Below are 1,153,433 nucleotides of genomic sequence, written 5' to 3'. Positions count from 1 at the left end.
TATACACAGTAAATCAGGTGAGGGTTAATTCAAAATAATCTAAACAGAGATGTTTTATGAATAAAAGAAGCAATATATATTTCTTTAATGGTACAAGTAATCCAAGGATATTTATGGCAAAATATATGATAATTTAATTGTGAGGAGAAATTCAGATGAAATTTGGAAACATATATATATATATATATATATATATATAATATATATATATACACATACATTTATATGTAAAAAGTTCATATATACATATTGTAAAAACTTCACATTTTACTTGAATAATTTATATTTAAGAAGATGTATTTCTTTCTGGTAATACTTCATACCTATGGAAATCAGCATATTATCACTGAATTATCCTCAGTACAAAATGTGTCATTTTAATAAAATGATACAATAAAATAGCTATTTAATTTCAGGAACCTATGCATCTGATTTGATATTACATTCTAAATTAAATAGATAGCAAGTGTATTTTTTCCATGCTTCCAATATAGAGAGAGGCCAAAACATTTGCATATGAAATATATTATCTGTCATGAAATACTTATCTTCACAGCGAGTTTCAGCAGATAATATTTATTCAATCATGCAGTCAGAATTCAAAAGGAAATTTAATGACAATTTTATTTAAGAACGTTGTCATCTTGGTTCTGGAGAAAACAATTGGGACACTATTTCTGCCAAAGACGTTTAGGAAACTTAAGGCTGGCAGTTATGCAAATTCATTTCCAATAACAACTCTGACATCATTCAAGGACACGGTGTTCATAAAGATTTGCTTCTACTGTGACCATCTTTGTAATTGTGCATCTAAAAAAGAAAAGTTATATTTTCAACCCATTTAACATCAGGAAGAAAATAATGAAGCTCAGGGGTGGTTGTTTAGATGATAGCATTGAAATTGCTTTAGATTTTTTAGAGAAATGTCATTTTCCCCAAGATGCACTTTATTTTTCTGGTTGCTGCATTTCTCTTTCAGTTGCCTTGGTTAGCAGTAATGATGTGCAATGTTGGTAATGCATTATTATTGTATGACAAGTGAAAATATTGTAGATTTCAGGGTTTGTAAACATCCAACAAAGAAAGTGTATTTCTTTTCCCCAAACTAATTCAGAACCAAATGGGAGAAAGAATCAGGATTTAGATTGATTAATACCCAAATTTTACCTTTCTTATTAATAAAGTTGAGTGAAGAGCATGATTTTATATGTGTGAAGAGAACTTGCTACTACTTATCCCCGATTTGGGTTTATTAACCAACCTAGTTAGGGCCACAACTAGAAAAATTACAGGATTTCCATAAAAGAATCATCCCATGCAGCTTGTGGTCAGGCAGCTCCCAGATAATAAAATATTACAATATTTTATCACTAACTTATTCCAAACTTACTATATTAACTTTTTATCACTGCACAAACATCACCACAGACTTATCAGCTTAAACCAACACTCATGTATTACCTCACAGGAAGGTCAGAAGTCCAGGCATGTCTCTTGTGGGCCCTGGGTGCAAGGAGCCACACCTCACAGTGTCATGTTGGCCTACGCTGAGGCTCAAGGTCCTCTCCCCAGTTCATGTGACTGTGGACAGAGTTCATTTTCTTGCTGCTGTTGAACACATGGGAGCTTGCTTATTCAAGACCAGGTAGATCATCTTGCTGATCTCAACAAGAGCCTAAACAGTCTTTTAAGGATTCACCTGGTAAGGTCAGGCCTACCCCGAATAACTTTCCTTTTGGCTAATTCAATGTCAAACTGATGAAAGATTTTACTTGTATCTGCAAAATGCCTTCAACTTTGCCATTGAATGCAACATCATCATGAGAGTGCATTCTACCATATCTATAGGTTCTTCCTACAAAAATGGGATATTGTGGAGAGTATTAACACTGGGGGATGGGAATCTTTGGGGCCGCCTTAGAATCCTTCCTACCCCATTTACCAGCCACAAAATTCACTCTTTCCTTTAAGAAGTTAACATGGAATAAAGACATAGGTCAAGAATTTACCCTAACTAAATTTTTTTACTAGAAAATATCAGGCTAAGGGAAAGATTGTCTCCAATGAAGAGACTGCTCTGGATTTTGGTGTGAATTTTGTGAATTCTTTGTCCCTCATCTCAGTGAGCTAGCAGGATGAGGAACGAGCTTTTAGATCTAAGCATGTTCAGTCCTGCTCTTCAGTCTCCAGATTCAGGAACTGTCTTAATGGGAAAAAGGCAAAGGTAGAGAGTCACTCCAAGTGGGGACCCAGGCTGCCAAATGTTGGTCGCAAGCGCATGTTCTCTGAACTTGGGCTTGGATCCAGACAGAGAAGAGCTCACAATGGAAACAGTGATGGCTGTTTGCTCAAGCAGCCAAGAGAATGAAAAGCGCATTGAAACCCAGCAATGGGGAGAGGCACGGTGGGCCCCTGGGTAGTGAAACCAACCTGACAACAGAGGAGGATGAGAAAGCCCATTCCCAGCATCTTTCTTCATTTCAACAACAGACCTTTATGTAAAATTTCTCAGGAAATTGCTGAGAAATTAAACTGTGGGCAACCCAAGCTTTGCCCAGCAATAGATATATGATCAATCTAGTTTGCTCCTGGTTCCATTGAATTACCTTCCATTAATTGAGAGAAAGCAAAGAGCTCTTCTCAGTGTATGTTCCCTGTCCCTCCCCATCCAAGATTTCATCAACTTTCTTTTTTATTGCTACCACTAGTGGATTGTTTTGACTTCCAGTGAGTGCCTTTTCAGTTGGTATTTTCATGCTGTACTTTTCCTCATTTCCCCAGTGGTCTGTGAATGCCCTCCTATCCCAGCATATCAATAACTGCTGGGCTGAGAAAATGGCTGGCAGTGGGAGAAACCAGGCTTCGGGGTGAGAAAGCAGGAGTACAGTCTCAACGGGTCCAGATGACAGTGTTTGCTCACCTGTGCCTATTATGTAGATTATATATTTAGATTATGTAGTAATTTACTTCTATTGACTGAATTTTCTCTTGTGCTTTGGTCATTTGGTTCTATCTTTTGATAACCCTAGTAATTTTATTAAATATCTGATGTGGTTTGAATAGTAGATGTTCTAAATTATGCCATTTTCCATTAAATGTTTACACCTTCCTCTGCTAGGAATATAGAGCAGGTAACTGATGAACTGAATCTAATTATGAACTTGTTGAGTTTGAGATGGGCTAGAGTTGCACTAATAATATGTCTATTTGTTCTTTATCCCCACTTCTCAGCATGTCCCTGCAGTGATTCCAGCTGAGAGCCTGAGTTTTTCATTGAGGTTGGTGCCCAGTGGGTTCTGAACTTTATAATCTTTGTCTATAAAGTGAGACAAGGGAAAACTCTGTTTTACTTCTCAGAAAGTTTTGGCTCACTTTCTTCACCTCTTACCTACATCGTTTATAATTTTCAAAACATCCTGATTGAAAAATTGACTGCATTTATGCTCAGTTCTCTGACCCTCCTTTCTATCAGAACCTTGCTCACTCCTGTCTCCAAAGTTCATGTCTTCAGTTACACAACAATTCAAAACACTTGCTGGTTTCTCTGACTCTCAACTGCAGTCCTCTTCTCAAGCCCTATGCCAACCACCCAAGCCTCTTTCCATACACACAGAAGCAGAAATATCCTAAAAGGAGTAGCTGTCCTGCATCTGCTCACCTCTCCTCACTCCTCCTCTATGGAATGTAGGGCTTTCTTTATTACTTCAGCAACATTCTGCTGCCTTTAAATTAAAAAAAAAATTAAACCCTCAAATTAGTAAATAAATAAATTTGCAATTTTTCTAGATTTCTAGATCATTTCATGGAAGGATTATTTGCCTACACTCTACTCTGCCTTAGCTAGAAGCAGAAGTTTTCTGCTGACCTAGTTTTAAAAGGACTTGGATACTTGCCTCAACTTAATAAACAAGATAAGGCGAATCCTGAATTCAAAGGTGTAAATTCAAGCATAAAAATAAAATAAAGGGAGTGAATTGGATAAATTTATTGCTACTGCCTAAATGACCTGCCTTCTATTACCAAAGTCAAAGATTATGTAATAAATCTTTTGTGTAACAAAATCTCTAAGTCATGTTTTTAAAATCACGTTTAGTTGTCTGATTGGTACCCTGCCAAGAAATTCTTAAGGAAAATTCTTCAGTGTAGGGTGAAAGATTCTGAATTTAGAAGAGCTGTACAAAATTGTCAGATCATCTCCAACATAAAGAAGCATTTTTTTCTATAGTCCTAAAAGATATTTTTTATTTGTTATACATTTTACTGGGTAAGGAAAAATTATGTTAAGATCAGCAGGTTTTCTATACCATCTGAGAATCATAAGTATAATTTAAATATGAATTTTGGGGAAAGCTCAACCATGGCGTTTTACTTTTTAGAAAAATAGCATACAGAGGAGAGTTTCACTTAGAAGGAATCTTATTCAGAGGTCACCAAGAGTTACATGCAATCATGTTCCTTAGAAGGATAATTAGCATCAGGGACTTCCCTGGTGGTCCAGTGGTTAAGACACCGTGCTTCCACTGCAGTGGGTGCATGTTTGATCCCTGGTCAGGGAACTAAGATCTCTCATGCCTCACGGGGCAGGCAAAAAACAAACAAACAGAAGGCTAATTAACATCTCTCTGGGTTGACTGTAATATTTACTCTTCTCAGAGTTACTCTGGCCCTGTTATTTTATGTTAGATAAGAGTAACCATATTTTAAACAGAATATCTATTTGTCCATATATACAAAGATAGATATTTACCTTATTATAAGGTGATAAAAATTACATCTCATTGTAAACCATCTCACATAAAATTTCATATGTATGTATGTATTTGTCTGACTATACATATATTACCTTCTGTACATATATGCTGACATTCTGATTTGATTTTCTTGAGGCATACAAAATTAAGTCTATGGCTGGGGGTAAAAGTCTCCTACTGCCACTATAGGATTAAGAGCATTATGATATAGATTATATAAATTGTAGCAAAAACAGTGAATAAAACCTAAATATATCAGAGCAGATTATTATACAAAGTAAACTTAATGCAAAGGTATTTCCATTATACATTTAGACAAGGAATTTGAGAACAAAATACACTCTCAATGGCAGAGTGTTTGATCTACCATCAAAAAAGCACACGTGGCAAACAATACATTGAATGCAACAAAAATAAAGAAAAAATATTGTTGTTCTAAGAAGCCAACAGTCTTAGATTTGGATGGAAAATTTGTGGGAACTAGACAGAATGCTTATACATGTAAAAAACATAGCTTTAATGCAAAAAGGAAAGTTTCCGCTGCTCATGAGAGTATGGAATGAAGCATATTATCGCTGTGTTTGAGGATGTTCTTAGGGAAAACTTTTCAGTATACTTAGTATTTTAAGTAAGCCTGGAAAAATAGGTAAGCTTTCTTTTCGTAGGGAACTAAGGGTATTTCAAACATAGAAAATGCAATGAAAGAAACAGAGATGTTAGAGTGAATCTTAAGTGCATGATAGAAAATATCTGTAAATGAAGATGGAAAAATTAGTTGTGGTCAGGATATGAAGACCTTGAATACAGACAAAAGATTGTGACATCCTGCAAGCCCAGAAAATTCACTGACAAGTATGTTATTTAGAGTTATGTTTCAAGATAACATTCCTTAATAGCAGTCTTTGGGAGTTTAATTACAGATGGCAGAAACATGATATTGGAAGGCCATTGTGAACACTGGAATTTGAAGTCTATTATAATAGCCCAGGCAGAAAAGAATGGTGTCTAAACAAGAGTAATAGCAGTAGGAATGAAAAGGTAGAAGACTATAATGTGTTAGTTAATAACTTACTTTTGCACAGTACCTATATTTTCTCAGCTTTTCATAGAAATTTAAATTTACTCATGCTGGAAAATGAAAAAAAAATTAAGTATCTACCTTGTGACAGCTTACATCAACCATGTTTATAGTCTTAAAAATATTAAATCACACACATTTTGCAGCTAAGGAAAACAAAACCCAGAGATGGTAAATAACTTTCCCAAGAGCGGGGATAGAGCTATTAGGCAATACTTACAGTTCTAACTATCTTAAACTTTTTATATAACATGATTAGATAATTTCTTCAACAGTTTTTTATATATATGTGTGTGTATATATAGGTATATGTACACACACATTTATTTATATTTTTTACAATTTTATTAGTTTAAGGAAAATATATATCTAATATATTAATATATAATATATTTATAATATAAACATATATTATATATTATAACATAGAATATATTATGTTGTATTATAATAATATAATATATTAATTATAATATAATGTAATATATTAATATAAGAATATATATTGTGTTATGCAATATGTCATATATAATTATATGTACAATAACATATTATAATATAATATAATAATATAATTAATGATATATTAATATTATAATGTAATATTATATTATAATATCTTATATACTATATATTATTTAACATAATATATATTGTATATATTATATTATATTGTATTATTATATTATACATATAATAAATTATGTATATTAATATATAATAGGTGGCACTTCTGAGGGAGACCTGGCTGAGAAAGTCATGACATAGATACCAGCACTTCCAAAATAAAGAAATCCCAATTCCAAACACACAACATAGGTATATAAAAATGGGCAATGGACAATAAAGAGTTAAAAATATGAAACAAAAATCTGACTGAATAGGAAAACAATCAGGGCAAGAGCAGTGTCATAAAGTTAAGAAGGAAAAGTGTGGTGGACAGGAGGGGTACCCCATCTGGAGAGCTGTGTCCTTGCCCTAAAGGCAGCCTCCAAAGTTTTCCTCTCCAAAGCATGAAAACATATCAGTGTGCTTTACTTAAAAAAAATTTTTTTTAAAGAAAAGAATGCTTAAAAAAAAAAAATCTTAGAGCTTACCTGGTGGCGCAGTGGTTGAGAGTCTGTCTGCCGATGCGGGGGACATGGGTTCGTTTCCTGGTCCGGGAAGATCCCACATGCCGCGGAGTGGCTGGGCCCGTGAGCCATGGCCGCTGAGCCTGCACATCCGGAGCCCGTGCTCTGCAACGGGAGAGGCCACAACAGTGAGAGGCCCGCGTACTGCAAAAAAAAAAAAAAAAAAAAAAAAAAAAGATGTTTAAAAAAATTCAACTGTAATATGGTTATTTGCTTATTCCTCAAATCCTTAAATTGATATCAAATTATATTTTGTACAGGTTTGAGGAGCCTAAATTTAGCTTTAAGGGTCTTATGACCCTTATATCAAGTAAATTTTATATCAAGTAAATTGTTATGATAGAGGGGAAAAAACAAAATAAATATTAAACTGCTTATAAATGCTACAATTAATAAAAATCTATTTCTGTTTTGGGTTTTGCAGCTATTTTTTGTTTTTAATTTGGTGGTATTGATAAGGACTGACTCATCCAAAGTAGCTATTAATTATATAGCAGACCACTCATAAGAAACTTAGCCTATCATGCACCGTAGTTTGGTTCAATGCTGTGTGTGACATGATTTTAATCTGTATTATCATTTGTGAGTGATGATGGTAACAACTGTATTATGTACTTATACAACTATCTTATTTCTCAGTGTCTCCATATTTAGCCTTCACCAGTTTATGCTCAAATATTTAAAAATTCATTTTCCTTCCTCAAGGAATTAACAAAACAGAACAATATTCTGAGATGGCCTTTAGGATTTGAAAAACATATTCTTGTTGCTTTTGTTTTTCAGGATGAATTTTCTGTCAGCACAAATAATCACCAGTATTGTTTGTAATTTTACAATTCAATAATTTGTCTAAAGCTATTTAGCAGTGAACAGCTACAATCTATTTCATCTGTTAGGTTCTAGTTTTTTCATCTTTGGTCCTCTTCTCTTTCATATTCACTGAGCAATGTGGGATTATTTTATGTCTATTAAAAGTTGTTGTACAAAAAATATTAATAGACTATAAAAAACATTTTAGTTTGAAAAGTCATTGTATATCATCTTAGGTTTATAACATTTTAATAGACAAAAATGTGTTGTCAAATTCTCTTTACACTTAAAATTCTGGGTCTGTTGCATTTTGCTATAAAATTCTCAGAATATATTTATTGAACTGGCTCTAGCATGGTGGCTACAGTTTGCAGTCTCCTAACTTGCAGTTTATGTCACTATGATATACAATTTGGTTTATTATTTTTATTATGTGAAGTAAACTTAGATTAAACTAACAATTATGTCACTTTCAAGCACTTGCATTCTATACACATTCTTTAGGAGAAAGTAAAAGATGGATTTATAATTCATACCATGAAAATTATGTAAAACTATGGTGGATTCATTGGTGTGTATTTAAATGTTAAAGTAAAAATGATGAAAACGATTGAGAAGTATTTTTGTAGACCATACAAAGATTTCTACGTATAACAATTGGGAGCGATGTGATAGCTTTTGTATTTTGCCATTGTTTTCTCCAATACAAAAACAAGATCAGGAAATGTATGATTACAAGATGTTTCTGGTGAGTAAGACAGACAGACATTGGCATGCATGTGTTGTCAAAATGCCATCCTGTTGCATACATCATAAGCCATACATCAATATTGATCCCAATATTTCTTTTCCTGTCTATCCCACTGATCTCAAAATAATCAGTAATCAAAACAAAACGTTCTACTTTTTTGTCATGAGCATTCAGTGATAAACCATGCAAACAGTTTCCCAGGATTTCTTTGTTATATGTGAGTTGCTTATATGCTGAGACACATACTAAGGAAAAACTCAGTTCTGACCTCTCTTTCTTCTTTTTCTCTCACGTGAAAAACGTAAGCAACACAAAACTCTTCTTTTGATCCAACATGCACTTTTGGATGTTATCTTTATGAATGTGCTGGAAGATTTCGTTCAGTTTTCTTTGCTGCTTCCAATTAATCTCACCAATTAATTTTTTCATGTCTTGATGATCTTATCCAATTAAATACCATCTATATGCATGAGAGCATCTTCAACCAGGACTCTTTCTTGATTTAAGACAAGTATATACAAATTTCAGGTGCTGGAAATGCGAGGATGGAGAAAGAGATGATCTTATCCTTGAAACACTTCATTTAGTAAAAGAAACAAATACTTCATCAGCTGACAAATATAAAAAAGTCTGAATTATATAAAAATTTTAAAATAACACAATATGATGCATGATAATATAAAAAAGTAAGGTAGGGACGGAAAGAGAGAGACAGGACTTCAGCACGTGGGAAAATGCTGTCAAATACTTCTTTTAAAATATTTTATTGAATTTCTTCTATAGACTGAAAATTAAATGTCTAGATTAATGGTATAATTGATTTAAAATGTATATGTTACAATTTTGCATTTTAGGGAAATATACTTTCTGAATGTTATAGAAGGCAAATAAAGTGTCCATATAATGGATATATATAGTGGATTATATTCCCTATTCTATCATTTTTCCCTATGGCCTCTTTCTATCTTTCTATCTTTTTATTGTCATATCAGAAATATATATATACCTTTATGCACAAATTTATACATACTATATAAGAATGTTTCTACAAACACAAGTACATATGCAAGCTATACACACAGAGTTATTACCAAACAAATGTATAAACAATGAGAGTTAACCATTTTGTATTTTCCCTTATTTCAATAAAGATATTAGGTGCATATTAAAAACAATCTCTGGTCACAGGGATTGCTTTATGAAACAAACATCTCAATTTTATGGACAAACAGGGAAACAGCTGTCATGTAATCTTACTCCAGGATTTTCAGGCCAGCGTAGCAATTATAAAGCAGGACACACTGTCTAATGTAGCCGACATGTAATCAGCTTCCACTGTTGCTTTGGCCAAAATGACGTGCATTAAATTTTGCAAGAAAAACATCTTTATTGAGCAGGAAATTATTTAGAAATGGCTTTGCATTAGGTGAAACAATATTCTTTTATAATCATAATGATGTTTTTGAAAGGATACCACAAATAAATTTTGCTTGATGAAAACTACCTATCTATCTACCTATCATCTATCTATCTATCTATCTATCTATCTATCTATCTATCTAATCTATCATCTATCTATCACAATTATTTCAGAAGTTGCAGATTAATCCTTTGTCAGTTGCTTTGTTTGCAAATATTTTCTCCCATTCTGAGGGTTGTCTTTTCATCTTGTTTATGGTTTCCTTTGCTGTGCAAAAGTTTTTAAGTTTCATTAGGTCCCATTTTTCTATTTTTGCTTTTATTTCCATTTCTCTAGGAGGTGGGTCAAAAAGGATCTTTCTGTGAATTATGTCATAGAGTGTTTTGCCTATGTTTTCCTCTAAGAGTTTTACAGTGTCTGGCCTTACATTTATGTCATTAATCCATTCTGAGTTTATTTTTTGCGTATGGTGTTAGGGTGTGTTCTAATATCATTCTTTTACATGTAGCTGTCCAGTTTTCCCAGAATCACTTATTGAAGAGGCTGTCTTTTCTCCCATTGTATATTCTTGCCACCTTTGTCAAAGATAAGGTGACCATATGTACTTGGGTTTATCTCCAGCTTTCTATCCTGTTCCATTGATCTATATTTCTGTTTCTATGCCAGTACCATAATGTTTTGATTACTGTAGCTTTGTAGCATAGTCTGAAGTCAGTGAGCCTGATTCCTCCAGCTCCATTTTTCTTTCTCAAGATTGCTTTGGCTATTTGGGGTCTTTTGTGTTTCCATACAAATTGTAAAATTTCTTGTTCTAGTTATGTGAAAAATGCCATTGGTAATTTGATAGGGATTGCATTGAACCTGTAGATTGCTTTGAGTAGTATACTCATTTTCACAATATTGATTCTTCCAATCTAGGAGCATAGTATATCTCTCCATCTGTTTATGTCATCTTTGATTTCTTTCATCAGTGTTTTATAGTTTTCTTAATACAGGTCTTTTGCCTCCTTAGGTAGGTTTAATCCTAAGTATTTTTTTTTTGTTGATATGGTAAATGGGATTGTTTCCTTAATTTTTCTTTCTGATCTTTCATTGTTAGTGTATAGTAATGCAAGAGATTTCTGTGCATTAATATTATATCCTGCAAACCTACCAAATTCATTGATTAGTTCTAGTAGTTTTCTGGTGGCATCTTTAGGATTTTCTATGTATAGTATCATGTCATCTGCAGTCAGTGACAGTTTTACTTCTTTTTCAATTTGTATCCCTTTTATTTCTTTTTCTTCTCTGATTGCTGTGTCTAGGACTTCCAATACTATATTGAATAATAGAAGTGGGAGTTGACATCCTTGTCTTGCTCCTGATCTTAGAGGAAATGCTTTCAGTTTTTCACCATTGAGAATGATGTTTGCTGTGGGTCTGTCATATATGACTTTTATTATGTTGAGGTAAGTTACCTCTATGCCCACTTTCTGGAGAGTTTTTTTTTTATCATAAATGGGTGTTGCATTTTTTCAAAAGTTTTTCTGCATCTATTGAGATGATCATATGGTTTTTGTTCTTTAATTTGTTGCAAATCAAAACCACAATGAGGTATCACCTCACACCAGTCAGAATGGCCATCATAAAAACTCTACAAACAATAAATGCTGGAGAGGGTGTGGAGAAAAGGGAACCCTCTGGCACTGTCCATGGGAATATAAATTGATACAGCTACTATGAAGAAGAGTATGGAGGTCCCTTAAAAAGAATATGGAAGTTCCCATGTACAAACAGCCTACATAAGCATTTTTCCTTTGGTGTGCTTCTCTTGTTTTCATCCACTAGTAGAAATATATTTTTATTGCCTCTTGTTACTGCCATGAGATCAATTTTTAAAGTGAAATTTATACACATTATTTTTATAGACTACAGTGAAAGTAAATGACCTAAGGATATATTTTTGCCTCTTGTTTGCAGGGGAAAATTGACATTTTTTAAAGATTTTTATCTTTGAGCACTTTTTAATTTCATGTAATCTGTTCAAGTTTTTGTCACTGTACAAATTCTATCCTAGAATTTTGTGATTCTATTTGTGTGTTTACTTTGCCTTGAAAACTTAGGAATTTTCTGCCTATATTTATCAATAAAACATTCAAGTACAGGTTTCACTGTTAAAAGATATTCCTACTGACTTCATCTGCTCTTTCCTTATTTTCAAATATTTTTTATTTTATGTTATATTTTTCTAGAAGCCACTTCATTTATTTGTTGAATAAATGGATATATAACTGCATAATAACAAAATGAAAGATAACTTAAGAAATAGTATTAGAGTACACTTAGAAGTTTAAAAAAACTTTATTTTCTAGTTTATTCTTCTCTTTACCTCCTTCCTGATAATAGTGAAGATCCATCAAAACTCTTAATGGTGTTCTACAATAAAAACTTTGAACTTTTTTTTTTTTCTGAATAGTATCTTCACAGGCTGGTCCAAATACTTCCATTCTTAACTTTAAAGTGTTTTTTGTTTTGCTTTGTTTTGTTTTGTTTGGTCGTGTGGCTTGTGGGATCTTAGATCCCCGAACAGGGATCAAACCCACACCCCTGGCAGTGGAAGTGCAGACTCTTAACCACTGGACCACGAGCGAAGTCCCTGGATTTGTATTGGGGTTTTTTTTTTTTTTTTTTGGAATGTATGGGAAATAACTACTACATTTTATACATAATTTGGCTATTCATAGATTTATATTCCCTTACCATGGGGAAAGTTTCCCCTTGTTAATTCTTTTATTATTTTGTCACCTCTGTTCTCTGTGTTTCCTTTTCTGGAGCTACTGATAGAAAAAATTTTTATTTATTCTCTATTTCTCTAACTTTGTTTACCTAAGAATTTTAATCTTCTTGTCCTTTTCAGACCATTAAATTGTCCTATGTTCTACTTATCTAGAAAAAAATTCTAATTCATAATTCCTCTTTGATTACATTTGCAACAATAAGAGGAGATAATATATATACAAATGTAACATGTATATATACATATACATATGTACCCTGACTGATACACATACCTGCATGAATGATTTAATATATTAAATTTACATTTTTCTAACACAATGAACATGGAAGAATGTAACCACTGAAATTTTTTTAAATGTGCAAGTTCTTCAATGATAAATATATCCACTTCTAAAATTCTGGAAAAATATGCTTAGGTGGCTCAGGTAAGTTTTTCTTAATATTTCAGTAATGGTATAATTTGCCTGACAGTTTATTGAAAGGTGCCAAAACACACTTTTCAAATTATGTAGGAAACAGTTTCTTAATTATCTAGATTTTTTTATTTGGCCCAAAGAAAGATCTATTTCTTGTGTCTCTTTTGAGTGTTACCAAATGTAGAACATATAGAGTATAAGGAGATTCAATAGTTGAACATGTCCTCCTATGAAAAGAAGAAACCAATTAACTTATGAAAAGGTTTATACATAAAAGGACAACTTTCAGAATGGGAGAAAATCTTTGCAAACGAAGCAACTGACAAAGGACTAACCTCCAAAATTTACAGGCATCTCATGCAGCTCAGTATCAAGAAAACAAACAACCTAATCCAAAAATGGGCAGAAGACCTAAATAGACATTTCTCAAAAGAAGATATACAGACTGCCAACAAACACATGAAAGAATGCTCAACATCACTAATCATTAGAGAAATGCACATCAAAACTACAATGAAATATCACCTCACTCTCGTCAGAATGGCCATCATCAAAAAATTTACAAACAATAAATGCTGAGTAGGGTGTGGAGAAAAGGGAACCCTCTTGTAGTGTTGTTGGTAATATACATTGATACAGCCACTATGGAGAACAGTATGGAGGTTCCTTAAAAAACTAAAAATAAAACTACCATAGAACTCAGCAATCCTACTACTGGGCATATACCCAGAGAAAACCATTATTCAAAAAGTGTCATGTACCACACTGTTCATTGCAGTGCTATTTAAAATAGCCAGGACATGGAAGCAACCTAAGTGTCCATTGACAGATGAAAGGATAAAGAAGATGTGGCACATATGTACAATGGAATATTACTCAACCATAAAAAGAAATGAAATTGAGTTATTTGTAGTGAGGTGGTGGAGTCTGTCAGACAGAGTGAAGTAAGTCAGAATGAGAAAAACAAATACCGTATGCTAACACATATATATGGAATCTAAAAAAAAAATGGTTCTGAAGAACCTAGGGGCAGGACAGGAATAAAGAAACAGGTGTAGAGAATGAATTGAGGACAAGGGAGGGGGAAGTGTATGCTGAGACGAAGTGAGAGAGTGGCATGGACTTATATATACTACCAAATGTAAAATAAGTAGCTAGTGGGATGCAGCGCATAGCACAGGGAGATCAGCTCGGTGCTTTGTGACCACCTAGAGGGGTGGGATAGGGAGGATGGAAGGGAGGCACCAGAGGGAGGAGATATGGGGATATATGTATATGTATAGCTGATTCACTTTTTTATAAAGCAGAAAGTAACTCACTGTTCTAAAGCAATTATACTCCAATAAAGATGTTTAAAAATTTATGTTAAAACATGAGAAAATTAAATATTTCCATTGTGGAAATTAAAAAAAATGTTTTACAGAGAAAGAACATTCAATCTGTGTCTTGAAATCTTGAATTAATCAGTAGGTAATTGGCACAGGGGAAATTTTTCTTTAGAATCATTATCTTCCTTCAGAGGTAGGTATTTTATTTGTTAAAGTTCAAATTCATTATAAATTAATCTTCTCTATGGACCGGTTCTGTAGTAAATTAATAAGTGTCCTAAAGCAACTCTTAAGTGATGTATCCATGCTACGTTTAAAGTTCAAAATTCAGTGCAACTATGAATATAGTATTAACAACGGTGGTTCTTGTCAAGAACCATATGTGGGAATCTGCAGTTGATCCCATTACTGGAATAATGTCTCAGTGAGCAGTTATAGTCATTTCACACACAGAAAAATCACTTTGAAGCTCTCAATTTCCCGAGTCCTTTTTGGTTTTTAAAAGCTATGTTCATTTTTTCCCCAAATGGCTCAAATCCATTATGCTTTTTCTTCTCAATGTCTCTAAATGGCTGCTCTTCTTCCCTTTAGATTTTCTCTTTATTGATCGGGGACCTCTCATTTTTTCTCTCTAAAGTAAACATTAAAAATCATTTTTAAAATCTTGTGCTTTATAGTTTCATATATGAATCATTCTGTACCAAGATCACCCCATCTGAACCTTTTTTTCTAACTCAGAAACTTGCCTAAATAATTGTTTTTCTTTTGTTACTTACTGATTCAACATAGGTTTAATTGTATTTTACACAAAAAATAAGTCATAACTTTTGATTCATTTAGAATGGAGTTGTAAACCCAGGACTCTATAATTCTACAATCTTTTAATGCACTTGGAAAGCTTATCAGAATGAGATATGACATCTTTTTAAGTTACATAATGCATTCAGTGACTAAGATTTTTTTTGATAAATTATAGATTAAAAAGTTCATCATAGCTATTATTTACCTTATTTTTTATGTTTATAACTCTTTAGATAAATGTAGGTAGAGTAAAATTTTTTCTTACCAATGAGATTACTAAAATTCATAAAGTTTAAACAGCTCAAGGTCATGTAACTAGTAAATGGCAGTAAAAGATTTGAACTCATGTCTAGTTTATTACACAGCTTTTTCCACAATAACTTCCTATTTGTGTAATATTGTGTGCAATTCCATCATTGGAGAAATTTAAACCCATAAATTCAGGCCCCAAATTCATAAAATGAAGTAAAACTTGCTTCATTTTGGTTGATTCATTCAAAATTTGTCACATGAATCACTCTGCAAAAACAAAGAACACTAAGGTTTTTGTTACAAAAATATTTTATACTCTGTCACCTAGCACTTCCCAAAGTGTTGTGATCACAAAGTATTTTGTTGCTATGTGTATTACATACTACTATTCCGGATAGCTAGGGATCCTTGGAAAACACTGTGTGAGATTAGTCACCTATCTGCTTCACTGAGTTTCCCTTATCTTTAGTTTCTGTCCATTAATGCTACGTCTGAGATGTTCACTCACACATTCCTATTTTAGGAGATTTAGTTGAAAACAACACCTTGATGATTTCTGTGGAAATATTATTTTATTATTATTATTAAAGTTTCAGGTGTACAACATTATAATTTGACAACTGTGTGCACTATAAACTGATCACCCCACAAGTCTAGTTACCATCCATTGTCATACAGTTGACTCTCTTCACCCATTTTGCTCGCCCCCCCCAGCCCTCTCCTCCTCTGATAAACACTAATCTGATATCTGTATCTATGCTTTGTTTTCTTTTAGATTTGACATATGAGTGAAATCGGACAGTATTTGTCTTTTTCCATGTGACTTATTTCATATAGCATAATACCTTCAAGATACATCTATGTCCTAAATGAAAGGATTTCAGTCATTTTTATGGCTGAGTAGTATTTCATTTTGTATATATACCTCATCTTCTTTATTCATTCATCCATCAATGTACAGGTAGGTTTCTTCCATATCTTGGCAGTTATAAACAATGTTGCAATGAATATAGGGGTGCCTATGTCTTCAAATTAATGTTTTCATGTTCTTCAGATAAATATCTAGAAATAGAATAACTAAGTCATATGATAGTTCTATTCTTAATTTTCTGAGCAATCTCCATACTGTTTTCCATAGTGGCTGAACCAGTATAGTAGCAACTTTATGGGGGTACCCTTTTCTCCACATCCTCTCCAATATTTGTTATTTATTGTCTTTTTAATAATAGTTATTCTATCACATATGAAATGATATTTCATCATGCTTTTGATTTGCATTTTCCTAATAATTAATGATGTTGAACATCTTTTCATGTGCCTGTTGGCTGTCCATATGTCTTTTATTAACATCTTTATTGGAGTATAATTGCTTTACAATGGTGTGTTAGTTTCTGCTTTATAACAAGGTGAATCAGGTATACATATACGTATGTTCTCATATCTCTTCCCTGTTGCATCTCCCTCCCTCCCACCCTCCCTATCCCACCCCTCTAGCTGGTCACAAAGCACGGAGCTGATCTCCCTGTGCTGTGTGGCTGCTTCCCACTAGCTATCTATTTTACATTTGGTAGTGCATATATGTCCATGCCACTCTCTCACTTCATTCCAGCTTCCCCTTCCCCACTGTGTCCTCAGGTCCATTCTCTACATCTGCGTCTTTATTCCTGCCTTGACACTAGGTTCATCAGTACCATTTATTTAGATTCCATATATGTGCATCTTTTAATTTGGTGTTTTTGTGCTAGTTTTGAGTCAAGATACTCGGCATGTAGGCCCTTTGTGAGCAGGTTTTTCATTCCCTTCAGTTCTATAGCTTTCCTAGATGTATTCCCAGTTGGTTTCCCAAGCCAGGTGTTTTTGGAGGTTTGTCTCTCCTGTGCAGGATCTAGGGGTTGGGGTGCTTCATGTGGAGGCTACATCCTTTGCTCCTTAGGAAAAAGATCCAAATCTTCGTGATCCTTCTCAAGTGTGGATCACTGAATGGAGTGTGGCTTTTTCCTTGGCAAGACTGTCTCTCTGCCTCTCTTACAAGTATTAATGCTGTACTAGTCCCCTTTGTTGCGGAGGCTTTATTCATTCAGTTTTCAGGTCCCTTTCTGAGGGAATTATTCCATGTGTCATCGTAGATTTGTTGCATCCATGAGAGGGGATGAGATTAGGATCTTATTACACTGCCATCATGAATCCTCAAATTTGGGATATTTTTAACTTGGACTGTGTTTTGCTTTCAGAAATATGTATACTGTCAGGTGCTCTTAAGCTTCTAATATAATTTTTCCACTTAATTTGTTTTTAAGCATTAGGACTTCTTTTATAAGTCAACTAATCACATTGTCACATTTTTTTTTCTTTTTTTGGATTTGGTAGTTAGTGAAGAGAGAGAAAATACTACTTGGAGAAAGTGCTGAAATGCTACAGGAAGACATTTAATGATAAACATTGCTTCTGAAGATAAAACTAGAGATTAATTTTAAGCTACTTTTAACTGCCAACCTAAATTTCAAATAGCTTTACAATGTGAAATAATTAGATTGCCTAAGGAGAGCAAACACACTAACTTCAGAATTAATAAGAACACATCAGTATATATCTCTATTCTACCGTTGCAGCAGAATGCTTTTTTAAAAATTAGCTGCTTGTGACGATCTGTGCTATTTTCAATAGAATGAGAAACCTTACAGGATTACTAAGACAATTACCTTATGAAATTGTTATACTTTAAATTCTCCAAATCATTTACATTATGAATCAGGAACTAATGTCTTTTTTGGAACTATCTGGTTTCTTAGAGGTTTAATTGAGGATCATCAGCTTGAGACCAAATGAGTTACTCAGCAACATATAACCGTCAAACAGTTAATGCATGCCACCCCTGAGTCAAACCTCAGGGAGGAAGATAAAAGGCATCCTAACTCCTGAGGAGGCTGAAGGATGCATTTGGAATTAAATATGATCCTTTTAATACCATGAAATCTATCAAAGTATTCATCAACCAGAACACAAACACATTTAATGCAATACATATCATCTGAAACAGCATTTAGAATATAACCTTTAAAAAGCCTTAGGATTTATAGAATCATTTCTATAAGATTTCATATCATAGGACCTATGCATGATTTGTGTGGGACCTTCAACTTCCGGAGGTCTGTTTTCCACACACAAATTTTCTCTACCACATTCCTAAGCTGTCATCCAGTTTGTGCCTAAAAACCAACAATAAATAGTGATGAAAGTAGCCGGTTTCACATATGGGCAAATTGGCCTGAAAGTTCTTTCTCTCCCTTTCTTTCATATAATTTTCCAAAATTATACATAAACTTTTTTGGGTAAAATTGCCTTATTAAAATATTTACCCTTAAGTCGACAGAAAATTTCAGGAAGGGAGAGCCATGTTAATATCAGCTCAAACTCTACCCCTGATTATCTAGCACAGTGTCTGGTACATGGTAGAAATCCAGTAAGCAATCTATGATATGATATCTGTTTATTTGTATATTCACCAGATAGTCCTAATTTTATTTTTGGAAGCTTTGCAAACAAGTCTCTCTGGCTTCCCTGGTGGCGCAGTGGTTGAGAGTCTGCCTGCCGAGGCAGGGGACACGGGTTCGTGCCCTGGTCCGGGAAGATCCCACATGCCGCGGAGAGCCTAGGCCCGTGAGCCATGGCCACTGAGCCTGCGCGTCCGGAGCCTGTGCTCCTCAACAGGAGAGGCCACAACAGTGAGAGGGCCACGTACCGCAAAGAAAAAAAAAAAAAAGTCTCTCTACTGTGGTAGTAATTTGAATGATGGTATTGTGAAAGAAACCTCTGACTTTTCTCTCTATTACTTAAGACTAGGTTTGTCTTTGACAGAAAGCATAAAATAAAATAGCATACAAGAGACAGAAGGTAATTTCTGTCTTGAGAAGTGCTCTGGAAGTGCTCAATCATGGACTGACACCTTGTGTCTTATAGTTCCATCCTTGTGTCTCATAGAAACCATTGTGGGAGCTTCTCTTCCTAAATTCCCTTTATGGACAAATTTATTGATACAAGCTTCAGCTATCCTGTTTATGTTGTAGCTACCAGAAAAAGAGAAAAAAATCATTCTTTCCTCTTTAGTAGTGATAAACTTGCCAAATTTTAAGCAGACATATGGATGACAAGAGTACAAATAATATTCCCAGGTGACTTCGGAGCTGGATGTTTCCATGTGACTAGGTTGTGGCCCCTGAGATGCCCATGAAAGTGATATGTGCAAATTCTGGGAATTTTCCTAAATAGGAAAATTCTTCTTATTTTCTTTCCTTCTTCTTGCTAGCTACAATGATCGTGTGAAGTCTGGAATTGAAGCAGCTTTGGGGGCATCTGTGGTCACTTAACCAAAGAGACCTGATCAATAAGAAAAAAGAGGCCTGATTCTGAGAGCACACCAACCCTGGGACCACCATCTCCAGAATTTGACATGAAAGAAAAATCAATTTGTGTGTGGCTTACAGAACTATTTAAGGATTTTTCTCTCTTGAAACCAAAATCTAATTCAAACTAATAAAGTACCATGTTCCTAGATCTCTCAGCCCTCCTGGTTAAGCATTTGCCATTTTTGTAAATGTCTCATTTTCTTTGAAAACTTATGTTTATACCAAAACCTGAAGACAAATATTAATTCTAGCTTTATTAGTAGTCATTAAAAAGTACTCATAACTTTGGAAAATGGTGTTTTGACTGGAACCTGTCAGGCTAAAGCCTAAAGGAACTATACATAAACACTGACCTCAAATTGGAAAATTTGTTTCTCATGGTGGTATGGGTTAACAATTCAGTAACTGCTTTACATCTAAATGGGAGTTGAACAAGTAAATAAATTGAGAGTTGTTGGTAGGAGTCAGAGAGGAAAGCTACAGATGAGCGAGATGACTAAGATTAGAATAAACCCTGTTTTTCCATTTACATGGTACGTGATCCATCTCTAATGTGGTTGATATAATGATGTGTTTGCATCTGATATTGTTCTACTTGAGATTTTAACCCCTTTTCCACCGTTTTTACAAGTCATGGGTATTTATCAGAAGCACTTGTTTAAACATCTTGCTGTTACTTTCTAATTCTTTTTTCTGCCTTAAAAACAAAATTTCTCCAAAGAAAAACTCTCATTAAAAAATCTCTTATCACATCCCTTCTCTGTTCAAAATGTCGCACTGCATCCAAAATCCTTACCCTGTTATTCAGAACTGTCCCTGTATCATATCAAACTTGTATTTATGGCTTATTTTTCATATTTCTGCATGACCCCTACACCTTTCAGATTTCCCAAATATGTTGATATCTTCAACCTTCCCGGTTTTCCCGTTATCACAATTTGTATTTTAGCTGCACTTTTCACAGACTATTCACTTATTGTCCTAGCATCACTAAAGCCACACATCTAATGAGGATGCATCTATTCTGATCTTTCCAGCAGGAATTAATCATCCCATTCTCTGCACTCATAAGGACAATTACATGCTTCTTAAGACATATATTTCATCCTGTGTGGCAGCATAAATGTGTGCATGCACATATGTCTGCACACGGATTTGTGTTCTGTTTGAAGATTTAGTTGTTCTGCTCAACTCTAGCAGAGGGCCTTGCACAGAGATACTCTCAGTAAATATTTTGGTCAAAATAACGTTACTTAATGTTATATCCCTCTGAGTACTACCCTATCATGTGTTACATTTCCTTAAAATGTATGAATTAATTCTGTACTTTATTGCTGTATTCAGTTTGTATTTATCCTGGTTTCAAGTTTCATCGCTGTTGTTATGTAAGCAAGGACTGTGCCCTCCCCAATCAACTCACAAAGGGTACTTGTGAAAAGAAGAAAGATTATGCTTGTATGATGATATAGCTGTACTAGAAATGTCAGTTGTATGCTCTACCCACAAACCTCCTAAGAAAAACTTCATTGAGCTTGATGAAGTGACAAAATATTTTTTATTACATTACCAAAAACACTTTCCCAAATTTGTAGACAAATGTGTGTATATATTAGAATTTGTTATTCTATAAACATATCTGTCTGTTTCCCTTTTCTACACGTTTATATATATATATATTATATTATATTTATTGAGCCAGATACAGGTGTTCTAATTGGTCCTTGGCCTTTTAGGGTTTGTTGTCTTTGAGGGTGAAAAGAGTGTATGTACTAAATAAGCAATTACAATTTCCTAAATTTGGGGTTAAGGAAGTCCTGAATGTTGGTTCTGTGAGAGTGGTTAGGGAAGGCAAATAATCCACGTTACCGAGGTCAAGGAAAGCTTCCTGAAGAATGTGTTTAACACATGATCCCTGAGCATTCCCATATACTGAAGAAAGTGAGAATGGTCCATTAGGGGAACAGAAAGAAGTTCAGTGTAAATAGAATTTAATTTGTAATGAGGGGCTATAGAAATAAATGAAGTAAGAAAATTAACCAGGGGTCAGTGAAGAGTTTCAAGAAGATTAACGCAAAGTTCAAGTGAATTAATACACTATTGTGTGTTTTGTTGTTGTTTGCTTTTATAAAAGCATTGTGTTTGTTAATATATTTTTTTAAAGTTTGCTTAGGTAAACTGTTTACATAATTCCTAAGACTTTTAGAGGATAACAGTTTCCTCCTTTGAAAATGTTACGGATACTTCAAGGGAGTAATATTTATCCCAATGAAATGATTATTTATACCATCTCTACTTTAATAAGTATAGATTGATTCATAATAACAATTATAAAAATAATTCATCATAATTCATACTAATCCATAAAAACAATTGATTCATGATCACGTGTTCAATGATTTCCAAAACTGACTTTGTGAATTTAATTTTGTGGCTAAGAGCAGTGTCCCCATATGCTTTAATCGCCTCAAAAGGCAGCTACTATCACATAGAATTCTTGAGTTCTTGAGTTGGAAAATGTAAGGGTTTTATTTATTTATTTTATTTATTTTTTATTTTTTGCGGTATGCGGGCCTCTCACTGTTGTGGCCTCCCCCGTTGCGGAGCACAGGCTCCGGACGCGCAGGCTCCGGACGCGCAGGCCCAGCGGCCATGGCTCACGGGCCCAGCCGCTCCGCGGCATATGGGATCCTCCCAGACCGGGGCACGAACCCGTATCCCCTGCATCGGCAGGCGGACTCTCAACCACTTGCGCCACCAGGGAGGCCCAATGTAAGGGTTTTAATGTACTTTATCATACAGATAATTCAGTGGCTTCCTGACCCCATTCTCCTGCTCATGGCTTTCATCTGTGTATGTGAATTTGCCTTCCTCTTATTTTGCTATGTTTTTCTTTTTTGCTTCTTTCATTTACTATCACTCTTGTTTTTGAGTTTCCTCTTCTTTTCTCCTCATCTTCACAACACTTAATAACCTTACTGGTTAGATTAATATGCTATTAATAGGCAACACTCACTGGACATCAACTATGTTCCAGGCACTTTACATACATCATTTCATATAATTATTGCAAAAGTCCTATTAAATAGTGTGACTAGAATTTACCAGATGAAGAAAACCATTTTAGGTACACTAAGTGGTTTTCTTAAAATTCTCTCATCTAGTAAGTAGAGGAATCAGGAATAACATTCATGTTTGCATTATTCAAAATTTTCTTTTCTTCATCCTTTGATACACAGATCCCTAAAGCACTTTAAGATCAATGTCAACTGTTATTTCTGATACCATAGCTATCAAAGGAAAAACAAACAAAAAAAATGCTCACACAAGCTTGTATGGAAGGCTAGAGAGAAGGTAATAGAGTGTCAAAATACAGCACAGATCCATAAAACTTTCTTCCCTGATCCCTGTCCACAGACACCTAACATTCCAGGGAAATGTCCTGTTTGATACTTGGAAAACACAGGAGATGTAACATTTAAGTGGAAAGCCTGCAGTAGGTTGTTAAGATCTGCAGACGAGGGAGTTTACCAGCAGAAGCTGACAGTGAGACATAGTTTTGAAAGTACAGTTGATATAAATTTAGAAAAGAAAAAAAGGCATTATACTCTTTTTATGGCAGCCTAAAACCTCAATTAACTTAGGTAAGCTCCAGCATGTCTTATAGGACAAAACTTTGAACCTGAGTTCTTCATTATACTGGACTTGAATTCCAAAACTGAGTAGAGAGGTGAACGAAGGAAACACTGAAATGGCAGAAAACGATCTAAACAGAAATATTTATTTGGAAAGATCTTAGTCACCTAACACCATGGCTATTAAGGCTGAAAAAGTGGCTGGCTTATCTCAGAAATGCAGCATGTTTTGTGTAGGCTGACATTGAAGCAACACATTTATTTATCCAACAGGCATTTCAGGAGCAGCCACTACATGCCAGGCATTCTTCTAGGTGTTGTGGATATGCAGTGAAGAAAACGAATGTAACCCTCATGCAGCTTATATTCTAGAGGCAAAAACAGTCGGAAGTAAGTTAATACATAATATGTGGCATTGATAAGAATAGCAAAGTCAAACCAGAAGATCCAAAGTGAGAGACAATGCTACTTGACATATGGTTGTAGGTGAAACGTTTACTAATATGGTGATATTTAAGGATAGACTAGAATTACACGGGGGAGTAAATTATGAGGATAAATGGCTGAATACCATTCTCGCTGGAGAACAAAGATGAAAACACCATAAAGTGAAAGTGTGATGTCCAAGAGCATCAGGAAAGCCAGGGTGGCTGGAGGGAGAGAAGGTGGGAGAGGAAGTTACAGGGATAGATGGGACCAAAGTAAGTAGGGGCATATCCACCACAGACAAGCAATAGTGCTGATATGGCAGAAATTCCCCCAAAGAGTTTAGAAATCCACATTTCTCTTGCTGCCCAGTCTCAATTTTCCACCCCCCAAACTCCCAAACTAACCCTTCAAACAGGATGAGTTTCCATCCTTTCCTCTTATCGGTAGATTTAAAGTGTAAAAATTGTTATAAGTATCATACATTTGTGAGTATGTTACTATTTTTAATTTCAAACATGGGATTAAAAAAACAGGTTTGGGGCATTTTATCACGAAACATCTGCTAGAATTCCTACAGATAAAGATTTTCAAGTACACAAGGTCAGCAAATTTAATCTCTTTCCATTATAGAGAAAGTAACTTAAGTCTAGATCCTCTAGAATTAATAATATATCAAACCATACTTCAATAGTAGTTGATGCCCCCTGGAATAATGGGAAAATGCAGCCTATAGTAGCTTCCTTTTATGTTTATTTTACTAAATTTCAATATAGGACAGCGTTATTTCACTATATGATGTTTATTGTAATCAAAGCTTAACTTGAAAGAAATCCTTCCAGTGAGCGTCTTACTTCTATGCTCTTTTTGCTCACAGAATTGGCTAAGCTGTATCGCATCTCAGCAATATACCCTCATTATCAGCAATATACACTCATTATGTTTACTGCCTTCCTGATTAGAATCAGCAACCAGCACCCTGATAGCAATGATACCCTTGCTCTGACAGACACTGGGAAACCTGATCTAGCTCTTCCTCATACTCTCCCATTCATGCCCATGTATTTGAGCCAAATCCTTTATGTTAGTATGTGTATACTTAGCAAATGAAGAGAGTACAATTTACGCATTTAATATTTATGTATTTTAAAATTTGTTATGACATTGACTTCACTCCCAGTCACCGTAACTTGAACAAAAATCAGAAAAACATATTTAATCTCAAAACATGTATTTTATGTCTCATGGGAAGACACTTTCTGCTTAGCAATACAAATGGGTTGTTGGTTTTTAAATTTGGAAATTATCTGCCATAAATACAGCCAATTTTCTTCCAAAGAGGCAATACTAAGAACTAAACCATTTCTATTAAGCTCAATTCAAAAACTATTTCTTGGATGTCTAATCTATGCTACACAGTGTCCTTGGAATGGAGCAGTGTGCAAAGAGATAGAAATACTTGCTCTTTGGAGTTCATTTTCCAGCAGGAAAACTGCCACTTCATAAGGGATGGCATGAATGTTCTAGAATGGTATACGGAAATGCAGAGTCCATAGTGTTCAGAGTATTTGCTTTATAAAATGTTTCCAGTTAGATTTTCTCAGTTTTTCTTCAATCTGCCAATACTGTCTCATTAACTTTTCACTCTCACCAACAAAGATGTTGCACCAGGTCAATCTGACCATGCACTAGAAATAGATGTAACAAGTACAATCTAATCTCCAGCTGTAGTTTAGAAAATCACTGAGAGAAGACAGCAGGTGTCATTAGGAAGTGTTACAACAGCTCCCTAACTTGGTGAATAAAACAGATATCTGACATACAGCCGTCACACTGTGTTTTGTGGGGGAGAAGGGTAGCCATAATTATCTAATTTAAAGTTGGGCTAATTTACTCTAGGCTAATTTGACTACAGCATTTCTCTTAATGCAGAACTTTACAATAATCATCCACAGCACAAGGTTTCAAACAGCCCAGAAACAGACATGTAGTATTAGAAGTAGAAGAGTCTTCAGAGGGATTCATGTTCAGTCTTGTAATTTGACAGATCAGGAGACTGAGACCTAGAGATTTTATATAATCATCTTGCAGTCCCAGACTGCTCACTAGCAAATTTTGGGTAAAATGTCCAAATCCTAATCTTCAGGTCTTGCTCTTTTCAGCAAATTATGCAGCTTTACCACAATCCGTTAAAAAAATTGATCATAAAATAAAACTCATACTATTGTGAGATATATTTTATATGTAAATTTGTATAAATTATAATTCTAGAGTGCAACTCTCAGGCAGAAGATCATTTGGAATTCAAGAAGAATAACTTTGTGAGGAGTTTTTAGGTTTTCATTAGTCAGGATGTGTGTCTGACTGCCTGTAATAGACAACACAAATAACAGTGACTTAATCAGGTGAGAGACTCAGTTTTTTTAATACAGTAGGTTCTTAGTTACCTATTTTATACATATTAGTGTATATATGTCAATCCCAATCTCCAAATTCTCTACATCTGTGTCTCTATTTCTACCTTGCAAACCAGTTCATCTGTACAATTTTTCTAGATTCCACATATATGCGTAAATATACGATATTTGTTTTTCTCTTTCTGACTTACTTCACTCTGTATGACAGTCTCTAGGTCCATCCACATCTCTACAAATGACCCAATTTCGTTCCTTTGTTTTTGTTTTTGTTCTTGTTTTTGTGTGGTACGCGGGCTTCTCACTGTTGTGGCCTCTCCTATTGTGGAGCACAGGCTCCAGACGCACAGGGTCAGCAGCCATGGCTCACGGACCCAGCCGCTCCACGGCATGTGGGATCTTCCCGGATCGGGGCACGAACCTGTGCCCCCTGCATTGGCAGGCAGAGTCTCAACCACTGAGCCACCAGGGAAGCCCTCGTTCCTTTTTATGGCTAAGTAATATTCCATTGTATATGTATACCACATCTTTATCCATTCATCTGTCGATGGGCATTTAGGTGGCTTCCATGACCTGGCTATTGTACATACTGCTTCAATGAACATTGGGGTGCATGTGTCTTTTTTAATTATGGTTTTCTCTGGGTATATGCCCAGTAATGGGATTGCTGGGTCATATGGTAATTCTATTTTTAGTTTTTTAAGGAACCTCCATACTGTTCTCCATAGTGGCTGTATCAATTTACATTCCCACCAACAGTGCAAGAGTGTTCCATTTTCTCCAGACTATCTCCAGCATTTGTTGTTTGTAGATTTTCTGATGATGCCCATTCTAACCTTTGTGAGGTGATACCTCATTGTAGTTTTGATTCACATTTCTCTAATAATTAGTGATGTTTAGCAGCTTTTCATGTGCCTCTTGGCCATATGTATGTCTTCTTTGAAGAAATGTCTATTTAGGTCTTCTTCCCATTTTTTGATTGGATTGTTCATTTTTTAATATTGAGCTGCATGAGCTGTTTATATATTTTGGAAATTAATCCTTTGTCTGTTAATTTGTATGCAAAAATGTTCTCCCATTCTGGGAGTTTTTTTTTTTTGTCTTATTTATAGGTTCCTTTGCTGTGCAAAAGCTTTTGTTTCATTAGATCCCATTTGTTTATTTTTGTTTCTATTTTCATTACTCTAGGAGGTGGGTCAAAAAAGATCTTGCTGTGACTTATGTCGAAGAGTGTACTTCCTATGTTTTCCTCTAAGAGTTTTATAGTGCCCCATCTTACACTTAGTTCTTTAATCCATTTTGAGTTTATTTTTGTGTATGGTGTTAGGGAGTGTTCTAATTTCATTCTTTTACATGTAGCTGTCTAGTTTTCCCAGCACCACTTATTGAAGAGACTGTCTTTTCTCCATTGTATATCCTTGCATCCTTTTTCATAGATTAGTTGATCATAGTTGTGTGGGTTTATCTCTGGGCTTTCTATCCTGTTCCATTGATCTATATTTCTGTTTTTGTGTGAGTACCATATTGTCTTGATTACTGTAGCTTTGTAGCATAGTTTGAAGTCAGAGAGCCTGATTCCTCCAGCTCTGTATTTTTCCCTCACGATTGCCTTGGTTATTTGCCTTGGTTATGGTTTGTTTTTCTTCTTGTTTCTGCTGTCTCAAGGGACACTTATCCTCACATAACAAGGGAGTCTGGATAAAGGAAGAGTAGTGCCAATGTCATCAGTGATTTAGGTCCAATCTTTCTGCCCAGCCATTCTTAGCATGTGGCTTTGTCCTCATACTTATCACCTAATGGGTAAAAGTTAGTTGTTCCATTTCCAACATTAAATACTCACTCTAGGCAAGATGAAATGGAAAATAAAGGGCAAAATTGATCCCATCCTGTTTTAAAGAGATTTAAGGAGAGTTCCATCTGCCCCTTACATTCCACTGGTCAGTACTTGATCACATGATCATCTCCATCTACAAGGGTAGTTAGAAATAATTTCCTCACAGGCTGTTTTGTTGAGGGGTAAGTAAATATCTCCAGTGATATTCTGCTCTTAAGGGAAAGGATTTATATTTTTATACCCTACTGGATATATTTCAATGGGCTACATTTTTAATGACAGATTAATAAATAAATAAAACATATATTGCTGTCAGGTATGACAAAACCGGGGAAAAAAAGAAGAGGAGAATTGAGAAATAAAGCTGAGATTTAAAATAAACTCATAGTAATAGTTGGAGAATACCTCATTGAAAAGTGCTGTTTGTGCAGAGGTCTAAAGTATGTTAAGGAATGACCTCAGCAAACATTTGGAGAGGACAATTCTGGGTTAAGACAGCAAGAGCTGCAGTGGACCATGCTTGAGGATTTTAGAGGACCAAGGGAAGAACAGAAAATTAAGTAGTTTCCTTAAACAAAACATAATTTTCTCTATCATAATTTGATATCTTTATTTCTTATAAATAATATATCATTTTACATTATATATATTATAAAATACATGTTATAAAACATATTTTTCAGTTGGAGAAAAGGAATGATAGACAAAATTTTAAACATGTAACATTTTGTTTCCTTTAGTGGAAATTTTAATAATAAATTTATGGCATAAACAATTTTAAGAGTGTAACAATTACAAAACACTGCTAAGAAATGTATAATTGGTACAAACTAAAATAATTAATATTAAGATCATTCTTGTCTTTTTTTTTTTTTTTTTTTGTGGTATGCGGGCCTCTCACTGTTGTGGCCTCCCCCGTTGCGGAGCACAGGCTCCGGATGCGCAGGCTCCGGATGCGCAGGCCCAGCGGCCATGGCTCACGGGCCCAGCCACTCCGCGGCATATGGGATCCTCCCAGACCGGGGCACGAACCCGTATCCCCTGCATCGGCAGGCGGACTCTCAACCACTGCGCCACCAGGGAGGCCCATCATTCTTGTCTTTTGTCTAACATGGAAAATAATATTTATGAGGTCATGGAGAGAAAAATTTTAATTCAGATAAATGTAATCATGTAAACCTTATCAGTTCTGGTAGTCTGAAGACTACAAGAAAGTAAACATTTGTGATAATGGCAAGCATTTGCTTGAAGTTCAAGCCAAGTGTCCTAGGATAAGATAATTGTAATTGATGAGCAGGTGATAGAGATAACTGAAATGCTCTAGTTATTCCTAGAGCTGATCATGAGGGGCTTAGAATGTGGGTCACAATTCACTTGTGAATGAAGGAAAAGCTTTTGGGTTTGGGAAACACACAGACTCGCACAGGTCGTATAGATAAAAGCATTCTATCAGGATCCCAGTCAAGATCCGTCAACAATTTGACTGTACAAAGGGCAAAAATCATAAGGCTAGAATTAAAGTAAAAAGAAGCCAGATATTAGTCAGAAGATAGTCACCTTACAGATTAAGGCAAACAGAGACCAACATTTGAAGCATATTTACACAAAGTGTATTTAAAACCAAGTCAGACCTTTCCGACCAGTGATTGGCAGCAGCAGTAGAACTAGAGCCATGCTTGCCACAAGCTTGCATCAGTCTGATCTAGATTCACTTGTAGAAGCAGGAAGGGACCAGCTTGAATGCAGAATCTCAGTTCCAGCTGCATGAGTAGCCACAGTATCCTGGGCTAATTAACCAAAACATCGGTAGAGGCTTCTGTTAGAACTAAACAGGGAACAACCCTCCAATCATATCAGGCATGAAGGCATGCTACAACCTGATAAGAGTTTTCCTTTTGTTGATGAAAAATTAATCAGTTGATCTAAAAAAGAAATAGAAAATTTTATTCAAGGCAAATTTGAGGATTATGACCCAGGAACAGCATCTCAGAAAGCTCTGAGAACTGTTCTACTGGTTAGAATTCGAGGCACAGTTATATACGTTTTTTGAGACAGAGGGCTGTACATTAAATGATGTATAATTGACAGTTTGCACAATCTAGATCTAAGTGCCATGTGGCCCCTTATCAAGAAGAGATGTTACCTTTAAAGAACTGTCTTGTAGGTGCTAGAATTTTGCTCTTTATGGTTGAACAGGTATTTCTGTCGATGGGGAAGGTTTGGTCAATGCATAATGCAGATACACAATGCATAATGAGGGGAGAGAGGAGGCCACAGGGCAGATAAAATTTTATGCTTAAATTTTTTTTGTCTTGCTATAAAATATGAATTTTATTTCACACTTTGCTGACAAGTAATCTCATTTCAGGAGTTCTGGAGGCATTTTTGTGGTTTACCAAGGGATCCATACTTGCTGCAGAATTCTCATCCAAGGAGGTACATTTCTGGGATGCCAATGGATCCTGATACTTGATGGATAGCTTCCCTCCTCCTCCCCCGGGGGATGAAGGAGATTTAGTTATGACTTTCAGTACAGGCATTTGGGAACAGAATGCCAAAAACAAACAAACAAGAAAAAACCCAACAAGGTTTCAGATTACTTGGATAATGGGACAGACCAAGTATAAAAGTGATTGAACAAATTAAAATAGACCCGAACACAGAAGAATTCTGAGTTCTTAGAATCTAAAAGATGTCTTTTTTTGGCACTGCCTCTGGCTTCTGACTTTTTCCAGCCCTCTGGTGTACATGGGTAGCTATCCTGCTGGGTGTACCAGAGAGGTATCTGGAGACAAAGTCCTTTCAACTTCCACCAGTGACTCTCAATGCACCCACAGAGGTACACATGTCACAGGCCTGAAGCTAGGTGATTTTGTGAATACCTTGGAAGATGTCACATTTATCTGAACCATAACTACCTAACTACTGGAATTTCAGCTTTAATGAAAGAAATAAAATATTTTTTTCCAGTTTAAAATTCTTCAAAAAGTTGAGATAATCGAAAGACTTTCCAGATGACAATTTAGAGATTAAGGGCTACAATCTCTACCGTGCCTATTAAAGTGGAAATTACTATCTTTTTTTGGAAGCAGTTCTATCTCAAAGAAGTCATTTGTAGTTATGAGTAGGACTTGTGCCTGGGTAAAAAATTTTTGTGCTGAAAAAGGAGTTAGCAGGCCCAAAACAAACACAAATTCTTCTGGCAATTAAAAGCCTTAAACATGATTAACTCATTGAGGATGTACAAAAACTTTGAAATTGTGAATAAGGATAAGAGAGATAAAGTTTATATACCTTACTAAAAATGTGCATGTTCATGTATTTCAAACCTGCCTCTTTTTAAAGAAGGTCCATGAATTCTAATAGTTGTATACATCACTCTCCCAAACTTCAGCAGAGCTGAATAATACCATTAGTATTTATATATACACACACATACATGTAAATGTATGGTCATGGACAGTTAGAGGTAATCTATGACTTTTAGATTGTCGTAATTGTCATAAAGCTGTATCATGTATTGCAAATAAATACCAGCAGGAACTAGAGTGTAAATGTTATTTTTCAGACTATCATTTCCCAACATTATAGGATTATAATGTAATCCTATATTGATTATAAAGTAGTAAAGGGCAAAAAGTAGTTTATTTTTATTCTTGCCCAAGAGCTATAGCCATGCAACTTGCACCAAAGCTTTTAGTTCAAAGACCTGGAGCTTTGAGTATGGTCCATTTTCCACTACATCCCCACATGGCCTCCTGGGCTTCAAGTGAAGGGGGTGATGGTACTCTTCTCCTTACAAATCCCAGTGTTGCGGCAACCAAGCCCTCCCAAAGGGTCCGCATGCGGGGGCTGCTGTCAGGTCTGTCCACCACAGGGGGAGCTGCGGCCCTTTCCCCTCCAGGCTGTCCCTGGTTGAGATCTATGATGGAAACTGACTTGCTTCTGCATTTACTTTGTCAGCTATGCTTCACATAGAAATCCCAGTTTTGATTTCATTTTTGCTTTTGTTTTGTTTTATTTGTTGCTAATTTCTCTCAATAAGATTTCAGCACCTTCCTGAAGGGAGCAAATTCAGAAGATTATCCAGGTTTTTTCTCAATAGCCCTCAATATTCCCATTTCCATCCCATGTACCCTCACCTGGTACATCCTTTCCCCCACACAGCTGTATACCCTGTCCTATCCTTTAGGGCAAGCGTCTATGCCCATTGCTTTACTACATTTACAGCATCGTAAAATGCAGAGATTACTTCGAATTGTCCATGACCACACCTTTATATGTATATATCTATACATATATCTACAGACTAATAATATTATTCAAGGTCTTCTCAAGGAGACTAAAAAGCCCCCCTTTTGTGGAAAGGTACGAACTTCCAGTTGGAAGATAGTAAGTACTGGGAATGTAAACTATTCCATGCTGACCCTAGTAATATCGCTCTACGGCACATCTGAAAGTGGCTAAGAGAGTAAACCCTAAGAGCTCTCACCACAAGGAAAGGAACACATTTTTCCTTTTTTTAAATCTATGTGAGATGACGGATGCTAACAAAACTTACTGTGGTGATCATTTTGCAATTTACATAAGTCATTATGTTGTACACCTTAAATTTATATGGTGTTGTATGTCAATTGTATCTCAACAAAACTGAAATAAAATAAAGTCCCCGTTTTTCCCAGTAGCTGAGGGTTTTATTCTAGGTGTTGGCCTCTACAAAACCCCAAATTGCCTAAAATGACCAGAAGGGGCCAAGTGAGGGCCCCTGAAATCCAGTCTTGGCCCTACCAGCCCTGCTCTGGGCCCAATGGCTTACTTTTATGGGACACTTTTACTATTTTTCTCAAAGTCACTATGTGGATTGGTTGGGTTATGGTAGGCCCTGGTTGATATCCAGAGGCCATTGATTATAAAGTCTCAGAAACCACTTCCCCCGTGTTGTATTTAAAAATGACTCTGGGTAGATCAGATAAACCCACAGACAGATTTATACTTTGGGGCTGTCAAACACAGGTTCGAGTCCAGGGATTATGAATGTCAAGAGAGGTTTGAAATTTGCCTCCCTGTCTTTTTGAAATAAGTCTATGATGGAACCTCTGTTCCGTGGCATTTGGCACTTATTTAAGAATAAGGACTGTATGCTCAGATATTACAGATACTTTCTTAGCTGGTCTCTATATTTTACCAGAGGCTCTTAATTTTAGAGCAGATGGTAACCATTTGGAAAAACTATAGAGTGGTGATTATTTTACCGGCGCCATAAATGACCATCTAAACTGAAATTTAACCTTTTTTCTAATAGTTTCTTTTACTGTTCAATTTGAATATTGGGCAAGTGTTACTCATCCAGATTGCATACACTTGAGTTGAAGTCATATTAGACAAACTGAGTGGCAGTTGGATTATCATCATCAAATGGTCTATTTCTTGTAATAACATGGATATCTAACTGAAAACTTTATTAATGCTCTTATTTAAATTTTGTAGTTACAATAGCCTAACCTAGAAACCAAAAACCAAAACAAGAAAAACTTTTATTAAGTATGCAGTACATGGCAAGATAACCACCAGCAGTGTCAAAGCACTGACAAAAATAGAATACTTGTAATTATACTTCTAGTACAAATTTGCACAATGTGTCAAATTTTGGTTGTGCTATTCTCAGAAAATTGCAGGACTTCTTGCATTTGAATAAGATAATAAATGTACCACTAAAACACTTAGGTTCTAAGAAATTATATTTAACACAAAGGAATATGTAGCATGGATCAGTTGGATTTTTTTAAACCAAATTAAATACATGATGGAGGCAACACATTTTATAGAATATGATAAATAATTTTGCTTTTGGTGCTAAAGCACCAATCAACTTCCATGAAAAATCAGTGTTCTATGAATTCTCTTGAGGGTTTCCTTGAAAATGTGTAATATTGTAAAAAACAGTTTTAAAGAATAATAGTACATTTAGATCTCACTGTAATATAAAAAATGTGTCACATACTATAGAAAACAATAAAAATGATTCTACTGATACAAACTTATAATGTAATTGCCTAATGGGCCCTTGAACATAGTACTATGATAGCAGCATAAGCTACTTTATGTGAAATACACATATTTAAAATTTTTAATGTTTTATTTATACAGTATTACTATGAAAGTTTGTGTTGTTTTTAAATTTTGTGAAACCTTGAAAGAAATGACAGTGTTTTTGATAGCTGCTCTCAACTGTGCCTAAATGGTGGGATTGATTAAAGCAAGTGAAGTGAACACCATTGAAATGAAGTGAAATGAAATGAATCAACTTTCCTCAACTAGTCAGAGTAGTTGTTCCATTCAAGGCCATTTTTACTAAGCTCTGAAAATAGTTGCATCTGACGACAGGGTTTAAGTTTCTTTAGTTGCTATCAGGAAGCGTGGGCCAATATGTATGAAATAAGGAGGTAGACATTTCAGAATTTCTTTTTCCTTCACTCTTGATTAGCCATCTAGTATAGGCTTGAGAGAGTCTGAAGAACTTAGCTGGACCCAGCAGAAGATAATCTATCCCTTCATTCCTTCATTTGATTAACACTCATACTATTCTTTGGAATGATCTGTTGTCACATTTCTCATATTTACTTTTTTATACACCTAGTCTCTGATTAAAGATGCTTGTAATGTACACAAGGATTTAAAATAAAACATTATTTTAAATATTAGTCCACAAGGTGCAGTCATCCATATTTTTAGTGAAATATTATAACTGTCAAGAGAAATTCAAGGATGTCGCTTGCCACTTCTCTCCTCCAAAAAACAGAACGCTGACATATTATACAAAGACATACTAGACAGACTCATCGATGATAGGGTGGTGTCAGCAGTAGCCGTTGTAGTTCTGAAAGAAAGCATTAAAATTAAATGTGCTTAGGAAAATTATCTCTCATTTGTGCTCTTCCCATTTTATTGTGATGAGATTCAGCCTAAGAATTTGCCTCTGGCTTGTAAGGACAAATAAGAACAAGAAAGGAGACCAAAAGTGTCTGGCTCAAACATAATCTCTTTATTTGAAACAGTCAAAATGAGCTTATGCCTGAGTCCAGCCCAATAGGATGAGAGAACCTATGTGAATTTGGAGCCAAAATATAAAATATACACACAGATAAAGAATTTTTAAAAGAGTGAATACACGTATATGTATAACTGATTCACCTTGTTGTATACGTGAAACTAACACAACATTGTAAATCAACTATACTCCAATAAAAATTTTAAAAAAGATGCTTCAAAATTGATTCATTTGTTGTAACAAATACACAATAGCAGAAAATGAGTGAGGGGTACACAGGAACTCTGTACTACCTTCACAACTTCTGTAAATCTAAAAGTCTTCTATATTTTAAAAGTTGCTTAGAAAAGAAATTTGGATCAACCATGCTAAAAGAAATACTGAATTATCTATTCTCTCTATAGAAAATGTTATAACTTACATTTTATAAACATATTCTTACATAGCTCAAAAATGAAATGGAAAAAATATAATGTGAAGTGTGTCAGGCAAATAAACTATTATGTAATGTTTCTAGATTTTGTGATATTTATGGCATTTATCAGTTTTTAAAAATATTTAATTTCTTGTGATTTCTTTCTCTCATTCTAAATATTTACTTTTGTGTCTAAAAAATTATATATATATATATATATGAATTTGTGAAAATATCTTCTGTGTAAATGCATAACTCCATAGTGCCTGTTTTTGTGGACATAGGGAATTAGGACACTGCTGTGTCAGCAGTAACTGGCTATTTGAGTTACTTAGAATTCTCATTTCAAAACTGTTGTGAGGGCTTCCCTGGTGGCGCAGTGGTTGAGAGTCCACCTGCTGATGCAGGGGATGCGGGTTCGTGCCCCGGTCCGGGAGGATCCCACATGCTGCGGAGCGGCTGGGCCCCGTGAGCCATGACCGCTGGGCCTGTGCGTCCGGAGCCTGTGCTCCGCAACGGGAGAGGCCACAACAGTGAGAGGCCCACATACAGAAAAAAAAACAAAAAAACAAAAAACAAACTTGTGAATTTGGTCACAGCTTTTATTTTTAATATACTAAAATTTTATGTCCTAGAGGCATACCATCATTGCATACGTTCTAGTGAGTAGAAAAATGATAGACATCCTTTGATTGTTACCTAAGAATCATGATGAATAAATACATTTGAAAGTAAATAAATCATTGCCAAGGTTGAACACAAAACTAAAATGTATTTTATTATAATTTGGATAAAACCTTTCCATTGTCGTATGAAGCATTTCTTTAAATTAGATTTATGTAGACATTGACGAGTCCATTTCCTTTATGGAGTCAATCTGGAATTTTTTTCAGAATGTACTATTTAAATTATGACTGTCAGGAAATGTTGTCATAGTTACTTGCATTGCGTTAGCATAAAATGAAAGAAGTTTTGAAATTTTCCCTTCCTATTGCTATTATCACTGCATGATGTGGAAGGCAAGTATATGCTTTGGGGTTAATATGCATTTTACCACATCTATATTGAGCTCGTTTATAACCCACTTGTAATGGAACTCAGTATTCATTTTATCTCTATGGGGAACAGGATAGGAAAAGAGTGCTATGGAAATCAAGAGGATGATTTGAATTTGGCCTTTTCTTACAAGACAGGTATACACTGCTTATTATTTCCCTTCTCTGTTGTCTTTAATTATTTTTGTTCTACTTAGTATTTTCTGTTTCTCTATCTCTAATAAATAATGACAGGCATCCCAGAGAATTAAATTTAAATGCTTCTGAACCAATCCAAAGAATGTTGTCCCTTGAATTATCCCTAAGTCTTTAATCAGTGTCTTGCTAAGTTTCAACCTCAAGGATAGATAAAACTTGTAAGATTCCTTTACTGCATAAAGCAAATAGCCATGACTATTTTATGGCTAATACCTAAAAATAAAGATGATGACTGGTAGATTCTGTTTTGATGAGCTTCAGGATAAATTCTCATCATTTGTGTATTTTGAATACTTTGTCTGGAATCATTGAATTTTCACACTTGTTTACCACTTATTTATTCATATTCTAAAATGGAGAGTTGTAATGAAAACATTGCACTTTATGCAAACTAAAAATATGATACTTCCCACAAGAGATCAATATTATAGATTTTACCTGTCCTCTCTTTTGCAAACACTTTTATCTCGCTCTTCTTCTGTGTTGGCCTAACCAGATGGAGTAGTTCTCAGAGGTGGGGACTCATGCGCAAGCTCCTTTTTCCTCATTCATAGCGCCTGGGAGAAATAGTCCCTTACAATCAGAATTGCCATCAGACAATTCTGATGAAATGTCCTCTGGTGAAGCATGCCACATTCTCTCCTCTTCCTCTTCCACAAGAATAGTGTTCATACATCTTTGTGGCATCAGTTTTTGTGGAGACGTGGAGGACCTCACCCACTGGCAGAACAATGATAACATGATGTGCAGTCACATGGCAGTCTGGAAAGAATTCCCACATACGTCAACACACTGTACCCATTTTACCCCACAAGCATAGAGAACAAGTGTTTGCATTATCTCCACTTTCCATGCAGGGGAAACAAAGAATTAGAGGCAGGTAGTGATCTACCTGGGAACATACAGTTCGTAGGTATCTGACACCAAGGTGATAAAAGACAAAGCCCAAGGTGATAAAAGACAAAGCGCAAGCTTTTTCTGTAATACATTATGATTCTTCCTCTTTAGTCTCCACACCCAAGTCTAGAAAACAAACAAACAAACAAACTTGTTCTCAGGATCCAGACTAGAATGAAAAAAGTCAGGTCGGATTTTTTTGTGTGTTTGTTTTTCCTGATTTTAGATTTTTTCCCATTTAAAAAGTATTATACTTTTATTAATTGTTTTTCTGGGTGAATATTAAGATGCAAAATGTGTATTCATTCTAGTTTTCTAATTTTCTATGTTTCAAGCTTTAATATGACCCTTATTTATTCTAGGAAAAAAACTTTGATATTTTAGTTAAAATATTTTTTCTCTTTAAGGCAAAAATCTCTTTGCTGACTTCACTAATATAGGAAAAAGTCAGATTGCCCCCGGAACAGTAGATGTTCAGAAGTCTGACAGGCAATTTCCTGGAACAGCCCAGCTCTGAGAGGGTGAGCACACATGATATGCCAGAGGAAAACAACTGAATGGTGACAGAGAACAACTAAACATAGCATTGGAGTAAGTGGCTGAATTAGTTTCAGTCGACGGAAATTTCCAGAAAATAGGTCTAGGCTTTTAGTGAGTGTCTGTGGTCTAATTCTACTCAACGCAAATAATTCATTTTCCAGAAACTAATTTGAAGTTTCTCTACCCAAAACTCATCCACAAAAATATTTACTCTAAGCATTTTTGTGAATTTTTCAATCAGTCTAACAATGATGTGAATTGCCTTAATATAGCATAATACTTAAAGTGCATAGTTCCTGAGTATGCATTATGCTACCACTAAAACACACCATTGAAACAGTGGTTTTTATCTACCTGTCTATCTTTTTTTTTTCTGGTAACATATACCAGAATTACACTTTCATTAGTATTGATATTAACACTATTACAGAATTTGCTTCATGGTGCTCCTGTATCTTATGTGCTTTTTTCACTTAATGGTATATCCAACCAGAATTGGGGCTTATATATATTTTCATCAGCAATATGTAAGAACACATGTTTTCCCATATCCTCACTAAAATGGGACATTGTGATATTTTAATTTTTTTGAAATGTGGAACATTATCTTCATTATTTAATTTGCTTTTCTGGACTCTCGAGGCAGGGAGATTGGTATTATGATAGTTCAGAAGGTCAGGGAAGGTTTTTCCAAGGAAAGGCTAACTGAGCTGACCTCTGAAGGAAGCAAGGGAGCTGATTCTTAGATTGAGAATCCTAAGAGCAGAGCACAGCTCGAATCCAGAGCAAAGCCAGGAAGGGGCACTTGGTGAAGATGAGGCTGGCAAGGTAGGTGAAGACTGGTCAATACAGAAATATTGAGAATTGTGCTCTTTATCTAAGAACAATGAGAGACAAGGACTAGTTGTAAGCTGAGAATGTGGTCGTGTTCTGGTTTGTTTGCTGAACACCTCATTCTCCTTGCAGCGATCAGTTAGAGTTAATTTTAGAGGAAAAGAGTAACAGCTATAAGGCCTATCTTGAAGTCATTTCTGTGATGATCCAGCACTGCCCCTCTGCCGTCTCCATTCCCTACGACCACAAGAGAGAAGCTGCTACAGCTGTGCACTTACACGTTCATATCCTAGACCCTGACGTGACCTTATACCTTGATCCCAACTACCACAATTCATCATCACTTGCTGTTCTACTTACACTTGTGATCCCACTCCAAAAGTCTTTGACCTCATTAAGACACCCAATTCAGTGAACATACCATTTTTTCACTATTTTAGTCATCTTTTATCTCCTATATGACTTCATATCTTTCACCCAAACAAGATTCCATGGCCCAGCACTATAACAGTTCCATCACAAATATTCTTACTTCCCTTGTTCCTCTCCTCCTCTGTCACTCACATCTGGCAAAACTAAGCTTTGCCAAACCCAACTATCTGCATTATAATTCAGTTAAAGCAGCTGAGCATTGACAGAAGCATACCACAACACTCACTATACTCACTTAAAACTTATGAGCAAAAATTAAAAGTGGATGTTCAACAAAGAGAGACTAATCTGCCTTACTTTCCTTGTAAATTCATTTTCCTATCCCCTAAAATGACTATTTCACACCATATCTCAGTTCTTTGCAGCTACTATAACAAAACATCACATACCCGGTGGCTTATAAATGACATGAATGTATTTCTCATAGTGCTGGTGCCTGGAAGTTCAAGATCAGGATGACAGCATGGTAGGGTGATGGCCCTCTTCCTGTTGTAGACTCCTTGCTGTAACTCACATGTTGGAAGGGTCTGGATTCTCTCTGCCTCCTCACTCTAACTGAAGCCAGACTACTCACTGAGGACACCAGTGTGCTATCCTCTCAATTGTTTATTCTCTCTCTTGCCAGGAACATTAGAAAATATGTAAGTATAACACTTGTCACTTCAAAACTAGCAAAACCATGGTCACTTAGGGAACCTGAGGTGGAAGGTAAGTTGAAAAAGCTGAGGATATAAGGGGTTTACTGATTACAAAGATAGAGGTCTAAAGGACCAAGGGAAGAGGAAGTGAAGAGGGATGCATATAGTCTCAAGAAAATTCAGATGCTCCTGGGATGATGGTGTGATGGAGCATCAGCAGGAAGGAGCACTTAGGGGAGAAGAGACCTGTAAAAATATTTTAGAAGTTTCTTTAAGAAATGTGGGTACTTTGCTTAATATCCAGAGAGACTATTGGATGAAGGCATGGTTGACTCAGAAACTGCAGAATCTACAGCCTACAGGAGGCTCTTATTCTCGCTATGTGTAAATGTCAAGATCTATAATCTTACACTATTTTTAGCCACACCAACGTTAAAGTAAAATTAAGTGAAAAATATGAAAAAGGCCATATTTTATTTGGTGCTATAGTATACTTTTAAAAATCTGTATTTTAAGTAAAGCAATCTATAAACACACATCTCAAAATATTTTTCTAATAGTTATGTCTGTGATATTGGCTACTTGTTCCACCATAGTTGATCTTATTTTTTTCTTTGAAATGCAGTGATTTTGATGGTATGTGATTTGATGGGTAGGGGAGGGAAAGTAAGTGACTGATTCCCAGCCAAAAAAAAAAAAAAAAAAAGACACAAGAAGTTCTTCAAAATCTGACAAATATTCTAAACTATACTTGAAATGAGTAAGTAAGCCAGTTATTATGATCTCTATTATATAGTTGAAGCAATTGGGGCTTACAACAGTTAAGGATGAATCAAACTCATAATTACTAAGTGATAAAGACTAATTTTGAGCTCATCTTTATGAGTTTTTTCCCAATGTACTTTTCTTCTAGAGTACGCTCCTTCCTCATCGAGGCTTATATTATGAACCTGATTATAACCTTTGCTGAGGACCAAATTGCAGCCATCTGAACATCTGCTGCTTCTTTTCTCTGGCACTAAGGTCTCCTTAAAGAGTCGGTAGCTGGAATACTAATTTCAACTCTGACAATAATTAACCATCAGCAGTGATTTTCACAGTGATATTGTATAAGAAGTTGCTACTGAATGAAGGATATTATTTATTTAATTTTAATCAGAATAGCTGTTTCACTGTTTTCCAAAAAAGTAAAATATTTTTTTGGTGAGAATAAAAATGTTATTTTCAATTTATCTTTTCTTCATCTGCCTAAAATCACATTGACATGTATTTGATGTTTTCTTTGTGGTAGTTTAGATCAGGATAAGAAATAAGATATATACTGCATAATTATTATAGAAATGTTAGGTAATATATATAAAAATGTAAAACATTTTCCCAAAAATCATCTATCACCTATTATTCCACTACCCAAAGTCAACATTAATGTGTATAGTATTTTAGTATATTTCCTTGAGTCTAAATATATTAATCTTTGCATGCATACATTCTTTTCACAAATAGATACTGGTGTCTGCTTTGTGCCAGACACTAACCTAGGCCCAGGCATTGAGCCTGCACAATACACCAGATAAGGCTCCTGTTTTCATTAAGACACTCTTCTGCTATGTCTCTTTGTCTCTGTCTCTCTCTCTTCAGTACTAACTGACATGAATGTGAACATAGTAATATACCAGAGATGATCTTTTTATTTCCTAGAATTATACTTTGACTATTTCCCTATTTTTAAATAATTCTTATGACATATCACCAAACATGAACTGTTCAAACCATAAGGCACCATTCCCCTATCATTAGAGATTCAGATTGCAATTCATAATATTGTATTATCAATATAATGACTAAATTTTGAATCTTTTATTAATTACTTTCTGATCATTAAAAGTGCTAATTTTATAAAATCTGAAAAATTCAAAAAATGGAACAAAATAGTCACTCATCCTACCATCTTTAAATAATCCTTGTTTATAATCGGATGAGATTCCACCTCAGCTGTTAACAAACTTGTCATAATGCCTTGTGCTATGTTTGTATTCTATTACTTTAATTAAAATTGTACATAACACTTTTCATATTTATTTCTAAATTAAATTATTAAAAAAGTTCAGTGGTTTTGAATGCACATCTTAATAATGCCTGAACTTGTGAGTTAAATTTTGTTTGTTGATTCACTTTTCACATTTTCTTTACTTGCATTTCTTTGACTATTGTGAGGGCGGATATTTTTTCATAATTTTACTAACCAAGGTCAGTTTCTTTTCTCTGCATGTGTGTATACAAATATATATGTATATATTCCTTTAGAGCTAAGTTTGTCATAAACTTGTATAGATTTCTTACATATTGAACTATGACCTAATTAATAGTGAATATCTTTATTGATGGCTTATTTCTAAGTGTTAAGTAACACATTGTGGTTTTAAACTCACACATGCAAGCAGAGGTGTTGTTGTATAATTCAATTGTCAGCATAAAATATAATTTAGATTTCCTTTTATGTGTCTGTGGGAAATGACATTACGACTATGTGTGCAAGATCCTTTGTTTAATGTATTCACGTAGACCATAACCAACATCAGCTTACTGCACGGCCCCTCTGTCTGCTCTGACTTCACTGCTGTTATGTGAATTTGTGTTGGTGCTACCCTTGTTGCCAGTCACCTATAATCATGCACTTGATCCAACCACGTCTTAATTTTCAAAGATGTTCCTCTGTAAATGTCTCCTCTTTCTCTTGCATGATTAAATTACTAGGTTATTTCCATCAACATATACAAACTAAATTATCTTCCTTCTTTAGAAATAATCAATCTACCCCACCTGTCTACTTCCCTTTATAGCAAAACTTTCTTGAAGAGTTGTTAATGCAAACTGTACTCATTTTGTATATTTTTGTTTTTTCTTGGGCCCTCTTCAAACAGGCAATTTATTTCCCTATTGCTCCAGTGAAATAGCTCTTAGGACAACTGATGACATCCATGTTGCCAATTCAGTGGTCATTTCTCAGAGCCTGTATGAATGAGTTATCGGCTGCACTAGATGTAGTTGGTTGCCCTTTTTATTGAAATAATGTCTTCACTTATATCTAAAGTTCATACTCTCTTTTGGTTCTGCATTTACATATTTGGAAACTCATTTTCACCTCCCAGCTGAATTCTTGTCATCTTCCAGACCTTTGAATTTTGACATGTTTCAGGCCTCAGTCCATGAACATATTCTTTTTTTAACTACCTTTATTACCTAAGTTTTTTCATTCAATCCCATAGTCTAAGAATATATACACATGATAATTAATACCAAATGTGTGTCCCCAAGCCAGATTTCTTCCATGAACTCCAGATTTGTGTATTCAGCTGGCTACCTGGCATCTCCACTTGATGAGTGATGGGTAATTCAATATTGAATTTCCCAAATCAAACTCCCTAAGCCTCCCCTCTGGCTCTCTATTACATTATGCTAATCACTGAGTGCATTTACCCAGATCCAAAGCTGTGACACTTCTTTCTCTTATAACAACAAACCCAGTGGCAAATCATGTAATCTCTACCTTCAACATCTATATTGTGAACTAATAAGTGAGTATATCAAAGTTACAAGATATAAGATTAATATGCAGAAGTTAATTACTTTCCTATTTACTAGTAATAAATAATGGAATTTGAAGTCTTACAATATATGCAACTAATAACAGCACAAAAATATGAAACACTTAGTCATAAATCTAAAAAAATACATACAGGAAATGTAAGTGGAAAACAATAAAAAGGTAATAAAATAAGTAAAGAATATCTAAAAAAGAAGAGTGATATTCCATGGTCATAAATTGGAAAATTCAATATTAAGATGTCAGTTTGTCTCAATTTATCTATAAATTAAACACAATCCCAATAAAAATCTAAGGAACCTACTTTGTAGATATTGACAAACTGTTTCTAAAGTTTACATGGAAAGACAAAAGACTTAGAAGAACCAACACAATTGTGCAGAACAAAGTTGGAGGACTTATAATACCTGATATCAAGACTTACTGTAAAGCTACAGTAATCAAGACAATGTGGTGTTGGTGAAAGAACATAAGACAGATCAATGGAACAGATAGACAGGCCATAAAAAAAAACCCTACAGTCATATAGTCAAATGATCTTTGATGAAGGAGTAAAGAAATCAGTGGAGGAAGAATGGAATTTTCAACAAATAATTCTGGAGCAATCAGACACATATGCAAAACAAACAAGAAAATCTTACACCTTTCACAAAATTTAACTCAAAATGGATTATCAAATTAAATGTAAATGCAAAATGATAAAACTGCTGGAAAAAAACATAGAAGAAAATCTATATAACCTTAGGTTTGGCAATGAATTTTTTAGATCCACACCAAAAACAAGATCCATTAAAGAAAAAAATTGATAAATTGGAACTACTAAAAAAACCCCAAACAACAACAACAACAACAAAAAACCCCCTGCTCTGTGAAATAAACTATTAAGATAATGAAGACAAACCACAGATTGGGAAAACATATTTACAAAACACATATCTGATAAAGCTCTTGCTTCTAAAATATATAAGGAACTCAAAACTTAACAATAAGAAAGCAAACAATGCAATGTAAAGAAAAATGCGCAGGAAGTCTTAATAGACTTCACCAAAGAATATATACAGATGACAAACAAGCACATATAAATATGTTCAACATTGTTTATCAGGGAGTTGAAAATTAAAACAGTAATGAGATAGCACTACATACCTATTGGAATGACTAAATACAAAACTAACAATACCCAAATCATAAAACTCGCCTGTTTGCAATGTTGGGAAAAACTCAAAATAACAGAAGCTCATTAATTTGCTGGTGGAAATGCAGAGTCAGCCACTGTGGAAAACAATTTGGCAATTTTTATAATGTTAAAGAGAGTCGTACCCTATGATCCAACATATGTGCTTCTAGGTATTTTCCCAACTAATTTGAAAACTTACCCACTCCCAACTGCACATGGATATTTATAGCAGCTTTATTCTTAATCATCAAAAACTGGATGTGACCAAGATGATGTATTAGATTTATGCACTATTTTAATTTTAATTCAGAGGACATCAGCCTAAGGAGGTGTGTTAAGTTTAGTAAGAATCTTAACTTACAAGTCAGTGTTTTGGTTGGCACTTACTGGTTTGGCATTGTGCTTTTGGGTTAGATTTGGGTTTTTTTTTTTTTTTTTCCTTGTAGCTAAGACCTCAGAACTAGCTAATTATTAATTAGCCTACCTAATTCATAGCCAGCCCTGCCCAAGTGCTGAGATATCTGCTATATTCTCATTTAGACTTTTGACTATTATATTGCTTACTTCCTGAAACAACGACTTTAGCTTATGTTCGGATTCTAAATCATACCACTGATGTTAAGTGTGTCTATATAAATTTAATTTCATGCTCCTAGAAATGTTTATAACACTGTTCATCAAACTTCAGTACTGTAAGCAATGGCATTTTTTCAAACCGTTCTGCTGGCAATGTACTGTATAAACTTTACTTTGTTAGTTTGATACTTCAAAAGATTTCATGGACTATCCAGTGAAACTGATGATTATTTATGGTATTGTTCTTATGAAAAAATATTATAATTCCCCAAGAATTGATATGCACATAATTCTTGTGCTATAATAATTATATAACTGAGCAATGTGTATTTGGATTACAGTCTGTTCAATAGTTTGTAGGTGGATCATCAAAGGTAACAGTGAGAAAAGGCATTTCTAATCCTAATCCTGTTTTTATCTATTCAATAGTTGTATAAACAGTTTCTTCTGGACCATGTCCATATGAACATATATCATTATTTCTATCATTTTCTTTATCTCTTATCTTTTTGGTACCTATTTTTTTGTACAAAAATTAATTTTCCAACATGGGGTATATATTATTGCATGCAATGTGTTTATATATCCCCCAAATTTAAAAAAAGCATAGTTTAATCACCTGCGATGTAGTTCTTATCTCCTTAGGAGGTAATTAAATAATATTCTATTTATAAAATATGATTTAGTAATTAATGTTATTTTACATAACACACAAGTAGTTTTGTGAACTAAACTACTTGATTATTGCCAGAACTTTCAAGAATGGCTCTTAAAGCATTACTTTTCATAAACAAATGAAGAGTGAGTTAAAACATAAGTAAAGAGTATACTTTAAAACATTCACTGAGAAACAAAAAGTCGGGAAAAAAAGTAACAAAATAATTTTGTTCCATTAATTTATTTTAATATTTGTCCCAGTTATTGGCCCATAATGTTTTTTTTTTTTTTTTTTTTTTACTTAATGAGTAAATTAATAAATTTGGGTAAGGCACTAACTTTTCTTTGATGGGTGTTGCATTAAACTGAAAGTGGTGACTTTATCATGAGTTGTCATCATCATCACCATCATCTTTATCTTATATTCCTACACCTTGTTGAAAACCTAGATCTTAGAGACTCTTTTTTATGTTGATTTTGCAAGCACATCACATGGTTTTCAAAAGCCCAACCAGGTAAATTTAGGTTACTACCTAAAGTAAGGTTGTAAAGAACAAGTAAGTGCAGTGAAAGTGGTCTTGGCAATTTAGTGAAGGCACTTTTGTGAGAGCAACACTTAACCCAGTGAAAAATCCCTGGAGATTTCAGCTGACTCTGGCCCAGCTAATCCTATGTCCAAAGATGCAGTCTGTACAACTGAGTGTTATGGAATGAGACTGAGTTTATTCTAGATGCATCTCTATGATTCCATCATAATTAGTGAAATATAGTATGTTTTAAATTTTTTTCATGACACATTGAAAATAGTTTTAATATTTTGCTATTGAAAAACACACATACATGGAAAACCTCCCATCATCCAGAAAACGGAAAATAATCCAGTGTTGATTTGATTACCCTGTCACTTCTAATTATATGCTGTTGATCTTGCCTAATTACTTAATATCTCTGAGGCTGAAATAGGTCACAATGTAACAGTAGGGTGCTAGTTCATAGAAGACATTTACAGTAGATTTTGAAATACAGTTTAGAAATATAGTAAAATATTACTTATTTTTCCCTTCTTCGCTTCTATTTTTTCACCTTTATATGTCTTAAATTGAACCTTAAACATTTCTGCAGTTCCAATTTCCTTGTGCCTTAACATTTAAAAAAATTGAATACATGCATTGCAATAAAATTAAATAATTAAATGCATGCATTACAGAATTAGTTAATAATTGTTTTTATTCTGAAGGATATGTAGAATTAGTAATAATTAAGTTTTAGGTAGTTTCCCAGACTGAGAAGAAATGTTTCCTTTCCAGACGTCTAAGACAGGTTTTCTCAGGATATATAGAGCAGTCTGGGATCATAACATAGAGTTAAACAGGTTTCAGTAATCATTAAACAATTTCTGACAATGCATGTTTATGATTATCCTACATCAGGGTCTTGAAAATTGTGATCAACATTTATCGTGTACACACCTGGAGGGGAGATAAATTTCTGTTCATTTCTTTGTACAGTGCCCAGCTTCAAACATAGTAAAGTGTTCTAGCTGACCAGGTTGTATATCCGTTGGCATGTAACATTCATTAATAAGCCAGCCTCAGTGGTCTGGAAATCAAGGATTAGGATTAGAAATGCCTTTTCTCACTATTACCCTTGATGATCCACCTACAAAATAATTGCTCATTAATCCTACTACTGTGGACATTGCTTGTTTAGAGTGCAAAGAAAAACATACATACAAGAGAGTACAATAGCAGTGTCTCAAAGTGGGCATCGAGATGGGCATCGAGACTACTGCCCGCAGGCTCAGAAGGGATTACAATATTGGCTGAGATAACCGGTCTTGATTATCAGGAGAAATTAGTACTGCTATTACATATTAAAATAAATGGAATAAAATATGTCTGAAGCCCAGGGAATCATCTAGATTGCCTCCTAGTACTTCCATTGCTAGTGGTAAATTTAATGAAAGTTATAATATGTAGGCAAAGTCACTAATACATTCAAGATTTAAAGTTTAGTTCCCCCCACCCCAGTTATAGAACCACAGCCAGCAGGAGATCAGACTGAAGAAAAAGAGAGCATATAATGGATTATGAAAAATAAAATTATAATTACTGACTAGGACTTCATGGCTGTTTGCATTTATACCTACATATAAATTAACTATTATCCTTTATTTTTCCTCTCACATTTCCATATTATCTTTTTATTTTTATTTTCTTTATCTATTCCTCTATCAATGGACATTTAGGTTGCTTTCATATCTTGGCTATTGCAAATAATGCTGCAATGAACATAGAGGTGCATAAATCCTTTCAAATTAGTGCTTTTGTGTTCTTTGGATAAATATCCAGGAGTGGAATTGCTGAATCATATGGTATTTCTATTTTAATTTTTTTTTATTGGGGTAGAGATGTTTTACAATGTCGTCTTAGTTTCTACTGTACAGTGAAGTGAGGTAGAGGTCCCTGTGCTATAGAGCAGGTTCTTAATAGTTATCTATTTTATACATATTAGTGTATATATGTCAACCCAAATCACGCAATTCATCCCACCCTTTATTTTTAATTTTTTGAGGAATCTTCATATGGTTTCCTTAGTGGCTGCACAAATTTACATTTACACTGACAATGCAGAAGTGTTCTGTTTTCTCCACATCCTCACCAATACTCGTTACTTCTTATCTTTTTGACAATCGTTATTCCACAAGGTTTGAGGGAATATCTCACTATGGTTTTGACTTGTATTTCCTGGAAGATTAGTGATATTGAGCATCTTTCCATAAGTCTATTGGCCACCTGTATGTCTTGCTTGGTAAAATGTCTATTCAATTCCTCTGCTACGTTTTTAAAATTTATGTATTTAGTTTTTAAAACATCTTTATTGGAGTATAATTGCTTTACAATGGTGTGTCTGATTCTGCTGTATCATAAAGTGAATCAGCTGTACATATACATATATCCCCATATATTCTCCCTTTTGCGTCTCCCTCCCACCCTCCCTATCCCACTCCTCTAGGTGGACACAAAGCATCGAACTGATCTCCCTGTGCTATGCTGTTTCCTCCCACTAGTTATCTATTTTACATTTGGTAGTGTATATATGTCCATTCTGCTCTCTCACTTCGTCCCAGCTTACCCTTCCCCCTCCGCATGTCCTCAAGTCCATTCTATACGTCTGCATCTTTATCCCTGTCCTGCCCCTAGGTTCTTCAGAACCTTTTTTTGTCAGATTCCATATATATGTGTTAGCATACAGTATTTGTTCTTCTCTTTCTAACTTATTTCACTACAAATAAGTCAATTTCTTTACTTTTTATGACTGAGTAGTATTCCACTCTATATATGTGCCACATCTTCTTTATCTATTCATCTGTCGATGGACATTTAGGCTGCTTCCATGTCCTGTCTATTGTAAATAGTGCTGCAATGAACATTGTGGTGCATGACCCTTTTTGAGTTATGGATGTCTCAGGGTATATGTCCAGTAGTGGGATTGCTGGGTCATATGGTAGTTCTATTTTTAGGTTTTTAAGGATCCTCTATAGTGTTCTCCATAGTGGCTGTATCAATTCACATTCCCACCAACAGTGCAAGAGGGTTCCCTTTTCTCCTCACCCTCTCTCCAGCATTTATTGCTTGTAGATTTTTTGTGATGGCTATTCTGACCAGTGTGAGGTGAGACCTCATTATGGTTTTGATTTGTATTTCTCTAATGATTAGTGATGTTGAGCATCTTTTCATGTGTTTGTTGGCAATCTGTATATGTTCTTTGGAGAAATGTGTTTAGGTCTTCTGCCTATATTTGGATTGGGTTGTTTGTTTTTCGGATATTGAGCTGCATGAGCTGCTTGTATATTTCAGAGATTAATCCAGTTGCTTCATTTGCAAATATTTTCTCCCATTCTGAGTGTTGTCTTTTCGTCTTAAATCAGAATTTTTTTTTGATATTGAGTTTTGTGAGTTATTTATATATTCTGGATATTAACTCCTTACCAGTAATATGATTTACAAATATTTCTCCCATTTAGTAGGTTGTCTTTTTGTTTTGTCAGTGGTTTTCTTCACTGTTCAAGAGCTTTTTAGTTTGACGTGGTCCCATTTGTTTATTTTTGCTTTCATTTCTCTTGCTTGAGGAGAGAGATCAAAAAAAAAAAAGGTAAGATCAATATTAAAGAGTGTACTGCCTATGTTTTCTTCTAGGAATTTTATGGTTTCAGGTCTTATATGTAAGCCTTTAATCTCTTTGAATTTATTTTGTATACAGTGTAAGAAAGTGGTCCATTACACCCTTTTGCATTTAGCCTTTCAGTTTCCCCAGCACTAGTCATTGATGTGACTGTCTTTTCCACACTGTAAATTCTTGGCTCCTCTATCATAAATTAGCTGAACATGTAAATATGGGTTTATTTCTGGGCTCTCTATCCTGTTCCATTGATCTATGGGTCTGTTTTTGTGCTGGTACCAAACAGCTTTGATTACTCTAGCTTTGTAGAAAGTAGAGAAAAGGGAAGGTTCAGATGTGCCCTGATTGGAGGCTGTTGGCACAGGGAAGCCAGAGGAAGGCTAACCAGAAGCAGAGCATCCTGTGTGATTGGTTAGAGGTGCATGATTGATTTTCTTTCTTAGTCCAAGACTGGGAATGGGGAAATATGAGAAAAGCTTTCAGTTATTAAGCAGGTCATGGTCATTTAGCCTGATTGTCACAAAAGTTATCATTTAGCTTCCTGATTGTCAGTAGAGATAGCAGTCTGACTTCCTGAAAATCTGACTTATAGATGAAAGACTTTCTGAGCTGTTTACTGTAAATAAAGAGTTCGGTTCCTGGGCAGATTTCTGAAAGTTGTGCTTTAGACTTCTATCTGTATATATGGTTTACACTTTGTCTGTTTGTATATTCATTCTTTTACTACCAATTAAATATATTGTACATGCATTTAAAGGCAGAAAATAGAGACCATTTTTCCCAGTAGTTGAAGGGTGGACTTTTTCAGATTTGAATTTTTCAGTGGTCAGACATCAGCGCTATTATCCTACCACAAACTTTATAGTGTAGGGCAACTGTAATTTCAACAGTTGTCAGGGGCCAGAAGTTCCTGAATTCTGAGTGGAAGCCCCAGAGTTTGGCATCTAATGAATACACCATATGGAAAGAAATAAAATGCATTTTAAAAGTTATATTTAAAGGCATCACAAATAAGAAGAGGAAATTTATATAATATATATATATAAATATATTATATATGTACACATGTATAGAGATATCTCTCTATGTATATCGAGAGTCTTTATGTTTATGACTACAATAATAAGAAGTGGAGAAAATACATCTGTATGTAGAGAAGAGTTGAAAATAATGGAATGGATGGCTAAGAATCTGGGAACCACTTTTATAGTACAGGTCCAAATGTATGGATAAAGTGAGTTGTAGGGCCAACATGGAAACCACAGATAGCTATGCTATTGACCCATTAGAATTAAAGATACCAAGAAATTTTACAGGAACCAAGACATGGAAGCAACCCACGTGCCCATCAACAGATGATTGGCTTAAGAAGATGTGATATGTATGTGTGCAATGGAATATTACTCTGCCATTAAAAATGAATGAAATATTGACCTTTGCAGCAACACAGGTGGACCTACAGAATATTAAATTTAGTGAAGTAAGTCAGACAAAGGCAAATACTCTGTGATATCTCTTATATGTGGAATCTAAAAAATAATGCAAATGAATGTATATACAAGACAGACACAGACTCACAGGCATAGAAAACAAACTTAGGATTACAAAAGAGAAGGGGGGCCTCCCTGGTGGCGCAGTGGTTGAGAGTCCGCCTGCCGATGCAGGGGATACGGGTTCGTGCCCCGGTCTGGGAGGATCCCATATGCCGCGGAGCGGCTGGGCCCGTGAGCCATGGCTGCTGGGCCTGCGCATCCGGAGCCTGTGCTCCGCAACGGGAGAGGCCACAACAGTGAGAGGCCCACATAACGCAAAAAAAGGGAAAAAAAAAAAAAAAAAAAAAGAGAAGGGAAGGGGAGGGACAAATTAGGAGTATGGAATGAACAGATGCAAACTACTATACATAAAATAGATACAAGGATTTACAGTATAGAACGGGGAATTATATTCAATAACTTATAATAACCTATAATGGAATACAATCAGAAAATAATAATAATAATAAAATAACAGAATCACTATGCTGTACACCTGCAACTAATATATATTGTGGGGCTTCCCTGGTGGCGCAGTGATTGAGAGTTAACCTGCCGATGCAGGGGACACGGGTTCATGCCCTGGTCCGGGAGGATTCCACATGCCGTGGAGTGGCTGGGCCCATGAGCCATGGCCACTGAGCCTGCGCGTCCGGAGCCTGTGCTCGGCAACGGGAGAGGCCACAACAGTGAGAGGCCCGTGCACTGCAAAAAAAGAAAAAAAAAGAATGACCATAAGCTAATATATACTGTGAGTCAACTATGCTTCATTAAAAAAAAAAAAAACTTTGAATTTCAATAGTTAATATTTTGTAAAACCATATAATATAAATTGCTTTTATACCATAAGACTGCTCTTAATTGTGAAGTTGTTATTTATATTTGTTATATAACTTGTTGTTATGTAACTTGTTATTTATAGTGCTTAGAGGTTTCAATTTTTCCTTTATATTCTTCAGTGGCTCTATGCATTTACTCTTATCCTTTACTGCCACTGTGTGGTTGTAGAAAGAAATAATAGAAACAGGTTCATGTCCCTTTTTTTTTTTTTTTTTTTTTTTTTTAGGTTAATCTAGGGGAATTCAGCAAAGCAGAACTTTTTTTTTTTTTTTTTTTTTTTTTTTTTGCGGTACGTGGGCCTCTCACCGCTGTTGCCTCTCCCGCCGCGGAGCACAGGCTCCGGACGCACGGGCCCAGCCGCTCCATGGCATGTGGGATCCTCCCAGACCGGGGTATGAACCCGCGTCCCCTGCATCGGCAGGCAGACCCTCAACCACTGTGCCACCAGGGAAGCCCGAAAAGCAGAACTTTAAAAAAATTAAATATTATGTCCCAATCCTAAGAAATACTTTTTAGAACAAATAAAATAATGAGACAGATAATTTTTTGTGCTAAAATATACACATGAACACAAATATGTAAACACATATATTATATATAATGCACATATACACAAATAACATGAGCTGAGCATGAGCTGCCTGTTCTCCTTGCTTGGACTTGCCATGAATGCTGTACTTCCCTTCACCACAAGCTGGTGTCACTAGATTGGCTTTGCTGTGTATCTGGGAAATGCACTCAAGTTTGGTTGGGTAACAAGTTGAAACCTGAATAAAGCAAACAGAATAGAAGAAGAGGACAAAGATGAACAAGTTGAGAAATTGAAACTGGAAGTAGCAAATATCATTCAGGAATTTAGACTATTAACTTTCATGAGGAGAGGGACCATGCCAAATTGTATTAACATATCCTGAGGTCCTAGAAGAGTATCTGGATAATCGTGGTCACTAAATAAATATCTGCTTAATGAATAAAGACAGTAGAAGAGGAAATTAAGTTATGCATTTTTATCAGAAAGATTTGAATGATAACTCAGCCCAAAATGATCAAGAAAATAGCAGCTAGAGAGCAAGAAAGAAATTGAGACAATTTTTAAAAACGTAGATGATGAGAATTTCAGTGGAAAGGATGTGTATGACGTTACAGGGGGGTCTACAAAACATAAACAAAAGAACAATAAAGAGAACCTATCAAAAAATGGAAGGCTAGGGTTTCCCTGGTGGCACAGTGGTTGAGAGTCCGCCTGCCGATGCAGGGGACACGGGTTCGTGCCCCGGTCCGGGAAGATCCCACATGCCGCGGAGCGGTTGGGCCCGTGAGCCATGGCCACTGAGCCTGTGCGTCCGGAGCCTGTGCTCCGCAATGGGAGAGGCCACAAAAGTGAGATGCCCACGTACCGCAAAAAAAAAAAAAAAAAAAGAAGACTAATCAGGAAAGTTAATGATTTTCTACCAAAAGTCCCTAAAAAGAGCAACAGAGAGAATTGAGTGGGAAAAATAATCAAAGTTACAATTCTGTCAAATTCTCAGAGCCAAGGAAAATACAAATTGTCAATGGAAGTCTCAACTAGTGACAAACTAGAATAATAATCACAACTACAGATATGCTGGTGAAGTTTTAATTCACCAATATAAGCCTTAGAAACCTCTTTGACCTCAGTCAATGAATAACTGGCATGGAGGTAGTAAGCCAGCTCCCTTGCCTCAAGATGAGACTAAATCAGTGGTGCATTTTGTCCTCTAAAATCTTGAAGTGGAAAGAAAGGCTGCAACTGAGATCCCAGTTTTGCCTAGCTTTTCTCCCCGGCTTTACTCTATTTGCCTCACTGCTCTTCTGAGAGCACTCACAAAATAAATGTACTGCTTCTAAGAAATCCAACGTTGTTTTATTACCAAGTGTGGATCAGGAATGCAGACTCTAAGGTGAGAGTATTAAGTTAACACTCGCTGACTGGGTGGCACTGAGGAGTGCACCATTGGTGTTAGATGTAGTACACAAAGTCCCTTGCATACTGTAGCACTGATATTGCTGAGAGGTTGCTAAGAATTCCACCAGTCATAGAATATTTTACCCAGGAAAAATGTCTTGAAATAATAAAAGAGAAATAACTTTTTCATAAAACAATAACTGTGTGACAATAAAACCATAACAATCTAGCTAGAGATATAACTGTCATAACTTTCTTTAGGATTTCTGCCACTAAATTATCTTAGATTTTATTATCTGAGAATATATTTTGCCTTCAACTTTGAAGGATATTTTTGTTCATTTTAGAAGTCTCACTTGACTTTTTATTTGTTTTCAATATTTAAAGGAGTTGCTCCACTGCCTTTTATAACTCCTGACAGGACAGTCAGTGATCATTTGAATAGTTCTTGACTGAATGCAAAGTATGCCTTCTCTGTGGTTTGTTATAAGAATTTATATGTTGATTTCAACTGTTTGACACTAATGTGTCTAGGCATTGTTTTCTTCACATTAATCTTTCTTGGTGTTCACACAGCTTTTCAAATCAGTATATTTATACCTGTCAACAAATTTGGAAAATTATCAGCCATTATTTTTTCAAATATTTTTTCTGAACAATGTTTATGTCTTTTCCTCTTGGATTCTAAGCACACATATATTAGACCTTCTAAAATAATCCCACAGGTCCCTAAGTTTTGTTCATTTCTTTTAAAGCATTTTTCACTGTTCTTCATATTATAGTATCTATTGATATATCTCTCCAAGCTTATTGATTTATCTCTGTTATCACATTTAGGCTGTTAAGTAATCTCATTATTCTTAAAATATATTTTTCTTCAATATTATAATTTCCATTTGGTTTCTGTTATAGTTTATGTTTCTCTGCTGATTTCCTATATTTTCATTTATTTTAGCAATTTTTCCTTTATCTCATTAAGAAGTGCTATAATAGCTGCTTAATCTGCATCATCTCAGATGTGTTCTCCCTTGATTATCTTTTCTTTTCAGAATATGTTGTGTTTTTCTATATCTTTATTTGTCAAGAAATGCTGGTTTGTATTCTGAACATTGTGAATATAGCTGACATTTTGGGGATGGCACAAAGACAGCAGTGTTTTGTTTTGTTTTTCAGAGGGAAATTTTGACATAATTTATAAGCAGAATTTGGGACATTCATTTTAGCTCACTCCCTTGTAGAAGTACCCTCCTATTGTTCAATTGCTGTGGTTACCTTTAAATATGACCTCTGTCCTTAACATAAGAAATAATCTGGCTATCTGTAACCCATTCTCAAGACTAAAAGCCAAAACATTAAGAAAATCAAACTTCTCATTTCTGTCTACCATTTGTCATTTTTTCCTCCATATTATGCCTTCATTTATTCACTTTTTATTTCTTTCAGGTATTTTTCTTCATTTTGTGAACTTTTATAGTTTTTACTTGTGGGAGAGTCAGTCCAGTAAGAACTTACTTGCTTTGCTCTTACCAGATACAGAACTCCAGTTACATATTTTAAGTAAAAAAGTAAAAGTTGAGACATATATATATACATATATATATATATTCACATATATATATACATATATATATATATTCACATATATATATACATATATATAATAAGAAAAAAAGATGTGCAGAGAAAATGCTTATCACTAATACTGTTGAGTTGTAATGTTAATATTTTTATTCTCAGTTTGTGGCATATGTAATACACAATAAAGCAAATCAGTAATTGTGTGATATTATATGCCTCTCATCCTTGGTTTTTCTTTGAATCATGTTAAGGAATGGGAGAAGGGAGATTCAGATTATAACAGAAAATGATGTTACACCCCTGAGTCCTAAGTTTAATTGTAAGTGTGAACACATGGCATATTTTGTCTTAAAGTGTTCTACTAGGTGTATCATCTGAAAAGGCCAATTAAGTTTCAATGAATATCCCTTTTGCTAAGGCTGCGGTCTCCAAATATAATTTAGGGAATGGCTGACTCCAAGTATGGTCTAGAAAATGTATAAGAAGAATCTGCAACATCTTGTCACACCAGACAGAAAAGAAGCTATTAAAACTATGTGACCTAGTCAGTAATCAAAGGCCTCCAAGCAAAGAGAAGCCCAGGAACAAATGCCTTCATAAATGAATTCTACCAAACATTCAAAGAACAATTAGTACAGATCCACTATATACACTAGACGTCCACTATATACAAAGACGTCTAAATTTACTGATCACCAGGGAAATACAAGTCAAAACTACAATGAAATATCACCTCATATCTGTTAGAATGATTATTATTGAAAATACAAGAAGTAAATGTTGACTAGGATGTGGAGAAAATGGATCCATTTTACACTGTTGGTAAGTATGTAAACTGGAACAGCCATTATTGAAAACACTATGGATATTCCTCAAAAAAAAAAAAAATAGAACTGCTATATGATCCAGCAATTCCACTTTTGGATACATATTCAGATGAAATAAAATGAGTATTTTGAAGGGATATCTGTACTCTCATTTTAATTGCAGCACTATTGACAATAGTCAGGATATGAAAACAACATAAATGTCCATTAACAAAAAAATGGATAAAGAAAATATTATATATATATGTATACACACACACACACACACACACACACACACACACACATATATATATATATATATATATATATACACACACACACACACCAGAACATTATTCAGGACCTGGGGAGAATGGAAAATGGGGAGATGTTGGTCAAGAGGTACAAAATTTTAGTTATGAACAAATTCTGGAGATTCAATTTATAACAATGTGACTATAGTTAACAATACTGTATTGTATATTTGAAATTTACTAAGTAATGGATCTTAAGTATTCCCATCACACATAAAAAAAGATAATAGTAATAGTAATTATATGAGTCATGGATATATTTATTATTTTGATTGTGGTGATTAAATCAAGAGAAGAAGTATAATTTATAAGATACAATTTTTATTTATCAATTATACCTCAATAAAAAGGCCATTGGTGTTTCAAAGGACTCAGGAATCAACTTGAAACCTTCCACTAAAAGTAGTTGGGACAATTTTTATATCAATAATGATAACAGTTGCAGTGAACTTAAACATAGCAAATATTTTAATGAGTTTATAACTATACTTAAACCAAGCACTGATTTGTCACTACTGGATTATGCTATGAAAATAAGTCGTTTTTGAAAATTGAGGAAATCAGTCTTTAGCCTGTCTTTTCTAAACAAGCTTTAAGCTTGGATAATCAAGCAGCTAATGAGGGTAAGTTTCTATTCATTGAAGTATTGAGACTAATAAAATGAAGAAAATATTATGTAGAATAGTATCATTCTGCATTTTCTCAATCCACCATTACCCTCCATCTGTGTGGTATAATACCACCACTACAGTGGGTCTAATTGTGGAATTAAGAAAAAACTTACTAAAAGAAATAGATCTTAGGAAATATTTATTTACTTATTTCTAAGGCATAGGTATCATACAGGCAAAACATAACAAAATAGTAGATGTATGGGGTAATTTTGTATCATGACACACTCAGTGTCCAGGCCCCTATATCTCATAAGATGCCCTAAGTTACAAAACTCAAACCTTCTAAGAAACTTGTGGCCCATCCAGCAGTGGCGAGAATGGTGGACAGCCCTGAATGTGGTTCCCTCAAGGACCCAGTAAGCAATCAGGACACACACAGTTCGTGAGGTGGCCGTGGTGTGAAGTGGGCTGCCCAGCTGATGTCACACTTTAGAACATGTTGTTTTCCACTTAAACTTCCTTTGATGAGTACTTGAAAAAAAAAACAGTAATCACCCAGCCATTATCACACCTCAAAAAGTTAAGGTTTTGCTACCTCTGAGGATTTTACCTAATGCTAAAGAGAAAGAGAAGAAATCCTCATCATACACTGTATGACAGCATTAAAAGTAGCCAGCAGGGAAACTGACCTATAAATACTCTGAGTACAAACTTATGGTTACAAAGAAGAAAGGTGGGGGGAGGGATAAATTAGGACGTTGGGCTTTACATATACACACTGTTGTGTATAAAATAGATAATCTACAAGGACCTACTATATAACACAGGAACTCTACACAATATTCTGAAATAACCTACATGGGAAAATAATCTGAAAATGAATAGATATATATTTGTATAACTGAATCACTTTGCTGTACACCTGAAACTTACACAACATTGTAAATCAGCTGTGCTACAATATAAAATAAAAAATTTTTAAATAAATAAAATAAAAAAATAAATTCACCTCAAAGAAAGAGAAGATTTAACTCTACTTGTCTTTGGTTTTCCTCGCTCTTTTCTACTCTCTCCTATGGAAAACACTTTTTTTTTTTTTTTGCGGTACACGGGCCTCTCACTGTTGTGGCCTCTCCCATTGCGGAGCACAGGCTCCGGACGTGCAGGCTCAGCGGCCATGGCTCACGGGCCCAGCCGCTCCGCGGCACGTGGGATCTTCCCGGACCGGGGCACGAACCCGTGTCCCCTGCATCGGCAGGCGGACTCTCAACCACTGCGTCACCAGGGAAGCCCTGGCATTTATACTTTTGAAGTTTGCCTTAGCAGTTACTTCAAATGATTTATATCATGTTTGTCTTTGTAATGATTAATTGAGCTCAACGGCACTGCTGATATTTTCCTTATTTAATGAGTAAGAGAGTAGACACTTCCTTAGCTTGTGCACTGCCAGCCTGAGAAGACACACTTTCTGTCCCAGGAGTCAGTGTATAAAACCCAGACGGTTAAGGGATCATGTAACAACCAATATTTGAATGATATTTTTATACCGAGAGGAACTTCTCTATTCTCATTATCTCCATCTGTTATTCAAAAATTCAGTTCTGATTTTTAAAATTACATTATGTGTTCTTATAGTTGGAATTTCAAAAAAATTGCAAAGAATTAAGAAAAAAAAAGTTAGCATGCTGGTTAATCTGCTCCTGTGGAAGGCAGAAAATCTCTGGGCAAATACTCTTCTTTGGGAAACTCCTGTTATATCATCAGCTGCTTAAGACTAATACACACACACGTACCATATATACATACATATAAGAAGAGCATACATGTATGTATGCATATATGCTTGTATACATATATACTCCAATTCTAATTATATATATTTTAATTTTTAAAAACCCTAAAATTACAAAGATTAATTCTGATTCTGATTAATTTTTGTTTTATCACTGTCTGGCGTATAGTAGGTTAGATGTTCAGCAAATGTTCTTTGAAGAAATCAAATTAAAGACCATCCTAATTTGGTCCTAATCCAAGTAATAGGATTCTATCATCCTATTACTTGGAAATTCCAAGTTTTGGTAAAAAGTTGACTTCAGAGGACAGGAGTCAGCAAAACGGAAGTGGTAGTTGAAGAGATATGAATTCTGCCCAGGTTTTCAGAGTCTTCCGAGGGCATTTCAAGTACTCAGCTACTGGTTCCTGAACTACCTATTTCCCTTTCTGTTTCCTGGACATGATAGAAAAATTTTAAGTGTATGTACTTACAAGTTCTTCTTTTCGTATATTATATGAAGACAGCATACTCTTTTTTTGCAACATCTTTTCACTAAATAAATCTTATTCAAAACAACTCTATTCTGACTTCAATTAATATTTTATAGTTTCTTCATCTGTTCTAATTAAAGCCTTTGTTAAACTACTCAATAACACATTTACAGGCATTCTTAGAGTAACTTACCAAAATACCTAATTAAATCTGTTATGTGCTGCTTATTTGTTTCTTTTGCAAGGATTACCTTTATTTCCAAAATCTGTAGATACATTTATTAATGCTAGGGAATTTGAATAGCAAAACCTCATGTTATGTCATACTTAAACATGAACGCCAGAAAACACACAAGATGTGCAGAATATGACTATTATTTACTGATTAATGCTAATCTTATAAAGTCTTGTCATTAATCATCATGAATTAAAAGTATGCTAGAGGGCTTCCCTGGCGGCGCAGTGGTTGAGAGTCCGCCTGCCGATGCAGGGGACACGGGTTCGTGCCCCGGTCCGGGAAGATCCCACATGCCGCGGAGCGGCTGGACCCGTGAGCCATGGCCACTGAGCCTGTGCGTCCGGAGCCTGTGATCCTCAACGGGAGAGGCCACAGCGGTGAGAGGCCCACGTACCGCAAAAAAAAAAAAAAAAAAAAAAAAAAGTATGCTAGAATATGTCCGTTAATTTAGTTTATAGAGTTTTCTAAAACCTGTCACTCAAATCTTATTATTGTGATCTGAGCTACTAGGAAGAATTCACTAGGCTTTATGGTTTAAAACAATACTGAATTTTAAAATTCTTTTATCCTTTTTTGTAGATTTAGGAAGACTATTACAAACAATGAGGGATTTGCAATTTACTGGAGGAGGTCTCAACCAAGTAACACAAGGCAGGTTATTCTCTTGTGGTTTGAAGAAACAAAGCATATTTTATTCACGAGTCCTTTCTCCCTATGTGTTGACATTACAAGATAAGACTGAATGGTAGTATTGTAAAGTATTCTGGTAAGCCCTTTCTCTTGAGTGTCTCCCTGAGAAACAGTGTATATAGTACCATGTTTTCTCAGCATGTTCTTTAAAATATAAGGCAAATATGTCTGAATTCAAAAGACATGTTAGCTAGAATATCAATCAGTAGTTGTCCTGCCAGATATCTTGCTTGAACTCTCAGTGCTAAGATTTGTGCTTTAATGGGAATCAGAAGAAATAGGCCTATAGAGTATTACATTATTTATCCTATTATTATTCCTCAAGAGTTGTTTTAATGGCAACTGTTATTTTCCTCTTTAATTCTCAACCAGCTCTTTAATGATCTCAGTTCCTCATTTTTGTTAATGAAGGACAACAGGCAAGGGAAATGAATTTCCCCATAATCCCTCACTCTAGCCTCTGGTGAATTGACTTTTCCTGTGTTCATGGAAATGTGTTATCTCATTTATCTAGAAATGTCAATGACTTGTAGAAAGGACTGCATCTGACTGTGACTTGGATAAACATGAGCTAATAAGTCAAAGTAAATGTCTTTCCCTTTGCCCTATGGATATAATTTATTAATATCAAATGACCTTTTTGAGAATGTTAAAGTGGAGGAAAACAGACAGATGCTACATGGAATGTTTAAAAGCATAGATAGAGTAAAGCTAATGACAGCAGAGACATTATTTTGATTTTAAAAGTAAAGTCAGGTATAAAAATAAATTAAATTAAATTAAAAAAAAGATAAATAAATAAATAAAAGTAAAGTCAGGGACCAGAGAGACTGTGTGTGTGTGCGTGTGTGTGTGTGTGTGTGTAGTAGTAGTAGTAATAGTATGTGTAGAACTAAACATTTGTTTGGAAGGTACTATATGCCAGGCACTATTCCTGTATAGAATATACTTACATTTTATCATTGCACTTTCAAAACCACCTTTTTAGGAATTGTGGTTATAAGAAGCAGATTCTTAATGATAACGTAGACTTAGTTGTGGAGGCAGTATGTGGGATGAGGAACTGTTAGTTCTTCGTAGGCATGGAGCACCTCAAATCTTTCCTATTGTCTCTCACAGCCTCAAACACATTAACCCAGAAGAGGAGGGTGCTTTCTGGAAACTTGAGGACAACTGAGTGTAACTATGTTAGAGTGTGTTGCTTACTTCTTCTTGCCTTGATGATAATACAGCAGAAGGCAGAGAAATTCTGGTTCCAGGTCAACAACCTCAGTGCTATTAGGAAAAATTACACAATTTTGTATCCCTGTTACTTGAATCATTTCTGCATTTAGCCTTAGGTTGCTGAAGGCCAAATAAACAAATTGCTCATGCAATTTGCAGAAATGAGGAGACAGTTCTCTATTGTCAGCTTTTCCACTAAATACTCCCCAAGGATGGGGTTCAACTACTACATTGACAAACACCAATGGTACCCATGATTTGAACTGAAATTCAGACATAAACAAGAGTGGTTTTTTTTAAAGAAATGTTTATATGAGGGCTGTAGAAGGAAATCAGCACCATTAAGATAACCAATAGGGAGATTAGCTATATTCTAAAAGGAACAGTTTTGGGTGATAATGTTTAAATAAAGGAAGTATATTTGTCCTTCTGCAGTCCTCAGGTCTAGCCATAAACATACAGCACTGCCTAGATGCAAGATAGAGATCACCTTACTGGATCAGGTATACCTTATAATTCTTGGAGTTGCACATGGAGAAATAAGGTTATTGGTGCACAGTACATTTAGCACTAACAATTATCTTAAGTAACATCCACAACTTATACAGGCTAATAGAGCTTGGTCCAAATACATGTCAGAGACAAAAATCAAACAGGTAAAGGCATTGATGTCATTCAGGCTATTGCAAAGGGAGGGTGCCCCAGATCTGAGATCATGGTGTCTCAGCAGGTGACTTCAGCTTAGGCTTTATGGGGAGAGCAGAGACGTTACAGGTGTTGTGGTTTAGAGTTGGAATTGCTTTTCAAAAAGAGGAAGTCCTGGTCAGTTAGCTTTACAGGAAATGTTCATCTCTGTGTCCAATTAGTTTCAAGGGAAAAAGTTCTAATCTCAGTTAATCATTCATCAAAGTACAGGGAGTTTGACAACCTGTGTCTGACCTTGACAGCAGGTTCAGGCAGAAGGGAAAAATGTCTGTGTTTGGACTTATCATAGACAAACAAGGGTATCAAAGTTGGTCTTATGAAAGTCCTGAGAGAGAGTGAAGAGTGAGTCTTACCTACATCATATGGGGAAAGACGGTTGGTTCTTTGCAGTAAGCCATTTCCCAGAACACAAAATGGTTGTGGTGGAGGCAGGCAGAAAGCAAAATGTTGGATATATTTCTTAACTATCACTGTTTTGTAGTCAAGTTCAATATTATCAGTATTACTAAATTTAGGACTAGGAAATAGAGGCAAGAGTCATTTTACCCAGATGATTCTGGAAGTTATATCTTTAGACTTGCAGTAGTATGTATCATGTCATTAGGTCAAGGGAATTAGAAACATAGGAGAGTGATCCTGTAACTGGGGAATCTATACCCCCAGGTAATTCCAAAATTTTACACTAGATTTCTCTCCCCACTTCCTCAAGGTGAAGATTCTTCCACTTTGAGGGTGGGGTTGCTATGTAACGTGGACCATCACGTCAGCTTTATGAGATCATTGAAGACCGCCATTCTTCTGATCCTCTATTGGGTATCATTGTTCATCTGTTCTGAGATCAAGGCCATTTCCAGGAGAAAAATGAGGATGAACAACAGTAACACAGAGACATTCATTAAGGGAAAATGTCAGACTTATTTATCCTGGGAGCAGTCTGCCTGAAGGATACCTAATACTAGAAGATGTCCCCAAACTAAATTGACAAGCAGACTACTAAGGTGTTGTGCTATCAGGTATCTCAAAGTAAAAAGGAATATTGTAACTAATTTAACGAACTGAGTTTGGAGGCCAATCTTCAAGTATCAGTCAGGAGTGGATTGTTGTAATGATACTGCATCTAAGCCCACTCCCATGGGGGGGAATTCTCCCTCATTACCTTTGTAAGGTAAACAATGAATCACACCTGACAAGTGAAACTCTTCCAGCATATAGCAATACCGGACTAAACTTCAAACTCAAGAGGGGGCAGATATCTGTTTTGTTCATTGTGGAATACTCAGTACCTAGAACTGTGTCTAGAATATGGAAAGTGCTAAATTCATACTCATTGACTGAATGAATGAAGAATTGAATGAACAAGTGAGTGTCAAGAAATCAGTCCACCTCCGAAGAACTCAGTCCATAAACTGGTTCCACGGGCATTCTCTAGTCCTTTCAGTCACCTAACAAGTCTTTACCCCATAGGATTCACAAAGTAAGATATATATCAATATATTTTGGAAACATCTCTCTTCCATTTCCACTTTCTAAATGTGATGACTTTGTAGTTGTCCTCTTTTTTCCTCCATCTCATTTAGCTTTTTTTTTTTTGCTTTTGCTCTCATTTTATGATCACAGGAAGTCTTCCATGCTACCAAAGATTCTCTTAACTCCATCTTTGTAGTTTAGTCTATTTCCATAGACTAAGCTAAGACCAGCTTCCATTTTCTGGAGAAATATATTAAGCAATTATTGGTCGATGTGTTCAATCTACTAAGGCATTCACTGTGTAGACGTTTGTCTCTGGCACAGTCTGACCTATTAGTAATTAATACAGATTAAATTGGAGCTGTTGTTTCCATAATCAACATCAATTTCTACTATTTTTCTTCTAAATACACATTAGTTGACAGTACACAGTAACAATTAACAATTAGAATAAACTAAAAGACTAGATGTAAACATTTACCAATATGTACTACTGGTACCAAAGTAGTTGGCTAATTTGAGTCACTAAATATGATGACTGATACAATATATAGACATAATTTCTATTGATTTCTCTTTATAAAATTTTGCATTCCTTTGTATAATTTGTAATAAAATATCTATTATAGTTAATTACCTTCACATTTCATTTTAACATAAGAAATTTTAGAAAACCAGTATCATGTCAAAAATGACTACATTTGTGCCATTTGGCACCTGAGAAGTGCAAAATAAACCGTTGTTAAAATATTTCTTCCTGGTTTTCAAACACAAGTTTATAAGGTCAGTATAGTTGCAAGAAAATATTTGTTAACAAAGTCAAAATTAATTATAAACAGGAGAATGGACTGTCCTTTGTGGATAATTTCCTATAGTATCCAACATTTATAAATGAGCCATCAAAGAAAATTGCTCATTAATTGTACATTATGAATTTTCCTCTAGTCTTTGTTAATTTCTTTCTGACAGATTCAGCCACAATTCCCATTAGTTGGAAAAAAAGTAAGTCAAAAATGAGATAATGTCGATTGGATTCTCATAAATTTCTTCACAATCAACACTTTCTTACATACTTCAGTAGCTCTACCTCATCTTCTGCACTAAAAGGGAACAGTTGGAAAATAAATGTGCTGCATTGCACTGTATGTGCAGCTCATACAGATATAAATTCTCTCTTATGAAAGAGATTTTTTCTGTCATCTACACAGAAGGGGGTAAGTGATCAAAATATTGAACAGGATGATATACATAGATAATGAATACCAGGTGTTTTATGAGATTCATTTTTTTTCTTAAATTATCCAAGTGTCAATATATGGCCTATAAAAAATGCTCTCAGTAACATAGCTATTCCACTCAGCGTGGAAATAACACACTAACCAATTATCTCTAACGACTAGCCCACTGGGACAGAAAGATTTATAGGTGGGAGAAGCCAGCCTAACAAAAGAATAAATTTGAGCTGCCTGAGTTGGACTTAGTATAGCTTTTAGAGTCTTTATCCTAATCTTTGCAAGTGGAATATCTATCTATCTATCTATCTATCATCTATCTATCTATCTCTCTATTATCTATCTATCTATCCATCCATCCATCATCTTGCTGTTATACAATTATATCTTGCTTTGTTCTTTCTGAGATACTCATTATCATCATTATTAAACACTTAGCAACTACTCAAAATGTGATAAGCAATGTAAAGAATAAAAGAAATATAGAAGATAATGTATGGGAAAAAACCCCAGCAACTGAGAGTAATTTGATACTATGAAATCTAAACATTTATTAGGTGTCACCAGAGCAGTTGTTCTCTGAAGAGAAGAGTTCTGCATGAGATGTTGAGCGAAGGTTGACCATTGCTTTCTATTACTTAAGACAGTTGAGGCAGGGAATGTAATGGGAGTCCTGATGCTTCTCCATTCCTTATCTTCAGAAAGTTTTGTGAAAGAGCTGTCTAATATTTTTCCAGTTGTTAATGTGAACTCTACATTTTCATGTTTAAGGGTTCTTATTAGTAATTTATAAATACCACAAGCCATAAATTATATTTTAATTTACCCAATAGAAAAAAAAGCTGTTAATTAACAGTTGTTTAGAATAATGCAATTTAGTTAATGAACAATCTCTTCATTACTCATAGTCATTGTCAACTTATCAAACTTTAATAAGATTTAGGGGAAAATGCAATGCACTTTACACTAAAGTTATGTTGAAAATAAGTTTGTTTTTATTAATGATTTGTAAAAGGGTTATCATAAAATTAAATAAAAATCAAATTAAATACTTTATCTAAGGAGACTTTTAACTTAAAATATAAATATGCATAGCGAAAATACTTTTTAAGAAGTTTTGACATTATAATGAATGTATATTTTCCTTAAGATAAGTTTTTATCTAACTAGATAATATGAATAATAAAATATTTTGCTGGATAAAACAGCTCATATTCAAGAGCTTGAATATATTTGTGTATATTTCAAATATAGCTCACCCTAAAAAAATAAACATCACTAAATAAGCATGGAAGTTATTAAAATCACCAAGAGATGGCAGTAGGTATTTATATTTTAAGTTACTTTAAGGCATTTGACCATCTGTTGCAATGCTGAGCTGAAATCAATGTTGATTTTAAATAGTTGTATTTAACTTTAATCAGCAACATTTATCAAAGTTAAAGGTAAATATATATGCATATATATATTTGTATATATACACACATGCATATACATAAACATACATCTATTTTCATATTTATATGTTGTATTAGATATCTGTTGTGTAACAAAACACCTGAAAACTTAGGGACAAATGTTTGTTATTTCACACACTCTCTGAGGGTCAGGACTCCCAATATGCCTTAGTGGGTGCTTCCGACTCAGTGTCTCTCAGGAGTTGCACTCAAGTTGTCTGTGTGGCCACAGTCTCATGAAGGTTCCAGACAATCTACTTCACACTCATTCAGAAGCTGAGTGCAAGGGGCTTCGATTCCTTGCTGTGTGGGTCTCTCCATAGCGCTGCTCACATCATGGGGTTGCTGGCCTCCTCAGAGTGAGTGAGGAAAGGAAGAGAGAGAAATGAGAGCACAAGCAAACAGGGAGCCCACAAGAGAATTCCCTATAGTCCTTATAACCTGACCTCAAAGTGACCTATTAATTCAATTAGTCTCCTGGTCACATGGACCTATCCTGGTGCAATTTGGGAAAGGGCTACACCATGGTGGTAAGAATACCAGTAGGAACAGAGAGATGCATCTTGGGGGTGGGTTATGTATTTATATATATTCTGTTCATACTTATTATTTTATTCTTATGCCAAGTGCAGTATTTCTACTTCTGTAATTGCAAATACACTTTTTCTATATTTCTACTCCATATGTTTCCCTTCCTTCCTTTCTTCCTTCCTTCTTTCCTTCCTATCTACACCTGGCACAACCAAACAAAAGTGAAATGCCTGTATACATATAAATATGTTAATTTTTAAAAATTTCTTGATTGGGATATTATTAAAACTTTGGGAAATAAAATGTCAGAGAAAACTGTGTTTATGATTCACTGACAAAATAGTCTTCTTATCACAGAGGACAATATCTATAGTAAGAGTCCTTCTGGATTTCTGATTTACCTTTAGTCAATCCATGACAACTTTTATTTGCCAGAGAAACATCTCTTTAGAATCAAAATATACTTGTTTATTAGAGAAAAACAATTGTTCCAGATAAAGCAAGCACATTAGGGTAAGGAGTGTAGGAGCAGAGATACAAAATTTTTAAAGTGTCCATTCTGTAGAGAACCACTTTAACAATGTTTTGAAACAAAACTTTAATGGATAGTGGTCAGATAGTGGTACTAAATAGACCAAGTGTGGAAAGGAGAAGAAGAAAGTCCTTAATTTTTAAGAATAAAATAATTGAATTTAAAAGTGCTTTCTTGGTTTCAGGTCATCTCCCTTGGGGTTCAATAGAGAAAACCAAACCCCTCTAGATAACTTTAAACAGAAAACATATTTAACTCCTGAAATTTGGTGCTCACAAATTCATTGCAACTTTTTAGGGAGAGTTTTAAAATTTTTATTTGTTTTTTTTTAAGCTTTGGAAAAGGTAGACTGTTAATAACTGCTTTTTTCACCAGGTTAAGTCATGCAGTTACAAAATAGTTAGAAATTTCTGAAAGGATACTATTGTTAAAAAAAAAAAGCTCATTCTTACATAAATAATATCTAGTACTTCATTGGGACAGTACTGTTCAAAAGGCCCTGGCCCGACAACTGCCAAACAGAACACAACTCCAGGTTGTTTCCAGACCACAGGGAAGGAAGCCATGTGCAGAAGACGAGGCCTCTAAATGAGGATACAAAGTCGGAGTGAGTCGGGGCCGTTGCCAATGCTCAGAGCCACCAGCCAGACTCCAAAGAGGGAACCCAAGTGTTTTTTATTTTTCTGGGACACTCTACTTGAATTATTGTTCAATTAGTCAACACAATAGATCTTCAAAAGAGAACAATTAATTAACATGATAAAGAGTTTACTACACTCTTTGGACTATATGTCATAATTTTGGTTAGTAAATTCTGACAGTCTTAACAAAACTAGCATCCATCATTAGCAGGTACGAAGATAACTTAATTCTCTACCGGGCTTTCTATTTTTGCTTGTTGACAATATGAGATTGACAAGCTATAAATGATACTGTTTTATGTTATAAAAATACTAGCTTTTTTCATTTATTATGTTTCCAGGTATTCACTGCTTTAGTCAAGTTTAGGCTTGTTAAGTGATTAAAGACAATTTTATTACAGCGGTATGTACCTATTTTATTTTAAAATAATAAAATGCATAAAGAGAAACAGATTTTTTTTGTTTGTAACCTGTAAAATCGAGTTATTTTGCTGATGTAAAATACCAGTAACTCACTTGAGAACCACGCCATCTTCTGAAAATGCCATGTATGCCAGGGAGAGTTTTAGTCTCCCTTCCAGGTCCTCCTTGGAAGGACTCCCAGAACTTTTAAAACTGACCAGTGGAGGAGCTTCTACCTGAGACACAACTAAGAAGGTATCAGAAAGCATCACAGAAAGTTCTGAGTTTAAAAATTCACTGAATTTGTGATTTACCAATATGAAAGATGGAATTACTGCAGCTGTCAACACAATAGCCTCTAAACACCTGTGGAGCCAGAGATTGGACTTTAGTGATACTGTAGAAAATTCCCATATCTATACAGTATTGCAAACAAAAAGTATCCGAAAATAAATGAAGGAGGACTTCTGTTTTATTTCCACATTTTACATCTCAAGTAAGGGCATACAAACAGCAGTTCCTAATACACATCAAGAACCCTACCTATAAAGAGCTTATGAGAAATGTAGTGTTCATTTTCCAGACCTTGCAGACTCTAGAAGCTGTCAAGCATGGATGCAAAATGGCATGATGATGATTGCATCATAGGAAACATGAAGCTTACTTCTGTTTCAAGCAAGTGATCCTCTCTCTACAGCCTCTATCTTTCTCCTTGATGATCTCCCTTCTGTGCATTGCTCTAGAGTTAGGTAAAATATACCCCATGTTTTGCTTACTTCCTTTTCATAGTAGCACACTCAATAAAGATAGATTTTAATATTCTTTGTAGAAAAAAATAATAATCTCCCTCCCTGAAGAATTATCAGCTTGTTAAAGGGATTAATTATGCAAAAATCAAATTAATAGGGACGTCCCTGGTGGTGCAGTGGTTAGGAGTCTGCCTGCCAATGCAGGAGATATGGGTTCAATCCCTGGCCTGGGAAGATCCCACATGCCGTGGGGCAACTAAATCCATGCACCACAACTACTGAGCCTGTGCTCTAGAGCCCGCGAGCCACAACTACTGAGCCCACGTGCCACAAATACCAAAACCCGTGTGCTTAGAGCCTGTGCTCTGCAACAAGAGAAGCCACCACAATGAGAAGCCCGTGCCCCGCAATGAAGAGTAGTCCCTGCTGACCTCAACTAGAGAAAGTCCGCGCACAGCAACGAAAACCCAGCGCAGCCAAAAATAAATAAATAAAAATTTAAAAAATCACTTAAAAAAAATCAAATTAATCCTCCATGCCCAGGACAAAGCTGGGCTCTCTAGCAAATATTGTGTCTTTAACAATACTCATGCCTGAAAACATACAAAAAAATTAACATACACTACTTATTGAGCATTCATTGTGAAATTATGATCACTAATCATTATAATAACTCTATAAAATAAGTATTTTTATTACCATTTTATAGATGAGGGTGCAGAAGGTTAAAAAGTTTAAACAACTTGCCTAAGAATATACAGTAACCAAACAGAATATCCACTATCACAATCCAGTTTTCATTCTATGGCATAATGACCATCAACTATGTTTTCTACCAAAAGACTTTGTATAACATATCTTTAAATTCTTTAATATGTATTTTTTAACTTTTTATTTTATATTGGAGTCTAGTTGAATAACAATGTTGTGATAGTTTCAGGTGTATGGTAAAGTGATTCAGGTATACATATATACGTATCCATTCTTTTTCAATTTCTTTTCCCATTTAGATTGTTACATAATATTGAGCAGAGTTCCCTGTGCTATACAGTAGGTCCTTGTTGGTTATCCACTTTAAATATAGCAGTGTGTATGTATTAAATATAGTTTGTGTTTGTTATGGAATCTAGAACTTTGTTCTACACTGTAGCTATCTACTTCAGTGTAGAACAAACTGTAGATTAAACTTTCATTGCCGCAAGCAGTGAAAAATGAAAAGAGGAGTGGGGAGATGGAGGGGTGAAGAGTACAGGATATTGTTTATTTTTAATCCCAGGAATTTTAAGATATATTATTAATTTGATCAATTTAAACCTATGATTATCATCTCCCAAGATATGCAGAGAATAGTTAGCAAGTTGTTCATTGCGTTTGGCTGCACTGTAACAGATATACAACAACTTGATTCATTTACTTACATGAGGAGATATTTTCATAGAGAAATAGTAACTACAAGGGAAAATAGTTTAGAAATGGTGTATCCACCTTTCTCTGCCATTTTTAGCATATGATTGTTTCCCCTCACAGTTGTAATCTGGCTGCTCCCCTTCTGGTCACTCCATCTGTCCTCCAGGCAGGTAGCCAGGAGGAAGGCAAATGAGGAAGAACAGAGTACATGGAGAAGTCAGCAAAGTGCCCTCTCTTAAATAGCTCATCCGAAGCCAAGCACCAGACTGCATGTCATGGCCACATGCTACACAGAAAAACCATGTGAGGAAACACTTAAGGAACTTATAAATGAGTGTTATTTAGTTTAGAATAGAAGGTTTTCAGTAAATTAATAACAAATTATTTTCCTAAAATGTTAAGTAGCTAGTTTTCTAAGACCTTGAAAAACCAAATATTTTAACTGGACATGTTTCTGCTCTGTAAATATCAAGCTTCTTATAATAAAGAAAAAGGAAGAATGGATTTTTAGAAGGCTAGTAACACTGTCAGTAAAGCTCTTTTTGTATTGTGTAGACCCCAAAGCATAGTAGTTAGTTCAGAATTAGTAACACTTTAGTCTTAGGGACCCCCAAAATAAACACTATTAAAAAGCCCAAATTCCATTTCCAAATTCCCATTCTGATAAATTTTTTTTAATGTATATAGGCCATATTCTACTATGCTAAATCTTTGTCCTTTCTTTTCAGATAGAGGGGAACATTTTTTAACAAAAAGGAAACAAATATTTTCAAAGAAAACCCGTTAAGAATTGTGGGCTACATCTCAGTACAAGTTTCAACATTCACTGTCACTAGAGTATGGGACACATTGACAAGTGCACTGGCTGTTAAAACTTTTACTCGGAAATCAGACCATTCACTGCTGCACACCTTTTATTGTCCAAGCCAAGTCACATAGTTATGCTAAATATCAAAGAGGATACAAAAAAGGTATGGTCCTACCATAATAACTAACACAGGTGCCTGCCTTTTTTTAAGCCAATCTACTGGAAACCCCAAGAGTGTATATAAACTAACTTTATTACAAAGTTGGAAAATGAAGAGTGCTATAAAACGGTTACAAAAAAGAGGTTATTGAGCATTTAGACATTGCCTCATTAATAGTCAGGCAATAAAAATGATGTATGAAATGAACATTATGAATTTACTAATGCAGTCTAAGCACTTGGGTGCAAATAGAAGTAAAGTTCTTGGTACAAGGATGGAATAAGAGGCCTCACAAAGAATATTTCATTCATTTGTTTACCAATATTATTGAAAATATTTAGTTTTTGTTTTGTTTTGTTTTGTTTTTTGCGGTATGCGGGCCTCTCACTGTTGTGGCCTCTCCCTCTGCGGAGCACAGGCTCCGGACGCGCAGGCCCAGCAGCCATGGCTCACGGGCCCAGCCGCTCCGAGGCACGTGGGATCCTCCCGGACCGAGGCACGAACCCATGTCCCCTGCATCGGCAGGCGGACTCGCAACCACTGCGCCACCAGGGAAGCCCGAAGATATTTAGTTTTTAAGAATTGTATATTTGACATTGGATTGGCATTGGGGATCCAGTCAAATGTAGAGAGAAGCAAGGCCTCTAGTTTACTGGAAATTGCAGTCAAATGGGGGTAGAATGTGGTAATGTAATGGTAGAGAGGATGAAAATGAATCTCTCATAGCTTTACAGTGAAAACAAAAGAAAAATCCAGATCACATCTGAACAGGGACAGCAATTCCTCAGTGAAAAGAGCCTAAAAGTTTGTATCCAGACTCTATGCATCATTTATATTTTTGTATATATGTATAGAAAGATCTGCACTAATATCTACATGGTTCTCATTTCTTAGAGCTTCAAAGAAAAGTCTCAATTTGTTGTTACATAAAGGTTGGAATTAAAGGACCCTGATAGGTTTTATTTATAATGTCCTAGTGAATTATTCATGGTTATTATGACCAGAGTGGGTAGAATTACATATGAAAAACAGTCACCAAATGTTGATTTTAAATTTTACATATGAATCTGTATTACATATTACATGTACATACATCTACATGTGTGTGATGACATTAAAGCTAGTGAAGAAACATTGAACTAATTTATAAAGGAGTTTTAATTTGTTCAGAATAGGAAAAGATTTTGAATAAATTATTAGCAGAAACAATAACCTTAACGTTTTAAGGAACTACCTGTCCTTCATTTATATTTAAGAAGGCAGGTATGAAATGGCCTTAACATGCAATAGAGAGTTAAGTATATCCTAACACAAAAATACTGGCAGAGTATGGCGTAGTGCAGGATGTACCACCGAAGAACAAATTATAATTAGAAATGCCTAAACATGGCAGATAAACTAAGTACTGGCATGATATGTTATGTCCAGAGTATATATACATGAACTTAAGGAAAGAAGACTGCTGGAAAACATTTGGATTAAGATTGAAATAAGAAAAGAAGAAAATGAGAGAGGACACCAAAAAATGTTGGTGTTTAAGTATAACAGACACTGACAAGAAACACAAAGTAGTCTAATGATTTTACTATTGTCCATTAAACTGTTTCAGAGCTAGGATATAAATACTAGTAGATGACTTGTAAATAGTCTAAAATTTAAGTATGTAAGAAGTATATGAGTCAAACACTGATTGATTTGTATAAACTTTTATCAGAAAGATCAAAAGTGGAGAAAACTAGGCAAGGACAGGAGAAGTGACCTAATGCCTAGAAATTGAGAATATCATTCTAGGTTGTCATATTAACAACAGCAACAAAAAATACCAAATATTTTAAACCATATGCCAAAGATCTGAGATTTAAGAAGGTTCATTAGTGTAAAGTGAGCATTACTCATCTTAATCATTAAGTAACTTTAAGTAAAAATTAAGAGGCAGATTTCATTTTATTAGAAGTCATAATTTTCAGCCTCTATGATTTTCCAGATTTAAATAGGTCCCTAAAAAGTAATGAGCTAGATGTGTTTTTTTTTTAAGTTGTGGGAATTGGACTAGATGATCTCGAAGATTGTTTTTATAACTGTACATTTTTAAGCAATAATGTATGTTATGTCATATGTTATTTAATAAATTAAAATAGATTTATGAATGTCAGAAAAATGTAATAATTGCTGAAAAAGGTTTTTTTTTCAAATCTGTTATGAGCTACTACTGATTTTAAATAATGAAATAATGTTTTAAAAATTAAAGACAATGTTTTCAAATTTTCCATTGTTCTCCCATAAAACACATCTTGATTCTTCTAATTTCTCCTTTACTATTCCTACCTGGTTCCCACAGTCTTTCATTTATCAATTGGAATTGACATAATCCAATCATCTTCCATATTTTAGCTAAAGTATATGACTCCATACTGTAGTCAAAATCATGTCACTACCTTGATGAAAAACTGTTGACAGCCTCCCATTGTATTTGGCATACAAGTGTATTTTACAAGCATTTGTACAAAATCCTAAGTGGTACGTCCCTGCCTAGTTTCTGCTATTTCTCTTTTGCATCCCATAACTAAGTCGCTCTGGCCTAATTTCAGTTTCCTATGTGAAATAAGCTCTTTTCTCTTGCACAGACGCTCTCCTCTATCTTTGAAAACCTCTCTCCACCTCCTATTATCTGACAAATCTTTATCCTACAGATGTCCCAAGAGGTATTTATGAAATCCAATCCAAATTATTTGCTTCTTGTATTTTCTCTCACAAATCTGTTTTTCTTTTGGAAACATTTTACATTTTAAAGTTACATGTTTATATATATCATTATTTATTTAATCAAGTAATCCATGTGATAAGGACTTTGGTATAACAAGTGTGAACACAGTACTTCAATAAAATTTCAAGTTATTTTAGAACGGGAGCTTGGCTCTGATAGAGCAGAATAGTTTTTGGGTTTTTTTTGGTTTGTTTTTTGGGCTTATAAATAGCAGAAATTTATTGCTCAGAGTTCTGGAGGCTAGGAAGTCAAGATCAAGACACCAACAAGGTTGCATTCTGGTGAGGGTTCTCTTCCTGGTTTATAGCTGATGACTTGTCACTGTGTCTTCAACTGGTGGATGGAGTGAGCAATCTCTCTGGGGCCACTTTTCTAAGTCATTAATTCCACTCATGAGGAACCCACCCTCATGGTCTAAGCAGCACTCAAAGGCCCACCACATCCCCATACCATCATCCTGGGCATTAGGTTTTCAACATATTAATTTGGGGTGGGGGGAAAGAAACATTAAGACCATAGCACATGTATGTCTATAGAGGAATAGATACTGTTAGGGATTTAGGATAAATCCCTATAGTTTTTATAAAAATAGTTACAAACTACTGCCAAAATTTTAACAAGAACTATTTGAAGACACTGGCGGGTGAACAAAAGCATTCAGAAACGGGTGAATTTACCCTCTGTGGAAAGGATCCACATTGTGGGAATTATGCAGGTGTCCACAGTGAATAGAACTCAAGCAGAAAGCCTCGGCCTCACTGGAGATGCTGTCAGAGGAGACCTTTGGGGCTGACATTGTACATGGAAATTGAGGGAGATCTAAAAAGGAGGGAGAAACGGGACAGTAACCCAACAGCTTGTATAACCTCTTTTCAAATCAGAGTTGAGCAGTGGGCTATGTATGTAAGCAAGACATCAAGGAGTCCGGGGGGAACCACAGATGGAGTGCTTAATGGGAAGAGTCCATCTTTCGGCTGCTGCACAATGAAAGGAGACTCTTACAATTTGAATCCTACTCACTTTGAGGGCATTGGTACAGAAGTTGGGCTCTGTCTTCAAATGTTACTGACCAGGATTCTTGGACTTCTGTAATCAATAGAAATTGATCAGAGGCCTGACAAGAAATTCAGGCAAGGCTTTATTGGGGCTCCTGCTGCAAAAGAGGGGAGCAAAAACAAGTAACAGTTTCCCTAGTTCACTCCCCAAGGTGGTGCGAGCTGGTTCCTTATATAGAGTGAGGGTGCGGGCAGGTCCCAAGGTTGGGCCAGAGGGGCAGCTTAGATGGTTTGCCCACCCCTTTGGTGGTGTTGTATACAAGGTGCATGCACAATGCCCTGTTTTTGCTCCCGACACCCTGTTTTTTCTCTCGGCTCTTCGGAAGTGGCAGTTGGATTTTTGGTCTCCTTGTATCTTGTCCATAATTTACCCCAAATCTGCATGCATGCAGTTATTTTTAGTCCATTATAGTTTCTTTGTATTTTATTCCTTGAGGAGACCTTTGTCCAGGTTCAAGCACTGCAGCAAAGCATCCCAGGTCCCAGGTCCCAGCCTGTCTCAAAACACCCAAAAGGGTCATGCCTGGAGAGTCAAAAAGTAAGGAGTTCATCCTGGGATTAATGACACAAATGAACTAAGCTCATCAAAACAAAGTCCACAAGTTCAAGGTTATCGATTACAATTCAGTTATTTGCTAGGATAAAACTCGGTACTTCCTTGGAGAAGATAACAGAAACCATCTAATGATGCATCTACCACAGTGTCCAGATTTATATTTATATTAAGTTCAATAAAAGGTTACACTGAGTTACAGTAGAAATTAGAACTCCGGTTTCCTGGGTGAGGAGGATCATTAACTAGAAACGGATATAAGAGACCTTGTGGTGATAACGATTATGTCTTTTTATTAATTTGGATGTGAGTTACATGGGTACATTCATTTGTTAAAATTCATCAAGCATTACAGTTAAAATCTATGAATTATATTTATGTAAATTATGAATAAATTAATGAATAAAAGTATCAATTTCCTTGGTTTGTAAATAATATGTAGACATATTTTTGCCTATCTATTGTTTAATAAATTAGAAAAATAGCTGAAAACATAATAATTCATGCAATAGTATCTAAGATTTCTTTGGAGTTTTTTCTTTTTTCTAATGTTAGACTATGTACACACAGTTCTCCAATACTTTGAAAACCCAATTTAACATTTCTTTCTTTTAATATGTTTTCTAATTTAGAGCAATATCACCATCTTCACCTTTTGATTTGAGTGTAAGTGGCATGAAGGTATGACAGTAATACATTATAGATCAATAACTCAGTGATTCTCACTCATGATGTCTTCCATGTCACTGAACTGCTCAGCACCAGTTTCACAATAAATTGTCTTCTACTCTCTGTCTCATTTCTCACCCTTCAGAGCCCACCTCATAGACAACAATAACAGAAACTAAACCGATTCCAGCATGACACATGCATGGAATATACAGAATACACGAGTATGTCATTTCCAAAGGAGAACACTCTAAAGTTAAAGTTCTCCCATTTAAAAAGGAGAGAAAAAACCCCTCAATTCTCTCTTCATAAAAAAAGCAGCAGGACGGTTGTTCAAATCCAAGCAAAGACACTTCAAAATAAACCAGGCACTTTTGATTTACTATATTACTTTTGATTGAGGAACTTCAGGGCTTGCTTCCTGTAAACAGAAATGCTGCGCTTGATGTCTAAAGAAGTATCTGTCACATAATGGAATTTGTCTCTTCAATTGTACTTTGCAGTTTCATATCAAATGTCTAATCTATATGCAGACTATTTTTGATAATTTTGGTTTTAATACAAAAAAGCTATAAAGAATAACAAATTGTTTCATTATCCTTTCTCTGTCTCACAACTGAAATAACATTATAGTACTTTTGGTACAAGTACAATGGTGTACATGTATTTATAAATCTTTTATTCTGACATAAATCTATTGGGGGATAAATCTCCAGGGTAAGCATGAATGGTTTTAATTTCATGACACACTTCTTTTCTAGAATCGAAATGCATTTAGAAGCTCTTGGCTTTCACAGTTTTGTGTTCTTAGTTTTATAGATTAAAGAGCTTTGTAGGTTAAAGATGATTTATATCAAAGCCTTAATTTCATAAGGAAGTGGAAACAGTATCCCAGAGTGGTGAAGTAAAGCATCAGCTCACAGCTAGTTAAATAGAATAAAATAGCACTCAAATAGCACATTCCAATAACATACATCGTAGACTCTGAACATTTGAACATTTTCTTGTGTAATTCTCCATGCTTCAAGTTTTGCTTTTTATATGATATGCTTTGGGCAAATCCAAGCCTCAGCATAAATCTAGAACTAATTCACTTATGTGAGTTAACATCCTGACCTGGAACACATCTTCTCAGATGAAAGAGGGGAATGATTGGACATGGTTTATGCTGCATGAAATTTAAATAGAGATTCATCTAGAAATATTTCCTTATAGTTAGTAAAGCTACTGTTGTATTATTTATTCAGAGACTCTTTTCTAATAAGAAAACATTTTTATTTTAATCCCTGCCTGTAGACCTAACTATATTCCCAGAGACACAAAACTTTCAAATTACAGACTTTAATATTTTTAGATACACTTAGCATGGGCTTTAAAAATTGTTACTCAAATCACCTTCACCTCACCCCCATAATACAATTCTCTGAATTTTAATTTTTTTCATTATGATCAAGTAATTCCCCTACACAAAGAGTATATATATATATATATATATATATATATATATATATATATATATACACACACACACACACACACACATATATTTATATCTCAAAAATTGATATTTGAAGCAAAGTTTAACTCACTCTTTTCTGTATCTTTAGCAGTAAAGTAGAGATGTTTGGGAACAGTATTGCTGTGGCCTTTATAAGATTTAAATTTCTTGAGATGCTCTGCATTCATTTATCCTTTGAGAGCTAAGAATCAGGTCTCAGCCTATAAACCAGTGGATCCTCATAATGTAGTCATAATCCTTGGGGTTTTCCCTAGACAATCTAGCATGACAAATATTTCTTGCCATTAGATTTGATAGTATTTTATTCAGTATTCATCAACTGGAGATTCAATTTACATTGTATTCTATTTTCAACTATACATACAATTGAATATTATTTATTGTTATTTTTATGAGTCTGTGCCCTATGAAATGTGATGTCATTTGTTCCTGTTCTGCTGTACTTAGATGTTTGTTTAATTGGTTTTTCTTAATTTTTACATAGGGTGAACCAACTTATTTCAAAAATAAAGAATCTAAGTGCCATGACAAAGGATCTGAAAAAAGATTTTCCTTCAGAGAAAAATTAAGGAAAGAGATTTAAAAATCTGTGACTTTTTTTTAATATAAACGTTTTTTGAATTGAGAAGTTAATGGTTTTTTTCTACATACAGTTCTCTATTATGATAGATTATACAGAAATATAGCTACTGCTGCAGTATATGTACATTGTCATTCATACTTGTGACTTATTTTGAATATTTACTTCATTAAAAAATGTGTGCCAGTAACCACAAACTCTTCAAAGGAAGCACGATGGTTAATTTTATTTGTTAATTTGCTTGGGCAATGGTGCCCAGACAGTTGGTCAAACATTACGCTGGATGTTTCTGTGAAGGCATTTTTTGGATGGCATTAACATTTAAGTTGATGGACTTTGAGTAAAGCTGTCCTTATATTAGGTTAGTCCTCACCCTATATGTTGAAAACTTTAACAAAACAAACACTGACCTCTCCACAGAAAGAAGGAATGCTGCCAGCAGACTGTCTTTGAACTCTGCAATGTTTCCCTTGGTCTCTAGCCTGCTGGCCTATGGTAAAAATTTTGGATTTGCCAAGCCTGTATTATTATATGACTCAATTCCTTAAAATCTCTCTTTCTCTCTCTCTCTCTTAGTAGCAAGAAATAGAAGAAAATAAAACATAAAAAGTAATATTTTTTACATGACATAGATAAATGCATATACTATAATATATAACATACAACAAAATAGGTGTTAAATATATAATAAAATATATATAAATACACAAAATTATATACATATTTATCTATATCTATGTCTATCTATATATATCTCCTGTTGGCTGTTTCAATTTCCTTAAAGCCAACTTTTCTAATCTTCATATTTTAGTAAGATGATTAATATCTCACACACATGTAAATGTTAAATTATTTTTATTTGAGTTACAAATGTTACCTGCAACTTTATTTAAACTAAAAGGTTAAATTTGCAACTAAAAGTTGAGGTGTTTGTCTAAAGTCCTCCTTAGTTCTTAAATGGCTTTGCTCCCTTCCTTTTCATTTTTCTCCACCTCTGATGATAAAGGAGCTTTGCCTCTCACCCAGGGACTGAAGAGAAAGTGTTACCAGCAGGAGTTTTCTATGAGAAAATTGCATTGAGCCATATGGGCTTTCCAGATTTCACTGTATTACGTACAAATGGGGATTTTACAAGAGTCGAGGGAAATAAACGCCTCACACCCACTGTGGAGAATGTTTGAGGCACCTAAAGAGGAGGATCAGACAATACTAATGTCAATGTTTTCCGAGATGTCTTTAGATTAGACCCTGCTCTGAAGATATGTGATGAAAATATGTGAAAACTAACTTTTACTGAGGGTTGAAGAAAAGTTATTATATATTAATGAGACTTTTGAAGGATTTAATGTAGCTATAGGATGAAAAATAATCCAATTTTGATAAGATAAAAAGATACAATATCTACTACAATTAACAGTTTCAAGAGGATTATGTACACAGTTAATAGATTATTTCACCTCAGGCATCTGCAAAAGTAATTGCTTGCTTTACCTAGTCCATAATGTCCTGCATTGCCATTACTAGTAGCATCATTAATTGCTTATTTGGCTGTTTCAATTTGTACAGATATCACAGAAATAATTAGAATCTGCCCATTTTCCTCCACAACTGTCCTATTTTGTTTCTTTAATTTCAATGAAAGAATTTAAGACTATCCCATTTTGCTCAAGTCATATTCTTCTATTTATGTCATCATAATTGACTGGATAAACACAGGTTGATTTACTTTTTTTTCATATTTCTTGCTACTAATCCTCATATCCACATAAGATTTCATTCAAGATTATTTTTCAAAGATTGTTTCTCATTCTGAATTCCCAAAGTAAGCCCACTGAATCAAAGGAATTCAGTGTCAGAAGGGTGTTTAAGGGTATGTTATTCATATTATTGGTCTGATACCTAGCAGTGTCTATATAACTTGTAGAATTCAGTGTTACGTGCAAATGTGGGGTTTCTGGTCCAAAAAGTTAAGAATTTCAAGACACTGACTGCAGAATATTAAACTAATCCCAGGGCCCTTCTGAGCATGGGATCCTCTGCAAATGGCCAGATCATGAGCACGGAGCCAGACTGAATTCCTCCGATATCATCCTGACCACGTGGTTATTGGGCCTCTATTTACACACTTTCAGGAACAGAAAACTCACTATTTTCAAAGCCGCTCATCCTTAGTTCAACAGTTGTGTCTTTTAGAGAGTTCTTCCTTATCTTTTTAAAATAAGGGTGGAGGGGTACGATGGCATATGGCGGATTACTGATGCTTTTAAAATTATTGCTGTTTATCACTTTCTTTCTCACATTTCCCCCTTGCATCTGGTGTTTCAAAAACAAGCATGGGAAAGGAACTAAAATGATGTGACCATTCCTCCAACTTTGTTACTTTCACTCCCTTCATTTCTTTACCAAGCAGATCTCTCTTCTCTCCTAAAAGTAGAATGAACACCCTTAATGATACCTCCAATACTGGTTTTTAAAAGGAAATGAGGAGGGTAGAAATGAGGGGTAAAAACTGACATGATGCCGTCCAACCTAATGGTTCCTGGACACAAATTATTCAGAGACCACATAATGTCAGAAACCTAGGCATTCATAGAAATTCCAAATGTAAGAACTTCACTGTCAAACCAAACCACTACAGACAGACCTCTTATTCACTGTTCTACGAACAATGAAAAAAAACTAGAGATCTGTTCTTTTTGATGTGTCTTTTATTAGGTAACTAGATGCACTATTTTCACGTATCCAACCTTACTGGAAACATTAGTCTTACTAATATTTTCATATTCATTTCTTTGGCCACTACCTAAGTCAACCACGTTAGTTTAGGCACTTAAAAAAGGCATTTGTATCCCATGCTCTTTTAAATTCTGTTATGCACATTTAGCATAATCTCTTTCTCCTTGTCTGTTGTAAGAAATCTTATTTATCTCCGTAGGATTTTCCTCCCCTCCTAATTCTGAACCTCTCTCTCTCTCTCCAATTGTGTATAATCTCCTCCTCATTTGAATTCCTGTTAAAATTTGATTAGATCTTTCCTCATTGCATTTCTTATATTATGCACCTGCTATACTGGAAGCAAATATAAGGTCAACCTTATAGCATATAACATAGCCTTCAACAAATATTTATTTCATTTATTGAGCAAAATATTATTAACCATAATTTTACTCTTTGGTTTTTGATACTTAATGAATTTGTCTACAATGCATGCTAAAAAAAACTTACATAAACCTCAAATCATAAAGAAAACAGTACTGATAGTTTTAGACTTATTCATATATATATATATATATATATATGTAGGCTTTAAAGTCAAATAAATATTAATATTTGACATGAAACTAATTCATAAATCATATCAGAATATTTTCAGAATGGTTAGAATTTGTTGGTTTTTCTTCTCCTTCTGGGGCCCCTATAATGTGAGTGTTAATAAGCTTGACATTGTCTCAGAGGTCCCTTAAACTATCCTCATATTTAAAAATTCTTTTTTTATATCTGCTGTTCTGATTGGGTGATTTCCACTATTCTGTCTCCCAGATTGCTGATTTGTTCTTCTGTATCATCAAATTTGCTGATTCCCTCTACTGTATTTTTTAAAATTTCAGTTATTGTTTTTTCAATACTTATATGGTAAATTAATCTATGATATATAAGGTGAGAATATACAATGTGGAAAATAGTCTCTTCAATAAATGGTGTCAACAACTGGACAGCTACAAGCAAAATAATGCAACTAGACCACCTTCTTATACCATGTACAAAAATAAACTTAAAATGGATTAAAGACTTAAATGTAAGGTCTGAAAACATAAAACTCATAGAAGAAAACATAGGCAGTACAATCTTTGACATTAGTCTTAGCAATATATTTTTGAATCTGTCTCCTCAGGAAAGGCAAACAAAAAATAAAATAAAGAAATGAGACTACATCAAACTAAACAGCTTTTGCACAGCAGAAGAAGCTATCAAGAATATGAAAAGCTGTCTACTGAGTGAGAGAGGATATGTGTGGATGATATGTCCAACAGGGGTTAATATCCAAAATATATAAAGAATTCACACAACTCAACCATAATAAAACAAACACTCTGATAAAAAAATGGACAGAGAACCTAAATAGACATTTTTTAAAAAGAAGGCATACAGATGGCGAGAGGCATATAAAAATGATTCTCATAATCACTTATCATCAGGGCAATGCAAATCAAAAGCACAGTGAGATACCTCAAACTTGTCAAAATGAATATTATCAAAAAGACAAGAAATAAGAAGTGTTGGCAAGGATGTAGAGAAAAGGGCACTCTTGTGCACTGTTGGTGGTATATGTTTACTATGGAAAACAGTATGGAGATTCCTCAAAAAATTAAAAATGGAACTTTACTCAAAGAAAAGAAAAACACTGATTCAAAAAGATACATGCATCCCAATGTTTATTGCAACATTTTTCTCAATAGTCAAGATATGGAAGCAACCTGTGTCCATGGATGAAGAAAATATGATAATGTGAGATAAATGTGTGTGTGTGTGTGTGTGTATAATGGAATATTAGCCACCAAAAATAATGGAATCTTGCCATTTGTGACAACATAGCTAAACTGAGTGTATTATGCTAAGTGAAATAGGTCAGAGAAAGACAAATGCCATATTTTTTCACTTATATGTGGAATCTAAAAATCAAAACAAATGAACAAACATAACAAAACAAAAACATAGTCATAGATACAGAGAAAAGAACTGGTATTTGTCAGAGGGGAGGGGATAAGGAGTTGGGCAAAATAGGCAAAGGTGATTAAGAGCTACAAACTTCCAGTTATAAAATAAATGTCACAGAGATGTACTATACATAATATGGAATATAATCAATAATACTGTGATAACTTTGCATGGTGACAGGTGGTAACTAGACTTATCCTGGCAATGTATAAAAATATGGAATCAATATGTTGTACAGATGAAACTAATATAATATTGCAAGTCAATTATACTTCAATAAAAATTGATTTTTAAAAATAATGAAATTTTGTGATTACAGGTAGAATAAGCAAAGTGATTATTGATGCTGACATAGAAACAAAGGTTTAGTGAAATTTTTTGTTCCATTTTGGTGAAACCTGTTAGTTAAAAAAAGATATATATATATATATATATATATATATATATATATATATATTTCTGATTGAAGGGTAGTTTGAGCCGATGTTTTAAAGGCACTTGTCACCTCTTGAGACATCTTACAATTTTTTTAAAATGGTCATAGGTAGTGAGATTGAGAATTTGTTGTTAAACCCTTTATTAAACCACAAGATACCATCAAAATCCCTGAATTCAAATAATTTTTATATACCTCCATTTTCATAAATTTTCATGCTAGATGTGGCTACAACTTTAATTTTTTTTTTTTTTTTTTTTTTGTGGTACACGGGCCTGTCACTGTTGTGGCCTCTCCCGTTGTGGAGCACAGGCTCCGGACACACAGGCTCAGTGGCCATGGCTCACCGGCCCAGCTGCTCCACTGCATGTGGGATCTTCCCGGACCGGAGCACGAACCCGCGTCCCCTGCATCGGCAGGTGGACTCTCAACCACTGCGCTGTAGGGAAGCCCTACAACTTTAATTTTAAATCTTGTTTACCAAAAACAGATATATATTTTACTTTATAATAAGTATTATTAATTAAAATACTTCAGTGTCATGATTCTGTATAATTTAAACTTACTATAAAATATAATGTGATTTTCACCAATATATTTTAAATATCTTCAAATATCCTAAACTTTTAATTCAAGAAATCTTTGTTACTACAGTTATCAGAATAATCATTTTTCTACCATTTCAATGACTATTTTCATGAGTCCTTTACAGACATTTACATGGATTTATTTTTTCTCATATCACACTCACCCTATTTTGTCCTTTATAGTAGATTAATCCTTATAGAATCATATGCTTAAATTAAATATTTTAATGCCTGCTTTTGAAATAATCATTCATTATGATTTCTCATAGATAATGAGAAACTGCTCTGTCAGTTATAATTTAATACAGATATATTTTTTATTTCTTAGAGTATTTGTATGTATTTCATTGATCTAACATTTACTGAGTTTTTACTATGACCCTGGGAGATACTAAGTACTGAATATATATATATATATATATATATATATATATATATATATATATATAAAATTTGTAATAAGATACCATAATTTTCATAGAAATTTCTAATTTAAGCATAAACAGATAACTGAGAATATATATTAATACTATTGATGATAACACTGCAATTCTGTGGAAAAATAGAAAATGGAACAACTTCTTGAGTGAGTAAATTGGGGGAGAATGCAGAAGTGATATTTAAACTGAACTTAAAATATGACTTTGACTGGAAAAATATATGAAAAATTGTATAAACCAAGTGAAAGCAACAGCATGTAAATTCATTCATTCACTCACTTAGTCAAGAAATAGTTACTGAGTATTTACCATAAGCCAGACACCCATGAGGCAATGGTTTGTAACAAAGGCTCTAATGTGCAGAAAATTCAAGAAAGATCACTGCAGTAGGAGTCTGAAAGGAGTTGGTATAAGACGAGAACAGGAAAATTGGTTGAGGATAGATTGTGCCAAGGTATGAGATTTGGATTTTACATTGTATATAATAAAGTTCTTCAGCAGCTGGGTGGCATGAACTATTTTGCTTTTAGAAAGATAAATGACAGCTATAGAGAGAGTAAACTAGAGTGAAGGAGAAATGGGGTGTCAGTTGAGAGAATTAGAGCTATTATTATAATCGTCCAAGGGAGAAATGATGAGGACCTAGATCTAAGTAGTGACAGGTGGATGGAAAGAATAGGCTGAATTTGAAAGACAAGTATGAGAGAGATTGACAGCTTTGGTGACAGAGCACTTTACTGCAAATCATCGTAAAAGTGTTTTATTATAAGAAATACATAATATAAAAACATGTGCATTATAAGCATTTATTGTAATTCTCAGTTTAGCAATTATTTTGACGTGTTTGATCATTTTTATATAGCTCAAGGTTAAAGAGAATGTTAGCTTGACAATATTGATAACAGAAATAGGAAGCATTAATTTATGCAAAACATAGGAATTTCAGAATCTATTCAGAAGTCAACCCTTTCAATTTCAAGTGGAGACTGAGGTCCAGAAACATACATCCAGGGGCAGAACCTAGGTCTCCTGATTCTGTTGATTTGAGGACTCAAATTTGGCTTAAGTCATTTCATTGTATCGTTGAAGCACGTTCATATATTTTTGGAGTAATCTGTATTCTTAACTTGTTAGTACCTAGAACTCACCACGTTCAACTGTGCTATATATTATTTGATGAGTGAAGACATGCTTCAAAGAGGGTCAACGTAAATTTTGAGTGCATCACTTCACTTTATTTCCATTCACTCTATTGTTTTTGAGGGGCAGTAGAGATGTAATTAGTCCCTATTGTAGTACATTATGAAAGAAACAGAATTATGCCATTCTTAGATTTTACCCCCATGTTGAACAAAAATTGAAAACCAGAAAGATAAGGCAACAAAGTAAGTCAACATCTAAAATAAAATGCATAGCAAACAAAAGAGATTTTGAAGTTTTAATGGGGAAAAGTAACAAGAAATTTAAAACATATACACACACACAGAAAGAGATCAAAATAATCTGATGTTTGCAATGACATCAAAAGAAATAAGATTGCAATGTGTCCAACGTGATTTTGTTTTTAACTGCTTTAAATAGAACTAAAATGATTACAACTCTATAAAAATAAGTAGTTTTAATTTTTAAAGGAGAATGAATTAAAAAGATAAATAATAGAGTACTTTTGAATTGAGAAAACCTCAGATGAAGAAAATATTTTTCTCAGTTTCAAGATAAACATTTTTAGATGTTTGACATAGGCAAAACAGAATGAAATATTTATGAAGATCAGGAAAATTATACCCAAGCAATGTATCAACACTGACTACAGGAAGTTCTGTGTTGGCTGTGGAAGCCCATGGGCCAGAGGATATTTTGTTGGCTACAGTGTATGCAGTACTGCGGTCAAAGTAAGTTCATTCAGAAGCAGAGCATCCTCTGGCTCTGAGGGCACTCCAGTGGGTGATGCAGATCTGGTCTGCCCTCCTTTGAACTCAGGATAGAATGAGGAATGATTCAGTGTCACCAGACTTCCGAAATGGCCCTCCCAGAATCTGTTTCAATATACAGATATTCCTGCCTTGTGGTGGCTGGGCTGTTTTGATAACAGAATTAATTTGGCCTCTAAAGAAGGTCTGTTTTGTTGGGAAAAGTATTTCACAGAGGTAATGTTCCCTCCAGTTCTTCATTTATCAACAAAATACCAATAGAGATGGAAAGTAAATTCATGAAATTAATTATAATTTTCTGAGAGAGGTAATTGAGACACCTGGAGGATTCTTAAAAATGAGATTTTAATTAATGGGCTCCATAGAAGAATCCCACATTAAAAAAGGATTATAAAATTATCCCATATTTGGAAGTTTGACAATTGAGAGTCTAGGTAAATTCCTAGGTGTTTAATGTATGTTTTATTATGTTTCTGTCATTTTTTTTTTATTTTTAAAAGTGCAGTTACACTTATTTATTCAGGCACCCTCTTTGGTTTTCAAAAAAAATGAAAAAAAGATTGTAAATGCATGTGTCTGGGAGAAAAAGAAACTATAATACTGCAGGTTATATTATTTGTTACACAAATTCCCAGAAGATGCAGAGAGAATTTTAAAGTTAAGAATATATGGTATCTATGTTTAAAGAAAGAACAAAATTCACTGAAGGAAAAGTGAATCCTGAGTGACTTTACATTGTCTGCTCAGTTATCTCCTTGTTAATATAGGCAGCCTTTGGAAGTCTATTTTTAATAACATAGTTGGCAGCATTTTTAGGCTTTAGACACTTTTGACAGATGGAATCATGAATTTATTGATTTAATATTCTCAAACTTAGAATACTCCAGATGCAGATGTAACATAATAAGGGTTTATGGCATAGTTAGCATTAGCTATGATGTATTTCAATATTTTTATACTTAGTACTGGATTTATTTTGGATCTCAAAATACTATCAGGGTCTTTTTTAAAAGGACCTAAATTAATTTGATGAAAGCATCATCTGCCTATATGCAAATTTGGGAAGGGTGTTTCTAATTGACATGCCAAATTCCACACAGTGTAACTAAATTGCCACATGAGATATAAAGCAATTATCTGAGCAATCTGGTCAAGACAAAGTTATAATCATCAACAAATATTTATGGAGTGTCCACTAAGTGCCTAGCTTTATATTAGTTGCTGTAAATCTGTTTACATTTCTGGAAATAGATTTGATGGTGAGGATTGTGATGGGAGAGAGGTAAGTGCAGGGGACAAAATTCCCATTAAAAAAGGATTTAGATTCTAAATTTACAGAAAAGATAAATCAGAAATTTAAAAAAAGAAATTCTTATTTATATTTTGATTTATTATATTCTCTGATAATTCTATAATGAGGCATGTGCTTAAAATCAATTTTTTAAAAGTCATTTAAGATATTTTAATTTTTTAAGGAAGATTGTAGTATTTATATAGTCATATTTAGTCATTTTAGAATTAAATTAATTTTTGAGTGAGATATTCTATAAAAGAAGGAAAAATAAAAAAGACAAAAGTGATGTGTGTCTTGAAGTAGAAGGCCTATTGTCATTTTTATTTAGGGTAGGAGAAAAAAACCTCAGACAGCAATGATCACTCTCTTCTTAAGGTATTTGTCTTATGCACATAGATTTCTAAAATAGAATCTTACATTTACTGCTTTTATTCTTTACAAACTTTTAAAAATATATAGTAAGAAATACATTTCATATCATGAGCCATTTTTGCAAAGTACACAGTTGTTTCTAAGAGACCATGTGATGTGTTGTAATTGTTTCTATTATACTCTACCCTATTGATTTCATTACCCCACATTTATTTCATTACACAATGATGTATACCAACACACACTTTGGAAATGACTTTTCTAGAATTTTGAGGAGAATAAGCACCTAGAATAAGAAAAAAAAATAGACAATGAGAATTAAACAGTAGATACATGGGTCTAAATTCTAAATACATGCTAGATGTTTTGTTCTTATATTCTTAAGAATTGCATTTTATTGTTAATTATTTTTAAAAAATCTTCATGGTAACTAAGCACTTGTTACACTGACTTCAATACGGCATTTCAGAATAGTTTGTAAGCGCAGCATCTCTACTGTGTTACCCTGCATTTTAGTTTTCTTCCTGAAGCCCACTTAGCTGACGCTAATGAGTTGTAGGGCACGTTTCTACTTCTCTGTACGTTAACATTGGCTGCACTGTGAGAGAGTATGCATGTGAAACTGCCCATATTGTCCGGCAGAAGAGCAGCAAACAGTGTTTCCAGTTTGTGGATCAGGTTGACATTTCAGACTGACTGTCCTACTTGTGCAGCTCCTTAGTAGCCACAGTTAATTCTTTTATTTTTAAACATCATTATTGGAGTATAATTGCTTTACATTGTTGTGTTAATTGATGCTGTATAACAAAGTGAATCAGCTATACGTATACATATATCCCCATATCCTCTCCCTCTTGCGTCTCCTTCCCACCCTCTCTAACCCACCCCTCTAGGTGGTCACAAAGCACAGAGCTGATCTCCCTGTGCTATGTAGCTGCTTTCCACTAGCTATCTATTTTATGTTAGGTAGTGTGCATATGTCCATGCCACTCTCTCACTTTGTCCCAACTTACCCTTCACCCGCCCCATATCCTCAAGTCCATTCTCTAGTAGGTCTGCGTCTTTATTCCCGTCTTGCCCTTAGGTTTTTCATGACCTTTTTTTTTTTTTTTTTTTTTTTTTTAGATTCCATATATATGTGTAAGCATACAGTATTTGTTTTTTTCTTTCTGACTTACTTCACTTTGTATGACAGACTATAAGTCCATACACCTCACTACAAATAACTCAATTTCATTTCTTTTTATGGCTGAGTAATATTCCATTGTATATATTTGCCACATCTTCTGTATCCATTTGTCTGTCGATGGACACTTAGGTTGCTTCCATGTCCTGGCTATTGTAAATAGAACTGCAATGAACATTTTGGTGCATGACTTTTTTTGAATTATGTTTTTTTCAGGGTATATACCCAGTAGTGGGAATGCTGGGTCATATGGTAGTTCTATTTCTAGTTTTTTAAGGAACCTCCATGGTGGCTCTATCACTTTACATTCCCACCAACAGTGCAAGAGGATTCCCTTTTCTCCACACCCTCTCCATCATTTATTGTTTGTAGATTTTTTTATGATGCCCATTCTGACCGGTGTAAGGTGATCTCATTGTAGTTTCAATTTGCATTTCTCTAATGATTAGTGATGTTGAACATGCTTTCATGTGTTTGTTGGCAATCTGTGTATCTTCTTTGGAGAAATGTCTATTTAGGTCTTCTGCCCTTTTTTAGATTGGGTTGTTTGTTTTTTTGGTATTGAGCTTCATGATCTGCTTGTGTATTTTGGAGATTAATCCTTTGTCTCTTGATTCGTTTGCAAATATTTTCTCCCATTCTGAGGGTTATCTTTTCATCTTGATATGGTTTCCTTTTCTGTGCAAAAGCTCTTACGTTTCATTAGGGCTCATTTGATTATTTTTGTTTTTATTTCCATTTTTCTAGGAGGTGGGTCAAAAAGGATCTTGCTGTTGTTTATGTCAAAGAGTGTTCTGCCTATGTTTTCCTCTAAGATATTTGCAGTGTCTGTCCTTACATTTAGGTCTTTAATCCATTTTGAGTTTCTTTTTGCGGTAAGCGGGCCTCTCACTGTTGTGGCCTCTCCCGTTGCAGAGCACAGGCTCCGGACATGTAGGCTCAGCGGCCATGGCTCATGGGCCTAGCCGCTCCATGGCATGTGGGATTCTCCCAGACCGGGGCACAAACCCACGTCCCCTTCATCGGCAGGTGGACTCTCAACCACTGTGCCACCAGGGAAGCCCCTTGAGTTTCTTTTTGTGTACGGTGTTAGGGAGTGTTACAATTTCATCCTTTTATGTGTAGCTGTCCAGTTTTCCCAGCACCACTTATTGCAGAGGCTGTCTTTTCTCCATTGTATATTCTTGCCTCCTTTATCAAAGATAAGGTGACCATATGTGTGTGGGTTTATCTCTGGGCTTTCTATCCTGTTCCATTGATCTATATTTCTGTTTTTGTGCCAGTACTGTACTCTCTTGATTACTGTAGCTTTGTAGTATAGTCTGAAATCAGGGAGCCTGATTCCTCCAGCTTAGTTTTGCTTTCTCAATATTGCTTTGGCTATTAGAGGTCTTTTGTGTTTCCATACAAATTGTGAAAATTTTTGTTCTAGTTCTGTTAAAAATGTCATTGGTAGTTTGATAGGGACTGCATTAAATCTGTAGATAGCTTTGGGTAGTATAGTCACTTTCACAATGTTGATTCTTCCAGTCCAAGAACATATTATCTCTCTCCATCTGTTTGTATCATCTTTAATTACTTCCATCAGTGTCTTATAGTTTTCTGCATACAGGGCTTTTGTTTCCTTAGGTAGGTTTATTCTTAGGTATTTTATTCTTTTTCTTGAAATGGTAAATGGGAATGTTTCCTTAATTTCTCTTTCAGATTTTTCATAATTACTATATAAGAATGTAAGAGATTTCTGTGCATTAATTTTGTATCCTACTACTTTACCAAATTCATTGATTATCTCTAGTAGTTTTCTGGTAGCAGCTTTAGGGTTCTCTATGTATAGTATCATGTCATCTGAAAACAGTAACAGTTTTATTTCTTCTTTTCCAATTTGGATTACTTTTATTTCTTTTTCATCTCTGCTGTGGCTGAAACTTCCAAAACTATGTTGAATAATAGTGGTGAGAGTGGGCAGTCTTGTCCTGTTCCTGATCTTAGTGGAAATGATTTCAGTTTTTCACCATTGAGAATGAAGTTGGCTCTGGGTTTGTCATATATGGCCTTTATTATGTTGAGGTAAGTTCCCTCTATGCTTACTTACTGGAGGGTTTTTATCATAAATGTTGTTGAATTTTGTGAAAAGATTTTTCTGCATCTATTGAGATTATCATATGGTTTTTATCCTTCAGTTTGTTAATATGGTGTATCACATTGATTTGTATACATCAAAGAATCCTTGCATTCCTGGAATTAACCCCACTTGATCATGGTGTATGATCCTTTAAATGTGCTGTTGGATTCTGTTTGCTAGTATTTTGTTGAGGATTTTTGCATCTATGTTCATCAGTGATATTGACCTGTAGTTTTGTTTTTTTGTAAAATCTTTGTCTGCTTTCAGGGTGATGGTGGCCTCATAGAATGTGTTTGGGAGTGTTCTTCCCTTTGTTATATTTTGCAAGAGCTTGAGAATGATAGGGGTTAGCTCTTCTCTAAATGTTTGATAGAATTCACCTGTGAAGCCATATGGTCCTGGGCTTTTGTTGTTGGAAGATTTTTAATCACAGTTTCAATTTCAGTGCTTGTGACTGGTCCTTTTATATTTCCTATTTCTTCCTGGTTCTGTCTTGAAAGGTTGTGCTTTTCTAAGAATTTTTCCATTTCTTCCAGGTTGTCCATTTTATTGGCATTAGTTGCTTGTAGCTATCTCTCATGGCCCTTTGCACTTCTGTAATGTCAGTTGTTACTTCTTTTTCATTTCTATTTCTAATTTCTAATTTGAGTCTTCTCCCTTTTTTTCCTGTTGAATCCAGCTAATGGTTTATCAATTTTGTGTATCTTCTCAAAGTACCAGCTTTTAGTTTTATTGATATTTCCTACAATTTCCTTCATTCTTTCTCATTTATTTCTGATCTGATCTTTATGATTTCTTTCCTTCTGGTAACTGGGTTTTTTTTTCTTCTTTCTCTAATTGCTTTAAGTGTAAGTTTAGGTTGTTTATTTGAGATTTCTCTTGTTCCTTGAGGAGGATTATATTGTTATAAACTTCCCTCTTAGAACTGCTTTTGCTGTTTCCTGTAGGTTTTGGGCCATTGTGTTTTCACTGTAATTTGTTTCTAGGTAATTTTTGATTTCCTCAGTGATCTCTTGGTTATTTAGTAGAGTATTTTTAGCCTCCATGTGTTTGTATTTTTTCTAGTTCTTTTCCTGTAATTGATATCTAGTCTCATAGCGTTGTGGTCAGAAAAGAAACCTGATACAATTTCAATTTTATTAAATTTACCAAGGCTTGATTTGTGACCCAAGATGTCATCTATCCTGGAAAATGTTCCATGAGCACTTGAGAAGAAAGTATATTCTGTTTTTTTTGGATGGAATGCCCTGTAAATATCAATTAAGCCCATCTTGTTCAATGTATCATTTAAAGCTTGTGTTTCCTTATTTATTTTCATTGTGGTTGCTCTGTCCAGTGAAATTTCAGTGTTAAAGTCCTGTACCACTCTTGTGTTACTGTTGATTTCCCCTTTTAAGGATGTTATCATTTGACTTATGTATTGAGGTGCTCCTATGTTGGGTGCATAAATATTTTCAATTGTTATATCTTCTTCTTGGATTGATCCCTTGATCATTATTTAGTGTCCTTCTTTGTCTCTTTTAATAGTCTTTATTTTAAAATTTATTTTGTCTGATATGAGAATTGCTACTCCAGCTTTATTTTGATTTCTATTTGTATGGAATATCTTTTTCCAACCCCTCACTTTCAGTCTGTATGTGTCTCTAGATCTGAAGTGGGTCTCTTGTAGACAGCATATATATGGGTCTTGTTATTGTATCCATTCAGCCAGTCTATGTCTTTTGGTTGGAGCATTTAATCCATTTACATTTAAGATAATTATCAATATGTATGTTCCTATTCCCATTTTCTTAATTGTTTTGGGTTTCTTATTGCAGGTTTTTTCCTCCTCTTGTATTTCCTACCTAGAGAAGTTCCTTTAGCATTTGTTGTAAAGCTGGTTTGGTGGTGTTGACTTATCTTTACTCTTGCTTGTTTTTAAATGCCTTAATTTGTCCATCAAATATGAATTAGGTCCTTGCTGGGTAGAGTAATCTTAGTTGTAGGTCTTTCCCTTTCATCATTTTAAATATGTTCTGTCCCTCCCTTCTCGCCTGCAGAGTTTCTGCTGAAAGATCAGCTGTTAACCTTATGGGGATTCCCTTGTATATTATTTGTTGCTTTTCCTTTGCTGCTTTTAATATTTTGTCTTTGCATTTAATTTTTGATAGTTTGATTAATATGTGTCTTGGAGTGTTTCTCCTTGGATTTATGCTGTATGGGACTCTCTGCACTTCCTGGACTTGATTGATTATTTCCTTTCCCATAATAAGGAAGTTTACAACTATAATCTCTTCAAATATTTTCTCAGTCCCTTTCTTTATCTCTTCTTCTTCTGGGTCCCCTATAATTCGAATGTTTGTGCATTTAATGTTGTCCCAGAGGTCTTTAAATCCGTCCTCAATTCTTTACATTTTTTTTCTTTATTCTGCTCTGTGGTAGTTATTTCCACTATTTGCAATTCCAAGTCACTTATCCTTTCTTCTGCCTCAGTTATTCTACTATTGTTTCCTTGTAGAGAATTTTTAATTTCATTTACTGTGTTTTTCATCTTTGTTTGTTTGCTCTTTGGTTCTTCTAGGTCCTTGTTAAATGTTACTTGTATTTCCTCCATTCTATTTCCAAGATTTTTGGATCATCTTTACTATCATTACTGAATTCTTTTTCAGATATACTGCCTATTTCCTCTTCCTTTGTTTGGTCTGATAGGTTTTTTCCTTGGTCCTTCATCTGTTGTGTATTTCTCTGTCTTCTCATTTTGCTTAACTTACTGTGTTTGGGGTCTGCTTTTCACAGACTGCAGGCCCATAGTTCCCATTTTTTTTGGTGTCTGCCCCCAGTGGGTGAGTTTTGTTCAGTGGCTTGTGTAGGCTTCGTGGTGGATGGACTGGTGCCTATGTTCTGGTTGATGAGGTTGCATTTTTTCTTTCTGGTTGGTGGACCACTTCCAATGGTGTGTTTTGGGGTGTCTGTGAATTTATTATGATTTTAGGCAGCCTCTCTGCTAATGGGTGGTGTTGTGTTCCTGATAGTTTTTGGCATAGGGTGTCCAGCACTGGAGCTTGCTGGTTGTCAAATGGAGCTGGGTCTTAGCATTGTGGTGGAGATCTCTGAGGGAGCTCTCACCATTGATATTATTTGGGCCCAGGAGGTCTCTGGTGGTCCAATGTCTTGAACTTGGGTCTCCCAGGTCAGATGCTCAGGCCTGACACCTGACCAGAGAGCCAAGACCCTGTCAGCCACATGGATGCATATATTCAAAGATATCCATTGTAAAATTTTTGTAATAGCAGGCCACTGTAAACACCTTAAAGGTCCATCCATAGAAGACTAGAGAAATAAGTGCTGGTACATTCAAACAATATAGCTTAAGTTCAGTAGATATGTTACTGAGTCCAAGCTCGCTATTCTCACTGCATGACAGGCCAATAAATCAGAGATGAGGTGTTGAGGCAAGGACTAGGACTTTATTCAGAAAGCCAGCAGACTGAGAAGATAGAAGACCAGTGTCTCTAAATAACGGTCTTCCATCATTAATCCTTAATCCAAAATGATATAAAAGGGCCAGATTTTTTCCAATAACACATTTGAATATATTCAGCACTGCCAAATTAATATTGTTTATTTTTCTTTTAATATATGTGAGGCTAATATACATGCACACACATGTATATCTTTCCTAGTGTAATGATTAAAATCACTATAGGAACCAGCTATATAATGTAATTAAGTGCAATTGTTTGAAAGTTGAGTTGAAAAACAGATGTGGGAACTATGGCAACCGGGTCTATACTATCTGTATTTAACTCCAATTTTTTGTGAATAATATTGAAGCGGAAAGGAGGTCCAGAATTTTGAGAGCTTCTTATTTTCCAAGAGAATCTACAAGTCTGGATGTGAAATTTTCCCTCTTGAAAACAAAAAGAAAACTGTGCAGTCCAAACCCACACTACTGTAGAATATATAAAATATATTGGGTTGGCCAAAAACTGCCTTCAATTTTTAAGTAAAAATAAAAGAAACATTTCACTTTTGTTAAGAACTTAATTGAACAATGTATTCACCCTTTTGTTCCACTACCTTCTGCCATTTTCCAGGCAACTTCATAATTCCATCTCCCCAAAACTTTTTATCTTTTTGAGCAAAGAACTGTTCCAGGTGCCTTTTTCAGTCTTCTAGGGAACTGAACTTTTTTACATTAAGAGAATTTTGTAACGACCTAAATAAATGGAAATCCAAAGTTGCAAAGTCTAGTGAATACAGAGAATGAATCAGACCTTCCCAGCCAAGCTGTAACAGTTTTTTGCCTGTTCATCAAATAAACATGCAGTCTTGTGTTATCCTGTTAGAAGATTATGCGTTTTCTGTTGACTAATTCTAGATGCTTTTCGTGTCATGCTGCTTTCAGTTGGTGTAATTAGGAGCAGTACTTGTTGGGATTAATTGTTTGGTTTTCCAGAAGTAGCTCACAATATAGGCCTCCCTTCTAATCCCACCATATACACAACATCACCTTCTTTGGATGAAGACCAGCCTTTGGTGTGGTTGGTGATGGTTCATCACTTGCCCCACGATCTCTTCCATTCCACATTATTGTACAGTATCCACTTTTCATTGCTGCCAAAAATTGTTTTAAAAACAGAACGTTTTCACTATGTTTAATTAGATAATCATATGTAGAATTACGGTTAAGAAGATTTTTTTTTTTTTTTTTTTTGCTTACATCTTGTGGAACCTGAACATCAAAGCGGTTAACATAACGAAGCTGGTGCAAATGATTTTCAATGCTTGATTTGGATATTTTGAGTATGTCAGCTATTTCCTATGTGGTATAATGTTGATTGTTCTCAACTAATGTCTCAATTTGATCGCTTTCAACTTCAACTTGTCTATCCGCCCATGGAGTATCGTCCAGAAAGAAATTTCCAGCACGAAACTTCACAAACCACTTTTGACACATTAGATCAGTGACAGCACCTTCTCCATACACTTCACAAACCTGTTTTTGTGTTTCAGTTGCATCTTCACCTTTCTTGAAATAATAAAGCATAATATGCTGAAAATGTTGCTTTTTATCTTCGACCTTCAATATTAAAATGGCTACACAAAAATTCACCAATTTTGATGTCTTTTTTAAAATGCACTCTTGATATGACAGCAGTCACATATTATTTAACAAAATTGTTTTGAATGAAGGTAAAGACAACTAAGTGCTACTAGAACCATCTTCTGGGGAAAAAAAAGAAAAGAACGAATCTTTTGGCCAACCCAATAGCAATGTTGACTCTGTACTTAGTTATTAGCTTTTAGCAAGTTTGTGATGCATTGAACAGAGGGAGCAGTAGTGAGACAGATGTCTTTTCTGCTGTTCAACCTCATAGGAGGTTGGGCATCCATAAGAATAAGAATTGTGGTTATGGAAAAAAGCACTTTCCCCATAAGAGTAATAGATTTCCTCAAGCTGAGAGAAAGAGAAGCACAGGTGGATGGAAAGAAAAAAATATAGGCTACTTGTCACAGACACACCAGCACCACTCCCAAGAGGCAGCATGACCCTAGTGTCATACCCAGGTCTACAGAGCCATATGCAAAATTACAGCGTTGAAGATTCTGTGTCTGAAGTATAGGTTGGCAGCACTACAGAACAATTGGACCAGAAAGGTAAACCCATAAAAATTAAAATGTAGGTCAGTAACCTACTCCCATCACTACTGCTTAAGAGCTGAAATTAGAAAAGACACCATAATGGTGGCAAAATCCCAGAGGCAGCTAAGTTGACTTTTCATTTTTCTTGCAGCCTTGAAGAACGTAGACTCATAATCAGAAATCAAGTTCAGTTATAAAAAAGTAATATGGTATATCTTTGTCTGGGTTTCCTGTGATTCACGTTCCACACACCTGCCTAAATCTACATAGAAAGTAAAGCATGGTGGATGCAGAAAGGGTGAGAGACATAGCGGCTTGTTGTCCTAGGAATTAGTCTTATTCTGCCTGACTTCTGGGCTTTTGCTGTTGTTATTAAAATAAAATTGTTCTTTAACAACTCCCTTTTCAACTTGACTGTTTTGGAGCTTAGATAACCCCTAAAAGTATGTTTATGGACTTCTTTCTCATATGAGAAACTGTGATTTAAGGGCCCTGACAATGATGTCATGTGTGGGTGATTTCTAGATCTTGAAAACATGACACTTTTGAGTTTCTTGTATTTAAATATTTACATTACTGCTGAATTTTGTGAAGTGTCAGGGAGACATATTATAGCAATCAGCTAAGCTAAGTAAGCTTATATTGTATTATATTAACTATGATTCATTTACATGTCAGTAAATTACTGGGTTTTATTTCATGGCGTCCACTCATAACCTTTAAAAAACTTGTAGAATGTGTTACCTTTATAAAATTAATTCATATTTCAAATATATTTATAGTTTTATATATTCAGGTATATTTATATTTCAAATATTCTGACACTTAATAAGCAGTATAACACAAGCATAGGAAGCTAATACTGGTTTTCCCTGTTAAATACTTTCTTTTTTTGAAAGTATCTAAGATTGTGTTAAAGATGAAGAATAAGTATACTCTTATGCATAAATGAAACACAGAATAACTAAAGGGAGAAGTATGCATACTTGCAGTATAGACCCAAGTGGAATAGAGAAAAACACTGAGGCAATAGAATTGCTCACACATTTTCTGAGACCTAAGGTAAGTAGACTGCTGTATTGGATTATTTATTTGTTGTTTTCAGACAATAGGAAACACATAATAAAATATGAAGACTTAAAGTTAGAAACAATATATTTTATAGATTCTTATACTAAAGGCTCAAAGTTTCATGTAGTATAAGAAAGATATTTATTAAATATAAAAATGTACTATAAAAATGCCTTTACCTTACTATACAAAAATATATTATTTCTACCCAATTTAGAAAATATAGGAAACACATTAAAATAAGTGTTTATGTTTATTTAAATCTAAGAGAATGAAGTGATTACTTCCAGAGACAGTGTACAGGGGTTACCTATTAACCCTAAAAATTCTAGATAGGTTTTTCCAAATGAAAGTGAGAATTGACCAAGTGTATTAGGAAAAGCATAGGACTTTAGTGTGCTTATTTGTTTTTCCCACAAAAGCCACAATAAAAGAAAGCTACAATTAAGAAGATGGGAGGGATTTTAAGTATTTGATGTGATAAAATGAAGATCATAAATGATTGTGAAAAGTATAATGTCACTTTTCCAGTGATTGGGACTGAATCCAGATTGAAAGGATTTGGAGAATTTTTTCTTTTTAATAATATGGAGAATTCAATATTAAAAACTAATAGCTACAAAAACTTAGAAAAGCCCCAAAAATAACATTTAAAAGGAATTCCCTGGCGGTCCAGTGGTTAAGACTCTACGCTTCCACTGCAGGGGGCACAGGTTAGATCCCTGGTCCAGGAACTAAGATCCCACATGCCACGGGCACACACAGCCAAAAAAAAAATAATTAACGTTTGAAAAATGAACATCCATGGTGATCATTTCAAAATTTACACATGCACTGAATCATTATGTTGTATACCTGAAACTAATATAATTTTACATGTCAATTATTCCTCAATAAAAATAATTTTAAAATGGAATATCCAACTTTGCAGAAAAGTAGAGACATCATTCATCATTAGCGGTCAAAAATAAAGACGACATTGAAACTCAGAGTGATTTGCTGTTGTGAACATTTTAGTTGTCCTAGAGGCTAGCCTGTATATCTAGGCAATTTTGATTTTAATGAACAGTAGAGACAGGGTTCATTGCCTTGAGTTATTGAAAGAGAGAGGTTAGAACTAAAATCCCTGAAAAAACTAGGACACTGAGTGTAAAGAAAGTATAGAAACAATCCACCATTTAAAACACAAAGCAAAACCTCAGAAACTTGTCAGCCTTGGCTCTTTCTCCAGGTGGAAAAAAGAAGTTTTTTTTTTTTTTTCAAAGATTTATAAGAACTTGCCTGTCCTCACGCAGGATTGTGTTCAAATTTATACTACTGCATTACCGTTGGAAACATAGTGGGCAATTAGTTCTGAATCACCTTTCTTTTCCTGGAAACGATGCAATACAATGAAGAAAATATTAATTATTTCTTAGGAAAACTAGGAGTCTGAGGAAATCTCAAATTGTAGTTTATATGTAAGTATTCCCCAAAGCAATTCAGATAATCAGGGTATGTAGTGGGACCCACAACAAGTTGCAAAATAATAGCAAAAAAGGATGGCCAGTACAGAAGGGTCTAACGAAGCCAGATTTTTGAATCAGTTTTCTCAAAGAAGAAACCATCTGAATGGAAATTGCTATGATTAGGGCTAAGACCAAACAGTATATGAAAACTGTAGAAGCTGAGCAGCAAAGTAAAAAGTGTTTAGGGAAGCCCATAGGAGAAGAGAAACAACAACAACAACAACAACAACAAAAATACCATCAAATAAATACACCTTCTAAAAGGAAATGTATTACTTTGGAAGGCAGGGGATTAGCCTCTTGGTACTGTCTTTTTCAGGAACTGAAGGAGCTCAGAGCTGGCAAAAGAACACTTCTTAAACCTGGTAAATTCTTAGAAGCATAAGACGTATAGCCTTTCAAATATGTCAGTGTAACAACAGAGGGACAACTCTTGTCATGAAAAGCTTCGCATGAAGGCTCATCGGGCCCAATCTCACCTCAACAGGAAACTCTTGTGAATAGCTGGTCTAGAAAAATCAAATTCATTCAAACATGCCTAGGAGAGAGAATGGGCATAACATTCATACAAAGACACTGGGAGAGTAGAAAGAGAAAGAGTTTGTGTAAGATAGAATGAGAAGGCTAGAAAGACAGCTACATTCCTTCCTGGCTACTGTTTAGAGACAGCTAAAATTTTCCCATGAAGAAAATCCGTCTTACATTGAAAAGGCACAGTATCTATATGGGAAAGTTGGTTCTAAAGAGTAAAAAAGAAGACACTTTCTAGTAATATTACTGGCCATCAGAGGATACTTCTCTTTCTTATTTTTCAAGGAGTACAAAATTTTCAGACAGTTTATGCTAAAATAAGTTGTCTTTAAGAAGGTAAGATATTTGATCAAAGATCAAGAAAGGATAATGAAGGTGTAAACTCTTGATAAACTGAGAGAATTCAGTTCACACATGAAGGGACTGATTCTGAAAAATAAGACATGCCTCTTGCACTTCTTAGTAAAGAGGAAAGTATAAAAACAGAAGCAGACATTGGTAAGGTCATAGGCTTAGTCTTGAGAAGATTGAAATGTTTCTGACAGTTTCCATTTTCATGATGAAATATGACATAATTATCAGGTCAAATTGTGTGCTTGATCATGATAAGGGATGAAGTATATTCCAACAGTGAGAAGGAAGGTGACAATGTCATTGTACACAAGAGGTATAAACCTAATGATGCATCATTTGTAAAAAATTATGCATAACAACAGGAGAAGAGGATATTACATGGTATGAGAGAAAACTCAAAAGATCATGTTTCTTACTGAAGTTATAATAGTGATAATCCTTTATAATACTCATAATATAATACTTTATAATACTTGTAAAAATCATAAGTAGTACATAAATTAAAATTGATGACATCCCACACTCCCAAGCCCACATCCCATGTATTCAAATGACTGTCCATTGTATTTAGATGGCAAATGTTAATAGTGTGAAGGTGTCACCTTTGAAAAAATTTTCTATCCATGCAATGATATATATGTATGTATATATGTGTACATTACTTATGTAGATACTTACATCTATGTCTCTATCTATTCTCTTTTACAAAACAGTGCTTTCTTTTTCAGTATGTAACACCTCTTTCATCCTTATAGTGGCTCTATTGTACCTATAATACAAATATGTTATGCTTTATGTACTTTTCTATTTCCAAAGATTCAAATTATTGCCAGATTTACTACTACAAAGAGTGATTTTATGAGCAGTTTTCATGTATATTTATAAGCACTGGTGAAAGTAGGATTGAACTAATGTCATTTTCTGAAATCTGTTACTTTTAAGTATTTTATGTGGTGTTTAGCAGTGTGCGCTTATGTGTGTTCTTTTATTACACTTTTGTACAATAGTATTTCCTGTGAAAATAGAAGATATTTTGCCTGTGTTAATTGGTGCAGGATACCATATTTTCTTGTCTTAGCATATTTATTATTTACTGATTACTAATTCTGGTTAAAATTAAACTTACTTCTCAAAAATGTGCATATGAAAGTGTTAATAGACTCTAAGACTATATTCTGAGCCCTGATCCACCTTCTAATGGTACGTTAGCAAGGAATGTCTATAGGATTATTTGGAAATATTGCACCTATATTCGGAAGAAGAGTTGGTAAACATATTAACATATATAACACACACATATAATATGTATATATATATATACGTGTGCATGTATCATAAAAGATATAATATGTATTATTACATATATAATTCATTACATGAGACAGAGAATTGGATATAAATATTTGTGTACACATGGAATATCTATGGTGTGATACAAAATAAACTGCTAAGAGTTACTGTTCTCATGAAGGGAACCGGGATGGAAATTAAGGCTTATTTTTACTTTTCATCAACCACTCTTTTGAACATTTGGCTTTTTAAGTATCACATGTATGAGTTATTTCAATAATAACTAAACTATTAAAAAATGAATTAAAGAAGTAAAATTATGTGGATAATTTTATACCCATTCTGCCTTTCAAGAATGTTAAGATCTCTAATCTCTTGTCTAAGTCTTTATTTAAAAATAAAATGAGTTAAAATATTACCAACAAACAGAACTAGTATTTTTAAAGTTCTGAACAATGTTAGATAGTGTGCTAAGCCCTTAACACATGTTAAAATATTTAATCCTCACATCCTGTCACCCACTTATGCAAGTGATGTGATTATCACACTTTTTAAAAGAGCACGACTAAGAGGTCAAATAATTTATTAAAGGCTGAGCAGTTTTAGTTTATAGGGGAAAGATTAGAATCCTTCTGCCACTTTCTATGAAATAATAATGCAGGTAATATATTTAGATAACACTGAAAATATGGAAATAATATATTAAGATAGATGTGTAAAAAAAAAGAATATATTTCAGAATAATTGTAGGTGAACGATAAAAGAAACCTAATCAGCAGGAGAGAAATCAGGGGGAGGAGAAAAATAACAAGAAACAAGACAAAAGTTCATTGCTAGAAATACTGAGTTTTAAAAAGGCAAAAGAAGCAAGCAGAAAATCATCTGGAAGCTGTTTTATTTCTGTTCTGAAATTCGGGAGAAGAAGCAAGTGGCAATAAAGAGAAGTAATACAACAACAGTGAGACTTCAAGATAGGGAATGTGTGAAATGAGAGCTGAAAATACATCAAGCAGGAATGAAAGAGAGAGTAACCAGAGATGCATTACTGAAGTCAAAAACTTGCAGAGAACAATAACAATATCAGAGTCATAAGCAAAAATCAGAATTGACATATAACAAATACATCAAAGTGAATTATTGCCTGAATGTCATACAAATTCAAAAAGGTAGGTGACAGTTAATAAACAATATAAAAATAATGATTAAGCTGTGGGTATAAAATACAACAATCTGAACATGAGAGACAATAATAATAAAAAAAGAGAACAATTCCCATTGTACATTACGTGTGTATGTGTGTGTGTGTGTATAACAACTGACATTTAGTACATAATGAAGGATTTCTATTAAGGCATGAAAGTAAACACCACAAACTTCACGAATCAACAGTCAGTGACAAGTAAAACAAAAAGCAAGTATACATATTAGTAAACCTATAAAAATAGCCTAACATTGTTAGGATGATATATTTCAGGGTATGAAAATTTAATATTTTGAAATACAGGAGAAAGAAAGTGATAACCAGTAGATTCATAAGTTCTAATAACTCAGGATGGAATATTAGGGATATTTCCTTTAAGTGATGTGAAAATGACCATATTACCAGCATGGCTTGCAGTTTGTGTGTGTGTGTGTGTGTGTGTGTGTGTGACAAGAGAATTTCATAAGCAGTTGGAGTTTTAAGAAAAGACCTTCCTTTCTATGTAGCAGACCTTACCAAGCATAAGGAAATTAGAATTGTTAGAAGTAAATTATGCATAATGGAAGATTAATTACCAGATAAATTAAAACCCAATAAAGGAAAAATGAATTTTGAGAATGACAAAGGAGGATAAGAGAAGTAGAGGAACTAAATTAGATGTGTTAATGTCAGTATTAAAATAAGAATGATGATTTAGGAAGATATAGAATCTTTGTACAGTATTTGAAAGAGAAAAAGAATAGTATAGTAATTACAAAGAAAGATAATCTGCAAAGAGGGGAAAGTCGAAAGCAGAGAGAGAAATATGTTTGAGACTGAGAAAATGATATGCATAGGGAAAGGAAAAAACAAATGTATGAAATACACATGAGTTTTTAAAAAGAAACATAAAGAGGAGATGGAAAACAGCAAAGATCTAAAAACTTAAATGATCCCTTTCTTGTGAATAATCTATCAGACTATATCATCTTCTAAGAACTCTTCATTTAGATGATATCCAGTCCCACTTCCACAAAGGAAAAAAAAATCCAACTATCAAAAGCCTGTGTATTTTTCCAAGTTTCAAATCTTTTATGTATTGAGGAAAACAAGGGTGTAAGAGGTGCAGACATGGGGTCAGGGAGAGTGGTGAGCAGAGCCAGGTGTGACTGGAGCCCGAAACACTCTTCTCCAGGAGACCTGCACAGGTGTCCATAACAGACAGATTTTTAAATACATATTTTTTCTTAAAACAAATATTTATATTAGTGTAGACCAAAAATAAAGATTTACACATTCTAAGTGGAGGTAGCAATGGATTATGACAAAATTAACCCATTTTTTAACAACTACCAAACCACCATAATAAAATATCATTCATAGCAGAAACATCCATGTCTCCTCAAGATGACTATACCTTCGATCCTCCCAGCAGGTAACGTTATTTTGACTTTGAAAACCAAAGATCACTTTTTTTTTTTTGCTTATTTTAACTTAACGTTATATAACTGTGCAAATATTTATCCTTTTATAGTTAATCTTTCACTCAATAGTGTATTTGAGAGATTCAACTATTCTCTTAGATGGAGCCATACTTTATTTGTTTTTATTGTTGTATAATACTCTATTTTAAGAATATATCACAAGTTAAATATACATTTTATCATTGATATAAATTAAGCTGTGCACCTTTGTAAGTATTTAAGCTAATATGACAAAAATTTCTAAGATATAACTTTGGGGGAAAATACTACATGCTTGATTTAGGTATATCCTCAGGAAACTATCTACTAGCTTACAGCGTATGGATATTTTTAACTCACTAGATGCCATCAATTGTTTTTTCCCTACAGTGACTTAATGATTTCCTGACCCACCAACTGTGTAAGAGAGGACAGAAAGATATAAAGCTTGTTCATTCACATAGTGGAAAACTCAGTATTGCTAAGATTCCAGTCTTCCTTAAATTGATCTACAGATTTGATACAATCCTAACTAAAATTTCTAACATGCTGAATCTAAAATGTCTAGGGGTATAAAAATACTTCAAGAAAATAACCTTGAATTAGTAAAATAATGTTAGGATATTCATTACTATATTTCAAGAATTATTATAAAGTTACAGTAATCAAGATAGAGTTGCATTGGCCCACGGTTAAAAAATATTTCAACAGGACAAAAGAGAGTATCCAGAAATAGACTCACACATATACACTGTGAAAATAAAGAAAGGAAAACCTCATGTAAAATGGAGACAGGAAGCTCTGAACGGAGAGTTCTCAGGCACCTGCATAGCCGGCAAGAAGACTTAAGATAAGAATTATTTTAAGATGGTATATTTGTGTAGATTTCTTTGTATAAATTTCTCTCGGTTTCAACTTCCTATCCCCGATGATAAAAATGTTACTTTTCTTCTAAAGGGAAGACATTTTTCACACAGCGATTTCATCTCCTGATTTTAAGAAAAAGAAGGAAAATTTCTCCCTGCCCAAGCAAAGCACTAAGCACTAAGAACTAAGCACTGCTTGCAGCCAATAAGAGTTTTTCCCCAATAAAAATTTATTCCAAACAACCCTCTCCAATTTCCTCCTAAAATCTAATAAGAGCTGACCTTCCTTTTGTCTCTTTGAACTTGCCTATGATTCACTATAGTTTGCCTGTCCTGAATTGCAATTCTCTGCTATTTCTGAATAAACCCATTTTGCTGGTAAAATAACTGGCTATTTTATTTTTGAGGTTGACTTACTGCTCTCTTTGTGTATTCAAGTTCTGCTGTCTTTGTGCTTCAGTCTGCTTTTACGAAGATTCCTGCATCCATTCTGTTCAAAAGACGGAATAATATGATTCCTAGTGTTTTAGAAAACAGAGCCCCTAATAATTAAGATGTTTTAGGGAATTCAAAGACAAGATAGATTCCACCTAGTTCTTGGAAAGTGAAGTTGTGCCTTTCTGGCAAAATGAGTGAACTTTTAGATAATTTAGAATTATAATGGCCAGTCTGGAGAAACTTTGTTTAGATAAGTCCACATTAAGGGGTGCCCTTAAAAAGAGGATCTCAAAATTCTCAGAGAGAATGGAATGCATTCTTTGATTGATATGCATAAGCTTCTAAAAACTGAAATGATTTTCAGCATGCAAATAAAACATCTTCAGTAAAAAAAGCTTTTGCCATCCGAGCAAGTAACATTAACTTACTCCATCTGCCAAAAACACAAGTTGGATCCAACTATATTGAGTTTTCTACATGAGACATGGCTAAAATTTTAAAAAACAAAACCCACAAACATCTCTGTGTCTGCCTGTATATTATGTATGTCTATAAGTGTATGTTATAATTATATAAAATTTTTCTACCTCTGGATGGTATTTCCAAAATTAATTTGTAAAGAGCTCTATTTAATTGGCTTAAAAGTTATGTAAATCAAGTATACTGTCTGAAATACAGAAAGTAACCCAAATGTGTTTCAAGTTCACATTATCTGTGATAATCTTTGATAAATGAAACCTAGTTTAAGTTTGTTGGTTTAATAAAAGTTGGCATGTCTTCAAATTTTTTCAAAAAGAAAAATAACTTAAGATGATGGTTATTTACTGTATAATCAAAACATAATTGTTAAAAACAAGGGTTTTAAATAAATATAAATAGAAGTTCATAAGTTAATCTAAATAATGAATATTCATTGAATATCTAAGTCATTTCCAGATACAATGGTAAACTGATACATTTATTTCTAAACATAGTTTGCTTAGTTTGGGCTTTTTAATTTTTTCAGAGATAAGGATATTTTGGTCTATTAATAAACATGTTTTAAGGCACAATGAAAAATATTATGAAGAAGAATATACTTCTAAAAATTTGAAATGTGTTTGTAAGTTTGCTAATCTACTGCAGGATGCTAATATATTATATATAGGTCACAATTGCCTGTTTCCTTGTTTTGACTGGAAAGCAAAGATTACAAATAGTTGAAAAGGTTGGAAAAAGATCTGAGAATATAAGATGAATCAAAAAGAAAAAACACTTGTGTAATAAGTGTAAATTAACCCCACACAAACTTTATGCATTGATGCTGAGAGAATGCAACCAAACTAGCAAGCACCCCTTTGGAAGATAAGAAGCAGTGAGATTCCCATGAAAGATTTTTCCTACTGTGGGAGGATTTACTGTAACTTCTTGTTTTTCAAACTGCAGTCAGAGACTTTTGGTGAATTATGATAAACATTTATTTAAATAGTGAATGTGCATATAATCTATATATGTCTATATAGATAAATGGATATTATGTATTTTCAATTTTATTTGTCAATTATAGATAGATTTACTTATTATCCATATATAAATAAAAGTGTAATTTCATAAAGTACAAAATAGAATATATTTACAGCATATACAAAAAATAGGAAAACATGCCAATTTAATAAACTTTAATTTCAGTTATTTATATGGTTTTATATTTATAATTATGTAGGGATATATATATACACTATATTTCTTACTGAGGAATGATACAACATGTTTGAAAGCCACTGCTCTTGTACCACAGTGAATTGAGCAACAAAGGGGTTTGTTCAGCCAGCTGAAAGTCTGATAAAGAACAACCACCCTGGGACTTCCCTGGTGGTGCAGGAGTTAAGAATCTGCCTGCCAATGAAGGGAACACGGGTTTGAGCCCTGGCCCGGGAAGATCCCACATGCCGCAGAGCAACTAAGCCCGTGCGCTACAACTACTGAGCCTGCGCCTTAGAGCCTGTGAGCCGCAACTACTGAGCCTGCATGCTACAACTACTGAAGCCCATGCATCTAGAGCCTGTGCTCTGCAACAAGAGAAGCCACCCCAATGAGAAGCCCATGCACCACAACGAAGAATGGCTCCCACTCACCACTACTAGAGAAAGCCCATGTGCAGCAACAAAGACCCAATGCAGCCAAAAGAAAGAAAGAACAACCACCCTTTTTGTCTGGTATGCATAGTGATAACTCCCCAAGGCCAGACTGTACTCACTCTCTAACAGGCTTATATTTTGTTGCCTTGTCTTCTCAGATTTGCAGCCAAGCAGCAATCTTTATTTAAAAGAAAGTTTCCCATTTCTTACAACTACTTGCAAGGCTGGAAATTCTGGTGGTGGCTTCCAGATATTTATAGCTATGCTATCAGTTTAGAAATTGTTGTCCCGTCTTTCAAATCTTTAGACTGCTTACTCAAATTATAACAAACTTCTTAGCAGTAATGTGGGTATCCTACTAACTCTTCTTGTTCTATCATTCCCAGTCTAGCAGAGCCATGTCAGGACAAGCCTACAGACATGATTGAATCTCATACTGTAATTTCCAAGAAGTGTATGACATTTTAACTACATTTTGTAGGAGTTTATATGCATTTAATGTAATGCATAGGCAATTATGCTACTCTCTAAGAGTAAATCTGTAATTATTCTGGAACAACTGCCTTGAATCATTGCTTTTCTAGATAAGTTTGTAAGCTTTTGAAATTGAGAAACTAAAATTTAAACTAATAACTTTGAAATTGACAGAGAAAAAAAGACAAATTTTAAAAATACAAACCTGATTTATAAATAGCTGTGCTTCCCCCCCATAACTACTAGAAATAGTAAGAATGAAAAAAAAAAAGGGTGTATATGCAAAGTACATCATGTATTTTCAGGTATGAAGAATGGACATGCATTTTTGGTAAGGGAGGAAAAAAAAAGAAAATAATTTTGTCTTAAAATAAAATTCTTGTTCCAGAATAAGAAAAGAAAAAGATAGAGGACAAAACCTAAATGGATATAGAAAGTTGTAGAAGGTTTGTGGAAAAGGAATCTTTGGAAAGACTTATGTGTGATCAAGCTGGGTAAGATTGAATAAATTTTTTATAAGCTTTTAAAATTAAGCTTTAATATCAATAGTGTACTTATGTAAAACTGGAACTTAATTTTCTATCATCAGCTAAAAAGACAAAGTTTGTTTAAACTATTGGTCTGCTCTCAATATGAGAATATGAAAAGTTTTTCCTTACATTTTTAAAGTAATCTGCTTGAAAGCAAAGATTTTATGTTTTATCAACTGTGCTTTTAATTGTCTACACAGTCTTTGATTACTTAAAAAAAAACTAGTCCTTTAGACATTAAATGAGGTAAGTTTTGCTCAGAACTATGTAACCTTCTATATTTTATATTTGCCTGTGAAATCTTTGTTACTTAGGCTATCTAGATAACTAAGTATTGCTTTACAGTGATCTATCATCTATTATGTGCAGCAATTTGATAAATTGCACTTCTGTAAACAAATATTTTTCTCCCTACCTGATCTGCCCAGAATTCAGAAACTCTTAAGTATTCTTTTTATGATAAAACAGTTATTTGCATGAGTTCAATGAAAATCTGTTCTCCTTATAACAGAATACAATTGGAAGTACTGGCTACATTACCAAAGCTTTAACTGGAACATCATATTTAACAGAGATATACATAGACTCATATGATGAGAAAATTTTATGAACTGCTTCGAAAAATCAACCTAGTACCTTGTTTACAATGTTCCAGAAAAGTAATGTAAAAAAGTGCTTAAATGGTCAATCACTATCCTTGTTGCATTTATACAAACAATCAGGTCAAATTTAATTTAAACAAATTAGTTTTAATATGATTATCTTTGATAAAAAGGGGGATAATTATGGAGAGAGAAATTATGTTTTCATCTTTATAGATATAGATTCTTGAACTGTTAATTGTCTTTAAGGTTTTGTTTTACACCTATAAGCTGGATTTGATCCTAAACTCTTCTAGTTTTATCAAATATCTGAGTACAAATATCCAAAAACAAATGTCTCCAATTTTCTCCCACACTTCTGATTTGTAATGAGCAAGAACAAAGACTGCCCTTAAATATCTTTGGAAGAGACCCAGATGTCCGCCCAATTTCAGTCTCCAGTCATAGGTACACCTCTCACAGCTAAAGAAGTTTCCACTTCACATCAGTCCTACACAAGTGCTGAAGACCTCTAAATAACATTGACCAGGAACTGAAGTAGAGAACAGCTGAAGGAGACAGCTTTCCCAGGATAAATGGGCCAGGCCTGTTTGAGTGTGTGTGTGTGTATGCACATATGTGTGTGTGTGTGTGTGTGTGTGTGTGTATATATGAAAACCTTGTTTAAAATGGAGTCAGGAAGTCCAGAAGGGAGAGCGCTCATGCATGTACCACTCATTGCACCTGTATAACCAGAAGGAGGAAGGGACATAAGAATTATCTTTGTATATATTTTATATCATTTTTTTGTTAAAGCTTTCTGTCAGTTGTTATATAAATATCTACTGAATGCCCATGATGTGTTCAGAACTATGACTAGAGATGAAGGTATAATGGTGAACAAAAAATAAACAGTCATAGATTTTAAGATCTTAGGAATATTTATATTTAATATGGGGACAGGAGACAGACATTAATCAAATGAATACAAATGAATGTATAGTTAGAAACTGAGATACATACATACTCAACAGAGGGACATAAATCAATAAGAGCATGTGACAACAGCAACAACAAGGGGGAAAGGATTAACCTGGAAGAATAACAAAAGCATCCGTGAGATTATGTTTCTAGTGAGATCTGAAAATGGAGAATTTTAAAGTATGTATAAATATATACTGTTACATGACCAAGTATAACAGTAACAGTATACCAAACAAAGGGCAACAATTACACAAAAAATCCTGGGATGGGAGGGAACATGAGATTTTACATATCTGAAGAAGTCATGTCTAGCTGGTGCATAGATAGGTTGTGTTTGGTATGAGAATAGGGAAATAGAAGCAGGTAGGCAGCAGAGCCTGATAGACCACGTTGAGGATTTATTTTTGTCTCTTTCCCAAAGAGAAATTGGAAACCAATGCAAGGTTTTAGGAAGAATTGGTGTGACTGTATTTGCATTTTGAAAAGATGACTGCAGTATAGATTGCAGGAGGAGAAAGATGAATGGCTGGAGACTAATTAGAAGGCTGTTATGTTATCCCTGCCAAAGACAATAGTAACTTGGACCCTTGAGTTGGCAAAAGTGTTGTAGCTAATTGGACAATTTGATTTATATCAATAAGAACTGTCATTTTGAATTCCATTAAAACTCTTCCAAATAGTTTCAATAGCACACTGGTATTTTAAATTATTAATGATTTGCACTTTTACATAAGTATATTTTTCCTCTCTTGTTTAGATAATATCTCTACCAAACACAATACTAAGGTTTAATTGTAGTTGTCTTTTCATTGAATCAAATTAAAAGTGTATTATTTTACTTATGATAATTTCAATTACATTTGTTTCACAAATGTTCCTTGACTATATACTTCTCTTGTCATTTCTTTTTACACTTACAATTTTTCCCACTATTCATTCATATGGTACCCTTTTGGATATGATTGACATAATAGCTTCTTAATATTAGAAACTAAATATTTCATTTAGATGAAACATATTCAACTTAGTTGATAAAATATTCCTACACCCCTGAAACTGTTCTTCTGAAAATAATGTTTTGCTGAGAAATTTTGACACTTTTTTTTGTCATAACTTTCTTTTTCATTTTACTGCAACATTTACCACTTCATAGCCCATGCAAGTTTGCTCTTGTAGGATGGAGACAGAGTGTGCATTGCTCTGTCTATATTGGAATGGCTGCTGCCCTATTTAGCTACTGCAGACAATTGGCTCATTTAGAAAACATTTTGCCATCCAGGCAGAAATGGGGAACAAGGAAACTAAAAGGCCTTTGGAGATATATTTTTTAACTCCTGAGACATTTCTAGGAAATCTTGTAAAATAAGATCCAGATAATTTTCTTACAGTAAAAGATAGTAACTAAAACAGTATTTTCATGCATGGAAGATAACCTGATATTCATGAAAGAGCAAACACTGTATAGTCACAGGAATTGATTTCACATCTTAACTCCACCATTTTTCAGTGTGTGAGATTCAGCAAACCATTTAACATCCTGCTTCCATTTCCTCATTGGTAAATGGGTACAATACCATGCTCCTTCCTCACAGGGCTGTTGAGAAGAAGGAAGGTGTTGTAGGATTTCACGTCTAGTATGAAGATGACAGTCATTGGAAAATTTAGCAGATATGCTTCTTTATCTACTACTTGTTAACATTAGTAGGACCATGTCTGTGTAGATTTGGAGCAAAACTTAAAACCTGTGTTCCAGGTTTTCTACCATGTGTAGAGGGTAATAATGTTTGTATTGTTAAGTACTCAGAGTTACAGCTCACAGGAAGATGAGCCCCATCTATCACATGGCTAGCACTTAGCCATCATTTAATGTATGCCAGGCCTGTGCTTAACCCATCACTTCATCGTATTTTGTTTTTGCCACCACACTGTAAGGTATTTTTATCCCCAATTTATAGTTAAAGAAACACAAGTTTTTGAAAGCTTCTTAAGGAACATGGTATAAGCCCACAAAACTACTAAGGGGTAGAATCTAGATTCAAAGCCAGGTCTTTTGAATTTTAAACTTGTCCTATTACCTACCATGCAGTATAATAAAACCATTGAATTTTAAACTTGTCCTATCACCTACCATGCAGTATACTAAAACCATTGAATTTTAAACTTGTCCTATTACCTACCATGCAGTATACTAAAACCAAAGTTATCTTATTCTCAGCCCATCACAATTTATATGTACTTGATTCATACTGTAAGTAAACAATATTTCATTATGTACTTCATTCTACTTCGTAGGCATGGTTAGTAGCTGCAAGCCAAGTCAGTGACTGATGACAGTAGCCATGGGTAGTTGGAGGGCTCTTAGAGTGTTTCCTTTTGCTATACCCTGGTATTTAAGAGCATGTGGCAAAGGTGATGGCTATATTTTCCTTCAAATAGATCAAAGGGCCAAATGGGAAATAGCTTGAGTTCAATAGCTTTTATATGTATCACTGTTTAGCCTAATATGCAAAGTCTTCCCCTTTATTCACAAGGATTCTCTCACAAGAATAAAATAATTTAATTTTCGTTTTTTGTTAAACACTTAACAATCTATTTAGCTTTGTTCAAATCCTGTTGGATATGTTTTTATTAATTAATCTTTGTATGTTTTATTCTTTCAGTATCAAACATGTCTCTTTCACTCATTAAAATTTATCCCCTAAATATTCTTTTTTTTATTTAACAAATTATATTGTGAAACTGATTTGTACTGAATATATTAAATAATGATTTGTAAGCTCTTTGTAGAGGAAGTTATCTTTATACTCTAACATTTAATAGGAATGACTGCATGTTCTTAAAAGGAATGATGATGAACAGTGACAGTTTTACTACTTCTTTTCCAGTTTGGATTCCTTTTATTTCTTTTTCTTCTCTGATAGCCATGGCTAGGACTTCCAAAACTATGTTGAAGAAAAGTGGCAAGAGTGGGCATCCTTGTCTTGTTCCTGATCTCAGAGGAAATGCTTTCAGTTTTTCACCATTAAGTATGATGTTAGCTATGGGTTTGTCATATATGACATCTATTATGTTGAGATAGATTCCCTCTATCTCACTTTCTGGAGAGGTTTTTATCATAAATGGATGTTGAATGTTATCAAAATCTTTTTTCTGCATCCATAAAGATGATCATTTCGTTTTTATTCTTCAATTTGTTAATGTGGTGTATCATACTGATTGATTTGCAGATTTTGAAAAACCTTTGCATCCCTGGGATAAATCCCACTTGATCATCGTGTATGATCCTCTTAAAGTATTTTTGGATTTGGTTTGCTAGTATTTTGTCACTGTTTGCAAATGACATGATACTATACAAAGAAAATCCTAAAGATGTTAACAGAAAACTACTAGAGCTCATCAATGAATTTGGAAAAGTTGCAGGATACAAAATTAATACACAGAAATCTCTTGCATTTCTATACACTAATAACAAAATATCAGCAAGAGAAATTAAGGAAACAACTCCATTTACCATCACATCCAAAATAATAAAATACCTAGGAATAAATCTACTTAAGGAGGCCAAAGACTTGTAGTCCAAAAAATATAAGACACTGATGAAAGAAATTGAACACAAACAGATGAAAAGACGTACTGTGTTCTTGGATTGGAAGAATCAATATTGTTAAAAAGACCAGACTACCCAAGGAAACCTACAGATTCAATGCAATCCCTATCAAATTGGCCATGTCATTCTTTATAGAACTAGATCAAAAAAATTTTTTTTAATTTGCATGGAAACAAAAGATCTCGAATAGTCAAAGCAATCTTGAGAAAGAAAAATGGAGCTGGAGGAATCAGGTTCCCTGACTTCAGACTATATTACAAAGCTACAGTAAGCAAAACATTATGGTACTAGCACAAAAACAGACATATAGATGAATGGATCAGAATAGAAAGCCCAGAAATAAGCCCACACACTAATAGTTAATTAATCTATGTCAAAGGAGGGAAGAATATACAATAGAGAAAAGAGAGTCTCTTCAATAAGTGGTGTTAGCAAAATTGGACAGCTACATGTTAAAGAATGAAATTAGAACATTCTCTAATACCATATACAAAAATAAACTCAAAACAGATGAAAGACCTAAGTGTAAGACTGGGTAATATAAAACTCCTAGAGGAAAACATAGACGTAACAGTCTTTGACATAAATCATGGCAATACTTTTTTGGATCCATCTCTTAGAATAATGGAAATAAAAACAAAAATAAACAAAGGGGACCTAATTAAATTTAAAGGCTTTTGAACAACAAAGGAAACAATAAACAAAACAAAAAGACAACCAACAGAATGGGAGAAAATATTCACAAATGATGCAACAAATAAGCAATTAATCTCCAAAATATATAAACAGCTCATACAGATCAATATCAAAAAAAACCAACCCAAACAAAAAATAGGCAGAAGATCTAAACAGACATTCCTCCAAAGAAGACACACAGATGGCCAAAAGCCACATGAAAAGATGCTCAACATTGTTAATTATTAGAGAAATGAAAATCAAAACTACAATGAGGTATCACCACATGCCAGTAAGAATGGCCATCATCAAAAAATCTACAGGGCTTCCCTGGTGGCGCAGTAGTTGAGAGTCTGCCTGCCAATGCAGGGGACACAGGTTTGTGCCCCGGTCCAGGAGGATCCCACATGCCGCGGAGCAGCTGGGCCTGTGAACCATGGCCATTGGGCCTGCGCGTCCAGAGCCTGTGCTTCGTAACAGGAGAGGCCACAGCAGTGAGAGGCCCGAGTACAGCAAAAAAAAAAAAAAAAAAAAGATGTGGACAAATAATGAGATTTTCCCTTCTAGGTAATTACAACGTAAAACAGCACAACGTGAGGCTAAGGCAGAGTTTTGAGCACATGGTATATTAAATGAAAGGAAAAATGAATGGATACTATTAGCTTTATGCCTTAGAGCATCAACAGCAAATAATTTTCTATCCTTCAAGTCCAAGACATTTCATTCTTTATTTCTAGTACAAGGTAATTGTGCTCAGCCAAGGGCCATCTTATTTAAAAACACATAAGACAATTTAGACAAACTTCACACCCCTGGAGTGTGTGAGGGTTAAAAGGATTAGGATTTGTGAACAAGTCAGTTGTATGTAGAATGAAAATCTTATCAGTTATCCTGACACACACCTCCTGCTCAGGTAGCCTTCCAGGTGAGAATGCTGACCTGAACTGTCTAGCTTGAAACAGCATTATATTTTTCAGAATAGTTTAGAAAATTGAAAAAACACACACAACAAACAACAACTTTTAATTGACTCTGGTGTGTGTCATTGTGCTTTCACAACACTGGATTTATTGTAATACCTAGAACACTGTATTTGTATGTTTTTAATTATACATTTGCCTCTTAAACTAGACTGCAAATGTCTAGCACAGACACAAAAAGTAGAATATTTAATAAACAGTCTTAATGAAACACGTCAAGAAATTTTTTATTTGAAAACATTTACTTCTGAGAGGTGAAAATTTGACAAACATCATTTATAACGTGATGTGAAAATGCTTATCACTTATGGGTTAAGAGGTGAGGGGAAAAATTTAGATGGGAGTAGTAAAGATAATTCATTAGTACATTTATGATTTTTTTCTTTTTTTTTCTTTTTTTTTTTTTGTGGTATGTGGGCCTCTCACTGCTGTGGCCTCTCCCATGGTGGAGCACAGGCTCCGGACGCACAGGCTCAGTGGCCATGGCTCACGGGCCTAGCTGCTCTGCGGCATGTGGGATCTTCCCGTACCGGGGCACGAACCCGTGTCCCCTGCATCGGCAGGCGGACTCTCAACCACTGCACCACCAGGGAAGCCCTACACTTATGATTTTTGATATGCTTTTCAGTTATTATGCTAAATGATTTTTATTTTTAAATTTTTTATTGAAATATAGTTGATTTACGATGTTATGTTAATCTCTGCTGTCCAGGAAATTGATTCAGTTATACATACATACACATTGTTCTTTTTATATATTTTTTCCATTATGTTTTATCACAGGATACTGAATATAGTTCCCTGTGCTATACAGTAAGACCTTAATGTTTAACCATTCTCTATACAATAGTTTGTATCTGCTAACCCCCAACTCCAAGTCCATCCCTCTCCCACCCACCACCCACCTTGGCAACCACAAGTCTATTCTCTATGTCTGTGAGTCTGTTTCATAAAAGTTCAATTGTGTCATATTTTAGTGATATCATATGATATTTGTCTTTCTCTTTCTGACTTACTTCACTTAGTATGATAATCTCTGCTTGCATCCATGTTGCTGCAAGTGGTATAATTTCATTCTTTTTTATGCCTGAGTAGTATTCCCTAAATGATTCTTAAAACGTAGTTGAAAAAAATTATTTTGGGAGGGTATTACTCCATTTTATTTTTATTTTGTCCCAACTTTATTAAGGTATAATTGACAAAATTTTGTATATCTAAGCTGTACAATGTGATTTTTAAGATATACAATGTGATTATTTAATATACATATATCTTGTAAAATGATTACCATAATCAAGTTAATTAACACATCCATCACCTCACATAGTGATTTATGTCTGATGTGTGTCTGATGAGAACAGTTAAGATCTACTCCCTTAGCAAATTTCACGTTTAGAGTACAGTATTAACTCTGATTACAACCTTAGACATTACATCCCCAGATCTTAGTCATCTTAAAACTGAAAGCTTGTACATTTGACCAACATCTCCCCATTTCTCCCACCCCCTCCAACCCCTGGTGACCACTATTCTACTTACTCTCTGATTTAATGAGTTCAACTTTTTCAGATTTTACATATAAGTGAGATCACACAGTATATAAAAGACATTACTATTGCACATTAATCAAAATGTTATACATAATTTTGTTTGTTAATATTTGATAATTGTTGATATCTTACTTTCTATATCTTTCCTAGTCAAGTCATATAATGTGCACATAGAACTGACTTTAAAATAACTTGTTCCTCTATGTGAAGAAATAGTTAGTATATCAATTTCAGAGTTTATTTCAAATACCATTTCACAAAGACATAATTGATCACTTTCCAACCTCACAGAATCAGGCTAGACTTGAACTGAGGCAAGTGATTCTACTTTAATTGCAAAAGACTAGATGAAACATCTTATATGTTAGCCAAATGCTTACCCTCCAAGATATTGAGGGGAAAATTTGTGTATTTGTACTCCTACCTATTACTTCTTAGCTTTGGGAAACAAATAAAAATAGGAGAAAGAAAGTTGCTCATGTTATAGCAATAAAATAATTTTGTTTCAGGCATTTATTAAATTTTCTTATGTAAAACTACAGCCTACCAAATTGCAGTCTAGACCAAATTAACTTATAATGCTGCTCATTCATAGCATTATGCCATTTATTTGACAAGAAAAATTATGAAGCAATTTGATAGAATGGTTACATCTACAGATTTTACCATACTATTTTGCATATAGCTGATAAAATAAAATATATGTTTAGTAAATATATACACACCCATATATATCACAATCCAATTTCTTTCACAAACACACAGAATTCTAGGTTTACTATATCCATAACAATTGTTTTCTTTACCATACAAAACAGTTATTAACATCAGTATTTCAAAACCCATAAAATTACTGAAGGAAGTACTTGAGGCTGTCTTATAAAACAGTTATTTAAACACCAGCATTTTATGGATATTAAAAGGTGTATAAGGATATTAGGAAAGTTGGCCAAATGAGCAAATAAACTGTAATTTAATAGCCTCTAATCATATTTATTGAAACTTGAACAGCATGTGATTAGATGGAACACAGAAAAACACCAGAGGGGAATTGTTATGATTATTGAAAAGTTTCCATTTGCTCTTTCTGTTAATTGGGCATTCTTGTTTATCTGCGATAATATGTTATGTTGTATATTTCTCACAGGCTTTCCTATGGCTGTATAAACATGTTTTTCTTTCTCTCTCTTGTCCTTGAATATACAATGATGCCCTTTGCTGGCAGTGTCTGTGACCTTTGATTTGAATGTCGTCAGAGTATGCAAAGCACATTCCATTCCATCCCTCCTAGAGGTCATGTTTCATTGTCCCCCTGAATTTTTGCTGCTGACTCTGTGAAACCTGGCAGTAATTGCCCTGCCCCTCACTGTCTGTGATTCTTCCAATAATTAGCATATTTCAAATATAAGTGGTGTCTTCTCATTAGGTTCTGTCTGTTTTTAAAGTAAAAATAAATAAAGGCTTTGGAGTGAGTATGAATTGTGAACATGTTTGTTTATATGGTATGCAATATTTAGCAAATGACAATTTTTCTTATCAACAGTTTTCTTTTCTACCTGTCTCATGTAGCATCTTTGTGAGAGCCAGAGAAAATGACCAGTACTCAGTAAGGGATACAGGAATAGCAGATCTCTATCTCCACCTCCTTCCTTCCCGCAATTGCTACTTATTCCTTTTCTCTTCCATCTTATGCTTTTTGAGTGCAGTAAATTGTGTAGTAGTTAGCAACAGAATATTAGAGAACAACATTATGAAGGGTGGCTTGACGGTGGTAGCAAATGTATGCAGTGGTATTTGGTGAGGCCATTAGAGATGTGTTGCAATGCTGGCCTGGCTAAAGCAAGGGCGGTGGAAATGGACAGTTGAAGGGAAAACTGTGACACAGAATGTAGAAATAAAACTAACAACACCTGTGCAAGAATTGCAGTTTAAAAAATAGATTTAATAATAGGTAGGAGAATAGTAGATTAGATTGTTAAATTAATAATGTAGAGAAATTAGACAGAAAATAATATTCTTTGTACCTATTTTTTTCTTTGAATCAGTATTCTTGAGAGCACACAAGTATAATGTCCTCTGTCGATTGTACTCTGTTGTCCTCTGTCTACTGTATGGGGAATACAGTGATGAATAAGGCAGAGAAATCCTTGCCCTTATGTACCTTGTATTCTACATCAGGGGTGACCAAATATCTTCTGTAAAAGACTAGATAGCACATATGTAGGCTTTGCTGGATATAAAGTCTTTATCTTAGTAGCACTAGATCAGCCAAAGGCAATAATTAAACACATCAGACTATATATTTTCCAATAAGCCTTTTATGTACAGACACTAACATATGAATTGTATATAATTTTCTCGAAAGCACCATGAAACACTATTTTTTTTCTTTTAATCCTTTTCTCAACCATGTGAAAATGAAAAAAACAGGTTTAGCTCATGCAAAAATAGGCAGTGAAATGGATTTGGCAGACACCTCTTGTTTTACATTCCACACAAGAAGTCTGATTTAGTTTATGATGAGTTTGGATGCTGTGGGGCGCCCTTGTGCAGATATTTAGAAAATATTTGGAAAAGTAGAAGGTGGAAGGAGCAGGGTCAGGTGTCAACATGAATAGTTAGGAATCCAACACAGGAGGATTCAGACCAAGGAAGATAGATAAAGGAAGACTGAGAAGGAGGGGGTTGAGACCCAGGACTTAAATTTGCATTAAAACTTAGAAAACCAACTGATTTGCATTCAAATTAAATTCAAAATAGATTCCAGGAAAGAGAAAATCAGACTAATATTTTACAGGGAAGACAAAAAGATTTTTGAAAATAAGACATATAATTTGATATAAAGCAATTCACTCAGAGATCAATAAAGTTTAAAACAATTTAAATTCATATTATTTTTTGCCTACAGCTTCTCATAGTACCACATAAACAAACATCAGGACATCAAAAGCAAGGAAAAAACAGCATCACCATGGGCTGCTAAACACTCTGATCTATATTTCAGACCTTAGAATAAAATTGAGAAAATCTAGCTTATCATAAAATATTCTTGAAAAAGAATCAATTAACTCTTTATTATGGTTTTGAGAGTAAAATTTATATTCTAATCTTTCTTATTATTTCATCATAGATCCGTGGATGATTTTTAATGATTCTTTAGCTTATTAAAACAAACTTAATCATGTTCTTCATCACCATACACTTTTTTTTTTTTTTTTTTTTGCGGTACGCGGGCCTCTCGCTGTTGTGGCCTCTTCCGTTGCGAAGCACAGGCTCCGGACGCGCAGGCTCAGTGGCCATGGCTCACGGGCCCAGCCGCTCCATGGCACGTGGGATCTTCTCGGACTGGGGCACGAACCCGTGTCCCCTGCATTGGCAGGCGTACACTCAACCACTGCGCCACCAGGGAAGCCCTTTTGCCAGAATTTTAAATGCTTTCCTCACTTGCCTATTGCTGCTTCTGAGAATTATACTATCATTCAGATTCTCTCTCTTGTTTATTTTTGGGGGTTTCTTTCTTCCTCTTTGGAAGCTTGTTGTATCTTCTATCTCGCCTGTGTGCTGGGGAAATACTCAGCCACTTTCAGTTTGGAAAAGGATGCTCCTCTGCTCCGGAGAGTTTTGTGCTTGGTTCTTTGTAGTCAAAGCAATATCATCATAAGCACCTCCTGTATCCTCTGCATGGGAAAAGAGAATTATCAAAATCCCCTTCCCAAACAATTGTGAGAATTTGTCAACAAGAGGTACTCCAAGGACTGCTGTATGCACACATTGGGCAAATGACAAACGTTTGATGCAGGATTGCAAGCACTAAAATCAATAGCAGTGATCCACCTTCCCCAAGATTCTTGATTTACAGTAGCTGCCAGGAAAAGCTTCTGAGAATCATTGACTTTGCAGTTGAGTTTGTGAGCACTGTCTTCCTTTGAGCCTCTCAGATGCCAGATATTTTCTGAAAATCTCCAGCCTCAGTATTTGAGGCAGTGGATAGCAGAAGTGGTTGGTGCCCATGATGATTCTGAGACTTGAATCGGGTGCCTGGAGAGCTCCCAGGTATCACCTCCTAGTCACAGTTTCCTGTACCTTTGTATTTTCAGCCATTACAAGGGTGTATGCGTCTCTCACTTTTTGTATTCAAAAACTTCCTACTTGGAATATCAAGAATGGCTTCTCCTTTCCTGAGTAAACTTGGCTGAAGCCCCTTCTTTTGTATTTCCCTGATAAAGTTCTCCTTTTATTCTCTCTGCCAACACTTTCTAGAACCTCTGCTATTCCATCAGCGGTATTCTTAGACTGATGTTCTTTTTTATAAAAAATTATTATTATCATTATTTTTGAGGTACACGGGCCTATCACTGTTGTGGCCTCTCCCGTTGTGGAGCATGGGCTCCAGATGCGCAGGCTTAGCAGCCATCGCTCACAGGCCCAGCTGCTCCGCGGCATGTGGGATCTTCCCGGACCAGGGCACGAACCTGTGTCCCCTGCATCGGCAGGTTGGCTCTCAACCACTGCGCCACCAGGGAAGCCCTGATGCTCTTTTTTAAATTTGATTTTCTAGGCTGTTTTTCATTTCTTTTTATTTTGATTGTACACTTAGGAACTTTTCTTAATCTTCTCCTCTGATCATTTTATTGCTTTCTTCATTTTAGGTATGATATTGTTCATTTCTAATAGTTGTTTTCTGATCTCAGATTGCTCTTCTTTAAAGCTTCCCATTATTTTATAGGTGACATATTTTTTCCAGGAAATTTAATTGTTACAATTTTTACTTGTGTTTAGCTCCTGTTAACTGAATTGTACCTTTTTTACCATTTACATTTTTTATTTAAATTAGTGTCTATACTATGAGAGGCATTCCACAAATGTCTGGTGATACTTAAATTCCAATTTAAGAATAAAAAAAGCTCAGTGGAAACTGCATTGCTGGGGATGATGAATGGATGGATTTTGATGTAAAAAATTGCTCAGTTACACAGCTACTTTTTAAAGCTATTTTTAACTGCAAATATCCAGAGGGCTTTTAAGGCACTTTTCAAGAATAATTTTCCATTTTCTCCCAGGAGCCTATACTTGGCTAGAAACATTCTCTGAGTTGGAAGGGAGAAACCTGGGGTTCCCAGTGTTGGGTGTGAAAAATTTAATTAATCTCCTATTTTCCACTCCATAACTCCTTCCATCTGCCATTTCTGATGTGCCTGAAAGGGGAGAATATACTGTTCAATTTCTGTAGAGAATAAACTACTAGTCTCATGCCTGCAGGTGGAGCACTTTAGCCCAAACTCCTACAATGCCTGTCTTTTTGTAACTCATAACTCTCATTTAGTATTTTCTTTAAAACTCCAGTTTACCTCTTTTTTCTGCTGTGCTTATCATTTTACCAGCCTGTCTCCTTTCCATCCTCAAAAAATAGTTAATATCTCCTACCCACTTAAATCGCCTCTTCTATTTTATTTGAACTTGTAGTTTCATATCTTAAATTCTATATTGTCATTTTGTGGATAGGAAAAGAGAAATACACATGGTTAATCTTCTGTGTTCAGCTGGAAACTCCAGAGCCTATTACTTATTCACTGTGATATGCTGCTCTGCAGTGTTACTTATTCTGGGGAGCAGAGAGGGGTTAGAGTCAGGACTGAAGAGAACAGAGGTTAAGCTTCGCAGGTAAATTCTCTTCCACTCTGTAACTTGTCTAAATGCTCAGACTTGAAGAATCTCTCTTTTAATTCTTATTACACGAGACCACTTGATGCTTGGCCACATAGGGACAAAGAAATCTCCTGTGATTAGTGTCCATTCTGTTTTGCTGTCTTTCTAGTTAACTATGTGCGGTTATCACATGTCCCACCTGAGCATCCAGTGGCTGCTGAAGTCAAAGCAGGTACTACCATGTCTTTTTTCTGGTCACTTCTGCCTCAACACCACTGGCAGCATGGATGCTCTACCTAACCCACATCAACCTGCCATTTCTCCATGGCTGCTGATGCCCCATGTTGGGGTGTGTGGACCTTGGGCAGCTGTTGCCACCCAGGGTCACAAAGAAGAAATTAGGAGAGTTCTTCCTTTCTCAGCTTCCCCCCATGCCTGTTAGGATTTTGAAACTGCCAGTGAAATCAGGAACCCAGCATCTCAACTCATAACAGTAGTCCTTGATCTATTCATCAATAGTGGAAGAATAATGATTTAAAAAACATTTTGATAAGCATGTCTCATAACATTTCTTATATTTCATTTAACTACTACTGAGAATTACTACTGACAGCAAGGCCCTCTATTCTGTGCTGCCCAGGCATACATTAAGTATGTAAGAGAAGTTGAGAAATGTGAAAGAATACAATAAAAATAATATAAAATAACATTAAAAATTATTATACGCTTCTTATCATGGTATCAGCTGTTCTCTTGCATGCTCCTGAGTCCCACATGAGAAGCAGGGTGATCTGTGAGCATAATATGACCTCTCTGTAACAAACTAATAAGGCATGGATGCTTGCTTCCAGATTTTCCTTCACATTAGTGTGGAAGGGAAATATAAGAAGGTCAGAAGTTACTATACCTTAACTTCCTCAACTTAAGTGATGTAAAGAAATAAGTAAAAATAATTTCCCACATTGAAAAAATTTTATAAACCACTGTGTTATGCATCCAAAATATATATAATAGAATACACAGTGGTTACTGTTAGTATTTAAAATATACGAACACCATGGCACATTTTTATTCATTCTTTATTTTTTTTTTCATTTTCTACTTCTGTGCAATTCTGATCAGAGTAAATTCCATTTCTTTCTGAATTTTCACTTGACTTTCTAGAGGGGCAGAATGCCAATATTACAATTTAAATAAATGAAAAAACTCCCTTCAAATTGGGAAAATCTGAAATACATGCTGCCTCTGGTAGGAGAATTAGAGTCTTTTAAGTGTAGAAGTTGAATTGCTTCTTTCTTAAATACAATATTAAAGTCTGTGCAATTATTAAGTCACAATTGAATAGATATGAATATTTTACTAACATCAAACACTGCCTGCAGTGTGCTTGAATAGTTATTCTTGAAATATCATGCAAAAAAAGGAACCTAAATTATTTATTGCATTCTTGAATTGTTTAGTGTCTCTGATTTTAAGAAGGTTCCCTCATTTATTCACAGCTGTCAACTTTTGATTAACCCAAGGGTTAATTATCCATTTTATGATTTGCCCATACTTCCCCCCACCCCTTCTCCCTCTTTCCATCTACCTGCTGGCTATTTTCCTATTAGATGGCACCTGAGTCATGGCCTGGAAAAGGAGCTAATGTTGGATGAAATGAAAAATGCCTCTATGAAAAGTTGAAAAGTACTAGAATTAATATTTCTCTTTGAATCTAAATTAGCCTGTAATCATTTCTATGTCATATCCATACACATCAGTCAAAAACGCTCCATGAGAAGAATTTTCATCCAAATAAGGACAATAAGTCAATGAGTAAAGCAAGCTAGTCAGTTGCTTAAAATTATACATCACAATTGAAACTATGAGAAAATGATTAGAGGACACGTATTCCCTTATACCTGTGTGGAAAAACTTTTAAGTAACTTCAGAAATCATTTTATGTATAAGGGAAAATATAAATATTATTTTTATTACACAAAGGAAAAATACCTGTTCTTTCTGAAACGCAGAGGAGAGAAGTGAACACAGGGATCATCTCCAATAACCATCTAACCATTTGGAGGCAGCTCTCTGCCTTTATGAAGATGGATTCAAACCTGGAGATTAAAAAATGATATCATTTGAATGCATGAAAATATTTTATTTCTCCGTGTATTTGCCTAACACTAAAAAACAAAAAGAAGAAAACAGAACTCAGGTTGTCATGCCACAGTTTGTGGCTGCTCTGTTAGTTGGTGTTTCAAGCATCACTTAACCTCCCACTCCTCTGGGGCATTTGAGTTTGTTTCCTCAGTGCCAACCACTGTGAAGTTGGAATGCCTGAAGGAAATGGACAAACACACCTGGTTTTAGGTCTTATATTTGGAAAAAAAGGTGATTTCAAGTCTCAGCTACTATATTTTTCATGATTTAAATCTGCTGTAATACTAGGAAATGGTTTTCACCTTAATATTTTTCTGTTCATTAAATTATACTCAGTCAAGAATTGTTGTATATCAGCAATGCATGGGTATTACGCTACTAACAGTTAGCTTGTATGAGTTCAAGACATGTCTCTGGATTTTATTTTATTAGTGAAAGTGAGGAAAACCATTCTCCAAAATTAAATTTTGATTAGAAAAGGGTCAGTGACAGTGAGGGGACCTTGCCTCTGTCTCCTCCTCTACCTCTGAATTGATATTTGTGATAAGTCAAACTTTCATACTTATCTTTTCTATATTTTATACTCTTCAACAGTAAAATAAATAAAGTCATAATTACTCCTTCTTAACTTAAAGAGTTCTGTAGAAGTTCTGGAGATGAAAGCCTTAAACTATTTTGATCTCTGTAGATCAAAGGTGCTTCATAAATATGAAGTCATTTTATTTCTTTAATTAAGTTGAAGATGTGCATCATATCTAAAGCAACTACAGCTCATCCCCTGCCACTCCTTATAAATACAAAATAATCTAATTAGCACAGTGGTGGCTTCTGCTTGAAATTGCTTTGTGAGATATGAAAAGAAAAGGGCACCCTTCGGCATGCATAGAATTAAGCTCCTGGAAATTTTGAGGGGAAATAGCCCTCAGCTCTCTGCTGCTCCTGGTATATTGTGAAATTAGCATTCCTTTGCAGTTAAATATTTGGTCCCATAGCATAAAGAATTGAACTGAGAGAAAGTATTCTACTAATTAAAACAAAGGAAGTTGTATTTTCTTCATCTAGTGAAAAAGTTATCTTCCTACACATATATGAAAATAACAAGGAATTAGCTTACAAATTACTTTTAGAACAGTTTAGTTACAGCTATCCACAGTAAAGTGATTAAACAAAAAAATGTAGCAGCATCAGGAAGACCAATGTCGTTGAAAATGTAGGAAATGTGGACGTGGTGGTGATCTGTCACCTTTTGGTGAGAAAGCATCTGAACATTCTTTGACATTTTGAGTCTTCCCTGCCATGTGAGTTGTGCAGAAGGCAGAGTGTGTCAGCTGCTAGAGAAGTGGAAAATGAGGGATTCACTTTCCCTCCGTCCCTCACAGCAAAGATGCAGGCACATGAGCCAAGCTGTGCCAAGGAAACGCCAGAATTAATTAAATTTAATTAATTATGTTAATTGAATTCCCCAGCATTAAAGTGGGAATCTAGTGTCACACACATGACCTGAGGCACTCTCTCGGAAAGTAGCTTCCTGGGCATTGGTGGCAGCATCGGTGTCCAGAAATATAGAATTGGCCATACCTGTTACAGTATTTGTCATCTTACCACCTTGGCAATTATGTTCTCAGGTGACTACTCACAGTGCAAATTTGGATGTGATCTTCCTGTCTGTGTAGCCTCAAACTTAATTTTCTTGTTACTCTGGCAGTTATGGGAACTAAAATCCATTTTCAGAAACATTTCTTCTGTGATCAGAGAGAGATGGTTTTATGTAGTTTGCAATTTAGATTCCTAACTGATTCAAAATGGAACTAATATCTATATGGTATTATTTACCACATTAAAATCTATTTAACACAACATGGTGACAATATATTGTTATTTTAATACTCTGAAGAAAGATCAACACGTTATTTTAATAAAAAATATCAGGAAATGAGTTGGATAATCTTTTTTTTTTTTTTTTTTGCAGTATGCGGGCCTCTCACTGTTGTGGCCTCCCCCGTCGCGGAGCACAGGCTCCGGACGCGCAGGCTCAGCGGCCATGGCTCACGGGCCCAGCCGCTCCGCAGCATATGGGATCCTCCCAGACCGGGGCACGAACCCGTATCCCCTGCATCGGCAGGCGGACTCTCAACCACTTGCGCCACCAGGGAGGCCCGAGTTGGATAATCTTAATGAGGTCTTAATAAATAAAAAAAAGGTTTTATTCAAAGAAAAGTACTTTGGTATTCTTAGAGTGGAAAAGTATTTTATGGTGGAAAAAAAGAGAGAGAGACTATTTCTGTTATGTGATTGGTGGATTAGAGGTAATATATTTCAAATGCTTACCATAGTGTCTAGAGCATGATAGGTGTCCACAAAATTGTATTATGAGATATTTACTGGATACTAATGAGTTACCTTCTCAAACTGTCCTTTCTGAACATGAGTTTTAGCTTGGTGTGTTCCTAAACATCTACAAGGTGGATTCTGAGCCAGTCTGCCCATGTGACACCCTTGGTATTACACTTGGTACTGATGGTCTGGTGTTTCTGCTATTTTTATCACTCTTGGTCCTACAAGAAGAAGATATGGATATGGATTGGAAATCGGCTAGGTTGTTTAAATTGTATTATAAAACAAGAAAACTCTTTTATAACATGTGACTCTTCATTCATGTTTGCATTTTGTATCTTTGCTGACCAACTGTGACCGTTACTATAGGTTGGCTGTCCTACGTTGATTCTTCCATTTTACTTCTTGATTACTTAAACTCAAGCTGAAGATCTGCGAAATAAAGTGATATGCTATCTGTTCCCAAACTTTCAACATGCCTCTTGACTTTAGGTATCTTTGATACAACGTTAGACTTTGATGGTTTCCCTGCCTTGAGCTCTGAAACGATATTCTAGACTTTTATGTTCTGCTCCAGATACATCTGTATCTCTCTATTCACAACGAAGAGTCTAGCTTCCAAGGATAGAGAAGATGATAGAATTTCACATAATTATTCACTGGTTTAATTCTACATTTCATGTGCAGTATTCTCATTTAACAATACCAATACTACTACAACCACTATGATTAAAAAAATTATGTATTTTTTGTCGTTTCACTCCATTTTTAAATGTTTTATATCTACATTATCAGAGCATATGGGCTATACACATAGTGACTCTGTTTTAAAACCCTTGCTTAGTTTTTGTACTAAATGCAAATCTTTATCTACTGCTCACAATGAGTCTTTATGTCAGTGTCTGACTAGTCACTTTGTTTCTCTGAGATCTAAACTCTACTAGATTCCTCTTCCAAACTGTCCATAGCTTATATGCTTGAAAAGCAGTTTAGTTTCATAAAATCCTTGGTTCACATTTTCATTTCTTGCAATCCCAAATATATTTATTTTGGCAAAACACACTGCTATCTAAAATTCTGATAACAATTCCAATCTGGTTATTTTTCTTTTGTTTTGTTTTTCATCTCATAAGAGTGATTTGATCTTTTTACTTGGGTATTTAAAAGACATCTCTTGGGCCTCCCTGGTGGCGCAGTGGTTGAGAGTCCGCCTGGCGATGCAGGGGATACGGGTTCGTGCCCCGGTCCGGGAGGATCCCATATGCTGCAGAGCGGCTGGGCCCGTGAGCCATGGCCGCTGAGCCTGCGCATCCGGAGCCTGTACTCCGCAACGGGAGAGGCCACAACAGTGAGAGGCCCGCATACTGCAAAAAAAAAAAAAAAAAAAAAAAAGACATCTCTCTATCTCCTCATCTTCCTCTCTGTGCCCCCTTCCCTTCCTCCCTGTTTCCTCCTCTTCCTCCTTCTTCCTTGCTTCCTCTTATTTTTCTCTCTCTCCCTCTTTTTTTTTTTTTTTTTTTCAGTACGTGGGTCTCTCACTGTTGTGGCCCCTCCCGTTGCTGAGCACAGGCTCCGGATGTGCAGGTTCAGTGGCCATGGCTCACGGGCCCAGCTGCTCTGCGGCATGTGGGAACTTCCCAGACCGGGGCATGAACCCGCGTCCCCTGTGTTGGACTCTCAACCACTGCACCACCAGAGAAGCCCACCTCTTTCTCTTTTTTAAAATCTGATAATTATACTATAATTCATCTTGTTGGTTTTTCTGGGTCAAAAATATCAGGTAAAAGCTTTTCCAAACGTACTTTTAAATCTTTTATTTATTTATTTTTTTGAGGGTGGGGACTTCTTTGAGTTATAGACCTTAGCATTTGTCTCCATTGATTTGATCTTCTTTTCTTCTTCTTTAAGGAATCTTCTTATTATAACTTTTTAAGTTTTTTCTTCTGAGCTACATACTTATCTGTATGTTTATTCATGCCTGTTTATTTCTACTTTAGTCTTCATTTCCAAAATGATGTTTTCCTTTTATTTAAATGACCCCATTTCAGAGTTTTCCAATTCTAATTTTTATTTTGTTCTATCAAATCACATCATATAAAAATATGTATTGCTTATTTTGCCATAATATTCATTTGTTCTGTGACCCCCGTCTTTCTAGAACGCTTTTCGTGGCGTATAGCAATATTGTTCTGCACTTCAATGTATTAGAATTCCTAGTCAATCCCCTTGCTCCAAAATCACATATTCAGTAGCTTGAAACCGTTGTTTCAAGTGCTCCCTAGCTCCTGGCAGGGGCGCTTCCATAATCTAGTATAGAGTTAGGTTCCTGTATCTTGGCTCAAATTACCCTGACTTGTTTTCTGTATGCACTCACCTTCCTCTTCCTCCACACACTCTTACAACAACAAAATGTGGTGGGGTAAGAAATTAAATCCGCATAAGCATATTTCACTTAAAATTTTGTGAGGAGAATGGACATAATATTTTCATTTTACATCCTTGAAGAAGTTGATTTGAAATGTATCATGGATATGTCTGATATCCTGGGTATATTTAAGTCACATAACCATTGATGGTACACAGGCAGTGGTGAAAGTAATGAGAATTATCTCAGTGGAGTTCCCTCTCTCCATATCTTCTATCTCTAAAAGGTGGTATGCTCATCATCCCCTTCAGGGAAGAAGGGAAACACTGTGCTCTAGCATAAGGCATTTCTGGTTGATATACTGTTTTAGTAGTAGTAATACTAGTAGTAGCTTTCTATTATTATTTCTGGTCTAATCACTATTTTGAATTTAAAAGAAATTTTGTTTTTGAACTCCATTCCTTTGCCAACATTTTATAGATACACAGAAAATGTAAAACAGCAGGATACTCCTTACTTCAAATAAATGAAGAGGATAAGAATGATTAAATAAAAATTAGAATTGTATACCCTAAAGTAATATTTTCTAACTTTCTGTGAATAGCAATCTATCTTGCAACTCTTAATTATAATGTGAAAAGGGACTTTCATTTAGTTTCAATATTCTTTCATCAAAATAATTTTTTTTCTCTTTTTGCTGCCTAAATTGTATTACTTTGTTGACACAGTCCACTGATAGTTGTATCTTGAATATATTTGCATATATATAGGTATGTGATTGAATAAATATAGTCCATATTTGCTTACAGAACAACAAACACTGGCATAAATATTCTTCTAGCTCCACGAGGGAAGGGATGTTTGTTTCAGGAATGATATCAACTACCAAGAACTGTATCTGGAACATATTTTGTTCTCCATAAACAGTTCTTGAATGATTGCTCCTAATATATCACTTCCTCCCCACCAACCTCCTCTTCAGAAAAAAAAAATTGGATATGGTGTTTGATTTTGCTATAATATTGTGCTTAACTCAGGATTTGGAAATTTGTATGAATAACTAGTATAGAAGAACATATATTGAAAAACTATGTTGAAAGATAGTGTATGTTACATAAGATTCACATAAAGACATTTTGATATAACATTTAAATTTGTTTCAATCTAAAGCTATCTATTTCCTTGAGGATTTAAGGTAAATACTAAAATTGGGGTGGGGGTAGATTTCTTTTTCATGCCATTGGAAGAATGACCTTTGTAACTAACACTGCCATGTCCCTGATGAAGTCCTTGACTGTGACCATCCCTCTTTAGACTGAGGGATGAAGGTAAGGACAAAAGGGTAGTTCACATTTTCATATAATAACTATTTCCCAAAGAACACATTTCTGTTTTAGAAAACTTATTTATTATCCAGAGCACAACTTACATATTTCTGTGGTTGAAAATCCAACTCTTAATTTGTGAGAGAGCTGGACTCTACATTGTGCAAGGACTCTCTGGGTGCAATAAGGTGCAGAAACACTAAGCCTATAAAGAACCCCCAATTTTCCTACCCTTGTGACTATAAGAGGGTCACATGACAATGTGACAATGACTCTCAAAGTGTCATTGAAGACTAAATTGGTTAAAGGTTACAGAGTCTTCACTTGATTTAGATCTTTCAACAGAAACCCAAACAAGTCATACGCTGGAGGCTTGATGAACAAAAACATTCATATTCGCAGGGGAATTGTTTTCATCTGAGCTGTGTGGTAGAACCCTGTTTCTCTGTTTACTTCAAAATAATCAGTCTACTTGGCAGTCACATCAAACTCACTATAATTGTCATTTAATCAGTTATTCCCAAGTTGGAAGTTTGTATGATAAACTGCCAACCTCAGATGTCCAAGAATTTGTAATTTTCTGTCTTCAGTACTAATCACAGGTGGTTTGGAGTCAGCTCCACAGAGGAAGTGTCATATCATATCTCAACCACCCTTTTTCCCATTCTTGGCCTAAGGTAGAAGGACATGGCATCCCTGGGGGCCTGCTTCACAATAGCTCAAACTTCTTGATGTTTCTTTAAGAAGAAACAACTTCCCTTCCCAAGTTATTGATGGATATGATGTCAGATCTAGTTAGCACTTGCTTAGATGGTCAGCAATTCTTGGTTGTCCTAAGAACCATGCTCTAATATGGGAAGGTATAAAACAAATAACTAATTAGATGACCCTCTGACATTTTTTTCAGATCAGACTTTCAAGTCCATTAGTGTTGGCAGTAGGGATTATCTGTTTATAAACTATCGTTTTCATAATCCCTTTTATGTTTATCTTCAATAATATTTTATTTTAAATAGATTATCTAGTATCACTTTTTTTGTTTCTGCATTTACTTTTTCATTCCTTCACTTTTGCTCCAGTAACATATATTTAAAAAATAATATTTTATTGAAATATGGTTGATTTATAATGTGTTAATTTTTACTGTACACAAAGTGATTCAGTTGTACAAATATATATATATATATATATTCTTTTTCATTTTATTTTCCATTATGGTTTATCACAAGGTATTGAACATAGTTCCCTGTGCTATACAGTAGGACCTTGTTGTTTATCATAGTTTGCATCTGCTAATCCCAAACTCCCAATCCATCCCTCCCCTACCCCCTCCACCACAACTTTGGCAACCAAAACTTTGTTCTCTATTTCTGTGAGTCTATTTCTCTTTTGTAAATAAGTTCACTTATGTAGATAAGTTCATATTTTAGACTCCACATATGAGATATCATATGGTATTTGTCTTTCTCTGTCTGACTTACTTCATATATGTATGATAATCACTAGGTCCATCCATGTTGCTGCAAACGGCATTATTTTGTTCTTTTTTACGGCTGAGTAGAATTCCATTGTATATATATATATACCACATCTTCTTTATCCATTCATGTGTTGGTGGATATTTAGGTTGTTGCCATGTCTTGGCTATTGTAAATAGTGTGTAGCATATGTGTTTTTATCTAAAGTTACAGATGAGAAATAGCATCTTGGTTTATGATGGGGCTCATCCTGGGGACCACTGTTGCTTAACCTGTTGGTTATTTTAGAATAAAATCAGATCCAAATTTATAATGTTTATCAATTCTCCTCAGGATGCAAAAAATCCTGAGCTGAGAGACATTCGATACTGTTAATTTATTGATATCCGCAACTTTCTACCTTTGACTTGTAAGAAAAATATTTCTAAACGTGATTTTTCCAACTGATACTTGCAGTAATTGGCCACAGCAACTGACACAAACTTCATATCTAAGGGAGCCTATGACCCTCACTCTAGCGGCAATAATGAAATATGTTCCAATGTCCACTGTGGTAAATTTTATTACTGTTTATAAATACCTACTTCCCTACTCTGGAGGTGGTGCTTATTTTCCCTTCCCTTACTAAAACCAGACTTTGATATTTTATTGCCTTTAGCCAACAAAATGTGAATATCAAATCCAGGAAGATGTTTTAACATCTGTGGTTTGCAAGGCACATTTTCTCTTTCTCCATGCTCTACTGAGTGAAGTGCTCCAGATAGAGAGCTGGGTCCAGTGAAAGGATAACTTGAGAATGTGAATCCCTTCCATGCTCACAATGCCTTTTACCTGGGAATAGGCATGAAATGTAAGTGAGCAATAAACTTTTGTTGTTATAGGCCACTGGGATATTTGTTTGTCTGTTGGTTTTTCTTTGACCATATTTATCACAAACTCCTATTAGAGAAAATATCTTCTGCTTCATAGTCTCCAATTTACCAACTAGGGTATTTTCATCTCAAAAACTCTACCATCACTGTGGCTGCATCTTAGTATGTACAAAATTATTACTTTCCATTGAGCCAACTCCTTTTTTCTGCTTGTTTTTCTCTACTTCCAGTATAATGGCATATATCTAATAATTTCTTCTGCTGAGGTGATATTTGTGACAGCTGGTGAAGTATCCTTACTTTCCAGTGATTCTCAGTCTTAATCATATAATGAGTGGACTACACTGTGAATCATACATCTTCCTAGGGTTTAAAACATTTGCCACTGGGACCCATTTTCAAACCTATGTGATGTGCAATTCAAATATAACAATTGGGATCTCTTTATTAGGCAGCAGACTATCTATTCAGGGTTCTTATTTCCTTCTGTAGAGCACCTTGAAGCTGTCACAGATACATTATTTCAATTTAATTATGGAATAATTAATTATATACTTCCCACTGATGTGACATAGAGACCACGAAATACTTAATTCATAATTAAGTGTACTGGTAGAAAAACAATGACATCCTAACGTTTAATTTCTGAACTCGTAGGAACACAATACAAATTGCAATCCTCTTTTAAAATGTAAAACGTTCAATACCCTTTAAGACATCATTTGGCATCTTTTCCAATTTCCAAACAATATAATGAAAAAGTCTTAGAAAATTCCAATATCATATTCCTTTCAGCATATACCTAGACCACATTTTGCCCAGAAACTGCAGTTGAGGACCACCCCTCCACTGAAATCTGTAGGTTTTGAGTGATTGGCTATGAAAAATATCAAGAGTATTATTCTCAGGTGAGATTATATTCCATGGCCAGAGGACAATGATATTGGCCACTTGACTTTCTTCTGAAGATTTGTGTGTGTTGGGGAAGGAGGCATGGGAAGGAAAATAGGGTAGAATGCTATCCTGGAAAAGCAGAGAATAAGTGGTGGCATTAAATCATCAGATGTAAGATGGGTTTACTTACCTGCAGGGATCTGAGATCGTGCGTAATAGACCATGATGTTCCTAGGACAGAGTACACTGGCAACCCATGAAGATATTACTTAATTTATAGCACAAAAAAAATCAAAAGTAGGTGAGCAAAATACTGATACCAGCTGCTATAATGGAAACTCTTAGTCTCTCAGTTTCCAGATCTAACTGGTTTTCAGACTTAAAACTCGTTGATTAATAAGGAGCCAGGTTCCCTTGAGGAAGAGACCTTCAATGTCATAACAAACATTTAAAATAAGTATCAGCCCAACTCTTCCCTAAAAACAATTAATTTTTTGTTAAATTTACTATACTTATGGATAAAAGAAACCAAGATCTTTTGAAAGATGTGGGGCTCAGCTGACACAAAACACCATCAGGGCCCCTCCACACTTGGTGTAGAGATAAAAGCAAGCTAGGTGATCCATGACATGCTGTCACAAGTCCACCCCCTGGGTGTCTTACAGCCCTGCAGACCAAACTTGTGGTTATTTCTATAGTCCCTAAATGTATAATTGGTGTGATGGCAGAACTATTGCAATGGTTTCTTAGCCCAGGGAATGAGAGCCATTATGGTAGGAAAAGCCAGACAGAAGTCTCTGAAACATCCCCCTCTACATAGAGAAGATTATCAGCATCAGTGCCATGTCCCACGTGGAATGGCAAAGACTAGTGTCTTAATGCGTGCAGTGTTACAAATTCTCATCGCATTTTATTTAATTCACCAATATGGCCACTGTAAAAATACAGAAGACAGTGGACCACTTAAACATAATAAAGTGGTAGTAGCAAACGTAGCTGCTGTGAGAGGTAGGATATCTTTATTAGAAAAGATTTAATCAGTTCTGGAAATGGTATATAGCTAAGGATCTGGTGACGTGCTATTTTCAGTCTCCATAAGGAAAGATGACCCGAACCAGGACACATTCAGTGCCTTGCCCCAGAGCTATGATAACCTTCTTACACAGTTTTAAATAGAGTCAGGGACTTCCCTGGTGGTCCAGTGATAAAGAATCCGCCTTTCAACGCAGGGGTTGTGAGTTTGATCCCTAGTCAGGGAACTGTGATCCTACATGCTGCAGGGCAACTAAGCCCACGTGCCACAACTACTGAGTTTGCATGCCTCAACTAGAGAGAGAAAACCTGAACGCCACAACTAGAGAGAAGCCCATGGACTACAACGAAGAGCCTGCACGCTGCAACGAAATATCCCGCATGCCGTAAAGAAGATCCTGCATGCCGCAACGAAGACCTGACTCAGCCAAAAAATAATTTTTTTTTTTTTGCTGTATGCGGACCTCTCACTGTTGTGGCCTCTCCCGTTGCGGAGCACAGGCTCCGGATGTGCAGGCTCAGCGTCCATGTCTTACGGGCCCAGCCACTCCACGGCATGTGGGATCTTCCCAGACCGGGGCACAAACCCGTGTCCCCTGCATCGCCAGGCGGACTCCCAACCACTGCGCCACCAGGGAAGCCCCAAAAAATAATTTTTAAAAAATGAATAAAGTCAAAGAAAATTTGGTCATCTTGATGTTCCCTAGAGCAGATTCTCTATTGATGAATGATATTAAGGGGAACCAGTGACTAGAAATAAACAAGTACTTTCACTTCCCTGCTAAGATTCACGTGCGACAGAGTGGAAAATAAATCCTGTGATGATCCAGGGACCTGTAACATGGGTGAGTTTGTAAGGGCTCTATTGTCTGGAGATGCAAGGACATTCCTTCAATGGAAGGACAAATTATTACATTTTACCTCTCCTAACGCTAGTAAAGGGAACAGCACTCTGTAGGCATTTTTTGATTTTGAAGCAGAGCATAGCTCTTTTGGGAATACTTATTCAATCTATTTTTAGATAATTCAAAGGCTGCCAACTTTTAGTGGAGCCAGAGCAAGCTAGAGCTCTGCAGTAGGTCTAGACTCTGGTAAAAGCTGTTTTTCAGCTCAGTCTTTTTATCTGATAGACCCAAAGGTGCGGAAGGTAAATGAGCACGTTATGTGGAGTTTCTGGAAACAATAATAGGGGAATAACAGTGAAGACTCCTATGTTTTGGAGAAAGGTTGTAATTTACATAGCAGAAACTAGCAGCATTTTTTTTTTTTTTTTTTTTTTTTGCAGAACGTGGGCCTCTCACTGTTGTGGCCTCTCCTGTTGTGGAGCACAGGCTCCGGACACGCAGGCTCAGTGGCCATGGCTCATGGGCCCAGCCACTCCGTGGCATGTGGGAGCTTCCCAGACCAGGGCACGAACCCGTGTCCCCTGCATCGGCAAGTGGACTCTCAACCACTGCGCCACCAGGGAAGCCCCTAGCAGCTTTTGACATGCCTCTAGGTCCCAGTACATGATGTACACCTGATAATGGAACAGTGCATGACTATGGGATCAGAGTTGACCCTTGTGAACTTGAGATATCAGACATTCCAACTCCTAAATCAGGTACTGATGGAGTCTAACCAAATGTAGAGGGTATAAATAAGTAATACAAATAATTGTGTGTCTGTGTCATATCTCTTTGCTGCACTGACACGTCTCCTCAACCTCATCCCTATGGTGTCACGGGGGATGAGGGACAGATCCCCTATGAATTGCTGGTGTAGAAGAATCATCTTGGGCCTGGATCAAGAATGGATCAGCTAGATAAAGTGGTTCGACCAAAAACACTGAACTTCTACTATATTACAATTCAAATTCGAGGTGGCCCTCAAGGCAATAGTGAATTGAAATCCTTCCATTCCCTAGAATCTTGAGCCACACACTTGGGCATCCAGTGGAAGGAAAAGTTGTTAAAGCAAATGTATGTATAGAATTCTGGACAGTGACAAACGACATGGAAGGATGACTGCCATCTTGGAAGGTGAAAGAGAAGAAGATCATATACAAGAAATTCTGGGGTGATAGACTTGTGGCTGGATCTGGTAGTGGAGACCAGGGGAGCAGATCTTTGTGACCAGTTTTAACCCAGCTACTGAATGTCTGACACGTCATTAGCAGGGACCAATGCTAAGCACACAGCATGGATCTGTTTGCCCTATTTTATACCATATTACCCAGAAATTACAGGTCAGAGAGAATACTGCAGTGACCTTTTAAACATATATAAAGAAGGCGCCAACTCTGGATTCACATCCTGCAAGGGGCTGGGGTGTATTTCCAGATGTGGTGTATACATTGAAATACAGCCATCGTAAGATGCTATATCTCAACAATCTGGAATATGGGTCCAGAAACCAGAGTGAAAGTAGGATGGACTCTCCTCACCACTATTCCCAAGCACCACTTAAAGAAATGTATGCTTTCAGCCACAACTTTGTTGGATTATATGTCCTGATCCCAAGAATGAAATGACTCCACCAGTTTATATAGTAGAATTTGCACAGATCCTAAAGTTATGACTATCAGCTTGTCATTTTGGCCTCCTCCAGAGAAGACATTGAATTTCAAGTGGAACAGGAATGGATCTGACTTATGTAATACATAGGCTGTATTGATGCTATTGGAGCCTGGCTTGTATCACCACATTCTATTCTGGATTCAACTGAAGCTTCAGTGGGTTCCTGCATATACTGACTCCCAACTCAGAGTTCTCTATCTCCCTCCTTGAGGACTCACTTTGACCCTTGGGGCATGCTTAAAAGCTTAACAATCATAGACAGAAATATCATTCTTGAAAGTAAAATTTAAAAAATAATAGTGAATTTTAAATTTTCTTGCACAACACTGTATTAAAAGCTATATAAATTCTCTTATTCTTGATTAAAATTAAGAGCAACATGAACTATAACATAATTAAATTGCATTATAAATTGCATTATAATGCAATTAGAATGTATTATGGTAATCTATAACATTTGTTATATTTTTGTGTAAATTTTTAACAAACATGGTGCACATTTTAACATGCACAGATTGTTTTGAGTAAGTAAGTAAACATATTGAGTAAGATTAGTATTATTTATCTGAGTTAATTAACCATCTCTATATTTAATTGCAAACGTTTCCAGTGATAATTAAATTTATTTTTTAAACTAAAAGAAGCACCAAAAACATCACAGGCAAATTGAGGTCACTATTTAAAAAATTCAGAAGCATAATAGAGTTAAGTAACACTTAAAGATTGTCCACCAGGGTACAGAATCTGAGTGCTGCATGCCTCCAAGTTAATTATGTCTGAGTCACAGCTGGGGACACTAAGCATGCTTGATAACAGACTAGTTTAGCAGTTTTTTTCTACGTTCTTGACCCCAATCACCCTGTGATGTAGGGGATCTCGAGATATTTCAGCTGTGCCCTTTCATTGTCCCAGATTTTGACTGTGTTATTCTGCACGCTGTGATTTGTGACTAATTGGTTGTCACTCTGGTTTCACACTTTCAGAATATTTCTGTTTTACTCTTTGGCAAGTGGTGTCATTTTGATGAAGTCCATGCCATATGTGAGCCAAAATATTTCAAGAGAGCTCTCTCTGTTCTCTCCTATATATGCATTGGTGTTCCTGTGCAATTGTGAAATTCTGGTCTGGAGGGTTTACATCTAATAGCGATTTTTCACAACTTTACTTCCTATTACCTGCATTGGATCCATCCCAAGACTAAATCATAAATCTCCTAAAACCTCCAGAATTCACTCACATCTCTTCATCTTGCTCATTTCATCCTAACCCAAGCTACCATCATCTCTTGCAGTGGACACTTAAATAACCATTGTTCCTGTCCCAAGTGTTATCTGCATCCACTCATTAGTAGCCAGATGCTATTTTTGAAATATAAATGCAATCCTGTCTATCTTTCTTCCCTCCTACCTCATTGATTCACGTTCAAATCATTCTAGGGCTTTGCACAGTGCTTAGTCCTTAGTGCTTCCAGTTCCCGGGGTTCTGCACAGACTTTGTTCTGGCAGTCCCTCTACTTGTAAAGCTTTCCTCCACGCTCCACCTGTAATTATTTCCTAGTCATCCTACAGACTCTGCTGTCAGACATACATGCATGCCTTCTATGAGGTCTCCAAGTGTTCCCATAGCATCATGCACCTGCCCTAATTAGATCCTCATTTATTTTATTTTTGGATGATTATGTGTTTATCTCCCTCATTCGACTGTCAATTCCATGTGGTCAAGGCTGGATTTACCACTGTATTCAGAGTGCCAAGTGGGCCTTGGTTGGGAGGGCATGAAAAGTTTTAATAATGATATTAAAGCTGGTGAATGAAGAAATATGATGGAGTCCAAGTAATCAATATGGTGGCCCGTGGAGTTAACAAGGAAAGGGAATACGATGGTCCTTATTCTCATTTTCCCCCTTTAATCGTTCCATTGTTCTGTTACAACCAAATAATAGTTGACTCCTCTCAGGAATTGTAAAATTGGGCAGAGGTATTGTTCTGCACCGAAATCATGTGTCTTCTTCATAACATTAATTCTACAGGAGCAGGCACATCTAAGCTCAAACAAGTGAAGAGAATTGAATGAACAAGAACTCTTGGTGCACAGCTCATTTACAACATGAGGACTCTGTTTATCAAAGACAAGCTCTTGGCAATATTTTTCAGAATCGTGTCTCAAAAGCATTCGTGTCTCATGAAAAAGAAAGGAAAAGTGTCTTCTCCCTGAAGGAGAACGTATTTTCTTAAGAGTGTTTTATGCACATCATAGAAAATTGTTGGATTTAGACCAGATAAATTATTCATCACTTTCCCTGGGCAAAGCTGAAATTTTAAAGTAATGGCGATGTTTTTGCTTCATCTCCATAATATAACTTAAAATATTCCCAGTTATGCTTTAAAATGTATTTCAGAATTTGTGTCAGCAATAACAGCTCCTCAGAAAATTATTGAACTCCTTAAATATATTTTGTGTAATAAACCATCCATTCTTTTGCAATTACAAGTTTACTATCTAGTAGCAAAAATACAGTTTAAAAAGTGTTACCTACACAAGAGCTTAATTTTCCCAGGTATCAACTGCCTGTGGTTTTCATTAACAGTATTCACTTGAGATCCATGGACAATTACATGCACCTTGTCATGGAGGTCCTTAGGATCCTTCGTATTTCCCCACAAATATTTCTTTATCATTGATGCCCAAGGAGTTTTTGGGGGCCCCAAGAGGTGTCTTATTTGCCTTTTCCATGCACATCTATCCTGCTGGGTGCAGTTCTTCCTGGCAATTCAACCGTTCTTCAGCAGGCATTGCAGTGTTCTTACTGACAGAGCTGGAGCCATCCTGAGCACTTTTATCCTGATCAACATCTTCACTGTGCTGTTAGGCAGTACTGATGCTGCCTTAGGAGGAGCAGATTTTGACTGATGCTGCTGCTACCATGCTGAGTATCGTGGTGTCTCTGTTGCCGCTACAGCTGTTGTCCCTTCTGTGCACCCCCAGAAATGGCCCGAGGCAGCAGCGGGTCTAAAGCTGTTTTGCTCTACTGCTGGCAAAGTGCAGGAGAAGGCACCTTTCCTTCGAGAATACATTCTCTTAGATTTAGAGACATTCAGAAGAAGAACTTATGACAAGTAACGTGCTTACATAGTTTTAGGCAGACATTCCTTCCTGTATTTGTTTTGTTTCATTTGACTTTATCTTGTACTTTTTTTTCTATCGCTCTCGAGCATGAATCCATTAGGGATTATGCTGTGATAACAAACTTCAGCATTCCAGCTCCGATCATGACCTTAATACAAAAAGCTCTTAGGTGTAGCAGGTCATAATACATCTTCAAATTCTGCTTTGAATCAACTGGTGAGTGCTGGCAACATCCTACACAATTACAATTAATTTGCATAAAGAATAACCTTTTACAGAGTCCTATTCCAAATTATTGTGATGAGTACTGAATTGAAATATGTTATTCTCCCCAAAAGACAATATTGATTAAGAAAAAAAAAGAAATAAGGTAAGGCAGTGTGGAACATACCACACAAAACTAAATAGATTAATTAATTAGTTAAAGATCAAAAGCTTGTGTATCTTATAATCCAGTTTATTTCATGAAAACAGATCTTCAAAATCAAATTAAGATAGCTATTGTGTTCTTTTACCACCATTGAAAACTTTACCTTAATTGAAAAAAACAAAAATAGCATGTACTATAAATTATGAAATACATCGTAAGGATTGTTACAGATACAATTTATTCATTGATTGTTGCACTCACTATCAACATTTTAAGGCCAATTTCCTTAAAAATAGAAAATAAAAAGTACATGTTATAATGCAAAATAAACTAAAAAAATATTCATTCCTATGAGATGTTTCTTGATCTGCAGAGAGGAATATGGAAAAATCTGACCTCACCATTTATCCTAATAGCATTGACAAAAATATCATCAACAACTAAGTCACGATGACTTAGGTCTCTACCTGGACTTAGCCTGAACGTCACAAGTTAAGAACACAAGCTTCCTCCACAAGACTGCCTTCACTTCAGACAACAGCTGCAAGGTTGGGGATTCCCAGACACCCACAGTCCTGGCCAGCTGGCTACAAATTTGGGAGTTCCTGCTACCTCTTGGGTTCAATAATTCACTAGGATGACTCTCAGAATTTGCTGACAGCACTATACTTACAAGTGCAGTTTCACTGTAACAACAAGGACACAAATCAGAATCAACCAAAAGAGGAGATGCACCAGGTGTCTCTTCTAGAGATTTTATTGGGGTTGCATTATGTAGACATGACTGATCAAATCTTTGGCTATGTCACTGAACTCCATCTATATTCCCTTTTATTCCCTGGATGTTGTGCTGATATCAAGTGGCTCAAAGTCCCAACCTTATAATCATGTGATCTTGCTGGCTTGGTCAGTCCCCATCCTGAGTCATTTTATTAGAATAAACTATCTAAGTGTCCATCCAGAGTCACCTCATTAACATAAATTAATAGAACAGACCATGAATAACAAAGACACTTCTATCACTAGGGAAATCTCCCAAGTTTAGAGGCTCCCTCCCAGGAAACAAAGACCAACCAAATTCTTTATTATACAATAGAAAATCTGTCCATGCCATTTCTTTCTTTTGTTTAGCCTTTCTTTTTCAAATTTCTCCTTTAGCCAGTAATTTAAAAATACCTCTTGATCTATAGCAATTTACTCTATCTCATGTGGAATTTATTAAAATTTTATATTAAATTGCCTCAGACATCCTTTTTGACCTCTCCATTACCATTTTCATTACCTTATTCCTATCAAACCAATTTTGCTCCTACATTATATAAATCTGTAGTCCCCTAGCTGTTACATCTTCTTCATTTATTCAACAAACAAGATAAACTCAAAGAAAACCATACAAGAACATGTCATAATTACACTTTTGAAAACTAATGACAAAAATAAAATCTTGAAAGCAGTCAGAGATAAATAATATATTATTTGTAGGGGAAAGCCATTTCAACTGAAATCTGATTTCTCATCTGAATCCAAGGAGGCCAGAAGAAAGTGATGATATTTTTTATGTGCTGAAATAAAATAATTGTCAACCATGAGTTCTATATTTGGTGAAATTATCTTTCAGGAGTGAAAGAAAAAACATTTTCTTACAAAGAAAAATTAAGAGAATTTGTGAATAGCAGCCCTACCTTTAAAAACTAGTTAAAGGAGTTCTTTGAGTTGTATTGCATACAGTAGACTCCTTCTTGAGCTTTTATATGAGTACTTATATAAAATACTCCTTATAAGTTTATATATGAGCATGTAGATATATGATTTATAAGTTATATTTGATTACTGAAATTAAAATAAAAGGCCATGTGATCCTCAAGACAGCATTTAAAACTGTAGCAAGTAAAAGGACTTAAATGGAAGTGAGATTTCCACCCTTGATTGGAAGTGATGAAATGTTGGTACCAGGAAACTATTATAAGCCACACGTATATATTATAATACACAGAGATGGAAAGTAATTGGTGAGTTTTATCAGAGAATTGATATATTGTGGCTTACATTAAAACAAAACAAAACTTATGCTGCCAGGTGGATAATTAATTCCCTGGAGATAAGGGACACACACACACACACACACACACACACACACACAGACACACAGACACACACGAGGTTATTACAGTGATTTATGTGAAAGGCAGCTTGGCACAGGGTAGTAATGTTTAAGATGATGGGAAATGGTAGATGCTGGATACATCTTGAAGGTAGTACTATGAGTATTTACTGGTATATTGAATGGGGGTGTGAGTTCTGAAAAAGGAAAAGGATGACCTTAAGAGTCTTGATCTAAGCCAAAATATGTAGTTGCCCTTTATCCAAACTGAAAGTTTATAACAAAACTTAGGCTTTGGAAATCTTACTAGCGATTCTTAGATGACACTTAGATGTAGAGTTGTGTAGAACTTTTAAAAATATGTAAATGAAGAGTACAGGGTATAATATAAAACTAGAATATATGTATAAAATTTCATTCTGCTTTATGGGTTGCATAGTAATATTAGACCCACGAGGCAAGATAAGATCACATTAAGAGTTGAGTTACAGAGAGAAGAGAAATGCTATGAAGACAAACCCTGGTGACATCCAGAATTAAGACATAATGAAAATGAGGTGACAGAGAAAAATAGACTGAAAAGGAATAATAAATGAGGTGTGAAAATTGAGAAAGAGGTATTCCAGAATCTAACTTTAAAAAAAGGGGGGTTTCAAGAATAAGTTTTCAATCTCCTGTTACAAATGCTGCTGAAATTTCAAATGACATGACTGGGACTGACAATTATATTAGCCTGTGTTCTATTGTCAGGATCTAAGAGTAATTTCAATGACCATAAATCTCTATGAGATGATTTAATGCTATAATGATGGAATGATAGATTCCATTTTGATGAAATGTATGAAACCCTGTACAACTGAAAGAACATAAAGCTATTTCTTGTCCACTCCACTACCTGCATGCTATTCACCCTGTCTCTAGACTTAGGTGTTGCAACCAGAAAATGTACAAAATGTCTTAATTCATAGGTTTTGATTCTGAGGTAAATACAATAATTACCTCTGTTCTTTATTAAGATTTTTTTTAAGACCAAAACAGTCATGCCACAAAGAGGGGTAAGGGCACTGCCAAGGGCACACTCTATGTATTTAATCTACCACATCCCCTCCACCTGAGCAAAGTGCTGTGAGCAAGCTATAAAAAGAAAATGCAGCAGGAATCATACAATTCTGGGGTTATTTGTTCCACCAAAAATCTATCATTCTCCCTGACAGACATGCAGATACTGTGAAGATGCAAAGATCTCATCTCAGGGAAACTAGATCATGCTTGATAAGTGATGACTCGCTAATGAGAATTGTATGCATCAAACTGTAGATCTAAGAAGTGAATTAAAACATCACTCAAACAGATAGGTTAGGAGACCAAAAATGTGTGATTTCCCACATCTCCTTTCGGTTGAAACGCTGATTCTGGGTAGATTATTTCCAAGCATGTGATTTACAGAAAAAATACAGCAGAAGTAGGATCAGCATGTCATCCTGAAAACACAGTGGTACTGTGTCAGTTGAAAGCCATAACTCTGGAAATCATTTACAATAAAAAACAAAAAAAAATTAATTTTATTTAAAGAAACAGAAAGTCATAAGAAAAATGAAAGCTGAAGATGATGTACTGAGGCAAAAAGATAACAGGATTACAAAAGGAAGAATTGCATAGACAATAAAAGTGTAAAAGGAAAATGTATACTGATAGTGCTAAAAAATTGAGATGTATAAAAAAGTGTCACCACATTACAACAAAAATAAATAGAAAATTAAACAATCAAGAACTGTCTTATAAAGAAAAGCTTTAAAATTACAATAATAATGAACAAATTCTGCAATCACTGAGCCTCAAAAAACCCCAAACACTAAACAAACACATAATAACAAAATTAGAGGTCTTTCTATAATTGATCAAATATTATTATAAACTTTTAAGGTAGAGAAATTCGAGCCAGAGAATTTCGGGTTAAAAATTCAGTTTCTAATGAATGTAAATACTTATTCAGATAATTAATGATTCAGAAATTTTATCATACATGCTTTTATATTTTTAAAGCAGGAAAATAAATTATATATAAGCATACATACATACATACATACATACATATATAAGCTGGCTGAGAGATGGATTAAAATTTACACTTTAAGAATAGGGCAGGGGGGCTTCCCTGGTGGCGCAGTGGTTGAGAGTCTGCCTGCCGATGCAGGGGACACGGGTTCGTGCCCCGGTCTGGGAGGATCCCACATGCCGCGCAGCGGCTAGGCCCGTGAGCCATGGCCGCTGAGCCTGCGCGTCCGGAGCCTGTGCTCCGCAGCGGGAGAGACCACAACAGTGAGAGGCCCGCCTACCGCAAAAAAAAAAAAAAAAAAAAAAAAAAAAAATTGCAACAAGAATAGGGCAGGGGTGACAGTACAAAAATCGATTGCTTATAGCCAATATAATCCAATTAATACTTTTACAATTAAATATAAATTTTACAACTAAATATAAATATCAAAATAATCTTGAAGCCAAAAAATGGGATATAAATTGTGAGAGTGTCATAACAATGATCTCAGTTCTAAACTTTAGCTTGTATTAACACAGAGGTAGTTTTGGTATAATCATTAATAATAGAGGCTTTTCAGTAAGGCAAACTTATTTCAAATTCCAACTATACTGCTTACTAGATTTGTGTTGAGATGTCATGTGAACTTGGTCATTTAATTCTAAAATGTGGTAAACTATGACAACATACCAAAATGATTGCTGCCAATATCACAACCAAATATGTGAATTTGGGGGATGCATTTCTTACCTGTTGAATCACATCCATGTCACTTGGTCATGGGACTTACCTGTCTCTTCAGGTCATACTTGATGCTGTTCTCATACAGTCAGTCTTCATTAAATAAGGGTATCTGCTGTGTATACCCAAATTTATGGTTTGTTGGGTAAGGTACTACTTTTTCATGATGGGCAACTCCGGTTGCCTTGTAGCTTGTTCTCACCTGACCAAGTATTTAGTCTCGACTAAGATCTAGTATTAAGCCTTCTCAAAAGGAGAAAAGTTAACTGAAGAAGATGGGTCACTTTGTTCCAAAACCTTAAGGGTCTGTGCTGTGCTGTGATTCACCTGCAGTGTCTTTCCAAAGGCTCCATGACATTTCTGTCTGTCATAGAAATTTCAGGCAGCACTGAATCTACTGAGTCATATAGTCCAAGGGGCCAAGCAGCTTTCATGACAATCTAGAACTAAAGCAGAGACTCTCTTGTTTTTGGAACCCCTCAAAAACATCTGCTTCTCAGGTTACTCAAAAATGGACTATGGGAGTGTGCCTAAATAAATTATATGTTGCCTCAAAGATGCAAAAAGGCCACAAGGCATTATTAGTTGTTTTACCATAACAACAACAAGATAAAAAATGGTACAACCAAATCAGAGCCCAGTGACAGTTTAATTCTCAGTCTTGAATCACAGATAGTTAGAAGTTCAAGAATCAAATGTGTGCTCAGACTCGAAGCCATAGCATGGAATAGGACAGATACTACACATGGTAAAGAACAGGTAGTCAATCTACGTGGGTTCACATACATTCTTGGATAACTGATTTTAGAGGCTGGGCAAAAGGAAACTAAAATGCTTTTTTATTGTTAGAAAAAGATTTTGATTTTTTAAAAAAAGTTATCACCCAAGTATTAAGGAAATTAAAGCATTATAAATTTTAGAGTAAATGTTTTAAAATCATGGCAGAAACTTTTATAGATTTATATAATAAAACATTTTTCTAAATAATGTCACGTCATAGTTCCTTAGGTTCTTGACCTTAACTTTGTGCTTTAGATTAACTGCTTCCTCTACTTTTGACATTTTAAATAGATGGGAATTAGTAAAGCAGTAACAAATTGACATACGCAATATTTCTTTCCCATTCCATACAGATGTGGTTAATATGAGTTTCAATATAAAAGTCAAATGGCATTATACTTAGTTTAAGTCTTATGCTCTTCATTTGAAGGCAAGACTTTCAATCTACTAAAATGCAAAGCTAAAAATGTCAATAGTTCTGAAATTAAGACTAATAGTTTCAATGGTGGTGAAGTAAGAGGTCTAAAGGAACACAAGTTAGTAATGAAAACTGGATATCATTTTCTTTAGCAATTTTACTTTTAATACCACTATGAAATGAACAAAATTCTGTGTTCCCATATTTAACATTACAGGGGGAAAAGGATATACATCAAAAGGAAACTATACCAGCAGTTTCCACAGTTGCTAATATTACTTCATAGAAGTGATCTTTCTCATCAAAATTTAAATGTTTTACTAAATTTTTATTTTGCAATGACTGTGAAATAAATGACTAACAACAAAAAAGAGCTATTCGAATATTTTTATTCATTCTGCAATATTTAATGTGTTCCTTTGTGTTTCTTTTTGTTTTATTTTTAAAAATTTTTTATTGAAGTATAGCTGATTTATAATGTGTTAGTTTCAGGTGTACAGCAAAGTGATTCAGTTATATATATATATATATATAAAATATATGTATATTTATAAATATATATATTTTAGATTCTTTTCCCTTATATATTATTACAAAATATTGAGTATAGTTCCCTGTGCTATACAGTAGATCCTTGTTGGTTATCTATATTACACATAGTAGTGTGTATATGTTAATCCTAAACTCCTGATTTATCACTCCCCCTTTCCCCTTTGGTAACCATAAGTTTCTTTTCTATGTCTGTGAGTCTGTTTTGTAAATAAGTTCATTTGTATCATTTTTTATTAGATTCCACATATAAGTGATATCATGTGATATTTGTTTTTTATTTACTTCACTTAATATGATAATCTCTAGGTCCATCCATGTTGCTGCAAGAGGCAGTATTTCATTATTTTTATGGCTGAGTAATATTCCATTGTGTGTGTATATATATATATATGTCCCACATCTTCTTTACCCACTTATCTATGAATGGACATTTAGGTTGCTTCCATGTCTTGGCTATTGTAAATGTGTTCCCTTATTAAAAGAGAAATTAAAAGAAAACAATTTAAGAAGAAGACAGTGTTAAATATCTGTAGAACTCCATTAGCTGTTTATAAGCAACTTCAGTGAATTTTTTGAATCTAGATGCTACAGGTTAAGGGACAGGAGCAAAGTAGGAATAGTGAGAAGATCAGGGGGACATGATGAGATGAAAACACCAGGGGAATCACATGTGAAAAATCTGATACCAGTATCTGCTCTGCCTCTTCCTAGCTACGTAATTTTGAATATTGACCATCTTCTTTCTGTAAGCTTATTTTATTTAATCGACAAATGCTATAAAAAATTTTTGTCCTATTTCACAGGGTTTTTCAGATGGTTGCTATAAATATTCAATGAGAATTTATATGCAAATAGCAGCATATTTTGAAAGCCACTCAGTATTTTGTACAGATGAAAATTGATATTATTATTTGAATCTTACATATTTCTGGTGACATAGTGAATACCTAAAAGTAAATCATATGCCCAGAAACAAAGCTATTGGGGTTATTCGGTTAATTGTGAAATCTAATTAGATAAGGGAGGAACTTGTTTTAAACCATGTCAAAAGATTTCATTAAGAGGCAAACAGCAAACACATCATTAGGGTGATTTCTTATGTTGTTACCAGGATGCTGAAGATCTGAGAAACAAGAATGTTTCAGGATGCTATTATTTGGATTTGCATGCATAGCAGCTGGCAGATTTGGTTTAGAAGATACTACTAAATAGAGCAAGAAACAATTCTGCTTTCAAATTTTTACTCAGCCACTTACCATCTGTTATGACCTTGGGGGAAATTACTTGGCTCTAGAGTTCAATGTTATCAAATATCTAAAATAGAGATGATAATATTAATAACAATAATACTAGTAACTTGAGAAGCTACCACTGAATGCTAATTGCAGCAGGTACTGTATTCAGTGCTTTCTGTAGGGAATAATCATGTACAAGATTGCTGTAAAGAATGAAGAATAGGGATTCCCTGGTGGCGCAGTGGTTGAGAGTCCGCCTGCCGATGCAGGGGACATGGGTTTGTGCCCCGGTCCAGGAAGATCCCACATGCCGCGGAGCGGCTGGGCCCATGAGCCATGGCTGCAGAGCCTGCGCGTCCGGAGCCTGTGCTCCGCAACGGGAGAGGCCACAACAGTGAGAGGCCCGCGTACAGCAAAAAAAAAAAAAAAAAAAAAGAATGAAGAATATGTTATGTGTAAAAGATTTACTATTCTCTGAAACTTACATGTGTTAAATAAAAGACAGTCACATTTATTTTTATCAATTTGAGAAAAGGGAAATACAGGACAGTAGCTATGTTATTTGGTTTTGTGGTAAATAGATAAGAATTTGAATTCTGACTCTGAGATAAAGTACGTTATTTTAAAATAATTAACCTCTGTAAGCCTCAGTTTTCCCACTTCCAAATGATAAATAATAGCAACTAATTTAAAATGCTTTTAATGATTTTTATAATATTGCTTTTTCATGATACTGACATAAAGAGGCAAAATAAATATTCGCATTTTATGTAAATTAGTGTATTTTTTTTGATTCAAGATTGTGAAACACCTTGGAAAAAGTCAAATATTAATCAATGTTGTACTGAACTCTGAGTTTGTATCTGGTCTTATTTTGGAAAGTTCTGAAATATGATGTTTTTTCTTTAATGTAATACATTGCTTCAGATGGGCAGTTTCATTTGAAATCAGTAGTACTTTGTTTTCAATTCATTTTCCCACATTTAACATTAAAAATAGATTTTTTTTATTTTACAAATTTAATCAGTTATACATATACATATGTTCCCATATCCCCTCCCTTTTGCGTCTCCCTCCCACCCTCCCTATTCCACCCCTCCAGGCGGTCACAAAGAACCGAGCTGATCTCCCTGTGCTATGCGGCTGCTTCCCACTAGCTATCTACCTTACGTTTGGTAGTGTATATATGTCCATGCCGCTCTTTCACTTTGTCACAGCTTACCCTTCCCCCTCCCCATATCCTCAAGTCCATGCTCTAGTAGGTCTGTGTCTTTATTCCTGTCTTACTCCTAGGTTCTTGATGACATTTTTTTTTCTTAAATTCCATATATATGTGTCAGCATACAGTATTTGTCTTTCTCTTTCTGACTTACTTCACTCTGTATGACAGACTCTAGGTCCATCCACCTCATTACAAATAGCTCAATTTCATTTCTTTTTATGGCTGAGTAATATTCCATTGTATATATGTGCCACATCTTCTTTACTCATTCATCCGATGATGGACACTTGGTTGTTTCCATTTCCGGGCTATTGTAAATAGGGCTGCTATGAACATTTTGGTACATGTCTCTTTTTGAATTATGGTTTTCTCAGGGTATATGCCCAGTAGTGGGATTGCTGGGTCATATGGTAGTTCTATTTGTAGTTTTTTAAGGAACCTCCATACCGTTCTCCATAGTGGCTGTACCAATTCACATTCCCACCAGCAGTGCAAGAGTGTCCTCTTTTTTCCACACCCTCTCCAGCATTTATTGTTTCTAGATTTTTTGAGGATGGCCATTCTGACTGGTGTGAGACGATATCTCATTGTAGTTTTGATTTGCATTTCTCTAATGAGTAAAGATGTTGAGCATCCTTTCATGTGTTTGTTGGCAGTCTGTATATCTTCTGTGGAGAAATGTCTATTTAGGTCTTCTGCCCATTTTTGGATTGGGATGTTTGTTTTTCTGTTATTGAGCTGCATGAGCTGCTTATAAATTTTGGAGATTAATCCTTTGTCAGTTGCTTCATTTGCAAATACTTTCTCCCATTCTGAGGGTTGTCTTTTGGTCTTGTTTATGGTTTCCTTTGCTGTGCAAAAGCTTTGAAGTTTCATTAGGTCCCATGTGTTTATTTTTGTCTTTATTTCCATTTCTCTAGGAGGTGGGTCAAAAAGGATCTTGCTGTGATTTATGTCATAGAGTATTCTGCCTATGTTTTCCTCTAAGAGTTTGATAGTGTCTGGCCTTACATTTAGGTCTTTAATCCATTTTGAACTTATTTTTGTGTATGGTGTTAGGGAGTGATCTAATCTCATACTTTTACATGTCCCTGTCCAGTTTTCCCAGCACCACTTATTGAAGAGACTGTCCTTTCTCCACTGTACATTCCTGCCTCCTTTATCAAAGATAAGGTCACCATATGTCCGTGGGTTTATCTCTGGGCTTTCTATCCTGTTCCATTGATCTATCTTTCTGTTTTTGTGCCAGTACCATACTGTCTTGATTACTGTAGCTTTGTAGTATAGTCTGAAGTCAGGGAGCCTGATTCCTCCAGCTCCATTTTTCGTTCTCAAGATTGCTTTGGCTATTCGGGGTCTTTTGTGTTTCCATACAAATTGTGAAATTTTTTGCTCTAGTTCTGTGAAAAATGCCAGTGGTAGTTTGATAGGGATTGCATTGAATCTGTAGATTGCTTTGGGTAGTAGAGTCATTTTCACAATGTTGATTCTTCCAATCCAAGAACATGGTACATCTCTCCATCTATTTGTATCATCTTTAATTTCTTTCATCAGTGTCTTATAATTTTCTGCATACAGGTCTTTTGTCTCCTTAGGTAGGTTTATTCCTAGATATTTTATTCTTTTTGTTGCAATGGTAAATGGGAGTGTTTCCTTGATTTCACTTTCAGATTTCTCATCATTAGTATATAGGAATGCCAGAGATTTCTGTGCATTAATTTTGTATCCTGCAACTTTACCAAATTCATTGATTAGCTCTAGTAGTTTTCTGGTAGCATCTTTGGGATTCTCTATGTATAGTATCATGTCATCTGCAAACAGTGACAGCTTTACTTCTTCTTTTCCGATTTGGATTCCTTTTATTTCCTTTTCTTCTCTGATTGCTGTGGCTAAAACTTCCAAAACTATGTTGAATAAGAGTGGTGAGAGTGGGCAACCTTGTCTTGTTCCTGATCTTAGTGGAAATGGTTTCAGTTTTTCACCTTTGAGGATGATGCTGGCTGTGGGTTTGTCATATATGGCCTTTATTATGTTGAGGAAAGTTCGCTCTATGCCTACTTTCTGCAGGGTTTTTATCATAAATGGGTGTTGAATTTTGTCGAAAGCTTTCTCTGCATCTATTGAGATGATCATATGGTTTTTCTCCTTCAGTTTGTTAATATGGTGTATCACGTTGATTGATTTGCGTATATTGAAGAATCCTTGCATTCCTGGAATAAACCCCACTTGATCATGGTGTATGATCCTTTTAATGTGCTGTTGGATTCTGTTTGCTAGTATTTTGTTGAGGATTTTTGCATCTATGTTCATCAGTGATATTGGCCTGTAGTTTTCTTTCTTTGTGACATCCTTGTCTGGTTTTGGTATCAAGGTGATCGTGGCCTCGTAGAATGAGTTTGGGAGTGTTCCTCCCTCTGCTATATTTTGGAAGAGTTTGAGAAGGATAGGTGTTATCTCTTCTCTAAATGCTTGATAGAATTCGCCTGTGAAGCCATCTGGTCCTGGGCTTTTGTTTGTCGGAAGATTTTTTATCACAGTTTCAATTTCAGTGCTTGTGATTGGTCTGTTCATATTTTCTATTTCTTCCTGATTCAGTCTTGGCAGGTTGTGCATTTCTAAGAATTTGTCCATTTCTTCCAGGTTGTCCATTTTATTGGCATAGAGTTGCTTATAGTAATCTCTCATGATCTTTTGTATTTCTGCAGTGTCAGTTGTTACTTCTCCTTTTTCATTTCTAATTCTACTGATTTGAGTCTTCTCCCTTTTTTTCTTGATGAGTCTGGCTAATGGTTTATCAATTTTGTTTATCTTCTCAAAGAACCAGCTTTTAGTTTTATTGATCTTTGCTATCGTTTCCTTCATTTCTTTTTCATTTATTTCTGATCTGATTTTTATGATTTCTTTCCTTCTGCTAACTTTGGGATGTTTTTGTTCTTCTTTCTCTAATTGCTTTAGGTGCAAGGTTAGGTTGTTTATTCGAGATGTTTCCTGTTTCTTAAGGTGGGATTGTATTGCCATAAACTTCTCTCTTAGAACTGCTTTTGCTGCATCCCATAGGTTTTGGTTCGCCGTGTCTCCATTGTCATTTGTTTCTAGGTATTTTTTAATTTCCCCTTTGATTTCTTCAGTGATCACTTCGTTATTAAGTAGTGTATTGTTTAGCCTCCATGTGTTTGTATGTTTTACAGGTCTTTTCCTGTAATTGATATCTAGTCTCATAGCATTGTGGTCGGAAAAGATACTTGATACAATTTCAATTTTCTTAAATTTACCAAGGCTTGATTTGTGACCCAAGATATGATCTATCCTGGAGAATGTTCCATGAGCACTTGAGAAAAATGTGTATTCTGTTGTTTTTGGATGGAATGTCCTATAAATATCAATTAAGTCCATCTTGTTTAATGTATCATTTAAAGCTTGTGTTTCCTTATTTATTTTCATTTTGGATGACCTGTCCATTGGTAAAAGTGGGGTGTTAAAAGTCCCCTACTATGATTGTGTTACTGTCGATTTCTCCTTTTATGGCTGTTAATATTTCCCTTATGTATTGAGGTGCTCCTATGTTTGGTGCATAAATATTTACAATTGTTATATCTTCTTCTTGGATCGATCCCTTGATCATTATGTAGTGTCCTTCTTTGTCTCTTCTAGTAGTCTTTATTTTAAAGTGTATTTTGTCTGATATGAGAATTGCTACTCCAGCTTTCTTTTGATTTCCATTTGCATGGAATATCTTTTTCCATCCCCTTACTTTCAGTCTGTATGTGTCTCTAGGTCTGAAGTGGGTCTCTTGTAGACAGCATATATATGGGTCTTGTTTTTGTATCCATTCAGCCACTCTGTGTCTTTTGGTGGGAGCATTTAGTCCATTTACATTTAAGGTAATTATTGATATGTATGTTCCTATTCCCATTTTCTTAATTGTTTTGGGTTCGTTATTGTAGGTATATTCCTTCTGTTGTGTTTCTTGCCTAGAGAAGTTCCTTTAGCATTTGTTGTAAAGCTGGTTTGGTGGTGCTGAACTCTCTCAGCTTTTGCTTGTCTGTAAACGTTTTAATTTCTCCATCAAATCTGAATGAGATCCTTGCTGGGTAGAGTAATCTTGGTTTTAGGTTTTTCTCCTTCATCACTTTAATTATGTCCTGCCACTCCCTTCTGGCTTGTAGAGTTTCTGCTGAGAGATCAGCTGTTATCCTGATGGGGATTCCCTTGTGTGTTATTTGTTGTTTTTGCCTTGCTGCTTTTAATATGATTTCTTTGTGTTTAATTTTTGACAGTTTGATTAATATGTGTCTTGGTGTATTTCTTCTTGGATTTATTCTGTATGGGACTCTCTGTGCCTCCTGGACTTGATTAACTATTTCCTTTCCCATATTAGGGAAGTTTTCAACTATAATCTCTTCAAATATTTTCTCAGTCCCTTTCTTTTTCTCTTCTTCTTCTGGAACCCCTATAATTCGAATGTTGGTGCGTTTAATGTTGTCCCAGAGGTCTCTGAGACTGTCCTCTGTTCTTTTCATTCTTTTTTCTTTATTTTGCTGTGCAGCAGTTATTTCCACTATTTTATCTTCCACCTCACTTATCCGTTCTTCTGCCTCAGTTATTCTGCTATTGATCCCATCTAGAGTATTTTTTATTTCATTTATTGTGTTTTTAATCGATGCTTGATTCATCTTTAGTTCTTCTAGGTCCTTGTTAACTGTTTCTTGCATTTTGTCTATTCTATTTCCAAGATTTTGGATCATCTTTACCATCATTATTCTGAATTCTTTTTCAGGTAGACTGCCTATTACCTCTTCATTTGTTAGGTCTGGTGGTTTTTTATCTTGCTCCTTCTCCTGCTGTGTGTTTTTCTGTCTTCTCATTTTGCTTATGTTACTGTGTTTGGGGTCTCCTTTTTGCAGGCTGCAGGTTCGTAGTTCCCGTTGTTTTTGGTGTCTGTCCCCAGTGGCTAAGGTTGGTTTAGTGGGTTGTGTAGGCTTCTTGGTGGAGGGGACTAGTGCCTGTGTTCTGGTGGGTGAGGCTGGATCTTGTCTTTCTGGTGGGCAGGTCCATGTCTGGTGGTGTGTTTTGGGGTGTCTGTGGAATTTTTATGATTTGAGGCCACCTCTCTGCTAATGGGTGGTGTTGTGTTCCTGTCTTGCTAGTTGTTTGGCATAGGGTGTCCAGCACTGTAGCTTGCTGGTCGTTGAGTGAAGCTGGGTGCTGGTGTTGAGATGGAGATCTCTGGAAGATTTTCGCCGTTTGATATTATGTGGAGCTGGGAGGTCTCTTGTGGACCAGTGTCCTGAAGTTGGCTCTCCCACCTCAGAGGCACAGCACTGACTCCTGGCTCCTCAATTTGGGATGATTTGTTGTCTATTCATGTATTCCACAGATGCAGGGTACATCAAGTTGATTGTGGAGCTTTAATCCACTGCTTCTGAGGCTGCTGGGAGAGGTTTCCCTTTCTCTTCTTTGTTCTCACAGCTCCTGGGTCTCAGCTTTGGATTTGGCCCCGCCTCTGCATGTAGGTCGCCGGAGGGCATCTGTTCTTCGCTCAGACAGGACAGGGTTAAAGGAGCAGCCTCTTCGGGGACTCTGGCTCACTCAGGCCGGGCGGGAGGGAGTGGCACGGAGTGCGGGGCGAGGCTTTTGGGAGGTCTGGGGTCTACTGCCAGCGTTCAGTAGGTGTTCTGTAGGAGTTGTTCCATGTGTAGCTGTATTTCTGGTGTGTCCGTGGGGAGGAAGGTGATCTCCGCGTCTTACTCTTCCGCCATCTTACCCGGAAGTCTCAAAAATAGATTTTTAAATTTGTCCATTCTTCAGTGATTTATCCAACTCATGTAAACAGCTATTTTAAAAAATCTTTATGAATGATCTGAGAAAAATTACTTGGAGGAAGAAATTAAGATAATTTTCAACTTAATATTGATTCTTCCCTATGCCAAATAGGATATTATTTTCAACAAATGGCATGAAATTATTAAAAATAGAGTACATGATACATATCCAGGTGTACTTGGGTGGCATTCAGTCATTTGAATATCTCAGCAGCCCAGAATCAAGTGTAAGCAAGAGATAAGCTAGATCAGAAGCCTGGTTTCAGGACTGGAAAGCCATCTGGAGTGTATTGAGTATTGAACAATGATTTTTGGTTTGTGTGCCCAGGACAGGCACAGAAAGAGGCAGCTTGACTCCCTTGGCTAGTAAGGAAGAATCCAGTGAGGAGTGAAATCATGTTTATATTTTAGAAAATGAAGTTAAAAATAAAAGATTTAGATCATTTGAATGCATACAAGGTGCAGAGTATTCTGCTACGTGATAAAAAAAAAAAAAGTACTGAGAAGTAAATCAAATATAGACCTGGTGTTCACCTTTGAGAATTTTCATTTAGAGATAGATAACATCTGTGCTGACACCAAAAATAAAATATTTAAAAGATGAGGACATGTTGGCAGTCAGGCAATCCTGAAAATAATTTCAAAGATGCTTCCTCTCATCCAAAGTGTGCACCAGAGTTTAGTGATATGTCACTGTTGATGTATCAGGCTATTAGTCAAAGTGAATTGACTGAAGCCTGCATCAACAGAAAGACAATTTCCAAGGGGGAAATGCACATCACAGCATTATCCTTTCTGACTTCTTTTCCATGTTGGGTAGTTATAAAATGTTTCCAAAGGCTTATTTCTATGTTTCTCTCAAACTCTGTGTACCCTGAAATTTAGTTCCTGTTTTGTACGCTGATTGGCTCTCTAGATTTATGAAGTCAAGGGCTTTCCTGCCAATGGGCTATTCATTTATAAAACAACTATTTGTTACTTCTTCCTATTTGTGAGATTCTGAGCCAGAAATTTAGAGTTAAACAAGGTACAAGTCCTTGTTCTATCAAACTCAGAGTCTTACTATTTTTACCAAAGAGAAGAAATGCAGTAAAGTTGAAGAGAAAGGAGTCAGAGAAGTCTTTACAAAGAAGAATGTTTATTCTGTTTGCTAATTAAGTAGGACTTCTTGGGAAGAGAATTCTAGAGAAAAGTTTGCCTAAAAAGTGTCCAAGCTTAAAATTCATTATCTATGAAGTGACTGTGAAACTGAAAGTAAGTTAATATAGTTGGAGGACAGGAGTTTTGAGGAGAAGCAGGAAATAAAGGCTGAAATAAGTTCAGATTATATATTAGCTTGTTATGGCTGCTGTAAAATATTATTACAAACAGATTAATTATCTTCTAATTCTACAGTTCAGAAGTCTGACACTGAGGCTAACTCCAAGAGTTGGCAGTGCTCCTTCCCTTTGGGGATTGCTCTGGGGGGTTCATGCCCCTACTCATTTAGATTGTTGGCAGGTTTCCATGTCTTGCTGTGGTAGGACTGTTGTCTCTGTTTCCTGGATCATTGTCAGATCCAGAGGTTGCCTGCAGTCATTGGCTCGTGACCTCCTTTCTTCAGTTTCAGAGCAGCAATGGTGGACCAAGTTCCTGTACACTCAGAATCTCTCTGCCTCTTCTTCCATTGTCACGTCTTTGATCGACTCTTCTGCCTCCCCTTCTGCTTTCCTGGGCTCATTTGATTTCATTTGTTCCACCTGGATAATCAAGGGTTCTCTCCTTTGAAGGTCAACTGATGAGCAACTTAATTCCTTTCTGATGGCTAAAGTAACATATACACAGGTTCCAGGGACTAGGTCTTGGACATCTTTGGGAAGCATTTATTCTGCCTACCATGGGTCACGTTTGCCATATTTGTTTAAAGAAAGTAAAGAGAAGTATCTTTTATTTCATTTCAGATTCTTCATTATACATCTGTATAGTCAAATTTCTTAATTCTTCTTTGCCCAATTCTAGTGTATTAAATAAAAATTCCTCCATTTGTTTATGTTATGAAATTAATTAGCACATAGATATACATACTATTCTGTAATTATTATTTTAAACTTTTACTGTGTTAGTACATATTTAACACTTTAATTCACATATTTTCCCCTTCTTTCTTCTTGGTTGGCACCACTAGAAGTCTTACCTACTTGTATATCTTTTCCAAAAACCTGCTGTTGGTTCTCTAAGTTTTACTTATATATTCCTTGTTTTCTATCATATTTTTATTCTTATTTTTGATCCTTTTTCAGTTTTCTCTATTCTTTTCAAACTTCTTGAAATGGTTGTTAGCTCAGTAGTTTTATTTCTCTCATTTTTCTTTCTCAAATATCTAAGCTATAAATTTCTGTCTTTCCTTACCTTGAAAATTTTGGCCTCTAATGTTTTCATTGGCATTCAACTCTGCATTTTTAAAATTTCTTTTATAATTTCCAGTTTTAATCAAATATTCAGTAAGTTATATTTTATTTAAAATGAAAAAAATGGTGTTTATTTTGTCATATTTTTAAAAATTATTAATTTCTATTTTATTGCATTGTGAATGGAGAGCACATTTTGTATGCTCTTCATTCTTTGAGAAAAATACATTTTTGTACATTATTTCATTGTAAACATTTAAAATTTTCCATCAGGGTTTAATATAAATGTGCATTTTCTGTTTAGATGCATGTAGTTTTATATATAGTTATTAGAGTTTTATACTTGGATTATTCAAATTTTATGTATTTTGGTTTACTTAATGTCTACATCATATCAACTTCTAAGAGAATTAATAAGCGTAGTTTAATATTTTATCATTTCTTTAATATTTAGGGGCTATATTATTCATTATACATGACATTAGAGGTAAAATTTTTAATATTTGTAATGAACAGATAATCATTATCTTGTAAAAGGAGCTGAACTAATTATAGGAAAAATGAGAAATAGAAAAACTGCTCCACTGATTTTATTAGCCAGTTAAGTATAAAGAAAAAAAAGATCATGTAATTTATGAATATTAGGAGTATATGGTATCTCATCCACTTTTGTAAAAGGTATGTCACTGACAGAAACAGCAAATAATGCACTTAATGGATTTTAGGCTATTCTTATTAATAAATGAAACTCAGTACATTATCAGTGATACTTTCTATCACTTCTAACATTTAACATTACTGGAAGGGATGGGTAACACCATAAAGAAAATGCATAAGAAGCATGGGGATTGCAAGAGAAGATATTTTTAAAATGTGATATAATAATATAAACAGACAGCTCAAGAGAATCAACAGATGAGAAAGTTCATCAAGGTGGCTGGATAAGATCAGCTTATGGACATCAATAGCACTTCTCTGTAGCAGCAGCAACAAACCCATAAATATTATATTAAACAAATATTACTCATAATAACCAAAATGTAAAATACCTAGGAACCAACATAAAGAACTAACATTTTATAGAGTAAATTGTAACTATAACATAGTAATAAAATATGTAAATAAAATTTAGTAAAAAGTAGATTTAAATACAAGAATGAATAGCTACATTTATATGTCTTAAATGTCAATTTCCTCCAAAGTAAGACATATTATAAATACAATCAATGTGAAATTTCCAGATGAGCATTCTGAGACATTTAACAATCTTGTTCTAAAATGGAAATGAAAGTGTTCAGTTGTAGAGATGTCTAAGTCAACTTTAATAAAGACTCTAAGAGTACCATCACTGACAAATATTGCTATGTATTAAGAAACCATGGTACTAAACTGGCACAAGAACAAGGAGTTTGACTCAGAGAACTAAATAGAAGGCACAGAAATATATGTGTGTATATATATATATATATATATATATATATATATATATATATGAGAACTGGGGAATGTATGGTTTATTTAGTTGTCAGTGTTGAGAAAACTAACAACTCTATAAAGAAGAGCACAGCTATATCACTACTTTATTCCAAATAATGATGCAATCAAAATGTATTAATACACTAGCGGTACAAGAAAAGAAAAAGTATAAAGATAATAGAACACAACTAAGAAGAACATTTTTGTTGCCAAGGGGTGAGAAAAACTTCTTGAATGAGATATAAACAGCACAAAAAATAGAAAAACAGACTTGACAACACACACACACACACACACACACACAAATTACCTTCACTGACAGTCTCTGCAGCCAAAGTCAGATAAACAATAAGTGAAAGGTATTTCTAAATATCTTCTGAATTCTAAAACTAAAAAAAGATTAATAATATAAATTATTAATAGCTAATAATTGTTCTAATTACAGAACAATAAAAAGAAAATATTTCAACAGCAAAATTGACCAAGAAGTGAATAGCAAATTTGTAAGTGTTGTAGCCCAATGGCTGTGCAAATTTCTTAAGTAACCAGAAAAAAGGAGAATTAAAATATCAGACTAAAAAAATTTAGAAAAATGGATATAATCTACTGGTGACGAGGTTATGAAGAAAGGAAATCCCTGACAGCACATAGGCAAACTAAACTTTGATCCTACTCCAGAGCAATGCATTCCTAAAGGGGGAAAAATTTCTCAAAGGGCCTGAGAAGACAATGACAAGGTACTTATAGGAACTTTCTTTGTCATGGCAGGGAGTCTATCTCTGAGTATGTATAGATAGGAAATGGGAAACTACTATGGACAGCTAGATGCAGTAAGAAGAAAGAGACTAAAATACGTATAGCACCATAGGTAGATCCCCAAAATCTGTAGATGAATGAGAAAAACAGTAAATAGGTCTTAAAGCTTAATGCCATTGTATAAATTAAAATAACACATTCATGAAATAATAAGTAATATCTTGTAATAGCATTTGCATGTTAAGGACATATGCTGGACACACTAGATTCATCCCTATGAAAGAGAGGTGTAGAAATAGGCATTTGGAAGAAGGAGGAAAAGAAAATAAGATATAAATTGCTTATATCAGAAAACTCCATAATAGTAATTTAAACTTTTAAATATTCCTTTTTTTCCTTAATGTAAAGTGAGTCCAGAATTAGGCAGAGGTAAATTAGAATAGCAGTTCATGATATTATCAATCCATTAAACTCTTTCTATCTGTCTGGAGGTGTAACTGCATTCATGGCTGCTATACACCTCTTTCACTTCAAGGTTTGGCACATACATTCCAGATGACCTGGAAACAAACACAGAAAACAAATGACAATGGAGTCTGTCTTTATAAATGTAGTGATACTTTGGTAATTGTGGTCTTGAGGAACATGAAATTATGTATTATCTATAATTTAGTTTTTCTTGTTTCGATTTACTTGCACAATTAGGCCAAAACTTTGTCATTTTACAAAGGTAAATTAATAATTAACAAAAACTGTACTTATTATTGTAAAACTACGATGTATTCAAATTTTAACAAAGTATCAACAATTTCAAGTATCATGAATAATTCAGTGTATTTTTTTTTTTTTTTTTTTTTCTCGGTACGCAGGCCTCTCACTGCTGTGGCCTCTCCCGCTGCGGAGCACAGGCTCCGGACGCGCAGGCTCAGCGGCCATGGCTCACGGGCCCAGCCGCTCCGCGGCACGTGGGATCTTCCCGGACCGGGGCACGAACCCGCGTCCCCTGCATCGGCAGGCGGACTCTCAACCACTGCGCCACCAGGGAAGCCCAATTCAGTGTATTTTTAACCATGAATGCTTATAAACAGTAAAAAGAACTTTAAATGTTACCTTTTTCAGAAAATCTTATTAAGGAAGTGGCAATTTATTATATCAATATCAGGATTCTTAGGTAGCATGCTGAAAAATTTACTGTTTTTTACTATTGATATTTCTTTAAAATATAGGTTTTTTTCCTTTGTATCTCATTCTACAAAATGTAATGGAAAACGAGATTTCTAATACGTATTGACCTCTGCCTCAAGTTGTGACTATACATCATCTCATTCAATCCTTAAAACAACCACTTGATGTGGGACTATTATTCTCCTAGTTTACAGAAGAGAAGATTAAGATGGAAAGGATAAATGCCTTCCCTGAGCTATGAAGCTAGTTGGCAGTGAGCACAGATGGGCAGCAGGAAGGAATTCTATCTCCAAAGCTTGCTCACTGAAAAATCATGCCGTACCTCCTTCTCTCAGGGATTTCCATTATTCTTTGTTTAAACTGAAGTTATGCTTTGACCAAATGTAGAACTTGAATATGAGGCTTTTGGAATTGAAACCTGTGTTTAGTCCTACCTTCATCATTAGTGTGAGAGCAGAGTTATGTGAAAGGAATAAAACAAATATTCACTTAGGGCACTAATAGATTCCTTCCGGGCTCTAAGAAAACCCATGAAAGGATTTTCCTTCATGAATTTAAAAGTATCAGTCCTCTTACATGTGATTTACGAAAAATAAATAGGCTGAATAATAAAAATAAAAAAATAAAATAGGCTGAATAAGTTCTGAAAAGCAAGTGATTTGAAAGCTTTTTATGTGCCTCTATGGGAACATAACAAAGAAGCCGGAAGCAAGCAGAATCAGTTTATCCTGTTGCTTGTGTGTCAGAGATGCCCCTGAGGTGCATTACAATAATGTTCTGTGAATAATTCTGTCTTAACAACCCAAGTTTAATAAGGACAAATAATTCTCTTTTTCACATTGAGAATTGAAAGAGTGTTTTTTGGTATAAAATTCTAAAAATTGTTGCCAGTATTGAACAAGAGTGAATGGTATTAAAGCTGAGTAATGAATTGGTGTATTTCTTTTCCTATATTGGATCACCTTCTTAAAAACAATTGTTCTCTCATATTCTTTTAAACCTACAGTATTATAATCAGGTAAAGTTATGCCTTTGTCAACTCTCATTATCTGGCTTTATTTATTTTATACTTGTACTTCACACTGCAATAACATCAAATATTAAAAATATTTAAGATTTAAATAATATTTAATATGTTTCTGTTTCTTTTATAACATAGGTGAAGAACAATTTTAAAATGGCATTCTTTTCACATATATGCTAAATAAAATTGCTAAAATTAAACACAGTTTGATTTTTTCAGTAAATACCAAAGGCTAAAACCTGCTGTAATAATAAAAAGTGTAACCAAATCTACATTTTCAGTATAGCATTGCTTATAATCCAATTTATAGTATCAACTCAATACATAAATTGACCATATTTAATATTATTTCCATCTATACTTCTTGAAGATAAGATGACAAAATCAATATATTTAGGAAAGTCTCCAATAGGAGTGGAGCTTAGTGTCTAAAAATTCCTTAGGTTCTCACCTTCCCAAACAAATTAGACAATGAAATGCAACTAAATTCCCTATAATAATGTATCTTCTCCACTCCCCTTCAAGCCACCACTGAACAGGTCTGGGACTCTTCCTTTCTGGCTGCTGACAATATATTATGCAGATCCACTTGTTTTAAAATTAGTAATAATAATAATTATTATTAATAATTAATAACTGTCATCAGTTTTATTCATCCTCAGTCAACACAGGTAAGTAATTTCTCGACAAGACCCTAGAAGGGAATCGAGGGAATTATAGCTGTGAGGTGGGAATAGGCACCCTGGGAATGCATGGAACTAATGTGATCCTTTGGACCCTGTGTGAAGATCATCCTTCTCCCCACACCTCTACCTTATGATCAAGGATGTTACTGTGTGTCCCAGCAATGCTGAGGTATATACTTTATGAGTGAGACAGTGGGAAGTCCTGTAGATGGATGAGAATCACTAACTACTTCAACTGAATTGTGGGACACATATAGAGAATTGGCATATCCTTGAGGCAGGATAGAGAATGTACATTGCTATTCTTTCCAGGACAAAGTAGGCTTTTCTTTTGTTTGTTGCTGAGTGATTTCCGATAGATGACTGTATATCAGGTGTTAAGGCATATGCTCTCTACTCCAATAAAGAGAGAATAATTGACAAAATTTTCAATTGAAACCTTATTAATTTTATAACCATTCCCTTTTACTTTTAAGACCCATCTGTCTTTTTCAGAGTCCAAATAGGTAGGCTAAATGGTGATATTATCAGGATAATGGAACCAATGAATGGATTCTATATTGTCTTCAAATACCTATTCCAACTGCATGTTGAAAGTTAAACATTCTTTGGATGGGGTCCCACAGTTCTGACCAAGAGGCAGACTCAGACTCTAAATACACTTATTAGTATACCATCATGTGTATATGAGATCTGAGAGCAGGGTCCTTCCTGGCCAGTATGCAGACTCCACTTCCCTCCAAGGGCACTCAGTGTTTGTAGTTCACATCTGAAAAACAAAGAAAGGCTCTAACTATCTGTTGTAGTGGCTCTAGTCAGGCTTCAAATCCCCAGACTTATAGTTTTCTCGATTTATACATCTAGAAGTATTTTTTCCAGAGATGCCACCAACACTCTCTTAAAAGTTCCTATGATTAGACGATTTTTATCACCTTTTTTGTCTTTTGCATTGCCTCTTGTGTATAATTGTAATTATTTGGTCTCTGCCACCTGAGAATCTTATCATTTTCATTGAAATCAGGAAACCCTATTCAGTGGCATAATCACCCCTCCATATCCTCAGACTACATATAACAACTACTAAAAGTAAGTTTTCTCATATTGCTACTCTCCTCACCAATACAGTTTTCAGAGAGGTATCCTATGAGGACTATCAGTAGAGAGATCGTAGATGATGGAAGAGGAGTCGGATGACAGCTTCTCTAATGTTTCTAGCTCCTTTGATTATTCCCATTACATAATGAAAATTAAATATTAACATCCAAATTAGATTTTACCATAGGCCAACATCAAGTCCAAGTGCTAGTCAACCAAATAAGTGAATACCAGACCGTTTGAGAATCCAGGTTTCTTTTATTAGCTACTTTCCCCACAAATACAGCCTGATCTAATACTTTCAGACTACAATATAACATATACATTCTCCATATAGAGTGGAAAATGCCTGTGATCCTTTTGCTGTCTGGGACATTTGGAAGGTGCCAAATAAATAAGTCACCAACTGTGGGTTCCCATCATTATCAGACCTCCAACGAGATTCTCCCAAACCTTGACTTGAGAAGCAAAATGTGAAAGTAGTACCACTCCAGAAAGAAAATTTATGAGAAGCTGATCTGAACAATACTCATTGTGTCCTAATTTACTAATCAGGAAATTCTCTTCATTATTCTTGGGCCAGAATTTTTAAATTCAGCATATTGTAGGACTGGCCTATTTGAAATTTGGCTATATGGATTATATTGGCTTATTCTCTTCAGGTTACTATAACAAATACCATAGACTAGATGGATTAAACAACAAATATTTATTTCTCACAGTTCTGGAGGTTGAGAAGTCCAAGATCAAGGTGCCAGCCAACTTGGTGTCTATTGAGGGCCCTCTACCTGGTCTGCACGTGGCCGTCTTCTTCTTACCTTCTCACATGGCCTTCCTTGGTGAATGTACTGGGGAGAGAGAGAGAGGAGAGTTTTCCTGTTTCTTCTGCTTCTTCCAGGGATATTAACCTTATTTTGAGAGCCCCACCTCCCAAAAGCCCCACCTCCAACTACCATTGTATTGAGGAATAGGGCTTCCACATATGAATTTGGGGGGGACACAAACTTTCAGCCCATGCATCGGCCCTGAGCTTGTATGAGAAAAAAAAATTAATTAGAAATTTTACAGGCATTCTTTCTTTCTGACCATTGCACTCTGAAGTTCTAATTTTCCTTCTTTACACTCTCAAATGCAGTTAGAACAACAAGGCCAGCACATAGTCCCTACATAAAGCCCAGCAAGGATTTATTAATAGCTATTAGGTAACTCACAGAAACAACTGGAGGCTTGGGAAGTATCCAAATACATGGGAAAACTTGTAGGATTGTATAACTTAGATAAAAAACTAGAAGTCTCTTTCTTTATCTTACAACCCAGAATAAGTCCTTTCTTTTAAAGGAGTTTTTCTAAACTACTGCATAGACAAGAAACTTGTTTAATAAAGATAATTGCTTGTTTTTTTAGGACATTTTACTATTATTGAATAGATGGTAGCAAAGACCACCCATTTGTTTACTTTTCTGTAGTCTATAATGGTCAAGATTTGTGTAGTTGTGGAATTTAATGGGAGAAGAATTTCCCTAAATTGAGTGCTCAAAGTGAGTGTGTGTATATGTACATTCATTAAGATAATATGCACTCCTTGTTTAATAAAGGGAGGTTTCCTTGGGTAACCTTGTAAAGAAATTCATAATTTCTGGGCTCTAATGAATAGATGTTGATTTCTGGACAAAGTACCAGCATTTCATTAAATGTTTTATATATATTAAGGAATGATTGTATATATTTAACTGAAATTTTTAGAAACAATTGTAGATTAACACACAATTGTAAGTTATACAAAGAGATCCTGCGTATACAGTTTTCACCAATGAAATTTGCAAAACTATAATATAGTATCACAAACAAGATATTGACATTGATACATTCTACTGACTTATTCAAGCTTCCCCCTTTTACCTGTACTCTCTTGTGTTTGTGTATGTGTGTGTATATGTTTGTGTAAGTCCTGTGCAATTCTATCATATATTTAGGTCCATATATCCACCATCAAGACACTGAACAGTTCCATCACCAAAAGGCTCTCTCAAGTAGCTCTTTTATAATCACACCTACCCTAACACCCTCTCTGTCCCTACCTGCTGAAATCCACTACTCTGTTCAACATTTCTCAGACTGTGTCATTGCAACAATATTATATAAGTAGAATTTTACATTATGTAATCTTTTGTGTTGCTCTCCCACACCCTGTCTCAAGATTCATCCAAGGTGTTGTGTGTGTCGATTCGTTTTTTTTTTATTTTAGAGTAGTATTCTTTACTATATATCCATAACAGTTTACTTAAACACCAGCTTATTCACCTATTGAAAAACATCTGAACTCTTTCCAGTTTTGCAATTATAAATAAAGCTGCCATGAGCTTTGGTGTACAAGCTTTGTGTGAACATATGTTTCATGTCTCTGGGATGAATGCTCAAGAGTAAAATTTCTGGGTTGTATGGGAATTGCAGCTTTAATTTTATAAGAAACTTCCAGACCGTTTCCCACAGTGGCCATACAACTTTACCTTCCCAATAGTAATGTATGTGTCATCTATTTTCTCCATAATCTTTCTGGTATTTGGGGGTTTGCATTACATTTTTAACCTTTCTGATTGGTGTATAATATCTCACTGTGGTTTTTGTTTGCACTTACCTGATGGATACTGGTGTTGAAAATCTTTTCATGTGCTCATTTGTCATTTGTATATCATTTTCAGTGAAATATTGTTCATGTTTTATTGCTCAGTTTTTAACTGGATTTTTTCATAACTGTTGAGTTTTGATAGTTTTTAATATAGTCTAGGTAATAGTGCTTTGTTGAGTACGTGGTTTGCACACATTTTCTCCCAGTTAAAGCTACTCTTTTTATCCTTTTCACATCAATTTTCACAAACCATGTTATTCTGCAGGCAGTGAGGTACGTGAATCACATATTCTGCAGCTAATCTGTGGAATCCCCAATGTGGCTCTTGAAGACACTAGCCTCAGCTTTTTAGAAAAGCAATGTTTACAGAAAACACTCTACTGCTAACAGACAACTGCTCTTTGCCCTCAGGGACCTGACAGGGTTTGGGTTAAGATGAGTGATGATGAGTTTGCTCTGGCCTTGACAGGGTCCACTTGCCAATGAAGCTGGCAGGTGTGGTGACTCGGGGGCAGCTGAAGGGTCTCCTGTGTGACTGTGACAGCAGCAAAGGCCACATTCTCCAGCAATCTGGTTTGCAGCTTTTTGTTTTGTTTTGTCTGTTTTTTATCTCTTAAGGCGACCACAGTAAGTTTTACATGATTACATTTAGACAAATGACCATTTTAATTCAATTCAGTTCATTTTTTTTCTTTTATGGATCACACTTTTGGTATCAAGTGTAAGAATGTTTTGCATAGGCCTATACCTCAAAGATTTTTCTCTTGTGGTTTTTTTTTGTGTTTTTTTTTTTGTTTTTTTTCTAAAAGTTTTATACTTTAGCATTTTCCATTTAAGTCCCAGACCTCTTTTGGGTTAATTTTTGTATAAGGTGTAAGATTTAGACTGAGTTGTTTTCTGTTTTTTTTACACTTTGGGTGTCCAATTGCTCTAGAGCCTTTTTTTTTTTAAACACTATTCTTCTATTGAATTGCTTTTGTAGTTTTCTTTTTTGTCAAAAGTCATTTGAGCATATTTGTTTGGGTGTATTTCCAAATAATATATTATGTTCCATTGATATATGTTTCTATCCCTCTAACAGTACCACACAGGCTTTTTTACTGTATGCCTTAATATTATGTACAGTGAGTTCTCCCACTCTTTTTGTCAAGATGAAGACTATTATAGCTATTCTAGGGTAAGCTTGTCTATGTGTATAACAGTCTTTGTTAGGCTATTGGTAGGTATTACATTAAACCTATAGACCAATTTGACATCTCTACTATGTTCAGTCTTCTAATCCATGAATACTGTGTGCCTCCCCATTAACCTAGATCTTTGATTTCTTTCCTCAGCCTTTTGTAATCATCAGTATACAGATTTTGTATATGTGCTGTTAAATGTATGACTAAGCGTTTCATTTTTGTGGTGCAATTGTTTATTATGTCCTTAATTTTAGTTTTTGTGTGTTCATTGTTAGTCTAAAGAAACGTGATTGTGTGTTGATCATGTATCCTGCAACCAATTGAACTAACAATTTTTCTAGGCCTCCTATTTATTTATTTATGTATGTATGTATGTATGTATGTATGTATGTATGTATGTATGTCTGGTAAGATCATTGTTATGCTCTACACAGATCTTTATATCTACATATATAGTTGCATTTCTTCTCTTCCAATCTGTATTGTTAAAATTTATTTTTCTTGCCTCATTTCAATTTCTAGACCTTCCAAAACTATGTTGAATAAGAGTGGAGAGAGTGGCCAACTTTGTCCTGTTTCCAATAGTAGAGGGAATATATTCAGTTTTTAATCATTAAAAATGATACTAGCCAGACAAGAATGCCACAAGAAAAGAAAATTACAGGCAAATATCCCTGATGAACATAGAAGCAAAAATCCTCAGCAAAATCTTAACAAATCAAATCCAACTATACATTAAGAAGATCATACACCATGATCAAGTGGGATTTACTCCAGGGAAGCAAAGTCTGCAAATCAATCAGTGTGATACATCACATTAACAAAAGGAAAGAAAATAATCATATGATCATCTAAATAAAGGCAGAAAAAATTTTTTAAAAATTCAATATTTTGAGATAAATATTCTCAATAAAGTGGGTAGAGAGGGAAAGTGCTCAACATAAAAAGGCCATGTAAGACAAGCCAACAGCTAACAGAAAACTTGAAAGCTTTCCCTTTAGAATTAGGAACAAGACAAGAAAACTCACTCTCACCACTATTATTCAATGAAGTATTGAAAGTCCTATCCAGAGCAATCAGGTGCAAAAAATAAAAGGCATTCAAAGTGGAAAGGAAGAAGTAAAACTGTCACTATTTGCAGATGACATGATACCATATATAGAAAACACTAAAGACTCCATCACAACTGTTAAAACTAATAATCAAACTCAGTAAAATTGAAGGAAACAAAAGTAATATGCAAAAGTGAGTTGCATTTTTATACACTAATAATGAACTATCAGAAAGAAAACAATCTCATTTACAATTGCATCAAAAATAAAACAATCTCATTTACAATTGCACCTAGAAATTCAGGAGCTGAAAGACCAGCATATTTAAAACTACAAGATATTAAAGAAATAAATTGAAGAAGACCCAAATAAATGGAAAGATATTGCTCATGGATTAGAAGAATCAATATTATTAAATGCCCATAGTACATTTAATGTACATTTAACATTCAATGCAATCCCTATCAAATTCCAATGGCATTTTTCACAGAAGTAAACAAACAATCCTAAAATTTGTATGGAACAAAAAATGACCCTGAGTAGCCAAAGCAATCTTGAGAAAGAACAAAGGTAGAGGCATTACATTCTCTGATTTCAGACTATCTTTCAAAGCTATAGTAATTAAAACAACACTTTATTGACATAAAAACAGACACATAAATCAATGGAATAGAATAGAAAGCCCAGAAATAAACCCATATATATATATATATATATATATATATATATATATATATGTCAATTAATTTATGATAAAGGAGCCAAGAATATACAATGGGGAAATGAAATCTCTTTAATAAATGGTGGTGGGAAAATTGGACAGCTACATACAAAAGAATGAAACTGGACCACTATCTTACACCATAAAGAAAAATTAACTCAAAATGGATCAATAAATTGGATGTAAGACCTGAAACTATGTAAATTCTAGAAGAAAACATAGGTGGTAGACTTGTTGACATTGGTCTTGGATATGCTTTCTTGATTCTGAGACCAAAAGAAAAATCAACAAAAGCAAACACAAATAAGTAGGACCACATTAAACTAAAAAGCTTATGCACAGTTAAGGAAACCATCATCAAAATGAAAAGACAGCCAACTAACTGGGAGAAAATGATATATGTAATAAGGGGCTAATATCCAAAATATATAAAGAACTCATACAATTCAAAAGCAAAAAAACCCCCAAGACCAAGCCATTTTATTTAAAAATTGGCAGATCTGAATAGATGTTTTTCCAAAGAGGACATGCAGATGGCCAAGAGGAACATGAAAAGTTACACAACATCACTGATCATCAGGGAAATGCAAATCAAAACCACCATGAGATACCACCTCACACGTGTCAGAATGGGTATTAACAAAGGTACGAAATAACAAATGTTGGCAAGGATATGGAGAAAAGGAAACTCTTGTGCACTGTCAGTGAGAATGTAAATTGGTGCAGCCACTATGGAAAATAGTATGGAGTTTCCTCAAAAAATTAAAAATAGAACTAACATGAACCAGCAATTCCACTTCTGGGTATTTATCCAAAGGTAACAAAAGCACTAACTCAAAAAAATGTAGGTGCCCCCACATTCAATGTAGCATTATTTACAGTAGCCAAGATGTGGCTATAATTAACTGTCTATCCATGAGTGAATGAATAAGGAAACTGCCATGTATATGTAATGGAATGTTATTCAGCCATAAAAAAGAATGAAATCTTGCCTTTTATGACAACATGGATGGACCTAGAAGGCATTATGCTAAGTAAAATAAGTCATACAGAGAAAGATAAATACTGTATGATCTGTCTTATATGTGAAATCTAAATAAATAAATAAATAAATAAATAACCAAGCTCACTGATACAGAAAACAAATCGGTGATTGCCGGAGGAAGGGGGTGGGAGGGATGGGAGAAATAGGTGAACTTTTTTGTTTTAGTTTAAGTAAATTGAATGAATGAATGAATAAATAAATAAATAGAAAAGCTGTTTTACACGAATAAGTTAATACTGACCCTCAAGCTTCATTTTTACATTATTACCGTATTGCCTTTATCCACATGATATGCATCGGTTCATCTTTTTATCCTTTATGACTTATGCAAACAGATCAAATTCTTACTTTTTTCAAGGTCCAGATAATGTATTAATTTTTATGTTACTTCATTCTTTCGTTTTAATTCTTTTTTCCTTGTTCTTTATGTCCGATGGGTATATAACATGATATAACAGACATTTATGTGTGTCTGAAGTATCTACATATTTTGCTATGGAAATTTAAATATAGATGAATAATATAAACTAGTGTAAGGTACCTAAGTGTTCTATCTTCAGCAATTAACTTCTCATGACCTACTGTGTCTCCTTTAAACCCTTCAACTCTCCCCCTCTCCTGTATTGTTTTAAACTAAATCCTAAGCATCATATTATTTCATTCATAAATATTTGAGTATATATTATATTTATGAACTAAAAGATAAATTACTTTCAGTAAAATCATTTGGTGGTGAATAAATACATGCTTCAGGGTTGATTGAAAATTTAAGTTTTGGTTGAAATCACTGAAAGGGATCTGTGTATGTTAGTGTTAAATGTATGCAGTTTACCATATGCAATTCATATCTCAATGAAGTTCATATAAGTGAAAATTGCATAATAAATATACTATCATATTATTTACATGTAAATCTAATTTAGGAAGATGTTTTTAATGTAACAATGCAATATACAGAACTCTTTTTGTAGTTAATGCTGTTTTAGTATTTGAAAGAACTTTTTGTGGAATAACAGCTCAACAACTTATAGTGAGGTGAAATCCATCATGCTAAAATTCTGAGACTGGCCTCGTGTATTGATTTCATTGGTAACAAAGAATGTACATTTTTGTAACGATCTGAGTCCATTCAGTAACAGAACTCACAGAGTAGTTTGAAAAAGGAACATTTAATATAAAGATTAGACTACCGTTAACTAGTAACATGATTTCCTATTAGGATAAAGAGAATTCTGGGAAATATAGGAATAGCAGTTGTAGGAATAAGGAGTAACAGGATCTGTTGATAAGAATATCCTTACTTCATTACCTTAAACAACAGATAAAACAACAGAGTAATATGCCAAATATGAATAAACAAAGCACAGTCTGATTTGATCGTACGTGGAATTTTACCTTAATGGATTAACAGCTGGTCTTAATTCTTTACCTATTGCTTTGCCAGGAGCAGAACAGATAGACATTTGACAATAGTGTCTGACTTACACATTTATGCACAAACGCCTTGCTTTCTAGTTTTCCTACTTAAGGCTGATTCCATTCTCCTACGCAGTCTTTCCAGATTTTTTTATGACTTTTCTCAAAGAAAAAAGACATTTTTGGTTGGACACTATTTTATATACCACAGTAGAATAGTTGTTTGCTTTCCTGTGCTTACAGACTCACAGCTGTCCCCAAGAGATCATCTAATATGATCTCACGTCTTTACATCATATATCTGATTCTACTAAATTTTTAAAGCACAACAGTAGTTCTTATTCTGTAACAGTAAAGTCTCCTAAATGGGTTCCCTTTTTCCAGTACTCTGTTTTATCTTAAACCTTGCCTCTCATAATCTAATTTATGTATGTTATTAGACATTATTGCTTCATGTTCATTGGGATCAATATTTGGCTGGTTAAGGTAAAGCGCCGACTCTAGCAGATCATTAACAAAATTATACTATATATCATTAACATTGTTTTTAAATTTAAAACATAAAAAGTACATTCATTCAGTAATCTATTATGTAGAGCCAATTTTCCCATAGGTATAATCTTATTAATGACTAACATTTGTCATCATTCATTTAAATAGTACACCCACAGGACATCATATACAATATTCAGTTGGGTTCTCTGAGCTAAGAATAATTCTAAAGACAGTGGCAAATTAATTTGAATTCATTATCATTTATAAAACTTACAGAATTTCCAATAAATAATATTCTTTCACTTTTCACTCCTTCCACTGGCTTATATAATACATGCTACATACCTCTTTATTGTGCTTCACAGACACTTGTATTTTGGTTTTTGGTCTTTGTTTTTACAAATTGAAAGTTTTTGGCATTGACCATTTTTCCAACAGCATTGGCTCATTGTCTCTGTGTCAGATTTTGGTAATTCTCACAATATTTCAACCTTTTCTGTTATCATATTTGTTATGGTCATCTGTGATCAGCCCTCTCACAAGGTGTCCCACAAGTGGTGGAGCCCTACAACTTACCCTCTCATTCCACCAGCTCTTAGAAAACGCAGATGAGACCTATTGCATTGATAACAAGGCTCATCTTCTATGGAACGCTCAAGCTGACCACACCACCCGTGCTCCTCGGGCCAGCTCAATGCTGATCTTTGTGAGCTGGATGTGAACAGGGTGCTCTTCCCTTGCCTGCCTTTCTTCATGCCCATCTTCACCCCACTGTCCAGCAGGGGAGCCAGCAGTACCGGGTCTTCAAGGTGCCAGAGCTTACCCAGCAGACGTTCCACTCCAAGAACATCATGGCCTCCTACGACCCCTGCTATGGTCCTACCTGACTGTGGCTGCCAAGTTCGAAGGCTGCTTGTCCAGGCAGGAGGTGGATGAGCACATGCCTAACTCCAAAACAAGAACAGGAGCTATTATTTACAAAACAGAAATAGGCCCACAGACATAGAAAACAAACTTATGTTTACAAAGGGGAAAGAAAGGTGAGGGATAAATTAGGAATTTGGGATTAGAATATTCTCAGTACTATATATAAAGCAGATAAACAACAAGGACCTACTGTATAGCACAGGGGACTATATCTAATATCTTGTAATAACCTATAGTGGAAAAGAATCTGAAAAAGAATATATACATAAATATGTATATATATGTTTATATATATATATGTGTGTGATTCACTTTTCTATACACCTGAAACATTGTAAACCAACTATATGTCAATAAAAAAATAAAATAAAAAGAAAGAACAGCAGCTATTTTGTCAAGTAGATCCCCAGCTATGTGAAAGCAGCTGTCTATGACATGCCACCCCAGGGGCTAAGAAAGTCCACCACCTTCATTGGTAACAGCTCGGCCACCCAGGAGCTGTTCAAGCATATCTCTGAGCAGTTCACAATCATGTCCAGAACAAGGCCTTCCTGCACTGGTGCTCAGGCGAGGACTGGATGAGATAAAGGTCACCCAGGCTGAGAGCAGCCTGAACGACCTGCTGTCCAAGTACTAGTAGTACCAGGATGCCATAACCAAGGAGAGGGGCAAGCTGTCTTATTTTAAGAAATACCACAACCATCCCAACCTTCAGCAACCACCACCCTGATCAGCCAGCAGCCATCAACATCAAGGCAACAGCCTCCACCAGCAAAAGATTATGACTCACTGAGAGCTCAGATGATGGTTAGCATTGTTAGCAAAGTATTTTTAAGTTAAGATATCTACATTGCTTTTTTAGACACAACACTACTGCAGTTAGACTGTAGACTACACTTGTCCTATAGTAGTGTAAACATAACTTTTATATGTACTGGGAACCCAAGAAATTTGTGTGACTCACTTTATTGTTGGCTTTATTTTATTGCAGTGATCTGGAACCAAACTTGCAACATTTCCAGTGTATGCCTGTACTTCTTTAAATTATTTGGTGCTATTATAAGTAAAACTAACATAAATAAATCAAATCAAATAAAATCATAGCAAGCATATGTTTCATCCGATAAAGTTGGTCCTTAGCATACTAGTGAATAACATAGTAATGTCAGCATTAAGTATCAGTCAATATGGTAAACAGATTAATGGTGGTAAAATGACAAAGTCTTTTGAGTTAAAATTGTTTTTCAGAGTTTCTACTTACTTACTCTTTCTGTTCTAATATACACTAACAAAATTGATCACTTACATATCTAATGAATCTCTGCAAGTATGTGCAATACAAAGACATGCACCATGTTTTATTGAAAAAAAGTACCAACTTCAGAAATACTTACTCAACCACATATCTATTTAATCATTTACTCAACCATGGATTTAATCTCTTCTTTCACACTGGGCACTGTGCTAACTCTTGTATACAGAAGGACAGAAGAGTTCAAAGCCTGAGTGGATTCAAGTCCAGCTTTTCTTACTACATGAGTGATTTGGAAAAAAAAAGTCACTTTCTTATTCTAATGTTTTCTTCTGTAAGATAGAAAGTATACATTGATCTGATGAAAACTAAATGAGTTAGTACAGGGATGAAACTCACATAAACATTAATATAAATAATTGTTGACAGTACTTGTTTTTATCAACACACAATTTTTAAAAATGATGCTTATTGTAGGTAAGAAAAAAAAGAGATAAATGAAAAGTGAGACATAAGTAACCATAACTTCAAACCATATTCAAGCTTCGGAGACACTGACCAAATAAGAGTAAGTAGACCAATCTCGAGGTTTCTGAAGGAGAAAGAGGGAGTCAGTATAAACTGCCCTGATAAGCATTTTGTTAGTTTGTTTGGCTCTGTTTCCTTTCTCAGATACAGAATAATTATGAAAGAGGTAAAGTCATCAGCACTGAAGAGAGAAATAAAATCTCCTTCAACACATAAAATGAGAATCCCATTAAGTTGAGCTAGGAAAATATTACTTAAGCCAAACCAGTGTTTATCCATGAAAACTTCCAAGGCACTGCAAGTGTGCATGGTCTTGACTATAAAGGTTAATTATCACAGACCTCCTTTTTATATTCATCTCTGAAAAACATCCCTTCCTTTTATAAAACACATGATCATCCATGTCATCGGGATACAGAAAGAATGGATATCTAAATCCCCAGATAAGTTGCAATTTAATTTTTAGGTAAAAGAACTTCACATTGATTTTAGTTCCTGTAATACTAAAGTGAACTATTTTTGTTTCCAAATTAACCTCTCAATGTAAACTCTCTGATAAAATGCTAATTTATAAGACGATACAGTCATACCTCTTACTAAAAGTATACCCTGAATCTTCACCAAGAATTCCTCTTCTGTGATTTATTTTATTTTCTTCAATTTTAAGTTTTACGGTCAAAGTTTTGGAACTTTAGTGTCTTTCATTATTTTTAAGCTAGTATTTTACACTTAGAAAATAATTTTATCCTACTATGTCCATAACAAATGATGTTGGGCTACTATGAACCAAGCCAAGTATAGCTGAGGAAAGAATTGGACATTATGGGGTAAATTTTGCACATATCATGTTTGGCAGGAATGTATTTATGTGGAGGCAGTAACTAAATCTAGAAAATGGATTAATACATTTATTAAACAAATATTTATAGACAAGTATCCATGTGCCAGGCACTTTTCTACACACTGGGGATAAAGCAGAGAATAAAGTGTACAAAAATCTCTGCCCTTAAAGTGCTGCAAAGATATTTTATTTTTATTATCTTATGAATCTGGGTTTATAAGTAATAAAAAATCAGGAGATTGGGTATAGAAAGTTTGAGTGAGTTTTAGGGGATTTCAACCAATCTTATGCAAAGAGAGCTTATGCAGGAAGGAGCAGACAGGAGTCTAACTCAAATAAGCATCACAGTCAGCACCTAAAGATTATCCATGATGGAGCCCAATAAAAGCGGAATGAGTTCTGTACCAACAGGAATAATGAACTTGGGGGAAGTAAGGAACACTAGGTGGCCTGTGCCATCAGTGGATGAAAATGCAGAGCAAAACATGGCTTACTGTGAAGCTTCCTAGATGATTGAAGCAGCTGTCTGGCAAGGGGACGATTAGGTTGGCATGCTTAAAAGTGGAATAAAAAACTTGTACACGAACAAATGAAGTGCACGCTGCGACACCTCCCAGCCCTCCAGGCTCAGCCGCCATTTCCTTGCCTGGCCTAACAGTCCGGCCAATCCCAGCGCGCATTGAGAAGGGCTAAGGCTCCGCCAATCGCAGGCCGCATATTTCGACCCCTTACCTCGGCCCGGCCCAATCCAGGCTCCGGCCCCGTCGTCCCCGCCCCGTCCCCGCGGCGCCCTCTCTCCTCCCTCTTTGTGCGTCTCGCGCCGCCGCCGTGAGAGGACGGACTCTGCGCACTCAGTGGCAGTACAGTTAGGTCCCCTCCCCCAGAAGATTCGTGAAGGAGAAACCGCCGCCGACGCTGAAGAGGAGCTGTTGGTGCCGGTCCCTGGGGGGGGGGGGGCGCCATGGCGACCAGAGCTAACGTCACGCCGCTGGACTTTCCCAGTAAGAAGCGGAAGAGGAGCCGCTGGAACCAAGACACAGTGGAACAGAAGACGGTGATTCCAGGAATGCCTACAGTTATCCCCCCTGGACTTACTCGGGAACAAGAAAGAGCTTATATAGTGCAACTGCAGATAGAAGACCTGACTCGTAAACTGCGCACAGGAGACTTGGGCATCCCCCCTAACCCTGAGGACAGGTCCCCTTCCCCTGAGCCCATCTACAATAGCGAGGGGAAGCGGATTAACACTCGCGAGTTCCGCACCCGCAAAAAGCTTGAAGAGGAGCGGCATAACCTCATCACGGAAATGGTTGCCCTCAACCCTGATTTCAAGCCACCTGCAGATTACAAACCTCCAGCAACACGTGTGAGCGATAAAGTAATGATTCCACAAGATGAGTATCCAGAAATCAACTTTGTGGGGCTGCCGATTGGGCCCAGAGGGAACACCTTGAAGAACATAGAGAAGGAGTGTAATGCCAAGATCATGATCCAGGGGAAAGGCTCTGTGAAAGAAGGGAAAGTCGGGCGCAAAGATGGCCAGATGCTGCCAGGAGAAGATGAGCCGCTTCATGCCCTGGTTACTGCCAATACCATGGAGAATGTGAAGAAAGCAGTAGAACAGATAAGAAACATTCTGAAGCAGGGTATCGAGACTCCTGAGGACCAGAACGATCTACGGAAGATGCAGCTTCGAGAGTTGGCTCGTTTGAATGGGACCCTTCAGGAAGACGATAATAGGATCTTAAGACCCTGGCAGAGCTCGGAGACCCGCAGCATTACCAATACCACAGTGTGTACCAAGTGTGGAGGGGCTGGCCACATTGCTTCCGATTGCAAATGCCAAAGGCCTGGTGACCCCCAGTCAGCTCAGGATAAAGCGCGGATGGATAAAGAATACTTGTCCCTCATGGCCGAACTGGGGGAGGCACCTGTGCCCGCATCTGTGGGCTCCACCTCTGGGCCTGCCACCACACCCCTGGCCAGTGCGCCTCCGCCCACTGCTCCCACCAGCAATCCACCTCCACCGTCTCTCATGTCCACTACCCAGAGCCACCCACCCTGGATGAATTCTGGCCTGTCAGAGAGTCAGCCCTACCATGGCATGCACGGAGGTGGCCCTGGTGGGCCCGGAGGTGGCCTGCACAGCTTCCCACACCCATTACCCAGCCTGACGGGCGGGCACGGTGGACATCCCATGCAGCACAACCCGAATGGATCCCCTCCACCTTGGATGCAGCCGCCGCCACCACCGATGAACCAGGGCCCCCACCCACCTGGGCGCCATGGCCCTCCTCCAGTGGTACCTGGGAAATACACCTGTGGGCTCTGGGGTCTATCGCCTGCATCAAGGAAAAGGTATGATGCCGCCGTCACCTATGGGCATGATGCTGCTGCCGCCTCCCAGTGGGCAGCCTCCACCCCCTCCCTCTGGTCCTCTTCCCCCATGGCAGCAGCAGCAACAGCAGCCTCTGCCACCCCCTCCGCCCAGCAGCAGTATGGCTTCCAGTTCCCCTTTGCCATGGCAGCAAAATACGATGACTACCACCACGAGCACTGGCACAGGGTCCATCCCGCCATGGCAACAGCAGCAGGTGGCTGCCACAGCTTCTCCAGGAGACCCTCAGATGCAAGGCAACCCACTATGGTGCCCCTGCCCCCAGGGGTCCAGCCGCCTCTGCCGCCCGGGGCCCCTCCCCCTCCGCCTCCTCCGCTGCCTGGTTCCGCCGGCATGATGTATGCCCAGCCCCCTCCTCCTCTGCCTCCCATGGACCCTTCTAACTTTGTCACCATGATGGGCATGGGGGTGGCGGGCATGCCACCCTTCAGGATGCCTACAGCTCCCCCACCGCCTCCACCACAGAACTAGACTCGGTTTTTAAGAAAATATATATTATATATAGAGAGAATTGGTCTCGTTTAAACACATGCCGAACCTCACCATATGGAACCAGACATTGGGACACACGCATGTGATTGGGTGCACACGTGTGTGTGTGCACGCACTGGGCTGGGCCAAGCGACCGAGGCCTCACTTAGGAATGGGCAGGTGGTAGTAGGAGCGCCTGCTTGGGCTCTCCTGGCGCCCCGTAGCATCGAGTGTCTTCTTTGTCTTCTTTCTCTCCTCACCCAAATCCCTTTGCCTCTCCCCAAACCGGGCCGCCAGGATCCCTCCCCGTGGCGGCAATGGCCCGAGACATGAGAGTGAGGACTTTCAGCACCCATTGGTGACCCTTCCAGGCAGACAGCCTCAGCAGAGCCCCTGGTGGACAGGATGGTTCGGCAAAGCAGCCTGAGTTATTTTTATGGACGGAATCGGAACACACTGGCTCCATATTGTGAAATTTTTTTATTATTATTTTTTCCTTTGTTATTTCCTTATCTTTTCCTTTCTTCAGACTCTGTCCAAGGAGATGCTCTCCCCGGTCTTCTGCTGCAATTAGATTCCTTTCCCTTTTTCATTCCTCGTTCTTCTCTTTCTAAGGAGAGAGGAACAAATGGTTCTTAGGCAAAGGCTTTTGGCCATCAGTGTCAGGCTAGTGGGGGGTTCCTTTGGTTCTAAGATTTTCAAGGTGCCATAGTCGCCCTGAGATTTTTTTTTTCCTAATTTTAAACGTGGGGTTTGTCTCTGCCACCTTTGTAGACTAGCAGGTTGACCCCCAGGTCCAGGGTCCATATCCGTCCTGGCGTCCCTGCCAGCATTCGGGGCCACCTACGCTGCCTGGGCTTGTTTGCCAGCCAGCAGCGCCCTTTCCACGCCCCTGAGCACCTGAGCTGCCTCAGATTCCATTTGTTCCTCTCTTTCCTGGAAGGCTTCCTTTTCAAATTTATTTTAGTCCCAAATGTCAGTGTTTTGCAGTGTCTAGGGGTTTGAGCCCTTTGTTTTCCGTTCTGTTTCCTTTTTTTCCTCCTTCCTCTTCATGGAGTGATTGTGTTGACAATAATGTATAGTGTGCGTTCTCTTCACTGGTTTATCTGCAGAAATTTCTCTGGGCTTTTTAAAATTTTTGGTGTATGATTCAACACTGTATTAAAGGGGAATGTTCCATTGAATAAAAGAGCAGTGTGGTTTTCAAAACAAAACAAAACATAACAACAAAACAACAAAAAAATCTTGTACACATTCTTCCTTCAAGCCAACTTTTAGAAATCAGTTATTCTAGATAGTTTACTTCTTTGCTGAGGAGAAGGAGCTCTTGATTTAGTTTTAATTGCCATTATAGAAAATAGTAAAATCTGCCAACTCTATGTTTTCTACTGAGTTATCAATGACATGGTACAAGTATTTATTTCTTCCTTGTGTCAGAGAAGGTTAAAATTACTAAGAAAGCGGATTCATCCCTGAAAAACTACAGTTAAATTACAGGAAGCATGGCCTTGGGGCTTCTAGGGTAAGGCAAGATTCACTTTGTCCTTCAGATTGTTGCTTTTGTATTGTACAGACATGACATTTTGGTTGGAATTTGTATTTGACAGGTCTGTAATGTAATTTTCCAGAATGTGTTGAAGTGGAACCCAAAACCGTAGGCTTCATTCAGTAGATTTTCTGCCTGGTGGAACATATCATTACTGTTCTATTTATTTTTACAACCAATGAATAAATGGATTATTTCAATTTGTGAAGTTCTTTTACACATAATCTTCCAAAAGGTAAAGATCATATAGCAATCCCTATATTTGTTCATGATTGAGCATTGATTGACTCTGATCTGTAAGAAATTCCCTATGTTGAGTTACATTTTAGCATTACTTGTCCTAGCAGTTAACAAGTAGTATATTGGCTTAAAGAATATATATGAATAGAGGGAGAATTCTGTGGAATGATTTAAAGGAGGTTCATGTAAAAGTCATCCATAAGTACAGAGAATGAAAAAGGGATTTTACAATATAAAACCAGTTCACAATATGAGAGGAGAAATGATGCTGAGTCAAATACGTGTGCCAAGTGAAAAAGCACTGGGGTCTTGGGACACAGGCCTTTTGGTAATAAGAAGCAGAGATAAGGCTGAGGGTATTGGAGGTCGGCGATCAGGTATAGGTCATGCTGTCATCAGAGGGACACCTAGGTTTTTCTGGCCAGGGATGTAACACAGAAAAGAAAAGATTTATAGGTTTTAGGTATTGGAGTAAAAAAGTTAAGCCAGACATGATGTTTTAAACACTAGTTAACATGAAATTAGAATTTTAAAGTCAAGTATTATTTAACTTTTTCCATCAGATTAATCAAGGTTACCCTTGTGACTGTAGGGAAGCTATGACAACTTGAAAAAGAGGCTACTACTGGACATTATTGCAATTTTTAAATGTTTTTCTAGGTGTTTTTTTTTTTTTTTTTTTTTTGCTGCATGTCTCTGTTCCATTAATAAAAGGTGGGAAATCTATCTCTTGACATTCAAATTGTAACTTTAATCAATCTATTTAGCGTGGTGAACTTGAGAATAAAATAAATAAAATACTTTATTAATATAAGAGAAACCTAAACAACAGTGAATTTTGATATTAAATGTATAAAAAGTTCTTATTTGCTTTTGTTCTCTACTTTTCAACATGAAGATATTGTATGCAGATAGAAATCATGATGCTGAAATCGTAGGTAGGTTATGCAAGAAAATGGAAATCTTAGAACTTCAGCATAAAAGGTCATCATATAACATAAAATTGATTATTTTTTATAGTAGGAGCACATGCATAAAGTGTTCAAACAAAGGGTATTATGAATCAGGTACCTGACTATATCCTGTGGCACCAGACTGTACAGTCAATCTAGCTTTTTAAAAATTTTCCATTAATTTTTCTGCCGGTCTCCAGGAAGCTTAGACAAATATGATAAGAACCTCCTGGTACTTCTCAAGCCTATCATAATCAGCAGGAAATCATTAATGTGAGGTTATTCAAAAATGAAGCAAGCATAAACTTCTGGGCTCTGGGTCTTTTTAAAGAGAATATGAAACATTCACTTAGCTTGAGTCAGAGCTGACTTTGCTTCCTCCTTCTCACTGATGCTTTATATATAAATCTCTACCTCAACTTGCTCAGACCTGTGAAAGCTGCCTAACCTTTTTGCCTTAGTTTCCCTCCCTGTGGTTCAGCCTCTTCTTTTGCTGGACTATGATGAGAGAACTTGGCTGATGCCTCTTATCAATCAACAGTCTATTGCATGTGGTTTCCATAGGAATTAAATGAGATAATACACATAGGGGCTTAACATATTGCCAGTATGATATATTTTATAGTTAAATGCTCTTTCCATACCTTAAAATTTTAATGTAAAATTTAAATTTCTCATGCTACACAACAATTCCACACCTAGATATCTACATAAGGGAAATGAAAACTATGTTTACATAACCACATGCATGCAAATATTCATAGCAGTGTTACTCATAATAAACAAAAGCTGGAAATATCTACATTTCCATCAACTGATGAATGATAAAGTATGTATACTGGCTGTATATTGTGTCCCATATATCCATGTCCATTTGGAACCTTGGAATATGACCTTATTTGGAAGTATTTGCAGATGTAATTAGTTAAACAAGTTCATGTTGAATTAAGTTGGATCCTAATCCAATGATTAGTATTTTTATACTAAAAGAAAATAGAGGAAAAACATAGACAAAAAGAAGAACCTCATGTGATGATGGGGACAGAGATTGGAGTGATGTCTTTACAAACCCTGGAACACCAGGGATTTCTGGCAATCACCAGAAGTTAGGATGAGGCAAAATTCTCCCCTAGAATCTTCAGAGAGAGAGTGGCTCTACCAACACCTTGATTTAGGTTTCTTGCCTCCAGAACTGTGAGAGAATGTCTCTGACAGCCATAGAAAACCAACACAATGTAGTACAATGAAACACCATTCAGGCACAAAAATAAATGTGCTACAGACATATATAATAAAGCATGGATAAATTTCAAAATACTATGCTAATAGGGAGAAACCAGATTTAAAATATCATATAATTCATGGTTCCATTTATATGAAAGATATGCCTACAGAGGTAGAAAGTAGATGAGTGGTTTCCTGGTGAAGGAGGTGAGAAGGATTGTCTGCAAATGAGCAGAAAATAATCCCTTTGAAATGAAGAAAATGTCAAACTGAACTGTTTTGATGATAGCACAACTCTGAAAATTTTCTAGAATTATGTAGACACGTAACTAAATTTTATAGTATGTTTGTTATACCTCAATACAATTCTGTTTAATATAAAGAAGAAAAGATGCTGTGAAGAAGAGTAACAAAAATAATTAAAGTGAAAGAGTGCTGTGGCACTTGAGAATATAAACAAGAGTGATGGATTGGGGAAAATATAAATACAGACTCTCTGTTTTCCTGGACATACCTTTTTTGTTTGAATTTTTTCTCTTTTAAATCCTAATATACATATATATATATATATATTTAAATCAATGGATATATCGTCTAGACAGAAAATCAATATGGAAACAGGAGACTTCAATGGGACAATTTTACAAACCTGATTTTATGATACCTACTGAAACATTGAAATTTCCATTGTGTGGAAGGGTTATATACATATATATTTATTACTTATTTGTGTTTTTTTTAAATATTAGTCTTCTATTTAAAAAAAAATTTCCTTCTTCTCATGTACCCCTCCCACGTGTGTTCTCTACTTTCAAGTTTCTTTCCATCCCCTTGGTAAGTTCCTCTCTTTTGATGGCGAGCTACGTCCTGAAAGCACATTTTTATAAATCTCATATAATGCCAAATCTGTGAGAAACAAATAATGTTAGTTTGGAAATAAATTTGAAGGCCTTGGCTTTTTCATTATTTTTAGCTTTTGTCTTTTGTAAAAATTCTTAGGAAAAGAACACACTGCAGGGCTTTTAGAATACTTAGATTCACGAGAAAACATATGTTCTTACTAAATTGGCATGCCATTATCTTGAGTTAGTCACAGAGACCAGGAGTAATTAGTCAGCCTCTGAGTTATGATGGAAGATGATGTGTCCCAGAATGATATATGTATCAAAATATAGCCTAAACTGAGCCCAAATTCAACAAAATATCTTGGATTTCAAACAGCCTATACTTTTAACTGTGTTCTTCCATCCTGCTTTCCCCTATAAAGTTTATCATAAAATATGAGAAAAATGTACGGAACATAAGGTGATCATAAAAAGAGGAGTAGGGATTTAAAACGGGGAATCAATTAGGACCACAAAAATGTATAAGTCCAGTATAAACAAACAATGGGCCATAGATCTGGCTGTAAGCTTTGGAAATGAAAATGAAATGAGGAATTAAGTAGATTGATATTGCACAATAACAAAAAAATAGAAGCAAACCAATTGCTCATCTTATGGTGAAAAATTAATTTTATCCCAAAGTTCCCTGTAAAAATTACACCAGTGTAATTAGCAATGCCTTTAAAAGCAGGAGTTTAGTAAACATCAAAATTTTTCTTCTAACTTCCCTCAAAAAAATGTTAATGAGACTCGTTCCATAAAATCATTTCCAAAGGGCAATCTTAAATGGCAAAATCTAAGCTCTCTGTTGGCCTGGTTAAATTACAATGTAGATGTTTACTGAATCTTTTTCAAACATTTCTTTATAAATACCATTATTTCTCAAAACTATACATCCTATATAAATGCGTTAACAATAAATTGCTAATATCCTAAACTGATTTTGGTTAAAGAGTTTCCAGAATTGCCCTTGGGAAACCACCTGTTTGATCTGCGTGCTTTTTCCCATCCTGCTGTTACCCTGGAGGGCAGTAATGGGTCCTAACAACTCAGTGTAGAGAGATCCAAACAGGCATGCTTTCTAAGCAAAGACCATGAGAAATTGAGATGTTTGCTGAGACTTTTGAGACAGAGTTATATTCTTTAAAAGACAAATTTAGTTGTGTATCTTTTTGACATTCTGCCACAAATTGTTGTTACCACTGTATAGCACCTGAACATGTCTCCATCTCAATGTAGGACAGCATCTCATGGGTTCTGATGTTACGTGTGAGTGGTAGTCCAGTAGAAACAGGGAGAAGACTACTGGTAACTTACTGTTATTTAACTATGCCATTTTGTCTAAGTCAGATTTGTTGTAATTTCTATTAATTTATGTTTAAATGTTCCATACTTATAAAGTAGTATATACCCAGGGGTAAAAATTTAAAGGGTAAAAAATGGTATCAGGGTACAAAGTAAATATTTTTCTATTCCTGACTCTGAAGATGAACAGAGTCAATTTACCACTGCAAAGGTGAAAATTGTTAAGAGTGCCTGTGTGCTTCCAGAAATATTCTATGCATACACAAGGCAATATGTTTAAAATTCCTTTATTTACTACACAAGTAGTAGCATATTCCTCACCCTTTTCTACTTAATTATTTCACCAAAAAATGTATCTTGGAAATTCCTCCATATTAAAAGGACTGCCTCATTTGTTTAATGACTTTATGATTTATATAACTAATCCTCCAGAAAAATCTGGTTGACTTGATCTAATCTTTTGCCACTATATATAATGATGCAATAAATAACCATGTATATGTTTTGTTTAGTTTTTTGTACGGTTGCAAACATAAGTATATATGTGTATGTACACACACACTCACAAATACAAAATTGTCCCCACAGTGATCATACTAATTTACTTTTCTACCAACAGTGTATGAAAATATTGAACCCTCCCCCACCCCCAGATCTTCTGACATAGTGTGTTATCCACCTTTGGAAACTTTGATCACTTGAGGGATTAAAAACTAATCTATGTGGCTTATTATTAGAGAAATGCAAATCAAACTACAATGAGATGTCACCTCATAGCAGTGAGAATGGCCATCATCAAAGAGTCTACAAACAATAAATTCTGGAGAGGATGTGGAGAAAAGGGAACCCTCTTACACTCTTGGTGGGAATGTAAATTGATACAGCCACTATGGAGAACAGTATGGAGGGTCCTTAAGAAACTAAAAATAGAGCTATCATATGATTCAGCAATCCCACTCCTGGGCATATCTCTGGAGAAAAACATGGTTCGAAAGGATACATGCACCCCAATATTCATTACAGCACTGTTTACAATAGCCAAGACATGGAGGCAACCTAAACATCCATCAACAGGTGAATGGAGAAAGAGGATGTGGTACGGATATACAGTGGGACATTACTCAGCCATTAAAACCAATGAAATAATGCCATTTGCAACAACATGGATGAACCAGGTGATTATCAAACTAAGTGATTATCAAACTAAGTGAAGTCAGACAGAGAAAGGCAAGTATCATATATCACTTACATATGGAATCTAAAAATAATGATACAAATGAACTTATTTACAAAACAGAAACAGACTCACAGACTTAGAGAACGAACTTAAGGTTACCAAGGGGGATGAGAGGGGGGAGGGATAGATTAGGGGTTTGGGGTTGGCATGTACACACTGCTATATTTAAAATAGATAACCAACAAGGACCTACTGTATAGCACAGAGAACTCTGCTCAATATTCTGTAATAACCTAAATGGGAAAAGAATTTTTAAAAGAATAGATACATGTATCTGTATGACTGAATCATTCTGCTATATGCCTGAAGTCAACACAATATTGTAAATCAACTATACGCCAATATAAAATTTTAAAAAAATTTAAATACATTATAAACTAAAGGACAAAAAATACTAATCTACGTTTTTTCTTATTCTAAATAACATTGAATTTTCATTTTAATTTCTTGGTTTGTGAACTAACTTCACATCCTTTGTCAAATTTCTTTGGATTGTTAATCTTTATTATTATTTTTTCTTATTTTTTAACTAGTTGTGGAAATCAGTCCTTTGTTATAAGTTGCAAGTTTTCACAAGTTTTGTATTTGTTTCTTCATTTTGTACATGCATTTTTTCTTCATGAAAATTTTAAAATTTTGATGACTTTTACTTATACTTGCCAGAGAGTCCACACATTATCCTATCCTTTATTCCTTTTATGTTCTGGCATCGGCTGGGTCCTATGAACTAAATTGCAGTCATTTGAACATCAGTCTGAATGTCCTACAGAACACTCTCTTGCTTAGGCCCATTTAAAATTTGAAACTTTATGATTCACCTGATAAGTGGGTTGTAGTAGTATGACTAAATGGTTTATATATTACCTTCAAAAGGCAAAGGGGCTTAGAGAGCTTCATGCTCTTTTCAGTGGTAGGATGTGCAAGATGAAATAATTTTTCATTACATTAGAAGGGATGTTCTAGCATACACTAGACAAGGGCAAAAGCTTTCTTTGAAAAGGTCCAAATAGTGTACTTTGGGCAGTAAAGGCTATGTTGCAACTACCCAACTTGATAATGTGGCAGAGCAGAAAAGTGACCTTAACCTGGGCAAATAGTGTGAATATACATTGCTGTGCCTCTCAGGCAAATGTTCTTTCTGATTATCCTTTCTCATGGAAATCAAAAATAACCCTGTTATTAGATTAGCAGAAAATTCCAGAGTCTGAGTTAATCATTTTTATTAATAAAAAAAAAAGTATACTAACTTTGGACAGCAGCTAAGACTGGAATTATCACTTGGTTAAATTTAGGTTCATGTTACCTGCCTATGATTCTTCTTGTTTCTGTATATATCAAAGCTATAAATTAAATAGTGATGTGATGGTGGCTAGCACTTTTACATCCTTTAATTCTTTGAACATGGCTCTGATCTTTGCCATTTCAAATGGAATATGATATTGTTTCTGGTTTATTATTTTGTCCCAGTCTGGGGTGGAGGAAGAGGTACAGTTTCAGAAATGTTCACTTGGTCTTTTTTTAAATTATAATGTGAATGACTTCACAGGTCAGAGAACCCATGTGAGGATTCCATTGCTGTCTATTTATTCTTATGATAAAATCAAGTGTGGAGAAATAGTTTTAGAATTATTCAGTAGACCATTGGACCTATGATGAGATGAGTTTCAGCATTGACTCTGTCACCTGGGCTTTATAGGGAAAGAGCATTGTGTTATTTTGATCCCCATGACATTAATGTCAACTAATATACTGCATCAAGCAGTCCATGAAATTCTGTATATTTTCCTTTCCCAATAGATATCTACTCTCATAAATGGGCTCAAGTCCCTTTGAGAGAAAAATAATGATTGTACATACTTGCTGTGACATTTTGAACTTCCTCAAGAGTACCTGGCCTCCAGTTTAATCAATGTACTCTAGGCTGAGAAATATCTCAAGTCTGGAAAACTTTCAATGTACTGTGACTGTTCACTGTGACATTTAACATCAGCCTTCTTTTGTTTAACAATCATTCACTCTTGATATTTTCTGGTTACTTATGTCAAGCAACAAATTAATTGACTGCCCAACTATTTTGCTTCTAGGCAGAAACCACCTGGTCTCTTGCCACCATCAGTGATGCCTATGGTTAAAGTGCGTACGGATTGTCAGTCATCGTGCACCTAATGGTTATATGAAGACACCCTATGTCTGCTATTCAAGAATCCTGACCTCTCCATTGACATTAGGTAGACAAATCAAAGCTGAATATCTTACCATCATTCCTTGCTCACAAAGGACAGCCACCACTAACTTTCTCAGATATGCCAATGCCTCCCTCACTAGTACATTTCTTATCTCTCTGTGTGTGAAGGAGTGCTTTCTGGATCATCCTGGGGATCATTTTCAGTCACCAGGTTCTCAGGTCTTAGATAACATTCATTCCAATATGCCCACATTTCAGAGCCATTTGAACTGAAAATCTGTACTTTGTTGAGAGAGTTATGACAGGTCTAACTCATTTACTATAAACCATAGCTGTTCTACATACATATAATTTCAGGCATCCTTGCCAATATGTTAAATTTTGAGTCCTGAGAGAATTCCCCCATATTGACAAACTTTCCCTTCCATTCATTTATCCTTCCTTCACTGTTCCAGCCCCATCAAGATGCACACTCAGGCATTATCTTGCAATTGCTGCAAGTGTATGCTAACATTTCTCAGCTCCTTGGTGAATACTTTTTCTTTTCACAGCAGGGACAGTCCTTTAGGCTCTATGATGCTGAGGTATGACTCTTGCTGTTGATATAGAAACAATGAAGGGAGACCGTGGAAGATCTGGAAGAGGTTAAGCATAACCATGCAAAACATCTTTCTCAGCTGAAAGCTTTTTATGGTCAGGTAATGAGAGACTGCATTCCTCTAGCAAAAAGGAAAGGAGCCATTTCTGCCAACCCAGAACATTTAGAAGATTTGGGTTCAGATTTCTCTAGCACTTACCCCAAAATACCAATCCCAGGTCTCTGAGTTCCCCTCTTTTCATAATATTTTAGCATGGGAGCCAGTGATTGAACTTTAGCTTGCTTTATAATTCCACTGCTTTTGCTACCAAACCCTGGGCCTGATTTCCATCACAGTTTGAATTTGCCGGTAGGAGATGAGTGTCCCTTTAAACAGTGCAATGACAGCCTTTTAACTTTCACACTATGCCTTGGATCAAGTGTTTGCTGACCTCAGACAGTTATTTTTTCAAAGTTTTTATGGCCATTAACAACTGTCAGACAACCTCTCAATCCTTATCATTACCATTCCTCCCTTCACCTTCTAGTTCTCAATCTACTGCACGAAACAGTCCATCCTTTCTGCCTTTTACTCCCATTCTCAAGTAAAAATATTAATAATTTGTGATGCTTATGTATATTAGGGATAATTATCACCCTGGTTTCAACAGGCAATGGATTTCTAGCTAATCATAGGACCAGTGAGTACTCTAGTTGTAGAATTCCGTTGTAAGAGTCTATTCCAAGGACACTTATGCTACTAATTGTCTTAGGCAAGCTCTTCATCTCAATAACAGGAAAAAGAAGATTTTAAACACTGACTTGACAACACTGAGCATATGAATAAGATCAAGTGGGGCTCAGTCCCACTTGTAACCTATGAAAACAGTGAAGATCAGATCTTAGAGGTGTACCGTCACAGGGGTGAAGAAGCTGGGATATTCTTCTAGGCAGAATAGTTGCCCCCCACACCGCCAAAGACACCTATATCCTAATCCCCACATATGTGAATATTTTAGGTTACATGGCAAAGGGGAATTAACATTGCCTAAGGAATTAAACTTCTGAATCATTTGGTTTTAAAATGAGATTGGGTGTGGAGTCAAGATGGCCATATGGGAAGACACAGTGTTCTTGTCTCCCCACAGCTAGGGTGCCTGCTGGATGCTAGTGGGGGAACTTGATGCCCAAGGAGATGGGAGGAACCCCTAAATGAACTGGTAGGACGTGGGGGGACTGAGGGGGAAGGAGAAGTGGAAGCTGGAAAGGACAGGCAGCCCTGAAGGGTGGCTGAGAGGGGACAGGTGTTCCCACCTGGAAGGACCTTCTGGGGCTCGGATGGGAAGAGCGTGATGAACATTTCCCCTGCCCAATTGTCAGAAGTCTTCCTGGATCTGGGACCGGATCCTACACCCCCAGAGGCCCCATCCAGACTTGGTTGGTCCTCGGGGCATAGGAAAGAGGTCAGGGGAGAACAGGAAAGGCAGGCAGGAGGGGACCCCCAGCATGGGCGGAGTGGGAGAGGAGCAAAGGGCATTTGCCCCACACACTTGGGCTCAGGAAGCCTGCTGGGCTCCCCAGTGGGGTCCCCCACCCTCTGAGACCAGAGGCAAGCCTGGGCTCCGTCTGTTCCATTGAGCCTAACCCCCACTCCCCACACACCCCCAGGGCCTTTTCCAGCCCCGTGGGTCCTAAAAATAGGCCACACCTTCCACAGCCAAGGCCTTTTCCAGGTTTTTTTTTCTTCTCTTTTTTACACTTGTGGTTCTGTTTTACCTTCCAGTTATTGTTTCATCTACTTTTTTATTTTTACTTTATTTCTAACATATCTGTTAGTTTCCTAGTCTAATTTTATTTTTTACTCTTTGTTATTGTTCTGTTTTTTCTTTTTTTTGCCACCTCGCACAACTTGTGGGATATTAGCTCATGAACCATGGGTCAGGCTGAAGCTCCTGTGGTAGGACCTCTGAGTCTGAAACACTGTACTGACAGAAAACCTCAAACCCCAGGGAATATTTATCAAAGTGAGGTCTCCCGGAGATTCTCATCTTGGCAAAAAGATCCAGCTTTACCCAACAGCCTACAAATTCCAGTGTTGAAAGCCTCAGGCCAAACAACCAGTAAGACAGGAACAATCTCACTCATCAAAAAAAAAAATAATAATAATAATGGAATGGCAAAATAATATTTCACAGATGAAGGAGCAAAGTAAAAAGCTACAAGAACAAACAAATTAAGAGGAAATAGGCAATCTACCTGAAAAAGGATTCAGAGTAATGATAGTACAGATGATCCAGAATCATGGAAATAGACTGGAGGCACAGATTGAGAAAATACAAGAAATGTTTAACAAAGACATAGAAGAACTAAAGAAAAACCAAACAAAGAAGAACAACACAATAACTGAAATGAAAAATAAACTAGAAGGAATGAAAAACAGAATAACTGAGGCAGAAGAACGAATAAGTGAGCTGGAATACAAAATGGTAAAATAACTGCCAAGGAGCCAAATAAAGAAAAAAGAATTGAAGACAATCTCAGAGACCTCTGGGACAACACTAAATGCACCAACATTTGAATTAAAGGGGCCCCAGAAGAAGAAGAGAAGAAGAAAGGGTCTGAGAAAATAGTGGAAAACTTCCCTAACATGGAAAAGGAAATAGTCACCCAAGTCCAGGAATCACAGAGAGTCCCATACAGGATAAACCCTAGCAGACACATACCAAGACACATATTAATGAAACTAACAAAAATTAAATTCAAAGAAAAAATATTAAAAGCAGCAAGGGAAAAACAAAATATAACATACAAAGGAATGGCCAGAAGGGAGTGGCAGGATATACTTAAAGTGATGAAAGAGAAAAACCTACAACCAAGATTACTCTACCTAGCAAGGATCTCATTCAGATTCGATGGAGAAATCAAAAGCTTTCAGACGCAAGAGCTAAGAGAATTCAGCACCACCAAGAGAGCTTTACAACGAATGCTAAAGAATCTTCTCTAAGAGGGAAAAATAGAAGAGGGAACACCCCAAAAACAAACCTGAAACAATTAAGAAAATGGTAATAGGAGCATACATATCGATAATGACCTTGAATATAAATGGTTGAATGCCGCAACCAAAAGATGCAGACTTGCTGAATGGATACAAACACAAGACCCATATATATGCTGTCTACAAGAGACCCACTTCAGACCTAGGGACAATACAGACTGAAAGTGAAGGCATGGAAAAAGATATTCCATGCAAATGGAAAGCAAAAGAAAGCTGGAGTAACAATACTCATTTCAGACAAAATAGACATTAAAATAAAGACTGGTACAAGAGATAAGGAAGGACACTACATAATGATAAAGGGATCAATCCAAGAAGAAGATATAACAATTATAAATATTTATGCACCCAACATAGGAACACCTCAGTACATAAGGCAGGTACTAACAACCATGAAAGGGGAAATTGACAGTAAAGCAATAATAGTAGGGGACTTTAACACCCCACTTAAACCAATGGACAGAGCATCCAAACACAAAATTAAAAGGAAACACATGCTTTAAATGATGCAATAGACAAGGAGATTTAATTGATATTTATAGAACTTTCCACCCGAAAGTTGCAAAATACACTTTCTTCTCAAGTGCACATGGAACATTCTCCAGGATAGATTATATCTTGGTTCACAAATCAGACCTTGGAAATTTTAAGAAAACTGAAATCATATCAAGCATCTTTTCTGACCACAATGCTATGAAATTGAAAATCAAGTAAAAAAAAAAAAAACCACAAATACATGGATGTTAAACATTGCACTGCTAAATAACCAAGAGATCACTGAAGAAATCAAAGAAAAAATTTAAAAATACATAGAAACAATTGAAAATGAAAAAAATGACTACCCAAAACCTATGGGACACAGCAAAAGCAGTTGTAAGAGGGAAGTTTATAGCAGTTCAATCTCACCTCAAGAAATAAGAAAAATCTCAAACCGTCTAACTCTACACCTAAAGCAACTACAGAAAGAAGAACAAAGAAAGCCCAAAGTCAGTAGAAGGAAAGAAATCATAAATATCAGAGCAGAAATAAATGAAATAGAAACGAAGAAGACAGTAGCAAAGATCAATAAAACTAAGAGCTGGTTCTTTGAGAAGATAAACAATATTGATAAACCCTTAGCCAGACTCATCAAGAAAATAAGGGAGAGGACAAAAATCAATAAAATTAGAAATGAAAAAGGAGAAATCACAACTGACACTGCAGAAATACAAAGGATTATAAGAGACTACTACAAACAACTATATGCCAATAAAACGGACAACCATGAAGAAATGAACAAATGCTTGGAAAGGTTACAATTGCCCAATACTGAAGCAGGAAGAATTAGAAAATATAAATAGACCTATCACAAGTAATGAAATTGAAACTGTAATTAAAAATCTTCCAAGAAACAAAAGTTCAAGACCAGATGGCTTCACAGGTGAATTCTATCAAACATTTAGAGAAGAGCTAACATCAATCCTTCTCAAACTCTTCCAGATAATTGCAGAGGGAAGAACACTCCCAAATTCATTCTAAGAAGCCACCATCACCCTGATACCAAAACCACAAAAAGATATCACAAAAAAAGAAAATTACAGACCAATATCACTGATGAACTTAGATGCATAATCCTGAACAAAATACTAGCAAACAGAATCCAACAATGTATTAAAAGGATGATACACCATGGTCTAGTGGGATTTATCCCAGGGACGCAAGGATTCTTCAATATACGCAAATCAATCAATATTAACAAATCAAGGAATAAAATCCATATGATCTTCTCAATAGATGCAGAAAAAGCTTTTGACAAAATTCAACACAATTTTTGATAAAAACTCTCCAGAAAATGGGCTAGAGGGAACCTACCTCAACATAATAAAGATCATATATGACAAACACACAGCCAACATCATACTCAATGGTGAAAAAGTGAAAGCATTTCCAGTAAGGTCAGGAACAAGACAAGGGTGTCCACTCTCACCTCTCTTATTCAGCATAGTTTTGGAAGTCCTAGCCACAGCAATCAGAGAAAATAAAGAAATAAAAGGAATACTAATTGGAAAAGAAGAGGTAAAACTGTCACTGTCTGCAGATGACATGATACTATATAGAGAATATCCTAAAGATGCCACCAGAAAACTACTAGAAGTAATCAATGAATTTGGTATGGTTACAGGATACAAAATTAATGCACAGAAATCTGGCATTCTTATACACTAATAACAAAAGATTAGAAAGAGAAATTAAAGAAACAATCGCATTTACCATCACAACAAAAAGAATAAAATACCTATGAATAAACCTACCTAAGGAGGTGAAAGACTTGTGCTCAGAAAACTATAAAAGACTGATAAAAGAAATCAAAGATGGCATAAACAGATGAAGAAATATACCATGTTCTTGGACTGAAAGAATCAACATTGTGAAAATGACTATACTACCAAAAGCAATCTACAGTTTCAATGCAATCCCTATCAAACTACCAATGACATTCTTCACAGAATTAGACCAAAAATTTTACAATTTGTATAGAAACACAAAAGACCCCAAATAGCCAAAAGGGGTCAGAAAAAAAGAAAATTTTCTTTGTTTATAAAAGTCATTGTTAGACTAAGGGAAATGTTTTTCATAACTGGAAAATAAAGATTAACAAAAAACATAAAAATTATAACCATATTCATCAGTTTATTCAGTTCTGTGTAACTAATTCCTGTTGATCTTGCTCTTTTGTTAGCAGTTTATGAAGCCATCAGATTTTCCATTAGAGTACTGTAATTTCTTACCCAACTTAGTGATATGATCTAAAAGTTATCAGAAATATTTATTTGTCAAAAAGCCCCTTTTATGAATATTCTTGAAGATTTTCATTTTTGTAAAAGAGTTAGAGTAAAACAATAACTGTCTATAAATGACAGAAGACTTAAAATGCCATGGTTAAAAATCTGACTACAATGCAACTGACAAATAAATTTGGTTATATCTGCAACACACAATATTTTAAGACAGTAGCTAAAATTATAACACTATACCCAGACATATACAACTTTTGAGACCTCATATAATTTCAAGAACATTTATATTAATAACATTTACCCATAATGTATAACCTCAGAAGGTTTTTCATCACTCACTTGATAATGCTTTCCATGTAACATACTAAGTAAGCCTAATTAGTTTAATATCTCTCTTTGAAAATTTTGAGGGACCCTCTGAAGCATCCCAAAGTTAGCGAGAGGTGAAAAAAACTTTATTTAAAATCTGATTTGGGGAAAGATATCAAAAGGTCTTAAAACATTTGGTCAAATAGGATTATAGGTCACTATGAAGGAATATTTGTTCACTTAACCAAAGAGACAATAAAAGGTTTCAAATGCAAATACAGAAAGTTGCAACAGATTAATTAAAAGTTAAAGAAGTTTTATAACCTGTTATGAAAAGCAGATAAATCATCCAAGAAAACTTTGTTTTCTAATAGAGAAAATCAAATTCTAGTTTTACATCAGCTCACTTTTAATATCAAAATTCATTTACTTAATTAAACTTATGGTAATCTTAGCCAGTCCTGACCATTAATAAAACTATTTTTTCAGGGTTTCTTTTCCATAAACATTCTATAACTTCCTTTTTGACATTCAGATTTTGTCATGTTTCTCTCTCTCTCTCTCTCTCTCCTTTTATCAGTTTAGGGCAAAATTATTTTTTTTCTTTAACAAAATACATTTCCATTCCTTTCACCTCTTTTGTTGGCATAAAAAGATGTTTTCCTGATTATTTTAGTACTTTTAATTACTAAACTTCCCCTTATCTTTCCTCTCCCGTGCTCTATCCCAGAAGTTTCATGGACTTTGAGAAGCCAAATGAGGGAGGAAGGGGGAAAGTGATTCAGTAAGGAAACTAGATGGACCAAAGAAGTCTTCTAAAATTTTCTTGCCTGAGACAAGCTCCAGTTACACGAGCAGGAGTAGCTACAGTCATATAAGATTGTAACCTTGAATAGTAAGTGTGACTGAACTCTAAAGACGGAATCAGATCCATATCTATGTCTTAGAGTGATCATAAACCACTTTGTACTAATCAGGAGTGACCAGAGAAGGGCAGAGTCTTCAACTAAGGGAAGAAGAAGAACTTGCTCCACATTATGCATTTGGAAGTTAGGTTAGGAGAGGAAAAAAGAAAACAAAAATCTTTCTGATTACATACTACGAATTCTTTTCTCAACAAAAGATACAAATTTAAATGAGAATATTTTAAAAATCAGAGTCTATTTTGCCATGTTATATAATTTACATCTGTTCAAAATAACTGATACCAATAAAGAACCAAAGAGGCATTGAACAACAAATTTATCCAAAGTAAAAAAAGAAAAAAACAAAAACACTGCATTTATGAACACTTACCCACAAAGCTTGCTAATTTATGAGAGACTGTGTAAAACAGTTCTAGTGTTTAAAGCTTTTAAATATTCACTTCTCTTGACTTAATTATACACCACTTCTAAATGTTTACCTATTTCTCTATTTATTTGCTCTTCAGTTCATAAAAACAAAATTTGCTATTTTAAGTGGGACAGTCACATGCTTCTGCACATTTAAATGACTGGAAACAAATAATTTGACTGTAAGAATGTTACAAAAGTAATTTATATTGGAAATACCTTGGTAAATTAAATATAACCTTTTACTGATATGATTATTTTATGTACTTAACATAATGCACATTTTGTAACATGAATTATAATGCTCTATAGACAAAGAAACAAAAAGTAAAAAGAAAAAATAGTATAGAATTTTGGCAGAAAATACTACTGTAAACATGGATATATGTAGAGTCCCTATACACCACATTGCTTACCTTGGAAGAACATTATGGCATATAATCTTCATTACCGCATATTACAGAGTTAACTTCTGTGAAATACTCCATACCCAGATGTCATTGGGCACAAATGATTGTTTATATATTTCCAAAGAAGGAACATCAACTATTTGGAGAAAACTTTTACAAGTTTAAGAGGGTCCTTGAGTTTAGAAAGTGTCAGTCTTCCTGAACTTTGTCCTTAAAGTCATCTTCTAGAATCTGATATGTCCTATCAGGATGTGATTATGCGATCATGCTCGTAAGATAAATGATTCCTATCAGCTTCAGTGGGTTCTTACCTACCATTCATCTTCTTGATTCCACCCTCAGTGAGTGATATATGCAACAAGCTTAAAATTGGTCAAGGTTACTAACTATATAGGCTTCGGAGATGAATGCTGGAGTGGGCAATCAGATTTTGACAAGGAGAAAATAAAATACTTCAGATTTCTGACAACTGAGTGCTGTCCAAATAAAACTCTCTAGGTGTTAAACTGCTGGAAGTGTATCATCAACTGAAAACACAATTTTGATCTTAAGGTTGTTGTTATTACCTTCAGCTGACACAACTCTTGAAATATTAGTATGCATCCACAGCACAAGGAACACAACAATTCTGAATTGGAATGGAAATATCAGCATTGTTACCATTCCATTTCTGCTACAGCATTCACTGCAATATGCCTTCTTGTACAATTAGAAATCTGTCTGTTTTTCTCAACACATTTACAGGACTTAGTATATCTGTCTGTTTAGCTAACAGAAAGTGAGTGCTAGGTAATTGAGCTTAAGGAAAAGAGATCTTATGTGTCTCTTGCCATATCATTCCTCTATCCACAAAAAAGAGGGGTTATTATGAATGGATCATAATTTTGAAGGACATTCTATTGTCTGAGTATGAAAAGTTTTAACAAGGCTAGACTGTCATTGTTCATGAGACTGGTTCCATTAACTCTCCTGCTTTTTTATGATGAAAATTATAAAGGATCACTGCTACTCATTTAGGGTGATTTCTCTGTGAATAAATGTTTTATACTTACTCTTTAGCATCAAGACAAAGGACTTATGCTAATGATCTGAGCACTGGTCTAGAGCACACAGTATCAGCCCATTCTGTGGTAGGCACCAAGGACAGATCTTATTTTTGTTGCTTGATTTTTTTCTTTTATTTTCTTGCTGACTATTGGTGAATATACTTTTTCATGCCACTGAAATGTTAAATTATATTGCTTGAATTGATTTATTCTTCATTGTGGCAATTATGAGTTCAAGAAAGAGAACCTACTGAACCATACTCATGACTCAGATATTTTTATATTTTGGTAATTAAGGTTTGGCTCTGGAGCCTCAGCTTATAAACCACTGCTTCGTTTGCTTTTCCACTATTTATTCCCACTCATTTGAAGACTACATTGGGTAGAAAGGTGGTTGGACAAACATACATTTATTCATTCTTGTATCTTCTGCTTTATTAATAATTCATAATATGTTTTAATATGACACTTTACTAGCACCCGATTATTGGTTGTCTAATATATATTTTTATATTGGGACCTCTTCCTCCGTAGGTAGAAGAAGCTATTAATTTCCTTAGCTTTACTTTAAGGTATATCTTTTTAATGATTTTTATATAAATTAGAAAACAACCTCATACTATTGTTCTAAGTTACAAACTTTAAAGGATTTAGCACCTTTCATCACCATAGCAACTAGTAGCCTAAATAGGGGGAAGGCTAATCATCTGTAAAACTTTGCCTATAATTTGAGATATTTGCTCCAGAAAGTCTTCTCTCTCATCTTTCCAAATATCAAAAATCACAAGACATCCTCTGTTAAACATAAAAATGGCAAAATACAAAAAATATAATAATACAGAATATATTCAACTTCTGAGAAATTACAGGTATCTTGCTGCATGTATTTTAAAATAGATTTAGAAAAGTAGGTGGAAAACTACACTTCAAGTCATTTCAATCAAATTTAATTTTTTAAAAGCATGAAGATTTCTTAAAGCAAATATATAAGTTGGAATTTTGTGCCCAGGAAATCTATTCTCAATTACTTAAATTATATAGAATTATCTGCACATCAACCAGGTATTTTATTTTAAACTTGAAGATGGGACAGCACGCAATATATGTATAATTCAAAAACAGGGTGTGTTTTAGGCACTACTATTCAGTGAATCATTTTATGACAAAAATTATAATAAGCTAAGTATGGTACAAAATCTGTATCTTTTAACAAGGCTAGGAAATAGTATTAAATTATAGCATCCTCATTACAACCCTAATTCAGTCACTTCACATTACTTTTGTCCAGGTTGATGTGTGCATTCACAGTCATGGCCAGATTTCCATTACTACCTTCTCCTGTCATTTATCATTAGTGTAGGATAGAAAGCCAAAGAAGGAACCTAACGTGATAAGGACTATGTAAGAGGAATACAGCAAGTAAAACGAAGTGTCCAAATAATATTCCTTGCATATTCTGGCACATTATAAGTTGGGGGAAGAATATTATTTCTTCTTTTATTTCCTTTGTAATATTATTATAAAACTGCTCATGTGGGAAATATGCTAATGCAATATTACTAAACAATGTATGATTGTGAGCAATTTATAAATTAGGAAAGTCAATTGAAAGCTAGCCCCTTATCCCAGTCCCCTTCTCAGAATTTATGGAGATGGATAAAGTATAGAACTGTGATGAAAGGCTCAGGTGAAGTTATACCATGGGAAATTTTAGCCTGACCCTATGCCACTTTTCCTTAGTGGGGCCCAATAATCCCAAAAGCTATAACCTTTAGTTCATAAAGCTTCCTACCTAGATCAAAATGAATCCTTGAAAGGCTGAGATGGAGAAAGATTTTCTAACTATCTGGAAAAGTCATAGAGCCCAGTTAACAGTGGACGTTCTTAGAAGTGTTTCACATCATTATCAAGCACAATGGCTCAACCTGTCCTCTAAATGATGTACTCTGTCTTTCTATGTCCTTAGCTATCAAATCCATGAAGTCATACAACTAATTGCCTGAAAACCAGCAAGATGGGTTATGGGTTATAAGGAAACGAGTAAAGTAAGACAGTAAATCACATAAACCCTTTCTTTATTGTTCATAAAAACACTCATTGGATTTTCAGAAAAAAATAATTATATATTGCAACCAGGATATAATAAAAATGTACCAGGCATTTAGACCAAATTCCAGTGCGTATCCAAGGCAAGATTTTGGTCAGTGACCTTACTGGTGATTAACAAAATAGAGAAATCCTCACCCTCAAGTAAGCTGTTATCCTCCAAAATGGAGAAAAAGAAAAAAAAAAAACCTAACAACACTTTAAAAAGGAAAGTAGTCATTAAAAGTGAGACGTTTTGATCATGTTAGATATGTTTGCTTAATTCTCAATATCCATTTGCTCCTCCTGTGTGCCTTGGTCTATATCTGAAAACTACATTTCCCAGAATCTCTTCTGCAAGTCCTAGATAAAAATTAGGCTTTACTAATTTTATGAACTTAAAAGATTTATAAGGCAAAAAGGAAGCCAAGGCCAACTTAGTGGTGTTTTGCTCTTTTATCTAGCAAGAAAAGTCTATGAGGACACGCGTGTCTCCTTACTTCAGTCAATATCTTCCTGGATACTTAAGGCAATTGCAGATTCAAGACAGCCTCCTCATCCTGGCTTTTTTATCCCTAGACCAGCAGGTTCAGCAATGGCCTGATGCTCACTCATTTGGCCTTTCCAATTATTTTGAAAAATTTGTGGATTAAAGGTTTTCCTGTTTAAAATACCTAGAATGGTTTTGATTCTTGGAACAAAGTCTAACTGATATAAGCAACAAGAAGTAGGAAATGGGGTTAGTTTATTTCTTATGTTCAAAACAATCAAAAAATTTTGCAGAACAAATTGCCTTTACCTGTGAAACAGACAAAAGTCTCAGGCATATAAACACAAAGGAAATAGTCTTTCTTTAGTGTCTTGGTCTCATCATTTTCCAGTTATAGCCCAGGATTGATGCATCCAGTATGTAACTATTAAATCTAGAGTTTCTTCACTCGATCATTAAGTGAGCAATATGAACAAGTCTTCAACATCATCCTCCCTGTGATCCATTCACTTGGGATCTGCAAAAGAAAAGAAAGAGATCATTGAAAATGTCAGAGAAAAGAGTATTAAACAGGTACCACTGAAACATTTAACATATTTTTTGAAAAAGAAAGAAAGCATAAAATAATGCAGAGAAGAGTGTATTAAGTATGAACCACTGAAACATTCTACATTAAAAAAAGAGAAAACATGAAGTCACTGATAATTGCAAAAAGAAACATGAACCCAGCGATTATACTCCTTACATAAAACTTTTTATTATCTTATGAAAATATTAAGTTTAGGGGAAAGGAATATGATTGCCAAAGCTATTAAACAATGGCATCATGGAGGCTCTACGCAGCAATATCATTCAGAGGCAAGCTGATTGATAAGCCACCATCTCGTCAATCTGTTTCCAATAGTTTGCAAAAGAATAAAGCATAAAATTAAGACATGTAGCACCTTATTACCCATTAAACAAATGCCAGACATAGGTACAGCAAAAACATTTGGAAAACATGCAACTTTCAATGAATCAGGCACTCTGAAAGGTACTGATTCTTTTATATGTAGTACTCTCTCTAGAATTTACTTTGGTGTGGACTTATCATTTACAATTTTTTTTTCAGTTTTCTGAAGGATCTTTGCACTGGAACTAGAGTTCTGGGATAAGAGCTTATTTTCTTTCAGCATTTTAAAAGTGCTATACTTTGTTTTCTTCTGTTGAGTAGTCAAGATTCAAGCTTACTGTTTCCGTTGAATTTTGTTTTCTAAAGTTTATTTTCTCAACCAATTTCAAAGGATACAATGTATACAGAGTGTGTCTTTGCAGTAGAAGTAAACTAGAAACCAGAAACAAACAAACAAAAAACCTAGAAAATATTCAGTGCTTGGAAATTAAGCAATACACTCCTATATAATTTATGGGTCAAAGAACAAGTCGCAATGGGTATTAAATAACACTTTGAAACAGTGTTAAAAAATATTTCATGTCAAACCTCTACTGATGCAGCTAGATAATCTTAATGCAACGATAATCTCTTTAAAGCGTATAATAGAAAACAAGACAGAAAATCAATGAACCAAGTATTCTCCTTAGAATTTAGAAAAATAAATAGCAAATTAAAGTAAAAGTGTGGAAAGAATAAAATAATACAATCAATAGAAGAAATTAATAGAAGAAACACACTACAGAGAATTGCTAAATCAAAAGGTGGTTTTTGAAACTAAAGTTGATATATCTATAGAAACAAGTCAAGAAATGGATAGAGAATATATACTTAAACTAGTACATAAATGATACTAGTATTTAGAAAGATAACACTACTATAGAACCTACAGTTACTGTAATGTTAATAAAATATTTCTATAAACACCACTGTGAGATAAATATGAGCAATATATATGCAATGAATACAACGTTAGAAAAAACTATACTTAAAACTGACACAAATGAAATACGTGTCATATTCACAAATGCACACACATGCACACACACACAGACACAAACAATCCATAATTTCTTACAAAGAAAACTCAAGATTCATGGCACTGTGGTGAATGCGACATGGCATCATAATATTACGTGAGATAAAGGGAGCTGAGGAAGAGTGCTGCATGTCCCAATCCCCTTCACCTTATTTAAGGAGAAAGTTGAAATTCACATAAGGGTACAGTTGGGCTAAAGGGAGAAGGACAGCCTGCTACTCTAGGTTCTAATATAAACTGGCTATTATACTTCCATGCTCATTATTGAGGAGGTATAAGTGAATCACTTACTGCACATGAAGGGTCTCACTTAAAATTTCCAATATTTCCTCTAAAGGACTGTACAGCTTTGGAACTATGAGATTTGGGGTAGACAAAACTTTAGATTTAATAAAGATATAAAACAAATATACATTTTAATATCTCATTTAAGAGCCACCTAAAGGTGAATATATAGACAGACTAAAAGTAAAGATATCATTTAGTCAAATTTATAGAAAAGGAAAATAAAAAGGTAAACAATTCTATTTATCATATGTTCCTTCTTTTTTAATTTTTAGTTTTCATTCCATTTCCATGTTTTGGGGTTGACCCATTTATTTACTTAGTGCTTCCTCTTTAAACAAAAATAACAAAGTGCCTCTGGGAATTTCTTACTTGATATATGTGTTTTATAAGCTGTTATGTAGTGTTTATATTGACATTATTTTCTAAAATTTCTCTTATTTTCTTTTAATTTTAAAAAGTTTAAAACAAATGTATTCCTGTAATTTAAAGCTTAAAATTCATATTCATTTAGTTATTCAGCATACATTAATGAGAATTTATGTTTAGAATAAGAAATTAATATTGGGCTTCCCTGGTGGCGCAGTGGTTGACAGTCCACCTGCCGATGCGGGGGACACAAGTTCGTGCCCCAGTCTGGGAAGATCCCACATGCCGCAGAGCGTCTGGGCCCGTGAGCCATGGCCGCTGAGCCTGTGCGTCTGGAGCCTGTGCTCCGCAGCGGGAGAGGCCACAACAATGAGAGGCCTGCGTACAGCAAAAAAAAAAAAAAAAAAAAAAAAAAAAAAGAAATTAATATCGTCCCTAACATCAAAAAGCTTGCAGAATATAAGGGATACCAATAAACTTATAAATAATCACAGAATAAAATATTTAAAGCTATTTAAAATTCAAATTTTATGGAAAGGAAATTATTCTTTAACCAAATTTCATAGGTAAAATTGAATAAACTGAAAATTGAAATGAATAGGGTAAATTCAATATACACAATATATAACAAAAGTTAAAGTAGAACACATTTACAATTTCATGATTTATCTCTAAAAATAAATTGTAAAAAAAAAAGTGTTGAGAAATCAAAATTTTAAATTTTGAACCTTTGTGTCAAAAAATAGAATTAGTAAAAAATTAAAACAAAATATTATTTTATATAACATGTAAATCAAAGAAGAAATTAAAAGCACAAAAATGGGAAACTTAGAAAATAATATAAATGATAATGTGATATGGCCACATATGAGACTTAGACAAGTGAGAATTCATAAGAAATTTCAGTTACAAATGATCTTCAAAAAGAAACTTTAAATAAACAGTGGACAACTATAATATTGCAAATGGAATAGAAAAACAACCCAATGGAAAATACGATGTGACAAAGATAAAATCAGAAATAAGCACGTAAAATAAGGAAAATTATAATGAACACAACTAAATTCAGGTTTTTATAAAAATGCATCAAAAAACAGGAAGACTTTGTGAGCTTTGTCTAGAGAACAGGATAGAAAGCACAAACAGCAATATATTAATAAAATACAGTTTAGGAAAATATAATGATGAAGATTGGGTAGTCTCCACCTGATATAGTTAATACTATCAAAGTACTATATTATTTTATATATAATATGTAAACTTTTATAATTAAAATAGATAGTAACCTGGATTTCCAATAATAGCACTCCATAATAATTATGGAGCCATTAAAAATCAAAACAATTGAAAATGTGCAACATATATAATTCTTAATATTTTACAATAAGTTTTGGTTAATGTTATACTACTTTTGTAAATTAATAAAATATTAAAAAATAAATGAGTTCTGAATAAGTGACCTACCTCTTCAGAATCAGTGCATAGCTAAACATTGGGTCCCATCATACCTGCATCTTGAAATACATACAGAGAAATATCCCTTTCTTATCCTTGGTTCAGAAGTGTTGCTTATCTTCCCTTGTCATTAATAAATACAAATACCTCCTCTAAATTAAAATCATTATTACTAAGATAATAATAACAGTCACAACATTAATTATCATCAGTTGTACTAACACAACTGTGAAACTTTCTTCTTCCAGACCTGGTGGCTTTACTACTAGTCTCAATGTTTCTTGTCTGTACTTTCGATATTCTTCTTTCTTAAATTAATAAGTTTTTTTTTTTCCTTTTTAATCTACTGGATTATGTAATGATCTTTGAATTTAACAAAGTGTAACACATACATTTTAAACAGCTTCTGAACGTTGGAAGGCTCCGTCATCTACAGGATGGTGCTGTACAGCCTTAGGGTTTAGGTGAAGCCATAAAGGGCTCTAATATTTTTTGAGTGATAGCAATAAGCCAGGCAGGTTACTGTCCTTTACAAATGTCACTTCACCTAAGCTAATGCAGGTATGAGGCAGGAGTTTAGCATCTTTGTTTTATCAATGAAGACATTGAGTTCCATAAAGTTAGGTGGATCCACAGCCAGTTAATCATGGAATTAGTGTTCAAATCTTCTGCTACTATCCTAAATCGTACATAGAGGAAATGTGCACATATGAGTCAAAACCATTTAAAATTTTAACAACAAGCTTTCCTCAATTTCTCTAATATTATTAACAACACTGAGAAAACAAAACTTCCCAGGAATGTGCAGGATGTGGTGGAATTCATGAACTCTGGCTCCCTCTCTGGATCACCACACCTTTTCCAACAGTCCTAATTGCTTTCAATTATAGGTTTTGTTAGAGCGATCAATAGGACCCTACTGTCTTTAATGCACCAAGAGAATCACCTCAGGGCATACTTTCTCTAATACTTTTCTCTATGGTGTACACGAGTGAAAGGAACAGCTGTTCAGGAGAGTGCCGATTATTTTTTTTATTGGTCTCTCCCTCACACATCTAACTTTTAGGCTAGAGGGAAAACAACTGGGTCTGTAAACAATAAAGTCACATTAGAGTTCCGCATTTTCTTCCAGTTACTGTTTATTTTCCTGGAATCCTGGTGATTCTTATCCCCATTATACACTGTTTACCAGTGTCTCTCTCATCATTCTAATTTCCTCTCTAAGCCTCACCCACAGTTATCATTTTATTTACCTGCTCCAGGTGCTGGGAATGTTTCCCTGCTTTGCTACACTGTATAGCAAAGAATGAAATAAAAACTCAAAGATATTTTCAAATTCACACGAGACATGGGCTTGTACATGTCTGAACTGTGGAGAGATCTAATTTGTATTCCCCTTGTGCAGAGCAATTCCCTGCAGAGTCCTGAAAATCAATTGCACAATGCAGCAGCGAGACTTGCCATGGTCCTCCCATAGCTGACATTTGGTTGATTATCTCAAGAATGTCCTTGTATCACTTTCTATTCTTGTTGATGAAACATTTGACAAATTGTGTTCCTGTTCTATTTGTTTCATTCTTTTTCTCATCGTTAGTTAGATTAGGAACAGGAGATAGCTTAAATTTTTCATATAATTTACTCATCTCGTTTTCTTTTTTTCCCCCTTAATATCAACAGTACACCATATTTACCTTTTGTGTGTGATTTTCCTAAGCATATTTAGAGTATGTCTAAACTTGTGACGATCCTTTAATATGGTATGGAATAAAGCATATATCTAAATAATTTAAATTAGGCATTTGCACTATTAATGCTATGAGTCATTCTCTCATGGGATCATTTATTTCCTCCTTTAATTAGAGCAGGAAAGACGGTTAAATTAGTAACAAAGTGCAATTATCTTTCTGTGGCTTTTCTTAACATCTGTTTATAGTTAGGTGTTAATGTATTTTATTTAGATTAGAAAGCTTTTTGCCTCCCTAGACAATTCCAATAAGAAGTTCAATATTATTTATGCAAACATATGCCATTTCAAGTTAAAACTGAGAAAAATATTCAAGACTTTAAAAAATTCATTAATGTTAATGAGATGGATATAGTTAATGATCTAAAGATTAAATTTAATGTTAAAATTTAAATAATACTTAAAAAATGTTAAATTATAGGATATTATACTATTTATACAATTACCTTTAATCTTCTAGAATATGTTCTTAAATTATACATGAGTATTTATTTCGAAGTGCTAAGTACCTATATATATGATCAGCCTACACAATGCATATGAAATACATGGAGAATGCCACTCATTAATTGATTTAATAAACTTTATTGGATAGTATTTTGTGCCAGATACTTAGCTAAGTGCTAGTGACTGGGACAGAGTAAAGGGACAAATTAGGTAATTAAGTAGTTAATCTCACCAGGGGATTGTAAGTAAAGGAAAAATATGGGAGACCCCTGTAAGTTAATGATCACACAAGAAAGTGGTTTCCTTAACCACAAAGCCAAGCAGCCTTGCTTAGCAACAAAACCATACAACAGTAGCATGAGACACGCCCCAAAACAATAAAACAAGGCAGCATGAAACCCACATCCTGCTCAGTGAGCTCAGTAAATTAATGACCTCTAGGACATTTGCTCTGTACACATAGAAAACAATAATTATGGGAAGATGACACTTCTAACTGAAAGAGCCTCATTGTACTGAGACCTGAAATAATTTTTCCATAGCACCATGACAGTCCTGGTTTGACCATGTAGGGACAAGAAAACTCCCCTGCCTGACATGGAGGAGGAGGTGATGATGGAAGCTTGACGTCTTCTCAAGGATGAGGGAGAAGAAGGTCTTATCCCCCTCCCCACTTTTCCTTTGATTATAAAACTGTCGCCCACTAAGTTCTTGGTGTGGCAACTTCTCACCTGCCCACTTGTAAGCCTCACAGAGTCCTGTGCTAGTAAGTCACTTCTTGTCTATCATTGTGTCTCTCACTGAATTCTTTCTGCACTGAGACATAGAGAACTGGCGCACCTCAGAGCCCCCCCAAAAGCCACCCAGTGGCTTCACTAGGAATGAAATATTTCCTAGAGAAAATTACAGTTCAACAGTGAAATACATGAACATGTAAATATTTTTAATTGTTTTAGTAAATGATTAAAATATTTTCAAAGAAACACAGACACAAGCAAATCATTCCACCTAAAAGAGTGAAGAACATTTGTCCAGGATTAATAACTGAGTTATGCTGTGGAGAATGGGAAGGCTGGCATTTCTATCAGGGAACCTGTATCCAAAACATGTAAAGTGGGCTTCCCTGGTGGTGCAGTGGTTGAGAGTCCACCTGCCGATGCAGGGGACACGGGTTTGTGCCCCGGTCCGGGAAGATCCCACATGCCGCAGAGCGGCTGGGCCCGTGAGCCATGGCCGCTGAGCCTGCGCGTCCGGAGCCTGTGCTCCGCAACGGGAGAGGCCACAGCAGTGAGAGGCCCACGTACCGCAAAAAGAAAAAAAAAAAAGAGAAGATTCTAAACAAATAAATAGCATTTAAAACAGACTGGATATAGTGTTCAAATGGTTCAAATGTACATTGGTAAGAGCATTCCAGTATATTAAAACTTCAATCTCTGAAAGAGTAATAGAAAAAATTGTCTACATATACAGTATCAGAGATTTTGCAAGGAATTTATGGTAGATTATATGTTACTCTAGTGAAGCAAATTACATTTTTGAGTGGGTTCTAATGTTTGGTACAGTTTATAAATAATACATATGAAATATACCTATTTATAATTTTGTATGAATATTTGAGGGAGAATATCCATCATGAGATGAATAATGGTAAGTAAATCTTACAAAATTAAAATATTACTGTACAGTTTACTAATCATAAACATAAAATATAATAGAAATAATAAACAAAATACATTTACCTTTTATCTACAAAGATATAGAACTGTAAGATCATTGTGAATTAATGCTCCACCAATAAGGACATATTGAGACAAAAATTAAAAAGAGAAAAATAAGATACTATAAGCAGTTTTATTCTGCTGTATCAATTATCTAAGGAAACAGGGAAAGATGAAAAAAGGCCAAATTTAACTTGATAAATTGAAATATAGGAAACAGATTCTTACTAACTTGATTTTAACCTGTGGAGAATGATGTCTGAATATAAACCAGATTCACAGCATAGTGATAATATAACTGAAATTAGATCAAACATATTTCATTGGAGACTTCAATAAATCTATTAATGAAATAATGAATTGATTATAGAATAAGTAACAGAATATCCTTCTGACACATGCCAGAGATATTCCTTTAGTGGTGTATTTTTTTTTTTTTTTTTTTTTTTGCGGTATGCGGGCCTCTCACTGTTGTGGCCTCCCCCGTTGCGGAGCACAGGCTCCGGACGCGCAGGCTCCGGACGCGCAGGCTCAGCGGCCATGGCTCACGGGCCCAGCCGCTCCGCGGCATATGGGATCCTCCCAGACCGGGGCACGAACCCGTATCCCCTGCATCGGCAGGCGGACTCTCAACCACTTGCGCCACCAGGGAGGCCCTAGTGGTGTATTTTTTTTCTTGCTAATCAAAATATAAATTAACATGTTTGTAATTGTTTGATGAAGGAGGCATCAAATGCCATACTTAATTACAAGATAATTCAAGAGCCAAATTGTAAATTCTTAAAAAAAACGTGAAGATATAACTTAATTTTAATAAAAATTTACATTTTAATCTTATAAACACTAGGCTGTTGAAAATAGTATTATGTGTGTGCCTATCCCAAAGTTATAAGGACAACAGTATATACCTCAACAAATTATATATACACCTATCCAAAATAATCATTTTCTTGATTCCAGTTTAAATTATGCATAGTTAAAGTATAAGAGTAAATGATAGGGATTACATTGCCTCTGTAGATCTTTGGGGTAATATGGATATTTTTAACAAAATTAAGTCTTCTAATTCATAAGCATAGGATTTTTTTTCTTTCTTTGTATCTATCTTAATTTCTTTCATCAGTGTTTTGTAGTTTTCAGTGGACAACTCTTTTGCCTCTCTGGTTAAGTTCATTCCAAAGTATTTTATTGTTTTTGGTGTTATTGTAAATGAGATTGATTTTATAATTTATTTTCAGATTATTCATTGTTTATAGAAACAAACTTATTTTTGTATGTTGACTTTGTATCCTGCAAATTTGTTGAATTTGTTCTAATAGGATTTTACTTTTTTTGAAATTTAGGTCTTTCTACATATAAAATCACATCATCTGTGAAGAGAGATAAGTTTGCTTCTTCCTTTCCAATTTAGGTGTTTTATTTTATTTTTTTTCTTGACTAATTTCTCTGGCTAGGACTTCCAGTAATACCTTCAATATAAGTGTCAAGAATGGACATCCTTGCCTTATTCTTGATCTTAGAGAAAAACTTTCAGTCTTTAACCATTAAGTATGATGTTACCTATGACTTTTGTGTATGGTCTTTATTATATTGATGCAGTTTCCTACTATTTCTAGTTTTTTGTGAGTTTTTATCATGGAAGCATATTTAATATTGTCAAATGCTTTTTCTACATAAATTGGGATAACCCTATGGTTTTTGTCCTTTATTCTGTTACTGTGGTGTGTATTTTCTCTTCTGTCACTACCACATCCTCCTTGCCTATTATATCACCTGACCCAAAGAGATGCTCAAAATATATTTCTGTAATTATTAAAATTATAAACATATCAAATAATAAAACTTCACCTTCACATTTCATACAAAACTCTTCCTCTAAAATCTAAAATTTGCTTATTTTAGCTTCATTTATATGACAATACAGGTCAATCTAATTCATGTGTGTGTTTCAGGCAAATACAACTGTAACTCAGAAGCAAGTCAAGTAAGATTTTCTCTTTCATATTTGCAAATGGACTTGAAGCTTGGTTAAAGTTGAATTAATATCCAGTCATCCATTTTTGTCATATCTCATGAAAATATTAAGGTTGGGACAAATGTAATGACATTTGTAGGAAAAAAATAGGAACTTCTGTAATAGATGAGGTGGAGAGTGTTGAGACTCCTCAGCTCCGGTTTAATTAGGATTGATTAGATGTTAAAATGATAATGAAACAAAGGGACTGGAACTATTAATTGTACACAAAGATAGGTAATAAGGCAGGTTGTCTATGACCTGAAACTGAGGAAGCAACTCTGTGAAGTCAACCAATATTATTTTGAGACATATATTGTACAACTGAGTGAAATTGTCACTTGCCTGGAGTAAGTATATAAAATGCTGTGCCAGTAATAGGTCCAGATTTGGAGTAAAAATAAATAAATAACCAAATAAAACATTGCATTATGTGTGCACTGAGTTGTTGCTTAAGTCAAATGTATCTGATTACTTTAATGTTTTTTCATAAATTTTCTTTACTAGTTTTTCTTCATATTTTATGCTCAATAGTAAACATAGTGAATAGAACATGTTAATCTTTAAGACTCATTTTAAAATGTGTTATTTCTTTGTTTATAACTTTTCATTTCTTTCTTATATTTCACTGGTTAACAGAATACTTTTATTTATTCAGTGTAAAATGTCCTCATAGAACTATTTTCAGTAATTTAAGCAGTATTCTGTAAAATAAATAATATTATTAAGCTTTTCGGCTACAGTTTTATACAAAATTTAGTAATATTGTATTGTTATTCATAATTGATATGCACCATTGAAGATAACTTAAGTATAATTGTTTTCACGTATAACTATAGTGTATGTGTTCTAAATTTCTGTGTCTATGATAATTACATTAGCTTATTTTGTACATAATATTTAAATCCCATAGTACAGAAATATTTATTCTATTTGCCACCAGTTTTCTCCTGTTAATAGATGAAAGATTCCTTAACTATATCAATTAGCATCTGTTGATTGTTTTTCTTCATAAAGCAAGATATTATAATTTTTTAACTGACAGGAGGGAAGATCGCATTGATAAAAACTACTTTGGCAGTTTCTTTGTTGCTCCTCAGTAAAACCGATCAACAAATATAGTAAACTCACTAATAGTTGCTAGTGATTACGTATTTGATAGATTACTCAACACAGACACTGCTGTTTCGTTGTTTAAAATGGGCATATAAACAGCTTCTATGTAATAGCCATATTTTGTATATCAGCCTGGAAACTTGGGTCTATATTTTCTTAATTTTTTGAAATCTTATAAGTTGTGTTTGTGTCATGAATAAAACAGTGGCAAAGGGGAGCTGAATATGTATCCATGTAAGAATAACAAGTATTATTTTGTCAGTGTAAATTTGGTTTAAAATTTCTAAACTCTAATCAAAGTTTGAAGTATGTATTCTTAAGTTATCTTGGTTTGCATCCCTCTCTCTTACACTTACCGAGGATAAGTATAGACTGAGAATCAGTAAAATACTTTACGGAGTAAGGTAAGACATCTAAGTTCATGTCAGGAAGTTGAAACTTATGGATCAAGGGGTATACTGCTTACTCTCAGATAACACATTTTCTATCCACACTATTCCTAGAAGATGATATATCATTTTTATTCCTTAACCATTCATAAAATTTTAAATTAACCATTTGTTGGATAAATAATTAGGCATAGTTAAAATTCTACTAATCTTAAAACACTGCTTGATCATGTAAGCAATTTAAATGATTATAACAGAATATAGCAGGCTTGTAATACATTTACCAGATGATGGTGATGCTAATACTTTGACTGTCAAGGTAAAAGAATATTTTAGGATATGTCAAATTTAGTGAGAAAATGTTCAGACTTTTTCATTCTTTCAGCAGCTATTCATTGGGCTTCTCTTACTTGCCAGTTCCTGTCAAGGAGATGAGGATATAGCAGTGAGCAAAAAAAGGTCGAACTCTCCTTTAGGGATAGACAACAAATACATAAATAAGTAAATATATATGTTTCTAGATTGTGTTTACTGTGAATCAGAAATTCACATTACATTCTGGATATCGAAATTGTATAGCCTAGTCGTTTTCTTTGAGGTGATAATTATCTAGTGATCAGACAGAGGAATTTAAAAAAAATAAAAATAAAAAACTTTGAATAGAGTCAGAATGAGCCTCATGATAGATTTCTACACTGGTTCAAAGAAAAGATGTGTCACAAGTTTGCAAATCAGATAAAGTTTATGAAAGAAGTAACATTCAATCTGCTCTTAACGGATGGGTAGATTTTGAAAATGTTAAAAGGTACAGTAAATGAATGCATTGCTAAATACATGAATGCATTTGTTCAGTAAATGTATTGAACACTTACACTAAAGGCAGTTATCTGAGTCCACAGAATACAAGTATGAACAAGTTGGGTCTTATAGTCAATGAGCTACCATTCGAGTTTGAGAAGACATAATGTTGATGAATGAATGAATAAATAATATATCTTCAAATATTAATATATTCCATGAAAAAAGTAGCTGTATAAAGGTTAAGAGTTGGTAGTGTAGAGGGTTGCTAAGCAGAAAAAGGTAATTCCATAGGAATGAATGTTAAAGACTCACCCATAAGGAAATCTGGGGAACAGAATTTGGGAAGAAGAGGCATCAAGTGTAAAGGCATTAAAATGGATATGAGCTTCATATGTTGAAAGAGAACAAGAATGCTACAATGATTGAAACTTGGTGAAGATAAGGGAAGGAGTAGTTTCTGACCTGGAAGATGTGTGTGCCCAGTGATAGGAGGGCTTGTGGACAACAGTAAGGGATTTAGGTATTTTTAAATACAAAATGGAATACAAAGTTTTAAGCAAAGAAGGGACATAATGTGACATATATATTTTTAAAAATAGCTATAGCTGATGTTGGGAAATGCACTTTGAGTTAAGAGAGTAAGTAAAGAGATCAGTTAGACAACCAGATAATCGTAGATGATAGGTGATACCTAATATAGATGTTCATAGGCCATAGATGATGGTAGGCTGGAATAAGGTGTGTAGCAGTGATAAATAAACCAAAAAGTTCAGTGAGACCTGTGCTGTCCAATTTTAATTGTGTGGGAGGTTAGAGAGGAATTAAGGCAAAACCAGGAGTTTTCATTTAATTTACTAGACAAAAGTAACTCCTTAAAGGTTTTTTTGTTATTGGTGATGGTGGTGGTGTTTTATTTCTTCTTCTACTTCATCTTCAATACAAGTCTTGATTTTTTGAAGAAAGTTGTCACATGGGATATTATTCATACCTTGCTGAAGTTAAATTCCATGGAGTTTGTATAATTCTTTTGAAATTCCAGTGGCCAATTGTGAAATTCCTTGGAAATTTTTTAAGTAGTTACTTTCATCATAACAGTTTAGGCCTAGCATGTGTTAGGGAAGGAAGCAGAGGGCTTGACAAAACCAGACTACTACTTTAGAAAAGCAAGGAGGCCAATTCTGAAATTCAGCAGTTTGGGCAAAGCACAATACACAAAGAAGCAAGTAATTTGTCATCAGTTTTAGGTAGATAGTATAGGATAATACGCATTTAACTAGCTGTTGCTCACCTAAGTGAGTGGAGTAAGCAAATAGAGAATACAGGCTGACAATACTTGGAAATGTGGAGATCAGATTTTTTTTTTTTTTCTTTTTGCGGTATGCGGGCCTCTCACTGTTGTGGCCTCTCCCGTTGCGGAGCACAGGCTCCGGATGCGCAGGCCCAGCGGCCATGGCTCACGGGCCCAGCCGCTCTGCGGCATATGGGATCCTCCCAGACCGGGGCACGAACCCGTATCCCCTGCATCGGCAGGCGGACTCTCAACCACTGCGCCACCAGGGAGGCCCCGAGATCAGATATTTTATGTCAAGGATCAGTGTCCTTGGAAAGTACCAGTCAGTGATTCTGAATGAGTCCTGAAGGCAGAAATTTCGTTCCTAGTAGAAACAGACATAAGGTTCATACTGCACTGGGATGATTCTAGGCACATTACCCTATTCTAGTACTTATTACATTGTATTGTAATGGTTTAGTTGGGTTTTGTTTACAGCGTTATATATTATTTATCTTTGTATCTCATAACCTCCAGCATATCTGTTTCAGAATAGGAACCTGATTTTCATGTGTTGAAGGAACACTTGGAAAAGAAGTGGCTTGGTTCTTACTCTGGGTACATGTGGGTAAGAGGAAATGAAATCCTTAACTGAAAGATAGTGAGCCATTACAAAAAGTCTAGAATAGAAGCCCAACACATAGCTCTAAAGTAATGTATGCAGGTCCGAATGATAGACAAGTTATCTTGGCTCAGGTCACTACAGAAGAATCTTATTTTGCCAGCCTAACCTAAGCTTATTTTAGGATGGATATTAAGAGGATGAGATTCATTCTGTTTAATTCCAGATAAATGCAAAACCAAGAGAAAAAACAAGCCTATATCTGAGGGGATCGATGACATCTTTCGTGTAGGAAGCCAGAGACGTCAGTTGTGTGTAACAGGTGTTGTGAGAGGTTGATGCAGATACAATTATTTCAAAATCAACTCAGTTGCTGATATTTATCAACTGGTTTAAGTTATTTATGCTGTGATAACAGATGAATAATCTTCAAATCTCAGTGACCTAAAACAACCAAGGTTTATTTCTTGCTAGTACTCCATATGTCCACCATGATTTAACAGGTTTTCCCAAGAAACAACACCAATAGGATTTAGGCACATACGAGAGAGAGAGAGAGAGAGAGAGAGAGAGAGAGAGAGAGAAATAGACAGGGAGATATTTGTTATAGGAATTGGCTTACACAATGACAGACACCAAGAAATTCCAAGATCTACCATCTGCCAGCTGGTTAAGCAGAAAAGCTGCTGGCGTAATTCAGTCCAAGTCCAGAGACCTGAGAAATGGGGGGTCGGAGGTGGGGGAGGAAATGGTGTAAGTCCTGTTTTGAGTTCAAAAGCCCAAGAAGCTGGAGTGTGGGTGTCTGAGGCCAAGAGAAAATAGATGACCCAGCTCAGGGTTGAATTTGCCCTTCCTCTGCCTATTTGTTCTATTCAGGCCTTCTGTGGTTTGGATGATGCCCATTCATGCTGGTGAGGGCCATCTTCTTTACTCAGTCTACCAGTTCAATTCAACTGTTAATCTCCCCCGAAACACCCTCACAGACACACCCAGATATAATGTTTGACCAGCTATCTGAGCATTCCTTAGCCCGGTCAGGGTGACACATAAACTTGACCATCATAGTCAGCAAAGACCACTCAGATCCTCATGTCCCCCAGGAGTCTAGGGTAACTGGAGCAGCCACTGTCTCAAATGTTGCCCATTTCTTTGATAGAAAAGGGTGCTGCAGGATATTGCTAAGTTCTCAGCCCAGAAGTGACATGTGTCACTTCTATTCATAGTTCTTTGTACAGAAGTGGCTCCACTCAACCATCGGAGACCATGAAGTGAGACTGAAACACAGTCACAGGAGGAAGGGTGTGCTGAGTAGCAGTAGTAAATACAAAACAAGTATAGTGCGAAATCCTAATTTGTTACACAGAATTGTTTTCAAGTTTCTTTATTGGCAGCTTTTGCTTTTTGAAGTTCAAAAAGCAATACACATTAACAGAAGGAGTCTGTAAGAAAAGGAACATATATGTCTCTTTTGGTCCCTAGCGCAGCTCCTCTGAGACAACGCTAACACCATTCTTGGGAACAAACTGGGACAGATGCTCTGGTCCATATGCTCTGGAGCGATCTTATACACGGTGAAGGCTAAAAAGAGCAAGAAAAATCAGTAGTAATTGCTCATTTCACCAAATGCTTCTTTACTTCTCGTTCAACTTATTACTTTGTACCTGTGACATTTTACTAATTTTTACTTGTGATATTTTATATATCCTTGTAATATTTTTCTATCTTAATTATATCATAATTTTAGTTATAGAGTTATTAATTTACTTATTATTTACTACATAATATATTTGTATTATATATTATATACACACAGATGCTAGACTTTCCCATCCATTCTCATTGCTGGGCCTAATGTCTAGCAACTAGCTGTGATGTTTGACAAAATGAACTTTCTATCTGTCCAGATACATAGACTATTTCCACTTCTAGCAGTATATTTCCTTACACTTTACAATCTTTCTGAACTTGAGACTTACAGTCATATTTTCAACATCCTTTTACATTCGGCTCTCAAAGACTATAATGTAAAAAATGTTACTGTGTGTGCCTCTTTTGAAATTTGAAAAGACAGTTATTTTGATACTCGTAAAAAAATCACAAGTTTAAATAAAATACTGATGGCAGCTAATTCAAACAGTGACATAGATTCTAAGAGACAACATAAATTTGGAAAATGTTGAAATGTAAATATAGTATTATAAAAGTTTTATAAGATCAACTCCCATACCATATTTGTTTTCATCTATTTGTTTAATACTTTAAATCCAGCAATAAACATTAAACATTTCTGTCATAAATCTCTTTATCAACATGCATTCAAATAATTGTTTTGATACAAAGAACTCTAGGGTTCAGACTGCTGTACTCAAATTGTCATATGCAATACTAACATTGGCCAGTAGATGCCCTAAGAGATCTCCTAAACACACGAACTCTAAAAATTAAAATCATCTGTTTGAGCATCAGTAAGCTCTTATACTTTATTTTCATAGTTCAATTACACTCGTGAAATGGCACAATATTTTTAGATTTCAAAGGCTCTTCGGATTCCCAAATTTCAAATCACCTCCTTAAACTTTGATTATTAAAATGATAGAAGAAAAGGAAATGTTTCCAGGATTGATTTTTAAAACTACAGTGAAGATAGCGATACATCTGATCCATTTAAATTGATTGCTTCTAATTTAAATCAATGTGGCCAACACTATAGTGAGTAAATATAACTCTAAGCTTAACTTAATCATAGAAGAAGATTAGGGTGCGTTCTAAAGCATTTGCTTGTATTATCTCACATATTTGGATTTTTCTGATTTTATTACAATTTCTATTATTTTCTGTAATAGTTATTAGAGTAGTGTTCTTCAAGGTCTACTAGTGGAAGTTATTTTAATTATAGATCTCTCCTTCTAGGTTTTTTAACATTAAAGTTTACTTATAGAAAAAAAATGTTACACAGATACATTTGTTATATAAAACTGGGAAAATAGAACTATGTTGTTTTCTCTCTACCTTTAGTTTATAAAAAATTACTCAATTACTCCTAATTTTTTTATGCTAAGCCAAGGACTAAATGATTTTCTTCTAGGCTTATATCCTTATGTGTCATCCTCCTAAGGAATTTATCTGAAATTGTATAGATATGTGGCCATATAAAAACAATCTTTAACTTATTCAATTACCATTATTATAAAAATATTTTCTTAATCCATCATTTCATTTTACACTCTCCTTTAGAAAGCAACACGTTTTGACACCATTCCTGTGAGCCTTAGAATTCTGTGCATGGACATATGGGTGGATGATAGTTCTTATTGAAATTTTATTCCCATTGTTTTATTCCCATTGTTTTCCCAGACTAAGATATACAAAGTTCTGTTTTACCACACCAAAACAGAAAAGAAAAATACAGCTATGGGAGAAATTCATGGTTATACCCCTTGGAAGTCAGAGGAAGAACGTCTATAAAGGAGCCATTAAATTAGGAAGATAAAAGTACAGGAAAGCTTGAACACTAGAGTAAATAACACAAACCAGAGTCTGGCAGATCTGTTTGTCAATGTTCATTCCCCTTGATATGCTTATATAAAGAGGTAGTTGCATTTTCCCCTTCAGTTTAAGATATAAAACTTATAAAGTCAAGTAACCATGTCTATCAAGAGGGAAATATTAGGTTTACAGGTTTTTCCACACTCAGCACCTCTGGCACATACCTTTCCTTGTAGGCCACAGTGATCCTTTTAATGTCCATCAGTATTTAATTCTGGATTCAAATTCAGAATCTGAATTTGACCCCATATTATTGATGTTAATTATTGGCAATAGTGAACCTTAGGTTATTGACCACAGTGAACAAATGTATTCCTTTAAGCCCCAAATAGATCACTCTGTTAAATGCTCTAGGTTTTAGCTTTTTAGCTTCACAGTCTTTCTTGAAACGTTCTATCGTTTTTCTACTTAATATTACCTCAATACAGATTGAGGTCAACCAATTTCTTAAACGTGTAACTTTTACTCATGTTATACAATGGCCCAGGTTCTTGTTGAATTTGTAAAGCCCATTTACACAGTGGGAATTAAAGATTTCACAAGGGCATCGATCTGAGAGTTTGAGGGATAAAGAGCTATATACAAGCTTTAGCATAATATTTCTGAAAAAGGTCTATAATCATTTATGAGATATACCATTTTGTTGGTGAGTTCATGATTAAAATTTGTAAAAATAGTCTTTCTTAGTGTATCTCCTTGTGTGTTACAGTTAATACTAGTAAGAAAAGAACTATCTTCCATATTACTCATGATAAATGTAAAAATCTCTTATCCAAAATCAACACAATGCCTGCACTATGGTAGAGAATGGAGACCAAAAAGTTAACATAATCTCAATTTTCAATACATAATGAGAGTTTTAAAAAGTAAACTAATAAAACCTCATGAAAACTATGTAGTTGATCAGAAATAACGCTTAGGTAGAAAATATGTATGTGTAACTCAAGTGGTCTTCAGTCTGTAGCTTTATGTATTGGTATTGAGGTTTTGATTCTTATATGTATCCCAAGTCTTATGTCTACATTTTAAAGAAACACATTTGAAAATCCTCTTCAGTGCACACCTCGTCCCACACCCCATACACAAATTGCATTTAAGGCCCTAAGGGAGCAAGAGTTAGGAAGGGGGAGGAAAGGAAATAACAAAAATAAGAAAAACAAAAGAGGAGGTAAGGAAAGGAAAATATATTTTTAGGTGTCAAATAGTCAAACAATATTACAAAACTCTGTATATTTAGCATGTGGACTTGAATTTCAAGGCCAAAAAGTAAGGGTACATTTCAGAAATTCTTTTCCTGAGAACTAATTGTTGAAGGCAGCATCGACTCTTTAGAACGTGTATCAGGAGAAAGCACAATCATATAGAATTCCACATTGCAGAAAATTGGAGGTTTCTATGTGCTTATGTTGTAAGCTTGCTGATCTCTTTAGTTAAAGAAGGTTTGGTCACTATGCCTGGTTTTTTTATCATTCCCCGAAATTAAGAGGGATAATTATCTACCGCAAAGTAGTGAATCTTTGCTTTTCAAAAAAGCATGTTCTTAATTCTCAGCAAACCTTCACATAATTGATTCAAAAAGAAAAATTAACAACACACACACTGTTATTATCGTTAGAGTACTTATAATTCTAATGTACTACAAATACATTAGAATAATTATAATTTGAAAAGGAGCTTGTAAAATTTGATGACACTACAGGAGTCCAAAAATAGAGAACTGAAAAGCAGTATGATTAAAAGGTAAATCTCTCATACAAGTATAAATACACACTCACAAGACAACAACACAATGAGCTTCATGATTTCTGTGTATCACATTTTAATATGCTCATGTAAATTACTTAAATTAAAATCCTTTAGTAGATGTTGGCCATTGAGCCCTTAAGACATTTTCCTTGAGCGTATTTACTTGATATTTTAGTCATCTTTCCAGTGACAATTTACAACTGAAAATCCATGTAATCACCTTCTGCATGCCTTGCATCTTATTGTTGTTCTACAACTGCCTTGAATATCCTAAACAGTAATTATATGTGACTATATGAGTATATTGTAATATTGCTTATATAAAAATAAGTGACTACTTTAACAAACACATTCAGTCCTCTCTTAGTTTCATCTTGGATAGGGAAAATTTATTTTCTGACCTCTTAGCCTCATCCTTGGTCTAGTCACTCATCCCCTTTCCACACCCCCCAAACTAATTACCCTAAGGTATCATTTTCATAGTCTTAGCAACAGTTGTCAATTTTTCCCACCTATGGGGAAAGTTCTTAAGATATTGAATTCCAATATAAAAATTTCTGAAGTTTTTGAATTCTAATATAGAATCCCATAATGGTGGCTATGTAGAGGACTTTAAAGATAACTTAGTACAATACCCAGATTTTACCAGTGATGAGTATGATGAAAGAATAACTTGCTCTTGGTCACACAGCCAATTAGAACAGAACAAAAGCTAGAATCCTCTAGAAGAGTACAGTCCTCCCATTACTTTTCTGCATGCATACATCTCTGTGCATGCATACCAAAATAGTTCTGTTTTTTTTTCTGTTTCTTTTCTTGTTTCTTTCTCTCTCTTTTAGAGACAATGAGAAAAATGGTCTGTTTTTTGCTTCCACATTTGAAACATAGGTTTGTTTTCCAGTTTCATCCCCTCAGGTTTTTAATTGAATTCATAGCCAAAAGCAATATCATCACTGAAATGAACTGAAAAATAGTGTCTATTAAACAACACATGACACAGGCTTTGGTGGAATTATATAAGAGTTTTTTATAATGTACTCTATATATCTCCACAGTGAACTTTTAAGTCTTCTCTGACATTTTGGCTGGTTGGCATGAAGCAGACCAAAATATGTCATGTGACATTTCCAAAGAAGTAAAACACATGTGCTTTGATCAGCCTTAAAACAAGCTATTCGGGCTTCCCTGGTGGCGCAGTGGTTGAGAGTCCGCCTGCTGATGCAGGGGGCACGGATTTGAGCCCCAGTCCGGGAAGATCCCACATGGGAGCGGCTGGGCCCGTGAGCCATGGCCGCTGAGCCTGCGCGTCTGGAGCCTGTGCTCCGCAACAGGAGAGGCCGCAACAGTGAGAGGCCCACATACCACAAAAAGCAAAAAACAAAAAACAAAAAAAACAAGCTATTCAAATGGTTCCATTGTAATTACAACTGTAGAATGACCCTCTGCTCCCAAATGTCATCTTTCATGCCCTACTATAGTGTCAGAAGCCATTATTAAAATCACTTTGAGAATTGAGGGGCTTTCAGAATATGTGTGTGTATACGTGAGTGTGTGTGTAGGGAGCAGTGCAAGAAGGCATGACGCTTGGTGTTTATATATTTACATAAAATCAATAGTCGTCACAGGAAAATAAAACATTGCAGATTACCTGGAATACAAACATTATGGTCTAGATGTGTTGGAAGGATATTCCCAGGAACTTGAATATTTGGGAAAGAAACTGACAAATTTGGGAATAAATTGGATACAGAGTAGAAAAAAGAAAGGTCCCTCAGAAGCAAAAATAATATATTCTTTTCGCTCAATTTTGCTGATGTTTAAATAGCTATTAAGAGGGTATTTGAGTATATATGCCCACATAGTAAATAAGCTTCTTGAAATAATTTCTTAAACATTGCAGAAAATCAAATTTATTATTTATTTTTCCTGCTAGGAAAATAAACAAGTGAATTCATTCCACCAGAGTCCCTGAAAACACTCAGGAGTGAGTCCAACACAAAATTATTTTAGGCTTCAGGAATATGATGACACATAGATGTATGCATTTGGATGAAAAATGATGTGTTGAATGTTATGAAATTTCTTGAATAAACATCTTTTTATGAAAAATGTTTTATCCAACTTAAGAAAACTTAGGCTTAATTTTATTTGCTCATTTCTTTGTAAAAGTAAGTCCTGATGGCTGTAGGTGGGACATGGGATAGTATGTGAATAATGACCCTTTGGGATGATTGATCATTTCAGTTCACAAAAAGTGTTTGTTTACAAGGTTAAGCAGTCAGAAATCTGGCGTGGTCCCCTCCACCCCCCCCCACCCCGGGTTCTCTTTCTGTCAAGGGCCTTAGAACCTCACTGGGACAAGAAGCATCACATACACTGAGAATTGCTAAAGGCTATGAAATGCTTCCAGCCTACCCCATCTTCCATAGAACAATTGATATATTAGACATAATAAACATTGCATAACCTTCAGGATTTTGGCAGTGGAAATTGAATTTGAGAACTCTCACTTTTTTCATTATTAAATGATGTTTTTAACCCTGGAATCTCCAAATCCATTTAACTTGACAATGTATTTAAATCATGTCAATGAGAGAGAGGGTTCCACAGATTTTATAGGAACACATATGAAGTCTGATATATGCTACACAGAACTCATATAAGAAAAATTAAGACAGCATTGTTTACGAATGATAAGTATTGCAAGCTTTCACATTTTCTCCAAGTGCTCAAAGCATTTTTCCCCCCTCCAGAACAAGTTTCTGCTGCAGTGACTCCCTCTAGCAGTTTCCTGAACCGAAGAAAGAAAACGGAACACCGAACACATCCTTTCCAGTAAACAAATGGCAGGGAGAAAGAGGGAAGTTTGGCCAGGAAGATCAAAAGGACTTTTTTTTTTTCTGACCGGTTGCACGGATTCCTTCGGTCCCCTGATCCCCCGTCCTTCTCCACCGGCCCCTAGCCTGTCCTCTGCTCCACTGTCCCCTCCGCCCCGTCTCCTTCCGGAGCTGCTAGCTGAGGTCTCCGGAGTGCACAGGAGCGGCGGTCCCAGCGAAGGCAAAGCTCAAGCAGCGCCGAAAGCATTCGGTTTCTTCAGGGCTGGTTGTGATGGATCGTGAAGTCCAGTGATGCCCACGCCGATCTTCAGCCTGGATTCCGTCGCCTCCACTGCCTCAGCTGACCGCAGCAGAAGCCCAGTCCAGGGGGCGGCCCCGCACCTCCCGGGGAGCTGAGATGCAAAATCGTTACGTCACACGGTGGGGCGGGGCGCTCCCGGGTTGAGTGGCAGCAGCCCTCGCTCGGGGAGGAGGCGCGAGAATCAGCCTGGTTCAGTGACTGAGACAAACTGGAGGCGAGAAGAGCGGGTGCTGTCCACGGCGCTGGCGGTGCTGAACCCGGGCCGCTGTCCCGCTCCTCCGGGCGACGCCCTCTCGCACCCTCTGTGCCCTGCGGGACCCTCTTCACCAGCTGGACCCTATCAACTTGACAAAGGAGTGTGGTATCGGACGTGGGAGAGAGTCCTGCGTTCGCCACCTGGACGCCCCTTCAGGCGTGACTTCGGGGATTTCTATAGTTTCAGACCAAACTATTTCCATCGTTTCCAGGCTAAGACCATCTTTTTAGCCTTTTTTTAAAAAAATTATTATTATTATTGTGATTTACATATACACGCCGTTTAAGAATCTTTCTGGGAGACTTTGTAACTGTTGAAATAAGGTAAGAAAAAGAACATTATTATAACATTTTTACAAATGGGGGAGCAATGCAGACTGTCATACAAAAATTTAAGACCAAGTTATGATTATTTTTATAATTTGAAACTGGACAGTTGGCAATGATTGCAACAATTATTTTACTAATTACTGTTGTCATTACTATTACAAGAATAATGATTGCTGATTAGGCACTGAATTCTAGAGGGGAAGTTGAGGGCTCTGCTTTTTTTTAATGTGTGTGAAGTTAATGTCATCATGTTACATTTTGCTTTATAAATATAAATTTTGTAGAGCAACACTTCTTGCATGGCTCAAGGAACAGGAACCATTCACTGCAAGTCCTCAAATATGTTAGTAAATTGCATTAAATAATCAACCAACAAGTTGTTTAAAATAAATGTAACCTTAAAAATATGTGAATGGACTAATCTCTGATTAATCAATATTGCCTATGGTATCTAAAGCTTAGACTGCAAAGTGCAGAGCTCTCTTCACATTATTCTGGAGGGGAGGTGGTAGGGATAGGAGCATTTATACCATGCTGGGTTCATTTAGATGTGTTATACAGTAGATCCAAATAAAACTTGTGAAACTCGGTCTCTCAGAATTCTGCACCCCAAGGTCATGTGTATTACCAAGTTGGGAGCTGTTTGTTCTGCTTGACTAGTGAATGTCGTCCCCTCCCTGCCCCCCTCAGGTCAGAGGTGGATGTAAATAGGAAGCTCTGATTTAATAATACAGTATTAGCTTGTATTATAGTTGCTACTGCTGTTGGTAATTGCATGGAACTGGGAAGCATGGGTTTGGAAAATGTCTCCTTATTTCAGCAAAATTTAACCTCTTGTATGCTTAACAGAGAGCTTTTCTCTACTTGGGAGATTTTCTTTTGAAGCTACGTTCCTTTTGTCAATTGGCAGTGTGTTTTGAGTGTGTATGTATGAAGAATTCAGTGCAGAAAACCACTGAACAGTACTTCTCATAATGAAGAATTATTAAATGATAGAAGTTAGCTGGTGCTTTATGTATTTCTATTACTATTCATGACTTTTTTCGATAGGCATGATAGTTTGTCTGATAAAGGATATTATGTTCTTTCATTTATGTCATTTAGTGACATCAGATTAAGTATAAACGATGGCCGGGGAAACATGGGGAGGAGGTTCTTTACATTCCAGGAAGAGAGTTCAGGTTGCAACTAGATGTCCTTTATTAATAGGAATGGGTAAAATATGAGCTATTTCAGACAATAAATACCATTCAACTGACTAGGGCTATGTTTTTCAGCAACTAAAAAGTACACTAAGTTTAAATATTTGTATATTTTTAATTATCATAAAAATTTCTACTATAGTTGCATTATACATACAAAGATGAACTTTAGGTTTATAATTTATTGTTTAAAATAATTCCTCTGGGTAAAGATTTTGCATTTTATTAACAGCACAATCCTACATGAGAGTGATTGTTAAAAGAAATGGATATTATTGCAAACACTAGAGATTGAATGTAAGCCTCTTTATCTGTTCTCATGTTTTACCCTAAGCAGGTGTTCTTTGCAGGATTCCTGTAAGTCATGCTATCTTACCTTAAACAGTGATACAAATTTTTAAGAACTAAGCAGGTAGAAAAGCAAACTACAGTCTATGGAACACTGGGCCATGAGGCTTATACCAGCCTCTTTTAATTGTATAGAGGAGAATCATTCCTTTCTTCTGTATATTTTGAAACGTTCTCTTTAATCATATTGGTATAAATATTCAGACTGTGGAATTTTAAACAGATTTATGGCTTTAAAATTTTAATTTTATTTATTATATGGAAACATAAACATATATTTTAATTTTATAACTTACTCTAAAAGTAGTAACATATATAAACACCATATTCACCCAAATGAGTATCCCATTCACTTTTTTTTTTCCATAAAGTTTTCCAAGATGTATGTCTTTGTTTGGGTAGAAACAGTAAAGCTTGAACTACCAGTATCCAGAATTCTTTTAGTGAAGTTTAGAGTTGTCACAATGAAATGGTGAAACACTAAAATTAAAATGTGTTATTGGTAGTAATGAAACCAGTAAGGAAAGTTCAATGAGATTGCAAACTTAAAATACTAAAAGCATTTTCCCCTGATTTTTTTTTACATATTAAGCTTTTATATATTAGTTCTGAAGTAAGGTAAAATTAAGTGACCATAATAAGCCCAAAATTAGCACATAGGAGATACTATTTGATCAGAATTGAATTCTAACTGTAAACAAATAAAACTGCCAACTTTGAAGACTTCTAGTAAAGATATTCACAAGTGGTGGTATTTCATTAATTCTAGGTCCACAAAGAAATGACCATATTTTGAAGTTATAACTTGTCCATGTGAAATTCAAGGGACTAATCAATACCATAGCAGCAGATAGCCTGCTCAGCCATTAATTCATTTCATTTCATAGGCACTGAAATTGTATAAAGTACTTTTTATTTCAAGATAATGAACTTTTAGAAAGTATATAGACAAATTATTGAAATAATTTAATGTCACATATGTTCAAATTGTTTTCTTTCTTGTTTCTCAAATTCTTAAAGCACATTGATCTAGATAATAATTTAAAAGATGATATTTCTTGATATATGTCTTTTTTCCCTTAAAAATAATATTAATGACTATGTATGACTGGAGGAACTTAAGATAAAGATGAACAATTTGGATTTTATGTTATCAAGACTATATATTGCTATCTTTTAAAAAATTAATTAACATGTACAGTAGAGAAATCAAGAAAGTAATGATAAAATGTGAAATATGTTGAAAAGTTTACTCTAACTGACTTTTTTTAAATTAAATTTTAAATTATATCTAATAGTTTGTTGAGAATTTTCTTTGAATGATGGCCGGTTCCCGTGTTTAATACTCATTTATCCATGAAACCAAAGGACTTTGAATAATATGTTCCTATGAATCCTTTATATTTGTCCTAAATTGACATACAATCTCTAGTATTTTTTATTACTTACTATATAATATATTTTATATGATATACTTTATAAAGTATACTTAATAGAATATATAATATACTTTATAAGAAGTTCAGAAGATGTTTGTGAACTAATAAGCTAGAAAAATACTTCTTGTTATTAACATCATTGTAACAGCCATGTGACCAATTATTTTCTTCAGAACAAACTTAATCACCTTCTGCTCCAACACCTCTAATGTCCTTTGGGCTTAGTCTACTTAAGGTGAGCTGTAGATTCCCTTGTGGAAAATCCCAATTTCCTCATTAAATTGGTCACCACACAAGAAAACAAGTGGTCTCTTTGTTCCTTAATCACCTTGGTATTGAAGAAGTTAATATTTTATGTTATGAGATATATTAAGAGATGAGATAGGCTTTTGATACATTCAGAATTCTAATGAGTCTTAATATGGATTTTCTAAAAGAATAAGAATTAAACAATAGTATAATGCTGATTCTGAGTGTGTGAATGTATATATATGAATGTACTATACATAAATATGTATATATATATATGCTATCTACCTATCTAATTAAATAACTAAATATATATATATATATATATATATATATATATATATATATTGTAAATTCTACTCTACCATAAACATGCAATGGGATGGGAATCATCTGAAACATGCACGTTCAAGAAATGTTACTTAATATAAAAATAATTTACATATTAATGTATAATACAGTATATAATTTGTAGTGGCAAAAGTATCTTCTAATTATTGTTAGTTTTTATTTGGGCTAGTATGCTTCTGCACACACAAGTTTTTGTTTTTGCTTTTGTTTTTTCTTGACATGAAAATGTCATTCAGAAGCTCTCATGTTGATTGGCAAAGGAAGGAAAAATTGGAAACAAAAAATTGGCAGGAATAAGAAACAGAATGCATGTGTGAATAATGAAAAGACTACAGCGCTACACTGATTCAGCAAAAAGTGTGGGTAATGATAAATAATTTGAAAGTTATCTCTAAAAGAGGCACATGAGGTTTACTTCTTATACATCTTCAGGTAATAAACATGAACTTCTAAGGAACAGAGCCTGGATAACCCTACACCTAAAATGTTTTTGCTGTTTGTATATCAATGTTTTCATACATAGATGTGGTGAAATGTGGGAAGAAGAGCAGCTCAACTCTGAACGTTCTTGCTTTAAAACCAAATTATTAATATTAATTTAATGTGGTTTTGGTATCAAATTATATAAATCTCTAAAGCAAAGTAGTTGCTTAGTGAATTCAGTTGCCTGTCAATGCAGAGACTATTATTCCAACTCATAACTGGTTCATAGCACGGCTAACAACCCTAAAGCACAATGCAGAAGATTTGAAAATCCTTTTTTCATTGAGTTTTATTTAAATATATTCATTATAATTGACAGTTAAGAGAAACTTACTTTAGTGATATATCTTCCCCGCACAAGAAGCACCAATGTACCAATTAAAACATACATACAGTAGCAAATAAAACATACAAGTCTGAACTATGTTCCCCAAAGATGATGATGAAATGAAAATAATCTTCCCTTCCACTTCCACCAAACATATTAGATAGTGTTTTAATGATCACCAAGGTCTTATTTTTTCTAGTTTCTAAAGCCTTCAAAGTTAGGTTCTTACACATATGAAATGAAAAATACCCCCATGCCCTCTGTGGTTTTGTGCACCTTTTTCTTTGTGGTTATGTGCATCTTTTCTCCCATGCCCTTTGTGGTTATGTGCACCTTTTTCTCAAAGACACAAGTGTTGTTGTGGCCCTGATGTCAACCAGACTCTGGACTACCTCATTTAGGAGTAAGGAAGTGGTCTCATTCATCTTTCCAAAGAAAGAGGGCCAGTGAGCTACTAGTAGTAAACACTTTTTCTGTCTCATGATAGATTACCTATTGACATCTGAGCATATGGTCTGTGAACCTAGATTTGCCTACACAGGAGGAGAGAGAATATAGGAAAAAATGCTATTTTAAAGTATTAATTTGTGTACATATACATTTTATTCATAGTATCACTTTATCCATATTAAGACATTTTTCATTTACATAACCAAGTAGAAGTTTCTGTTATCTTCATTTTAGATATGAGAAAGCAAACAGGTGAAAGCTTTCTACCTCTCCAGCCCATGGTCCCACATCTAGGAATAGGTGGATTAGGCAATCGAGCTTAGCTCATCCATCTTGCATCTACTCTCCAGTTTTAGCACATCTGTTTAGGTCAAATATCCTAGTGGGTGTGTCTTATTTAAAGCTAGGATTTTTTTTGGTGATACTTCCTTTATTTAATGTGAATGTCATTTTCCCTTCTTGCCCCAAGTCTTTCCCTTAATTATTAAGTTATGTTGAAATGATTTTATGTCATATATTCTCTAGTATACAAACTTTAGAATGTACAGTACCAAAGGTCTTAGGGAGTTTTTCCTCTGTATTTAATGTTAGAGGTGTTACATTATTCAATCTCATAGACTATAATACTAGCAACACAATATTTCCCTTTATATCTCAAATAGAATAAGAAACAATATAATAGAGCTCTTCCCTAAGAGCTCAAGTTTTTTGTTTGTTTGTTTGCTTGTTTGTTTGTTTCATTCTCTAAAATATCCTCCTGGATACAAAATTCAAATCCAAATACATCTTGAACTGAAGTTCAATCACCTACTTCAAGCAATCACCACTTGCGTTATAAACTGCTACTCACATTTAAACTTTCAGACTAGTTAGCTGCTAATATTTCAAATAGTTTATGAGATGAAATAAAATAATCAAAATAAAATTAGTAGTTTTGAAGCACAATACAAAGAGAGGTAGTCTAAAGTGGGCTTTTGAACACTCAGGAAACATTCAGTACTTCATTCTATTGTTTCTTCTATTTGAGGTATATAAAGGGAAGTGCTGGCCAGTAACTGATGCTCTTTGCTTTCACATGGCTTTTAGGATGACTGAGTAGAAGTGGGAAGTGCTGGTGGGCCTCCCAGGAGGACCACACAGTTGCATCAGATCCCCTAGTGAATCCTCGTTATCTGAGTTTGGGTTGTCCTTATTAAGTGGATCCCAAAGGAGATAGAAAAGTTTGATTTGTGGAAAAAGTTTAACTTAAAAGTGGAAAGATTTATAGGGATTTTATTAAATATTTTACATGCTGATTAGCAGTACCCAGTGTTTTACTTCTGAAATGAAGCCTGGCATAAAAGTTTTTAATCTTGAAATTTCTACACCATTCTGTACACTATTCACTGTTCCTCATTCTCTCGGGAGCCCTAAAGGAAGGCTATTCACCCCAAAAGCTACAATTATTCTCTCTTCACAAATATCTTCCAAATACATAGCTCTGGCCCACATTTGAACTCCATATATGTAAATATTTACAAAAGTCTGCCAGAGTTTTTAACTCTGATTTCATGGTGACAGGACAAACTCCATGAATTCATCATCTCATCCCTAACATGGTCCCCCATCCTAATTTTTCTGCCTGTCAGTTAATGACATATTTTTTTTCCATTTACCTAGGCCTGAAAATTCATACACATTTTAAACTTACATCATTCATATTCAATTAAATTCAATTCTATTCTATCCTATCCTATTATATGCAGTGAGTCTCCAAGTTTTGACATTCTTCCTTTTGTATTGTAACTTTACCTAATTCTCTATTTTCTATTCTCTCCTCTTATCACTTTTACCTTGATAAGGTAACCCAGACTCTCCCATGTCAACCAGAATTATTTTGACATTTTCTACATTGATCTTTCTAATTCTTGGTTCTTCCTGCAGTTATAATAATTAATGATTATAATGGTAAGTAAATTTTTTGATGATTCATAACATGCCATGAAAGGTGTTAAGTATTTATAAACATTATTTCATTTCATGTGCACAGCACCCTATGAGGTAGACACTGAGAGACCAAAGCTTCAAGAGTTATGTTGCCCACAGAGCTGGGACTCAGACCAAGCTCTGTCTGAAACAGCTGCATGATCATAATCATTATGCTCTGTGGATACAGAATTCTTACCTCTCCTAGATTCCTCTTGATTAAAGTAAGCTTTCAAATGTCACTGTGTTCTGAAATCATCAGTAGATCTCTAATTTTTCCTGTATTAAGTTGAAATTCTCTGCTTGTTTTTAAGATCCTTCTAATTGGCTCTACACTCTGCAAGCAATCAATCTGATTTTCAGTTTTCTCATATGTGTAATGCACATTTGTAAAACAGAGAAAAGTCCAAATATAAAGTATGATTCCTTCCCAGTATATAAGCACGATGTCTTTTCTGGACTGCTGTATTTTCAATAATCCCAGCCTATAACCCACTCCTGTTTCCAGCCAAGTTTTCTCACAGTATAAGAGCATATTGTGGGCCTCGCTGGTGGCGCAAGTGGTTGAGAGTCCGCCTGCCGATGCAGGGGATACGGGTTCGTGCCCCGGTCTGGGAGGATCCCATATGCCGCGGAGCGGCTGGGCCCGTGAGCCATGGCCGCTGAGCCTGCGCGTCCGGAGCCTGTGCTCCGCAACGGGGGAGGCCACAACAGTGAGAGGCCCGCATACCGCAAAAAAAAAAAAAAAAAAAAAAAAAAAAAGAGCATATTGTGCTCATGTGTACTTTTCAGTCTCTGTAGTTTTTGTTGCAACAAATGACATGTCACTGTCACCCTGGATATCACCAAGATGTCAATTTTTTTGTATGTATTTGTTTTAGATTTTTGCATAAAAATTACCATAATCTTATTGGCTTAAACTGTTATTATCTCACAGTTTTCATGGGTCACAAGTCTGGGTACAGGCTAGTTGGATCCTTTGCTCAGGATCTCACATCTAGGTTTCATCCAGGGCTGGGCTCTCATTTGAGGCTCAGATTCCTCCTCAAGGCTGTTGGTAGGATTTATTCCTTTGCAGCTCAGAACTCATGGGAGGTTGCTTCTTCGAGGCTAGAAAGCATCTCACTGACTTCTTTGGTCTGACCTCTAGAATTGCTTTTCTTTAAAAGAAACCTCATTGGATCAGGTCAAGAGAGAAAAATCTCCTTTTTGACATACATAAAATGAACTGATTTGAAACCTTAATTGCTTCTTAAGATCTATCCTCTTTGCCATAGAACATAACCAAAAGAGCAATATCACATCACCTTTGCCATATTCTGTTGGTCAAAAGCATGTTAAAGGTTCTGCTTACACATAAGATGAGGTGGTTATTCAAGAATGTGGGTCATTGGGATTCATGCTAGAATTCTGTCTACTGTGCTTAGTTCAAGTTCTATTGAACTTTAGTCTTTCCTCATTATTGTGACGCCTCTGAGTCTTTCTTTCTCCTCCCTGGTAGGTATGACCCGTATTATATGCAGTGGACAGTTTGGCATTGTTTGGGGATTTTAAATCTGTCTTAGGCTGTTCTATCCAATTAATCTTAATCTATTTTTAAAGGAAGAAGCTTAGGAGTTCCTACCATGTGTATAAAACTTAGTGGTTTACAATTATTTCAAACACACATTATTAGTTAATCTTCATTTAAGTTAATTCTTTTTACATTTGCTTCTATTATGTAGTGTTTTTATACATGTAAGATTATAATAAATTTGTACTGTGTTTTGCACACCTGAGACTGTAACAGATTTATGCTCATGAATTGGTTAATATTTCTAGATTTTAGATTTAGGTATTCTGCTCTGTTTTCATGTTTTTGTCTTTGATCTCTGGCTAATTGAAAAACCACACAAAGCGTTTTTTATTATTATCTTATTTCATGCAACATGGGATGTTTCCATGAAAACTCAGGAATTTATACTTAATATTATGCTTTACAGATGATATAGACCTTACATAAAAGGTGAAAATGTTTCCATTTGCTATTTAGGAAAAATGCAAGAAATTTATTTTATATTTACTTTGAAAGAAAAATTTCACAATTTAAAAGAATGTCACACATATGGTACCAATAATTTTGTTCTTGCTTATTTGGTCTGAAGATGGGTAAATAATCAATAAATAATCAATAAATAATCAATAAACAATTACTTTTACAAACATTAATTAAACAGAAAAATTTCATTGGACTTATACATTTTATCGTTTGTATATAATTAAGGTAATTTTATTTTGACAAAAGCTAAAGGAAATTAGTATATAAATTCAATTTTTAATTTTAAAAAACAATAATTTTCTTAAAACATTAAGATCATATTTATTATAAAATAAACTATTAATTCAATAATATTGATTATGTACCTACTATGTTTCAGAGGCCCTTTCAGTTTCTGGGGGTTGAGCAGGAATGAGAGACAAAGTTCTTGCTCTACCCTTTCTGTGGTAAGATAGATGACAAGCAAACCAGTAAAGACAAAGGTAATATCTGGCATTGACCAGTGTTATGATAAAAAGGACAACAGGGAAAAGATTACTAAGGGCTAAGAGTGCTGCCTAAGATAGGGGTCAGCATAGGAGCCAACTCTGCTGTTCTAAGATAGTAGTTTCTGATAAGTTAACATCACTCAAGGCTATTGTGAATAAGACTGCAATGAGCTTGGGTGTGCACATATCTTTTTCAATTCTTTTGGATAAATACCCCGAAGTAGGAGTGATGGATTACATGGCAGTTTTATTTTAAATTTTTTAAGGAGTCTCCATACTGTTTTATAAAGTGGTTGCACCAGTTTCCATTTCTTTCAACAGTACACAAGGATTAACCTTTTCTCCACATCCTCCCCAGAACTCGTTATTTGTTGTCTTTTTGATACTAACCATCCTAGAAGGTGTGAGGTGATCTCTTTGTACCTTTGATTTGCATCTTCCTGATGATTAATGATGTTAAGCATCTCACTTATTTGTGTACATTTTGATCCTTTAAATGTCTTCTTTGGAATATCTCTCTCTTTTCTTTTTTTTTAAATTGAAGTATAGTTGATTTACAATGTTGTGTTAACTTCAGGTATACAGCAAAGTGGTTCATATATATATATATATATATATATATATATATATATGAATATATATATATATGCTTTCTCAGATTCTTTTCTTTATAATTTCAATACAAAGTATTGAATAAAGTTCCCTGTACTATACAGCAGGACCTGTTGTTTATCTAATTTATATATAGTAATATGCATATGTTAATCCCTAACTCCTAGGTTATCCCTCCTCCTCCTTTCACCTTTGTGTTTTCTATGTCTGTGGGTCTATTTCTGTTTTGTAAATAAGTTCTTTTGTATCTTTTTTTTTTTAGATTCCATATATAAGCAATATCATATGATATTTGTCTTTCTCGTCTGGCTTACTTCACTTAGTATGACAATCTCTAGGTCCATCCATGTTGCTGCAAATGGAATGATTTCATTCTTTTTTATGGCTGAGTAATATTCCATTGTGTATATGTACCACATCTTCTTTCCATTCATCTATCAATGGACATTTACGTTGCTACCATGTCCTGGCTATTTGTAAATAGTGCTGCAATGAGTATTGGGATGCATGTATCTTCAAATTATAATCTTTTTCTGTATATAGGCCCAAGTGTGGGATTGTGGGATCATATGGTAACTCTATTCGTTTTTTAAAGAAACACCATATGGTTCTCGATAGTGGCTGCACCATTTACATTCCCACCAACAGTGTAGGAGGGTTTCTCTCTCACATTCTTAATATCACATCATAGGCAAAAACTCAAAGGTTGTCACTGTAAAAAAAAAAATTCTTCTTTTTATTTGTGATTTTCTCATTAATGAAAATTAGCTTCCTTCTTTGTTTGGTTCTACAATATATTTAAACTGTTATTTAGATCAATTTTTCTTTCCACTTTTAAACACACTATACAGAGTGTTTTGCATCTAAATCCTGGGACTTAAAGTGAATCTAAAAATTAGTTTGTACTCTTTGTGCACTGTACAGTTTATTTGTTCAGAACTTCATATTTTTTCATAGAAAACTTAAGTGCTCTAAAATTGTGTTCCTTTGAATCAATGATCCAGTGGGCTAGTACTTCTATCAAATGATACATTATCCCAGACACTATGGCATTATTAGGGAAAGAGAAATGCTTAGAATGTCTTTTGGGTTTTTGCACAGGCTTGAGAAACCATTGTGTTTATTATGTAATTATGTTCTTTTTACCAAAAAGTGTGACAGCATGGAGCCATGTAAGGAAAAAACAAAATAAAATAAATGTAATAAAAATGCAGACACAATTTAACAAAATAAACGTAACAATTAGGTGTACAATATCTCAAATCTTTGGCAGAGGCTCAGAAAATAATATGTTTACAAAAAAGTAAGGCTTGAAAGAACTTGCACAAATTGTGCCAGTGCTTTGCCTGACTTATTTCCTTTGGTGAGCTTTCTCATGAAGCCATAATTAATTGAGCTAGAAAAAAAAAGTAAAGAGAAACATTTCTAGAAAATTCTTTGCATTTTAAGTCTACGTGTTTACAATTCATGATAACAAAGAATTCAAATAATTATCTTCTACAACTGTTTATTTTCTTTTGGCAAGTGTCTTATTTCCCAAGTTTCCTGAGGCCTGAGGAAGGGAAAGAGCATTCAGAGTTTGTTTCCCTGTCTGTGCACAAAATGTACAGCTTCACTGGTAATGTCTGGAGTAGAAGTGTGTGTCCACCTATGAAAATGGTTCTGGATGCTAGCACTCAGCTGGACGTCTTGTTAATTATGTATGTTTTGTTGAACATTTCAGTTAGGTTAACAACTGTCTGAAAATCAGGAGAAGGAGCTCAAGAAGGCAGTGAGGATATTTTGATACTAGCTTACTAATGTCATTATGCTTTTCCTCAAAAACCATCTTCTTCATGTATGGGAAATAAAGATTTCTTAAGTGCAAAGTAATTTTTTGAAGTTGGGAAATTCACAATTATTTAAATAATTAACAAAGCTGCACAATTTCTCTTTAAATTTCTTTGTGCTATTTATTACAGAAGGTAAATGGGTTTGATTTGCAAAGTATTGGAAAACAATGAGGACCCTGATCTGATCTCCAGGCTTTTACTGCATCAGGTTTTAGATCTTCGTACAGGGTTCTTGACCCAGGAAAGAGAACATGAACACTAGAGGACTAATTTTCAAGGGACTTTATGAAACATCAGTAGTCTTAAATTAAATCTGTGATAGTCCTAAGAATATGGCAGGCCATATCCTAAAATTGTACCAGTCTGCCTAAATACACTGGAATTTTGTTCTAACCCAGCACTTGTAACATCATCCTCCCAAATGTTTAAAAACTGGCACAAAGCTAAGGGACATCAGTCCCCAGAAAACCTTAAACAGACTGTTTTTAATTAGCAACTTCATACCAAGAGCCATGTCTCATATTTATAAAGTTTATAATTTTGGAAGTAGCACCTATTTGGGGTTATTTTTGAGTGGGACTTCCTTACATGATTTTTCAAAGTTCTGCTGCAAATATAAAATTTTTTAATTAAATTTTTTCAAAATTAAAATTTTATATTTTTCTATAGATCAGAGAGTATTAAATATATCTGAATATTTCAATTGAAAACCTAACCAAGATGTAAGAATGAGCTATGACATAACAGCATTCTTGTAAAGGAAATAAATATTATTACTAATAATTTCTTAACATGGTTTCACAGTGATAGTATTATTAGTCCTGATTTAATACTAAATTAATAGATTCTTTCCTTGCCTGATGACGTTTTAATAATTAATTGCTTTTTTCTATAGGACATTTAAATTTAGTAGTAGCATATATGAAATAATAAACTTTCATTTTAGTAAAATTTATATTTATTTACTATTTACTATTTGTCAATTTACTATTTACTATTCTTTGTCATGCTTTACTTATTTTTTATTCTTCTTTAAAATTTTTATTGGATTACAGTTGATTTACTATGTTGTGTTAGTTTCAGGTGTATAGCAAAGTGAATCAGTTATACATATACATATATCCACTTTTATTTTTTTTAAGATTCTTTTCCCATATAAGCCATTACAGAGTATCGAGTAGAGTTCCTTGTGCTATATAGCAGGTTCTTATTAGTTATCTATTTTACATATAGTAGTGTGCATATGTCACTCTCAATCTCCCAATTTATCGCTCCCCCCACCCCTTAATCCCTGGTAACCATAAGTTTGTTTTCTATATCTGTGACTACTTCTGTTTTGTAAATAATTTCATTTGTACCCCCCCTTTTTTTTTAAGATTTCATATACAAGCAATATCATATGATATGTGTCTTCCTGTGTCTGTCTTACTTCACTCAGTATGAAAATATCTAGGTCCATCAATGTTGCCATAAATTAAATTATTTTGTTCTTTTTTATGGTTGAGTCATATTCCATTGTATATGTGTACCAGATCTTCTTTATCCATTCTTCTGTTGATGGACACTTAGGTTGCTTCCATGTCCTGGCTATTGTAAATAGTGCCGCAATGAACGTTGTGGTACATGACTTTTTTTGAATTATGTTTTTTCTCGGGGTATCTGCCCAGGAGTGGGATTGCTGGGTCATATGATAGTTTTATTTTTAATTTTATAAGGAAACTCCATACTGTTCTCCATAGTGGCTGTAGCAATTTACATTCCCACCAACAGTGTAGAAGGGATCTCTTCTCTCCACACCCTCTCCAGCATTTATTGTTTGTAGATTTTTTGATGATGGCAATTCTGACCGGTGTGAGGTGATGTCTCAGTGTTGTTTTGATTTGCATTTCTCTAATAATTAGTGATGTTGAACATCTTTTCATGTGCTTTTTGGACATCTGTATGTATTCTTTGGAGAAATGTCTATTTAGATCTTCCACCCATTTTTTGATTGGGTTTGTTTTTTTTGATATTTAATTGCATGCACTGTTTGTATACTTTGGAGATTACTCTCTTGTCTGTTACTTCATTTGCAAATATTTTCTTTCATTTTGAGTGTTATCTTTTTGTTTTGTTTATGGTTTCCTTTGCTGTTCAAAAGATTTTAAGTTTAATTAGATCCCATTTGTTTATTTTTGTTTTTATTTTCATTACCCTAGGAGATGGATCAAAAAAGATCTTGCTGTGATTTATGCCAAAGTGTGTTCTGCCTATGTTTTCCTCTAAGAGTTTTATAGTATCCAGCCTTACATTTAGGTCTTTAATCCATATCAAATTACCAATGGCATTTTTCACAGAATTAGGACAAAAAATTTTACAATTTGTATGGAAGCACAAAAGACCCCAAATAGCCAAGCAATCTTCAGAAAGAAAAATGGAGTTGGAGGAATCAGGCTCCCTGACTTCAGACTATACTACAAAGTTACAGTAATCCAAACAGTAGGGTATGGCACAAAAACAGAAATATAGTTCAATGGAACAGGATAGAAAGCCCAGAGATAAACCCATGCACCTATGGTCACCTACTCTATGACAAAGTAGGCAAGAATATACAGTGGAGAAAAGACAGCCTCTTCAGTAAGTGGTGCTGGGAAAACTGGACAACTACATGTAAAAGAATGAAATTAGAACACTTCCTAACAACATACACAAAAATAAACTCAAAATGGATTAAAGACCTAAACGTCATGCAGTTTTCATATGAACATTAAGCAATCTACATACTCTTGAAATGTATATTTGAAATCCATCCAAAGCTTTTATTGTTATAAAATTTCCCAGAGGTTAAATTACTTAGTAAAATCACTTGTCATTTTTAAGATTAGAGATACCTATGTCATATTATTTTCTAAAATGATTACATCAATGCATTTATGCTAGTAATGTTTGAGATATTTGACCATAGTGTTGTGTGTTGTGATTTTCTTAAACTAATAATGAAAATTGAATTTTCTAGATCTTTTAAAATTCAAGATATATTTATTGTTGTCTTACTTCTGTTCATTTCTTTCATCTACCTCCTTAAGTGTGAGCTTTTATTTACAATTGCTTATTAGTGAATGTGGTGTTTTAATATACCTCTTAGAAATAATTATTTTGCTGTAAATCTTCCTATATGTTCTTTGACTGTTAATCTAAGAGAAACTTGATTTTACAGTGAAAATTGGATTGTATGACATAATAATAATAATTTATTGAGCAAGTATTGGGTTTCAAGCACAATTTTAGACACCATATAAATTATTTTACTAAAGCTGTAAAGAGCTTTTAAGGTAGAACTGAGGCTGAGCCCAAGGCTTCTTGGGAAGTTAAAGGCCCAATATCTGTATATGAAGAACACTGAAGTTTTAGTTCATATTTTCCAGGCAAGTGGATTTTTTTCAATGTCTAAAGTTTTCAATAAAACTGCACCAGGTTCAGCATTTTTTCTAGAGAGCACTTGGATTTCTCAAGTAAGTAAGTATTTCTACAGAACAACTCATCTCTTGCATGTCTAAAATTCTTAACAAAGATATTTTATTCCAATGCAATCCTGATTATCCATTATTTTTTAATTGAAAACTTCTAAATTTCTCAATTTTACAAAAGGGAAAAGCACTATGAATTAAAACTTTCCCTAAATTACAGGGAAAATAAAACTAATTTTGTTAATACAATTTTATCTCTGTTTTTCATTCAAGTCGTATCAGTAAATGGTGGAATATCCAATTTTCTATTTCTGGCACACTTTAAATATTGTATCTTAAAAACAGATAAAAGGACTTCCCTAGTGTTCCAGTGGATAAGACTCCATGCCAGGGAGCACAGGTTCGATCCTTGGTCAAGGAAGTTCCACATGCATGTTGCAAGGTGTGGCCAAAAAACAAACAAAAAAACAAATGACAAACTGAACATAATATTGAAACTGACTTACAAATTAAGTAAAATCACAAGGTATCATTTTCACCAGGAACAAAAATACTTTTAAAATTATCTTATTTTTCCAATAAAATTAAATATATGCATATATATATATTTATGTAGATATAAATATATAGACTTTTTGACTGAATCCACATTGAGTTTTCAGTGATGGAATCTTTATTTTCATCAGATTCAATAATAAGAAAAATAAGATTAAGCCATTTTATTTTAATTGTAATTGGACTCAACTATGTATGGGCCTCATTTTGTCACTCTGCACTTCCATATTTTTGTGTATAGCCCTTATATCCATTCAGAAATATTCAGCTACTTAATTTGGGGGGATTGTTATTGTAATAAGTTTTGAATACTAGAACTCCATTTATGAGCCTCATAGCTATGATCATATAAATGGTGAAGGATACAAACAAAAGGATTTGATTTGGACTTTGCAATATTTTTCCTTACAAACTTGGAAAAAGTAATGTCTAACATTGCTTTGTTTGATTGTTTTCCATTTTTATGTGTATTTTCAGGCTGAGTACTAAATATGTTACTTCTCATGAGTTTACCCCTTTGTAAGCATTATAGCACTTAAAATTCATTTCAAATTATATAAGGTGTATTCATTTATAAAATAGTTTGTGGGACCATTCTTTTTGTAATGCAATTTAATAATGCCTGATTCAGAAAATAAAAGTATGGTAATAAATCACATGGACTTCAAGAAGTTTATATCATTTTTTGAGCTACATTGTATAATACTTTTTATATGTTTAAGATGAACACAATTATCTTTTTGGGAGTGAACTACACATATGATAATTTATTATTGACAGTGAATACTCTAATCATGTTTAACTTGAAATACGTAATATTTTATTTTTATACCATCTGATATATATATAGCCTCTAAAACTCTCATATCAGTTGGAGTTTTTATGATTATTAATATGTAGATAACTACATTTTCGATAGAGTATTATGTTGACATATTAAAAGTTGAAGTCCTGTTAGAATCATGTATATACTAGATATAACGGTTGAAAATGCAGTAAAATACCAAATTCAAGGCAGAACAGAATTTAGGGTGACACAATAATTAACACACTAAAAAATATCAGTAGTGTCTTTGATCTCACATTAATTTGAATTACGCTTGAAGATATTTTTAATGATAAACTAGTTGTGGGTATCAGAGGGAAGAACTGATCACCCAGTAGGGAATAGTATAATTTGTTCACAAACTCATCTAATATGTGAAGATTCGGACAGCTTCACTGTTTAAGTATTTATTTATTGGTTTTAGATATCAAACTTCACTAAATGTTAACCAACAACCTGCCAGATTCTAGGTAACTCAGACTGTGATTTAGGTAATGAAGGTGGATCAGTCATTTATGCCTGTCATTTACCTAAGCAAATAGGCAAACTAAAGAAATGACACACAAACAATTTTAAAAAATGCTTCTAGAAAGCTTCTTCAGAGAAAGAATAGTGAATTGACCTCCAGTAGAATTTTAACTTAAATGGTGTACAGAAATGTGAATCCAATTTGGATTTATCACTCTATTTTGTATTGGGTTGGCCAGGAATTTCGTTAAGGTTTTCCCATAAGATCTTACAGGAAAACCTGAATGAAAATATTGACACATCCAATATTTTCTCATGATAATAAAGCGAATGTATAATTCTGTACAACAAAGACATCTTACAGCTTTTTTATAAGACACACTTGGAAATGCCAAGCATCAAAGAATTGTTGTAGATTTAAAATCCAGTTTTTGCCTGTTGTGAAAACAGTTTCTTGTGAAATGCTTCTTGAATTTGGACTTGATTGGCGTTATTTGAAAAGCAACATTTCTGTGTTAAGCTAGGGAGAGTGACCTAAAAAGAAATAGATAAGTTTAGAAACTGATTCCCAGATAAAAATTTTCACAAAATTTTGGGAAAAAAAAGATTAGAAGACTAACAAGATCATAGTTAAGAGGAGCATACGGAAACAACATCACCAAATGTAATGTTATGTCTTTAAAGAGATCTTGGGAAAGAAAAGGGACATTCGGTAAAACTAAAACTATCAAAATATAGTACAGATTTTAGTTAATAATAATATATTGGTGTTGGTAACGTATCATAGTAATAAGATGTTTACAGTGGGGATACTAGGTGTTAGGTATATAGTTATGATCTAGCACAGTATATATACTATCTTTGAAACTTTTCTGTGAATCTAAACTTAAAAAAAGCTATAAAAATGTTTAAAAATGAGCTGGAAACAAAGCAAATGTGATAAGAAACTTAGTTAATCTATAGATAACTTATTTATTAATAAGTGATTTACTTTTGGATAATCAGTATTTTTTTTGCTATACAGAAAATCATAGATTTGAACATATTTTAATACTCCCTTGTATAAGGAGTGCAGAAATTATGACACAAAGTCATTATTAAGGAATTTATTCTAGAAAGGAAATTCTATATTTGACCCTTCATTAAAATAGATTCACCCCAAAGCTTCACAGGTATTTCAATTAAAGAAGAAGTATTCTTTTTCTAGAGAGATAGATGATAGATTAATACATAAATCGATTGATACATAGATACATACAGGTAAAGATATATGGGTGTTATTAAGTATGTAGACATCCTCATCCAAGAGTTAGGAAGAAAATAATATTGGGTGCTTAATGGGTTAAGATCTGGTTTCCAGAAATTCATTATTATTTCCTTCCCTATCAAGCTATATGAGTAAGAAATTATTATGATTAGATATATTTTAGTAATAAAAGAACTTCAAGATTTTAATTGCTAAAGTGCAATTGTGAAAACCTTTTTGTCTATTTATCTGTCACAGAGTTGAAATACAGCATAAACTATTATTTAAAGGTAAGTTGATAGAAATTTATTGCAAAAATATCCCACTTAAAAAAATAAGTCGCTTGTTCAAAAAGTTTAAGGAACTTCAATACAGCTTTGGAGAATCATAATACACATTCAGGATAGTGTAAGCTTTACAATATGAAAGGTCCTGTAGTGTGGTAGAAATTATTATTTCTCACCAATTCTTTATTCTCTTCACCTTCTGAGCACACAGAGATTACACGGTCTTATCCCCTTAAAGTGAGCTCTGGTCATGTGATTTGAGAGTAGATACACCAGGGTCACTCCTCTCTGGAAGCATTGAAGAGCAGGTGCCCCATTCTTTCTGTTTCGTTCCCCTCTATGGCACATCCTGATGCCCATGAGATAACAATGTCATAACACTGGGGACTCTCCATCAGTTCCTTTTTTTTAGTGACTCCAGGAAAATACTTTTTTCCTGCCAACCGTGAGTGAGTGCATAGCACAGGCAAAAACATGCAATAAAAAAATAGGTTCCTGGGCTTTCCTGGTGGCGCAGTGGTTGAGTGTCCGCCTGCCGATGCAGGGGACGCGGGTTCATGCCCCGGTCTGGGAAGATCCCACATGCCGCAGAGCGGCTGGGCCCGTGAGCCATGGCCGCTGAGCCTGTGCATCTGGAGCCTGTGCTCCGCAACGGGAGAGGCCACAATAGTTTGAGGCCCACGAACTGCAAAAAAAATAAAATAAAATAAAATAATAGGTTCCTGAGATTTTCGAATTGTTTGTTATGTAACCGAGACAATCTTGACTCTAAACTGCATAAAACCTTTATAAACTTTATTTTTATAGATATTTTGAAAAGAAAGTTTTATTTTTATCATACCTACTTGTAATATTGCATAGGCATTTTGCCCTATATGTTTCTAAATATTTGTTTTTATTTTTACATCTTAAATTCCATTAAAGAAGTTGAGATTATTATAAGATTTCTCTTCTGTTATTTATAAAAAAATAAATTTTATATTTTATAAGTTTATAATTCTCTCTACACGTAAATGTGCATGCTTGTAGGAATTTGCATTTGTTTGTGTGTCTGTGTGTGTGTGCATAATGGTATTGGATACGTGTTTATTTAAAATGCTATTGTATTATATAGAAACTTATGTTTGTTTCATTTTTGAGGGTTTTCACTTCTTAATTTACAACCTATAACAATAATTTTATGTGAATATCTACTGTTTAGAACAAGCCTCACATTCTAAAATGGACACCTTTATAAGCATTGTATAAGGACATTCCAAAACAAAAAATAGGTTTTTAAAAATGTCCATTTAACATAACAGATCACAATAATATGTGTATATTGGATATTTCTTAATTCTTTTTGCTTTTCTGTACTGCCTCCTTGATGTAATATAAATTCACTCTTTTCTCACTGATCATTATATTTGTATAATGATAATATAAATTTTCAAAATGACTATGATGTCCTTTATATTTACAAACTCATCACGAAGAAACACAACTTTGGATTTGGTGTCATTCTCCAGAGCTGACAAAGTTACTTAAAAATTTAAGTTGAGCTTGATTCCATACTAATCACATACTCTGAGTGATTGTATGCAACATAGCATACTCTGACATGTTTGATTATAATGAATGGAATACAGATCAAATAGCAACCTAGAAATAAATTTCCATTTGGAATAGCCTTGTGGGAGAAAAGTTCAAATTAAATCCTCTTAGTGCATTAAAATGCAAATATAAGAAGGCAATCCAATTGAGTTACATCGATAATAGAATATATAACACAAATGGTAATTCTTCCCAAATAATTAAGTTATAGCTCTATAAATCACTGATGTGTGCATTTGAATTTTGTTCTTTCTGTGCATGCTTGAAAATTCATTAACTTTGGATCACATTAGAATACGTTTTGTTTATCTCCCACACACCAGTCACTAGACAAGTTTTTCCCCACTGAGGCCGATGAAGGCTCTTCACTGCTCTTCATTGCATTCAAATACTATCACTAAAGCTTTCAACTCTGCTGGCAGGTTTTGTTTCAGACATAATTATGGAAGCTCTGTAATTGGGGCACTACCATGGGAATATCAATGTCTTGAATTTTCTCAGTAACTCATTTTGACTCTAAAATATGCAATATCTTGAGAACAGTAATGTTCACACTCCAGTTGTGTAATCTTGAAATAAAACAAAAAGCTTTTGAAAATTCTGCTTAGAAACTGTAAAAACATGTGTCTCCTTGTGTGTGTGTGTGTGTGTGTGTGTGTGTGTGTGAGTGTGTGTGTGGTAAAATTCAGATATAATGTCACTTTAGCTGTTGGAATTTTAAAATGTGTGTGATGATCCAGATACTCAATAATGTGCAACTTATAATAATTGTGGAGGCCAAGGAGCACTTGCACTAAAAAGAGAAAAATGGGAAGAAAATAATATGCTTTAGACACTTAAATTAATAATGATGCCACTTATATATCCAATTAGTTAGGAGCATTAACTATTATGCTGACCACTAAACACAGGCAAGAATGTCTTTGGTACAAATTCTGATCTTGAGAGATGATCATCCGCTCTCAGATTTAAATTCTAAGGACACTTGTAAGTGATAATGTGAATTTATAATTACAATTTTAAAGTAAAAAAATAAATTAAATTTGATTTAACCTAAATTTAGCAAGTATATACAAATGTCTTAATACAGATCAAGCTATAATTAACAACCTTTTAAAGTAATTTTTCAGACATTAGAGTTTAATACCTACACTAGAAACAAAATGACCCAACTAAGTATAAATTGCAGATTGTTGTGTATTAAAAGAAGTGTAGCTGTTGTTTGAGATAACATTTCTAATGTTATCTATCATTGGATACCAGTGGTGATCTTTCTTAGCAGAATATATTCTATTTTAAGATACAACTAAACAACTATAGACATTACATTTGAGACTTTAAATGATGATAACAATCAGAAATATTTCAAGGATGAAGGAATTGATGTTATCATTTAAAAATCAGAAAACTAATACTTGTCATTATTTGAGAGCCTAACTGTTTTATTTGAAAATAAATTATTAGGTGTTATACATATATTATCATGCTTAATTCATTCAACAGCCTCACAAGAAGGAATGCACAGGTGAAAGCTGAATTCAAGTGTAAATAAATTGTCTAAAATCATTTTGCTTATAATTGACAAAAATCACAATAAAGTTCCTGCAGGTATACATGCATATGACAGAGCATGCTTGTTCTGTCATTTTCTACTTAAAAGTAAACAAAGAAACAAACAAAAACTTTGGAATATATCAACTACTCTATCATATCTTCTCTTAGCTACTCAAGGACATTGGTCCAAGGGTTTTCTCCCCTCTTCCATCAATTGGTTCTGCTTTGCTGGTTTATTTTTATCAGCAGAAAAAAATGCTGTTGTTTTCCCATCTTAAAACCCAAGAAACAAGCACAGTTCTTTTGACTGCAATTATCCTTCAGCTATCACTCTATTTCTCTCCTTTGTATGGTTCAAAATTCCTCAAAAAGTAATCTCTATGCACTCTCCCAAATTCCTCTCTTCAAATACATCCTCACCTGCACGGGTCTCACCAGTCCCTGAGATCTATGGTGATGTCAGTGATGTTCTGCTTTTACTGCATAACATTACTCAACTTTTAGTCTCAGTTTGCTTGAACTGTTAGATGATTTGCTAGATTCTATCACAGCAAACATTTTCTTCATTCGCCAGTTTCCCCACCTAGTTCTTTCTCTGGGATCTCTCATACATCTTGGTTCTTTTTTTTTCCATCTGCAATTTAAAATCAACTTATCAGTTTCTATATAAAAAACCCCATTGGGATTTGGATTGGAATTGCACTGATTTGATTGCTTAGTTTGGGGAACACTGATATATTTATGATAGAGAATTCTCTCCTAAGTACAGTCAAGGTCACCATTTATTTTAAATTGTTTAATGTTTTCAGCAACATAATTTATCCTAAAAAGGGCTTTAATATATTTTTATTGACATTTTAAATGTTAATTAAAAAAATACATTTTCTAACCAAACGTTTTGGCCTAAAGAATTATGGTTGTGTGTCATATGTCAACTTCTTCTTTTGGTTGAGTCACCCTTATTTATTCTGATAACAAAACTGTACGTGGAACTTTCTATATAGACAATCATGTCATTAAAAACAAAGAGTTTTGCTCACCGTTCCAATCATAGATTTTAGTTTTTAATTTTTTCAACTACACTGACTAGGACTCCAGTACAATCCTAATAGAATTGAAAATAGCAAACTTTTTTTAAAATTTCTGGTCTTATTAAGGATTATTTTAATAAGTATGTTGGTCTTAATATTTTTTCTTTTAATTTTTTAAAATAAATGTCCTTTTTTTTAGGTTTAGTAGGTCCCTATTTTTTGTTTGCTAAGAGTTTATAATCGTACATTATCTTAAATGTAATTAAGGGAATTATATCTGCATATACTAAGATGAATTCTGTATTAGTATCCCTGTCCTTTAATCTGTAAATTGGATAAGTTACAATAAATACTAATCAAATTACTTCAGTTAATTACTTAACGGAAATTTCTGTAATTCTGAAGTGTTCTTTCCATCTCACTGCTTTCTGAAAAAAACTGTTTCATATTTGGATTAGAGCTGGTTTTTTAACTACAATCTCTTAGCACGCTTAAGAGAGAGGTTTATACTTTATTTATTTATTTGTATATCTACTCTGTGTGTGTGTATATATATATATATATATATATATATATATATATATATATATATATATAGGCTTCAGACTTTACTTTAATGGACTTTGGTAGACTGTGACCCAGAGGAGGCTTGATAGAGATTCGGTATTTGTGAACAATTAAATACACATGTCGAAATTTAGAGCACATATTATAATTTTTCATTATGTAGAAAATAACCATCAGCTTTTATTTATTTTTGCTGGGAGAACTATGATGATAACTATTGATTTATTGCCAACATAGAAAAATAGCTGAGAAAAAGTTAGAATATACTTTACACACTTTTTTTTCATTGTTTAGTATACTGCATTTTTAAAAAAAATAAATTTATTTATTTATTTTTGGCTGTGTTGGGTCTTCGCTTCTGTGTGAGGGCTTTCTCTAGTTATGGCGAGCAGGGGCCACTCTTCATCGCAGTGCGCGGGCCTCTCACTGTCGCGGCCTCTCTTGTTGTGGAGCACAGGCTCCAGACGCGCAGGCTCAGTAGCTGTGGCGCACGGGCTTAGTTGCTCCGTGGCACGTGGGATCTTCCCAGACCAGGGCTCGAACCCATGTCCCCTGCATTGGCAGGCAGATTCTCAACCACTGCACCACCAGGGAAGCCCAGTACACTGCATTTTAAAAAATCTTGTTTTACTTAGTACCGTGGATATGCAACTGGGTTCCTGCAACTATTTTTAGTAGTATGTTTCAAAGCTTATTCACAGGTCTCTTTATTCCTTGGTATATTCTTCTTTTAAACAATAGGAACTGCTCTTAAATATATATATTTTTTAATTTTTATTTTTTATTGGAGTATAGTTGATTTACAATGTGTTAGTTTCAGGTGTACAACAGAGTGATTCAGTTATACATATGCATGTATCTATTGTTTTTAAAATTCTTTTCCCATTTAGGTGATTACAGAATATTGAGCAGAGTTCCCTGTGCTATACAGTAGATCCTTGTTGGTTATCCATTTAAAATATAGCAGTATATACGTGTCAATCCCAAACTCCCTAACTATCCCTCCCACACCCTTCCCCCCCGGTAACCATAAGTTCATTCTCTAAGTCTGTGAATCTGTTTAGTGCTATTTACAATAACCAAGACATGGAAGCAACCTAAATGTCCATCAACAGGTGAATGGATAAAGAAGATGTGGTACATATATACAATGGAAAATTACTCAGCCATAAAAAAGAAAAAAAAATAATGCCATTTGTAGCAACATGGATGGACCTGGAGATTATCATACTGAGTGAAGTAAGTCAGACAAATACAAATATCATATGATATTGTTTATATGAGGATTCTAAAAATAAATGATACAAACAAATTTATTTGCAATACAGAAATAGACTCAGAGAATGAACCATGGCTGTTAAATATATTTAGGAAACCCTGCACACTACAGCTTCCTCTTGGAGTTTCCAATACATATTATCATACTGAAGTCTCTGACAATTCTTTCATAAAATTATTTTTTATCCCAGCTTTCCTAAATTAATTTGACTATCTAAGTCCGTTCCCTTTCTGTATAAATCCAGCTAGTAAATCACTAGTGTTCTGCAGGATGCATTTTGGAAAATATAGTTTTAGTTAAGAAAAACAATTTTGCAATAAGACTTTCTTATGGTGTACAAGTGGCTATATTCACAGGTTGGACTTTCCGGAACAGAGTTATAGCTTTTTTCTAACTAGTTTGGCTTATTAATCCAGTCTACAGCTATGGAGTTCTGTCTAGGTTTCTTGGTTAATACCCTAACCAAGTCTCTGAATCCCAATCCATTTCACAGGAACCTTTGTGTCCACACTGCCGCAAATCTTGAAATGTAAAACCTAAATTGACACACTCTTAATAAACAGTTTAGTTTGCTGATGCATTTATCTCAAAAGTAACCATCATGGGCACTTAGTCCTCCAGATTGTCTTCAATTCCTGTCTTTTTTCACCTACAACTGGGGTCTCATCATTCCCCACAGTCAAGCCCATTTTTGTCAGATCATTCCTAAAGACCTCACAGAGAGATGAAGTTATTTTGGGGGAGGTGAGGGGTTTTGTTTCTTTTTCTTTTTGGCTTAAGATGTTTCTGAGATGTGTGTGTCAAAGTGGAAAACGACAGTAGACAGTCACATTTATGAATCTGGAAAGAGAAGATCTATAATGGATTTTGGTTTAGGAAAGATAACCATCCAGATGACAATTGAAATAACAAAAGAGTGTGTGGAGAGTCAGGTAGATTGTGAAAGATGAAGATGTAGAGAAGAAAGTCACTAGCATTGAATGTAGCAAGGAACAAGAGAAAAATAAAAGGGATTCTGAGCACTCTTTCACACAAATAGTGGAAAGTAGACAAAGTTTATTGCCATACTATAAAATGAAGAGATTGTTTGAAGGTGAAGGACATCATCATTTATTTATTCAACAAAATATCAAAGGAGCCATACCATGTGCCAGTTACTGTGCTAGTACTGCAAAGATAAATAAGAAAGGTACCACTCCTGATCTCAGAGAGACTGAAATATATAATGATACTCAATTATTTAGGGAAAGCCAAGGCAGATAAAAATGTATTTAGAGGTTTTTACTAAATTTAACAACAACGAAGATACAAAAGGCTCAGTGAGATAACTTTTCTGGAGTAGTGGAGGGAAAAGCCATATTGAAATGGGTTGAACTATACTGTAACATTTATTTTAGATTATATTCATAAGGAAAATACTGAAATGCACCAATGTATTAACCATCATTGACTCTGGAGTTACAAGTAATTTTTATTGTATTTTTCTCATATGTATTTTATAAATGCCTACAATAAGATACATCCTTTTTTATAACAAAAATATATTATTAAAAAAGAAAAAAATGAGCTACTCTGTTCTAATTAATTATTATTAATTACATTTTAAATATAAATGAAATGGAGGCATAACGTTTATCTGAATAATATGAAAAACACAAAGAGTTTAATAAAATGATTCAAACAAATCCTAACAATAGCAAAACCTGAGTACCTCTATTTTGAAGACTGCATTATTTTGATTGGCTCCAAAATGATATAATTATGCAGATAATTGCCCAAACTCAACTTTTTCTATGCTGACAACACACATCCACCAAAATCTAGAGCTGCTTGAGCTGCTAGAAGTTTTTAAAAAGTGGAAAGCAGAGCATTAATTTATGTAGCTACTAAGTCGGCACGTGCTAATGCTTTCAAAATGTAGAATGGCTTCAATTCCCACCAGTTTAGCAGCTGACATGATTATGCACATGAATCCTCTAGGAAATTGAGGAAACAGTAATAACAAGCCCAGTTAACAAGAGAAGAAAAGGACTGCCTGGCTGGCTGTCTAAATTCCCTATGTTAACACTGATTATAAGTATCAGTGGTGGTAAACACAGCCATTCCACCAGATTGAGCTGTGAACATGTATGGGAAAATGCGATCAACAGCCATGATTCCATTCTATTAAAACAACACCCCCGAGGCCTTTGTAAGCTAATACCTTTGTTGTTCTGCCTTCCCTGCAGCATGTGAGATCACAGTCACTAGCAGCAAAATCAGAAGGGGTTAAATTGTTAGTTTCTTCCAACATTATTGCATTGTTAAAAAATACACCTTGGAAACCAATGAGCTTCTAAATCCTTTTTTTTTTTCCTCTCAGATACCTTTCCAAACAAATTAAAACATTTCTGAAATATTCTCAGGTTGTCTCCCATGACATTTAACAGAAAAGAGTGTGTAATTGCTAGCCTGAAGCCCATCAACCAATTACAGATTAAAATATACCTTGCAAGATGGGAAACTTCAGGGGCAGTGTAATCACATACTTTAAAATGGATTATTTTGCATTACTGAACACACTTCTAGGTCACCTGACTAAAATTATTCTCCCTCAGCACACTTCCATGAAGCCTCCATGGCCTGAGATACCACTGTGCTTAAAATTATTCTTATTTATCAACATTTTACAATGCAATGGCCTAGAGGTAAATGTCAGATAAAATAAACTGTATGCAGAAAGAGGGAGAAAAATGGAAACTATGGATTCGAAATCAGAATTCTGAGGTTTAAGAAACCATGAAGATCATTCATTCAAGCCCCCATGATTGACAAAAAAATACATATATATATTTAGTGATTTACCCAACATGAGACAAAGTTGGGTCCAGATCATAAGTTCTCTGGCTTTTAGTATTAGGTGTGCTTCCAATGCAAGCACCAGGAGTCCAGTTCATTTAGAGAGAGGCAAAAGTCAGAGAGCCTCAGATAACCTGGGAAGGCAGTGGTGGCGCTAGGTAAAAATGAGTCCTGACTGACAAGAAGCGGGTACATGCACATCACGATCCCTGTCCTTTGTATTTTAGAGCTGCTTACTTAATGTTCCTTAAAGGCTGAAACACAAGAAATGAAGCATCTCATTATTGCACTAATTACCACAAATTTAGGAAGATTCATCATTTCAAGAGAACTACTTCTGATAGATCTTGACGTCTTCACTTTTCAAATATTTGTTAAGTCCACCATATACCCGGCACCAGCTGAAACACTGATCTGACCTGAGAGAAGGGCTTCATTTTAAAGTATCTGAATGTGGTCAGTATTTATATTAAAATAAGATGTTACATGGATGGCCAAAAAAGGAAAAGATGAGGGTGAGAAGAAGGAAGAATAAGAAGGAAAAAAAAGGCACAGGGACTTGAAGACAAAACGTTTCATCAGTGAACAGCAGTGTAGTCTCCCTCTTGTGCTTTGTGTGCTGAAGAAACCAGAGTTGGAACCATAGAGCTAGATTCAGGGCGATCTTCTAACTTACTCTCTGTGTGACCTTTGGAAAGGTACTTACCTGCTCTGCCTCAGTTGCTTAATTGTGTACTGCAGACCAGACTTTCATTCCTTCCTTTCTTGCAGGGTTTTTGAGAACCACAAATATTGTTAAAAGCTCAAATGCATATGAAAATACTTAGATTAACCTCAACTCTCTATGCTTCTGAACGACTGTTAGAATTATATTACTACAACTTCTTCGCTACATACTAAAACAGTTTTGATCTATTTCTAGTAATTATGCAAACGTCAGATTTTAAAATAATTAGTTGCTATAACTTAATAGCAAACAAGAGTTCACAGGTTGACAATCTCTGGGGACCAAACAAGTTCCTACCCTAGAAGATAAGATGGAATGAGTTCCTCCTAGAGAGAGCAGATAGCAAAATCCTCAAGAGAAATATAAATGCCTGCAATTTTCTTGATTGCAATTTTTTCACACTTCTGAACTTGATTTCATATCTCACACAAAGATGCCCTATTGTCAGGCTCTGAGGAACAACTTGCAGGGTAGGTATTTTTAATGCCACTAACAAGTTCATTTCAGAGTGGAAAGATTAAATTTTAAAAATTCTAAAGTGTGCAATATATTGCCTCTGATGGAGCACCATATATTTTCTGGCCCCAATCTTGTAAATGGGGGTACTTACATAGATGCAGTTCTGCCTCTATTAGAAAGAACGAAACCAGCATTCGGCAACTGAAATCCCACACTCAGTTTCCTCAAAAAAGCAAATAATTGCCTGCAAATATTTTGCTAGACCTTGGCATGCAAGTTGAATTCATGTGCTTTGAGGTGAATCTGTTTCTTAGGTGAGTATAGTATGTAGTGTAGAGCAGTGTTTCCCAAGTATGGGGCTTACCGTCCCCATACTGGAGGTGATCTCGGGTGGCCTCGGCCTGCAGCGGCTTGAAGCAGGATTTCTGTTCCTGGCCAGAGATTGAAGTCAGGCAAGGGCAGTGAGAGCGCCGAATCCTAACCACTGTACCCCAGGGCCAGTGACCAGTGATAAGGCCCCAGCGCCAGCTTTGTAGAAATGAATTTCCACAGAGAGACGGAAAGTAGTGAAACAAGTAAAGTGTTTCTTAGGAGGAAAAAGAGAATGTGTGAATAGACTCCCACGGGCAGTCTCAGAGAGAGAGTCGTGCCCTCACTGTAGTTCAATTCACTTATATGGGGCAGTTCTTCTGGGTTTCCTCTGGCCAATCATCCTGCTTTGCCTGGTTCTGAGTCCGTATTTGATTTAACTCAGCGTCCTCTCCTGTGTACGGGCACATCTCTTAGTCAAGATGGATTCTTGGGAAGAGGCCCGTGAGTAGGTTGACATCACCTACTATGGGGTGGCGCCCCTCCCTTTTTACCTCCGAGGAGCCTTTCTGCGCATGTGTAGTCAGGAAGATCTCCTCGACCATGAGAATGAGAAACGTGTGGACTTTTTGCCTTTTATCTGGGCAGGACTCAGCTCCTCCTATTATCTTCCTGCTATTGTCTTCATCTTGGAGTATCTGTCCACAAGGGGACAGACTCCAGCTGCTCAGCCTGGGGCCCATCCATCTCCTGTCTCAGAGTCACCTAGGATGCCTGCTTAATGTGCAGATTCTTGGATCTCATCCAAAAACTCTGAAATCGGAATCTCTTTGGTTGGGCCTAGGAAGTTTTAACCAACGCTCTCTATTCAACGTTCTCTTGCCCACTAAAATCTGATAGCCATGGGAAGAGTGTCAGGTCTGCTGGTCTCAGTGCAGAGAAAGCAAAGGCAGAGAAGAAGGAAAAGTCAGTGGGGCAATAAGGGCACAGAGCAGGGTTACCACTAGGCCCTCTCCTTGTGTGGAAGTTTTGACTTTCATTCTGATGCAGCTCGTGTCCATCCAGCCCAGGGAATCTTCTCTCAGTGAGAAGCCACTGCCATAGAAGAAACTCTCTAGTTCCACGGAATAATTTTATATCATTGTGACATTTGATTACTATAATCTCTGTAAAGAGAGTTGAATGGCTTAGCCATGTCTTCCAGAGATCAGAATGCATCATTTGGAACATGACTTCCATTTGAAATGAGACCAACAGGTGGCCACTTTGAGAGATCAATGAACTTGTCCCTAAGTGGCCAAAGGGTCCCCACATTGTAAAATTTAGTTGTTTTTGATATTAAACAGTTGTGACCTTGTTATAACCACAATCCATATTTTTTTTCACTGTGTGAATGCTAACAGATAGTGTAGTGGATTTGTTTGTTTAGTATAAAATGTTAATAGAGCTTTATTAACCCACAAATAATGAATAATATAAAATCTTTCCAATGAGAAATCATGGCCTATGATCACTCAAATCACCCAAATGATATCTGAGATTCTAATTCTATTTAATTTAAGGGGTGACTGTGGAGTAATGTGGTCCTGCTAGTTTAAGTATATTCTTAAATCTTCTAATGGGATTGCATTTTGATTAACTCAGTAGACAAAGATATGTAAACCCACTGGATCACCACATTTGCAATGAGTATAATGCAAGTTGTATTCTAAATCAAATGATATGTTTACATGGCCTATAAGTCTTTGGGCTAGACTATGTGGGTCTCTAAAATAATAGAGGTTTCAAAGTAATTTTCTTTTCCATTTAATATTATTCATATATCTAATGAGCAATGTGGCTTAAAGGTACCGCCATTAGGATTGACATTTACATATTCACAAGGAATAATATATATGCCTAAGCGGATACATCATGTAAATAAGCATAGAAATATGTTCAAGTCATAATCATTGACCATATTTAATACTTCATACCACATCTACATTATGGAAATGTTGATAAGGTGAACTAATATTTTGTTATTTTTTGCTGTTGTTATTATATTGTTTTGACTCTGTAGGCCTTGACATATCTAGAAGAGCTTTATCTATAGTTCTCTTTGCACTAATGCAGCTTGTATAAGTACAAAAACCTAGGAAGAAAAAAAATCACATTCACTTGGAACTTTTTCTTATTTAACGTAGTTATCAGTCATTTGAAAAGGTATGATTGTAAGGATAATAAGCTTCTTTTTACATAGGTCTTAGATATTTTATTCATACCCTTTCTTAATCAGTTGCATAGGAAGTGCTTACAGTGTTCAGGCTTGATTGAGCTCATTTTAAAAGACTATAATTTTCAAATCCATGAACCTATTTATTGTGCACTTGATGAGGGGGGAATTTATAGTTGACATGGAACATTTTATACAGGTAGCTCTGAACTCATGAATCTAGGAATACTCCTCCTTCCTAAGAGTGAACACATATAGGCAGTGAAAACAGAAAACAAAGTGAGAGTTTTTCAAAGACCAGACACAGACGATTTTCCCTAAACTCTTTGTCAAGTGTTCAGGGATAGCAGAATAAAGTCATTTTTACAAGACCTTCAGTTTGTTGCTTAAAATGGCAGGGTGATTTCAGAAAATGAAAAATGTTCGATACCTTTGTGGATTTTATGCCTCTAGGTCCTTAGAATTCTATTGCTTCATATTGGTAATCTCAATGTGTTGTCTTTGTAAAATATATTTATAGTGCTACCATGTTGCCTCTTAAAAAATGACACATTTTAAATCCTGTGATGAGTAAATCTAAAAGAATTTGGTGGTTTTGTTAGAATAGGTTCTTCCTCTCTTCCCTTCATAGCAGATGTATTTCTGAGTACTATCTCTATAGGTATAATATTTGGAAAAATGTGTTTTATTATTTATTTAAATTTAGCATTTGCCTAAGCTTTTCATATAAAAATGGATTATTTACTTTGCATTAAATTGATATTTGAGTCAAATATAACAGTGTTTTTGTTCTGTTTTCATTTTATTTTGTTTTCAACATGGAGCTGAGATACACCTTCTTTATTAATATAATACTTCCATGATACAGCTCAGTGTCAATTTTGAAAGTTTTCACAATTATAGAGCATTTTGTTCTTCTCAGGGGAAGAATGTAAATAATGTTATCTTGATATTTTTGATGATTAAGTGACTTTTGGTTATTAGGTTTTAATTAAGAATTCACTATATAACATCAACTTTACCATCAAAGTGGTTATTCTTTCACTTGTTATTTTTGTAAAGAATATGAAAACTTTCAGATTTTATTTGGAAATATTAAATTCCAGCTGTGTTCCCTGAAAGAAATTTTCTTAAAACTTAAAATACAAAAGATAATAATTTACACTACAATATTCAAAGCATTCTACTTCATATAAGATGTGGATTTTCATAAAACAAATCAGTTAATTAAACATAAAAATAAAGTGTCAAGCAATGCGGTATCAAAGTTAAATTTAATCTGGGGATAACACATTGCCACAATGTGACAGATCTCTTGTACATAAAGTCATTTTCACAATGAGAAAAGTTGTCATTTACAAACACTGTTACAGAAGTATGCATGCTAAATAACCAAACACATTGTTAGAACAGTACCAAGAACATACAGGTAGTTTTATCCTGTTACCTTACTCTAGACATCTTTTTCCTACATATTTTATAACATTAGGATAATCATATGGATGAATTCAATTAAAAACTCCAATAAATCTTAGAAAGAACTCTAGGTATTAGGAAATTTTGTGTTTAGACATATTCCTACATATATGTCTAGAAATATTCTAGATGTATTGCTAGAAGCTATTAGCTAAGTACCATCAGATTTCAGCTCATTATACTGATTTTTGTTCCTCATCTATGGAGAAATGACTTTGGACTACATAAATTCTAAGAGGTCTTTCAAATATAAAATTTTTGTTTTACCAAATTTTATAAAATTCATGTTTCATTGAATTTATGTTGGCATTAAATTAAATTTAACATATTAATTACTTGCTCTGTAGTTTCTGAAAATCACTATGAAAAGATGGATGTATATTTTTTTAATGTAAAAAGATATTCTCAGTACATCATTTGAAACATTTCCATGGTTGTAGATCCAATAAATTAATGACTTTCAAATATCAATTTTCTCCACCTAAGAGAAAATTAGTTTATGAACTGAATAATAATATGTCTACTTTTGAGTAATATTAATAAAAGACCCCATGTTCAGGTTGACATTTTCTACTTTTCTCCAGATTTTTACAATGAAGGCCAAGTTATATCTTAATAGTATATATTTTAGCATTTTGTATCCACATTTGTACTTTAAGGAGCTTATAAATGCAAAAACGTTGTCCACTTAACTTTTATCATAAAAAAGTTCATGAAAATTCTATTCATTTATCTAATTAAACTCAAAAAGCAATTATATACTCACTAAATGACCAGCAAATGGCATTTCCATGAGGTCCACTTTTTTTTGAATTCTTAACACAAGTTTATTTTTTTTTAATCTATCTGATAAATAGTTAATATTTGGTCCAATAACTTGGATGGGCTATAGTGTGAGCACAGCCCTGACAGTACAATCCCAAAGCAAAGCAAAACAAAACTTATTTCCCTATTTATCCTTTGAGGATATTCCTAAGCATAAAACATATAATAATAATAGATAAAACATAAAAGGGGAAATGTAAGAAGCATGACCTTGCAGGAAAGCAGGAGGAGTTGGTGGCAAGAGCCAAGGATACACAGAGAAGCAGGTAAGGCTGTCTGGAGAATTAGTTCCTTGGGGTTAATGGGAAACAGAACTTTCTGTAAAATTCATGGGAGGTGCCAGAACCAAACTGAATCCAGGGACTGGAATAGTATTGATCTGAGATGGAGAAAAAAGGCTGGTCATTGCTGCAACTTAAATAAAGTATTATGTAGAGGAGATGGTTACTTAAAAAAAAAATTCTTGTGATCAGGAAAATTAGCCTCAAGCTTGACTCTGCAATGCTTTCAGCAGAGTAACATGGCAGAAGTCCAAAGCTGCCAATATAAGACCAGGGAGGTAAGGTGAAACACAGACAAACACCCATCCTGCCTTAAACACCCCCCCCCCACAGAGCCACTGATGCTACAAATAAATAAGCAAATACATAATTGAAGATATGTTCCAGAAGAAATTGAAAAAAAATTAATTAATATATTTAGGATCATCAAATAAGTAAAAGAAGGTATAATGTCCAAAAATAAGAAGACTTTATGAAATGAAGTCAGAAAAAATTAAATTAAAATAATTGGATATTTTTTAAAGACTAAACAATTTGAAATCTTGACAAAATACCTATAGACATTTAAACAAAAGTTAAATGGATAAACTACAAGGTCCTATTGTATAGCACATGGAACGATATTCAATATCCTGTAATAAACCATAATGGAAAAGAATATGAAAAAGAATATATATATATGCATATATTTATGTATAACTGAATCACTTTGTTGTACACCAGAAACTAACACAAAATTGGAAATCAACTATACTTCAACTAAAAAAATTAAGTGGACAGATTACACATTAGATTATACACAAAAAGAAATAAATGATGAATTGTAAAATATTACTGAAAAATTCACCAAGAAGAAAGTGCAGAGATAATGTATTGAAAATACATCAATCCAATAGAATGTAAGAAAGGAAACAAAAGAATCAAAGGTAGTAAATGGTTAAAAAAACAACAGTACACACGAGAAAAAATAAAACTAATGCAGAAATATGTTAAAATATGTCTGCAATCTTAATAAATGTAAAAGGTTATATTAACCTATAAAAGAGATTTTCATAATGGCTTAAATATTTCATATGCTGCTTATATATTAAACACCCAAAGTAAATTGCACTGAAGGATTAAAAAGAAATGCAATTTAAATATGCACCACAGCAAGCTCTGATAAAGAACTTTATGTGCTCATTCTAAAATGGATATGGAAGAGAAAAAGATCAAGGGTTTTCCCTACTGAATATCAAGAATTATTATCAAACTCTAGTAATTACAATCTGTGATAACTGCCTAGGTATAGATAAATTAATGGAAGCAAATAGCGAATTAAAAAACATAACCACATGTACAGGGAATCCCAACATTTAACCAAGATAGAATTATAAATCCAATAGGGACTTCCCTGGTGGTCCAGTGCTTAGAAGTCTGCCCTTCCACTGTAGGGGGCACACTGGTACCTGTGCCTTGCCTTTATTTTCTCCTAGAAGCATTTTCTTCTAGATTGTATAATCTAGTAAATTGTTATGGATATATTGACTGGACTCACATATCTGGTCTACCTAAATTAGTGGATTTTGGTTTATAGATTGTTATCAAAAATGTGAAAGCACATGGTATACTTGTGCCTGGATGAAATATCTAAAAAGTACTTTTTATTATTATATTATAAAACATTAAATTACTGATTTTGTTTTTCATCTTTTTTCAGGCTTCTTTCTTTCCCAAACTGATAAAGTGTGTTTAAAAAAAAAATTCAAGCTACTCACAGACATAGAGAACAGACTCGTGGTTGCCAAAGGGGAGGGCGGTAGGAGAGAGATGGATTGGGAGTTTGGGGTCAGCAGATGCAAACTATTACATATAGGATGGATAAACAACAAGGTCCTACTGTATAGCACAGGGAACCATAGTCAATATGGTTAACAACGTAATAAAAATGTGATAAAACATAGTGAAAAGAATATTAAAAAATAATGTGTACATATGTAAAAAAATCCAAGCTTTTACAGATGTTTATTTCTGAATTTTGAAAAATACTGGTATAAAATAAAATGCAAACTCTCTTATGTCACTTGCTGAAACCCAACTTGACTTACGCTGTGTTTTTGCTAATTACTTTTGTTTTGATCACTGGTCACCACTGACCACATAACTAGCTACTACAGTTCTTGTTAATTCCTGTTAAGAGTTTCTTGGAAAGTTTCCACTCCCCTTGTCTGCTTGGGTTCAGATCGCCAGGAATGTGCTCATCTTCAGTTGATTCAGCTGAAGTTGGTCTATATGCCCAGTTTGCTCTCTGCTTTTCATATCTCTCATGAAAACATGGATGTTTTGATTCTGAGAAAATGCTCAGATCTCTCCTTCTGGGGAGGCATGAGGTCATCCTGGCAAATATCCTGGGTCCCAGTGAATTCTACAACTGATTTCGGGGCTCTATCCTTGGACTCTCCCCATACCTCCCTGAATATGAACTAGGATACCTCTGAGACTCAGCTGGACCTGAATGAATGGGCAAGTTTTCCCCATGGCATTTTAGCTTTAAATACAGAGGAATTTAAGTTGTTCCCTGTGCAGCACTTCATTGCTAAACTGACAGATTTTTTCCTTGTGTACTAAGTGTAGTCCCAGATTTAAGGAACATAGGCTGCTAGAAAGCTTGGTATGGAATAGGTTGAATTTAAAATGTCTGACATTGACAAAATTGCAATGATTTCTTTTAATAGCAAATAAAATCTGTAACATAGTACCTTTGGGGTTTTAGGCATAGTCAATCCTATGAGCTGTATTCTTCCTTAATTTACATTTTAAGTGCCTATCAAGGTAGAAGGCAATGAATTCAGAAGACAGAGCCTATAATGATGTTCTCTTCTCTTGAACCAGGGCAATATCTTCAAGGTCATATAACATATTATTATTTTTAAACTTTTGAAGCATCATTTTTTCATATCATATCAGTCAAACTTATTATGCTTAGATACAAAGTAGGAGGATAGGTCTTTCACACAAAACATATAGGCAATTGCTAATCTTTAGGTAATATTTTGCAATGTGCAATAAGTTACATCCATTGTGTTTCAGAGAAAAAAAGAGAAAAACCAAGATCATTGTGGTTGGCTAGTTTTAATTTGCATGATCCCTTCCAGCTGGTACTTGCTTTGAAAAGAATGAAAGTATTTTTTATAACTTTCAGTTTTTATGTCCATGACATACAGATGTTGTTCCTTAATATTTTGGATATATTATTGAAAATAAAAATAAAAAGGCAAAGGGAAAGTGAACTTTATTATTCTGATTAAATTTGTCTTTTATGAATCAGGTGAGTAGATCAGGTGAATAAAGAAAAGTGGGGAAAGAGACTGCAGAAGGATGGCTAGAAATATGAAATGAAATCATGACAATATTGTGTGATGGAAGTGAAAGTGTCAATAAAGACCTCACTTCTGGAGGCAGTTTCAGTGGACTAGTGGGGAGACACCCTGGGTTGAGGACTCTAAAGCAGTGTTAAAAAATGTTTATAAACACAGCCACAAATAGAATCCATCTCTTTCGACTTTTAGCCTCCTGTTATTTCCACTATAGCGTGCTGCTGCTCAGTATTGAAAGGACTTTTGTAAGGTTTGTAGAAATAAATACCTTCAGTTTATCATCCACCAGAAGAAAAAGTGCCTGTTTGATGTCAGACTTCTGGGAAAATGAACTAAAATTCAGAAATTTAACGTGTAATAAATTATATGAAAAATAGAGGAATGATATTATAGTGGCTTCTTATTTTTGAACTAGTCACACATAAGACGGGTGGGCATAGAGTAAAGCTAAGAGCAGATGAGCTGGGTTGCATCACCTTGGCCATGTTAGAACAGGATTGTGACCTGTTATGTTTCACCATGTCATGGACCACAGCTCTCAGCAAGGTGATACTGGTGGTCCATTATGTGCACATACTAAGATATTTAATGCAGAATATTATGATCAAATTTTCTCTAAGTAACTGAGATTATTCATTGTGAAGAAGAAACTGACGGTCCATGATTTAATAAGCTGAACACAAAGAAGTGAATACATTTATTTTTTTAAGTATTGTCTACCGAGGTCATCATAAAAATGGACATAGGGAATTAATTTAACTTCAGGCTACGCATAATACACTTTTTGACTACTGAATCATATATGTATTATAAAGTCCAGGGACTTCTTTTGGGAGACTGAAAATGAGTCACTGAAGGTTGTATTTTTTTTTTCTGCCTAAATTTGAGGTGCTGGTATATACAGTTGGAAGTCCAGCCTACTGTAATATTATACAATTTACAACATTTCCTGGGTTAAGTCAGCTAGATGCAAAGTTCATTCTTTACAAATCTATGTATCATGTATTATATATAGCCACCTATGTATACCTATGGACATCCACATAGTTATATAACTACATAAACCACACCATATGTATATATATGTGTGTGTGTGTGTGTGTGTGTGTGTGTGTGTGTATATGGTATATGTTGTGTATATGAAACTACTGTGTAATTGCTGTTATATGAGGACAGCTGTAACCATCTATGTATAACTTTAACCACAACTACATTATTGTGCAGTGAAGATTATTGTGCAGAACAAAGGAACAAAAGAAAGGTTTTCCAAACATTCTATTCAAACAACACGATTCTCTAGAGATGGTGACTCTGGTGGCCTACCAGCTGGATTCTGGAAACTCTAGCAAGTAGCACATAAAAGGATGCTGGGGTTCACAGAGATGCCGTTTCTAAACAAAACCTCATTGATACCTGTGTGTCCTTTTCTTCCATAGTGAAAGGATTCTACCGGGTGTGTTTTAGTATTAGAAAAAATAATATCTGTGTACCTGGAATCAGGACAGCTGTATTCCCGCCCACTTCTACTTTCCTCATAGGCAAACCTTATTCTAACTGGTTCACATATTCATCACAAATAAAAAGAAATGGTTACACTAGGTCCCTACTATATTTTTCAGTTCTGTTATCTGTTGTATGTTGTACTTGAATATCTTACTCAAGTACACAATTTGAATGGAAAAAACAAAAGACCCAGAATAGCCAAAGCAATCTTGAGAAAGAAAAACGAAACTGGAGGAAGCAGGCTCCCTGACTTCAGACTATACTGCAAAGCTACAGTAATCAAGGCAGTATGTTACTGGCCCAAAAACAGAAATATAGATCAATGGAACAGAATAGAAAACCCAGGGATAAACCCACGCACATGGCTGTGGGTTTGTCATATATGACCTTTATTATGTTGAGGAAAGTTCCCTCTATGTCTACTTTCTGGAGGGTTTTTATCATAAATGGGGGTTGAATTGTGTTGAAAGCTTTCTCTGCATCTATTGAGATGATCATATGGTTTTTCTCCTTTAACTTGTTAATATGGTGTATCATGTTGTTTGATTTGTGTATATTGAAGAATCCTTGCATTCCTGGAATAAACCCCACTTGATCATAATGTATGATCCCTTTAATGTGCTGTTGGATTCTGTTTGCTAGTATTTTGTTGAGGATTTTTGCATCATGTTCATCAGTAATATTGGCCTGTAGTTTTCTTTCTTTGTGACATCTTTGTCTGGTTTTGGTATCAGAGTGATGGTGGCCTCGTAGAATGAGTTTGGGAGTGTTCCTCCCTCTGCTCTATTTTGGAAGAGTTTGAGAAGGATAGGTGTTAGCTCTTCTCTTAATCTTTGATAGAATTCGCCTGTGAAGCCATCTGGTCCTAGGCTTTTGTTTGTTGGAAGATTTTAAATCACAGTTTCAATTTCAGAGCTTGTGATTGGTCTGTTCATATTTTCTATTTCTTCCTGGTTCAGTCTCAGAAGGTTGTGCTTTTCTAAGAATTTGCCCATTTCTTCCAGGTTTTCCTTTTTATTGGCATATAGTTGCTTGTAGTAATCTCTCATGACCCTTTGTATTTCGGCAGTGTCAGTTGTTACTTGTTTTTCGTTTCTAATTCTATTGATTTGAGTCTTCTCCCTTTTTTTCTTGATAAGTCTGACTAATGGTTTATAAATTTTGTTTATCTTCTCAAAGAACCAGCTTTTAGTTTTACTGATCTTTGCTATCGTTTTCTTCATTTCTTTTTCATTTATTTCTGATCTGATCTTTATGATTTCTTTCCTTCTTCTAACTTTGGTTTTTTTTTTTTTTTGTTCTTGTTTCTCTAACTGCTTTAGGTGTAAAGTTAGGTTGTTTATTTGAGATGTTTCTTGTTTCCTAAGGTAGGCTTGTACAGCTATAAACTTCCCTCTTAGGACTGCTTTTGCTGTATCCCATAGGTCATTGTGTTTTCATTGTCATTTGTTTCTAGGTATTCTTTGATTTCCTCTTTGATTACTTCAGTGATCTTTTGGTTATAAAGTAGTGTGTTGTTTAGCCTCCATGTGTTTGTATTTCTACAGATTTTTTCCTGCAATTGATATCTAGTCTCACAGCATTGTGGTTGGAAGAGATACTTGATACGATTTCAATTTTCTTAAATTTACCAAGGCTTGATATGTGACCCAAGATATGATCTATCCTGGAGACTGTTTCACGAGCACATGAGAAGAATGTGTATTCTGTTGTTTTTGGATGGAATGTCCTATAAATATCAATTAAGTCCATCTTGTTTAATGTATCATTTAAAGCTTGTGTTTCCTTATTTATTTTCATTTTGGATGATCTGTCCATTGGTGAAAGTGGGGTGTTAATATCCCCTACTATGATTGTGTTACTGTCGATTTCCCCTTTTATGGCTGTTAGTATTTGCCTTATTTATTGAGGTGCTCCTATGTTGGATGCATAAATATTTACAATTGTTATATCTTCTTCTTGGATTTATCCCTTAATCATTATGTAGTGTCCTTCTTTGTCTCTTGTAGTAGTCTTTGTTTTAAAGTCTATTTTGTCTGATATGAGAATTGCTACTCCAGCTTTCTTTTGATTTCCATTTGCATGGAATATCTTTTTCCATCCCCTCACTTTCAGTCTGTATGTGTCCCTAGGTCTGAAGTGGGTTTCTTGTAGACAGCATATATGTGGGTCTTGTTTTTGTATCCATTCAGCCAGTCTATGTCTTTTGGTTGGAGCATTTAATCCATTTACATTTAAGGTAATTATCAGTATGTATGTTCCTATTACCATTTTCTTAATTGTTTTGGGTTTATTATGTAGGTCTTTTCCTTTTTTTGTGTTTCCTGCCTAGAGAAGTTCCTTTAGCATTTGTTGTAAAGCTGGTTTGGTGGTGCTGAATTCTCTTAGCTTTTGCTTGTCTGTAAAGCTTTTAATTTCTCCATCAAATCTGAATGAGATCCTTCCTGGGTAGAGTAATGTTGGTTGTAGGTTTTTCTCTTTCATCACTTTAAATATGTCCTGCCACTCCCCTCTGGTTTGCACAGTTTCTGCTGAAAGATCAGCTGTTAACCTTATGGGGATTCCCTTATGTGTTACTTGTTGTTTTTCCCTTGCGGCTTTTAATATTTCTTCTTTGTATTTAATTTTTGATAGTTTTATTAATATATGTCTTGGTGTGTCTCTCCTTGGATTTATCCTGTATGGGACTTTTTGTGCTTCCTGGACTTGATAAATTATTTCCTTTCCCATATTAGGGAAATTTTCAACTATAATCTCTTCAAATATTTTCTCAGTCCCTTGCTTTTCTCTTCTTCTTCTGGGACCCCTACAATTCGAATGTTGGTGTGTTTGATGTTGTCCCAGAGGTCTCTGAGACTGTCCTCAATTCTTTTCATTCTCTTTTCTTTATTCTGCTCTGCAGTAGTTATTTCCACCATTTCATCTTCCAGGTCACTTATCTGTTCTTCTGCCTCAGTTATTCTGCTATTGATCCCTTTTAGTGAATTTTTAATTTCATTTATTGTGTTGTTCATCTCTGTTTGTTTGCTCTGTAGTTCTTCCAGGTCCTTGTTAAACGTTTCTTCTATTTTCTCCATTCTATTTCCAAGATTTTGGATCATTTTACTGTTATTATTCTGAATTCTTTTTCAGGTAGACTGCCTATTTCCTCTTCACTCATTAGGTCTGGTGGGTTTTTGCCTTGCTCATTCATCTGCTGTATGTTTCTCTGTCTTCTCATTTTGCTTAACTGTGTTTGGGGTCTCCTTTTCACAGGCTGCAGGTTCATAGTTTCCGTTGTTTTTGGTGTCTGTCCCCAGAGACTAAGGTTGGTGGGTTATGTAGGCTTCCTGGTGGAGGGAACTAGTGCCTGTGTTCTGGTGGATGAGGCTGGATCTTGTCTTTCTGGTGGGCGTGTCCACTTCTGGTGCTGTGTTTTGGGGTGTCGGTGGCCTTATTATGATTTTAGGCAGCCTCTGTGCTAATGGATGGGGTTGTGTGCCTGTCTTGCTCGTTGTTTGGCATAGGGTGTGCAGCACTGTAGCTTGCTGGTCGTTGAGTGGAGCTGGGTCTTGGCATTGAGGTGGAGATCTCTGGGAGATTTTCACCATTTGATATTACGTGGAGCTGGGAGGTCTCTTGTGGACCAGTGTCCTGAACTTGGCTCTCCCAACTCAGTGGCACAGCACTGACTCCTGGCTGCAGCACCAAGAGCCTTTCATCCACATGGCTCAGAATAAAAGGGAGAAAAAAAGAAAGAAAGAAAGAAAGAAAGAAAGAAGATAAAATAAAATAAAATAAAGTAAAATAAAATAGTTATTAAGATAAAAAAATAATTATTAAAAACATTTTTTAAAGTAATTAAAAAAAAACGGACAGATAGAACCTTAGGACAAATGGTGAAAGCAAAGCTATACAGACAAAATTACACACAGAAGCATATACATACACACTCACAAAAAGAGAACAAGTGGACAAAAAATATGTGTCTTTGCTCCCAAAGTCCACCTCCTCAATTTGGGATGATTCGTTGTTTATTCAGGTATTCCACAGATGCAGGGTACATCACGTTGATTGTGGAGATTTAATTCGCTGCTCCTGAGGCTTCTGGGAGAGATTTCCGTTTCTCTTCTTTGTTTGCAAGGCTCCCGGGGTTCAGCTTTGGATTTGGTCCCGCCTCTGTGGGTAGGTCGACGGAGGGTGTCTGTTTTTCGTTCAGACAGGACGGGGTTAAAGGAGCAGCTGCTTCGCGGGCTCCGGCTCACTCAGGCAGGGGGGAGGGAGGGGCATGGAGGCGGGGCGAACCTGCGGCGCCAGAGGCGGCGTGACATTGCAGCAGCGCAGCGTGAGGTACGCCGTGCATTCTCCCGGGAAATTTGTCCTTGGGTCACTGGGCCGTGGCAGTGGCAGGCTGCACAGGCTCCCGGGAGGGGAGGTGTGGTTAGTGACCTGTGGTTAGTGACCTGTGTTCGCACACAGGCTTCTTGGTGGCGGCAGCAGCAGCCTTAACGTCCCACGCCCGTCTCTGGGGTCCGCGCTTTTAGCAGCGGCTCGCGCCCGTCTCTGGAGCTCCTTTAAGCGGCGCTCTGAATACCCTCTCCTCACGCACCAGGAAACAAAGAGGCAAGAAAATGTCTCTTGCCTGTTCAGCAGCTCCAGACATTTTCCCGGACTCCCTCCCAGCCAGCCGTGGCGCACTAGCCCCCTTCAGGCCGTGTTCACGCCGCCAACCCCAGTCCTCTCCCTGCGCTCCAACCGAAGCCCGAGCCTCAGGTTCCAGCCCCGCCCGCCCCAGCGCGTGAGCAGACAAGCTTCTCGGGCTGGTGAGTGCTGGTCGGCACCGATCCTCTGTGCGGAAATCTCTCCGCTTTGCCCTCCGCACTCCTGTTGCTGTGCTCTCCTCCCCGGCTTCGAAGCTTCCCCCCACCACCCCCCGTCTCCACCAGTGAAGGGGCTTCTAGTGTGTGGAAACCTTTCCTCCTTCACAGCTCCTTCCCACTGGTGTGGGTCTCATCCCTATTCTTTTGTCTCTGTGTTTTCTTTTTCCTTTTGCCCTACCCAGGTACGTGGGGAGTTTCTTGCCTTTTGGGAGGTCTGAGGTCTTCTGCCAGCGTTCAGTATGTGTTCTGTAGGAGTTGTTCCACGTGTAGATGAATTTCTGATGTATCTGTCGGGAGGAAGGTGATCTCCACGTCTTACTCTTCCGCCATCTTGAAGCTCCTCCCGAAACAAACTTTCCCCCTTACCATTTTTAAGTCCAACTTTGTTACCTATGATATTAGGCAGATACCTTTTAGGTAACATGCATTTTGTTTTCTCTAAGTTAATACGTTGTTTTCTGATGCTTCCATATAAATGTTGAGGTTAGAAGGAAATGTCATAGGATCATTATCACACCGTCTGCTCCACCTGGTTTGTTTTTGTCACATGCTTTTCAGTGTTCTTACTGAGCTGTCAACAAACTGCCAATTAATTATGAAAACCTAACAGGTTGTCAGAGGTTACTATACCGAGAAAGTGAGCTCATGAGTCAGTATATCAGGGGAGCAATTATTGCTGATTTAAATTTTCCAGAACAGCTTCTGTGGACAAGTGAACTTTTAAAAATGCAATAATAATGCCTTTGGATTCTATAGACGAAGAGAAATAAGAAGCTAATAATTATTTTCTGAGTATCCTTTGAGAAGAGCCATCTTTATGTTTAGGTTGCCATTTGATAACTATATAATTGAATTCAAGTATTTTCCTTAGTGATATTTCAATGGAGAAAATCTTATGAGGTACCATTCATAGAAGATAAACACAGAAACTAGTCTTTGTCCTTTGTCTAACTCTCCACTGCTGAGCTCAAATGTCTATCTGCAATAGAAATCAGAGATCTCCTAAAAAAATGTTATCTGACTTTTAATATTAAATCTTTTTTACTTTATCTGTAATACCAAGTAAATCACTCCAGATGTATGACAGCTTTTGATTAGATAAAACATTCTTATTTTTGTATAACTTGGTATTTTAAAGAAATTTTAGACTTGAAAATCATGACTACCACTGAAGAAAAAATGAATCACAGTTAAGAGCATCAGAAAAATAGATTAAAATATTATAAATAGGTTGCATATATCAATACTACACCAAAGATTTACACACTGACTTATTTTTCTCAACTAATGAAATTTCTTAAAGTAGATATTCCTATCCTGTTGCCTTTTGGCAGAAAATATATTTCAGCAGATTGTTGATCTAATTATCAATGTGTAGAAGTTCACTCACCCAAAATTTATGAGATATTTATTCACCTAATTAACTGTTCATTTGTTCTATATTTTATATTAGATGAACTCTTTTCCATGTGGGATATATATATATATATATATATATATATGTGTATGTATCTTTTTTTGTGTGTGTGTATACACACACACACACACACACACACAAAAGAGAATTAGAGGGAGGTTAGGAGGGGAAATGAAGGAGGGTAGAGAAAGACAAACACTTAAGTGAGCACTTTTAGGAAATTTATGACCTCACCTTCACCCAGAATCATAATGCTACAGGATTGTTGCCATGCCTCTTTCCTCCTTCTCCTGCTTCACAACAGAAGGAACATAGTATTCAGAGCTCTGAAAAAATACCCCTTCACCTGAACTGTTCGCTTTATTCTTGGTCTCTATCTTGAATTTGAAATATTCCATCCAGTTGTCTTATAAACAAATATTTACCTCGGGGAGAAGGATTAGACTATACGTCAGAATGACAGCAGAAGGAAGGATTGCAAATGAAAATATTTAGTTTTCTCAGGTTAGTTTTCAGATGTTTTGTAACAGTAGTGGAAATGGGAATTGCATTCAGAATTGTCAGAATGCAGGAAAACTCGCCCTTTCTTGTTTCCCTTGCATGAAAGATGGCATTCATTTATGCATTCATTCACTGTATGTCCAGTAGGTGACAGGAAATTTGGTAGGTCCAGATGATATAATGATGGGGAAACAAAACAAAACAAAACAGATTCCAGCAACCACGAAGTTTGAAGGAGACAGGTATATAGTCTTGTGAGTACATTTTTAAGTAATCATATTAATGTTGTATAATTACAAAGAGATGCTCTGAAATGAAAGAATACTGATCTATGAGCAGAGTAACTAAGAAATGTAACTCAGGCTTTGTATTATGGGGAAGGATTCTAGGGGACATTTTTGATGTGTTATGGTCTTTGGGTGATAAATGGGAAAATAATTGTATTTCAATTGGAGAAAATAGTACACAAAAGCCTTATAGTAGGAATGGACAGAACAAGTTCAAATAACTGCATGAAATTAGTCAGGCTGGAGAACAGTTATTTAAAGAAGAGTAAGACAGGCAGAGCCTCGATGCTGTAGGAACTTGTAAGAACCAGTGGTTTTGTTTTTTATCTTAAGGATAAATGTATATATCCCAAAGTTACTAGCAAAGGCAATAACATCATGATGTTTAGATTCAACATGATTGATCAGGCTGTTGTGTGGAGAAGGGATTGAAGGTGCATAAGTGTGGAAGGCGAGGAAGGATGGGATTGGAGCATTTGAAGGGAGAAGTGGTACCTACAGCTTGAACTAGGGTTGTGGCTGTAGATTTGGAAAGGAACTGATGTTTGAGATATATATATATATATATATATATATATATATATGAAGATAGAACTAATAGAACTTAGAGATGGGTTTAATATGGAGAGTAAGGGAGACTAAGATGTCAAAAAATGTCTCCTTTGTTTCTGGCTTGAGTAAAGGGATGAATGAAAGTCTGCAAAAGCATGGCTTTATGTAGGGATGTGTATACTATGAGGAGTTACTTTTGAAACATGAAAGCAGAGCTGTTAAGCAGGCTAATCATACCAATCTGGAGACTGAATGAGAAGCACTACATATAATTAAAACCATAGACTATGTTGAATGTCTGGTTGAGTGAATGGAGTAGGATACATGGCTAATGGGATAACGTAATATTTAGTGACAAAATAAAGGAGTAGGATGACTTGCAAAAGGACTGAGAAGACGTTTTTACAAACTCTATAGACACAGAAGAGATAGATGTCATAGACATCAAGTAAAGTGACCATTTTTTGAAACAAAGAAATGTTATTTTGATAGAATGATGAGGATAGAATCATGATTGGTCAGAAAATGGATAGAATGAGATATACAGTTCCTTCCAAAAATTCAGGAGTGAAGAGAAATTATCTTAAACCATGGATGATTTGAACACATTTAAAGATGGAAGAAAATCATTTAGAGACAGAGTTTAAATACACTAAATAGCAGGGTTAATCAGTTGGCTAAGTTTCTCAAGCCAGATAACCAGATTGGATTAGACAGGAGGAGAAAAATCTCCTCCTATGGTCACAATAGTGACAAAGATGTGAAAGTGGTAAAGTGGAATATAGTTGAGGTCAAAGCATAGATTAGTTTGTTTGGAAGAGGGCTTAGAGAGTTTATATGATGATAAATTTATGCAATTTTACAATTACTCTGCTATAGCCAAGAATATAGAGCTGTGGAAAGAGCCATAGGACTTTTAGTTTAAAGCACTTAAAAAGCAATTTTCTAGGAAACATCCTCTTAGGTGCTACTGGTAAAATGCTTTCATAACTCGATATAGCCTATCTGTATAATTTCTGTTGTATCTCAGTTTATTAAGTACTTACCATAGAAGACTATCTTATCAACCTCACACCAATATTTACCAGTAAATTATAATAGCTATAGTTTTATTAAGCATTATTCATCAAATATACTCAAAGAGGAGTTTGAGATTTAAAAATATGTTGATAATTGTATTCTGTATGGATACTTAGAAAATTTATCATTGTTTAATGTTTTCTCTCTTTTAAAAAATTTTTCTTTCAACATGTGTTTATTAATTGTTCCTCAATACATTTTTATTGGCCCCTAAATTTCTACTTATTCAATGTTGTGCAAAGCTGTATGAGTAAAACAAACAATATTTGTTATGATCAAGAAGATAATAATCTTTATTCATAGATGCTTATCTATTATGGATTCAGTTGGCGACTGCTGCCAGGTTTTGATTAGATCTATTAAGATTTCTATTTGCTATTGAATATTTCTTGATACATTTATTCAATATAGAATGTATTTTCTGATTATTTGTAATGTTAATTTTCACAGGTGAAAAGCAATAAGGATGTTTAAGTGCTGGTCAGCTGTTTTGATTCTTGGATTCATTTTTCTGGAGTCAGAAGGAAGGCCAACCAAAGAAGCAGGATATGGCCTTAAATCTTATCAGCCTCTAATAAGATTGCGACACAAGGTACAGTACCCATCTGGACTTGCTGCTAGTGTCTAGACGTTATGAACTAAACTATTGGTTGTCTGGTTTACTACTCACTTAGGAGCACTTATTTCAGAATATGCTTTCAGAATATAATTTACATAAATATCACATTTTAAAACATGAAGTGGTAGTACTTTTGGAAGCTTACAACTTTGGGAATTAAATACTTTTTAACAAATTATAGAGATGGGCTATTTTAAAAATATGTCATTAAAAGTTCACGTGAAGTAATAGTAAAGGATTTATAAAGATCAGTAAATATGTTAAGACCTAATCACCCAGATGCTTTCTATTATTTTGATATTAATTTTAAGTTTAGAACTTTTCAAAATAAAGCAATACTGTTATGTTCTTGATTTTCTCATAAAGATAAACAGAAAAGGATGTCTGTACCATCTAGAGATATATAGTTTGGCAAAGTTTTTGTTTTTATAAAAATCATTAGACATTAAGTTCATCAAAAATCATAATTTTGTGTTGTCTAATGTTGAGAAAATACTTTATTTATATTAAATATTTTCAAGAAAAAAATAAGTTGACATTTAGGAATTCTATAAATTCTATAGATTATATACTTACAGTAAATTAAGCTAGTGCTTTTATTTTAATAACAGATCATGATACTGCAAATAAGATACTAAAGCAACATTTTATTCAATCAAATAAGTTTAAAATACATTTTTGTTTTCCTAGAGAACTGAGAAAAGACAAAAATGCTGATTTTGAAAAGAATATATGTATTTTAAAATTTCTTATGCTACTTGTCTTTTAAAAAACACTTGAAATAAACATAACTATATTGATTTCCTCCGTTACATTCAATACATGCTAGTAGCATTTATTTTTGTTGAAATTCTTTCATCACATTATTGTATTTTGATAAAATTGCTAAACTTTACTGGGATTTTTATGTGCCAGACACTAGGCTAAGCTGTTAAATTTATTATTTTATTTAATCTTCAGAACAAACTGATGAAGATGTATCTATTTTCATTCTATAGATGAGAAATAAAAATTCTTAGAATGTTAAAGGATTTTTCTGAATGCATATATTTATTAAATATATCAATAGGCTAGGATATAACATGCAGGATAGATTTGATAGGAATAAAAGAGAAAATAAGTAAAATATAAAATATACTTCAATGTCAAAAATCATTGTAGAAATTTAGTCTCACGTAAAAGTAAATAAATTATTAAAGTGTTCACTCTGGATAAATACAATTGGAGAATTGGCCTCGTTCCACTATCTTTCAAATATCATTTGTTTCCCCTACTTCATGGACTAACAATAAGTTTTATCACTGCCCCAAACTTAGAAATAATAACTCCTTTATGAATGCTCTCAAAACACATTATTAATTCAACGTTTGACTCATACTGTTACAGACCCAGTGAATATTTTATTCCATGCTTTGTGTCTGCCCTATTTTATGTGTCTTTAGGTCAGAAACTGTGCCTTTCTAATCTTTTCATTCCTGGTGCCATGAATATAGTAGATACTGTTTAATTGAATCGATGGCAGAAAAATGACAGGTAGAATGCATAACTAGGAGTTTTGACTGTTCCCCTGCTAAATATAAACCACAGATTTTTATGTATTATTTATAAATAATTTTGAATTAAATTTGGACGTTGAAGATAAATTTCTTATCCTGCACTGCTGTGTGATTTAAGAAACCTTTAAGGAAATGAAACAACACAATAAGTTAAACCTGTTTTAGAAAGACTAATACCCACCCAAAATGATCAAAGTCACCTCCCAATCTTTTCCATCTCTGTGTCTTTAGCCCGAAATAATTAGAAATAATGCATGATTGCTAGTATGTAGAAGCAGAGAGCAGAGAATGCTATGTAATACCTAACTTTCAAATGATGTGAGACAGAGGTGACATGAAGCTATAAGAGGCATTCTGTGACTTTGTGAGTGTGTGTGTAAACATGCGTATTTGACAGGAATAAAGAAGCACCCTGAGCTGTGCAAGTTCCTGCAAAGTCCCACCAGATACTTTCCACACACTATCAACCCCTGACCCAGCCACTGGGATCTACTTTTCCTTCCCCAAGACCTTGAAGACTAATCTCATTGTACTATTTATTTTTGTTTAAATATCAGTCACTGTTTGAATCCCACGGATACCTGGTCATCCTTTTTCCACTGCTTTCATTCCAGTTAGGTTCACATGCTACTTTGTTAGGCTTTCTCAAACCATAATTGAAAATGGGACAAACATAGACATTCCCTAGATCCCCTGTTTGATTTCTTTTCTTTCTTTTTTTTCTTTTCTTTTTTTTTTTTGCTGGGAAATAAGCTTTTATTAATGAGTCCCAGAGGTTCTAAACTTTTTATGTCCATTTTTTTTGGGGGGTCTTAAATAGGAAGGACATTTTTTAGTCTTCTTACTGATATTCTAAATAGTTTTGTAAAACATTTTCTTCTGTACTCTTCTCTCATATTTATTTATTTGTTTATTTTTAAATTTTTATTGGAGTATAGTTACTTTATAATGTTGTGTTAGTTTCTACACTACAACAAAGTGAATCAGCTATACATACACACATATCTCCTCTTTTTTGGATTTACTTCCCATTAGGTCATCACAGTACATTGAGTAGAGTTCCCTGTGCTATACAGTAGGTTCTCATCAGTTATCTATTTTATACATAGTATCAATAGTGTATATATGTCAATCCCTAACTCCTAGTTCATCCCACCTCCCCTTCCCCCGTTGGTATCCATACGTTTGTTCTCTACGCCTGTGTCTCTATTTCTTATTTCCACTCATAGAATACATCACTATTTGCAAGATATCTATTTTAATTACTTATTAGTTTGTTGGATGTTTCTTTCCATTATGATATAAGCTACTATTCATCTTGCTATAACACAGCACCTAGAACAGTATGTGGCACATGGTAAACAAGAAACAAATATATGTAGAATGAATGATTCCATCTGTTGGCTAGAATAAGGCTTAAATCAAGATGACATACATATATAATTATATCATATTATTATAATTAGTAAGTCAGAAATAATTTCTTTTTCTACCATTTTACCAGAGTAAAATCAATAGAGCTATACTTAATAAATTTTTAAATACATTATTTTGATAGCATTACATAAATTGATTTCCTCTTATTTGTTATTTTTTAACCTACATAGTTTTATTTAAATTACAAAGAATAGTAACATTTGTAAACCTTTGGATAGGTGTCACTAGTATTAAATATTATTAACTACAAAACTATAAGATAATAGATATGATAGATACTGAATTCTGATTAGCCAATCTCCACATTTTCCCCAGAGAGGTGTCTGTACTTTGAATCTGGACAAATGTATATACAGAATTCATTTTTATCAAATATTTGTGTGTTAACTGTATAATGAATCCCCTTTTGGGAGCAAAAACTGAAATGTGAGAATTATTTGTCATGTTAGATAGAAATAGTGTAGATATAATTATAAACATATATGTACATAGTTATATCATTTACAACTCTATATACACACAAATGCGATTACAAATATATTTGTCTCAAGATAAAAATGAGTAACATTAATCCATCATGCTAATTATAGAATCTTAATTATAGTCCATAGTATGTATCTAAGGGAGCTGATCCTGTGTTTCATCCAATGTATTTACCCAACAAGTATGTATTGAACTTAAGAGTAGGAATTCATTAGCACTGTAAAATTGTAAAATACACTTACAAAATGCAAATCCAAATAGTGGCTCTTCCTTCATTATTATTTTAAAATAACCATTGCATACTTATATTGCACTGTATACTTTCATATACGTTAATGGTTGTAATTTAATTCTACAATAATCCTGGGATGCAGGGAATATTATTCCTGTTTATCCAAATGATATTATTAAAATCAGAGAGGAAAAGTTAGTTTCCCAAGGAGAAGAGAGGGGAATGGATAGAATCAATGAGATTAGTAAGAGGTAGATAAAAGCATAGGTAGACCACAGATGGGGAAGAAGGACCAGAAAAGCATAAAGATGATGATGGTAGTAAAGCAACGTGACACTAACTTCAACGAGAAACATCTCATGTTCGTTCAGATTGTTCCTCCTGCCCTTCCATAAGCACAACCATAGTGTTCCCACCTCCATTTTCTTGGCCAGATTGAATGCCTTCTTCTGAAGGTTGCTGTAACTCTGGTTTAGACCAATCTCCCAATGAAGTCTCACTAGGAAGCAATAGTCACCACCCTAACTGCTGGTCTGTTGCTAGGAATCTGGGTGTTGAGCATAGTAGTAACTATTGGCTGCCATGTGCATTTGTGAGAAAATTCCCTATAGTCTCCCAAATTTTAAGCCATCTCCAGAATTTGAATGCTCAGAGCAGCCCATACAGAACTTAGTCTCACAGGGCATTGACTGTATACCAGGTACTCTGTTAGCTTTATTCTATACATTGGTTTAATTATATGAAGATTTTCATGTCATAAGTGGTTTTATTACCATTTGATAAATGAGAAAATTGGGCTTCAAAAATGTTTAGTAATTGTTTAATACAACACCCTTATAATGTTAGGAAGCAGGATTTAGGATTTAATGCAGAGTCTATATATATTAATGCCCATTCCACAGTGAGTAATTTTTGTAGTAATTTGATCTGTGTGCTGTGTATTTCCTGTTCTCTCTGCATTCCGATGACATAGTAGTAAGGCACGATTTTATATCTTGGTCCCTTTGTGGTTGATGTGACTATGTGTCTACTTCTGGCTAATGAATTGTAAGAAGTGACATGAAATGCATCTGGGCTGAACATTTGATCCCAATTGTAAAATCTTCCTGAATTCTCTTTTTCTTCTAGCATGACAAACAGCATCTGATTAAGGTGGTGTCTGCTTAAATCATCCTAATTGTCTAAATCAACTAGGATGAGTGAAACACACTGGCAATTAGTGAACATTGCATACTTATATTGCACTACGTACTTTCATATACATTGTTGTAATTTAATTTACAATAATCCAGCAATGCAGGGAGTATTATTCCTGTTTATCCAAATGGTATTATTAAAATTGCAATATGAAATGAGGGGAAAATCTTCTGTTTTAAACCACTGAGACTTGGGAGTTGTTTGCTATCTCAGCATAACCATAGCCTGTTCTCACCAATAAAGAGAGAACTAGAATGTAAACTCCTATCACCTAACCACAAATTCTGGGCTCCTTTTCCTCTACTGTCTTGGTATTTTTTTTTTCATTTCCATTCCTATACCTTTCTTCCTCTTTTTCAACCAGTATTTCTTTCTTCTCTCTGTTTCCTGCTGAGTCATAATTTCCTATCACAATTAAAACTCCTGTTGTAGTCACAAACCTGTAATATGTATGTACTAATATTACAGCATATTACCCTAGTCAGTTCACTGTAAATCCTGTCAGGGTCGGTGCCTTATCTTACATCCTTTTTCTTACCTACAGCACTGATCACACTGCTACATTGTTTGCTGATTCTGGTAATCAAAGCCAAGCCAGAGGGAAGATCTTATGAGGACAGTAAGGAGTTCTCTTTGAGTATACCTAGTGGGACCACTGAAATATGTTAAATAGCTTACATGTTTGTGTGGCCAGAGAATGTGATACCCAGCTTTATAGTGTAGAGCAAACCAAAATTGCATTACTATCCCTTTACTTCCTAAATCAAAATGTTAGTCTATGAAAGTAGTTACTGTGCCAATGGAGCAAAGAGTTTGCATAATTTTATAAGTCCAGAGAGTGTTGCTATGCATGGCAGTGCACTATAATTCTAAGAAGTCGTTTGTGGGAGGTGATGTTTTACTTTTGGTATTAAAAGATTGATAGATGTGGATTGGTGAAGAGTGGCAGGAGAGAACTCTAGGGAAGGAGAAAAGCATTAAACAACACATCAAAACCATGACTGCTCAGAGGATAGAAACCTTCAGGCAAACCCAGGAGCATTATTTCCTGACTGACTAAAAATTGTGCTATTCCATCTGAAATATCTTACTGCTTCCAGCATGTTCAAGGGAAGGCCCTTTAAAATGTTAATGTATTTTGCAGAGGTCAAGAATCAATTTGGACCATTATGTAAGAGCAAAAATGGTCATGATGAGGGAAGTAAAGACATCATGGTGGAATGATTAATTAAGTAAATGTTAAGGAATTAATTAATTAATATATATATATATATATATTTATTCCATATATATCTTAGTGATTGATTATTATTAACCTCTGACTTTTGATGTTTTATTTTTTTATTGAAGTATAGTTGATTTACCATTTTGTGTTAGTTTCAGGTGCACAGCAAAGTGATTCAGTTATACATATACATATATATCTTATTTTCCCTTATAGGTTATTACAAAATATTGAATATATTTCCCTGCACTATACAGTAGGTCCTTATTTATCTGTTTTATATATAATAGTGTATATCTGTTACGCCCAAACTCCACATTTATCTTTCCCCACCTTTCCCCATTAGTGCCATAAGTGTTTTCTATGTCTGTGAGTCTATTTCTGTTTTGTATATAAGTTTGTTTGTATCATTTTTTTTAGATTCCACATATAAAAGATATCATATGATATTCATCCTTCTCTGTTTGGCTTACTTCACTTAGTATGATAATCTATAGGCCCATCCATGTTGCTGCATATGGCATTATTTCATTCTTTTTATGGCTGAGTAATATTTCATTATATAAATATACCACATCTTTTCTATTCATTCATCTGGCGATGTACATTTAAGTTGTTCCATGTCTTGGCTGTTATAAATAGTGCTGCTATGAACATTGGAGTGCATGTATATTTTTGAATTATGTTTTTCTCAAGATATATGGCCAGGAGTGGAATTGCAGGATCATATGGTAGCTCTATTTTTAGTTTTTTAAGGAACTTCCATACCGTTCTCCATACTGGCTGTACAAATTTACATTCCCACCAACAGTGTAGGAGGGTTCCTTTTTCTCCACACCCTCTGTAGCACTTATTAGTTATTATTAGTTGTAGACTTTTTGATGATGGCCATTCTGACTGGTGTGAGGTGACACCTCATTGTAGTTTTGATTTGCATTTCTTGGAATTTTTCACATAACTAGAACAAAAAAAAAATTAAATTTGTATGGAAACACAAAAGACCCCTAATAGCCAAAGCAATCTTGAGAAAGAAGAATGGAGCTGGAGGAATCACTATCCCTGACTTCAGAGTATACTTCAAAGCTGCAGCAATCAAAACAGTATGGTACCAGCACAAAAACAGAAATATAGATCAATGGAACAGGATAGAAAGCCTAGAAATAAACCCATGCACCTATGATCAGTTAATCTACAAATAAATGGCAAGAATATACAGTGGAGAAAAGACACTCTTCAATAAGTGGTTCTGGGAAAACTGGATAGCTGTACCTAAAAGAATGAAATTAGAACATTCTGTAACACCATACACAATGATAAACTGAAAATGGATTAAAGACCTAAATGTAAGACCAGATGCTATAAAACTCCTCTAGAAAAATGTAGGCAGAACACTCTTTGACATCCATTGCAGCAATATCTTTTTGGATTCGTCTCCTAGAGTAATGGAAATAAAAACAAAGAATGAACAAATGGGACCTAATTAAACTTAAAAGCTTTTGCACAGCAAAAGAAACCAGAAACAAAATGAAAAGACAACCTATAAAATGGGAGAAAATATTTTCAAATGATGCAACTGACAAGTGATTAATCTCCAAAGTATAGAAACTGCTCATACAGCTCCCTCTCTCTCTCCCTCTCTCTCTCTCCCTCCCTCCCTCCCTCTCTCTCTCTCTCTCTCTCTCTCTCTCTCTATATATATATATATATATATATATATATATATATATATATATATATATATAAACAATCCAATCCAAATGAGCAGAAAATCTAAATAGACTTTTCTCCAAAGAAGACAATGATGGCCAAAAGGCTCATGAAAAGATGCTCAGCATTGCTAGTTATTAGAGAATGCAACTCAGATTTTTTTTAAAACAAAAATTATGTTTGAAAAAGGAGGACTTTTTTTTCTGATAAATGAAGTTCTGATATTAATTGAGCTAGTGCCTGGAGCTTAGTTTCCACAGGACTATGCAAAGAGGGCTAGGTTACAGCAGCATACACCATAGGATTAGAAGATCTGTGCGTTGAAGGATACCATATGGACTGTTCTTTGCACCAGAAGAAGACATTATCTTTAGGATACTGGACAGTAGGTAGTCTTGTCCTTTGCAATTAGAGATACAATCTCTGTCTTCTAAGGCTGTATATACACTTGTGTTTGCTCCGGAAGTGGACATTATCTCTATGTTTCAAAGCTGCTTGCTGTACAAACATCCTTGAATAGATTCCAGAGCAAATGACAGTCAATGTCTCTGCTCAGGAGATGTGCAAAAACATGAGGAGGATTGTCTCCCAAGACACAAGGGGAGTACCACCTGTATCAGGAGGTCAGAGTCACCATCAGGTGTATCTAAGGCCTAAGCTAATGATGTGTATTTCAAAGTTGATTTGCAAACCAAGTGCATAGGTATAACTTCATCCTACCTTTTACTGCTTAATTTTGTCCTTTTTAGAACTTTAGGGAAAAAAATGTTTTGTCAACCTTCGAATGTGTTGCTTTCATATTTATTCATTTACACCAGGACATATTTGCTAATCTGGGGAAAATCAGCATGTGGTTGACTAAATCACTTGCCTTACCAAAAATAAGTCAATAAAGGGATATATCTAACTTTTTAAATCTTCAAGATAAGAACCTACTAGTCATTTGATCCTTTTGAGAATGAATTCTCAAAGCAGTACTATTATTACAGATGTGTAGGGTGATATACATAGTCTGTCCCTTTATACCTCTATGACCCTACATTAAAATATTTTTTGTAAAAATTTGAAAGTAGTAGTTATAACTGCTTTCGTTTGAAGATTTGAGGTTTTGAAATGTTAAAAATGGGATGCATTAGCATTCTACTTACATCTATTCAATAAAATATAACAAAGTAATCAAATAAATCAAATTCATATAGTATGTTAGAACCAAGCTTGTCAGGATTCCAGAAAGCTCTGTTTATGCACTAGTCTTGGGCACTTATGATGTTTTTTACCACTGTGGGATGAATTTCAAGTGACCCGAGCCACAATGCTTTCTCTTACCCAACTCAGTAATTTAAAAAATTTATATAGACAGATAGATAGATAGCTGAAAAACAGTGGCTTTATCCCTGTTTCCCTGAACAGTTATTGATTGTTTTACTGATCAAGAAGCACCAGAATATTAGGACCTAGATGTGGTTAAACAGGTTTGTCATTACTGTTCATTTTGATTGACTTTTGATTGACTTCCAAAGCCTTCTTCTCTTTAGATATAGTTGTATTTTTCTCCTCATTTCTGTGGAAAGAATGTGCTAGTACACATTAGTTTGCTAAAGAAAACAAACAACTCATATACTCAGATCTACCACTAATTAAGCACATTATACTACCTCCTGTTCAAAAAAATATATATGTGTCATAGTTTATAACAGGGTTCAGTGTGGTTACTCTAAACATGTACATGTAGAAAAAGGGCTTATGAGTTAAGAACAGGCAAGTGACGTAAATTAATATACCACAACCTAATATTTATATTCACTACTTCAATGTGTAAACTAAATATAAGTTGTTTTGTACATCTTCCATTATTAAAATTCTATTGTGAATTCAGTTAGCAGAGCTCTGTATTATAAATGAAAAGAAATATCCTGATTTATGAGCTTGACATTCAACATGTTTAAGGCATAAAAACCCTATGGTGTACAGATCACAGTTGAAAAGAATAGGATTAGTTTTAACTAATATTGCTTACTGCTTATTTCTGGCATCGGGTTCCCTGTATATGAGCTGAGAGATAGTGGTTTTAGAGCTATAAAATAGTAGAAAATATTCAATCCATATTTAAAAGCATATAATACAGATGGGAAAAGTGAGTGCCTGAGAGGCAAAGGTCTTTACTGAAGATCACACAGTTTGAACTAGCCACCAGGCTGTCTGAAAGTGATTGGGAGTTTATCAGTTGTGTGTGTTAAACAAATGGCCCATTCAAAGATTGGGCTGTCAGTCATTATACTACCAATTGGTATAATCATCCAACAAAAAATGTCTATTTTCAACATCCTGTCAGAAGGATACTTACATATGCTATCAGCAATGGTGGCAGTGTAGTTTTATTTTCTCCTAAGGGGCTTATTTTCTCTTTCCCAATTTTTAAATAGACTATTATAGCACTTTTACATTCACAGCACAATTGAGTAGAGAGTCTAGAGAGTGCCCATATACTTCCTGGCATCACATCTATAAGCTTCCCCCAGTATCATCATCCTGCACCACATGGTACTTTTGTTACAATTCATGAACCTACAGTAACAAATCATTATTACCTGAAGTCCATGGTTTGCCTTAGCGTTCACTCTTGGTGTTCTACACTTTATGGATTTTGACACATGCATAATAACCTGTATCCACCATTGTAGTAGCATACAGAATAATAAAAGGAAAAATATATGGGACTTGTTTATATGAAGTTCATATAATGGTAAGATAGATACTAATTCCAAAGATTATACAAAGGGGTGCATAGTAGGAAGACCAATTCAGTCTGTCATATTTTATGTATATTAACAATTAAGGTAATATATGTATTAAATATCAATTCAACAGATATTTATTAAACCCACAGTACATATTGCCCTTGATATTCCGTACTGAAATTTTCAGTCTTACAGAAGAAAACCTTTGGTCACAGTTATAATATCCATATGGGTAAATTTAGAAGGTAACAAAAGATTCAAATTAAAAATAAAGAAAACTTAGCAAGCATTAAGAATACCATCCATTAAACAGTAATAAATATTCAAAGGAAACTGCACAATCATGAATTTAAAAATAATAAATGTAGTTGACAGGAAAAAAGATTTGTAAATCTCCTTAGGAAGAGGGAAATAATAAATCTGTAAATTACTAAGTGGTGAGCAAATACTTGTGCCTGGGGAATCACTTAAAGTCACCAAAGGCAACAATTTAGAATCACCTAAAATTGGAAAGTAGCTGTGCATAATCCATCTGACTTTGTGAAGGGCTAATTGTGCTGAACTAATTTCCTTTTTTGGTAGAATAAGGGTTTTCATAAGCATGGAACTACCTGAGAAATGTAGAAATGCAAGTGAAAAGGTATATTTTAGCTTATAAGATTCACCATTTACAAGGTAACAAATATAACATACATTGTTCAATTTATTTTTAAAATTCATTGGCTCGAGAATCTCAGAATTCTCAAAAAATAGTGTCTGTATTGCTTTGGCAAAAGTTGCAAACCCTGAAAACATTGCCTGATCTATCCTAACTTAATTCTGTAAAAGAGGAGTACAGCAGGAATATTCAATTTTACATAAAAGTGTACTAGAATAAGTATAGTTTTTATTTATAATCATTAATTTCCCTATAATGCCCACTATATATTTTCCCAACAAAAATTAATTCACCAAAGCAAACTATAATACAACAAATATTCATGTTTTACATTTGCTATTGCAGTCGAATATCATCTAAATACTTCTTAATCAGAAGCATATTTTCAAAGTATAGCTGTTTGTTTTGCTGCTTCTTGAGATATTTCTTGATGTAGAAATTTTCTATTTTTGCAAAGATTAAAGGCATAGCATAAATAAATATATCAGTTTGCCTTCATATAAACAGTTTTACTGTGACATTTGCAATATAATCAATCAGATTAATTTACTAAAAGAAACAAAAAAGAAAGACAAATGTTTCTGAAAATGGTCAATGTAAAATAAGTTACTCTTTTTTAATCAAAAGTATATCATTATATTGAGTTTATATCATAAAACACACACACAGACACACAGTGGTATAGTGATTAACAGCAATTCATTAATAACAAACATTTGTACATTCTGTATTAGTCAGGCTTCTCCAGAGAAATAGAAGCAATAGGATGTACATATATATTGTTTTGTTTTGTTTTGTTTTTTCTTCATTGTATATGTTTATTGTATTGTTTTTTAAATTTCTATTTTATATTAGAGTATAGTTGATTAACAATATTGTGTTAGTTTCAAGTGTACAGCACAGTGATTCAATTATACATATACATGTATCTATTCTTTTTCAAATTATTTTCACATTTAGGTTATTACAGAGTACTGAGCAGAGTTCCCTGTGCTATACTGTAGGTCCTTTTTGGTTATCCATTTTACGTATAGCAGTGTGTACATGTCAATCCCAAGCTCCCAATCTATGTACATGTATTTTGAAAGAGATTTCTTACAAGGAATTGATGTACATTCTTATGGGGACAGATAATAACGGAGCTCTGCAGGGTGGGTCAGCAAACAGGAGACTCAGGAGAACTGATGGTGTGGTTCTGGCCTGGAGGTGGGCTGTCTTGAGAACCAGGAAGAGCCAAAATTTCAGTTCAAATCCAAAGACAGGAAAAAACTAGTATCCTAGATCCAAGGGACTGAAGCAGGAGGAATTCTTTCTTCCTTGAAGAGAGTCAACATTTTGTTCTATTCAGTACTTCAACTGATTGGATGAGGTCCACCTACAATAGAGAGGGCAATCTGCTTTACTGGCTCTACCTATTGAAGTGTTTGTTTTCCCCAAAAAGCATCTTCACAGAAACACCCATAATAATGTTGGACCAAATATCTGGACACCCATTGGCCCAGTCAAGTTTACACATAAATTTAACCATCCCACATACTAAACTTAAAAATGTCAACTATGTTGTAATTGAATATATCTTAGACCTCAACTGTATTACATTACACACAACAAGTGTTTGCTTTTGTATCAGAATGCAATTACACTGTTAAAATTGTTTTCACTATATTTGTCCTACGACTATTAAACTTGACTCTGTTTTAAGAACTAATTTCATACCTAGAATCAAAATCATGTATTTATTCATTGAATTAGTAATAAATAGGTGAAAAATTACTTTTGAATTCATTTGTTAATATAAGAGCTTATCCCTTTTTGATTCCTTACAGATTTCATAGCAAGGTTATCCTCTTTTTAAATTAATTATATATTTTATTTCAACATTTTAAATATACTTTATATTTTGGAAGATTAACAATAATTGGAATTATCTTGGTAAGATTTTATCCTTATTCCCTCTATGTCGGTGGTGGGAAAAAAAGGATATACTTTAATAAATAAGCACTTACACTTTGACTTTTTAGATGTGAAGTAATATTGTGAGCTCTGATTAGATGTCCTTTATTAACTATGCCTTGTTTAATCTGTTGAACTAATGTCAACTAAGCTAACATTATTGAGAAAAATAATTACAAATACAGGCTATTTGACTTAAGACTCCCGCATATTCCCTCCATCTATTAAGATTCTTTGCATCAAAAATTCCTTGATCACTTGTTATAGATATTGATGTTATACCAACAGCATATATAATATCTAAGAATCCATGCCAGTTCATCATAACTGAGGCCAATACTCACCTAATTTTTGTGGATGATTATACCATCCTAACCTATGTGGAAATAGCTGAACTCTTAAGACAGAAAGAAAATATAGAAAATGTAATTATGGTAAATACTGGGCAAGAGAAAGGGAAGAAAATGTATTTCTTAATTTCTTAGTCTATTTTTCATTGAATCTACAGAATGAAATGTGGCTTTACAAAGTTTATACAAGTTTCTGGTAAGAAGAACACAGGGCAGAAAAACACTTTAAAGGATAAGCTCAATTTTTAAGAATTCACTTCATAAGTAAGTGAATAAGTAATAAGAATAACTTCCTAGAAAAGTCTCATGAAATGGGAACCTTGGTTAATTCCAGAGAGATGAATTGAAGCACAGTTGTCCAAATTCAAATCTTTCAAAGTAAGGCATTTATCATTTTAGAATAGGACAGAAACTAATTTTTTTTAAAGAGATGGCAGTTGGTTTGATCAAACAATAACAAATCAACAAGATTTTAGAAAAAAAAAAGAAATTCAGTGACAACTGTCCAGGCCAAATTTAGATAGCTAATTCTCATATATAATGATACATATTGTTTTTCTTTTAGAAATTAGCATCTAAGTTCAGCATTTTTACTGTGCAGTATAAGATTCAGAAGGGTGATTTTACTGTGTTCTTTCATTTCATTACAGAATTTTAGTTGATGCACACATTGATCAATACAGGGTATCAGTAAAACTCAGGAAACCATTAAAGCAGGATTTTTGAAATTTAAATGCAATCATTGTTTTGTATGTGGAAAGCAGGAATATGAAAATTCTCTTATATAAAAGAAGTTTATAACAACTGCATTGGAAAGAGGTTATGTTATTTAAAACTAAGTATATTTAAGGATAAATACAGAAAACCAGTACTTCAAAAATAGTTCATAATTTATAGGTGAGAAAAAGGAGAAGGGAGGTAAAATAATGGAGCAAAATAGCAAAGCAAATAATCGTAATAATCACAGGGTAGTTAAAAGAACAATCTCAGAAGAGTTAAGGACACATGGGAGATTAAATAATGTTGAGATGTAACAATGCAATTGGAGGACTCAATAGGATCATAAGAGAGGGCATGCTGGGTATATTTGAACAGAAAAAGGAAAAAACACAATTTAAAGTAGCATATAGTACACATAATAAATAGATATGCAAATTTAAGGCAGGATATTATCATTATCATGTATAAAAAACTGGAGAGAGTTCAATAGGGCAATGTTTTATTTAGGGAGAATTTGGTTTGTGGACCATTTGCAAATTTATAAGAAGAGAATTGTATGACTTATATTATCATTGTTATTCTTGTTTTGGAAAACATGAAAAATTTGAAAATGTAGTTCAGTGTAGGCAGAAAAGCTCAGATATCCAACTAAGCTGTGTGAGTAAAAATATATTTTTTAAACATTCTTGAAGTAAACTTTATTGTAACCTACCTTCTAGTTGCAAAGGGGAACATGAGGAAGACAAAATATTATTTAATATTTAATTATAACAATTAATAATCAATCCCAAATTGATTTCTTACTTAGAAGTTGTATCCATATGAAATGAGGATAGGAAATGTCAAGTGTATGAATGTGTAAAAATTGTTCCAAGAAGAAACATAGAAGAGAAAAAAATGTAGTGTATGTATTATCTGCACTTTCTCAGGAAGGTAAAGCAGGTGCTGAGAAGAGAAGTTATCATTTTATTTTAGGAAATTGTAGTAGGAATTGAACTAAACAAAAAGCAACATAAATATCCTGAATCTGTGAACAAGCAGGAGTGTTAAGAATTCCTCATTTTGTTTGTAAGACTACCTGGCTAGTATATATTCACACTTCAAATTAGACTACTCAACTGTTATTTAGAAATCCATGTCAAGGAGAATAGTAAATGCATGATGAGATGAAATTTAGACTATATTCTTGATCTATAATGAAAATATCACAAACTTTGTATTCTTGTTGCTAATCAGAAATAGTATGTGCCATATATAAATGAGGAAGATATTTTTACTTCATGCACCTAATTCTAATAGAATTTAGAAAACACTTCTTGATCATTTTAATTAAAAAAATGTAGAAAGTAAACTCTCAAACTAGTAAGCCATTTATCTGTTTAATACTTCAAAATATATTGCGGAGTCAGATACTCTTAGCATATTCACCGTTTTAATTTTTAAAGCAGTTAAAAAGCAGAAAATTAAAATTTTAAGCTTTCAAAGAGCTATCATACTTAGTAAATGGAGGAATTATAGGAAATTGATATATGTGCTTAACCATAATCCCATTATGTTAATAATACTATCTCGTATCAGTTGCTACCCTATCTGCCTCTGCATAAATCGTATCCAGGTAGGGCAGGTTTTATTGGCATGTGACCTAGGCAATTGAGCGAGACCCCGTGCTTAGTAGGGCTGCATGTTTGAGTTTAAACTATGCTTCCACTATCTTGAAATTCTTCATAATTTTTGAATAAGGGGCCTTGTATTTTCATGTTGCACTAAGCCCTGCAAATTCTGTAGCTGATCCTATCTCAGGGCCACAGATATTTCTTTCATTTATTTCAGGGAGTCCTAGGGTGGCAGAGCCTCTGGTGTGCATTCTCTGCAGCTTTTGCCTTTCCCAGAGCGCACATGTGTCAGGAAGAAGGATATAATTGAAGCGGCTCCCCACATCACTTTGCAGCACTCTGGGTGCCTGAGGCTTCTTGCCCATTGACCTGGAAGGGAGAGAATGACTCCTTGCACCGGTCACCTGTACTCCAAAGCAGAGCCTCAGAAAATCACTCCTCAAAGAGGCACCTTTGAGTTCATCATTTCTTTTGTTTCTCCCTGAGAGCTGGGCAGCCACGAGGCCTCGGTCACATTTCCTTCATTACCTCAGCCACTACTTTATTCTTTTATTGTCCTCTTCATGTGTTTCTTTAATTTTTTTCCTTATTTTTTGTCCTAGCATTTTCTTTTTTTTTTTTTTTTTGCGGTATGCGGGCCTCTCACTGTTGTGGCCTCCCCCGTTGCGGAGCACAGGCTCCGGACGCGCAGGCTCCGGACGCGCAGGCTCAGCGGCCATGGCTCACGGGCCCAGCCGCTCCGCGGCATATGGGATCCTCCCAGACCGGGGCACGAACCCGTATCCCCTGCATCGGCAGGCGGACTCTCAACCACTTGCGCCACCAGGGAGGCCCGGTCCTAGCATTTTCTTATCTTTTATTATTTTTTATTTTTACACGATTTTTAAAGGTTACTTTCCATTCACAGTGGTTACAAAATATTGGCTATAGTCCCTGTGTTTCATAATACATCCGTGAGCCTATCTTACACCCAGTAGTTTGTACCTCTCACTCCACACCCCTATATTACCCCTCCCCCCAATGGTAACCACTGGTTTGTTCTCGATATCTGTGAGTCTGCTTCTTCTGTTATATTCATTAGTTTGTTGTATTTTTTACCTTCCACATATAAGCAATATCATACAGTATTTATCATTTTCAGTCTGATTTATTTCACTTAGCATAGTGTCCTCCAAGTCCATCCATGTTGCTGCAAATGGCAAAATTCCATTGTTTTTAATGACTAATATTCCATTATATATATTCATGCATATACATATACATATATATACATGCATATACATATACACACACACACACACACACACACACACACACACATATATTACATCATCTTTATCCAGTCATTTGCTGATGAAGACTTAGGTTGATTCCATATCTTGGCTATTGTAAATAGTGCTGCTATGAACATTATGGTATATGTATCTTTTCAAATTAGTGTTTTTATTTTTTTGTCGGATATATACCCAGGAATGGAATTGCCGGGTCAGCAGAGAAATACAAATCAAAACCAGTGAGATATTACCTCACCCCTGTCAGAATGGCCGTCTTCAAAAAGTCTACAAATAACAAATGTTGGCGAGGGTGTGGAGAAAAGGGAACCCTTGTACACTGTTAGTGGGAATGTACATTGGTGCAGCCACTGTGGAAAACAGTACGGAGGTTTCTCAAAAAAACTTTTGATATTAGAACTTGCCTTTTATCTTGAACCAGAACCCTTCATTTTACTTCCAGCAAATAAACAAACAAGCAAACAAAATAACAACTCAAACCCACCAAAGCATATAAACTCAGGTGCAATACATATTCAGAAGTGGAGGAACATTGTACCCATCTTCAAAAATACTCAAGACCCAATTCAGTCACTGAAAAGTTATTTTGTTACAGAGCCATACATTGAATTTTAAATGTTTCCCTAGATAAATATAAACCAATAGTTAGCTTATGAGTAATTAAAAGGGGAATGTGTCAACTCTCAGTAATATTTATGCCAGAAATTGTTAGGTTTTTTTTCTGTGACAATATATTGGTACCGCACAATAGATATGATTCAAATAAACAAATGTTCCACTTGATAAAAATGACCATATACTATGTGAGTATACTAGGACCACCATAACAAAATACCACAAACTGGGTGGCTTAGAAAAACAGCAGTGTATAATCCAGCAGTTCTGCAGGCTAGAGGTCTAAGATCAAGGCATCTGCAGGGTTGGTTTCTTCTGAGAGCCGTGAAGGAAGATCTTTTCCAGGCCTTTCTCCTTTCTCTGGAGGTTTGCTGGCAATCATTTGCATTCCTTGTAGATGGCATTCTCTCTGTGCCTTCATATCGTATTTCCTCTGTACATGTCTGTCTGTATCCAAATTTCCCCTTTTTACAAGGACACCAGTCATATTGCATTAGGGCCCATGATGACTCCATTTTAACTTCATTAACTCTGTCAAGACTCTATTTCCAATTAAAAGTCACATTCTGAGGTACTGGGGGTTGGGACTTCAACATATATCATTTTGGGGGGACACACTCCAATCTATTACACATGCCAACATAGAGAGGAGGGAAAGGAACACAGGAAGAAAAAAGTGGAAAAGACTTTTTATTATGATGTGAACTGGCCCTTATTTTAAAATAGATCACCAATAGAAAAAATCATAGGTTTACAGATATGAAGTGAAATATTTTATTCTTTCTAGTATCTGATGCAAAAGTTATTTATTTACTTTTAGTTGATTTACAATGTTGTGTTAGTTTCAGGTATACAGCAAAGTGAATCAGTTATACATATACATATATCCACTCTTTTTGAGATTATTTTAACATATAGGCCATTACAGAGTACTGAGTAGAGAGATTCTGAGAAATTTGTTGTGGCTTTCTTGAGGCAAGACTATCTCTTTCAGAAATTTATTACATTTAGATAATTTTAATTTTATCAGTAAAAGCACTTATCTTTCATAATGTTAAAGTGTGGTCAGATATGTTGAAAAATGTTTTTAAATAAATCTTTTCAAAATATGTCAAAGGTTTTAAACAAGATACATGACATATCTCTTGATGAAGCATCTTATAAATGGAGAAAACAGGCAATAGTACATTTTAAAAAAGCAAAACTGATAAAAATCCAATCCCAATCTGGAGGATTTCAACAATGAAATAGGAGGAAGTTCTGTAGACTGTACAAAAACAAAAGTAGCACCCAGAGTTCTCATAGCCTTAGAAGAAAAGCTAGGGCCAGAAGCTGGTTTAAGAAATAAAATAAGAGCATTAGAGTGTCAGCTGAGAAACTCCAAGATCAGGAAGAAATTCTTTTCAAAAACGAAATTAGTCAAGATGGGATAGGGTAGAATGGAAAACTTGTATAGCATATGGCCACAGGTTTTATTTTTGTTTTTGTTTGGGACATTGAAAATCAATGGCTCAAAACAATTACTTTATAGCTATCGATTAAAAATGAAGTCATTTCATATCAAGCAGGAAGAAAAATCATAACTAATTATCACATTTTCCAATATTGATGCTGTAAAAGGAGTATTTCAATCCTGCATATTTTAGAAAAAGTGGCCAGAGGGGTATTTCCATTGCATTGTAGGAATTTTTCGAGTTCAGTGTCTCAATGTGGCCGAATATGGGATCCTAGCCAGTTGGAAACGTGTTTTATGATTGAAAACTCCCCATGATATCTGTAGAATTTCCGATAGTCATTTTCTGACATAGGAAGTCACAGTGTTAGGTAGCTCTGCTAAATAGCCCATACTATCCTGTCTTTATGACGGGAGGACAGCTCAGAAGAACAATGCTTATTGAAACCTGACATGACGTCAGATATAACTCAAATATGAAAAAGACAAATATCACAGTATAAAAACTGAAGGGGGTTATCTAAATAAATGGGGGTTATCTAATAAAGGGTTTAATAACGATTTTAGAAGACATGCACATAATAAAGCTAGCTGCTTCTAAAATGATATTAGAAAAATCCAATCACCATTCTAAAACTCAAAGAAGATACTGAGTCTAGAGGGTCTGCTGCAATATGATGTTTTCAGTTTCAGCCATTGATCCACCGATTCAAGTATCAATCTAGTATGAGACCACTGTTCTAAAATTTTACAAAAATTTTTTTCAAATACAATTTTTAAGAAAGTTATGGAATGAAAAATTTTTAGGGCCAAGAAACAAATAGTAGAACTGAATATAAGGAATTAATTGAATCCCCCAATAAACACAAGCCAACTGAGTGTAACCTTCAATTCTGATGTGTTTTTATTCCACATTTCCAATATCATTTTGAGAGAAATTATAAGAAAAGTCTCCTATGAGGAACTTATTTTAAAGATATTTTAGACAAAACATATTGAATCAATTCACTTCTCTTAAAGTGGAATCCAAAGAAGCCTTCAGTTTAACAAGTTCCCCAGTGATTCTGATGCACACTATAATTTGAGAAATATGAAACTTTTTCCAGACCTGTGACCTTTATCCAGAATTCAGACATCTGTGTATATGTTTCTGATTTCTTAAACTTGATCTTCTTTGCAGCACATCTTTCCCCACATTCCGCTTAAATTTTGAGCATGATTCTGCCCTGTTTTCCTCATGTTTATAGACATAACCATTTCTCATTTGTCTGAGTTATAGATTATGCTATTTACAGACTATTATTAGCTTTCCCATTCCACTGTGACTCTAGACTTTTCCTGACCTTTGTGATTGTTTGTGCACTGACTTGACAGACTAATATGATATTAATGGCGATCTGAAACAGAATGTGGTTTTCACATTGTGCTGAAAATACTGATGATGTTACATGGACCTAATAATAAATAAACAGTATTTGATATTATGTCTTTTTCCATTTTATTCTCAATTTCCAATATGAGGCAAAAATGTAAATTGTCAAATCTAACAGTATCATTCTATTGCTACTTAATATTTATTTGACTTTCAAAAAGTTTGCAATTTGAATACTTTAACCCAACCATAGCACTAATATGTAAGAATGTATGATTTCTACTATGCATGATGTTCTGTGGGTAATATTTCAGTTCTGAAAAACTCAAAAATTTTGACTATCGATAAGTATGAGAAATTAACACATGATTCGTGGGTTTTCTGTTTCCTCTCTCCCTTTTGTTGTATCACAAGTATTAGCCGCTCAGCACCTGTTGGGGTTTAAATATCAAAGAGTTGAAAATTGTCTCAGACTTCTTCTGATACTTTCTCTTAAATTTTGACTATTATTTAAAATTTATACATATAGCCCTCCAACTATTTAATAAGTTTAAATGTTACAAGAATTCTACCTTATTTTTAAAAGATTTCCTCAATTATTTTAAAATGTTATTTCTTAAATTTGAAATTGATAGAATCACACCTGTTCAAAGGGCAAAAATTGGTGAACTTGCTTTCCAATACAATTATGCCATTGTTTTGGATGTAATGATGAATTGCATCCTTGAAAGCCTGTAGGCTAATTGATTTTTTTCCTCTCTTAATTTAGTGAATAGTGTGAATATACCACATCTTCTTTTGACTTTACTCTTTGATACAAGCATGTATTATGTCCTCTTTGTATTTAGAAATCTAACTCTGTTAAAATGTGTGTCAACATAAAAATTATTCTAATTGAGTAATAGATAAGAAGCTGAAAATCTAAAGTTGATGAATTATTCTCACTTTTGGAAAACTGGCATAAAAATCTGATCTATTTCCCTGTCATTTCATACCCTTTCTTTATTTTAAGGCCAATGATTTGGATGAACCCTTCATATTTCCAATCCAGCCTTGTCCTTAACTCTTGGAAAAACTTCCTCATCACTGATGTCAAAGAACAAAACATATGCGTTCCTCATCTGTCACCATTCTCATCCTCATGTATCTCATTATCTATACCAATTCTCACAATCAGAATATCTATTATACCTTATCTACTTTATAACTATGAATGGACTCAATTAAGAATGCATAAACATGTGTAATAGGCTAAATACTAAATTTTCTCACATCACACAATTTCAGAATATGTTTGTCGCATACTACCCTGTCATAGCCAATACCCCAGCATTGTATCTTCCAATATAAAAATGTATTGAATATAAAGTAAAATTAAAACTAACATTTAAAGAGCAATTGTAGGAATGTTTAATAAATTCATGGGTGCATTTTTATTGTTTCTTTAAGCAAAATGGTCCAAGTAGTTGTAAATATATTTAACTTTGCATACTGGTCTATGTTATGCATAAGGCAAAAACACTAAAAATAATAGAATTTTATTAATTCTTAAATCTTCTTAAAATTAGTTTTAATAGTATGTATAATTTCTAAATTATTTCTAGATTTTTTTTTTTTTGCTTTAATCTCAGCTCAGGGGAGTTTTTTGTTTGTTTGTTTTTGTTTTGTTTTGTTTTTTTCCCAATAACGTAATGGCAGAGGATATGGAGAGTTTATCAGGATAGTAACCATCTATGAGTAGTGCTCTTGAGGGAAATCCAGATTAAAAAGGAATAAGCAGAGGGAAAGCTTTTACAGTCCTATAGAAAGCTATGATTTAGTGAAATGAGGTTCCTGGAATTTAAAGATTAGATAAAAATAGAAGCTGCTTGTCAGCCCCTTTCAACCATGGTGCTAATCAGGCAGGTGGGCCACCCATTCCAACTGGGTTGTTCCATCCCCTCAGGACCTATTTACAACCTGCTGCACACATCTTTTTATATTAAGCAGCAGTTTAAATCATATGCCTCTGCAGACACACAATATCAAATGTCTCCATGTATCAACATATTTTTCTGTATGATAATGAAAATAACAGATGTTTTAAGTTGTCTTTTTATTCTAGTTTTTTGGAATTTGGCATTTAGATAAATTGTTTTCCCACAATTTATTTGAAAATATTTCTGATATACAATAACATATAAAATAATTTAATAAACCCATATGAATCCAACACCAAAGTAAGAAATAAGATATTGAAAATATTCTTTAAGCCCCTCTGTATAACTTACCAACCATATTTCTTACTTGACTACCTCTTTAGAAGAAAATGTTATTCTTGAATTTTGTGTTTATCACTCCCATTATATTCTTTGTAAGTTTAATACATATGGATATGATGACAAACAATAAATAGTGATTTACATATTATAAAATGTTATAAATTATAATATTTTATTTATTCATTATGATTCCAATAGCTTCAATTTATTTGTTTCCTCTATAATTAATCCTCACTCATAAATACGCCATACTCACCATGTGAAGTGTTTCAAATTTTTATTACAAACTGTGCTGCTTAGGAGCATTCTTATACATTTTTCCAAGAACACAAATGCAGAAATTACTCTAGGATACATTATCAAAAGTGGGTTTCCATCTCATAGGATATCTGCTTATCCAAGTGTAGTTGATATTCACGAATGACTCTAGAAGTGTCCTCAAACAATAGTATTTCTGATGGTCCGGTGACAGTCACCTGTGTTGATTCCAGGTTCTTTGGTTGACCTGTTCAGATTTGTCTTCCAGTCCAGTTGTTCAGCTTGGTGCTGTTCAACATGTTAACCAGTTAGGTTATTTTGAACTATCGTAGTTGTGCGTTTAAAGGGTCTCACAACTTACTTAGATGTGCCTAATTCTCTGAATCTGTGAACATTCTAATCTCTTCATATTCCACGTGCAATAATCTCGGTGTTTGAAACGTAGGGCAGCATAGCTGGCCCACTGCCGCCTCTCCTGAGAATTCACATGTGCTGTAATTGTCCTTTCGGCTTCTGAGGCTGTGTTCTTTTCATTCCTGTCCCTGAGAACCTTGGAAATCACGAGTCAAGAACACAAGTCCCCAGATATGAAAACCTCTTGGCTGTAAATGACCTTAAAGCACTACCAAAGTACAGACATTTTAAGTTTATTTCTTGAGTTTTTATGGTCATATCATTAGTATAAACCTGCAATCCAAATCCTTATGAGGACATGCCTAATGTTACACATACGAAGGGAATTATCTTCTCCCCAGCTAGAGTTCAGCCTAGAAACGGCACATTCCCTTGTTGCTTCTATTTGACAAAAATGTTATTTTAGAAAATTTATATATAGAGAGAGAGATATATCTATATCTATATCTATCTATCTATCTATCTATCTATCTATATAGATAGATAGATAGATAGATATCCCATTTGAATTACATACAAGACAGTTAACGCATGTTAAGTACCTGTTATCATCAACTGGTGACATGAATTATCTGTTTTATTTTTATCTATGTCTATGTATATGTGTGTATATGTATCTGTGAGTGTATGTATGTATGTATGTATCTATCTATCTATCTGTCATCTATGCATCTACCAATCATTTATCCACCATTCCATCAATTCTTTTTATCCTCATCCTCTAACTCTTTCCATTATTTCAGCCTTTTTAATGTGTTCGATTGTTCTCAGAGGGACAGTAGTCGTGAGGAAGGCTCTTATTCCCCTGTCCAGGGATTGAACCTAGCTGACAGTCCACCAGGGGCTAGAGGCTAGAAGCCAAGTTCCCTGATTCTTATCCTGTTTGAAAGTAAAAAATGTTTCAAGGAGGAAAAGCTGCAAAACAGGTACAAAGTTTATTATTAGAGACTCAGCACAACATATGGGAGAGCACACAGAGAAACAGTTTATTTATTTAAAGCAGAAATACACACCCAGAGAGGAGGGTGGGCACCTGAATGAGGAGCGCCGTGAAGAGGGGATTTAAGTCACTCATATAGGACAGTTCTTCGGGTCTTTGTTCACATTTGGCCAATTACCTTGTTTCTTTTTTCACACCTGACTAGTCTTAGGACCCTCCCCAAGATGCGTGCACAACAGTTTTCTAAGATGGATCTCACCGTGGAGGGCTGTGCGTGTATGTCCATACCTATTATGGGGTGGCCTCCCCTCCCTTTTTGACCCCCAAGGAGCCTTCCTGTGCATGTGCAGTTGGGGAAATTTTCCTGGACCTTAGGGTGGGCACCTTATCTCTACTTCAGCAGAGCTTAGCTTCTGCCACTGTCTTTGTCCTTGGCGTGTCTGGGTGAGAACAAATCTTCAGTGTTACTCCACTTGACAAACACTAGCTGTGCAGCCCAGAGGCCCATCTATCTCCTACCTCATGATGACTAAGTTTTATGTGTACGTATACTTATAAAACTGTATTTTCTAGGAAGATCCCAGTTGGGCAGCTCATCTTTTTATAAGGGCAGTTTAACTCAGGTTTGGGCTCAGGCCTCAGGTAATCATATTTGCTTGAAAATACTTCTGTACGTGTCATGATCATCACCCTCTAGAGAACTTCATGAATTTACAGTTTGAAAATGCAAGTAGGGGAAGCTAGACTGTGACTTTTGGTCACCTCAGATGAGATAATATACGGAAATGACTTAAAAATTGCTTGCCACCTAGTAAAACTGATATGAGTGTTTTAATCTCCCAGCTTCTCCTCCTCCTCCTATTCCTCCTCTTCCTCTCCATCTTCTTCTCCTCCTACTACTAATTCTCCTTCTTCTCCTTGCATTCCTCAAGCCTCAATCTTCTTTTCACTGACACTTGCAAATGGTCTCTCTGCCTATTGGGAGTCAACTGGTGTGTTGATGCTTAGACTCCATGTTACTGACCACTGTTCTTATCTTCCTCAAAACTCCCCATGGTTACCTGTGCCAAGAGTATCTCATATTAGTTTGGGGTTACCTGGGATACCTGGCTATAAGTATTTATAGTTTCTTCATTGCAGGATATAGTTTATTGACAAAGTATATTCTCAATAATAAATGGTAGTTATTAATTGGCAGTCTTTCTAAGTTTTATATTGCTATCCATCAATCCAATAACAAGTTCTCTATCTTTTTTCCTTAAAATCCCATAAAAATATAAAATATAATATGAACCTACAATAAGAAGCAACTACAATTTTTTAAACTTTTTATTTCATATTGGAGTATAGTTGATTTACAATGTTGTGTTAATTTCAGGTGTACAGCAAAGTGATTCAGTTATATATATTTCTATTCTTTATCTTCAGAACTAATGATATCACACCAACAAATTAAGCCAAAAGAGAAACAGCTGTAGATTGACAGTCTATAGCGTTTATAGCTTGTACTGTGAATGTCTATATAGAGCTAGATCTCTCTCTCTCATATATATATATATATATAATCATAGCAAATATTTTATCAAATTTTAACATATGTTAAACATACGTTATATGTTAGACTATTAACATCAAATTTAACATATGTTTAACATGTTATATGTTTGTTAGACTATTAATATATCTGATGACATTTCTTTAAAAAAATTAAGAAAATTATTTTCATGTCATAAAAAGCTGAAAATTACTAGTTGCCCAACTCTATTTAATGTTTACCATACCAACTCTTCACTACCACAAACACTGTCTGCAGTTTTGCAGTCTTACCATGCAACCTCATGGATCCTTAACTTCTTTTGTGCTATGTCTTCTGCACAGAATCTTCTCCTTCCCTTTGCTGTAGAGATCAGCTACAGCAATTATTCTTAATTAATAATTCTGTAATTATTCTTACAACCTCTTCTTCTCTCTGTATATCCCTAGTTCTCCACACTCACAAAGCTTCCCTTCACCTGCCTCAGTTAAGACAAAATACATTGCTCCCTTGACCTTTCCCTCTAGATTTTATACACAGTTACACTATTGAATGTCACGTTTTATTTCACATGTTGTGCTTTACCTGTTTCTTCTTCACTAGGCTGTTAAACTCTAGAGTTCAGACACTGTATTAGGAATGGTGCCCACTCTCTTGTAGATACTTTTCTAGATACTGTGGATATACTAGTTAAGATGTGTGGGAAGTATACTCCAATAACAGGAACATATCATGTGCAAATAAATACATATCATCCCAGGAAGGGATAACTTATGTGAAAAATGAACAAAAAAGTTAAGAAAATCAAATAATAATGGGGGTGTTGTTTTAGAAAGAATGGATAGGGATTGGGGCTTGTTGCAAAGGTGATATTAAATCAGAAACATGTGGAATCTTGAAAAATGGTACAGATGATCTTATTCGCAAAGCAGAAATAGAGTTACAGACATAGAGAAAGAATGTATAGACACCAAGGGGGTAAACGGGGGTTGGGATAAATTGGGAGATGGGGATTGACATATGTACCCTATTGATACTATGTATAAAACAGATAACTAATAAGAACCTACTGTATAGCACAGGGAACTCTACTCAATTCTCTGTAGTGACCTAAATGGGAAGGAAATCCAAAAAAGAGGGGATATATGTATACGTATAGCTGATTCACTTTGCTGTACAGTAGAAACTAATCCAACACTGTAAAGCAACTATATCCAATAAAAATTAATTTTAAAAAACTTTAAAAAGTAAATCAGAATAATGGCTTAAATTCCAAAGGGAACGATCTTAAATAAAAGATAAGAAGATTGTGATTAAATGTAGTAAGACTTAAAATTCACCATTACAGTTTATTAAAAATACATTGATAAACCCAAGATTTAGGAGGCTAGATACACTGCATTATGATTGTGATATCTCTTATTTTCCAGACATTTTATAATTAAATTGCCCCAACAAAATATGTTTGAGGGAATGTATGTACATATGTGTGTGTGTGTGTGTGAGTGTGTACATTGAAGGCCTGGGGGAGAGAGCTAGTGTGTTCATGGGTATGCATGCATCAGAATGGCATAGAAGAGATTTGTTACAAGATTGTGGTGGACCAGCTCCACTGAAAGTCTTCTGTTCCCAATTTCCATGAATTTACAATCTATATAACTGAATAGCTCTAATAAATATCATAAAAATTTAATATTTCATATTTTTATCACCTAGCACATGGAAATGTTAAATATATATTGAACATGAGTACTCTACTGCAAATTAGCAATTCACAAATTTTGTTTGTTGGTATTTTTCTGGGAAACAATTATTATTTACATCAAAGAGAAGGGAAGAGTTCTGAGAAGGAATTTAAACTAGGCGGCCTTCTAAAATTAATAATCTTTATGTATGTTTGTCACCAAAATTTATATTTATATATGCTTCCTTTCCATCCATTGACTGTTTTCACTGTTAGAATCTATTGACCTTTAGTCATGAGTTTAGAATTGTATATGTTTACCTGAGCTTGTATAGCACTACTGTGCATATACATAAAGCCACCTTTGGTGAATTATGACATCAATTTACTTCAAGAACAAGTGTGGATCATATGAACTGGGAGGAAGATTACTTCATCTAGGACACATCACTTTTGGTTACTACAGACTTCGCTGTATCATTTGTTAATTTTTAAATTTTAAGTTAATTGATTCATTGTGGGCTTTATTCAATATGCCTGGAAAATTCTTCCATAAATTTGATTTGTCTTACATCCCATGACAGAAGTTACTTTTTGCAGCACATGACCAACCTAAACACAGTTTGAATGTGCTTCATTACAAACTATTGGCAAAGAAAAATAAATAAATAAAAATACCTTTTCTCTCTCCTAACTTTAAAGAGGTGAAGTCTATATTCTCTTAGCCTATGCCACCAATTCAACCAAAGGAAACATCATGTTTGAAACAAAGCGGTCTTCTTAAGAAGACAACAACTTTCTAATATTATCATGTTAATTATCTAGGTAGCATGGGATACCATAGCTTCTAATTAATGGCCAAATGCAAACTGAGTCACATGGGGCTGAGGAAAAACCATAGCAACCCAGAAATCTTTTCTTCATTACTCTTGTATTAAAGGAGGGAAGACTCTTGCATTTTACACCCTTGATGACCCCTACTTCCTTCATGTATTGATAGTATAGACTGGTTATTATCATGTGTATTCCAATGAAAGATTAAGTGAGACAGAGAGACAATCTGTTTACTTTTCTAAGGAACCAATTTAATTCTAGCTGCACCTATTTCATTCTACACCCCTCTGTGTGAAGGGAAACCTGTGGGATTCCTAGTATTGACCAAAGGGCATATAAGGAGTCTCATTATTCTAATATCATACATATGCAATTAAAAAAAAAAGGTATCCATGGGTATTACCTGTATAGGCTTCATGCCTTTTCCTTAAAGTGATTTAAGCTTTATAACACGGAATGGGAGGACAATTCACTGATAGTGTGATGATTATAACTCTGCTGTTATGATGGACATGATGCACTCAGGATTCAGGTGGTTTCTTCTCTTCCCAGAGAGCAAGTGATTCACAGCCAGAAGGAAGAAACAAGATAAATTATGTTTGAAGTTGTCATAGTCAGATGTTTAGTTTTAGTGTTTGATCATAAGACATACATTTTTATGATACAGCCATCATCAGATGTTAATAAATGTCATACCAAAATCCAAATACTAGATAAGAAACATTCTTAATAATATCTTCTAGAGTGACATCATTCTGCCCATTTAAATTCTGCACAGGTTGCTGTGCATTGATGTTATTTGGCTATATTTTAATCTGCTTAGATATTTTAGGACCACCACATCTCATTTTAAAAATTACTGCTTCCAACTTGACTTAATTTTACCCTGGCTTAGCTATGCTCCACTCATTATGTTGTATTTTGTTTAATATTTAAGAAATCATATCTTACAATCATGTATTTCTTCTGAATCCATACTTCTGTCCAGATTGTCTTTGCTAATCTTTAATATACTGTCTGAAAGGACCTGTTTACCCATTTCTACTATTGAGCTGGATTTCATCTAGTCTATTTATGTAATAAAGATAACACTTTGGGATTCTTCCAAGAAATGGTGTGGTATGAAGTAAATCATGAATTGTCTGCTTTGATTTAGCTTTGATACGTAGCCAAATATATATTTCTTATTTTAAGATAAGACCACTTTGTCAGAAAACCTTTTGGAAGAATATTAAAATTGAGATATACCAAGAGATTGGCACTTCTTCTATTATGGACAAGACCTAAGTTTTCATAACATAAGAATAGTTCTCAAAAGTATCATGCAGACAGGGTAAAAAAAAATTTTCTGACCTCTTAAGACTTATTGCATAATTAAATAATTATAGTTTTCTTCTCAACATTTCCTCATTTAAAAATTAACATTTAAAATATAAAGTGATAGTTTGTAAAATAAAGTTGTGGATAATACATATTGCTTAGTGAATAATGCAATATTTTAGTGATAGAAACAAATTGGAACAGTTATTATTTTGAAAATCCTAAATTATACATATATGTGTATACATACACACACACACACACACACAGTGACAGGGTTCTAATACAAGTTTAAGAATAAATGAGGTAGTTTATCCCTTTTACCTTACTACATTATAAGTCTGTTCCTACTCTTCCCAGTCCATAAATTAAATTAATAATTAATTTATCGTCTGTAAATGCAGGCTCCTTAAACATTTACCATTTGTAAAAATTTTAAGGATGTTTCATTGGTAATTTATAATTACATACAATTGTACAAATAGAGAATTGAGTGTTAAGAAAATAATAAAATAAAATATAATATCAGTGAGTGCTAAGCCTATTTGACTATAGTTAAAATAAGTCACTATATATTTATGATGGCAAAACTCAGTTAGGATTTCAAAAACACCAAGGTGTTTTACTCAATTAACCTCACAAAAACCAGTGCATTTAAAATCTACGCTATCTCCACAAATTTCTGACAAGCCATCCTACTTCACCACTCAGCAGACTTTCCTTCTATTACATAAAGAAAATAAATCATCGCAGATTGAACATGTTTAATTCATCATAGCAAACCTACAGAACTCCTGCATTTATAACCATGCCTTCCTATGCCCACTGGTTACATTAGAGGAACTGGTGGTCTTTCTAACTAAATTTTGTCCCCACTTATGTTCTGTATCACATCTATTTTTTCAATAACCTTGTAAAGTTAGTCTAATCATCTCTCCCTTTTATCTTAATCCTCTCCATTTCTACTATGTATCTCCTGTCATTTAGACTTTCTCAATTCTCACTTATGTAAATAATATATTATACATTTATACAAAATAAAACAAAAAGACAAGTGAGCAAAACAAACACTATACCTCTGTGGACCTCCCTTCACTCTTCAGCTACACACCATCCTAGACCTTTCTTTCCCAGCTGTGTTTCTCTCATTCCATTTTTACCACTTCGTATATTTCTCAATTACCCTCTCCTTCAATGAATAACTTCAGTTTTACTTCCAAGCCCAAGCACCATCAAAAATGTGCTTTCTTTTAAATCAGTGATTCCATATATGTCAGTTCATCTGAAGGGCATTGCCTTAGATCTAATTTTACTAGAGCAGTCATAATAATTCTATACTATTGAAAATTTCCCACTTACATAGTATATTCCCTAGTATTCTATGATTCCATGCTCTCCTGTTTGTTCTCCTATAATTTGTCTATCTTTCCATTCTCTTTTGTTGGCTAATTCGACTTTATAATTTTCCTTATATTGTTTACAATATTCAGTTCTAGATCATTCAACTCTATTACATGTTCTCCAGATGCAGTACTGATGATTTATACATAGGCTGGTGATTTCTAAAATTTATGCAACTTGTTAAAATATCTCCCATAAGTTACAGGTATTTTGACCTTCATCCTACTTTGCATCCTCAGTGTGATATTCGAATCAAAGTCAGAGTCAAATAACAAACCCATGAAAATGTCAGGCTCTTTACTCTTAAGAAACAGAGAAGGATTATTGTAAGTGTCTAAACAGCAAGGAAGATGGAGAGATGAAGAAGATGAGAAAGGTGATCAAAGAAGTCAGGGAAGATCAGAAGTTTAGTTTTAGACATGATAGGTAAGCTCTTATTAGATAATCAAGTAGAAATGTTAAAAATAAAGCTGAGTCCTCAAGTCCATTCTCTACCTCTGCATCTTTATTCCTGTCCTGCCCCTAGGTTCTTCATAAACATTTTTTTTTCTTTTTAGTTTCCACAGGAAGGGGGAGGGGTAAGCTGGGATGAAGTGAGAGAGTTGCATGGACTTATATATACTACGAAATGTAAAATAGATAGCTAGTAGGAAGCAGTTGCATAGCACAGGGAGGTCAGCTCGGTGCATTGTGACCACCTAGAGGGGTGGGATAGGGAGGGTGGGAGGGAGACGCAAGAGGGAGGAGATATGGGGATATATGTATATGTATAGCTGATTCACTTTGTTATAAAGCCAAAACTAACACACCATTGTAAAGCAATTATACTGTAATAAAGATGTTAACAAAATAAATAAGTAAAGCCGAATCTTTGAAGTACAATGTTGAGGATTAGCTAGTGATATAAATTTGAGAGTCCTTAGGAAAAGTATGGCACTTAAGGCCAGAAGAGTAGAAAAGATCACCAAAGGAATGAGGTGTATAGAAGAAAGATAAGGGCTCAGTGTCTAGGAAACTAGTAGTTAGAAATTGAGGAGACAAGAAGGAATCAGTACAGGAGATAGAACAGGGGTAGCCAGACAAGAGAAAAATGAACAAAGCGGGACACTACCAGAAGGCAAGCCAAGAAGGGATAAAAGTGTTTCTTATTTGGCCATCTTCCTTATCTTAGAGGTAATGCCATTCTTCTACTGGCTTAGACACTTGAGATAACCCTTTTATACACCGTATCTCACACCCAACACTTATTCTATCAACAAACCTTTCCAGCTCTAACTGATATTCCAACTCCACTGGCACCACACCTTTCTGAGCCATTATCACCTCCCACCAGGATTCCTTTAATGCCTTCTCTACTGGTCCCTCTAATTTTGTCCTTCCCTTGTTCAAACTATTCTCAATAGCCAGAATGATTCTACTGAAATGTAACTCAGATAATGTTAGTCCTCTGAGAAGAACCTCTCAATGTTTTTCTCAGCTCTCTCAGTGCAAAAACCAAAGAAATAACAAGGGACCTCAGTGCTAGTCTCTCTGCCCCTGTTGCCTCCTTTATTGAACTTCCTACAAAACTCCCCTCACTCAGCCTGCCCTGTTGCACAGGTCTCCTTGGTATTTTTGACAATGCCAAGACCTCCTGTATCTCAGGAAGTTTGCAGTTGTTTTTCTCTCCTAAAACATGTTTTCCCCAGTTATATCATCTCATCTCACTGAGAATTTTATTCAAAAATTATTTAACGTTATACACCTGTATAAAATTGCAGTCATTCACTACAAAATAACTCCTTTTAGGGTATATCTTTTTCTAAATATAATTTATTACCATTTATGTAATAATTAGGTTCCAAAAGGGCATAATTTTTTGTTGGTTTTTTCATCCTTCATAGTCTTATCACTTGGAGCAGTGTCTGGCACACAGAAGTGATCTATGCAAATTTGTTGAAAGAGTGAATGATTAAATGAATGAGAAAATGGCAAAAGATGAGGAGAGAGAGAGACAGATTTTTCTCTTCCTCAATACCCACTTGGAAAATTTAAACCAACTTGACCTAAAATTTTGAAAAAATAATGTACTTTTAAAGAAGTAATTTATATTTATTTATATAATATACATACATTTGTATTTCATATTTAAATTTTAGTTTAAATGAACAAGTACTCTAAATTAAAAATACATCAGAACTGAAAAAAATCAATTAATTAACAAAGGACAGTACATAATTTAATCATAAAGCCTGGATGTGTTAGAATAAGAGACAGAGTACAAAGTTTTAGTCTAATAGAATTATACATAGGGTTGGCTGTTTCAGTAAATATACATTTGTCAATATGCATATTTATTATCATAATCTGACTCTGGGATAAGTGCTTGCTGCAAAATAAGTTCTTTATATTTTTTAATGTGTTTATAAATTTTACAAAATTTATTGGCATTCATACAATTCTGCAGTTCTCTGTGTATGTATGAGACATTTTGTTAGGAACATATTTCAAAATTATTTTTAGTATGATACCCTGAAACTTTTAGACAGAGTAAACTGTGCTTGAATATGAATCGAGAAGTTATAGAGTGCACAATTTCTGCTTAAAAACTTGAAAGCAAGCTAATTCTTCTGGGGTTGCCTGGTAACTAATAAGGAGTATGTCAAATTGAAAGACAGGTCTGACTGAAGCAGCCTTGAATAAATAATAGAATTGTTGTCAACTTTAACCTCAGAGAAGCGAGACAGGGGCAAATTCTAAGCTAAACTGAAGGAAAGACTGTTGAAACATCTCGTGTTTTTTTATTTTTATTTTTAATGAATTATCCGTTTGCCCTTAAACCTTTTTTCTCACTAAAATTTTATGATTAACATAGAGACATTGAAAACAAATTCTGAAGATGTCATTGGAATTAAATGGAATGAACCAAGACCTTTTTAGGGCATAATAATTTATTTATTATTTATTAGGCATTTATTTATAAATCCATATTCTTACAATGTACTGGTTTCTTAGAAAAATTTATGTCCATTAAGAATGATTACTGCTTTGATAAAAGATTTAATATAGTGATACTTTATATCAGCCTGTTGGTAAAATACTTACAAATTTTGAACTATTTTTGTTTTATTTCCAGCAGGAACAAAGTCAAGAACGTTCAAGAATCAAAGGTAAGGAGTGACTATTTTACGATCATAGTTTTATACATTTATGTAAGTATAGGAGAAGGAAAAAAAAGACGATGCTACTTTGAAATTATAGTTAAAAATGAGAAAACAATGGGACTTCAAAATCTTCAACATGATTTTAAAACCATTGTGAACCCTTTGGGAATTCCCCAAGGCCATTGAAGATTCTCTAAGATTTCCTTTCTTCAGTAGTGCTTTTGGAAACTTCGACACAATTTTCTGTTTATTCCCTGAGTTGTTCTCATTGAATTCCTCTACCAACCATTGTCCATGGACTTGAGGACTCAGGGAAGGGGAAGCATGAGCTGGGGAGAAGTGAGAGAGTGACATGGACTTGTATATACTACCAAGTGTAAAATAGATAGCTAGTGAGAAGCAGCCGCATAGCACAAGGAGATCAGCTCGGTGCTTTGTGTCCACCTAGAGGGGTGGGATAGGGAGGGTGGGAGGGAGATTCAAGCGGGAGGAGATATGGGGATATATGTGTAGGTATAGCTGATTCACTTTGTTATAAAGCAGAAACTAACACACCATTGTAAAACAATTATACTCCAACAAAGATGTTTAAAAATAAATAAACTAGAGGGAAGAAAATTTAAAAAAAAAAAAGAGTTGGTGTTCTGTCACATCTATGATTTAGCAGATGAACCTTTTCAAAATATGTTTTGTAGAGACTGAACTATTTAGTCGCTGCTATCTCACTTTATGTTCTCTGAAAAAGCAAGAAAATATGTATTTATATATTAAAAGTTGGTGATAGCTTTTTGTATGGTATAGTCAATCCTAGTCAGACATAGGAAGGTTCTTTACACCATAAAGACCATCTTCAGTTTTGAAATGCATTCACTGAGATAATAAATTACCCTGAGTAGATTGTAACACTTCAACCAGATGTTTCCATCAGTGTGTGCTGCTGCTGATCATGATAGAACTTCACAGATTTTTCCAGGGTTAGTCCTTCTGGTCTCTCCACTCTTATTCTATGTTTTGGGCATCCTTTCCCACCTATCCCTTCCCCAAGGTGTAGTAGTCCCAAGCCTGACAATGGAGTAAAGCACAATTGCCTTGTTTTGTTTTGTTTTAATTTATTTTATTGAAGTATAGTTGTTGACTATGTTGTGTTAATTTCTGCTGTACAGCAAAGTGATTCAGTTATATATATATATATATATATATATATATATATATATATATATATATATATATACACATACACATTCTTTTTCATTTTCTTTTCCATATAGTTTATCACAGGATATTGAGTATATTAGCCTGTGCTACACTTTAGGACCTTGTTTATCTATTTGGTATGTAGTAGTTTCTATCTGCTAATCCCAAATTCCTAACTTATCCCTTTGCCCACCCCTCTCCCCCTTGGCAACCACATCTCTGTGAGCCTGTTTCTGTTTTGTAGATAAGTTTATTTGTGTTATATTTTAGATTCCACATATAAGTGATATCATATGATATTTGTCTTTCTCTATCTGACTTATTTCACTTAGTATGATAATCTCCAGGTCCATCCATGTTGCTGCAAATTGCATTATTCTTTTTATGGCTGAGTAATATTCCATTATATATATATATATATATATATATATATATATATATATATATATATATATATATATATATCTCACATGTTCTTTATCCATTCATCACTCGATGGGCATTTAGGTGGTTTTCATGTCTTGGCCCTTGTAATAGTGCTGCTATTAACATAGGAGTGCATGTATTGCTTTGAATTACAGCTTTGTCCGGATATATGCCCAACCATGGGATTGCCAGATAATATGGCAGCTCTATGTTTAGTTTTTTGGGGAACCTCCATACTATTCTTCATAGTGGCTGCACCAATTTACATCCTTACCAACAGTATAGCAGGATTCCCTTTTCTACACACCCTCTCCAGCATTTGTTGTTTGTAGTCTTTTTAATGATTTCCATTCTGACCCACGTTTGGTGGTGTCTCATTGTAGTTTTGATTTGCATTTCTCTAATTATTAGTGAGATTGAGTATTTTTCTTGTGCCTGTTGACAATTGTCCTGTTTGATTCCATTCTTTTGGCACAGGAAATTTTTTTTTTAGAGTTTTTTGGAGTTATACAGAAATAAATTTTAAAATATAACTGTGGAGAAAGCCACAAAGATTACATGTACTCCTGAAATGATGAAAGGATTGTTACACTTTTGAGGGTGGCTAGATTGATGATAGCAATTTTGCTTACTTAAGTCCAAATATAATCTTCTCTGCACGTTTTCGCACAACTGACCGACACAATTTTTTCCTTGTTTTGTCATCTATAAGCGTCTATATTACTGAAGAATATGAAAAGACATACTTTAAAAAATATTGCTTGGTATATTTTATTCAAATGAATTATGTAAAACTGCCCTATGAGGGATTCCCAAACGATGTTCTTTTTCAGCAAACTAAAGTACGTCTTGTTATTTTATATATGAAATTATTACATTTATTTTTCCTCAAAATACTCATATTAACTCAAAGTTTTGTACTTTTGTGTTGCAAAAGGGAATTTCTATTCTAAGAGGTGATGAGTGATGTTCATTTAAATGATATTTGCATTTTAAGCATACTGAGTGCACATCTTCCTTCTTATGGAGGGGCCCAGTGTTTCAGAATAATCTTAAATCATATTTATAATTCTGTTATAGTTGAAATAAGTTTAGTATACCTTTCTTTTTGATGCTTTATTGCCTTGCAGTACATAAATTTTAACATCTGAAATAGTAGAAATTAGGTTTTTTTCCAACTATTGACTGGGAACATGTTTTCGTTTTATAATGTAATAAAATTTTCAAGATGATGCTTGCCACTTCTTTCATTGTTATTGGCTGACACATGGTTCAGAACCTTGACATAATGTCTGCTAGACTACTGAATTTTAAGTAGATATATGGTTACCTCAGGACTTGTTGCCTAGCTCTGCTTAGAGGAACTCTACATTTTTTCTTGAATACTTATAGGAATCATCTTACAATATTATCTTACTGGAACTTATGAATGGTCATTTAAATATTTTAAAATCTATATTAAGAAGAAAAAAATTGTCATAGAAGCAATAGCTTACTCATTATTATTATTATTATTATTTTGTTTTAAATTTATTTAATTTTTGGCTGTATTGGGTCTTCGTTGCTGCACGCGGGCTTTTCTCTAGTTGCAGTGAGTGGGGGCTACTCTTCATTGCGGTGTACGCGCTTCTCACTGTGGTGGCTTCTCTTGCTGTGGAGCACGGGCTCTAGGTGCATGGGTTTCAGTAGTTGCAGCACACAGACTCAGTGGTTGTGGCCTGTGGGCTCTAGAGCGCAGGCTCAGTAGTTGTGGCACACGGGCCCAGCCCCTCTGCAGCATGCGGGATCTTCCCAGACCAGGGCACGAACCCGTGTCCCCTGCATTGGCAGGCGGACTCTCAACCACTGCGCCACCAGGGAAGCCCCTTACTCATTATTAAATAACAAAAATTCTGAATAGTAAATACATTTCTTGGTCACTAATAGTTGAAGTGTGAGCTATGGCCTCATTTGATCTTAGCAAACAATTCTCAGTTAGTAATTCTCTGACGTCCTGACTAATTGGTAACCTTATTTGCCAGAACCCATTTATTACATTGTCAAGAATGTATACACAGAGTCTTTTATCTTCTAATTTCTTGCATTCAGTTCCTGTTTCTGCTTGAAACAACAATCCCAACCTCATGATATCAGTGACCTCAAATTACATTAATTCACAAAGCACAATGAGAACCAATCTCTCATTTTTCTGTGTACATAGAGACATATATTGAAATGTTTGGAAACTTGCAGTTCCATCTCTAATTGATTATTTGACATATGCTCTTATTCTGATATTATTTTGGAATGTCATACAAATCCATATTTTACATATTCTAAAATTATATCTATATGGAATTCAACTGACAAGATGAATTTCGGTTCAATAGTTAGTATGGATTCTCAACTAATTTTCATCTTTATATTGCCTGTAGTTAAATGAGACAAAGACTAACCTCTATTTAGTTCACAATTTTGAGGTTTACAATTAAGATGTCCTTCCTTAAAGTTACATTAAAGATTATAGCAGAGAAATAAACACAGTTACACAGGTTTGAAAGAAAGATCAACTATTCAGGAAACCATCTTTCACACTGTTCTCCAGTGACATTACAGCTAAATTAAACAAAGCACATTATGTGTTTAAAACCCGTTGAGAATTTTGTAAATATTATCAAGAAATAATTTCTACTATAAGGATCACAACAAATCAATTATCATCTGCCAGTATTTCTCAGGTAAGTATTTTTATTTGTGACTGGTTTATTTGTGTCTATTTTAGAGCATCTCTCTAGAGTTCTTAGTGATAAAACAGTAACAGTTTTTGAGGAAAATTTAAACAAGCCATGCTTGACAAATAGCTTAAAAATTCTATCAAGTTTTTACTGCTCCAAAATAGTGTGAAGTTTTACTATAACCAGAAGGATGAAATCACTGTGGAAAGTTTGCACGTGGTTATGCTGTGGCATGCTCCTCAGTATTGGCTTCACCCTCTTCTGTCAATAAAAGAATGTCCATTCACCAAAGAGATCCGATTGCTTTTAACACACAGTTTCCCCCCTCCTCTCTTCTGAAGTGCATATTCTTGGCTCTTCCCATTCAGAAGGGTTAAAAATAAAGTATGTTCCCCTTTCATTACTAGTTATATTTTTTAAGACTCTTCATTTGGGGGAGACTGAGGACTAAAATCCGTTCCTTAATAATTGTTTACATGTTATATTATTATCTTCTCTGTTTTGTTAACTATCTAATTGATATCAGACACTGTGCTTTTTACATATATTATCTCACTTTAATAGTCAAACACGCATTATTAGTTAAGATTTAGAATCCAAATATGCCCGCATTTTGAGAAATCACATCCAAAGTAAATAATTCATATCAATATTATCATTCTCGTTCTATTTTAAAAGGGATCATAGTTTATTTACCCAATCACCAACTTATGTTAGGTAAATTCAGCATACTGTTATTAGCAATGTTTTTTACATTTTCATGGATTTGATACATATGAATTTTATTATTTATGCATTATTTGTCTTTAACATCATGGTCACAAATATTTTCCTGCTAATTTATATAAAATCTGCTCAGTGCTTTGTAACTTTAAGAAAAAAATAGTGGTAAATGCAACGTAGTAATATTCTAAGGGACATGTAAGAATTATGCAAACTTGTTCACTAAATACTTATGATCTTTTACAAGTGACTTAACCTCTCCAGAAGTAGTTTCTCTTTTATGGTAAATATTAGTAAAACATACCTTGTGATATCAAAAGTCCTTTACATGTCTGAAACTCTAAGGCTTATACCTCTATAAGGACATTGCACAATGCTATTATTACAAGCACTTATGATGCAAAAGTCTATGACTCAATAGGTTCTAGATGGCAAATATTATGTCATACACATTTGTGTATATGAAAAAAGTAGGCTGCGCAATTGCTCTTCCTGTGGTACATAACTTCTTACATACATTGAGCAATAACAGAAAACATTATGTCAAGACCATACTTGATTGAATTAAAAGAGTGTGTTTGGGACAGTAAATGCTATTAAAGAACTATGAAGCCTGCAGTCTTTATACACACAAATGCACATACAAGCTACCTTCTATTTATTTTTAAACACTCATGGGTTCAGATTCTCCTTTATTTCCTACATCACAAAATTAGTAACTGAGAACACTAAAAATAATCTGATATATACAGGAATTATATCTCAGTCAGGCTGAAGGGGCATTGCTATGAGATTGGAATGCTAAACTCCTCATTTGGGCTGCCTGAATATTCAGAGCTCCTTCATTAGAATAATTTCACAGAGTTCCTGAGGTCAGCTCACTTCTTCAAGCTCAGGTAGCTAGTCAGGAACAGTGAGTGGATAGAAATTGACCTTCAAATTCTTATTCATAAAGGACATTGGATATATTACATTAACAAATGAAAATATCATGTAAAACTGAAAGACAGTCATTCATGTATATGAGCCCTTTATGAGACTGTTTTGTCTAGTTGTTGCATTTCTGTATGTTTAGGAAACAAAATATAGCCAGCACAATTAGTAATAGCTGAAATGGATACTCTTACCATTAACTGAAATACAGAGTTACTATATTTCTTTTAAATAGATCTTTATTAATAATTGCTTCACAATACTGTTAATTTTTGTTGCACAACAAAGCGAATTAGCCATATGCATACATGTGTCCCCATATCCCCTCCCTCTTGAGCCTCCCTCCCACCCTCCCTATCCCACCCCTCTAGATTATTGCAAAGCAACAAGCCCATACCCTGTACTATGCTGCTGCTTCCCACCAGCCAACTGTTTTAAATTCCATAGTGTATGTATGTCGATGCTACTCTCACTTCATCCCAGCTTCGCCCTCCCACCCCATGTCCTCAAGTCCATTCTCTATGTCTACCTCTTTATTCCTGCCCTGCAACTAGGTTCATCAGTACAATTTTTTTTGTTTGTTTGTTTTAGAGTCCATATATATATGTTAGCATACGGTATTTGTTTTTCTCTTTCTGACTTACTTCACTCTGTATGACAGACTCTAGGTCCATCCACCTCACTACATAAACAAGACAAAAAAGACAGCCCTCAAAATGGGAGAAAATATTTGCAAATGAAACAACAGACAAACAATTAATCTCCAAACAGCTCATGGATCTCAATATCAGAGTCACTATATTTTTAACGGATTACAACATCATACATTATGAATGTTAGGTTCTTTGGTATTCAGTTGAGAAAGCTATTGCTGAGAGAAATAATCATTTGTAGGATTTATGAAAACTGTGGGGTTCTTTCTATCATAGTCAATAGTTATAATCCTTAGAAAGTCCAAGCACCAAAAGATAAGAAAACTCACCTCTAGAATATGTCAACTGAATGATCCATAGGTTTGTTTATTTTTTTGTTTTTGACAAAGAGCAATGCTGGATAAGCCCCAGACAAGTGTACTTATGGCAGACTTGTGATAATAATCTTAAAAAGTAAATGCTGTAAAGGAATGTGAAGGAACAATATTTGTTTTGTATACATTTAACGCCATAGCAATTGCATTATAGCAGAACAATTCTCTTTGCACTCTGTTTACTTAAAATGGACTTTTGAAATTAAATGGGGGCAAAATGTATTCTCATAAGTAATTACTGATTACCTTGCAGCAAAGTATCAATGTCTTGTATGCACAACTTAATAGTGTATGATTGACTAGCAACTCTTTAATTGCTTATATGAGAACCTCAAATATTTCAATCCATTTCATTTTACACTTAACAATATAAATTGATTGTTCAGTGATAAATCAATTAAAAATGAAATTTTCAATTATTATAAACACATTGGCAGTCTTCTCTGATTTCATTAGCTGAAAATTGTTCTATTTCTGATCTTTCACTTAAACAAAGTGATCATATCTCTTTATGTGAGTGATGTGAGTTTTTGTTTTAAAGTGAATGAGGTTTGGAAACAAAAATGATAACACATAGATGCAAATTCTGGAAGCCATTGTATACATAAGATAATAATTGTTACTTTGACAAACTTTCAAACATATAACAATTTAAGTTCTAACGTATAACTCCATAAAAGAAAAATTAATTAATAGAAATATATTCACTGCAAATATTCTAAATAATGCCCCCAAATGATTGCCTACATAACTTTTTAGTAGTAAAGATTTCAATGTCAGTGATAACTTTTCTCTGTGAATTAAGGTAATATTCATCCTCCACTCTTAAAAAGATTCATTTAAACAGCTTGGTCCAATTTTAGATGATCCTGGTGAATGTCCTCCTGCCCCAACAGCAGGAAGACAGACATCCACCTCTACCTAATGATGCTATTCTCATCAACCAGAAGAGGTTTCAAAAGTATCTGATTGTGTTTCTCATTTATGCCAAGAAAGGCTCAATTTATATTATGCCAAACACATCATCTTTCCCCCTCCATTTTGCACACATTCACTAGCTTTCTAAAAGATATTCATAAATCATCTCATTCAATGGGTCATTTATTTTGGTTTCAGGATGATTAATTTTGCAGTTCACTTTGCCCACCAGGAGGCAGTGCTATCTAAAAGAAATTGAGGTGTAATAGATTGTTGGGAAAACAACCCAGAATAACTGGATTTAATTTTTCTCTAGTGAATAATGATTTCATTCTGCATGGAGTATCAAATGAATATTGTTCAGGCTTTTCTTTACATAGTTTTTTATTATTATTTTTTACCTGCACAGTAACATCCCAACACAGATCTTCCTTTCAATTACCAATAAATAAAGATATTTTAGACTTTTAACAGTGCTCAGTGGTTTCCTAAGTATGTTTTTTAAAAAAAGTTCCCACACAGTCTCCTGAAATAATTGAACGTCATGTCTCAAGAAACGTCAAGTAATATTAACCAAACTGTGTTTGATGGCTTCATTTATTTAGTTGGAAACAGTAACTTCACTTACTTGCAATGGTTAGCCTTTGTGAAACAGGGGTTCTTGAAATGGTCATATGAACGTAACATATTTTTCTTTATTTTGCAGAAGACACTGTCTTATCCTCTAATGAAAAACTATATAGTCTATCAGTTTTTCCTTTTGGCTTTGCCTCCCCTGGTACTTTAAACATAAAATTTGATTTTACTTAATAAACCATATTTACTTGGATTTTTAAAATATATATTTCTTTTTTTTTCACAAAGTCTTAACCTAACATTTAATGTAGTAATATTTAAGTATTTTGTAAATTGTTTTGTTTTATTTAATTATGAAGGATATACATTTTATATAAGAAGGATTTATAACTCTGTAAGTGATATTGTACTCAGTGACTTCTATGATGCAAAGTAGACATACATTTCTTTGTCTAACTATGATGGATTAGTTAATTTGGAGTTTTACCTATTATGTCAAAGACCAAATAATTTTGCTTTTAAATATTTTTAAGCAGCATTTCATAGTTTTAACTCATTATGTGGGTAATAATTGCTTAGATAAAAAGATGTAAATGTTTTTACTGGAAAATAATGCATATCACTCTACTAAAGTTAATATAATTGTTTCTTAAGCTGGTGCATCAATTCCTTATCCACTGGACATTGGAAAATATGGAAAAACTCTGGTCAAATATGCACTGTGATATTGTGAAATTTTTAGATAATCCTTTAGTGATGCTTACCTTTGCTTTACTAAGCATTTACAATTGTATTTGACCAAAGATTTCTTTTCTCCCATTGGCCATCTTTCAGGAAACAGCTATTATCATTCAAAGCACTAGAGTTACAAGAACCACATTCTGAGAAGCACTGAGTTATATAACACTTTTCAAGATATATCATGGGGTTTAGCCTCAGCATACTTAAGCTCAATTATTTATCCCCCCACTTAAGGACTCTTAATCTCCTTTTCTTACCTGTAATGTAAGTATAATATACCACAAAGTGCTGTTGTTAGGATTAAATAAGGTATAGAAACCTTTTGAGTGGAGTGAAAAGCTCTTGGTTTATGTGAGTTCTTATTTCAACATGTTTTGAAATGTCTATAATCATTTTTTAATCTATCAGTGGTAGACACATATTTATGAAAAATATAATGTTCAATTTCATAAAATGCTAAGATTAGAGGTCAACACACATTGACTTGGCCTCATTATTTTACATAATTCTAAATTATAATCCACAGATTTTCCATACTTGAGATAACTGACCTACTGATATAAAATAATCTCTAGGTATCCTGTGATATTTCTTCTTAGGCTGACATTCTTATCAGATCCTTAGCATGAGGCGTTCAGCTCCATGGGAAAAAAAAAAACAGTACAGTGCAGTGGACACTGCTTTGCATGTAAACATAAACAGAAGATTATTCTTTGGAAAGTAAAGTATTATACTGAGAGTACTAATTTGATGTCTTAGTGGCTTATATTAAATTTGAAGAAATTTATGAAAAATGTTATTTTTATTTTTTAAAAAATATTTATTTATTTATTTATTTATTTATTTATTTATTTATTTGTATTGATTGTGCCGGGTCTTAGTTGCGGCACGTGGGGTCCTTGTGGTGGCATGCAGCACCTTTATGGCGGCATGTGGGATGAGGAATTTTAAAAAGCTAATTTAACCCACTGACTTATAAGTTAGCTACTGTTTCATTTAGAAAGTGCTGCTATGTCAGAAATTTTGTGGTAATGTTAGCCTGTCCAAATAATTCAGAAAAGAAGATATCAGTTCAACTGCATTCTATAATAAAGCCTAGTTCAACCAACATTTATTAATTTCAATATTAGAAACAAAGTTAGATGCCAGAGCAATTAAGGACAAAGTTGTGAGTCAGGTGATACTGGCTGTGAGTTTGGGAGACGGGACCTAGGACTGATAAATACAGTTGCCAAAAAAGTGTGGTAGATTCTCTTTTTTTTTTGTGGTAGATTCTTTAAGAGACAAAGGCCAGAATGCTGTGCAAGCATGGGGTAAGGCGAGGGGTAGGAAGGGGTTCTGGGAATGGACTTTTGGAAAACGTTCACCTTTTCTTTTTATAGGGAGACAAGATCTTGTATAGAAGAGCAAGGAGGAATCAGAGAGGTGAAGAATAAGGGAGATTATTCCATTTCGTGTGGCATTAGTGAAATACACATTTACATATTAATGTGAGGTTGATGAGAAGCAAAGGGGAAATCAGTACAGAGTGGAATGGATTCATAGAGGAATTTAAAACTAGGAAAGTATCAGTAGCAAATTGGATAGCAGAATAATGCTAGTGTGATGAGATTGTCCAGGCTAGACAGAAGGCTGATATTGATGAATAGGTATAGCATTCAGAAATATTGGGTACAAGCTCAACAGTTTTCCAATTTGATAAGCTGCAAGTTCTTCTGAAATTATTCTTCCATTTTTTTTTCCTTTCAACAAACAGGACAAAAACCTGAGAACTACACGATGATCATAAAATCAGTTTTGTTTGGTGGTTTAACACTCAGGCTTCAGAACCAGAGTAACTTTCAGTCCTGAGTCTACCACTAAATATCTGTGTGACAGTGGAAAATGACCTGAACTTGGTGGATTAATGTCCCCATGTGTAAAAAGTGGGTAATGATGGTTCCTTCTTGATAGGTTGTTTTTGATGATTAAACAATTATTAAATACAGAGAACTTGTCAAATACAGTCTGAGATTTTACCCTCTTCCCAAACCAACATGGGAGCCTCACAGTTTTCTGGATTATGGCAGAAGACAGGAGGCTCCTGTGTCAGAGACAAAGTTTCTTCCTCACAGCCATAGCAGTTGCCAGTGTACCAGTACCTGTACTGATCCCCCAGGGCGATGGGAAGAGGCCCTCAGGATGCATGCATGTGCATCGGTTTGTATTATAGGAGAGGACCACTCCCTCTGCTTGCTCCGCTTAGGAAAACCAAATATTTTATAATGGACAGGAAGCACACCTAACATTTGACTGTTACACTTGACAAGGAACCATACTTACCCCTGGCTCCAGAGGGTGGTGCTCTTTCTATTTTCTAAAGATATTCACTATAGAAAATTCCTGAGAAGAAAAGTCTGGAATAAAATACAGTCAGTATCTCTTCTCTCAAGACACACAGAAATGCAAGAGACCGTAGGGGATTGACCCTCAGAGCATTTAGAGTAGTAGCAGCACAAACTATCTACTCAATAAACCTTCATAAATGCCAACACCACCACGAACATCATCATTCAGACAGTTTTTATTTTTTTCTTTTTCTTGATTATCCTCTGGAGTGCAAGTCAATGTAGATAGATGCATAGAGAAATACATATATCATATTATTTCTCTCCACAATGTTAATGTGTGGTTATTTTAAAAGTCAAACAAATTCAGAAACTTAAAAAGAATAATTAAAGTAATTCACAGTTTCTGTGTAATTAATAAGTGCCAGGCCTTATGTCTCTATGTAATGTGCTTCAGTTGCTTTATCTTGATTTCTATGTGTGTGTGTGTGTGTGTGTGTGTGTGTGTGTGTGTGTATACACACACACATATGTATATATAAAGTATATATGTGTATATATGTATATATATATATACACATCTATTTGAATATATATAGTTATACATATATAACTATATATATATATAGATCAGAGTTGGAATGTTACTGTGCAGGTAACTATATGTTGTTATGAATATATATAAATATGAATAGTTAACATTACTTCTTTACTACCAAATCTTCTGCTAAGTGCCTTCCATGTATTATCTTATATAACCCTCAGAAGAATATTATATACTAACAAAAGAGTAAATTATATTGGCAATGTATCTATCTATAAATGACCATCATTAACATTTTGGTATATGTGGATTCAGAAATTTCTTACATGTGCATCTATTTCTGCAAAATAACTTTCAGTATTCTCCTTTTGGAAGTGTTCATGTATGTCCTTTTTTCTCAAAAGTTGCAAAGGATTGCAGTAGATACTGTAAATTGGTTCACTCAACAACCATTTCAAACACCAATTAGCTTGCTTCTTATAGATTTTTTTACAGCGTCTAGTAAATGAAAAGATACATTTCCCGGATTCCCTTGCAGTTAGCCTTCTGTATGTGTTTTAGGTTTCTACAGTCAGATTCATGCAAGCATGACCTTTTATGAAATTCTTGTTGGAGAAATAAGCACAGTTTGGGGGAAAGACATTTTCCTTTCACATGTAACGGCAAAGACATTGTAGTTCTGAACCCAGCAACTAGGATGATAACTTCCTTATGTGGTTAGTCCTGACTATAGTAAAGGCAGTAACCCTTTTATATTCCAGTTCTGTGGTGAGTTCTAGAAGTTACTTCTAACAGCTTAGTATACATCCCTTCTCTTCAGTCCTGTGAACAGTTTTCTATGTTCTTTCACAAATATCTGTAACCTAAATTAAATTAGTGCGGATTCTATTGTCTGTAACAAAGAGCCTTGATCAATGCAAAGTCTGTCGACTGAAAAAAAAATACACAACTTAAATTTGAGAGTGTTTTTTTCGTCAGACATTCTGAGGACTAAAGCCTGGGACGCAACATCTCAGTAGCTCTGAGGGACCGCTTGGAAGAGGTCAGAGAGGAGCCAGGGTATACAGGAGTTTTTGCAACAAAGACAAGGTAGTAGGAACATCAAAAGATTTCTATTAATTAAAGAAAACCAGACATCTCAAGTTAAGGAATTTAGTGCTTTTCTAGGTAAGGGAAAATACGAGAATCTGGGCTCACAGAAATCATTCCTTTGATATGCACCTCAGCTATCTGGGGTCAGTATCCTTTGTTTTCTCATCCTGAGTCTCCTCAGGGAGCACCATGGAGGGGATGGTGGCCGCAGCAGCTGACTGATGGATGGTGGGCACCCTGTTTCTATCCTGAGTTCCCTCAGGGCTCACCGTCAGGGCAGCTGTAATGAGATGGCTTAATAGCTGCAACAACCTTTGTTTACTGATATGGGAGGCAACATTTTTTCATTGACAAGTCTACTCTGGGACTACAACTAGGGTATCTGGTACGGAAAAAGTAGATAGCCATGGGTTTATCAGAGATCTATTTACCAGATCTTCAGGCAAGACTCCAGGAGCAAACCTATCTGCAAAGCTGACGCAGGCAATGACGGCCAGGAGGCACAAGTTGTTAAAATCAAATTGCAGAGCAAACACATACATTGTTCAGGCAAATGTAAAACCAGCTGGTCCTATCTATCTGGCAAGCATAACAGTAGGACATTCTTAAGTCAGATATAATGATGGCTCATACAGTCACTTATTCAAACTTTTGTGTTGAGTATCAACTCTGTACCAATCACAGACCTGGCCATGGAGATACTGTAGTGGACAAAACAGGACAAATATCTTGTCTTCCGGGATTTTAGACTGCAGCTCCTAGTAAATCTGCCCCTGCCACAGGAAGGATAGTCGCTATTTTCTAAAAAACAAACAAACAAACAAAAAAAACCTTCTAAAATCCCATGAAAAGCACAGACATACAATGAAAGGATAAACTCCATCCCTGAGAGTTTACACTACCGATACCTCGAAATATCTCGCCCACCAAACCTTCAAACCTTACAGTAGAAATAGTTTCTGATTCTGCAAAATATATGTCTCCTAATCTTGCCTTCAAATCTCTTCCTAGTGGTTCTGAATCATGGGAATTAAATAGTAATTTTCAGGATGTAATTCCCATGAATCCATAAAAGGAAAGGACTCTACATCATTTCTTGGTCCTGTTTGGTCTTCATCAATTTATTTTCTCAGGGTAATGAAGCAGCAGTGCTTTGATAAGATGACCTAGAACACACAGGCTTATAGTTCACCTCTAGAAGTATCACCACGTTTCTTGGTTTTCTATGTAGTAATCCTTCTGCTCTATTATGCAAATATCTCCTATCAAAGGCATTATTGAATATTATTATCCCATTATAATTTTTAATAAAAAAGTATTTAAAGCTTCTCCTTAAAAAATTTTAGTATAAAGGACATTATATAAATTATATATATATAGTGTTAATACAAAATGTTAATATATACATTTATTAATATATAATACATAATAATATATAATGTAAATTATATAATCTATATGGTAGATCATATAATAAAATTTATGCAAATAATAAAATTAATACAGTAACAACTTTAGGTTATTATAGATGTGATTTATTTTCTGCATTTGTTTTGTGTTTGTTGTAAAGACTTAAAAGGAGAACTAATATATATCAATCTCTTACCATGTACCACATATCTATTCATATATTTATTTCTTTAGCTTATTATAACTATCAAAAAACCCTGAGAAGTAGACAGAAGTTCATATGTAAGGAAGATGAATCTTGAACATTAAATAGCTCATGCAAAATTATACAGCTAATAAATGCTTGAAACTTCATTTAAAATAAACTTACTGCTTTTACTTGGATTGCCATTCTAACAAGTATCCTCAAACATCCTATTGCATGTGTAATACAGTGAAATCTTTCTATTTTGTATAAGTCTAAGTGTGAGAATGTGTTCATTGTTTGAAGCTGCCTAGTAACCAATAAAAATTACATTGCATCCATTGTAAGATAGAAAAGTGCTATCCCTTCAAAACTTGAATAGTTTAATTATTGAAATGTCAGAATCCGTGTGAAAAATTAATGCTTCCTAACCAATACAAATGTGAGCAGGTTAAATAGGAGAAAAACTTTAAATTTTGCCTTAAAATAAAAAAAAATCATCTGTGATTTAAACAAGTGTAAGATTAATTTTATTTACTTAAATTTCAATTATAAAATAAACAAATAAAATTAAAACATTAAATTACCTCTTATGAGGGGTCTGATAAGGCAATAATCATTTGGTTCAATCAGCAAAGAGCACATGATATATGTGCTGAAAAAACATAAATTTATTTGAAATGCTTTTTTGTTTATTTGTTCTTTGTTGTTGTTGTTGTTGTTTTAATTGAGTGTGAAGTGACTTAATCCTCTTCTGCCCGGTTAGGCAGAAGCAAATCATAGTGCAGTGAGATCAAGGATCAAATGCATGGGTGGGATCCTGGCTTAGGCATTCACTGGCCATGAGACTGCAGATAAGCCACTCATTAGCCTGAGCCTTGACTTTCTCTGCCCTAAATGACAGACAACTAATAGCATCCACCTGCTTGTTCTGTTGTGAGCGTTAACTGTGGTTGCAGATAGAAGTGTTTGGAATAGTTTCAGCACATATTTAATACTCAGAAATGGTTGGCTTAAATATTATTATTATAATTTACTGAGTGATTTGACATATGAATTAAGCTTTGGAGAATTGTCTAATAACTATATCATGAGTTATCTTGGGTGGGAGCAGAAAATATCTGTTGTAAGGAAAAGGAAATCTTTCAACATCAGTATCATTCACAGCACTGAGCTTAATCATCATTTTTCGAAACACTGGATTCATTTTCACTAAACAGATTTGTTTTAAATCTGTATTTTCAATAATTTAAGTCGTTAGTATTATTCACAGTGTGAGTTTATCCATAGGACTTGTGTCCCATGACCCTGGTTAATCAAGACATCAGTGTGCAGTGTTATTTATTCAAAGTGAAAAAGAAAGTTTAAATTGTATAATTTTTTCATTTCTCTTTACATTTCTCATTTATAATTTAGGATTTTTAAAAAGTTTTTCTTTTTAGGACCAAATAAGATGGTGAATCTAATAATATATATGAGAAGTACTTAACACATTACCTGGAAACTCATAGGTATTCAATTAATGTTTATTAAAACTAAATCAAGTTACAGTTTATGAATATATGTAGGCATGTACACATATATATGTCCATATTATAAATAGTATTAAATATCATATATAATTAATAATAATTTCCATAAGCTCATATATAAATGAAATATATTTGAAATAACTTTATAAATATACATATATACTTAGATACATAAAGATATAAAATTAAATCACTTTCCACCTTTTGAAAAGATACTATGCGTTATTACACACACACACACACACACACACACACACACACACACACACAAACACACAGCCAGATTCTTTATGGTTAAAATCAGGACTTACCCAGATTTGTATCTCTTATAACCCTGGCAAGTGGGTTCTTCATAAAAGCTATTCCAAAAGTATTTGTGAATACATTATGAATGAACTAGAAGACACATTCAGTTACAAATGTCAGTATACTTTCACAGAAAAGCACTTAATGCAATCCACGATGAATTATTTAGACTCTTTCTAAGTAGAAATGTGACATTATTTTTTTCCTCAAAGTTAATTACTATTACCAGTGTTCTATATTTAAACAATAGCAAATATATTCCCTTTTCAGTCATCTGTTAACATGTACAATCTAGAAAAACAATGTAGTGTAGTCTATTATTAACTTTTTACATTTACTGACATACATAAAATTTTCATTTAATTTCAAGAGTTGAAGTTTGCAAATGTCGAATCATGTATTTTCATTATGAGTTTTAAAACAAATTGATATTTGGATCATATGTTATGCTTTGCTAAATTTTTAATGAGTAAGATACATAAATTTGTGATCTGCTCAAATTGTTTTTGTTTTATAAGACACTTTAGGGATTATACATGGATCACCAAAATTCTATTTTCCTCAAATGGGGAAAAATATGTGCCATATCATAAAAAGTACCAAATTTCATATGCAGAGAGAAAAAGCATTCTTCATGGCTGACTGGCAAAATCAAATGTACAAGCCAAAATAATTTGAGTAATATCATCAAAGAGCCACAGAGCCAACAACAGAAAGTTTAGTCTCTGATTAGGTTTAGATGTCAGTGGATCAGTTACTGCACCCACACAATAAATACTATGTGAGCCATTTAGACTTTTAACAGATTGTTTACTTTTTTCCATGCTTTATTATTAAACATATTATTCAGCACGGAATGGATGGGGACAGTAAGTGAAGAAGACAGATCTGTACAGATTGAAGTATAAGGAAGGGGGCTGTGCAGCTCCCTCAGTAACTGTTAGCTGTGGGTCCCGGAGAACAGGAACTGTGTCTGAGCTTACTGAGAAGGTTTTGTCGAGTTTTCTGGAAGTTGAGAAGGAACACTGAGTGGGCAGATGGCACTGATCTTTTTTTTTAAAAAATTAAAGAAACGTAAAACACAAATATTATACAGGTCTACAAAAAAGAAATTAAAGTAAGTAGGGTTCAGGGTCAAGAATCATGAAGGGAGAAATAATCTAAGCTGCATTGTGGTTTCCACAATGTATATGCACTAAGCAAGAACATCTCATAAATATAAAAGTTAGCTCCACCCAATATACTGCTAAATAAAACTCTTGCATATATAAAACAATTATCAAATTACTATCACCAATCAACTACAATGTTAAATGCCAATAGGATGTTGAGAATTTAAATGTAAAGCAAAATCTAACAATGTAAAATCTATGAAGTTTAGTTCAACTTTTATTCACTTGCAAGGTCTTATTTAACGTATATTTTTGTTTTGTATAACATTTTTTATTGAAGTATAATTGATTTACAATGTTTCAGGTGTACAGCATAGTGATTCAGATATATATATATATATATATATATATATATATATATAGGGATATATATATATATATATATATACACACATATATATATTCTTTTTCAGATTCTTTTCCATCACAGGTTGTTATAAAGTATTGAATATAGTTCCCTGTGCTATACAGTAGGTCCTTATTGTTTATCTGTTTTATGTGTAGTAATATATATCTGTTAATCCCAAATTCCTAATTTATCCCTCTCCTCCCTTTCTCATTTTATAACCATACATTTTTTTCTATGTCTGTGAGTCTATATTCATTTTGTAAATAAGTTCATTTGTATCATTTTTTTAGATTCCACATATAAGTGATTTTATGATACTTTTCTTTCTCTGTCTGACTTCACTTAGTATGATAACCTCTAGGTCTGTTCATGTTGCTGAAAATGGCATTATTTCATTCTTTTTATGTCTGAGTAACATTCCATTGTATATATGTACAACATCTTCTTTATCCACTCATCTGTCAATGGACATTTAGGTTGTTTGCCTGTCTTGGCTATTGTAAATAGTGCTGCTATGAACATTGGGGTCCATGTATCTTTTCAGATTAGAGTTTTGGTCTTTTCTGGATATAAACACCTGTTTTAAACAGGCCCAATTCTAACATTTTTGGGTCCTGGACCAAGAGTACAAATAGAACACTTCACCCACTCCCCATACACCTTGGTCTGCCCTCTTCTCTCACACCTACCAGCATGACCATTCCACCCCTTTACCTCTTCTGAAAATTAAAAACAAAAAAGAAAACAAAACAGTCTGCCCTGTGCAGGTCCAGGGTTAGGGAATTCTAGGGTCCATTCCCCCTGAAGAAGGCCCAAAGGGTAGCAAGGCACAGACTTTGACTTAGTCCCTTGCTTGAACTTCTTGCCTTGCCAAGAGGGGAACAGTCAAAGGAGGGCTCCAGGTCATCCTCCAAAACCAGGGGCTCAAGGTGGGAACCCAGCTGCCTAACGCATTTAATACTGTTTAGAAGCTGTAATGAGCTGGAAAATACCACTTAAGGAAGGTCCAATGAGTAGAGAGATTTGCATTAGGGGAAGCTTAAAAAAGGGGACTGTATTTGGAAGAGCAATGGTTTACATGAGATACAACCCCGTTTTGAAAAATTTGAGTTTCATGAACTTGTTATCAAATTTTTGTATATTAGGAAAAAGTACTATCCACCATTGTCTCCTTCTCTAACATATTTTACCATTCTTGTTGACCACATCCTCTCTGTTGATCCAATGATGCTGACTTAGTTAAGTGGCCTGCTGGAAGTATGAAAATAAACTAATACCCAGAAAGTGCAGAAAGCCATGTGCCTTCCAGCAGACGGCTGCTGTAGGTATTCTAAGATTAGCCTGCTTCAAACTGCTCTTCAAAAATGGTCATAGAAATCATACTTTGTATCTCAGTGCCTCCCCTGCCCGTCCAACACAACTTCCCTTTTACATGGTCATGTCTTTGGTAACAGATATCTTTTGTAATGGTTTTAGTGTGATGTAATAGAATTTGGAAGTATCAGAAGACACTTTATTAGAGAAAAGTGCTTTCACTTTTGTCTTAGGGCTCTGAACCTTTAGTGAATTAATCTGAAAAAAACAAGAACGAGCTCAGAGAGAGATAAGAGAAGTTGCAAAGAGTTTGGCTATTGTCTGGTCATTCTCTAAAGAACATGCTGGCAGATAATCTAGAGGATGGTAGCATGCAGCCCATCTGGCATGTGGTCTGTGCGCCACAGGCCCTAAGATAAAAATCACAGTGGGAGGAACATGCACACGATAACCACACAGGCACTCCCCAAAACTGACTCCAAGTGAAATTTACTAGAGAATAAGAACAGAGAGGACTTCCAACCCCTCCATCCAGATTTTTTTAAACTGACTTTTAAACCACTGAGCTAAATTACTAAGTCTATGTTCAGTTGGCAATGTGAGCATCATCCCTGGAATTTATTGAGACAGTTATAAGACTTCATGAAGTCACAAACTCAGTATCTACCAGAGCCACTAATGTTCTGACAGCTACTGTGGATTTTGTCCCCAAAAGATGCTGAAATGGATCAGAAAAAAATAGCTTTAGCTCTAAGACTACTCCCTCCAAATCTGAAAACCCATTCCTATTCTCTTTTCCTTCCCAAATTAAGCACAGCCATGTTGTGAACTATATTTCATCCAAAGTTCCATATTGAGATTATATAACTTTTGAAAGATACTCCAGAAGTGCCAAGAAGATAGAAATACCTCAAATACAGTTATGAATCTCATTCTTATTTGAAGCCTGGGGAAGCCATTAAAGAAATTTAATCAGGAGAATAAGTCCCCTTGTCAGTAAAAATCCAAAGACACTAGAAGCCAAAGGGATTAAAACTCAAAAAAATCAATTATCCAGCCCTTTTGAATCTAAAGAAAATAGAATCCCCCCCCCCCATTGCTTTTCCTGATCAGCATGAGCATGGCTGGGACACAGCCTCTTACAGCAGCAGCAGCCTGAGGGTCCGTGTGCCACAACTTTGAGGTGGCTCACCCACAAGCTCAGAATCTCCATTAGATCGAGTCTGGTGTGCCACTCTTTTAGAGAGTCCAAAGATGATCAAAGTCTGTATTCTCATCCAAGAAATTTTGTAAAGAAGCTCATTTCTAGAACCCAAAGTTATTCCACTCAGAATGATGTTTTCAGAACCCAGGATTTGGGTTTGGCAAAGACCAAAACAGAAACTCAGTGCTATCCAAGGAAAGCAGGTCATACAGTAAAAATGCGCTTTGTTTCAGCCACTCCAGGACACCAGTTCATCTACACCAGTCCATGATCTTTGAAGGTAATTTCAACCAGAAGAAGACTCTTATCAAGAGGTTAATTACAGCGCAGAGTTTACTGTAACTGAGAAGAAAGTAATCTCTTATGAACACTCTGCTTTCTCAGATAATGGCTGTTGAGACAAGACCAGCTTCTTTTGGAGTCTGGAAATGTACAATAAAATGGCTTTGGCAAGTGTTAAATTATGTAGTTTTCTTTCTCATCCAGCATATTAAAATCTTCTAATTTTCTATCTTAACTGAATTTCTCCTAAAAGCAGAGTCTTTAGAAAGTCTTATGTGCTGACATTTTACGGTGAGCTCATCCCTAAGGATTGAGAGGGAAAGAATAATGTAGGAAAAAAGAGAATATTGGAGACCATGGATGCAGAGCTCTTAAAAACTGTCCTTCATGACAAACAGGTTACTTAGTCTCACTGGATATTTTTAGTGAAACCGTATGAAGCTTCTCCATCCACAAACAGTCCATCCGTGGGAAAGAAGGCAGAACTTACCTGAGTTCATTGATCACCTGCATACTCATATATCAAAGCTTTCCAGACAAGCACTAAGGGTCGTGCATGCACGTGTGCTGAGCTGCCCCTGGGGCCTCCGTGTGCAGTGCGTGAAGCAAGTCTGTGAACGTGGGAGATGAGAGAGTCACCAAGTCTATACTGAGGGCAGTGGCAACTGGCTCCTTGACTCAGGATAACAGATAAATTGTTGTTTGAGGCATTTGTTCGGGAAGTAAGTCAAGTAGGCAGATCCGGAGCAACGAATAAAACTGAATCCAGGACTTTTCCCTTTTCTGTGAGCCCTGTGTTTGTGGCCCACCAGTGCCACGGTGAAGGTGGCTCTTTTCAGTAGCCGAGCCTCCATCCTTTCTTTCATTTACGATGTCTGGCCATGAGAGGCTCATTGTTTTGCTTGCTCCTCTGGAACTGACCTATGCATCCTACATCCTGCATCCTGGGGAAGGTTTTACTCCCTCTTTTTTTCTAACATCCCTCTCAAAATATTCCTGACTCTAACCTTCCATCAATGCTTCAAGAAGTTTGCACTAAGGACAGTGAGAGGGCTTCCCGGGCTTCCCTGGTGCGCAGTGGTTGAGAGTCCGCCTGCCAATGCAGGGGACGCGGGTTCGTGCCCCGGTCCGGGAAGATCCCACATGTAGTGGAGCGGCTAGGCCCGTGAGCCATGGCCACTGAGCTTGCACGTCCGGGGGCCTGTGCTCCGCAACGGGAGGATCCGTAATGGTGAGAGGCCCGCGTATCGCAAAAAAAAAAAAAAAAAAAAAAAAAGAAAGGACAGTGAGAATACAGCCAAGAATTTTTCAAGTCACTGTTGCTCCTCATATTTTGAATGTTTTAGACATTTTTGTTATTAAAGTATTGTAGATTGACAATATTATATTAATTCCAGGTGTACACCATAGTGACTAAAAATTTTTATGCATTATACTCCATTTATAGTTATTATAAAATATTGGTTGGCTCTATCCCCTGTGCTGCACATTGCACCCTTGCAGCTTATGAATTTTATACACAGTAGTTTGTACCTCTTAATCTCCTACTCCTACTTTGCCCCTCCCCCTTCTCTCCATTGGTAACCTCTAGTTTGTTCTCTGTATCTGTGAGTCTGTTTCTCTTTTGTTATATTCATTTGTTTCTTGTATTTTTTAGGTTCCACTTATAAGTGAAAACATACAGTATTTGTCTTTCTCTGACTTATTTCACTTAGCATAGTACCCTCCAGGTCCATCCATGTTGCTGCAAATGACAAAATTCCATTCTTTTTTATGGCTGAGTAATAGTCTATTGTGTATATCTACCACATATTCTTTACAGATCTTGAGTGGTATTTCTAGTAGACATTTTTCATGTAATAATGGAAGACAAATTCTGTTGTTTTATTTTCATACTCTTTCTCTTCTCTCTTTAGAAAAGCTATTGTGACCTGTTTATAAAGTTGGTCTCTTCTCTTTTCCACAGTGTAAAGAGATAATAATTTCCTGGATCCAAATGCCTTGCTCCTTTTACCATCCTTGTGTTTCCATCCAGAGTATTAATATTTAGCTTGCTTGTTCTGAGTCTGCCAGATTCATCCACTGTTCAAACAAATCTTATATACCTTCATTTCCGTGGCTTGGACAATCCCACCCAGGAGATATTGCCATTGAACCACAGCGTGGACTGAATTTATCTTCATCCCATCTGCCTTCCTGTCATGTGCCTATTTTTTGCTATGCTTTCTTGTATGGTCTCAATTCCACAACTTTATCAAACATGTTCTCTCAAAGCCCAGCAAATTCCTGGATAGTTAATTAAATGTAACTTCATTACCTAACATTGTTTATTACTTTTCAAATCTCAGGCTTGTGGGCTAACTCCATGACTTCAAGCTTAGTTCTTCCACAGTTTCCTCTTTAGCCCTGAATGTACGATGACATTTGAAGCATTAAACCTAAGGCTGACAATAATAATTTAAAAACTGAACCTCTTTAGTGTTATGTAGTGTGCTTGGAATCCAGCTGCCTTGTACTATAAAAAGTCATTCCCTGCAGACAGGCTGAAAAGCATGGCACAGATGGAAATAACCGTTCTGCTCTGTAAAGACTAAATGGTAGGTGTATAGAAAGATTCCCTTTTCCATACAATTGAGCTCTTGCTTCAGTTAAATTCGATTACTTGTGCCTCTATAGCCCACGACATCTACCGAGGCACTGCTGCCTTCACACATGTATGGAGGGCACTGCAATCAAGCTGCCACAGACACTCAGAGCCAGGACTCACTGGGATCACCCCTTTCCCAAGACCTGTGAGGTTTTGAGTGTGCTGCAGAATTTTCTGCCCACATACAGTTTCTGAGATCCATGTGGCTTCTATTTTGCTTGAATCCGGGATGCCCAGTGTCTTTATAAAAGTCAGTGTACCTTTGCTTAAGGCCTGATGTTTGCAGGTATGTCTTTTTTTTTTAATTTTTATTGAAGTATAGTTGACTTACAATGTTGTGTTTGCTCCAGGTGTACTGCAAAGTGATTCAGTTATATACGTGCATGTGTGTGTATAGAGAGGCAGATAGAGATAGATATTGCTTTTCAGATTCTTTTCCATTATTACAAGGCATTGAGTAGAATTCCCTGTGCTTTAGAGTAGGTCCTTGTTGGTTATCTATTTTATATACAGTAGTGTATATATGTCAATCCCAAACTCCTAATTGATCCCTCCCACACCCTGCAGGTAAGTCTTTACATCTCTTTTAAAAGTTGCCCATGGCAGTCCTTCATAAGCTGCGGTGACCAGTCCCAACAGAAAAATCACAAATGTTTGATTTAAGGCTGTTGACAACTTAAAATTCATTTACATAACCTAATCTAAGCCTCTACAAAAACAAGCATAAGAAACATAAGACTCTTGTTTACTAATGCCTGAAATAGAGCCGTGTGCCATGAGCCCAACCTGCAAAGCCTAAATCATGGAGAGTAGGGAATAAACTTCAAAAAAACAAAACAAAACAAAACAAAACAAAAACCAGGAACTAAACAGAACAAGCCCAGTTTTTCTCCCAAATTCACCTTTTCCATAAGTCTGACCTTCTCCCAAAAGACTGATGTAGGAAAACAGAAAGAAACCAGGAGCTGCATGTGTTATATTAATATAGTTCCTCCCTGGGAAGGACCTTCCTCCTCATCATCTCTATGCCCTGATCCTCAGCACTGTCCTTCCCCAAATCCCAGGGGAGCAGACTGAATGTTGAAGTGGTTGCAGGGAATGTTTAGACTATAATACACTCTTGTGAAACTATTCTAAGAGGTTACATTTTAGTGAATACAATTCATAATACTATAAGATTCAAAAATTCTAATGAAATATAATATCATACAGAGGAAGGGGGTGAAAAACATGATTCTCCAACCATTCTGGAAAAATAAATCTATTATAAATCCCCAATTTAATATGATTAACTACTCAGATATTTGATATTAACTTAAAATACATTTGATATATTTAAATTTTTCCTATATGATTACATAAAAGATAAAATGAAGCTTTCTATGATATATTTTTTTCTACCAAAAATCAGCAGGGTAGAGATTAAAATTTATATGCTTAGAACTGTTTTCTTTTAATTTTCTTTTAATTGATATTTGGCCACAGATTTCATTGACTGAAGAAATAATTGGAATGTTTTGAGTTATGGTTGAAACAAAATTTGGGTTACATCATGTAATTTTTAACCGTGATTTTCTGTTTTACTAATAATCCATGGTCACTTGAAGAATTGTAATTCTATTCAGGTATCTCAGATTGCATCAAGGCAAGAGAATCTTGTGTTGATATTCTGAAGTGTTGGGATAATGCTTATTACAATTCAGTACTTTTACCCCTGGAATATCATCAAGATTTCTGTGGGTATCATGTCCTTGAGGATAATATATTTTTCCCTTATTCTAACTTGAAAGGTGATATTGGAGTTTATGTCTCATTTCAATCTGCTGCCTTCCAGAGATACCTCCACAGAGGGTTCCTGTAAGTTGTATATCAACGTTTGTTGTGTCCTAGGCAATGCAATTCTGGCATCACACAGGGCTTTAGAATCTACATGTTTATTAAACATCTGAGTGTGTGCAAAGTATTACCCTAGACACACCAAAGATGCAAACTCATAAACTATTTTTGCCTGTCTTCTAGATGCTTGTGCTCCACTAGATAAGGCAAAAACACACAGGGGGAGAAATATCATAACAGAATAAACAGACTCTAGAGAAAAATAACAAATAACAGATTTAGGAAGGCTTTTGGAAGAGTGAGATTTGATACGATGCTTGAAAAATGCACAAGGCTTGAAAAATATTCATAAAAGGGACCCATGTTCCAAGCAAACAACACAACTTAAAGTAAATCTAAGTTAAGAGAGTAAAATGACAAGCACAGGTTCACTGAGAGGGCTGGACAGAGGGAAGGCTGGAAACACAGGAGGAATTATATGTCCAAATTTTGGGGGAGCTATGATTTTAAATATTCTGTCCTGCTGTTAGCCCATATGTCAACCATATGTTCTGGTTTTACTTTGGAAATCTGGTCTCTGGACTAGGAGCCAATGTGTGGGGACATTATTCCAGAAAAATTCAAGTCAGATCTTTGGCATGTAACCCAGGTATGTCAGCCTGGGGATGGAAATCTTAAATCTTAAGGTTTGATTATAAAAAGAACAATGTCCCAGCACAAGAGGAGCACTGAATATCTGGCTTGAGGGTTCCCCTAACTCTGAGCCTAATCTCCCAGGCAGCATTGCCCCCTGCTTCTCACTGTCACGCGTATTTTCTATAACATGATAGCCAAGAAAGAAGGCAGTGAAACAGATGTGTTCTTTCTTTCTGGGGGGGATCTATAAACTGTTCTGGTGTTCCTGTCTTTTACTGTACTATATAGAATTCCTCAAAATCTAATTAGCTTAAACACTGAGTTACCATATGGCCCAGCAATGCAACTCCTAGGTATATACCCAAGAGAAATAAATCCCTATCAACTGATGAATAGATGAACAAATCTGGTATAAGGCAGTGGAATAGTATTCAGTAATAAAAAATGAATGAAGTACCAATACATACTACAACACGGATAGATGAATCTTAACAACATTATACTAATGAAAGAAGCCAGACACAAAAAGCTTATATGGTTGCATTTATATGAAATGTCCAGCTTGGCCAATCTATAAATACAGAAAGTGTGTTAAGGTTGACGAGGGCAGGAGGGGTAAGGGGAAAGATGAAATCTGACTGTTAACTGGATGTGTGGCTTCTTTTGGGGGTGATGGAAATGTTCCTAAATTAGATTGCAGTGATTGTTGTACAACCCTGTGAATACACTAGAAGTCATTAAATTGTATACTTTAAATGGGTGAATGTACGGCATGTGAATTGTTTCTCGCATGTTCCTCTTTCATTTTTCTTCCTTAGGATGAAAAGCATATTATTATTCAGGACTCTACATCCTATTTAACTTGCCTATGATCTTTAGCAATAATGCATTGCCACCCCACGGTGCTATGACAGATTTATAATTTTATTGGCATACAAGTGCATTAGAAAATGGAAAAAAAAAAGGTTTGAGATATATTGCATAATACAACCTTGTTATTTTGAAATAGTTTTGTCTGCTAAACTCCTAAGCTCAGTGTGTTGAACTCTATAAAAAGCAAACTAACCAGGGCTTCCCTGGTGGTGCAGTGGTTGAGAGTCCGCCTGCCGATGCAGGGGACACGGATTCATGCCCCGGTCCGGGAAGATCCCACATGCTGCGGAGCGGTTGGGCCTGTGAGCCATGGCCGCTGAGCCTACGCGTCCATAGCCTGTGCTCCGCAACGGGAGAAGCCCGCGTACCGCAAAACAAACAAACAAACAAACAAACAAAAAAACAGCAAATTAACCTACGAGTAGGAACAAAGCATCAAGAAATGGTTCAGAATCTCACCACTTATGCTTATATTCTGTACTAGTAAAAAGATAGTAAAATAGTCAAAAGATACAATAGGTTCAATTTCTTAAAACAAAAACAAAAGTAAACAAAAAATACCAAAAAAGTTTGTTTAAAGTTTCACATCAAAAACCAAACACCAAAAATAACATGCTACTTTTCATCTTTATAGTTTGTTACTACTACACCTGATTCGTAGAAAATGGTCAGAAATATATTGAGTTGAAAGATTACTTATGTAATGTACATAGGAAAAAACACAAAATACTAAATGATATTGAAATTTTTATGCATGCACAGAATAATGGAGGAATAAAAATAATAATCCTTATTCTCTGTGTAAAGCAGTTTTATTATTTTTATTTTTATGCCACCTATTACCTTCAAGTCTATGAGTTAATGCTTTTAAATATTATTAATTATATATTGATGTATTATTTTCTCTTGTCTCCTGGTAATTTAAAGGACAATTAGAGCTCATATAACCTTGAAATATGAATCCAATGAGTGCTTATTTATGTGGCATATTTTATAATGGTAGCCTTTAGCATTATGCAGGTTCTTAATGAAGCAATTATTGTATCATTTTGTGCTTTTACCTTTCCAAAGAACTGCTGCATTTCCTTGACAATTAAGGTCATGTTCTGGTTCACTCCACGAGCTTTGGTTTGCTCCTACCCCAGATCCAAGCTTGCGATGAACAGTGCCAGCTCTGGTTAACGTTTCCATCAGACTTAAGAAGAGATATTACAGGAAAGTGCAAATCAAAGCCTGCTAAAATTCTGCTGCCGACAATTACACTGGAGCATGAGTACATTTTTCATTTATATCAGCGGGTCAGATTAACAAGGCTGCATTCCATATTATCATAAAAGGTGGATCAGGCTGTCAGTTCTGATTACTGTTAAAGCAATGGCATTTCAAAGAAGGCTTTGCCAAAAGAGGTGCATCTATTGTTAACTAGTGGTTTAAATGTATGTAATTATTGGCTACTTTTTGTAGGATGTTGGAAGCTTCTGTCAATCAAAGATCAGTTTTTTTTTAATGTTCCCCCTTTTATTTATTTTTTCTTTTAGGTTAATTTCTCTATGAAATCAAACCCCTTTATGTAAGCTTAATAGAAGAGAAAAATTCTTGCATTTTAATAGCTTCTTGAGTAACTAAGCCTGTTTAATTTAAAATACTGCAATGCAAATTACTATCCTAGAGGAATGTGTGAATCAAGCCCAAGTTTAAGCAATTCATCCTCCATATTAAATATTTTTTAAAAAGGAATATCCTAAAGTCATTCATGTTAAAAGAGATCAGAGCCCAGCATTTTTTCGATCTATTTCATTGTCTTTGGGGTAATGGTGTCTATCTCCTGGAACACATATGAAAATTGCATTTAATAACTCATTGTTTATTCCTGTGTAATATGAGCAAACATCACAGTGATTATGCAATTGTTTCTATGAAACTGGAACATCAAATAAGATCTTTCTGTCCCTGTCAGGAGAGTAGTGCATGAGTTATAAACCATTTCTAGATTTTTAAAAATGTAAAAAGATGACTTTCCTACAGAACCATCCTTAATCAAACAACCATGGTTTCTCCAATAGCACTCTCTTTACCAAAATTAGGTCAACTTAAATACTCTAAAGTATTAAAATATGCTGTTGGAAAATGTCATGCATCTTAAGGTTATGTTCCTAACTCCTTCAACTGTGCTTCAGCCCTGTCCTGGCACTACTGTTCTTTGATTATTTGATCACCATCACCACATAGAACACCTGTATTTGCTATATTTTATACTAAATGTTTTAGTTTTGTAAAGTGTTTAGTTTTGTAAAAATCACAGTGAGGACTAGTTGGCAAAATTGTTATCTCATTCATGGTCATTATATAAATCCAGGTGATCAGAGTTTAAATTTCAGAATGTTAACAATACACTACTTATGACATTTCTATAATATGTTTTTTTAAATAATGCTTTATGATAGTATAGTTCACATAAGAAAATAAACAAATTGCAAGTATAAGATTTGATATATACCATATCACTAAACTGAATGTTACCAAGCCCTCCGAAGTTTCTCCCTCTTCTGCCACCCGCTGCCCAGTCACTTGCAACTTCAAAATTTAGCCATGAAGGTGACTTCTGAAAATCAGTTTAATTTACCTGCTCTAATGATACATAAATGAAATAATTTAAATATTTTGTGTTGAACGCTTTAAGACCTTTATAACAGGTTGCTTGAAGCTGTGGTTTGTTCATTTTTATCGTTATATACTATTCCACTGTAAGAATATACCACAATGCAGTTACCCCTTGTGCTGCAGACCAGTGGTTGACTAATTACAAAGCAGGGGGTCAATCCCAACTTTGCCTGTCTTTTGAGCCTGTACTATTTCTATTACACTTTATTTTTCAAAATAACTGGAATTATGGTGAAAGATTGTGTTCCAGGATTTGCAAAGTTAACACATGGAGATATATACATAAACACAATACAAAATTTACCCAACCATATAAAATGTTTCAGTTCTTATATTTTTCATAGAAATCTAAGCATTCAAAAGGTGAGTGTGTTCTTACACATTTTTTATTGTAGTTGTCTCTATATCACAATTTTTATATTAATTTTTATTGGAGCATAGTTGATTTAAAATGCTGTGTTAGTTTCTGCTATACAGCAAACTTAATCAGTTATACATATACATATATCCACTCTTTTTAAGATACTTTTCCCATATAGGTCATTACAGAGTATTGAGTAGAGTTCCCTGTGCTAAAGAGTAGATTCTTATTAACTGTCTATTTTATACATAGTAGTGTGACATATACACACTATAAAATAGACAACTAATAAGAACCTACTCTATGTCACAATTTATATTTGAAAAATATACTTTCTTGATTTTAAAATATTTCAGTATGTGTTATGCTTCCATATACCATGGTTCTTTTTTTTTTTTTTCCTGTGGTACGCTGGCCTCTCACTGTTGTGGCCTCTCCCGTTGCGGAGCGTAGGCTCTGGATGCGCAGGCTCAGCGGCCATGGCTCACAGGCCCAGCCACTCCGCAGCATATGGGATCCTCCCGGACCGGGGCACGAACCTGTATCCCCTGCATCGGCAGGCGGACTCTCAACGACTGCACCACCAGGGAGGCCCTACCATGGTTCTTTATAGCCTCTCCATATTAATAACTTCAGAATGTTGAGTGGTAAATTTATCTTATATCTTTTGTCTTTATAATAACTCATATATTATCAACCACTGATAACCTCTTGATGGTTAATTGTGCATCTGGCAACAAGTTACAGATAAATGGGGACTCATCCTTAAATCTCTCAATGCCTCACCGTATGAAAATAAAATTCTTATTGGCTATCAGAAAGTCAAAATATCCCAAGAACTGACTTGGGATGTTACCAGATGGCTTATGTATCTATTATTTTTTTTAGTTTAAAAATAAAATTTACTGATCTAGTAATTTTAAGACTTGGGGAATCCCTTCCCACAGCCATGAGACTGTTTTTGCCACTGCATTATTTGAAATAAATCTACCATAAAACGTAGAAAATTGTAATGTTCAATAGGATCCATGGGAATTGAATAATTTTCAAAGCAGGAAATATACTTGGAAAATAACACGAGCGTGGCAAAACAAAAGAAGTTGTGTTGGCTTATGATTAAGCCTCTTAGAACAACAAATAACACTGGAACTTAGGAAATAAGATTTCATTCTTGTTAGCAAAAGCATACTAGTTGTAATCCATGAAAATTCATTCTACTGTAGAAATACAGAAAACTTGACATTAATCACAAAATATTTTACTTGTATAATAACAACATATATAATTTTTTTCACAGAAAACGCAGAGAACATGTCTAATTTTTTTTTTTTTTTTTTTTTTTTTTTTTTTTTTTTGCTGTACGCGGGCCTCTCACTGCTGTGGCCTCTCCCGTTGCGGAGCACAGGCTCCGGACACACAGGCCCCGCGGCCATGGCTCGCGGGCCCAGCCGCTCCGCGGCATGTGGGATCCTCCGGGATCGGGGCACGAACCCGTGTCCCCTGCATCGGCAGGCGGACTCTCAACCACTGCGCCACCAGGGAGGCCCTAATTTTTTATATAATGTATTTATTTATTTGGTTCTCATTTTTTAAGCACCACAATGTCTGGGCATTTACCAGTTTAACTTTCTAAATGAAGGTCAGAAAATTATTTTAAAAATTCTATTATCCTAATTTCTTCCACTTTTTCCAGAATTTACAGGTCATCTAGGTCATTAATTATGTTTAGATTAAATGAGGGAAAACTTTAAAAATCACATATTGGGGATGTAAATATTACCAATAATAAAATTCAATGTGGTAAAAGCTGCAGTAATCCACCCAGTTATAAATTATATGCAACTATAACTTTAGCCTTTATATTAGGGCACTACAGTATCTTACTATCTTTTACAGTCTTCATTTACATTATTCAAAGATAAAAGCCTGTGTTAAACTTGATTTATGCAATGAAAACTAGTAATGCTGAAGCTGTATATATAGCTGCTGCCATTTAACTTTGTGTGTAGGGTGGATGTGTGTGTGCATACACACAACTGAGGACCAAAATTTGAAAACAACACAACTTGGGAAGTACCATTTTTATGCAGTCAGAGAAGAAGCAGTATGCAGAGGAGTTAGAGAGCGGGTTTCTGTGTTTAAATCCACTTACGGAACGTGTTTCCTCAGGGCAGTTACTGAGTCTCTCTCTGCCCTGGTGGAGGTGTAAATAGGACCTATCCCACGGTGTCATAATGAGGGTTAAACGTATTCACGTATAGAAAGGGGTTAGAGTTGTGCTGGGAACTTACCCATATCCGTTCCTCACCTTCACACAGTAGATGAGGTGATGGAGCTGAAACAAGAAAGAGCAGATGTTTGTAGTATTCCCTCCCACCTCCCCGACTCCATTGTTTTCTCTATTTCTCCCCCTTCTCTTTCACTGGCTTTACATTCCTTTCAAGCTCTGAAGTCTTGAGATCCCACTGGCATCTCAATGGGCTTCTCACTTAATTCCCTCTCTGCCGATCTTAATCACGTGATTTTATCTACAATTTATCTATTCAATGATGCATTAAATAATGCAGTGATATAGAGAGGAGGAGACTACCAAGGATACAGTAATAGATAGAACTTGACTCATGTAAGTTATGGTTTGGAAATAAAGACAGAAAACAAACATATAAACAGAGGGTGTTATGGAATCACTAAACCTAGACACAAGGGTCTTAGTCAGAAAATGGAATGCTCTCTGGGAAATATATATTTAAAAGTTGTATGAAGGATGCATAAGGAACTTACCTCAACATAATAAAGGCCATATATGAGAAGCCCACAGCTAATATCAATGATGAAAATTGAAAGCTATGACATCAGGAACAAGACAATGATGCCCATTCTTGCCACTTTCATTCAACACAGTACTGGAAGTTCTAGCCAGAACAATTAGGCAACAAAGAGGAAAACAGATAAAGGCATCCAAGTCAGAAAGGAAGAAGTAAAATTGTTTCTATTTGCAGATACATGGTATTATATATAGAATAATATACGCAGAAAAAACTGTAGAATAAATGAATTTGGTAACGTTGCAATATACAGAATCAATATATAAAAATCAGTTGCACTATACACTATGAAATCTATGTACGAACAATGAACTTTCAGAAAGGTGAATTAAGGAAACAGTCTCATCTATAATAGCATCAACTTCACTGAGTCCACCGATTCAATGTTAATCTCATCTGGAAGACACCCTGACAGACACACCTGGAAATAATATTTAATCTGGGCATCATATAGCGGGTCAAGCTCTTGCATAAAATTAGCCACCTAAAGTTTACCCCTTGTCAACTCGGCAGCCATATGCATCTCAAACCATATTCAATCTATAAATAAAGACAAAAATAAGGTTATAATTACACCTAATGTGACAACTACCTTGCATTCAGCCAAAACACACACTAACTTCTTCCCTAGAAGATAAGTAGAAATCTTTGAGTGATTTTTGCTCTTCTCCTTAATATCTTGTAACTTAAATACTATGATATAAAATCAATACATTTTATACTGTGGGATGATGTAATAAGAGACAAAACAAAGCAAAGATAGATGATACATAGGTAGATAGATGGATAGATAGATAAACACATAAATATATTCATAGTAAAATAAGGAGGAAATACTCATGACAATTACAGTTCTTGTTTCTCCGACTGATCACATGGTTGTAGCTGGTATTTATAACTTCCATGTTCCATTATCCATTCTGTATTCCCTTTGCCTTCAGTGAGCCCATCAGCTGGTTGTGGCTCTTTTACCTCATGGGGTGACCCAAAACTTCATTCCTGCAAAGTCTAGTCCATTAATAGTCCTGCCTGGGTTGGGTTGTTGTAGTTTTCCATTGGCCTTAATAACGGAGTATGGATAATAAGATAGGCCCTAAGAGATCTCCTATATTCTAGTCATATTCTTTCTTATCGCCATTGGGGAGTAGTAGTCCCCTTCACTATCAGGATCAGTCACCCCAGCCAACACCATAACTCCCTCCTTTGCCTGTTGTTTCAGAGATATGAGGAGCCTAAAGGGGCATGATGGCAGTTTTTACTTCCAGTTCAATAGAATCTTTCTTGTGTCTCCTGGTGGAAGCCTTTCTCCTTCTGAAACTAAGACCTCTAGGCCTGCAGAGCACAAAGTCATGGAAACTGGAAGCAAAAATTTGGCTAAGGGTTTATTAGGGATAGTGGTGTGTGGTGCCACTCCCTTGACTCCTGGACCCGTAAATCGTGGTTCTGGGAGAAACAACACCATATATTGGAAGCTTATACACAGCAGAAACAGCTTTTTGAATAAGGTTTCCCTAGCTCAGCAAGATAGTGTTACCTAGATGATGCTGTATCTGAGTCCTCAAAAGGCCATGCTACCATTCTCTCAAGGCAACTGCATAAGGATAGTGGGAACTATGGTAATACCAGTGAACTCCATTAGCATGAGCCCGTTACTGCACTTTTTTGCTGTGAGGTGGGTTCCTTGATCAGAAACAGTGATTTGTTGAAAACCATGGTGGTGGATAAGTCCACTGATGGTAGTTTGGGCAGATGCACTGCATGTAAAGAAGGGAAATTCTTATCCAGAATAAGTGGCTCTTCTAAATACTAAGAACAAAATGCTGTCCCTACCATGATGGAGGTGGTCCAATGTAATCAATCTGCCACCAGATAGCTGGCTGATCACCCCAGAGAATGGTGCCATGTGGTGCCTCAGTGTTGGTCTTTGCTGTTGGTAGCTTGGGTATTCACTCAGTTGTGGTCAGAGACAAGTCAGCCTTGATGATCATAAGTCCGTGTGGCTGAGCCCATGCATCACCTCCATCGCTGCCACCATGACCACTTTGTTCAGAGCCCATTGGGCAATGACAGAGATGGCAGAGGAAAGAGGCTGACTGGTATCCACAGAATGGGTTGTCTTATCCACTTGATTATTAAAGTCCTCCTCTGCTAAGGTCACCCTTTAGTGAGCATTACATGGGACACAAATGTCCTCATTTTTTTGCCCATTCAGGGAGGTCCATCCACATATCACTCCCCCCATTTTTTGTCACCAGTTTTTTAATCATAATCCTTTCAAGTCTCTGACCATCCAGCCAAACCATTAGCCACAGTTCATGAGCTGCTATATAATCATATGTCTGGCCACTTTTCTTTCCAATAAAGTGAACAGCCAGGTGCATTGCTCAAAGTTTTGTCCACTGGGAAGATTTCACTTCACTACTATCCTTCAAAGATGCCCCAGAAAGGAGTACTACAGTACTGCAGCTGTCTGCTTTCAGGTGGTGCCTGCCTACCATGCAGCCCCATCTGTAAATCAGGCCCAAGTCTTCTCTTCCTGTGTCAACTGATCATAGGAAGATCCCTATGAGGTCATAGGTGCTGCATGGGAGAGAAGCCAGAGTAGCAGAAGGAGGACAGTGGGCATTTTGGCCACTTCTTCATATAACTTACTTGTGCCTTCAGGGCCTGCTAGGGCCCAATCAAGTATATACCACTTCCATTTAATGATAGAGTCCTCCTGTCCCAACTTTATGGCTTGGTGGGTCAGATAACATGCAGTTCATGATGGACAGCTCAGGTCGTGGTAACTTGGTGGCCCATGGTTAAGTGTTCAGTCTCTACTAAGTCAAGAGTTGTTTCCCAAAAGGAGAGTAGTTATTTGCATATGATGGCAGGGACTTGCACTAAAATCTTAAAGTCCTGTACTATGATTCACCTATAGGGGCTTCCCAAAGACTCCAAACAGCACCTCCATCTGCCATTGACACATCAAGCACCATTGGATCTTCTCAGTTACATGGCCCAAGTCACCTTAGAAGGGATACCTTAATATGGACCACACCACTGGACCTCCAGAAATTTCACTAGGTAGAAAACTCATGAATTTTGGATTTATTTCCTACCCTCTAACACACAAATGTCTTATCAGTAGGTCTAGAGTAGTTGTTACTCCTTGCATACTAGGTCCAATCAGTATAATGTCATTGATATAATAGACCAATGTGATGTCTTGTGGAAGGGAAAGGTGATCAAGATCCCTGAGAACTAAACTATGACATAGACCTGGAGAGTTGACATACCCCAGAGGTAGAAAAATGGAGGTGAATTTCTGGTCTTTGCCAGCTGAAAGTAAACTGCTTCTGGTGAATCTTTTGGGCATGTGTAGAGAAAAAGGTATTTGCCAGATCAAAAGCTGCATACCAGGTACCAGGGGATGTGTTAAATTTCTGAAACAATGAAGCCACATTTGGTACAGTACCTGCAATTAGAATCATCACCTGGTTAAATCTTCTGTAATTCACTGTTATTCTCCAAGATCCACTGTCTTCTGTACAGGCCAAATTGGACAGTTGAAGAAGGATGTGGTGGGAATCACCACCATTTCATTATTCAAGTCCTTGATGGTGGTCCTAATCTCTGCAGTCCATCAGGGGATGTAGTATTGATTTTGGTTTACTATTTTCCTAGGTAGTGGAGTTCTAAAGGCTTCCACTTGTCCTTTCCTACCATAATAGTTTTTATTCCACAGCTCAGGGAACCAATGTGGGGATTCTGCCAGTGTCTATGTATGTATATTCAAATTATGCATTCTGGAACTGGGAAAATAACCACAAGATGGATTCATGGGTCCACTGAACCCATTGTGAGGTAGATCTGAGCTAACCCATTGTGAGGTAGATCTGATCTCAGATAATCCATCAATTACCTGCCCTCCATAAGCCCATACTCTGACTGGTGGGCCACTTGGACATTTTGGGTCTCCTGGAATTAGTGTCAGTACAGAGCTAGAGTCCAATTATCCCTAAAAGTTCTGAGTATTTCCTTTTCCCCAAAGTATAGTTATTCTAGTAGAAGACTAGAGATTCTTCAGGGAAAGGGTTGGAGGAAGATTAATAGTAAAATATTTCAGTAGTGTTCTTCCTCAAGGGACCTGATCTCTCCTTTATTCAGTGGGCTTTGGGGCTATAAATGGGCTCAAGTCTAGGATTTGATTGATATCTCATGACTCTCTATTTTTCAATATTCAGGCTGGACTTGTGTTCACTGAACCTGAAATTTTTCTGCTTTTACAAATATAGTAAGAGTTTAACAAGGTTTCTATCTATTTCACTTCCAGGAATATCATCATCAACTAACCACTGATCTGCACAAATCAGACTATTCTGATTGCTGCTTTGACTCTGCTGTCCATTATGATAATCATGGCCACCTTGCCTTTGGCAGTTAAGTGCTGCCACTTGGCCCCTGTCACCCCAGGGATGAATTACTCCCCTGATGTTTAGGTTTCCCAATTCGGTGACTGCAATCCCCACTGTAAGGTCTGTCCTACAGAGAAGAGTGATCACAGTGCTCTCTAAGGAGACCAGGGCTCCCCTCACAAATCGATTCCTCCCAGTATCCATGAAAGATATGCCTTCTGGACCCTCTACATTGTAACATTTCAATCTCTCTAAGCCTTTGAACCTCTTCCTCTCAATTAAACTAAGGCACATCCAGCAATTCCAGTTCACTCACAGTGGGCCCCCTATTGGTTCTGTTTCAGTCAACGAACCAAACAAACTTAGATTTAAAGCTCTTTCCAGTTGTGTTACAACTTCAGCATTAAATGCCCAATCTCTTTTTGTTGAGCTCATATCAATAAATTCAGGCTGATCCAACTTTATATTCCTTCACCCATTACCCCACACCCTTAATATCCATTCCCAGAAGTTTCCCAGATATTTTTCTGTAAAAATTAGGAAATTGAAGCTGTTACTTTGGACTGTAGCACGGCTCCTCATGGGTCACACTTTGTACCTCACCTTTAGGGGCCTGCTGGAAAGTGAGTCTAATTACAGGTCTAGAAGCAAAGAGGGTGTTGGGATGGGTACTAAGGAGAATTAAGATTGTCTTGTATGTCAGCTTCCTCAGGGAAGACTATTAGAGTTTTCTAAGGCAATGCAGGGTTAATCTCCTCAGAAGGAAGTGGAGAAGGCAATATCACTAAGGGTAGGGGTGCTACTGCCACTGTGGGTAGCAAGGACTTGAATAATGAAATGGTGGTGATTCCCACCTCTTCCACTAGCAAGGAAGACTCATCAGAATTTAGGGACTTGATATTCCCACCTTCGTAAGGGTCTTACCATATGTCCCCATCTCAACCTATGGGATCCTATTCCTCCCCGATCAATGCTCTCACTTTAGCAGTAGACACCCTGCAAGGCTGAGAGTTCCGCTTGCATTTTAATTCAGCCATTCACAGGATAAAGTTCTGCTTTTGATTTTTAACAATTTTAACCCTGCAGCTACAGGAGACAAGGGTTTCCTTCAGTGGTACACTCATAGAAGCTCTTGGGTTATTTATGTGGTGCTTGATCTGGGAATTCTAAACCCTGAACTCATCCTTTTCTTTAACCACTTTATCCAGTGACATAGCAACCAATCATTATATTCATCAGTTTTCCAAAAATGTTCAAAAGAATCATATACATTCGCTTAGCTCCTTGTTTCTGATAAGTAATTAGAAGTGTAGTGTAAAATAAGCATATATTTTGCATATCTCTATAAACAGTTCATATCATGGACAATCAGTGTCCTCTTTATTAATGGAAGTATAGTCCTCAGTGTCTTTAAATCTAATAAGACTGAGGAAACTATTCCAGAAACCCGAGAACAAATTCAGAAAATTAATTCTCTCATCATTAAATTCTATCAATATTTCTCTAGAAGCACTCTTGTTTCCAAAATTTGTATTAGGGTTCTCCAGAGAAACAGTATATATAAGAGATAGAGAGATATATGTAGATATATAGATATGACAAAGAGAGGAAGAGCTAGCTTTATTATGAGAAACTGGCTTATACAATTATAGAGGCTGAGAAGTCCCATGACATGCTGCCTGCAACCTGGAAATCCAGTGGTGTAATTCATTCTGAAAGGGCAGGAGAATATGAAATAAGATGCCCTAGCCTAAACAGTAAGGTAGTAAAAAATGAAGCAATATGTGAAAAGGAAATTTATTCATATAAAGTGTTAAATGAATAGAACATTATATATAATTTGCATATATATCATTTAATGAAATAATATTTTATTAATTTCTGCATGTTACATTTATGTTATATATGTATATATATTAAATAGGTCATTCTTATGGATCGTAGCATACCATTCATTCTGTCTTCATCATTTAATTCATTGTAAGTTAGATACTATTCCTTCCTCCCTACCTTCCTTTCTTCCTGATTGACTTGCTGTCTTTTTTTTCTTCTTTTCTTTTTTTCCTTTCTTTTCCTTCCTGTCTTCTCTAAGCATTCATTTATTTAGTACCGAATCTGCTAAGATAACATACTATAACAATTTAGAGTTCAAATTTCAAAGCCAATCATCTGAATGTAAATTCTGAATGTCTTTGGTCATTATGCCTTAGTTTCCCATCTCCAAAGTGGAAATGGCAGTTCCTACCTTATAGTGTTGATGGAAAATGAAATCACTAAAGCACATAGACTGACCAACATCTGGCCCACAGTAAATGTAAATGTAGCAAAATATTACTCCTTGCCAGATATTGTAATAGATAAGACAAGATGATGGATGACCCCTGCTAATAACCTTTAATAACCCAAGGTCTACAGAAGAAAAGCAGTTAGACATGAAACAAATAACTGTAATAATAATGTGGTATTTGATTACCAATGTAGCAAAATACTGCAGTAAGATAGAAGAAAACTCTCTTATGTAATAAGGAAAGACTTCACATAAAATAAGTATATTTGGGTCTATGTGATAGATTGCCAGTATTTTATCTTATTCTATTAAGTCTCTTAATGTGTATAGAACTAGAATCTGGTGACTAGAACTAGAATCCTGAAGCAAACTGCAATACATTGGATTTTTGCATTTGTAGCCATTTGTTTAGTCAATAGGATCATCAACAAAGTAGGTATAATCTCATAGTTTAACAAACTGAAAATAACAACTGTAATTGAATAATTGACAGGACAAGACAACATGAAATGGACACACCTAGATGCAGTCTCTGCCTTATGGAGCCCTGTGCTGTGGTTGGATTCCTGGAGGGTTTACTAGACAAAGCAACCACTAATCTGATACCTGATATAGGAACACGAGTTAACCTGGGATGGCAGGCTGGATTGGGGCAAATAATTTTGCTGATTTTAAAGTAGATCTTTCCCTCTGAAAGTATTTTGAAACAATAGTTCTGTGTTAGTGTGCTAGTTAAAGCTGTGCAATGAAGCAGATATATGTTATAAAAGCTGCACATAAAATCATAAAATATCAATCTCTTTGAGTTTATAGCAGTATTGGTCCAAATGTAAAATTTTTGCATATCATCAATTTAGGTACAATATTCCTATATGAAATGCTAAATTTCTAACTCGATCAAACAAAATAATAATAAATTTTAAAGAAAACAGTAGGCAATTTCAACTCTATCTTGCAAACTTATAATATTATGATTGCCCTTGTAATGTAAAAACACTGCCCTAATGGATAGGCAGTTTCTCTTTACCTACAGTTTCTCTTTACCTAGCCACAGTGTCTGAAACAAGACCTCCAATCAGGTATAGAATTTTAAGTAAAAATAAAGTAAAGGAGAATAAATCATTTTTCTTAATCTGCATTAAAGAAGCAAGAGAATGAGAAGTTTGTGGTTTTGGCACTAATGCAGAGAGAATGTGGGTTTTGGTGTAAAAATAACCCTGGGCTTGAATCCTGGTGCTAACAGTAAGAGAGCACTATCATTTCTTGAAGTAATAAATACGTGCACTCACACTATTTGAATGTTATGCATGTGCATATGCATGTGTGTACAGCACAGTACAAGGTACACACACAGGCATATATCCTTAGCAGAAGGAGCCTTATGTACATTATCCAATTAACAGCTCACAACATATAAATGTGTTTACTACCAGACCCTTCATATACAACGAGGAAAACTAAAACTCACAGAAACAATGCAATGTGTCTAAGATATAATGGCCAGCAAGTGACTTAGTTGTGATTTGAACTCATGACCATGTGATTCTTAACTTCTATTCAATGATGCCTTCTTTTCACAGTCCTTACTAGCTGCTAAATATCACCTCAATTCCACTCCATATATATGATGTTCTTCACCTATACAAGAGAAAGTTGTACCAACTGCCTTACAAGCATATCATAAAAATGAATGTGATGCGCAGACACACGCACTTATAAAATACTGACTTTTTCTCCCTAAAGGGAATACAACATGTTCAGTATCTTATCTGGTTTTCCATCTTGCGCTGTATACAATACACTGAAGAATTTGCTGAGGAGTTTCCCTCTTTTAACAATCTGAATGAGATAAAGATATAAATACAGTACAGCAGCCTCTCCCCCCTTATCTGAGGTTTTGCATTCCACAGTTTCAGTTAACCAGGGTCAACCACGGTCTGAAAATATTAAATAGAAACTTCCAGAAACAAGCAATTCATAAATTTTAAATTCCATGCCATTTTCAGTAGTGTGATGAAATCTCACACTCACCAGCTCTGTCCCTCTGGGGTCATGAATCATCCCTTTGACCAGCATATGTACCCTATACATATTCCATGCCAGTTAGTATGGGAAAAGACATAGTATATGAAGGATTCGGTACTTTGTGCAGTTTCAGGCATCCCTGGGTGTCTCAGAATAAATTCCCCATGGAAGGGGGTAGGTACTGTATTCAATTCCTGGCCCATGGCAGGTAGATTATAATTGGTAACTGATCATTCTTATTTGTTTGTTATTATGAAACTAAATCAAAATCACAAAATCTCAGGACTTCTTGTTATTGTTTGGATATTTTTTGGAATTCAAATTTAAAATTGTGTTTGCTCATCCACTTATAGTTTCTAATAAATCTAAATTCATAGTATATGAAATTTCATTGCTTATATATAATCATATGGTACTTTTAATAATTTATTTCCAACACTTACAGTATTAATACCTTGCCAAACATTCCCAGGCATATTCTGTCTCTCTCTCCCTTTATTTTCTTGTTTCCTTATTTTGTACCAAGGACTGATATTCCTGCAATTCCTATTTTACATCTACTTCCACCCCTGCCATAAGATACTTTATAATTATGACCTCTTTAAAAAATAATAGCATTTATTTTAGTAACACAATTTCTCAATCTCCCATTAGATTAGAAAAGTCATTGTACAGAGGTAATTTTGCCCAATCATCCAAAAATACTACTTTAACTTTACTATTTTATTTCTCAGAAGTTTAAATTTTTTAAAAATGTGTAAGAAATATAGGCTTTTCTGTTCTTTTAAGTCTATAAGTGGTACATTAAAAAAAGAAAATATTCCACCTTCAATTTTAAAGCATCAATTATTCACCCTATGGATACTTGAGTCTTTGTGCCTGGCAGGCAGAAATGTAAGCACAGAGATTTTGGCCAATGCTGCTAGAAGTCCAACCTTTTGACATCTGTTCTTCTGATAGCCCCTAAGCAAAAGAACTTCAAATACAATATCTCAGATCAGCTCATCAGAATCAATTTCAATCTTCAATCAGTTAGTTCAGGCTGACCTTATAGTGCCTGAAGAATCCAACAAAAATGGGTTACTTGTGTTTAAAAATCTACTTGTGTTTTACCTGTGAAATCAGAGCTGAATTTGACCTCAGAAAACTTTTTTGACTTTTGACTAGACTTAGCAATGACTTTGACGGTTTTCATGTGAATTGTCTAAGGAAGAATTACAAGGAATGTGATTTTTATATCATTATTTTATGTAGGCTATCAAATTTTTAAGACTTATGGATTATACTTGATATTTTCATTTCTAAAATTAAGATATAATTGAGGCATAAGTAAGATTTGTTGGCTCTCATGGTGGTAATTCAGCCACATTAAAACATCATATCCAAATGATCATTTGTGCATTCATAACGCATTGTCATTTTCCCAGAAGAGGGTTATTCTCTTCTTATTAGACTTTTTTAAGGCAATCTATTTGCTGATGAGTACAAATACCTAAGTGACACCATGAAGTGTTTACTATACATAGTTAATTAGAAAGATATTTACTATCCACAAAAGGAGATAATTTCAAAGCAATTTTGTTTTCTCATCAATATTAATTTATGTTACCAGAATAAAGTTAATATTCCATTTTCAATGTTTAACTTTACTTTCAGGGTTATCTGCATAGTCAGATAATGTATTCTTTATTACAGCATGTGGTCTTTATCTTAAATAGCTAACTTCATATTTCTTTCATTGTGGAAGTAAAACAAATTAATGTCTTTATAAGCAATCTTTGTTAAAACTTGAACAGTTCTAAAAACCTGAAATGTAATAAAAATTTGTTATTGATAACTTAAGTATTGGACATGTTTTTATAGAATTCTCATAGTTCATTTTGATCAATATGTCACCTATTTTTTGTAAACAGTATTAAAAACACATATGCTCTTTGAAGTTCTCTTTCAACATATTTTATATTCATTCATTTTCTTAAACACCATAATTATCTCAAGGATGTGGCCTCTTTGCCATCTTTGACATTATTCCAGGCATTTCTGAAAACATCACCGTTTGTCACTTAAACAATATTTTCAGCCCATGTTAGTTTCTTCCTCCAACATCTGAATAATTCACTAGATAGGAAGTCTAATTCCTTTAATGAAGGTAGTTTATGGTAACACAATCATCACAGGCTGTGTCATCCCTTATGGTTACCAGTTCCATGAAGGGTTATAACTCATGTAACTTGGGTTATTTCAGAGACTAAGCAGGAAAACTTCAAAGCCAAGAACTTGACAATATTTTCAGTATAACTGTAGCCTCATTTATTTTCTTACATTGCTCTCTAAAGATTTTTTTTCAAATACTTCACATCTGCTTTGCATCAGAACTATCACTTATATTTTACTCTCATTGCTATGTTGTTAATGTTTTAATTTTTTTTCCTAAAATTAAGATGGCCAGAAGAAATAGAGTATTTGAAAATACTTTTTACATGTAAATGATTTTTTAAATGCCTATCTTGGATTATATAGCCTGCTGGAAGTTTCATCTAATTATATAACATTGTGGTAATAAACTTATACTCCAGACTAGAGGTCACAAAATCCTATCACTTATAGGATGCTGCACTTAAAAATAGGGTTATTCACAGAAAACATTGGAGATATTTGACCTAAGAAAAAATACAAATTATGAGTAAAGCCAGGATCAACATTCAAAATGCCATAGATCATCCACCACCTTATCTCAATAATTATTTATTTGTTTGTTTATTTAATTTATTTTCATTAAACTTTTTTTATTTTTATACATTTTAAAGGTTACTTTCCATTTACAGTTATTACAAAATATTGGCTATATTCTGCCTGTTGTACAATACACCCTTGAGCCTATCTTACACCCAATGGTTTTTACTCCCTACTCTTCCACCCCTATATTGCCCCTCCTCCCCTCCCCACTGGTAAACACCAGTTTGTTCCCTATATCTGTGAGTTGGCTTCTTTTTTCTTATATTCACTAATTTGTTGTGTTTTTTAGATTTCACATGTAAGTGATATCACACAGTATTTGAAGTTCCTGTCTGACATTTCACTTAGCATAATGCCCTCCAAGTCCATCCATGTTGCTGAAATGGTAGTGTTTTGTTCTTTTTAATGGCTGAGTAGTATTCCATTGTACATATTTTACTTTCAATGTAAGTATACTTTGCTTACTTTTGCTCCTTTTTAGGGTTTGCTGAAGATGGCAGTATATAGACTGAATTAGCAAGGGCTGCTGAGGTTTATTTGGGTTTATCGATTATAGAACAGGCTCCTCTAGAGGGGTGTGAAGCACCACCAAGTCCTTTGAGTTTTAAGCTGTTGCTAATAGTACTCTGGTGGATAATCTGCTTCCTATGATTGTTTGGGTTTATGGCTAAGCATAGTGGGGTATCTAATCCCAGTTTGGGTCTTAGTTATCATATAGTCAGGGTATGTTAAAGTCTCTTTTGTAGTCTATTTTTACTTTAATTATGGCTTTTTACAGCTTAATCAAGATTTAACTTTATTTTGTATTATTCTTTAACACGCTTTATGCCATAATTCTATTAATTTGGGTCATTCGTATGACCGTGGTGGCTGGCACAAAATTTACCAACCTTAATTAATATGGTTTATTTGAACTTTCATTTATGGCTTAATTCTCATTACTGCTGTCTCCCGTGGGGGAGTGGTTGAGCAAGGTGTTGTGAGCTACTGGTATAGTGTGTTTGATACCTGCTCCTTTTAATCTTAGTGATTTAGACGGCATTCTCACTGGAGGGCAGATACTTGCATGTGTAATTCTATTAAACACTAATCGAAAGGCTGGGACCAAACCTGTGTGTTTATGGGGCTAGTAAGCCCATCTAGGCATTTTCAGTGCCTTTTTAGAAGTTGTTTAAGCTACATCAACTTGTTATACATAAGTGGTGTTTGTATGGCTGTATTGTGAGGTTTGTGTCAGATTTAGTATTAAATTTTTGATAAAATGGCTGATGAATCTAGGGAGATGTCTGTCTATATGGGTGGTGAATATCTAAGTAGATTATTGGTACGATGGGGGCGTTCTGAGGCTGATTTCTTTTGATGGGTATATTGTTTTAGATGGGGTGGGGGGAGAGTGGAATGCTATGTCTATTGCACATATATACATGTATACCATCGTTATATCCTGTGACCACTGACTGAATTGCACACCATGGATTGTTGATGCTGCTAAATAATCTTCAATTAAAGTCCAGCTACAATTTGTTTGACTGTGTTAAGACCCTTTAAGGTCATAACTGAGTCCAAGCATCCCCCCTAAAAATTAAAAAATACCAAATGTATGAAATTTCAGTTATGTGTGAGCATGCGATGATTAGTCATTAGTCCATCAAGATGTCTTATTTAAGGGGAAAGAGTGGGCGATTTTAGGTGAGATGGCCCTGAAGTAAGAACCAGATGTCTGATAAAGTTCATCAATAGAAACCCCCAAAAGTTATGGGCCCAGAGCGAGAAGAGGGGCACCTGCCAAGCAGGTTGATGGTTTCACGAGGCCTGGTGATTAAGCTTGTGATCTAATGGACTGGATATGCATGTTGACTGGAATTGATTTGACTTAATGCACTATGTATAATTAATAACCTGTGTGTACTATGCAATGCTAATAATATAATGTACATGCTTATAAGCATGGGGTAAATAATGTAATATATGATTATACATATAATGTAATATGTATGTATAAGATGTATGTACTCATTAATGTGGTGCAAATATGCATGATGTACATAGTAGTATGTGATAAAATGAACTGTTTTAATACTGACATAGTACTTAATAATTTTGTAAATGTCTTATAATATAATTTCAGGGGATAGTTTAAGTAGAATTTCAGCTTTCGGTGCTGGCAGTGAAGTTTAGGGCTTCTTCCTTGAGTCTTAGGGAGGTCTGTTGTTCTCCTTTTCTGGTTTACAAGACCAGGGAAATGTGTTATACTACAAACACTCTTCATTTCAGAAAATTGTTTTCAATGATGCTAGTTACTGGCATTAGCACTAGAATTAAAATAAAGCATAAAATAGATGTGAGTTGTCTGATAATGATGAAGGGGTATTCTACGGGTTGTCCTCCAACCCATGTTAGTGTTAGTAGATTTGCCACTAGCCCTCAACATAAGAACTGGCTGAGAGGTCGGAATATTATGCTTCGCTCTTTGGATGTGTGGAGTATTGGGATGAATGCTAGAATCAGTATTGAGAGGAATAGGGCTAAGACTCCTCCTAGTTTGTTGGGGATTGATCATAAAATTGCATATGTGAATAGAAAATGTCACTCTGGTTTGATGTGTGGTGGTGTGTTGAGTGGGTTTGTCGGGGTGTAGCTGTAGGAGTCACCTAGCAAGTCAGCTGAGAATAGGACTAGTATTAGTGATGCTAGGATTAGTAGTAGGGCACCTAGGTTGTCTTTGGTTGTATAATAGGTATGGAATGGAATTTTGTCTGTGTAGAATGGGATTCCTGTGGGGTTGTTGTATCCTATTTCGTGGAGGAATAGTAGGTGGACAGCTGCTGTGCTGTATTGATGAAGGGGAAAATGAAGTGAAAAGTGAAGAATCGTGTGAGTGTTGCTTTGTCTGTGGAAAAGCCGCCTCAGATCCATTCAACAAGAGTGGTTCCAATGTATGGGATTGCTGAGAGCAGGTTTGCAATAACTGTTGCTCCTCCGAATGATATCTGTTCTCATGGTAGTGCATAGCCTATGAATGCAGTGGCTATGACTGTAAGCAGTAGAATAATTCCAATGTTTCATGTTTCTTGAAAGGCATAGGATACATAAGGTAGGCCATGTCCTATGTGAATGTAAAGGCAGATAAAGAACATGGAAGCTCCCTTTGCATGCATGTATCAAATGATTCATCTGTAGTTGATGTCTCGACAGATGTGTGCTACTGATGAGAAGGCAGTTGTTGTGTCTGGTGTTGTGTCTAGTGTATTGCTAGGAATAGGCCTGTTAGGATTTGTAGGATCAGGCAGATGCCTAGTAAAGAGCCAAAGTTATCATGATGAGATGTTTGATGGGGTTGGGAGGTCAATAAATGTATTGTTGATAATATTTATCAGTGGGTGAGTTTTTCAGATGTTAGTCATTGATGTTCTTATAGTTGAATGACAGTGATGAGTTTTCATGTCATTGGTCATGGTTGGAATCCATGTGCGAATAATGATGACATGTATTTTTTAAGTGTTATTTTTGTGATCAGTTTTGTGGGGGCTTCTTATATATATATATATATATATATATATATATATATATATAGAGAGAGAGAGAGAGAGAGAGAGAGAGAGAGATGTATATTTATACATCTATATCTATATCTATCCCTCTCTCTCTATATATATATACACACATCAGTCTTCTTTATCCATTCATCTGTTGAGGACATTTAGGGTGCTTGCATATCTTGGCAATTGTAAATAATGCTGCTATGAACATCGAGGTGCATGTATCTTTTCAAATTAGTGTTTTTGGTTGTTTTGGATATATACCCAGGAGTTGAATTGCTGGGTTATAATGTAGTTCTATGTTTAGTTTTTTGAGAAGCCTCCCTACTGTTTTGCACAGTGGCTGTACCAATTTACATTCCCACTAACAGTGTACAAGTGTTCCCTTTTCTTCACATCCTTGCCAACATTTGTTGTTTGTGTTCTTTTTGATGGCCGTTCTGCCAAGTGTGGGGTGATATCTCATTGGGGTTTTGATTTACATTTCCCTGATGATTAATGATGTTGTGCATCTTTCCGTGTCCCTGTTGACCATCCACATTTCCTCTTTGGAAAACTGTCTATTCAGTTCTTCTGCCAATTTTATTATTTATTTATTTATTTATTTTTTTGTGGTATGCGGGCCTCTCACTGTTGTGGCCTCTCCCGTTGCGGAACATGAGCTCTGGACGTGCAGGCTAAGCAGCCATGACTCATGGGCCCAGCTGCTTGTGGGATCTTCCTGGATCGGGGCACGAACCCATGTCCCCTGCATCAGCAGGCAGACTCTCAACCACTGCGCCACCAGGGAAGCCCTCTGCCAATCTTTTAATTAGGTTGTTTCTTTTTTGATGTTCGGTTTTATGAGCTGTTTATACATGTTGGATATTAATTCCTTATCAGTTCATATCACTTGCAAATATTTTCTCCTATTCAGTTGGTTGTCTTTTCATTTTGTCGATGGTTTCCTTTGCTGTGCAAAAACTTATAAGTTTAATTAGATCTCATTGTTTATTTTTGTTTTTATTTCCATTACTGTAGAAGATGAATCCAAAAAGATATTGCTGTGATTTATGTCAAAGAGTGTTGTATATTTTCCTCTAGAAGTTTTATAGTATCTGGTCTTACATTTAGGTCTTTAATCCATTTTGAGTTTATTTTTGCATATGGTGTTAGATAACGTTTTAATTTCATTCTTTTACATGTAGCTGTCCAGTTTTCCCAGCACCACTTATTGAAGAGACTTTTCTCCATTGTATATTCTTACCTCATTTTTCATAGATTAATTAACAATAAGTGTGTGTTTATTTCTGGGATTTCTATGCTGGTTCATTGATCTATGGGTCTGTTTTGTGCCTATACCATACTGTTTTGATTACTGTAGCTTTGTAGTATAGTCTGAAGTCAGGGATCCTGATTCCTTCAGCTCTGTTCTTCTTCCTCAAGATTGTTTTGGCTATTTGGAATCATTTGTGTCTCCATACAAATTTTAAAATCATCTGTTCTACTTCTGTAAAAAAATATGCCATTGGTATTTTGGTAGGGAATGCATTGAATCCCTACAGATTGCCTTGGGTAATATAGTCATTTTATCACTATTGATTCTTCCAATCCAAGAGCACAGTATATTTTTCCATCAGTTTGTGTCATTTTCTATTTCTTTCATCAGTGTTTTATAGTTTTTGGAGTACAGGTCTTTCATCTTCTTAGGTATGTTTATTCCTACCTATTTTATTCTTTTTGATTCAATGGTAAATGGGATTGTTTTCCTAATTTCTTTTTCTGATGCTTCATTGTTAGTGTGTAGCAGTGCAAGACATTTCTGTGTATTAATTTTGTATCCTGAAACTTTACCAAATTCATTGCTGAGCTCTATTAGTTTTCTGGTGTTGTCTTTAGGATTTTCTATGTATAATATCGTGTCATCTACAGACAGTGACAGTTTTACTTCCTCCTTTTTAATTTGAATTCTTTTTATTTCTTTTTCTTCTCTGATTGCTGTGGCTAGAACTTCCAAAACTATGTTGAATAAACTGGTGAGAGTGGGTGTCCTTGTCTTATTCCTGATCTTAGAGGAAATGCTTTCAGCTTTTCACCATTGAGTATGAGGTTAGCAGAGGGTTTGTCATATATGACCTCTAGTATTTTGAGGCACGTTCCCTCTATGTCCACTTCCTGGAGACTTTTTATCATAAATGAATTTTGAATTTTATCAAAAGCTTTTTCTCCATCTATTGAGATGATCATATGGTTTTTATTCTTCAGATTGTGAATGTGGTGTATTAAATAATACACTTGACACTTGGGGTGGGAAATATTTCTAGGCATTATGTTTAAAAGTAAATTTTCTGGGCTTCCCTGGTGGTGCAGTGGTTGAGAGTCCGCCTGCCGATGCAGGGGACATGGGTTCATGCCCTGGTCTGGGAAGATCCCACATGCCATGGAGCAGCTGGGCCCATGAGCCATGGCCACTGAGCCTGCATGTCTGGAGCCTGTGCTCTGCAACGGGAGAGGACACAACAGTAAGAGGCCCATGTACCACAAAAAAAAAAAAAAAAGTAAATTTTCTATAAAATAAAGCAACAGCATTTATTTCAAAATTTATCTGTAAAGCAGGAGCAATATAAATATAAATTTAGAGTTTAATATTTTTTCATATATATTTCCCCTTAACAATTAGACTGTTATAATTTCTTTCCTTTACTAATATACTAAAAAGTACTTATTTCACTTATATTCATAAAATTTGAATTCACAAAATTATTTTCCAGTATGCCACTCCATCAGCATTTACCTTCTTTGCTAAAGACCAATTTCATAATATTTGAAAATATAAGTCTTGAACTTTGAAAGCAATGGAATAATATTGCTCTATAGTACTTTTGTTTAGGTTTAGTCAGTTGATCATTTGACAAATCATTTTTTAAATCTTTATATTCTTTTGTAAGAAAAGTATTTTTTTAATATATGAATACAGTAGTATATATTTATTTTCCAGGATAAAGAATGTGTGTGTGTATATATATACATACATACATACATACATATATATATATATATATATATATATATATATAACTTAACTAATTGACCCTCCAAAAACAAGTTTATTATTAAATCTCTCCATGCAATTTATTTTATATAGTACAAAAGCCAAAGACCTAACTATTTAAGGTCCCATTTGCATGAATGAATCAACTGTCTGAATTGGCTGATTATTAATCCAAAAGCAATTCAATCAAATCACCTTTCAGCTATATACTTGCACATTTATTGTAAAGAAAAATTGCTATGGATACTTGTTAAAAGTGGCAAGCCTCTATTACAGACTATTTCAATAGGAGTCAAAACCTGTTGCAAAAAGTGAGAGAGACTGAACTCAACTCCATCTAAACAAAAGGATTTTAAATGGTGGAGTGAGGTAATGGAAAAGAATATGAGACTGGGAGATAAGGGGACAATCTTTCTTGATTACATTTCAAAGAGATGATTACCAGGTCCTTAGGAATGACATTTCTGGATTGGAGATTTACATATCAAAGTGGAAGAGAAAGAAATTATAATTGAAAGTTTTCTAAAGTAATTCTGCAAGAAAAGGGTGGTCAGAGGCCTATATGCAGGGAAAAACCTGTCTAAAATTCATCATGCATACAGGAATGTTAAAGCCATCTTGTTCACAAAGATGTACGGAACATTGTGGAAATTCTTACACAAAGGGTAGACAGAGTTTCTTCCTTTGAGTAGCTTTAGATAGATGAAGGATTGTTACAGCCATCCAACTCTGTTTCTTGTATAGTTCTAACTGGAGGTCTTGTGGCTTCTACTTGTGGCCATTGCTGCTTCAATCTTAACTGTTAAGGGTGATTTAGACCCTGTGATCCACACTCACGTTCACACACTTACATATACATGCACACACATGTGTGTACACACATATATACACATACATGTTAAATAAAAAATATTTGTCATTTGTATTAAAGTATATTTGACTTGCCTTCAATTGAAGGAAATTTCCATTGTAAGGAGCATGTATATAATAACTATTATCTACAGTACTGCTATATATGCAGAAGATATTTAGGAATTTTACAAAGGTTACTTAAGTTCTTTAGACATTTATATCAGATATGTGTTCAACCTGCATTCCCTCCTCAATGACCCCTGTAAGTTATTCTCTGTCAACTGTATGCATGTATGTTACACATCTTAAGAAATATTCTAAAAAAATAAGGAAAAATCTATTAAAACATAAAAGTTTTATATGCAAAATATATTGTGTTTAATTCATCAAATAAGTTATGTTATGAAAATTATGTTTCTAAATATATTTTAAATCTATGAGGACCTTATTAGTTCAAAATAATTCTAAGAAATTAATATAGCTACTTCATTTGCTCCTCACCAAGGTAATAATAAAAAGTTAAATAAAACATTGTAAAACTATAAAATAAAAACACAAAATACATCTGTCTGACCCATCCCATGAAAGATCTAATTAGCATGTGTTTTGACTATATTCACATAACTTTTATTGGAGTGGTGACTTCACACTTTAAAAATAATTGCCTACTAAAACATGGTACATATTTTTAACTGTAAAAATGATTCCCCTGTCATAACATCTATCCCAAGAGAGTGATTTTTGTGATGTTAAAAATATTTTCTAATTAGCAAAAGATATTCTTCTCAAAGTAAATGTGTATTCCTTATTTATAATCAAACCTTCAAGTCAGGCAAAAATACAGCTATAGGGCTTCCCTGGTGGTACAGTGGTTGAGAGTCCGCCTGCCGATGCAGGGGACACAGGTTCGTGCCCCGGTCGGTCTGGGAAGATCCCACATGCTGCGGAGCGGCTGGGCCCGTGAGGCATGGCCACTGAGCCTGCGTGTCTGGAGCCTGTGCTCCACAACAGGAGAGGCCACAACAGTGAGAGGCCCGTGTACTGCAAAAAAAAAAAAAAAAAAAAAAAAAAAAATACAGCTATATAGTGTGATAATAGTAGGAAGCAAGTAAAGATGGCCTATTTATCAAAAAATAATCTGGGCCAATGGTTCCAAAGTGGGGAGAGAACACACTAGGTGGTAGAACACACCAGGTGGTAGGATGCATTTGGATGCAAGAAAAAACATGATGCTGTAGGAAAAGGTTATTAAATTATTTTTAATATGATTCTTTTTTTTTCTTTTTCTTTTTTTTTTTTGCGGTATGTGGGCCTCTCACTGTTGTGGCCTCTCCCGTTGCGGAGCACAGGCTCCGGATGCGCAGGCTCAGCGGCCATGGCTCACGGGCCCAGCCACTCCGCGGCATATGGGATCCTCCCAGACCGGGGCACGAACCCGTATCTCCTGCATCGGCAGGCGGACTCTCAACCACTGCGCCACCAGGGAGGCCCTATGATTATTTTTATATGTTATTTTATATGCCAGTAGCTGTGTAGACCATGGACTAAACAGAGACAGGGAAAGCAGGTGAGGGAACAGTTGTGTGAAATATGAATGCCTAAGTTATGGCAGTAGCAACGAAGTTTGAGCAGAGGGAGAGAGCTGAAGACTGATGAAGCATTTAGAGTCCATGGTGAATATTTGGATGTGAAAGGACAGGAAGAGATGCTGTAGATGACTTACAGGTGCCTGCATATTTGCCAAGCATTGTGATGATGGATCTGGAAAGAAAAGCAAGTTCTGGAGTGTAATTTCATTGAGATTTCACTGGTGAGCAGCCTTAGTTCAAGGCACCTGAAGGCCACTCACTGAAGTCAGCTAATTCATGGTTAAAGTGTGGCTTGGCCATATGCAGGTTATATTACCTTGGACAACGTATTTAATATCTTTGAATCTTAGTTCCCTTGATGTTTGATGGAGCCTGTAATCACTAGTTCATACAACTATTCTCAGGATTGAATTCAGTAGCAAAAGTTTCCTTTTCCTAGGCACAAGGCTTTACCTCTCTGGTGTTTTGGGGCTTTAACAAATAATCCTGTTACTGCATTAATTCCCATCTTGCTAATAAAATGGTTTTATATCCATGAGGTAACTGAGTAGTAGAGAGTCTTTTAGGGAGAGCAAAAGGCCTTAGACTCTGAGGAGATCTGAAGAGTGGTACGGGCCCCCAGAGAGTTCTGACTAACTCAGACAAGCAGTACATTTTCATTAGATGTTAGCATGAATATTAATCCAACAGAAAAAGCACATTACATATTAATAGATATTTGTGAAACTGCCAATATATTTAGAGAAATATTTAGAGAATATAAATTAATAATGCATTAACAACCTAATGGTCTGTATCCTAACTTACATTTTTCATGTGATACACTATCTTTCGTACAAAAGTACTGATCAGAGTGCTAATTATTGCATTCTAGGTGCTGACAAGTGAATTACTCTGGTCCATCTGCTTAAGGCTGATAAGAACAATCTTCCCTTTGGGTACTAAGAGAGCAGTTTTTCAGGGAAGATTGGTACATAAAGGATGTTGTTGATACATAAAGATTTGACACAATAATAGCAAGCCAAGTACAGTCTCTAGTGACAGACTGTCTGATATGGAATCCTGATTCCTTTGCTTCCTCACTCTGTGAAGTTGGGCAAGTCACTTTTTTTCTTTGCAACAGGAAATAATTTCAAATTTATCTGATGGAGTTGTTATGAGTAGCCAATGCTAAGTGTGCACAGTCCTATCCTATATATATCCTCTCTCTCTCTCTTTCTCTCTCTTTCTCTCTCTCTCTCTCTCTCTCTCTATATATATATATATATACACATACATATATATATATGTATATATATATACACATACATATATACATATATATATACATATATCACATCTTCCTTATCTACTTGGCTATGGATGGGCACTTAGGTTGCTTCCATATATTAGTTATTGTAAATAAGGCTGCGATGAACATAGGGGTTCATATATCTTTTTCGATTAGTGTCTTTTTTTTTTCCTTTGTGTAAATATCCAGAAGTTAAATTGCTGGATCACATGGCAGTTCTATTTTTAATTTTTTGAGGAATCTCCATACTGTTTTCCAGAGAGGCTGCACCAATTACTTTCCCACCAACAGGCACAAGGGCTCCTTTTCTCCACATCCTCACCAAAACTTGTTATTTGTTGTCTTTTTGATGATAACCATTCTGACAGCTGTGAGGTGGTATCTCATGGTTTTGATTTGCATTTCCCTAATGATTAGTGAAGCAGAACATCTTTTCATGTGTCTGTTGGCCATCTGTACATCGTTTTTGTCCATTCAGGTCTTCTGCCCATTTTTTAAATGGTTTTTCTTTATTTGTTTATTTTTGATGTTGAGTTACCTGAGTTCTTTGTATATTTTGGATATTAACACCTTATTAGTTATAACATTTGCAAGTATCTTCTCCCATTCAGTAGACTCCTTTTTAATTTTATTGATAGTTTCCTTCATTGTGCAAAAACTTCTAAGTTTAATTAGGTCCCAATTTTTTATTTTTACTTTTATTTTCCTTGCCTGAGGAGGCATATCCAAAATAATATTGCTAAGACTGATGTCAAAGAGTGTACTGCCTATGTTTTCTCCTAGGAGTTTTATGATTTCAGGTCTTACATTTAAATGTTTAAGCCATTTTGAATTTACTGTTGTATATGGTGTGAGGAAATAGTCCAGTTTGATTCTTTTATATATAGCTATCCAGTGTTCCAACACAGTTTATCAAAGAGACTGCCTTTTCCTCATTGTATAGTCCTCCCTCCTTTGTCATAAATTAGTTTACAGTCTAAGTGTGGTTCATTTCTGGTCTCATTATTCTGTTCCATTGACCTATGTGTCTGTTTTTGTGCCAGTATCATACTGTTTTGACTACTGTAGCTCTGTAGTATAGTCTGAAGTTAGAAAAACGTGACACCTCAAGTTTTTGGTCTTCTTTCTCAATATTGTTTTGGCTACTCAGGCTTGTTTTGTTCCCATGCCTATTTTAGAATTCTTCATTCTAGTTCTGTGAAAATTTCCTTTGGAAGTTTGATAGGACATACTTTGAATGTGTAGATTGCCTTGGGGATTAAGATCATTTGAACAATATTAATTCTTCCAATCCATGAGCTCAGTATATCTTTCCATTTATTTGTGTCATCTTCAATTTATTTTACCAATATGGTAGTAGTTTTCTGAATTCAAGTGTTTTACCTCCTTGGTTAGATTTATCCCTATGTAATTTATCTTTTTTGATGCAATTGTAAATGGAATTGTTTTCTTAATTTCTTTTTGGTAACATTGTTGGTGTATGGAAATGAACAGATTTCTGTACATTAATTTTGTATCCTGCAACTTTAGTGAATTTATTTATTCTAATAGTATTTTGCTGGTGCTGTAGGAATTTTCTATACATAGTTTCATGTCATGTGTAAAGAGACATGGTTTTACATCTTTCTTTTCAAATTGGGTTCCTTTTATTTCTTTTCCTTGACTGATTTCTGTTGCTAAGTCTTCCAATCCTGTGCTGAATAAAAGTGAGGAGAATGGGTATCCTTGTCTTGTTTCTGATATTAGAGGAAATTCCATCAGCTTTTCACCATTGAGTATGATATTAGCTGTAGGTTTGACATATGTGGCCTTTATTAAGTTGAGGTATAATTCCTCTATACTCACTTTGCTGAGAGTTTTTATCATAAATGTATGTTAAATTTTGTCAAAAGCTTTTTCTGCAACTATTGAGATGAGCATATGATTTTTATTCTTAAATTTGCTAATATGGTATATCATGTTTGATTTGCAAATATTTACATACCTGGGATAAATCATACTTGCTCATGTTGTATGACTCTTTTATGTAATATTGAATTAAGTTTGCTGATATCTTGTTGAGGACTTTTGCCTCTGTTTATCAGTGATGTTGGCCTATTTTTTTTAATGGTGTCTTTGTCTTTTTTTAGTATCATGATGATGTTTGCCTCATAAAATGAGTTTGGAAGTGTTCCCTCCTCTTGAACTTTTTGGAATACTTTGGGAAAGACAGATGTTAACTCTTCTTTAAGTATTTTGTAGTATTAACCTATTAAGCCATCAGGTCCTAGGCTTTTGTTTGTTGGGAGATTTTTGATTACTGATTTCATTTTATTGCTGGTAATCTGTACATGCTTTCTATTTCTTCTTGATTCATTCTTCATTGTATTTTTCTAGGAATTTATCCATTTCTTCTAGGCTATCTACTTTTTGGTGTATAATTGTTCACAGAATTCACTTATAATCCTTTGGATTTCTGTGTGTTTAATTTCTTTTCATTTGATTTTATTGATTTGGACAATCTTTTTTTCTTCGTAAGTCTGGCTAAAAGCTTATAAATTTTGTTTTTGTTTTTTTGTAACAGTTGTTAGTTTCATTGATAGACTCTATTTTTTCTCTATTTCATTTATTTCTGCTCTGATCTTTATTATCTTTTTCCTTCTACTACCTTTGGGCTTTGTTCTTTTTATAGTTCCTTTAGCTGTAAGGTTAGATTTTTTTACTTAAGATTTTTTTTTGTTGTTTCCTCAGGTAGGCTTGTGTCACTATGTACTTCCCTCTTAGAAGTATTTTTGCTGCATCCCATAGATTTTGGATCATTATGTTTCCATTTTCATTTGTCTCTGGTTATTTTTTAAATTTTTCCTTTGATTTCTTCTTGACCCACTGGTTGTTTATTAGCATATGGTTAACCCTCTTTTTGTTTGCCTTTTCTGAAGTGTTTTTCCTTTAATTGATTTCTAGTCTCATACCATTGTGGTCAAAGAAGATGCTTGATATGATTTCGGTCTTTTTAAATTTACCAAGACATGTATTGTGGCCCAGGATATGATCTATCCTGGACAGTGTTTCATGTGCACTTAAAAAGAATGTGTATCCTTCTGTTGGGGGGTAAAATGTCCTGTGTGTATTTATTTAGTACATCTTGTATAATGTGTGCTTAAGGCCAGTTATTCCTTATTGATTTTTGGTCTAGTTGATCTGTCCATTGATGTAAGTAGAGTGTTAAAAGTCCCTTATTCTTATTCTGTTACTGTCAATCTCTCATTTTATGATTGTTAACTTTTGCTTTATGTAATTAGGTGTTCCTATTTTGGGTGCATTTATACTCATGTTATATTCTCTTGTTGGATTAGTCCCTTTATCATTGTGTAATGTCCATCTTTTTTTCTTATTAAAGTCTTTGTTTTAAATTCTGTTTTGTCTAATATAAGTATTGTTTCCCCAGCTTTCTTTTCATTTCCATTTGCACAGAATATCATTTTCCATCCCATTACTTTCAGTCTGTGTGTCTTTAGAACTGAAGAGAGTCTCCTGTAGGCAGCATAAATATGAGTCTTGTTTTTGTTTTTTTTAATTCATTCAGCCACTCTATGTATTTTGATTGGATCATTAAAATTGTGGTCTTTTTATTCCACTTAGGAAGGTCCCTTTAACCTTTCTTGTAAATCCAGGTGAGTGGCACTGAACTCTTAGCTTCTGTTTGTCTGTAAAACTCTTTATCTCTCTGTCAAATCTGAATGATAGCCTTGCCACATACAATATTCCTGGTTGAAGGTTTTTTCTTTCATCATTTTGGCTATGTTATTACAATCCCTTATGGCCTTCAAATTTTCTGCAAAGTCAGAGAGTTCCCTTTTAAGTATCTAGTTGAATTTCTCTTGTTACTTTTAACATTCTCTCTTTCTTTATAATTTCTGCCATTTAAATTATAATGTATCTTGTTGTGGTCCTCTTTGTGTTCATCTTGTTTAGGTCTCTCTGTGCTTCCTGAATCTGATGTCTGTTTCCTTCCCCAGGTTTGGGAAGTTTTTATTTATTATTTTTTTTCAAATAAATTCTCTCACATTTTCTTCTTTTCTCTTCTACTTCTGGGACCCCTATAATGCAAATGTTAGCATGTTTGATGTCATCACAGAGGTCTCTTAAGCTATCCTCATTTTTTAAAGTTATTTTTTCTCCTTCTGTTCAGTTTGGGTGATACCTACTAATTTGTCTTCCAGTTTACTGATCATTCCTCTGTACCATCTTGTCTACTGTTGATTTCTTCTAGTGTATTTTTTATATTTATGTTACTCTCTTCTTCAGCTCTATTTGGTTTTTCATTATATTCTTTAAATCTTTATTAAAATTCTCCTGTGTTCATCCATTCTTCTGCCAAATTTGTTAAACAACTTTATGGTCACTTGCTTGAACTCTTTATCAGGTAGGTTGCTTATCTCTTCTTTGTTTATTTATTTTTTCTGCAGTCTTGCATATTCCTCTTTCTTCTTATTTTGCCTAACTCATTATGTTTGTTTCTACGTATCAGATAGGTTGGTTATGTTTCCCAGTCAATCGTGGTGAAGTAACCTTGTTTTGGATATGTCCTTTGGGGACAAGCAACACTCTCCCCTCTGATCCTGAGAACTGTATGCTCTAGGGGTGCCCTTCACATGGACTGTGTGAGCCATTCTGTTGTGGTGGGGCTGAGGAAGGTGGGCACACTGGTCTGGTTGACTTTCAGCCCTGCTGTCTTTGGTGGCTGCCAGCCCATTGGTGGATGGGACCTAGTCCTGGCATGGTTGGCTGCATAGCGTAGGGAGTCCCAGAGCTGGTGCTGCCCACTGGTGGGCATGGCTGTGTCCTAGCATGGTTGGCAGCAGGGTCCTTGGGGTCCCTAGGCTGATATAGATTGCTGTTGGGCCGCTGATCCCCAGACACTAATAGGCTACAGGAAGGACTCCAGAATGGTACTTGCTGGCACCACTGTCCTCGTGGAAGAAGGAGCTCCATAAAACAGCTCTCTACAGAGTCTGTGCCCTCAGGTAGCATCCCAATTGTCTCCTGCTTCTCTGGGAAGCTCTCCAAGATCAACCAGTGTGTCTGACCCAGGTTCCTTTCAAATTACAGCCTCTGCAGTCTGACTTGGAGTATATGAGATTTTTAATGCACCCTTTAAGAGCAATGTCTTTGTTTCCTACAGCCCCCCAGCTCCCATGCACAAGCAACACTGGCCTTCAAAGCTGGATATGCTTCCTGATTGCAGGTTTCCTAAGCCAAGGAGCCTGATGTGGGGCTCAGACCCCTTTCTCCCCGAGGAGAATCTCTGCAGTTGTGATTATCCTCCTGTTTGTTTGTGGGCTGTCTACCTGTGGGTGGTCTATATGTGGTCTCTGACACTCCCGCCCATCTCTTTGTCATTCCTTCTTTATACCTTTGTTTGTGGAAAGTGTTTTCTTCTGGCCTTCATGTCATTTTCATAGACAGTTGCTCTGTAAATTGTTGTAATTTTGGTGTGCCCATGGGAGAGAGGGGCTCAGAATCTTCCTACTCCACTATCTTGGCCACGTTCAATAACCTGTAATCTTATTACACATATTGTTAATATTTGAATCAATTATATATTCCAAGTAAAACAACTGTCTTACACACAAACATGTGCATAGCATACACACACACACCCACACACACATACATGTTCACAGAAGCCAAAAATCATGTGAAAATAAATTTAGTGTTAGTTTTATTCACTACTCCTCTCCCTTGCCACAAAAAGGCATTCCACTAAGGTATTCTTTTTTTAAAAAATATTTATTTATTTGTCTTCATTGGATCTTAGTTGTGGCACATAAGATCTTTGTTGCAGCATGCAGGATCTTTTGTTGCAGCATGCAGGCTTCTCTAGTTGTGGCATGCGGGCTTCTCTCTAGTTGTGGTGCATGGGCTCCGGAGCATGTGGGCTCAGTAGCTGCAGCACACAGTCTCTCTAGTTGTGGCGCATGGGCTCCAGAGGGCTCAGGCTCAGTAGTTGCAGTTTACAGGCTCAGTTGCTCCACGACCTGTGGGATCTTAGTTCCCCAAACAAGGATTGAACCCTCACCCCCTGCATTGGAAGGCAGATTCTTAACCACTGGATCACCAGGGAAGTTCTCCTATTGCACATTTAGTACATTACTGTATAGTGTAAGCATACCTTTTTTTCCCTGGTTTATTTCTCTAGCTTTATTTCTTTTTTAAAAAATTTTTATTGGGGTATAGTTGCTTTACAATATTGTGTTAGTCTATACTGTACAGCAAAGTGAATCAGCTATATGTATACATATATCCCCTCTTTTTTGGATTTCCTTCTCATTTAGGTCACCACAGAGCACTGAGTAGAGTTCCCTGTGCTATACAGTAGGTTCTCATTAGTTGTCTCTTTTATACATAGCATCAATAGTGTATATATGTCAATCCCAATCTCCTAATTCATCCCACCCCACCCCCTTCCCCTTTGGTATCCATATGTTTCTTCTCTACATCTGTGTCTCTATTTCTGCTTTGTAAATAAGATTGTCTATACCAGTTTTTCAGATTCCACATATATACGTTAATATACAATATTTGTTTTTCTGACTTACTTCACTCTGTATGACAGTCTCTAGGTCCATCTGTATCTCTACAATTGACTCAATTTCATTCCTGTTTATGGTTGAGTAATATTCCATTGTATATATTTACCACGTCTTCATTATCCATTCCTCTGTTGATGGACATTTAGGTTGCTTCCGTATCCTGGCTATCGTAAATAGTACTACAGTGAACATTGGGATGCATGTGTCTTTTTGAATTACGGTTTTCTCTGGGTATATGCCCAGTAATGGGATTGCTGGGTCACTTGGTAGAGTATTCTTAATTCAAAAGCCAGATTCCTTGAAAAGAGTTGTTCTTTTGTGAGCCTGTAATAAGGTGTGAGAAAGTCCTATAATCACACAACTTTAAAGTCTTTGATTTCTGTATACACCAAGAGCAAAAAAAAAAGTATACTGGTTTTCCATTTACTTTTGAGTAATTTTCATTATGATTAAAACATATGCAAAGGTAAAATTCATTTCATACTTTTGAAAAGGACACTATTTCCCAGTTATAAATTATATTATAACTTTTCAAAGAAATCACACAATTTATCAAATGCCTCATATGCAACTTACATAATTTTTCTTGTTCCTTTTTAGCTGATATTGTTGTATTCAGTAATAAAGTTAACTCATAAACCATTCAATTTTCTTTTTTTAAAGCATAATCTACCAAGAGCCTTTGGAAATGAGTTCATTTATATAAGAGTATCATGACTTTTTTTTTCAATTTTACATCAACCACATCACTGAATTATTGAAAAAATTTCTTGACAATTTTTTTGAAATCTTGGTTTACATTTGACATTCAAGCCATGGAGTCACCACTTGATATCAAATAAGGCATCATAATGCCTTATTTCTAGAAAACAAAAGAAAACAAAACACACACAAACTGTGAGACATATTGAAACATATCTATACATGAATACCTAAGACATCTCAAACTTATCCTATCCAACCCAGAATACTTCTTCCTTCTCTTGGTATCTTCATCTTCTCAATTTGCTTCTCTTTCCTTCCATGTGCTCAGTCAAATCTTGCATCAACTTTGAATCCTCTCTTTCACTAGGTCACTCTCTCTATATCAAAGCTCTAAGATGCCCCACACCTCTGTTTCTACTGCTTTTGTATCTCTGCTTAGAAGTTTATCCCAATTACTCACTACCTGCCTGCATTTTCTTCCCTTCAAACTCTTCTCAGTCCAGCAGCCAGAAGGATTCCTATAGAGTCACTCTGCTCAAACCACTCTTATGGCTCTCTACCTGCCTAAAGGCCAAAGACCTAAAATTACTCACATGGCCCTGTGAAATGTGTTCCTGCCTCTACATCTCTGACCTCAGCCAGTATCACTTTCTTTTCACTCCTGTTGCTCCTGCCTCACTCTCCTTGCTGCTTCTTGAGCAAGAACATATCAGACAGTCTCTTCCTGGGGTCTTTGCACTCCATTCTCCCTCTTTCTGAAACACTCTTCCTTATTTCCTTACTTGTCCACATGGTGTATTCTTTTATATCATTGATGTCTGTCCATGCTTAAAGGCCTTTCCATTCTAGTACTTCCTCTCCTCTAACCCTACTTTCTCTTTTATTGTGGCCTTATAAACTTTTAATGAACTATATCTTTTACTTGTTTATCCTGTTAATGTCTGCTTCCTTCACTAAAATGTGACTTACATGAGGACAGGGTTTCCATCTTTTGGGGTTGCTTCTGTATGCTCTATCTATAGAATATTAGTATGTAGTAGATCTTTGATAAATATTTTTAATGAGTTAATAATGCAGGAGCTTGACTAGCAGTTCTATCTTAAAATATTTGATAGAATACATGAAAAAAGTTTCTACAAATAATTATCTTCCAACCGAAATATTGAACTAAGTAAGAGAAAGAACATGCAGAGTTGAGGATAGTTCATGATGGAGCCACCAAAATAGGTGTACAACTTTGATACTCCTAGTTCTCCAGGAACTCAGTTTTTCTGCTTTCCCAAAGCTCAATTATCCTAGGGATAAAATTAGATGCAGATTATGAATTGGCATTTGTTATTCAGTAGATATGAGAGAAAACAATACATTATGTGAATTAATTTACATTAAGATAAAATTATATGAAATTAAAACATGGTATTTCCAATTTGAATATATTAATAGCCCTTTTACTTTTGTGCCTTGATGGTATTTCCAAATCAGTAACGGTGTAATAAATTTTGTTGGGAAATCAGTGTTGGCAACTTGATCCACATCTAGAGAATTTTTTTTTTTTTTACAAAGTCTATTTCTATTCACTCACTTCCTGGATTCCATTGCTAACATCCTGCTAGTAGCTGCTATATTCTGATCTCCAGGTGACTGAAGACAGCAAGTTTGGGCATGTACATCTAACACCTAGCTAGAGAGAATAATTATTTGTTAGCTATGATTCAATTTTAAAACTTTGTGTGTCATGCCTCACATATTTCATTCACTGGAAAGTGTTCAGGAGTGAGTGTATTATTCAATTCATTTTCAACTAAGGTTATGATGATTCATAGGAAATTAAGTTTAAAATGTTTACTTAGGAAAAGAATAAGATTATATTTTGAGCTAAAAACTAAATAGCCTTTCAGTGTAGTACCTATCATATCATCCTATGAATTTTCATATCTATTTATATTTCTCCCTGTATTTCTTAATGAGTTGGAAAAGAAAGAAATTTATATAATGGTAATATAATTTATATGTACGTGAATTAATGTTAAAGTTATAAAAGAAGAAGAATTGGTATATTTTATTACATTTTATGTATTATATTAACACATTTTTATTATACATATTTCATAACAAGGTAGTGTTAATAATTTATTCATATTTAAAAGTGTTTAAAATTTAAGTAAATTTATTGATCATGATTTTACAATATCATTTTCTTTGAAAATGCATCAAAAGAACCTAAAAAAATAAACAAAATTAAGTACTTTTAAGAGTGTTTTGATAAAGAAGGCATTTTGTATATAATCCAATATATCTTTCTTGCCCCAAAACCAACATATTAAATTCTTATCATGATATGACAGTCACATAGAAACTGCTTTAATATTGATCATATAGCTTAAATTCTTAAAACAGAGTTGACTAAACATGGACTCAGCCTCACTACTTTGAACACAATCCACTAGACTGTGTAGCATCTGAATTTTACCTTGTTTTATTTTGAATATTTAAATTTGGCTTTAATTTAAAATGATGGAAATAGCTTCTCTAAAGTTATTTCCTGTTTATCTACATTTATTTAAAATGACTTTTAACTATTTATTGAGGTATAATTCAATTATAGGGGTTGTATGAGATTTTAAAAATTATTATTATATGTATCTACCTTTATAGTATCGTAGAGAGTATTTTCACTGCCCTAAAATTCCTTTGCATTCATTCCTGCCTATTCATTCTTCCCTCCCCTCTAACCCGTGACCACCACTAACCTTTTTAGTGTCTCCATAGTTTTGCCTTTTCCAGGTTTATATGTTTAGAATCACACAGTACCTAGGCTTTTCAGATTGACTTCTTTTACTTAGTTACATACATTTAAATTCCTCCATGTATTTTCATGGCTTTATAGTTTATTTCTTCTTAGTGCTGAATAATATTCCATTGTCTGGATGGACCACAGTTTATTTGTCCATTCACCTACTGAAGGACATAATGGTTACTTCCATGTTTTGGTAATTATGAATAAAGCTTCTGTAAACATCTGGGGGCAGGTTTTGTCCCGTGAGCTTGACAACATATTGACACATACAACCATTATCCACATAATCAAGAGATATATGAATAAATATCTGTCTACTTTTATATCAATCCCTATACCTATTTCTATATCTCTATCCACACACTTACATGTGAAATTTTAATTTCTTATTTTCATGCACAGATCTGTGAGTTTTTTGTTGTTGTTTATAACTTTTATTTTTTAAATTAATTTTTATTGGAGTATAGTTGCTTTACAATATTGTGTTAGCTTTTACTGTCCAGCAAAGTATCTCAGCTATGTGTATACTTATATTCCTGTTTTTTTTTTTTGGATTTCCTTTCCATTTAGGTCACCACAGAGCATTGAGTAGAGTTCCTTGTGCTATACAGTAGGTTCTCATTAGTTATCTATTTCATACATAATATCAATAGTGTATATATGTCAATCCCAATCTCCCAATTCCTCTCACCACCACCACCCTTTCCCCCTTGGGATCAATACATTTGTTCTCTAAGTCTGTCTCTATTTTTGCTTTGCAAATAAGATCATCTACACCATTTTTCTAGATTCCACACATGTGCATTAATATGCGATATTTGTTTTTCTCTTCCTGACTTACTTCACTCTGTATGACAGTCTCTAGGTCCATCTGCATCTCTACAAATGACCAATTTGGTTCCTTTTTTATGTCTGAGTAATATTCCATTGTATATATGTACTATGTCTTCTTTATCCATTCCTCTGTTGATGGACATTTAGGTTGCTTCCATGTTCTGGCTATTGTAAATTGTGCTGCTATGAACATTGGGGTGCATGTATCTTTTTGAATTATGGCTTTCTCTGGGTAAATGCCCAGTAGTGGGATTGCTGGGTCATATGGTAGTTCTAGTTTTAGTTTTCTAAGGAACCTCAGTATTGTTCTCCATAGTGGCTGTATCAATTTACATTCCCTCCCACAGTGCAGGAAGGTTACTTTTCTCCACACCCTTTCCAGCATTTATTGTTTGTAGAATATTTGATGATGACTATTCTGACTGGTGTGAGGTGATACTTCATTGTAGTTTTGATTTGCATTTCTCTAATAATTAGTGATGTTGAACATCTTTTCATGAGCCTCTTGGCCACCTGTATGTCTTCTTTGGAGAAATTTCTATTTAGGTCTTCTGCCCATTTTTGGATTGGGTTATTTGTTTTTTTGATATTGAGCTGCATGAGTTGTTTCTACATTTTGGAGATTAATCCTTTGTCTGTTCCTTCATTTGGAAATATTTTCTCCCATGCTGGGGGTTGTCTTTTCATCTTGTTTATGGTTTCCTTTGCTCTGCAAAAGCTTTTAAATTTAATTAGGTCCCATTTGTTTATTTTTGGTTTTATTCTTATTACTCTAGGAGGTAGGTCAAAATAGATCTTGCTGCAATTTACATCAAAGAGTGTTCTGCCTATGTTTTCTCTAAGAGTTTTATAGTGTCTGGCCTTACATTTAGGTCCTTAATCCATTTTGGATTTATTTTTGTGTAGGGAGTGTTCTAATTTCATACTTAGACATGTAGCTGTCCAGTTTTCCCAGCACCACTTATTGAAGAGGCTGTGCTTTCTCCTTTGTATATTCTTGCCTCGTTTATCATAGATTAGGTGAACATAGGTGTTAAGGAAACAATCCCGTTTACCACTGCAACAAAGATAATAAAATATCTAGGAATAAACCTACCTAAGGAGGCAAAAGACCTGTATGCAGAAAACTGTAAGATACTGATGAAAGAAACCAAAGATGACACAAACAGCTGGAGAGGTATATCATGTTCTTTGATTGGAAGAATCAATTTTGTGAAAATTACTATACTACCCAAGGCAATCTACACATTCAGTGCAATTCCTATCAAATTACCAATGGCGTTTTTCACAGAACTAGAACAAAAAATTTTCCAATTTGTATGGAAACACAAAACACTGAATAGCTAAAGCAATCTTTAGAAAGAAAAACAAAGCTGGAGGAATCAGACTCCCTGACTTCAGACTATACTACAAAGCTACAGTAATGAAAACAGTATTGTACTGGCACAAAAACAGAAATATAGATCAATGGAACAGAATAGAAAGCCCACAGATCTGTGAGTTTTAAGACCTGTTTAGCATTTTGTAATTACTTCAAAAATCAAGATACTAGACAGATCCATCAATCAATCAGTAATACTCCCTAATGCTTTTCCTCCACAGTCAAACCTTCCCTGCTGATTTGATTTCTGTCCATATACTTTCACCTTTTCCAGAGTGACATATGAATGAAATCATGCAGTTTGTAACCTTCTGACATTAGACTGACATCACTATCTAATGAATTTAATATTTCAATAAGGTAGCATTCGTTTTTAAGTTATTAGAGTACATGTATAAAAGTCAATATATAGTTAGCCATATTTTTTTAAGTTTTGATCCTATGGCTGTGCTTTAACTGGTATTTGGAGCATCGTCAGTCTATGTTCAATAAATGTAAAACCTGTTGTAATATTTTTAACAGTATCTTGGTTGAAAGGTACTAGGATATTTTTCTCCTTGAAACATTAAATACTTCAAGCTATTTTGAGTATTATATTTCCAGAATATATTGATTATTTAGTATACAGTATGCTGACCTTTTCTATTCTCTCCTCAGTTTATTCAGAGGGAGGAAGATTTTCATGCGCTGGCTTGTCTTTTTGAGAAGTCAGTTGTAACCTTAGGCTTTGTTAGTCTGGGTCTCCTGAGAAACATCATGAGACACGAGGCCTGTTTATTTCTTCCATGCCTTTATTGTACTGGCAAAGACTGCCCTTTCCCAGATGTCTATATTATTTCTCAAGTTGTGAAAACTGTTTAAAGGTTAGCAGAATCAGAGATTCAAGTGGAATACATCCTTGGCATTGAGAGCATGAAGGTCATTGCCACATTCCACAAAATGATTATACTTTCCTCTCAGACACTTTTCAATCCAATCCAATCTATCAGAAAAGTCAATATTTGCATTCTGTTGAATATGCATGACCATTAGTGTTTGAAGAAAGGGCTACTTGATATGTGCACTTGTATGATTATCTTGTTTGCATTCACAAGAAATTATCTGAAAATCCTCTAATGATTCAAAGACTTGCTGTAAGGGGTTATTTCATTATTTGAATTAGTTCTGCTGCAACTTTAAACTGACTTAACATTTTACATCATTTAATTTAAAATAAATCACCAGAAAAGGGAAAAAATTAAAATGTCTAAGAAATAACCTCTTTGTTCATAAAATGTCAGATGTATGTATGGAAACAAAGTTTCAATATTTTCATCATAGTCCTGGTTTTGTTAATCTCAAAAGTGTATGCAGTGAAGGAGTTTGTCTTCCTGGGTGTTTCTCATATTTTAATAAAGCCAACTAGCTTCCACTGAAAATTATAATATGTCAATTTTTAATTGATAAATAATTTTCAAGCTTTATCTTCTATAGAATTTTCTTCTTTTTGAGATTTAGCATCTCTTTGAGAAGGATTGACTATCACTATAATTTATTTGCACATATTCTGGATTTGTTGTTGTTGTTTTGCTCTATATCACCTTTTGTAATGATCCATCTTCTGTTTTCAGTGATTCTGTTAACTGAAATACAATGGGATTGGCTTTGTCTGCTTGGCTACCTGTGATTTCCTTATTTTAAACCCCATGTTTTGTGGTTCAGGCTATTCAAATAGAGAAATCTTATTAATTACCTCATGAGGCCAAACCTCTGTACTTTCCCTAAATTCTATTTACTGTTCCAATTTTGTGAAATCAAAGAAACGCTACAGCTTTTCTGATACTGGAAGCATCTTTCAACTCTCATGAGTTTCTTAAGTTGCTCTTTTAGTGGTTTTTGATTCGGTCAAGTAGTCTCAACAAAATTTATAGTACCCTCTTTGTACCTTTAGCTTAAAATTTCAAACTGAAATAGAGTAAGTTTCTTTATGTCTCTGAGATTCACTTTTTGAGTCTGTAAAATGATGAAGTTAGACTAGAAAAACCCTAAATTTTATTATGATCAGTAGTTTGACCCTTACTGATCTCTCAAAGCCCAGCTGAACGTTGCTAGTCTCTTGCACCGAGGTCATGAAATTGATGGTGTGCTCTGGTATGAAGTCCTTCACTGACATCTCTAAGCCTGCAATTACAATCTGTTGGAGCCCTTGCGTAGGAATAACCCTCCTGACTCTGACTTCCTCTATTAGGCTTGGTAAACTCACAGAATTCTCATTTTATATAGTATTTAAACTGTTCCTTAAGAATTATAAGCCTACTCTTGTATTTAGAAAGTTTTTCTCCTTTCCCTACCATCCCAAAATATCTTTCTCACTGCTTTGTTACTGTTTCCAAAAACCCACCAGAAGAGTTACATTCATTTGGATTAAGAAGTGTTTTTGTGAACACAAATAAAAACAATCATTACCACAGCAAAACCTCTGTGAGCCATAACACAGAAGGATATAAGTAATAAAAAAGGAATTGGGATTGTTTTTAAATCAGGTTTCCTCTACATGACAGTTAACGGATTAGATTTAATAAGGAAAAACTAGGGGTGGGATGTGTGTCTTCCCCGGAATCACTACAGGTTTAGGTTCCTCCTTCCCTTGGGCATCAAAGCCAATTTCATAACTTGTAGTTTTCAAATATCATATTTTTAGGAGTCATCTGTCAAAACTTATGATTTTTGACAGATGATTGACTGATCTGTGGTTAAGTTCCCCAGATTCCTAGTGTTAATTAAATCTGACTCTTGTCTTCAGCAGTTATTTAAACAGGAACAGCCAAAGGCAGACTGAAGCCGTGAATGCACGGTACCTGCAGCCACCCTTCTTCCTGTGTTCTGTGTCTCCATCACCTCATGCCTACTTTTCAGAAAGCTTTTGAGGTGAAAAATCTGGCTTCCCCTCTCCATGCAGTCATCTCATTCTAGAAACTAAGATTTAAACAAAGTTGTTTCCACATTGGAAACAATTCTGAAGTCCCCCAATTATTAATTTTAAAAACTCATTTAATCCATACATTTATTCCTCTAGCTTCTTTCACTATTTATTCTTTAAACAAATGTTTTTTTAAGTTTTACAAATACCATGATCTTCAGTAAACACTAAGGTTACAACTGTGATGGGTTTCATTCCCTACTTGCTAACATTTTATATTCTAAGAGAAAGAGATGTGCAAAAATCATAACAACTTTTAGGTCTCTACAGATTTTTATATAAATCAATTTCATTCACCATTGTTATATAAATGTTCAATTTAAATATATACATTTAAAGGGCATATTAATTAATAGATTATTTTAACATCAAGAATTCAAAGTTTCCATAAATTTTCAATGTAAAGAATATATCTAAACACTAAAATACCAAGTTGAAGATCAATTCCAGAGAACTGAGAGGGGGAAATCCAAACCTATATTTGCTACAAAATATTATCAGGATGAACTAGTCACGTGCTCTGAGGTGAGACTGTAATTACATGTCATTATGGAAATAACAAGAAGTATAATGGCATATCACTAGAATAAAGGAAGAAAATATGGGGGAAATATTATATATATATATATATATATATAGTATAATTGGTATTTGGTAACAGTTACCTACACCTCCTGAATTAAATAAATAATTCTGAATTAAACAATGTCCTGAGAGTATGAAAGTTTTACATTTTTTTTGTAATATATCAAAAGGCAAAGGGCTTTGCTAGGTAATCTCTGGAAGTCTTTACACTACTCTGATTTCTTATTGGAAACACTATAAAATGCAAAATGATCATTATAACAGTAAAGCATTTTCATTATCTTTTAATGGATCTAACTTCTGGTTTAAAATGTGTGCTGTGCATGAGAGCGAATTTCAATTGAGGAAGCTAGGATTTTATATCTGTATTTTAGTAAAGAGATAACACATGTTGGTTCTCTCATCAAATCTTTTCCTACACTGATTTTCAGAAAATATGTATCTTAGCACTATAAAGTGTTTTTTTTTTTTTTTTTGCTTTGGCAGAAAAAAGGAGCAAAGATTTTATACATGCTAAGTTTTGCAAAAATTACTTGAAGAAAGTACAACCATGTTGTGCTTATTATTAAATTCCTTTTATGCTTCTTTTTTTTTAAGAGAAGGGATTGGTGCCTTGAATAGATAAATTTAGAGAACAAGCTAGAGTATAAAAATACCACTCACTTTTCTCTAATTTCCACATGATACAGATGACAAATGAGAGACAAAAAATTAAGCTGAAGACTATAAGGAAAAAAAGAGAAGACAGAGAAGATGAAAATGTAGGGAAAGAGTTATAATGAGCAAAGAAAGAGACAAATGGGAGGAAAAGAACTGTCATGTTTAGGAATAAAGAAAACAAAAGAACAGGTGCCTGTGGATATAACTTGTCATTTGTTCTTTGGTCTTGAGCAGCTGCTTCTTCTATCCCAATGTTTGTTTTTAAATCCATCTGCCTCTTGATAATGTATTCAGCTCCTTAAATGTTCTTTCTTTCTTTCTTTTTTTGGTTGGAAATAACTGAAGTATATTTCTCTAGAAAAAGTTTGGCCTTAGATATAAAAAATGCATAATGTCAGATTTGCATTTGAGGCCTTTATATGAAATCATGAATAATATATATATATATATATATATACCTTAGCTTTCCAATAGGACTAGAAGCAATCACTTAGAGTAAGACTGAAAATACATAGAGCCCATATCTTGATTTTTCAGTACGATTCCCACTAACTTGGATAAGAGGTCCTTGAGAAATGGGTGATCCCACATCTGGGCAGCATTGAATATGCTCTTATTGCAGCATTGAATATGCTCTTATTACAGAAAGCAAAGAAGTGCCCAGAGACAACAGAGTCATGTCCAAAGAACATAATAGTGTTAAGGGTATTCCCTTGTACAGTTTGATATAATTTAAATTTTAAAAAGAATAATGCTCTAAATAAATTATAACCTATTGAATAAAAAAACTGTATCCCTAATGACTCATTAAAAAAAAGAACAAGGAGAGAGAAAGAGAGAGATAGATTTATTTAAGGCAAGGTAATAAATATGGATGGAAAAAAAATTAGAGAATCATTGTTTTTCAAGACCCAAAGTACTAAGTCAAGTAAAAATCATCAATGTATGCTATATTCCATTCGTATACAGTCTTATGTTGTAGCAGGTACAAAGAACATTTATTTCTTCTTCCTGTATAGTTACTCCAGGCTGCATATTGGGTTCAGAACAATCTCATGTGTTTCTCTTTGTCCTGGACCAGGGACAATTCCAGTCACATTCTTCTGATGGTGAAAGGCACGAGTGCAAAAGAATAAGCCCAACTGAGCAAGGACATTGGAGAGTGATTTCATCACCTCCATTGACATCTCTGTGGCCAAATTAAGCCACATGACCAAGTACAGACCCAAAAAGAAGCAATGAATATTTTTCCCATGATTTAATCTATCACTGATTAGATAGATCTATCTAATTGATGGTCTGAAAGTTTGTTGAACATCAGGGTATTCATATTCAAATATTACAATACAGATTACTTTTTTGGTTCAGAGATAAAAATAATATGCCTATTGAATGATGAGATATTGCAGTCACCATTTAAATTAAGAGATAAAACAACCAAAATTTACAAATAGCTCATGCAGCTTAATATCATCAAAATAAACAACCCAATTAAAAAATGGGCAGAAGACCTAAATAGACATTTCTCCAAAGAAGATATACAGATTACCAAGAGGCACATGAAAAGATGGTCAACATCTAATTATTAGAGAAATGCAAAGCGAAACTACAGTGAGATATCACCTCACACCAGTCAAAATGGCCATCATCAAAAAATCTACAAATAATAAGTACTGGAGAGGGTGTGGAGAGAAGGGAAACCTCCTACACTGTTGGTGGGAATGCAAATTGGTACAGACACTATGGAGAACAGTATGGAGGTTCCTTATAAAACTGAAAACAGAGCTACCATATGATCCAGCAATCCCACTCCTGAGCATACACCCTGAGAATAACATGGTCCGAATGGACCAGATATACAAGGGAATATTACTCAGCCATTAAAAACAGTGAAATAATGCCATTTGCAGGAACATGGGTGGACCTAGAGATTATCATAGAGTGAAATAAGTCAGACAGAGAAAGAGAAATATCATATGATAATGCTTATAAGCAGAATCTAAAAAGAAATGATACAAATGAACTTAAAAAAAAAGAAGCAGACTCATATAGGCTTAGAGAAGGAACTTACGGTTACTGGGGTAAGAGTGGGGGGAAGGGATAGTCAGGGAGTTTGGGATTGACATGTACACACTGCTATATTTTCTTAAATATTTATTTATTTACTTATTTATTTTGGTTGTTCCAGCACTTAGTTGTGGCATGCGGACTTCTTAGTTGCAGTGCTGCTATATTTAAAATGGATAACCAACAAGGACCTACTGCACAGCACAAGGAACTCTGCCTAATATTACGTAACAACCTAAATGAGAAAAGAATTTGAAAAAGAATAGATACATGTATATGCATAACTGAATCACTTTGCTGTACACTGGAAACTATCACATTGTTACTAAAGTTTAAAAAAAAGAGATAAAGCAAAATCATCAGTCATTACAAACAAACAGATATCATGTATCTCCTAATATGATGCACAATATCACCTGCATAGTAATATTATCTAAAAAAGTAAATTTAATTATGAGAAACAGTAGGCAAATATGGATGTAAAATATTCTAGAAGACAAGTGGCATATACTCTATTCTTCGAAACACATACTGAAAGTCAGTGATGCTCTTCTACAGGAAATAAATAAAAAAGCTAAGAAGTCATACAAACAAATGCAAGGTATAAAGGTTGATTAGTTCCTAGATCAAAAAAAAAAATCATGGATAAATTGGAAAACAAGTAGGGACTATACAATTACATGATATTATTAAATTAATAACAATTTTATATAGTGTTACAATAATGCTGTGTTATATAGAAGTCTGTCCTTAGGAGATTCATGCTGAAATATTCAGATGTAAAGTTCATAACATCTTTGGCTTACCTTCAAATGCATAGATAGGTAGAATATGGATGGATAGATGATAGATAAATAGACACACAGATAGAATAGGGCATTGTTGAAATTTAAAATGTTCTGAGAGTGTGAATAATAAATAAAATAAGAGTGACACATTTTTGTATGAAAATAAACATATCAATCAGCTTCATGTGATTGAGAAAAAACAAATAAGTATCTCTGAATAGCCATAAGTGTCCACTAAAAGTTTTTTCTTTTTATTATTGAAGGTTATTTTAACACTTTAGAGAACATTAACATTTTATAATCAATAGATTCACAGGATAGAGTGTATGCATATAAATATATATTTGAATATTTGGTATTCTAATTTACTTAAATGAGACATGAATAATATAATTTATGTCTAGCAAATTATCATGATTTGTGTATTGTTAATGAAAACTCATTAACCATTATTTTCAATGGCTGTTATACACAGACTACATTAAACAGGCACAGTAGGTTGCCTTTGGACGTTTACAATTTAAGTGAAAGTCGAAAGGCCAACACTATTAGTTTCATTTCGATACTGTCAGCACAATAACATGAGTGATTAATGGATTCTGCATTTTTATGAGAACATCAAAATAACATAGAATTTTATGGTAGTTCTTTGTGGTAATGTAAACAGATGTATAAGCTCTATGGATTCTCAATCCATAATTAAGATACAGGTTAATAAAGAATATTATATCAAAGGAACATTCTGATCTGCCTAATTCTGTTTTGGTGAATTGTGCTCCACTGTAAAGGAATGATGGGTTCACTTATGACTGAGACTTTATAACTTTAGGACTTTATAATTGTACTTCTGTGAGTGAATAAAATGAAGATAGCCATAATCATCACCAATGAAAACAAAAAAAAGATGGTGTCTATTTCCAGGGAAGATTGTCTATCTTGATAGTTTGAATCTTGGAAACTTAGTGTTGAATGAATTTGTAATTCTCATATATCTCAAAGACATTTTTCTTCTGTTCTAAAGGTCCCTCGGTGTTAACTAGACTCATGCAAACTTTTGAAAACTAACTTCACCTTAAAATCACCTTGTAAACATTAAAATACTACTCACACCTAGGTCCTATACCAATAAATTTAGATGTTTATATAGGAGAACCACTTTACTCCATTCTTCCTTTACTAGCCCTTATACCTATTTTGAATTAATCACTCTATACAAAGACTATCACAGAGAGTCCTTCATGATTAGATGTATTTTCCCATCTTTATTCCAAAGGAGAATCTGTTCATGGTCTGCGATTTTCCACTTGAGTTGAATGTGCATGAAGATAAAATTCACAGAAGTAATCATTTAGTGATTCCAGTTTGGCCCCTGCCTTTCTCTGATTATTCAGTGGTAGAACTTGGATCTCAATACAACACAAGCAGTTCAAATTCTACCCCCCACTCTTTTATCAGAATTGAAGGGAAGGTCCCTCCTCAGTGCTCTAAGTCTCCTAAAACTATGGGACTAAGTGGGAGTACTTTGCATTGTACTGAATTATATTTTTGAACACTTTTTAAAATGTTTTTGAATATTTACTCTGTTATAAGCATAAAACTAAGTGCTTTCCAAACATAAACTCATTTAATCTTCAATATAACCTTATAGGTCATATATAAATATAACATAAAATATTATTTACATTGCTAATGAAGAATTCCTCATTGCTAGTGAAGAAACTGAAGTATAAGATATTGAATGTAGTTCTTTGAGCTATACAGTAGATCCTTGTTGATTATCTATTTTATGTATAGTAGTGTGTATATGTTAATCCCACACTCCTAATTTATCCCTCGCTGCCCTTTTCTACTCTTTGGTAACACGTTTGTTTTCTATGTCTGTGAGTCTGTTTCTGCTTTGTAAATAAGTTCATTTGCATCATCTTTTTAGATTCCATATATAAGTGATATCATATATTTGTCTTTCTGTGTCTGACTTACTTCACTTAGTATGATCATCTCTAGGTCTATTCATGTTGCTGCAGATGGCATTTCATTTTTTATGGCTGAGTAATATTCCATTGTACATTTGTGTGTGTGTGTGTGTGTGTGTGTGTGTGTGTATCACATCTTCTTTATCCATTCACCTGTTGATTGACACAGGTTGCTTCCCCACATTCTGTCCTTAAGAAGCAAGTCACAGCTTCCTCCCTCAGTCAGGAAGGGATTGGGGGGGGCAGACAAGAGGAATTATACGAGTGAGTGAACACTGGCCGGCAGGGATCACTGAGGACCACCTTGGAGGCTGTACACCATAGTAACTGACTTGATGTAGCAACTAGTGATGGAAGACAGTATAGAAAGATGATTTAGGTAATTAGAAAATATCATCAACTAGATAATGGATTGGATAAGGTAATGGTGAGAGAATGACTTCAAGAATATTTGGGCTTCCCTGGTGGCGCAGTGGTTGAGAGCCCGCCTGCTGATGCAGGGGACACGGGTTCATGCCCCGGTCTGGGAAGATCCCACATGCCGCAGGGCGGCTGGGCCCGTGAACCATGGCCGTTGAGCCTGTGCGTCCAGAGCCTGTGCTCCGCAACGGGAGAGGCCACAACAGCGCGAGGCCCACATACCACAAAAAAAAAAAAAAAAAAAAAAATTTAACAAACAGTTGAAGGAATGATGTTAGCATTTCTGAGACATAAATCAGTGTTTATATTACTGTTTAGGGTTTTTTTAAAATCTGAGATGTGCAGTTTATATCTGGGTTTTTTGCATCATTCATGTCAATTGATAGACTGTGATGCCTTTTTTGTTCTCATATTTAAACTCAGGAAATTTATAGTTTTCAAAGAGGAAACCCATATTATTTTTATTTTTATTTTTATTTTTATTTTTATTTTTGCGGTATGCGGGCCTCTCACTGTTGTGGCCTCTCCCGTTGCGGAGCACAGGCTCCGGATGGGCAGGCTCAGCGGCCATGGCTCACGGGCCCAGCCGCTCCGCGGCATGTGGGATCCTCCCAGACCGGGGCACGAACCCGTATCCCCTGCATCGGCAGGCGGACTCTTAACCACTGCGCCACCAGGGAGGCCCGGAAACCCATATTATTGATTTAAATGTTTTCCCTAAGAATGTTGAGGCAATCACAATTCTTATTCCATGTGTCCTGACTGCCACCTAATAGTTATTCATGTATGAGGATGGTTCTCTGGGTTTGTTAGAGAGGGGAGTTGTGAATATAATTAATAGGTAAAACTTAAGTCATCCAATACTATATGAAATATGCTAGAACCCTTAAAAAGTAGTTTAGGAATACTTTAATATGGGATTTGTAAAATTAATTTCTCATATTTTAAAGTAGAACTATATGAAGTATGATATTTCATAGTTTATGACCTATTAAAAATAGCAATTCAGGGCTTCCCTGGTGGCGCACTGGTTGAGAGTCCGCCTGCTGATGCAGGGGACATGGGTTCATGCCTCGGTCCGGGAAGATCCCACATGCCGCGGAGCAGCTAGGCCCGTGAGCCATGGCCGCTGAGCCTGCGCGTCCAGAGCCTGTGCTCCGCAACAGGAGAGGCCACAACAGTGAGAGGCCCGCGTACCACAAAATAAATAAATAAATAAAAAAGAATAGCAATTCATATGGTTCAATATGAAACTACATTATCAGAAGTGATTGACAATCTGCTATCTGATTTGAGAACACCTCTCTATTTATCTCATGAAATCTCCAGTCTGAGTCATTTTATATCAAAGAAGATAAAAAGTAAATAAGCATTTAATATTTGCCATTTCTATTATGATATTATGGCAGTAATTGACACATGCATTAGTACGAAAGTTTTATTGTTTCCTAGTAAAATAATTCACAGGTCCAGATGGAAAAGTCATTTCTTAATAATGAACCAGCTCCCTTTTATGTAATTACATTTCTTACATAGAGTACACAAATGAAATAGAATCTATACCAGGTATCAACTTTAACTTCTACATGATTCACTTCAATTTCATTGTTCAAATATAACTGATACAGTCAGAGTTGCTTAGAATATAAATTAATTTCCAATAATCTATTGCAATCATATTATTCTATTTGCACTTCAGAAGCTATTTTTTGATTATTTGAATGCTTTAACATGGGGGTTTTATTTCTTTTTCTTTTATTTTATTTATTTTTTTTTTTGCGGTACGCGGGCCTCTCACTGTTGTGGCCTCTCCCGTTGTGGAGCACAGCCTCCAGATGCGTAGGCTCAACAGCCATGGCTCACGGGCCCAGCCGCTCCATGGCATGTGGGATCTTCCCGGACCGGGGCACGAACCCGTGTCCCCTGCATCGGCAGGCGGACTCTCAACCACTGCGCCACCAGGGAAACCCGTTTTATTTCTAATATTCTGTTTTAATGGCCTCTTTCTTAAACCAGGTTTAAAATTTTGTGCGTTTTAGAAAACTTTCTGCTCAATATTCCAGCCTGAGAGAGTTTTTGTACAGGGTGGAAAAAATCTGTTTCTCACTGGACAGATGCCTTCCCCATAAGATGAAGCTTTGCTTTTTTCCTTTAGTTCAATCTGGACACCAGATTCCTGAAAAATTAAATAATGTAATATTATGTGAATTAAATATTTTTAAAAAATTTTGTCTTGAAGGATATGTAATGTACCCTAGTGAAACTTCAGTTTTAACTGCAGTATTGTATTTCAAAACATTATAGTTCATAAATCTGTATTATTCTCATTACTCTTTTCTTCCTAAATCCAAACTCATTGCTATTCAAAATCAATTAAGGTATTTCCAAACTGCAAAGGATCTCTTACAATCCTGGAAAATGTTATCGATATAGTCAAGATAAACTTGCTAAATATAGCATAGACTCTGTGAGTGTAAATTCTTAGTGTTTTTAAAATCTATTCTTAACCCCTTTATTCCTACTACCGTGATCTTGCCTGAGGTCCTTGTGATCTCCATCTGGACTGTTGTCATAGTGGAAAACAGTCTTTTATTTCACCCTTCCCTACTCAAAACATCTTCCACATTAATGCAACTCTTCCTATTTTTTAGTCACATATTTTCCCTGAATTTCCATCAAATCCAGTTCATATGTGTTAGCCTGGAACACAGGAGTCTGGTCCCCACCAGCCTATTCAGCTAATAGTCTCTCTCTCTCTCTCTCCACATTAAAGCTATCCTGAATGAGTAAAAAACTATTTGCAGTTTTTTAAGCATACACCATCCCCTTCATTTCCTCTAATCCTCCCTCATTTCCTCTGTACTTATTAACATCACCTCCCATTCCTTATTCATTCCCCCTATTTGTTTGTGTGTTTGTTTTATGAGATTGGGCTCATGAATCAATCCCACAAGAAGTCCTTACTCATCCTGAGACTAAGTTATCCTCTTCTATTTCCCTATGTCATCTTACATTACATCTATAATAACAGGTGTTATCTTTCTTATTTGCGCTGGAAATAAAGGTGTGACATTGTCATACACTTGGGTGTATTTTAGATTCAGTGAAATAGAGGAAGAGGTCATTTTATACCTTGAGGAATACTTTGTGTCACTGTATTTTCCTTTTTAATGAGTGGGAAGTACAATAACTTGATTTCTTCTAAAATGAAATACTTAAATTGACATTTTGATCATTATGTGCTCCTTAAATTCTGTGGTTTATCCTTCTACAACCTAATTATTTTATGTGATTCTATCGACAGATTTCTGCCTTCACTTATATAGCCTTGATCTTAATTTTTACCTGCCCCTAAATGCTGAAAATCACAAACAAATATCATTGGTTAGTCTTTTGTTGATTGTTAATTTCTTTGGGGATGGAAATCTATTGTTTTGGTCTTATTCTCTGCCTTTTGAACACACTGCTCTATAGACTATTAACATAATCTTACTTGTTATCATTTTACTCTATATTCCAATTGAGTGACGCACCACTGCTCTAAGGTAGCCTTTGTTATTAGAGAGAAGATATTCATAAGATGTAACAATCGTTTTCTCAAACTTCCACGGCTTATTCTACTTTACCAATGTCTCTATCGACAGTGTCCTGTGTCAGATGTTCCTCTTTATGTCTTCAACCATGTGTTATTTTGATACTTTGAAATATGTCTTCTGTGTAAATGTTATTCTTTTGTCTCCTAGGGGCTGAGTATCTTGAGAGGACTAACTGTGTTATTCAACTACACATCTTCTATATTTACGGCTTTGGTCCAACTCTCTCAATAATAAATATGACCCAAATACATTAAAATAATTTCTTATAAATGCATTCCTTTCAAAGTAAAAGTAAAATGTATTGTATTTAGATGTCTGTGACTCTGTATTACTGTATCTTTTTAGCTTGCAGAAGAAGTGCTTGACAAATTTGTGTATATCACAAAATTCTGACAGAAAACTAGGTAAATATTTTGTAATCTCAATCCTGTCAACATCTTGGCAAAGAGTTTTAGTAAAACCAGTTAAAATAGTTAGTTCCAACACTTGCCTAGAAAAAACAACTTGAGAAGAGGAGGGAAGAGAAACAGAACATTAAAGTGTCAGAAAAAATATATGAATTAAACTTACTAATCCATATTAATAAGTCATATGACAGAATAGACATATTGATAACTGCACTCTACAAGAACTCAACATGGAGTATTTTTTTCATATATAAGTGGGTCTACACTTCCAAGCAATAAAGTCCCCTACCCCTGCCCCACCTTGGAACTTGTACAGAGGATGCCCTTGGTAAAAAGTTTCACAGTCAACTCATAAGTTTCTGGTCCTTACGTATTTCACTGGAAGAAGAGCAAGTCTTGTGCGTGTGTGTGTACACATTGTTATGGGTGTTAGTGGGAAGCATAATAATCATCTTTGCTTATTTAAAGTCTGTTATGACAAGAGGCATTTTTTCTCTCTTTTATGTCCACAAGGATTAATAAGTCGAGGCTAAAGTAAATGTATTTGGCTCCATATGAGCCAAATATTACCTTTAAATAATGGGGATTTTGGGACAGTCTTGGCAGGCAGTATGTGGTGATGCTTGTCCCAACAGGTGTTCAAACATAGATGGAATGGCTTCTCGGCTAAGATGATTTTGAGGAGATTAAAATATCAAATGAATGGTTGTCATAGAATGTCTCAGAGGGCCCTTGTAAACCCCGGATTACCTATTTTTTAATATCCTTTTTCCCAAATGGCTAGTTCAAATATTCAGTGGGAAATTTCTGCTCTAAATTCCTGCTCTGAGAAAAATCACATATTTTCTTTTATATTTCTCCATATAAGGAATGTGTGGTGCTACATATATGAGATAATGTAAATATTTGATTTATAAATACACTGCTTTTCAACTATTTGTGTTCATGTCTCTTTTAGAGGCAATATAACATATTTCAAGGGTAAGAATGACACGTTCTCAAAAAGGTTGCATTTACATTTTACACTTGTATTTCACTTTCTCCACTTAACTAATAATTAGGGTATATTTCTCCCTTAACTTATTTTGTGTAACATTTGTCCCAGACACTAAACATTGTTTGTATCATATATTCAACTTAAAAAAAATATGAGAAAACAGATGAGAATACTGATGTTCAGGGTAATAAACTAATTACCGTAGTTGCAAAATTAATAAGAGAGAAATCAGGGTATTTTTAAAAATCAGAAATACACCAAACACTTGTTCTTATCAACTACAGTATATTTAAAACAAACAAACAACAAAGAAAGAAACATTTTTTTTTTCTTGAAACATCCATAAGCATAGAAAATGTTTAAAGGCAAACTGTTTCTTGGGAAAATTCCTTATTTTGAGCATAAAATATTCTCTTTATTAAGATTTGTCTGGAAGAAGGTATTTCTTTAACATTGTTTTTCAGAATAGACACTTAAATCAGGAGGCTTTTTAAACCCACTGCTTCCAATAATTAATGATTTTTAAAAAGAAGTGTTGACTTAGCACAAACTATGATTCCCAAATATTAGTGTGAACATGTTTTTTGTCTGTTGTGTCTTGTCTGTTATAACTGCATGCTGTGGTTGTCTCATATCTACACATCATTTAACAAATCAACAACTTACAAAGTTACTTTCTGTAATCAAACCTTTTTTTTCCTTTTACTTAGATGTAGAACCATCCTGCTTTTTACCTTCCTCTCCTTAAGGGTTCTCTTTTTCTTTTTTGTCCTTCCTTTAATTTCTTTCCTTTCCTTGTCCTTTTTCTTTTCTTTCCTTCTGTTCTCTTTTGCTAATTATTTGAGGGTATCTGGAAGCAGACTATTTGTGTTGTTTCTATGAAGGATTAAGGTATAATGTAAAATTCAAAATTCTCATGAATAACACGTGTTTTACAAAAAATATTCAAAAAATTAATGTATGTTTACTAATAATCAGTTCTCCTTTAGTTATAATACTGTTTTAGAAGACATTTTAACAGTTTTATATCAACTCAATATTTTCTTCTTAAATAAACGTTATCCTGCTCTAGAATAAAATGAAGCAAAATCATGGTGAACCAACAATTAAAGAGGGTCTTATTTGTTACAAAGAAATTATTGTTTTTCTTGGAGCTCAGGAAAAAAAAAATTCTAAAGAATTGTGACCATATGTGTTTAGGAAGTATTTTATTCCAAAATATAACAGTTATAACTAGAAGTCAAAAATCATGTTTTGAAAATTTCTAATATTGTCATGCTGCATCCTAGAAGGCAAACACAGGAAGCTATTAATATTTATAGAGTAAGAATAATGTAAACCTTATAAATTAAATATTACCTGTTTTCATAGAAGAGCACAATAAATGGACCAAAAATCTGGCAGGTGATTTCCTATAGAAGCAGAAAAAGAAAAACCACAGAAGGTGTTTAAAATAGTTAACCTTTGATGTTATTAATTTGCCTGCTTTACTACATGCAAGAGCCTGAGATTTCCCGAGGTAAATAATAAACAGCTACTCCTTAGAATTTTAGCTAAAACTTTGTATTCTGCATGTAATTCCTCATAATGTAGCTTGACTCTCCTATGTGGTTTTGAGAAGAAAACTGTAACAATCTACATGTAATTTGTCAACTATGTTTAAGGAGCTGCTGTGAAGCTCTGTAGAATCTAACAGAGAATTTAATAAATTGGTTGTTAATTAAATAATCAAAAACAAATATCAGTGAGCTGAAGTGTGAAGATGTCATTTTCTTCTAGAGGTGAAATCTGACTTGAAATTTTCCACCTCAGTTAGATGACTGCCAATCCAGAACACATGCTCAGAGATAGTCTTCAAATTACAATGAAGACCACCTTCAATGTGGTGTCTTTATTCACAGCTACCATAGTCCAGGGTCACATTAGAATTCCACAGGGGCCCAAATCACTGCAAGTGTGAATACTTAGTATTTGACATTCATAAAGTTTAAATGAAAATAGAGAAAAAGGATATTACTTACAATTATTCTTTATTATCTATTCTGAAATCCTTTTTGCCAGTAATACAAAGCTGTATAAAATTCAGAATTCATGGAGATATATAGTAAATACAAGTACTCTCATAAGATCTCTATGACGACCAATTTCCAAAGTGTTTTGGTAGGTTCAGAAATTATTTAAATCACTTCTCAGTATATTTTACCATTAGACACGTGTCAGGCATGAGCAGGAAAAATGCTTTTGGAATTTGTTCAACATAGCATAATATCATGTTAATACTTAGGCAAGGTCATTCATTGCTCATAACAAGTATGCACATTATGTTGAAAACAACAGTAGTTGTAAAATGTAAATCTAAGGAATTCTTTCTACCAAATGACATCAATTCCTCACTTAAAGGTCAGACATTAGAAACGGACAGTTCATAGAAGAATATGGTTTAAATAAATCCCATATTTTACTATGATTTTGTTTATATGAGTGTTCAAGCATTTATCCTGATTTGTTACTTTCAAGTGTTTGAGTCTTTTTAAATTGGAAATGTATAAGAGCGGAATTAAATTATCTAAGGAGGAACCAGGCTACTGTAGTATTTCCGTTTTGCAAGCATTATGCACAATAAAGAACCCTGCAAATGAGGAAGCTAGCTGTGAATGTTTTGTTTTGATTTATTTCTTAAAAATTCAAAACCATCTTCTTAAAAATTCTCTTCTTGCAAGTATATACAATATATGGGGGATTTAAAATGTATCATTTTAATAAAGAACATTTTTGTGTATTGAGGGTGACTCTATATGAACTTGGTAGAACAAAGGGAGATTTTTATTTCGTAGTTATTTATTTGAAAACCTTGTTTGTGCTAGGTTCTGAATATTGGTTCCACACTAAGGGTTCCATCAAATGCAGAGTTCAAAATTCAAAGATTGGTTAAAACTTTATGTAAATAGCACAGTCCACATACTTGCTCTCGTTTGCAGACGTGCATAGTAAACACTAACCAGCAAACAGGTGAAAGGACTCATGGCTGTCTTCTTTGAGGATGCCACAGAAGATATGCTAACATGATTCATAGTCAGCTATAATTTTTTTCTTTTTACTTAGTGTTGTGAATTTTCAATTAGTAGTATTTTAAGTTTAGAATGAAAAAAAGAATCAAAGATCAAAGGATAGATCCTAGTTATTTGAATTACTTGATCTTCTCAGGTGTTCTTCAAAATTATTATGATACGATTCAGTTATAATTACAATATTCCAAAACATATACAACTAACTAATTTGAACTAACAATCTGATTTCATTGAAATTTCTGAAATCCAACAAATATTCTGTAATAGAAAAATCACTTAAAAAAAAACACAGCGTCTTTTATGAGAGAAGCATAAAATCATAGTAGTACTGCTTTGAAATGGAAAGAGGAAAATATTTCTTCTGCCTCTTACTTCAGTACCTGGGGCCTGCAAATTAAATTGATAAAAGAGAGATTAGCAGGAGGAGAAAGTTTATATATATGCATGTTATGTGCCCTGGAGCCAACAAAAGAAGTAGCTGGCTGGTTAAATAATTCAAGTTCGAAGTCCAAATACCTAAGGTAGTAGGGAAAAGGGAAGGAGGGGAAAAAGGCTCTTATAGGAAGAACAGAGATGCTTCTTTAGAAAAGACACATGGGTTTTTAGAAGGCAGGGGAGAAAAAGTCTTTATACTGTTTCTCTACACAGGTGTGAGTGGTCTTCCGATTTTCTTGACGGATTTCTGGTAGGTTTACTCTTGTTCTTCCTTGGGCAAGTAGACCCACCTTGAAAAGAGAATTTATGGCAGCCTCCTTTCCCTGAAATTGCTGATTTTAGTCATTCAAGGGAAGCTTAGAGAAGATTTCTTTCTGTTTCTGTTGAATTTCAAATGTCTTCAGCTTAAAATAATCTTTATACCAACTCTGTGTTTTCCAGCTAGGTCACCACAGAAACAAATGGGACACATTGTTTAAAAGATAAACAGTGGCATATTAAAAATTGTGAGGGTTTATTTAAGTAAAAATTGATTCAGAATGCTCAGCCACAGCAAGCCAAGGGAAATAATTATATAGAGAAAATGTGAAAACAAAAAAAGTAAATTATTTGATTGGCTCTAGATTAAAGCCTAGTTGGCTGTTTGTGATTGGTTGCCCTTTGCATTCTGATTTCATAACTTTAAGGAATTTTCAGGCTTAGATTTTTCTTTTTTTATGTAAGCTGCCATGGCATTAAAGCCACCCCAGTCTAAAGGTCTCCTTGTTTAATTAATTTAACAACATACATTATGTGAATGTTCTCACCAGAATTCTATGTTATTTAACAATTTTTTTAAAGTTTTGTAGCTTCTGAAGTCATTTAATAGGAGGAGGTGAGAGAAGGACAGTGATTAATGGATACAAAATTAATGACATGACTCAAAGTTCAAAAATGACCAGGCAAAGATGGAGATCATAAAATTTAGAAATGTCATTTGAAAAATAAGGTAATGAATGAACAAATTAGACTGGTTTATACCTAATTCTGACACAGGAATTTGAAATATGGCTTATAGTGTACAGAAAGAAATACATGATGAATCTATAAAAAAAAACATTGGTAAGCCTGGGTTATATCCTTTATGTGTAAATATGTGTAAAAATTATTTTATCCATATAAATAGGTGATTTTGGTAGCCTTGATAGAATAGGAAAAGAGCATTAGCAAAATTTTAATTTAGAATTATAATATGAAAGTGTTATGCATTTTTAAAATGTCTTTAACTCTCTGTGTCTGTCTCCGTCTGCCTGTCTCTCTCACTGTTACTCCTCTCCGAGGCCTCCTCTCAGAATTCTATTTTTTTGTTCTTAGTTTTCTCTGATTCCAAACTTAAGAGTGTTGCTCCATCCTGCCCCAGGATTTCTTCATGCCTCATCAATAGTTTATGGAATTAGGAAAGGGGAAAGAAGTGTGGATAGAATTCTTCCTCATATAAAGGGTATCTAAAAACTAGCAATTTTGTTGTTTGACTCTGGGTGGATTCTAGGAGGAAAAGAGTCCAGCTCTACATATAATATTTGGCTTTGGAAAACACTGTAACAGTTGACATCCTTTGATTAATCAGAAGCCTTCAGTCTTTACCAGATTATTTTAACAGCAACAACAAATATCTTCATGAAAGAGAGACTAAAGTTCTTCTAATGTACAAATGAAATCATCATCCGAGAGAAACACCATGGAAAGGTAGGACTGCCCTCAATTCTACAATTTGACTGACACCAAAAACTTGACCTCTGTGCACCAGTGCCCAGTTGAATCTCAGAGACAGAGTTTTGGGTGATGTAGAAAAGAATAGCTTTATTGCTTTGCCAGGCAAAGGGGGTCACCGTGGGCTCCTGCCCTTGAAAACTGTGTGTCCCCACCCGGGGGAATTTGGTGAGGAGTTTTATAGCAATGGTTCAAAGTAGGATGATTAATAAGGATCAGGGTGTGTGCAGGACCTGCATTCCTTTAATCTGTCCTCAGATGGTCTCCTGATCTTCTCTGAAGAATGCTTCAACAAGTAGTTAGCACCTTCCATTTTTTAGGAATTTTAGTTCTGCAGAAGAGCTCAAAGATATTGTTAGGTGTATCTCTTGACCTACAAACAAGAAATGGGGTGGGGGCACAGAGGGCTTCTGTGCCCAGGCGCCCCACAGGGTCCTACTTGGTTTCACAACCCCTGAGTGTCGGGGAACTTCTACATTATTTCCCTGCTGCTGGTACCTAGCTTGCACAGACACTCTTGTTTCCCTATCTGCTTTGATCGCCAAATGGTAAAACGAAGAAAAAAAATAAGTAAATAAGCAAGTGTAGGGGAGGAAAGATAAATTCCCATCTCTCCTTCTAGGTCCCTAGCTGAGACACCCCCCCTTTAATAAAAGACAGATTAAAACAAACAGAAGTTTAATAACATGTGCACCTCCTGTATACATGGGGGAGACCCCAGAAAACTGAGTAACTCCCTGAAATGACCCAAGTTACCACCTTAAATACCATCTCCAGCTAAAGACAGAAAATAAAAAGATGCTGGGCCAGTTTTGGGGGGTGACCAGGAAAAGCACAGTAAACAAGACTAAGATCGTTTTGCAGATTTAAGTTCTTGTCTTCACTGTAAGTGTTTCTAGAGCTTTAGAGTCATCCTTGTCTTCCTAGTAGAGAGAGGGCGTCACCCTACAAATGGAGATTTACCTTAAAAATGCAAATGTCTCTTACAAAGGATAACTTCTACTCAGTTTTCAGAATTTCTCTTGTCTTTGCAGTTTATTAAAAATGACTATCTCAAGGTAACCAGTATGCTCAAGAGACGTATTTTGGGGTGGTATATTTTGATCCTTTTCACAGGCAAACATAAACTTTTATTTTTTCACCTATCCTATTTAGCACAGGTGATAAACATAGATAATCTTAAATTAAAATAACTTGGGGAAGAAGAGCTGGGCAATGAACCTAGGATATACAAAATATTCTATAAAGTAAAATTCATGTAAGATATATTTATAGAACATACATTATAGAATATAAAATATTAAAATATTTTTGATTTGACTGATACAGTCTAGATGTAGAGGTTGGCACTTAGAAATGTATTACCTGTGTGTTTTTTCATGCTGTTGCTCCATTGGACTATGGCCTTTACACTAGGGTCCTTTTTGCTTTTACTTTTTATTCTCTGTCAGAGGAATAAACTTCAAAATTAATTTTTTTTCACTTTGAACTAGGTAATTTTTCTCTGTTCTAATTCTCCTTCACTGAATTTTGTGTTCTGATATGGGGAGTAGCTATACTATATAACTTTTGTGGCAACTCATTATTATGTATCATGGAGAATGAATACCCTATAAGGGGAGGAACATTCTCCTCTACCCTCTTAGGTTCTCTGGCTGAGCCTAAGAATTAAAGTTATATAAAACCGATTGACAGAAGAAAAGCATACAAGTTTTATTAACATTTTATTTGTACATGGGTGCTTTCATGAAAAATGAAGTCTTGAGGAAGCAACCAGAGAAGCAGAAGACTTTTACATATTTTAGACAAAGGAACAATATATTTGTGAAGAAATGTTTTAAGACAAAAGGATTGGGCCAGGAGCAATAAATTATGGAGAAGTGACTAGGAGATGTAAGGGGGACAGTACCGGGAAATAAGGGCTATTTTAGTTTCTTTGTACAGACCCATTTCAGCGTTGATTCCCAGTCTCCGGTGATAAGGATATTGTCTTCCTGTTATAGGGACTCTGACTTTCTCATGGGAAATTTTATGGCCTACTTTTAGGTAGAAAAGGGTATGTCATAGAGCCCTTCCTGCATCTGCTGTTTCTCAGGTGTCTTTTTCAGATTCTTTTCCCATTTAGATTATTACAGAACATTGAGTATGGTTGCCTGTGCTATACAGTAGGTCCTTGTTGTTTATCCATTTATATATTGTAGTGTATATATGTTAATTCCAAATTCCTAATTTATCTCTCCCCTTGACATTTCCCCTTTGTTAACCATAAGTTTGCTTTCTATGTCTGTGAGTCCATTTCTGTTTTATAAATGTTTGTTTGTATCATTTTTTAAGATTCCACATATAAGTGATATCATATGATATTTGTCCTTGTCTGACTTACTTCACTTAGTATGATAATCTCTAGGTCCATCCATGTTGCTGCAGATGGAATTATTTCATTCTTTTTTATTGCTGAATAATATTCCACTGTATATATGTACCAGCCTTCTTTAATCACTCCTCTGTTGATGGACATTTAAGTTGCTTCCATGTATTGGCTATTGTGAATAGTGCTGCTATGAACATAGGGGTGCATGTATCTTTTCGAATGATGGTTTTCTTCAAATATATGCCCAGGAGTGGGATTGCTGGATCATATGGTAGGTAACAGTATATATATGTATATGGACACATTTAGTGTAAGCATACATTCTCTGTCATGCCACCCTGATAGAAGGATCTAGAGAGAATCTACCATAATATGGAATCTTTACATGCAGTCAGTCCTTAAATTATATACAGTGTTCTAAAATTTAACCTGAAACCTGTAACACGTTTTCATGAAACAACTGTAGAAATTGTCCTTAAACCCATGTGAAGATTAATTCACAAATAATTAACCTGATATGCAGTATAAATTGTAGTATTACAGATGGTCTCTACTTACAATGGTTCGACTTATGATTTTTTTGACTTTAGGATGGTGTGAAAGCAACAAGCATTGAGTAGAAACCACACGTTGAATTTTGATCTTTTCCTGGACTAGTGACATACAATATAATCCTCTCCTGATGCTGGGCAGTGGCAGGAGCTGTGGCCCCCTATCAGCCACGTGGTCATGGGGGTAAACAACCCGCACTCTCACAAACCATCCTCGACCCAGACAGCAATTCTGTTTTACACTTTCAGTACCTTATTCAATAAATTACATGAGATGTTCTACAGTTTATTATAAAATACGATTTGCGTTAGATGCTTTTACCCAACTATAGGCTAATGGAAGTGTTCTGAGCATGTTTAAGGTAAGTTGGGCTAGACTCTTATCTTCAATATGTTAGGTGTGTTAAATGCATTTTTGACTTATGATGTTTTGACTTTACAGTGGGTTTATTTGGATGTAATGCCATTGTAAGACCTAGGAAAATCTGTAGTCTGGACCCTGGAAGAAGGATGTAGGCAGCATATGAAAAATGTTTTCCCCTGATTAAGCTGATGACCTGTGCAAATAAAACTAAAATAGATAGCATTGTAGATTCAGGCTCTTATTTTTCACCTTTAATCCATTTACTATTTACTACTATCTGAGATTATAACATATGTAGTGTATGAATCCTTCTATTCTCACATTATACCTGAGATTATCCAATTCTAAATGTTCTCTAGGTGGGTTTTCTCAAACTGAAAGTTAAATGTGAATATTACTTCATATTTAAAGTATTAAAGAGGGGACTTTGCAAATTACAAATGTTCACTTAATTATTTTATCAATATATATCCATAACTAGTTATAAACTTTATATATTAATAGCTGCTTTACATTTATAAAACCTAAAGAGTATTATAAATTAAATACTACCAAACTATAAAACCAGTATCATATTTTGATTTAACTTAATAGATATTATTTTTCTAAAACTAAATAATAATTTTCAGTGTATGTATGAAACACACTACTATAATGATGACTCTGAGTTTAAAATATGTATATGTACTTTTTATATTGCAAAGTTTTCATCCAGTTTCTCTATTTATATGACAGTGTAATGCTTACTATTATAGCATGCTATGATATCGTTTGGCCTTGCTTCAGTAAAATACATAATACATTCTCTATATCCGTTTCTATTCTTTTCTAATTAGCCAACAGTAATTAATCAATTAACCATTATATTATTTTCATGATGTCAAATATGTCTCATTTTTTGAAATAACATAAGACAATAAAGTTTTAGCTTTCTAAATTGCCTTTCAATTTTTAATTTTAAATGTAAAAAAGACAGTTGTCTTTTATACTGGCAAAAATATTTCAACATGTGTTCTGGAACCAACACAGAAGATTATTGGCAGTTGATATTAGGATGTATTGGTATAATGATAAAAATAATTAAATTCTAGGATCGTCTTGCAAAATGGTAAACTATGTTGTTATCAACAAGCAACCTCTAGATATAAATATATAAAATTTCAGATGAAATACAAGCTGATGGTAGTGAACCCAACAGAGTTCCACATGAAGATAGAAGTTAGAGGCTGAGCATCAACATTGCAAGGAAAGAAGCGACTAATATACACCTCAGAACATTGGAAACTAGAAGCCATAACCCTGCGGACAGACTAGCTACTTAAGTTGCTTTTCTGCATGTTAAAAAAAAAAAACAAAAAAGCTCCAAACTTCCACCCATCAACTCAAGGCAGTAGAAAAAAGAAAGACAACCATCTGCCTGAGGACTTGTGGAAAAGAGGAAAAAAATTAGTTGCTCTTTTCTTTTTTTTTTTTCTGTGTTTTTTTTCTGTGTTTCTGTGGAGGGATGTACCCTTAGAATTTCCTGCTCCACTGCTATTGCTGATGTCATCTTGCACAAAACTTTAAAATTAACCTTTCTGATTGGCTATTTTCCTCATGTTACAGCTTTTTCTATACTTGAGGGTGCCACCTTATTTCTTGTCAAATGGAGCCAAACTCTCCATACTGGCAATAAGAATAGCTTTACGTTTCCCTATCATAAGTAACAAAAAACAACTCCTCTTACAGTCCTTCTTATTACATGGTCATTTTCATGCCTGAGTGATGAAGAGTGTCAACCAGTTTAATGATCCTGCGTGCAAACTAGATGAGAATCAGCTAGTGGTAATAAAGAAGAAAAGTTACTGAAACCATTAACTGAATAGCTCTAAAATAGAATTAAATCTTATCCTGATCATTTGGGATTAAAAGATATCATAAAAAAGTAATATACCTACAGTAAAAAAAAAGCTTCTCATATTACCAATATTTATCATATAATTTCAAGTTATAGGTATGCCAATGTTACCAACAATATGTATCTTAGGACTTCATTATGACTTCTGTACCCTGTTCCAACTTAATACATGGAAACGTAGTTTTCTTATATTTATTCTAAGCAAATAAAATCAATTTATTTTTCATATACACCTTTCTTATTATTAAATATTTCAGCAATTTTCTGCTGCATAAAATGGCAACACTTTGTACAGTACAAAAATTAAATTATTTCATCAATGTCTTTTGCATCTCTTAGATGATGTAATTAAGGGTCTCAGTTAACACTAGGAAAGTGTTATACTATGCTCACTGTCATTTCTTTTTCCTGTGGCTACAATTTCTTAATATATTCTTATGTTACTAACTGTTCTGTTTGTTGAGGACTGGAACAACAAATATAAATCTTTAAGTTATTGATTCAAGTTAAAATTAATCATTGGAAAACTTTTCAATGACTTACATCACCAATAAAAGAAAACTTAAGTTTAAGAATAGCCTATTTGTTATAGATCAAAGTTTTAAATAAATATAATGCTTTTTCTTAAGAATACAACTATTAAATTATTAAAAGGATCTTACATCTAAAGTTCTCAGACTAAATGGAGATCAAGGACGAACATTTTGATATGTAATATACATTGTGATATTTCTTTAGTTATGTCACATTTTTGTCAGCCTTATTTAATCAATTTATTATATTTCAAAATTGGATATTTTACTACTCTAACCTACCAACCATACATTTTAATGACCCATGGTACATAAAAGATGAAGACGTGCACAGTCTTTCATATGCCAAATGTTCTCATATAATATTTCTCAGAGGTTAAAAATCTGTGCCCAATTTATGGAATTTTAAAAGAATCATTTTTGCTGAATATTGCTTTTTAAATGGTATATGTGTGTGTGTGCATGTGTGCATCTTTTAAAAACATTTCACAATGTAATACCATTTGATGATACATTTTGATCTTTTTGCATACAATACAGTATCAACTAGTATATCAAGCATCACTTATTCACTTATCAAGATTCATCAGGGAATCTGCTAGCCCCTGAGGAGACACTCGTTGAACTAACAGACATCTTTGCTCTCTTGGAACCCATATTTATTGAGACATAGACATTAAACAAATACTCAAATAAGTATTCCTATAATCACAATTTTGTTTGGGTGTTATGGAGAAAAACACTGAATTCTACAAAAGTGCATTGACACTTCAGAAGTAAAGTAATGTAAGGAAGTGTGGAAAGGAAGAGGGTAAGTGAAGGGAAGCAAGTAAGTGAAGCCTCTTAGATGGGAAGACACATCACAGGAAACCTAGGATGAATGGGAGTTAGACAAAGAGAACAAGTTTGTCAGTGGGGAGGTGAGATGATTTCGGAGCAGTCGCTATATTAGGATGCCCTTAAGACCTGGAAGCCTGTAACAGGTACGGCAAACTGGCAGGGCTGTGCTGTAAACCAGGTACTAAAGTACAGCAGATGTATGGGCAGAGAGACAGGTCTGAATTCTTTTCACCTCTAAATTTCACATTCCCTATCTACAACTCTCAGGAGTCCACCAAAGCAGAAAGACCTCTCTGGAGAGGACTAAGTGTCCTCAGGAGAAGGGCATGAAGGGGAGAGCAGGAGCACAAACACATCGGCACAAGGTCCTTTCCCTTCAGAACGCTGTGCAGCTTTGTGGCCTTTGCGCTTGCCCCACTGCTATTGAGAAGTCAAAAGAAATTCTGATTCTTAATCTATTTTGTGTGCCTGAACATTTTATTTTTCTGTTTGGAAGCTTGTAGAAAATTGTCTTTGTTTTCAATATTTATACATTTCACGATATGTCATGGCATGAATCTATTCTAATTTATTTTACTGGGCGCTGGGTGAACTCTCCCAATTTGGTGATTCTTGTGCTTCAGTTCTGGAAAATAGTCTAATAATTTTATTAATTATTTCTTACCATCTGTTTTTCTTCCCCCTCCATCTGGACATTCTATTATTTGTACTTCAGAATTCTGGAAGTGATATCTATGTTGTTTTGTATATTCTTTCCTATGTGTTATTTTTTCTATTTATTTATTGTCTGTAAGATTTTCTTAACTTTATTTTCCAGACTGTCTCTTGATGTTTTTTATTTAACAATCAGGTTTTTAAATCCTAATACCTCTTTTGGTTTTAGAAAGTTTCTTCTTACTCTCAATTCCTGGATTCACTATTATCTTTTATTTATTTGAGGATATAAATTATAGGTTTTCTTTTGTTTTTGTAGTATTTTTCTCTCTGCATATTCTCATTCCATATTGTTTTATCTGTTTGTGTATTTTGGCCTTATTTTCCATGTTACACTGTTTACTCAGATGTCTAGTTAATATTGGCTTTCTGCTTTTGATTAAGACAGGGATATCAAAAAGCTGACTTGGAAAAATAAACAAAAAGATTAAATTAAAAAAAAAAGCTAACTTGGAATTTCTGAGCACTAGGTAAGGCTTTCAACTGTAAACTTCACTGTGGGTGACCTGGGTGGACCGTTTATAGGGATCCCCCAATATGAGGTTACAGATTCTGCAGAAAAAGTCTTCGAGTCATCTGCCTGAAGGCTGTGTCCATGAATGTTGGCATTTGTGCAGGTGCTGGAAGAGAGGGCAGTGGGGCAGAGGAAGCCTTCACCGGTCTTTACACTCCATGCAGTTGTGTCCTGAATGAATTCTCTCAGGAATGTGAGGTGGAGGGGATATAGTAATTTAACAACTTCTTAAATTCAAGATATTGTCATTTCAGCTGAACAGACTATGTTGGACTTAACTCCTTGACCATAAGTGATCTTAAAGTACAAAACAATTTACAAGGCAAGAGTTTAGGAAACTTTGCCTTGTTTCCCCTATTTGTACCCTGTTCCTTGTACCCTGTGAGCAGTACTTTCTTCTGGGTTGCTTCTCATCCATTCAAATCCTTCCAACACATGGAACATGGAGGAACATTGCTCTGAATAGTGCCATAATCTTATAGCTCCACTCTTCCTTGTGAGATGGCTGAGTATTGATGAAACACAATATGACTTTGCAGATTAGTGCAATGAAAGGTATTTGGTTTCCACCTTCAGTTGTGTCACTTTAATCCACAGCCAATTATTTATTGTTCTTGTACTTACTGTTGTTATTATTATTCAAGAATATTAGTTAAGAATTCCTTGGACCGCTGACAAGGCTATTCACACAATTATCTTTATTTATAACCACCTTTGACTCCTTCCTTTATGTTAAAAGCTACACTTTTTGCCCCCTCCCTTTTTAATTCATTTCATGTGCTCCAAAAATTGATTTTCTTATAGTTCTCTCCTTGTTCTGACAGGTTATTTTCACCTAGACTAGGGTGGTAGCTTCCTAACTCCTGTTGTTTCTTTTTTAGAGTCTACAGACACTCCTTAAACCTATTAAGTAGTAACTTCCACAACCTCAGTAACATAACCTTAGTATAGACTTCAGGACGCCTATTATAATTTCCCTAATTTGTTAACCACATTTTCTAACAATCTCAGCCATAATCACTACACTTTGGCAACACTCAATCACTTTGCACATAAATTCACACGTTGGCGCAAGTCTCCTCTGATGATTCTCTTCTCTACGTGACTAATTCCTGTACAGTGCCAGCTTGTTCTCCTCTGGAGTGCCTTCCAGAACCTTACTAGACTGGGTTAAGTGGTCTTTTGTTATGGTGGTGACATAATACGTTTCAGGTAGCATTGTAATATCCGTATATGCTGGCTTACAGAATTTTAAAAAGAAATTAACTTCAGCGTGGGGCTCTGATTTCAGTAAGAAAAGGGGCAGAAGTAAAAAGACACACCTACAATGATCCACCTGGTTTATTTCTTGGCAAGTGAGTATCACATCTTCTACAGAGACTTGTGCTTGTGTTATAGGATAAGTGGGTGTCTTAAAGCTGTCCGCAAAAAAGCAGTAGCCTAACCTAAATTATTAAATGTCTCTAAGCACATACATGCATGCATACTACTCTATAACTCCATAACCATTAGATTTCTGAAAAATAACATTTGACTGGGAGTTTGTCAGTCAGAAACTTAATATGATTTGTTCCTTTGAAGACAAGAGCATGAATAAACTTAACCTTTGTCCAGTTTAATCAATGGATTGAATTTGTGTCTGTTACTTCAGGGAAGGTAAGTCAATGAAAAGCTGAAAAAACCTGCTTTTATCCCAGACACCTAATCTGGGGGAATGGAGAGGATTCAGAGAATGAGTAAAGTTTTTGGATAAATTAGACATGAAATTGTTTAAACCACAGATGGTGGAGGACAGAAATGGGAGTTTGAAGGAAATGAGTTGATGAGCCTAGAGAGAGTACTTTTTGTCTTAATTTTTCTTTTTAATGCTCAAAGTACTTGAGTGACCCTGAGAATAAAAACCCAGAATTGAATCAGTAATGAACTGTGTGATCTGAACCTGAGGTCAATATATTTATCTACCATGCCTTGCTATTTCAGTTTACACTCTGAAACATAGGCCTAAACCCTCAAAAGTGAAAGAAAAGCCTCAAAAATGACTGAGATTGAAGTTTTATAATTTATTTATAGAAGTATGGTGTTTCAGATGTGGTAATAATTTGATTCTTAGGAAATATATAAAGGTCTCTTTTTTGCAAATAGTAGATGCTTAAGTTGGTTGATGGTGGTAAAGGCTATATGTTTTTGGAAGGAGGAGATATGTAGGAACTCTGCACCTTAATTTTTTTTTTCCAATTTTTTTGTGGAAAAATGCATATAACATAAAATCTATCTTAACTGTTTTATGTGTACAGTTCAGTGGCATTAAGTACATTCATAGCTGTTGTGCAACCATCACCACCATCCATCTCCAGAAATCTTTTCATCTTGCAAAACTGAAACTCTATACCTATTAAACAATAATTCCCTATTCCCCTCTCCCCTGATCCCTGTCAAACTACCATTCTACTTTATGATTTTGTATGATTTTGACTATTCTAAGTAGCTCATATATGTGGAATCATACCATATTTGTCTTTTCTGTGCCTGGTTTATGAAACTTTCTGTACTTTCCACTCAATTTTGCTGTGAACCTAAAAATTCTCAAAAGAAAACCCCATTAAGTCCCTTAATTGAAAGCATAAAATCAAGTCATTAAAAACCATTTGATTTCCATTCTCTACATCTGTGTCTTTATTCCTGTCCTGTCCCTAGGTTCTTCAGAATCTTTTTTTTTTTCTTTTAGGTTCCGTATATATGTGTTAGCATAAGGTATTTGTTTTTCTCTTTCTGACTTACTTCACTCTATATGACAGACTCTAGGTCCATCCACCTCACTACAAATAACTCAATTTCATTTCTTTTTATGGCTCAGTAATATTCCATTGCATATATGTGCCATTTCTTCTTCATCCATTCATCTGTTGATGAACACTTAAGTTGCTTCCATGTCCTGGCTATTGTAAATAGAGGTGCAATGAACACTGTGGTACATGACTCTTTTTGAATTATGGTTTTCTCAGGGTATATGCCCAGTAGTGGGATTGCTGGGTTGTATGGTAATTCTACTTTTAGTTTTTTAAGGAACCTCCATACTGTTCTCCATAGTGGCTGTATCAATTTACATCCCCACCAACAGTACAAGAGGGTTCCCTTTTCTCCACACCCTCTCCAGCATTTATTGTTTCTAGATTTTTGGATGATGGCCATTCTGACTGATGCAAGGTGATACCTCATTGTGTTTTTTATTTGCATTTCTCTAATGATTAGTGACGTTGAGCATCCTTTCTTGTGTTTGTTGGCAATCTGTATATCTTCTTTGGAGAAATGTCTATTTAGGTCTTCTGCCCAGTTTTGGATTGGTTGTTTGCTTTTTCGATATTGAGCTGCACGAATGCTTATATATATTGGAAATTAATCCTTTGTCAGTTGCTTTGTTTGCAAATATTTTCTCCCATTCTGAGGGTTGTCTTTTTGTCTTGTTTATGGTCCCTTTGCTGTGCAAAAGCTTTTAAGTTTCATTACGTCCCATTTGTTTATTTTTGTTTTTATTTCCATTTCTCTAGGAGGTGGGTCAAAAGAAGGATCTTGCTTTGATTTATGTTGTAGAGTGTTCTGCCTATGTTTTCCTCTAAGAGTTTTATGGTGTCCGGTCTTACATTTAGGTCTGTAATCCATTTTGAGTTTATTTTTCTGTATGGTGTTAGGGAGTGTTCTAATTTCATCCTGTTACATCTAGCTGTCCAGTTTTCACATTACCACTTATTGAAGAGGCTGTCTTTTCTCCATTGTATATTCTTGCCTCCTTCGTGAAAGATAACGTGACCATAGGTGCGTGGGTTTATCTCTGGGCTTTCTATCCTGTTCCATTTATCTATATTTTTGCTTTTGTGCCAGTACCATACCGTCTTGATTACTGTAGCTTAATAGTATAGTCTGAAGTCAGGGAGCCTGATTCCTACAGCTCTGTTTTTCTTTCTCAAGATTGCTTTGGTTGTTCGGGGGTTTTGTGTTTCCATACAAATTGTGAAATTTTTTGTTTTAGTTCTGTGAAAAATGCCATTGGTAGTTTGATAGGGATTGCATTGAATCTGTAGATTGCTTTGAGTAGTATAGTCATTTTCACAATCTTGATTCTTCCAATCCAGGTACATGGGATATCTCTCCATCTGTTTGTATCGTCTTTGATTTCTTTCATTTGTGTCTTATAGTTTTCTGCATACAGGTCTTTTGTCTCCTTAGGTAGGTTTATTCCTAGGTATTTTATTCTTTTTGTTGCAATGGTAAATGGGAGTGTTTCCTTGATTTCACTTTCAGGTTTTTCATCATTAGTGTATAAGAATGCAAGAGATTTCTGTGCATTAATTTTGTATCCTGCAACCTTACCAAATTTATTGATTAGCTCTAGTCGTTTTCTGGTAGCATCTTTAGGATTCTCTATGTATAGTATCATGTCATCTGCAAACAGTGACAGCTTTACTTCTTTGTTTCTGATTTGGATTCCTTTTATTTCTTTTTCTTCTCTGATTGCCATGGCTAAAACTTCCTAAGTTATGTTGAATAATAGTGGTGAGATTGGGCACCCTCGTCTTTTTCCTTATCTCAGAGCAAATGTGTTCAGTTTTTCACCATTGAGAATGATGTTGGCTGTGGGTTTGTCATGTTAGATCTTAATTTTGTTGAGGTGGGTTCCCTCTATGCCTACTTTCTGGAAAGTTTTTATCATAAATGAGTATTGAAATTTGTCAAAAGCTTTTTCTGCATCTATTGAGATTATTATATGGTTTTTATCCATCAATTTGTTAATATGCTTTATCACTTTGTTTAATTTGCATATATTGAAGAGTCCTTGCATTCCTGGGATAAACCCCACTTCCTCATGGTGTATGATACTTTTAGTGTGCTGTTGCATTCTGTTTGCTAGAATTTTGTTGAGGATTTTTGCATCTATGTTCATCAGTGATATTGGCCTGTAGTTTTCTTTTTTTTATGACATCTTTGTCTCATCTTGGTATCGGGTGATTGTGGCCTCATAGAGTGAGTTTGGCTGTGTTCCTCCCTCTGCTATATTGTGGAAGAGATTGAGAAGGATTGGTGTTAGCTCTTCTGTAAATGTTTGATTGATATCTCCTGTGAACCTCTCTGGTCCTGGGCTTTTGTTTGTTGGAAGATTTTTAATCACAGTTTCAATTTCAGTGCTTGTGATTGCTCTGTTCATAGTATCTCTTCTTTCCTGGTTCAGTCTTGGAAGTTTGTACTTTTCTAAGAATTTGTTCATTTCTTCCAGGTTGTCCACTTTATTGGCATATAATTCCTTGCAGTAGTATCTCATGATCCTATGTATTTCTGCAGTGTCAGTTGTTACTTCCCCTTTTCATTTCTAATTCTGTTGATTTGAGCCTTCTCCCTTTTTCTTGATGAGTCTGGCTAATGATTTATTAATTTTGTTTATCTTCTGAAAGAACCAGCTTTTAGTTTTATTGATCTTTGCTTCTGTTTCCTTCATTTCTTTTTTATTTATTTCTGATCTGATCTTTATGATTTCTTTCCTTCTGCTAACTTTGGAGTTTTTTTTGTTGTTGTTCTTCTTCTTTCTCTAACTGTTTTAGGTTTTAGGTTAGGTTTTTTATTTGAGATTTTTCTTGTTCCTTGTGTTACTATAAAATTCCCTCTTAGAACTGTTTTGCTGTGACCCATAGATTTTGGGTCATTGTGTTCTCATTGCCATTTGTTTCTAGGGATTTATTGATTTCCTATTTGGTTTCTTCAGTGATCTATTGGTTATTTAGTTGTGAGTTTTTTAGCCTCCATGTTTTTGTATCTTTTACAGATATTTTTTTCCTGTAATTGATAGCTAGTCTCATAGTGTTGTTTTCAGAAAAGAGACTTGATATGATTTCAATTTTCTTAAATTTACCAAAGCTTGCTTTGGTGACCCAAGATATGATCTATCCTGGAGAATGTTCCATGAGCACTTGAGAAGAAAGTTTATTCTGTTGTTTTTGGATGGAATGTCCTATAAATAGCAATTAAGTCCATCAGGTCTAATGTGTCATTTTAAGCTTGTGTTTCCTTATTTATTTTCACTTTGGATGATCTGTCCATTGGTGAATGTGGGGTGTTAAAATCCCCTATTATGATTGTGTTACTGTTGATTTCTCCTTTTATGGCTAATAGCATTTGCCTTATGTATTGAAGTCCTCCTACGTTGGGTATATAAATATTTACAATTGTTATATATTCTTCTTTGATTGATCCCTTGATGATTATGTAGTGTCCTTCTCTGTCTCTTGTAATAGTCTTTATTTTATAGTCTATTTTGTCTGATTATTGATACTCCAGCTTTCTTTTGATTTCCATTTGCATGGAATATCTTTTTCCACCCCCTCACTTTCAGTCTGTATGTGTCTAGGTCTGAAGTGAGTCTCTTGTAGACAGCATGTGTACGGGTCTTTTTGTTGTATCCATTCAGCCAGTCTGTGTCTTTTGGTTGGAGCATTTAATCCATTTACATTTAAGGTAATTATCGATGTGTATGTTTCTGTTACCATTTTGTTAATTATTTGGGGTTTATTATTGTAGGTATTTTCCTTTTCTTGTACTTCCTGCCTAGAGACGTTCCTTTAGCATTTGTTGTATGCTGTTTTAGTGGTGCTGAATTCTCTTAGCTTTTGCTTGTCTTTAAATGTTTTACTTTTTCCATTGAATCTGAATGAGATCCTTGCTGGGTAGAGGTATCTTGGTTGCAGGTTTTCCCCTTTCAGCACTTTGAATATGTCCTGACCCTCCCTTCTTTCTTGCAGAGTTTCTGCTGAAATCTCAGCTGTTAACCTTATGGGGTTTCCCTTGTATGTTATTTGTTGCTTTTCCTTTGCAGCTTTTAATATTTTTTCTCAAAATTTAATTTTTGTTAGTTTTATTAATATGTGTCTTCGCATATTTCTCCTTGGATTTGTCCTGTATGGGACTCACTATACTTCCTGGACTTGCCTGAGTATTTACTTCCCCATATTAGGGAAGTTTTCAAATATAATCTCTTCAAATATATTCTCAAAACTTTTCTTTTTCTCTTCTTCTCCTGGGACTCCTATAATTCAAATGTTGGTTCATTTAATGTTGTCCCAGAGGTCTCTGAGACTGTCCTCATTTCTTTTCATTCTTTTTTCTTTATTCTGCTCTGTGGCAGTTATTTTCAGTATTCTATCTTCCAGGTCCCTTATCCATTCTTCTGCTTCAGTTATTCTGCTATTGATTCCTTCTAGAGTATTTTTAATTTCATTTATATGTGTTGTTCATCATTGCTTCTTTGCTCTTTAGTTCTTCTAGGTCCTTGTTAAACATTTCTAGAGTTTTCTCCATTCTACTTCTGAGATTTTGGATCATCTTTACTGTCATTACTCTGAATTCTTTTTCAGGTATACTGCCTATTTCCTCTTTATTTGTTTGGTCTGGTGGGTTTTCACTTTGCTCCTTCATATGCTGCATATTTCTCTGTCTTCTCGTTTTGTTTAACCTACAGTGTTCAGGGTCTCCTTTTCGCAGGCTGCAGGTTTGTATTTCCTGTTATTTTTGGTGTCTGTCACCAGTGCATGAGTTTGGTTCAGGGCTAGTACAGGCTTCCTGGTGGGCAGGACTGGTGCCTGTGTTCTGGTGGATGGAGCTGGATTTGGTCCTCTGGTGAGCTGGGCTGTGTCTGGTGGTGTGTTTTGGGGTGTCTGTGAGCTTAGTGTGACTTTAGGCAGGCTGTCTTCTAATGGGTGGGGTTGTGTTCTTGTCTTGCCAGTTGTTTGTCATGGGGCTTCCTGCACTGGGGTTTGCTGGCCGTTTGGTGGAGCTGGGTCTTAGTGTTGAGACAGAGATCTCTGGGAGAGCTCTCTCCAATTAATATTACATGGGGCTGGGTGGTCTCTGGTATTTCAATATCCTGGACTTGGCTTTTCCACTTCAAAGACTCAGGCCCAACACCCAGCCAGAGCACCAAGACCCTGCCAGCTGCATGGCACAGAAGAAAGGAAGAAAAAGAAAAAAAAAAAGAAAAAACAGAACTCCAAAACAAATGGTAAAAGCAAAACTAAACATACAAAATCACACACAGAAACATACACACACGCTCATAAAAACAAAAACAAAAAATGAACATATTATGAACATACAGAACCCCAAGGCAAATGGTAAATGCAAAGCTAAACTGACAAAATCTCACAAAGAAACACACACACACAATCACAAAAAGAGATAAAAGAAAAAGAAAAAAAGAAAGAGCCACCAAACCAATAAACAAACCCACCAATGAGAGAGGGAGAGATTCCCTCACAGAGGATCGGTGCCGACCGGCACTCACCAGCCCAAGAGGCTTGTCTGCTCACCTGCTGGGGTGGGCAGGGGCTGGGAGCTGAGGCTTGGGCTTCAGAGGTCAGATCCCAGGGAGAGGACTGAGGTTGGCGGCGTGAACACAGCCTGAAGGGGGCTAGTGCATCACGGCTAGCCAGGAGGGAGTCCGGGAAACGGTTGACCTGCTGGAGAGGCAAGAGACCATGGTTTTGTGGTGCGCGAGGAGAGAGGCTTCCTGCTCCATGCACCCACAGATGGCAGAGTGCCTCCTAAGTGAGCTCAGAGATGGGCGCAAGCTGCAGCTATCATGTCGGACCCCAGAGGTGGGCACAGGCAACTACTGCTGCTGCTCCCACCACCAATAATCCTGTGTGCAAGCCCAGGTCACTACCCACACCCCCCAGGGAGGCTGTGCAGCCCGCCACTGCCAGGGTCCCTTGATTCAGGGACAACTTCCCTGGAAGAACACATGGCGTGCCTCAGGCTGGTGCAATGTCATGCCGGCCTCTGCTGCCTCAGGTTCTCCCCACATTCCAAATTTGACTACCGTGCCCCTCCCTCCCCCCTGGCCTGAGTGAGAAACAGAGCCCTAAGAAATAATCCCAAAATTGATGTGGTGGACTTTGGGAACAACTGTAGACTTGGGGTTTGCTTTCTGTGCTTTATCTGTTTTTGGTTTTATGTTTATGTTAGTGTAGATTTTAGTTGTTGTTTTCATTGGTGGGATTATTTCTTGTCTATTCAGGTATTCCACAGATGCATGGTACATCACATTGATTGTGGAGATTTAATCCACTGCTCCTGAGGCTGCTGGGAGAGATTTCCCTTTCTCTTCTTTGTTCACACAGCTCCTGGGGTTCAGCTTTGGTTTGGGCCCCACCTCTGCATGTAGGCTGCCCTAATGCATCTGTTCCCTGCTCAGACAGGAGGTGGTTAAAGCCTTGTCTATTCCATATATCAGCCTTCTGAACTCCTAACCCATTCCTGGAACATAAACCTCAACCATGACATGATATAATACTTGTGAGGTCTTACCTGATATTATTCATCTCATGCTCCTTTGTGCTCCTAAATACGTCCCTAAATTTTTAACTCTCCATGGGCCCAAGGCCTGCCTTATGCCCTTTTTAAGCTACTAGAAAAAGTATCAGTGACTGCTCTTTTGATCTATTTAAATCTATCTAGTATAGTACCTTGCACACAAAAATAATACATTTTATTAAAGTTTATTTCAAATTAGATCCACTCTATATGAAGTACCTATTTGATAAAGTATATATACATAAACCACTTGAAGAGAATTGCATCATCATTGAGAGTCTGAGAGGACTATCTTTAGAATTATATAGAATGATTTTGCTTTATGACTTGGTGTCTTTCATCTTTTGTTTCAGTTCTTTGTTTATTTTAAATCTGAGGAATCTTTGTAATGCTCTGAAGGCATAGAAGTTGTAAAATAATGTGCTTGTTAAATACATAGCACTTTTGTGGGAACACATGTTATTTTATCAAGTTGCGAGATAGCAAGAGAGAAGTTCTTGATTAAAATTCATTTAGTGTATTATCTGAGTATACTTAAAAGAAAGCTTTGACATGTTGATCAGATTAAATTGAGTTAATCTCAGCTGATACTTAAGTTCAGCATTAGTCATGGATAATTACTGTCAGAAAGGATATGTTCTAGTTATTCATTTACATAATATGAGCTTTGTTTTGGATTGCATATGAATTAATTAAATTTCCTTTAATTGTAGCAGCTATATGAAACACACGGCTTCTAGCTAGTGTAAAATAGTTCCTTAACTTCTAGAAAATGGCTTATTGGCCACTCTAATACAAATCTCTGAACTGGAGTACAAGCAAAAAGAGGAAAAATTGAAGAAGAGAGAATCAAGGAAAGATACTCGTTGACATAAATATACCATAAATGACCTCATTTTATAGCAAAGCATTCCTTCTATTTTAGAAATTGTACTGATTTCATTAGCCACCTCAATTTGTGACCAAAATGTAAAATAATCTCGACTCAGTTGATCTTAAACTCATTCTTAGATAATAAAAAAATAAAATAAAATACTCCATAAATTTTAAACTATTTGATAGCAAGAAACTAGTTGTTAGTAAGATATTAAGGAAATTAGGAAAATATAAGGTATAAAACTGTACAAAGTACAACTATATGAGTCAAATCCCTGTGCTATAATGGCAACCCCATTTTGGACCCTATAAACATAAGATCAACAATAGGCATAAGTAGAAAAATGAAGAAAAAGATTTTCCAAAATGAAATCAGTCATTATTTTACAGTTGTAATTGATACAATTATGGAATTTCTTTTATTAATGTATTGTATTGAACACTAAAAAAGCAATTATGTAAAAGTAGAAAAATTTGCCCAATATCATATCCAATTAGCTAATCAATTGTATTCATTTTTCCATATCCTTTCTTAGTTTCATTCAAATACTCGCTTGATTTCATCTGGTTTTAATCATAAAGTTCTCACTTTTCCACTTAAGAATATTTCATAATTGTTTACCTAGTCTTTTTGTTTTTGTCATATTTATTTTAATTAGCAATTAGGATTTCATTAAGTCAAAGGCCCAAAAGTTTGATACCAGAAACCAAAATAACATCATCACCTGGGAAATTAGAAATATAAATTTGGGGTTCAATCCTAGATCTACTGAGTCAGAAACTCTAGGGTAAAGTGAAGGCTGAATCTATGCTATAAAACTTCTGTAGGCCATTTTAAAGTGCCATACTTCAAGAACTACTGCATTAAATATATTTTCCAAAATCTAGTAAATATTTCATAGTAATTATCGATTATTTAAAGTAACACTACATTGGAAAGCTTGATTCAATAAATTTTATTGTTTTTTTTTTTCTTATTTTTTGTTCTAAATGTTTTAGAGTGTTTCACAAAGATTATAGTATGGTATCAAAGAGTGCCAATAATTTTAAGTTGCTTTGAAGAACAGTTCCAATTTACAGTTCTATCAAAAATATAAATTATTTTTTAAATGATACTATTGATAGTCTTGGTCCTATTTTTTATTTCAATTTTTCTAAATTCCACATGGAAATACATTCATTATATGAATATCAAAATGCCTAATGGGTTTTATTTATAAAAACAAGTTGATTATTTAAATACTTTTTTATTTGTATATCTGTTCTTATCAAAATTAATTACTTAAAAAATAATAATAATAATTAACATTTAAATGGAGTTTTACATGTGCCAAGACTTTTAATTTTGTTTTCAAATGAGGTATAGGTGATTTACAATGTTATATTAGTCTTAGGTGTGCAGCACTGTGATTAGATATTTTTATAGGTTATACTACATTTAAAGTTATTATAGCATATTGGCTATATTCCGTGTGCTGTACATCACATCCTGTATCTTATTTATATTCCACCTAATAGTGTGTACCTCTTACTCTCCTTCTCCTAACTTGCTTCCTTCTCTACCCCTCTCCACACTGATAACTACTAGTTTGTTCACTTGTCTATGAGTCTGTTTCTGTTTTGTTATATTCATGAGTTTGTTTTATTTTTTAGATTCTACATATAAATGAAAGCATATAACATTCTTCTTTCTCTGTCTGACTTACTTCACTAAGTATAATACTCTTCAGGTCTATCCATGTTGCTGCAAATAGCAAAATGTTATCTTTTTTATGGCTGAGTAATATTCCATTGTGTATATACACCACATCTTCTTTATCCATTCATCTGTTGATGGACACTGAGGTTGCTTCCATATCTTGGCTGTTGTAAATAGTGTTGCTCTGAACACTGGGGTGCCTGTGTCTTTTTGAATTAGTTTTTTTTTTTCATTTTCCCTGGATATATACCCAGGAGTAGAATTGCTGGGGCAAACTATTATTCCTTTTTCTCCACATCTCACAACATTTATTATTTGTTGTGCTCTTGACAGTAACCATTCTGGCAGGTGTGAGGTGATACTTCATTTTGGTTTTGATTTTCATTTTCCTCATGATTAGTGACATTGAACATTTTTTCATGTTCTCTTGGCCATCTGTATGTCTTTGGAAAAATGTCTACCAGGTCTTCTGCCCATTTTTTAACTGGATTGTTTATTTTTTTGATATTGAGTTCCATGAGGTGTTTATATATTTTGGATATTAATCCCTTATTAGCCATATCCTTTGCAAATATCTTCTTCCATTCAGTTGGTGGTTGTTTCATTTTGTTGATGGTTTTCTTTGCTGTGAAAAAACTTTTACATTTAATTAGGTGCCATTTGTTTATTTTTGCTTTTGTTTCCCTTGCATGAGGAGAGAGGTCTAAAAAACTATTGCTAATATGTATGTGAGTGTGCTGACTTTTTTTGCCCTAGGAGTTTTATGGTTTCATATCTTACATTTAGGTCTTTACTCCATTTTGAGTTTATTGTTGTATAAGGTGAGAGAAAATGTTTGAATGCCATTCTTCTATATGTAGAGTTCCAACTTTCCATCACCAGTATTGAAGAGGCTGTATTTTCCCCATTATATATTTTTGCCTCCTTTGATATAGTTTAATTGACCACATGTGCATGAGTTTGTTTCTGGGCTCTCTGTTCTGTTCCATTGACCTATGCATCTGTTTTTGTGCCAGTGCCATATTGTTCTGATCACTTTAGTTATGTAGTGTCTGAAGTCAGGTGGCTTGATACCTCCAGTCTTGTTATTTTTTCTCAAGATTGCTTTGGCTATTTGGGGTCATTTGTGCTTCCATATAAATTTTAGGATTGTTTTTTCTAGTTCTGTGAAAAAAGTCATGGGTATATTGATAAGGATTGCACTAAATTTGTTGATTGCTTTATGGACACTTCAACAGTATTAATTCTTCCAGTACATGAACACAGGATATCTTTCAATTTCACTGTATCATCTTCAGTTTCCTTCATCTTTGTCTCATAGTTTTCAGAGTGTAGGTCTTCACCTCCTTCTTTTAAGTTTATTCCTATGTATTTTATTAATTTTAATGCTATTGTAAATGGGACTATTTTCTTGCTTTCTCTTTTTGATAGTTTATTACTAGTGGATAAAAAGCAACAGATTTCTGTATTTTATCTTGAATCTTGCAGCTTTACTGTATTCATTTATTAGTTCTAATAGTTTTTTGGTGGAGACCTTAGGATTTTCTATTATAGTATCCTATCCTCTGCAAATAGTGACAGTTTCATGTCTTCCCTTTCACTTTGGATGCCTTTTCATTCTTCTTCTTGTTTGATTTTGGTGGCTAGGACTTCAAATATTATGTTAAATAGAAATGGTGAGAGTGGCTATCCTTGTCTTGTTCCTGATTTTAGAGGAAAAGCTTTCAGGTTTTAACAGTTGAGTATGATGCTAGCTGTGGTTTTTTTTATAATGGTCTTTATTATGCTTAAGAAATATTTATTCTATACCAGTTTGTTGAGAATTTTTGGGACGAATGTGTGTTGAATTTGATAAAATGCTTTTTTTGTGTCTATCAAGATGATTATGTGCTTTTTATCCTTTGTATTTTTAATGGGATATATCACATTGATTTGCAGTTATGAACCAAGCTCACATCCTTGAATTAAATCCCACTTGATCATAGTGAATGATCCTTTTTATATATTGTTGAATTGAGTTTGTTTTTATTTTGTTGAGGATTTTTCAATCTATATTCTTCAGGAATATTGGCATATAATTTTCATTTTATCGTGGTATCAGGGTAATAGTGGCTTCCCAGACTGAATTTGGGAGTGTTCCCTCCTCTTCACTTTTTTGGAATAGTTTGAGAAAGATAAGTACTAACTATTTTTTACATGTTCAGTAGAATTTTCCTGTGAAGCCATCCAGTCCTAGACTTACAGTTGTCAGTAGTGTTTTGATTACTGATTCAATTTCAATTCTAATAATCAGTCTGTTCAGAATATCTATTTCTTCTGATTCAGTCGTGAACAATTGTATGTTTCTAGGAATGTATCCAATTCTAGGTTGTCCAATTTGTTGGCATATTGTTCATAAAATCTCTTATTGTATTTTTGTCATAACAGTTGTAATTTCTCCTCTTTCATTTTTTATTTTATGTGGGTCTTTTTTTTCTTCTTCTTCTTAATGAACCTAACTCAGCTTTGTTTATCTTTTTTAAAAAACAGCTTTGGTTTCATTGATCTTTTCTATTTTTTTGTCTCTATTTTTCTATGTGATCTTTATCACTTCCTTCCTTGTGCTGACTTTAGGCTTTGTTTGTTCTTTTTTCTAATTCCTTTAAATGTAAGAGATGTATATATATATAAAATCCAACTGTTATAATGTGTCATTTAAGGCCATTGTTTCCTTATTAATTTTCTATCTGGATAAAAGTATGGTGTTAAAATCCCCTACTATTACTGGATTATTGTCAGTTTCTCCCTTTATGCCCATTAATTGTTGCTTTATATATTTAAGCACTCCTATATTAGGTGCATTTATGTTTAAAAATGCTATATCCTTTTATTGTATTGATCTCTTTATCATAATATGATGTCCTTCTTTGTCTTTTATTATAGACTTTGTTTTAAAATCTTTAAAATAAAAAGCCTACCCAGCTTACTTTTGTTTCCATTTCCATGGAGTATCCTTTTCCATCCCACACCTTCAGTCTGTGTGTGTCTTTAGCTCTAAAGTGATTCTCTTGTAAGCAGCATATAGTTAGGTCCTGTTTTTTGTTTGTTCGTTTTTTGTGTTTTAATCCAATCTGCTACCCTATGTCTTCTGATTGGAGCATTTAGTCCTTTGACATTTAAAGTGATTATTGATAGGTATGTACTTACTGCCATTTTGTTATTTGTTTACTGGCTTTTGTTTTTGTTTTAGTTTATGTCTGTTTTCTTTTTTTCTTTTTAGTATTTTCTTTGTTTTTTGATGATTTTCTTCAACGTTATATTTGTGTTTCCTTCTCTCTAGGTTTTGTATATCTATTGTAGGTTTTTGTTTTGCAGTTACCATGAAGTTCATATATGTTGACCTATAAGTACATCTGCTTGATTTAACCTGATAGTCGTTTAAGTACAAAAAGTACAAACCCGTTCTAAAACCTGTATATTTCTTACTCCCCCACCACATTTTATATTTTTGATTTCATATTTTACATCTTAATGTCTAACCCTTAACTGTTTATTGTACCTATAGTTGATTTTATAATTTTTGTCTTTTAACCTTTATACTAGATTATTGAAGTAATTGATCCACAGTCTTTACTATGTACTTGCCTTTTCTAGTGGGAATTTTTCCACCCTATAATTTCTTATTTCTTTTTGTAACCTTTTATTTTCACTTAAAGAAGACTCTTTAACACTTCTTATAAAGTCAGTTTAATATTGATCAATTCTTCTAGCTTTTGCTTTCTGAGAAGTTCTTTATCTCTGCCTCAATTCTGAATGATAACATTGCTGGGTAGAGTATCCTAGGTTTCTGCTTTCACCACTTTGCATATATCAGGCTGTTCCATTCTGGCCTGAAAAGTTTCTGCAGAGAAATGAGCTGATAGCTTTTTGGGGGTTCCCTTCTGTGTGACTCTTTCTTTTTCTCTATGCCATTTATGATATGTTTTGGTGTGGGTCTCTTTGGGTTCATCTTGTTTGGGACCCGCTGTGCTTCCTGATCTGTATATTTGTTTCTTTTCTCAGGTTCAGGACGTTTTCAGCCATAATTACATCAAATACACTTTCCACCTTTTCCTCTCTCTCTTCTCCTTCTCAACACCTATAATGCAAATTTTAATACACTTGATGTTGTCCCAGAGGTCCTTTAAACTACCCATTTAAAAAAACAAAATCTTTATTTTTTCTGCTCTGTTTGGGCAATTTTCATTACCTATCTTCCGGATCACTTATGTGTTCTTCTGTATACTTAGTCTGCTGTTAATTCCCTCTAGTGTGTTTTTTGTTTAATTTTACTTATGGTTTTCTTCAGCTCTCACTGGTTCTTTTTTATATTTTCTAGTTCTTTGTTAAAATTTGATTGTGTTCATCTATTTCCCACCCACGCCCCCCAGTTCAGTTAGCATTCTTACTATTATTACTTTGAACTCTATCAGGTAAATTATTTTCCTCTATTTCACTAGGGGTTTTTTTTCAGGAATTTTTGTTTTTTCCTTTGTTTTTGCTGTTATTCTTTCATTTGAAATATATTCCTCTGTCTTCTCATTCTGTTTAACTTTCTTTTTCTCTATGAAACTAGGCGAAACAGTTGCCTATCCCAGGCTTGATGGTGTGTCCTTGTGTGGGAGTGTCCCTATACACTCTGCGTATGTTCGTTCAGTGGCTCTGGTGGGAGATCTGGATATGAAGAGAGCACAGGCTGTGTCCTTCCTTTGGGTGTCCCGCTTTGGTGGGTGGTGGCGCTGTTGTAGTTGGGCCACAACCAGAGCCAGGTGAAGGTCAGGACATCGTCTATGCTCAGTAACCATTACTGCCCTATCTGGGGCAGGGATGAGGCTTGAGGAGCTAGAGCAAGAGCCCTGAGGTATTTGGCTTTCACCCCAGTGTGTTGGTAGTCTCCACCTTGATTTGGAATGTAGCCAGGACTTGAGTGCTTGCGCCTGCACTTCTGTGCTGGTTTCACTTTCCCCCCTGGTGTGCACACTGTCTTTAGAGGCTGGCTTCGTGCTGCAGAGGCAGTGCCACACCACTGAACTGACCCTGTCCACTCTCAAGTGTGCACAGGGACTCATGAGCTGGCAGTGTCTACCTCCACACTGGACAGAGGCTGTGCTGGCGTCTCAGCCAGCTCCATTCCCTCCAAGTGTGTGCAGTCTCATTGGCAATGACAGCCTCTGCCTTACTGGGGAGTAGCACTGGAGCAAGATGGGCTGGAGCAGGAGGCCATGCAGGCTGGATGTGTGCAGAGGATGTCCTGGCAGGCTGGCCAGAGCCCCAGGGAATTTCAATCTTCTGCCTCCATGATGTGACTGGAAGTAGGTCTGTGTGTGTGCTCTTTTAAGAATGGAATCTTGGGTTCTTACAGCCCTCTGGTAAGCCCCACTGGTTTTCAAACCATCTAAGAGGACTCACCTTCCTGGTGTTGTACGCCCCAGGCTGAGGCACCTAATATGTCACTTGAATCCCTTGCTCCCAGGGAGAATGTCCAAGCCTGTGATACTCATTCCTCTTCTGTGTCCCCTGCTAGGGGTGTGGGTCCATGCCTGATCACTTTCCTCCCTTCCTATCAGATGCTCTGTGGATCTTTATTTATAGCCTTGGTGTAGAAGACCTGTTGTATTAGTCACAGGTAGATTTCAGTGAGTGTCACTCTACATGGATTTGTAGTTTGATGTGTTTGTGAAGGGAGTTGAGCCCAGCCTCCTTCTACTCTGCCATCTTGATCTCTCCCTCACAAACCCTTTAATCTTGATAACCATTTGAGGATACTATTAGTCCTATTTTACAGATGAGGAAACTAAGTTATAGATATGTTAGCTACCCACCCAAGGTCCTGAAGTTTGTAACTGGTGGAGCTATGATTTAAACTCTGGATCAGAAACCATGTTCTTAATCATTATGATGCAATCATGTAGGGAGATGGTTTTAAACCAACTAGCTGAAAATATACACTAAGTATCTAATAAAATTACTGTTATTTAAGTTTATAACCTCTCAAAACTTTATTTTTTGCAGTATATATGTGTTGCCAATGGTAAATATATGTACACACACATTTATGCATGTGTATATATATGAATATATATTATTCTTTGAGATACATATATATATATTTCTCTCTCTATATATATATACATATATACATATATGTGTGTATATATATATATATATATATATATATATATATTTCTATATGTATGTGTTTACTGACATTTTTTACTTTTCAGTCAGATAATGTTCTCAAAGAAGAAAAGCCAGATTTACCTATAAAAGCCTGAGTATTGAAGTTGCTTAGTTTGGTTTTAGTACAAGACTGCTAGATCCACCTATACTTTTCTGATGCAAATGTAGATTGTTAGACTGAACAAGTAAGAAGACAATCAAATTCTTCATGATTTGTTCATTTAGTCATGAAATTCATCAGTAATTGCCAAGTGGCAAAGGTCAAAACAAGAAAGGATCAGATGTTAGAACCCAGAAAGACGTTTTCAAGACGCTGTTTCTTATTCCTGTTCTCTCCTATTTCCTACATTATATACATACATTTATTTTCTCCTACCAGAATTCTGCTAATGTAAAGGTTGACATTTGTTAAACATTTGCTATGTGGCAAGGCTGTGCTTTCTGTGGACCAGTATATGTACTATTCCTTACAACTGTAGGAGATCATCTATACTATCAACCTCGTATTACAGATAGGACAACTTAGCACAGAGAAGCAATTTATCCAAGGACATAAAGCTAATAATTGGTAGAGAATTTGAGTTCAGGCATTTTAACTTTAGAGCCCTTGTCCTTAAAGACTGTAATACTTATTGGGTAGGGAGGTGAGAGCTCAAGGAGAAATGGGAAAGAAGGGGAGTATGTTAAGGGTATTTTGAAAAAGTTCACCTGCTGGTTCTAATACAAGTCCATTCTCCACTGAGAACAACTGAACTCTGATTATATTATATTTCTCTTAGATTATTTTTTTCCTTTTCCCTTTAAACTTTGACATCAGCATTTTATTTGGACATATGAATCTAAGTGATTTTCTGTTCTTTGTCCTCAGGGTTCCTGATTCATGATGGCCCTTTCGGATCTTGTGAAAACAAGTACTGTGGTTTGGGAAGGCACTGTGTTCTCAGCAGAGAGACAGGGCAAGTGGAATGTGCCTGCATGGAACTTTGCAATCGGCACTACAAACCTGTGTGTGGATCTGATGGAGAATTCTATGAAAACCACTGTGAGGTGCACAGAGCTGCTTGCCTGAAAAAACACAAGATTACCATTGTCCACAATGAAGACTGCTTCTTCAAAGGTAAATACAGGGTGAGCCTAAAGGGTCACCTTTCTCTGTTTCTTCCATCTTCTCAACTAGTGCCTTTAAGTGTAAACTCTAGCACCACTTTATATAGCAAGTGTCTTAAAAAATAAAGAAAAAAATGTGAGCTTAATGACACTTGTGAGCAGCAAGTGGATAGAAATTTACATGGATACAATTCTGAATCTCAGTCATGAGAACAAAGCTGGCCAAAATATGACTCAGAATTTAATATAGCTTTCAACATTGCGCCATATGGCTTCCCAATCATGGCAGTTTTCTGAGGGACACAGAGTGGCCAATTGAGTCAACAAGCCAATTCCACCCATTGAAATGTACCTGGAGTGAAATTGAGAGAAGAATGAATGCCAAGCCGTGCTGTGAGAGCATCTCATTTCTTCCTGATTAAAAATGATGCCTTCAGCTAGTACCACATAATTCAAATTATATGGAACCTGTAAATGCCCACTGAAATAACTATGAACTCATGCTAAACCCAATTAGTAAATCTGAGATGACAATAATTAAAAATTTAAAAATTAGCAGTATTTACTTCCATGGTGCTCAAAATCAGTGGTAACTGTTTATATGAAAAGTACTGCTGAATTAGTAATTTGACAAATTGTTTTAACATGCTGGATAAATAAATCATTAAACATCTTTAATGCCTTTGATTTATTTATAAACATATTTCTTGTTTATTTATTTATGCTGGAAACAATATTATTTTATTAATAGTCATAACACAGACTGAAATTCTAAAGTGTTAAGTATATAGAACTTCCATCATTCTAACAGGTCAGTGATCAGCTTGATTTCTAATCTTCAATTGGTTCTACATCCCTAGCTCTCAGAAGGTTGCTGAAGTATTTTTACACTTAAAAGCTCATGTGATATTTTAATTCTTAGCTTAAATGTATGGTAACATACAGTGTTGTTCATTTGCCCACCGATTAAGTTTTCTTTTTCAAACTTGGTAGAATAAAGTATTATTTTCCAAGCAATTTAAAAAAAGACACACAGTTTTTCAAGTGAATTAAGATGGAAGGCTCTGTAGTCATTGTGTCTACTAGAAGCCCTTTGATATAAATGAGATAAATTACAAGAATAATTTCTTTACCAGAGTGAATCTGTGCACCTTGATTACACGTATTGAAGAAATTGATGACATTAGATTATTTTCTTTTACTGAAAGAATAACAGATGCTTTGGCTTCAAGTTCTGTTTCTTATCCTCTTCTATCTAATCTATCTTATAAATAGCTAAAATTAACTGTATTAACATTGTGCTTTAATAGTCATAAAATAATATTTTTCTGTCATTTTGATCTGAAATGGTATAGTGAAAATTTTACTATTCTATTGATGTATAGTATCATAAAACTATGTAAATAGTTTGTGATTAACTTAGAATTATATTCTAATATTGAGGTTTGGCCCAGCCGATTGATTATATGGAAATATATGATAATTATCATGTGAGGAAAAGAATCTGGATTATTTAATGTTCTGCTCTATTGCTGGAGGCTTAGGCATAATGCAATGCAGTATGCAAATCAGTGTGGAAATAAATGAAGTGGATATAGCATGTAATGTTGCCTTCCTTATGAGTTACTTCATAAAACCATGATTTAAAAATCTTTTGTCCTTCAGACATACTAAGAATATTTATTAGATCTATGATTGCTTCCAAAATACTTTGTCATCATACATAGTATTACAATTTAATTTATATTAACTGGGTGAGTTACCAGGGGTTAACACATTTCCCAGGTCTCAGAATTTGTGGGTCTTCTGTTTGTTTATTTGTCTTGGTGTTTTGCCTAATATAAATATGTACGTATCTCATAAGAGGATTTTATTTCAGCAGAAAGGAAGTAAATTATATATAATAAAATGATAAATTGCTTGTCTTATTAGTGTGCAATTGGCCAAATTTTGGACATAAAAGAAGGTTCTATGGAGCCGAAGGCCTAATACTGTGATGGATAAAATTAATTCTTGTGCTTGTGGATTATTCTTTCTGTGGAACTTCAGCAATTTATACTGTTTCAAATAATGGCCCAAAGGAAGAAGCAAGTCAAAATATTATGTTCAAGAACTGCTAAAATGTTATGTTTAATTAAATATTTTCAAATAGAACAAATCAAAACAAGCAAAATAACAGGAATGTTTTCCTCCTTAAAATTTTTTTTCTACTTTTAGATCTAATGAAAGGTGTTTAAGACAACCTTATAGAAATCAACAAACAGGAACCTATAGGCCAAATCCAGGTCACTGCTTATTTTTTTTTTTAAGCAAAGTTTAAGTGGAATATGGCCACACTATTAGTTTAGGAATTGTCATTGGGTGCTTTTGAGCTACAAAAGGAGAATTGAGTCGTTACAACAGAGACAGTATGGCCTGCAAAGCCTAAAAAATGCTTTATCTGCATCTTTTCAGTAAAGGTTTGTTAACTTCTGATTTAAAAGATTACTAATGCCTTAAAATCAATTTTAAACATATTCTCAGATCTTTATTATCCTATCTTTTTGGCTAGGGTGGTGAATACAGGGACCTACGTGTGTGGTAAAATTGACTAGAACACAACACACATACCCACACACAAGTGGATAGAAGTGAAACAGAAAATCTGAGTAAGATCAGTGGATAGGGTCAAAGTTGGTATCCTGTTAATGATATTGTACCATAGTTTTGCAAAACGTTACCTACCATTGGTAGAAATGAGTAAAGGATGCATGGGATCTCTCTGTATTACTTCTTCAATTGCAGATGACTATATAATTATCATAAAATAAAAGAGGTTAATTTAAAAAGTGCTGAAAAAGTAATAAGAAAAACTTTTTAGAAAGTTAAAGAAAGGAAGATTTGCATTATTCATTAATGACTTGAACTTTAAACAAAGTCCTCTTTGTTTCACATATCATAAATTTATCAGATTTATGTTTAGTATTTATAATTAAACCTGTATATTTATTATCATTTTAAAATTAAGATTAGGGGACTTACGGGTAAGAAGGCGGAAGAGTAAGACGCGGAGATTACCGTCCTCCCCACGGATACACCAGAAATACAGCTACACGTGGAACAACTCCTACAGAACACCTAATGAAAGCTGGCAGAAGACCCCAAACATCCCAAAAGGCAAGAAACTCCCCACATACCTGGGTAGGGCAAAGCGGAGAGATTCCCGCACAGAGGATCGGTGCCGAGCGGCACTCACCAGCCCAAGACGCTTGTCTGCTCGCCCGCCGGGGCGGGCGGCGCTGGAAGCTGAGGCTCGGGCTTCGGTCAGAGCGCAGGGAGAGGACTGGGGCTGGAAGCGAGAACTCAGCCGGAAGGGGGCTAATGAGCCACAGCTAGCCGGCAGGGAGTCCGGGAAAACTCTGGAGCTGCAGAAGAGGCAAGAGACTTTTTCTTCCCTCTTGGTTTTCTGGTGCGTGAGGAGAGGGGATTAAGAGCGCTGCTTGGAGGGGCTCGACAGATGGGCGCGAGTCACGACTGAAAGCGCGGAGCCCAGTGGCGGGCGTTGGACGCAGGGGCTGCTGCTGCCGCCGCCAAGGGGCCTGTGTGCAAGCGCAGGTCACTGTCTACGCCGCCCTTCCAGAAGCCTGTGCGGCCCGCCACTGCCGGGGTCCCGGAATCCAGGGGCGTCTTCCCTGGGAGGACGCGCGGCACGCCTCGGGCTGGTGCAATGTGACGCCGACCTCTGCTGCTGCAGGCTCGCCCCGCACTCCATGCCCCTCCCTCCCGCCCGACCTGAGTGAGCCAGAGTCCCCGAAGAGGCTGCTCCTTTAACCCTGTCCTGTCTGAGCAAAGAACAGACGCCCTCCGGCGACCTACATGCAGAGGCGGGGCCAAATCCAAAGCTGAGAGCCAGGAGCTGTGAGAACAAAGAAGAGAAAGGGAAACCTCTCCCAGCAGCCTCAGAAGCAGTGGATTAAAGCTCCACAATCAACTTGATGTACCCTGCATCTGTGGAATACATGAATGGACAACAAATCATCCCAAATCGAGGAGCCAGGAGTCAGTGATGTGCCTCTGAGGTGGGAGAGCCAACTTGAGGACACTGGTCCACAAGAGACCTCCCAGCTCCACATAATATCAAACGGCAAAAACCTTCCAGAGATCTCCATCTCAACAGCAGCACCCAGCTTCACTCAACGACCAGCAAGCTACAGTGCTGGACACCCTATGCCAAACAACTAGCAAGACAGGAACACAACGCCACCCATTAGCAGAGAGGTGGCCTAAAATCATAAAAAGTCCGCAGACACCCCAAAACACACCACCAGACGTAGACCTGCCCACCAGAAAGACAAGATCCAGCCTCATCCACCAGAACACAGGCACTAGTCCCCTCCACCAAGAAGCCTACACAACCCACTAAACCAACCTTAGCCACTGGGGACAGACACCAAAAACAACGGGAACTACGAACCTGCAGCCTGCGAAAAGGAGACCCCAAACACAGTAACATAAGCAAAATGAGAAGACAGAAAAACACACAGCAGGAGAAGGAGCAAGATAAAAACCCACCAGACCTAACAAATGAAGAGGTAATAGGCAGTCTACCTGAAAAAGAATTCAGAATAATGATGGTAAAGATGATCCAAGATTCTATTTCCCAGATCCAAAATCTTGCAAATAGAATAGACAAAATGCAAGAAACAGTTAACGAGGACCTAGAAGAACTAAAGATGAATCAAGCATCGATTAAAAACACAATAAATGAAATAAAAAATACTCTAGATGGGATCAATAGCAAAATAACTGAGGCAGAAGAACGGATAAGTGAGGTGGAAGATAAAATATTGGAAATAACTGCTGCAGAGCAAAATAAAGAAAAAAGAACGAAAAGAACAGAGGACAGTCTCAGAGACCTCTGGGACAACATTAAATGCACCAACATTCGAATTATAGGGGTTCCAGAAGAAGAAGAGAAAAAGAAAGGGACTGAGAAAATATTTGAAGAGATTATAGTTGAAAACTTCCCTAATATGGGAAAGGAAATAGTTAATCAAGTCCAGGAGGCACAGAGTCCCATACAGAATAAATCCAAGGAGAAATACGCCAAGACACATATTAAGTAAACTGTCAAAAATTAAACACAAAGAAATCATATTAAAAGCAGCAGGCAAAAACAACAAATAACACACAAGGGAATCCCCATCAGGATAACAGCTGATCTCTCAGCAGAAACTCTACAAGCCAGAAGGGAGTGGCAGGACATAATTAAAGTGATGAAGGAGAAAAACCTGCAACCAAGATTTCTCTATCCAGCAAGGATCTCATTCAGATTTGATGGAGAAATTAAAACCTTTACAGACAAGCAAAAGCTGAGAGAGTTCAGCACCACCAAACCAGCTTTACAACAAATGCTAAAGGAACTTCTCTAGGCAAGAAGCACAACAGAAGGAATATACCTACAATAACGAACCCAAAACAATTAAGAAAATGGGAATAGGAACATGCATATCGATAATTACCTTAAATGTAAATGGACTAAATGCTCCCACCAAAAGACACAGATTGGCTGAATGGATACAAAAAGAAGACCCATATATATACTGTCTACAAGAGACCCACTTCAGACCTAGAGACACATACAGACTGAAAGTAAGGGGATGGAAAAAGATATTCCATGCAAATGGAAACCAAAAGAAAGCTGGAGTAGCAATTCTCATATCAGACAAAATAGACTTTAAAATAAAGACTACTAGAAGAGACAAAGAAGGACACTACATAATGATCAAGGGATCGATCCAAGAAGAAGATATAACAATTGTAAGTATTTATGCACCAAGTATAGGAGCACCTCAATACATAAGGCAAATACTAACAGCCATAAAAGGAGAAATCGACAGTAACACAATCATAGTAGGGGACTTTAACACCCCACTTTCACCAATGGACAGATCATCCAAAATGAAAATAAATAAGGAAACACAAGCTTTAAATGATACATTAAACAAGATGGACTTAATTGATGTTTATAGGACATTCCATCCAAAAACAACAGAATACACATTTTTCTCAAGTGCTCATGGAACATTCTCCAGGATAGATCATATCTTGGGTCACAAATCAAGCCTTGGTAAATTTAAGAAAATTGAAATTGTATCAAGTATCTTTTCTGACCACAATGCTATGAGACTAGATATCAATTACAGGAAAAGAGCTGTAAAAAATACAAACACATGGAGGCTAAACAATACACTACTTAATAAAAAAGTGATCAGTGAAGAAATCAAAGAGGAAATTAAAAAATACCTAGAAACAAATGACAATGGAGACATGACGACCCAAAACCTATGGGATGCAGGAAAAGCAGTTCTAAGAGAGAAGTTTATAACAATACAATCCCACCTTAAGAAACAGGAAACATCTCGAATAAACAACCTAACCTTGCACCTAAAGCAATTAGAGAAAGAAGAACAAAAACATCCCAAAGTTAGCAGAAGGAAAGAAATCATAAAAATCAGATCAGAAATAAATGAAAAAGAAATGAAGGAATGATAGCAAAGATCAATAAAACTAAAAGCTGGTTCTTTGAGAAGATAAACAAAATTGATAAACCATTAGCCAGACTCATCAAGAAAAAAAGGCAGAAGACTCAAATCAATAGAATTGGAAATGAAAAAGGAGAAGTAACAACTGACACTGCAGAAATACAAAAGATCATGAGAGATTACTACAAGCAACTCTATGCCAATAAAATGGACAACCTGGAAGAAATGGACAAATTCTTAGAAATGCACAACCTGCCAAGACTGAATCAGGAAGAAATAGAAAATATGAACAGACCAATCACAAGCACTGAAATTGAAACTGTGATAAAAAATCTTCCAAGAAACAAAAGCCCAGGACCAGATGGCTTCACAGGTGAATTCTCTCAAGCATTTAGAGAAGAGCTAACACCTATCCTTCTCAAACTCTTCCAAATTATAGCAGAGGGAGGAACACACCCAAACTCATTCTACGAGGCCACCATCACCTTGATACCAAAACCAGACAAGGATGTCACAAAGAAAGAAAACTACAGGCCAATATCACTGATGAACATAGATGCAAAAATCCTCAACAAAAGACTAGCAAACAGAATCCAACAGCACATTAAAAGGATCATACACCATGATCAAGTGGGGTTTATTCCAGGAATGCAAGGATTCTTCAATATACACAAATCAATCAACGTGATACACCATATTAACAAATTGAAGGAGGAAAACCATATGATCATCTCAATAGATGCAGAGAAAGCTTTCGACAAAATTCAACACCCATTTATGATAAAAACCCTGCAGAAAGTAGGCATAGAGGGAACTTTCCTCAACATAATAAAGGCCATATATGACAAACCCACAGCCAGCATCATCCTCAATGGTGAAAAACTGAAACCATTTCCACTAAGGTCAGGAACAAGACAAGGTTGCCCACTCTCACCACTCTTATTCAACATAGTTTTGGAAATTTTAGCCACAGCAATCAGAGAAGAAAAGGAAATAAAAGGAATCCAAATTGGAAAAGAAGAAGTAAAGCTGTCACTGTTTGCAGATGACATGATACTATACATAGAGAATCCCAAAGATGCTACCAGAAAACTACTAGAGCTAATCAATGAATTTGGTAAAGGTGCAGGATACAAAATTAATGCACAGAAATCTCTGGCATTCCTATATACTAATGATGAAAAACCTGAAAGTGAAATCAAGGAAACACTCCCATTTACCATTGCAACAAAAAGAATAAAATATCTAGGAATAAACCTACCTAAGGAGACAAAAGACCTGTATGCAGAAAATTATAAGACACTGATGAAAGAAATTAAAGATGATACAAATAGATGGAGAGATGTACCATGTTCTTGGATTGGAAGAATCAACATTGTGAAAATGACTCTACTACCCAAAGCAATCTACAGATTCAATGCAATCCCTATCAAACTACCACTGGCATTTTTCACAGAACTAGAGCAAAAAATTTCACAATTTGTATGGAAACACAAAAGACCCCGAATAGCCAAAGCAATCTTGAAAACGAAAAACGGAGCTGGAGGAATCAGGCTTCCTGACTTCAGACTATACAACAAAGCTACAGTAATCAAGACAGTATGGTACTGGCACAAAAACAGAAAGATAGATCAATGGAACAGGATAGAAAGCCCAGAGATAAACCCACGGACATATGGTCACCTTATCTATGATAAAGGAGGCAGGAATGTACAGTGGAGAAAGGACAGTCTCTTCAATAAGTGGTGCTGGGAAAACTGGATAGGGACATGTAAAAGTATGAGATTAGATCACTCCCTAACACCATACACAAAAATAAGCTCAAAATGGATTAAAGACCTAAATGTAAGGCCAGACACTATCAAACTCTTAGAGGAAAACATAGGCAGAACACTCTATGACATAAATCACAGCAAGATCCTTTTTGACCCACCTCCTAGAGAAATGGAAATAAAGACAAAAATAAAGACATGGGACCTAATGAAACTTCAAAGCTTTTGCACAGCAAAGGAAACCATAAACAAGACGAAAAGGCAACCCTCAGCATGGGAGAAAATATTTGCAAATGAAGCAACTGACAAAGGATTTATCTCCAAAATTTATAAGCAGCTCATGCAGCTCAATAACAAAAAAACAAACAACCCAATCCAAAAATGGGCAGAAGACCTAAATAGACATTTCTCCATAGAAGATATACAGACTGCCAACAAACACATGAAAGGATGCTCAACATCTTTACTCATTAGAGAAATGCAAATCAAAACTACAATGAGATATCATCTCATACCAGTAAGAATGGCCATCATCAAAAAATCTAGAAACAATAAATGCTGGAGAGGGTGTGGAAAAAAGGGGACACTCTTGCACTGCTGGTGGGAATGTGAATTGGTACAGCCACTATGGAGAACAGTATGGAGGCTCCTTAAAAAACTACAAATAGAACTACCATATGACCCAGCAATCCCACTACTGGGCATATACCCTGAGAAAACCATAATTCAAAAAGAGACATGTACCAAAATGTTCATAGCAGCCCTATTTACAATAGCCCGGAGATGGAAACAACCTAAGTGTCCATCATCGGATGAATGGGTAAAGAAGATGTGGCACATATATACAATGGAATATTACTCAGCCATAAAAAGAAATGAAATTGAGCTATTTGTAATGAGGTGGATGGACCTAGAGTCTGTCATACAGAGTGAAGTAAGTCAGAAAGAGAAAGACAAATACTGTATGCTGACACATATATATGGAATTTAAGAAAAAAATGTCATGAAGAACATAGGGGTAAGACAGGAATAAAGACACAGACCTACTAGAGCATGGACTTGAGGATATGGGGAGGGGGAAGGGTAAGCTGTGACAAAGTGAAAGAGCGGCATGGACATATATACACTACCAAACGTAAGGTAGATAGCTAGTGGGAAGCAGCCGCATAGCACAGGGAGATCAGCTCGGTGCTTTGTGACCGCCTGGAGGGGTGGGATAGGAAGGGTGGGAGGGAGACGCAAAAGGGAGGAGATATGGGAACATATGTATATGTATAACTGATTAAATTTGTTATAAAGCAAAAAATAAAAAATTAAAAAATAAAATAAATAAAAATAAATAAAAAATAATTAAGATTAGAGTCCAGATTAAAAACATTTATATCTATATTTATCTCTGTATCAATACATATATCTATACTTATATCTAACCTATATCTATATATCTTATTATTATTATTTGTGTTACATATTTAAATGCCTCTGTAGTATACTCAGCATTTACTACTATGGACTCATAAACATAGACATGAATTCACTAAGAATTTTCTTTAGTGATTTATGATTTCTGAAACTATAGGGAAAACATACATCTGTGAACACAAATTTTTTCTAATTTATTTCTATTCACATTTATTTGATTATGAAGAAACTGTCTACAATAGGATATAGAATATTATAGTATTTGTTTATTGGCATCAAATACTTTATGATGATCTTTACCATAGAATCAAACTTTCCATTTTATATAATTCCTTGTTATTCACTGTGATGAGAGTTTTGCTTTAATTTCCCATCCCTCACCCACAAATCGCTTTCTAACTGCTGCAGTACACGTGGTTACACAAAACAAATAAAAGGTCCTCTCACCTGACGCCGGGTCAGTCTGTCAGACACTGGGTCACCCAGCAGAATTTACACTCAGAGTATAGATGTAAGCTGGAGTAAGAAGCTCAAGATATAACCTCTGCCAAGAGGAGTAGGGAATTAAACCTTTTATGAGAAAGTCAATTGAACAGAAACACTTTGGCCATTTACTGCACTGATTATAAAACTGCTATAAATGCAAATGTTCTGTGCATCTAAATGTGCATCACAAAGAGTAACAACTTGGGAAATATGTTTTTTTACAGCTATTTGAATGAGATCTGACATAGTGTTCTTTTTCTTTGGTATAATCTGGAGAGACATTCATATTTCATGTTTAATTGATTCTCTTTCCTGATTATTATTATTTTTTTAAGACAGAACTTCTAGAACTTAGGCTAGAAAACTGGGCTGCCAATGATATTTTAAAATAGACCAATAAAATGCCCTGTGATAATCCCCCTGGGCTTTTAGATTGCCTTATTTTTTGGGAAAGGGCATGTTGGTAAAGCTTCTATTTTATGTTGAAACAGCCTTGTTTACCATTTCATGAAAAATAATTATGTTGATAATATCAACTTTGGAAAATGGTACCCAGATGTTGGTTTGTTTGTTCTGTTCTATTCTGTTTTTAGTCATTATTAGCCAAATAAAATTACAGATTGGTGGTGAAATTAATAACTTGGACAAAATGCTGACACTCAGAAGTTCCAGTTCCTCTGAATGCATCCTGTACCCACAAACTCAAAACAAATTTTATTAGTCCCCTGAATTTCATTAGATGTACATTAAATTTTTCTGATTTGATGACAAAATCAACTGAGCTGTGTTTCAGTTTTCATATCTATTTTGCACTGAAATTTTAATCAGTGTTAATAATATAGTTTTGTTGTCACTCTCCTCTCTAATCAAACTGTGACCTTCAGAATCCTACGTATAACCCACTATATAACATACTTTAGGAATCGTTGTTAGGTGTACACTTGTAAACGCACTATTGGCTACTAAAATCATACCAAATGTTTACTTCTCCCCTGATTTTTCAAAACTGTAAGGAATTTTGTAAACATTACATAGTGTATGTGTTTATCTTCCATTTATAGATAGTAGATATGTTATAGATTTTACATATAATATGAAAAGCCCCAAAAGAGGAGGATTTAAATGTTAGGACCACCCAACAAATGTATTAAAATATTATCAGAGAGAACTGAGAAATATTGGGTATTATTTATGTCAAAACGCTTTCACAGATATTATTAATTCATTATAATAACAAGCCATAAGGCAATAAGCCTAAGATTTTTTAAATGGCTGCCAACATTCACACGGTAAGTTAAAGCTACTTGGATAAGAACCAAGGGCTTCTGGCCTCTCTTTTAGTGCATGTATGCTTCAAATCATTCCACTTAAGTCTCTAATGCCATAATAGCTTACTTGCCTTTGATTTTTAAACATTTATTTTTTATAGTAATTTCCATGTGACTATTTTACATTATTTAGAAACAATGTTTCTCACTGTGGTATTTATAAGGATTAAATAATGCATTTAACACAGTTCTTGGGCAAAAGAAGTTAGTAAGAGATAATTACCAGGTTTAAAAGACTGGTACTTCAATAACTATGAACACTTGATGGAAATAAATTTTCACCCTTGAGTCTGGGAAGCCACACACAGTTTCTTTTAGGTTTACATCAGTCTTGTGTAAAAGACTCTGGTCAAATTATTACAGAACCAAAGCTGTCAGATCATAATAAACACATTGAAGGTAATAAGTTTTCCAATTGTAAATAAGACTACTTAAAGAAAAAATAACCCAAGTTTAGTAACATATTTATTATTAGTTTCTTGATTGTAATTGAACATCTATCTCATAGTCACCTTTCTCACTGACTTATAGGCTTATTTTGCTTACCGTATACTATAAATAGAATAACTGTTAGATGTATAACAATGTGATTTTACTCCCCTACCCCCCCATATAAATTTAGAGACTAAGTGGACTTCTTATTGTATTTAATCTTTGTCAAATTTTCCTCTTTTTGTGACATATAGGAGCTAAATTTAACTTTCAAATACATGGATAGTCTTAACTTGTTTTTGTACATTTTTATTTTTATCATTTTTTTGGTGTCAAGTTATAAAAAATATTTTATTTTAATATTTTATTTCATGTTTTCCATGGATTTATGAGTATTTATCAGTAGAGCACAGTATTCAACAATGAGAGAAAAGATGAGAACAATTTATTAGTTCAAATAATTTTTCTTCTGTCTTGAAGCTGTTTAAATATTGTAGCAGTCATTACCTCTCACTGACACCTACACTTATGGTGTTCATTTTCTTACTATCTGATTCTCAAATGTTAAATGTGATATTTCTGCAACTTATGAAGTGAAGAACATTTTTACAACTATTATTTTCCGGTGTAGTTGATTTTTCCTCTCTGATATTTCTTGGCAAAAAAACAGATAACAAAAAACTTTCCACTGATTACATTCGGCATATGTAATTGGGGATAAAATGTTCTAGAAAATGCAGTTGGAAACTATTCTCCATTAGTCTGATCTATGTTTCACTTTGAAAATCCTTTCTGTGGGAGTTCCTATAGATATTTCAGAGAACATTTGAAAACCTGATAATAATAAAAATTAAAGCCAAATAGGAAAAGTGAGAAGTTTTGCATGTGATTATCATCCAGAGAGTTATGTAGAAACAAATTTGGAGAGAATCACGTTGCAAATCAAGGAAGATTTTGGAGCACGAGACGTACATTTAAGAATTATAAGTATCAAGACCAAAGAACTCTATGGTTGGGATATACTGGAGAATGAATGAGTGTATACTGGGAAGCAAGAGAGCTGAGGACAGAACCTTGCTGTACGTCAACAACCTTCAGCAGTCAGAAAGTGGAGAAAAGCAAACAAAGAAGACAGACACATAGTTGACAGTGATATAGGAGGAAAACTTAGAGAGTATAGATAAACAGAAGCTAAGAAAGTTTTTCATGGTGGCCAGAATGGCGAGCTGAAATAAATGTGGCTGAGGTCAAGTCTGATGAGGATCGGGAAATGACCACAGGTTTGGAAAGATTAAGTCCAAGCGTCACTTTGGTAAGAGAGAAAACAGGAGCTGAGAAGGTGAGAGATAAAGTACAGAAAGCTCACTGGAAGAGTGTTTCTCTAAAGAAGAGCAGATCCATGTAGAGATTCCCTATCTCTCTGTCTCTCACCTCTATATATGGTGATCAGAAGGGAGACATGTAAGTGGGGTAGTGAAACGGAGAAGGGAAAATTTCTGAGACAAGAGAAAGAGGGGCCCTTGACAGAGCAGAGCCTTTGGATCAGCTAGAGAGAATGGGACCCAGTGCACAAGGGCCAGATTTGGCTTTAGATGAGAACACGGATTCTTCAACCATTAACAAGAAGGAAGGGAAAAAACAGGCCCTTTCTGGTGCTGGTAGCTGGACATACTTAATACTATAGATGTATGTGGTTCTCATCTGGGTGCTTATAATTTCTTAATGAAATAAAAAGGAAGCATGAGTTAAAAGTGGCAGAGAAGAACGTTTCGGGGATTTGAGAACAAAGAAAAAAATTTGTGAAACAATAAACAAGGAAACAGAGAGAAATCACCAGGGGATGTAATAGGGTGTTGGGTGGTGCTGACAAACCATGTGATATATTTTGCTCATGAATTTAAAGTCAGAGTAGTCTTCCATGGCTGTGTATTCTTCTACTGATACAAATATAGTCAGCTGCTTAGAGTAAGGCATTGAGAAGATAAGGAATGGGGTTGAACCAGGATTTTAATTTTTCCAGGAAAGAATTACATAGGAAGAAAGAGTCCAAAGCCATATTTTCCACCTCTCTCAGGGGCAGAATGATTATGTTATCTTTGCTTTATTGTGCATATCTACTCTGTATCCAGAGCTCTCCTGGTGAGTACCTTTTGCCTCAGCTTGTGTATAGAACAAAATGGATTCCCAACCATCTCTAAATCCTGGAAATTCTATTACATATTTTGGGTTAACTTCCTAATGCTAACATACAGTTTACATTTGTGCCTCTTAGTTAAAACTTGCAATAATGAAATCTGTTTAGACTAGTTAGCCAAGACACACCTTTCCAAAGTATTTGGAAAGCATGTAAGTCTACAATAGCTATTTTATTTCAATGGCTTTCCCTCTCTCTGATGAATTAGCAGTCACCATTATGTGTAACTATTTGTGTCACACACAAACTATTTTTATTTAGGAAAAAAGAACTGTTGACCGATAACTCTCAAAAAACAGAAAGCGGATGGGCAATTATCTTGACATATATCTAAGATAATAGCATTTTATTATTAATTCCATCAGCAAGCTATAAGTCAATGTTACCGAGAACAGTCATTGTGCTGAGGATATACTTTGACAAATGAAACTGCTTTATTTGATTACGCAAATTATCTGAAAGTTTATGGCAGCTCAAACATTTTCTATCTAATATTTCTTCATTTAAACGTTTAATTTATTCAATATGTTTTAATCAATCTGGCTCCCAATCATGTTGGAATATAGATTGACTTAATGTGGATGTTTCTAGGGTTTTTGACATTTAATTCACCTTTTTAAAAATAAATTTATTTATTTAATTTATTTATTTTTGGCTGTGTTGGGTCTCCGTTACTATGCGTGGGCTTTTCTCTAGTTGCAGAGAGCAGGGGCTACTCTTTGTTGTGATGCACAGGCCTCTCATTGCGGTGGCTTCTCCTGTTGCAGAGCATGGGCTCTAGGTGCACGGGCTTCAGTAGTTGTGGCTTGTGGGCTCCAGAGCACAGGCTCAGAAGTCGTGGCACATGGGCTTAGTTGTTTCGTGGCATGTGGGACCTTCCTGGACCAGGGCTCGAACCCATCCCCCCTGCACTGACAGGCAGACTCTCAACCACTGAGCCACCAGGGAAGCCTAATTCACTTTTTGAAACATTTTTTTCTTAAAAGGGAAGAAAGCGCTAATAAAAATTGAGAGAGATGCATGAGCTTTTGATGAATCTAATTAAGCATTAGTGTAATTAATTGAAAGGAACAATATTACATATGCTTAATTAAATTTATAAGTGTTCAAAGTGTCACATGCCTGTCAAAAGGCTTCAGGTAATAATTAATAAAAGTATCTACAGAAAATATATATGCATATGTATACCATGGATAGGTATGCATGAGCAAATATAAGTTTTTGACTGTTCGCTGATGATCGTTTATTGTCACCTAATCCTGTGGCTGACCCATTTTAAAGGCACTATCCAAAGATGAAGATGACACAGTTCCTACTTTTGCCAAATTAGTGGTAATGAGTGGCTAGTTCATTTGATAAATGCCCATTGATGTTTTTCCCCATTGCCAGAAAATCTCATGTTATGTTAGATTAGCATCTGTACCTGATGGATATGCTGAAATCATTCTGTGTCCAAACAACCTATCTACCCTTTGTTTAAGTGAAACATTTTTTAATCAGTGTAAATGTGTCACATTACATCCAAACTTTATTTATGGCCATATACTTTTTGTTTGTTCTCTTGGCAGTTTATTATTACTGAGTATGAGGTCCAAATTAAAAGAGGAAAGGAGGGATGCTTGAGAACAATATTCAGAAAAAAATGGGACAGTCACATTCAGAAAACAGCAGGGAATTTCGAACTCAGAAGGAACGTGTTGAGAACAAATTCCACCTTCTTATCCCGTGTGTTAACTCATGCGGCTTTGAAAGTCACTGCCCATTCTTTTAATAAGAAGGGAGTCTTCCTTTGTAAGAATTCACATCTTTAACCTATTCTGTTCACTCTGTCAACCTAGGAGATACAGGTCATTCACTTGAATTTCAGATGAGTACCAGTAAAAGTGTTGTGATGTAGTGAGTGCTGAAGCTAATTCATATGTATAAAAACTCAGACAGCCTGATGTCCTGTATGTAGTGCGTTGCCTGTTTTGACTAAGGGAATATTATAAGGAGGAGAACGATTTTTTGAACTGTTCATTTGCATTGTATCTATCTAGTCACTGGATATCCATCTACTTCCAAACAAGCACATAATATTGACATTAGAGCTCTAGCTTTGGGTGGAGTTTCCATGCCTTATCAAAACCCATAATTCATTTTTTGGATCCCCAGATTTACTTATTTTCAAAACAGATACATGGGTGTAAATTAATTATATAGACAATAAAACTGACCGTTGTTTAATTTTTCACTTGAAAGATACTAATAGGCCCACATCAACTGCACTTTTGGTGAAATAGAAAAGAACATGCCGGTTGGTATTGGGTGTGTTTTCCAGTACTCAGAATAATAATAGCTATGGCATTTAGCTATGATGGCATTCTACAAAACATAAGAGTGGGGTTGGGGTTTAATTAAATTTATGTCAAAATTACTTTCAGATCCTGAAGAAAAGTATGCTTGAATAATACAGCACATGTTTTGGCCTTTAAAAATCTTAGGAAGTGGAAACATTTACATGACACGTTGGCACGATCTCCATAGCTCAGAAACAGCTCATACACAACATAGCGACAGCTTTGTTCATTAATTCCACAGTAAACTTGCACACCGACTCCTGTATAAATGTGTTACTGCTGTGTCTACATCTACTGGAAGTAGCAGGCGTGGAGTTCCATTTAAACATATCTTTAAATAGATGAGAGAAGGAAGATGCCATGTCCTTTCTATGGAATTCTAATTATTTCACCATTAGAATAGTACACAAAATAAATTAATAAATAAATAAAAATCATATTTAGACATCGAGACATTATCTTACAAGTAGTAGAGAGCAACAGGTTGCTGTATTTGACTCTAGGTCATCCTAAATATTTGGAAATTTTACTTGCAGAATCAGAAAATTGTTTGTTACTCAGAGGCAAAGCCTCTTTTCACCTCACCCCTCTCGCGGTCCTCCTCACTCCCCTGTCCCAACACGGACCATCCCATTGCCCTCTGAGACTGGAAAGCAGTGACCTTGAGAGAAATCAGTCATTACAGTGTGGCTTTTGGAAGAGGCCAAGGCACTGCCCCCATTTACAACCCCATCTCTTGACCCTGTTTCCTAAGAACAGCCCAGGAGGACCAAAGTGTTAAGTGCATAAAAAGCAAGCTCTATTCCAACCTTATTTCCAATCAAATTAGAGTGAATGGATCAATTTGAGCTAGAGCCTTGAGCTATTTCATAAACCTGTTTTCTTTTCACCAAAGTACTTGACCCAAATCTCTTTGTCTTGGTCTGCTGCTGTCTTTTCCTACTCGTGAATGCTGGGCAGTCTCTTCACCAGCAACTAGTAATACAGAAGGAACCCTGGTTGTTATTCGTGATATCAGTGAGCATTCATAGGGTTTCACTCGAGTTGATTTCTTGCCATTTCTTGGGGCACTTAGTTATGTCTCCTCTTCAGGAAACTCAAGTGTCTTTTCCATTCTTCTATCGCAAAATCTCTTATATAGTCTCAGGATTCTGGAAGTTTTTACTCTTTGAAGTTATCACAGGTTTCCACAGGTTGGGCTCTAATTTCGGAGTTCATGTGCCAAAATCATAGGTTAAAACATTGTCCAAAGGTGGGTCCCCCAGAAGATTCCAGGCTCAGCTACTTTCTGCCTCTGAAGAAAGCCTCACTCTGAAACTTCTCCATTCTCCTTCTTTTCTGCTTGGTTGAACTTTGCTCAGGGTTCTCTGTGGTCAGTAAATCTCAGCCAGGACTCTGCCAGCCTGCTGCACCATGTTTCCCTCATTTTGAACATCAGGGTCAAAATTCTATTTTTCATTATTACCTACCAGTGCATCCCCAGAGCCTTCACCTAAACACAAGAAAAAGCTTCTTGTTGGTTTTTTGCTTTACCTTGACCATACATATTCATGAACTTTGATCATAATCTCCTCTCAAAATAAATGTGGATCATTTGCTTTGTATTCATAGTCTACAAAAAGGCCATTCAACAGACTCTTTCCTGGGCATGGAACGAACGTCTGGGACATGGTGTAGCATCTCTAGGTAAACATACAAAATTCAGTTATTCCTGACCAAGCACCCTGGGAGCTCAAAAATTGCATTGCAGGTGAATTTTATTGTCCACAAGAATTTCTATGATAATTATGTCTAATTTGAATCATTTAAAAAAATTTAAAGGAACTACAACTGGAAGGAATATCTCCTGTAAAATGAAAATTACTTGACAAAAAAGATATTTTTTTCATAGTTTATTAAAAGTGAATTTTTATATATTGGGTTTGTTAAGGCACCATATCACCCAACTGCCTGTTACTGTGATACGGCCTGTGATAAATTCATAATAGTAGGCAAGAATTAAGTAATTCAAATACGAATTTTAAAATAGTAATATATATGTACATACATGTATACATTGATCTGAAATTTTAATATTTACAATAATAATGCTAATCTCTATTTTCCCACACATTTTAACAATAAAATAATGAGTTTTTTTAAAGACTGGCATTAGTGTGTACAGATATGCCTCAATAATTAACTGGCTGAGGATCCAGCGATTTTTAACATAAAATAACCAACAAAATGTACAGGTATATTAATGTTGGTATTGGTACTCAAATCATTATTACTTTTAACACTTTTTTCTTTATTATGTGAAAATGTGTGTGTTTTGTGGTTTTTGATTTTCTAAGGATAGCATAAAGAGCATCTTCTACTGTCTAGTTTCTGCTGAATGCCAAACATACCCTTACTCTTTAAGAAAAAGTAATTTTACATAAGTGGAACACTATCAGTATTGTTTAACATAAATTATTTAGACTAAAGTAAAGCTTCAACAATAAGTTTCATTTTATGAGAAAAAGATGAATGGGATGTTTAAAACAATTAGCTCTCATCATTAATCAATAATGAATTGAGTTTTGAGAAAATAAACTTTCTATTTCTAATTATCAAATCCTAAAGCACTTGAATAAACTGAATTGTGAGCTAGCTTAAGAAACAATCCTCTTGATTCTTTAATTATTTTAAGACAAGTCATCACCACATTTATGTTGTGCACCTGCGAATCACGCTAGGATTGGTATTTATGTGCCAAGGTCTGTAAGTTTGGAAGTGATAGAATTTATCAGAATTGTGTTTGTTTGTGAATACCTAAGTTAAATCTGGAAATCCTAGTTGGAGTTGAAAAAATCATATTTCTTAAAGTTTTAGAATTTGAGGTTATAGAAAAAAGGAGTTTTTTTTTTTTTTTCCTTATAGGACTATTCTAATGCATTTTGCGACATACAGGAAATTTTTCTTTTCCCTGATTTTCTCCCATGAGCTCGGCCCTTGATTTTTTCTAGTAATACTCTTTCTGTCTTTGTCATAATGTTGCCGTTTACCTTCAATCTTTACATGATTGAAGGAAGGACTGGAGACTTGGAAGAATAAGGAGGGGACCAGAGTAACATAGAAAGCATTTGGGTGGCCGAGGACACGAAGTATCTGAATTTCTGTTAATTAGTGATGGATCTCTGCATCGTATGCTTTTGGAGAAAAAAGACTAAATATACTTTGGAAAATCCACATAGTATTTCCCCAAGAGGGTCTTATTGTCTATAGTGAAGCATTAAAAATGCTCCATCCTCAGTGAAATATCGATGTCTAATTTTAGGGAAAATTCAATGTGACTTCAATAATTGAGCTATCAGGCTTTTGATAAGAATTATTTTTAAAAGTCCCGAGATACCTAAGATTTATGTTGTATGTCAGCAATTGTTATAAAACACATTTTACTAAAATTATAATATAGTTATAACAAGGATGTTTTAATAATTTACACCTAGGAATAGCAGTGGAGAAAAAAATGAAAGGATGGTTTCAAGTAATAAAAATTGAAGAAATGAATGAAAAAGTGTTCCTCATTTTTCTGTTTTTATGGGACAAGGTGTAATAGTTTAGAGGGGTCTAGAAAAGAAAGTTTTTTTTAAATTATCCCTTTATGCCAAAAGGAAATGAAAATTATGTTTGAATAGAACCCTTGGGGCCAGTCACATCAATAGCATCCTTTAAACTTTGTTAAAAGTGGTGGTACATAAAATAAGAGAAACTTATAGAAGACTTAATAACCTGATCAAACAAAATGAATGAAGTTCATGAAAAAATAAGTGTTAGAGCTTGGGATTTGATATCCTGTAGGAATAACACCTATTAAAAAATTCCATAATAAAAATCCTGATAAGGTGTTTAATATAGTCTACTGTCAACTATTGCTAGGGTGAGTAGCCTGACTTTGATGATTAATTAGATATCACCCTTCCAATATCTAAAAGCAGCTATCAAAGTCTTAATATTGGTGGGAAAGCTAGCAAAAGGTAGGAGAGAAGATATGAGAGTAGCAAGGATTAAATATATCCACAAAAAAATATTCTTTGGGAAATTATTTTTATAAAGCTTTACATTTTAATTCCTTTTATCTTTAATGACACAAATTCACAGATTAAGAAAATAAAGAGAAACACTACTATATTCAAACTTAGCCCTATTGCCTTTGTCTATTATTTAAATATCTGTATGTTCCCTTGCCTGATCATTTAAAATATTATGTATTAAAAAAAAAAACACCTGTCTCAATGGCTGTAATACTAAGAAAGTTAATTTGGCTAAGGATTATTAGTACATAAAAGCAGGTCTAAGAGAATCTGTCTTCATTTAGTGAAATTAAAAGAATAAATGTTTACTTATCAGATTAAATATCATATGATTTTACATATTAAATTGATTTTACAGAGTGTTTATTTTATTTTTTGGCTATACCGCAAGGCCTGCAGGATCTTAGTTCCCCAACCAGGGATGGAACGGGCACCCCCTGCAGTGGAAGTGCGGAGTCTTAACCACTGGACAGCCAGGAAAGTCCCTACAGAGTGTTGTTATGTAGTTGTGATCTTCATTAAACATTAAAACTAGGCAAAATATTGCTATATATAACATATAATTGGTAACAATATTAAGTTGGTAAGTATTTTAAAGAACTGAGCAATGAAACTTATCAGAATACATATAACAAAGTATATTTAGATAAAGAAATTAAGAAGAAAAAAGAGATTGAAAATGTTGCACATAGATACCATCTTTACTTGGGGTTTAATTGATGTAAACCCAGCCTTATGCTAGTTTTTTTTTTTTCTAACTACATATCTATTTCAAAGATTAGAATGAAATTTATAGAAGACAAATAAGATTATGTTGCTCTCCTTCTCAAAACACCTCAAAAGCTCTTTAATACCCCAAGCAGAATGCAGTCTTAGTCATAATCTAGGTTTCACAGGATCCATACCTTAGGCATGCCTTTTTTTTTTTTTCTCGATATGTGGGCCTCTCACTGTTGTGGCCTCTCCCGTTGCGGAGCACAGGCTCCGGACGCGCAGGCTCAGCGGCCATGGCTCATGGGCCCAGCCGCTCTGCGGCATGTGGGATCTTCCCAGACCGGGGCACGAACCCGTGTCCCCTGAATGGGCAGGAGGACTCTCAACAACTGCGCCACCAGGGAAGCCCAGGCATGCTTTTTATAACTCTCCCTAACTGCTCATTCATTCGGTCTCATGTCCCTTTTCACTAATACTGAAACACGGGGAGCTCACTCCCACACAAGGGCCTTTGTGGTCCCATCCTTGCACGGCTGGGAAGGCTGTTCCTCAGGTCTGCACATGGCTTATTCCCTCACTCCTCCAACTCTCATGTGTCACCTCCACATAAGACATCTTTATAAAATATCTTTCGATATTTTTCTTCAAAATACATTAAGTATTCTATACTTAATTTTTAAGTACAAAATACATTAAATATGCCTTAGTAACATTATAGAAATGATACTAACAATTTATGACTTCTGGTTTTTGGCAGGCTTTCTTATTAAAATGTAAACTCAGGGAGAGCAGGGACATTTTCTTTCTTATAAACCATCTTTGCCAAGTCTAGAATTGAGGTAACAGCTCAGTAACTATGTGGTAAATAAGTGAAGGAATAAATAAAAGAATGAATATTCATACATATCCCTTCAGACATCTTGAAGGATAACAATAAAAGTGGTTTAGAAACACAATTTCAGAGTAAGAATACATTACTAACAGGTTTCTAAAGATTTTGACAGTACAAACAATCTCGAACATGTTTAACTCTTGCTATAACCTCTTTACAAATGAGAACTGGTCACTACTTACTGACCGAGTAGGACCAGACCAGGGCCACAGCTCTACTGCTGGGATGTGTGTGCATCTTCTCAGGGTTCAAGGTGCTCACAGACGCCTTCGCAGTGGCTTAGTGTCCACATACTGCTGTGATTATTAAAGGTTTTCTGTTCTTTCATTTCTTGTTCGCTCCTCTTGTCGTTCCTGCTGCTCTCTGCACTTCATTGTTTTCTCTTTTTAGTTTCTGTTCACTTCATCATTGGTCACTCCCTCCGATTAGATGCCTTCTGTTCCAATAATGTTCTTCAGCCTCTATTTGAAGGCTGATTTTGACCATCTGCTTCATAAACCAGTTCCTTGATTATGCTCACTTGCCTTGAACCACTGTTAAAAGTAGTTATATTAAAATATATATTTAAGGGCTTCCCTGGTGGCGCAGTCATTGAAAGTCCGCCTGTCGATGCCGGGGACACGTGTCCGTGCCCCGGTCCGGGAAGATCCCACGTGCCGCAGAGCGGCTGGGCCCGTGAGCTACGGATGCTGAGCCTGCGCGTCTGGAGCCTGTGCTCCGCAACGGGAGAGGCCACAACAGTGAGAGGCCTGCGTACCGCAAATATATATATATGTATATATATATATGTATATATATATATATGTGTGTGTATATATATATATACACACACATATATATACATATATATATATTTACATATGAATATAAACATAAATATAAAAACAGTCTCACTTTGCTGTCCTGGGGTCAGAGCTTTCTTGGTAGCGCTGTTAACATGTTCTCTAAATATGCAACGTCTTCCATGCAGGATCCTTCCTGTTCTCTTCACAGACACCTGGCTGCTCTGGAGAAGGGGTTTACCTGTCTTTGGTTTATTTACTTGTCTGTATATACTGTCTGGTTTTCTCTGTTTCCTCCCCACTGGAATGACATTCCTTAAAGACAGGGACATTATTTGGGTTTTCATCACTGTGTCCTCAAATCCTAGAACAGAATCTGACAGTTAGTAGATGTCCTGTAAATAAGAAATAGCTTAAAAGCCTGAATAAATAGGAAGAGAGAAGCTTCCTAGAAGTTCTGCAGAAGAATTTTAGGACTTTTCATGACACCTCTGTGTGAATGTATCTGTTTGCAGCTTTGAAATTGTTAAGTGACAAAAAAATCCAATGAATTGGATTAAGCAAAAAGTAGGACATTTAGTTGTATGTACAATTAAAATTGCAAGGGTAGAGTAAAGCTGCATGCCAGGGCTCAAATGCATTCCCATGAAGGTGTCCTCTGTCCGCGCCTGACTCTGATCTCCTCTGCATCAGCTCTGCAGACCTGGGTGGCAGAAAGCAGACTTTCTCGAGAGTCTGCAGCACCATGGGACTTACTTTCCCCAGTTTCCCATCCAATGGAAACAGCCTCTCTCTCACACAAATTCCCATTAGAATCCCGTGACTGACAGTTGTGTCACCTGCCCCTCTCTAATTCTTTGCCCACCAACTGACTCTTATGCCAGGCCTGTTTCACATATTGAAGATGGAATGACTCCATCCAAGAGGATAAGGGATGGAGGGAAAGTATCTTCCTGAAAGAAAACTGTAGGGTTGTTACCTGAAAAAGGGTAATAGAGACTGAGCAGTGATGGACACTTCACTAAAGAAGATAAACAGATGCAAACATGTGTATGGAAAGAGACTCAACATCAGTTTTCATATGGGAATTGTAAATATAAATGACAATTAGATACTATTATGTAACTATTAGATAGGTTAAAAGAAATCCCCAAACTGACAATACCAAATGGTGTGGGTTTTTTTGGGTTTTATTTGTTTGTTTGTTTGTTTTGTTTTTTCCAAAAAACTTGATGCAAACTTGAATTCCACATAAAATTGAACTCTTCAGTTTGCTTGCTGCCACCTAGTGACTTTTACATTCTGGCTGTTTAAAAATATAAGAATGACACTTTTCATTTGAGAGTTTGTTGTAATTATAATCTCAGGACTGAATTATACTTCCCTGCATTCTACTATAAGAAGATTGAATTGTTTACTTGGTGTATCTGTGTAGATACCACAGACCTGATTTATTGCTGGTAATGATATTCAATCATAGATTAGCACTCTAAATATTGAAAACTTTAAACACGTATTAATAGTTGTTGAAAGTCTCCTGAGAACTAATGCTTAATTTTGAGAAAGTAAGAAAGTGTACTTTGGTTTGATAGATGCAGGTTTTAAAAGCATTAATTAAGAATAGTCAGAAGTGTCCCCAACTGTTATAATTTCCTCTGCTTCAAAAATTGAGTAATTCCTCTGAAACCAATATTTAACAGTTTGGCAGTTTCTTACAAAGCTAAACATTGTTTTACCATATGATCCAGTAAACATGTTCCTAGGTTGTTGAAAACTTAGGTGCAAAAAACAAAAAAACCCTACACACAAATGTTTATAGCAGCTTTATTCAAAATTGTCCCAACCTGGAAACAAACAAGATGCCCTTCAGTAGGTGAATGGATAAATAAAGAGTGGCAAATCCATACAATAAATACATAAGTATATGCAATATAAATATGAATGTAATTTATAAATTAAATTTTAATATAGTGTTAATTATATTTATATTTATCTTATTTATTTAATAGGTAATACATAATATTCTCCTAATTGCCTATTACAAATAAATGGAATGAAATGTGTAATTTATTCTTTTAATAATATTTTTATTCATAAACAGCATGATCCAGGTGAATTCAAATATTTGGTGTCTTAATTTAAAAATACAAAATATTAATATATATATTTACTATTTTTAAAAGTATATTTATGTATAGTTATATATATATATGTACATATATATGTCAGTAGAATCCTTAATCACCTAATGAAAAAATCAATACATTTCACAGAATGTATGATTGATTGATTGATGCTTTCACACTGAAAATATAAATGTAGAATGTAAGTATTCAAAATTCAATTTTCTATAATCCAAAAGGTCTTAGAGAATAAAAACACAATTTTTAATTTTTATAAAATTCTTCTCATGAAATTATGTAAATGCCTGATTACCTAATTAGAAAAATGTAATAGTTTTTCAGGTTTAAGATATTAAAATATATCAGCTTCCGCAGCTGCAACTTTATTAGATACAAACTCCATTATATATATTATAACTGTTAATATTTATTGATAAATAAGAAATAATTCCTAATATTATATAAAACAAAATGGAAGATATGAACTTTTCCCAGTTGCATTAAGCTGCTTTAATTCTGTCTAATCTGTATGCGTGTGTTGCAAGGAGGTGGTAAACATCTCTTCAGCTTTTAAATTAAAAATCTCACAAAGCATTAATACATTGGTGGAGGAAAATTAAAGAAATTATTACCAAATAACCAAGTTTAGCATGAACCTTTTAGGAAATAAGAAAATATTATCAGTTTGAAGCATTAGAAATTGCTAATATGCAATCATTTTTACCTACAAAATAATTTTGTGTATTTCAATCATTGAAAATCAAAATATATTTGTATGTAATTCAATAATTACAAGACACTTAATCTATCAATTTTACCCTTAATTAAGGAAAGAAACAATAAGGTACCAAAACAACAAAGATACAAAAAATGCCTAATTATTACTGGCAGTATTTTTTTTTTTTTTCTTTTTGCGGTATGCGGACCTCTCACTGTTGTGGCCTCTCCCGTTGCGGAGCACAGGCTCCGGATGCGCAGGCCCAGCGGCCATGGCTCACGGGCCCAGCCGCTCCGCGGCATATGGGATCCTCCCAGACCGGGGCACGAACCCGTATCCCCTGCATCGGCAGGGGGACTCTTAACCACTGCGCCACCAGGGAGGCCCCAACCCTTAATTAAGGAAAGAAACAATAAGGTACCAAAACAACAAAGATACAAAAAATGCCTAATTATTACTGGCAGTATTTTTGAGAGTTTAGCATCATTATGGAATTCAGAGGTCATGACAACATATCAAAAAGATTAAGGCTAAACTAATACATGATAGATTAATTACCTAGACAAGTACAGATCCTGTGTATCAACTGTATATTTCCATATATAGGTGGAGGAGGAAACTATTACTCTCTTGTGGCCCAGGTGGCATTGATAAAACCCACTATTGTCGTATATCTGAGGGAAAATAACATAGAAAGGAAAGCAGTAGAAATGCTCCTCTGTATTCTTGTTTGTGGTTACTAAAAAGTGCAGCCTCTGGAATACGGAATACTTGTTCTAAATCCCACCACTGCCACCTAGAATCCAACGGTCCTCTGGTCAATGACTAGGACAGGCAAAAACGATTGTGACCTGTAAAAAATAATTCTAATAATCTTAAGTGAGAATTAAACAGCATGATTTACAAAAACCTTTATACCTTTATCACAGTGGCTGGCACAAAGTTAAGTGCACTCTAAAGTAAATTAAAATAATTAACCTTATTATTTTATTTGCAGATTCTTGCTGCTCTAAACTCTCATATATAATATCACAGTTACAACTGCTATGGATAGTAGCTCAGGCAAATTCAAAATGTCTGTATAAATTCACCTTCATATTTCTCTAATTGAAATAGCTCTGGACTTAAAATCGGAAGATTGGGCTTAATTTCTGTCTTTGCTACTTACTAACTGTGTGGAAAGTCCTCCTATTTAATTGAGCTCCTCAGTTAACTGTGAATCATAAGCCTCATTTAAAGCTGCTTCCAAATAAAAGGAAATGAAGCATAATAGCATTTTTCTTTAAATTATTGCTTCTTTGAAATGTAGAAAGAACTATAACAATAGATTTTTTTTATTCATGCAGAAAAGGGCATTTCTAATATAATTTTGAAATATAATAATTTAACACAATGTGGCCAAGTGGTTGGGAGAACAGGCATTGGAGTCAGATTATATCTGCTTGTTGTGCTTCTGCTACTTATTATACTTATTATTAGCTATGAGATCTTGGGCAAGTTAGCCAGATATTCATGTCTGCATTTTCTTATCTGCAAAATGGAGGTAAGGACAATACCTACCCCAAAGGGTTGTTGTGCTGATTGAACACTATAAAGAACATAACTGTAACTCTCAAAGCACAGTGCCTGTCTTTCTGAAACCAAGGTCGTACTGCTTGCTCATGACCGGCCAATAAATCAAGAGACAAGTTTTTGGGACAAGGAATAGCAGTTTTCTTTGGAAAGCCAGTGGACCAAGAAAATGGTGGACTAGTGTCTCAAAGAACCATCATCCCTAAGTTAGAACTCAGAATTCTTTTATGTTAAAAGGGGAGTCCTGGTTCGGGTCAGACTCTGCAGTGGATTTGTTAATTTCTTCCTTCCTGCAGTCATTCACAGGTGGCCTGGTCAGGATGTTTTCTAAGAGCGAAATGAAGGTGTTTTAGCTTAATGCTCATTATATGGGAGGCAGGGTTCCCAAAGATGGGTCATTATGTATAATTTAAGCTTATAGGCAACGTAACTTGTAATACAATACAAAGGTTCTGCTCGATCACACTTGTCACATAGCAAGTGCCCTGTACACGTGAGCTAGTGTTATGATTGATCTCTCTAAGCTTTGATTTACTTTTGACAAGCACTGCACTGATAGAGCCAGGAGAGCTTAACTAAATAATGAGCACACTCTTGAAAATAATTGTCTGCCTTATAGAAACTTCATGTCCAACATGGGATAGAGTATAAATCTGCACCACACAGATTAATTTCTGTGTATGCATATGTGTCTGCATAAGTATATTTGGAAGAAGCACAAGTTTCTTTGTTCACAGGCAGATACATTAAAATGACCCAAACAGTTGTTTGTTTGTTTGAATTGACCAAATACTACATTAACATTGATATTGGTAGTGTTCCTGTAGTTATGTGAGCATGTAAGAAGAGACCTGATTTTTCTAAACTAGGATAATAGTTCCATAGTGTAATGGAGAGGAAGTGGGTCTCGAGTCAGGAAGGCCTGACAGTAACCTGTGTTCCACCTCTTACTGTGTGACTTTATCCAAACACTCATCTCAGACTTACATTTCCTTATCCATGGACATAACGTTGAGTTAGATGAATGGTAATATCCTCTTCATGTAAAATTCAGAAGCTGAGACTGTATGTGAGCCCCTAAATTGGATAATTTTATAATATAGCCTATAGATATAGGATTAAAAACATACCTATATTTTTCTATGATGGATAGAATTTAAGCTCTTCAGGCATTCCCTAGGAAAGTCTGACTAATATTTAAGTTTGCAGAAATAAAAAGTAGGTTTTCCCCTCTAGTCTGGAACATGATTAAAATATATAGGCACCAAGATGATTGAATCTCTAGAGAAAAAAATATATCAATTAATAAAAATTGCTGATGTCAATTTAGAGTTCTGAAAACTCTTAAGAATGATTTCTAAGGAATTACTGCTGATACTGCAAATCAGTCAGCAGTGTGCAATGCTCATGTGTTCTATATTAATAGACCTTATGTAGCTATTTAGGAATTACCCTGTTACCAGAATACATAATAAATATCCAATGTTTAGAAACAGCTTCTAATTACCTGATAAGAAAACAAAAGTGTATGTCTGCTTATTTTTTGCTAGACAAAAGACATTTAGTGAATTTTTTTCTATTATGTATGTAATTGGAAATAGTATGAAAGCATTCTGATAATCCAGTGACAGCTGTTGAGGATTATGTGATGCCTTTAACCAACATTGATGGCGACATTAGAAAAATGAAGCAAAACCATAGTCAAAGAATTATGGTAAGATGAGAAGTTTAAAATATTAGAATGGAAGATAGAACTTGAAAACAGTCTTTCCAGTGCTATATGCTAATTATGACTTAGAAGTTCTATTATCTGTCTTAAATTTAAAACAACTGCTAAATGGGTCATTTCTTTGTTATTTAGCAATTTGAGCTTCTCTTTGATAAGGTCCTTACCATTCAGACGGAACATAAGGATTTTATTGGTCTCTAATGATGCCAACTACAGCTGTACAGTCATCATTTTAGAGTCCGAGCTCTATCTGCTCTTAGATCTGCTGTTGCTTGATCACAATTGCAGAAGTGTCTTTAAGTGTATTTGCTTAACCAGATGGCAAATGTCTGTACAGGGATTACATCCATCTTTGTTACTGTGTGACTAAAAGTGCTAAACCAGAAATGTTAGCTGTGGTGGGAAAACACAGACTTGTATCACACTAAAAATACTTTTTCTTTGTTTATTGAAAGAAAAAGATTCAAATATATGCAGCATGAGAATACAACATTATGGCAAACATTTTTATAATATGTACTTAAATATATGAATAATACTTCTAATTAAAAGTTAAATAAAGCATAAAATATTGGCATAAAATGTTATGCAATTCCTGATATATTTTTCAAAAGAAAACCTGAAGAATTTCTACTTGCTATATTCTCCTATAACTATTACTTTAAAATATTAGAGATAGCTTCAGAAATCATGATATTCAGAAGTATTTTAATTTGCTATACATGATTAACAATATTTCACATGTGAAAGTTAGTACATAAGCTTATAATGTGGTATGAGATTTCTTATGAGTTTATCTGAAATATTTAGAGTTAATTTCGGGGTAATTTTTCAAATGTGAAAAGCTGTAGAAAATATGTGCATAGATATATTCAATAGATATTTGAACCTATAGACTTCTACAAGGTTTATATATTTAAAGACAGCTAGGATTAAAATTTCTGTGGCAAAGAAAAAGACTTTGGTGTTGTCCTAGGGTAATGAGTATAAAATGAGAATTACAAAATATTCAACAAACTTACAAACTTTTGTCCCTGTTTTTTGAAACCAAGACTAAAAAAGTATAGAGTAATGGGGGAAAAAAATCAATGTATTTTGAATTATTTTAGTAACTGAAATAATGTGACTAGTGGATTTTATTCCTGCATAACAAAATGAACATTCAGCTTGTATAGAACTGTCACTAAAAAGGGAAGCCAATGAAAGCAGATTTAAGTTGCAAAGTTAGTAGAAATGAGAAAGGTACTGGTGACACTGTGGTCTAAGCTGGTAGTTATTCAAATAATGACATGATTGAAATGAAAGCACAGTGATTTATAATCACAGGGTACTGGAATGTAAGACATTTAAGGACAACAAAATCCTAGATGCACCCCTGAACAAGGACCACTGATGGGGACCGGAAGTAGAACTTTGCAGATACATGAAGGTCAGAGAAAATTGAAGCTATGCTGTCAGTTATAGTTGGTCATTCACATGTGCTTCTCTGAGGGCAGAAACTTGTTGGGAAGAGAAAGGATAATATCCTAAGCCTCAAGGCATGTGAAGGAAGTGAGTAGTTCAGAAGGTAAATAGGAGAAGGGGTAAGTCCATTTTTTCTTCTTGCTGGACGAAAAAGGTCTGTAATCATTAGGACACATTTGGATATCTGTAACATTACCAAAGGTAGTGCTTTAAAAGTTGGACATATTGAATTCCCAGACTGGATAAATTGTGTGATATTAGTATCCTGCTAATTCAATCATAATATGAGTAATATAAGGAAGGAATTGTTTTTCAAAATTTTCCCCAAAAAAACTTGAAATACATCTATAATTTATTGATTACTAACTATATGCTATTGAATGTAATTTTGCCTAAAAGTCAAAACGTCGTCATAGGCTAGGGAGTTTATCCATATTTTACTTATGAAAGGTTATATTCTATTTATAAGAGATCAATTACTTTGACAAGATTACCAGCTAGTAACTAGAATAGAGAAAAGGAGATTTGAAATCCAATGTGTTTCGATTCTTATTATTATTGCTATACCAGATTATTTTTCTTAGCAACTAAGTTGTCTTTTCTAAGCTTGCCCAGATATTCCTGCAAATAGAATAACTAATTTTGTCTTTAAAGAAGAGAACAGAGCTTTCTGAATTTTCTTAATTCTATTCTGGGCGTGTAAAAGAACAATAGTAAAACCAAAACAATAAAATTCTTTAAAAAAGAGTGAGTTTTTCAGGAATGACATAAAGGAAGATTTTTGACCAAATAAAACAAATGAGGATCAAATAGTATAAATAAAAAGTGAATACTAGATACTTCAGAAGCAGCCAGGAACAGAATTGATAACTGAAAATACAAAAACTGATGGATTCATAGTTATGAAGATGAAAAATCAAATTGAGTAAAGCAATTAAGAAACTATAGTATTTTAGACTCATGCATACATCAGGTTCTAGGGGAGGAAGCATGAGCTAATTTATGTATAAACTCAGCATTATCAGGGTCCCTAGTTGATACCAGTGGCTTTGTAGTTAAAAACACAGCATACGGTTTCATTGTTTAACAAAAGGAGACAGACAGAAAAAGACAGAGGGACACCAATAGTGCATATTAATATTTCTTCTAATATGAATCTTTCTACAATTTTAATAAATAAATTGTATAAAAGATGATTTATTTCACATTAATAGTCAATAAAAAATGGGGCTTATATTAAGATCCATTCAAACTTGAATTTGTGATATTTGACATCATCTTAACATCTAAAATTCAACATGCTATCAATTTATAGCTTACTAAGGGCATTTATCAGGTGTCAGAAAAATTGTGGCATGTGAACTTCCTTAGCTTTAAACCTTAGTGAAGTTCATCAAAACATATTTTAAACATGTTATATAGATGAATTTATTTCCATTTACTAACACAGAGAGCAAAGAGGAATACAAATGGAGAGGTATTAATTTTGTAAATATTACATGATTGAGAACCATATCAGACAGCTGGAATCTCCCCTTCAATATCTGTGTTATTGGCATGGACTTTCTGATCTGCTAATGTTTTTCAAAATTATGACATAAGATGATAATTTCATTACAATGAAAACAATCAACTAAGTTCTTAATTTAATTTTATTAAAAAATCTCATGGTTATTGGAGAGAAGTGGCATGGAAAGTCTACTGGAGAAAGCAGTAGGAAGTGTGGAAAATCGTATTTTTCAACTGGCTGGATTACGGCCATACACATAAGAAATAAGAGCAGAAAAAAGTTATTTACATCTGTATCAGGTATTTATTTTCCAAATATTTACTCCCAGTTTGTAGCTTCTCATTCTCTTGATGTTGCTTTTTGAGGAGCAGAAACTTATAATTTTAATTAAATTCAGCTTCTCAATTATTTCTTTCATGGATTGTGCCCTTTGTGTTTTAACTAATAAGTTATTGCCATAGCTAAGGTCATCTAAGTTTTCTGGTGTTAGAACTAATAAATGGATTCAGTAAAGTTGCAAGATACAAAAATCAGCATACAAAATCAGGTGTGCTTCTATATACAAATGGTGAACTATCAGAAAGAAAACAAAATAATCTCATTTGTAGTAGCATTAAAAACAATAAAATGCTTAGGAATAATATTAGCCAAGGAGGTGAAAGATGTATGCTGAAAACTATAAGACATGGATGAAAGAAACTGAAGAGGACACAGATAAATGGAAAAATTTCCCATGTTCACATACCAGAAGAATTAATATTGATAAAATATCCATACTACCCAAAGCCATTCCTAGATTCAGTGCAATCCGTATCAAAATTCCAGGGACATTTTTCACAGAAATGGAAAAACTAATTCTAAAACTTGTATGGAATCACAAAAGACCTCAAATAGCCAAAGCAATCTTGAAAATTAGGAGCATAGCTGGAAGCATCACACTTCCTGATTTCAACCTATATTACAGAGCTGTAGTGGTCAAAAAAGAATAGTATTGTCATTAAAACAGACACATTGACCAGTGGAACAGAATTGAGATCTCAGAAATAAATCCATGCCTATACAGTCAAATAATATTTGATGCAACAGCCAAGGATATTCAATGGGGAAGGATAGCCCCTTCAATAAATGTTGCTGGGAAAATTGGGATCCATATGCAAAAGAATGAAATTGGATGCCTATCTTACACAACTGACGCAAATTAACTCAAAATAGCTTAAAGATTTAAACATAAGAAATGAAGCCATAAAATTCCTAGAAGAAAACATAGGGGGAAAGCCCCTTAACATTACCTTGGCAAAATTTTTTGGACAAGATGACAAATGGACAAGCAAAAAAATAAAAAATAAACAAGTAGAAATACATCAAATCAAAAAGCTTCTGCATAACAAAAGAAACAATAAACAAGAAGAAGAGGCAACCTAAGGAATGGGAGAAATTATTTGCAAATCATTTATCAGATAAGTGACTAATATCCAAAATATATAAGAAATTCATATAACTCATTAGCAAAAAAATAATAATAATCTGATTATTTAAATGGACAGAGAATTTAAATAGACATTATTCCAAAGAAGACCTACAGATGGCCAAAAGTTTAATGAAAACGTGCTCAACAACACTAATCATCAGGGAAATGCAAATCTAAACCACAAGATATCACCTCACACCTGTTAGAATGAATATCATCAAAAAGGAGATTACAATTGTTGGCAAGGATGCGGAGGCAAGGAACCTCCGTGCATTGTTGGTGCAAATGTAAATTGTTACAGCCACTGTGGAAAAAGTATGGAGGTTCCTCAAAAAAATAAAATAGAACTATCATATGATCCAGCAAACCTACTTCAAAGAAAATGAAGTCACGAGATTATCTCCATCGGAAAGCTAATTGCAGCACTATTTACAATAACCAAAACATGGAATCAACCTAATCGTGTATTGATAGATGAATGAATTATATCTACACACATTTTCTTTATTAAGCTATGAGAAAGAAGGAAATCCTGCCATTTATGACAGTATGGATGGACCTTGATGACATTATGCTTAGTGAAATAAGACAGATGGAGAAAGACAAATACTGTATGATACCACATGTGGAATCGAAAATAACAAAAAGCCAACTTTTAGAAACAGAGTAGATTGATGGTTGCCAGGGGCTGGGGAAAGGGTGTGTGGGAAGATGATGAGGAAATGTACAAACTTCCAGTTATATGATGGATTAGCTCTGAGGATCTAATTTTCAGCATGGCGACTGTAGTTAACCTTTCTGTCGTATATACTTGAAAGTTCCTGAGAGAGACTATATTAAGTGTTCTCACTGTAAAATAAAATTGTACTTAGGTGATGGATGTGTTAACTAACCTTATTGTGGTAAACATTTAATAATATATACATGCATCAAATCATTATATTGTATACCTTAAGCTTATACAATGTTATGTGTCTGATATATCTCAATAAAGCTGGGGGAGGATCCCTCTAAGCACTTTTAACTACATCCCAACATATTGATAAGCTGTGTTTTCATTTTCATTTAGTACAAAATATTTTTTTAATTTGTTTTGAGATTTCCTCTTTGACTCATATGTTCTTACATTGTTAATCTCCACATATTTGGGGTTTTTCCAGTTGTCTTCCTGTTATTGATTTCTAGTTTAATTCCACTGTGGTCTGAGAGCCAACATGATATGACTTCTGTGCTTTTAAATTTGTTAAGGTGTATTTTATGGACCTGAGTGTGATCTGCCTTGATGAATGTGCCATGTGAGCCTAAGAAGGATACATATTCTGCTGTTTTGGGATGAAATAATCTATAGATGTCAATTATATCCAGTTGATGGTGCTGTTGAGTTCAACTATGTCCTATGTCCTTTTGTTTTTCACTCTTTTCCTGCCTTTATATAATCATTTTATACAATTTTATTATTTTTCTCATTTTTAGTATTTAGGTTATACTATGTATGTATTTATTTATATTTATTTTTTATTTTCTTACTTTTTGTAGTGGTTGCCCTAGAGTTAGCAATATACATTTACAGCCAATCTAAGTGCTCTTTCAAATAACACTATATCACTTCATGAGTAGTGTAAGTTATAGTAATGAAATCATCCTAATTCCTCCCTCCTATATTTTGTTTTATTGCTGTCATTTCCTTATATGTATATATGCATATATAGGTTTATGTACATATACATGACATATATGTATCTAAACATTCACAATCAAATGCTTTGTTGGTATTATTATTTTGACCAAACTGTTATCTGTTAGATAAATTAAGAATCCAAATATAAATGTTTTTATTTTTTCTTTACTTATTCCTTCTTTGACACTTTTCTTTCTCTTTGTAGATCCAAGTTTCTGACCTGTATTATATTCCTTATAATACAGAACTTACTTTAATATTTCTTGCAAAGCAGATCTAATGACAACAAATTTCCTCAATTTTTATTTGTGTGAGAAAGTCTTTATTTCCTCCTTCACTTTTTTTTTTTTTTTTTTTTTTGCGGTACGTGGGCCCCTCACTGCTGTGGCCTCTCCCATTGCGGAGCACAGGCTCCAGATGCGCAGGCTCAGCGGCCATGTCTCACTGGCCCAGCTGGTCTGCGGCATGTGGGATCTTCCCGGACAGGGGCACAAACCCATGTCCCCTGCATTGGCAGGCGGACTCTCAACCACTGCGCCACCAGGGAAGCCCCCTTCTTCACTTTTGAAAGATAATTTTGTAGGGTACAGAATTCTAGGTTGGTAGGTTTTTTTTTTTTAACTCTTTAAATATTTCACTTCAATCTTTTCTTGCTTGCATGGTTTCTGAGACACTGTCAGATATAATTCTTGTATTTGTTCCTCTATAGGTAAGGTGTTTATTCTCTCTCTGGCTTCTCTAAGGATTTTTCCTTTATCTTTGATTTCCTGTAGTTTGAAAATAATGCATAGGTATAGGGCTTTTTTGTTTTTGTTTTTGTGTTTTTAATTTATCTTGCTTGCTGTTCTTCATTTCCTGGATCTGTAATTTTATGTCTGTCATTGATTTGAGGAGATTCTCAGTCATTTATTGTTTGAAATATTCTATTCCTTTCTCTCTTTCTTCTGTATCTGGTATTCCTATTACATGTATATTACACATTTTGTAGTTGTCCCACAGTCTTGGATATTCTGTTATGCTTTTTTTTAATCATCATTTGTGTTTCTTTTCAATTTTTGAGGATTCTACTGATATGCCCTCTAGTTTAAAGATTCTTTTCCCAGCCATGTCCAGTATATTAATAAGCCCATCAAAGGAAGTTTTTTATTCCTGTTGCAGTGTTTTTCATCTCCAGAATTTAATTTTGTTTCTTTCTCATAATTTCTATCTCTCTGCTTACATTACCTATCTGTTCTTGCATGCTGTCTACTTTATCCATTAGAGTCTTTAGCATATTCATCATAATTGGTTTAATTTCCAGTCTGATAATTCCAACATCCCTTCCATGTGTGATTATAATACTTGCCCCGTCTCTTAAAAGAGTGTGGGATATTTCTTTTTCCTTTTAGTATCATGTGAATTTTTCTTGATAACCACACATGAAGTACCAGGTAAAAGGAACTGCTATAATTAGGTGTTTAGTAATGTGGTGTGAGATCTGGGGGAAAGAAAGCATTCTATAGTTCTGTGATTGGGTTTCAAACTTTTACTGCGCCTGTGCTTCTGGACTGTGAACTTCACATGTGCTTCTCCATTCTTCCCCCTCCCTTACATGGGGCTGGATGGCTATCGCTGGCTAGAGTTGGGTATTTCTTTCCCTCCAGGTCAAGTAGGCTCTGATAGAATACCAACAGGTTAGACTCTTCTTCAAGGTTTTCCCTGGGGCAAGCCTCCTTTAGAACAAAATGCTGTCTCATACTTTAAAGTGGTTCCTTTTCCCCTCCTGTAGCTGAAAGCATGAGGGGAATTTTCTCTCATATTTACTGCAAATATCTTGTCAAGCTTCTGGAAGTAAAACTCACAGAAGTATGCTGGTCCCCCCATGACTGGGTAGGCCTGAAGTTTTTAACTCTCAGCCTTGCCCACACTGATCCTCAGCAATTCAGCAATTACAGTTTAGGTTTTATTTCCAGCGCAGGTCCCCACTGCAATTTCCACTCTGCTTTGGTAAACCCTATCTCCCTGTATTCACTTGTCTGTCCAACCTAGAGACAGCAGTTTGCCTTGTATCCTCCCTTCTCTAATGAACTGAAGGACCGTTGCTAACTTTTTAATCTGTTCAGCTTTTTACTTATTGTTAGGACACAGTGGTAACTTCCAAATTCTTTACATGAGGAACTGGAAACCAGAAGTCCATATATACTGTTTTAAAGTTTATCTTTTACCTCTTGTTTTCAAACTACAATACTGTTTTCTAGGCAGGGAAAATATCACCTGCTTTTCAAACGTCTAAAATATACCTTTAATGGACTTTACCCACAAATAGAGGAGATGTATGTTCTTCAGCAATGATCTCACTGAAAATCAATTATTCCCTATTGACCCAAGTGGGATAATACATTGACATTTTGGAGGGGTGTATTTTGGAGGCAAAATGAAACCAAACTATTTATACGTTTCAATGAACCATTTAGCAGTAAGCCTCATACATGGATGACCAGAGTATTCTACTGATAATCCTGCCTATTCTACCATGTAAAGAGTCTATAGCTTCAATGGGAAAGATAACTCGAGTTTTGTAAAATGGTTATTCCACTGTAAATGGAAATGAAAGTGTGTAGAGAAAATAAATGAAGATAAAACATACTTTAAAATCCTTTCTATTTTCGATTAACCTTTTTGATCTATCTAAATAAGAAATTTCCTAGATAAAGTATTCTTGTTCATAGTTATTTAAAGCTTTTATGTTTCCTTAACAAAGAACTGTCATGATCACTTTGGATTTATAGATAATATCATTAGGTTGAAATGTTCATTCTGGGTCTCTAAAATAGTACCATTGGGATGAATAAGTGTAAAATAACAAACAAACAGACAAGAAAAGAAAATTCCTAGTTAAGAGAAATGCCAAAAGCTGTATGAATGTTTTCCATTTTCCAAATATTACAATTTTAATGATTTGAGACATTGGCAAATTAAATATATTATTAATACCTTGTACTACTTAGGGCATTAATATTAAAAGAGTGTATGATCTACTTAGGAAAACATATTATAATTAAAAGACAATTTCAAGATATCAAGGTATCAAGTAGGATGAAAATATAATGAAAATATAATAATATTGTACATAATACACAATGTATATGTATACAAATATAAAATGTATATGTATGGAACTGAGGGTACTTGATAAAATGCCCTCTAATGATAAAGCAAATGATAAAGCAATGGGTCAGGATTGGAACTGTAGCCCAGTATACCTAATTCTATTTCTGTCTCTCTTCTTCTGAATTAAATATAAACAAATATTTCCAGAGGCAAGCAAGAGAGAGAAGTCATTTTATTAACCTCGTATAAATCACATTTGACACTTTCTTTCATTGTCTTCTCTTCCAGAAAGAGCTTAAAGATAAAGTGAAAAAGTTGCCATTTAATTTCATAACACAAATTAATAAATGTGAAATTCACCATTTCCTCAGACTTCTTTTTGTTCCTTTATTTCCCTATCTGCACTATATTGCAAAATGAGTTGATACTGTATTAGTCCTACGTGGAAGAAAATAACAACTTGATTTTAGAAAGTTATAGAAAAACACTTTAATACACAGGAAGAAAAATGTATATGTAACTAAATATATTTTAGATTTTGATTTGATCACTACATTTTATCATCAAAAATATTATTTCATTAAATTGTAACTGATGTTAAGGCTACACTGACTAATGCACTCACTGTTTAGATAATACATGCTGAGTGTCAAAATTTTGAACAAGCCCAGTGTCTGTCTTAAGGAGTTGATACTATAGAACGAACCTGAGGCAACAGATCTGAATAGAAACAAAACACACACACAACAGTGCAACTGAAGTGAGCTAAGACGTTTGCATTAAAGTTGTAGAAATAGGCAAGGACAAAATCATAAAGCGCCTGCTACATCAGGGAAGCAATTTAAAATATTATCCTAAGTGCAATCAGCAAAGACTGAAATATTTTCAATGAGAAAATTGTGGGTTTTTTTAAACAAAGAACACTAATATTAGGTTGCAGAAGAAGTTGGAAGAACCTAAGAAAGAAAATTGTAAAACTAGGGGGACTAGTTAGAAACCCACTGAAAACGAAGTAAGAGATTATGGAGATTTGAACCAGGTTGGTGGAGATCAGAGATGACAGAACTCTGATTTTATGTAAGAATAAGAAGGGGAGAAAGTGAGTAAAAACTGCATAATTTCTCTTATGTGCAAATAAGAATGTGATATCCTTTATTGAAATAGGGAAAAAATAAGTGTTCATTTTTGAACACTATGAAACATGCAAATGGAAAACTGACACACCTATAAAACATCCAAATGGGCATAGCAGCTATAGTATCTGGGTCTGCAGAGAGAAAACAGGAAAATCAGGAAAGGCATGTGTCACAGAAGCCCAGACGAGAATGAGTTTTAAGCAGAAGGCAGGATATTTTTGTGTTTAATTATTTTTAGAAATGAATTATTCTGGTAAAGTTCCAGAAAGAAAATCCACAAAAACTGACTGATATCCTAGACAAAATAGCGTGGGAAATGTTGGAGCCATATTACATACGGGACTTGAAAAGGTCTGGAATGTAGTTTTTTAGAGGGAACCATCAGGCCAGGGATAAACTAATCCTGACTCTGTAATCTTCTTTAGGTTCTATATGAACTAGAAGGACACCGTTATTCCAGTAGCCAGCACTACCGGAAGTACTTAGAATGCTTAAAACAATTTGCCTCAGTGAGCAGCTCACTGCCCTTTCTCTAAATTATTTTCTCTGAATCACACATTGTGCGCAAAAAAAAAATCTCTTTCACACTGTGGGCTAGAAGCGAGATGTGCAGTAGTTTAAGATAAAGGTCCATCAGCTGTTCTTGGGAAAGATTTCCTATTCATGTTAAATGTGCTTCAGTCTATAGCAGCAAAGGAACTTGAGTTTTAGAACTGCTGATTGGAGATGTTAGGTTTCAATTTAGTGCAGCAACTAAACAGAAAGTGCATCCTCATAGGTCAAAAGAGCCTACTTTTTGCACTTGTGATTCAAATTAGAGCAGACCAGGTTCATGATGCTTGAAAGAGTACGGAAGTATCTTGTGAAGAAAACAGATTAGGATATTGTAACATTAAAATAACAAGGCAATATTTCAGTGGTTCTGTATCTTATCATGACTCCTGACATCCTGATGTATTATAATAAAAAATGCTTTAAAATAATTTACTGAGTTTACCATTTGATTAATAAAAGTGAAAAAATTGTATGTGCTTTCGTATACATCACTGAATGCATGTTTCTATTTATTTTCATATGTAATATATGTGTTTTTATTCTTTAACCTATGATTTGCACCAAATAATTTTGTAGCCAGTTTACAAATTGTCCAGTAATCTTTAAAATACCAATTATTTTTAAATTAGATGAAGGATATATAAGCTTCTCCCCATAGTGATTTCCATGATTGGTCTTACTGAGGAATTAAACACTCTTAATCACCTTATTTTATTTTATTTTATTGTTTTACAGTCTTTATTAGAGTATAAGTGCTTTACAATGCTGTGTTACTTGCTGCTGTATAACAAAGTGAATCAGATGTACATATACATATATCCCCATATCCCCTCCCTCTTCTATCTCCCTCCCACCCCTCTAGGTGGCCACAAAGCACTGAGCTGATCTCCCTGTGCTATGCAGCTGTTTTCCCCCTAGCTATTTTACATTTGATAGTGTATATATGCCAATACTACTCTTTTACTTAGTCTCAGCTTGCCCTCCCCATGTCCTCAGGTCCATTCTCTACCTCTGTGTCTTTATTCTTGTCCTTCCCCTACATTCACCAGAACCACTTTGTTTTTTTTTAGATTACATAAATATGTGTTAGCATATGGTATCTTTGTTTATCTTTCTGACTTCACTCTGTATGACAGACTCTAGGTCCATCCACCTCACTACAAATAACTCAATTTCGTTTCCTTTTATGGCTGAGTAATATTCCATTGTATATATGCACCACATCCTCTTTATCCATGCATATGTCAATGGACACTTAGGTTGCTTCCATGTCCTAGCTATTGTAAATAGAGCTGCCATGAACATTGTGGTACATGACTCTTTTTGAATTATGGTTTTCTCAGAGCATATGCCCAGTAGTGGGATTGCTGGGTCGTATGGTAGTTCTATTTTTAATTTTTAAAGGAACCTCCATACTGTACTCCATAGTGGCTGTATCAATTACATTCCCACCAACAGTGCAAGAGGGTTCCCTTTTCTCCACACCCTCTCCAGTATTTATTGTTTGTAGATTTTTTGATGATGGCCTTTCTGACTGGTGCGAGGTGATACATCATTATGGTTTTGATTTGCATTTCTCTAATGATTAGTGATGTTGAGCATCCTTCCATGTGTTTGTTGGCCATCTGTATGTCTTCTTTGGAGAAATGTCTATTTAGGTCTTCTGCCCATTTTTGGATTGGGTTGTTTGTTTTGTTGATATTGAGCTGCATGAGTTTCTTGTATATTTTGGAAATTAATCATTTGTCAGTTGCTTCATTGGCAAATATTTTCTCCCATTCTGAGGGTTGCCTTTTCATCTTGTTTATGGTTTCCTTTGCTGTGCAAAAGCTTTTAAGTTTCATTAGGTCTCATTTGTTTATTTTTGAGTAGCAGGGATTTTCATAAAATGAGCTTTATGTGTATTTAGGGATTATGACAATTGAGGGCAAGTTTAATCAAATAAAATTGTAGTGTTATCACAGACACTTGGTACAGAGAATAGTTTGTACTCAATGGAGAATTAATGACACACACTTTCTTCATTCATTCGTAGCCTTACCACTTTTGTTTTTCAGATAATTTGAATTACAGTAAAAGCATATTTGTAAATTCTTTACATATTTTGAGAAAAGAGAGAAGGGACAATCACTTAAGTTCTTTACAATTTTCATATCTCTTACACTGACTTATAGATCATTCTTTTTCTGATATTAAGATACTAAATGCTTCTTTAAAATTGATATTGTAATAGAAAATTCTGAACTTCTCTTACTAGATAAAAATTGCCCAATAACTATAGAGTCAAGCCTATCTTTATATTTACCCAAGAGTGAAATACTTATCTATTTTTTCTCTTTGCCATATTCCAAAATGCCACTATAAAAAAATAATATATTTTATAAGGTTATCAAAGACACTTATTTTATCTATATGTAATCAAATGAGTGTTTTAAAATGTTTTTCTGCAGTATTTATCAAACAGGAAGTATTTTCATAAAGAATGCATTCCCTTTGCCTGTTAATATGATCTCTGTATTACAGTTCCTCCTAAAGAAGGAAATTCAATTCCCTTGCATAGTCTATGTCAGTTTTACCAGGTGAGGAAAGACTAATGTTGTTAGATTACTTTTCAGTGGGACAGAATGAACTAAATTTGCATCAAGGGAGAAATGATTTCTTAGCCACAGACACATGCATTGATCAGATTTTCTGTGAGTAGTTTATTCTATATATTTATATATTTTCTTTCCATCTTGCTGTCAACTATTATTATACTGCATTTATTATTGGAGAATTAAAGTGAGAAAGCAGCTTCCAGAGACTGCTTGAGATGAATTGAAGTTTTCTCACTAAATCCTTCAGCTGCTTCCCTAGGAAGAGTCCAGAAGGAAGAGAAAACCTCTACCCATGAAAAATATAATACTAACTGAACTTTTTTCCAAAAATTGGCTTGTTGAATTTTTGTACCATGTTTGAATGAGAATCAATGCCAGAATAATTCTGCTCATTTGAGAGATGCCACCTAACTATCATTTAGCATTTCTGACAAGAAAAGAGAATACTCTCTAGCAGAACCAGTAAAAGGGATGATTTCATAGCAACACAAATATTTACAAATATAACACACAATACACTGAACAAAGAAATGATACTTAAGCATATTTGGTTGTAATATTGACTTAGATGCTTTATTTGAGAAATATAATATACTACATTTTGATTGTAGTAATATATATACTATCCATCCACGGTCTCTTGGGCTTGAAACAAGTAATTGTGTTGTTGTGGGTGTATGCATAAGCATTTATCCACTGCTAAACAACACTCTGTCAGAGTTTCTTGTAGTGTGAGCCTCATAAATATAGTGTTATGAGACGTTCTTTGGGAAAAACGGAGGCAAATACATGTAAGAAATGTTATACATTTTATTCTCTTCTTAGGGGTTCACCAGGCAGAATATAAATGTGCAAAACTAGGGGAATGGTTAAGTTAATTTCTATATATCCACAGGGTAGAGTATTTTAGGGGCCCAATGCCTCTACCCTGATTTATGCTGCCATAACCTTTTACATGAGTGCCTCTGAGTTCAGCTTTCTGCCTGCATTTTTATACTCTTGGACACTTTTTCTTCCCTGAAGCCAAAATAGAGACAGACTGATATAAAAATCAAATCTAACCTTATTAATTCTTCAAGCCTCCCTATGCTTTTATTACAATATCCAACCTTCTTAACAGGCAACAATAACAAAATTACTTGTTCAACTCCGTCTGTCACCCACCTTCACCTTTAGCTCTGCATTTCACCCAAACTAGGTTTTAAATTCTATACGTACTCTTTATTATCTCAGAAAAGCATGACACACATCGTTGTTTCCTCCCTACCATGTCTTTTATTTAATACATGCTTCTCATCCTGTAGCCCTTAATGTAATTGGTAATGTTCAAAGCCTTCCTTGACATCCCACCTTAACCCCTCACTCTGGGTACCATTTCCTTCTACATGGTCCACAGATCCCACAACATCATATAATAGCATTTAATTGATGGCACGTAAGCATCTGCTCCTTCAAATGGGCTGTGAGCCTAATAATGGTAAAGAACAGGCCACTTCATTTATTATTTTATTCCCAGCAGTTAGTACTATGTCTTTAATATAGTTGACTTCTTGACTGGAATTCACTTCCCAAGTTTTTGAAATTGAAGAAGTATAATTTTTTAACTAATAAAAAAAAAAATATCTAGGAATAAACCTACCTAAGGAGACAAAAGACCTGTATGCAGAAAATTATAAGACACTGATGAAAGAAATTAAAGATGATACAAATAGATGGAGAGATGTACCATGTTCTTGGATTGGAAGAATCAACATTGTGAAAATGACTCTACTACCCAAAGCAATCTGCAGATTCAATGCAATCCCTATCAAACTACCAATGGCATTTTTCACAGAACTAGAACAAAAAATTTCACAATTTGTTTGGAAAAACAAAAGACCCCAAATAGCCAAAGCAATCTTGAGAACGAAAAATGGAGCTGGAGGAATCAGGCTCCCTGACTTCAGACTATACTACAAGGCTACAGTAATCAAGACAGTATGGTACTGGCACAAAAACAGAAAGATAGATCAATGGAACAGGATAGAAAGCCCAGAGATAACCCCACGGACATATGGTCACCTTATCTTTGATAAAGGAGGCAGGAATGTACAGTGGAGAAAGGACAGTCTCTTCAATAAGTGGTGCTGGGAAAACTGGACAGGGACATGTAAAAGTATGAGATTAGATCACTCCCTAACACCATACACAAAAATAAGCTCAAAATGGATTAAAGACCTAAATGTAAGGCCAGACACTATCAAACTCCTAGAGGAAAACATAGGCAGAACACTCTGTGACATAAATCACAGCAAGATCCTTTTTGACACACCTCCTAGAGAAATGGAAATAAAGACAAAAATAAACACATGGGACCTAATGAAACTTCAAAGCTTTTGCACAGCAAAGGAAACCATAAACAAGACGAAAAGACAACCCTCAGAATGGGAGAAAATATTTGCAAATGAAGCAACTGACAAAGGATTAATCTCCAAAATTTATAAGCAGCTCATGCAGCTCAATAGCAAAAAAACAAACAACCCAATCCAAAAATGGGCAGAAGACCTAAATAGACATTTCTCCACAGAAGATATACAGACTGCCAACAAACACATGAAAGGATGCTCAACATCTTTACTCATTAGAGAAATGCAAATCAAAACTACAATGAGATATCATCTCACACCAGTCAGAATGGCCATCATCAAAAAATCTAGAAACAATAAATGCTGGAGAGGGTGTGGAAAAAAGGGAACACTCTTGCACTGCTGGTGGGAATGTGAATTGGTACAGCCACTATGGAGAACGGTATGGAGGTTCCTTAAAAAACTACAAATAGAACTACCATATGACACAGCAATCCCACTACTGGGCATATACCCTGAGAAAACCATAATTCAAAAAGAGACATGTACCAAAATGTTCATAGCAGCCCTATTTACAATAGCCCGGAGATGGAAACAACCTAAGTGTCCATCATCGGATGAATGGATAAAGAAGATGTGGCACGTATATACAATGGAATATTACTCAGCCATAAAAAGAAATGAAATTGAGCTATGTGTAATGAGGTGGATGGACCTAGAGTCTGTCATACAGAGTGAAGTAAGTCAGAAAGAGAAAGACAAATACTGTATGCTAACACATATATATGGAATTTAAGACAAAAAAAATGTCATGAAGAACACAGGGGTAAGACAGGAATAAAGACACAGACCTACTAGAGAATGGACTTGAGGATATGGGGAGGGGGAAGGGTAAGCTGTGACAAAGTGAAAGAGCGGCATCGACATATATACACTACCAAACGTAAGGTAGATAGCTAGTGGGAAGCAGCCGCATAGCACAGGGAGATCAGCTCGGTGCTTTGTGTCCGCCTGGAGCGGTGGGATAGGGAGGGTGGGAGGGAGACGCAAAAGGGAGGGGATATGGAAACATATGTATATGTATAACTGATTAAATTTGTTATAAAGCAAAAAATTAAAAAAAAAAAACTAAAAAAAAAAAATACAAGAGTGTTGGGGAAAAAACAAAGACCCTGTGAATTGGGAGTCCATATGTCGATTGAGAGTTGTAGAAAGCAGCATTAGTTATCATGGAGTTAGGTTACAGAGTTTTAAGTAAACAGATGAAGAGATTGGGAAAGATACTAAAGGCTTAAAGAAATTTCTGGGAGTTTTTGTATATGGATGGAACCCAGTGAAATATATTTTACTAAGGTTAATCTAGTGATACAATGTGTGATGATTCAAAAAGAAAAGTTCAAGAGCCGAGAGACCATTCCGGAGGTTTGTAAATTAGCATTTGTGTAAACTATAAGAATGGTGATAGGATGTGAGAGTGAGAAGTCCCCACCCATTACTCTAGGGTAGAAATGAAGGCAGTGGGAACGTTTGTGGCTGTGGATAAATGTGCCGGCACCAGAGCAGTAAGTTAAAGGTCTACTTTTGATAGACCAAATGTTCCAAAAATGTAAAGCAATATGATCTGCTAAGAGGCTAGGAAACAGTGTTAAGAAAGATTCCTGGAAAGAGTAGAAATCAGAGAGACCTGTCGAGGAGCACATAACAAATCTACTGAACAACACTGGTCCTGATGGAGATGGGAAAACACAAATTTGCAAAGCCACTCATTAAAATTTTTATGGGATTTCCCCCAGCGAAGTTCAACTGCTCTCACAGAATTAGAGAATGAAAAATACATAAATATATTACAGATTAGGGCTTACCAAGAATCTGTGGCTTAAAGCAGAGTTGAAGAAGATAAAGCTTCAGGAAAGAAAGAAGAGCCAGGGGATATTAAGGGAAGAAGAAGCAGGGAGTAAACCCACGAACAAATCAATCACCTAGGGTAAAAGCCGAGGTCATGTCCCAGATGTCTCAACCTAGGCACAGAGCTGGACGAGCAGAATGAAAAGGGTGGAGAGATCTGATTTGTGGTCTAGGAATCAGGACTAGAATTACAATAGAAGTGGAGCAGTTCAAGGCAGTGTCTGTGGTAGAGGGTGGCTAACATGGACTGGAGGTCAGGGTATTTAATGGGATTGTTTGATTAGTATTTGTCTCCTCCATCAGAACTTCATTTGCCTGATGGGCTCTCTCAATATACCTTTTATGAAAGTGAATTATGCAAGTAAGTCAGGGGCTTTCAAAGTCGGGTATGAATGGTTGCCCAGGACTTTGGATTTGGTAGTTAGCTAAAAGTAGGCTAAAAGCCTCTTCCCCACACAACACTTAGCTGATTGGTAGTTGACAGCAATAAGAAGAGGTAAAAAGTGATAGAAAAAGACAGCAGGAGCTCCCATATAAAGGACTGGAAAAAAAAATTAGAAGAGACAAGAAAGAGAATTGTTTACTCACTCAATAAATATTTATTGACATGTCACTGCTGGCAAGGTCTTAGTATTGAGAATAATCTGTGAATATAACAGACACAGTCCCTGCCTTCCTGGAACTTTCATAGTAGGGATGGAAACCTTAAATTATTAAATGAAAAATTAAGTAATTAAAATTGAGATAAATGTGTTAAAAGATATGTAGGCTTGCAGAGAAACAATCTCTAGAAGGATACTGAATAATAAATAATGAGTAGCAGAATAGCAATTAGATTGATGAAAGGGATGGAGGATGGGCTGGGAGGGGTAGCACTCCAGGCAGATGGGTATAATGCAGCCGTTAAGGCTAACTTAAATTTAATAACTTAATATTATAAATAATTGCTCCCAAGCATTGTCTTCTGGACTTGTTAGAAAAAAATAATTCTAAATGGATTGAAATATGTTTTTACTGAGGTGTTCAGACAAAAACACAGAAAATATTGGTTACTCCACTTTCTCTCACATCTCACATTCCATTTGTCAGCGGGTCCTGTAGCCGACATCTTCACAATACGTATCTGCTTTGAGAAACTGGTCAAATCTCATCTGTCCTCCACTACCACCTAGTCCATGTCACTTCTACCTCTCACCTCCACTACAGCAGTGGGTTTTTAAACACCACTTCTCTGCTTCCAATCAGAATGATTTTTGCAATCAGAATGATCTGGTAAAAAGGCAAGTCAGATCAAGCCACTGCTGCTTTTGAACATCTCAGTCAATGAATCCCCAGCAGTGCTTAGAGTGAATTACAAACTTCACACAGGAATCTACCAGGATGGTACATCCGGCTTCTCCATCCATCTTGGCCCTCATCTCATCATTCTATCCGCAGGTTTACTCTACTTGAGTCCACATGGCCTACTTTTCCCTTCCTTCAGCACACAAAACTCCTTCTGGCCCCAGGGCTGTGAGTTCTTGAGTACTCTGCCTAAATCCTCTCCCCTTAGGTCTTCCAAAGCCTCATTTCTGTTCATCATTCAGGTCTCGGGATGCATTCATGTCTTCAATCTTTAAGTCTCAGCCAAACTTTCTATCCCCCACCTGGGTTTTATTCTTCAGGATACTTGTTAATATTTGAATTTACATTACCTACTTACTTGCTTACCTGAGTGGGTGTAGACACATACACATGCATACATATATCAGCATGCAAATAAACAATAGAGGAACAGATATAAATAGAAATCCTCTTCCTTTCTTGTTAGAATATACATTCCTCAAAGAGAGATGAGAATTTGGCTGTCTTGTTCACTCTTGTTTCTCCAGATCAAGAGCAGTATCTAACCTAGTATATGCTCCATAAATGTTTGATGATTGCATATAGGAAAACCACAGGGTGTTTCAAAATGGCTTCTTTTTTTTAATTTTAATTTTATTGAAGCGTAGTTGACTTACAATGTTGTGTTAGTTTCAGGTATACAGCAAAGTGATACAGTTATACATATACACATATTCAAAATGGCTTCTTTTTTAATGACTACACTTTGATGCTATGTAGGCCTTCCTAAAATCATTAATTTTATACTTAAATATATTTTTAATATTTCCCTTTAAGAATATCTTTGAAAACAACAAGCTATTTGGTTACAATACTCTCCTTCCTCTCATGCACACATGTTCTCCCTCCATCATGCCTTTCTTCATGCTGTTCCTTCTCATTTCTTAATCAAGAAATTTGGCCTGAATTATCTTTTTAGGAAAATTTATATTCTTTATGATATGTGAGAACTTTCCCCTTTTTCCAAATGGAAGTAGTTTACCGTTCCCTCAGCATCAACATATTTCCCCCTGCTTTCACTAATTAGTATTCTGTATTATATACATGTGGTTTTTACTGTATGTTTATAAGACCTTTATATATTATAGATTTGTGGTTTATATTGTATCTATGTAAGACTATAAGCTATTTAATGGCATGATGTATATAAGCATTTAAAAACAAAATAAGCAAACGAACCAAACAAAAAAAAATAGCAAGGTTTGAAATATCTTGCTTTCATTCTTCTTGTTGAACATTATTTCTTGTTCAGACCCAGATGCTCTTTCTTTATTGTCTTTTCCTCCCCTGTGTTGAATCGTTCTTCCCAAACCAGCCAAAATTATGCACACTTTAATATGTACATGTTGGAAAAAAATATCCAATGAACTGAGATTGCATTTAAAGTTGAGGTGTTTATCTTACCATTCTAAGTGAGGAAATTAAATGTTATTAAATTAATTTCAGTGTAATATGCTTGGTGTCTCTAATAGTGAGATGATAAGTTGCTATGTGACCAGAAAACAAGCAAACTAGTAAACAGTATTATAGTCCTAGGACCAAACATCATACATACTTCACTATCTTCTTCCTGCGCTTCCTGTATATTTTGGCGTTGATGTAATGAAAAACTAGGAGCACATTTCTCTGAGTTTCTGTATATTTCCAGTCTAACTATATATCCTACAACAAATGTGAGTCAGCACTCTGATTGCAAAAATGCACACTGCCATTATATTGAAAAAAAAGTCTGTTTATGCTCAAAGGAGAAGTTTGTTTCCTTTCCATGTACTCCTTATAGACATGAATATATAGTTTTCTTCAACTGTGAAATTTCAAGGGAATATAGAATAGCTCTGAAGATACCAGTTAGAAAGCTCTCCAAAGATGCCTTATGGCAATGCTACCCTATGTTTACATAGCCCAGGGCATAAAACTTTGCTAATCTTAATCTTTATATTTTTTGCAATATAATTAATTTACTCCAAATAGCACAATTAGGGCTTAATCAAGACTCTCTTCTCTTTAATATTACTGCCTTGAGTCAGATTCTTGAGAACATTCTCAATCTTTCCTTCCAAGCTGTAGAACTTAGTGGTAATAAGACTAGAATGAAAAAAAAAAAAACAAAAAAAAACAGAACTCACAAATATATTCCTCAGAAGAAATGTGAAGATAGGTATAGTTACACTGTTATTTACATGATAATTATTATCAGGTTTAGATTTAGGAAAATGATTTGGCATGTTTTTGTTTGGAATTTTTAAAAAATAACCTTTTGATTTTCAGTAATATGTTTGAATGTTTACCATATGATAAATATAGATCTATTTTGAAATTATTTTTAATATAGACATTTATTTTATATAGCAAGTTTTGAATTTTATTTATTATATTTTATATAGTTCATTGTGACATATTTTATAAAAAAAAATTCTCATGACCCCTCTGTTCTTAAGAAAGCCAGCTACTATTTTACACAATAGCTTAACCTAATTCATTTATTCCTAGTATTTCTCATTTGAGTCACACTCTCTGACTCAAGAAGTACGTGCTTGTCTATAAAATTGATGTTTTTGTTGAAATAACATTAGTAATTCCCATGGAGAAATAAAACCGCTATCACCCACTGTGAAATCAAATATCTTTTGTTCTCTTAAGCCATTGAAGAGGCATGTACAGTATGTCCCCTACATACAAACAAGTTCCATTCCGAGAGTGCGTTCGTAAGCCCAACTTGTTCATAAGTCCAACAAAGTTAGCTGAGGTACCCAACTAACACAATCGGCCATATACCGCTGCTTGTACACTTGCTTCAGGATGTGCTGGGCTTGAAATAAAGATATGATACTACTGCACTCTCTACAGTTTTGTACAGTAAAGTACACAGAAGCACAACCACTTGTAGAGAATGCATGCACTTGACAATTTACGCCAGACACGTGAATTAACTTACGTGATTGGACATGCGAACGCATGTCCAATCTTTGAAAGTTTACAACTTGAAGGTTTGTATGTAGGGGACTTACCGTAATCGTGCCCAATGTATACAAATGCTTATAATCAAAACCCTTGTCAAGAGGAATGATTGTGTAGGGTAGGGACTCCCCAGTCGTTCATGGCACTCATGCCATTCATCCAAAGAACGAATACTACTCCTTCCTGTGCAAGCAGCCTCTGTGCTGAGTGCTGAAATTGTCCACTGGAAGATTCATTCCAGACCAGAGGCTCCTTCTAAGGACTGAGTGGACTCTTTTGAACAGTGGTTCTTTTCAACTGGGAAGTGAATATTAATCATTTTTTTCTCTTTATAATTCAAAGTATAACTGCCCAACTCTTCCTGAGTTTCTCCCATCAATTCTAGGAATTCTTCCTAGAATTCCCGTAAAAGGCTTTCTCCTAGCCAGCCCCACTCTAACCCAACTGCATAAGTTTGTGTTTAACTTTAAGGTTAGCACTACAAAGAAATGTATACAAGTCATGATCTATTTTTATAAATATGTATTTTTTTTTTTTTTTTTTTTTTTTTTTTTTGCGGTATGCGGGCCTCTCACTGTTGTGGCCTCCCCCGTTGCGGAGCACAGGCTCCGGACGCGCAGGCTCCGGACGCGCAGGCTCAGCAGCCATGGCTCACGGGCCCAGCTGCTCCGCGGCATATGGGATCCTCCCAGACCGGGGCACGAACCCGCATCCCCTGCATCGGCAGGCGGACTCTCAACCACTTGCGCCACCAGGGAGGCCCTATAAATATGTATTTTTATGGGACTTAGTTTTCTTATTTACTGTCTTTTGCGTGGACAATTTTAGTGAACCCTCATCTTGAACCTGGAAGGTAGAAATTACTTTCATTGTTTTGGCGAGGAAAGTGAGTCTCAAAATTTGTAGCTTATCTAAGGCTACATTGCAAGTGAGTGGAGAGTCTTATCTACTCCAGAATCCTAATGTCCCCTGATCTGTTTTCTGTCAGACTCTGGATAAATCACATTAAAATGCATAGGAACACTTAGAATCAGTTTTACTGTATTTTTCTGACCAAGATGAAGAGGAGAAACACCTACCCATGAAGAAATAACAATGCTGCCTTGACTAGGTCAATAACGTTAACTATTTAAAGTGTAAAAATGCTAGCAAAAGTTGGCATATACCCAAGAAAAAGCAACAAAAACGTGACTAACTTTTAGGAAAGTTTAAGTCTTTCTTTTTTAGAAGTGAAATATGCATTTTTTAAAAAACAAGTCACTTAACCCTTATTCATCTCTGTGATTAAGTTGTACCGTTTTCATTACAACTTCCTTAAAGGTGAATTGTATTCTACTGATATGATAGAAAATGGATGGGCTAAAAGAAACGAGACAAAATTTGATAGAATTCATCAGGGAAGCTTTAGGAAACCATTTTTTTTTCTCTCATTTCAATGATAGAAATAATACATAAGTGATATAAATATGAGAAAAGAACAAGAAATTATTTCACCTTTATTCTAAAGGGTAGGATGTATGCTGAATTTTTGTTGTTGTTTTTATTTATTTTTGTTAATTTTTCTTTAGTTTTCAACTCCATTATCTTCAAATTAGTTATTTTAATATTTGGCAGTCATTTTGCTTTAGAACTTGTATGTATAATTTCTAATACATGTATATATTTTACAACTACCTTTGTTTAAAAAGTGAATTCAATGAGCATTCTGAAAGGATGAGCATCAAGTTATAACCTCATTTAACAAAATGAGAAACTATAGTAATTCTTAAAATACATTTCTTAGATAAATCTGAAAGATGGCATAAATTAACCAATTTACAATGCATTTTCTGATAATTTTATAGCTTAACAAAGTAACCAAACTGTCATAAAGAGAAAATACTAATAAAACCAAGGTACAATTAAAGTAAATCAAATGCTTTGAAAAATCATGTGTTCTGTTGTGTGTGTGTGTGTGTGTGTGTATGTGTGTGTGTGAGATAAATTGGATTTTCCTTTGTACTATTTTCCTTATCATTTAAGATGGTTGTAATAAAGAAAAACTATCCCTAACTTACATAACTTTGAGAGAAGCCAAAGTTATAAATGGTATAACACGCAAAACAAAATATATTCAAAGGTTACATGGAATATATATGACTCATACATTTCATTTGTTTTCTGAGTTACTATAAAATATTTTCTAACATTTAAATATTCTAATAATATTTATACTGACATCTAGAATTAAATTATTTCTGATGTGGGAAAATCATAGAAATATATAATAATATTATGAATTAGATATACACATATCATATGCATATATTTGTATAGATGTATGCGTATATACACACATACCTTTTGTTTTGGCAATTTGTCATTAAGAAAGACATATTGAAACAGTGTTTCTAAAATTGCTTGCGATTATGTGCACCTGTACTTGTGTGGTCAGTACCTAACTAGTGAAAACTGAAAGTTCTCTACTCCGAACAGATAAGTTTAATAGTGGCACGATAATAACAACACAGACTACACTAAAAATTCACATATATTTATGTCATAAACATTTTATGAGGGTAGCTTCTACATTTCTATATGTTCCATGTGAAAAAGAACTATGGATCAACTTTCAAATCCAAGCTCTCTCATTTGCTTCCTAAATTATTTACTGTTAGCAGGAATTTAAGTTTTCTAAGTTTCAACTTTGTCATATGTAATTAATGGGAATAAACACTCCTACAGTAGACCAGATTTTTGCTTGAGTCATTCTTGCCCTTGCAGATATGGATGAAATTAATTCAAACCCCCAAACTCATATCCTTGTTCCTCTCCAAATTTATACAAATTTCTCATTTTATTTGCTTACGATCATGTTTGTTTCCTCCCATATGAATACACAGGTCTTAGCTTTTCTTTTTCCAGTGAACCCATGAGGATCTGTGGGTTAATGGAGAGACAGGTCACTGTATTTGGTGCATAACCACCCCTCCTCAGATTTGAACACCAATTCCTTATTGTCATCCGGTGACCATTGCCTCTTCCTCCATGCCTTCTGTATGACTTTGAGCCAGACCCAGGATTCTACTCCACTGGGAAGAGTGTCCCAGACTCACTAGCTCTGTGCTCCCCTAGCACAGGTTCTCACTATCCTTTGCATGAGATAACTCAATTGTGTGAAAAAGCTATTCTCTCCATCTTGTTCTATCACATTGAGGGTTCACCCTGGTACATAAATGGGCTAATAGTTTAAAAATCCATGACAGTACACAATAATACAATCAATGCATTTTAGTTTTCCTCTCTTCAGACACTGTAATCTTCATCCCATGGTGCTGATTCTAAAACACATTACTATTAATATCTATAAGTAGCAACTTCTATAATTTTCTGGCTAAAATTTCCTGAAACCATATTATCCCTTTCCCTCAGTTATAGACTACTATGATGAAATACATGTGGCATTGTTGAAACTGTCTAAGAGTTTACATGCTGAAAGATACTCATAATTACAGCCCACTTTTGTACAATATATATTTTCAACAGACATTACAGGGTATTAATACTATAGCAACTTTCATGGAAAATTATCAAACAATTCAACTTTAATGGAATAATAATAGTACATATTTTTGACACAGAAATTGCCTTTCTTGATTTTGTCATATTAAGACCTAGAAGGGCTGCCTTTGCCTAGGGATAATCTATAACAGCAGGGCTCATGTCAAAGAAAATAGAAATAACAATTTTATGACTATGAAAAGAAAAAAGTCCTAGACGCTTACAGGCAATGTTGTTTAAATATAAGTAGGCCAACAGTGTCACTAAAGACATTGACCATTAATATTTTACACTATTAAAAGTTGGTTTTTGCTTTTCTCTTACTTATTCCCTACTTGTAGCATTTTTATTCCTATAATGTATATAAAAGAGCTTATGTAATTTGTATTAGTATTTTGCCTTGTGTAATAGAGTTATTCTTGTTTAGCAAAGAAGGAAATAGAGGAGACAGAGAGAAAATATCCAATAAAGTTTGAGAATTCTCTGTGTGTGTGTGTGTGTTATAGCTTTGAAGGCACTGATGAAACTTTGAAGTAATTTTGTGTTCATCAAGTACAGATACTCCTAATCTAGAAGACATACATAAGCCTCAGAGGTTTGTTTGTTTGTTTTTTCCATATAACTATAATCAGTAGGATAATTTTAATACTATTCTGTGGGTAACTAAGAAATAATATCCTGTGTAGAGCTAAGGAGTCAAGGAGATCAAAGCATGTAGGATCTGATAGCTCATAACTGCTGGATAGTCTAGGAGGTAGAGACCCAAGCAATGCAATCCTGTTGCTCGTGGTTATCAGGGCTTCCTTCTGAGGAAATAGTCGGCTTTATCTCGAGTTTACTCAGATTTTCTAAAGATCTGCCCAAGAAAGTGTCTTAATGCAGAAACAATTTTACTTTAACATTTATTCAAAAACATTTATTTAGCAACTACTATGTTCAGTTAGGTCCAGGTTTGTCCCTAACCACCCCCCCCATAGAGGTCAGGCTCATTCTTCATATCCCTTCCCCATCCTAATAAACTCAGAATAGCTATGTAACTTACTTTGATCAAGTTAATGAAAGCAAAAGTGATATATGTGTCACTTTTCAGACATTAAGAACTGATTCATGCTTGGCAAGACCCTTTTGTCTCTGGCTTTTTTTTTTTTTTTTTTTGCTCTTTGTTTTTCTTTTTCTTTTTTTTTCAAGGACCAGAAAATTTCCAGTTAGAGACAGGACCACAAAACTGGACCCCCAAATAGTTTCAGCCAATACACTGTGAACATGTAACAAGGGCTTTTCTGATTGTTTTGCACCGCAGAAAACCTTATCTATTCCTGACTATATCATAATGAAATAATGTTATATATATAATATGCAAATATATAACATACTATATTAATTTTTGAAATTACACAACACATGCTAGCATATTAAATACTAAGAATTCATTGAGCAATGTTTATCCAATATGTTTTAAAAATTATGATGGGACTCCCTTTTTTATAGTTCCCATTATAGAAAATGAATTTGGCATACTATTAAATTAGAATAATTATGAAAAACTTAAATAGTGAAATTATTTTTAAAATGACAATAACCTTCTGTCTCCTAAATCAAAACTAAAGTAATCAAGAGGTCAGGATCCTGAAACTTACAAGGCTGATGAACCTTTTATTGTAGCTGTGTATTATATTTCTGAAAAGCCTAATTATACCTGAGATCATTTTTATGAATTATTCTTGGAAGATGGTACATTTATGATAAATGGTAGTCATTTTAATACATTAACATTACTGTAGTTTTGCAATAGTACCAACTATTGTCTTTTCTTAAAACAAAACATCAAGAAAAAGTAAAATTGTATGCGTTGTCTAATATTAAAGTAGAAATGATTTTAAGTTTATGCTAAAATTAAAATGTTAAAGTGATAGCTACAAATACTAAAGTAAGCCTGGGAGTTATTTTGGTTTTTACTCTAATTCCACTTAGAGAAAGAGAGAAAACAAAATTTAAAACATAACAAAACAAACAAACAAACAAAACCCTGCTTTCTGGAAAAACAACCATCAGTGATCCTAGTGGCGTCTTAGCTCTAAAGAGTAAATAAACTATGGTGCTTGGTAGGGCAGCCCTGGAGCCCTGCTGACTGGCATTCAATCTCAGCTCTCCCACTTAAATATCTGTGTGACCTCGAGTGAGTTCCTTAACCATGCTCTGTGTGCTTCTTCATTTGTGAAATGAGGGTAGTAAAAGTAGCTCCCTCATAAAAGAGTTGTATTAACTGAGCTGATCCATGAAAAATGTTTAGAACAATAGCTTGCACATTGGAATCACTCAATAAAAGTTATTTATTGTAACCATAAGAAGGGTTACTAATTCATCCTTTCTTTGTAATGATTCTCTAATAAAATGTTGTACAAATATTTTGGGGTTTTTTTTCCCTTGATATTGATGTTTTCTAAATATTCCATCAAATATGTATATTATGTGAACCGAACACCAATAAAAGTAATATAACTTTTCTGACTTTAAATATTTATATTCCTCAGTTTTAAAGATTGTGTGATTTTAAAAGTATAATTCTATTATGCTGAAAAATACCTCCTACCAGTTCTTTGAAATAATAGCTATGTCTAATACAGATTATTAGAACACTCAAATATCACTTTAGATCTAGGTTTAAGGGTTAGCTATATGTTCCAAGTGATAGATGCACACAGTAACATATTTTTATCAAAAATCATTTCAATTTTTTTCTTAATAAATTACCCAAAAAATCACAGTAGACTCTGAACTCAATAATACTTGACTTCATGATTGTATAGTGAACTGGGATTAGTCATGGAGAAGAGAGTGCTTAGGTTCTAATTCTCCATTCAGTTTTGAATAGCTAATGACCTAGGTAAATAAACTTTCAGTACCTCAGTTTCTTTATCTGTGCAACGTCAGTAACATACAGCAGAGATTGGCACAACATTGTAAACAAAATATACATCAATAAAAAAACTACTTGATATTGTGGTTTTACAAATAAAAAGAAATAATGAAAATAAAGGCTGGACAGAATGGATTGTGGTTGGTTAACCATTGTGAATTATCTTCATAGATATCTATGGAGGAATTTAGTTTCCAAATAGTGTTAATAGGTAGTATATAGCATTTGAAATCATTGTTACTATTACTTCCATACTAATGAAAACCTACAAATGCATTACATCTTAACTAGTAAAGTAAAATAAATTTATATTCAAGAGTATGAATTTAGTTCTATATTGTTTATGATATAATCAATGACAAAAGTGTGTACCACAAACTTAAATACCAAATTGCTGCTTCTAGGATTATAAGCAGCATTTTAATATACGGTAAAATCTCACAATTTTGAACGAAAAAGATACTTTGGATATACAGACTGATTTTAAATATATCTATTTTTAAATTTTTCACTTGATTATAGGAACTAATTTTAAAATTACCCCAAAAATAACACTGTGGACTAGCATTTACTTGTCCTTTTTCTCAGTACACACACACACACACACAAATACACACACAAAAATGCACACACACATACACACAGTACTTCATATCAGATAAAATACTTAAAGACACCTTCAAAGAATAACATTACAAATTTTTGAAGTAATGAAATAGTGGGCCATATTATGACCTAATATACTTCAATTATCAAATGAAAATCTAAAGATATTGACATTTCTGAAAAAATATCTTGAGTTTCTGTTTTGCAATTGCATTTGTATTATAAAGCAAAAGTTTCCCATATATTCAGTGGTGGTAAATTTGTTTTATTTAAAGTAGAACCCTTTTATGTCTGGTGAATAAGATGGGCAATCAACCTTGATAATATCATTTGCAGTCACAAATGCAATTTGTCTACTAGAGAGTGAGATTGATTCTCCTAGTCTGCAAGACAGCTCCTAAGTACTCTGAAGCTTGAAAAGACACACAATAGTCGTGCTTGTTTTAAGAGCACATTACATTCTTGCATCAGGATAGACAGCATGAATAAAGAGAAGCAACAGCCTGAGTTAAAGCAAAAAAAAAGCAAAAATGATTTTACTTGGCTTTAAAGATATTTAGGAATCAATTATTATAATTCATAAAGTACCTTAATCTCAGAGCTTGTACTACTAAAGTACATTAAATAGTTTCTCAGACATGCAATTTGAAGACATGTGCATTAAACTCAGGAAAGAAATAATGTATGTAGTATGATTGAACCCCTAAGAACAGTGTTTGCTATTGTCTTTGGTTCTTTTTTTTAATTTTAATTATATTCCATAATACAAATGAAGCAACAAATTTCCAGGTACATTATTATCATCTAATTCTTAATAACCCAAGGCAAGGAGAATAAAAGTAATACAATGGAGTTTATATAAATAATAAGATGGTTATTCAGCCATTTAAGTGGGTATCCACAAAATCTTTAAAGGAGGTTTCTGAAAAAATGGTACTGCTCAGCAAATAAAGAATTGGGCTTATCAATGCTAAGAAAGAAGAACAAGGCTGAAGGCATCACACTTCCTTATTTCAAACTTTATTGCAAAGCTATTCTAATCAAAACAGTATGTATTGGATCAGAAACAGACATGTAGACCAATGGAACAGAACTGAGATCCCGGAAATAAGCCAACACATGAATGGTCAGCTAATATCTGATAAGGGAACCAAGAATACTCAGTAGGGAAATGACAGTCTCATCAATAAATGGTGTTGGGAAAACTGGATATTTGCATGCAAATGAAATCAGACCCCTATCTTAAACCACTCACAAAGATTAAATCAAAATAGACTAAAAACTTAAATATAAGACTCAAAACTGTAAAACTGCTAAAAGAAAACATAGAAAGTTCCTTGACATTGGTCTTTACACAATTTTTTTGTATATGACACCAAATGCACAAGCAAGGAAAACAAAAATAAAGTGGTACTGAATCAAAAAAAAAAAAAAGAAAAGAAAAACAAAGCCTTCTGCACAACTAAGGAAACAATCAGCAAAATGAAAAGGCTATCTACAGAATGGGAGAAAATATTTGCAAACTATTTAATAAGGGATTAATATCCAAAATACATAAAGAACTCATACAACTCAGCAAAAAAAAATCTAATTAAAAAATGGGGAAAGGATTTGAATAGACATTTTTCTACAGAAGACATACAAATGCCCAACAAGTACATGAAAAGATACTCAACATCACTAATCACCAAGGAAATCCAAACCAAAACAGCAATGAGATATATCCTCATATTTGTTAGAATGGCTATTACTAAAAACTGAGAGTTAACAAGTGTTGGTGAGGATGTGGAGAAAAGGATCCCTTGGGCACTGTTGGTGGGAATGTAAACTGGTACAGTCACTATGTAAAACAGTTTGGAGGTTCCTCAAAAAATTAAAAATAGAACTGCCATATGATTCAGTTATACCACTTCTCATAATTCATCTGAAGAATGTGAAATCACTATCTGGAAGAGATATCTCCACCCCCATGTTCACTGCAGCGTTATCCACAATAGCCAAAGCATGGGAACAACCTAAGTGTCCATCTGTGGATAAGTAGATAAAGAAAATGTGAGATCTATATCTATAACTATATATCTATATATCTAAATATATAATGAAATATTATTCAGCCATAAACAAGGAAGAAAAACATGTCTTCCGTAACAACATGAATGGACCTTGAGGGCATTATGCTAAGCGAAATAAGTCATACAAAGACAAATACTTTACGCCCTCACTTACTTGTGTGATCTAAAAAGGTTAAACTCATAGAAATGGAGAGTACAATGATGGTTTCCAGGAGGTGGGAGATGGGGAAAATAGAGGGATGGTGGTCAAAAGGTACAAACTTCCAGCTATAGGATGAATAAGTTCTGCAGAGCTAATGTGCATCATGGTGACTATTGTTAACAATACTCTATTACATACGTTAAGGTTGCTAAGAGGATAGATCTTAAATGTTATCACCACACACAGACGCACACACACACACACACACGCACATGGTAGTAAAGTGAGAGGATGGAGGTATTAACTAACCTTATTGTGATGATCATTTCTCAGTGTATACATGTATTAAATTATCACACTGTATGTTGTAAAGTAATATATATGTCAGTAATATCTCAATAAAGCTGAAAAAAAGAATTGAGTTTATATTGCACCATCTTAATAATTTAAGAAAGAAATATTCAATCACATGAAATGATCAAAACTGTTAAAAATATACAGTAGAGCAAACACAATCAAGTTAACACACATGTACTCAAATCCTTCTGCTCTCCTTAGGGTAGTAGATAAAGAATAATTGAGAACATTAGTGAATCTGATGGAGAACTCATGATAGATTAAAGTGACTAAGGTCTCAAAAGATCGTCATGTTTTATGATGTGTCTATGTTTTATGATAATGTTATTTGAACTTTAGAGCAGGAAAGTTAGAAGAAGAATTAACAGAATGGCTGGTTGTAATCGCTTAGTGGAAAAATAAATGATATCAAGAAACCACTTGGATTTGTCAAAAATCAATAATAGCTGATTGTTGTTTCTCTTTGATAGGATAACATTTTGTTAGTAGAAACTTTTCAAAGAGTTTTTTAGACATAGTAAATTGTTAAAGATATATACTGTGGTTTATTTTAGTGACAACTAGGAGTAAGTTTGAAGTTAAACTTAAAACAGATGATAGATTTGAGATAGATAGATGGTAATTATTAAGCAGCATATTCTTATGTAGCCCATTTATCAAATATAAAGAGATACAAATTTCATTTTAAGTGAGAATATTTGCATTTTATTTTGTATCATTTGTAACTTCAGAAATAACCTGAAAGAACAATTACACTGGTGTTCCTTTTTAGGTGACTGCTTTCAGGATCATAGTTGGTTCTCCATATTCGTATAAATGAAATTTATAAAAAAAAAACCCAGATGCTTGAAATTATATAAGCAAATATGTAATCTAATGTGGTGAAAGCATAGACGGGGTTGCAATAAGCCTATAGCATTTATAACACAAGGATCTATCCTGATTATACACAGGAAGATTCACAGACTGTACCTTCAAATTACAATAATCACCATCACATTTCAGTTCACATTTAGCCACCTGTTTTTGATTACTCGGTACCAGCTCTCTATTTGCAGCTATTTATATTGATGTCACAAGGTGTCCTAGCTTTGCTGGAGTCCTTCATGGAGTTGACACCATGCAAAAGCCCCTTAGTGTTTCCCGGAAGCTCAGGGTAAAGACAGACTCAAATCTGAACCAACACACACTCAAATTTGAACCAACCTGCATCCCAGCTGGGAGTAGTTCTTCAAACCCATTGAGTGTATACCAAAGCCTCATTAACATCAAAAACAGTTATTGCAGAGCCAACTTGAAGAATAAACTCTAAAATATTAAACATCCTCTTACTCACTATGCTTCTACTACACTGGTCACGTTTCTCCTCTTAAAGTAACTCCCTTAAAGAACTAGAAACAGTAGTTAATACTACATAAGATTTTTATCTATTTCTTTATCTGTTTATTTATCATCTGTATCCTCTCACCTAAATATAAACTCTATGAGCACAACGATCTTATCTCTTCTGTTTAACAATTTACCTCCATCTCACAGAAAGCTGCCCTATAAATATCTATTGAGTCAATAAAAATCATCTCACATGTTCATCTATGGACTTTTGCTCCCAAATATTACAAAATAATACTTTAGAACACATTTTGTATATTCAAAATGGAACTGAGTTTTTAAAATAACTTTAATATCAGATGAAGATGTATACAGTCTACTGTATTTTCTGTTTTTTTTTTTTTTTTTTTTGCTGTACGCGGGCCTCTCACTGCTGTGGCCTCTCCCGTTGCGGAGCACAGGCTCCGGACACACAGGCCCCGCGGCCATGGCTCGCGGGCCCAGCCGCTCCGCGGCATGTGGGATCCTCCGGGATCGGGGCACGAACCCGTGTCCCCTGCATCGGCAGGTGGACTCTCAACCACTGCGCCACCAGGGAGGCCCTCTGTTTTGTTTTAGAATAATTAGATGATTATCTGGTAACTGAAACTTTGAAAGTTTTCATTCATAAAAGACTGAAATATATATTCAGATAACATATCCAGCCCTCATAATTTGTTTATGGCAGAAGTTGGAATCTCTTCATGCCCACTTCAAACACCTGGGCCACTTGGGCCCTATAAATATATGGTATCAATATATTTTATACAATATTTTATATAAGATGTGAGTAAGAAACTGTAGCAGTACTGTTATCATTTCTCTTTCCCTTTCATTTATAATTTTATCAATAAAAGAGGCAAAGCAATCAGAATTCTGACAGGAAACAAATGGCACATGCACTTGGGGCAATTTGAAGGGAGTTTAATTAATGAGCTGTTTATAGAAGCTTAGAAGGACCTAGTAAAAGCAAGTTCTCCTTCTCAATTTTAGGACTCAAAGGCAAAGAGATAGCAGCTGTTACCAGGAAAAGAGCCATGTGCAGAGTGCCCCTGACAAGAGCTGTGATGTTAGGTTGAGGGATGTAGCTGAATCCCACTGATTCCACAAGTGATGGGGAGGAGAAGGGATCTCTATCCACATCCACATCTACATCTCCACCTACACCTACACCTACACCTACACCTACATCTACATCTACAACTACATCTACTCCTACACCTACACCTACATCTATACCTACATGTATACCTACACCTACACCTATATCTACATCTACACATACACCTACACCTACATCTACACCTACACATACATCTACACCTACACCTACATCTACACCTACACCTATATCTACACCTACATCTACACCTACACCTATATCTACACCTACATCTATACCTACACGTACATCTACACCTACACGTATATCTACACTTATACCTACATCTACACCTACACCTACATCTACATCTACACCTACACCTACATCTACATCTACACCTACACCTACACCTACATCTATACCTACACCTACACCTACACGTACATCTACACCTATACCTACATCTATACCTACACATACACCTACGTCTACGTCTACACCTACACCTACATCTACATCTATACCTACACTTACATCTACATCTGTATCTACATCCACATCTATGTGTATATCTGTATCTATATCTAATCTGTATTCTAGCTAGCTAGTTGTTCATCTGTATTTATCTATTCCCAGTCTCAGTGTCCCTTCTCCTTTGATTTCTTGCCCGTATTCCTCATTTTTGGAACCCCACCAGAAATCAAAAGTCAAGGCAGCTTCTTGAAGTCATCCATAGAATTCAAGAGAGGATCTGGGCAGGGAAAGAGAGAACAAGCATAGGAAATATGATCCAAATGGGCGATTAAGATATTAGTTACCCAGTTTATCTTGCACAATAATTTTAACAATGTTTATGGGGTAATTGGTGAAATGTGATTGGCCAGATAACTCAGATTAGGTTGGAGTGATATTCCTTTAAATGAATTACCCAGTAGGAGATAGAGTGGCTAAAGTTAAATTTAGGGATTAACCAGACAGTTCTTTTTACTACTGTCGACTTCTGCTGATATCAACATGGCTTGAGAATACTAACTGAGGCTTAGTCTTGAATGAAGATCTTTTATTTATGCTGTTCCATTTTCCTTCATCCAAGTTAAAGAAAATTTTATTACACACTGAAAAAGTAACATTATCACATAAATTCTGAACAGAATATAATAGTTACCTTGAATATGTCAATATAGGATCCAACACAATCTTTTCTGAACGTTTTTAAAACCCTAGTTTTATTGTTTGTTTGTTTGTTTTTAATTTCTGCCTCTTTTCCATGTCTTTTTTTTTTTCTTCTTCGGTACGTGGGCCTATCACTGCTCTGGCCTCTCCTGATGCGGAGCACAGTCTCCGGACCTGCAGGCCCAGCGAACATGGCTCATGGGCCCAGCTGCTCCATGGCATGTGGGATCTTCCTGGACTGGGGCATGAACCCGTGTGCCCTGCATCGGCAGGCGGACTCAAACACTGCTCCACCAGGGAAGCCCTTTTCCATGTCATTTAAACATCTTAAAAACAAAAACATCCCCTTATTATCCTTACTCAACATCAATTCTCTCTTATTTCATTTGTGCTCCAAAGAATACATAGAATCACTTTCTCTTAGATCAGCCAATACCTGCTGATAAGTGGGTACTGTTCAGCAATGACCTAAAGAGACTCCTACACATAACACTCCTGAACAATAAAAAAATAATTATCAACAATATTAAAGATATGCAGCCCCTCAGCTTTTGTAATAGGGCAGTTTTCTTATAATTACACTCCAAACTCTGAAAATTTCCAAGTAGCCTACTTGTTATTCAAAATTCCAGGCCTTGTCCCATGCTTTTCTGTCTAAATGCTCTCTTGAAGCAAGCTCATTCAGCCTTATGTTTTCTTTTAAAATGTTTATTATTGATGTAAAATTTACATACAATGACATACTTAAGTGCTCCTTGACAAATGCATATACTGTGTGATCACCACTCCAATTAAGATATATAATATGCACAACACTCCAGAAAAGACTTCATACCCCTTTCTCGTTAAGCCTCCTTTTTCAGCCAATGTTATATTTCATTCCTAAATAGTGGTGATTTGTGTTCTCTCTCTCTCTCTCTGGTCAGTTTTGTTAGGGGTTTAATCATTTGATTAATGTTTCAAAAGAAAGAACTACTGACTTTTTAAATTGAAGTATAATTGACATATAACATTATATTAGTTTCAGGTGTACAACATAATGATTCTGTATTTGTATATATTGTGAAATGATCACAATAAGCCTAGTTACCATCCATCACCATACACAGTTGTGTTTTTTTCTTGTGATGAGGATTAATAAGATCTACATTCTTAGCAACTTTCATATATACAATACAGAAGTATTAACTATAGTCTCCATGCTGTACATTACATCCCCACACCTTATTTATTTTATAACTGAAAGTTTGTAGCTTTTGACCCCTTCACCCACTTTGCCCACTGCCACCTGCTGCCTCTGGTAACCACCAGTCTATTTTCTGTATCTATGAGCTTTTATTTATTGATTTTGGGGCTTTTAAAATACTTATATGATTCCTATTTTGTTGATATTTACTTTTATCTTTATTATTTAATTCATTTCATACACTTTGGGTTAATTTTATCTTTAATTCTAGCTCCTTAAGATGGAATTATATCACTGAGTTTAAACCTATTTTTCATCCTCGTATAAACATTTAAATATCCATTTTTTCTCTATAACTAGGAATAACACATAATCTTCCTGTGTAACAAATCTCATAATAGCAAAAACAATTTTTATAAAAAGAATAAATTAGGAAGATTATCTTACCTGAAATTAAGACAGTGTGGTATTAGTAGAGAGATAGACACATAGACCAATGGAACAGAATAGAGAACCCATAAATAGTGCCAGAAAAAGGCAAAGGCAATCCAGGAAAGACAGCCTTTTCGACACATGGTACTGGAGCAAGGATAGCCATAGGCCAAAAAAAAAACAAAGAGAGAGAGAGAGAGAGAACTTAATCTAAAAATAGACAAAAACATTTAGGATTTAGGATTTGATAAAGATTTCTTAGAATCAGAACAAAGTCATGATTCAGAAAAGAAAAAAAGTGATGAATGTCATCAAAATTATAAATATTTGTTCTAGGAAAGCTTATTGGACCAGGATGAAATGACAAGTTACAGAGTACAAGAATATATTTGCAAATTGCATATCCAATAAAGGACTAGCATTTAGAAATAGAAAAATTTCAAAACTTAACAATAAATATAAACTATCAAATCAAATTTTAAAGTGGGCAAAAACGTGAACAGACTTTTGCAAAAGAAGATATACAACTGACAAATACATGGAAAGATTTTAAGCATTATTAATCATCAGGGCAGTGTAAGTTAAAAAGACAAGGATATATCACTCCACACATATCAGAATGATGAAAATTAAAAATAGTGATAACATCCAATTCTGGTGAAGGTGCAAGAAAACTGGATCACTTATACATTGTTTGTGGGAATATAAAATGGTACAGCCTTTTAGAAAGCAGCTTGTCAGTTTCTTATGAAACAGAATATCCAATTACCATACTTTATGGACTGAAAGTTTTTGTCCTTCCCAAATTTCTTTGTTGAAGCCCTAATCCCCAGTGTGGCTGTCTTTGGAGATGACATCTCTAAAGAAGCCATTAATGTTAAATTAAGTCATAAGACAGGCTCTGACCCAATAGGATCACTGTCCTTATAAGAAGAGACACTAGACAGCTTGCTATTTCTACACACACACTTGTGAGCATGTGGAGAGCAGATGAACATCTGCAACCCATGGGGAGAGTTCTCACTAGACACCAACCCTGCACTACCTCGACCTTGTACTTTCAGCTTCCAGGAATGTGAGTAGATAAATTTTTGTGTTTAAACCACAGAGTGTGTGGCATTTTATTATGGCAGCTTTAGCCAATGAACCTATCATATAACCTAGCAATTGTATTGCTGGTCATTTATTCTAGAGAAATGAAAAAACTATACACAAATACTTATTTCAGCTTTATTTATAACAATTACCAATTGGAATCCACCCAGATGCCCTTCCACAGGTGAATGGGGAAACCAAGTGTGGTCTACACATACATGGACCACTACTCATCAATAAATAAAGAAGTAAGCTTGAGATTAATCACCAAGGTATAAAAAAATCCTGAATGCTACATGCTGCATGTTTCCATTTATACAACATGTTTAAAAGTGTGCTATTTTAGAAATGGAAGAAAGTTTAGTAGTGGGCTTCCAAAGGCTAGGTGGGTGCCAGGAGAAGCTGGAGGGAACTGAGTGTGGATATAAAAGTGAAACACGATGGATCCTTGCAGGATTGGATCTGTTTCTTATCTTGACTCTGGTAGTGGATCCATAACCCACATAAGATAATTTACTACTGTTACCAGTTTGTGTGTGTGCACATGTGTGTACATCTTGGATAGATTTGATTGAATTCACCCCTACTTGCCAAAATAAAAAATAACACAGAGAATATTAAAATCATGTTAAAAAGACAAATATTTTAAACATATAAAATGATCAAGTCAAAAGGTTAACATTCTGTGACTTCCACAATGATACATTAGTATTTGTTTTATTGACCCTGAAAGTCAAAAGTATATGTATTTTATAGATGAAGAGGTATTCATAATTTCAAGTGAGTCAGCATTGCTTATATGGGTAGATTAAACGGTATTAAATACATAACACAGAAGATGCATCTACCTCATAAGCCATAAAATGTATTTTTAACCTTATTCAAGGCTGTATTAAAGTTAACTCTTACAAAGTGTTTGTGTTTTTCTTTATGATATTTTAAATATGAGAGTTTGTTGTATAATTAGACTCCTTTCTTCATAAATCATACATATACAAAGATGATGGGACCTCACTGATAAAATAGTATAATCTTTTCATTTGACTAATGGTATTCAAGTGTTTCATATCTTTAGACAAACATCTTGTCTAAGTTCATTATTTCAATTCCTTGCTATCTCTTCACCTCAAACTAATACAATGACATCTGCTCCCCCAAATCCACTGAAACTTCTTTGCCTAATTTCAGTCATCCTACTTAGTTACCAAATAAAATAGGCATTTTCCAGGATTGGTTGGATATAACTTTTCAGATTATTTGAGATTTTTGAGCACTTTATATATCTAGAAATTCTCAATAGTATTATTTTCTAAATTTCCTTCAACATTTAAACAACATCTTTTAGTCTCATTCACGGGCTCCCCTTTCTCCCCCTTCGGTCTTGAGGAAGGGTCTTTCTCGAATCCCTTATTTAGTGCTCCTTCTTTCCACAATATACTCTTTCTTTGGATGACCTCATCATCTCTGTTGAGTTCTGAAGAAATTTTTAATCATTTTACACCCTATTAGCAGATAAATGATACTCTCCCCCGTAGCTTCAACTATCACCTACATTTTAATTAATTCTTGAGTTGAAAATGTATCCTGAGCTTCCAGATTCACAGGTTCAGCTACACATGTAGCACCTGAATTTGTGTTCACACAGATGTGTCTCCAACTCAAAGGATCCAGAACTGACTCATTACTGTTTCACAAAAACTGCCCCTCCTTTTTTCTTTTTTGTGTCTCAAAAAATGAAATCAACATCTACTTAACTATTCAAATCAAGAAATAGGGAGATATTCCAAATTTGTTTTTTAAAAATTCATGATCTGTTAAATATATCTCCTTTTCTTATATGTGCATACTCAATCTTTATGTTAATATCTGAAAAATAAATTTTAAAAATCCAAAATTTCAAAATAGCCCAAATTGCTTCTCAACAGTGTATTCTCAACAGTGCTTCCAGAGTGCCCTTTCTAATATCCAAATTTGATTATACAGTAGCTTTGCTTAAAATAGACTCCCTAATATAGTCCAAAATCCTTGCAGGAACATACAGGAGTCTCTGTGAACAGCTCATTACCCACCAGACATCCTCAGGGATGACGCACTATATGCAGGTGTAGGAATGGTTCTTACTCATTACCAACTCTGTGCATCTCTACTCATGTTCTGGCTCTCTGGAATAAACATCTCTCCTCACAAAATTCACCAGCACCTTGTTCTATTGTGCAGCTCATTTTTTTTAGCTCAGTTTTCATACCATCTATGAATTCTTCCTTTGTCCTTGTCCTGAGTCAATGATTGGTTAGTCATCCCCTCATCACCTTGAAAAAGTATACCGTGCATAAAACTGTCATCCACTCCCCATGTTGTATTATAGCGGTCTGTTTATGCATAGGAATTCTGCACTAGCTTTATTATCAGTCATCTTTCAACTCTGTATTAACTTTCCTTGTACATACCAAGCAGGTGGCAATAAGTATCTGTTGAATGAATTAATGGTCTTAATTGGGCCATGTCCTTTGCTATTACTCAAACCACTTAATAAGTTAATGAAGTCACAAGTCATTACTTTTATCAGTCTTTTAAAATATGTTTTTCAGCAAATTGTCTTTAAAGCCCTAGGAATATATTTTTGAATTTTCAGAATGGCATTATTTGTATATAATGTATATATTATATATAAATATATATGATGCACTGATGTGCTATTCATAAGTATGCATATTACAGTAAAATAGAAGTTACTTAGTGAATGACATTACTTTAAGAGATATTTCTAAACAGTTCTTACTTTTCAAAACTAAAATCTCGTGGAAATACACATTAGAATAAAATACTATATTGAATTTGAAAGAAAGAAAAAACTAGTTAATTATCTTTTTTAAAATAAATTTATTTATTTTTGGCTGCATTGGGTCTGTTGCTGTACGTGGGCTTTCTCTAGTTGCGGTGAGCAGGGACTACTCTTCATTGCAGTGTGCGGGCTTCTCTTGTTGTGGAGCACGAGCTCTAGGCACGCGGGCTTGAGTAGTTGTGACTCTCGGGCTGTAGAGCGCAGGCTCAGTAGTTGTGGCGCATGGGCTTCGTTGCTCCGCGGCATGTGGGATCTTCCTGGACCAGGGCTTGAACACGTGTCCCTTGCATTGGCAGGCGGATTCTTAACCACTGGCCACCAGGGAAGCCCAGTTAATTATCTTTTAATCTCAAATATATTATAATGTAAACTTTTGAAATTGGGAAATAAATGATAACACTTTTTAAGTTTTTATATGATTTATATACTTCCAAACAAAATAGCGAGTAACCTTTGGAAATTTAAAACTTTCCATTTTATTTCCAAAGTTTGTATTATTTCCTCCTCACAATGGCCCAAAAGAAAGCATTCAGGTGATGAATATGTCACTTTAAAAATTGGGTAGCTGGTGCTTGCTTGTCTTTTCAGGTACATGATATGAGCTATATTTCAATGAGGAAAAATTGAATCTAAATGTCCAAACAAGAATTTGCAATATTTCTATCGATTTCAATATTTGTGAATGACTCCAAGAGCCAAAATATTTCCTTATGCTAAGTCATGAAAATCTCATTTGACCTATGAAGAGCATGTAAGAATTGTGATTATCAAATAAGTTCAACATCATAGCAGTTTATTGCTGATGGGAACCCATATGTCATCCTATACTACCTTTCCCCTCAAAATAACAATGCGGCATCCTAGGGGTCAGAGAGATGTTAACACATGTTCTAATCCTACTTCCCACATCCCAATTTATGGAAGTACCCTGGTCAACTTGAGGAAATGCAGATTTATTGTCTATCTATTTATTTAGGTTTTTTTTTTTTTTTTCCAAGATTTCTTGAAGTCCTTAATATTCTGAGGTTGGTAGGGTCTCTTTGTTGAGAGGCTAGAGAATGATTATTTTCCAAGCATTTTATCAAGGAATACTTTAATTTCATATGTTTGAAGCACACAGGATCATCTTGAGTTCGATACTGATACCTTCATTTTGTAGACAGAGAATCTCAAGACCAGGGACTTTAAGAAGGTCTCTAGGCCACAAAACAAGTAAACAGAGAAGATAGGATATACCTCCTTCAGAATCAAACACTCTGCCTCTACAAAAGTATGCCTGCAAATACAATTTCAGTTCTATCAAAATATTTAACTTAAGTGGGGAAAAGTAATTTTGGTCAAGTTAAATGTTATGGACAAAATTGATAAGCAGTCAAATTTAAAAAATCAAATTATGGATATCTTTATTAATTCTTACTATCCCCTTAAGAACTAGGAAAGTATATCCTAGCAGACAACAAAATCTCTGGAAATAGTTGGCAGCATGCTTACTTACTTTCAAAATACACAACTTGGGGTATCCTGGGTGTTCCAAAAGGCAAAAAAAAATGTGTCTGAAGATGAGTAGCCAACTTTTCTCTGTACTGTGGTCGTAACCACAAAGAAAATTCAGCTTGCACAATAGCAAATATGTTTATCTAAGTTAAATCCCTATGCATGTTATTACATCAGCCAAAAGGTCCACTGATATTTGTTGTTATTTAAATCTGTTATATTTATATTATATATATTTTAAAAACCACTTAAAACAATAAGCTGATTCTGGTATTCTACTGGATCTTTGCTTTTCTGTCTTTATTCATCTCAAAAAATGCTTCTGATTCTCGTCTCTCACTGTTGTAAACTTAATTATTGTTTTTTCCTTGTGAACAAAATTGCAAAACGTGTTTGTTCCTTGTCATTGATGCATACACTCTTTTAAGGGAAAATTGGCAGGATGTATCTGAGATTTTGGCTCTGTGGTTTGAAGACACTGCATACGCTTATGTAAAGGCAGGTGGCAAAATGTGAATCCAAAACTATATCCATTATGTTCATTTACTTTACCATTTAGAAAGCACAGATATTAACTATATAACATCAAGGTGGTTTTTATTGTAATCCCCTGCTGTTAGGGTCTATCCTGGCCCAGTAGCCAAATGGATTCTGGTTTCCTTCTCATTTACAAGGTGTTTGTTATATGATGGCTCAAAACAAAACTGTAAATTATTTTTCATTCATAAGAAATGCTTAAAATGAGATCATTTTGAAGAAAAATCAGTATAAATTTGAATTGCATACTATCATAGTTAACTGTACACATTCATCATAATGTGATTTGTGTTGATTTTCAGCTTAAAAATCTAGTTCTCTCTTGGTTTATCTTTTGATTTTCTATTGTTTAGGCAGAATTCTTTCTATTCACTGACAATCCTGAAAATGATTATTTGCTTCGTTTTTCCTTTAGCTCTCACCCAAAATGGAAAATTGTAATATTTTCTTATGCTTGTTTTTGAGTTAAAACTAATATGTTAAAGAGCTTTTGCCTTTAAATACCAGAACTTATATATATATATATATATATATATATATATATATATATATATATACTCACATGCTAGTGTTTACATATAAAATGTATAGTATTATAGATATGGTACATGTAATGCCTACCTATATTATAAGGATTTTTCATTAATGCACTAGTCAGAAGTTTCATAAGCAAAGAAATAATTTAAAATGCACAAAGAACTCTGTTCCTGGAGGTGGAATCCACTTTCCTCCTTCTCGTGATGTCTAATGTGACTGAAAGTGTTTTTTGTTTTTTTTAGGATCTTTATTGGAGTATAATTGCTTTACAATGGTGTGTTAGTTTCTGCTGTATAACAAAGTGAATCAGCTATACGTATACATATATCCCCATATCCCCTCCCTCTTACGTCTCCCTCCCACCCTCCCTATCCCACCCCTCTAGGTGGTCACAAAGTGAGAGAGTAGCATTGACATATGTACACTACTAAATGTAAAATAGATAACTAGTGGGAAGCAGCTGCAAGCACAGGGAGATCAGCTCAGTGCTTTGTGACTGAAAGTTTTAAACTTCCAATATTTCCTCTTTGGAGTTAATCTATTTCTCAAGTATTCTAAATTCCCCACCACTGACAACTTCCAAGTGCAGAGTTCCAAAAGACCTGGTGAAGGACAGGTTCTCATGTTCTGCTTCTACTACTCCAGCCTTTGACATACTCTTGAGTTTAATAGAACTGGCCCCTGTCCCTAGCTAGACCGAATCAAAATATTTGTCTCTCTCTCTCTCTCTGTTGATCTTCCTTTCTGTTTTCATGCATATCACATTTATAAGATACTGTAAAATCTAGCAAACATGTGGTGTACTAATGATTCACAATAAATATCATAACTGCTAAAGTAAAATTGGATACAAAATACATACTTTTATTCAATCTTTCAATAAAATGTATTGAACATCTATCAATTGCTAAATATAACTTAACTCTGGCCTAGAAAGATTAACGCTATATGACTTTACTCTCAAAGAAAATATAGTCTAGTGAAAGAAATCACAGATTCTAAAACTGTCAGATAACTTTTCTCAAAAATTAATGCCTTTTTCATAGTTTAAAAATATCCTTCTCCCAAATAAAGCATCCCTTTTAAAAATGTGCATCTTAACATGCCCAAAAGAACCTAGGAAATCTTCATTATCTAATTCTTCATTGTCCTTTAATTAAACCTGTGTTTAATCAAATATCATTATTCAGGAGTGTTTACAAATATACGCATTTTCCATTTGTAAAATCTTTGTATTTTTGTAAATGACCCTTTGAATTCTAATAATTAAGAGTCCTTGAAAGGTTAATTAAATGACACTAGGGCATTGTAACAAATAAAAAATTGTGATGGATTAAATATGATACACATTTTTTTTCTTGCTTATATAAAATCAAAAACACGTTTCTGAAGGGCTACTTGTTTTCCTCCCAGTGGTATTTCAAGGACTCAGGTTTCTTCCATCTTAGGGCTTCATTATCTTCAGCATGACTTCAAAGTGCCCCCTTTTCATCTGCAGCTGGTCTATGAAAGTAACACGCAAAGGAAACCACCCAGGGGCGGGGGGTCAGCTTTTAGGGTCTGCCTCTAGAATCACCATAAACACCTCTATTCATTTCCCGTCAGCTGTCACTCAACCACACCCACTACAGGAAACTTGAAAAACTGCACACAACAGTGAATTCAGGAAGAAAAAGAAATGGGTTTGGTGAACAGCTATTACCTATTTTGCAATTAAAATTAGTATGTATGTGTGTGCACACGCATGTATATACGTGGTATTAGATTGCCGTATGTTGGAATTCATCGTTAAAATACATCTATTTGAATCCTGAGAATCCCCAAAAGTTCTTAATGGTGATTTTGAATTTGTTTTTCTCATCTCATTGTTTCCATTAGTGTTCTTCCTGGAATCTAGGGGAAAATTATGTAATAAATCACTTCCTGTAATCTTTATCTGCCAATGATGCTTTCTAATCTTATTTTTTTTTAAGCTAGAAAATGTTTCTATCAATTGATATTACTTGAAATAGTAGGCAGTGTAAGAGGAAATTCTGGTAAATTTTTGTAAATGGTTTGCTCCTTTGTATTATTGAGAACAAGTTTTGGAAAGCATCAGGAAACAAATATTACTTTCCACTTTAAAAACCTACCATAATAGAATAAAAGATTATTCCAGCAATTTAATGGAACTAAAGAGTCTTCAATGTCCTTTAGAGAAAATCGCTATATACATTTTTTTAAAAGTACTTCCATGACTTTTTTACTTTTTTCCATCATATTATGACAAAAAACTCCAAAATATCATCAATTTTTGGTATAGACATAATATTTTGAAAACAAATTGACTCAGAAGATGGGAACTAAATTTTCCTCTGAATTAGGATTATTGAGGACTATGGGTTAATCACATATTTATCATGCCAACTTTATTAGAATATGCCATTTTTACATAAATTTCTAAGGAGCTTACTATAGTTAAAATGTATTTTGAAATGATCAAAACTAATTTTGGATTTTTTTCTAGTTCATAATTTCCTCCTGTTTGATGCAATGGCTTGAAAAGAAATTACAGTATATCTGACTGATGTAGTTTTTCTAAAAAGGTCACATTCTATGTATATCACAAAATGCAAATACTTCATTTTAGAATGATGGAAATCCACAGAGAAAGACAGGTAGATGATGAAAACTGGAAACTAAAGATTAAATTTGAGAAACTCTAAGCCTTCTTTATGTTAGTTATACAAAACAAAATGTCAGGGAAGTATTTTGACTATTACTGCATAAAATAAAAGGAACCAGCTCAAATTGCCTGTTGTTTGCTGAGTAAGTTATTTGACAGAGAAAGCTATTGCTCATTTTTAATAGACACTTTTTAGCTCTCTTTGAATATTGAAAAATTCTAGTCTTTCAGTACTTATAATGAAACACAAAGAAACGTATTTGACCAAAAATATCATTAACTTTGTAATTATTATTAGATAAACACATTAGTTCCCATATTAAGGTATAGAACTTTAAGGTTAATAGTATATTTTATTGCAATAAGGAGATGAATTCATATAAGGCATAACATTAATATTTGGAATAGTTAAATTGTACTATAGATTGTTCTTTATTTCAACATATGCACCTCTTTTTACTTTTCATCACTAAAGTTTTTATTAAGCCTTAAGAATGTGAGGAGCAAAATAATTATTCAAGGTGTTTCCCTTCAAAAATTAAAATCTGAGCATTTAAGGAAGCTACAGTTTTCTTGAGAAACCAAATATATCCAGCAAAAGCAATAGGTAAACAGATTAAAAAGGCAGCCATCCATAGACACAAAAATCATACAGCAAAGGCGTTGTAATTACTGAGCAGATGTTATTTAGTTCTGGGGCAATTCCCATTAGCTCAAAATAGACTGAAATTTTAGAAAGCCCTGAAAGGAAAAGGGATTTTTCCTTGACTAGAAAAGTCATGTGTTATTCTAAGATTTCCAATGCAAACTAAGATCTAATTATTTAAGAGAATTGAAATAATTTAAAAGTACTTATGATCCCAGACCCTTTTAGTTGAAAGTACACACACACACACAGAGTCCTTTACATTCAATTTCCAGGTATATTGTGCGGCCATCACCATTTAAATTTCTATAAAATTTGAAAATTGTTTTTAAAATACTATTAAACACTTAATAAAAAAACTGCTAAAAGTGTTGAGGATATTTTGCAAAATAAGAGTACAGATTATCTTCCTGTTTACAAATCCCAGTCAACTGCCTCATTTCATCACTGTAGAATCCAGCAGAGGCTCAACCCAGGCTATTATTAAACGTTTCCTGCTGCATCTCCATTGTTCTAGGCTGGCTTTCCCTAGTTGCAAAGTTATATATTGTACTTTATTTTCTCCCCTAAAGCCTCCTTTTTAAAAAACATTTTTCACTATTTTTTTTACCTAAGCCATATTTCTGAATACTTATTTTTTTATCTCAAGCCTAATCCTTGAATAGGTCTTTTCACTTATCCCAACAAACTATTAAATTTCCTTCCCTGAGGTTATAATGCACGGTAACAGTTGTGTGCCCTCTACACCAGTATTATTGAGAGCCTTTGAAAGAACAGGTCAAGAAATGCCTTTTCAAATTAGCTTATGGGCTCCAAATTGGTTCCTGGCTTTCAATTTAATCTTCCACATTGTTTTTTTCCAACTCCAACTTTGGCCTGCAATATATTGTGTCTTCTTTGTTATGATCTATACCTTTGATCGAACTCTTCAACTTGTTCCATATGTGTGACCTTTGAACTCTTGGTTATAACAAAGACACACCCTATTTTGCTCTGATTACTCCACTAGTATGATATTATAATTTTGGCCTGTCTTCTTACCTGATTACTCAGAGTTGGATATCAGCAAAGTTAAAGCATAATCCTGGGTAATTTAGAGCCTTTAAAATTAATTATTGCTAATATAGGTGATATGTCAAGTGACATTTTGATTTTGCAATATACTTGATATATAAAATTAATTATTTTAATATTGTCCTTCTCTATGAAAAGCCAATCAGTCAGAATTTATGTACAGTGCTCAGCACTCTATGGACACTATGACTTGGAGGGTGGAGGAGGGTAAGTGGATAGACTCAGCTTAATTACATGAAATATAATAGGCACAGTGTTAGACCCCTCATTAACCTCTATATAAAAATACCTCAAAGAATAACTTAGCCTCCCTCAAGGTCTGAAGCCTAGTCATTGCCCTTTGAATTTTGTCCCATGCTTCATCTGGAACCAGGTGAGCAGGATGGTATCATCTTTAGTTTGTAGTAAAAATGTAAACCAAATTGTAATATATGTGACAATTGTAAATTTGTAACTGTAAACCAAAAAATACATTTGAAAGAAGGCTCTCCTCTGATTGTGGACATACTCCTGTATAATGGATGAACACTTCCATTGCTAGTTGAATTTTTACAACATAAAGATATGTAACTATGGAAATTAAGTTTTACACATTAGTGACAGAAACTTATTTAAACATGATGTGGTTATACTCAATAAAGACATGTATGATTAAATGTATAGTGTTTAAAATTAAAATTAAATAGTGTTTAAATTAAATATTCTCTAAGGCCCAAATATGGAAAAAATGTCACATGATACCCATCTCAACCTGCATGGTGATAAATACCTGTATCAGGGCAGAGGTGAGTGATAGCCTGACTCATGCCATCACCTCAGTTCATTTGCAGGATCCAGAGTTGAGTCCACCCTGAGCCTTCATTTGTCTGATTTAGGACCACATCTCAGTGGGTTCATCTATACGAAAATTATTCCCATTAATCTAGCCCACAGGACTCATGCCAGTTTGCTAACGTTCCATGTGTTTGTGTTCCATATAAGTTGCTGTTTCAGCAAAAGTACCTGCTTTTAAGACAACATTTTTTCCCTTATTTCTAAGTTCTTGGTGTAAGTGGAGAGAAGATTTCATTTGACTGATTTTCTATTACTTAAAATGATACATTTAACAAATTACCATTCAATAAATATGTGAAGTAATTGTAGCAAAACCAATAACATAATGAAATTCAGTAATTGTCTAAAACTATGTATAAAAATGCATTAACAAGAAATATACTAAATAATTTGCTGCATATATCAGTTATTCAACAATGTTGAAACCATTCAGATTTGAAACAATAAGGTACTACAAAATGACTCCTAGTTAGGAAATCATTTTTAATAATCCTAATTGGAAACTATACTGACAATTTATTTGGGGAGCTGAATAAATAGTCACTTGTATTATGATGAATAGAAGCGATAAATAGATCTTGTTTTGGGACAATCAAATTGCCAGAGTTTTATTATTTGTAAAAAAAAAATGCAATAAATGGCTGTCAGTATTCATGAGGTTAAAATTCTAGACAAATATTTGCTGTATATAGTACAATATATATTAATACGGTAATTTTTATACTTAGGATATAAATATTTGCATAATTAAATATTATCTTTATCTCCAAGTTGATATGTCTTCAATGAAAAAAGGCAACATACTATCTTCCAGATATATGTAATAAACATTAGCTGAAATTATTCTTATCTATCATGATATCATCAACAGTATTCTATTTATACCATTATATATAAGGTATACAATATTTACAATATTATAATGTTTATTTAAGAATAAATAAACAAATAAAAATATCTTTTAAAATTACATTTTAAATACATATAAATTATATTTAAAATTTAATAGCTTTGAAAGCTTAGACAGGACACAGACTTTTTAACCTTGATGGTTAATATGGACAATTTGAAAAGATAAATCTTCAGACATAATCTACAACTGTTTCAAACCAGGGAGGCCCTCAAACAAATAATTTTTAAATTATCTTTTAATTTATTTATTAGATGATAGTGTCAACCTCAAAAACAAACAGCTATTTTACCAGCAAATGGATTTATTCAGGAAGAGCAGAGAATTGCAAGTCAGGACAGGCAAGCCTGAAGAGACAAAGGGAAGATCAACTTTCATTAAATTTTAGGAGAAAATTGGGAAGGGTTGTTGTTCACTGGAGAAGAACAAGAGTTCAAACTTGTGGTGGTTTCTTATTGACTGCAAGCAAGTGGTGGCTAGAGCATTGTAGCTGGGACAGGGAGGCATCTTCCTTCCTTTTCTTAAAAGCAGGAGATGAAATTTCCCTGTGAAAAAATGTCCTCCTTTGGACCAGAAGAAAAGTGACATTCTTATCATCAAGGATTGAGACGAAGAGAATTTTATACAAAGAACTGTACACAAAGAGACCTTGTTAAAATAATTCTCAACTCCCTTCTCCCCATTGGTGATGGAGGGGTGTTGAGTGGTACCTGCCTGAGAGCTCCCTCTATAGGGCTTCCTGACTCCATTTTTCATGAGGTTTTCCTTCATTTATTTTCACAACAGTCATGATCATCTGCAACTATTGATCATAAATTTTCAATATAAAATTAAAACAACACTATATTATCCTACAAATGTATAGTTGGTATCTGTGCTGGGATGTATACTAGTTCTACACAAGGTAAATATTATAAACTCATAGTATTAGGGAAATACTATCACATCTTAGAGAACTAATAAAGGTCTAACTCATAAAGTGGATAAAATAAAAATTATGTAATTGGCTCAAACCTCTACATTTTTTTTGTCACCAGAGCATAAGCAATTGCACTAAATATAAATGTATAAATGCTTTGGAGGTGGGAAACATTTTACCATTTTAAGCCAGAGGTTGGAACCAAAGCCACGTGCAGCGCAAAATTCCTTTATACAATGCAAATGTTTCAATTGCACTTTCCATTGCAACCTAACATGAATGGTGAGAAGTTTTCTCCTGTTTCCAGGTTACTATCTAGAAATGCTACCTGGAGTTAAGGTTAACTTGCACCTAGTACACATCTAAAGTATTATGTGATGCCAGAATGTAACCTAGCAGGACAGACCCTTCCCCCATATCCTCTGCCATAGCTCCTCTCTGAAGGACCTAGATAATACTATCTGATGCACATTTCTTGAGTTGTTTTATAGATGCTAAAACCACCAGCCAATGGAAGAAATTAACTACTTGATGACCACAAGTACATAGCTCCCAGACCTACTGAAACCAAAGGATTGATAATGTTAACCCCTGTGATCCTGCCCGGTTACCTCACCATCAACCAATCAGAGAATTGTGCAAGAGCTGATCACATACCCTGAGACCTCCTCCTTCACCTGGCCTTTAAAAATGCTTTGCTGAAACCCATTGGGGAGTTCAGTCTTTCTGAGCACGAGCCATCCTGAACTCCATGCTTGGCACCTGCAATAAAGGCTTCACCATAATCGGTATCCGTAAATTGGCTTTACTGTGTGGGAGGCGAGCAGACCCAAATTTGGTTCAGTAATGAGAACAATCAGTCCAAATATTTAAACATCCATGAAACAATAATCCATCCAGAAATGAGCTAAATAGCCTTCTTTTTAGGCCAGTTTGATCCTTTCTCTGGATTTAATCCATGAATCCATAAATCATAGCAGTATATTCTTGGCTAGAGCTTAGTTGAAGAACTTTTTGTAAACTAACGACTGGAGATTAAAGGCTACAGGATTATTTATACAGACTTTCATGGAACAGAAAATGCACAAATGCCTTCTGGACATGCTGATTTTCTCTGTAATTTCCTGGTTCTTACCCTTCTCTATCTTCTCCTCTCAGTGAATATTTATGTATTCACCCATCTGTCTTTCTCTTTCCCAAACTTTTCATTCTCTTTCCTTCTCTTGCTTACTTGCTTGCTTTCGGCATCATTTACTTTTTCTCTGTTGCTCTCTGCCCACCTTCCTTTACCCAAACACTTGCTGATCTGTTTTTATTTTTTTGTGTGTTCCATTACCACTTCATGACATAGAGACAAATTTCATTATTGACTGGGTTCTTTAGAAAAAATTTGCATTTTCTATTTAACTAAAATTGAATAAGAGTCTGAACTAAAGCATGTCGTGTACTTGAACTATTTTTTTATCTCTAGTTTTGTAAGGGCCAGGGATCTTGCCCAGAACTTTTTCTTTAATTCACAATACCTGATCTAGAATAATAAAAAAAAATCATAATAATTGTTATGTATAATTATAATACACTATCTTATTTACACTCTGGTAGCAGTGTTTTTTAAGGAGGTCATATTTATAAAATGCAAAAAAACAAACACTGCAGTCTCCAGAGGAGCTCTGTCTTTGAAAAGTCAGCTTGTGCTATGCAATGTACCAGTATGTAACCCACAAAATGCTGAGGGTTCACAGAGGGGAAAGACCAACTAGACATTCTCACAACAAACTCAAAATGAAAGTTAGAATTCAAAAAAATAAGAAAACATTCTCACAATCACTTCATAAGTAAGTGGCTGATTCTGGGTTCTGCATTCTCTTTCTACTACAACATGCTGCTTCTAGTAACATTTTATTACATGTAAGCTGTTTAATTGTTCACAGTTTATTGTATTTATTAAATGTGGCCTTGGCGTGGTCTTGTGTGATTCTAAAGAATCACCTATAATCTCATATCCCCACTCCCCTAATCTTGTCAAAATACCTGTTAGAGTCGATGACTCATCTAAACAGGATCTCTGACCTAAGAAAACTTTCTTAGTGGCTCTTCCTACTTCTGGAACAGAATCCTTTTTGGTGAGATTTGGTATCTTATTTGGATTAAATTATTCCCTTGTACCTAAAGATTCACATCTATGATCACTCCTTAAATCACCCATTCAAGGATCCACCAAGGGCAGCTTAAGTGGTAACAAAGGCTGGTCTAATATAGTTGAAAATGTAGAATAGTACATTGGTGAAATGTGATCAAACAGAATGTGTACTTTGGTGCACTGCTCCTCAGAGATGCTCCCAGGAGTCCGTGTCTTCTTTTGGGCTGCTATGACAAAAATACCAAGACTGAGTGGTTTAAACAACAAATATTTATTCCTCACAGTTCTGAGGATGGAAGTCCGAGATCAAAATGCGAGCAGATTTGGTGTCTGGTGAGGGTCCTCTTTCTGGTTTGCAGATAGCCACCTACTTAACTATAGCCTGACATTGTGGAGGGATGGAGGGAGACAGAGAGAGAGAGGAAGAAGAGAGAGACAGAGAGGTCTTTTTCTCTTTTTATAAGGGAGCTAATCTCATTCATGAGGACTCCACCCTCATGACCTAATTACCTCTCCAAGGTCACACCTCCAAATAACATCACATTGGAGATTAGAGTTTCAGTGCATGAATGTGTGGGAGGGAGGATACAGACATTCAATTCCTAGCCCACTGTAACAAGAACCAAATCTTAATGGGGGTATCCTATGTGCCAGATCATACTTTAAATCCTCAAAATATAATTTTCCGTCTTCATTAGAACCTCATGTGATAGTTTTGTTTGACTGATTTGTATGGACTTTTTCGTTAATTTTAGGAGAAAATTTAGAGAAAGAGAGGTTAAGCAATCTGCAGTCTTATACCTAAAAAATGGTAGGGCTGGGTTTTGTCTCAACTCATCGTGGTCCCAGGGTTCAGCTCTTAGCCACACATCACAGTACATGTACACCAGCTCTGTGACCAAGGAAAATGGTGAAAACAGCATCTATATGATCCTCACTTGAAAACTCACAGTCCTTTTTTAAAAGGTCTAAAAAAATCCCTTTGAGGATGTTTGCTTCATTATTTCCCAAATATATCTGTCCCACAAACTATTTTTTTAATGAAACCTCTTTTAGTATTTTATAGAACTAATGTTGCCTAAAACACAGTTTGGTAACAAATTTCTCTATAACATCTATTGAATTTTCAGCTACATTGCTGTTTTATCAGAAAAGAGGTTCTACTCTTGCACTGCTGGTAGGAATGTGAATTGGTACAGCCACTATGGAGAACGGTATGGAGGCTCCTTAAAAAACTACAAACAGAACTACCATATGACCCAGCAATCCCACTACTGGGCATACACCCTGAGAAAACCATAATTCAAAAAGAGTCATGTACCAAATGTTCATTGCAGCTCTATTTACAATAGCCCAGAGATGGAAACAACCTAAGTGTCCATCAGCTGATGAATGGATAAAGAAGATGTGACACATATATACATGGAATATTACTCACCCATAAAAAGAAACAAAATTGAGCTATTTGTAATGAGGTGGATATTCCTAGAGTCTGTCATACAGAGTGAAGTAAGTCAGAAAGAGAAAGACAAATACCATATGCTAACACATATATATGGAATTTAAGAAAAAAAAAGTCATGAAGAACCTAGGGATAAAACAGGAATAAAGACACAGACCTACTTGAGAATGGACTTTAGGGTATGGGGAGGGGGAAGGGTAAGCTGTGACAAAGTGAGAGAGAGGTATGGACATAAATACACTACCAAACGTAAGGTAGATAGCTAGTGGGAAGCAGCCGCATAGCACAGGGAGATCAGCTTGGTGCTTTGTGACCCACTGGAGGGGTGGGATAGAGAGTGTGGGAGGGAGGGAGATGCAAGAGGGAAGGGATATGGGAACAGATTTATATGTATAACTGGTTCACTTTGTTATATAGCAGAAACTAATACACCATTGTGAAGCAATTATACTCCAATAAAGTTGTAAAAAAAGAAAAAGAAAACAGAGGTTCTAGGATTCTGAGAGGAATATTTCTTATTAGTATTTGTTATAGTCAAACATTTCCCAGGGACTGTTGTCAAGTATTACTTTAATACTTAACCGGTTAGTTAGAAATACTCATAGGGAGGGATGGATTGGGAGGCTAGCAGATGCAAACTATTCTATATAGAATGGATAAAAAATAAGGTCCTACTGTAGAGCACACGGAACTATATTCAGTATCCTGGGATAAACCATAATGGAAAAGAATATGAAAAAGAATGTATATATATATATATATATATATATATATATATATATATATATATATATATATATATATATATTTACATATATATATGTATAACTGAATCTTTTAGCTGTATAGCAGAAATTAACAGATTATAAATCAACTATACTTGAATAAAATAAATTTTAAAAAATGAAATAAATACTCACAAGGTAGACCTAGCTTTACAAATAGTGATCCTCAGAACATTTAACTTGTATTCAGTGAGGCAGCCCTGAGGGCCAATTGGAAATAATTATTTATTTTAGATAAATTCAGTGTTTATTTTTAATTCCTAAGATAAATATTTGATGCTACGGCACATTGTGTGAAATATTAAATATTTATATAAATTGTTGTTCATGAAATTTGCTGATTTACAACCGAATAATGACATCTTTATTCTGCTCTCCATGGTTTCAAAGATTAGCCATGATTAATGGCATATTTTTATTTTTTCAAGCCATGTCTTGATTTGAACATCAAGTAAAATTTGAGGTCAACGTTTCATTTGTGATTTCATCTCTATGCTTTCAGACATGTTGTACACAAAATTCACTCCTTTCTCAGTAGAGTCATTTTAAGATTAACTCCGTAGCTTTTTACAGTGAAAGCTGAGTGAGGGAAATTGAGATTCAATTGTCATGTATACAGAAAGTCCATTAAAATGCTGTCACAATGTACAACTCACTCAATAGTTCAAGTGTTTGCATCTACGTGAAAGGAAAACATTTTAAACATCTCATTATAAAATAATGTTATATTTTGGTTATCCTACAAAAAATTATATGGTTTATAGATTTTTAACTCTATCCTAGTTTGAGTCAGTGAGGTTGCTCTTGTTCAATCCTCCTTTGGACAGCGAAGCTGTTCCTTCTTCAAATCCTCTTACTTCTCTTACTGTTCCTTTCTCAGGACACCACTCGTGTTTCTCATCCCCTCTCTATTTAGTCACTTTGTATTACCTGTTCATAAAAATGATGGGGGGAGGGGCTTCCCTTGTGGTGCAGTGGTTGAGAGTCCGCCTGCCGATGCAGGGGACATGGGTTCGTGCCCCGGTCTGGGAAGATCCCACATGCCGCAGAGGGGCTGGGCCCGTGAGCCATGGCCGCTGAGCCTGCGCATCCGGAGCCTGTGCTCCGCAACGGAAGAGGCCACAACAGTGAGAGGCCCGCGTACCGCAAAAAAAAAAAAAAAAAAATGATGGAGGAGAGTAAAAATAGGTCACAGAGGTTTTTGTAGATTAAAGGAGAAAATTTATGAGAAATCTTTAGAACAGGACTAACACAGTTACACAATGAGTGCTTCATGCTTTCAGATGGTAGCCCCTCTTGGTGGTGATGTTTTTATTTTGTTGCTGTTGTTGTTTTGTTATTATTATTGGATGCTTATCAAGTGCTTGTGTCAACAGTTATTATTTTTGTTATAGCTACATCTAAGTACCTTCTGTATGTTAAGGGGTTTAAATAAATTACCATTATATTATATAAATTATATTTTGATTAGTATTTTAATAATTAAGTATATAAATTAATTTTATAACAAAGCTATTAAGTTTTATCTCTGTCACTAGGATTTTAAGTAAATACTCAAGGTCACATTGGTAGTAGAATTAGAAGTCTTAATCTATTTATTTCTATTTATACAATGTAGCTTTTTAGGAAATGGAAACATTTTACCATAACAGCTGCCAAATTAATGTCTCTGGTCAGGAACTTTCTCTCACACCTGGTTCTGAGTTCCCAATTTCCTTTTAGAAATCTCTACAGCTTTCTTTTTTTGGCTATTCAAAAAAGAATGCATCCCTCATTCTGCATAACATTCATTTTTCTTCTCTTGCATTTTCTAAGTATTTTAGTAGTTTTATCAACAGTATACACATCTTAGTCTCAGGAGCTTGAAATAATAGTAATAATAACCAATAATAATTAATTTGTATTGATTTCTTTCCATGTGCCACATGCTGTGCTAAGTACTTCAAATGTATTATCTCATTCTATTTCATTCACAACAACATCGTGGTTTATGTTTTAATATTATTCTCATTTATAAATATGGTAACTGGGACTTAGGCTAATTGACTTGTCCAGGTTCACCAATCTGTAAGCAATGATATTTTGACTCAAACTTACATCTCCTAACTTCAGAGCCTATTAGTCAGTGACCAAAATATTTAGACTCTTTAGAATTCTTTTTTTTTTGTTATAAAATATAGAAAACATAAAATTTACCACTTTAACCATTTTTAGTGTACAGTTATAGTTCATAAGCACATCCACATTATTGTGCGATCATGCTCACCATCCATCTCCAGAATTTTTCATCTTCCCCAATCTATGCCAGTTAGACACTAATTCCCCATTTCCCTCTGTCCTCAGCCCCTGGCAACCACCATTTTACTTCCTTTTCCTATAAATATGACCACTCTAGTTACTACATTTAAGTGGAATCATGTAACATTTGTCCTTTGTTCTGGCTTATTTCACTTAGAATGTTTTCAAAGTTCATCCACATCGTAGCATGTGTCAGAATTTCTTTCTTTTTTATGCTAATATCCCATTCTATGTACAGACAAAATTTTGTTTATCTGTAAATCCATCTATGGACACTTGAGCTGCTTCCACCTCTTAACTATTGTAAGTAATGCGACAAATATCTCTTTGAAGCCCTGCTTTCAATTATTTTGAATATACACCCAGAAGTAGAATTGCCAGATCATATGGTAGTTCTATTTTTAATTTTTGGAGAAAAATCCATACTGCTTTCCATAGTGGCTGTACCAGTTTACATTCCCACCAATAGTTTACACGTGTCCCAATTTCTCCATATCCTAGCCGAAACTTTGGTTGTTGTGTGTGTATGTGTGTGTGTGTGCATATATAGTAGCCATTCTAATGGGAGTGAGGTGCCATATTGTGGTTTTGATTTGCATTTCCCTAATGATTAGTTTGTTGAGCATTTTTTCATATGCTTGTTGGCATCTGTTTATCATCTTTGGGAATATACCTCTTCATGTCCTTTGTCCATTTTAACAGGGTTATTTTCACTTTTGTTATTGAGTTGTAGGAGTTCTTTATAAATTCTGGATATTAATGCCATATCAGATATATGATTTGCAAATATTTTCTCGCATTCTGTAAGTTTGCTTTCTGCTCTGTTGATTGTGTTATTTGATGTGCACACTTTTAATTTTGATATAGTCCAATTCATCTATTTTTACTTTTTTGCCTGTGCTTTTGTTGTCATATCCAAGAAATCACTGCCAAATCCAAAGTTGTGAAGTTTTTCCCCAATGTTTTCTTCTGAGTTTTATAGTTGTAGGTCTTTGATCCATTTGGTGTTAATTTTTTGTATATGACATAATAGTTCATCTTGTTTATCCATTTATCTATTGATGGACACTTCAGCTGTTTCCATCTTTTGGCTATTGTGAATAAAGCTTCTATGAACATGGCTGTACAGATATCTGTTCATGTTCCTGCTTTCGTTTCCTTTGAGTACATGCCTAGAAATGAAATTGCTGAATCATATGGTAATTTGATGCTTAAATTTTGGAGGAAACTTTATATAACTATTTTACATTGCTCTCATACACTTCAATCTATCTATCTTTCATCTATTTATCACTATTTTTTATTTTCTACCTGCATTATTTTAATTTCCCATCAATCCTTTTCTCTGGAAGTTATAACACTTAGATTATTTTTTTTCTTCACTACACTGCCAAAAAAATAATTGTTTCATCAATCACATAGATAGAAAATTGTTGTAGCCTGATTTTACTGTATTCTATTTCATGTAGCCTTTTGTTTCCCTTTCTTCTACCCAATAACACACAACACACATGTTATGTGTCCCCTTTGATTTTTGGTTCCTTTAATTTCTCCCTGTATATAAGCCCCTGATTTAATTAGCTCTTATTTCCAACACAGTCCATTCAACATGGTCAACACTTTTAGCACAATTTTGCCTATATTCTCAGCCCCCATGTCTTATTTCCCATCCTGTCCACTGACTGGCACACTCTGCTCAGGTGCAATACAAGATTCTGCTTCCTTGTTTACAACCAAATGGATATACATTCCTGCCGAGCAAAGGTCTGTAAACTATGGCTTATAGGCTAAATCTAGCCCACCACTTGTTTTTGCAGATAAAGTTTTATGGGAACACAGCCATGCCCATTTATTCCTGTATTTTCTATGGTTGCTTTCATGTTAAAACAATAATTGAGTAGTTGCTACAGAGACCTATGACCCACAAATCATAAAATATTTACTATATTACCCCAATAGAAATGTCTGCTGACCCCTGACTTTACAGTATCAAAAATCTCACAAAATATCCACATCACAAATTCAGCCACAGTTTGATTATTAATTCTGCCCAGCAGCAATGCTTCTACATTTTGCAAGTTATCTCTGGTTTCATATTCCACAGCAACTATTTCAAATTGTCTCCTTTTTCTTCATACACTCTTAGTAAATGGCCTTGATTTATCATTCAGAGTGAACATCATTGTCATTAATTTTATGCCTATAAACCAACTGATTAACCTATATCAAGACTCCTTGCTTCTGATTACCTCCTATTATAATAGAAAATAGTCCTCTAACTGAAGTATAATCTTTCTACCTATATGCCAGCTCATCCCTTCCTGGAACCCCTACTTAAATTTATTCTACTCTTCTTCCAATTAAAAATCAAACATATTAATGTGTCTATCATGCGTCTATCTATCTATCTAGTCTGTGGAATATAAAATATTTATGAGACCACCCTTAAACACTCCTCTCTCTTGACTACTAAACTTTTTTAAAAAAATCCCTTTTATAGCCACTCCCAACTGTTTTTACCACCTCTAATGTACTCAGGGGTCAACCAGCTTCAATTTGATTTTATTCCCACTATTCCAAGGCATTTTTAAGGTCATCACTGATGTGATTCTTGCTATGTCTGTCAGCCATTTTTAGTCTTTTCCTCATAATATCTGCCTTTCACTGTCGGACACTTTTCTTTTCAAGCCGTCCTTACTCGGACTGATACATTCAACGTTTTCCTCCATCTACTCATGGCCCTTTTTAGAGTCCTTGATGGACTAACATGGCCTATGGTGGTACAGCAGTGGGAGAGATGGACACAAACACAAACATACCCACAGAAACATTTTACATGACTTAAAGCTGAGTGTTTATCCAAGTGCTACCATTACTTATTGTCTAACTTGTGTAATACTAACTTCTCTTTGGCTTAGTTTCTCATCTATAAAATTTAGTTTAATAATTACACCTACCTTATAGGATTAAATTTTAGGATTAAATGAGTTAATATGTGTAAAGTGCTAAAATAGTGTTGTGCACGTAGCAAACTTATAAACTATAAAGGTTAGGAATGACCTCTGGAACCTTCCTTTGACCACCTCAGTGTCAATGGATCTTAGATTTCTATATTTAGACAATTTTTAAATTAACTACGTTTTCTCTTCCAGTCTCTTCTGGTATTTACCCAAGTAAACAATGAACCATTTTCTCTATTAAGAACCTGGTTTGAGTTTTGCAATTTACATTAAGCACACCTCTTCATGATCCTCCAGCCATCTGTGCCACTCAACAAATCTTTATTATCTATTAATTTTTATTTAAAAAATAATAAAAATCCACCCATATTTTTAAGAATTATCTCACAAATACCAAAAGTATGATAGCTGTTTTTCACTTTGAAGAAAAAGGATAATTGTGCAGAAAATATCTGGTCATAAGAGGAACTGCTCACTATATATTTTGGCACTTTTTTTTGGATAAACTTCAATGAGTAACTGGAATTTGAAAATAAAATACAATTGAAATAATTCAATTGTAAAAAATTGGATATGTAAAATAACCCCCCAAATTCTGTGGTAGGAAGAAACTATCCCTCACCCCCAAAGACATCCACATCCGATCCATGGACTCTGTTAATAAGTTATATTAAACAGCAAAATGAATACTGCCAATATAGTTATAATTAGGGTCCAAAAAGTAGAGAGAGTACCCTGTGTTATCTGGATGGGGTTAACTAGTCATAAGGGCTTTTAATCCAGAGGTCAGAGAGAAGCAGCAGAAGGGAACTCAGAGATATATGAAGCATCAGAAGGACTTGAAATGCCATTTCTGCATGCTGAGAACAGAGAGACCTTTGGAGCTAAAAGTGACAGCAAGGAAACTTCAGTCCTACAATTTCAAGGACTGAATTTGGCCAACAGCCTGCATGAGCTTGGAAGTAGATTTATCCATAGAGCCTTTAGATAGGACTGCAACCCAGCTGACACCTTGATTTAAGCCTTGAGAAACTCATAGCAGAGGACCCAGCTGAACTATACTAGACTCGGACATCTGACCTAGAGAAACTGTGGAATGGTAAATTGAGTTGTTTTATACTGGCTAAATTAGTAATAATTTGTTAGGGCAGCAATTGGAAATTATTAAAATATTATTAGTATAATTTTTGTATAAATTATTGATCACTAGCTTTGCATGGAGAAGAGCATCTGTTCATGCAAACTTAGTTGTTATATTTAAAAGTGATCATCACCACCATGAGTGTTTTTGAATATTTTGAAACTTGAAACTTTGAAATTTGACCATTATGAAGAGTCAGTGACAGAATATTTGATCATCAGTGTTTCACAGGATCATAGATATTAAAAGACAATACACATATTGTCTTTTGTATATTATATATCACCTCTCTTCAAAAAGTTACAACCTATTAAGTTCCAATGTTTTATTTTTATGAATTCTTTTTATATGGATTTCAAGCATGACTCTGAAGCTTGTTATGCTAGATGATTAATTTTACCCAGTTAATCAATCACAAAGTCAGTGATAAACACTGAGCACTCCCAGGCACAGAAATAGAATAAAGGTTTAAGTGATTTTTGGAATACCTTATGCAGAGCTCATGCAGCATTCTCTTCAGTACAGCTGCAAATTTATTCACTTTTGGATTTGTAAACCAACAAGTATAAAATATACTAGATACTAGGATATCAAAGCTCAATGTATGTGTCTTATACCTTAATTCTCTCTGTGGATTCTTAGTATAAAGAATAAGATAAAATAACCTTTCACAGATAGTGAATTATTAAGTTTCAAAAACTATTTTAAAGCTATTGCCACAAAATATATACAACTCAGCTATCTTTAAGAATGGATTCAGGAGGCATCCTTCTGCCATCCTTCAGTAATGCCATGAAAATCATTAGAGATGGTATAGAATGAGTTTTTTTAGTCTTCCCATCCACATATGAATGGAGTTCCTCTTTTTAATAACAGCATTTGTGTTATTTGTCATCTGTACTTTACCAGCCGCAAGACATGAATTAAAGACACTTTTTGAAACATAGCACCTGCCAGCCTTTAAATATTTTTTAATATACAGCAGAGCATCCTAGGTATTGACCTAATAATAAAGATAATTAATACCATGATTTAGAAGGATGGAACATATAGGCTTAGGAAAACTGCTCACACAGTAAAGTTTATTACCTTTTTACCTAACTAGATGGATGGGCCTCAGAGTAGAGCAAAGTGAGAGCTCCACATCATTTCCCCTGACAGCACTGCCTCACTCATTATTTGCCAAAATCCTCTGGTTTAGAAAATTATAAATGGCTTCACTGTGTTAGATTTAGAAAATATTATCAGTACACACACACACACGCAGACACACACACACACAGAGTACTTTTATACTACCTGGTTTTAGCAATTCTTAGACTAATGTGACTACAATCAATATCCTATGACTAATTTTTGGAGCCAGTTAAACATCTTCCATTTTGTGACCAAAACAGCCCTATTTTATTCATGTAACAAACAGAAACAAATGTGGTTGCATTTTAAGCACATGTGAAGGGAGAATCCAAAGACTCCATTATTTTCCTAATCAAGAAAACCCTGAAGATTGACCCAAAGAGTCTCCTTTATATCTAAAGAATAGCACACTATCTAAATATTTTTTAAAGTGTACACACGAGGCATTTGGATGACTGCATGATTTTATTCCTGTCATAGATGGAGTACCACCACAAAGTAAGATTCTACCCTTGAATATTGTGCACACAAGGAGAAAGATCTTCAAAAATGCCATATCCTTCAGTTTATTTGCTGGAATAAGGAAGACATGAGCAAGAGAGGCACAACAGGAATCTCTTTTTAATCTGTCCTTTAGACATTTCAATCAAAGCTCATCACGTGTTCAAGAAACTTGATGGAATGCCACTATGTAGAGGCATTTTTCTCAAAAGGCTTTTTTATTGTTATTATACATACCATATCAGCTAGGTAAGATACTTATAAATATTTATATAACACAGTCATAAAGTGATATACTCAACTACAGCTTCACAAGAATGTATCAGTCATATTGAAAATTTTGATTACACTATGTTTGAAACTAAAGACTGTCCTGGATAAGAGATTTGAAATCTGAGCCCTAGAAAGTCTGGAAGGAGGGAAGGATTTTGCTTTCCCATCAGGAACATAGAGGGATAAAAGAGAAGGATCTCTTGGTATTGCAGAAATGATTTCTTTCTCATATTTCTTTGAGGAGATCTCCTCTAAAGAAAATTCCAGACCCCAGAAAACATAAAAATGAGAGAAAGATTGTCAGACCCCATTTATTTCTCCACAAAGTAAATGTGCTTTGAGTGAATACATGAAGCCAAATGGCACCCCTACTATTTGCCAGCGATGCTGCAGACTAGCCATGAAAATATTAAGAAGAAGGAATAATACAGTTCATAGAGGAATTATATAATTTATGCATCAGTCTTGTCCTCCCAGAAACACTTTCCCTCCTACAAAAAAAAAAAAATGCATGGATAACAAAAATCTAAAAACTAAGATATTTACAAAAAAATTTTCTTTTAAACTGGGACTGCAAAAATGCTGCTTTTTAAATTTTTCATCTCCATAATATTACAAGTGTATCATTTTTCCTCACCTAATACCAATCCCTGCAGTTGCTTAATGAAACTTATCCACTGTCATTTATCATTATTTTCTAATGTTTTTTCAGTATTTCCAAACTCCTATCAAGAGAAACTAAACAATGTATTCACATAAACTTTGATAAACTTATCAACTACTTAAATATATACCACAATATATTTCACAATAGTCACTGATTTATTTTGCGGGGGATTGTTTGGGATCTCATGAAAATTAAATAAAATAGTTGTTTATATTAAAGATATTCATTCTACCTGAAGAATAGCCCTTTACAGTCATGCTTACACAGTTTATTGCTCACCTTTTTAAAGACTAGTATTTTTCATGGCATTTTCTGATTTAAATTATGACTGAAACTTAATAGAAATGAACTTCTTTAAATTTCCGTTTACTATTTCAGTCACTTAAAAGTGCTAATTTATCAAAGTTTTAGCCCAACAAAATCTACATTAAAAGTTAACATTACTTGAGAGGTAAAGAAATGAGGGCAATTCTGTCCCAATTGAGGAAAAAAAAAAAAGATCTTTGTATATTCATTTTGTATATTCATTTCCATCTGCCAGCTTGAGAAACATTTTCTTTTATAAGATTGTTTTACAATTTAAATTTAGTCTACATTAAGCCTCTGAAATGTCCTTTGACATAAATATTGAAAGGTAAAAATTGGCCAGGCAATGTAGGAAAGACACTGATGGTGGGTGTTGATCTAGTGCCTACATTATAAAAGAGGAGATAAAAGTCGCTATGGAAATGTTCCTTTCAGCCTCTTCTTTAAGAGGTTCATCTCTCCAGTTGGACTGGTTTTGTGTATTATTTACTATATTTAACCCATTTGATGAAATTAACCATTAGAGAGAGGCAAGATTTATAACATAAATTTTCTTGTGAACCATTTATTTAAAAATAAGTAAATGGTTAATGGTCAACATTTTTCAGCTCCTCAGAGATTACATCTAAAAATTAAAGCTCAGAAACAAACAGTCGGAATGAAAATGGGAATGGGATTTTTATTTCAGTGATAAAATAAAACGTATAATTAGCTCTTTAAGATGAGACATCACTATTTCAATAATCAGTTAGCCAAGTCTAATCTTAGCCTGCCTCTAGCATTCTGTACTACATCTGTATGATATGGAAATCTAAATTTGAACAGATGTCCTGAATATTATGTCAATATTTGCATTACTATTATGGCTATGAATCAATATTACTTTGTAAACATCCTTATTTCAAGTGTCTTGAATCATGGCACAGTGGTTAAATACGCAGATTCTGGAGATTAACTGCCTGATTTTATAACCCAGCTCCAATAATCACTGACTGTATCTTTTTTGGAGACTTAACTCCCTATTGCCATAGTTTACCTGCCCATGAAATAGACATAAAAGTTATCTCCTAATAGAGTTGCAGGGATTAACTGTGTTAATACTCAGCTTTGGATCCTATAATACAGTGAATATTCAATTACATTAGTTGTTGTCATTCATGTATACATTAGGTCTTGCTTCTACATTTCCATTTTGGAATCAGGCAAGCCATACATTCTACTAAAGTATAGACTATGTGAACAGATGTCAAGTGGAGAATAAGGATAGACAGTAAAGCAATTTGAGTCAAATATCTCTTTGCTTCCACTATCAAAAGACTTCAGGCAAAAAATCTTTTATATTTTTTCATGTATTTTACGTTTGGAAACATCAGAACATTTTAAAATAATATCCTCAAACTAAATTAATATCACTAATATCTAACCCCAAACATTTGTAAGTAGAGTATAAATATCGTTATTTGATTTCTAATACCTCACTCATCACTATGAGGGATGGGTTCTGTTTACATTAAAAGGAGAATCTAATGGAGGGTGGGTTTAGTTATGTGCCATAAACTATGGTGAGCTCTTCACATATAACTTAATCTTTTCAAAATGTGTGAATTAGGTTTTGATATCACTGTATTAAATAAGAACACTAAGGCCCAGAAAGATCCAGTGATTCACTAACGCATTCACGAGTATTTATACATTGGAGTTAGGTTCTTAACCTGGGCGCCTTGGCTTTTGGTAATATGGTCTCAATATCTAAGCTAATTTAGCGTTCATCTTTTGAACTTCCATTAGATTTTCCTATAATGCCTTCATAGCCCATCATAATTTCTCTTTTCTCTCTGATCTGTCTAAATTCCACCCCCCTTCCCAACTCTACAATTTCCACTTTTCTTTCCACTTCACACAGTTTAGAAGTTCAAATACTTACATTTTTTTATTAACTCAGATTATTAAAACAAACACCCGTCCATTTGACATGCCAGGCCATGCTAAAAATGAGACTCTGCTCATCTCTAAACTACTTAAACTTTGTGTGTTTTTTATGTTTCTGAATGGGCCCCATCACTGAATCATATTGTTGTGCATAAAACAACACAGCACTTGAACACAACAAGTTGCCAAACTTGAGTGTTCATCTGAATCACCTGAAGTGCTTGTTAAATAAAGCACAAATGATTCGGTCATACACCTAGAGTTTCTGATTCATTAAGTACTGCTTGGGGCTGAGAATTTGCAATTGAGCTATAATGTGAGACCACTGGTGCAGACTAACACAGTACATTTTAAAAATGCCTTCAATTGCTGTATTCCCATGAATGCTAAGTACTTTTTAAATTATTATGACCATTGTGTTTTTTATTTTTAACCCTTGACAAAATTCTAACTAGTAAAATATCTCTATTAGTTTTTGGGTTGATAAAGTTTTGATTTTAAGACTATTTTTCTTTTCCATTTTTTAGATATGTTTCCATATTTCATAGACTAGACAAATTATTTGTGAAACAGGAGGCTGTAGTCAAGTTTGTTAGTTATAATTATCTAAGGTTGATCACTATCACTGGGAAGACTATAAAGTGGCAGACTCTTAGCCAAACTACCTGAAATTCAAATTTCAGCTCTACCATTTCTTAAATCTGTCACTCTGATGAAATTAGATAGCTTCCATGTGCCATGGTTTCCTGATCTAAAAGAGGAAAATAGGGCTTCCCTGGTGGCGCAGTGGTTGAGAGTCCACCTGCCACTGCGGGGGACACGGGTTCGTGCCCTGGTCCAGGAAGATCCCACATGCCGCGGAGTGGCTGGGCCCATGAGTCATGGCCACTGAGCCTAAGCATCCGGAGCCTGTGCTCCGCAGCGGGAGAGGCCACAGCAGTGAGAGGCCCATGTACCACAAAAAAAATAATAAATAAATAAAAATAAATAAATAATAAAAATAAAAGAGGAAAATAATACTAGCATCTATCCCATTATGTAGTTTTATTATCATATAGATTTATATATATGCATATATACATATATATGACATTTAAAAATATACACAGTGAGGGATATACGAGTTTGAGCTTTTATTTGATGATGAGATTATGCTTTGCATAATGTAAAATCTTTTGCTTGGAGGGTTTATTGACTGATAATATATATAATGGGCATAACCATCAAGAGTCAAAATGAAATTCAAATCTCAGCTTAATATGTTTTGCACTGCTTTTATATTTTTAATTTAACTATAATATTCCTGGAAGCTTATAACTGAAATATTTCCAATAGAAAAACCTTCAAAAATACCATATTAGTAAAGCAACAAATAGGCTTTGCTACTTATGAGAAAAGTAATTTCCTGTTCTTGAGAGTGCTACATTCATTAAAAAATGTATTTGAAATTATTTGATAAACACAGTACATATAAAACAGCATACAGAGTCCACCTTTTGATTTAAAGTCCAATTTTTCTAATAGTGTTCCATGTACTTTATAATTGAAATATAATCATCAGAATGGATCAATTGTTTGGCTGAATATTTACTTCAGTTCCTAATTTTGGAGAAGACTTGTCATGTTCCTACTAGAATAGCTAATAGTGCCAGTGTGGTAGAAAGTAGCATTTTACCTGATTAAAACCAAATTAACATAAACAAACTGTTCTAGGAAAATTAAGTGCTGTGCTGAATATCATTAAGCAGTTCCCAGAATGTTATAGTGATTAATTTGTAATAATTTAATATGTGTATGGACATTTAAACAATTTGAGTAAAATATAATGCTTACTATGCAGCTTCAGTATGCTTTTTGTACCATGACCCTGCTAAATAGACAGTATGAAATCTTTGCTAAAAGAAGTAGAGCAGCCAATGAAAAGTCAGCTCTCAGAAATTTCAAAGTATCCAAAGTAACTACACTAGAAATGAAGAGTTAGCATCTTGTCTGAAGGACTGTGTCACATGTTTCTGTTTGGACTTAATTTAGAAAGAAATGGTGAGCCATTTAAAGGTTTAAAGCAGAAAAGACATCTGAAAATATTAATTTGTAGGTTGCTTTAACAGTAATTAGATTGAAGTTGGCAAGATTGAAAGCAAAGAAAGTTAAAAGTTAGGCAGTTAGGAAAGGAATGCAAGATTCAGATGAATGACAAAGGAGTCCTGAGTTAATTTACCTACTGCTAGTAGGGATAGAGAAGTACAAAAGACATTAAGAAGCCAGGATGGAAGAAAGCCAACTGAGATTAAGCATTTATCTCCTTACCTCCTTAAGACTCTTATAAAGTGAGTGTGAAAGCATAATGCCATAAAAGATTTGGGCCATTAATGAAAAGAATTTGAAATTTCTCAGACACAGAAAAGGATAAAAAATATTTCTACAGTAAACAGATCAGGAGTGAGACAAGGGCGCCCACTCTCACCACTATTATTCAACATAGATTTGGAGGTTATAGCCATGGCAATCAGAGAAGAAAAATAAATTAACAGAATCCAAATCAGAAAAGAAGAAATAAAACTGTCACTGTTTGCAGATGACATGATACTATACCTAGAGAATCCTAAACATGCTACCAGAAAACTACTAGAGCTAATCAATGAATCTGGTAAAGTAACAGGATACAATACTAATGCACAGAAATCTCTCATATTCCTACACACGAATGATGAAAAATCTGAAAGAGAAAATAAGGAAACACTCCCATTTACCATTGCAACAAAAAGAATAAAATACCTAGGAATAAAATACCTAGGAATAAACCTACCTAAGGAGACAAAAGACCTGTATGCAGAAAACTATAAGACACTGATGAAAGAAATCAAAGCCGATACAAACCTAGGAACAGATATACCATGTTCTTGGTTTGGAAGAATCAACATTGTGAAAATGACTATACTACCCAAAGCAATCCACAGATTCAATGAAATCCCTATCAAACTACCAATGGAATTTTTCACAGAACTAGAGCAAAAAATTTCACACCTCATATTCTTCTATCTACTTTGCAGCAGTTATGAAATGGAGCAGGACACTGTGGTCCTTGAACCCCACGTCCTCAGCCTGCCTTTTGTCTGTAGAAATCTTTTAGCCAAAGAATAAGTTTAATAAGAGAAGTGAGAAAAAGCAGAACAAAGGAAAACAGTCAAATGAGACCAAATAATAATAACAGTTCAGTCGTTAAGCAAAGTCAAGGACTTTTAATTCCTCCTCAAGGGCTATGATAATATTCTGAGCCATATCCTGTGAGCTGTGTTGTAGATACTGAAACCCCCGCCAGGTAAATGAATTTAACTACATGATGACCAGGCTGTAGCCATGACATAAGCTGCCACAGTTCCAAGAACTGACCTCAAAGAAATGGTAACAAACCGACCCTGGAACTAAAAACTAACTGTACTTAAAACCATCAAGCTGACAAGATGACACTGGTCAGACTACTGCATGACCAATTTCAAGATGACCATCAGAGCTGACTGTGCTGTTTCTGCATGTAGCCCCCTCCCTCCATCTATAAAATTTCTCACCCACCGGTTGTCTGTGGAGGTGAGTTGGCCTTTGGACAGGAGTCCTCCCCACTGCATTGCTTGCCTCCAAAATAAAGCACACTTTCCTTTTCACCAACCTTGCCTTTTTAATTGCTTTTGAGCAGTGAGCAGCCATACCCCTACTTTCAATTACAGTTAGCTGATATTTTTCCCTTTTCAAGGAATGGGCCTTAGCATATAAAGATGTGTGATAAATCTATCTTCATTCCTTCTTCCACCAAACTAGACAACGTTTTTGTGGTCTCTTTTTAAGTCAGCAGTGTCTTAATATTCCTTAAAAACGCACACAGTCATGTTTTGACCAGGAACAACTTTACTTCACATTTACACATGCCGTCCCTTAACAATCAGACTTCAGCTTCCATGCATTCACCAATGACACAAAGCCAATTAATCACACTGTTCCTTTCTTCTTAGACTACAGAGCTTCTTAACTGAATATGTTTTCTTTTCCCTCACTGAGGCTTCTACCAGCATCTCACAATTACCTCAAATTCATCTCATTTAAAAGCTAATTCCCCCAGCTCTTGAGGGTGTAGCTACTTCCTGCAGTTGTCTCTGAGTTACTTCAAGATTGTTTTGTTTTTTATTTTTCACCTAATTCTTTAACAACAGGGAAACCAGCTCCCTATATTGTCTCCTGTTTGAAATATCTAGCTTGGTTTTGCTTTTTGACTGGACTCTGTCTGACATAACAGGTCAATCGATTCTTTGAACTCCTTCCAGTTTATGGGCTAAAAATTACACAGTGATCCAGTGTTATAAATTATTTTTAAATTGATAATTAGCTGACAATTTGATTAGGTTCTGCTTCAGTTCTCCATTTTTTTTTCTTTTTGAAAGCCAATAATTTAGAGGGCTGGGGAAAACACTCAACTTACCAAAGTACCTGTTATTCAGTCTCTAGGACTATGCATTTTCTCAATTTCTGGGAGACTTTCAAAGTATATTTTATCAAGACTGATTAAATGGCTATTAATTATAGTTGTTACTAGTGGTACCTTATTTATTATACATGTTCAAAAACATTGGGAACTATTATTAATTTCAATACACCTTTGCCACTACCATATTTTGGATAAAATGCCTTTATCATATCATGTACTCTCAATATAATTTTCACCTTAATGAACAAAATTAAGCTATAAATTTATGGAAAATGTTTGCCATTGACTTAACTAGGAAGTCATCAACTGCCCATGAATCAAATCTGACCTATTTTCTGTCAAAAATATGACTTTTTCAGTTTTTGTTGGTGAAAAATTTGTTTTCAATTTTTTTTCTATTATTAATATCAGGAAATGTTTGTTTTCTCTAATATGTGGAATATTTACTATGTTTTATTGAAAATATCTCCAAAGAACTATAATGAAAGAATAAAATTGTTCTATTTTTTTAAAAAGATTAATTTATCATTTCCCCTATATTTATTTACTCACTGTCCCATAAGCCCAATTTCTACAGAAGACACACACAGTTTATACTTAATGTAGAATCTTTCCAGTATTAATTACCCCATGTCCTCCTATTCACATCCCTTATATCATTTGTTCTCTGCCTTTGCTATCTCTTATAAATCTTTGGTCAAGGTCATGATGAGCCATTGTTAAACATGATGCATACCCATAAGAAAGTGTAGGACTAAATAAATATTTGTTACTTATTGTGTGTGACTATGTGTAAATTAAAATAAAATGTCAAATAGTATCATATTTCTATGATATATGTACACTGAGGAATTGAACAGATAACATTTATAGTCTCCCAGAAAACAAAACAATAGATGTTGCATGTAGGCAGTATATGACCACATGTTCTTAATATATAGTATTTTATGTTATTGCAATTTCAGACAAAAATAGGGATCCACTTTGGAAATATTCCATAGAATCATTATATAGTACAAAATGGCAGTCCAGTTGAAGAAGTCTTCTGTCGATGACTGAACTGTTTAACTGCAGCTACCAGGACTCTTGAGAGCATTGGGTGATGCTTTTATACAGAGAGACACAAATTGGTAGAATCATTTGTGTTTAATTGGTTGGTTTGGGGTCAATGAGGAGGCAGTTAGTGCTAGCATCCATGCTATGACCAACTGAAATGTGAAATATCAAAGGATTCTCATTGAACAGTGTCTCCTGAAGGTCAGCTGTTCTTAAAAGAAGTAATGACAATACATAGTGACTACCCCAGGGACATGGTTTTTTACAGGTTACATTTATTCAAATAAATTATTTGTACATGATCATTGTATCAAGATAAAAAAATCCAATAAAGTGATATTGCCCCCCACACATACAATATATACAAAAGATCTCTTCCCAAATCCAAGCTATAAATTGTTACATATATTATCCCACTTCAACGCTGAGCCTGTATGAAAGTATTTATCATAAAACGAAAGAACAACAATACTATAAATGTTACTGTTGTGATGTTTAGTGTATAACGGTATTTGAATATTTACTGTTGCTTAGAATTAGATGTACTTTAGAAAGAATATTTCTTTATGTTAAATTTAATAGGATAAAGACATAGCTGGGGGTTGATGCCCATTCATGACTATTTTCTCTTTTGTTTGCTTGATGGAAAATAATGAATAAGCTATATAGAAAAAATACAAAGTAGAAACCATAGAAGAAATCCTGGTTTTTACTATCATTTTTGTATTTTTCTGTAATAAATAAGACAAAGAGTAACAGATATTCTGAGACAAGACATGTATGAACTCTTGACTGAATAAGATATTCAGTGATCAGAAAAAGACATATGCTTATGCTCATAACTTGGAAACTTAACACCAAACTATAAACTTCAGGAAGAAAGTAACTCAACCTCAACCTTCTACTGTATATAAATTTAGCATTAAACCTGATGCATATAGAAGAGTACTATATTCCTGTAAGAGTATATTTCTGGGTTTGCTCCACACCAAGGCACTATGCTTAATGGCTGCTTGATCTACATTCCCCATCTAGAATTATTACAGTGTTCTCTATCATTGTGGTTTATCAAGTTTGCCTGTTAATATCTCCATCTGATTCATATTTTTGAAGTTATGTTGTTTAGACAGGCTTGGAGAGTCATTTCTGTCAATATTATGCAGCATTCCTAATGATTGTTGGGGAAATTAAAAATCCTACCAACAAAAAGACCTCTGTCTCTCTCAGTGTAGCAGAGAAAAGACACATGATTTATTATTGAATATGTATATTCATATACATGAATATATATATGCAGGCAGTCCTCAGAAAACTGTAAATTCTTAACAGAATTTCACACAAATTTGTAGAGTAACATAAAAGAAAGAATAATTAAAGCTTCTCTATCTTCCCAAGAGACAAATAGATGCAACTTGTGAGTCCTGTGTACCTCATGAGAAATGTCTGAGTTAACTAGTATGATGCGCTTACAATTATTGGGTCAGAATTTTCTTAATCTTTCATGTAAAGTCAAATGTCAAGCCTGTTATTGGGCTTATTATGTTTCAAGGAGATGGTATAGTAATTGTCCTTACTTCACAGGATCATTTTAAAGATTAAATGAGCTGTCTGTAAAATACTTAGAACAGTGCCAACACACAATAATTGCTGTGTATATATTGGATTAAAATCATTATATGCCTATGGCTTCACAGATATGAATAGCATACCTTCTGTAAGATCAATGCAAACAATACAATTTTCATTGAAAACCACATATTGGGTACTATGATAAAATTATTGGACAAGATTATTTAGTGTTCAGAAGTAGTAAGAGTCCTGCTCTTAATGGAGTTACATGAGTCTTAGTTTTTTTTGTTGTTCTTTTTTTTTCTTTTTTGCTTTAGAAGTCCAGTTACCTTGGAGTTTATTTAAACTAAGAGAAAAAGTCATAATGTTTTCATGCAATACATACTTTGTTCTTTAAATAACAATTCTGACAAATAACAGAAAGAATTAAGGAATGCTGTATTTGTGATCCATACAAAACACCAACATTTTGCGTTATACATAATTTAAAGAAATGTCCCAAACACTTTTCAAAATACTGTAGTAGCCAATACATAGAGGCATGCCTTAGGTGGTCATAGGAATGCAGTTTAGAAAATAAAGAAATAAATCACGATGTAACTAATCAATTTCTCCAAAATCACTGAGCAAGAAAAGCAACAATGAACTTCCATACTGATTTTACATAACTTCTATACAGCACCTTGACTTAAATCCAAGAGCAAAAGTTAAGACTCTCCTCCTCTATTTTTGGTAAACAACTGCGTGGTAAACTTAGATGACTTTTCCCCCGGATTTTACCTGGGAGTGGCCTTTAAATTTTTTTATTTACAAGAGGGCAGGTTTGGCACTTTTATACTGATGTCACCAATGTTAATATTTCTTGGGATCTCAGGAAGATTCATATTCTTTACAGCTGATACAGCATGGCCTGGAGCTCGCACTAAGCCAGCCTCAGATTTCTCCAGTTTATTTTGTGCATCAATTTGTGTAACAATCTCATTCATGTTGGTCTCCAATACCATTCTTCCTCATCACCATTTCTGCAAGAATATTGTGAACCTTGTCTACATGGAAAATTAAATCCAGTTCACAGACGTTTTCAAAACACTTGTCTAATGTTTCCACAAATACTTGAATTAGATCTAAAATGTCAAGTTCACTTTCTGAAGAATCCACACAGAAGACAAAATATAATGTTGCATAATGTCTATAAATCAGTTTGTTGTCAGATCCTCCAATTAATAATCCTCCTTCTAGGAAATTACAAACATTTTCATCTCTCTTAGATACCAAATGGAATGTCTCCCTGATGATTTGCTGTTGTGTATCTTCACTGTAGGGCTGGTAGAACTTGGAGAGCCGCGGCTTCCCGTGGTTGTTAAAGATGAGGATTGCCTTGATCATGGCTGAGCCGGGCCGACCCGGTGGGAGCTAGGGGCCAGGGCGAGGACGGGCGGGCGCACAAGCCTCGCCTCGGGATCTCGCTGGCGATCCTTCCCCACCCGCCCCCTCCCGCACACACGCGCGCCAAGTCTTAGTTTTGACTCTACTTGATTTAGGGATAGACACTCTTTTGTAACCTGATTACTTTTTAAATTACTTTCATCAATTTTTTAAAAAAATTCAAGAATATCTTTTATATATCTTTACTCCTTGAAATATTATAAATCCAGATAATATAAATCAAAATTAAAAACCTCTATAAAACACAGACTACCACAATGAGAACTGTAAGAACTGTATAGTATAATTTTTAAGGCAATATGCACTCATACTTTAACAGCAATTTCAAAAATGTGAAAAGATGAAAGGCCTTCATATTGTGTACAAAATATTTGTAGAAAGGTTGCCAGAAAACAAACAATAATTAATTAGGAAAAACTTATTTCATAAACTGTTTGACATCATTGGCTACTTATCACATATTCTATAGGAGGTATGCCTTTTCATATGAAGCATACTATATTTTCTTGGTTTTAACTATAAAGATAATGACTTAAAGACTGTTAATTCACTAAACATTAAAATCACACCCTTGAGTAATTGTGATAATTATATTACAAGTTGAATTTATTTCAGGTAAGATAAATATACATTTTTCACTAAGGTTCCCAAGCATTCTAGATAACCATCATCATTGTATTGTGTTCTGTTTTATTTTGTTGTGTTTTCTGCCAGAATTCTCTGCATCTTTATAATATGTGATTCTGTTTGTGAGGATGATGAGAGAGGGTGGGGATAGTAAGAACTAAGCTGCCTACTTGCTCCAAAGTGTGTCACCTTTGAAGAATATAATTGAAAACAGAGCATGGGATGCCTAATCTCGTCCCTCAAAAGCATTTTAATTCATGTTCTTTCAGGGTAAAGAGAAAAAAGTGACCTGGTTACTAGAACACCTTTATTGAAATTATAATATCACATTTGCCAAGCTAGAAAATCAAACCCCTTTTTAATACTGCTTGTATAGATGTAGGCAGTTGTCAATGACCATGTGGCATATAATTGAAAAAAGTTACATCATAAGGAACAAAGTGTTTGGAGAATTAATATTTAACTCACAATACTTTCCTTTTATTTCCAGTAAGACTAATTCCCAAAATTAATCAGTAAGCAAGTCAATTGAATTAACTGTGTTTTTAATCATTTTCATTTAACTAGTCAACAACGTTTAAGGAGATGTTAAATTAAGCCAAATCACATTGTGTGTGTGCAGAGAGTGGGAGAAATGTTATGGAACCAATGTTTCTTGTAAAATATAGTCCCTCATTCATTTAAAAACTTCTCTGTAAGACAGCACGACACCACTACACACTTATTGTAATGGTAAGTCCAAAACACTGACAACACCAAGTGCTGGTGAGGGTTTGGAGCAACAGGAGCTCTCATCTACTGCCAATGTACAGCCATTTTGGAAGACAGTTTGGTGATTTTATACACAACTAAACATAATCTTACATACAATCCAGTAATTATGCTCCTTGGGATAAGGATTTGAAAATTTAAGTCCACACAGATACCTAAACATGGATGTTTACAGCAGCTTTACTCAAAATTGCCAAAACTTGGAAGCAATAAAGATACCCTTCAGTAGGTAAGTGGATAAATAAACTGTGGTCCATGCAGACAGTGGAATGTTATTCAGTGATAAAAAGAAATGAGCTAACACGCCATGACACAAAGGAATCTTAAATGAATTGACTTCTCAGAAGCCAATCTGAGAAGTCTACATATTGTATACAATTCCAAATCTATGACAGTCTGGAAAAGGCAAAACTATGGAGACAGTAAAAAAGTCAGTGTTTGTCAGGGGTTAAGGAGGATGGAGAGATGAATAGGCAGAGAGCATAGAGGACCTTTAGGGCAGTGAAACCACTCTGTAGATACAGGTGCACACGTGTCATTATACATTTGTTAAAATCCATGGAGTATATAACACCAAGAACCCTATGTACTAATGAACTCTAATATAGGGGTTTTTTGTGACAGTGACATCACTGTAAGTTCATCAATTTTTGTGGGGATGTTGATAGTGGGGGAGTCTGTGCATATGGGGGGGCAAAGAGTACATGGAAAATCTGTATTTTCTGCTCAATTTTTCTATGAAAATAAAACTGCTCTGAAAAGTAAAGTCTATTGCTTAAAAAAAAATTCCCTCTCCATGAGGAAATCATGGCTCTTTAAATGTAGAAAGTTGTGAAGTGGTGTGTAGGTGTGCTTGTATTAGTAACTTTCCAGAAATAGAATAGTATCTGAAACATAACAGTTTTACATTAATCTTATGTGTAACTGTAAACATGTTTTAATAAGAACTTTTAAGTAAAGTTTATGTAATATAAAACAATTTACACCATTAGATTTTCCATATTTTAGTAGATACTCCAGTTAAAGTTTATTTTAATTTTGTTCAGACTACTTTTAACCAAGATAATTTTAATTCCTTCAAACACACAGTTTAACAATGAATTTAAAAATGAATTTAAATATAATAGTTTGCCATGTTGAATTTATTCATAGATGCATATTAAATCAGCATACTGAAGTTTTCATACATTCCTTATGTTATAAATGCAAAGTATTTTTCTAAAACACATTTTAGAAAATATTTACATTTTAAAAAATGTTTACATATTAAAAAGGTGTAAAAGTTTTCTTTTAACAATTGTTTAATAGTTTGAGGAAAAAACAATTCCAGTATGCATACTAATACATGAAAAGAATTGATGCTAAAATAAAAACATTTAATTTGTATCCTTTTAATTTCTAAGATTTCAGCTTATATTAGGATCAGATTAATAAAATTTGAAATATAAATGCTAAAAAGAGAAGTAATATTCTTATATACTTAGATCTGATTATTTTTATGTTGAAAAGAAATGGTACTTCTTAATGATGGATGGAAGGGAAGGATAACAGTGTAATTTCAAAGAGATAAGTACAAATTACAGGCTTTGAAAAAGTAGCGTTAAGCATAATTCATAGAAGCTATAATTTTGAGCACTTATCATGTACTATCAGATATATAAAACGTAATTATCCTCAGTTCAGTAGAGTCTTGGAGAAGCCTTGCCAATACACAGGTGAGACCATTTGAAAGTCAGAGAGTCAGAATGAGAAACATGAATCTCACAGGATATCACTTACATGTGGAATCTAAAAAAAAAGGGTACACATGAACCTATTTACAAAACAGAAACAGAGCCACAAATGTAGAAAAAAAAACTTATGGTTACCAAGGGGGAAAGCAGGGGAGGGGGGAGGGATTAATTGGGAAATTGGGATTGACATATACACACTGCTATATATAAAATAGATAACCAACAATAACCTGCTGTACAGCATGGGGTACTCTACTCAATACTCTGTAATGACCTATATGGGAACAGAATCTAAAAAAGAGTGGATATGTATATATGTATGACTGATTCACTTTGCTGTACAGCAGAAACTAACACAACATTGTAAATCAAGTATACTCTGATAAAAATTAATTAAAAAAATCAAAACAAGTGAGAACTTGTGCACATAATAAGAATACAGGAATATCATGCATGTTTTGGCCATGTGGCGTTATCAAGCATGTTTTTTGTTTCAAAAAATAGTTTAGTTGGAATAAAATTATGAATCTATTACTTAAATGAGAAAAAAAGAAAAAAAAAAAAAAAGAAAGTCAGAGATTCTGCCTTCTTCCAGACCACACAAGTCTAGGTGGATTTTAACTGCCCTAGAATCACTCTGAGTCCAGAGTCAGCACAACCCTGGAATCTGCATTCATGGGCAGGAGGATGGTATAGGTACCATCAGGTGGCGACCTCATTCCTCTTGTCCTCAGTATCTAGAACAGGCACAGCAGAGGTGATCTCTTACTGGTCTCCAAGAGCACCAAGTGAGTCCAGGAGAAGTTTTCTTTCCTTTCGCTGCCTAACACCAACAGGTGTCAGGTTTCCTTTCCTAACACCATCAGTTGATTAAATATTGAGATAGGAATCCTACCAAAGCAAACAAATCAACAAACTAAAATTTTTTAACTTCCTTCTTGAAATTATTCTTGGATGAGGCCATGATTTCTTAATATACATTGATGTTTATTTCTAAATATCTATTCTTTTTCATTAATTCTATATATTTTTATATTGATCCTTATTAAAAGGGTAGTAAACATTTAATATTTCCAAATCATCATTATGTTTTTACTCATTTTAACCCATTGTAATAGGACTTTTCCATTTATTCACTAAAATTTCCCTTTATTGTCATCAATTACCTCCAACTTAAGGAATCTAATGAGCATGTTTCATTTCTTATCTTATTTTTACTCTGAAACATTTAACATTTCATCACACCCTCTTTCTTGAAAAGTTCTTTTCTCGTTCGCTTCCTCTTCAATACTTACAGTTTTCTTGCTATTTCTCAGAAAGTCCTTTTCTTTTTCTCTCTTTCCCTTTGCAAGTTCTTTTTGCTCTACCTGCAAGTTAAGCAATGATATTGCCTGGAGTTTATTATTATATTTGTTTTTCACTTTTCAAATAATCCTTGGACAAATTTACTGAATCCATGTATAAGTTGATTTTAAACTCAGTTCTGAAGATGAGAAAAGTAGAGAATAAAGGCTAAAAGAGATATTGCCTGGGTGTAAAAATCATTGTGCTCCTTTCTAGCTCTGTAATTTTGAACAAGTTATTTAATCTCTCTGTGTCTTAGTTCTTCATCTTTAAAATAGTGATAATTATAAAGTCTTTCTTGTTGGATTGTCATGAGAGTTAAGTAATTTAATACATAAAAAGTTCCTGGCACATAGAAAGCCTGCATTACATGTAATCTATATATTAATAATAGATGTATCTATTTATTACTAAAAAAAATCTGTAACAGCGATTATTTAAAATCTCTAAATTCTACAAAACTTTACATAATTTTAGGACTGTTTATTTCACATTTCCATAGAATGTGAATGCCTTAACTGCAATGTTTTTATTTTTGTTTTCTTTGGATTTCCAGCAGCTACCTCAATACCTGGACTTGCCAGGGAATTTACAATTTGGGAAAAAGTATCTATAGAGAGAGCATGATGATGATTGTATTACTTGATTTGATCAAAATTAGAGTGTAACAACCTAAAATTGTATCTCCTCACACCAAATTTCAAATATTAGTTAAAAGGTGTTCAGCACTTAAATTCTATTTCCCATGTTCTCACCTGCTCATCATGGATGGACACAGGTCACTTCCCCCAGACTCCATCCTCCTTCCTATCAGTCAAATGAAAGGACAGGCAGGTCCAAGGTCAAATACAGAAATCCCAGGGAGGGCTGTTGGAATGGTTTTCTCCCTCTTCCTGCTGCACACACACACGCACACGTATTTGGAGCCTTTCCTCTTATGCATCGTTCACAGACACCAAAATTGTTACCTATCCCTCTGGACTTGATTACTTTTCTCTTTTGTCAGTGATTTCTGTTCTATTATGAAAACATATTCTTATTATTATTCTTTACTGAGAACAGAATAGTGCAAAATTCACTTAATTTGTGGTACAAAGTTTACATCTTGTAAAAAAAGTTCTTGACAGGATTGCTAAACACTAAAATTGCTGAAAAACAGAAGCCATTTCACTGTCTTTGAAAAACAAGATAGTCTCTCATCTCTCTGGAAGAGATTGTTTTCCATCTTGTCGGGAAAAGGAATGAGACCTCAACCCCATGCTTCTCAGACATATATTTTAACATCTTTAGAAATATTGTAGATTCTGTCACAGCTTAATTGTCAAAATGAACCACAACTGTAAAGTTAGGTTTTTTCCTAAAAAATATATTGTGAAAATTCTCAGCTAATATAATGCCTACATTTTCATTTATAAATTAAATTACACATTGTATTTTCTGTATACATTTTATATCACATTTATTATCAATAGTAAGCACATTTCATTTCAATGTGTTATAAAGACATCAGCATGGGGACTACTGTAAGAAAAATCCTTTGTAAAATAATGATGTAAAGATATTAGAGCAATTGCAGTTATTTTTGAAGATATTAAGCCAAGCAACTATTTCCATTAACTATGAAGTTCCCAGTATTCTGCTGGTTATTTTATGGGAGATACTGAAAATCTGTAATGTGTATTACTTCAGTAAGCTCATACTTTAGCTGTGGAAATGAAATTGACAGGTTAAGACTTTAAGATACAAAATGGAAACATATTTCATATTATACACCAAGACTCTAAACAGAGAAATAGATGAATATCAGAAAAATAAGTTAATAAATAAACTTTTGGAAGAAAACAAATATGAGCTTAGCATCATTAAAAATAGAATCAAGAAAAAGTGTAAATACACACACACACACAAACTTCTTCAAAACAAATCCAAATGTAAAAAATATATATATTTCCAATTAAAAACTTGCTATACTCTTTTGGAGCCAGATTATATATATATATATATATATATATATATATATATATATCTCAGTTTAAGCACAAAATCCAGCACAATCTAACCCTTTGTTTGGGTGAGTCATTTCATCTCCCTGAACCTCATGTTCAAAACCTGTGAAATTATCACTATAGACATGTATAGTGAGGAGTTAAACTAAGGTAGTGTATTTAAACATTGGAGCCAATTGAAGCTATCATGTTTTTCTATGTACATTCATAGAATCAATGACCTTGTCATCGAGAAAACACACAGTATTTGTGTCTTTATTGGATTTGATACTAATGAAAATTTTCTATCCTCTCATGTAAATAGCCCATTCTTTTTTCCTTGTGCAAGTAGTAAAGTATGCAATAGAAACATAAATATTATGTACAAAGTATGTTATCTACTAGAGATCAGCTTAAAACTTTAATAAAATAAATGATTCCTTTCTAATAATATTGTTTTGAAAATAACTTAGTTCTTTTGTTACAGGAGATAACTGCGAGGCCACTGAATACAGCAAGATGAAAAGCATGTTTTTAGATTTACAAAATCAAAAATATGTTACACAAGACAATGAAAACCCTAACGGTGATGACGTATTTCGGAAGAAGTTGCTGGTGGATCAAATGTTTAAATATTTTGATGCTGACAGTAATGGACTTGTAGATATCAATGAACTAACTCAGGTAAGATTAATGACTAAATTAACAAGCTAATTTAAGTATAGCATATGCAATATATTTACATTTGTGTGAATGTATGCTATATAAATAAAAATATTTTTATTCATATAATTTGATTATAGACATAAAATATTTTTAAGAGAAAAAATTGACTACTCTATCAGCAGTATTAATTTTAAGTAACATTTATATGATGTTGTACAATTTAAAAGAGATACCTACTTTGGCAGGTTTCTATACCTTAAATACCTAAAGGAATTGCCAGTTCTCTCTTATAGAATTTATAAAATATCTCCAGATATATCCTGGAGCTCTTGTAATGTTTAATTTTCTATCAGTCAATGGAAGCTTATTTATCTGGTATTCAAGGGCATTACTGAACAGCAATTGAGTACATCTATAACATATTGTAAATAAGTGATTTAAGAAGGTATTCAATTATTGACCTACTCCAGTACTTTTTTAATTATCAAAGATCAGGTATATTAAATCTGATTTTAATATTATGTCAACATTATTAAATTTCATTTCTTTGAAAATTGCCACCAAAATGATACATATAGACAAATTGTTATTAAAGAGAAGAGAATATTTTAATACACAAAAGTTCTTTATGTGAGCCATTTTGGAAAAATAGAAATATTTTAATGTGTGTGTTACTGAGACAGACTGCTGAAGGAAATTGAAATACCCAGATTTAAGAACGTAAATTAGTTGTGGATAGTGATGGAAATGTAAAATGATGGACATAAGATTTCTCCACAAATATATATAGGTTTTTAGGGAGCAAAGGAGAGAAGAAGCCACTCCAGGGCGACTAGGAAATTGGTGATAGCCCTGAGGAGTGTTGCTGAGTCCATGGTAATTCCTATAGTGGATCTTAAGGTGGATTTTGCTGCTGTGCTTAACAGGAAATATAGTTTTCAAAAAAAAATCAGTTGTCTATTTCCACAACATCATGCCCTTCATATTTCATATTTAATTTTATGGCTTACTTAAAATATCCAACAATGTGGAATATCGGTCTTATTATGCAAGTATTTCAAGTTTTAGGATAGTGTAACTTAGTTTAGAGACTTCATATCAAAGTGACCTTGTGAGCAAATTGACTTGTCATTCTAGGTATTTAAAAAACACACCGTTTTCATTATCTTCTTTAATTCAGCTTACATTTAATGAGTAGTTACTAAGTCCCAGGCCCTGGGATTCAAGGAATGAAACTCTGGAATTTTAAGGTAAAGTTAGAAAACTTTTAATTAAGATATTCATGTTGTCATACCTGTCATAATTTATTTTTCAAGAATGAAACTCTTTAGAATTTTACATTTCTAGTAAAGAAATGATGTAATTCAGTTAAAATGGATTTATAATTAAGGCATGTCACTTGGATCTATGCATGTTTGACATATTCAAATATATTGTGTTTTTAGTTTTGTTTCTTACTTTTTAATTTTATAATAGTTTTTAGTTTTCATTAACATGTCTACACTACTTTAACTGCTGGTTGGGTATGACACATGATCTGACCAAATCTAGGACCCCCTTCTGAGTCCAAAGAGAAAATTGCTCATCACTGGAAAATGGCATTGACAGCACTCACCTATAATTGTTTCAAGTTTCTGCTACATCCAAGTTTATATTAGTTTCCTAGGGTGGCCATAAGAAAGTACCCCAAACTGGGTGGCTCAGACAACCTCTCTGTCAGTTCTGGAGGCTCAACGTCTGAGATGGAGGTGTTGGCAGGGCTATGCTCTATCTGAAGCCTCTTGCGGGGGGGAGAGTCTTTTCTTGCCCCTTTAAGCTGCCGGCAGCGCCAGGCATTCCTTGGCTTGTAGGTGCATCACTCCAGTCCCTTCTTCTGCAGTCAAATAGCTTCTCTCTGTGTATTTGTTTTCACATCATTTTGTCCCTTCTTCAAAGGATACCAGTCATATTGGACTGAGGGTCCACCCTACTCTAGCAGGACCACATCTTACAGTATCTAATTACATCTTCAATGACCCTATTTCCAAAAAAGTTTACATTCTGAAGTCCTCAGGGTTAAGACTTGAACATATATTTGGGGAGGACAGAGTGCAACCCATAATAAAGTCATCTGCTAAAGCATTTCGTTTTGTTTTTCCTGTTACCTTTGATTTGGATTTGCTTTTGCATCTGAAAAGTGCCCTTCCAGTTCATCTGAAAGTTATCATGTGAGAACAGAAAGGATCTTCAGAATCCTATTTATATGTTGACCATCCACAAGGTACAGGCAAGGAAGGATCTGGAGAAGTAATATTTACTAACCCCTGAAGACATGCCCCAGTACTTCCTTCAGCTTTATAGATTGGAAATGTTAGCATCTCATCTGTCAGCAATCAGCTATGAAAAAACCAGAAGGTTGTAACTGACGCCATGGAAAATATATAATACATCTTTAGCTCTTACAAGCATAAATATTGTTTTTGACTTGTGTCTTTTTAGGTTACAGGTGCTTTTAAAGAACTTGTATTCCAAGTATTATAATATTAAAGTCAATAATACATATGACTTTAAAAATCAGCTTGGAAACATATAATATCATCACTTAATATCAAGTTTCAAAATAATTTAAATTAAAAGAGAAAAAGGGGAATGCATCTTAATGGTGTTCTTCTAATAATTTACAAGCTATTATTAGCAGAAATGTAATCTGTAATTCCAAGATACTGCCAATGACAAGTAAAAATTGACAGACATAATTTGGCTTTGAGGTTTTATAAATTCAGCATAAAATCTGGGTGCCCATGTTCTGTTCACACTCCACATAATGAATATATATTCTAAAGCTTCTCTTGCAGAGTTTCAAGTAAATTAGAAACTAGAGGTAGTTGAGAGAAGAAAGAGATAATAAAAAGCAATAGTTAAAGGGGGTAAGATTTATAGTATCACAGTTTAAGAACTTTGATTATAGAACCTGGACTCATATATACTACTTAATTCCTGTGCAACCTTTAGCAAATGACCCAAACTCTCTGTGTCCCAACTTCCCTTTCTACATATTGACAATGATAATAACACCTAGTATGTAAGCTGGATGTGATATTGATATTATTTTGAAAATGTAGATTTCTTAGAAACATAACTAGCACATAGAAAACATGATGTAATTGTTAGCTCTAATTAAATTTTCCAATCTAAGTTTCCTGTTCATACTGTGGAAGATAATGGAAATATAAAAAGGGCACACATGCCTGAGTTAGTGGATGAGCAACTGATCAATATTTCCATCCAGTTCATCCTTTGCATTTTTTAATGTTTACAATCGGCTGATAGGTGAGAACAAATCGACCATTATAACCCAGAAATCTATGTACACATTATTAAATATGCAAGCATTTTTTTTTTTTTTTTTTTTTTTTTTGCTGTACGCGGGCCTCTCACTGCTGTGGCCTCTCCCGTTGCGGAGCACAGGCTCCGGACACACAGGCTCCGCGGCCATGGCTCGCGGGCCCAGCCGCTCCGCGGCATGTGGGATCTTCCGGGATCGGGGCACGAACCCGTGTCCCCTGCATCGGCAGGCGGACTCTCAACCACTGCGCCACCAGGGAAGCCCTAAATATGCAAGCATTTTAATACCAATTTTCACAATGAAAAAATGTTTCTTACAAAAAAAAGAAAAATAGTTTGGTTATTCCAAGAAATTAGGAAAAATAAATGGTAGCATGTTTTATTTATTTATTCATTTATTTATTTTGCTCATATCATTTGAAGTACTCATCTGCTTATCTCACGTAGCTAGTATGAATGTTGTTAAATCCTGAGTTCTAGGCTAGAGACAAGTACATGGCATCATTCTGCAACCACTGTGATGTTGGGCATTTTTCTCCAGAGTATATGGTGCCCCTGTCTTTACAGATATGATGTTAAATTGAACTAAACTTAAAATAAATATCATATATATTTTGTTTTTAAGATGCTGATATATATTATACTGAAATATCCTTACCTGTCAAACTGTAAAATACCTAGTTTTGTGCAGTTTTTTATTGCCCATAAAACCAAGTTATAAGAAATAATTGAAAGCAATATCTTGATTAAGACAGACATAGATGTATTATGAAAGAAACAATATGCTTTAATTGACTATATTTTACAATTTAAATATTTTTAAAAATATATAAGTCCTCAGTTAGTATAGTACAGTAACTGAGTAATGATAATGGTAGTAGTAATTGTAATAATACTATTACGTTTCTATAATCCAGATGTCTGTCATTCCCTTTGCATTTCTCTTTGAGCTACACACACACACACACGCACACACACACACAACCCATTTGCAAAAAGCAATATGTACTTGGTTGAATGACTGAAGATGTATAGGGTGGTAGAGGATGGGATTATATCACATATTACACAAATCACACATTGAAATCCAGTTTAGATGAAGCACTTTGTACACTTTTCCTTTCCCTGTGCTCTGTCCAGATCATGCCTTGCATTTTCTGTACCGCAGATGCAGGACCCAAGTCTATCTCTTAGTTTCAACTCCTTAATTTTCCCTGGGGCTCCAAATTCCTTATCACTCAAAACAATATAGTTCTGTTTTATTTATATTCTCCCCCTAAATGTGTATAACCAAATACATCACTTTCAATAGTTACCAACATCTATGTGACTTTCTTAAAAACTAATGGCAGGGCCTCCCTGGTGGCGCAAGTGGTTGAGAGTCCGCCTGCCGATGCAGGGGATACGGGTTCGTGCCCCGGTCTGGGAGGATCCCATATGCCGCGGAGCGGCTGGGCCCGTGAGCCATGGCCGCTGAGCCTGCGCGTCCGGAGCCTGCGCGTCCGGAGCCTGTGCTCCGCAACGGGGGAGGCCACAACAGTGAGAGGCCCGCATACCGCAAAAAAAAAAAAAAACTAATGGCAAGTTATAGAATATAATAACACCAACATCAAAAACCGATATCTGCAAGAGGGAGGAGATATGGGGATATATGTATACGTATAGCTGATTCACTTTGTTATATGGCAGAAACTAACACACCATTGTAAAGCAATTGTACTCCAATAAAGATGGTAAAAAAAAAAAATAAGGCAATATCTGGCACAGTCTTTCCTTTGGCAAATAAGTCTTCAATCCCTGAGACTAGTAGAAATTCTTATCTTCTACCTTCTGCCTTATTTTTTATACTCTCAGAGCCAAGTGAAATCCCACATCTATCTCTTTCCTCAAGTGTGTATGATGTTCATTTTCACCCTTGGTGAGGATTTTTGCCTTCCTGAGGGACATGGGGTTGGATGACAGGGGAGAGTGTGGGAGCATTTTTACAGGAACAGAACAGTTCATCACTCTCTCCTCTCCCATATACGTGTCTTAATTACTATATGACAAAGGTAATATTTCAATCACATTTAAAGTATTTGTTGAGCATTTTTGTTTTAAAATGTCTATTCTCTCTTTATTGACAATGGTAAATGGACATTTAATTTACTTTGGTCTAGGCAGCCCTGTATCTTTTCTTAAATCTGTGCTATACTGCCTGGATCCTATTCAGAATGAGCTGGTAGAACTGAGTGGTCTCAGCCAGTAACCAGTTCTATGCACTAAAGGCAAAATCAAATGTTCTGGCTCTTCCCAAAGACCAGGCTGATGGTGTGAAAACTTGCTTGTTTGGTGTTCTCTCTTAGTTCCATTCCCCAAATCTAAACAAGTGTCTGAGGTTCATCTCTATTATCTGTATCTCTCTCCTGCTTCTCTTAAATTGCCTTCTCCAACAGCAAGAATTCAGGGCTCTCTTTGGGTCTATGGTGAAATCTGAGCTTTACTAATTCTTGCTTCAGTGAAAATTGTCCTTGTAGCAATATGCTCCAAATTTGCTTAATATTCAAATGTATGTCTCACAGGATAATAGCTCACTGAAAAAGCCTTAACAAATGTAAAGTATAGACTTTATTTGAAACATAATAACAAACAGGGTTTCTCCCCTAAGTATTGTGTACGTGACTAGTGTGGTCAGGCACTCAGCTACATAGTAACACATTTATGGTTTTAAGAACATATGTTATTCCAAAACAGACCTGTAATGCTTGAAATAAGGATTTCAGGATGAAGTGACATAAGGTATGATTACATTCCTTTTGGCAGGCTGGCATGTAGAAAAAGGTTATTGGAAGAGAGAAGGTTAATGATCATTTGCTATGAAAAGAAGCATAGAACTCTTCCTGGTGGTTTATTCATATGCATTTTGAAGTTTCTGGGGATATTGATAAAGAGTTAAGGTAGATAGAAATTTTGTGAATTGAGGGGTAAATTATTGGTGAATTATGGGGAGAGAATAGGAAAGAATTATGTAACTGAATGACCTGACATTCAAAGGAGTAGCTTCTATTTATCATCCATCCGTCTGTCTATCTACCTATCTATCTATCATCTATCTATCTATCTATCTGATGAAAGAAAACTCATTTGGGAGGAGGAAGAAATCCAGAAGTGCCAATAGGGAAGCATTTAATTTTTGACCATCTTCCTCCCATTGAGGTAGAATGGACGTGAGAAAAAAATTAGTCTCCAATTGTTAAAATTATTGGACAAATGGTTTTCTTAAGGAGTAGCCAGATTTTCTTAAAGTCAGCATGGTGAAGAACATGTTTCCTTAAGAAATAGAAGCCAAAAGATTTTCTGATCAGAGAGCAGGATTTACAGAGGATACTATGATGGGTTTTAGTTGGAAAGGAAATGAGATTAGGTCAGATTGGGAAGTGTGCAGAGCAATATGGGAAGACTTGGATTTTATAGGGTCACAGAGGTAAACCAGGGTTTGAAGCACAAGGGAATTTGTATAAATTGTCCCTTTGAGAAAGGACAACTACTTCTTGCATCATGGTTCCTCAGAGTAAAATGAGGGGATACATACACAGACTTCACTCAGCAGAATGGCACCCTTGAGTTTATTAGCAATATTAAAAGATAAACTGAAGCATATTAAAATGTTGAGTTTATCTGAGCAAAAATCCATTCAAATCTGGCAACACCATACCAAAAGTGGTTAGAAGCATTCTGTGGAGGGGAGCTAGGGAAAACTTTTATAGAGAGGAGGTGAAAGCAAAGTAAGGAAAGTCCTAATTGGCTACAGATTAAAGCCTAGTCGTTAGTGCTTGGTTGTCCTTAGGTTTTGATTTCATAACCATGAGGCATTTACAGGTTTAGGGGTTGGTTGTATTGTATGTGCCAAGGCATTAGAGCCAACCTCAGCTTAAAATTCACCTTGTTTAATTTAAGAGCAGCCTACATAGAGTTCTTGAAGTGAAATGGTGCTAATGGCTTGGCAAATGTGTTCCTCAGCCTTCTCCCCATTTCATAAAATAACCACCCATGGAGTTTAAGTATGCAAAGTCATTCCCTTGTGAGTCTGAGTTTAAACTAGCAGCTGTATTGAGTATATTGATTTAGCTTTTTTCTTCATTTAGATTCTGTCATCTTAATAAGCTGATTCACATTAGGAATACATATTAGAATGAAATATTTCCTTAATGTGCACACATGACAACAGTTTATTAAAATAATAAAAAGAACTACTTGTTCTCAGGATTTAGATTATTATGTTATATATATTTGACTTAAAGAGCCATTTGCTCAATGACTACCTTATGTGAATTCATTTACAAAATTAAAAAAGCAAGAATAAATAACGCTAGATATTTTTAAGCTAACAGGATAAGCATGGTGCTCATGTCTTTGCAGACTTTGTACATATCCATTTTCTTTAAAATTTATTAGAACTGTTACATAGGGAATGGACAGTTAGTCTTTATTTTGAGTTGTTAAGCCTATTACAATTTTAAAGATTTTTAAAGGGGTTCTTGTAGCTAGTCAACATATTTATGTATAATGAGATTGGTAAGAATTGTTTTACCCCATAGATAAAATGCTATTTTAGTGGAAACAAACTAAATGCAAATAAATAAGCATTTGTTTGGGTAGAGGAGGAGATAAGTGAGGACTGTCTGGGAGTGCCATTGTAATTAATCCTATTCAACATTTACAAACCCCATAAACCTGTCAGGTATACAAAATAAGGCAGCAGAAACCAGGTGTTAAAATGGCATTGGCAATGCCAGTAGGTAGATCATAACAGCAACAATTAGCACTTAAAACAGAAAGGTAAGACCTGTATTGTTGGGTTATGTGTAGCTCAGGGCTCCAATTACTAAACAGTAATTTCAATTGTAGCTGGAAACCTTAGTAAGTAGTTTCAAATATTCTTTTTTTTTTGCCTTAACTCTTCATAGTATCATAAGACAACTTGAAAATTAAAATTGTTTTAAATTTTTTAAAAATATATTGTTTGTATCATCTTTCCTTTAGAATGTCAAAGTATATTAAAAATGTTGGCATTCATGTTCAGAGAATCCCTGTGAGCCATATAGAATGCCTTAAAACTAAAATAGTTTTCATCCCACCGATGGTTTAATAATTTTATCTCTTCAGCTAGTCTTTCAAAATAAATGATGGTCCTAATGATTTTTTAAATTTCTTCTAATGTGTTAAGCGTATTACAAAACCTAAAAGGAAACTTAGAATATATGATTATTTTATGCAATTCTTTTCTTTTAATACACCAATTGCAGGGTAGCATCAGTTATATATGATTAAACCATTATAATTTGTAATATTAATTATTTACCCTCTGTCCTTTCACATTATTTATTTTTAAGTGCTGTTGATCATCCATAATTATCTTGTTTTTTCAATTGATTACATGTTCCCACTCACCGTTTCTAGAATATTAACTCCATAAGGGAGTCATTCTTACTTCCTAATTAATCTCCAGTCCCTAGAACTATTCTTGGCATATGGTGTTTGTAAAGAAAGGAAAGAAAGAGGGATGGAGGAAGGGAGAGAGGGAGAAAGGAAGAAAGTGGATAAGAAGTAGTCTGGAGAACCAAGTAATAGAAAAGCCAACCTATATTGATGTGGGAGAAACTTAAAAGCCAGTGCCTTGAGATGTGTATTGTTACCACAGGAGTATATTTATTTTCTGAGCCTTGGAATGTAATCTACACATTTGTCAAGTAAAGGACTGAATATATCTACCTCTTCTTAACTTCACAAACGTGATGGACTTTCTTTAAAATAGAGGATCACTGAGCTCTAACTCTACTAAGACCATTGTGGTTCTGACACGGGCATGATTAGTTTGCGAAAAATAGTTTCAAAGGATGAAGAAGAGCTCAGATTACTTGAACATATTATCAACTGAAAAAAAATGCACAACGTGAGAGCTGTGAGTTAAGTTTTATTTGGGGCAAAATGAGGACTATAGCCCGGGAGACAGCATTTCAGACAGCTCTGAGAAACTGCTCCAAAGATTTTGGGGGACAGGTCAGTATACATGTGACTTTGGTGAAGAGGGAGTACATGTAATCAAGCACATATTTTTTGCAGAAGGTTTCTGCTGGTCTCGTGAAGGTCACTCGTCATGAGGAGCAGATGTCACCACAAAGGATTTTAGTGCTTTTCTAGATATGAAGAGATGCAAGAATTGAGCTCATAAAATCGGCTCCTGAAAATATGTAACTATTTGGAGACCTGTTCTGCCAGTTTTTCGCAGAGCACAGAGGGCCTCATTTCTGATCTCCACCTGAACTCCTTTCAGGGGGTGTTGAAGGTCAGCAGCTGCAGCAGCGCATGATTTCATCCTTGCAGAGGCAGATGGCAAGTGCCCGTTAGTAGTTGTCAGTATGAGTGGTATATTTCATGAGTTCATCTTTTCTCCTACTCCACCAAGGAGAGGAAAGAACAAGACACAAAACTGGAAGATTAGACTCCTCTGTCTTCCTACCCCCTACACAGATGGTCTCATTACCATGACCTGACTTGAGACCATCAAAATCAACTACATGTATCTTATTGCTTTTATGAGAGTGAATATAATAACCTTGGATGTCCAAGTCATGCCTTATCCCCAGAAATCTAATAACCATACATCTCTTAGCAGGGAGACAATCCTCTACATCTACCGCTGGCACTTTCTATTTCTCTTTCCAGTTTTATTTATCTTTAGATAAGTTATTGTCATCTGAGATTCTGTGTAGTGTACAGGCATGTCTCAGAGATATTGCAGTTTGGTTCCAGCCTACCACAATACCGCAATAAAGCAAGTCACATACTTTTCATTTGTTTGTTTCCTAGTGCATATAAATTTGTTTACACTACACAATATTTTAGTAAGTGTGCAATAGCATTATGTTTAAAAAAACAATATACTTACCTGAATTAAAAAAATACTTTGCAAATGAAATTATGCCTGGCCTCCTAGACTAAAGTTTCAACCTAAGATACTTCAATGACAATATATTCAGTGAGTCTGGCCTTGTCAAGAATCTCTAGTTCAGATGTAACATGTGCATTTTGAGGAAGCTCCAGTGGGAAGTCTTTGGAACCAGAGCCAGAAGATAAATGAAATAAATGTCCTACAAGTTTGGATCCCCAGCACAAGAGTGCTTAATGTATTACTACTTCTATTTTGTTTTATACTTTCTTTCCCCGAGTCACACATTCAGCTTGTTAAGGCTATCAGAACTCCAAATATCTGAAGCAATTTTCCCAGGCTGGTTAAAAGGTTTATAGGAAAGTATCTTCCGCATTTGGAACACCCCAGAGTGTGCCAATGCTCCCATCAAGAAACAAAGGAGAGAAAAAGTTACTAGGAAGCATGTCTTAAGTAAGCTATTTCATTGACCAAAAATGGACTAAATGAGGAAAACGTGTATTTAAAATATGGAAGAATGAGGGAGTGAATCACCTCTCCCCTGTGCATGGGCATGGCCAAGTGTCAGTGAACAAGGATTTTTATAAAAAGCTCACTAGCCAGGACCATGCACTTTTCTAAAGCACACTCATTAAAACAACATATCCAGCTTGAGTTTTGTAATCATGATCAAATCAAGTTCAAGATCAAATCAAAAGCAAGCTAGTCTTATGCCAAAACCAGTTTCAAGGAAAAAAGTAGGAGTCTGTTCTCTTGGTCTATACATGATTTAACTTGAGTGAAATATTAGAACAGAAATAAATATGAGACATACACTACAATGATGAAAGCTTCTCCCCCAACTTTCTGTTCCATCGTTTCACAAACAGGTACTTGACTAAAAGTCACTAAAAATAGTATTAAAATATCTGACCAAATCCTGGTGTCACTGCATCCTAAAAATTACTTCAGTGCTGGCACTGCAGGTCTTTAGGAAGTGTATAATGAGGTAAGATCAAACACACTGCCCCTCCGCTACCTGGGAAAATTCACTTCCCATTATCTAACAAATAAGAGATGGAGAGTGGCTGAGAGCTCCGTTGCTTTCTAAACAGAAAAGCAGTACTTGTTTCCCCATCAGGCTTATAGGAGAGATAGCTTCAGACATTAGATAGTTTTGTTAATCCTTAGTGCTAAAGCCTAGGGCTTTAATCCACACTATTGACAATAAGCATTTATAAGGAAAGCAGATAAATCATTCACTTTTCCCCCCTTCTAAGGCAGCAAATGCCAGCTTAGCCAATGAAATTTGAATCCAGTAAAAAAGAAGAGAGAACACATAATGTGTAAAAGTCGTATTTAGCAGTGCAAGTGCTATCATTGCATGTCACCACTCAGGTGGCTACAGGAGGGGCTGGAGCTTCTAGTGATCCAACGGCTAAGCTCCATCCTCAGAGCTGTCTCTGCAGCTCATCCAAGCACAGGCATAACAACTTCTAACTTATGGATGTTCCATAAAAGGTTAAAAATAGCTCTTTAGAAATTCCTATCACCAATCCGCCATTGCTGTGACAAAGCTTGAATCATCCTGCTCTACCAAAAGAAATAATAAAGCATCATGAATATACAACTATAATGTGCACAAGCTGGTGTGGAAATCTGCAGTGAATTATTATAATGAGAAGCACATTAAATAAAAATCATTATTTTTAACTTTGATTAGGTCTGAATGTATACTGTATATCTTGCACTTGACGATATGTGTGTGTATAAGCATATACGTGTTTTTATAAGTCTGCACAGCAACCAGGAGAGATAGAGGTTACTATCTTTAATTTCTGATTGAGAAAAGGTTGAGTGATTTGCCAGATATTATAGAACTATTAAGTGGCCTTGGCATGGTCTGAACCCCCCTAGCTGGCTGACTTCAGAGTCTGTGTTTCGTGATTGCACCAACTTAAAAAAAAAAAAAAAAAAAAAAAACACGGGGAAGCAAAGCTCCAAGCAATATGAACCAATCCCTCTGTGGACAAATATGAAAGACTGTGGACACAGCTATGCAGCTACCCAGAATGAAAAGGAATGTTTGAAAAATCTTGCAGACCTCTTTTACCAGACAGGCTATATCTGTCTGGTAAAAAACAGAGTATAAAAAAGCTACTGCCCCAGTCCATGGAACAGAGCACAGAATAGAAAAGCAGTCTGGTGATTTTCCTCACCCATGCTTGGGTAGGTTTCCATCATCAATCAGTGCATTAATTCTATCTGGCTCCTGGAAACAGTCATTTGTTGAATAGCTCCTTTGTGACCCAGGGAGTTAATTCAGAACACCAAATGCCTTCATTTCCAGCTGGGGAGGAGTTTAGGCAGAAGAGAAAAAAAATACTAACTTCATTTTTTACAAATAATAGGAAGATGAAAGTTGGACCAAATTTCCTCACTCTTTTTGTTGGAGAAGAGCTGTTCTATTTTGACATGGGTCACTGAGACATTGGAGGAAATTTTCATGTGCAGGTATTTCCTTGAGTCAATATAAGTGGAGCAAAGGAAATGACTGAAATACAAAATTGTCCTTTTAGTGTTCAGATTTTCTGGGTCCTACTGGGAGATATTTGTATTAGAAAATTTAGGCTAAATTCTAAGTACGTATCTTAACGTCAAAGCAACTAAGTCAAATTTATAAGTATATCTTTGAAACAGTTGAAAATAAATGTCCAGTAACTGAAAACCCAGGTTTCTCATAGGTTCAGTTCTTTGCCCAGCTACAGATTTAAATTGGCTATTAAGTGATTTACATATAATTAATTATACTGTAGAAATGTTAAGACAGATATAATTGCATGAATTTAATTTTCTTGTCAGGTGATAAAACAGGAAGAACTTGGCAAAGACCTTTCTGATTGTACTTTGTATGATCTACTGAAATATGATGATTTTAACTCAGACAAGCACCTGGCTCTTGAAGAATTTTATAGAACATTCCGTGAGTATAAGATTCATTCTCTAATTCCTCTTTGTACTTTTTCCTGTTTCTTTACCCAATATGGTGTGTTTGCTTGATCTCAAAGTACAGACTGTTTCTTAAGAGAAGTGATATAACAGATAATTTAAGTGTGTGGCTGTATTGAAACGAATGTAAAAGCTAAGGGAGTTATAGTTCTAAAATGCAGAGCTGGAAATGTTTGATAACATTTGCTATCAGTTCCTATTGATTCTAGTTTAAGATATTAATTCCACAATGACGCTTCCAAGGTTATTTTAGAGTAGGAACAGCACTTCACTGTCACCATATATCAAAAACTAATTATTTACATAATGGCAATTTTTTTTATTTTATAGAAAAACCAAAGTTGATTAATAGATAACGTTTGCATATACATTAACAACAATAATTAGCATAAGAACTGAAAATTATATTTATGTTAAGATACTTTGGAATCAATTATATATGTTTAAAATGCTTAAACACTTCTTAAAATTTAGTATACTTTATAGAGCAAAGTTGTAAAGATGATTTGGTTTAAAAAGTTGTATGACAGGGCTTCCCTGGTGGCGCAGTGGTTGAGAGTCTGCCTGCTGATGCAGGGGACACGGGTTCGTGCCCTGGTCCTGGAGGGTCCCACATGCCGCGGAGCGGCTGGGGCCGTGAGCCATGGCCGCTGAGCCTGCGCGTCCGGAGCCTGTGCTCTGCAACGGGAGAGGCCACAACAGTGAGAGGCCCACATACCATAAAAAAAAATTTTTTTAAAGTTGTATGACAGGTTATTCATTAAAAATAATTCAAAGAGGGGCTTCCCTGGTGGTGCAGTGGTTGAGAATCTGCCTGCCGATGCACGGGACACGGGTTCGAGCCCTGGTCTGGGAAGATCCCGCATGCCACGGAGCAACTGGGCCCATGAGCCACAACTACTGAGCCTGCGCGTCTGGAGCCTGTGCTCCGCAACAAGAGAGGCCGCGACAGTGAGAGGCCCGCACGCCGCGAAGAAGAGTGGCCCCCGCTTGCCGCAACTGGAGAAAGCCCACGCAGAGCAACGAAGACCCAACACAGCCAAAAATAAATAAATAAATAAATAAATTTAAAAAATATTATGTTTATTAAAAAAATAATAATAATTCAAAGAAAAAAGACTAAGAGGCAAAAAACAGAAGGGAAAGTTTTGGAGCTGCGTGTAACAGAAAGAGAAAAAAATACTAAATTAACTGTTTGGTATTTGAAAATCACCAAGTAATCAAAGTTAAATGAGATTTTAGATAGATAGATAGATAGATGATAGATAGATGGATAATCTTATATATATATATACATATATATATATATATTTTTTTTTTTTTTTTTTTTTTTTTTTTTTGTGGTACGCGGACCTCTCACTGTTGTGGCCTCTCCCGTTGCGGATCACAGCCTCCGGACGCACAAGCTCAGCGGCCATGGCTCACGGGCCCAGCTGCTCCGCGGCATGTGGGATCTTCCCAGACGGGGGCACGAACCCGTGTCCCCTGCATCGGCAGGCATACTCTCAACCACTGCGCCACCCGGGAAGCCCTCAATATTTTTATATGCACTCACATATATAGGACTTTCCAAATATATACATATGTATATATTTCTTTTTTCCAAAAAGGCAGGAAATAAGATATGTACTTGGTGTAAAAAGATACTTTTTGGGTTATGCCTCTGTCGTCCATCAGTTGTCTGATATTGGAAAAATTACTTAAATCTCTGAAAATTCATATAAATAAGGATAGTAGTTACCACATGATCATTTTATATTAAAACACTGAATTATATTTTATGTAATATTTGATACTAGCAAAGAAATAAATGTGAAATAGTTGCATGTTACAAAGCTATAAGGCAAGATGTCAGTATGCTCTTCAGATTTAATTAGACTGCATTTCCACTTTAAATTGCAAGCAGAGTACAAGATGGGATATCTCGGTAAACAGTTAATCCTTTAAAGTGTGTCACAAGGCTAGACAACTTTTCAAAGATAACAAGAAAGCAGCATTATCATTCAATGATTATATGAAGAAACTGAAACACAGAGAAGTTAAGAACCAAGTGGCTGAGTTTATTATCAGACCTATGCCAAACCAGTTAAGAAGTCTATGTGTTTGCCACTAAACTTCACCCTGTAGTAGGCGTTGTTTTGTGTGCTTAGGATGACAGGAATATTATGGTTTATGAGGAAAAATTGTTTACCTTATATTGTATTATATTATATACTATCATGTAAAATACAAGGGGATGAATGTCATAGGAAGGCCTACATAAAATATAAAGTGAACTAAGAATATAACCTCCAGCACTGGGAATCAAGGAGAGTTTATGAAAGTAGTAGCAATTGAATGGGTCTTCAGGATGAGTGGATTTGGACTTTAGGGGATGAGAGATGGAAGATGGACAAAGAGAAGAGTATCAGGGAGGAAGAAATTTTCCTCTACCCTTCTGGGTCCTTTTGGCTGGTCTAAGAATCAAGTTCACATAAGGCAGATTAGCAGGAGAAAATCAAAATTTAATAACATGTATACATGGGAGAGACCCAGGAAAACTGGGTAACTCACCAAAATGGCTGAAACCCTCACCTTAAATACCATTTTCAGCTAAAGACAAAAGAGGATGTTGAGGTAGGGGTTTTGTGCTTCAAAGGGGAGGAAAGCAATACACATGGAGATGGAAAAACAAGTGTTTGGTAAATGAATGTTCTCTCAGCCCTGCACAAACAATGGGACACAGAGAGAAATTTTAAGAAGCAGACTTTGCTGAGTTCTTTTATGTCCATACCCCTAGTTCATACTATGGTAACCTGTGGTGATAGCTCCCTTCCTGGAAGAGGTCCTCTGTCCTCTTTCTTTTAGGCAGTTGGGCGAAAGTTGAAGTTACTCTCCAAGTCTTTTGGGCTTTGATTGTTTTCAGCTTGAAATAATATTAATACCAAAGACACATTTTGGGGTGGCAGTTTTGCTCCCCTACATCGGCATAAATAAAATCTCTACTGCATGATACACCAGAGTATTTAGAGAAACTAGTCCAACCAGAAGATCTCTTCCAGGTCTGAAAGTCTATGGAAATATATCAATTATCATTACTATTTTACTAATTTATTTTATTAAACAAGCAGTCTAATCTACCATCTCCTATCCTCCACTCCCATAATATGAAGATACATGGATATGGCTAAATAAAAGTAGTTGAAATCTATAGCAATAGCATAAAATATTTTTAATGGTATACAAACTATCAAGCATCAATAAGAATTAAATTGTATGTTTACATAGGATTTTTATTCAAAATATTGTTAATGGTGGAATAGTGGAGCTAGAAACTAATAAATACAATGAAAATAACGTGTGAGTAATACTTTATTTTTATGGTAACGCAGCAAAGACTGAATAATGATCCCTGGCAATATCAGTACAAAAGAATCTTCCCTAGAATACTGCTACCTGCACCTATCAAGGGGAAAATGATGCTGTGTTTGGGATACGATTTGATATTGCTAAGGAAGGCAAGGTAGATCAGTATGTTGTAAAGAAAAATATAATTTGCAATTCAGAAATCTGAATCATCAATACAAACTTCAATAGAGACATAGTGAAACATTGTTTTTAAAGGAGCTACAGTGTAGTACAAACTATTGAACTTGGAGAGAAGTAAATCTATATGATTCTGTTAACAACTGGAAGGTAATATAGTAGCAATTTTATTGAAATTATTTATAGTAAATGCAATGAAGTTTAATGAAGATTGTAATGATTCTGCCATTCTGTCAAAATTACGTATAATGCAAAAGGTCTGCATTTTTAATATTTTGAATCATAAAGTGATATTTGATAATGAAAACACTTGGCAATCAGCAATCATATTATGAGGTTTTATCTTTTTGAATAATCACAAAACTTTTCCTTAACTATGATGAAATGATGTTAACATAATCATTTTAAAAAGGTAATATTTTTAAGTAATGCTGGAAGTATCTGGGGGTGTTTTAATATTCATTGTGGTCTCACCAAGCAGTTTTCTGCAATATATTTTCAGTGTTTCACCATTATTAAACAGGGTATCAAGCTCTAGAATGACCCTCTGGACAGAGCAAAACTAACTTGTATGGATTGTATCAGCAAGATGTATTTATACTTATACGTGAATAGGAAACATACGTCTATTTCTTTCTCTCCTTCTGTTAAAATACTTCACGACTAAACCCACCTCCGTTTTGTGAAGTTTAGTGACAGGCGTTGTATAACGACATGATGTTAGAAAGTCACTCTATTATAAAATATTAGTATCATGAATAAAAATATATAACAATTGTGAAAAGACAATCTATTTTAAAAGTAAATATGAAGTACCTATGTGTATAGACTGCTGTGACAGTTAAAGCAACTTGAAAAGGTAAGTTTCCTTTCCTTTAGAATGCATCATCTCAGACAGATAATGATAAAAAGGACAGATATAGTAAGGATAAAAAGTAATCAGTTTTTCCACCCAGAATTCATTCCCCCAGAGAGGAGGAAGCTCAGAAAACTAAAAAGTCCCTAAATAAATAGAATCTAGAAGAATAAACTATGGCCAGAGAAGTCAAGGAACTTGTCTTTATCCAGTCTTTATTTACTGGTAGATACAAAGATAAACAGATTTCTTGAGTTCCAGTTTATTATTCTTTCTGCCGCCACACAACGTGGAAGAAAGTAAAGGGTACTTTGCAAACAGGAAAATGTTAATGGTAAAGAAAAAAGAACCAGCACATTATCAACTGTTATTACATGATTAGGGTGTTATTTTAGTACTTATAAAGTTTTCCATAAAATAGTATTTTTTTTCATTTTGGATAAGATGAATTATTTTATTATTTTACAGTAAGCATCAGATAACATTCTTAATTTTTCTCAGGAATTTTTGACATTATTCAAAAATCATTTGATTTTTACTAGGATATTTAAAATAAATCGTCACTGCAAGCATCAAATATCTCAAATCATGCCTTGTTTGATTAACAAACTTGGAAATCTATGCAATGGGATCCAATAAATCTTAAGTGAGATCAGACATAGTTTTGAATATTTAAAAGAAATACTAGGGCTTCCCTGGTGGCACAGTTGTTGAGAGTCCGCCTGCCGATGCAGGGGACATGGGTTCGTGCCCCGGTCTGGGAAGATCCCACATGCCATGGAGTAGCTGGGCCCATGGGCTATGGCCACTAAGCCTGCGCGTCTGGAGGCTGTGATCCGCAACGGGAGAGGCCACAACAGTGAGAGGTCCGCGTACCGCACCAAAAAAAGAAAAAAGAAAAAAAATATCTTCCAACAAACAAAAGCCCACGACCAGAGGGCTTCACTGGCGAATTCTATCAAACATTTAGAGAAGAGCTAACACATATCCTTCTCAAATTCTTCCAAAATATAGCAGAGGGAGGAAAACTCCCAAACTCATTCTATGAGGCCACCATCATTCTGATACGAAAACCAGACAAAGATGTCACAAAGAAAGAAAACTACAGGCCAATATCACTGATGAACATAGATGCAAAAATCCTCAACAAAATACTAGCAAACAGAATCCAGCAGCGCATTAAAAGGATCATAAACCATGATCAAGTGGGGTTTATCCCAGGAATGCAGGGATTCTTCAGTACACCAAAACCAATCAATGTGATGCACCATATTAACAAACTGAAGGATAAAATCCATATGATAATCTCAAAAGTTGCAGAAAAAGCATTCAACAAAATTTCCCACACATTTATGATAAAAATTCTCCAGAAAGTAGGCACAGAGGGAGCTTACCTCAACATAATAAAGGTCATTTATGACAAACCCACAGCCAACATCATTCTCAATAGTAAAAAACTGAAACCATTTCCTCTAAGATCAGGAAAAAGACAATGGTGCCCACTATCCCCACTATTTTTCAACATAGTTTTGGAAGTTTTAGCCACAGCAGAGATGGAAAAGAAATAAAAGGAATCCAAATTGGAAAAACAGATGTAAAGCTGTCACTATTTGCAGATGACATGGTAATATACAGAGATAATCCTAAAGATGCTACCAGAAAACTACAGAGTTAATCAATGAAATTGGTAAAGTAGCAAGATACAATATTAATGTACAGAAAACTCTTGTATTCCTATATACCAACAACAAAAAATCTGAAAGAGTAATTAAGGAAACACTCCCATTTACCACTGCAACAAAAAGAATAAAATACCTAGGAATAACCCTACCTAAGGAGACAAAAGAGCTGTATGCAGAAAACTATAAGACACAGATGAAAGAAATTAAAGATGATGCAAACAGATGGAGAGATATACCAAGTCCTTGGATTGGAAGAATGAACATTGTGAAAATGACTGTACTACACAAAGTACTCTACAGATTCAATGCAATCCCTATCAAACTACCAATGGCATTTTTCACAGAACTAGAACAAAAAATTTCACAATTTTTATGGAAACACAAAAGACTGCAAATAGCCAAAACAATCTTGAGAAAAATGGAGCTGGAGGACCCAGGCTCCCTGACTTCAGACTACACTACAAAACTACAGGAATCAAGACAGCATGGGACTGGCACAAAAACAGAAATATAGATCAATGGAACAGGATAGGAAGCCCAGAGATAAACCCAGATACATATGGTCACCTTCTCTTTGATAAAGAAATCAAGAATATACAATGGAGAAAAGACAGCCTCTTCAATAATTGGTGCTGGGAAAACTGAACAGCTACATGTGAAAAAGAATGAAATTACAACACTCCCTAACACCATACATGAAAATAAACTCAAAATGGATTAAAGACCTAAATATAAGGCCAGACACTATAAAACTCTTAGAGGAAAACATAGGCAGAACACTCTATGACATAAATCACAGCAAGATCCTTTTTGACCCACCTCCTAGAGAAATGGCAATAAAAACAAACATAAACAAATGGGACCTAATGAAACTTAAAAGCTTTTGCACAGCAAAGGAAGCCATAAACAAGATGAAAAGACAGTCCTCAGAATGGGAGAAAATACTTGAAAATGAACTGACAAAGGAGTAATCTCCAAAATATACAAGCAGTTCATGCAACTCAATATCAAAAAAACAACAACAACCCAATCCAAAAATGGGCAGAAGACCTAAATAGACATTTCTCCAAAGAAGATATACAGATTGCCAACAAACACATGAAAATGGATACTCAACATCACTAATCATTAGAGAAATTCAAATCTAAACCACAATGAGGTATCAACTCACACTGGTCAGAAAGGACATCATCAAATAATCTACAAACAATAAATGCTGGAGATTGTGTGGAGAAAAGGGAACCCTTTTGCACTGTTGGTGGGAATGTAAACTGATACAGCCACTATGCAGAACAGTATGGAGGTTCCTTCAAAAACTAAAAATAGAACTACCATACGACCCAGCAATGCCACTACTGGGCATATACCCTGAGAAAACCATAATTCAAAAAGGGTCATGTACCACAATATTCATTACAGCACTATTTACAATAGCCAGGACACGGAATCAACCTAAGTGTCCATTGACAGATGAATGGATAAAGAAGATGTGGCACATATATACAATGGAGTATTACTCAGCGTTAAAAAGAAATGAAATTGAGTTTTTTGTAGTGAAGTGGATGGACCTAGAGTCTGTCATATAGTGTGAAGTAAGTCAGAAAGAGAAAAACAAATACCGTATGCTAACACATATATATGGAATCTAAAAAAAAAAAAAAATGAGTTCTGAAGAACTTAGGGGCAGGACAAGAATAAAGTCACAGACGTAGAGAGTGGACTTGAGGACACAGGGAGGGGGAAGTGTGGGCTAGGAAGAAGTGAGAGAGTGGCATGGACATATATACACAATCAAATGTAAAATAGCTAGTGGGAAGCACCCTCATAACTCTGGGGATCAGCTTGGTGCTTTGTGACCACCTAGAGGGGTGGGATAGAGAGGGTGGGAGGGAGAAACAAGAGGGAGGGGATATGGGGATATATATATATACATAAAGCTGACTCACTTTGTTATACAACAGAAACTAACACAACAAAGTAAAGCAATTATACTCCAATAAAGACGTTAAAAATTTTTTTAAAATAAACCTAAAAAAGTAAAAAATAAAATTACAACTGTTAAGGCAATATAGTTTTGAACTATAATTTTAAAAACAATAAGAGCCTTAAATCATTCCCATTTGAAGATGACTTTGTCCTCACCATTGCTAAGGTTACCTTAGTCTGATGTAGCTGGTACACATTTATGTTTCTCTTTTTACCTATATCCAGTGGCATTCTACACTCTCTGATTTTTACACGCTCTGATCTCTCACTGGTAAATTTTGCTTGTTGACCTGTTTGTAAGTTTTAAAAGCAGATACAATTAGATATTTTAGCTTCTTTTATTTCAGGTGAAACACTTCTATTTATTTCTTGAAGTATTGACTCTTTTGTCATATAGATATTGAGAATAAGGACTTGCTTGACAAAGTGAAATTGAAATAAAAAATAGTAAAATGGTAACTCACCAATCTTTCTTATTTTCCACATTTGTCAATCATAATTTACTGTGTCTGACTTAAAATTACTTTCCGCTGATTTCAGCAGCATATTCTGAGATGGAGTTTGCCTGAGGCTGTTTATGGACTTTCAGAATCATTTCTATAATTCACTAATACTTTGGCTTTGTTAACCCCATGTTCTTAATACCATCTTCTCAGAAACTCCTTGAATTGAGGCTTAAGTTGTCCTTGTGTGGTCTGAAACCCTATCCGGATGGCGTCTTCATAGTGGCTTTACTGTGGAGATCCAGGGGACACTGCTGCCCAGATCCGAGCCATTTGGACATGACTGAGTGGCTGCAGATTGGCACCAAAGCCTTTGCTTCATTTCAAAGTATCTCACATTCCCAAAGTGAGTTTGTACTAATGGGATTTAATTTTTAACTGGCCAAAATTGTTCAACAATTTAAAACAATTGGAATGGAATCTGTCATGTTTTAATTACTAGCTGTTCTCTGAATTCCCTTCTCTAGGTTATTCTGAGAGAATGCATTTTATCTAAATTTTCCAGTTGAAAGTTTCTTTATAGGATTCTGCTCTGTCAAGTGATTCTTTAGTGAGGCATTTATCTAACAAGTGAGTGTTATTATGAAATATAAAATAAAGTGCTTTTCAAACTTATAATATCAGATAATCATATGCGTTTAAGCATTTAATCTTTTAAAAATATTTATTTAAAGAATTTGAAAGCTAATACTTAGAAAATACATTTTTGCTAAATTTATTTTAATGAATAGTTATTATTGCCTCATTTATTTTTAACCAACTAAAGGTCTACTCTGTCAGTTAAGTGAGTTCTACTGCTATTATGGAGTAATTCTGTGGTTATAACCAGACAAAACATAAAGTTTTAACAGGCCTTATCCATGTATATAGACATCGTAAGATTTACATTGAGTATCTTAGTTTGAATCCAGTGTATCTTGTTGAAAAAAGGGAAGAAATATATCAAAACGAGAGAAATGGATTTTTGAATTTTCCTAAAGTTTAAGCCAAATTGCAGTTTAATAAAAGGTCTGCCAAAGACTTTGCTTTTTTGCTTGTATAAGCTACCATTTTCCATAACTTTTTTTTAACAATGATTATTTATTTTTCTTGTTGTAGAAGTTAAATAAAACAGAAAGGAATGCAAGAGAAAATTGGAATCAATTTTAATTACATCATTCAGTTACAATCACTTTGATATCTACATATATACATATATGACGATTATTCTTATATATTCAAAATTTTTTTGTTACTTCTTTTAATTATTAGATATTGGAAACATATCTCAGCATCAACAAATATAGTTTAATATCATGTTTTTAATGACTTGCATTGTGTAAAGATACAATAATTATAAAACTTATAATCATGACATTTTATTACTATCCTCAAACTATTATTCCTCTCCTTAGAGTTTAACACTGGCCCATTTGAAAAATAATACAAGCAAAATATTTTAGCCATCCTAATAGTTTTAAATTTTCTAGTAGTCACATTAAGAAAGGAAAAGAAAGAAGTGAAATTGATTTTAATAACACTTTACACCAACATATCCAAAATATTATTATCACAACCTATAATCAATGTAAAAGTTAAGGAAATAATTTGAATTCTTTTTTCCAGCAAGTTTTGAAATCTACTATATATATTATATGTACAACACATCTCAATTGGTACTAGCCACATTCCAAATGTTTAACAGCCACATGTAGTACGGGCTACCATCTTGGAGAGCTAGCATTAAAAACAAGACTATCTAAAATTTTATCCCAGTACTTTAAATAGAGATTACAGAGTGAAGTAAGTCAAAGACAAATATCATATGATATCACTTATATGTCGAATCTAAAAAAAAAATGACAAAAATGAACTTACATACAAAGCAGAAATAAACTCACAGACATAGGAAACAAACTTATGGTTACCACGCAGGAGATGGAGGGGAGGGATAAATTAGGAGGTTGGGATTAGCAGATACACAATACTATATATAAAACAGATAAAATAGATAAAACCAGAAAGATCTACTATATAGCACAGGGAACTCAACTCATTATTTTGTAATAACCTATAAGGGAAAAGAATCTGAAAAAGAATATAAATATATATGTAATACATATATATACACTATATATATATGTGTGTGTGTATGTATAACTGAATCACTTTGCTGTATACTTGAAACTAAAAAAACATTGTAAATCAACTGTACTTCAATAAAAAATAAAATAAAATAAAATAAATAAATAAATATGAGGTTAAGCACATATTCTGGTTTGTAGATAACATAATGTGAAATCATGTTCATATCTATTTTTCAGCAAACCAAAAAAATACACACATAGGATAAATGTAATCATCTACGTGACAAAATATACATCCTCAACATACATAAGATGTTTATTTTAAAAACAGACTTCACTAAAATGTATTCAATACTACCTTCTACCAGTGTCTCCCAAATGTTGTTTATCAATTGACATTTAAGTCATATGTCTCCTACCCGTAATTAACACCTTTAAATATATATTTTCTGTTTTTTAATAATTTTATTTTAAAACTAATGACTATTTTTTCTTCTGATCTAAAATAAATGGACCAATTATGTAAGCCTTCCATTGAGAACCTGTTCTGGGAATAATAGTGTTACTACTCTGAGTTATTTCAGTCGTTGGATTGAATTAGCAGTGTGACACTTTCAAGGAGCCTGTACAACCTTACATACTACCAGGATTAATGTTTTATATTCAGTTTTGGGGAGGTTCAAAAATAGAATCAGACTATTGTTACCTCCGAGATCCCTAGGAGAATTAATGCACTACACTCAAAATAACCTAATAATTCTTTAATGCTTAGAAATCACCAATATATTTTGTAGTGCCTCAGGGACATCACAGTGAAAAGAAATGCATGTACATATGTATGTACTCATGTTAACAAGGTATATGTAAAATACCTTATTACCATGCCTTATAGCAATTCAGTGCATGATAATTTCTTGGCAATTTCTCTTACAAATATTCCAAAACCAGTAACAAATTTGTTAAAAAGAGATGTTTTTAACAAACATTTTAAGAATTAGCAAAATAAAATGTTAATACACATTTATCTTCACGCTTTTATACAAATAATTAAGTGATGATTTTCTATTTAAGGTATGTATGCCTGGCACTCTATTTAGTAGTGCTCAGTCTTTTGATTGTTTTACCCCATTTTATTCAATAACAAAGTCACATCTCTTAAGGAAATTCAATTACAAACTCTCTCCCTTAATTTATAACAGACCTCTGTCTCTGCAGTGCTATTTGGTGAGTGCATTTTCATCAAGATCTACCACTGCCATCATCCTTAGTAAATTTGGAATGAAAATTTCCTATAAAATAAAAAAGTAGATTTATCTTAAATTTTAATGAATATTCGTTATATACTTAGGTGACAATTTAAAAATAGATTTAAGCTAAATAAATTTCTTAACAAAAATGGAAAGGAGGCATCCATACCAAACGCTATTCTGCCGCCAGACAGAGGATTTTGTGGGGCACAGAATACCGTATATCATCTGCAATGTGCTCACCATAAATTGTGCTCATCCTACCAGAAACTGTTCTAGGGAGGCAAATTGCAGTGAACTTGTTACCAGACATTTGACTAATATAAATGGACCCTTGTTGTTGATGACCAGCTAGGACTAAAGCAAAGCATCTGTGATGTTTAAAGCATTACAGAAGTTATAGATTACTGATTGTCTTGAGAGGTAATGCACATTTATAGTGACTGCCTAGGAAACATTGAATGATTAGTTCCTTCTGACTGCAGCTATGATTGATTATTAATCATAATAATACTTCATTAAATATATAAGTAAATTAGACATCTTACTATATGATATATTGTTCTTGTCTATTCCAAAAGTATGAACATTTTCAACTAAAAATAAAAGTTAGAGAGTTAGGTTAGATGGAAGGAGGAGAGAGAGACTGAGGGAGAGGGAAACAGAGAAGCAGAGAGAAAAGAATTTAAAGGGAGAAAGAAGAAAGCCAGGCAAAGAACAAGTATGGTCTGTTTGATATTAAGTATTTTGTAGTTTAAAATTTATCAGCTGTGCAAAGATCCAATTCCATCCTTTTACATTTTTAAATTAATATTTCAAGTTACTATTATTAACTTGATCCACAACAACCAGCATTTGTTGTACTCTTATGTGACATTAACAAGGCTCTTCACTACAAATATAAAGATAGATAAGAAATGGTTTCTCTTCTCAAATCTAGGAAATTAAACTGTAAAAGACGATTACAAAATAATGTGGAATAGGATAAAAGACACATGTATAAAATAGCACAGGGCACCAAAAAAAGGAGCAGTCTCAGGGATGGATTCTGAGCAGAGGTAACTTCTGAATCAAGTATATCCCCAAATAGAAGTTCTTAAGAAGAAAGTCAGAGACCAGGTGCTCTTCTGGTAAGGAGATCACATCAGCAAAGACCTAGGTGTGGGCAATTGCAAGCACTTCGGGAGTCAAGGAAGATGGAAATGCAAACTGGAAATCAGTGAAGAAAGAGGCTGAGGAGGAGATAGGGAGTAGATCTTGAAATACCATGAATACAACATTGAGAAACAGAGATAGTCCACGTTGTGACAAGCAAGGCACTTGGCAAGGATTCGGAATGGTGAGATCTAATTTGGAAGGATCCTTTAAGCTGAGTGATAAGGGGTTAACATCCAGCATATATAAAGAACTCCTACAACTCAACAACAACAAAAACAACAACTCAATTAAAAATGGGCAAAGGACTTTATATAGATATTTCTCCAAAAAAGATATACATAAGTCAAATAGGCACATAAAAAGGATGTTCAACATCACTAATCATCAAGGAAATGCAAATCAAACCCATGATGAAATACTACCTCACACCAATTAGCATGACCAGTACCAACAAACTAGGAAATAATTGATGGTGAGTATGTGGAGAAATCAAAATCCCATGCATTGCTGGTAGAAATGTAAAATGTTGAAGCTACTGTGGAAAATGGAAGATGGTTCTTCAGAAAATTAAACCCAAAATTACCATGTGATCCAGCTATTCCATTTCTGGGCATATAGTCAAGAGAGTTAGTTGAAAGCAGGGACTGCAGAGATATTTGTGCACCCATATTCATAGCAGCATTTTTCACAATAGCAAAATGTGGAAGCAACCCAAGTTTCCATAAACAGATAAATGGGTAAACAAAATGTGGTGTATATGTACCATGGGCTATTATTCAACATTAAAAGGCAGGTAAATTCTAACCCATCCTTCAAAATGGATGAACCTTGAAGACAGCATGCTAAGTGAAATAGGCCAGTCAACAAAGGACATATATTGTATGATTCCACTTATATGAAATATCTCATCAAATTCACAGAGACAAAAAGTAGAACAGTGGTTGTCAGGGGCTAGGAGAGGGGGAAATGGATAGTTTGTATTCAATCCATACAGAGTGTGGGGAAGGTGAAAAGATGAAAATGTTCTGAACATGGATGCCAATGATCATTTCACAACAATGTACTATCCTTAATGCTGCAGAAGTGTACACTTAAAATGGTAAATTTTACATCAGGTACATTTAATTACAATTTTAAACAAATAAAAAATGTATCTGCAAATATTTTATAAAATAAATGCAAACGATTGAAGGATACATTTATTTTATTACCAATATTTATTTACTGATTAGAATGGATATCTACTATTGCCCCAAATCTACTCTTGCCCTAGGTGCCCAAGAAGCAATTGGCTATTCATTATGAGTCAGTTTTACTTACTGTAGGAGATTGACATCAATTAATGCACTGCTAAAACTCCCCACAGAATGAATAGAGGTAGGTCATACATTTCAGACAAATCTGTCCCCTTTTCTGCACTGCACTCATCTTTTCTTCATTATTTCTAGTTACAGTATAAGCAAACACGTCTACCTTTAATTCCTTGTAATGTTTTTACATTCATTCTCTGTATCCATTTTTTTTTACATGCTGTAAGATCTGAGTCTAAAAATGATTCCTTCTCTATGGTTTACCTTTTATCTCTCACGTTATTATGACCACCTTACACTAATAATTTCAAGGACTTCTAATCTTTCCCCCCAAAACAGCATGCTTACTTCCAATTGCCATTGTACTTGTATTCCCTTCTCATCCAAACTTTATAGTTTCTTATACTCAATGGTCCTCTACTTCCTTCACAATCTGATTCCCATGCTAACGAAGCTGCCCTTGCCAATGGCAACATTAACTTGCTTGTTACTAGACCTAATGAAATGTTTTTACCCCTTATTTTACAAGTACACCAGGTGTCTCCTCAAGTCTGTGAAATTGCTTCTTATTCCCTCTACTTAAATGTTTGCTTTTTTTGGTTTCTCAGTCGCCATATTTCCTCAAAACCTACTTATTTCTGGTCACTCCTCAGTTGCCTTTACTGAGTTCCTTTAGTCATCATACGAAGGTTGAAATTCCTCAAAGTTCTGCCTATGACTTTTTTCTTGTCTAATCCACTGTCCTTTGGTGATTATAATCTATATGCTGTAATAATACAATTAATACCTCCAGACTAGATTTCTCACCAGGACTACAACACATGCTTGGCCCACTGGACATTGTCACTTGGATTCTCAGTACTATTTGTTCAAACTGAATTCACTGTTTATCTCACATCAAAGTCTACTCTTATTTCTGTGTTTCTGTTTAAGGTCATGACATCACCATATACTCAGTGGCTAAAGCAATAAAAATATATTCTTCCCCCTTTCCACTGTTCCTCAAGGAATTAAAAATCCATGTTGAATCTTTCTTCTAGAAAGTCTAAAATGTGGTCCGTTCTCTTTTCCTCCCTACAAGTCTCCCAGTTCAGGCCGCCATCATTTCTAAGTACATAAAGCAACAGCTTTCTATGTGGTCTCTCTGAACCCCTTGCTGCCCCCTCTCAATCTGTTTCTTCTATCCCAAATGCAAAGCTCATCCTGAAGTCATTTTAATGGCCTTCCAATCCCCTCAAGATATCAAATGCATTCTCCTTAATATGTTTATCTCTCAAATAATTAGTCTGTCTTTAGCCTGACAGTAATTGGAGTTTTTGTTAGCTTGCTTGTTTGCTTTTGTTGTTTTTTTGTTTTGTTTTGTTTTACTCATAAGCTATAAATTTCCCATACCAAAATACTATCCCAAAATTCCATATTCCTTCTTGCTTTTTGGTCTTTATACCTGCTGTTCATTCACCTTAAATCATAACACCAACCCAGAATTTTCTTAATGAAAACCCACTCTTCCTTTATGTCCTACTTCCTTCCCAGTCCCTGGTGAACTTCAGTGGACTTGGCTTAATATTCCTATACTAACTCATATTTCTCCAGCATACCATTTACCACACAGTGCTACAATTCCCTGTTTATTTTTAGGAATTCTCTATTTGTTTTTTGGATATGTTCAATCAGTAATATTACCTGTATTCACTTTCTATTGCTGCCTTAACAAATTTCAAAAAAATTATAGGCTTAAAACAATACAAATATATTATAGAGTACTGTAGGTCAGAAATCTGACACAAGTAGCCCTGGGCTGAAATCAAGGTGTCAGTGCCAAGTCTGCATTCCCTTTGGAGGTCGTAGAGAAGAAGTTCTTTCCTTGCCTTTTTCAGCTTCTAAAGGCCACCACTGTACTTGACTCATGGTTCCCGTCTTCCATCTACAAAGCCAGAAACATTGGGTCAAGGCTTTCTCAAGCTGCCATCTTTCTGGTTCTTTCCTTCCTGTCTTCCTCTCTTCCACTTATAAGAGCGATTGTGATTACATTGCCCCCTCAGAATATTTCAGAATAATCTCCCCATCTCAAGGTCAGTTGATTAGTAATCTTAATTTCTACTGTAACCTAAATTCTTCTTTGCCCTGTAACCTAACATATTCACAAGTTCCAGGGATTAGGATAAGGACATTTTGGGGGGGGGGGGTGGATACAACAGTAAGTCGATAAGTGTTCTGAATGCCTATTTTATGAATGAGACAATCATCAACGAGTGCATTTCAAGAGATATCAAATTCAATATGATAATTTTGGTATAAAACGTAATGTTTGTGCAATGTCTATGAAAAGCACTGCACAAACATAGCACTTCTCTGTGAGTTAGTACAATATGCTGTTGTATAAATAAGATGGAAATCAAAAGCAAGAGACTGGAATGTTTTCACAGTCCTGCTTCATCCTATTCTTGATTTGAGAAAAGTTAATTTCTCTTTCTAGGAATCAGGTGTTTTTGGTGTTGTGCTGCTCTGTTTTCTCCTTGAAACATGGAGGTTGAAATAGGGCCTGATATCTTATCCCATAAAAACAAAAAATCAAATTAGATAGTGCATTTTAAACCTCTTCTTAAACCCTCTACACAATTAGAATATTGTCAATTGAAGCAGAAAATATTCTATCCTATTTCAGATACCTGAATTACCATCTGGGATCATTTGTCCCTGATTTGTCTTTTGAACTCAAATTTAAGGATGCTTTAAATTTTAGGGTAGTCTACAAGAGATACAAGACAACAATTGTCTTGCTTCTATGGAGCCCAATTATACCCAGTGTTTAAAAAAAAAGAAAAGTGTATTAGGCTACTGAAGTTTTGTTTTTGTTTTTCAGGATTAAAAAAAATATTATTGGAATCTAGTTGATTTACAATGTTGTGTTAGTTTCAGGTGTACAGCAAAGTGAATCAGTTATACATATACATAGATCCACTCTTTTTTAAGATTCTTTTCCATATAGGCCATTACAGAGTACTGAGCAGAGTTCCCTGTGCTATAGAGTCGGTTCTTATTAATCAATTTTATATATAGTGGTGTGTATAATACATGTTTACATTTTAAACAGAGAACAGAGCTGTCTTTCACTGTTTCAAACTACTCCCATTCCTGGCCTTCCTTCAATTTACAATCGAACACCTTATTTCTGCCCAGATCCAGAAAGTTGGTCTCTCAGTCTGCATCTCTGTCCTGGTATGTGCCTTTAGTCAAACAGGCCCCTGAGGAGACTCCTGTTCTTTCTCTTTTCTATTTATAATTATTCCCCATAGAAGTCAATTTTGTAAAAATGTTTGACTCTCTGTTTAGAAACTTTGGTAGTTAAATCAGTAATCAACAATTTAGAGATAAAATGATATTAAGCAAGTTGTATTGGTTTGCTATAATTATTTTAACAAATTATCACACACCTGGTGGCTTAAACAACAGAAATTTATTGTCTCACAGCTCTGAAGGTTAGAAGTCCAAATACAGGTTTTGGTAGGATTGGTTCCTTCTGTGGACTGAATGAAAGATCCATTCCTGGCCTCTCTCCTTGGCTCCTAGATGGCCATCTTCATGTTCACATGGCGTTTTTCCTATACACATGTCTCTATGCCCAAATTTCCCTTTTTTATAAGAACATCAGTCATATTGGATTAGGGCTCATGCCAATGACCTCATCTTAACAACTAATTGCATTTGCAATCACCCTATTTTCAAATAAGGTCACATTCTCAGGTACTGGGGTTTAAAGTTTCAACAAGTGAATTTTGGGGAGGGACACAAACCCATATCACAAGAAGTCACATCAAACACATTTTTAATAACTGAGACATACAAATTATGCATACACAAATAAGATGAAGCATAGTTGTTGGAATTTTCCTTTACAAATACTGCCTTAAATGAAATTTGGACAAAAATGTTTTTCTTGGTAAATTTTAAAAAGAATAGAGCACTTATAAGAGAGCTTGATTACAACTTGTATCATTAAGGAAATTGTGCAAGTGATTTAACCAAAATATGCAAATAAATTAGAATAATCAGAAAAAACAAGTCAAGTGTTTTAAGTATTATCAGAAAATATGCAAATAATCAGGCTTATTTTCTAGTTTAATATGTTGCTAAGCCAAAAAGTTTTGATTTTGCATATAATTTTTCGAGTAGGTAAAGCATTATTATTTGAGTTTGATCAACACCAATTAATTTGGTTACCTTTCTACTAGGTGTTCCTATTATATTTTTGTTCATTTTGATAAGCTTTGGCATAATGCAAACTACATTTTGATCGTAGCATATTATGTTGGTTATCCTGTCTCTGGATCAGCTTCAATGCCAGCTTTTTTAATTTTTATTTTATTCTTATTCATATAATACTTGTCTTCAATGTTCTATCTCCCCATGTTCATTCTTGACCATTCTCATTTTGTCATGGAGAAATATCATTACTGAGTATATTGTGAATGATTATTTCACAATTATTGAGCCAAATCACATGCATTATAAAGGTTTTTTTGGTTTTCAAAGCTAACAACATAGGTTGCTGCATTGACAGAATTATTTAGATGTTAATGGTCACTTTTGAACACAAGGATTTTTTTCAATGAACCATCTCCCTCTTATTTTCTCAGGTAAAACTGACACTCAAAAGAAAATTAAGTGTTGTCCTGAAAACATAGTTTGTAAGTCATGAAATAATATATATATTATATACATTATAATATATATATTATATACATTATAATATATAATATATATATACATTCCTATTCAGTATAAGAGAATGAATGTAACATAATAATTATTAGATAAAAATATTCTTTCTCTTTAAAATATTATATCCACTATCATTTAGAGAATCAGAAAAACTTGTTTTCTCATTTTTTATTCAGTCTTATTCAATATGATCATCTGCTCAACATATGCTCAAAAGAAGAACAGAACTGAAATTCTAAAAAGTATTAGTTCTAAATATTTGTTCTTTAACATTAGTCATAATTGTTATATTTAAATGCATCATATTCAGCCATTTTCAAATTTAAAGTTATAAAGCATATTATAAAGTAGTTCATTCAGAAAAAGCTGAAAATCCCCCCTCTTTTTCTTTTTCCTTTAAAACCAATCAATGAAGAGAGGTCAGCAGTTGTTGTTATAAAACATAAAAAAAAAAAGTCAATGGTGTTTTTCAGTTTGGAAATAAATATATAGACTTCACTTAGTTGGAAGTTCAGCTGTCTTTGACTCTTAACTTTCCTTCCATTCTTTTAATTTATCATGAAAAAATATGCCAAAAATAATGTTTGAGAGCTACTTCATACTTGTGCCCAACTGGTGATAAAAAGACTCTGAAAGATAGTGAGAGTATTAATGTCTCATATTATTGTTGCAGAATGAACTTATAAGGTTGTCCCACATTCTCTGACCCTTCCTGCTTTTCCTGCTGCACTGCAGGATCAAATTCCCTTTTCAGATCATCTCATGGCTGCATTCATCTGCCTGGGTGTGAGATCACAGAGGGTGACTGATAGCCACACTTCATTTTCCTTTCCTCACCCTTTCCTTTAGTTCCCAAAGAGCTAACACACAGTGCTTTATGGACATGAAAGGTAATAATAAGAAGATAGATTTATTAAAGGGGGTTATAGATGGATTAGAAAAAGCAAAAACCTGAACTTTCAATTGGACATTTCCCATAGCCAATGCTGAAGCTTGTACAGAGTTAACAGTGAAACCTTTGTGGGTTTCCCTGGTCACTAACCTTGCTTGCTCTGCCTGTTCTCCAGTAATTCTCTAGGAAATTTCCTCCTTCTTCTAAGGTTCATTTTGTCAGTCTTCACTCAGCTTTTGGCAATCTAAATTTCACAGGATTGTTCAGGGCTAATACTGGTTCCTTAGAGGAGGTTCCTCTTCCTGTTCATTACCTTGAGGTGCAGCTATGACTTTATTCTGTAGATTTTCCAGGACTTATAGTTTAATCCAACACACACACACACACACACACACACACACACACACACATACACACCAGATACCAGATACCAGTGGGCTCCTATAGCCACAGACATTACTGCCAAGCTCTAATTTGCAGGACAAATTCTCTCATAACCCTGTTCAGATTATGCATTCCACTGTGCAGAAATAGGAAAAGAACTCTTATAATTACTTTTCCTTGGCTACACACTAGGGAAAACTGGGAATTTCCTTGGCATGTTCATTATTATTTCCTTTACTTGCCTCCTGGGAGGGGTGCATGAGGTCACTTTTTTGGTTACATCCCATTATCCAATACTAAGTTATCATCAATAAGGTCTAGGAAGGGAATGAAATAGATGCATTTTATGTACTACAGAATATATTAGTTAGTGTTATAATAAAGCCAAAACTGCTTGTTAAGTGGTAGATTCACGCCATTAAATAGATAACTGTCTGGGGAGTGCCATTTAATCTGCACAGTAAATTTATGTAATAATATTGTTCTTTCTTAAGAAAACAAAATTTTTAATAATGTTCTTTCTTAAGAAAACAGCATTTTTAATAATGTGTTTTTTACTAAAACAAAATGGTAGCAAAACACTGAACTAGATGACACAAGTAAACTATTCTTTGAAGATTATTACAGCATTAAACATTGTTATTTTGGTGAGTGCAAGCAAATAACATTCTGTAATCAGATGTACTGTTATAAAATTGATATGATTGCTTTTTTTTGGGGTCTTGGTAGTAATTTTTTTTTACAACTTTATTGGAGTATAATTGCTTCACAATGGTGTGTTAGTTTCTGCTTTATAACAAAGTGAATCAGTTATACATCTGTTCCCATATCCCTTCCCTCTTGCATCTCCCTCCCTCCTTTTTGAGAGTTCAAATATATTAAATTTGATTTTACAAAATCACATGAACTCAAATACTAAGCTTACTGAGAGAAGCTTACTCTAATAATTGTGGAAATCTGGCTTTTATGTTTCCTGAATGTGGAAGTAAAAAACTGATAAATAATCTCTTCCTCAGAGTATGCTGTTTTCTATTTTTCCTTACTTTTCATTATGTGTTGAAGTTAAGCCTAGATTAAACTATTCTATTAGAAAATAGAGAGTTTGGGGGACTTCCCTGGTGGTCCAGTGGTTAAGAATCCACCTTCCAATGCAGGGGACGGGGGTTTGATCCCTGGTCAGGGAATTAAGATCCCACATGCCACAGGGCAACTAAGCCCAAACACTGCAACTACTGAGGCCATGTGCCACAACTACAGAGCCCATGTGTCACAACTACAGAGCCCATGCACTCTGGAACCTGTGCCATAACTATAGAGCCCATGTGCCACAACTACCGAGCCCACGCACTCTGGAACCCACACACCACAACTAGAGAGGAGCCCATGTGCTACAACAAAGAGCCCGCACACCAGAACAAAAGATCTCGTGTGCCTCAACAAAGACCCCCACAGAGCCAAAAATAAACAAATAAATACATTTTTTTAAAAAAAACAGAAAATAGAGAGTTTTAAGGAAAGAAACAAATAAGTTTTTTTTTTTTTTTTTTCGGTACGCTGGCCTCTCACTGTTGTGGCCGCTCCCGTTGCAGAGCACAGGCTCTGGATGCGCAGGCTCAGAGGTCACGGCTCACGGGCCCAGCCGCTCCATGGCATGTGGGATCTTCCCGGACCGGGGCACAAACCTGCATCGGCAGGCGGACCCTTAACCACTGCGCCACCAGGGAAGCCCCAAATAAGATTTTTGACCCACATTCCTTCTAAGAATGAATATACAATATAAATTCTTACTTTGTTATAAATTATACTGGGAAGTCTGTATATTTAATTAAATGTAAACACAAACTATTGTCTCTTATTAAATTCTCAGTGACCAGTAATTTAAAATTATCCCTCTGATCATTATTGCTGACATTATCCATACATTAACAAGTAAAAGTATTACTTATACTATACAAATTTTAAAGTCTGAATCAAATAGAAAATTTTCATAACTAAAAATTGCGTAAAATTAACAGATTCAATTAGACTTCAGTTTACTGATCTTGGAAGAAGCAGATGATAATAAAATATAGGGAAATCGCCTAATTCTTAAATATTTAACTTGATTCTTCTAGATTCAATTCAAAAGACTGACTACTTGTTAAACAAAAATATTTTATTTTCTCATAGAATCAAAGGGAATATAGTAGATATTGAAATAGCCACATTGATTTGAGATACACATAAAATGAGATACCTTCAGTAAAGCACATTTCAAAAAGTTAATTAATATATATTCATCACCTGTCAGGCCAATCAGAAATCACAAAAAATTTGAATCAAAAAATCATTTATTTTAAAACCTATACTTACACAGAAAATAAAAGGCCTAGAGATAAGAGATAAGTTGTCCAAGGTTTCAAAGGCCATTAATTCACTGAAACTTGGCCCTAGCTGTCTGTATCTATTGTAAATAATAAAAAATAAAACTACTTAGAAATATTTTACTGTCATTGTAAAAGTAACTAAATAATTTTGTTTATATTATTGGCACCTAAATTTTACTTCTCCTTTTGTTGACTGAAAATATCATTAATACTTATGATAAAATACACACTTGTGAAAGTGTTTATATGTGATATAATGTTTAAAAGACAAAATATTTCTCATCCATTAAAATGAATTTATAAGAGTATTATTTAATTCTTAAAGATCTATTCCTATTTTCTCATTGAATGTACAATGTAGATTAGCAAACAGATTGAAAATTTAATTCAAAAACATTATTCATGTATTTTAAAGAAGAGAGACAATGGACAAAAAAGGAAATTCTATATATTTACTTTGTGCGTTGAGTAACCCTACGACAGTCATTTAAACAAACTGGGAATTATAATCTGTATCTCTAGATATAGACTTAATCTAGATAATTCCTGTGGCTGCCTACATTTCTAAAAGAGATACCAATTTTCCATATATGAAAGAAAATATAATCATATGTTTTCATAAATTTTAATTACAAAATTAAGGAAACATATGAAACAAAGCTTGGTAATTTTACTAAAGTGATAAATATAAAATAATTAAAGTATTCCAACATATATTACTGATAAAATCTTCACAAATTTGAAATAGGAGGGAACTTTATCACCTATTAAAAGACATCTACAAAAGACCTTCAGCAATCATACTTAAAGTTGAAAGATTGAATGTTTTCTCCTATGATTGAGGAAAAAATATTTGTCTGCTCCTTCCACTTATATTTAACAGTCTTAGATGTTCTCTCAGTGCAAAAAGGGAAGAAAAGGACCTGAAAGTTATACAGATTAGAAATGAAGTCAAAGTGTTTATTTGAAAACAAAACTATCATACTAATGAATATATGAAAAAAATGTGCTAGAATTAATAAATGAGTTTTGCAAAGACACGGGATATCATACCACTATATTATACAAAGCTCAACTGCTTTTAATAAACTAGCTATGAAAAACTGGAAATTAATTTTTTAAGTGCCCACAGTAGCAACAAAGAACATGAAATCTGTTAAGGATAAATCTGACAAAAATGTGCAAAATCAGTTACTTAGAATGACAATTTTCATGAGAGATCAAGAAGAAGACTTAAATGAATAGAAAAGTACATAGTGTTCAGGAAACAAAACATGGTAATTCTATCAAAATTGGTCTATGGATAGATAAAATGGAAAACAAAATCCCAGGAGACTTTTGAATTAAGATCAAAAATGTGTATGAAGACAAAGAGTATCTAGAATAGCCAAAATTATTTGAATAAAGAGAAAAAAAAAGTTTGGAGACTTACGTCTAGTTTTTAGATGTATTATTAACATAAAGCTATAGAATAAAGACTGAATTCTGTGAGCATAAATATAGAGATACAGAACAATGGAATAGAAAAAAAGAGTCAAGGAACAGCATATGTATAAGGTTGATTCATTTTTGATAAAGGTGTTAAGGCCGTACACTGAGGAAAGTACAATCTTTCACCAAATGGTACTGGAACAAACAGATATGCATAGGCAAAATAAATGAATAAATAAATAAACTTTAACCATTACTACATGCTACAGACGAAAATTAACTCAAAATGAATTATAGATAAAACTATCAAATTTATGAAAGGAAATATAGAATAAAATTTCACTTACCTTGGGTTGGCAAATCTTAGTTAAATATACTTAAGAAACATCAACTACAGAAGAAAAAAAATCACTGAATTTGTCTTCATAACAATCAAAGCTTTTGTTCATTAAAAAACACCACTACAAAAATGAAAAGGCAAGCACAGAATAGGAACACATTTTAGAACCATATATTCTACAAAGGACATTACCTAGAAACTATAAAAATTCATTTCAGCCTAATAATGGAAAGACAAAAAAACTCAATTTTGAAAATGGGCAATAACATGAACAGAAATTTCACTAAAGAAGATATACAAATGACAAATATTCATATGAAAACTTCTCAACACCATTAATCATTAGGGATATGGAAATTAAAACCACAATGAGATACTACTACAGTCCCACTAGAATGGCTAAAATTACAGATCGCCTATACCAAATGTTGACAGACACAGAGCAATTGAAATTCACATACACTGCTGATAGCAATACAAAATGGAATAATCACTTTGGAATCAGGTAGTTTTTCAAAAGTTAAACATAGAGCTGCCATACAGTCATCCTAGATATTTACAAAATAAAAATGAAAGGATGTGTCGTACGTAATTTTATACATGAGTGTTTATGTCAGCTTTATTTGTTATAGTCAAAATTTGTGAACAACTCAAAAGCCTATTGACTGGTAAATGGATGAACAAATTGTGGTACACCCATATAATAGAATGGCCCTCAATGATAAAAATGAACCAACTATTGATACACACAACAAAATTGATAAATCAAAATAGTTATGCTGAATAAAAGAGGCCAGACAAAAAATATCATGTACAAGATTCCACTTATACAAATTCTAGAAAATGCAAACTTATCTGCCATAGCAAAAAGAGAGTCAGTGTTTTGTCTGGGGGTGGTGCAGGGCTGGGATTGGGGGAATGCAAGAAAAAGATTACAAAGGGATACAGAAAAACTTTTGGGGTGATGGATATGTTTATCATCTGGAGTGTAGTAATGTTTTATGGGTATTTATGTATATTAAAACTCAACAAATCATATATTTAAATATATGCAGTTTAGTCTACACCAATTTTATCTCAATGATGTAAGAATTAACATATTGATTGAAAATATTAGTAATAGACAAGAAACCTCATTTGATAGTGACTGGTAACTATAAGTAAAAATTAATTATAATAAAAATAAATTATCTCAAACCCATGGAAGGTGCAACATGCTATGAACCTTAATGTCAACTATGGACTTTAGGGGATTGTGATGTGTCAATATTGGTTCATCAGTTGTAACAGATATACCACCTGGTGCACAATGTTGATAGTGAAGACGGCTGTGCATGTGAAGTGCAGGCGGTTTATGGGAAATCTCTATACCATCTTAATTTTTCTGTGAACCTAAAACAGCTCTAAAAAAATTGTCCAATAAAAATAATAGATGATCTTAAAAATTAATATACATATATTTTTGTACTCATATTTTTCCCTTCATTTGGGCACTAGGAATGTGTTTGTTTGCTTTCTTTACAATGGATACTTATATCCCCCAAATTCCATTTATTCTGATATGAGATTATTATTGTTTTCATTAACAACTTTCATTTACCTAGCATAAGATTCTGAGTAATTCAGTGTTCAGTTGCAAATCTGAAATCCTTCCAAATCTCTTGTGGCTTCTACAGTCAAGTGCAAGCAAGAAAATATAAATTAGTGTTGATTCAAAATTTATGGACAGTAGGCTCAGTATTCTGGCTAATGAGCCAATGCATCATTTCAGAGAAAGGGTTAGATTTGTGAGAATCTGGCTGAAAGGGGAAGTGAAAGGTCAACAATTGAAGATAGATTCTGACAGCAGCAAACTTTCTGTACTAGGTTTTCCTGTGAAGAGTTGATTTGAGTCCATCTATTAAGGACACCACTGTAGGAGAATCTTGATTGGTTCAGTACATTCTTTACAAAAAAGTTATTTAAAATATGTTTAAAAAAATAAAATTAGAATTAATTTTAAATAAAGTTATTTTATATTAAATAAGTAAACAAAATACAAATACAATGGAATATATCACCTTCTCTAAGAAAGTGTTTTAGATTTAGATACTTGATGTTTCCTATTTCTCATTTGTTGTAAATGGGTTCAGAAAAGTACTATATACCTGAAAAACATCTCAAAAAATACTCATTTATAATTCCTTTGGCATTGTAGTTTAGAAACAAAGTTTCCAATATAATATGAATACTTTATAATTCTCAAAGGAATATTAGTTGCATGCAAAGTTCTTCTGTCATATAATTCAGTATGTGCAAACACACAGAAAAAGAATTGAAGCCGGAAAACACAGAATTTGAATAAGATTGGCATGAACAGAAGTGAATAAGATTGACATAAAGTAACAAAAGCATTCCTCTTGGAAAAGCTGAATAGAACCCACAAACATGGGTGCACACACACACACACACACAATTCCAAAAAATTCTGATTTAGAATATTCTAGGCTGAAAATACTTCTAATTTCTCATGAGAAGTAAACATATACAGAAATAAAATACTACACTGTTACATCTGCACGTAAGTAGAGGTAATGCTCCATGTTGCTGGAGGGTCACGCACTCTGGGAGCCCATCACTACTTTCTCCCCTGAGACTCTGTGTAAAAGAATATATGAGGCTCCATCCATCACTGCCATATCCAATATCTGAAAGTCCTTGGAAGGCAGTTTTAATCGTTGACCAACTGCTACCCCCTAACTTCAGCATAAATGCCTGTGGAAATAAATGGTTATACACAGAATAGTAAGATTTTGTTTGCTTTTATTTCAAATCGGGAAGACATGGTTTCTTGCATATTTTTAGTAGATTTTTATAATTCAGAATTGCCTCTGCTTAAAATACCTATTTTTGTTCTTCCTTTCAAATGCTTAAATCACTGACAAGAATAAAAAGGAGACAAATCACATATCACTGAACATGATGAAGTGGTAATTGCCATCTTTTTAAAGACTGCTAGACTAGAAAGAGCAGGTCTGAGGGCAGAGTTATTCAGAAATGTGTGTTTAAAATCCATGAAGCTGAAAATCTGACATGCTCAGCATCGTAAAATATTCTCAGCTGTCTCTCTCCTTCTTGGTCCCATGCTTCTCAACTTTCACTACAGGAAAGTGATGGGTAGAGGAGGACAAAACATTCATTTTATTAGAGTTATTTGGGGGTTATAAAATGGAGGGGATGGGCTAGAGTAGGCACTAAAACTTTCTTAAACCTAACTTTTATAAATGGATTTTGGTGTTATGTTCACACTCCCTCACAGGATATCTTGGCTTAAAAGGAGGCAGTAGGGGCTCAGTGTTATTTAAACAACAGGAAAGCACACGTGGCATATATATGCCACTCCCTGAATTGAGAACTGAGATGGAGAGGCAGACTCTGTCGACCTCCTAACATGCTGGCTTCTGGGGTACCATTTCCTAAAAGTGATGACAGGTGGACCATGCATTTTTTGGCAGGTTTCTGGAATTTTCAAGGTCATTTGCAGATGGATGATTGGGTGGCTGCACAGAACAGCTATGAATGAATTTGAGCAGCATTTTATCTCATAATATTGGGGAAGACTTTTTAAATAATGTCTGTTCGTTTAAGTGTTATTAGGAGATCTGAAAGGACATTATTTACCATCACAGACTTATCATATTCTGCCCAATTACAGAGAAGTTCTACACGTCTTTATATTTCACATGTTAGTCACACCTAAAATTTTTATTTCATTGTGTAGTTTTCACAGGAAATCAGTTACCTGGTGTATATTACTGAATCACATGGGTAAGGTGCTTTAAAGTCGGTTGATTTCTTTGTCATCTGAATTTTTGTTTTTCATCATTTTGCTCACTGTCTTTTTTAGAGAGGGATATGCAGATGAAATAAAATACACCTCAGATTGACTTTGGGGAATACTTAAGAATTTTCTATTGTGCTACCTTGACGTCATAATTTTATTAATGTGATCTAAGTTCATAGCAATATCACACCTTACTACCCACCTATTAGTTTGCTGTTGCTGCCGTGACAGATTTCTATAAATGAAACAGCTTAAAACAGCCCATTTATTGTCTCACAATTGTGTAGGTCAAAAGTCGTGGTTCAGAGCTGTTAGGCTGAGTCTCACAAGCTGAGATCAGGCATAAGGAATGCTGTGTTTTTTTCTGGAGATTCCAAGGATGAACCTGCTTCCTAGCTCATTCAGATTGTTGGCTGAATTCAGTTTCTTGCAGTTGTAGGACCGAGGGCTCCATTTACTTTCTGGCTGTCAGTGTGGGTCTATCTTTGCTCCTAGAGCTGCCCGCATTCATTTTGTATTTTCCAGATAGTCCCAATTCCAGCAACGGCCGGCCAAGTCCCTCTCATAGTTCAAATCTCTCTGACTTCTCTTTCTGGGGCATCTCTCTGACACCAGCTAAAGAAAGTTCACTGCTTTTTAGGAATTATGTGAATAAAGATAGGGCCCACCTGGATCCTAGATAATCTGCTTGTTTTAAGGACAGCACCTTAATTATATCTGCAAAGTCTCCTTTACCACATAACATATTCAGAGGTTCTGGGGATTAGGTCACAAGCATATTTGAAAAGCCACTATTCTGCCTACTACGATATGAGAGAACATTCTAATCCAAGTCTTAAATGTATCTTGTGCATCTACTGTGTAAGCAGTAGGTCCCACTCCACCAGCTTGGACTCTACCTACAGACAGATTTCTTCTTTACATCTAATCATGCCTGTCCCATCTGCTGCAGTGATGCTTTGTGCTTAGCATTTCGATGTGAGTCCTCCATGATGCTTGTAGGTTTGTCTGCTGATTCCTCCCCCATCGCTAGTTTGCCTATGTCCAGAGGAGCTTCCAGATTTAGACATCATGGTAGCAGATGCAGACAGTTTCCTAAAATCCCAGGCTTTGATGACTTTATATCATCAGCACAGAATATCCATTCCTCTCTTGGACCCCTTTGCTACAACTTACCACCGTTAGTGGCATTCATATCCTTTGGAGGTTGTAATACCTTGACTTTCAGATAAGAAATGTCTAACAAGCTAATTGTGTTCTTGTCAGTTCCCTTCTTAATTCCTGTGCCAGTTTACCCACTCTCCTCAGCAGCTGTCTACCTCTCCATTTAGGAAGAAGTGTCTGGTAACTTTCACCATTAGTCTGCTAGTTTTTAATGGCTGTTGTTTTTTTTTTAATACCTCCCTTGGCATTATTACAACTAGGTACCCTTTTCATTCCTTGTGACACACTATAGAGATTAATGTGGACTCTGTAATTGTGGAAATCTAAGCAGTAATTCAGCTAAATCATAGAAGGAGAGGAAAGATATTTGCAATTAGAGAACATGTGAAAAGTCTTATTTCCTAGAGGTGGAAGGTTTTCAGTATCTTGAAGTTCTCTTTTGGCCAAATCTTCTCTTTCCACAATTATTAACTGGGAAGCAGAGAAAGAGAGAAAGACAGAGAGAATCAAATATATACATATATATGTATGTATTTGTAATAGACTGTTACAACTGCCATTTCCAATAAATTCTTTGCAGCAGAAGAGAATAAAGTACATAGATAAAATTATGTGAGTTCTTCCCCGGCTCCATCATGTACCTTCCGTTTTCCACCAATACTTGTTAAATTTTTCTTTTACTGATACATATTTCCTGTGTGATATATAACTTCAGTTATACTAAGTCCCAATCTTTATCTCTCTCCCTTCTGAGCTCAAATCCAGACACACACACACACAGTTTGATAAATTACCATACAAGTTCCCTTGAATGGCATCTTAAGTCCAAAAATAAACCAACATTACCATCATCCCTTCCAAACTATTATCAATCTCTTATTTCCTCTATGAGTTAAGCACCAATATTGCATGCCCGAATCTTTTCACTTCGTTCCTTTTTCCCGTGCCTAAACAGACAATTAGTCATCAACATTACAAATCTACTTAACTAAATATCTCTCAAAAATGCCCCCTCTTCATCCACATTGGTACTAATTGATTAGTCCTTCAGCATTGATTGCCTAGATTATTGCAAGTCTCCTAATTAATATTTCTGTTTCAAAAATTCTCACCTTAATTTCTGATCTTTAAGCTGACAACAAGATGATGTTTCTAACTTTTAAAAATGTTGCTATCTGGCTGTGAGTCTCTCAATGGCTCTCTCTGGCTTCAGGGATCAAGATGGACTTCTTGGGATCTGTTCCCTGCTTCCCTTTTGAGCATCAGTTTAGTTGCTTCCCTCGTTTCCCTGTTTGTATCACTTTCCATCCTCATAGATTTTGACTCAGCACATTTGGAACTTGCCTTGCTTTGTTTTCAACCATGGTTTTAAAAAAGCTACTTTCTTTTCCTTGAACACATTTTCCTCTCCTTTCTCTAGTGCAAGTTTTGCAAAACTAAAACATCACCTTTTTCAGAAATTCTTCTCTTACATTTACAATTATCATTTGTTGCTACTTTAATGACAAAGAGTCTAACGCTCTGGTGGACAGTGGGAGGAGCATAAGTGGATAAAGGCTTATGTTTTCAACACACAGTAAGCTACATGTTAGGTTAGAGAAAAATTCCACACAGCTCCACATGAAGATAGAGGACCAGAGTCAGAGACAGAGCTGTCAGATAACAAATGACAACTTTCAAAAAAACTATGCAGCAATTTGGTAGGTTAGTCATTCAGTAAAATGAATAAAGTGAAATGGTACTTGGCAAATTGGCCAGCCTCTCTCTATTCAGTAAAACTACTGAAACAGAATCACATGTGTCTACCTGGGGCTAGAACTATATCTGATTCTGGTGGAATTTCAATCAGGAGCAGATATGTTCATACACAACCTCTCTCTAATTTTGGCTTGTGAAGAATAAACAATAATCCAAATCATTTTAAAATATATGGAGACAAAAATAACTAAAGACCACTATTATCTCAAAATATAGTCTTATGAGGTAAATGAAGAAGTCAGTTTTCAAATCTGTTTACAAATTCAGCAACAACAGGATCTCTCACTTGGGTACATCTTCAGCCACTATAAATTTCACATTTGATGCAGGAAAGAAGCAATTAAATTAATATTTGACTCCTAGCTCAGCATCATAATAGGCAGGCAATGTCTCTGAACAATCAGAATATCTCTTCAAAATAACTCATTTCTCTTCAATTTTTAAATGAAAACTTGTATGTGTAATGCAAAAGATAAATTATACTTTCATTGTACTTTAATGCTTTTCTTCATCCCGACACAGAAACAATAAAAATTACATGAAAATATTTTTTCTGGGTTGTTTTCTTGGCAGAGCACTGATTACCTCTTTGTAGGTTAGAATTCCTTAATTGACAATAACTTCCTTGATCTGCGGCATTTTGAGGCTATCAGCTCCCAGAGGAACAGTTCTATAGGTATACTTACTTAGTTAATTAGCTAACTACTTATGTGCAACTAGTGTACTTTTAATATTTATGATAATGAAAGGAATGACATTGCATTTTAGTCTTTATAAAATGTGGTGTATTTAATAATAATAATCATAGGTGATACCAGCAGAGTTTAAAACTCTATTCATATTTCCTTCCATCTAATTTGTGTGTGTATAGTATACATTTAGTTATTCTTTCAGAATTATGTTCAGATTATTTGAGTTGCATTCTAGTATTCTTTCAATTATCATCACATCAAAATTGTCCATATCACTAAATAGTCTTTTTACTTTGAGTCCATTGTAGAAGCAGAATTCCTTTGTGCGCTGTGCGGTCAGAAGGCCTGTGTTCACATTTTGACTCTGCTGCTCACGTTTTTACCTTGGGTAGATTACTTAGTGGATTCTTTCCTCAGCTGTGAAATGGGGATTATAATTCAAGCTACCTCACAGGGTGGTAATTGGAATTAAATGTCTTGATATGTATAAAGTCCTTAGAACATGGCCCAGTACACTTAGCCACTCTTATCATGGTTCCTATGATTTAGGTAATCTTTCTCCTTGAATATCCAGATGACTCCAAACATTGAAGTATATTATGAAGTTTGTCTTTTCATAGATGCACTGAATTAACATTACCAAAAATGCTTGCTATCACTAAATCTTATGAATATAATATATTTTTCAAAAATATGTTTATTTATTATTATGTAATATTTTCATATATTTTATTTATATATTGTATTTTCTCTTTCAAGTAAATTTTCATATGCACATGGTACAAAATAAATAATATTGAGGAATTTATAGACTCAACGGGACAGAAGAGTTTTGCCCTTTCCCTTTTCCCCAAAACAATCCACCTCCCTGGAGGCATCCATTTCACAAACCACTTAAGTGAATTTCCAGTTATTTGAAACATGTGCAAGCAATTATGAATTGTTAGAATATGATGTTCATGGGTCTATAGTTTGTTTTTTTCCATTAACTATATCATAGAGATGTTTCATGTTAAATCTTATGTTTCTAACTTAAAAAAAAAAGTTTGTATGCCTTTGTCCAAATGCTTAGCATTTAATTTTGATTCATGTCATTTATCCATGATATAACTTCAAGAATTTTTTATAGATAGGACATTAATTAGTAACTTTTCTGAATAAAGGTGCATATGTGATTGTCTTTTTATTGTTTTCAGATAAAAACTAAAAAAAAGCAAACAAACATGTATACATAAAAATTTTCGCATCGTAGGCAATGTCTGTACATCTTACAATGTCTTTTAATGTTTTATATTCCAGAGGAAATTTTTTAAATAATTCATATATATACACATGTATTAATATATATACACATATATACAGGAATGTGTGTTTACAAACATACATATGTGTGTGTGTGTTTTGTCTATAGTGTATATGGATATCTTTTCACTAACTTTTCCATTTATTGTATCTGGAATATGATGAACTTTCTTGATCTATGTATGTAGGTATTTTTTCAGTTCCAAAAAGGAAGTTATTTTTTCCTAATAAAAAGTACATTATACTATACATAGACAATCCTAAAGACACCAACAGAAGACTACTAGAGCTCATCAATGAATTCAGTAAAGTTGCAAAATTAATATATATAAATCCATCACATTTCTGTACAGCAACAATGAAGTTTCAGAAAGAGAAATTAAGGAAATAATCCCATTACCATCACGTCAAAAAGAATAAAATACCTAGGAATAAACCTACCTAAGGAGGCAAAGACATGCACTCTGAAAACTATGAGACACTGATGAAAGAAACTGAAGAAGACCTGACAGATAAAAAGATACACTCTGTTCTTGGGTTGGAAGAATCAGTATTGTTAAAATGAGCATACTACCCAAGGAAATGTACAGATTCAATGCAATCCTTATCAAAATGCCAGTGACATTTTTCACAGAATTAGAAAAAATAATTTTAAAATTTATATGAAACACAAAAGACCCCAAATAGCCAAAACAATCTTGAGAAAGAAGAACCCTGTCTTCAAACTATACTACATAGCTACAATAATCAAAACAATATGGTAGGGCTTCCCTGGTGGCGCAGTGGTTGAGAGTCCGCCTGCCGATGCAGGGGACACGGGTTCGTGCCCTGGTCTGGGAAGATCCCACATGCCGCGGAGCGGCTGGGCCGGTGAGCCGTGGCTGCTGAGCCTGCGTGTCCGGAGCCTGTGCTCCGCAATGGGAGAGGCCACAACAGCGAGAGGCCCGCGTACCACAAAAAAAAAAAAAAAAAAAAAAAAAAAAAAAAAAAAAAACAATATGGTACTGGCACAGAAACAGACATATAGATCAATGGGACAGGATAGAGAGCCCAGAATTAAACCTGGCACTTATGCTCAGTTAAGCTATGACAAAAGAAACAAGACTATACAATGGAGAAAACACAGCCTTTTCAATAAGTGATACAGGGAAAACAGGAGAGCTACATGAAAAAGAATGAAATTAGAACATTCTCTAACACCATATACAAAAATAAACTCAAAATAGATTAAAGACCTAAATGTAAGATCAGATACTATAAAACTCCTAGAGGAAAACATAGGCAGAACACTCTGACATAAGTCACAGAAATAATTTTTTGGATCCATCTCCTAAAATAAAGGAAATAAAAACAAAAATAAACATATGGGACCTATTTAAACTTAAAAGCTTTTGCACAGCAAAGGAAACCACCCACAACCAAAAGACAACCTACTGAATGGAAGAAGATATTTGCAAATGATATGACTAATAAGGGATTAATATCCACCATATATAAACAGCTCATACAACTCAATATCAAAAGAAAGAAAGAAAGAAAGAAACAACCAGATTAAAAATTGGGCAGAGGAACTGAATACACGTTTTTCCAAAGAAGAAATGAAGATGGCAAACAAGCACATTAAAAGATGCTCAGCATCACTAATCATCAGGAAAATGCAAATCAAAGCCACAATTTGATATCACCTCATACCTGTCAGAATGGCTACCATCAAAAAGAACACAAATAACAAATGTTGGCGAGGATATGGAGAAAATGAAACCCTCCTACACTATTGGTGGGGATGTAAATTGGTGTAACCACTGTGGAAAACAGTATGAAGGTTTCTCAAAAAACTAAAAATAGAACTACCATATAACCCAGCAATTCCACTCCTGGGTATATGTCCCCAAAAAAAACCCCAAACCCAGAAAACTTTACTTCAAAGAAATACATGCACCCTAATATTCATAGCAGCATTATTTACAATTACCAAGATATGGAAGCACCTTAAGTGTCCATCAACAGAAGAATGGATAAAGAAGTTGATATATATATGTATATATATATATATATATAAAGATATTACATCTTCATATATATAGTACATTATATACATATATATACATATACATACAATGAAATACAACTCAGCCATAAAAAGAATGAAATATTGCTATTTGAAGCAATGGAGGGCATTGTGCACAGACAGAAAAGACAAGTACTATATGATATCACTTATATGTGGACTCTAAAAATATAACAAATGAGTGAATATAACCAAAAAGAAGCAGACTTACAGATATAAAGAACAAACTAGTGGTTACCAGTGGGTAGTGGGAGGCACAAACTACCGGGTGTAAGATAAGCTCAAGGGTGTATTGTACAATACGGGGAATAGAACCAGTATTCTGTAATAATAGTAAATGGAAAGTAACCTTTAAAATTATATAAAAAATAAAAGAATAAGTAACCATTCTTCATTTTAGAATATCTCATTATTTACTGACAATGCTCATTTGATTGTTCTGGCATCTACTCAAGAACATGAACAGTATTTGTGTGGCCTGCTCTGTGTCCTTCTCTACACCTCTATTCATTTGCATTTTCTTTTTCCTACATCCTTAGGAAAATGTTCTCAAGTTTTCTCTCAGCACCTCTGATTAGATTTTTGCATTACCTAGTCTGCTCTTACTGCCTTAAATACACAGTTGACCCTTGACCAACACAGGAGTTAATCGTGCATAATTTACAGTTGGCACCTGAATCGTACCCACAGTTCCTCTGCACCTGTGGATTCAAACAACCATGGATTGTGTAGTATTTACTACTGAAAACTATCCATATATAAGTGGACCCTCAAAACACAAACCCGGGTTACTCAAGGATCAACTGTAATTTTTAATTCTGCTAATGCTATTTTGCCTTCATTGTGATCTTTTCTTTCCAAGAGCCTATCCCTTTGAATCTCATTCAGTTTTACTTTTATTTCACCTTTAAATCCATTCAAAACTACTTTACTCTTCTCACAGCCTTTCATTCTCCTTTGTAGATTTAATATTATTTTGAATTTCATTGACCACCTAAACAGTAACATGTTTTTCCTCTAGAAGTAGCTTCAAATGTATATTTCTTTTTGGGGGGTATCTTTCCTCTTTGTTTATAGACTATTTGCAAAATCCGGTGTTGGTTTGTTTTGTTGTTGGTCTCGTTCTTCAACATGCTCTTCATAATCCAGGCATCTGTCCTGTGCAGTGAGCACTGGCTAGTGTTTAACTCCTACTTTCAGGGAAATAGGTGTATATATTGAGGTCCATGCCTCTAATCCTATCTGAGTTTGCCAGGCATTATTCTAACTTTTTAAAGCCATTCCATCTCCAAGGATTCAGTGCACACTTAATATTCCTCTCCCTAAATTCCCAGTTGTTGTCTTTTAAATGTACAGTCTGTAAATGGATACAAAAAGATGAGTAGAGAGAGCAAAGGGAAGAATAGTTTCAACATTTAGGCTACCCTAAAGGCATTTCACCCTGCCCATATTCTGTTTAGTACAGATTCTTGACCTCCTACTTAAAGGAAAAAGAGAGGGAAGGAAAGCAATTGCTTATTTTATGAAAAAAACATAAATTGTCCACTGATGTTTTTTCTTGCCAAGCTCAATCAGTGTTATAGTTAGTGGATAATCCCTCTATACTCTGCCAACAAATTGCTTATTGTCTGAGTTTTGGTTTAGATATCATTATTTTCACATATTTTAGTAGATGGAGGAAGCTGCTTATCAAATATGTTTCTAGCTACAAGTCTTTATATTTCCTCATTTCTTTACAAATGGCACTTCTGCAGGTGAAAATATGCCTTAAATGTGCACATTAATTATAAAGATTCATTCTTGTTTCAGAAATGCACTTCCTGGCAGCCCTCTTGGATGACTTGTCCTCGCAGATTTCTGTTTTTATAAAATCAAATATTCTCTAGAAAACATTGTAGCTGGTCTTCCGTAAATGTGAGGGTGACCCTTAGAAAAAGCCTTATATAACTCTAACTGAGTATTTTTAATAAAGACTTGCTTTAACAATAGCTATTCAGGTCCCAGAAGCCTCTGTGGCATTCTAGTGGCCCAAAAGGATTAACATGCCTCCATGATCCCCTTCTAGTGACATTTAGTATATTTAGCCTGAAAAGCTAATCAATCATGCCTTATGAGATATGACATTTAAAAAGTAGTTTGGCTAAGAATATAATTCAATATATTTAAGTGAATAAAAGTTGTGAGAATGATTAAAATGGAAATTGTCTAGAAGGAGGAAGTAGCTAGTTAAGTACCATGGGGTTAGTTATGCATATAGATAGATCAACAGTGTTGTTATAGGGAAAGACATCATTGCAATTTACATACATCAGACTATTTAAAGGAACTGGAAATACCAGTTAGGGAAAATCACCTAAAATAAGTGAAATAAAAGGAGATATATGGAATCTGAGCTGAACATCAAATGAAATTCATCTGCAGAGTAGGTGAGAAAATTATTTGAAATTCAGTAATTTTAGAGCCAAGAAGAGCCTGGAAAGCAATATTCCAAAAAGACTTAGATGACCTGACTATTCATTTTTGAATCAAATCCATGTTGTTAGTTAATAGTGACAAATGTTGAATAGGATTTGTCATTAAAACAAATAGATACAAAAGATTTTTACAAGAGTAGAAGACTTTTGTTAAGGAAATGTTTGCATTTGCATTTAATTTCCCAGCTGTGTTTTCACATCAGTGAGAGGATGAAAAAAAAGTGATATTAACATTTCCGGGAACTAATCTCAGGCACACACATAGTCCTTAGAAGCTAGGCATGTTATTCCAGAGAAATGAAAGAAAAAGACAGCTTCAAGTATTTTTTTCATTTATATTTGCATTCACATTATGTATACGATGTTACCACACTCTAATTATAATTTAATTCACCAGATATCCTTTGTGCCTTTTTAAAAATTCAATTACTTTGACCCCTGGCTCACCAGTATAATGATACCTGATTATGCTTCTTTAAACTCTTTGCAAACTGTTGTAAAATACACTCACTATTTTGTGTATAATCTTTACCAAAGGGAGAGTTTGAACATTTTCTATTAAGGAGCTTTATCCCAAAGATAAGCTTTTCTGTATGAGATGCTGTTTAAAATTTTTTTTCCTCACTTTATTTTTCTGGCACAATGTATTGTAATCCTACTTCACAAGGTGATAGTCTTCAAAATGTGATTCTGGGAGACCATGCCTTACAAGGAAAGCTCCGAGATGTTACAGGGAGTGAGGGAAAAACCTGGCATGTGGGACTTGGACTTCCACTTCCTAACTCAGCATAAGCAGCTCAGATTTTAACCATTAAAGTTCCAGTGTTTTATTTTTGATGTCACTATAGATGAAGGTTTGTCTATGAATCATTGGTGTCAATATTTCCCAAATGCAAACTGTGGATTTCTAGTGACTTCCAATGGTACTTCAAAGAGTGTTGACTCAGTTACTCCTTTTTAAAGCAAAACTATAGTAACGAATTTGAATAGCAAGTAAACATCTGTGTCAGTGGAAATAAAATAAGAAAGCGATACATATCTCCCTTCAAATTTTTACTTGGTAGAGTATAGCTGCCGTAGTGCTAATGCTTTAATGTGCTCTTATTTATAGATGCCTATTGTATAATTTACACCTTAAGAACCATAATTTAGAGATGGGGAATATAGGAAATACTAACTTTGAGATAAAACATTTAATGAGGAACATAAAAATGAAAATAATTCTGTCAAGTTTCCCCAAGATGCTGCTCATGGATTAGTAAAAGACATTAATCTAAATGAATTCCTTACTGAGTGTATAAAGATATCTCTAAGACCTCAAATATTGTTGATAATAAAATAAAAATTTGGTAAAGATTATTTTCAATTTCCCTTTTCAGTTATGGAATTATAGATCAGTCAAATCGATTATACTTGAAGAAAAGTGTTTTAACACAACAGCAAGAATTTTCCAAAATTTGTATCATTTTTTATAAATAAGATATGGCAATTATTTTAACAGTATACCAGTTGATTTTTAAAAGCACAATATGCAGTGATTTCAAATATCAGGTAATAAATGTCTATTTTTCTCTGCTAGATGCCATAACACATAATAAAAGTCTGTAATACTTGGAATTAATATTTCACAGATCAAATTGATATAATACATACTTTGTATTACATTCATCAAATAAATTATTTTAAAAATGATTTAAGTAACTATGTAACCTATTAAATGGGAAAAATTGATGTCTTTTCATATGTAAATATATAATTGGTTAAGTAGTTTTACCTATACAGAAATATAATAAGCATATTTTTCTTATAATTACATCCTTATCAGGAAATAATTTAACAAAATGCCAAACAAATATATTTTGCTTACAATAAAAAACACTTTTAAACTTCATGTTAAATTAAGATAAAAGAATTACACAGTTTTATATAAAAATCATTTTTAACAACCCACATATCACACATCATAAGAAATTCCCTTAAGTGGACTCCCTTTGCACAATTCTAAGAATCTTAGAACCCAATTTTCTGAAGAGGTCAATCTTGTTTACTTGTCCCTATGGGGGGTTTTGAGGTGGAGATAATGGAAAATGTATTCATTTACACATTTACGCAAGAGGTATGCTTTTGATGGATGTTATGTCTGTCTACTTTGAAGCTCTGTCCACTGGGACACAAACCAGAGTGGGTGAGGCCTGCTGTCACACAAAGCTCTACATGGACAAACACAAGTTTCTGCCCTGAAGTCAGTAATAGTTTCTCATAATGGAGGAAGTGATTGCCTTTCCTATTGAAACACTCAGCTGTAGGAGCTCCACGGTTTGACTCAACACAGTTTAAATATTTGTTTAGGAAATTAAATCTCTAAAGAAAACATGACCTACCAATTTCCATTAATAAAAAGGCCATTTAACTTCTCAGTGTGAAAAATGGACATTCAGGTCATGTCACTACATTCATGTCTTAACCAAGCATCAAAAATTCTACTAAAGGCAATTTTCCAAAACAAAAGGAAAGTCTGTTCCAAAAAAGTGAATTTCAATATCAGATAAAAATAAAGACAATATTCGCAGTTTTAACCAGGTAGTTTTTCTCTATTCTAGCCATAAAAATGTTCAAACCTTTTTGAAGTCTGTATTGAAACTGCTACACAGATATTTTCATCTAACCTCTTCTGTCTATCCTTAATGCTATGACCTGAATAAAATCAGAATTATCTCTTTTCTAGACGAGCAGTAAACTCCTCATTCACTCATTCAGTTAACAAAGATTGTATATCAATCACTTGGCACTGAGGACAAAAAAGTAAATAAAATACGGAGTCTCCAAGAGCTTCCATTATCTTGGGAGGGGGTGAGAAAGAAAGAGTGTCATTAGGAGATTAACAGACATTGTGTGATGTAGAAACCTGAGAAGAATTTTGGCTTTGATTCCAAATGTGGTAAGAAGCCAGTTATTTACTTTTTAATGGATTTTTTCTGATGGCTGAGTAGAGAAGTCTACTGAATAAGAGAGGGAAAGATTGGAAATGGTGGACTGGAAGGTAGTTTTGGCTCTGGTCCAGGCTGGAGATTATTCAGATACATATTTCATAATATATTTCATAGTTAGAGCATATCTTTTGATCAGGTATCAAGTGGATGAGAATGGAAAATCAAGGATGGCTCAGAATTTTTCTCAGAACACTTGGACACATGGGTTGTTGCTTCCCTAGATGGGGGAAGACTATGGGAGGAAAGAATTTGGTATATGTTATGTTTAGGTACCTATAGACATTCAAGTAGAAACGTTAAGTTGGCACTTAGAAGAGAGAATGACATTGAAAGTACAAATAGGTGGTACTTTAGACCATGGAGAGTGAGTAGCTCGCATATTAGGGTGAATATTCTGCACCCTACTGTCTAAGTCAGGAAGGTGAAACATCCAGCAAAAAAAGTGAGAACAAGTAGCCAGTGAAACTGGAAACAACAACAACAAAAAACAATTGCAAAACGTGTTATTTGAGAAGCCAAATGAAGAGACTATTTCAATAAGGAGAGAAAGATCAACTGTTATCATATATTTTGGGCACCAGACAAAAGGATTTTGACTGGTCCTACATCATCACTTTCCCATAGCTCAGCCTAATGTCCTTCCTGCACTTCGGTTTCTATTTGCAGATGTAGGGAGAAACGTACATACATGTTAAATGTCTCACAAGCGTTAGGTTCTCAGTGCATTTTTTTCCCTTTTCTCCACCATCCTACTCCTTAAAATATTTGTTTCTCATGGTAGCAATTCTGGCTATATTCATTATATAACTACATTAAGTATTTTAAATAATAAAAATTATTAGTTGTTTAAACTTTTTATTTAGTCTGTTTTACTATGAAATATTGTTACTATATAATTAGTCAAACCATTAAATTTATTATATTAGCTTCAAACCTAGAATGAAAAGGATATATTTAAATTGACATTGAAATTATGAGTCTTATACCTAGTACACATTGGATAGAGAAAATAACCTCAGGCCTTTTTTGCCAAAAAAACAAAACAAAACAAAAAAAAGCCCCAACTCTTCTACTTAAATAAAGCTGCATCTTTTTGCCTCTATAATCAACAAAGCACAAATCAAACTTTATTTCTCCCTGGGCAGAAAGTATGGCTTCTCTAAAACAAATACATATTAGAGCTGATATTTTTCTGTTTCCTTATTTCTAGAAGAGACTGGTTAGTATGTAAAGGTGACATTGACATAACTACAAAACTAAGCAGATGACACAGTCAGGCTGAGGGCAGGAAGCGAGAATCCAGTCAACAGCACAGTAAATCCTACTGACAGAGTGAGCATTCATTACAGGAGGCAGGCGAGTGGATTAGAAGATCTGTTAAAGGATTAGGAGATTGGAATCCCATGTTTTTTCTTTTTCCTTTTTATTCCTCACCATAGCCCTCACTGTGTATATTGTTTATGAAATGTTTTATGTCTGAACATTAAGTAGAGAATGAATGTGGAAATAAGTAAGATGGAGTTCACTTTTAGCTGAGAAAACAGGACTCAGAATGTAAAGTCCTTACATTGCATTCTGGTTCTGAGTAAATTGAATAAGGATTTCAGGTTGTGATTTACATCCTCTTTGTGTGAGAATGTGTCATGTGGTGACCTCAGACCATTTCACACACTTTAATGAATGTGTGCTTGCCCCCTGGGTCCCCCCTTTGGATGGGAAGCTCCTGAAACAGATTTTCCCAAAGAATATTTTGGGAATAGGGGCAATTTTTTAAAGTAGGAATGCAAGTGACCAACCAATAGGAAACACTCTTCATCTCACTAGTCAATAGAGAAAGAAAATTTGAAATGATGGGATTGTTTTAAATATTTACAAATACAATAGGTTGAAAAAAGTGGCAGCACAATTCCCACAAGTTTATGGGTAAAAGTTATCCCTTGGGAGTGTAAAAGGACATATTTTGGGGGAGCAATCTAGCATTAAAATTCAGAAAGTTAAAATGCATACCCTTTAATAAACATTCCAGGTCTAAGTACAGAAAATGTAAAATAATACAAACCACATCAAGAGTGAACTAGTTCAATAAAGTATACAAAAAACAAAGGCTATCGTAAGTGCAAATGTATTTACATGAAATTATGCCTATTTTTGTAATGTTAGGAGAAAAAGTAAATTATGAAACTCAATGGAGAGAATAATATAAGTAATGGAAAATTTTAAATATCTGTGGAGATAGATGTAGGGAAGTGTGTGTGTGTGTGTGTGTTGTTTTTTTTAAATGGATAAGCAAATGTTTTCATCAGTGTTTTTGTGGGATTTCAGGTGATAATTACTCTTTCATTCTTTTTATAAGGTGGGCATTATTTTTACACTCAGAATTTATCAGGTGTTTTCTAATATAATTTAAGGGTATTCTGTAAAAGAAAACATTGAAAGTTTTGGTGAATATTAGCTTTTCAAAGTAATGTCACAGAGCAAAGAAACACATTTTACCTTATATTACCTAACTTTTCCTTAAAGTACCTACCCAGGAAACGCCAGTTGACAGAAACAATGATACTGCATGTGGTCTGAGAAACTCTCTTTGAAGCTTTCACACTTCAACTGTTTGTGCAAGGACACCTCCACACACCCAGGCAGAACTCCTAATAACATGCACGTGTGTAAAATACATTTGGGTGCTTTGGGTTTTTTCCCTCACGTTATTAATTATTATTATTCATAATTTCCTGTTCAGTTATTTCTCATTTACAGCAATTTGACCAGAAAGAGGTACTCCTTTAAACCACATAGTTATTGAGGGCAAGTTTGGACTTATTCCCTTGGTTCATTAACTATGTATAACACTACTGAACACTTGTTCATTTGGACCTGGGAACTGTGTATGATTTTCAAATGACCATATTTTCCGAGTGTCTTCATATCAGGCAGCCACTTTGAAAATCAATGTTTTCAAAGCCTCTCAGTCGATTTAATTCTGTGGTAAGGCATCTATTTTCTTTGTGAGTCTGTAATGGTTCTTGCAGTCACGACTAGGAAGGTGGACCTAATGGTCAAATGAATTTAACAGTGTTTACCAGCACTTATTTCTTTTCTACATAACAGCAGGTCTTGGTCCTATATTTATTACTTTTAAAAAATACTTTTATGGAAGTATAATTTGTATACTTACAATTCAATTCACCTATTTCAAGTGTATAATTCATTAGTTTTTTAGTATATACACAGAGCTGTGAAACCTACATCACAATCGATTTTAGAACATTTCTAAAATCCCCAAAGAAATCCCATACCCCTTAGTAGCTGCTCCACATCGACCTCAACCTTCTCTATAATATCAAAAAGAAGCATTGAAAACCATTGTTTCTTTTTCCTGATCTTAGGAGGACAGCCTTAAGTCTTTCAAATTAAGCATGCTGTTAGCTGCTGGATTTTCACATATATCCTTTAACAGGGTTAGTAAGAATTTACCCTCTAACTTCTAGAAATTGAGTATTTTTATCACAAAGATTTTTGGAATATATCAAATACTTTTTCTGCATCTATACAAATTATCGTGTATTTTTTTTTCTTTATTCTACTCATATGGTGTATGGCATTAATGGATCTTCAGGTGTTGAACCAGACTTAGGTTTATAAGATAAATTCCACTTGGTCATAATGAGCAGTCCTCTTTGTATATTGCTGAATTGGGTTTGCTTGTATTTTGTTGAGAATTTTTGCATCCGTATTCATAAAAGATACTGTTACGTGCTTTTCTTTTTTGTGTTGTTTTTATCTAATGTTGACATTAGGAAAATATTGACTTTATAGAATGACTTGGGAAGAAAACTGGTCATTTTGGACACGATATTTTAGCAAACCTGAATACTGATTCCCCTACTCTAGAACTTCTTCTTGTTGTTTGCATTTTTGCTTATGATTTGTTTAGTAATTTGGCCATAATATTTTGGTGAAGTCTATTTTCTCTGCAGAAAATGTTCAGCCTCTGATGTTGCAACTCAAAGGACTTATCTTGCACACATGCACATTCACCCTGGACCCCTCCACGCAGGCATGTCAGTGGTTATATTTGGTTTCTCTTTGTCTCTTCTCCTGACCTTGTTCAGCTTCTAACTTGTCTGCATCCATTGACATCCCATCCAGTTGGTACTATCCACTAACTGTTAGCTGATGGTTCTGTTGTTTGATGACACTCTGGAGCAATCATTATTCCAGTCTGATCCAATTAAATTCGGTAATTATGCAAGAGTAATTTTGATGCATTATTTGAGGCTTGCTCCCATCCTAGGAGGGCTCTTTTTAGCTATTTCTTTCCCTGTCCTCTCTGTTAAATGTCTAGATTGTACAAAGTTTCATGTGTTGTTATCATGAGCTACCAGCCTCATTTTAACTGTTCACCAAAAAAACTTTCCACTGTTTTCAGCAGTCCCCTTAGGCTTGAACTTTCCCACAATCTGTTCCAAAGAATGTTAGTCCCGTTAGGGCATGCTGTGGAGATCTTTTTTCCTTATGGCCTGCCTCTCCCCCTGGGCAGAATTTCTATGCCACAGTTCTGGACCTTGCGGTGAGAATAGCAGCCCATTTCTCTCTGTGTGATACTTCTGTTCTATAACAGGTATATTGGGTAAGCATTGTTGCCTGTAGTCTTCTTGTCTTGACTCTTCTGGATAAGTAGGAATGAGTACCATTGAGTCCAGTGTTCACGCACCTTACAAGTGGGCACTGGGTAAAAGAAGGAACCCCAGACTTCTCATCAGTGCTTGCCTGGAAAACAGCCTCCATAATATGGAACTGAAGGAGAGGAGAAATGATGGAAATCTCTTTTTCCCAGGAAGCAACTGTAGCTCTAGGCTTGTAGTTGGGGAAGGAGGGAGCACCCTTTCTTTCTGCACACACCTAGCTTCCATCTTGATGAGGTCAGGGAAGAGGAGCAGGTCTTGGCTCAAAATCCACAGATTCTGTTTTTACTAAGATTTAGTAGTTCTTCTAAAATGAATGTGTCCCCATTTGATATATGCTCTTAGGACAATTCCCAAATGTTATATATATATTTAAACAATGTTTACCAGTTATGATTATTTTGCTAGGTAGGGGTATAGAATTCTCACACTCTTATTCCTGAAGTGCGTTCCTTACAGTATTTTTTTCTTTTTTTTTTGTTTTGCTTTTTTGTTTTTTGTTTCTTGCAGCATTTTTGAAAATTAATTAGGAAAACACAAAAAGAAAGGAAGTAAATATGTTTCATAATTTTTGTATTTTTGTAATATGAATTTATCTTAAAGTTATAATAATGTAGAAATAAAGTTCAATATTTCTCTGCAGAAGATTGATATAAATGAATACAGTATTCAGTTATCTAACTATCAGCTAATTTAACAAACTATTCATTTAAGAATAAAACTACAAATGCACAGATTTATATCTTACAGCTATTTTATTGAAGAAATTATTATGGATATCTGTTACTTTTTCTATCCATTATCTATGTTTTCTTCTAGTTCCAAAATCCATATGTACTATTAGGGTTCTCAAACTTGAGCAGGCATCAGAATCACCTGGACAGCTTGTTGAAAATCAGATCTTTAGCTCTCACCATTAAAGTTCCTGACTGAGCAGATGTGATGTGTGGCTAAGAATTTGCATTTCTCAGACAAACTGAGAACCACTGTTCCAGGGAACTGCTCTTTTGCCCACGCTTAGTCTCTGGGGCATATAATAACTCAGGTTTGAGCATCACATTCTTCCTCCACAGTGATGGAACATGACTTGGTAAGGACCAATGACGCTTGAGGTTTTGTCTGTGTCTTTGTTATTTGGTCTTTGGTGATTTATTTTGCACACTTGGGAGAAAGGCAAGGACTCTGAGGAATCCTCTAATACTAAGAATACCATTGGCCTGGAGCTACTGATATGGCCTGATAATGCAGATAATACAGCAAAAGCGAGAGCCATAAGATGGAATAAACCTGGTTTGATAACATGGTTTGGAACCTTTGAACAAGTAACATCTAAAGCCAGACCAGATGTAGTCCTGAACTGCCTTGTAGAAAGCACTTATTCTCAATTTTGTCCAAGCCATTTGGAACTAGGTTTGCTATTTAACTATATTGGTATGCTAATGTTCTTAAAATAACCAAATAATTATCATTTATTCATATATTCTAAAAAATATATGACATAAAAATTTTTGAAATAAATAATATGGAAATGATGTCTACTCTCACTATTATTCCCTTTAAAAAACTTAATGTTGTTTTCTATTTCCCGTTCCACTCTAAAAGCTCAAGAATATATCAATAAAATATAATCAATTTTTACTTTCTGATTCAATATTATCATCATTTATAGCATATATATTTAAGAATTTACTATATCTCTTATTGATGTCTTATTTTTTCTGAACACATATTCCGAGAAGACTTTTAAATAAATAGAAGCTAATATAGTCTAAATAATTCTGTTGATGCAATTAGATTATATTAAAAATAGTATGTGTTCCTCAAATTTATATTAATTCACCCATGTTTTTGGAATTGTGTATCAAATTGGATTTTTTTAAGTTTTACTGAAATCTGTTAAAAATTAAATAGGTATATGTAAAATAATAAAAGTTGCTTCAGGCCACTGAAATTGTTCAAGCTATGTTATGAAACACAGGAAAAGATATGTTGGAGGCAAAACAGTGGCAAATTTTTGTGACACATTAGATGATAAATAATCAATGTATACTGGATTTTTTAGATTTAAATGAGACTACAACACTTATGATAAACTACACTAAGAAAAAGCAAATTAGCAAATTATTAACATTATCTTACATTTGACATTTCAAAATATCCTGTATAATATTGTACACATTTTTATGTAAATTCAGCATATGAAAAAATATGTTTAGAAGAAGTATTCCTAATATATATTTCCATAGATCTCCAGTCAGCGTGGTACCTGGTAGGCAAATAATAAGATGAACTGTTTTTTCTTTCTATTTTACAATTCATCTCCCTTTCTCTAGTTGCTAAAAAATACATAATCATTAGAAATGGCGGAAGAAGTTAGACAACAAAGTCATAACCACAGAAAGAAAACAAACATAAAATGATGGTATTTTTTATTTGGAAAGTTTTTAAAATAATTTACATAATGACTTTATTTGGTGTAAGTAGAGACTGGAAAATCTTAGTCTCTAAATGATGCGTATGGTATAAAGAGCTTTAAGGGAACATCAATGATAAAATAGTTATACTTCTGACTCAAGACTCAACACTTCTGTGGGTTTCATATTTTCATTGTTTTATTTGTTAATGTTTTTTAATAAACTGAAGTACAACTCTGCATTAAGGATGGAGCAGTGTTATTTTATTAAACATTGAGTGCAAACGTAAACTATAAAACAAGAGCCTCTTATTTTAGGTAAATCCGAAGTAAAAGAAGAAATACAATGCAGAAGATTAATTTATTCTATATAAGCTTAAGCTTTGAGGGGTCTGCAGTTTTCTGAAGTAGACAAAGGTGAAAAAAATGTAATAGAGAAGAAATCTAGACAGGTTACAAGTGAGACAAGATTTACAGTCTTTTCTTTGTCTCTGAATTTGGGAAGAGGACCTGGGTAATTTCTGGGCTGAAGTTTTAATGGAGATAGGAAATGTCTAACCTACCTTTACATGGCAGTAAGATGTGCTCACATGAACTTTCTATAATCTGGAATTTTGTGGGCAGGTATTAGAGTTCTACAACCGACAAACTGTACCTTTACTAAACTTAGAAGATGTTTCGGTGGAGGAAATAAATATCTATTAGTTCCTGATGCTTGTTCTTCTTTTTATATTTTTCTGTTTCAGTGTTATTGGGTTCAGATACCAAGTATCAATGAAAAAAGACATTGTCTAGAGAGCAAATTTTGTCAAAGATTTTTTATCTACTCCCTTTGTGCTGTGGAACATATTCTCTTATTTTACTTCACCATTAAATGATGATTAGTAATGGTTGTTTTCCATTATGTTATAAAATTAAATTTACAAACTCTGGAGAACAAAATGTGTTAGCAAATTATATGTTTTCATATATCACTATATTTGGCAGAATGATATTGAAATAACAACATTTTGTGAGGAAACTTTGAAGTAAATTTTGGAATAGACATATTAACTGGTTTCATTTTCATTAATAAGCTGTGTTAATTTATATAGAAATACTATATGTAGTACATACTTCCATCTTTATTCTTTGAAATTTTTTATCCTATTGAGACATTTGTAGCTTAATGAATGACATAAAATTTTAAACTTTGATCATATTGTCTCCTTTCCAACTCATACATCTTTATATCTTCTAATAAATGTATCATAATAATTTTTACATTTGTTAAAAAATAACAGTCATTAACCATATAAACATCATTTCTTTTTTTTCTTCTTTTTTTTTTTTTTCAGTACGCGGGCCTCTCACTGTTGTGGCCTCTCCCGTTGCGGAGCACAGGCTCCGGACGTGCAGGCTCAGCAGCCATGGCTCATGGGCCCAGCCGCTCCGTGGCATGTGGGGTCCTCCCGAACCGGGGAACGAACCCGTGTCCCCTGCATCGGCAGGCAGACTCTCAACCACTGTGCCACCAGGGAAACTCATCACTAAGTTTTAAGATAGTTTGTTATGCCAAAAAAAAAAGTATTATTATAAGGAAGGGTTTAACTAATGAATTTAATGCATTCCAGTATCAATCCAAATATGACTACTTTTCAAAAATAAGATTAAAACTAGGTACGGAATTTCCAGAAAGGCTCATTTCTCTCATTCCACTTTCTTCCTTTCAGTTTGTGTAGAATGTTAAGACTGTGTAATAGTTATTTTGGATCAAGAGGTAGCTTTGAGGATGGAAAACAGAAGGAGTGAAGAAGAGAGAAGAATCCTAGCTTTCTAGTGATATTGTCAAACCACCAATTCTAGACTTCTCCCCAGTACCTGAGAAAGAATAAAATCTTTTGTGTTTACGCTATTCAAAGTGATATGAAAATTTCAGTGATTAACTATTTGAAAATAGTATGCATTCTTACAATCTTAACTCATATCATAGGGGAAGGTTAATGTAAAATGGCTCCGAATGATAAAAAGAAATAAGTGAACTAGCAGAAAATAATAAATACATTTTAGTCACAAGTTCTGGAAAGCTTTATGTAAGAACACTAATGGAATAAATACTGAAGCATATTTGTTAAATTGAACTGCACATAATTAAATATGACTCCATAGCATAAACTGTCATAAAAAAGTATTTGTGACATGTATGGCAGATAAATAAATGTTAAACATTGTACGAAATCATGATGAATTTAGTATACATTTATTTCACCATTAGCATGTCGTTATACTTTTAGTTTGCTTCAAATATTTCGTTGGTATAAATAATTACAAAAAAGTAAATTAAATTGAGGCACACATTTTTACTTCTTTAATTGCCAAAGTGTGTCTGTTTGTGTGTGTGTATGTGTGCTGTTTAGTGATAATACATAATGTTGGCAGGGGCCAGAGCAACATACATTCTTAGTCCAAATTATTAGATTGAAAATTGGTATTCATTTTGACAGCTCAAATATCAAATATGAATGAAACATTTAAATTTGTTAACAAAATTTGTTTCACATATTCTAAGGATTTATTCTAAAAATAGTTTGTTCAAAAAGAGTGTGTAGTGTATACAAGATATGATTCATTTAGAATAAATAGTAATGGAGATCGAAATGACTATGATACCAAAATGATGAGACTGATTAAATTATAAATATTTTACATCTACACAATGTAAAACAGTGTAATTACTAAAAATAATAAAGAAATATGGGTAACAATATAAAAATATACCTAACATATAATTGAGAAAAAGGATACAAATCTACAGATACAACATTACACTTGTATGTCTTATGTTACCATATATATGCATATGTTTATATAATAATGTTTTATATATATACACAGAAAAATACACACATATTTATCAAAATTTAGATCTTACTATATAATTATTTCATATGTACATAAAAATATTTCAGAAGAATTATGGGAGACCTTTATTATATAATATATAAGGCTTTTTTTCTGGTTATTTTCCCCCAAATATTACAAAATTGCATACTAAGTATGTTTAATATGTAACATTAAAATGTAGAAGTAGTATCAGATTTGTATGTATATACACACATACATATAAGAGTTGGACAATTCATTTTTCTTTTGTAAAGCAATTTAACAATATGTACCAAGAATTTTAAGAAATATTTTTAATTTTCACCTTTTAATTCCTCCTTTGAAATTAGGACAAGATAATATAAAATAAGGGGGAAAGTATATAATCATGAACATGTACATTATTGTATTGTGTTTATTACACTAAAAAGAATAATTAATTAAATTATATCTAGTCCACATGATAAAATCTAGTCATTTTTTAAATGATGATTTCGAATGAGAAATCAATTCTTGTGCAAATTCTGATCATCACCAGGGCTAATAATCATCTGTCACGGACAGTTTTACTAGTATCTCCTGTACAGCCTCTTCTGATTGGTCAGTGCCAATGTGATACTTTATGAGGTACTTCTGTTTACAAGGATGGAAAATAAACATAAATGTCTTGAAACGCACAAACATCCATCCATTCATTGAAAATAGCTTGAAAAATGGTACCAAAATGCTTCTGATATGTGCTAGATTGTTTCCTAATTCGATTTTATACTTCTCATATTTTCTGTGATATAGTTTTTTGTTATTGCAGATTTTACTTTTATAAAAGAGAAAACCGAAAAAAAGCAATGGCATCAAAGTGTTTGTTTGCGATACCAGTATTTACACATTTTTAGTGGAATCATTTCTATTTTATGAAGATCATTTTCAAATCACACACACACACACACACACACACACACACAGAGGCTGTTTTTACTTGATTGACATGACCCAGGGCTGGATTTATCTGCTTCATTAATTGATTTCCATAGTTACTGTCTCATATAATGAAACTTTTTCTTGGACTCTGTAATTCAGTTTGATTTCTGGATGGTATCTACATACTATTGCCATTTTCAGTGCTACACTTCACTGAACTGAATGATTTAATGTATTTTTCTTTATGCCAGAGGGCCTTACAAACAGGATAGATTAGAAAGCATGGAATTCAAAGATCTTCCTATTTTCAATCTTTCAGTACCTCCTATTTTTAAGTCTTCATAATGCCACTGTTAGTGTGTTGCCTAAAGTTTTTACTTAATCTTTTGTAAATTTCTTGTTTGACAAGATACCTCCTTTTCCAAGGGGAAATTAGAAATACATTTGAAAACATACACTCTATCATAATTTTTTCTCTAAATATTTTCCTTATTTAATCGAAAGAAAAATATTAAATAAAATAATAGAACATAATAATAATAATAAATAAAATAAAAACAAAGTCTGACCTCTAAGGAAGGTGGCATAAGTCACACCACTTGGAATGTGAGTGTCTATAGCACATCCTTGCCCTCCCATATGAAGATGCCAGAGAGAGAAAGAAGAAAACAAAACAAACAAAAGCAGAAAAGTTAAAGCTTTAAGGTAGCCCTTCATCAAACAGATTAAATAATGTCTTCATGTAAACCTTAGCAGATGTAAAGCTCAAAGGAGGTGGAAGGGTTGAGGAATGAAAAAGTGTCTTGAAGGGACAAAGAACAGCTTAGAATTAGGACACTATGCACACGAGATGGGTAGGTGGTTAAACATTGATCTAATTAAGTAGATTCAGAGCTCAGAATGTGATGTGACAAGGATAATGTATAACATTACATCTAGCTCCATCATATTCACATCTACTTAATTTGTATCTCAAAGCTGAGTTCCTAAATTGAAATGTGGATTATAGTCATTTTTAACAAAATATTTTCTCCTTACCTAAAAACATATTTATGTGAAGAAAAGTTTTTAAGTTAAAATTGCATCTTTAATATCCTTGATATAATAGTGGATTTAACTTTATATCATGTAATTACGTTTTGATTCAAAATTAACTGGAAGAATACAATTAGGAATAAAGGTGTAAATATTTGGGCCTTGGTATAATATTATTTTATACTTTCTGGAATATAAATTCTGTGAGGAAAGGACTATTTCTGTCCATTTCAAAAATGTACTTAACACGCACATATTACCCAGCAGATCATATGACTGTGCCCCCTTTCCTGGGAAATAGGAAGGGGTCTTATAATTTCAAGGTGGAAAATAGGGCTGTAGGTAAGGATCAGGGCTGATGTTGTATTGCATTCTTCTTCTCCTGGCGGCACTAAGATCATTAGGGCTGGTGTCAGGTAGTTCCGGAACAGGTTCTGGTGGTCCTTGAAGTTATCTTTTCGTGACCTTCTTTCTGGAATGAAGAATGCTCACAAAGGAAGAGTGCTAGGGAGTGTTGTCTTGGAGAAGTAAACATCAGGTGCATAGTACCACTTTAGCTAGAGGGCAGTCACTATCAGAGTGCAATTATGCAAGAAAGAAAGGGGAGGAAAAACCGTCTGTAGGAGACAGGTTGAATGGGAGGAACGACGAAGGGCTGAGTAAGGGCTAACATAATGGGGGTGTCTCAGCGTGTCTCTGCTACAGCAGAACCAGTGTAGCATAATGATAACGAGCCCGTATTTCTGGAGCTGGGGCTGGGGAGTGCTGTATTCCAACCCCAGATCTGCCACTTAATAGTCATATGTCCTTAGGAAAGTTACACAATTGTTCCCTGTTCCAGTGTTCCTAACTTTAAAATTCAATAATCATTGTAACTCATGTGATTTTGGAGGATTAAGTGAGTAAAACCTAATAAAGCATGGAAAACAGTGTGTAGAACATAGTAAGTACTTAATGTGTGTTAGAAATTATTGTGAAAATCATGTTTTACTGAAATCTTTATTCTTATATATTATTAGTGTTTTTTTATGCTTCCTTTAATTTTCACTTGTTTTATGCTGTAAGTTTTCAATATTTATATTATCTTTGCTCCCCTGCTTATAACTGTACAACCTTGAATAATTATTTAATTATTTAATTATTATTTAATAATTATTTAACCTCTCTAAGATCTAATACCACATCTGTAAAATGAGGATAATAATATTTGCTTCAATATTTGAATGTTCAATGCCGAGAAAAGAATTTAGTACGATATCTAGCACATACTTAGTGTTCATACTTAATGTTCAGTTATTAAAGTTATTATTGTTGTTTTTAAAGTTTTATTGTTTGCTAAAAATGGACTCTAGGTGTATGGATCAAAAGCTAATAATACCCTTCATATACTACAACTCATATTTCATTTAGAATTTACTTCACAGTCATGTACCAAAATTCTTTCCCATGCAGTATATAGTTAATCTCCAAACGGTGTTCTCTAACCAGTACACTTCAACTTGTCACTTTCTTTCAGCATTCCTTCTGTGTATTACTTTATATTTATCTAAATTAAATCTCATCCTGTATTGCTGTTTTCCCATTTCTCACTTTTCATCACTCTGAAACTTTTCTCACTTTCCACTGGGTTTGCAGTTTATTTTGAAAATCTATCTGTAGTTCTGATAAATGCACCCTCTTCTTTCTGTTGATCAAATGCAATGATAGACCCCTCTCTGGATTCAGCTTGACTCATATAATTATAGCATCCTTTTTCTGTATTTTCAATAATTTATTTCTGTAATTTATATTATCAGTAGTAGTAGTAATAATGATGAAAACAAACCTGAAAGTACTTGGATCTTAGAAACTACAGAGATTGGTTCATTGTTCCTTGTTGCATTTCTCTGAGCCCAAATGCCTAACAAAAGGGGCCAAAGATTGTTGCAAATAATCTATTTTTCTTGATGAGTGAAAAACAAAACAGCATATTTTAAATTACTCCCTTCAATCACCCTCATATTCCCTTCCACGAGGAATAAATTTTCGTGAGGATAGTTTGGTCACTGGGATTTATATCCAAGTGTGTGGGATATATATACACATATACATAATATATTTATTTATATTATAAATAGTGTTATATATACTTGGTATATATTACATATAATAACCCTTATATATATTATACATTTACATCCAACACAGATATTGACCAATCTGCTTATAAAAATCCATGTTTTATTTATTATTTGTCTTGCATTAAATTTCAGCCTTCTTAGTCTTAAGAAAACTATAGTGAACACTCCAGATTATTAGTGAAAGGGCACACCCGCTCAGTTCTCACGTGGGAGCTACAGGGGCCAGAGTTCAGAACTGACACAAGAAAATTTGTAGCTGTTTCTGTTCTGACTCCCCGAGAATACTAATAGGTTCAGGAAGGGAAGTGATGACATTTCCAAATGTACGATATTAAGAGGCACACATTAAATACTTGTTAACTGATGAATAATAATTTTGAAATAAAGAAAAACAATATATTATAAAGTGGTAGCTATTAATTTCATCTTAGATTATAAATTTTTCCCCAAGATACAATACGTTGTTAATACTTTCTTGCTTTCCCTAACTCCTCCCTTCTCTTCCTCTCTCAATCTCTCTAATCGCCTCCCTTTAGGCTAGCTCTCTGTATTTCTCTGTCTCTCTATGATTCTGTCTGTCTCTGTCTGCCTGTCTGTCTGTTTCTTTCTCTTTTTCTATTTCTTTCTTATTAGTTGGCAATATATGTCAGTTATATGGTATAAATAAATCAACATTTCTCAAACAACTATATTCTATAGTTTGAAATGAGCATTTTGTAGTTTTTTATGCTTTTTTATCACATATAATTGACTTACAATATTATATTAGTTTCAGATGTACAATATAGTGATTTGATACTTTTATATATTGTGAAATGATCAACATAAGTCTAGTTACTCTATAGCTATGATCAAAATTAGCTGTCAGGTATATATAAATTCCCTAAATTGAGACTGGTTCTTCATTATATTTTAAAAGTGATATATAACATTTATAAAATCATATTTTACATGAATAAAAGGAAATTTACACTTATAGGTCAATTCAGGAAGAAAAATATAAAGGTGTCTGTTGGATTGACCCCTTTATCATTATGTAATTCTCTCCTTTGTCTTTTATTACAGTCTTTCTTTCAAAGTCTATTTTGTCAGTTATGAGTATAACTATTACAGCTTTCTTTTCGTATTTTTTGCATGGAATATATTTTTCCATCCCTTTACTTTCAGTCTGTGTGTTTTTGTCCAAAGCTAGTCTCCTGTAAGTAGCATATAGATAGGTCTTCTTTTTTTAAAATCCATGCATACTCTCTATGTCTTTAGATTGGTGAATTTTGTCCATTTATATATAAAGTATAATAATTATTGATAGTTAAGCACCTATTGCCACTTTTTTTATTTTTTATTTTTTGCCGTACGCGGGCCTCTCACTGTTGTGGCCCCTCCCATTGCGGAGCACAGGCTCTGGACGTGCAGGCTCAGCGGCCATGGCTCACGGGCCCAGCTGCTCCATGGCATGTGGGATCTTCCCGGACCGGGGCACAAACCCGTATCCCCTGCATCGGCAGGCGGACTCTCAACCACTGCACCACCAGGGAAGCCCTATTGCCACTTTTTAAATTGTTTTCTGGTTGGATTTTTAGTTCCTCTTTTTTCTTTTATTCTTTTTCTCTCTTCCCTTGTGTTTTGGTGGTTTTCTTTATTATTTTGTTTAAATTCCTTTCCCATTTTTTCTTTTGTGTATATTTACTATAGGTTTTTTCATTGGTGGTACATACGGCCTCCTTTGTAATAAGTAGTGTGTTTTAAGTGGTAGCAATTTAAATTCATACACATTCCAAAGCTATATCTTTTATCACCCCACCCTTGTTTTATACTTTGATGACACATTTTACAACTTTTTATTTCATGCATCCCTTAACTAAATATTGCAATTTCAATTTTTACTGCTTTTGGTTTTTAACCTCCATGCTTGCTTTATGAGTAACTGATTCACTATCTTTTTTTTTATTATTATTATTCTTTTGGAGTATCCACCCCTTTACTTACATTATCTATCTGTCCTTGCATGTTGCCTAATTTTTTTAAACATCTTTATTGGAAGATAATTGCTTTACAATGGTGTGTTAGCTTCTGCTGTATAACAAAGTGAATCAGCTATATGTATACATACATCCCCATATCTCTGCCCTCTTGTGTCTCCCTCCCACCCTCCCTATCCCACCCCTCTAGCTGGACACAAAGCACCGAGCTGATATCCCTGTGCTATGCGGCTGCTTCCCAATAGCTATTTTACATTTGGTAGTGTACATATGCCAATGCCACTCTCTCAATTTGGCCCATATTACCCATCCCATTCCCTGTATCTTCAAATCCATTCTCTATGTCTTTATTCCTGTCCTGCCCTGAGGGTCTTCAGAATCATTTTTTTTTTTTTTAGATTCCATATATATATGTGTTACCATAAGGTATTTGTTTTTTTTTTCTGACTTACATCACTCTGTATGACAGACTCTAGGTCCATCCACCTCACTACAAATAACTCAATTTCATTTCTTTTTATGGCTGAGTAATATTCCATTGAATATATGTGCCAAATCTTCTTTATCCATTCATCTGTCAATGGACACTTAGGTTGCTTCCGTGTCCTGGCTATTTTGAATAGTGTTGCAATGCACATTTTGGTACATGACTCTTTTTGAATTATGGTTTTCTCAGGGTATATGTCCAATAGTGGTATTACTGTGTTGTATGGTAGTTATATTTTTTTGTTTTTTAAGGAACCTCCATACTGTTCCCGATAGGGGCTATATCAATTTACATTCCCACCAACAGAGCAAGAGGGTTCCCTTTTCTCCACACCCTCTCCAGCATTTATTGTTTGTAGATTTTTTGAAGATGGCCATTCTGACTAGTGTGAGGTGATACCTCATTGTAGTTTTGACTTGCATTTCTCTAATGATTAGTGATGTTGAGCATTCTTTCATGTGTTTGTGGGCAATCCGTATATCTTCTTTGGAGAAATGTCTATTTAGATCTTCTGCCCATTTTTGGATTCGGTTGTTGTTGTTGTTGTTTTTATATTGAGGTGCATAAGATGCTTGTATATTTTGGAGATTAAGCCTCTGTCAGTTGCTTCTTTTGCAGATATTTTCTTCCATTCTGAGGGTTGTCTTTTCATTTTGTTTATGTTTTCCTTTGCTGTGCAAAAGCATTTAAGTTTCATTAGGTCCTATTTGTTTATGTTTGTTTTTATTTCCATTTCTCTAGGAGGTGGGTCAAAAAGAATCTTGCTGTGATTTATGTCATAGAGTGTTCTGCCTATGTTTTCCTCTAAGAGTTTTAGAGTGTCTGGCCTTACATTTAGGTCTTTAATCCATTTTGAGTTTATTTTTGTGTATGGTGTTAGGGAGTGTTCTAATTTCATTCTTTTACATGTAGCGGTCCAGTTTTCCAAGTACCACTTATTGAAGAGACACTCTTTTCTCCATTGTATATTCTTGCCTCCTTTATCAAAAATAAGGTGACCATATGTGCATGGGTTTAACTCTGGGTTTTGTATCCTGTTCCATTTACCTATATTTCTGTTTTTGTGCCAGTACCATGTTGTCTTGATTACTGTAGATTTGTGGCATAGTCTGAAGTCAGGGAGCCTGATTCCTCCAGCTCCGTTTTTCTTTCTCAATATTGATTTGGAAAAGTACTGAAGGGCAATGGCGGGGAGGGAGATGAAGTTGGTCAATGGGATTTGGACAAGTCTGTCTGCTAATTGGCACTTATTGCATTTAAACTCCTACATCCTCACAGAGACTGAAATTGTGGTACCATCTTCCCTGATGGTTACATTTCAAAGGGAAAGCTCCTAGGTCCTAGAGAAAGACATTCCTGGATTATAAAACCAGCGGCAAGCTGAGAGAAGACTTACATCTCAAAGGGGCAGGGAAAGAATATACACTACAACTTTCTTAAGAAAAGGGAAGTCATTGGTTTATAATCCACACAGGTTTTGTCTAAAGGTTAGTCAAATGGAGAAAAATGGGAAGGCAGTCCTGGTCAGATCTAGGTCCCTCTGATTTCTTAGAAAGAAAGTGGTAACAGTGTTGACAAGTGTTCCTGGGAAGATTTTCATCTCAAAAGCATTTCTGCTAAGCATCTTTTTGGTTAAAATACATTTGTATTAAAATGTTCCTTATTAAAATGTAAATACTGTCTTGGAAATCAAGTTTGTTCATGGACTAGTACTGTGAATGACTTACGTGGGAAAATCAGATAGCTTTCCTTCTGGCTGAGAATGTGCCCTGGGAGTTAGTATTTCGATTGGAAGAAGAGGGGAGAAATGATCACTGTTTTACATGATAAATTTAGGGAAGTTTATAAACTTGGGGACCAGTAGGACGCCATCATCAGGGACTAAGAAATTGCATTTGGACAAGAAAAATTTAACTCACATTTGCATTTTGCATTGGACTCTAAAGGATCAACTATTGGAGTTATAATAGAAACTCATCCTTCTGTTTTTTACAGAGGACTCAAAGATAAAAAAATACATTGGTACTTTACAAACTCACCCATTGTAAATGGGCACATTTTTCACGTATTCTCTGTGTAATTATTTTATGCTTAGCGTCGACTGAAAAAAAATGCACAACATAAAATTTGAGAGTTATGTTTTATTCGGCGGACATTCTTGGGACTTCAAGCCCAGGAGACAGCCTCTGAGATAGCTCTGAGAGAACTGCTTGGAAGAGGTCAGGGAAGAGCCAGGATATACAGGAGTTTTTGCAACAAAGACCAGGTAGACAGAACATCAGAAGATGACTATTAATTAAAGAAAACCAGACATCTTGAGTTAAGGAATTTAGCACTTTTCTCTGTATGGGGAGATGCAAGAGTCCGGGCTCACTGAAATCATTCTTTTGATGTGCACCTCAGCTCTCTGGGGCCAGTATCCTGTGCTTTCTCATCCTGAGTTTCCTCAAGGTGCACCGTCCGGGCAGCCCTCATGTAATGGCTTCATGGCTGCAACATCCTTTGTTTACTGATATGGCAGGCAATATTTTAGTTCTCACTACTGTTCTGACCTAGAGAATGAGCAGAATCCAATAGATCACATTTAAATAAGTAAACCATGTTGAAGGAAAGTAAAACCATCAAAGTAGTGTTTCAACTGAGTAGGCGACTTTCTATGAAGTGCCAGCAGAAATATTTTAGACTTTGCACACCATAAATTTTCTATAGCAACTGCTTAACTCTGCCTATATAGCAGAAATCAGCCATAGACAATAGCACAGACAGTAGTAATGAATGGATATGGCTGAGTTCTAATACAACTTTATTTATAAAAGCAGGTGGTGGGCCAGCTTTGGTTCATGGATGTAGTTTGCCAAGCCCACAGCTATGGGAACATTTTCTTATCTGAAGAATGCTCTAATAGCTCAACTCTTTTACAGCCTACCTGAGTTAATGGTCTACTTGCAAACATATGATGATATGTGTGGTGTGAAAAAAAAATGAAAAGGAGACCAAGAACTAAGAATTTGTGAATAAACTTGAAAGTGACAAAAAAAAAGAAAGGCTCTCTACACAGAAATGCCTTTAGAGTTGAAAAGGGAAATTCATTAGCTGATTAGAGCTTGACTGGATAAGGAATAGCCAACTCGCTTTTTTGTAATTTTCTATTCATTTATCTTGAGAAGCTTTTTGACCTGTGCATTACAAGGGATATTCCCAGGCTCTCAGCTGACACTACTTACTAAACCTGAGGCTTTCCTACCTGTAAATGAATAAATTGGTATTCCAGGATAAACAAAAGTATCCTGTGGTTTTGATTAGCTCAGTCAATCCCCAATGGTCTAATTAATTCTGGATGAATTGTTTAAATTTGTTTCTGGATTTCCATAGCTGAGACCCAGTCTTCAGATGCTGTGAAGAGCTGCCAAAATGAACAGCTAACGTTCAGTGCCCCATCCTTCACAGCCATTTGCTGTAACATCTTAGAGGGGCTCTAACTCTGTAAAACTTCGTAGTGAAGACAAACGCTCTGGATCCCAGTTTCAGTTTTATCAGTAATAGCAGTGCATTATGACTAATAGCAGTCTTTCTTACCTGGATTGTTTTAATTAGACAAACAATGCTAAAGTCTTTTTCAGTGGGAAATGCTCAAATTCTCTTTCACTGTGTGGAATCAATAGTTCATTTATTTAGCTCTGTCTGCCTGGCTGTAATATTAAAAAATGGTGAAATTTTTTCAGTTTATTAGAGACAGAGCAAATAATGCATCGTCTGATTCACTTCTCCTGCATTATCATCCAGGGGTTTCCCAGAGATAACACAGGTTAACATTTTTTCCTCGTATCTGTAATAGCTTTTTAACAGGCCACTGAGCACACTGTTAGCATACAGGAAATGTGTATTGATTAGCTGATTGCTTTATTCAGACTGACAAATGAGGATTCACAGCAAACTCTTCATGTGGGATTGTCTCTTTCATATATCTATGCAATTTCTCATCCCAGATTACCTCATTGAACTCCATATATAAGTAATCATACTGAAACTTTAAAATAAATATTAAAGACAGCAAGAAACTTCAGTATTTTATGCATTCAGGGATTTGGATCTCAATATCAAATGTTCTCAAATCATATGATATTTATACCAATAAATCATACAGGGAAAAGATACTTGATTACTTCGACATTTCATTGATATTCTTCACAATTGTTTATAAATAGAAGAGTGATTATCATTATGTTCCATAACCTATTTTTTTTTAACATGCATATATATATAAGTTCAACCTCAAGGGTACTTAGTTTGTAGGTGAAAGTAAAACTACAGTATAAGCAGCCTAATTGGTCATGAGGCTGGGATTTTTTCTCTCATGCTTAAGTAATATCTATGAAAATTAAACCAATGAGATTTTTTTTTTTTTTTTTTGCGGTACGCGGGCCTCTCACTGCCGTGGCCCCTCCCGTTGCGGAGCACAGGCTCCGGACGCACAGGCCCAGCGGCCATGTCTCACGGGCCCAGCCGCTCCGCGGCATGTGGGATCTTCCCGGACCGGGGCACGAATCCGTGTCCCCTGCAGCGGCAGGCGGACTCTCAACCACTGCGCCACCAGGGAAGCCCAACCAATGAGATTTTATATAAGCAGTACCTTTCCCAAAGTGATCACAAGGTTATATTTATAAGCTGGGTGAACTGGTGCCTATATTAACCTACAAGCGCTTTGATAGTTCTTCACTAGTAATAGCAGCTGCAGCCTATGTGGAATTTACTAATGACTAGACACAGTCATAAGTATTTTAAAATATCATATCTTATCTTCACAATATTCTTAAGAGTTCGGTACCATCTTTATTATAAAGATGGAAAAATTGATACTTGGAGTTTAAGTCACTTGTCAAATGTCTTCTAAATAGTGTGCATTAGAAATCAAACTGGGGCAGCCATCAAGTCATGTCTCAAATCTGAGTCTTGCTGGTAATATAGTTCATGCTTTCATCCCCATGTTATGCAGGCTTCTTTGTCAGTATCATGCATCTTTTTAAGACAATTGCTTTACACATTATCCAATGATAGGGTGTTTTCTTTCTTCTCACCATTTGTGATTAAGGACCTCAACTCCTCTTTCTGTGTCCTTTTGTGGGGAAAGTTCCTATCTGATCACAAGACGTCTGGTGAAACTTCAATTATTTACTTCTTCCTTACCTAATAGTACCACAAAAAGAAAAAAAAAATTAGGGTCATTATAGCATCTAACTCTTAGATGTGAAGGTTAAATGAATCAACCACTTAAAACAATGCCTGGCAAATATTAACCATTGAGTGAATGCTGACAGTTTTCTTTTATCCTAGTCCTACAAGGAGCAATTCACTTGTAAAGAAACATTAAACTTGGTATAACATACCTTGAAATATCAATACCTTATTATTCCAGCCTATATACCTATCATGTGAAAATCATCCAGTTGTATGCACTCTTGAAGTTTTCCAAATCATAAAGTTTAAACTAACCTTACTACTTAGCGTGGCCACCAAATTCTCTGTTGGATACAGTTTTTGTTAGCTCAGGTTTCAAATGAAAACTATTCTTCATAAAGAAAGAATTATTTTTCAAGTTGTTAGTGTCATACATATCATTGAGTAAATAACCTCGTTCTTCACATACTCCAGTTTAAAATTCAACTGTATATAATTATTTGAAAGAAAGAAATTAAATTAAATGGAACAAAATGTTGAATTGTAATTGTATTATATTTGTAAGACCACAGAAGGAGTATCAAAATCATGAATAAATAAAAAGGAAAATGAGACTCATTATTGTTAACTTGTAAAACTGCTTGAAGTATTATCAGAATACAGTCCTGTCTATAATAATGTATTGCCCTTATTACAGAGTTATGAGGTGAATAAAAAATGAAATTGTAATTTTACACAAGAACATATTGCTTCATTGTTTTACAGAAAAATCTTTTATGGAAAAGTCTTTTTATTTCTTCCCATAACTTTTAAATCCCACCAATGACATAGGAAGAAATGACCTTTTTATTTTAATTACTAAATATTTTTATTTATGCTTGTGATTATAAGTCCTTCTTTCTTTCAGAACTTGTGACAAAAATCATTCCATTCTCACTTGAATTCTCAGAATTTCTTCACTAGTGGCTTATTTTCTTCAGGATAAACTTGAGATTCCTTTTTCCTATTCCTTATCAGATTTGTCTTTCCACATTTAGACTTCTCTTCTTTTTTCCTTTGTCCAGTATATTAAAGCTATCTTGAAAATGTATGCATCACTACCTCTGCTTTGTCTTTATAACACCTGAATACTCTGCCATCTCTGTGCCATAATCTAGGCTTCTACAAGGCATATGGCTAACTGGGTCCTTGGAAACAGGAGCTGACAGGGCAATTTTCTTTAGTTGAGGCTTCATTTACCAATACAGAAAGTTTATATGTGAAATTACACTCTTGTTCAAGGCATATAAGAATTCATGTTGCTTCATATTCTTCTTGACACTAGACCTAGTGATTCATACCAATCTGAAAGGTTCGGCTTAAATTTGCATCTTCCTGATTATACATATAGTTGAGCACTTTTCTAGAGTTTTCCTTAGTCACATGGTTTTACTCATTCATGGAGCATTTGTTTGAGTTTCCTGTTGGTAGTACTTTGGAACTGTCTTTTTCTTATCTACTTTTAGGAGATCTTTATTAATTCTACGTATAAGATCTTTGATAGCTTTGTAGATGGCAAGTATCTTTTCCTGCCCAGTGGCTTGCATCTTTTATCTCTTAATAGTATCTTTTGAGGAAGAGATACTCTAAATTATAATGTAGTAAAACTTATAAATCGTTTCTGTAATGGTGAGTTTTCTGTGCCTTGTTTAAGAATACTTCTCTACCATAAGATTATGAAGATATTATATCTCCATTATATATTATTATAAATATATTTATTATTATTATAAATGTTTATAATTGTACATATCATATATTATCAAGCATTCTTGAAGTAACAATGTTTAATGTTAAAGTTTAACACATATTTAAACACATATTTTTCTCTCCTTTCCTTTTTGCATCTTTAAGCTTCCATCTGAGATCATTTTCCTTTTGCCTGAAGAACATCCTTCAGAATTTATCTTAAGACGAGTTACTAGAGATGAATTTTCTTACTGATTTTTGAAAATATACTTATTTTAATATTTATGTGTATGTATAAAATTCTGATTGACTTTACTTTGTTTCATCACATAAAATATAATCCCAGTAGCATTTTCTTCCTATTTTTGCTCATTATATCGGTTGCTTAACTCTCCTTACTGCAAATGCAAGCTGTATTTTTTCATTTACATAATTTTAAGATTGCTCTGTCTTTGATTTTCTTCAATTTCACTACTAAGTGTCTAGATGTGGGTTATTCTAGCTTTTCATTTTCTTTACTTGACATTTAATAATCTTAAACTTATAGATTGGTCTCTTTCAACATTAATGGAAAATTCTTAACTACTATTTCTTCAAATATGGCCTCTGCCCAATTTTCTTTGTTTCGTTCTTCTGGGTTTCACATAAAACTATTTTTGTTAGCTTCAACTGCATTTTTAAATCTTTATTCTTCTGTTTTTTATTCCATAATATTTATTTTAATCTCTCTTTCAGTTTACTAATTCTCTTTTGTACTGTGTCTAATCTGTTCTTAATGACATCAATTTAATCTTAATTTCAGTTATCATATTTTCTACTTATATAACTCTTTCATAAACTTATAATGTTCATAGATTATATATTTAAGTTCTTTTTTAGAATTTCTAAGCTGATTTTATTTTCATAAACCTAAATTTTACAATCCTGGTGACTTTGTTATGGTTGTATGTTATTTCTCCTCATTCTCTTAATGCTGTTGTCTCTCTTTGTTTTCTATATTATCCTTCATTGTGTACTGGATATTTTATTTAAAAAATTTTTATAACAATAATTAGATGAACTAGGATGACGTTATCTTATTATAGAGAGGAAGAACTTATGTTTTATGAGACACCTAGACAAAAATAGCCTGCAGTCCACACATTCGATTGCAGAGTGAGGTGCTTTAAAGTCCTACACAGAGAGGGAGGTGGTCTAGTACTGTACCTATCCCATCTATCCCATGTCTCTAGGAATAAGAAGCCATATAGGGCATTTAGGCTGATCAATCATTTTCTTAAGGTGGAAAAATTCCCAAAGCAATGTGACTCCAGATGCAATCCCATCTCTCTAAGTTACAATTATTTTCAGGACATAGGCTAGGAAATTCCTTACTGTCTTCTTGTCTCTTTCATAGATAAGAATGAGAAAGACTATCTCTTTCATTTATTCTTTAAAATATATTATGTGTATTTAATCCAGGGTTATTTAGCATTTGCTGTTGTTTTATTTCTTCAGTGGCAGAGTTAGTCCAAATTATCTACTGCATTGTTATTGAAGAAGTTTCTAAATCTCTTTTTAATTTATTTTGTTTTATTTTTATAATACATATTATGATATAAGCATATAATAGTTTACAGATAAGCAATTAGCATAAAAAACTCTAGACGTTTTATCATAATAAGTTAGTATATATAGTGGTGTGTCTAACTTAGTTCAGATGTAACATTTATTTGGATATCACCTATTTCTTGACAGAAGACACCATCATAATTTCCCAGTTAGTTAAAGAGCTTGTCATTAAGTAATTGTGATTTTCTTATTATAAGAATAATTAATTTATTCCTTCTAGCATTCCTAAGTGTCTTTTATTGTGATGTATTTCTTTTTATTTTAATTATTATCTACTTTTAATTAGTAATTCATTTTAGTGGAGTAGAGCAGGGAACATACACGTTATTTGAAAATATCACTGATAAAATTTCTTCTAGGTATCATTCCTAAAACAGAAATTATAAGCATGATCAGATCAACAAGATTATGAGACTAGTATTTAAATAAATTAAATAAAATACTCAACATAAGTATGTACTTTGGAACTTGAAAAAATGTAGGCATCTAGAAGAACAGAATTCTGTTTATGATACATTATTTTCTTCTTATGATTTTACAGAACTGATTTTCAAACAAATTTACTGAAATCATCTTCTTTTATAAACTGGAGTTTCACAAATATTCAAAATATTTTATTCCCTTTCTGTTCTATTTTAAATTTACATACTATTTTTACCGAACTTTTTATTGCTATTTCCACCACTTAGTCACTATTGGAATAAATGCTTCATAAATACTGATGTGCAGTGTTTGAAATTTTATTCAACTACACTTGTCTCTCCAACTTCAGATTCTGCTAGAGGAGAATGCAATTTTTCATTTCTTTGAAAACAAACTCTTTATATTCCTCTAAGCCAAGTTGTGAAGGTGAGAAAGTGCAAAAAGGGATCCACAGAAAGAAAAAATTTTATTTGCCTCTTAGCTTTCCCAGGTGAGCAAACAAAAGAAGCTGCTCTGGAAATGGCACTAATAGTCTTCATAATACCAGATCAAAGGAAGCACCACAACTAGAGCTCTGATTTCTTTCCTAGAATACTTGAGAGGGCCTCCAATAAGAGGAATAATTTATAGGTCAAAAGAAGTACTGACGTGTTTCAAAAAACTCAACAATATCTGTTGTATCTAACCTATATGCTTTTACGTTTGGTCAGGACATTAGATGACTCTTGATGTCATATGATACATGTTTTTACTTAGACCTTCAAATGTACAATATCATTGGAGCTAAAAAGATAGAGTACTAAAATGATAGGTGTTATTTGTTGCACATAACTGTTATTTGTCTGTACATAACTAGCATACGATGTTTGTGAATAGAGTGCTATAGAATAAAATATGTTACCTTTAATGTGTATCTACAAAATTGTGTATTAATGATAATTGACAATGAATTAAATTTCAATACTTTTCTTTGAAACTCTTATTTCTAAACTAACAATTGTGATCACTCAAATATACACAAATGCTCAGATTCAACTGATCTTACCTCTTAAATTCAGTTTTAAATTAGTTTACAGATTAATTCATAGCTATTGTTCCAGGTTGTTAATGTATCTCTAGAAATAATCACCATTTTTCTCTGAAATTTATAAATGTGACATGTTTTATAAACATTTAATCCATTAAAGCATATTGAATGACATTAGAATATAGGAATAAAAATGTTTAACATGTGTGATTTTGTGAAACTAAATCTTAGTCTGGTAATAACTATAAGAAAGACTAGTCAAGATGAGCATGACAATTCTGTAAGTAAAAGAAATCTTACAGCTAAATGTATCTGAGAAAAGGACCACTTGATTTTGAAGAATAACAGGTAAATGTAATTGGTTTTGTAGATGTAGCTCAATATAATACATTAAAGAAAAGGTGAAGCATGCAGGAAAAAAATTCTATAGACTTTTTGAAATACATATTATTTAATAGCATGTATTACTGAGATAATTTAAAAAATCATTTAAAAATGTAACCTCCAAATTAACATATAAGTTTTTACTGTGCATGTTAATATTTCCCGGGTGAATAGTAATTCTTATTTCTAATTAAGCATCCTCTCAAAGGATGTCCATTTTACAAGGATGTCCCACATAATGTTATGCCAAATCTCAGCATTTATTCTAAGATGTTCATATTATCTAATTAGCATTGTAATGTATAACTACCAAAAGCACAACTACTCTAAAAGGCCTGGGACCTAATACCAGGTGCAGAAGGTTAGTGAAAACATTCCAAGGTGACTTAGTACCAATTGTATTTCTAAATGTCAGAATAGCCAATGCTAACATGCCGTTTTTTTTAAAATAGATGCCTTATTATCTTGTACGTGATTTTATGAGGAAACAGAAGCTGAAATTCAGGAATGTTAATGGAAATTATTAATAATTCTTATTTGGTACCCTACATGATGTTATTACTTTTATAGTTTTCTCTCTTCCTGTAAGTTTGTAATATTAAAGAAAAAGACATAAAAAAAACACTGTGCCTGCAAATTTCAAAAATTTCCTATGCCTAATTGGTCAAGTATGTTTTTTTAGTAATTTTATATAAATATATATAACAGAATGGGTATTAAAGAAAAGAAGATTGAACACATTCCTTGTGGTCTTCTTACTCAGGAAACATTGAAATACAATGTGAATATGGAAATATCCTTAGGAAAAATTAAATTGTCAATACAAAAGACTGACCAAGATTTTTGTTCCCCATTTCTATTATTTCTGTTAGTTATGTAAAATCAAAAGAATATATTGAACTGAGTCTCTCTCATAGGATTTTGAAATTTCAAAAGATTGCCTACCCCACCCTTTGACAACGCAAACCAATGATGACTTAAATAACTTGGCTTTTAAAGACAAGATCCTGTATAACAGAATATAAGGGTCAATCTCCTTCTGCTTATTTTTATCAGATAATGGTGAGGAGCATCAACACTTACCAAGTGCATGTAGGGATTCTATGTTCAATCCCGGCCTTCTGAGACAAAAAATTGTGACATTTTTTGACATTAGAGTTTGTGGTGGTACCAAAAATTCAAAGAACTTTTTGTTGAACAGTTATAGCCTATAAAAATCATTTGATTAGCATTTCTCTTCCTCCTTAAGAGGAAGATAGGATTCAGAAAGAGAGAAAAAGAAGGTCAAATAATGAAAGGGAAGAAGAGGGATTTGTGGAGGATACAGCTCTGATTGTACCTGATCATATTTATTGCAAATTAAAAGCCACCACTTTGGACAGTCAACCCCTCCATCATGAAAAATATCATCAACCACAACAAAGGAACAAGTGACAATTATGGTCTCCCCACCCATATGGAAATTTCAGTGAGAATAGTGATTTTGGTATTTCTCACCTGGCTGAGACTGAGCAAAGTCACAATGCAAGACTCCAGCATAATATAGAAACAATAGTGTCTCAGTGAGTGTCAGTTGAAAACTAAAGGGCAGTTGTCACACGGGTAAAGACTGGTGGGATTATCCCAGGCATCTCTGGTGACCATGGACAATCATGTAAATGTCATGGTTCATTCCCAAGATTGGTGAGGACTGTCTGGAAACAGGAAAGAGGATCCAGATTACAAAGTATATTTCCTGCTGTGGCATCATTACTAGGAGAAATGTGTTTAATGGTTATTTAAAAATATATTTAACTTTAAAATTTAAGAATAAGGAAAGGACTGTACTGGACCCACACTGTCTGATAAAGGCAACTGACAGAATTTCAGGAATTTGCTGTTTGGTTGGTGAACTTCAGTTTTTCCTCCCTCAACTTCTCAAATAAATCTCATTCCTTTAGAGTCAGTTTATGTTCCCCAACACAGTGATGCATTTTACCCATTCAGCTATGCTAGTGTTCTCTGAAGCCAGCCAGCAATGATCTCACCTCACCCACAATATAAATCTATCAGTGAATAAACAGCATCATTTTTATTTCAATGCCAATGACACACTACATGTTGATTTGGCAGTTAAATAATTTCTCTCTCTTCTGGGTGCAATCTGCCAGGCTTATTATAACTCTACTTCTGATATTCATTTCACGTTTAATAGTGTTTTGCCTCATGCGGATGCCTGTCAATCAATTAAATTGAAATGTCATTCTGACCTTTAATTGGAAACAATTTATCCTTTTTTCATTTCATCACAAGCTTTTTCCATCTTATACAAATTAAAAGCCTTAATTACTTGTATTCAGAAACTTTATACTAATTAACTTTACAAAACTACATGCTCATCCACACTCCTGATACTGTCTTTACAGAGGTTATCCAGCTGAGTCTGCCTGAAGATCAGAAACTAAGCATCACAGCAGCAACTGTGGGACAGAGTACAGTTCTGAGCTGTGCCATTCAGGGAGAACTCAGACCTCCGATCATCTGGAAACGCAACAATATTATTCTAAACAACTTAGATTTGGAAGACATCAATGTGAGTACATAAATAGAGACTGTGTATGATTTGTGTATTTCACATGATATACTCTAGACTTTGTGAAGTCTGAGGAGCTTAATGAAATAAGATGTAGAATTGAAGAGAAGTATTGGAACATTTTCATATCCATTCTCCTGTCTGGGAGGCACTTATAGATCATTTGAAATTATCCAAATCACTTGTTTAAGCGTGGTAAGCAGGTTATATACCATTGTGTTGGTGAGATCACAGAAACTTAAACCATAAAGGTCTGGCTCTAAGAATTTCTATAATTACCAACAATGAATCTCTACGTATTTGCTCTTATAGTTGAGCAACAGCCTATAGCTTATGAAGTGTTAAAGTGGGTAAAGGAAGTTTTTGCTTCAAATACTTCATAATGTATTACAAATAATGAATCTTAATAAAACAAATAAATGATTTATTTTTCTGGAATGAAAGGACATGTTCATCACTCAGGTTTATTCCTAGAGAATCAGAATCTAAACGCAAAGAGTGTACAGCCCAACAGGTGAAACAAAGGCTGAACAAACTCCAGGGAATTAATTTCTTCCTTCCATGCTTTCTGTTGAAAATGAGCATGAAGAAGTGAACATCATCTTAGATAATGAAAAGAAGTAAATATCGTATGTTATGGGTTGTCTGTGGAAATGAGGTGGGAGAATCCTTTACCTTAGTGATCTTGGGTTCTATAATGTCTTTGCATATAGATTTTAGATATTCTTTACCGTCACTCAAGAAAGCCATCACCTATCCACTAATTCTTTGCTGCTTCATAAAGAACCCCTAAAACACAAGCCCAAGAGAGTCACTCTTATTTGTTACATTTTACTAATATTCTTGTTTAATGTCCTTGAATGCTTCCAAAAAGAAAACTTCTCCATTTTAGATTTTTTTACTTCTATTAAAATTTTTCTAAATTTGCTTACATCTGGGAAATTTCCTCAGAGTATATGGAGAATAATGTTTAATTCTCCAAGATATCAAGAACATTGTGCCATAGAACATTCATTTATTAGTTCTAACAGGTTTTCAGTGGAGTCTATAGGGTTTTCTATATATAGTATCAGATGATCTACAAATAGTGGCAATTTTACTTCTTCCTTTCCAATTTGGACTCCTTTTGTTTCTTTTTCTTACCTAGTTGCTGTGGCTGGTATTTCCAATAGTTTGTTGAGAAAAGGAGGCTAGAGTGGGCATGCTTGTCTTATTTCTGACTTTAGAGGAAAAGATTTCAGCATTTCACTGTTGAGTATGATGTTAGCTGTAGGTCACATATGGCCTTTATTGTGTTGAGATATATTTGCTCTATTCTCACTCCGTTGAGAGATTTTATGTTTGTTTTCATCTTGTATGTCTCTAGGAATTTATCCATGTCTTCTACGTTGTCCAATTTGTTAGTTGTATCATTATTTATAGTAGTATTTTATGATCCTTTGTATATCTCTGGTATCAGTTGTAACAACTCCCCTTTCATTTATACTTTTATTCATTTGAACTCTTTCTCTTTTTTTCCCTAAGTGAGTCTAGCTAAAGGTTTGTTGATTTCATTTATCTTTTCCAAAAAACAACCCTTAGTTTCATTGATCTTTTCTATTTTTTTTATTTTTAGTATCTACATTGTTTATTTCTGCTCTGATCTTTATTGTTTCCTTCCTTCTAATAACTTTGGAGTTTGTTTGTCCTTTTTTTCCAGTTCTTTAACTTTTAAGAATGGACTGTTTATTTCAGATTTTTCTTGTTTCTTTAGGTTGTCTCTAGAACCTTTGTGGCTGTCTTATCAGCCCAATTTATTTTTGATAGGTTCAGTTGTTGAGGTCATGCCAAGCCTTGTCAGTGTTTCACATGCAGGGATCTTTGTCAGCTGCTAGTTTTAGGCTAATTGAATACTAGACACTCAGGTAGCAGCTTTTAAAATATGCAAATATATACAGTCCTGTGGGACTACCTCATAACCCCTGCTGGCCTCCAGATTAGGTGATTTGAAGATTTTCCCTTGGAGAGAGTTGAGAAAACCAGGGCTCCAGATGAGTGTATAAGGTCCTTTCTGGAAAGTACCAGTGAGCTGTAGCAAGGCCAAAGGAGAGCACAAAGATGGCATCCCCAGCCTACATTCTCTGAGAGCTCCTTTGCAGCCTCTACATGTGTGGTAAACCTGAAGCCTGCCCCCTCAAGCCTGTCCCTCAAGCTCCAGGACAAGTAAAGGGACCTTTGTCACAGAAAGTCTGAGGGTGTCTGTGTTGTGACCTGGGGGTTGTAGCCTGCCAAAAACAGTTCCTCCAATCGTTTCAGTCCTGTGGCGGCCAGAAATATAGGCCCCCTTGGCCACACAAGCCTGATGCTCAAGGGGTGTCCCCTGTGTGGACTGTGTGTGTCCGCTGGCTTCAGTGGGGCCACAGAGGATCCTGGGGTTGGAGTCAGCAGCCAGCTTCAGCAGGATCACAGGAGAGTTTGTGGGTGGGACAAAGCCACAAACTTCAGTGGGGATTTAGAGGGGGGCCGGGCTGGGGTAAGCCCACTGCCTGCAGCAGGGCCACATTAGGCTCAGGGGTGGCGTGAGATCATTGCCTTCAGTGAGGCTTTGGGAGAGTATCTAGTTGGGTCAAGCCAGCCAGCACTAGCAAGATAGAGGGAGTACAGAACCTGGTGCCCACCAGTGCTGGCTATACCAAGTTGGAGTGAGAGAGCAAAAATGGCACCCACTAGTGCCTCCATCCCCAGAGGAAGCCCCAACAAACTCCTGTACCTCAGGAGGCACTGTGAGATTAGCTAGTAAATCTCCTTCACATGTCTTCTAGGCATTTTTCAAATTGGTGTTTTCGCACTGGGTCCTGGTGTAAGTGAGTCTGTACATGAGCCCTTTGAAAACAGACTCTCCATTCCCCAGAGCCTTTTGGGTCGCCTGAACATAAGCCCCACTGGTTTTCAAAGCCGGACTTTTGGGGGCTCATCTCTCCAGTGCACATTCCCAGGTTGGGAGTGTCTGAGATGGGGCTCAAACCCTTCCGTCCTCAGGGTGAAGTCTGTAATTATGAGTTTCCTCCTGCTCCCGGCTTGCTGCACTGGGTGTGTGACATTTGTGGGAGACTGTCTCTGCCTCTTCTACTATCTCGAGGTGGTCCTTTATTGTGGAGAAGCTTTTCAGCTAGATTTCAGCTGTTCTTCACAGGGAATTGATCAACCTGTAACTATAGAATTGGTATGCTTGTGGGGAGAGGTAAGTTCTATGCCACCATCTTAAACCACTTTCTGCATTTTATCTTTTGTTTTCTATTTTCATCCTTACTATCAAGCTTACCACTGTTATTTTAAAGAAGCCTATGTATTCTATGATACTTTTGTTTGAATACCTCAAATTAAGCTCATTTGAATTGTTTCAAGAATGAGGGGGAGTACGTACTATGTAAGTCTTATGATGATATTCACAGAGATATAGTCTGTGGACAACTTGCAAAAGTGGACATATTCTTGTGCATGGATCATGTAAATTATTTTGCTTACTTTCTTATTCTTGACTGTTCTAGAATCTTGAAATTTCCAGAAAAAATGATTATAAGTAAGTTAGAGCTCTAAAATATATATAAATGTTAGATGAATTCTGGCATCAATAAATTAACTTTTACTGGATGAAGTTATTTTGGATACATTTCATAGAACAGATAAATATTGAGAACTTAAAAAAATCACACTTCCAATATTGAGAAAGTTTCAGTTTCATTTCAAGGCATACTTAATTAAGTTAAACAAGCATTCATAATCTATAGTGTACACAAAACTACCAGCCTTTCAAATAAAGCTGCACAGAATATCCAAAGATGTCTTTGAAAACAGGAATATTTATTCAACTTCCCAATATGCTTCTGGTGTTTTCATTAAGTGCTATGCCATCACCTGTCAAATTATCTGAATACATCTAATTGCCTTTACCAATATAACTAAAATGTGAAATAAAACAGTTATAAAATCTCACTGGTGTTTTCTTTATATTTATTTCTGCTTAAAGTCTGCTAAAATAAAGACTTCAGCATATAAATAAACTATATATTGTATACATATATCAGCACTGTCTCTGGTGGACATCTGACATGATTTTTGGTCACCCAACACCTTTTGAACACCTCTTTGAATATTCTGGCAATGCTTTGATTTTTGCTAACCCCAAGGTGGAAACCAAAATCTTACTTAATCCACCTTCTCCCAGTTAGGAAGCCGATATGTGAATAAGGCTCTAATAAAGAGGATGCTGAGCAAGATTTCCTGTTATAAGCAAGAACAGGGGAATGCAGGTGCTTTTCAGAATCCACTCTCTCCACCCATCCTTCCTGGTGAGTGTTGTGGCAGCAGGATCCCACTTTCAAGGACATCAGTGACAAAAGCTCTGCAGTTGGTCAGTGTTCAGCTTCAGCAGGGTCTCCAGTTGGCCAGTCTCAGTATGTGGCTTGTGCACCTTTTCTGGCTTCTCATTCCCTAAGCTGACATGCTGACATCCTGTTTATTCTATGACCTTCCTAGTATCTTTATTAAACCCCTTTCCTGCTTAAAACTAGAAAAATATGTTCTATTGTTTGCCACTATGAATGTTGTCATATTTTTGAATTTAATGTTAAGAAATATCTGTTATTATATCTCCTTAAATTGTATTTTCAATTGTTCTATGTGGATTTATGACATGTTGAAAGATCAAGATAATCTTACTATAGTAAAATACATTTTACTTTGTTTATAAGCAAAAAAGACTTTCAAAAATTCAGATATGAGTCAGTTTTTATACCCTGTTAGTATACTGTCTATTTTCACAAAAGTGGGTTTAATGTCTATTAAATTGTGTAAAGTTAAATTTATAGTGTTTTTTAAGTCAAAGGGAATCAGTAACAATTTGCAATATTCTTTCTGATTACTTAATATATATAAGATAAAATTTAGTATTTATTTACCTCCTCAATATATGAATACCTTTTGATTGCAAAAGATTAAATATAGAGATATTTTTTAAAAAGCATAATTACCCCTCACCTTTTATATCCACTTACTCCTATTCTCAGGTGAAGAAGTTCTGTGAGAACATTTTGAATCCCCTCCCCATGCATTGCAAAGATAATTTTGTTTATTTAATAAGATATATTCATATTAGTTCTTATTACCTCACTACCTCATTATCTCATTAACCCTAAAAACAACTCCATGAAGCAAGAAATGAGTCCCCATTTACACATGCGGGGATTTATGCTAAGAGAGTTGTTCACTGCAGGTTGGTAAGCTATTAAGTGGTGCACCTGGGATGTTTACATGGCCTGATTTACTCTACATCATGAGCTAAACCATTGCATGTAAGTGAGAAGCTCTGTAGCTGCTGCCTTTTGTAAAATGTATCCCAAATAATTCTGGCTCCTATATATTACAAATAGATGTGTTATACTCTGCTATTTTGTGTGGGATTGATTCATGATCAGTTGATGTTTGAAGACTTTCATTTTGCCTGTCTTCTGTTTTGCACCAAATGATTAAAAAGGACACCACAGAAATACTGGAAGAAGGATTATACAGAGGTTTGCAGCATGGGCTGGGGATTCAGACTATCTGGATTCCAATTAATATAAAGTCTCTTGGGAGTGATGTGCCTTCGAGCAACTTATTTAACCTCCCTGTGCCACAGCTTCCTTATCTGTGAATTGAGTATACCAATAAAATGAACTCATTTTTGTGTGAGAGCTGATGAGATAAGGTATTTTACAGCTGATAACACTAGATGAAGTACATTGTAAATGTTCAGTTGAACCAGGTTCTTTGTTTTTTCTTCTCTCTCCTTCTCTTCCTCCTCCTCCCTCTTCCTCTTTCTTCTCTTCCTCCTAATATATGTTTCATGGAGCACAGACACACCCAATGTGCCTGAAAGAATGTGAATTCAATGTAAGTCACATATAGCAATAAGGGAGTTTGAGAACTTGCAGAAACTGCCAGAACAAAATTGTATCCAATTATAGCCTCTGAAATTGGAAGATTTTTTCTATTCAATGAAGCTTTAAGATCATGCTGTTATATCTCCACATTAGCAATCTTGTATTAGTCCCTGATTTAAAGATATTCCAGGGCTTCCCTGGTGGTGCAGTCATTGAGAGTCCGCCTGCTGATGCAGGGGGCATGGGTTCGTGCCCTGGTCCGGGAGAGACCACAACAGTGAGAGGCCCATGTACCACACACACACACAAAAAATTATGTCATACCAACCTAGATTCCAATTCTAGTTTTGCTACTTATTAGTTGTATGTTCACAACATACTGATTGAAGCTCAAGCTTCTGTCTCTTCATCTACAAAGAAGGGATTATTACAAAATTCAAGGACATATAACAAGTGCTCAATAAAGTACACACTATTTTCATATCACTGAGTAGCTTGATTCAATATGGTATTGTTGATCATGTTGAATAACAAAGCCCCATGAAAATATTATTTCTCTGAAAATAACCTAATGTAATAAATATTACAATGAATTTCAACAACTTTATAGGTAGGCTTGTTAGATAAAATGCAGAACTTCCAGGTTAATTTGAATTTCAGATATATGATAAATCAATTTTTACTGTATGTACCAAACTTTACATGGGATATACTTATATAAAAATCATTCTTTTCTCTCTGAAATTCAGCTTTAATTGGGTGTCATATTTTATTTGTTAAGTCTGGCACTCTATTTCCATGAAACTCAAATTGGTTTGAATATGGCGTTAGGCTACTCTCCTAAAAATGTTACTGTGGCTTATATCACTGATATGAAATGTTTGAAATGCTGAAAGTTCATGTGAAATGAAATCCCGGGCTTTGTAGATTCCTTTCGTTCTCTCATTTTTAGTATTTGTTCTGGGATTTTTGTTTTCTACATCTATCTAACCTGTATTAGTAATTGTGTCCAGCACCTAGTAGAAGACTGGAAAAAACAGTGGATTAAATGGATAGCAGTTTATTCTTTAATAAAATATACTGTCCACAGCTGACATGATTGCTCCTTGAGGCATTTGGAACTCAACCTCCTATTTTTTCTGACATTCCAAGAGCATGGCTTTTGTCTCCAAGAGCATTTCAGGACTCAAGAGGGCCATAGGAGCTCCAGTCACTAGTCTATATTCTATCAACCTATAATTCAGGCTCATAGTATTACGAAGCAGGTGAAAGATGAACGGCACTTATTCCTGGAAGTCCCACACTGTTTATAGGTCACTGATGTGCCATAATTGCAATAACTATACCAGGGAGGCTGGTAAATACAGTTGTTTAGCTGGGCATACTGCTTAGCCTTCTGTTACAAAAGAGGACCAGGAGAACAATCTCCAGTTCTCTTTACAAGTCCATGTAAGAGGATATAAGATGTTTTACTTACACTCTGTCTTTCTGCATTGATTACATATGATTATCCCTCTGAATTCAAATTTGAACAACTCTGTATACTATTTAAGTTCCTTCTGTAGTTGTATCAGCTTTCAATTTATTTCTTTGGTTGTTTTGCTTTGTAAACCTTTCCTTAAATATTCTACTAACTTTTTTTGCATTCAGTCTGATGATTTTTCCTTATGATCACCCTTAAGATTGTTCTATCCCTGAAATTTATTTGAAGTGATTCTCACCATGTACAGTTGATCTCCATTTAAAGCAAAGCATGCAAAGAAAAATCATGGAAAATAAAAAATTTTAAATGAACATTTTAATTCAAATCAGGATACAATTGTTGGTGTGGCAGCTTGTCATATTAGTTTTTTTTTTCTTTTTTTTTTGGTAGATCTTTATTGGAGTATAATTGCTTCACAATACTGTGTTAGTTTCTGTTGTACAACAAAGCAAATCAGCCATATGCATACACACGTCCCCATATCCCCTCCCTCTTGAGCCTTCCTCCCACCCTCCGTATCCCACCCCTCTAGGTCATCCCAAAGCACTAAGCCCATCTCCCTGTGCTATGATGCTGCTTCCCACCAGCCAACTATTTTACATTCGATAGTGTATATATGTCGACTCTACTCTCACTTCACCCCAGCTTCCTCCTCCCACCTCAAGTCCTCAAGTCCATTCTCTATGTCTACCTCTTTGTTCCTGCCCTGCAACTAGGTTCATCAGTAGCAATTTTTTTTTTTTTAGATTCCATATATATGTGTTGGCATACGGTATTTGTTTTTCTCTTTCTGACTTACTTCACTCTAAAATCTAGCATTAAAAAAAACCTACTCTGAAAAAAAAGAATAGATATATAAGTTGTGAGAAAAAAAAAAAAACCTACTCTGGTCTAGAGTAGGTTTCTTTTAATGCTAGGTTTTCTAGTACATTGTTGATAAAACTAGCACTGGAAGATAACATATCAAAGCATAATAAATAAAATGTTCTCTATATGTCTGGATTCTTAAAAGCCATTAAATGCTTAATAAGGAATATTATACCTTATTCTGGTAAAAAATGTTTCAGAATATGTACTGTACTTCAAATTTACAAGTAAAATCCCTAAATCTTATTTATTCCCCAGAGATGGAAAAGACTCTGTTACTTAATTTTAATGTCTAAAGCAGTGTGAAAATACAAATTTTGCCTTTAACTGTGTGACTTTTAAAGTTCTTATATATATATGAAAGGGACAATTTAACCCTTTAGGCTATTCATTGATAACAGAGCACAAATTATATAAGACCAATTAAAATAATTTAATTAGTAAGTTTTCTTTATAACTTTTTAAAACTCTAAAGTGTGTGTTCTAATATGGGACATATTAGACAATACCATCAAAACTAGTTATTTGAAAAGAAAGAAACTGACTTTTTTCTTCTCTAGACTATAAACAATCTATTTATTTTTCCCCTTCACTAAAAATATAGACATTTAATGTTTGTAATATAATACATCATTAATCATGTAATTTTTTATCACTATTTCTTTTTTCACATAAGCCTGAGGCTATTGTGGATCTTAAAATCCAAGTGAAATCAGAGAATATTTATGATTCAAAACCTTCCAAGCCAAATCAAGCAGGGAGTTTTAACATGGCTGAGGACATTGAATTTCTTCCACACACATACAACATGCAATATGCATTCATCTTTCACTTAAATATATGTTATGCAGGTTCAATACTAATTGTTAACTTGGTGAAATTGCCTGTGATCATAAATATTGCCTAACAGTATGCTGTTTTATAAAGAATATTGTTCCTAAATTACTTTTTTTCTGCTGATATAATAGAGCACTGCATTTTACAATTCACTTCTCAAAGAATCTTAAAATCAGTCATTTAAAAAATATTTTTGAATATATTTGGCCAGATTCCTTTGGAACTTACTCTTGCAAATAGCAATGTATAAAGATAAAATGTCCATGTCTGAATGAGTAGACAAATATTCACATATCAGTTTGTTGAGTACTTGATATATATATATATTTTAATTTTAGGTTCAGTTTTCAAAATTATAGACGATCACATTATTTAAATAAATTTGTGAGGAATAGTAATATGGAAACAGAACTTCACTGTGACATTTTTCCTTTCAGTAAGATCAATGGCCATATAACTATATAGATTCTTAACGTGATGAAGCTTGTTTTTTCAATGTTTTCTTCATTATTATGTCTCTGAATCTAGGGCTTCAATTACTATGTTTAAACTGATACATTCCAGATTATAGTTCTACTTTCAATTTCTCTTCTGAGTAATATTTTCTTCATTTGAATGTGCAAAATTCAAGGCAATATTTCTACCCTAAAACCTACAACATTTGTGTGTTTTCTATTCCATGTAAATATAGTCAACAACTGAGTTCCTGTTGGATTTCTCTCTCAATTTTGCCCTCAAATCTAATATGTCACAAAACCTTGTGAATTTAACTTTTTATTTATCTTAAATCTATTCTGTCATCTCATTTCCACTATGGCTGCCTTAGTTTAAGCTCTTATCAATTATCACCTTCAAACTTTATCTTTGTCTACTGAGACTGCCCTTTTACTCATAATAGCTTCATAAAATTTACATCTGGACATTTCACTTTCCTCTTTACAACCCTTTAATGTCTTCTTGTGAGTTTCAGGAGAAAAAAAGATTAAAATTATTTAATGTTTTCTAAAAAGCCTATTATCTATTAACTCTTCCTACATTTCACACATGTTCACTCTTTACTACAAGCTTTCCAAAACACTGGCTGTTCTCTGTGTTGTGCTATTACTACCTCTGTCAAAAACATTCTTCTCTCATCTGGAAAACCCTTCCTTGTCCCTTGCATCTACCTAAATCCAATTCTCCTTTATAACAGATGAACACTTGTCATGCCTAAACTTGAGTTGTTTTTAAGTTTTTTTGTCCAGTAACTACAATACTTATTGTATCACAATAAAACTATGACTACTCTTGCCTTTCTTCCCTGGACTAGAAACTCTGAGCACAAGGACCTTTACCTGTTCAACTGTGTGTTATGATATTTGTACTATACAGACAAAGAAGATAATAATTTTTAAATGCTCAAATAACAAAAGACATATGGACATGTCTTATATTTGTAATTTTTCACTATTGAGTTTGTGGGCTTTTTATATTTAAAGCTTGCTAGGGATTTTATTTACTTACTTAGCCACATCAAGGATTATCAGTCAACTGATGTTTATTGGCAGTCAATCATTTAAACCTAGCACGGCTCACCAATTTCTGTATTCAATTACTTTAATAACATTTCTCATTAAGCATATCGATTTTTTACTACAGTTTCAATTTAATCTCCTATCATATGCAATAAGGTGGGTAAAACAAAAGATGAGGAGAAACACATATTTGGTCATTGTTTGATCTTTCTGCATCCACAAATATTGATTTAACTGCTACACTTTTCAAGGTACTTACCTAAATGATGAGGATATACCTATAAAAGATACCATTTCAGTCTTCAAAATTCCACAGAAGGAATCAAAAGAAAGAATAACTGCATTAAATTTAATAATGCATATGAAACAGTGTCATAAATATATACCTTTGTATATTTTGTACACAAATATATAAATAATAGAAAAGAGAAGTCAAATTTAAGTTTTCAGGGTCATAGAAGACTTTTAAGAATACACTAGTCTTGCAGTTGAGATGATAGCTATCAATAGATGAAGGAGTGGTGGATAGGTATCCTTGAGAAAGGGTACATGGGCTTGAGATACCATGGTGCCTTCAGAGACGTGACTGTCTCTGTTATGTTTTAGAGTAAGCAAAGGCTTGAATATATCAAATAAAGCCAGGTTTTTGCGTTTGATTTTAGACTGTACACTTACATTTATAACATATAACACAAGATAACATTTGATGAAAACTAAATATTTACCAACCATTCTAAGTTGACATTTTTGAAAAGTGTATTAACTCATTTACGTCTCAGCACAAACCTACATAAACCAACATATTTATACCCATACAGGATGATGCTTAAATTGATTTTTAATGGTATAATTTCAATAATAACTTGGTTCCCTTTGTAGTTTACCTTTCTCCATTCACTTTGGTCCATATATGCAGATTGAACCATAATTTAAACAAATAATACATCCATACAATTTTAAGCAATTTTTAAGTTCTATAGCAAAAGAAGCTAGCAAGCACCATTCAAAGGTAAACTCCCTAAAGTATATACCATTAATTTCACAGGAGACTTTTCATTGCCCTTCTAATTACAGTTAACTTTATTCCTGACCTTTTAAATAACACCCAGCTTGTGAGAGATATTACTGCTACAAATTTACATTTAACAAAAGTAAGGAAAATTATAGTGGGATAATTGCTTCACAACCACCAAAAATCATAGGGTTTAAAATCAAAATCTTATTGCATAATTAAACGCAAAATAGATGGAAGATTTCTGACAACCAATCACTTTAAGGTTAATTGTTGATTCTCGTTTTTCTTATCTTTGTCCTTTTGTGCAAGAAGCAAAACTAATAGCTTCAGTTAAAATAAGCAATATTATAGAGATTTCTCTTATGTGGATGTAAGAGTATCCATGTAAGCTAGTTATATTTCTGAGTACTCAGTGTTTTAGAAAGAGAAATTTAAGAAGGCTGTTAGAGATGATTAACCAAAGAGAAAAGAAGTTCTAAAGTACCATCCAGTTTTGTTGTTCCTTCAAGGATTTGTTATTTTATTTCTCTTCAATTAGCAGAGTTTTGGCAAAGGTTGGAGACCTATATTTTCTTCCTAACTGAATATACTATCAAATGCTAGAAAAGGGAATAAAAACATAATAACTTTTTTTATTTGCTCACTGAAGGAACTTCATGCAGAGTTGTGAGAACTCCAATTTATGTTAGTGAAGCATGTTGATTGCAATTTCTTATAAATTACTGCTTTTCTTCATGAAAATGAATTATATTTATAACAGATAACTCTAGTAAACATTCTTAAATTTATATGAGATGTTCAAACATATTTATACTGACATTATCATGATTCATAAAATTATATTTCAATGGGAAAATGCATTGTAATTTTACTACTTTTGTCTAAAAATAATAAAGCAGCTATTGTTCAGAAGGAAGATATTAATCCCTCTCTTATTTTATTTATTTCTATTCCACTATGGCATATTTAAGTTTAATGATTTAATTTGAATATGCCTCTTCAAAATCTTTGTCAATGAGTGTTTACAAAGTGTCAGCAGATCCGTATGAGCTTATGGCAGGAAAGATATTTTATAATCTCTAATTCTAGAGTTTATAGTGGTAAGATTTATTTTGACTTATGGCAAGAAATATTGTGGCATCAAAAACAAAGACAATCGTCAATGGATTGCCACCATGTGTATGTGGTGAACAAGAACTTATTTTTTATAGAGAAACAAACTGGGACAAACATGGTTGTGATGATATATTATGACCTTGGATCCTATTCTGGCTTAGGGTAATTAAAAGGCCAACTTCTGGCTAATGCTGTAGAGTCAATTGCTTGAGATGATGTATTAATGACATTACAAATATATATAATGACAGCATATCTTTTGAAGTCGTATTGGAGTATGGTCTAACACTCCCATCTAAGGATTACTTAATTCTCTAGGATGTACCTTTACTTGTCCATTAACTGCTGATTAAGGCACAGAATCTGTGAATATGCATGTTAAATTGCATATATGTCCAAAGAAGATGCAAATGACTTCTGTAGAAAAGACAGCTACAAAATACTTGTTTCATTACACTGTAGGACATTAACCAGTTTCTGTTTAACTTAACAAACTTATTTCAGCATGCCTGAACCAAATTATGAAAATCTCCTCTCCTCAAATGGACTTTGAACTAGTTTTACCGACTTGCTGGTTCTCTCATTAATGAGATAAATAAAACTTTGCCTCATGCTTACCTTATATTTGTATGAGAATTGTGTTTTAAGCCTTTGAAAATTATTCCTCAACTATGTTTTAAGCTCCATACATTTAAGGTTTCTTTAATATGCCAGTGTGATATTTGATAAGATGTGATAAGATGTGTCTTTTATTTTCTGTAGCTGAATAAAAGAGGAAGCTATTATTTGAACAATGTAGTGATAAAATAGGTATTACGGATAGCTTTTTTGTGGAATAAAGGTGGAAGGATCTTAAATATTTTTACTATTTTAGGATGTTTAGAGACCTCAATGTAATCCCTGGCCTAACAGAGATTTGCAACCCAGAAACACTTAAGCCATCACTCTATTATTTCCTAGGTGAATGGATGCTGGAAAGACATGATATATCTCTAATTCAAAACCTTCTTATTTACAGAAGTTTTGTGTGCTACCTTTTTAAAATGTATTGCTACAATAGCCTGTTAAAAAGTTTCTACAGGTCTTCCCTGGTGGCGCAGTGGTTAAAAGTCTGCCTCCGATGCAGGGGACACGGGTTCGTGCCTCAGCCCGGGAAGATCCCACGTGCCACGGAGCTGCTGGTCCTGTGAGCCATGGCCGCTGAGCCTGTGCGTCTGGAGCCTGTGCTCCGCAATGGGAGAGGCCACAACAGTGAGAAGCCCGCGTACCGCAAAAAATATATATATATATAATAATAATAATAAAATAAAAAAGTTTCTACGCATGCTATTATGGAAAAGTTGATGACACCATAAGTATAATGATAGTGTAAATATAGAAGCACAGGGAGAAATGGAAAATAATTGTACCATTTCTTTTTGATGTTTATTCGATCTACTGAGGGTAATTCAATCCCATTGTCACTCTAACATTTCTTATGGTGCTACAGGGAGGGATACACTTCAGTGAAACAATTAATAACGTTTCTATGCAAGAACAAAGGGATCGTACAACTCTAAGTATTTTTCACGTTTCAAGATTTTGATATTTAAAGAGGCGAAAAAATCAGATTCTTTTTACCCTAGGTATAGTTATAACACTTGATAAAGGTACCTTTTTTGTTATGTTGCCCTTGAATATAAATCTGGAGGGTGGACCACATAAATTCGTAATTTTTCAGGAGGATTTTATCTTTTATTTATTTATTTTACCTGATCCTTGTTGATTGTGTCACCTGAAAAAAAAAGGCAGAACCTAAAAGTTGAGGATTATGTTTTATTTGGCAGCATACTGAGGATGTAAGCCCAGGAGGCAGCCTCTCAGATGCTCCGAGGGTTGGCTCCACAGAAGTGAGGGAGGAGCCAGGATACAGAGGGGTTTTTGCAAAAATAAATAAATAAATAAATGAAGCAGTCGTCAGAACATCAAAAGGTTACTATTAATTAAAGAAAACTAGACACCTCATGTTAATGAGCTTAGAGCTCTTCTATGTATGGGAAGAGGAAAGAGTCTGGGCTCACTGAACTCATTCCTTTGATGTGCACCTTAACTCTCTGGGGTCAGTATCCTGCCCTTTCCCATCCTGGGTCCCCTCAGGGGACATCACTGGGGGCAACTGCAGTGAGTGAGGGCTTGATGGCCCAGCATCCTTTGTTTACTGATACGGCAGGTAACATTCTTCATCCACAATTGATTACAGTTTCTATCATCTCAGTAAATGTCTCTAATTGAGATCCCATAAAAGATAATAATGGATACCTGATTACAGTCCTATATTTAAATTAAGGTTTTCCTTCACTGTTTTTGGGATTATCAACCATCAAATGATGAAAAGGGATTGATGATTTTTTGTTGATTGCAAATAGCCTCTGAGAATAAACTTATTTTAAATATAGTGTATTTTACAATGGATAGAATATAGGAATGATTTTCTATCAGAGTTTAGGAGGAAGATTTACTAATGAGAATAGATAGTTGGAATATAGTTATAAATGACAATGATACTGATTACTTGCACTTTACCAGAATCTTCATATGCATATATCATAAACATTCTTTTATTCTTGGTAATCAATGAGGCCAGTTGTGAACATATACAGCAAGTATAGAATGGAATCAAAATCCTTTCCAAGGTTCTGATTTCAAAATCCTTGCTTTTGCCCCTTTGGTAAATTCCTTCTAAGTTACTTCTGGTTTAATGAATGCCTATTTTGTGACAGGTAGTACACTAGAACATTAACTGACCCAAACATTTAATCAGATGCAATGTTTTCCTAACCTTATTTTAAAGGTGAGGAAACTGAGGTTCAAGGAGATCATCTTACTGTCTCAGAATCAGATCATTGTTAAACATCAGATCTCTGAGTTCATATAGAAAAAGACTGAGAACTTTAACAGAATCCCTATGGGATAATTAAGCTTTAATAGTCACGCCAATTTTATTAGATTTATTTTTTATAATTCTGAGATAAAAGAATTACTAAAGAAGAGTATCAAGTATGACAGAAGAGACTGGTCCTTTCTAATATAAAACCACTCGGTAAAGTTCCCTCTTTAGGGAGTTCAAGTAAATTGGGAACACAACTCTTGTTAGCAATAATCCGTTATAAGCTCATATCACTTTTTAAGTTTAAATGTTTAGATATTTTCTTTCTTTAAACATGAAAATAATTTGGGAATATATATATATATATATATATATATATATATATATATATAGTGCTGTAAGGATTAAAAAGTAAAACACAAACATGTTTTAATTAGTCAATGACATATTAAATATAATTGAACTGCATTAGGAATTCATGTTTTGCATACCTTATAATGTCTGTTTCAATCAAAGTCTTTGCAGAAAATAAATATTTTAAACATGACCTTCACACTTCATTATATTTTCTGTACTCTATATACTTATGTTGTTAGTCAGTTCACAGACCAGATATGCTCCAGAAAAGTTACATGTGGAACAAAACTTGTAATTTATAATTTAAAAGATGGTAAGAGAATGTGCTTTTTAAAGGAAAGTTCAGGTGAGAATTTCTGAAATGTAAATAGAACTTTTTGCATATGGATTTACCTGAATGTTTTCTTAAAGGATAATACTTGAACGGATTTTAGCCTCTTGTCTTCCTGTGACCTTCTCCCTTACTCCCACTCTGTCCTCTAGCTCCCATGCTCCTGTTCCTTCTTTTCACGTCATCGGGATCACCACCTATTAAGTATTGATACTTACATGATTAGACTACCACGGTAAATGTCGGGGACATTATATTAGGTGCTGCATTAGTGAACTGTAATGTATTAGTTCTAGTTTCCAAAAAACTCTGTGATTATATTTTAGGTTCAATAGATATTGTACCCCTCAGGCTTGGTTAAAAGATTTACTACCTTAATTAACTTCAAGCTTGTTTAAATTTCAGTATTCAATCTTAAGCTGTAATTATTAAGCTATTTAAAATTATAATAACAAAACAACAATAAGGCTTTATATTAAAATTGTAGTGTTGCAGACACATTCGTAAGTATTTTTTTACAAATTAAAGTGTTTAGTCTTGTAACATGGTAGTTATCACTCATATCGCAATTTTATAGATGATAATTCTGGGACAAGAGTTTATGGGATTTGCCTTCATCACATAACTCTTGTTTCCGTTACGGATCCCACCTCAACACCTTTCCTTACATCTTCCAATCTCTAACCCCCATGGTAGCCAGCCTATCAATTCATGAGCGATAATTCCCTCTGAAGCCTCGTATAACTTTTATGCCTAATTGAAATAATGCTCTCAGAAAGGCATGGTGGCTTCTATACTTCTCATCTCCACCGTTTTATCTTTGTTAAATGAATCTAGAGAATCATGTTACAAGTCTAGGGGCTACTGAATATCACAAAGGCTGAACACAATAGTGTGAATTCCACTGCCAAACTAATCTACCATAATCATAGAATAGTTCTGGAGAAGAACAAAGTAGAGAAATCTGACTTTTCTAGCCCTCTAAACTGCCACTAATCTTATTTTCCTTTAGTGAAAAAACACACTTTGGAAACTGAAAAAAAACCTTGTTCATTTTTCACTTGTTATTGAACTACATGGTATTATCCTAAAAGTTAGTAGGGATAGAACATTTTCATTCCTTAGTGAGTATGAATACACTATTTGCTGATTTCATCCAGCAAACTAACTGCATGATGTATCAAGGTTGAATCTAATTTCGATAACATCTTTAAATAAAAACTTTGCTATGTAATCCAAGGAAATAAATGTTTCAGCGTAATTGTTAGTTTAAAACTGGAATGCTACAGCATAGCATGATATAATAATACAAATAAACACAAACATCCAGAGAAGTGTTATCTAAGGATGCCTGGTAAATCTAATTGGCAACATTTAATGATATAGCACTTCATATAGGTCTAGTCAAAGGTAAAATTAAACTTTTCAGCGTTCTATATTTTTAAAGTGTTTCTAAGAAATAGTTTTACAACTAAATGCCTGTGAGCTTTGAGTGGTTATAATTCATTAATTCCTCATTTTTAAAATTAACTCGTTCAAATGCCCATCACACACTTCCTATTTGCCAGGCACTGTGCTAAATGCTGTAGGTTACATAGTGAACTACACGGAACCTGCCTTCATAGGTAAGACTATGGAGATAGTTGATTAACAAATAGTCACACAAAAATTAAAAGCTAATAACAATTATACTAAAAACTAAGAATAAAAGAGTTTAGAGTAATATGATAAATTGTACAAAGGGGACCTAATTTATGTTATCCAACAGGAGACTAATGTAATATCTCAAGGATACATAGGTGATATTCTGCAAAATGTATGCCTGGCAATGGAGATGAGGACCACAATGTGGGAGAAAGGACGCTGGGCTGCTAGAGGCTCTGAAAGTGGCCTCTCTTGACAGAGCCTTATGGCAGGAGACAAGCCTGGGGAAGCAATCAGATATTATTTTCTGATATAAAATTTAAAACTCTGCCCATGTTCATTGCAGCACTATTTATAATAGCTAGGACATGGAAGAAACCTAAATGTCATATGATACCACTTATATGTGGAAGCTAAAATATGGTACAAATGAACCTGTTTACAAAACAGAAATAGAGTCACAGATGTAGACAACAAACTTATGGTTACTAAGGGGGAAAGTAGAGGGTGGGGAAGGATAAATTGGGAGATTGGGATTGACATATACACACTACTATATATAAAATAGACAACCAAAAAGGACCTATTGTATAGCATAGGGAACTCTGCTCAATACTCTGTAATAATCTAAATGGGAAAAGAATTTGAAAAAGAATAGATACATGTATATGTATCACTGAATCACTTTGCTGTACACCTGAAACTAACACAACATTGTTTATATTCCAATAAAAATTAATTAAAAAAATAAAATGAAACTCTCTTACAACATTTTCTTTTATTGTGCCACACGTCTTTCCCCCCTATGTATGTTAATCTGAGGTATAAAATATTTTTAAGGGATATGTATTCACGATTTATTAGAAAGGCATTCTAATACATTCACTCTAGAAACCTATTAGATTACTCTTTTAGGACTCATAGTCATGACTTTATCATTTTCATGATTTTAGAAAAGTGTAGAAAATTTCCAAATTGTGAATATAGCCTTATTTCCAGTTACTCTTTTCTTTCCCATTTTTCCCTGAGTGTAAAACTATCATCTGAACAATGAAGCTATCTGAGCCCATGTGGCCCAGAGAAAAGGAACACTTAGTGAAGCAGTCCTTCCCTGAGGAAGCAAGAATATCCAGCTCCACTTCTAAAGGAACTCCAGAACATCTTACTTTTACCAACTACATGAAAAATATAGTGATTGTTGATGTGGGGATGAACTGTTAGAAGTAATTATAAAATTTTAGTCCTTGTAACTTTAACAAGTTTATTCCCATTTAGAAATCTCCAGTGCATGCAAAATCAGATGTACAAACTATTAATTCCTTATGATTAAGAGAATATGTCTCACATTTTATTCTAACTGCAAAGTGCTTTCCAAAAGTGCATTTTATTTGCTCCTTACATCTATTTGTGAGGTAAAGTAAGCAAATACTTTAATTCCCATGTTGTATATTTGGAAATCGAGGCCTAAAGAGATGAAATAACTTTCTCCAGTTTCTTGAAACCAATCCATGACAAAGCTGGGTTTCAAATCCAAGTCTTTATTTTTCAAAAATTTGATGACCTAAATAAATAATTGGATGAAGTGTAAAGTTAACACAAGCAAGAGCAAGTCTTGTCTAAGAAGCTCAGTTTTCACGGGAAAAGTATAATACATGTGTAGATATACATTATCATCCAGCAGAGCTGAAGGAAACAGAAATAGGTAGAAAAACAAATATTGAAAGATGATAATTGTTCTGCTGTAAATACTGTGAATATCTTTTGTTCTACCTAAGCATACTTTTAATTGGAGAGTTGAAAATTATTTAAGATTGGGAGCAGATAAAAATCAGCTGGCTTTTTTCAGATCTTTAACATCAATTGTATCTTTTTTTGTGTGATTAGTTAAAAGGAAATAATTTCTTACCATTAGACATCCGAAAGGAGAGTTATGCAGTCTTTGTTTGAGATTCACAGTGGCTGGTAAAGAAGAGGTGCCCAGTAAACGTTTCCTGAAAAAATAAATTGTCTTAGAGAAGGTTTTAAAGTTCTTCATTTTTTAAATTCTTATTTATTCTTATCTCTGAAACAGACAGAGAACAAATATAAAAGAGTCATTGTTTTGGAATATGATATATGTTTTAGCTGTGTTATATGCAATTAGCAGAACAATACTCCTAATTCTCTCCTGACTCATCAAAGACAGCTGAGCCAACATGAGGGGTATCATCTAGCTGCACACAGAAAAAATATTCATGATATTTTATAACACATTTCTCATATAAACTATATTTCTTGACTATTCATCAAGTCACTGGTTCTTTCCCCGAGTTTTTGGAATGATCCAGACCAGGAGACTGATTTTTGTACAGCTGTTCATCATTATTGCTTAATTGACAAAGTCATCAAACTTATTATATTCCTTAGTAACAACCTGTGGGTTCATGCACACTTAGTGAAACAGTCAGTAAGCCTACATTTATTGAATTAGCACCTATTTTATTGTAAAACATTTCCAAATGATTTTCAAAACCTTTTATTTAATCCTTGAAACAATGTCTCTTAATGTGGAAATCAGACCAATCCTATTGTATGTTTCTTTTTTTTTTGTCAATGACAAGCACCCAAAGGATGCTGCCTTTCATTTTCTTTTAATTTGTACTTTATTTTATTTTATTGACTTTAATTTACAGTGCTCTGTTAATTTCAGGTGTACAGCAAAGTGATTCATATACATATGCAAACATTGAATTGGAGAGCTGAAAATTATTTAAGTTGAGGAGCAGAATAAAAATCAGCTGGCTTTATTCAGTTCCTCAACATAAATTATATCTTTTCTTTGTGATTAGTTAAGAGGACATTTATACATACATACATACATACATATATATATATATATATATATATATATATATATATATATATATATATATATATATAATTTTTCAGATTCTTTTCCATTTCAGGTTATTACAATATATTGAATATAGTTCCCTGTGCTATACAATAGGACCTTGTTGGTTATCTATTTTATATATAATAGTGCATATATGTTAATCCCAAACTCATAATTTATCCCCTGTCCCCCCACCCATGCCTTTCCCCTTTGGTAACAGAAGTTTGTTTTCTTGCCTGTAGTCTGTTTCTGTTTTGTAAAAAAGTTCATTTGTATCTTCTTTAAGATTCTGCATTAAGTGATATCATATAATATTTGTCTTTGTCTGATTTATTTCACTTAGTATGATAATTTCTAGGTCCAAAAACAATTAATAAAATATAATTCTTATTGTTTACCAATTATATAATTTTGTGGACTCAACATTTGTAGATTTTAAATTTAAGCTTTTTTTTTTTTCTTTTGCGGTACTTGGGCCTCTCACTGTTGTGGCGTCTCCCGTTGCGGAGCACAGGTTCCACACGCTCACACTCCGCACGCTCACGTTCCGCACGCGCACGCTCCGCAGCCATGGCTCCAGACGCGCAGGCTCGGCGGCCATGGCTCACAGGCTCAGCCGCTCCGCGGCATGTGGGATCTTCCCAGACTGGGGCACCATGAACCCGTGTCCCCTGCACCGGCAGGCGGACTCTCAACCACTGTGCCACCAGGGAAGCCCTAAATTTAAGCTTTTAACTCTTCCCAAGTAACCCAAAAAGTTCATGGTACGTAATATTCCATATTTCAGTTGTAATGCAATTTGGATTCACAATCTGTCTTGCTGGTATGAAGAAAAATGGTCTCTGGTTATTGAGAAATCCAAGTGACCACCTCATGTAAGAATCTCAGTGCTCTTTTTGATTCTCAATTTAGTTTGCCTGTGCAATAGCTCCAGTGAAGTGCTATGAATAGTATTTCTTAAGAAAACAAAACAAAATTCCAAAAAAATTCTAAAAAGCATGGAGAGAGAAAACTTCAGCCAGAGGTAAAAAGTTATAGTAGATAGATATTGCTCCATGACACATTACTCCAAAATTTAGTGACTTAAAATCACAACCATTCATTATTTTTTGCAAGGTTTGGGGTCAGCTTGGAGTGCCTGCTGCTCTGGATTGAACCGGGCTGGTTTGGCTGAGTGTTCCCACTCCTGTGTAACAAGCTTCAGAGTATGCTTTGAACTGACTAGCCTCTGGTCGCTTCAGCTGAGATGATGCAGCTCTGCTTCACATGGGCTCTCACCTGCCACCAGGCTAGTGAGCACTCCTTCTCATGTTGATGGTGAGGATACAAGAGAGAGCAGGCCGTGTCATGAACAGGGCAAGCAGCAGTACACTTTTCTTTCTTCACTTCTCTGCTTGCATCACATTTGCTAACATCACTTTGGCCAGAGCATGTAATATAGAAAAGTCCACAGTCAAAGGGAAGACTAGAAAGTTACAAAGCAAGTGGCATGGCTTGGAAAAGAATTAATTGGGACCATCAATGAAATCTCTCTACCACAAAAGGTGATTCATTTGTTAACAATGCTGTTGGAAAGACCTATCTTCTAAGACAGGGAATGATTCTCCCTTGGAGGGTGAAGAGAGTTCAGTTTTCAGTTTGGGGGCAAGATTGGGTCTCTAATTAAATTTCATTGAAGAGCATGATTTCACTTATATGTGGAATCTAAAAAAATTAAATAAAGGAACAAATATAACAAAGCAGAAACAGTCTCACGGATACAGAGAACAGACTGGTGGTTTCCAGAGGAAAGAGGGATGGGGGAAGGGGCAAAATGGGTGAAGAGGATTAAGGGGTACCAGCTACTATGTATAAAATAAATAAGTTACAAAGATCTAATGTACAGCACAAGGAATATAGTCAATGTTTTATAATAACTTTGTATGAAGTGTAATCTATAAAAATGTTAAATTTCTATGCTGTACACCTGAAAGTAATAGAAGTCAAATATATGTCACATTTTTTTAAAAAAAGAGCTTAGTGAATGAAATGGGGGGCATTTGATTTTTGACATAAAGTAATTAGTACTGTTGGAATCAGCTTTCTGAATGCATTTATAATGACAATTACCTTCATTTAGAGAGAAACTAGGAACCTGTAAGAAGCCATAGAAAAAACATATTTTGAATGACAAGCCTTTACTTCCAAAATAAGTTCATTCTTCAATTATTTCTTTTGAAAAAACCTTTATTTAGAGCCTGGAAACAAGATTATTTTCAATTCAGAGTCATTGCAGTTAAATAGGCAATTACAACATAAAGAAATAAGTGTGTCAATAGGGCTAAATACATGGATTCTATGGAGTGCTATGTACAAGCTACATCATCAGAAATTAAACTTTGCAACATGTATGGCTTATTTTAACAGTTTTTATTGAAATATAAAAATGATAAAGACAGGTGTATAAACCTTAGGTTTACAGCTTGGTGAGTTTTCAGAAATTGAAAACACTGATGTAACCAGCTGTAAGATACTTTTGAATTTATTCTCTGTGCATTATCTCTTTTCCCTTATTATTGGCAAATGATTAGAATAGAAAATGTGTGTAGTGCAAATCATGTGGCTTTCAGTAGACCAGATAGCTGACATTTCCTTTTCCAAATTGGCATTTTTCTTGAGAAACACTAAAATTTGATGTACTAGTTATTGACACATCACCTCTCTGCTGCAAATCACCCTTAAATGAATAACTTAGAATAGTATATCTGGACCCTGTGCATGTTTCTCCTGTGGCAGACGGCATGCTTTGTGAGTAGAGGCTAACAGAGACACTGGAGTAAGAGAGGAGTTTCTCTTCCAAGTCTGATGTGTTTTTCTAGACAGGCTCCTGCACTATATGCAAATTTCTTAATACCTAGGCTTCAGCAGAGCACACAGACCCTCCAGTTCCTTGGCTCCAAAAGTGCCTGATTTATAACAGCTCAGGATAGTCCCTGTGGGCAGATTCCTCCAGCAATGCCACAGTGGCTTCTCAGTGGGCGTTTCCAGCAGGACGCCTCTGTACTTCCAGGGAGGCTTTGCAGCCTCTGCGAATTTCTCTACTCTCCAGTGAGCCAGAGATACACCCACCTTCCCTCTACAAAGAGGTCTGGGTGTCCACACTGAAGGAAAGGAGGCTTTCCCTTGGGTTCACAGTCTCATCCCTAGGGGTTCTGGTTGCTCCTAAATCTGTTATTCCTATCTTCTTTGTAGTATCCTTTATTTGTTGGTAGACAATTCCCTGTTATGTTAATAGTTCCAGTTAAAATTTCCATTTTCAAATTACCGTGTGGCTCCTGACTCTTGATTAGTTCCGGAGTGACCTGCTTGCTTTCTTCAGGGTCCCGGAGCTCTTCTGATTCGAGACTGTTGATTCATGGTAGTAATGCTGAGTAGGTTTTGCATAATATTATTTGCCAATTTAATCCCTGATATTTAAAATAATTATCAATGAATATTAAACTCAACTTAACAGAATAGTAAAATCTACCTAAGAAGATATTGGAAAGATAATGATCAAAATTACATTGAAAGTAAGAAGCAAATGCTATTGAAAAGAAAGTCATCAGAAATGAATATTATTTGAGTACAAATATCAAGAAATGGTTAGTTTTATCACTGATAAAATGATAGTAGCATCAAACTGTTTTTGTAAAAAAAATTGTATTTACATGTTATTTATATATGCTCATACAATTAATTGATTGATTAATTTTTACAATAAAGCTATAGATGACTGGGTGATCCAACTTCTCCTAGCCAGGAAAAGCATACTTTATGCTGGAGATTTGACATTGTTACCTCCCTTCTCTGATTTTTCTTAACCTCTTTGGTAGACATTCACTCCTCTAAATGATAAATAATTTTTTTCAGGCATGGTGATACCTTTACTCTGGTTATACCTGGTCTCAAAAACCTGGGAGACTTTCCATTTCCTGAAGATGATTATGTACTTTTCTCTGACAGACTTTAATACTTCTGTTTACCTTTGGTCTTCAGCAGTATGAATATATTTCTAGATTGTTTTATAATTCTTATTTGTGGAAAATTCTAGACCATTCATTTTCAAATGTTTTCTCCCCATTCTCTTTTCCTTCTGGGATTTCAATTAAATATATTTTAGACTAATATCGTCCTACATGCCTTGGATACTCTGTTCTTTAAAAATTGTTTTCAATAATTTCCTCTTTTGTTTCCATCCGAGTACTGTCTATTGACCTATGTTCAAGTTCACCGAGGCCTTCCTTGGATGTGTCAGGTCTACTGATGAGCCTGTCAGAGTCATGCTTCATCTCTGTTACTGTGGGGAGGGTACATTTATTTACAGCATGCCCTTTGCCATTTGCTTATTGTTTCCATTTCTCTGCTGAAATGACCCATCTATTCATGAATGTCTGCAAGTCTTTCCACTGGAGCTTGTAACATATTAATTGTAGTTATTTTAAATCCTCTGTCTGTTTGTTTTGTCTCTCAACAGCAGATTATTTTTTCTTTCCATTTTATAAGTCTCATAACTTTTCATTGAAATGTACATACTCTGTGTTGGGTAGCAGAGACCAAGGTAGATAGTATTTATGTCTGGAAATAAGCATGCCTCTCTCTCTGCTTGGCCTTTAATGAGGGGCTGTGCTGTGTTTCAGTTTTATTGGTTGCTGTGATTACCTTCAATGAACCGCCAGCCTCGGTTTCTTCAGTGTCACCTTGTGGTTAGGGTAAAAACCAGACTGATGGGATATCTGAGCATCTTCCAAGTGGTGCTTCATCCACCCTCAGTTTTAGGTGTTCCTTGTGAGCCTGTACCTTTGTCTCTCCATGCTCTTGTCCCTCTGTTTGTCTGCTGTTGCTGGTTTCTTGATCCTCGCTAGCCTGGGCAGTGAGGAACAGAGCTTTCTACATTTTCCTCATTCACCATCAGCCTTAGGCAGCTCATGTGTCTCTGAGTCTTTTGAGCCAGGTTTTCTCCATGACGCTGCCCTGCCTCCAGTGGTAAAGGATCTTTAATTTTCTGAAACTAGGAGGATTTCTTGCTTCTCTCCTTTTCCCAAGCTCTGTCAGTTTTCACCCACTGAAACTGACAGGATTTGCTGCCTTTTTTTCAGCAGCTTAAGACTTTGCTCCACTGGGGAGAAGGATCCAGGTGAGAATTGTTTTCTCCCTCAGCAGCGCCATTACCTGAGGGATGCTTTCTCAGCTCTCTCCTGCCCCCAGACTTTTCAGAAGCAAACAGTGGGGTCCATGGAGAAGGGACTGCCGGCGTCTGTGCTCTCAGGGCTCTGTACTCTCACAACTGTGGCTGCTCAACTTTTAGCAGTTCCTTAAGAAGTTAGTTGATATCTTTTGTACCTGTTTGAACGGCCACCTTGTTTCCTTCCAGTGCTGTGTTAGACGTGAATGATTGCCTGTGTCTTGTCTGTCTGGAGGCTCACTCCAGCTTTCCTTAGATTTTACTTTCATTATTGCCTTTCAAAGTCAGCACACTAATGGGTTCAAGAACAGGGTGATTTTGCAGATTGTCCAGCTTCTTCTTGTTTGGATAAAACTCTTTCCATCTATCTATCCTAAAATGGAGTCAGAACTCTGTAATACATGTCATTAATTAAGCAATTCCATAAAAGTTACCAGGATTCTGGGTACCTTTGGTTACTATGTTATAAATATTTTTAAGAAAACCAAAATAAGGATTTATTCTCTTTTGAAATACACAAAAATATAGTTTAAAATCTAAATGTTTTATTTTTATTCCATTCAATTAAGAAGTGCAATTCCAGTCTATTTAAAGTAATGAGAAAGAGACTGAGATTTCTATTTATATATATACTTGGGGGAAGCTATGTACTTCGAGATACACAATTTAATGTCTAGCAGATTTTTTATTGAATTTCTTTTTATATTTCAATATTACCCATGCCTGAGGGTATCTATAAGATAGGTACAATTTAAAGGAAAATAATATGTGGATAATTATAGACTCAATACTCATTTAAGACTATAATATGACAAACACACTTGAAGCCCCCATAGGCTCTTCCCCACTATATTTTCCTTCTACTCTAGATATAATTCCTACCATGAGTCATATGTTAACCAGTTCTTTTCATTCTTACCATAAATGTATTTGTCTCTAAAACACGGTTTATTTTTGCCTGTTTTGAACTTTATGTAAATTGAGCTGTACTGCATTCTATATATATGTGACATTGAGCTTGGAGATCCATCCATGTAAACAGCTGGGTCTGTAATTGTGGACCTTCAGAAGCAGAGCCAGACAGCCTAGTTCTGAATATTGTATCATTAACTTATTAGCCTCCACAGAAAAGTTAACTCTTCTGAATTCTGTTTCTTTGTGTGTAAAACATATTGTCGAAATATACATGATATGGTTAATTAATATATTTCAAAGTTATATAGATCTTGATGTTTTAAAGTACCTACATATTGAAGGTGTTCTATTTAAGAAATAGGATACAAATTATAAATAACAATTAGCTATAAAATAGGATATTAATTAAAATAAGAAAAGAAGTCACAGAAAATTATAAATATATTTCTAAATTTTACAGAAATATATGACCATATAAACACATTCCAGGCCCTTGGAAAGGGTTTGTACAGATGAGGGGCTCTGAAACTTAAACTCTATCAGCTTCTGGGCAAATCTGACTCTGCATATATGTAAAACATTTTGAAGAGTTGTTCCATAAAAGTGATTGATATTTTTACTCATTTTTATTACTCACTATTATATTAATGGAAACTTTTGCCAGGGTTATTTTCTCAAGGGAAATAAAATATAGTCTAACTGTTTACATATACCATCAAATAATATTGTTGTACATAGTTTTCATAATGTTGGTTTTCTACCAAAGAATGCAGTTGCTTGACTTTTTGTTTGCTTATCAATTTGGAAAAAAATTTCAATTCATATTAGTTTACTTTTCTATTGTATTTCTTTAAATTGATACATGAAATTCTTTACTTTAGGAAAAAAGGTATTAAAAGTAATGAATTTACCAAATCGGATTTATATTATTTAATTTTATACTTCACTGTGCTTTTTATTGATGATAGGTTAAACATCTAAGAAAATAGACTAGTGAGAATCTTCCATAATTTTTAGAAAATCACATAAATTATGAGATAATGGTATTTTTGTGAATTTCAATATGTAGATGCATGCATAAATTACTTTTATTGTTATTTTATGAAAATATATTTTGTACACATATAAAGCTAGGAAAATAGCTTTCATAATATTACAAAGTAAAAGCATACTAGCATAATCAAAATTAGAAAGGAAATTAATGCCAGTGTATATCAAAGCAATGTGCATTACATAGAAAACCTCATTTAAAGTATTGTAATACTGGGACCATGTAATTTAAAGCTATGAATAAGAACATAATATGAAATAGGAAAATAAACTTAAATTTGAAATTAACCATTTTCTAATGGATGAGATTTATCTTTTGGATCATAACAAATGCCTATGGGTAAATACATGCCTAAAATTCAGCTGTTTTATTCTGGTATAGTCATACCTGATGTTTACTGCCTTATACATTCTGACTGATCAGTGCCTATCCTCTATAGGTTGTTAAACATTATGATTATTACTCTTACACCACTGATTATAGTCAATTAGAAGTAGCCATACAATTTTCAAAATTTTAGAAGTGTGCTATAGATTTTCCTTTTTTCCACAGTTCCCTTTTGTACTACTTTGAAAATAATATAAGTAGTCAACTCAACAAAATAAATGGTTTTAGGTTTTTTCTATTGAATTTCCAGACATTAGTGCCCTGAGGCAACTTTTTAATGGTATAGAGGTTCATAAAGATTTAATCACTGAAGAAATATTTATGGAGAATCTGTTGGCAGCAAGATTATAAAGGTGTAATGGGGGTTCTGAATAAGTGCAAGATTTTGTCCCCAAATCAGGGAGCATCTGTTATATAAGGACATAACTCTCAACCATGGCTGAGCATCAAAATCACACAGTTAGTTTAATCTACTTGAGATTGGAAAAATGCTGAGAAAATGAAAGATTAAAAGATTAGAAATGCTAAATCAGGATGGAGGTAAGGCATAGGATTGATGTATCCATATTAAAAAAAAAACTCAAAAGGTAAGTTTTATGTTTGGCTAAAATAATGGAGAATCAGGAAAGATGAAGATGGCTTAAGAATTGCATAATAACAAGGGTTCAGTTCTGGAGTCTGGGCATTTGTTTGGATGCCAATTTCTGATCCCTTACTTTGGTTGGTGTCTTACTGTGTTGGACTGCTATAACAAAAGACTAAGTCTTGGTGGTATAAACAACAAAAAAAGTATTTCTCACAGTTCTAGGGCTAAGTCCAAGATCAAGGTGCCAGCACATTAATATTCTGGGTGATGGCCACCCTCTCGATTCATAGCCAGAATCTTCTCCCATGTCCTCAAATCTCTGTAGGATAAGGGCACTAATCCTGTTCTTAAGGGCCCCACCCTCACAACCTAATCACCCCCCAAAGGCCCACTATCACATTAGGCTTTAGTATTTCAACAGGTGAACTTTGAGTGGGGCACACAAACACCCAGACCATAGCAGTTGGTGACTTCAGATGAGCCCAAGCTTAACATCAGCATATTTCAGTTTTGTTATATATAAAATGGGGCTAATAGTAGTGCATTTTAAAAAGATTGCTTAAAGGATAAAATCTGATAATTTATTTAAATTATTTATCACAGTGCCTGACATATTTAAGTGCTCAATAAATATTTATTGAGTTTTATAATAAGTATAGTGAAACAATCCATGCTTCATACAAAGTGGTGAGACAATCTTGCTTATTCAGAAATGTTCTTTGAAAAGGTGATTATAAAGTTGTATATTGAAAGAAATTGAGGCTGGAAGATTTTGCTTCTACTTGGAAGAAAGAGGAAAGAATAAGAAATGATATATAGATTAGAAGGGATCACACAATATGTTAATTTAGAGCATACTTACATTAAAAGGATTTCATATTACAGAATAACACAGATAGCAAAATAAGGTACTTTAATAAACATTCTCAAGGTTATATTCTTGGAAAATTTTCACATCATTTGGTGAAGGAATCTGTATTATAGTAGATTGGGAAGGGCCAAGCTTTCTAGGTAGCTATACAGGAAAACACATGGAAAAGTTGTTTATTTCAAATTTTATGAATAATTTAAAATGTATTATTTGAAAATAGACTTTAAAAGACCTATGTGCAGTTTGGCATAAATGAATTTAAATATAATTACAAATATGAGATATACTTTGGGTTTTTATGATTATTTCCAGTTATTCTTGTCCCATGAGGGGATTCATCTCTGTTCTGATTTGGTCTCCCTGGTCTGTTCTGCTTGTGAGGAGTCTTTCTGGTACATGCACATCCTGTGTGCTTGTCTACCTTGTGCTCATTAGGTATCTTACTATTATATTTCAGGTTATCAAGATTTATTTTTGGTTCATAGTCTTTCTCAAAATTTCTTTAACTCTAATCATCCTGAATGATTTCTGCAGAGGTTTGGCTTTTTCTCATATTATACCAAGCTGTGTGTCAACTACCTGCCTTTATGTTAACCTGAGGGACAGCCTGGCCTTTCTGTTTGGTGTTTCTGTTCTCTAGCCTAAGTGCTCACCCAGGAGCCCTGTTTCTAATGGTAGCCCGTGGTGATGCAAGGGATGCTATCACAAATTGGTGTCACTCAGTGACGTCCTTGTTAGGATTTAATCTCCAAATTCTCCCCTATCGTGCAGGGCATGAGGCTTTTCCTGTAAGTCTATGAGATGCCCCTGGGAGCTGCAGAAATGTGTTATGATCAATCTCATATAATATGACATTGAGGAATTTTATTTTATTTTATAATCATTAAGAAAATATCCATCAGCTAAATAATCTGATGGTCAGAACATACAGTATGTTTCTCCTTCCCTCCTGACCCTCCTCCTCTTTCCCCTCCCCCCTGAAGCTCCCTCCCCTTTCCTCCCCAGCCTCCTTCTGCTTCTCCTTATTCTCCTTCTTCTTCTTCTCCCCTGTTTCTTTCTCTCTCTTCTTCTTCTTTCTGTCTCTCTCTTTCTTGACTGGGAGAACATTTTCATTATTCTGAGGTCCATATTCAATAGCCCCATAGTCATTTTTTTGATTGTAATTAATCTGTAGTGAGTATCAGTTAGAGGGAAGCTATTTTTAACAGAAATGCACATGGTGTGAATATAAGTAAAGTCAGAAACATATGGAGTCAGAAACATATGGACTCAACTCTAAGTCTTGCTCAAATAAAAAGAATTCATGAAAATGGAAATTTTCAGGGAGCTGCCATGTAGGTCAGATTGTGATGATTCTCTGAGGATGGGGTCTTGGAGGAGCTTCAGACCCGTTCTTCTCTCTCCAGGGTCTGCTAGGATGATAGTTTTCACTGCTAGCAGAGTTACGAAGCTGGTGGTCCAAGGCTTCCATGCAGCTCTGAAGAGAGGGAAGCCACCAGCCTCGCTGTCCTTGCTGAAATACAGCCACTTTTTCCAGTAATGCTGTGTGCGCTGGTGTGAGCCTTTGTCTATTTTCAAAGTTCTGAATAAGTTGATTATGACAATTTTTGCCAGTGTGTTCATTCCCTTTATGAAAGAGAAGATTTTCTGGTCTTTACTCTTCCAGAGGTGCTTCTTGGATTTGATTTTGATAAACAGCACAAGATTTTAAAATCTTTTTTCTAAAACGGTTATGCATATTTTCCCCCATAAATTTGAAATGCCGTGGTTATTTTAGCTAATGTACTGATTATTTCTGGGAGGCTTAAAAAATCCTGTTCTACTGATATAGCTATAAATTTTATGTCTGAAACCACACTGTTTTAATATTTTTTTTCCTAGGTAAAGATATAATTAAAGGATATAAAACTTAATAGGGCTTCCCTGGTGGCACAGTGGTTGAGAGTCCGCCTGCCGATGCAGGGGACACGGGTTCGTGCCCCGATCCCGGAAGATCCCACATGCCGCGGAGCGGCTGGGCCCGCGAGCCATGGCCGCGGAGCCTGTGTGTCCGGAGCCTGTGCTCCGCAACGGGAGAGGCCACAGCAGTGAGAGGCCCGTGTACAGCAAAAAAAAAAAACAAAACAAAAAAAAACAAAAAAAAAACTTAATAGACAATTAAAAATGTGAAGAATGTAGTTAAGAGCTATTTGTTTTAGCTATAAATAAGAAAAATAATTTATACCTTTATTCATTAAAATGTAAACTGAATTAGAATAAATATGTAAAAATTCAATTATTTTATATAAGCTCATATATTTCAAATAAATACTGAGGTAATACTTTTTAAACAAAACTTGTCTTGAGAAAATAGTAATTACAGCCTATAAAATCTTGCAACTTTATAGAACTAACAGTGATCATTTTGATAATTTAAAGATAATATTTTAAAATACTTTGCTCCTGAATACATGTTTTAAAAAAGTGAATTGTTGAAATACATTTTAAGTAAAAACAGCTAATTTTATTTAATTTTACTTTTTTTCTATAGGACTTTGGAGATGATGGATCCTTATATATTACCAAGGTCACCACAACTCACATGGGCAATTACACCTGCTATGCAGAGGGCTATGAACACATCTATCAGACTCATATCTTTCAGGTTAATGGTAAGAAATGTGGGGGTGTTTTAATTGCTTTTTGCTTCAGTAGGTATTCAAAGACTGTCACAGTTGACTAAGAAGGCTTCATTTTGAGTTTCAGGACTTACTGTTAATGTAAAACCCTTCCAATTAAAAAAAAGTGAGTAAGTAAATATAATAAATTTGTACCACTTTTCTCATCATGAAACATTACAGAGTAACTCATTCTGACTGGAAAATTAAAGCATAGGAAATTTAAACTATTTTTTCAACTTTAGAATATCAACAATTAGGCAACTGTATAAATTTTAGAAACTGAAAAAATTAAGCATTTAAAAATTTTAGTTAGACCAGATGTTTAGTTGATCTTATTAGTGATATAGAAAACTTATTTATATACAAAGTTTTATAATCTCAATAATTAATTTAATGGCTATGAGCATTGGCCAAGTAGGCTGATATCAATCTTACAATCAGTGCTTTGTTTTATTTCTGACTTAATTCACATTTTAGTTATTTAGTTGAATTGATAATAGGATTGTATGTATGATTCATTAATACACACTAATTAATTTCCATACACATATATACATTAATTTACTCTATAGTTTACAAAAAGGAAGCAGAAACTTACTTGGCTTTCTGTAGGAACAGCAAGGTGGCTAGTGTGACTGGGATGAATTAAGAGGAGAGTGGAAAAAAAGTTTGAAAAGGTTGGGGAGCTTATGGTTTTGTTACTGAATTAAGTCATATAGACTCTGCTCCCCCTACCCGGCAGGGCAGGTTTCTTTTTTCTTTTTTTTAATTTTTATTGGAGTATAGTTGATTTACAATGTTGTGTTAGTTTCAGGTGTACAGCAAAGTGAATCAGTTATACATATACATATATCCACTCTTTTTTTGGATTCTTTAGGGGAAGGTTCTTTTTCTGTTTTGTTCAAGCAGCCAATAATGAAGCTGCAGCTGAAATTGACAAAGCACAAGCTTTATTCAGAGACCAAAGAATGGAGAAGCAGGAACTAAGTTCCCAGATCAACTTCTTGCCTACCTGGCAAAAGGAATTTAATTTTAAAGAGTGAAGGCAAACAGAGGAAGAATGAGACTAATGATGGGGAGTTATGTGCATTAGTTTACTGGGGAAGGGGCAGTGCTTTTTCGAGGGAGAGGGGTGCCACCCCCTTTTTATCTTCTTTTGGTCCTTAGTGTCCAGTCATGGCCACCAGGTAGGCGTGTCACTGAATATGCTAATGTAGGAAAATCAGCATACAATGGGATTGAGGGTCTGTTGGAGGTCAGATTTATTCCCATCTTGGTCCCAGCTAGTTCCATTTGGTTTTTTTTGTTGGCAGCTTCCTTTCTTATCTCTGGACCCTTTAACTTAAAGATTTATGTTAACTTCTGCTAAAAGTGGGGTTGGAGGGTTTTGAGCAAATATTTAGGGCAGCTCTGGCAGAGTTTGAGTATTGTTGACACTCTACAGAAGGAGATTTAGGTTTTGGTTTCTGGTGCAAATCCATTTGTCAGCTAGACATGGGTCAAGGCTTGGAAACGGGCTTTCACAGAAACCATTGAATACAACAGACAAAGTGTGAAGGAGGTGAGGCTTGTTCCCAGTGGTCTCAGATGTTTGGAGTTAGATGTTCAGAGATAGCAACTGTCCCAGAGGACTCAGTCTTGGGAGGACAGGACAGGAGTGTGTGTGGGATGTTCCCTATCTGGGTGCTGCATCCATGGCGAACTGGTGGTTGTAGGCAGCCTGGCCCTTGTCTTCCTCTTTGCGGTGATTTTGACTGGCTAATGGCCTAATTGACAAAACTGATGCTTTGAGGTGTTGTTTTTTTTGTTTTTTTTTTTTGTTTGTTTGTTTGTTTTTTAAGTTAGGGAGAAAGATTCTCCAATTTTGTGCTTGGCTAACCAAAAGTTCTGTCTTTTACCTCTCATCCTCACTTCTAGCCCTTGTTTGTCCAGTCTAAGTACCTACCACACTAGAGTTCTAGCTGGTTTGTAGAGCAATGCAGGGTCCATGTTCTACCTGCATCAGAACCACAGGAAAAAATATCAGAAATTTAGAACCTGAGTTTCAACAGCACTCTCTGGAAATTTGATTTGAAATCTGCATTTTGATAAGCTTCTCAGGTAATTGTGATGCATGGTAGAGCATGGGAACCATTCTAAATGGATGCTCCTCTGAGGGTCTGCTCCCCAGTCACGTCCAATGTAGGTTTCTTACACAACTCACTCACTTTCCATGCTCCAGCTGGAAAGCCCAGGAAGAAGGCTTTGAGCCACACTGTAGGCATTTATGTTGTAAGATGTGCCTTGAGTGGTGCTGGGGAAATGCGGTGTCCCTATTTCATCCGTCCTGTGCATTAACTATTTGCTCTGATCTCAGGTTTTTCTGAAGATGGAATATGAGAATAAAGGAATAATGAGGTCTCAGAAACAGTGCTGCCTCTCCTCCACCTTCAGGCTTAGCATTATGAATTAAGAGGAATTCAATATTAACAGTGATTGCCTAGACTAAGTACTGGTGCTTTCCTTTTCCCAGGAACAAAGATCCCTAAACCTGGGGGTAAAACCAATGTCTTCCTATTACCTCCTGTTACATTTAATCTGCTTTGAAATCCTTGATATAAAAGTTTTTGTGAAGGGATGGGGTTTGGAAAGAGAAACAAGAATATTATGTTCATTGAAAGTGAACAGGTAGAGAACTGTGCAGTAAGTGGAGAGTCACTTGGGGTCAAGAGAGGGAATTTCATTTTGCAGATGTGATTATCTTTTATGTCGATGTGAATAATCCAGGAAAAATGAAAAGCAGCTCATATAAGAGAAAAAGGGGAAAATTGCAGTAATCAGGTCTTTAAAAAGTTGATATAATCTAGTACACAGATGGAAGGGCTGTTCTTTGAAAGATTGATAGTTAATCTGTTGAAACAGGGAGGAGGACAGACAGTTTGGGAGCAGATGCTCAGGGTGGGAGCATGAGGAAATCCTCTTTGCATTGCTTGGATTATTTCAGTGTCATGAGGAATAGTCCCCTACATACAAATGAGTTCCATTCCAAGAGCACATTCATAAGTCCAGTTTGTTTGTAAGTCCAATAAAGTTAGCCTAGGTACCCAACTAACACAGTCGGCTATATAGTACCGTACTGTAATAGGTTTATAGGTTTATAATACTTTTCACACAAATAATACATAAAAAACAACACAAAAAATAGAAAACATGTTTTAATCTTACAGTACAGCACCTTGAAAAGTACAGTAGTACAGCACAACAGCTGGAATCCAGGGGCTGGCATCGAGTGAACGGGCAAGAAGAGTTACTGACTGGAGGGGGGACAGGAGGTGGGAGATGGTAGAGCTGAAGGATCGTCAGCAATAGGAGACTGAGGGCAAGCTGCAGTTTCACTCACACCTGACGTTGATGGCACAGGATCTTGTTCCTTGCTGGATTCAATTCTATCTACCCTGTTGAAAAAACAATCCATTGATGTCTGGGTAGCTTTTTTTTTCTCGTCATAGATGACTCGGTAGCACTGGATTGCATTCTGAACGGCTGCTGTGACCTTCATGTACCATTCTCCGTTCGGGTCCTGTGCCTCAAAAACTAACAGTGCCTCCTCAAAGAAAGAAAATCCCCTTGCCATTTCCTGCATCATGAATCTCTTCAGTTCTTCAGTTACTTCTTCCTCTTGTCTCTCTTCATCCTTTCCCTGGGCCTCCTATTCCTGGTGCTTCTTAGCAGTACCAGGTACATCACCGCTGCTTTTACACTTGCTTCCAGACATCCTGATCTTGAAATAAAGATACTGTACTACCATACTGTATACAGTCCTGTACAGTAAAGTACACAAAAGCACAACTACTTGTAGAGGATGCACTTACGTGACAGTGTACACCAGACACCTGAACTAACTTATGTGATTGGACGTGTGAATGCACATTCACATCTTTGAAAGTTCGTAACTTGAAGGTTCGTATGTAGGGGACTTACTGTACCAACTATTGAAAGTGGGCAGTTAGTGAGAGATTTAGTGATTTGAGGAGAAAAGTTGTAGGGAGGTAGGGTTATAAAAATAGCAGTATGTAGTTGGAATGTTGGGCACATCTTTGGGTGTTCTTGAGATGATATATATTAGTATGTTTCCTTTCTGTTGTGGTTGGCTGCGAATTTGTAATCATAGAAAGAGGAGATTTTGCTTTACCAACGTCTTATTTTGTCACATGAGTATGTAGGAGAGAGCCATTATAAGTTTAAGTACATTTACAAGAGAATGATTATAATGATGGAACACAGAATAAATGGTAAGGTAAGGAAAGTTGTAGGTAAGGAAAGACGTGAGACCATGAGAAATGAGGAACGAAGTGAAAAACTGACTGGGGTATTCAAGTTGGTCAAATACTACTAGAATGAGGTACTAGAGAGAAAGAAATACAAAACCTTCCCTCAAAACATTTTCTGAAGGCATCTGGCAATATCTGTTTATAAGAAATACTTTTATTTAGTTCAAGCATATATAAAGGAGTATATGGACCATTAAGATTTGACAGATGTTTAGACAGCCCAGCTGTTCTTTTAAATCTAACTTGTCAGTTCTTGCCTTAGCTGAGAGGGAGAAATGAAGCATAGACTAACACTAATTCATCAAATTCAACCACAACCAATAAAAAACAACCAAACTTGTTCTACTGCATTTTTATCAACTAGGGAATAAGTGTATTTCAAGGATCATTTTTAATATTTAAACCTATTTGAAGAAGCCAAAAACCTGGGTAGAAAATGTATTATGCATGAATCGGTAAGAGATTATCTTCAGCTGCTGTAACAGACACCCCAAATAACAGGGGCATAAAGAAGGTATCGGTGTGGTGTTCTTATGTGTAAAAGAAGCCCAGATGATGTGGCTCAGGATGGCAGCCCCACAGTGCCATCACTATCCTAGGCTCCACTATTTGTGGTTAGAACATTGTTTCCTTTCTCAGTGTTTTCCAAATGGAGGTGAAAATTCCAGCCATCATTTTCACATTTCAGCAGGGAAAAAGTAATCAAGAGGAAGGAAAAATACTGCCTGACACCTGAGAGCCCACTTTTTAAAGAACTTTAAAGGAAGTGCCGACAATAACTGCCATTGACCCTCTAAATGCAGAGATTGCTAAAGAGGCTTCTTTGACCGTGGGGTTTGCCATTCACAACGATGAAACATTCAGTTATTTAGGAGGAAGGGAGGAAAGTGAGAATAAATACTGGATAAGTAACTAGTTGTGTTTATCACTTCATAATAAAATGTTTAGAAATGGTAGAATTAGCTATAAAACATCAGCCCTACAAGTCATTTGCTAAATAAGTGATTTGTCGCTTTTCTTAGTGTTTCCCTTTCCTTTGGTTTTATATTGGGCATAATAACTTTAAATGTATGCTTTGTGTATAAATAAGTATAGTAAACTTGAGGTCACTCAGAACAGTTATAGGCCAATAACAAAAGAATAGTTGAGAAGGAGCTGTGACACTGAAAAATACAATGAACATGCGAGAAAATGCAAATTAGGTAGACAAATAGCACATTTATGGACCCAATAAATCTCTAAAACTAGTTTAACTCATTTTTCAATCTCTAGCCACTTTTCAGAAAAGGTTAAAAAGACCTTTAGAAAATCAGGTTTCCATAGGGAAGTTAACATATTTATCTTAACAATTTGTCAATTAGCTATAAAAATAAAATATATTATGGATTACCATAAAAAGCTCTGCAAATACCACAAGTCATTGGAATTTCTTAAAGAGTGTTTTTGAAGTGCAAAGTCTATTTAAGTATCCCTGGGTGTGAGCCAAATAAAAGTCTATCAATAGCCCTTTTTCTTTTCAAACAATGCAAAATTAGATTATTGAAATATGAGAGTGCTTCTGTGTCCTTGTCAGAAGAAACATTATGTATAAATCAAAGGAGCCTGACTCTACCAGTGGAATTCATTTCATGCTTTTCTTTTTCTTTTTCTTTTTACATAAAGCAAATCGGCTTTAGATCTTCAGCTTAGGATACAGAATGTATGAAATTTTAAAAGTAATTCAGTGTTTACTCTACCCTCTGGGCAGAAAGCTCGTCCTTATTAAAAAAAAAAAAAACCATATGCATGCTGTTATTTCTCCCTCCTTTATTGTTTAAGACCTCACAGATAATATCAAGTGGATTTGTTTATCTACTCATGTCAGAAACTTCTGCACAAAATTTCTGGTTCTATAGGATGTCTATGTAGAACACCTCTATTTTTCTCCTTCAGAATTTGGAAACATCATTTGGAGCTAGCCATATAGACATCAAAGCATCATCTTCTTACTGATAAAGCTTTTTAGAAAAAGTGGCTTAAGTCTGGAGCAACAGTGGTCTGCTTCTTCATGCATCATAGAATTGAACTTCCAGTTTCAGGCAGCCTTCCCTGCTAAGCTTTCAGCAAGGACAAAGCACAAATGGGAATATAACCTTCCTGCAGGCAGTAAGGTCCGGAAAGCAGGAAGCAAAAGGCCGAGTGCCTCCTCTCTCTTCTTCCCACTGTGAGTTACTGAAGTGTGAGAGAGAGAGAAGTTTTGAGGGTTACTCTGGCTCAGTGATTCTCTAACTGTGGTTTTTGAGCAAGTAGCATGAGCAACTTATTTTATTTTTAATTTTATTTTTTAAAAACATTTTATTGAAATATAGTTGATTTACAATGTGTTAGTTTCAGGTGTACAGCAAAGTGATTTAGTTATACATATATACATATATATATTCTTTTTTGATTCTTTTCCCATTATAGGTTATTACAAGGTATCGAGTATAGTTCCCTGTGCTCTACAGTAGGTGCTTGTTGTTTATCTGTTTTATATACAGTAGTGTGTATCTGTTAATCCTAAACTCCTAATTTATCCCTCCCATCCCCTTTCCTCTTTGGCAACCATAAGTTTGTTTTCTATGTCTGTAGGTGTATTTCTGTTTTATAAATAAGTTCATTTGTCTCTTTTATTAAAATGCAAATTCTCAGGGTTCACCCATACCTACTGAATCAGAGGATCTGATCATGTGTTTTATAAACCCACCTGATGACTGATGATAAAGTTGGAGAACTACTGGTCCAGCAGTTTGATTCCCCAGAAACATGTGAAGCAGGAGTATATGTCCTTCCTCAGATTCTCCAGCTTTATTCTCTTAATTTTGACTTTAAAATAAGCATATAGGGATCTCAGGGAGTGGCTGTTTCTTCAGGGGTTGAGATCCGACATGTATCAAATCAGTTTTGCCCTCAATCTTGATGATTTGCTCCAAGCCCCACTTGGGCCTCCTCAGCTGTGGTCGACATCCCCTGACAGCTGGTCATGCAGGAGTTTGTCTCTCTTCCACTCTCCTGAGGACTTTATTTGACACAAGAAGCTTTATCAGCCTCATTTCAGGTAGCCCAGTTGTGCCAGGAATTGAATGCCCCCAGGGACAGTCCTTAACCAATGAGGGACATGAGTCAATGGGTAAGAAGCCCAGCACCCACTCCTCAGTGGGAAGGTTCTCAGGTGCATTGTACCTGATTCCTCAGAGTGTCCTCACCGGAATTAACCCTTTTTTTGTGCTAATTTTCTTTCCTCTGTTGTACTTTTCCTACTCTTTAACTTGTGCTTCCTGGGATCACTTTCCAAATCAACCATCTGAACCTAACTTCTTTTCTCAGAGCTGAATCTGGGGACACTCATACTTAAGGGGTGTCCTTAACTTAATGACTGTTGCTTCCCTTTTGTATCTCCCCCCCTGAGAGCTACTGGTGGGCACTATAGTTTGCTTTCAGAAGGTTTTTACATATGATAGAACAGTACATTACCTCATTAACTCCAAGGCCTAAAGATTCTTTCTATTACTTCCCATGCTAAATTATGTGCAGTTACACTGTTTAACCAAGCTCTTCAGAGCTTCTGCAATTAGATTAATCATGATATCAAGATACTCCAATTACACAATAGTGAGAGCATAGACGTGCTCACATTTTAATAGATAATCTAATTATTAAATTCCCAGAGAGAAATAACACTTCAAAGATTAAAGTTACAATGAAATTAGTCCAAAGTGATTAATATCAAAAATTAAATTCTTCTGCCCTTGTGACATAAAGTCTAAAGAAAGTCTGAAAGTCTTAAAGACAAGTAAAATCTAAACAGTCATGTCCCTCCTTAATTTCTTATTTTGCTTCCTTTCAGTGAAACAGTTTCTTGAAGTTCATAGTTTTGGGAGAACTTCAACATCTCTCTCCTGGGCTGATTCTCACTGGATTTAAGTGTACCCTCATGTTATGTGTTTTCAAATGGTCGCATCTGTTCTCTATTCATTATTTCCTTGTATTCTGCCTTCTGTTGGATTACATAACTTTTAGAATTCTGTTTTTTCTCCACTATTAACTTATTAGCTATGGCTTTTTGTTGATATTTTAAGGTGTAAGTGAAAGCTTTGTTTACAATATACAACTCTAACGTATTGCCATGTATCTTCAGATATTTTACCACTTCACGTATAAAATAAGAACTTTAATACAGTATACATTGATCTCTCTTCTTTCCATTCATTGTGGTAATATTGTCAAACATTTTACTTCTATATATGTTACAAACCTCATAATACATTGTGTTATTTTTGCTCTAAATAGTTTAATATCTTTCAAATAACTTTAAAAAATACAAGAAAACAAGACTTTTACATTTATCCTTTCTAATTCCCCTCATTCTTTCATGTAAATCCAAATTTCTGAATTTTCCTTTAGCCTAATAAACATTATGTAACAATGTGAAATTCAGATCTGCTCCTGATACATTTTCTCAGCCCTTGTTATTTAAAGATATTTTAATTTTTTCTTCATTAAAGAATTATTTCTGCTGGATATTGAATTTGGAACAGATAGTTTTCCTTTTTGTTTTCTTTCAACACTTTTCACATGTTATTCTATTACCTTCAGGCTTTCATGATTTCTAATGAAAACTCTATTTCTAGTTTTTTTTTTTTCTATTTCTCTTCTGTTTTTGCAATTTTCTCCTTTTCAATGGGTTTCAGCAATTTGATTATGATATGCTTTGGTTTTATTTTCTCTACTTAGATTTATCCTGCAGGGATTGCTCAACTTGAATTTTTGGTATACATTTTTCAACAAATTTGGAAAAATAAATTGTCAATTCTTTTCAAACCAGATTCTGGTCTCTCCCTCCATTAGGAATCCAATTACCGATATGTGTTATTGCTTCCTATTTTCACACAGACCACTAAACTCTGTTCATTTTTTCTCTTCAATCTTTCTTCTTACTGTACTTCAGTACAGATGGTTTCTATTGCTTTGACTTCAAGTTCACAAATCTTTTTTGTACGTGTCTAGTCTGCTATTAATCCCAACCAGGGTATTTTTGAAATTTATTTCAGATATTGTATTTTCAACTCTAGGACTACCATTTATTTTTTATGATCTGCATTTATCCCCCATTTTTTCATGTTTTCCTTTAAATCTTTCAATCTTTTCATACCAGATATTTTAAAAAAATTTGCTAATTTCATCATCTCTGAAATTGTCTCTATTGACTAATTTTTTTTTGTATATGAGTCTAATTTTCTCTCTTCATGTCTGTTAAAGTATTTTTAAATTGGATGGTGAAAATTGTTGAGAGAGATTTGCTGGATACTTCTGAGAAGTATTGATTTTTGTTTTGACATTAATTTACCTGTATATCAGTTTTATATTTTAGAGTTTTTAAACTCCATTTGATTATTTCTAGAGTAGCCTTTATACTAGAATTTTTTCATTAACCTTCTAAGGTGCATTATTTTTGGAGTCTCTATGAGCTCTCCAATCTGGTTTTTCAGTTAAGTCTCTCCAGTCTGAAGTCTGATTAATCCAACTCATATGTCACCTACCACTATGTAAGCTCTTGGAATTTTTAGAATTATAGCTCCCTGGTTTTATTTCTTGCTATAGTAATTGAATTTTGCCTGACTTTGTGAAGTTTTATGCTATGCCTTGAACCAAAGCCCCCAAAGACCCCTATTAAGATTCCTGTAGCTCTTTCTCAACCTATTTCTCTCCCTTTTGGTACTCTGTTCTGCAAATTCCAGCTGCCAAGCTTTCCTGAATTCCAATATCTTTATCTTTAGTTTATTGAGAACTTTCGATTCCCCTTCTCTGCATCAATATCAACCAAATGCCTTTTGGCTGATAGCAATTCTACAGCTCATCCCACTTTTTTTCTTTTTGCCTTATTTCAAGAATCATAGTCCTCTGCTGCTGGTTTCCAATATTTGATAACTGTTGTTTCCTATGTATTCTGTTTATCTATGGCAGAGGGGTTATCTCATTAATTTCCATAATGATCTTATATCTCATAAGAACCATTCTTAAAAACCTGATTGGTAACATTAGTTAAAGGCATGTTTTCTTATGACCCTCATTTGTAAAAGTTCTGAAAGTTAGTGGATATGGTTAATGTAGGCAACATCAAGAAAATATCAAATAAACTTAAAAATTACAAGTAATACTTCTTTGTTCTCAGAGTTCAGTACTTTAATTCAGCCCCAAACCAGAGCAGGCACTCAGTAGTATATGAAGGAAGGAGAATGACAGGAAAAAAAAAAGTTGGTTTTGCTGTGGAAAGATATGACTCTTTCTGTATCAACTGTCCAAGGTTAAATAACTTATATTTAATTGATCAAACCCACACATAAATAGGTTAGTTTTGTCACTATATGTGGAGGAAAGTTGATTTTTATCTTCCAAATAATTCTCTTTAGTTTTCTTTAGTAATAAAAGATCAGTTTTAGTAGGCCTAAGGCCAACCACCAAAATCTACCTTTCCCAGATCTCTTTGAAGCTAGATGTTGTCCTGTGACACATTTTGGGCCAATGGAATGTGAGGGTAACTAATGCATTTACTGTCTGAATTTTGACCAAAATAGGAAAGCTATGTGCCTGCCCTTCCTCTTTTAACTGTTTCTGCTTTTTTGGAATATGGGTCCGGTGGTAGTAGCTTGGGGAGCTATTTTTAATTTGGAGAAAGTCATGCTTTGATGTTTGCAGAAGAACTAAAATAGAAGATGCCTGGGTGTGGTAGGCTGAAAATGTCTTAACAAAAGCCATTCACATCCTAATCCTTGGAACACGTGAAGGCTACTTTAAATGGCAAAGGGGACTTGTATACATGATTAAGTTAAGGTTCTCAAGATAAGGATATTATTCTGGTAGGCTCTAAGTGTAACTATAAAGGTCCTCATACAAGAGAGGCAAGGAAGTAAAAGAAGAAATTAGGAGATGTGATGGCAGAGGCAAGAAGTTGGAGAGATTTGGTGAGTGAGTAACAGACCAAGGAATGTAAGTGTCCCAAGAAACCAGAAATTGCAAGGATGTGGAGTTTCCCCTAGAGCTTCCAAAATGAACCAACCCTACTGGCACCTTAGTAAAACTTATTTTGGTTTTCTGACATTTAGAAATGTAAGAAAATAAATTTGTGTTGCTTAACGCCACAAAATTTATGGTAACATGTTACAGCAGCAAAAGGAAATGAATACATCATGTATGTGATGAGAGCAAGGTACCCAACCATCATCTGGCCACCTGCAAGGCCTTATATCTTGTTTAAGCCAAAGTATTTGGTTCTGTGTTAAAACAGCTTAATCCATGCCCACACTACGAAGGCACCATACCCCTTTATGACCACATATCAGGATTTATATCTTATTTAAGCCACTGACAGTACTATTGCTCTGTTTATTCCAGTAGTTTAACCAACATCCTACCTTTATTTATGACGTTGTTCTCATTTCTCCTGCAGTCCAGGTGTAGGTTTATGGGGGGCTCTGTTTCATGCAGCCATCCGGTGAGCCAGGATCAGTCTTGCTGCAGTCCATAAGATCATATAAGACAGTGCTACTGAATGTCCTTGCTTCAGTCTGTGAACTATTTGTTACCTGGTGATGAGATAAAGTATAGAAATTATGAGTAATGAAAGGGGTCTTATTTTCTGGTAACTATAGAAATTGAAGAAGGAAAATATCTTCAGCACCGCAGATAGTTTTAGAATCAGTTCCCCAAGGCCTTGGAGCCCTCCACTGGATCCTCTGTGTTTAATAGACAGTGAAAGAGACCACATGTGAAGGATCACGTCGGAGATTCATAGGGCGGGCCTTGTGGTAGCAGACAGTACTTTCTCTGCTTACCAGGACTCACAATTAGAACATTCTATTGTAGAGGAGTCTGAGAGAGATAAACTGGGACTGGGCTCAGAAAGAAGAGGGAGTCCATTTAGTGTATATCTAGCCTGATTTTGCCACAAGAGCTCAATACTCATAAGCTTTCTGGGGAAAAGAGCAAACCGTACAGTGTTCCCTTTCTCAGAAAAACAATGTTAAGACAATCATATTGCCCTTGGGAACAGGCGTTTTTGGACCCAGTGTCCTGATGGAATTACTTCATTTGTGAAACCAGATCCATAGGGATTGCACCAAAGCCCCACACTGTTTTAGCTGGCATATATCCTCTAGCTGATTCTGAAACAAAAAAATGAGATGAATGCTTTCGGAGTCTGTGCCTTTGGGGGCTACTGCCGACCTAAACCTCCCGTGAGCTCCACAGTGTTTCATGTCCTCAGTCTGAAAGTTTTGAGACCTTGTGCTGTATTTATTTCTGCCACGTTTCTCCCTGTTTCTCATGCTCTCTTGTTCTTAATTGTTCCATTATTTCTTTCAGGGGGGATCAGCCACTTCATCTGGCTTTCCTTTTTCCTTTGGTAGGGCAGTGTGCTAGAAACAAGGGTCTTCCCTCGATTTTATTGCTCTCTGCTTTCTGGCTCACACACTTTTGTTCTCATGTATTTCTTTATATATAGTCCTGGGGGATCTGTCACCATGAGAGATTTGAAAATAGTGCATCTGGGTCTGCCAAAAGCATTCACAGTTCAAACAGATATTTTCCACCTTCTCCTTACTGATTTGAATAATCCCACCCAGGGGCTATGCTTCCATTAGAATGGTATCTAACCTCTGCCCAGACATGATCCATCATTATCTTCCCTAGAGTCCTTTTAGTATGTTTCATCTTGGCTGTGTTTTCCCTCAGAGTCCTAATTCCAAAGGTTGTCTGGTCATGTGCCCTTAAGTACAGAGGACAGCTCCATGAGCACCTGCAGTAGCTGCCACTTTGAAATGCATCCAGGGATGCCAGGAGAATTTTTTACTATTCCTCTGTCTTTCTAAAATATTTTTCCACGATTTGTGTAAACACTTGATATGAACTATTTTTCTTATGTTTTAGGAACGTTACCTAACAGTATGATTCCTATTTTTGTGTATCCCCAGCTTCACATTTATGACTTAAGTCACATCCCGTCTCTGCTTAAAATGCTAAATTGGCTCTCAGCGTCACTCAGATTAAAAACCAGCCTCTTGAATGCACATCAAAACCATAAGTGTTGTGACTTTGCGGTGTCTTCCTGTCATGTTCCTCTCCCTCTTGCAAACTCCTCTCAGCCGCTCTTAATGCTCATCACCTTTCTGTCCTGAAATAAAACCGGTTCACAGTTGGCTACTCACCCTGCCTGAAGACACTTTGCCAAATCCCCACAAGGCTTAGTTTCCACCACTTTCAACTCTTTGGTTAAATGTCCCTTTCTCAAGGAAGACTTATTCAAAGTACACAGTTTAAGATTATGACTAGTCCTCACCTTCCCACACTTTTGGTCCCTCTCAGTTTTATTTACTGACAGCACTATTACTTTCTAAAAAGTTGTGTACATCCTAGCATACGATTAATACTGATTTTTTCCCTCATATGTCAACATATTTGAAATAAGGATACATTCTACAATATATGGTTATACAATGTGTCTATTAACAGGCAACATTTTCTTCTTTGTTAATTGTATATAAGTAATAGCATGTTAGATTTAATTAAATAAGGTAAATATTTATCTAATATGTTTATAGTTCATTTTTGTTCTTCCCTCACTGGAGATTTCTTCTCTCTCTCTCTCTCTCCCTCTCTCCTTTTACACATCTAACACTGTGCCTTGAACATAGTTATGACTCACTAAATATTTGCTGAATGAATGCACATTAATAGATGAATACCTGTTTCTCATTCGTTCCTGGTTCTGGATTCCTTTGAAGAGTTACTTTAGCTTGCTCTCTGAGACTTGTCCACTCTCCTCTGCTGACAGATTGCTGGAGACCACCAGTGTTTTTATTGAATAGACAACTAAATCATTTCTTCATTTTCTAATGACAACCTACTTTAAGAGAAGTTAGTCCTCAGAGCTGCCTCTCCACGGTGTGTGTGTGTGTGTGTATGTATGTGTATCTGTGTCTGTGTGTATGTATGTGTGTGTGTTTCTGTGTATATGTATGTGTGTGTGTATGGACTTGAAGATTTCATTTTCCTTTTCATATCTGGTGGCTTCTCTGTCCTCTAAGATGTTCTCCTAAGTAAATCTTTCTCTCCAACTTAATCACTTTCTTCCTTTATTTTGTTTTCAGTTTCTACTACTAGTGCCCTGATGAAACATTAAAGTATGTATTTTAAACCACATCAGGTCCTCCTTGACACCCTGGGCAAACCTCCTTCTTAGACACAGTGGAGATATGAAACTTTGACTGCTGTGTTATGCTTTAGTTTTTAATGCTTTCATTGAGTTGTTTCCCTATCCAGCCCTTGATATTTACTTTTCTAAAATAGGTACTTTTTACTTTGTATTTGTTTGTGAATATATACTTTTTCTTAGGGTGAAGACACATTGCAGATCTCTGCAATCTAAAGTCATGACCAGAGTTTATACAAATAAGGAAACCAGAGTACTTGTTACTACATAGTAGTGGGCTGGTCCTTGGGAGCCTTTGAACAAGCCCTTCCCTACAGAATTTAGCCCAACAAGAGCTCTCCTTTGTAAATAAAGGTAGTTAATGGAATTTGGACAGTTTAGTACTGCCTACTTCGGGCTGCTACTAATAATTTAAAGCAATAACCTACACTTAATGCTTTGTAACACTAATGGAAATTAGCTGCCTATGCATTAGGAAAAAAACCCACAAAAATGCTGCCTACAGAGCTGGTTGAGAAACATAGCAAAAGTCACTTGCTGATCCATAAAAAAGGACCTACCCCTGCTTCCACTGTGATTGAAATTTCAGACCAGAGTGCACCTGTGCAGTTCAAAGTTGAACCATGACAGCCCATACACAGGGCAACCTGCCTCCCAATGTCTGTGTTTGTGAGACACAGCCCTCCTGCATAAACACAGCTGTTCACTCATGGAATAAAGTCATCCAATGGGATCAAATCCAGCTAGCCCATATATTTAAAGCTAAGACCTAAAGCTCCCCGCTGAGGCTACAGCATATAGAAACCACCTTTTTTACTAGTGTATATTTTTTAAACAATCAGCTCCAAGGCACATACCATCAGAGCTAAGTTACACACTAGAGCCATTTCAAAATCTGTCATCTCTCCTCATATGACTGTGTGAATCACAGGTACTCTGTGAATTTCTCAAGGTTTCCTAAAGCATCAGATGTGGAGCATTTAGGAGATCAGTAAATAACACCACTCCAGACCTCAGCACGGAAACAGGGCTGAGATCCCTGATGATCTCCTATTGTCAAGAGTGCAGAACAGACCCACGATGTGAAAAGGGATAGGCTGACTGGGCCCAGTCATTCTCAAAGCACACCAAGCAGATCCTGTCCTCCTCCCGCTTGGTGACTTAGTAAGGGCTAGGGAGAGATGTTGCCCTCTCTACATGAAGCAGAGATGTGTGCAGTCTTTTGCTGATCGGAGCAAATTCCTCAGGTAGATGACTCATTCTCAGATACTGTTGTTTTGTATTCACTTATGATTGACTCAGATCTAAATTCTTTAAGCCAGAATTCTTTTATGGTATAAGTCAACATGCTTATGTACTTTTAGGTGTAAATGAATGTACTACGTCTTGTTTTTGATATTGCAAAATTATTTTTCTTCATAAAATTTCAATCTGCTTATATCTATTGGCATATTTAAATTAGTCTGACATGGTTTACTAGACTAGTTTACATGGGTCGATAGGACTGATATTTCTTAGACTACTTCTGTGTATACAAGGACTGGGTAATGTTACAAAACACTCATGAGGTAGCCAGCACTTAAAGAACTGTATAACGACTAATTAATGTAATGACACTTGTATAACAAGAGAGTGGAAAGAAGGTTAATGTGATAATGAGGCTTATTTGATCTTAAAGGTTTAGCATGAGGGCACTCTCAAAATAGCTTAATTAGGTTTTAAGCACCTTTTGCAATTTGCATGTGTACTTGTTAATCCATATGTTCTAAAAATACATTTTACTTCATTTAAATTAAGGAATTTATCTAATCTCTTTCCCTGTGTTGTTTTACTCTTATCAGTGATGGTGTTTTCTTGAGTTTTGCACTTAATATGTATTATTTATGATTGTTTTCTTCTATGTTATGCTTAAGTTGTAGCTCACTTTAAAATAGTATAACATTTTAAAATTGCAAAACAACACCTTAGCATAATTCAGGCAGTTATGACAAGTCATGACGTGACTCTTTTAACTAATCTTTAGTCATTTAGCACATTTTATTGCACCATACAGTATATCAGTAAATTTGATTTCATTATCTGACACCTGTGTCATTTTTAAACTTGGCCAAATGGAAAGAACATTTTAGAAATTAATTTAACAATGAAAGAAAATATCATTTCTTTTCATTCATTTCACTCATTCATTTGTAGCAGCAATGCAATCAACAGTATGTTGTTTCCTGGTGCTCTGGGAAATAAAGAATTATACATTCACATTCTGCATATAGGTGTTCATGAGTTCTCCAAATTAATACCTTTTATGCTTTGTTTATACTCATAAGTGATCATTACAATTTACTTTTTCATAATTATAAGCTTTATTTCTTGTAAGCTTCATATAAGTGGTATATTACCCCATGCTTTTGTTTTTAAGTAATGTGTATTTATTTTATCATGTCAAGCAATTCAGAGGTACGTAAAGGAAACGATAATCTTCCTCTATCCTTTTTCTTAATTTTTAAAAGTATTTTATACAATTTTTAAAGGTTACTTTCCAGTTACAGTTAAAATAAAATATTGGCTATATCCCCATGTTGTACAATACATACTTGAGCCATGCTTTTATTTATTTATTATTTAACATCTTTATTGGAGTTTAATTGCTTTACAATGGTGTGTTAGTTTCTGCTGTATAACAAAGTGAATCAGCTATACATATACATATATCCCCATATCCCCTCCCTCTTGTGTCTCCCTCCCAATCCTACCCCTATAGGTGGACACAGAGCACCGAGCTAATCTCCCTGTGTTATGCGGCTGCTTCCGCATATATATATAATAGCTATGTATTTTACATTTGGTAGTGTATATATGTCCATGCCACTCTCTCACTTCGTCCAAGCTTACCCTTCCCCCTCCCCGTGTCCTCAAGTCCATTCCCTATGTCTGCGTCTTTATTCCTGTCTGCCTCTAGGTTCTTCAGAACCATTTTTCTTTTTTTTTAAATTCCATGCTACCGTATGTGTTAACATACGGTATTTTTTTTTCTCTTTGTGACTTACTTCACTCTGTATGACAGTCTCTAGGTCCATCCAGCTCACTACAAATAACTCAGTTTCATTTCTTTTTATGAGCCATGATTTTAAATCAACATTTCCTTCAGAAACTTTATCCACGCTGATAAATGTAGCTCTATTAAAGTCATTTTAACAGTGGTATCCTATGACATTGTCAGAAGATGCTACAATTTATTTAATTTCCTGCAGATATACAATTTATTTACATGACTTTTACTGATCATTCCTTATTCCTTTTTAAATGCAGTTTCCTCTGTAGTGTATTAATCTTAAAACCATCAAGACAGGAGTACTAGCATGACAGGGATCTCTCGTTTTCTCTGGCTGATCTAAGTCAGATCCTTTTCTAAGGCTCAAATGATGTTGCATGTTTTACATGAATGTACCAATGAACACTGAAGCTCACAGTAATCAATTCCACCTCAGGCATCCTGCATTACTAGTTATTTTTCATTAGAAGTTATTAATTTGATTTTCGTACATTTCCTTTAGATGTTTAATGTATATGAAATATTGTAGTTAGATGTCTGAAGAACAAGAGTCATATTTCATAAATTCTTTGCTTTCTCTATAAGCATAATTTTGTATTTTGCAAATAGTGAAAGTAAACACATATTTATTGATCTATTTTGTTTACTGAACTAGAAAATGTTTCAATATACTAAATTAAATGATCAACTAAATGGTGCATTGACTGGTAAAAGTCAGCCACTCTATATTGTAACCATGAGATTTGTTACTCAAGATATGCCACCCTCACAGTGATGAAATCAGCCATTGGACTAATCTCACAGCAGTTTAGGTCGCTAATTAAATGTTCTGGTGGCATAAGCAAGGACATAGCTCTTACCCATACAGCCTTTTTGAAATTTCAGGTGTCAGGCAAATCCAAAAATTTGTACGCAAAAAAAAATTGCATGCAAAGGAAGAACTGTTTCAATGCAGGCCAAAGAGACATCTGGTTTGCTTAAATTTTCTTTTAATACCAGGATTGCCACTCATGTAGATAGATAATTGTAGGTGAGAGTCAGGGAGAAAGAGTGGTCCTACAAATAGCATTTTTTCCTCAAAAACCTACATACGTATTTTTTAAACGTATTTATTGACATTATATTAAGTACAAGGCAGTTTTTATTTGGTGGAGATCACTAGGCAAGCATACGTCTAAAAGTTAATGCCACTGAAGACTCCATATTGATCAGGTGCTAAAAATGTTGTCATTGGTGTTGTTAATTATGATGAATATGATAAGGAGGACAGACAGGGTATGCCAAAAGGAAATGAGAGATCAGCATGCACTGGAAGGCTCTGGTTATTTTATTGTTAATACGGCAGCCTGAGAAGCTCTTTTTGCTTCCAGCTCCACATTTCCATTTAACACAAATTCGTTTAAATAAGCTTTGCCAGAAGGAGAGTAGAAAGTTTGCTATACAGTATACTGGAAACTATAATAGTAACATGGAAGTATGCTTCGTGACAAAATACAGATAATTTTGCCTGTCATGTAGTTGCATGGTAGATTAAAAATAGAAAATATATTATTTATGACTATCAGTAGTGCTCTATAGCTATTAATAGATAATTTATGCTATTAAATTTTAAGAGTTTCCTCCAACTCACTTTTGACTTAAGACCATTGATTATTTGAAAATAAAAACAAGTAATAAGCAAGAAAAACATCCAATAATAACCCCACTCTGACAACTACAACAGAAATTTCCCCCACAAATGCCACCATGAGTCAGAATGTCTTAAAAAATTAATAATAAAAAAATTCTTAGAAAATATCTGGCATATTTTGTGGATGATAACAATGCATTTGACAGTAATTATCATGTATTAAAATTGTAAGTATCAAGAATCTAAAAAAGAGTGGATATATGTATAGTATAACTGACTCACTTTGCTGTACAGCAGAAACTAACACAACATTATAAATCAACTGTGCTCCAATAAAAATTAAGTAAAAAAATAAAATGAAATTACATTAAATTGTATCACTTTTGAAAGTGAATATTTTAAAATAACACATCATTATGTCAAGGAAATAATATATTTTTTATTGAAGGTAAGTTTTGCAGAAGGAAGAAAATATATTATTTAATCAACTGATGTATTTTAGCAAGTGTTGTTATAGTGTCTCCAAAAAATACAGTAAATAGTAGTGCCATCTATTGATAAAACTGAAAACTACAGTTTCTTCTTAAAGAAAATGAAAACTTTTACTTTGGAATATATATCTCCAAAAATAATAATTCCTTATTGTTACGACTATTTTAAATTATTATTGTGTCACATCAAATACTGGAACTGTGTTAAAATAATATATGTGTATGTGTGTTTGCATATGTGTGTTCGTAAATATTGGTTATGGGTTTAAGTGTAGTTGGGTTGTTATTTAATCATTGAAGAAAATTAACTTTAATATTAAATATTTATTTTCTGCTAAAAATTTTAAGCAAGAAATACCTATGTAGTGAAAGAGGAAATATTGTCTTTATTCTCTTTTAATATGCACAGAATATTTTTAAGATGTAAAAATTTGCATGTGTACTTCTTAGGACACACTCTGACCATTTTAATATTTATTTTTCTTTATAACTTTGATTTTATTATATATAATAATAGCCTACTATTTGGAAAACTCGTAAATTAGATTGGCTATTCTCAATACAGTACAACTGACTAGAACAATCTATATGCTGTCTGGCTAAATTATCAGGGTGAAATTGAATAGTTTAGAAGAGTTAGGTTAAAATATATATCTACTAATAAGTGACAAGATTACAGAGAAGAAAGGAGCAGAAAGCAGTGCTGATAACTACTTACCTCTAGGGTATGGTCAGATTATATGTTGCAGGTGACAATTGCCCAAGGATTAACAGCAGCAGAGGAAGCAATGTGACTGACAAGAGCAGAAACAATAAAGTCAAGCACAGACTTAACAGGGAAGAATTAAAATGAAGGCTGAGGTGACATTAGCTGCCCCCCCTAGCATGTTATGATGGTGACAGAACATAAAGCTGATATCAAGCTCTCATTCATTCATTGACTCACATGCATGTAATTTATCTACTTTATAACTGCAGGTTGAGATCTATTATATACCATGCTGGATGCTGAGAACCCAGTAGTGAACAAATGACATATATTCTTCCTAGAGGAGTTTACTATAATTTTTGATGTCCAGCCTCCCATATATTGAGTACAACCTGCCTTTCCCTCAAAACACTTTGCTGCCATTGGTCAGATATTATCCTAAACAGAGAAATGTATGATGAGCAAAATATACTGGTACTACAAAGCTACAATAATCAAGATGGTGTGATACTGGCATAGGATAGACACAAAGATCAATGGACCAGAACTGAGAGAATTGGAGAAGGTAAAATGGATGTAAAGTTGGGAAGAGCAAGGAAAACACACACCTGTGAGTATGAAGGGGAACCCAGGATACTGGCCTGGTACCCGCGTCAATGCTCACTGCTCCATCCTTGATGGGGTGAGTGTCCTGAGATTGTACAGAACGAAATGCACGCCATGCCCAGGAACCAACGAAGCTGAGGGGGGCCGAGGAGTGGCAGGCCTGGCTGCTACCCCACACTAGTCACACCCACCCCAGTTCTGCTGCCCTGTGTGTGAGCTACAAGATCACACAGTGTGCTGCTCCAATATTCAAAATGTCCTTTGCTTGCTTCTGCCCACCAAACCTTGGACAAAACTAAAATTATAGTTACTCTTTTGCCACACCCTAACTGGAAACATACAAGAAAGGGAATTCTTGGAAATGAAGTTCAGCCCAGCCAAACTGAGATATTATGAAGCCACTATTAATTTTTTTTTTACTTTTTTATCCACAGAAATGTAATATATTGTTCTCACTGTTCTTCCTTTCTTTTCTTCTTTTTTTTTCTTTATTTTTTTGAGTTATAATTCTCATACCATAAAATTAACCTTTCTAACGTGTACAATTTAGCATGTTTTGGGGGTATCACCAGAATTGTGCAACCATCATCACTAATTCCACAACTTTTTCACCAACCCAAAAAGTAACCCTGTGCTAATTAGCAGGCACTTGGCATTCACCCCCAACTTTCCAGCCCCTGAAAACCACTAATCTATTTTCTGTTTCTATGGATTTGCCTATTCTTACACTTTACATCTATCTTCCCTTCTTAACTGTCTGCCCTGTGAACTTAAGCTACAGAATCAGAGAGGAAGACAACAGTCTAACAGAGCCTGTTTACTCTGCTCATACAATTGAACTGTGTAAGGTCAGAATCCTGCAACAAATCCAGGTAGATAGATAAATAGATGATAGGTTAGATAGATAGATAGATAGATAGATAGAATCTACATATAATGTTTATAATTATATATCTATATATATAAGTAGCTCTCTCTCTCTACACACACACACACACACATATATACACACACATATGTAATATCTCTGTCAGAATGCATGAGAAGCTTGTAACATTTATTAGGTGCCTCTAGAGAGAGGGAAACAAGATACCTGAGAGATAGACATGAGAGGGAGACTTTTCATAGTATATTTTTTCTATCCTTTTAAACATTCAATCATGCGAATGTATCATGTATTTATAGATTCATCTACATTGTTGTGTGTATCAATAATTTGTTCTTTTTTATTGCTGAATAGTAGTCCATGATATGCATGTTCCAGAATTTCTTTAACTATTCACCTGTTGAAGGACATCTAGGATAATTCCAGCTGTTGTCTATTACAAATAAAGCTGCAAAAAATATTCATGCACAATTTTTTATGTGAACATAAATTTCATTTCTCTGGGATAAAGACTCAGATGGTTAGTTGTTGAGTTATATTGTAGTTGCATGTTTAGATGTTTTTCAGAAACTAACAAAGCACTCACACCATTGTATATTCTCACGAACAATGTATGAGTGATTGAGTTTCTCTGCATCCTCAGCAGTATCTGGCATTATCACTAGTTCTATTTTAGCCATACTGATAGGCGTGTGATGATGTCTTATATTCATATTAATTTGCGCTTACCTAATGGCTAATTAAACAAACACCTTTTCATATGATTATTTGCCATCTGATATCATTTGCAGTAAAATGTCCTCTCATGTCTTTTGCCCATTTTCTAATTGGACTAGTTGTGTTTTTTTAACTGTCGAGTTTTGATAGTTCTTTATTCTATATACTAGACTTTTGTTGCATGTCTGGTTTATAAATATTTTCTCCCACTCTGCAGCCTATCTTTTGATCTACATCATAGAGTCTTTTCCAGAGCAAATGATTTTAATTTTCTAAAGCCCAATATATCAATTTTTTCTTTTATGGATAGTGTTTTTGGTGTCTAGTTTAAGAATTACTTGCTGAGTCATAAATACTGAAGAAATTTTCCTATATATTTTCTTAAAAGATTTATAGTTTTACATTCTGCACTTAAGTTTACAATCCATTTTGAGTTAATTTTCATAAGGTGTGATATGTAAGTCATCAATAATTTTAAGACAGAAGGATAATATATAATTCCTCTTCCATGAGTGAAGGAGAAATAGAAGCCTCCATCCATGGGTGTGACCATATAAGTAGCATGAGATGTGAGGGATGACACAAGTCAGTGTGATTACAAATTTCATCACTTCTCCGTACAGTAACATATTTGCCTCTGCCTTGGACAACTTGTAGATCTCCAAATTCTAAGCCCTTGGTAAAACAGGAAAATAAAAGTATTCTCAGCTCCAGTATGTAATTGAGTCAGAGTTTTTGCTGGTCCTGTTTCATATTTTCCACATTTAAGTTAGAAGTGGATACAGGGAACAAAAAGAAATGAGGAAGCAAAGAAATTCTAAAATTCTGTTTTGAATGGAGATGTTTTCATATCTTGAGTTGCAAGTAGCTGTTATTTAATTCCTGTTCACAATAGCAGAATTGAAGTGGAAGGAACACAAAGGAACTTTATGAGTGCAGTAAAGAAAAAGTCAGAAAAAAGGAGTAAACAGTAACAATGTGTATGTAATGCATTATAAGTATAAAATAATATGGAAAAATTAAAACAAATATGTTTATTACAATTGATATATGTGGGTGGAATTTCTGCATCAATCAAAAACTCTTGTACAAAAAAAAAATCTGTGTAAGAGTTACAAAAAATGCCTAAAAATACATTGGTAATAAAGTCAATGCATATGTAGAAAATAAAAATAAAATCACTGGTACTGTATATTAGCTAAACTATTATTTATGCTAAACCTATTGGCTGGAAAAAAGAAAAATGTTTTCTGATGGTAACGAACATATGCAGATCAGGTAAGTGTCAAAACCTTTTAGGTACCTAATGTATAGAATAAAATTGCATCAAGCAAAATTTAAGAATCAAAGGATTTCCTGATAAAACTATAACAATGGTGAGAACTTTAATGTATACTTATAATTTGACAGATAAACTGAATAAAATCTAAGAAAAAAAGATATTAATAATTCAGTATGTTTGAAGTATGTAGGTTGTATTTAGATTACCGACAGATGATGGCTGGATGGCTGTAACATTAGTGCTGTACTTTTACCCTTTATTTTACAACATATATTTGACCACAATAAGATTGGTGTTAAAAAAAATTTTACAATAGTAGATGCTGAAAGTATGATAAAATTAAAATGCCATTTTAAATATTCTAAAATAGGTATCAAAGGAATCAGGCTATACTTTATAATGCTTATTTTTATAATGATAACTAATATCATAATGGACATCCTTTTGACATGATAAATGTTTTTTCTTTAGCATTAAAATAAGATGAGGCTATAGTTTATCATCCCTCTCCACTACTATTTAAATAGTTTAGGATTAGAAAAACATACATATTACAAAATAGAAAAATTTTAATAATATATATTTGAAGATGATGTGAAGGTTTACCTCTGAAACTCAAGAGATCAAAATCTAAAAGTACTGTAACTATAATAAAAATAGGACTCAGCCATATAACTGTGAGTGTATATAAAACACACTTAGCAGGAAAAAAAGAAAATGTACAAGGAAAAAAATGTTTAGGAAAAATTCAGACTCTAACTTAAGAAAATCATAAAATGTTATTGAAGGACTTAAAAATAATGTAAATAAACAAAATAATATACCATGTTCCTAGATTGGGGTATATTAAAATATAACACCTTCTTTAATTTTAAGTTTAAGGTCATTTCAGCCAGAATTCCAAAGTGTTTGTCTCTCCTTCCTTTTCTCTTTGTTTCTTTTCTGTCTTCTTCTCTTCCTCCCTACATAGCCTCCTTTCTTTCTCTTTCTGCCCCTACCCTTTCTTTCAATAAAAGAATAAATATGGGAAAATTACCAAAACAGAACTGACAAAATTAACACTAGTTTGATTGAACTTGTTATAAGGAATATTCAATCTTATTTTAAAGCTACGTTAACCAAAGAATATGATATAGATTCATAGGGTAGATAGAATACCAGAAAGAGATGTAATTTGGTTATGTGTAAAATTATTTTAGGTATGAATATACAAATTGAGGAGGTGGACTTTGGGAGCAACGATATATATATTTTTTTTTTCCTTTTTCTCTTTTTTTGTGTGTGTATGAGTATGGCTCTGTGTGTGATTATGTCTGTATAGCTTTGTTTTACCATTGGTCCTAGGGTTCTGTCTCTCCTTTTTTTTCTTTTTCTTCTTCTTTTAGTATAGTTTTTAGCACTTGTTATCATTGGTGGATTCGTTTTTCGGTTTGGTTGCCCTCATTTTTCTTTCTTTCTTTTTTATTTTTTTATTACTTTTTTTGGTGTGTGTGTGGTATGCAGGCCTCTCACTGTTGTGGCATCTCCCATTGCAGAGCACAGGCTCCGGATGCGCAGGCTCAGCAGCCATGGCTCACGGGCCCAGCCGCTCCGCGGCATGTGGGATCGTCCCGGACCAGGGTACGAACCTGTGTCCCCTGCATCGGCAGGCGGACTCTCAACCACTGCACCACCAGGGAAGCCCTACTTTTTAATGTTTTCTATTTTTAGTAATTATTTTTATTTCAATAAATTTTATTTTATTTTATTTTTTCTTTCTTTCTTTCTTTCTTTCTTTCTTTCTTTCTTTCTTTCTTTCTTTCTTTTCTCCCTTATGAGCTGTATGGCTGACAGGATCTTTTTGCTCTGGCCATGTGTCAGGCCTATGCCTCTGAGGTGGGAGAACCGAGTTCAGGACATTGGTCCACCAGAGACCTCCCAGCCCCATGTAATATCAAATGGTGAAAGCTCTACCAGAGATCTCCATCTCAATGCTAAGAACCAACTCCACTCAAAGACCAGCAAGGGACAGTGCTGGATACCCTATGTGAAATAACTAGCAAGACAGGAACACAGCCGCACCCAATAGCAGAGAGGCTGCCTAAAATCATAATAATGTCACAGACACCCGAAAACACACCACTGGATGTGGTCCTGCCCACCAGAAAGACAAGATCCAGCCTCATCCTCCAGAACACAGGCACCAGTCCCCTCCACGAGGAAGCCTACACAACCCACCGAACCAACCTTAGCTACTGGGGGCAGACACAAAAAACAACAGGAACTATGAATGTGCAGCCTGCAAAAAGGAGACCCCAAACACAGTAAGTTAATCAAAATGAGAAGAAACAGAAACACACATCAGCTAAAGGATCAAGGTAAAAACCCACCAGACCAAGAAAATGAAGAGGAAATGGGCAGTCTACCTGAAAAAGAATTCAGAGTAATGATAGTAAAGATGCTCCAAAATCTTGGAAATAGAATGGAGAAAATACAAGAAACATTTAATAAGTACCTAGAAGAACTAAACAGTAAACAAACAATGATGAACAACACAATAAATGAAATTAAAATTTTTCTAGAAGGAATCAATAGCAGAATAACTGAGGCAGAAGAATGGATAAGTGACTTGGAAGATAAAATAGTGGAAAAAACTACTGCAGAGCAGAATAAAAAAAGAATGACAAGAATTGAGGACAGTCTCATAGACGTCTGGGACAACATTAAATGCACCAACATTCAAATTATAGCAATCTCAGAAGAAGAAGAGATAAAAAAAAGGGACTGAGAAAATATTTGAAGAGATTACAGTAGAACACTTCCCTAATATGGGAAAGGAAAGAGTCAGTCAAGTCCAGGAAGCACAGAGAGTCCCATACAGGATAAATCCAAGGAGAAACACGCCAAGACACAAATAAATAAAACTATCAAAAATTAAATACAAAAAACCAAAATATTAAAAGCAGAAAGTGAAAAACAACAAATAACATATAAGGGAAACACTGTAAGGTTAACAGCAGATCTTATAGCAGAAATGCTGCAAGCCAGAAGGAAGCGACAGGACGTCCTTAAAGTGATGAAAGGGAAAAACCTACAACCAAGATTACTCTACCCAGCAAGGATCTCATTCAGATTCGATGCAGAAATTAAAACCTTTAGAGACAAGCAAAAGCTAAGAGAATTCACCACCACCAAACCAGCTCTAAAACAAATGCTAAAGGAACGTCTCTAGTCAGGAAACACAAAGGAAGGAAAAGACCTATAATAGCAAACCCAAAACAATTAAGAAAATGGTAATAGGACCATACATATCAATAATTATGTTAAATGTAAATAGATTAAATGCTCCAACCAAAAGACATAGACTGGCTGAATGGATACAAAAAGAAGACCTGTATATATGCTGTCTACAAGAGACCCACTTCAGACCTAAGGACACATACTGACTGAAAGTGAGGATATGGAAAAAGATATTCCATGCAAATGGAAATCAAAAGAAAGCTGGAGTAGCAATTCTCAAATCAGACAAAATGGACTTTAAAGACTATTACAAGAGACAAAGAAGGACACTACATAATGATGAAGGGATCAATCCAAGAAGACGATAGAACAATTGTAAATATTTATGCATGCAACATAAGAGTACCTCAATACGTAAGGCAAATGCTAACAGCCATAAAAGGGGAAATTGACAGTAACACAATCATAGTAGGGGACTTTAATACCCCACTTTCAACAAGGGACAGATCATCCCAAATGAAAATAAATAAGGAAACACAAGCTTTAAATGATACATTAAACAAGATGGACTTAATTGATATTTATAGGACATTCCATCCAAAAACAACAGAATGTACTTTCATCTCAAGTGCTCATGGAACATTTTCCAGGATAGATCATATCTTGGGTCACAGATCAAGCCTTGATAAATTTAAAAAAATTGAAATCATATCAAGTATTTTTTCTGACCACAATGCTATGAGACTAGATAGCAATTACAGGAAAAATTCTGTAAAAATTACAAACATATGGAGGCTAAACAATACACTACTTAATAACCAAGAGATCACTAAAGAAATCAAAGAGGAAATCAAAAAATACTGAGAAACAAATGACAATGAAAACACAACAACCCAAAAATTATGGAATGTAGCAAAAGCAGTTCTAAGACGGAAGTTTACAGCAATACAATCCTACCTTAAGAAACAAGAAACATCTCAAATAAACAACCTAACCTTACATCTAAAGCAATTAGAGAAACAAGAACAAAACACCCCAAAAATTAGCAAGAGGAAAGAAATCATAAATATCAGATCAGAAATAAATGAATAAGAAATGAAGGAAACAGGGCTTCCCTGGTGGCGCAGTGGTTGAGAGTCCGCCTGCCGATGCAGGGGACACGGGTTTGTGCCCTTGTCCGGGAAGATCCCACATGCCGCAGAGCAGCTGGGCCCGTGAGCCATGGCCGCTGAGCCTGCGCGTCCGGAGCCTGTGCTCTGCAATGGGAGAGGCCACAACAGTGAGAGGCCCGCATACTGCAAAAAAAATAAAAAATAAAAAATAAAGAAAAAAGAAGAAAAAAAAGAAATGAAGGAAACAATAGGAAATATCAATAAAACTAATAGCTGCTTCTTTGCGAAGATAAAAGAAATTGCTAAACAATTAGCCAGACTCATCAGGAATAAAAGGGAGAAGACTCAAATCAATAGAATTAGAAATGAAAATGGAGACATAACAACTGACACTGCAGAAATACAAAGGATCATGAGAGACAACTGCAAGCAGTTATATGCCAATAAAATGGACAACCTGGAAGAAATGGACAAATTCATAGAAAAGCACAATCTTCTGAGACTGAATCAGGAAGAAATAGAAAATATGAGCAGACCAATCACTGAAATTGAGACTGTGATTAAAAATGTGCCAACAAACAAAAGCCTGAGACCAGAAGTGTTCGCAAGCGAATTCTATCAAACATTTAGAGAAGAACTAACATCTATCCTTCTCAGACTCTTCCAAAAAATAGCAGAGGGAAGGACATTCCCCAACTCATTCTATGAGGCTACCATCACCCTTATACCAAAACCAGAAAAAGATGTCACAAAGAAAGAAAACTACAGGCCAATATCACTGATGAACATAGATGCAAAAATCCTCAACAAAATATTAGCAAACAGAATCCAACAGCACATTAAAAGGATCTTACACCATGATCAAGTGGAGTTTATCTCAGGAATGCAAGGATTCTTCAATATCTGCATATCAATCAAATGTGATATACTGTATTAAGAAACTGAAGAATAAAAACCATATACCCATCTTAATAGATGCAGGAAAAACTTTTCACAAAATTACACAGCCATTTATGATAAAAACCCTCCAGAAAGCAGGCCTAGAGGGAACTTTTCTCAACATAATAAAGGCCATATATGACAAACCCATAGCCAACATCATTCTCAATAGTGGAAAACTGAAACCATTTCCACTAAAATCAGGAAGAAGACAAGGTTGCCCACTCTCATCACTATTATTCAACATAGTTTTGGAAGTTTTAGTGACAGCAATCAGAGAAGAGAAAGAAATAACAGAAATCTAAATGGGAAAAGTACTAAAGCTGTCAATATTTACAGATTACATGATACTATACCTAGAGAATCCTAAAGATGCTACCAGAAAACTACTAGCACTAAACAATGAATTTGGTAAAGTAGCAGGATACAAAATTAATGCACAGAAATCTCTGGCATTCCTGTACACTAATGATGAAAAATCTGAAAGAGAAATGAAAGAAACACTCCCATTTACCATTGCAACACAAAGAGTAAAATACCTAGGAATAGACCCACCTAAGGAGACAAAAGACCTGTATGTGAAAACTATAAGGCACTGATGAAAGAAATTAAATATGATACCAACAGATGGAGAGATATACCATGTTCTTGGATTGGAAGTGTCAACATTGTGAGAATGACATACGACCCAAAGCAAGCTGCAGATTGAATGCAATCCGTAACAAACTACCACTGGCATTTTTCACAGAACCAGAACAAATAATTTCACAATTTGTATGGAAACACAAAAGACTCCGAATAGCCAAAGCAAACTTGAGAAAGAAAAACGGAGCTGGAGGAATCAGGCTCCCTGACTTCAGACTATACTACAAAGCTACAGTAATCAAGACAGTATGGTCCTGTCTCAAAAACAGAAATATAGATCAATGGAACAGAATAGAAAGCCCAGAGATAAACCCACTCAAATATGGTCACCTTATTTTTGATAAAGGAAACAAGAGTATACAATGGAGAAAAGACAGCCTCTTCAATAAGTGGTGCTGGGAAAACAGGACAGCTATATGTAAAATATTAAAATTAGAACACTCCCTCACACCATACACAGAAATAAACTCAGAATGGATTAAAGACCTAAATGTAAGACCAGACACTATCAAACTCTTAGAGGAAAACATAGGCAGAACACTCTATGACACAAATCACAGCAAGATCCTTTTTGACCCACCTCCTAGAGAAATGGAAATAAAAACAAAAATAAACAAACTGGACCTAATGAAACTTAAAAGCTTTTTGCACAGCAAAGGAAACCATAAACAAGACAAAAAGAGAACCCTCAGAATGGAGAAAATATTTGCAAATGAAGCAACTGACAAAGGATTAATCTCCAAAATATACAAGCAGCTCACGCAGCTCAATATCAAAAAAAAAAAAATCCCAAAATAGGCAGAAGACCTAAATAGAAATTTCTCCAAAGAAGATATACAGATAGTCAACAAACACATGAAAGGATGCTCACATCACTAATCATTAAAGAAATGCAAATCAAAACTACAATGAGGTATCACCTCACACCAGTTAAAATGGCAGTCATCGAAAAATCTACAGACAATAAATGCTGGAGAGGGTATGGGGAAAAGGGAGCCCTCTTGCACTGTTGGTGGGAATGTAAATTGATACAGCCACTATGGAGTACAGTTTGGAGGTTACTTAAAAAAATAACTACCATACAACCCAACAATCCAACTACTGGGTATATGCCCTGAGAAAACCATAATTCAAAAAGAGACATGTACCGCAATGTTCATTGCAACACTATTCACAATAGCCAGAACATGGAAGCAACTTAAGTGTTCATTGACAGATGAATGGATAAAGAAGATGTGGCACATATATAAAATTGTATATTACTTAGCCATAAAAAGAAACGAATTTGAGTTATTTGTAGTGAGGTGGATGGACCTAAAGTCTGTCATACTGAGTGAAGTAAGTCAGGAAAAGAAAAACAAATACTGTATGCTAACACATATATATAGAATCTAAAGGAAAAAAAAAGAAAAAAGATGGGTTCTGAAGAACCTAGGGGCAGGACAAGAATAAAGACATAGACATAGAGAATGGACTTGAGGGCACGGGGAGGGGTAAGGGTAAGTTGGGACGCAGTGAGAGAGTGGCATGGTCTTATATACACTACCAAATGTAAAATAGATAGCTAGTGGGAAGCAGCTGCATAGCACAGGGAGATCAACTCGGTGCTTTGTGACCACCTAGTGGGGGGGATAGGAGGGTGGGAGGGAGACACAAGAGGGAGGAGATATGGGGATATGAAACATGTATATGTATAGCTGCTTTACTTTGTTATAAAGCAGAAACTAATGCACTATTGTAAAGCAATTAAACTCCAAAAAAGATGTTAAAAATAAACTAGCATCTACTTAAGATAGATTTGTGGTAACTGAACCCTCATATACTGGTTACTTTTGGGAGATGGGATTCCTACAAACATTAGTTTAGTAACCTAGCATTACCTATCCAATTTTAAATTCATGTATTTTTTAATGTAGCAATTATTTGATTCAGCTAATCTAAAAAAATGAAAGCAACAGTATATAAGTAGAAGGATGGTCTTTGTGCACAATTGCATATAATGGTGTAAAACTGTGACTCCAGAATCATCAATATTAAAATTGATGAATAAATTATCATAAAGTCATAATGTGAAATATTAATATAGTAAATATAATAAGCTAATTTACATATATTGTCCGAAAATATGTCTAAGATATCTGACGTGAAAGAAATCCAAAGAAATATTTAGAGAATAAGTTCATATTAGGAAACCAAATTGTGCATATATATTGTATAAGGATAGAAGTAAAACTTAGACTACATTGGAAAGTTAAAACTGTTCGTATCAGAAATCTGTGGTGAGGGAGACAATTAATATTTTACATGCTTCTCTATATTATGTATTTAAAAAATAAGTATGTGGTACATTAGGAAATCAATAATATGGAACAAATTAAAAAGAGATAAATTATAGTTAACATGAATGAGTAATTTATATTTTTCAGCATTTTTTAATGACTTTTCTATATATGTGATCTCTTTTTTTTGTTTGTTTAACTCAAAAATCTTTGGAGGTAATTTTTATTAGTATGCTAATTTGATTGTTGAAGAAATAGACTCAGAAACCTTAGGAAGTTTCCAGGTACACGTGGTACACGTGGCTGTATTGTTGAACGTGGACCTCCAGCCCTGATTGGTCTGGTTTCATGTGGTCCATGGACTTGGATAAGACAAGGATGGAGTTTGACTGTGGCTCTATGGGTAAAATCAACAGGTTTATACTAGGGGATAAACAACACAAAACTAGGACACTGTCCGTTAAGTTAGGGGATATTCTGAAAATTATTAAAGGCATTGTCTAAAAGAGCATAATTTTCTTCTGTTTAGAGTTAGCAAATTTATATGTATGCCACGATTTTGTTTTACACATGAAAAATTAAAACAAAAATCCTATTCAACTTAACAAAGAAAACTGATGAAAATTAAATAATAACTTGTTTTAAAAGAAATAGTCACGTATATTCTCTTTGTTTAATAAGCATCATGATCACTATGATTCTTACATAATTTTTAAGGCTACAGTGTTATTTGTAATTTTGTAACTTAAGGATTTCTTTTGACATTTGTCATGGTTAAACTATACATAACATAATACTTGTTCAAAACAAAGTTTACTGCTGCTTTATTCAAGAGTGTCTTTTCAAATGAAGTATCTGCACATTTTTAATAAATTAACATTGTCTTACTTTTACATGACTATCTCCAGCTACAGGTAATTTTCATTTACAATTTCCAAAAGCTCATCCTGCAGTTAGGAGATTATATTTATAATCCTCAGTATGTTAGCATATATAAAAATTGTTCTAAGATCAATTAGGTAGTTTCTTAAGAAATTACTTCATGTTGATAAAACTGGAGTTCAACTTATAGTAAAAATATATAGCTTACATGGAATTATAGACTAGCTAAGTTTTTATATAAATTACTTTTCAATAAAAAACTCTGAACAAAATTATTTAATATTTGTAATTTTCATCATCTCTATTGAAAAGATTTTCATCCACTCTTGCACTAACAGTGTTATCATGAATCCATTTCTCCATCTGCAAAGACATTTTATATTTTAAAGTACCATCACACATTACTTTATTGTAATGTTCACTTTTCCAATGAAGAAACAGGAACTGAAAGAGTTGGACTAAGTCTCTCAAAATGACATAGCTGGTTAGTTCCAAGTTGTGATCTAAAATCTGTCTCCTGAGTAATCCTGTTTGATGCAAGGTGCTTTATATTTTAGAGTTTTACCATATTCTTCAAATTCTTTAATTTCTTACACAAATGACAGAAGAAGATAATGCTAGCTGGAGTAATAGCTGTAAGAAAAATTATGAATTTTTCTAAATTCCAAAATCATATATATTTTTGCCACACATTTTAATTATATTGAATGACCTACATTTTCCTTATCTTTTTAAGCTCTAACTAACGCAATTGATTTTTACTTCCCAGTCACACAAAAAATGTTTTTTTGCAGGGTGTACATACACTTACTAGTTCCTGTGACTAAGGGGGTGCAAATGTGATTGAGGAAAAGCTTAGAAGATACACCTGATCTGTTTAGAATTTTTCTGGATAAATTGTATTGTATTTAGATAGGGTTTATATTTGCATCTTTAACATTAAGCAGGTTGGCAAAATGTTGTCTTGCTTTCATTTCCTTTTTCTGAAGTTTTGGCAGATATTGCTGATCGACTATAGTTTTCACTCTATCGAACTCATACATGGATTTAGGCTACCTGTAGTTTAGATCTCCAAGAAGTGCAATCACTTGGTATTGACTAGCGAAATTATATGCATTTGCCATTTCTCCTATGAAGCTTTGGTCATTCTGTTTGTAACGGGCAAAAAAAATTATTTCTGGGAAGTGAAGTGTGTGGGTTTAGACACCTAACATTTTCCTTCTGACTTGGGTCTAGGAGTGGGTTGGGTACTTGCCATACATTGTTTTCTTTAATCCATGTAATCCTAGAAATGGTTTCAAATTTTTTAAATGGGGAAAGTGAGACTCACAGAAATGATATTTTACTCCTTAGAGCATAAAGTAAGTGTTAGAAATGCATTCAAATTTTCAGATTGGGTGGGGTTACTATAATATATCCACTGTACAGTCCCTGCCTCAAATAATTAATTTGAGATCTCTGGACAAATTATTTATATTATGTATATATTAAATCAAAGAAAATAAAGTCTAAGAAAAAAAAGCATCCATCATGACAGCATTAAATTAATTTTTTTCACTAATTTCTCTTTTATTTTTTTCATAGATTTAGAAACACAGCATCCTATGTATTATTATTTTGAATACTTTAGTTATATTTTGTGTTTCAGAGAGCATTTTTGAAAATGGTGGCTTTTGAGACTTTGAAATTGGGGATTAAAAGGGACACTAATTTTAAAGATTAGTATAATAGATCTAAGTTAATTAAACTAGGATGAACTGCTGTCCCTTTCAAAATGGCTTAAACAGTTGTGATTTATTACAATACTGTAGGAAAATAGGAAGATCTAATAATAAAAAAATCAGAAAAGTTTATGACCATAAGTGTGTTGCTGTTAATTTATATTTTGCCTCTAACATTTGTTGCATCCTCTACACTTTTATGAAGACTGCAATAATGTGATCAGAGAGTTTTGTAATATTGACAAGAGGTAGTGTGAAAGTCATGAATATAAAAAGATTGCTTTGGGGTAAAGTTAAAGAGAAATTGATGACTTTAATAATGTCAGAGACAAAAGGCAATGGACAAGCTCAGTAGCATTTAAAATATTTATTAAACCCAGTCTGTAATTTTTCATCGGAAAGTTGCTTTAATGACAAAGGAAGTCATAATACGAACAGAATAATCCACATGCCACTGTGAGTCAGCACTACTTCAGAGACATTTATATTCTTACCCGCAAGCTTTCTTACAACCTTTTCTAACAGTGCAGCTGTGTGAATAATTTGTGGAAGAGCACTGATAGAATCCTTCAAAAGAATACAAGATAATGGCATCAAGAAAAGGAAAAAAATATCCAGCGTTTATTTGTTTACATTCCTGTGACCTGACAATTCACCTTAAATTCACTTTTGTTTTCAATTAGAATGCAGTCACTGTATTGGGTCATTGATCTCTGCCTAACTCTAAAATCAGACTTCCAAAATACCCGGGATGTGCCATATTTTCCGATGTGCTATAGTGAAGCAACTTCTAAAGAAAGATCACAGAATGAAAGTTGAAGGATGAAAAAAGGCAGAGAGTTCAGTATTATAAGATATGTATTTTTTCCATTAGATCCTATCATTAGAAAGATTTTTAGATTAAAAAGATTCTCTTAGATCTTTGCTAATACTGAGAAACACACTGATTTATTCTAGTTCAATAAAGTTATTATGGACTTTTGAGAAATATATCCATCGACCTTTATTACCCAGTTTTACGCCCATTATTATTATTAAATACTTCATGGTTTTGAGTTGATAAATGTTTATAACTGATTCTATGTAGACTCAGAGTTTCCAGGAATATAATTAAACTAGTTCTTTAACTTATTTAAATTGTTTTTTAATTTAATATTTTTTTTAGTATCAGAACCCCATTTTCATTTCTAATTTCTATAACTGGTTAAAATATTAGCTTTATGTATGTATTCTTGGGGTAACTAGTCCTTCATATGTAGCATCCAATTATTTATACTTTATGCCCTAATAACTATTAAACTAAATAAAATGTTATCTATATTAGTTTAATTTAGTCTCATGGTGATACTGTTATTTTAACTGGGTGATAGAAATAATTCAGTTTCCTTGAGAAGTTACATCTATTTGAAATGAATTATTAATACCTCTCCAAACATACTATGAATGCACTGATGATTTATTTTACTTTTACATTTTAAAGTACAATTTTTCAAGGATCTCAAATACACCTTATCTATTAATATATGAAGCCCAATTCAGAATTTAGATTTAGATTTCAAGTAGTCACATTCGACTAGACACTTCTCTGGAACCACTTATTTTGTGATCTACCAGATAAGACAATTTAGGCCAATTATTTCCCATGTTCCATTAGGCTAATTTCCAAGCCTGGTTTCAGCATTCATTCAACATGTTAATATGTAAAACAACATGTGAGAGATGGAGAGAAAATGACACCTAGAACAACGTGCTACACTCAGAAGTTGCTCAGTAAATATTTGTAAATTATTATCTTAAGACTCAAAATAAGTCAGATTTGGTACTTTTCTTAAATTTTATTCATGAACAAAATTCATATATTTGGATCTTCTTGTATACCTTCCATTTTAAATGACAGAAACTTATTTGGTTATAGTTATAGAATAAAACTGAACAATATATAATCTCAACCATTTAACATGTTGTATACATATACATATACTATATTATTAAATATTGATATTATTTAACTTTATCTGATGATATCAAATAAAGCCAACCATTTAAATTGCTGAGATATTTTTGTGAAACATCCAATATCATCAGGAAATTTTCAGTGAGTAGACACCTTTAAATATTACCTTTTGTTTAAAATATGGGGAACTTTAAGGATTTTCATGGTAGTGCATGAAATTGGATTCTCAATACAATGTGGGAAACCTTTGGTGCCCCCTAAATTTCGTTTTTCCTGCACTGCCCAAATAAAGGAAAGACAAGTTCATAGAGTGCACTTCCTAACTAAAAACGATTGTAGCAAATGGCTTGAAATGTTCTCTGGGGGAGTACTGACTTTTTAATTCAGGCTGCCAGCAATCCTCATTTATATTTCATAATATGTATCCCAGGAAAATCAACTACTTTTAAATGTGTAGCTTGTCACTGAGGTTAAATAGTTGTTATGCCAATCACTTATCCTTCAAGTTTATAGGTGATATTTTTCAGACCATCATTTGATACCAGTGCACTAAATGAGAACCATATTATATGAGAGTATTATTATTTTTCCAAAGTATATATTACCTATTTGAGTATAAAACCTCTATATGACAAAAAAAAATATTGTTGACTGTTTCCCTTTCAATTCATGCACACATGTATCAATAAACTAAAAACCGGAATGCAGGGGGAAATTGAATATCTGATTTGAAAAGTTGTCCATTAGGGAGTATCAGAGACAGTATAGATGACCCATATAATATCTGGGTATTCTAACATGAATCATGAAGTGTCTGTTGTTATCACTGAGTTCATTAATGTGCTTCCTTTCAATCTAATTTTCAAATATGTTTAGGTTGTCTCAAGTTTTTGCTATTCCAAAGAATGTTGCAAGAAGCATTGAGCCTTGGTTTTGACAAGATACACTTTCTCGTATTAGATATTTATTGAGAGTACTTATCCATTTTTGGCTTTCTATATAAGTCTTTTTAAAAGGCTTATTTCCTAACTCCCTTGTTGTTAAGCCATTAGGAATTCGATCTGAGTTTTGATAGAGTCTCTTTACTCCAGATCTTAGAGTAATGTGGGTTTGCTGGGGAGTATATTAAAATATCTCCTTAAAACATTATTTGTTTGAACCTCCAATAAAATAAAATGCTACAAAAACTACTCAGAGTTAAGTATATTAAGAGCTTAAACATATGCTCTATGTCATCAGTAAAGCAGGTACAGAAATACTATGAGAGTTGGTTTTGAAACTTTATTTGCTATTTTATATTTTTATTTATTTATTTTCTCTCTTTTTTTTTTTTGTTTGTTTGTTTTTGCGGTACGCGGGCCTCTCACTGCTGTGGCCTCTCCCGCTGCGGAGCACAGGCTCCAGACGTGCAGGCTCAGCGGCCATGGCTCACGGGCCCAGCCGCTCCACGGCACGTGGGATCTTCCTGGACAGGGGCATGAACCCGTGTCCCCTGCATCGGCAGGCGGACTCTCAACCACTGCGCCACCAGGGAAGCCCTATTTATTTTTTATTTTATTTTATTGAAGCTTAGTTGATTTACAGTGTTTCAGGTGTACAGCAAAGTGATTCAGTTTATGCCATATTTATATCTATATCTATATATATATATATATATGTATATATATATATACATATATTCTTTTTCAGATTCTTTTCCACTATAGTTTATTACAAGATATTGAATATAGATCCCTGTGCTATACAGTAGGTCCTTCTTTATCTATTTTATACATAGTAGTGTGTATCTGTTAATTGCAAATTCACAATTTATCTCTTCCCCCCCTTTCCCCTTTGGTGGTTACCAATATGTATGCTATTTTAAAATAAGCCATTTAAGTAGTCATCAAGGGAAAAAATAAGAACTGAGTTTTACTCCCTATTGTTGTTGCCCATGCTGGTGTATGTGTGTGTGTGTGTGTGTTGAATTATAAATATTTATGAGAAGAGGGGTGTAGCAGAATTCTGGTACTCATAGCTTGGGAAGTCTATTCTTTGTCTACTCCTGAGACTATGAAAGGCAATACACATGGTCAAGTCCCAGCTGTGGAATCTAAGGATTATTGGGTCTCTGAGGACCCCTCCCTCACCCTTTCTTGTCTCTGTGTTATAGTTGACATGAGTCTGGCTTATTGATGTCTAGAGTATCTATAGCCAAAAAAGGGAACTAAGGGGACAGAAGAGTGATAGTTCTGATCTGGTGACTTCAACTAGTCTCTTGGTTTGCATTGCTTTTATAGTTTCAGTAGATCTTAAATTCTGACATTCACTGGTTAGTCAATAAAATGTGTGTGTGCAATAGGTCCTCCAGTCACTAGAAAGAAGAGTGGTGAAATTAACTTTGGGCTGAATTTGAGGCCCTAGGGAGAGTCTCAGGTTGGTTACCGACTTTGCATCTTTGACTGGCATTCTGATGGGTAAAACAAAATAAATCAGGTAGTTCACAGTATACACATTAACCAAACAGCAGGTTGGTGTAGGCTATCAGAAGTTCAGAAATAACAGAATGAATCACCCAGATAGTAATAAGTAAAAGTTTATTATACACACACCAAAAAGACAGTTTGCAAACCAGGAACACTCAAACCAAAATATGGAATGAGGCTCAAGGGTATATTGTTATAAAGCAGCTTATATAGTGAGAAAGCAGTGACTCTTTATTCTTCACAGTGATTAGTTATAACATTAGAGTTTTCTTAAATGATAAGGAATTGGTTAGTGGTTACCTCATATCAACCTTGGGAAACAATTTGGGTTTTGCTTATGACTTCCAGAGGCATAAGCAAGAAATGATCCAAGTCAAGTTAGTGTTGCAAAATATGTTAAATTAAACTTTGCTTGTAATGACTAAGGTGGTTTTGTCTTTTCAGCAAGTTTTCACGGCTGGTCTCCATTTGTTTTTTATTTTAACATGGTGAACACAACCTTTCTGTCCATTGTCTCTTGCTAAGATAGATCCTACAAAAAAGTCTTTTGAGAAGTAGAATCTTTTTTCTTGTTTGCCAAGCCATATTCTTACTAAGGCTAATGCAGGTACATGTGCTCTCATGGTCATTCTGAATAACAAATGTCAAAGTCTGAGTGTGAAGAGGGGATAGGTGTGATAAACCTGTACCACACACCCTGTGAATTACTTTCCCATGTGCTATGGTTCTTTACATATGTATATATAAAACATATACACATGATTTGCAAGATATGAATCTTTTCACTTTTATTATTCCATTTGATTTTCAAAACCTTTATAATATGATACAATATCCATTTTAGATATAAGAAAAAGAAGGTTCAAAAAGGTTTAAGCATGTGCTCAATATCATATAAATATTGAGTAGCAGTGTGAGGATGCAAACTTATTTGTCTCAGTCTAAATGTCATTGAGTGACACCACATAAAGCAATGTTTTCATTATCATAGAAGTTTCCAAATATGAGGTCTGTAATTCACTTGAGAGTTTCATAAAAAGCAAATATACAACTTAAATATTGTGTTATAAATGGTTCACTCTCCATTACTTAGAAAATTTACCTATCTAGAATAGCTTGTTTTTGGTATGAATACATTTAATATTTATATTAGAGCTAATTTATTAGCTTCTCCTGAAAAGAACAATATGCTTTTGCATATTAGAATTAAAGTGTCTAAATCATTTGTCCTAATGTACTCACATTCTCATCTAACTCCCAAAAATCTAAGTTACAAGATCATTTGAGAATTATATAATTAATAGTCAATCATTGCATAATCCCTAAACCCTTCCACAAAGTGTAGATAATCGATACACATATGTTTATTGAATGAATGCAGAATTTCTCTCACAGCATTGTTGGCGGCAAATTGAGTAACTGACTCTCAAAACTAATGTATATGACATATATCTAACTACCCATGACACAACTCAAGTTCAAGAAGCACTCATTGAAATAATATATGATATTCACCCTTGTGCCTCAGCTATAAATACCTCCCTCACAGCCACATTCCCTTGTCCTCTTGTTATACTCCTAAAAACTCTTCAAAATCCAATTCAAACACTCTCCTAAGGTGTGCTGTGTTGATCCCTCCTTTCTTTCTGTAACCATCCTTATCAGCTTGACTGCATGACATTAAGTATTGTCTTAGCGTTATTTGTTCCTTGGTTTCCATTATCGAGCAGTGTATACTTGAGAGTATGAGCCTTGTCTTCTCATTCTGCATCAGTGTATCACTTTGCAGTTTGTCACAGATATTACGTAGTCTATCTATGACTATTTAATAAAATAAATAAAAGAATTCAGGTAAGAGGTATGCTATTTAGAAGATTTCTACACAAATTGGTTTAACTGATTGAGGAATGGGGAGACAAATGAGTAAAGAACTTCTGATGGCTGAAATCAACATAATGAAAACTAGAGGAGATGATAACTAAAGGGGCTACAGATGTGTTTTATTCCTCCATTAATTAGGTCTTATTTCATTTTTCTTAACAGTATTTTTTCAAAGAATATTTTAGAATTTTCTTGCAAGGGACTTGGACAGCATTTATTGATTAGATATATTCATATATATGTAACATGTTTGTTGCTTTACAAAATCACATTATTTAAGATACTTTGTTGCTGATATTTACAAATATAATTAACTTGTATCATGCAAGTTTACTAAATTTACTTGTTCTGACAATTCATCCGTAGATTCTTTTGCATTTTGTTTTACTCAATCATCTACAAATGTTGGCTATATATTTTAAGAAATCCTTTGTCATAATAAGGAAAATACTTGCTCATTTTTGTGTGCTAAAAGTAAATGACTTTTCTGCAGCTATTGAGAAGATCATCCAGTTTTTCTCCTTTAGACTATTTATGTGGTAAATTATATTGAGTGATTTTTTCAATATCTATAATAAAACAAATATCTTATGGCTTACTATCATTTTTATATTCTGCTGGATTTTGTTTGATTTTGCTGGATTTTGTCTCCAGTATATTCTGGAGACTTTTAAAATCTATTTTTGTAAATGAAATTGACCAATAAATATTCTTTTAAATAATACCCTTGTCATATTTTGGTATTAAGCTTATATTGCTCTCAACTGTTGGGGATTTTATTTATCTATGAGCACATAATAAATTACTGTAAAACTTATTGGATTTAAACAACAAACCTTTATTATCTTTTGAGATAAAAAGAGATGAGGTAATAAATAGAGAAATTAGATTTTTTAAAAATTGAGAAAAGCATAGCTAGGTGGCCCTGGCATGAAGTCTTTTCTGAGGTTGTAGTCAACATTTTGACCAGAACTGTAGTGATCTGAAAGCTTGCTGAGGGCTGGAAGATTTACTTTCAGGATGACACCTTCACATGACTGTTGGTTCCTTGCTGGCTGTTGGCATGGGACCTTTCTCTGTCACCTGACATATAAGAATTTCCATAAGGCTGGTAAAGATACTCATATCTTTAAGACATGACAGCTAACTTCTCCAATAGCAAGTGATGCAAAGAGCTAGAAAGATGCCGCAGTACATTTTATAATATTGCATACCTTGCACCATCACTTGACCATATTCCTTTCATTAACAGTGAGTTGTTAAATCCAACACACATGTAAGATGAGGAGGATTTGTCTCCACCTTTTGAAGAGAGGTGTATCAGTGGATTTGTACAGATATTTTTAAACTACCAAAGAAACCCCACGCCTTTTTCTGTTCTCTAGAAGTGTTTATATAAGATTGGTGTTATGTCTTATTTAGATTGGGTCATTCTACAGTTCTCTTTGAAAAAAAGGATTTTAATAATGTATTAATTTCTTCTAATGTAATCAGACTTTCTAGATTTTATAATACTTTTTGTACAGGTTGGCCAGAAGTTTATGTTTCTAGAAATGTGTTCATTTTATTTAAAGTTACTTATTAGCATGAAGTTGATTATAATTTTTCATTAGTTTCCAGCATTTCTGTAAGAATTTAGCTGTTAGTCTGACTTTCCTTCTTTTGTGTGTCATTTTTTTTTCCTGGGATTGTTTTTTACGATTTTTCTCTTTTTCTTTGTTGTTCTACAGTTTCACTATAATGTATACAGGTGACCAGAAATCTAAGTTCTCTTCAGAAAGATGATTGAACAGAATTGATAAGAATTACATATCCAACATTATTAGAAGCAGAAAGTTCTCAACTGATCCAGACATCACATTTAGTTTACTGATTCTCTCTTCTGTTGTGTCTAATTCATGCCACCCCCTTCCCCCTTGCTATCCATACATTTGTTCTCTACATCTGTGTCTCTATTTCTGCTTTGTAAATAAGATCATCTACACCAATATTTTCAGATTCCACATATATGAGTTAATATACATATTTGTTTTTCTCTTTCTGACTTACTTCACTCTGTATTACACTCTCTAGGTTCATCCACGTCTCTACAAATGAGACAATTTCATTCCTTTTTATGGTTGAGTAATATTTCATTGTATATATGTACCACATCTTCTTTATCCATTCCTCTGTTGATGGACATTTAGGTTGTTTCCATGTCATGGCTATTGCAAATAGTGCTGCAATGAACAGTGGGGTGCATGTGTCTTTTTGAATTATGGTTTTCTCTGAGTATATGCCCAGTAGTGGGATTGCTGGGTCAATGGTAGTTCTATTTTTAGTTTTTTAAGGAACCTCCATACTGTTCTCCATAGTGGCTGTGTCAGTTTACATTCCCACCAACAGTGCAAGAGAGTTCCCTTTTGTCCACACCTTCTCCAACATTTATTGTTTGTAAATTTTGTAATGATGGCCATTCTGACTGGTGTGAGGTGATACCTCATCGTAGTTTTGATTTGCATTTCTCTAATAATTAGTGGTGTTGAGTATTTTTTCATGTGTTTGTTGGCCTATTTGGAGAAATATCTATTTAGGTCTTCCACCCATTTTTTGATTAGGTTGTTTGTTTTTTTTTAATATTGAGCTTCATGAGCTATTTGTATATTTCAGGGATTAATCCTTTGTCCGTTGCTGCATTTGCAAATATTCTCTCCCATTCTGAGAGTTGTCTTTTTGTCTTGTTTATGGTTTCCTTTGCTGTGCAAAAGATTTTAAGTTTAATTAGGTCCCATTTGTTTTTGTTTGTTTGTTTTTATTCTCATTACTCTAGGAGGTGAGTCATAAAAGATCTTACTGCCATTTATGTCAAAGAGTGTTCTGCCTATGTTTTTCTCTAAGGGTTTTATAGTGTCTGGTTTACAGTGTCTGTTTATAGTGTCTGTAAGGTTTATGTTTAGGTCTTCAATCATTTTGAGTTTATTTTTGTGTATGGTGTTAGGGAATGTTCTAATTTCATTCTTTTACATGTGGCTGTCCAGTTTTCCCAGCACTACTTATTGAAGAGGCTGTCTTTTCTCCATTGTATATTCTGGCCTCCTTTGTCATAGATTAGGCGACCATAGTCACTTGGGTTAAGCTCTAGGCTTTATGTACTGTTCCACTGATCTATATTTCTGTTATTGTGCCAGTACCATACTGTCTTCATTACTGTAGCTTTGTAGTATAGTCTAAAGTCAGGAGGCCTGATTCCTCCAGCTCCATTTTTCTTTTTCAACTTTGCTTTGGCTCCTAGGGATCTTTTGTGTTTCCATACAAATTGTAAAATTTTGTGTTCTAGTTCTGTGAAAAATGACATTGGTAATTTGATAGGGATTTCATTGAATCTGTAGATTGATTTGGGTAATATAGTCATGTTCACAATATTGATTCTTCCAATCCAGGAACATGGTATATCTCTCCATCTATTTGTGTCATCTTTGATTTGTTTCATCAGTATCTTATAGTTTTCTGTATATGGGCCTTTTGCCTCCTTAAGTAGGTTTATTCCTAGGTATTTTTTTTCTTTTTGTTGCAAAGGTAAATGGGATTGTTTCATTAATTGCTCTTTCTGATCTTTTGTTGTTAGTGTATAGGAATGCAAGTGATTTCTGTATATTTTTTTTTTTTTTGGAGCCTGCAACTTTACTAAATTCATTGATTCACTCTAGTAGTTTTCTGGTGGCAACTTTAGGATTTTCTATGTATAGTATCTTGTCATCTACAAAGAGTAACAGTTTTACTTGTTCTTTTCCAATTTGCATTCCTGTTATTTCTTTTTCTTCTCTGATTGCCCTGGCTAGGGCTTGCAAGCCATCACATTTTTAAAGTTAGTGATGTGTGTGTGTGTGTGTGTGTGTGTGTGTGTGTGTGTGTGTGTGTGTATAATTTGAGATAAATTTTCTTTTTACCACAAATTAATTCAGCATGTGTGTTTTTTAAAGAAAGTTTTTTACCCAATCAAAATACAATTATCAAATCAGTAAGCATAACATTGATAGAATCTCATTATCTAGTTTACAGTCCATATTGACTTGTTGGCAACCTTCCCAATAATAGCTTTATAACTAATTTTTCCTGGTCCAGCATCCATTCTGGATTTCACATTGCATTCAGTTAATATTCCTGTTTAGTGTCTTTTAAGCTAGAAACTTTCTTCAGCCTTTCTTTGTCTTTCTTTTCTTTTTTATCAAGGTAAAATTCACATAACATTGAACAATTTTAAAGTGTACCATTCTGTAGTTTATAGGACATTTAAAATGTTATGCAACCATCTCACTATCTACTCCCCAAACATTTTCATCAACCCCAGAATACACCTCATAGCCATCAAGCAGTCATTTCGCATTTCTCCTTCCCCTCAGCCCCTGAAAACCACTAATCCACTTTTTATCCTGGTGGATTTACCCATTCTGGATGTTTCATGTAAATGGACTCATACAATATGTCGCCTTATGTGTCACACTTCTTTCACTTAGGGTAATATCTGAGCATATTATATTGTAGCATATATCAGTACTTCTTTCTTTTTATTGCCAAATAATATTTTATCATAAGGATAAACCACATTTTATTTTTCTGTTTATCAGTTGATAGTTGTTTTGGTAATTTCCACCTTTTGGTTATCATAAACATTCAGGTACATGTTTGTTATGGAAAACCTGTTTCAATTATGTATACAAACCTAGGCTTGGAATTGCTTGATCACGTGATGATTCCATGTGTGGACCACCAGTGTCTTCCACAGTGGTTACATCATTTTATATTCCTACCATGGATGTGCAAGTGTTCCAATTTCTGCCTTTTGTTTTGTTGTTTAATAGCATCCTAGTGGGTATGAGTGGTATCACATTGTGATCTTAATTTGCCTTTCCAGTGATGACTAGTGAATTTTGATATCTTTTCATGTGCTTATTGGCTATTGGCATGCCTTCTTTATGGAGACATGTCTACTCAAGTCCTTAGCCCACATTTGAATTGGATTGTATGGTGTTTTTTTAGCCTTTTTTTTTTCCTGAGTGAAAACATTTAAATTCTATTTTCCTAGCAAGTTTCAGTTATACCCTACAGTGTTATAAACTATAGTCACCATGTTATTTGTTAAATCCTCAGACCTTATTCATCCTATAACTGATGATTTGTACCTTTTTCCCAACCTCTCCTTATTCCCTCCACCTCCCTGCCCCTGACAACCACTTTTCTACCCTCTGCTTCTATGAGGTCAACTTTTTTTTTTAATTCCCCATATAAGTTATACCATGGAGTATTTTTTTTTTGCTCTGTCTGGCTTATTTCACTTAGGATAATGCCCTCCAGGTTTATCCATGTTGTTGCAAATAACAAGGTTTCCTTTTTTTTGTGGTATGTGGGCCTCTCACTGTTGTGACCTCTCCCGTTGTGGAGCACAGGCTCCAGACGTGCAGGCTTAGCGGCCATGGCTCACAGGCCCAGCCGCTCCATGGTATGTGGGATCTTCCCAGACCAGGGCATGAACCCGTGTCCCCTGCATCGGCAGGCGGACTCTCAACCACTGTGTCACCAGGGAAGCCCAGGGTTTCCTTTTCTTTTAAGGCTAACTAATATTCATATATATATATATATATATATATATATATATATATATATATATATAATAGTTTCTTTTCTCTTATCAATTGAAGGAAACTTATGTAGGTTGTTTCCATATTTTGGCTACTGTGAATAATGTTACTATAAACATAAGGAAGATGTTCATACATATAGCTATCTCTTTGAGATAATAATTTTGTTTCCTTTGGATATATACCCTGAAGTGGGATCACTGGATCATAAGGTATATGTATTTGTATTTATGTATGTGTGTATATATATATATATGAATATGAATCATATATAAAATTCATATTATATGAATATAATTATACATATATGAATTATATAAATAATTCATATATCAATATATATAATTCATAGTATATTCATATGTATACTATGAATCTTATATATATATTTATATATATATATAAATATATATATATATATATATATATATATATAATTTTTTTGCCATAGGAAGTGCAGACAAGTCAAATTTGGAACATACTTGTTTTTAGTACCCATCAGATTTTCTTTCTTATTGGCTAAATTCAGTGGCTGTTACAGACCACAATCAGCCAGGTTGGTTTAGGGCAAACTGAAATGTAGAGATCATTGGCCCAGGAGTCAGACCTCCCTTGATTTTAGCCTCAACTCTGGACTCTAATAAACTTTGTGACTTGGGGATGCCATTAACCTCTCTGTGACTCATCTTCAAATCAACATGGCTACAAAGCATTCAGCACATTCCATAACATCTATGAATATATTATAATTTTCACTCTAAAGGTACTGCTACTGACGTTATCACCAGAGTAACTGCTGCATATTCCAGAAGAGACATAAATCAAATCTGTTTTCCTGATGAGAATATTGAGGCTAAAGTTCAGAAGGAATCCATATTAGTTAAGGCTTACTTAAGCAGAAAGGGGAAATTTATTGACTTGGAAATTGATCCATTTTTAATTTATTGAGGAACCTCCATACTGTTCTCCATAGTGGCTGCACCTGTTTACATTCCTACCAACAGTGTACAAGGGTTCCTTTTTCTCCATATCCTCACCAGCATTTGTTACCTCTAATCTTTTTGATAATACACATCCTAACAGATATAAAGTGGTAACTCATTGTGGTTTTGATTTGCATTTCCCTGATGATCAGTGACATGGAGCACCTTGTCATGAACCTGTTAGCTATTGTATATCTTTGGAAAAATGTCTATTTTCGTCCTTTGTCCATTTTTAAATTCTTTTTCTATTAAGTTGTATGACTTTTTGGTATATTTTGGATATTAACTCCTTATCAGAGAGTGGTTTACAGATATTTTCTCCCATTCTGTAAGTTGCCTTTCCACTTCTTTGTTGGTGTTCTTTGCTGTGCAGAAGGGGGCTATTTGTCTTTTAGTTGCTGAGTTGTAAGAGTTCATTGTATGTTCTGGATACCAGGCTCATATCAGATATCATCTGCAATATTTTCCTGTTTTGTCAGTTGTATTTACACTGTTTCCTGGCATCCTTGTCAAAAATCAATTGACCATAGATGTATGAGTTTATCTCTGTGCTCCTTATTCTAATTCCATAGAAGTATATTTTTATCTTATTGCCAGTACCACATTATTTTGATTACTATACCTTTGTAATATGATTGGGACTCAGGAGATATGAGAACTCCAGTTTCATTCTACTTTTTCAGTATTGTTTCAGCTCTTTGGAGCCCCTTGTAATTCCATATGACTCTGAGTATTAGCTCTTCCATTTCTGCAAAAAAAAATGCTGTTAGGAATTTTGATAGTGATTACATTGTATCTATAAATCAATTTTGCAGTATTGTGTGTCATCTTACCAAATCTTATTATCTCACCAATTAATTATTCAATCCATGAACACATGGTGTCTTTCTGTTGATTTAGGTTTTATTTAAGTTCTTTCAACATGTTTTGTACTGTTCAATGTAAAAGTCTCTCACCTTCTTGGTGAAATTTATTCCTAAATATTTTATTTTTGGTTGTACTGTACGTGGAATTGTTATCTTAATTTCTAAAAGATGCTATAGTAAGGAAAAGTTTTTTCTTCTCTCCCAATTATATATTTGTTCATTTATTTATGTTACTGAATTCATAGAGTCTTGTTTGATTCTTTATACTCCTTTATACTTGATAATTATCTCAATGCTCAAATTATTTCAGATTTGGTGAAGGAGAGCCCTTTTAAACTGGTTTTGTATTTTTTGATATGTTTCTGTCATTCCTTAAGGACTTCTTTAGTTATTGAATCAAGATATCCCAGGCTCAGCTTATATTTCCACTGGTGCAGTCTCAGAATAGCTTTTATCCAGGGGAAACTGGTACATTTTAGTGGATGCTATTATTTGCAAACTAAGACCTTTAGAAATATCCTTCATTAAATTATCATCATTAAAATAATATAATTGTAATTTTCTCTTATTGCAATTTTTCTTTGTTTTGGAAAATCAAATGGCAAATACAGATCACTCATTCACTTTCTTTTCCATTTCTTCTTCTAGTCCCTCCTGTAATCCGGGTGTATCCAGAGAGTCAGGCCAGAGAACCTGGGGTAACTGCAAGTCTCAGGTGCCATGCTGAGGGCATACCAAATCCTCAGCTTGGATGGCTGAAGAATGGAATTGATATTACACCAAAGCTGTCCAAGCAACTCACACTTCAAGGTGCTTTTTACTTGCATTTTTACTCTTAAATGACAATGTAAAAATTTTATTCTAATATTTATAACACATTTTACATTATTATGAGAAAGAGTAAATAAGTCTTGGTGGCAAAAGAATATCATGAATATGAAAAAAGATATGGTTGTACCTAAGACATAATATTTGAAGGAGAGTCCTTTAATATTTTTAATGTTTTAAATAATAGTCTTCTCATAATGATTAATTATGTCATTATTTCTGTCATAAGTAAAATATTAATTTTTTCTTTTAAAAACTTATCCTCTGAATTATAGCAGATATGCTGAACAGAATAATTGGATCTCTTCATCGAATACATTTCTGAAGAGACAATTTTAAATGCTTAAACCATATGTTAAAATATATATTACAGAGGGTGTCAATAATAAGAAATTCTTTAGGAAATGTTTTGCATCATGAAATGAAAAGAGAAAAAATTCAAAATGCTACTAAATATGTTCCACATTTATGTAGTTTTACAGTTATGAAATTCTTGCATTCTCATATATACAATATTCTATATGTTCTAATAGTCTAATGTGCAGACATTAATCAATAATTTTACAGATTATAATAATCACAAATGAGTGGTATGTGAAAAGCAAACCAGGCAATCTTTCTAATGTCAACTAATCTAAATAATGCAAAAGCAGTTTCATATATGTTGATTATACTAGTAAGCAAAAAAAATGTAAAAATCTTAATTCCATTGTCAGGAGTGGCCCTGGGACAGTCATTTTACTGGAGTATCTATTGCATGGCATTACATTCCTTGTTCCATGCTTTTAAATTACTTCATTTCATACTTTAGAAATGATTATATTTTCATTTTTAAAATTATTTCTGTAAGAATAGACTGCTCTTATTATTCAACTTAGAGAGTGAATACACTTTATCAGTATACATCTTAAAATAAATCTTTTAAGTCATTTACTTATTTATTTTTGCAAATGAAAAATGACATGTGAAAGTATTTTTGACCTTTCAAAGCTGAATCCTAGCAATCTCTATGTTAATATAAGTAGGTCCAACAAATTTACATGTTTACGTCTATTGATTACATCATGGTGTCTATAATCTGAGATGAGGATTGATCTGATAAACTGAAGTTAAATTGAATGAAAGTCTAATTAGCTTCTGATTTTGTCATCTCTTACCTATTTGATAGCAAGAAACCATATTAACTTATTTTGTTTTTGTTTTAGAAATATACAGGAAGGCAAATTTGGGGAGTTGGTTACACTCTAGACTCAACATTTGAAAGATTGGGGCATTTGTAAAATAGCTATTATCATTTTTTAAAATAAGAGAAAATAAGTTAATTTTTGAGAGACTATGACAAGTAATAAAATGTAAGTAGGAAGCAGAACCTAAGAGATAAATCTGGGTACACAGGAGTGTGAAATTCCATGTGGCTTTGTATATGATCACATATTACCAAATTACATAGTTATTTAATTATCCATTTATTCTTCAGATGCTTATTTAGCATTTGTATGTGAGGTCCAAGTCTAGGCACTAACTGATAACTGTGGCAATAGATGGGATGATGTGGTTATGAGAAGTAAAATTCAACAAAGCAGAAATATTTTGGTGGGCAAATCAAGATAAGTATCCGAAGGGACTAATAATTAGCAAAGAGGCAGGAGAACAAGGTGATTACAGAATGGAAGAAAAGAAAGCCAGAGATGGGAATAAGTTCAACAATGCTGGGGGCATAGGAAGGTCAAGGAAGATCATTAAAATATATTCATGGGTTAGTGATTAGTTTGTCCTTGTGACATTTAGAAAATCAGTCCTCAGTGGGCTTAGAAATGAAAAGGAGGGAAGAAGTATAAAAACCTCTTTCCAAATATTGAAAGAGTAAAAAATAACAGTAGTAGCTGCGGGTGGGAAGGTTTAGGACTGATGAAGATATTTCTTACTTCTTGGACAAAAGGATATCGGTAAAGAGAAAGATGTATGAATAATGCAACAGGGGAAGGAGGGACAAATACAAAACAAAAAAGGAGGGGAGGTTGGCCTTGGAAAGAAACAAAATTTCCTTTGAGAATTCAATAAAAATGAAGATGTAAATGGAAACAGGAGGTTTGGGGATTAATTTCTTCTTTTCCAGATTTTATTGAAATTCAGTTGGCATATAAAATTGTGTAAGCTTAAGGTATACAAGGTGATGATATTTTACACATATATTGTGAAATGATTTGGATTTACTTTTTAATCACTTCTATGTATTTCATGATATAAAGAACAAGACAACCTGCTTAGAGTGAGATGTTATTATGCCGGGAAACATCAAACAAAGACTAAAGATTTGAAATAAAAGTGGAGTAGGGTATGAAATGCAACTAACCGTAAAGGTCAAGTAACATCCTGTTACTTGAAAATTGGAGATCGTGAATTTGAAAATTTGTAAATTTGATTATGTAATAGTCTAGTACTTTAATTAAAAACTTAAGTGCAGGGAATGTTTTCTAGTTCTGAAAGCAGATGTGTCAGGATGATAAATGCACCCGGAAATTGGTAGTTCTGGTCATAGAGTAGAAAACATCTAGATATGCTAGATTATGTGGGAAAGGAGGAAAAGATAGTGGGACACATAGGTTAGAAGAACATATAAGAATATTGAGAAGAGAGAATTTGAAGAGGGAATAAATTGAAGTTTCAAAAAAGTTCTAGAGAATTTACCTTAAGTATGTGGTCTTTGGAGAGGGCCATGTTTCACATAAAACAAGAAGCTGATCTGGGCTTAAATACATTGTTTTCTTCTCATCTTTTAGAGCAGGGGTCTGCAAATGAAGGACCACAGACCAAATCTGGAAAGCTGCCTATTTTTGTAAATAAAGCAATTTTTTTGCTTGTTTTTAGAACAGCCACATTCATTTTAAAAAAATAGTGTCTGTGGCTGCTGTCATGCTGCTATGGCAGAGGTGAGAAGTTGGCACAGAAATTGTGTAGCCCACAAAGCCAACTGGCCGTTTTCAGCAGCCCTGCCAATAAAAACCTGCCAACTGTTTTGGGGAAGTGATTCTCAACAAAGGATGGGGGGAATGGAGGAGTGCAGTGATATTTGTAAATCAAGAAAGAGGTTCCAGTGATTTCAGTGACTAGCCTTTCCCAGACACTCACTGCCTCTCCATATCCTCCTAGGGATGACATTTATGCTCTTTTCCCCTTGGTTTTCTACCTTGCTTCCTCAAACAGCAGCTCTGATTATTTAGTCTCCTCTCTGTCACAAAGAGTCGTGCCCCTTTCTACTGTGCATAGTTCATGGTGTCCTTGTGATTGGATAACATGGAACACACCACCAACATGCACACAGAGTCATACAGAAAAAAAAGAAAAGAAAGTAAAAAAAAAAAGATGCAAACCTAAACAAATGAGCACTAAAACACTGAATCTTAAGGTCTGATAGAACAGAAGTCCAGCCCTTACCTTTGAGGGGAGTGAACTACATAAATTCCATGAGTCTCAGATTCCTCATTTGATAATTAGCTATTATCTGGGACAATTAAGGAATAATATATGTAAAAGCACCTCCTGTATTTCCAACATACAGTAAATGATTAATTATTCCCTGGTTTCCACTTTGGGGAATGCAAGTCATTCAGAGTTTAGCTGCAAATATTATTTTACCAAAATTTAAAAATTGGATTAATCATTCCCTTAACCCTTTGGTTATACACTGACTATATCAATTTCCATATTATAATACTGCTTACTTTAGGTATATTTCTTGCAAACGACTGCAAATCTTACAAAAAAAAATCATGTGTTATTTTTTTTCTGTCCCCTATACCTAATAATTCCAGATATATAATTCAGACTCAAGAATATGTTTGCTAAATGGCATTGTATTCTACTTGCATGATGTAGCTCACTTAATTCCTTTATGACATGTCTTTCCACAAGTATTCTCCTATAAATGAACCATATTGGTATTAATTAAAACTGTTGTAAAAGCTGAAGACTACGTGGATTATGAATATTAAAAATAAATATAGAAATGGAATTATGGTTTTCAATATGTAACACTTCCTATGCAAGGTAGGAAATAGGAAATGAATATAAAATATGGTGTGTGTGCACTTGATACAGAGTATTGGGATTTCTGTAGTAGCATGACAGCACAATTTATGAAACACCTGAATGCATTTGGAATAATTTGGCATGTCTCCAAAGCATGGAAGTATGAAGGGAAACAGTTTAATTAGGGTAAGCTAAGAGAACTGTTTGACTGTGTAATCAGAAATCACTGTACCAAAGCTGAACTTTAGTTTACAGGTTGCATTTGCCTTCTGTTTTCAGCAAATGGCAGCGAGGTCCATATTAGCAACGTGCGCTATGAAGACACAGGGGCGTACACTTGTATCGCGAAAAACGAAGCGGGAGTGGATGAGGACATTTCTTCTCTTTTTGTGGAAGATTCTGCTAGAAAGACCCGTATGTATTGAATACACACACACACACACACACACACACACACACATGATACTCAACTTTACAAGTAAGTTGTTCCAAAAACAAAGGCATCAGAAAATGCTGTGAAAAGAGCAATGCATAAAAAGAAAAAACAAGCAAACAAGAGCAGTTTTCATATATAGGAAGGCTGGAATTCTTGAAATATTAAAAGATTTAAGGATTAAATACAAGATTGTGAAAATTTCAATACGACAACTAAAATGATTTTGTTTCTTTGGCAAGTGTACATAAGATATGTTGGGTCCTGTCCTCCCATTTGCTCATATAGGAAATTAAATCCTTTGCAGAATCCTTCTCCCAAATGATTTGGAATTCAAGGTCCAACAGTATAGCCAAGGAGCATTCTATAGTTTTAATGCATCAATCATTCTTTTTCTTGAAGTTGCATTGTAGTCATGGCCCAATGGCTGTACATCAGCCCTTCTTTGCAGCAGTCAGAGAAGTAAGCCACCTTGAGACACCCATCGCCCCAGCACCAACACCACCCCATGGGCTATTCTCCGTTTATAGCTAGAAATCCTTTGTCATTGCTGTACATGTCTCCTCGTTGTTTCATGAAGTTTTAACAAAAATGTACTGTCCTTTTTAAAAATTAGTACTTAGTGAAAGGGATATGGTGGCCTGGGATGCTAAAGATGGATTTTTGGTTACAGCTGAATTATTTAGAACTCAGAGTACTCTTGTAGCATTTATCAAGTGAGCTCTCTATAGGCAAACACTCAGACATTTTCTTCCCCTGGTGCACATGTGCCACGGATGGCTGTTTTGGGATTGGGTCTGGATGTACTTGGAATGGCTATTCTCCTTGTTCCAAAGTCTTGCACCTGTCTGTACCTCCTGTCAGTCTACATTTTTGCAGGGATCCTTATATTTTGACAACCATTTACATGTGCAATTCTCTGAGCCCAGTTTTTGGATGAGGTTAAAACATTGTCCTAGGAATCTTTTCATTTCTCTTTCAATCAGTGAGTGCATGTAGATATGAGTGGATCCAATGAGGAAGTTGGGTCTTACCCAGGCCCTGACTACTGGTATATCTGTATCTATATTTCATCTGGCTAGGACAACCATCATTATAAGCAAATACTTAAATATAAAATTCTTAAGGTGAAAAAAGAGAAAAGAAAATTGGATTTAATGACCTAGATAAGGACCACCATAGTTTCTTTACCCCAATTTGCAATTCATTTCCTGTTAAAAATTAATTTTGGGTGACAAGTAATTGAAAACTTTAGTTTTCCTTGTCCTTTATGATGGTGCTGATGGGGCAGATTTTGCTTTCAACTCTGTATTTTAATTTTCTTTTAATATTGGTCATGTAGTTTTCAATATATTTCTCTGTTACAAAATTGAAACACCTAGCTATAACTTCTTTAATCAATGAATCACTATCTACCAGCATGTATATCTGAGAAACACTTTACTGGAAGATTTCATATAATTTTGTCATATAAATGTGTTAGTGTAATCATAGGCTGTTTATGAAATCATGTTTTCAGTTTATTTTACTTATCACCTTAAACTCTCACAGGTCAAAATAATGCATTTTAAATATTTATTTATTTATGTCTGTGTTGGGTCTTAGTTGCAGTGTGTGGGCTTTCTCTAGTTGCAGCAAGTGGAGTCTACTCTTCGTTGCAGTGTGAGGGCTTCTTGCCGTGGCTTCTCTTGTTGCAGAGCACGGGCGCTAGGCCCGCAGGCTCAGTAGTTGTGGCTCGTGGGCTCTAAAGATTTAGATATAAACCTGAAAATGTAAACCTCTTATAAGAAAACATAAGGGAAAACTTCATGACATTGCTTTTGGCAAAAAAAAAAAAAAAAAAAAGTATTTTAGTTGTAACCCAGAAGTCTCAAGCATCACTAATTCATGTTTATATTCTACTATTTTGTAGGCATGCAAATACAGTTTCTTTGCAATAACAAATTTACAACTTTGACCTTTTTTTGTGGGGGTACACGTCATGCAGCTTGGGGGATCTTAGTTCCCCACACAGGGATCAAACCTGGGCCCCTGCAGTGAAAGCGCCGAGTCCTAACCACTGGACTGCCAGGGAATTCCCTAAACTAATTTAATTTTTGTTAAATTTGTTTTCCACAAATATGCGACACCATTATTAAGAACATATATATATATATATATATATATATATATAGTTGTTAATGTGAAAATAGCCATTTTTAGAAACTAAAGCACATAGTTAAAACCAGAATAAAGCTAAATAAGTAAACTAATAGAGTAGAATATTAGTAGTGATAAAAGAGAATGAATTGAAAATGTGAGACTGTCTAGTTGAAGGCAGTTTTCCTTTTCCTTGGGATGTTTCCTAGTACTCAATAAATTGTCAGAATTCTGTATAACAGTACCAAAATCAGGTGGAGAGCACATCAGAGAAAACTATAGCCTTTTGTAAGTCCTAATATAAGAATTGCTCTGGGTTGTCTTCTAGTAATTCCATGGAAAAAGACTAATAATATTAATTATGCAAGTCACATTTGTATGTTGACAGATATTCTCAGAAAGCCAGAGAAAACAGTCACAGACCCATCAGTGATGACTTCACTCTTCTTATTTACACATACTAAAAATTACTGGCTTATCCAAAATAATTTCAGAGGTCTTTTTTCCTTTTAGTTGTGTTAGGATACAACATACAGTTGACTCTTGAACAATGCAGTGTTTACGAGTGCCAACCGCCTTTGCAGTCGATTATCTGAGTAGAACTTTACAGTCTGTCCTATGTGTCTGTGGTTCCATATACATGGATTAAACCAACGGCGGATCGTGTAGTATTGTAGTATGTATTTATTGAAAACAATCCCTGTATAAGTGGACCCACACAGTTCAAACGCATGTTGTTCAAGTGTCAACTGTATATTTAAAAAGCAGATTGGAGTAAGACATGGGTTAGAATAATTTCTCCACCACATAATAGTCCTGTGATTTGGAGCTACTAGTTAGCACCTCTGAGCTTTAATGTCCTTATCTGTAATAGAGTATAAATACTAACTCACTAAGGGTTTTCTGTATAGATACTGTAAAGCACTCACCATAATGCTAGACATTATACTGATTCTAAGTAATTTTCTGAAAATAATTACTTCTTGCTAGAAACATTGACAAATCATTTTTAATAAGACTGGAAAATCTAGTAATTGTTAGAAATCAGTTTCCAAAATGAATGATACATATACAGAGATATAGGTATAGAGATAGATGGAGATGGAGATGTGAGTGTATATTGACATCTATAATATTATATATTCAAACATAAAATATTATATATCTTCATACTAAAAAATTGACTCTGCTGATAAGAGTATAATTTTTCCCTTAATATAGCTATTAAGATATTTTAAATAATATATTTTTTTGCCAGGGTCCACTTTTGCCAGAGTCAAAGCAAAAGCTACACTTTACTTCCCCTTTACATTGGTCAATTTATATTCCTATTATACTAAAACATTATTTTGTAAGGTGATTTTCTTCTGTTTTCTTTTTGAAAGATGCAGAGAAGTATTGAATCCCATGTAGACAACAATAAAAAAGGGGAAAGATTTACAACTTTTGGGTCAAATGACACAACACAGATTTTGTTTGGCTACAACTTCAGAGAAATCATCCAGCTATTTTCTGTATAATTGAGTTCTGATAGTGGCATCAGCCACATTTTTTTCTTATACTATATTTCCCAGCAATATGATGCTCTTGAGAGAAAAAATCATGCAAAGCATCACAGGCCAGGGAGCTGATTTTTGTTTTACCTGAATCTTAGAATTGGAAAACCTTGAGTTACAGGCTTGTTGGCAAACCCTACTGGAATTTTTCTCATGTGACAAATTGAACTACAAGAAAGTGCTACAAAATACTATAATCTCCAGCTATATTAGGCTTAGGGTTTGATAACTAAGATTGAATAGAGTGGTATACAGGGAGGATTTAAATGCAAAGAACAGTAGAAATGGGCCCTAGAGTGGTGCTTGTAACAGGGAGTAGAAGACGATTTGAAATAATGTGAGGGGATTTTAGGTAGAGGTAGAGCATTGTTTATTTGGAAACATCTTGCACATAGCATAAGCACTTAATACACTTCCATTTCCAAGGGGAGTCAATTCCCAGATGATAACAATTTATCTTCAGAATTATGGTAAATTAAAAGCAGTGTGAATGTAGGCTTCTCTGGAAAGCTTTTAAGCCTCTATGCACATTAAGCCCTGGGCACAGGTTTTATGACACCTTGCTGGGATTTTAGTAAAGGATACATTTAATCTAGCTTCTCAGAAATATTGGAATATAATATTTGAATATGTTAGACTAGTACATATGTATTTTTTTTCTTTTTTTAATTGTCACAGGCAGTATTACATTGGAAATATTCAGCTATTGCTACATTCCTTACTTTAGAATTAATTTCAATAAATTAATATTTGTTGACTGTTATGAACTAAAATTCATTATGATTCTTTAAATGAGTTTTTTTTTTTTTTTTTCTTTTTGCGGTATGCGGGCCTCTCACTGTTGTGGCCTCTCCCGTTGCGGAGCACAGGCTCCGGACGCGCAGGCTCAGCGGCCATGGCTCACGGGCCCAGCCGCTCCGCGGCATATGGGATCCTCCCAGACCGGGGCACGAACCTGTATCCCCTGCATCGGCAGGCGGACTCTCAACCACTGCGCCACCAGGGAGGTCCTAAATGAGTATTTTAAATGGGTTAAACTCTGCAATGAGATTAAAAGAATGAACAAACTATATAAATATATAATGTTCATATAAGTTTAATAAGTATTATAAAAATATGATGAGTATAATTCACAATACACGGATTTAGAAATATGGTGAAATGTAGCCACTTGTGCCTAAATATTTCAAAAGATATATGAATGTTTAAGAAGTATTTGCCTATTTTAGAAGTAGAGGAAAGGGTCTTAAAATAGGTTAAAATATGGTATTTTTACATTTAAAGGCAGTTTAAATATGATATCACAAACTTTTGAAATAGAACATATTCTGGTAATATGAACAAGTTAATTAACCTTTCTAGTCTTCACTTACTTTCTATTTTTAAAGAGTAGAGAAAATACTTACTTCCAAAGAGCAATTGTATAGGTTTAATGAGATCATGTATGTAGGATCTTATCAATGTCTACAGAGGCTAGGAAGATAGTATAAACAAAGAATAGCATAGTCTATCAGGTATAGATGGACCCAAATGCACCAGTTATCAATTAATAATCATTTTTATACTCAACCAATATGAGTTAGGTAAAATAAATAGGAATTTGGAAAATCTATAGTTAAAGACATGGTGTGAACATCATAGCCAGGGTGATATTTAATCCTGATAGTTATAAGCTAAGTGCTGGAATCAAAAAGAACCAAATAAAAACAGATATTTGAGAAAAATGAAATAAATCAATAAATGAAAATTATTGTTAATTTTTGTTTAACATTCACTGACTATTATTTAATAGAACTTTAAAGCAGAGTGAACAATGCATATTTCTTTTGAAAACCCCAAAAAACTATTTAGTTAATATTTGTCACAGACATTTACATGTTAGTAAGCTTATTGTGAAATAAAACACACTTAGAATAATCAGACTCATGTTGAGGTTAATCATGCTTGATAAGCATTTATTATTTTATGAGCTTTCATTACTTATCTTAAATTCTCATATTCAGGCTCTCAAATTGGCCAATGACATTGTCGCATCCTGTTAAGTAACTTGTTCATAAATCTTTTCATCTGTTGACCCAGAACATGGTGAAATGATCTGCTTTGTGATTTCCATATCTGAAGGTTATATTTTCAAAATAGCATGCTTTTCACTGTCATTAAATAGACCTGTTTCTAACGCATTGCCATTTTTGCCCAATAGTGGAGGCCTGTCTCTCATTTAACAAGATGCTACGTGATCTGAATGTCATCAAACTGACAAGTTTACAACAATCATCAATAATCAGGGATCCCTTGCCTACAAAACAAAATATGACTCTAAGCTTTCTTATTTTGATTTATTTCCTCCATTTTGTCTACAGGACCTTATATACCTTCAGTGGAATATTCCTATATCTCATCTCATATTACACCATGTCAATTTGCCTAATTTATTTTATGATAGAAATAGGCAAGTAATGATGATATTTTATTTATATTTCTTCAGGCATGCAGACTAAATAAGCTTATATACAGTGACAGTGCTGAGTATAAGGTCTCTATGAAACTTTTAGAAAACCTATATACTAATATTTTGTTGGTGGTGTTCAGGATTCACTTTGATAATCCAGGATTCCAGAGGTATTGCACTTGGTGAGTCCTTTGCAAAACTGCTGTGACAGGTAGCCCCCGATTTTCATAAATTCTATTTATGCCACTTTCTTTTACAAAAGACCTACAAATACGTTAGTATCAGCTTTCGCTAACCAAAAGAAATCCTAAGAGGATATTCTTTTTTAGTAAGAAAGGTGAAGAGCTAAAATCACATCCAGCCCGCTTTGCAGCAGCCCTGTAGATGTTAGGAGCATCTGAGCTGGAAGACTGGCACAGCCAAGCTCCTTCCCTGGAACCACACTCAGCATCATCTCAGCATCTCAGCATTAATCCCTCATAGCTGTGAACGGTGTCTGTGAGCATCTGTGCTTTACCTCCATTTATTTTGTGCATCCCTTAGCAAGACGTGTCCAAAGATAATTGCCTCTTCACTTTATAGCATTTTGGTTTGTGAAAGGTTTCACAGGAACCTTCTACTTTCGGATAGTGGGGAAACCTGTACTTAGGTTCAAGAAGAGGTGAGAATTATCACTCAATGATTTTCTTAGAGTTCTCTGATATAGGGATTCTGTCAGAAAATGATGTCAATGTGTGAAGAGTTAATAAAACAAATGTGCTCTTCAAATTCCCAGGCTCCCACGTGAGGTGCTGAAGGGAGGTGCCTTCTTAACATTTTTTGAAATCTAATTGATGCCATACATTTTTATCAACTGGGTACAAAGAGCCCAGATTATACATTCGTGTGCCTGTTATCCTCTGTTTGCCCAGATATCTGGGTTCTGATAAGAACTAATTGTTGTACGAATATGCCAGAAAGAGTGAGTCAGACAGTTTGATTACTGTTTATCTTCCTTATTTGCTTTATTTTCCAGTTTTGTGTTCATTTCCATATTTATGTTACATGCGAAATATTACTTTACATTTGAAATGTTATTAAATATGACATTTCTTAAAAGTCACTTTTCTAACTCATGCAGTAAAATTGTGTGCCAATTTAAATACAGTATCTTTCCCCTAAATTGATCTACTGTCTGTCTAATGCATACCTTTATAAATACTAAACTCTGGTATAAATAATAATAAAGCTTTTGGAAACATCCTAACAATAGTACAATTTGAATAGAAAATAAATTATTAGTGAATAAAATATTTGTTTTTGTCTGAAACATATGCTTATAGAAAGTCAAAATGTGTTTCTAGATATAGTTTGGATTCAGAAGACTAAAATTATACCATACAGTAAAGAAAAAAGGTGTATTATTTTCTAATGTAATTATTATAATGACATTCAAGTAAAGACTATATACATACATATACATATATATCACATCCAATTTTGTCTTAATTATGATTATACTAATATTAATATTAGAATATAATTTTAGGGGTATCTTTCAGAGACAGAATAAACATCAGAAAAAAAGTATGATTAGATTAAAATTAAGTTCTAATCATAAGAATTTTCCCTCAAGATATTGCCTATCTAAAAAACTAATAAGAACTTATTATCATAGGTTGATCAATAGATAGATAGATAGTTATAGATGAAACAAACCAAAGAAAACTAGGCAGTAGTTTTAAAAAGACTTTTCAGACAGAAAGAAAGATGAAGTGCCAATATATATTATGAAAAGTTGTCAATCCCCATTAGTTTTCAAGGAAACACACTTTATAATCACAGAGAAATGCCATTTTACATCTACCAGAATACCAAAAATTAAAAAGCGACAAAACACCAAGACTTGATGTGATTTGGAAAAATAGGACTCATTATCCACTGCTAGAGGTAGTGTCAGTTTCACCTCCCTTTGGAAAGCACTTTAACATTTTCTGTTCAGATTTGCATATGCCTTGGAACCCAGCAGTCACACGTATTAGAGAAATATTGAATTGCCGTACATTCAGAAGTTATTTAAGAAGAACCTGACATGTACTTAATATTTTGCTATAATTTAGTTTCATTTTTATTTGTCTTTTAATTACTTCCGTATTTCCATGGTAACTGAACTAGCTTAATTTAAATACTTTTTACAATGGCTGTAATTTGATTTATGTAATTTAAATGTGTGTGAAGTTGTTACATTCCCAAGTGCGTGAATACTATTTCAAGATTAATCCGAACTCATTTATTTGTTTTCTAATGTCTGTTAGAAAAAGGATATTTACAAAATTTATAAAGTTAAGAGTTTTCATTGTAAGGCGAACAAAAAATCTACAGGGGACAATAGTTTTGTTCATTTGTGTTTTCACCTATGAAATATTCACTGAGGAAATAACAAACACGCAAACAAACATGCTGCTAGCATATGGCTAGCACTGAATAAGACAACTCTGTACTTTCAGAAAGACTATAGTTTAATTCAGTTAGAAGTAAAGGACAACTATAATACATGGTAGAATAACATAATTGTTGTAACAGACATACAAGCCAAGGAGGATAGGATTGCAACCACAGAATCATCAAATTCCAACTGAGCTGGATTGCATAATCTTTATTGAGGTGATGACATTTGAGCGAATATTTGGTGGCTGTAGCGATACCTCTACAGCTGGAGACTTAAAAGTATATCAACTCAGGGAAGAGTCATGAACCCACATGGTGTGTTTTATTAACTTTGTGTAATATACTCATAAAAAGATTTGCTGGGAATTTGCAATACATGGTGAGAATAAATTATTGGGTAGAACCAGATTAAGGGAGGTGTTGAACTTTGTGAATAGAAAAAGTCAAATGAGGAGTCACTTACATGCTATATTTCTGCAAAGGTAAAAATTCTTTTTTACATAGTCATTATCTAGTGTTTAGATAAATATCACAATAAGCATTTTTTGTTGTGTATCTCATTATTAATATATAGTAGACATTTGAGGGTTTTTTTTTTTTGTTTGTTTGTTTTTTTTTACCTGAGCAGGATTAACCAAATTCAAATTGCCAACATGGTATATAAGACCAACAGTCTTTTATGTTGACTATTTAATCTCAAGACAGAATATGTTTTGTGCTGCTGGATACAACCCATGTGAGCATTCATTATGAGGTTGGACCATCTTCCTCTACTCATCTTTTGAAAACTATTTTGCATAATGGCATTTCCCAAAAGATAGTGTTACTTGATTTATCAGCCTATTTGAGCTTCTAAGAAGAAAACGTTCATAAAATATTATTTTTAATAAATAATCATATTAAAATAGTCAAGGACTAAAATTATGCCTTAGGCTGCTTGTGTCTATTAATTTGTATCCATTAAATTAGAGCAAAGCTAACACTGAAAAGATTCTATTTTAATAATAGATAAGAGATAATCTACTGCCGACTGTATGCTTTTGTGGCCCCTGAGCAATGTTTACTTCATACCAATGGGTACAGTGTTGGCCAGGACACAATTCTGGCTACAGAAACTAATCTGAAAACATTTTGCTTGATACATAAATAAGTGGATACTCTGCTCATTAATTTGTTTTTAGAACATTATTATTCTACTCCAGACTATTTGATTAGACTCATTTTTAGCATATGCTTGCTTTATTTTGCTTTTTTAAAATTAATTTTTATTGGAGTGTAGTTGCTTTACAATGCTGTGTTAGTTTCCACTGTACAGCAAATTGCTTTTTAAAAATTATTAGAGAAGGGCCTTCCCTGGTGGCGCAGTGGTTGAGAGTCCACCTGCCAATTCAGGGGACACGGGTTCGTGCCCCGGTCCGGGAAGATCCCACATGCCACGGAGAGGCTGGGCCCGTGAGCCATGGCTGCTGAGCCTGCAGGTCTGGAGCCTGTGCTCCACAACGGGAGAGGCCACAGCAGTGAGAGGCCCACATACCGAAAAAAAAATTATTAGAGAAATTAACTCAATTAGAGATATTGGTAGAAATAAAATTTTAATGGCTACTGTATTCTAAGATACTTAGCACCATGTCTAGCATATAATAAGGACTCAGTAAATGCTTCTGATTACTGATACTGTTATTTTGTTTCAATAATTTTAGCTTTAAATTTTTCTTAAATATGTTGAACAGTGGATAAAAATTATGTAAATGGTAAAAATGGGTAAAAGTGAGAAATGCTAGGAATAGGACTATTCAAGAAAGTGTTACAGATTAAATATTTTATATTTGTTTTTAACAGCAAACTATTTTGAGGCTCAGATTTACTTAGGAATTGCTTATACCTTTATTAACATGTATCGCAACTGGCGATTTGTTCACTCTTGTATCTTACATAGTCTGTTACTCCTGCGAAACTAAATTCCCTTCTTGAATCTCCTAGTCACATGAAAAATTGTATGCTCAAGTTGGAAAAAATGCCCTTGGAACAAACATTTCAGAGTTTTATTCAAATCTGATCATTTTCCTTTGATGTTCTTTCTTGTAGAATGTGGGAAAGGTAAGTTTCATATGGAATGTTAGTAAAAAATATATATACATAGATAGGAGGGAAACCATTTTTTTCCTAAACATCTTTATTGGAGTATAATTGCTTTACAATGGTGTGTTAGTTTCTGCTTTATAACAAAGTGAATCAGTTATACATATACATATATCCCCATATCCCCTCCCTCTTGCATCTCCCTCCCACCCTCTCTATCCCACCCCTCTAGGTGGTCACAAAGCACCGAGCTGATCTCCCTGTGCTATGCGGCTGCTTCCCACTAGCTATCTATTTTACATTTGGTAGTGTATATATGTCCATTCCACTCTCTCACTTTGTCCCAGCTTACCCTCCCCCCTCCCCGTGTCTGTTATTTGTAGTGAGGTGGATGAACCTGGAGTCTGTCATACAGAGTGAAGTAAGTCAGAAAGAGAAGAACAAATACCATATGCTAATACATATATATAGGGAAACCGTTTTTATATCACATTCTGGAAGTCATGCCTGACTGCATCTTATTTTCAAGAGTGAACAATAATTAAAGGTTACATGTGTGGAGTCCCTGCGGTATCAGAAGGCTTCAACTGAAAATGCTCTCATGTTTCAGTGCCAGCGTTCACTCTTCCCACAGCACAGCTGGCTACACTACTGCTACTTGGCCTAGTTTATTTCTCTTCCTGTCACTTCTCTCTGAGCATCTTTGACCCCATTCTCTTTTACTCTGTTGCAGTCACTACAGCTGCTGGAGTATCACTGTTGTTTATTCTGACCTTTTTTCAGTTCTGACAATGGAAGGAAGACAGGCAGCTGGCATTGTTCTCTCTTACTAATACAGAATCTGTGTTGTGTGGGAGTGGGGATGGGAAAGGAGGGGAGAGAGGAAAGAATTAGAGGAGAACAGAATAGTTTATTCCTTTTTAAAAAATTTTTGTAATTGAACCATAGTTGATTTACAATATTGTGTTAGTTTCAGATTGTAAAGCAACTATACCCCAATTTAAAAAATAGTTTATTCCTTTTATGATTTTCCACCATTGTTTCTCCAGTGTAACAGTTTGGAGTAGCAGCTCCCAGGAGTAGCAATAAGGTTTCAAATTAAGAGGATGATACATGTTAAAGTAATATGGGCACTAACTCCAAATTTCTAATCTTAATGTGTAGTGTTGGTTTCTTTACCTGGCTTTAGACACTGACGTCACTTCTTCATGTTTTAATTTTCCCTTCTAACGTGATGAGGTAGAATTTTGTTTCTCAATCTCATCTTCAGGCATTTAAAACCAGAGATGACAATGTCTCACAGAGAAGTCTCCTAAAAGATTAGAAATTTAAAATCAGGTAGCGGGCTTCCCTGGTGGCGCAGTGGTTGAGAGACCGCCTGCTGATGCAGGAGACATGGGTTTGTGCCCCGGTCCGGGAGGATCCCACATGCCGCAGAGCGGCAGGGCCCGTGAGCCGTGGCCGCTGAGCCTGTGTGTCCGGAGCCTGTGCTCCGCGATGGGAGAGGCCACAACAGTGAGAGGCCCGCATACCGCAAAAATAAATAAATAAATAAATAAATAAAATCAGGTAGCATTATGACCCGGAGTTTTAATGGGACAACGTAAGAAGCATAGAAAAAACAAAAACGAACAAACAAAAAACTGTGGATGACTTCAAACATTTTTCTGGTTTTACTATATTGTCATCCCTTTTTAAATACAGTATTGAATCTTTTTTTTATTTTAAATTTTAAAAATTAAAAATTTTTAAGGTTACTTTCCATTTACAGTTACTACAAAATATTGATTATATCCCCTATGATGTACAATACACCCTTGAGCCTATCTTACACCCAATGGTTTGTGCGTCTCACTTCCCCACCCCTATGTTGCCTCTCCCCACTGGTAACCACTAGTTTGTTCTCTATACCTGTGAGTCTGCTTCTTTTTGGTTATATTCACTAGTTTATTGTATTTTTTAGATTCCACATATAAGTGACATCATACAGTATTTGTCTTTCTCTGTCTGACTTATTTCACTTAGCATAATGCCTTCCAAGTCCATCAGTGTTGCTGAAAATGACAAAATTTCATTCTCTTTATGGCTAAGTACTGTTCTATTGTATATATACACCACATCCAGTTAGCTGTTGATAGGCACTTAGGTTGCTTCCATATCTTGGCAACTGTAAATAATGGTGCTATGAACATTGGGGTGCATGTATCTTTTCGAATTCCTTTTTGTTTCTTTTGGATATATACCTGGGAGTGGAATTGCTGGGTTGTTTTGTAGTTCTATTTTTAGTGTTTTGAGAAATCTCTGTACAGTTTTCCAGAGTGGCTGCACCAGTTTACATTCCCACCAGCAGTGCACAAGGGTTCCCTTTTCTCCACATCCTCGCCAACATTTGTTATTTTTGTTCCTTTTGATGATAGCCTTTCTGACAAGTGTGAGTTAATATCTCATTGTGGTTTTGATTTGCATTTCCCTAATGACTGGAGTCGTTGAGCATCTTTTCATGTGCCTGTTGGCCACCTGCATGTCTTCTTTGGAAAATTATCTATTCAGTTCTTCTGCCCATTTTTTAATGTGGTTGCTTTTTGTTTTTTGTTTGTTTGTTTTGATGTTGTTGTATGAACTATTTTTATATGTTGTATATTAATCCCTAATTGGTCATATCATTTGCAAATTAAAACACCATGCGTCTCACTTCATTCATCTAAATAATATGCTTTTAAAATAGGTAGGTAAATTATAATAACTAGGGACCTCCCTGGTGGTCCAGTGGTTAAGACTTCATCTTCCAGTGCAGGGGGTGAGGGTTTGATCCCTGGTTGGGGGGCTAAGATCCCACAGGCCTCGCAGCCAAAAATCCAAACATAAAGCAGTATTGTAACAAATGCAATAAAAACTTTGAAAAATGGTCCACATCAAAAAAATATTTTAAAAAATCCTAATAACTAGGATACATCAAGAATTTTAGGAAAACAGAGTAATAAGTGACAATGCCCTGAAAAGTTGAGAACCTAACAGCTTGTGATGTCATTTTAAGCAGGACCTGCCATTTGCTCTCCACTAATGTGAGCAAAACAAAGAGACTAATGTCTTTTGAGTAAATACTACTTTCAGAATTATGTCAGATAGAAGAAAAATTATCCCAGAAAAAAATAGAAAGAGAGACATCAGGCTAACATTGAATTGACCTAATCCTATTCAACAAATGACACAATGAACAAGTTGGATGTGCTGTGTACAGCTAACTCATCTTGGAACCATCAGGATATTTTGTAATTTAAGATCACAAGTTCTTCCATGACTAAGCTGAAATTCCTTTATGAATGTCATTATTAGTTTGTAATTCTCCAATTAATATTTTTACATCAAAATTCTTACTATACAACATATATCTGGGTTCTCTATCATAAAATTCTATGAGAACAAAGACATATTTAAGGTACTTTGGAGAAGAAAATTTCAGTTCTAGGGTTAGCCATCCTTTTAATCCAACAATACGTGACCCTATTGCTATAGGATGGGGGTTTAACAGATTGAGAATGTGAGGTTTCACATTATTGTTTAACAGTGCTGAGCCTGGAACTATTTTGTAAAAGCAAATCAAAAGCAATATGGAATTCATGTTAATCCACACAATGTAAACACTTGAACCAATTTTACAAAGCAAATTGAATTTACTATGGAACTTGCCATTGGCCTGCTAATAAGGCTTTTCATATTTGAGAAAGAATGTCTGAAGGGGCATGTAAATATCTGTTCCTCCACACTGTGTACACTCAAATGTTATACTGTTTCTCTGCATTACAAGACAAGATATATAAGCCATATTACTGTTGCAAGTTGCTTCATTTTTGAGTTATAATATAAAGTTCTTATCTTTGAAGTTTGTATGTTTAACAAAAATACATATTCATTTTCAAAAAAGTACATGTGCACTTATGTATATAAACATATGTGTTGTGTGTATACATACACTAGTGTGTGTGTGTGCACATGCCAGGCACTGTTCTAAGCAACTGAACATTTTTAGCTCGTTGAATGCTCATAAAATCTTCATACTGCCTGATTTTCTGTTCTATGTCATGCAGTTTCTTTAAAAATCTGTTTCAAGAAGAAGTTAACCTCTGTTAGCTTATAATCAGCTTGTTTTATGAGACATTATGTCATCTTCTACATGAACACTTTCTCAGGCAGTGTAAAGTCCAATATATTTTTAAATCTTGTGACGACTAATCTTGTGACGAAATTTCCAATACTACGGTTATGGCCTACTTCAGTGATTATGCTGTTAAGGTGTCTGCTGACTTTCATTGCCCTGTTTTATATCTGTTTTATAATGTCTTTAGAGATAAGCAAATGTAACCGAATTATAAACTATATATTTAACCAGAATGCCTTAAATATCATGATATTTAATTTATTTGTGGATTGTAATTGTAATGTGTAATTTCTCTCTCAAAATACTTATCTAAAAATCTTCACTTACCTGAATGATAAATAACTTTTTAATGTAGCCAGTTTCCTTCAGAGAATGTATATCTTTTATTTTATACCATGTTTAAATATAATTAGATCTATATGTTAACATTGTATGTAATATAAATATATTAAATATGTATATTTGAATACATATTAAATAGTGGGGAGTTCAGAATATGAGAGGGATAAAAATTGCTAGAAATAATACCCTTTTATAAAAACTGATATTCATTGCTATAGCTTTAAAGTCTACCATCTTTAATTATTTCTTTGCACATATGCTAATTAACATCCAAGTAGTCTTCTATTTTTCTAATAATTTTGTTCTCTCAAATGATAATAAAGAGAATCCTCTGGTAGCCCTAATGATAGGTTAGAATATACTTTTATGCAACTATTTTTTTTTTGGCTACCTCTCTATTAATTTAATTTCTATAGGTATGATGATCTTGAGTTCTACTTAGGAGATATAGATAGATAGATAGATAGATAGATAGATATAACATTATGTGCCATGTACTACTTAAAATGTGTGATAATCATTTTATTTTTCAAATTCTCTAATTCACCATGTGTTGTATTTTCTAGATGAGGAAGTCAAAGCAAAAGAGGAAGCAACTTTGCTTGCCATCTACCTAAAATAGCAGGGTATATAAGTGAACTAGAAGGCAAAGTTGTTCTCTTATATATCTGCAACTAATTACCCACAGTTGTTTAATAATGTCACTGTTTATTGTTTATCATGTAAAAACCACAGCCAGTCATTTGTGTGAAGAATTCTCAAAATCGAGTCACCTCCTGACAGTAGTAGGCTTAGAATTCCTATATTAAGAGAAGCTTAGGTCTTGGCAATCTGGCTAAGAGGAAGTTAGATTTTCTCGATGTTTGCTTAGTAAGCAGTCTGTTACACTAACATTGAGTGGTGTCCAGCATGGTCCTAATGTTCCTCCTCTTCTGTTTCACTCACCCTTGTAGTCTCTTCCCACATTGAAACAGATCAGGTCTCTATAATAAATAAAGTAGGGTACAGGGGAAGGTGTATGGCTTTTGAAGACGGTTCATGAAGGGCATATGGCTCTGCCTTGCTCTCTTGGATCACTTATTATGGAGAAAGCCAACTGCCAGCATAGGGGGACACTTAAGCAGCCTTGGGGTGAGTCCAAGGAGTAAACTAAGACCTCCTGCCAACAGCTGGCACCAAATTCCCAGCCATTCAAGTGAACCTGCATGGAAGTGGATCTTCCAGCCCAAGTCAAGCCTGCAGATGACTGAAGCCTCATGAGAAACCCCAAGCCAGAGCACCCCCTCTGGCCAAAAAACCTCCATAAAGACATAAATGCTTTTTGTTGTTTTAAGCCACTGAGTTTGAGATACTTTCTTACTCATCATGTTATAACCACTGCAGACACTGTGCTTACTTGGTTTGGCATTGGAAGGAGAGATCGGTACCATTTTCATTTGTTTCATGCAATAGCTTAAATATTTGACATGGGAATAATTCTTTTAAAAATTATTTTTAGTTTTTTGAGGAACCTCCATACTGTTTTCCATAGTGGCTTCAACAATTTACAAACCCACTAACAGTGTAAGAGGGTTCCTTTTTCTCCAAACCCTCTCCAGCATTTATTATTTATAGATTTTTAAAAGATAGCTATTCTGACTGGTGTGAGGTGGTACCTCATTGTTGCTTTGATTTTCATTTCTCTAATATTTAGTGTTGATGAATATCTTTTCATGTGTCTATTGGCCATCTGTATGTCTTCTTTGGAGACATATCTGTTTAGGTCTTCTGTCCATTTTTTGATTGGCTTGTTTGTTTTTTTGTTACTGAGTTATAGGAGCTGTTTGTATAGTTTGCAAATTAAGCCCTTGATGGTTGCATCATTTGCAAATATTTTCTCCCAGTCCATAGGTTGTCTTTTCGTTTGGTGGTTTCCTTTGCTGTGCAAAGCTTATAGTTTGATTAGGTCCATTTGTTTATTTTTGCTTTTATTTCTATTGCTTTGGGAGATGGACCTAAGAAAACATTGTTATGATTTATGTTGGGGAATTATTTGCCTATGTTTTCTGTTAGGAGTTTTATGGTGTCTTGTCTTATATTTAAGTCTCAAAGCCATTTTCAGTTTATTTTCATGTATGGTGTGAAGGTGTGTTCTAACCTCAGTGATTGATTTATATTTGGCTGTCCAACTTTCCCAACACCACTTGCTGAAGACACTGTCTTTTCTCCATTGTATATTTTTGCCTCCTTTGTTGAAGGTTAATTGTCCATAGGTGTGTAAGTTTATTTCTGGGCTCTTTATTCTCTTCCATTCATCTATATGTCTGTTTTTGTGCCAGTACCATGCTGTTTTGATTACTGTAGCTTTGTAGTATTGTCTGAAGTCTAGGATGGTTATGCCTCCCGTTTTGTTCTTTTTGCTCATGATTGCTTTAGCAATTCTGGGTCTTTTCATGTTCCATATACATTTTAGGAGTATTTGTTCTAGTCCTGTGAAATATGTCATAGGTTTTTTTTAAAATAGGTATTGCGTTAAATCTGTAGATTGCTTTGGGTAATATGGCCATTTTAACAATATTAATTCTTCCAATCCAAGAGCACTGGATATCTTTCCATTTCTTTAAGTCATCTTCAATTCCCTTTATCTGTTTTTATAGTTCTCAGCATATAAGTCTTTCACCTCCTTGGTGAGGTTCATTCCTAATTATTTTATTATTTTTTTGATGTGATTGTAAAAGGGATTGTTTGTTTACATTCTCTGTCTGATATTTCATTGTTAGTGTAAAGAAATGAAACTGATTTCTGTATGTTAGTCTTGTATCCTGCTACCTTGTAGAACTCATTTATCAGTTCTAGTATTTTGTGTGGAGTCTTTAGGTTTTTCTATATATATTTTCACATCACCTGTGTATAATGACAGTTTTACCTCTTGACATGGGAATAATTCATACATTGTCTTGATTTCAATCTGACTCACTTTGTTGCCAGGAGTAGACTCTCTCTCTTTGGTTAAGTATAGGTTATTTTAAAATGGATGTGAACGTTGAACTGGCAATGTGAAGCAGTCAGAGATGTGTCTGCATTCAGAACCCAGAAACCAACTTTCCATAGTCAGACAACAGCTGAGAGTCTTGCTTCTCCCATGCGTTGCATAGGTCTTCCTTCTGTTCACATCTAATTGAATCCTGAGCTGCATGATCACAAATTATCACAGCCCTAATTCTATGTCATGGTGCCTTTTGCTATGCATTCTTACAATTCCAGTTCTCTGTACTCGTGGCTTTCTAACATGATTTCTTGATTCAAATTACACCCCCAAAAGAATATTATTTTCTATGTCATCACTTCATAGAATTTAAAACCATGGAGTCATGGCTAGTTTCAGGTTGTATGCTTTAATGTAAGCTTGACACTATAGCCTAATCAGCTAATTCTAAACACTAGGTTGGGAATCTGTAGTCCTGGGAGAATTGTCTTCAGTCAGTGCTAAAAGAGTGACAGTTTCACTTAAAAGTGGCTTTGAATTTGGCATATGGCAGGCAGTGTATTTGGCATATCTTATATAGTTTCCATCCCCAAAATAGAATGTTTTAATGTCTCATTTCCTTCTCCATATGTACATTCAAAGAAATTTCAACTACCATGACACAAACCACACATTTTTTCAGATACATTAAATTCTTATCTATATTTTCTTTTGCCGTTGCCCTTTTTCATTTGCCTTCTGAAGTTAAGTCAATTTTTAAGTCCAAATGGAGAAACAGTCAATAAGACATCTAGCTAAAATGTTACACTTACATAAATGTAGCTTATCAAAAAATGTTTTGCACTGGTGCCAACCTTACACTTTCAGACAAAGACAAGGATGAGCAAAAAACTTATTTAGTTGAAAGGCCAAGCAATTTACACATGAGTAGCCAAGGAAAATAGCTGTCCAGTGCTATAGCATGCTGCTCCGTAGTTAACTATGTAATTGCTTTTGCTTATGCAATATTCACCCTCCACATGTGTTTTCTCATAGAGACAGCATACTTAATATGGCATCCATCATTTGAATATAATTGCAAGTCCCTAATTTACAAAATAAAGCAATTTATGAAAAGAGCATTAATAAAAGTTCCTGGTGTCTACGCATCTGTTCCATTGAACCACATTATCATAACATATTATATTATATTATATTATATTACAAGACATATGTTATCTTCAAAAAGAAATTTACATTTCAGTTAAGTTGTGGATAAGTATTGAATACTGGAGGTCTGTAACTTTGAGGTTTTCATTATCTAATTATAAATGAAAGATTTCAGGACAGGTAATGTAGGTATGGTACATTATGGAAGGCCACAGATGTTTCACAGGATCTCATATGTAGAGAAAAAGAGTCATTTAACCCAACTCCTGGTTCCAGACTGGCTAACTATAGATAAAAGCTAAGTTGGATCTTAAAGGACAATTAAGATCAAGTTAGGTGAAGAATTTTGGTGAGGCTATTTACGCAAATGTAATACATGTGTAACAATGAAGAGATTCAAAATGACTTGATGTTTGGAATGTGACTTTAGGATGACACAGGCATATCATGGAAGACCATATGTGCTATGCTAAAGATTTTGAGCTTACACACACACACACAAACACACAGATATATGCATTATGTTTTTCAGCAAATGAGTGGCATCATCAAGCCTGCATTTATTATAGGTTGCTGTTAATATTTTATAAAGAATAAATTAATGTGACAAAATAGAGTCATTCTAATCTATAAGCAGCTATTAAAAATGTAAAAATTATCAAAGTTACATCCCAATAGATAAGCAATTAAGGATATAAATAGAGGAAAGTTTTATTTATATATGTGCAAGCAGAGTCAATATAATTTAAAAGCAAACTAATATAAGTAAGAGATAATATTTGTTCACACTTGGTAAGCTTGCACACACATGCATGCTCATATACATATACACATTAATAGTCCACCTTGAGTGTGGTGGGATGAATACTTTCCTGGACAGCTGGTGGTGCTGACAGCAACCTTTCGGAAATCGACCTGGCAACAGGTGTCAATGGCTTTAAACATAGCCAGACGTCTAGTAGAGCTGTATGCTAATGGAACAAAGTAGCTAGAAAGAGGGTCATTGCAGTGCACACACAAACATACACGTACGTATATATGCATACATCTATATGACTGATCAACCAAAAATATTTATTGAGTCCCTATCACTTATACTAGTCTTTGATTTAGGTACTAGGTTTAAGTTGACAAACAATGAACAATTGTATTTTTAAAAAGTAGAAATCCATATGATGGAATAGTGAACAGTGATTAAGATTAGACTAGCCAGGTTATGATAAATGAATTTTTATCTGCCACATATTTATATATTGTGTCAGAAACTCCCCCTTTCATGTACACATTTGTGTAAAAATTAGAAAAATAATGAAAAGTCATATAAGGAAAATAGACTTGGTTATTTTACCTGTGTAATTGAATTCAAAGTACTTTTTTAATGTAATGCACATTCTGACTTTGTACAATAAATATATAAAACACGTTCTAAACAGACAATAACAATACATGGCATTTTTAAATTAAGTATTTTCAGAATAAATTTTATCTTTATAAGATTTATTCTCTTGATCTAGGGATAATATAGTGTCCCATCTAGTGTATTTTTAGTGAATGTTATACTTGATTTGCTGTATTTTTTATATTTTAGTAAATCATTGATATATTACACTTTGAGGCTATTGTAAATGAAATCTTCTATTGTATCTTCTAATTCTTACATAGGAATATAGAATTTGGGGTATTCATCTTATGTCTTGTCACCTAACTGAATTTTCTTGCAATTTTTATGTGTCATTATAATTTAACCTTTGTGACTCATTTTAGCTTCAAATTTTGATTATTTTATTTACAAGTTTACAGTGCTTATATAATTTATATTTGTTTCTGGGCTTAGTAAAGTGGTTTGTCAAAATAAATTTCTAGTTAATTTTTAACATTTAACAAACACATTTATATTAATATAAAATATGCCTCTACTCTTAGTTTGCCAGGTTACTAAGAGTATATTACACTTAGTAATATGTGATACATTTCATCAGATTACGTTTTTAAATTTAAATTTTATTTGTCATTCTCATTTGATATTCTAATATATTATATCAGATGAATTGATTTCTTAACTAAATTTCTACCAAATCCTTTTTTTCATTCCAAGAGGCTTCCAGTCTATGATCAAACTTTTAATATCCTGGTGAATTTCACTTGTATTTTATTTGTCATTTTTGTCATTAGTGAAAGTATCCTGTAATTCTCTTTGCTTTGCTATTATTATCACTTATTGGCATCCCTTTGCTGACTTTACAAACTGAATGAGAACATTTCTATCTTGATCTATATTCTAACAACACTGAATACAACTGGAATTATATAATTCTTGAAACTAAGTACTTTTTATATAAGCCTTAGACTCTAAGAGCAACTTGGGAAGAAACTATTTTTGAAAGCGGTTTAATTAGCACCATGGTTATTTTTATTCAAATTTCTTCTTTACGTTCAGTTTGGATATTTATAGTTCCTTGGAATTTTTATGATATAGAGATTATCAAATTTATTACCAAAAGATTCTACATTGATTTAAAATTATCATAGCTACAAACATTTCTTCTTTCTTCCCTCTTTCCCAACTTCCCATCTCCTCCTCTTTCTATTTTTTTCCTCTCTCTCTCTCTCCCTCGCTCATATATTTTGTTCAGCGATGCATTGATTAAGCCTGTGCATTATCTTTTGGCCAAAAGTCTTTGGGTCCACATATTGAATTTTATTTTTGCATTTTTGTTGTTTTATATGAATTATGATTATATTTGATTTTTTAAATATTTAATTTGTTGAAGGATTTAGTGGGTTTAAATACTTGTAATACATTTTCATATTTGCTTTATTGTTGTCAGAAAGTGTCTTAACAATTTACTATTATTGGAATATACTTACAGAATACAGAAAGACTTTCTATTTTCCAGTTACTTTGTGACTACTCTTGATATCTTTCAGGAAAACTTGAAAACACTTCCTGTTTTTATCACAGAACATTCATTATGAAAACACTAATTTAGTCATAATAACTTTATTATTGAACTTTGTGTTTTTTCCCTTCATTTTTCAAATACCGAAGGTGATGAGTTAAAGAAGCAGAATATGATGGTTGTTTTATAAATTTTGTATCTAGTCCTAATAATTTTGTTTCATTTTTTAATACTATGTTTTTAGTTTATATAATTTTAAATTCATTATATAGTGCTTTGAATTTTACCTTATCTGGTATTAATATTACAAACCATGTATTTTTGGTACTTTCTCATAAATGATTGCATGTCTTAAAAATATCTGTCATTAGTCCTTTAAAATAGCAGTGCTTACGAATTCCCTGGCGCCCCGGTGGTTAGGATTCTGTGCTCTCAATGCTGAGGGGCCGGGTTCAATCCCTGGTCAGGGAACTAAGATCCCACAAGGGGAAGGACGAAACAATAATAATAATAATAAAATGGCAGTGCTTTGACATACCCACTAGGCTTTGTACATGCTTTTCCTATGATTGGGAGTCTGATTCCTACAACCCTCCCTGGGTTCCTCTTCTTCATGTTTCAGACTTCACCTTCACCATCACCATTAAGGACGTTTCCCCCAGTTACATGATCATGCCTAATCCACTCATTAAAAGCATTCACATTACTGTGTTCCTTTCTTTCATAACATATTAAATTTGTAATTTTGAAATTACATGATTTGAATCCGGTTTTTTTCCCCCCTCAACTAGTGTATAAACTCGATTAGCACAGAGTCTGGGTCTGTTTTATTCTGTGTATGGTAGCACTGAATACAATGCCTGGCACACGATTGGCACACCAAGTTGCATTGGTGGAGATATGAGTAAACCTAGGTCTACTTACCTTTGTTTATAAGCCGGAAAAATAAAATTAGTCTAATCATAGCTCCATCTTTCCTGAGCCTACAGAAGAAAATTTAATCTCCTGTGTACCATGTAATATAAAAGACTTTCTTGACCTTATCAGGGTCAAATTCTCCAGCTATATCTTCTATCAGTTTTGCCCTCCAAATATATCCAATTACTTAAATTTCGCTGAATACATTATAATGTGTCCCGTTGATATACCTTGAATATCTCATGCCTCCTGCACCCGACATCCCCTTGTAAGCTTGGGTGGCATTATCGTGCTTGAGCATCAACAGCCCAATGAAGTGGTCCCTCCACTGCCCAGCTTCTGCCTCTTGAAGGGGACTATCCCGTCCTGTCCTTTGCCACCGAACCTGATATTTGTTTCTCTAATTGCACTTATCACATGCTTATAATCATTTTTAGCATGGTTCTCTCCTTTCTCAGGCCTATGTTCTTTCCTTGTGACTAGGATCTGTCCTTTTACATATTCATTCCAAGCACACCATAGGCAACAAGAACAGCAACACAAAATGTGCTGAAGGGATGCAAGTACCATGAATTCATATTTGAATAAATATTCCTAAAGAATTAAAAATGCCAAGAATCTCAAAAAAAACACTCACTCTACAAAAAAGTATTTTTTATACTATGGTAGGTGCTGAAAACTGCATGACTTGGGCCTCCACCCTCCAGCTAGGAGTGCTAGATTCCAGTTTTGGCTCTGCTACACTGACGATCAGGGTTTAGTTTTAAAAAAGTGATTATGTTTAATATGGTTAACATATGCAGGAAGTAATTAGATGTGGATGAGCTGTTCCTTTATTTACATTTTCCTTTTCGCCAGTATTATTCTGCTTGAAAGTATATAAGTACACCTGAAACTAATAGAATTGTAAATCAACTATACTTCAAAAAAAGAGAAATTATATAGAATTAGATAAATTTGGATTAGTAAGGGAATCAGGCATTTTGTTGAGAATATTTTTAATTGGTATTTTTCTTTATTTCTGTCTTAATATTTTAACTCTATGTTGACTTAGTCCCTATACAGTATTTAATAAACCTATTGTCCAGGAATAATTTAATATGAAGCATTATTGTGCATTGAAATAAACAAGATATATTAGATATATTTTATTATGCTAGATTAAAAAGTGAAAGCATATACTACTTAAAAATAGGCTATTTCTGCATTCAAAATCCTGTGTTTACAAGAACTTGCTCAGGAATATTGCATATTATGTTAAAGCATTACTTATAATTAATGAGAATTCTAAAATTATAACTGTTTCAATTAGTAACTTTTAGTTAAGCTGTCAAATAAATAGTCTTTACTAATGTGTGTTCTAAAGATATATTTTATTAAAATTAAATATACCATTATTTTCAGTGATACATAAATTTTTTTTGTTTATTAACAAAATCTTTATTCCAAAGAAGAATTGGCTATTTCAAGACATGAATAGAACATTATTATACTCCCAGCATTTTACTGTTTTATTAATATAGATTGTTGAGTTCATCCTCACTATTTTTATGTGCATGTTCTGTCTTAGAGATTGTGACCTCTTTAATAGTTATTTATATTACTATGTAATTGAATCACTCTTTACTCATTGTTTCTTTTTCTCCTTTTTCTTTTAAACATGCTGCAGTAGCTAACATATTATGGAGAGAAGAAGGTAGTAAATTCCATTATTTTTTATATTATTGTGATTATTTTGCTTAACTTTTAGATGTATTGACTATCAGTTCTAATAATTGCCTTATTCATTTTTATTTTGACTCAATATTTTTATTTGATCATAAATCAGTATTCTTCTGTAAACCTGCTACCATTAAACATATTTATAACTCCTCATCAGCTTGATTTATTTTTGGTATATAATCAGGAAGTTATATTACATTATATGGAAATGCTTTTAAGAGTATAAAGTTAAAATTAGTCAAATAAATGAAAGCAAGCTTAAACATAATTTATGTAATAAACTGTGATTTAGATTAGAAAAAGAAAAATTATAAAAACTATTGCCTTATGAAGGGACTATAATAAATTATTTAAGAAAATGGTTTATAAACTTGAAGGACATGGATTCTAATCCAGTCTGCACTGCTATGTAACCTAGGGCTTTTCTATGTCACAAATTCCTCATCTCAAAAATAAGGGTAGTTGTTAATTCTCAATAGGGTTGTTTTATCAACTCCTTAAATATAGTCTGCACTTGATAAATGCCATCCACGGTCATTTATTATTGTCTTTGTTTTTCTTAGTCACAAAGGCCAAGAGGAATGTATTTGCCCAGGTATTCAAATAACCCAAGTGCTTTAGTTAAATTCTTAGGAGAAAACTATCGATAACTCATCATTACACTCCTGGCAAGCAATGGCCAAAATAACTGCCTTCAGGATCCATCCTAGAAAAACTTTCTCTTCCCCAGTTATAGCTCCCTAAAATTATTAAAGCAGAATAATAGCAATATCAGTAACCAGAACACATTTATTGAGCCCTTATAATGTGCTAGATACTGTACCAAGTATCTTAGAATATTAGATCCATTAAAATTACCAAAAGATGAACATAACACTTTATATTTTTTTTGTCCTTGGTATTTCTTGCTCCTCAAATCTTTTGTAAAGTCTTCTTTAAGAGTGTTTTTTTTTGTTTTTTTTTTGTTTTTTTTTTTTTTTTTTGCGGTACGCGGGCCTCTCACTGCTGTAGCCTCTCCTGTTGTGGAGCACAGGCTCCGGATGCACAGGCTCAGCGGCCATGGCTCACGGGCCTAGCCGCTCCGCAGCATGTGGGATCCTCCCGGACCGGGGCATGAACGACGTCCCCTGCATCAGCAGGCGGACTCTAAACCACTGCGCCACCAGGGAAGCCCCTGTAAAGGCTTCTTTAAACTCCAGTTTACTAAAGAGGTTCTAGTGTAACTTTACCTTCTCATTTTATTCCTCTTGGATATTTCACATTTGAACGTACAAATGCAATCATTACTGAAACAGATATGACATGATTAACATATGCGTTAGACATTTCTTTATACTCTCTTCCTTCTTGAGATTAAACAAATATTTCTCTGGGTATCACAGATCTAGCTTTGCTGGCTAATTGCTGGGAAAATTTGAATGAGTCATTTTACCTCTCTGAGCCAGACTTTTCTAAAACAATGCTTGAAATACAGTTTGGGACTCAACTTGAAAATTTGTGATGTGTATATCTCCTTAAAATATGTGAAACAACTCTTCCTTATAATTTGACCTTGATAACAGTCATTAACATTATTAGTTTATAATACTCATTGATATGTAATAATAATATAATATTCTTCAGACTACCCTTAAAAGTATAGGAGACCTGCAGATTAATTAAAATCACACTGAGATTCATTATATGAAATCATTTTTATTTATTTAAATTTTTCTTCTGTTAGTCTTTGAAGATGAATGTTCTCAATAATTATTCTCCATCAATCAGTGATGTGCTTACTCTTCATGACTTTGTTTGACACAGAATATGTGCTTGAGAAATCATAGCTATTTAGTACATTTTGCAGATAATTTAAAGACTTATACAAGAAATGTTTTTGGGGAAAGTTTTAAAATCTTTTATTTCATGTACAGTTATCATCAGCGCACTTTGTTTTTTGAAATAAAAAGATTTAAACTAATACATTTGAGAAAATAATATACTTGACTCAGATTCATAGGAATCTGTAAATTACATTTTTTTTTTTTCTTTTTGCGGTATGCGGGCCTCTCACTGTTGTGGCCTCTCCCGTTGCGGAGCACAGGCTCCGGATGCGCAGGCCCAGCAGCCATGGCTCACGGGCCCAGCCGCTCCGCGGCATATGGGATCCTCCCAGACCGGGGCACGAACCCATATCCCCTGCATCGGCAGGCGGACTCTCAACCACTGCGCCACCAGGGAGGCCCTGTAAATTACTTTTTATAATGCCACAGTTATCGGCAAGGCATTACAATTAGAAACGATTGCATGTAATAATAATGGTGGCCAGAGATAATAGACCAGCTTGAGGAATCACTGAACCCCAACTGTGTGTACAATTATTTCATAAAAAATAATTAAAATAATAAAGAAAGTTTCCAAAGCAATTTTCTACTTCTGTTTTTAAAAGATAGGATAATAACTAATATGAACAACATTTTTCTGTGGTCCATTTCTATTTCCACTCTAGCAGTGCTTTCTATTTGTATGCTTGTCTTCTTACCATGGCCAAGATAAATTTATCTCAGGGAGAACCCATTGAAGAATTTCAAGCATTTTTAGATGAATAACAATGGAAAGAGAGTTTAAAATGATAATACCTCTCATAATGTCATATGACTTACATGCAAGTGTAAGATCTATAAAATTTTGTTTAACTGAAAAATTATTTTTAAATGTATACCTCAGAATCTGGCTTACCCAGGACTTTGTGAGCTAAATCAACTTTACTCAATTTTGTGTATATTATCTTATTAATCACACGATATTTAAGCATGAAACAGTGTCCTCTGTTTCTGAGTTCACCTTTCAGTTCTTTTCTAGCTGTGATTCAAGTTAGCAAGAGTGTAAAAATACAATGTTTTCAAAGAGAAGAAGTATCTCACTCATTTACTGACAAATATTTTAAAGAGCCTACTGTATGTAGAACACTTTGAAAGCACTGGAAATATAAAGATAAGAACTAGTATCTACTCTAAAGATGTTTTCAATCTAGTAAATTAAAGGCTAAATCATTCTTATTGTCAACTAATTTTACTACCTATATGATTTCAAAATACAACATTAAAAATTCAGTAGGATTGGGTCTCTTCTACAATATTTTTTATGATCTTGTTATCAAATATAATATAATAAAGTATTTCCTAGTATTTATTCAGTAGACAACAGTTTGGGTGTATGTTATAAAGTCTAACAATAATAAATGTTTGTATAAGCATTGAATTAAAGGAACTTAAAACATTTTATTCATTGCAGGATTAAGCTAAACTTTTAAATATACTACTTTCAGGAGAGATGTCGGGTGGTTCATTATATGACACAGAATTTTCTAAATTTATTATAACATGAAATTATTTTGATGAATACCTATAGAATCAATATTTAACTGAAGCTACTTTGGGAAATACTGGCTTGATGTGACATCCAATGATTTGAAAGCAAAAATATGTATATTGATATTTTCCATATTTGTAAAAATTGTCTCTTCTATTCTTTGTTAATATTTATGAATCTATTCACACATAAATATGGTATAGAAATGGTTCAAATAAATTTCTGTATTAGTTGGGCTAATTAACACCAACCAACACCAGGCACCAGTAGACATTACAGTGAAATCTTGCAAAAAAGTTTACATATTACATCATCTGATTAGCTTTGTGAACTATAATATCACCAAAGTGGGGAAAAAAGAATAATAGGAAACAGGTCAGCTCTTAACTCCTTTAGCCTGAGATTTTTCACATTTCGTTGTCCATACCATTATATGCTGCCGGGTAGCATTGGAAATACAGGAGCATGCATACCTGCTTAATGAGCTACTTGAGCATCCTGTATAATTATTTTTAGAGTAAAAAAATTGCTAAGGTTCTCAGGACCAGATTACTGTCTCACAATAATATTGGTGAAATACTTAAAATGAAAAAGAGTTTTCAGAGGGTAAGGCTTCTGAATTCATGAGACTTAGTGTGTCATATAATTGGATGAGGCAGAGACCACGCCTTCTAATGGCTGGCTGAGATGCCATCGCCAAAGTGATGAAAGCTGTCAATATTTTCATTTGCAAGTTCGCTACCTTCTCTGATGAAAACAAATGTCAACATTTTAGCGCTTCAAATTATCTCATAAACCTGTTTTCAAATCAAAAATGAATCTGACAAGAGATAACCATTTTCAGATATATGTGTATACACACACGTATGCATGTATGTATACACACATATACATGTGTAATTTATAATTATACATATGATTTCACCTAATATTAACTACATAGCAGACAAATACTCTATTATGTTATAACCTTTGCTATGTTAATTATTAAATGTGAAATGAATCTCGTAAATTTGCATTCAAGTTTTTCAGCATATCTTTGGAAGTTCAGGAAGTTGAATTCTGATTTAAAAGGACTGGTTTTAGATAATATCACTCTGACCAATATATATAATGTTCAGACAGTACCCACTTTCCTGGATTAATAGTGGCTAATAAAGAGCTTAACACAATCACTCCCAGAATATCTGCTAGAAGAATGAGAGAGGAAGTCAGTCTAATTTTAGTGGAACATAGCATAGAAATTTCATTGAGGTGTGATGGTTTGGTATTGCTATGTGTGTGAAAAGGATTTTAATTCCAAAGACAGAGATACAAAAATGGGAACATTCATGAAACAAAAATCCCTCCCTGCTGAGTTATTCAAGGTGAGAGATGCAATATAGACCATCTATTCTTGCCTATATTTTTCTTTAGCTTAAAAAAAAGATTTCTTCTATATTAAAAATATGAGTAAGTTTAGGATCACTTGAAAGGGAAAAGAATGATATAATATCAACTAATAATCAACAACTAATCAACTTTAACACCAAACATTGAATTATCTTTGATTGGTTACCAAATCAGTGCTTTTTAGGATTATAATTTGCCATTGATCATAATTTAAATGCTAAAGTAATGGTGGTTTAAGTCAGAGGAAGGCAAACATCAGCACAAAATATTTTTGTTATTGACTTAACTATTCATCCAGTAATCACACATTAACCAAATATTATTTTTGATGTAAACTATGGAATATATATGTAATTTATAATACATAAGGTAACTATATTATCATGATACACTATTGTTCTTGAGTAGAAATCCTCAAAGGATTGAGACAGGAATGTGAATTACATACATTTTTTTCTCAGTCCATCTCATGTATTTAAAGGTGCAGTATTGGTTGAAAAACCCTCTGGGAAATACTTCTCTCTTATGAGGCTGCAAGTAATTCTTGCCATGTCCTCTCAGTATAGAAAGAAAAACAAAGAAGAAGAGCTCACAAAGAAAAAACAAAAATTATGGATCACTTTTTTGTGCTACTATACTTTGTTAGATTAACAATCGACCTGGAAAAGACAAAGTACCTGTGTCTGTCTTCACAGGGGATGAAAAAAGACAAAATAGCACATACTCCTAATCTTTACCGTGACTAGAGTGGTAAAGCTTTTACTGAAGTCAAGAGCTTTTGTAATAAACTGCAATAGAAAGCATCAATGAGGAGAGAATGGTAATTGAAACCTACATGGTTGTCGGACTTTGGGGGACTCAAAATTATTGACAACTCCAAGAGCTTTTGTTTATGTGGGTTATTTCTCTCCACTTGTATTTACCATATAAGAAACTAAAACAGAGAAAATTAAAATATGTATTTTAAAATACGTATTTATTTATTTGTTTAAAATAACCATAATAAATAACCCATTACATGTAGGCATAAATACCACATTATTTGTAAAGTTATATTAAAAAAATGAGACTCACTGTTGTACATTTTGCAAATTTTTAAAATATCTGGGTGAATAAAAGATGCTGGATTCCTGTATTTGCTTCTGCATTGAACTGTTATGATATCACTCATAACATCATATGTCAAGTAGCCTGTTGAGAACTACACTCCATATTTGGAAGCATCTAATTTGTGAGAATGAGAGAGAAAAATGCAAATGACATCTTAGCATTATTATGAACATAGTTTTGACTTTGCAGACCCTCTGAAAGGATCAACTTTGAGAACTGCTCTACTAGAAAATCAAGTTGCTCTTTTAGTAGGCTCACACATCCGTAGAATTCAATCTCATAGAAAGCTGAAATGTACTAGTAGTATATCTCACAGAGTAAATTTGAGGAAAACAGGACAGTAATCACATTTTGGTTAGATGCCATTTCACCATTTTTTTTCCACTGATGTTTCAAAGAAGACATAATGTCAGTCATAAAAAGACAGACAGTTAACATTTCTTAAACTCATAGTAAGAGTTCAAGTCACTCTGCTACATGTTTTCCTTTGTCTATCTCATTTACTTCTTACAATAGCTGCATAAATCTAATTATTATCTCCCAATTTGAGATGGAGAAATTACAGCACAGATATTACATGTATCCCACGATACAACAATAAGTTCTATAGTCGTGATTTACCTCTGAGCTGTCTGAATTAAGAAAATAAAGTTTATCTCTCTTTGTTATATTCTCCCACACCAAAATAAAGGTTAGGGCATGGAAACTTAATAGTTCCAATGAACATACACAGATATGTTATTGCTTCCTATACAGATTAAGCTAACAAACGCCCCAAAGTGAAAATCAGCATGTGTTTTCAATTACCACATCTCAAGCATAAGGTAATTCATATCATTCTATGCCTAGTATATTCAAAATAAATTATAATATTATAGCAGCAAATTTAAAATGATATATATCTGCATCATATATTCAGATTATAAATTCTGCTGCTAAAACCTAAGTAGTAATTGATGAACAAAATATGTCTAGCAAGAAAATAAATGCAAAATATCCCTCGTGTAGGTAGGGAAGAGAGGAATACATAGATGGCTCTGAAGATAAAGTTTTATTTCATAGCGGAGTGATTGATACATAGGTGTTCAGTTTATCTTGTTATTTTAACATATTTATACATGATAATTTGTTGGCATTGCTATTTCATAAACACTAGGGAGTTATATTCCCACCAAAAACAATAAAATGCAAAAGCAAACTAAACCTTGCCTAACTTTATCTGTATTTTTCAATAACTTGTAACTGGGAAAGTAGCTTATACTCTGTAAAAATGCTGATGTGTATGTAACTCATACTTTAAAAAGCAAGAAAATGGACTTTCAGTTTTGAAAGTGATTTGGATGGATTAAGCGAGTTTTAGAGGAAAATACAGCTCAAGAAATCTCATCTATGGAATCCCACTGACTGTACTGTGCACAGAATATAGTAAAATAACAATAAAAAATATCCATAGGAATAAGGGCAGGGAATACTTCAAGAAACTTTGCAAACTGTCTGGACCTAGAGTAGTTGTCAAGTTCAAACACATTCAGACTCCTGACTGTGGAGCAGAATTGTGCATACCTGAAGGAGAATATAGTGATGTTCATTAAAAAATGTTATTAGCTTTGTATGTAACTGACACAACTGAAAATCAGATCCAAGTTTCAACTACCAGTATTGTTAATTTGCTAGTCACTGATACATAGCACACATCAACCTTCTGACAATGTTTACACAGAAGCTTGCTAATACAAATCAGTTTTTTGCATAAGCAATTTTTGTAAGTTTTATCCTTGGTATGGAATTGATCCCTCTGTATTCAAAGCTATAATTATAAATTGTAGCTGATAACTCTTAAATTTTATTTTATGAAAACATAACTTGAATTTAGTTCTTGCTACTTCTGCTACTGTTCTGGAATATCTCATTGTAACATTGTGCACTCTGGAATTAAAATGCACAATTAACTGATAAAGATTGCATGTATTAAAATATGAGGACTGTAAATATTTATAAAACAATAAGATGTGTCAAAATAATCTGGATCATTAAAATATATATGCATTATTAGAAATAATTTCACTCTGTATAAACAGCAATAAGTGATAATTATGATCAAATACATTTTCCTCTGAATCATAAGAATAGATGGTGACTTTTAAAATTAACTAGGAACATATTTAACAAAAATAAATGTGGCTTAAGTTGAATAAACAATTTTTTTTAACAAATCAATAAACTTTTATTGTAATCCTCAGGCTTGACTTCATGGGCCTTGCAGCTGTCCTCAATTGAAGTAAAAATTAAAAGTAGATTTTTTTAAAGTTAAGCATTTTAAAGAGCAAACTATCAAGATTTCAGTATAATTGTTTATCTGTTGACTCTCACTGAATTATGTGTGGTATAGTTATACTGAATAAATATGGTTGTGCAAACCAGTACCCCTGGATGAGGTACTCAGGTGAGGATCAGGAAAGGGAGAACTACATGCTCTTAGTCTGGACATGTTGGAACAAAGCAGAAGCAGAGGAAACAAAGAGAACAGGTGTGCAATCATACGTGACAAGTCCCCATGTGCAGACCACCGCCGTTAACTCCACGGCATTCCAGATGTCTAATCTGTAGCATCCCATATCCATGAGGTGTGGGTGTATAATATAAGTGAGATGAATTTCTGAGATGTCACACACCCAAACCCATACTGTGAAAAGTAATTAAAAGTATGATTTAAATGAGATTTTTGCAAGACCTTAAATTAATTCAAATTTTTAACTGGAGAAATAGACCCCAAACTTTGTCAATATGAAAACTGATATGTAAGACCTCTAGTAGGATTATATTTACAAACATTATTTTAGGAAAATACATATTCTCTAAAATCTGGGGGACTTGGTCTGTTTGTTTCTAAAAGTCTCTATATAAGCTAAATTCCTGCAAAGAATGCCATTTTATTTTCCTTAGGGAACTCTAATAGAAATAGGATACATATGATTCTTCAAAAAGTACTTTTATGTCTTAATCAGCACCTAAATTAAGTAGGGATGGTAGCAGACATAATCTATGTATCAAAGAGTTTATCTCCATTTATAATTATTTTTAAATATATGAAACATTTGTTGAATTATATTAAGGAAATCACTGACTTGCAGATCAGAGAGATGAAGCAGAATGTCTGCATAATATTGCAGAGTTGCTTGGGCATATGGTAAAGGTCTCACATGGTTTGCTTTATTAGCATTATAGGACTTCACAAATTGATCTCTCACCAGCAATGTGAGGGGCACTGAGTTTTGGTTGTAAATGTTTCTGATAATTTTATTTTGAACTTTTTTGTGTTTTTACTCCTAAGGTCTGGGAATTGGGAACATGTTCTATGTTTTTTATGAAGATGGAATCAAAGTGATACAACCCATAGAATGTGAATTTCAGAGGCACATTAAGCCTAGTGAAAAGCTCCTTGGATTTCAGGCAAGTATTTTAAAAATTCCTTTATAGTTTTATACAGTAATTTTGTTAAGTAGAATTGTATTTTGGAAATACAATGAAATCTACACATATATGAGACGTGTGAGTAGGACAGTGTTAAAACTATGATATTGTCTGTTACTCTATGCAGGTTTTATACTTAAAGAGGAAGATAATATATTGTGTATTCGTAATGACTTGTTTGGAATTAAAATAAAGGCACTAGAGGTGAAATATCAAAACTGAACACAGCATAAAAACTTCACCCGTTCCTTAATTTAGAATGTCTCCCATTTTGGCAGGCAATGGTTACTTTAACATAATGAAAAAAAATAGCCTATAAATAATCTGATGGGAAGTTGAGGTATATTAGATGCTTTATAAATGTTGATGCCCATTTATTCTACATCTTATTTTTTTCATGTACCTTTATTTATTTACATGTACTTACCTTTAACAGAAATATTTATTTTCTGTAAAATTTTGGTCAGCTTTCAGAAAACAGAAGAATACATGACAAAATGCGTATTGCTTATACATATTAGGGACTGTACTTCTGTGCAGGATAATAAGAAATAATAATTAATTTTATATTGCTATGGCTATGTATATCTCCACATAAATATGTGTACACCAAAATATGTAATACTAAAGGTACTCATGTTACCTTTGTGTTCCCACACAAGTACAGGCATGCACCGGACACCCAAAGTAAGGTAAGATATTGGTAGACCTCAGAATGCAACCCTGTCTTGATACTCATTTTAAGGTTGGCATGGCGACAAGATATGAGCAAAATAGATATTAATGCCCTGGTTTAGATCCTTTACTTTCAACTCCTATTTTGAGCCTACCAGTAGCCAGTGTTGTCACATATTGAATTATGGAGACAACAATTTACAAATTAAAGCCATGTCCTAGAATGAGAAGAAGGAAAAAAATATGAGAGTGAGATAAGATAGGCCAGCATCTCTCAGACACTCTGTAGGACAAAGCAATCTAATGACCTCCTATTTTAAATAAAGGAAATAATTTAACTCAATATGTTTATGAGTGTTTAAAACAAAAGAAACTATTTTTAATTTAAAAATGTTTCACTTAAAGGCTAAATTACTGAATAGAACCATTACCATTTTGTTAAACTATAAGTTTAACAAGTATGAAAACACTTTAAATTGTACGTGCAATTTTGTTTTGTTTTATAGTCAGATGATATCAATGCTGACTAAATCCATTTTGAATAAGGTGTGTGTGTATGTAAAGAAACACATATAAAAATATAAATATTTGCCTCTGATAAAGCAAGTCATTCAATTTTATGGCATGTGTATATTTTTATAAAAATATTATGGATGAGAAATTTGGGCTAACACACAGATATTGGAAATGTGGCACCAAAATAGTTATTTAAATCAGAGCAAAATCATTTAACAAAAGAGTGTTTCTGATTCCTATGGGATTGGCAGTGTTGTGGCTAACTATTTGGAATCTAAAGCTGAAAAAGCAAGGAAAAATCCATGTGATAGTTTTGTGACATGTCTGGAAAATAGGGATGTGAAGTTTACTTACCTGAATGTCTCTTTTTGAAACTTTTGATTACTTAGACTTCCTCCTAAAAAAGTAGGTCTCTCTCTCTCTCTCTCTCTCTCTCTCTCTCTATATATATATATATATATATATACACACACACACACACACACGTGCGCATATATATAGTGAGAAATTATATGCATACATATATAAATTATGTATACACTTCTATAAAAAATTAAAATTGAAGAGGAGATAGAAACTAAACATCGGTGGTGACAGCCTTAACTCATTTCCTTCAACCTGAGAACCCTTATCCACAACAATGACAAGGCAAGGATTATTAGTAATTGACTGCATCAGATTTTTCAAATCATAGCCCTTGGAAATCTTATAGCCATCTTACACATGGGGTTATGCTAGAAATTCATATTGCAAAATAAAAAGAAATATAAGGATAGAAAGTTAACATTCTTATATAAAACAAAAATTTCTATATGCTAATGGAAAACTAAGCAAAAAGTACAAGAAAAGTTAGATTTGTATTTTTAAGACAAGAGAAACTATCAAATTGAAATTAAAATACAAATACATTTTAGCTGACCAATATATTTGTTAAAGCAGTAAGAATAATATAGAGAGTGGATAATTGGCTAAAACTACATCCTGATTATATTGTAAAATGCAGAATACAGGCATTTGTTTATACCAAAAGAGAGAGACATATTTTTCATGCAGTTATTATAGCCCATATATATGAAATAAAGGCTAGAGTAGATAAGCTTTTACTTCATATTGCCTTGTTATTTTGTTATTCCTTAACGTGAGATAAGCTTAAATAATTGGAATATGTATACACAGACACTTTCATGATACACAAGTATACAGCAGTAGAAAAAAAGAAAAATTGACGGCAGTATGCTTTGAGAATAAATGTTGAATTAAATGTGTTTCTTATGTGAAGCTATTTTATTTCTGTTTAAATACAAGAAGATGTTCATTTCAGAGTGTGTAAGCTATTTGGTGCCACATTCTACTAGATTTCATTTCTAATTATAAAATGATTTCATGAGGGAATTGTTGTTGTTGAGTCAAGAGAACATTTTTCTCCAGAGAAACAGAACCAATAGGATTAGTATCTATATCCAAGTCTGGATCTGGATCTGGATCTATATCTCTTCATCACTGTCTGTCTCCATCTCCTTATTTTAAGGAATTGTCTCCAGAACTAGTGGGTGGAGTGGCACACAAGTGTGTGAAATCTGTAGGGCAGTCCAGGCAGTAGGAAATTCTGGAATCCAAAATCCCCAGATTAGGCCAGCAGAGTGCTGATACAAGTCAACACTGGGGTATTGAGTCTGACATCTATAGGCAGACTGGAAACTCAAACAGATTTCTGTGTGGAAGCTTAAGGCGGGATCCCTTCTTCCGTGGGAATCCTCACTCTTAAATCTGAAGGCCTGAAACTGATTGCATGAATCCCACTTACATTACGGGGGATGATCTGTCTTACTTAAAGCTAACCAATTTAATTTACTTTTTAATTAATTTTTATTGGAGTATAGTTGCTTTACAATGCTGTGTTAGTTTCTGCTGTACAGCAAAGTGAATCAGTTATACATATACATATATCCTCTCTTTTTGAAATTTCCTTACCATTTAGATCACCACAGTGCATTAAGTAGAGTTCCCTGTGCTCTACATTAGGTTCTCATTGGTTATCTATTTTATACATAATAGTGTATATACATCAATCAGAATTTCCCAATTCATCCCACCACCACCCTTCCCCACTAAGTGTCCATACGTTTGTTCTCTACATCTGTGTCTCTATAAAGACAACTAATTTTAAATGTTAATCACCTCCACAAATACTTTCACAATGACATCCAGACTAGTTCTTTTTTTATTATTTCATTCAAGTATAGTTGATTTACAATGTTGTATTAATTTCTGCTGTACAGCAAAGTGATTCAGTTATACATATATATATATATATATATATATATATATATATATATATATATATATTCTTTTTCATATTCTTTTCCATTATGGTTTATCCCAGGATACTGAATATAGTTCCCTGTGCTTTACAGTAGGTCTTGTTTATCCATTCTCTATCAGACTAGTTCTTGACCAACAACTGAGCGACATAGCCTAGTCATAGTCAAGCTGACATAGGAAACAACCCACCACATCTTACTACCTCTATTAGTCAAGACTTTGATTAGCATTTTTATTCCCAATGTACTTACACATGGCAAGTAGTCGAGTAACATTTGTTAAATGAATTTAAGGAAAACTCCATTGCTTAGAGCCTTAGGCTATTCATTCTTTTATGCATTGCCAGAATTTAAAGGTGTATACATCTAATTCCCTCCTCACCTCTCCTTACTTTACAATTCCCACAAAACAGTGTTCTTCTTGTGAAAAATGTTTCATAAAATAATTAATCACTGAATTGTTTCAGGGTAAACATAACCTCATGGGTCTATTAATTCAAGATCACACAGTCAAAATATACTGTTCAAATGCCCAGTCTAAGACAGTTTGGAGTTCTATTATAGAAAAAAGAAAGCTAGTTCTTCTGGATTTTAGAAGATAAATCATTTGATTGTGAGTAGTGGAAATGAGTCTTTTCACATCATTTTTTCCCCACAAAAAAGGATTAAACATAAAAATAATATTTTTCAAAGTCACTGTTGATATTAAGAGAATTGCAATTCCCAATACAACTCATTGGCTAGTAAAGTTTAGATAAAAACAAATATTTAGAATACAGAATTTTGATCAAATCTCTCAGAAGTTGCTGTTTGCTTGCTCTAAATAATTCAGTTTTGGTACAATGTCAGATTACATCAGGTTTCAGCTTTTGGTAGTGAGTTGGTTGAAGATTCATAGAACATGCTTTTATTTATACTTTCATCTATTGTTTTTCCTTTTTTTGTGATGCAGCCTAACTAGACAGGATTCTTGCTATATTTATCCTAGTTGTATACGTGATTTCATCTTGTCACCTACAGTAAGTATGTACTTCAAGCAAATAGGATTCTATCCCAGACTTATAACTTCAGAACTCAACTAAAATGGGTTTGGAAAAATGTTTCAATTATTAGGCTTTTGCAAGATTACCAACTGTTTCACTTTTTGGTTTTCAAGTATTTGGTCAACCATATCCACAACTCTTTTAATCTTCAATGCTTTTTTACTTCACTTCCTTCTCTGTTCGCTTATTAAGATCCAGCTGCTAGGGCCTCCCTGGTGGCGCAAGTGGTTGAGAGTCCGCCTGCCGATGCAGGGGATACGGGTTCGTGCCCCGGTCTGGGAGGATCCCATATGCCGCGGAGCGGCTGGGCCCGTGAGCCATGGCCGCTGAGCCTGCGCGTCCGGAGCCTGCGCGTCCGGAGCCTGTGCTCCGCAACGGGGGAGGCCACAACAGTGAGAGGCCCGCATACCGCAAAAAAAAAAAAAAAAAAAAAAAAAAAAAAAGATCCAGCTGCTGTTCTCCATACATACCATGGTGTTATTTATTCTTTCGTGGGGACTAGAAGAGCTTGAAAGAAAAATCACACAAATCTTATCATGCGTGGGTGTTAAGTATATAGATGTGTGTGTGTGTGTGTGTGTGTGTGTGTGTGTGTGTGTACTTTGGTTGGGGGGCAATGTTGCGTGGCTTGTGGGATTTTAGTGCCCCAGCCAGGGATCAAGCTTGGGCCTGTGGCAGTGAGAGCAGAGTCTTAACCACTGGAGCACCAGGGAAGTCCCACATACACGGGTCTTATATTTTAAGATGCAAAGATTCTGTTACTGGTTTTAATGCAACTTAAATGATGCTAACTCCAGAGGATCATAGTTTCTGATGTGAATCACCTCTAAAATGTCTATTTTCTAGGCTTGGAATTTCCATATAAGAAAATTACCTAGACTTTATAAATCAATATGATTGGTACTCTATTAGAATGGAGGTTTTACATCAGAAGAGGTTGTGTCCATAGTGTGCAGAATTCTCATGTATCAAGAAATTGAAACAGATTAGAAATGGGGAAACACAGCTCTCTCTGCTGCGTCCACACTTCTCTCTCTGCTGACGTTCCCCTCTTCTCAAGCAGTGCAGCCTTAAGGGCATTTATCAATTTCCTTGTTAATACTTCCAAACCCCCTTTTCAGCATCTCCTTCTGTTTCTAATCCAATTACTACTTCTCCAAACTCTGTCCAGAAAAATAATTGTTAAAATACCAGCCGCTTTATATGATGCAGACAATTCATTTCTCCATGAAGCCATCAAGCAACCTTTTGAATTCAATACCACTGTATATTTCAGAAAGGTAATCGAAAATTTTCCCCACTTATTCTTTTCTCAGTGGGCCTCTATTCAAACATGGCTTAACTTACAAAGAGTTCTAGAATGATAAAAATTTAAGCTTTCATTACAATGATATCCTGCAAAGAGCTTCCTTTACACTTACAGTGATATCCTGCAAAGAGCTGCCTAAAGAGAGTAATGCAAACTACCTCTAACTATTCCTTAGAAGATTATGCTGTTGATTTTAAAAGAAATAAATTTATGAAATTGGTCTTTGAAGCCCTGGATTTAAAGGGGCTTTGTAATCTTTCATTAAAAATCACACTCATGAAATTCTCTTATTGTGCTTCTGTTACGCTTGAAGTAGGCAAGGCTGACATTAGGGGGATAGCCGCGGGGAGCATGTAAATCATGCAACAGCATCTTAATGGAGTTGTATAGCATATTAATTGGACCAAGTAATCTTATCTAAGAAAGCATATTAGGTTTTTAAGAGATTATTAATAAGAACCAGCCAAGTTATCTGGTAAATGTGACCAGAATTATGTATGTATCTCAAACAATCTCTTGCCATCACATTTTTTTTAATGAAATATAAGGATTCACTATACACACCTAGGAGCACATTTTCTGTACTTGAGAAAGAAATGTACTTATAGTAATTTGGAATTTCAATAGAAACTTCTTAAGAGTAAAATTGAAGAGTTTAACATAAAAATTATTCATACAAATATCGTTAAACATAAAACCATTTTACTTGAGACTTACAAAAATCACATAAATCTAGCTTCTATGGCTCTTAAACTACAGTTTCTGGTCTAAGATTGAGTTTTATTCACAAAAAAAGCACCTGTTGACTTATTCAAGGTAATAGATTGGCATGGTAAAAATAAAATAATACAGAAGTAGTAGTTTCTTACTCTGTGCCTTACTATCCCCAGTCTGACTTCATGAAACCAATTACATTTAATCACTTTAAGTAATGTGCTCAGGAATGACATTTCTTGAATTATCAATATTAGATATTTTCTAGTGATGTTCCTCTCTGAAGAATGATAATTTCCAAATTTTCTTCTTTCTAAATATGTTGAAAACTTACTGTAACAAGATTAATTGTAATTATCATATTGAGGATTAGATTTATGATTTTAATGATTTATTTAAACCTTAGTCCTTATTTTTCTTTTCCTTTTCTTTCTTAAAATTTCTATTTAACTGACCTCTTGCTTGATTTCTCATTGGTTATATTTTATATTTCAACAATAGTTGTCAAAATTGTATTTTAATACTGAAGGCTTATCATTTTTTAATATCTTTTTCATATTTAGATAGGTCATTAATCTCAGTTTGAATAATTTGAGAGGCTGTGCAGGAAGGAAAACAATACAGTAAATTAATGCCTTTATTTTATTTTATTAAATGTTTGAATAACTTTTTTTAAATATTGCTAAACGTTTGCAATGACAGTTTTGCATTTCTCCATATACTTTATCATATAATGATGTTATATGTTTTCTAAATTTCTTAAATCTATATTTAAGATACAACTATATAATAAAAATCCCAAGGAAAACAAAACTCAAACCTCAAAATTATTGTTCATCCCATTACTGTTTAAACTGCTAATTTTTGCCCATTAAAACTCCTTTTTTTCTCATATTTAAAAATCCACATACTAGTATCATTTTCATTTAAAAAGTCGCTCTTTAATATGTAACTTTCAGCATAGTTATTTGTGAATATAATTTTGCAAAATATCATCTTATGTCTGATAGTTTACTTTTGAAATTATTTAGAAAGCTTAAAGATGCAAAAGAAAAATAGCATATCAGATTATATAATCTGCATACATAAAGGATTTACATTGAACTAAATCACAGAGGCAGTTTTGGTGAATTCTTATTCAATATTGTCTTCACTTTATTACTCAAGGATATTTCTGAGCTGGATAGTGTGGCAGAACCCCTATGAGATTTGTCAGTGAAAAGAGGCAAGAGAAAATGTAATTCTGCAGGCAATATAATAAATATATAGTTTTAAATAAAAAGGGCAAAGAAAGCGTAAATTTGGTCTGTCTTCTTACCTATAAAGAAGATAGGAACAGGAGTAAATTATTTTTATGTAACATTTATTTCTAAAGGTTTACAAGATATGATTTTAAAATTGGTGTGTTTTATGGTTTTTATATTAATTGATACAAACATAGCAAAATACTTATGTGTATAAATTATTTGGCCAGAATCCGCTCACTTCATACCTTTAAGAAAGAGAATATAAGGTCATTTGCAATAATAATAATTAACTAGTTAATGATGTAAAGTAAGCTAAAATAATTTTTAAAGAATGTTGACTTGAAAAAGTGTAATGATTCTCAGTGTAGGCGTTCCTATGTGGAACAAATTAATGTGTGAATTACAATACAGTTTAAAAGTACACATGCGTATAATTATCCTCTCTAGAGCCTTATAATTTTTGAAGATAAATCTACCACATTTCAGAATGTTTTTCAGTCCATAATAATCTTGAAAAAACGACTAAGCCTGCCTTCCACGTAAGGCGCCCTCTGCCGGACAATATGAGAAGATGAAGAACTCCATCAAAATGACACTGCCATCTTCATTGTGAGATTATGTTGCATAGAAAAAAGTTCAATTCCTAAGTGATATACAAATATAGAGAATGCAACAACATAAAATTCCCTCAATTCATGAAAAAAGTTCAATTCCTAAGTGATGTTACACTCTATTGAACAAATATAGAGAATGCAACAATCATAAAATTCCCTCAATTCATGCTGTATGTCAACATTTTTAAAAGTTACAAGACAGAATAAGCCATTCAGAGCAAGAGATTACATAATGCATTCTTAGAAAGGTAATTAATAAAACCTCTCTTGGTCCTCAACTAATGTCCCCAAAAAGAGAAATCTGTAAAATGTGCTTTATCAAAACTCATGAATTTAAAGAAAGAAAGGGGAACTTACAGTTTCTGATATTCCATGTCATTCAAATTGTTTGACCCTTTTCCTTAAAAGTTTATCTTTGTTTCCTTTGTGTCCTACGGATATATACCAATAAGAAATAATTTAATTTACTCTATTTTAATATAAGGCTTTCAAAGAATCAAGGAATAGAATCTACATGAAAGTCCTTTAAAGGTTTAATGACAGTTTGTTAATGTGGTTTATGGTCCCCCCAAACTAAACTTCAAGTTTTAACTTCAATCCTACCTTGTAGAAGTAATTTCTTTGCCTGCCTGATAATCTGTTTCATTGGTATTATTTATTTCAAAATCTGTATTTTCTTTAGTAATATGATCAGAACATAGAGAAGTGAAATCTATCAAAACAAAATTGCTTCCTTTTAAAATACATTTTATTTATTTATTTATTATTTTTTTTTGCAGTATTCACTTTATTTTATTTTATTTTTAACATCTTTATTGGAGTAGAATTGCTTTACAATGGTGTGATAGTTTCTGCTTTATAACACAGTGAATCAGCTATACATATACATATATCCCCAGATCTCCTCCCTCTTGCATCTCCCTCCCACCCCTCTAGGTGGCCACAAAACACCAAGCTGATCTCCCTGTGCTATGTGGCTGCTTCCCACTAGCTATCTATTTTACATTTGGTAGTGTATATAAGTCCATGCCCCTCACTCACTTCGTCCCAGCTTACCCTTCCCCAATCCTTGTGTCCTCAAGTCCATTCTCTAGTAGGTCTGCATCTTTATTCCCGTCCTGCTCCTAGGTTCTTCATAACCATTTTCTTTTTTAGATTCCATATATATGTGTTAGCATACGGAATTTGTTTTTCTCTTTCTGACTTACTTCACTCTGTATGACAGACTCTAGGTCCATCCACCTCACTACAAATAACTCAATTTCGTTTCTTTTTATGGCTGAATAATATTCCATTGTATATAATGTGCCACATCTTCTTTATCCATTCATCTGTTGATGGACACTTAGGTTGCATCCATGTCCTGGCTATTGTAAATAGAGCTTCAATGAATATTGTGGTACATGACTCATTTTAAATGAATCTATTTGGATTAGTTTACCTTGATGCTTCAAATGAAGAAGTGTCAAGGTAAATTAATCCAAACAGTCTTCTTAAAGTAGTCCTCTTAATTTTGACAATTAATCAATAGCTGGAAAGGACCATTTAAGCAAATATTCTCTATTGTTACTTAAGGAAACTAGAGTACAGAACATATTTGAAAGAAGTAACCTCTATCTTTCCATGATATCCATCAGTGTTCATAGTGATGTCATAATTTTGATGAGCTTTTCAACATTTTAAGGAGAGGTTTACATACTTTTTTTCTTCTTCTTCTTTTCTTGTGTGGTCATTTAACTTCATGTGTTATCTGATAAGAAAAGATTATTTTAATAATAAATTTTCACCCTATCTAACCAACTTACCAATTGTGCTTTGTTAAATAAAGTTAGGAAAGATCACCATTGCTCCTGTACAAATCAAATCTTCAACACGTTGGGGAATGAAATTAAACACAACTAATTCTTTAATTCCAACTATCTAAACTGCCATTTAATTGAGTTGATCCTTCATGAACCTTGTGGGTCCATATAATTTACACTTCCTGATATTCCCCATATTTGTCTAATTTCTTTAGTGCTTAATGTTAGCTTTCAATTCAAAGGACATTTTGCCAAACTCTATTTACTTTTTCTTGGACCTAATGTGAAACCTATGGTCTTGATATTTAATTTGTCTCGCCATTATTCAAGTTTATGCCTTTTCCAAAAGTCATTAAGTCCCTGCCCCTGGATTCTCAGTGCCCACTGACACCTGGACCAACCCCCAGCCAGGATTCGGGCTCATTTACAAGAACCAGGAGAATCGACACACAAATCATTCAGTCCTGCACTGACAAAAGATCTAGAGTTCTTTCTTCTCTCATGCTTTGTAGACATTTGAAATTTAACACTCTACAAATTTATTTACTTTTAAATTGGCTATTCACCTCACAACTGTCAAGATGGCCATCATTAAAATGTCTACAAATAACAAATGCCGGTGAGAATATGGAGAAAAGGGAACCTTCCTACACTGTTGGTGGGAATGTAAATAGCTGCAGCCACTGTGGAAATCGGTATAGAAGCTCCTCAAAAAATTAAAAATGGAACTACTCTATGATCCAGCAATTCCACTTCTGGATATTTATCCAAAGAACATGAAAACACTAATTTGAGAAGATATATGAACCTCTATGTTCATTGTAGCATTATTTACAATAGTTAAGTTATGGAAGCAACCCAATTGCCCATCAACAGATGAATGGATAAAGAAGATGTGGTATATTTATATTTTTTTATGATGGAATATTAGGCATAAAAAGAATGAAATTCTGCCATTTGCAACAACATGTGTTGACTTAATATAATATTTCTATAAACTGGTAAAATATTTTCTGTTTAAGCAGAGTAGAAGTAATTCAGATAGCTTTGTTTTTGTTTTTTTCTTTTATTGAAACCATGGACAAATTCTAATTTAATCCTCTCAATTTCTAGATAAGGAAATGAGAAAAGACAAATAATTAGCTCAATATCATAGAACTGCCAAGTGATAAAGGGAAAAATAAGTTCTCCTGACCACAAATGCAACCATCATTCTGTATTTAAAGAAACTCTTTGAAATTCTTAAATATACACAGTGAACTTCCCTCCAAAACATTTTGGGAAATTGAAAAAAATATATTTGGATGAAAAATGTGTAGACTATTATAGTTTTCATGAAATGTATCCCATAGTGAATTTTCTATAGGAAAGTAACAGGTAACATTTATTGACCATTTGACCTTTTCAAACATGATTTCATTTAACAAACATAATAATCCTATGTGATTGGTGATATTATACCAGTGACATAAACAAAGCTTAAAAGGAGTATTTACATGGCTAATATGTGTGTAAAACTGGATTACATCTAATTCTGGTTGACCTCAAAGCCTGTGTTTTTAATCTTTCTAATATTTTGCTGCTAAAGAGAAATCAGTCCTCAGTTTATGATTGTATAGTGTTATCTGCTCCATTTTTATTATAACACTGGAGGATATAAATGCATTCTCCTTATGTTAAAAGAAAGGATGAAAATTTCTTTACTGTGGTCTTTGTACCATTGATATCCTAGAATCAAAATCATACTATTTGACAGTTTTCTTATATAGGCCAAATTAAGGCAAATCAGCCCCTAAATTTCCATGACTACCTATGCTTTGACTAATATGAACTAGATTTTTTATGACATTTTCATAAATGAAATGGGAAATAGAATTAGATAAATTGAATATATCTAACTGTAGAAATAAGCAGTTGTATCACTTGGATTATAAGCAGTGATCTTGACTAAAAATTGACGAAAGTAATTTAACCTCATTGCCTTTAAAAGAAATGGTCCAGTAAGGGAGATAACAATGGATATTAAATTGTTTAACGTGCTATTGTAAGACCTAGGGGTTTTTTTATATTGCAAAGCAAGATTAAAAGAATACATTATATCTAGTGTATTCACAAATAGCTCAACCTTATATATATATATATATATATATATATATATATATATATATATATATATTTCTTCATGATTATCAAAAAAATATCCTGGAAATCGTAATCTAAACATTCCAGTTCAGTACAAAGAACCGTTGTTTCATTTCTTTGGTTCATGATAAACTGAACATTGCATTTATTAAAGTGAACATTATTTTGTCAAGTGTTTCACTCACTTTTCTATTTATCTCAGTAGACTCAGATTGCAACAGTTTTCGATATTTATGTATTTTAAAGCTATTTAAAAGAGAGAGAGAGCTAGAAAAGAAAAGAAAGCTCAAAATCAGAGCTTCTTAAACCATTTGTGGAAAAGAACCCTCCAGGCACGCCTGACACACCCAAGCTTGTCTAAACCCTATTAAAGGAGATGGGTCCACTGATCATGCTCATGGCTATTACGGCAATGGCAAATTGTTAGAAAAGATTCTAAATGGTTATTTTCCATTTCTGTACTATTCTCAGCTTGGTAAGGAACAATATGCCAACAGGCAGCTATCCACAGGCCATATTTTGAAGACGCTCTAGAATTCGGTTTCTCAATGATTCTGGATGACATGGAATAGTGTTTAACAACATGTTTGAGAAATATACACTTTTTGATCCCCTGTCCTTTTTTTTCTATGATAAGTGACATTTAAACTTGTATTTACTGAGGAAATATTGTACCTTCCCCAGTATGTCTGTAAAATGTAGAAATACAGGAATAGCAAAGGCTAACTTTTTAGGCAGTAATGATAGTACCTGATTAAAGGCCAAATTATGTGGCACCAAATATAAATGCTACAAAAATTCAGACAAGAAGAAAATTAGTAAGACCCATAGTAATTAGGATGAGCCATATAGGTTTTGGAAATATGGCTACCAAATGTAGATTAAAAAGAATTTGATTAATAAAATGCATGATGCATTCTTTAGTTGCTGTGGAAAATCATTGATTTTTTAATAAAATTTTGATAAGAACACTCTAGCTGGAGAACAGGCCATTTGTTGGAAAACAACAAAGAATACAGTTATACATTTTAAGTAAGGTTTATTTTTTATTTTTTCCTTTTTGCAAAAGTTCTCTTTCCTCCCAATTCTCAATTACTTCCAAGAAAGCAGACTCTCCTGCCAGTCTTAGGAACCTGATAGGTAGAGAAGCAGTAAAGTTAAACAATGAGAACTACTGAAACCAATTTATGTTCAATCGTTAATGACCCGGTCCCAATCAGTGAAAGAACCAGGTTGACAATACGTCTAGGAGTTTTCAGATTTAATGGTATGTTTACATATTTATCAAACATCAAACCCTCTCTCTCTCCACCTTTAATGCAACATTCATTCGCAGTAGTTCACTCTGTATCTAGGAGCATCTGTATACTATCCTTGGGTGAACCCACAATGTGGTACCCAAATTGGGTGTGTACATCTTAGGTCACCTGATTTGTTGTATACTTATTTCTGCACTTAGTGCTGAAGTGAACCTAGGGGTGTGTATATCTTTTCAAATTAACATAATTTTTGTTTCCTTCAGAAAAATACCCAGAAGTGGAATTCCTAGATTGTATGGTAGTTCTATTTTTAATTTTCTGAGGAAGCTTCATATGATTTTCCATAGTGACTGAATCAACTTACAATTCCACCAACGCCACATGAGGGTTCTCTTTTTTTCCACATACTAGCCAACAGTTGTTTTTGCTGTCTTTTTGAAGATAGCCATTCTGGCAGGTGTGATTTGATGGCTCATTGTAGTTTTAATTTGCACTTCCCTGATGATTAGTGATGTTGAGCATCTTTGCATGTGTCTGTTGGCCATCTGTATGTTTTCAAAATGCCTATTCAGGTCCTTTGCCCACTTTTTAATTGAGTTGTTTGCTTTTTTGATATTGAGATAGACAATATTTAAATGAATGGGTGTAGATGTGTTCCAATAAACCTTTATTTATGGAAACCTGAATACCAGATAATGTTTACACATCACAACATAGTACTCTTCTTTTGATTTTTTTTCAACTGTTAAAAAATACCAAAAAGTGTTCTTAGTTCCTAGGCCATTTACCAAAATAGGCAGTGTGCTGAATTTGGCCTGGGATCATGGTTTGCTGATCCTCGCCTTACAAGACTGAAAAAACATTCCAGGAAGAATCAAGAGTCTGAAACAGCTAAATATGGCAGAAATTATAAGCAACTTGAGAGCAGGCATTCACTCAAATTCATGTTTTTATTTCCAAACAGAGCTTTGCATGATATCTTTCACATAATAAGTGTTCAATAAATGTTCCCCAACAAGAAATGAAGATCTGAAGCTCTCTATGACTCTTCAAGAACTCTCTTTTGGAAGAGACAGGATCTGGAAAGCAAGTTTGAAGTATGAGCAATTTAGAGTGAAAGGTCAAGAAATGGAATTAAGGTTCTTGACAGCTTGTTGAAAGTCTAAAGAGAATTAAATGGATTATTGAAAGGGAAAGCAGGTGAATCCAAATAATGTTTACTTAAATTACAAGGGCATGTGCATGTTCCAACACACCTGGAGACATAACTAAAGTTATAATTTAAATGTTGGCAGATTCTGTCTTCAGGCAAAAGATAGTGGACAAACCATGATTAGAGAGAAGGATGCGAGGAAGGAATAATGACAGAAACTTGTTGAGTTGGATGCAAGGTAAACAGATGTGCTTGTGACAAATTCATTCATACTCACCATGAATGGCACAGAGGTGGACTATGAAGAAAAGGAGGAAAGAAAGATGGGAAATTGGATATTTAAGGGAAAAGTGTTTTTAATAGGCCATCAATACAATATATGAAAATGACCAAGTCCTATAGAAGATGAGTATATATATATCCATCTACTCGAACTATAACTTCTGTTTAGCAAATCAGGAAGCATCAACACTATTTTAATTGCTAAATCAAAACTTCCATCATCACTAGAGATAAATCTTAAATCTCTTTAAAATTTTGGAAGAAGATAATACATAAATAGGAACTGCATAATGAAATATGGAAGTAACCCAAAGGGAAATAAATAAATTCTAATTATAAGCTAGAATTACCTTTTCATTATTGACTCATCTTCATTAGCTCTAAAATCTTATTAATCCTTTAACTCTCAAAGGCAGTATACATTTCTATAAAAATGATTGAGTGATACTCTTTGATATAATTTCTGACAATTTTCCTCATCAGTACGTATTATCTTAATCTTCTTTTGCATCTCTTGTATATTTTAGTTTCCTTTTATCCCACTGAATGCCTAATGCATGTGAAAAATATTCCCCTACTATTCCTATCCACAGAAATAAATACTAATTTATGTAATCTGAAAAAAGAGGAGTGCTATTGTAAAATGGGACCTAATAGACTATAATCAGCAATAATGGCCTGAAGCAAAGCAAAGAAAATTCAGGGTGACTGTCAGGAAATTTTAATGGCTTTGTAAAAATGATTGTGAGTCTGGTCAGGGGCATCTTATAGGGACAGCCTACAAATAGGAAATAATTCCCAGCAGAGCAGTTTATTTTACTGTTGAACAGTTTTGTAGCAAACAGAGGGGTGGAAATTTCTCCTGGTTCAGTTGTTTTTTGACTGACAGTTTAGTGTCAGGTTACTCACGCTTTCTGTTATTTTGACAGGTTTTGTTAGGAGCTTTTACACAACGGCAAAGAATTTGTAAACAATTTTCCTATATTCAGATCCTTTCATCAACCTTAGGTCCCACTTTTTCCCACCTTTTCATGCCTCTCAAGTACTTACGTTAGGTAGTGTTTGAGTCTCATGAAATTGGTTCTTGTCAAAGATGTTCAAGATATTGGGTTGGCCGAAAAGTGCCTTTGGTTTTTAAGTAAAAATAAAAGAAAACGTTTTTCATTTTCACCAAGAACTTTATTGAACAACGTATTCACCCTTTTGTTCCACTACCTTCTGCCATTTTTCAGGCAACTTCATAATTCCATCTTCCCCAAACTTTATCTTTTTGAGCAGAGAACTGTTGTAGGTGTCTTTTACAGTCTTCCAGGGAATTGAAATCTTTTCCATTAAGGAAATTTTGTAAAATGAAATCAATGGAAATCCAAAGGTGCAATGCCTGGTGAATACGGCAGATGAAATAGAACTTCCCAGCCAACCTGTAACAGTTTTTATCTGGTCATCAAAGAAACATCAGGTCTTGTGTTATCCTGATGTAAGATTATGTGTTTTCTGCTGACTAATTCTGGATGCTTTTCATCGAGTGCTGCTTTCCATTGGTCTAACTGGGAGCAGTACTTGTTGCAATTAATTGTTTGGTTTTTTGGAAGGAGCTCATAATAGAGAACTTCCTTCCAATACCACCATATACACAACATCACCTTCTTTGGATGAAAAGCAGCCTTTGATGTGGTTGGTGATGGTTCATTTCACTTGCCCCAAGATCTCTTCCATTCCACATTATTGTACAGTATCCACTTTTCATTGCCAGTCAAAATTGTTTTAAAAACGGAACGTTTTCATTACGTTTCAGCAGAGAATCACATGAAGAAATACAATCAAGAAGGGCTTTGTTGCTTAACTTATGCAGAAACCAAATATCAAAGCGATTCACATAACCAAGTTGGTGCAAATGATTTTTAACACTTGACTTGGATATTTTGAGTATGTCGGCTATCTTCCGCGTGTTGTAACATTGATTGTTCTCAATTAATGTCTCGATTTGATTGCTATCAACTTCAACTGGTCTACCTACCTGTGGAGCGTCGTCCAGCAAGAAATCTCCAGCATGAAACTTCACAAATCACTTTTGACATGTTCGTTCAGTCACAGCACCTTCTCTATACACTGCACAAATCTTTTTTTTTTGCATTTTGGTTGCGTTTTTACCTTTCTTGAAATAATAAAGCATGATATACCAAGAATGTTGTTTTTTTCTTACATCTTCAATATTAAAATGGCTCCACACAAGTTCACCAATTTTGATATTTTTTTAAAATGCACGCTGATATGACAGCTGTCACAGTACAATCTAACAAAATTGTTTTGAATGAAGTTAAAGACAACTAAGTGCTACTAGAGGCATCTTACAGAAAAAACTGAACGAACCTTTTGACCAACCCAATACTTCTGAAGAAAAAGGTTTGGTGTAGAAAATAATGTTTCAGTGAATTGATGAATGAAGGTAAAATACTGTACTGTGTTCTGGGCATGTGCTGAGGACAGATTTCTGCCTTCAGGTTTGTGTTGCCTGCTGACGAGTGCCATGGACACCACTGGTGGTCATCTTAGTATTATTGTGGTGCATTCTATGAAATGCAGTTCATTCAAACCCCCCAGAACTACCAGAAATATACACCTGATGTTTAGTTTTCCGTTTTTTTTGCTTATGTCCTGGAAGCCTGTCACACTTGAACTGTTCAGAGAACACTACAATTCCCTGGTGTTATATGTCCCTGATATTTTAGTGAATCTGGTAACTTCTGGACTGGATCTTAAAAATGAGTGGATCCTCCAGGTCATCTGGAATTAGATCTGAAGTTTGGGGGGAAAAAAACCCAGCAAACTACATCTTAAGCTTATCATTCCAAAGTGTTCTGGGTTTTGCATTATTTTCCAAGTTTTATGCAAGCAAGAAAAAACACCTACTATGGTTGTGCTGCCTCAGAAGAGTTATTGTGGTAGTCATTTTAGTTACTAAAAGACAAATGTGGTTTATGTGCTGTCAGTATTATCTTTTCATTGAAAGAAATGCTTAAGTGGTGTTGACCATGAAAATTTGGTTGATTTTGTTTTATGATTATTAAATATATATTGTGGATGGTATATCTGCTGAAAAATAAATGTTTTGGTTTGAATTAGAGATTAAAGAGAGTATTCTAATTGAGCTCATGAGTTACTAACTGGAGTATACAAATCAATGAATTAAACATGATAATCAGTGATCAGGCGTAAACCATAAAACAAGTGACATATTTGGAATCAGTGTTTATTATTATCATTATATAAGTAAGTGTTTATCTTTACACATATAGTTCATGTATAGTTCAAGAAATCTCTCTTCTCAGTGGTTTCTCTAGCTACAAATAAATTGAGAGAATTACAAAACCAACAGACCAGTGAATAAAAGAAAAACCTGAAACAAAAATAACAAGCTAAATGACATTTCTTCTAATCGCCATGTGTCTGCACATACAAATCAGAAAGGCTTACGTATCCCTTCAACATTCACTTACTGAATGTTGGAAGGAAGAAATAGAATATAATTTTTGCCTCCTTTATGACCATATAGCACAAACTACACAATATTAACCAGAAGGTAGTTCTAGGGTAAAGGAGCAGAATGAAAAGGGCTTAGGCAGCTTAAAGGACTTTATAAAATTTGACCTTGATACCAAATTGAAAATAAAATAACCCTTCCGAGTAACTACCTTATTATCATTTTTCTAAGTTTCTGGTTCTCCACAAAGTAAAAGACTCCTTCAGTCTTGTGTAGTGGATTTGGTAGCTTTTAAAAAGCCCATGAATATGCTATGAGGGCAGCTCTTGAGGTTTTGAGAAGCTCTAAATATACTTTAGTGTGGCATATAATGTCTGGTAAAGAAGTCTGAGATTGGGGGGATTTGGGAGGAAACAGTCGACTTATTATGTACTTCTGCAGTTACTGAGCTAAGAATAGGTAGTGACAAATGAAATGACTATATGTTACTATAAATAAGCATTGAAAGGCTTAATAAAATGTATTTTAAGGGTTATTTCACACTGATTCCTATACAAATTTAATGAATTTAAATATGCACTATATACTGTTTTATTTGATTTAACTCTTTATATATTTATATATTTGACATAAATCTAAATATATAAATATGTAACATATGAATATATAACATATATATATATAACTTTTGATGCTAAAAGTAGTAGAGCATCAAACATTAATGTTACTCATAATATGGCTATATCCATGTTATCATTTAAGATATTCATTTGATTTTTATTTTCTAAATTACAGGATGAAGTCTGTCCCAAAGCTGAAGGAGATGAAGTCCAGAGGTGTGTGTGGGCCACAGCTGTCAATGTCAAGGACAAGTTCATTTATGTAGCACAGCCAACTTTGGACAGAGTCCTTCTTGTTGATGTGCAGTCTCAAAAAGTTACTCAGGTATGAATGACTCCTCCTTTTGAAAGTGGCTTTGAAGACTATTTAACTTAATGTAATAGACTTTACCAGGTAACTCGTGCATTGCCATTTGATTGCCATTGATAACTTGTTTCATTACTTGGATAACTAGAAAATATACACATTTTCTACAAACTGTCCTCTCATTCTGCTCCTTGAGCCTAAAGAATTAAAGAAATAATTGAAATAGCTTTTGTTTTCAACAATTAGATTCCGTGAATACCTCATAATTCCCACATGACCAGTTACACAAAAAAACATCCTCACAATTGTTTATTCTGTCTAGAGCAAAGAGCGTCCCAGTCCAAGGCCAATTAAGGTATTCCTAGTTACCATCACAGTAAGAGTAATATATCTTTCTCATGTGATTCTTAACAAAGGCTGAGACAATAGTAGACTTACTGGATAATATTAACTTAGTAGGTTTTACTATAGTAGTAAAACAAGTAATATGTGCATAGGTCAATGACAGAGGACAACACCTATAACATGCCTTGCCATGTCATTTTCCCATGTTGCCATGGTCATGGTTATGAAAAACTATTCTGGTTTGAGCCATCACCTATTTTATGCCCTGCTCTTTCTAAGACTGTCCATCTCAGACAGTCTACTAGAACTCAGTCTTACAACAATCAAGGGGCAGTGCAGAATTTATGCCCGGGTAGTCTGGCTCCAGTATCTCAGCCTTTGACTGTTAGGATCTATGGCTTCTCAGCTCAAAGGAAACAAACTTTAAATAATTTTGTGAGATATGTATAATATGTTAAATGGAATAATAACTGTATATATCTCATAAAGTTATATTAAGGATTATACCAGTTTATGCATACAAAGCATTTGTAGCAGAGTCTGGAATATAGAAGTGCTATTTACTATCAAAATTCTGACAGACACAGGAATCTAACCATTTCTTATATTTACAGAGATTTTTTTTTCTTTTAAATCAATATTGGTTTGAATTTGGAGTAGCTGTTAGTCCCTCTAATGTTGATTCCTGACTAGAACCAAAGAAAAGTGTTAAGAAGTTCAAAATCAGGGCCTCTCATTCTAAGAGTTCTTAACATCTTCACATGAATTCATCCACCCATCTATCCATTCTGTATACATTCATTAATTGCCTTTTATAAGATATGTTTGGTATTACAAATAAAAGAATCAAAAGTGTTTCTATTAGAAAGCTCTGATATCTCCAGGGTTACAAATTTACAATGGATAATTAGTCCAGTGGTTCAGTTTCTAATATGAGAATGAACAGAAGAGTCATGAGTAGAAGGATAAATAACTGTCTACTAGAAAATTCTAAGGCCTCCAGGGTTACACAGTTCCCTGTGCATCCAATCTAATGGTCCAGTATCTTCTGTGAGAACATATTTTTTCTGTCTATTTTGTTTCCTATGTATCTGTCTTTGAGACTGCTTGATTTTTGACCAGGTTGATTTTACTTTGATTTCAGCTGCAACATAGGCCAGCGAATTATAGGCATTCAGTCAGGGATTATTAAGACTCTTTAGTTAGCATGTGTTAGCTACTAGATGTTCTTTCAGGAATAATCAGGCTGATTTTTAAATTCAGTGTTCAAACTAGAAACCTACACTGACTGAATATGTACTACCTACTAGATATTCAAAGGTGAGAAAAGTTAACATCATTTATTATTCATGTAACTTCCATCTTCAGACAATGAAGTAAAGTTTAAAATTAATAGAAAATATCAATAATGAAACATTCATGCAATGGTAAAAAATCACATCAATTATATTATTTTTCAAAGTGTCTATAATGCCTATAAAATAGTAGAATGTAAAAGACATTATACAAGTTTAAAATATTAAAACAATATTACAATATAATTATGATTGTGGATATTTTCAGATAAGAATCTAACACATTTTTAGAAGTTAGAAAATTGAGCCTCAGTCCAAATGGGTTTTCCATGTGATCTTGTTATGAAAATAATAATTATGCTTTATTACCCCTTCTAGTAATTACCTATCCAAAGGTAATCATTATGTGGCTTTCTGTCACCATAAGTCAGTATTGCGTAATTTTGAATATTACAGAGATGGAAATATACAGTATTCACTGTCTGTGTCTGGCTACATGATAATTGTGAGGTCATTTTGTTTGCATGGAGCTAGTGTTATTCTTTTTTTTTTTTCACTGCAGAAAAATCGATTACAGTTGATACTCATTGTTTGATGATATTGTATTGAAAACTCACTCTCTTGAATTTATTTAGAACCACAAAATCAATACATATGGTGTTTTGCAGACACTCAGGGACTTGTGCAGAGTGAGGAGAAATGTGTGACCTGAAGTAAATGTTCCCAGCTCAGGTTGGACAAGGAGACACCCTGACTTTTTTGGTTCAGCTTTCATACTGTGAACAAGTGTTTTTTTTCACGGTCTATTTACTATTGTGTTTTCAAGGACAATTTTGCTGTTTAAAACGTCCTGTAAGTGTCGTGTTGAAACGCTTGTGAAGGAAGGCCATGGTGTGCCTAATGGTGGGCTTCATTCAGTCATGAGTCCTAACGCTGTATGGTCCTGAGTTCAATGTTACTGGTTTATTTTTTTAATATAAATTTATTTATTTATTTACTTATTTAGTTTTGGCTGTGTTGGGTCTTTGTTGCTGTGCACGTGTTTTCTCTAGTTGTGGTGAGCGGGGACTACTCTTTGTTGCGGTGCGTGGGCTTCTCATTGCGGTGGCTTCTCTTGTTGCAGAGCATGGGCTCTAGGAGCGTGAGCTTCAGTAGTTGTGGCTTGCGGGCTCTAGAGCCTGTGCAGGCTCAGTAGTTGTGGTGCACGGGCTTAGTTGCTCTGCAGCATGTGGGATCTTCCTGGACCAGCCCTCGAACCTGTTTCCCCTGAATTAGAAGGCGGATTCTTAACCACTGTGCCACCAGGGAAGTCCTCAATGTTACGGTTAATTAATGAACAATATGTATTAAATAACGTTTCTCTGTGCAGAAACACTCATGAAATTAGGATATGTATTGATCAGATGATGAAAATCTTGTGACCAGAAACTGATAGGAACCTAACTATGCATTTCCTATGGAAGCAGTGGTTCAGTGTTCAGAAATTCAGTGTTTGTGGTGACTTTATAGAACAAATGCCATTAATAATGAGAAGCAAATGTATTTAAAAATATCAGACTTTATTTATACATTAACAGTAGAAAGGATAAATTCTGGTAGGAGATAATAGAAAGAAAAGGGAAATGGTAATTCGGTCAAAGTGAATGAGAATTTTCTGTAATATAATAAAGAGTAATACATAGTATATGTATATAATAATAGATATAACATATGTGTATATGTAATATATTATATATAGTATATATATTTGTATATATTATTATATACATATACTATGTATTATTCTTTATTATACAAATTATAAAATATAATACAGCAAACTCTCAGATTTAGAAAGGACAATGAAACAAATGGAAAATAAATCAATACATGAATATATTAACATGACACAGCCACACATAAAGCCAAAAGGAAGATCTAAAAATAGGAGATAAAGTACTATGAGAACAGCAGCTATTTTCTCAATAGCTATAATGGACACCAAAAGAAAGTGAAATAATATTATTAAAGGACTAAGTGGAAATAAAATATACTCTGATATTATATGGTCAGTGGGAAAAAGTATATAATTTATTTACTGTATCAGATACAAAAAAATAGACTTTACCAACAAAATAAATTTAAACAAAACTGAAACTGAAAACTATATGCTTCAGGAATAAGGAAAATTAAGCAGTTCAACTTGATGTATAGAGAGCAAGTAAACTGGTAAACATAGGATCTATTAAAATACTAACTGTCAATAATAATGATATTCCCTGAATTTAAGTTTGAAATTTTTAAAAGAGTGAAAACACAGGACTAAAATAGTAAAAAATAGTAAAAAAAAAAAAATGTTTAAATATTGTACAACAATATGTAAGCAGGGAAAGGGCTGATATTATTTGAAATATATATATTAAGGTTTCTTGTATTATTTAAGAATGGGAGTAATTATGGATTACCTATGCACATTAAGTATGTTTATTAATATTTCAAGAAACTGTGCCTTAAGTACTGTATTTGTCTATGAAAAAAATAGAATTAAATGAACAACTTACTCCTAAATACAGTAGGAAAAGAAGAATTAAGAAAGAGAAAACAGTAAGAATGGAAAAATCAGGACAAAAAGCTTTAAACAAAATTATAGAATAAAACCAAATATGTTTATAATTATAATAACTGAGAATGGAGTAAAGGAATAGCTGATAATAAAAAGTAATGGACCAAATAATGAAAATCTAGCCATATGAAGATTATGAGATATACCCCAAAAATAAGAAAAAATAAAATTTGAAATTTAAGGAAAGTTCCAGATAATTTAGCCATATACTAACAGCAAAACAAAAAAGCTGATGTAAGTGAGAAATAGTTGATACTTCTGTTCTTGATAAGTCAACAGACAAAATTAATACTATATGCAAATTGAACATTGTTACTATGCTTGACCTAACAGATACATGTATTAATTTTTGCATCCATCAGTAATTAAATATACATTATTACTAAATATTTCACTTTCTAAACCTTTTCAATATCACTTTGTATCACCGTTCAGCCTGCTTTAATTAAATACAACACACTGCGTAGCTTATAAACAACAGAAATTTGTTTCTCAAGGTTCTGAGTGTAGAAAGTTCAAGATCAAGGTGGCAGCATGATCATGACCTGCTGAGGGCCATCTTTCTGTTTCCTAGCCATTGCCATCTCACTGTGTCTTCAGATGGAGGAAGGGGCAAGCAATCTCTGTGGGGTCTTTTTTATAAAAGCACTAATCCCACTCATGAGGGCTCCATCATCATGACCTAATCACCTCCCAGATGCCCATCATCTGATACCATCATCTTTGAGGGTTAGGATTACAACAAGTGAATTCTAGGGGGACACAAAACTTCAAACTATAGCATTCACTAAAGGAAACATTTTTGAAAATGAACACATGCTGGGTTATAAATTTAGCCTCAAGAAATATTAATGAAATCATTTCATACTGATTCTCTGACACAGTGCTAAGCTATCAAAAACTGCAAAGTAAATTTGAAATGTCAACATCAATAACAAGTAATATTGATAATCATGATTAAACATGTTGAATCCAAGTAAGACTGTCTTTGAAGGAATTGTGTTACTGTAATGAAAAAAAAATAATAGATTGAAAATAAAACATTTAACCATATAATTTTAGAATTTAGCTGAAGAAAATCACAATACCGTAAATGAAAGAAGGAAAGTAAAAATATATGTAGATACAGGTACAATGAAATGAATATATAAAAGGTAAAAATTGATTTATTCAAAAAAGACTAATTAAAAGGAAACAGAATTTTGGCAAAGAACAAGGACAAAAGTCATGGTTAATACTATTAGAATTGAATAAAAGAAGATAACAATAACCACAATGCTAGCAGAGAGTAAAAGGAACTAAGAAAGCATTAAAGTAAAAGTCATGGTAGTAAATTTGGAAATGTAGTGAGAAAGAACGAATTAAAGAGATAATATAAGTTAGTAACATCAAATCCAAGAAGTAATCAAAAAGGAACACTTTTATGACAAATGAACTGATTTAAGAGTACTAAAACAGAAAATTCTGTCCCAGATGGAATTAGAGGTGAAAGTTCCTCCAAACTTTAAAGTAACATTTTAGCAAGCAATTTGATGAGAGGTAGTAATTTAAAAATGTGTATTTTCACTGTCTTGATGGCTGACTTCCTGTTTTATCCTTTCTACCCACTCTATATACAGTCTCTGCATATTCTCAGATTGTCAGCTATCAAAAACAAATCTGAACCCTGTCTTCATGCATCTTGCCTCGTGCCACCATTTATCAGCATTATTGTCTCATTTTTCTATAGCTGCCTTCCATTTGGGGAATAGTACAATGGAAAGTAACATAACAGAGACTTCCCTATTGTAGGAAATATGTGGGCACTTAATCCTTGGATCAAAAAGGCAGTACTGTGTCATGGGTTTGCCCACACAACTCTGGGGAGGTATGGGATGGTATTGAATATTGCCCTTCTGTCAATAAAAAGAAACATTTTGAATTATAGGGGTGCTTGAATACCTCCCTGGAAAGAAGTAGAGTGAAGTAGCAGCTGCAATGATTTGGGATGTTCTGCAATGATCTATTCTATAGATATTTAGAGACCAAATTAGTTTAGAAAATGAAAATTTCCATATTGGGTATATTCAGTCTAGCCATCTTTCTGAAAGGGACATTATTTTCTGAGAACTATTGTTGACTATAAATATCAACCTAAAATTTTACGTATATACTCCATAAAAATAGCTTTTAAAAAATTAAAGTTTTCTATCTTTGAATTTCTCTAAATTCTTTTTTTTTGCAACCATGTATAATTTCAGTCTGTTAGCCTCTTTAGATGATGAAATTCCATAAGTCTACTAATTGTTGGCTGAAATAACACATCCCTATATTTGTCTTAACATGACCTTAGAGTATGTGAATTTTAATGCTTGAAAGTACATGCTTAAAGGTTAATTACGAATATCCTAATGACTCTACTTTTATACTTGAAAATAGGCCATCTCTTAGAATTCTAAATTCCCTCAAAGTTTTTCCTAATTTAAAAACAACATGTAAATGATAGATTTAACAGATGTAGGTGTTGAGACTTATGATTTATAAATTAATAATCCAATTAATTCAAGTTTTAAAACTATTTAAGGAAAGAATATTTCTAGCTACTTAAAAAAATAAAGGTAAACTGCTTCATTTGTGATTTAAAGCTTTATTTATATCCAAGGACGGAGTACACTCAAAGTCACCTGCAAGGTGCAAAGTTAGTTTTGTGAAAAGTAAAGCATCCTTTCTCAATCTGATACCTTTTCTCAACAGAGGCTAACTCAAGTCAGCCTTTTTTGTATCCAAATGAAGTTATACTTCCTGGTTGTGTGCTGTACCTCTGTTTGTTTCTTTATTTTAGCCTAAGTATATTATACAATGGCAACTAAGAATAATAATTATAATCAAAATTTAATCATCTCCAAAATATGATAGAAACTAGTATAGAATTTTTTATAGGGTGGACAGAGAGATGGAACAGTGAAGTCCAAAATCAAATTGTCTTCTTTTTGAACAGAAAAAAAAGTAGAAAAAAAGAGAGAAAAAAAGAACAGTAAACTTATTTAAATTTACTCTTTCAAGTTTTCTTTTTCAGTCCAATTAAAGTCGATCCCTAGTGTTTTATACTGACCTTATCTGTGAAATCATATTTCTGACTTTCTTTTTTCTTTTGTATATATTTGAATGTGAGAATTGGTATTAAGTGTGTAATTTTAGCACAAAACATTTTAAAAACTTGAACATTGTTACATTTTACTTTTAAATGGCAAATGTTTTCTTGACAACATGTTTTACAAACCTCATGATAAATTCTTACCATAGGGGTATATTTGTTTTCAGTGGACACATTAATATCATTTCTATGTGCAGCTTAAAAATAAAAGATAACACATTTTTAATGAAATCCATCACCTTGGTGTTGCTCTAAACATCAAATGCTTATTACTTTTCTTGCCATTAATACTTTTTTGTAAGAGTGGCATGCAGGTGATAATTTCCTGTGTAAAAGATTAACTAGTAAACAACTGACCTCATTTTGTCTTCTGTGGAGCAAAATCAGGTTCTGCTTGGATGCAGAAGTGGCTTATTGTAACACATCGGGTATTGTTAAGTGTCATCAGCAGTCTCCTCTAGCCGTTAGCACATTATCCTGAGAATCTACATCATTAGTTTAAATTAGGTTCACTTAATTAGCCAGCTGGTATTCTCCTTGTCAGACTGATACACAAGCTGTGTTTCACTGCTCCTTCATGCCAAGGCTAAACTTCAAGTTCAGGGTATCTTTATTGGTATTCTCACTACTTCGGTCTGACAAAATAACCCATCTTTATATAAGTTGACACAACTGGTCCATAACCAGTGTAGAATCAGTTTTAAATTATTTGTAGTTGGTGCACCCCCTCAAGGAATACTGATAAAATTTTTTTCATCAACTTTATTGCAGTATAATTGCTTTAAAATGGTTTGTTAGTTTCTGCTTTATAACAACATGAATCAGCTATACGTATACGTATATCCCCATATCTCCTCCCTCTTGCGTCTCCCTGCCACCCTCCCTATCCCACCCCTCTAGGTGGTCACAAAGCACTGAGCTGATCTCCCTGTGCTATGTGGCTGCTTCCCACTACCTATCTGTTTTACATTTGGTAGTGTATATATGTCCATGCCACTCTCTCACTTCGTCCCAGCTTACCCTTCTCCCTCACCATGTCCCCAAGTCCATTCTCTAAGTATGCGTCCTTATTCCTGTCCTGCCCCTAGGTTCTTCAGAACAAGTTTTTTTTTAGATTCCATATATATGTGTTAGCATACAGTATGTGTTTTTCTCTTTCTGACTTACTTCACTCTGTATGACAGGCTCTAGGTACATCCACCTCACTAAAATAACTCAATTTCGATTCTTTTTCTGGCTGAGTAATATTCCATTGCATATATGTGCCACATCTTTATCCATTCATATGTTGATGGGCACTTATGTTGCTTCCATGTCCTGGCTATTGTAAATAGAGCTGCAATAAACATTTTGGTACATGACTCTTTTTGAATTATGGTTTTCTCAGGGTATACCCAGTAGTGGGATTGCTGGGTAATATGATAGATCTATTTGTAGTTTTTTAAGGAACTGCCATACTGTTCTCCATAGTGGCTGTATCAATTTACATTCCCACCAACAGTGCAAGAGGGTTCCCTTTTCTCCACATCCTCTCCAGCATTTATTGTTTATAGATTTTTTGATGATGGCCATTCTGATTGGTGTGAGGTGATACCACAGTGTAGTTCGCATTTGCATTTCTCTAATGCTTAGTGATGTTGAGCATCCTTTCATGTGTTTGTTGCAATCTGTATATCTTCTTTGGAGAAATATCTATTTAGAACTTCTGCCCATTATTGGATTGGGTTGTTTGTTTTTTTTACATTGAGTTGAATGAGCTGCTTGTAAATTTTGGAGATTAAGCCTTTGTCAGTTGCTTCATTTGCAAATATTTTCTCCCATTCTGAGGGTTGTCTTTTTGCCTTGATATGGTTTCCTTTGCTGTGCAAAAGCTATTAAGTTTCATTAGGTCCCATTTGTTTATTTTTATTTTTATTTCCATTTCTCTAGGAGGTGGGTCAAAAAGGATCTTGCTGTGATTTATGTCACAGAGTGTTCTGCCTATGTTTTCCTCTAAGAGTTTTAGAGTGTCTAGCCTTACATTTAGGTCTTTAATGCATTTTGAGTTTATTTTTGTGTATGGTGTTAGGGAATGTTATAATTTCATTCTTTTACATGTAGCTCTCCAGTTTTCCCAAAACCACTTATTGAATAGGCTGGCTTTTCTCCATTGTATATTCTTGCCTCCTTTACCAAAAATAAGGTGACCATATGTGTGTGGGTTTATCTCTGGGCTTTCTATCCTGTTCCATTGATCTGTATTTCTGTTTTTGTGCCAGGATCATACTGTCTTGATTACTGAAGCTTTGTAGTATAGTCTGAAGTCAGGGAGCCTGATTCCTCCAGCTCCATTTTTCTTTCTCAAGATTGCTTTGGCTATTCGCAGTCTTTTGTGTTTCCAAACAAATTGTGAAATTTTTTGTTCTAGTTCTGTGAAAAATGCCATTGGTAGGTTGATAGGGATTGCATTGAATCTGTAGATTGCTTTGGGTAGTAGAGTCATTTTTACAGTGTTGATTCTTCCAGTCCAACAACATGGTATATCTCTCCATCTCTTTGTGTCATCTTTAATTTCTTTCATCAGTGTCTTATAGTTTTCAGCATACAGATCTTTTGTCTCCTTAGGTAGGTTTATTCCTAGGTATTTTATTCTTTTTGCTGAAATGGTAAATGGGAGTGTTTCCTTAATTCCTCTTTCAGATTTTTCATCATTAGTGTATAGGAATGCAAGAGATTTCCATGCATTAATTTTGTATCCTGCTACTTTACCAAATTCATTAATTAGCTCTAGTAGTTTTCTGGTAGCATCTTTAGGATTCTCTATGTATAGTATCATGTCATCTGAAAACAGTGACAGTTTTACTTCTTCTTTTCCAATTTGGATTCCTTCTATTTCTTTTTCTTCTCTTATTGCTGTGGCTAAAACTTCCAAAACTACGTTGAATAATAGTGGTGAGAGTGGGTAACCTTGTCTTGTTCCTGATCTTAGTGAAAATGCTTTCAGTTTTTCACAACTGAGAAAAATGTTGGCTGTGGGTTTGTCATATATGTAGTTTATTATGTTGAGGTAAGTTCCCTCTATGCTTACTTTCTGGAGGGTTTTTATCATATATTGGTGTTGAATTTTGTCAAAATCTTTTTCTGCATCTGTTGAGATGATCATATGGTTTTTCTCCTTCAATCTGTTAATATGGTTTATCCCATTGATTGATTTGTGTATATTGAAGAATCCTTATATTCCTGGGATAAACTCCACTTGATCATGGTGTATGATGCTTTTACTGTGCTATTGTATTCTGTTTGCTAGTATTTTGTTGAGGATTTTTGCATCTATGTTCATCAGTGTTATTGGCCTGTAGTTTTATTTTTCTTTTCCTGTGACATCTTTGTCTGGTTTTGGTATCAGGGTGATGGTGGCCTCGTAGAATGAGTTTGGGAGTGTACCCCCCCTGCTATATTTTGGAAAAGTTTGAGAAGGATATCTGTTAGCTCTTCTCTAAATGTTTGATAGAATTCGCCAGTGAAGCCCTCTGGTCTTGGGTTTCTGTTTGTTGATTTTTTTTTCTTTTTGCGGTACACAGGCCTCTCACTGTTATGGCCTCTCCCATTGCGGAGCACAGGCTCCGGACGCACAGGCTCAGCAGCCATGGCTCACAGGCCCAGCTACTCCATGGCATGTGGGATCTTCCTGGACTGGGACATGAACCCGTGTCCCCTGCATTGGCAGGCGGACTCTCAACCACTGTGCCACCAGGGAAGCCCTTGTTGAAAGAATTTTAATCACAGTTTCAATTTCAGTGCTTGTGATTGGTCTGTTTATATTTTCTGTTTCTTTCTGGTTCCATCTCGGAAGGTTGTGCTTTTCTAAGAATTTGTCCATTTCTTCCAGGTTGTCCATTTTATTGGCATATAGTTGCTTGTAGTAATCTCTCATGATCCTTTGTATTTCTGCAGTGTCAGTTGTTACTTCTTTTTCATTTCTAATTCTGTTGAGTTGAGTCTTCTCCCTGTTTTTCTTGATGAGTCTGGCTAGTGGTTTATCAATTTCGTTTATCTTCTCAAACACCAGCTTTTAGTTTTATTGATCTTTGCTATCATTTCCTTCATTTCTTTTTTATTTATTTCTGATCAGATCTTTATGATTTATTTCCTTCTGGTAACTTTGGGGGTTTTTTGTTCTTCTTTCTCTAATTGCTTTAAGTTTAGGGTTAGGTTGTTTATTGGAGGTGTCTCTTTTTTCTTGAGGTAGAATTGTATTGCTATAAACTTCCCTCTTAGAACTGTTTTTCCTGCATCACATAGGTTTTGGGTTGTTGTGGTTTCATTGTCATTTGTTTCTAGGTATTTTGTCACTTCCTCTTTGGTTTCTTCAGTGATCTCTTGGTTATTTAGTAGTGTATTGTTTAGGCTCCATGTATTTGTATTTTTATAGAGTTTTTCCTATAATTGATATCTAGTATCATAGCTTTGTGTTAGGAAAAGATACTTGATATGATTTCAATTTTCTTAAATTTACCAAGGCTTGATTTCTGACCCAAGATATCATCTATCCTGGAGAATGTTTCATGAGCACTTCAGAGGAAAGTGTATTCTGTTGTTTTTGGATGGAATGTCCTATAAATATCAATTAAGTCCATCTTGTTTAATGTATCATTTAAAGCTTGTGTTTCCTTATTTATTTTCATTTTGCATGATCTGTCCATTGGTGAAAACTGTGTGTTCAAGTCCCCTACTATGATTATGTTACTCTTGATTTCCCTTTTTATGGCTGTTAGCATTTGCCTTGTGTATTGAGGTGCTCCTATGTTGGGTGCTAACTATTTACAATTGTTATATCTTCTTCTTGATTTTATCCCTTGATCATTATGTAGTGTCCTTCTTTGTCTCTTGTAATAGTCTTTATTTTAAAGTGTATTTTATCTAGTATGAGGATTGCTACTCAGCCTTTCTTTTGACTTCCATTTGCATGGAATATCTTTTTCCATCCCCTCACTTTCAGTCTGTATGTGTGCCTAGATCTGAAGTCAGTCTCTTGTAGACAGCATATATATGGGTCTTGTTTTTGTATCCATTCAGCTAGTCTGTATCTTTTGGTTGGAGCATTTAATCCTTTTATATTTAAGGTAGTCATCAATATGTATGTTCCTATTACCATTTTCTTAATTATTTTGGGTTTGTTATTGTAGGTCTTTTCCTTCTCTTGTATTTCCTGCCTAGAGAAGTTCCTGTAACATTTGTTGTAAAACTGGTTTGGTGGTGCTGAATTCTCTTAGCTTTTGCTTGTTTGTAAAGATTTTAATTTCTCTATAAAATCTGAATGAGATCCTGGCTGTGTCAAGTAATCTTGGTTATAGTTTTTTTCCCGTTCATCACTTTAAATATGTCTTGCCACTCCCTTCTGGCTTTCAGAGTTTCTGCTGAAAGATCAGCTGTTAACCTTATCGGGATTCCCTTGTGTGTTATTTGTTGTTTTTACCTTGCTGCTTTTAATATATTTTCTTTGTATTTAACTTTTGATAGTTTGATCAACATGTGTCTTGTCGTGTTTCTCCTTGGATTTATCCTGTATGGGGCTCTCTGCACTTCCTGGACTTGATTGACTATTTCCTTTCTCAGGGAAGTTTTCAACTATAATCTCTTCAAATATTTTCTCAGTCCCTTTTTTTTTTCTCTTTTTCTTCTTCTGGGACACCTATAATTTGAATTTCAGTGTGTTTAATTTTGTCCCAGAGGTCTCTGAGACTGTCCTCAATTCTTTTCATTCTTTTTTCTTAATTCGGCTCTGTGGTAGTTATTTCCACTATTTTATCTTCCAGGTCACTTATACATTCTTCTGCCTCAGTTATTCTTCTACTGATTCCTTCTATAGTATATTAAATTTCATTTATTGTGTTGTTCATCACTGTTTGCTTGCTCTTTAATTCTTCTAGGTCCTTGTTAAGCATTTATTTTCTCCATTCTATATCCAAGATTTTGGATCACCTTCACTATCATTACTCTGAATTCTTATTCAGGTATACTGCTCTTTTCTTCTTCATTTGTTTAGTCTGGTGGGTTTTACCTTGCTCCTTCATCTGCTGTGTGTTTCTCTGTCTTCTCATTTAGTTTAACTTACTGTGTTTGGGGTTTCCTTTTCGCAGGCTGCAGGTTCATAATTCCCATTGTTTTTGGTGTCTACCCCTAGTGGCTAAGGTTGGTTCAGTGGCTTGTGTAGGCTTCCTGGTGGAGGGGACTGGTGCCTGTTCTCTGGTGGATGAGGCTGGATCTTGTCTTTCTGGTCAATGAGGCTGAATCTTGTCTTTCTGGTGGGCAGGACCGTGTCTGCTGGTGTGTTTTGGGGTGTCTGTGACATTATCATGATTTTAGGCAGCCTCTCTGCTAATGGGTGGAGTTGTGCTCCTGTCTTGCTAGTTGTTTGGCATAATGCGTCCAGCACTCTTCTTGCTGGTCGTTGAGTGGAACTGGGTCTTAGCATTGACATGGAGATCTCTGGGGAGCTTTTGCTGTTTGATATTACATGGGGCTGGGAGGTCTCTGGTGGACTGATATCCTGAACTTGGCTCTCCCACCTCAGAAGCTCAGGCCTGACATCTGGCCAGAGCACCAAGAGCCTGTCAGCAACACGGCTCAGAAAAAAAGGGAGACAAAAAGAAAGAAAGGAAGAAGAAAAGAAAATAAAGTCATTAAAATAAAAAATATAAATTAAAAATTAAAGAATTAAAAATAATAAAAAAAAGAAAAAAAAAGAGAAAGAAAGAAGAAAGCAACCAAACCAAAAAGCAAATCTACCAATGATAACATGCACTAAAAACTATATCAAGAAAAGAAAAGGACAGACCATATCCTAGGACAGCTGGTAAAAGCAAAGCTATAGTGACAAAATCACACAAAGGAGCATAGACATACACACTCACAAAAAGAGAAAAAGAAATATATATATATATATATATATATATATATATATATATATATATATATATATATATATATATATAAAGAAGAGAGCAACCAAATCAATAAACAAATCTACCAGTGATAATAACCTCTAAATTCTAAATTAAGATAAACATAAGACCAGACACAAATTAGATGCAGAAAGCAAACCCCAAGTCTACAGTTGTTCCCAAAGTCCACCGCCTCAGTTTTTGGACTGATTTGTTGTCTATTCTGGTATTCCAGAGATACAGGGTACGTCAAGTTGATTAAGGAGATTTAATCTGCTGCTCCTGAGGCTGCATGGAGAGATTTCCCTTTCTCTTCTTTGTTCACACAGCTCCTGGGGTTCAGCTTTGGATCTGGCCCTGCCTCTACATTAGGTCGCCTGAGGACGTCTGTTCTTCGCTCTGACAGGACGGGGTTAAAGGAGTTGCTGATTCGGGGGCTCTGGCTCACTCAGACCGCGGGGAGGGAGGGGTATGGAGTGCGGGGCAAGCCTGCGGCGGCAGAGGCCAGCGTGACGTTGCACCAGCCTGAGGCGTGCCATGCGTTCTCCCAGGGAAGTTGTCCCTGGATCCCGGGACCCTGGCAGTGGCGGGCTTCACAGGCTCCCGGGAGGGGTGGTGTGGATAGTGACCTGTGCTCACACACAGGCTTCTTGGTGGCGGCAGCAGCAGCCTTAGTGTCTCATGCCCGTCTCTGGGGTCTGCGTTGATAGCTGCGGCTCACACCCATCTCTGGAGCTCATTTAGGTGGTGCTCTTAATCCCCTCTCCTTGCGCACCAGGAAACAATGGTCTCTTGCCTCTTAGGCAGTTACAGACTTTTTCTTGGACTCCCTCCCATTTAGCTGTGGTGAAATAGCCCCTTCAGGCTGTGTTCATGCATCCAACCCCAGTCCTCTCCCTGGGATCCAACCTCCGAAGCCCGAGCCTCAGCTCCCAGCCCTGCCTGCCCCAGCGGGTGAGCAGACAAGGCTCTCGGGCTGGTGAGTGCTGGTCGGCACCGATCCTCTGTGCGGGAATCTCTCCGCTTTGGCCTCCGCACTCTTGTGGCTGCGCTCTCCTCCATGGCTCCGAAGCTTCCCCCTTCCGCCACCCACAGTCTTCGCCTGCGAAGGGGCTTCTAGTGTGTGGAAACCTTTCCTCCTTCACGGCTCCCTCCCACTGGTGCAGGTCCCGTCCCTATTCTTTTGTCTCTGTTTTTTTCTTTTTTCTTTTGCCCTCCTCAGGTTCGTGGGGAGTTTCTTGCCTTTTGGGAGGTCTGAGGAATTCTGCCAGCTTTCAGTAGGTGTTCTGTAGGAGTTGTTCCACGTGTAGATGTATTTCTGATGTATTTGTGGGGAGGAACGTGATTTCCACGTCTTACTCTGCCATCTTGAAGGTCTCTAATACTGATAACTTTGTATCACACTAGGTATGTTGGGATTATGAGGGAGTTAAAATTTATAGATCTACAAAGAAAAAAAAAGAATTCATACTATAAGTAAGTTGTATCCTTATTCAGTGTTTGAAACAATGTTTTAAAATATTTAAAAATATCAATATCTTTATAAAGCTACAACAGATAAAACCTTTTTGTTATTACATTATGTAGTATATTTTACACATTTTTACAAAGGAATAGGATAAGAAGATAATTCATCATGATAATATAACACTGAAAATGGTACTTACATGGGAAAATAAGAAATATTCTAGGATTTGAATATTTAGACTACTATTAATTACAATAACAAAATATTAAGTTATTTGAAGGATACTTCTGAATATGTCTCATAAATCAATAAATCTTTGGAAGAAAGATTGTGGCTTAATTATCTGAATATCACCAGGCCAAGCAAAGGCTACTGTGTACAGAAAATTACAGTGTTTATGGGATGGAGAGAAATTTCCAAACTATAGTATCAGAAAATTTTATTTAAACAAAGTCTCACAGAATCATTCAATAGATCAAAAATGAGCCCCTTTGTTCTATTATGGGGCAGTTCAAAGCACCTGCTGTGAATAAGGCTCATTTCTGTGAGCTTCTCAAGGCAAAGTTTGAAAACAGTTTTTCTAACAAAATAATATTGGTAGTCAAATGCAAATTATACTAAGTACTAATTGAGGATTCTATGCACAGAAGGTAATTTTGAGGTGAAAGATAAGCATATGTGCAATGCTTTTTCCCAATCACATATTCTTGAACATTACAAATTGATTTACATCGTTTTCCTTGATAAATGCTTGATGGCTGCAGAAACAAAAAATATTTACACTAATGGTCTCCAAACAAAATGTATGCAACACAAGGGCAATGAAAAATGACTAGTTGTGGGAAGGGAATCCCAAGACATTGTTTATTTTAATTTTTATCTTAAAAAATCATATTACATTTTATAAATATTTAACATATGGACCAAAGTTGGAGACCTGAATTTATCTGTATATTGGATGGTGGGTATGAAGTTATCTTGAGAGGAGAGTGGGAATTTTATAGTCTGTAGGGATGGACATTGGCACCCTTAGTCTTTTGTTTACTTTTATCTTTAGAAATATCAATAGTGTACACGTCAACAAAACAACTGTCAAGAAGATTCAAAAACTAATTTGTATTTGTAAAATATTTAGAGAAAAACTTTGTTCATAACAAGCCTAGTGCAGAGTGTAGTTGTCTTTGTTATATAAAGTAATAATCATGATCTTAATTATAATGCCTTTTGTCATGTTGTTAATTTTGCAATTTGCTTTTCCCAATGAAGTAGATGTAGATGTTCATTAATTATATATTGAATACTACAGTTTACAAGTTACTGTTCTAAGTGCATAAGTGATACCATTGAGCTAAACAAACACAAAAGGCCTGGTTTCTTGGAACCTAGAGCCCACTGGATAGAGACAAACAACAAAAAATAAGAATACTAAAAATGATATGTAAATTCTACAGTATGGAAAGTGGTCAGTGCCACTGGAAAAGGTAAAATGGCAGAGCAGACCAGGTGGGATTGGGAAAGTTAAAGATGAAGGGCAGGCTGGTTACAGTATTAAATAGAGTGGTCATGTTGGCCTCGCCCACAAGGTGAGTTCTCAACAAAGGTGTCCAAGAAGTAGACACTTGGTTATCTGGAGAAGGAGGTTGGTTCTGGGGAAAAGCCTCCAAAAATAGAAGCGTGATCGGCATGTTGGATGAACAGCAAGGAAGCCACAGCATCTGGATTGGAGCCATCGTGGGGAGCCTGGAAGGTGAAGGATCTGAGAAAGAAGACCTGGAGAGACAGGTCATTATAAGGGCTTTTGGCTTTTACTCTGAGGGAAATGAGAAGACATTGTGTTTTGAGCCAATTGGTGCCATGATCTGCCTAATGCTCACCAGAAAAGAAAAGAAAGCAAAGCACTCTGACAAATCTGTCGAGAAAGTGGACGAGTAGGAAGTTGAAAGGTGGAAACCAGGAGATGAGGTTGGAGGTGATAGAGGCCCCCTGTGTGGTCTGAGCAGGGCAGGAGCTGCAAAGGGCTCAGCGTTTGGAAGGCAGGTCCAGCCGGGGCGTGAGGATGGGAAGTAGAGGAGAAAGAGGACCATTAAGGATAATAGACTCTATACAGTCTTTTTCAAAAATAAGATCTGTTTTATAACACAGGCTTACAGGCTTACTTGTGGCACGAATTTCTTGTGTGTGTCAAATATAGTGCCTTTCTCTTTTTCAGAAGCTAATGTTCTAAATTGAACGTTTAGAGTAATTTCCAAAGTAGAGCAGAAGATATTTTATAAAAGTCAACACGTGTAATTTATCCCTTTCAAAACATTGGCCATTTAAGTATACACCAGGAAAATTTTTGGTTTTTGACTGAAAATTGGGTTATAGAAAGATGACCCTGAGTACGGTTGTTTGCACATATTTTTGTCATTGTTGTATGATTTCCTTGCTGAAAACCATGTCAGCATTTCCTCTGTAAAACGTTTTGTATCATCTGCACACTTGAAAACTTGTAAATAGATTTTTCCTTTCAAATTCTGAAGTTGTTTTGAAAATTGATATTTTCTTCCTTCAAAAACGTATATCTTCACTTATTTGAAGGAATTTAATTGTGAACTGCCTTCTGACACCTCCTGAAATATATTCTCACAACTTAACTTTAAAAAATACACTACCATTTGTCAAGTTATAGTCGTGGGAACCTGCAGTGTAGCACAGGGAGCTCAGCCCGGTGCTCTGTGATGACCTAGCAGGGTGGGATGGGAGGGGTGGAAGGGAGACGCAGAGGAAGGGGATATAGGTATACATATAGCTGACTCACTCTTTTGTACAGCATAAACTAACACAACATTGTAAAGCAAATATATCCCAATTAAAAAAATAAGGTAAATAAAAAATTGTCTCTGTCCTGCCATTTATAAAAGAAAATGTTTATACTTTAAGGCTCAATTAAAGCATCACTTCCTATTCTCCCCCATCCTGCTCTGTACTTCTTCCTCTGATCTTCCAAGGTATTTGACCCTTATTTTTATTTTGTGACATGCATCAAGTTATTTTAAATTCTTCTTTCACCCTCTCACTTATAAACTCTTCCAGGACAGAGACTGTGATTATTAAAGTAAATATCCTCTTCTAGTTTCTTCATTTGCTAAATACGGGCATTACATCTCTAAAACACTATAGTGCTGTCATGAAAATACTCTAGTTCAGTTAGTTTTTCTAATAGTAGGAGCAGTGGTATTTCCATCATGTTTAGCATTCATCAGGCATACCTGAGCACTTTATATTTACGACCTCACCCAATATTTACAACGACCCTTTGAAGTAGGTGTTATTACTGTCTCCATTTTATTATAGAGGAAACTGAGCCACAGAAAACATTAGTAAGTTCCCAAGTTGTTATTATTATTATTATTATTATTTAAATTTAAATGAGGACGCTAAGATTTGAAGTCATCTTCAGAATACATGCTCATAAGCATGGTGTATACTACCTCTCAGTGATTCTCCCCTGGGATTGTACTGCTTATACAAATGATACTGCATATCCTTGGGTCCCATGGGTTTCTCTTCACCCTCCAAAAGAAAAAAACCTAAAAGAATGTTTCTTATCTGTGAAGCATAAATAAGAGGGCAACATATGCACACATTGTCAGGAATGAAACTGTCAACTAGGAAGAACGGTCTTTCATAGGTAGGGAGGTTCCCACTTTGGGAAAGAACACAGACCCAAATCCCAGGCTTGCTGTTCACTGGCTGGATGACTACTGGTAAGATAAGTGTCTCAGTTTTCTTATCACGTCTTATGGGGACATTAACAGAACCTATGGATTGTGGTATGTCCTTACAAGATAATATTTATGAAGGGCCAAGTGAAAAGGAAATAAATTTATGAGAGCTAGCAAACTGAAAATGTTTATTCAAATTGTTCCCTACTTTATAAAGTTATCTAAGGATCTTTGCTATTTTTATAACCATATCCTAACAATTGATTAACAATGAGGTCTTTTTGTTATTGCTGCTTTTGTTGCCTATTGAACTATTTTGTCTTTAACATTTTAAGTGCCTAAAGATTATTCCATTTTAAGTTGCACGCAAAATAGGCTATTATAATCCTACATAGATCAAGTTTAACATATAAAGGGAAAAATATGAAAAATCAAAGGAATCTTACTGCTTTGTTATCAGTGTAATGATTAATGATGGCTCTTTTGCTATATACCTGTTGAAATTATTGATCAGTACATGAAGAATCAAAATGAAACGTCTGGCATTCACTTGAGTACGTTTCACCAAATACCAGGCCAGCTATTCCTCAAGCAATAGAACCGTATAGTTATCCCAAATAACATCAAGTCTTGGGATAGTTATTCTAGGTTTGTGCAGCAATTCAAGACTATCATGGAGAATTCAGTCTCCTTTCATATTTGTCCTGCTAAATCCTCAAAGTGGTGGTTTTTCCTTCTTAAGCTTATTGTTTCATGACCTCAAAATGGCTTTAGAAATTGAGGCTTAATATCCTCATCTGACAGCATTCAAAGCAGGAAGAAGGAGAAAGTGTGGTGCGTGGAGGTCTCCTACTGCTATTGTCTCTTTCGATGGAAATGCTTCACTCTCAGAAATTATTCATCACCTTAATCTTCACAATGTGTAAACTAGGATATGCCATGTGACTACCCATCACCTCTAGAGAGTCTGGGAAATTTCACACTTGTCAAAAGGGAACAAGATTAGTCATTGGCTTAAATCTCTGCTGGTCCTCAGGTGGGCTACCTTCCCTGAGAATATCACTGCCCACCTGAACCCAAAATGTTATCGTGGCTCTGTTAGCCAGAAAGAAAGGGGTGAGGACACTAATACAGAAATGTTTAAATAGGTCTTTTCAGAAATCCAGTAATTAATTCTAATCCAAGAATATTGAGAATTTTAAATAGATAAAATATAGGGCAAGATTTCAGAAAAGAAATACTTCAGTAAGACTAAATTGCCAAAGTGTTAGTTAAAATATGAATCTATATATTCAACTACAACTATAGTTTACATTTAATCCACTGAGAAGAGAATTACATTATAAACTAGGACTTGGGAAATTCTCTAAGGATATTCAATAGAGCTTGGAAAGAAATGTTTTCAATATTGGATAAAGGTTGTTTTATTGAAAACAATTTGTTCTATGTTATTAAATTAGAAAATGTGCAACTATTAATATTACAGGAAATTACTTCAAAAAGGTATTAGCTTATGATATAAATAGCTTGGAATTAACGTGAGTGAAGTAACTTTCTGGCAGCAATGTGCGTTTTGGAAGTTTTGTTTTCAGTAAATGCTAGATATTATAAATATTAGCAGAAAAATACATTTACCATATCAAGTACGATACAAAAAATTGCTTCTTTTTCTGTGGCTTTAGACTTCTCATTAAGGAAACTAAATTAGGTAATCTGTTATTAGAGTTACAACCATATATCAGATTGTTGGCATTTTAGCATTATAAATGGTCAAATGCCATAACCAGCAGTGGGATAGAAAAATCTAATAGTATAAATATAGTTCTTACCTGTACTCAACAGTTGATTAAAATGCACATATTAATCATTTATATCTTGAGTTTCTAAATAGCTTCTCCATTAAACACAATTTGCATAGGTAATGAATGAATGTAAGACTATACAAAATTGTGCAAAAATATATTTGAGTAAAGTATCATACTTCCAAATTAATCAAATAAAGGTTTAGAAAATTAGATAATTGGCTACATACCTTTTTAATCTGACATCTAAACTCTTGGATTTTTCTATAATTTTTGGCCAAGTTTTAAACTAATATTTCCGTCTGAAAAGTTTTTCAACTTCTTTCTATTACAGGCAGTAAGCACAGACCCCATCCCTGTTAAACTACACTATGACAAATCACATGATCAGGTCTGGGTGCTAAGCTGGGGTACCATGGAAAAGACTTCTCCAACACTACAGGTAAGTACATTTCAGTATATTAGAGAAAATAATGATCTTTAAACCTTTCAGTATCTAATTGGACACATAACCATTTAACAATGATATTCTTCCACCTAGATCTTCACAGTAAGGGAAGAAAATATTGATTCTCAAGTACTTTTTTTCTTGGAAAATATTTTAGTTCAGACATTCCAAACATTAGATTTATATGCAAAAAGAATAACCTACGATGACAAAGCTAAAGCCATTAAGAAAAAAATATTATGATTTACATTTCCTACCTCCCTCAAATTTTCATGAGAATTTCCTTGTTTCCATCTCTTTTAAATGGGGCCTGGAAGGTGGGTCCTGTGAGAAAGAGACCAGGAGAGTTAGACAGAGTCTCAAAGCAGGTCTCCAGTGTTCTCCAAACACATAGTACTTTACTATCTGAGTGCAGGTTCATTTCTAATTGGGAATATGTACTGTCATTTTTGTGACATTGGCTTATGTTTTGAAATTGTTTACATGAAAAATTGACAGATAGAGGTATATATACATATATATACATTTTGAGAGTGACTATCTGTAGAGTTGATGAGAAATTTCCCACACATTGTCCAGCCATCTAAAAACAGGTTCTTTTTCTCTGAATGTCTAATAAAAATTATGCAAATAAGATTTAGTGAATTTTTAAAATACTTGGTGGGTGGAAGTGAAAGGTTAGTTTCACAACTGAAAATATAAAATAAAATGTAAGAACTGAGAATTACTCTTAAAATATGACATACAACAAGACTTATTTACATGAAGAGTGTGTGGGGGGGTATTTATGTATGTATAAGATGGATAGATGATAAATAGGTGATAGATAGATAGATAGATCATAGATGATAGACAGACTGACAGGAAACACAGGGTCTCTGGATCAGAGAACAGACCGTTTCTTACCCATGCAGCCTGTTAGTATTTATTCTCTGACCCCAACCCCTATGGGGTGATGTGGTGAGGCTAGTGTCACCCTTTATGACCAGCACAGTCTTAATGCAGGAGGAGCCTGGAATCATGTGTCTCTAAGTTATTTTAGGCTGCTGGCACCTCAACCCACCATCTCATGTGAGAGAGAAGAGATTATTAGTCTGGAAAGCATGCAAATCTTCTCCAGGGAGAGGAGGGGAAGGTCAGTACCCTGGCACCTCAGTAACTGACTCAGAGGAATTAAGTCTCTAAATGTCTCAGGAGAAATACTCTATCTCTAGCTTCCAAAGGCATTTTTGCTGCACCATCATCCTTTAACCAAGGTGAAGTGTTTTTTTTTTTTTTTTTGCTCAGAAAGACTTGACTCTGCAGAAACGTCAAGATATTTATGGATAATTGTCTCCCAACAGGATTACCAGAAAATATCTTCGAAAGAAATGGGATTTAAGATTTGTTTGAAAGGGGAACAGATTTTCCTCTAGAGAAATTGAATTGAAACCAAAAACATGGTCAAGCTCTCATTTTTGCTAGAGTGTCCCTGTGCCATGATGGTGAAAGATTAGACTGGAAAGAGAAATTGACTCCAGGTCTTGAGGGCTAGGAGTAACTTTTTAGCCCTAATGTGTTATATTTTATAATGGGACCCTCTTACCCTTGAAGGTGCAAAACATTTTATCAAGGATCTGAAAGCCCTCCTTTGTGTTTTCCTGTTGAGTATAATTAAATCTGTACATCTTTGTCGATTATGAAAGCAATATGTATTATTCTCTGTGACATTTATAATTAATTATAATTAATTAATTATAGTATGTTTTTAGCCATTCATAATTATGCCTATAAGTATGTTTTTCTTTATAAAGGGCGCTTATGTCTTATGAAAGCTTAAGAAGTTCTGTAAAAATCTAAAACTCATTAGTCTGTCATCTGCACCGTTTTGCAACCTGTATGTAATGTCTTGTAAACGCACAACAATTAGAGAAGAAAATATCCCCAGGAAGCAACTTGGAATAAAGTCCTTGTGTTCTTCCATTGGCCAGGAAGTAGGACCCAGCCAGATGGGGTGACAGTGGGAGGTGGTATCTCTGGGTTTGCAGCAGGCATCACATAATGACAGGCCAGCAGCAGGATGCTGTTAGAAATGAGTTCAGAATTGTTGCAAGATTGGGCTTATTGATTGAGGTGCATCACAGATCAATCTGTGTCCTTCAGTGAGCTCAGTCCCAAACCTGACAATTCACCACTCCCTGCTCAATTCCAGCAGCGAGAAAGACCTCAACCCATCAAAGTCCAGACTGAGGGGAACTGGGGAAGTGGCTTTGTATTTTTTACAACCTAGGACGGTGCCAAGCACAGAAGAGAGGTCCAGTTAATCTGCCTTCAGTGGCGTGAAATATTTTTGCATCAGTAAGTTTGGGATGCAATGCACACATTATAGTGTGTTACCTGGCCCATAGCAAGCTCTCAATAAGTATTATTATTGCTGCCGTCAGTCTAAGTATTATTATTAATTTCAAATACATGTACATGCAGCTTGAGAATTATGTACCTCTATACAATCTAAAGGGAAGAAAATTTGAGGAGTTCCATTGTTATTACCCCTGTTGAGTTTTATTAAAATCTTATAGGCATAATTATGAATGGCTAAAATCCAGTGAGGACTTTCTCACTGTTACTCATTAATAAAATAGGTAGAGTGTCTTTAAAGCGTTATCACATACTTTGGTTCTCTCTTCCTCTGGGCACATGGTGGGTGGGGGGCTTCTTTTGGTTGGGTGAGGCCATATGATTAGTTTTGACAAAAGAGGTCTTTCATGAATGGAAACATTCAAGGTAGTTAGCTGCTCTTTCCTCGTGGAAAATGGAATTAAAAACACTAAAAACAATAGATATCCTGCCAAAGGCCTCTAGGAAAGTAAGAGGTATGAAACAAAAGTCTTTATTATTAAAAAGTAAAGAAGTAAGTAGTAAAGAAGTAAAGATTTGTTTCTGCTTTGTTTTGGATTGTGACTGTAACATGACTGAGCCTTTCTTGACTATTATAATAATTACTCTATTTTGTTGAACTTGGCAATTCCCAATGTATCTCAACGAAATTATGCTTATTGCAATTAACAAAAATTAACCTTTTAGGGTAAAAAAAAATCTAAAACTAAAAATGCTATCTCCTTCTGTCCTAAAAACCAAAGGAAGACACTCAGTTTTGAGGGAAGAAAGTCTATTTAACTTAGGCAGTCAAAAGTTTAAGAAGTTTGATTTGGTGCCCATATGTAGAAAGGATTTAAAAGGGGTAAAATAAAGGCAGGCAAATACTTTAAAAAGCTAACACAGCACAGTGGCTGTGCAGCAGGGACAATAGGACAGCTGTGAAGGTTGAGAAATCAGAAGAAAGAACTGATAGAATTTCATGCAAAATGGGATATAAGGGATAAAAGAGCTTAAATATAGTGATCTCTTCTTTAATGAACTATGAAAGTTTTAAAAACCAATTAATGACAAATAGTTAGAAGAGACCTTTTTGATTAAAACTTACTCAAATTTATCATTTTCAATTTATAAAAGGGAAATTTTTAAAATATGTAATCTATTCTAAGATTTCTAAGAGCAAAAGTATTTCAAATGATATATTTTAGAATTTTCTGTCCTATATTTACAACTCTGTTGTATAGGAGGGGGAGGTTCTTTTTTAATATATCATTTATTCCTCAATCAAGCTGTGAAGGATGGATGGAAGGATGGAAGGAAAGAAGGAAGGAAGGGGGAGAGAGAGAAGGAGAGGGAGGGAAGAAGGAAGAAAGAAAAGAAAGCCAGCATCTCATTTATGTCATGTGTACGCTTGATTTCATATTTCTTATTATAGCAATAACAATTTTATAACGCAGAAGTTACCTATATGTATATTTATTTTATCTTTTAGGCAGAAATTGTTCTAGAAAAAGATGTTTCCCATTTTTTTTCTTTTAGAAACTTTTACACTGAAAATAAGCAAACGTAGACTTGCAATGTGCTTAACAATGTACTAATTTTGAGGTTGAAAACAAATAGCCTGTGCAAACAACCGCCAGAGATTTATTTCATCTCTGACCCCATTAAGGGCCTGCACGGCCAAGATCTAAATGTGGTGTTGTGTTTAGGTGATAACCCTGGCCAGCGGGGACGCGCCACATCACACCATCCACACCCAGCCTGTGGGAAAGCAGTTCGACCGAGCTGATGACTTCTTCATCCCCACCGCCACCCTCCTCATCACCCACGTGAGGTGAGTGCTCAGAGGAGCATTGACTTGTACATTTCTCTCTAATCTTGGTAGAAAGCCACAGGAAATCGCCAAAAGAAAAATTCAGTTATACCACAAATATACACAAAATTGTACTGTAGCTCTGTCTCGTCTGCTTGATGAACTTTTATTGAGCAACATTAGTGATGAATTTCCTGTCTTCTCTTCCCTTTTATGTGTAATTGAGAAGTGAATCTATAAAGGTATGCTTGCATTTTTAAATCAATCTTACGGTTAATATTTTGGCAAATTGCTCTTAAGGTATTCGGATTAGGCTTTTGCAAAATGCTGATGTTCGAACTTAGCCTGAGTTCCTTTCAGAGAAGCAGGCCACTCGTATCAACATCTATTCAACATATTATAAGAACATTCTTGTATTGTTTTGCCCATAGAGAAATGAATATAGCATTGTATCAGGGAGTATAGTACGTTGAAATGAAATGTGTGAGGTCTGCACTTTGAGAAAATGTGTGGGTGTGTTATATCTCTCTATGTGTTCACAAGAGGTAAAAAAGTAATAACTCCTAATGACATCACTCTAAAGGTTCACAGAAGTGGTTTAAATACTTAACGGGGGAAACTTTGGACATTCACAATTTCTAATACTGTGTCTCTTGATACTTTATTGAAGTATTTAAAGTATTGCTTAGCAATGTTAGTGAATCTGAACCAAACTAATATTTTATTCTCTATTTCAAGGGAATTTGGAGGGGAGGAAACTGCTTCAGATATGTTATATGAGCCATTATTTGGTTCTTGTGTATATTTGTTTCTCTTGAATTAACGTGAAAATTTTCTTGTCTAAAAGTTGGAGTCGTAAGAATTCTGAAAGATTGAAAAATTCAACTTGAAAAAATAAAAAGGGAGATTCATAAATTAGAATCGGGTCTCACAGTCAAGATATGATATAGAAACTGTTCTTTGGACAGCCAAGTATCTGTTTTCAAAGAGCTTAATATATTTGTCAAGCAGCTGATTATTATTTTCAGAACACCTATTACGTGCTCAGCAATAAAGTGATTAAAAATTATAATATACTGTCACAATGTTTTTACGGAAAATAAGTAGAACTTATTGAAAATGCAGCATATTTGAAAAGTATTTGCATTTGCATTAAAGTAATAATCTTTAGGTCTGAGTGCAAGCACTATAATAGTTAAGAGACTGAAGAAATCTGCAGAGAAACTGAAAATGGCTCCTCTTGAGGTAATATCTAAAATATATATATATATTGTTCTTTTACTTATCTGTTGAGGATAAAATTTTATTTAATTGGCATTGAGTGTTATGTTTAATAAATATCTTTTTGTTATTTTCAAGTTACTGATAAATTATTATTGATAAATAATTTAATATGTAACATTTGTTTTTATTTATCTCATTCTCCTATTCCCTATTACTGTATTTAATATACTATTATCAACTTTGCTTATTTTTTTAAATACACTATTAACACAATTATTTGGGTCAAAATTCCTATATCTATGACACATATGGTTAATAGTATACCATTTGAGGTATTTCTTTTCCCCTATAACAGGTAAATTGGATCATTAGGGTAAATTTGCTACTAGAGGCAGGAGTTTAACTTTGTCTGGATGCAATGAATACCATGTGTGATTCTGGGCTTGTATGTATTGTATAATATGCTGTCAGAACATAACATCTCTTGAAGGTCGAAATGATTACTACAGAGCTGAAGTTGGAGCTAATAATAATTAGAGGAACATGCAAATAATTTGAACACACGTAAGGCAAAATTTTATTTCAGTTATTTATATATATATTGTGAGAAACACTGAAAAGTATGCTTGAGGATATTTTTAAATGTCTTTATTTCTTTTAGGGATATATAGTCAAATGTATAGGTGTTTTGCCAATACTTGTCAGAATTCTATATTAAATTATAGCAATTCTACCAGCATATAGAGTTCCATTTTAATGAATGTGAATGATCATCATAATTCCTATTACATTTCACAGTAATTATCCCTACTGCTAAAGTGAAAAGTTAGAGTAAAAATTAGCATGCGTTTCAAAAACTAAACTGTTAAATATGAAAAGTATTTTTAACATAATGGGGATCTTTTCCACATCAGGAAAACCTGAAGGATAGATATGGTCTTTTCTCTTACCAATTCATGGAACATTTTTTCCTACCTAAATGTGGCTTGTGTCCTGAGATTGCTCTCTTTAAGAATTGTCTTGAACAGAATTTGAGACTATTTTCTGACTATTGTGTTGAGTGTATATTCCAGGCCAGGCAGAAGGCCTGACACATAATATGCATTTAATTAATATTAGTTTTCTTCCTCTGACCCCTCATCACATTAATCTGCATTTCTCTCAGATTGCTACTCTGTCATTTCAAATAATTTATACAGTTGCTACTCTCTCATTTCAAATAATTTATATCTCCTGTGTCTGAAAACCTTCTGGACATGCATCAGGATTTTATATACTTAGTGCCTCAAAACTGGTAGGCACTTAATTCATGTTTCTCACAAGAATGGAAATAAAGAAGGAAGTGTTACACTCTTTCCTAAACCAGACTACATAGCATTGAGGGAAGAAGGTATTTCTTATGTACCTGATTTCTCAGCGTCTAACACAAGATTTGACAGGCTGCCAGCATGGCATCAAGCACACAGGAATGGTGTGTGTGGAAGCAGTAAATAGGAAGAAGGACTTATATCTCCTGTCAGGCAGATCTCAGCCTGAATGCCCCAGCAGCACCATTTGCCATTGGTAAATGTGACTTAAGCCAGCTTACTTCAATTCTTTCTAGGGACTGCAGTAACATAACGTCTGAAAATTAAGCTGACCATAATAGTAGTGTCAAAACTACTCATAATCTACACTGGAGAAAGGGCTACCCTGCAATTAGCTACAGTTTTGCTAAAAGTTTTTTTTTTTTTCTCTGCTTGGTTTCTTTTCTTTTTTCTGTTATCTATAATTTTCAGGTTTGTTTAGTCTGTAATGTAAATCAAAACTGAAGAATTTAAGAGAAACAAAATTACTTCATATCTATACTAAAAGATAAACTTGTAGCTTAAAAAAACGAATTAATCATTATTTGGATTTTATTTTTAAATCATTATTTAAAAATAATGTGAATCATTTTTTTTTTCACTTTTTAAGACAGTTTGAAGTTCTCAGCACTGTAGAAATTCTTCAGAGCCTAATGTAGGTACCTTTCTGAGTGTCCTGAGGAATTTGAATTTCAGGAGATTAATTTTCACTTTAAAAATGCCTGAGAATGATGGCCTGGTACCACCCATTCATTCAGCTCCTCAGCTGAATTCCATCCCATTCCGCGTGACACAGTCCAGGACACATACCATTATTTCTATTTTATACTATAGCATAAGAGCTTATTAATGAAAATAACTTCTTTGGGTTTTATTGATATTTACACATTCCTTCTCTTTAGACAACAGAAGATTACTTGAGCCCTAGGCTGAGCTCAACCAGACACACCAATGCAACATATGTTTGATCTAAATCAAAATGGTCTCTAAAGTGTTGAGCTCTGGCTAATGAACCAAGCTGGCGTCCTTCCTTGTCTCTTTCTTGAATATGACCGCTTGCCCAGGAGTTGGTGCAGAAAAACTTGAGACCAGCATGCAACCATTCTTTAAACCTGTTGTCTATTAGCTCCATCTGTGAATACAGTTTAGTTTAACTAAACTAAACTTCCTGGAAGATGAGAGAGGGTATATTACACTCCTGTCTTCCCCATAGTTCCAGAGCTTCTGAAAGGGACTGATTAATACTTATTGACTCATTTTTAAAAGGTTATTAAAACTCCATATTAGATAGTTTTAATACATCTGAGTGTGAGTTGGCTAATCCACCCCCTAAATATTTAGAGGAAATATAAATTACTTGAAATTTAGTTAATAACACAAATGGTTTTCTGATGCTTATTGAGATACATTGATTTAAATCACTGTAAATTATATGCCTTTTTGCTTTTAAGAATAAAACATTTTATATCTTACGTTTTTTTAAACTAAAATAGGTCATTGAATATGTAATAAATGATGTATTTTTCACATTAATAACTCATTGTGCATTCAGTTAACTGGCAATGTATACTAAACAGACATTTTTCAGACTGGCAGTTAATAGAAAATTTTCTTGAAAAAATCTTAAATTTCAACAAGTCATTAATGAACCATGAATCATAGTTCTAAAGTTGAAGAGATTATGCATTACAAAAGGAGTGTTTTATAATGACCTGAGAAATATAAACTTCTTATAAGAAGAATTTTAATTTATAATTTTATCTTCTTCTATGTACAAAAATATCCAGATAGGTAAGATTAAAAGAGACTATTAAAAATAAAAATGCATGTGTAATTCTTAGAAGAGTCAATTATATCTATTTAATGTCATAGAAATTGAAATAATTCATTATCTTTTTAATCAAAAGTGCTCTACAAATGTAAAGCAACATGTTTCATTATTTTACTCATAATTTGAATCCAAAGAATTAAGTTATTATATCATTACATGTACATAGATACATTTGACTAATATTATAGTTCTACTACTCTTAAAATTTTTATGATATGGCCAGTGCATGGGAATTTAATGATTTTTGTTATCAATTTTTTAATTAGGCAGAAATTTAAAAATAATTTAAAAATAAGTTTTTTTTTCAGAAAAATGGTTGTGTTACAATGGTTGGGTTAAAGATAAAATCTCAAAAAGAACGGACATCTACATAATTGATTGTGTTTTATTTTTGACACCATTTTGAAGAGAGAAAAATTTAAATGTCAGTTTCTTTTAATATACATAAAGATTACAACTTTCTGTGCAGGTGCTGCTAGAATTTGCCTATAAGAATTGAAAAACAATAGGTTTGGCAGTAATTTATCATGTTACCATATTTTTTAAACATTTCTGTATGAAGATTGGAGTGGTGAGGAAAATCGACAGAATAGGAAGAGAAACATGGGTAGCAGGCAATGAGTAAAGAAACAATTCCACTGGATCTCCCTCGAAAAATCTTAGATAATTCTCCCACAAATGGTTTATTTTTGGTAGTAGGGGGGACGAAAGCGAGAACTAGAAGGAGGCAGTGTGGTTCAGAGCAGGGAGATTTGACAAAGCTTTGTGCAAGACCCTAAGAAGGCCACAAAGTAATGCAACAACAAATCCAAAAGTTAGCAGAAGTCTTTCTTAGAGGTTTCGAGTTGTCATGAATAAAAATAGCTGGAAGGTAAAAAAAAATATTACTGTCAAGATATTTTTACCTAAATACAAGGGCACAGCTAACATTTGGGCTAGTTAGGGCTGTAAATAGAAATTCTTTAAAGTTTTCACTGACTAAAACAATACCTTTGATACAATTGAAAACAGGTGTCAGTTGATGTAAAAAGATGTATTTACAGTCTGACCCTCGTAGCATCTGTAAATCACACCTCTCCCATCTCTTGCCCACTCTCAAATTGGAGTGCAACTGGAGTTTAATCTCATACAGTTCAAGTAGGTCAGTGTAACTTGGCACAGAGGATGCTTATAGTAAATACAAGAAGGTAATCATTTCTGATTTACATACCTACCCCAGAACTAGTTCTATATATAGAAAGGGAAGATGGCAACTTAGGTAACATTATAGCTATCCGAGATATTTTGAAAGGCTTGCCTACCCTTGAAATCACCCCTGACACCACATTTGATCTTATTGTCTAGAATTTCAAACTACTTCTCCTGTTCCTTTGGGTTACATTTCTCTAGAAATCTACCTTTAAAGTACTCCTTTTTCTTGAGAGGAAAATGGAGCAGTTGGGAAAATGATATTTTTATTATTGTCATTTTTCTTTAGGGGTGATTGGTTGACTGTATAGTGTCTTAAAATTAATGGTTATAGTTGGAACGGTGTGTGTGTGTGTGTTTCAATCAATGATTACATGATAAACAATAAGATGAATAGAGTGTATCTGTAAATCACAGTGACAGAGAGACCTTGAAAGCAACAGGCACTTCTATAAAAATCTGAAAATGTCCGTTTCCACGCTCTGACTTCTTCTGAGCTTGACTTGCTAACCAAAACAAACAAATAAGCAAACAAATAATGTTCCAAGAGTTTCTTCCTGATATACTCCTCTCTTCCCTAGCACATACCCTGAGGTGAAGGTGGTTCCAGTTAATGTGTCAGATTGGATAGTTCAGGAATCTTATGGAAAGTGGACCTCAGTGTTGTTCTTCAATGTGGATGGGCTGGAAAAGACGAAGGTGGTAACTGGAGTCACTCTTTTAGGACCCTCAAAAGTCGATGAGTGATTGCAATCAAATATGGCAATAAGTGGCTAAGGGATTATCCAGGGTCAGATCTGCCATAAGCCCTGCACAGCCAATGGCTATGTTGCCACTCAAGGGGTGAAGAAAGAGGAAATAACATGTAGCGGGCACCATGGTAGTCTGGAGAGAGGTCTCTAGCACTCCTTTTTCTTTATAAGTTATAGCAAGAAAATGATTAAGAGGGGATTGGGTTTGATATATGTTTCCTTAAAGCTTCTCTAAGGGAAAAAATAAACATTCTGTGAAAGTGAAAGTTAGTAAAGTATATCATTCTCCCTCATAATTTATCAAATCTGTTCAAGCAAAATTACATATATGGCTGGCCATATATCAAGACAACTCTACACTAGTGACTTGATTCATGGACAGGCCAGGTGGATGGAGCACTAAAATTATCTGGTTACAGTGAAGCCCAAACACATCAGAAATTGAAAATATGAGTTGTTTCACGTATTTTTAGGAAAAGTATATTATCAGCATGATGAGAAGCAATTAAAATTGTTTCCAAAAAAAAAAAATTGTTTCCAAACACGGTTCCTTGATAAAGATCTGGCAAAGTCACAGTTCAGTGAGGTTCAATTATTTTTTTGCTCCCTTCATGCTTATATGCTAATTCCTCCCACAGAGAAATAAACTAACAAACAAATAGTGTTTAAATATCCCAGGAGTTGCAACTTTTTCTATCTAGCTATGCTCTTAAATAGTGAATATCTGAAGCACTTATAAATCCTGAAACCATGACCTTCGCTTTTCCAGTTTCTCTGAGCTTCTTCCTTCCCTCTCCACTCTACGAAAACACAAACTCTAGACTGTCAGGACCTCTCAGTTCCCTAAATTCTCAGAGCCTAGCGCACTATCTTAAAAAACAAGACAGTCATAGATTGTTTATTAAAGAAATTATATACTTTTTAGAGTGTGGATGCACACGCATATGCAATTCATCGTTGGCAAACCCTCCAGCATTCTTACAAGGATGCAAAGCTTCTTCTACATAACACGTGCTAACTTTCTTCATCTTATTTCTAAAGAAGTAAACACATTATACTTTTCAAGCTTTGACCTGTCCATGCCATTCTTCTTTTTTCATTATGGTTACTGGATTTGCTTTTATCTTAAGCAATACTTCCCACCTTCTTTAGTATATTGGTACAGCCCACACATGGAGTGTAAAATGCTTAGACAGAAAATCACCGACTGCTTGTAGCCTAGTGTTGTGTGTGTGTGTTCAGTTTGTTATCTTCATTATTTCTTGAGTTAAAGAATCTCATCTGATTTCCCACTTGGTCTCTGCCCAGTATTAACAGGCTCTATGTGAGCCTAGTAAGGGAAGAGCCCAAAGTGGATGAATCAAGTATGCTAGCCCCTCTTTTGACAGAATGTTCACTTGGTCAGATTACTATCCCATATTAGCTATGTAATATTTTTGTTGTATGGGAAATAAGGGTGGATTTAAAAGCAAGCTGTGTTTGAAATATAAGGATTTCATTATTTTTTAAAAATAAAAAGTTTGTACAGGTATTATTAGTAGACTCCAAGCTCTAGGATTTAATAAAAGCCTCTAACTAGATTCATTCTATGGCATTTCTCACTGAAGAAATCAATGAAGCACTAATAACATGTAATTTAGAAACACTCTACATTGTAGATCTGCCTCCTGAGTTTTATTATGCAAAGTAAAATAGCTCTTGCTTCTGCCCTCAGAGGTCCTTAAGCTAACTCACCGAAGTGTTCAGTAAAACACAGGGCAGCCTTCTCCTTAGGAGACATCTGTGGTGTATACATAGCACATTTCTATGTACTTTTTTCCCCTCTGTCACATATGATTTGGGATTTTGATGGAAATGGTAAATCAAACTTATTTTACCCTAAACCAGTAAACAGTATAACCGCCTAAGTTACTTGGGTTTTCTCTGTTTAGTAGTAAAAACAGACTAAGATAACAATTAAGTTGCATGAAGAAATACATCAAAAGTTATTATACAATGCACTACTTCACAAGAGGGGGGCAGAGCTCATCCTGAGAACTTAAAGAATTTCTTATGTGAATCTAATGTGCACATTGCCAGGACCTATTTCATATGTATATGCAATAGATTACACTGCGATATTTTGAACCAAGCAGATAAAGCAATATTATTTCTCATAAAATGTGTATAGATAACAATAATGCATATTGAGCTTTCTAATTCTTTCTATTTTTAAGTGGATATATTATTTTTCTGTTGGAGGAAGAAGATATTTTTTACCATAGCATTTAATTTTATGAATTCATGAATTTTTCTTGAAGAAATGTTTTATTAAAATGTTTAAATTTTAAATACAAGTATCATACCAAATAAACCTCCTTTTTGAATGAAAGACTCCTACTGTAGCTCTACAAAGCAATGCTATTAAATAAATAATTTTATCTTTGAGAACACATGTGTAAATTAATGATAGAAGTCAGTAGAACATTTCAGAAAGTTTCTGTGAATGTGGCTAAAATTCTCATGTCATATATACATCATATTCTTTTCTTTTTTCTTACCATATAAGCAAGTTAATTAATTTTACTTTATTTTTTCTTTTTGACTCCGCTGCGTGGCATGTGGGATCTTAGTTCCCCAACCAGGGATTGAACCTGCACCCTCTGCAGTGGAAGCATGGAGTCTTAACCACTGGACTGCCAGGGAAGTCCCTAGCAAAGTTATTTTAAATGTAAAATTAGTAATAGTTGTGAGGGTTCTTTAGATGGACAGCATTAGGGACACTGATATTCTCTGTCTTTACAGCGATTTGAGGTTGTAAAAACTATTCCTTGTGAATCCGCCTGAGTTAATATTTTGTACCATTTTAACTTAGTTGTAAATCTGTAGCTGTAGCCTCACTATGGCTACCCATGTAGGAAAAAGAAATTGATTAGTGTGGGTCAATCAAAGAAGAAGTAGACAAATGGATTCCTATTTTTTTCCCCTTCAAATTAAGGATGTTCACTTGTTACGTTAGTGTTCTATCTCTTGAAAAACGATTATTCAGCAATATGTCAGGTTTTAATGTTCTTTAAGATATGGTTCAAGCAAAACTGAAGTACATGAAAAGGATGTCAGAGAGCCTTTACATTTAACTGTAGTGGAAAAACCTACCAAATTAGTAGATATATGGAGAAATCTCCTATTGAGTCTAATCTGTCATGTCATGAGTAGACATATTCACCATAATCCCGTGAGTATATTAAGAATGCTAGGCAACAGACATCACAGTGCCAGGGTTTTATCCTTCGGTGTTTACACCAGTGTGATATAGGGTATACAGACTTCACAAAATGAATAGAAATACCTTCAGGGGAAATAAAGATGATAGTTGCCTTAAATAACTCTTAAAACTATTTGTTGGGTTAGGTATGCTTAAAATCTCCTCTATATTTGTTTAGGCTGAGGTTAGCTGAATTTTTTCCAATACTATGGAAACGTTACCTTTCTTTCCTTTTTTTTTTTTTTTGAAGGGAGAGGGAATAATGAAATATATATATTTTTTTCTATATTGACAACTGATTTTTAAGAAAAACACTGTAAAATTATAGTAATTCATTTTTTGCCATGATGTAGTCACTTACTTTTATGCTTATGTAATTTTGCATACATAAATATACCTTTTAGTTTCTTTGAAACAAAAGGGAATCAGGGTTTGCATATGCTATGGAAGTAGCTGATGATTTATGTAACTAAGCCAAGAAAATCCTAAAATAACCTAGATTTTTTTCGTTAATAATGTAAATCAAGATTATTCATCAATTTGAGTGAAAAGAACATTGCTTTTGTTTTTAATTAAAGTATACATTATTTAAATTCTGCTTTAAAACTTTGTTGTATTTATATCAAATACACAGAGTAATTTGAACCCTGAATAATTTTTAATTAAAAAAAAAGCTTGACCAAACTCATTTAATTGATACATGACAATGGCTTGAATATAAATTATTAGTTTATGTAGAAAGATGATGTAAAGAAATATTTTAATAGATCATAGTTACATGTATCTTAATATTGACTGAATATGCCTTCCTGATTTCTTGCATAAGCCTTAACTTGCTTGCCATTTTTTGACATAAAAAAACTTCTACTTCCATCCAAATTTTTATTCACACTGGGAAATAATAAAATCTAATTCAAAGAAATTTTGTTGGACACAAATGACTTTTTAATAAATAGAAATAGAGTGGAAGATAAACCATTTTCCAACAGTCATTTGAGATTTATATTATTTTTATAATTTAATATTTTATGTTCTGTGAATTAAGAAATATACTCTATGGGTATCATCATTATCAGTGACCTCATGAAACTAGAGTTACATTAACCTATTTAATACATTTTTTATATCCTGAATCCAATCTGTGCCCTGACAACAAATACACCATTGTAAAGCAATTATACTCCAATAAATATGTTTAAATAAAAAGACACATTGATAACCCTTTTGGTACTTCTACCACTTATTTAATTTCAAAGTGATCCATTTTACCATCTTGTAAAATTTCAAAGCACTTGAAAACACATTTCGAACCACTGTAATATTTGGATTCACAGGAGGGAAATAAATTGTATTTATTCTTCTGATTCATAAATGCATTATTAAAATTTCAAATTCACCAGGGAATTCATTTATACAAGTGAAATATAAACAGTAACCTTAAGTTTTTCTTGTAAGACTACAATATAAATAACTTTAAAATATTCACTCTTTTTATTTTGATAAACTCCAGAAGATTTCCTAAGACATGCACAGAAATAAATCAAGAGTTCAAATTTTAGCAAGAAATAAAGGAATGAGAATGTTAAGGGAAAGTGGACCAGGTATGAGAAAATTTCTGGAAATGCAGGAAATTCACTACCATTTGTTCATACTAACAGTTTCATCAGTAATGTCTAACTTTCCTATTGTCCTACATACAATAGTCATTTAAAGTGTTCCCCTATAATTTTTTTTTATTTTAATGTAGAAGCTACAGTCTGATTTTCTGAAGTCAAGTCTGTATCATATACATCTCTTCAGGTTGTATCGCTTAGTTGTAGTTTTTGTTCTTATTACTATGGTTATTTTACAATATGCTAATAGTAATTAAGAAACACTGGGCATTTACACTCTACCAGACAGTGAGCTAAGAATTTTTATGCACTGCCTCATTTAAAACTAACAGCTACATAAATTTTTATCCCTATTCTACATATGGTGAATCACTTAACTCATAAGTGTTGGAACCAGCTATAAACTCAGTTCTGTCTAAATTCAGTGTCTTAGCGCTCAATGCATTATAGTATTCAAGTCCTTTTTTCACTTTCGGGGTAAAACCTAACAACTAGTGTGCTCTACAAATTATCCTAATGTCACCTTTAAAGCATTCCCGTCTCTCGCTTCTGTGTACCTCTGCTACAGCAAAGCGTGACTCCTCACTACAGGCCTACACATTTCTTGCCAATCTGCATTTATTTGCAAAATGTCTGGTTTCTTCCTTGTTCACATAACAACCCTTCAAGTCTTCTCTCAAAGCCACCTTTTAAAAAATGTGTTATAATCTCCTTAATTGGAGTCCCCTTGATGTTTTGAATTTTCATCATTTTTCACTTGTCCTTGAGCTTCACACAGACTTAGTCTGGAAACTAATTCTTTAGCCCCTTGGGACCACAGTATTTAATATCATTCAGATTAGTTTGATTCTCTGCTAACACAACATTGTAAATCAACTACAGTCCAATATAAAATTAAAATTTAATAAAAATAAATTTTTAAAGACCAACAAATGATAAATAAGAAGACCAGCTAAATATATTATGTTTTTACTAGTTCCATTATCAGTATCCTTTAGATCCACTGCAAGATTACTTTTACGTCTGTCCTTATTTTTGTAAGATACCAAATTAGACATAGATACTTGTTTTTCATAACTGATTTAATCTAAATTTGAAGTCATTCATGATGATATTGATATATATTACATTAAAATTTTGTGCACCTTTTCAAAAGATCAGAAACAAATATACAAGTCATTTAATGTATTAGATGTTTAAATGGAGTAAGGAAATGTAAGTTCTGTTAAACAAGGAAATAAACTAGGCTATGAGTATGAAAAAGAAAAGGTAAATGATTTCTGAGAGGACAGAGAAGAATATGGTGTGTCTACAGTCCTAACAGACCCGGCACTCGTTTTTTGTTCTTTGCTCTTGTCTAACTTGTAGTGTCTCTTTATTAATCTGTTCTTCTCCATTCTCTAGACCCAGCCCTAAGTTGATCCCTCTCACCTCTCACCTTGCTACTACAACTAACCCTTTACTATTTCTCCATACTTCTTATTTTTTCCATACTTCCATTCACCAGGGAACCACTGGATTATTTTTCCTAACTTTAGGAGGGCTGTGTTGATACAACTCTGCATTGGAAAGAAAAAAACTACCTTAACATAGTTTCTATTGCATATAGATGAAGTCCAGGCTGTGTTGAACCCACCTCCTTGAGGACGCTTAGCTCCTAAGACTGATCCTGAGACATCCTATGGTCCAGCCAATGGGAACCTGAGTAACCCCTATCCAGACTAACTTATGAATGTTTGACTTATGATTTTTTGGCTTTAGATAGAGTGAAAGTGATAGGAAATCAGTAGAAACCATAGTTCGAATGTGGATCTTTTCCCAGGCTGGTGATACACAGTGGGATCCTCTCTTGTGATTATGAAGCTCCCAGTTCACCCCACCATTATTGAGGGTAAACAACCGATACTCTCACAACCATTCTGCACCCAGACAACCATTCTCACTTTCATGTTCAGTATAGTATTCAATTAATTACATGAGATATTCAACACTTTATTATAAAATAGGTTCTGTGTTAGATGATTTTGCCCAACTGTAGGCTAAGGTAAGTGTTCTGAGCCCATTTAAGTTTGGCTAGGCTAAGGTATGCTGTTCCGTAGGTTAGGTGTATTCAGTGCATTTTGACTTGCATTATTTACCTGCATAACCCCACTGTAAGTTGAGAAAGATCTGTACTTTGCAGTTTCCACCTAACTATTCATGTTGTCTAAAGTGCTCTTTCTGACTCTGATTTAAATCCTCTTAATTTGTATCAATCTCCTGGCCAAACTCAAACACTCTCTAATTCATGCAACTTTTTCTATTCCTTTGTCATTTAATGATAGCACTCTCCTCAGAATTTACTTCTTGTTAAGGGCATTCAACCTCACATCAAGTGTTAGTATATTTTATTTATTTATTCCATACAGTTATATTAGGCATCAACTATTTGTATGCCAGACAGTATTCCAGCTTCCAACAGGAAATTGAGGATATATTTTGCTTTATTTTCCTATACTGCAATATATATATATATATATATATATATATATAGTTAATTACAATTAAAAATTATTTTTTAAAAATAACTCATACTTTAGAATTGTAAGGACATAGTTTCAAATTTAGTGAAACACACTTACTACACTGTGATCCCAAGCACATTCATTTGTCTGCTAACAGTTCACCCTGCCCTCTTCTTAGATACAGACTTTTGCATACATTTTTTCATTTACTATCTGCCATGGTGGAATACCTGACAAAGGCTTAGACAAATAGATCCCTGAATTCTCTCTGGCCACAATCATTAGTTCAAACATGGGCATGTGACCCACTTAGAACCCCTATGATAAGCATTTTGCTGGGGCTTTTAAGAAAGATACTTCTGATTTTTGTGTAGTTTGTCTAGAGGATCTAGAGCTACTGTAGTAATTTTCACACCACATGAAGCTTAGATCTGAAACCAAGACAGGAGATGGCAGAGCCAATAGGTTAAGGGGAAAAAATGAGGTATTGTTATATTACTGTAGAGAAAAGTTCAGCTATAATTAGCTGGTTTTAGAATTTCCTCTGTATGAACTCTCCATTTTTTTGTTGTTTAAAAAAGTTTGAATTGGATATCTTATTATAAAATGAAAGAGTCTGAGATTGGGTTTCCTTATGTCTAAAATATACATATTACTCACTTCACACTATTTTGGTTCACTGCAGGATCTTGTACAGTTCCTGGCACACAATACATGATTAACAAATACTATTTTCTTTTTCCCTTGGGATGATTAATTTTTCTTTGTCATAGCATCTCCTATAGCAGTTACACTAATTAACACTCTGTGAATATTTGTTAAAAAATACTGCACTTAGTAATGTTTCTCTGAGTTTCTATCTGGCATAGTGTTTCCGCATAAAAGAAAAAAGTGCCCTGAGCTAAGTCCCAGTTTGTAGTTTGCTGAAAACTTCCCCGTGGCCTTGGGTGCTGTGGAGACAGAGTTACCACTTATCAACCACTTGTGTAACATGGTATAGAGACAGCACAGTTCAAGATATTTGGATGACTTAAGTCAGTTCAAGGTAACACCGAACCTATGAGATTGCCATCTGCAGAAGTTTTCTCAGAGATCCTTAAGTTACGACAGTTATAGATGGGACTATTTGCTTATTCAATCTGGGCATCCATCTCTACAGCTTGCACAAATCCACATCTTCTCTAAGTGCTAAGAAGAGAAAACTCACTAGGACTTTCCTCCAAGGGAAACTTTTATGTCATTTAGGATTTGATTGAACAAGACCATGAACCCTGGGAATATTGTAATCCTTCTATGGTTTAAAGACTCTATTTTTTCTCTCTCTCTCTGGTAGATTTCATTATAAATCTCCTAGATTGTTTGTTTGAGATTAAGTCTTTCATGCCATTCTGAAAATGCTCTAGAGACATTTACTCTGTTAATTTTTTATCTAGTTCAAAACAATGTATATTGGAGTGTGTATTTCATTAGGCTTCTCAGTTTCAATTTAGTATCAACTTACTTGACAGGAATGTTGAATAATTAGTAGGTTTATAAGTAAGATAGAACCCTACTCACTCCGTGACTAATACTTCTCCAAAAAGTGTAATTCTTTTTAAAGATGGAATTTATGAGATTGTAACACAATGAAGAACAAAGCCATCTGCAGTTGACATTTGATATATTTACTAAAGAACTTATAAAACTCGGGAAGTCTTGTTTATTTGTTTATTTTAATTTGAAATTTTAATATTGTTTCTGTACAGAGATCAAATCATATTCTTCAGCAAACAGGATATAGGAGGAGGCTCAAAACCAAGAATAGATTTTTGGTCAATCTTGAGCAATGATGCCTCACACAACTCCTGTGATGAGCTCTGTTGAAGGCCTTATCTTTAGCCACACAAATTTAGAGAAAAAACATTCTGTAACAAAGATGACTTGGAAGAATTCTAAATAAATACCTGTGAAATGGATTACTGGAGAATTTTTTGAAATGTCATTCTCAAAGTAGTCAATGATAAATCTGTATGCGTATTACCTAATTAGTATCAAGCAGGTAAATGCTTGAACACTCTCGAAATGTATTACTCAGTTTACTAGGAATATCAGTATATACCCAAAACAAATTAAAAAATAATTTCTCACAGCTATTTCTGTTATGATCAATGTGCACCACTGTAAACGTCAATCCTATAGTGTAAGTCATCTCAGAACTCTGAAAATAAAACCATTAGTGGTTGAAATCACAGACATGATAGAGACCTTTTATTTCCTCAAGGCTGAAAGGAAAATGTGGTAAAAGCAAGAAGATATGATATCTGGAAGGTCCAGAAGGAGGTCAGTGTTTTGAACAAAATGAATAAATCACCAGCACAGAAGATGTTTATTAGAAAACTCAGAACAGCATGAGGAAAACAAGACAGAACCCCATTCTGTTGGAAAATGAGGTCATCAGAGACTTTCTGTAGGTGGAGGGAGAAAGAAAACAAATACGTTATCGAGACGTCCAGATATGCAGTTACTCTCACTGCGTTCTCTGCAAAAAAAAATGGATGGAGCAAAGATCTGTATGTTGGTGAATCACTTACATGTTCAATAATGACATGCTTGTTTTCAGTGCTTCCTCTGGAATATTTAGCTATTCTTTTTTTCTACTTAAAAAGGAAAAATAAAAGAAAAAGTAAACTTATCGTTGTGAGATGACCTGCAGAGTCATCTTATTCTTCTCCAAGACTAATAATATGAACAATGATTGTACTGTTTGACATTATCTGTATCTGTCAGGACCTGCAGCTTCTGAATATGGCAATAATCTTCAATCACTTACAGAATATATACCTGAGCCAGCTCACTCTGGCCATTACTTAGAGAACTTTCCAGACACAATCCTTAGATGCACAAAAGGCTATCTCTACAACTCAGTGCATGTCTAACCTAATTTTCAAGTAATACAAATTTGAAAGTGTCAGTTGGTTTCAACTTACCCTGTATGTACATATATTTTACATATGCACGGATGTGTGTGTATTAAATAATCAGGACTTGTATTAAGGGGTGTACACAGGTTGTCACATGTTCTAATGGATTGGTGCCTTTGCCCTATCAGTTGTCATATATTTTTTAAATCACTTCACAAATAATTGATCTTCATTAATGTTTAATTGTACAAGGCAATGTTTTATCCTCTGTATGTTTTAACCTATTATTAATCATAGCAACTGTACTAGTTCCATTTCATGAATTAAAAAAGAGAGACACAGAGAAATTAAATGGCTTCCTCAATGTCACACTGCTATTAAATTTTGGAACGGGGATATATATGGACATAGTCTGTTTGAGTGCTGTGTCTGAGTGTTTTTAAACACTTGGTTCTGCTGATGGCACTCCAAGCCCCCAACCTACTCACTCCCCAACACACTTATACTCACACTGACCTCTATTTACAGTTTACCTGTACTTGGTTTAACTACTAAACTTTTCTTTTTCTATTTTGTGGAGAGATGTTGAAACTATTATTTGATCAGATATATTTCTTTTTTTTTTTTTTTTCGGTACATGGATCTCTCACTGTTGTGGCCTCTACCATTGCAGAGCACAGGCTCCGGATGCACAGGCTCAGTGGCCATGGCTCACAGGCCCGGCCGCTCTGCGGCATGTGGGATCTTCCCGGACCAGGGCATGAACCCGTGGTCCCTGCATCGGCAGGCGGGCTCTCAACCACTGTGCCACCAGGGAAGCCCTGATCAGATGTATTTCTGAAACGTGTTTTATGGAACATTTTTGGATATATGTCCATTGTTAATCTGCAAAAAAATAGCCTATTATATTGCAGGACATTGAATCAATTAAGTTATATTGATTATAAGGTGTGTTTAATAATAATTGGATCATGCTATGTTCTGGTGTTTTCAATGCTTAAATCATTTCCAGAAGAAAACAAGCCTAGTCATTTCCTCATTTCTATCATCATCTGGGAGCTCCCTTCATAGCTGCCTGTGTGTTAAATACTCTGTGATCAACAATATTTGTACTCACTATCAAAAGTTACTAGCATAAACTTTAGAAAGGTTGCATTTCATGTATGAGAGAAAAGAATGACTATAAAATAGATTTTTGTTTCTAATCTATTATATCAGAGTAGAATGCTTATCTCTTTCAGAACAGTGCTTCATATGTAATAATTAAATATTCTGTAAAAAATTCAAACATCTGGATTATAGTAGTTAATTCATTACATAGATCCATCAATTTAATTTTACTTTTGAATCTTTGTCCAGTAATGATATATTTTAATTTGATACAGTTATCTTTTGTTCATTTAGATTTATGAATTGGAGAACTGAAAAATAATCCCTGGTGTTATTTAGACTTTAATGAATATTTTTTTCATAGGACATTGTAAAATTACCATTCTATAGCCATATAAGACGCTAATTGGGCAACCTATTTTCTTTATCATAAGCAAGAGATAAAAGGACAATTAAAAGGCACCATATGGGGCTTCCCTGGTGGCGCAGTGGTTGAGAACCCGCCTGCCGATGTAGGGGACATGGATTCGTGCCCCGGTCCGGGAAGATCCCACATGCTGCGGAGTGGCTGGGCCCGTGAGCCATGGCCGCTGAGCCTGCGCGTCCGGAGCCTGTGCTCCGCAGCGGGAGAGGCCACGACAGTGAGAGGCCCGTGCGCCACAAAAAAAAGAAATAGAAAAAAAAAGGCACCATATGAAGATTTTAGATAAAATGCTGTTTTTGAATGGTATATTCATTTTCACAAACAATACATTCAGTACAAGGAGCTGCTCACTTATTTCTAAGTCAAAGTTGTACATTATGAACATTAAAAAAAAAGTAAGTATAGACTTTGGCCCACTTAAAGATAAATGTGAAAAATATCAGATGGCCAGATGGACTTATAGGCAGAAAATCACCTCCTGTGCCTTGATGTTATTTCACTTTTATAGACAGCTATTTGAGCTATTTAAATTTCCTTACATCCACAGACCTCCGCCAGCATTTTTCTTTACCTCCTTGCCTCTAATGAAACTCCATTCTCCTCATTGAGGCAACTTTTGCACACATGCCGTGCCTGGTATTCTCACTCTGAACAGCCTTGATGCGGTAGGACTTCGAAAGGGAATTGTTTGCCTTCGCCATTTTTACTCACACTGTCCTTTACAGACCATTGGTCCTAAATAAACCTGAGGAAAAAAAAAAAACAAAAGCATCTCATTTAGCAATGTATAATCCTGCATCTCTTTCAGCTTGTTTGATTTATTGGTATCTAACAGCATCTAAGCTCCCCATGAGCAACAATTAATTATTGAAAAGTCTCCACGGTACCTTCCTCTCCAGGCTGAGTCCTGCCGAGTGACTTCTGCTTCCATGTGGACAGCTTACCCGCCACCTCGCTCCCCACTTCCACAAGATCCACACATGCTCTTGATTCTACTGCCAAAAATATATTCTTATTTGTCTAATTGTCTCAATTACTTACATTGCATTTAGAATCAAGTCATTGCTTCCAAGGTGGTAACTTAACCATCATTAACTTTAAAAGAAATTTTCATGGGATCAAGGCCATGTATGACCTACTTCTTTTCAGTTATTTTTTCATCCTCACTAGCTGCTCCTCCTCGCTCTTCATCTTGTGCTTCAGACACTGCTCACTATGCCTCTGCTATGCCAGTTCCTCTTAGGCGGCAGTGTCTCCACACCTAATCTCCTATGTTAAACCTATTCTAGCCCCTCAAAATTGTATTTTCATAGAATTCCGTGCAAGTTTCTATGAGAGCAGAACTCATTTTTCAAAAATTATTTGTTCACATATTTGTCTTCTCCATCAGAATAAAGTTCTGAATAACAGAATCATACTCTGGTATCATATTCCTACCCCAACACTTAGGTCATTGCCTGGATTGAATGTAATTAGTAAAAGTTACTTGAATGTATTTCAAAAGCATTCCTCTGCAAGCTTGAATCTACTTAGGAAAAGCTTTTACTTCTCTATCTCAAGTAAGAGTTAATCATTCTAGTTTTTTAAGAATGATCAAAATGTCCCAGCTTTTTGACAGCTCAGTCTGACCATCTGCAGACAAATACAGGCCTAGATGGAGGGGGTGGATAGAGAAATCATTAACACATATGTTTTAATGAAGACTGGCCCTTAAGTCTTCAAAATCTAGTAAAATAGTTTAATATATAAACAGAGTCCGATGCATTATGGTAAATGCTATAATAGAGGTAGTATCAAGACATTTCTAAGAGAAACAAAGGATACAAACATTTTGGAGAAGTCAGGGAAGATGTGTCAGCAGCAGTGATGTGTACAGTGGATTCTGAAGAAATATAAGAACATAAAGCTTGGAACATGAAAATGCTAGCGGATAGTCTGTCCAGAAAATTGAACACGAACTCACCCTTTCTCCAGTAACCACTCAGGAATGCTTAGTTTCTTACACCAAGCAAGCAGGCAGGCAATAGCCAAAACTGCCTTAAGACTTGGAAGTATCTGGGAAAGTATGTAGAGCCCTTGAGAACAGAAGGTAGAAATAGAAGAAAGGACTTTTCTAGATCTTTATCCAATTTTAAGGAATTTCACCAGCAGTTGTGTGCTCTGACGGGGACTGAGGGCTGGTAGAATTGTCCCTCCAACTGGGAGCATTCTGCTGTGGCCTCTACATGAAGTTCTGACCACATACAGACTTTTTCTTAAATCTTTGACTTCCATTAACAAATAAGTATCTTTTGGCTTGTGTCTGTTGGAGAATTTTTATTAATCATGGTTACCCTGAGACTGACAAAAACTTGAACTGTAGTAGGTTGTCAGCCAAACAAGGGGAGAAACAAGAGGGAGGATGTTATAGATAGAGGAAAGAATGTGTGCAAAAGCAGGTGTAAATAATAAAACATGGCAAGCTCACTTTATAATCAGAAAATAAAAGAAACTAAAAAACCTGTTCTGATTCCTTTGAGGAAGTCCAACTTTTTCTGTATGGTAGAGGTATAAAGTGATATATTCATTGACCAATTTGAATAACATTTTTGAGATTGCCAAGGGACAATCTAGGTTTGATTGTTTATAGCTTCTTGAATAATAACATTGCTTCTGTTGAAAACTTGTCATATTCATGATATGGCTTATTGTAATCAGACATTATCTTCATGTATCATTGGAGATACTCTGGGTCTTTTGAAAAGCAGATACCAAGTGTTGTGCAAGAAATTTATATTAGGAGAAACTCCTGTGAGAACAAATGGGGAGGGACCCAAGCAGGGCTGAGAAAGCTCTCTGACCATGGTGCATATCTGATCATGATGCATGGTTAATCATGGTGCATGTCTGTCCATGGTGCTTGTCTGACCATGGTGCATGTCTGTCCATGGTGCATATCTGATCATGGTGCATGTCTGATCATGATGCATGGTTAATCATGGTGCATGTCTGTCCATGGTGCTTGTCTGACCTTGGTGCATGTCGGTCAGCCCATGGTGGATGTCTGTCCACGATGCATGTCTGATCATGGTGCATGTCTGTCCATGGTGCATGTCTGATCATGATGCATGTCTCATTATGTTGCATGTCTGAGCTTGAGTGAAGAAGAATGGTCAGAAAGGAAGTTAGTTTGGGTGAAGCACCTTAGACTAACATAGAGTCTAAGGAAGATTTAGCAATGTCATTGGAAATCCTAGAGCCAAAACCCCCATTCAGAGATGGCTCACATTAGTAGAAATGGGCCTGCTTTACTACTATGAGGACGGTACTCAGCCTGTGGCTCAGTTGTCCAGCCTGCAAACAACATGGTCATGTCATAAACACAGTTACAGAATGAAAAGCACAACAGCTGAGACCTTTGTTCAGTTAAGCACCCCACAGTAGAACTGATGATCTTATTCTCGTGTCTGATACAGCATGTAACATGTGCAAAATTTTAAATTTAACTTCTACTATTGAACATTTATTGAACTTAGGAGTTTTCCAATTTCTAGCTAAACTATATATTGTATATTTATAATGTTTACATATTAGTGGTGCTTGGTTTTCTATAGTAATACATCATTTATATTTTAATCTCAACAATAGGTATAGACCATTAAATCACATTAAAAGCTATTGTCAGAATTTTGACATAGTTTATTCTTAGCAAGATCTTTGGTAAAGAATGTTAAGTCTTTTCAAAAACCACTTTTTGTTGAATTCTGAGACAGTTGGCAAATATTTTACATGTCACTGGATAACCATTAGGTCATCAGAGAAAGTATGGTTGTTTTACCCCTTTTTGTAATTAAAATAAAAAAGTACCTTTTTCTATTAAAAGACTTGTGTCCTCAAGCTTGGAAAAGGAAAGGGGCATGTCATAGAAATGAACTTGGAATAATTCCTGTGCTAAAAATATCCACCTTCATACCTGCCTACAAGGTTCTGTCTTTTGTTGAAAACCCACATCAAATTGTGCCTGTTAGTTTTAAGGAATTTTTCCAGATTTTCCTGGACCATCCTCTAGCTGCATCTATAATTCTCTGTCCATTTCCTATAGTATCAAAACTGATTGTGATTACAGACATTGCAGTATTACTCATATTGTATTGTATATGAGAGAATTTTGTTTAACCTTGCACTCTAGATATTAAGCTTCCTGAAGTAAGCTATTAGAGTCTCTAAAATCATTCACTCAGTGCAGTACCTAACAAACAAAGGTTATTAAATATTATGTAAAGAAAATTACTATGTATAGTTAATTCATTTTAGTAAGTTGAATCTCTGCATATAGTGAAGAATATGAAGACACACAAATGTTTATACATTACACAACATAAATGACATTAAGCAAATATAGACTGAGAGTCTAGCTAGAAGATGGTACACTTTTTCTTTAAGTATTTTTTCCTGGCAATTTTTAATGGTTTGTAATCTTTAAATACTCCAAAACAGTTAACCTTTATTTTCCCTCTATGTACCAATTTAATTTTTTTTTTCAATTATGGTTTTCTTCAGATACATGCTCATGAGTGGGATTGCTGGGTCATATGGTAGCTCTATTTTAGTCTTTTAAGGAACCTCCATACTGTTCTCCATAGTGGCTGCACCAATTTACATTCTCACTAATAGTGTAGGAAGGTTTCCTTTCTTCTACAGCCTGTCCAGCATTTATTATTTGTAGATTTTTTGATGATGGCCATTCTGACCAATGTGAGATGATAGCTCATTGTAATTTTAATTCGCATTTCTCTTATAATTAGCAATGTTGAGCATCTTTTCAAAACAGAAATAGACTCACAAACATAGAAAACAAACTTATAGCTACCAAAGGGGAAGGGAGGGTGTGGAGGGATAAATTAGGAGGGTGAGATTAACATATACACACTACTATATATAAAATAGATAAACAAGGACATACTGTACAGCACAGGGAACTCTCTGCTCAATATTTAGTAATGACCTATAAAGGAAAAGTATCTGAAAACGAATAGATATATATGTGTATGGCTGAATCACTTTGCTGTACATCTGAAACTAAAACAACATTGTAGATCCAACTATACTTCAAAAAAATGTTAATAGGTAAATAAAGTGCAGCCGAGGTGTTAAAAAAAAATATTTCCCACGGTAGTTTTAAGCTCTACTCATACGATCTCTTTCCGGAGAGAGGAACAGAATAGAATTTAAGAACATAGGATCCAGTCCAAGCTCTTCAATAAGTGAACTGTGTGACTTCAGGTATATCCTTTAATCTCACTGGAGTTCAAGATTTTCATCTGTAAAATGAAGGGACTGATCCAGATCATCTCCAAAGTCCCTTCAGCTTCAAAGCAAACTCTCAGGTCTTAAGACTGACTCAGGCCAGAGCATCATGCTCTGGACTCTTCTTCTCTTTAATGACTTGTGCTCACCCTGTGGTCCTATAGAAGGACTACAAGATGTTAATCATTCTCTCAAAGGAGGCAAACATTCTTTGAAATAAGAACTTCCTCAGCAACGAATAGCTGTTAAAGTGCAATACGTAATAATCCAAACGCTTATGATATCTGTAACATCTCAGTTGGCCACATTACCAAGTAGAGACTTAAGTACAAATAAACCATAAACTCAGCCTGTTTGGGTGACATTCAGGCAAAAGCTGATACACCCCATGATCATTAGATTTAGTATTTTTCATACCCTGACATAGATAATATCTAAATATGGAAAACTTGAACATTAATCAAGATAGCAACATTTTATGGTATAAAAATATTTTTCCAAGTATAGTTTCTCTCGAATATCAGTGTCTGCCTTTTAAAACTCTTCCAACATCATATAACCTTTCCGTATTTTTAAACTTCTCAAAATTGTAGTTCATTTGTGGATTGTTATCTGCAAGAATCCAAAGTAGTGTTTTGCCACTTTCTGACCTACCTTCCAATCTCTGCATTTAGAGACTGGATATTTGCAAAATCTTAACTGCCTACTGAGTCCTAGGGGAAAAAAAAAAAAAGGAAAGAAGCAAGATTCCCTTTGTATAAGAAAATAAATATATAAAGAGATAGAATGGGGATAGAACAAAATAAAAGCAATAATTGATTTTTTTTTAATTTAGAGAAGGTAGAAAAAAGAGATATAAGCTTTTCTTTATATAAAGGAAAATGCAGGTCTTCTACAGACACTATTCAGGAAATATTCTCCCTTTTTCTCAAAAATAAAACCTTAAGAAGGGTGAACTATTTCCCTTCAGGACTTTATATCATTCACTGTCATGTCCTATGTCCCCAGTAAAGAGTAAGTAAATAGTTTGAATAAATGGACAATCTATTTCCAATGACAAAATAATTATGTTAAAACTACTTTAAGAATTACTCTTACTACATGGATAATCTGGGCAATCTTTGAACCTTAGGAAAATCTTTGTTCCCTCTCCTACTTCCATCTGTTGATAAACAATATAAAATACTAGAAAAGGTGAAGTCCTGTTTGCTGCCTTAGTTTACCCTCAGTTGACTTTGGTTCAGCTTCCATATGTGAACAAGCTCTCTATGACAGCTATCTATGTGCAGGAGTAAGGCATTGTATCTGGAGAAGAGTGTATTTTCATCATGTATCTGGACAATGATCCCAATGATGAAATGCTCATTTCACCAATGTCTTAGTCTTGGCAAATTCAAGATAACGCTGAATAAAAAACATAGAAGAGAGAATGATTCCACTTCAACAACAGTAGATACAAAAATCCAAAAACATAGAGCCAATAAAAACAACTGGGAAGATATTCACATGATGAAAAGACTCAGTTAACTCTTTCTTTAGGTAGACAGCATTTCTGAGATAAAGCATGATCTATTTGGTTAGAAATTATTCTTCACATGGTTTTTCACAGAATATTTTCAGGAAGTCCTTAATAAAGAATATAACACTTTATGTCATACTGAACTCAAAGCTAAACTGTTTTTATTTATTTATCTTTTACTAGCCAAGACATGGTCTTGGAAGAAAATGTCCATGTGAGGAAAGTGGTGTTTGCCCCATAGGCCTTTGAAATCTGTTTCCTGAAAAGAAATGGAGCTTTAAGCCTCATCAATTTTTAAATGCAAAGGAAGTACTCGACATGCTGTAGTGAAAATAAATTATAGTCCCTCATTATTAATTCACAGGTCAGCTGTTCAAGCAAAATTGTTTCTGAGTTTATATTAAACTAAAAGGAGCATAAAAATTATTTCTTCCTTGTGGTCTTCATAAACAGGTTTAACAGGTAGTAGGTAATAAGTGCAATACAAATGCCTTACCTAGTAGATAAGTGAAGCTGCGATTGGATTATAACACACTGTTATGTGCTTTCAGTCCACAGGTCCTTTCCAAGGCAGCACCATGGCTAAAAAGCTGTGCATATGAAAGCTCATACTCTGTTCTCTAAGAAAGAAACAGGTTGCATTATAGTGTGATGTATTTTTCAAAAAATTAAATAAACTCCTTAGGGCACTTTAGAGAATAGCATCTAGGCCTCCTGCAGGGAATGCTATACTCAGATTGCCTGCTTTTTTTTTTTTTTTTAATACGGTCAGCTAGAGGAAATTGAGAGCAGGCAATACAGGCTGCCCTAAGGCCCTGTGTAGAAGCTCAGATTCCGTGAGCTATGCTGGTACCTCCACATATTTGCTTAGCCTCCTTGGATGCCTAGCTTTACTTTCTTTGGAGTAATTCCAAACCTAGCTCGTTTCTGGAATATTCTGGCAATATAAATAAGAAAATTGGTTCTGGACTCTTAAGAAAATTCTCATTAACACGGAGGAAAATCTTGTTTTCCTGTTCAGAAATCTCATGAGCGTCATTAATTAGAACAGCAATAACAGTAATAGTAGATAGTCTTTAGTATTCTGTCAGGCAGTCTACTGGGTACCTTATATACATTTAAAGTGTTCTCAGTAGTCCTTCAAACAAGGAATTTATAGGCATTAATAGAGAATGAAGCATGGGAATTATATAATGCCAACCAAAGGACAGCCTGCTGGAACTGAGCAGAACCTCACCAAGCGGTTCTTGGATGAGATCACAGAATTCAGGACCAGGTTTCTAAGTTCAAGGACTAGAGGTTAGTATCTACAAGTACCCAGGGATGGTCAGAATCCCAGTAACTTACACTGCCCACCCCACTAAAATGCATAAAAGATTGAGGAAAAGAATAGAATGTGAAGTTATTGACAATGAGAATTTTAACAGGTATTTGTGAAAAGATATTAATTGAAAAAAATGAGAGAACAATCAAGCCAAGTATTTTAGGTAGAGGCAACTGTGAGCTCAGTTATTGATCAGAAATCCTTCTGGCATGTTTGAGGTACAGTCTGCAGGCCACTGCAACTCTAGAGAGAGGAGACAGTTTTGGGGAAGGAGAGTCAATTACATTTTATTCTCAGTGTGATAGAAGCCATTAAAAGTTTTGATCAGAGATGAGATCAGATAAAATCCTGATTTTCACAGAGAAAGTGTCACTGTAGTGGGTGTGGAGGTTATAGCCCCAGCGGACTGGGGTGGAAAACAGTTAGGAAACTAATATAGGAGTTCAATCCAAGGACAGATCCTTCACCACAGTGAGTCCTCAAGGATGTGGTACTAAGGACTGGTCAGTATTCAGGAACTTAATCTCTTTCCTTCAGGAGTATTTTCTTTTTTGTTTTCTTATGTTTTCCCTGCTTTTCCCATTGCACTATTTTTTAACCTCTAGATTAAAGAATGCAATACAAAAATATATATGTTATAGTTAGAAAAATTATGTTTGTTTCATGTGTGTAGGCAAATACATATAATTGAGATGGAAGGACAGAGGGACTGAATAGAGAAGGTATGAAAAAAATCTGGCCAGTTCTGGAACATCAATGTGTGTCTTCAGTGCCGTTCGTTACAGGCAGCCACTGAAGTTCTTTTGCCTACTCTTCTTCTGAGGGATGATGTGTGTGCTGTGGGTTATCCTGGAAGCTCTACATGAAGTAGATTGGAATGTGATTGAGAGGAGTATTTGAAAGAAGTTTAGGAAGCGATCTCAGGAATAATGCAAGAGATGATGTGGCTCTTATGTGTAAAGCGCTGTGTTACAGATACAAGGACAGCAGATACTCTGGCTCAACACCCACCTCTCAAGGAGCTGAGAAATAGAAAGAAATAAATATCTCTGCTTTATGCACTTCACTTTTTTATTGCAAGGCAGCTTGTCCTCGTGGTCACTGATGATGCTGCTTATTGTGTCCCCTACATTTGAGATGGGTTTTCCCCCTTATTCATTCAACCACTGACTTCCAACCATTGCTTTATTTCCTTGAGAAAGACTTTCATGATCTCTATCAATCTCTGTGAACTGCCCATTTTCCAATGGAATTCCATACCTAATTATAACACTTAATACATTGTATTAAAGTAATCCATGTATTCATTAGTACACATTTAAATATTTATTTAACAAACATATGGCGATGAGTATGTGCAAGACACAGTTGTTTGTGTTACATGAATTAATCCAATCTTCACAAAAGCCCTATGAGCAGATGTTATTGTTATTCTCATTTTATAGATGAGCATTCTAGATCACTGATGGCCACACAAACAGGATGTGGTAGAATTTGAAACCAGCTTGCCTGTCACCCAGGCCTACATCATTAATCCTAGACTATAAATGCTCTAAGAATAGTGACTGTTTCACATTCAGTTATGCATTTTTAGTACCTAAGCCACTTTTTGAATAGCACATAAGAAGAGAAAATCAGAAAGTTAGAAAAGGATGAAAACTATTGCAGAAATTAATGTTACCAAACCAGGTTAAAGTAAACATAGGCTCATATACTTGATTGTGCTAGGCAGACATACTTCTCCATATGGCATTTCTAAATATCTGAGTGCTCAGTTCTCTGAATAAAGAAACAGTTTATACAGGCCATCCATCACTCACCCACCCATTGTAGACATTAAAGAACAACATCAAAACAAATTAACAGGGCCTCCCTGGTGGCGCAAGTGGTTGAGAGTCCGCCTGCCGATGCAGGGGATACGGGTTCGTGCCCCGGTCTGGGAGGATCCCATATGCCGCGGAGCGGCTGGGCCCGTGAGCCATGGCCGCTGAGCCTGCGCGTCCGGAGCCTGCGCGTCCGGAGCCTGTGCTCCGCAACGGGGGAGGCCACAACAGTGAGAGGCCCGCATACCGCAAAAAAAAAAAAAAAAAAAAAAAAAAAAAAAAAAAAACAAATTAACAGCTGGTACTCTGATATGCTAGATATTTAGCCCTCATAATTCAACATGTGTCTTTTTCAGTAGGTAAAAGATAAGGAATTATTTTAAAGCCAAAAGTCCTAAGTCAGCTTAAAAAAACAAATGAACAGACTGGAAAAACCTGCTGAGGGGAAAAATTGTATCTTCCTTTTTCAGGGAAATGATCTAAATTCTTGAACTGAATAAACTGATGATTGATATTTGCATTATTTGTAATTTTAATATATTTTCTTGATGTCTTACAATTACCATTAATAATAATAGCTGTAATTTACTAAGCACCTAAATATACCAGACTTCGTTGTACATGTATTTCTGTAATCCTCACTGGTTAGCATTATTAGAATGTGTAGCAAAGAAAAGGACCAAAGCTCAGATAAAGTACCTTGTTAAAAACCTCACAGGACTTCCCTGGTGGTGCAGTGGTTGAGAGTCCGCCTGCCGATGCAGGGGACGCGGGTTCGTGCCCCGGTCCGGGAAGATCCCACATGCCGCAGAGCGGCTGGACCCGTGATCCATGGCCGCTGAGCCTGTGCGTCCGGAGCCTGTGCTCTGCAATGGGAGAGGCCACAACAGTGAGAGGCCCGCGTACCGAAAAAAAAGAAAGAAAGAAAGAAAGAAATTAGTAATTCTATATATAATAACAAAAATCAATCAGGAGATGTAATGGAAAAAAGAATTGATTAACATTAACATCTAAAAAGGTATGGGCTTCCCTGGTGGCACAATGGTTGAGAGTCCGCCTGCCGATGCGGGGGACGTGGGTTCGTGCCCCGGTCCGGGAAGATCCCACATGCCGCGGAGCGGCTGGGCCCGTGAGCCATGGCCGCTGAGCCTGCGCGTCCAGAGCCTGTGCTCCATAACGGGAGAGGCCACAGCAGTGAGAGGCCCGGGTACTGCAAAAAAAAATAAAAATAAAAATAAAAAAAAAATAAAAAAAAAATAAAAAGGTAAAATATCTATGTATACGTTCAAGAAGAGACTAATTTTTCATGATATAGCAATTAAAAATGAATCAAATAAATAGAAATACATACAGTATTCCTTTTACAAATGTTAAAATTCAATTAATTAATGTATAAATTTAATAAATCCCCTGAAAATATTAACATTTTTAAATTAGATAAGTTGATTCTAAACTGTAAGTTAAAAATGCTAATCATGTTTTAACTTGATAAACTGCAAAGTTTATGGAGCACCACACATAAAAAAAGTAGCCAAAAAATTTTGAGAAAAAATTGTAAAAGATTCATTTTCTTGGGTATTTATAGGCCCAATAAATAAAATAGCGCAAAACTTATATGTGAAGAGAAACGCTGATGAAGTAAATAGAACATTCAGGCATAGACTAAATGCATGTCAGCCAACAAGCGGCATTCCAAATCAGTGGGAAGTGATGGACTATTCAATAAATTGTGTACTAATAGATAGCTATGTCAAGGAAAACGACAACATTTGAACCATTACCGTATATAGTATATTGTTATAATAATGGTCTCCAGTGAATAGTCTCCCAGTATCAATGGTTTTGGGTAATCCCCTGAAACGTTGACTCTAGGCTTGGCTATATCATTTCTTAATGTCAGTGGGACTGGAGGTTGCTGGAGGTTGCATGCAGAAGGTGGGACCAGAGTGTATTATCCCCACTACCCACCCCCCAGCACCTTGTCTGCTGATTTCTAGGAAACCAGATGTTTCTTAAAATGGAAAGCCCCAGATCCTCACAAGACATACCTCCACACCTGACTCCTTCCTTCCAGGACACAGCAGTGACAACAGCCTTACTGTTGCTCTCCACACATTACTGCACTATCACTTGTAGTCAATTTACATTGCTTTGTAAACAGTCTCTTTGATTTATTCTAATTAGAATTTGCACTTTTCCTTCTGGGATCCAGACTGAAATGAGCTCTCTCTTCCACTGAAAACCTAGCATAACAAAAGTGAGTAGCTGTAGCAAATTAGTAGATGTAACCCATCTTTTCTTTGAAGAGTTTCCCCAAATACTCTTTGCAAGTCAAGGCACATAATTATAAGCACCCCAGTACTTGACATAATTACCTTAAGGATAGAAACCATTTATTTCCTCTCCATTTCCTCCCTAAGGTTTTATGAAGTGTACTGCACACAGTAGGTTGTGAATTACTACTGAATGTGATCACATAGCCTCTAGAACCCAAATCATGCCTAACCTGGTTCCTCAGGGAACCTGTTTTTCACTTCCTTTTCTGTCTTACAGGTACACAATGGACACGGGTAATATTTTTTGATTGATTAATAAGATTCTAATTTGTTCATGTCTTTGTTTTATCTCCCTTTTCTCTTCCCACCTCTGTGCTCACAAATTATTTCTCACTCTTCTAATTACTAACTCCACTTCTGTTATGTCACCTCTGATCCATTTACCAACTCTTACATGAAACACATCCTCTTCAGAAGAACAGGTAAGCTCAGGGAAACTGCTATTTTCAGATTTTCATGTTGTTTTCTAAAAAAAGTTAGGGAGAGCAACCAATCTTTTAAAATGCCATCTTAATGCATAGTTGTCATGTTTTTCCTTAAGCTGTTAAGCTCTTCAGAAAAAAAGTGGAGGGCTTTGGTACTTGAAATACAGTCTGTAGTCCATGTGGCGTGCACAAAATTCTTAATAAATCTGTTTTTTTTTTTTTTCTGTATGCCCTGGTTACTCACTAGAAGTGATAGAACTTTAGACACTATATTAATTCTGTCAAGCGGTTAGACATCCTGAATATAATAAAATTAAGTTATGTATTTATGTCTCAGTTTTTCCTAGAAGAACCAAACTGCCTACACAACAGAAAAATAAGATACCAGAGAAGGAAGACAACAGGGGATTTAGTGATCAGTAATACATTCTACTTCATTTTTTAAGAAAAAAAATTAAAAATGAAAGTAGGGAAGAAGTAATGTAGCTAAAATCTTTAATACAGAATTCACACAATATACTTATAACAGTCAGGAAGGAGGGCATCCTGGTGTTCATTTCAGCTTTTCAACCTGTGTGTTGAAAACAGAAAACTTCAAAGTATTATCATTTCTCAAACACATCTAAGGATTAGGCCAATTCAGAAACCGTCCTTGCTCTTGTTATAAATCTTTACTAAATATGTCAATTCAACTTCTTCTGTGCTTCACCTCTTTTGAATGTGAATGTGACCACTCTTTAGGAGCAGGTGTATTTTACTGAGCTGTTTATGTGAAATTCAGATAAAAACTAAATCCTCCGGTACTTGAGTAGGAACAGCATTCAATCTTTTCTTACAAGGGTCAGTCTGGGATAATAGAAAACAACTAAATATAAAGGAATTCACAAACAAGTGAATGATGGCTCATGTCAGCTTTATGGTTTGTGTCCATGAAAACTCTGTGCTAGCTGTAACACATTGGGGGATATTTCAACAGCATATTGTGTGTGGAGGTTTATATATTAATTGCAAGGAAAGGAGATTATCATTTTAGTTTCTTATCTGTTAAGCATTTATTACCTTCCAGTTGGAAAAACAGGATACTTATCATCCAGTTAGGAAAACAAGGTATTAATAATCCTGCTCATCACTTTTTATGAAATACTAATTATTTACTTGATCCTATGTTTTGGATTTAGATTTTCACAAGTAAAATCTCAATACAACAAATTCCTATGGCTGTTCAAATTTTCTTGTTCTGAGATTTTATTTCAAAGAATATGCTTTCTACAATTGAGACATCAGAAAAGTTTGGGGGAATTCTTTTATTTAGATGTGGATTGCAGCAACTTTTTTTTTTTTTTTTTACTTAATAAGGCATAGTGTCTGGCAAAACCAATACTCAGATACACCCAATCTTCACTTACTGCTTTCCATTTGCATCCATTGATATACATGGAAAGACTAGTTTTAAAATCTGGGGAGGTGCAGATGACAAAGTTTGAGGTAAGAGATCATACAGGAATGGAGAGGGAGCATCAGAAACATTTCCCAGGGAGAAAACCATAATTCAAAAAGATACATGCACCCCAGTGTTTATTGCAGCACTATTTACAATAGCCAGGACATGGAAGCAACATAAATGTCCATCAACAGAGGAGTGGATAAAGAAGATGTGGTACATTTATACAATGGAATATTACTTAGACATAAAAAAGAACAAAATAATGCCATTTGCAGAAACATAGATGGACCTAGAGATTGTCATACTGAGTGAAGTAAGTCAGACAGAGAAAGACAAATATCATATGATATCACTTATATGTGGAATCTAAAAAAGGGGTACAAATGAACTTATTTACAAAACAGAAATAGAGGCACAGATGTAAAAAATACACTTATGGTCAGGGAGGAAAGCGGAGAGGGATAAACTGGGAGATTGAGATTAATATATACACACTACTATATAAAAAATAAAAAACTAATAAGGACCCACTGTATAGCACAGGGGACTCTACTCAATACTCTGTAATGGCCTATGTGGGAAAAGAATCAAAAAAATAAAAAGAGCGGATATATGTATATGTATAACTGATTCAGTTTGCTGTGCACCTGAAACTAACACAACACTGTAAGTCAACTACACTCCAATAAAAATGTAAAAGGAAACACTTCCTAGCTTGTAGGATGGGGACTGGTCCTTAGTGGTTATGTATTAGAAGTCAGCTTTAATGAGAACTGTCCAGGTGGGGATCTGTGAGGACTCTGGGGAGAGGCAGTCCTATATTATGGTTCAGGAGATAAAATAATAGTTTTTCTGCAAATCTTTGGAGCATCTTTCACTCTAAGCTTTGAAGTATCACTACTCTTGGCACTGACCATGGCAAATTAATACAGGTCATTAATTACAATTATGAGATTCCTTCAGTAGCATCTCAGGTCATGGATTTGAAAGCAGGACAGGAGCAGAATATCATTGCAGATGCTGTGCAGTGAGTGACTTAAAAGCTGCTTTGTGAGATTCTATTATGGGGCTGTGTAGTGAAAGATATGGGGAAGTCATTCATTACTCAAATGCAAGAACTGTAGCCTGGTCTTGTGGGATGTGGAGGTCATGGCACAGTTAATCTTTATTAGGCTTCATGATGTTTCAGTCATGTTTCTCTCTAAGTAACTGTTCTTTTCCCCCTCTCTGTCAAATCACTTCCCTTGCAACGCTCCTGAATTGCCATGACATACACTCTGACTGCACCTCTCCATGTCCTTAGAGATCCAGGTCCTAAAGTCAGCCACAAAATTTTCTGTTACTTTTAGTGAAAGTCCTTGAGTAAGACAGGTATCGATTCCAAATCCCATCATTTGTGCAGAATTCAAAGTCACCCAGTACTCCATGGCCACCTGCTCCACACCCTCCCTAGGAACTGAAACAGCATCTCCAAGAGATGATGGAGTGAACTCGGCTGCCCTTGTTCCTAACATGAGCAATTTGGTGATTGGGCAAGGTGCGCACTGGACGTAGATCCTGTTGACACAAGTGAAAGCAAGAATAAAAAGGTGAATTTCTATTATCAAAATGACTGCTGTTGGGCTTCCCTGGTGGCTCAGTGGTTGACAATCTCCCTGCCAATGCAGGGGACACGGGTTCGAGCCCTGGTCTGGGAAGATCCCACATGCCACGGGGCAACTAGGCCCGTGCACCACAACTACTGAGCCTGCGCGTCTGGAACCCGTGCTCCGCAACAAGAGAGGTCGCGATAGTGAGAGGCCCGTGCACCGCGATGAAGAGTGGCCCCCGTGGGCTTCCCTGGTGGTGCAGTGGTTGAGAGTCCGCCTGCCGATGCAGGGGACACGGGTTCGTGCCCCAGTCTGGGAGGATCCCACATGCCGCGGAGCGGCTTGGCCCATGAGCCATGGCAGTTGAGCCTGCGTGTCCGGAGCCTGTGCTCCGCGACAGGAGAGGCCACAACAGTGAGAGGCCCACATACCACAAAAAAAAAAAGAGTGGCCCCCGCTTGCCCCAACTAGAGAAAGCCCTCGCACAGAAACGAAGACCCAACACAGCCAAAAATTAATTAATTAATTTTTTAAAATGTGATCGCTGTTGAATTCACAAATGGATAAATCTCATCACATTTGGGTAATACCGTATGCTTATTTTTAACGTGGGAATACTGGCTATACAAAAAAATTAATCATTTGTTTTTGTTTTTCCATCCATGGATTATAATAGTCTGTTGTCCCATAGGAAATATTATATTTGATACATAATGGGAAAATGATGCTACTTAACGTATAAAGCATGGACAAGTTCTATTTGTCGAGAATATACTATTTTACTGGTAATAAACACTCATTTATTCTCATTCTCAAAACAAGGTACTTTTATCCTCTTCCTGCTGATGAGGAAACTGAAACTCATGGAAGTCAAGGACTTTATATGAGTCAAGAACTTTATATGAGGTCACATATCTATTATATTGAAAAACTGGGTCATGAAACTAAATCAGCTCAGATTGAAAACACTTACTTCATCCAAACAAGTTCTCTGAATGTGAATCACCTCATGACCTCACTTTAAAGCATAAAAACAGTAATTAAAGTTGAATCTTTTTATAAAATTTATAATGAACTAGATTGACTAAACACTCAGAAAAAAAATAATTTGGTAAAGAAAAGAAGGCTCTCACTCGCCTCACCAAATCTGGCAACAAATCCACACAATGCCGTGCCGAGAGGTTACAATTTCCTAGTGACTTTATTTCCCAAATACACGAAGTCGTTTCAAGAATAAGTTTTAACTCTCTCATTTCTCATAGTCTGCAACTTCCTACACACATTCTGACAAATATTAGACAAACTATGTTGGGCCTAGTGCTATGCAGGATTTTATTATACTAAACAGGCATGAAAGTTGAGAGCCTTGTAAATATTAATCACAGACTAATGAACAGTGGGAGACTTCAGAATATCAATCTGTACTGGGGGAAATTTTGAATTAGAGACACCACTTCCTACCTATAAATCAGTAGTGAAAAATTGAAGGTTTTCTCAATGCATCTGCTTATGTAGCTAGATCTCTAGTCCTAAAGGAGCATACAGTATGGATGCCAAAGGGATGTAATTTTATTGCCCCACATGGGGCTTTTGCATTTTTAATGGAACCATTTTTTAAAAATTGTATTTACCTCCAAAAGAGGCTGGATTGTATCACAGGAAACTTGAGTGCATTCTTCAGTATCGGAGTTAAACTAGTTCATGAGTGGTTAGAGCTTGTCTCCTTCTTCCTCTTTAGCATTCAAAGACCATGTCTAAAGGGAGCAGAAGACCCCAGGTTAAGAGGAGAATTGAAATGCCAAGACTTGACTGGTTTATGGCTTTTATTAAATGTTCAAATTACTGCTTTTGCCTCTGGCCAATTATACTATATATAACAAAAAAAGACAGTATCTTCCATCATAATTAACAATTCCATAAATGACACCAGACACAATGATACATCTCCACACTTACATGTCCTTAATGACTGTCGATGAATGGAAGTACATCCCTTTCCAGTAGCCCAAGTTCATTATTTATTAAGACAAGTATGACAGTAGGTAGTGATAATTAGGATTTTATGATATTTTTGATGCCAATAACACAAAAATAATGAGACTCAGTTTTCAGTTTGAGGGCTTTTGTTTGTTTGTTTGCTTATTCTTTAACATTCAGGTAGTATTTAAAACCTGCACTAGGTATTCATATTTTAGTGGGAGAATTTAGAAGTGATTGTTAAAAAGTTCTCTTCATACCATTGTAATCAGGACTGAAATTGTATCCTGAATAGGTATAGTATGAGCTTTGTTTATTGAAAGGACACAAGCACAGTTATCAGGGACACAAGAAAAAATAAAGATCCCGTAAGTCAACCAGGAAGGTTGCATGTCATTTTGAAATACAATAGAAATATTACTTTCAAAATGATTACTTTATTCCATTTCAAATATATATATATATATATATATATATATATAAAGTAATAGTTACTAAGTAATAGTATTGCAGAATACTATAATTAAGCATTAATCACTAACAGTTTTTCAATTCACTCAAAATTTCTAGACTCATTGAAAGCAGGGCAAGTTATGTTCACCTCCAATATATTCCCAGTTCTTTGGGTTTAGTGGTTGTTCAGTAAATATTTAAGATATCTTTTTAAAGGAGTAGGTATACATGGTAGCTTTTATTTTGTATAGAAGAATTTGTACTCTCTCCGGTGACAGCAGTCTCTTGACAAATGTTCAAATATATCTAAAGTTACAATATAGTTTCCTAAGTCTATGTAATGCAATAACATAGAATCAGTTGCAGTCTTATGTCTATTTTAGTAAAATGTTTGTGCTTATGTACTTCATGCCTTACATAATACAAGACTGATTCTTTGAAAACATTCACCTTATTTTTTCTATGATATTAAAGATCTGTGTTTATTTATATTTTGAGTTTGCCATGTGATTATATTAAAAATTTTAGGGATTATTACACTGAATGCACCATATTTCTGTATTATGTGTGGAAATGGTAATTTTTTTACAAAAATTAAACTTTGTGTAAGAATTAGTATACTGAAAATGAATTGCACAGGTGACAATAAAAATGACTCTTTATAGTGTGTTTTGTTTTGCTTTGTTTTAATACTCACAGTAAAGTCATCTTAATTTCTTTTCATTTAGGAGTACAGTCAATGTAACATAACAATACTTTTCTGATCTTTATTTTTAAGGAATTTTGGGAAATATTAGGACGTGTTTTAATCAATATTATTAACAAAAACAAAATAAAAGTCCTTTACAATTCTGTTGTCCAATGTGCATTTTGGATATAATTGTGTATAGTAGTTTCTATCTCATTTTATCTTACTTAACCTACTTATTTTTGCTAGGAAGCCACTGATGTTATGGGTCAGTGTTTCAAACTGTATTTATACCCTGCAAAAAACCAACCAAACAAAAAACCCCACAAAATATATTTACCCTCGTCACAGGGACTTTTGATAATTTACAGCTAGCATTCAGGACCAAAAGCACTGAAGTTATCAAAGAGGTCACCAAAACATATTTTAAAATATATTTATTTTTTTAATTGAATTTAATAGAAAAATGCTATAAATCTCCAAAGTTCATCATTGTTCAATGTAAAATAACCGATACAATGCAGGTGTATCATTAAAAATTATAATAGTATTTGCTTGGCAAGGATGAAAAATTTAACTTGTATTTGAAATTTATAATAAAATAAATGTTAAAAGCATAAAGGTAGTTAATCAAGATGATCCTAAAATGTAATAAATAGAAGGAAAATAGTTTTATACCCCTCCCGAAAAAAAATCTACACCTATTAGGGTAGAGAGGCAGCTTAAAATGAGAAAAATGGGGATAATTATCTAAATAGTGATGACTGTCAGATTTATTTGAAGGTCATAAACAATATAAGAAGTAAATGAAGTGAGTGAAAGTGATATATACTCAAGGCTTTTATTCTTGCTGGCTTTCTAGCAGTAAACAAAGTTGATTCAATATCAGTAGGTTTAGAGACATGCAAAATAATGTTTACTTTTTGACCCTCTAGAGTAAAAATAAGATGTGTTGTTCCAATTAACTAGATATATCACTTTTAATTATTTTGCTTTCTACAGCATGAGCTATAACTGTTCGGCTGTAATGAAAGGATGACCTAGAGAAAAGAGGAGGGCAGCAAGATTTAAAGTTAATTCTAACAAACACCATTGGGCCACCAGTTGCTGCATAGCCTGACAATTCATGCCTGGGCTGTGATGGCCCTTTCCACCTGCCCACAGTGCATTTTCTTCTGGTGACCACCCCAGAGTTTCCTGTCTAACTTTGGTTTCATCTTTGCAGGTTTGGATTTATTCTTCATAAAGATGAAGCTGTACTACAAAAGATTGATCTTGAAACCATGTCATACGTCAAGACCATTAACTTGAAGGACTATAAGTGTGTCCCTCAGTCGCTGGCGTATACACACTTGGGAGGATATTATTTTGTTGGCTGTAAACCCAATGGCACTGGGGCGGTTCCCCCACAGCTCTTGGTAGACAGTGTAACTGACTCGGTCATTGGGTTCAACAGTGATGTGACAGGCACTCCGTATGTCTCTCCAGACGGACACTATGTCGTCAGCATCAGTGACGTGAAAGGTCTTGTGAGGGTCCAGTACATCACCATCCAAGGAGAAATACAAGAGGCTTTTGATATTCACACAAACCTGCACATATCTGACGTGGCCTTTCAGCCATCCTTTACGGAAGCCCATCAGTACAACATCTACGGTAGTTCAAGCACACAGACTGATGTGCTCTTTGTGGAGCTCGCCTCTGGGAAGGTGAAGATGATAAAGAGTCTTAAGGAACCACTCAAGTCAGAGGAATGGCCTTGGAACCGGAAGAACAGGCAAATCCAGGACAGTGGCTTGTTTGGTCAATATCTGATGACCCCTTCCAAGGACTCTCTCTTTATACTAGATGGACGACTCAATAAGTTAAACTGTGAGATCACTGAAGTTGAGCAAGGAAATACAGTCGTCTGGGTTGGAGATGCCTAGGAGCCCTATTAAACAATGATTAAAGGAAGAGTTTTCCAGTACACTGCACTTAATCCATGGTTTAAATTTACAACTTACATTGCTTAACTTTTCAAGTTTGTATCCTAGGCAAACATAAGTTACTTGGGTGGCCCAAATAAAATAGATTTTTTTCTTTTTTTGGCAAAGAAATACACAATTAGTAATATTGGTTGATTAGAAATATTTAACACAATATTTAATGAGAAGCTATTATACATCAATTACAAGAATCAGATCTATAGTTATGTTTTAAGCCAATAAAATAGGAATTTAAATACTTACAAATAACTCAACTGCAGGGAATTTGAAATGATTTTAAGCATCATTTCATTTTGAGGGTGATTTATCTATTTTTCTCTCTGTCCTTTTGGTATGCTTACATCAGAAATAAAAGGTGTTATGGAACCTTAAAATTCTTAATTCAGAATATTCTGTCCCATCCACTGTTTATAATCTTTTGTGCCTTGAAGGGAATGTCACAAGAAGAAAAGGAAGGCTAAAAGCTGCATACTGACCGCCCACATCACTGCAAATTTCTTGTCATTTAAAAGGGAAAAGTTGAATATCTCTTGCAACAAGCCCAGTCTTCAGCCATTTGTCTAACCCTCAATGAAATGTCGTTTGAAGGCATAAGTTGGCCTAAGGTTGTACACAGGTGACAAACTCTGACACTCACTGTATAATCTGCAGCATGCTATGGAAAATGGGGAGGAAAAGAGGAAAATAATTATGGTGAAATGTTTGCAATGTATTCTCAACTCATTTTGCTTTCAATCACTAGAGTGCATTATATTTTTAATGCAAGTTTGGGATGTCAACTCCTTCAAATGTCTATTATTAGTGGAATAGAGTTTTTCTTTTCATGTAGTCCAGTGTTGCATCAGCAGGAACTTCCATTTCTAAAACAGAAGCATTATTTGTGTCTGCTTAGAGTAAACCACATGTTGGGAAATTAATAACAGGGAGAGAAAACTGGCTAGAGAACTGATGAGTATTAGTGGTTTAGGAGAATTAGTAACCGAAATTGGGAATTAGGGGATAGCACCACAGTGGTGAGGAAAGATGTACTTCTCCATTGCCTTTGCTATTTAAATGTAACCCATCACAGGACTTCATTCCTTAATAACTTTCCTAAATGACTTCTGTTTGACTCCTACAGAATCCTTAAACAACTCTCTCACTATGTGCCGTAGTTTGAAACCTGACTAATCCTCTTATTTGAGACACTGCATAGAAGTAAAAATTATTGCTTTCATTTTTCAGGGCAAAGAAAAGGCTGGTAGAAGTAGATTAAAACTAGCAAGTTGGTTTATTAAAATAAGCAGATAATTATCCAGGCTTAAAGTAATAGCTTACATGTTTGGAGAATCTTTTTACTTATTTTTGTTTTATTGTTGCTAAAAATGCTAATGAGCTGTTGAAATGACCTCCATTTCCTGAAGGTAATCCAATAAGGTCTTTTTTAAATACAAATTTTACTCAAGTTTAAATTCTGTGAAACTGCTTAGAAACCTGAAATTTTATAGTGTGTAATATCTTATGTGTATATAGCATCCTGAACTGTGTGATACAGTAGATTACTTCTTAGCTTAAGGAAGCATTATGGGAGGTAGATTTAATAAACAACAGAAATCAGCTTATGTTTCTACTTATCTGTTTTCCTTTTTAGCAATTTTCTCCTTTGCAATCATGATCCACATAAAGTGTCTGTGACCTAATGATTTAATGTTAAGTCTGTCTCATATATCCTTCTTTGGTAGCCTACACCATGTGGATGCTCTGTCTGTAGACATTGCTTGATAAAAGGAGAATAAACCTCTTACATTTTAACTCTTGAGAGTTCAGTCAGTGTTTTAATGTAAATGCCCATGTTTTGTTTTGTTTTCCTCCCTGTACTTCAAACATAGTCTACTGTTCTGCATTATTTTTAAAGTGATGGGTTGGGGTAGAGGGCAGGTAAAGTGAGACCAATCAAGGAATGACAATTTAGCTTTATTATATCAATTCTAAGTTGCTCTATGCCTTCATATTCATGTGTAAAGCAAGATATTTATCCTTTTAAGGTGTCTATGTCTTTAGAATCCCTTCTTGTGTATTAAAGAAATGAGTATCAGAATGGAACATAAAAGTAGACTCAAATCCTTTCCTTTCAACATCCTTACACTTTCAACCACACAAATATTGAGCCCTCTTTTTTAACAATGAAATATTTAAAATATTGACATTTGTGATTCTTTTAAAAAAGAAGGAAATGCAATAATATAATATTTTCTAAAGTAGATAATTCTTTCTTCAACAGAATAAGAGCTGGCATACAGGGCATCAGCATTACTCTATACACATCTTGATAAAAATGTGTTGAAAATAATGATCTCATCAATAATGTGGGTATGTGTAAAAACTGAACGTTAAGAAAAACCAAGATAAAAATGATAAGGCCATCGCTCTAAAAAGAAGCTATAACTTCAAAGAGTAGATTTCTAATAGGCAAGAGAAAATAGTGAAGTGATAGCAAAAAAAAATAATAATCTGATTTTCTTGCAAATTATCTGGTGATAATTTTGTGATAGCAATGAAGGGCATGAAGTAAGAAAAGGTGTGAAACCAAGAACAGAAATAGGATGTGGAGAGGTCCTTGAGCAAAACTGGCTAGAAAAAGTAAATATTTATGTGAAGAAGGTGATATCCATAACTCAAGAAAAACGGGTTATGATCAGATTTTAGAGGGAGGGAAGTGAAGAATGAAACGAATTTAAAGAGTTTAGACTTAATCCAGACAGTAGGAACTCAGCAATAATTTTTAAAAAGAGAAATAACAGTGAAAACAACACTTTCAACATTCATTATTTTCTAATGGAATGAAGATTTGACTGAAGGGAAATTAGGGAAAGAGGTATCATTTGGGAGGCTACTGCAAAAAAAATGTCAGTTTGTGATCTTTAATATATGACAATTAAATTGAAAGTATATATTACAAGACAGGGCGTGTTAAGGAACCAGACTTGAGATGGCAACTGAATAAGTGTGTATGATAAAAAGAAACAAATCAGCAGGTCTCAAATAGGACATCAGTGGTAAAAATAAGAAAGTCATGAAAGAGAAGCAGATTTGGGTGTGAGAAGGAGGATTTAGACAAAAGACAAATTAAATAACACTGGACATGGAATATATTTCCAGAGTAGTGTCATCATGTTTATGTAGCAAACCAATACAATTTTCAGGCATTATTCCACCTCCTGTTTAATGATATAAAAGTAAAGTAAAAGCACTTTTTTAAAAGTGCAATTTTAGAACCTTATCACCTTTAAAACTCCCACACAAAAGTTCTTCACAGGGTTTTCTTTTAAAAAATAAGTGAACTTGACTGGATTTTACATTAAGTATTTTAGATTTTACATGATGAAACGATATGTTTAATCATATCTGACAGCTTGTCATATTATGTGTATTTTAAAAGTGAGAAAAAAATTAAGAACAATATGGCTATCATGAAAATTAATACAATTCTAAAATAGTATGAAAATGTACACCCCAATGTTACAACCTTACGAACTCATAAGGGGCCACTTCTAATTTCACTTGTCCATACATCTACCATTTAGCAGTTCCTGTGTGAATGGGTAAAGAGAAAAAAAGCAGCACCTTATCAAAAGCCTATTTTCACTTTTCTTCCAAACACACTCTAATATCATTTATCTCCCCTTGGAATCTTCATGCACAGAAGTATGTTCTGAAAATCATGCTATAGAAATTCACGATTGTACACTTGAGTCATGGTAACCTTCCCCATCCTCTGAGAAGACTAAATCTTAACATATGAGCGTGATTTGTTAGTCCGTATTTTTTTTTTTTCGCGGTACGCGGGCCTCTCACTCTTGTGGCCTCTCCCGTTGCGGAACACAGGCTCTGGACGCGCAGGCTCAGCGGCCATGGCTCACAGGCCATGTCTCTTCAGACGGCTGCTTGCCAGTGAGATTTTCTGAATACCCTATTTAAAATTTCCAGAATTTCCAGAATGTGGCTATCACGTTTGTTGATATTCATTTCCATAATTGAATTGATATCTAATATGCTATACAATTTATTTTCTGTTTATTATCTATGTAATCCTATCTGACACATACACATTATGCAACCAAATGAGAGCAAGGAGAGCAAACCACAATGGACTTGTATGTGGTGGGCACATATTAGGCAGTAACTAAACATATGGGAGATGATTGGATTACTAGTTTAATTGGACTCACACTAGTTTTTGGTCTCTGTAGAGCTTATGTTTAACTTCCTGAGAATCTCAAATCATTCTGGCAAAAATGTATGCCTTGAATGTTATTAAACTGTGATAACTGAAAGGAACACTAGTCAGGCAGGTGTTTTCTATTTAATATTCTCTAATTCTCTAAAGTATTAGAGTTAATAGACATAATGAACATTTGGATAGATGGTGTCTTTTAAACATTTGCCATCTCAAATTAAATGTAATTGGTTTTGTAAACATTATGTTTGTTATGTTAAAGATTAACCCCTTTCATATATAATTAAACTCTAAATTAATATACATTATATTTTAGTTGTTTATAGAGGCAGATTGTCCATTTTATATTAACCTTGTCCCAAGAAGCATGTTTATATGAAATAAATAAAAGATGTTGCATCTATAGTATCCCCCCAAAATATCAGTGTATTTGGGGATAATCTGCATGTATGTTTTGAGATTAATTCATCAAATCAGAAGTATACCATTCATTGCTGAAAATATCTACAACTTTATTTAAATATCTATTAACTGTGTGATGAATTTATGCTTACCCCAACATCCAACATGAAATAATATGCCTTTGATTTATCTCATTCGTAGGTATTGTGCATAAATTTTTCACTATGTTACCAACTATATTCAATGTCTCCTTCCATTATTAGCTCAGTTTCTAATTTTGTTAATATTAGTTATAATTATTTGGACTGAGTACCATCATCCTAAAAAGTTACACTGTTTAAAGAAAATTATAATAGAAAAATAAATACATGTACTTATTATACTTGAAATGCTGAAGTATGTTATTTAGAAATTGTATTTTTGAATTCTCTCAGAAAATGTCTAGGCTCAATTTTTGTTCTTTAAAATATTTACTGCTTTAAACCCTCAGGATTTTTTTTTCATGAGACCTATTATTACTATGTATTCTTTTAACTTGTAAAAGCTGTCAAATTATGTTGAATAGTCCAAGTCTAGGAGAAATACACATAACACAAGGGACTGTGGGAAAAGTTATATTATGGGAAGTGTGTAGAATATATCTAGGTATGAGGGACAGTAACATATAGACCTTACGGTAAGCACATTTAAATTTCAGAGCTTAATATCATTGGAAAAGATCTTAAATAAGCATTATTGAGAATGGGATAGGTATTCATTTGATTCATAAAAGAACTGGGTTTCAGTATAAGGCGGTATTAGAAGAGCCTCTGATAAGTCCTACTGGGTTTTTGAGTATATAGATGTTATATAGGGCCAGAAAAATATTCTTTTGATGAAAAATAATTTCTTCTTTGCTACTGGCTGCAAGTAGAGACTAAACTCTTGACCATGCTGGACAAAATTACTATACAACATAAGTTACATATTATAAAATGGATATTGTCTGATATATTGAACAAAAGAACTGAATGTCCATAGGAGCCCGCTCATAGGGCAGAGAATCTACCCTAATCTAGGCAAGCTGAAAATACTGGGACCTTGATCAATGCTGGCCCAACTTACTTGCAAGTTGGAGTTTCAGGCAAGGAGAAAAATATCAAGAACACTAGAGACCATACCACCAGCCTAGTGTCACTTCAAGAAAGGTGAGTTACTGTCCCCACCCCCAGTTCCAGAGAGTAACCACATATTTGGCACACGAGGAGAAGGAGGCCATAAGAACAGATATAACTCCAAAATCACCCACAAAAGAACTGACTTTGTTTGAAACAGAGTGTGAGGAAATTGAGGTTAAAGAGCACTCTTAAAAACAATGAAGATATGGGCTTCCCTGGTGGCACAGTGGTTGAGAGTCTGCCTGCCAATGCAGGGGACACGGGTTCGTGCCCCGGTCCGGGAAGATCCACATGCCACGGAGCGGCTGGACCCGTGAGCCATGGCTGCTGAGCCTGCGTGTCCGGAGCCTGCGCTCCACAATGGGAGAGGCCACAACAGTGAGAGGCCCATGTACCGGAAAAAAAAAAAATAATAATAATAATAATAAGTTGTGAATTGTAAGCAATTTAGTGAGGGCTGGTAGCCCCACTTACAACTTACAAGGTGAAGCTGAGGTCTGGGTCTTCAGTAAGCTTTAGATGGGAGACTTCAGGTTTCAACATCACATGTTGGCAACATATTTGATGCTCCATGACGTTACCTAAAGCTGTAAGAAAGGCTTTTGGGAATGGTCAACAAGCCTACAGAAAAGTCAGTAAAGACTAATGGATCCCTCAAACACAAATAGACAAACTTCTCTCCCAAAAAGATGACTGAGAAGATCATTAAAGCAAAAAGCTCCTTTCCTACCTCAAATGACACTTATCTAGAAACAAAAATTCTTTCCCTTCAATCCACTAGATTTTGAGAGTTTTGACCTGCCTGAAGAGGACCAGATCACATACCTCCCCTTGAATGGAGTTCCTCTCATGACCCTCAGTGAGGCAAGGGAACTTGAAAAGCTGTTACACCTAGACCCCTTCACCTCTGAAGATGCCTCCTCCACCATGGATGCCTCATCTGTTGCAGTCTCCCTCAGGCATTCTGTTGACCCTGGATGTTGAATTGCCAGCAGTTTGCTATAACTTAGATATTTAAATTTCTTAGCACTTTATAGTTTGTTGGTATGTATTAATAGTTTGTATTAATAAATAAATTCTTTGTTTAACAGACTCTTCCTAAAAAAAAAAAGTTTACAAGGTAAATTGTAGGCCAATAAGTTTACTAGATAGAATCAGAGAAAGGCACAGCTAAGAAGAGCCCTCCTGGTTTCAGAGCAAATCGCAAAGATGAACATCAGAAACTGCCTCTGCAAAAAACCCTGAATGTAATTTGAGCAGACTTTTGAGCAAGTTGCCCCCAGGGTTTGTTGAAACAATAGAGGATGTGGCGAGGGGTAAGGGTAAGCTGGGACAAAGTGAGAGAGTGGCATGGACATATATACACTACCAGACGTAAAATAGATAGTTAGTGGGAAACAGCCACATAGCACAGGGAGATCAGCTCGGTGCTTTGTGACCACCTAGAGGGTTGGGATAGGGAGGGTGAGAGGGAGGGAGATGCAAGAGGGAAGAGATATGTATATGTATAACTGATTCAATTTGTTATAAAGCAGAAACTAACACACCATTGTAAAGCAATTATACTCCAATAAAGATGTTAAAAAAAATAGTGAATTCAGCCAGCAATTAGTAGAGCCTAATAGCCTGGTGCGATACAATGGAGACAGACAGATTAACACAGAGATTAGACAAAGAAATAGTCTAAGAGATCCCTGCTGAAACCAGGGTCATCCGAGGATGATTGTGGAAATGCTAAAGGCCACATCCTCTGTGTAGTAGTATCAAAGGCTTTAACTTGTGTGGGTTTCACTTTAATAGTTCAATAAAGTCGTAACTGAATAAATAAGCAAACAACAAGAAGTTCTGTTGAGGGTATATGTATTTGCTACAATATATTACCTAAAATACCTTGCTTTTAAAAACAACAAAAAATTGTACATACAAAGAAAAATGAAAATGGGATACAAAGGGAGGGACAAACAAACAACTGAAAATGTTTTTGAGTGGCCCCAACTGTTGCACTGAACAGGCAGATAGTTCAAAGTAGCCATTATAAATATGATCAAAGAACTAAGGGAAACTATGATTTAAAAAAAGCAAAGGAAAAGATAGTAACAATGTCCTGTCAAAGACAGAATATCAATAAAGAGATAGAAATTTTTTTAAAAAGCTGAATTTCTGGAGTTGGAAAGTACAGTAACTAAAAAAACATTCACTGAAAGTAGATTCATAATGATTATGCAATACTAAGAATGAGACAAAAGAAAATAAAGACAAATGAACAGTCTAAGATAAACATGAGAATACGCAGATGACAAATAAGCCTATGGAAAGATCTTCAACATCACTAGCGTTTAGGAAAATAGAAATTAAAATCATAAGATCACTACACAGCTATCAGAATGGCTAAATTAAAAAATAGTGATAACCCCAAAAGCTGGTAAGGATTTGTCAAAATTGAATGATTCATACATTGCTGGTTTGAATGTGAAATTGTACAGTAAGTCAGGAAAAGGATTTGACAGTTTATTTTAAACCTAAAAATGATCATAACAAATTACCCAGGAATTGTACTCTTGGGCATTGATCCCAGAGAACTGAAAGCTTTTTACATCTATACATGAAAGTTCATAGCAGGTTTATTTATAATTGCCCAAAACAGAAAACTTTAATACTCTTCAATGGATGAATGATTTAACAAACTGTGGAAGAATATTCCTCAGCGATAAAAAGGATCAAACTACTGATATGCCCAACTTGAGTGGCCTTCACAAAAACTAAGCTGAGTGAAAAAAGCCAATCACAAACACATATTTCATGATTTCATTTATACAACACTTGTTAAATAACATAATTGTAGAGATGATGATGAATCTTGATGGCCATGGTGTAACAGGGAAGAACAAATCTGACTCCATATTGGATCCGTGTCTTTTACTTTAACCTTTGTTTTCCTTTGCTCTTGGTACAAGTTAAGAATGTTACCTATAGCCTGAAATATACAGGGTAGCCCATTCTCAAGGCTCTGACCTTTAAAGGTGTAACACTTTTGCACTCATGTAGAGATAAAAAGTTGCAGAACACAGAGTAACATCTGTCCTGGAGGTTTACAGGGACATCCTGACCTGACATTCATGGATGGCTGCAAGAACAAAGGATTCCAACACCAAGAAGTTTGCAACAACCAGCCACACGCCCTCCCCTTTAGTATAAAAGCAGCCTGAATTCTAACTCGAGGAAGATGGTTCTTTGGCACAGTAGTCCCCCATCTTCTTGATCAGCTGACTTTCCTAATAAAGTCACTATTCCTTGTCCCAACAACTTGTCTCTTGATTTATTGGCCTGTTGTGCAGAGAGCAGTATGAGCTCAAACATGGTAACAATGGTAGAGGGTGGGGTGAAGTGGATGTGGCTACAACACAAGGGACGCCTGTGATGGTGCAATTAAATATCCTTATGATGGTGGTTACACTAAGCTACACATGTATAAAATTGCATGGAACTGCACATACACACACAAGCAAGTCTATATTTAACTGCTGAAATCTGAAGTAATTCTACATTTTGAATTAAGGTAATTTCTTTGTCTCAGTATTGTACTATAGCATGCAAAATGTTAAAGCTGGTGGAGTCTGGGTGAGGAGTATGTAAGACTTTCTGGTATATATTTTGTGATTTTATGTGAACCTATAATTATTTCAAAATAAGTGTTATGAAAAGTCACATTTTTATTGAAATAGAATACTGCTAATGTCAATTTTATGTATGCGGTGAATACACTATATATTTGCCAGTTATGGAAAACTTGGTTAATAAACCAGGTCCAGGGATTCTTATTTTGTGATGTCACTTTGGGAACAAATGTTGCTATGAAGTGTCACCATGTTCCTAGAGGAACAGAAACAAAGGCAAGAAGTTGCTGTGATATTTACATTATATTTTAAAGCATATTTCTAAATGAAATTTCTTATCAAAGTCAAATATGTTAATTTGGAGAAACTTGCAGAAATACTTAATTTGATATGAGTATGCAGCCATCAGCAAATGGGATCTTCAGAGCTGTGATGTCCTAAAGAACATTCTGCACTGAGGGAAAGTTCTATATCTTTGCTGTCCAACATAGAGCCACAAGCCACCTGTGGTCATTGGACACTTGAAATGTGGCTAGTATGACTGAGGAATAGAATTTGTAATTTAATATATTTAATTAATTTAAATCTCAGTTTCAATTACATGTGTCTAGTGTCTACACATTTGACAGAAATAGTTCTTCCAAGTTCTAGTTTGAAACCATTAACTTAGTGGAAATGATCCTTTTATTGCAACACATAGGATATATGGCTTCTCATTTACATTCTTATTCATACCACTTTTTAGCTGTGTAATCCTGATTGGTCCATTGTCTCTTTGGAATGGTTTACTTATCTGTAAAAGGAAAGAATTAGAACACTTTAAATCCCCAATGTATCTGTATATTATCTCACCTCCCACTGCTACTGTTTTATTTAAAATATTTATGTCTGCCTCTACTGCCTGGTGTACCATTTTCCACGTATCAGTTGGTTCATATTGATAACACAAATCAGATTGAAGCCCAAGGGACAAGAGAATGGGGCTCCCTTGTGGTGTGGAAGCCATACTGTGTTAGAAGTGGTGCTTTTCTAAACCAATTCATGGGATCACAGAGGTGTGAATGCACTTTCTCAGAGCCTCCATCTTCTGGGAGAGCTGACAGGCTGTGGGTGGCAGCAAGTTGTCAGACCGGACAGATTTGCAGTGCATTCCTCAAGTGATGGGATTATAGAGAGAAAAACATTAAAAAATCAAGTCAGTGTCAACACTGTGGTTCTTTCCAACTAGAGGAGGAATTGCCTAGCATTCCCTGTTCTGCAGGAAATTTAATGAGATAACAACAGTGCATCCTTTGCTTGCAGAGATTAGAGCAGTGTTTATTTGATCTGGCAGGATGTCTGCTTTACTGAGAAAATATCTTGGGATTTAGTTCAATTACATTAATAAATGTGTGCTCTCTGAATCAGATACCGTGCACCACCAGGAAACAAAGATGAATGAGACACTACTGTGGTCCGTAAGAAGTTTCCAATTCTGTGAGGACTAAAAAACCAAATAAAACAAATATTTTTAGGTTGTTGTTTGGCAACTTTTTATCTTTCTCAATGCAATCATTTGCATCTGTGCTTTGCTTCATTGTTAGTTTGGGAACTAGCCAAGAAGGTGTTATATGAGTGTAATGTTACTGTGTTTTATACAGCAACATAGCTTTCCCCGAATTGATAAATATTTGCTTTAGGAATAAATAGGCATGGCATATGTTAGCAAGTTGACATTTTTAGTAGAAGAGGTCTCTGTGTCCATAGCTACACTGATCTTCTAATCTTCAAATTCTGCTTTTTCTATGCTCATTTTACTCCTTGGTTCATCCATTTATGAAATATTTATTAAGTACCAAGTATTGCTAGGCTCTGCTCTAGGTATTGGTTATATAGGAACAAAACAAGCAAAGACTGTTCTTGAAACGGGGCTTACTTTCTGGTGGGGGGAGAGGCAAGGAACCAGGAGAACGAAATTCTTCTCTCCTAAGTCTTTGACTCCTTGTCCTGTGCCCACTGCTATTCTTGGTGATTTCAAAAGCTGTGTTTTGGCCAATTCCCATTTCTGTTTTCTGTGCTTTGTTATCCCTTTCCGGGTGATTCTATCATCCCTCCCTTTTAATCACTGCAGCTCTCAATAACGGTGTACAGGACTTTCTGGGGGAAAGAAATGTCACATGTACACAAACATACTGATGTTAAGTTAAAACCTAGTTAGAGAGGAGGCATGAAGTTTCATAGACCTAGCCTGGGGTCTTTTACCCAGTTACCAATGCTGAAACTCTGTCCCCCTGAAACTAAGTTCCTCTGCTGAGTTTATGATTAGTCTCTCTATCCAAAACTTTCCCTTTCTTTTCCAGAGCCTGTTCCCCTCAAGATTGAGGACTATCAAAAAAAGGAGGATTGAACCCATATACAAGCTCCTGTGTCCCTGTCCTTTGAAGTAAAAGCCTTTTGCTTTAGTCTCCCAGGCCTCCCCTGAGTCTCTAAAGCCTGCTCCAGAGTTAATGATTAGGAATGTGAAGATGTAGAAACAAAGAACAGCTGTTGGGCTGGGAAACTGGTGACAATTCAGACTATAAACCAGCCACATAGCAGCATCACTGAACTCCCAGTTCCCTGAAAGATACAGATAAAGGCCTGGCACACATTCCTAAGTTGTTTTTACAGGAAGCAGACCCACCAGATGAAAGCTGCTGACCACAAGCACATAGGCCCTATTCTGATTGAAACCAGAAGGTTGATGATGCTTGAAACTTCACCTTGATGCCAACCAATCTGAGACTGTGCATGAACTGATCACACACCCTGCAGGCCCCTCCTTCACACTGCCCTTAAAACCCCTTCCCTGAAAGCCATTGGGGAGTTGGGGTCTTTTGAACATGAACTGCCCATTCTCCTTGTCTGGCACCTGCAATAAATGCTGCACTTTCCTTCACCACAGCCCAGTCGATTGGTTTTACTGCACTTGGGTCAGTGGACCCAAGTGTGGTTTGCTAACAAAGCCCTTTTTGTTAAGCTTGTCACGTTGCCCTCAATACAACTCAGAGCCACTGAGCATCTTCTAAGTGCCAATTTCATATTCGAGTTCATTAAAATCATTAGACACTAGTATGACTTTCCACTCTTTACTTATTTTTTACAAATTGCAGCACAAATGAGTCATTACAAATAATTTGATCACATATGGCATGTTTGAAAATCTTATTTTGAACAAGTTTACTTTAGTGTTGAGCAGTAAACCTAGGCCATGTGATTGCCTAAGGGGCTGTGAGCCAGACACCCAGAGACATGTGAATATGAGACTTGTTGTAACTCTACAGCTCTGACTTCAAGAACACACTTGTGCTGTAATAGAGAAGAAGCTCTGTATTCTATTACAAGTTATTCATTAAAAGGATGTCACCTATATGCTTAAATTATACATAATGTCCCGTCTCTGGGAACCCTGACTCCCAGGTAATGACCATTAAAATAAAACACCTTAGTTTAGCTCACAGGAAACATCCTGACCAGGCTCACCTGTCAATGACTGCAGGAAGTAAGAAACTAACACATCCCCTCCAGAGGCTGATGGGAACCAGGAAATGTTTGACTTTACTCCCTCCCCTTTTAGTATAAAAGGAGCCTGAATTCTAACTCAGGGAAGATGGTTCTTTGGGACATGAATCCACTATCTTTTCAGCCTGCCACTTTCTGAATAAAGTCTCTATTTATTGCCCAACAACTCATCTCTTGATTTATTGGCCTGCTGTGTGGCGAACAGTACGAGCTTGGACTGGGTAACAGTGCTAGGCTTTATTAGCCTGGGAGGCTACAAATGACAACTGAGGATCATGTTCCTGCCTGTGTTCTGTGCACTCCCTCACTCTGTAGCCATTTGGTGTATAGTACTACCCAATACTGACACTGATGTGGTGCACAGCCTACTTCTGATCCTGCTGCATGCTGCAATGGCTCTAGTCTTGTAGAGATAAAGTTGAGTTTGGATGGCTCATTTGAATAGCTTGGTGATAATATAACATTCTCTCTCATGTTATTATTTCCTGGAGCACATGAGGATTTTTAAGAACTTTATACCACTATCACTTAGGAAGAAGGGGGCTTCTCTCTGTCACGTATTCTGACTGCACAGACTTACATAGGAATAGTTTAGATGATTTGCTTTGGAAACCATAGACCATTCAGGGCAAACCTCAGTGAAAAGATACCAGGGTGATAAAAGGAGTGGAGGTGGGAAGAGCAATGTAATCTTGATTCAACTGATCCTCTTCTGTGACTCAGACGTTAGGAGATATGATGGTGAGTAGAATTCCCGGTAGAGTATGAAGACTTACCTCTTAGGGGCCTGGCTCATTAGATTATATTAAACTTTAAAAAGAAAGAATTACTGCATTTCCTTGGTGACTGCTCTGGAGAATATTGAGACAGCAGAGTTTTCAGGAATACGATGGAGGAGGCTTCTGGGTTCTATGGATTATGCCATTAGTTCAAAACATAGACAAGAGGCTTGCTGTAACCCTGACCAGATGTGGGGCTGTAGTGGTGAGCGGTCAAAGATGAAAGAGAAGCTAAAAAGGTTCAGAATGAGCTCTGTTCTATGCCGTATTGAGATTACAAGGCAGTGGTGTGGGAACTACAACCAAATGCTCAAACCTCACTGATGTGCTGAGTGCCTGGCTTACTCTCAGTTTTTTTTTTTTTAATAGATCTTTATTGGTGTATAATCGCTTCACAATACTGTGTTAGTCTCTAATCCACAGAGATAACTAAGCCCATCCTCTTTGTATGACCCGCATCATAGCCCACTATGTGCAGTGTCAGAGGGTACTCAGGGACCTCAGGACGCCAGGAGGAGGAGATAGAGGCTAGACTGAGCAAAGGAGTACATCGTGACATCTGCAAATAGAGGCAACTCTTGAGCAGAGCTTTGAAGCTAGCAATCAGGAGGAAAATGGGAAGAATCCAAGGCATAGAGATGGGAAAAGATTGACAAGACTGATGAGAAAGATCAGGTCACATTTTTAAAGCTGCAAAAAATTTAAGTCCAGTAGAGGGTGCCTTTGAGGATGGCAATAGAAAAGTTGTATAAAAAAGACAGCTAATGAATGTGAATTGTATTCTAAGTGAAATGTGAGAATTGCTGTAGAAATATATTTGAGATAAGAATAATTCTTATGAGTTAGGGAAAGATAAATAATATTATTCATTACTTAACATAGGTTCACTGTAAGAAAAAAATAACCTAACAAATGCTTATGGCTAATTTTATTTTATGTAAGAACTTCCTCAACATCCATATGGTACTTTTTATTATGACTTCACCACTTTGAGCACATAAAAACAGAAAGGTAGATTGCAAAGTGGAAAAATGATATTAGAAGGCAGAGATATCAAGGTTTGAATCTTAACTCTGTTTTACAACATTTTTTGCTCTAGACATACCTAGGGAAACTGTGACTCTTCCTTTCATATTGCAAGATAGTATTAATTTCTGAAACAACATTAGCTATAGTAGTAGAATTACTCCAGGAAACCTTTCATTAATCTATATTGTATTATTTACCAAATAATATTACTGAATTTAAGCCAAAATCAACTTAAGTACTATCTTAAGTCATTTAAGTTCATAGAAAATAAATACCATCATTTGTCTGCATATGAGTGTCATTTATGAAGAGAAAAGGTTTGCTGAGCTTGATAAATTGCTGTTTTAATTATAACCCAATAAAAGCCTGTTAATCATTAAAATATTTTAGCTGAATTCAATATGTGTGTATGTGTGTCTGCTTGTATTCAAGAGAAAACGTGCTATTTTCACTTGTATTATTTCAAATGAAAATTAGTGGAGAGGAACCCCCTTCTTCTCTTCACATTAATTAGGATTGAATTGAGTGGAGAAAAATTAGGAAAAGCATTACAGTAGAAATCTATCTTAGAGTCAGATGTTATATTCTGACTACTTTTTTTAAGGTTTAAAGTAGATTAAATCACACTTACTTTTATTAACCCATCATTATATTTAATATATTTATTGATGGAACAACTTGTCTAAGAAACACAGTATGCTCATTTGTCATTTAATCACACAGGATTGGCTTTGAGAATACAGCAAAGACTTATTCTATTCAGGGTATTTTGAAAGATGTGGGGAAGTAATACATCATAGATTTCCGCAAGCAGCACATTTTCCAACTGAGGGAACAACAGAAACAGGAGCTGAGCGTCTAAGAGGCAAACTTCTGTATAATTTAGTAACTGAGATCTGTAAAAGAACATAGTAGCAGGATGGTGGAAGAGGTGGCTCTGGACCTCACTGATAGTTAGGATTTGAACAGATGGAGCAGAGAAATCTGAGCACCTCAGATCAAGAAAGTGAGGCACAGGAATCTGACCTGATATCTGCTTGGAAGTGTGTGTTACAGAACTAAACTTGGGTCTGCTCACCTGTGTGCAGTAAAGCCAATCTACTGACACTGGGTTGTGGTGAAGGAAAGTACAGCATTTATTGCACGTGCCAAGCAAGGAGAATGGGCAGCTCATGCTCAAAAGACCCCCAACTCCGCTATGGCTTTCAGTGAAGAGGTTTTAAAGGCAGGGTGAGGGAGGGGACTGCAGGGTGTGTAAAGAAGTAAAGTAGCTTTTATTGCTTTGCTGGGCAAAGGGGGCCACAGGGGGCTAATGCCCTCAAGACTGTGACCCGCCCTGGAAGGGGTAGTGAGGAGTTTTATAGTGTTCAAGGAGAAGGGTGTGGTCAGCTCCTGGACAATTCTCGGATTGGTTGGCATCAAGGTGAAGTTTCATGCTTCATTAACCTTCTGGTTTCAACCAGTCTAGGGTCTATGTTCTTGTGCTCAGCAGTTTTCATCTGGTGGGTCTACTTCCTGTAAAAACAACTTAGGAATGTGTGTCAGGCCTTTTTCTATATCTTTCAGGGAACTGTGAGTTTGGTGATTCTGCTATTCTGTAGATTTATAGTCTAAATCATTACCAGTTTCCCAGCCCAACAGATATTCTTTGTTTCTACATCTTCACATTCCTAATCATTAGCTCTAGAGCAGCCTTTAGACACTCAAGAGAGGCTTGGAGACTAAAGCAAAAGCTGTCTACTTCAAAGTAAAAAGGGACACACGGGCTTGTACACAATTTCAGGTGGACGCTTTAAGTAATGACCAGCTCCTGAACAGCAGTGTCCTCAACTGGGAAAAGCAAAATTAAGACTTGAGGGCCTCAGGGGTCCACTGGGCAGTAATGCTCTGGATTTCTCATGCTTGGACACATTTTCTTTTACTCTTTGAAATGAGTACAGATCTCTCTACTCGAGGATCCCTTGTGAAAATCCATCAGTCATGAGAAATCCCAATTCTCCTAAAAAAAAGCGCTTCGGTGAAAATAGCTTCTCTCTGTGTTCTCACAAGTCTATTTCGAAGGGAAAGTGTCATCAGTCAGACCCTGGCCTTGACTAGCTCATGCAAAAAATAAGATCAGGAGAGGCCATTGTGTTCCTAGGTAGCATCAGTGCAGAAAGTCCCTGGTGCTGTTTATTGAGTTGTTTCTTTTCATGATATGGACAGCTCCAAGAAGATACATCATCAAGAGCACCCTGGAACTGCTTTAAGCCTTACACTCGACCACAGGAGTGGAGCCTACTCAGACAAACCAGTGTCCCAAAGTTACCTCTGCTTGATTTCAGTGCTAAGATCTCCTCCCCAGGTGAAGCTTAAGCCCCATTAATGTAACATACAATGTATGAAGAAGCATGTTCCAAAACTGCGTGAACAAGATTATGTCTGCCTTTATTTGTACTGACAAAACCTTCCTGCTTGAATATTCATCTGCTGCCCTAACAAAAGACCTAACCTTTCTTACTGGGGAGCCACGGCTTTAGGAAATGATTCCCTGTGTTCTCCTTATTTGCTACAAATAAAAACTTCAGTTTGTGTGACAATTAAAAGAAAGAAAAAAAAAGAATGTTGGATTCACTTAATAGGGAACTTTAAAAGACTGATTGACAGGTTTAGATTAAATGTGACATATAACAGAAGAAAAGTGAGTCAGGTTACAGTGTGTGCAGAAATTCCTTCAAAAACTTGGTGTTTTCCTGGCAATTCTCTGAAGTATGGATTGAGGCAGTAATCAGAGAGCCCAAACCAGAAGTATCTCTATAAATCTAAAAGAAAGAAAGAAACAAACAAAAAAACCCTAAGCCCACTAAAACAGGGGCCAGCTTGCACCATGCAGCCTGAGAGACTGGCAGTTCTTAAATAAACACAATATTGTCTCTACTTCCAAGTTCACAGCATATTGTTTTCCCTTCCTATTGCCTTAACTCTAACAATGTTTACTTCACTTTGCTACAGGTTTCCTATTTTGACTCTGCCTGTCTCAAGCTTTTACTCTAAGATTGTAAGCTTCAGGGCAAAGACTATCAACTTTTCATTTTCCACAATGTTCGTTGCCCTGTATCCCAGTGACAAACAGAAGACACTCGAGAAGTAAATTAAATAGAAATGCATTTCACCTTTCTAGGCATCATGAATCATTACATTTTATATGTAGCAAAAAAATACAATGTTTATTTTAATTCTTGAATTTAATAGTAATTATATTTTATTCGATACTTTCAATAAAGTTGAAGAGTGTTATTGGAAAATCTAAAGCATACCTTCTAAATATAAACACAGTGTGAGAAAGCTCTTGAGAGACAGATTTTCTAACTGAATTTGGAGGGTGTATGCAACCAAAACAGATGGATAAAAAGAAAAAATAAGTAAAGAAAATAAAGATTTTCTTGCAAAATGACTAGATCTGTGTTGGTTTATAATTTGTCATCCTTCCTCTTCTTAATATAGCGTGTATAACCATTAGCAGCACATTTCAGTGGGACAGATTTAAACACAGTATGTTTTGCTACACAAAATGTGTTGCCACTTTTATGATTCCAAAAAGTACTGTGCCCCCGGAACTGTAAATGTTGTCATATTAAAGCTCTTGTCATTTGGATTTGCAAAAACAATAGCTTTTGCCAGAATTCGCTCTTCTGAAAATGATTGCCTTTTAGGAGTTCTCACAAATAAATTTATTAGCTTTCATATTGAATAAACAACCAAGAACTTGCTATGCATATTGCCCTCAGAAGCTGTTATAAAGGATATATTTCTAACTTTTATGGCAACATCCTTTACTTTTATGTTCTACCCTCTCTTGAATTGATAAATTAAGTTTCGTTTAAAAAGTACAAGAAAACACAACAGAATAAAGCAGAACCATTTCTTCTGTTTTTTTTTTTTTAAAAAAAAACTAACTCTTGGAGTTTCCTTGATTTTAATATTTACAGGAGCAGAAGTTTTTCATGGTAAAGTTGCTAAAAATGAGGATTCAACAGGGATGGACTGAGGCAAATTTAGGAATTAGTAAACAACCAGCTGATATCAGAGAATGACTTGATGTGTGGGAGAATCCACACATCTGGTTTCAGAAGTGAAGCATTGAGAATAGAGGGGAAACAAAAGAGTTTTCCCTTTCACCGTGTTCATGGATCAGGAAACTAACATAAGGCTAGCAAGTCTCTCCAGGTCTTGTGATGGGGGACTGAAAAAAGATGTCCACTCCAAAGGAGGGTGGAGTAAAAATTGCCCTTGGAAGATACGTTTCAATTAAGAAAAAGGGTATAAGGATGCAGTTAAGCTTTCCAACCTAGAAAATGTTCAAATATTGTTAAGAGAATAGCTATTGATAGAAACAGGAAAATTAAGCAGGGGGAGAATGGGTTTGAGCTGGGTGTATGGGAGCCGGCAGGTTGGATGTTGACTCCTTGGCCAAAGGGATGCATGCTGGGTGGAATGACACCTTAATGGGACAGAACAAAATAGCCCAAGGCTATGGCAGCCCGGTGGAAAAGTTAATTTAGATGAGATTTAAATCTATATATTATCATCAAACTAAACCAAAGAGAATAGTAGAGAAGACAGCAAGTAAATACTGTAAGATAATAAATTTTCATATCAAAAGCATTTCAGTGAGTTATTCTTATAAATTATACTAATTTAATTCATATTAAATTGTGGATGACTTTTTTCTTACCCAAATTTAACACCTCATATATGATTATTATTTAAATCAGTGAAAACTCCCGGGATTTAATGGTAAGTTTTAAGTTTGAACTTTAAGAGTAAGTTATTTCTCTTTCTGAAAATGAAGTAGTGGACATTTGAGCTTGGGTAAACTTCATCAGGAAAGAAAGTGCTTGTATAGAAGACACAAGGGCACAGCAGCAGCCTAAGTAGCTGAGAGAAAAGACAGTTTTATTAGGTCACAGGATACAACCAGCCAAATAAAGCGTTAACATTATTATTGCAGTGTCATTAGTAAATGTGACATTTTTCTTGATCCAGCAAAAATAAGTAATTTTTTAGATTATGTGAGGATTGTTTTTAGTGACTTGTTCTTAAAGTGAAATGTATTTCTCATATATAAACCAAATGACAACAACAAACTCTAACTCTAAAATATGTTCATTTTCAGAATATTGATATTGTTTTTTATGAAAAAACTACAGCATGGATAAAATTTCATAAATGGAATGAAGTTCAAAGATTTATTACAGATTTATTTTCAGTATGCGTATTGTGTTTTAAATTTTTGATTAAGCAGCCTATTTAAACAGCAGGAAGTCAAACATACAAAGAATGGTTCCTTTAAAATTAAAACAGAAGAAAAAGTATCTTGAGAGAAAATTATAATACTTTTAACTACACATACTTTTTTTTTTTTTTTTTTTTTTTTTTTTGTGGCACGCGGTCCTCTCACCGCTGCGGCCTGTCCTGCTGTGGAGTACAGGCTCCAGATGCGCAGGCTCAGTGGCCATGGCTCACGGGCCCAGCCGCTCCGCGGCATGTGGGATCTTCCCGCCCGGGGCACGAACCCACGTCCCCTGCATCGGCAGGCAGACTCTCAACCACTGTGTCACCAGGGAAGCCCCATACTTGTTTTTTCATAAGGTTTCCAGTCTAATGTGCATCTAAGCAAGTGGTATAACTGATATGCTTGATGACATAATCTTTTATACAAAGCAAACTACTGGTCAGATGTAACTACTAAAACATTTAGTCAATAAATATTGTATTAATCCTTCCAGGTGCCTCATTCAAACCCTTTCATAGAAATATATTTGTTAATAAGAGGATATTTATGCACAGTATACCTTTAAACATATATAAGCAATGCATAAAAACATGAATCAGAAAAAATAACCTGTTTAGACAATAAAAATTTGATAAAATAGCTCCACATTATGGCTACAGCAGAAAAGACTGATTAGGATGAAAAACCATTAACTCTGATCTAAAACAAGAAAAGATTTGGAAAACATGATGTTTTTGGAATAACTATTAGTAAATACAAAGCTCCTTGCTCTTAAACTTTTTGTTTTGTTTTGTTTTTTTTAACATCTTTATTGGAGTAGAATTGTTTTACAATGGTGTGTTAGTTTCTGCTTTATAACAAAGTGAATCAGTTATACATATACATATGTCCCCATATCTCTTCCATCCTGCATCTCCCTCCCTCCCACCCTCCCTATCCCATCCCCCCTCCCACACTCCCTATCCCACCCCCTACGTGGTCACAAAGCACCGAGCTGATCTCCCTGTGCTATGTGGCTGCTTCCCACTAGCTATCTATTTTACATTTGGTAGTGTATATATGTCATTGCCACTCTCTTACCTTGTCCCAGCTTACCCTTCCCCCTCCCCATATCCTCAAGTCCATTCTCTAGTAGGTCTGCATCTTTATTCCCGTCTTGTCCCTAGGTTCTTCATGACCTTTTTTTTTTTAAGATTCCATATATATGTGTTAGCATACAGTATTTGTTTTTCTCATTCTGACTTACTTCACTCTGTATGACAGACTGTATGGGGGAAAAGAATTGGATATAAAGAAATATAACCTTGGAATGCCCAAAACTCAAAGAAATGTGAAAGTGAGGGAAATATCAAAGTAGGAGAAAATTTCAGACTTTTAAAAAACATTTCAAAGTCTACTTTGATTTAAATGAATAAAACTCAGCACCCTCTGAATGTTTCCTAAGGACCAGACACTGTGTGCAGTAGCTTGCTGCTGGAAGAGTTTCATCAGGCCATAAGCCTAAGATACTCATTAGGTGAGTATGCTAATGACAATAATTAAAAAAAAAGAGAGAGATTAGAGAATTAAGAGAGACAAAATCCTAAGGGCATAAAGATGACATCTGGAAGGATCTGGAAGGCCTCCTGAAGGTGAGCATTGAGTCAGAAATTGTGAAGGGCCTGAGAGTTCTCCTTACTTGCAAGTTAACTTGTGAGCCTGCCAGTGTTGCATACACATCCTGAGAAAACTTGAGAACCTTGTATCAAAGACCAGTTATAACTCACAATCAAAACAGCAGCCAGGGCCATATCTGGTAGCAGTTTCCTAATCCCTGATCCCCATACAGAGACACAGTGAGGGGCAGGAGGTAACTGCACATGCCATGGGAGCCTGACATAGAGGAACTCGGAAACCAGGAAATGTGGATCTTACCTAGGGCTTCCATGACCTACCCAGTCTCCCCACAAATGAGAAAAAGAGGCATCTTTACCCTGGAAGGTAAACATATTTTCTCTGAGAAGGAAAAGGAGACTTTACTTTCCTGGAAAAAAATATAAAATATAATAACTATAATAAATTCTCTAGCTTTATTAAATTAGTCAGCAAACAAATGTCCTTTGAACTGGAAGGAGACACTACCTCTAGCTTCTGAGGAAGATTTTAATACATTTTTCTCAGGGAACCAGACCATGTAGAAACATGAAACAATCCTGGAGTGTTATCATCTCCCAAAATATCTGTTTGAATTCTTAGAAGAAATTGGAAAGCATCTTTAGATGGAAGAGACCCTCTGAATCAAAATATTCTGTATTACAAGACAGGAGTCTATTTAATTCATTTTATACTGGTTTACTCAATTGGGGCTGCTAGAAGAAGAAAAAGAGAGGTACCTGGGACGTGCAGATGGAAGAAAAGTGGGAGGTTCATGCTTGTGCTGATAATTCTGTCTTGGCCTTGTGGCTCCACAGTGTCCTTTGGATTCATACTTCAAAGTTTTGAATGTGGGCTGCTGGTAGGCCATTCAGATATAAATGTTTGAATGTCTAATAGGTATTGTAAGTATCATTCTGCAGTTTGAAGAAATAGTAGGGCTGAAGAAGTACAAATGGAATCCTTCATTTATGACTTATAATTTGATATTATATATACATTATATAAAATATCATATATTATTATATATACATATTATTATATCATTATATATGATACTATATATATTATCATGTTTTATACCATTATATACTATTCATCAAGGCCTATTAGGGAACATGACATTAAATTGGGGATTTCACTGACAAGAGCAAGGCTACTGCTTCTGGGTAATGGGGCATGTGTTGTCAATGAAATTAAGAACACGGTGTGATTGCCTTGTTGTTTTGCCACACAACATGTTTCCTGAGCACAAAGGATTCTGTCCTGGAAAATATAGCAAAGGATAAGGGATCATCAAGCTGATAGAAGCTCTGTGGAAAGGGGAGACTTATTCTTATCTGGAATATTTGTCTATGGTATTAAGGGGTTGGGGGTAGGAGGGGTTCACTATAATCAACTTGAAGCAGGCAGCCCCCTGGCTACCTATCTGGAGCTCAGTGCTGGACTTGGCCCTTGGAAGGTCATGCATTCATTCAGCAGTGTTGGTAGACAACACAGCTCCAGGGAGGGAAGCTCACACACAAAGCCTCCACCCCTGCCTCTAAAGCCACATTATACATTGACAGTCTTCTCCACAGTGGATGGCCTCTGGTGGGCATTTATATGTGCACAAGTGTCTACACACTTTGCCTAGTTTAAGGGGTCCATCAGGATACGTTTTCTTAGACACATGTGTCACCAACTTTTCAATTTTGTTGTTTTCAAGTTCTGTTCAACAAATTATTGTATCTACAAATACTAATAGGCTGGTCTATTTGAGGATAGATATTGGAATTAATTTTTAGTGAGATCTTTCTTTAACTCAACCACTATATTAGAACTTTTCTTATATTGCTATAGTTAATCCCCATAAATATCCAAGAAGTACTTGGATTTCCATTTTCTAGAAGAGAAAATTGAGGTTCAAGATAACTAAATATCTTACTAAAGCCACAGAACCATCTTCAAAATGTGTACATTAAATATGCACATTTTTGCATATTAACCATACCTCAATAAAGTTGAAAAAAATGGTAGAACCAGAATTTAAATCAGGTTCTGACTCCAAGTCCCATACTTCTTCTAAAACCAGCTGCCTCTGAGTCAGCTGAAATCTGATTCATTGAAATTTTTATTGTGTGTGCTTGTGTACATGTACTTGTGTTCTTGTATGCATAGGACTGGCCTTATATGCATTAATGGCACATAATTTTGCTGTAATGTTTTTCCTGCTATCATTTGTTGGTTTAAATTTTCTCATAGGAAATAAAAAAAATAAATTCTTCTAATTCCTCAAATACTTCTGGATGCTCAGTGACTACGACATGTGAGCATAGATTGGATCACTATACACTAAGACTCAAACTATTTAATCTCCTGTCCCTTGGACTCTCAAAACTGTTCCCCCCTTAAGTTATGTTTTTTGAAATCAAATCATTTGTTTAGCTTAAGAGTCCTTTTAAAACTATTTGCTTTTCACTGTCTTCATTCCATTACTTAGCTATGATTTAAACTATAATTGCTTAGCTATAATTTATTTACCTTAACAATAAATGTCAGCTCTTTTGTTTAGAAACTACAACAGCAAAAATGTATAGTGGCTTCCTCAAGTAGTTTAGAGTCTAAAATAGAAGAGAGATGAATTAACAGACGATTACAATAAGGAATTGTAAGTGCAGAGGTAAGGTTAAATATAGGGGCTAGGTCCAAGGATTTAGATGAGAAAACAAAACAAAACAAAACTGAAGTACAGCCAAACTGTACACTACTGACTTTTGTCATATTCTCTTTAACTCACCATTGAAAAGCCATTGTTTTATTCACTGAGCAGATATATACTAATATATGTGTACATAATATGTACTATATATTATGTCAGGTAAGGGGTAAACAGCTATAGTCTGCCTGAGTCTGTGCCTTCAATGAGCTTAAAATTTTATAGAGAAAGCTTTGTTGGTAACAAAATACTTTGTAGCATTTTTTAAGCTCTTAGTGTATCTACAACAATCAACAATGGAGAAAACCATATGAGCTAATATTTTGGAGGCTATTAGTCTTTTTTGCAAAATATTAATTTTAGACTACTCCCCAAAATGAAATTAACCTGGGAGAAACTAAAGATTTCTGTTGTCTGTAGTCGCCTTCATGGCAACTTCTCTATGTGGCCCGTCTCTATCTTCTTTTCCTGAAAAGTTCCTACCCAGTGTTAAAGTGTCAACTTAAACAAAACTCCTTGTCACAGCACATGCACTTATAACTCACCCATCCACATAACATGGATCCACAGCACACCCGTCCATAGCACACCCATTGCACACCCATCAAGCAACTGACTTATATTCTCACTCTTTATACCTTGAATACTTTTTTCTAGTAAATCTAACTGGTTTGAAGTCACCATGCTGTTTTCTGAAAATGTCATGCTGTTTTGTAGCCCACACCTGACCCCATATCTCTAACTCTTAGAATATGGTGGTACCATGGAGGTAGAGGCTCTCTAGCTAATATAATAAAATTTTACTGGTGATTTACTAAACACCATACCCATAAATGTCACATGAAGGACCAAATTTGTCAGAGAATGATACTATCTTCTCTAGATTCCTCCAAAAGACTCTTCTCACCCATCATGGCAAACCCTTCTAAAAAGTGGGGGAAGATTTCTTTTCTTAATTCCAAGATGTTTTTCTTTCTTTGCCTTTTCATGTTTTGTAACACCAACTATGGATCACAGGCAACCTTCTAGTTATTCTCCACCATACATCAAAACTTTCACATTATCTACATTTTCTAAACCATAATTAGTTTGATATTCTAATTTGTCTCTCCTTAAGGAAAAAAAAAAAACTTTCTGTCCTTAGCAAAGTAATTCTTATAATGTTTTTAGAATACTGCTCTACAATAACAAGAGGAAACAATTCATAAAAGAGTCATTTGACATATTAAATATATTGCATAATACTTTAGGAAAGTGGTGATGTCTCACACACACACGTGCGCTCAGAACAGTAACTAGGTATAGTTGATGGATATGTTAATTAGCTTGATTGTGGTGATCTTTTCACAACATATACACTTATGTACACCTTATGTATATACAATTTTCATATGTCAGGGATGTTTCAATAAAGCTGTTAAGGGGAAAAAAAGAGAGACAAAAAGAAAATAGAAATAGAAAATTGTGTTAAACGCTTTGAGACTGGAGAAAAAAAATATTCTGAAGTTTTCTGTGGTTGAATTTATTCCAAATATGTTGGAATAGTAGCCATCCTTACTATTACTTTAGGTTTTTAACAGATTATATCTCTTCATGGGCCTCCCTGGTGGCGCAGTGGTTGAGAGTCCGCCTGCCGATGCAGGGGATACGGGTTCGTGCCCCGGTCTGGGAGGATCCCATATGCCGCGGAGCGGCTGGGCCCGTGAGCCATGGCCGCTGAGCCTGCGCGTCCGGAGCCTGTGCTCCGCAATGGGAGAGGCCACAACAGTGAGAGGCCCGCGTACGGCAAAAAAAAAAAAAAAAAAAAGAGCATGGACTCTGGAGACAGAAAAACAGATTATATCTCTTCAGTGTTAACTTGTTAATACTCCTATAGCCACTGCTCTTTTGTACACAATATTCCTTCAGCACAGACTGACCTTCTCCTATATTTTGCTCCTTTCCGTTCAAGATATGTATTCATCATATTTAAGATAGAAACTTATTTTATTGCAGGTTGATTAGGTCAAGTAACTAATATTTATGGGTCATGTACTATGTGATAGGCAAATGCTACATCTTGAGGGTGTAAATTCAAATAATACAGGTTGCACCTTAAAGAATCAAGTAAATAGTACTCATAAATTCATATGCTAATTTCAGTGACAGGCTTAAATGGAGTAGGCACAGAAAAAGGCAAGGTTTTCATCATTCTTTCTATATTGAACAGTATTTTAACAACTTGTTTGAAATCTCCCAGTTTGCATATAGCAAAAACAATATCTTACTCCTATTTGTATGCCCAACTTTACATAGCTGTATGTCAACATATACACGTTCAATAAGGAAGGAAATGAAATGATATCACAGGAAGCACAGAAAGATTGTCAGAACGTCTTAAAAAGGATACTGTAGAGGAGCGTCCCTGGTGGCGCAGTGGTTGAGAGTCCACCTGCCGATGCAGGGGACACGGGTTCGTGCCCCGGTCCGGGAAGATCCCACATGCCGCGGAGCAGCTGGGCCCGTGGGCCATGGCCGCTGAGCCTGCACGTCCAGAGCCTGTGCTCCGCAACGGGAGAGGCCACGACAGTGAGAGGCCCGTGTACTGTAAAAAAAAAAAAAAAGTCTACAAATAATAAAAGCTGGAGAGGGTATGGAGAAAAGGGAACCATCCTACACTGTTGGTGAGGATGTAAATTACTGCAGTCACTATGGAAAGCAGTATGGAGTTTTCTTTAAAAAAAACAACTAAAAATAGAGTTATCATACATCCTATTCCTGGGCATATATCTGGAAAGCATGAAAACTCTAATTTGAAAAGATATGTGGACCCCAATGTTCACAGCAGCATAATTTATAACAACCAAGACATGGAAGCAACCTAAATGGCCATCAACAGATGAATAGATAAAGAAGATGTGAGATACATATATATATACACAATGAAATATTACTCAGCCATAGAAAACAATGAAAAATGTAAGATTTTGTGTGTACCCTTTAAGTTGGAGTCTCTGATTCTTATAGCCATTAGGTTCTCCTGAGAATAAGCCATTGGCCTTCAGAACATAATATTCTAGGGGCTCATCTTCCTGGTTCAGGAATCCTGGGCTGAGGAGCCCAATGTGGAGATGAGACCCCTCCATCCTTGGTGAGAAACTTTGCATTTGTGATTATCCTTATGTTTGTGGGTCACTCACCTGCAGTTATGGGTCTTTACTATACTGTATCTCCTCCCATACTACTTCTCTTGTTGTGGTTCCTTCTTTATATGCTTAGTTGTAGAAGATTTTTTCTGCTAGTCTTCAGGTCTTTCTCATTAATAGTTCTTCTGTAAATAGTTGTAATTTTTGTGTATCCATGGGAGGAGGTAAACTCAGGGTCTTTGTACTCCATCATCTTGGTCACTCCTCCTTATGCAAGTTTTTATGTTATGTTTTCTGTGTACTTGTTGCACTCATTTCTGGTGCATGGTTATTTTCAGTCAAGATCAATTTCTGAGTTCCAGAGAGACTACAAAATAATTCCATTTAGTACTTCCAATGTTAATACATAATTCCACACAGTATATCCAAAACTTAAGTTGTTGTCTGTACCCCAAACTAATTCAACCTTCTGTTTTCTCTGAGTGAGTAATGCCATGACAGAAACTTGAAGACCTTGATTACCTATTTCCAGCCTAAGCATATTTATCTATCAATTGTTTTACCTCATTCTCTTACTATTTTTTTTCTGCTTTATAACAAATTTAATCAGTTACACATATACATATGTTCCCATAACCCCTCCCTTTTGCGTCTCCCTCCCACCCTCCCTATCCCACTCCTCCAGGTGGTCACAAAGCACACTATTTTTTATTTATCTGAATTACATTAGGTTCTAACCTTCTTCAAGACAAGATTTTGGTCTTATTCACTGATTTCCAATGCTAGCCCAGTATCACACATAAATAACAAATCAGAACCATTTGTGTAATTGAGTGGATTAATCCAAAAATACCTATGGAATAACAAACTGGATTAAACCTATACATATATCATAAGAGATAACTTTGATGTAACCACAAATTATATATCTTTGAATTTCATATGTCTAGCAGTGACCTCCATAAATCAGCTAAGGTAAAAATGGAAGATTATAAATAAACATATATAAGAACACAAAACACATAGGTAACACAGAAGAAGTATATTTTATTATTTTATTTTAATTATGTATTTTATTTATATTATTTATATTATCATTGATTTTTACTCATATGTGATTTGATAATATAGTTTCAAATTTCCTGCAGAGAGGGATTTCTGCTTTTCTAACATACCACTTGTATAATATTGGGAGGGAAAACCTGTGATTTTGGAAAGGTGTTTTCGGTCATAGAAGAATTGAGGCCATTGTATCTTGAGATACAACAGCTGCACCTGTAGAAGTAAACTGGCAAGTAAGAAATTTTGACCAAGTGCTGATGGACATATAAATTACATCCTTAGTCAAGAAAGTGTGTCAGGAGAGTCAACATAATTCTTTGACTAATGAAAGTGAATATTCAGGGAAAGAATAAACAAAAAATCCTTCTAGATACAGTTTTACACTAAGATGTGTCAATTTGTTTGGATTTTTTTATTTTAGAAAAATATTAAAGAATTAACTGTGAAATAAGAGGCATATTTTTAGACCCAGTGAACTCAATTCTATTCAAATTTATCTTTGCATTATGCATGCACATGCTTTGTTGACTCAAGGATGAAATGAGTGGTTCTGGACTTAAACTGAAATAAGTGATGGAAAGAGTGTGTGGATATTGTGACATAAATCGTGCAAAACCTTAAACTTTTGTTCATCATATATTTCAAAAAAATACAAGGTGGCATGCCTGAGTGGTATTATTTGAAGGATAGTTTCAAAGCAAAGATACTTCATTGTCTTTTGTCAAAATACATCCTTCCTCCAACTCTACATGTGAATACTGTCATGATCGTGCACATTTAAAAGTTACAGAAAAATTTGAGTGCTCCAGGGCTTTTCATTTACTGTTACTGTCATTATTAATTTCAAATGATGTCATCTAACAAAACTTTTTCAACTAAAACATGCAATGACAAACGACTGTGTTTTCTGATTATCAAAATAATATGTTTGGAGAGTTATTTTGGTCATAATTCACTTCAGGTTGCCCAAGGGAGTAACAGGAAAATAGCCTGTGCTCTGACTATTCATTTTCATCTACATTGTATTTTACATTCTGCTTTATCCAGGCTCTTCTCATTAAAATAAATATGATTAATTGACAGCCATTGCTTGTAAAGCTTGAATTTCCTTCAGATACATTTGGAATTAAAATATCTTTTCAATTTTATTAGGAGGTAGCATGAACAGCTTACCATCAGAACTATTTCTCTTTCTTATTATTTTCCTGCTCCAAAAATGAGCAATTATTGGTAACTCCTTTATTTCTATTTCAGATAGGCCAGTTAAAGTAGCATAGTTAACTATTTCCTGCTTTTGTGTTTTTAAAGCTAGTTTTTATTGGTATTTGAGAAGAACATGACACTGAAAATTAAAGCCATAAATGTAAGCCCTATAAAGTTGAGAACACTGAAAATTGCAAGATAGATCAGAAATAGCTGAGAGCAGAGGAAGGAAGCTCTCCCTTAGAGGATCTTAATAGCAAAGAGGAACAATTGCAAAAAGAAATAATGGTAATAAGTTCAAAGTCACCTAAATGATTATAGCATTTTGCTTTTAAGAACAAGTTGAGGAACTATGATATTTTAAAAATGGGTCTGTCCTTTTGAAACCTGAAGACCAACAATGTTATGGTTGAACTTTGGTAGCCATCTTCTTTAAAAGTTATTCTTTGCCTTTAAAAAGAAATAAGTGGAATGACCTTAAGGGCAAAAATCTGCAATAATGGTCCCAATTTTGCCACCTTAGGCATTAAAACCCTGTTGACTTCAAAAGGGCTCTGTTCTACTCCCAATGATTTTAGCGTTCTTTTTAAGTCATGCTGTTTTTGCCACTTTCAGGGGCCCAGGCTGTTAGAAACTCAGGATAACTGGTGTTTTATGGCCTTCAGAGTCACAGCTACCTGTCTTTGTCTCTCATCTCCGAGGTGACGTGGCTGGCACTGTTAATTTTCTTTAGCAAAGCCCCTTTGTCAGCAGGATTTATCCTTACATTGTTTGGAATGGTCACGCTAATAAACAATTTTTAGTCAACTGTTCTCTCAGCATTTCAGAACTAAATGATACTGTAGCTGCATATTAAATCTAATAGTTTTTTGACATGTTGCAAAATATCTACATGAGGGTAGGAAAAGAGGATTTTGCGTTACAAAATCTTGCTGTCAGGTGGTGCCCAGAACTCAAAAGCCTAATAGTGATTGTGATAGTAAGGGCTCTCTCCAACTTTCAATAACTTTATTTCCCCATAACACATTCCTAAAAAGAAGATTAAGAGATTGAAAGAAAGCAAAGATTTATGTCTTAAGATTTTTCCTTGATTCTTTGCATATTGATGAACTGCAAATCACATATATGTAAAAATAATTGTATCTTACTTTCATATTTAACTATGTCTTAAAAACAAATTAAAATGTATTTCACTACTTGCTCTGTAAAATACTTTTTATCTAGAATTCAAAGGGGAAAATCTATATGAAAACACAAACTTTGCTAATAATAAGAAAATAAAAGGATAAAAATATAGGTTCTTAATAGATTTCACATTTCAACTGAAGCTCATATGGGTTATTCTAAATGCCATAATTGGACAAAAGTTACCCAATGGAATTTTAATTAGTTTATAAAAAAGGGGTTTTTATTGCAACAATGTAGGATGATTAGTATTAGAATAAGAGGGTAAAAAATATTGGATTGAAAATACAAGCTTGTATAACAGGACAGCCATGATAAAGAATAGATGTGTACTAATATTTTTAATTAATTTTTATTGGAGTATAGTTGCTTTACAATTTGTGTTAGTTTCTACTGTACAACAAAGTGAATCAGCTATATGTATATATATATCCCCTCTTTTTTTTTGGATTTCTTTCCCATTTAGGTCACCACAGCGCATTGAGTAGAGTTCCCTGTGCTATACAGTAGGTTCTCATTAGTTATCTATTTTATACATAGTATCAATAGTGTATATTTGTCAGTTCCAATCTCCCAATTGTGTACTGAGTTTTTAACCCCAAGGCAGCCAATTTAAAAACACATCTCTTGTGGGGAAGTTTTCTCAATAGGAATATATATATATTTATATATAAAATACATAAAACATATAATGTTACTTTCTGAAAGATTTTATTAGTAGAAAATGATGTGAAGATTTGCACACTGGAACATTCTTTTTCAGACAAATATGCACAGGCACACCAATGGAAAATAACACGTATGAAGATATTCAGAAAATATCACATATGAAGATTTAAATATAAAGCAACACAGAGAAATATTATATTGCTACAAAATGAACACTTTGTTGTGACAATGAGTTTGTTTTTCACAACAGGTAATAGGTAGAATTGGATATTATTGCTATTTCATCCTTAGAAGTTAAACTGAGTATTTGTGTTAGGCAGAATGGTGTCTCCCACCTCAAAGATATCTACGTCTAACCTCCAGAGCCTGTGAATATTAGATTACAGGGCAAAGGCAAATAGGTGCAGATGGAATTATGTTTGCGAATCAACCGACCTTAAAACAGAGGTTATTCTGCATTATATCCAGGTGAGCTCAGTGTAATCACAGGGGACCTTAAAGTGGGAGAGGGAATCAGAACAAGAAAGATGGAGGCTGTGAGTGCTGCTTTGAAGATGGAAGAGTGGGCCACAAGCCAAAGGATGCAGGCCACCTCTCAATGATGGAATGGAAAGGAATTGGATTTTGATGTAGAGCTTCCAGAAGGAAGGTGACCCTGAGGGCACCTTGACTTTAGTCCCGTCAGACCCATTTGGGGCTTCTACCTCCTGACTATTAAATAACAAATTTGTAGTATTTAAACAACTAAGTGTATAGTGATTTATTACAGCTGCAATAGGAAAATAATACAGATTTGGATACCTTTCCATTCATATTTTCAAAATCCTACTCTACCCAAGTATTTGTGGCCATCTAATTTAATGTTCTCTATAAGATTATAATGTCAGAAAATATTAAAATGTTGAGCCATTGTAGGTAATTCAATTATTTAGCAGTTATATCTGAGATTTAGAGATTCACACACACATGTTTATAATCTAAAAACTGTTATCAATTCTATTTATGTTTACACAATAAAGGTTAATATATGTTTTCTTTTTTACATAAGGATCACCAGTCTAGGTGAAATTATATGAAATTTTAGACTTTATTAAGAATTGTAACTTATTTACATGTAATGAGCAATTACATGTCAGGTATTATTTGAAACACATTATATGCCTTAACCAATGTCATTACCACAACAATCCTCTAAGTTTATCTATCTTACTTATAGATACCCTTATTGCTTCTCTCTCTTAAAAAAGTACCCTAATGTACAATGTCAGCAATTTAACTAATATCACTCAATTCGAAAATAGTGTAGTTAGAATTCAAACACAGGCAGAGGCTTACAAACTGTATTACTCAGCTCTTGCTCTGGTAATATTGTGTAACAAACAATCCCAAAGCCCAATGGCTTGCAGCAACAAACATTAACTTTTCTGGCTTATGGATCTTTAGGTTGGCTGCAGTTTGGCTGATCTCACCTAGGCTCATTTGGTCTTAGTGGGGCTCAGCTAGATCCAGGCTTCTTCTTAGTTTATCTTCTTCATTCTGGGGACTAACCCCAAGGCATGCTCTTTTCATGGCAGGTGGTAGAAGCCCAAGTGACTAAGCCAAACAAAGAAACACATTTAAAACCTCTGTTTATATCATAACTGTTAACATCTTATTGTCCAAGCAAGTCACATGGTCAAGGGGGTGGTAATAGAAACCCGGCTTACTGTACTGGTATCCACTACAAAGACAGATGGAAAAGTTGGGTGGATGTGTAACTCATTACAGAGAGGCAGTGAAGGATGGGAACAATTATGACATCTTCCATAAACTCTCTTACATCCCCTCTCCGTTTCCACTTCTGGCATTTCACCTTGCTGTTTTTCTCTATAGTTCAGTGTTCTTTACAAGATATCATTTTATTCATAAAGCAAAGAGTTTAAGCTAAGCACTTTAAGAATACCTATTTTGAGATTGTCCTCAGTCAAGTCTTAAAGGCATATAAAAGCTCAAATGTATTTTATCAAGCTAGGCTCTCACAAAAATTAGGTAGGGACAATTAATATTTTTCATTATATAGTGCCAGTGGCCCACAAGAAAAACATCCTTTTTTTCTTTTTAAGTATAGTTCATTTACAATGTTGTGTTAGTTTCAGGTGTACAGCAAAGTGATTCAGTTGTAATATGCATATATATTTTTTTCCTTATATGTTATTATAAAATATTGGGTATAGTTCCCTGTGCTATACAGTAGGTCTTTGTTGGTTATCTATTTTATATATAATATCATGTATAAGCTAATCCCAAACTATTAATTTGTCCCTTCCACCCCTTCCACATTGGTAACCATAACTTTGTTTTCTGTCTGTGGGCCTATTTCTGTTTTGTATATAAGTTAATTTGTATCATTTTTTTTAGATTCCACTATAAGCAATATCAGTCTCCTAAATGAAAGTTGAGAGTGGGTAAAAATATATTTATTTACATTCAATTTATTTATTTACTGAAATTTATATATTTTCATTACTTTATACTTGCTTATTTTTAATAATTTACACTTATTATAAGTGCTATTTTGAAAAACAAATATACAACATAGCAAACTATTTTTGGAGATAACCTCATTGATACTAACAACCAAATTTTAACCTGACCATTTGAAATTTATGTTTTTCTTGTATGCCATCTCTATTCATAGAAAAGTGAAAAAGTATGTACATGGAACTGTTTAGAGAATTTTTCTAAGTTATGTGTTAGAAATTAAATTTTTTTCTTATTTCTAATTTTATTTTAATATTTCAAACATTTACACTAATTGATACATAAATTTTGTCATAAAATATTTTTTAAAACTTAAATGTAGTCAGATCAGGTGGGGAAGAGTGCTATTTATATTCCCTACTTAGTTTTCTGGGCTTTTAAAATATTTTTTATTATTCAATATGATCTGCCCTTTTTCTTAAGTTGATAACCCTCAGTGGAAAATATATTTTAAACTCTGTTTGAATGTCTGTTGTATCCCAGAGTGTTCAAGTATAACCCAAACTAGAAGAGAAAAACATCTTTTGAACCATAGATAACTAAGAAGAAGAAATGGAAAATTATAATTCTCAATTAGAAATAAAAATTCAAGTGGAAGCTGAAATGTTTTCTAACACACACTTTTTAAAGCAATTACTAACAAATAATTAGAATAACATGTTTCCATGATAATATGTTATAACAATTAATTTTATTTAATTACAAGACAATGAAACTTTCATTCCCACATGTTTTTCTGAAGCAGATATGACAGCAACTAAATTAACTGTGTTCACAATTTGTGATTTGATTTAAATATTCATTTACATTTATATATGATATCCTGCCAAGCATGCAGGTGTAGAAGACCCAGGAAAGCATGCGGATATTTTCTGTGTTGTCTTACATTGCAACTTCAGCACATAGGCAATCTTTATTTTATTTAATTCAATTCACTCTCTAGGTTCATTTCTTATAGGAAGAGTGTTATTAAATTTGACTTATCGTATGTGCAGGAATGAAGTGTTTCTGACAGTCTCTGAGCAAAAATAAAGGCCCCTTAGGATAGCATTCAGTACTGCAGCTCAAGAGCTTTCCTTCTTGTTTATTCTAAAAACTACCTGAGAGATTTTCTTCCTATTCATACTTAACTCTTATCAGTGCTATGATAGACATTCTTAAATACTCAACGGAACAAGCTGTTTAATTTTATTTCATCCCAGTAATCCTTTTTAGACACTAGAATCGTGATAGGCAGAGCTCTTTTTGTTTCAAATGAAAGCTCTTAGAAATCCTTGTGTTGGATGATTCAGTGTTCTGTGAAGACAAAATGTTACCATTTACAAACTGTAATAGAAAAGATAAATAGGGCTACACTATAGTCTTATTGATTTTATCTACATGTTATCTTTTCAACTGAATTTTAATTTTTATTCCATCATAGCACTGGTGTTTGTAATAATCAAGACTTAAAAATCTCACTGGTGTGACTATAATGGTGACAAGTGTGGGAGCGATAGAAAATAATATTTTAAATAAAGATAATCCTGGAAAATCTGAAAGATGTGATCATGACAATAACACTTAGTCTATTGTATTAAGTTTATTAATAAAGTAAATTCTCCTAAGTAAGATCAAAATTATAAAAGTTCAACATAATCTGGAGAAGTATGTATACACACATATATATAAACTTATACACATATACATTATAATTCTATTACATTATATATGTGTCTATAGAGTGATGCCTATCTCAACTCTAAGTGCATTGTGTAGTATTACATAAATAACATTTTGAGGTAGACGCCATTTTTTTTTTTTTTTTTTTTTTTTTTTTTTTTTTTGCGGTACACGGGCCTCTCACTGTTGTGGCCTCTCCCGTTGCGGAGCACATGTTCCGGACACGCAGGCTCAGTGGCCATGGCTCACGGGCCCAGCCGCTCTGTGGAATGTGAGATCTTCCCGGACCGGGGCACAAACCCGTGTCCCCTGTATCGGCAGGCGGGCTCTCAACCACTGTGCCACCAGGGAAGCCCCTCTTTTTTGTTTTAAACCAGGGGAAATGAAGGCACCAAGAGGAGAGATTAAATAAGAGTACTTGATCAAAAAGTCAGTTTATCAGTGTTGCAGCTGCTCTTAAACTAAGGTTGTTTGTGCTATTTAAACATTATCCACTATAGGATGCTGCCTCCCATTAAATGAGAACCCCAAACTGGCATTTCCAATCATTTTTATTCATGTCCAATATTTCGTCAGTATTAAACACCAAAATGTGGGTGGAGTTTTAATACTTTTTCAAACTAAAGACCTCACAACAATTCTCTGTTTTAGAACATGTGTTAAGGCAAGAAATTGCACTATTCTTTTTTATTCCTAGGGTGGCAGGCTCTATACGTAAGGTTGACGAATCAGTCAAATATTTTGTTATTTGAGGTCATTACACTTGCAGAGTGGCTAGGTTCACAGCTCTATTGTTTTATAAAATAAATTTGTTTTTTAAGCCATCTACTGTTTTTTTTTAAATCAGTGCATTTTTTATAGAAACCTTTCACGAGTTTTAATATTTATAACATTTAGCATTATAGAATAACCCTTAAATGAATCTATACATGCCCAACCCTTAATTAAAAGTGGAAATGCAATTTCATATAAATATGCAATTTCATGTAAATAATGTGATATGACCAAAAGATAAGCACCCCACATTGCTGTCATCCACAAGCATACTTGCTATATGCTAAAAGTAATGAGTTGTAAAATATCAGTGAAAATTAAAAGTCCAATGACCTTCAATTTTTTTGGATAGTTCAAGATACTTGTAATTGATAAGTAGCCATTAAAAACTATAGTCTTCCAAGTTGGATATACCCAGCTTAAATCATTTAAAATGCTGTGATTCATTTTACTAGCTCTCACGACTAGATGAGTGGGAATGATTTGCCAGCATTTGGTGTGGTGCCCCACTGAGTGTCCTGCTGTCAAAATTTCTTGAAGAAGACCATTTGAAACAGCTGACAAAATTACACAATCACTGCGTGTGGAAGGTTTCTTATATTGATTGTTGGAACTCAGGATTTTGATTCATCAAATTGTTTTTGTTCTTTAAACACTGGTTTGCTATAGAAGAGTTTTATTTAGAGTCCATGAAGTGTGTCTCAAAAAAAATAATAAAACAATGGCAGACTGAACAGATCGTTGAGTAGCTTTATTTTTATTGGATTCTTTAATCTGAAAGCGGTTCTCTTATTTATTTACTTTTTGGTGTGACATCTTAAAGTTAGTTTTCACTTCTATACCTCATCTATTTCCATTTAACCTCCTTGTGAAAAGATGTTTCTATTCCGTGTACGATACTATAAATAAGTGAAGGTGCTTCATACCCTTGCAATCCAAATTTTGTAAGGACAACACTGACTTGGGAAATGCAGTTATAGCTTCCCTGAGAATAAAGTGAAGGAAGATGAGAAAATATGGAAAGCAGAACCTTCCAGTAATTGGGAAATGCAGTTATATCTTCCCTGAGAATAAAGTAAAGGAAGATGAGAAAATATGGAAAGCAGAACCTGCCAGTAATGTAAAATGAATCAGCTTATAATTACTTCTCACGTTCCACCCTAATTTTGTATTACTGAGGCAAATTTGACTTCTTTTAGGAGCTTTAAACTTTCAATTTTACAATATGAACAAACATTCATGACTTCCTTTTAAGTGTTTTAGCCTTGTTTCAAGATCACTAGTCGCATTAAAAGTTAGATTATCATAGAAAAGTAGTTTAGAAATGTACATTTTGTGTTTAATAACTGTTTCTCAAAAGGTTTATTCTGCCAGTTTTTTTTTTCCCTAGACGTCTTTAATATGGTTTTTGCAAAAAGCTTTAGTATTGCTTATATCAAGTGATGTCTCTGTGTAAACAGTTTTATACCTGAGGTAGGGAACCACTCTTCAAGCTGTAGTGTGCCAATTATTCTTATTCTTCTGAATGACTCTTCATGAACTAGAGAGAAAAATGATTACACATTTCACCTAAAATACAGTACTGTGATGCTTCATAAAAGCAGACGAATGAGGACTTTTAGATCTATCCTACGGAAACCTTCTGCTAACACAATCACTGTTGTATTTGTCAACATATTTTGTCAATTCTTTGCAAATCAGGAACAAAATGCCATGACTTGCACGTAAGTTAAAGAACTGAAGGGAAAATAATCAGTCAATTTAAGTAATTAAATTATAAAGCATCAGTTAAATACCTAACAATATTCAAGAGCAGGATATATTAAATGATTCCTTTGTTTTGTTATAGATTCATTCATGTGTTTAATGAATACATATCGAGCACCTACTCTGTACTAGATGCATTTCTTGGTGTTGGGAATATAGTGGTAAACAAGATGGAATAGCTCCTGACTCCATAAAATTTAGATAACTGTGTGTTGGGAGGAAGGAGACACCAAGAAAGTAATCCTATGAATTTCTGTGAATAACCAAATAATCCTATGAGTAATGAGAGTCATACAGACTGACTTTTTGGTTAGGGATGTTGTGCAGACCTGCCTTAGGAATGGACACTCTTTAGAATGAATCTATGAGGTGAACCAAAGATGTAAAAACTAAGTGAAGAGACTACTATACAAATGAAGCTGCACATGGAAAGGTAGAGAAGCTGTGTCTCAAGGACTAACAGGAGGTTATGTCCTTATTTTGAAGAGTTCAGAGAGGTAAGCAAGAACAGAGCATCCCTGGCTTTTGTTGTGTGTGTGTATGTGTGTGTGTGTGTGTAGATTATTTTCTTGTTCTAACTAGTGTTGTTAAAAATCAATAACTGGGCTTCCCTGGTGGCGCAGTGGTTGAGAGTCCGCCTGCCGATGCAGGGGACACGGGTTCGTGCCCCGATCCCGGAAGATCCCACATGCCGCGGAGCGGCTGGGCCCGCGAGCCATGGCCGCGGAGCCTGTGCTCCGCAACGGGAGAGGCCACAGCAGTGAGAGGCCCGCGTACAGCAAAAAAATAAATAAATAAATAAATAAATAATAAAAATAAAAAAATAAAATAAAAATCAATAACTGTTGATTTTATGTTTCTGTTATGTTCAGGTTACTGTTTCTGTAGATAAATGATATAACATATATAGATGAGATTTTTCCTCCATAATTAAATATGAAAACTGACATTTATTCAGTACATACTACCTGCTAGACACTGTTCTAAATTGTTTTATATATTTTAATTCATTTATTCCTTATGAAAATTCTGAGAATAGCAGTTGTCATGACCCATTTTACACATAAGAAAAATACCCAGAAGAGTTCAGTAACTTGCCCAGAGTTACCATTGCAAGTGGCAAAGGCAGAATTTGAATGCAGCCCATCTGGCTCCAATGTTTCTATTCATTCTCCTTCTTCTGTTTTTGAATATACATAAAAAGAATGCCAAAAATACCTATAACATTTCAAGGCTTAATAACAAAATGAATACCCAGCAGATTTAATAAATAGAATATTACCATTGCAATCAAATTCCTCATTGGTTCTGTTCTAAAAGATCCTCTGTCTTCCTCCTGCACACACAGAAAAAATCATTATAAATAATATTTTAAAAATCTGGATAATGTTTCATAGTGTTATGGCATATGAATATATCTTTACTTAATATAAAATGTTGCATCATCAAGCTTTATTTCAATGTAATAATGTATATGTGACTTCTGTGCCTTGATATTTTTATTAAATATGTTTTGAAGATTCATATACGTTGACCAATATAAAGGCAATTTATTAATTTTCACTGTTCAATAGTATTTTGTAGTATGAACCTATAAAAATCTTATTTATGCATTCAAATGCTAATAGACCTTTGAGTTCTTTGTAGTGTTTGTGCTTAGAAATATTGCTAATATGTGCATTTCTGTGCATATCTACTGGCACAGAGGTGGAAGAATATTTTAAGGAAAAAAATTGCATATTTGCAACTTTACTTTGTAATCCTCATTGTTTTCAAAATTCTTTATATTAATTTATACTTTGCCTACACTATCGATTACCTTATCCTTTACTAACAACTTTATTTTTCCAATTTTTTCAGTGGGTATTGTTTTGTTTTTCAATTTTGTAGAAATAAAATGGTATTAAGTTTGTATTTTCCAGATTAATGATAAAGTTGAAAATTTTTATCTTTATTAACTATTTTTTTCTACTGTGAAATATTTGAACATAACTTTAGCTCAATATTTTGTTTTGATGCATGTGTGTGTGTGTGTGTGTGTGTGTTTTACCAATAGGTAGGAATACAATATAATATAAGTACTAAAATTTTTGATTATATGTGAGCCAAATATTTTCTCCAGCTCATGTTCATTTTATTTATTTTTTATAATAAAAAGATACTTCAGTGCAGTCAAATGTATCAGTCTTTATTTTTATGATTGTATAGTAAGTCTAAGAAATTCTTCCCTAGGTCCAAACTTGGGGGAGATTTTAAAATATTGTTTGTCATATTTAAGTTCTTAGTCTGGCTAAAATTTATTGATTTTATATCATATGTAAAATCACATTAAATTAAGAGGAATTTAAACAGAATAAAAATTATGTGAAAAGAAAGAATACTCAGAAACAGTGGAGGGATTATATGGACAAAATTGAGGGATTTTTTGTTTGTTTGTTTTTTGTTGTCATTGTTGTTGTTTTTTAGGAGACATCAAAAGTGCACCAGAGAGATAAATAGGAACATATAGCAGTTATGTTTAATTTGAGATGAGGAGATATAATGTTTTACAGTAATCAATATGGTATTTTTGAAAGTTTTGAATAGTCTGTATTATAATTATAATTAAAATAGTCCTCTAAGAAGGATAATGGAATACAGTACTTTAACATGAATAAAATTAAATTAAAAAGGACTGCTCTAAAATTCAGGAAAAAAAATAAAATTGGCATTAAAATTGAAAATCAAAAATAAAAATGAACAAGAGATTAATTTTAAAGCAATAGATCCAAAGTGATTATGATTGCATATTTGTGCTAAAGAGAAAAAAGAAATAAAATGTTTACTGGACTAATAGACTCTGTGAATAGGAAAACAGAGCCTCAATTAAAGTAAGGTCTAACAGTATTTTCCTGCAATAGTTTGTGGCTAATATTAAGAGAAAAAAGGAGATTGGAGAAAACATGGTGGGGAGTTAACTGGAGATAAATACCTTAAGTGTTGAATAGCACTTATAGCCCAGCATCGATAACCTTGACAAAACTTTCAAATATCCATGTGGTGATTATGTTTATTTTCCTAGAAAAATTCAGAAGCAGAAATTCTCAACTATTAAAAAGAGTTGAAAAGATGTAATAATAGTTAAGGTCAATATCTTTTTGTGGTTAAGGTAGCAAAATTCAAGCAGGTGTTCCTACTGTAGTGTAGCATCTCATATACATAACTTAGGTAAGGTTATAGAATGCAGCATTGATCAAATCTATGTGAACCATTTGTTACAGAATGATTAATAAAAAATTTGAAAATATTAATTTCTAGGAACATGGTTTGGTTATATTAATATCTAGGAAAAAATAATTTTTAAAAACCAAATAGGAGCTTCCAGTTTTCAGTTCCACGTGTAAGGTGCTTGAAAGTTGCCACTCTGTTCTAATAATAAAGTTGAACAGACTGAAAAATCAATACTGCTTTTTGGGTCTATAATGGAGGTGAGGAAACTGGGCAAACCACTATACCCAAGATAGGAGAGACAGACAGGGAGTCATTTATCACCAAAGTAGAGCTTACAAGCAAAAAACTCTGAAGAACCACTGCTGGGATAGGATAAACTGAACTGGAATTTACAAATTGCTGGAGGCTCAGAAAGGACAAGTCTGAGAGTTAAAACCTTCAGGGAGACCCAGCCATAGGGGGCCCCACATTTTTGTGAGTTTACCTCCAAATGGTTGACCAAGATTTCATAGTAAACATTGGGGAAAACATCTCATGCTTTCAGCAGGGAGTGGGGAAAAGGAACCATTGTGAGATATGCCAGAGCATTCAGTTTTTCTTAAAAAGCACTGCTCTCAGGACAAAATAGTTAACCAGGGTCTAACCTATTTGGGGTATTATCAAAGCATAACTGACCTGGGAGAAGGAAAATACGCAGCACCAACCTACTCAATTCCTTCTAAGAAAATGGGAGTCAGGGAGACTGGGAGGCTCTTGTGAAATTCACACTCTGGAGGCATAGACTCAAGGACTGAAAGCTAATTATAGGACTATAGAACCATTTCTCCTCTTTCCACAGCTTACCATCACTTTACTATAGGTCTCATTGTAGCAGTGACTTTTCCTCAGTACACAATTTCCAGCTATCAAGAAAGAAGTTTAAGGAATATAAACAGCAAAAAATAAAAACAATTTGAAGAGACAGAACAAGCATAAGAACCAGATATGGCAGGGATGTTGGAATTATTAGAGCAAAATTTTAAATAACAATGATTCATATGCTAGGTCTCTAATCAATAAAGTACACAGCATGCAAGAAAAACTGAGCAATGTAAGTAGAGAGATTGAAATCCTAAGAAAGAGCAAAAAAGAAATGCTAGAAAAATAACAACAACAATGTTGTAACAAAAACGAAGGATGCTTTTGATGGGATTATTAGTAGAGTAGGCATGGCTAAGGAAATAATTTCTGAGTTTGTGGATATACCAATAGAAACTGCTGAAACTAAACAGTAAAAAAGAACAAAGACTGAAAAAGCAGAACAGATTATTCAAGAACCATGGGACAATTCTAAACCATGTAGCATACATATAAAGGGAATACCAGGAGAAGAAACAGTAAAAAACAGAAAAAAAAATGGAAACAATAGTGACCAAGAATTTCCCTAAATTAACATCAGGTGCTAAACAATATACTGGGAGCTAAGAGAACACTAAGCAAGATAAATGTCTAAAAAGCTATACCTAGGCATATTATTTTCAAATTACAAATATATATACTTTTCTGGTCTAGGAATATTATTTCAAAAGGAAAGAATGCTTCCACCAAGAGACACAACAATGATTCCTTTGAACTGGAAGTTAAGTCTTCCACCTAGCCACTTTGGGGTCCTCATGTCTCTTAATCAGTGGGCAATGAAAGGAGTGACTGTACTGCTCAAAGTGATTTATTCTGATTACCAAAGGGAAAGGGGGAAACTACTATACAATGGGGGTAGGAAAGAGTAGGTGTGGAGTAAACGAAATTTTTGATAGTGTCTCCTAGTATCACCATACTTTTTTTTTTTTTTTTTTGGCGGTACGTGGGCCTCTCACCCCTGTGGCCTCTCCCATAGCAGAGCACAGGCTCTGGACACGCAGGCTCAGCGGCCATGGCTCACGGGCCCAGCCGCTCTGCGGCATGTGGGACCTTCCTGGACCGGGACACGAACCCGTGTCCCCTGCATTAGCAGGCGGACTCTCAACCACTGCACCACCAGGGAAGCCCCGCTGAGTGCTTCTTATGCTCCAGGCATGGTGCTACCACTTTTCTCACATACACCAGTATGGCATCTTCACCATACCTCCTAAACTATATCTTACAAATGAAAAGAATACAGAATGTCATCATGTGATCAGGTCCCATGACTTTTGGTTTAGATAGTAATGTCAAAGCATCTGTAGGACTTAGATTCATAGGATTTCAGAATTTTAGAGATGAAAGGGGCTATGTAGATTTTTCAGTCTAGCTCACCCATTTTATAGAAGATTTGAGATTATAGAAGATTATTCTTAAAAGAATAATCAGGTTCATGTAGACAACTAGAGATGGTACCCAAACCAGATTTTTGTCTACATATCCCAAGTTTCATATCCCTCCATCCATGCATGGCCCCTTCTCAGCAAAAACTTTTTTTCTTTTTAATTGTATATTATTGTCTGCATTTTTCTTAACTTTTTGTTACATTGTATTTGACATGTTGTATCATGAATGAATGCTTATTGTAAGGTGTGCAAACGGTACAGTGTACTGTACTTACTGCTTATTTTTCATTGAGGTATAACAGACATAACATTATATTAGGTTCAGATGCATAATATAATAATTCAAAATGTGTGCTTACTGCAAAATGATCACCACTGTTAAGTCCAGTTAACACTTGTCACCATACATCGTTACAATTTTTTTTCTTGTGATGAGAACTTTCAAGATCCACTCTCCCAGCTACTTTGAAATATGCAATACAATATTATTAATTACAGTGACCATGCTGCACATTACATACTCATGACTCATTCATTGTTTAACTGAAAATTTGTACCTTTTGACCCTCTTCACCCATATTACCCATCACTTGACTCAGGGAATGACCAATCTGTTCTCTGTATCAATGAGCTTTGTTTTTGTTTCTTTGCTGTTTGTTTGTACATTCCACCTGTAAGTGAGATCATATGATATTTATCTTTTCCTGTCTGACTTATTTCACTTAGTACCATGCCCTCAAGGTCCACACCATATTTTCTTTATCCATTCAAGGACATAGGTTGTTTCCATGTCTTGGTTATTTTAAATAATGCTGCAATGAACATGGCAGTTCATGTAACTTTTCAAGTTAGTGTTTCTTTTTCTTCAGATAGATAACCAGAAGTGGAATTGCTAGATCGTATGGTAGTTCGGTAGTTCTATTTTTAGTTTTTGGAGAAAACCCCATACTGTTTTTCGTAGTGGTTGTACCAATTTACATTCCCACCAGCAGTGCACAAGTGCTCCCTTTTCTCCACATCTTTGCCAACACTTGTTATTTCTTGTCTCTTTATATTAGTTATTCTAACAGGTATAAGGTGATATCTTATTGTGGTATTGGTTTGCTTTACCCTGATGATTACTGATATTGAGCATCTTTTCATGTACTTATTGGCCATCTGTATGTCTTCTTTGGAAAAATTCCTATTCAGATACTCTGACCATTTTTTAATCAACTTGGATTTTTGCTATTGAGTCATATGAGTTCTTTATATATTTTGGATATTAACCCCTCATCAGATATATGATTTGCAAATAGTTTCTCTCAGTAAGTTGCCTTATCATTTTGTTGATGGTTTTCTTTGCTGTGCAGAAGCCTTTTAGTTTAAGGTAGTTCCACTTGATATTTTTGTTTTTGTTGCCTAAAACTAACTTATTTTTAGATTGCTGCAGAATCCAAGTTATAGATAATTACATTATATTACCTATGCATTTCCTTATTTGACTTTTAGGTATGGATTGAAGAGGAATAAAATATATGGGTGGCCTAGTCATAATGGTAATAAAAAATAGATTAAACAATAAATATGCTTTCTGAATTTTAACTTCAAGTTTCAAGTTAGTAGAATTTAGGTTTAAAGATTCACATTTCAGAGTATCTATTTTTCATTACACACCACTACATAGATCAATTATTCTTGGAAATTTTCCATTAAAAAATACATTCAAAATGTGCTCAGCCTTTCGGAAGGCTTCTTAACTTTCAGTTTTGTTTCCTTTAAAAATAATTTGATGTTTTATTTGGTTTTAAAAATTTTTTATGAGTTTTATATTATATTTCTTTTCAAGATAAAACAATTGCACAATTGAGTGGAATGATGAGAACAAATGATCATTTCTCACGACACTATCTTTTGAGGCATACTTACTGAATTAAGTGTATGAGATCTGGGCTTATCATGGACTCATAGAACTACAGAATTTCAGGGTTGTATACAACCATATAAATTCTTTTTCTAATTTACTGACTTTTGAAAAATACAAAAAGAATACCAAGAAAGTAGAATTTACACAGGATTATTTTTAAATTATATAAATATTTATGTTGTAATGAATATTCATATACAACTAATAAGCATTCATTTATTTTGCAGTTTTTTCTTAAATAAATATTTTCCTGCTTTAAATTTTTTACTCATTATAGATGTGTGAGCAAGACTAATTCCTAGTATGTAAAATATATCTTAAACACAAATAGTACTCATGATTGATAGCAGTTAATCTATAATAAGGGGATTTTTCCTTTCAGAAGAAAAATATGTGAAGCAAGTAGGTGTTACAGACAAGAAAACACCTAACACTTCTTTATCCCATGTTTTTGATCTATGTAAAAGTTCTGGAGAGGCTGTTTTCATTGAAATAGCAGAGCAGGAAGATTTGTTGAGAAATCGACAACTATAAAGAGTTTGCATGTCGTAGAACAGCTTGGAAGTCCTTTCAATCCATATTTCTTTTAATCCTAGCATGTGAAATAGTCAGATATTTTTTGTTGATAATTATTTAACTTCATATAAACTTCAGAATAAAAGGCTACACATACTAAAAAACTGCCTAAATAAATTGTAATATGCTTGAAAGTCACTTATCTTGCTGTAAAAGTGTGTAAGATTTATGAGATCTGTGGAGTGTGACAGAAAAGGAAAACTAAAATGCTTTCATCATGTCCAGCAAAGAAAAGCTTGGCTTTCAGACTGCAATGTTAACAGAAGGGGAAAAAGAGACATTGAAGTAGATTGGATTTAGTAGCAAAAAGATAGATGAAGGTACCTTGACTAAGGAGGCCCTTTCTGGCAGAACAATATGGCACTTCTGAGCTGTGCTGTTTCTAAGAGGTCATGCTTAACTCTGGCTTGGTTCAGGCAGTCCTAGAGAACTAAAGAGGCCCATTAAGATGGGTGAGGGCCTCCCTGGTGGCGCAGTGGTTGAGAGTCCGCCTGCCGATGCAGGGGATACGGGTTCGTGCCCCGGTCTGGGAGGATCCCATATGCCGCGGAGCGGCTGGGCCCGTGAGCCATGGCCGCTGGGCCTGCGCATCCGGAGCCTGTGCTCCGCAACGGGAGAGGCCACAACAGTGAGAGGCCCGCATACCGCAAAAAGAAAAAAAAAAAAAAAAAAAAAAAAAAAAGATGGGTGAGATATGGTACAGGGAGAATGCAGTAAGCAAAGCTTGGAATTAGAGAGGAGCTGGTGGATCTGCCTGCATAGAACAGTGCAGCTGCCAAACAAATGAAATTTGGGGGAGATTGGAAAATAAGGATTGTGTGTCAGGGCTCCAGCCAGCTTTCTTCTGCTTGGTGCAGTTGCAGAATTTAAGCATATAAGTGCTGAGCAAGGATATCAAGGCTGGATGAAATCCAGTCATGCTGATGTGGCCACATGTATGTAGAAGGGGCAGTGATGAAGGAGAGGAGGAAAAGGCAGTGCATTTATGTGTAACCAGATCGTCAGCAAGACAAATTTCAGAGCCTGTCAGCTGCTGTGTATGACATTGTCACTGTATTGACTACCTCATTCAAGATATGGGCAGAGTGAACCTTTAGTTAATAAAGGGTTTTTTGACATTTTTAGATTTTATTTTATTGGAGTAGAGTTGACTTACAATGTTGTATTAGTTTCAGGTGTACAGCTTAAGATTCAGTTATACATATACACATATTCATTCTTTTTCAGATTCTTTTCCCATTTAGGTTATTACAGAATGTTGAATAGAGTTAGGGTTAATTTCAACTGAACAAAGCCAGGGAGTAAGGCAAATTTGGATACCATATTCTGCTTTAAATAAGACTATCCACAATATAAAATGAGTGAGTCATTAATATTAAGCATAAATAAAACATTACAGGGATAAGAAAAATACAGATGATAGATCAGTTTTTCACAAATAACTGATTTATTTTAACTACTTTTTCCTTATTTGTTTTCTTTTTTAAAAAAAAATCAGAATCAAAATGCTGTACTTTTTTAGGGTGTGAAGTACTATCATATTACTTTTATATAACTTCAAACATAATTACAAGTAACTCAGTTGCTGATAGGATGGCTCCAATATGTTTGCACATACCTCATCTTATTTCTTAAGTGCAGATGATTTAGAGCGATTAAGGTAAGATCACACAAAGGTTTAAGGCAAACCCTGATGTCAATGATCTCAGGTCCCTTTGTTTTTTAAAATGTATTACTGTATAGTCACAATCTCACAATCCAACAAGACATATTTTCTTTTCCTAATCAAGTTGTTATATTAAAAATTTATAATTCAGTTTCTCCTGTGGTGTTTTATTAGATTCTAGTATAGATGTGATCAAGTAATGATTCTAAGAGGCACCTTGGTACCTGTCAGAGTATAATGTGAAAAACAGTGTAAGAATCCACTTCAGGTATTTCAAGAATTTGTGGTTACAATATTGGTTAAAGGGTTGGATACACAGAATGTAAGGAATCTTCAGGTATAAATCCTGAAGGTTTATACCTTTGTTTCACAACCATGAACCTTATAGCTAAATACAAAAATATGAAACCAGCTACAAATATTCATATATATGTCAGGTCTTCCTTACTAGGCATCAATCATGCAAGAAAATGGCCTAAGCTAAACTTTCAAATCCCATGAGAGTGTTCTTTATTTCTAAAATTTAAATAAACAGTGAACGCTAGCTTCAAGGGAGATTGACAAATATAGTTTTAGCCTTCCAACCACTGTGATAAAGGGGTGTCAGGGTTTGAAGAGTTGAGAATGTATGACAAATTCCAACTGATGCTATGCAGCACTACAAATTAAACTTTTCTAGGAGAAACACCTTTTATGGCCAGTTCATGTTTAAGAGTCAGCTCAGTAAACTGCAAATGTGCCAATTTTTGAGCAGTCACCAATAAGGATGCCAAGATTATTTCCAAATAGTTGATTCCACTTGGATGAAAGGACTTCTATTTTAACAACAAATGGATGACTTAAATTGTGCTTAGCAATTAAATGCAAATTCTGAAGTAACCTGCAATACCGCTTTAATGAAATGATCATAAGTTAAACAAAAGATTAATATGTATATTAATTAATATGCATATTTATTTTATGATATATTAATAGCCCTCCTTTTGCTGAGTTGCTCATTTCTCTTTATCAAGAACTGTTCAAGTATTTTAGCAAAAGGTATCTAAAGGCAATGTCCTGCTCTGCCCCGATTTTCTGTTTTGTTATTCTGTCCTTGGAATTTTTATTGTCCTCCCAAACTAGAAATTTTCTCCTGAGGCAGTGATATTTAAAAGTTTATTGGTCCCAGGGCCTCCTGGATTCCCTATGCACTAATGTCTTTAAACTGTAATGGCTGCTACTTTTCTTTAGTTCCTGTTGCTATTGCTAATGATCGTATCTTTCATCTATTTCAGTCTCCTTGTATTTGTTCTCTCATCCCTTACGTTTCACTGCTAAATGCCAGAGCTTCTCTCTCTCTAGTTAGGAAAACTGCTCCCCTTTAATCATTTGTAATTTGCTCCTGTGTTACACACTGTTCTATATTGGAGTCAGTTTTTATGGGCCACCCTTTCTTAGTCACAATCAAAAGCCGTGCCTATATAAACACCAAGATATTGGTCGAAATGGGTTTTATTCAGTCAAGTTAAGATGTTGTATAACTCCTCTACTGAATATGTGTCATTATGTATACATTTCTCAAGGTTGTATACTCTCTTTGATTTCCTGCTCTAAAGGCTGGGTTTTAGACAACTTAATATTCTAAGGGACCAGAACATTAGTCATAACTTGCATTCTGTTTATTTGGTTAAGCTGGAAGTGTGTTTTCCAGAAGCCCCTTCCTCGTAAGACTCTAGGTGAGAGTTGGCAAAAGAGAAATGTTCATGAGATTTGGAAAACAGGAGTGAAGCAGGAGCCGCTACTGAAGATTACCACACACCCATGGGTTCCAGCCTCTACATTATCTCTTCAGCCCTTCCTTCTGACTGCTAGACTTGCTGACCAACAGGGGCCCCAAACCCACCACCATATGCTTAGCTGTAGACCCACAGAGATAAAGCTACCCTGAGGCAACACCTTCCCATAGATCTCACTATGAGTTTCTCCATTCCTGACCCACATATGGGGGTAGAAGTCTTTTCACATGGACCGGTTAGAATCTTTTTTGTTCCCCTACATCCCCTTCTAGGCTTGTGCTGTCCAAGCTCCATCCACAAATAGGAGAAGTCAAATTAGTATAGTACAATCTTTCTCCCATAACATTCAGAGTGACTGTTTCCTTGACTGAATCCTGATTAAAAAAACAGGGTAGTGAAAACATAGTATTAATGCCCTAAAATATCTCATTTTCTCTCCAAACCATATACATGAACTGTTCTTACCTGTTTATATTCATGGCTATTATAAGCCTCATCCTAATGACTTCACATCTTCATTGATATAAGCTCTTTGTATACACAGATGCTTAAGTCCCAGTGACTCATTTCATCTTTAATTGCAACATTTTCAGAAAGTCAACTCACTTTGATTCCACAATAAAGCATGGTAAGGAAACTTCCAGTTAAGACTGACAGCTCTAGAAACATCAGATCACTTTCTTTATGATGTTTTATCTCTTTATTTACTTGTTAAATTTTTTTGAATCTCTCTTTTTAATCCATTCCCCTTTCTAAGAATTGCATAGTAAGAAATAATCACTATACACAAAATCACCTAGAATATTCATCTTTTTTTATAATTCCAAAATATACATAGCTTGATTACCCATTGTTATTGACACAGCCTAATATTTTTAGTAATAAAAAGCACTTAACTCTTTCCAGCTTTATTGCCTGAAGTTTTTCTACACAGATATGCTTAAGGGACAATGAGAGATTCCTATGCATATGTTTATTTTAACTTTGTTTCTAATGATATAAAGGTGCTTGCATTTGCCAGCTGAAATTAACAACAAATATCTAAGAATACATTGATCCATATATTAAGCTCTTTTGCAAGAGAGTAGAAGAAGTATAAACAGGGTATGGTCTGCTCAATTGTAACATAGAGATCTCTAAATTTAGTAGTAAAGTATATAACCAAGCTCATACTGGTTCTAAGTGAATATTAAGTAATCAAGTAAGGGCCTTTGTTATATTTTCATAACAAACTACTCCGGCCCCATAAACATGAATCATCTGATGGTCGTTTACACTCATTTACTGATACACTGTAAATCTACCACAATTCATATGGGTTGGCAAATCCACTGACAGGAAGTTAAAGAAGATACTGTGCTCACCAACTATCTTTATCACTATGTGAGAAGAGTGGTTTGGAAGATTCTTGATCAGAGGAATCAGATACATATACAACATGTCTCTTGTGTGCTATTTTTACAAAGAGTGCATTTGTACAAAAGCCAAGATGTGCAAGGACCGTGATGATCTCTTGGAGCAAAATTTCTTGCTTTTCTCTCTAAGAAGGAAGCTGTTCTTAACAAAATATGTAAGGTACAATGGCATTCTCATATGGAAATATAGATGATACCTAACAGGAATGATAATTTGGTAATCAGTTTTTTTATAAAATAATACGTTAAAAAATTTTATCTGTCATAGAGATGACTTCATTTAGATGGTTCAGGATGGAGACACACCCATTTATTAAATCAAAACAAACCACAAAAGTTAGCTTTCCAACTTCTCAGCTGATGATCCTGGAATTCCACATTTAACTCCTCTTATATTAGATAATGATTTTCATTAATAAGAGACAAATCAATCTTGCTTACATAAATAGAGTATATAGTGACTTAGTTAAACTGAAAATCCAGTTTTCTGGTTTCAAGTACAGATGAATTTTGGTCAATATTTTGGCATCAGGTCTAGAATTCTCTTTCTGTTCATATGTTTGATCGAAAAGAGAGAACCACTTTCCAAATGTTGTAAAGGAACAAAGAATTATTTTGGGCCATGACCCAATTCATTCCAATCCCTGAAAAATTACTGTGACCAAGGGTACAAGAGGCCCATTTTGGATCATGTGCCTACCTCTAGTGCAAGGGAAAGAATCAGGTCACTTGAATAATATTTCCTATAAAGAATCTAGACTTAGACTTTATGTTATTGGACAAATTAGAACACAATTTCTTTTAAAATATTTACTATTATCATGAGCAATGTAGCATTAAAATATATAAAATACAAATGTTTCAAGGAGGAGATAAAAAATAAGGAATTATATATTTCAAAAAGAGTAAAAAGATTATAATGTAACAAAAATTTAACATATAATTAGATATCAAATTGTTTCTGAGAAATACAGTGATCAAAGTTTTAGATGTCAAAACATTATATTTTTCTTCTCTTAAATTTTTCAAAACAATGAATTTCTTTACTTCCTTAACAATTGCTGTGGAGACAATCTTATGAGATTATTTTCAAATTTCTTCAATATTATTTAAATGTCACTTGACCTCATTTATATATTTTTTTAAATTTCCTAAGAAATCTAGGATTCCTAATTCTCCATTGATAAGCATTACTGATCTTACTATAACAACCATAATATTTCAATGTAAGGGCCAAAATTGTTAACCCTCAGTTAGAATTGAAGTCAACTATTCAACAATGTTTTCAAAACATTATATGAAGGAGATATTCCTAGGTTTTTTGTTGTTGTTTTTCTCATAATAATAAAGTTATTGGAATACTTACAGAATTGGAATCATATAGCTGTAGTTTAAATATTTGGTTCCACTTTGAATTTGTATTCCTAATGTGAGAGAAAATAACTTCCTGATTTGGTTTTGGAGGGAAAATGGGCTTATTATCTGGATGCTCATTAATTTTTCAGCAAGTGTTGGAAGAAATCTTTATCTCTAATCTGTGTATGTGCAGTAAAAGGAATTCTTGTATTTTAATCTTTCATAGAGCTTCTGTGAGCCTGAAGTTAGCTAACAAGTGATTTACTGTCTACCGACTTCAGATTCTGATCTTTATATTTTGTTAATGGAATTGATAAGAAAAATTGGTCTCTCCTGCCTTTTTTCTTCCTTATCTATTTCCTTCCTACTTCACCTTGGCAGAGGTTTATCTGTAGGCACACAGAGGAGTCATGTATATGAACTGCAGTTGTGCTTATCTCCCTCTGAGGTCACTGTAGTATATGCCTTTCCTTCTGAAACAAGAAAAAAACCAATTTATCATAGATGCATGATAGTGAAGCAGTGTTGTTGGGAAGCTATTATTTTTCACAAGATACAAGTATTTGTTGGGAGGTCATAATTATTCCTGTTATATATTACAAATCAAAGTGGTTTAATTTTTAATTGCAAAGATACATAAGCTGAAGAATGACATTACAGCATGTGCTATTTTTGAAATAGTCCAAGTTATTTTGGAATTAGCTAAGTAAATTAATATATGTTTTAAAAGAAAATGTAATCTTTAAATATACTGTTAAATATCATTTTGCCTTAAAAATATTTATTTCAAAGAAGAACAGACAAAACCCAAAGTTAGTAGAGGAAAGGAAATCATAAAGAAAAGAATGGGAATTAATGAAATGGAGCTTAAAAAATAGAAGAGATAAATTAAACTAAGTTATCTTTATTTGAAAAGATAAACTAAATTGATAAACCTTTAGCTAGATTCATCCAGACAAAAAGAGAGGGGAACCAAATAAATAATATCAGAAATGAAAAGGGAAATCTTATAACCAATACCACAGAAATACAAATATATAAGATATTACTATAAAAATTATACCACAAAAAATTGAACAACCTAGAAGAAATGGATAAACTCCTAGAAATGTACAGTCTCCCAAGATTGAATCAGGAAGAAATAGAAAATCTGAACAGAATGATTACTAGCAGTGAAATTGAACCAGTAATCAAAAAGCTCCAAACAAAAAAGTCCAGGACCACAAATCTTCACAGGAGAATTCCAGCAAACATTTAGAGAAGACTTAACACCTATTCTTAAACTATTCCAAAAATTTGAAGAGGAAGGGACACGTCCAAACTCATTCTATGAGGCCAGCATCATCCTGATACCAAAATCAGAGAAAGGTATCACTAAAAAGGAAAATTATAGGCCAATATCCTTGATGACATTGATGGAAAACATAGATGAAAAAGGTTTCAACAAAATATTAGCAATTCGAATTCAACAATACATCAAAAGGATCAGATACCATGATCAAGTGAGATTTATCCCAGGAATCCTAGGATGATTCAATATCCACAAATCAATCAACATGGTACACCACATAAACAAATTGAAGAATTTGATAATCTCAATATATGTGGGAAAAGCTTTTGACAAAATTCAACATGGATTTATGATAAGAATTCTCAACAAAGTGAGTATGAAGGAAACATACCTCAAAATAATAAAAGCCATTTATGACAAACCCACAGATAATATTATACTCAATAGCGAAAAGCTAAAAACATTTCTTCTAAGATCAGTAACAAGACAAGAAGCCCACTATCAGCACTTTGTTAATATTGAAAAATATTGTTAAAGTGTACATACTACCCAAGGCAATCCACAGATTTAATGCAATCCCTATCAAAATACCCATGTCATTTTACACAGAACTAAAATAAATCATTATAAAATTTGTTAGGAACCACTAATGACCTCAAATAGCCAAAACAACCTTGAGAAATAAGAATAAAGTTGGAGGTACCACACTCCCTGGTTTCAGACTATATTACAATGCTACAATAATCAAAACAGTATGGTACTGGCACAAAAACAGACATATAGATTAATGGAGAGTCCATAAATAAACCCACAAGTATATGGCTAATTAACCTATGATAATGGAGGCAAAGTATACAATGGGGAAATAATAACCTCTTCAACTAATGGTGTTGGGAATACTGGACAGCTTCATGCACAAAAATCAAACTCAACTTTCTCACACCATTTACAAAAATAAACTAAAAATGGATTAAAAACTTAAATGTATGGTCTGAAACCATAAAAGAGACAAAAAGTGTTTTGAACAGGAAGGAAACCATCAATAAAACAATAAGGCAACCTACTAAGTGTGAGAAGATATTTACAGATAATTCTTCAATAAAGGTTAATATCCAAAATATACAAAGAACTCATGCAACTCAGCAACAAAAAAGCCCCAAACAACCCTATTAAAAAATGAGCAGAGGATTTGAATAGACATTTTTCCAAGGAAGACATACCAATGGCCAATAGGCACATAAAAAGATGCCCAGCATCACTAGCCAACAGGGAAATGCAGATCAAAACCACAATGAGATACCACCTTACACTTGTGAGAATGGCTATCATCAAAAAGGCAACAATTACAAATGTTGGTGAGAATGTGCAGAAAAGGGGACGCTCCCTTGTTTGTGGAATTGTTCATTGGTGCAGCCACTATGGAAAACAGCATGGAGGTTCCTTAAGAAATTAAAATAGAACTACCACATGATCCAACAATTTCATTTCTGGGTATTTACCAGAAGAAAACAAAAACACTAATTCAAAAAGTTATATGCTAACCAACCATCATTGTAACATTTTTTCACCAAGATATGTTGGCAAGATATGGAAGCAACTTAACTGTACACCCATAGATGAATAGATAAAGAAAATGTGCATATATTTTATACACATATAATGAAATATCAGCCATAAAAAATTAAATCTTGCCATTTGTGACAACATGGATGGGTCTAGAGGGTTTTATGCTAAGTGAAATAAGTCAGAGACAGATAAATACTGTATGATCTCACTTATATTTGGAATCTAAAAAACAAAACAAATGAAACAAAATGAAAACAGATTAATAGACACAGAGAACAAAAAGTTGGTTTCCAGGGTGTAGGGAGTTGGGCTGGGATGGAATAGGTGAAGGGAATTAAGAAATACAAACCTCCAGTTACAAAATAAATAAGCCACAGGGATATAATATACAGCATAAGGAATATGGTCAATGATATTTTAATAACTTTGTATGGGGACTGATGATTACTAGACTTATGGCTGTGATCACTCACAATAAATGGAAATAAAATGGAAATAATCTGCATTAAAGTAATTGTATAATCAGGGATATTCAATTTTTTTAAAATTCAATTACTTAAATATTAACCTTTATGAATGTAAATCAATTCTGTATCTACATAGTCTCTCACTGACTTCTTATTTTTCTCTGAGATTGTTTCTCCAGAATTCTATTTTGCTTTTTTTTATCTGCCGAATTTATCTAAACCTAAATAACTCTTTATTTCTTTATCTTATTCCAAGAGTCTCTATGTCTATTTACCATTCTTTTTATCTATCTTTGTTTACTGTTCTCCTTGTATCTCACTCAATATACAACTGCATTTTTTTACTAATTACCTTTCTTACTCTTATATTTTCCTTGTCCTCTCAGAACCATCTCCTGTCTCTGCATTATGTAACAAGTAATCACAATAGAGATAAATAATAGCTGCTGTATATTGAATATTTACTTGGTGTAACAACTAAGAACATAGATGGAATAATCTTAATTTTGTATTATTATTACCCCATTTCAGAGTTCTGAAACTGAGGCTTACAGAAATAAATTCAAGCAATTAATCTCACAGGTGTTAGTAAGCCAGCAAGGGACAGTATCGTGATGTCATTTTAGAACAGCTAACATCCCTCTTTAGCTGTGTATTGGATTAATAGAATTATAGTTTCATTTGCTATGTTTTTCTGTTCTCTATTTATTTAAAACCAGTATATGATGTTTATAAAATACTTAGAAATAGTGACAAAATGATGTTTTAAAACAGATGCTCTCAATGGTTATTTGCACTGCAAAGGAAGACAGCCTGCTAAAAAACAAAATTTTATCAGTATTTCCACAGTAAGACTAAGCATTTGGCCAGTGGATAAGCAGGGTTGCAGGATCTAAAATCTTCATTAAGCCAGGGGAAGGTAAGGGGGCAATGTGGTCCTGGTTTAGAAGTGAACTTGGACTTCCTGGAGAAGCAAATGCAAATTCCATTTAAAAGAAAGCATTTGAAAATTAGGGTTCAAATTTCCACTTCCAAGACCAACCTAATAGGAGTTCATAATCAAAGAACATCAGAGTCAAGAACAAACCACTATGTGTGTATCAAGCTGTGTCTCCAGGCTGAATGGATGTGCTTGCATCTATAATCCAATAATATACTGTTGTATGTAATGTGCTTACTGTTTTATGTATTAATGAAATAAAGCATTTAATACTGTGGTTATTAAAATAAAACTTACCTAAATATATTTTTGAAAGCAACCACTCTCAGGTGTGAAACTTGCCTGTTCTTTGATGTAAAAAATAAAATTTTCTTTAATCTGAGTCTGGTTTTATATACAAGTTTAATTTTACTAGATCTTCCTAACTTAGTCTGAGTTATTAGAAAGCAAAGTCTTTAGGCATAGTCTGTGTTTGACACTGATGTAAATTGCTTTTAGTCCCCCCTCCTAGCACCTCTGTTTACACAACTTACCTCTATTAGAAGCTATTAGAGCTAATTAAACAAACAGACAATTTTCCTTTCAACCTCAGATCAGTAGAAGCTCCAGGTGTACTTATATTGAATTGTTCTTCTCATTATTGAACAAAAAAAGAGAAAAAATAATAATCTCATAAGAAATGTCTTTAGATTCCAGTATATGATACATTCATGACTAAATTTTACCAATTGGAATATTGTTACATGAACCTCTTTGTTAAAGAGAAATGAAACAACCTATCATTTTTATTTCTTTTTTGTTAAGATTTTTTAAATGATAGATGTAGTTTGTAAATTTGCCACAAGCTATGAAAAGCTGTCTTTTGCATCAACTGATTTTAAAAATGATTTGTTGCTTTTATCATGGATCATTACTTTTTGAGTGACACTTTAAAGCAGATTATAAAGGGACTTTTCCAGCAGTGATTTTACATTGTTTTCATCACAGAGGCAAACTAAATTTGCCGCATGTAGTTGAATGGTTTTATGATGATTTTGAATATCTTAACCTTCTTTGCTGTTGAATCAAGACTACACCAGCGAAATCAGTGTGAGGAAATTCAGTTCAAATTTGAGGACTGAAATGCTAATAAATATCATCTGTAAAGATACAGTAATATTTTGGTATTGGCAAATAGGGGATCTTGAAATTCACCTATCAAACAGGGTAAGGAACAGGCACCAAAATCTTGCAGAAGATGATTTCATCCTAAACTTTTTATTACTATTATTGTTATTTTTATTGCTTAAGAAGAATTTTATTGAATTTGTAGATCAATTGAGGAAATTTTGCCTTAATAACAATACCGACTTTTCTTATTCATAAACACGTGGTAGCTTTCCATTATGGTGATATTTTTTAAATTATTTTTAATTAGAAATTTTGAAATTTCAATCAAGCATGTTTCATAGTTTTCAATAAACAAGATTTTCACCAGTAAAATCATTACGTCCACTAAACATGAAAATAACAGATTTTAAAACATCCTATATTCAGAGCTGCCTATAGGTCAACAACAAAAAATCCATTAGAATTTAAATCATCTGAATTTTTGTTTATAGAATACCAACATCGAAATTAAAGATTTAAAATAGGAAAAGAAAATTGAGTTAAAGTCCCCTTAAGGAAGTTAATATGAAACCTGTAGGAGTCAATTTTAGAATATAAGTAAATAAGGATCATAGTGAATTTATCTATTTTACATGGTATAAAGAATAGAAGAAAGCATGGAGGGAACTGAAACAAATACCTAAGTAAATATGTAGTAGCTTCAGGTATGGTAGAATTAAGACCAGCTTTATCAGTTAAACTTGTAGACAGAGCCTAGTTTCACCCAAAAACATGACATGGTATTTTATATTTTTTCTAGAAATCATGAAGTTGTTATGTATTTTATCAATAGATGTTCAGAAACAAATATGGAACCTCCTATGTATTGAAAAATAAATTAAAATAATATGCTTACATACATTTTTGTGATTTGTTACTTGTTAAACAGTGGAAAGTCAGAAAAAGTAATTTCCCAAGAAATTACTCTATAATATAAATTTCTCTAAGGGTCATCCAATTATTATTTGCAACTAATACTGATTCATATTTTCATTTAAAACTATGTTCTTTATTAATTTCTATGAACATTGTACCCCTTGTATTAGTTAGGGATTTAACAAAAATGTTTTATTTTTAGCATACAAAAATATATGTACATAATATGTTAAAAGACCATGTCTTTTCCACTTTTCCAAAAATATGTGGGCATTTAAGTAAATATTTATTCATTCTTGTTGTCTTAAATTCAGTTAAATATGCTTATTCCTCCTCTTTAAGTGCTAGCACATATAATACTTAAGTTCTATGAGTATGGGCTTATTATTGAGTCATATAAAAAGAGGTATTTTCTTAAACCATTTCCAGATAAAGGAGAATTATTTTCAGAGTACTTAGAATAATAATCAACCCCTATAACAAAGAAATTACATTTTCTGGGAATTTTTTTTTTTTTTTTTGGCAGTTGTTTCCTAGAGCCATATGGGTAGCTTTATTTTCTCCTGGCTTCAGCTGCAGTTGTTTCCTTTTTCCCTGTAAGGATGACTTCGATGTTTTGTTTATAATATTTCAAGCAGTTTCAGCCCAATGAGCTATTGCAACACTATGGCACTGACAATAACTAAAAGTTTTCTAACCTTGAAATGGCAGATAAGTGTGAATATATATTCATGATCTAATGAATCTATAACCATGTTTATGTACCAGCTGTTTGCTTTTCCTTAGCTGCTGTGATATATCTGGCTGTGAATTTTCTCTTGCTTTTTATTAACTGTCTTGAAAAAGGAAAAGGAATAAAAAGTCCACAGGATATGAAAAGAGTCTTTTGATAAATGCAGAGTTCTGACATTATAACTTTTCAAATATATATGCATCATGATGAAATAATATCACATGCATCCAAAATGCATCAATCACATTTATTTTAATATTCCAACTTATTTTTAGTAAACGTAGATGGAGATTTTTAGTAAATATGCAATATGTGACTACAAATAATAAAACTAATTAATATATAGTACATTAAATGTCTTATTTTCCATCATATCTCACAAAGTCTGCCCAGTTTAAGTAGGTTCTAAATTTTCCTTGTGACAGTTTCCAGAGTCTACTTTAATTTTCTGATTTCAACATAATACAGAGTTTCATAAAGCTGCTAATATATTAAGTGAATGTGCACAAAAACCACAAATACATTTGAAGTGTTTAGAATTTAAATGGCAAAAAAATAAAATGAATGCATTAATTTATTAGACCATTATTCTGAAGATTTGGAAAATTTCTGTCACCTTTTAACTAAAACCAGCCTGAGACCCATGTTGTTTATTCACAACTTGTTTGTTTATTCACAAATGTAGATGTAAATGTAACTTTCTCATGTTCCTACCTAGCCCATGGATTGTGGAAGTGTCAGCTAAGTGTCACAACTAATACCCCAGATTTCAGTAAATTCTTGGAGCCTCACATTTTCATGGTTTCCTTAGAATCTAAAACATTAATGACTAAAGAAAGCCAGCCACTCAAAGAATACTGTAGGTACCATAGGTGTCCTTAATGATTTGGCAGCCTTAGTAAAGTATACATTGAATGACCATCTCCTTGTTTCTCTGGTCGCTAAAACACTCTTCCCAGTGTGAAAGGAAAAATAAGAAATAGTTCTAAGTGATATGTTAATTAACTCATTGATTTACCAAATCTTTAATGAACACCTGCCAAGGAAAACACTTAACTAGATCCTGAGAGTTCAGCAGAGAGAACAGAATAACTAATTCTCTTTCCTCATGAGATTATATTCTACCACATACTTAAAAAGAGTAGCTTAATAACTACTTGCTGTGGCTTAAGTACATCCTGGAAACCCATCATCTACACAAATGACTTTCTTGACCCCAAGAAATATAATGACTTAAGAATCATAGGGTTTTATTTATTTTGTTATAACTATTATGAAGAGGGAAGAGTTGATGATATTGATATTTGACAAATTATTAATTGACTTGGATTTTCTCTATTTAAAATTAACTTCTTATTATATTTCAATTTCCAAATGTGTAATCTGAATTCCTTTACTCTATGGTGTATTTTTATATTTCAAAATTTTGAAATCAAGGCATAAATTTTAAAATTGAAAGTGCAATAAAAATGAAAATCCAATTAATATTTGTTCTTTAGTTTGACTTCAAGTTTCTATTATTTACTTGGGATAGATTTTTAAATAAAGGTAATTTTAAAATATTTGATATTTAATACTAAGGTTTTATGAAAGTGATTATTTGACATGTTTCCACCACATTGTGTGGGGATGTTCATCTTATCACTTCCAGCCCCTTATTTATATTATAATTTAAATTTTTGTTACCTTTAAAAACATACAAAAAAGAATCTCACTGTAATTTTTAAATTTAATAATTATTTGATTGCTGGTGTGAATAAATATACTTTCATATGGTGTTAATTTTTTAGTATATTATCTGCTTTATTATCCTTTGGTATACAATACAGTCACATTAAAAAAACAGAATGTCTTTAACAAGATACAGCCATTTCCTGCTACTATCACTTTCCAATGCCTTCTATGGTTCTCCCTCCAACTTCTTTTGACTATTTTAGGTCACTCTTCTGTTAGTTACCACTATATATCATAGTAATATGCTTTCCCATAAGTGCTTGATTTATCAATCTGAGATACTAGCTATTACTTTACTGGTATAACAGATGAGAACTTAGCTCATTTATCCTCTCTTTCACCCTGTCTCCTGCCAACCATCTTCTGATCATATTTATATCCCTATTTTAATTTATTTATTGGTTGCTTTAAATTTTTAAATAATTTGTTTCATTTATATTTTAACTTCTATCAATTATCATTTGACTCCCTATTTTGAAAGATTAGGGCAATATGAACACTACTCTTTTTTTAAGCTTTGTTCCCCTGCTCCCAGCTCTTAATTTCTGCAATCCATATTATAATGTTATGTTTTCTAGGTTGGTGACTTACATCATGCCCTTCAAACACAGCATAACAATATCTTTATCTTTAGTTTTAGTGTAAAGGTAAGAAAATATAAACAGAATTTACAATATATTTATGTAAAAAGTTTTCATCAGAGATCCAAGTAATATATTTTAGAAATGTCTTCTCTGAGATACTTTTTTTAAATTAATAATTTACATTCCTTTTTCATGAAATACATATCTACATAGCCAAATATTTTCCCAAACTTTCCAACTAATGAACTCCTATTGAGTCTTCTCTATTGGATGAATCCAACCTCCTTTCACCATCCATTTTTCTGCTTCAATATGATATTTATTTTCTCAGTCATTCAGCTGCCATTTGGGATGCTTTTCTAGTTTAGTTCCACACTTTTCTGGATCCTAGTCTTTTTTTTTTTTTTTTTTTTTTTTTTTTTTTTGGTCCATCCTGTCATTTGCTGCAGCATCTCCTTATTATCTTCCTGCAATAAATTTAGGAAATGAACTGTTTTGAGTCCTTTTAAATCTTAAAAATGCACTTATTTTACCCATGCAATTGACTGATACAGTAGCTATGTGTAATGTTTTAAAATATAATAATGATGATAATATGTCACATTACTGAGCAATTATTACCATCCAGGCAACCTTCTAATTGCTTACATGTATTAACTCAATCTTCAAAACAACATTATGAAGCGGATACTATTATTGTCACAGTTATCAAAGGTATAAGGAGAGCTTCAGTAACTCAGTGAAGTTCACGTATGTAATAAATGGTGTGGGCAAACGTCAGAAGTGTTACTCCAGAAACACATTTCCTAAACATTATACATCCTGACTCTACTTTGAGGGGTCTTAGTTCCCATCTTATGCTCCACTTCCTCAGGCAGAGATGGATAAGGTAAAGCTAAAAACAGCACCTCATTGGAAGAGGTCCCTAATGATGGCCATACAAATGTGCTCATATAGTCAGGCATTTTTCATCATTTGAAAAATGAAGATATTTATCTACATTCATTTAACACCTACTTAGTTTCTTCTCTGTAATTTTATCTATGGTGGTTTGACCTTCATTTCAAATTTAACAACAGCAAAATGTGCATTCTAAATAAAAAACACAACGAGGAAACTCAGTGCTCTAGGATAACGAACTAAGTCCAAAATGGGAGAAATTAAAACTTTGAATATCAGTAAATAATCTAAATAAAAGAGAAATGCCCAAGCATGCCACAGATTTTCATTCTATCTTATAGATAGTAGAAAACCATGAGAGATTTTATGGTGGTGAGTTGAATGGTCAAAATTTTAATTCAGAAAACTCACCCGGAAAGCATAATAAAGATTAAATGTTTGTGGAAAGAAAATTGAACTATAGAGAGATATCTATGGGTAATTGAAAGAGACCAGAACCTCAAGTAAAGCAGTATACTATACATGGAAATGGAGAGGGGGAGAAAACAGTTCTGAGACCTATTATACATGTAGACAGGGCAATAATTAAGATTTACCAAGAGCAAGTGAATGGACAGGAACAGTTTGTGAATTACATAACCCCCTAGCTTGATTGACTAAATGAATGGTTGTCTGGATTTGTAAAATATTTCACAAGGAAGGAGAAGCAAGTTTGAAAGGAAAAGAAACGTTCATTTTTCACATGATGAATCTAAAGTCCATCCTGGAAGAGCTATTTGACCTCATCCTTATACAGCCTCCATCACTCCGCTTGCTTCTTTGATAGAGAGGCCCAGAGGGTTTGTTTGGGCAATATGTACCAACTTACGTTCTATCAACACAGCTATTTCAAACATAGGTTTTCTGACCCAAAAGTTAGTTTTTAAAAATTCCTTAAATTTGTTTTAATACTCTTCTCTATTTCTGTACATCACAACATTACAAGTTTGCATTTAAGATCAGATCTGTCTGTAGAGGCTATAGAGAATGCAAAGGCTATGGTTTTCACCCCCTATTATTTATGTGTTTATATGAGTAAGTGTAACACATATCAGTAAATATTGATATACACATCAATGTGTAATGCAGTATATATCACTGAAGAAAACACACTGATTAAATACAAAAATCTGACATCATTTCCAAACTTAAATAGTAAAAATAAAAACTACAAAAGGAGTTGTACACACTAAATGTATCATGTGAAGCAACAAACATTTTGAAAAATGTAAATTTACATCCAGTTTCTCTTGTCTTGTCATATCACATTAGACCCATTTACAATGGCATTTTTTAAAGATGTACTACATAGTCTTGTCAGAGCAAATTTGATTTGAGAGAAAAAAGTTTCTTTGAATATATTTAGCTTTCTCATCTCTGTGGGGTTTTTTTTGTTAGTATTTCAAAGCCAAAAATGTCCTTTCTCAAGATTTAGAATCTATATTATAGAAGTGAGATAAAAGGCAAGATACTCATTGTTGCTGTTGAGATGGTGCTATTAATAATTTCTATAATATTTCCCCTATTTTGTTTTTATTGGAATGCTATCTCTCTTTTCTATATTGACGTTTTTAACATCTTCTGCTAGTCTTTGGAATTCTACATACTATGAAATATGTATGGGTGTACTTTAATTTTATATTCTGTTTGGAATATATTCTGCTTCTTTTGACTTTGTATCTCATCAAATTTCAATCCTACTTTTTTAAAGATTGAATAGCCACAATCTTTTTTTCAATTTCTTTTCCTGAAATTCTTTCAGATTATTATAAACTTAATCAGGGAACTTGAAGAAGTTTGAAAAATAAGTGATATTGAAGAAATGCTGATAAACATTACCCAAACTAGAACAAAAGAGAAAATAAAGTAGGAATGAAAATAATAGATCATATTGCTGCCAGTATATCAAATGGTCTAACATGCACGCAACTGAAATTTCAGAAAGAATAGAAAAATAATGGTGCAGAAGAATTACAGAAGTCTTCTTGTTAAAAACTATATGAGAGGTGCCCGGAGGAAGATGGTGGAAGAGTAAGATGCGGAGATCACCTTCCTCCCCACAGATACATCAGAAATTCATCTACACGTGGAACAACTCCTACAGAACACCTACTGAATGCTGACAGAAGACCTCAGACCCCCCAAAAGGCAAGAAACTCCCCACGTACCTGGGTAGGGCAAAAGAAAAAAAGAATAAACAGAGACAATAAGATAGGGACGGGACCTGCACCCGTGGGAGGGAGCCGTGAAGGAGGAAAGGTTTCTACACACTACAAGCCCCTTCGCAGGCGGAGACGGCAGGTGGCGGAGGGGGAAAGCTTCGGAGTAGCGGAGGAGAGCACAGCAACAGGGGTGCGGAGGGCAAAGCGGAGAGATTCTGGCACAGAGGACCGGTGCCCTCAGGCACACACCAGCCCGAGAGGCTTGTCTGCTCGGCCGCCGGGGCGGGCGGGGCTGGGAGCTGAGGCTCGGGTATCGGCTTTCAGTCGGAGCGCAGGGAGAGGACTGGGGCTGGCGGCAGGAAGAGAGCCTGAAGGGGTTAGTGCACCACGGCTAGCCCGGAGGGAGTCCGGGGAAAGGGTCTAGAGCTGCCGAAGAGGCAAGAGACTTTTTTCCCTTTTGTTTCCTGGTGCGCGAGGAGAGGGCATTAAGAGGGCTGCTTGGGGAAGCGCCGGAGACAGGAGCGAGCCGCGGGTAAGGCGCGGACCTCGGAGACGGGCGTGGGACGCTGGGGCTGCTGCTGCTGCCGCCGCGGGGCCTGTGTGCGAGCGCGGGTCACTGTCCACCCCGCCTTCCTGGGGGCCTGTGCACCCCGCCACTGCCGGGGTCCCGAGACCCGGGGACGGCTTTCCCGGGAAAGCGCACGGAGCGCCACGGGCTGCTGCAACGTCACGCCGGCCTCTGCCGCCGCAGGCCCGCCCCACACTGCGCGCCCCTCCCTCCCCTCTGCCTGAGTGAGCCAGAGCCCCCGAATCAGCGGCTCCTTTAAACCCGTCCTGTCTGAGCGAAGAACGGACGCCCTCCGGCGACCTACGCACAGAGGCGGGGCCAGGTCCAAGGCTGAGACCCGGGAGCTGTGAGAGCAGAGACAGGGAAATCTCTCTGTGCAGCCTCGTAGGCAGCGGATTAAAGCTCCACGGTCCATTTGATGTGCCCTGCATCAGTGGAGTGCATGAATGGACAGCGAATCATCCCAAATTGAGGAAGTGGACTTTGAGGACAAGATTTAAGACTTTCCCCCCTTTTCCTCTTTTTACAACGAATTATTCCAAATTAAGGAGGTGGACTTAGAGAGCAAGATTTCAGACTTCTCGCCCTTTTCCTCTTTTTACAACGAATTATCCCAAATTGAGGAGGTGGATTTGGAGAGCAAGATTTTTGATTTTTCCCCCTGCTCTCTTTTTGTGAATGTGTATGTGTAATCTTCTGTGTAAGATTCTCTCTGTATAGCTTTGCTTCCACCATATGTCCCAGGGTTCTATTGGTCCGTTTTTTTTTTTTCAATAATTACTTTCTAATTTTAATAACGCTACTATATTTCATACTTTATTCTATTTTACTTTACCTGCTCTTTCTTTTTTTCCTACCTTCCCTTCCTCCCTCCCTCCCTCCGCTCCTCCTTTCCTTCTTTCTTTTTCTTTCCTCCCTCCCTCCCTCCCACCCTTCTTCTTTCCACTTTCTTTTTCTTTCCTTCCTCCCTCCCTCCCTCCTGTCTTTCTTTCTTTCTTTCCTCCCTCCCTCCCTCCCTCCCTTCTTCCATTCACTCTTCATTTTGCTTTCATTGCTCCCTCCCTCCCTCCTTTCTTTCCTTCTCTCTTTCCATCCTTCCTCCCTCCCTCCTTCCTTTCTTTATTTCTTACGTCCTTCCTTCCTTACTTCCCTTCTTCCTTTCTTTCCCTCTCTCTTTCTTTCTTCTACTAATTCTTTCTTTCTAATTTTTCTCCCTGTTATTCTGAGCCGGGTGGATGAAAGGCTCTTGGTGCTGCAGCCAGGAGTCAGTGCTGTGCCTCTGAAGTGGGAGAGCCAACTTCAGGACACGGGTCCACAAGAGACCTCCCAGCTCCACATAATATCAAGCAGCGAAAATCTCCCAGAGATCTCCATCCCAACACCAGCACCCAGCTTCAGTCAACGACCAGCAAGCTACAGTGCTGGTCACCCTATGCCAAGCAACTAGCAACGCAGGAACACAACCCCACCCATTAGCAGAGAGGTGGCCTAAAATCATAAAAAGTCCGCAGACACCCCAAAACACACCACCAGACGTGGACCTGTCCACCAGAAAGACAAGATCGAGCCTCAACCACCAGAACACAGGCATTAGTCCCCCCCACCAGGAAGCCTACACAACCTACTGAAACAACCTTAGCCACTGGGGTCAGACACCAAAAACAACGGGAACTACGAATCTGCAGCCTGCAAAAAGGAGACCCCAAACACAGTAACATAAGCAAAATGAGAAGACAGAAAAACACACAGCAGGTGAAGGAGCAAGATAAAATCCTACCAGACCTAACAGATGAAGAGGTAATAGGCAGTCTACCTGAAAAAGAATTCAGAATAATGATAGTAAAGCTGATCCAAGATTCTATTTCCAAGATCCATAATCTTGGAAATAGAATAGACAAAATGCAAGAAACAGTTAACAAGGACCTAGAAGAACTAAAGATGAATCAAGCATCGATTAAAAACACAATAAATGAAATGAAAAATACTCTAGATGGGATCAATAGCAGAATAACTGAGGCAGAAGAATGGATAAGTGAGGTGGAAGATAAAATAGTGGAAATAACTGCTGCAGAGCAAAATAAAGAAAAAAGAATGAAAAGAACTGAGGACAGTCTCAGAGACCTCTGGGACAACATTAAACGCACCAACATTCGAATTATAGGGGTTCCAGAAGAAGAAGAGAAAAAGAAAGGGACTGAGAAAATATTTGAAGAGATTATAGTTGAAAACTTCCCCAATATGGGAAAGGAAATAGTTAATCAAGTCCAGGAGGCACAGAGAGTCCCATACAGAATAAATCCAAGGAGAAATACACCAAGACACATATTAATCAAACTGTCAAAAATTAAACACAAAGAAATCATATTAAAAGCAGCAAGGGAAAAACAACAAATAACACACAAGGGAATCCCCATCAGGTTAACAGCTGATCTCTCAGCAGAAGCTCTACAAGCCAGAAGGGAGTGGCAGGACATAATTAAAGTGATGAAGGAGAGAAACCTGCAACCAAGATTACTCTACCCAGCAAGGATCTCATTCAGATTTGATGGAGAAATTAAAACCTTTACAGACAAGCAAAAGCTGAGAGAGTTCAGCACCACCAAACCAGCTTTACAACAAATGCTAAAGGAACTTCTCTAGGCAAGAAACACAACAGAAGGAATATACCTACAATAATGAACCCAAAGCAATTAAGGAAATGGGAAAAGGGACATACATATCAATAATTACCTTAAATGTAAATGGACTAAATGCTCCCACCAAAAGACACAGAGTGGCTGAATGGATACAGAAACAAGACCCATATATATGCTGTCTACAAGAGACCCACTTCAGACCTAGAGACACATACAGATTGAAAGTAAGGGGATGGAAAAAGATATTCCATGCAAATGGAAATCAAAAGAAAGCTGGAGTAGCAATTCTTATATCAGACAAAATAGACTTTAAAATAAAGACTATTACAAGAGACAAAGAAGGACACTACATAACGATAAAGGGATCAATCCAAGAAGAAGATATAACAATTGTAAATATTTATGCACCCAACATAGGAGCACCTCAATACATAAGGCAAATACTAACAGCCATAAAAGGGGAAATCGACAGTAACACAATCATAGTAGGGGACTTTAACACCCCACTTTCACCAATGGAGAGATCATCCAAAATGAAAATAAATAAGGAAACACAAGCTTTAAATGATACATTACACAAGATGGACTTAGTTGATATTTATAGGACATTCCATCCAAAAACAACAGAATACACATTTTTCTCAAGTGCTCATGGAACATTCTCCAGGATAGATCATATCTTGGGTCACAAATCAAGCCTTGGTAAATTTAAGAAAATTGAAATTGTATCAAGTATCTTTTCTGACCACAATGCTATGAGACTAGACATCAATTTCAGGAAAAGATCTGTAAAAAATACAAACACATGGAGGCTAAACAATACACTACTCAATAATGAAGTGATCACTGAAGAAATCAAAGAGGAAATTAAAAAATACCTAGAAACAAATGACAATGGAGACACGACGATCCAAAACCTATGGGACGCAGCAAAAGCAGTTATAAGGGGGAAGATTATAGCAATACAATCCCACCTTAAGAAACAGGGAACATTTCGAGTAAACAACCTGACCCTGCACCTAAAGCAATTAGAGAAAGAAGAACAAAAAACCCCCAAAGTTAGCAGAAGGAAAGAAATCATAAAGATCAGATCAGAAATAAATGAAAAAGAAATGAAGGAAACGATAGCAAAGATCAACCAAACTAAAAGCTGGTTCTTTGAGAAGATAAACAAAATTGACAAACCATTAGCCATACTCATCAAGAAAAGAAGGGAGAAGACTCAAATCAATAGAATTAGAAATGAAAAAGGAGAAGTAACAACTGACACTACAAAAATACAAAAGACCATGAGAGATTACTATAAGCAACTCTATGCCAATAAAATGGACAACCTGGAAGAAATGGACAAATTCTTAGAAATGCACAACCTACCAAGACTGACTCAGGAAGAAATAGAAAATATGAATAGACCAATCACAAGCACTGAAATTGAAACTGTGATTAAAAATCTTCCATCAAACAAAAGCCCAGGACCAGATGGCTTCACAGGCGAATTCTATCAAACTTTTAGCGAAGAGCTAACACCCATCCTTCTCAAACTCTTCCAAACAATATCAGAGGAAGGAACACTCCCAAACTCATTCTACGAGGCCACCATCACCTTGATACCAAAACCAGACAAGGATGTCACAAAGAAAGAAAACTACAGGCCAATATCACTGATGAACCGAGATGCAAAAATCCTCAACAAAATACTAGCAAACAGAATCCAACAGCACATTAAAAGGATCATACACCATGATCAAGTGGGGTTTACTCCAGGAATGCAAGGATTCTTCAATATATGCAAATCAAAAATTGTGATACATCATATTAGCAAGTTGAAGGAGAAAAACCATATGATCATCTCAATAGATGCAGAGAAAGCTTTCGACAAAATTCAACACCCATTTATGATAAAAACCCTGCAGACAGTAGGCATAGAGGGAACTTTCGTCAACATAATAAAGGCCATATATGACAAACCCACAGCCAACATTGTCCTCAATGGTGAAAAACTGAAACCATTTCCACTAAGATCAGGAACAAGACAAGGCTGCCCACTCTCACCACTCTTATTCAACCTAGTTTTGGAAGTTTTAGCCACAGCAATCAGAGAAGAAAAGGAAATAAAAGGAATCCAAATTGGAAAAGAAGAAGTAAAGCTGTCACTGTTTGCAGATGACATGATACTATACATAGAGAATCCTAAAGATGCTACCGAAAAACTACTAGAGCTAATCAATGAATTTGGTAAAGTAGCAGGATACAAAATTAATGTACAGAAATCTCTGGCATTCCTGTACACTAATGATGAAAAATCTGAAAATGAAATCAAGAAAACACTCCCATTTACCATTGCAACAAAAAGAATAAAATATCTAGGAATAAACCTACCTAAGGAGACAAAAGACCTGTATGCAGAAAATTATGACACTGATGAAAGAAATTAAAGATGATACAAATAGATGGAGAGATATACCATGCTCCTGGATTGGAGGAATCAATATTGTGAAAATGACTCTACTACCCAAAGCAATCTACAGATTCAATGCAATCCCTATCAAACTACCACTGGCATTTTTCACAGAACTAGAGCAAAAAATTTCAAAATTTGTTTGGAAAAAAAAAAGACCCTGAATAGCCAAAGCAATCTTGAGAACGAAAAACAGAGCTGGAGGAATCAGGCTCCCTGACTTCAGACTATACTACAAAGCTACAATAATTAAGACAGTGTGGTACTGGCATAAAAACAGAACGATAGATCAGTGGATCAGGATAGAAAGCCCAGAGATAAACCCACGCACATATGGCCAACTTATCTTTGATAAAGGAGGCAGGAATGTACAGTGGAGAAAGGACAGCCTCTTCAATAAGTGGTGCTGGGAAAACTGGACAGGGATATGTAAAAGTTTGAGATTAGATCATTCCCTAACACCATACACAAAAATAAGCTCAAAATGGATTAAAGACTTAAATGTAAGGCCAGAAACTATCAAACTCTTAGAGGAAAACATAGGTAGAACACTCTATGACATAAATCACAGCAAGATCCTTTTGGACCCACCTCCTAGAGAAATGGAAATAAAAACAAAGATAAACACATGGGACCTAATGAAACTTCAAAGCTTTTGCACAGCAAAGGAAACCATAAACAAGACCAAAAGACAACCCTCAGAATGGGAGAAAATATTTGCAAATGAAGCAACTGACAAAGGATTAATCTCCAAAATTTATAAGCAGCTCATGCAGCTCAATAGCAAAAAAACAAACAACCCAATCCAAAAATGGGCAGAAGACTTAAATAGGCATTTCTCCAAAGAAGGTATACAGACTGCCAACAAACACATGAAAGAATGCTCAACATCATTAATCATTAGAGAAATGCAAATCAAAACTACAATGAGATATCATCTCACACCAGTCAGAATGGCCATCATCAAAAAATCTAGAAACAATAAATGCTGGAGAGGGTGTGGAGAAAAGGGAACACTCTTGCATTGCTGGTGGGAATGTGAATTGGTACAGCCACTATGGAGAACAGTATGGAGGGTCCTTAAAAAACTAAAGATAGAACTACCATATGACCCAGCAATCCCACTACTAGGCATATACCCTGAGAAAACCATAATTCAAAAAGAGACATGTACCAAAATGTTCATTGCAGCTCTATTCACAATAGCCTGGAGCTGGAAACAACCTAAGTGTCCATCATCGGATGAATGGATAAAGAAGATGTGGCACATATATACAAAGGAATATTACTCAGCCATAAAAAGAAACGAAACTGAGCTATTTGTAATGAGGTGGATAGACCTAGAGTCTGTCATACAGAATGAAGTAAGTCAGAAAGAGAAAGACAAATACCATATGCTAACACATATATACGGAATTTAAAAAAAATGTCATGAAGAACCTAGGGGTAAAACGGGAATAAAGACACAGACCTACTTGAGAATGGACTTGAGGATATGGGGAGGGGGAAGGGTAAGCTCTGACAAAGCGAAAGAGAGGCATGGACATATATACACTACCAAACGTAAGGTAGATAGATAGTGGGAAGCAGCTGCAGAGCACAGGGAGATCAGCTCGGTGCTTTGTGACCGCCTGGAGGGGTGGGATGGGGAGGGTGGGAGGGAGGGAGATGCATGAGGGAAGGGATGTGGGAACAGATGTATATGTATGACTGATTCACTTTGTTATAAAGCAGAAACTAATAAAAAAAAAATAAATAAATAAATAAATAAAAGAAAAAAGAAAAAAGAAAATGGTAATTATGTGAGGTGATAAGTATGTTAATTAACTTGATTGTGGTGATATGAACAGCAAAACATCAAGTTGTACATCTTAAATATATGCAATTTTAATTTGTCAATTAGTTATACCTCAATAAAGCTGGGGCAAATATCAAAAAAAAAAAACTATATGAGAAGAGAGTGGACTGAACGATTTTGCATTGAAAAAAAAATAAAATCTACCAACCTATATTCTTCTTTCATATTTTCATATTTCACTTTCTTCCTACCTTTCAAAATTGAAGGAGAAAAACAGCCTTCTTCCAATGAAGTAAAACAGAGAGAATTCATTACCTGCAGACCTGCACTACACTACAAGGAAATTAATGGAAGTTCTTCAGTCTGAAGGAATATTACAAACATATCATATTAATATGATAATATTATAGACAGAAACTTCATCTACACAAGCAATAGAAAGTGCTGGGAATGGCAAAATCAAAGTTGGGATAAATTTATTTTTAAATTTTTTAATCTTTCTAAAAGTTAATCGACTGCTAAACTCAAAACAGTAGTAAGGTACTGGTGTTTACATATGTAAAAAGTAAAATGTACATCAGTAATACCAAAAAAAATTGAGGCAGAAATTGAGAGTCACACGAGATGAGTAATGTTATCTCTTTATATCTCTGCTAAATCAAAGTAATTAAGGAATATATTTTTTAAAGGTAAATGTAACATACCATATTGTCATTAAAAAGTATCCTCAAATTTTTTGATTTTTTTTAATGAGAACTAAACTAAGTCTAAGTGTCCACAGCCCATGCAGTACTTGGTTTTCATTTAGGCATCCTAGAACACACACCAATGCTGTCTTTAATCTCTCTGGTCATCTTCTTCATTGTATTTTCTTGGCACAGACGGATGATAACTTGCTATCATTGCTCCTTTTGTTATTTATAAATGAAGTTAGATTGAGCTATTTCTCCCAGTGAAAGGTCTAATTGCAATTCAGTTTTCTGTTCTTCCAGAAATTACCTGAAGGATATGTTTTTTCCCTTAATTGAAGACTTCAGGCAAATCTGCCTTTATCACTCAGTTATTGAAAGAGTGCACTCAGATGTCTATGGCTATTAGATCATAGCACACACACAAAGCAGTCATTTGTTGGTCATCATGCAGTAAATCTTCATTCAGTGCACATAAAAGGCACTTATAGAATAATACTACTTTCTTTTGTTCTATTTATTTGGCAAATGTAGTGAAAATTCATCACTGTATGTTATGATATCTGGGAAACTTTGATTAGTTTGACTTTTTAAAAAATAAGTCAAATACAAACAAATAATAGACTACTAATTTCTATTTATGCCAGATTTTTCTTTTATCTTCTGTAAAATAAGATCTGATTTGGTCTGATAGTTGCTCTGATCAGTGGAATGTTTACGACAATATATATTTCGAAGATGTCTAAAGTAGGTGAAATGGAATGAAGAAAGGGAGAATTCCATTTAAGGGAATAGTGAGTCAAAATAATTTTGAGGCTAGGAGAGTAAAGATAGAGCAAATCTATAGCTAACTAAAGAAATGAAATGGCAAGTCTAAATAATTTCTCCAAATACAATTTATATTTGTTTTTAAATTAATATTTCATTATAAAATGAAACATCTAAAAAGTTTTCTCTGTTTTTAAAAAAATGTATGACCATTACAAGCACATTTTTTAGTTACTCTAGACCTGTAGCAATGTAGTGATTATACATATGTAAATTATAACATATATATAATACACACACATACACACACGTGTGCATGGGCACACACACCATATCATTTATATATTATAAATAAATATACTATATATTAATAGTATTTTATGCTTACTCATATATACCAATTACATATGTGCCCAATTATGGATACTTTTATTCTTTATTATGATATAAACCAAGTTTTTTAAAAAAATATTCATCACAAAAAATCTTTTTATTATTTCTACTTGTCTCATATTCACCATTCCTCCCCAGAGCTCTGCATTCTCTATATGTTCATCCTGGATGACATCAGCCGGACGATTTTTTGATTAGCACATATAAACCAAAACTCCCAACAGCTCCAAACCTACGTCAGATTCTGTTCTCTGAGCCAAAGCCCATCTGGCATATCCACTGAGTTGTCTGATTAAAAGCTAAAATAAATATATTTAAATCTGAAGCCAGATGATCTTTCTCCCAAAATGTCCACTCTCCCTGTATTTGTAATGTTTGTGAATTGACCTGTTTCTGCAGTCAGCCAAGCTAAAGACTCAGAAAGCTCCATCCTTCCTTCTGCCCCCCGCCTGATCATCCACCAGAGTCTGATAATTCTCCTGTTTGTTCAACTTCAGTTTCTTCATCGTCTCTCCCTTCCCAATGTCCCTAGTTCTGTTATTCTACTCCCTATTTCAGCCTAAATATCCAGATTTGATTCTCAATCACACTTCTTGCTTTTATTTTCACAATCTTTCAATCACCACACTGTACCAAAATCATTTCTGTAAAATGCAAACATGCCTTCATATTCTAACAGCAGTCCATCATGGTAATCTTTAAGTGCTTGACTTAGAACATAAAGCCTTTCAACATTTGGCTGGCGCCTTCTCCCCATGCTTTGTTTCCCATCATCGGTCCTTACCTCTCCTTCTTTTCTCTCTGCTCATTCCAGAAGAATGTCCCATGTCATTTTATAACTCCCTGACATTACCTATGCTCTTTCCTGTACTTGGAATACACTCCCCTTCTTCATTCCACTGCTTTCAGTCTATACTTCAAAGAACCTTCCTCCATGACTCGCCTTGACCCAGTCTGATGGCAGATCTTCCTTCCCTCCCTGAACACACAGTGAAGAGTATGTAGTGTTATCCGGCGACACATGTCACATTATCCTGCAGTCATAGTTTCTCTCTGAGATATAATATTTTTTAAGTCAGGATCAGTCTTTCATTTTGTATCTCCTTAGCATCTAGCAGAGTATCTGGCAGATAATAAGCATTTTAAAATAAATGCTGCAGGTTAGAGATTGTTTTCCCTACGTTTTACATTAAAAACAGCAACAAAAACTGAGTCTCACAGAAGCCAATAATGTGGCCAAGGTCAAAATGCAAATGTACCCAAGAGCCTAGTTTAAATTTAATTTTCTGTGCGATACAAAATCCTTACCTGTGTATGGTTATAAACAAATATTAAAGTAATATGTCTAATTATAATGAACATTCTTTCTATACTTACTAGAATGTGACTACTTAAAATGCTGTAATATTTAGCTATTACTGATTTTGTATTAAGAAAATTTACACTCATCTTTTTTAAAGTTGCCTGTGTCATGCTTCCTGGTTATTTCACTGCCACACAGACGTGATAACAAAGTTTAAAACATTCAGACCTCCTTTAACCCAACTCTTTGTTTTTTATTTGTTTCTCTTACTGTCTTTAATATTGAAAGAAAAATTGGACAGAAATATTTATGAATGTTTTATTCTAACATTTAATGATTTACCAGGTATGTGATTTATATACCAGGTATATGCTGCTTATATAGAACTATTGTGTCAGGGGAAATAAATTATTTTTGTAAAATATTATGATTACCAAGGTTAAATCTTTCTTGCAGTCATTGTATCAGTGACTATTAACCTCTTCTATTGGCTTATTTGAGCTATAAACAAAAATGTTTTGAGGGATAAAAAATAATTTTTCCCTTTTATTTATTAAGCTTTGCAATTAAAATGTGTAGACCAAGTCCTGCCGTCACATAGACATATTAGTCAATTTTTCAGTAACTAAGGAACTGGCCTTACAAACCCTCTTTATAAACAGGCTCTTCTGAGAGTCTTCTGAGACTATGTAGGTTATTTCTTAAATAGTGTTCTTATTCCTTATTTAGGCATCTGAATGTTATATCTTTACCAATTTAGAAATGTTCTAAAACTATACTCTGGCTGATTTACTATGTGGTGCTGCTGGCTTAAATATATTTACTTATGTACAATTTTTCTTTCAGTAAAGATTTAGCATTGATATGTTTGTAGTAAATAATCTATAATTTCATTAATTTAAAAAAAACACCATCACCATTGTTTTGATCAACAGATTTAAAAACAGATAAATCATTTTCTGGGTATTTTAGAAGATTTTCTGGAATTCAGTAGATGTATTTTTATCATTTGACTGCATCTAGAAGCAGGAAATAATTCTATATAAAAATATTAATCATGTATAAGATAGTAACTGCAAAACATTGTGTAAAGGAATATAGCAAACAAAATATCTTTGTATGCCAATTTCAAAGCAAGTCTAAATCTGTTCAAACAGATCTAAGAAATACATGAACTGCTTTTTTGTTCTGTCAGCTTGGACTGATTAAAAATTTTAATGCATGGTGAGAATACAAAACAATGTTGGTAGAGAAATTAAATCTGGGTAGGAGGAAGTGAATGTGTTAAAAAGATAAAGAGGGAACTTAACTTTCATTTTACATGTAATGTTAGAGTGTGTAGTTTGTGGGTTTATTTTAACCTCTAAAGTATGCAGATAGCACCAGGAGATCCTTGACTATGTATCCCAATCTTTTTTTTTTCCCACCTTAGTTGAGATATAATGGACATATAACATTGTGTACATTTAAGGTGTACACATAATAATTTGATATATGTATATATTGCAAAGTAATTGCCACAATAAAGTTAACACATCCATCACCTCACATAGTCACAAGTTTTGTGTGTTTGAGAACTTTTAGAATTTACTCTGTTGGGGACTTCCAAATATACACTGTAATATTGTAAGCTGTAGTCACCATCCCCAGGACTTATCCATCTTATAAATGAGAAGCTTGTACCCTTTGGCCTCCTTCACTCATAACTCCGACCTCTCTCTCACCAGTCTGCCCTTGGCGACCACCAATCTGTTCTTCAGTCTTTTTGCAGTTAGATATATCCATATTATTTAATTTCAGGCAATGTATTTGAAATGACTTTTGTGTGTACCTTTCAGTTTAATTAAATATGATGGAAATTACATTCTCTCTCCTCAAATGTTGATGGACAGAAATGTCTAGGTTGAGTTTTACTCCAAAGGCCAATTGGATACATGTGTTCTGCCATCTTAAGTGTGATGTTTGGCTTCTTGCTCTGGGTGTCAGTCTGTGGAAATGGGAAAAGGAAGCATAGGATAAGCACACATCTGTCCATCTCACTCCCTTCATCTCACACCAGGCACAATGCCATATCTACAGCCAGGAACTGTAGTCTCTGTTTTGATGTCCACATTACCAACTACAACTCAGGGGATTTTATAAATAAAATAATATAAGATCAGATACTAGGTGACAGGTGAATGGATAACTGTACTACATCTATGCTATATATAGATGTAGTATGTATATATAGTGGAATCCTACCCAGCCATAAAAAAGAATGAAATAATACCATTTGCAGCAACATGGATGGACCTACAGATTATCATACTAAGCGAAGTAAGTTAGAAAGAGAAAGACAAATATATGATATTACTTTTATGTGGAATCTAAAATATGACACAAATGAACTTATCTACAAAACAGAAATAGACTCACAGACATAGAGAACAAACTTGTGGTTGCCAACGGGGAAGGGGGTGGGGTACGGTTGGTTGGGAGTTTGGGATTAGCAGATGCAAACTATTATATATAGAATGCATAAACAATAAGGAAATACTGTGTAGCACAGGGAACTATATTCAATATCTTGTAATAAACCATAATGGAAAGAAAATAAAAAATATATATATTATGTATAACTGAATCACTTTCTTGTACACTAGAAGCTAATACATTATAAATCAATTATACTTCAATGAAATGAAGTTCAATATATAAATAAAATAATAAATAGATAAATAAATAATCAAAGAAAAATCAGACAGTAGGCTATAGGTAAAAATCAGCCATCTGGTTAACCTAGTATTCCTGCACTCCATTTTTTTCCCGCAAGTAGAGATATTTTACATATTCCCTCTGCACTATAACCAGCTCACTTTCTAGGATCTCTTAGTGATGTGCAGTAAGTAATCTCTATCAGGTCATGTTGTGGCTACTTTTTCAATGATAACTTTAAAAAATAAACATATCTGCCCAATATACAAGGATAGAACAAAAATATAATAAATCTACTAAAACTTCCATTTGGAAGAAGGAATAATGTTGTAATAGTTGTAAAAAGTTAATGTCCTTTCATAAAAGGTCCCCAAATATATAAAGGCTATGTTTACATTTTGCCTTCATCAGTAGCATGGCAAAGGGTCTGGGGTCTCACACACTCATATACTCTGACATCTGTAACCTGTGTTCCCACAAGGTCAGTCTGAGATTAGCTGTATCACAAAGCCAAAAGGTGGAAAGAGCTTGGAGGAATCGTGGGATTGTCACATTCCAGGCTGAGATATTGCCCTTCTCACTTTTACTTATATTTCAAAGAGAAAATACCACTAAACAAAAAAACTTTGAAACAAGAACTGAAAACTAAATTTTCTGCCCCACAAGGTGAATGTATAATGAGAGTTCATATTAATCTCTGTATTTTACTGATTTCTCTCCAGTTGACTTGAGTTCAGATGTTATGGATTCTGGACATTTGAAGAGGACTGATCAACATCTCAGGGATGATTTTTCTCTCTCCCCTTTTCAATCAATTACCACTGAATTTCTGTTGTGACCTTTGACAGACCTGAGTACTGAGTTCTTGATGCATTAACCTTCCAAGTTCTGGGAATAGTTTGGGGAGTTATATATAGTTTTCTGTAATATTGGTAGTGTGATACTGTATGTCTTATTAACTCTATAGATTTTTTTAAATTGTGCAAATTCAGAGATTAAGATTTTAAATTTTGAGACTCTAAAGGAATCACATACCCACAGTAAGAGAAAGCAGGGCTGAAACTGCTCAGCAGACCCCAATGTAACCCATGAATCAGGATCTCTCCTTTTCAAATGCAGGCCTGGAGGGAATCAAGCTAAAGCTTATTTTTCCCATTTTTCATTTTAACTTCTTTGGGGTCTTACAAAAGAAATAAGATCATGATAAAGCAAACACAACATATTATAAATATTGGTAATAAAATAAGAGAGAAATAAGGTAATGATCCCTGGGAAAATTCATCATGCTCATCCTTTGAATCATACCTGTGAGTTCCATCAATTTATCAAAAGAGAAGTGACTGCAAACATAGGATGAAACCCTTCATACAGTAGAAAGTCATTGCTGTGTGATTTATCTATAAAGAATGATCATGTGAACATTTTTATCTGTAATTTAAATATCAGATTAAATGTGAAAATACATAGAAAATTAATTGAGTACATTTGAATAAATTTAAGATTTTAAATTATAAGCAACATAACAGGACTCAAGCACAAAAAAGCAAACAGCACAATTAAAAATCAGAGAAGGATCTGAATAGACAATTTTGCAAAAAAGACATAGAAATGACCAACAGGTACATGAAAAGGTGCTCAACATTACTAATCAACAGGGAAGTGCAAATGAAACCACAATGAGACATTACCCCACACCTACTAGGATAGCTAGTATCAAAAAGATAAGAGGGCCTCCCTGGTGGCGCAGTGGTTGGGAGTCCGCCTGCCGATGCAGGGGATATGGGTTCGTGCCCCAGTCTGGGAGGATCCCATGTGCCGCGGAGCGGCTGGGCCCGTGGGCCACGGCCGCTGGGCCTGCGCGTCCGGAGCCTGTGCTCCGCAACGGGAGAGGCCACAACAGTGAGAGGCCCGCATACCGCAAAAAAAAAAAAAAAAAAAAAGACAAGAAATAACAAGTGTTGGTGAGGAAGTGGAGAAAAGGGAACCTGTACATTGTTGACGGGGATGTAAACTGGAACAACCACTGTGGAAAACAGTATGGAGATTCCTCAAAAAAATAAAAAATAGAACTGCCATATGACTCAGCAATTTCACTTCTGGTTATATATCCAAATGAAATGAGATCAGTACCTTGAAGAAATAGCTGCACCCCCATGTTCATTGCAGCACAATTTGTAATAGCCAACACATGGAAACAACCAAACATCCTGTCTCTCTCTATATCTATCATCTATCTATCTATCTATCTATCTATCTATCTATCTATCTATCTATCATCTAGCTATTATCTAGCTAGCTAACTAGCTGTCATCTATCTATCTATCTATCTATCTATGTATCTATCTATCTACCTATCTAGTTCAGTCTCAAAAAACAAAGAGAGGCTGCCATTTGCAACAACATGGATGAACCTGGAGGACTAGTAAGCAAAATAAGCCAGATGCAGAAAGAAAATACTGCATGATCTCATTTATAAGTTGAGTCTAAAAAATACATAGAAGCAGAGAGTGGAATGGTGATTATCAGGGGAGGGGAGGTGGGAGAGATGGGGAGATGCTGGTTTAAGAGTACAAAGTTGCAGTTATGTAAGATGGAGAAGCCTAGAGATTTAATGTATATCATGATGTGTACAGTTAATAATACTGTACTGAATACTGAAAATTTGCTAATATAGGAGGCTTCAGGTGCTCTCACCACAGAAAACATGTAATTGTGAGATGATATGTTAATGACTTGACTGTAGCGATTATTTCACTATGTATACATATATACATATATATATATCATTACATTATGTTGTACACCTTAAATATATCCAAATTTTATTTAAAAATAACATTTAAAACAAAACGAAACCATGACATCTTTGAATCAGTCATTACCGATGAATATAGTTCTTGTACACAACATTAAAGCTTATAAAAAATAAGGAAACAAAGGGAGAATGCACAGGAAGAAAGAAGTTCATCTCATCTTTATTTTAAACAAGCAGCAGAAAAGGTTTATGATCTATTTGAGGAAAAATTATTTGGGCAGTCATTTAAAGAGAATGACATTGGATGCGTGTTGAATATTCAGATCAGTGCGATTAGCATGCAAGATTCAGTACATCATCTCTGCGGATTTCTCTCCTGTCTGTGATCACGTGCTCCAAATCCCAAGTCCCTTCCCCTTCCCTCTTCCTTAGGCCTGCTAGCTTTCTCACCAATCTCAAAGGAAGCGCAGGTTTTCACTTTCAGTTTGTACTATATTCCTAATTTAGCGCACATGGGGTTTCTCTTCTATTTTACAACAATGATATTTGCCTATAAATCTCTCAAAGTATTGAGGTTTGTTTGTATTATCTACAGAAGCAACATCCGTAGTTCTCCTTATACCACGGATTTATGCTTTCCACACATTAAGGATATGACTTATGAAAAACATAACATGATATATTTGCAAATTACATTAAACAATGATCCATAAATTATATTAAAAATGCATTTAGCACCAATGTTTATAAATATCTACCAGGTTTCTTTAGTTTACATAACATCCTGAAAATTGTGCCTGTAATACAAACTAATTTATTAGAAAAGTATACAGACATCATTTAACTTTTAACTACTGACTTAGGTACAGAATAGAAATGTTTTAAAGCAATGCAAATATCTAATCTGTAGTAGTGAATACTTGCATGGCAGTAACATTTTGAATAGATTCCATGCAGTTCTAATAATAAAGTATTTATTAATCTACTAGAAATTTTCAAGAGGTCACTATTATGTGTTTTGAAAATAAGAATTAATGACATTTGTAATTCCCATAAATGAATAAAACCAATAAAACATAATGTGCTTACACTGAAAAGACAAAACAATGTAAAAATAACATATTCTGAGGTACTAAATAGAAAATGCTAGCACTTACTTCCTCAAATAAAAATAATATTAATGGTAAAGAAAACGGTGATTGCAACTACACTTGTAAGATTTTCAAACATATTTTGATACCATAATAGATATGTGTGAAGTATTTGAATATAAATTAATATAATTATATGAATATATATTTTTTAATTTGCAAAATGTCAGGCTTTACTAAGAATATCTAAAGGAACTACCATAACAAAGTCACATTTAATAAAATGTAAGCCACATTAAAACTAACAAAAAACAGTCATAAAAACTACTAAATTATCAGAGTAATTCTGATGCCTTTTCTAGTAAATATTAAGGTATTCTGTTATTTCGTTTTGCTCCATTCAAACACAGTAAGTCCCCTACATACGAACTTCCAAGTTGCGAACTTTCAAAGATGCAAGCGTGAGACCGCATGTCTAATCACGTTGTTAGTTCACGTGTCTGGAATGCATTGTCATGTGCATGCAACCTCTACAAGTGGTTGTGCTTTTGTGTACTTTACTGTACAGTACTGTATAGAGTACAGTAGCACAGTATCTTTATTTCTTGCCTGTTCACTCAATGCTAACCCCTGTATGACAGCTGTTGTACTGTACTACTGTACTTTTCAAGATACTGTCCTATAAGATTAAAAATGTTTTTTTTTTGTGTTTGCTTGTTTTTATGTATTTGTGTGAAAAGTGTTATAAAACTATTACAGTACAGTACTATCCAGCCGATTTTGTTAAATGGGTACCTAGGCTAACTTTGTTGGACTTAGGAACAGTTTGGACTTACAGACGTGCTCTCGAAATGGAACTCGTTCATATGTAGGGGACTTACTATATCATTACATCTTCATTGTTTCTAATTTTCATTTTTTTCCATCTAATCAAAATTGATTTTCAGAACAGGTTTCTCCTCTTCTCTTATATTTTCTCTCTCTTACGATTACCCTTCTTTATTTTATTTATTTATTTATTTATTTTTAATTTTTTTTTTTTTTTTTTTTTTGCGGTACGCGGGCCTCTCACTGTTGTGGCCTCTCCCATTGCGGATCACAGGCTCCGGATGCGCAGGCTCAACGGCCATGGCTCACGGGCCCAGCCGCTCCACGGCATGTGGGATCTTCCCGGACCAGGGCACGAACCCGTGTCCCCTGCATCGGCAGGCTACCCCTCTTTATTTTAATATTGCTGTCTCCCAGAAGTCCATATTATAAGTATGGAGTGTACATTTTTTATTTGTCAAATGTGATATCCTGTGGCTTAAATGGTAGGCATTACTGTAAGAGTAAGAAAAGCATATATATGTATATGTATGTATAATAATTTTATTTAAACTATAAGTGAAAATAAATTTGGTACCTGTATATATGTGTGCAGACATGTATACCTACACACACATATTATATATATATATATATATATAGAGAGAGAGAGAGAGAGAGAAAGAAAGAGACATAACCATGCTCTTCTGGCTTTACTCATAAGGACCCTCGTTTATTCAGGTGGCAATCTTTTTGACTATCGTGTGTTTGTTTTTTTTAACAAACTGCTCTTCTGTTTCCCAGAAAACGTGTGTGATGCTCATGCCCCAGTCCTCATACTGTTTCTATGTCTTCTCCTTTTCAGTGCATCACTTAGCTTTCTATTCAAGGTCTTTGTTCCATGTACTGTTTTATATGAGTTGCTACAAGTTAGCATCACAGGGTGAAAAACCATCTAGTTTGTCTGCCCCTGTTTTTTGCACTAAAAGTGCTGCATCTTGGAAAAACCCTTTCCAGAATTTGAAAAGTTCTGTTTTTTGATGATGAGTTTGGAAGTTTGGGGGAAAAGTACAGAAGCCGTATAACTGCCCCCAAAATAGAAGCTAAAAGCAATACTCTTCTTAGTGTAAAATGGATATGACAGAGATTATCTGCCTTCTGCAGTCTCTCTTACTCCTTTTTTCCCTGACGTCTGATGTTGGAAACCATGAGCTGTGGGTCCTAACAACGGATTATGAGAATTGTTGCTCATTCCAAATTACAGGACTACATGGACGATTGAAGTGTGTTGAAATTTTGAGCATTAATAGTTCATCTTCGACTTAGCCTGTGGATAAACTGTAATGCTTTGTATCATTAGAATGCTAGATTAAATTTTAACAATGAATATTTTGACCTGTTTTCCTAAGAGTTAAGATGATCAAAATGAATGATTCCAGCACTAACACCAGGATGACTCAGACATCACTAAACAGAAGACTAAACAACTGTGTTATACTAACAGCAGATGGAACGACATAGACCACTGGATTAGGGAGGAAAGTCACCACAGCAGAACATGTTAGACAAGCTACAGAGCAGAACTTGTCAAAGGCCCTGGTGGAGCAGAGCATATGACAGCACACATGGAAACTCAACAAATCCAGGATGAGAAAAAAAAAAGCACTTCTAAATCAATCAAAAGATTTTTCATCTCCCTAAAGATAGTAATTGCTTGTCAAAAATAGTGGCTGCTGAATTAGTTTGGATGTACCACAGGAACCAATAAATATTTATCATATCGTTCTCTTGACTGATCTAAGAAATTTAGTAAAGTAGCATTTCCTAATTCAGAGGTTGCAACAAACATTCTGTGTTGCAACAAAACACATTTTCATACTGATGTTTTGGCCCTTTACAGCATAGCACTAATTCTGAGGTTCTTACCCATAACCATGTTCCCTAGAGTTTATTAGGCTTGTTGTTGAATCATGGCCAAAAAATGGAAGACATTTTAAAAAGTTATCCTCTTGCTTTTAGCTTCTTTGATTTGAAATGTGGAGTTTCAGGTAATCTTGATTTCTATGAGGATTGTAATAAAACTACAGCAAACATGAGACACAAGATTGTTGATATCTTGTCCAAATACAAACTAGACTTTGTTCATCCATCTGCATGTTTGGCAGGCACACAATGCAAATGTAAATTCTGGCAAATTCCATTTTTGCTGTAAACTTCTTAACAAATAAAATGAAAATACCTTACGTGCTAAATATTCTGCATACTTTGTACATAACACTGTCAGCAAGAAGTAGTATTTGGGATACTGAGGCTTTCTTAATAAAGGTTTTCTTCACTTTCTCACTTTTCAGTTTTCTTAAGACAATGTAGAAGCACTTAATGAAATTTCACCTTAATAGAAAAGTAAAGAGATGGCAAAAATGATGGTTATCAATTTTGTTGGCTGTAGAGAAGATTTTAAAATGTTGGCCAGCCATCAAATCATATTTTCAAAACGTGGGTAATAGGATGTCCTTCTCTAATTTGGAGATACATTGAGGATGAGAATGTGGAAACGTGTTACAGTAAAACAGAAATCTATATGTAGTTTTGCCAAAACGGTTTAATGATCTTAGAGGAGGACATCAGGAGCCTAGAAAAAGATGAAAGGACTGAATTTAAATTAGTCACTGTTATATGTAGATTGTGACAGAAATTCCCATGGTGAGAAAATAACCAAGTGTTTGGAAATAAGAGAGCTTCAGGACTGGAAAAAAAAAATTACCACAAAAGGGCAGCCAAGTTAAAAAAGACTTTCTCATGTCTTTACTAAAATTGACTATTTGAAATGTAACTTCAGTTTCCAAATCCAAATTATCTCTGTGTATTAATACCATTTTCTCTGAGAATGGGACGTTTGTCTTATGGTGACATCCTTATGACACAGAGTGATTTAAAATGATGAGCATGATGGCCTGTACGATGCATTTGTAGGTACGAAGAATCTGATCGACAAATAACTGGTCTACCTGAAATAGTTGACTGTATAAGTGGGTGGACACTTTTGAAGGTGGGATCTAATTCCTACACATCTAAAAATTTACTGTTGCTGGTAAATAAAATCCTAATTATTTTATGCTTGACTGTTTTTGTTGAGAGAGTATTTAGTGTGGTGCCATCACGTTGAACCAGGAATCAAAGTATCAATAATTATAGGCTTGAGAAGAGCAGAATACCAAGGCAGAGTGGATTTTACATTGGACTATGTTTGATTTTATCACTACATAAAACCAAACCAAAACAAAACAAAATCTCCCAGTGGCTGCAGGCAGTTCAGAGAAATATTATTAGAAAAAAAAAAAAAAACAGAGAATAAACATATCCTACAGTATAATGGGCAAAAAAAAATGTGCCATTGCTATTTTTTATTGAAGTATAGTTAATATTGTGTTAGTTTCAGGTATACAGCAAAGTGATTCATTTATATATATTTTTTTCAGATTATTTTCGATTAAAGGTTATTATAAGATACTAAATATTATTCCCTGTGTTATACAGTAAATTCTTGTTGTTTATTTATTTTATGTATAGTGGTGTGTACCTGTTAATCCGAAACTCCTAATTTATCCCTCCCCCACTCCCTTTCCCTTTGGTAACCATATGGTTGCTTTCTGTCTGTGAGTCTGTTTCTGTTTTGTATATAGATTCATTTGTATTATTTTTTTAGATTCCACATATCATAAGTGATATCATATAGTACTTGTCTTTCTCTGTCTTAGTATGATATTTTCTAGGTCCATCCATGGTGATATCTGTTTCATAAGTCCTATTATATTTATTTCCTTTAAAAGATCTTACCTTATGTATTGCATCAATACATAAAAATATGCTCCATAAAATTTAAATGTCCAATATATATTTTTACTTTCATTTTTGAGAGGTATTTAATATATATGATATATTATTTAAATTAATCTTTTAGTTACACTTCTGATTTTAAAATATATATGAAATCCCGATTATGTTAAGGTCAATATTTACCAGCATCACTTGTCTTTCCACTTTATAAGACGAGGCTATCATTGATGTACAAGTTCCCACATTTCCACTTTCACATCTCACCTTTCATCACCTGCACTTTTACTTGTACACCCCATGGTAGGATTCCAGGATTTGCGAACCTGCTGTGGAAATCATGATGAAGTTACTAGTATAAATAATTTGCTATTAGAAATTTGAGTAATTTTTATTGTCATGTTCTATGAATTGTATGAATTGGTATATACATATATCACTATGCTAGTGTTGTTTAAATATGAGCTAATTTAGAACATAAAATTTCAGACTGTAAGAATTTGTAATGACCACATTAGTAGGTGTTTACAGATTCAAAGCCACAAAATGTGTTTTATATGTAAATCCTTTTACTCACTGGTCTAGGAAATATCTATCTATATCTATATATCTATGTATCTATATAGATATCTATAAATGTGTATCATTTTGCTAAGGTCAAAGTACATGAAAAAAGTGTGAGGGAATACATTATACTGTTCATCATCATTCTCCTTCTTCTTACTGTCTAGAAATGAATTGAGAGGCTGAGAGAAATTCATTGCAATTTTTGTGTAATATAATGATGGATTTATTATCACATGCTGAGGGAAGGGCTCAGACAACACTTCAGTGTCATATTTAGAAACTAGAATTACAAGAAGAAAGTTACCAACAGGATGAAGAAAACGATTCCTTTTTCTCTTGGCATGCTTTGGAGAGGAATGTTTGGACCAGACAGAGCTAAAAATAACACTGTTCTCCAAGAAAGAAAGTTTCCCAAAATATGTTCTGTATTTTTATGCAGAGAGTTACTTGAATGTCCTTAAAAATGGTAAAATAACAGTCTGAGCTTGGACACCAGATGCTCCTTCGTTGCACTGATGTCACTGGAAAACCTTGAAGGATGTTGAGACTATTCACAGATTTTCCTACTGATTCTCCTGGTAATAGGACAAGCTGACTGTTTACTGAGCAATGCAGAGAGAATTGTCATGGTCATTAGTCTTGCAGAAAATCCTCTTTGCCTTTGCCCAGTCAACCCTTCATCTTAAGGAATACTCAAATATAAGCCCTTTTTATCAGGAGATATAATTAATTGAATCAAGGATAAGAATAGAGCAATAGAGATGTTATATCCTCCATCCACTTCCTGGGGTTGGCAGTGTTTTATAACCAGCAATTGAGCTTTTATTCCTCATTGACTATTAACCTTCTCTCATTCCCAACAGACAGTGTTGTCACCATATGTGATCTCTAGAAACATAAGAGAGTAGCTCTGGAACAACCTGAAATGAAATCATTGTTCAAGTTGTGACCACCTAGATGCCCTTCATCTAAGCAATGGAAACCATCCATCTGCTTACTAAGTTAAAATCAGTTATGAAATCATAGAGAGGGCAGTGCACGATTCCTCAAGGTCTCCACCTCTCAAACACCTAGTTTTCTAATTTTGTCTGGGTGGAGGATCTGAGTGTTGACTGCCTTTTTTGGTGGACTTTTCTATCCACATGTTTGTTTGCAATGATTAGTCTTTAGAAGCCATCAGGAAAGGTTACAATAAATAATTTCAACTGCTATTTTGGCACGTTTACGCCGAGCCAATAAAACGGTACTCTTCTTCCAGTCCAAGGAACTTTGCATGACAGATGTTTGGAATGAGAATTAACAGTTTTGATCTGTAAGAGGCAATTCTCTCCAGATGACTACTCTTTCCAATCTCCTAGCTGATTACTTCTAAAAACTATCTATTCTGCTACTATATTCAACAATATGTCCCATTCTTATAAAAATTCTACCTCTATTTTGGGTTTTGGTTCTATTTCTCTAGCTTTCCTGCATCTCTGTCCCAGAGAATTAGCTATTGGTAAGCTCCCACATTAAGGATCATTCTGGAAACTTTCCTTAGGCCCATCCAATTTCCTGATGTATCCTTCCAGACCCATTGGCTCCCATGTGTTTCCCCAAAAAAGAAAGTCATTAACAAGTCCCTGGGGAGCATTGCTGTGAGGACTAAGGCAAGACAGCAGGAATGTACTACCAAAGGGACAGTCCTCAGCACCCCCAGCTTTAGAGGGATTGCAAAGTGGAAGTACTTAGCTGACCTTGGGTTCCTACACTAGAAAACAGATAACCCCCACTCTCACCCATTGGATTCCCAAAGGCAAGGACTTTGGGTGGAAAGAAACATCATCCATGGTCTTGATCTGAAATCTTTGATATCCAGTGAAGAGTTGGGGTTTGGGAATGTGATCATTAATTTTCCCTCCATAAACAGGATATGATGCCACAGTGGACTGCTTTAGCTATTGGGCACATCAACTCCAAGTTATTTGGACACCAGTATCATGTACTCATCAATTCTTTGGAGACTGGTGATGGTTTTGCTCTTGCTTTTATTGAAGTAAAGAAGATTATCCAATGACCAGTGATACATGAACCACCTATCTCCTTATGGCTGAGATGCCTACTTCTAGAAGGAAAGTGTATATGTATAAATTTTATAGATTTATTTTGTATTCCTCAGAAAGCCTCTTTCCTTTCACAAGTCTCTAAGTTTTATATAAGTGATTCTCATGGATCAGTCAAATTTCTCCTGGTAGTGTTGTTAGAAGTGCCCAAGAGAAATCATACAAACACTCAGTAGGAAGAGAAAAGAGAGGAGGAACTGGAGTGTGAATAGAATAGTCCCTGGGTGATGCTTTTCAATATGCAACATCTCTGTGTTTGCAGACTCACACATGGAAAAGTGTGCTGATGGAGAAAGTTATTCAAATGTCTTACACCTGGTGGAATGTGAACATCACAGGGCCAAAGGTGATTCCAGATGTTTCATTCTGTGCCAACTAGTAATTCTTTATGAAAATAATAAGCATATCAAAAGACTTACTTAAAATCAGACTACTGTAGGATACCCAGTTTCCCCTTATCATGAACTAAATACACATAAACAATGCAAATAAAACAGTAATATACATAGCTTATACTTATGTTGAGTATTAAAAGTAATTTCTTAGATATGAATTGTCATCCACATGATCTTTCAATAATTTTAAATAAGAAGGAAATGAACTAGTGATAGTCCTATAACATAGATTATTCTAGAAATGTTAGATGATGTAAATGATCTAAGCAGCTTCTGGTTGCTATTTTAAAATAATATTATAAAAAATAGTAGTCAAATGATTGGAATTCTCTGGGATCTTTGATTTAAAATGCAACATGGGAAAATTTTTGTTTAACACACACATGAAAATAAATGTTTAGTTTATTCTCTGCACAGTCTAAACATAAACGAGGTAATGCTTGCTTTAAAATTAAAAATAAAAATGTAGATACCTGACAAAATGGGGACTATTAAATAATTTACTTTAAATGACAAAAAAATGTGGACAACTGGATCTCATCACTCACTAGTAGTTATATATGACTATGTGTGTGTGTTCATCTCTTATAATATGATTAATTTTAAGGTGAGAGAAATATAGGCACAATGATTTTACACTTTTATATATTTCTCTATGCATTTTTAGAACACTTTTTAAATGTTAAATCATTCCTTACAACTTAATTTAACTTTTATTTTGGTTTATCTTTTGTAAGCAATGTCAACTTTATTTTTTTATGTAATAGGTATAAATTAAAATGACACCACCACATCTGGTAATTGCAAAAAACTTACCTCTTTTTGATTATTTCTCATTGAATGTGCCATGTTATTCAGCATGACATTTTCATGATTACTTAGAAGAAAAAGTCAATTTTGTGTTTTCTCCATTAAAGAAGAATAGCTGATAACCCAATGGAAACTAGACATTTGGAAAGGAAGATAACATCTGTAGCTAGTTTGTCTGGGTGTTATCTATGTTCATCAACTGGGAATTCCATCCACTATTCTGTACACAATAAACAACTATCAGGACTCTCTTTTGTACCAAATTTCTTTATAATTTGCTTCTTCTAACTAGGGAGTCTCAACTGAGTAAAAAGGGGGTTGGAGTATTGGGAAGGATTCAACTAGAGAAGCAGAACTAATGGGATAGAAATTTAAGACATGCATGAGTTAGTTATTCAATGTTACAATGTTACATGTATTTATTGAAAGGAATTGGCATATACAATTGTGACGTCTGGCTAAACAAATCCAGAATTCATAGGGCTGTATCTGGACTGGAATCCTTGCTTTATTCTTTGTATGTAATCATATCTCAAAATAGAAGCCTAGGGCATCCCTGGTGGCACAGTGGTTGAGAGTCCGCCTGCCGATGCAGTGGACACAGGTTCATGCCCCAGTCCGGGAAGATCCCACATGCCGCAGAGCAGCTGGGCCCATGAGCCATGGCTGCTGAGCCTGTGCGTCTGGAGCCTGTGCTCCACAACGGGAGAGGCCACAACAGTGAGAGGTCTGCGTACCGCAAAAAAAAAATATATATATATATATATATATAGATAGATAGATAGATAGATAGATAGATGATAAGCTTAGATTTTGCTTTTTATAGATAATACTTCTCTGAAGCTGTGCGAGTCCAGCATTTCATGCTGTTTACCTCAATCCTTCGGGCTAGTTTACTTCAAAGCTATCAGAAAACTGCCACAGTTTTACTGTGATTGCTCCTAATGAGATCAAAGAAAAGGACATAGTCTTTTAATCTTTCCATTTATTTAATAGTTTTACTGGAGCCAGGAAAGCTGGAAGTCATAATTCTATGTTGTATCAACCAGTAAAATTTCTCTCTGAGTTGAATGTGACACTTCATGTGGCAGAAGCAATTCTGAAAATACAAATCTGACCCACATGGGGGACAGTATTGCTTCATGATTATAATATAAACTTTATAAAATGATGGACATGGCTTCCGGTAATGGATATTCTACACATCGGTTGTCTGATCATAAACAAATCACTTGCCTTCTGTGATCCTCATTGTAAAATAAAAAGAAAAAATATCTATTTTTCAGTATGTTCTAAAAATTAAGTAGGGATAATTCTTTTTATTCCTATACTGTGTCCAGCAGATAGAGGAAGTAACTATAAAATGATAATTTGATTGTGAGCTGCACTAAAATTGTGAGATTAATGTTCCTTCTGTGAAGAGTCTGCTCATTTTCTACACAATGAGCTGCACAGTGGTGTGGGGAGAACAATCCTTGCCTAACAGACACCAGAAAATGAAAAGTGGGCAAACATGTAATGCAATGAAAAACCAATAGGCTTTAAAGATTCAGATTCAAATCATTTATAGCTGCATAACATGGTCAAGTCATTTTTTTTTTTCCGGTACTCGGGCCTCTCACTGTTGTGGCCTCTCCCGTTGTGGAGCACAGGCTTCGGACACACAGGCTCAGCGGCCATGGCTCACGGGCCCAGCCGCTCCACGGCATGTGGGATCTTCCCGGACCGGGGCATGAACCCGTGTCCCCTGCATCGGCAGGCGGACTCTCAACCACTGTGCCACCAGGGAAGACCTGGTAAAGTCATTTTAATTTCTGGACTTCACTTTCCTTAATTTGTATATAAAGATACACACACACACACACACACACACACACGTGTAACTCTGTATGTGTGTGTGTATGTATATGAGGTTAGCTGTGAAAATTAAACCAAATAACAATGAAGTAAGGATAGTAAACACTTTATTGAGTACATTTTAGACACAATATTTCTGTATGTTATTTAATTCTTACAGAAATCACTTAAAACAGGTGACAGTATTATTTCTATTTTACACTTGAGGGAATAAAGCCTGTAGAGAATAATAAACTTCCTAAGTTCACCATACAAGTTGGCTCTAATTTGAATGGTGTCTAACTCCAAAGCCTGTGGGTTTAATCCCTCTATACGTTTCTAGCACTATACCTGATATTAGATAAACAGCTGGCATTTGGTAAGCACTCAATTATTTTTATCAGCTTTCCCCTCTCCCTAATTAATTTCAGTCCAGACAAAAGGAAATAAGTCTCCTGCGATTGTTGCAACAAACTTGATCTCTCATTACTTTGAGAAAAGTACAACATAAAACATTATTTCTGTGGCAGAATAAACATTGTTTTAATCATTTGTTTGTATGCACACACAAAGATGTATGAATTAATTGAGTGGTTCAAGCATCAACTATTTCTTCTGCATGGAGACGAACACTAGTTTCAAGTTTACTTTCCAACTTCAACTGGTCAGGGGTTGGTCACACCTGAACTGAAAGGACACTTTTTTCCAGTGGTAGCCATGAACAGAACACTACAAGAGCCTCTGAGGGTCAATAAAGCATCATTGTGCAACAGTGGTGTCAATGATTATTTTTCTATCATAGATAATGTCATATATTGTACAGTGTTTCAAAGTAAACCTCCTTATTTCCAATACTTTACATATTAATAAACTGAAATAAAGCAGAAAATAAAGAGAAATGGGAGGCATTTAAAATTCATTCACAGATAAATGTGTTTTTATTTCTTTAACATATTTCTGGAAGCCGATATAAACAAGTTTCCATGATCTTTACAAACACATGGTATCTTTTTGGAGTAATATAGTGTAACTAACTTATTTTTACATATTTAGTGGCACATAACCAAGTGCAGCAAGTGAACAGATGGTATTGAAAAACAGGCAATTAGGAAATATATGACTCTAGCCCTTCATTTAGATTTTACAGCTGTTCTGTGTTTGACCAGAGCTAGTATTTGGATGGATGTAACTTTGAAAAATAAGGAGTGGACTTTTTTTGTTGGTGCTTTATTTTTGTTTTAATTTAACACCAGAAGTGACTCCCTCAAGCAAAAAGTGTAAAATTGCTGGACTCTCTATGGATCCAAAGGAAATTACCTGTGGCATGAAGTGGGGTGTAAAGCACTCTTGCTTTTTAACAAGATGTAATCCAAGAAGTCAGCTGGGATGCATATGCTTTCACAATTGTTATTAAAACATAAAACAAAATATCACAGTGACCAATGATTTCTATGCAACTCTATAAAGAGGCCAGAGAGAATGGACTTTCCTGAGATATTTAGGTTTCCAAATTGCTCTAGAAAGACAACCATATTCCATAGTGGAATAAAAAAAAAGACTCCTATGATATTTCAGTATTTTAAAACCCCTAATAATAACTCATCTTTAGGAAATTTTAGCTAAATATAGCTTGATATTGAGATGCTACATTTTAACTTGTAATTTTGATTGAAATAAACTTCATCCTGCCACAAACCAAGACTTTATCGGTTTTATATCTGTAGTTTCATAGCTGTTACAACACACTGCACTTTTGTTTATATATAGCTTGATAATGTTTCCAAAACTGGAATGTTTAGGGGATACAACATCATAATCTTTATGTTATTCAAAAATAAATGACAAAGAAATAACAGAGACTTTGAATAAATGTCTGCTCAGTATGATTGCTCTTCAGAAATGTGATTTCAACTTCACGGTTTTCTGAGGAATTTATTTCTCTAGTTTCTGGCTACTAATGTGAAGATGAAGATGAAAATAATGATAATTCTGGGAGTCAAAGGAAGTAAGCTCAACTCTTCTCACAACTAACAAAATCACAACTAACCACTGAACAACCATCAACAAAAAAAATGCTGGGACCTACCAAAAAAAGATACCTTACATCCAAAGATAAGGAAGAAGCCAAAAAAGATGGTAGCAGGGGCACAACTGAGATAAAATCAAACCCCATATCCACTGGTTGGGCGACCCACAAACTGCAAAATACCATAGAAATTCTCTAACAGAAGTGAAAGTTCTGATCTCCACATCAGGTTCCCCAGCCTGGGGGTCTGGCAACAGAAGAAGCTCTCATAGAATCTGGCTTTGAAAACAAGTGGGGTCTGATTGCAGGAATTACATAAGACTGGGGGAAACAGAGACTCTAATCTTAGAGTGTGCACAAAAGAACCTGTGTGCACACGGACCCAGATAAAAAAATTGGGGATCCCATAAGTGATTAAGCCAGACCTACCTTCTAGTATTAGAGGTTGGAGGGTGGCAGCTCTGACTTACTGCAGGGACAAAAACATGGGTCGCAGCAGATCAGGGAAGTACTCACTGGTGTAAGCCCTCCTGGAAGCCACCATTAGCCTGATCCAACAGACTGTAGGCTCAAGTGCTGGACCACTTCAGGCCAAACAACCAACACGGAGGGAACACAGCCCTACTCATCTGCAGAAAAGCAGCTTAAAGTCTTCGTGAGCACAGTCCTGCCCACCAGAGGGAAAAGACCCAGTTCCACCCACCACTGAGCAGGAACCAGTCCCTTCCATCAGGAAGCCTGTACAAACTCTTAGATAGCCTCATCCACCAGAGGGCAGACAGAAGAAACCAGAAGAACTCCAATCCTGCAGCCTGTAGAACAGAAACCACAATCACAGAAAGTTAGACAAAATGAGATGGCAGAGGAATATGTCCCAGATGAAGGAACGAGATAAAACTCCAGAAGCACAACTAAGTGAAGTGGAGATAGGCAACCCACTGAAAAAAAAATTCAGAATAACGATACTGATGATAATCGAGGATCTCAGAAAAACAATGGAGGCAAGTATCCGTAGGATGTGAGAAATATTTAACAAAGACCTAAAAGAAGTAAAGAACAAACAAACAGAGATTAACAATACAATAACTGAAATGAAAAACACACTAGAAGGAATCAATAGCAGAATAAGTGAAGCAGAAGAACAGATAAGTGACGTGGAAGACAGAATGGTGAAAAATCACTGCCACAAAACAGAATGAAGAAAAAAGAATGAAAAGAAATTAATACAGTCTAAGAGACTTCTGGGACAATGTTAAGTGCACCAACATTCACATTATAAGGGTCCAAGAAAGAGAAGAGAGAGAGAAAGGACCCGAGAAAGTATTTGAAGAAATAATAGCTGAAAACTTCCCTAACATGGGAAAAGAAAGAGTCACCCAAGTCCAGGAAGTGTAGAGAGTCCCAGACAGGATAAACCCAAGGAGGAAAACTCTGAAAAGCAGTATGCAAAAATGACAAAAAGTAAAGACAAGGAAAAAATATTAAAGGGAAAAACAACAAAAAGCATACAAGGGAACATCCATAAGATTATCAGTTGATTTCTCAGCAGAAACTCTGCAGGCTAGAAGGGAGTGGCATGATATATTTAAAGTGATGAAAAGGAAGAACCTACAAACAAGAATACTCCAACCAGATTAATTTCATTCAAATTAATCTGAATTAATCAAAATTAATCAAAATGGAAAAATCAAAACTTTACAGATAAGGAAAAGCTAAAAGAATTCAGGAACACCAGACCAGCTTTGCAATAAATGCTAAAGTAATGACTAGAAATGACAATGAGTGAATTGAGACTTTTTTCTTTCATCCTGAGCATAAACAGAAAATAAGGAGCATGACCAGGTTTGTTTCCTTACCACTGATACAATATGAGATCATCAAATTATGATTTAGTGTTAGATAAGGTTAGAAAAGGAAATCATTTTGCTGCACAACAGTTTAATGGGAATGGGTTAGAGTCAGTAGGGAAGTTTAATCCTACTGCTGTTTAAGGCTCATTGGGTCCAGCTGACATACTAAAGCATTTACCAGTCAATCCCATATCTTTCTCAACAGTAAAGAGGGGTTCTTAAGTGCCTGTCATCAGTGGCATGCCAAGATTGAGGTGATGGGAGATATATTTCCTGGGTTCAGGCAACAAGATAGCACATATCCTATAGAAAATTCATGAACAAAAATGAAACCAACTGAACATTGCTTGTCTTTATGTCATCAACATACACTGGTGATTTTAAATAAAGTCAGTGGGGCTTCCCTGGTGGCGCAGTGGTTGAGAGTCCGTCTGCCAATGCAGGGGACGTGGGTTCGTCCCCCGGTTCGGGAAGATCCCACATGCCGCGGAGCGGCTGGGCCCGTGAGCCATGGCTGCGGAGCCTGCACGTCCAGAGTCTGTGCTCCGCAACGGGAGAGGCCACAACAGTGAGAAGGCCGCATACTGCAAATAAATAAATAAATAAATAAATAAAATAAAATAAATAAAGTCAGTAACTGGTGATTTTAAATAAAGTCAGTGATAAAACAAATGTGTTGTTTTAAAACACATACATATATATGTATGTGTTTTAAAATAACACTTATTTTATTATAAATGCTTTAATAAACACTCTTTTACACGTAATCTTCAAGGAAGTTAATGTGGAAAATTGTCAGTTATACAGTTATGCTTGAATCACACAGATTTTGCTTTTCTAAAAGTATACACATTTTTTAAAGAGTAAATTCATCAAGATCTGCATTTGTTTGAGCTCACTTAAGGCTCAATTTTGCCGCTAGCCCCTGTGGTGCTACATTTTCTTGCATTTAAACAGTGGATTTGAAGTAAACGGCAATAGCACAGTGATTATAAAGACAAAGGAAAAGGACTTGAGTTATTTCAATTTTGTCTTTCTGTGTGACCACTTGTGTTTAAAATTGAAAATCATGAATCAGATTGTGAATTATGAGGTACACTATTTTTGTTTAGTAAGTACACACTTTAAAGCGTATGTTTAATCTACTTTTTCATTTTTCTATGAATGGTGAGCAAGTCTGCCTTGTTCACTGCTTTATCCCCAGAACTTCACACAGTGCCTTCCAGGTAGCAGATTCTCCATACATAGCTGTTGAATGAATGAATGAATGAATAAATAAATGAATGAATAATTGAATGACCGAGTGCCTCTTAGTTCTTCCAAGGGTCTAACCTGCTCAAATAAATAACTACAATGTATTGCTGGAGCTATGTGACACTGTAAGCTTGTACTTCTTAGAGTCTACCTCATTGTTTTCAGTGAATGAGGATATTTTACCTTGTGATCCTGTGTGATTGTATTATGGGCAGTCTTCTACATCAGCAAATACATGAAGAAGAAAACTAACACTTATTTAGAGTTTTTTATTTTTAAGGAACTGTTGAGGACATTTAAAATTCATTTTTTATTTTAATTTTCACTCTAACATTAGGAAATATCTATTATTATCTCCTTATTAAAAATTATGGAAATAAAACTGAGCATTTAAATAATTAATGTTCATGTTTTTCTACAGTGATTTTTAAAATAAATTATTTATTTATTTTAAAAATTGAAGTATAGCTGATTTACAATGTGTTAGTTTCAGGTGTACATCAAAGTGATTCAGTTATATATATATATATATATATATATATATATATATATATATATATATATATGTACTTTTTCAGATTCCTTTCCCTTATGGGTCCTACTATGCTCAGAGAACACTGATAAAGTTTAAGAGGTGCAGTGAGGTAGGTAAAAGAAATCCCATCCGTGTTTCAGACAAAGCAGCTGACGTACACTTTGAACTTACAAGTGAACATTCATTTGAAGAAAGGAACACACAGTTTAAAAATGTTTACCTTATTGTATCGTGATATTTTTTCTCCTCACAGCGATACTAAGCACTTAAGACTTAATTCCAAAACAACTCATTATTCTTGGATGAATTATCTGTCCCCCAATTAATCCCATCTATGCACAGAGACCATACACTATAGTAGAACAAGTGTAGTTGAATAATTGCCAATCCACAGAGCTCTGAAGCACGATTCAGCGTGCCGTTTTCCAGATGGTATCACAAGTCATCTTCACAGAGAATGCTCTTTTTACCACCTTTTTCACATGCAGAAAGTATCCCCAAAGTAATGAGGACTTATGGTATCCTCAGACACTAACCTATTATACAATATTTCTTGTATGTGTCAATTTTAATTCATTATGGTAAACAAGATGGAACTCAGATTCATAGCACTCTCTTAGATGCAATGGCCAGCCACCAGGAGTCCCCTTTACAAAATAACCCCAGAGTCAAACGTGGAAATGTAAAGTAAGTCTAGAGGCTCACGCGAGCTAGCTGGGGATATAAGTTGGATGCCACGCCAAGGAAGTCATTTTCATTTCACTAGCAGCACATAGAATTTTTAATCCTCAGTAAAAACAGACAAAGGTCATCAATAAGTATTTGGCTGAAGCATTGGGAGATTAGTTTAATGCCCTTGGGTGTTTTGGGGACAGTGACTTACTAGGGTGCTGGGGTGGTTGAGGAACATTTGGGCAGACCTACATCCTGTATATACACTCTTAAAAGACAGCTAATGAACAAAAAGTGAGCTTGAAAAAGTCCAAACCAAACACTGTGCTTAAGATTTGTGTGACTCTGTTTTTTCTGAACATAAATATAAGTCATGCATCCAGAGAATTTTAAATTATTCAAAAAAATAAAATAAGAAATAAATGTAGTATCTTTACACCATCTAACCCAGAAGTAACAAATTATTATGTGATAAATGGATGCCAAAATGGTTATGCTTATCCAATATACAATGTTGGATAGGTTTTTACAGTGTTTTATAAAATTTTAATTCATTATAAGGAAGGGCAAGAGTGTCCTCTTTATTTTTTCCATCTTCCTTCACTAATATTCTATTCTAGCAGTTAATGAGGAATAACACTCATGGTTACTTCCATGAAAAATAATTCCAGAGTTCTAGTTTCTGATATCAATGTTAGATGGGAACTATTGTTATAACAAAAAATGACAGTCTATCTTATCAAAATCATTGTGTACATCCTTTTTTATTCCACTCAATACAGAATAGTTATGTTATTTTCAAACTTCAGTTGACTTTTAATTACATTATTAATTTTAGATAACTGTAAACATCATCCATTGACATCTTCTTGTAAGATGAAGATACAAAAATCTGTGCTCTTTCTGTCCTGAATTTATGTGAGCCATAATTTTACTTTTATTTTGAGAGAGTTGAAAACAATTTTTACATTCTTCTAGAGCTAAAATCAAGTCTTATGTATTTTTTCTGTTTGTTAATACCACACATTACATATCAACACAGAGTTTTCACTTCCAAATATGATACAGTGATTTTGCAAGCAGATAGGTTAGGGGGTGGCCAGAGAAAGGGAACCAGGAATGGCTTTCTTGACATAAGGGGAGCCATTTTGACCTAAGCTATTTTGTGATCTAAGCCCAGCCTCAGTGCTGGACTTGAATAGGTCTCAGTAATCCATGATCTCAAGGGAAGTCAGGGAATACAAGAACAAAGAAAAAGCAGTCAAGAAACAATAATTCATCAATAAAACAGAGTCCTGGTTTAAAGATAATCTGAAAGCATTCAGAGAGAAAAAGGAAATATTACATATAGGAAAACAATAATAAGAATCTTACTTATTCTTTATCAGAAATATAGAGGCCTAAAGAAAATAAAATGATATTTTGAAAGTTGAAAGAAAGAAAGGAAAACAAACCCGGTCTGTCCACCCGAGGTTTATATACAGTGAAAATATTCTTGAAATCAAGGGTAAAATAAAACCCTTTTCAGACAAATGAAAACTAAGAGGACCGGTTGCCCAAAGACCTGCACCATTAGAAATGATAAAGATATTTTCCAGCTAAAGGATAACAAGACCAAACAGAAATGTGGATCTACTGGAAGGAAAAAAGGTGCCAGAAATGCAAGTATGTGTGTAACTGTAAAAGACTGTGTATTTTTTGTTTCTTTCCATAGCATTCTTAGGAAGGAACTAACAAAAATAAAATTAATAAAACGTATATATTTTTAAAATTTATTTATTTTATTTATTTATTTTTGGTTGTGATGGGTCTTCATTACTGTGTGCGGGCTTTCTTTAGCTGTAGTGAGCAGGGGCTACTCTTCCTTGAGGTGTGCGGGCTTCTCGTTGCGGTGTCTTCTCTTGTTGCTGAGCACAGGCTCTAGGAGTGTGGACTTCAGTAGTTGCAGTGCACTGCCTCAGTAGTTGTGGCTCATGGGCTCTGGAACGCAGGTTCAGTAGTTGTAGTGCAGGGGCTTAGTTGCTCCATGGCATGTGGGACCTTCCCGGACCAGGGCTCGAACCTGTGTCCCCCGCATTGACAGGCGGATTCTTAACCACTGAGCCACCAGGGAAGCCAAAAATTAATAAAATATAAAATGTGATTTATGATACACATGGAAATACAAGACATGACAACTCTAGGGATCACACTTCCATGTAGATACGAGGGTAGATAAAAGGAATAATACTCCTGGAACATTATCTCATTTGAGAAATCAAAACTGGGAGGTTGGAACTAAAAATTGACGAGTATGAAGTGTCAAGTAGGGAGTGTAAAGGATGAAGTGTGAAGCGTAAAGTTGGAATAATATAATTTTGACCCTAAACACCCATTCATAAATTAATAATGCATATTTTCAACTTTAAAACAAGCAGTAATTTTTTTTAAACGTTGACTTAACAAATATATAAAGAAAAGATGTAGCACACTAAAATATTTTAGAATATAAGTTGTCATCCCTGTTGAAGTAGCTGGTACCCAACTTTGCCCCCACTCCCTACCCAGCTCTAAAGCTTTAAGAAATTGGTCGAAATTAAAAATAGATTTTTGACCTGGGGTCTTATTCTTTTTGGATATTGCTTTCTTGTAGGTAAAATGAAAGATTTATTCTTGAACAGCCATTCTTGAATGTAATTACACAGACTGGCTATGTCAGAATTATCCGAAGAATTTTTGTCATCACTTGAAATACAGATTTCTGGCCTCGAAAAGAGTCTTACTGAATAAAACCTTCCAGGAACCAACATACTCTGATGTGCAACTAGGTATGAAAATTACAAAACTCGATGGCCTTCAGTTTCTGTTGCAGGTCTTACATCCTAATTCATTGAATAAAATAGTTCATTTTAAACATATATTTCTTGTTACTTCTAGTAATAATACGTCTTTAAGGATTTTTCTAATACTTATGAATATGAGGTTATAGTATTATTTAAATAGACTTGCTTACGAATTTAGATGTTTAATGACCCTTTCAGTGAAATGTTTCATCTTAATGCCCCTCCACTGTAAATGTCTCATGAAAAGGAGAATACTCCCAGGAGGATATAGAAATCCTGATTTACAGGGTCAGAACTACAAATGATAAATAGTAACAATTGGATAGATACTACAAAATAAATATTCAGAAATCTCATAATTAGTAGCATAGTTTTCAAAACCAAATAATATATTTGCCAACATAAACACAAATAATTACAGGCCTAGGAATAATTGTGAAATTATAGACTTACATATGAATGATGGCTAAGAATGTTGTATATTTATCATTACTTTCCTTTTGTTTTCCAAAGCATTTAAGCTTACCTGCCAATGGGATACTACCTAAAACCCCATTATCTGTTCCAAAAATTGATTTTCAATTAGTCTGCATCTCTACTTTTCACCTTAGCCAATATACCTCCAGGAAACACGGCTCATTGAAAACATTAATGCATGAAATTTGATTAGATGACACTTAATACGCTCAAACTGACACACTTCACCTCCTTGAGGCACGTTAATTACACATTTGATTTCTATAAATAAATACAACTAAATACAACACTTGGACTGTCTCACATATCACGGGAAACCAGGTCAAGACTATTGATGAAGAGAAATGAAATACCTAACTGTATTTGCTAGGGATGTGATCTGAATAATACTCGTTATTTCCTTCTCCCAACTAGGGATCTTTGATAGCATTTCCTAGTGGTATATTTTCTGATATAAATTTTGTAACCTGTAAACAATAAGATCTGTTCCAATGAAACAAACAAAGAGGGAGGAGAAAAATTGCCTTTGTCAAGTTACTCTATATTCACCTTTCTATTCCTATGGTTATATATAACACAAATGAGTCAATATTGTGAGCACACAAACACAGATACTCACAACTGAGACAAAAAATGAATTCAGCTACATGTAAAGATAGCTGATGCAAACTATTATTATATGTAGGATGGATAAACAACAAGATCCTATAGTATACCACAGGGAACTATATTCAATATCCTGTAAGACCATTCTCTAGTAAGTCTGTGAGAAAGGCATGGACATATATACACTACCACATATAAAATAGATAGATAGTGGGAAGCAGCCGCATAGCACAGTGAGATCAGCTCGGTGCTTTGTGACCACCTAGAGGGGTGGGATAGGGAGGGTGGGAGGGAGGGAGGGAGACGCAAGAGGGAAGAGATATGGGAACATATGTATATGTATAACTGATTCACTTTGTTATAAAGCAGAAACTAACACATCATTGAAAAGCAATTATACTCCAATAAAGATGTAAAAAAAAATGTAGTTCCAACAAAAATAAACCATGTCTTTATTATAGTCAAAAAAAAATTCAGAAAAGGTTAAAAAAAATATCCTGTAAGAAACCATACTGGAAAAGAAAAAATGATACAGGCTCCATATTTTCATTGTCACACAATGTAATGACACAGCATGTCTGTATGACTAATCCATGGCACTTTACATAAACTGTTTCTTTCCATATCTATTGATGATTTTGAGTAACATTTAATAACATTCTGAACCTAGAAGAATGCATACAAATTTTATTTTTGCTTTTTTTTAAATACAGAATATCCTGAAAAATATTATTGGCCACAGAAAACATTCCAGCTGCATTTAAAGACAAAAACAAACAAACAAAACGAAACAAAACAAAAAACTAGTGTTGCTTATTATGTCAGAGACATTTCCCTTTAAGTACACAGTTGACTATATTTTATGATTCCTTGCCATTAGGTGTGATCATGTGTCTGAATTTTCAATTAATGAGATGTGGGAAAAGGTGATGAAATCCACTTCCAGGCCAAGTCCCTCCCACAACTGCTTGCTTAATTCTTTCCTTTCTCCTCTTCCTCTCCACCCATTTGACAATGCTTTTTATTGTTTTGTTTGGCTTTGTTTCAATCTAAGATGATCTGAGAAGTCAAATGTTGAATAGGCACAGCCAACGTCAGTCTGGGTTCCTGGTAATTCCACCGAGGAGACTCTCCCTTGAATAAAATTTCTGTGTGACAGGCTCAGCCACACTTCTCAGTATTGATGAACTAACTCACCGAAGGCCCTGAGTGAGTGTCAAGATTTATCTCTAACAGCGTTGAACTTACTTTAACTAATTGTTTAACCCACACAACTTCAGGTTTTCTCTTTAAGTTCACGCAAACACTGGCCAAGTTTCACTTCGAACAGAAATACGCATTGCACAGAAGAAACGAAGTAAAAAAGCCCCAAATGCAAAAGTGCTTCAATTAATCATTTATAATGGTTTCATCAGACTGATATTTTAAAAGCTCTATTTGTTTGTCACGGGATTTTTTTACATCTCGGGGCAAGGAAACTTCATACGATTTCTTTGTTTCTCGACACGGCATTCATGACTTTTTTCATGCTTGTGCCTTTGTCCTGCAGGCTCTTGTTTAAAAAAAAAAAAATCTAGTCAGGCATATTCTTCAGGACTTTACTTCAATGCTATCTGACCAGAAGTTGCACTCCATCATTTTATTATATAATTTAGTAATTTGGTTGTTTCCTATTAGCATTTGTCACATGTGTAAATATTCTATTTGGTCCTTTAAGTTCATTTCTCAATCCTAAGTAGAAAATGAACTAACCCAGGGAAAACATCGTGTCTTCTTGATATATTAATATAATCCAAGCGCCTAGTCTTGGAAGGTAATCCTGGAAGATCACTTTGAAGCAGAGAACACATCGTTCAGCAGTGCAGCATGAAAGGGGCAGGGGGTTGGGAGCTCAGAAAGGAGGCTATTGCGGATGAGAAATAAATGAATGCTTTGCACTGTCACATAAGTATGACTAAACCAGATACATTTAAATAACCCCTATATTAGCTGAAATTGAACAGAAATCAAAGCAACGGGTGAGGACCATCATGGGTTAATCTCTGACTAATCGGAGAGAAAAAAAGATGGCATCTAGTAATCAGAGAAAGGGCAGAAATATGTTACTTTCTTTTTCTTTTCCGCTATTACATTGGCCCTCCTGTGACAGAAATAGTTCTTTTTGTCAATATTCTTTATTAAGAATAGAGTCCTGAAGCTACAGCAAGGCAGGATGGAGTTTTTGGAGTTGCTCCCAGAAGGAGCAGTGAAGTGATCAGACAAGGAAGATTGCCTGCTAGATTAAGAATGTAATTTACAGTCGCAGCTCTAAGAGCAACAAAGTTAACAAGAGTGCAAGAAATATTTGTCTTCTTAGAGCAGATCACTTCATAGCAGTAGAAACAGCAGGATGGCCTGAGCAAGAATCACAACACAGACGGGAATGCACAGGAAAATACAGTGAGGTGAACAAAGCCAATGAGCTCAATACAGAAAGGCATTTACCAGTGATTTAAAAAATTAATAAATTTGCAAAGCCCACATGGACATTTGGTAAGGAAAAGACCTAGAATAGTCAATCTAATACTAAAGAAGAAAAACTAAGTTGGAGGACTCATCCTACCCAATTTCAAGACTATACATAAAATTACAATGATAGAGACAACATGGAACGAACAAAAAAAACAGACACATAGCTCTAAGGAACAGACTAGAAAGCCCAGAAATGGACCACAGGGCTATAGTTATCTGAGTTTTGAAAAATGTGCAAAGACAATTCAATAGAGAAAGAATAGCTTTTCAACAAATGGTGCTTGGAAAATTGGATGTACATAAGCAAAGAACTTGACATCAACAAAGCCTTACAATTTACAGAAAAATTGATTGAAATTACAGCCCCAAATGCAAAATGCACAACTCTAAATTTTATAGAATAAAACAGAGGAGAAAATCTATGTGACCTTTGTTTTGGTGATGAGTTTTCAGATACAACACTAGCAGCATAGTCCATGAAAGAAGTGATTTATAAATTGAACTTCATTAAAATTAAAATTGTCTGCTCTCTCTATATAGAAGGTTCTGTTAAGAGAATGAAAAGACAAGCCAGTATGAACTCACATATGCTATACTTTGGTTTATGATGCAATTCTTTATCATCATCATTATTATTCTTACTATTGCTACTATTATTATTTTGCTCAAATTGTCCCATAGTTGGCATTGGGTGCTCTTTCAGTCGACTCTTGAGTCTTTTTGAGATAACCTTACTATTTAATTTGTTTAGTACTTCCTCACTTTCTGACAATACAAGTTGCTCTAAGCTCATGTTGTATATTTCTTGCCCCAGTCCCATAATCAGCCATTTTTCCAAGGAAAATTGGACCTTTTATTGGAGAATTGTATTAGAAGCCAAGATCTGGGTGTTAGATGTGTTCCTTGCTACTGAGGTGTTATTGCTTCTAGGCCCTCTCAGCTGATTGAGTAATGATGTATGTGTGTATACTAACCTTTGTATATATGCAGAGTAAATATTTCTATATGAAACTATCTATATCCTTATTCAGTTAAACTTGAATCCACGGTGATTTCTCTAACTCTTATCAATTACCACACAGATCTAGGGGAATCTAGCCTAATCCTCTTGCTTTCTTTGAACTACCACTGCAACAGTTAGAAATCTTGCTCCCACCATCTTTTTTCCATTACAGTGGAATATGCCTAATATGCATAATAGCGTATTATAGGGGAAATTCATATATAGTTCATATAGGGAATTTTTAAAAATAGGGTGTTTGGGGAAGGTTCATACAGGGAAAACTTGGTGTATGATATGTGGAAATTCTCTGCCTGGTCTCCTCAACTTTTCTGTAAATCTAAAACTATTGCAAAATAAAAAAATTATAAAAAAGAACGGGCATTATTATATACTTAGCTTTCTACATTTATTCTTCACAATTTGAACATATTCCAAGGTTATTCTATATTCTTAGAAAAGGTATTATCAGGTGGAAGTATAACATTCTTTTTGAAAACTATAATTTCCTAATGTGATTTTCATGCTTTTAAATATTTAATTGTTTTAAATTTTGTGGTATTACATGAAACAATCTAATGAATATTTGTAAGTATATAGCTTTGAGCATAATTTATATTATATCATTTCACTAACTTTTTGGAAATAGAAATAACTGAATAAGATATGTGAACATTGTATATATACACATTTTTTAACATATATATTATTTTTTTAATTTATTACTATTTTTTATTAGTTTCTGCTTTATAACAAAGTGAATCAGCTATATGTATACATATATCCCCATATATCTTCCCTCTTGCATCTCCCTCCCACCCTCCCTATCCCACCCCTCTAGGTGGTCACAAAGCACCGAGCTGATCTCTCTGTCCTATGTGGCTGCTTCCCACTAGCTATCTATTTTACATCTGGTAGTGTATATATGCCCATGCCACTCTCTCACTTTGTCACAGCTTACCCTTCCCCCTCCCCATATCCTCAAGTCCATTCTCAAGTAAGTCTGTGTCTTTATTCCTGTTTTACCCCTAGGTTCTTCATGACATTTTTTTTCTTAAATTCCATATATATGTGTTAGCATATAGTATTTGTCTTTCTCTTTCTGACTTACTTCACTCTGTATGGCAGACTCTAGGTCTATCCACCTCATTACAAATAGCTCAATTTCATTTCTTTTTTTTTTTTTTTTTTTTTTTTTGCGGTATGCGGGCCTCTCACTGCCGTGGCCTCCCCCGTTGCGGAGCACAGGCTCCGGACGCGCAGGCTCCGGACGTGCAGGCTCAGCGGCCATGGCTCACGGGCCCAGCCGCTCCGCGGCATATGGGATCCTCCCAGACCGGGGCACGAACCCGTATCCCCTGCATCGGCAGGCGGACTCTCAACCACTTGCGCCACCAGGGAGGCCCTCATTTCTTTTTATGACTGAGTAATATTCCATTGTATATATGTGCCACATCTTCTTTATTGATTCATCCGATGATGGACACTTAGGTTGTTTCCATCTCCGGGCTATAAAGAAAGTTTGTGTTTATTCCAACTTTATCTGAGGTTAATGTGAATTTCTGCCTAATTTGCCCTGGAAAATACTATTTATCATCCTTATTAAGTGTTTGCATACTTTGTAGCTTATGTAATTTAATTTTCAATGTTTGCTTGTATCAATGAAGTTGATCATTTTTTCTATATTCATCAGCCATTTCTAGTCCTATTACTATTTACTGCATCTTTTAAATCTTTATCAGTTTCTCACTCTGTTGTTACTTAATGAAAATTGCTCTATTGCTTCTTTATAAGTTTTTCTGGAGATTTTATTTTATTAATGCAGTTTTAGTTTTCTCATAGAACTTTCATTTAAGTAAGATTTTCACATTGGTTAATAGAATTAAGCATAATCTTTTACAAACAAAGGAAAAGGTAAAGTAATCTAATAAAAATTAGTGTCAAATTATTGAGGTTTATTTAATTACACTCTATTCGGAAGCATAATGCTTTATATTTAACCAATTTTACACTATACAAAGGGTTTTTAAATCCATTGTATTTTACAGAATTGCATAATGTCAAGTTAGATCTCATTCCCAAACTAAACTTTGTCAATAACTAACAACTTGTGTATTTCCGTTGGGCCTCTGTTTTCTCTTTTTAAAAAGATAGTGTGCATTTAACAGTACCTACACCCTAGGCTTATTGGAAAGATCAAATTAAAAAACAAACAAACAAATAAGTACCTTTCTCATATAGAAAGCACTCAATAAATGCTATTCGTGATATTGCAGCTGATGATAATATGATGACTGCAATAGAATGTCTAACGTCCTTGCACAAGAATGCTTACAATGTGACCGTAATGTACGTAAGACAGTCATTTTATTATTAATACACAAAACTAAAACTTGTAGTGCTTGGGTGACTGTCCGTCTCCTAGCTTGTAAGTATCAGAATACTGTGGAGACACTGGTTTTCTAGCCTCTGTTTTGTGCCTTTTGCCTCCACCACAGTCCCAGGCAATATACCTCTGAGCCAGTGTTAACTTTGAAGATAAGCTGCACATGGAGTATTCATATGATCATAGCTTCTTATTCTGTTGTTGCTTAAATAATCAGACCCCCAAAATGTAAAATTCTTCATTTAGAGGTCTGTACTATGTGATTTCTGACCTACTTAACATTTTTAGCAGTTATCTCATTGGTAACATGGCAGATTCCGGTCAAATCTGCAGAAGATTCTTACCTCTGAGAGATGGCTATCAATTTGGTGAGTGACAGAATCAAGATACAAGGCATTTTTTAAGAGGTGGAAAACAAATATCAATTGCTACAGAAAAATATAAGCAATATAACAACATACATATTCTGCAAAATAATATTGTATTTGTAAATATATACGAGCAGAGTAAAGTAAGATTAGTCACAAGAATTGGATATGGGAACAACAAAAATACTTGTATACTGACTATCATTGTTTTAAGTAACGTGAAAATATGAGGTGCTGCTAAAACATAAAACCAAGGCAATGTTACTGGTTATAAATTTTTTAAATTGTGTAAAATCTCTATTAGGGAAGTTGATATGATTTAAGGTGATAATAGCGCTTGTAGGATACATTATTGATTGTTAGGTAAGATGTGACAGTGAAAAATTGATAAAATGGAGTGAGCTTGGAATACTCTATGATCTCAAAACCTCGATATATAAACTTAATAAAATAAACTAGGTCTTTTTGATATACAAAGAATAGGCCTTTAGTATGTTCTAAATATTTTAAGGTTTACATATATAGTGATGTTGCAATCATTGCCCATTAAAATGATTACAGGTGGGAAAGTTAAGTGTCCAGAAACAAAGTCACTGCAGCGTTGTAAGCAGAAACACAGACACTGGACCCCACAGCATAGTTTGAATCTGGTCCTTCTGTTTACTATGTTATCAGTTTCGTTGGGCTCTTAGCACCTGGAGGCCATCTGAATTAAACAGACAAAAAGCTCATTACATTTTTGAGAGGACTATATTTTCTAACTACCTGAAAGAAAATAGAAAACTATTGAAGACCTAAAACAAAATTTGTATGCCCAGGTGTCTAGGTCCATACTGTGGGCTAAAAATTTCTTCAGAACCCACAAAATACACATTTCACAAATCCCTTCAGGTAGAGCAAAGAGGATATAAAAAAGGAACAAGTTGCAGGAAGGCAGAGTCAGGGTCTTCCAGGAACAAGGAAGCTACATCCCAGGGGAGGCCTCCATCCCCACTTAGTCGCCCAAAGACATCTCAGAATTACTATAGACCAAGTGCTTAATTTCCTCTTCACTTATCTGAATACAGGAATTTATTGTAATCATATAAACCCCATTCCACCTATGGAATTTAAATGTATGAGGAGAAAGCGAGCTCATCCTTTTATTGCATAGGTTTCTAGATCAAGGGGAACCACTTGGGTCTGATAAAGACATAACTGAGCATCCTTCAGAGCTCCTGAAATTAAAATTGTATACCATGATGTTTTTACTGGACTGAGCTTTTGGGTTGTCTCCTTTGGGGATCGGGTGAGTATATATTGCCTATAGGGAGAACTGAATATTTATTGATGAAAGGTAGATTGACGCAACTATACTTCAACTAAAAAAAGAAAAAAACCTCTAACATGGAAAATATCTGAAAAAAAAAAGAGGTAGATTGTCTGTGGAAATAATGCATTCATCAGATATTTTTGACTCTGCCTTTTGGGCACATGGATGAACTTCCTAGCTTCCTTAACCCTGAGTGGTGCCCGAGATATGATATTAAGATATGAATATTATTTCTGAGTGAAAATATTTAATTGCTGGTTTGAGATTCTTCAGAGATCTCAGTTGCTCTGTCATAGCAACCAGCAACATTCAAGGTGAAGACTGCTTCATCACCCGAAAGAAATTCAGTGAGCACAGACACCTCCCAACTGGTGGCAGACAGGTGGTGTGTGCAGAAAGGAGTCTTTGCTGTTTTAAGCCACTCATTGAGATTTTGGCATTCCTATATGCCAGATCATAATCCAGCCTGTGCTGACTGATACAGGCAAAATAATAGAGAAAATGATAGAGAGATAGATAAATAGAAAGATAGATCAGTAGGTAGTAGATAGATCTGATATAGGTATACCTAGATGTGTATATTTATATATCTATATATATACATCACATGTATAGATATATATTTAGTTTGATATGAATCTATTTATCTATGTGTTTATGCAAGTATGTGTATAGATATAGTATAGATATAGTAAATATATATATCTATAATATATAAATATATATATATTTTATATATATATATATATATATATATAAGATGGAGAAATTCTAGTATATTCATAGCTAGTCTGAGTTATTTATTAGAGAGAAAATGTAGAACTCTGCTGGAGAAAGACTATAAAACTGGTAGAATTGTGCCTTGCAGAGGAGAGAGGGAAAGGAATCTAAAGTATGAGTGTGGACACCAGCTTTTATAGAAGTCTGGGCAGCTTATTCACAACAGAACAAAACTGGAAAGGCAGAGAAAAGTGGTGTGTTATCGACCAGGCAACAATTGCAGAGAAGACAGGAGGGCCTTGATAAGAACAGTAAATATAGAGCAAGAATAGTCCAAGAAAAAACTGTGTTGGGTAAACTTCAGAAGTTTGTAAAAAACGATTTCTATATAGATACTGAAATACTTGAAGATGTCTCTGAATTTCTAGTACAGGTGGCTGAAATTTGTAACATTACTGATTTAGGCTGAACACAAAGGAAAGACAGGTCCCCTTAGGAGAGAGGCAGGACTAGAGGTATATGTGGAAATCAACCCCTAGTGTGAAGAATGCTGGCTGAGCAAAACAAAATAATCAGGTTTTACTGAAGGTAAACTAAAATTAACACTATTCATTAGCACCAAGCAAATAACAATAAATTTCCATAATAATCTCCATGAAATGAATACGTTTTATTTCTATAGGTTTTATTTCTTTACACTTATGATCATTGTACAGACAATCCAATGAATAGATTAATCTAAGTATGTAAATTATTTCCCAGGCTCATTTTACTTAATTCACCTTTTTTTCCTAATACTCAGAACAAGCACAGAAGAGAAGGATTATGTTTCTCATTTTAATGAAAAATAAAAGGAGAATGAAGTTAGGCGTTTTGCCCAGTTCACACAGTTAATAAAAAACAGAGGTGAATTTCAAGCCCTGGTCTAAATAATTCTGGATCTCACAGTTGTTAACAGAACATTATGCTACCAAATGTCTTACAATACATTATTTTTAATCATTAAGCAAAGGCTCCCTTGTACAAGTTTTAGCCATCTCTTCCCCTTGATCATCAGTCACAAGTATCTGCAAGGTTCTGTAGCGCTCTGCAAACTGGCACATGCCTTACTGGTTGAGATGGTCTTCATCTAACCCCTCCAAGAGGAATACTTCACATCAGGTGACAAGGCAGGTACTTTCTCCATAGTATCTTCAGTCTTAGCCCTGCAGTCCTTTTGGAAGCAGCTGCCTATATAGATATTAGAGCTAAGACTATATAGTGAACAGATTTGATCATGTTCATGAAGCTATCTTGTTCAACTGTTATAATAAATAATGACTGTATAATGTTCAGATAATGGGTTTTTAAGATGTAATAGACCTGACCATTTGTGGTCTGGATCTTTATACCTTAATATAACCATAATTGGCTGTTTAAAAAATGGAATTCTTTTAATCTCATCATAACCACTAACACACATGCACTTTACATTGTAAAGGGTGAAGAACCTTTTACCATAAATCTCATTTGAGAATTGGGAACCCACAACAAACACCTGAAAAGATTGATATAGATAAGCTGCATTCTTATTTTCAGATGAACACATTTTTAATTATAACATGCAGAAATATATGGCTTTAAATTGCAACTGTATGTGGACTCGTAGACAAAGTAACAGATATAAGAAGAGTTTTCTTTTTGATCTACAAAACTACAAAAAATATATTTTTGAATTCAGTCAAATAAATCATAAATTAAAAGGGAAACACAAAGAAAAAGGAGCTACTTGAATGGACAGGTCAAGGATGGAAACTTGCAATAGAGGACCTTCAAAATGGCAGAGGAGTAAGATGTGGAGATCACCTTCCTCCCCAAAAATACATCAAAAATACATCTATGAGTGGAACAGCTCCTACAGAACACCTACTGAATGATGGCAGAAGACCTCAGACGTCCCAAAAGGCAAGAAACTCCCCACGTACTTGGGTCGGGCAAAAAAAAAGAGAAAAAAACAGAGACAAAAGAATAGGGACCGGTGCTTCCCTGGTGGCTCAGTGGTTGAGAGTCCGCCTGCTGATGCAGGGGACACGGATTCGTACCCCGGTCCGGGAAGATCCCACATGCCGCGGAGCAGCTGGGCTGTGAGCCATGGCCACTGAGCCTGCGCATCCGGAGCCTGTGCTCCACAACGGGAGAGGCCACAACTGTGAGAGGGCCGCAAAAAAAAAAAAAAAAAAAAAAAAAAGAATAGGGACAGGACCTGCAACTCTGGGAGGTAGCTTTTGAAGGAGGAAAAGTTTCCACACACTAGGAAGCCACTTCACTGGTTTAGGTGGGGGTGGGGAAGCTTGGGAGCCACAGAGGAGAGCACCGGAGCATGGAGGGCAAAGCGGAGAGATTCCCGCACGGAGGATCGGTGCCGACCGGCACTCACCAGCCCAAGAGGCTTGTCTGCTCACCCGCCGGGGCGGGCGGGCCGGGCAGGGCTGGGAGCTGAGGCTCGGGCTTTGGTCAGAGCGCAGGGAGAGGACTGGGGTTGGCGGTGTGAACACAGCCTGTAGAGGTTAGTGCACCACGGCTAGCTGGGAGGGCGTCCGGGAAAAAGTCTGGACCTGCCTAAGAGGCAAGAAACCACTGTTTCAGGGTGCGCAAGGAGAGGGGATTCAGAGCGCCACCTAAACGAGCTGCAGAGACGGCCGTGAGACACTAAGGCTGCTGCTGCCACCACCAAGAAGCCTGTGTGCGAGCACATGTCACTCTCCACACCTCCCCTCCTGGGAGCCTGAGCAGGCCACCACTGCCAGGGTCCCGCGATCCAGGGACAACTTCCCCGGGAGAGCGCATGGCGTGCCTCGGGCTGGTGCAACGTCACGCTGCCCTCCGCCGCCGCAGGCTCCCCCCACATCCATACCCCTCCCTTCCCCCAGCCTGAGTGAGCCAGAGCCACCAAAGCAGCTGCTCCTTTAATCCCGTCCTGTCTGAGGGAAGAACAGATGCCCTCCGGTGACCTGCATGCAGAGGCGGGGCCAAATCCAAAGCTGAACCCCATTAGCAGAGAGGCTGCGTAAAATCATCATAAGGTCACAGACACCCCAAAACACACCACTGGACTCGGTCCTGCCCACCAGAAAGACAAGATCCAGCCTTAACCACCAGAACACAGGCTTCCACAAGGAAGCCTACACAACCCACTGAACCAAACTTACCCACTGGGGGCAGACGCCAAAAACAATGGGAACTACGAACCAGCAGCCTGTGAAAGGAAATCCCAAAATGCAGTAAGTTAAGCAAAATGAGAAGACAGGGAAATACACAGCAGATGAAAGAGCAAGGTAAAAAACCACCATACTAAACAAATTAAAAGGAAATAGGCAGTCTACCTGAAAAAGAATTCAGAGTTATGATAGAAAAGAGGACCCAAAATCTTGGAAATAGAACGGAGAAAATACAAGAAACGTTTAACAAAGACCTAGAAGAACTAAAGAGCAAACAAACAATGATGAACAACCAATAAATGAAATTAGATATTCTCTAGAAGGAATCAGTAGCAGAATAACTGAGGCAGTAGAACGGATAAGTGACCTGGAAGATAAAATAGTAGAAATAACTACCACAGAGCAGAAAAAAGAAAAAAGAATGAGAAGAATGGAGGACAGTCTCAGAGACTTCTGGGACAACATTAAATGCACCAACATTTGAACAATAGGGGTCCCAGAAGAGGAAGAGAAAAAGAAAGGGACTGAGAAAATATTTGAAGAGATTATAGTTGAAAACTTCCCTAATATGGAAAAGGAAAGAGTCAATCAAGTCCAGGAAGCACAGAGAGTCCCATACAGGATAAATCCAAGGAGAAACACACCAAGACACATATGGATCAAACTATCAAATACAAAGAAAAAATATTAAAAGCAGAAAGGGAAAAACAACAAATAATATACAAGGGAATCACCATAAGGTTAATGGCTGATTTCATAGCAGAAACTTTGTAAGCCAGAGAGTGTGACAAAACATATTTAAGTGATGAAAGGGAAAAACCTACAACCAGGATTAGCCAGCAAGGATCTCATTCAGATTCGAGGGAGAAATTAAAATTTTACAGACAAGAACTAGAACAAAAAATTTCACAATTTGTATGGAAACAGAAAAGACTCCAAATAGCCAAAACAGTCTTGAGGAAGAAAAACAGAGCTGGAGGAATCAGGATCCCTGAGTTCAGACAATACTACAAAGCTAAAGTAATCAAGACAGTATGGTACTGGCACAGAAACAGAAATATTGATCAATGGGACAGGATAGTAACCCCAGAGGTAAACCCACGCACATATGGTCACCTTATCTTTGGTAAAGGAGGCAAGAATACACAGTGGAGAAAAGAAATCCTCTTCAATTAATGGTTCTGGGAATACTGCATGTAAAAAAATGAAATTAGAACACTCCTTAACACAATACACAAAACTAAACTCAAAATGGATTAAAGTCCTAAATATAAGGCCAGACACTATAAAACTCCTAGTGGAAAACAGACAGAACACTCGATGACATAAATCACAGCAAGATCCTGTTTCACCCACCTCCTAGAGAAATGGAAACAAAAATAAACAAATGGGAACTAATGAAACTTAATAGGTTTTGCACAGCAAGGGAAACCATAAACAAGATGAAAAGACAACCCTCAGAATGGGAGAAAGTATTTGCAAACCAAGCAACTGACAAAGGATTATTCTTCAAAATATACAAGCAGCTCATGCAGCTCAATATCAAAAAAGCAAACAACCCAATCCAAAAATGGGCAGAACCTAAACAGACATTTCTCCAAAGAAGATATACAGATTGCCAGTAAACACATGAAAGGTTGTTCAACATCACTAATTATTAGAGAAAGGCAAATCAAAACTACAGTGAGGTGTCACCTCACTGGTCAGAATGGCCATCATCTAAAAATCTACAAACAGGGCTTCCCTGGTGGCACAGTGATTGAGAATCTGCCTGCCAATGCAGGGGACACGGGTTCGAGCCCTGGTCTGGGAAGATTCCACATACCACCGGGCAACTAGGCCCGTGAGCCACAATCACTGAGCCTGCATGTCTGGAGCCTGTGCTCCGCAACAAGAGAGGCCGCGAGAGTGAGAGGCCCGTGCACTGTGATGAAGAGTGGCCTCCATTTGCCACAACTAGAGAAAGCCCTCACACAGAAACGAAGACCCGACACAGCCATAAATAACTAAATAAGTAAATAAGTAAGTAAATAAATAAATAAAACTTTAAAAAAATCTACAAACAATAAATATATGTAAATAGCTATATGTAAATTTCCATTTTGCAACGTTCTTATTTAAATGATAAAATAATTTTAGTAATATTTCATTCAAAATTTATTTTTTAAAATAATATTCTAAGTGTTCTATTATCTTCTAATCATCTTCATGAAACTCCCCATCACATTTCAAATTTGCTGTGCTAATTTTAATAAAGACCTGGGAAATTTTGATTCACATCACAAATGAAGATGGAGTAATATAGGGTGGTCATTACTTAAAGACTGTTAAACTGTTTCCATGTCAAACAATCTTATTTATACCTCTGATTGTTTTAGTAGTCTCGATGCAGGTTGTTATCCACTAACACCGTCAAATCTGTTCTACTGTACTTATGAATATCTAGAGTTAGCCTGATTTGATAAAGTGTGTCATTGTTATTCATGGAGGTTTTTGGTGTATTACTGAACTTGTTTTACTTTTTGAGGTGTAAAATACAACCAGATAAATACTAGAACCACACTCAGTAAATATGCAGTTCAACAATAACCACAAAGGAAATACCTGGGTTGACCACCACCCAGATCAAGAAATAAAATAGTACCATCACCTAGAAGACTCTTATTTGTCCATTCCCTAACATAATCTCCTAATCCCTTGCCAAATATTAACCCTACTTTTGTCTCTCAAAGTAGAGTTTTGTTTTTCCTGTCATTATATAAACGTCATGCATTAATATTATCTTTTTAAATGTATTTATTCACGGGTATATCCTTGAGGACTACCTTCTTTGACTCAGCATCACAATTGTGATCCATCCATGTTTATGTATGTAGCTGTACTGCATTCATGTCTGTTGTTGTATGGTATTCAGTGGTATGTTATATTGCATTATTAACAATTCTTTTCCTAGAAATGTGATTTGTTTCTGATTTTGCTTATTATGAAAAATAATACCTGGAATATTTTTGTTTATGCTTGGTGTACATAAACATGCATTTGTTTGGGCATAATCCTGGAATTAGAATTGATGGATCAAGGGTATGTGTCCCTTCAAATCTAATATATACCTGAATTTCAAAGCAATTGTACCATTTTATATTCCCACTAGCAGTGTAGGAACGTTTACTTACTCCACATATTCTCTATTACTTGCTATTTTCAGAATGTTTGATCTTCACCCTTCTGATGAGCATGCAGTGGTATTTCATTATAGTTTTAAGTTGAAATTTCCTGACCACAAATGGTCGATCAACTTTTCGTATTTTTATAGACCTCAGATATCATCTTGAATAAAGCTCCTTTAAGATTTTTAAGGTTCCTTTACTTTTCTTTTCTTTTCTTTCTTTCTTTCTTTCTTTTTTCTTTCTTCCTTTCTTTTCTTTTCTTCTTTCAACATATATTTATTTTATTTTTGGACTTATTTAGAAAGAAGTTTTGAGACTTGTCCGCTCATAAGAAGCTCTTATTCAAAACACTATGTAGAGCATTTATTCATGTCAAATTCATGAAAACACTGAGAGATTCCTGTCTGATTATATGTCAGTTTTCTTTTTTTAACGTAAAATTAGGCAGACTGCCATTCTTATACCTTTCTACATTGGTTAGGTTCTTCAAGTGTTAAGGGAAGTCTTAGGTGCAAGCTCCCTCCTCAGTCAAGCAATGTACGTTATAATAGTTGCAACATTACCCCCTGATAAGCTGTTAAGTCTTCAAAGGCAAAAGTAAGTACCTTCCCTTTTAGAACAGACCATTATTTGGCGATGCTATTGTCAGAATCAAAATAAATCTTTCGAAATGGAAGAAATCATACCTGCCACAAACCAGACTGAGGGCCTTATCTGAAATAAGTTGTAAAGTAGGCAGTGAGGAGGAGTTTGATTTCCCCATCAAAGAGGTGATACACTTTAAGTCACAATTTATTCTTAGACAAAAGTCAGAATGCCATTCTAAGCAACACTAAAATATTTTCTGTTATTTTGATGGAAAGCCCTATGCAGCTTATAAATCAGATGTGAACTTGCTGTACTGAGGCAGGCCATGTACCCTTTCCATGTATCCAGTGTGCTATACAAGAAGAACACAATGCCATCAATCTCCACAATCTGCAGTGTGCAAAGGTAAATTGCCAGTGCGTCATTCCCTCACTCAGATATTTCATCTCAGATGCCAAGCCAGTAAAGTCTATAAAGAAAGCTTATTCAGAGTCTTTTGTTCCTATTCTTTGCCAGTTCTTTGTAACTTTTATTACAAGCTCACTACCTTGCTCCTTGCTGCTTCTTTAGCTATATTCATTATCTCTGCTTTCTAGCTACCAAGTGAGCTCCAAAAGTGTGGGTACAGGAAGAGCAAACAGAGGTCTCAGTAGAATATCTGAGATGGAATAGCAGATATTTAACTGTAGTGACCATAGGTCCCAGTTTGCTGGAGACAATTCTGATTTAGCCTGTGGTTCCAGTATCCCCTCTGGTTTACTCTCCTGGTCCCACCACCGTTGAGTCTGAAAAGTGAGGTGGTTTGAATCTAGGATTGCATTGTCTCCCTTGCCATAAACTATAATCTCTACTCTGACCCAGGGAGTAGATAGCATAGGGCAATTTCAGAGTATAATATCAAATTTATTCATTAGTTTATTAAATCATAATATGGATACCCATTTTTATGTAAAATGTAGATAATGGATTTCAACTGAATCTTTTTTACTTTCAACAATTTTCTGTTTCAGTTGACAGGAAACTGACACAGGAAGAAAGTTTTTCCTTGTGTTGTATGTGCTTCATTATCAGTAGGAAAAAAACCTATAAATTTCAGAGGAATCTATTCTTATTAATTGTTTGGTTACTTAAATTTTTATATTAGCAGGCATGCTGAAAGATTAAAATCATAAAAATCTTGGATATCAAGTATATTTTAATTTTAGTTTTGAAATGTTGATATTGATAGTCACAGAAAAAGACCACTATTTTCTTAAAGGTCCTTATTTCATTTGAAAATTTAGTTATTACTATTATATTTCAAATATATATAATTCACATAATTAATTACATATGTTATAGTGCCAAATAAAAACTAAACTATAGCCATCTATCTTTATATAAAAATAATGTTTAAAAAGCCCACAAAATTAAACACTATAATTCCAGAAATTGGATAGTGTTTCTGTAGGTGTTTAATAAAATGTGTTATTTGACCATAGGAAAACTATGATTATACAAGCTCAAAACATTTTAAATGAAAAACTGTACCTTGACCATTAACATTCAAAGATACTGAATTACCTATATCATTTAGTCATTTCTAAAATATGTTTAATATCTTTGGTCTTCTGTTGAAAAATATATTTTCTTTTCCACTACAAAGTTTTAGTTTTCATTATTTATATGTCCAAGCCTGAGAGACCATGGTGTGCTGAAGATACAAGAGTACGAAGAACTGTTTAATACACACCATTCAGAGAGTTGGTGGAGTCACCAAGCTGGGAGATGGACTTGGCCAAATCTTGCCCTTAATTCAAACCATGCTGTAGTCAGTAGCAGTGGCTTGTAACTTGGGCAAACATTAAACGTCATGTAGACTGTTGTTCTTTCTTCATTACAGTCCCTCAAACTTTGGTCTTTGAAAGTGCAAGGGAGCATGTTTCACATTCATCACATACACATTAAATAACCAAAGCTGTTCTGGCAGAAGTCAGGGTCATGAAAAACTACCCTCTGAATACATAACCTATTCTGATTCCTGAAACATATTTCCCAGGTTAAAAAAATGTTCCACTCATTTTTCTACCTGTATCTGTAGACACAGACCACCTCTCCATGTGGTGTTGGGGGGGGGCAGGTACATATTCCGTTTCTATGTATCTTATGACTTATGATATCACCTTCTGTGAGTCTTCTTGAAGCCTTTTCTCTTTTATACCCATCCCCTATATCCTGCCACATTTCTTTTGACATTTAGGCTGTGGCATCCTCAGCTTTAGGTTTTTCGTTCTGGTGGTGCCTCAGAGAAGGTCACTTCCTATGTTTGTGTTCTCCTCCTGTGCCTTCCCCAGCAGTGCTCTACTCTTACTTCCTAGTGTTTTTTGATAGAGGGCAGTGGAGGGGCAATTCTCTGTTTTCCTGAGTAAGCCACGTCGTAAGCAGGCATGGGGTACTTGGTGTCAGGGAGGGTGTTCTCCTAGGTGCCCTGGCACTCTCAGGCTCTATTTCTAGATACATCCTGCCTCTCTCCTAGAAGAACAATGTTCTATATTTTAGTTCCTTTGCCCCAGCTACACAGGACCCTAAGGACCAGTGTTTGTGACCTTCCCCCAAGGAAATTAAGACTTTTGTTCCTCAGGATAGATGGGGAAGAACGGTTCAGGCTGACTTTCCTGATGCTCTCTCACTGGTTTCTGCCCCCACCCACCAGGTCTAAAACACAAAGAATGCTTTTTTGGAAAAACTTAGCAGTTGGTTTTAAAATGGTAGGAATTAATTTTGCTTTATGTTTCAAATTGGAAACATTGTTCAAATTTGAAATGTAGGCTTCAATTAGCTATCCATCAAAGATAGCTATCAACTAAAGAATATAGCTGGTATTAGTGCTGTGTAAGGAATTCAAAAATATTACTTAATGGAAACATGATAGACATATTTCCAAACTACTCTATTAAGTAAAATTGCTCTGAGGAATTAGCATGTATGAATTATAATCTAAAGTAGGCTGTGTTTTGGTAATTTAATTACATGAAAAAACTAAAAGTGATAACCATGTTACAGCTTCTATCCTTTCTTGAAAACATAACAATAAAATAAAATATTTTTTTCTGTAGGAACTAGACTCTTATCGAAATACAGGTTTTGCGCACAAAAGAAATCTTGTTATTAGTCTTTTAAAAACTCTGTCTTGAGAGAATAAACAGAAGTGTATTTAAACATTATTTATTTACTCAACATGTAGTGAACAAATATTTAGGGAGAAACAACTATAAGTCACCTATTTTCTAGGTTGAGGTATTTAAATCAGTGAACAACCCAAGTTAAAATCTCAACTCTTGTGTAACTTATTATATTCTAGTAGGAAGAAAGAAAGAAACAGCTAAATGTAGACTCTGATGTCAGATGTTGATGAGCACAATGAAGAAATATAAAGCAGAGTAAGAAGAGAAAGAGTGCTGAGTGGGAAGTGGTTCTATTTTAAGTGCAGGTGTTACCGAACCAAACTTAGGTCAACTCACCTATGTGCAGGAAAGCCAACTACTGATACTGGTTGTGGTGAAGAAAAGTGCGGCATTTATTGCAGGGCACCAAGCAAGGAGAATGGACAACTCATAATCAAAAGACTTCAACTCCCCAGTGGCTTTTGGGGAAGGGGTTTTAACAGCAGTGTGAGGGAGGGGCTGCAGGGTGTGTGATCAGTTCATGCACAGTTCTGGGATGACTGGCATCAAGGTGAAGTTTCAACCATCATCATCCTTCTGGTTTCAACCGGTCTAGGGTCTATGTACTCGTGCTCAGCAGTTTTCATCTGGTGGGTCTGCTTCCTTTAAAAACAACTTATGAATATGTGTCATGCCTTTATCTGTATCTTTCAGGGAACTGGGAGTTCGGTGATTCTGCTCTGTGGCCGATTTAAAGTCTAAATCGTTACCAGTTTCTCCACCCAACAGTTATTCTTTGTTTCTACGTCTTCACATTCCTAATCATTAACTCTGGAGCAGCCTTTAGAGACTCGGGGGAGGCCTGGGAGACTAAAGAAAAAGGCTTTTACTTCAAAGGCAGGGACACAGCAGCATGCATATGGCTTCACATGGATGGTATTCACCTCTGGGACACTCTGAGGAATTGGCGTTTGAAGAGGCATGAATGAAATGGTAGACTAGACCAGGGGATCTGTTGAAAGAATGATCTAGGACAGAGGCTCAAAATGCAATGAGGCAGGGAGGTGAATGTGGCAGAATATGAGGAAAAAAGGATTTTAGAAGATTAAATATTAACTTGATCTTTATAACAGCCCTATCACTTACTCTGTCTTACAGATGATCAAAAAAAAGGCACACTAGTAATAGGACAAAGGTCATACATCTTGTAGATGCCTGAACTTGGATTTGAATCCATAGTCTTTGATAGCTACAACACTATGGACTGCTTACACACTAGTTTTTCTTTCTTTTTTTTTTTTTTTTAAAGTTCTTAGTGGTTTTATTCACTTAAAAATATTATTGGAGTACAATTGTTTTACAATGTTGTATTAGTTTCTCTTGTACAGTGAAGTGAGTCAGCTATATGTATACATATATCCCCTCCCTCTTGGACTTTCCTCCCCCCACCTTCCCACTCATCTAGGTCATCACAGAGCGCTGAGCTGAGCTTCCTGTAATATTTGCAAATGAAGCAACAGACAAAGGATTAATCTCCAAAATATATAAACACCCTATTCATTCTTTTCTTTCACCACTCATTAACTGCTTTTGTAAGGTCCCTGTTTAACTGGAGCCTCCACTACTAAGCTCATGACTTTCATATACTTGAAATATACTCCATATTCATTACACTCTGTTCAATATCCTCACACCATTTCAGGTACAAAGATATATCTGAGACCCTTATACATTTTCCATGAAACTAACATCATCTTTCTCAACCAAAACTGATATTTTTCACCAAATACAATATTTTTTAATCATCTCGTGTCTCTTATTTTGAAGGTTTATTTGTTTGATTACTTTTCTTGCTGCTATTTATTTTAAGAAAAAAATGGGACTTTTCCAAATTCCTAGCAGTAATCTAATTTTGACAAATAAGAAAAATATATAGGGGTAAATTTTTAAGTAATAAACGTATATTTGAGTTTCTTAGCATTCTGTGAAAAGAGGAAACATGAACATTCCTATGGCTCATTGTTCGTCAGATTAAAAAAAATTAAAGGTGAAAGATTCATTTGGATGCTGTACTTAGGGTGTGTGTTTCATGGGCAGTGAATGAGGAGAGGCAGACAAGAGGAAGTGTTTCTGGGATGCTGTGGGGTTATGAAAGAATATTAGGAAGATTCTATAAAGCAACCTTTGAGGGATTACAAATGAAAAATGTAAATAAGTTCATTTGTATCCTTCTTTTTTTAGATTCCACATATAAACAAAACATATGATATTTGTCTTTCTGTGTCACAGATGTAGAAAACAAACTTATGATTACCAGGGGATAAGGCGGGGGTATAAACTGGAGATTGGGATTTACATATACACTCTATATAAAATAGATAACTAATAAGGACCTACTGTATAGCACAGGGAACTCTACTCAATACTTTATAATGACCTACATGGGTAAAGAATCTAAAAAGAGTGGATATATGTATATGTATAACTGATTCACTTTGCTATATACCTGAAACTACCACAAGACTGTAAATCAGCTATACTACAACAAATTTTTTTTTTAAATGAAGAATGAAACTTTAAAATTTGGTTCAGGCTGAAAGGCCTTCCTGGTAAAACTTGGCTTAAAAGGAAAGTGGTTTGGTCTAGGAAAACCGCCGAAGCATGTCTTTGCCATGTGATCATAAGGCTGCTCTATCAAGCAGTGGCCAGTGGACATAGAAGAGACAGTCTCTGAAAGCTCAGAGACTGCTCCGACCTACAAGCTTCAGTCGGATTTTCATCTAGATTGTGAGAAAAAGGGAGAAGCAAAGGTTGATGCTATATTGCCATCTCAACTGACAGGAGGGTGAAATAAGTTAAACAGCCTAACTTGGCTGATTTCCCAACCTTTTCTACACTAAATTTTAATCCGAAGTTTTCATCCCCTGACTCTATTCACTCCTGCTAATGACCAGCTATTGATATCACTGTGCCAGTCACACACTTGTGCCAGTCACACATTAATATACTAATCTGGTAAAAAGTATTACATATGTATGCATGTTTATAGACAGACGTGCCTATATAATAATGCTGGAGGATGTTTTCATAGCAGTAGTAAGAAAACAAGATACAATAATGTATTAAAAATGAGTTTTTGTTACATTTTTCCAACATAATATAATCACTAGTGCATCAGTTATCTGTTGCTATGTAACACACCACTGCAAAACTTGTTTGTTTAAAATAATAAATGCTTGTTTAACTCATGAATCACTGAGTCGCTGTGAAACTGGCAGGTCAGTGCTGGCCTTGGTTATGTACCCACTGCAGCAGTTAGCTGGACAGACTGCTGAGGTTTGGCTTTACTAACTCTCCGTGGGCTCTTCCACATGTGTGGCACCTTGGCTGAGATGAATCAGCTGACTGAGCACTGACTCTGCTCCATTTGGTCTGTCATCTTCCAGGAGTCTAGTCTGGTCTTATTCATGTTGTTAAAGAGAAAACCACAGGCTCAAAAGTTGTCACTTGTGCTAAAGCCCAGGATACCAAACCTCAACTTAGTACCTAACCTAATTGCGGTTTTAACCTTCCCAGAAATGTAATTTTAATCAACCTGTCTGGAATTTTCTGGTCAGCACCAATGAGGTCATCTGTCACATGGGTCCTCTCCATCCCCAGAGGAAGAAAAGGCCATCTGTGTGATAAAACCCTTGTCATTCTCTTTCCCCCCAAAATAAAATGTCCTGGCTTAAAAATAGTTCTTTCTCTTCTTTTGCTGATAGCTCCCTTGCCCCACTCTTCTTCCTATAAAAACTTTCCATTTTGTACAACCTCTTGGAACACTCTTCTAGTTTCTAGGTGGGATGTTGCCTGATTCATGAATCCTTGAACAAAGGTAATTAGATCTTCAAGTTTACTTTGTTGAATTTTTTTTAACAGTATGAAGGCTTCAGGAGTCCAAGAAAGCAAGCAGAGACATGCAAGACCTCTTGAGGCTGAAGGTTGGAAGTAATATCACATCACTTGCTTGTCTTTTAGCCAAAGCCAGCTCAAATTCAAGGAGTAAGGAAAGAGTCTCTACCCCTTTAAAAAAGACCTGCAAAAGCCTTCTGCAAAGAGCATGGATGTAAGAAAGCATGAATAATTGTGGCTACTTTTTCAATCTACCACGAGTGGCCTTAACATATTTGTAGAGAAACTATTAGCAAATTTCCTTAGCAACTTGCTGCTCTGTGGCTTTACAAAGGAACCAAGAGATTTTCATCTATTTCATTATAATATTAGAAACAATTTATTATATGAAGTTTCCAGTTGCTTGCATATAATTTCACTCTTCTGCTATCCCTGTGAAATACTTAAAATCTTGTACCCTTGGGTTTTGTCTCCTCTGGATGTTACTAACCTGCAATAAAATGTGTTCATTGCTACTCTAATGCAGCAGTTAATTGAATTTCAGTACTAGTCAACATCCACCAAGGTCATCTTGAGTCAGCTTCCACTTTGACAGGAATCTATTATCATCAAGAAACATCAAGCAATTAATCACTATATTTTAAGTTTGGTTCTTTTCATTTTTTTCTCTGCTTACATCCTAATAAATGGAGACACATATCAAACCTTACAGTTATGAATTAGAATGTCTTTCCTAGTAGATGACTTATTGATGGTGAAGTGATTAACCTTTCATTAAAACTTGATATAAAATTCTTCCTTCCATATATCTGTGTTTATTACTCAAGCCCCAAAGGAGAATACATCAAACATAAGACAGCTTGGTTCTTTAAAACACTTTTGCAAGTCAGAGACTCATAAAATCTGTGATTTTCTAATTTCTCCTCCATTCCATCTACTTTATGAGAAAAGGGAACAGGTTCCACACTCTCTTGAACTGTATCTTATTACCTACCTTCAGGATAGAGACATGGCATTAACTAAGGTGGTATCCTATAATTCCCATGTAGCATCTAAATAGAAAAGCATGACTAAATCTTTTATTTTGGTAGAATATTTTGTTTGGAATCAACATAGTGCATAATTTTGTATAAGTCTTCACAACCACTCTGACATAGTTGACACATACTGCATACGATACCCATTTTTTAAGAACTGGATGTAAATGCGGTGTCACAATTTGTGTGACTAAGGGAAGTTATATGTCTCTGTACAAAGGAGCCTTTCAAGTCTCTGCCTATTTATTCCTTCATATCCTCAGAGGTTGTGGTGCTCTGATCACAGCGCAGCTGTTAACTCACACCGTCATCACCTTTTATCTTGTCTTCTGCTTTGACTCTGCTTATCTTTGATAAAATTCATTCTAAAGGCCATCAAACTCCCCAGCTAATAGTTCAGTGTTTTAAAGGCGTTCAGAGCTGCCTGCAGGGCCTGCTACGCTGCTTCCGTAGCTGATGCCAGTGTTGCGCTGGTGACATCTGACAATGTCCATTAAAGAGCTGTCAGGTTGACACCAGGCTGCTGTGAATTTGCTTCACTGATAGGAACAGAATCCCTTCCCCTTTGCTGTAATCAGTTACATTAGTAAAAAGAAAGTTGTCTTATTTGCCAGACTTTAGGGAATTTTCGTGCTGTAACAGCATTGTATAAAACAATTCAAGAAAAGAAAACCTCAACTCTGATCATCGCTCTCTGCCCTCCTGCCCCTCCTCCTGTTTACAAGAATGAGACTGGTCCTGAGAACAATCTGAGTTTGGAACACTAAGCTGTACTAGAATATGATGACTGATAACAAATGTCAAATGAAGAAACAAATAGATGTGCATTTTTCTTTCTGGGTGATTTCCTAGACTTACTTAATAAAAATCGGTGACTACAAATATTGCAAGTGATGTCATGAAATGTGAAGGTGGTGGTGCAAAGGGGAGAAAGATCGGAAATGTTCCCTGGATAGAGCTGTGGGGAGCTGTTGCTATTTGCTGTAAAGAAGAAGCTGTTTAAAGTTGATACCGTAAGATACAGTGTCTTAGCATGCAATCATTTACCTGTTGATGAGAGTGTCATCAGAGATTGATGGAAACATGTCAGAGTATGATTTTGTTAGATAACACTTCAAACTTTACTAAGATGAAATGGAAAAGAAGCAAGACTGTAGCCAAGGCAGCGGATCTGGATAGCGATTTGGAAGAGCAGGACGGAAAGCATTCTTTCTGTGGTCATAAGCGACTCTGACAAGTCAGACAACTGCCTTTCCCTGTTTTCCCAAGTCAGCCCCTTTAGAAACGATTTTCACTCTCTCCCCCACTTCCATCTATGCCTTCCTTTTACCACTCATCTTGGGGGAGGAAGGAATTGCTTGTCTCTTTGATAAAATTGGGAAAAGAAGCACTGCAAGAAGAAAACTTCAATCACTTTCACTAATAGTTCTGTTTTGGGATCTATTTTCTATTTATGTGGCACAGACATTGTCCTTCTTCCATCTGATGAACCTAAAGTTTAGCATTATACTGACAGGAGATGATTATAGCATCTCTTCACACAAGTGAGTTTCAATTCCTGGGTACTGTAATAAAAAACACAGTTAATGCATGCAGAACACTCTAGTCCCCAGACACTATTTTGAGAGCTTTACTTATATTGACTTATTTAATATAACAACCTATATGGTCAGTACTATTATTATTTCTATTTTTCAGAGAAGCACACTAAGGTCAAACAGGTAAAATGAATTGCACAAAGACAGAGTCAATACATGGTGTGACCAGGATTCACACTCAGGAACTCTGACTCAATAGTCCATGCATATGATCACTATTTTACATAACAATCCAAAATATAAATCTATGTTATAGGGTCAAAATTTTCTAATTAATTATATCTCCACTGTCCAAGTTCTAAATCAATTGAGAAGTAAATATAGGCATTAAATAGAAATCAGAATACCTATTTTGTTCTTGGAAAAGCTGCATTAAAGTATTTCAACTTGATCCAAATTATAGATGGTCCATTTATTAATTTCTTCCTTGAATTGAGCCTACCTACCCAGTTATAAAAAACAGAACAACTGAATACTTTCCTGGGCAAAGGGAAGGCTTAGCAAATTAATTGTTTTGTTGCCATTGTTATTCTATACTTCTGAAAGTTTTGTTGGAGATCGTCATTTTCTTCGTTGTTGTAAAAGTCATGATGATATTAATTGTGCTTCTCTTTGTTGAGTATTCCAAGGACTCTGGGAATTTTACCTATTTATTTTTAAAATTTTATTAAAGTATAGTTGATTTACAATGCTGTGTTAATTTCTGTTGTACAACAAAATGACTCAGTTATACATATATACATATTCTTTTTCATTAGGGTTTATCACAGGTTATTGAATATAATTCCTTATACTATATAGTAGGACCTTGTTGTTTATCCATCCTATATATAATACTTTACATCTGCTAACCCCAAAATACCATTCTATCCCTCCCCCACCCCCCTCTCCCTTGGCAACCACAAGTCTGTTCTCTATGTCCATGAGTATGTTTCTGTTTCGTAGATAGGTTCATTTGTGTTGTATTTTAGATTCTGCAGTTAAGTGATATCATAAGGTATTTGTCTTTCTGTTTCTGACTTACTTCACTTAGTATGATAATCTCTAGGTCCATCCATTTTGCTGCAAATGGCATTATTTCATTCTTTTTTATGGCTGAGTAATATTCCATTTTATATATATATATATATATATATATATATATATATATATATATATATATATATATACCACATCTTCTTTATGACTCTGAGAATTTTACATTTAAACACTGATATTATACTTTTCTATCATTATTACATTATTATTATTGTTATTATTAATAGTTTGGATGATATCTGACATCCATTGTCTCAGATCTAGCATGCTGGGACTCTTAATTAGGTATTTGACATTTACAATCATCCTCTATGTCTATTAGATTTTCTTTTACATTTTTAATTCTGTTTCTTTTGAAATTATGCTCTGTTAAATTTCCTAGATAACATAATAATTTTTTTCCTCCTGATGTTCTCATTTATTATTATTATAATTTAAGCAAGCATGTTTTTAATTGCTGAGTACTTAGGAAACTTCTTTGCTATGGAAGGTTAACATTTAGACTAACTAAAGTAAAAATCTGTAACAAGAATGTGGTGCTTCCATCACAGAAATCTAAAATATATGGGCTACTTGTTTAGTACACAGGTGATAAGAGGAAAGGAAAAGGATATTGAAACTAGGAATTCTCGTGTCCTTTATTATGCTGTAGCAAAGTGTTTGGTAAATTGTCGTCTATGGTCACTTGACAGAACATCCGCATACCTACGAGGCCTGTAGCTCTCTGGAAAGCAGCTCAGAATAGTAATGTGTATTACTTATTTCTACCTGCTTTTAACAAAGTAGTTTAAGAAAAAGGTGATCTCAATCCAAATTTGGACCATTTATTGAGAGTGAAAGGCATGAAGGCTAGAGATGGAAAGAGGAGGTATCTGTCCCCACCACATCACATATAAAATCATGAGCCCAGAACATGACAACAAAAACAAACAAAAAGATTGGTAAAAGGGAGAATTGAAATTATATAGCAGTACCTGGTCCATAGCAATGATAAAATCAGCTGGCAGAGCTTGAAATCCTCCTTGACCTGGCAGTGGAGCAAGTGCTTAGTACATTTGTTGCCTATTTCTACTGTTACAAATTTTCCACAAATGTAGTGGCTTAAAACAATAACATTTAGTCTTTTATGGTTTGGAGAAATTTATTGAACATTAATAATAATATTGACACTGAGTATAACCCTGTTCTTCATGGTATTCTCAAAGGCCTCATACCAAGAGCTCTCATTTAAAATAAGTCCCTAAGCAAGAATCATACCCCTAGACCAACGAGCCACCCTCCATAGAAAAATTAATTAGAAATTGTGGGCATATCATTGGCAATAAGATAATTTATCTTTAAAGAATTCACTGTAAGAATGTGAAAGAACCCCTTTTAGGAACTTGAAAGAGAGGTGAAAACAGCAAAGCACAGAATATTATACATTTGTTTTTCAACATCAGTAGCATATATATGTATATATTTCTACTCTTTTATTCACTAAAGCAGTTGAGAGAGAACGACCCGGACATGGTCACCTCAGTCCCTCAGTGGTGGCCAACTGCTAGTGTGGGGAAAGGGACACAAGTGAACATTTGGGATGGTGGAAATACTTTTTATGTTTTTAGCGGTAGTTACATTTTTACCTTAATTAATTCATAGTTTGTAATATATACTTTGGCTAAATGTACACAATTGTTAAAATTCACCTAATTATACACTTAAAACTAATAAATAACATTGTCTATAAAGTGCACCTCAATAAATCATATAAAATAAATATATAATTTAGTCATCAGCAGCTTTTCAAAAATTAAATGTTCTAATGAGATCCAGTATAAATTAGTAACATCAAGAAATTATATGGTATACATTGTGGGAGTTTAAGCTGGTAATTTTTGATGCCAACAGCAATACCTAGCAAGATGCAGAAAACCTAAAATTCAGCTTTATCCTAGCTATGTACGTATCCAAGTAGACATAAATATGTTCAAGTAGACATAATATGTATATGTATGTTCACTGTAAAGTTGTTTTTCACAGAAAAAAAGTGAAAATAATATAAATTTCCTTCAGGAGGTAATTGGATGAACAAATTTATTTATAGAATATACATTATTTTGAAGTTGAGAATAATACACCATTTAACATATATCAACATAAATAAATTTCCAAAATGAATGTCAGAAGCTATTTTTGAAAGACATCTGAAACCCAAACATCAATATATAGTGCTTACAGGAAATATACACATAGTAAATGTAGAAAATTTTTTGTGGGACCACCAAACAACACTTTCACAAGAGCGATGACAATGTTGGATGGGGACTTTAGCCTTATTTGTAATAGGAGTCATTCAAAGAGTGTTATGAAGTAAATATGATATAAAGTCAGCATTTGAGGATGGATAGCTGTGTATCTGCTATATTACTTCATGCAACTTTCTGAAAGCTTCAATTATTTTAACCTGATATTAACCTTATGTTAAAAATCAATCAATTAATAGGTTTAGATTTCACTGTGAGAAGTGAGGGATTTGCTTATCTTAGAGAATAAACATGTACAAAAGAGTAAATGAAATATTCATAACTAATTGCTCTCCATTAGGGAACTGGGCAAAATTGGAAGCTCAGAGATTTGATAGTGTACGGGCAGGAGGAGGGAACAGTTCCAAGGTGTTTGAAAACAGGAAAGAAGAAAAAAAAAAACTGAGAGGAAACTATAGTTATTCCCTGAGAAACTTCTCCCATAAGAAAACTCCTACATGCGTTTTCATTTTATAGATCATCAAAGAAAAAGGCTATTGATGTTTTCTCTGACAAATGCCACATCCCTCTCTTCCTAGTTTAGAACTCATACAGATTCCCCAAATCAAGTTGGCTATCCTGGGAAAAGACCAGAGTTCTCAAAATAAGATGCACGTAGGCTATTAGAAGAGACGCAAATCCGAAGACTTGATGTAAGAGGCAAAACTGCACATTGAGGGAAACTTATGGATTTAGAAGTATACGTCATGTCTCAGCAAAGATGGAACTTTCTCTGCATAAGGAAAGCAGAACAACAGATGGATGTCCTGTAGGAAATAGATAATAAATGGATAAATGATACCTCATGGGCAGAATTATCCAACTTAGGAGGAAAGGATAGGAAATATTTGTTTGAAGAATGGATGTTTGTATCAAAATTAAAATTTGTAGAATCCATAGGTTTTACTGTGAGGAATGCCCAATAAAAAATATAGGGAAGATTTTTAGGAAAACAAATGTCTGTGCCTGAAATCAGAGAGAGAGAAATGAAAGAGGACCACAGATTTTGGCCTGCAAACAAGAAGAAATCTTAAGAAACAGTTAATATTTTAATAACTTAAAAAGCATCCCTTATAGATATAAGAGAAAATAAATGGGAAATGGAACATAATTGGCATATCCCACTGCTGACTAAGAATAAAGAACAGAAATGAATGGCCCTGTTGTTACAGAAGTAGCACAATATGCTTGAAGTCTGGTAAATTCCAAAGGTGGAGTAAGACAAGGTCTTAAGAAGACCACTTGGCAAGAAAACTGTACTCCTGGGACCAGACACCAGGACCTGAAGAATATTCTCAGCTAGAAATTAGCTAAGGCGATTGTGAACACAAAGGGATACAAATATTTTTTCTTGAAAAGAGGGTTATATGTTAAATAAATGGCAAAGCATGAATCTCCATGGTACAGAAGTAAAAATTGTCTATGAATAGAGAAATCCAGAGGCAATAGGAACTCAAGATGAAAAAGAATGAATGAACTCTCTTTAGAAAGTTTCCTAATAAAAATGTGACAAATTGTTCACAGAGATGTGGTGCTATGGCCCTATCAGCACTAGCTTACTGGGAGCACAACATATGTATAAATTGAGATGTTTTACATATGTTATGAGGTAGATAATCCAGAGATTGGCTGGCTACCCCACTAATACCATCTCTCTCATATCTCTAGCTCTACCTATTTCCATCTCTCTTTCTTAGGGGAACAATGATTTCATTTATCTCTCTCCTGGTGGACAAGAGTTTCCAGAGAAAAATCATTATTCTAAGCCAATCCCATTCTCACTTGTAATAATAGTTTAGTGGCACCATATCTGCCCAATAAGACATGAGTAAGATTTACTGAAATGACCTACTTTTAGAAAAATTTTTCTCAATATCATAAAGAGTTTTGTGCACCCCTCTTAAAATTCCCACATTTTGTTCCACTTCCTCAGCACTTTAATGAAACTGTCATAATTCTCCAAACTGAACCAATTGTTACCTCTCATGGGCAAAGATACTTAGAACAATTGGGTACCTTGTGGTGTCAAATAGTTTCCGAGGCTTCTTTCTTTAAATGAGATGTAATTGACATATAAATTATATTCATTTTCAGGTGTACGACATAATGATTAGGTACTTGTATATACTGTGAAATGATCATCACAATAAGTCAAGTTGTTTAAAAAAAAAATGAACTCACACATACAGACAAGAGATTGGTTGTTACCATAGGTGGAGGAGAGGAACAAAATGTGTGAAGCTTACCAGAGGTGCAAATTCCTATGCTTTTCACTTGGACTCTTCTCACTTAATGGCCATGTCATTAGGATCAATTCTACAAAATGCTATAATATCCTTGAGAAAGTTGTCCTTGCAGAGTTTGCTAGACAGAAGAGGGGAAATCAAACTGCTTGTATTTAAGGATGGATTAAAATATATGGATTTAAAGACATTTAAAATATTGATTAGGAAGATACATTGTGTAGAGTTAAAGAGAGAAGAGAATTGTAAGTTGAAATCTTCATTTTTTTTCTCTGTTTTTAAGAGTTAAATCAATCATCTGGGGTAGTCAATTTCTTTGCTGCTGAGAAAAATAGAAAGAAATGAAAGAGCTCCTTTCAATTTTTCTCATTGACAGCAAAGACCCTTCCTAATCCAAAGAATTATTGGAATAGCTTGAAGTTGCACACATCAAAACTACTTGAGGTCTTTGCTAACCTTACATGAATGGAGTCAAGTTTACCTTTGACAGAAATGGATTCTGTGCAGAGGGAAAAGGCCAAGAGAGGTGTGCCAGATGAGCATTGCTTACCAACCTGGACCCCTGGGTTGGCTTTGAGCTGAATTTTCTTTTTCTTTTTTTTTTTTTTTAACATCTTCATTGGAGTATAATTGCTTTACAATGGTGTGTTAATTTCTGCTGTATAACAAAGTGAATCAGCTATACATATACATATATCCCCATGTCTCCTACATTGAATCCCAGCTCTGCCATTCCTAGCTCCTTTGCCTTGAACTATTTATCTTTCTGTGCCTTAGTCTCCTCCTACATAGAGTGAAAACTAATAAAAATCCATAGTACCTGTCTCATAAAGCTGTTATGAGTATCAAACTGAATCAAGCATACAAGGTTTCTCTTAAGTATATAGCAGATAATTCATGCAAGAAATTTCACTCACTACTATTATTATTGCCTCATCTCTCTCCAGAAATGTTAGGTTGACTACCGATTGTCACCAGTTCCTTGACAACAATAGACATGTCATATACAAATATAAAGTTGAAATAAAGAATAACTTTTAAAAATTCTAAGTTACTCATAATAAATTTGGTGATTTAATGTGTAGTTGTTAGTTTTAACCTTATAGGAGTAAATTTTATTAGCAATTAAGATTTAATTTTTTTTCCCGAATTAGATTTATTTTTCTAAACACGCCTTAGTTCATCTGATAGGATGAATTTTCATTAGAATGATTATCATATTCTGTGAAATTTTAATACTTCCCAAACATCCATGTCTTGCTTTAAACAGACATAAACATATATATACATATTTTGTTAGATGGCTAGGCTTCTCGCAATATAACACTCTATAGTATGATTACTGTGCTGGTATATCAATTAAATAAAAAAACACACATTTAATGCTTGCTATGTGCCAGACACTGTAATGCATCACAAATATTAGCACATTCATATCTTATAACAACTTCAATAACGACTGAACAGACTTTACAGTGTTAAGCTGGGGTTAAGTAGAGTCATTGCTTTCTATAAAAGGCAAAATCCAGACCGTGAAAACAACTGATGATTTATTTTTTCACTATATGTGAAGCACTATCTTCAATGCTCTAAATGTGTTAAATAGTTTAATCTTTACAACAACAATATGAGGACACTGACACAGAGTAGTTTTGTGCCCCAGGCTGCAAAATCAAATAGGAGTAAAGAAACAGTCAAATACAACTAAAGAAAAAGAGAGAGGGAAGGGGAGGGAGAAGGGGAGGAATAGGACGAAGGGGAAAAGGAAGGAGATTTTGAGGCAGTTTATAAAAATGCTTCTAATGCCAAATATTGGAAGTAAAAAATCAAGGTCACATGAAATGATAACAAAAGTAGATAATTTTGCTTTTTAACTACTCAACTTTACATTGGATCACTTTTCATTGACTGTGCTTAATAAAACTTAGGGGGGTTCTTGCAAAATGTTATCATGAGCTTGTCCATTCTCAGTTTACTCCCTGTTTTTGTTTTTGCATTGAGAACGCCCATAACTTAGTATTCTTAAGAAACTACTGCTCATTAGGCATAGTGCTAGTTTGATTCATATTTTTTTATTTATTAAATCCTTAGATCGGTTATGTGATTACTAGTTCCATTTTATAAATGAGAAAGATGAAACTCTGATAGCTTAATTAAGTAGTACACTTAAATTTTTATTGTTTAGGATTGTCCTGAGTCAAAACAAATTCTTTAGGATACTATAGTGCAAATCTTATGCATGACAATATTTGTAGATAAAATTCAAATCATTGTATGAGGCAGCTTTTTGGGTTGTGGGGAGGACTCCTAAGATGTATCGTTAAATGACCATTTTGTTCTTGGAACACAGCTATAATTTTGTGGTCTTGAAAAACAGAATTAAATTAAAAGAACCTCAGGGAGGTCATCTAATGTGTCTTCTACCTTCCAAAAAGGCTCTAAACTACCTTAATATGTGATTATCCATCATATTTGAAGACTCTACAGGGAAAGAGCAGCTGCAACTTTCTTCAAATTGCTGTTTCACTTTTTACCACCACTTACATTCAGAAAACATTTCTTTGTGGTTATTCCAAAGTTTTCCCACTTTTTCTTAAATCTCTTTTTCTTATTTTGCTCTCAGCGAACATGAAGAATAAATCTCTGAACTGTACTTTTTCAGGTGTAGGACAAGAGATATTTTTTATAAACAGGTTAAAATGTTTCCATTTCTTTACTTTCTTTTGTAAATCTTATATTCTAACCCCTTAATCTACTTTATGTCTCCATGTTAGATTTGTAATATCAGAAACCCAAAAGAGAAGAAAATTACTCACCAAATGTCTAAGTATAATAGATCACTTTAAGATTCTATTAAATATTTATATAACCATACATTCTCCCGCACTCTCTTCCTCCCTGCTCCTACCCCTGACTCCTGGTCTCTGTCTCCCTCTCTGTCTCTTGTTCTCTCTCCCACACTTTGCCTCCTATGTAGGCATTCTCTACAAATATTCAATCAGTACATGACAATGATAACTGGTTTATTTAGTTTAACTTACAATTTTAATTAACAATAATAGTAACAGTAGCACTTGTTACATCAATGAGTAATTTATTTGGTACCCACTATATGTGACATATGTGTATGTTAGTTACTATATATACATTGTTTGTATTCTCACAATAAACTCTGAAAAATCACTGTTATTTGCCAAAATATAGATAGATAGATATGAAGGTTCAGAGAAATTAACAAAATTGACTATGGCCATGCAGTTATTAATGCAGCCTGGATTTGACCCCTGGTATTTGTGAACATAATTTCCCTGAAGTAGTCATGTATTCAGAGGAGTGCTGGTAATCCTTGCTTCATATAATGGAGGATAAGACTATTTAACATGGATCAAGTTTCTCCTCGAGGACAAGAAAACACCTGCAAACATATAATTTAAAGATTATTTAAAAGAATGAAAGAGTTAGCAATAAAATGGGGGATTTCTGGGCCACGACCTGAGGAAGAATGAGAGAGAGAGGAAGGAAGAAAGGAAAGAAAGAAGGGAGGAAGGGAGGAAGGAAGGAAGTGAGGGGGGAGGGAGGGGGGAGAGAGAGAGAGAAAGAAAAAGAAAGAAAGGAAGAGAGAAAGAAAGAAAGAAAGAGAGAGAGAGAAAGGGAAAAGAAAAATGTGATCCCAGTAATGAAGACATTTATACCAAGGAAGAAAGACCTTCAAAATAATCTGTGTTTTTAGTCCGAGGGTCTAAACAGTAGCCATGGTCTGAAAAATGTTGGGATTCTGATTAACCATCCAGTATGTTAACCTTGGATCCAAAGGTCTTTGCCATCAAAGTTAAGTTTCAACTGAACTAAAGCAGCTGTTTTAAGTTGTCTTCCAAACCTTGAACTTAAAAATAAATTCTGAACTTGGATTTGTATGCTCTGAGGTTGCATCAGAAGCAAGCAAAACAACTCATCATTGAGAGAAGATATAATCACACTAAAGAATAATAAACAGGTATAATTAGAAATATGTTTCCAATACAATGTCCAGTATGGAGTCAAAAATGACCAGGCACACAAAGAAGCAAGACATTATGGTCAAGAATGAGCAGAACCCACAGACAACTGAAATAAATAGTCCCACATGAACTACAAATTCAATTTATGATTGCTATATTATAAGATAACAGTTAAACTTGGGTATTTTAATAACGTTCAAAATGTTAAATTAAAAGGCATAAATATTTCAAAAATGAACTGATACGTATATACACAAAAACACGGTGATCAAAAGTAAGCACTTAATGGATGAGTTTTATAGCGGATTAAAAAGAGATGAGTGGAAAATTAATGAAGTGGGGGATCGGGACACAACACTATCTAAACTAAAGCATAAATAGAAAGAGAAGACTTGTGGGAATTCCCTGGTGGTCCAGTGGTTAGGACTTGGTGGGTTCACTGCTGCGGGACTGGGTTCAATCCCTGGTTGGGGAATCAAGTTCCCACGAACTCCACAGTGTGGCCAAAAAGGAAAAGAAAAGAAAAAAAAAAAAAAAGACTTGTCTTTAAAACAAGTCTAAAAAATATCAAAGGACTAAAAGCATACCATATATTTTCGCTATACACATTGTAACTAGCTGAGCATGTTCACATACTTGAATAATAAGAAATAAACTTAGAGATACTAAGTGTATCAAAGAAAAGCCTTAATAGAAATAGGAAGACATTTGGAATTACAATATTACCCCTAAGAAGTTAAAAGGAATGTGCAATCCACAACTCAATTTTGAAGACAGCGATACTTTTCTGTGAAAACCTAACAATGAGATTAGAAGAAAGGACAATTATATATCACTGTATATGAGAGATCAGCAAACTTTTTTTATAAAGATCCCTAACATAAACATTTTAAACTTTCCAGGCTATACAGTTTCTGTTAAAACAATTCAAATCTGCTGTTGTATCATGAAAGCAGCCTTAGAAGATATATAAACAAAAGGTGAGGCTGTGTTCCAGTCAATTTCATTTATAAAAATAAGTGTGGGGTGGGCTGACTTACACCCAGATGCCCTAAAGTGATGACTCCTGAACTTGAAGTAAAGAATGGCCATCAGTCACTATGGGGGAGATTGTAGAAAGAGCAGTTTATTAGGAATTAAGTTTTTGACATGTTGAGTATGAGCTGTCTATTTAACATTTTAATAGAGATATTGAGAATGCCCTTGGGTAAAATATTATGCACATGAGGAGGGGGGTCTATTTGCATATATAAATTGGTAGTCATTAGTATAAAAATGTGATACAATTCTGGGAAGTGTATAAACAGCTATTTTGTTCTCCAATCATTTTCCTTGTACCAGGGAAAATAAAGAAGGTAAATTAGTTGTTCAAATCTCCTTATGAATATACTAATTGGAATCTTACTGGTAAATAAACAAACATTGTTTACTAGCAGAAGACTCTTTACCTTTAGAGTGGTTTTAAACAGACACAGCTGATCTAAAATTGCTTATAGTGTACCTATAATCTGAATTTATGTGAGTGGTCCCTGGAATATGTTATATAACTTATTTAGTTATATGGGTATAAAATGATTTAATTTCTTGATCAAAACGACCCCTTCTTTGTAAATAATCTCAAGCAAATGCATCGCTTAGAGACCACTTGTGTTAAACTGGGCTCAGAGTAGGTCCAAGACAGATAAAAGCAACTGCGGATCTGTGTTAACGGTCATGGACCTCTGTCTACTTCAACCATGCCTTAACATTTATTAGTAATTTTTCATACTGGGTAATATTTCTGACTCATATGAGTCTGAGTTGATGACGTGATCTTCTATATTATGTCTAATGTCATTACATATGATCAGATTATTATAAGGTGGGTTTAGGCAGAGAAGAGAACCAAGAAGTGATATTCTTAAGGTACTCCAGTAGTAAAGTCTTACAGAAGAGAGGGAAAGATGCAAAGAAGAATCATGGAGAATAGCCAATGAGGCAGGAGGAAATCCAAGAGGGCAGGCTATGCTATAAGCCAAGTGAAGAAAGGTATCAAAGAGGAGAGAGTGTTAATTGTGTCAAATGGCAACTATAGGTACTGCAGTTTTGTGTAACATGTTAAGTACACTGGTGACCTTGGCAAGAAGAGTAGTTTTGACTAAATGGCAAGGGCAAATCCTCAACCTGGGAGAGAATGTGAAATGCTCATTTCAAGACAGTGAATGTTGACAACTATTTCCCACAGAGTTTTGCTGCAAAGGAGACCAAGGACTTTAGAGAAGAAGGGTCAAAAAGTTTTACTTAAGATAGGAAAAACTTAAAAATATATAGTTTTCTATGCTGATTGAAATAATCAATTAGAGGGAGAAGTTTTTAATGATGTAGAGAAGAGAATAATGTTGGAGCAATGCCTGAGCAAGGAAGAGAAGAGGTGATCAAGAACATGGACTGAACAATGGGCATTAGGTAAACAAAGAGTTCATTTCTCACAAAGGGCAGAAAGTTTCTTCAAATGTGTACAGATGCTTGTATGTGAATAGATGTCCTGGGTAGAGTGTCCATATTCTTTTGTGTGCCTCAATTTTCCCAGTGAATTCAGAAGCATGGTCTTTACATAAGAGTGTAGATGGGGTAGAGAATGTAGAAGGTTTTAGGAGAGAAAATAAAGTGTGAAATGATACTCTAGGACATTAGGAGAAGACATGGATTAGATAAATATAGTACTGTCCTCCAGAAGCATTAAGAACCCAATTTTTCTTTTCGATCATGTATTTAAATAGGTATGTGCATTTTCTTTCATCACAAAGAGTAACATTGTGTTGCAAGCTAAAAGAAATCAGAGATTGAATTAAACCATGGTTATTGTTTAGCCAATAGTAGGAAAAGGTGAGTCAGGTGCCTAGAATTCAAGGGTAAATGCAAGGGAATAGTTATAATGATTGACCACGAAGTGAAGTAGGATGAGAAGGGTGAAAATCACCGCCAGTGGTGAAGGAGCATAAAATTGTAGGATGGCCAATGATTTGGACATCCTGGTTGAATTAAGGAGTGCATAAACAAACCTGGAAAGCTAACAGATAGTGGCTAGGGACTTATGCAGGAAAATGTGACTATATAAGGCATTGCAATTATAAGTAATGATGACACTTCTGTGGTGATTCTGGTGTTAAGTGGAGGAATTTATGGAACTAAATTCGAGTTGTTGGCAAGACTATATGTACACTGAAATAGACAAGAACTAATTTGGGAATTAGACAGTACTTTGAACAGAAGTTCAATTCATTTAGAAATTCCAGGGAATGACCAGGTATTGAGAGATGGGATGCTAAATGACAGATTCGTAGATTAATCTGATGATAAGAGATTAGATTTTTTTTTTTAGTGTGAGCGGAGGAAATTGATCCGAAAATTGTAAGTAATTAGGAACAAAAAACATGGCTACATCCAAGCCCAGAGGCTAAAGTGTTGTGGCAGAAAAATGCCATCACTCCGGAAATGAACAGGAATCTCTTCTCTTGAGGGAAAGCCAGGTGAAAAGAATACTCAAGAAGATTGAGGATGTAGAACTATTTGCTGTTAATGGACCGTTGAATTCCAAAAGGATACAGTGAAAGATTTTATGTGGTAGGACATGGTGAGGAAAGAGAAAGAAATAAGGTGTAGATACACAAATCAGAAAAACAATGAAAATACCTTACAATACTATTTTTGGTGATAATGTAGAGTAATACACTTTCTTAAACACTGCCATTAGGAGTATAAATAGGTATACATACTCTGTAAAAGAGCTAGATTCTGTCTGGGGATCTGGTAAGTTTGCATATATAAATAACTCATGTGATAGCAATTCCATTCCTAGGAATATGTCCTGGAGAAATGCATGCAAGCGTGTGCCAAGAGACATAGAAAAAATATTCATAGTGCCATTGTTTATAATTGACCCGAATGAGAAAAACGCCATGTGCCCATCAATAGAAGGAATTAAACATCTGTGATTCTTATCATAATAGAATTACATACAGCAAGTAGGAAGTATACATAGGAGCTCTGAGCAAAAACATGTATGAAACTGGCAAACATACATAATATAGAGTGAAAGAAGATAAACACAAAATAATATACTGTATATATCTATTTATGTGCTATTAAATCCTAGAAAAAAAGATCTATGCTATTCAGGGATACATTGATACTTGGTAAAACTATGATGGAAACAAGAAAGTAATAGAAAAAAATGGTAGAATATTGGTTACTTGTGGGAGGCTGGTATTGTATATGTGATAGGACACATGAGTGGCTTCTAAAGTGCTGACAATATTCCATTTCTGTACTTATTTGATAATTCCAAAGATGTCTCTTTCATCATTATTCATTATACTGAACATTTTATGTGCATTTTCTATATGTGTAATATTTTATAATAAAATTAAATGAATAAAATAGTATTGATATTGGAAAACCAGTGTTTTAATTTGGTAGTTATTTTTCAGTGTGACCCTGGCAATCTTAATTAAAAGCTCTGCTCTTCATTTTCTCTTCTGAAATGAGTAAATTGGAAATTGAAATCTCTTATCATCTCATTGTCTCAGTCTCATCAACTTATTGTATATAATTTATGTTACTATATTGTTTTACCCTCATACCTATTCATTTGTTCATTCTATTCATTCAAGAAATACATATTAGATACGTTTTATTGCAAGGCATTAGGTTAAGCCCTGGATGCAAAGCAATGTAAAAAATAAGTAAAAATAATATAAAATAAGTATACTCTGGGAATAGTAACATTTTTTAAATGTTTGCAATATATTTATGCCCTATATCTAGTTTGTCTTCATATTAACTTGTGTTATCACACTCAAATTTTTTCATGCTTTAAAGTGATTTTGGTAAGCTAACACTTAGATGAAGTTTTTTTAGATTTATCCCTTTATTTTTTTCTAATTCTCAGTGGATAGGAGAAGAAATATTGAAACAATTGCAGTGTCTCAATTCTCTTATGTATACCGAGGCAAGAAGTCCTAACTCAGGTGTCTGAATTACTCTTCTGAGTACAGATAAAAAATCTAATTGTCATTGAGTACATCCAAATGCAAAGCACTTTTCTTTAACCTGTGCAAAACAAAAAAACCCAAACAAAACAGTAAAGTAGATTTTACTGTTCACCACTCCCAATCTTGCTTTATAGATGATGGCCCTGGTGTTCATCCATAAGGTCACACAATATAAGACTTGAGAGCTGAGTACCAGGTTGACTCATGTTTTGTCTTGAAACACAGCAGCTGCCTCCTTGGCCAGGTGGCTCAAATAAGCAAAGTCCAGCTGCTGAGTACATATGTTCTGCATGAACAGAGAGTCATGCTATGGCAAGTGACTACATCACCCAGGTTGCTTATTATTTATTCTCCTTGGAGTGGCGGGGGGCAGGGAGATAGCACAAGACAAGTAACTCAAGTATTTCTTTTCAAGTAATTTGAAACGTCTTCTCAAAGTAATTTAAAATTGTAAAGAATATAGTAGATCACAGAAAATAACTGGGTAGATGTGAAATGGAATTAGAAATCATCAAGCTTCAGCCCCTTTTGCAAATGAGTAAACTAAGCCCCAGAAAAGTTGTGTAACTTTTTCAAATTTTAACAGGTGGTTCTCAACAATGCCGGAGGGAAAAAACAGAATATTGAACTCGTTTAATCATTTTTAAACATTTTAGCAGGATTCATTTGCATACAAACAATGTGATAATTGCATGATTCATATTTATTTATTAGAGTAAGTCCAGGAGGAATTATAATAGGGAACACTTTGCCAAAATAATTTCCAGGCCGACCTTAAAAAAGCTTCTCCTTCAATTATTTAAATTAATGAGGTTTTACTCTGTTTACAACTAACCTTCAAAAGAAATTTATGAATTGCCTTGCTTTAAAAATGGCTTTAGGTTTTTAATGTCCTTTATATAAAATTACACCTTGAAATCATTCAAAGATGAAAATCTAAATTATCTCCTTTATTTTACAGCAGGATACTAATATTCACTGATCCATAATGCTGATTTCTGGAAAAGTAAATGTACCCAAGATTTACTGAAATTAAACTAAACTCATGCCATCTCCTTAGATACTTATATACGTTTTTCTTCCTTTTCCTGTCTTCCAAAGTGGCTGTACCATTTTACATTTCCCCCAGAAGTGAATGTGAATTCCTGTTGCTCCACATCTGCACCAGCATTTGGTGTTGTCAGTGTTCTAGATTTTGACCATCTAATACTGTGTAGTGGAATCTCATTGTTGTCTTAATTTGCATTTTTCTTATGACATATGATAGGGAACATCTTTTCACATGCTTACTAACGTCTATGTACCTTCCCTTGTGAGGTGTCCCTGAAGGTCCATTTTTTTGTTTGCTTTCTTATTGTTGAGTTTTAAGAGTACTTTGTACAGTAATCAAGACAGTATAGTACTGGCACAAAAACAGAAAGATAGATCAATGGAACAGGATAGAAAGCCCAGAGATAAACCCACACACATATGGTCACCTTATCTTTGATAAAGGAGACAGGAATGTACAGTGGAGAAAGGACAGCCTCTTCAATAAGTGGTGCTGGGAAAACTGGACAGGGACATGTAAAAGTATGAGATTAGATCACTCCCTAACACCATACACAAATATAAGCTCAAAATGGATTAAAGACCTAAATGTAAGGCCAGAAACTATTAAACTCTTAGAGGAAAACATAAGCAGAACACTCTATAACATAAATAACAGCAAGATCCTTTTGACCACTTCCTAGAGAAATAGAAATAAAAGCAAAAATAAACAAATGGGACCTAATGAAACTTCAAAGCTTTTGCACAGCAAAGGAAACCATAAACAAGACCAAAAGACGACCCTCAGAATGGGAGAAAATATTTGCAAATGAAGCAACTGACAAAGGATTAATCTCCAAAATTTATAAGCAGCTCATGCAGCTCAATAATGAAAAAACAAACAACCCAATCCAAAAATGGGCAGACCTAAATAGACATTTCTCTAAAGAAGACATACAGACTGCCAATAAACACATGAAAGAATGCTCAGCGTGGTTAATCATTAGAGAAATGCAAATCAAAACTACAGTGAGATATCATCTCACACCAGTCAGAATGGCCATCATCAAAAAATCTAGAAACAATAAATGTTGGAGAGGGTATGGAGAAAAGGGAACACTCTTGCACTGCTGGTAGGAATGTGAATTGGTATAGCCACTATGAAGAACAGTATGGAGGTTCCTTTAAAAACTAGAAATAGAACTACCATATGACCCAGCAATCCCACTAGTGGGCATATACCCTGAGAAAACCATAATTCAAAAAAAGTCATTTACCAAAATGTTCATTGCAGCTCTATTTACAATAGCCAGGAGATGGAAATAACCTAAGTGTCCATCATCAGATGAATGGATAAAGAAGATGTGGCACATATATACAATGGAATATTACTCAGCCATAAAAAGAAATGAAATTGAGTTATTTGTAGTGAAGTGGATGGACCTAGAGTCTGTCATACAGAGTGAAGTAAGTCAGAAAGGGAAAGACAAATACCGTATGCTAACACATATATATGGAATCTAAGAAAAAAAATGTCATGAAGAACCCAGGGGTAAGACAGGAATAAAGACACAGACTTACTAGAGAATGGACTTGAGGATATGGGGAGGGGGAAGGGTAAGCTGTGACAAAGCGAGAGAGTGGCATGGACATATATACACTACCAAATGTAAAATAGATAGCTAGTGGGAAGCAGCTGCGTAGAACTGGGAGATCAGCTCTGTGCTTTGTGACCACCTGGATGGGTGGGATAGGGAGGGTGGGGGGCAGGGAGACGCAAAAGGGAGGAGATATGGGGATATATGTATATGTATAGCTGATTCACTTTGTTATAAAGCAGAAACTAACACACCATTGTAAAGCAATTATACTCCAATAAAGATGTAAAAAAAAAAAAAAACTCTTAAAAAAATAAATATAAAGAGTGGTGGGAACTTGTAAAAAAAAATGCGTGTATTTTTCAGATACTTTTTTGTTATTGATTTTTAATATATTCTCTTTTGCTCAGGGGATAGTCTTGAATGATTTCAATCATTTTATATTTTATGAAAAAGCACCTGTTCTGTCATGTGCATTTTCATAAATTCACATGTGCAATTGAAAGAAATGTTTTTTCTGCTTTCATTGGGTGGACGGGAGTATACATGACAATTAGGTCACACTGATGTTTTTAATAGTTTTTAATTTATTTATTTATTTTACTAAACACTGTCAATTTCTAAGAGTTGTTGAAATATCTAAATATATTATGGATTTTTCTATTTTTCTTTCAGGTCCAGCTTCTGTATTTTCAACTTTACAACAAAAACATACACATGTATTATTTTATTTTCTGTTAACTTAATTGGCCCTTCATTATGAATGTTCCTTTACAGTGATTTAACATTCTTCATTCTAAAGTATACTTTAAATTATATTTATATAGGCTCAATTTTTTATGATTAATCCTTGCATGGTTAACTTTTTTCATCCTTCTAATTTAGCATATTGGTGAATATCACTCTTTTATTTAGTTTTGCAATCTCTGCACTCTAACTGGTGTGTTTCATATATTTATTTATTTTTAATTTAGTTATTTTTATTTATATTTATGTTTGGTTGTGTTGGGTCTTCGATTCTATGCGAGGGCTTTCTCTAATTGCGGCGACCGAGGGCCACTCTTCATCGTGGTGTGGGGGCCTCTCACTGTCGCGGCCTCTCTTGTTGCGGAGCACAGGCTCCAGACGTGCAGGTTCAGTCGTTGTGGTGCATGGACTTAGCTGCTCCACGGCATGTGGGATCTTCCCGGATCAGGGTTCGAACCCGTGTCCCCTGCATTGTCAGGCAGATTCTCAACCACTGCACCACCAGGGAAGCCCCATATATTTATACTTAATATGTAGTATGGTTAGATTCCTATTCAGTATATTGGATTTTGTTGTCTTTAATGAGTATTGACTTTTGTTTCATTAAGTTGTTTTTTTAATTTCTGGATCACTTTGACTTCTTCAAAGTTTGTTTCTAAGGTGTTTTTCTTTTAATATGTTTTACTCTATGGCTTTTTAATCTTGCTTCCAAGGCATTGACTTTTTGAGGCTTCTACTAAATGACCTACATGCTTAATTAATTCTCTCTATTCTGGTGGAAACTTGAATGTTTCCAGCCCTTAAACATTCTTGTTCATGTCCTGGTTTTAAAATGAATAAGTAAAGCATGCAAAGTTAACCTTATGACTCATGTTTCCCTATCATAGTGTACCTTTATTCCCCACAACTTAGACATTCTCTACTGTTACTCTACCAAGCACTAATGTTATATCTTTACATGTCTTTTTTATGTTTTTTTCTTTGCTTTACATTCTTCTATCAACTTGTAATTATGGAAAGTTTATGTTTTTAGAGAAATTTTACCAATCTCTCAAGAATCTGTACATATTTCAAGCATAAAAGAGTAGGTAAATATTAGGTAAATAGTTGAATGAAGGAAGGAATGATTTGTAATGATTACCAGGAGGAAAAAAGGGAAATATATAAAGATTAATAGAATGAGAAATTTATCTTCTGAAGATTAATGTACTAGAAATGCCAAGGCTGCTATAACAAACTGGGTGTTTGTTGGCAGTCTGTATATCTTCTTTGGAGAAATGCCTATTTAAGTCTTCTGCCCATTTTTGGATTGGGTTGTTTGTTTGTTTGCTATTGAGCTGCATGAGCTGCTTATAAATTTTGGAGATTAATCCTTTGTCAGTTGCTTCATTTGCAAATATTTTCTCCCATTCTGAGGGTTGTCTTTTGGTCTTGTTTATGGTTTCCTTTGCTGTGCGTAAGTCAGAAAGAGAACGACAAATACCGTATGCTAACACATATATATGGAATTTAAGAAAAAAAAATGTCATGAAGAACCTAGGGGTAAAACGGGAATAAAGACACAGACCTACTTGAGAATGGACTTGAGGATATGGGGAGGGGGAAGGGTAAACTGTGACAAAGAGAAAGAGAGGCATGGACATATATACAGTACCAAACGTAAGGTAGATAGATAGTGGGAAGCAGCCGCAGAGCACAGGGAGATCAGCTTGGTGTTTTGTGACCGCCTGGAGGGGTGGGATGGGGAGGGTGGGAGAGAGGGAGACGCAAGAGGGAAGGGATGTGGGAACAGATGTATATGTATGACTGATTCACTTTGTTATAAATCAGAAACTAATAAAATTTTTAAAAAAGACTCCAGAGAACAAACTGGGTGGCTTCAACAACAGAAATTTATCTTCTCACCATTCTGGGAGGTGGTAGTCTGAGATCAAGGTGTAGGCAGGATCGGTTCCTTCTGAAAACTGTGTTAGAATCTGGTCCATGCTTCTGATAGGACACTGGCAATCTTTGACGTTCCTTGACTTGTAAGAGCACCACCCCGATCACTGTCTTCATCTTCATATGGTGTTCTTCCTGTGTGCTTTTCTGTGTCAAATTCCTCTTTCCATAAGGACATCAGTTATATTGGAATATAGCCCAACCTACTGACTTCACTTTAACGTGATTTTCTATGTACATTCCACCCTCTGCATCCATGGGATCTGCATCTGCAGATTCATCCAACTGCAGATGGAAAATATTGGAAAAAAATTCAGAAAGTTTCAAAACACAAAACTTGATTGTGCCACATGTTGGCAACTATTCACAACACTTACATTGTATTTACAACTATTTACAGAGCATTTATATTATACTGGGCATTGTTAGTAATTTAGAGATGATTTAATGTATGTGGGAGCAAGTGCACAGGTTATATGCAAATACTACACCATTTATATAAGAGACTGGGTGTCCACTGAGGCCCTGAAACCAATCCCTCAAAGGCGCCAATGTACAACTCTATAGACCTTATCTAAGATAAGGTCATATTTTGAGGTACTGGGAATTAGGATTTTAGCATATGAATTTGAGGGGAAACAATTTAACCCATAAAAACTGAGTTCAAATGATTATATCTAATAATATAAAGAAATTAATAAATAAGAGTTGATGTAAGGGATGTGTCCCAGATATTCTAGTTCTCAACAAAGCATCACAAGGGACACAAATTTCCAAATTGAAATATTTATTCTATGGTGTAACAATCTTTTCAATATCATACCTTAACATGAACATGAGGAAAAAATAGGATATTATCACAGGAAACAGAAGGGTAATGGAAGCATACTCTAATCAGATTATAATGTAGTACTTTGGTTTTGGGAAATTCAACAAAGGACTGTTTTATAGAATATTATAGATTAAAAGAATAACAAGGCCCAAACCCTGGTTTTATGTGATGTAACATAGTTACACACTACTCTTAAATAATAATAATTATATTAATAAGAATAAGAAAAACAAAAAGCATTTTATAATCATAGGTCTCATCAGAGTCAAATCAAAGTAATTAGGTCTCAGTCTGAATTTACTTGTGATTTGAAACTTCTTATGGTTAAAAATATTTACAGAGCACCTAGCAATCGGTTTTTCATGCTTTGGTTTTGAAATTGTAATTTTATTTTTACAAAATTCCCAAAAATCATTATTTTATCCACTATATTTTAGAGCATAATAATACAAAGTATTTTTCCTTGTGTGCATATAATAAACTTGTGACTAAAAGATAAGAACAATGCACTTCTTAGGCTATTTCACATAATGGTTACTAGAATATCCATAGCTTGTATTAAATCTTATTCTATGGTTGAGAATGTTCCAGCATTTTACAGAGCAAAACTTCTGTCCAAATAATTTCTTTCTAACTTATTTCCTCTGTGCATGCTTTAGACAGTGAAGATGCTAGAACCACCCTTAAATTTATCTTTAACTTTTTCTTAAATATACATAATTTCTGTAATTTAATCAAAGTCTATAAAATTATGTCTACTTCCTCCATAAAATTTTGTTACTTTCTCCCTATCAAAAAATAGATATGTTTTCAGTATGTAATATAAAACATACATACTTGAGTTAAAATAAAATCCATTGTCTGTCTGGAATACTAAGATTTCACATTAAACTTTTATTTTTATGCCATTCTGTGTTGTATCTTTAAGTTTTTATATAGTATCTTTATGCGATTTTCTACCTAACACACTTCCTTGGGAATATGTTTGTCTTTTCTAAGTCTTGACGTTTTGTCCTTAGCTTCTTGAAAACACATGTTTAAAAGTTTTTTTTTTAATACAATGTTTATGTACAGATAGCACCTGACTTTCACTGATTTGACTTTCAATTTTTCGACATTATGGTAGTGTGAAAGCCATATGCATTCAGTAGAAACCATACTTTTAATTTTGAATCTTCTCCTGGGCTAGTGATATGTGGTTCGATACTCTCTTTTGATGTCGGGCAGTGGCAGCAGCCACAGCTCCCGGTGACACACCCGATCACAAGGGTAAACCATAGATACACTTAAAACCATCCTATACCCAGACAACCACTCTGTCTTTCACTTTCAATACAGTATTCAATCAATTACATGAAATATTCAACGCTTTCTTATAAAATAAGCTTTGTGTTAGGTGATTTTTACCCGACAGTCAGCTAACGTAAGTGTTCTGAGCATGTTCTACGTGGGCTGGGTTAAGCTATACTGTTCAATAGGTTAGATGTTTTACATGAAATATCAACTTACAGTATCGTTAACTTAGAGTGGGTTTATTGGGACATAACATCATTGTAAGTTGAGGAAGATTTGTATTCCATTTTACAATAAGTGTTCTAAAAACTTTCTTTTAGAGCAGTGTGTGTATCTACACACACACACACACACAGTTATGTTCTGCAAAGGTGAAAGAAGCAAATTAGAAGGGGCTGTGATGAGAATCTTTCAGACTGATAATGGTAGTGACAAATATTGTCATTCACTTAGGGATGCGGTATTGCTTTTGACTTAAAATTTAGTATGGAGTTGAAACTCATTGGCACTTGGCCCATGTACCTGGTCTTTTCTTCCATAATAAATCTCATTCAAAGTTTTAGGAATCCAATGGGAGGATTCTGACAGTTTCTGTGTATATCTGGTCTGATCCTGCATTCACTGCCAGCACATATATACATAAGACGGCTTTGTATGCATTGGGATCACTGCAAGAGATTACTGGAATAAATCATACTTATTACTTGATCCAAAAAGTTCTACAGTTGGTTTATTTCTCTTTTGCTAGAGCCCTGTTACCCTGGTAGAGAGTCTTTGGTCCTTTTGGGAAAGGTTAGGAATAAGATTTATAGTGTGTACCTATTTGTTTTGTGATTGGAAAATCTTTCCTCGAGATCATATGATTTTTCTTTAAGAGGTGCTGGATCTGTGAACTTCACTCATGTTTAGGAATCAAAGGAGGGACCATTAATGTTCATTGCAACCAAAACTATATCTGTTTGAAAGACCTCTAGTTTCTGCTGTATAAGTCAAGTGGTCCCTTAGTCTAGTATCCAGTTATATTAGTTATTGACATCTCAATATCACTTAACCACAGCCATGAACCACTGTTGTTTAAATCTGGAAATTAAAAAAATAAAACTATTATTTGTCTTCTTCCAATCTGATAGCACATCATTTTCAATAAAATCAAGGAGTGGATATCAATAGTAGTATCTCCTACATTACTCCAACCTTCAGTAGGTAGAAATTTCAATGTTTTTAAATGATACTAGTGTTTCCTTCATCGACTTTCTCAATAGCATGGTCCCAGTCATCTTTGAGAATAAATTTAAAGAATATGAGGGGATCACATGATAAATCCCCTGCAACATTTCCATCTTTCTAAGTCATTTTATCTATGTCTCTACATTAAAATACGTGATGTTTGATACCTTAACGTTGTTAGACAACTCCATCCAAGTCCATGTTTCAGTCAACTAATCAAGTCAAGAGGAGGCGAAATTAAATTACATATTGATTCAGTATTCCTGGTCAGTGGACGGATGTAGACAAAGCACCATTTTTAAAATTATATTCCCCCTTCTCATTCCTTTATTCTGCCTTCTGAAAAGTGGTGATAATATTAGTATATACATAACAAGGTTATTATAAAAATTAAATGAGTTAATATTTGTAAAGCTCTGAGAAAAGTGTCTGTCCTAAATTGTTATGTAACTGTTTGCTAAACGAAAATTTACAGAGTATAAAAAAGCCCTTGGGGGGAAAAAAAGCCCTTGAGAAGCTGACTTTCTTTTGTTCTTTGTCCTTTTGATCTCACATTTATTTTAGATGCTTTTCTAAGTCTTTCTTTCAGTTAAACACATTCACAGTTAAGAAAAAATAGCCTAAAGCTCTCCCTGGTATAAAAATAATGAAAGTGCCACTTCTTTATTCTTTTAACATTTTCTTACAACTAACTACTATGAAACTGTAATAAAGTTATATGCAAATACAATATATTGCCTTTTAGGAACTTACAGGTGAAAAGAACAAATAAGAATATAATATGATAAGCATTAAACAGCAACAACAGCAAAACATGATCAGCCAGGTAAACATGATATTTGTATCTTTGGAGAAAATATCGATAACAGATTTATATTGAATCTGACATGCTATATTGAATATAAATGATAAAGAGGATATTAAATGACAAGCACAGGACAATTCAATGTGACTAGTGCATGTGTTTTCTAGGAATGTGTAGAAATTGGAGAGCTCCAAATTGAGTATTCTTTGAATATGCAAATACTTCCCATGAAGTGCTTACCATAAACCATTCTTTTATTACATACCAAAACAGAACCAGCTGCAAGTAATGAAAAGTAAGCTTTTGGTGGACTAAACAGATAAAGGATCTATTTTATATCTCACATTACAATATATGGAAGCTGTATATGGAAGCTGGAACTGGTTGCTGTAAAAAAATCCCTTTAATAAACCAGTTTATTTGTCTCTTCTTTCTGCCAGTCTTAGAATATTGGCCTTCATCTTCATTTCTGTCATCTTGTGAATGTACTGAATTCTGATAAATCTATAGATTCTCAATCCAAGAAAAGCCCCCCCACCAAAAAAAACTTAAGAATGGTACCAGGTACATCAATAACCTTTTATAAAATATGATTATCAGTAAAATATTGTTTTTGATTCTCTCCTGCGTTTGATATAGAACAATCAGTGATGTCTCAACCCCAAATTATCTTACAAATAAATTCCCAAAGTTACTCAGCAGCATCCCACTTATCATCTTATTGGTAAAATGGAATAACCATCCTTAGCTACAAGGAGTTTGGCTAAGTGATTATTTAGCTGGCACATGGCTGTCCCAACAAAGACAGGAAGAAAGGGCAATGGGGATTGGATAAGAATCGCCTTGCTATGCTGCAACTTTTGCTAACAAATCTATGAGCTTGCTAAAAATACCAAATGTGATTTTCTCTCAATAAAATCATTTCCTTGTCATTTAATAAATGCTTCCTTTCACTTCAAGGCTCTTCCCTCAATTATAGATTCTGTGAGTTTGCTTAATATGTGAGACTCACTGCTCTGTAATTCAGAGGATTCAAGTTGAATCCCTTATCATAGAAGATATCAATGAATTGTCCATCCCTCAGTTCAATATGCACTCTAAATGACACACTATAAATTTGGGACAACAGACATTCAATTTCAATTAAATTATTTTAAAACTCTTGAATGTGCCATAAATTTTCCATTGTATATTTATAAATTTTTTGCTAATTAGATCTATGATATTTATTGGTTTCAAGCTCTCTCTTTCACAGTGAAGAACATGGTTAAGCCTTCACTGAATTTTTCATCTATTACCTTTGTGCTTCTTAAAAGAATTTGTACATTTGACAGTAATAAGAATAACACTTTAATTAAATAATCTCACAAAATTTCATATTACTCAATTATCAGTAAAATGTTTTCAGCATTAGAAACACATATGAAACATTTGTATTGTACACCATCTGCCTGCACTGTTATGCTAAAGTGTCATGTGTTTTAAAAAATAAAAACAAAATATGAAAAAAAAATAATAAAATTTCCATAGTAAGCTAATACCTGAACACCACATACACATATAGTTTATCACTGTTAAAAAAAATGCCTGGCTTACCTCACTTAGCATGATAATCTCTAGATCCATCCATGTTGCAGCAAATGACATTATTTCATTCCTTTTTATGGCTGAGTAATATTCCATTGTTCATATATGTGTATAAATATATATATATACATACTCCACATCTTCTTTACCCATTTATCTGTCAATGACATTTAGGTTGCTTCCATGTCTTAGCTATTATAAATTGTGCTGCAAATTGCTTATATGTGGAATCTAAAAAAAAAATGCTACAAGTGATCTTCTATACAAAACAGAAACAGAGTGACAGATTTAGAAAACAAACTTACGGTTACCAAAGGGGAAAGGGGGGAAGGGATAAATTAGGAGCTTGGGATTAACAGATATACACTATTATACATAAAATAGATAACCAACAATGACCTACTGTACAGCACAAGGAACTATACTCAATATGTTTTAATAATCTGTAAGGGAAAAGAATTTGAAAAAATAAATATATATGTATGTATAACTGAATCTCTTTGCTGTACACCAGAAACTACAGCAACATTTTATTGAAGTATCAACTATACTTCAATAAAAATTAAAAAAAGAAAAATGCAAGTTTTTTAATAATCTTACTTCTAATATTGATTTTTATTGCTTTATTGTCAATTATATAATTATTATTTCTCCTTATCACAAGCTGTTGAGGAGAATTTATGTGAGTGTAGAAGAAGCTGAGTCCTTCATTTGCTTGTTGTTTGTTGTGTTTTTATTCTTAGTGTTCTTAGTAATTATTTCTTAAAATAATCCTTTTACATTTATATAATAACAATGTAATACAATCTATATCCAAATGTCCAGTTACTGATAAACTGCAATTTTTCTGAAATCAGTGAAATCTAAGAAAGAATAAGTAAAAATATCAACAACCACTATTCATTAAGAGCTGAAGTTATTGTTATAGAAATACAGATAGTAAATGAACAGGTGTAGATATCAAATGAATACACATATGTAGAGATAAGTACAGAGGTGTTTAGATATTTTAAACAGTTTCATGTAATTTAATAAGCTGGACTTATTTTCTTTTTAATTTCTATGTAGAAAAAGTAGAAATTTGAGTAAGTTTTTCTTACTTTACAGTGGATTGTCTTTTTCACCCTGATTGTATACAACTACATTTGGGGAGCACCCTCCCAGCTGGAGGCATAACTAAAATTTAATATTACTTATCCTGTGTTCTCTTGGTAGATTTCACTTTTTAACCTACTTGATATAAAATCTATATATTAGCACACTTATAGAAACAACTTGTATGTACCGTTAGTTCCTCTGTTGACACAGCTTTCTCCAAAGTAAAATTTGACCAATTCAAACTACATTTAAGTATCTTTAGATTGATATATTATCTAAACTTTTAATTAAATTTAACACATTAGATCCTTCTTTGTTTTTGTTTTATAACAATATCTCAGTTTTTATCAAACAATGATCATTGAATCTAAATTGCCACCACTTTTTTTGCTCTCCTTATAAATAATATAAAAATACTTTAGACTCAGTCCATAGCAATTTAAAACATACAGTTTCTCATTTGGAAAAACCAAAAATGTTTTTAAATAAAGGATGTCTATCTTTTATATAACTCTACTATTTAGATCCATATTCCTGAGTAACATTCCATTTGCCTGTTCTTTATTTTTTTATTTCACAATACCTTGAGATATGGACAATGCGGAGATAATTAAGAAATAAATGAGTAGCCTGAGAAAATTAATTTCAATAGTGTAGTAAAGCAGAAATTGGAATGCAATGAGTTGGGAATTAGAAAGTAATTGATGGATAGAATGGAGAATGTAAAGAATGACATTTTAAATGGTTTTACAATGAACTGGGAGAATCAGTTATTTTCAGAGTGTAGCAGAATAGAAGCGGTGGTTTTGGATTGTGATAAACAGGAATAATTGAAACAGATCCTATGAGGTAAAGCGTGAGGTACCAAGTGCTGGGGAGGTGGGAAGAATAAGATCATTAAAAGCTGTGGCCATATTTGAATGTGTAATTAGATCCTGGAAATAGAGTAATTTAAAGGATAAACAGTCTGTATAAAGGTTAATTCAACGGAAGACAGACAAAAATTGTTACTGTTAAATATGTTTGGTGACTGGGAGGCTAGCATTTATAGGCAGGTGTATAAAGGAAGTACTTCTCGAAAGGGTGGCAGAAGGTTATTTAGAAAGAGTACTCTATAGTACTTATGAAAACACATCATAGTTGGTAAACTATTGTGGCTGTTTTCCAAAGTTCTATTTCATACTATTTACTACTTGTTGCTGTTAATTTTTTTTTAATTTTATATATCTGTGAAAGTACAACTGTAACAAACTTACAGACATAAGACAAATGATTGGCATGTTTCTTAGAACTGCCTTCCTCTTAATAAAGACATGTTCTTTTCAAAGTGTTAAAAAGCATAACATTTTAATATGCCCATACTTTAAGAGTTGTCCTATCTTTTTTTCAAATTACAAATACAAAAATGAGAACTGGCTTTATATCTAATGGAAATAGCAATATGGTCTAATAAAAACAGAAGTGCATTCAGAGTCATACCAAGGGTGTGTTTTCAACACTAAGTATTAGATATACATTAAACTTCAGTTTCCTTGAATATAAATCAAGACTAATAATATATAATAAATATATAGAATTTATGTTAACTTGTATGTTAATATATGTAAAGATGTGTTATAAATTCTATGAGCTAACTTATTTTGTGATTAAGTCTAATATTGTTTGAAAATGAAAATATATTTTTTCCATTATTCAGTTTAATATTTTATTTACCTTATTATTACTTTCAAATTATAATTTAAATTATAACCCTCAAAATTCCTGAGATAATATTTGAGGTATCACATCTCCCCTGACATCCTTGTACTTTTTAATAGTAAGGCTTTAGAACACTCATCTTTAAAGCATCCTTGTTTTTTGGTCTGTTTGTGTTTTGTTGTTGTTGGTTTTTTGGTTTTGTTTTGTTTTTTGTTTTTTTTTTTTGTGGAACGCGGGCCACTCACTGTTGTGGCCTCTCCCGTTGCAGAGCACAGGCTCCAGACGCGCAGGCTCAGTGGCCATGGTTCACGGGCCCAGCTGCTCCGCGGCATGTGGGATCTTCCCTGACTGGGGCACGAACCCGCGTCCCCTGCATTGGCAGGCGGACTCTCAACAACTGCGCCACCAGGGAAGCCCTGTAGTTTTGTTTTTATCCATTAACTCATTCTTTCAAATATTAAAATGTGTTAAATATTTCACATACCTAGATATGCAGATTCAAAATGCAACACATTGAAATGTAAACAAGCAAACAACAACAACAAGCTCTCAGAACTTACGAGGTACCAAATGAGATAGTTTTCTTTTTTCTCCTGAGTTTATTACTAGGCCTAAAAACATAATCTCAAATAATCTTGGGTAGTTTACTGGTACTTATATTATTCTAGCTCCACTGGAAACCCTTTGTCTTTACCTGTAATGGTTCTTCATTTTATTTTATGGAGATCTATTCCTGGTTCCTAAAAGTTTCTATGGTTATGTTTGTTCATTAATGCATGTAATGTTCCTTGTTATATTGCTGCTTCAATTTTTAGTATCTTGTTCTCATCAGGTTCTCACAGCTTGGAGTTTACCTTGAGTCATAAAAATCTGAGATTGTGACCTAAACGTTAATGATGTAGAACACTGCATGATTCTTCTCTAGGGCTCGGTGGGACTCATGGAGTCTCTGTGTACTTTTAATCAAGTGCTATAATGAACATACACTGAATTTTGTAGAATGGCCTATTAGGACGGAAAAAGATAATGTGCCAAATCACGTAAATAAAATGATCAAGGGAGAAAAATGCTGCAGATCTCGACTTAACTATGAGAATCAACTTAACTATACAGAATATTTAATTTTTATATCATTAAGGCAGAGTGTGACAGCAGAGACCTGAAAGAATTTATGAATAACAAAGTTTAGAGAAGAGGAATATCTCCTCCAAGGTTAGATACATTTTTCATTAAAACTGAATTAAAAATAAAATATTTTAGATGTGAAATTAAGTTTTTCCCCAGTTTATCTTTTGATGCTCATCATGTCAGCTTGCTTCAGAGAACTGAGACATTTGAGTCAGAGTTGCCTTAATCCAGAAGGGCTGAGAGGGATTAAACCTGTGCATTGTTATTAGTTACCTGAAGCACTACATAAAGAAAGATTTTAGGCTGTTTCTGCCTTCAGCAAGCAAGAGCATTATAGTGGAAGAGAAAGGCTCAAAATGGACCGTGGAAGGGTGATTTTGGTGGCATCATGACAATGTCTTTTCCATCTAAAACCTTGATTTCTTTCAAAGTTAAACAGATAAATTTCAGTGTGTATGTGCATATATTTCTTAAAGCTAAGTTTCCTTTTATCTTTCAATTGCTTCAATTGTAATTTGTTTTAAATAAAGACACATCCATGCATGACTTTTTCTAAATGCATAAATGCAACTGTATTCTTACCTTTAAACAGTTATTTTTATTTTTAATGACTTATTTCTTTCTTATTTCTCCACTTTCTTTCCTCTCTTATCTTCCACTCTGTATCTTAACATCTGTCCTCATTCTTAACACCTTGATGTTTATACTTTGGAATTGTATTTTTATGATCAGATAACCCTGTAGAGGCATGTATATTTGTAAATAGGTATACAGTCATAAGTATATAGGAGAGAAATTTCTGTTATGGTGTTCAAACATAACATATCATTGCATAACTTTTGGCCCTCTTGGAATTTTTTATTCTCGTGCATAGCATGAGATGGAAATCCATACGTGCTATGTATCAATCCACTTAGTCATACTTTTTAATGTCTACTAAAATCTACCTGCTTTGTATACACTATAATTTTCAGTCATTTTTCTGTTGGAGTGCACGTACTTTCTTTCCATGTTTGCTTGTTATCAGAGATCTTTGCCCTTTAGAAATACATTTTAATAATAACTTCCAAATAATATTTTATTAACTTTTATATTATATTTATGTATGGAATTTTGGGTACCCATTCATACATAAATGAAATTTGTTTTTGAGTTCCTGATTTTAAAGTCTTGATTAAGTATGTATCTTCTACTTCTGGAATGTGTATGTATTTTTATTCATTTTTAAGGTGCACATACTGATGTTTTTTAAGACTATTTCTATATGAATTTTATTTTTAAAATACTGTGAGATGAGTACCTATCTTTTTAAAAAAATAAGATGATGGCAAGATATACCTGAACCATTAATTAAATAATATATTTCACATCAACTTATCACATTTTAATTATTCTCCTGTATAATGAGGCCTAGTGGGTTATTAATTTCTTGCTAGTCTAATAAATATTGATTTAATTACAGTGAGTCCATAGTGTGTTCCTCTAATGAGATATTCTCCAATTATTGTTATACTTTAGTATCCTTTTCTTGACTACACTAAAACATTTGTTCTTTCAGATGAAATTCAAGAATAGTTAACAGAATTCAGAAAAACAAAAATAACAATGTAACTCTTAGGGGATATACAGTGTAGTTTAATTTAATGGATAGACATTTTCTGAGAATTTATATTTTTATAATATTTTCTTTCCAACCAAAGACAAAGCATTTAAGAGAGTAATCAAATATACATACAGATAATGTTACAATATTTGAAACCATATCTGGTATACATTCAGTACATAGTCAGGCAAATTTTTTCACATAAAATTAGTACATAAAAATAAATTGCATCCGTGAATAAAAAGGAAAATAATCTAAAGTTTAGCCAGCAGAACCCAATCAAGATATTTTAATCCAGTATAAATTGAATATTAAAACCAGAAAACTTCCTTTCCATGTGAAAAATTTGCCTCATTTTGATATTAAATTTATACTGGATTGAAATATTGTAAAGATTTTTGTATGTCTATTTGATCACTGTATTAACTGCTCTGTATAACAATTTTTAATTTTAATTTATTATTATTATTATTATTAGGTCTCAAGGATAGTGAGATCTCCTACTTCACATAAAAGTATATTTTATTAAGATAACCTTAAATGTCTAATTATATTTGATTTAGGTGTTTGTTTCACATCTTATGCACATTGAGGTTTATTATCATTATATGTTCATCATACATCTCATCATTATTATACATATAATATACTTATATATTCTTTCTATTTTCATTATTGTTTTTTACTTGAACTTACATTTGCTTGACATTATTATGATCTCCATTCTTACTTTTTTTGCCCCATCTTCCTAATGAAATAATACAAAAATTTGTATATTAGTCTATTTTTTGCAAAGAATATATTACTGGATTTAATCTTCTGATTAGGTAAGATTAAGTTGAGGTAACAAACCACCCTGGACTCTCAGTAGCTTAGAACAATAAAAGTGAGTTTTTCACTATTTTACACCTAGTTCTGGTTGGGTCTGGATACACACCGTCCTGAATTTACTTAAGGCCTTGGGTATGGTTAGAGCAGTTGTATTTCATAGTGATATTAATTTAAAGTCACCTGTGATCACTCTCTTTTATTAACACATGTTGAATTTTTACCCTACAATCTTTATAGTAAGAATACACTGTTGATACAAAACTCAGCAGACACTTGAATGATTTAATCCTTATTGATAAAACTTTTGTAATTAAAACTATTTTTTTTCATAATTTGCTGAAACCATATAAAATATAGAAGTCTGTAAAAAATTAAACATTTTATTCATATATTGGACATATCTACATAGAAATAAGCTCAGGTTAAGATAAATGTCAGAGCCAATGCAGATCTGCAGGTATGAGCATACTGTGTAGATTAATTTTTTATTTGAGATTATAGTTAAAAATAGCATTTGTGAGAACTGTGAATAAGTTTATTACATATAATGAAAACACAGTGGCTCTCATAAACATCTGTATTTTCTCCTCATTAAGGAACACGAAATAGTGTTTAACTACTGATCCAAGAGAAAAGTACCCCTTACAGTGAAACCTTGGGATTCTATTTGGGTGATACTTATTTGGTACCTCTTTATCTGGCCCTTTTTACTAATGACTTGAAATTAGTGATATTCCCTTATGATCCCAAAAAGAATCTTCGTGTTCAAGGTGTCTGCACATTGACTTCCATAGGAAATTTTCTTCTCTCCAGTGTGTGCTCTGAAATTCTGGCTGCCCATGTTACTGGCTAACAATTATAGTCTCCTGATGCTACAGCCTCTGGCTCTCCTAAGGCACACTGTGCTTTGTTCTGTATGTTGAACTATAAGAAAAATATTTAAAACTCAATAAGTGGGAAGTCACCTCCTGCATGTAGTCATATTTGAAAAAAGGGTCTCCTATTGTGCAGCATCATTAAACTTCCTCTAAGCAAACATACTGCTGAGGCATTGCCGTTCAAGTATCCGCATTCCATATGTAACCACCATTCATTGGAAACAATGTTCCTGTAAGATATAGTACATGAATATCTCTTCCATTTCCATATGTATATTAAAGTGAATTAATAGTTTACTTTTTTCTATTTATATTGATCAATTTCAACTGATATTTTGGTACTTCCATTCTGAGTGCAGAAATAAATGAATTAATACTCAATATCTGATATTATTTTTATCAATAATTCAAAAAATAACACATTTTATTTTTTCATGAGTAAAGAATAATCAAATTTGTTTTACTGTTAATGTCACAACATTTTTTGGGGGTAATAATAGTCTGAAGCATTAACCTTAAAAGCATTTTGTATAGATCTTGTCACACAGTAACATATAAAGCAGAATAATTTAGATTATGAAGCAGCATTTCATAGTATGTTTTTAAATGCATTCTCCTAATTTTCCATCAATATATAAATAATTTTCAAAGAAAATTACTTTGCAATGCTTTCAGAATTACACCATTTCTCAAAAAATAATCTAATGACAAGCCAGCAATTGAATTATGTCTTTTTTAAAAGTAATGGTATTGTGTTGAGTTTCTATAACAATGGCGAATGAAAAGGTACACAGTTAAAATTCTAGTTTTGTGAAGCTCTTGTGAAAGCACCACCGTCTCCAAAAGTTTTGTTTAATGATTGAACAGATATTTCTTACATTCGGGACCTCAGGGGCCCCATTTCCACTCTTCTATTTAATGCTACTTATTATTTGGAAACTAGGACCCTCACAATGTTCTATTCACAAGTTCTTGGCATTTGGCTTCTGGGTGACCCTACCAAAGGAAGGTAAGTCTCAGAGTGCTGGAGATTAGGAAGAGGGAGAGTACTCTTTCTGTTTCAATTTAGTTTTGGTACTGCCCGTCCAGCAGCAGCAGATACAGCTGAGTCCAGAAGATTCTGGTCCTTTGTAGCATCCTCAGCTAAGAGCATCTCCCCAGAGCCAGGTGTTAATGTATCCCTGCTGGTTCTCATCTCACTCCTAGGATGTTTCTTCTGTGGTAGCAGCCAGTCCTAAGCATCTCATTCTTAGAAGTTCCAGCCTTGTTCAGGTGGCCCTACCTAATATTTATAGTGTCCCACATGGTACTAGAAGGGCAGTAGCAAATAGAGTTTGTTAAATTCATAACTTTTAGTTCTAAGAAATGATGACATAGATTCACTTTTCCCTGTCCCTCCCTCTATATACAACTAAATACTCTAGAAATAATACAACACAATCATAAAAAGACTCAGAAACTTAAAAAGAGGAAGCTGAACTAGCCAGAGACATCAAAACATAAAGAACAACACATGGGTGATTTCTAGATTGGGTGGCACAGTGCTGTGCAACCCAGAAACCCCTCAGGCATAGACACACACATCCTCCTGGAGCAGATGCTGAGAAACTCTATCACTCATACATTGCTGTCAGGAATGTGAAATGGTACAGCCACTATGAAAAACAGTTAGCAGTTTCTGAAAAAAATAAATGTGCACTTCTGTACAACTCAGAAATTTTACTACTGAGCATTTATCCCTGAGAAATAAAAACTCAGCCCACACAAAAAATTGTAAATAAATTTTTTAACAGGGACTTTATAAGTAAAAACTGGCATCAGCCCAGATGTCCTTCAATAGGTAAATGGTTAAAAACCCATGTTATGTGAATACCTTGGGATATTACTCAGCATTGAAAAATCAGTGGACTATTGATACACATAACTTGGATGCATCACCACAGAATTATGCTGAGTGAAAAAGTCCATTATCAAAAGTTGGCATAGGGCTTCCCTGGTGGCACAGTGGTTGAGAGTCTGCCTGACGATGCAGGGGACACGGGTTCGTGCCCCGGTCTGGGAAGATCCCACATGCCGCGGAGCAGCTGGGCCCGTGAGCCATGGTCGCAGAGCCTGCGCGTCCTCCGCAACGGGAGAGGCCACAACAGTGAGAAGCCTGCGTACCGCAAAAAAAAAAAAAAAAAAAAAAAGTTGGCATACTATATGATTTCATTTAGGTAACATCTTAAAAATTGTGGTTAAATATGCATAATATAACATTTGCCCTTTTAACCATTATTAAACTGTGTACAGTTCTGTGGCTTTAAATACATTTACATTATTGTGCAACCATGATAACCAGCTATCTCCAGAATGTTTTCATCTTCCCTAACTGAAATGGTGCAAACACACCATTAAGCCCTAAACCCCACACTTACATCTCCCCAGCTCCTGGCAACCACCACTCTACTTTCATTCTCTATAAACTTGACTAGTGGAGTTACCTCATGTAGATGTAATTATACATTTGTCTTTGTGCCAATGTCTTCAATGTTCATCCACATTTTAGCATGTGTCTAAATCTCATTCTTTTTTAAGACTGAATGACATTGCATGTACATACCACATTTTGTTTATCCATTCATTCATTAGGTAACATTTTTGTTTTGTTTTTGTTTTTGCGGTACGCGGGCCTCTCACTGTTGTGGCCTTTCTCGTTGCGAAGCACAGGCTCCGGACGTGCAGGCTCAGCGGCCATGGCTCACGGGCCCAGCTGCTCCGCGACATGTGGGATCTTCCCAGACCGGGGCACGAACCCGTGTCCCCTGCATCGGCAGGCGGACTCTCAACCACTGTGCCACCAGGGAAGCCCTAGGTAACAGTTTTGAAATGAAAAAAAATATATAGAAATGCAGACATGATTACTTGTTGTCAATTATTAGGGATGGAGTTAGGAGTGGGGAGAAAGAAGATGCAGTTAGGAAAAGGTAAGGTGAGGGATCCTTGTAAAGATGAAATTGTTCTCTGTATTTTCTGTGGCAGTGGATACACAAACAAATAGATGTGATAAGTTGCCTAGAACTAGATACAAACACACACACACACACTCAAATAAATACATGTGAAAGTGCAGAAATCAAGGTTAAAGTAAGTAACTTGAATGTAAATTGATACAGCCATTATGGAGAACAGTATGGAGGTTCCTTAAAAAACTAAAAATAGAACTACCATACGACCCAGCAATCCCACTACTGGGCATATACCCTGAGAAAACCATAATTCAAAAAGAGTCATGTACCACAATATTCATTGCAGCTCTATTTACAGTGGCCAGGACATGGAAGCAACCTAAGTGTCCATCAACAGATGAATGGATAAAGATGTGGTACACATATACAATTGAATATTCTCAGCCATAAAAAGAATGAAATTTGGTCATTTGTGTAGACGTGGATGGACCTAGAGTCTGTCATACACAGTGAAGTAAGTCAGAAAGAGAAAAACAAATATCATATATTAACACATATATGTGGAATCTAGAAAAATGGTATAGATGATCTTATTTGCAAAGCATAAATAGAGACACAGATGTAGAGAACAAATTTATGGATACAAGAGGGAAACGGGGTAGGAAGAATTAGGAGATTGGGATTGAAATATATACACTATTGATACTATGTATAAAACAGACAGCTAATGAGAACATATTGTAGAGCACAGGGAACTCTACTTGATTCACAGTGGTGACCTAAATGGGAAGGAAATCCAAAAAAAGAGGGGATATATGTACTTGTGTAGCTGATTCATTTTGCTGTACAATCGAAACTAACACAACATTGTAAAGCAACTATATCAAATAAAAATTAATTAAAAACATAAAGGCTACATTTTCTTATCATAACCTCCCTTTCCCTATTTCAAGTCTTCTTGAACACAGCTCTTTTGCCCTTTCCCTGTCTACCCATTTCTGTCCCCCTCTCACCTTAAAAACCTAATTATAGGAATGAGACGACTAAGCAATTGAAACTAACCCCTGCTTTATGCTCTCCTGAATGCACACCATTGCCTAACCTGCTGATTCTTTTCCAAGATAAAAAGAAGAATGAAGAATTAATTACTTTAAAAATGACTAGCTCTCTACCCCCAACAGCCCCCTAAGGAATCCTGCCGGCAGATCACTTGGGCAAGATAACATCTGAAGAGTCAGCCAGCTTGTATGCGATGGAGAATGATGCAGAACCAAACTTCCTCTCTCTATGATTCACTGAGATTTTCCCCCTTTTCTCCCTTTTAAAACTGTCATGGCTGAGCAGGATCTTCAGAGTTGGTTTGGTACACAAGTCCACCTTCTCCCCAGCTTGCCAGCTTTTCTGATTAAAGCACCTTTCCTTTCTACTGAAACTTGCCTCTTGAATTATTGGCTAATGAGCAGAGAGAAGCAGAACCTGGTTTCAGTTACACTCTGGGGAAGGCACAACACTTAATGGGCCAAATAATTATTTTTTCCTTGATCCGTCCTTACAACAATTTTTGCCTTTCTGTTTCAGCTTTTGTCTTATCATTATTTTGAGTCTTTAAGGATATAAGTAATTGTTAATGGGTTGAAAAGACACCAGAAAGGGCAAGGTATTATTTCCATGTCATCTGAATTCCTATTATATGTGTGACCCACTGTGTATATAAATCTCTATACTCCATTGCACCTAATTATAGATAAGTATAATAACATAAGACTGGAATAAGACTATTTGATGCCAAAAATATATACCACATTGATATTATAAATATCTAAAACTTATTGAGAGGTCACTATGCACCAGCCATTACTCCATACAGTATTCAGCTATAAAGGGAAACTTTGAAGCCCCATTTTCTGTTGAAGAAACTAAGAAATGTAAAGAATGTAATTTGTCTACTGTCATGTAGTCAAGAAATGTTAAAATCTGATCCCAAGCAATCAGTCTCCAAAGCATTGCTCTGAATCTTCACCCATTATTCTTTATTTTATCATATGTCACATATATCTCCCATGTGCCTCTCTCTATTATATTGACAACAGATAAAATACCAACATAGTCCACAAATTCAGTCTGTTGTTTGAACAAAGACAAATGATTATAATAATTGTTTTCTACTTATTCACCTTTGTAATTTATATATCTGTGCATGCAAACAATGATACAAAAACACTTAAGGGCTAATTTTTAATATTGTTGCATATCCCATAAGAAAATATTTGTCTCACTTTTTCAATTATGACAACTATGGAAAAAATACATTTTAGGATAGAGTCAAATATGACAACACACCTTTGGTTATGTAGAAAGTAACTTGCAAAATATTCTTCTTCAAAAACTTTGTTTTAATAGTCTTTTAAAAAGTCCTAAATTTAAATTTTAAAAGGATAAAGTTTCTAACACTCAGAGTGAGTTAATCTTTATCACACTATTTAATTGTTTTTTTAATGTGTCCACATGACACCTTGTTTTATTTTTGTTTAATAGATCTTTACTTGAGTACAATTGCCTCACAATACTGTGTTAGTTTCTGTTGTACAACAAAGTGAATCAGTCATATGCATACATATATCCCCATATCCTCTCCCTCTTGAGCTTCCTTCCCACCCTCTCTATCCCACCCCTCTAGGTCATCACGAAGCACTGAGCTGATCTCCCTGTGCTATGGTGCTGCTTCCCACTAGCTATTTTACATTCAGTAGTGTATATATGTCTCTGCTACTCTCACTTCACCCCACCTTCCCCCTCCCTGCCCCGCTGTGTCCTCAAGTCCATTCTCTATGTTTAAGTCTTGGTGGAAGACCTAAATAGACATTTCACCAAAGAAGACATACAGATGTCCAAGAGGCACATGAAAAGATGCTCAGCATCGCTAGTTATTAGAGAAATGCAAATCAAAACCACAATGAGGTACCACCTAGTGCCAGTCAGAATTCTCATCATCAAAAAATCTACAAATAATAAATGCTGGAGAGGGTGCAGTGGAAAAAGAACCCTCCTACACTGTTGGTGGGAATGTAAATTAATTGTTCTTTTGAGTGGGACTGCGAGATGCCCATCATAAGGTAGAGAGGCATTAATGTCTATACAATCACTGAAAACTCTTTGTCTATGAAGAACATAAATCCCCTGCCAATCCATTTTCCCTTAGTACAAAGTTTTTAACAATTTTCTTTTCAAAACAATAAATTACTGCAATACCGCATGTGTTCTCTAAATCACTGCCTTTTGTGTTAACAGCCATGACTACAAGTTAACACATCATTGATTTCTTTTGGGGTTGGCAGGAATTCACTAAGTTTCTTGTAATGGAAGGATTTAATTTTGGTACATGTCCAAAGCAAAGAAAACACACTCTGCTATTTTCAGTAACACCACAGAATAAAATCAGTCTTCATAATATATTAAATAGAAATTATATATCATAGAAAATATATATGAATTAATATTATATTTATATTTTTGTTTTAGTATATATAAATAATTTTTAAAGGACTAGCTCAATATAGAAATGAAAGGATAAAACATGAGAAAATATTCTCTTTCCTTTTTCCTTCTTCTATTGTTTTAACTTACTTATAGTTTGTGACATTTGCACTCTTAGAAAGAAATAACTCACTAAATCCCCTGCCCTAGTGTTAGTGTTATTGATAAAAGGAAAGGAAATGAGCACGTTATCTTTCTTCACTTAGAGAAAAATTAATCACATGATATTTGAAACAAAAGTAATGAAGAATAACTCCCATCTCTTTTTTCTGGCCTGCTGATTGAACTACCTTTTTTGGGTTTGCTAAATTAAACATAACTTGCACACAAAGCAGGAAGAACAGTAGCACCCCTGAGTGAGTGAACCAGAGCTGTGTGTGATGACTGCCATCTGCTCACCAGTACCCCCACTGGGCTTTTACCTTCTGTCAGGGGGACTGCTTCTGCTTAGAGCACACATAGAATATCCAACCAAGTTTTTCTGCAAGTAAATCAAGTTGCTTCACAACTTAGTATGTACTTAAACATACTTGGGCAATGTGGGGTTACTCATTCCAAGCAATTTTAATACCTCTTTTCTTCCTGGAAAAAAAACCCAGATATTCCAATGAACACTTTAAATAATTGGACCCAATGTAGTTGGGAATGTAACTCATTTCCCCTGGATTGTTCCACCCTGATGCCCTGATAAATTCCCATATGCATTTCTATAATTTAACTGTGGAAAGAGTCCTTAGGGATATTTACTTGTTTTATTATTTTGAGTAAAAAATACTGCTAAGATGTTTTTTGCCAACTTCAAAATGACCCCAAGAATTTGTAAATATAGGAAAAACATGTATTGTAAATGATGCGAACAAAAGTAAAATGATTCTGAACTCAAAATAATTTGCAGTTTAGAATCTCTTAGTTTCCTATGAGACATAAGTTCTTCCATAATGATTAATGTTTTCAAAATATTAATTCAGGTAAGTAAAGAAGTCCCATTATCAGCAAAATTCCCTTCTGCTACATGTTTAAATAATATATCACCAAAATATGTATAATAATGCAAACAACAACATAGTCTCCAATTTTGATTTGATTTTCAATTGAGGGTTAGTTATCAACAGGACAATGAGCAATGTTGAGTGTTATTACATTTTAAATTTATAGAATTAATTACAAGTTCCTAATTTTTCAATTGTCTTGGCTATGTTTTATATTAAAAGAGAAGAACGAACCATGGCAAAGCTAATTCGTTCCAGGCATTTTAGCTAAATCAAAAGTGAAATAAACTGTATTCAATGTTGAGTGGAAAATAATTAATTGATCTGCTCTGTTATATTTTATTATTCTCCCATATGCTATTAACTTAAACAGATGATCTTATACTCACTTTTCCTGGAGCTACTTGAACCTTTTCTGAGTTATAGTCAAAATAAAAAGACATCATTTGTCACAAGAGAGTGAACCAGAACCAGAATATCTGAATCTCAGTGAATGTTTCTTTCGAATTACTGGTAATTCGACAGAATTTAATCTTCCAAATTCAGTCATATCTTCCACTCTGACACTTCTAACCAGGTTTCCCTATTCTCCTCGGAGCTATTTGTATTTTTCTTGAAGATGATAAGACAAGGCTAATAAAGGCTCCTTAGCGCCTGCCGTATCACCTCAATACCTTCATGCATATTGATGAGTGAAACCCTTTTCTGATCAAGATTTGTGTTTGTGTGTGCAGTGTGTAATAGTATAATTCGCTTGAGCTTCTGAGCAAGACTACATTGAAACACTTTGACTTAAACACATGGAAAAACCAGAGTGTAGCTTTTCTAATACTCTCTTCAGCGTTCAGAAAAGATAGAAAAGTTTACTGTATCCTTCTCATTACCCTTATTGTGTCAGTCCAGGTGTGCCCTGAGTCATAGGACACATTTTGTCACCTGCATCTGTCTCGAGACATCACTTACAGTTCACACGCAACTGCTTCAGTGTAAGAAAGTCTCCACCTGAAAGAACAGAACTCACCAGTTCAAAATTTTCACATCAGTTGGTGACTTAGTAACTCCTGCACAAGATGAAATTTTGTAAAGTCTCAGGGATATCATACTCAATTTGAACTGTTCTTAAATTTACTAAGACAAAAAAGTTTTTTTTTCCTCAGGAAAGAGAGAAAAGTAGATTTATAAGAAAAGGCATCAGCGGATGACAGCTACAGACGCCAATGTTACACATCTGTGTAGATCTCCAAAAGCCAAAAGTTACTGGAATTAAACTAATACATTTTAATAATAACAATACATAATAATATTACTATATAATAATAATAATGATAATTACATAAGCTCTCATTGAATCGGGGTTTACAGTGTTCCAAGGATTGTTTTAAATAAACTCTTTATACATTGTCTTTCAACCAATGAATAGAGTTCTCTTTTCACACTGATTAAAGAGAAAAGAAGCTAAGATTCAGTGAGGTTAAACCATTTGCCAAGTTAGCTAGTAACTGGCAGAAGCAGGGTCCAGATACACTTGTGCCAAAACAAGAATGACTAGATTGATTGGGAGATTTGATTTTTCCACTTTTAGCATGAGCTATGATTATAATTATTTATAATTAATAGTTATGAAAGTAGACCTCTATCTTCTTAAGTAGTAATATAGATAGGAAATATCAATAGATTGCTCATGGATAGATTGATAAATAGCCTTATAAAAGAGACAGATACATGGATAGATGACTGATAATTATATGTAACACTTAGAAAATACATTTTTATTTTGTATAAAATTCTTGTATAGATTATAAGACACATTTTAATAATAGCGATAAGCCTTGTAAGTCCAGGTGCAGTGTGACATATGGTGGCTATATCAAGAAAACCACCCTGACTCCATTACTTACTAGCTGTGTAAATGCGCTGCAGTCATTGAATTTCCAAATATCTTTGCTTCCTTTCCTGTTAAAAGGTGCAGTAACAAAAGGTCACCTCCCAAGGATAAAATCGAATAAATCTATTAATATATAAACAATATTTGCATAAAACCAAGTATAAACGTCATCTGAAAATAATGTGAGAATGAATTTGAGGTTTATCTGGGTTTCTCAGATTATATCTGCATGACATAACAAGACTATCAGTATCACATATGTATAACATATACATAGATCTACATTTAATTTAGACGTAACACCACCAAAGTGTCAAATTCATGAATCAAGAAGTCTTTCATGATATTTTTGTACTAATTTTTAACTTAGATATGGCCCTTTTCATTTCTTTCCGAGAACAACTAATATATCTAAAATGAGAGATGTCTGTTCTTGAATTCAATTTTATAACACAAATATATAATAATGTAGTTATTATAAGTATAACAGTATCATATGTAAATAATTATTAATTTACCATAACAATGTAATATGTAAAAGGTAAAGGACTTTGCATGTACATTTAAAAGTTAATTAGGTAAATAATAAATATTCCACTGAGCATGACAAAGAGAAAATTAGATTTCCTTGTATTGATAATGATTTTTCTTTCAATAATTCTCCTAGAGAAAACAAGGATTCTTCAGCCTCTTGTCTGAGCAGGAATCTTGGTTCAGATGCTTCTGGTTAGAAGAGACAGACATCACCATTCCCTCCATCCTTTTGTCTCTTTCCATAAGTATGAGTCACTTATGTCTGCTGAGAAGAGGACTTTGGTTTTTTTGTTTTGTGTTTTTTTTTCAGTTTTATTGAGATATAATTGACATATAATATTACATAAATTTAAGATGTACAATGCATTGACTTGACACACATATATATTGCCATAGGATGACCACCATAGCATAGATAAAACCTCTATCCTGTCACACGCTTATCATTTCTTTATTGTGTGAGAACAATTAAGATACAGTGTCTTAACAACTTTAAAGACTATAATACACTATTGTTGGGAGAGACCAATCTCTCTTTTAAGAGATTAAATCTGATGAAATGAGGCCCACATGGGCAGAGTATTCTCCCTTTTGCATAACTTAGAATCAACTGATTTAGTACCTTCAGTACATTTGAAAAACACCTTCACCTTTTTCCATATTCTACAGGCTAAAAGCAAATCGCAGATTCCACCTGCATACAAGGGGATGGAATTATACAAAAGTGCAAATCACTGAAGAACACCTCAGAGTGTGTTTGATACACTTCCATTTGGAAATTTCCTGAAAACTGAGAGTATGGAGTTGGGGAGAAGACTGATATTTCTGGGAGTAGCACTGATGAGTTACATCAGAATGCATACAGATGGAAAAGCCCCAAGTACTCTAATTGACTTGGGGCAATAAGTGTGTGTGTGTGCATGTGTGTGTATGCACATGTATCAGTACATATGTGCAAAATGAAATACCACTTCCTCTAAGCATTTTTACAATTTTGGGGACCAGAATACTTTGTTCAAGTCATCTGTGAATTAGTATCAGATGGAGAGATGAACTTCTATTTATCTCACTAGTAAGGCCATTGTCACATGAACAAAATGAAGGAGATTTTCGTGGAGGCCACAAGATTTGGGTGGCTCCAGAGAGCAAACCATCTGGGATGGACTGTAGAAACCACCCTCAAAAGGGATATTTTATTTTTCACTCCATCATTAATAAGGATTACTAACCAGTAATAATTGGTGGACACATATGACCAGGCTAAGGGGTTTACAGTTATTTGGGCTGAAGACCCCCAGGAAAGTATCTAGTGAAAAGGATAGAGGTTTGAAATATCAAGATTAAATATTGGAATAAATGTAATACCAAGGTTGAGAAATTCTTCTTTTACAATGTTTTAAATGATGGTTGATAGCTGGGTATGTTATCAATCTGTGTATCAAAAATTGATTCCCAAGTTATCTTAACAAAGACCCCATACACTGGTAATTTTCATTAACTAGCTTTTGAATTCTTTATTCATGAATAGAATAGACACGATTATAGAAGAAAAAACTAATTTTGAGAATAATTTTCCAACTAAAGGTTTTATGTGATGGCTACGGAATAAAATTCAGGATCTCTCTTCATATTACATCTGAAATAGAAGCTAGGCATGTCTATATATCTTAAATGCTGTCCTTGTAGAAAAGCCTTCACTGTGTTTTCTCTTTCACAACAATTTATTCTGCTGTGGTCACAGCATGTATTAGGATTGTGGCTACTTAGTGTGAGAAAGGTCAGTCCTGCCTTCTCTTTTATAGATAAGGAAATTGTGATCAAGTGATCCATACGTTAGGTGAGAAAGTTGAGAGGCAGAAGGATTAAATTACTCACCTTTGCTTAATATCCAATTAATAATTTTGAAGAGACTAGAATAAATGTATGATGAATTCATTGTCTGTTAACTTTCTGAGGTTATTTTTGTAGCATTGCTCTCTACCACCACCCTAAATCTCCTGGAGGGCAAGGATCATGGTCCACATTATGAATATTTCAAATAACCTCTAATAATATTTCACATTGAAGGCACCCAACAGGTGATCATGGAAAACATGAATGATTGAGAAGGAAATAATTCAGCCTATAAGATGATGATCTAACATAACCAACACTGAAAAGCAAGAAAACCCTCATTCAAATTATTAAATTTATCTGTGCTAAGGCAAAGAATGCAAAATAATACAGCAGGACTTTCTCATTTGAAAGTAAAGCAAGGGCGGCTTTCTAAAACAAGGTTACCCAAATCCAGTGTATAACACATGGTTACCTCTAACATATATTATTCTTGAAGCCTTTGAATTTCTGAAAATGTATTTTATCAAAGCAGACATAGCACAGCTTGCCTAGTACTTTGATGTTGGATGACTGGTTCTTAAACTCTGTTTTCTTTGAGGTTAAATCCCTGGCTGAAGGGCTTGCAAGTCTGACAAAATAAAATAAAAATAAAAAATATCAGTTAGAATAATATGTCTACATCACAAATCACCAGACTAAAATAAAAAGAGATGACAAAAGTACAGTGAGTTTTATATCTACCATTTAATTTGAGTAATGATGGTGATATTCTTTTAAATATGAGAATATTTATTTTGTTCTATAATTCTTGATTTATTCTCTAGCAAAAACTTGGTCATGTTGACTTAGCTAATGTGCATTTAACAAAGCCAAACACAAAGTTCTCACAATATTTTTATAATGTCTTATATTTGCAAAAATATTTCAGGCTAAATGATTACTTATAAGAAGACATATAAACATGTTTTCATCATCCCTTATACAAAATCAAAGAATTTGAGGTAAGAGATTATGCAATTGGGTATCTTGTGTGCAAGTAAACTACTGAAAAAATAAATTAATTGGCACCAAACTGGTCATCACAAATGGATAGGCATCTTGATTGTTCCACTTTAGATTTGATCCCCTTTTTAAATGATAGTGAGTCACAACAAATATATTTATATGCCAATATAATTTAAGCAAATGTTAGCTATGTAAATTGTATATATGTAAAATGCAAAAAGACTGTATTTTTTTTGTAAATTTCTTCAGTAGCGAATCCCTGACTGCCTACTGAAGTTCAGGCATCATGCCAGATGGTAGGAACGTAGGGATAGAACCCCCTACCTCCCAGTGCAGTGATTTGCACCCTGGCTCTGTTTCCTTATTACTTAATGGAGTTATTAAAATAAAGACAACTAACCCCACTTTCAGAAACTAAGATTCAGAACTTCTAAGGCAGGTTCTAATGAATTCTATTAAAACTCATTAATCCAAGTGAACAAGTTACTTTTGAAAACCCAACTTTTTCTGTACTACTCATGTGAGGCAAATGTAATTAAAATAGTGCTAAGAATGCCAAAGAAATATGTTTTTATGATGATGATCATTGATGATGTATATTAAACCCATTGTATGTTTCCCCAAAATTCATTTTATGAGTCTCAGATTGTTTGATTTGGGTTTTAGTAAATAGAGGGTAAGAAAATACAGCAAAGATTTTGCAAAATAGGTGAGGTTGGAGAGGCAACCATGAGGTGTGTCGAGCATTTTGGAAATTTCCTTGAATGTGATAGGGACTCATTAAGGAATTTTAAGTGAAAGAGTAACATCTGTGTTCTAGAAAGTGAACTCTGGCTGCAGGGTTAACATACAATCTCAATTTCTACATAAATCGGGGACTACATCTCCCAGAACACCCGCCACAGCCTCCAGAGCCAGGCCAGATTCCTTGAGTCAGAGCCGTACAGTAAACATCCAAAGGAGAAAAAAGTCAGAGGTGGTAGAATTAGTAAATGAGGATTCTAAAACAGCTGTTATACTATTCATAAAGATTTAAAGTAAACTGTGAAGAAGATAAGGGATGACATGGAAGACATTTTTTTTTTTTTTTGTGGTCGGACCCGCAGGCCCAGCAGCCATGGCTCACGGGCCCAGCCGCTCTGCGGCATGTGGGATTTTCCTGGACCAGGGCACGAACCCGCATCCCCTGCACCGGCAGGCGGACTCTCAACCACTGTGCCACCGGGGAAGCCCCGGAAGACATTTTTAAAAAGAAACAAATAGAGCCTTTAGAACTTGGAGATGATAGATATAGATAGATAGATAGATGATAGATAGATAGATAGATAGATAGATAGATAGATAGATAGATACAAATGATATTGCATGTATATATATATATGTGTATTCACAGAATTGACTTAGCAGAGTCAATGCAGAAGAAAATATTAATGATAATTAGAACATAGCAATAGAAATTATCCAAATAGAAGTAGAGAAAGAAAAGAGAGTGGAAAAAATGAACAAGTCCTCATTAGCCTGTGGAACGACATGATATGGCCTAGCATGTATATTTAGAGTCCCAAAAGTCAAGAGAGGAAAAGACCAGGAGAATATGAGTGAGCTAATAAAAGCCAATGAAGACAGTCTAGGCTAGGGACAGTGTAGGCAATGGGGGTAGACAGGCTGTCGTGTTAATGTACATAGCACTGTGCCTGTCAGTGATGAAGCTGGTGTAAATTGACCCTGTGGTCAAGTTAACAATTAAAGTCTGTTTAATCATAAGAAAGATATTTATTAAACATTTACTTTTGCCATAAGCTTGTCTAGGTGCTAGGTGGTGACTTGAAGTCCAAATGCACTCTAGGTGGGTTTTTAGAATGGATTATACCAAGAAAAGCATGAGGGCAAGGAAACTCTTGAGGGGGTGTCTAATTATGTCCAGTGGTGAGAGAAGAAGAGGGCCTGAATTTGTCCACTGGCATGGTCAGCAAGAGGGTGGCTCTAAAAGACTTTGTTAGGGACTTCAATTGTTGTCCAGTGGTTAGGGCTCTGTGCTTCCAATGCAGGGGCCACGGTTTCCACCTCTGGTCAGGAAACGAAGATCCCACACAGCTTGTGGCAAAAAAAAATTTTTAAATAAACAAATAAGTAAAAGGCTTTATTAAAGTAGAATAGAATTTTCCCACCCCTACGAATAAGGGTGACGAATAATTTGTATTAGATTTGAAATTTTAAAATATCAGGAAAAGAAGAAAAAATTGTAGAGAAAGAAGATGTGTGCTAATGCATATATGTAAACAACTCAAAGCACTGACAAGAAGTTAGAAATATCAAGAAAATACATGGTAGGGCTAAACCTTATGAGGTCAGTATTGTAAATTTAGATTTGGGAGTGATTTTAAATGTATTTATTATCTTTCTTAATGCCTAAACTGTGCTAGATACTTAGAATTTTTTTTTAGCCAAAAAAGTTTTAATTTAATTAATAAATATGGTTTGTGCACCAGTGTTTGGAGAAGACTTTAATATTTCCCATAGTGAGTAAAAAGGAGAGGCAACCCTAGATACTTAGAAAGACTTACAGGATAGACTTAGAAGACTGAAGCCATAAACTCATGAGAAGACGCTGAGAGAGTGATTGTAGGGTACAATTTTTGTAGAAGACACTTTGCATATTACCAAAAAATTAAATGATACAGGCAGCAGCTTTTGTTAAGGAGATTGGATGTGCAGACACAACAGACTGGTTATTTATTGAGGAAAAGGTGACACTGTCTATTTAATTAGGTCACAAAGCAGTAAGAATACACTGACCTGAGGTAATTTCTCACCATAATCTTAAAATACAGTCAACATGAATATTTCCAAATGTTAATGATTTTAGTATCATATAGCAATATATGGCCATAAAGCATGCAGTGCTGAAAACAGCATTATCATCTAATATTAAAAGCATTGATTACATCTGTGACTCTATTTCTGTTTTGTAAATAAGTTAATTTGTACCATTTTTCTAGATTCCACATATAAGCGATACCATATGATATTTGTCTTTCTCTCTCTGACTTACTTCACCCAGTATGACAGTCTCTAGGTCCATCCACACCTCTGCAAATGGCACAATTTCATTCCTTTTTATGGCTGAGTAATATTCCATTGTATATATGTACCATATCTTCTTTATCCATTCTTCTGTAGATGGAAATTCAGGCTGCTTCCATGTCCTGGTTATTGTAAATAGTGCTGCTATGAACATTCGGGTACATGTATCTTTTCGAATTATGGTTTTTCTGGTTACAGGCCCAGGAGTGGGATTGTTGGATCATATGGTAGCTCTACTTTTAGTTTTTTAAGGAACCTCCATACTGTTCTACATAGTGGCTGTAACAAACTTATGGTTACCAAGGGGGAAAAGGGGGGGATAAATTTTGAGTTTGGGATTGACATATACACACTACTATATGCAAAATAGATAACTAATAAGGACCTACTGTATAGCACAGGGAACTCTACTCAATATTGTGTAATGATCTATATGGGAATAGAATCTAAAAAGGGTGGATATATATATATATATATATATATATATATATATATATATAACTGATTCACTTTGCTGTACAGCAGAAACTAACACAACATTGTAAATCAACTATATTCCAATAAAATTAATTTAAAAATTAAAAAATAAAATTAAAACAAATTTTAAAAAGCATTAATTAGAAGGAAGTATGCAATGGTGGCAAAGCCTATAGAACCATTAACATTTCAAAGCATTAAGTAGTGCTGCAGTTTTTTACATATGTGGCTCAGGCAGACTTTCCACTGCACAGCGTTGGATGGTGTGTCTGATCTGTGACAGTGCTGCTACCTGCTGCCAAGGTTAATCCATCCAGATCAATCTTGTGTATCTAGAGGTTGTTTCAGCCTGTTCAGCCTAAAAATAGGACAGTCAAAATCAGCAGTGTGTTATGTCAGTTGCCTTGAGGACTTTTGTTTTATGTTCATACGTAGAACAATTTCATATTTTTTCAATGTATTTTATTTCAATGTCAGTAAATAGTAAGCATTTCAAAATATTTATTTGTTTGTCTTTCTAAAAGACTCTGATTGTTTTCTATAATGATGGAATAATTCGGCCAGTAATGAAACTATCATATTCAACTCAATACCTCTCACTTTCTAAATCAGTCATTGCTGATTTTATGGATAGATATAGATAGATAGACAAGAACACACATTCACACACATATACGTAGTGTTTCCCATATATGTATGCAATTTATAAATGTTTGACAGAAGTGATAAATAACTTTTTTAATCAAAATCATAAAATTTCCATCAAAAAGTCATCACTCAGGAATTCAAGAGCTTTATATTGATTGTGTTCTCTTATTAGATATAGAAGACTTGAAAATAATATAGGTATTTTTATAATTAGTAAATATATACTGGTGAATGTTTTCATCAGTAGCTGTATCTGTGTACAATTCATTATTCATTTATCTGACAATTATTAGTTGCAGGATATGTCACCACTCTCTAGGAATGTGATCAATTTCTCTTCTAAACCAAATTGTGACTTTCAAATAACTACTGCTTAATTTAGTTTTAGTATAAAATTGTTGATGTTTTGTTTTAAAAGATGTCTTCTAAAGGCAAAAATGAAAAATGGCTACCAATTCATATCAGCAATTATTTAAGAAGAATGTTAATCCATTTAAAACTCATTCCTGGGACTTATAACTATAGAGCAACTTGTGAGAAAGGAAGAGAGTAAAACCAAGTGATGGAATGTAGCAATCCATAGGTATTGATTGAGTAGAAAATATTTAGGTTCTGTGTGGTATTTTTAGAATCTGACTGATACCTCTATGATCCTCTTTATCATTGTTCAGTGAATTAAAAAACAAGAAGAAAATAGTGACAATGGCTAGTGTGTGTACAGAGGGAAAAATATATATTTCTACAAAATAAATTATTACACAATCTCCTTAGACATTTTTATTTTCCAATATCCGACAACCCTACTCAGATTTCTTCTCACGTATTTCCTATACAGTTGCAACCTTGCTAGATTTTTTTTTCTCTCCCCCGGATTTTTCCAGAGACATTCATATTCTCCTCTTTATGATGCAGAATATCTCAGCCTGAGCTCATGTCTTACCTTTAAGTGTTCTTATCCCACTTCAAACAAAAGTGCTTCCATTTTCCAGAATCCGTCCTCCAATGGGTACAGTTTTAAAGTCTGCCTTTGTGTCTTTGAGAATACTCATGGTTCTACTTAAGCTAATTTCTTACAGTTATATTGCTCTCTCAAAGAGGAATTTGCAGCGATGTACTTTTACCATAATATACAGATTGAGTCATAAAAGGAGATGACTGAACGAACAAGATCAAACAAAATGCAGAATAAGAAATAGAAATAAACTATATAGGGTAAAATAAGAAGTTGAACTTTTGGAATAAAGTTCTTATCTTGGTATATAAAAGAAGAACAATTTAAGTTGATAATAGAAAACAGGTGATTTTTTAAAAAAAAATGAGTACTATCAATATTTTGCTGAAAGATTAAAATCCAGTGTGATAAACATCAACAGCACCTTAGTAAGCATGACAGCTACAAAATACAAGAAGTAAATTTAGAATAGAAATGTGGTGGTGGGTCACAGATTGTGTCAAAGGTGAAAGGGTTTAGGATTAGACAAAAAAGAAGACTATTGAAGCAAACCAAATATGGGGTGACTGGATTTCAGATCAATTAGGGACAATGGGGATAAAGAGGAAGTGAATTTGAAGACTTAGGAGAATCAAATTGAGTGCCATACTAAGACACATGTTGGATTTATGTTTACACGTAAAAATTAGAACATTAGAAAACATTTAAATTTGCATACGTGCTAACTCTGAAAGCAGTCAGGGGCAAACAAACAAAAAATCTTGTACTAAACAGTAAATCCAGAAATCAGGTTTCACAAGGCTGAAAACAAGCAGAATCTCATGAAAAAAATATATTTTATGGTATAGACTCATTCTTACACTTTATTTGTGAATTAAGGAATTTTTCTATGACTTTTCAGAAAATGAAATATATCTTTATTATATATATTTAGAATGTATGACTCTAATTCTGAATTAGTTTTAAGTTTGATAGTGGGTTTTGTAAACTATATATTCTGAGTGCTCTGCAAAATGAAACAGCCATGCTCCAAAATCTTAGACAGGCATGCTATTTGTGGGAAGGAAACTATAAGAATTTCTACCTATATATATTCTTAATTTGCTTTTTTTAATATTTATTTTTGTATATATTTTTAAAATATATATAGGTCCATGAGCACACATATGATTTATAAATAAATATATTTATGTATAATAAATATATGTACATTTATTTGTGTAAGTATGTATACATATTACATCTTAATTATTTTTTGCACAATGAAAAAGAGCTGGGATCCACTGTTAGTTCATAAGTGGTGAGCTAACCATGCCTGAAGATACCCATAGACAAACATTAAATTATGTTAACTCGTACATATGTGTATATATATATATATATATATATATATATATATATATATATATATACTCATTTCTCTTTATGGCATTGTTGTACAGAGGAGAAACAGTGTCTAAAAGCCCCTCCCAGTCTGGCCACAACAATACTTTGCCACTTTAAAGAAGAGGAAGTTCCTTATCTCCTACTGAAGGAGAAGCTGTGTGCACAGACTAAGGTTGTTGGATTAAAAGGTCCTAGAGACTGTCATACAGAGTGAAGTAAGTCAGAAAGAGAAAAACAAATATTGTATATTAATGAATATATGTGAAGTCTGAAAAAAATTGATATAGATGATCTTAGTTACAAAGCAGAAATAGATACATAGACATAGAGAAAAAACGTATGGATACCAAGGGGGAAAGGGGCTAGTGGGATGAATTGGGAGATTGGGATTGACATTTTACAGTATTCATACTATGTATAAAATAGACAACTAGGGCTTCCCTGGTGGCGCAGTGGTTGAGAGTTCGCCTGCCGATGCAGGGCACACGGGTTCGTGCCCCGGTCTGGGAAAATCCCACATGCCACGGAGCAGCTGGGCCCGTGAGCCATGGCCGTTGGGCCTGCGCGTCCAGAGCCTGTGCTCCGCAACGGGAGAGGCCACAACAGTGAGAGGCCCACATACCGCAAAAAAAAAAAAAAAAAAATAGACAACTAATGAGAACCTACTGTGTAGCACAGGGAACTCTACTCAATTCTCTGTGGTGACCTAAATGGGAAGGAAATCCAAAGAAGAGGGGATATATGTATACATATAGCTGATTCACTTTGCTGTACAGCAGAAACTAACACAACATTGTAAAGCAACTATACTCCAATAAAAATTAAAAAGAAAAGAAAAAAGGTCCTCAGAGAGCCTGTCACCCAAAGAAGTCATCCCTTAAGCAGGTCCTTAGGAACACTCACTGGCTACCACTCTCCTAGGACTAGAATGAAAACTGCTCAGAGACTCACACCATCCATATTGCACAGGTTTCCTGCCTTTTCTCAAGAGACCACCATGATGGACTTCATGAGCCTCTTACACCATTTACACCATTAGAAAACCATGCACCATAGATGCCTCATCACTCACCTTGCACACAATTAGAAACCCAAGCCTCCAGGTCCACTTCACATCATACATATCCATTAATCTGCCATACTTCCCTATACTTACACAACCTCAAAAACCATCATATGATATATTTTACTGATCACATCTATAATCAGCAAATTTTCTCAAATTTTCAAACTGTTTCTGCATGTCATCTACCTCTTTATAACAGAAACTCAGTGATATCCTGACAACACTGCTATCTCTAAAGCCCTCTCAAATGAGCATGTCTTTGTTTAATTACCACTTAATTTAGGACTCAGAGGTGGGTGAAAACTAAACAAAATGAAACAAAACAAAACACTACTCTCTCGACATGTTCCCTATCATTCTAGTTCAGTTTCTTTTCTACCAATATTTTGACCTTATTGAAAACTCCAATTGATGTTTTTCTATGAACTGCTCTTTCTCCAGCCCATGTTTTCACTTCATTTCCTACTCAACTTAGATTCAGTGCTCCATAATTATAACACCCTTGCGAGACTTTTAACTCCCTTTCCCCTTCTCCATCTGTTTTACCTGATACCTAATTAAACTCAGTTTTCTGTCTTCTCCATGACTGCACACATCAGAACTGATTTATCTCACCTAAAATTCAAGGCTTCAAATTTCAAATAAACACTTTATACTACTCAAAATCTGACTCTATTTTTACACTTTCTTTCATTTCCTCCTATCTCAAATCTCTATTGCTCATTTTCTATATCCCTTTTACTTTTCATTTTCCCTATTCTTTTTTCATTCTCAGCTAATTATCTTGACACATGCTTCATTGAGAAAACAGAAAGAATTTGAATGGACTAATTTCCTCTTTTCAAGAGTAAATACAATTATCTGCCTGCCATCTTGCTATCATGGTTGAAATATCCTTGCTAGAAATCTTTCCCTTCTTTTTTTTCAAAAAGTTATTCCTACTCTCTCTTACACTCAGTTTCTCTATTTCAGCTGGCTCATCAAGATGGACTGTAAGTTGTTGATCCCTAATTTATATCTGAATTCTCTGAACCTCCAACTTCTTACTCAACATGGCTGTGTAGACTTCCTTATAGTAGTCTCAAATTTAACATGTGAAAAATGTCTTCATTCCTGCTCTTGACACTCCCATCTCATTCTCTCATAAATTTCCACAGCTAAATACAGATCATAACTTCCCATCAGTTGCTCAAGTCAAAAGTTGAAGCACTGTCTTTGACTACCACTTTCCCTTCACCCAAGTAACTCAGTAACTCTTAGTCTTCTCTGTCTTCAAAATCTATCTTAATGTCCAGTGTCTCTGCTTTGCACTGGCTCTACTATCATTGTGCTAATCACCATAATTCCTTCTTGGACTAATTAATTAGCCTCTGATGTGCCTCTACAGACTCACATTTTGCCCTTAAGTACTATTCTGTATACAGTTGCATAAAATTCTTCAGTGTCTTCCACTGGCGCTTGACATAAGCTCTAAACTTTCTTCTAGCTAAAGCAGCTCTACATTATCTGCCTTCACAAGGCCTGAAAGATGACCTCACCCTATAATTCTCTTTCTCTTGCTTCTGTGGTTTAGTTACACCACGCTTCTTTTGGTTTCTTGAATGTATGGGGCACATTCTTATTTTAGAGTCTTTGCTTGGAATATTGTTCTATTCAATCTTCCCATGGATAGTTCTAATTTGGAGTATGTGTGTAACCCTTTCAGGTGGGCATTTTTTAACCATTCAGCCTAATGGGTCCACACTGCCATTGTACCATATCACCCTGATTCTCTTTCTATATAGCACTTGAACATCTGGTCTAATTTCTTGTGTAGGCATTTATGTAGTTATTGAATTATAAGCTGTCTCCCTCGATGGCATGTAACTTCTCTTTTCAGTGTTACAATCCCAGTTCCCAGAATAGGGCTTGACACATTGTAGGGTCTTAATAAACATTTGTTGAAAGAATAATTTGTGAGCTATTCATTGATTTTAATATTGTCAAGAAAGGATCAGTAACTCTCAGAGTAACAAAGATCTACGTGGTTCTCATTTATGATAATAGACTGAGGTTTGAGTATAAATCTTGCTTTGGAATCTCATAGCTAACACTTCCGAAATATAAAAAGCCTTTGTCACCTCAGAGTGATGAGGGCACTTAGGTATGTGTTTAACAACCTGACAGTAGTGAACTGCCTTCAACAATGTTCAGGAGAATAGAAGAAAAATTAACAACAGCTTAGCAATGTTTGTATTGTACCTTCTAAAATTCTGCTACACTACAGAAAAGGATAAACATTATGCATAATGTCTAAAGGGATAAGTTATTGCTCACATGGAATGCAATGTTTCTCCTCTCTTTTTATTCTATAAGTTAGTAGAGTCCCCTTTCAATACTATTGCACTGGAAAGGCAGTATGTAATTAAATGAAAGCAGGTAAACGTATACACTATCATCCCACTTACCATATGGATTTTGCACGTTTCCCACACACTGTTCTTATTTGTACAAATTTCCAATGATGAAAGTAAGAAAACTTTTGAATGAAAAGTCACTAGGCAAGAACAAAATTTAAGCTTAATTCCCCACCATCTTGTCAATATTTCAGGCTATTTTAAAAGTAATTTTCTCACCTAGTATGTGACAGTGGTGAATATTCTGTTAGAGGCCAGATTTCTACCATGTGTGTATGCTTACAGAATTGAACACTGTGTTGAGTTTTTATTTTTGTTTTTAACAATAGGCTAATGGAGCAAACAGCTGACTGTGTTCCTGTCCATGTTATTTCCCATTCATAGGAGTCTTAGAATAGTGCTTTTGTAACATCATGCATACAATATATGGATATAGAATATGTGCCTTACAAGAGGGCCAGCTAGAGGAGTAAACAAAAGGGGTTTCCCTGAATGGGTCAGGAAAGCTGTCAGTTCTTCTCTGAGCAATCCTTTATGGATCAAGGCAGGGGAAAGTTTTCAGAAGATAATGAAAGAGAGTATAGAGAGATAAGTATTATGTGGGAAAGAGATAAATAGAATTCTAGGCATTTTTTTTGAATATGAGGAAAGAGCCCAGTAAAAGTGTGTGGAAATATAAGCCAATAATTTAAGAGGTATAGGTTCACGTTTGTCCTTGTTATATATAGGCTATGAAATAACCACCTCGGGACTCTGTCTATATGATTAACACACAGTCATTAGCTTATAAGTCATATACTTTAGAGGGAGAAAAGGTTTAGAGCAAAAACAAAATTTCAGATTTTCTATGTACCTTTTCTCCTGCAATATGAGGCCTCTGCTACATAAGATTGAATGTCTACTCCAATGACCAGGGGTGGAGAAGCCAGGAACTGTTCAAACCACAGTCAGGGGTTTCAACTTGTCTATCGCCTATTGTCATCTTTTCCATTGGTAGTTTCAACAACTTAAGGGACATTAGAAGATGCAAAACCTCTTCAACAGGGTCTAAAGAAAAACAATTGGAAAGTAAGCCTACTCTTCTTTCTGGAGGACAGCATCACTGTGTTCCCTTTTATATGAGCTGAAGACCTGGACTACCTTTAATATGCTCAGCAATGGCTCATATGAATTCATTATGCAGTTCAGGGAACTCTGTATAGATATTCATTTCTCTTTCTCTTGCCTTATCTCTTCCACAGGCTGCTTTTTCTGAGTGTGTAGTCTGTGTTTTGGACTTGCTCTTCTTTATGTCAACTATGTTTCATTTTATGCATGCTGACTCCAGCAATAGAGAACTTCTGGAATTGGCAAAGCAGCTCTATGAACAGATACTCAAGCAAAAATTGTCAGTTTACCACATGGAGATCTAAACGAAAAGGACTGAGAAAGATCATTTTCTCAATATGAATCTATATGTGCATATTTTATATGGAATAACTTAGACTCTCCCTGATTTGAAAGAAAAGAATATTTTATTTCTCAACTAATTTTCTACATTTTGTAAGAGATGGTAGATTTATTAAATCCAAGCCATATCACATAAGCAGGGTAAATCTAGATTATTTTAAATGAAATCAAATTATTTTAGCTCAACATTTTCTCCAATTATGTTAATACATGCTTTTTCACTTGATTTTAATTACTTAATAAGAATAGTACAAACCTACTCACTCTTTTAATTGTAAAAAGATTTCTCTGAGATTTTATAAATAGTTCTTTATCCTTATTAAATCAGATGCAGGCTTAAAAGTAGCTCATGGGAGCTATAAGATTATAAAGTAATCATTGGTATTCTTAGAACACATTCAGCACTGTCAAAAAAGTCTTTCTGAAAGGACTTTTCTAATGAAATAATTAGCATTACATAAAGTATTAGAATTACATGAGCTACAACAGGAATTATAATGAGATTACTGGTTTGGACCTTTGGTCTAGAATAGACTCAAACAACTGTTAGCTCTAGATCAATTCTGTAGTCTTTCTGAACCTCAGAGTTCTCATTGGATGGGCGATATGTGATACTTTGTAAGCATTATCAAACTGGGTCATGGGATTGGACCAGTAAGCAATTATAAACCTCAGATGTTAAGACTGAGTTAGATAGTCTGACATGGGTCCCACCCTAATCTGGACATAAATGGAAAAGAAAACAGCAAGTGGCGACATTTCTGGGCTCATCTCTCTCAACAGGTGTCTCTCTGCATCTTAGCTGCTGAGACCATAGAATTTCAGAAGCCTCCCCTGAAGAGATGAGGAGACCTGCATTTCTATCTTTATGTACATTTGATCGTCTGTGCTTCTTTTTCATTGCTTCCTAGCTGAGGTCAAAAGCAAAAAAAAAAAAAAAAAAAAAGTAAAAGTAATTTCATCCAAGCTCTAAATATATCTTTCTATATTAGACTTCATTTAATAAATAACTTAAATTTTCTCTCGAATATCACATGTACATTGAACCCAAGACTTTGACCATTTTTAACTGAGGTGTTCTCACTTTTATTAGTTTCCAAGTTTAATTTTCCATAGCTGGAGAGAAACAGAGAGAAAGAAAGAGAGAGAGAATTGTCTTCAGCACCATAGGCTGGATATCTTGGAGATAATTTTCATGCCTAACATGAAAATCCATTCCAATTTTTTGCAAGAAGTGGAAACACAACACAAGTTCTACTTTCTCTTGAAAACTTTTTGATTATCCCAGCTTTTATTTAGTACGATATTTTTTAAAATATGGTAAGCTTTAAGAACACTGACCTTTGGGTGTATATGAAGTAAAACTCTAGTGATACACTTGGAGGTTTTAGATCTATATGCTGGTTACTATTCTAACACCTAAAACCAGAATGGAGACATAAAAATAATATTAATTGGATTTGTGGATGTTTCTGACCATTGAAAATTAAAAATTTGAATAGGGAAGAAAAGGAATCCAAACCAACACAAATAAATATAACAGAAAAAGTAAAATGTTCAAAATAAGTTAAAATAATTACACTCTTTTACATATAGCTGTCCAGTTTTCCTAGCACCACTAATTGAAGAGACTGTCTTTCCTTCGTTGTATAGTCTTGCCACCTTTGTCATAGATTAATTGACCATAGGTTCATGGGATTATTTCTAGACTTTCTATCCTGTTCCATTGGTCTATATTTCTGTTTTTGTGCCAGCACCATACTGTTTTGATGATGTATCTTTGTAGTACAGTCTGAAGTCAGGGAACCTGATCCTTCTAGCTCCATTTTTCTTTCTCAAGATTGTTTTGGCTATTTAGGGTCTTTTGTGTTTCCATACAAATTGTAAATTTTTTATTCTAATTCTGTGAAAAATGTTATTGGTAATTTGATATGGATTGCATTGAATTGTAGATGACTTTGGATAATATAGACATTTTGACAATATTGATTCTTCCAATCCAAGAACATGGTATATCTTTCCACCTGTTTGTGTCATTTTTGATTTCTTTCATCAGTATTGTATAGTTTTCTGAGTATAGGTCTTGCTTCTCCTTAGGTAGGTTTATTTCTAGGTATTTTACTCTTTTTGATGCAATGGTAAATGGGGTTATTTCCTTAATTTCTCTCTCTGATTTTTCATTGTTAGTGTATAGAAATGCAACAGGGACTTCCCTAGCAGTCCAGTGGTTAAGTCTCTGTGCTTCCATTGCAGGGAGTGTGGGTTCAATCCTTGGTTGGGCAACTAAGATCCTGCATTCTGTGCAGTGCAACCAAAAAAAAAAAAAAAACAAAGAAAGGAAAGAAATGTAACAGATTTCTGCATATCAATTTTGTACCCTGCAAATTTACCAAATTAATTGATGAGCTCTAGTAATATTCTGGTAGCATCTTTAGGATTTTCTATGTATAGTATCATGTCACCTATACATAGAAAGGAGGGGGCGGGATAAATTGGGAGATTGGGATTGGCATATACAAACTACTATATATGAAATAGAAAACTAATAAGGGCCTGCTGTATAGCACAGGGAACTCTACTCAGTGCTCTATAATGGCCTATATGGGAATAGAATCTAAAAAAGAGTGGATATATTTATATGTGTAATTGATTCACTTTACAGAAGAAACTAACACAACATTGTAAATCAACCATACTCCAATAAAAATTTTAAAAATACTTACAAATTTCAGGACCAGAAGTTTTATCCAGAACTGAGTGCTTCACAGTTTACTATTACTACAGTTTACAATAAAAATGGTGTGTTGTGGGGCAAGTTATATGTTTCAAGCTAAATGTCCAGTCACAGTGTAATCTGTGGTATATCCATAAAACAGAAAGATTCAAATTAAGGCTGGATTTCTCAAATTATAATACCCAGGTTATTTATGGGTAGGTAGATTGATAGAGATAGACAGTGTGTGTATGATATATACATCATATCTATTTAAATAATTATATGTAATTATCTGTTAATAATTCCGATTTTCAGTTGTTTATTTTTAGTAATTTTGTATCATACATTTGATGCTCAATTGTTTAATCCTGTGTACATGTCATCTAGTCACCACAATAGGACTTCTGCAAATGCTATTTCTCCTAGCTTGGTTCTTCTTCCCATTATGTTTTCTGCTTTAAACTTTCAGCTCTCAGCTCTATCATCACTCCAGGGAAACTTTTCTAAGTCCAGTAAAATCCCTTTATTTCATTCCATTAGATCACCATGTGCTGCTACTGTCCAAAACTAATGAGTTGTAATTTACACTAATTCCATCATTAATTGATGAAAAGATTCCTCTTCCTTTAGATTCAGGAATCCTCTCTGTTTTTATTCATTATAATATCTTTAAAGTTTAATTCACGTTTTTTTCATGTCTTTTCACATATTTATTAAATATATAAGTTAATATATAAATAAAAATAAGTAATAGAAATACTTTATAGTTTGTTCTCTTTTTGCTCTAAAAATGTATTCATTTTAATGTTCTGTTTTGGCTTGAAAGTAAAAATGTATCTGTCAGATTTTTTCCTCATTATGGAAACTTTCTCATGTTTCATGAAAGTTATTCAATAATGCATCTCTTTGTATCAATGAACTTATTTACAAAACAGAAACAGACTCACAGACATAAAAAACAACCTTATGGTTAGTTACCAAAGGGGAAAGGAGTGGGGAGGGATAAATTAGGAGTTTGGGATTAACAGATACTCACTACTATATATAAAATAGATAAACAACAAGGACCTACTGTATAGCACAGGGAACTATATTCAATATGTAGTAATAACCTATAATGGAAAAGAATCTGAAAATCCTATATATAATTCAGTTATATATATGTATATATATAACTGAATCACTTTGCTGTACACCTGAAACTAATGCAACATTATAAGTCAACTATACTTCAATTAAACAATTAAAAAATAAGAACACATCTCTTTGAATATACCAAGCACATGGCTTTTATCTTATTTTTTGTTTATTACAAAAATAATCTTAATTTACAGATGATCTTCCTTGAATTTTCAAGCAATGTTGCTTTTTCCTTATGCTATATTAACATTTTATAATCTCTGTAGTGTATATTTTTCATTTGCTCTTTCTTATGTTTATTTATTCTTAAATATAAAGATAGCTATTCACCTTAAATATATTTTGGATTTGGATAACTAATTATTATATTAAACTAAAAAAAATTGTAGAAATTATATATCTTCAATAGATGATTTTAGCTGTTTTCTTGGATGATTATCAATTATTCTTTTGATTAAAAAACTAGCATAAGTTCTTTTTTTATGTTGCATTTTTATGGATGATTATTTTGAGAAACTTTGCTTTCTCATAGCAATGTCACACAATTTTTTGAACTCCCTAGAATTCACCAAAATCAAAAAGTGAGCTAGAAGCACTGATGATTTTTAATGATCTTTAAGCTGACATTTTCAATATGTTCTCCTTCAACTTTTTAAACCAAAGATTGTAAACCACAGGACTTCAAAGGATTTTTTACTAGTATGAGAGCTACTTTTGTTGTTTCTCAGAAACATAACCAAAGGCTTTATCAAGAATTATAACAATTAATTTGGCCTGTCACTCTTTCACTTAGACTAATTCAGAAAAGCTGGAGAACTTAATTATTCTTTATTAATGTACTTCTTCTGCCAATAAAAATATTCTTGATAAAATGCTCTTATCATTGTTTTTGCTTGGACCTGATGATTTAGCTCACATCGCATACAGAAAATATCCATCACATGCTGTAAAAGAAAACGCAGTTTGCATTTTCGAACCAAATAACCATTACAACTTACTTTCTGTTAAAATATAAACCTTACTGTAGTTTTCTGCAGAAATGAAGATAATGAAGTATTCTTAAGCATTAATATAACCACTCATGTTATATAAGGGAAAGGAAATCTTTATTGAATGCATTGCATAAAATGGACTAACAAAGATATCTGTCAGGTTAACATGACATAGATCTTGTATAAGTTACTTATTTAGCATTATATAAGAACAATTAAACTGTTGTTTTTCATTAATTAATTTGTGATAATGAAGAGTAGCTAAAACAATGTATTTTTAATAAGAATAATATCAAAATGCATGGTATTTAACCAGGGATTGAACCTGCAACCCCTGCAGTGTAAGCGCAGAGTCTTAACCGCTGGACCACCAGCGAAGTCCCAAAATGCACATTATTTTACAATAATTTTGAGTGAGTACATACAATGATCAGATGCTTAGATTTGAGACTATCTTTTAGAGAGCATAATTAAACATTTAGATATAATTTTACTAATTTTATTTTGGATCATGATTAACTTTTTTCTAAACTAAACACTAAAATCTTTAGAAAGTCTCTGTGAATCTTCAGAGGTATGTCTACTCCAGTTTATAGACCTTTGCTCTGGTGGACTCTGCTTCAGCTTGCATGTTAAATACATTTTATTATACATAATTACTTTCATTTTATTCACCTTCTATACTATGGTTAAGGTGTTTTTAAAAACTTATGTGTGCAGGTAACTTTTATTCTCTGTGGACACCATTTTGAGATGATAAAATTAGTATCATAAAATATTTGCTTAATGTTTTCATATTTGCTTAGGGTTTAAAATCAGATTAGATTGATGGAGAGCAACCTGGCTTAATTTGTGATGCTTAACACGCGCTTCTTTCACTGCTGACCTAGGAACTGAGATCAGAGTTCCCATTCTCCTGTCATCACGTAGGCTCTCCATGTATCTTGGGTGCTTTGGAATATGGATTGCCTCAAAGGTTATATCCCTTATCATGTATCCATATTGCTGTTATTCCTAATTCTGCTCAAAGAGTGTCAATATTTTCTACTCAGTGTTCAAGGAAATTTAGATGTTTTCAAATTTCCCCTTGACCTTCTACCTTCTCCTGGATCATGCACTTTTTGTTTGTTATCCTATGAATGTAAAAATCAGAAAGTTGATGGCAGTGGAATGACAGATAAAGTATAAATTATGTCAAGCAAGCTCAGCAAATAAGAAATGGACAAAGGCTCCCAATTTGTTTAGATTTTTTTCTACTTATTGAAGTCATTGTGTCCCTGAGTGAAAAGTATATAAACGGGTTAATTTGAAAAAAGTCCCTACCTTTTAAGAGGTTATTGATCCACTTGGAGTTTAGCATAAAGTATATGTTTTGTACAAAACTGTGCTTTGTAATCCACCTACGTGAGCTTCAAATTAGTGGAAAATGCCTCTGGAATATGGTTCATAGTTTTCTATTAATTAAGATTGAGGACTGACATCAATATTTTTATCTTTGTGTTTACCTACAGAAGTATTTTTATAAAGGGTTGGGATAAACTATGTTAGATGATGCTTGTCAGTACGTGGTTTGACTTGGGAATCATTTCTGCTATTAAGAGGACCAAAATTACTTTTGTTTTCAAAAATCTATAGAGTTGTGGATGTGCTTTGTTTTTTTATAAATTGTTTCTTCTTTTAGTGAAGCTTCATGTATGTTACTTCATCTTTGTTCAGACTTCAACCCATGCTAGTCTTGGCTTTAATCTTCTGCAGATGGATTTATTACAAGGACAGACTTTTAGCTTAATACCTACTTTATTTCACCATAAGACACATATTTCTAAAATAAAACAAATGCACATTAGACTTGAAAAAAATACTAGTTTCATTTCACAACTCTCTCTTCTAATAAATATGGAGTAAAATGTATATAAAAATTAATGCTTTCATCTCTCTCTTAATATCTTCTACATTATCCACTATTTTCCATCATCTGTTTATTAAACCCATTTCATATTTTGAAAGGATGACCAACTTATTGTCCTTTCTACATTTAATACATAGTATTCATTCTTAATTTCATGTCTGTGTAATTTTTAATCCATGCTCAAATTGTCTTAGGATGGTTGACACTAATCTTTTTTTTAAATTAAGCTATAAATAACATACAGTATTATATTTGTTTCAGGTGTACAACATAATAGTTTGATATTTGTAATACTGCAAAATGATCACCACAATATGTCTAGTTAACATTTGTTCCCATACATAGTTACAGAATTTTTTTTCTTGTGATATAGAAGTTTTAAGATCTAATCTCTTAGCAACTTTCAAGTATTCAATACAATCATATTAACTATAGTCACCAGGGTGTATTAATATTAACTCCCCAGGGCTTATTTATTTTATAACTGGAAGTTTGGAACTTTTGATTCCCTCCACCCATTTGTCCATATCCAACCTCCACCTTTGGCAACCACTAATCTGCTCTCTGTATTTATGAGCTTAGTTTTTTGTTTTTCTTTTTGCTTTTTTAGATTCCACATATAAGTGATATCATACAGTTTTTTTCTTTCTCTGTTATCACTTATTTCACATAACATAATACTGTCAAGGTCCAACCACATTGTTGCAAATGGCAATATTTCATTCTTTTCATTGCTGAATAATATTACATTGTATGTATATACACCTTATTTTCTTTATCCACTCACTACCAATGAATTCTTAGGTTGTTTCCATATCTTGGCTGTTGAAAATAATGCTGCAATGAATCGAGGGGAGCACATACCTTTTTGAGTTAATGATTTCATGTTCTTTGAAAACATACCCAGAAGTGGGAATGCTAGATCACATGATAATTCTACTTTTACTTTTCTGAGAAACCTCCATATTATTTTTCACAGTGGCTGCACCAATTTACATCACCACCAACAGTGCACAAGGGGTCCTTTTTCTCCACATTCTTGCCAACATGTTACATCTTGCCTTTATGATAATAGCCCTTCTAATAAGTGTGAGACGATATCTCATTGTGGTTTTGATTTGAATTTCCCAGATGATTAATGATGTTGAGCATCTTTTCATGTACCTGTTGCCATCTGCATGTCTTCTTTGGAAAGATGTCTATTCAGATCCTCTGTCTATTTTTTTAACTGGAGTGTTTGCTTTTACTATTGAGATATTTGAGTTCTTTGAATAATAACCCCTTACTTTCAAATATATGATTTGCAAGCATTTTCTCCCATTCAGTGGATTGCCTTTTCTGTTGTTGATGGTTTTCTCTGTTGTACAAAGACATTAGTATGATGTAGTTCCACTTATTTATGTTTGCTCTTGTTGGCTTTGCTTTTGATATCAAATCCAAAAAAATCATCACCAAGACAGATCAATGTCAAGAAGCTTCCTCCTATGTTTTCTTCTAGGAATTTTATGGTTTCAGGTCTTAAATTCAAGTCTTTAATCTCATTCTGAGTTAGTTTTCATGTATGGTATAAAGTAGTGGTCCAGTTTCACTCTTTTGCATGTGACTGCCCAGTTTTCCCAATACAATTTATTGAAGAAACTGTTCTTTCCACATTGCATTGGCTCTTTTGCCATAAACTAATTGACAATATATGTGTGGACTTACTTCTGGGCTCTCTATTCTGTTTCATTTGTCTATGAGTCTGTTTTTAAGCAAGTAATGTACTATTTTAATTACTATAGCTTTGTAATTTTGTTTAAAATCAGACAACATGATGCATCCAGCTTTGTTTTTCTTTCTCTAGATTGCTTTGAATATTCAGGGTCTTTTGTGATTCCCTACACAATTTAGAATTATTTGTTCTATTTACGTAAAAATATGCAACTGGAATTTTAATAGGAATTGCATTGCATCTATAGATTGCTTTGAGTAGTGTGGACATCTTAACAATATTAATTCCTCTAATCCATGAGTATGAAATATCTTTCACTTTTTTTCTGTCTTCTTCAATTTTTTTTCATAAATGCATTATAGTTTTTATTGTATAGGTCTTTCATCTACTTGGTTAAATTTTATCACATGTAGTTTATTATTTTTGATGCAATTGTAAATGAACTGCTTTCTTAATTTATCTTTCTGATAATTTGTTATTGGTGTGTAGAAGTACACAGATTCCTGTATATTGATTTTGTGTCCTGCAACTTTACTGAATTCACTTATTAGTTCTAACAGGTTTTTGGTGGTGTCTTTAGGATATTCTGTATATAGTATCTTGTCATCTGCAAATAGTGACAAGTTTACTTCACTTCCAATTTGGATGCCTTTATGTCTTTTTCTTGCCTAATTACTCTGGCTCGGATTTCCTATACTTTGTTGAATAAAACTGGCAAGAGTGGGCATCCTTGTCTTGTTCATGATTTTCGAGGAAAAGTTCAGCTTTTCACCACTGAGTGTGATGTTAGCTGTGGACTTATCATATATGACCTTTAGTATCTTGAGGCATTCCCTCTACACCAACTTTCTTGGGAGTTTTTTTTTTAATCATAGATTGATGATTAATTTTGTCAAACATTTTTTCTGCAGCTATTGAGATTATCATTTAATTTTTTATTCTTGATTTTTTTATTATTAATGTGGTGTATTGTGTTGATTGATTTACAGATGTTGAACCATCCTTGCATCCCTGGAGCAAATCCCACTTGATCATGTTGTATGACCCTTTTAATATATTGTTGAATTCAGTTTTCTACTATTTTGTTGAGGAACTTTACATTTATGTTTATCTGGGATGGTGATCTACAATTTTCTTTTCTTGTGATGCTCTTATCTAGTTTTGGTATCAGGGTAAAGCTGGCCTCATAAGTTCAGATGCGCTCACTCATCTTCTAATTTTTTAAAGATTTGGAGAAGGATTGGTATTTGTTCTTCTTTGAAGGTTTGGTAGAATTCACCATTGAAGTTGTCTGGTCCTGGATGTTTGTTTGTAGAGAATTTTTAAATTAGTGATTCAACCTCTTTCTAATAATTGATCTGATCAGATTTTCTATAACTTCATGATTCAGTCATAAAAGTTTTTAAGTTTGTAGAAATTTGTCCATTTTCTCTAGGTTGTCCAACTTGTTATATAATTGTAGTAGTCTTTTATGATCCTTTGTATTTTTGTGGTATCAGGTGTAATGTCTCCTGTTTCATTTCTGATTTTATTTATTTGGTCCCTTACAGTTTTTTCTTGATGAATCTAACTAAAATTTTGTCAATTTATTTTAATTTTTTTTAAAGAATCAACTTTTAGTTTTAACTATCATTTCTATTATCTTTTAGTCTCTATTTCATTTATTTCTGCTCCAAAATTTGTTATTTCCTTTCTTCTACTAACTTTGGGCTTTGTTTGTTATTATTTTTCTAGTTCCTTGTTGTGTAAATTTACATTGTTTACTTGAGATTTTTCTTGTTTCCTGAGGTAGGCATTTATCACTATGAACTTCTCTCTTAGAATTGCATTTGTTGCATCCCTTTAGTTTTGGTATGCTGCATTTTCATTTCCATTAGCTTCAAGGTATGTTTTTATTTTGTTTTTGATTTCTTCATTGATCAGTTGGTTGTGAAGTAGCATGTTATTTAATCTTTATGTATTTGTGGATTTTCCAGTTTTTTTCTTGCAATTTATTTCTAGTTTCATACCATTGTGGATAGAAAAGATCTTTGATATGATTTCAAGCTGCTTAATTTTGTTTATACTCGTTTTGTGGCCTAACATGATCTATCCTGGAGAATGTCCATGTGAACTTGAGGAGAATGTATAGTCTGCTGCTGTTGAATGGAATGTGCTATATACATCTGTTAATTCCAGTTGATCTAACTTCCTTATTGATTTTCTGTCTCGATGATCTATCCATTGATATAAGTGGGGTGTTAATGTCCCCTACAAATATTGTGTTAGTGTCTATTGCTCCCTTTAGGTCTGTTAATGTTTGCTTTATATATTTACATGCTTTTCTTATTTCAGTTACTTGGATTCAATTCAATACTCTGAAAAATTAAAAATAAAAAAAGATGTAATTTGGAATATTCAGCGTACAATGACTAAATCATTTTCAAGCACTGTGAATAGTGAATTGTCAAAGGAAAGATTAAAGAGGCTTTCCAATAGACAACATCAGAAACCTTGCCTTTAGCCTCTGTCGCTGTGAAGGTTGCCATGATGTTAGCAGGAGATGGAGCTAGGAAGAGACTGGAGGACTTAACAAATTTTTAGAATTTATATAAATTGAGTGTGGTTTCATAGAATCAACTTTGGACATTGGCATCCTCTGAATCCCATGGTAAAGTAGATGTATACCTCATTCTTGTTCTATTTTCTTAGGATTCCAAAGGGTGCAAACATCTAAAATATATGCATAGATGAGGGAAGCAAGAAGAGTTATTAGCAGTGAAATTTGTTTATCACTTTATTATTAGTCCACTTTTTTCTAAGTAGTTTCAGGATTAACTCCTAAATCCTTGGATTACTTATTATTTTCTAGGATCTTCAGATACATCCCATATGAACAGTGGGGAAGGAAGGGGCATGTTAGCAGAGAAGGGTCAGGTATTGTCTGGCATGTAAAAAGTATTCTCATCAACATAAAACTGACTAATAGAGTATTGATGACAATTCAATCCCTGTTGAAGGAGGCTTGTTTATTAACCTGTGCCTTCTATACTAGCTTATATATTTCTTACCTGTGCCTTCTATACTAGCTTATATATTTCTTATTTAACTCCTCAGTTTTCTAATCTTAGATCCACAGAATCAATCTCACTTCTAATTTTGTTTCTAAAGATGACTGAAAAAATATCTAGGACTTGACTGAAAAAATATCTAGGACTAAGCCACTCTTTTAGGTGTATTTATTGGTTGCAATACCTATGCTGAGTAATTTTAATTATTATTGCCTGTGTACCTGTATTTTGCAAGCAAATAATATTCAGGATTCTAGTCCACTACATACTGATGGCAGATCAGCGACAATGTAGAAATAGGCAAGTGTGTTTGAAAAAAATGAGCTTTCTACAATCCAACTATGTAATATCCATACAAAATTAGAGAATAAATTCCAAATTTGTAAATTATTTCCTAGGGTTTGTTCTAAGTGTGGTTATGGTATAAAATGTAAACGTTCATCTCAAAAACAGCAGTTTTGAAACATACCCATATACCACTTTAAGGTTTTAAAAGACATCAGAAAATATTTTTACCAAACATACTATCATGATGTGACCACCTATGCCATCTTAAATTAAAGGCCTTTAATAATCATGTTATATGAAATACAGTTGGGATATTGAGACACTGCTGCCCATGACCATATATACTGCTTTGTTTCCTGCCAAAGTAATTGTGGTCATGTAGCTTCGACCTCTGTTTGGACAAGGTATTTCTCTTTCTTTGCTTTAATCTGTTCTAATTACTTTGGTTTCTTTACCACCATCACTTGCAAAGCACCTAATTGCTTTCTTCAAGATGCCAGCCCTCTCTGAAATCACCAATATGCTTTGTCACTGAGGGAGAAGCTGAACATCTGTTTCCACATCATCACCTCCTCTTCTCATGAGAAAACAGCTACAGCTGTTTTTAATAAGATTTCTCATTTCATGTTCAGGGTTATGGAGAGGTTGATGTATGTTCTTCTATGAGATCATCTATTGAGGGAAGGCCAGGCTTTTAAGAAGTGCCCCCAGTATTCAATGTGACAATGAAGCACACTAGGGTTTTCTGCCTTGAAGTCATGGGTAGGATTTCATTCTAGCCTTCCATGAAGTAATATGCAACTTTTATTGACTACTTCTAAATTAATGATACTGTCTAATTTGTGTTACACTGCATCGTTTCTAACCCAGGCTATCAACAGAGAGGTAGAAGACCATCCTATTCTGGCACTTTCACCTCAACTGTCTCTGATATTATATTTCCACTCAGTAATAAGTCATGATTCGGAAGAGTTTCTCCCTCTATTTTCTACGTTCATCATAAAGAGTTGCAGATAATGAATACTGAGTGCATCAAAAACTAAGTAAACAGATTCTGTGAAGGAAGATTCATTACTACCAAAATGTCTTTAATCATTGCTTTATAAGTATTTAAAATTCCTTCCTTCCTATTCCCTTATCAATATAACTTTTGAATACTGAAAGAAGAAACAAAAAAAAAAACCTGCAAAAGCATAGGTGACTCATTTTCCTACCAAACAGCTTATGCATACAGGCTGCATGGAAAACTACTCTATTAGGGAACCCTGGAGGCCTGTGCCCTGAACCTTGATGTTAGGTTACATATTAAATCTCTTTTATCTGTTTTTCTACCATAAAAATAAGACTACTATTTGCAGTTGTTTGAGACAGATATAAAGATTTTAAATATTTTTGGCCTCCTTTGACTTTCTTCCTGTTAACCGAGGACACAGGGACTTCCATTTTAACAGAGAATAGGCTAAGATGACCATGCATTACCACCAGTGGGACTGGAGAATCTCCTCCTTCACTCACCTCACAAGGGACACACAGACCTTTCAAGAAAAAATAGGAGGATGGAAGTGAACAGATCTGAAGCCCCTTATTGACTATAGGAAGGTTGTCCTTTCTGTTTCTAAAAGTCTTAGCTCACAAATACACCTCTTTCTTTTCTTTTTTATATAAGATATTTTCGAAGGAAGAGAGCATATTTGCTAACTCTGCTTTTAGCTCTCAGTCCATTGAAATCTGACTTCTGAATCTGTGTAACATGGAGGTGACTTGTGATCGAATTCTAAGCCTACTACAACTTTAGCAAAAACTTCTATGTTGTTTACTCTGCAGAGGCCAAGCCAATGTTCTAAGAGCATCACAAATATTACCTAGTAAGAGAAACTTGACAGGAATACAGGTTTGTGGAAAGACATCATCAACAAATATTTTTAGTGTATATCCACAATCCACTGCTGCATTTGGCATTGTTGTCCACCCCACCTTCTTAGTATTCTCCTCTCACTTTCTATGAGGAAACTCACTGGGTTCCTTTCTTAGTCCCCTTCTTGGGTCGCTTTTGAAATGTTGTCATCTTATTCCTCTACTCTTTCCTTTATATCCTGCACTTGATGTGGTCCAAACACACTGAGGGCTGCAGTACACCTCAAGTCTAGTTTTCTTTACTTGACTTCAATTTCTTTCTTTTTTCTTTTTATTTTTTTGCTTATGTATATTCAATAAATGTTTCCACTTACCCAGGGCCCTCAAAAGCTAAGATTTACAAAGTAAAATATATTAACCTCAAAACTAGTCTCCCTCAAACTTCCCCTTTTGAAGTAATGCATCACTATCAATCTTTTTCCAAGAGTCAGGCAGGGGTCACCCAAATTAGTTCCCAGGTGCTTTGATTCTACATCTTTAATATCTCTAACACTTTGACTGTAATTTTTGTAGCAATTTCTTGTATAAAGCTACTCACTTAGTTCTCTCAATCTTTATGAGAAAAGTAAATAAATAAAAGATAGACAACATTCGCTTGGTATGTTTTCTAGAATTTGAATGTTTTTTCAAAGCGATTTTTAATGTTTGAAAACTACGTTTCTCTCTATATATAATATAGATTTAGATTTAGAAACTATTCAATAAATACTATTGCTTCATCATTAAATACTTGAAGGCTTATAATCAAAGGAACAAATTAGAAAACTACAGCTCCATCTAAAAAGGGAAATCCATACACACTTTAATTATATCTCCATTTGCTTAAATATTTCATCTAAAACATAAACAACTTCCTATATACACAGTGTTCTACAATACAGATCATAAAAATGGTTATTAAATTTGAAACAATATTAAGCTAAATCATTTAGAATATTGAAAATGCTTTTAAGGTAGTCATTAAAAAATCATTATACATCTTTTCCAAGAGAGATTTAAATTGAATGGTACATCATTACCATGTTCTGATTGATTTAAAACAAGAACCTAAACATTTTACCCAAAAATCCGTTTCTCAATCAGGTGAATTAGATATAGAAATTATCTTACAAAAAAAGTGTTTATTGTCAAAGTAATATAAAGAACCACATATGAAATCCTTGGAATATATCCTCAAAGAGTATTTTGGATTCTTTGAATGACCAAAGATATATGAAGCCAGGGTGTAGGACAGACGGGCACTTTAGGGGTAAAGTGAGATGGAGCAGTCATCTTTTTAAAAAGTACATTTTATTCTACTTTAATACATATAGTATTTTATAATGTTAATAATTTCAAACAGAATGAAAGAGCATAAGGAAAATATTAAAAGATGCCTCACTCCTTTTACTCTCACTTATTTGTTCCTAGATGTAATTGCAGTGTCTGGCTTTTTCTTCCAAAAATTATATTTAAATTTGCGATCATTAAATTTAGTAATTTACTATTATTATTTACATAAAAATAAGATCTTATTAAGCACCTATTCTAAAATAGTTATATATCATAAAGAGCTTTTTATGTTAACTGCATATGAATTGCCTTCATTCATTTTAGAATATATATATATATATATATATATATATATATTACTTCAACTTATATGAATCTGAGAGTTTATTTAGGAATTTTGTATTAATGGATATTTATTCATTTTTAGTTTTATTTTCATTCTAATACCAAGAATCCCTCAAAAAATTGTACATGTATATCTTTCTATCATTTTTTATGCAACTGTATCCTTAAGAAGTATAACTTTATTATTCTATTTCACACTGCTTCTCTTCTGTGAATCCCATACTCACCACATGCCTCAAGTTGATTTTTTCCCACTGCTATGTGTATATTCAGAGAGCAATTTCACACTCTAAAAATACATTCAATTTAGCTCAATCATGAAGTTCTCCCCCAATAGTCAGCTACATTTAATGTTATCTATCCGAACTATTTCTAGTCTTCTAGATTAGTGACAGCATCTCATAACTGAAATTCATGACCACTCCAAAACATTTCTTATAAGGAGAAGTTGTCATGTCTATTACTTGTTTTACTTGTCAACTTCTTTTTTTTATTCTGTGAAATTAACGGCAGTACATATTTATTTCAAGACTGACATGTAAAATAATTAGGTGTCAATCCAAGTCTGAGTAAATATAAAATAAAACATCTGTTTTCTTTTAATATAAACTGAGTTTATTCCAGAGATCTTTTACATTTAATAAAAAGTCACCTAACAGAATATGTTGAGGATCTTTTTAAAAATATAGCTATATTTTATGACACGTTTATATTGCTAAGTTATTATGGGTGGTGCATCCTTTTGTGATGCTATTTTAATTCTGTGGACTATGTTTTGAATGGCAATGGTGTGACAAAGCTCACAGAAGGGTATATGGCAGTGACCTCTCCATCTGTTTCCTTTCTGATCAGGCTTAGTTCTTTAAGTTTGCATGATTGATAACTGGAAATCTTCAATGCAATTAAGTTTATAGTCATATGCCAACCTAAAAAGTGGTGGAAAAACAAAATTTAAGGTCAGAAGAACACCCTTTACTCCTCGTATCAATTAAGGAACAACATAGATTTTTCTCTCTCTGCCAGTCTTTGATTTCCTCTCCACTTTATGCTCATTTTCATTATTTTACACTTCTGCTGAATTCTGATGAGGATGCAATGTCCAATCCAATCTGTTCAGCCTTCAGGTAATTACTTTGTATACTTAAACTCTCCTTCCATTGAAATAAGATGAATAAAATGCCAGAATACAGAGTGACCATTTGAGCAGCAACCAGAGGTAATTGTCAGTCTTAACCTTTACCAGCCCAACTGAGGTTTCTTGATAATGTAGCTGTCAAGGATATTTCTCCAATGGCATTCTTGTCTGGCTAGGCATTGAGTTTTTAAAGCTGAAGTTCCAACATTACAATATCTGCTTTATAATTAATTCTGAATTATCGAGATTCCAAATTGAAGAGCTCTGAATGGCCAGTAATATTAGATAAATAATGAAACATTTTCAATCAGACAGAAATTACTAAAATAGCCAAATGACTATTTCAAAGTCTAATCCAGAATAAGTGTGCTGCAGTAAAAGATTAAAAATAGCAGGAAATTAAATATTAAGTAAATGGGTGGCCAGACTGATAGAATGAGATTACAGAACTAATTTATTATTCATTTAGATTAATTAATTAATTCTACAAATTCAGTAGACTCTCAGGAACTTCACACACACAAATGTTTTTGATTTTCGTTTTGGTTTCCCCTTTGATAGCTAAGTCAGTGTAGAAGATAAATTGTTTCTATTTGTTTTTCTTTAAAATAAAACATGGAATGATCTAGGAAACTTTCTCAAAATGAAAATTAAATCTGGCTGTTGATTCAACAAATACCATCTACTTCCTATAATGTGTAACTCAAAGCCCAGGCAATCCAACAGACCCTGGGGCATAATGAGACCAGTTTCCCTCATGCAGCAGAGAGAACTCAATGTTGCTGTGTTCTCCTCTGCTGTTAAAAGGCTCTGTCTGCCACTTATACTGGTCACCCATGGAAACTGGGCTTATAAGACAAAACCTTCACATTTATGCATTAATTTACAAAGTACTTTTACACATACTATCTAATTGAATCAATAATCTGACAATCTCTAAAACTGTTCATTCATGTTTTAAATGACAATATTGAGATCATAAAACAGATGTGTCTGGTGTCCAGTTAGTAAGTCTTAGAACCAGGCTTGAAGTTAGAGTTTCTCTCTCCACAGATGATAACCTTGATCCCTGAATGCAGGGATCCTTCCCTGATCCCCTAGCACATGATCCTTTAAACAACTGAAAAATAACACACACATGACCTGTCATTGGCACTACCATTTTTAGTGTATGTATACTACCAGGGCTTTCCTCTTCTCCCTTTCCTGAGACCATGCTTTCACTTTATAACTAGAGAATATATAAATAAATTGGCAGAGTACCAAGATCTGACAAATACATGTAAACTATAGGCTATTTTCTGATAATATATCATCCAGAACTATCCCTCTGAGGATTTTTAACATTCTTGTGGTGCTTCTGTCTTTGTAGAAAGTCAAGTAATATTCTTTTTTAAAGAGTAGGTCTTGATTCAATTTTCATAATAGTGTCCTTGAGAAATTTATCCTCATTCCTTCATGTCTTGAAAATGCAGAAGACAGCATGTTATTTCACTTAAGTCCTCCCTGTTATATTCCCTTTTTGATTTCCTATTTTGACCATGGCAATATTATTCTCCTATTTTACTAGTCCCGAAAACCCAAAAATCGTTAATTTCTCTCCTGTTCAACTTAGATGCCATGACTCCCCATTTCCTATACAAGACAATCACTTTGCTATTCATTCCTTGTGTGAGTTTGGGCAAGTCAGACTCTGTGCTTCAGTTTTGTCAAAGGCAAAATCTAGATAATAAAAGTACTATCTCAGGGCCTCCCTGGTGGCGCAAGTGGTTGAGAGTCCGCCTGCCGATGCAGGGGATACGGGTTCGTGCCCCGGTCTGGGAGGATCCCATATGCCGCGGAGCGGCTGGGCCCGTGAGCCATGGCCGCTGAGCCTGCGCGTCCGGAGCCTGCGCGTCCGGAGCCTGTGCTCCGCAACGGGGGAGGCCACAACAGTGAGAGGCCCGCATACCGCAAAAAAAAAAAAAAAAAAGTACTATCTCATATGGCTCTTGTAAGTATAAAATGTGTTTCTATTTCTTATATGTACAGCTTTTCATACAATATCTGACATATATTAAGCAATTAATAAGATTAGCAATCTTAGCCAAGTGCACAAAATTCTCCAAAACCTCATTCCAAGATTATAGTAAATCCCATTCATTGTAGCCACAATTTCCAAGTTGTCAGACTGATCTCTTTATTTTTCATATGATGTTATCATAAATCTGCTGCCACACTTTTTCCCAAAATGATGTTCTTTATTTATAATGTCTTCTAATATACTTTAGAATGATAAAATTTTAAGTACTAGTAACTAGACACTTAGGGACACAGTTTAAATATTCCACCTTTCAAAGGTAATTTCAGGTCTTTCATCACAGGGAAATCTCTCCACATTCTGGACTCATAGGACTTATTACTTAATTTTTGACATTTTTGAGAGGATAAAATAATATGAAGAGTTTAGGCCCATGCCTGGTAAACAGTAAATATTCAATAAATGTCAAATACAATACATATATATAAATATGATAAATAGTATCATCATTTATTAATTATGCATAACAATTGACTCATGCATTGTCTTTTGACAAATTGCTCTTTCTTCATTCCATTTAAAAATATATATAAGTATGTATCTTTCACACCCATGTTCATCTTGTGTTTTCAACTCAACTGCAGATTATTTTGATCAGATGAATATTACTATGTCTTCAAAATGTATCAAATATGTCAAAATTATGATAAAATTTTGATAAAATGTTGTAATGGTACCTCTACCCACCGTATTCAATTTTAAATATGGAATGCATTTCATGTCAAATATAATAACATAGGGTTTCAAATAAAATATTAAAGCTACACAATTTTGTAAGGGAAGCTTTGCCAGAGGGAATAAACTGCCTTTGGATCCCTAAAACAAAAATGAAAGAATTATCATTCAAAACCTGTCAGCCGTGAGCTCACTACTCCCTGTCAATGACTTGTAACAACAGTGTGATGAGAATTACAGTTTGTGGAATATGACCATTCTTATCTTATTCTGGTGGCCTGGGAAGCAGGAAGACTTGAGTAATGGTGGGCTTGGTCTCTGTCCTCTTTTCAAGCTGATCAACTGGATAAAAGAGAACATTATACTGAGTTTAAAATCATTAATAAAACTTGGGGAAGGAAAAATAGTAAATGAAGCCCTTACTATCAGAATTTAAGTAGATGTGTTGTGGTATGTGTGTGTGTGTGTGTGTGTGCTCCAACTCACAGATTAGAATAGACACATAAAAGTTTGGCTTCCTAAGAAAAAGTAATTAGCTGAGAGAAGACACTTCTTCCATACATTACCACTTTTAAATAGAAAACATATGTGAATCCCTAAATTGGATTCAAATTCTCATTTTTAATCCTTGAAGATGAGACAGTTTCTCTTCATAGAAGGATCTGTGGGAAGAGAGACTATCCTTTTGAGACCTTTTTTCCCAATCAGTAAGCATAGCTCTCATAGACTTGCAGGGCCATTTGCTGAAAGTCACTCCCCTTGTTCAACAACTGTATTTGTCAAAACTATTAAAACATCAGGACTATCCTGAAACCATCTAATATATACATGCATAATTTGTCTTTCTATATTCTGCAATGCCTAAGAATGGCATTAGTTAATTTTTAATACTTGAACTCTCTCACAATGAGAAATTAAATCAACACTGGTTTACAATGATTCTTTCATGTCATTATCTGCTCTCAGATCACAGGTTAATACCCAGCCCTCTCATGTTTCATAATACAAACTTCCCCCTCTAAGGAGAAGATATATATCCTTAGGTAATAAACAACAATATGTGAATGCAAATTTGTTTTCTACTCGCTATTTGGGCTATTCACTACATAGAATGATTTATACCACATGTAAAATCTGATGCAGGTTTCGTTATATTCAGAGTAAGTAACGATATAATCCGAAAATATTAGCAACAAAGAATACCGTGAGAAAATGTCAGAACTGTGCTTTAGGAGCTATTATTTATGTTGTGCAAAATACTGTTAAAATCGTATATCAAAGTTAAGGAGAGCAGAAGAGAAAAGAATAAGATTAAAACACACTTAAATGGAATTAAATATAAGGCAAATACAATTAACTTTAGGTTATTCAAAGTGATAAAGGAAAATAGAGGCATGAATAAATTTTAAAAGTAAATAATAAAACAAAACCTTCCTTAATCTGTTTAATTTAAATTCAAAACACATACCAAGTTTTTTTTTTACATATGTACATTCAGGATTATCCATTTCCCAGGCATATTAAGTTAATATGCAGATGGTTTACAGTGACCTAAAATTATATTGGTTCATAGGAGAAAACTGAATATAAACTCTGCTACATATTAAATGTCTACAGATGACTCAGTCTTGACTATAGAATGCATAGTTCAGGCAAAAACAAAAGTTGACTTTACTTGAAGAACACAGGGCAACAATAAAGTATTTCACATATATAAAATGAAAACCCTCTTCTAAGAATTTAATTAGGGGAAATGAAAAGAATGAGATAAGTGATCTTTAGAAGTAATATCTGAGTAAAACTAAATAAATCTGTAAGTGATCCCAGTCTATACTCTAACACATTAAGTCAACATGAAGTGTAGAGAAAGGAGCCCCATGTTCATCACTATGGTTTCAACATTGGCCAAGATCCAAGTTGGTGCTTTTAGTAGCCCTAATCTGAAGGACAACTGGTTATTACAAGGTAACTACTAATTACTGTCAGCATTGTCATTCACGATCATCTACTAACTGCCACTTTTTCTGAATGTATATTACCAACTTAAAATCAGATTTTCTGCCATTTGGAAAAGGATGGCTTCTCTATATTGAGAGATTACAAGAAATCAATCTTGAGCATAGAACTTGCTGTTTAAGCAAGGTTACTGGACTTAGTTGTTTATGAGGCTAAGGCCCTGCCGAACTCTAAGTGTTTGAAGGACAGACTATTTTATCATTCCCTCTGTATCAGTTCAGCCTAGGGGAGGCTCTGGTCTCTAAGAATCCCTTAGTGTTTGTTGAATAAATCCCAGTGTCTCTTCTTTCCACTGAAGAATTAAAATACATCATTTTTTGCATGTGATATAACATTATAATTCAGCAAAATCAAGCTCATGTTATTTTTTTAGAAGAGGAATTACATATCTAAGACCTAGATCTCTATATGATGTTATACTCTCACCGTTTACTTTACCCCACGCTCTTCTTTTTAATTAAGAGTATATTCAATCACAATCTACTCTAGAGAAAGTGCTTAGTCCAACAGTTATTTAATCTTGAAGTCTGTATATTCTTAAAACTGGAACTTGGCACGGGTACAGTGTGAACAGATGTTTATGAGAGTTCCAAAACAGGATAAACACTTAAAGATATTGAGTGATTCAGTGCACAGACTCTGCAAGCTGCTGTCAGAAGCTGAAAGGCTTTATGGCCTTTCTGCGTATTGCTGTTTTCTGCAATAAAATTTGCATTTTAATCTGCAGGGATGCTCCTATCTTTCTGCCAGCTAGTATCAGCATCCTATACAGAATCATCAAACTAGAAGCATGATGGCCTTGACAAATACTGTTTTCATTTCACTTAGCAAATATTTCTTCCATCACTTAAAAGTTAACGCCTCCATACCAGAACTTATATTACTTTGGAGGGGTCTAAAACTTCATTAAAACCAACAAAAGTGATTTCATAAGGAATTCTCTTGCCATAACAAATCAACAGTTTGAATAAGGGAATAGTCATAGGGAGTCTCTGTAGCATCTGGAGTGCACAAAATTCAAAGTGCTCAGAGGGGAAAATATTATCCTTAGTTATGCTTGCTCACTTTAGTGGAAATTACACATGCATATCAGAGTAGAAGCACTTCCCGCTCAACTTGCTGAAAAGTCTAATTAGATCCACACAGTGCTCATCCAATTATACCTATGGACTTTCCTAAAACCACGTATGTAAGCAGGAATATAACTTAACATGGGCTTGCCCAAAAACATATGCAAGAAGATATTACAACATTGAATTTAGAAAAAGAAAGACTAGCTGTCAAATCACTAATACTTTCAGTTGCTGGAGGGATATTTAACATGAGATCAAAGGGAGAACAAAAAAGGTTCTCTGCTTCATTTTCTCAAAAAAACTATTAAGTGAATATTTTCCCAAGAGTATCCCCAGAGATGTTTGGCAAAATGTCCCCAAGGAAGCTATTCTAAATTCCATAAATTTGTTGAAGTTATACTTTTACTTTCAAATATTTAGATTAAGAAATAAGGACAAATTGCACGAAATGTAAACTTGGGACTCTATTGAGCATCATAGTATTGTATTATATGGATAAAATATTATCCCTTTATGAATGTAGCAGCCCTGTCCTCTTTCTTCTACTACAATTCTGAAAGGCTCCACTTATTTCCTACGTGAGTTCCCCTCAGTCGTAACATGTACGTGTTCATAAAGCCACACGATAAGAGAGGCAGAGTAGGATGTAATTTCAGAGCCAGCTCTGCAGTCAGGGACAAGCGGTTATTAATCTTGGCTAAGCCTATTATTATCTCCATAATGGCGATCCAGAAAGTCAGGAATAGTCTATTGTATGTGCTGGTGAGCAACACAGCACCAGCATTTGCTATCCCAGCTTTGGTTGTCTCTCTCCCAGCTCTGCAGCTCCAAACCATTAAAAGAAGACAGCCCCTTTATCGTCTCCCTAGGACCATCACTTACACTGCTTACCTATGTCCTGTCTAGCCAGGTGGGTAATAAGGAAGCAATGCTGTGATTTGCTCTGTTACGACTTATAGAAATGTTTCATTTTCTATACTTTCATTTTTGTACAGTTTATTTTATAAAAATATTGATCAGCTATATTTAGTAGTATATTATATGATCTTGTAGCTAGAACTATGCTTTGATTCATCTTTGTTTACCCCACATAACTTAGCTCAGAGCCACATAGGTAAGAAGTGCTCACTGGATTATCATTAAATTAAGAAAACATATAATTAGTCACTTGACTTACCTATTAAACTATGGACTTACAATAAGAGATACTGTACATTGCACACACCTTTCTTTCTATTATTAAATATCATGTGCTTAGAATTTCATGAAGTTTTGGGAAAAGACAGGAACTGCTTTCTGGTATTCTTTTTGTAAGAGAATAATATTAAAATGATGTCATTTTAATTTGTCACTGATTGCTCAGGATAAAACATACTACATTCAGGGAGTGTCTATACTTGTTTCTATTAAGTGATTCCTCAGCACATTAAGATTATTGTACTACATTGTAATCCATGTTTTGAATACTTGTGGGGCAGAGTTTACACTGAATCTTCTCCTCACAGAATTTGTGGTAGCTACTATTTCTAGAGAATATTGTCCACGGGTTAATAATAATTCTGAACCTGACTGGGAGCTTATTTTTTTATTAATTAATGCTGTCCTTCATATTTTCCTGTTACTCATGTTTTCTCAATGCCTTGCTTAAAATATAAATCCTCATTATTGAATACTGCCAGGTTGTAACTTCTACCAGTGATTTCTGGCAACACACTAGAGCTTGGCTTTTTTACTAACATAAAGATTTCATTTGCTTTCATTTCTTCTACTTCTACTTGTGGCCACACTACTTCATGTTTTCAAACGGTAACTCTTGAATATGCATTATTTGCATTTCTCCAACTTTCCTTCAATGTGTTTTTCTAGTTCAGGGTTATTTATTTATTTACATACACTTTTTTAAATGAGCACTGCTTCAGCAACAGCAAACTATCTTCTAGAACCTAGAATTACCATGTTTTTAGTCACATTAATGATAGAAATGTAGATACATGAGTTTTGGTATTTGAAAATGAACTATCCCCCAATACTGCATTTATTGTGGCTGAGGAATATAAAAAGTTAGTATTTAATTTCAAATGCATCAGGTGTGATTATCTACGTGCTTAATATTCCTCGCATTCTTAATAGCAAGATTTCTTCCTTCTAGACTCCCACACCAAATGCCTCATTTTGGGGGGCAGTCCCAAAGAATTCCTTACCAATATCTCCTCGAGAATTATGGCAGAGTCCTCATTCGATGTCTGTCTTATTCTTCCTTTTCTACTCCTGCTCCCATTTTTTGTTATCTGCATTGTTTGTAAAATATCTCAAAGAGTCTCTCTGGCTCTCCTGAAGAGAAAGCTTTGCCCACAGTTATGATGGAATTCCTTCATACTCCATAGCTTCATTTACTCAGAGCCCTGGAGAGTAATGAGTCCTGTGCAGAACTGGAGAGACTCGCTCCCTCATAATTCTCAGTTAGCCCTGCTTGCTGAGTCCTGATTTTCACCAAAATTTTCCAACAGCTTCTGCAGCTAACACTCTATTAGTGTGGGCTCAAGGAAAAACCAGGTGATTCTGTGGGGAACAGAGGTAATTTATTCCTCTCTATTCTCCTTAAACTCTTTCATATATATATGTATATTTTTACTCCAGAAACATTTCCCTTTGCTCCAGTAATTTGATAACTAAATAATTCACACATATGAGTAGGGACATAGGTGTACAATTAATGAAGGTGTTGCCTTCCTCAGCAAAAGCTACTCTGACTAAAATAGCAGACACTAGGCACTTGATGCTATTGGGTTTAAATATGTCTAGTCTGAATTGAGATGTGCTGAAAATATAAAACACAACGTATGTTTAGAAGGCCTAACAAAATAAACATGAAATCTCTAATATTTTATATTGATTACACTCTAAAAGGAAAATATTTTGGATATATTAAAATATATCATTAATATTAACATAATCTGAGTCATTTTACCATTTTAATATGGTTACTGTAAAGTTTAAAATTATGTATGCAGCTCATATTCATGGCTCACATATCATTTCTATTGGATAGTGCTGGTACAGAGAATAATACTGAATTAAAATGCATCATTACATTGTCTTTCTTTTAATAGTTGTATTTGTTTTCAATGTTAGTGTGTTAATTTTCTAATAATCCAAGGTTCAAGGGCGACTGAGAAGATTCTATGTTTTCCATAGGACATATCACATAATGCTATTTAACTCTCACATTATTTATTTAAAATTTGTCAGAATGTAAGCAACGATTCCATATCTCATTTATTCAATAATTTTCAGAATAAAATTACACTAAATAAAATTTCCCATATATTTTATATAATCATTTATCAGCATTTGGTTCTTCTTCCAACAAGTCATTGAATGCCTAATTGCAATCCATTGGTAATAAAATTGAATCAGCAAAATGTTTGCCTTTGTTTAGAATGTTAAATAGAATATATTTTGCAGCAGGTTTTTTTTAAAAAATTAAATTAAATTATGTCCAAATGTTGTATTTGGACATGCTAAATAGGACATGCTAAATAGTATAAGAATTCTCCAGGTAAAATTATTTCTGACATATTTTCCCTGTCCTGTACCTTGGTTTCTCTGATCATTTATAATAAATGTCTGTAGTGTTCTTCAGGTTCTACCATAAAATAAACAATTATAAGTTTTATCTGTAAGGTAGTAACAAAGGCACTATGGAGCAAAATTTATTATATGGCTAAAAACAAATTTGATAAAATTTCCCTTATTTGTTAAAAGTTGTAAAACATTATTTGTAAGACATAAATATGTAGATTAAATATGATTCCTGAGGATAAGTTAAATCTGCCTGGAAGTAAAGAAGCCAATTGATGCAACATCAATTGCTTCAATTCTCCTTTTTTGAAATATTAAGTGGTAATTCTTACAGAAATGCATGTGATTGATGAAATCTACCCTACCTGCAAAGGATAAGATAATTGTCATGTTAAGATAATTCTCTGGCTTTAATTTTAGGAAGATGAGACACATACTGTGGGAAATATCAATAAGAAGGGTAAGTGGTTACATATGTTGGATGACCACAAACAAGACAAATGATCACTACGATAGGTATTTGCAAATGTCTATTTTCACATAATTCTTACATCTGTTACTCCTCCTCAGAATGGGCTTGATATTTCTGGCTTCAATGGCTCCTTTCATTCTGAATACACTGGTTTATGAGAGAAAATTTAGTGCATTATCTGTGTGATATTTAGTCTTGATATTCAATTCCAATAAAATATTGATTCTGTTAAATAATTCATTATCAACTGCATTGAGACTTCGTTGCTGCACACAGGTTTTCTCTATTTGCAGCGAGTGGGGACTACTCTTCCTGGCGGTGTGCGGACTTCTCACTGTGGTGGCTTCTCTTGTTGCAGAGCGTGGGATCTAGGTGCGCAGGCTTAAGTAGTTGTGGTGCTTGGGCTCAGTAGTCATGGCTCATGGGCTTAGTTGTTCCACAGGATGTGGGATCTTCCTGGAACAGGGCTCGAACCCGTGTCCCCTGCATTAGCAGGTGGATTCTTAACCACTGTACCACCAGGGAAGTTCAGTAGTTTAGTTTTTAAATCACTCTAACTCATGTAGATTTCCTAAGTAGATTATAATTTAATACATTTTAAAAGGTGTTCAATTTCAGATAGATATATTTTTTTTCATTAAAGAAAAAATGAATTTTTTTCTCATCAGGGGATAATACTATAAATTCTATTTTATGTCATCCTTTACAACTGTATAAAATTTATTGATGGATTCCCTATGGTTTTCAAAGATATTATCTACATGCCTTTTGGGTGGCAGCAAAGTAGCTTTAACTTTTTGCTAGATTTCTGTTGGTTAGATGGCTCCTTTCTGTGGTAATTTCATTATAACTTTAACATGGGTTCCAACTCTTATGGCTGCAATTACTTGTGAAATTTAGAGTTACCAGATTGTAAAGTTATGCTATCCACTACCAGCTGCCCAAGGGTAATTTCCCCATTAACTTCTGGATCTACACTAAGCTTTCCTTTTTATACAAATTTTAAAAACAGGAAAAAAAGGAATTCCTTAAGGAAAAAGAGTCCTTAGAGTTAGGTTCTTATAGCTAGTATTTCTGCTGAAGTAATAATAATAAACAGGTAGGCTGATGATTGGCAAAATCTTCCTTCCAAGCATGAAGCTCTTCTCTTTTTTTTTCTTTTTTTTTCTCTTTTTTAATATTAACTAAAATTATATCTATTCTCTCTAGTCAAAATCACTTTTGAAATTCTGTTATGCTCTTTCAAGGAAGTAAAATTTCCCAACCAAAGATATCAGTTAGCGTGGAGCATTTCCTAACAAACGTCACTGTCCCAGAGACAGTCCCAAACCAGGGAGTCACAGAGAGCTCTAAGCCATTAAAAAAGAATGCCATGAGCTCATATGTGAAGCTTAAAACTTTTGCACTGAACTAACTTTACCTAAATGGATCAAGCTAATTCTCAACAATGCCAACTAAATGAGGGGTTGTTCTACTTAATAGTCCCCTGGCATAGTACGATTGTACCTAAAAGCTTTGAAAGAGCTAATGTATTTCCAAAATTCTCAAGATATTACCTGGAAGATCACAGACTTGGGATGAAAAATAAAAGGATGACTGATAAAGAATAACTAACTAGAGGACATGCCAAACCTTTACTCCACAAATTAGCTGTCAGTCCATTATTCTTTCTGCTCAGGAATCAGCTGCAAGGAAGTATATGCTGCGGAATAGAGCAAAGACTTTGTCATTTTCCTGTTCTTATGAAGATATTGAAAAATAACTGATGGTTCTTAAAAATAAATAAATAAATTCACAGGCTGGCCCAGATGGAAAATTCCATTCTGATCATTTAGTTTAACTTCCTTATTCTTTATCTGAGGGAACTAAGGGTCAATAAGTTAATTGATTTGCCCAGACTAGAATTTTTGTTCCCTGAATCCCAGTTCAGGGTTATTTTATCTTCACCGATAATTCTTAGCTCTCTGGTGGCTGGGGATCATATTAAAGATCACATGCTGATGAAATTAAGGATGTGTTCACATTCCCAATGCTCTCTACAACTTCAGAATCTGAATTCTTTTTCCCTACAATGCTACAATTAGAAATGATTTGTTGTAATTTCCAGACTTATTTATTTTTAAATTATGTGTTGAAATGTCAAGCCAGGTCAGTGTGTTTTCTTATCCTATAAGCTGCTCTTGTGGAGATGGAAGGTTTATTGGTTGGTTTGCTATCACCCACATACTTGTGTAAGATTAGTTGAGATTTCTGTGGAAACAATAGCAATAAGAATTACCTGCCTTGATTTTCCTATTTATTTACTTCTGAAGAGGTCTGACGTTTTTAAGTTTACGTGATTGTAATGTAGACGCAACATCCGTGTGTTAGCATTGTGATCAGGACTGAAATCATATTGTTATTATTATTTTCTGGCCGCACCACACAGCTTGCGGGATCTTAGTTCCCCAACAAGGTATCGAACCTGGGCCACGGCAGTGAAAGTCCCGAGTCCTAACAACTGGACCGCCAGGGAATTCCCATAAAATCATATTAATTTTTAATGATAATCCAACTAGGATGTATTTTAGCCTTGCTGTTTGTGTACAACACATAAACCTATAGCACACAAAGTAGCCTCTTAAAAATTTCCTCAATTATCACTTAGAACTTTCTCTAAGTAATAATATACCTGCATGTGCTTAGAGATCTGTCAGCATGAGTTCTCTGCCACTCTTCTTCACCCCCTACTCTGGTTCCATGGCTCCTCTGATCGAAGCCACTTAAGCAAACTTCACCTCCATCACCCAGAAGGTGTCTGTTTTCAGAAGTCCAACATTCATGCCAAGGGTGCTTAGTTCTTGAGATGCCAGAATGTTGTCAGCTTGTAAACAGATCTGTAAGCATGATCCTCCCCTAATCTAACTACCGTCACATGAACTCTTTCTCAGCACAGCTCTAGATGCACTAAGCATCTCATAGAATTATCTTGTCAATATCTAGTCAAGTGCTAGCCTTCTTTCTTCACATAAAATCTCAAAATTACTCTCAAGGAAACAGATCCTTCAGTTTATAATTCTCATCTTCCCTGTAGAACTTCAAAGGCAGTACAATGGCTCAACTGCATGGGGTTTCTCTGAAATTTTGCTTAAGTGTCACCTGCTTTGGAAGCTTTTAACATCAACTCCTTTGTCTTTAGCCTAGTATTACTCCTTTTTCATTCTCAGTATTCTATTCCCCACCACTCTGAGAATTAGCAAATGTCCTCGGGGAAAAACAAAATAGAGTGAATGTGTAGCTCTACTCTGAGTTCATCTCACTTCTCTTCAGAATTTTATCCTTGCCCATCCTGACTGCACTGGCATCTCTCCAATGCCTTTAAATAGAGGTTTTATATATTTAGCACAGTTTTGACAGTCCTTTTCAGTAAGCAGCTGATTCTGTTATAGATTACTCCGTCATGATCAGAGTCTGTGGTCTCTACTTGCTAACGTTTTTTTCCCTGACAAACTTCTTAAACTGTCTGATTTCTGAAAAAACGTCATTTTGCCACACTGGTGAAAACTTTACAGATAAGAAACTCTTTGCATAAAAATATAATCTACCTTGGTTCTTTTTTTTTTTTCTTTCTTTGTGGTACGTGGGCCTCTCACTGTTGTGGCCTCTCCCGTTGCGGAGCACAGGCTCCGGACGCGCAGGCCCAGCGGCCATGGCTCATGGGCCCAGCCATTCCGCGGCATGTGGGATCTTCCCAGACCGGGGCACGAACCCGTGTCCCCTGCATCGGCAGGCAGACTCTCAACCACTGCGCCACCAGGGAAGCCCTCTACCTTGGTTCTTTAGTGCCATTTTCCCCTCACCTAATTACATCCAACAAACAACAGAATATAGGTATTGGTTAGAGCCTAACTTCTTGTTAAGCCTTTCTTCTTGAGTGATATACTGAACTGAGTATACTATAATTCCACACCAAAGATAAACTGATTTTCCACTACAAAGCTTAAGTTAAACTAGTTAGACCTGTCAAATTTCAGGGGGGTTAACACTTAGCTTCTATAGAGTAATAAATGACCAAGCCCCCAAATGAAAGGGTACTTTTCTGGCAATACAGATATTTCCAAGTACCTCTACAAATATCTGAGATTTCTCCCTTTAATATGGCAGCTTGAGTGAAAGAATAAAATCTTACTGACCATTTGCCTTTTCTCAGTGTTTAACTTCACTTTCAAATAGCTACTTGACTATTTTTAAATGAATCCTTTGTTTAATGTTTTATGCTATTCTTTATTCAGATTTCAATTATAGTAAATTTGGTAAATCAAGTTATATAATTTTTAAACTTTTTTAATAGGTCACATTCTTATCTACTTAAAATCATTTCTGTACCACAATTTTAGGATGATGTTAATATACCTTACATCATTATTAGATCTTATTTATCATTCTTACTGACACATGTAACAATCCCTCAGATGTCTCCAGAACCATGATGGATATTTCCTGAGCATTTATCACCTGAATTTTAAATTTGGGGAGGCTTAAATACAAACAACTGTATTGACTTATCAAAATATTATTCATAGGAAATATGAATTTCCCCAGACATGTTTATTTCAATATGAGAAGAATATAGTTGCTGAAGCTAATTTATCACCTCAGATAAATATCACTCAGTGGAAAAGTATGTGACAATCTTTGAATTATTAATTTTGCGTCTATAATTAAGGACTTAGTATTTCTGTTTCTTAGTATTTCTGTTTCTTCTTTGCTTACCTTTACTTCAGTGATGGATATTTTAGAACAAGTTGAGAATGAAAACTTTTTCTTCCTTTTAATATTGCTCTTCTGCTGTGGACCATACTCAGTAAAACATGGAACCTGAAAAAATAAGAGGAGAAAAAATAAATTTTTGCATTTAGTAATGGCCCTCTGTGGTCTAAGACATTGCAGTATTTTATCCATATTTTCTTAAAAGATAGCTCATTTCTTCCAAGCAATGGAGCATCAACAGGCTTACATAAATTACTATGTTTACTTACAGATTTGTGTACAATTTCACATTTATTGTATAATCAAAGAAGACACGTCTTATCCTGGATCATATACCTAGGACAATAAAATAGCATAAAAATCAAGAGTACCCTCCTGTGAGGGAGGACAGCTACCTATAAAGATGTGAAGACCTGAATGTGCAACACTTCTCAGGCCATAGAAAGGAGTTTGCTTTTTATTTCAACTTTCAATGAGAATAATGACAGGGCTAAACAAGTGGAGAACATGACCTGATATAATGTTTTAAAAATATTATCATGGGGGCCTCCCTGGTGGCGCAGTGGTTAAGAGTCCGCCTGCCGATGCAGGGGATACGGGTTCGTGCCCCGGTCTGGGAGGATCCCACATGCCGCGGAGCGGCTGGGCCCGTGAGCCATGGCCGCTGGGCCTGCGCATCCGGAGCCTGTGCTCCGCAACGGGAGAGGCCACAACAGTGAGAGGCCCGCATACCGCAAAAAGGAAAAAATATATATATATATTATCATGGGAGCTGTTTGGAGATTAGTTAGCAATGGAAGAAGAGTGCAAACGAAGATGCCAGGTAGAAAGGCTTGCAGCCAGGGAGGTGGACATGATGCTGGCATGGAATAGAACAGCAGCTGTGGAAATGGAGAGGCATGTAGAATAAATGGGATAGAAGTTTTGCATTTAGAACCAGCAAGAATGTCTGATATATCAGGTGTTGGTGTGTGTAAGGGGAAATGATAGATCAAAGCTGATATCTAGATTTTTGGCCTGAGCAACTGATGATGTGTGCAGTTTGCATTCTGGATCTTTGAGCTCCTTGTTTGCTGTCCCCAATGGAAGATCTCTGGGCACTTCCCAGGCACTCTCTCTAGACCCAAATCCTTCCATGGAGAGCCACCATTACACATATTCCACCTTGTCAGAATAGTTACAGGCTTTGACATTATAAAAAGGTCTTGTCTTTAGAGGCAGAACGTCAGCCTCTCTCAGAGATGGCCTGGTGCAAGTGTGCCATATTTTGTTCACCTGAACTCTCTTCTGAATCACAGCTGCTCTTGTTCCCAATTTCTGAGTTATTTTTGCCCTCCTTGTCCCTCCAGGATTCTTTTGGGAACAATCATTCAGAAGTCTTCTCTTTTGCTTTAGTGGCGTTGCAAAGTTTTTCTTTCTAGACTCTTATAGAATTATTTATATTTTTTATTTTTCTGCTATTTCAAATAGATTTGGGCATGAGGGAAAAATACTTGTGCATACTCATGCACAGATCTGGAATGCAAAGTCTGCAAATACACTTACCCTCCAGCATTTTGATCAGACCCACTCTAGAAATCTATGTTCAGGTAGCATATCAGAATTATCTCTGGAGTTTTATTGTAATAGTTATTTATTTGTTTGTTGAATTAAATAGCTTACTCTATTTGATATACAAAAGATTCTATATTGTCCTTAAATAATAGTTTTCAAAACCATTTATGCTTCCAAATCGAGTTCTACAAACATGTTCTATGCCTAGGTTCTTCTCAGCTAGGCTGAATCAGAGTTGTAAAGATGTACAACATCTGATAACTATATTTTTATGGATTCCACAAGTGACCAAAATGAGCAGCCTGATTCGAGCAGCATTACCTTAGGGTAATATGCCCTGCTACTTCTCCAACATTTTAGAATTATTCTGTGTAATGAGTGATGTCACCCATGAAACTGTGTTATAAATATGATCCATGTGAGGCAGAAAATAATTTGGATAACGTATCTACTGATTTAGATAATTTGGATGCAGCCCTTTCTAGCACCATAAATTAGGAGGCAATCATCACTCTCTGTGCAGACGACATTGTTTCATTATGAAGAAGCCTTAAGCAATTAAATCTTTGATTAATTATTGTGAGAATAATAGCTCAGCAGTAGCAGAGCTAAAACAAAATCCTAATGTTTGATAACTATTTTCTAAGGCTTCACTGATTAATATACAATCTCACCCAGGGGTCAAATTATTATGACTTAATCATCGGTCATTCTCCAGGGACCAACATAAGTTTCTACTGAGGTCATAGTGTCCAGTCGGTAACGTTTCACCTTATATCGTTTATTACCTGAAAAGAATCCCAGTATCACTCTCATATTTTCACAGCTGCAATGTGGATTTATCTGCTGAGTATTTAATATGGAAATATACTTTCTATATTTAAAAAATCACCATTTCTTCATTGTATACTTTGTGATACCATTGGCAATGATTTTTTTGAATACTCTGAGTACAAAATCACAATTTTGCTGCCTAAATAAATTAGATGAGCAGAAGAATGACACTACAAAAGAATGAGTTAATGTATTACCATTTACAATACTGTGTTCTCACTGGACTCATACTCCATCCAGGTCCTCGGTCACTCTGTGACAATGGTAAATTGATATATGTTTTCTGATCTAGTCTTCTCCTCTCTAAAAGGGAATAATAACACAGTTTAAAACATTATTTTGAGGATAACATGAAATAAACTTATAAGTGGCAAGCAGAGTTGCTGTCGTATAACCAGGCTCAGTATCTGGTAGCTACTATTCACAGTTGCTCATCTTAAAAAAATTTCCAATATCTACAGATCAATGCTTCTTTTCCTATTCTATGCACCCACTTATTTCCCTAATACTGTCTTTCTTCTTTCCCACTTACATTTTCTGGAACCCACACAAACATATTGCTGCAAAGCCTAGCAATTGGAAATAATCCCACTTCTTTTCCTTTTTTCATTCCTACTCTAATGTTCTATTTGACTCTGTTTATTAATGTTGACATTCTAGCTTATTGAGGTGTCCCTTTTTCATGAATTTGATTTATAGAGTTCCAATAAGTTTGCACAGCAGTCTTTATCTCTAGGAAAATATTCTGGTTTATTTTGTAGGAGCTCTAGCTCTGACATTTCGTGACATTTTCCCTTACTTTTGACAGTTTTTTTTTTTCTTTAGATAGTGTACCAGACTGGTGAAGTGTTTCATTTGTTTGATCCAGCCTGTTTTATACCTCATAAAGTCCTACAAACTTCCCATCTCACAATACATCCTTGTTTGGTTTTTATTGGCATTGTTTTTTGCTTTACCTTGAATTATTTTGCTGTTGACTAGGATATGGGAAGTTGACTTTTTCCCATAAGTAACAGGCAAACACATTTTTGTTTAATTTTATAAGAAGCTGTCCTCCTTCCATAGTTATGCTGTCTGAATTTACTTATTTTTGAAGCACTATAAAATAAAATATATCATTTGAACTAAAACCTAATTTGAACATTATTTTGAAACCTGTTCTGTGTTTATTTATATGGGTCAGTGTTACCCAGTCAAAAAATTTTTGTAGAATCTTCCTGTTTCTCAGCAAAGTTTCTATCTTTATCATTTGCAATAAACACTACTATTCAAAATTACTGATAGAAAAAAATGGCTACATTTTCTGACTAGTGGTGGAAATTACTGACAGTAATTGGATAGCACTTAATCAGGACGGATTCTTTGCCTCACGACTATTGCCACTACACTTGACAAAGCAAAAGTAACATTTCTTTCTACCGAGCCCCCTTAATAAAAAATCACAGTGTGTAACATTTTTGCAAAGCTGGAAGTTTAAAGCTTCCACCTTAGTTATTTCTTTATTCACGTGTCCATTATGCCCTATTGCTATCTCAAACTTTAAATTTGGGGTGTCTCCAGCTATTTAACCCACAACCAATATACTGACTTTACTACTGGACTTGTACATTGCTAGTCCAAAATCTGTGTGAATTCACATAAATAATCACATCCCTACACACACACACACACACACACACACACACACACACACACACACACACTGAAAGACTTCACCTTATTGAATCATTTTACTGGTACTTTTTCAACACCAACTTGTTTTCAAGGTGTTTGATACAAATTTGATAAATATTAGAGACAGAATTTTCTGCTGTGGTATAGAGATTAATTATTCCTCCATACAACAAATATATTTAAAAGATGCAGAATAAAAGAAGATTCCAAACATTTTTTACAGTATAGCTCATTCTCCCCAGAATATATTCGTGCATAAGATCAGAGCTGTAAAGAAGAGATGGCTTAATTAAAGTACTATATTCACAGCTCGCTATTTAAATTGTCTCTCAAAGAAAAGGTTAGAGCATATTATAAAAGATGAACAGTCATCACGCCAATATTAACTAGCTTTAGGCCTTCTTAAAGAGCAGGGAAACATTCTCCCAATTTCTCCAGAGAAGGTTTTCAGACATTTGGTTGAATTTATTCATGCATAAATAACCTTAACAAGCTTATCTTTGCCCTTCTCCTGTGGTTTTTAATTATTTCAATTTGCCAAGTCATTTTTCAAAAAATCATTTTTGGCATAAATTATAATTTGTATATTTAAGAAGATGAATCTTAAAAGCCATTTCGGGGGCCAGGCTAAAGTCTATCCATCGCTCACACCCCTTAACACGTTACTGAGATTCTCCTGACAAAGCACTCAAGCTCCTTACCATTCCGTCCCATCTGTATGTAGAATTTCAACCTTGGTTGAAACCATGTCTTTCTTGTGCTTATCCATGTCTTCCTTGTGCTTAATTGAATCACAGCCGAAGCAAGCACGTTCCCCAGAGGACTTGCACTGCCGTGAACTCCCGGTCACGTCACCACCCACAATTAGCTCCTCTATTTGATCAGCCGCATTCTATTTCCTTCGTCATGCTACTCTCTCATTCTCCTCAATCACTACTTTTAACCTTCTTGACTTTCTTTCAAGGTCCTTAGCAGATGACCTCAGATCCACGTTAAAGGGATCCGGTCAAAAGGCTCTCAAGTCGACACCAACAAATTAATCAATGTGTATTTACCTGGACCTCCTTCCCTACGGTTCTAATGTATGAATGACTCTAGTTTTCTCTGTAGCCAATTCCTTTGACTCTGCCTTTATCACATCCCTTTCTTCCTCTCAGCTCTCTGGTCATAGATTTCCTCTGACAGCCTCTGGATACCCATTTGTATTTTTATACTGGGCTCTACTTTTCAATGTTTATTACATATTAAAATTCCTTCTCGGGCTTCCCTGGTGGCGCAGTGGTTGAGAGTCCGCCTGCCGATGCAGGGGATACGGGTTCGTGCCCCGATCCGGGAAGATCCCACATGCCGCGGAGAGGCTGGGCCCGTGAGCCATGGCCACTGAGCCTGCGCGTCCCGAGCCTGTGCTCCGCAACGGGAGAGGCCACAACAGTGAGAGGCCTGCATACCGCAAAAAAAAAAAAAAAAAAAAAAAAAATTCCTTCTCTTCTTAGAAACACAGACACTCCCTTGACTCTGTTCTTTTCCAGTTCACACTCTATCTCTCATTTACTTTACAACTTATTTTTTATGGAGTTTTGTGAGCACTTTCCATTTCTATCACTTATTTCCTCCTCACTCTTCCACTCAATTTAATTTGTCTTCTGATTCCATTATTCCAGTGAGACTGTTCTTGCTAAGGTCACTCAGACACTTCTCTGAGACATCTCTTAGAATTCTCAGGAGCATATCAAACAATCTGTCCAAAATCGAACTTAAATTTTTCTCCCTAAATCAGTTCATGTAGGGCATTTGTTAATTATGTCATCACTTACCCTGTTTCCCAAGCCAGAAAAACTGGATGGCATGTTTGCCTCTCTTTTCTAGACCTTGTATTAATTAGTAAAATTTATAATAGGTCTTCCTAGTGTGAAGCTCACAGAAAGCACTTGGTAAATGTTAAGTATTAAAAATAGTAACAGCAAAACTGTCACCTTTGCCATCCCTTATATTTAGGTAGATTTGTGTTTTACATGTGTTTTCCCCTAAAGGTTTCAAGTTCATTGGGGAATGTATGAATCCCCAATTTTTATACCCATGTCTGACTCCCCCATTGCTATCACAGTACATTTAGAAGGCTTCTCCATACCAATTTTATTGTGCAGAAAGAATATTAAGCTGTACTTCCTCTTCAGCAGGCATCGAACTAATGGAAGATGAATAAAAGAGATAAACATAAAATACAAAATCCTAAAAGATGAAAGAAAAGGTGACTATTTAATAAACCTCAACTTAGGAGTGCATTGTCTTAATATAAAATAAAATAAAGAAGTTACAAACACATATCATTTACTACTTACAAAGTTAAAATAATGTTAAAATGAGGCAAAAATAGTGCTAAAACAAATTAAAGACCAAATCACAAATGGTTGAAGTATTACAAAAGGTAAGTTTTTCCAAAAGATCCTTGAGAAAAGAGTTTGACTTATATGTTATAATCTGGCATATATTCCAGATAGACCTACCCCTGGACCCACCAATGGGACTTGGGCATATCCTCACAGATTAGCAGATACTTGGACTCTCCAAACCCATTTCAGTGGTGGAAATACGTTGGGCATTTTGGTGAAAGCAGAGGAGAGTGTGTCCATGATACTGGGGCCAAATTAATGGGGAAGATGGCAAGCCACAGATCTCCAAAACCAGCTCATGGTGGCAATGTTGGGGGGCCAGAAAGAGCTGCCTTCAGTAGGTCCTTGTTGGTTATCTATTTTAAATATAGCAGTGTGTACAGGTCAATCCCAATCTATCCCTCCTCCCCCCTTAACCTCCAGTAACCATAAATTCGTTCTCTAAATCTGTGAGTCTGTTTCTGTTTTGTAAATAAGTTCATTTGTATCATTTCTTTTAGATTCCACTTATAAGTGATATCATATGATATTTGTCTTTCTCTGTCTGACTTACTTCACTTAGTATGACAATCTCCCGATCCATCCATGTTGCTGCAAATGGCGTTATTTCATTCTTTTTTAAGGCTAATATTCCAGTGTATATATGAATATCCTAATAATCTCTTTATTCTAATAACCTAAATGGGAAAAGAATTTGAAAAAGAATAGATGCATGTATATGTATAACTTAATCACTTTTCTGTACACCTGAAACTAATACAACATTGTTAATCAACTATGCTCCAATATAAAATAAAAATTTAAATAAAAAAGGAAAGAGCTGCCTTGAGGAAGGGACTCTGAAACTGGAGAAGAGATTCCACTCCTCTGGTTCCATCACAGTGTGTGATATAAGAAGGACACTCATCTTACTTCTGTGTCAAAGAGAATAGCAGTGGAGAAATTCAGTATCCACTCAAATGAGAAGTCATGCCAATAAAAAAGTTGAATGGAAAATGGAATAGCATTGCCAAGTAGATGTGGCCAAAGCCTGTAAAGATTATTCGTAATGGGAGAAGTTCTAGCAGTAAATGACAGCAAGGTGACCAGGAAAAGAAAACAGTATATGGATACACTCTGTAGTGTGTAAAAAGATATTTCCTCCACATGTATCACTGAGCACATGGGAGACACTCCTGAAGATGTCTTAAGATAAATGGAAAAAGAAATAGTTGAGAAGACTTGGAGATACAGGGGTAGCAGGTGAGAAAAGTTAATAATATTGTGGTTATTGGCACGTGTACGTTGCATTTGTACCCATAGCTTGGTGAGGTAGACAGATCTATCACTTGCACACAAACACACACACACACACACGTGTACAAATTTAGCCTAAGAATTCTGCATGGAAATATAGGAAAAATGTCTATAATTAACATAATAAATAGAAAACAGTGGTTACCTCTGTTTCTTGGAAAGTTAGGTCAGTTTAATTTTCATTTACATATATTTGGCATTTTTTCAGTAGTTCCATGATGATGAATATATATATACATATATATAATAGTTATATATTATATAATTATATACTATAATTTTTAACTCATAAAAGAATGTTATTGAAAATAATGATAATCATATATTTATTCAATTTTCTGAGTTTTATTTATCTTATTACTGCTAAATATTACAATAAAATTTATTGAAATTTCTTTAAGTCTGAATAATTGTTTTTTGCATCAGGAAATGTTATGCACATGTTCTCTATATTAGTGGATGTGTGGAAAGTGGGACGTTTTGAACAGTGAATGATGAAAAGAGACATATTTGTTTTTAAAGCAAGAGACTCTGGTCAGGTGCAGATATTTAAAGAGAAAAAGTGTGAATAAGTGTACATGTGAAGCTGAAGAGAAAACAGTGAGACCTAAATGTTTGGATGACGTGATCTTTTCTCTGTCTGTAAGCCCGCATTTTTTCTTACAACTTTAGGCTTTGGGTGTATGCATGTGAAAAGGGAACCTTAACTCCTGCACTGAGCTCCCTTCTCCATGAACCAACATCATAGAGTCTTGTCAGGTTGAAGACACGGCTCAGTTGTGCTGAAGCCTATGAAACACGTTCTGTAGACTGACTTACAGCTTCCCCAGAACCAGGTAAGAGCTAGTATCCACCTGCTTTTGCAAACAAAATGATTCGATAGGAGGACAGGCACTATATGCTTCTGAGTTCAGAACGGCGATGTGGCGAGAAAATATAATTATAAATATTCAGATATTTCCCCAAGATCACAGACAAACATACACACACACGTGTGTGTTATAGGTATAGAGATTCTCTCTCTCTCCGAATAAATAAATAAAGTATATATACACTCTTTAAATACTATCATACTATATGTATACTTTAAATACTTATTATAAATATGTTTATATAGATTATATATAAATTCTTTATATATATTTATATATTTTCTTACTTGAGAACTATAATACATACTTAGAGATTAAGAGAGGAAGTATAGTTATTCAAGGTGGAAAGTTAAGAGTTAGAGCAAGTTAACAGAAAAAGAAATGCGAAGGTGATTGGCATGATAAGATATTTTGATTAAGATAAGTACCCAACTTTTTCCGTAATTATTCTGACATAATTTATTTTATTTTTTTCTATTTGCTAAAAAGATATAGGATAATGTTCACTGGCCCATTATATAGATACATACACACATATGTATTTATATATACTATACATATAAATATACACATATATTTATATGTACACATATATATCGGTATATGTATGTGTGTGTGTATTTAACTTCTAAAGGATTATACATTGACATTTTTTCACTTGAAGTTAATCCTACTAAAATCTTGCTTTTGGTGAAAGACATTACAAAAGTACAAATCTGTATTATATTTGGAATCTCATTTAAATATCCTAAGAGATTCCATAAACCATAGAACAAGCTAATAGTCCAAATTTAATTTTTAAGCATTTACTCTGTTTTCAAATTACTTTTAAAAATCACTGGGTTCATGTAATTTTGCAATATGTTTTATATTCCAAAGTTTGAGTGCATTTTTTTAAATGATGAAAGTTTATCCACATTGCCAATGTGTTACCTTTGTATTAGGTTCTTATTTCTTACAGAAGCTCATAGACTCTGTGCCACCCAGTTGAATTACCTAAATTTTAACATTCAGGAGTAAGTAAGTTGCTGAAAAGCCATGTGGTATTGAATTGTAATTAGATATTTAACAGAGAACTCATAGATTCCACAAAGTAGTGATGAATCCAGTCAGAGTGCACACTACTTTTTTTGTTTCTTTCTTTGTTTTTTGGGTTTTTTTGTTTTTTTTTTTTTTTTTGCGGTACGCGGGCCTCTCACCGCTGCGGAGCACAGGCTCCGGACGCGCAGGCCCAGCGGCCATGGCCCACGGGCCCAACCACTCCGCGGCATGTGGGATCCTCCCAGACCGGGGCACGAACCCGCGTCCCCCGCATAGGCAGGCGGACCCCCAACCACTGCACCACCAGGGAAGCCCCACACTACTTTTTAATGAAATTGTATAGTTGTTGTCTAAGCACTTCCAGAAATATGCGCTAGGCAGTTGATGATTTCATATTTTTTAAAAATCAATGCCTATCAAAAGGTAATACATATTCTTCACAACTAAGGAGCCTGCCTGCTGCAACTAAGACCCGGCACAACCAACCAAATAAATAAATAAATATTTTTTTAGAAAAGGTAATACGTATTCTATCATGAAAAGAGACTCTAAAGTTAAATCTTGGCATAGTTATTGCATTAATAAGGCAGCTCTAAAGTAGTGTGGTATGAATAGTGTGTTCCTCAAGTAATTATAAGAATATAAACTTTGTATCACTTAAATGACCCACTAAATTAAACAAATACTTCTTAAAGGTAAATCTGTATTTTCCAATAACTTACAGAAAATTTTTTCAGAGCCTCCAGTTTGTCTGTAAATGTAGCATGTTCTCTGATTCACTCTGCATAGAGAATAAGAAATGTAGCTTCCACTGCCTCTAACAAGATTTGTGTACCTTATCCCCTAAAAACTAGAAATGTTTTCTCAAAGTGACTTCTTAACAGATGTTATTTAATAGCATGAGTCATATAAAATTAGAAATTGAAAAAAAGTTGCTGGCATTTGCAAATGCTCATTTATTAAACAAAGATCGGAATGCTATTTGTGTTTTCAATAACTTCCTTATTCTTTTTTCTTTACTAATTTGTTACACATAGAAAAAGAACATGAAAAGACAACTGCATAAAAATTAGTTGTATTATTTTAAGGAAACTGTCAAGCTGAAAATCAGATTTCATTTTCAAGATCATCTTCCCTGATTTCGTTTTTTGAAAATGCTCCCAAATGAAGCTTTATGGGGACCATTTTATACTGATTAAATACTATAATCCTCTTATTTGTGCCGATTTGGGCAGGTCCCCTGTGTTCCTCACTTTTATTAAACATAATATCTAATGAAGCTCATGAAGTGTTTTGGGGTAATTATTACTTATAGTCTGAAGCGAATTTTAGCTCCAACCATTTACATTTATGTGCTGAAACTAAATGATTAATGTGAATTTTTACACATTTTTAGATTTAATTTTTCAGAGTAATGAAACTATAAATGTTAAGCTCTTGGATCTTCTTATCTCTTATTTTACTCAGTATGTAATTGAGAACAAGCTGGTAATTTAAATTGATTGGCTGTTAAGCCACACTAATATATTTAAAGCAAAAGACCTGACTGGTGTTCAAATCATAAAAACAAATTTGAAAAAAATTTTGATAATTTATAACATTAATTTATTTCCCCAAAATAGTATTACAATATTTTTACTCCTTCGGTGTTCTTATATAGCCATTTCAAGCTATGCAATACTTCTTAGAAAAAAACAGATTTATTCAATGTCTAACGGTTATATTACAATGTGGTTAATAATTCTACACTCTTCACTCGATCAGCTATAGAGAAACAAAGATTCCTGATCATAACCACACTGAAATAATCATTTTCCATAAATTGGGAATAACCATAGACTTATCCAAATTCTTATTAAAGCTTCTAATTTTTATCCAACTGAGAAAGCATCTACAATTAATTTACCAAATGATTATTTGGATTATTTTAATACATGGGTTATTAATAGAACAAATATAGGTTTATAAGCATTAGAGAAGCAATAATAGAAGCAATTAAGCATAACATATAGCTTCCATTTTTTTAATAGAGTTTATTTTTTTTAGAACAGTTTTACATTCACAGCAAAACTGAGTCAAGTACACACAGACCCTGTGCAATTCCAACCCCACCTCACATACAGCCTCCTCCATTATCAACATCCCCACCAGAGTGGCACACTTATAACAATTGATGAGCCTATGTTGACACATCATTTCTGCCCAGAGTCCATAGTTTACATGAGTCTTCACTCTTGGTGTTGTACTTTCTATGGGTTTGAACAAATGTGTAATGGTATGTGTCCGCCACCATGATATTATATATGCATGTACATATATCACAGTTTCACTGTCCTAGAAATCCTTTGTGTTCTGACTATTTCATCCTCCTGACCCCAACCTGGCAACCATTGATTTTTGACTATTTCCATAGATTTGCTTTTTCCAGAATATTGTGTAGTTGGAATCATACAGAGTGTAGCCTATCAGGACTGGTTTCTTTCACTCAGTGATAGGCATTTAACGTCCCTCCATATCTTTCCAGAACTCACTTCTTTTTCACATGGAATAATATTCCACTGTCTGGATGGACCACAGTCAGTTTATTTTTACATTCACCTACTGAAGGATATCTTGGTTGCTTCTAAGTTTTGGCAATTATAAATAAAGCTACTCTAAACTTTTGTGTGTAGGTTTTTGTATGGGCATAAGTTGTTAACTACACTGGGTAATTACCAAAGAATTTGATGGCTGGAATGTATGGTAAGAGTATGTTTACTTTTGAAAAAACTGCAAAATTAGCTTCCATGGTGGCTATACCATTTTGCATTTCCACCAGCAGAGAATGAGAATTCCTGTTGCTACACTTTGTTGCCAATAATTTGTGTTGTCAGTATTTTGGATTTTGGCCATTTTAACAAGTGTGTACTGATATCTCAATGCTGTTTTAATTTACAATTCTTTAATGACATATGATGTTGAGGATCTTTTTCATAAGCTTATTTGTCATATACATACCTTCTTTAGTGAGGTGTCTGTTCAGATATTTGACCATTTTTTAATTAGTTTGTGTTCTTCCTGTTGAGTTTTAAGAATTCTTTTTATATTTTGGGTAACAGTCCTTTAACAAATGTGTCACTTGCAAATATTTTCACTCAATCTATGACTTTTCTCCTCATTCTCTTGAGCTTTCATTTGTTAAAGCTATAAATTCTTTATGTTATTTAAAACACAGCACTTATTCTACCTAAAATATTAAATATAAAATTTCTTGATGTTAATATACCTCCCATTTCTAGAAATGTATATGGAAAGAAAGGCATGTTTCAGAATTGGTTGCATTATTTTAATTTGATTTAGAAATAATTTCAGACCTATGAAAAATTGTAAAAATGAGGTTATTACAAAGAAAACACATACTCTGCATGGATCAAACTAATATTTCATTTTCTTTATCATTTGTGCACTTGTATTCTTTACACAAACACACACATACTTTTTTCTGAAACATTTGAGGTTAAGTTACTTACAGCATGACTCTTTAGCTCTAAATAATTCAGTGAGTATTTCCTAAGAATAAGGATATTATTTTACATAGCCACAGTATAATTACCAACCCCAGTACACTTAACATTGATGTGTCATTTTAATCTACTCTCCATATTCTAATTTGGTCAGTATATGCAATAATGCCTTTCACAGTATTCTTTTTTCTTCAGTATAGGATACAGTCTAGGACCAGGTGCTGCTTCTGAGAAAAATAATGTCTATAAGTGTATTTCCTAAAATATACCTCTATTAGTACTTTTGCATCCCTTCATTTTGTTTTTGTATTAATGATAGTTTTGATATTGAATAATTTTAGGTTCATATGCAGTTGCAAGAATAATATAGGTTCCTTTACCCAGTTCAGTTTCCCCAAAGATAACATTTTGCAGAAACGTAGTCCAAGATATTAACAAGTACATTGACATTGCATGCAATCAAGAGGTAAAAAAATACATGATTATATATATAACATCCTTGAAATCACAAAATGATAGAAATGGAGAACATATTAAAGACTTTTAGGAGCTAGAGGCAGGAGGATGATGAGGTGGAATGTGAGTATTGCCATAAAAGGGAGAGGGCAGAGATCCTCCTGGTGATGAGACAAAATAGTATATATATAGAAAGGTCAATAAGTTTCTCCAAAGAATAGGTCAGAAGATCTGTTACCTTCAAATGTCACAAACATCATGGAGGTTCTCTAAGGGGAGAAGAGTCTGCACACAGAATTGGGTTAGTCAGATTTATCCAGATGTTTCTATACCTCTTATTTATTGAAGGCAAAGGACCCACACTGGGGTAAAAGAAAGTGACTGTGTGTTTTCAACATGCTTTGATCGTAAGAAAAATTAGGTGAATAATAACTTTTCACAGTTAAAAAGGCAAAACAAACCTGTATGTACTTTAGTAGAGGCAGAAAACTCAGAGAGAGCTCATACTTACAGTTAATACTGATTACTTATTTTTCTCCCCGAATCATTGAAACATGGCTTTATTCGTGAAAGCTCATATAGTTACATCCGTTAATCAAGTATGATCTAACCACCTATGCGTGCACCTTATGAGAACTAAATACTCCTGTTAAATCCTCTGTCATCAACTAGAATATATTTGAAAGCAATTATAGTCATAAGAATGTTCTTGTTGACAAAACTAAATTCCTTTCCTGATTTGCTTTGTGTTATGGTATCTACTCATCTAAATCCTGAAGATGAGAACCTATAAGAACTGGATAATTTGTTTTATCCCCCTTCCTTTTTAAAAAACTTTAAATATCCCTGCATCTTATTTTTAATTCACTTATCTCTAGTCTTAATTTACATGAGAAAAAATATCTTATCAATAAATATTGATAACAAAATCATCAATAATAATTAAATGATAAATCACAGTGGCAAAAATGGTTGTGTCCAAAAGGATGCAGGAGCCAAACCACATATGTTCACATCTTGGCTCTTCCGTTTAGCACCTGTGTAGCCTCAGCAAGATGTTTGAGCTCTCTCTGCCTCAAGTTTCTCGTTGGCAAAAACAGAAAATAATTTTTCCCTTTCAGGGAAATTTTGTAAGAAGTAATGGAATGAATGATGAAATGCCATTAGAATCATGCTTGGGGTATAACTAGTGCTCTAAAAATATCATTTTAAAATCAGAAATATAACGAGTTTTAATCTTTGTCAATTAAATAATAAAATATCGTGCTTCCCTGGTGGCACAGTGGTTGAGAGTCCGCCTGCCGATGCAGGGGACACGGGTTCGTGCCCCAGTCTGGGAAGATCCCACATGCCGCGTGAGCCATGGCCGCTGAGCCTGCACGTCCAGAGCCTGTGCTCCGCAATGGGAGAGGCCACAACGGTGAGAGGCCCGCATACCGCAAAAAACAAACAAACAAACAAAAACATATATTTTATAAAATATTTATGTATAAGTGACCTGTTGCCTACTATTTGAATTCATAGGATGTAAATTAAAATAAGAGAGTATTCTTCCTGGGTTTTTTATCAATTAATTCAGAACTAGAATGGAAAGAAATATATAACTAAGAAGGAAACTTCCCAAAAAAATCACCATAACTTGAGGAACAATATCTATGTCATTTCACTCTATTTCTTTTTAACAAATCCTCTCCTTTGAAAGGAGAAGGTTTTCATTCCACGTAAGGACAAAGAATGATTCTTGGCATTCAACTGTTCTTTGGTATCCTTCACTGGTAATTCCACTCTCTCTCTAGACTTATGTCTCTTTTTTATTTCTTTCTTAAACTTTTTCCTCCTATTGAGAATAGATAATATGAGGACAAGTCAGAATTAATAGAAACTGTGATAATAACAAGACGGTACTATAAGGAGATCCTGACTGAAGAAATTATCCAATCAAGAGCCAGACTTTCCTGTACCTCTAACCTCTTTCTTCATACAATCTACTTTTGTCATTCAAGATTTCTATATCCAGCAAAGGGAATAAAACATTAAAAAGGGCAATAAATTTCTAGCCTAGGTCAACTGTTCTATAATGCATCTTTTCTTCTGTTCAGACTTTAGATCTTGACAAACTACCTGGACTCTCTCACTGCACTTGTGCTGTCAGAATGTTTTTATTTAGCAGGAAACCTGGCCAGTGTCCTGATTCTACTCTTACTACAGAAAACTGCAGAGCAAAGGAAGCATTTCAATCTTATAAACTCCTTGTTAAAACCATGAGAATGACAATAGACATCCTGTAGTACACCTGAAAATGTATGTAAAATAAAATTGTGAGAAAATATGTAGCTAATTTAATAAATAATACATCTGTGAGTAAGTAGAAGTAATTTGAACTTTCTACAAAGTCCAAACATAATAATTCTCTCTTACTATATAGGAAAGGAAAGATAAGATATTCAATAAATAAAGAATTAAATTCTTGAGATAGGCATGGGAGGAGCCTTTACATATATAAATTCTCCTCAATTCACAGGCAACTTCCCTTTTCAGGTCAAAGAAAGTATTCATTACTTTGAAGTAACTCAATTTCAGATTGAAAGTATTTGTCTTATGTCCAATATTCATTGTGGCCTTTACCTCCAACTCACTGATTTTTAAACAGCTGACTGAGTAGAGGACACAAATAATAGGAGAAAATTTGCACTGAGTAACTTACTCAATCCAGGGTTCAGATATAATTATTGCACTTATAGCTCCTTTGAAAAAATTAGCAATGTCCTGTTAGATTCTACTTAGACATGAATTCCTCTGATAACATTTTTTAAAATCTCTCTAATTAACCAAAAATCATAATCAGAGTTTATTCACAATCACAGTGATTATTTTTTATTAACTAGAAAATTAAATAATGCTTGCTATCAAGTTATAAAAGGCACTTTAAAGTAGAGTTTACAGTTACTTTTGGACCTAGCTGGCATTAACCAAAAATATGCGGTAATATAAAATATGAGCTTTTTTTTGCTGTCATGAATGAAAAGTAAAGTTAGTAAAATGTTTTTCCCCACTTCTTTAAAATGCTAATGCTATTTCAACACTGACTTAAAATTTTTCCCCATTTTATATTCAATTCTAAATATCAAAGTCCCAGAAGCAGCCGTTTTGCATCACTGACTAAGACTGGCAGAAGCTACACATTTTCATCATATGCTTTTTCTGTTTTCTTCAGTCTCCGTGCCTTCATTTTAATTCTAACTTTTCGCATTTGTGATACATATTATTCTGCATCTGAAATCTGTACAATGCCAAAATGCCAGTAGTTACAGTCTCAAGAGCTGATAATCAAGAACTGATGTGATGAGGATAATTCAAATGTATTAAAATGGGAGAAAAAAGATTTATAATATAAAAAAAGTGTTTAAAATGTGTTTGAGATGTCAAGAAATACAGTTCTATGAATTCCACAATAAATGTTTCCTAAATGAGGCCTTGAAAGAAAATATATTTAAAAAAGTATATTGAAATAAAAATAAACACTTATTAATTACAGTCTGAAGCCACAGTGATTGATTGTTGTGTGAAGACAGACAGTTGGGCTCCAGTTCTGAAACCGGCAGCAGCACACAACAGTAGTCAAACAAGAAGTACCTACTTGTCAAGGAAGAAAAGCAGAAAGGAGCCAGAAAGGGTCTTAAAAAGAGGTTAAATACAATTGAGCATTCCTATGTCTATGGCTCACACAGAACAGCAAAATTGCTAGTGGATGGGAGTAAGGAAGTCTAAGCATACAAGCCTGAGAGCCCATTCTCCAAATTTCCCAATATCCCTACAGGAAAGAAAATCTGACCTGCCAGTATAACCTGGCTACTTACCCACAACATCTCAAGGAAAAAAGCTGACATAACTGCAAAAGTGTGAGACAGGAAAGGATAAGCCTCAATATTATAAAAATTAAAACACAAGAAAAGCAGGAAGATTAAAATTAAAATCACATGAGGAAAAATAATATTATAGAAAAGCACCTAACCAATTGAATAATGAGGAGATTAAGTCACTAATGGTATGTAAATAACATCATATTCTCAAAGAATGTTAAAAATAAGGACAACGAAGTCTCTCAAAGGAGTGATGGAAGAAATGTATCCATAAAAGCAATAGGAAATCGTACATCAAAACAGGCTATGTAAATCAAAACCAAATAGACATCCAAAAGAATTAATTGGAATTACTAGGGTAATAAAATTATCGTACTAAAAACATTCAATAGATGTAATATATTCTAGAATGAACCCCATGGGGGAAAAAGTGATTGGAAGTGAATGCTGAAAAATTCATTCAGAATAAACCAGAGAAATATACTAAATATGAGAAATTTTGAAGATATGGGTATTTGATTGAGATACTCCAAGATATGGTGCATAAAATTTCCAGAAGGAAAGATTAAAGGGAATTACAAAATTACAAGAAAAAACCAAGAGTGATTAAAAATATTCCAGAATTGAAAAAACATGTGAGACTTTAGAGTTAAAATATGCATGAATTGTGAAACAGTATATTAAATATATAACCTAATTATATTGCATCTATAGAATATCAGGTACAAAGTGTATTATTAGAGACACAGCACAAAAAGTGGGAGGGCACACAGAGAAACTGTTTAGTTAAGACAGAAACAGGGCAGAGATGCACACCAGAGAGAAAGGGTATGGGCGTCCCCCCCAATGAGAAGGAGCCAATAAAGAGGCGTTTGAATCATTCATATAGGACAGTTCTTCCGGGTCTTTGTTTACCCTTAGCCATATATCTGGTTTCTTTTTCCACACCTGACCTGTCCTAGGACCCTCCCCAACAAGCATGTGCAGCGTTTTTCCAAGATGGATTCCAGCCCAGAGGCCTATGGGGAGCCTTGGCATCACCTATTATGGGGTGGCACCCCCTCCCTTTTGACCCCCGAGGAGCCTTTCTGTGCATGTGCAGTGTCTCCCTTGCCCCAGGGATGGGAAATATGTGACCTCTTGATCTTTTGCTCAAACAGGGATTAACCCCTCTCTGTCCCTGCCATGACTGTTATCTTAAAGTGTGCACAGGAGGCAAAGTCCAGCTATTTACCCTGTTCCTGTTGTTATTTCCATCTCGAAGTGCAAACAGGAGGCTGGCTGTAAATATCTAGCCTAGAGCCCACCTGCCTCCTGCCTCGGGAAATGTAAACAGGAGGCTAGCTGTAAATGCCTAGCCTGGAGCCCATCTATCTCCTGACTCACTGGGAGGGTCCTGAAGACATACTTTTCTCCACTTCGGTGAGAAAAATTACTTGTGAGAGTAATTCCTGCATCACGGAAGAGCAGGCTTCGGCAGGCCAGACTTCACAGGGGGGCACTGCAGTCACTGAACTGGGCAGCCTAAATGCAATTAGAGTAATTGGATCCCCAGGTAGCAGGGGTCAAGTGACAGCACTCAGCCACCAAAAGGTGGGTGTGGTAATGGCAGCAGAGCCAGAGAAGCAATCAGAATAATCAACTCACACAGAACTAAGACACTGACTAGTTGATCATGGTATCCCTACAGAGAAATACATAGGAAGAATATTAAATTCTTACTTGATCTGTGTGAATGATAAAATTCTAAGTCAAGTGAACAAAAGTCTAAAGCAAATCATAAAATCAGAGTCACGGTCCCTCAATCAATTCCCAGACTCAAGCCAGTTTATGGACCCAGAACCCTTTGAACTCAGAGGAGTCTGGGTTCCCTTGAGGAACACTGCTGCAAATGTATACTGTGAATCTTTCTCCCAGCCTTCCCTAAAGGGACCTGTAGCCTTTACCAGGGTAATCGTGCATTGGGGAAAAAGAAATAAATTGATTTTCAGGAACAGCTGGATGCTGGCTATCTACTGACACTAAATTCTGGAGACCCAAAACATATAGTCAGTTTTCACAAAGTTTGGATTACTATTTTAAAACAAGTGCATTCGTAGAAAGTATGGTCTTTCAAATTTTACTTGTAAAAGAAAAAAACTGCCCTTTTATTACCTATGTTATGATTGTAAATCTCCTTATCTTAGTTACCTTGATGTATCCTAATCATACACACAAAGAAACGCCCCATTTGGAGACTATAAGATCTACTAATTGGATCAGAACTGAAGTTTGGAGCCCAGTCCATGTCGGAGTGACTTAAAACATGTAACAACTGTACTTTCATCGCAAGTTCCTTACCTTTCAGGCATTTAATTGCATTCCTAAAAATACATGTTTTGTTCATTTAGGGCTTAACTATTAGAAGTTCTGTTTATTGAGTCTATGTCATTTAAGGCAAACACCAACATTACTTGTTATGGATTGAAACTGTGTTACCAAGTGAAACCACAGCAAATAAATTCCATGCCCATCTAGTTCCTGGAAAGCATGAAAGGGAACATAGGATTAATACTCCCTTAGTAGGTATTTTAGTCTGTGAGATATACAAACCTTTTTCTAAAAAGCACAATAATAAAATATTTGGATAATATATACACATAAAAAAAGGTTTTATATATGAAATAAGGAAATTTTTTAAGTATTGAGATATAAAAGGAAAACACACCATTATTTGCATTGTTGGGAATTAAAAATTATTAATAAGCAGCCTGTGAACAATGTAAAAGGTAACACAATCTAAAAGCTTAAATATGAATCCTGGTTCCTGGGATTGGGTGAATGAGGAGAATTGACATGGTGATCACGGACACTAAGCCCAGAGCCAAAGAAAACTCTGAGCCCTAAAATCTGGCTCAGTTTTAAGCTGAGGTACCATTCGTTGATAATGGACCGTTTACACCATGGGAAAAAGTAGCAGAAAAATGTATCTTTTAGGCCATAAATGGCAAAATAGTCAAAACACTTCACAGTTTTTCCACACTTACCAGTGTTTATAACTTCCAGAGCAACCCAATACATGATATATAAAATAAGAATATACCTCTCTATTACAGCAGTTAGTTTTATTATTTTTTTTTTGCAGTATGCGGGCCTCTCACTGTTGTGGCCTCTCCCGTTGCGGAGCACAGGTTCCGGACGTGCAGGCTCAGCGGCCATGTCTCACGGGCCCAGCCGCTCTGCGACATGTGAGATCTTCCCGGAACGGGGCACGAACCCGTGTCCCCTGAATCGGCAGGCAGACTCTCAACCACTGCCCCACCAGGGAAGCCCTACAGCAGTTAGTTTTGATGACTGTTCCCTGTCATAGTTTGTACTTAGTTTTCTTCCATTCCAATAAAAGTCCTTTGATGTATTAGAGACGGTGCATGTATAGAGTTTCCTTCTTTTCAAATACCTAGTCCTTGTGTGTAAAAATATTGATTTAAAGAGAAATTCCTTTGTTAAATATGTTCATAGCAGAGCTATAAACCTTATTAAAAAATATGAGCATAAGGTAGATTATTAGTGTAGTCCTTCAAAGTTCAATGAGACATTTGAAAATAACGTATTTAGTTGTGGGACCATACAACTTAACATATGAAATATCCAATCTATTCATGTCCTTGTTTGTGTGAACATTATTTATCTACAGCCTGTAGACAGTAAAAAAAATAAAAACCTCTCCAGGGCAATGGCAATATCACACATCAAACTCCTAGTAGTGCAAAGCAAAAATGTAGTAAACACAGATAGGCACACACTATATCTCACATATAATTTGAAGCAAAACTTTGAGACATCTAGACAACCACAAAATACTTCTATTTTTCTAAGAATATCAGGTACCAAGGGTAGGAGTAAAATTTGAATTAACCTTTACATATAGCATTAATTGCCCCTAGAAAACATTGCCAGGCTTTCAAAATACCATCTTAAAACTAATACCCGTAATGTTTAAAAGAATTTATTTCCATTTCTGATATGCTTATTTCTCAGTAATCATGACTAAGCATTACATTTAAAAAGAGGCAAATGGTTGCAAATCTGCAAGACATTTAAGGTCACTTTGCTGCTTCCAAGCAGCACATCTTTTTAGATAGGACAATTTTTGAAACTTTGAAATTTTTGCTATTAAAGGAAATCATAATCTGATTCTTGACTTCCTGTAGCATACTCAATGGCATTGCTTACATATTGTCAAGATGAAATTCTGTCCAAAAAAGAAGAGCTTAAGTAAGAAATCACCTCTGCTAGACTTGGTAGACTTGACAAGTACATACCCTGTCTATAAAGGAAAGTTTAAAAATGCTAAATCTTTGTTATTTTCAACTCCTAGAGTTAAATATTTCTAGAACACTATGTTAGAGGAAAGAGAAAATGTTTTCAGTCATGTATTAGTGAAATAAATATTTACATTCCCCAGAAACATACGACATCAAAATTAAACATTTTGTTTGACAGAAAAGAAATAGAAGTTTTGGCAACTGTAACTATTTCCTCCTTATAAGCACTCAAATTACACAACTTAAGGTCGTTTTTATTTTCCCCAACCAAAGTAAAGTGGATTTGATACTTGTTCGTGGAAGTCAGAGGGGGAAAGTTTGGCATCTTTTACTTAATATGCAGTTTTTGTCTTCTCCACACTTATAACTAGCTTTCCATCATTCTGTTGTGACCCTCTGCTATGAGATGGAAATGTAGCTGGAAATAAGATTAGGCTTTAAATGAACAACCCCTAAATAGAAAACTGCACTTAATCCTTTTTTCTACTTGTGTTAGCAAAAGGACATGAAAGAAGACACAACTCCAGACATATTGCACCTCTGAAGAATTTGTTCTAGGCAATAATCTGGGTTTTGCTTAAAGAGAGGGACCATCTTTTGGTACTGGACAATTTGCTTGATGGAAATAAAGAGTTTGAGATGCATAGTATATACCCAAGTTACTTTGTTTTCAGAGTCAATCAAAGCAACATTGTATGCAGTTTACTTTTCTATTCAAGAAAAGGAAATTAGTCTAACTCATTGTATGAGTCATTATTATCCTTATACCAAAAAACAGACAAAGACATCACAAGAAAAGATAACTGAAGACCAATATCTCTTATGAATATAGACATAAAACCTCATTAAAATACTAGCAAAACAAATCCAGCAACATATAGAGATAATTATACAAAGTGATCAAGTAGGATATATTCCACAATGCAAGGTTTGTAGAACATTCAAAAATCTCTTATTCAAATGTAACTTGTCAATAGAATTGAAAATAAAAACCACATGATCATCTCATTAGACACAAAAACAACATTTGACAAAATCCAATACCCATTCATAATAAAAACAATTAACAAACTAGGAAAAGAAAGGAATTTTTAACCAGATTAAAAACATATATTAAAAACCCACAGCTAACATTATATTTATTGGTGAAATACTAGGTCTTTCTCCCTAAGACTATGGACAAGAAAGGGATATATGCTCTCTCTACTTTGACACAACATTATACTGGAAGTTCTAGCTAGGGCAATTCAAGAAGAAAAAGAATTAAAATATTCATTTGGAAAGAAAAATGTAAAATTATTTCTAGTTGTAGATGATATGTCTATTTATATAAAAATTCTAAGAAATCCAATGAAAATCATTAAAAATAATAAATAAGTTCAGCACATTTGCAGGACATAAGCTCAATACACAAAATTCATTTGTATTTCAATACACCTGTAATGAACAATATGAAAATGAGATTAAGAAAACAATTCCATGTACAACAGCATCAAATAGAATTAAATACTTAGGAATAAATTTAACAAAAGAGATGCAATACCTGTTCTGAAAATTTGAAAATATTGTTGAAAGAAATTAAAGAAAATCTAAATAAAATGGGGAAATCTCCCATGTTTATGTATCAAAATATTTAATTTTGTAAAGATGGCAATACTCCTTAGATTGATGTACAGGTTCAATGCAAATCTTATCAGAATCTCAGCTGACATTCTTGTAGAAACTGACACACTGTGAAAAGATTGTGCTACCAAAAAAAATGGTTATTTTTAATAGAACCAATTAGGCCTTTGCAATATTGGAGCAGCTCTCCTTTTATCAGTTGTAGGTCAAAAGAAGCAGAAGCCAAGTGCATTGGGTATCCAGTGACTATCTCAAAGGCTGCGAGTTTATGTGTTCCAAAAGGGTGGATCTAAATCTTAGAAGCACCAATGACAATACCTTTGGCCAAGGTATTTGGAGGGTCTCTGCAAATTTTGCCAATTGAGTCTTAATAATGTCATTAGTTCATTTGACTAAACAAGAGGGATTGAGAGTGCAAAGCCTAGGTAAAGTGTTGTAAAACTGGCCAAACAGCACAGACTTCTCAGAGTACTTGGCCAGTAAAATGGGCTTCTCAAGCACTATGAAGTTCCAGAGGAGTTTCTCAGGTAAGAATAATCTTCTCCAAAAAGATTTTAGCCACAGAAGAGACAGTGGCCTGTCTGTAAGGGAAGGCTTCAGTTCAGTGTGACAACATACAGACCATGATTGAGACATGTTTATATCCATCAGACAGAGGAAGTTGTATGAAATCCATTTGCCAGACCTTGAATGGTCCATTAGGCAGCTGAACATGCCTGGAAGCAGTACAAACAGTCATCCCTGGGTTGTACTTTTGGCAAGTGGGACAAGTGAGGTAGACACTTTTTGCAGCCTTATGTTGCTTCCACAACATTCCAAAATCACGAGCTATTCTGAAAACATATCTATTATCTGTACAAATATTGGCAGTTTTGTCTTTGGCTGAAGTACAAGCTTGTGTAAAAGTATGTAATTGAGCCTGCTGGGCCAAAGTGGCCATAGGTAAAAAGGCTGTCTTAACAGCAGCAAGAGGAGTTGTAAGAGCATATCCAGCATGATATTTGCCATTGTCACCTTTTAACTAAGAACCATCAATGAACCATGAGAAGTCAGCATTACCCAAATGAGTTTCCTACAGATCATTATAAGGAGTGAGGAGGTGAGCCATCAGCATTAAGCACTTGTGAGAGAATTCATCAGTGATGGAGAAAAACGAGTAACTGGGTTAAAGTTACTACAATGTAAAAGAGTCATGTGAGGAGGACTTCATAGGTGGTGACGTGGCTGCCTGAAAATTTTTGAGAGTGATGAGAAACTCAGGCAGGCTTCTACTGCATGAGATACAAAAATGGGTTCAGGGGATCCCAAAGTAATGTTCTTGGTGGTCCTAACCTAAAGGACAGTGGCCATGGTGGTCCTAAGGCCAGGGAGGTATCCTCCTATCATAGGGTCCAGTTACTGGTTATAATATCCTGTGGGTTGATGGTGGTCCCCACCTTTTTTGGGTGAATACCCCAGGGACATTCTCTCCCTTTTCATATACAAAAAAAGGAAACAGAGAATCTGACAGTTTGCATGTCCAAGGGCAGGTGCGTTCATCAAACTCTCCTTTAACGCCTCAAAGGCTACGTTGTCCTGTTCATCCTATAAAATTGGATTGGGGTTGTTGTTGTTGAGTAAAACATACAGAGGTTTGACTATAAGAGAGAAATTTGGAATCCAATACCTACTAGCTTGAGAAAAGCTCATAGCTATGACTCAGTTTTGAGTTTGGGAAACTTAGGACACCATGAAATTGACCTGGATCTAGGTATAGCCCTTGTTCTGATATCAGATGCTCTAAATATCAAACGTGGGTTTGAGCAAATTGCAATTTTTTTTCCCTTGGTGACTTTATGTCCCTTTAAAGCTAAAAACTTTAGCAAGTAAGTAGATGTTGTTTTCCAATGAGGAGGCTTGAGAAAGAGAAAAAAGAACCAAATCATCCATATATTGCAGCAAAGTAGAACCCTTAGGGAAATTTATATCATCTAGACCAGCCTTCAGAATTTGTGAGAAATAAGGACTCTCAGTAAATCCCTGAGGCATTACTGCCTAGGTAAATTGTTTTTCTTCCCAAGTGAAGGCACAAAGGTATTGGCAAGCTTCATCAGCTGGAATACTAAAGAATACGCTGCATAAATAAATTATAGCAAAGACTTTGCTTCCAGTGGGAATGGATTTTAGTAGGGTATGAGATTAGCAATAACGGTGTGTCAAGGGATAAAAATGTTGTTTATTGCTTAGAGGTCCTTGACAAACCTCTACCCTCAGCCCTCAGATTTTCTCACTGGTAAAATGGGAGTGTTACAGAGGTTAGTACAAGGTGTAATGATAATCTTCTATTATGGGTTTTATACCTTGAAAGATTTCTTTAATTGTAGGATATTGATTAATTCTGGGGAGAAGTTGTGAGGTATCTATTTGAACCTTGATGGGAGGTATGCTGTGAATTTTGCCAATATTAGTTGGAAATTTTGCCCTTAAGGAGGGTGGTAGCAGATTCAAAAGGCAAATGATCAGTGTTTCCGCAATCAGTTCTAGTACCTTCAGAAACAGAAAAAGTAAAAGATGTCAAGGGGGCATTTAAGTCACCTTGCTGGCTGCTTTGATGACCACTGTCAAATTCCAGAATTATTTCACCCTTTCAGGAGAAACAAACCCCAGCATTGATACTATTCTAAGAAGTCCCGGTCTAATAAATGGATAAGGGTGGAGGAACTCAGGAGAAAAGAGTGTGTATCTCTCAGAGGGCCTAAACAAATGGGATAAGTTCAGAGACAGGAACTTCTTGAGGTTCATTAGAGATCCCACTATTTGAATTCTTTTAGTATTCTGAGGCAGGAACTGCTTTATAGTGGTAGGGTTAAACACCCAGAGTGTGGCTCTGGTGTCAGTTAGGACTGGAAGAGATTCATCTCCAATCTGGAGAAATTTTTCTCCAAACCAATTAAGAAGGAGGATTGGGAAGACCCCTGTGGTTTCTCAGAGCCACATCACTGAGAATTGGGCGGACGTTGGCAAGTCCAGATAGAGGGCTGAAGGTGCCTAATATGTTTAAATTTGTAACAATCTCTTGCCCAATGTCAACTCTTTGCAATAATAGCAGAAACTAGGAGAGTTTGGGTTTTATTTAGGGACCTTCATTTGCTGGATTTGAAGGTTAAGAATATTGGTGGTTTTCCTTTGAGGTGACTCATGTAGATTATGAGAGAATTGATTTTCCAGATTAACTAATTCTGGAGTGGACATAGTCTTCCATTCATACCTCGTCCTTCTTTCTAGGAAGGAAAGGTCCAAAGAAGGACCAGTCATTTTTTCAATAATAATCTGATATTGATTGTAATAAATATGAACACATTTTATCAGATTTTTGTGGGCAAGCTTGAATTTTGTTCAATTAATAGTCTTTGGAAAAGCCCTAGGAATGTGCTCAGTGAAGTCACCTAGCAATTGCCTGAACCTGATCATGTAAGTTAGTGGCTGGTCTCCCAGGTGTAATTCTAGAGACCTATCAGGACTTTCCCAATTGGCAGTTTTCATCCGATGCTGATCCTGGCCTTCACTAGCAAGCATATGAACTAGCTGATATAAATCAGAGAAACCACATTGATAAATTTGAATGACTATATTAAATTCCTCAAAAAATCTGTGAGGATCTTTGGTTACTTTGGGAAAATCTGACTGTTCAGCTTTAGTCCAGGGAGAATAAGAAGTTAAGGGTTTATCCTCTGGCTCCTCAGAAGGCTTCATTTTAACTGGACAGATTCTGATAGGTCTATAGGAAAGGGGGTTGAGATGAGTTTCAAAAGAAAAAGGGACATTTGGTGAGAGAATTAGTATGGGGAACTGTGGAGATAGAGGAGGTATAGTCAGTGTAGAAAGGAAAGAGGAAGATGGGGTTGGAGGTGTCACCCAAGACAAACGAGCTGGAGAAGAGGATCTTGAGCCTTTGGAAGCCATCTTTTCTTTCTTTGTTTGTTTGCCTCAGTTAATCTTAAAAACTTATTTTGCAGAGAGACAGCTCTAGGCTCCTGATAACATATAGAAGCCTTAAAATATCAGCTGAAATAGGCATTCCACTCAGTTTGGGAAATTTTAGATTTATGGTAGTCCAATTGATTTTAAGAATAGTAAGTTTGGGGATTTCAAAAATTCCTTATAATGGTCACAGATAGTCCAAATTGCCTTTGTTTAGGTTGGTCCATTTAGTTACAAATGTGCATGAGAAAGAATTACAGTTGTTAAACATAAAATCAGCTGGGGCTCCCGTAGGCATGGCACGCTCAAAATATTTAGATAACTGATATCTTAAGAGTTTTTTCTCTCGATTAAAACAATAATTTTCAAACAGTCTAAATAGCTTGCAACTCAAACAGCCTGAAGGCCTAATACCACCCAGTTCTGGTCCAGAAGGAGTCAGGCCGAAGACTGCTCAGCATAGCTGTAGTGGAGCAGCCTAATTCTAAAGGAGCTGGGCCAAAGCACAGTTCCAATGAAGCAGGCCCTGTTCCTTATGGAATGGACTGAATACTAGTCAGTTCCTGATTTCAAAAGTCAGACCAAAGAGCCAAATGAGTACTAAGAGACAGAATAAGGACTTAACCAGAGGGACAAAACTTTAAAAGACATCCTGAGTAAAACGTGGTGAGCTTCAAACTACAGAGAGGGTGGAAGCTCATATTCAGCAGAAAGACTTCCTCTCAAACCCCAGGGTTGGTGAGAAAAGCAGTGAGCAAAAATGGGCTCTGTGTGGGTACTGCACCTGTTTGCTCACCAGCCATGGAATCATCAGGGGTCTTCTCTGGATCCCCATACAGGTCACTAAAATGTTTAGACAGTTGTCTCTCCAGAAAAATAAAGAGAAAAAAAGGGTTTATTTGGGATCAACAAAGATTTACAATTTGGGTTCTGCAACCATGACAAGGCACATTCAAGACCCCACATGGCAAAAGAAGAACACTTGTATAGAGGGGAAAAATTAATTGGGAGGGTTATAGTAAACAAAGAGTCCATGGTTTTTAATTGGCCGAGTCCTTGCCAGGAAAGAATAGAAGACTTTTCCCTTCCTGTCAGGCTCTGCTATCACTGTAGGGCATGAGACCTCCCCCTTCTGGCTTCCCAACTCTACTTTAATTGTGGTTTTTATTTATTAATTTTTAGAATGTTCTCTCACACATAGTAAAAAGTTATTATGTTACTATCACGTGACCAAAATTTTCAGGTAAGAAAACATGACACGAATATGTAAAAGAAAACTCAGGTAAACTCTATATTGACAAAATTGAACTCTCAAAGTATTTGACTTGATAACTGACAAGATTAAGGAGCTACTGTTCCTTTTCATGGTATAGAGATATTGTGATTATATTTTTAATACAATTGATCTTTTTAAAAACTTATATACCTACATTTTTACAGATAAAATTATAATCCTACTGAGGTTGAAGGTATGTCGGTGGTATAAAGAAACAAAATTGGCCATAAGTTGACAATTATAGAAAAATTATAGAATTTGCCTTCAGTCTTTTTTCTGAGTTGATTTATTGCTGTCATACACAGTTTCTTGCATGTTTACAGCTTTGCACCCTAAGTGCGAGGCTTTCTTCTTCTCAGCCTGAGAGCTTTCTCTCACATGGTAGGGGCTTCCTTGCTCCTCCTAAGCATAATATGTATATATTATATATATGTACATTTTTGGAGGAGACTTCTTAAGGCACTCCATGTTTTTATCTATCTAACCATGACTTGTGACATTTTCTGTCATGACTTAACACATTTTCTGCCCCAGATATTAAGAGTATTTCAATCAAGATCTAAAAGTATTTCTTTTGCAACCCCTCACAGTGGAATTATAGATTCCGTTCTTTTTTTTTATTCAGTATCTACTAACTTAGTTGTACACTGGCAGCCAGATAAAATTTAAGGATTCATGGTTACACAAGTGGTGTTCCAGAATATTCTGTGCAGAACAGTGGATTCCCATTGACCACAGGTCAATTTCAGCTTCTTGTTTACTGGAAAGTTCATATAAGAGAAAAACTGTCTCAGTAATGGGTCCACACATATCAGGGACATGCCAAATCTCTTTAAACTGGATTACTCTAAGAGGAGAGAAAGAGTATTATGGGGACCAATGGAATAACAGATACCCAACTGATCCTTGATATCTCATGAAATCATTGTGTCATCACTTCAAAACTCTCTCTCTCTCTCTCTCTCTCTCTCTCACACACACACACACACACACACACACCCAACAAATCTTATCTCACAAGTCTGTAATTAGAGTTTATGTAAATTTCTGAGGCTAAGGATCTCCCAAATGGCATCTTTGTCTCTTCAATAAATTGTGTTGGGAAAACAGGATATCCGCATGCAAAAGAATGAAATCTTACACCATAAACAAAAATCCACTCAAAATGGATTAAAGTCTTAAACAGAACACCTGGAACTGTGAAACTTCTAGTAGAAAATATATAGACAGGGCCTCTTGACATTGGCTTTGGCAATGATTTCATGGATATGATATCAAAAGCACAGATAACAAAAGCAAAATAGACAAATGGGATTACATCAAACTAAAAAGCTTTTGCACAGAAAAAGTAACAATCAGCAAAGTGAAGAGGTAATCTACTGAATAAAAATATTTGCAAGCCATATATCTGACAAAGAATTAATATCCAGTATGTTTAAGGATCTCATACAACTCAATAGCAAAACAGACAAACAAAAGCTCAAACAATATGATTTAACCATGGGCAAAGGACTAAATAAATATTTATCCAAAGAAGACATTCAAATAGCCAATAGGTATATGAAAAGATGCTCAACATCACTAGTTATCAGGGAAATGAAAATCAAAACCCTAATGATATATAGCCTCACACCTGTAGAATGGCTATTATCAAAAAGACGAAAGTTAAGTGTTGCCAAGGATGTGAAGGAAAAGAAACGTGTATTTCATTGGTTGGAATGTATTTTGGTGCAGCCATTATGGAGGTTCCTCAGTGTCAAACAGAACACCATGCACCAGTCATCGATGCCAGGGGAGGACTCCAAATACATGTAGGACAGCGAAAATCATCACTATGCCTACTTGACATTAGAATCACCAACAAAAACACAAAACAGTCAGGCATTAGCTGGAACAAGACTTTAACTCACGTAGAGAAGAGACAGAGCAAAGTCAACTCCAAAATTGTTCACAGGTCCCTCATGGCTATCAGGACAACTGAGAGAGAACCTAAGACCTACACGCTGCAAAAGAAGGACTTCCCCCTCCCCTCCTACCGTGAAGTCTGAAATACTGAAAGCTTGGGCATGTTGAGGACCACTGATGCACACACTTAAAATGAACAAAGGAGTACACCTATACCAAGTCTGAACAGGAAAAGATATTTCCACGTAAAGCGATAAGCTTGGTAAAGGCTGTGTGGGATTTTTATCTCTAGCTTAAGAAGCATTCCAGGCCCAGCTCTCATTCTCCTGTGGCTGAGCTGGAGTAGAAAAACTGCACACATGAAAATGCCTTTCCCAACACTGAAAAAAGTAAAAATCTAACTACCATATAATTCAGCAATCCCACTTCGGGTGTATTTCCAAAGAAATTGAAAGCAGGATCTCCCAGAGATATCTGCACGTTCATGTTCATTGCAGCATTATTCACAATAGCCAAGACATGGAAGCAATCTAAGTGTCCACTGATGGATGAAGGGATAAAGAAAATATGGTATTTGTATGTAATGCGATTTTATTCAACCTTAAAAAAGAAGGAAATCTTGTCATTTGTGATGATATAGATGAACCTGGAGGGCCTGATGCTGAGTGAAATAAGCCACATGCAAAAGAATAAATGCTAAATCCCACTTACATGAGGGATCTAAAACAGTCAAACGTTATTGAAGCAGAGAGTAGAATGGTAGTTACCAGAGGCAGTGGGGAAGGGGGAATGGGGAGGGTTGGCCAAAAGTTACAAAGTTTCAGTTATACAAGGTGAGTAGGTCATAGAGATCTACTGTACAGCATAGTGATTATGATTAATGATTCTGTATTGTGCATTTTAAAAATTTCCTTAGAGGGTATATAGTATATTAGATGCTCTTATTCCACAGAAATAAATAAATAAAGAGGGCAACAGGAAACTTTTGGAGGTAATAGATAGGTTTATGGCAGTCATGGTGATGATGATTTCACATCTTGTAATCTTATCTCCAATCTCATCAAATTGTATACATTAAATATATACAGCCTTTTATATGTCAATCATACCTCAATAAAGTGGTTTAAAAAAAAAAAAAGAAAACACTATTCTGCCCTGTACATAGAGGCAACTGATCAAAAGCTGAATAAATAGACAAAAATCCAAGCCAGACAGTAAGGTCAGTGATCCAGAAGAAAAGTGTTCAAAAAACATAGTGTAAGAAACAGTATTTGAAAAATATGACAAAAGGTAGAAAATCTAGCTAGAGAATTAAATTTCCATGTAGAAGAAAACAAGAAATAGAAAGAGCTCTTTTGTGGCATGATGAAAGTAGCCTAGGCTTAATTACACAACTGTGGAATACAAAGAGTGGGAACATTTATATTTTAGAAAAGCAGCATAAAGAGTATCCTTTGAATTTACAATTCTGCCATTAAATTCCTCTTTGATTTAGGGAAGCCCTCCATCTTTTGGTGCCTCAGTTTCCACATTCATGAGAGAGTTAAAGGATATGGCCATTAAAGATTCCTTTGAGACAAAAAGTCTAAGTTGTCTTATGCAAATAAAGTCTATTTGAATTTTCACTTGTACCACTGGAAAAGAACCTTGGACCAGGAACAAACAACTAGGATCATGAGTAAAAATATTACAACATCAGGAACAAACCTATAAAGGGAAAAAGAACATCAGAGTCCTTATTTGGCATTCTAGTGGCAGGGATATATTACAGTGTATTGAGCGACATGGAGAAAGAGTTGAGTGACTTCAACCTGTACAGTGGATAAAAGGACACACACTTGTATCTTGTAAAACATAAGGTATAGATCCTTAGAGATCGGGAACAGGTTTAGTACAATATATGAAAGCCCTTGTATTCAACAATAGACAAATGATCTCTACCCTTTTCAAGAAAATGTTTAAAATCTCAGAAGAGACATCTGTCTAATATTTGTCATTTATTCACTGGCTGTGTAAAACGGAATTGTCTATTTCATCTGTGTCTCTAATTTCCTTTTCTAAAAAAATTAATAATTGCAAAATAACAATGAAATATGTGGAAAGCACCTAAAGAAAAATGCCGTACAAATGCAAAGTGGTATCAGCGACATTAAGATATTATTAAATATTACTGGAATTCACCAAGTTGCATGTTTTCCAATTTCTTGTTTCCACCCACACATATTGTCATGAAGGAAAATACACCAAATTAAAATTCAAGACATTTGGGAAACTATTCAGAACTTTGCAAAACTGTCATTATTTAGGCAGTTTAGAAAAAAATGTGCTTTAAAAAACAGCCAATGTACATAAAAAAGAATTAGGTTGGTGCCGAGCACCTCATCTGAATGCAGAGAGGGGAAAAAACACTAAACAAGTCAGATTAATGTAGAGAAATGGGTTGTTTTCCCAGAATCACTTGGTAATCAGGTAAATGTATCACATTATCCAATCATCTCTGACAGGAAGGCTGCTTTATCCTACCTTGCCTAAGAAGAGTGGTAAAACTGTATCATATGAAATTATAGGTTTTCAAATTGAATTATATTATTTCACATCCTCCATGGCAGGGCTTTTACAAATTGTTAATCTCCTGGTAAACATTCCTACAACTAAAACACAATTATTATTTACAAGCAAAGTGAAGGTGTTAGAGAAATGTAACAGATAGTTATTATGCATAAATTGTCTGCTGTCCCTTGGGACTAGAAAAAGAGACATTGCATCTCCTACAGGCATCCTAAAAGGAATATTGATAAGTAAGTAGAATAACTGAACATTTGGTAAATTGCCATTTCAATGAATCATGTCCCTCCTAAATTCAGGAGGTAGTATCTTTCAGGAAAGTAGGAAAGTTGGGAAATGTTTATGAAAGCATTCTAAAAATGAATTAAGAAAACATTGACGACCTTTAATACTGAGAGTTCTTATTTAGAAGTGGAAAAGGGTATTTTTTTCCTTCATATGTAGCAAATGGTGTAGTTTTTATTATATGGCCATGAGTATCATAGAACACGGCACATAGCTAAGTTTCCTCTTTATCAAGTGTGGACATAAATAAACACAATAGTTCTTCAAAGCAGATACCAGAACCTGGAAAGGCAACCAGGAGGCTACCCAGTTGTGATTGTTACATCAATATTTATACCAACAAACATGAAAAGCAAAATATCTTATATGCCAGAAAATGAATAGAATATATTCAGATTATTTTCAAACAAAATTCATCATGACTTTCATGTACCCATAATATATTATTTTTCTATTATCAATTGCATATATGATATTTAATAGTTGTGTACTTTTAAAAGCAATTATTTTAATTGTTTATGAGTTTTCATGGGCTGGTAATGTCCTTTTTATACTCTCAATTTTTCATTAATAAAATGCTAGTGAATGTTCTTGGACAATTTGTTAAGAGTTCAATTCTTCGCTTTGGGAGGTACATCACTTAAGTTTTTCTAAGAAAAACTTTGACCTTCTCTACAGTTCTGTAGAAATTTCATAGAGAAAATTGTGATCTGTATGAGTTCTGATGCTAGATAGAAACCTTAAACATGTGTTTGGCAAAATCTCTCTGAATGTTTAGATAACGCACATCAGGCAAGTGTCACTATTTACTCTGCATCTTTTCATTTCCACATTGTATATATTATATGAGATCCTAAGTAACTTAGGATCTAAGTAACTCAGGTTTTAGCTTTTCAATTAGGATGCAATAATCTTAAACAAGATTAAAATGTTTCAAGGCATTTTACTGGTTTTAAGTCACCTATATAATTTTATACAAGGTAATCTAATACAAAGATTCCTCAATAAATATGTTTAGAATGAACTGTATTTTAATGGAAAATTTTCACCTTCTGGATAACGGGTTTTATTTTTTTCATTTTTATTTAAGTATAGTTGATTTACAATGTTGTATTAATTTCTGGTGTAGAACAAAGTGATTCCTTTTCATATTCTTTTCCATTATGGTTTATCACAGGATACTGAATATGGTTCCCTGTGCTATACAGTAGGACCTTGGTGTTTATTCATCCTATAAGTAATAGTTTGCATCTGCTAGTCCCAAACTCCTAATCCAACCCCCCACCCAGCCCCATTGGCAAACACAAGTCTGTTCTCTGTGGGTCTGTTTTTGTTTTGTATATAAGTTCACTTGTGTCATAATTTAGATTCCACATATATTCATCTTTATTAATAAATTAATTCATTCGATCAACAAAAATTTTAGTGCACTTCATCTGCCAAGCACTGAATTCAGTGTTGGAGTTGTAGAGATGAAGATTGTCCGTTGTTTTCAAGGAATTCACAAGAATCATTTGTCTCTAATCTTTTCAAACTACCCGTACTGAAGCATGGAGTATAGAACTGCTTAATTGCAATGATCTCCTTGTCCTATTACATTATACTTTTTTATCCAACCAACCAATAGTCTATATTCCTCATACAGTAAATGGCAGATCAGCCATCAAGCCAATTCTTTAGACCTCTGGTTTTTCACTTCCTTCTTTTTCACTTGCCTGCTTTCTTGCAGCTTCATTGAGTCCTCCGAAATTCAGTATCTTAAAGGGATATGCAATTAACTCTAGCCTGCTATAATAATGCAGTTATGGTACACAAAGCAGACACATACGTATCACTGCTGTTAAAAATCATCTCTGGCATCTTTCTGACTAGTGTTTCAACCAGAGCAATTTGACACAGCAACACAATCCAATAAACCAATTTGTGGCAAATCAGGAATTACCTTCTGTGTGTAAAGACTAAGGAATAATTCTGGGGCTTTAAGGCAGGTGACAGGTACCTTCTTGGTTGGGGAATAGTTAGGCTTATCTGAGTATGAATCAATAAATGAATGGGATTCAGTGTTATTCATCTTTCATTTCCCAGCACATGTTATTAGGCCTGGCCTATAGTAGGTTCTTTCCTATTTTCTTGATCTGAAGGCCATTTGAAAATTAAACACTCAACTCCTATGAAATATCCCTGCAATATAATAAAATACCCTTCTTTGACACTAAACACCTATTCTCATATTGCTTTTCCTTGTAGGTTTGCAATTTGACAGGACCCATGCTTTACCCTTTTTTGAAATTGCCTCTAATAATTTTTAAATATTTTTTAATAATATATAGCAGGGCTTCAAATAATATTCCATTTCTAATTATAAAATCTAAAGAATACAAAAATATAGAATCCAATTTTTTTTAAGATGATGTTGTGGGTAAGAGTTTATTAATTAGTTTATTTATTTTTGCTGTGTTGGGTCTTCGTTTCTGTGTGAGGGCTTTCTCTAGTTGTGGCAAGTGGGGGCCACTCTTCATCGCGGTGTCCGGGCCTCTCACTATCGCGGCCTCTCTAGTTGCGGAGCACAGGCTCCAGATGCGCAGGCTCAGTAGTTGTGGCTCACGGGCCTAGTTGCTCCGCGACATGTGGGATCCTCCCAGACCAGGGCTCGAACCCGTGTCTCCTGCATTAGCAGGCAGATTCTCAACCACTACGCCACCAGGGAAGCCCCTAGAGTCCAATATGAAAAGTCTTCAAGACAAACATTTTCTTACAAACAGAACCATTTCTTCAGGGATAGTTCTATAACCAGAAGTGCATGAAACCCTAGGGATAATGAAATGATTTTATTTTCCATTTGCTTAGGAAAGGCCAGAAGGCTATTTATGTACTAATAGGTTTATTAACAAAACTGAAAAAGCAATAACCTCACCTGTACAGTGATCAGTGAAGCCAGAGATAATGGAAAACCAATTTTATATAAAAGGAAATTTTATGACTCTCATGACTAACTTTTTTGTAATAATGATTCCATTTGATGTCTCTCTTTTTTTCTGTTTACATATGTCTTTCTGCATTTCTTTTTAAACTAAATGAAAAAATATTTAGATAAAGTATTTTTTCTTGCACGAATATTGCCAAACATGAAAAAGCCTCTTGTAAATTAATAAGACTCTAGAACATTAATGCTGCTCACTATAATCCTCTTCTAAACTATTAATTTGGTGACTTTACTAAGTTATATCCTTATCAGCATATGTCCTTTACCAAGTTTGCAATGGCCATTGCAATCTATCCTTTCAAAGTAAGTTATGCATTTTAATGAAAGGTCTGCAAGAAAGATGAACTGGCTATTTCCAGCACTTGTAACTCTGGGCATGGGCTATAAAAGGAAGAAAAAATTTAGGGAGGAAGAAATTTCTAAAATCAATTACTTTATGTTTGCAAAAGTGAAATGTAGACTCTACAGTTATGTCTATATGCATGAGATTGAACAATACAAAAAAACAAACTATTTAAATGTGTTAATAACATTAAATTAATTTTCAGTAGAAATTCTATTATGTATTAAAAACATCATTTTGCCAGACAGTTTATTCCTGTTTCATAGGAAATATAGTAAATAGGTTATTATTTGTCTTTTAAAATTAAATATAGATTGTTATCAACAAGTCTAGATCTCAGACTCTATCCATTTTTAGGCTGACCATGTCCAAACAAGACTCCACTTATACTGTCTAATAATTTAATTTGATTGTGTTTGACTAGTAAATACGACCAACCTGATGAAACATGCCACAAATGCCTTTCAGAGATCTGGTAATTGTTAATTTGATGATTCTGTGTATAGTCTGAGACAATATAATTGTTAAAAATTGATAGAATACTGAATGTTTATATTAAAGATGGTTAAAGAAATAAATTTGAGAAATTAAATATTGAGAAAATTAGACATGTTACAATTAGCAAAAGAAGTAACTTAAAGATATAATGAGTCCAGGAGAGCGAAAAGGCAAACTGGGTTGAAGTAGAGAAAGAGAGCAAATGATCATAGTTGGCTAGCAAAGGGATGGATAAAGCAGGAGACAAAATGAACTGTCAGAAAAAAAGGAAGAAATTAGATCAGTTAAGATAAAAATACCATGAGATACTTCTGAGTAATTTTTGTTAGAATATGAAATGTGAATGGATCACATGACATGAAATTTGCATGAACTATTCAAAGAAATATATTAAATAAACATGTATTAAATTTATTATTAAAATTACTTACTAAATAAAAAAATAAATAACAAATTTAGTCACCTTTTAAAGTTGGCAGTGAACAATATAAAAATATTTTTCTATAAATGATCTAATATCCACAGTATCCCTCACTTTAAAAAGTGCCAAAGGAGTGCAATGTGGATAATTAAAGGTAAGATGAAACTATTACAAAGAGTGGTAAAATACATAAATTTACTTCCTACAGAGAATAGAAATTTGTTAGTAGACTAAACAATCCTTTCAGCACAGATAATGTGAGAGAAATTTTTTTCAAGGAAATTAAAGAATTCCATATGATAGTCAGTGGAAGGGAAAATGCTGGGACTACAAGCAATACTGAATTAATTTATAAAGAAAGCTGCTTAGACTTAATTTCCAATACTTAAAGGAAAAATTATTATTCACTTTTTGGAACATTTGATTGCAGTTCTTCTTGATGTCTTCCAGATCCTTAATTCCATGAGTTTATGAACAGAGAACTTTAAAAAAAAAAAAAAAAGTAAGCATGTAAACACAACATGCTTTTAAATTCCTGAAGAAAAGTTCTCTTTTCTCATTTTTAAAGTGATTTATTTTTAGCTCCCAGTGGTTTTCAACACTCTTTGGAGGATCATGGATGCTTTTCATTAATCTGATAAATATATCCATTCTTAACCCCCCAAATCCTCTTACTCATTCCTCAGAATATTTTGCAAATAACTTAGGGAATGTTCACACATCCTCTGAGGTCAAGTTAATAGCCACTGATGTAAATTGTACGCTCTAGGGGCTAGATTATGAACAAATGCTATACTAGTTTTGCAGAAGCATCAAAGCATCAATACTCATCTTCCCTACTGCCACACTGGGATCCAAGGAAATCATTTTAGTTTGATTTACACGGCTGAGAAAATGGAAGACTTGAGAACTGACCAGAGATTTAGGGTTGTATGCAGACCACCATTCTGTATAATCCATTTCAAGATACCTATTAGCCCCTCTCAGTCTTTTAATTTATTTCCCCCAACTTGTCTAAATTATTTACACACAAAAAAAAGAACCACAAAGGTATTTTTCAGATTTTTAAGCATATTCATTAGTTATCTAAACAATTGCAGCTAGAATATTTTTAAAGCCTATATTTTGGAAAATAAATTTAAATTATTATTGTGTAGCAAAGTATCAAAAGCCAAAAATTGGATATTTGCCAACTGTACAATCTTATGCTGCAGAAATGAAGATAAAACTTAAGTATATTCCTGGATGAAGTTTTGTCTGAATAATTTAGATTTTTTTCAGCATAATTTTATGTCCATTGGGTAATGCTTATGACTATATTGCATACAAAATAGCTACAATTCTGGTCAATTCAAAAATAACTAGTAAACAATCTTTTAAAACTGATGCCTTTTTTAGTATCATGAAAATTCTTTCACTGTTAAAACTTTATATTTTTTGTTTTGAGTTATACAGTGCAAAACATATATGTCTTCAATTGGACCTATAATAAACTGACGATCTTGTTATTATTTCAATATTATCCAGTATGATTTTAATATAACAATGCAACACTTTACTTGCCTACTGGTCAAAATTTAAACACAGTTAATACTCTAAAATTTGAAGGTTCTATGAGTTCCACTCAAGGTTGGGAGGTATTATTCTTTTGAGTTTTTATACTGTGCTTTTTCTAAGTTTAAAAACACCTATTCAACTACACACCTTTAGATAAACCCTTTCAAATAATTAAAAGATTCTTGGACAAATTACATTTGAGTTAAGCAGCTTCGGAGAAGGGTTAAGAGCATAGTAAAACTACTTCATTTAGCATCCTTTTCATTTTGCAGTTTCTATGGCACTAGTATTAGTATCACACAAAAGAATGCTGGTAAGTGGTTTGGATGTTCTGTAATTTTAAAACAGTAAATGCAATTAAGCTTGGATAAATAGATCTCTCTTCAGCACTTGGCAACCTCTTTAAAGATATGCCAAAGTAGAGAAAAGTACTTGGGGGACGCTTTCTCAGCAACATTGTAGGACAATCAGGGAAGGAAATATTTCGCCAAACAGAGGACTCCTCACGTGCAAATCTGTACATTTGTTACTTTCTCTTACCAAAAATATCCTGTAAAAAAGGTGCTTTTTGGAGTAAAATAACTTTCTTTTTTGTGACAAACTTGGCATAAAGATCACTTTTACAGGGCTTCCCTGGTGGCGCAGTGGTTGAGAGTCCGCCTGCCAATGCAGGGGTGCAGGGGACACGGGTTCGTGCCCCGGTCCGGGAAGATCCCACATGCCGCGGAGCGGCTGGGCCCGTGAGCCATGGCCGCTGAGCCTGCGCGTCCGGAGCCTGTGCTTCGCAACGGGAGAGGCCACAACAGTGAGAGGCCCGCGTACCGCCAAAAAAAAAAAAAAAAAGATCACTTTTACAAAAAAAGTGACTTTTCCAAAATATAACTATGTGAAATGTTTTATTCATGTATCTGAGTATCCAAGACTATAAAGAAATCTATTTCCCATGGGTAAACTGACGTTAGTATGGAGAGTCTTCCTTTCCTTTTTCCTTTAATTAAGCTTGCTGAACTCTGCTATTATGCTAACAATGGTTTTGGAGGCTTTCATCCAAGTGGAACTCCTTCTTGTTCTCTGTGAATTTCACTGGGAATTGTAGTTTCCTCTACTATCCTCAGTAGTTATTAACATTGTAAGATCTATTCTTGGAAACTTAATTTTAAATGTGTTCATCTAGAGATAGTTAATATAGTGGAAACATGAGTAAGTTCATTAATGAAATTGATCAATCAATCTTTCATTGAAAAACAGAATTAAAAGTCCAGTGGTAAGCTAAGCCTACATGACCCACTGTTTTGGTGAGTAAGAAGCATATAGTAGCATCTTTTGGAACCATTCAAAACTACCAGGTTTATATCAGAAATAATAGACAGAAAATGACCCTTTAAAAATGGTGACACTTGTGTGACATCCTTGGAGGTCCAGTGGTTAAGACTTCACCTTCCAATGCAGAGGGTGTAGGTTCAACCCCTGGTCAGGGAGCTTAGATCCCACATGTCTTGTGACCAAAAAACCCAAACATAAAACAGAAGCAATATTGTAACAAATTCAATAAAGACTTTAATAATGGTCCACATCAAAAAAATCTTTAAGAAAATAAAAAATAAAAATGGTGACACTTGCTTCAGAGTAACTCTTTGTTTCTTATCCATGAGATTCTAAGGGTCTGAGGACACATGTAGTCTACACACAGTGCAAGTAAATAATTACCCAACAGCACTTATTTAGCAAATACGCATTACTAGCCTGTTATATGGCAAGTGTTGGATTTAGATTCTAGTGGAAGAAACATAAAATAAACAAGTGAACACAAAAATTAGTACATGAAAATTTGGGAGGTGCCAGGTGGTCAACTCATGCTGCCATTTCAGAAAATAACAGGGATAGTCTTAGCTCCTTAACATAAAAGGGTAGGGAAAGGCCTAGCTAAAAAAGTAATTTTTAGGCTGGTTTCTGATTCCAGTTGAGAAGGTCCTAGGTACATACAAAGGTAGGTAAAAGCGTTTCTATACAAAAGCAATCATCAAAAGAGCATATAGTACTGACTTCATATAGTATGCCAGACACTATACAAGGTCAATGCAGAATTGCTTTTTATTGCACTTTACTCACATTTTTTTTCATTATCTTACACATCAAGTCAAAAATGGAACATTGGATTTAAGTAATTCTGTCTTCACAGCTTTGTAAAGAATGTTTTCTCCTATTCAGGCCACAAATTCTCTCTTCTTAGCATCATAGACTATCAATTAAAACTAGGTGAGCAACAATAGAGGTTTAAAAAAGGCACATTAATATCTGAAATTTCTGCTGATGGTAGTTGTACTTCTTTTTGCTCTGGTGTAGTGGTGAATGCATTTAGAGTCTCAAATCATTAATGACTCAGTTCTGAAATTAATAAAGCTGGTAAATGACATCAGATATAAGAATCTAAATTGTATACTCTGTAAAAACTATAACTCGCACTTGTATATATTTTGTTGCATTTACATTGGAATCACTTTCTAGGAAAGAAAAAAGTATAGCCTTTATTTTAATAATTAAATGAGTATATGACTCAGGATTAAAAAGTCTATTGTCCCTTCTACCGTTTAACTAAGTTATTATTTCTTGGATTGTATAGCTATATGAGAAGAGTAAGGGATAATTATTAATAATTATCAAATAAAAATCTGATACCAGTTCTTCTACTGAGTTCTCTTACCATGCTCACAATGTTTTAAACCTCCTCCAACTTAGATAACAGATTTTTGAGCAAGAAATAAAATTGTGCTCCCAAAGGTAATAAGAACTCAATTTTTGGTCATATGTACCCTGATCTGGGTCACTGTTCATGTTATATCTAACTCATGCAAGAGTGATGAACAATGACATTTAAGACCTATCAGTAAGATGGGGCTTCGAAGCCTGGCTTTGTGATTTACCATGTATGATCTCAGGTGAGCTAGTTACCATCTGTTTGCAAATCTGTAAATTGAAGGTCCCTTGTTTGTAAGACTGTTATCATGGTTAAGTAGCATAGCATATTTGAAGTACTAGTACAGTGTTGGCACGTGGTAAATATTAAAAATTGAAAGTTATGGGACTTCCCTGGTGGTGCAGTGGTTGAGAGTCCGCCTGCCGATGCAGGGGTCACGGGTTCGTGCCCCGGTCCGGGAAGGTCCCACATGCCGTGGAGCGGCTGTGCCCATGAGCCATGGCCACTGAGCCTGCATGTCCGGAGCCTGTGCTCCACAACAGGAGAAACCACAACAGTGAGAGCCCCGCGTACCGCAAAAAAAAAAAAAAAAAAAAAAAAAAATTGAAAGTTATTAGTTATCATTATTGTGAATTGAAAGTAAATTGTGTTTTGCATAAAATAGTAAATTTTCTCACATTTTCCAGCACTTTTCTCTATGCTGCAATCAACCTAATCCTATCCATCACTTAGGGTCCCTAAAACTGTAAACATGCATGGTAACTTGAGCCATCTTGCTGTATTTCAACTCAATGTGAGGAAAGGAGTTGGAACTATGACTAGAAAGACAATAACTGGTTCACACCAATCTAAGAATAACTTTAAAATAAGCAGTTGGTAATGCTTTAATATTTTTCAAAGGAGGTGTTAGAAATTTATTGTTCTCAAAAGTTCTAAGCTGCTCCTTTCAGTGAGTTTTCAAATGTCAGGGCGACTTATTCTTCTTTCATAGAAAATTCTGTATAACATATCATGGAAGTTAGTCAAGGAAACAAATGGGGACCACATAAAAAATACTTCTGGAAGAAACTCAACTCTGAGCTATCATCAAAAAAGGTTGTTAAATGTGCCTTCTCAAATTGCATAAAATAATTTTAAAGCAGGCAATCTATTGCTAAATCAAAATGCAACAATTTTACTTTTATCATCTAGCTGAAGCTTACTGTCATCATCATGTTCTCCCTCCTGTCATTCCACTCAGTATTTTTTCACTTTCTTTCTCCTGTCACCCTGGTCCTAATTAGATATTTCTCACCTTCATACCTCAGCATCAATGTCACCTCTTCAGAGAGATTTGTTTTCTATTTGTTCTCTATTAGAGATTTGTTTTCTCTCTTTTTGGTTTGCTTTTCTATTACTGAAGTTATGAAAATGTACCTAAAAATGATACTGTGATCTTAATAAAGAAGTAGCTAAAGATTGAGTAGAGATAGATTTCCAATACAATTCAGCTCCCTAAGAAATCAATTTGTAAGAAAATCTAGAAGACGCAGAGAGGGACTGGCATTTCAGAGAGAGATGGCATACCTTTAAATTATACCCAGAGAAAAAGAAAGAAAGAGTATACATGCAGAGAATTTGTTCATTTGGTAGAGGGGAGATAACAGGATTCACTTTTTTGTTTGTTTGTTTGTTTTGAGGTACGCAGGCCTCTCACTGTTGTGGCATCTCCTGCTGCGGAGCACAGGCTCCGGACACGCAGGTCCAGCGCCCATGGCTCACGGGCCCAGCCACTCCACAGTATGTGGGATCTTCCCGGACCGGGGCACGAACCCGTGTCCCCTGCATCGGCAGGCGGACTCTCAACCACTGCGCCACCAGGGAAGCCCCAGGATTCACTTTTAAAAGGTTTTATTTTCTCTGTGAAATGTGATAAAAAGATAATGCTAGAGAGCTTAGAAAGCAAAAGGAAAGTCCACTGGTTAAGTGAGGAATAATCTAAAGAATGTGGGAGAGCAAACTCAACTAGAAAAAATGCTGTAAGATGTGTTATTTGCAATCAACATAGTTAAACTTGATAAATTAAAATTAATTTAATCATTCTCTCCATATTTATAAGGGTCTATGATGTTACTGATCTATTCGAGGTATTAAAACAGAAAAGAGGTGAGACACAGTAACCTTTCTGTAAATTAAATCCTAGTGGGAGAGAAAATGAATTTGTGGTAAACATATTCATAAATTAAACCCACGAAAATAAAGTAGGCATATTTCTTAACTAATTTAAACTTATTGTGCAGAAGTATGTGAGAATTGGACTCTAGGTTTAGGATTTTCAGAACTAGATCTGAAATACAACTTATTATAGCCAAATTAGAACAAGAGAAGTTGGTAAAAATTACTCATAAAAATAAACTTTTTTGACCCTATATAATCACAGGATGAATATTTCTGCAGAATTATATATATTAATTTCTTAGATGAAAACAAAATGAATATCATAACAAGTAGTTTATTTTTCATAAAATAGTCATCATATTTTAAAAGTTGACATAACCTTCCATGGCTGTGTGCTGATCAGATAGAGAGTTCGAATCATGTGTTATTAAAAACTGGTTTTATTTCAAAGATTCATCTGGGGCAGCCACCTGAATAATATTAGTAATTATAAATCATGTAAAACACATTTCTTCACTAGCCATGTCATTTTGTTTGTGAGAAGTATCTTCTATCTCCTCCTGAGGGAACCATATAATATGAAAGAATCTCTCTGGAATTGTGTATCAAGAATTGTTTCTTGATTACAGTGCCATGCATCATGGCACTGTGGTTTAAAGGTGCTGGGCTTCCCTTCCAAACACTGGTTTTTGAGCACTTCTATTTCAGCAACTCAAAATGTAATGTCCTGAAACCTGGCACTTGAACTGCAAACTGAGATAAATCTTTTTTTTTTTTTTAATAAGAATTGGTGCAAGTGGTCAAGCCATTTCATTTTTTAATGTAGTTTCTGGGACTTTTCTAGTCATCCACAAATAAAACAAGCTCTCAGTACTTTTAAAGGTTAATAGTTCAGCAATACATTGTGCAACAGTGAGATAAAAATTAAATAAAGGCTGATGTCAGGAGAAATTACTTTTTTATCCTGGGATACAATGTACAAAAAAGACTGAATATTGGTCTTGCTCTCAATTAACAGTGGGAGGGCAACTCTTCTTAACACACTGAATATAAATCCAATTTTCATCTCTGTTTCAGACTCTCAAGTTATTTAGGTTTTACTGTACTGAATGCATTAAGGTCTTTACAATGCACGCGCGCACACACACACACACGCACACACACACACAGCAAAAGTAGATCTTTCTGGAAGACACGGAGGACCTATGGGTGGGTGAGGACACCTGTGTGAGGGCAGTGTTTCGATTCTTCAGTGTTTTTACCACTACGGATACAGAAAATAAAAATAGACATAAGGAAGTTTTTGAACTATCAATCATAGGCTTCTAAATCCTGACTATTTTATTTTAAAATCAAGACAGAGGAATTTCAACAGTGTGTAGTACTTCTAAGTTACAAGATCATCCTTCTAGATGTGATATGTTCAAAACTATAAGTGCGCCATTGATTCTACAGTCTTGTGTCCTCTCCTAACACAGAGATATATTTCCAAATTAGAAGACCGTCTGAGACATCACTTTTTCAAACTAACGCATGGCCTGTCAACCCAGCTGGGGCTTAGACCTGCATAAGGAAGATGAATTAAGCATTGAGTGAATTGTCTTATTTGCAGACCACAAGTCTGATAAGGATGGGTGATCTCAAAGAATCATTAAACAGATCAAATGCCTTTCAAATCTAGGTTACTGACTTGTGTCTGTTACAGACCAAATGTCTTTCAAATCTAGATTACTGACTTGTATCTGTTTTACTTAATTAGGCTTCTAAGTGCCCATCAATGATTGGTTTTAATCATTAGATTGATGGCCTTTGCCCATTTCCTTCTATATTAGAAAAATTGGCATTCTCAAGAAAAAAAATACACGTTAAGTGATTTAAGTGTAGATTGTGAAAAACTACAACTTTTAATACACTTCATGTGATCTCAGTGGGGAAAATGCTTTAAAGTTTCACTTATTTATGTAGTTGTGGAAAAAAGTATGAGAAAAATATAATATGAAAAAATATATGAAATAAATGTATATGAAAAGATGTTTTCCTTATTCTTGCTGTCCCTTTTCCATGAATGTAAATACTTTAATCTTTAATAATAAAGACATTTCCAGTGCACTTACTCTGGACTAATAACTTACTGACCTGGGAGTTGAACTTAGGCAGTATGGCTCTAAAGTAGTACATGTAATTAACCAACAAATTCCTTCTCAAATACTTTTTTAAGAATTTCATTTAAACTTACTGTAAATTTAACCCCAAAATTTTTATTGAGCAGTGTGCTAGATGCTTTAAGTCTCCAACATAAATGGATTCCAGAGGCTCAGGGTCTAGTGTAAGGCAAGCTGTGATGAAATGCAGCTTATCAATAGTAGAAATCAGGGTATTATTTCTGGATATTATACTTAATTCCACTTTGGAAGACCCATAAAGACTTCCCCAGTTTGACTGCTCTGGTTTGTCTGGGCACTGTTTTTTGTTTTAGCCCTGAAAAACCCCACAGTCCCTGGCAAACCTGGATGGTTGGTCATACAGCATGGCCTGGTAAAAGTAGTACTCAACCCAAAAGAACTGAAAACAGGTACTCAAATACTCCTGCATGAATGTTCACAGATAATCTTACATGAATGGCATTGGTACAATGGTATTAACAGTAGCCAAAAAATGGAAACAACATAGATACCCATAAGCGGATGAATGGATTAAAAAAAAATGGTATCGCCACACAATAAAATTTATTCAACCATAAAAAGAAATAAAATTCCAATGTATACTACAACACGTATTAACCTCAAAAACGTACTAAGTAGACAAAGCCATATGCAAAATCACATACTGCATTATTCCATTTATGTGAAATATCTAGAATAGGTAAATTTGTAGAAACAGAAAACAAATTGGTGGTTGTCAGAGTTTAGGGGGAGGAGGAATGGAAAGCAACTATTTATTGGGTATGGGGTTAACTTTTAGAATTATGTAAAAATTTTGAACTACACAGAAGTGGTGGTTACACAATGTACTAAATGCCATCGAATTGTTCAATTTAAAATAGTTAATTTTATATTATGTAACTTTTACCTCAACAAAAAACTGTAGTACTTAAAATTCTAGAGAGCAAATAGAACAATTTTAGACACCCACTAATATACAATACTCTAGGAAAGATTAAAGAACTAATCTTACAAGGTGTAATTATAATTAACTAGAATAATCAATCAAAGTTAAAGGAACAAATGACATTAATGATTTATTATAGAATATGCCAGATTTGCTCTTTAAATTTTGATTTTTTTTCTGTGAAAAAGATAAAAGGTAACTCAAGTCATATTTTGATAGTAGGTTCTTCAGTATTCATGAATAGAGGTGAATTAAAATAATTATTGGTCTTAATTTCTGCCTAGTTCTTCTATAACTGTCATCTATGGACTATCCAAAGTGTTATGAGGAAACATAAAGTTCATAACCACACTTTTTTAGAAGTATCACCAAAAAATGTACAGAAGTAGCCTTCAGCCAAAACTGACTGACTTGCTAAAAGCCATGTAGTGAGAGTATTTTAGCAAATTCCCTTTATTTATTTAAAGAAATTATTTATTTCTTTTATTTTTAGGATTTAGTGACAAGAAGAATGTGTTGCTACTATAATTTGTATCAACTGAAGCATTAAATTTCTGATCTACTTGTTCATGGAAGCATATGAAATCAGATGTAATATTCCTACCAAGAAGCAATATTCTTACTACCATTTAAAGATTCCTATTCACTAAGCCCATGGAATAATTGAAAATTAACCTTGATACTTAATCTTGGTTACTGTAAACCTTGCCTTCCAGGTTATGACCTTCTTTTTTTCAATTGAAATGCAGTTTCCAAATGCACCATTGATTTTTCTTACAACATACCAACTCATCTGTACATGAACTAACAGGAAAATTAAATTCCAGCTCTAAAATTAGATATGGTGCTCTCACTTTACTTGCTAGTGTTCTGTTACCATTCCTTCACTGCCAAAACACATTACTTCAAAACTAGAGAACAAAATGATTTGAAATAGTTACAGCAAAATACATTTGTCTTTACTTTGGGATGCTGATGTTTTTGAATTGCTAAATATTCACTTTTTGACAGAACATGTGATTGCGTTTATAGTAATATTTTCGATGGATCCTCAGTTTAAACTATTCCATCATGCTTTCTGAAATAAACATAATTATTTAGCAGAGCACTCATAATATCAGAGAGAACATTTTATCACGTACAACTCTGGCATCCTTGGATTTGTGTGGTACACAGCTCTGGTACGGGTATTGTCTTCAAAGAAGGAATAAAATGTCTTTTTCAAAATATTCATTTGTTTATACTTCTAATTCAGCAGTTTATTTTTTTTGTGGGGGTGGTCATTTTGTTTTCTTATGACTGTTATCTGCATAATCAAGTAGACTGTTGCAACTGGGACCAGGAGGCAGGCTGGTTGGTGGGGACACTGATGAATTTTAGGTAGGTTGACCATATGTCCAGCATTCCTGGGTCAGTCCAGTTTACATCTGTTGTCCAGATATAATTAAATAAGTCTTAATAATTAAACAAGACTTAATTAAACTCTTCTCTTTCTCAAAAATGTCATGATTTGGATGATAAATTATATGGGAACCCTAATTATATTTAATAGAGTAACATCCAAAATAAACCGTAGAGTGTGTAATACGAAAGATGTGAAATTAGTATAAAGTTAAGATTAGAGGAGCATTTGAGAGGGGCACTATTCATGGGAATAGACTAATTTACTGAATAAGAAGATGGAAAAAATAGAGGTTAAAAAATTGACTTTATAGCATGAAAAATATAAAGTCATTTAAAGATTAGAGCAGTTTTGAGTCACCAGAGGCAAACCAGGATGGCGCAGCGTTGTGGAAACCAATTGAGAAGACAGGTGGAGCCCTGTCGAAGAAGGCAGATATCAAGGAATTAAAGACCAAGTGGAGTTCAATGATTTTGTGGCTAAAAACAACTATTCAAAAATAAGCCTCTCGAATCTGACCTAGAGTATACCATCATGCTTGCAAGAAAAGAGCTGAGAAGCTAACTTTGCCAGCATAAAATAAATATTTTGTCTTGTCCTGTCCCTCCGAAAAGATGTAATGATATACACTCCTGGAGGATGGCAACAACATACATACCATTCCCAAATGTTTCCCATTTTAAAGGCAGTTTCCTGGAATGGAATTTTGTTCCTGAGTCCAAGCCCCTACTGCTTGCTGCACAACAAGCTAATACATGGAGGGAGAATTCATTGGGACAAAGAATATCAACTTTATTCAGAAAGCCAGCAGACTGAAAGGATGGTAGACTAGTGTCCCAAAGAGCCATCTTCCCTGGGTTTGGATTCTAGTTTCTCTTATAGAGCAAAGAGGGGATAGTGAGGAAATAAAGTAAAAAAAAAAAGCAACAAGTTGTTGTAAATATTTCCTGGTTCCAGCCAGACTCAGGAGGGGATGTGTTAATGTCTTCCTTCCTTCAGCCATTCACAGGGGGGCTTGGTCAGGATGTTTCTTGTGAGCTAAAGAAAGGTATTTAGCTTAATGCTTATTACTTGGGAGGCAGGGTTCCCAGAGATGAGACATTATGTACACCATAAGCTTATAGGCTAAATGCTGTTAGTGACTAACTTGTAGGAAAAACAATAGAACATAAAGGTTAAAGTAAAAGAAGCAGATCCAATATGGAGTCAGGTTTGTTCTTCTCTATTACAGTTTTTCTTTTATACAGGAAACCTGATAATATTTGTTCAAAAAATACTATCTTTGGCTTAAGAATCCAGATTTTAGGCTGTTACTGAGGGACAGCTAGTCAACTCACGACAACTAGTCGTGAATTGGAAATAGCAATTCTGTGCTTTGAATCCAGTTTGGATTTATCAAGGTTAAAAAGACTTATGCCTGCTTGAAAGAAACATATGTAGGAGAGAAAAGGTCAACCCTGAAGAAAACTGGCACTGCTGAATGTTTGAAGAAGGTCATGACAGAGGCAAGAGAGAACGGGTTCAAAGGCTGAGGTGGAGTAACAAACATGCAAAACTCTGCCTCTGAAACAGGGGGAAAGTGGTAACACATAAAGATACAGGGAAGGAGAGTGTGAGATAAGGATGAGAAAACTCGTGTTTAATGGAGTTGTGACGTTTTCAATGAAAATGAACTGGTCTTTTGAGAACAAGAAGCTGTATGTTCAGAGTGAAGTAAGTCAGAAAGAAAAAAACAAATATCGTATGCTAACATATATATGGAATCTAAAAACAAAAAAACAAAAAAAAAAGATAATGAAGAACCTAGGGGCAGGATGGGAATAAAGACACAGACCTACTAGAGAAGAATGGCCTTGAGGACACGGGGAGGGGGAAGGGTAAGCTGGGACGAAGTGAGAGAGTGGCATGGACATATCTACGCTACCAAACGTAAAATAGATAGCTAGTGGGAAGCAGCCGCATAGCACAGGGAGATCAGCTCGGTGCTTTGTGACCACCTAGAGGGGTGGGATAGGGAGGGTGGGAGGGAGACGCAAGAGGGAGGGGATATGGGGATATATGTACATGTATAGCTGATTCACTTTGTTATAAAGCGGAAACTAACACACCATTGTAAAGCAATTATACTCCAATAAAGATGTTAAAGATAAAAAGAAGCTGTATGTTATTTAAAACAAAAATTAAAGACATTACATACAATATATGTTTGGTGTTGATAACTTTACACATCCCTAAACACACCAACATACTTCACATGTGAAACTACCAGGCAGCTGGACCTGACACACTCTCTCCTTTTCATCTATTCATGTGTTGATTATTCCTTAAGACTCTTCCCAAGTCATTGTAACCGAGTGAAAGTTCCTGTGCCTGAGGCACAGTGAAGCCAAACAAACCTAAACATCAGAGTTTGGAGCACAGAAAGGTTAATCGCAGGGCCATGCAAGGACACAGGTGGATGGAGTCCAAAAAGCCTCAAACTTCTTGAAGGGTTTTAGCAAAGCACTTTTAAAGGCAAGGTGAGGGAGGGGTGAGGTTAGTTGTTGCAAACTTCTTGGTATTGGATTTCTTCATTCTCGCAGCTGTTCACGAAGGTCAGGCCCCGATGTTCCTATAAACCTCCAACAAAACAAATGTTATTCTCTGTTCTGCAACTTTTTTTCTCTATATGAATGGAAGAGTGTTACACCCTTAAAGGTCAGAGCCTTGAGAATGGGCTATCCTGGATATTTCAGGCTATAAGCAGCAATCTTTTACAAAGTTTAAAAGTCATACTGTGTTCAATATGACTGAAAATGAGACTGGAAAATATACAATACAGGTATTAATATTGAATGTCTCAGGATGATAGAAATGTAGCTGCCTTTGGTATTTTGTATGTACCTTTATTATTTTCTAACATGAATATGTAATTTTAAATGAGTGTATATATTTTTTAAGCACTTGGTCTCTGTCTTACAGAACAATTATAAAATTCATCAAATAAATGAGAGTTATGAACATATTCAGCACAAGTAAGCTGTACTCGAGGAAATATACTGTAATTATATGAAAACACTAGCTTATGCCACAATATATAACAAGTCTATGTTGCTACAATGTAATTAATTCATAGCTCCTGAATCTCATTGCTTCTAAATACATCAAAATAGGACATGTTATGATAGATTTTTATATAGCACTTGCTTATTCATAAGGTTACTTTCATATGTACGGTGATAAGTACTGAGAATGTATCATAAGAAAAGGCTCTTGACCAGAATTTATTCACAGTCTGAACTGATAACATGCACACACATATACATCAGTGCTTCAGTATAGTGTGATAAATACCATGGCCACAAAATATGAGGTATAGATGCAGACCATTTTTTAAAAGGACTTACAAGAAAAGACTTGCTATTACTCATCTATGTAAAGGAACGAAATGGGGTCATTGGTAGAGAGGTGGATGGACCTAGAGTCTGTCATACAGAATGAAGTAAGTCAGAAAGAGGAAAACAAATATTGTATATTAACGCATATATGTGGAAACTAGAAAAATGATACAGATGAACCAATTTTCAGGGCAGACATAGAGACACAGACACAGAAAATGGACATGCAGACACAGAGAGGGAAGTGGGGGAGGGATGGATTGGGAGATTGGGATTGACATACATGTACTACCATGTGTAAAATAGATAGCTAGGGGGAACCTACTGTATAGCACAGGGAGGTCAGCTCCGTGCTCTGTGGTGACCTTGGTGGGTGGGAGGAAAGTCCAAGAGGGAGGGGATAAATGTGTACATAGAGCTGATTCAGTTCATTGTACAGTGGAAACTAACACAACATTGTAAAGCAACTATACCCTAATTGAAAAAAAAAAAGACTTGATATTCTTTACTTAATTGTAAAGATTCTTTTTCTTACAAAAATATCCAGTTTTGTTATAGTCAAAAATGTTTATTTTCTAATACTGCAAATTCTGTAGAGATGTTGAGGTCAGTGATAGCAAAATATGAATTTGGAATTCCATGTTGGTAGAGGATACTATTGATTAAACTGGGGGGTTACATGAGTTTAGAAAATTCAGAGGCATCCACACTGTAAAGGATGGTGTATAAGGGAGAATAAGTTATGTGTATTATTTAATATAGGAAATAGAAACCAATGAGAGTGATTTAAACAGAATTATCTGAAAATATCACTGTTTTGGAAAGAGCACCATGTCTGTGGTGTGGAAGATGAATGCAGGGTCCTGAAGCTAAAGTAAGAGAGAGCAGTTCGGATGCCCTGGCACCTGTGAATAGATTAAACCACAGAGGGGAAGGAATGAAGTGAGAAAAAAGGTCACGGCTTGGAATCCTAGGGAAGGACCGGAGAAAAGAAATAGAGAAGAATGCCCTGGTGGGAGAGGATGATGGTGATGCTGAGAAGGGATCAAACAGGTAGAAAGCTTTTCATTCATTTATTCATTTATTAATTGAAAATAGATTTATGGAGCACCTCTCACATGCAGACATTTTTCTGGTGTCTGGGGTTATTGAATAGAATAGAATTTATACCCTCATGGAGTTTATTAACTTTATTTGGTAAGTAAAGTTTTTAATCTAAATAAAGCAAATTGGATGCCAGAAAGTGATTAGTGACCTGGAGAAAAAGAAAAGTGAGTGAGAACAGGAAATATGGGATCAAGGAGGAAGATTCATTTAAAATAGAGCACTCAGGAAGGTCCTCGGCTACAGTGTGACATCAGAGCAGAAACCTGATGGAGATGAAGAGACAAGACAAATGGACAAAAAGGAAAACATTTCCAGGAAGAGGGAACAGCAGTGGTAAGACAGGAGGATAACTGGGGTATTGAAAGAACAGCAAAGAAGCCACAGGGCTGGGCTAGAGTGATGGAGGGGAGATTTACAGCCACTGAATGCCCAGCAGATCATTTACGTCTGTTATCACTGTAAGAACTGTAGCCTTTTCCCTGAGAGAGAGAGAAAGTTTTGGAAGATTTTAAGCATGAGTGATATGACTGTAATTTGATTTTGATTTAGAAAGCAACTATCTGACTTTCTGAGGTTAGAGTGTGGATGGGGAGCTGTGGATCAAGGCAGGAAGCAGGGATACCTATCAAGCGGTAGAGTAAAAACCCGCCATAACCCAAGGGAAAGATGATGGTATTGTGGGTGGTCTCAGCGAAGGTGGTGTGAAATTTGTTAGATTCTCACAATATTTTTGAGAAGACAAACAGCAGAAGATGATGTTTCAGAAAGAGAGGAAGATAATTTATAAAGCAGTAAAATGAAGAGTTAAATTCATTATTTTATGTGGTGTTCTAGAGGTCAATATTTTCAGAAGTAAATAGGAACAAAAGTTACATGTGTATAAATTGAGAATAAGTAAGAATTGGCACTAGATGACTTGTATGTTCTTTATCTAGCTCTATAAGACTGTTTCTATCCCCTGTTCTAGAGAGTATATCTCAGTTATGACACTGCTTAGGATAAATATTTTTTTTATTTTGTCAGATTCCACTTAGCTTTATATCATTCTTAATTGAAAGAAAGAAAGAAAGAAAGAAGGAAAGAAAGGGAAAGAGAGAGAGAGAGAGAGAGGGAGGGAGGAAGGAAGGAAGGGAGGGAGGGAGTGAAGGAGAGATGAAAGAGAGGTGTATAAAATGTTACAGTGGAGAGCTGACCCAAGAGTGGATGAACGTTGATTAAGATCACAATTGGTCGGCACTTCCTTATTAGTCTGAGGGGCCAGATGCTAGTTAACGAGACTCAGGGAACTTGGCTGACTGTTAGGGATGCATAATATGATAAGCCTATGTCAGGGAGTAAGCAGTCTAAGGAGATGGGGTATAAGTCAGCCACAGTGTAGTCAGTTCAAGAGGAAGAACCTTACTCCAAGGATGTGGGTTGATGGGAGAGAGCAAACTTGTGAAAACATCCCAGGCAGGAGTGACAAGATGCTGAGACCCACCACAGGCTTTGTAGGAATTCCCCAACAGATGCTTGGCAACAACAGACAAGAGTGTTGGATTGTAGAAGGTGCTTGGATTTCTTTCCACACAATTCTAACTTTGGCACCTGTGATTGGCAGAATAATGAAGTAGTCAAGAATTAATCCAACAATTCTTCTCTGATTAGAATAGAGAAGAATGTAAAAGACTTTTACATCTGTTAAAACAAGATAGGGCTTCCCTGGTGGCGCAGTGGTTGAGAGTCCGCCTGCCGATGCAGGGAACACGAGTTCGTGCCCCGGTTCGGGAAAATCCCACATGCCGCAGAGTGGCTGAGCCTGTGAGCCATGGCCGCTGAGCCTGTGCGTCCGAAGCCTGTGCTCCGCAACAGGGAGAGGCCACAACAGTGAGAGGCCCGCATACTGAAAAAAAAAAAAAAAAAGAATGGTTTAAAATGACAGAAAAGATACAATATGTGATCCACAAGAAACACACTTTAGATTCAAAGATACAAATAGGTTGTGAGTGAAAGGATGGAAGAAAAAAAACATATCATAAAAAAAACAACCATAAAAAAATCTGCTAAGGCTATGAAAACTTCAGACAAATAGATTTTTAAAACAAGTGTTACTAATCATAAGAAGGGACCCTTTATAATGATAAATAGGGTCAATGTATCAAAAAGACATAGCAATTATCCATGTATATGCATCTAACAACAAAGCCCCAATGTACATGAAGCAAAAATTGACAAAATCAAAGGGAGACATAAACAATTCAAACAAAATAGGTGGAAATTTCAGCGCCCAAATTTCAATAAAGAATAGGACAACTAGAAAGATGATCAACAAGGAAATAAATCTGAGCAACACTATAAACCAATTAGACCCAACAGACACTTATAGAACACTCTACCTGCAACAGGGTGCACATTCTTCTCAAGGACCAATGGACTGTTCTCCAGGATTGACCATGTGTTAGACAGTAAAATAAGCCTCAATAAATTTAAAAGAATTGATATTATGCAAATTGTGTTTTCTGGCTGTAATGAAGTGAAATTAGAAAACAACAATGGAAAACATGTTAGTAAACAAAAATATGTGGGATGTAAACAATGCATGTAAGTCATCAATGGGTCAAATAAGAAATGACAAAGAAAATTAAAAAATATTTTGAGATGAAAGATAATAAGAGTACAACATACCCAAACTTGTGAAATACAGTTAAAACAGTGCTCAAATTTACATTTATAAATAAAAACATCAGAAGAGATATCTCAAATCAATAACCTACCCTTCACCTTAAGAAACTGGAAAAAGAAGTGAATTCCCTTGTGGTCCAGTAGTTAGGATTCTGTGCTTCCACTGCAGGGGGCATGGGTTCGATCCCTAGTAGAGACATAAGATCCTGCATTTTGAGAGGCACAGCCAAAAAATAAAAAAAGGAAAAAGAAATTGGAAAAAGAAGAGAAAACTATAGCCATAGCAAGCAGAAGGATGGAAATAATAAAGGTTAGAGTGAAGACTAATGAAATAGTGAATAGCTATAACACCAAAGACACAAGGAATCAGAGAGTCAATGAATTGAAATTCATCAAAAGTAAAAACTCCTGTGTTTTAAAGGGTACCATCAGGAAAGGAAAAGGCAACTGAATTGAATGCGAGAAAATATTTGCAAATCCTAAATCTGAAATTTGACTCTAGAATAAATACAGAACACTTCCAGCTCAATAATAAAAAAGACAAATAGTCAGAAGTGGGCAAACATCTGAATAGATATCTGTATAGACATACAGATAGTCAATATGCACATAAAAAGATGTTCAAAATCATTAGATATCTTAGAGTTAGAATTAAAAACACAATGAGATACTATTTCACACCCATTAGTGAGGTTATTTTGGGTGCACCTGTAAAGTAATTTAAACCCTCATTCATTGCTGATGGCAATGTTGTATTAACCATGCCATTTATTTCCTATATCTTGATACTTTGACATCTTGGGCTATGCTGACCCTGGAGAGACTGCCCTTTCCAGGGTTAACTAATTCCTAGAGGTAGCAGATAACTTGCCTGAGAGTGTGTCTTGCATATGAAAATATTCTAACATTCATTTTAAGCAATGTATGCAAACAATCTATCAATAACTTCATCTTATTCAACCAATCCAGAGCCCACAACCCCAACTACCTGCTTTACCTGGCTCTCACACTACCTTGTGGGCTACAACCCACCTGCCGTAATGACCCAGGGGCTAAGTACCAGACAACCAGGGACAGCCCCTATCCTCCAGAGTAGGCTGAAATCATTAAAATTAGCTAATTCTAAACCTGCTCACCCTGCCTCACCTGTTTCTTCTCTTGCACACATTTTCTCCTCACTCCTCACTCTTCTCTGGCTTCTGACCAACACTGGTGCTTCCCCATGTGGCCCCCTCCAAGGTATGGCATGCCCCTTCCACTTGGAATGTGTGATATAACAAACATCTTTTCAAGGGCAGTCATCTCCTGATCTGTCAGACTTGTCATACCTAAATAATAATAAAACCTGTATTTAAAAAAGAATGCATGGTGATACATCTGCTTTAGAAAACAGTCTGGTAGTTCCTCAAATGGTTGGACACAGAGTTACATATGACACAATGATTCTACTCCTAAATATACAGCTGAAAGAAATGGAAATATATGTTCACACAATACACAAATGTTCACAGCAACATTACTCATAATAGGAAATAAGTTAAAGAATTCAAATGTCCATCAACTAATGAATGAATTCATAAATGTGGTATATCCATGCAATGCAACAGTATTTGTCAATAAAAAGAAATGGAGTTCCAATACACTCTACAACATGGATGGACCTTGGAAACACATTAAGTGAAAGAAGCCAATGTATTCCATTTACATGAAATGTTCATAAAAGGCAAAATACTGAGACGCCAAAAAAATTAGGGCTGAGGAGATTGGAAGGAAATGGAGATTGAGTGTTAATTAATAGACATTTTTTTATTTTTTAAAAATGGATTGTAGTAATAATGAACATACTAAAACCACTGAATTATATACTTGAAATGAGTGAATTATATGATATGTGAATTACATTATAAATCTGTGATAAAAATGTTAATATAATTCATCACATTAAAAGAATAAAGGATAAATAAATATAATAAGTCAATAGAACTGAAATAGCGTTTGACAAATTCAGCATGCATTTATGATTAAAAAAATATAGAATTCACAGCAAACTAGAAAAAGAATGACAGTTTCTATATAAAGTACCTACTAATCACTACAGCTAACACATCTAACAGAGGAAGAAAAAGAAAAGAGACCTGTATAAGATTACATGTAGCAGCTTGATAGAACACAAACATCCATTAACAAGAAAATAGTTGAAATAAATTGTGGTCTCTTCCTGTAATGTAACACTACTCAGCAATAAAATATACACACTGCTTACATATGCAACAACATGGACAAATCTCAGAATCATGTTTAATGAAAGAAGCTAGAAGCAAAATGAGTATGTGCTGTAAGATTCCATATGCATGAAGTTCCAAACTGGCGAAACTAAGGTATAGTGATAGAAATTAGGTGAGTGGTTCCCTGGTGTGGCAATTGGGATTAACTTGGAACTTTGAGGAGTGCTAGAAAAATATTTTGTTTTCAATGGTGACTATACTGGAATACACATTAGACAAAACTCATTGAACTGTACACTTAAAACTGACACATCTTCTTCTAAGTAAGTATACCTAAATAATGCCGACAAAGAACCATTAATCCACAATATGAAACCTGGAAGACAATGAGAATGGCTCAAATATTTACTCAAATAGAGCAGTTACAAAATTGAGTTGACTTTGGAGAGATTCCTTGTAACCTCCTGGTCCAAGGACATAATGGTTGACAATATAGTCCAATGAAATACACAGTTTCAATCTCTTCCCTCAAATTTCAGCCTACAACTCATTGTCATTTGTATTACTATTTACTTGATCCAGCTTTAATTTAGCTATAGAAAATATTTTTCTGGTAGGTCAATGTGTATGTTTTATATTCACTTTTCTGAAAATAAAAACAATTCATTATTTCTTTACCTTATTTCCTAAAATCTGATGCAAATATATGGACCACATATTTAAAAATATATTACTCGAGTGCTTCAGATAACTTCCACTTCTGCTTCCCTCAGTTGATTTAGGCATTTTAATGTAAAAAGCATTTTGTTTACTATTAGTAATAACATCAAAAAAATGTTCATCTCCACACATTGTTCAATTGCAGTGAAAAAGGATATACTTGAATCACGTACAGTAAAATACCTAAGCAGTGCTTCTCTTGTGTTTTCAAATGCCACAGTCATAAATAAGGAGTCAGAAGCATCCTCTGAAGAGGTTTACACTTAAGCTTGGTGATCGTTCTCTGGTGATTCATTAGGGCGGCCACGCTAGCCTGATGGAAAGAACTCGGGGGATAAAGATGATTGATTGGTTTCTTTCTTTTCTTTTCTTCTCCGAGCTCATTTCAGACAGAACACAAGCATAAACAGCCACATCTGAAGACACACCAGGTGCTGCCCACAGCAGCTGCAGCAACAAGTCAAAGGCCATGAAGTCCACCTAGGAAAAATGCCAGAGAGTGACTGGTCATCAGAGTCCTCGATACACATTTTGCAGTTAGGAATGAGCATGTTGAATAGCATCAGTTTTAGGAAAAAACATACAAAATATACAAAACACAACATTGGGAAATCTTTTTCATCCTCTTTATTCAGACACCTGGATGAATGGCACTTTGAAAGAGAGAACATTGCAGCTGGTGACTAGGACATGTTATTTGGATTTTGAGCTAATGTGAAAGTGTTTGAAAAAACAAATGTTTTATATATATAGATACATACACATATATATATATACACATATGTGTGTGTAATACATTAATATTGCTGTTCAAATATATTATTTGTTTTGCTATTTGTAAGGACAGACTAGTGAGTTAAAGACTTAATTTCTGTTTTATCAATTAGTGTTGGATTTCCCATTAAGGGACATATTAGGGTCTACAGCAAGGGCTGGGCTGATGAATTTCATAAAATCAGCTTCGTATCTCTGAAAGGAAGAGTTATAATGCTACAGTAGCTTTAATATTCCTTCTCACTTCTCATTCTGTTGAGTAATTCACTAATAAGCCATCGTTTTGGTCTCTTTTTCCCCACAAAGTGTGCATCAATATTGTTTCTGCATTCTGAGCTCCATATAGAACTTAAAAGACAGCAAGTCCCTGAGATGGTTTCTTTCTCTGAGAGGTAGGTTGATTGACATTTCACGTATTATTTAGTCTTCTAGGTTCAAATTTGAAACAAACATGACATCTCACTAATGAGCAATCTTCCTCAAATAATGAATTTTTCCTATCATCGTCTATGTAAAACATGTACAGGAGGAAAACATTTTCCCCCAAATTACTCTGCAAACCTAATATGAAGTACACACTAATCTTCAATACATGGCAGAGGTTATTTAAGCTACTTAGCTGTTAGGGTAACAGTGATTTGAATTTAACTTTAATGTAGAAAACAGCTACAGTACATTTTCCATTTAGAATGAATGTAGTTAAATGAGGTTTACTTTTAGACCATAGTTATAAGGCACCTTCTGTTTAGAAATCCTGCTGTTTGGATGTGATTTTATTCCAGAAAAGCTGCAGTTACAAATCCCATTTTCTTCAGGACACTGCCATGTGAATGAGGCTTCTTAGCAGAACACTTGCTGTTACCATTTGCAGAACTGCCTTCTGAATGTGCTTTCAATTAGGAAATCTCAGGAAGTTCATTTTAAAATTCAAAAATCCCAATTCAACTCTGGCACTTTGAATTATCAGCCTACTTTGAAATGCAGTCCTTCCTGTTCTTGATCTTGGAAGTCATCCAAATAGGAGAAAAGGAAATAAAAATCACATGCAAGGAAGGAATTTTAAAATTATCCATTTAAAAAAATTTTGTGCCAAAAGGACAGATGGTATAGCTAACACACACGGGGTCATGTATCTTTTGGAAATCTAATCACACTTTTCATCTTCCACGGTAAATGATTCTATCCATAAAGCACTTGTAACAGTATGGAAAGAAATGAAGCAAGTGAGTATAAATCTGTGTTCTAATCACTCAGAATGCAGAGAAGGTAGCCTGAAAAGTTAGCAAATGAAAGAAAGAATAAAGGACCATAAAGAAGTATCACAAGACCATCATCCTTCCATTCCAGCAATTGAAAAGCACAAGGACTTACAACATAAAAACCTATGCCACTTTCAATTTGTTGCAATTCCTTCTTCATCTAGTTCAAATAAGCCCTGTTTCAGAAAAAATATCTAGTAATCATCATATTGACACTTCATCTACACTGAGTGCTAATGAGCCAGGATTTTTCTGCCATAATTTTTACCCAAGAGCTCACACTGTCACAACCCATCAGAGAAACCGTGCCAGGCACCCTTTCAATCTAAACACACTTGTTCTCCTTCCACAGCTTCTGTTTTCAAGGATAGGGGGTTATTTGTTCCTAAATATCTTTTTCCCTACTTGATTTCAATTGTCTACATGACTTGTAATGAAATGAGGTGAGAATAAAAACGTTCACTTCACTGTCAATTTGTGTCTTTCTCTATCCTTTCTAAAATCTGATGATTTTCATTTAGACCAAGCCCTTTAGAAGAACTTCTCCCACAGCAGCCATCTACATTGATCTTAAAACAAATTACCAGAAATTTTCTGGGTAGAGGAGACAAAAATATTGTCATGAGAGACAAATAAAGAACTTCTAGTTAAAAAAAAAAAGAACCCTCAAATGTCTAGAAGCTACTGAGCAAATCTAGTTTATATTTTCGATATTAATGGTACTTCCCTAGCTATATCTTACTGATGTTTTTTTCTTTTCCCTAACTTTGTAAAAATCATCACTGTCATACAATTTTTCTTTCTATATTTTTTGCTAATGTCTTTAGAACGCTGAAGCTGGTGTGTATACTAGGGGAGATAGTCAAGCATTATTTTGAAGATGATGACTCCTATTATTCTCCATTAAGGTATTTTCATTGTTTACATGATGAAAATTCAAAAAAAAGAGAGAATCATTAAGCTGTGTCATTACTACCCCCTGCCCTTCCAAGAAACAACAAACATAATCATCTAAACTGATATATATAAATATATATATAAGCATACATATATCATATATGTAGCACGTATATTATATATATATGTGTGTATACTGAAATTTATTGCCAGTAAAGAGATGAGAATTTTTCTCAGTCTGCAGATGTTTCTTGTCTTTTTTCTATCTCTCTGGGTTACCCAGCTTGGATCACAGCTATTCTGGGTGAGATTTAAAGAGGGGAGGAGAGCCAGTTGCTTCTCCCCTGAGTTCAGATCACATGGGATTGGGAAGAGAAAAATAATAGTGTTTTTCCACCAAGCTCTTTGCCACCTAGATCAGAATTGGACTACATTTCCGCTATGGAATTGAACTCCAGAAATAGAGTTGTTTCTATATATTCTTGTATTTTTCTGTTGTAGTTCTCTTACTCTCCTAGTAAGCATTCTTGTCAAAATATTTCAGTGTTGAACTGTGTAGAAATGAGACTTGTCTTTTCCAGGTCTGGATAATTCGGGTTGGAAAGAATTAGAGAAATAGAGTGTTCAAAAACTCCCTCAAACACACAAAAACATGCCCAAAAGTCAAAGGATGATGCTAAAGCAGGTAGAAATGGGAGGTGAGGAGGTAAAAATAAATAAAGATATAGATCTCCCCCTTATCCTTCTTTTTTCTTGAAGTCCAGTATACTGATGTTGCTAAAATAATGTATCACCCATATCTTAATGAGTTAGCACCCTAGAGCAATGTCAAGTATTTCAATGCATAGTCTTTTCTAAGTATTTCAGACACTGACTGTAGGACTTTACTCAGTAAAAGGACTCCTGTGTCCTGACATACAACTCCTCAAAAGAGGCAATACTTTCTGCTTCCACTTCACATCTGTCCAGTCTCTCCCAAACTTACACTAAACAGGAGTCTGACTCATTGCTGCACAAAACCATCCTTCTAAAGTTCACATTGCAAATTGAATGATCAGTTCCCTGGATTCACCTTAACTCCACTTAGCAGCTCTATTTGATACAGATGATTGATGCAGCCTCAGAACGGATTCTCTGCTTAGCCTCAGGAAAGCCACCCTCTCTTTGTTCTCCTCCCCCTCGGTGACATCTCCTTTCAGTTTCTTCGCTATTTCACTTCATCCACGCAACTTGTAAGCACTGAAATGACCCAGGGTTCAGGACTTGAATGGCTTCTCCTTTTAACCTGCACCCAACCCCTAGGAAACTTGGTGCTGTCTCATGGCTTTAAATGCCCTCTATTCACTGAAGACTCCCCAATTTATTTCTTCATCCCAGGCATCTCCCCTGAATTCCAAACCTATATATATCCAATCGTTTTTACATCTCCACTTCTGTATATAATCTCAGACTTAACAGGGGTGCAGCAGAGGTGAACTGGTGATTGCCAAAGGTTTGGCTTTTACCTAAGGTATAGAGCTGATGAGAAAGAGGAGATCAGTCAGGGATGGCATTTCCCTCTCCTAACCTCATGTCTAGGTGGATGGATGTCCCTAAGTCTGGGTGGTGAAATGGAGCTGAAAGCATTGTGGTTCCCTAACAGGCTGGGGGTAGGTATAAAATATGATTTACTACTCTGTCTACTGGGGAAGGACAACAAGGTGATCATGAAGTCACAGGATGGTAGATCCATGAAATAGAGACAGTTCTTAAGGGAAGTGCCAAGGAATTGTCCAACCTGGACATCTACACTGTATTACATGTGAGTGAGAAAGAAATTTTTATTGTGTTAATTCATGATATTTTTGAGAAATGTGTTACAGCATTAGCAATAATACCTTAATCATTAGAGTCTAATGCATGTACAAAAGAACAGATTCCTGATTTACTTCCTCATCCAATCCACCCAAAAAACAAAGGGATTCTGATTATCTATCAGTTACTTAGGCTAAAAATCTTGTAGCGATCCTGGACTCCTTTCTCTCTCATATGTCACCTCCAATTTACCTCCAATTCCTATTAGAACAACCATTAAGATATATCCTCTGATCTATGCATCATCGTACCTTGTATTAACTACTATAATACTTTTTAAATTAATCCTTGCTGCTTCCACCCTTGCCCACCTATAATATTCTTTGAATTTAATGATGTTCCTCATAAGCAAGTCAGTCAGATATTGCTAGGCAGGTTCCCAGTGAAGCAGACTCAGAGAGAGTGTAGGGGAATTTGAAGGAGGTTTATCAGAAAGCACTCTGGGCATCACTATCTCTGCAGGAGGAAGAATCAGGGTGGGACAGAGGGAGAAGCTGAGCTGCAATGCAGTTTCAATGACAACCTCAGCCAAACCTGTAGGAGCCCTAAAATTGCCGGGGCCTTGAGTAGTGGTTCCATGTTTGAGCAGCAAGACTGCACATATATTTAACAATGGGATTCAGTAAGCTGTTATATTGTCATATGTATAGTATTTCACCCTTGGGACTTGGCTATAGTGTGTCAACATTCCTGAACTAGCACCATTGTGATGAATTCCTGGAGATATATGAGGCTCCTTAATGATCTTGGGGTCAGATTGATCTGGGCATTACCTAGGAAATGTATTAAATAAATCTTAACAGTTCTACTTTATCTTGTTTAAAAGTCATGAGCCCTATTACACTTAACTGAACTCTAAAAATTGTGACAATCTCTGCCTTCTTGTGGTTTCAAGGGAAAAAAATAGAGTGATTTTTATTTACAATACTCCCTACTGCATGTGAACTAGAAAGCCCTCTCCCCTCCATCTGCATATCAAAGACTTATCCAGTGATGGACACTTAGGTTACTTCCATCTCCTTGAGGATATGGGGAGGTTGAAGGGTAAGCTGGGACGAAGTGAGAGAGTGGCATGGACATATATGCACTACCAAATGTAAAATAGATATCTAGTGGGAAGCAGCTGCATAGTACAGGGAGATCAGCTCGGTGCTTTGTGACCACCTAGAGGGGTGGGATAGGGAGGGTGGGAGGGAGGGAGATGCAAGAGGGAAGAGATAAGGGGACATATGTATATGTATAGCTGATTCACTTTGTTATACAGCAGAAACTAACACACCATTGTAAAACAATTATACTCCAATAAACATGTTAAAAAAAAAAAAAAGCCTTACCCAGCTTCTATTCTACTCCTTCCCTGCATTACTGCTGAATTCTATAGTAAACTCCATTCTCTAAAGGTCCCAGCTCTACCCTGACTGCTGGTTTTAAAATGCAGTCCTTCTCCCAACACTCCCAATATTTTTATTCTTTCCACTTCTTTATTTATATTTTTTTCATAAAGGGCTTATCACCTTTTAACATGCTTTAATAATGTATTCCTTTCATACAACCTCATCCTTTGTGTATGGCCTGTCTCCCTAGGATAAGTTGCACAGGATGGGGATTTGTCTGTGTGAGTCACTGATACATCCTGCCTACCTGGAACAGTATCTGACACATAAGAGGCTCTCGATAATTAGTTAATATACTGTCATTAGCAGGTTATCATTCTGTTCATTTTTTATTTCATTCATTTTTAGCACAAATTAAAAGAAATGAAATTGAGCCATTTGTAGAGACGTGGATGGACCTAGAGTCTGTCATACAGAGTGAAGTAAGTCAGAAAGAGAAAAACAAATATTGTATATTAACGCATATATGTTGAATCTAGAAAAATGGTACAGATGAACCTATTTGCAGGGCAGGGATAGAGTTGCAGACATGAAGAATGGACATGTGGACACAGGGGGGATGAATTGGGAGATTAGGATTGACATACATACACTACCATGTGTAAAATCGATAGCTAGTGGGAACGTGCTGTATAGCACAGGGAGCTCAGCTCGGCGCTCTGTGACGACCTAGAGGGGTGGGATGGGGGGCTTGGGAAAGAAGTCAAGGAGGGATGGGATATACGTATACATAGAGCTGATTCACTTCGTTGTACAGCAGAAACTAACAACATTGTAAAGCAACTATACCCCAATTTAAAAAAAATACTAATTTGGAGAAACAAGGACAGTGACATCACTGGCCGTCTGAATGGCAGTAAGAGTGAATGACCTATTCCACTGCATTTGCCACTATGTACAAAACAGGCCTGATCTATATGTAGTAAGACCTAATTCATGATACAGCAAGGCATTTTGATATTTTACTATAAGTAAACATAGGCTGCATATGGGTCTAAGTCCTTGATCATTTTGTTAATATTAAACACAGAAGATTTAGAAAATATAGTTATGAAAGCATGTACACATTTTAAAAACCAGATTTAAACCTGATTCTGTCAAGGTAAAGGGAGTAAATTATTATCATTTGAAAATATATATTTTTTTCCTTTTGAGAACCCTGAAGAAAGTACTTGGGGAAAAAAATTGTATGCAAGCTTTTTTCCCCAAAATTTTAGACCATAAAACTGAGGAATGCTGAATCTCTTCTCAACATCCATCCCCCAAGCAAATGCCAAGGACTATATTACAGCAATATTAGAAACTCAATAAACATTCACTGAATGATTGATCCAATAAATGTCTAAATCAATGTGGCTTAGGGAGATTCATCTTTCACAACAATGACAGAATTACTGCCATAGGTTTTTGTGGGTGTTATTTGTTTTTGTATTCAATGTAGGATGGATGTTTTTATTAATATGTGTTACAACATTTTATTTAAGAAATAGTAACCTCTGTATAGGAACAGGTATTCAGCTCCAATAACCCTAAGTGAGGTATTAGCACAAGTGAGTGTTTTCAGTAGCTCTGAGGCATCTGCCCTGCTGGGCCAAACTAAAGTTTGGGGGAAAGAAATGATTACTCCAGTACACCGTGCTTTACAACCACTTTTGGAAATCATTCAGCAACACAGAATTATATTTACTGTATTAACTTTTCTAAGATATTGAATTTCATTCTCCTCTTCAGGAGAAAAAGAAAGGTAAGTTGTATCATTACTATTGCAAAATTGCAAAGTCAAGGAAAGTTTGAATAACATCTGTACAATAATTAAAAGATTTTTCAAGGGAAAACATTCAACTCAAAATATATCTAATGTCATTTTAATTATAGAAATAAGAAAATTCTGAGGTTTTAAAACCAAGCTTCCTCTCTTGACTTGAAATTATATCTAAATGTATCAAGGTAGATCGCTGTTTATCCTACCCATAAAAATTTCTAAAAGCAAATATTTTGCATTGTTTTGGTTTATCTTCAAATTATAAAGTATCTGGAATATTGCTTTTATGTTCACATAAATTCTCTTGCTTTATTAATATATTACTGAACTCCAAGGGAGAGAGTGATCCAGTGGTCCAAAGATAAAACAATGACATGATTTGGGATTACTACAGCTTCAAAATAATATATGTCTAAGTCCAAAGGTAATCACATAGACACAAGTTGTAAATACAGTAAGTTTTAAATGGCAGAATAATTCTAATAATCAATTCTATGAGAGCTAACAGATAATATAAATCTATTTACAGAATATTGAAATTTTCATCACACAACTGCTGACTGTGGTTTAGAGCATCTATTTTTAATAAACCTTAACATCATTTAAACATGTAGTCTGCATTTTTAAACTCTTAACATTACTTCTCTAAATTGGGAGTTTTTTCATTAAAAAATAAATTTTGTGAGGATAATAAAATGTATTCTAACACAAGTATATTCTAAGTGTTTTATTTAAGTGAATATCTACAGTTCAACATCCTAAACCTGCCATTTCCAACATATTTTCTTAATTCTATCTACCCACAGTGTAAGCCTAAGCTGTTTCTCCAAAGCTCCCTGGTCCCTGAAGAAGAAATTTCCCTGAATCAAATCTTCATAGTTTTACTTTTAACTCGAGTTTAAGATGAACTTCTAGACAATCTGAATTATGCAAATTTCTGGTGTTGTCTAGTATCACATGCAAATAAGCATCAACTGTGTACTTCCGGCAAAACATGCTAACCTAAGCAGATCTCAAATGTTATAAAATATACTCATTCTTCCTCCTTTTCCCTCCCGCTTCTTCACTCTACCCTTTTTCCAACCTCCCTCCCTTTCTTTCTTCCTCCTGTTTTTTTTCTTTTTTGATTTATCAATTTATTGTAACCACAGTTGACCATTTCCTTTTCAGATGAAACATTTAATAAGTCCAGTGTTTAAGCTCTGGAGGAGAATTTAGTTTTTTGTTATTAATTACAAGTTTCAATGTCTATAAATAGATTCTAAGGTTGTCACTGTGTCAGATTTTAATAAAATGAAATTTTTACTACATTTATGCTTCATATAAAGTTCAAAATAAATGATATGCTAAAAAGTATACATTGTAAAAAAATAAATAAAAATTATACATTGTAGAAATACTAGGGTAACTTTTTTATAAATATAGCAAATAATTATTAAACATGCATACAATTCTTATATAAAGACGTTACCTGTCTGTCACCTATCAGTGTTGATATTCATAAATTTATAGGCCCATTCATTAATTGATGCAGTGAATATCAAAAATTCTCTCCTGGGCTTCCCTGGTGGTGCAGTGGTTGAGAGTCCGCCTGCTGATGCAGGGGACACGGGTTCGTGCCCCAGTCCAGGAAGATCCCACATGCCGCGGAGCAGCTGGACCCGTGAGCCATGACCACTGAGCCTGTGCGTCCGGAGCCTGTGTTCCGCAATGGGAGAGGCCACAACGGTGAGAGGCCCGCGTACTGAAGGAAAAAAAAAAATTCTCTCCTGAGGAGACTTGGGGAAACATACCTATGGTTTAGTAAGGGGGTGGGGGTGATAGAAAATGGAAAACTGAAGTCTGGAGGGAATCACAGGCCAATGTCCCACCCCTGGAACACACACACTCACACACATTCACATTCACACACTCTCACACACACATACATTGTAATTTGGGTTGTGCAGGGAAATCCCATGGTAATTAAATAGTAAGCACCTCCTCTGGTTGGCTACTGAATATAGGATGACGTATTCATGTTTTCTGGGTGGTAAATCTGAGCTACTTCATGTGTTTGAATCATCAGTATGTCTGGATTTCTGGATTTGAGCTTCTCACTCTCTACAGGCTATCAGTATTTCAAGAGTGTTTCTTAAATATGGGCTGATCATTGGGTCTTGAGTGGGCAGTAGCTCTCAAATGGACACTTTATCTGAAGCAGTATGAACTTTCGGCTCTCAACATACAAACAGTGTTCTTTCATTATGAAACTCAGTCTCATCCCAAACTCCCTTAGCAGATACTAGATCTTTGCTTGGTTCACATCTCACCCTTCCCTGCTGTCTCCAACCACCAAGAGATAAGCCACAATATAGAGTGGAAAGATCATGGCTCTTCTTTGTCTACCTCGTGGCCTGTCTTTATTTTCTTACTCACAAAGCTGTTCTAATACCCCCCACTTTCCACTCCTTACCTTTGTCAGTAAGGCATGGGATGAGGTCCTATGCTTTGCAGCTTAAAAACCAACGTGATGGACAAATACTGTCACTTATAAGTAGAATCTAAAAACTACAACAAACTGGTGAATATAACAAAAAAAGAAGCAAACTCACAGATATAGAGAAAAACTAGTGGGTACCAGTGGGGAGGGGGGAATACAGGGGTGGGTGAGTGAGAGGCACAAGCTCTCATTTGTGATCACAAGCTCACACTTGGCTGTGAGATAGGCTCCAGGGTGTATTGTACAACATGGGGAATAGAGCCAGTATTTTGTAATAACTGTAAATGGAAAGTAACCTTTAAAAATTGTATAAAAATATTTTTTAATTAAAAATTAAAAGTAAGATCATTAATTTAAAAAAAAAAGAAACAACCAGAATACAAACTTGAATTCCAGAGTCAGATATGTAGGATTTGGAGTTTCTCTTTAGTCCTTACTAGCAGTCCTTGGGCAAGTCACTTCAACTGTCTAAGTCTTAGTTCTCACCTTTAAAATGATAATAAAAATACCCACCTCAGGTTTATTGTGAGTTATGTGACATGACGTCTGACTTAAATTCCTTAGGACAGAGCCAGAAATAGGCAAAGCACATAATAAAAGGTAGCTGGTATCATGTTTAATGTGCTAAATTTATATTATTACTATTAGTTGCTTAAATATTAATTAACTGAATTAATCAGGTACAAATCAAGCCTACCAGAGCTTTTAAAAATCAGTGAAAATTAGATGTGGCTAAACGTACAAGCATGATGTAAAAACAGATTCAGTTGGAAACTCTAAGAACTATACCTAAGCATTTTGCAAGTGGATTAGTAGTAGTCAGCTTCCTTGAGCTGTTCCTCTATTTCAAGTTTATTCTATTGCAACAATGTAACTGAGATTTTGAACTTTACAACTCATAGAAATTAAAATATGCAATGTTCAGTATCATATACTATTACATAAAAATTATAGTCATGATGACATTTACCATATTGAAAATCCAATATTATATATATATATATATTTAATTGAATTTATTGGATTATTTTTTTAGATCTTATTTTGTATATATAATAAACATTTATAAATCAAAAAACACAACTTTTTGATGTATAATTTAAGTTTTAGTAAATAACATAGTGTTTATTTTGTGTAAAATTGAGCCACATTTAGTACTTAGCAAACAATATAATTGTTCATGTTTTCACAATTATTATTGAAAAAACTGGGCCCAAATTATCCGTGTGCTATACACCAGTAAAAGTGAATGACAGTTTAACAAATACATTAAACCAAATGCAAAGTGTGTCTTTCCAGATTTTGATATAGCTAATTAGCAACACTATATCCGAAGAGTTATTCTGGTTTTATGCAGTGTTTCCAGTTTCCCTGTAGTGCAGGAGTACGTCTGGTTACCAATTTCAGAAAATAGACGTGACCTGGTTTCCCTCTAGGGATGCAGGAATGAATAATGTGATGATCAGGAGCCCTTGATGCTTCAATCCACACAGCCAAACAAACCATGATACACAGCCCTTTCTGCAATGTTGGTCCACGAGGACTGGCTTTTTGTCACCCTCCTACATCTCTTCTAGGAGAACATTACGCTGCTCTCCAATTTGTCTTCTCAACTCCTTGCAAACAAATGACAGACCTGCAAGTTGAGTCAACCCACATACAGTAGTAGCTCAATCCCAGGCTCTGTTAGTCACAGAAAAACTATTTCCAAGTTTTGTGATATTATTGGTGTAGTTTTCCTAAAGCAGAGCAACAGTGGTATACATTTTTGTATGCCCTTGAAGAACTTCATTTAGGTGTTCTGCACAAACCCATTTCTCTTAAGTTTGCCGTAAGTGGTTTGGTCGTCTGGATGTTAACCATTCTCTTGACAACTGTAGTATAGCACAGTTGAGTTTTTAATACCAAACCTTTCCCTAGGAAAAAACTGAGTATATTCCAGTTTATTAGTTTCTGAGGATATTGCCCTCATAACTCTTTCAGTATTAAACAGGATGTATAAGTCACTGGGTTGTCATTTGTTGAGTAAATGAACATAATAGTTGTAATGTGAATTAGATTATCTATAAACTCATTGGAGGCTTGGACACTGGCTAACATAACCTGGTTCTAACTCAGCATTATACCTGGTGTGGACAGATAAGAGCATTCTCCTAGGTTCTCTAATGGTTTCTGGTTGACCAATGCCAATCCAGGGTATGAACCTAGTTAGAAAAATATCGAGGGAAGAGATATGGGGATATATGTATATGTACAGGTGATTCACTTTGTTATAAAGCAGAAACTAACACACCATTGTAAAGCAATTATACTCCAATAAAGATGTTAAACAATATATATATATATAAAGTCTCCCACCTAGAGGGGTGGGATAGGGAGGGTGGGAGGGAGATGCAAGAGGGAGGAGATATGGGGATGTATGTATATGTATAGCTGATTCACTTTGTTATAAAGCAGAAACTAACACACTATTGTAAAGCAATTATACTCCAGTAAATGTGTTAAATAAATAAATAAATAAAAATATGTGTGTTGCCAAGTTAGAAGGGGAAGTTCGTGTTTGGGAACGATGAATGAGTCCAAAACTCTTCCCTGAGTCTTGATTATTTAGGCCTTTGATGTTCCTGCATTGTCAGCTAAGAAGAAAATTCTTGTTTTTTACAAACAGTCCTCTAATGATAACAAATGGTCAAATTCAACTAGGCAAAACCCCTGTTTTCAGAGTATTCTTTCTGGAGATTGATGACACAGCCGCTTCTTTATGCCCACCCATTCTACAAAAGACATAACAAGATGTAAAATGATGAGTTAAAATGAACAGGAAAGCCATGTCTTAAATCCCTTTTCATTTAGGTTATTCACTTTCCAAAGGTCATGACATTTTATGTTGCATTTTAGCTGGTTGGACTGCCCCATTTACAAGGAAATTAGAAGGATATTACTGAAGACTTCAGAAGTCAAATAGCTAGACCTTAAATCATGGTGATGACCTCCAAACCAATTTGTCTCCTATTTGTCCTGGAAAGTTACATGAATAATAAATAAAACCAGAGGTCTACACAGGTGCTGTGTAAGCCAAAGAATGTAGCAACACAGCAAAGCCTGAGTCTGAAAGCTAATAAATCAAGAACTGGTCTATGTAGTAAAACTGCAACAGTAGCATGGATGGTTGATAGCCATGACAGCTACATTGAATTAAATCAGAAAAAAAGAAAAAAAAAGCAACAATTGTGCTCCAGCGTTTTAGTCCTTTAAAATCTAATAAAAGCAGAAATACAAGTGTTTACCATTCCTTTAGCAAAATAGACTTTTCAAAAGATGAATGTATACACCTGTGTTAGACAGAGAAAATATATCATGTCAGCAAGCACTAGATTTCTCTCATGGTTAGAAGTTATGTGATTTAAAATTTACTCTCTAAATGCAGTAGTTACAGTATGTGAATCATTTTTCTGCCAAATATAGAGGAATAGAAGTTGTTTTATTGATGCATTCATTTAGTAAGCCCATGGTACCTCATTAACTAAAAGAGTCATATAAACCTGCAACAATTTGCAGACTATTATATCAGACTCATTAGGGGTTAAGTAAAAGTACTGCAAACCAATTCATGAAGATTGCTGGAAGGTAATCAGGTAAGGATCAGTGGCATAATGCTATCAAACAATGCATTTGTGTATAATTGATATTTGCCTGTGTGCTTCTTCTCACATCATGATTCATTGATAATCTGTTGTAACTGATTGAGATTTTGAACTGAGAATAGAAATTCTCATAAATTAAAAAATGCAAATCAAAGTAAATTGCTGTATAAATATAAGTAAACAAAATGTTATTTTAAAAACTTATGTTTTAAGAAATCATATTAAAATACTAGTAACATATCTGTAATAAATGTTCTGACATCTTTTAAAATCCATTATATTTTTGTAATAGGGAAGAACAAATCTGATTCCATATTTTACTTTAGTCTTTGTATTCTATCACTTTTGCTACAGGTTAAGAATGTTGCCTACAGCCTGAAACATACAGGATAGCCCATTCTCAAGGCCCTGACCTTTAAGGGTATAACATTTTCCCATTCATATAGAGATGAAAAGTTGCAGAACGGAGAATAACATTTGTCTTGTTGGAGATTTACAGGAACATAGTGACCTGATCTTCGTGGACAGTTGTGAGAACAAAGGATTCCAACACCAAGAAGTTTGCAACAAATAACCACACCCCTCCCTCACCTTGCCTTTTAAAAGTGCTTTGCTGAAATCCTTCAGAGAGTTCAGCGTTTTGGGGGGCAAGAGCCACCAGTTCTCCTTGCTTGGCCCTGCAATAAACCTTTCTCTGCTCCGAGCTCTGACATATTGGTTTGCTTTGGCCTCACTGTGTGAAGGGTGCATGAACTTGCATTCAGTAACATATTTTATTTTATCTTATCTTAAAAGCTGCTATTATATCTAGATGCAGTAAAATATTAAGATACAACCTCTGTAGCCAGAATTTCAATTATGGCTGTGTGACTCTCAGTAAATTATTTAACCTCTCTGTGATCCAGTTACCTCTTCTGTAAAATGAAGTCTAATAATAATACCTACCTCCTGGGACTGTTGGATTTAATAAATGAACATAAGTAAAATTTTTTAAATAGTGGGTGTCACTTTGTCAGCAATGATAAAATATTACCTATTTTTATTATATCCAATAAAGGTTTTTCACCTTTGGTGTGACATGGACGCATTTGGAAGTTTAGCAAAATGTTTGTCATAATAATGTTCTTTTAAGTACTCCAAAAAGTAAATAATACTATAAAGGAAATCATTATATTGAAATATAGTTCTTTTTTTTTTTCTTTTTGGTGATTGACAGTGTCTGGGTCAGATCATCCCCAAATTTTTTTTTAACATCTGTATAGAGTACAATTGCTTTACAATGGTGTGCTAGTTTCTGCTTTATAACAAAGTGAATCAGCTATATGTATACATATATCCCCATATCTCCTCCCTCTTGCATCTCCCTCCCACCCTCCCTATCCCACCCCTCTAGGTGGTCACAAAGCACTGAGCTTATCTCCCTGTGTTGAAATATATTTCTATCCAGAGTCTTCTAGGGATCAGAGAACAGAAGTTAAGACCCGAGCTTTATGACGTCGAATAGACCCTGCTGTTACTCATCCCTTTAGTTGGTTTGTTTTTCCTATAATTCACTCTCCATTCATGCAGTATCATTGGATAATTGATTGCATTTCATGTGCAATTTCATTGTTCACATATAAGGACAAGTAAGAAATTTTTATTCATTTATACTAATTCTATTCTGAAAATGTAGATTATATAACACATATATGTATGTATGTTTCCAAACATATATAAGTTAAATCTACATTACATTAATTCTCCAAAATAGACCATTTTTAAATCAGATGTAGAGCCATTGGACAAATTTAACTTTCAACAATATTTTAAAACAATCAAATAAGGGGCTGAGTGATAATGCACAAAACCTCTGGAACAAAACTTTAAATGAATAGTAACATTAAATATATACCAAGAAAAAGGGTTTTTTCAAAAATACCAAATAAATAGAAAGAGAATTATTTATACAAGTACTATGCAAATTGGATAAAAGTGTCCTAAATTTCTATAACTGGATATAGCAAAGGACACTTATAAAGAAGCCAGTAGTAGGTCAGGTACAGAGTGGAAGGAAATAAAATATGAGGTGTATGATGCTTTTTAAAAGAAAACTAAACAAATCTTATGGACCTTGCACCAATAAGCACTGAAAATTCCAGTAAATATTTTCTGCATATTCCACTGTAAAACAGGTGCATAGTTAGTCAATATTTACACTTAACCCTTGTGCAATAATTCTGTTAAAAAGTACTTGCAGTGGAATTGTTTTACCCTTATCAATGATAAGACATAAAATAAATAATGCTGTACATTTTTAATTTCACAAATAAATGAATTGAAAACAAGTGAGCAATATGGAGTGAACTAAGACTTTGAGATCTTTAATACATTAGTCAACATACTTTTAAAATTAGTTGCCAAATAATTATAAACAGGTATTAACATGGTCAAGAAGAACAGTTATTTAGTAGTGTTAGTGTTGTTTTCTTCATACCAAAAAAGTACTGAAATTATAATCCAAACAATGGGAAAAGCTCAGACGATAGCATTTCATCAATACTAAATGCACTTCCCACTTGAGCAGAAAAATAAGAAAATCACTGGTGTGCACAATAGCTGTGTAATTGATACTAACAGTTATTCAGGGGAAACAATGTTAAACACAAGTTCCATTCATTTGTCTCTCATGGTTTGATCTGAAACCAAATAATGTATTATTAAAAAACATAAAATACATATTTTTTCTTTAGAGTGTTTTTCCAATAAAAGGTGGGAAGAATTCAGCTTCCTCAGATCACTTTTACCTTCAGCACTTCTTTTCCCTATGCCATTTAATTACTTACCAACAAAAAAAGGAAGTTTATACTTAAGATCCAAATAAGAAGCTGGTGAGCAGATAGATTCTAACTGTAGCCAGTTCCTCTTCAATTATATTTGAAGCAGTTCAATAGAAATGCCATGGTCTGTAATTTACATAGCAAAGTCAATTTCAAACTCCCTCAAATCACACCATCCAGGATAAACCAGAGACAGTGGAATGCATCCAAAGACAAGGGGATACTCAATCTAAATGTCTACTTTCATCCATAATGCCATATTTCAAATCTTAGGTGGCCGTGATGTGTCAAAACCAGATATCACACATACATACACACACACACATATTCATGCACACATGCACTTTTGGAAAGAAATAATTTTACTTTCTCAAGAGGCCTGAGGAGTAAAGGATCTGTTATCTATTGAATGATATAGAATCTTCCATAGAAAAATGTCCATATCAGCAAACAATTTAGCAAATTTATTTATGTACAAACAACTTTGCTTTTAGATTTAGAGCACTTGTGGTAGGGTCTATGAACCTTCAGTTTTATAGCTACTAGTTGAGATTTACTGTGAGCCTGTTCTAAAACAATACAACTTTGCTTGTCTGACTATGACCAAATATAATTAAAATCGATCAGTCCCCCAAAGATTAAATACTTAGGGCTGTTTTTTCAAACCCAGCTAACATAAGAATATACAATGATCCAACAAGGTATTAAAAACACAATAAAATAACAAACACACATATATGTACAAACACACACACATGCACACATACACATGCTGTAAGTTCACATGTAACTGTATAGAGTCTGCAATCTCCATGGAACTTAACATTAAAAAATAAACAAAGTCTTACCCAATGCTCTGCATTGTCATTACTATTTCTGGGCTATTTCCACATACATGGGATTGAACCATTATAGAAATCTTTTTCAATCAGGTCTTTGGGTTTTTTTCTCTGCATACCAAAGTGTATTAGGCAGAGATTTTCAAATGGTCTGTCTGTATTTTATCAGTCCAAACAAAAGTTGCTGTCATACTTGTTCTTTTATGGTTGTTTCACATATCTTAAGAAATACATATACTGTTGCTATAACTAATCTTTGGTTTTCTGATCATCATTTTGTATCCTCACTTCCTTTCCATTTAAGAAAGGAAATTTCCTAAATTTCCTTTTGTTATTAGTGGGCTGAATACATACCCTGAAGCTAAACTTCCAGGATCAGAATCCTGGTTCTACCATTTACCAGTTGTGTGAGCATGGGTAGTTACTTAATTTCCCTGTGTCTCAGTTTATTCATCTAAAATACAGAAATCAGTGGCTAGTGGCTACCATATTAGACAGTGCAGGCCTAGACTTTGTGATGATGGATATAAAAATGGGTTGTTTATGATGGAAACTTGCATTAAAGACTCTGTCATTGAAACTGCAATTAAAACAATTAAGAAATAAAATAAAATAATAAAATAAAATAATAAAATAAAATACAGAGATCAACAATAGCACCCACATTTTGGGGTTGTATTGAGGACTGAATAGGCTAATATACATATAAGAACATTAAAGAGTGTCTGCTTTCTGCAAAAAAGTGATTGGCTATTACAATTATCCATTCATTCATAAGCTAAGGCACAGAGTAAATGAAGTTTACACAGCTTCAGTTCAGAATATACCAAAATATTAGCTCTGAGGAACACTGATTCCCCAAGATGACACGAAATGTTGGAGAAACAGAGTTTATTCGAGCTGTCTTAAAGACTCAGAAAGCCCATCAATTTATTAAAGACTCTGAGAGGTTAAGACCGATTTTACTGATGTTTCCCCAAGTGTATTTGATTATATAACCCAGTTTTGTCTCTTTATTTATAAGACGTGAATACAAAACTATTAATGTCCTGGAAACAATATTGCTCCAGTGGATCCCAGAAAAGCGAGCACAAGTAGCATTAAAGTAAGACTGGGGTGGCTACAAGAATTTCCACAATGTTTCTGGGGGCCGCATCAGGGGGCAGCCTCACTCTGGGAAAAGAAGAGTAGCTAAAAATAAATCATTAGCATCATAAAGGTCCTCTCTCTGGAAAAAAAATGAGTAGAAGATAATATATTATAAAGATAGCAAAGTACTATGAAAACTAGCAAAGAATACAATGGCTTTTTGCTAAGAGAGAGATTAAATCTTTAAATTTCATTTGGTCAGATGTTATCAACTCACACTTGTTGCAGTAATCTACAGATGTCTAAACCAAAGTCATTTCTTGATGATTTTAGTTTATGAATTAATGAAATTCTCTCTTACACTAGTCTCTTTTATTATAAAATAATATAATATATTGATTTCAATATCCACCTACTTCTATCTGAATCTCTTCTACCCCATTTTAACCTCTTCTTCTCCTTCCTTCAATCTTATGTCTGACCTGTAGTGACAAATGACCATACCTTACACAATCCCAGTTTCAAACATCTTAACTCTCTGAATGTCATGCTCTCTGGTACCCTTACACGAAAGTGCTTCAATTACACCAAGATATCTTTTCACTAACCTTCAACTGATCTTCATGTCCTCAGTTCCCTCCTATCCAGTGTGGATTACATGGCCCATCTCTAAAATCACTCCCTGAACAGACCCTCATGTCTCCTGCTCTCTTTGCTATATGCACTTGTTCTGTTCACAGGACAAAATTCTAATCCTACTGAAATCCAAGGCAATTCATATTTTGTACCTCATCTACTCAGAAGAATACGGATAGAGAAAGACACACACCTGTGCAAAAAAGATCTGATTTTAAAATCAAAGCCAGTAACCTCAAGTGGTCCCTACCTACTATCTGGTAATTGTACTATTTTCCTAAGTCCCTTTATCCTCCCAGATGCTCCATTTCCTCTCCCAGATTATTTTACAACTTCTCTCTTCTAGGCTCTAAAATCTCCAACCACTTTCTCACTTTCAGTGTCTCTCTTTCCTTTTTCACTGAAAGAAATGTAAGTAGTTGTAAGAGAACTTTCACAAGCTTTCAACATCACACTCACCAACTCACCTGTGTCTCTACCCAGAGATCAATTGTCTTTACTCATGGGTAAGCTAACTTTCTAATTGTACCCTGAATCCTGAAATTTCTGACCTATACCTTCTTTCTCTTGCATCATCAAATATATCCAGTGTGTAACTACCTCTTTTCACCTCCCCAATGACACTAGAAACCCATTATCATTTCTCAGTTGACTTACTGCAAAAACTTCTACCTAATCATAGTCTCTGTGTCTATCCTTGCTCTCCTACAGTACATCCTCAACATAGACACCAGGGTATGGCATTCCTCTGCTCAAATTCTTCTAACGTTTTCTGGCTCATACAGAGCAAGTTCTAACATACTTTTAATTTCCACAAATACCTCATGACCCGGCCTCACTTTATCTCCTAATTCTCTCCCCCTTACTCTGAGTTCCTGGTTTCCCTGAAAACACCACCTCAGGGTCTTTGCACATGCTTTCTCTCTACTTACAGAGCTTCCTCCAGTACCTGCATGGATTTCTCCCTCATTTCCTCAGGCCTTTCTTCAATGCCACCTTATTATTAAGTCTTCTCTGATTACCCTATTAGAAATTGCATCAAAACTACCCAGGGAATTTTATCCTCCTGCTTTGCTATATTTTTCCCCATAATATTGCCACTATCTGCTATTTGTCTGATGAATATTTGTTGAGTTATTCCTATGTATAATTAAAAATCAGTGGAATACCAACACAACATTGTAAATCAAATCTAGTTCAATTTTAAAAAAGAAATTAGCTTAAACAAAATAAATAGGAAGGTTAACATGCTGATGTGAGGGAAAGGGGGCATGCAGGAATGGAATGGGGTTGGCAGGGAGAGGAGGAAAGATTAGTAGCAAAACCAACCTTTTGGGTTAGGCATTCTCCGTTTCTATTACTGAGATCATTGAAAAGTCTTGAAAAAATAGACATGAATTTCTCCTGAAAAAAAAAAAAATCAGTGGAATACCAAGGCTCTCTGGAGTGCAACTCAACCTCTAAGCCTCTAAAATATAAGTAGAACTGCTGGAATAAACAGGTGCACATAAGGAAACAATAACCCAAATGTGAGAAAACCTACTGGATTATTCTCAGCACTGCATTCAAATTCTCCCATGGTGATTCTTTGTTCCAGTGCTAATCCCATCTTAAATGACTCCCTCTAGCCCCATCTTTCACTTTTTTATATGTAACTTTAACAATGAAATGGGAGCCTTAACTATTTCCTTTTGTTCTAGTGTGTTACGGGATATAGCCGCACCCACTTTTGTATTATTAGGCAATTACCCCAAACATTAAGAATCAGAAGCACAATCCCTCTACAGGCATGAGAACTTACAAAGAATAGTCACTTAATTTTTTTCCCTAAAAACATGTAATTAAGATGAAATTCAGTAATATGTAAAAAATATTTTACACAAGTGTCTTAAGGATATTCTGAAGCCCATTTTAAGGTAGTGGATTAGAATTAAGCAATAGCACTAAATTATATAGATATTTATATAAAATAGATAACCAACAAGGACCTACTGTATAGCACAGGGAACTCTACTCAATATTCTGTAAGGGAAAAAAATGGGAAATATATGGGAAAAAAATCTGAAAAAGAATGAATATGTATAAGTGTAACTGAATCACCTTGCTATACACCTGAAACTAACACAATATTGTAAATGAGCTATACTCCAATAAAATTTTTATAAAGGAAAGGAAAAAGAAGTTAGGTGTTGTCATTCCAATGTTCAATCTCTTGTCAACTGAGAATCAGAAGAGGGAGGTGACTCAACCTCCACGTTGGCTAGTAAGGCTGCTCTGATGATTCAGAGGGAACACACATAAATCAACCGTGGGGCAGAGATTTCCACACCCACATTCATCATGTAACTTCCATTTTGACACATCAGACATCATTCAATCAAATGCTGAAAACAACCCTCCCCTAAAGCATGACACAGGAGAATTCATGATGATATTGAAGATAATAAAAAATCTTTTTAGAAACACTACAGGAAGGATCTATTCACTATAGTAATATGAGTAACAATATTAACAACTACCAATTATGGAGAGTCTACTGCCTTATCTTAGGACCCTTATGTATACCATTTTTAATACTCAAAACAGGTTTCCAAAAAGTCATTCTTACCCCATATTACAGAAGACAAAACTGAGATTCAGAGGTGTTACATACATGCCTTTAATCTAACAACTAATAAATAGTAGAGCTGAAATTATATCCCAGGTCTATCTCATCTCAAAGCCCTTATGCTTAAATTATGTCAAACTTCTTCTTGCAGCTGTACTTAGTAAAGCTGTTAATAATAGTCAGTAAATAAATTTTAAATCTAAAGCAAAGAACTTTTAGTAACAATTATTAATCAAACTGACACATGTACAACTCAAAGAAAAATTGTAAAGGGAAAAGACACAGAATTGTTCATATCACAGACTCTATGGGAACCATAAAATTATTTTTATTTGTATAAATATGGTTAGAAAACTCCAACAAATTAAACTTTATGTCTTTAGTTATTATTAACAAATGGCCAAATACAAACATTGAGATACATATAAAGTTAGATAAATGTTTATATGATTTTAATTCTAATTCTTTGTATCCTGTTACCATTATAATAATATTTCCAAATTTGCTAAACTTAATAAGCATAACAGAAGGAAATAAAATCCAAAGGAAAACATATATATTTCATACATTTTTATGTACAATATATAGAAAACATTTTTGTTCCTTACCTCACATTGACCTTTTTGTATTCATATTCAGGATTAAAAGAGAAAACTGATTACAGCCAGTTTTCTATTTATTTATTTATTTATTTATTTATTTATTTTTATTTTCTTTTTTGGTACGCAGGCCTCTGACTGTTGTGGCCTCTCCCGTTGCGGAGCACAGGCTCCAGACGCGCGCAGGCTCAGCGGCCATGGCTCACGGGCCCAGCCGCTCCGTGGCATGTGAGATCTTCCTGGAATGGGGCACGAACCTGTGTCCCCTGCATCGGCAGGCGGACTCTCAACCACTGTGCCACCAGGGAAGCCCTACAGCCAGTTTTTTAAACGCCAAGGGAGAATACAGCCATGCCGCAAAGCACAAAAAACAATAAAATATATTGTAATAATTTCTACAGTCAGGATGAGTACAAAGAGATTTGGAGCCCTAAGGAAGTAGTAATGGATTCCGTCCAAGGTGGAGGAGTTAGTAGCAGAAAGGCCTTAGAGAGAAGATGTAATTTGAGCTATGCCTTGAAGGATAAATGAATTCCACTGGGTTGAAAGGAAGGAAATAATATTTCAGACAGAGAACAGCATGAGCAAAGGCCCAGAGGAACAAAGAGCGTGACCAACTCATTACAGTGTTAGAAATCTTTGGGGTCTAGAAAATAGGGTTCTTGGAAGTGGAGTCGGGGAGAAAGCTACAAGAAGCAAGTCTAAAAGGGAGACTGGAGCTATGAATATTTACATTAAAATGTTGGAATTTATTATGTACATAAGGGGAGCAAGGAAGTTTTTAAATAAAAGATAAATTCAAATCTATATTTCCACAGAAATAACTCTACAGCATCACTGAGGTTGAATTTGAAGATAAAACTATGACAATAGTGTAGTTAAGAAAGGAACAGTGATGGTTTGGATTAGGGATAAGAAGTCATGTCAAGGATATTTCTGCAGTAGAACTGAAAGGATTCAAGGACCACTACCTGCAGAGGGTGAGAAAGCTTCATAAAGACACTTGTGAGGTTTCTAACTTAGACAGCTGAATGGTTGAGGCATCATTAAATGAGCAGAAAACATAGAGAAACTGTAAGAAATGTTCATGTTCAAGAGTAGAACTTGATTTCTTTGTAAAGCATTTCAAATAGATATACTTAATAGACGGTTGGGATGTGGGTCAGGAGAAATCTGAGCATTGGAAAGATACAGTCTAAAATAACTAAAGAGTAATGTAATACAGGGTAATAGTTAGATGCTCAGAATCTGGTCTGCAACCTGTATTTGTAACCTGACTCCGACACAGTTAACTGCATCACCATAAGCATGCGAGGTAATCTCTCATTTTCCTTATTTGTGATATGGGAACAATATGAGAATCTATGTCATTGGGTCTGGGGAAAGAATGCAAATTAAGTTTCTAGAACCTGGAAAGCATGTAATAAACGTTACTCATTATTATTCTTGTCAGGGAATAACTAATAATTTAAGTAATGGAAGCAAGTAAGATTGGCCAGGAAAAAAACATAGAGAAAGAAAACAAAGCAAGGCAGAAATTAAAAAATTGAGAGCACCCAAACCTAAGATATTTCTGGAGAAACATGAACAAAATTGCCTAGAAAATGATATGGTCAAATCCAGGGGACAAAAAGTACAAGATTACAGTATTGTTTAAATTGTCAAATACTGCATAGAAGTAAAAAGATCACTGCAGAGAACTGAAAAGCAGGCAGTGGAATTAGGAATTAGGGGTGTTAGAGGGGTGTAAAAACAGTATTAAACCTGTACCCATCTTTACAAGTTTTATAATCTATTCAAAAGCCGGTAGATTCTGAAATATTTCAATTAATTCCATCAATACCTATTTGAAAGCTCACTATGTGCTGGAAAAGGTAAAAATATAAGGCCAAGGTTAATAAGGCAGACAAAACTTGTTGCAGTCCTGCAGAGCAAACCTAATGTTTGCTGCAGTAGCCAGAGATAACCCAATGTGAAAGAAGTGAGAACTAGGATTAGGGAGAGAGGAATGGAAAAGACATTCCATGAGGGAGGAATATCAGGTACAAATGCATAAAGTGGAAAAAATAATTGAGCTTTTGCCTGTATTTTAATGAAATAATTTAATTGCATTTCTTCCTTTTGATACAAATATATAGAAAAGCAAAAAGTGGGAAGAAGCCATATATAAAGAAATAAAATTGAATAATCTTTACTGATATATTCAGAAACAATCCTCTTAGCTTATCCAATGTGATAATATCAAGGAATCATTCAAAGAACAGCATGGCCGCTAATGTAGTTGGAATAGAGTATAGCCTACTGTTAATCTTTCAATTTTTTAAATATATTATGGTTTACTAGAAAAAAGCATTTTGTGTCATTTTCAAATTTATTTTACAAATATAAATGATTCTATTAGCACAAATAAGGTCCCCAAACACTCATTTTCCAAAAACAACTTGTTTAGCAGCCCTGTGGATGTGAAGGTCAACTTAGTGGTGAATTGTTTGATTTTATTGCCTTGTTAAATGTAGTCTGTATCATCATGTAATAAATCATAGTGAATATATCTTATAAGTAATACAGATAATCCTTGAAACTATGAAGTAAAAATGTTCCTATAATTACATGATACATTTTTCCATATTATCACTGAAGCCATACCATACATTTTTTGGATATTAAATTCTAAATAAAATGTTTTCTTCTAAATATTCAATTAATTTTAGGTGGCTGGCTGTCAAATTCTATATTTTATCTTTCCATACAAGACTTGCAATATATACAACCAGAGAAATATTTGGTGCAAGACAGTCATGTGCCATTCATCCCTTAATGACTCTAAGTTGACAAGGTATCTCACAAATATCCATAATAATTAATATTAAGAGTAGATAACTGGAATGTTAATAAGATTTAATGCTGTTTAAAATAAATCAGGGACTAAGTAGCATCTTTAATGTGATTTATATGACTGATGTTTAAATGTCTGAACAATTTATATTTAATAGCACTTTGTGGGAATTAAAATTTTAAAAGTCTGTACTAATTAGAGATTTTAATTCATCATTGTGCTAACTAAAACTGAAATAATTGATTGCAATAAGTAGAAAAATTCTCTTGGCATTAAGTACAGAATTTCTTACATCCTTAAGAAAGAATTAAAAGCAATTTCCTTAGCCAGAAATTTAGTGCATGTTTCATAGATTATAGAGATGGTTGCATGTGAAATGAAGGCAAATAGTATAGATTAAATGTACTTATAGTTTATGGTTATTCTAACAAGATATTATTTAAGGAAAAAATTTATTGTTTAAAAAATCAAGTCAAACTTCCAGCCCAACAATTACAAAATCTGGATATCACCACTTTGTCCCAACACCAAGTGAAAAACTGAACTGAAAAAGTACCAGTTCTTCTTGGGTCCACAGTAGAAGTAAGGTCCCAGGGCAGAGTGCTTATCTCAGTCCATTCTGACTGCTATAACAAATGCCATAGACTGAATGGCTTACAAATGACAGAAGTTTATTCCTCACTGTTCTGGAGACTGAAAGTCCAAGATCAGGGTGCCAGTGTGGTTGGGTTCTGGTGAAGGACCCAGTTACAACTGCTGACTTCTCTCTGTGTCCTAAAAGGTGGAAGGGGACAGGGATCTCTCTTGGGCCCTTTATAAGGGCGTTGATCCCATTCTTGAGGGTCCTCATAACCTAATCACCTCCCAAAGTCCTACTTTCTACATCATTACCCTGGGCATTAGACTTTCAACATATGAATTTGGGGGCACAAACATTCAGACTCTAACACCACACCATGCAAAATTGGAGAGCCCAAGAGGCAAATAATGAGAATCACAACTTAGCTGAGTAGAAACCCACAAACGGAAACTGCTGAGGGACCCATTGCCAGTGTAAAGAAACCTGAACTGTAATTAACAAATGGCTGAAGACTCAGGGTGGACAAAACTGAGTCAAAACTCCAGGGAGACCTAGTCATAGGGGGCCCCACTCATTTTTTATTCCAGGAGCTTGACCTTATTCTCATAGTGAATATAATTTAAAAAGTTCCCTCATGCCTCCTGCAGGAGGACAGTAAAAAGGCATTTTGAAACGTGCTAGAGCATTCCGTTCTTAACAAGCTCTGCCTTCAGAGAAACTAATTGGAGCTTAACCTGTTGGGGTTTTATCAGAGCTTAATTGACCAATAAAGGGGAAGGGTATATTCAACTCTAGCCAACTGTGGCCTTCCACGTGGGAGAAGAAAATACCAGCCCACTTTAGCTATGCTGCCCAATTGAAATGCATAATCCAGGCTGAGACCTAATCATAGACTAATCATAGGATGCTTCCCAGGTCCCCATACCTCACCAACATACTAGTAAAAGTCTATTTACAGCAGTTTCTTTCACCCAGTACATCATGTCCAGCTCTCGAAAAAAATTACAAGGCATAATAAATGGCGGGAATTTATGCAAATAAATAGATAAATAAATAATTCTAGACACCAATCTTACCTAGTTCACAGAAAATTAACTCAAAATAAATTATAGGCCTAAATGTAAAACATAAAATTGTAAAACTTCAAGATACCATAAGAGGAAATCTAGATGACTGGGCTTGTTGATAACATTTTAGATACAAACCCAAAGTCAGAATCCATGAAAGACAGAACTGATAAACTGGACACCAGTAGCATTAAACTTTCTGTTCTGTGAAAGAGAATAATTAGAGAATGAAAAGATAAGTCACAAACTGGGAGAAAATATTTGAAAAAAGACATATCTCATAAAGGACTGCTATCCAAAATATACAAAGAACTATTAAAACTCAATAATAAAATAAACAACCACATTTAAAAATGGGAAAAAGACCTTAACGCACTCCTCATCAAAAAAGATGGACAGGGCCTCCCTGGTGGCGCAGTGGTTGAGAGTCCGCCTGCCGATGCAGGGGATACGGGTTCGTGCCCCGGTCTGGGAGGATCCCATATGCCGCGGAGCGGCTGGGCCCGTGAGCCATGGCCGCTGGGCCTGCGCATCCGGAGCCTGTGCTCCGCAACGGGAGAGGCCACAACAGTGAGAGGCCCGCGTACCACAAAAAAAAAAAAAAAAAAAAAAAGATGGACAGATGGCAAGCAAGCCTATGAAAATATGTTCCACATCATATTAACACATATGATTTTAATGTCAGGAAAATAAAACTTAAAACAATGAGATATGACTACACACCTATTAGAATGGCCATCAGCCAGAACACTGACAACACTAAATGCTGACAAGGATGTGGAGCAACCGGAACTCTCATTCATTGTTGATGTGAATGAAAAATTGTACAGACAATTTGAAAGACTATTAGGCAGTTTTTTACAAAACTAAACAAACTCTTACCATACAATCTAACCATAGCACTGGTTGGTATTCACCCCAAGGAGCTGAAAATATGTTCACACAAAATCCTGACCAGGGATGTTTACAGCAGCTTTATCCATAATTTCAAAAACTTGAAAGCAATCGAGATGTCCTTCAGCAGGTGAATGGATAAAAGAAACTGTTGTACATCCAGACAATGGAATACTATTTGGTGATAAAAAGAAATGAGCATCAACCAAAAAAACAAGAGTCTAGTTCAAGTGTTTATTTGGGATCAACAAACTGAAATTTGGGGTACACAGACTTAGGTAGAAACCTAAACAGTGTCCTGATTACAGGATAGGGGTTCAGTGTTTTTATGGGAAAAAGAGAGGAAGATGAGCTAAGCTGTTTTAAAGAAAAATTCATGGGTGCATGATGCGATAATCAATCAGGTGAGGTGTTCATTTGTAAAAGATGAGGTAAGACTAGATTTGCACTTCATTGATTGATTAGGTGAAGTGGTCCCTAGTTAACAGCTCACTTTTATCAGACCTTTCAGCAAATTATTCTTGTTTCTTTGCTGACTTCTTGGAATGTACCAATTCAAAGGCACAGAAAACAGAAGGCAGGTCCTCTGGAACAGCTGTTCTGGTTCTATTTTAAATAGTTCCACCCATGTCATCTTTCACAGTTCAGTCATGAAAAAGACATGAATATATTTTATAAGTAATACAGATAATCCTCAAAACTATGAAGTAAAAATGTTCCTATAATTACATGATAATACCTACTGTTAAGTGAAAGAAGCCAACTGAAAAACTAATACTGTATGATTCCAACTATACAATGTTCTAGAAAATGTAAAACTATGGAGACAGTTAAAAAAAATCAGTTGTTAGGATCCAGTTGACAGTAGAAGAGGTGAGGGACAAGTGAACTGGAGAAGCACAGAGGATTTTTAGTTTGGTGAAACTACTCTATGACATTGTAATGGTGGATACATGCCATTAAAAATTTGTCCAAACTCATAGAATGTACGACACTTAGAGTGAACCCTAACGTAAACCATGGTCTCTGGATGATAAAGATGTGTAAATCTAGGTATATCAGTTATAACAAATGTACCACTCTGGGGGGGCAGGTTGATAATCTGGAAAGATATATTTGATACATGTGGCGGGTTAGGGAAATCTCTATACTTCCTGTTCAATTTTCCAATGAACTTAAACTTCTCTAAAATATAAAGTCCATTTAAAGAAAACTCAAGCTATGAAAACTGTTTTATTGAAAATGACAACATAGTAATCAGCAAGTTTTTGTTGTGGCCTCTCCCGTTGCGGAGCACAGGCTCTGGACGCGCAGGCTCAGTGGCCATGGCTCACAGGCCCAGCCGCTCCGCGGCATGTGGGATCTTCCCGGACCGGGACACGAATCCGTGTCCCCTGCATTGGCAGGCGGACTCTCAACCACTGCACCACCAGGGAAGCCCCTGTCATTTTTTTTATATGACAGGGACATAGTCATTGATATCTTAAATGTACTGTGTAATAGAAAAAGTTAACTGTAACTTTTAAAATGAGAAGTTGAACGAAGAACTTTGCAAAGGGCAAGCTGGCCTCATGGATGCTGGTGCAAAGTCAGAGCAGTCCAGCTGTTGTTTACCCTCTGCCAAGCAGCCTTGTAACTTCAAGGCCAATTTCCAGGACAGCCTTTTCTGGTTCCCATGTGACAGACAACTGGTGCTCAATGTGTTACTAAGGCACCGGAATTGTAGTAATTGGACCCCAAGGTCATATAGGGCAAAGGTGAGTAATGCTGTTTTCTAGCACAGGAGTGCCAATTAAGGAGCAAAAGGCAGGACTTTGGTGAGACCAAAGTGAAGCTCAGAAGTTGATGAGACAAAGATGTCTTTAGAAATGGGTCTTAAGGTACATTTATCTATTTAATTTAGGAACTGGGCTTTGGGAAGACCATCACTGGCATTTTGACTAATTGAAGGTAGATGCTCAATTAGAGAATGAGCCATTTTAGAACTAACTTTTGAAGTAGGGAGAAGTTAAATCTTTCTCCATTCACCACGTGATATTGTTAATGCGTGAATACTTCTAGCAGTATTTCCACATAATTTATGACAATAAAAATAAGTATTATAAGAATCAAGCATATACTTGAGCACAGGGTACTAATTTTAAACATTCTTCTGAAGTAATGTCCTTCAAATCCTTATTTATAGATGGAGGATAGACCCTATACTTGGTATAGAGGCTCTTAGAATTTTCAGGGACTTTTGGATAAAAAGAAAACTTTTTATAGTTTTTTAGCCTTCAGTTCAAGAAAGTATTTGGACCAAGATGTACTAGCCTGAAAATAAGAGAAAGAGAAATGAGGATTGTGTTTATGACTGAGTTTATTGTGCTCTTTCTAGGGTTGTGTTATGTGTTATGCAGCCTTGAGATTATTGATGATGTAAACTGGCTCAGATATAATGTTGCTTGCATCCAGACAACCCTATGTGTAGGATTACTCCAGCCTTGGAGTTTGGAGGGAGAAATTCATATTCCAGAAGGTCTAAATCTCAGCAGCGATATTGATGACAATCTCAGATTGATAATAATTTTCTTAGCAGGAGTATCCAAAACATTCAACATTATTTTACCAAGTTTTCAGTTTGCTAATAAAAATAACAATGAAAAAAAGACAGGGAAGCAATCACCAAAGAGAATAATATGAAGTGTTAGCTCGGTGGAAACTTTTAGAAATCATATTGTCAACTCTTGAAATTTTGGTTAAATAATAGAGAAAATATATTCCATTATAATTATCCTGTGAAGCATCCAAATATAAATTTTATTCTTCCCAAAATTAGAAAGGCAAGAACACAATTTGTAATATTTTCTATATCTGGTCTATCCCCTAATAATATGTCTATATTTAGGGATAAAAATGTTTTCCAGTCTAACTGAAATGGTAGAGGTTAACATATATTTTTTTTTTACAAACTTTATTAGATATAGTCTGAAATAGGTCTTTTTAAAAAGCTTGTTTATTTCAAACTGTATATAAGAGATAGTTAACCTACCAATCTTTTCTATTTCTTAGAAGAACACTGAATTTAAAGAGTTTGTCCCTAGACTTGTTTGCTATTCACTCAGTTTAATACATTATCTAAAATGCAAGTTTTAGCATCATGTCTTAAATTATGTAATAATAATATATTGTGAACCCACATCCTGACATTCTAATGAGGAGAGAGAGGTATTAAATAACTACAGAAATAAAAATAAAATGTCAAAGTGTGATAAAAGCCAGAAAGGTAGAGTATAATATAATTTGTACATATAAAACCAGAACATGTCTTGACCCTGGTGGACAGGGAAAGTGCTTTGGGCTTAACTAGGGAAGAGTATAGAAAATACTCCTGGCAAAGGGAACAGCGTATAAAGGCTCTGAGGCCAATCAGAAGTCCCCTGGTGATTGCAGTGTAGAAAGCACAAGGCAGAGAGTGCTATGAAGTGAGAATGGAAAAGCAAAGACCAGACCATCCAAGGCCTGCGGTTCAGGACAAGTACTCTGAAATTTATCTCATCAATGTTGGGAATTGCTTAAGGATTTCAAGGACATGGAACAGAGGCCAGGAAAATTAAATACAGGGATTTTTATTTATAAATGATTTTTCTCACTGCAGTGAATGGAAGAATGGAGAGTGGAAACAAGGTCAATCAGTAGGGCTATCACAGGGGTCAAACATAAAGGAGTGCCATGTATTACCCTATTGTCGAGGATTACCTCCCACTCATATAACAAAGAATGGAAAAAGTAGACTTTATGCCTCAAACTTCCTCTTTTCATTAAAATCTGTTTCAACCTTTTGTTTTGTTACTCAAATTCAAGATGTCATCAAGTTTCTATCTCAAAATGATTAGCTAATGCACATATTTCATGTTGATATTGTATCAGTGTTTATGTGATACTCCTGAAACTCAATATCTCTGGTTTTGTAAAGCAAGTTGAATTGAAATTCTGGATTCTAATTCAATGCTGAACTTCCCCAGTTTGAATCAAACATAAACTTTAGACTTCACGTCTAAAGTCTAAAAAGACTTCTTTTTTCCAAAATATTAACTAATTTTAATGTCTTTAAAATCCCTTTTCTCTAAACTCCTCTACTCTTAATTGTAAAGTTATTTAAATTATATAGTTGTTCAATTAAAATCTTTATTCCCCTCAGGGCAATAAGATTTTTAAAAAGCCCACTCTTCTAAAGCAAACTATTTTTTCAAAATTGACCTTAAACCTTATCAGTGCTAAGCAACACACATATAGTTAATTAGCTTAATTTATTGGAATCATCATGCCTTATATCTTTACACCAGATGTCAGGAATCTTTCAGGTCTATCTTCCATGTGGAATTCTTGAGTAACTAGAGTTTGAGGTCTACAGTATTTATTCAAACTTTTTATAGTTGTTCTTGCTATTTTCTTTCCCAGAGAGAAGGAATCATGTTACATGTACATGAATATCTCATTCTGGCTTTTACTTTTCCTCATCCTTAACCATGAAAAAGCTTATCAAAAACTGCCTCGTACTCCTTATGTTAAAATACAAAGAAGCAGCTGGATAGCAAAAGCTAAAAATGTATGCTCTGTTTCTTTGGTTTTCTCCTTTGTACCCTAGTCTATCTGCTGCCACAGTGACAATGCCTCATCACTTTAAAAAAAAGTATTAAGATTCCTCTACCCACCTGATAAATGGATTGCCTCAGAGGTGGCATGGTGACTCAGTATTCACTACAGAGATTTGCATGATAAGATTTGACACAGGCTGGAGTTAAAAACAAGTATCCCTTCAGGTAAAAATCTACTTAAAATGTAGCAGAATTCAATTTTGCAATTGTCCCAATATGACAAGAAGTAGAGTGAATGCAAACATAAGAAAAGACTAGCTATCCAAGGAAATCTCCACTGAGAGAATGTGAAAACTCAAGAGTGTGGAGACAAGATTCTAATTAAAATTAATTAAGCAATTCTTGTTTCTCCAAACTTTAACATTTCTCCACATTTTAAGCAAGTGATTAAAATATTCATACAAATTTTTTAAAAGTCTACCTTTAGAATACCCTGCTAAGTAATTTTTAATCACATAGGTTTCTCCTTGGATAGTCTTAGGATAAATTTCACACAGCCTTCCCCAAATGAAACTGATCCAGCTTTTCCTGTTACCACGTAATATTCCAGGATTCCCTGCCACTCTCCTGACCAGTGAGCCTTAAACCCATGAAATAGCCATCTTATCTGCAAGGACACATTTTTCTAGGTGCATTTGCAATACCATCAGCTAGCAGCTTCCCTTCCTATAACCCCAGACTACACAATCCAAGAATACCACCTCCATGGAGAGTCCAGCTCACCTACCTATTTTCCTTAAGCCCAAACCTCAGCAATTCTCAAGGATCCCCTATTATCATTAAGGTACTGTCACATGAATGGAGGTGGAAGGGAAATAGTAAAACCGTTCTACTCTCTGCTTGCCCCCCTACAATCCAGTCCAGAATCTCTCCATGCCTTCTCTTGATTTCACACTGATTGCCCTGAATCCCTGCCAAGCTTTCCCCTACTTCATCTCTTGGTAAACTCAACTCCACTTTGCTACCAGCAAGTCATATGATCAAGCACCCCACTGCAGAATACCCTAACTAATTCCATGAATGATAACCCTGGTACCTAGATTTTTCTCCTCCAAAATGACATAATAATTTCTATTTAAGAATAAATATTTTTTAAAATTCATGTGGCTATTTAAAGTAACAGAGTTCTTGTAAAAATCAAGCCTTCAGTAAATGAATGTTGTCTTTTTCACTACTATAACAAATCTAAAGGAAAATTGATGAGAAACTCAATCAAAAGGCAGCTTAAATCATCCTTTTTATAACCAGAGAGCTTTGATTACAGTAATATTAAAATTTATAATCACAATAAAACCATTTGCTTTTATATCTCCTTTAAAATATTTTTCTTACTTGTTAATTATTATTCTAACTCATTTTTTAAAATTCAGAGCACATGTATTTGGTGGCTGTTCTATGATGATATCTGTAGATATACAAATATATCTAAGAAATTATGCCTGCCTTTAGGATTTTACCTTATTATTTCCATTAATAATTATTATAATTATTATGACGATGAAGTGGCAAATATACACAACTATATGCAAGTATATATAATTAGTTCTAATACATAAAATACTTATAAGGAAACAAGAACCGCTTTGTTGCTTTGTTTTCTAAATCTTCTCATGGTCTGGTTTAAGAGATTCCATAGAGGTACCCTTAGGAATTCTGAATAAACAAATAAAATAATAGAGGAAAGGGATGCTAATATCTTAAATCTGGGGGATAGTAGTAGTATAATGTCAGTAAATATTTCAGGAAATTGTTTCTGAGAGTTTTCTAAAGAAGGGAATTGATGATCTCTCCATTCTATGATTCTTTTGAGGTCCAGAGAGACTGAAACCTAATGAATATATTTTTAGTTTAAATGTTAAAAAATAAATGACATATAGTGGGAGGATACTTACAGTACTATCTTTCCTTATTTATCTGAATATTGAAAGGTCAAGAGAGAGTTTTTTTATGTATCTATATAGTTGCAAATAATGTGAAATTTTGTTTGTTTCTGATCCTGAATCTATTTTTTTCAGTAATATGTGATTTTAGTTAATCTCTTGCTTGCCAATATGTTCTAAATTGTCAATTCAGCTGTAAATACATCATATTTATGGTTCCCAAATAACTATTTCTGGCATATAATTAAAGTTGAAAGACATAACTGTTATAATTGAGTCCTTTTTCAACCTATAGAAATGTGTGCAATGAGACAGGGAATTTTGGTATTTAGGACCCTCCTTAACTTACAATTCCCCATATAAATTGTACATTACAGAAATAGTAAAAATATTATCAAATTTCACTTTAATAAGAAAATTATTAATGTAAGTAAACATAAACATGCATTCTTACCTTGCCACTAAAGATCATCTTTTATGGACCTCTGTTCTGCCTTTTAATCTTGGTTTTGCTGCCCAAGTGTCCAAAATTTCCACTACAATTTTTTACGTAAGAACTCATTTAACTTCCACATTTTGACATTTTTCTTAGATTCTCTTCTCTCACACAATACGTTAAGTTGATACACAGAAAGCATAAGATGAATTTTCTTGATTTGCTTTCTAAAACAATTATATTTAAAGACATAAGGAAATAATATTGTGAGTTGAACAATGATTTGCTCTTGTTTCACTGCCACCAACAAGCTCCCCATTGTGTCCCATCTTCTTTGCTATTAGTGAGAAGACTGAATAACAATAGGATAACAATTGATACTACGGGCAAAGAACTTAAATCAGTGAAAAATAAAAAAGAGAAAAACATTTAGAAAGGAAAAGCAAAGATGAAGAGATTGTACTGCTTGATGTCTAGATTTCTTATAAAGCCACAATAATCAAGACAGTGTAGGCATAAAGAAAGACAAAGGAATAATGGCACAGAATAAACACTCCAGATATAGACCTACATATATCTGTTCAGTTGATTGTCAAATAAGATATACAGATAATTCGGTGGAGAATAGATTGCCTTTTAAACAATTGATGCTGGGAAAATTGAATATATATGCAAATAAATAAATAAATAAATAAATTTCAATACATACTTTATAGCATCTACAAAAATTAATTCAAAGTGTGTTGTAGACTAAATTGAAACTCTAAATCTAGAAAATCTGTGGAAGAACATACAGAGAAAATCTTTAAGTTGGCAAATCTAAATTAGTAAATTGGTAAGTGGATACATTTTACATAAAAATTAAAAGCTTCTAGGCTTTGAAAGATAAAAAGTCAAATCATTGAGTGGAGAAAAATAAAGGAAAACCATTTATCTGATAAAAGACTTTTACACTGGTTGTAGAAAGGTAAAATGAAACGACCACTTTGGAAAAAATTGAGCAATTTCTTACCAAATGGCAAAGCATTTTCACTCTTAGGTATTTAAGCAAGAATAAAAGTGTATGTCCCACACAGAGATTTGTACACAAATTTTCACATAGCAGATCTACATGTAACACCCCAAAACTCTGAACAGCTCAATGTTTCCTGACTGGTGAATGGATAAACCAGCTGTGTTATAGCCACAGAAAAGAATAGTATTCAACACTAAGAAACCATAGACTGTTGACACAGGCAACAATATGGATGAAATAAAAAATGATTATGCTAAGTGAAAGACGTCAGACAAAAATGTGTTCATACTGTATCATTTAATTTTCATAAATTTCCACAAAATGCAAACAAATATATAGTGACAGAAAGCAGATCAGTAGTTCCCAAAAATTGGGTAAGACAGAAGAAAAAGGGAAGGTTAGGAAAGAAGTAAAACAAAGAGGCAGAATGAAATTTTTGTGGGAGATAAATAAGTTCATTTTCTTGGTTGAGGTGGTGGTTTCATGAGTGTGTACATACGTCAAAACAGAATATTGTCTGTAGGATTTTTCCTGGCAGAAATATATAGCAAACTAAATATAATTCCTTCAGCTTTTCTGTATATTTGAAATTTTTCATAATACATGTTGAGAAAAACTAATGAACAATTCTAGGAAAAAGCACATCTTTTTCAATATCACTATTAATACAGTTTGGTGAAATTTTCCAGTAACTTTTAAACATAATTTTCCAATTTGTACTTTTACCTGTAAAGTTTGAAACAAAAAGATAATCTCAATCTGTATTTTTTTCCACAGAAAAAGAAAGGAATAGGAATGTTTGAACATTTAGTATTCTTCAATATTGTACATATTTTCATAATTAGCAAGATAAAAATATTGGCTTAGATGATATTTAAAGCAATACATCTTCATCTTTATAGCAGTTAATTATCTTGCTACAAAGTCTCAAAACAGATGGATATCTAGGAATGTATCCAAAAAGAAATTCAGAATATTTCCTTGCAGGAGATACGAAGGTCCATGAGAAGACTAGCAGTGGAATCTGTCATCTTTGCTAATAAGACTTCCAGCTGGGAATCTGTATCACATTTCTTTAATTAATAGACTTTTTAGAACAGTTTTATGTTTTAAAAAATTGAACTGAAAGTATGGAGGGTGCCCATGTACCCTCTGCCCCACATCTCCTCTCTTCCCCAGCAGACAGTTTCCCTTATCATTAACATCCAGCATTAATATGGTACATTTCAAGGTGGATGAGACAGTATTGATACACTATTATGAACTGAAGTCAATAGTTTATGTTAGGGCCCAAGATTTGTGTTGTACATTTTACAGATTTTGACAAATGTGATGACATATATCCACCATTACAGTGTCATACAGAAGCTTCACCAACATAAAAATCCCATTCCCCACGTATTCATCCCTCTTTCCTATCCTTAAAACCTTGGCAATCATTGATCTCTTTTCACTGTCTCCATAGTTCTGCTTTTTCAGAATGTCTTATAGTTGTAATCCTACCTATGTAGCCTTTTCAGATTGGCTTATTTCACTTAGAAATTTGCATTTGGATTTATCCATGTTTTCTTGGGACTTAATAGCTCATTTCCTTTTATCACTGAATACTATTTTATTGCATAGATTGACATCTATGTTGACATCACATATTATTTATCCATTTATCTATTGAAGGACGTCTGGATTCCTTCCAAGTTAAACAATTGTGAATAAAGTTGCTATGAAGATATGTGTGAAGGTGGTGTGTTTTGGGGTGTCTGTGGACATATTATGATTTTAGGCAGCCTCTCTGCTAATGGGTGGGGTTGTGTTCCTGTCTTGCTAGTTGTTTGGCATAGGGTGTCCAGCACTGGAGTTTGCTGGTCGTTGAGTGGAGCTGGATGTTGTTGTTGAGATGCAGATCTCTGGGAGAGCTTTCTCCATTTGATATTATGTGGGGCCGGGAGGTCTCTGGTGGACCAATGTGCTAAACTCGGCTCTCCCACGTCAGAGGCACAGGCCTGACACCAGACGGAGCACAAAGACTCTGTCAGCCACACGTCTTTTGGGAGGTCTGAGGTCTTCTGCCAGCGTTCAGTAGGTGTTCTGTGTGAGTTGTTCCACATGTAGATGTATTTCTGCTGTATTTGTCGGGAGGAAGGTGATCTCCGTGTCTTACTCTTCCGCCATCTTGAAGATCTCCCGTTACTAATTCTTTTAAATGTAACTGAAATGTTTTATTAGAAAATAAAAATTCTTAGGATAGAATAAATAAACACCAAGGATAAAACATTTATGTAATTTTTTAAAACTTAGATGTTATTCAAGAAAACAGTGAAATTTTATTTTAACAATTAGTACTATGAAGTAATTAGTCTAATTAGAGTCACTTCTAATATTTCATCTTTTAAAATATTTAATAATTTACAATTTCTGTCAACAAAAAGTAAAATAAGAGACCTGTCAGGATTCATTTCATTAAGAGATTCACTTCCAATAAAATTTTAATTTTTATCTTTATTTTTATTATTTTTTTTAATATTTCATTTTATTTTATTTTTTATACAGCAGATTCTTATTAGTTATCAATTTTATACATATTAGTGTATATATGTCAATCCCAATCTCCCAATTCATCTCACCACCACCACCCCTGCCCCACTTTCCTACCTTGGTGTCCATACATTTGTTCTCTACATCTGCATCTCTATTTCTGCCTTGCAAACCGGTTCATCTGTACCAGTTTTCTAGATTTAATAATTGTTTATTAAACATTTTAAATCACTTATTTTGATTAATTTGTAATCATTATAATATAATATTATCTAAACCTGGAAAAGAAATGTAGGGCCTCATAGGTTCTTTTCACAGGAAACAAACTTACTTTAAAATTGCAATATAAATACACATTAATATATGTACATTAATTTATATACATATAAGTTCTATATAAGAATTTATGTAAGATCAGTTAAAGACATTAGATAGTTAGGATTCAGATTATACTAACATTTAAAACTTATTATGTTTTATTATATGAGGAGATCCCAAGAAGATAAATTGATTGAAAATTACTTGTTACTAGCATATAAATCTTTACAGGGAGAAGAATATAAATAAAGTTTAGGGTAAAAGAAAAATGTAAACTTCAGTATGTTAATAATAAGCTGTCATGTTTAAATCTGAGTAGTGGTAGATATCAAATTAAACTGATATATAGATTCCATTGGTTATATTTTTTAAAGTGATGTAACAGTTTTATTTTTTAATGCCAACATTTACAACATTCCAAAAATTACATCCTTAGGAACTATTTAAATTGGTAATGGAAAATTTTAGATGAAGACTTCTGTAAGTTTGTAAGCTTACAAATATATAAGAGAGAGCATAGGTTTCAAAATTATTTCAAATGGAATATGAACCAAAATGATTGAAGACCTTAAATGATCTCTGAACATACACATTTCTTTCCATTCAGGATTTTATCTATGTAATTGCATAGAAAATACTAACTTCCAAGGGAAGCTGCTTCATAACTTTCCCAATGTATTTAATATTTGTCAACAAATTATTTCCTGTATATATTGACATGTTGGAATTTAAATCAAATTCTTCTATCTCTTATAAAGATGTATAGCTACTATCAAAATTTTTCTATTACATAACCCAGCATACACACACACACACAAAATTCATTCCTGCACTTCCTTTTTCAACTCTTTAATTCATTTATCTAGTTAAATCAAACTCTTCAAGCATCACTAGGCAATCTATTTAGCAAAATTGAAATTCCATTACTTGAAAGCAGTGTATAGGATTTTGAGCTTTTGTAATGCCAGATGAAGCTTAAATGAGGTTTTAAAACCAGATTGCTTTTTGTAGGTGAAATCCTGAGCCTCTTTGAACTGGAGCTTACTATCCTCTTTACCCACATGAAAGTGTATTTAATTCACAAAGGAAAACAGTGGATTTATTAATTAATAATTTATTAATTAAAATGGTTTATAAACTCCATGTTAATGATCAATTTACAGAAGGAAGCATTTTCAGAGAATACAGAATAAACTATTGGAACATAAAACATTAGTGACCTTCTAACACACTAGCAAAATGAAGTTAGGTATCCTAATTGGCTGATATCAAACAATAACTGAAAAAAACAGAGAACTAACATATCAGAAACAGGAGATAAGTAAAATAACTTCTGAAAATAATTTCTTAGTGAACCTAAGGGTTAAAATAATACTAAGTAACACTTTAAAATTCATTTAAAATGAGGATATAAAGAGATTCAAAGATTTAATATATGAAGAGATTCAAAGTACAAAAAGAGATTTAAAGATTCTGGAATAGTTTAGCTTGGAAACATAATAGCACCCCAAATAACACCCACCCCTTACTATAAGACTTTATTCTCCAAAGTACTCAGGAAGAAAGATGCATTCAATATATGAACTGATTTTTTAACATGTAAGATGACAAATTAGTTCCACCTGACCTGGATCCCCAAATATGATCAACAGCCATGCCAAAACCATTTTTATTAACTTCTATAATTACCTGATATTCTACCATCAAAGGCCCCAGATACAAAGCAGAATGATACTTTATTAGAAGATAAAATGAATTGTTGGTACAATTGAACTGTTGGCAAAGAATAATAATAGCATGTTTTGCTGTTAAAGCATATCTAAATTGAGCTCAAGTCATATATCTAGATTTCTAGTTCCTATTACTGCATAACAACTCGAAATCTCAGTGGCTTAAAACAATAGTAGTTATTTCATTGTTATTTCTCATGGTTCTGTTGGTTGACTGGGCTTGGCTAAGTGGTTCTTGACTTAGAGTCTGTGCAGTTATAGTAGGTGATGGCACTGGTGCCACTACAGAGGTTTCTTCCCACATGTCTGGTGGTTGATACTGTCAGCTTGGATCTTTTCTGTGGTCATCAGCTACAACACCCACATGCAACTAGCAACCACTTCATAGAGTGCTTGGCTTCCTTAGAAAATGATCAATACGTGTGTGCCAAAAGAACCAGAAAGAAATGGTACAAATGTTCCTCCTGCCATAGTCAAAATCCACCCAGATTCAAGGGTAAAGAACAAAGATCCCCACCTCTTGCTGGGATCAGTATTAAAGGATTAAAGTATTAAAGGATTCAGGGACTACATTATAGATCAGTCATGATTTACACACCGGCAGCGAGTTATTCACATTTTTCCTGCCTAACACATTGAGAAATTCAGATGATATAAAAGTTAATTGTCATCTTATATGATGCAAAATCAGTTAATATATTTGATGATCCTTCTTTCCACAGCAAGCATTTTGGCCCTCAGAAAAAGGAGGTGCTTAGTCAATTAAATTCCTATAATACTACCAGACTGAATTATCTCATAAGACTCAAAATAAAGTTCAATTTTTAACCCCTTTCTAAGACTTGTCAAATGTCTCATCAGACAGAGCTCTAGGTTCAAAATCGTGCCATCTAGGTCAAATCAAGTTGAGATAAGGTTCTTGTTTGTTTTGGGAGGGAAACAGCTTCTCTGATAAGATTTTTTTCAACTTGAAAGTCTCCACTAAAAAAAACAAGTTAGCCCTCCCTACATAAACCCAATAAGCAAGTGTTAAGGCATTATAGCAATAAACACTCTGTTCAAAAAGAGGAAACCAGACTGCATGGGATAGTCCCATGGACTGGGCACACACTGAAACCTGGCTGGGCACACGTTGTCAGGTCTTGGGTACAGCCTGGTTCTGCTTCCTGGGAGTGATTCTCCATGGATCGTTAAATAAATAAATAAACACTGGAGATCAAAAACACTGCAACAAAAATAAGGAATGCCTTTGATGGGCTTATGAGTAGAGTAGGCACAGCCAAGAAAAGATTCTCTGAGTTTGAGGTGCCTCCACAATTGAAAAGAGAAGAAACGACTAAAAAAAGAAAAAAAAATATATATATATATACACACACATTTCCAAGGACTGTGAGACAACTAAAAATGGTGTAAAATACCCATAATGGGAATACCAGAAGGAGAAGAGAGAGAAAGGAAAAGAAAAATATTTGAAACAATAATGACTGAAAATTTCTCTCTTTCAACACCATAGTGGAACTACTAGCTAATGCAACAAGACAAATATAATATACAGTATACAGACTGGGAAGTAAGGAAAAATGCTGTCTTTGTTCACAAACGATATGGTCGTCTATGTGGAAATTCCAAAAGAATCCACACAAAAACTGCTGGAACTAATAAGCAATTAAAGTAAGGTTACAGGATACAAGGTTAAGTTACAGAAGTTAATTACTTTCGTATATACCAACAATGAACAAATGGAGTTTGAAATTAAAAGTATAATTCCATTTACATTAACACCCACCCAAAAAATACTTAGGTGTAAATTTTTTAAAATATGTACAAGATCTATATGAGGAAAAGTATAAAACTCTTGATGAAAGAAGATCTAGATAAATAGCAATATATTTCGTGTTCACAGATACGATGACTCATTATTACTGTTTTCAGTTCTTACCAACTTGATCTATATAGCCAATACAATCCCAAACAAAGCCTCAGCAAGTTATTTTGTGGATATTAAGGAACTGATTATCAAGGTAATATGGAGAAGCAAAAAACACCTAGAGTAGCTGATACAATATTGAAGAGGAGGAACAAAGTTGGAGGACTGACACAATCTGACTACAAGACTTACTGTAGTAATCAAGACAGTGTGGTAATAGCAAAATGATAGACAAATAGATCAACAGAAGAGAATATAGACCTCAAAAGTACATCCACATAAATATATTCAAATGATCTTTAACAAAGGAATAAAGGCAATGCAATGGAGAAGAGATAATCTTTTTTAAAAATGGTACTTGAAAACCTGGACATCGACATGCAGAAAAAAAATAATCTATACAAACATCTTACAACCTTCACAAAATTAACTCAAAATGGATCACAGACCTAAATGTAAAGCTCAAAACTATAAAACTCCTAGCAGATAACTTAGGAGAAAACCTAGACGACTTTGGGTATGGAGATGCCTTTTTAGATGCAATACGAAGGACACGATCTATGAAAGAAATAATTGATAAGCTGGAATTAATTAAAATTTAAAACTTCTGCTCTGTGATAAACAATGTCAAGAGAATGACAAGTCAAGCCACAGACTGGGAGATATTTTCAAAAGACACATCTGATAAAGAGCTGTTGTTCAAAATATACAAAGAACTTTTACACTTAACAAGAAGAAAACAAATCACACAACTAAAGTAGGACAAAGATGTCAACAGACACTTCATCAAAAAAGATACATACGTGGCTAATAAGCATATGGAAAGGTGCTCCACATGATATGTCATTAGGGAAACGAAAATTTAAAAGGTGAGATATCACTACACACCTATTAGATTGGCCAAAATCTGGAACACTGACAACACCAAATGCTAGCAAGGATGTCGAGCAACAGGAACTCTCATTCGTTGCTGGTGGGAATGCAGAATGGTACAGCCACTTTGGAAGACAATTTGGCAATTTTCTACAAAACTAAAATATCTCTTGCCATGTAATCCTGTCATTATGCTCCTTGATATTTATCCAAAAGAACTGAAAACTTATGTCCACACAAAAACCTGCATACAGATGTTGATAGAAGTTTTATTCACACAAAAACTTGGAGTTAACTAAGATGCCCTTCAATAGGTGAATGAATCAATAAACCATGGTACATCCAGACAATGGAATATTGTTCATCACAAAAAAATGAACAAGTTTTGAAAAGATATGGATCGGCCCGAATGCATATTAGTAAATGAAAGAAGCCAATCTGAAAAGACTACATACTTTATGATTCCAACTATATGACATTCTGGGAAAGGCAAAATTGAGACAGTAAAAAGATCAGTGGTTGCTAGGGGTTAGGTGCAGGAAGAAAGATGACTAGGGGAGTATGGAGCACTTTAGGGCAGTGGAAACACTGTATGATGTTGGAATCATAGCTACATGTCATCATACATTTGTGCAAACTCCTAGGATGTACAACCCCAAGAACGAACCTGAAGGTAAACTTTGACCTTGGGATAATAATGATGTGTCAGTGTAGGTTCATCAGTTGTAACAAATGTAGCATAAGGTGGGGATGTCAATAATGGGGGAGGCTGTGTATGTGTGAGGGTAGGGGGTACATATATGGGAAATCTCTGTCCCTTCCACTTTATTTTGCTGTGATCCTACCACTGCTCTAAAAAATTGTCTTTAAAAGAAATGTAGAAAAACTTTTTTTTTGAATTTTATTTTATTTATTTTTTTATACAGCAGGTTCTTATTAGTTATCCATTTTATACATATTACTGTATATATGTCAATCGCAATCTCCCAATTCATCCCACCACCACCACCCCCCGAGGAAAACAACTTTTAAAAAGACTGTAAATATCCTACTTTTCTATAAACATTCATTAAATATTAACCATTAATTTCTTAGAGAAACAAAAGATCCCAAACAAAATCATAACTGTGTTTAGTTAGAGTTTAAAGTAATGACTGGTTCTATAACACACATGGCCCTAAGGTGATCGATATTTCTCTACATTCTCAAAGTAACTGCACATGTTCAATTTACTGTTTTTAAATATACTATATAATGATTTTAGAAACTGCCTCTGATGATTAAAAATGTGCAAACAAAGTTTATATACTGGAATTATTGAAATATACCTATATTTGATTGAAATTATTTAAAGTTATACCACAAAATAAAGTTGTATAGTTATATATCATGTTTTATTAAAGAAAAGCTTTGTGTAAAATGAAATAAATTTATAGTGTTTTTGGATTCTTGCTGCCAGGATTTCCCCTGACAAGAATCAAAAATTTGTAGACAAACCAGCTTTCACGAAAGGACTATAGCTCAAATGTGTTTGGATAGCCTTCTGCTTTTCCATTTGCTCACGTTATACATCTTACAGTGATTCTCACAGTAAAATCCCACATAACCCACGAGTTAGTCATAAGGTGTGCCGTAGTAAATCTGGAAGGCAGGTGGCAAGCATTGCTCTTCTGACTTTGATCACTTTAGTCCCTTTTTTCTCTTCTTGGATCCACTTTATCTATACTTCTTCTAATGTTAAAGTTATTAGGTTATTTTAGCAGTTTTATTGTTTAATCATCCTAGAGCCACCTTTATGACTTATAAACACTTGAACTATATAATATCTTAGATTGTATACTATATAACATCTTAGATTGTATACTAAGACCTAGACCAGAAATGTCTTGTAAGCAACAGATTACCTATTGCAGTATGTATGACGAGATCCGGATAAAATGAAAAGAAATATAGATGTTTAAAAATCACCAGGTGATGTGGCCAGGTATCCACCTGATAATTTGTAGGGTTTCCATTTTAAGGAATGTAAGAAATTATAGTACTAGTACTAGACCTATATGGTGCCTTTATGTCATAACAGGGCAATGGGCAGATTCAAGTTTAGCTAGTATCTAGTAATATAAGACTAAAGGAATGAGATGGATATCTTAAGTCAAAGAACAGGTAATGAAATCCAGATATTTCAAAAGTTTATGGGAGTTTTTTTTTTTATTAGTCTCTGCTTTACAACAAAGTGAATCAGTCATACATACACATCTGTTGCCACATCCCCTCCCTCCTGCGTCTCCCTCCCTCCCACTCTCCCCATCCCACCCCTCCAGGCGGCCACAAAGCACCGAGCCGATCCCCCCGTGCCACGCGGCCACCCCCCACCATCCATTATGGGAGTTTTTTAAAGTCCTATTAGGCACTTTAAAAAGTTGGAGAAGATTTGCAGGTCTCAAGTATCAAGGCAGAAAAGAATCCATGTCTAAAATAACAGGAAGTAGATGCTGGCAATTATGAGCAAAAATAATAAAAAGAACATGACCTTTTAAAATAGTGCCCTGTAGGTTCATACATGAAAATACAGTACTAAGAAATGACAGTAAATTCTCTGACATCTTAGGAATTTCCAACTTATCCCAGATAAGTGGTCCAGTGCTAATTTCTTAAAAACTGTGGCATCCGTGAATTTATCAAGCATTGATCATTGCAATAATGGTGCATAACAAAACGACCCTACCAGTCCGTGGCTTAAAACAATGCAACACTTATTCTCCTGGGTAGACTGGCTGGCTCTGTGCCAGCTGTCACAACTGCACACTGAACACTGCAGATCTGAGAGTTTGCATCTGTTCTGCATGCCTCTCTCCCTCCTTAGACCAGCGACCCAGGAAAGACATGGTTTTTCTCCAAGTGACTGAAGAGGCACAAAAGGAAGCACCCCCTCATGGTGATACATTTAAAACCCCTGCTTGTGTCCCATACACTAGTTTGCCATTGACCAAAGCAGGTTATGTGGAAGAATCCTAATTCAAAGTATAGAGAAATATAATCTACTGTTTGTGGAGTCAACTGCAAATTTACATAGCAAAGGACATGGATACAGGGAAGAGTAAAGAACTGAGACCAATAATTCATTCTACAACAATGCTTCCATCTTAGAAGTGAGCACTTTTTTTGGTGGAGAGTAGTGTAAGGCTACCTTTAAATCATTTTCATATTTCATCAACCCAAGATGGTTCCAAGATGAAGATGGAATCTCTAGGACATTATTGAAAGGAAGAAGATTAATTTTCATAAGATCTGTGTCCAGATCTTGTTTTGGGAAGAAAGATGTTCACAGAATTCTGTAAAATGTTATTCTCTTAGTCAATTCGGACTGCTGTAATGAAATAGCCTAGACTGGGTAGCTCATAAACAACAGAAGTTTATTTCTCACAGTTCTGGTGGCGAGAAGTCTGAGGGCAAGGCATCAGCATGGTCATGTTCTGGTGAAGATCTTCCTCCTGGTTCACAGCTGCCACCTGCTCACTGTGTCCTCAGTGGTGGAAAGGATTAGGGAGTTCTGGGGGGTCTCTTCTAGATGAACACTGATCCATTCGTGAGGATTCCACCTGCAAGACCTAAGCATCTCCAAAAGTTTCCACCTCCTAACACCATCTTCTTTGGGGTTTAGGATTTTAACATATGGATTTTGGGGACCACAAATATTCAGCAATATTTTTTTACAAATGTGTCTCAACTTAGAGAATATGTATCCACATTTTAAGTACATTCAGAGTGTTCCAAGTGTCCTTTCATTCATTTATCTACATAACACACATGTGTAGTACACTTCAGAAATATGTAAAAATATATTCACTAATTAAAATAACATAGTCACAAGTCATCTTGTCTATTTTTTCAAACACAGGTAGCACCACATTTTAATTATATTCTGTTTCCCCAGAGAAAAACAGTCAGTTAAAAGTAAAGTTACTTGAGATGATTGGCATGCAAATCCATTCAAGAGGTATGAACATTTTGTGAATATACCACAAATAGGTTCCAGTTATATTGAGCTAGAAATCTTATAAAACTTTGAAATACTTTTTAAAATGCAAATCTCAGTTATTTAGTTTGTCTAACTTTGTAGTCAATAGTCATCTTCTGCCAGAGCCACAATTCCAAGGAAAACAGCTTTTAATAATCTATGTTCCTACAGCCGAGGCAAATCAAAGCCAATATATTTTGACCAAGGTGACAACATGACAATAGTTTTCTGTGTTATCAAACTATTCTTAAATTATTAAATATGTTTATATGTATGTATGTACATATAGTTCAGTTTGCTATACATATAAGCACTTTCAAACTAAAAATCTATACCTCTGTACATTTAAATTATTTTACACAGAGCCATAAAAGTCTCCAAGACCCAATGATTGATTCTTTAATCACTCTGCTAGTCCGCAGGCATCATTTGATTATCCTGCATTACCTTGTTACACTGTTGCTGATTTGTGACTATCGTGACTAATAGCATTTTCCCAGAATAAAGCAGATCCTCTTCTCTCATTGACAGCATTCCGCAGACAGAAAAATCTTGTCAAATGTACTTTGCTAAAATTGAAAAGAAAAGGGGAGACTCCGCATAGAGCAGGTGGTATCTACTCAAGGAGAGATTTCTATTTTTATGCCTCTAATATGCTTTTCTCCTTTCCTAAATGTGACATTGGAGTTGCAGGAGAAGATGAAGTAAATCTAAAAGGGAATAAAAAGTATTTCATGTCAAATCAGAGGTACCAGGCCCCACGGAGCATTCAATTTATAATAATTTTTCCCCAGTTTGCAAGACTGTCTATTTGCATCTGGCTTTAAGTCAGTGCTTTGATTTTTATAAATCCCCATGACTCCAGCAGTCACAAAGATATGGCTTTTCCTTTGTATCTTTAAGTACCTGAATTAGTTGGGATAGAATAGGCTTTTCCTTGGGTAGCAAACAACCCCAAATCTCAGTGGCTTAATACAACCAAAGTTTTTTCTCACTCACCAAAGCATAAAAAACCTCCACTCAAGCAGCAGGAATGCAGATTGCTTCAATCTTGTGGCTCTGTCAGCTTAAAAAGTGGATTCTTTCAAGACACTGCTGCAAAGGAAGAGAAAGTCTGAATAAGCTCACAGCCAGTTCCCATTGGCTTCAGACCAGGAGTGACAAATGTCCTGTATGCTCATGACTCATTTGTCAAAAATAGTCATATGATCTGCTTAACAAACTAGGAAGTGTGATTTTCCATGTGCCCAAGCAAAAGTCATATGAAATAGAATCAGATGAACATACTTTTTTGTCTGTCACACTACTCAAAGTATGTAGTAAATCAGCCATAAAAAAGAATGAAATAATGCCATTTGCAGCAACATGGATGGATCTAACAATTATCATACTAAGTGAAGTAAGTCAGACAAAGACAAATATCATGTGATATCACTCATATGTGGAATCTAACTTTTAAAAAGATACAAATGAACTTATTGACAAAACAGAAGCAAACTTACAGATATCAAAAACAAACTTATGGTTACCAAAGGGGAAACGTGGTGTGGGAGGATAGATCAGGAGCTTGGGGTGAACACACGCACACTACTCTATATAAGATAAATAACCAACAAAGACCTGCTGTAGAGCACAGGGAACTCTACCCGATATTCTGTGATAACCTATGTGAGAAAAGAATCTAAAAGAGAATGAATATATGTATACGTATACCTGAATTACTTTGCTGTACACCTGAAACTAACATAACATTGTAAATCAACTATACTCCCATAAAATTAAAATATTTTTTTAAAAGTATGTAGTAAAAACAAGAGTCAGAATGCCTGGGTTTAGTGAGTAGCTTGAATATTTAAATTTCCTCACAGGCCAAATTAAGATATTGGACTCAGTGATCTTTAGCTTTTCTGCAAATAAATGTTCATCATTCCCTACTTCTAGGAAAGAAGTTCTCTCACTTTATCTTGTACTATAATCGTTAGCCTATAGAGGGTGCCATATATTGATGAGTAGACTGACTAATGTTGTATATTATAAGAGCAGGATCAGCAATGTTTGAGGAATGATTATATCTCCTCAGGTTGGGAAGACAGTGGCGATGATAAGAAAATTGCTCAGTTGAGTGTTTTCCCATACGAGTTGCATAAGAAATGGAGCATAGACTCATAATCATAGGATTAGGGAAAATCATCTTTGAGCACTTATGCTTTCACAAGAGTAGCCATGTAAGTCGATGAATTTTGACTGAAATCACCACCACTTGGGTGTATTGAGCGGATTTGTTTCTCTCCTAACTGCCTCCTGGCCCAGCTGTGGGCAGGTAGAGGCATGCTGGAGTTATTCCGTGGCACAGGAAGGATGTGGACTTTGATATAAGTCAAGTCTTGGATTATGGTGTTGCATTCACCAGTTTGATATTCTGGTTTCCTCTGTGATATCAACATTGATGTGTTTGAAAACTCTAAACTCACTGAACTTACAAACAGGGAGTAAATTTAACTTTGCAATGTAGGAAATATATTAGCAAATTTCTGCCCAATGAAGGAAATTACAACCTAGCTCACATTCCAATCAGAAATTTACTTTTTAGCCAAAGAAGGTCAAAATTCCTCCCTGGCACTGACCAGCAGAATGTAGAAACATATACGAAAGAAATAAAAACAAAAAACAAGGTTATACGGTTGTGCTAAAATAGGAAGAAACCAAGGTATTACCAGTTGCAATCTAGACTCAGCAGCCAGTATCTAGTAGAGCCCATTGGAGGGAGAAAAATCTCTATATCAATTAAGGGATACAAATTTTTCGATGCAGATTAATGAATATGTTAACTGAGAGGAAGAGGCCCTTAAAAAGAAAAAAAATCAACCTCATTACAGAAAAATGTAGAATAGTTTTCACTAGTTACTACTAAAAAGGCACTGAATATTGATACAAAGCCTCATGGTATAGTGACAGTTACTGAGGTCATCTAAGTATAATGTATACAGTTATCATAAATAATATAGATTCAATCTTTCTCAACAAATGCCTGTCTGTTCTCATTCATATTCATCAAATCCAAATTTGAAGAACTCAATCAGTTATTGTTATGAACAGACGTGTCACCTTAAGATTGAGTATATAATCTTAGCTGACAAGAGTAGGAAAATGAGATGTACAGAAATTTTTACAGAATATGATTTTAGCTAGGCTATTTTCTCATAGGCTTATTATATGTTACTTTCTCCTGGACTTTCTGTAACCTTTCACATGTGGTTACTGTTTCTCATCTCCTTTTGGATTTCTCTTATTACTTAACTCTAAACCTTTGCATAACCCTCAACCTCAGTTGTTGAATCTCTTCTTTTTTTTCCATTTGACCATTCTCAACCTATAATATCTCCTGTTTCACGGTTTTAAAAGCAATCTGTATGATAACTCTCAAATTTATGTCTCCTTCCTACATCTCTTCTTTTAGTTTTGGACTCAAATATCTAATGGCTTACCAAATAATGATTTCAATAACTATTTAATGTTTTCAAAATTGCAATACAGATTTCCACTCCATCCCCAAATTGTTCTTCTCCCTTTCTTGTCTACTCTTGGGCAAATGGCAACCCAATCCTTCCATTTTATAATGCAAAACAAAGCTTGTAGTCATACTAGAGTCACCTCTTTTTTTCTGACACTCCACATCCAATTCAATTTCACCTTTCAAAATAGATTCAGATTCTCACTCCTTTTCAGGACCATCAGGGCTACTAGCCTAGTCTAAGCTATCCATATTCTTATTCTAATCTAAATGGCTGTAATTGCCTTTTAATGTGTATACCCAACACCATGTCTGGTATAGAGTTAGTACCTTTTTCCTACCTATTATCCAGAGCTTCTTTTTTGTTTTTCTATTTTCTCCATTGATTTCATCTTTGAGCCCTTAGTTATTTGGACTCTTAACTACAACTACTAATATTAATACTGTAGACCACTGGTCCTTTTAATAAGAACTAAGGCATTATGGTAGTTTTATACATCACTGATTTCACATGAACAAAAAAAGTATGTCAATAAAACTAAAATTATGTCTTCAGCATCTGTCTCACTATAGATTATATCATATTTGTTTCCCATCAAAAGGTAATGTTACAAAACATCCAACTGTGTTTTTCATAGCTTATAAACAAACCTGCTGCTAAATCTTTGACAAACATATTGTGCTCTTCGTGCATTAATAGTACCATCTGTAAAATGAAAATCATTTTTTAAAAATACATGAAAAAAATCAATGAAATCAACAGTAAAAATTGTTGCTTTTCACTTTACTTGGAAAACTTAGCAACTTGACGTTTCTGATCTGCCCAAATACAAATTGTAAACCCTTCACTGTCAGGGAAAAAAAAATGACCTTTTTCCCAAATTATCAAGAATTTTGAAGTTTACCTAAGGGGGGAATTATTTTAAGACAAGTTTTATCTTTAATACAAAAACTAACATTTTAGATGGTTTAGTGTGAGACTTTTATGACTCAATGGTGTTACAATTGTGGTTAAGAAGGAAATCCTCAGTTAATCTAAGTGAGTAGATGACCTTTTAGTGGCAGAATTGAGGCAGCTGAATTTTCACTTGAAAAAGGATATAGGAAACAACAATTTCCTATCAGGCAGAATATTCCAAGTGCTCAGAACCCATCTCTGGAGGTAGCCAAGAGCCAGTCCCAAAGACAGGACCTTGCTGTGAATGTGCAGGGTTTGAGCACTCCAGGCCTGCTGAGTTAATCCTTTTCTGCACGTGAGATACCCCAGATAGAGTGATTACAGGAGGTAGCAACTTCTACCTGCAGGACTGGAGACTCTCCCTCTACATAGCTGGGGCTTAGACAGATTGGTGGGAGCGCTGGGGGTTGGAACGTGAAGCGAGAGCTTGGAACCATTGAAGGTGATGGAATGGTTTGGTCCTCGTCTCTCTGAGGGGCTGCAGCACAGCTGGTGCTGGAAGTGCTGGAAGTGCCCAAAGAAAGTGGAACATGAAGCAGCAGTGTCCATGCTCTGGAACAACACTATTAAAAACTGAAAATAGGTCGTCTCTTATTTCCTCTTCCCACCTTCTCATTCCCCTCTAGTGAGTCCCTTAGGCTTTTCTCTCTATTGCCTTCCTGCCAAAAGTCTGAAATTTAGTGTGCAATCTCCTGCTCCAGCAGGGAGTTGATAGGAAATAGCCATCACACTAACCTTTAGAAAACTATGAGTTAGCAACAGAATCCCCCCAACTTAAACATTTTTCTACACCAATGGTCTTTCTACCATATCTTGACAACAAAGCTGGTGAGAAGAGTGATTAGGCAGAGAGCATGGTTTGGACCACCATAAAAGTATGACCTTCAATTTTTATAGGAAATGACCTTTGAAATTAGATTTCCTCATAAAATTAAAAATTAAGACAAAATACTAGAAATCTTGGATTCTTATCAACTTCCTCTATGAGCTTTATCCCTGGTTTTGGTATCCTTATCTGTAAAACAAAAGATGAGAAATATGAGCTCATTTTCAAATTAATATCCAAAATAACCCAATCAGGACTAGGAAACTCAATGTGGTAAATTGGCAATGCGTTGAATTTACATTCTTTTTAACTGTTTGGTTTTAGTTGACCAGTTTTCATTTTGCCTTCATAAGAGCATTCTAAGGAAAATTCAATTAGTTTTTGCTCTGCAGGTGGCAACTAGGGGGCAGAGATATCAGGAAAGTGCCACCTGCTCAGTATAACTGATGAATGCTTTCTTTTCCTTAAGATTAATGTCTTTAGGTGAAAAGACCATCTGTTGTCATAACCTACCCACAGGTCTGTCTACTTGGAGGCAATATATAATTGCTTGCACCGTGTGTTAAACACATGTGTTTCCAAATTCCACCTGTAAAATATGTTCATGACATATTTGCATCCATGTCAGTCCTTTGCTTGTGGAAAATAACTTCAGTCCTTGAGTTTAGGTGAAATATAACAGTATCCAAAGAGACATAAGACTTGTTAAGATTCCATAGTTTTTATAAATTTGTCACAATATGGAGTCAGAATCTCTGAGTCTGGGCCTGGAGCATCAGGTTTCCTGAGCACTCAGGTTACCTCTTAGATGATATCTAATACAAATCTCCAGTTTCCTCTCACCAAGAAATGAATGACAACACCTTACCCAAATGGTTCAGTGTTCTTTCATCTCTAGATTTTTTGTTGTGCATGTGTTTTAGAGGCTGGAGTTCTTTGCTGTGTTAAATTATTCCTGGCAGAAAGAATTACTCCATGATTGACTTGAAAGGTAAATGGATTGCACATCACACAGGAATCTAACTCTGCTTCTTGTACAATATCAAGTGTTCAACCCCCTCTTTCCACTCCAGTAGTAACTTTGAGCCTCTTTGTTTAAACATCATCTCATGTTTAACAGGTTACACATGCAGAATTGATTTCTGAATCAGTGATGATAAAGGAAATCAAATTGAAACATATTGTTTATGTCTCCAAAGGAAGTTTACAATCAACCATAAGCTTCATTTTTTTTAAAGTGGTATAAAATATTATCCTTCCAAAGGGCTGGTTTAAATTCTTGTCACTATAGCATTTTCAAGATGTATTTCATAGTTTAAAAATGATTTGCATAAATTATTTTGAAGAATGTGGAGAACAGGCTCCGGGCGCGCAGGCTCAACGGCCATGGTTCATGGGCGCAGCCACTCCGCAGCATGTGGGATGTTCGCGGACCGGGGCACGAACCCGTGTCCCCTGCATTAGCAGGTGGACTCTCAACCACTGCACCACCAGGGAAGCCCCTATGATGCATCTTTTGTTAAACTAAAGGGATCATTTCTAGGACACTTTGGTATTCACAGCCATAAGACATGTTACTTTATCTTTACTTATCAGATTTTGGACTTTAAATAGAAACATGTTAAAACATTGTTATATTCAGTAGTCAATTCTTTCTTAACTTCAACAAAGGCAAATCAGATTGACATGTGATAGTCTTGGTCTCTTCTCTTAGTTACTGGATAGAATGAATGTGCTTGACAGATATGGGACCTGGATGGAATCTGGCTTCTCTCTTGGTTTTGTAGTTTGGAGTCTTCCTTGATGAAATAGAGTATAACGTTAGAAGAGATGTTGTATGCTTTTAAGAGAAGAATGATCAGCTTGTAGTTTTGAAGCTAATTTAATTCTTCATTCTCCACTGGAAATAGCTCTTGGACGCTTTTCCACTGTAAACGTGCATCCTTTTATCATGTCAAGGTTCAACTTTTATGTAGGTACTTGAAAAATATGGTTTTGTATCCCTAACCTGGCTGGACTGTCTCTTTGTCATCCAGGCCTTTCTTGTTTGCTATGAAGCACTGTGAATTTTTCTTTTTTCTAAAAAACTTTGAGATAAAATTTAAATTTGCTAGTAGATAAATATGACTTTTAGATATAAATAACATATGACACTTAAATTATGCTGTCTTTGTTCTTTACCTATTTGACTATTTTAACCATTTAACTTCTATTTTCTTTTTAGTTGATTGTATCTTTTGGGTAATTTCCTTCTTCTTTGTATGTACACCTAATTCTTTCCAACTCTTCAAGCTTTAAAGAATCATAAGGCAATTCTTCATCACAAATAAAAAATGTTTTATGAAAAAATAACAAATATTATCTTTCTGCAATTTTTAATTATGTTTTTTTCACTCTTTATTTCTTTTTCAGTGTACTCAGAACTCCTTATCTTTATTTTCCTAATTGCCAAGTGATTTTTTTTTTGGTTATTAACTTTTCCCTTACTACTCATCAAAGTAATTTTTGTATTAAAAAGACATAAAAAACATATCTTTACGTTCTTTCTTTCTTTCTTTCTTTCTTTCTTTCATTCTTTCTTTCTTCCTTTTCTGTCCTTTTTACTACATTTAGGGTTTGAAGCTTACAGTTAGTTTTTAAATTGTGCTTTTAAAAATTAAGATAAAATGAGAAAGAGACAGGCAGACAGCGAAAATTCCCTCAGCATTTCAGATTCTGTAATTTGGAGAGAGAATTCAACTTGTTTCTCAAAATTCAGTGATGTCATTGAAGGGACACAGTTATTTTATTTCCATCAAAGAAAATAATCCATAAATACATTATTTTATATATAAATTTAGGTGACATCATCTGTGCTTCCTCCTCTCAGTGGATTAATAACATATTTTATACACAGTATTTGCAGCAGTTTTACAAAAGTGAACAGATCCAATTCTCATTCACCGTGTGGCCCTCTTATGTACTTGCAAATGAATTGTTTCCGATTTTCTTCTTTGCTACAACTACATTAAAGCTCTCCTGCTGTATCATTTGTATGGACTTTTCAAAACATGAATCTTTACCTTACATTGTGCCATTTAAATATGAATTTCTCATTTATAATACAGTGTATAGGTTTTTATATAGATCCTTTGGTTTTATTTCTGATTCACTCACCCCCTGACTCAAGATTTCTTACTTAAGATCAATATTGACATATCAAGCAAATTGTTAGATGGAAAAAATCTAATAATCATAAACTCTAGAGTGAATCTGTCCTAAATATAAGTCAGAGGATAGCCATATTAAATAATAAAATCAAATTTTTGGAAGTAATAACTTCAAAATTAATGTAGTTGAACCCAACTTCTTATCTGATGCTTCAGTGTCCACTACCACATGCCCATAAAGGGTTTGGCAAGCTCCAAACTTGAAGACACATAGAAAAGGAAAGCCTCCAGGGAAGGAAACATGTTTTCTTTCACGTTGACTCAAAGATTTGTCACACTGAAATTTGTGCTTACTGTGCAGTTTCTAGCTCCTTGCCCTTAACAGAACAATAGTCCTTCCTTCATTTGACGGACACTCTTATAAATATTTGAGGAAAGGCATTGTATCCTCTTTTTATTCACAAACCTTTTCAAATTTGAACAACCGTATATCTTTTTTTAGGTCCACTCATCATTCTAGTCCCATTCTTCTGTAAGAAGCTCTGTGATCACCAGAGCTGAGATGGATTACTTCTTCCATTAAAAACATTTGTTTTTCTGTCACTGAAAGCCTTATGTCATATTGACTTTACTTATACTCAATTACATGGTAGTTTTGTATTGTACTTATTCCCCCAAACCCCTTGTGGTAGGCGGAATAACACCCCTTCCCTAAAGATGTCACATCCTAATCCCCTGAACCTGTGAATGTGTTACTTTACATGGCAAAGAGACTCTGCAGTGAGATGAGACTAAGGAATTTGAGATGAGGAGATTACCCTGGATTAGCTGCTTGGGCTCAATGTAATCACAGGATCCTTATTAGAGGGAGGCAGTAAGATCAGAGTCAGAGGAGGAGATGTGACCACAAAGGCAGAGGTCAGGGTGATGCTATTGCTGGAAGGGAACCAACAGCCAAGGGATGTAGGCAGCCCCTGGAAGCTGGAAAAGGGCAGGAAACGATGCTCCCCCAGTGTCTCCAGAGAACCAGCTCTGCTGGTACCTTGATTTTTTGTTGTTGTTGTTTCATTTTGGACTTTATTGGGAAAAGTTAGTGTAAAAAACATTCAAATTCATAAAATTTAAATATGAAGGTAAAATTATACCTTGTAGCTATAGTAATCGCTATAGTAATCACAAATAAGGTAAGTCTAAATTACTGCCTAAGCAAACACTATTTTTTCAGGCTTCTCTCATAAGCCCAAGGCAGGAAACACTGCAACTATTAGAAGTGAGCCCAATGATGAATTTGCATTTGAAGCTGAAGAAAGGGAAAAAAGCATGTTCTGATTACAGCATCACAACGTTCTAGCCTGAAAAAAGCAACTTTATTAATGGCCTGCAGCAGAGTACATTAGTTATTGTAACCATGCATTAAAATTCTCATGTCATAAAGAGAGTAATCAGTTTTCTTCATGATACATTTATGTTTGACTAAGTTTCATGTGGTTTGTCCCTCTGAAGGTAAGAGAAATTTGGGGACTTCTAACCTTGGTAAGAGAAATTTGGGCACTTCTAATGTTTGAGCTGTAAGTTAAAAAATCTGTGTTTTTAAAGCTACCAAGTTTATGATAACTTGTTATAGCAGTGATAGAAAACTAGTATAATTCCTAAATCATCTTCATACATAGCACTTCTAAGTCATGTGGTACTTATGCCATTTCTTCTTAGGAGCCCCATAAAGCAAATTATATTCATTCTTTTAAAATTTTAGATTGTTGGATTGATCTCATTTCTCCGTTTTAAATGCTGATTTGACTTCAATTACCAGCCTTATCTATCACTTTTGTTCCTTCTGGAGCTTGGTAAGCATACCTTATGTTATGTAACTGTGATACCGGAATGAATGTTCATTTTAGATCATCTACCACCTGTATTGATTGGTCTTTACCTTTGAAGAAGGACATGGCTATAAGCTACTGCTACACTCTCCTGCCTCTCTTTATAGCATAGAGTTGAGTTCTAGCTCCTTTCATTCTAACAATTTTGGGAAAAATAAGAAGAAAAGAGAAGGATGGACTGTTTTCCATTAGGAATCT

At 34.8% G+C, this 1,153,433-nt stretch overlaps 3 protein-coding genes and 3 pseudogenes across 5 annotated transcripts; 4 read left to right on the top strand and 2 right to left on the bottom strand.

Moving 5' to 3' along the window:
* Positions 1 to 136,479: 136,479 nt before the first annotated feature.
* Positions 136,480 to 178,906, top strand: LOC132488962 (tubulin beta chain-like; annotated as a pseudogene).
* Positions 178,907 to 179,354: 448 nt separating this feature from the next.
* LOC132486517 (splicing factor 1-like) lies at positions 179,355 to 181,266 on the top strand. Its single transcript, XM_060093827.1, is given in 3 exon segments — positions 179,355 to 180,698; positions 180,700 to 181,037; positions 181,040 to 181,266. Coding segments are annotated over 3 exon segments (1,905 nt in total). The 5' UTR covers positions 179,355 to 179,358.
* Positions 181,267 to 273,926: 92,660 nt separating this feature from the next.
* FSTL5 (follistatin like 5) lies at positions 273,927 to 820,994 on the top strand. Of its 3 annotated transcripts, none has more exons than XM_060093804.1 (15): positions 273,927 to 274,052; positions 308,445 to 308,475; positions 421,799 to 422,047; positions 532,754 to 532,950; positions 546,026 to 546,146; positions 616,161 to 616,327; positions 648,676 to 648,796; positions 697,923 to 698,084; positions 702,411 to 702,545; positions 727,314 to 727,340; positions 736,551 to 736,669; positions 756,044 to 756,193; positions 777,785 to 777,892; positions 781,963 to 782,087; positions 820,292 to 820,994. In XM_060093804.1, exons 1-15 carry the CDS (start codon positions 273,927 to 273,929, stop codon positions 820,992 to 820,994), a joined length of 2,541 nt encoding a protein of 846 aa, XP_059949787.1. The 3 variants fall into 3 exon arrangements, with proteins under 3 accessions (XP_059949787.1, XP_059949776.1, XP_059949796.1); XM_060093793.1 differs by having other exon boundaries at positions 308,442 to 308,475; XM_060093813.1 differs by lacking the exon at positions 727,314 to 727,340.
* Positions 354,990 to 356,043, bottom strand: LOC132500010 (cytochrome b-like; annotated as a pseudogene).
* LOC132486501 (AP-3 complex subunit sigma-1-like) lies at positions 525,036 to 525,785 on the bottom strand. The gene is given in 2 exon segments (XM_060093781.1): positions 525,036 to 525,370; positions 525,372 to 525,785. Coding segments are annotated over 2 exon segments (582 nt in total). The 5' UTR covers positions 525,747 to 525,785; the 3' UTR covers positions 525,036 to 525,163.
* Positions 820,995 to 826,319: 5,325 nt separating the features above from the next.
* Positions 826,320 to 827,847, top strand: LOC132488951 (securin-like; annotated as a pseudogene).
* Positions 827,848 to 1,153,433: the final 325,586 nt, after the last annotated feature.

This window comes from Mesoplodon densirostris, chromosome 1 (assembly GCF_025265405.1).
Source record: "Mesoplodon densirostris isolate mMesDen1 chromosome 1, mMesDen1 primary haplotype, whole genome shotgun sequence".
NCBI lineage: Eukaryota > Metazoa > Chordata > Mammalia > Artiodactyla > Ziphiidae > Mesoplodon > Mesoplodon densirostris.
Note: the sequence above shows the minus strand (reverse complement) of the source record. Positions and strands in the feature narration are given on the sequence as shown.

Coding starts and splice junctions, on each gene's coding strand:
- FSTL5 (XM_060093793.1), top strand. CDS start 273,927: ATGTTTAAGTGCTGGTCAGCTGTTTTGATTCTTGGATTCATTTTTCTG. Junction 422,048..532,753: donor TGAAGACTGCTTCTTCAAAG/GTAAATACAGGG, acceptor CTTTTGTTACAG/GAGATAACTGCGAGGCCACT. Junction 532,951..546,025: donor ATATCAATGAACTAACTCAG/GTAAGATTAATG, acceptor TTTTCTTGTCAG/GTGATAAAACAGGAAGAACT.